Genomic DNA, 1072674 nt, shown 5'->3' with positions numbered 1-1072674 from the left:
CAACCAGCTAAGCTGCCCCTGAATTCCTGACCTATAGAAACTGTGAGATAGTAAATAGTTCTTGTTGTTATAAGTTGCAAGGTTTGGAAATTGGTTACAAACCAACATATAACTAATTAAATCCCTCCTTTAACCTCATTTCACCAGTGAGAACACTGAGGCTACTCAGACAACCATGAAAGCAGAGTCTTTCGGTTGAGGGGAGGGGAAGCAATGTTTTATTTAGATAAATCAAAATGGTGTATTACTGGGACAAAATTAGCAAAGCCCAAATCAAGTGATGGAAACCTTGAATTCACTCCCTAAACAGAACCAAAATTGCTTGAACATTACCAAAATAGCTCCACTAAAGCAAAGTAGATTTACATTTCTTAATATGAGAAAACAACAAGGTAGGTTAGGTTCATATAACAAACAAGACACGCTCTATACAGTCTCAGGAATACCCAAATGTGTTCTGGTTTGGATATGAAAGAGGGAACCACATCTAACTGGTGTTGGTAAGCAAGCCAATGAGGTGTGTAGCAAACAAAAGCTGTCACTAAAAACAACTCAACAGCAAGTCATTATGAGTATGAGCCGAAAGCTGAGTCTTAACAGGATGACTAAAGTTGACATCAACATATGAAATCCTGATTAAGAAGTTTAACAATAGGATCATTAAAGCCAGCACACACACACACACACACACACAACAACAACAGATGTCCTCCTCACCTTTCATGGTTCTGAGCTGAAACAAACTGCTGACCCATTGAAGTATAATACAAATTCCAAAACAAGGTAAAAATTTGCTCTAAAAGAAACAAAATAAATCATAGGATTCACGCTCGGCTTTTCAGATGCCGTGCTAATCGCACACCTCAAGAAAATCCACTAGTCAACTTGGAGAAACAAGAGAGGCAGGAGGACTGAAAATAGATACGATAATAAAGGGGCATATATATGAGACAGATATTTTTCAATCTAGGAAGATAAAGGTTGAAAGGAAATAAAATTTAAGTCTTTAATATCCTACAGGAGGTGAACAAGTTAAAGAGGAATTGTTCATCTGATGACAGTGTGAATGCTTAGGTCTTTAACAATATGGTCTTCGTGAAAGTCTTGTCTATATTTGGATTATAAAAAAGCATCCACACCCAGAAATGCATCTGTATGTTAATCATAGAGAGGTTGCAATTTGACAATATAAAAAGATACACGTAAAGCTTATAAAAATTATAGGCTTGGAGGACAATGATATGAAAAGGTAATATCTCGTTCTCTCGTTAACTAGCTCTTAGTCTTAGTGTATTAGAACGTTCTTTTTTTTTTTTTTTTTTTTTGCGGTACGCGGGCTTCTCACTCTTGCGGCCTCTCTTGTTGCAGAGCACAGAGCTCCGAACGCGCAGGCTCAGCGGCCATGCCTCACGGGTTCAGCCGCTCCGCGGCATAGGGGATCTTCCCGGACCGGAGCACGAAGCTGTGTCTCCTGCATCTGCAGGCGGACTCTCAACCACTGCGCCACCAGGGAAGCCCTAATAGAACGTTCTTAAATTGCAATATCCTCGTCTGCATCAGCCTTCAGACGTGCTCTGACTTTTGCCCCTCTCCAATCCATTTTTCCACAAAGCAGCTGACATGTTCATTTTAAAATATAAACCAGCCCATCTCTCCTTTGCTGAATGAAGCCCTTCAGGACCTTCTCATTGTCCCTGCCTAAATCTCGGCCTCCTCAACCTGACTTACTGGCCCTGCAGCCCTGGAGCCTGCCTCTTCTCCCGCTTCATCCCCGGGCCTCCTTTCTCTTCCAAGCCCTTTCCTCTCGCTGGCTTTGGCACTGGGAGTGCCTCCTGGGGCCGACTTATTCTCCTCCTTCAGGATTCAGTCTAACTCTCACCTCCTAGAAAGGCCTTCTCCGACAATCCCATCGGAAGCATCCCGTACAAGTGGCGTGTCATTTGATGACACGATTGTTTTCCTGCGCAGCATTTATCTGAAATTATATTTTTCTTAACTTGTTTACTGTCTGTTTATATCACTAAGCTTTAAGTTTCAAGCGTCTCGTTCATCGCTGTAGTCCCCATCCCTAGCACCGTGACTGACATTTATCAGCAGCAGAGTCATGAATGAGACGAAATGGGCAACTGAACCGGTGGACGTTGCACGGAAATTTTCTGTAACCGACACCATTTCACAAACTCTTCCCTCCCTCCTTCCCTTCCTCCCTCTGTCCCTCCCCCAACACTTTCTCTCTCTCATTTCTCTACGGCTTGAAATATGTAAAGCTGCAGCTTCACACTTGGCTGCTCGCAGAAAGTGCGAGACAATTGTATTCTGCTCCTGGCTCCTGATGGAAAGATCGCATGACGTTTACTGTCGACTCACGAGCTCCCTTACTTTCCCCTTCAGTACCATGAGCACGCACGTTCTATTTGGTAAAGACTTTTAAACATATTTAGTTCAGAGGTTTTTTTCTGTTGTGGAGTGTTATTAATATGTGACAGAAAGGGCTGCGTGAGTGAAGGAAGGTGCCACGGTTGGCAGTACTATTAATAGTCATTTGGAAAACGGAGACCCCGTAGGAGTGAGACTCATGTCCGACCTGAGAGCCTGACGTCCGTCCCAGGCGGAAACGACCCAAGCTTTCTGGTATTACTGCCCCGGGAAGGATATTTACTGAATCTTGTTCCCTTTTCATTTTGCCAAACTGCAGGTTAACGTGACCCTAATTAACATAACATGAGACAAACAAACAATAATATTTTATTTGTTAATTTTGTTACATTTATTTTGATAAGTTTTCATTCAGTTACTATTTTCATGAAATTTATTATATGCTTTTACATTAAGCTAAAGAAGGAATTCATTTCATTTTCATTCGTACTTTTCCCATACGCATTACCTGGGATAATAATTTTGTGCGTCATACTGAAATAGTAGAATAAAAGTCGAGGCCTGAAAAAAATGCCTATTGTGTTAACTTTGAAACTGGTGAACCAAGAAAATAAATATTAAGAAAAGACCTTCTTTTTTTTAATGAAACTATACCTCTCAAAGGGTTAAAAAAAAGTATACCTAGACTTATTTAACAGACTTTACTTACCTATAGCATGATTTATTAGTGAAATATCAATAATCAGAATTGAGTACACATACACGATAGCATATCCACAATTCTGAAGTTTAAAGTGGTCTGAATACCAAAGGGGTTTTTGTTTGTATTTGTGGCAAACCCATTTGGCAACAAAAGCTTCCCTGAACAGATGAAAGGCTGTTAATTACCTTAATTTATTTCACTGAGTGTGAACAGCCATACATTTTCCTGGAGAAATACTAATGTGTTTAATTTGGTAGTGTTGCCTCAGCCCTCACTGGAAGCGTTATAAAAACTAGCTTATGCACTTTACTATTTTTGAAAGAATGGGAAGAGTTTGAATTCAGGAACACATGCAATATCTACGTTTGCAAATAGAGGATTGAGGACCTGCATCATAGAATCATAAATAAATGTTCAAGTTGGAAGGTACCTGCAAGATAATACATTCCAACCTCCCCGTTTTATGAATGAGGACTCTGAGTTCAGAGCCGGGCAGTGACCTGCCAAAGGTCTTACTCCTTGATTAGTAGCAGGGTTAGAAATAGACTCCACTCCCAAGGTACTCAAGTCCTGGGTTCCTTCTACTCACAGCCCATTGATGAGCTCTTGCATGGTGGCTGGGATTTCTAAACAAATGAAATATACATGAGTGCGTCCTCTACTCAAGAGTCACTGTTGCTATGTGCAGGGAGATGCAGGGCTGTGCACATACCTACGTTTGAGAGAAACAATGTCCCTCTTCTGTTCCCAAACTGATCCCTATTAAACTAAGTCTGCTAGTCAGCACAAGGACAGTCACCATCACAGCCTTCCTGATTTTTTAGGCACCATTCCAATCTCTAAAAAGGCAATGGCCTTGACTACACTCCATTTTAACTTCCCTGTTTGATTGCTTTCTATTAAAAACATTTCAGAATGCATATTAGCTTTCAGTCAATCACCAGGAATTTACTGGGCTTCTCTTTAGTGCCCAGGATTGTGAAATGACTAAATTCACTGATTTTTGACCAGAGGTGATTTGTCCTTCAGGGAATATTATTGGCCTTTAGTGGTCTAGTGGATAGAGGCCAGGGATGCTACTAAACACCCTACAATGCATAGGACAACTTCCAGCTCAAAAGATCAATAGTGCTAAGATCAAGAAACTCCAGAACTAAATATATGCTATGATTCCTCTGCTTCAGAGACTTTATACTCTAATTTCAAACCAGCAACCTAACACTCATAAAGTTATGAAAAATAATTAAATACTAAATTCAGTGGCCTAAAGATTTAGAGTCAGCCAACTAAAGTTCAAGCCCCACCCTGCCACCTATTTCCCCCTTGACCTTTGGAAAATCATTTAAGCTTTTGCGGCCTCAGTTTTCTTATCTCTAAAATGAGGCTATTGATAACTAACCTACATATTTTATTGGGTTGCTATGAGTATCAGAAGAGATAGTGTTTTTGAAAATACTTGGAGAACTACAAGGCATTATATAAATATAAAGTCATAGTACTGCCGTGCTTTATAACACTTTTACCCTTGCGGACAGACATGTTCTGCATTTATCCTAGCACTGAACTTATAGAAGGGTCCACCCTGAGCACAGTGAAGAGCCCATCACCCATGGGTCATCCACGTCAGGAAGCCAATATCCTCCTGATCTCCTTTTCCCTCTCACTCTCCAGTCAGTCACTAAGTCCTACATTTTTTTTTCTTTTTTAAAGGAGGTAAATGCAGGAATAGAAATCCAAATTAATATTCCACCCAGGCACTCACTGGTAAGCCTCATGTCGAACCACAGGCTAAGGTCACGACCCTTTAATTATGCTTTGTTGTCCTTTCCCTCTTCTGGCATCTTGCCTTCCTGCATCTCAAGATTTCTTCCCTGATTCTTTGGGAGGAAGTATCTTCCTGGAGACTCAAGAACAAGGTTATTGTTTCCTGATACCTTCCCACCTCTGTTTTTAGATGTAACTAGACTCAAGACCAGGTCACTTTCAGAGTGGAAATCAGGATGTCAGTGAAGGCACGTGGGGTTGTCACCAGAATTCTGGTGGAGGAGCTCAGATCTCTGGAATCTTTGAGGACCTCTGGGACGTCTTTCTGGAAAGCAAGAGCTAGTTGGTCAAACTGGGAACACCTACCATAGGTGTAGAGAGTGCCACAGTTTACTACATTCTGTGGGGTATTTAATACTATGCACACTTAGCGTATGAACTCCTATTTATGTGAAAAGATTTACAACAGTTTAATTATTCACCTCCTAAAAGATGTGTTTTTTGCCTCTGAAATTATTCCTAACGGTGTAATAAAGACTGCCCCACTGCAATTAAAACATATATATATTTTTTTTTCTGCGGTACGCAGGCCTCTCACTGTTGCGGCTTCTCCCGTTGCGGAGCACAGGCTCCGGACGCGCAGGCTCAGCGGCCGTGGCTCACAGGCCCAGCCGCTCTGCGGCATGTGGGATCTTCCCGGACCGGGGCGCGAACCCGTGTCCCTTGCATCGGCAGGCGGACTCTCAACCACTGCGCCACCAGGGAAGCCCCTTAAAACATATTTTGATTTACAAACAAATGTGTTAAAGGCACATCTCTTCTCATGTGTCAAGTGATGTCTACAGGGGAAAAGGAAAGGACAAATGGTCAATCCCTGCATTAAGGGAAGAATTGTATATGTCTATATTAGAAAAGAGCAGAAAAATGACTTCTTTCAAAAACTGATCAGTACAGATCAGTTCATAGAACCAAATTCACCTTTTAAATGCTTATAGCCAGAAATCACATACTGTGGTTTAGTATGGGTACGAATAAATGCAGTGAAATGATTTATTTTTCTTTTCTTTCCCTTGATGTTTTGAGCTCTACAGTAGTAGAAAACCTCACCACACAGAAGTGCTTAAATGAAATGTCCTTCGCAAATTCCCAGTGTCACTCAATGGAATATAAATGGTGATGATACCATTAAATTATATTACTGGCTTGGTGTTACCAAACATCTGCAGGGGTTTTTCCCCCTGTGTCACTCAGAAGGGTTGTACTTTTCCCACGACACATACATTTTTCCCTATTTCACATAGGATCGTGTACAACCTAATTTGGCCCAATCCATAAAGCAAAGGAGAACAATCTTGCCTGGCTGGGCAGTTGGCTCGGCCATCGTGCCACCAACGCATAGAGCGAGACTGGAAACTGCCTTCTAACCGTAAACCTTTCTCTTTTCGGGCTGCACGTCTCTTTGACTCTAGTCTGCTCCATTTGTGAGATGGCGGTGTGGGTGCCCGAGCAGCAAGGAAGTGGGAACAAGCTAGAGAGATCTCATTTTACACATTACGAGGACCCTGGCTTTGCTCGTATGCTCTATGCGCTGTCATATCAACTAGATTATTCTATTTGATTTTGAGATCTTTTCCTAGAGCCTTATATTCCACACTTACCAGTTTCCTCACTGATATTCACGCTTATGAGTTTGCACTGATTACATTGATGTCCGAGAGATGGCTATTGAATTTACATGGAGGTTTCATCTCTCGGACATTAAAACTTCTTTCTAACCCAGAAATAGCCAATCCTCTATTCTTTCTTTCATTGAGCTCCATCTAATGGCAATTCTGTGCTTTTCAACATGGAGGGAAATTACTGGTCTCCAGGTAAAGGGTAAACTCCCTTGAGGGGATCAAGGGAGCTGAGTATGGGCTTTTCTTAGTAACAGTAGGAAGGCTTGGGGTTTCTCATCTGCTGCATCAGGATTTTACTGATTGGGTTGATTGCAGTTCTGAGCACAGAGAAAGTCAACAAAAGAGAAAGCGTGTGCTTTTACTTAATCATATCACAAAGCAACACACCCCCGGTGCACAGCTCCAAGCAATGTTTGCCAGGGGTTGGAGCCATCTAGCTGTTCTAAATGTCAAGTCAGATAAGAAAGTTGCAGGCTTGAGACAGAAGACTGCAGGAGGCCTATCTAGCAGCCCTTTACTGGGTTACTTTATGATAAGGAGGCAACACGGAAACGCGCAGAAAATGCACACAGCCACGCGCATGTATGTCAAGACAGGAACGGCGAGAACAAAGACACAATGCCTTGTAGGTCACTCTGCCGCTCAGAAGAGGAGAGACCAACAGTTGCAGCTCCCGGGGTGTCACTCAGTAGCTGCTGGATGTACGCTCTGCTGAGTCACTGGCCTTGGCGAGATGAATTAGCCCAGACCGGATAGGCAGGTGATGGAGAGGGGAAAAAAGCCTACGCTTTAAACTAAACAGCAAGACCCTTTCCTAAGACTCACTTTTTATTTTAGTCCAATCCTTTCTTTTTTATGTTTCTCATATTCGAGCCATTCAGAAAGTACTTTAAGTATATTTATTTATAAACATCTCTCATGACTGCAAATATATCACTCTCCAGGGAGTAGGAGGCTTTTTCTTCCCTCCCACTTTCTCTCCAAACATACAGGCATATGTGCGTGCGCGCACACACACACACACACACACACACACACAGCTGTCCAGAAAGGATTTACGGTTATGATTGAAAAAATTAAAGACTCCAACACCAGAAATGAGATAATACAGAAAAAATGGGCAGGACCCTATCCTAGGCACCCTGGTCCCCTGTCTGTGACTAAAGCATCTGATGTGCACAGAGCACCCTTGCCCTTGGTGTGGAGTCAGGCTGCCCTTCGAGGTGGGCTCCTCCAGGAAACTTTGCCAGCTCCCTCCTTGTGCCTTTACAACAACTTGCTTAATTGGAAAGATTTTCTATCCCATGAGTGAGCCAATAACTCTTTCTGCCAAAAGGCTGTGAAAAGTGGGAATGCTGCATCCGGAAGCAGCTGTTTGAGCTCCAGAACACCCATCAGGCCAGCTGGAGTCGCTTTAGTATCTCTGTGTTATCGAGATGAGGTTGCTCCCTATAGAGGATCCTGGCTCCTCAAAGGCTTGCATTTCCAGTTTCTTACTATCTTTACCCGTGACAGTGGGAGGGACTTTGCTTCTCCAGTCAAAAGCGAATGATGGTTACAAAGATGATCTCAGGACTGAGGTGACTTCAAAAAAGAGGCAGGAAACTCAGTCATGCCATTTCACTGTATTTAGCATCGCCCCCTCTCCCCAAACCCAATACTCCTCTACCAGTGGTCTTGGCTTTCAGCCATAATTTGGTTGCTAATAAGGAAATTCTCACCCTGGACTGCCTTCTCTTCAAGGGCATCAATGGCAGTGTCTGTAAGGAAATCTGGATTTAGAGAAATAGGAGATAAATGCCTTCTGTGTCCTGTAATGATCGAGTTTCCTCCCCGGGAAGGGCCAGAGTGCTGCCCTGGAGGAGTTTCATAGCACTGTGGGAAATGACCTTCACTTTGAACTTCACTTCTTTACCCACCGGGACCACACTCCCAAATCCAAATGGATTCATTCACACGCATGCTGCCTTACAGCAAACGCCCACGCCGTGAATGGTAATCATATGGGCCCATAATCCTCTTCCTTCCCTAAAACAGGAGAAGGTGTATTTCCTCAATTCTTCTCATTCATCCACCCACGGAGAAGATTTCAGGTCGGTAGAGAGATAAAAGGCTCAGGATATGAGATGTCAACATTTAAGCCCCGTCATTACTCAGGCAGATAACTGCCACACTCCAACTTGGGTTCGCCTGGCTGTCTTGTCTTCACTCAGCTGCAAGTATCAGAGACCTGTCCCCCACATGGCTTAAATGCATAAGGATGACCTCCCAGAAACCTTTAGTTTATATGTTATTGTCCATGACGGTGTTGCTTTGCCGCCCCCAATTCTGAGAGACTCCGGGAAGCTGAGACTTTCATCTCAGCACATTGTTAGCTTGAACAAAATTAATAAGGAACTAAGGGGCAAGACAATTGGACTCTGAGTAGGAAAACATTAGTGACTGCCACAATCCCAGCATCTAACACTGTGCCCAGCAAATAGTAAATTATACACTTTTATTGAATGAGGCCTTAGTATGTTAAGAAAAGTCATGGTCACATTCTGAAATCACAAGCCCTTTTCAGGTGTCACTAATATATGTGACTGAGAAAATTTAATGGTCATGGAGACAAGCATGCAAGGCAAAGATTGATTTGATTCTTTTTGATTCTTGCCCTTCCTGATGAAATAGAAAGAGAGAGAACTCAGAAGGTCCTTCACATGCTCTAGCCACCCTTTTAATAACTGTAGCCCTCAGAGCTGCATGGATCTTAAAATATGTTGTGCTACTTTTTTCTGGCCTGCAGAGTTGCAAGGATCTTGACATCAGCTCTTCCCTCAATCATTTTTATGAATCCCGAGGACAACGGCCCTGATAAGCATCATGTTACAGGTCTGAGACTGTTTCTGTAACTTTATAGAAAATCATCACAAAGATAGACTATCATGTATAAACATTGTCTTGGGACTGTCTTTATTTTTTAGCACCTGGATCATGGATGAGTTTTCATAAAACAGAGGTGTCCAAAGATGTCTTTGACTTCAACAGAGCCTTGAAAACTCAATTCAATAAGGATTTACTTTACCTGTATTCCAGGGACTGTGCTGGACCCTGAGAATGCAGAGAAGAATCATGTACTATTTCTCTCCTCAAGGAGTTTATAATCCAGTGTTGAGAGACATTTCTGACGTGTTGAGTGCTATTATAGGTGGGACAAACATGATGCTGTAGGATAATCAGGAGGATGGAACTAGATCCATTTGGAGAAGATTCTTCAAGGTTGTTAGAAGGCTCTGAGTTGGGCCGTGGTGTAAAGTAGGACTTTATCAAGTAAAGGGATGTGGTTGAAAATTCTATCCTTTTGCATTTGATTCATATTAAAATAATTACAGTAGTACAAGGCAAGAAAGGAATTAAGCAAGCATGAAAGAAGTCAGCTTTTGAGAGAACAGAAGTATAAATTTGAATTAAAACCATACCTTTGGAGAAGGTTATTAAAACTGTTTTAAGTTATAGTCATCAGGCATTTCACTGCCACAGTCCCTGGAAAAGGCGAAAGACTGGTAGGGATTTTGCAGGCTGAGCAAACTTTCCAAAGACTAAAGACTTAAACCCTCTTTTCCCCTAACCTTCCTTTTCATTTGACCGGAAAAACGAAGTTGAGAGTTTAGAGTCACAGGCAACATTCCCTTAACTTTGTAATTGTGGGTTGGGAACTGCCATTTGTCTCCTTGGAGAACAAAACATTCCCCAAACTAAGGATTCTCAAATTATAGTGCTAAATGATTTCAAAATATTTGAAAGGCTATTTAAAAAGTAAATCAGTGTAGCTATTTTCTGTAGTAATAAATAATACCCAAATGTTTATAGAATTTAAATTTGGAAAACTGGAAAAGAGGTAAAGAGCACCGTGATTGAAATCCAGTCCCTGATAGGAGGGAACAGCTGTTTCTCTGACAGCCTGAGAAGCAATTCATGTCCCCCTCCAACCTTGACCCTCATCCCTTTCCCCCAGCTAACATCAGGGGAGCAGAAGAGAATCGAGCTCAGAAGCATGTGGAGGCTGATATTACAGGAGACCCAAATATCCCAAACTGCCGTCAAAGCATGCGGTATAGTTGTAGCTGACCGACTAAATTGGGGCTTCACACTGATGCGATGCTTTGGCACTCTGCATATACTAGTTTGATATTTTCTTCCTTCCTAGATACTCCATGTTGCTGGCCTTTTTAAACCTCCATGAGCTTGGTTGTCTCAAGTTTTTTTTGTTTTTCAAAGCTCCGGTGTGTGTTCCAAATGAAAGCCACCAAATTATCATGTCTTTTTCTTGAAAGGGCAAGTTTACTGTGCTTCACAGCATATTTGCTGTGGTGTTACTTTGTTTTAGTTGTGGTTGCAACTTTGCGTGGCAAGATTGCCTATTTTATTTTATTTTATTTTTAATTCAATTTGATTTTATTCTCTTGCACTGATCCTGTCTTTTTGGAGGAAATTGACACCAAAGCCAGGCTGATAGTTGGTTCTTCAGTGAGAGTAGCTCACACTCTCCTCTGGGAATGTAGGAAATGGAGCAACCCTAGTCTCTCTGAAAACCAGTCAGGCATTTGCAGACAACCTGCGTCTGTTATCAGACAATTAAGAGAAAAGGATTGAAGTCTTTTGGGTTGAAAAGTCTAATGCATTGAAGTTGCAGCCTTGACCTTTTAACTGGAATCACTGAAATATTCTTCCCTCCCTTAACTGGGCGCTTTATCAAAAGCTAATCTATCACAGGGATGACAGATTCAGGACAAGGGCCACCCCTGGCTCTCTCCAGCAGTTCCCTGGATGAAGTACCCTGCTGTGTGGTGGTTAACGCACTAGAGCTCATCAGCACCTGAAGATTCACAACTGTACCCTGAGGCCAGGCTGTAGCCCTGGCAACTGAGCCTGACTGATGGGGAAGAGGGAATCCCTCCTGACAACAGCCATTTCTTCTAAGAGGCATCTTCCTGCCTGTCTGGCAATGAAAACACTCTATTTTGTCATGGAGTCTGTAGACTGCTCTTTGAAACACAGATTTTCTCATTTGTTGAGATTAGGACTCAGGTGTTTATGAAAAAATTGAAATCTGCTTTCCAATAGGTGATTTTAAGATTTATATAGCACAAAAGTAATGTAATTTCAGTAGACATCATTAGAAACCCACTGATTCTGAGACATTCAAACATTTGCTTACTATAGCGATCTCTTGAATAGAAACATTTTGCACGATATTTTCTTGTTTATGTATGAGAATCAGATATAGATCAAATCAAATAATAACCAACCAAATAGCAGATTATAGTATTGAATATATTGCTACTCTATTTCAAGTTATTTATTTAAATTAGCATTGTATCATCTTTAAGCGGTACGTTAGATTGCTATGATTGCCATAACAAAGTATCATGGACTAGGTGGCTTAAACAGCAAATTTTCCCACGATTCTGGAGGCTATAACTATGAGATCAAAGTGTCAGCAGAGTTGATTTCCTCTCTCCTTGACTTGTAGATGACCGTTGTCTCCCTGTGTCTTCACATCATCTTCCCTATGTACTTGCATGGGTCCTAATTTCTTCTTCCTATAAGGACACCAATCATATTGGATGAGGTGTCACCTTTAAGACCTCATTTTAATTTAATCACCTCTATAAAGGCCCTATCTTCAAATACTCTCATTCTGAGTTACTGGGGATCAGGACTTCAACATACGAATTTTTTTTTTTTGGGGGGGTGTGGGTGGCACAACTCAGTCCATAACAGGAGGTATTAGCAAGAAAATATATTTGCAACGTGCGTAAATGTATTGAAGCATATTACATGCCAGGCAATGGGATAACTGTTTTACATACATTATTATTTCATATGCTTCTACAATGATCTTAAAATCTAGATTATTAGAATCTCTATTTTTACAAATGAGAAAATTTGGGCTCAAAAATTAAATCAGTTTTCCGAAGTTTTAAAGAAGGAACTGTCAAAACCAAGCCTGTACACTGTGTCCACAACGTGCGCAGGTGACCATTATGCTCTTTTGCAATGTATCCAAGGTCACAGAGCTGGTTGGCAGCAAACACAGGCCTCCTAATTGCCAGGGCAGCATTCTATCGCACTCATATGCAAATGATATTTGACAAATGTACTTTTCACTACTCTGATTATACAAAACGAGGATATCATGTTGCCCTGCGTTAGCTAGGCTGTTTTATTTTTCAAGGGATAGAGAATATTGAGCATGATGAGATTTTAAAAACCATCAATGCTTTGCTTATTAACTCAGTTAATTAGGGCTACTGAAAGAATGTATACAAGTAGGATGACCTACCATCCCGATTTGCCTGGAACTGAGGGCTTTCCCAGGATATAGAGGTTTTGTGTTAAACCTAAAACAGTTCCAGTTTTGGAAACAGAAAACATTTCAGAAGCAGAAAATATAGGGGAACTGTCTCAAGCACCATAGTGTCAGGTCATATGGAGAACTGGATTATCAGTTCAGACACAAATGCTAAAGATTCCTAAGAGATCGAATATACAAATGGACAATGGCCAGATCATGTATAAAAACAGACCTCTGACCCACACTGCAGCAAGTTGCCCCAGAAACCAACCCTTTGTCTGCAATAAACAACCCAGGAAGCCCACCTGTTCTAAGTCACACTTGCAGGAAGCCAGATTGCTATCTCTAGCACAGTTTAGGATGCTAAATAATAACTTTTGTAATAATCAGCCCAACATGGCTGGGACCTGCTTAATAACTGACAGCTTCCCTAATTTTTGTTCCTGCTTCCAACTTAGAACCAGTTAGAGAAAGAGAAGTACCCACCCCTAACCAACCCCACAGGATGGCCCACTTCTAGTTAATCTGCCTATGGCTTCCCCGTAGAGGCCAACAGCCTCCAATCAGGGCACAGCTGAAGCCTCCCCTTTTGTCCACTACAAAGCTTTCGCACTCCTCTACCTGCCTTTGAGCCTCTGCCCAAATTCAGGTGACAGTAGCAAACTCCCTTCCTATAGCAAGCTCAGAACAAGCAATAGCCTTTTCTTGTTCTCATTTGGTTGGCCTTTGGTTATGTCCACATTCCATCAACAGTCCACATCTTTCACTGTCTATGCCAGCGTTCCACCATTGTGGTGACTGAACATTTTGCCTCTACTGCTCTTACCTCTCTATTGCCACTGAAAACAGCCTCTATTACCTGGCGGTCTCAGGCTTCTGTTTACTGCCTTATTTCTGCATCTTTCAGGTTCTTTTCTTTTCTGTCTCCCTGAGTTAAACTCCCTGAGAGAGAGAGAGAGAGAGCATCTGACTGCAATATGCGTGAAGTGCCTAGGGAACGTCCTTATTATGCATCATTATGGCTTCCCAGCTCATAAGCTACTGGCCAAGCTATAGATGACTGCCTTTGGCTCAAAGGCCTGCCTGCCCTTGGCCAATTAGCTGTACTCATGGTAACACCATCACGTGATACAAAGTTTGGTAACTTATGCATAAAGGATTATTTCATTCAAAAGTGTCTGTGCTGGGGCTTCCCTGGTGGCGCAGCGGTTGAGAGTCCACCTGCCGAGGCAGGGGATACGGGTTTGTGCCCCGGTCTGGGAAGGCCCACATGCCGTGGAGCAGCTGGGCCCGTGAGCCATGGCCGCTGAGCCTGCGCGTCCGGAGCCTGTGCTCCGCAACGGGAGAGGCCCCAGCAGTGAGAGGCCCGCGTACCGCAAAAAAAAAAAAAAAAAAAAAAGTGTCTGTGCTTATGGCCCCACTTAAAGTGTACATTTCTAAAACTGGCCAATAGCAATAACCTTAACAAGGGTTATATCTGAAAATGATATTTGATCCTTACTGAAAAGTCAAAATCCAGAGATTGGGTTTAGAAAACTATCCCAGGAAAGAGGCCCTAGTGGGCCTGGGGCGGCTAAGAAGGCCTTTCTGTATCACTCACCACTCTGCACAAGACATTGTCCTATTTCAAGATTTCTATCATAAATCTTTTCTGAGTCTTGCTGTTGGGTTAAGAAGAGTATTGCTGTGGGCCACTGCTGTGTTCACAAAGCTGTTGCTTGTGTAAATTCTCTTTTCATCGTTAGAAGTAACCACTGGTAACCTCTGGGGGCTTCAAAACTTCCCACCAGCTACTGAATGACCATATCAAATACATCAACGTGCCTACAGGGAAAGTTCCAGATTGGACGAGGTTAAACATCCTTAAGCTGTCCTGATTCTTTCCCTCCTGTATTTTACCTTTCCTGTTGCTGTACCGCTGTCTCTTTCCAGCCTCCTGGCTAGGATGGCCCCTGTCATCTGCACACAGCATCCTCAGGACATGTTATACTGCTCCCCTCGTCCTCACTGTCACCAAGTCAGAAAAATGATTTCATCTTTTAGTTAATCTGAGCCAGCGTTCGTCTTTGACTCTAGCATAGAATTGGCTGACACAGAAAGCATAGATTTTTTTCCCTTAATCTGACTAAACCTAATCCCATGCTTCTTAGCTAGATACCGCACCTTGGTTTTTTTTTTTTTTGTCATTAATCCCACTCTGAGTTTGCTACAGTAAATTAAACACATTTGGATGAGCACTGTTAAAAATATGGTGATGGTCTCTCCCAAAGTTGATTCCAACTAGCATCTCCAGGTTTGGGGGGATCCTGGGCCACTCAATCACTGTGTCCTCAGTTCTGCCCCTTCACTGGCCCCTGGGGAGGAAGATATTTCTCAGAGTGTCTGTGGGAACTCAAGCTTTCTATCTTGAGCCATCATCATTTTATTAAATCCATTCATGGAGGACTCCGTGACATTGGGCCCCTAGATGTTCCGCCTTAAGCCTTCATCCACTCTGTACAACTTGTATGATTTACTTGACACGCGTTCACTAGATAGTGAGATGCTAAGGTTCATTTCAACCTCAAAATAAGCTTATCTTCCTCACCTATTTCCTCTCTAAAAGAAACCTTTAGATCTTAGCTCATCAGATGAGAGAGGCTATCAATGAGTAACCAAACTCATGTAAACAGCTCTACTCACTGCCCCGGGTTCTGCTAGGTGACTCACCAACGAGAAAACTCTGAGACGTCGTTTTCTAAATTCCTGTAACCCTCACTGTTTTTTTGTTTGTTTTTTGTTTTTGCGGTACGCGGGCCTCTCACTGTTGTGGCCTCTCCCGTTGCGGAGCACAGGCTCCGGACGCGCAGGGTCATTGGCCATGGTTCACGGGCCTAGCCGCTTCACGGCATGTGGGATCCTCCCGGACCGGGGCACGAACCCGTGTCCCCTGCATTGGCAGGTGGACTCTCAACCACTGCGCCACGAGGGAAGCCCCACCCTCACTGTTTTACAACAGCAAAAGGAATGATTCAGGAAAAGTAAGATGTTATTTTAGAATAGATTTGATCTCTGGCACGCAGTGTTGGCATCATTTAGACATTGCATTGATTAAACGTACAGGGTTTTTGATTCACCCATAAGCATGTTCTATAATTCTAAGATTTATTTTCTATTGGAAAATTTATTTCTATGGTTGCTTATATTTTTGCAATTGTCTTAATCAAAGAACATTCTGTGTTGCCACATTATCGTCTAAAGAAAAATTAGAGATCCATATTGTGATGAGTCAACATAGCCAGTTGGCCAGTCAGAAATGATTTTGTGTCCAGCAGTGTCAGCTGTGACGAGTATTCATGTCAAAGGGCGGCCCTGAGCATGTGTGCAGCACGGTGGTAATCAAAGGTAATGTGTGGCATGCAAATGGTTAAAGGATGCCTTCTAAAGGTAAATTACACGAGTAGTGCTCTTATATCTGCTTCAACAGATAATAGCTTCTCTGCAATACCATCAGAATAATCCTTTAGTTTTACTGGAAATATAACTACCTACCTTGGTTTAACATTTGGATTTTCTTCTCAGGAAACATTATGGAATGAATCAAACTGATTGCAAAGATAAAGGCACGTGATCTGTTGAAGATCAGACAGGACACAGAATTTAAATTCTCTCTCTTCCCCTGCTCTTCTTCAAACTAAGTTACTTTTTTTTACAATTTTAAAAGCAGGAGTAAAAGTGGTCAAGAATAGAGATTGTCGGGCTTCCCTGGTGGTGCAGTGGTTGAGAGTCTGCCTGCCAATGCGGGGGACACGGGTTCGTGCCCCAGTCCAGGAAGATCCCACATGCCGCGGAGCGGCTGGGCCCGTGAGCCATGGCCGCTGAGCCTGCGCGTCCAGAGCCTGTGCTCCGCAACGGTAGAGGCCACAGCAGTGAGAGGCCCGCATACTGCAAAAAAAAAAAAAAAAAGAATAGAGATTGTGGTTCCTTAAGGGATGATATCCTGGGGAAAGTTTCTGAAGGTCTGGAAATGCCAAAATTAAGAAGTTTAGATTTTCTTCTTTAGGCCAGTCGCTTTTCATCTTTCCCTCCCACCCTTCCTATTTCAATCTCTTCCTTTCTTTCTTTCTGTTATTTTTATCAAATATCAGAGCAGAGCCCTGAAGAAATGAAATGAAATCTTACATGACTGCCTATTATTGGAAATAGATGAAATCAGGGAAGCTTCATCAAATGTGTGCTTCAGGGAGGAACTCTGTGACTTGCCTTGAGACGACTCCTGAGGTACCTCCGTGGCTCCATCTGGGGTTCTTTGAAATATAGATACAAATGGGAACTTTAGGTAACGGTGAGTCAACAATGGATTTTTTTTAATTTAATTTTTTAACATCTTTATTGGAGTATAATTGTTTACAATGGTGTGTTAGTTTCTGCTTTATAACAAAGTGAAGCTATACGTATACATAAATCCCCATATCCCCTCCCTCTTGCGTCTCCCTCCCACCCTCCCTATCCCACCCCTCTAGGTGGTCACAAAGCACCGAGCTGATCTCCCTGTGCTATGCGGCTGCTTCCCACTAGCTATCTATCTTACATTTGGTAGTGTATATATAAGTCCATGCCACTCTCTCACTTCGTCCCAGCTTACCCTTCCCCTCCCTGTGTCCTCAAGTCCATTCTCTACGTCTGCATCTTTACTCATGTCCCGCCCCTAGGTTCTTCAGAACCTGTTTTCTTTTAGATTCCAGTAATAGATTTTTGAGCTGAGAAGGCAAGCCCGTTCCTAGATGTAAGCCCTCTCTGGGGCACATGTTCTCTTTTGTAATGTGGAGATAATGAAAACGTCCAGAGAGGTTGCAATGATTAGAAACAAAGTACTTGGCACTGTGCCTGGTGTGTAGGTGTTCAAATAAATGTAATTGCAAAGTTAATGATCATGACGATGATAATGAAAACAGAGGGTGTCCACAGGCACCAAGTTCCAAATACCTAAACTCTTCATGAGATCTATATTTGAGCTTGGATTTTTGTCTGATTCTAATACCAGGTTCTGAAGAGTACAGGCTAACACTCTACAGCTGATCTCGGAGAGACAGCAGTGAGCGGTCCTAAGAGAGGTCTTAGTTCCCTGCCCAGGAATTGAACCTGGGAAGCCTGGATGAAAACCAGGACTCCTAGCCACCCGACCACCAGGGGCTAGAGGCTAGAAGCAAAGGGGCCCTAGCTCTTTCCCCCCTTTGAAAACAAGAATGTTTCAAGGAGGCAAAAAATATAAAAACAGGTACAAAGTTTATTATTAGAGACACAGCACAACGTATGGGAGAGCACACAGAAAGTTTACTTATTTAAGTCAGAAGTTAGCTAAGCAGAAATACACACCCGGAGAGGAGTGCGGGAGTCCTGAATGAGGGGCGCAGGAGATTAAAATCCCTTATATGGGACAGTCCTTCTGGGTCTTTGTTTACATTTGGCCAATTATCTTGTTTCTTTTTTCACCTGACTGGTCCCAGGACCCTCCCCGACACACGTACGCAACTTTTTGCTAAGATGGATCCCACCACAGAGGCCTGGGGGTGCATGTCCACACATGTCATGGGGTGGTGGCCTCTCCCTTTTTGACCCCCCCAAGGAGCCTTCCTGCGCATGTGCAGACAGGGAAGCTTTCCTCGACCTCAGGAGTGGTCATCTTACCTCTTTACTTCAGCAGAGCTCAGCTTCTGCCACTAGCTTTGTCCTTGGAGCATCTGGGGGAGAACAAAGCTTCCATTTTACTCCACCTGACAAACGCCAGCTGCCAGCCCAGGGGCCCATCTATCTCCTACTTCACAGCCATTATGAGGAGTCACCACCTGTGTACTTCTGGCTGGTCCTAGGATATCTAGGGATGCTCTTCTACCTGAGGCTTTCCTGAGTTGTGAGATAAGCTGCTCTTGAAGCTGACTCTCTGCGGGTCCCCTGGCATGCCTCCACTCTGGTCTGAACCTGGTATACCCGAGGATGACGCGAGGAACTCCCTCCTCCCCACACTCAGCATGGCGCAGCTCTAAGTATTTTCTACTCCAGGTGGACTCCTGCAGCCAGGTAACTCTGCTCCAACTCTGGAGCTCTGGGAAAAGCAGCTAGTTACACGCTTTTGCCTAAGACTCCCCAGGGGTCATTTTATAGATAAAATACTTTTGAATTGTGTCATAGCTATGTGCATATTATCTGTGGACATTCACCTTTTATGAAAAGGTGGATTCTGTTTATCATCGATACAGCAGAGAGATACTGAGCGCCCAGTGTGTGCCAAGCGCTGGATTAGATAGGCATTGAAAATTCACGGACAGACCCGCCTGCCAAGTAAACATCACATAAATGCTAGTGATATGGGCATACAATATCATGTATGTATCAAACTCAAAGATATATATATACATATACAATATATATATGTGAACTCAAAAAGATATATTTTCTAAATGTAGGTACAAACTCAAAGGATATTCAATGTGGAACGTCAAAGCCAACTTTTAAATGTGTTTGTGTCTTTCCAGAGTGACTTGCGTGGCACTGCCAACACCATCTGCTCTAGAGCAGAAAGACTACTTACTAGGCAAAAGCAGCTGTCCGCTTAGGTTTCAATGTACTCTTTTAGTTCCCTCCAGGATGACCTGGTGTGACCACCCTTTCTAGGTAAAGAGGATTCTATCTCCATTTGACAGTAAACTCTCAACCTGAGGAAAGAGCGCTCTTGTCGGCCTGGCTGACTAAGTCACAGGAGGATGGATTTTATAATTTAGTCCTGCCCCGCAAAGGCCAATCACTCAGACGGGTAAATCCACGTTGGTCTGGTTTGGGATCAAGATTGCTTGTTTCAGTGTTTCAGCACCGCTGATGTGAGGCAGGATAATATTTCTGAAATACTAACATATGTAACTCTTTCCCTGATATCTGAGATGTGCTAAAACACCGCGGTTAATCCCTAGGATGGGGGTGCAGACAGAGGTGAAGGAAGAGGTGGGCTGGAAATGAAGGAGAGTGAAATGTATTGAGACCAAGATTTTCCATTCTTGGAAAGTGAAGATTTGAAATAAAAATGAATATTGCTATAGGAAAACATTTTCAATCTCTTTCTTGCACACCTGACACTGTGGGAGGAGAGTTGAAATTGCCTCAGATACTTTTTGGGGAATTGGCCTGAAGTTAAAGCATCTCAGGGCTAACTGCTCCACAGTAGGCAACTTTGGCAAATTGCTTAATAGTGACGGCAAATACAAGGTCATTGTAAGAAATCTGGGGAATTAACAAGCCTAAATAAAGAGAGAAAAAAAGACTCATTTATAACAGTTGTACCCATTTCCTTCCAGTACGTTCTCTCAGCATTTTAGAAAACATAATTGAAGGTCTCCTGTATATAAAATTTATCTTATTGTCTTATCTGACAATAAATACTGCATAAAGAACATTTTTGCCATTAAAAACATTTAAATGTATTTTAAAATTTATTATGTTTTATTGCAAAATTAAATTAACCCATGTTTATTTGAAGAAAATTTAGCAAATAGAGAAAGCAAATAGTCCTAACTAACTGGAGAAGATCATTAATAATATAGTTATCTCTGAGCCATAGACAAGTGTTCTACCTCTAAAAGCCTCATTTTCTTATCTTTAAAATCTCTACTAATAATATTATCTTCCTTGTAAGGATACTTATATAAGTATAAGATACTTGATATAAAGGGAAAATGTTTTCCACAGTGCCTGGCATATCATAAGCACATATTTATAATTTCATACTAATTTTAAACAAGGCAATATCAACCTCTACAAATTGTTCTAAAACCTGCTTTTTTTTTAAACTGAATAATATGTCAGGATCATTTTCACATGTTAACACAATTAAATTTGCGGGCTTCCCTGGTGGCGCAGTGGTTGAGAGTCCGCCTGCCGATGCAGGGGACGCGGGTTCGTGCCCCGGTCCGGGAAGATCCCACATGCCGCGGAGCGGCTGGGCCCGTGAGCCATGGCCGCTGAGCCTGCGCGTCCGGAGCCTGTGCTCCGCAACGGGAGAGGCCACGACACGGAAAGGCCCGTGTACCGCAAAAAAAAAAAAAAATTAAATTTGCAATATAACTTGAAAAACTACATAGTGTTTCTTTATGACTATGACATAAGTATGAGACACTTAGATTGCAAAGATGATTTCTGACGCTTGTATGATATTCCGTCATGTGTATATACCACAATTTATTTAACACCTTATGTTGTCAACTTTGTTTTCTGTTACGATCCAGCTGCCTGGGGAAAATGAAGCCATGTTACCAATAATAAAATACGTTTCTCTGACTCTCTTCCAACTTTTTTTTTGCTGGGCTTCAGGTTCTCTTCAAAGGCTCCACCTCTTAATTCTAGGAGTCCCCAAGGGATTCATTCAGTCAACAAATATTGAACACATAGCATGTACCGGGCAGTGCACTGAGAATGCAAAAGTGAGGAAAAATAGGCAGAGCTGCTGCTCTCTTGGTGTTTCCAGTCTTATGGAGGAAACCAAACCTGAATCATACCATCGCCCAGGGAATCAAATTAAGTGCCACAAAGAAAAAGTAGCATGCCCTGAGAACAATGCGAAAGGCACTTGACCCAGGCTGGGTCTCAGGGAAGTTCTGTGAGGGAGGTGCTGTTGAGATGAGATGTGGGTATGGAGAAGCTCGCTAGGTCTGGGGGGAGGGGTTCTGAAGAAAGAGGGTCATCTCTGGCAGAAGGAATAGCAAGGGCAAACGCTGCATGGTAGGAGCGGCATGGTGTGCTTGAAGAACCGGAGAAAGCCCTGGAGCTGTGAGCGTCTACAACATGGTGTTTTTAAAAGTAGGTTCCGTTACTTTCCAGGTATGGAGAGGCCAATGGAACAGGAGACAATTGCCATTGAAAAGATCATTTCTTATGCTCACAGATCCCACGAGGAAGGGACACATGGAGAAGCACAAGGGTTGGAGGCTGAGGGAGCAAGGGAGAAACACGTGGAAGAGCCTTTATCATGGTTTCTGTGGGAAGGAACGGGCAAGGAGGGTATGCAGCTTAGAACTGGCTAGTTTGAATAGTTACAGCAGGCTCTGGGCAAGAGGGGCTGTCCCTACTTGTCTGGTATCTGGTCTTGAGGTGGTTAGAGCAGGGAAATATGATAGTTGCCCTGAGTGTGCAAGGGGGCAGTTGGTGGTATGGGCTCTGGGTTGGTTGGTTTGCACAGGAGAGCACACTCACAGACAAGCTGTTTGCTCTCTCTAGAAATTGCCTAGCCCTTGGATGGGAGTCCCACCAGGGTCAGCAAGCCCCAAGATGCCAAAGTACAGAATAAAAGACACAGTTAATACAGTATGTTTGAGGAATATCAAAGGGGCGGGGTGGCTAGAGGAAAGCTAGCAGGAGGGAGCAATGGCAAGGAGGGATATTTCTCAATGTCTCGGAAAGACTTCAGTGAAAGCAGATCTTTCCAATTTTTGTAGTCCTGTCCCCCTTTGGGCACAAATATGCAGCTGGACTGGAGGTCAGATCTGGGTGGCAGAAACACCTACACTCAGAAGTGTCCCAGCAACTGAGGTATTGATATTGGGCTAAGCCTGGGTACTGATTCTCTTCCTTGGGGATATATTTTTTCTTAAGTTCTTTGGTCAAATAGACCCTAGAGCCCTGGTTCTCAGCTAGGAGCAATTTTATCCCCCATGGGATATTTGGCAATGTCTGGAGACGTTTTTGGCTGTCAAACTTGGAGGAGGGTGCTACTGGCATCTAGTGGGTAGAGGCCAGGTGTGCTGCTAAACACATTAAGAAGCATGGGACAGCCCCCAACAACAAAGCCATATCTATCCCAAAATGTCGATAGTGCCGAGGTTGAGAAATACTGTCCTCAGTATCTGCATCCAAAGAGAACAGGGCCAGGGTTTAAGCTGTGACCCTTCACAATGGAATTTTTCATTAATAATCATGCTGCAGTAGACGTATTACATACATTATTTCTGTGAATCTTTTTTTTAGTCTCAAGAAATATCTTATTTTTCTTCTCCCTACTTCTCTCTATTTCTGTTTCTGGGGAAGAAGGCCTGTGGAACTTATGTGGAAAGAGCTATTTAATCTACTGTCTCATAACACAGTTCCAAAGCCCTTTCGACGATAGTGTTTATTTATTTGTTTTATTTTTGAGTCTCCCTATTACTTTAGGAGATCGTGTCAGCTCAACAAGTCTCTAGTGACTGACCACCACGTGTTTAACATGTGTCTAATCTCTGGAAATCCAGCACAGTGCCTGACCCAGTGTGGTTAGGGACCTGACCCATGAGAACATATGTTATCTGAGTGACTTCTACCAATAGCCCTATAATGGGATCATATTATAATATTATATTATATTTATTATTATTATATATTATTATATATTATATATATTATATATAATATTATATATTATATATTATTATATTATTAATATCCCTCATCTTACATATGAGTAAATATACACTTGAAGGATTAAGTCATGCCTTGGTCACATGGCTAGTATGTAGTAGACCCTGGATTTGAACCGAAGCCCGTGGTCTGACCCCAAAGCCAATGCCCTTTTTGTAGAATCCAACAACTCCATCCATGCTGATGGAAGGTAAAGACCCCCAAGACTCTTCATCTCCTTAAGAACTGTGCTCCAGTTGGCCCTGTTAATACAGAGGCCTCCATTAAACTCTCTCAGCTTCCCCACAAAGAGTAAGCACAGTCCTGGAGGAAAGGAAAAATATTAACCAAGGGAATAAAGAGCCCTCATAATAGCTTGACTCCCACTTCACCAGAAAGCCTGGCATTTAAAAACTCTGACTCCTACTTAATTAGTACCTTACTTGAGGTGCTATAAACTAGCAGAGATGAGCTGGGGATAATGACAGTGCTGGAAGACATTTCCTGATATTCCTCAAGTTCTGTTCTACAGGTTGCTCCCTGGAAAATGAAGCCTCGTTGAGACTGAGGTTAGCCCTGCATTTCACAGAAGGTGGTAAGGCTCATCACAGCAGGTCTATCCCTGCTCTTAAAAGACATGTCTACCCAGCAATCCCACTACTGGGCATATACCCTGAGAAAACCATAATTCAAAAAGAGTCATGTACCACAATGTTCACTGCAGCTCTATTTACAATAGCCAGGACATGGAAGCAACCTAAGTGTCCATCAACAGATGAATGGATAAAGAAGATGTGGCACATGTATACAATGGAATATTACTCAGCCATAAAAAGAAATGAATTGAGTTATTTGTAGTGAGGTGGATGGACCTAGAGTCTGTCCTACAGAGTGAAGTAAGTCAGAAAGAGAAAAACAAATACTGTATGCTAACACATATATATGGAATCTAAGGAAAAAAAAGGGTCATGAAGAACCTAAGGGCAAGATGGGAATAAAGCCACAGACCTACTAGAGAATGGACTTGAGGACACGGGGAGGGGGAAGGGTAAGCTGGGACGAAGTGAGAGAGTGGCATGGACATATATACACTACCAAATATAAAACAGATAGCTAGTCGGAAGCAGCTGCATAGCACAGGGAGATCAGCTCGGTGCTTTGTGACCACCTAGAGGGGTGGGATAGGGAGGGTGGGAGGGAGGGAGACGCAAGAGGGAAGAGATATGGGAACATATGTATATATATAACGGAGTCACTTTGTTATACAGCAGAAGCTAACACACCATTGTAAAGCAATTATACTCCAATAAAGATGTTAAAAAGAAAATGTCTTCCTCTCAGATGTCAGCCCCTTCCCCACCCCTCGCATGATCTCTTGTATCTCTCATGTGTCAGCAGTTTTTGAAAAAGTTGTATCCTTCTGTACTGGTTTCATGCTTTTTTTCCCCACTATGCCCATATTCCCTCGTTAAAGTATGACATGAGCTAGCTAGCTAAATAATCTTTGGTTATTAAGAGAACTCTGCACCAAGGTATAGCGTAAAAAATAAGACGCATAAAGCAAGTTGCAGAACGTATATAAAATGTGATTTCAACTGTGTTATAAAAAGAAAATGTATTTTAATATACATAAAATCTGTCGAACTGAGACAATGGCTATCATAAAGAAGAGGGGCTGCAGAGGTCAGAGAGTGGCTGGATGTAGGAGAGATTTACTTTTTGGAGGTTTTTTGAGACCTAGTCCACTTTCCCAGGTGGAATTCTACCTGGGCCAAGATGCCACTCTGGGAGCTCATGCCTGATCTATAATTTAAGGCACTAAGCTCTTGATTTGTTTACTAAAGGTTGTAATTTAATTACAGGTCATCGAAACTCCTAATAAAATAAATTATTATTCTTTCACAAAACTGCTTTACATACCAGGGATCCACACTCAGATTGCACAATGGCTGTACCTCCACCAACTGAGATAGGGCATCTTCCTTTCACTAATGTATTACTCTTTTTAGGCCAATGCCCACCCAGTTGGTACATTTCTGTTGACCTCTAGTAATGCTGATTTTGCTGTAAACAGTTACAACTACCACCGGGCAAAGATGGATTTGTGTGGTAGATGTGCTGTCACTACCTGACGCAAACGAGCTAAGTCATTCAGTGACTGATCACAGTTGAAAGCAGAATCAGTACATCTTCCTGATACTGGGTTTGCCAAGAAGAGCCCTCTGGCAGCACAAATGTACCGACCAGTTAGAGAGGCCCCCAGGGCACACCATTCATTCTGCACCCTCGACTATCTTTCTTCTTCTAGTCCAAAATTTTTTTTTTCCATGATCATACTGCAGTCTCTGCTGAAATTTAAGAAAGACTAAAAATCAGGGACACCTGTTGAAGTTGGAAACGACCGTGTTGTCTGTCTTATAGTGGCCGCTGAGCCTGACAGCTGCACAAATGCAAGGCCAGTCAAGGTCCACTTCGATAGAAGTGTCTTCTCTGTTTGGAGGAAAAATGCCAACAGAAACTCGGATCCTGGGCTGTTGCTCTGGGTTTGTTTTTGTGTTTGTTTTTACAGAAAGAATATTTTCTAGTCTGTCTCTAGATATATACACACACATACATTGGTGGTCGGACTATCAGATAATTGAAAAAATCGAAGTGGAAAATGATAAAAATAATATGCATATATATTTAAATATTTTATGTTACCTTAAAACATAGATGTCTATTTTCCAGTGTCTAATTTAGGGCCAGGTCTTCTTTTTTTTTTTTGCGGTACGCGGGCCTCTCACTGCTGTGGCCTCTCCCGTTGCGGAGCACAGGCTCTGGACGCGCAGGCTCAGCAGCCATGGCTCACGCGCCCAGCCGCTCCGCGGCACGTGGGATCTTCCCCGACCGGGGCACGAACCCGTGTCCCCTGCATCGGCAGGCGGACTCAACCACTGCGCCACCAGGGAAGCCCCAGGTCTTCTTTTGAGTGTGGACACACTGCTTGGAGTTGTGTTGTTGCCTCTTACAGGTGAACCCCACTTTCTGATGCCCCATGCACAATTCCCCGGCTGGGTTTCTTTAAAGTGGAATTAGAACTCCAAGATACTTGTGAAACAATCTGAGAGTAGATTCCATCTAGGTGTTTACAGTCTTTCCCCAAAGAATCAACTTGCTCACACGTAATTCCATAGCAATAGTTTTAGTGACTTGTTTTCATTGTCTTTCCAAAGCGTTCTCCTTAGCATTCATAGAAATACTCGTGAAACTCATTTCACTGTATTACACTGGCATATATAATATGTAATTAAAAGAATACAATCAAAATCATAAGCACAACTGGCACTGACGGGCTTGGGGACAAAGTCCAACTGATCCTCAGACGGTATGCAGCCCAGCTGGAGGGAACAGAGGAGGTAAGCTGCTGAGGGAAGAGCCACAAGCAGTGCCCAGTTCCCGCTGACCGCATCGGTCAACAAGTCCTCCTTAACCCTGGGAGAAGATGAAGCGTATGTCGGTTCATGAAATGTCTGCTGTGTATTCATCTTTTTTCGGGTTTTCCAATGCATTTTAAGCAACATAACCCTTTCTTCAGATGCGATCTTACACAGAGGAACAGAATATCGGACAAGAGTGGGGATGCTCTGGGGGACCTGCATCCACCCCCTCGACATCTCTTCCCCTGATGTGGCCCTTGAAAAACATCTGGAAACCCCGAGGGCTGTATGAAGCACAATATGAAAGTCTCCCACTGAGTCAGTCCTTTCACAATAAAATGATAAGCTGAAATCTAAAGATACTGTGACCGGAACTCAGTTTTTCTGGTTCCTGAACTTAAATTTTTCTGCTACATTTTCTGACTTTTATTTTCCAGGCAACTTGAGGCTGCGCCTCTGGGGTCTTTCTGCCACCTAGTTATCTCTGTGTGGCGGCCCAGCAGCCAGGAAGAAAAGCAGTGAGATAGACTCAGCACGGCCTTGCTCTCCGCAGAGCTCTCTGAACTTCCTGCCACCAGCATCTAGCCCCTGTGAACCAGCGTGTGCAGGGCCAGCTATGACTTTCTTCCTGACCTTTCTTCAAGATTCCACACTTTGTGGGCTGAAGAGATAGTTTCATTGCTGACTGCCTGGTCCCTGCTTTTGTCTTCAACATCTGAGCTGGGTTTGGTCAGGAGGAGGGGGCGGGGCAGGGGGTGAAAGGGCATTCTAGGCAAAGCAAATGTTAGACACAAAGGCCTGGGCTTGACTTGGGCCAGTACGGTGTTCCAGAAGCAGAAGACCAGAGCACGAGCCAGAATCATGAAGGGTCCTATATCCATGCTAAGGAGTCTGGATTTTATCCTGAAGGCGATGGAAAGGTATTAAAGGATTGCAAGCAGAGGCACGACATGAGCGGATTTATGATTGAGATGGGTCACCCTGTCAACACTAGCAAATGGATGGTGATGGGAGGTGGGACAGAAAGCAGGGAGACCAGATAGGAGGTGCCTACAGGAACTCAGGGGAGAGATGACAGAGACCTGCACTAAGGTGGTGACTATCTGACTATTTGGATAGAGGAGAGGAGAGAGATTGCAAGGCATTAAGCATGCCTGTACTTAGACAGAACTCTTTCCACTGCTGGCTAGAAAGCTAGATTCAAGTGGTCAAAACAATTTTGGGGGACAGACAGAGTGTGGATTTCACATGTGATCAAGCTTCAGATTCAATTGCAGGGAATCTTCCCAAGCTTCTAGTTTTCCTATCAAGGCTACCAGGTGTGGCTGCCAGGCTGTGCACTGCACAGCTCCGGGAGATGCCGCTGACACAGACCGCAATGTGTTTAAAATCTCTTGAAGTCGTGCAATGCTACCCTCCCTCTCCCTATGACTGTGCAAACAGAAGTTTCTAGACGTAGTCCGCAAAGCTGCTTGAGAAATGTTATGTGCAGCATATAAGTCCTACTAAATAGAAGAGGTGAGGGTAAGGCAAGATTACTGATGGTCGCTTTCAGGATCTAATGCAAGACTGAGACCGTCCTTGCTTCACACAGGGCTGAGGGAGGAGAGGAGGGCCAGTGGCAGTGGGCTCTCAGCAGCTGAGGAAGGACACAGGGAGGTCGTACAAGGCACTTGACATCAGAACAGACTGAAGCAGAACTTCCATCAATACAGCCTGGCTCTGGAATATAGAAACCAGCCCCAACAAGGATGCCCTGCTATGTGCCCAAGGTACAGACTGCAGAGGAACGTGGAAGAGTCTTCAGAATGGCCAGCCCCTCAGTAACATCTGCACCCACACACTAAGAGGTGTTTCGTTTCCGTTCTGTGTTTGGGAAAGGCTGAGAGTCCCAATACTTCTCATTTCAATAAGGATGGTAAGTCTTCTAGACGTAGACCCTTTGTTCATAATTCATGGTGCATATGAAATATACAAAAGGTAAATAAATGTGTGTTATTTTCTTTCACTTTACCCAGCTGATATATTTCTTTTTTCTTTTCTTTTCTTTTCTTATTTTTCCTTTTTTTTGGCCATGCTGCATGACTTGTGGGATCTTAGTTCCCTGACCAGGGATTGAACCTAGGCCATCGGCAGTGAAAGCTCCGAGTCCTAACTACTGGACCGCCAGGAAATTCCCGCCAGTTGATATATTTCTGAGAAGTTGGGATTATACTACATACAAACCAAGTTGGAAGTTTCTAAGAGACGAAGATTGCAAATGAAAGTGTCACATGCTGTGCAGATCATAATATCAGTGCCTAATGGTGCCTGGCACATAGTACGTGCTCCCTGAACGTTCACTGAACTCACAGATAAATGAGTTATGTTAACCAAGTGCTTCTACACAAATTATCTCATTTGATCCTAACAGGTCTGTGAAGTAGGTGCTGTTATCTCCATTTATAGAAGAGAAAACAGAAGCTCAAAAATGTTAACTGACAAGTGCTCAAGGTCACATAGCTAATGAATGGTGTAGCTGGGACATTAATTAAGACTTTTTTTTTCCACCACTTGACAGCTTTGGTCTCCATAATTCTGATTTAAAGGAACCTACTGAGGAATCCTTTTGTAAAGAAGAAAACCACCCTTAATGTATATTTTGTAAGTCTTTTTGGGGATCTTAACTTTCCCTCTTTGGTCCTGTCTATCAGAATCCACATCTCTCACATTTGGCTAGCATTATCTCATGTTTTATTTCTTTCTCTGTCTGATTCAAGGCTGAAAGATTTGTTTTCTAAAACTGGGATCCTAACGTGTTGAGTTGACTTGATAGATGAATGAAGTAGAAATTGGTGTGTAGAGTAATGAAAAACCACACCAGCCCCCAAATCACAGGCATTAAAAACCATACATGGAGGGAGTCATGAATCACTGAGGTTCCAAACTTTCTTCCATGTAAAAACTAAAGTGGTTGAACCCAGTGGTGAGGGGAGCTGACCTCAGAAAGCGTCACCCCTAGATTTCCATGTCTCTCCCACCCGCATGGGGGCTTCGTGGGTCAAAGTCAGTTTGAACCTTCACATCCTCTGATGGTGATCCCTAGGGCTCCCATTGGAGATCACGTTCTTGGTGCATGTCCTAAACCATTGTTGAGCTTTGCACACTTGGTATGCTTTCTCACCTGATCTTTTTTTAGGGGAGGGTGAACCGAAGCCTAAGGACCAGGTGCTGGCTCCAGAACAAAGATGTATAATTTCCATCAGGATCAAAGGTGAATGTAAACCAAAAATAAGGACAGCACCTTCACCACTGGGGACTTCAGATAATAAAACAGAACACATTTTTATAATTATATCAGAAACACTGCTCAGGAGAATCTGTCTAAAGCAATGCAATGTCTTCATTTGATGGACCCAGTCCTTATTTGACTGGCAAAGTGTCATATCCTGGACACAGGGCCGTGGACCTCAGTAACCTGGCCTACAGTAATATTTTCAAGAATTTCGGAGAACTCAACCTTGTCTGTGGTTAAACTTCATTCATTCAACCTTCCGTCATTCAGAGCCCTTTCTTTCAAGTTAATTTATCTAAAGCACTGAGCAGAAACTGATGGAATGTCAAAGTTTAAAATAAAAAGACAATTTGCTTAGTATTTTCGTTGATGAAAGAGGGTCCAATAAGATCTAGCTATGTACATGCATACATAAAATTTTGATGGTGGTGGCAATGTATTCCCCAGCAAGCACACTGCACATTCACAGTGGTGTTTACTGAAGTGCACTATATTTAGAAAAGGGCAGTCTGATGGAGCTGAGCTTTGAGAGAGCTGTTTGATCCTCCCTTTCATCACTGCATGGTGGAGTGGGTCTTGGCGAGCCCTGGGTGGAGAGAAATCACCACAAGGGCTTTCACTGCACGAACCTCTGCTCTTGTGACCAAACATAGCTCTGCTGCTTCAGGAAGGTTTGCATAAAAGGGATTGATTTTCATCTGATTCTGCAAATGGACTCACTGAGCCAGCCTGGCAGAAAGGAAGAGAATAAGAAGGAAAAAAAAAAAATTCTTAGGCAGTTCTGGCCAGCTTCCAAATGCCTCAAGCTGACAGCACAGCTGGTTTAATCTGCTCCTTTGGAGCTGAAGACATGCTTAACCTTCCAGACCAGAAACTTGGGACCTGATGAGCGATTGCCTCAAATTCTGATTTTCTTCTTCTGGTAAAAAAACAAAACCAAAACCAAAATGCAAACTATTATGTTTGAACTATTCTACATTTTAAAAAATTCAATTGCAGAAATTGTAGCTCCTCTCGTTCACTTTAAAAAAATGACTTTAAAAATTGTAAAAATGCATGACTTCTTTCAAAAATAATCATTTTACATCAATTGTTACCACATGATTAAATTAATAGTTTAAGACAAAAAGATATCCCTCTTTAAAATGAAATTAATCGAGCTGGATCTAAACTAATTTTATTTATTTCCTGACCATTTACCACAGGCAGGCATTAATCTTGTTTTAGTTACAAAGATAAAAACCAATAAAACATATTCATTCTTCTCAGGGGCCTCACGATCTGGCAGGAGAAGCACACGTTCATGACTATGTTAAGATATGTATTCTAATTTTCATACGGTGCAACGAGTGTTATATATAAAGGGATGGGCAAGATGTTGTGAAAACAAGACGAGGTAGTAATGAATTTGGCCTGCGATGGGCAGAAGTTCATTGTGGCTTCACATGGATATTAACATTTAAGCCGGGCTTTAAAGAGATACTATCCAACAAGATTTAAGAGTAAAGCCAGGACCAAATGGGGACACATTGTACAGCAATCACTCACAGGAAGGCCAGCTCTGTTCAGACAAGGCAACTGGGCCAGAAACAGGATTACTCAGCTGCTGTCACCTCTCACCTGAACTAGAATGCTAGGCTCCTACTTGGTCTTCCTGTTTCACCTCTCACTCTTCTCCAGAAGTCTTCTCTCCACAGTGCATCAAGATTCATCCCTTTAATATGTAAATCGTTTATTTCCTTAACACATATTTATAGAGCACCTATTTCACATCAGGTGCTCTGCTAGATGCTTGGAAATGTGAGTAAACAAAACAGACAGAAACCCCTGCTCTCGTTGAACTTATTTCTAGCAGTGAAGAGAGTCAGACAATGAAAAACATAATAAATAAGTATAAATAAGTAAATGTTATAGTATATTAGAAAGTAGTAGGTACTGTTTAATCATCTGAGCCGTGAACATACATCGGGAGTGGACAAGTTGGGAGCAGGTTTACATTTTAAATAGGGCGGCCAGGGTAGACCTCGTTGAGAAATTGACATTTAAAAAGGGGAGGGAGCTAGCCATGAGGATGATTGGGGAAGAGTATTACAGGCAGAGAGAACAGCCAATGTAAACCGCAAAAGTGAAAAGTACCTCATGTTTTTCAAAACAGTAAAGAGAAAATTATGGCTGGAACAGAGAGTAAGGGGGGAGAGAAGTAAGGATGACGTCAGAAAAATGGGGGGGTGGTCAGCTCATAAAGTGTCTGTTTGGGTATGTGTGTCTAGATGCCTCACATACAAATCTCTCCCAACTCTCCAACCCTGACCTTTCTACTCTGACATTATCCTCATGGTTTATTACTACTGGATTTGTCCCAGCTTTAGAGGCGACCAGATACAAGTGTCAAAGAGCTTACCATAGGCTGGGCTGTTGGCAAAGCTATCCTGGTACATGATCATACCAAGTTCCTTTCTTCCTTTCAACCCAGTCAGTGTCATTTTTTCCTGAGGCAGACTCACCAACCTGGATGTCATAGTTGGCTCTACCTTTCCACGAAGCTGAGACCCTTCATGGCTTGAACTGTCCACAAGGCCTAGCTTCTCTTCGTGGCCATCTGGCTCCCATGGAGAGTTCTACATCCTTAGTAGCCTATCTTCCTCTGAATTTCTTTGAAGCTATTTTAGAACTTTCTCTTTCAAAGATTGTCCCATATAAGAATGTTCACTAAGCTCTTGTCACCAACAATAGCTCTAACATTCATCTTATTTGCATCACTATATGCCAGACTATGCTGTAATGTCAGGGACACAGAAATGAGAAGAAGGTCAAGAGGATCCCTCATATATTCTTGTCATCCAAAAAAACATAAGGAGTATTTCTCAGGGTCTTATGTTGGCCCTTACGTTTGTTATAGCTCCATTCAATACCAAGAAAGACCGTAATGATGATGATGGTGGTAATCCCAGGATCTAAATATCCCTGAAAAATAAAGGAATGATGGGATAATAATGGAAGACTGTTGGATAATGACTGCTAAAGGATACTATCCAGAGAGGACATTCAAATTAATTCTCTTTGCCCGTGTTCTTAAGTCCAAATAATTTATGAAAACTTCCTGAAAATGAACACAATAATACCTGAGAATGGCCATGGTGATTAGGTTAGACATCCTAATAGAAACTGTGTGTAAAAATCACCATTTACTTCAGTTGACAATGATGGGGAGTTTTGGAAAGTGTTCGTGGTAGCCTGCCTCCAAGATGGTCCTCAGTGATCCCTCCCTTCTAGAATTCACACCCTTGTGTAGTCCCCTCCCACATTGTGATCAAGAGAATGAGGCAGAAGTGATGGTACATGACTTCCAAAGCTAGATCATAAAAGGCATCCTGTATTCTGTCTTGTTCTCTCACTCTTGGATCACTCGCTCTGGGGTAGCCAGGTGTTGTGTTAGGAAGACGCTCAAGCAGCCCTATGGAGAGGCCCACATGGTCAGGAACTAAGGCCTCCTACCAACTGCTGGTGAGGAACTGGATTTCCTTGCCGATGTGTGAGTAAGCCATCTTGGAAGTGGGTGCTCCAGCCCCAGCTAAGCCTTCATGCATGTTCAGCCCTCTCTGACACCTTCACGGCAACCTCACGAGAGATCCTGAGCCAGAACACTTCAGCTAAGCAACTCCCAAATTCCTGACCCACAGAAATCGTGTGAAATAATAACCACATGTTGGTTTAAGCCCTTAAGTTGTGGCAGACTATGTTGTCAGCAAATGATAATGAATACAGTGTCACATAGAACTTTAAGGTACGATCCTCCTTCAAATCCTAGAGCGCTAATAAATCATCAACTTTATCTGGTCTCTCGTGTACAGTTTAATTTCCATTTGAAAATGTTTTCAGAGTTTTGGATTTTTTACCCCTTTCATTGAGATTTACCAAATTTTAGCAATAAAGCTTAGTGATTCAGAAGTTAGGCTTTGGAAATAGTTAAATCACTGCTCTGCCACCACTTGCTAGCAGTATGACCTTAGGAAAGATGTGCCTCAGTTGTCCTGTCAGCTTCACGATTCTAAAAAGAACCGAACCCAGAAGACTGATGTAAGGATTACTTAGATAATATATGTAAAACACTTAGCATGTTGCTGGCTCATAAAAACTACTCATTAAAAGGTATTGATGATAATGATGACAATGTGATGATGAGGATTATGGAGAAGGCAAAAATCTCCTTGTTTTCAACTTGCAGGTAAATTCATTACAAGGTAAAAGATAAAAAATTTTCATTTCTGTATTGTAGCAGTCTCAGTTATTACCCTGTATTTCTTGCACACATGTAATTACATCTATAATAATCATTATTTTATTTTACAACATACCTACTTTTCTAGTTTCTTCACTCCTTTCTATAACTCACAGTATAGCAAGTATGTTGCAGGTATTCTCATGATGGAAGCACGTATTACTGAACCAAGGCAAAATTATAACAATAAATCTAATTTTGGTGTTTATTTATATTCTGATTGATTACTCTTTTTACAGGTAGGTTACCTATTATAGTTAATGAAAATGCATAAATTGTTCAACTATTCAACTCTTCATAGAGATTTATAACTAGAGCTTTGGTCAAGTGTCTGAAAATTTTTTGGGTTTAGTTAAATCTTCATAGTAGGACTAATTTAAAAAGACACGTTAGGGTTCACGTCCTTTAAAGAAGATTGGGCTGTGTTTCAATCTCATGGTTAAATGTGATTTTGCTTTTCCTTTCCCCATAGAATTGGACAAATGCGGGAAGAAGACCTACTTGTAGTGTAGACACTGGTCGTGACAAGTGTCTGTTGCCTTGGTGCCTGTCTGATTCTCAATTTTATCAGCTTTACACTAACTAGGTTGAACTAAATAACCTATAGAGTCACTCTTCCTACAGATTTCTACTCATCCTCCAACAGAGAAATCACAGCCTACTTTTTTCCCCCCACAAAGGCTATAAAAGATGAAAGGCTTTGCTGAGTCTTTGTTTCAAATGGATATCTAGTATTAAAAGCGGACTCTACCAGCCTTTTATATATCTTTGTCGTATCTTGGGTCGGTGAGTTATAAAACCTTCACTAGATGGTTCAAAACAATCTGAACTCCTTCCCAGGATGCCTGTTGTCATGAGAGCAGCAACAGAAGCAATACCAACAACCATGGCAGACTCCTTGTATGCTGGGCAATATTTTAAGTACTTCACACGTTCATGCTTTACCTACTTTAATCCTCACCCTCAACATGTTAGCTATGGTTATCCCAGTTCTCAGAGTTGCCTGCCTGGTTTCTCATTGAGAGTATTCTACATTCTACACTCATCAGACACCAGAGAGAGGAGAGCGTTCTTATTTTTTCTGTGGAGTCCTCAGCATGATCTTTTTTATGCTAGTAGCAATGAGAGCTGGACTTTAAAAGGTGCAGCTCTGCAAAGCAAGAACTGAGTAAAACACATCCATTCGCAGCAAATGGGTAAACATGTGCTCTAGAGTCCATTCTGAGAGCTATAACTGTGCTTAGAGGTTGTGAAATGCAGTCCTCTTCACCCTCCACTTACACACACACACACACGTACACACACACACACACATATGCACAAATATACACATCCACAAAGCATTCACTTCAGCCATTTCAAATAATTTAGATTTGATTACATACTACAATATTAGAAATGGAACATGTTTTAAATGTAATGGCTTTTTAAAACCTCAAGTACAACATCAAAAGTCCATCAAGTGAATGAATCAAATGATGAATGAATAAAATGAATCATTTTATGGAAGAAAGGCAGCAAATAACAGATGCGAATTTGAAAAGATCAGGGCTCTGGCTTAGAAAGAAAAACTACCTGCCTTTCTAGATAATCAGATGACCCAAATATGAGTTTCTTGTGAATGTTTTGTTTGTCTAAGTAAGGTTGTTGATATTTATTAAAGTTTTTCCATGGGAATAATATCTAAGGTACACAACTGGTTCTAATGGGCTTGTTTCAAGCATAGAATGGAAGTCAAGGTTTCATGATAGAACTCAGAGCCCAGGTGGTATCTCTGATTGCTGAAGTAGAGGGCCATCTGCAATTCAAGTAAATTTGATTTACGCAAATTCAGCCACTCTGTTTGTGGGGGGCTGGGAGGCTGGAAATAAAAGGTTATCAAGTGTTCTTCTGCATATATGTTTTTTATTATATACTGAATAAACATGTGCACTTATAAATTACCTATTGTACATAATCATACAGATTCGCAAATTACGTTATACAGGGTTGTACACTCAAAACCCTGAAATCAGAATTTATGGGCAGTTTAAGGGATTTCCAAGGGTAATTTTGACCTTACCTGTCTTTTTCACCTTAAGCACAGTCTTAGAAACCCAGAGGCCCCAACCAGCCTGTGACTCCACTGTGAATTAAAATTGCCATTTAGTGAGTGAAAAGGCCCAAGGGAAGGATGTCTCCTGGTCCCAAGTACCAATCCAAATCTCTCTTTGTGTTTTTGATCAGTCTGTGAGGTCTTATCCAGAATTGTATAGAGGTTACTTTAGTTACACTAAGATAGTTGGGAGAAAACTCAGGTGAGAAGAACTTTCAAAACTAGGAGAACATGTGTCAACGTCAGTGAAAAAATGTTTTGTGAGCTCTCATATTAAAAGTGTGTTGTGGGCTTCCCTGGTGGCGCAGTGGTTGAGAGTCCTCCTGCCGTTGCAGGGGACACAGGTTCGTGCCCCGGTCCGGGAGGATCCCACATGCCACGGAGCGGCTGGGCCCGTGAGCCATGGCCGCTGAGCCTGCACGTCCGGAGTCTGTGCTCCGCAACGGGAGAGGCCACAACAGTGAGAGGCCCACGTACCGGAAAAAAAAAAAAAGTGTGTTGTGTTGACACATGAACTTATCTACTGAACAGAAACAGACTCACAGATACAGAGAACAGACTTGTGGTTGCTAAGGTAGGGTTGGGGAGGGATGGATTGGGAGTTTGGGATTAGCAGATGCAAACTATTATATATAGAATGGATAAACAAGGTCCTACCATATAGCACAGGGAACTATATTCAATATCCTGTGATAAACCATAATGGAAAAGAATACGAAAAAGAATATATATATATTTATATATCCGAATCACTTTGCTGTACAGCAAGAAATGAACACAACACTGTAAAGCAACTATACTTCAATAAAATATATATATTTTTAGAGTGTGTTGTGTTGAGTTAGAAATGGTATTCTTTCCCATGAGTTTGCTTCCCTGGCTGCTAAGGGCTTGAGAGAGCACAGTTCACCAGAGTTAGCCAGAAAAATCCTCTGCACCTATTTCTATTCTTAGGGGCTGTGAGCTTGGTGATTATACAGAGACCAACTTGAGTCTTACGGAAGGCGGTATATGTTTCCAGGGACTAAAATAGCACCACATTAAAGTCAGGCAGGTGCTTGACTAGGGAATGTGAAGCCATCTTCTCCTAAGAGGCTCTGAGCGTTTTTATTAAATGTTTTCAGCAAAATAAACTGTTACTAGGAAAACATGTTGTTATAAATATAAGAAGGGTCTGTGGGTCTGAAATGTATCTGGCTGATTTCTCCTTCCTTTGTAATCCCACTAAGCCTAGATGCTCAGCAGTGAAAGTTAGATCTCCTTGCATCCTTCATCACCCGTGGCTGCTGGCAGAAAATGGTCAGCTTTCGGAGCTTAAAGGAAACAGTCGTTCTTGATGAATGACCTTTTAAAGACTATGTATTCAGAGGTCTCTTTGGACCCAGGAAGCTCCTGCTTGATATAATTGGCCGATGTACAGACAGCAGAGAGTTTTGTTGGACGCAGTGACTGGTTTGATGAAGTGCTACGACATGCTCCAAAGAGGCCTCTTCTGAATTTACCTCATCAACTGTTGAGCTGAATTATATACAAAAGTCATTACTTTAGGATTCATTCATTCTGAATATGTATTATTTGATAACAGTGTATTTAGAAGTTTATGTCTGCTTTATTTAAAACAGTTTTTGACTAAGCAAATTTTTAAGGTAAACAAGATAATGAGGGAATCGTTTGCTGACTTTGGAGTACTAAGTGTTTCTAAGGACTTTGGATGAAACCGTTTATAAACAATGTGTTAATAATTCCCAGAGATCACAGTGCTCTGGTACGTTAGTTATAAATCCTTTTTAGCTAGTCATTTAAGGAGGATTTTCCCTAAATAATGTTGTTAGCTTTTCTCCAGTTACCCAAAAGTAATAATTAAACTATTGATTGACTGATTGATTCAATAAAGTAGACAAAATAGCATTTACTGAGTCCCTAGTCTTCATTCCGCAGGCAACAAAAGTTCGTTGTGTGCCTAGTAGTGGCACAACATTTTTTAGGTACTGGGGACAATATCAGAGAACAAAAGGAGCAAAAAAGAAAAGAAAAAGAAAGGAAAGAAGGGAGGGAGGGAGAGATGGAGGAAGGGAGGAAGGGAGGGGAGAAAGAAAGAAAAAGAAAAGAAAAGAAAAAGAAATTCTCTTCCCTGAGGAGCTTATATTTTCCTAGATGTTGGGATTGAAGTAATATACAAGTCAGACATGTCCCCTGCCTACACAGAGTTTAAATTCTGCTGGAAAAGATGGGCAGTAAATAAAGACCTACATTTTATTAAGGTAATTGGATTGGAATGGAATATACAGAGTGATGGGATACACGGTCATTCTCAGGCCCACTTTAAATATGATGGTCAGGGAAGATCTCATGAGGAAATGAAGATTAAGCTAAAATATGAAGGATAAGGAGAAGCCAGGTATTCAAGAGCCAGGGGGAAAGAAGAAGGGTTTTTCAGACAGATTGATAGCCCAAGGCAGGGAATGGTTGGCTTCTGGAGGACCACTGAGGGAGCCCACCCTGGAAACACAGGTGGGAGCCAGGTTGTGCGTGGTTTGGACTTTATTCTAAGAGCAATGGAAAGGGTTTTAAGAGAGGGAGTGGTAGCACTCCTTTGTATTTGTAAAAAATCATTTTAGCAGCTGAAGAATGAATTTGAGGGGAAAAGAGGGAGAGCAGTTTGGGGGCCATGTGAGAGCTGTGAGGGCGGGGGCCATGGTGTCAGCTCTGGAGATGGCTTTGGAATATATTTTGGAGATTGATTTAAGACGACTTTACCGCAGAATGGGATGGGGATGAGGAGAGTAAAAGGGAGGACCAGCTTCCCTACTGATGGAAGTACCACTGTTGAGATGGAAAAGCCTGGGATAGAAATAAGATTGTCTGGGGAAGGGGAAGGGTGGTGCGAACAACCACGAGTTCCTTTCTTGACATGTTATATCTGCGATGCCTATTGGACATTCACATGAAAACGTCAAGTAGCCCATGGGGTATAAGAATCTGGAATTGAGGAACAATGGCTAGGCTGAAGGCATAATATTGGCAGGCACCAGCAAACATAAAGCATTTAAAACCATGGGCCAGGATGAGATCACCTGAGGAGAGAAGACAGATGATAAGTGAACACATTATGTTCAAGGCATACTGCCTAGTCATTGTGGGCAAACAGATGTGTGAGACAAAGCCTTTATCCTCAAGAAAATTACATTCTGGGTATGAGGAAAAACACAAAAAAGTGAAAATAAATGTCAAAAGAAGGGACAATGTATTAGTCCAGAGAGGAATTACTATGGGCATTGAGAATAAGAGTCACTTTCTAATGGTGATAGTAGTCTAAGGACCACAGGTGGGGGACTGGACCAGGGCTCAGAGGGACTGTGAAACCTCCAGAACTGGGTGGTTTGTATGTGTGTACGTATTTTTTCTAAGAAAGAGAATTGTTAAATTGCAATTGTCAAATTCTCAAAGGGTTTTGTAAGTCAAAAAAGATTAGAAGCATTGCTATAGGAGATCAGTTGAATCTCGGTTTTAAAAGATTGGTTAAATTATAGAAGGTACAGAGAAGGAGGAAGGATATTATGGGAAGTGGGGACAGTGCAAGACATAAGCAATGAAACATTCTGAGATACAAAAGTGCAAGGCACGCCTGGCAATTGTTTTAGACTTGCATGATTGGGACAGGGGATTAGTATGGAAGAGCGAAGAAACTGAAGTTGGAAAATAGATGGGGATGAAACGAGGGACAACCTTAAATGAAAACTAGGAGATTGGACTTTCTCCTACAGACCACGGGGAAGCATTGGATTCAATTCAATTAAAAACTATTGAACATTTGATACGTATAAAGCAACATGTGGTGTTCTGGTTCGGAGGTGGAGATGGGAGATACACATGTAGGTAGAGAAGGGTTAAAATTTCCACATAGCATAACAAGAGTTAGCAATAATTAACATTTATTCCGTGCCTTCTCTGGGCCAGGCCCTGTGCTAAGTGCTTTAAGTGGATTATCCAGTTTTAATCCTCACAGCTCTATTGACATGTACCCTATTGGGGTAAAGGGAAGTTAAATTACTTGTTCTCAGTTGTACGGCTAGGAGAGGTGGAGTCATTATTCAGACTCAGGCAGTGTAACTCCAGTGCCCAAGCTCTGGAACACTCTGTTGATCGGCCCCAAATATCCTGACTTCTGCTGCAGCTAAGGATGGCCATGACTCCTCGCTTCTCATCAATACCAGGGGTACTGGTGCATCTGGAGACACCCTGGAGTTTGCCAAGCGGAATGTGAAGTGACAAATACTGCACATTTTAACAAGCTATCAACTTTATTTCAAGATTGGAAAAAAACCATGAAATTAGATATGGGTATATTATGGTTGTAAACATCACATTAATATTTTAATGAACATGTTGTGTAACGTGTGTACAGAAAAGTGAATAATCGTAAGCATATGGCTCAATATACTTTCACAAAGTAAACACATCTATGTAACCAGTGCCGGATGGAGAAATAGAACTTACAGCACTCCAGAGGCCCCACTGGCCGTTCTCTGAGCCTACCCGCTAAGGTCACCACCATCCTGATAGACTTCCAACACCAGGGATTCGTTTGTCCTGTTTCAGATTTTTTTTTTTTTTTTTTTGCGGCACGCGGGCCTCTCACTGTTGTGGCCTCTCCCGTTGCGGAGCACAGGCTCCGGACGCGCAGACTCAGCGGCCATGGCTTATGGGCCCAGCAGCTCCGCAGCATGTGGGATCTTCCCGGACCGGGGCATGAACCCATGTCCCCTGCATTGGCAGGCGGACTCTCAACCACTGCGCCACCAGGGAAGCCCTCCTGTTTCAGATTTTTATATAAATAGAATCATTTAGTATGTTCTCTTTGCAGCTGGCTTCTTCCTAACATTACATTTGTGAGATTCATTTATGTTGCTGCATGTGGCAATACTTTGTTTATTTAATTGACATTAGTTTTTAAGGTAAAACGTAACTCCACAATAAAATTATTTGCTTTTTTAGGGCTCATACTCCAATTATTTGAGAATGCAATTTGATCTCCTATTCCCTTTGGTCACTTCGATGACTAAGTTTGAGCAACACAGGAACAAGCACTGAATTTGGAGTCAGGAGAAATGGATTCTACTCCTCCTCTACTATTCATTGCCGCTGTGTGACCTTGGGTGAGTCACTTAGTTTCTGAACTTCATTTCCTACATTAATGAAATAAGAAAGTAAACTTAAAAAGTCTCTTTGGTCTTCTGCAGTGAGTTGTCTTTGTTTCCACTCTAAGCTGCATTGGCTTAACTTAAGGAAAGTTTACAGAGAAATGAAATTTCTCCAAAATAAATTTTTTTTATTATAAAAGAAAAACTTGTTTGTTGTAACAGTTCAAACAACACTGAGCTGCATAAAGGAAAATTTAATAATAATTGTTCAATCTTACCTTCCTACATATACAAAAACAATGTCAGTTTGGTGTTATACTTCTACATGGTAAGTAATGTTCAGTAAGTTTTATTATTGTTTTTGAAGTAGAATCATACTAATACATTTTTATTCTGTAATTTTCTTTTCATGGAAATTCTTCCAAGATTGGAACATATGTTTCTCTTCATTTAGTGTCTGAAGAATGGATGTCTGCACAATGAGCTATAGCATGCATGCTCTGTAATCCATCAACCGTCCTCTACCGGTTGATATTCACATGGTTTCCAATTAATTTTTGCTGTCACAACACATTGCAATAAGCATTCCTGTACATATGTTATTAAACCCTAATGGTCTTATTATGTATGATAGATAGAAACTGTCAGATTGTTTTCTAAAAAGTTGTTTAATTTGCATCTCAGTACTTGAATTTTGAGCAGATTTAAATGTGAGATTTGAAGCAAGGAAAGAAATGAGCTATTAATTTTTATAATGATTCCAAATAGTCATAGAAAATAGAAAGCTGAAAAATAAAACACTGAGTATATCTTTAAAGGCTCCGGTTTGAAATTGCTGCAGTCTGAAATCAGAAATGTGGGGAGAAGAAATAGTTTCCAGAGTAACACAAAACAGAAACATGATTTTAGCCCCCAAAATGCAATATCAAGAATTAAAAGGCAAAAAAAAAAATTCCTTTCTAAAGTCTCAGAAATAAGCCATTGATGTTACTCCGTAGACAGACAGCTGAGTTGATTGATGCTTTAAATTCTGTTTCAACACCAACCAGAAAAAATTTACAGTAACTTGTGAAACCCTAAGAAGGCACCTTCCGTGACCTGCTCTCCCAGACCAAGGAGGCCACCTTAGCAACAGCCCTCTCAGGCTCCCGCCTCCTACAGGCTCCCGCCTCCTACAGGCTAGGATAACAGACAGCCTTGGGTGAGATGGACAAACATTGAGAGTTAGGCTCTTCAAAGTGGTCTGTATTCCAGAGAAGAAGACTTATTTGTCCTGTCCAAGTTTCACTTTGAGGTTGGTCTGGAAGGGATAATTTTTCTTTATCCAGTAGGATCTGGAACACCCGAAACTCCACTACTCCCTCAAGAGAGAACGAGATGGAAACAACTGAGAAAGAGGAAGAAGAAGAGGCATGGGTCTGGGGAAAGGGAGGGCAAATGTGCAGGAGACCATTGAGACAGGTGGTGCGCTGGGAGGGACCAGAGAGGAGCAACACCCAATACACATCCTGACTCAAGGGGAAAAGTAAAGGACTTCTTGCACCACCTCTGCCCTCTGCGTGCCCTGTGTCTGTGAACATTTTATTTCTGGTGGTGAACTGTTCCTTCTTGTCCTTCCAAGTTTTAAGGGCATAGCTAAGAGGTTGCATCTCCAATGTGCACGGCACGCTTCTACGATAACGTGCTCTTCTTTGCACAAGAAGATAGTGCTACTTATTCATCCTCACGGGACATGCTGTTTTCTATTCACAGGGATAGTTTGACACTAATCCTGCCACTCCGTTTCCTTGGTCTCCATGGCGACCAGCTCTCCCATGTGCAGGCAGCTGGTGGAGGCTGTGGAACAGCTAACTGGCCAGCACTGGGAAGGAGCCTGTGACCTCCACCTCACGGACTGAAAACTCAACCATCAACAGAGTGTGGGCTTGAGTACTCGGAGCCAGTAGTGAGGGCTCCAGCACTTACTAGTTGGGAAAAGTCATCCAGGTTACATGTCTTCACTCAATTTTTTATCCATAAAATGGGAATAATAATTGCCCTTGCATGGTGTTTTTGAGAAGATTTAAAGAGTTAAAGTGTGTAAAACATTTATATCAGTAACTAAATAATAGACACTCTGGCACAACCAGCCAAAAAACCAACCAAACAAACAAATGAAAATGGTGCCGTTCCTTCAGATGTAATTCTTACAGGTGTCAACCTGGGCCAGGAAGAGGAACAGCTGGCTACACTCTGGGCATTAAGCAGCAGCCTGAAGCAAAGCTCCTTCATCAGTGTGCGTGGATAGGCGTGAAGGTGTTTATGGAAAGCCTTACACAAAATATAATCAGTCTCTCTCTCTCTCTCTCTCTCTCTCTCTCTCTCTCTCTCTCTCTCCCTTTCTCTCTCCTGTTGCTCCCCAGAGAATCCTGAGACTGTTTCTGTTTGGAAAATCTTTTGTCCAACTCCTAGTTTGAGCCAGAGTTTAAACCTACCTCTTCATTTCTGCTCTTCCAGTCTACCTCTGATAAACTGTTCTTCCTTTCAAATGAGGTGTTTGTCTATCATACTATGTCACTGTCAGAGACCTGAAACATAACCATACCCTTTTACCAGTTGGTGGATAGCCTGGCCTTCATTCTTCATTTCTTTAATCATGTTAAAGTTTTCCCTACTATGATACATTTCACAAGACTTTCAGGGAATGCTAAGAAACTTTCTCTGCAGAGATAAAAATAATGACACGAGTCATTTCCTTTCTGTTGCTCTTTGAATTCCCATATAAAGCTGTCTGCCGAGTATACCTTGCCTGGTCTAGCAAGCATGCTTGCTTAACATGGTTTAATGCTGGTGGCATTAGTCACTGTTAATTGCTCAAGAGCTGAGATCAGGTAGGCAACCACTGAGTTCATCTGCAAAAAAAAAAAGATGACTGTAGTCATGTGAGGAAATAAAAGGCTCTATGGCTAATGAATGACAAAAGTTTTTTTCAAAAGAATTGAGAGTATTGCATAGTAACATACACTGATCCAGAGCTCTGAAAATGCCAGAGGGCAGAAGTTTGGTGTTCTTAATTGTTTTACTTTACCCTACAACTTGTTTTTGTTTTTCCATGTATGAGTTTCTTTTTTTAAAATCTTTTAATAGAATCTGTCCTACTCCAAATTCTCTGCTTTTTTGATTTTTAAATAGAATTTGTGGTTTGAATTAAACCCCACTTTTCGGAAATTGACCTTATCTAAAAAAGGTTTTTCTACAGATTTTTTCCTACACTGGCATTCACTTAGACAGAAAAGAGAAAAGGAGGCACACGGATATTTTGGAGGTAAGTACCTCTTTTAGGATAACCCTCTCTCTTTGCTGGGGGGCTTTGGCTAGGGGTGCACTCTCTGGAGGAAGCAAAACTCTGGAAGTAAGTTTCCAGAACTCAGGGCGTTAGAAAATTATGCTTTAACCTACATCCAGGGCATCTGACCTTCCAATTTTGTACTTTGCCAACTGCAAGGCAAAACTGCTAAAATCTGCTGAGTTGTCATGACAGACAGGGCCATATGGAAAGTGCTGGAAAAATTTCTTCTTAGACTATAATTGCCTTGATGGGCAGAAACTCCATCTTCTATTCAGCTGTGGAGTGTGCATGGCCCACAGAGCTTGAGGAAGTGTTCAGGGTTTCTCGTCCAAGGCTTCAAAGCAAAATTAAAATGGGGCATTGAGAACACTCTACTTGCCTGGAGGAGCCGATTATATTTTATTTCATTTTATGTATATGCTCATGTTCCTTAATCCCTGAATACATAATGTGTACACAGGTTGATGATATAAACAAAACAAAACAAAACCGAGAAACGGTGATGTGGTTGACTTGTGGTCATGCAGGTGAAGTTGCCTAGGATGCGTTGCTCCCGTCTAATTGAGCATCTGGGTGCCCTAGAGAGTATCTGAGCGTGGAAGTCAGCAAGGCTCTGCAGCGTCACGGTTTAAACAGCCCAGGTTTGAATTCTGCTCCACAATTTCTTAACATCTCTGTGTTGCAGCTTTCCCATCTGTAAAATCACTACAATAATTGTACCTAACTCACCAAATTGTAATGAGAATTAAATAAATTAATACAGACACATTTAAAAGTGCTTCAGATGGCGTCTCACACATAGTAAACACTTTGTAACTCATATTGTAATTATTATGATTTAAAATTTTTATTATCATTAGGAATCCAGGGCGCTTCCCTGGGGGCACAGTGGTTGAGAGTCCACCTGCCGATGCAGGGGACGCGGGTTCGCACCCCGGTCCAGGAAGATCCCACATGCCGCGGAGCAGCTGGGCCCGTGAGCCATGGCCGCTGAGCCTGCGCGTCCGGAGCCTGTGCTCCGCAACGGGAGAGGCCGCAACAGTGAGAGGCCCACCTACAGAAAAAAAAGAAAAAGAAAAAATCCACGATTTTGTGCCATTGCACACGGTTCTCCATAATCAAAACAGTTGATTGCAAATTTAGCAATTCCTCTCTCTCTCTCTCCTTTTTCTTTCGTTCCCTTCCTCTCTCCCCCTCTCTGTTTCCTTTTCTCTTTTACTCTCTTCATCTAGCGCTCTGGCTTTATATCCACATTGTGATACTTGATATTGCCAGCCTTCCCTGTGTCCTGTTTTTAATGGCAGTGATGTGGGCAGAAGGGAGTTGTCCTGGGGAGAATGGCAGGGCTGTGCCGTCCACATCCCAAGGATGAGAAGGCGATGCTTCAGTTGCTAGGGGCCCCCACTCCATGCCTCCTCCCACGCCCATGCAGAGGAAGGAACATTTTTCTGTGTGAGGGTTGCCTTCATGTTGGAAGGGGATGGTTGATGGTGTTATTTTTGTTCCCCACAAATGTGAATGTTTAAAATAGTGCTTTATTCAATCGGCATAAGTGACACATAGACTATGTATAGTGGTGGAATTGGGCCTGGCAGACGATGAGGGCCAGATCTCACCAAACCAAGAGTCGTGGTTCTCCATGGATAGCAGCCAAGGGATCTGCTCTGGGGATGGCCAGTACAGAACCCCCATTTGGGTTGCCTGGCAAATTCATTTACACAACTACTGAACTGTTTGAAATGGAAGGATCTCAGAGCCAGTGAACTGGGATTTGGGCTTCGTTGCCACGGGGCATGCCAGTGGGTCACATTTCCTCTCTGAACCTCCCTCCAAGCCGCACTGTACTCAGGAAGGGTAAGCGTATTCGTTGTTCTTCTGTGCCTTTTGACTTGGTGCCCTGCAGGTCTGGAATTCAGCCAGTGTAACTGACCCGTGAGGCTGCAGCCCAGGCTATATTTAAGTGGAGGTTTATTGTCTTGCCACGGTTTTAGAAGTTTAAGGAACTTGCTTGAGGTGATAGGGATTTGAAGTCGTGTCACTTTTAACCCATGTGCTCCTTTTTAGTGACTATAATTAAAAGTTTATTTGAAGTGTTAAGTTCTAAGTCTTTAAAAATTGCCCCTGTACACTTCGAGTGCACAGTAAAATTCTAGAAGGGTTTCTTCCTATTTTTAAACAAACAGATTACGTTTCGTAAAGTAGGACTTTGGGGAAGGAAGGACAGAGTGTTTTATTCCTGTGAAAAGTTTTATTACCAGAACTTGATTGATTTGAGATGAAAGAGAAAGGAAATGCATAGATTTTGAGACAAACTTAAAGCTACCATATGTTCAAGGGAGATTTTGAAGTCTTTCAGAGCTGTCCTTAATTGATTTGAAATGCAATGCTGAATTTGGGTTTTATTTAAGAACAAGGGGGAAAAAAACATCTAATCAGACTTGGGAGTGAAAGATGACAGTCAGTAAAGAACAATTTCATACTTGCTAGACATCCCTGTAATAGATTACATAGGACATTTGGTTGATTTCAGTTAGAACCCACATGCCTCCTCCACCCCCAACACTCTCTCTTCATCTTAGAGCCTCTTCTCTCTACCCTCAAGTGTGGTTTCCATATGACTAGGGAATAGACACTAAAAATATTTCTGGAATGACGTGACCCACTCTTACCCCATCCAGGAAAGGAACAAGGCTTCACAAGAAACAGCACATGCTTTCCTTTCATTTCTGGGAGTCCCGGGGTCGGCCTACAGATGCTGCTCCTTCCGTGGCCGATGGCATTCAGACTCCTAGCTGCCGATGGTGCCAGGCAAACAACTGGACAGAACAGCTCAGCTACGGGAAGCTGGCCACGGTCTCGGCCGGAGCCGCAGCCCCCTGGCCACAGACCACCTCTGCCGCCCCATCCAGGAGCCTTCCTTCCTCCCTCAGCCTCGCCCGGGCCCCGCCACAGGGGCTGAAGAACCGGAAGCTGGTGGCAGCCGCGGCAGTGGTGCCTATAGCCTTGGGGCCAATCCAGGCACGTGGGACCCTGCTTCGGGCTACTCTGCAGCCCCTCCAGGGCCAGGGAGGGGCCCGGGACCGCCCCGGTGCTCCCCATTGTCTTCTCCTGTCACTGAAACCTAGGCGAGGGCTCAGAATGGAAGGCGCCCCTCCTGAGCTGAATCTGCAGGCCAGACCGAAGGAGGTCAGGGAGGGGGTGAGCGGAGCTCAAGATCGCCAGGAGCTCAAGCAGCAGCTGCGGCCACTTCTCAAGCCATCGGCCTCCTCGCAGCGAGAAGAGAAATATGTGGAGATGCGCACTTCAGCTGGAGTGCAGAGGGACAGTCCCCGGACCATGAGACTTACTCTGGAGCAGCGCCCGGGGGATCAGAGGGGCTCTAGCAGCCCCAAGGAGAAAGCCCAAGACGAAGCCGGCAGCCAAGAGTGTGAGGCTCCAGCCCCCCAGAAGAATCCTGCCTCCCTGGAAGCCTCCGGACCCCAGTTCTCCGGCACTGATGAGGGCAGCAGCCTCTCGTCTCCCTCCTCCGCCCTGGTGGACAAAGCAGAGGAAGGTGGCCTTTACAAGACGGGTGATACCACCACATCCACGGGGGCTCTGGCCACCTCGTCCTCACTGTTAGACTTTGAGAGTGACAGTGGTGAGAACGCAGTGAGCTGCCAGCCCAAGGGAGGAGAAGAAGGGGAAAAACCAGGAGGAGGAGAGAGAACCGAGTGCAGAGACATGATTGCCAAGTCTCAGGGCAGCAGGGACCCCCCCCAGAATCAGGAGGCTCACTACATCACCACCCACGAGATCCAGCTGAGCGAGGTAGAGCAGGACACGGATTTCGACGTGGGCCTGGCCTCCCGCTGGGATTTCGAGGACAACAACGTGATCTACTCATTCGTGGACTATGCTTCCTTTGGTGGCAGCGACGAGACCCCAGAGGACGTCACCACGCCGAGCGAAGAGGACGATGACAACAGCTGCTACCTCAGCACCGCTCCCAGCACCGACGCCACCCGGACACCCAGCCCCACGGACAGTGACCCCGCCCGCCCCAGCGCGGGCAGCAGCGGTGGCGACACCAGCAGCACGGAAGTGGGCAGCGGCCCCTCGGACAGCAACCCCACTCCCCCAGCCACGGGGCCTGGCACTGCCACCCCGTGTGAGCCCTTGCTGCAGCCGCTGGAGGCAGCCTCAGCCGCCGCAAGCAGCTGCGGGAGTGCAGCAGGCCAGATCCTCCTATCAATCAAACCGACTTCCCGGGCTATAAATGAGCCTAGCAACGTGTGTGCAAAGCAAAACATTATTTACGCTGCCAAGCATGAAGGCGACATGAGCCTCCGCGTCTCTACAGCTGCTGAACACAATTCAAGTTCACTGAAGCAAGACCCGGCTGCAGCCGTGGCTCAGGACCATGCGAAGAAATTCATCGCCGTCCCTGCTCGCCTGCAAACGCGGTGCGGGGCCGTCCGGGCGAAGGAGCTGGTGGACTCCTCCAGCGGGGCGTCCAGTGCCGTGAGCGAGCTGGACGACGCCGACAAAGAGGTGCGTAACCTGACCTCCCGGGCCTTCCGGAGCCTCGCTTACCCCTACTTTGAGGCTCTGAACATCAGTTCCCGGGAGTCCTCCTCGCTCTCCGAAGTCGGTTTTGGGCGCTGGTCGGCCTTCCTGGACTTGAAATGCGCAGGCGTTGGAGCCAGGGTGGAACAGAGTCTCCTCAGGAGCAGCGCCGCCTCTATGGCTGCGGGTCTGAGGAAGGGCAGTGGGGCCAGGACGACCGCAGACCAGCTCTACATCCAGTCCAAGAAGTCCCAGACCAAGGCCTTGGAGTTCGTGGTCAGTAAAGTCGAGGGGGAGATCAAACACGTGGAGACACCTCTGTGTTTCCAGAAGCAGGTCCAGTCGGGCTCCCACGTGGTCACCCTTCTCGAGCCTCTGAATTTACGCAGTGAGAGCAAAGCCAGCTCCGCCGCGGGGCCCTGCAGGGCCACCAAAGGCCCCAGCAAGGGCCCCGGGTCAGTGTACACGGATGATGGCTCGGAGACCTCTGAGGGCAGCAGGCTTGCCTCCCGAGCTGACGGCCCCCAGAAGAAGTCCAAGTTTGCTTCCAGTCTGCTCAAAAACGTCATCTCCAAGAAGATGCAGCGGGAACATGAGTTCAAAATGGAGAGGGGAGAAGTCAGTGACACATCCCACCATAACCTCTCCAGCAGCTCGAAGGAGACGGAGGGCCCTCCCCCCGGGGGTGAGAAGCAGCGGGAGAAGGGCCTGCAGAGGCAGAGTTCTCGCCACTCGGAGGCCGGCTCTGAGTACACGGTGGTCAGCGTGTCTGATGCAGGTGGGGAGGGGTCCGTAGCTGGGTCTAAATCCCCAGTTTTCAAAGCCAGTGCCCCTCGGGAGAGCCATGCAGGCTCCGGCCGTAATTTCGCCGATGGACCCCCGGTAGAAGTGTGTGAAATCAAAAAGAGTGCGTCAGAGACTGTCAAGAGCATCTTCCTTCGCAGTCAGAACAGTGCATTCCGGTCATGGAAGGAGAAGGAGGCGGACAAGCGGGAAGAAAAGGCCCCCATCGGGAAGCTGAAACTCCCCAAAGGGGGCGACTGGAGGGCTGATCTCGGGGAGATCTCTGCCAGTAAGTCCACCATCATGTCTCGCCTCTTTGTCCCCAACATCCAGCAGACACCCAAGGACAAGCAGCCGGGGAAGCAGGCCACCAAGCACCCCGCTGCCCAGGCCACCTCCACAGCAGTGGTCAGGCCCAAGGCTCCCGAGATCAAGATCCGGCTGGGAAGCGTGCAGCAGCCGGGCTCGGACTTCAACATCGCCAAGTTGCTCACACCCAAACTGGCCAGCGGCGGCGCCTCGAACCTCTTCAAGACCACTGAGGACAACAGCAGGGCACAGCAGAAACTCTTCCGGGGGGACAACCTGGAAAAAGTGCCCCAGTTCCAGGTGAGAGATGTCAGGGACAAGTCCAAGGCCCAAGGCCCCCTCCACCAGGTAAGAGATGTCCGGAAACTCATCAAAGCGTCAGGGGACAGCAGTGACAAGGGCAGCGTTACCCCAGAGCAGGGGCTGACCGGGCCCAAACCCAGGCCGCTGGTTCCTGCAGCTGGTGGCTCGGAATCCCTGTCCCCCATGGTGATTACGTGCCAGGCTGTGGTGAACCAGAGGGAAGACGGCACAGACCGAGAGCCCAGGGAGAACGTGGGCATGGAGGGCAGCAGCAGGGCCTTGAATTCCTCCTCGCCGGAAGGGACAGTCTTGGTTCACAGGGCATCTGGCAGGCTGCCCGTGGCCACCATCGCCCCCAATAAGCCTGAGCAGGGCTCGTACCTGCCCGTGCTCAAGATCGTCTCCAAGGCTCAGAAGACCCCAGAGAAGGCCAAGGAGGAGGAGGTCAAGGAGGAAGGAAGAGGCCCCAAGACATCTCGCAATGCTCTGGAGAAGCTGACGGCGGCTGTGAGGTCCATGGAAGAGCTGTACAGCTTCAACAGGAACGAGTGGAAGCGGAAAAGCGACCCCTTGCCCCTGATGACTGACAGCCACGTCCTGTCGCTCATCGCCAGTGAGGAGAGAGAAGGGGCCGGGGGTGCTGAGCGGGACCCCGACAAGTTGGCCAAACGGGTGGGTGGGGCGGAAGAGCGGGGCGCCGGGCACAAAGGCGCAGGTGTGGTCCTGCGAGGGGGCCCCATAGAGCGTCTGCAGCGGAGGAACTCCAACCCGAGCGCCGAGAGTGTGTCCGCCCGCGCGGCCGCCTTTGAGAACCTGGCCAGGGAGAGGCCCCGGTCCCTCTATATCCCCCCGGTGCACAAGGATGTGGACAGAACCCAGCCCCTGCCCCCGCTCCCCAGCCACCGGAACGTGCTCACAGTGAGCGCCAGCAGCACCCAGAAAACTGGGGGTGTCGCTGGCAAGTTCCCACAAGGCCCCGCTGCAGAGAGCCCTTCGGCGGCAAAGGGCATCAAATCGCAGGGACTCCGGTCTCTCAAGATCTCTCCGGCCACTCGGGCATCTCTCGAAGAGGTGACCAACAGGAAGAATGGCAGCCATCTGGAAAAGAGCCATAGCGACTGTGAGAATTACCTGACCATCCCCGTTAAAGGGAGCTCTGCAGCTGGGGAGCTTCCAGGCAGGCCTGGGGCGGGGAGGGAGGCCCCTCCCTCCTCAGCCACCACTCTCTGCAGCTTGCCCCCGCTGAGTGCACGAAGTCAGGTCCCCAGTAGCCCCAAAGGCTCTCAGGTCAGCGGAACCAGCCGGCCAGCTTGGCGCACCAAGCCTGACGACCCCCGGGGCACGGTAGCTGCCCCCGCAGAGCCACAGAGCCCCGAGCATCCCCCCACCACGATCTACCACCAGCAGCTGCTGCCCTTCACCCTCCAGGGGGCCCAGCCCCAGGTCCTCTGCTTCTCCCCACCAAGCATGCCTGCCCCGGCACCTGTGGGCCCAGCTCCGGTCCCCACAGACCCCTTCCAGCAGCCGCAGCCTCCGCAGACCCAGCGCAAGATGCTCCTGGATGTGACAACCGGCCAGTACTATCTGGTGGACACACCAGTACAGCCCATGACCCGGAGACTGTTTGACCCCGAGACGGGGCAGTATGTGGACGTGCCCATGACCTCCCAGCAGCAGGCTGTGGCTCCCATGTCCCTCCCCGGGCCTCCCTTGGCCCTGAGTCCGGGGGCCTACGGCCCCGCCTACATGATCTACCCCGGGTTTCTGCCCACGGTGCTGCCCGCCAATGCCCTGCAGCCCACGCCAATTGCTCACACTCCAAGGGGCGCCGAGCTCTCCCCCGTGGCAGCAGAGCCCCCCAGCAAAGAGGCAGCTGCATCTTTCACCGAGGCCCCTTACTTCATGTCCTCCGGTCAGTCTCCCACCTCCTCCTCTGCCCCAGCGGCCACATCCCAGCTGGTGGGGGCCAAGGGCTTTGCCCAGCTGCATGGCAAGCCTGTCATCAGCATCACTTCGCAGCCCCTGGGGCCGCGGATCATCGCCCCCCCCTCCTTTGACGGCACCACCATGAGCTTCGTGGTGGAACACAGATGATGGGCGGCCACCAGAAAGCAGAAGGGCGCAGCTGCTGGTGAGTGGACATCACTTCGATAATCAGGTTTAAGGGATTAACAGCAGTCCTATTTCTTTGTGTTTGAAGGGGCAGACTTACAGCAGCAGAGGCTGTCTCTAGACATGGGCATTTCGGAAGAACAGAGCAAAAACTGCATCCGTATTATTAAGGAGCTAATTTTCTTGCCCACTCCTCAGTCCCACAGCTGGCCTTTCCCCTTTGACCTTTTCAAATTGCCTGAGTGTTTTTCCCACAGTGAGTGGGAGGGAGGTGAACCCTGGATCTCTCAGGTTAGCCTTGGGTGAAGACTGGCAGGGGGAAGCAATAAAAACCCGGCCTGGATTTTGTGGAGTGAGCGAGCTTGACTCTATTCTTAGCAGCCCCAGTGACAGGCACGAAAATCCTTGGGGACACCGTTACTCTGGTTACTCCTCAGAGTAAAGAGAGTCAAAGACTGACATTTTCTTGTTAGGAGGTTTTCTAAAATCTACAGAAAGGCTTCTCTCCCTCCACCACATCTTCCTCTTGGAGTTTCTTATACAAAAAGGCTGTATTTTTAAGCTCTTGTTTTTGTTTTCAGACAATCAGAATACTTTTTCTTAGGTGAGTCCAGTCTTTAAGGTATTTTACATACACACACACACACACACACACACACACACACTCGGCTTGACCTCCAGGGGAGGAGGAGATTCCGGGCCTGCAGTGACTCCTGAAATGGAGCTGCTGTGTTTGATCCAGTTCGTTCAGACTGAATCCACTAGGCTCTGCTGCTGATTCCTAAAAGGCACTCATTTTCCTATCTGCATCCTCTCCCTTCAGAAAAGAATCAACTCCCCCTTGCCCCCTCTAAAGGAAATCAGATGAAGCAGATGTAGATCCTGACACCCAAGTTAATTCAGATTCACCGACAGGAATCCTGGCTGTAACTACAGTCCATGGAACTTGATAGGAAAGGTGAGCTCGGGTTTTCTGAACCAGGACACTTCAGGTCAAAAACATAAGACAGGGGCAACCTTCAGATACAGCACAAAGCTGCCAGCCCTGTGGGGAGAAATTTGCCCTCTCATTCTCCTGTCCTCTTCACATGAGGAAGGGTTGACATCATAAATGCTTCTAAGGAGGTTCACTCCTTGGTAAGATCATACTGAACCTTTATTTTTAGGAGAGGAGCCCTTTCTATGCTTATATGAAAGAAATAAGCCATTCCTCTCTCTTCTGTGCTTAAAAGAACAGGAACATTGTTTCTTTCTTCAAGGAAAGAGCCTTAAATTAGGAAGTAGGATCATTAGATCAGAGTCCCAGCGTCTTCTCACTGGCTGTGTGTTCTTAGACATGCAAACTCTCTAGCACACATGACACTCATGTGTCAGTAATTTCTACTCCTCAAAATATATCTGAATGCCAGATGATACAATAGTGTATTGAAAAATATAAAACCTTTCCGAATTAAGGGATTGTTACTATGCATTACATTTCTTGGACTGCAAGAAATGTAATGCATAGTAACATTTCTTAGGCCACTGTTCAAAAATCCTTGGGTCTTTCTGTAAGAATTCAGGTGAAAGCACAGCCTCATTTTACTTGCAATCTAGAAACAGATGATTTCCTTTCCAAGAATTTGCAACGGGCCCTATGTAATGACCACAAATACAGAGGGGAGGGAAGATTAAATATAAATAATGTATCTATTGTTCGGTGTAGAAAATAAAGAAATATGCATGTGGAAGAGGCGCAGATTTAGAGAATTCATTTTGTAGAAGGAAAAGAGTAGCCTCTAGATAAAAGCATTTTCATCTTCTGGACAGGTGGGATGTTTACCTACGGCTCTCTGGGAGCAGCTAATCCTGCGAGGCCTTTGTGTGAGCTGTGCAGGTGCAGAGCAAGGGGAAGGGAGGACAGGGCCCAGAGGAGGGAGGAACCGGGCACACGCTTGAATCGTGTCCCTGTAGCAGCTGCCTTTGGCCTTTCTCCTGTCTGATGAGCCTGGAGAGATTAGGCCTGGAGTTGTTTCCATCAGACACAAATACAAATCAGAGTTTTCTGTGTTGGAGATTTGAACAGTGATTTCTTTGAAAGCTTTCCCTTCTTTAACCTTTATTTTAGTCCACAGTCCTAAAGATAGAAAGCAAAAGACTAGTCAGGAGCTAGTTATTAGCTTTTTGTGTACAGGCAAAAATCTAATTACCCAAATACAGATAATAATTGAAATTATTATAAAAATCCTTCAAAACTCACCATCCTGAAAGTTCTATGCCACTTTCCAAAGAAAAGTCAGATACATAAAAAAGAAGTGTATAGTTCTTTTCCTTGTGTGAAAAAAATTTAAACATGGTTCAGATATATCAAAAATTACATTGTACACCCCCATCCGTCAGTTGGTGTTCATACGGATGGTCAGTGTGAGAAGGCTTGGAAGCTGTTTTCAGTTTAAGATTTCCTTTGAAAACCAGACTTACTCCAGAGTTTTTCCTTGTGGTAGGGTAGGGTTTTATGTGCCCCTTTCAACTAGAAGTCACATAAATGGTTTGATCCAAGCACAGCATTTCACAGAGAAGAAAACTGGGGCTTAGAAAGAAATGGTTTTGGTGAGGTCCCCAGAGAGTGAGAGAGCCAGGATGGGCCTGGCTCCCAGCTCCTGGACCACGCCATGCGCTGTTCGTTTGTTGGTAGGAGGCATGAAACGCAAGAAGGATGGCAGAGAAGTGCAATGGATCTGCTCTGCCTCTCCAGACATTTGTGAAATGAATGTTTGAACAAAAAGCACTAATTCCATCATTCATTCAACAAACGTGAATTACATGTTTACACTCCGCCAGGCACAGTGTACTCTGCAGTGAGGCTATAAAGCCACACGTGACCTGGTACCGTCCCACAGTCCAGGAGCCAGCTGGAGGACACAGACCGTACATGCAGAACTGCAAAACCAGTGTTCAAGTCCTGTCTTAACCTTTAAGATTCCTTCCAGCTCAAATAATAAGTATTTCATCATCTATTTTTAGCTGCACGTTGTAACAGGGAGCCTTTCTTTCTCCCCTGTGTAGATTTGAGCATAGCCAGCTGCTGCTACTCTCGGATTATTCTGTTATGAATTTTCCTCTAGTTTTGCTTTCATAGGTAGGGTCTTCCCTACTTCTCTTCCTCCTGTGGTGAAAATTGCAGTGCTCCTCAAACTTTGCCAGGTCACAACCCATTTCAGAAGATAAGTAGTAATATTACGTATTTTATTTGTATTTAGTAATGACATCACACATTATGATAAATGGACCAGGCTGTTCCCAGCCGGTGGCCCAGTGGCCGGAAAGTCACAACAGGAACCCATTGATAACACACCAGTGTGCTGAGCACAACAGTTCAAAACTTCACAACTCTCTCTGTTTTTGTTAGGCCTTTTCTGTTTTAGGCCTTTGTTATTTGTTCATTTTAGTTTTGAAAGTTCCTTCTCCACAGGACCTTTGATGCCTTTTCTGATGAGAGTTTTTTGTTTTCTGTCATTCGAGACATGTAGCTGTATTTTTCCTTCCCTAACATATTCACTTTCATGCTTTCTCCTGCCCAGCCACTTAGATACCATATTTTTGTTTTAAAATTTGAGACTTGATACTAAATACCGTTTACAAGGGCATAAAGATAAATGTGTAATAATGACAACAGAAAACTTTAATTTGCACCATGCCTGCTACCCAGTGGGTATTACAATTATTTTGTTTCCTTTGAATGTCTATTCTTTTTTCTGTAAAACTTTACCCATTTGTTTCTTCATTTCTGAGTGTGCTTTATGTTGTTCCTACATCGTTGGTCTTTCTTTTCTTCTCACCCCCTCAGAGTTATTTCTACCCCCTGAGTTAAGTGACCCTTCTTAAGTCACAGTGTCCCTCTGGGGCAGAGTTGGGACTCAAAACCTAAATCATCCCAGACCAGAGTCTATTTTCCATTTGCTTCTTTCTTCCTGCTTCCCAGTCCCCTTCTCTTTTTCTCCCCAGGGCCACTCTTCTTTCTGGTCCTCCATCTTGGGGTCGGGCCCACAGTTTACTTCCCCTCTTTTCTTCCCTTGCCTTTTATTTGAGAATTTACTTTCTGTTCTTTGCTATTTTTTTTTAATTCCTTATTGTGGTTTCTCCTTTCCCATTCACTTGAAGTTGATTTAGTTTAAAGCCCCACTTTGCTTTTTCCCTTCTCCTCCCTTTTCTGTTTGGAGTCTGTTGTCACCACAGACTGGACAGCTTCAAGGGCAGGCTTGAAGCTGCGGCTCCTTCACCTGCATTCTCTGCAGCCTTGTGCACGAGGCCAGGTGACGGACGAGGCTGCTGGCTGCAGGCTGCAGGCTGCAAGCTCGACATTTCATTTCCAGCTCATCCCATGATTACGTTCTTGAATCAATTCATTTATATCTATATTTTTCTTAATTTGATTGTGGCTTTCTCTCCTGATTATTATATATAGCTGCTGTTTTATTTTATTATCTTCCTCGTGTCTTTTTTTTGCCATTTCTTTTCTCCCTTTCTCTTTTCTTGGATGGTAGCTTTCCCCATTCTTATTATTTTGTGCCTTTCTCTACAATTTTATTGCCTTATATTTTCTTCTCAACTCTCTACAAAATTAATAAAAAAATGAAAATAATGTGTATTAATCATTTATTATCTACTAAGATTTAACATTGTGCTACTTGATTCTTTAAATGAGTGGGTACTATTCTTATCCCTATTTAACAAATGAAAAAATAACTTGTCCCAGATTAAGAGATCAGCTGAAATCCAGGCCCTTCAAGCTTGGGGGCCCATGCTCTTATTGATGACCCCTAGTTTGCCCACTTTCTCCCTCTCTGCCCTCCCCGTCTCAGTTCCTTGTTGTGAATTGTCCTTCTTCCCTTATTTGGGAAAAAAGAGGGAGGGAATAAGGTAAGAAATTGACCCTGAACCTGGCAATGTCTAGCGTATACTAAGCCTCCGTATGTGTTTTTCTTTTGATTAAAGTTTAGCTCTCCTATGTCCCAAAGAGAAACAGTTCCAGCACTTCTAGGGGCTGTGGCTCCCAGTGTGTGTGTGGTCTGTAATAATTTTGTGTGTATGTGGGGACGGGTGAGTGTGGTCTGTCACCTGAGCGTGGGATCCCACTGGATACTGATGGGCTCATGACTTTCAGTCTAAGAGAAACAGTGTGGCTTTGACTAAAACCCAGGTATCTGCACCATGAAGTCAGGCAGCCCTGGCCCCAAATCTTCCTCCTCTGGACAAGTGACTTGCCCTCTCTGGACCTCAGTTTCCTCAACTGTAAAGTGGGGATACCTGTCAGGAACGTCGTGAAGATTGAATGGTAAAATCACTGCAAAGGATGTGGCACAAAGTCCATGGCATGTAGTAAGAGTTCTATCTCCCTTGGAGACTAGAAGCTCGTCAATGCCTCAGAAGCCCCTCATCCCTCAGGGCCCTCCACCAAGGCAGAAAGTCAGCCTTTATTCCTGTAGACTCTCAGGACAGCACCAGGGACCCGTACCCAGGATTGCTTGATATTTCCCCAAACCAGAGGTCATGCCCACAGCTCTGCAGTCCCCTTTGGGCTGCCTGATCCCCTGGGTCAGGCCAGTTGGCTGTGGTCGGGGTCCTCTAGTATGCCCCACGGCTTTCCAGCATGTTACACAACTCTGGGCATAGTTGGCCAGCTGCATGTGGTGATTTTCCTCTCAGTCTGGGCACAGACCTCTGTGGAGCAAAGGAAAATCTGACCCAACATCCCTGCTGAACTCTGTCATGTGTTCCGGTCCTAAAATCATGGGAAGTCATCCAGGCCAAACTGCCCGGTGACACAGTGCAGTCACTCCTCTCCCTTTACTGACTTCTTCGTGACCCTCTGCTAGGTTGAACCGGCAATTTTTATTATTTCATCCTTAATAGGAATTGGAGCATTTTCTTACTTTCAAAGTTTCAAACAAAATTCCTCGAAAGTTAATATAAGCGGAAGCAGTATCCTGCCAAAGAATGAAAAGGCCGTATCTGGACTGTGGATCCCCAAAAATGACCCCAGCAGCTGGTAGAAACAGATTTCTCCTCCATTCCTCAGACTGCTCTCCCCATCCTGTACTGTTTTCTCTCTCTCCCTCTCTCTCTCTCTCTCTCTCACTGTTTCTCTCTCTCTCTCTCTGTCCCCCTTCTGCTCAGAGAGTCCTTGCAAACCTTGCTTCGCGATGGAATTCAGCTCGAGTTGTCACTAGATCCTTGCATCCACATTAAAACTTTTCTTCTTAGTCTATTTTCTTCTCCTCCCCCTTGTAATTATATATTTTTTTCCTGTTGCTACTCCGTGTGTCCTAAGGTAAAAAAAACTTTTAAACTTCTTTAGCAAATGAGAAGTTTCCAAACCCACAACTGTCTCTTTCCTCTTGAAAGTTATTTCTCGGTATAAAACACAAAAGAGTAAAATCAACAAACTTGAAATATATACACATGAGCTATTCTCTAAACCCATAATTATTCTTATAGACTTCTTTTTCCTTAAGTATATACTTAACACAGGTCAGTTTCTAGAGGGCAGGATTAAAATATCCTTTGCCACAGTACTCTGCATATAATTGATTAGATAGCTGTTATTTGATACTTCTTAGAAGTTACTTTTCACATGATAGTCTTCTAATCCCTAACAAATACTACCTGTAGGCCACTCTGTTTCTGTCTTCATAATATTACGTTTAAATATCAACTCCCAAAGGTTAATTTAAAAATGTTTTTTAGGCAAAGTTCTAATAGATATATAGAGAGAAAGAGATTAACAGAAAGGGCTAATTTTCAGTAAGCTTTTGAACATGTCAATGCTTGTCTTAGAATGGATTTAACTAAGTTATAGGCTCTAACCAGTATATCTCATTTTAAACAAAATGCGCAATATGAAGTTCCACATAATTTAAGTAGTGACCATTCACTTTAGAGTATAGAGTTTATTCATTTAACTAGATTAATAACTCATGGTAAATTTCAAATGTTTCAATTTAGTTTAAATATCATTTTTGTATATTTTAGGAACATATCGGTTATACTATTTTATCTCTGTTATGGATGGTTTCAGTAAAACCAAATATTAATAATAATTAATATATAATTAATAATAATAATTAATATATAATTAATAATAATTAATAATTAATATTCAGTAAAACTAAATATTAAAAACTAACTTTAAAATAATTTTTGAATGGTTGACTGTATTTAATTCAAGTTTCAAAGAAAGGGTTCCATGAGGCAATTTCTTACAGTCAGTAGGATGTGTCTAGTAGGTTCAGAAACACACTCACCAAACACATTTTAAAATGTGAACTTCATCATTATTCACACTGAAATTAGCCAAATAGTTAAATAAAATGTATTTTGTCATTTTTCTTCCTTCTTTAAGAGCGAGATTTACTAACAATCTTTTCCTTGATTATGTTTGTTTATAGGAGTAAGACAGAAAGATGGACGAATCTTCTTGAATCAGAAGGCTGCATTGTAACAGCACTAAGAAGTTATCTGGAAACCTTCCTCTACATATGTTATTCTTAGTTTTTGCTTCTATAAACCAAGTGTGTAAGTTCCTATATTTTTCTGAGTAACCCTGTTAAGACAGCTTGTGTTCTTTTAGTTTTACAAAGCTGATTGAATGGTTGCATTTTTCCTGTATAAAACTATCTCTTTTTATACTTTAATACAGAATATAAGCTTTCCCTTCATCTTTCCCTCCTGCATTTGTGACTAGGCAAACAATCTCTTACATGTTCTCATAGTTCAGTCAAAACATACAACAGAGTAGGATTGGTTCTGTTGTAAACCGAATGAGCAAATCAGTAATTTGCATCACAAATCTCCCTGCAGAATCTTGGAATATATCAGGGCTGGCTGGCAGAGTTGTAGCACTTGTTTGGATTTAAATATGATGGGTCTGCATTTTGGATCATGCCTAGTCATTCTCTTGGTTATGTTTTACATGTTCTTTTATTGGGTTTAGCATGATTTCAAATGTGATTGTGAAAAGGTGGTTTTAACTTTTGTGCCTTGTTTTAACTTTCCCATTGGTACAATGCTATGACACTATTTGTTGCCGTAAAATAGAATGGCTTGAAAGACTAGAGAGCCAGTGGTTGCATTTAAAGTTAAGTTCTTAGTTTCAGAAAGTTATAAAATATCTACTTCCCTCAGAATCCAACCTCTGCTATGAGTGTATAGGATTATTTTTCTTCTTCAATGATCCCTCCTTAGTTGCACACTCCTGTCTCTCACAGATTATTTGGAGTCTGAAGAGTGACCTGTTTGGGGCAGTGGAGTAGAAAGTAAACTCTGATTTGGTGGCTCTGATAATCTCCAGCCCTAGCCACACCCATAGCAGTGACCTAGGTTTATATCATTTGCTTTTTATGGTTTTTAGAGATGTCGAGAATCTAAATCACAGAATCTTTCATTGACATTCAGTACTGCCTCAGTTGTAGCCCAGCTCTGAAGGTTATTTTAATGAGTGTTCATGGTGAGTTTTGAAGAGTTGATTGAACAGATAAATATTTAGCTCATCATAATAATGAGTCAATATATATTCAACAAATGTTACGTTGGAATATTTCTTTACTTTTTAAAACAATAACTTGAAGGTTCTCCCAGACTTTTTTTTTTTTTAAGGAATCTCCTCTTATTTACTTATTTGTTCAAAGATAAAGCATTCTGGTAATTTTTTTGATTTTAATGATCATCAATATTGGTTTCTGCTTAAAACAGCTTCTTGAAACCACAGAATTTTATACTACTCATAACTGAAGGTGTGAGTAGAAGAACTAAGAGACTGATTTTTGTATGATTTGTGTAATCTCATTACTTTGTATTTATGCTTTCCATCTCAGTTGGACTCTTTTAGAAAAAAAAAAAACAACTCAATTTCACATTCAGGAACTTCCTTAAAGGGATCTTACTCTGAAAAGAAGTTCTGTTGGGTAAAAGGAAGGGTTTGAGGCAGGAATAGTCAGCTCTGGTCACAATTCAATCAGTCATTGGGCTGATGAGCTATGACATGAAGCGATAGCCTCTCTGAGACATGGAACATGAAATATGAAACAGTCTCTGTGTTTGGAAAAGATGCCCTTGTGCCATATTGGGGAAAGCGTTATTCCTTTGTCATAGAGGTCTTCTTACCCAAGTACATCAACAGATTCACCCCAGAGCTTGCTTGATTTTTTGCCACTGGGAAACTTCTCTTACAGCATCAGCCCTTCCTCATTTTCAGTAGAGATGTGCTGGGTAAGAGGTCACTTAATATTGAAACAAGAAAGTAGACTCAATCAGAGATCTTAAGCTTAGAATACTTAAAGCAGCGCCGTGAAATCTCACGTATTTGAACACATCTTGTGAAACTCAGATAGGATTTGGCAGGTAGAAGCAGAATTGATAAAACTGTTTTAGAATGACATGTATATATAATATCATGTATATATAATATCATGTAATATCACGTATATATAATATATACATGATAAGTATATATTATATGTGCATGACTTTTAGGAAAACCCAGTGCTCGTGTCAAGTAGTCAACGGCTTGCCAGGTCTTCAAAATGAGAGACCTCTCCTTTCCTAGAACATGTGGTAGAGTTCTTACCTACCAAGGGTCTGGGAAGCCCATAAGCTATTTATCGCTATTTATCATGATTTATCACCAGCAGATCTGAGCCTTAAATTCTCACATTGAGGTAAACTAGGACAGAAACTTGGAAAGAAAGGAGAACTTGTCATTTGTCGGTTCTATCAGAGAGGCCGTGTCCTCTGAGAAGCTGCTGTGGATGTAGTAAATGTCCAAGTGGTTAAAATGTGACTTTAAAATAGTATTCTATGAACGCCATATCATCTACTGTTAATTTTATGGCTTTCCATTTCATCAAGCCATAAAAAAGCAAATCAAACCTGCCGGGCCATTTACCACCTCGAGTGACAGGGAGGAACATTTTTAAAAACATGAGGTAAATCTAAATCCTCATTTTCATTGTTTTATTATTTCTTGAGGTTGAATTGATATTTGAATAAAACAGTTGTGCCCTTCCTTTTTCAACCCAAGTTAAGTAGGAAAAACCAAGAGTCTATGAAGCCTTCCGACCCATAAAACCATTACCCTACCAGTGTCCTTTTAGCTGCTGAACTACTCTTCTAGGGCTCATGTACGCAAAACCATTACTAAAGCATGTAGCATTTCCTATATAGTGCCTGGAGCTTGAATCTAATTAGCATTGCAGAGTCTGGCTTTCGCCGTTTCCTCTCAGGGTTACATGTGTGACTCAGTTTTCCAGATGAATCACAGGGCATTGTGTGTAGAAATCTTGATCCATTTCCTATCTTTCCCTGTTGGTTAAATGGTAAGGTTGAAATATGCCCCATTTGAATTGTTTTTGGAAAACTGAACAAATTTGTAACCCGTACGAAAATCTAAGTCAGCAGAATGTATTTTTCTTAAAAAGCACTCACTGAAATTGCCCTCAGGATGAAATGAAGCCCAGATATGCAGTTCGTGACTTAACGTATCGGTTCTCTGTATGTCTGCCTGTGTCTCCGTATGTCTGTATGTGTATGGCTCTCTGGATATCATTGAGTAAGTAAGCTAAAACAGATGACACTTTGACATCTTTATGATAAATCTTAAATGTTAACACACATTTCAAATCCATCCTTATACCACTAGAAAATATCTAGCGATATAAGTTTCTTAATTTCAGATTTAACTTCATCATTCTAGCCTCTTAAAGAGATTTAATGCATTTTAATTATTTTCATATTTCATAGAAATGGAAGTCAGTGTTTGCTGCAAACTGAATGCTCATGCTACCTGAAATAATACTATGGAGTGCAGGACAGTGTTGATTCTTAAGTAGATTGACTATAATCTCATGATAAGTATATATTATATGTGCATGAAAAAACACATTCAGTAATAGTCTCTGTTTAAAAGCTATCACGGTATACATTTTCCAATGTGGTGCTTGAGGAGTTTCATTCTACAGTTTACAAGGTGTAGGTTTGCACCCCAAATTCTCAGGGTATGCTGTTTTACCCAAATACTTGAAAGAAAAAGGTGCCCTGTATTTTATCAGTACTGTTGAGGGGAAAAATTATGTGTAGGTTTGTTTTACAAAACTACTTATAAAAATCAACTTCACAAATTGTGTTAGACTTTTACATAATTCCTAAGGAAGTATACATATAGATATGATACATATTTTCAAGAGACTGTTTCTATATTCTTAACTAACTTCTGGGTCCTAAGTAGGCCTCACAGGTGCATAAAATCATTAATAAAGCATGTAGCATTTGCTAAATCGTACCTTGAGCTTGAATCTAATTGGAATTGCAGACTCTGGTCCTTGGGGGGAAAAAAGGTGTCCGTCTGTGTCACATGTCATTACAAGGCCCAGGGGAGGATTCTGAAAATTGGACTCATTTGTATGCCCCTTGTCTCAGAAGAGAACTAAATGTTCACAGTAGCATTTGTAAGCTGTTAACATTCTTGTTTTATGTTGCAGCTAGAGCATATTATTAGTTATTTTCCTATTTGATTCATAATGGTGCAGAATAAAACATACACACACACACACACACACACAACACGTCGAATTTGATTTCTTTTTTAAAGTTTCCTACTTGCTTTTTATAAGCTGGTATTAATGGCAAAAAGTGCTATCCAGGCCTCCCTGAAATTACTTATCATCCCTGTATCTTTTTCTAGCAGGTGGTCCTTTCTTTTTCTCCCCCTTTGAAGATGTAGGTTTCTATATTTACATTGAAGTCATCTTATTGTACAGTAAAGACAGTGATGGTTGAAGAGAATGTGAAGACTGAGGAAGTTAGGTCCCAAACAGAGGAGAGTAAATTGTGTGGTAAATGGAGAAAGACATTGGATAACGCTGAATTATACCCCTGACTATGAAAAAAGCCAGTGGGAAATGGAAAGAACATGAACATTTAAACTGCTCTCAAGATAGAAATCTTGGTGGAAGAGTTCCTACTTGAGGTCTGATGTGATTCAATTATGGAATGCAGTGAGCATGGCCACTGTGACTGTGAATCCAGCCCAAAAGCTCTGAGAATTACTTTGTCAGTGGATTGCATGTGGAGAAAACTACTTAGACAAGGACTCTGTGAGACTGACTAGCTTACTTACCTTTAATTGCCAGCATTTGTGATTGTGCGATCTTGTGTAATGGTCTTTTATTTTGACTCTTTTTGAAAAAAAAAAAATGTGTTGTTGTTGTTCTTTTTCCAGTAAAAGTAAATGCAAAGAAAACACGCATTCTTTCTCTTTATTTTAACTCAGAAAAAAGCTTTGGACATTTTCATCTGTCTTCTAACTTAAATCCTTCCTTTAACTAAAATACTCTATTATAATGTTTCACATCCAGGTTGTATTAGTTTCTCTTGCTGTGGGAACCACAAACTTAGTGGCTTAAGACAACACAAATTTATTATTTTACAGTTCTGGAGGTCAGAGTCTGGTATGGTCTTTCCCTGTACCCGGAGTATTTCACCTGATCAACCGAAGGTATCTAACTGCTTACATTTTTAAGTAGCATTGTGAGGGGCACCTACCAAGTTGAGAGATGCTCCATTGACACCAAAGAGCAACCCAGACAACGAGTGTCCCTGAGGGTCCACACTGAGGCCCAGGAGAGTAATTGTGGTCTGCCCCCTTCAAAACCTAAATATCTGAAGCACACATTTGGAGACCCACTGCACAGGATCAGTACTGTAAAATGTCAAGCACTAGTTGAAGTCACTATAAACCTTAAGATTGAAGCCCCCAAAACACTTGAAACCACATTCCACAAGAACATACAGATCCAGAATCCCTTACATATGTCCAGGGTGTGGGGGTTGTAGGGCAAGAAATTAAGTTGAGGGCTGTTCTAGGCCTTGTATTTTCCTGACTCACCTCTGGCTTCCAGCTCTTGTTTCCAGTGAATTCTCAAATTCCATTCTTCCATTTTGCCTCAAGTGTGCATTCCTTTACTCTGCATTGCATTGCCCCACCAGGCTTCATTGCAGGAGACCCATCCCGTCCTGAGTATTCCAGACTTGAGACTGTATATGTGTGTCAGGGTTTTGCCGAAGGCTTAGGGTACATGGGATGGAGATTAGCAGGTGCTTCACCCGAAGCAGCCAGCTGCATTAGCAAACACCTTAAACCTGAGCACTGGCATCCCTGTCCTTATACAGTCCCCTGCCATCTCTGGCACTAGGTAATTTTGCTGGTTGTTGAGTTCATTTGTGCTTTAGCCATCCTGCCTATGGCTAGAACCCTCTCCCTCTCTTCATCCTCTGCTTCCTCTGCTCCTTAGCTTGCTGGCTCAGAATCCTCTAATTTCCTATTATTTCTTTTCTTTTCTTTTTTTTTTTTGTTTGCTTTTTGTTTTTTGCGGTACGCGGGCCTCTCACTGTTGTGGCCTCTCCCGTTGTGGAGCACAGGCTCCGGACGCACAGGCTCAGCGGCCATGGCTCACGGGCCCAGCCGCTCCGTGGCATGTGGGATCTTCCCAGACCGGGGCACAAACCCGTGTCCCCTGCATCGGCAGGCGGACTCTCAACCACTGCGCCACCAGGGAAGCCCCCTATTATTTCTTATATAGAGCAATTTAACCATCTAACAAAGCCCTACTAAAGCAGATCCACTGCCCTATGTCCAGAACCATTGCTCTAGTTATGTATTGCTGAGTAACAATCCACCCCAAAACTTAATGGCTTAAAAAACACAAAAATCATTTGTTTGACTTGTGAGTCTGCAAATTGGGCAGAGCTCGGCATGGAAGTTTTGGCTCTGCTTCAGAAGGCAGCGTGACTTCCAGGGACAATCTACTCACATGACTAGAGAGATGATGATAGCTATCAGCTGAGAGTTCAGTTGGAGCCAGCCAAGGGCCTCAGTTCCTCTTCAGCTGGGCCTCTCCTTGGGCTGCTTGGGCTTCCTCAGAACATGGTGGCTGGGTTCCAACCATGAGTATCCAAGAGACAGGAGCAGATGCTGCCCACTTCTCACGGCCTAGTTCAGGAAGTGACACAGCGTCATTTTTAGCATACTCTGTTTGACAAACAATCACAGAACCCAGATTCAGTGGGCAGGAACACAGTCCCAGCTCTCAATGGAAAGAGTGTCAAATAATTTGGAAACTTGTTTTAACCACCATCCTCATTAAGGGGTGTTTGTAAACAGATACTTTTTTATAAAGGAGTTTTAAAGTTAGTTCTTAGATTAGTGTAGTCTTGGTCAAAGATTTTAGAAAAAATCTAGAATGAGAATGGTCTATACAAGATTTGTTGGGCATGCTTTTTGTGTGTGTTAGGAGTATGCTGGAATCTCAGAGGGCAGAATTTCACTGCTGTATTTCCAGCATGGAGGGAATCAATGTTGTTGAGGAATGAATGAATGCCTGCTATATGCCAGGTGCTCTGATTCATGAAGAGGTTCAGATTTCAGGAAGCCTTTAAACATGGTGAGAATGCCTGATACGCTGATGAAGCTCTCCAGTGTAAGCCTTGTCAAATGCACAGAGATTGAAAGAGGAAACTGGCCAGCAGCCACAAAGAGGAGATCCATGCCAGCGACCCAGCATGGGACAGGCAGGGAGCAAAGAGGGCTAGGTGTGAAGAGAACCAGAAAACCAGCGCAATAGCAAGAGACTGAAAAAGAAAAAGCTGTTTAGTTGTGTAGGGAGCAGGGAGCTGCTGAAGGGCAATAAGGGGAGGAGTGTATGGAGAAGTAGTGTGGACTCAACCCTTTGGCAGCAAGTTTATCCAACAGAAGTGGTGTGAAAAGACAGTCATCCAAGACACAGCAAAATCGTATATATTTTTTCATGCTCCTTGAAGTTACAATGCAATCAACAGATTGTCCCTTGAGTGTAATCTTCCCTGAAGGCTTATATACCTTCAGTACTACTGGATAGAGAGGGAAAACAGGTTTTATTATACACATATGTATATTCCACACAAACACACATTAGATGCAGTATTGCAGAATAACATTATTATATATAATATGTGACATACTATATATTATTATAAAGAGAGAATTGTGAGATAATATATATTACCCCTACCCTGTAGTTGTAGTCAAGAAATATTAACTACTACAATATACCTCTCCATTATAACATTTCTTTTTTTTTTTTTTTTTTATTTCTTCTTTTTTTTTTTTAACATCTTTATTGGGGTATAATTGCTTTACAATGGTGTGTTAGTTTCTGCTTTATAACAAAGTGAATCAGTTATACATATACATATGTTCCCATATCTCTTCCCTCTTGCGTCTCCCTCCCTCCCACCCTCCCTATCCCACCCCTCCAGGCTGTCCCATTATAACATTTCTGCTCCTGAAAACTTCAAGTTCATTCTTACACAGGGTGTTTAAAAATACTCAAACCATTTATTGGGATATCTCCTGTTTATAAAAATAGTGAATGTTCTTTGAAGAATATTTAGAAAATGTTAAAATTTCTAAAAACTGAAAAGTAGGGAAAATTCTTAATCACTAAACAAAATGCCTCCAGAAATAAATACTTGCAAGTGTATTTGATACTTTACCTGCTATTTTGTAGTCTATTTTTTCTTCATAAATTTATAAACCTACCTCCTTATCTTCCAGTATTCTTAAAGGAATGATTTTTAACAGCTATATCTTAAATTTCTTTATATGGCTGTATCATAACATGTTTAATCAATCTCATATTTTTAAGTACTTAGTTTTTACGGTTTGGGGCTATGAAAATAAATGCTGCAATGAACATCTGGACACAAATCTTTCCAAGCATCTCTGATGATTTCCTTGAGATAAAGTCCTCTGGGTAGAGTTACTGAATAAAAGGACATAAACATTCTTAAAGCTTTTCACACAGATGTCTCCCCACCATCCACCCTGAAACATGCAAACACCTCATTTAGAAACTTTATATTTTAGCACTTTTATTAAATTATCCTGACGATTGAGGGATGAGAAGCTCCTTGTGATTTGCTGAAATACATATTTCCCTGCCCAAAATACAAACTCTTACTTTCAACCCCCCAACAATCCCCCCAAATACACACACACACACACACACACACACACACACCGCTTACAAACTTTAGGAGAGACCGGTGGTCTTCTTATGACTTTAAGTGTCTTCCTTTTTCTCAAGAGCAAGGCTCTCAAAGTGTGACCGCCATCAACAGTGTGCGCTTTACTTGGGAAACCTCACCTGTTTCAATGCAAATCCTCAGCACACTTCAGGCCAATTGAATCCAAAATGGGGAGGAGGGGCAGCAATCTGTGCTTTAACAAGCCCTCCAGGTGATTCTTCTGCACACAATTTTGAGACCCGCTGCTCTGGACCACAGGGCACTGGCAACCACCAGCTGACCTCTTTCTTGGAGGGAAGCCAAAAGGCTGATGTCCTGAGTGGAGAACTATGCTCTGCACCCATCACGTTAGTGTCCTCATCCCCAGAGAGATATTCCCCTCCCACCCTCGTTTTCCTCCCCTCCCACCCTCGTTTTCCTCCCCTCCCACCCTCGTTTTCCTCCCCTCCCACCCTCGTTTTCCTCCCCTCCCACCCTCGTTTTCCTCCCCTCCCATCCTCGTTTTCCTCGATGAGTTTTTTGTTTTTTTTTTTTTCGGTACGCGGGCCTCTCACTGTTGTGGCCTCTCCCGTTGCAGAGCACAGGCTCCGGACGCGCAGGCTCAGCGGCCATGGCTCATGACCACTGCGCCACCAGGGAAGTGCCAAACCTGGATCTTAAATGCATAGATGTTTCTCCCTCTATTTTCCATCTGAAGTATTTTGTAATTAAGAAAAATATTTTATAAAAAAATTGTGTTTTGACCAGGAGCTTTTGTGAAATCATGTTTATTTTATTAAATTCCTTATCATAAGAAAAGAAATATTGCTTTTCTTCCTTTTTGGCAAAGTTAATCTAGCCCTTATCGTTTGTTCCTTTATTTTTTTTCTTTTGAGGAAAACGTTAGAGCACTGGGCCATGAGGGACATTGCTTCACTATGAAGGCTCTGACAGACAGCAGGCTCTGTCTGCTTCAAATGTCTCCTTGGCCACTCTGAAGGCAGTCTGAGCACCCTGAAAGTTACAAATGTACTGACATCCCTGGGGAATAGCTCAGTAGTTACTGAACACCGGCTGTGCTACGTGGAGGATACTAAGGACATATACGTGGCCCTGAGCTTGAGAAGCTCACCCTTCATTTGGGAAAATAGGATATTTACATAATAAAAGAAAATTTTAATGACATAAGGAAAGAGAGAAGGGCAGGTTGGTATGGTTAATTCACAAGTGGTGGTATATGCAATAAGTGTACCTGGGAAGCAGGTGGCTCAGTAGCTGGCAGCTTCCATGCATAGAAAATGCAGCGGAAGCTGGGCTTGGGAAGACTCATTTGGGCAGAAGGGCAGGTGGAAGGATGAGAGCCAAGGAACCGGAACAGCCAAATGTTGGTGTGTTTGGAGAGTCCACGTGGCAGGAACAGGAGGTGTGCTGTTTGTGAAGACTAGTGCACATGAGGCTGGAATAAAATGTCGAACTTGAGTGGGGAGAAGAAATTGACTTCCAGGCTTAGGAGCTTAGACTGGATCCTGGGTAGGTAGTGTAGGACAATGGTTACATGCTTAAACTCTAGAGGGAGACTCCAGGGTTAAATCCTGACTCTGCTCTCCACCAGCTGTGCGATCTCAAACAAGTCACTGAATATCTCTGTTCTTCAGTTCTCCATACACAAAAGGTGTATAATAACAATTTCTACCTTAGGGTTGTTTTGAGAATGAAACGATTGGATACCTATGAAGTGCCTAGAGCAGTACATGTTGCCTAACAGGTGTAATATAAAATGTTGAGTAAAAAGGGTAGAGGGAGACTGTGGAAGACTTTGGTTAAACACAAATAATTCTAATTTTTAGGAATTGTCTTCTCATCCCGTAAGTGCTTTGTATTCACCAAGGCCCCTCAGATTTTATTAAAGAGCTGACGTCTTCCTCCCTAATTGGGGAATATATTAGACCATGTCCACTCTTAAGCAACTCTTTGTTTCTGAATAATTTGATTCATCTCACACTGAAATCTTACTCATGACTGTGTTTACATGGTTGATCTTCAGGCAGATTGAGTGGAAGAAGTATGCAGAAGTGGGGCTAGGTACCTCAAAACAGAATGGAGGTGACTCATTTTCACCAGCAAAAGAATCAGGTAATTTAAACCTAAAGCCTATTCTGAAAAGAGAACGTCCAAACGTTTACATGTAATCCTAGATTATGGCAGGAATCTTTCTAGTAAAAACAGAAGGATGAAAATAGCATACAGGTTTATGTGCTGTTCCAAGTCAACTGTGAATAAAGTAAACTCTTATTAATAGGAGGGTAGCAAAGGATTGCTAACTCATTCTAGCTTAACTGTAATCCCATGATGGAAGGTAAATGGTTACCTAAAGTACCTCCAATGGTGGACTTTTTATTGATATCAATTTATGTTCTTCTATAATCTCATCAAATAGCATATGCAGTTGTGCGGTAGGCTCTCTGAGAATGTGAACTGTCTGCACACTCAAGCTGACGACAAACAGACCTGACTCCTTCTGGGGGTCTGAGATGCCCTGGACAGTAAAGGAAGCTGATGCACAAAGAAGCCAATTCTGGTGAAACGGTAGATGAAGAGAGGTAAAGAAATCATACGGCCTCCTTCAAATTTCACCTCCTTGATGCTTTTTTCTTTATCTGTCTCCTCTTTATGCTCTCTTAGGATTGTGAACACGTTGCTTTTACAACATTTATTCATTGTACTAAAATTATTTGTAGTTGTATTGTTTTCCCTAATTCACTGAGTTTCTTGAGTTGAGGCAACCCATCTAAATTTTTTTAACCTAGTATATCTCTTGATCCTAATAGACTCTCCACGTTGTAAGATGATTAACTAAAGAAATTAATAAATTGTAGAGGAGAACCCATCATATAAACCGGGGCTAGATTTCTTCCATTTTCTCCTGCAAACCCCTCTCTACCCTTTCCATCTTTGTGGATAGTCTGGGTCCATAGAAACTCTTGCCCCCTGCCTTGTGGCTGGTCTCAGCCAATGGGTACCATAGGCAGGAGATCCAAGGGAGAAAAGAAAGTGAAGTCAGGATGTTTGTTTCCCTGGTTCCCCTCCGGTGGAGGTGGTGAGGGCTGCTTGTATCCCTTAATCCAAGGCCATAGGTCCACATGGCTTAGCCTCCTTGGGTTCCAGTGATCTCCCTTGACCTTTCCTTCTCCCTGTTGTTATGAGCCTGGAGGTGCTGTATCACCCTTGAGGTTTCCTTATACCCTGCCCTTATCTTTCTAAGGTTTATTAAGCTCTTCTCAAGTTACCCAGTTTGGATGTGCCATCAGTTTTATGCAGTGGCCCTGTTTCCTACAGGGATCCTGACAGAGAAAAAGAAAGAGACAGTGAGGGTGAAGGTGACTAAGAACACGCAGAAGTTTAGACACAGAGATGATATCCTGCTCCAGTCCTGAAGAAGGATAATGACTGAGTTGAGATGCAATCTTCTTCCCATATTTTCTTTGTTCTCAAAAATGTTGTACCTGTCACTTATGATATGGAGTCCTTCTTACTATTTTCTAGAAGAACTTTCTACCGGAACCTGCTTATTTTAAGGCTGAATTTTTGATTCATTCCATGCTTCCTCATGGAAATACTTATTCTTTTTCCTCGGTAATTATCACATTCACAGAGAACAAAGGCAAAGGAATTTGGTAAAGAAAGGATTGGTGAAATCTGAAGTCAATTTAGGCAAGTAGAGAAACGGATGAAAGTCATGTTTTTACAAAATATGAGAATAATCTAACAATGTGAAAGTAGTGTTTTCATGATAAGCAAATAAATAAGCCTGGTAATCTTCCTAAAACCCATTTTCCTCACAGATGAAAGTCCAGAAAATAGATTCACTCCATGGAGTAGTCATAACGTAACACGTTGCTTTCTGTCAGGAGCTCTATCGGACCACACATTGAAAGTGAATATTAGTGAACACTTATTAAGTTCTTGCTGTGTACCAGGCGCTGGCGCATAACCTCACCTCATCCTCACAACAACCCATGAGGAGAGGCTCATTTCACAGATGTGAAAGCCTTGGCAGTTTATATAGTTTATATAGCAGGACTATGTGGAAGAGGTGAGATTTCAGATATACAGGAGTATCTTACTCAGAATCGCCCTCACTACTGTCCTCCCCTGCTTCCCACTTTCCTGGATGCTGCATGTGAGAGGTGCAGATATCCCAGCCATACTGCACTAAGCCCTGAGAGTTAGAGAAGCATGACCACTGTGCTGTCTGACTAGTTGGAAGGTAGAGGTAGAAAGAACACATAAACAAACCCCATTTTATTGAAACCGATCATAGGTAAATAAGAACATTGCGCACCACATCTCTAACATTAAAAACAACATTGATGGACTTCCCTGGTGGCACAGTGGTTAAGAATCCGCCTGCCAATGCAGGGGACATGGGTTTGAGCCCTGGTCCGCGAAGATCCCACATGCCACGGACCAACTAAGCCCATGCGCCACAACTACTGAAGCCCACACACCTAGAGCCCGTGCTCTGCAACAAAGAGAAGCCACCGCAATGAGAAGCCTGCACACCGCAACGAAGAGTAGCCCCCGCTCAACACAACTAGAGAAAGCCCGCGCGCAGCAACAAGGACCCAATGCAGCCAAAAATAAATAAATAAAATTTTTTAAAAAAATGATGAAAGTGGAAAATAACATTTATCAAATGCTACTGTGTGCTCAACACTATACATGCATTATCTCAATGAATCCTTAAACCAACCCAGTGAAATAGGGATTATCATACCTATTTTAGAGATGACAGATAGAGTCATATACCCAAAATCATTCAACCAATAGGTAGAGATTGGGGGTAGGAGCTAGGGGTACAGATTTCTTTTTGAAATGATGAAAATGTTCCCCAATAGATTGTAGTGATAGTTGTACAACTTTGAGACTCTACTATATTTATATATAATACAAAAAAATTGAATTCTACACTACAAGTGGATGAATTGCATGTGATGTGGGTTGCATCTCAGTAAAGCTGCTACCAAAAAAATGAACATTTGTTGGTAGCACATTCAGACCTGCCTCTAGGGATGAAGCACCTTTCATGGAGGAAGGGACTCAGGACACTTGGCAAAGAAAAATGTCGAGACCTGTGAGTGTACAAGGACTTCTGATGCTGTCAGAGAAAGAGACCTAGAACTACAGAGAAAGGGCAATGACTCTCAGAACTTTGTAGCATAGCTTAAAGCTTTGTAGCCACTGTTCCAGGCTTGTCGTTTTCATAACTATTTGTATTCTTTTAGCACCAAATTAAAAAAACCCAAACAATCTGGGAAATATAGTGGATTCAGAGAGCAGTTTCTGGGGTAAGACTGCTTATATTTGAATTCTAGTTTTACCATTTCCTAGCTGAGAAAAGGTCTCCTGTGGGGTAAGTTAAGTGTCTTCTGTGCCCTGGTTTCTCCATCTGTAATTGTGCTGTCCAATTCAGTAGCCATTAGCCACATGTGGCTATTGAACACTTGAAATGAGCTAATCCAAATTGAGATGTGCTATAGGTGCAAATTACATATCACATTTCCAAGACCTAATCCTCTCCTCCAAAATAGAATATCCCATTTGATATGATAATACTTATATAGTGGGTTAAAAATAAATTATATAGTGGGTTAAAAATAAATTACTAGGGCTTCCCTGGTGACACAGTGGTTGAGAGTCCGCCTGCCGATGCAGGGGACACAGGTTCGTACCCCGGTCCGGGAAGATCCCACATGCCGCGGAGCGGCTAGGCCTGTGAGCCTGTGCTCCGCAATGGGAGAGGCCACAGCAGTGAGAGTCCCGCGTACTGCAAAAAAAAAATAAATAAATAAATAATTAAAGTTCATGTCACCTGTTTCTGTTTGTTTTTTGAATATGGCCACTAGCAATTTAAAATTGCTTATGTTTATATTTATTAACATTTATATTACAAGTCTACATTTGTATTTATGGTTATTTTTAAACAGGTTTATATTTATAAACAGAAGTCAAAATTATCTGTGTTTACATTATATTTCTATTGGACAGTGCCAGTCTACAACATGGAAATAATAACGTTCCCCGTTAAATGTGGTTGTTGTGAAAATTAAATAATTTTTAATATACGTAAGATGCTTAAAAATACCTGACCCTTACAAGCGCTAAATAAGTGTTAGCTTTAAAAATGTATTTGAGGGTTTCCCTGGTGGCGCAGTGGTTGAGAGTCCGCCTGCCGATGCAGGGGACGCAGGTTTGTGCCCCAGTCCGGGAAGATCCCACATGCCGCGGAGCGGCTGGGCCCGTGAGCCATGGCCGCTGGGCCTGCGCGTCCGGAGCCTGTGCTCCGCAACAGGAGAGGCTGCAACAGTGACAGGCCCGCGTACCGCAAAAAAAATAAAAATAAAAATGTATTTGAAGGTGGTCAGGTTCAAAGAAGCAGAGAGCAACTTTCCATGGGCAGTACATCTGTGAGAGACAGGGCGTGACAGTAGCGCTTTGTAGAACAGCCAGGCTAAATCCTTCAGGTCTGCAAGGAGAGGCTGACTGGGCACAGGGGCTCATGCCAGAGGGTCGTGAAGTTCCCAGACAGCCATCTATGCAAAAGTCAGCCGTCTGGACACTGGTGTTTGAAACAGGTCAACAATAAGGATGCCAAGTAAGTCTTTCTGGTTCCAATATGTCATATAAAAGGTGAACTATCACCTTACTCCTCTTAAATTTGTCTCATTTATCTAGAAAGGAGTTAATGTTTGTTCTATGCTTCAGGTTTCTTTTTTCTTTGGAGCATGTTAGAGTTGGTAGGTACCATCCATTCTCCAAATAAGTGGCCATATTTGACTCAGCCAGGCAGATAAGCAGTTGGGAAATGGCATAACAGCAATAGCCATGACCCTGCAGTCATCATCACTCTTAAGTAAGCTCTTATTTTACGTACTAAGTAAGTTATTATCCCAGAAGCAGCTGTGATTTACTAAGTGTCACATGGATGAGGTTCCCTGGATCAACTTGCTTTTGCTGCAGCATGAGTATCTCTACAGAGCACTTCCTCCAAGGCCAATGCCACCACCACCAAGAGTACCCCCGAAACCCTCCTGTTTTTATTCCTTTTTCTCTTCTCAGTAACATAACAATACGTGTGCAGGTCCAGAGCTTTATAAAAACTGGCCTTAGAGCTTGTTTTTAAGCTTGCCGGTCCTTAAGAGCTTCTGACTGCTTCTGCTGCTATTTTCAATAGCGTATTTTCCAAAGGGCTCTGACCACCTATTAGAGCATCTGGCCTGTGCTATAGAGCTTCAGAAGCTTAGCTGCATATGTGTCTGGGCTCAGAAAGTGGCAGGAACAGAGAAATATGGAAGACAGAAGCAATTCAATAGGAATTCCACATATTTATTTCATCACACATCATTTTAAATTTACAACTAGTGGTGGGCTAGCTAAACTTCCCGTGTGTGTGTGCATGTGTGTGTGTGTGCATGTGTGTGTGTGTGTGTGTTTAATGGACAAGTGAGCACCTGTTATCTGTTTTGGGCCTGTCGCTATCAAAATATGTATCTGTTTTGTCAGTAAATATTTGAAAATGGTTAACGTGGCTCTTTTAATTTGTACAAATAGAGACACTCTTTTCTTGATTTCATTTTTTAGAAGTCCAAATCCATCAGGTTCTCAAAGCATTATTAAATTCTCTCGGCCATTCTGGCTTTTGTAGACTGCAGTCCAACAGACTGGGACTTCCACCACAAAACAGTTGAGTGAAAAATAAAATGATGAATATTTGAGGATGTCCCTTATAAAGGACAGTGAACCACATTATAGTCTCAAAGAGATACAGCACAAGAAAAAATCTAATGGAGTTCCTGAAATTAATATTTCTAATTCTGATATGCTGAGTCCGGCATTTTTGTAAGGCAGAAGGCAGAGGACTCACTAGCTTTCTTCTAGCGATCTGACTACATGGCCAGCAGAAAGGAGAGATGGTATGTGTTCATTCTGTGTGCCTCCTACCTCAATACTCAATAAAACTAACAGAAGAGATAAATATTAATTCCTGAAGATGGCTGCCAAAGGCCATTAAAAGTCTTATCCCTTTCCTCCATGCTCCCCTCTCCAAGAAAAAAAGGTCTGTTTTTTCCTGATTGGGCATGTTTCATAGAAACAAGCTGTGTAAGGTTCTACCAAGGGCTTCATATACATTGATTGAAAATTGTTGAAACAAAATTGTGCTCTCCTGAATGTGTGTCTGTGTGTCTTATTTTTTACAAACAATAGTTTATTCTTAGGGAAGAACTATTTTCATAGTACTAAATGTGATTTGAGAGAGATACAATAAAACTAAGAATGCTACTAAAAGTGTCACATAGGTTGGCTCAAAATGACACTGTAGGTAGTACTGAATGATTCAGGCCCAAGCTTAATTATGTGAGGTTTTTCACTGCTTTTTACAAAAGCTCTTAAATACAGGTAAATATGTAAACACTGTGCTCTCAGAGAGCAAGTACTTAGGCACGTCACATCGTATCCCTTCCGGGGAGATGGATTCCAGTGAAACAGCCCCATCAGTTTCAAAACCAACTGCTGGAAGTACTCTCTGGTTGAGGAGGAAACACCACCTTGCACATCTCAGAGTTCTCTTGGTGCAGCGGGAATTCAGATCCCGCTACTAGGCTTTCTTTTCTCTTCCGAGAGACATAACCTCTGCCTGTGGACAGCCTTTCATACTTTGTCTCAAATTGCCTGCATAATAACAATAATAACAAAATTACACACATATTAAAGTCACCCCACCCCCGTCAGAGCCAAGTTATTGAGTGAACACTTGAAGCTTCTGTTTCAAAGCCATTTGAGAAAGGATGTGAGTACCAAAGACGACTAGCTTTCGTTCCCACGAATGGTGTGATTTTTTTCTTCACGTTTCTCTTCACACGCCTGGGATACGGGAGTGCTGTTACTCATTCTTCTGGAATGAAGGACCAAATGTCTCGCAGCTTTCTGCAGAGGCTGCTAAGCTTTGCAGGCCTTGCTATGTCCCCCACCCTCATTCCAGGAGCCCCACCTCTGGAGCATTCCCCTTTTGAGAAAGGAGCAAATCCAACTGGAGTTAAGCTGAGAATGCTGACAGGGAAACATCCCCAGAGCCCTGGCCCAAGTGAAATGTGGAACCTAACCAGTTAGCCTTGTGCCTGGGCTGCTGGTCACTGCATTTTGACCATTGGAAGGTTGATTTTCTAAAATGTATTAATGGAGGTTTATTCTAGACATAGGTTAATAAATTAGCAACAGCTTAATGTACTATAATCTACAATCTTTTCTTCTGTAAAAACATAACCTGTTCATATTTGTACTTACATCATCTAGCATTCCTTACATGGATCATGAAATTAAAAAAATAAAGAAAGAAGGTGCTTAACTCTGCCCTACTTATCAAAGGAGATAATGTAAAACATGGTTCTCTGTTTTAAGTATACAGATTCCCTTCATGGTTAAGCGTGCATGTCAAGGCGACCTCTACACCCACTACAGAAAAGTCAGAGCTCCCTAGACCCGAAGCATCCTACTTCCTCACTATAGTATTATTAGAATAATTGTTACAAAATTCAAAGGGCACAGTGTAAATGAAAAGCTCTAGAGTGGATAAGGTGTTGGGAAGACTACATGGACCGTTATATATTTAGTTTCTGGGACACTAAGTACTCTACTAAAAGGCTTTTTTTTTTTTTAAATTCAAAATCCCAAAATCTTAAGCTTGAGCAAAAACTTAAACCAGGTCAAGTTGCTGTTGTATGGATTACCTAAAAATTGTGATTCATTTGGGCTCTTAAACCAGGGTAAATGATCGTCAGATGTTCTGTCTTGAACTTTCTGTCCAAGAGACAACTGTGAAGATAGCTGATAGTAAATATGCATCTCGTGCTTTTGCTGAAACTGTGTGGCAAGTCTTACGGTAAATCAAATCCCTTTGTTGCCTTGATAAATTATTTCTGGGCCAGAATATGATATTATCTCCAGAATCAAATGAACTAGTCATTACAGTTTCTTGGTATCCTAGAAACTAACTTTTTTTTTTAGTCTTATCAATTATTCTTTTACTCATTTAAAGAAAAGTTATGTTTCACTGGGTTTTTACCATTTTCCTTTAATTTCTGTAACGGAATGCTCAAAACTGGGTGCAAGTTCCTGGTGAACTGGGGCTGGCCCTGGAACATTCCATAAGCACTGCTTCTTACCTGTACGGAATTCCATCCTTGTCCATCTGCAGGCACACTAAGAAGGGGTACTGAGAAAACTGCACCGTGGAGATAAACTCCAAGCTTGCTTCTGTTTCCACACCAACTTCCAGGCCAGTTTTCACAAAAGAGGAGTCCACTGTGATGTCACCAGTTATTACCACAGTTACCCTAAGAATTGAACAAAATAAGCTGTTAATCACGTTTAACTGAGCTGAACTAACAGACCACAGGGTCTGAATTGCTCATGCTGATAACTGGAAAGAAACACTTAAGGGATTAATAGGTGACCTAAATGTGCTTAGAATTCTGTTGGTAACCAGGAACTGGTTTGTCCCAGCAATTGGGCAGTGAAGTTTTGCCCTACCCCTGAGTCCTCCCCCAGCCTTCAATTCTAGATGTGGGAATGAAATGTCTATCAGGCATTAATGTTTGGTATGGGCATACCAAGAGCCATGATGAAAACATGCCTGGGACCTGGTCCTATCAGGAAGTCAGAAATACCTGTGTTATCTTAAAACAAAGTATAAGCTCACCCAGAAGACAGTTGATGTTTACAACAATTTTCTTGGTAACTATCTCTCTGTTGGCTTCTATGTAGCTACCTTAATTCCATTTCATTACTTTCTCCAAAGGGTCTCTGATGACAGAAGTCTATGGTTGCCAAGATATTTGAAAAATACAGTATCACAAAGAACCATTCCTACAGCATGTATATTGGGTGCCCCAGAAAGGACAGATATCACAGGTTCTCCAGTGATCACCTAGACAGATTGGATTGACTAGGATAGAGGCTTGGATGAAAATGAAGAGGATAAACAATCCTAGTAGAAGGCTTACCTCTAGGACTACTCTAATTTAATTGTAGACTTTAGATGAAATCAGAGCTGTACGTTCGTGCTCTTTTAATAGGCTACTAATTTTTGCTGTGCTTCTCACAGCACACCTGCTGCTATTGCCAGTGCAAAAGTAGGTCAGAGGTGGTATCATTTAAATCCCTGAATCCTTTTCCCTGAATTCATTAAATCCCTGAATACCTTCTAATATCTTACACTCAACAAAGGCTTAAGAGATATTTTTTTAAATGAACAAATGGAAAATTGAAGATGAATTGGCTATAATGCAGACACTGGCAGATACTTAGGGATACCGTGTCTCTTTTAAAAAGCCAGAAATGTTTGTTGTAGCTGTTGTTGATTTCCTTCTGAAAATAATTCAGTTCAGTTTAATTTGGGTAAACTTCTGTCTAGAAAATACATCAAAAAGATGACCAAGATGACTGATGCAGTGGGAAGCCCTAAATTATATTGCTTATCACTCTGAAAGCCTCTCCCATTTCTCATTCTTTGGTTCCTTTTAGTAACACTGAGGGTCACCTTTCATGTTAAATGTGCCACCTTTTGATTTTTCTCAATTCCTTCATCCATTGTTCAAAATAAGCTAAAAATCTAATTTTAGCACTCCTGTCTCACCTCTGCCCCACTGTATTTTTAAATATCCAAAAAGTAAAAATCAATTGCATTTTCGTGTTCCTTTCTTCAGTATTACAACAAACAGAAGAATAATTCTTTTGATTATCACATTGGTTCAAAGACATTGTTTTAAGTTCAAAATAAAACACTTTCATTTGATCTGATGGGTCAATTAGAAAAACTAAAAGAGCAGAGAAAATTCTGTTTAGAAAAATGAACACTAATAAAAACACTTAAGGACTCAATGTTTAAGACTTAGATTCTCACAAAAGTGATCATCTTTTTATTTTTCTCCACTGAAGACAGCAAAAGAGGAAAGATTTAAAATCCCAACGAGAGGTATAAGCTAAAAAAAATTGCTTAAAAGTAAAGTCTTCTGACAGCATTGTCAACTACCAAGAGAAGATGAACGTCTCATCCACTGTGCAAGCTGTCCGTGGATGTCTTTAAAAGCGAAGAGATCCTTGGCTGAGTCATATTAGGTACCTAGCTGCTCATAAGACGCTATGGAAAGAATGACTTCCCATGGTTACTCCCTACTCTACGATTTAATGATTACAAACAGAAAGCACAGATTTCAAGAAGTCGGAAAGTTAAACAATTCCGAAAACATATCTCTGCATGTAGAGAACAGACTTGTGGTTGCCAAGAGGGAGAGGGGGTGGGGGAGGGGTTGACTGGGAGTCTGGGATTAGCAGATGCAAAGATTATATAGAGAATGGATAAACAACAAGGTCCTATTGCATAGCACAGTATATTCAATATCTTGTGATAAACCATAATGGAAAAGAATACGGAAAAGAACTATATATATGTATAACTGAATCACTTTGCTGCACAGCAGAAATTAACTCAACATTGTAAATCAACTATATTTCAATAAAATTTAAAAAAACTTTATCTCTGTGGTTCTTTACATATGCTTACCGATTTTTCACTCGGGTCTTAGACTCACGATACCACAGGCTAAACTCCATTGAACCTGAAATATCAATAGCCAGACCACCCTGCACATCCATATTTGCCTTCAGTCCAGATTGCAACTGAAGCTCCTAGAAACAAAAATATAGAATAACAGTGAGAAGAAGAAGAATTAGAAGAAGGAGGAGGGGAGGGGGAGGGGCACAATGTAGCCAGCCCCTTTCCAAAGGCACATTCAACCTCCGGCTGTAGGTAATACCATTTGAGTTGTGTTAACACTGAAGTCTTTCTCTAGGCTTGGAAACACATCCTAACCTTGATCACGGAAGTAGATTATTGATTTGCTAAATTATTTAGTCAATTACAATACTAAAGAAGTGAAGTGTCAATTGACAAGGGTGCTTTCTTTCAATCTTTGTCTCACTTTGGGAGGGGCAATGGTTCTCAAAGTGTGGTTCCCTGACAAATAACATGAGCATCCAGGGAACTTGTTAGGAACGGAAGCCCCATACCTACTGAATTAGAAACTCTGAGGGTGGTGCCCAGAACTCTGTGTTTTAATAAGCCCTCATGTGCTTCTGTTGCACCTAAATTTGAGAACCATAAGACCAGGGAAAATGAAAGCATATCCGTCAGAAATCTAGTGTGGCTTTGGAGTGGAGGGTGAGGCTTTGGGATAGATGATCTCTTGAAGTCCTTTACCACTTCTGTAGTTAGGTGCTGTGTCAAATATAGTAAACTGCATCCTGCTGGTAAATGAAAGGCAGGATCAAAACTGCCGGTGCAGTATACAAGTTCCAGGAATTGCCTAGGAAAGGAAAGCTAGGAAAGTAAGGCAAGGCGACTTAACTAAGCCATAACACACTATTGTTTGACATTTGGAATGACACCAAAATAACAAACAGGACCAACATGAACTCCATGGCATATTCCAGAGGGGCAGTACTCGTTTACGAACATAGTCCGTCCTCAGTAATTTTGTAGTTGTCTGGAAACCATTGTTTTATGCTGTTTGCCAGCATTTACCCTTTAAGTCTTGCAATTCTATGTACATTAGATGGGGTGATGTTGGCTGAAAAATTCACCAGCTGGATTGGAATCAGATTGCCTTGGGACAGTGTTTGAAATGATAACAGTTCTGGGAAAAAGGCTCAGTACCTTTAATTTTGATATTCCTCCAAAGATCTTAGGTCCACAGCAACTGGCAGCGTGACTCACTTCTTTACGTAACTGCCCTATTCAGACCAAATAAGCCATGCTTTCACCAACTATTAATGCCGCAATTTCACTTCCTAGAAAGTACTGTGTTGATCACTGATCTCCCTGAATTTTCTCCAACTTTCAAAAAAATGTGGCGAGAAATCTCAATCGTAGAACTTGGTTTACTAGAACAGTCTGATTGTGGCATGAAACTACCTTCAGTCTGAAAGACACTTGGACGAAAGCATGAGATTCTCAACACAGAGCTTGGGCCATATTAGGAGACAGCCCTAAGGATACTTACTGCTACATTAGGTCCAGAACAAAATGTGGTGGTGGTGGGATGCAGGGGTTACCTCAGGCATCATAACTGATATGAAGGAAGACAAATTATCCTGAGAAAACCACGATAATCATGTCCCAATTGTAACCTATGCCCATGAACTGCAGAACCAAGATGTGAGTTCTGCACTTGCACTGTTACTGTCATTGTTTCCAAATTGGCCCTATTGTATGCCCTGCCTCAAAAGTACTTCCTTATTTGGATCATATTCTCTATTCCCCATTTGAAAACTATAATCTTCTTAGTCCACCTAACTCAGCAGAGGTCTGTGATGTGGACTTTAGCCTTCCCACTGGCCATACGTTACGTAGATGTCAAAACACACCAACTGCCATGGAAAAGAACATTTCACAGCTATTAAACAAGGTGCCTTTTGTGGGGAGAGAGCATTTCCACTGCAGTGTGGGTTTTGAGGAGTGCCTTGGCTTTCCGGGAATATTCCACTTCTCTCCTGCAAAGGGATTGTGGAAGAATTCTTATGCATAGTCACAGAGGAATTTGTTCCCCCCCCCCCCGCCTGCAATAGAAGGACAGACCACTGACCCCTGTAGAAGGACAAACCACTCTTTCCTTCATGAAAGGGACTAAACCACATAGTGCAGTGGTTCTAATTTTTGAGGGGTGTCAAATAAGTAGAACTAACAGCTTTTGAGCACCTACTGTGCCCCCAAAGCTCTACATTTTTTATCTCATTTAATTCTCATACAAATCTTCCATGGTGGGCATTATATCTGAAGACTGAAAAGAAAAATTAGGCTTGGAGGCTGCATGTGGAGCTAGAATGAATACCCAGACTGTCTCTCATGGGGAGACTTTTCTACTACCATACATGCATAGCTAGCAGGAAATCATAACTGTCATTTGTCTCCTAGTGTGCAAGGAAGCCTGTTCTGAGAAATATTGCAAACAAGATAAAGCATAGGCTTATGTCCTTGTGTCACCAAGAGGACATATTTATTTAAATTCTTGTTTATGAACCAGAAGAAGAAGATACTGGAGCTTTGTATTTGTAGCTAATGTGACCCCTTTGATCTTTTACTTTTGGGCCTAAAGGTGTTTCTTACAGCTCAGACACTGATATTTTGACAACTCATCCCATTGCTCCCATTCAGGAAAATATGTTCTTTGCTGGCTAAAGAGGATCCCCCTGTTAATCTGACTTTATCAGACATCCTCCTCTGAAGAGTAATCCAGTTAGCTGCAAAAAGAGAGCGAGAGAGTAAGCACAGAGTAATTCCATCTGCCCTGGCGTTTGTGACCGGTCATCCACTGCCAACATTTCCTTCAATGTCAGCACTTGACCTAGAGTGGTATGTGCCCCTGAAGCTAGGATGGCATTACTGGAGTGCTCTGCAGAGCCAGGGAGACTCAACCAGCATATTTGTATAATAAACCCAGATCTGCCAAATACTCCAATCTAAATTACACTGGCATTGGGCTATGTTCAATAACTAAGGGAAGATCTTTCTCTTAGAATATGCCTGCAGTGCCCTAGCTTAATGAAGACAAAAATCATGCAAGATAAATCTAGATCAGGGGTTGGCAAACTATGGCCCGCAGGCAAATCTCGCCCACTGGCTATTTTTGTAAATAAAACTTTATTGGAACACTGCCACGCTCATATGTTAATATATCACTTATGGCTATTTTCACTCTACAATGGCAGAGTTGAGTAGCTCAACAGAGACCATATGTCTCACAGAGCCTGAACTATTTACTTTCTGCCCTTTACATAAAAGTTTGCCAACCCTGACCTAGGTTATTACTTATCTTTGCATCAAGATTTATACCCCCATTCAGACTATTAGGCATTGCTGTTGGGTAGGTGAGTACGTACAGGTGGTACTGAACTGTTATTATTCCTGCATCTTAAAATGTGGACTACTTTCTCAGCACTCTTATGCCTTCTTCAGAGATTCTTTCATTAAGAATACATCTCTCCAGAGGTAATACTTCAATGGAAAAATGCAGTATAAAATTATAATATAATTTGAGAACAATTTTTCTTCTGTGACTTTGAGGATTAAGGGGCATGAAACGCATTGCTGGTTGTCCTTCTTTTCATTCATATTAACAGAAACACAGTTTTGTTCAGAGTGTCAATACAACCATTGAAAAACTATATTTACTAGCTTCTCTTGCAGCTAGAGATATCCATATGGCATAGTTTGGGTCAATAAAAAAGGACTTCTTTTTGTAGATGCTTATCTTTTGTAGAAATAGTCCTTGCAGGACAGTTCTTGAAAAAGAGTCTCAGACTCTGCTGCACCTTACCCTTCTCTCTTCCTTCCTGGAATGAGGAATTAGTGTTGGAAGTGCAGCAGCCATGTGATAATCATGAGGTGACAAGCATGAGGTTGAAAACCACAAGTAAAGATGGCCAACCTGAGGAAAACGAGTCTGGATCCTAACAATATCTTAGGGTTTCCATATCAATCCTGGATTACCTACTTCCGAATACTTGTAACATGATAAAAATCAAACGATTTGGTTAAGCTACCCCAAACTGGCTTCTTTTGTTATATACAGCTATCCCGAACTGTTATGAGGAGTAATAAAGATAGGGAATTAGCATTTGGTTTCAACCAATGATGTTTTGGTGGAGTTTTAGTAAATCTGATATTTAAGGTCACTCCCAGATCTTAAAATCTATGATTTCATAACCAGAATCCAACAAATCAAGATCCTCAAATTATCCGGCAAAGAACAAAGCTGATAAAAACTGTGAATCATCTGTTCCAGATGCCTCACTTTATGAGTAGCAAATCCTGGTTTAAAGCTATTAAGTAACCGCCCAAGAACACACAGAAAGTAAGTAGTGAAGGCAAAAGTCAAAACTAGGCTATTACTTATGAATTTATTAAACCACAAAAGCAAACTTCCCAAGCAAGTCCTATAGTCTGTAAATTTTAAATTTTAATTTAATAAATATAAATCAGAGTGCAAGTGATCACTTTAAGGAGTTCCCATAAGATCCTTTTTTAGCAAATATTCCATTTTTATATTGCTATGCTTAGTAAGGCAGGAAATGTCAAGCCATTAAAGAAAAAAATTTTAAGCATCAAACACTCAAACTCAAAGGTTATTCAGATTAACCCTTTTCTGTTTCTCAAAAAATTCCATGAGGCAGCCCACTCCCATCTCACAGTCACCTGGTCACCTAAATCTTACCACACAGAATATAGTATTGTCGTACCTTAGTACAGTAATGTAAGATTTAGGGGTGAAGCAAACTGAAAACTATTCTGAAGAATGCAGGTCAAGTGAATGAAAGTAATCCTACTCTTTAACAATGAGTGAACCTTTGTAAGCTTCTGTGAACATGAGAATTTGGGGCAGAGTCTCCATTAAATGTGTGGTTGGTGTCAGTGGTTGCTTGTGTCTCTACGAATTTGGCAGGAATGATGCACTATTTGGATCTTACCATTGTTGTCGTGACAAATGTCATCAGTAACTATGAAGCCATGTAGTTTAGCTCTTGCCTTCAGAAAAAAATATCATCTAAGCCCTTGTGCCAAGGAAAGCCAAGTGAAGAGATAAGGCCATCTCTTCTCTGTTGAATCCTAGGTTATTTTCTCCATAATTTCTTGTCTCTGTTCACATCGGTTACCACCCACCCCCACCTTTTAGTTCTATGGAGATATAAATGACATTATATTATACTCATATTATGTTGAGTACTTCTTCTTTTGCCTCAACAGTGAAAAGATGACTTAATCAGATAATACAGACAAAAGAAAACACATTTACCTGTAGCAAAAGAGAAAGGGCTATAATACCAAGAGGTTCAAATGCTTTGAATGTGAGTTCCAAGGTGGGTGGAACTTTGTCTTGTATCCTCCAACCATGGAGTACATTTAAAGCATGCCTGGTACATTCAGTAAACAGTTGCAGAATGAATTACCTGGGAATGATCTATTAGCAGAATAAGTCCTTTCACCACACTCATAGGGTCGCTAGTTGCTGACAGCATTTTGGCCATCAAATCACTGTATCCGTTGAAAAAAGTGACAGGTCTGAGCTGAACATCAAAGAGGAGGGCTGACAAGCCAGCATAGGAGTCAAGGTTCTCCTCTCCTTCATCGGGAGTGGCTGCAATTAAGGTCTCCAGTCCTTGGGCTTCAATGACCACCTAGAGAAAATGGATATAGCATTCATGACATTAGCTCCATGCCTGTTCTGTACGTGATGATGAGCTGACAACTAGAACTTTCCCGGGGGTCAAAAACTCAAACATTTCCAGTTGCTAGGCAAAAACAAAACAAAAACAACTCCAGGACTGAATATGAGTTCGTTTTCTTCATTTAATCCTCACAGCCACCCTTTGAGGTTCATATGATTGTATCCATTTTGCAGATGAGGCCAAAAAAAAAAGCTCAAATGGCAGAGGTAAGTCTCAAACCCCTTCTGTCTGACTGCAATGACCATGAGCTTTCCATTTAATGGCGTCATCCTAGAGACTCAGTCTCTGCAGAACTGTCGTACATGGTGGATCGACTATCTTGTAGAGCCCCTAAAAAGAGGCGGAGAAGTGTTGGGACAGTCTGCCCTACGAGAGGATGTGGAACTCTCTAAGCCATGACTCACACCTTTCCACATAAAACTTCCTCCAGTAAAAGAAAAGATGATGAATGCTATGAGGAGCCTCACATCCTGATCTCTGCCACACACAGGAATCCTACAGATTCTCTGTCCTCCACACCCAGCACCTTAGCCACTGGGCATTTGGCATTTCAGAATGCATATCAGAAAACAGATGGTGATTCCTCAGGACAGAAAGCATAGTATCCTAACTAGATTCCTACCAAAGGTGTAGTAATACAATGTTGATAAGAACTCAAGTTTATATACATTACATCATTTTTAAACCTTAAATGAGCTTATTGAGAAGGCTATAGTTTGATATGCATAAAAACTATAAAGAAAGTATATTTCACAATTAGGAAGCCTTTAGAGATTGTCACCACATTTGGGGTAAAACTAAAGGGATGGAAGTCAGCCAGTTGTCAAATGCCTACACTTTATTCTTTTCCCTCTTAGCAATATTGAAAAAATATAGATTGACTCTTTGGAGAACCACATTCTATCATGAAAGCTTTTATTATGGGGAATCAGTCTCTTCATAGAAACACCAAGGAAATATATTCTATAACTAAATATCTGGAGCTCCAAGGAATATATCTATGGATAAAAACAGTTTTTAAAACATACATGAGAAATACTGGCATGACTTCAATTTTGTGACTATGTGTACCTTTGAAAAAACTATGGATGTTTGGCAAGTCCAGTGACTCAAAACACATAAGTTTTCAAGTTCATGTTTGAAACTCTCTCTGGGACTGTAAACCATACAGCCTCTTGCAGATGATGATAGATCCACCATTAATTTATGCGTTCTATAGTGTTATCATTAGTATATATTTTATTTTACTGCACACTAACCTCTTACATACTTTAATAAGCAAAATTAATGAAACATGAGATACCTGAATACTATGAAGAGGATTTTTCCTAACGTACTGAAAGATGTTCAGGTTACTTCTCCTTAGAATGCCAGAACCAGAGTAAAGAATGTCAAGACTGTAAGTAGATGCCGAATGGGGACTACCTAAGGACAAAAAAAAAAAAAAAAACCCTGTAATTTAACAACAGTTCCAGCAATACCGAGCAGGGGACGGAGCAGGGAGGGAGAACCCCTTTTTGGGTTACGTACGTTCTATGTAGCCAGTATAGGCAGAAGAGGATCCACTCTTGGAGAAACGGTCATAATTATGAGCAAACATTTCCTTCAGAACTCGACGGACCATTTTGCTGTAACACGTAAAAGGAAAAAGCTGCACATTCATGGTAATGGCTGTTTCCCAGGTCAGATTTGGAAAGAACCCAAATCCTCAGTGGAAAAAAAGAGGGGGCCAAATTTTCCTCATGCCACTCCAAAACTGGGGAGGCGCCAGCTGGAGTACCAGCATCAGGATGAGGGCTTTCCCCTCCATTCCTCGGATATTTGAAATTCAGTTTGGTATCAAAATGACAGCAAGGCGAGTTCAGCCAGCTATGAGATGGCTTAAGCTGACTGATGGACACACCTCAGGAGTGGAAAACACATGTTCTTTGAATCATCGTGGTTCTATTGTTAAATAGTAGGTACTTTTAAGGAAAGTTGTACCAAACTGGAGAGGTTGCCCAATATTTCTTTAAATGTTTTCCTACACCCTCTAATGTTATCACTGGCTAATGATATATAACAGCAAATTCCCAGGAATTTCTTCTATATTTGTGTAGGTTTCACTTAAAGAAACATCTCAGTAAAAGCCAATAGTCTCCTCTAAAGTAAGTCTTAAACCTGACCCCATGCCTCTATTTTATCTACTTAACTAATTAGTGTTGAGATATTTCCATTCCTGACTACTTAACACTAATCATATCAGTAATAATAAAATTATAACAACTCAGCAAAAACGAAATCAAAATAACCAGCCAAAGAAATCTGGACCTAGTTCTGAGGTAGAACATCACTGAGAGGAAGAATGGTTATCTTATAGGTTTTTCCCCCAGTATCACTAGATTATAAGATTTTAGCCTGAAAAAGGAAAGATGAAGAGTAGTCCTCAAATATTCAAAGGGCCTGCATGTGGCTGAATGATTAGATCTCTTCCACTTTGCTTCAGGAATAAAATCTGGGCGAATAGAAGATTTCAGTTATGCAAAGCAGTAATGGAGAGAGTCTCTAAATGATGACACAAGTTCCCTCAGAGGTGGTGACCCTCCCACCACTGGAGAGGTGCAAGCAAAGTCTGGACACCACCTACCAGGAGACTAGACCCCCTCACTGGAGAGAGATAGCAAGCGAGGGGCCCTCTCAAGTCCCTTCCAACTCTGATGCTTTCAGTTTTGAGAATCTGACCTGCCGTGTTCGCGATGGCTTCCTCATGTTTCCCAGGCTGCTCTCTACTCTGCTGCTTCCTCTTTACTGTCCCCTGAATCACTAGGTTCACAAGACAATGGCAGCAAATACACCCAGGACCTCCCCCACAGAGTCTCACAAAAGCAAAGCAATAGGAGAAATCAAATGCATTTGACCAGGTACACATGGCTGCAGAGAGAATTTGTTTCTTTTCTGCATCTCTGATCTGCTTCCCCCTGCTTCCTTACTTGCCCTGCTCCTTTGTCTGTACTTACTCCTCCTGTTTCTTTTCCCTTCAGTCTTACTCCTTGTTTCTTTCCTTCGATCTTTACTGTCTTTTTTTCCATTTCCTTTCTCCTATTTCCCACCCTCCCCCCATGTCTGTTTCCCTTTTCAACTGGGAACACGCAAACATGATCCTTCCTGAAGGCAGTGCTCGGCATGTAACTCAGGGGAAATGGAGCTTCCTTCCCTGGCCCTCCGATTTCAGTGAGGAAAAGGGACAGCAGTGAATTTGGGAGAAGAGACTTGGGAACTGGAAGGAAGATGATTCCAATGAGTAACTGAGAGCAGTGAAGTCTGCTGATTTCATACTTCGTACTTTGAATAGTCCTAAAACATGGGTCTTGTCTGAGGTTTTAAACTCAAATGGTAAATTCATTTAACCTGTGATAAATGAGGCTTCAAAGATTCCTAACATTTGGAAAGTTAAGATGAAAGACCATTTGGTGGGAACCTACCTCATTTTATGATGCTAGTTATAAAAATAGTCCTACTGAAAATACAGTTGGATTTTAAAACATTGCTAACATTTGGCAATATGATGTTACCAGACCGAACGGGAGACCTAGAGTAAAAAAATCATACCCAGAGTTCCAAATCACAGTGCCAAAGTGAAGTTGTTTAATCTGGCCCTCCAAATAGTTTTGGCAAACTCTCTGGTTTTATGCAACATAACCCAGCATAAAGACCACACCATTATTATTAGCCACACATGTACCACATCAATATACAAATAAGCTTTGATAAGCAGAGACGGGGCACTGCTTCATACCTTGCAGGCGTTTCAAAACGTAGGATGTCTTGGACAATGGAGAGCATGTATTTATTCATTTCTTTGGGAAGCTCCCCAATAGAGAGGAGGATGTTTTTTACTTCCATGTAGGATGGATTGTTATTTAAAATGATGGCAGCTGCAGTAGTGCGCACAGTCTTTTCATGAACTTTATGATTCTGGTGGTATATCCTGTTCATAGTCTTCTTCACCTGTTCGTAAGATGTTCAAGCTTAGTTAGTGCACATCTAGATTTTTTAAATTGATATCGGGCAGGAAGAGTTAACGCTCATAAAACAGACATGTGTTCCAATATTTCCCATATTCTTTTGCACTTATGTTGGGGTCATAGTTCTGGCTAATGGACCATGAACGGAATCACTGTGGGTAACTTCTGGGCCAACGCAGTTAAGAGCTGGTGTATCTTATTCCTCTCTCTCTTCTACTACGGTAGTGAGCTCAGGGCCACATTTTCTTTTACCTACTTTAGCCATAGAGTGGATGAGAAGCTGAGATTTTTGAGTCTTGTTTGTTATTGCAGCATATCATGGTATTCCCTAACAACCACAGAATTTTCAAAGACACTACTGCCACATGGCAAAGGGGCTCTGGAGAGAGATGGCTATATGAACTTACATTTCCTTACAATGAGGTACCTCAGAATTTTCCCTTCTTCTTTTTAATTAATAGACTTTTTATTTTTTAGAGCAATTTTAGGTTCACAGCAAAATTAAGCTTAAAGTATAGAATTCCTATATACCTCGTGCTCCACATGCCTCCCCTCTCCCCCCAACATACAACCTCCTCCTGTATAACATCCTGCATCTCAGTGGTACATTTGTTACATTTGATGAATCTATATTGATACATCATTATCATCTAAATTCCATAAGTCATATTAGAGGATTTTCTTCTTTTAACAAAACAGTAACACAAAAGAAAATTTGCCAAAATAATTACATTCTGCGGCAACAAATAATTTCATTGGTCACTAGCATTGCCTAACAATATGCAGTGCTTGGGGTTCTGTACTAGGCATTTATAAATATTTCTTTCAGTTCTACTTTCCTCTGTCTTTTTCTATCTCCTGCAAATGTTGAGCTTTGTTGTCAGGTATATAGGAATTAAGAATCACCTAAGCAAAAACAACTAGGAAGGGACAGAGCCAGAATCCATATGTTGGTCTGTCTATGTCAAAAACTCATGACCCTAATTACCACACTTTGCAGTTTGCAGCTTATCAACTGTGATACAAAACATAGTTGCAAACCGGGAACATCATTCTCAGCAGGCAGTTTATCTTACACTTTATAAACATTCTCTACCCTAAAAAAAAGTATAGCTGGGATGGCTTCCTGAAAATGCAGCTGTAGGAACCAACATGGTAGTACTTAAGCCAGGTTATTCCAGTGTCAAAAAATTTAAGAGCATCTTAAAACTTGTGGAAGTAAAGATATTTCAGAAAAGAATTTGTTTCTTTTTTTTTAATTATCATTTGGAGTACTTTATTGAATTTTGATATTAATTTTAAGAAGACCACTTGACAGTAAGAATTCATCCTGGGGAAGATATTTTGAAATCATATTTAACAGGGAATTGCTGAAGGAACTGGCATTGGTACCCAAAAGGAGAGAGGACTTTGCCTCTATTCGAATACTTGTAGAATTCTCCTGCCAGAGGGGAAGCCAAACTAAGACAAATAAGTGTTAGTCACGGGAAGGAAGATATCACCTTGATATGAGCAAAAAAATCGGACAGTGTGAGTTGTCCAATAACGAAGAAGTCTTGTGAAATATTGAACTTCTAGTCACCAGAAACATTCAAGTACAGGCTGCATAACCATATTGCAGAGATGTTTTCCCTAACTTTTCATGTATCAGTCATTCTGGACTTATTTCTTTTCCTGGAATATTCCACCCTCTTTCCCATTTGTGGGTCTTCACCCATATGCTTCCCCTGCTTGAAAGACTCCCACTTCTTTCTCGTATTCTATCCAACACACATATCCTTTCTTCTGCCTGACCGTTTCTCATCTTTTAGCTTTAGATTCAGCTCCCCTTGCCTTATCTTCCTTTCACACTCTTGACTTCCTATATCTTAGCATTATCTATTACCTTTGGTGATAAAACAAGAGAATGTGCTTCAATATTTATGCTTCAGGATATAGGACATTATCTATTCAAAATGTGAGGCTGCTTCAGAAGAGCCTTAAATCCAATTTAAGGGTTATTTCTAACAGGAAAGAGAGATTGCTAGTTTGGAAAAAAAAATAGGGTGACTTCAGAGAAGTTTGCATCTGACTTGTGATTAGGCATGCTTTTTTCCTTTTGTGAATGTTGCAAACATTCTTGGAGAATTTACCTCATCAGTTATGAAAGGGGCATCATATCTCTGGAGAGTGGTGGTGGCGAGGTGGCTGATAGACCCCTCTCCTGTCTCCGCGTACTTCAGAAGGAGTGGGATGCCTTCCGGAAGCCGGGCATTCTTCAGAGCCAGCAGGTACATCATTTTGTCCTCCTTTTTTTCTGCTTTTTCAAGTCCTCCCAAGATTAACTTCTTGGCTTCTACCACTCCCTAAAAAATCACATTCTACATCAGACATATGCATAACCATATATTAAACAAAGCTTGGGTAAGATCAGCTTCACTCTTGTGTCCAGGATAACAGCCTAAGGTTTTAGAAAGTTTTACACTGGTTGCCTGACTGAGGCACACAATGAAAATGAACAAGTAAAGCTTGATAAAGGTGGTGTTGTTTTTTTTAAAAAATACATACATTAACATATTAAGAAGCAATGAGTATAATTAATAATGGGCATATTTACTTTTAAACACATTCTGAATGCATAAAGTCATTTTTAAAATTCCCTTGTGATCGATTATTCCTAAAACTGCCCATTCACTGAAATTCTAAAATAATGGTTAGATGGTGCCTAAACGGTGGCACACACCTTTTCCTTAGTAACAACTTCGGTGAAAGCACTTAGCACGCAACTGTAAGGTCTTGTTCTAAATGTTTAAAAAGTGCTTGTTTCCACTTGATTCCAAATTTGATTAATGCTGACATACTGTTCAAAAAACATCCCTTGAATGCCTTTTATGTAGCATGTACTTTGCTAGGTACTTTTCAAACATATTCTTTAATCAGAAAAGGCCTTTTAGTTTTCTGGCCTAGAAACTATGAACTAGCAAGTTAACAGTTTAATGGAAAAGCAAATTAGAAATAGGGACATCTAGGTTCTTATTTTACCTTTGCTGCTACGTATGTTTTAGGGGCTTCAGTATCATCTGTAAAGTAAAGGTTCCTAAGATCTAATTCATCTATAGGATTTATAAACTCTGAAACCAGGCTGCAGGTACACACACACGTGCACACACACACACACACACACCATGGGAGAGATGGGGGGTAGGGAAGATATAAAAGGCCCCCAAAGAGAATGAAGATGCTAAACTTCAAATGTAATTAAAGAAATACCATTTCTCAACTACCAGATTGATCTTTAAAAATACAAAAGTTTGACAACATACATTGTTATTGAGCCTACAGGGAAATAGGCATTCAGGTGGAAGCATAAAATGCTACAATTCCCATGGAAGATAATTTGGCAAAATCTAACAAATCTGCATTTTGATCCAATACCCTGGCCCTGAAGCTATACCTCCAAAATTAAGAGAAAGTGTGCCTAAGATTATTCATTTAAGCATTATTTGTAATAGTAAAAATAGTGGAAACCACCTAATGACCATACATGGGAGAATAAACTGTTGTGCCTCAGTTTAACACACAATAGAGTACTAGGCAGGTGTAAAAGGAAGGAGGAAGATCTCTGTGAACCAGTATGGGGTGATTTCCAAGGTATGTTGTTAAGTGGAAAAAAGAAGATGCAAGAGAGTGTATATAGAAGGCTATATTTTGTGCAAGAAAAAAGAAATAAAATGTGTGTGTACATCTGCTTACTGTTGCAAAAAGAAACAGAAAGGAGAACCTAAAACTAATGATACTGCTTACATAGAAAAGGTAGGTGAGAATGGGTGGAAGAGTAGGAAAGGGAATGAGACCTCTTTGAGAATACTTTTCAAATAAAGTCCTGACTTTTGAATCATGTTACTATTCCATATGTTCAAGAAATAAAATGAAGTCAACAAGGATGAAAGGTGGCTAAAATTGATTTCAAACAGAAGCAAATGAACATGAATGTATATCAGAGTAATAACATAACTAAACAGAAGAGAATAAAAAAGAATTAATCCAAACAATATTTGAACATAGTCCTCTGACTGTATACCTTTAGTGAAATATATTCTAAGGTCAAAAAGACTGTGATGAAGTCTTGAACTTTATTTAAGTCAGTTTGGTTTTTGTAATGACGTTGGTGTAACAATTCCAAAATTATTTTGTACATGTTTTAGGATTGAGCAAATGAATCAGGATATTAATGTTCTTGAGAACCAGGGTTCTCACTGTGGGAGAAGGAAGGTATAATTACAGAATGACGGAAGGAGAGGAAGAACCCTGTAGAACTGGAGGTAGCAGTATGAACTAGCAATTTAATAAATGTAAATATATGTATTTTGTCCATTATAAGAGCCTAGATGCAATGGCACTCGAATAATAAGAAGTAAAAGTCTTTAGGGGTAAAATGTCAGATGCATGCAACTTACTCTCAAAGGGTTCAACCAAAATAATATAAAATGAAATAAAACAGAATGAGGTAATGCAAATACGATAATACGTTAACAATTGGCAAATCTAGATGAAGCAGGTATACAAATATTAATGGAATTGTGCTATTCTTACAACTTTTCCATAGGTTTGAATTTTTTCAAATATAAATTTGGTGAAAAAAGAAATTAGGATACAGGGAGATCAAAATGTAAGGAAAAACAAATAGAAAAAAGAAATAGAGGTTTAGTACTCATTGTGACCTGTGTAGTTGCCATTTAGACTGTCATAGGGCAGTAGCTTTCATGCCAGTAAATGCTGAACAGCTATAGCACTCGATAGCTTCGCAGGTACCTTTTGCACAGTAAGGTATTGTGGATTGTGTGACCAGCAGATGCCTTAAATGTGTATTTAGAATACATCGTTTTCTTTCTATCTAGATGTCTTTGATATGGGCAAAAGATAGATGAGTATTCCACAGCAGAAAGTTGAAAAGAAAATCTAAACATTTGCTATGGTCCATTTGGTAGCCAAGTCTCATTATCTTCAAAGATGCATTTTTTTAAAAGTTGCTCAAAAACATTAACAAAACTGAATGACAGTGATGGATAGTTTACAGCTATACTCATAAGGTAACTTTAAAGATGTGATAACTAGGCTGTCCCATTATCAGAAGAACTTTAAATGTAATCCTTTGTTTTGTTTCCTTCTCACCCTATATGCCTCCCTTGGGTAATCCCATTGTCTCCTAAGGTTTCAGTCACTCTCTATTCCTGGTCCTAACTCCTTTTCTGAGCTACAGATGGATGTGGCCATCTGCCTATTGGGCAACTCAACCTGGTGTCCCAAAGGATTCAAATATAGCCAAAACATAGCCAAATTAATAGCTCTACCCTCCTCCCACCCCCAAACCAGGTTCTATATAAATTTTGCTTAAGTGGTTCACATCACCATGCATCTAGTATCCTAACCTGGAAGCTTAACAGTCACCTGGATTCTCACCTCTTTCTCATTCCCCACATCCCATCAGTCACTAAATACTATCGATTCTATCTCCGAAAGGGCTCTTGAATCTGTCTCCTTCTCTCACCGTACAGCACCTACGTTAATTCAGACCTTTATTAATTCGTGCCCAGGTTGTTGCAAACATTTCTGATCAGATCGTACTGGCCCTAATGCAGCTGACACCCAGTCTATATACCATTTTGCTTCTTCCTAGGTTAAAAAAATCGGCGTGTGTCATTCACCACCTAAAAACCACATTATTCTCCCTTTTCTCTACAGAATGAAGTCAAGACTCCTTAGCTTGCCATTAATAGAGATCCAGCCTACCTCTCTTCTCTCTTCCCTTCTTTCCTTCATCAACACTCCCACCTATCTGCCCCACAAACATACATATTTTTTGCTCTAGCCCCACAGAATTTCTCACTGTTCTCAAGCATACAAGGCTCATTTTGAGTTTGGGCTTTTTTATACATTATTGTATCTCTCCTAGAACGTCCTTTATTCCACAAAACTATCTCTTCTCCTAAAAACCTCTTCTAGGCTAAGCTATTTGATATTATCATTTTGGTGACAGCTTCCCCAGCACTCCCAAGCAGAATAGTTTGGTGCATCTTCTGTAGTATTTGCAGAGCACTCTTTTTTTTTTTTTAATTTATTTTTGTCTGTGTTGGGTGTTTGTTGCTGCGTGTAGGCTTTCTCTAGCTGCGGCTAGTGGGGGTTACTCTTCGTTGCAGTGCTTCTCATTGCAGTGGCTTCTCTTGTTGCGGAGCACAGGCTCTAGGCACGTGGGCCTCAGTAGTTGTGGCACACGGGCTCAGTAGTTGTGGCTTGCAGGCTCTAGAGCGCAGGCTCAGTAGTTGTGGCGCATGGGCCTAGTTGCTCTGGGGCATGTGGGATCTTCCCTGACCAGGGCTCGAACCCATGTCCCCTGCATTGGCAGGCAGATTCTTAACCACTGCACCACCAGGGAAGCCCCAGAGCGCTCTTTTTATATTTCAATATTATTATTTATCTGTTTGCATTTGATAAACAGACTAGGAGTTCTTTGAGGGTGGTAGAATGTTTTATGTATCTTTATATTAAGGCATTAGCATAATGCCTAGCACAGAGTAAACACTCATTAAATACTACTGAATGGATGTTTTTATATGTGAGTTTTGTGTTTAGCCAAGATATTTGATATATGGTTGCTGAAGTAAACCAGCCAACTCAAATAATTATGGAAATTGAAAAATATAAGAAGTCATAGTCCTTTGATGTCATAAAAACCATACAAATTTGATTACTGCCCCAATGGTGGGCAGCACGGTAAATGTTAAATAGATTGGTCCGGAACTATAGATACGATAAATGAGATTGGATTTGCACTTACTTTGAGTTTGCAGCCTTCATTCTGACACAGCTTCCTGACAAGGGCCCCAATGATGATCATAACGGATTCTCTGATGTCATTGCTCGCAAAGGAACCTTTGAACTTACTCTATTAGCCAAACAAGGATAAAATAGGTTACCGAAACATTTAAACATTTCCAAGGGATATTTTAAGTAAAGAAACAAAGTAGCCAAAGTCTGAGGAAATTGTTTTTATGTTCCTAGGTTGCAAACTCTGAATTTTGCTTTGGGGACACTTACAAATTCACTATCTAGCTTTGGGTTGAAAAGTCTTAGAGTTCTTTCAGGTATTTTTAACATGGGTCTGTGAAGTCCTGAGAGGTTTATGGACTGGGTTCATTGGGTCAGTGAATCCAAAAATTGATCTGTAAAATTTTATGTGTGGGTCATTTTATGTATGGGTATCAGATTTTTCAAACAAACCCATTTTCTAAAAAGATTATGAACTATTCCCCTAAATCATAAGTGAATAAGTGCACTTTTTGTTTTTAAACCTTGGATCCAAGAGAACTCTAGCTTTTGCTTCCAATATAATTTTTAATATCAGAAGAATTATATCTTATATATATATATAACATGTATAAGATTATACATTATACAATGTACTGTACATCAAATACCATGAAGATTTTTGAAGTCAAAATAAATCTTTTAAAATCAAATTTTGAAGCATTATCAAAACTTCTCCCCTCTGAAATTTTGTCCTATATTACATTATATGATAGGTGAACACACTCTTTAAATTTCCATAAAGTATAGTTTAAGTTATTTAGAGGAATTACAAAGAAGACACTACGTGAAATAATGTACTGTACAGTTAATGATTAACAGAAAGAAAATAGTCCAAAGGAATTTGAATATGACTAATCAGAAGGCTGTATTTCAGCCTGTATTCTGATGCTAGCAAATTTAATTACTGCCTAGATTCCTAAGAGCAGCCCAGAGCCTTTATTTTTGCAGTTTCCATTTGACTTACAACGAGGGCTCTCAGGAGTTCTTCATCAGGATGGGAGGCAAATCCACAGGCATAGAGAAACCTCTCCTGGAGGATAATGCTACTGTCACTTTTGAAATCCAAAAAGTCCAAAATGGCGTCTAATGAGTCTGGGGTCTGAGCAGAGGTGACAGCATCCACCAGCTGGGGTCTACAAAAAAGGCATGGTCATGGATATCAATGTTTAGGGTGCTTAAGAAATTATTTTGAATCGCTACCATTCATAGACCCCATTGGTTTACATTTCCTAAAGAAGTGAAAATTTTTTTCTTTAAACAAAAGAAAAATGAATGACTTTCACCAAAGACCCTTCCCCCTTTTATTTGAAATCTCTCCCTTAACTCCCTTCTTTCTCCTCAATGTATAATCAGAACATACAAATTAATTTTACTGTATTAGCCTAAGCCAAATATAATTTGGAGATTTATAAATAAAATCATATAAATAATATTATAAATTAGGTTCAAACTTTTCTGTATGGGTCATATATAAAAGCTATGGTCCCCCAAATCAATTCTTTCTCTAATTAGCTTTGCAAATATATACATTTCTCAAATACATAACTTAACTAGGGCAGTATTATTTAATGGAAAGGTGGGACATTCTTTAAACTTTCATTTATATCCAAGAGAGACGTTTTTGCTCATTTTTTAAAAAATAAAAAGCACCATGGTATAGTTCAAGTTCAACCACAATGATTAGTTGTGAGCAGAGCAAAACTTCTGCAGGAAAGTGCTCGTTACATATTCTACTCATCAAGAATCTTTTGTTGGCTGAGTCTTGGGATGGTAAAATTTCTGAAACTAGTTGCCATACTAATGAACATATTAGGTATGTATTGATATATATTTTATTCCACATTCACACCATACATGTATTTAATATGTTATACTTTTTAAAAAAGATATTCTTGCACTATACCATTTTGATCCTAACAAAAAGCCTAGTGAATGAAGCAAACTGAGAGAGAGGTAATACTTATTAAGTGTCTATTATTGCACTAGGAATTTTAGGTGTGCAACCTCTTTTCGCTTTAACTTCTTCATCCGTAACATGGGGCTAAAAACAGTAGTTATTTTAGGATTGTTGAGAGGATTAAATTACATGATCTATGTAAAACACTTAGAATAGTGCTTGGCACATTGTAAATGTTCAATAAATATATGCTGGTTTTAATACCATCACCTCACTGAACACCTCTATCAGTTTAATGCTAATATTCTCCCTTATATATAAAGAAACAGAGATATCCAGTCATTTGTTCAAAGTCCCATAGCTGGTAAAAATATAGCTAGGATTGGAACTCAGGTTTTTCTGACTGGAGTACACGGTCTTTAATTACAGTGTTCCCTAAAGTGTTTTTCATGCAATACTAGTCCTACCAAATGCTTTAAGAAAAGGGATTTTCAAAGTCGTGTAAGTTTGGAACATGTTTAAGGAAACTTATACATAATATTATCAGATTAAAGATGCTGGATATTTCTGTAGCAGAGAACTGTTTAACTTGGTTTCTCCCAGTGTTTTTCAAACTCAGTTGCTCACAGAAGCCTTTCCTCTTGGCATACTTGTTAATATTGTATAAGTTATAAGATACACATAATAAAAACTTCGGGAAATGTTACATTCCACCACCCTGACTTTCACTATCCTACAATAAATAGAAGGAATTATTCTCTGTATTTTACAGATGTTGAAAGTGAGGCTCAGGGAAGCTAAATGTAAATGACCTACTTAAAGGTTGTATGTTGTTGGAAGTCAGAATTTAAAACTAGGTCTTCTGATATTAGCGCATCCTAGTATCTTTTCTACTGTACTACGTTACGTGTGTGTTACCTATGATATGGTACAATATTGCGTAAATAACCTGATTTAGAAACTACATCACGCAATCATACAAATTATTGCCACCTTAAAATTTTTAGGATACAAATAGGCTAAGGCTTAGTGTAATCTCTGTTCTAAATAGCTAATTTTTGCACTATTCTTGTCATATTTTTGTTTTTGATAAAAAGATAAGTCACTCTAAAATATATTTTTCCTAAGTTCTATGATTAAGACAGAGTCTGAGAATTTATGATTTTGCATATATTTAACTTCTGGTTTAAATATTTATTTTTGAAGATAGTACCCAGCTAACTTTTGGTTTGTCATATGGAATTCATATCAATTTTTTTAGTGTCCTCAAGATGAGTAAATAACAAATACAATCTAGAATAAACAGACTTCTCAGAAAAAAAACTAAATTCTCTTATTCTTGGGTAATTGAGTCCCTTGAACTCAGTGACTACTGCTGCTCTGTGTGTGTGTGTGTGTGTGTGTGTGTGTGCATGCGCATGTGTAACTTGGCCACTTTCTACTTTTTATTATCTTAATGGCTAGTTTCCACTGTTTGTCAAATTAATTGAGCCATGTTCTATATCATCAGTTAAGATAATTAGTGTCATATGGTTGAATTTGTAGTTACAGACAAATTTTATATTACAAGACCAAAACACTTTTACTTAGAAAGTGTATTTGTATTTACAAAGTAAATTTGGTAATTAAGTCAACTCTCTTTACAATGCATGTCAAATAAAGCATTCTCTCATCAAATATTCAAATAATGTACATATTTCTTTTCTCTGGATTCTTTTGGCTGTTTACCTCAGTACTCAATTTTCTTTTTAAAACACGGCTTCAATGGGGATGATCACATAAAAATGAAAGCACATTTTCAACTGAAAAAATCATATTCGTTTTTTGTTTTTATAATCAACTCTGAAATCTTTTCGAGTGTAAATGAATAGCTAGGGAACACAATTTCACAACAGTGAGGCAGCACATGCACCGTGGTGTCACAATGAAGCCCTGCCCCCCCCCCCCATCTATGTACCAATCCAGACCTGATGTAAACTCATGAATACTCAAAAAACAATGTTCACTCTGAGTCACTACTGAAAACTTGTTATTGCATGTCTGGTCAATTAACCACTGCATTACTCCACTGAGGTATAACTGTTCAATGAAAACACAAAACAACAAAACAATTGATTGGAAGGTGAGGCAGTTGGTTAAAAAGAGATCTTACTTGCTTAATAAACAATAACCCAGTAATGCTTTCCCACAGACAACCCCACACAATGTTCAGGGCACTTACAGTACTTCCTTGTTTTCAGCCTTTAGGATTTGGAGGATCTCTTCTTTCTTTGCAGTCCTGAGGTGCTTAATAAAGGTCAGGAAGCTTCTGACAGCCTCAGCCTTGGAGAGGTTGTCAGGCTGCAGGTGTTTTCTGATGGACTGCCAGTGCTCCGAGAGCTGTAAAACATGGCCGCAGGCCCATACCACATTCATAATTCTGAACATCCACACTTACAAAGGATGTTCTTTCCAGACATAAACTTTCCTTTGTATCTGACAAGCCAAAGAAGCTTTTTGTGTCTTACCTCAATATATCTGATCGCCCCCTGTCCATACCACACTCCTGTGGCTCTCAGAGGCTAACCCAGAGGCCTGCTGACTCTGTGTACAATTCCCCTGTAGGAGGACTGTCTTTGTCTATTAGCACTTAGCTCAAAGGACCTCAAGCTTCTGGGCATATGGGTCATTCCATGGTTACAACAAGGGAATTCTATCTGAGGCCAGACTTTGACCACCATAGTGAAATGATGCCAAAATTTCATTAACAACAGGATATTCTGGAGGGGAAAAAAATCAGAACTGCTGAAGAATTGTATCAGGTTTCTTATGCAGTGGAACCTTACTGAAAACCAGTTTCTGTAATAATTTGAGCTCCCTATTCTCTTTATTTTACTGCTGTATGAGATGCAAACAATAGTAAATAGTTTGCAAACAATAGTAAAACATGTTGCTGGGGTCTGAACTGTTCATTTCATATATCCGTGTTAAGTAGAGTATTATTTAGATAAAGGTAATTCTCACATACACCATCATTATGCTACTGTGGTTTTAAAAATAGTAAATAGTTCTAATTAATGACATCCTTTGGCTTAGAAATAAGCTAAAAACTTATTTTTCGTAGTTTACCACTTTTCCCCAGTTGTAAAAGAATGTATTAAATCTCATCAGTGACCTCTAACTCTGAATAATGTCCATGCTGCCAGTTTTTAAATTACTCATTCCTTCCAATAAGCAACAGATATACATTTTTCTCTTTTTTCAAGTCCCTTTTGGTTACCTAATCTTAAGAGGATATTCCAAAACAAAATTCCAGTTGTACTTAGCTAAAGATTTACTGGGTCATTTCTGAGGGCAGAGAGCATATCAATGTGAAGTCAGATTTGTTTTTTTCTTTAAAGGGTTGCACTGGTGACATTATACTGAAGTTGGAAAACAAATTCCTCAAAGACATAAACCTTTCCCATAATAATGAAGAAATAGTTATGAAAAATCTTAGATGGCTCATAATGTCAGATAACTGTGGGGGGAGAAATTAATAGCGTAAGAAAAGATGATTAGTTTCATTAGTCAACTTTCTAAATAATTTCCATCTCATATGACATTAGAAAATTACACCAGAACATGAGATGATTTATGGAAGAAAAACAAAAGAAAAAACCAAGTGTGAGAACAATTACTTTTTTTGTCTCATTTTGTTTTTCCCTTAATTCAATTTTGGTATATTTGAGAAACTAGCAAGGAATTAGTGCCTCACACTTTAAGCAAATTATGGTATTAGTGCTTGATGTGTCTACTTTTCTCAACACTAATAATAGCCAAGGGTAGAGCATCTTCTGGTAGATACAAACAGAGCCTGAAGCCAAGGGTTTGCTCTCCTGACAAGACGTGAAGTATTAGGAAATGCTGGAACCCAGAGTCATATCTGTGGCCATACATCACGAATGATTCATGCAATAAATGAAATTTCTCTTTGCTGGATTACAAATGTTACGAGATGATCTACACTTTGCCTTGGGGATGTGCTATCTCATTTCTGGCTGTAACTGTAGGGGAGGTTGGGGCATGGTAAATCAGTGTTCCCAATTTAGGCAAAGAGTTTGGTATCCTTTTTTAGTCCTCACAGCGATCCTCAGAACACTGAGGTCAGTAAAACGTTTCACCTGTGGACATATTACTACCAAATGGCAGAACTTTCAGGATTCAGACCGCTGTCTGTGCTCTTGATGCCATGCTTCCCCTTAACTTCATGAGGTCCTTATTCCCACTGCATTCTAAGTGCTGCTCTGAGGAAGCTCTCCTTAAGTCATAACATTTTTTATTTGAAATGAGTGGATGGTAATCATTGGTTAATTATTGTTGTATTATGCATCACCTTGGGTGCATATTATTAGGCTACTGCCATTATAACTCAGTGGTGGCTGGTAGTTCTTTGTAAACTTTCTTTACAAATTAACTGAAGCTTCCATTGGAGACAAAAGGAAAACAGAACTTTAAGCCATGATTATTCCATGATTTGGCCACACAACGCAGCTGCTCACACTTACAGAAGGGCATCCTTTGCACTCGCTCTCAAAGACCTGGCCCACAATGGGAATGGCCGTGTATTTCGAATCAATTGCTTTAATGATGGCAGCAACCTGCTTCCCAGCCATCAGTCTTGGGCCTGCTTCTGTTGTCTTCAGCTCTAATTTCTGCCTGCATAACCAAGGAAGAGAAATGTCACATTAGCAGCATTCTTTTGAGTGAACAAGCTACTAATTGTCATTCTTTTGGCAAACAAGATACTAATTTATTCAAATTCTGTAAGGCCATGTCTTTCAAACAGTGATATCTCCAGCAGTAACAGAAACCTCAAGACAATTATGAAATTTTTCTGGAGCAACAATTTTACTCAAAGATTCGAAAATTTAAGTCTGGAGTGTAAAAATACTATGACAAGAGACTATAGGAAAGAAAATTTGCCTGGATATGTGATGTTACCTCTTTTGGATTTAGCCCAGCTCTCTGAAAATGATGTCTTCAGTACAACCACGTTTCACTTATTAACTAAGACAATTAGGAAATCTTGTTTTCCAAAACTGGCCTCAATAATATTTTTATCTGATATGCTCTTTCAGAAGCTTGCCTCTCTCCCTTTAAGAGGTGGAATCTACAGCCCTCTCCTTGAACATGGGCAGGACTCTGTGACGGCCCCGACTCACAGAGAACAGTAGAAGTTTCAATATGTGGCTTGTAAGGCTAAGTCATAAAAGGGAATTCAGCTTCCATCTGGCATGCTAGCAGCACATACCTCGAGAGAACTGAGCTGCCATGTAAGAAGTCTGGCTACCCAAACCTGCCATGTTGAGAGGCCACGTGGAAATAAACAGAGATGCATAAGGTGCCTCAGTAGTTTGAGTCTCCCAGCCCAGACACCAGATAGGTGAGGGAGCAGCCTTTGAACCATCTCTGGTCAGTGACTGTCTGCAACTGCACAACAGACACCAAGAGAGGCATGCCTAGCAGGACCAAGGCAAGTGCCAGGATTATGAGTGAGAATAATAAAGCGATTGTTGTTTTTTTATACCACTGAGTTTGGAGTGGTGTGTTATAGAGCAATGGAAACCTGATAAACCTAAGTAATTAAAAATATTAATTTTATATGAAAATATATGAAAACAATATGGATATAGTACAAAGTAGAACACAAGGTTCTAATCCAGAGGAGACTTCAATAAAATTTCAAGCATTTATGGTTTGAAGCATTTCTCCCAAGATTTTGCAACCATGTACCTCTGACATTAGGGCTACTTCAGAAGAAACATTTGAGAAACAATGACATAAGATAAAACTAACATTTAATGCTAGAGATGTTCTTCTGAATTAAAATTTGAAAATAATACATACTCTTAGATTTGAAATTCTAGTTCTTTAGCCTGTGAGAACTATTCTGACCAGAGAAATTTTCTCCAATTGAAATAATAGGCTTGAATATGTAAGTACTATAAATCACATCAAAAATTCTGTCACATCACTTTAGTATGGAACTTTTCTGTGCTTATTAACAACAATAACAAAAAATAATCTGGAGGCGAGAACTCACCAATGCCACCATTTTTTAACACTTAACATTAAAATCATTTGACAGAGAAATTAGAAAATAAATGAGAATGAATCAAGTAGTTTACCTTTTCAAAATTTAAATTCTATTCAATTAACAATTTATTTTTAATGAAATTCTATTTAAAAACATTAAGTATTTATTACATGCCATATATTACTGTAGATAATATGAAAAATAAAGATGAACAGACATAATCACTGTTTTAAAAGAACTCAGTCAAAATGAGGAAGCACTGCATATACATGTGCGTGTATATACACACATATATTTTTTTAAACCAAGTATAATAATATATCAAAGAACAGTAAAGAAAACTTAAATTCTAACATTATCTTACTTTGATAATATTTTGCCTGCAATTGTTTGTAGAAAATTCAGCCTCAAAGCATGTATCTCTTCTGCGAGCACAGCTACAACAAAGCTGTCTTCTATCTTATAGGTAGTGACAGATGTGCCTTTCGAAGTGACACCCAAGACCTAAATAAATAAATATATGTGGTTGTAACAAGTAATTAGCTTTTTATCTTTGAATCAAGCCAAATAGTGAATTATCTTTTCATCTTCACAAGAACTTCCCCGTCACCCAAACCTACAATATATTAAGATAAACCTATTCATTTGATATTATACAAAATTAATACCCTAAACTAAAAATTATAAATGTTCCCAAATTATATTGTTACCTTATTCACCTATTATTTTAAAATAATCTCTACAAAAGGTAATTACTTGGTTGCCTCAAAGAAAGTGATAGCAAGCATACCGGATTTAGGGTTGTAGATCCAGAACTCTCTGATTTGCATGAATCCAAGGCCTTGATCTTGATCACCTTATCTTGATGAGCCTGGTAGGTCACTTTACAATCTCCAGAGATATCTACCTAAAAAGAAAAGCAAAAATACAATGTTTGGGATTCTCACATGGACCATTTGAATTCCAGTGGGAAGTGGCTTGAAAATTGGGGTTCTAATATGTCATGGGGGACTGCCTTTCTGCCCAGGCTGACAAGCTAGGAAGGCAGAAGAATTCAGTGTTTCCTGCAGCGTGTGGATTCTTTTCCATTCCCTTTGTTTGAGTCTTATGAGTGCCTTCATATTGCCCCAGGAATAATAAAGGATTTCCTACTTCTCTCTAATGTCTAATAGGAACTGGACAAATGGCCTGGTCATAATCAAAACCTCTCGTAAGTGGGTAATTGTGTGGCAAGGGGAATTGACTTTTAATGCTGCATGTAGGCTGTGTGTATGTGTGCATGTGCGCAGGCGTGCGCTCACATGCTTTGATGAGCTGAGTATGATTCGAAATCCTTAAAAACCTGTGGGATTAATTCAACTCATTATAAGTCACATCAACAGTTTGTATGTAGGCAAATGTATCTCAGTACAGACTCAGTTTAGCATCTCTGAGTCTTCCCTCTGGCCTCTACAAGCACCACCCCCAGTCTTCATTCTAGAAAGCTAACCAGCATTCCCTTGGCCCAGCCTTGCCATCAGATTTTCTCACCCACTGATGGACTGGCTGAATTCAGACAAGAAAACTTGGACTCAGCTTTGCTTTTGACTCCAAGTATGGTACTGAAGGAGTCACTCAACTTCCCTAGTTCAACCTCGGTTTCTTCATCTATAAAATGAAGAGGGTTTGTATAGACCAGTGGTTCCTCCAACTGACAATGCATCTACATTAGCTGTGAAACTGTTAAAATACAGATGCTAATCTACTTAATCAGAATCTCTGCAGTGAATCCAGGGAATCTATATTTTTAATAAGCTCCCCGTGGGATAGTGATGCACGGTGATACCACTGGAATATTCTCCAAGGTTTTTTGCATCTCTATCATTCCGTCATTCTATAGGTCTCTTTAGTATGACTTATTCTAATTCCCTCTACCTTGTATTCAAATACAAATTGGGGTAAACGGCAATTCGTTTCGTATGTAAATGAGATAACCACCCAAGTCATCTTTTCTAAGCATTACCATAGCAGTAACTTTTTTTTTTACTGAATTTCTGCAGATAGAAACCCATATAAAGAATTTTGGTAACTTTATTGACAAATACGTTTCTGGATCCTTAATAATATTAGTAAGTACCTCATTGGTAGTTCCAGAGCTTAACTGCATCTGAAATAGACTAGCCAGGCCTCTCTTGAGATTTTCTATGGCTATTGGTTCATTTTGATAGGAGTAGAACTCTTTGACCTAGGCAAAAAAAAAGGACAAACATAAATAGAGCAAAAATGCATCATTTACCAGATTTGGTTAAATAAATGGCAGGGAAGGTTAGATTCTCACCCCCTATCAATTCTGGGAGAAAGAGATCTGTTAGTCCAAAGCTGGGACTTCTTTTTTTTTGTGAAAAGAAGCTATTTACATTTCTAAGAAGCTAGACTGTCCAAATACGACATTTCAGGAGACTTTTAATGAAGGCTCTAAATATGATGAGCGTAACATAGGGAAGGAAAGAGAGCACCGACACGGGGTGGGATTTCTGTGAAAACAAGGATTGCCCAAGGAAGAGAAATCAGGAACATTCTCTTCAAACATGTCAATGTATTCTCTACCTGTGATTCTGCTTGCAACAAAAACTAACCAAGGTTTAAAATAACATCAAAGAAATAGATTCTTGGAAGAGAATGGCAATCCCCATGCTTGAGACTCCTGAGGCAGCACAGCCTCTAAGGGCTATGATACGGGCCCACACGTGGCCAAAATGCCCATGGTCAAAATTCCACAGGATTGGGCTTCCCTGGTGGCGCAGTGGTTGAGAGTCCGCCTGCCGATGCAGGCGACGCAGGTTCGTGCCCCAGTCCGGGAAGATCCCACATGCTGTGGAGCGGCTGGGCCCGTGAGCCATGGCTGCTGAGCCTGCGCGTCCGGAGCCTGTGCTCCGCAATGGGAGAGGCCACAGCAGTGAGAGGCCCGCGTACCGCAAAAAAAAAAAAAAAAAAAAAAAAAATTCCACAGGATTGATGTTCTGCCCTCCATAGCATTCATGTTGGCCTTGGGTATAAGGAGACATACAAGGTTGGAAGACTTGAGGTTTAGGGTGCTAACACTGCATGGCCTGCCCCACGCGCTGCTTTGAGTTTCTCTTCAGAAGGTGGGAAAAAGAGGTTGGAATGAGGAAGGTGAGTGTGATTTGGCTGCACTAGTAAATGGCTTATCTTAGCTTTGTTTCATCCTTGAGATTTATAGGCACAGAGGTAATAACGATGTCTCATACCATTTTGAACATTTAGCTCATGTTTAGGAAACAAGGATAAAAATACAAAGCATTTTCTGGAAAGTAGGCTGTCATTTTTTACTCTGTTTTGACTCCAAACATGTCACATGATTTAGAAATGGAGAGGTTGGACATAGCTTCCCTGTAAAAATTCCCAAGGTCTATGATAATTATAGCTGGCATTTCTACCAGAAATATCCTGAATGCCTTCCTATTTCTCTTTAAAACGAACCATGACTTCTCAAGTAAAACTGAAAGCTCAGTCATTATGCAATAAATTCAATTAATACCAATCTGAACAATTTAGTGTACATGAAAACTCCCTCATCCCTTAGAAGAAGAAAATACTTTGCCTGAATTATCCTAACAAGTGCCTCAAGTTTTCTATTTTTATTTTCTACATATACTCTGCCTAGTGATAGATTTATTAGGTACTTTATCTGGCAAACAATTTTAGTCATTACAGTGGATGAACCTATAAATGTTGGAATTGTGTTTGTCCAGCTTAAAAAGGAACTGGAATAGTGATCTCAGTGTCTGAAAATCCATGGCATCATATTCTCAAACAAATCACTGGCAATTTCTCAGAACCAAGGCTGAGTTTCTGATGTTCTATTTTGTAAACTAGGTCTTCTTTCCTTTTAGGAATTATAGTGTAAATTTCTTTTCAAATATTTGGGAGTATGGAATCTGCAAATATCAGGACTAGTAGAGCTTTACAACTGGATCGCTTGAGCCCATACACACTCAGAAGGGCTTACTGGTAGCAATACACACATGCCTAAGGCCTGTGACTTTTTTGGTCTGAGCCTTAAATACTTCAGAAAGTGAGAGGAGCCATTAAGTGGGAAAAATGCTTGTACTATCATCAGTATCCTCACTTTGCTTCCAAGCTACAAAATATGCCTGAACTATTTATAAAGTTTCACCTAAAATTTCAGGAAACCCAGGTCTCAAATTTAATCTTTAGACTATGCATAAGGTTAAATGCTCTCCTGTTACTCCTACTTCTTTTGATCTTGACTGCTAGATACCTAAGAAAATGGTATGCTGAATTTTTTCCTGGAAGGCTGAGCAACATAAACTGTGAGACAGAAAAAAATTTTTTTCATTCCTTCTATTAGCTTTTATTGTTTCCCTAGAACTAGAAAAGTGGACAAGTCTCTTTTTCCTTTGTCTGCCTGCTACATTTGGGGCCTAAATTCTCTTCCTTTAGTGCAGAGCAATGAGATCCAAAGTGAAGACAGCACTGGTATCCATATTAGCTAAATGTCAAAACTGTTAGAATCGAGTAGGGTTTTGATAATTCAGAAAATAATAATAAAATATCAGAACTTGGAAGTTTAATCCACACGGCTGACACAACAATAATCTTAAATTCATTATTTCACAACAGGAACTAAGTAAGTTTTATTATATTCAGGCCATAAAGCTGATTACTTCATTCAGTTCTGAAATGAGCTCTGAACATCCAACAGCACAGGACTCTTATCTAAATTCACAGTCTCCCAAACTGCCAGAGACCGGCAGCATTGTAGACTAGTCACAAACTAAGAGTTGAACCCAAGGAAACTAAACATAGAGGGAGAAGGGTGGGTTGTGGGAAAGGAGACTCAGTGCCTCTTCTGGGATAATTTTGAGGGCCAATCTCCCCTTGGAATCAGTAGGGATTATACATTTCTTTTCCTTAGGAAAAAATTACTTCTATACATTCCCTTAATTTACACATTCGTTAAGAATAAGAGAAAGCGAATTTTCATTAACTGGTCAAAGAGCAAAAATAAACAAAAAGGATCTCAGCAAACAGAGATTAGTCATTTTATCTGGTCTACTTAGCAGAAGCTATGTCTCTTTCATATGTATCTAAGACAGAGCATAGCTAAGAAATGGTACATTGGAAAACAGACAAGTGAAGAAATATATAAAGAATTAGAAGGTTTTCAAGGTGGCACATATCTTTTGGAGGTTCCGTGTGTGTACAGGAGCCACACTGCCAGATTCAGAGAGCAAATCAATGTCTAGGAACAACACAAAGTAAGGGACAGACTAGGCAGCCACATGATTAATGTAATCAATACTGAGCAAAAACCAGAAATAGAAGTCTGGTAATATTCTAGTTAATTGGATTAGCATTCAACACTGTAACTTGAGGCATCTTTTGCATGTCAGTCTTAACCAGAAAACTGTCATATTTCCAACTTCATCTATGATTTGTAGATAAAATTAGAGTCATACCCAAACACTTAAGTAGGGGAGATAAGTAGGCATGGAAAAAAAATATGTGCAATAAATATGCATGTAAGTATTTCCATGAGATATCTTTTACAATGTAAATGTGGGAGCTTAAAACAGGGGGCTCTGGGAGGACAAAAATACATGCTGATGAGTATCCTTGAAATCACAGAAATTTCTTAAATTGAGCCTGGGATAGAAAATACTCTTTGAGAAAACAGCAGTACAGTCTTCCCTTTCATAATTTCTCTCATAGTAAAATGAAGTGATAGTTTAAATAATGATCTTTCTGACAGTGATGTGGCTAAAAGAGTCCAGGTGGCTTCGTAGTCTCCAGGGTCATGTTTTTTCCAACAAGTACTTTATTGTGTAATTGAAAGATATCACAATGTACTTTGACCTGTAGCTACAGTAAATCATCACAAGTAATAGCTCCTGTAGAAATGGCATGTTGGAGTCACTGAAATAATGATGTGGCAGCTCCATCCCAGCCTTTGAACAGGGAGGGCACTGAGTGCTTTTGTATGTGTAACAAAAGACTTTGTACTCAACCGCTACCCAAGGGGCTATAAAATAATTGGTTTGTCGTTAAGATTATAAATGCAATTAATAGTTTATAAATCAAGCATCTTGCCACATTGGAAGGCCAGAGATGAAAATAACAGTATTTCATGTTGTTAATATAGTTGTGCCATATGAAAATCAAGTGAGTTAATAGATACAGTGAAGAATAAAAAGAAGACTACAAGGCAGCCAGACATTTTTTTTTCCCCAAGTACATTCCAGCTCGAAAAGACAGTAAAATATAGAGGTTTCCAGCACAGAAACCTGTTTTAAATCCCAGCTCCACCACTTGCCAGTTGTGTGACCTTAGGCAAGTTTCTTTACTTCTCTTAACTTTGGTTTCCTCATCTATTACAAGAGGACCAAAAAGTAGCACCTGCTTCCTAGGGCTGTCATGAGGAAAAAGAGAGAATTCATGTAATGCCTTCAGTCAGTGCAGGCATTAAGCACTAAGTATGTTTTAGCTTTTATTAAGCAAACAATAGGCACAGACTTCCTCAAAGTCTGACTCATTTTAGCCCCATATAACCTTATTTGTTCATTCCTTTAATTTACGAACATTTATTGAGTTCCCACTATGAACAAGGTGCTGAATATACAAGATAAAGACACAACTGCCACCCAGGAGAAGCTTACTCTGAATGTGGATGGCAGACAAGTAAAGAGAGAATTACAATACACTGTGATAAATGCTTGGATAGAAATAAGCTCAGGGGAGTATGGGGTTTGGGAAAGGCTTTCAGAACACCAAGTTGGTCAGTGCAAGGCTTGGTTCTGGGTGCTTTGGGGAGGAAGGGAGTAGAAGGGCTGGAATATCAAGAGGAACAGCAATTTTCTCCACCAAGACCCATAATCTAGCAATGAACACAAATGACCAAAAGGAAAGTAATGAGGGGCATGAGTGAGCTATAAAGTGCTAAGAGGGTTCTGAAGAGGGTTGGTTATTTCCAGCTGGCTAGAAGGGTGGGAACTTTGTAAAAGAAAGGGTCTGCAAGCAAAGCCTGAAGCATGGTAAGTATTTTCACAAGTGGAGAAGGAAGAGAAGGATTCTTGAAATGGTGATTCATGTTTGGTTACAGGAGAGTGATGATATAATAATCCTTCTTGTGAGTCCCTTTTTAGTACTTTATTAAAAATGAGCATCATGCATAGCAAAATATTTCATGTCTGAAATTTATATTTTAAAGTATTTGTTTTCACTTTTAGTTTGAATCTAGAAATTTTGGATCTAGAGAAATTTTAGAGATTTGTAGTTTTAACTATAATGATCCCTTTCTGTTTTTCTACTTTAGTTCCTAAAAGTAAGCTTTCATCTTATACTAATATGTTTTTATACATGTCAGTATAACATCTGTACTTTTCATAAACCCACATATGTAATACTTGATCATTCACAGATCAAAGTTTCTTTTCAATTCCAAACATAGTAAGACCATTTTAATAGACTAGACTCAAACCGTAAGAAATGCACAGTTACAGAATTTTCAGAGCAAATTTCCAATGTATATTATAGCGTTCATTCATTACTTTAACATATAAAATGCTTTTCAGTCGTAGCTATAAAATAATCTAAATGCTTTTCTAAAGAATCAACTCTATCTTAGTAATGCCATACCCCTTCAAAAGCTTCAATTTTGTACTTAATCCACTTATTGATTTCTTATGACAAGTTAATATCACTTATCTAAGTTAGATCATTTCATTCTCATAATTTTCTACTTTCCTGAATTTATCCAATCATCTCTGATGACCTATTGTGTTACAATATCTTTTGAATTCTTCCTAATTTAATAAGGAATGTACCTTTTAATTATGCCTCTTACCAATAAACATATGCTTCCTATATAAAGATTTTTCATAAAAATAGGGAACATAAATGGCTAGGAAATATAAGTGAATCCAATGCCTTGATTTACTTCTGAAACATTTAATTTGCAACTTCTGTTTATTAGTTCTTGAAAAATTCCATTTTCCATAAAAGTAGCAACACCATGATCACCTAAAATAATATCTACTGAAGGAGAGAAAAATATGAAGTTGGAAAAAACAATGTGAAACTCCAAGAATCACTTTTACCTTTCCATGGACTAGATGAAGGAGCACAGGTCTTTGTAGAGCTTCCAAGTTTTCCTTTCTTATGATTTGGGATGGCTTTTTTCCCTTGAAAATGCTCTTCTCTCCTCTCTGTTGATTCACATTTTCGACGTTTACATCTTTTATCTGGAATCATGGAAAGAAACCTATTAGAAAAACTTCCTATGTCTGTTTCCATCAGAGTCTCCTAGAAAATAAAATGGTAAAGCAATAAACAGGGTTGGCCATAATTTCTTCTGTCATTCTCAATTCATGATTCATAGGACCTAATTATCAACTTTAAAAGAATGGAGAAGGTATTAAAAATTAGATTTTTGAATTAGGTAAAAATACTGACATCAAGGAAATCTGTGACTTCAACTCTACCTAATACTCTGTAATGGCCTATATGGGAAAAAAATTTTTTTAAAAGAGTGGATATATGTATATGTATAACTGATTCACTTTGCTGTACACCTGAAACTAATACAACATTGTAAATCAACTATACTCCAATAAAAGTTTTTAGAAATTAAAAAAAAAAGAAATCTGTGACTTCAAGTCTACAATAATTGTGGCTAGAAGATAGCTCTTTTATGTCATTGTCACTCTCTTCATTTATTTTGAACTGCTGCTGTCTGCCTGCTCTCTTCACTTTCTGTACCATTTGTTTGAAAGGAGCCCTGCCCCACTGTACTTTATTTGTACATACAAAATTAAAATGAACAGTCTGATTACTGAACAAAGAGGTACAGAATGTTTTCTGCAAAATACTGTTCTATTGAGAAATGGCTTAGTGAGGTGGACGATAAAATTTTGATCCAACTTGGAAAACACACACAGCTATTAGAGACAACCAAAGAAGCAAAGATCACTTGATAAATGTATTGCAGTAACACCTCATTATAAAGTATATCAGTAACTACTTATCAGTGACAATGAAGCAAATCTTGGTCCTGTGTACCTGTTTCACACTGACTTGTAGAAGGAGAACTGACTATACTAGAGAAACTATTGCCTTTAGGTCCTTGAAAAGCAAATGTGGACTCACCATATATTGAAACAGGAACAGGCCCCAGAGGCCATATAATTTTTTTTTTTTTTGCAGTACGTGGGCCTCTTACTGCTGTGGCCTCTCCCACTGCGGAGCACAGGCTCCGGGCGCACGGGCTCAGCGGCCATGGCTCGCTCCGTGGCATGTGAGATCTTCCCGGACCGGGGCACGAACCCATGTCCCGTGCATCGGCAGGCGGACTCTCAACCACTGCGCCACCAGGGAAGCCCGAGGCCATATAATTTGAATCTCTTTGTCAACAATTAAATCTAAAGGATCATAACTGACCAAACACTGCCATTCAGGGGAGCACCTCGTTCTGTCCTCAAGAAGAATGCAGAATAGGTTTACTCCCTCATTGGTAATTTTACCTGTTGGATCAAGGAACTCAGAAAAATTGGAAGGTCACAATTTATCTCCTTCAGTTAGAGTGGTCTCGATTGCTTTACACATAACATGGATTCTAGACTCCTTAGTTTCAGAACACTTCAAATGGATTCTAGTTTAATGTGCCTATTAGTATGACATATAGAACTGGACATCATACTTCAGTTACTCACTTGTATACACCTTCATTTGCCTGCTTCAACAATTTGGAAAGATCAGATCACTTTTGGTTAGCAAAAACTTCAAAACTGTATCTCTACTTATTTTAGTGATGGACAAAAAATTCAATGACTATATGACCAAGAGTACAGACAAGTGCTGTTGAATGGTACACTTCTCAAAGACTGCTGACATCTAATCTTTGCATCTCTCTGGTAGAAAATGCCCACCATAATTTGGATCAGTTGGTCGTCATCACCATCAGGACTCCTCCACAGTAAGATAACATCCACATTGGATGAAATTCGGTAGCCCACGCTGTCTTGGAGGTTTCCTTTGCCCCGATCAAGAAAAACTTCAGTGGAGTACGTGAGTTTGTATAGTCGGTCATTATTTAATGAGAGACCAGTTGTGTGACCTGCATAAAGATAGTGACACGAGTCAAGTCTTAGTTGTAAAGCACCCATTAGGCCAGGGTCTGTGCTATCTAGCACAGTGGTACACAGTGGGAGCTTATGTTTGCTAATGGAAGTAAATTTTTGCTAAGTGAAACATGGTTCTACTTCTCCATCTGCTGAAATTATTGGCTTGAACAACAACAAAAACCACAACAAAGAAATAAGCTTCCATTTCAGAAAACCTTAGTTTGTATTCTTAATCAGTAATCAGATTATCTAAATATTGCCCTGGTTGAACTATAGAATATTTTTTAAAGAAATATCATTGTATTGCTTTAAATTATATGAATATGATTTCTTCCCTGCCCCCCACCCCAGCTTTACTGAGGTATAATGAATATGATTTCAAGTAGAGATGCAGCCAGAGATTGCTTTATAATTTAATAAAAAACATTTGTTATTAACATATCATTTAAATACAAGAGATCAAAGCCAAAGTAATTTTAGTAGTTAGAAAGCAGTCCCTTACATTGGATATTTTGAGTATTTAAATATCCCTCTAATGTACTTTATCCTATTAATTTAATTAGTAAACTTTTAGTATGAATGTACATTTCAAGGCTACATGTATATAAATTTAAATTAGCTATTCCTGAATAAAACGATGTTTTCCTACATAAAATCCTAGCACAGGCTTTAATCTGGCAGGGACAATTTAATGTCAAATAGTATACAAGTCAGTATTATGACCCAAAAAAATTGATATATGGAGGAGTTCATACACTCTCCAAGTCAGTTTATCTTAACCCAAAGAAATGTAAAAGAGTAGGATCAAGTCTTTCCCAGAGATGACTTGCAGTTTATGGTCATACAAAGTCTTTGTATGTTTTCTATCCATAGCTCACAGAAGATAGTAAAAAAACAACTTCAGTATACATTTTTCCTCAGTGCTAACAGGGTAGCATTGCCTAGTTAACTATATAGGGAACCATACTTTTTTTTTCCCTCAGGACATATGCACATGGGAGAGGGACAGGAAAGGAGGTTGAGATGACTAGGACAGAAGTGAGGCAGCTGAGAAAGGAAGTGAAATGACTTGGAAAGCCAGAAATTAGAAAACCTCTGAAAAGTCTTTACTATTTACTGTCTCTATCACCTACTGTGGCGCCTACTGCCCAGATGAAAAAAAGGTCAAATACATTGTCTCTAATAAACTGTTCTAAGTGTTTTATACACATTAACTTATTAAATCTTCACAGAAACCTAATGGGGTGGGTACTATTATTAGCCTGATTTTATAGATGAAGAAATCGAGGGACACAGAGATTATACAATTTGCCCAAGATCACCCAGGAAATCAGTGGCAGAGCCTCTAACACCCTGTCTGGATCTAGAGACCATGCTCTTACCTATACTATACACATAAAACCTTTAGGTTGAACTCTTCCATTCCTGGGGAGTGAGCTAGGAATTCATTCATTCATTCTTTCATTCAACAAGGATGTACTGAGCACCTACTGGGTAGTAGGCACTTTTCTAGGCTCTGGGGCTATACCAGTTAACAAGCAGACAAAATTTCTACCTTTGTGGAGTTTACCTTTAAATGAGGAAGGGATGGAAAATTAAAAAAGCAAGTACATAAACAAATTATAAAGTATGTTAGAAGTGCTAATGAAGAAAAATGAAACAGGAAAGGGAACTGGGATGTTAAGGGAGAGAGCTTTGTGAGAAGGTAATATTCTGGGCAAATACTTTAGGCTAGCCACATGGATATCTGTGGAAAGAGCATCCCCCTTCCCTCCTTCCCCACAATCCTACCCACCCCCCGCCCCTCCACAGAGGGAGTAACAAGTTCAAAGGCCCTGAGGAGAGTTCATGCAGGTGTAATGGAGGAACAGCAAGGAGGCCAAAGAGGCTGGGATTGGCTAAGTGAAAGACATAGCAGAAGGAGATGAGGTCAAATAGGTACCCATGGGTGGCTGGGAGACCTGGGGGGACATTTGCATAGATTTAGAATTTGGTTGAGTGACACGAGGAGCCACTGGAGAGTTTTGCGTGGTGAAGTTATACATGATCTGACAAACCTTCAAGGAAAGGGAATAGGGCGTTTAATAGGAATCAAGAAAAGCCAGGAGAAGGAAGTGTAGGAGGGGGTCTCCAAGTGTGTACACAAAAACAGGCTGTGTCCGAACACCAAGTCAGGCAGAACCTCAGGTATGAGATACAGAAGGCAGACAGAGTCAGGAGAAACCTTGCAGGAGGTGAAGCCTGGGACTCCCTCTAGCCTCCCTGATCTCCACCTCTTCTGCATGTTAACTGGGGACACTGCTGCAGGGTCAAACACTGGCTTTCTGACCAGGAAGATATTTTGGTCAAAGAGGCCTTCTTTTTATGACACCTATCAAATTCCACATAGGGCAAAAAGGAAATGCATGTTGTCTTATCTAATCCTCACAGCAAGTCTGAAAGATAAGCAGTATATGGCAGCTGAAAAAAGCTGACTCCACATATAATCCAACATAGCAGATATGATGCAGGATTTGACGTTGGAATATGCTAAAATTCAAGTTTTGTGGACTACCTGAAGGTGTCTTCTGATTAAAGCAGCTATGAAAACTTTGCAGTAAAGTAGCCTCTCTTTAATTCCAAAGCTTTCCAAACTATCATGTTGTTCTTTTTTTTTTTTCTTTTCTTTTACTTGACTGGTCAAAAGAATGTGAAAAGCGACAATATATATCAGTTCCTGACTATGATTTGGAAGTGATAAAGCACAGGAAAGACTGGGCTTTGTTCTCCTAGAACTTTTTCCTACCTCTTTCAACAGGAGATAAAGCCTAAAATGGTTTAAATAAGTGCTGACGGTGCTGAAGTGTTGTCCCTTTTATCCTTTCCTCTTAGATAATTATTGATATTTCTGTTTCTGTTATTCAGAGATCTGGCAATACTGGGCAGTGGGGGCATGTCCCATTTATACTGGTGACTAAATTTCTGTCTTAAGGTGTTGCTCTGTAGAGTATGCAGAATGGCAGTTGGAACTGATGGTAGATTGAACGAGAAATCAATTTTAGCCCCAAAAGGAATCAGTACCTCTTCAAGGTGCCCCTTCAAGTGAAACTTTTAGTCATGTAAAAGGAACAAAACTCTTGATTTTGAACTTTTTAAGAAATATCTTCAAATATTCTTTAATTAAACTTAGATCAATATAATAGTTCATTGACTTAAGCAAAAAGACAAAATAGAGACAAGTTAATAAAGGTGAGGCTTGAAGAGACCTACGTTGGTGACAAGGAAGATAGGTAATGGGATTTACGAATCCAACAGAAGACTAGAAGGCCGGAAGTAAACGAGTAGGATGAAGGATAAGGGAGAAAATATGGAAGATGATTATTGTGAATGAACTGAAAAGCATGGTAGGGCCAGGGACTGAGAGAAAGACTGGGAGTGAAGGAACAGTTCAGGTAATAAGAATAAATAGAAAGTGTATGGGCAGGTTTCAAAAGGAAAAGCTCTATAAAGAAAACCCAAAGAAGGCACTGAGAATGGACCCACCATTACAAAATGTGATTCAGAAAAAGTAGGGAAAACCTGAGTCTTCCAAACATTCAGTCAGCATATCAGCATATCTCTTCTAAACAGACCCTTTTCCATTCTAATTCTAAACCCCTCCTCCATCCTCTTTATGGTCCAACCTCTCTCAACATCCACCCAGATCTGGGGATTTGCTAAACAGTTGCATTGAGAACTAAATTTGAGATGAGTTTTGAAGTGATGCATAACATCCCAAAATTTATAATGGCCTGATTTTAAAGTAAACTCTTCACATGTAGTTCGCTTATTAAATGTCAATCATTGCAAAGGGCAAGGAATCTATAATTAAACCATGGTACTATAATACAAAAAATTATCCCATCTGGGTAAGAGAGAGCTGTCAAGTCCTGTACTTTTTATTCATGGTATTTGGCATAAGCAGCTTATATCATGATGCTAATAGTGCTTAAGCATTGGAGCCCTCACTTACCCAGCCTTCTTCCAAGATCTTGGAAGGGGACCCTAGCGTTGTGTACACATGCCATATCTTTTTTTCAGTAACATTTGCAAAAGTAGGATATTTTTGTAAAAAAGTAGATATTTTTTTCTCAAAGATGGAGCCTAAATTGCATAAGCTTCAGGTTCTAAAATTCTGGATTTGCCACTGAAGTTACACACAAAAAACTGTAGCTATCTGTTAATGTTCTAAGTCATATTTCCCTGTATGTCATTGCTCTGTGTGTGTGTGTGTGTGTGTGTGTTTAAATCTTTAAAAACGCATGTATTTGAAAACATCAAGTTATCCAATGTTCTCATTTGTAGGACGGGGGGAAAAAGGAGAAGCCCACAATAACTACTATACCTCAATTATTTTTCTCAAAATAATCATGGTATTGGTTTGATCTCATGGTGTACGAATCATTCATATTTCCAATATTCAACAGTTTATTTGACAGATAATAAAATGTAAGCTCTCTATATAGCAATTCTCTGTCAGATATAATTTACAAACCTTTACTTTTTTCTCATTAAAATTTCTTTTCATCCAAGTAAGGACTATATCTTTAAATACTGAACATTTTAGAATCTGGTAAAAATATATATATTATCTTTAGTTCAAGAACCTAAAGTGTGATTTGCTTAGGTGAAATAATTTAACCCCCCCCCACCCTTTTATTGCTCCAATAGCAAAGATTGTCTCTTTTCCTCATGTGGAAATTTTCTGTGCAAAAAAATCTTGAGACAAACTTTACCTTATGAAAAAAAGCCATAGTTATCTCAAAAGGCTTTTAAAAGTTTACAGGTGAATTACTTTTTATCACTTACTAAGAGTACACAGTTATTAAAATTGGACCCTATCATGCTAAGTCTTTTCTTAGGCCAACTGGCTTTGACAGTGAGTCCTCTTAAGAGATTCTAAAAAGTGATGATTCTACAGGTGCAACATTGAGAAATTCAAGGCGTGCATAAACTAGCTGATTTAAAACAAGATTCCGTATTAATACATTTCATACAGCTTTTTAAAGTCATTACTCAAAATGTTTGCTCTGAAAGTTATCAATTCATGTGTTTTTTAATCAATTTTATCTTAAAATAGAAACGATAATGAGCAATGCTATTTTTCCAAAGATAAGTGTTACTTCTTAAATCTACGTCATGTAGTTTTATTTTCTGTAATTCACCAACTCTGATAGTCCTATCACTTCTGAATGGTAATGGAATTAAATACAGCCTTTACCATTTCATTCATAATCCTTTGGCAAGTCAAATGCCTTTTTCATTGGGTCTAATTCTTCTTGATATCACATTGCTAGGCAACTAGAAGGAAATTTAAGAACTTTTTTTTTAAAATCTACTTTTACAATTCAAATGAAGGAGCTGCATTCATTGAGTGACCAACAGCAGCAGGTAACAATAGTTGGTGTCTTTTTTTCTCCCTTTTAAAAATAAACCATGAATGAGAGAATGAAGCAAGAAGCATGCTAGTCTGAGGGACTGAAACTAAAAGGAACCTCTGTTTTCTTTATGTAGGAATTTGAATTTGCTTTTCATTCCAACCCAGTCATGCCTTCACCAACATTCCAAAGTTACATGGCTTTGAAGATCGCTTAATTTGGAATTCTTTCACTACACACACACGCACACACACACACTTTTCTCCCTCAACGATTAAAATTAAAGTTTAGCAGAAAGCAACAAAAACTTACCTTTAACAGAAGCTGAATATGAGGAAATGAAGCAGAGGAAAAGCACGGCAAGAAGAATCATATTGACTAGCTACCCTCTAATGCATCCAGTTCCCAGCTAGGAGTCACTGAGAAGTGGACTCTTCCAATGGCAGCGAAGGAGTGACCCTCCTCAGAACCTGCAACAATAATGGTTATCTTTGGGGGAAAGGTCAGATTCCAAACTCCAAAATCAGGAACTAAGTTCACAGAAGGGCTCACTATTAATGATTAAACTTAGGTGGGCTGTAGTTTTCAGTCTCTCACTCTTTTTATTTATTTTTTACTCAATAAGAAAAATCAAGAAAATTTTCACTTTTTGAGAGCTAAACTAAACCAGTCTACCGTCCTATAAATTTAGAAGTACTGAGGGGCATTCAAGGAAAACTGGTGGTGATACTTTTCTGCTCAGTACATAATTATCATCACGCCTATAACATTAAATGCCTGTCTTCACATTTACCACTTTATGTGGGAGGGTGGTGAGGATTTGCCAACTCAGATAAATTTGGATTTTATTGTCTTGTATGGTCATCTGAATTTTTTTATACCATGTGTATGCTATTATTTTAAAAATCACTCTGAATTTTAGAATTTAAATTTAAAAATTTTAACTTGTACCACCACCAATCACTTCAAAATAATGTTAGCTAAAACATTCAGTTCTGAAACCTAGATGGTTCTCCTTATGTGTGAATCAGCATTGTCTACCATTAACACACTAGCAGGCAATTGAGTTTATCATAATAGACCTCTAGCTATATCTAGGACAGGAAACATTTGTCTGAGTCCCCAGACTGGCTGGATGGAGTCCCCTGTGCTTTCTGAATCCCATTTCTAGGAAGAAACTCAGAGGGGGGATTCCAGCCCTTAACACTTTTGCTACAGAAAATTAATTATGACACTTCTCTAAAGTGAATACTCTAGTATGGCTAAGGCCACATTAACTAAACTAACTCTGTCCTTGTAAACTTCTGCAAGAGAAACCTGATATGAATAAAACCTACTAAAATGAGGTGGTTTGGGGGGGCACGTGGGGATGTTTTGGCAAAGGAAGGAATAAAGCGCTGGTGAAGGGCTTTTTGGAATGAACTTGAAAATACTTATGGCCGTGTTTAAGCATAAAATGGGTTCCTAAATCTACCCTCATCTCTCTCTAAACCCTTTTCTAGAATCCTAACCTTAAGCTTAAATCTTCTAGACAACCCAGGTAAAAGACAGTCAACTTTATAGACAGGGCCACAAAATGAAATCTAAAATTTAAAAATCTCACAGTTAAGCATATTTCCTTTCGAAATATATTTTTGTATAAAGAACTGAAATGTAAAAATTGTTTGTCTTTATCATCTATTGAGATTAGAACTTCATTTCCTATCATGTTTTATATATAAATCATGACTAAAATACCTATATAAAAATAAAATATTTGGTTATGACAATCACTTTACATATTATCCTGGGGTAAATAGAAAAGGCCATTCTTAGAAAAATAACTGTTGAAGGAATATAAGTTTTTATGAATAGTAGGTATTATAAATACAAGATAATGTGAAAGTGCTTTATTGCTTTACATTTGAATAGATTTCTATGTATTCCCACAATTTCTGCATTATATACATAGTGACATGAAGCCACTATAGTCACTTAAACTTTACATACTTATTTATTTAAATTAAGGACTAGTTTGAATCTTATGAGAACTTTGTATTTCCATTTGAGGCTCACAGCTACATGTTTGTGGTTAGACTATGTGGTGCATGATACATGTCTATTCGGGTAAAGGATCGTTCATTGTCAGGTGTTTACCAGAATCCAACCAATAAAAGGCATATCACTATTGCCTAACAAAATCTGTTTCATTGAGCATTTGCTTTTCACTAGAAAGCTCCTATGAGTCACTGTATTAAGTAGTCATTTCAACATAGGGTGTTCAAATAAGGCTGCTTCTCTTGGTAATAAAAACCATCATCCTTTTATATTTTGCTTGTAACTTTTTACAAAGACATTTGAAAGACTTCTTAAGATTGTTTCACAGAGATGAAATAAGAATGCCAAAGTCTTCATATTCAGTGAATTCTGGGTACCAAAGGAGAGGCATTCTCCTCTGTTGCTCTGTTGATCAAGCAGAGCAAACATTGTACAATATATGTGGGAGATACCTCCAGATCTCATCACAAGTAAATCAGCTATTTACATGGTATGTGAAGCAGGACAGAAGCACAGCACGATACAAAAATAAGAGCTGCCATCTTTGGAACGATTACTATGTACAAAACACTATGCTAAGCACTGAACATTTTGTAGTATATCCTAACAACAATCATTTCACACGTTAGCAAAATGATATTCAGATTTATTTAGTAAAATGATTTAGGGACCATAGAAAAACAAGCCTTGAGACCTAGATCCAATACTCTCCTTAAAAAATATTAGAGATAGGAGGTAGAAAGAATTGATTTCTTATGGATGACATAGAATTATTAATTGGGGCTCTCTTTTAGTAAGTTCATCACACTTTTGTATGGAGGCTAAAAGAGCACTTGATTGCTGTTGTTAGATGTTCCAGGCTGAACAAATTGTTCCAGGGGAAAAAATTGATCTGTGCTAGCCAGGTCAAAATCAAATAATAGATTTTAAAACAATGCTATTGCAATGAAATTCTGTTGGTAAGTACATGACACTGTGGAATATTTGCTATACTACTATTTTGCAGTGATAATAAGAGACTATGAAATAAAGACAGCTGACTGATTCCAAAGTACAACAGTGTTTCTGTTGAGTATCAGAGGTTGTTAGGAGTTAACTCATTTCCTAGATTAGAAGATTAATGAACTTCACCCCACTAAAGGTTGGAAGGAAAGGTATTAACCTACTATATACAGTAAGTCAGAATGTATGGTAGCTAGAGACAAAAAAAAAAGTCTTTATAACATCAGAACACTTTACTCTGTTCCAGAAAGAACCACGACATTAATAAAAAACAAATTCTTAGAGGGACTCTTCAAGTTATCCCTAAGCGGTCATAATAAAGTCTAATAGTATTTTCAATTCAATGAGGGAGTTAGCATTTTCAAGGAATCCTGAAAAAATATTTTTGGTAGGTTAAGAATACAGTCAGCTTTCTGTATCAGCAGATGTGGAACCAGGGGATACCCAGGAGGGGCAACTGTAAGGGACTTGAGCATCCGCAGTTTGGTAACAGCGGGGGTCCTGGAACCAGTCCCACATGGATACTGAGAGAGGACTGTATATATTTTTTTTTTTGCCTTTTGTCAGTTAACATTTTCTCAATTTATTTGTTTGTTTGGTTTTTTAAAATTTTCACTGGAGTATAGTTGATTTACAATGTTGTGTTAGTTTCAGGTGTACAGCAAAGTGAATCAGTTACACATACACATATATCCACTCTTTTTTAGATCCTTTTCCCATATAGGTCATTACAGAATATTGCGTAGAGCTCCCTGTGCTATGCAGTAGGTCCTTATTAGTTATCTATTTTATATATAATAATGTGTATATGTCAATCCCAATCTCCCAATTTATGGGACTGTATTCTTATGATGTGATGCTGTCTTTCATGCCAAGGCAAAAATTATAGAATACATATACTATTTTTTAAGGTATTCTTTAAGAATTCACTTTGAGAAAATACAAATGCACTAAATGCCTTTCCTTAGAAAGAGTAAACAAGACTTAGGTTTGAAAAGTTTGGAATCTAAGACTCTCCAGAAAGGGTAGTCATTTTCCATAATGGAGTTATTAACCAAACTTTACCTCCACCTCCCACCCCTCCACACACATGTATTTGACAACAACCAAAAAAATCCTTATGGGTCAATAATAGTCACCCTAAGAGGAGTCTAACTTTACACTAATTTTGGCAGCATAAAACCAAATTTCTAGCATTTAAAGGAGAAAATTGATGGCTTTCTTTCAATGAACTATTGTAAAGAAAACAAACTTAAATTTTGATCAGAATCATTTTATTTACTAAGACATTCCAGAGATTTCCCATATAGACTGCACCCAGTTGTCCTCATTATTAATATCTTACATTAGTGTGGTATATTAATAATTCACATATTAACTAAAATCCTTACTTTATTTAGATTTCCTTAGTTTTAATCTAATGCTTTTTTTTTTCTGTTCCAAGATCCCACCCAGGTTACATTAAAATTAGTTGTCATGACAGTTTCTCTGATTTTCCTCATTTAAAAAAATTTTTTTTATTGGAGTATAGTTGATTTACAATGTTGTTTTAATTTCAGGTGTACAGCAAAGTGAATCAGTTATACATATACATATATCCACTCTTTTTTAGATTCTTTTCCCATATAGGCCATTACAGAGTACTGAGTAGAGTTCCCTGTGCTATACAGTAGGCCCTTATTAGTTATCTATTTTATATATAGTCATGTGTATATGTCAATCCCAATCTTCCAGCTTGTCCCTCCCCACCTCTTACCCCGAAAACCATAGGTTTGTTTTCCATATCTGCAACTCTACTTCTGTTTTGTAGATAAGTTCATTTGTACTCCTTTTTTTTTTTTTAAGATTCCACATATAATGATTTTCCTCATTTTTGATGACATTGACAGCGTTGAAGTGTTCTGCAGGATCCAGTCAGGTGTTTTGCAGAATGCTCCTTTATTGGAGTTTGTGGAATGCTTTTCTCATGATTTGAGTGGGCGTGTAGGTTTGGAGGAAGACCGCAGAGGTCCCATTTTCATCACACTATATCAAAAGTACATACTATCAATGTGATTTATCATTGTTGATGTTGACCTTGATCACCTGGCTGACAAGTGTCGTCAGATTTCTCCACTGTAAACTTACTCTTTTTTTTACCTTCTTTTCCATACTGTACTCTTTGGAAGAAAGTACTAGGGGCGGCCCGTACTTACGGAGTAGGGAATTATGTTGCTCCTCATTGAAGGTGGAGCATCTATATAAATTATTTGGAATTTCTCTGCATGAGAGATTTGTCGCTTCTCCCCCATTTATTTATCATTTTTAGCCGTATAAGCACATGACTATTTATTTTATATTTGGGGTTATAATCTAATACTACTTTTAAATTTACATCTACAATTGTTCCAGCTTCAGCCATCGGGAGCTCTTTCAGTTGGCTCCTGTTTTCCTTTGACATACCCCATCCGTGTGTGTGTGTCTGTTTAAGCATTTCCTTCATTTCTGGCACTACAAGATGCTCCAGGCTCATCTTGTATGTTTTCACCCCAATCCTAGAATCAGCCCTTTCTCCAAGTGGTTCCTTTTACTGAAGAATGGTATTAGAAACCAAGATCTGAGCACAAAGTGTGCTCATCCCTACAATATTGAGTCTTTTAATCCATGAACACAGAGTATCTTATATTTATTTAGATCTTTATTTCCTTCATCAGAGTTTTGTAGTTTCACTCATTTAGGTACTGTACATATTTTGTTAGACTTACACCTTTCTTTTTGGTGCTAATGTTTTCTTGAATTTTAAGTTCCAATTGTACATTGCTAGTAGATAGGAAATCAATTGACTTTTGTATGTTAACCTTGTCACCTGTGACCTTGCTATAATCACTTATTAATTCCATGAGGGGTTTTTTGGTTGATTTTGGGGGGATGTTTTTCATAGACAATCATGTCACCTGAGAACAGTTTTACTTCTTCCTTTTATTTCCTTTTCTTCTTACTGCACTAGCTCACACTTCCAATATGATGTTAAATATATATGTGTACTGTTTATATTTCATATTCTTTTCTGAGTTGTTACTGCTCTTCAAATCTTTTTTCCAATCAGTTTATTTCTGAGGTTTTCTGTTTTATGTTGTTCTATCTCCTAGCATTTAAAAAACTTCTCGTTTTGAAATAATGGGTTATAGTTTTCATCTATTTTTCTGCTTCATATTCTCTTTTTTATTATAACAGCTTTAAATAGGTTCAATTACTATTCTTTTCATGGCGTATTTTTAGGCTAAATAAGTTACTCTATATGTGTAGACAGAAGTGGGTAGAATAGCTTTTCTACCTTCTAGAGCTTCCTTTTCTGATGTTTTCATAAAATCCTGGTCATTTCTTAGCTCTGTCTCCTCTTCTTTTCTCCCACTTTTATCTGGACCTTTTTTCTTTGCCTCTGTTGTCCCTGTCCTGTTCAATTTGGATTCTACTCCCCAAAGTTTCTTCTTAGTGTTGGGCTTTTTTTCAGGTTCATTAAGTTTTGAGAGTTCTTGGACCCTCACACCCCATGAGCACTTCCAGACCTTCCTGTTCATACTTTTGTATTCACTCTGAAATTAGAGTCTGTCAGTTTTACTGCTCATCTCACATCGATCTCCCTTGCTTTTCAGTGAATACCTGTTGGCAGTTTGAAGTCCTCCCATTCTCATGGCCTTCAGCTGCTCTGTTGTCTTCCCACTATTTCCTCTTACACAGATGCTGATACTAAGTTGGTGGTTTGCTCCCACCTGTTCATAGTTTGAGCTTTATAAGGATTCTTTCTTGTTGTAGCCATGATTTGTTCTTGTAATTAGCGTCGTTCTGCTATCCTAGGTGTTCTACCTGTTTTATGAAGAGATTCAGACTACAGTCTCCATAGTCATCTTCCTAGAGTCTTCAATAACTTAAGAGGGGGGAATAAGGTATTTTTTAAAACACTCAAACTTTTTCTATATTTTTGAGGGCAATCCAAATGCAAGTTGAAATGATTACAGGTGATAGGTTGATTTTAGATACCTTTCACATCATTTAAAAGAAATTAGGTTCTTTTTGGCTTTCTTAGCCTCAGATTAATTACCCACAAGTGTAACTCTATTCCCAGACCTCCCCAACCTACTGAAGAGTACTCTCAGACTTAATAAAACATCAGAACTCGGCTTAAAATAACTTGTGATGACTGCCCTATGTTTTCAGGCCAAGCATCTTAGAGGATCTCATAATTTTATTTATTACCATATTTTTGTGTCCTAAAATTCTGTTTTTATCTGTACTACAATCTACAGTCCAATTTAACAAACTGGCTGCCAATTGTCTGAATGTGGTCCAAGACATGTTTTGTTTAGCCTGCTCAGTACTTAAAAACAAACAAAATAGTTGCCAACACTTAAAAATCAGATTTCACGTAAAAATCCAGATTTCCGGCTGCTGTTTAAAAAAATTGAGATCTGGGCTTCCCTGGTGGCGCAGTGGTTGAGAGGCCACCTGACGATGCAGGGGACACGGGTTCGTGCCCCGGTCCGGGAAGATCCCACATGCCGCGGAGCGGCTGGGCCCGTGAGCCATGGCTGCTGAGCGTGCGCGCCCGGAGCCTGTGCTCTGCAGCAGGAGAGGCCACAACAGTGAGAGGCCCGCGTACCGCAAAAAAAAAAAAAAAAAAAAAAAAGAAAAGAAAAAAAAATTAAACACGAATTTTACAAATCAATGAAAATAAGATTATTTCATGATTTTTACCTTCCTGTATTTTCTGAATGCTTTCTATATCTTTGGTTAAACTGTCCATTTTTTGCTGGTGCTTGGTTTGGATTGATACTAGAATCATTTTAAATTTCACACCCTATGATTATAAAGTTGAATAGCTATGTCAAAAGAAAACATTGACCACACTGTTAAAATATGAGGGTTTTTAAAGTAACTTAACATTTTTGTTTTAAATATCTAAGGATATCAGGTATTAACGCTGAAAAAATATATAATTATTCATAAAACAGATCCCTGAGGGGCAACTGAACAGCTGCTGAAAGTTCTGGCACATCACTATGGCCAGCTTGAGTTTAATGACCTACATGTGAAGGGCTACATATCCAATTACTAATCCTCCCTCAGCTACTCGTTGGCCTGATATGGAGGCAGCTGAAAAAAGATGCCCTACTAACAGATCAGAAATGGATCCAGACTTCTCTGCCAATGCTTAGTTAAAAGATCTTTTGGACTGGAGATAATGAAGAAGCAGACATGGCTTACAACCATGTTACAGCTGACATAGTTTTTCAAGTAAAATTTGATGGTTTAAAGCAAGAGTGACTTCCGTTTTGTAACTAAATTTAGAGAAATTTCAATTCTTTAAGAAAACTCAAATTCAGAATTTAATTTTCTATTCACTGAAACCTTTAAACATGTTAAAATGTTTTCAAATATCAAGAATAATTTACTTCAGAGTTCTTTCCATACTGAGATGGCAGTCTTCTATTCATTGAGTCAAACAACATTCTTCTATTCAAATTCTGCAATAATCACCTTTTAGAAGTAGGACCAGGGACTTCCCCGGTGGTCCACTGGCTAAGACTCTGCCCTTCCACTGCAGGGTCCGAGGGTTCGATGCCTGGTTGAGGAACTAGGCTCCCACATGCAGCACGGCGCAGCCAAAAAAATAAAACAAAACAAAGGAGGACCAAATTAAAAACTAAATAGAAAATGACAATCTACTGGATTATGTTTCAGCCCTCCCTCAGTTGACTTGATCTATATATAGCAAAAAGATTACATAAGGTCAGGTATTATAAACAATGAAATGTCACCTGACGTTTTGCAAAATAGCATATGTAAAACCGCTCAAGAAATGAATGGAGAGTGAGACTTGCGGTTGTAAGCAAGAAAAAGCTTAACCATTCCAGGTTTACACGCATCTTATTGGGAGTTTGACTCACTTTTAAAATTTGATTTTCCATTTGAGTTGTGTAAAATCATGTGCTACTAACAACCTTCTTCTGGATTAGTTACAAATAGTTTAGGCAAGAGATGCTTTCATCTCCAACACGGAAGAATTAAGAGCCCTTCAACAGTATTTCGCACTTGTAATTTTTAAGAGTAGGAATGTCTTAACATCCCCCGCCATCCCCACAGAAATATGAGTGAATATATGCCGCGGGTATAACCTTGCCTTGAAGTGGAAAAACAGACATCACGCAACTACCTCCCACTCCAGAAACCCTAACTCCAGACCCCGCCCCACATAAAGTCCCGCCCCTTTCTCCGACTGCGGCTACGGAGTTGGCGCAGTTAGCTGACGTAAGACGTAACCTCCGTAGCCTCCTACGCGTAGCTACCGTGTCTGCCTCTGGGAGTTGAAGTTTCCGAAAGAGGACCTTCTGCAGTGGTAAAGACCACTACAAAAAGCTTTCTGTGCGGGCTCTCAGGTTCCGCGACAACTCCTCCGTTCGGTAAGTCTCTTGGCATGGAGGCTATCGCTCGCCTACCCTTTGATATTATCCGAGCGCAAAAGGAGCGCGCACCACTGCTGCCTTCCACTAGCAGTAGGGCTTCCGAGGGAGAGGGGAGTGGGACACGGGAAGCAGCAACCGAGACCCAGCTTCCGAAGGAAGTGACGTCAGAGAGCGCGCCCCCTCGCCTTGCCAAACAGATTTTTGATTCGTCGGCTACAGTTTAATCCCGCCTCCGGAATGCGTCCGCCCTCGGGCGGCCTGTAGGGAAGAGTGGGGCGCGGCTCCGTCCAGAAGCGTCGGGGCTGTCGCTGTCGACGTTTGCTTGCGGGTAGCGATACGGTCCCTAGCATGTGAAGGGTGTGCCCTTCCAAAGAAAGAAGGGAGAGGGAAATCTGGAGTTTGAAGGGCCGGAAAACGAGTTGTGGTTCTGCCACTTGGTGGCTAGAGAGCGTGAGCATGTCGCTTCACCTCTTTAAACCTGCCTTACCTCAGTTTTCCAAAGACGTCGCTGAGCGCTCTGAAATGTGGGGAGAGGCCAGGGCGAGGTTGCTGCAGGTGCTGTCAGCCCCACGGTGGTGAGCTGAGGACGATTTTAAGAAGTCCGTGGTGTTACTGGATTTCACTGAAATATTTTGTGTTAAAATTCGGGACTTTTTCTAGAGATATAAAGAGGATAGCGACAGAAGACTTTCTCACTTTATTTTTCTTTGTTTTAAATCTTGCCCCGTCTCCCCAGCCCGGCCCAGCCCAGCCCTCTCTGCCTAAGGGCCTCATAGCTGAACCGCGCTATGCACATTTGGCCCGCGCGTTTTAAAAAGGGTATTCTTTATCACCGTCAGGTCATTTAATTTCATTTTGCAGTTATTCCGACATTCATTTGGATCTTTCTGTAAGGGAGGCTGTGTCATAAATTATGAAGACTTTAGCCCAATCAATAAAACCATGAATTTTTTTTTTTTTTTTTAACTTTTGGCCGGTCACTCATTATGATGTATGTCCTCCTTGCCGGCAGTTGTGCTAAGAAGTGGGAATACAAGGACGATTGAGATACTATTTTTTAATGTATTTATCCCATACCAAATTGCCTTAGTCATCCTTATCCAGTTGTTAATTTTATAAGACCATCAGATAACCTGGATCTGCAACTAAATGAAACATTTTTTAAAAATTCAATGCCCCGGTAAACTAAATTTCACGCAATTATTTCTATAATTGCTACAAAATTTGTTGAACGTGGTGAATGAATGAAAATGAGCTGTGAGTATCACTGCATGTGAGGGAGGAATGCAAAACTCCATGGAGTTTATACTTTGCTTAACAGGTTAATCCAAACAAGCGAGTACATAGTGAAATGCTTATTGTATGTTGTAGGCAGTAGGAGTTGGTACGTATCTTTGTATGTAAAGTATGCTGCAAGCAATAATTTATAGGATCTCAAGCTAGCATCATTTTTGTTGTGCAATGTGCAATGTATCTAGCTTATTCAAAGCTTAAAAAAATTCTCTCACTACAGTGCATTTTCTTAATTGGGAATAACTTTAAAAATAGTAGTGATAATGATGTTGACTAGCTCATGACCTTTTGTATTTGATAGGCTGTTTAAAAGCATTAGTATGCAATGATAAGCAAATTAGATTTAACTTAGACTTCTTAGATAGGAAAGGCGAAAGCTCCCCCTGGTGTGCGTAAGCTGTAAAACATTGCTATACTTTTCTAAAATTTTCACATGATAAAGCAAATCAACACTTGCAGTTTGGAACAGAGTAGAGAACTAGCAAAAAATGCCACTGATAATAGAAATATTCTCTCTTAGAATATTAATCACTGTTTCATGAAGAAAGCAATTTGTTTCCTCTGAATTTTAATTGTGCCTTTAAGTTTGCACATTTAGCTTAATGGGCAGGTTTAGCTTATGTTTTCTCCACCCTATATTGTTTTGAATACATTTATTGCCCATTTTTATTAACGTACTATCTATGGAAAGGAAATAAAATTGATCCTAGGGGTCACAATATATAGTTAAATTTTTTCTTCTGATCTTTTCAGGCTTACTGTGTTTCTCCTGTCTCCTGTTCCTTAAATTGAATGCTAACCTTATTTTCCAGATTAAAAAAAAAAAAATTAGTGAATGCACTCAAGGTTATACATTTACCCTCATTTACCTTTTTGGCCTGTAGTTCTCTCATCCTGCTATTTGTATCTAAATGCTCGGACATACTATTTTTTCGTTCTATTTTTCTGTCTGAATTCTGAGTTAGATTCTGAGGATGTCTTCTAATTCATCAATTACCTCTTGGACTCCAGGTAATCTGGAGTTTGTCTCATACGTTGAAATTTTTATATCTTCATTTCCTGGTTTCCAAATTGGTTCTTTTTTACACATTCTTGTTTTCCTATTTTTATGCCTGCTTTTGTGTCCCAATTTCCTGTTTTGTTTTTATGGTTATTACTCTTCATGAGCTCTGAAAGATTTCAACCAAACTTATTTTAAAGTCATTTTCACATTGCTCTATTCAATTTTTATAGAGTGAATTTATCTCCTGCTTGTTGATTTAGCTGGAGTTTTTTTTTATCATTTCTGTCTTTTTGTAATTTTGCTTTGCAGACTCATCTTGAATGGAATTATAACTTTCCTCTCCAAACTACTGATTTTGTGGTTTCTCCCACCCATGACCCTTTTCAGTGCTTCAGCCCACAGCAGAGCTTATATATGTGGTTCAGAATTCTAATCATGTAATAATATAAGTTCATATGTCACCTCATGCTGGACCCATGTTGTAGCCAAGAGGCTGTGTCTGTTTCCTTCAGGTTTCCCCCAAGTAGTCAGTTTTGTATAAGCTATAGTCTATAATTTTATCTGTTTTCAGGCTTTTTTCATGGAAAGAGGAGCCCCACCCCTAACACTAGTTTAAACGTTCGTCTTAAACTGTCTCCCATCTTTCTCTCTCTTGTATTCTTCTTCTCTTTACTTTAAAGCTAGGAAAACTTCTAGCTGCCTTTACACAGAAGACCCAGTTCTTAACCTGGATTTTGAGAAAGGCTGTACCTTTTATTTTATCTACTGTTGTCATATGTTTCAAGATTGGGAGGCAGAGTGCATCAAAACATGAACTTTTGGCAATGATCTCTAGGAAGTCTGTCCCAATTTTTTTGGTGCAGAGGCATAAGAATAGAACTGGAGCTATTTTTTTCTCCTTATGTTTCAGTGACACAGGTCTTTTCAGAGCCCTCCAACAGCAGGGTTAAAGCAACACAACTCTTTAACATTCTTTGGAAACCCTCATTTTCTAAATAAGACTTTGGATTTCTGGGAGATGGTAGAGTTTGATGTGGGTTGGAATCTTAGCTCCATCACTTCATTTGTCTATTCATTCAAGTATTTTGAGGACCTACTTTGTGTGATATTTGCTCTAGGTGCCTTGTTTCTTAGGAATTATTTAATAGCTTTCTAACTTTGGGCAAGTTATTTAACCTTTGTACCTCTTCCTTTGCAAAGTAGGTATATACTATCTACTTCATAGAGTTTTTATGAAGAGTAAATTAGATAATACATTTTTTATTAAGCATAATAAGAATTAATGTTTGCTCTATTTTCATTACTTTAAAAAGTCCTTTGTAATATCATATTCACTCATTTGTTTATTCTACCAGTGTATAATAAGCATCTACGAAGTGCCAAGCACTGTATTAGTATTGGCAATATAATGTTGGGCAAAATCAGACTTATCCCTTACCCAGTGGAGTTTCCAGTGTAGAGTCAAAGTTGAGTTGTTATTTCTAGATGTTCTCCCTAAGGAGAATTGTTTGGTTGGTGGCGTAAGGAAAACTTGTGAATTCTTACTTGTATTACTAAATGATTTTTTTCCACTCTTAGTAATTTTGTGACCTAGTAAAATGCCAGGGCTTTTGCTCCAGCCCCTAAAGCACGCATCTTAAAATTTCTTGTCTTTCAGTCAAAATTCAGTAAACTTTCTAAGTTTGCTTTGGTTATCCCCATATGTCCTGTTATATCATTGCACTTTTAAAGAAAGCAAGAACCATATAATAAAACTACTGCTCAAATTATGTTCTGCAAAGGTTTTTTCCTTCCATTATCTGAATTGTGGGGATTGTTCTTTTTTCTTTTAGATGTTAGCTTCACTGCACAGACTTGTTAGCTATCTCTGTAAGAGGGAAGAATCACGTATTTTTCTATAAGGCCAATAGAACATTTGCAAGCTTCATGCTTAGTCTTTGGTAGGGATAAATAACATACATTCTTAAGCTTTGATGTTAAGAATCAATTAAAGAGAAAAGATATCTCATATTTTTAGCCCTTTCTGTAATCTGAAAGCAAGTTCAGTTTTAGGCAATGGATATGAAGATGTGGGTGTTTAAATCCAAATAAAGATGTTTGAGTTGGCCCTAAGTATTCCACAGCTGATTACAGAGTCAACTTATGTATTTTGTTTTTCAGCTGTGACTTAAGTGGAAAATTGACAATTACATATTTACAATGAAATATATTGGGGTGGGGGCAACCAAAGTTGTTCTCTGCACTGGCCAAAAGATAGAAATATATAGCATGTCTGTTGTCAAAACCCAATTGTTGAGGGTACGCCCAGATAGTGAAAGTAATATTTTTCTTGTATGGACAGCATTAAAGACAAGTACAAAAAGGTGTCTTCCATCTCTTTTAAAAAATAGTATATATTTTTTATAAAACTATATTTTCATTATATAAAATTTTAAAAATGCAGAAAGCCATAGGTGGGTCAGAATTAAAACGTGTGTATGTATTTTTTAAAACAAAATTGGACATTATTGTTTTTTGCTTTGATTTTCTTATTTAACATAACCATTTCCCTTTATCATTAAATAATTTTGGGAAACAGGATTTTTCTTGGCTGCTTAGTATTCCAAGCCAGTGTTATCGATGACCTTTAATTTATTTTTAGTCCCCATTTGCTGACATTCAAGTAGTTTCTAATTTTTTATTGTTAAAAATAACAACAGTACATATATCCTTTTGCATTAATTTTGTGTGTATTTCTAATTAATTTACAGGAATTTATTCTAAGGAAATAAATTACTATGTGAAAGAGTATCACCACCATTTTAAAGCTCTTCAAACATTATAGGTCTGAGTAATTTTCTGGAAAAATTGTGCCATGGCCACCAGTACTGTATGAAAATATCCCATTTCATCAAATGATCTTTGCCAGTAAATGACAATTAATTGCCCAAATTTGCATTTTTATTCATTACTAATATGGTTTAATTTTAATCACATCCTTCAGTTTTTTTCTTACTTTTTTTGTGTTTGTAAGTCACCTGTTCATTTCAAAGTTGCTTTTCAATTTTTCAGAGGCATCAAATAATGTCATCTGAAATATTGCCAGCATTTAGTGAGACTTCTAATGTTGAAAGAAAGCAAGACTTAAATGAAGACCAAGAGGAGAATCAGAAACCAGGATTAGGTGAAGGGTTTGAACCAATATCTAAACGGCAAATGAAGAAGCTAATGAAACAGAAACAATGGGAAGAACAAAGAGAACTCCGCAAGTATGTATCAGAATGCATGTATTCTACCCCTATTCACAGGGGTATATTCCAATATACCCCTATTGGAATGTTGGACCTTGCAATAGCCCTTTGACATATTAAAAATAATTGTGTTAATTAAAATTCGGGTCTACATATTGTTAGCTAACATTGTCAATTGGCTACTAAAACTGAATGTGTTTTATTTTTTTAGCAGTGTTGATGAATTTACACTGTACACTTTTCTCACCCAGAACCTATTGTGAGTAGGAGCACAATTTCTAAAATAACTGATTTACAAAAGGGATATAGTTAGCATCCATGTCCTAGATATGGAACAAAAATAACCACCTCAGAAAGATCAAATTTGGGCCTAACATTGATTTTGCTAGAAGAACTATTGCAGGTTTTGGTGAGAGCAGTTAGGCTGACGCTGTCACTGTATAAAGACAGAATTTACTAGAAGAAAATATTGTTGATGCAGATGAGAGAAAAAAATATGACTTTTATTTCACAAACAATTTTACTTTTAAATAGGAATAGTTTTTAAAAAACCATTTTATTTTTATTGAGGTATAGTTAATTTACAACGTTGTGTTAGCTTCAGGTATACAGCGAAGTGATTCAGTTATATATATATGTATAAGTTTGTACATGTATATATATTCTTTTTCAGATTCTTTTCCATTATAGGTTATTACAAGACACAGAATATAGTTCCCTACGCTATACAGTAGGTCCTTGTTTATTTTATACATAAGTAGTATGTATATGTTAATCCCAAACTCCTAATTTATCTCCCCACTCCCCTGCTATCCACTCTCATAACCATAAGTTTGTTTTCTATGTCTCTGAGTCTACTTCTGTTTTGTAAATAAGTTCATTTATATCATTTTTTTAGATTCCACATATAACTGATATCATAAGATATTTGCCTTTCTCTGACTCACTTCACTTAATATCATAATCTCTAGGTCCATCCATGTTGCTGCAAATGGCAATATTTCATTCTTGTTTATAGCTGAGTAATTTTCCATTGTATATATATACCACATCTTCTTTATCCATTCATCTTTCGATGAACATTTAGGTTGCTTCTGTGTCTTGGCTATTGTAAATAGTGCTGCTATGAACATTGAGGTGCATGTATCTTTTCGAATTAGAGCTTCCTCCAGATATGTGCCCAGGAATGGGATTGCTGGACCATATGGTAACACTATTTTTAGTTTTTTAAGGAGCCCCATACTGTTTTCCATAGTAGCTACACCAATTTACATTCCCACCAACAGTGTAAGAGAGTTTCCTTTTCTCCACACCCTCTCCAGCTTTTGTTTTTTGTAGACTTCTTAATGATGGCCATTCTAACTGGTGTAGGGTGATACCTCATTGTAGTTTTGATTTGCATTTCTCTAATAATTAGTGGCACTGAGCTTCTTTTCCTGTGCCTCTTGGCCGTTGCAGACCACAGGCTGCAGATGCGCAGGCTCAGCGGCCATGGCTCACAGGCCCAGCCACTCTGCGGCATGCGGAATCTTCCCAGACCGGGGCACAAACCCGTGTCCCCTGCATCGGCAGGCCGACTTTCAACCACTGCGCCACCAGGGAAGCCCCTGTCCATTTTTTGATTGGGTTGTTTGGTTTTTTTGATATTAAGCTGTATGAGCTTTTTGTTTATTTTGGAAATTAATCCCTTGTCAGTCACATCATTTGAAAATATTTTCTCCCACTCCATAAGTTATCTTTTTATTTTGTTGATGGTTTCCTTTGCTGTGCAAAAGTTAGGTCCCATTTGTTTATTTTTGTTTTTATTTCCATTACTTGAGGAGATGGATCCAAAAATATTCCTTCTATTTATATCAAAGAGTGTTTTGCCTGTATTTTCCTCTGGGAGTTTTATAGTATCTGGTCTTACATTTAGGTGTTTAATCCATTTTGAACTTATTTTTGTATATGGTGTTAGAGAATGTTCTAATTTCATTCTTTTCCATGTAGCTGTCCAGTTTTCCCAGCACCACTTATTGAAGAGACCATCTTTTCTCCATTGTATATTCTTGCCATCTTTGTCATAGATTAGGTGCATGGGTTTATCTCTGGACTTTCTATCCTGTTCCATTAATCTATATTTTTATTTTTGTGCCAGTACCGTACTGTTTTCACGACTGTAGTTTTGTAGTATAGTCTGAAGTCAGTGAGGATGATTCCTCCAGCTTCATTCTTTTTTCTCAAGATTATTTTGGCTATTCAGGGTCTTTTGTGTTTCCATACAAATTAAAACAATTTTTTTCTAGTTCTGTGAAAAATGCCATTGATAATTTGATAAGGATTGCACTGAATCTGTAGATTGCTTGGGTAGTATGGTCATTTTAACAATATTGATTCTTCCAATCCAAGAATGAGGTATCTTTGCATCTGTTTGTGTCATCTTCAGTTTCTTTCATCAGTGTCTTAGAGTTTTCAGAGTACAGGTCTTTTGCCTCCTTAGGTAGGTTTATTCTTAGGTATTTTATTCTTTTTGATGAGATGGTAAATGGGATTGTTTCCTTAATTTCTCTTTCTGATATTTCATTCTTAGTGTATAGAAATGCAACAGATTTCTGTGTATTAATTTTGTATCCTGCAACTTTACTGAATTCATTGTTGAGCTCTAGTAGTTTTCTGGTAGCACTTTAGGATTTTCTATGTATACAGAATTATGTCATCTGCAAAGAGTGACAGTTTTACTTGTTCTTTTCCAATTTGGATTCCTTTTATTTATTTCTTTTTCTTTCTGCCTGCTGTGGCTTCGACTTCCAAAACTATGTTGGATAAAAATTTTACTTCTTTTTATATGGTTATAAATGTAACTCAAAAATCATGTAGAAGAATGATAAAAGTAAAATTTATCGTAACTCTCAAACTCAGTATTTTAAAAGTTTTGTAAGTATGTTTAACATGCTACCAATGGTAAATAAAATTATTAGTATAGTTTGAATTTGTGTAAAAAGTACTATACTGTTTTTGCAAACTCATTTATTATGTAAAGCTTTTAGATAGATTATATATAATTGCTGATATCTGACATTTTTTTTTTTTTTTTTTTTTTGCGGTACGCGGGCCTCTGACTGTTGCGGCCTCTCCCGTTGCGGAGCACAGGCTCCGGACGTGCAGGCCCAGCGGCCATGGCTCATGGGCCCAGCCGCTCCGCGGCATGTGGGATCCTCCCGGACCGGGGCATGAACCCATGTCCCCTGCATTGGCAGGCGGACTCTCAACCACTGCGCCACCAGGGAAGCCCTCTGACAATTTTTGATCCATGGAAGTGGCAATTTTGTTATGGTTTAGTCTGCTAATTTTTAAAAGTAATTGTTTCTTTGTCTATTTAGAAAAGTATTGTAAATGTATGAATATACAAATAATGAAAAGTTATTTTCAATTACTAATTTTAGACAAAAGCGGAAGGAAAAACGCAAGAGAAAGCAATTAGAGCGACAGTGTCAACTGGAATCAAACTCAGAAGGAAGTGACAGAAAACGTATTCGAAGAGACGTTGTTTACAGCCCACTCCGCCTTATCATTGACTGCAGTTTTGATAGCTTGATGGTATTAAAGGTATCATGAATCATTGTCAGAAAAATCCTGTAACTGAACTAGGCTGAATAATTTTTGCTTTAATATGTAATATGACTTTGATATAACTTTATGTACTAAAATGCATCTTTTTTTGTTTTTAATTGTGGTAAAATACATGTAATGTAAAATTTACCATCTTAACCATTTTTAAGTGGACAGTTCAGTAGTGCTAATTACATTCATGTTGTTGTGCAGCCAGTCTCCAGAAGTCTTTTCATGTTGAAAAACTAAAACTCTATCCCCACTGAATGAACAACCATTTCCATTCCCCCTCCCTCAGCCCTTGGCACCACCATTCTACTTTCTGTCTCTATGAATTTGACTACTCTGTGTACCTTATGTAAGTGGAATCCTATAGTATTTGTCCTTTTGTGACTGGTTTATTTCACTGAGCATTATGTCTTGAAGGTTCACCCACATTGTAGTGTGTGTCAGAATTCCCTTATGTTTTAAGGCAGAATAATATTCTAGTGTATGTATAGACCACGTTTTGTTTATTCATTCATCTGGTGTCCATCAACATTTGTGTTGCTTCCACCTCTTGGCTATTTTGTTCTTTTGTGTGTGTGTGTTTAAAATTTATTTTATTGAAGTATAGTTGATCTACCGTGCTGTCTTAGTTTCTGCTGGGCAGTAAAGTGACTCAGTTATACATTTATACATATTCTTTTTCATATTCTTTTCCATTATGGTTTATTACAGGATATTGAATATTGTTCCCTGTGCTATACAGTAGGACCTTGTTGTTTATCCATTCTATGTATAATAGTTTGCATCTGCTAATCCCAGACCCCCAATCCATCTGTCCCCCACCCCTCCTCCCCTTTGGCAACCAAAAGTCTGTTCTCTGTGTCTGTGAGTCTGTTTCTGTTTCATGGATAAGTTCATTTATGTCATATTTTTAGATTCTACATGTAAGTGACATCATACAGTATTTGTCTTTCACTCTCTGACTCACTTCACTTAGTATGGTAATCTCTAAGTCCATCCATGTTGCTGCAAATGGCATTATTTCATTCTTTTTTATGGCTATAATCTCTAAGTCCATCCATGTTGCTGCAAATGGCATTATTTCATTCTTTTTTATGGCTAAGTAGTATTCCATTGTATAAATATATCACATCTTCTTTATCTGTTCACCTGTTGATGGACATTTAGGTTGCTTCCATGTCTTGGCTGTTGTAAATAGTGCTGCTATGAACATAGGGTGCATGTTTTGTTTCGAATTATAGTTTTCTCTGGATATATGCCCAGGAATGGGACTGCTGGATCATATGGCAACTCTATTTTTAGTTTTTTGAGGAACCTCCATACTGTTCTCCATAGTGGCTGTACCAATTTACATTCCCACCAACAGTATAGGAGGGTTCCCTTTTCTCCACACCCTCTCCAGCATTTATTATTTGTAGATTTTTTGATGATGGCTATTCTGACTGATGTGAGGTGATATCTCACTGTAGTTTTGATTTGCATTTCTCTAATAATTAGTGATATTGAGCATCTTTTCATGTGCTTTTTAGCCATCTGTATGTCTTTGGAGAAATGTCTGTTTAGGTCTTCTGCCCATTTTTGGATTGGGTTTTTTTTTTATATTAAGGTGTATGAGCTTTTTGTTTATTTTGGAAATTAAGCCCTGGTTGGTCGCATCATTTGCAAATATTTTCTCCCAGTCCATACATTGTATTTTCATTTTCTTCATGGCATCCTTTGCTGTGCAAAAGGTTATAAGTTTGTTTAGGTCTCAATTGTTTATTTTCACTTTTATATCTATTGCCTTGGGAGACTGACCTAAGAAAACATAGGTAGGATTTATGTCACAGAATGTTTTGCCTATATTCTCTTCTAAGAGTTTTATGATGTCATGTTTTGTATTTAAGTCTCTAAGACATTTTGAGTTTATTTTTGTGTATGGTGTGAGGGTGTGTTCTAACTTCACTGATTTACATGCAGCTATACAACTTTCCCAGCACCACTTGGTGAAAAGACTTTGTTTTCCCATTGTATATTTTTGCCTCCTTTGTTGAAGATTAATTGACCATAGGTGCATGGGTTTATTTCTGGGCTCTCTATTCTGTTCCAGTGACCCATATGTCTGTTTTTGTGCCAGTACCAAACTGTTTTGATTACTGTAGTTTTGTAGTATTGTCTGAAGTCTGGGAGGGTTATGCTTCCAGTTTTGTTCTTTTCCTCAGGATTGCTTTGCAAATTCTGGATCTTTTATGGCTCCATATAAATTTTAGGATTATTTGTTCTAGTTCTGTGAAAAATATCATGGGTGATTTGATAGGGATCACATTAAGTCTGTAGATTGCTTTGGGTAGTATAGCCATTTTAACAATATTAATTCTTCCAAGCCAAGAGCATGGGATATCTTTCCATTTCTTTGAATCATCTTCAGTTTCCTCAGTTTCCTTTATTGATGTTTTATAGTTCTCAGCATATAAGTTTTTTACTTCCTTGGTCAGGTTTATTCCTAAGTATTTTTTTTTTGGTTGCAATTTTAAAAGGGATTCTGTTTTTACATTCCCTTTCTGAAATTTATGGTTAATGTAAAGAGATGCAACTGATTTCTGTATGTTAATCTTGTATCCTGCTACCTTGCTGAATTCATTTATCAGTTCTAGTAGTTTTTGTGTGGAGTCTTTAGGGTTTTCTATATATAGTATCATGTCATCTGAATATAATGACAATTTTACCTCTTCCTTTCCAATTTGGATACCTTTTATTTTTTTTGTCTGATTGCTGTGGCTAGGATTTCCAATACTATGTTGAATAGAAGTGATGAGAGTGGGCATCCTTGTCTTCTTCCAGTTTATAGCAGGAAGGCTTTCAGCTTTTCACCAGTGAGTATTATATTGGTTGTGGGTTTGTCATAAATAGCTTTCATTATGTTGAAATATGTTCCCTCTATACTCACTTTCATAAGAGTTTTTATCATGAATGGATGTTGAATTTTATCAAATGCTTTTTCTGCATCTATTGAGATATCATGTGGTTTTTGTCTTTTCTTTTGTTGGTGTGGTGTATCATATTGATTGATTTGCATATGTTGAACCATCCTTGTGACCCTGGGATGAATCCCACTTGGTTATGGTGTATGATCTTTTTTATGTGTTCTTGGATTCAGTTTGCTAATATTTTGTTGAGAATTGTTGCATCTATTTTCATTAGAGATACTGGCCTGTAATTTTCTTGTTATGGTTTGTCTGGTTTTGGTATCAGGGTGAAAATGGCTTCATAGAGTGTCTTTGGGAATGTTCCCTCCTCTTCAGGCTTTTGAAAGAGTTTGAGAAGGATTGATATAAGTTCTTCCTTGTATGTTTGGTTGTTATTTAAGTCTAACTGTTCTATTTTATCATTTATGATATCTGTTGCCTTACTGATTTTCTGTCTAGAAGATCTGTCCATTGCTGTGAGTAGGGTGTTAAAGTCTCCTACTATTACTGTTTTCCCATCAGTTTCTCCCTTAATGTCCATTAGTATTTATTTTATGTATTTGGGTGCTCCTATGTTGGGTGCATATATGTTGAGGAGTGTAATATTATCTTCTTATATTGATCCTCTCATCATTGTATAGTGTCCTTCTTTATCTTTCTTTATGGCCTTTGTTTTAAAGTCTATTTTGTCTGATATGAGTATTGCAACCCCCACTTTCTTGTCATTTCCGTTTGTATGAAATATCTTTCTCCATCCCCTCACATTCAGTCTTTGTGTGTCTTTTGCCCTAAAGTGGGTCTCTTGTACGCAGCATGTTGTAGGCGCTTGCTTTTTTATCCAATCTGCCACTTTAGGTCTTTTGATAGGAGCACATTGACATTTGAGGTAATTATTGATAGGTATGTATTTATTGCCATTTTAAACCTTGTTTCCCACTTGATTTTGTATTTCTTCTTTGTTTATTTTTCCTTTTTGTATTTCCTTTTGTGATGTGATTTTTTTTTTTGTATTATGCTTGTGTTCTTTTTGTTTTCTTGTGAATCTGTTTTTGATTTGTGGTTACCCTGTTGTTCAAGTATGTTAACCCCTTCCTATATCTACTGCCTTTAAACTGGTAGTCATATAGGCTAAAACACATTAAAAAAAAAAACCCAACATTTTGTTACTCTCCTCCCCCACATTTTATGATTTCGATGTCCTCTTACATATTCATGTTCATCCTTTTGCTGTTCATTGTGGTTATCTTGCTTTCACAGAAACTTTTTTTCTTTCTTTTTTTTTTAATCTGTATACTGGCTTATTTAAGTGATTTACTTTCCAATTGTGATTTTCTCTTTCGTATAGATTCTTACTTCTCTATTTAGACAAGACCTTTTAATATTTCTTTAAGGATATGTTTAGTATTGCTTTTTTCTTTAAGTTTTTGCTTGTCTGAGAAATTCTTTCTCTCTCTTTCTATTCTAAATGATAATCTTGCTGGGTAGAGTATCCTAGGTTGCAGATTTTTCCCTTTCAGGACTTTGAATGTATCTTGCCATTCCCTTCTGGCCTGGAACATATTTGTAGAGAAATCAGCAGATAGCCTAATGGGGGGTTCCCTTGTAATTAACTCTTTTTTTTCCTCTTGCTGCCTTTAGAATACTTTCTTTATCTTTTACTTTTGCTATTTTTTAATTAAAATACGTCTTGGTGTAAGTCTGTTCGGGTTCATTTGTTTGGGACACTCTGTGCTTCCTGTATCTGTATAACTGTTTACTTCTTTAGGTTTGGGGAGTTTTCAGCCATAATTCCTTCAAATATATTTTCGATTCCCTTTTCTCTTTCTTCTCCTTCTGGGATCCCTATTATGTGTAGATTGGCCTGCTTTATTCTACCCCATACATCTTATATTGCTTTAATTTTTTTCACTTGGCTTTCTGTTTGCTGTTCTGATTGTGTGATTTCCATTAGTCTGTCTTCCACATCGCTTATTTGTTCTTCTGCATTATTCAATTTGCTGTTCGTTGACTTTAGCTCAGCTTTTGTCTCAGCAAATGAGTTTTCTAATTTTTCTTGTCTCCTGTTTATATTTCCTAGTTCCTTTTCCTGGTAATCTGCATTTCTGTCAATAGCCTTTCTTACTTCCTTCAGTATTTTAATTATCTCCTTTTTGAACTTGATGTCTGTTAGACTGAAGGAGTCTGTTTCATTGTCTTCGATTGGCAATTTCTTGATCTTTTCATTGGGAGTGGTTCCTCTGTTTTATTCATTTTACTTATAGTTCTCTTACTCTATGAGTTTAGGAGAAACAATTGTTTCCTAAATAGTTGGAGATATTTTTATGTGGGAATGTCCCTGTGTAGCCTGCATGGGTTTAATATTTTTGGTGAGAGAGCTGTTTTTTGTATGGATACCTGCTGTTGTCTCCTCGATAGGGGGTGTGACTGGGGTTGTGGTGGCCAGAGCCTGCACTGAATATTGAGCAGGGCCTCCTCTTTGCTCTGTGGTTGTCACAGCCCTATTGGAGGCAAGGTCTGTTCCCCAGTTGGAGTAGAAGCCCCTAGATCCATTTCTGAGCTGTAGTGTGAGGTAAGCAGTATTGGAGCACTCCCACTGGGAGAGGAGCCACTGAGTATTCCTCTGCCAGAGCTGTCCGCTGAGAAGTGTGCTCTGTCGTGTCATCTGTCACCCGTTGTGCAGGCTCACAAAGTACACTGTTGTGGGCACTGCCCTCAGCCTCACCTCAACCATGGGAATGCAGGCAATTGGCCCTGTTGTTCCTCGGTGCTGGGTTCACAAAGCCACCAGCGCAGATCCGCTGGCGCAGATCCACTGAATTCAGGTACCAGGACCACAGTAGTTGCATACCTGAACCTGCCGTGGGAGCTATGGATGGAGCCCAGACCCTGGCCCAACTCCATATGCACACACCCACAAAGCCCACAGCTGCTAAGGCCAGACCCGCCCCAGCCATGGGAGCACCTGTAGCCCACTTGGATGTTCCGCAGGAACTGAGTTTACAAAGCTGGCAGCAGTGGCCTAAACCCACAGATCGCACAGCCACAGGGAGAGGGCTCAGATATCAGCCCTGCTTCGTAAGTCACACGGCCCCTGGGGATCAGCTCTGATTTCAGCCCCGTCTCTGTGTATGGACAACTTGCTGGCACTGCGTGCTCCCAGAGCTCGTGGAGGCAGCACTGAGCCTGATGAGAGCTCACTGAGAAAGAAGGAGCTTTAGCAGGCACTGCCCCTTAACAGTGGGGTTTCAGTGGCAGCAGCACACCTGCTGTGAGTGCACGAAGAGTGAGGCTGCTATGGCGGACCCTGCCCTTCCCTTTGTGCACCCCTTAACAATGGTGCTTCACTTCTGTGGCGGGCCCGAGCCACAGTCCAGCCCCTTCAGGCTGTCTCCGTGCAGCCAACCCCAGTCCTCTCCCTGGGTCTGTCCTCTGAAGCCCAAGCTTTAAAGCAAAAGCAGATCTCAGACTGGGGAGTGCAGGGCGATGGCAGGGACCATTTGTGCAGGTCTCCATCTGTTCTGCCTGCTGCAAACCAGCTGCTGTGCTCTCCTCTGAGCCTCTGAAGCTCCCTTTCTGTCCCAGCTGATCTCCCTGCCAGTGAAGGGGCTTCCCCGGGTGCAGGAATCTTTCCTCTTTCACTGTTCCCACCCAGGGGCTCAAGTCTTGTCCCGATTCCTTTTTTTTCTTTCATCCTACCCAGTTACATTGAGATCTTTCCTGCAGTTTTGGGTGTCTGAGATCTGCCGGTGTTCAGCAGGTATTCTGTGAGAATTGTTCCACATGTAGACGTATTTTTGATGTATTTGTGGGAGGAGGTGAGCTCTGTGTCCTTCTATTTTGCGATCTCGATTGGAGCCCTCTAAAATGCATCTTTCTTTAAAATTTTTTGTTGGAGTATAGTTGATTTATAATGTTGTGTTAGTTTTGGGTGTACAGCAAAGTAAATCAGTTATACATATACATACATCAACTCTTTTTCAGATTCTTTTCCCATATAAGCCATTACACAGTATTGACTAGAGTTCTCTGTGCTATACAGTTCATCCTTATTAGTTATCTATTTTATGTATAGTAGTGTGTATATGTCAGTCTCAGTCTTCCAATTTACCCCTCCCCCACCTTACCCTCTGGTAACCATAAGTTTGTTTTCTACATCTGTAACTCTATTTATGTTTTGTAGATAAGTTCACGTGTACCCTTTTTTTAGATTCCACATATAAGCGATATCATATGATATTTATCTTTCTGTCTGACTTACTTCACTCAGTATGACAAACTCTAGGTGCGTCCATGTTGCTGCAAATGGCATTATTTTATTCTTTTTTATGGCTCAGTATTATTTTATTGTATATATGTACCACATTTTCTTTATTCATTCCTCTGTCGGTGGACATTTAGGTTGCTTCCATGACCTGGCTATTGTAAATAGTGCTGCAATGAACATTGGAGTGCATGTATCTTTTTGAATTATGGTTTTCTCCAGATATATGCCCAGGAATGGGATTCCTGGATCATATGGGAGCTCTATTTTTATTTTTTTAAGGAACATACATACTGTTCTCCATAGTGGCTATACCAGTTTACATTCCCACCAACAGTGCAGGAGGATTCCCTTTTCTCCACATCCTCTCCAGGATGTATTGTTTGTAGATTTTTTAATGATGGCCATTCTGACTGGTGTAAGGTGATACCTCAGTATACTTTTGATTTGAATTCCTCTAATAATTAGTGATGTTGAGCATCTCTTCATGTGCTTTTTAGTCATCTGTATGTCTTTGGAGAAATGTCTATTTAGGTTTTCTTCCCAATTTTTTGATTGGGTTGTTTGTTTTTCTGATATTGAGCTGCATGAGCTGTTTGTATATATTAGAGATTAATCCCTTGTCAGTTGCTTCATTTGCAAATATTTTCTCCCGTTCTGAGGGTTGTCTTCTCATTGTTTATGGTTTCCTTTGCTGTGCAAAAGCTTTGAAGTTTAATTAAACTTAAAAGGTTAAGTTTTAATTAAACTTTAAGCTTAATTAAACTTAAAAAGGTCCCACTCGGACTTCCCTGATGGTCCAGTGGTTAAGACTCCACAGTTCCAATGCAGGGGGAAGTGGGTTTGATCCCTGATTGGGGAACTAAGATCCCATGTGCATGGCCAAAAAAAAAAAAAAAACTGAAAAGAAAAACAATAATTTGTTTGATTTTTGGTTTTATTTTCATTAGGAGGTGCATTGAAAAAGATCTTGCTGCGATTTATGTCAAAGAGTGTTCTGCCTATGTTTTCCTCTAAGAGTTTTATAGTCTCCAGCCTTACATTTAGGTCTTTAATCCATTTTGAGTTTATTTTTGTGTATGGTGTTAGGGCGTGTTCTAATTTCATTCTTTTACATATAGCTGTCCAGTTTTCCCAGCACCACTTATTAAAGAGACTGTCTTTTCTCCATTGTATATTCTTGCCTCCTTTAGGTGACCATAGGTGCATGGGTTTATCTCTGGACTTTCTATCCTTTTCCATTGATCTATATTTCTGTTTTTGTGCTAGTACCATACTGTTTTCGTGACTGTAGCTTTGTAGTATAGTCTGAAGTCAGGGAGCCTGATTCCTCCAGCTGCGTTTTTCTTTCTCAAGATTGCTTTGGCTACTCAGTCTTTTGTGTTTCCATACAAATTTAAAAATTTTTTGTTCTAATTCTGTGAAAAATGCCATTGGTAATTTGATAGGGATTGCATTGAATCTGTAGATTGCTTTAGGTACTATAGTAATTTTGACAATATTAACTCTTCCAATCCAAGAACATGGAATATCTTAGATCTCTTTCCATATGTTTGATTTCTTTCATCAGTATCTTACAGTTTTCTGAGTACAGGTCTTTTGCCTCCTTAGGTAGGTTTATTCCTAAGTATTTTTATTCTTTTTGATGTGATGATAAATGGGATTGTTTCCTTGATTTCTCTTTCTGACCTTCTGTTGTTAGTGTGCAGGAATGTGTACTCCACCCAGCAAAGCTCTCATTCGTATTAGATGGAGAAATCGAAAGCTTTATGCAAAAGCGAAGGGAAATCAGCACCACCAAACCAGCTTTAAAATGCATCTTAAAATTAAGTTTTTCAAAATCTGTTACCCTAAATTAAAGTAGCTAATAAGTTGCTTTTATTTATATGTATATGTATAGACAGAGGGAAAGACAGATACTCTAAGAGATTATGAAACTCAGTAATTGCATATTAATCATAAAGAGCTGTGGGGAGTTTGTTATTTATCCTAATCAAAAGGAAGAAAATAAGAAATATGATTGGCTTAATAGAATTATTTCTTATTTAATAGTTTGAGAAACCTGGTTGTTTAAACAATGCTACTAAAAGGAATATGTTTATAACCTTTGGTAGTTATAAAAATTGTAATAGCATGACTATAAGAGAGTTTTTTTCTTTTGTTGTCTCTTAAGAAGAGTGAAAGTTTTCCTGAACTTGCATTTTAAGTGGCTACAAAATGTGAAATAATGGGTCACTTATAGAGTATTGACTTATGGTAATTATTTTATTAGTATGTAAGAAAACTGAATGGAAATTATCAGAAAGGACTTGTATTTCAAAAGAAAGGATGTCCCTATCTAGTCATCCCTTCTGCTTATTCTATTCCACTCGGATTGTGGAATGGCCATAGATAATTTTGAAAATATTGCTTTAAAAATTTCACTCTTTTATAGGACATTAAGAAACTTCATAAGCAGATTCAACGATGTTATGCAGAAAATCGACGAGCACTGCATCCTGTGCAGGTATGTTTGGGGAATTTAAAACAAACTTCCAATTTCCTTTTATATCTTCCTTCGGAAAAGGCATAGGTAATCCTCGTTGCTTTTATAAGAAAGAGTCTTACAAGTAATCTTTCTTAGAGAACAAAATGCCTATTTGTAAAAATGTTTTATTTTTCTACAAAAATAAAATATTTTAAACATTTTTTCATGTCATTCTCAAACACATTGTGCCCATTCATCATTAGTCATATACACACTGACCTGTTCACTGCTGTGTAGTTGAACATCTTCTTTAAAGGACTTATGCATATTTCCATACCAGTTTCTCAGCTCTCAATTCCTTCCTTTCTGGGGAATGGGGTAACTGCCCCTGGCTGATATGTGCCATTGTGTCTGTTGGCTAGATTTTTTCTACTTAATGGATATTGAGTCACTAATAATTTTGAAAGGTACTTTATTAGCTAGAATGAGGAAGTGATTTGTGAGACTAGTTGGCTGCTCTTAAGAGTAGGGTCATTTTTCTTACTGAATTTGTTTGAATTCTAGGTGACCTAAAAATTAATTCTGGCTCACTGATGTTAAAAACCAGAAACTCTTAATATACTTTTGGTTAGATATTTTCTTCTTATCAAGTGATAGTAATATTATATTTTTACATTCTATATTCTTCTCACCCTTGATTAGATTTGAAATAGGTTTCAGGGTTTAGAGTCAAAGCAAAATTATGAAGATTTTGGACTGGTAAAAAATAACTGTAGTGGCAAAAGAAGGGGAAGGGAAACTTCACATGGAAGCAGGAAGTTTATAGTAAAGTGATCATTAAACAAGAGGCAGATTATAACTGCTTAGAAAACAGGATGAAAATGTAGATGGAATACAGAAGTTAGTGGGTTAGGAGATACACAAAAATACACGTTGCTTGTACCACAAATTTATTCTTGCACGTTTAAAGCATGCCATAAATTCATTTTTTTCCAGAATGAAAATATTTTGTCTTTCATTGATAATCAGATGAGTGTATGAGGGAATAAAATATTGACTTTAATAGTCATTTGCTCTCTCTTTCTATACCTGCCAATCTCTCTATCAGTTTTACTTGACAAGCCATGGAGGCCAGTTGAAAAAGAACATGGATGAAAATGACAAAGGATGGGTCAACTGGAAGGTAACTAAAATAGATTAACTCTCACATAATTCAAGGTATTTTTATGTGTAAAGGTCTACATGTTTTACCTAAGTTCTACACAATGCTAATAAATATAAGAGTCAGCAGCTACAAACCCTGCATATCACTGTACCTAAGTTTACCAGTGGAAGAAGCCAAGAGCCTTGAGATATAGTCTGTACTTGCTTTCATGAAATCTCACTTGCTATTTTACTGCCAACTTTAAAACATATTTTTTTAAAAAGGAAAAAATTTAAAGGTCTGTATGCAGTCTCTACCTAGCAAACTGGCTATACATTATTTATAAGAGTGAAGTCACTCTAAAATTTGGAAATGTACTTGCATTCTCTTTCTTCTAAATCTGTGCTATACCATATGGTGTCCACTTCCACATGTGGCTGCTGAACTCTTGAAATGTGACTGGTCTGAGTTGAGATGTGCTATAAATGTCAAATAGACATTAGTACAAAAAAAAGAGAGAGAATGTAAAATATCTCCTTAAAATTAAAAAAAAACCAAATTAATTTATTAAAATTAATTTCATCTATTTCTTTTCACTTTTTTTCATGTGGCTATTAGAAGATTTCAAATTATATATGTGGCTCACATTTTTTTCTATTGGACTAAACTACTCTCAGTCATTTGCAAAGATTACTAATAGATTGGCTTTAGTACCAGTCCCTAAGGAACCTTAACCCTATTCTACTCAGAGAAGTAGTGGGTTATTCCTACACTTTTTTCCTTTCTCCAAGCCAGTTCTCACTGTGATAGACTTTCCCTGTCTCACTCACTAATCCCATAATGACTGCATTTAATTTATTAATAGTCCATAGTATAAAACATTTTCAAAGGTTTTTTAAGTTTTAAAGTACAATATATTTACCAAGTTTTATGTTCATGCCTATTTTTCTAAGAAATAATGTAATAAGTTAGAATAGGCATACGTTCAGCTATTTTGTGGCTTGTTAAATTTATTATTTCATACCACCAGTTTTCCAGAGAGATGTGAGTTGGCTGGTCTCTAATTATGCACATTCCTCTTGGGGCCCTTATTCAGCATAGGGATCAAGTTTATAATATACCATTTTCCAGAAAAATGGCTGTTTATTAATCAATAAGGTATACATCTTAGGTGAGAGGTCTCCGCTTCATTTTTGATTTCCACAAAAATTATTGAGAAATGCCGTCTGAGCCTGGCGATGGATGCATCTTCCTTTATTCTTCTGGTGCAATTTGCAAAATTCTGACTGCCAACTGTTGTTCAGTCTTGTACCTCTGACCTGACAGTTTTGGTGAAGAAGATTTCAAATGTGTATCTTTGTGGAAGCAGATGCATGGAATTTATTAAATCTGTAAGCCCTTTCCTTTAGATGATTCATGTAGATGGAGAAGGAAGTAATTGGAGAAGGCGTTCTTTGGCTGGAGAACAAAGTGAGCAAATACATGACAAAAATGCATTTGTTTTGTTGGAACAGAGAAAGATAGGTTACTGCTATATTCAGGAAAGAATTACTAAGTTAAGGAGTTTGAATTTTATTCTACAGATAAAGATAAAACGTGATAGTGTTTTCAGAAAATGAGTGCACCATCCGTGTGTGGAAGTAAACTGGAGAGATCTGAGGCTAGAGACAGGGAAATAACGTCAGGAGGCTACTTAAATAATTGAGATGTGAGGTGAAGAGATGTTGGAGTAGTAGATTCTAAATAAATAATACATTGTTATAATATTCTTTCAAACTTCCTTTCATATATTTTTTGGATGGGTTTGTCTAGGGAAAAGAAAATAATCATTTTTAGCCAATTTTCACAAAATCCTATTAATAACATCTTTCCCCTTGTGTTTTAAAGGATATCCACATCAAACCAGAGCACTATAGTGAATTCATACAGAAAGAAGACCTGGTTTATCTTACATCAGATTCACCTAATGTACTAAAGGAATTAGATGAATCAAAGGCCTACGTGATTGGAGGATTAGTAGATCACAACCATCACAAGGTACTATTAAGTTTTTATTTTTGCTTTTGCTCATACTTAAAATTGATATATCAGTTTTCTTGATAGTAATATCAGTTTTCTTGTTAGTAAATACTGATAGTTGATGTTTGAGTGCCTACAGTATTTCAGTCACCTTTCTAGCTAAGCAAAGCATTTTGCATATATTAGTTTGCTTTATCCTCACTGCAACCCAGTGAGGTCAGTGCTATAAAAATTTTAAAAATAGGGCTTCCCTGGTGGCACAGTGGTTGAGAGTCCGCCTGCCAATGCAGGGGACGCGGGTTCGTGCCCTGGTCAGGGAAGATCCCACATGCCGCGGAGCGGCTGGGCCCGTGAGCCATGGCCGCTGAGCCTGCGCGTCTGGAGCCTGTGCTCTGCAACGGGAGAGGCCACAACAGTGAGAGGCCTGCGTACCGCAAAAAAAAAAAAAAATTAAAAAAAATTAAAAAAATAAAACATGCAAACTATTGGTTGAGAAGTTTAGCTCTTCTTCCTCCTTCACTCTGTCTTTTTGCTCTTTCAGTCCTGATTAGACCCAGGCTTTAAGGATTTTAATTTTGAGAAGAGAGAAAATTTATATTCAGCATTCTTTTAATTGACAGAAAGGGAAGAATAAAATTTATAGGCAGTTGAACATTTTTTTCAATTCAGGTTTTTATTTAATTTGTGTTTGCCATTTGTGCCTCTTAGTGTTATGTAATTGAAACATAGTTTTATCTTTTAAAGTCATGGGAAGAATGATGATGCTTCTCTAGGAATTCAGTTTGTGTACTTTAAGAGAGAAAGGCAGTGTGGAGTGATGAGACGCTATTTGAGTCAGGAGGCATGAGCCAGGTTTTTCCTTTGGTTCTGCCACTGAGGAACTTTGTGATGGGACGGAGAGCATAATGTCTTTGGTTTCCTCATTTGTAAATTGGTTAAGACAAATGCCAGCAACATTCTAACTATACTTATTGTCAAGAGAATGTTTCCAAATTGGTGGTTAAACGTACACACACACTTTTTCAGATTATATTCTCTGAACTAAGGTCTTTCCTAAAAATTATTTATTCTTTCATAGACTTTAAATAATGTAATGTTCTAGCCCAAGTCACAGTGTCTTTGTTTTAGGGACTCACGTATAAACAAGCATCAGAACATGGAATTGATCATGCACAGCTCCCTCTTGGAAATTTCGTGAAGATGAATAGTAGAAAAGTTTTGGCAATTAATCATGGTAAGCTATAAGGGGATAAACTGAAAATGTACCTGAGTGAACACTGTGAAAAATAACATTACATTTACATTTTGGACAAGTAGAAAATATACACCTTTGGAAAACACACAATTTGGGGTACAAAATTATAAAATGTCATCATTTATGATTTTTTTGAATAATATATGCATACTTTACAAAATTTTGAAAATGTACAAAAGTATAAAGAAAAATAAATAGGTGTAATTTTACTATGCAGAGATACTTTGTAGAAAGTTTTTGGTGTGTTTTCTTCCAGTTCTTTTCCTATGCATATATAATATTATTTACTACATAATTGGATTCTTACTCTATTGCATAAAATGTTATAAATCCAGGGTGTTTCCCCCCTATTTATTATTATATTTATTGAATCACTGTTAGTGGCTATGTAATTTTCCATCATCTAAATACACAATAATGTAACCATTCTCCTGTTGTTATTTTTTTTCTTTTTACTATTGTAAATATCATTGTAAGAGACATCCTCAGACTTAAGTCTTTGCCTGGAGTTTTGCTTTTTAAAAATTTTTCAGTAGAGATTTTTGTTAGTACACATAATTGGGCTTTTAAATTTTCTCTATAGCAGGCTCTAGGGAGTTATAGAAACAAACTTATTGATTCAAGGAATGAACTTCTTCTAAGACTTTTGCTAAATTAGTGGAAAGTACTTTTCTATCATAAAGTAATCCAAATTTCCCCCAGCAGTGTATTAAAGTGAAAGGACATCGAAGATAGTATTTAAAAAAAAAAAAAAGCAGGCAAGACACTCCCCAGAGTGAGTGGCACTATATAGGAAAGATAGAAGAAATTTAGGTTAACACTAACCCTTTTTTTTTTTCTAGTTTTATGTTAGCACATAAAGGATAAAGAAGTGGAAGGAAAAAAGAATAGGAAGGAAACAAAAAAGGTCCTCTGTCTATTATAATTGACAACAGATAATGGTAAACCTCTGAGTGCTTAAGAACTGAAATGAGAAAAAGCTACAAAAGAGGTAGCAGCGTTGAGAGCCTTAGGCATATTGGCTCTGACAGCTAATACAGGAGAAAGAAGTAATAAGAACAAAGTAGTTACTAGGACATACTAGCACTCTTAACACAAAAGCAGTGTGTTTTAAAGCATGCACCATTGTGATGAACTAGGTTTAGAAACACATGGAGTTTGTCTTTGTTGCAGTGTTTGAGATAATTCTGGAATACCTAGAAACAAGAGACTGGCAAGAAGCATTTTTCACTATCTTACCCCAAAGAAAAGGAGCTGTTCCCACAGACAAAGCCTGTGAAAGTTCTTCACATGACAAGAAGTTCACCAGAGTTGAAGGTGGATTGAACAGTGATTCCAGTGAGGAGGAAAATAGAAATGAACTAGATTCACCACATAAGGAAGAAAAGCAGGATAAAGAAAATAGCACTGAATCTACAGTGAACTCTATACTACACTAATGACATTTTTTTTAAGTTTAAGGAAAATTAGGAGAAAATACAGAATTTCATACAATATTTCACAGAATATTTGAAATGGAAGAAACTTTCATTTTCTCTTATTTCTGTTGTGAATTTTTTAAACTTTCTTTTTTTAGAACTAAGTGATAAAAAGCACTAAAAAAGCATTTTTTTGTTTTTGCATAAGATTTAAATGTGTAATTTAAAAAATAATTTTCTAAGCCTCAAATAAGCATTTCTTAAGAATTTTACCTTATTAGTAAACCTTCATTCTCTTTTATTTACAAGATTGCATTCTTCAGAATGTGCCTTCTGACCTTTCAGTTTTATTATTATATGTTTATATCAATGTCTTTCTGATTTATTGCCTACTTATTTATGGAGGCAGCTATCCTGAAACTCCTTTAAGTCCACCAAAATGTTCTGTATGGGTGGTTACCTATTTGCAGCTTTTATATTCAATTTAGTTACTTCAAAGGAATATAGTGATTCTAGGAATAAGTGTTGGATTGAGAAACTCAAGAATTGATTTCTTTTGGACTACGGAGCCCATCTCTGTTCTTCCTTTGTAATGCCTTTGTGGTTCTAAAGCAATCACTGAAGAGTTAAGACTCTCTTTAATATATTTTCTTAATTTCAATAATGATGGTAAATTATTTCAATTACAAAATTTAATTTTTCAGGCTATATTATTTTAAAAGGCTGTTGAAGGATCAATTTTGTCATTACCCAAATTTAAAAAGAAACAAACAGTTCTTAAAAAGAAAAACAAAAACGTAGCTCTTAGCAGCTATTCTTTTCCTTCCATATGTACTTCTTTACAATAAAATATATTGGTTCTTAAGCAAATAAAGTTAACTTTATATGTGCATCTGTCTACTATCATATAATAATATTCAAGCTAATGTAAATGTATGTTTCTATAAATAATATAAGCATATATGAAAATATCCATGTAATTGTATATACATCTATTTGTCCATATCATGTATGAGTCTGTTATTAATCAATGATAATAGGATTGAGTTGCCATATATCTGTTTTATTTGTGTGAATGATTGTGCTGAATATCACTAAGGAATTTAAATTTCATAAAGTGCAAAAATCCATAACGCGACATTTGTATGAGGGCATTGGCAAGGGAAGATGGGGCTCGAAAACGATACTTTAGTTCCTACCAGTAAATGTAGAGCAATTACGTTTAAAGTGACTATTCTCTGTCACAGCTAAAGTAACATTTCAGAAGCCTTTTCTGAGTTTGCGTAATTAAGTTTCTATTCTTTTTACTCATTGGCATCTCAAATTATATTTATATATATATATATATATATATATATATTTGGTAGAAAGTTCATTGAATTTAACATTGATGTTCACTGTCTCTTACATTGCTTTATTCTTAGTGATCTTTATAGTTATCCGTCTAAGGTCTGTGAGCAACATATGTAAACAAAGAAAAGCCCCCGCAATGGTAGAAGAACAAAGCTTAATGTCTTAAGTTGTATCTTTCAAAGTTCCAGGTTTTTCTGAGTAAATCTAGTTGGTGGCATGGAACATTATGCCTTTTCCTTAAATTACTCCATATGGAATAAGGCACAGTTTAATATTGAAAGGTGGAGAAAGATCATTACAAGCACTACAAAGTTTAATTTTCACCGATTATAAAAGCCCTGTAATTGTTTCCTAGGGCTGCCGTAACAAACTGTTGCAAACCAGTGGTTTAAAACAACAGAATTTGTTACTCTTTAAAAAAACAAAAACAAAAACAAAAAAAAAGGACGTGGAAAAATGCTCAAAATCATGAATAATTAGAGACATGCAAATCCAAACAACAAAGAGGCATCACCCATCATGAGTCAGAATGGCCATCAGCAAAAAGTCTACACACAAGAAATGCTGAAGGGGTGGTGGAGAAATGCATACCCTCCTATGCTGTTGGAGAGATGTAAACTGGTAACAGCCACTAAGGAGAACAGAACAGAGGTGCCTTTAAAAAGTAAAAATTCCATATGATCCTGCAGACCCACTACTGGGCCTATAACCTGAGAAGACCAGAATGGAAGAGACACAGGCCCAAACGTCCACTACAGCAAGATTTACAATAGCCAAGATATGGAAGCAACCAAAACGGCCATCAACAGATGAATGGACAAACAAGAAGTGGTACATGTAGCCAATGGAATATTAGCCACGGAAAAGAATGAAAAAATGCTGTTTTCAGCACCATAGATGAGCCTAGAGATAATCATATGTGAAGTAAGAACAAGAATATCCTACGATATCATGTATAGATGTTATCTAAAAATTGATACCAATGAATATATTTCCACAGAGAAAGATACTCACAGACTTAGAAAACAAACTTATCGTTAACCAAAAGGAAAGGCGGGAGGAATGGATAAATTAGGATACGGGGGTTAACATACATATACTAAAATAAAATATATAATCACCAAAGACCACCATATACCAAGTGAGGTCTACTCAACACTCTGTAATAACCTATATGGGAGCAGGATTGAAGATGAATAGATAAACGTATGTGCATAAATGAACCAGATTCTGTACACCTACAACAAACACAACATTGTACTGGAGTTTACTCCGATAGAAAATAAAATTTAAATTAAAAAAACAAGAAGTAATGAGACATAAGCTTTTGGGGGTTTGTCCTGGCACCTTCCACTCTGATTTACAACCTAGGAACATGTCTTCCAAGAAGGCTCTGTTGCCCTAGTAACCAGAGTTGGGGATGTAGATGTTGCACCGCCTTGTGGCCATTTCCTGAAACAGCAGCTTTAAACCTAGTGCTAATGGTCACTTAACATTCACAAGGCAGGGCTGTAAATGACACCTGCCCTCCAAAAATGTCCTACAGTCTGAAATTGACAAAAAAATTCAACACGGGGCAAATTTTCACAAGGTAAAGTTTACTCTTTTTTTAATTAAAAAAAAGACATGGAAAAATGGTCAACATAATGAATAATTGGAGACATGCATATCCAAACAACAAAGAAGTATCACCTCACACCAGTTAGAATGGCAATCAGCAAAAAGTTGACAAACAATAAATGCTGAAGGGGTTGTGGAGAAATGCATACCCTTTATGCTGTTGGTGGGATGTATACTGGTGACAGCCACTAACGAGAACTGAATGGAGGTGCCATTAAAAGGTAAAACTTGAGCTACCATATGATCTGGCTGACCTGCTACTGGGCCTATCAACCGAGAAGACCAGAATCTAAAAGACACGATCACCCAAACGTCCACTGCAGCAAGATTTACAGTAGCCAAGAAATGGAAGCAACCAAAATGTCAATCGACATGTGAATGGACAGAAGTGGTACATGTACACAATGGAATATTAGCCACAAAAAAAGAATGAAACAGTGCCCTTTGCAGAACCATAGATGAGCCTAGAGATGATCATACTACGTGAAGTCAGAAAGAGAAGGACAAATATCCTATGATGTCATTTATAGGTGTTATCTAAAAACGGATACCAATGAACATATTTCCACAGAGAAAGACACAGACTTAGAAAACAAACTTATGGCTAACCAAATGGAAAGGTGGGAGGAATGGGTCAATTAGCATGTTGGGGTTAACATACATATACTAATACAGATAAAATAAATATATCAAAAAGGACCTACCTCATTGCAAGGGAGGTCTACTCAACCGTCTGTAATAACCTACACGGGAACAGGATCGGTACATGAATAGATATATGTATATGCATAAATGAAGCAGGTTCTGTACACTGAGAACAAACACAACATTGTAATCAAATTTACTCTGATAGAAAATAAAAATTAAATTAAAAAAACAAAGAAGTAATGAGACATAAGCTTTTGGGGGTTTGTCCTGGCACATTCCACTCTAATTTACAACAAAGGAACAGGACTTCCAGGAAGGCTCTGTTGCCCTAGTAACCAGAGTGGGGAATGAGAAATCCTGCCACCTTGTGGCCGTTTCCCGCAACAGCAGCTTTAAACCTAGTGCTAACGGTCACATAATATTCACAAGGACTGCAGGGCTGTAAATGACACCTGCCCTCAAAAAATGTCCTGCGGTCAGGAATCGACAAGAAAATTCAACACAGGGCAAACTTTCAAGAAGACAATTTCAAGAGGTAAATTCTACTCACACCGTTGTGTTTTTTTTTCTTAAAGCACATGAAAAACTGCTCAACATCACTAATTATTAGAGTCAGGCAAATCCAAAATACAAAAAGGTATCACCTCACACCAGTTAGAATGGCCATCAGCAAACTATCTACAAACAAGAAATGCTGAAGGGGTGGTGGAGAAATTGGTACCCTCTTATGCTGCTGGTGGGATGTAAACTGGTAGCAGCCACTAATGAGAACAGAATGGAGGCAGCTTTAAAAGGTAAAAATTGAGCTACCATATGATCCGGCAGTCCAATTGCTGGGTATGTATCTAAAGACCAGAATTCGAAAAGATGCACCCAAACGTGCACTGCAGCAAGATTTACAATAGCCAAGACATGGAAGCAACCAAAATGTCCATTGACCAATGAACGGATAAAGAAAAAGTGGCACATGTCCACAATGGAATATTGTTCAGGCATGAAAAGTATGAAATAATGCCAATTGCAGCAACATAGATGAACCTAGTTGTAATCATACTAAGTGAAGTAAGTCAGAAAGAAAAAGACAAATATTGTATGATACCACTTATAGGTGGAATCTAAAAAGTAATACCAGTGAACCAATTGACAAAAGAGAAACAGAATCACAAAAGTAGAAAATAAAATTATGGTTAACAAAGGGGACAGATGTGGGGAAGGGATAAATTAGGAAGCGGGGATTTACAAATAGAAACTATTACATATAAAATAGATAATCAACAAGGACCTACGTATAACAAGGGAGTTCTACTCAACATTCTGTAATAACCTATATGGGAAAAGAATCTGAAGATGAATAGATATATCTATATGTATAAATGAAAAAGATTCTGTACACCTTTGAAACATACAACACACAGCATTGTATATCATGTATACCAAGACTTTAAGCAGATGTACCCTCCCTGTGGGAGGCAGAATAATGTCCCCCCAAAGATCCTAACCTCTGGAACCTATGGTGTTACATGGTAAAGTGGAATTAAATTGCTAATCATTTGACCTTAAGATAAGATTATCTTGGATAACCTGGATAACAGGCAGGCCCAATGTAATCATAGGGTCCTTAACAGTGGAAGAGGGGGGACGGAAGAGTCAGTATCAGTGATGTGTTATGAGAAAGACTCAACCAGCCACTGCTGGCTTTAAAGATAGAAGGGAGTCATGAGGCAAGGAGTGTGGGTAACCTCTAGAGGTTGGACAGGTAAGGAAACAGATTCTCCCCTAAAGCCTCCAAAAGGAATGCAGCCCTGCCAACACCTTGGTTTCAGCCCAGTGAGATCCATTTTGGACCTCGGCCCCAGAACTGTAAGAAACTTGTATCGGCTTAAGCCACTAAGTTTGTGGTAATTTATTACAGCAGCTATAGGAAGATACTACTTTCTTTTGCCAGCAGGAAGAAATTAACAGTGAAACTCTAGATAACGGTAGAGCCAGAAGATGGAAGGATCCAGGGCCTCTGAATCACCAAGTAAAGTGAAGTCATCTGCTGGTTGAAAACACACACCTTGGACTCTTATGTGAGAAAAACCTCTGCTGTATTTGAATGATGACATTTTTTACAACTGTTTTGTCTCATCCCAATGAGTACAACTCTCTGTGCCTCAGAGAATTTAAACTTATTTTTAAATAAGTTTTCTTATTTAAAAAAAAAAGTGAGGGGCTTCCCTGGTGGCGCAGCAGTTGAGAATGCAGGGGACATGGGTTCAAGACCTGGTCTGGGAAGATCCCATATTCCACGGAGCAACTGGGCCCGTGAGCCACAACTACTGAGCCTGCATGTCTGGAGCCTGTGCTCCGCAACAAGAGAGGCCACGATAGTGAGAGGCCTGCGCACCGCGATGAAGAGTGGCCCCCGCTTGACTCAACTGGAGAAAGCCCTTGCACAGAAACGAAGACCCAACACAGCTAAAAATAAATAAATTAATAATAATTTAAAAAAAGAAAAAAAAAGTGAGTATAAAAATAATAGCTACCTCAAATAGTTATGGTGAAACTTAAATAAGTTACCATATCTAAAGGGTTTAGAATGATTCCTGACACACAGTAAGTGTAGTATAAGTGTTATCATTAAGAGTGTGTGCATACATATGGTCACCTTATCTCTGATAAAGGAGGCAGGAATGTACAGTGGAGAAAGGACAGCCTCTTCAATAAGTGGTGCTGGGAAAACTGGACAGGTACATGTAAAAGTATGAGATTAGATCACTCCCTAACACCATACACAAAAATAAGCTCAAAATGGATTAAAGACCTAAATGTAAGGCCAGACACTATCAAACTCTTAGAGGAAAACATAGGCAGAACATTCTATGACATAAATCACAGCAAGATCCTTTTTGACCCACCTCCTAGAGAAATGGAAATAAAAACAAAAATAAACAAATGGGACCTAATGAAACTTCAAAGCTTTTGCACAGCAAAGGAAACCATAAACAAGACCAAAAGACAACCCTCAGAATGGGAGAAAATATTTGCAAATGAAGCAACTGACAAAGGATTAATTTACAAGCAGCTCATGCAGCTCAATAAGAAAAAAACAAACAACCCAATCCAAAAATGGGCAGAAGACCTAAATAGACATTTCTCCAAAGAAGATATACAGATTGACAACAAACACATGAAAGAATGCTCAACATCATTAATCATTAGAGAAATGCAAATCAAAACTACAATGAGATATCCTCTCACACCGGTCAGAATGGCCATCATCAAAAAATCTAGAAACAATAAATGCTGGAGAGGGTGTGGAGAAAAGGGAACCCTCTTGCACTGTTGGTGGGAATGTGAATTGGTTCAGCCACTATGGAGAACAGTATGGAGGTTCCTTAAAAAACTACAAATAGAACTGCCATATGACCCAGCAATCCCACTACTGGGCATATACCCTGAGGAAACCAAAATTCAAAAAGAGTCATGTACCAAAATGTTCATTGCAGCTCTATTTACAACAGCCCGGAGATGGAAACAACCTAAGTGCCCATCATCGGATGAATGGATAAAGAAGATGTGGCACATATATACAATGGAATATTACTCAGCCATAAAAAGAAACGAAACTGAGCTATTTGTAATGAGGTGGATAGACCTAGAGTCTGTCATACAGAGTGAAGTAAGTCAGAAAGAGAAAGACAAATACCGTATGCTAACACATATATATGGAATTTAAGAAAAAAAAATGTCATGAAGTACCTAGGGGTAAGACAGGAATAAAGACACAGACCTACTGGAGAACAGACTTGAGGATATGGGGAGGGGAAAGGGTGAGCTGTGACAAAGCGAGAGAGAGGCATGGACATATATACACTACCAAACGTAAGGTAGATAGCTAGTGGGAAGCAGCCGCATAGCCCAGGGAGATCAGCTCGGTGCTTTGTGACCGCCTGGAGGGGTGGGATAGGGAGGGTGGGAGGGAGGGAGACGCAAGAGGGAAGAGATATGGGAACATATGTATATGTATAACTGATTCACTTCGTTATAAAGCAGAAACTAACACACCATTGTAAAGCAATTATACCCCAATAAAGATGTTTAAAAAAAAAGAGTGTATGCATAAATGCACACACACAAAAAATTTATCTGTTTTGAATAGCAGTGCAAACATTCTAAACAAAAGATTGGGTAAGGAGATGACCATTTTTCCAATAGTCCAACAACATTGAAACACAGTAGATTGCAAAAAGTAGCTCAGATGTTAAAATTCTGTTTGTTTATTGTCGTTGCTTTTTATTTTTTATCAGATTTTGGGGTAGTGTTGAATTGAAATTGCCTAATTCTGATTATGGATGATTTTTCTAGTATCAGAGCCCAATGCTTATGTACTAATATTAATAGTAGCGAGACTAGAAATATAGTATATAAACATATTTCTTTTATACATGGTACTAATTTAACTACAAATAGAAATATTATCTCCCTTAATATTTATTTAGTATCATTATATACAGGTGCTTTGAGATTTACATGTACCAACATATAGAGGAGCTATTGATTCCTCCATACCAAAAACATGTTTTTAATAATTTGATGTTATAACAAAGTGAAACTCACGTTTGTGAAAGACTTAGCCCAGTCTAGAATTTCTACCTTTGGTGTGTTACAGGATAAAATCTTCTCTGGGGAGAGAGACTGTATCCTTGCTGTATACTCCTTGCTTATGTTGGTTTTGTTGATATGCTCTCTTGAGTTTTAGGCCTGGGAAGAGACTTTGGCTTGCTGAAATATTCTGCAATGGGTATTTTCATCTTATTTCTTCTTATAAACAGTGGAAGCTTGTGCTCAGCCTCTGAAATAGAAAAAGTCTCAATAAGACCATAATTGAGACATCGAATATAGTAGCTTCTGCCATGTTTTAGCAGCAAATCACACACACACACAATCTATATGAAGTTTAGGTGAATCAAATACACCCAAAATTCATAAAATAATTTATTCTCATCTTTCTTAGCACCTGCTCATCTTTAGTGAGTTATTTGTTCTATAACATGCAAGATATGTTCTTTCAATCTTAAAATCAAACACTATTTTGGTAGGAACGATTTAGAGCTGGTGATGAGTAAAGGTGAGGGATAAGGATGGGACCAGTGAGAGAAAGGTGAAGGATATATGGTCCTGACAGACAAAAAAGAAAGTAGACAAGCCGGTTAAAACAACTGTACTCAAAAGACCTTCCCAAGGCCTACACTGTTTACACCTAAACAGAAATAAGGATTTGGGGAGATGCTGAATACCAACAGTAGAGACAAAGAGGTATGATTTGAGGATTTGTATACAAGTATCTAGACAGGATAAAATATATTTGAGGCCTACAGATAAGACATAAAATTATGTAATAGAAACCATCACTGTCATGATTTTGTGATCATAGGGTGAAGAGTTTGTTAAAAGTCAGATACAATAGACCATCCTTGGAGTGTCAGAGTAAGGAGGTATTTTCTAATTTCTAAACTATACTTATTATTGCCTATTAGCAAATAGCATTTCTTTCGGGTTTGATTAATCCCAACAGAAACTGCTGGAGTCGAGTGACCTCCGGAAACTCTAATTGATTGCTAAGTCATTCCTGGTATAAGGGGGACTTGCAGAAATAGGAAGACAGACTTTTGTTTGAGGCTTGTAGACGGGCTTCACAGTTGTTGCCCTATAGCCATTGATGCTATGTTTGTTTTAAAGCTAGGAGCTGCCAAACCCACAGGGATATTTTGATTCGACTATTCTGGACCAAACTAGGACTTCCCACAATTCTTGATTTTGCTTGGTCCAAATTGAAGGCTGGGGCTGGACTTCTTATGGGGACATAAAACTGCTACTCTCTGTTGTATTTCAGCTGTGTTGTGGGCATATGTTTGTGGCTAATTGTCAAAATTTTATTGTTTTCTCGGGCTGGCTTTGTTTCAAGTGAAAATCATTTAGCCCAATGACAGTTAAGCTGTGAAGAACCAAAACTCTGACTATCACTGTCCTTTTTGTTAGGTCAATGCAGGTTGTCTCCTGTTACTGGATTGGCATGACCAAACTTAAGAGTTCCTGCTGTCCTTCTGTCTTGCTTCTCAAAGAGTGTGATGAGGCACTTTGCCTTTCAAAACAAAGTCAAATATAGGTCAAAGTTATCTCATTGAGAAATTCAGCTGATGCTGTCCCTTAAGAGTAGCTGTAAATTGCTATTATATTATACTGCTTTTAAAACCACAGATCCTTAACATCTTTGTCTCTAACTAGCCAGATACTTACTGGTTTCCTTGTACCAACTCAGTAATTATCGCAAACTGTACTTAACCTTTCAGTACTTCCTTATTTCCTTCAGATCCTTGACTTGACACTCTAAATCAATTGGAGAAAGAGAAAATGAAATTCACAGATACAAACAAGTATTTCCCATAGACTGCATTATCATCAACAAGCTAAGTATGTATGTTTCTTAAATAAGCTACCCCAATTCTTCATTTTTCAATGCAGACAGCATTAAATGTACTTTCCAATGAAAAATTCTTCTAACTTTGAGTAAACATCTGAACAGTACATAAGCTATTACTCAGTAAGGTAGAGAAACTGACTCTATCTCCCAGTTTCCAATTTTATGGAAACTTCAAGGTGGCGACCGATTAAAATGTAAAATTCTTCCTCTGTCTTAATAATGCTTTTTAAAGTGACATGTTATGTGTTTTGAATATTTATTATTTATTTATTATTTATTTATATTTTATTTATATTTTATATAAATAATATATAAAATAATATTTTATTTATATTATTTTTTATTTATTTTATTTATTTTCCCTGAATTTAAGATTTGCCCAACTTTTAATTTTAAAGCAACAAGATATTCTCTCACAGCTTAAATAACATCTTACCACATTCTTTCACCATGCTGTTACACATAAATATGTATTTTCTTCTGTCATTGAAATTACAAAGCTTAAGACAAATTTCTACTGAAATAATTCCAAATTCCCTTAATAGTTGTTTTTCCCTCTGGCAGCCCCCAGGCATACGTCAGAGAAAATTAAGTGGAGCAATTTATTTTAATCTTGCATTGTTCTAGACAAAAAAAAAAGTGATTTAACAAAATACACAATAACAATGCAATTTTGGTTTTCTTTATTGCTTCTATTTTTAGATAAACTAAAAACCACTGCATTTTCTTAGATTTCTGGGTGGCTACTCTTGCTTTACCCTGAATGGAAAGGGAACTTTTCTCAGAAAGATGGGTTGTTAGGTAAGGAAGACATGGTCTCTGCCAAATGCTCTGAACAACAGGATTTAGAATGATTTCTCGTATTACGTTTATGAAAATGAAAGAAAACAAACACTCATTGTTGTCATTTACTGAATAAGGAGGATACTTAAAACCTCAGCGATTTTAGTGTTTTGAAAGATAACCAAAAGGGAATTCAGGGCTTCCCTGGTGGCGCAGTGGTTGAGAGTCCGCCTGCCGATGCAGGGGACACGGGTTCGTGCCCCGGTCCAGGAAGATGCCACATGCCGCGGAGCGGCTGGGCCCGTGAGCCATGGCCGCTGAGCCTGCGCGTCCGGAGCCTGTGCTCCGCATCGGGAGAGGCCACAGCAGTGAGAGGCCCGCGTACCGCAAAACAAACAAACAAAACACAAAAGGGAATTCAAAGTCTTTATGAACCACATGCCCCATAGGGGGCCATTAGGCCTAATTACCTGCTCTGTTGTCCTTCTCTAGAACTGGTTAGCACTTCTGATTTTGCTGCTGAATCTAAGGGGGGTTTAACTTTGGGTGGCCTGCCAGTCTCTGCTGCTAGTTCCGCTGAGGCTTTTCTTCTGAGGGGAGTTAACAAGTTTATCTCAGCCAGTTCAGCATGAATCAAAGCTGAGACCCACTCCTTTTCTGATTTAAAAAAAGAGAGGGGCATGAAGGTTGTAATTATCATGTTGGCTAGAAACACAGGATTAGTTCTTTTACTCAGCACTCCAGTGTGAAAGGTAATCTGTTTTCTGGGTAGGCACCTACGTGTGAGTTAAATTTTCTGTAGAAAAGGTGATTCACATCAACCTAATTTCTGTTGACCTGAGATATTGTATAGCTCTCAGAGCACTCACTGGGGTACTTGTCCCTGAGTGGCAGTGGAATACATTTAAAATATTGAGTATAAAACCCAGACTTACAGGCCACTGCCAAATAAAAACAAATAAGGATACCTATAAAAAGTATTAGTACCATGCGATCTCATTAAAATAAAGACTAATAGTTAAGTAATAAATAGTTTTAAGCATCTCTACAAAGATATATACCAAAGTAGTACTAAAGTGATGTCCGTGATAATTTTATTATTTTTCCTCTTTTATTATTTTTTTCTGGTTGATTTGTTTTTCACCCCCAAATAAGCACTCAATACTTGTGTAAATTTTTAAAATTTATATTCTTAAAAAGGAAAAAAAAAAGAATAACTAAAAACTCCTTATCCCCAAATACTTCTCAATTGCCTGCCAAGTAATCTTCCTGAGGTAAGGTACTATCTCCAAAGTACTCCCCATTTAAAAACATTAGTCTGTTCCTAACACATTGGTATTTCCTAACATTGATTACTGCAGTGATTTTCAAAGAGTGGTCCCCAGACCAGGCTTATCATGTCACCTGGGAACTTGTTAGAACTGTCAATTCTCAGACTCCACTCACCTCAGTTTTGCCTCAGTCAGTCTGATGACCAGCTAGGTCTGAGGTTAGCTGCTCTATGCTATTTATGGTTATCTCACTTGGGACTGGCATGTGCTTTCATGGAACAGGTCAGAAGAGCCTAAAGGAGGCTGGGAGTTGACTGACTTGATGGTTTTGGTGAGGAATTGGCAGAGCTGTTAGAATCTGGAATTTGGAAGGCTGTGCTACTGCCATCCACATAAAAGGAGGGAAACAGGCTGTATTCAGGGGTCACAGGAGGCCAGAAGATATGCTCAGGGAGAGCCTGGGTGTGCGGACGCAGGAGGAAAAGCACAAACCAGCTCTGGACACAAGTGTTTCACATCACCCAAAGAAGTTCAGTTTGGGGCATACCAGATTGTGGGTCATTGTATGACCAGCTTGTGTGCAGTTGGATATACAGGACTCTGATACTGAAACATTAGGGAAATAATACTGCAACCTTGTCTTTGCAAATCCAAGGTAGAAAACTTCAGACACTGGCACATTCCTAGTTTCTGACAATAAACTGAGCTCAGTGTTCACAAATGCTTAATCTCACCTTTGGAACTTGCATGGAGCAGCCACTGTAGAACTTCTGCCAGAGAATCAGTACGTAGAATGTTACAGATCTTTTCCAGAACCTGACAGAGAACGTTAGAGTTACATAGTGAGCAAGGTTTGTAAGGTTTCCTTTACCTACTCCACAATCTCATCTTCCCAAATGTCACTCTGTACATGATGCTCAAGTCGATTGGGATTTTAGCTTGGGAGCCAGATTTCAAACAGGAAAAAAACATCTTCAGTACAAGTACATTTGACCCTGCAAGGCAGGGTTAGGGGCGCCGACCCTCCAAGCAGTCGAAAATCCAACTATAACTTAGAGCCAGCCCTCCATACAGGTGGTCCCTCCATATTCGCAGTTCCACATCCACAGATTGAACCAACCACAGATCATGTAGTACTATCATATTTATTATTGAAAATAATCCATGTATAAGTGGACCCACACAGTTCAAACTTGTGTTGTTCAAGGGTCAACTGTGATAGTTTAGGTTAGGCGATGCAGTTTTGTTTTGTTTGTTCAGTACTAACATCTTCTGGAGGAGCAATTCACTTTTCTTCTCTTTCGGAATTGATACTTTCCCACTGCAGCATGGGGTTCTTCCAGTCACAGAACTGCCCCATCTGTACTTCTCCTCTCTATAGTGAGTGAATCTAGCTGAATTCATCATTGTTCCTCAGTCCCCTGAACACAGTGATTGGCCCAATAGGATAGGAATACAATTACCTCTAGTCTATCAGAATCCTTCGTTGACTTCTTAATCTGGAGTTAAGGGCTGAGTGTGGATGACAGAGGAGATATATGAAATAATTCTAATAAAAATGGACTATAATAAGGCATTAAAGTCCAAAGTATTAAGCACATGTAGATGTTTCTAGTTTTACCCTAAATTGTGTCTGTTCTTGGAATTTAGACATATCTGAAATCCAAACCTGTCTCCTGAACTTCGGTCCTATATATCCATCTGCCTACCAGACGTATCTACTTAGACATACTGTAGGTATTTTGAACCCCAAATATCTAAAGCTAAACCCAGCTTTCTCTTCATAAAACCTGCTCCAAACTTGCTGTTTCTCCTGGTTCCCCTATCTCAGTGGACACACCAGCATACATTGAACATATGTCCAAGCAAGACCCTGGGATTCACACTGGACAACTCCCTTGTCCTTTTCTACAACATACTACCAACAAGTTCAGTAAATTCTTTCTTCTAAATATTTCTCAAATATCTCTATTTCTCTTTATCCCCACAGCCTTGACCCAGTCTAAACTATCATCAATTCTGCAACTGCAACATCCTTTTTCCTAGGCTTTCTGGCTGAAATCTTTTCTTAAAATTCTATGAATTTAACAAATATCTGTGTCTATCATTGATCTAGGTGCTGGAGATATAGAATTTAAAGTAAAGGGCAGAAAAATCCACTGTCCTTTATTGAGCTTTGTTCTATTATTAAGATTCCTGTCCCCAATAATGCCTTATCCTAGAAGAGAACAAGTTAAATTTGCTCCTAATTTCACAGTAAATCAGTGTCCATGGCAAAAATAGAAAAATAGCCCTGTGGTATTATATTATTCCCTAGGCCGCTCTGCCTCTCATGATTTTGTCATCAATATGGTGATTGCACATCACTCCCAGCTTCTTCTAATTCACCGGTCACTCATTTACAACTTTGAAAGAATATAATTATCATTTTAGTGACAGAAGATAGAATAAGTCCTCCTAGGAAACTTTCTCTCCATTGAGTTTTATTCTGGAAGCCAGTTAATGTACTGGTGGGTGAGTTTGATCTGTTGAAATTTGATTTTAGGGTTTGAGTGTAGGTCTAGGGTAGCCCCTACTGTGGGTTAGTATACCCTATTCTTTTTCTAAAGTGTGACCTTTCTGGGGTCTCAACTGCATTCCTGGTGTGTTCAGCAAGGTCTCTCTACTCTAGCAGATCAGAACCCCATCATCTTTAAGCAAAATGCTCCCTCCCATTAGCTCTCTTCTGCCAGGTCTCAGACTCTCATCCTGTGCACATACAGCTTTTATTGGGCTAAAGATTCAGGGAACCCGATACAGATTTCTGGAGCTCATTCTGTCCACAGATCCTTCTTCTTCAGTATCTTAATTTGCGAATTCCAGCCACTTCAGCATCCCCAAACACTAAACTCTGTTTTCTCTACCTAGTGAAGCTCTTACTCTCTGTTTGGGCTCCACTTCTCTGTGCCATGATTAGGAATGTGCCCCAGGAAGAAATCTGGGTTGAATGTGGAAATTATCCCAATTGTTTCACTTCCCTTATTGGTCATAAACCTGTGCTGTCTGGTGTCCAGTGCCTGGAAACAGTTTTTTGTTTGTTTGTTTGTTTCCCAGATATATTGCTGTTTACAGTTGGAGGCTAATGAACCTAATCTATCAGTTTGGAAGCAGAGTACCTTGCTGGAAATTTTCTTCCCCCTCCCAAATTAATTCTGCACATTATATCTAGAATGATTTTTCTAAAGTACAACTCTGACAATGTAATTCTTGTACTTACAAAGTAATTCAGCCCTTGGGATGAAATCTGACCACCTCAATATAGCTTATAAAATACTTTATTATCTGGTTTCTGCTTAAGTCTCCAGCCCTGTCTTTTATAAACTTCTCCCTGCACTCTCTGCATCACCCATATCATTGCTTTTAGTTCCTTGCATAGATAGTGCTCTCACATCTTAGCATTTAGATATGAAGCTCTCTTCACTGGGAATGAGCTCTTCCATGCTTTTCTTCATTTTCTAATTATATCTTAAACATTCTTTGGATTCCTTTCTCCTTGAAGACTCTCTTAGCTCCAAATCTACTCCTATATGTCCTGACAACATCTGTACAATTCCTCTTTTTTTTTTTTTGCGGTACGCGGGCCTCTCACTGTTCTTGTGGCCTCTCCCGTTGCGGAGCACAGGCTCCGGACGCGCAGGCTCAGCGGCCATGGCTCACGGGCCCAGCCGCTCTGCGGCATGTGGGATCTTCCCGGACCGGGGCACGAACCCGTGTCCCCTGCATCGGCAGGCGGACTCTCAACCACTGCGCCACCAGGGAAGCCCCCAGCTTTCTTTTGATTCCCATTTGCATGGAATACTTTTTCCATCCCCTCACTTTCAGTCTGTATGTGTCCCTAGGTCTGAAGTGGGTCTCTTGTAGACAACATATATGCGGGTCTTTATTTTGTATCCATTCAGCCAGTCTATATCTTTTGGTGGGAGCATTTAATCTGTTTACATTTAAGGTAATTATCGATATGTATGTTCCTATTACCATTTTCTTAATTGTTTTGGGTTTGTTTTTGTAGGTTTTTTCCTTCTCTTGTGTTTCTTGCCTATAGAAGTTCCTTTAGCATTTGCTGTAAAGCTGGTTTGGTGGTGCTAAATTCTCTTAACTTTTGATTGTCTATAAACGTTTTAATTTCTCCATCAAATCTGAATGAGCTCCTTGCTGGGTAATCTTGGTTTTAGCTTTTTCCCTTTGATCACTTTAAATATGTCCTGCCACTCCCTTCTGGCTTGCAGAGTTTCTGCTGAAAGATCAGTTGTTAACCTTATGGGGATTCCCTTGTATGTTATTTGTTGTTTTTCCCTTGCTGCTTTTAATATGTTTTCTTTGTATTTAATTTTTTATAGTTTGATTAATATGTGTCTTGGTGTGTTTCTCCTTGGATTTATCCTTTATGGGACTCTCTGTGCTTACCAGACTGGACTATTTCCTTTCCCATATTAGGGAAGTTTTCAACTTTAATCTCTTCAAATATTTTCCCAGTCCCTTTCTTTTTCTCTTCTTCTTCTGGAACCCCTATAATTCAAATGTTGGTGTGTTTAATGTTGTCCCAGAGGTCTCTAAGACTGTCCTCAATTCTTTTCATTCTTTTTTCTTTATTCTGCTCTGCAGTAGTTATTTCCACTATTTTATCTTCCAGGTCACTTATCCGTTCTTCTGCCTCAGTTATTCTGCTATTGATTCCTTCTAGAGAATTTTTAATTTCATTTATTGTGTTGTTCATCATTGTTTCTTTGCTCTTTAGTTCTTCTAGTTCCGTGTTAAACATTTATTATATTTTCTCCATTCTATTTCCAAGATTTTGGATCATCTTTACTATCATTATTCTGAATTCTTTTTCAGGTAGACTGCCTATTTCCTCTTCATTTGTTTGGTCTGGTGGGTTTTTGCCTTGCTCCTTCATCTGCTGTGTGTTTCTCTGTCTTCTCATTTTGCTTAACTTACTGTGTTTAGGGTCTCCTTTTTGCAGGCTGCAGGTTCGTAGTTCCCGTTGTTTCTGGTGTGTGTCCCCAGTGGCTAAGGTTGGTTTAGTGGGTTGTGTAGGCTTCCTGATGGTGGGGACTAGTGCCTGTGTTCTGGTGGATGAGGCTGGATCTTGTGTTTCTGGTGGGCAGGACAGTGTCCAATGGTGTGTTTTGGGGTGTCTGTGGACATGATTTTAGGCAGCCTCTCTGCTAATGGGTGGGATGTGTTCCTGTCTTGCTAGTTGTTTGGCATAGGGTCTCCAGCACTGTAGCTTGCTGGTTGTTGAGTGGAGCTGGGTCTTAGCGTTGAGATGGAAATCTCTGGAATAGCTTTCACCAACTGATATTACGTGGAGTGGGGAGGTCTCTGGTGGTCCATTGTCCTGAAGTTGGCTCTCCCACTTCAGAGGCACAGGCCTGATACCCGGTCAGAGCACCAAGACCCTGTCAGTCACACAGCCCAGAAGAAAAGGGAGAAAAAAGGAAAGAAAGAAAGAAAGAGAGAGAGAGAGAGAGAGAGAGAATAAATAAAGTTATTAAAATAAAAAATAAAAAAATATTAAAAATAGAAAACGATTAAAAAGTAATTATAAAAAGAAAAAAAAGTAGAAAGAAAGAAGAGAGTAACCAGACCAAAAATCAAATCCACCAATGAAAACAGGTGCTAAAAACTATACTAAAAAAACAAACAAAAAACATGGCCAAACAGAACCCTAGGACAAATGGTAAAAGCAAAGCTATACAGACAATATCACACAAAGAAGCATACACATACACACTCACAAAAAGAGAAAAAGGAAAATAAAAGTGTATATATATATATATATATATATATATACCTGTATATTAAAAAAAAGGGAACAGAGCAACCAAATCAATAAACAAATCTACCAATGATAATAAACTCTAAATACTAAACTAAGATAAACTTAAAAGCAGAAACCAGTCAGTTGCATACAGCAAACCCTAAGTCTACAGTTGCTCCCAAAGTCCACTGCATCAATTTGGGATGATTCGTTGTGTATTCAGGTATTCCACAGATGCAGGGTACATCAAGTTGATTGTGGGGATTTAATCCGCTGCTCCTGAGGCTGCTGGCAGAGATTTCCCTTTCTCTTCTTTGTTCGCACAGCTCCTGGGGTCCAGCTTTGGATTTGGCCCCACCTCTGCATGTAGGTCACCTGAGGTTGTCTTTTCCCGCTCAGACAGGACGGGGTTATAAAGGAGCAACTGATTCAGAGGCTCTGGCTCACTCAGGCCGGGGGGGGGGGGGAGGGAGGGGCACGGAGTGCGGGGCTGGCCTGCGGCGTCAGAGGCTGGCGTGACGTTGCACCAGCGTTAGGCGTGCCGTGCGTTCTCCCGGGGAAGTTGCCCCTGGATCCTGGGACCCTGGCCGTGGCGGGCTGCACAGGCTCCCCGGAAGAGGGGTGTGGATAGTGACCTGTGCTCGCACCCAGGCTTCTTGTTGGTGGCAGCAGCAGCCTTAGCGTCTCAGGCCCGTCTCTGGGGTCCGCGGTTTTAGCCGCGGCTCGCGCCCGTCTCTGGAGCTCCTTTAAACAGCGCTCTTAATCCCTCTCCTCGCGCACCAGGAAACAAAGAGGGAAGAAAAAGTCTCTTGCCTCTTCGGCAGGTCCAGACTTTTCCCTGGACTCCCTCCCGGCTAGCCGTGGCGCACTAACCGCCTGCAGGCTGTGTTCACGCCGCCAACCCCAGTCCTCTCCCTCTCCTTCCAACCGAAGCCGGAGCCTCAGCTCCCAGCCCCGCCCGCCCCGGCGGGTGAGCAGACAAGCCTCTCGGCCTGGTGAGTGCCGGTCGGCCCTGTTCCTCTGGGCGGGAGTCTCTCCGCTTTGCCCTCAGCACCCCTGTTACTGCGCTCTCCCCCGCAGCTCCAAAGCCTCCCCGCTTCGCCACCTGCAGTCTCCGCCCGCAAAGGGGCTTCTAGTGTGTGGAAAGCTTTCCGCCTTCTCGGCTCCCTCCCACTGGTGCAGGTCCCGTCCCTATCCTTTTGTCTCTGTTTATTCTTTTTTCTTTTGCCCTACCCAGGTACGTGGGGAGCTTCTTACCTTTTGGGAAGTCTGAGGTCTTCTGCCAGCGTTCAGTAGGTGTTCTGTAGGAATTGTTCCACGTGTAGATGTATTTCTGGTGTATTTGTGGAGAGGAAGGTGATCTCCGCGTCTTACTCGTCCGCCATCTTGAAAGTCTCCCTCCCGAGTGCTTCTTGTTTTCCTGGCTCTGAGAAGAGGTTTCATTCATCAGAAGAAGCGCTATGCATTTGATGTTTAAGGGTTCATTAAAAAGGTTGAACCAGCATTCTCTGTCGTTTGCATATCCACATTAGATATTTCACAGATATTGAGAGGTTAGGGTGATAGTTTATTTCTGACTTTTTGTTTAATGAAGGAAAAATTACTGTAGGGTGTGAATAGAGAAAAGGGGGAAAATGAGCGTTGGTGTGCCCTTTTAAAAAAAGTTAGAGAATACCTAAACTTGTCGAAGGAATATATCAGGGTGGTTGGGTGGGTTTTTTGTTTGTTTGAGGGCAAGAGGGGATTCAAGATTGTTTTCAAACTGATGTTGCTACTCCAACTCTACCAATTCCCTCAAAGAGATTTTTATTCCAGTCACAAGGTTAAAGTTCCATGTTCACCACTAGGTGGCGGCAACATGCCATCCACAGACTTGGCTGTGTCCAGGTCAGCTAGAGCATGAAGAGCCAGAATGGAGGCAGCAACTGCTGTGGTCAGTTTCCTAAACTAATAAACCCTTTAGAAGGTAAAACTCAATGAAGACTTATGTATAGCCCTTTCAAAAAGATACTCTTGATAAATTGGAACATCTGCTTCCACCAGTAGATTGCTTTCACTAGTGGAGTTGACATTCTACCTCTTGGATAAGCAGAATGAACAATTAAAATAATTTCTACAAAACTGTCTTACAGAAATGTGAGCTACCATTGACTCAAGTTATTATTTCAGGTTGACTACATTTAGAAACATGATTCTCAATCCTGGGTGTACCAATGAATTACTTGGGGATTTTTTTTCCCAGGAGGCTTTCCATATATATGGGTAGAATCCACCCTCTGTGATAGCACAATAAATATTTACTGAATGCATGAGTGAATAAAAGAATACATAGGACAGGTAGGGAGTTGATGAGAACAAAGGGTACTGCCAGACTCTTTTGGCTGGACCATGCACTGGCCTGGAGAAAGCACAGCAAAGCTCCCAGCAGTGACAGCCATGGTGCTTCCAGAAAAGTTGCAGTTTGGGTAGTTGCAATAACCCTGAAGGACCTGGACAGTAACAGACCTTGTCAAAAGTCAGCAGATTGAGAGTTTCCCCCAGAGAATACTGAGCTTATTAATATCTGGCACTAGGACTCTGTATCCAAGTTGGGAAAAACAGCTCATACGTCTAATCTATGGCTGGTAATCCTAGGGCAAATGTTAGCATCCTAGCCCTAAGATTTTCTAAGTATTTGCTTTCTTTGAAGGCTGATCAGATTGGTCCCTGGCTGGCTGTGGAGCAGAGGAGGGCCACACGGTGTAGCACAGGGTGACCTCTGCCCAGGATAGTATCTTGCCCCTTGGGGTAAGGCTCAGAGTCCAGGCTGGATATCAGAAGCACCTGAGTACGTCTGTAAAAATTCTGGAGCTCTGAAATAGTACCTGCAATTTGTTTTAAAAAGCCTTTCCTGGTAGGGTGATGCAGAGTCACGGGTGGAAAAAAAAATCGCTGTGGAGCCAGGCCTCCAGCAAGATCTGCTCTGTAGCCAGAGGGTGCTGACTGTTCCTACAGCACTCAGCTGCCCTGTCCCCTGTTCACACTGGGTTCACCCAAGGCCTGATTTCAGTACCTCCACCTTGGCCTGAAATGTTACAGTACTGAGGGCAGACTTGACAGCTCAGCTGCTCGTTTATGATCAGCTGGGCATCCTTTTTTTATTCTCAATAGCTGACATTAATGGAACAATTACGTGTATTCTAACTATCCTATGAGATAGAAACTACTATTATCCTTATTTCACAGATGAAAGAACTGAGTCTTACAGAGAAGTCTTGGATAGACCACAGAGCTTAGAAATGGCAGAATTGTGACCAGAACCCAGTTGTTTGAAACCAAAGCTTCTGTTCAGCCAGACCTCCTCCAGAACACATTTCTGTGAGCTATGATGGAAAGCCTCGTGGAAGAACCTGACTGATAATTATACACATATATATGTAATATAAACAAAATATTAGGAAGCTTGGAAGCAATACTAGTGGAAGTGTAATAACTATTGTATCATTTCTAGATCTAGCGGAAATAGATGCTACCTCCAAGCTGAATTATTGAGAAGAGTTTAATAGATGGTAAGGCTGTGGGCAGGATTTTTAAAAAGCAACAAACAAGAAGTGGTCTAGTACCCTGGAGTGAGTAAGGGGGCTCGGGGTGTTGGGAGGTGGGAGAGGGAGCATTTGCTGGAACCAGGAGAGAGACAGAGCTGCACAGAAAGGGCCCCTGACAGCGGCTGTGGCCTTTGCTACAGGGACCCACAGAGAAGCACCTGGGAAATAAATCCTCAACCCGACTCTTTACCTCTTCTTCTGCCTATGATCCCCCCCTTGGCCAAAACCCAGCCAGAAGGCAAGAGAGTCCATCAACGTATCCAATTAGTGAGCCTTCCCTGAGGACAGAGCAGGGTAGAGAGGGAAGCTTGGGGAGCAAACAGGTGATACCCAGAAGATCTGTATGAACTTAAAATATGTCTGTAGACATTTGGGTTGAAAAATGAAAAGTATTACACTCCAAAATAATGATCAGCAATCAAAAATAAACAAAATTATCCTAGCAAGTACCTATTACAATGTGCATTTTAATTACATTATCTTCTAACTTTAAAACACCCCTTCAAAGACATGCCTCATTTACTGGGGCTCTGAAAAATGTGGTAACTTGGTCAAAGTATATGGGTAGTACCTGGCCAAGCTCAGTCTCTAACTCCAAAACCTATGATTTTTTTTTTCACTCTAAAACACTGAAAATGAACCAAACTGAGTATGTATAAGCCAATCATTTTATCTAGAAAGACCTAAAAAGATGGGAAGAAAAAATATAGTAAATATTTTTTAGATGAATCATTAAGTTTTTATAATGGATCATTTAAATATAAAAAAATTATGTTGCTTAGTCTTATCTCATTTTTCTCTTTAAAAGGAACTATTCCAACCCCATGGTGCACTTGAAAAAGTTAATAATTTGTTTTTTCTGATGAATAATTTTAGATCCACCTAATTTGTTTTGCTGACTTTCACATCTCTACTGGGGTAGATGGAGAGAGGGAAGAAGCAGAATCTGCATTTACAGAGTGGCTGTGCTTTAGCATGACCTCAGGTTGGGCTTTTTGAACCAGGATTCAAAAAAAAAAAGAAAAAAAAATAGGGAAGGGAAGAGCCCCTGGGCATTGCTGAAGACTGTCACTTCAGATGCCAAGGAGGCCATCTCCTCTCCTTCTTTCATGTTGGCAGAAATGTGGTCATATCTCTGATTCTCAAGCATATTCTGATATAAAATATTCTGTTTCTCTCTTTCCATAAAGCACTGAAATGTTTCAGAAAATTCCTACATGAGTGTCCAAATTAAGCTTCCAAGATGAGGTCCGAAGTATTAAAGGGAGTGACATCGCCAGCATCAAAAGCAAACCCTTTATTAGACTGTGTTGATTTTTAATTAGGAAAATAACATGCACTATATTGGGGGCATAATTAAACCGTTTATTTTTAAGTTAGAAGTTTTTTGTTTTGAAATAATCCAGGGCAAGTTGCAGACTTGTTCTCAGTTTAGTCCTCCCCCACAGGATTATAGCTCAGACTTCATTTAGCCACTAGCTTTTGCATGTTATGCAACTCTGGGTCTTGTCGTCAGTGAGGACTGCCATGCGGCTCCATCGTGTCACATACTGTCATTCCTTGGACCAGAAAAGAAAATCAGGGCCACAATTCTGCATGTACCAGGGGAAAATCTCCCTTTGCAGTACGGTACACATACACCTGTGTGTGAAACCAGACTATTTTACTACCTGTTGGACCAAAGGCAGGTTATCTGAAATCTTCGATAGCCAGTTTTTTTAATGCCTTCCTCAAAGCGTCATTGTAAGTTTTCAGTTAAAAAAGTCTACGTAAATTGATCATATATTAGTATCTGGCAGGTAGTAGGGTTACTTAAATATTAACTTTTGCCCCTATTTCCAGGGCTATCTCCCTAATATGCCCTAAAATAGCAAGCCATCTGGCATCTATTCTAATGGACTGTGGACCCATTCTGATTAATTGGTGCCCATGCCTTTCAGGTTTGATAAATATTCTGAATATTACATCTGTCCATTATGTTCCTCGTGCAGAATCTATTCAAAGTTATAGTGGCAAGCATTATAAGTTAATATATTATAAAATTATAAATTGGTATCTAGTTTATCAATTCTTCATGGGTGTGATTCATGTGAATCAGCCTTCAGCGTCTAATCAAACTTAGGCATACTAATAAAATCAAGTTCTTGAACTTGCAAAGCTGATAAGTTTCTAGACCAAAGATAACCTCGTCACACCACAGCATCCCATGGAGACACAATTCAACATTCCCCTGGATCTACTCTCTAACCATCTTAACTGATAATGTAAAACACAAGGAGAGGGCTTCCCTGGTGGCGCAGTGGTTGAGAGTCCGCCTGCCGATGCAGGGGACGCGGGTTCGTACCCCGGTCCGGGAAGATCCCACATGCCGCGGAGTGGCTGGGCCCGTGAGCCATGGCCGCTGAGCCTGCGCGTCCGGAGCCTGTGCTCCGCAACGGGAGAGGCCACAACGGTGAGAAGCCCGTGTACCGCAAAACAAACAAACAAACAAAAGAACAAAAAAAACACAAGGCGAGGCTGGGCGGAGCAGCAGGCACGGAAATAGCTGATTCACTCTGAGTGCCACATTCTCATCGTGCCAGGAAGAGAGTTCCCTCTGAATATGGACTGGACTTTTGCAACGGAGAAGTGGTCTGCGCCTGCTTCTGGTGCTAACATTCTGGAATCTTACTCCATGTTTTACCGAGACAAGTCCTGAGGGGAACTCTGGAAGCAAAGCGAGAACAAATCAATGAACCTGACTTAAGGCCATGCAGCGCATCCAGAGCCATCTTTGCCTCCTTTCAAGGCCATGATCCTGGCTTCTGGTCCTTAGGCAGCACGCTTCCCATTGTTGTGATGGTTTGTGGCTTGTCCTCTGCAAGAAACAATCCCTAGATCCACGTCAGTAATGAAGAACTGCCGGGCCTTGGTGCCTTGAAATTATTTTCAACTCGTCCTTAGCCAGATACATGGCAAAACCAATTTCCCTAACTGTTCTGTTTTTTCTTAAGGGGAGCTCAAGAGGGGCACAAAACAACTTGGATTTATACTTTTTCCACAATTCCTGATCTCCTTGAACGGAAATTCTCATCAACCAGCACGCTCGGCTGGTGAGCTGAGCACAATGGAGAGTTTATGTGGAGCAGATGTGAAGCCCTTGCCTTATAATGAAAAATCTGCTCTGGATTCTTTTCCTGGGCAGGGTTTGCAAGGAGAAGAAAAGTTTTGAAACTGCCAAGCATCATCTCACACAGCAGTTCTGCACACTGGCACAGCACGCCTGAAAAAGGATTAGCAAAATCTTCACCTGTCGGGGTGCAGCTGCAGAAACCCCATCTCAACCCTGCTTTCCAGCTTGGCCCCATCCCGGCATGGCTTGGCACAGTGGAAAGATTAAAGGATGAGTTTCAGCTTGCAGCTGGTTGTTTGCCTTACCACCTGAGTTTGGAGTGTTTGAAAAAACAAAGATCAGAGTAAAACTCCACCCTTACGGTTTGGTTTGCTAATGCAGAACAAAAGTCACTGTGATTCTAGTGACTAGCAGTTGTATGCCATTGGGTACTACAATTGCATAACTATTTCTGCTATTAAGAATGATTCAGCAATAAACGGAGGTCCATTTCCCTGTGCACACAAAGGCTCTTTTCTTACTTTCTTAACCTTAGGGGTATCACTTACTGTAATTTTCATTTACTGAGTGTTCGACAGTTTAATAGGCACTTCTACTACACACAGTACTTCACTTCGGCTTCACAACAAGCCCTGAAGTCAGTATAATTTTCTCTCATTGTGAAAATCAGAGCATTTAGTGTCTTTTCATGAGCACTTACCAGTCACTGATAGAGGTGACAGTCAAACCTTGCTCTCCTGACTCCACTAAGTATTCTCACTCCCCTGCTGTCATTATGAGACTGGGTGATGCGAGTCCTGGCTGAGGTCCATGATAGAAGGCTGTTACTGAGAGTGAGGGATCAGAGCTGTGAGAGAGGAGGGTTGACAACCTGAAGCTAATGTGACCCTCTCCACCACACACACTCACATCACAGCACCTGTGTAGTGATGCAGGTGCACAGAGGGTGACCAGCTCAGCTCCATTTTATTTTTTAGATCAGGTGCTATAAGGTTAGGGTTAGAAACCCATACTTTAGTCATGTACCACAACGTTCACTGCAGCTCGATTTACAATAGCCAGGACATGGAAGCAACCTAAGTGTCCATCGACAGAGGAATGGATAAAGAAGATGTGACACATATATACAATGGAATATTACTCAGCCATAAAAAGAAATGAAATTGAGTTGTTTGTAATGAGGTGGATGGACCTAGAGACTATCATACAGTGTGAAGTAACTCAGAAAGAGAAAAACAAATACCATATGCTAACATATATATATGGAATCTAAAAAACAACAACAACAAAAAAAAATGGTTTTGAAGAACGTAGGGGCAGGACAGCAATAAAGACGCAGATGTAGAGAATGGACTTGAGGACACGGGGAGGGGGAAGGGTAAGCTGGGACCAAATGAGAGAGTGGCATGGACATATATACACTACCAAACGTAAAATAGATAGCTAGTGGGAAGCAGCCGCATAGCATAGGGAGATCAGCTCGGTGCTTTGTGACCACCTAGAGGGGTGGGATAGGGAGGGTGGGAGGGAGACGCAAGAGGGAGGAGATATGGGGATACATGTATACGTATAGCTGATTCACTTTGTTATACAGCCGAAAGTAACACACAACAATTATACTCCAATAAAGATGTTAAAAAAATAAATAAATAAAATTAAATTAATCTTTTGTTTCACAAAATAAATATCAATGCTGGTTTGTTAGTTTATTAGGGCTGTTGCAGCAGAATACCATAGACTGGGGGGCTTAAACAACACAAATTTATTGTCTCACATTCTGGAAACTAGAAGCCCAAAATCAAAGGGTCGGCAGGATTTGTTCCTTCTGAGGGCTGTGAGTGAAAGATCTGTTCCAGACCTTTCTCCTTGGCTGTCTTCTCTCTATGTCTCTTCATATCACCTTCCTTCTATGCCAGTCTTTTTTGTCCAAATTTCCCCTTTTTATAAGGACACCAATTATATTGGATTAGGGCCCACCTAATTACCTTATTTTAACTTGATTACATCTGCAAAGACCCTATCTCCAAATAAGATCACATTCTGAAGTACTGGGGGTTAAGACTTTAACATATGAAATTGCAGGTTTGGGCAGGGGGACACAATTCAACCTATAATGGCTGGCATATAGTATGAAAACATGAATGCATATTTAAGAGTGATTATTTGGATTCAATTTATGTCACTCTTAATGAATCAAAGAAGTAAGTAGAATAACACACAGTTCATAAATAGTAAAACCATTCCCACAAGCAATCTCCATACTGTGGTGGTCTCCTCCAACTCCAGAGTCTTAAATATCACCTATATGTTAGTTGACTCCAAATTTATATCTCAAACTCTCTCTGAACCCCAAATTCTTTTGTCCAACTCCTTACCTGACCTCTCCCTTTGAAGGCCTCACAGGTATCTCAAACTGAATATGTATAAAACAGAATTCTTAATTTTCTTCCTCCCTACCACCCAAACATATTTATGCTCACTCAAATTTTCTTCATCCTTGATCTTCCCTCTCCATTACCTTATATGCAATCCAGCAGCAAGTCCTATTAATTTTACCTACAAGGTATATTTTAAATCTTTCCATTTTCCTCAACTCACTACCATCATCATATCTTGACAGATGCAATGGCCTCCCTTCTGTAGTCTTCATTACTCCTCTTGACCATCTCCAATAATTCTCCATTTAAAAGCCAGAGGAATTTTATAAAACATAAATTGGTCTGCATTACTTCTTTGCCAAAAATCCTTCAGTAGCTTCCATACTTGGAACAATCTCATCTCCTCCACTGTGATCCACTCACACTCGCTCGCCTCTCTTGAGATCTGTAAGCCTGTTCCTACATGAAGACATTTACACAAGCTGTTCTGATTGTCTGGAACACTCATCTACTGAGCCCTTGTGTAGGTGCTTCATTAACATCATTCTCAGATTAAAGATAACCCACTTGCTCAAAGAAGTTGTTTGTTTGTTTTTTTCTGTCTCCTCCATCTAAGCAGGAACCTCCTTCCATTATTCAAGGCTACATGATTGCTTCATTAACAGTATGTGTCCCAAATCTCAAATTCTTATTATACCTTTAGTCTTCATTAGACCACAAGCTCCAAGAAGGTATGGACGAAGTGTCTATTCACTACAGTACTTAGCAAGGAGCCTGGACATAGTAATGACTTAATAAATAATATTTGGAAAAAAAGAGATGTATGAATGAATAAGGAAAGGGATGTCCAAATATGTGGAAGAATAAAAAGGTGAGGAGCTTGTGGAAAATACACATATGGGCGTTGAAGTAGATTTATCCCAGACATAGGTTCAAGACAGGTCTCAGATCTATGAATGTATAACATTAGCATGCATGTACATGTCAATGACATATGTTAGTAACCACTTGCTTTTACATTTCTTTGGAAAATCTTGGTGCTGGAACATTCCTCGAGACCTTCCACTAAGAATTTTCTACCAAGATAGAGGTGAGAGAAGGGACATTGGATATGGTTTTATGTTAGTATTCTAAGTTTTTTTATTGTACTTGATATATTGGTACCATATTAGTACTTGGCTAATATATTATTAACCAAGACATTCTCCACTTTTAGGTATAATTTTTTACTGGAAGCTATATCTTAAGGCAAATTACTTGAATGAACACATATTCTTGCCTTTGCCTATTTGAAGATAGGTCAAACTTACAATATGAGGATGTGTTGGTGTCCCCCAGGACGCTCTTTTGATTTGATGATTCACTAGAAGGATTCATAAAACTCAGAACAGTTATTATACTCATAGCTACAGTTTGTTACAGTGAAAGGATACAGATTAAAACCAGCAAAAGAAAAAGCCACATAGGGTAGAGTCCAGGAGAGACCAGGTACAAGTTTCCAGTTGTCCTCTCCCAGTGGGGTCACATGGACAGAGCTTAATTCTCCCAGCAACAATGTGTGACAACACATATTAAGTGTTGCCAACCAGGGAAGCTCACCCAAGTCTGGTGTTTAGGGTTTCTATTGTGGGAACAGTCATGTAGGCACACAGCACACACAGGACTGACCTCAGCTACTCAGACTCCAGTAGCATCAGGAGTTAAGCTGATGGATCAAAGCCCCAGACATATGAAAACAGGCATTCACCGTAAGTCACACTGTTAGCATAAACTATCTGGAGTAGCCCAATGTCTCAGATGTACAAAGACACTCTTAGTGGACAGGATATTCCAAGGACTCAAAAGTTATCTCCCAAGAGCTGGTTAAGGTCCTAAGGTTCTTTGGGATAGTGAAATTTAAGTATTTATTAAAGATCATGAAGAGGATCAGAAGAGTAAAGAAAAATAATACTAAAAAGTGGAAGCTTACTATATTTTAAAATACAAAATAATAAAATATTATTTAAAATAATAAAAATTTTTAAGTGACCTAAAATTGACACTCTTGTTTTAGACTATAACTTTCTTCTATAATAATGATATGGATAATTCACTATAGATATTAATCTCCAGTTCCCATTCTGTAGAACAAGAAGGTTGGGAAGGAAGAGAAGTTTTTTTGGTTTTGGTTTTGGTTTTTCAGGTGGGGGGACATCTGAAGTTAGCAAGAGACTGGGGCCATGATCCACTTAAAGGCTTAGAGTCAGGGTGACATGAAGGTCAAAAATTACAACTTTCCAGATGGGTGATGGAGTCCTAGGGAGAAGTCTTTAGAGGCACAGTTCCCAGGTGGTCAGAAATATCACACTTCAGGGCCACCACAGCCTAATCTTGCTAGAGATTAAATAAGGAAGGCTGAAAGAGGTCCCAGAAGACAGTGCTAGAATCATAAAATTCTAGATTTAGAATTCAACCATCAACAAAAAATTCCATCTCGGATCTAGATAATAAAGCTAGCAGATAAACTAGTAGAAAAGGCAGAGAACGCCCAGTTTAGTTTCTGACATAAAATGTTGACCACAAAGAATCCATCAATAAACTTTGCTGCATAAATGAGTGAACGACTGAATGATACTTGAGAGAATGGCCACACTAACTTCAGAGCTCCAAATTCAGGAAATGAACTGAGGGGTTAGGATGCCGTAGCTGAAACTACAGCACCTCTGTACCCACTTAAATATCTGCTTATAAATTCAGACATTTCAAAACACATGCATACATAGACCTCCACACACAGGCTGTTTCTTCAGGTAATTCCTGCAAAGGAGGACAAAACTGGAGAATCAGGACATATGACAACACACCCTGCTCACACATAAGCCTTTGCATGTTAAAAAGAAAAAGAAAAAAAAAAAAAAAGGAAGGAAGAAAGGGAAGAAGGGAGGGAGGAGAAAAAAGAAAGAAAAAGAAGACAAAAATGATCACAATAAGTTCCATACCCTTTTTGTGGGTTTCCTGGTTTTCAGGTCTCCCTGATCCCTGCTATGAAACAGGATTAGGACTCTACAGCAGGAAAAGTGAGTTTTGGCTAGAACCTTCTTTAACATAGCACAGTACAGGGTAAAAATCTCCCAATTGATTTAACTACATTTCCTTCCTGGAGCTACACATGGATCATCTAATTGCAACATGGAAATTCAACTTCAATGAAAAAACAATTTATTTACAAATGATTCAGAGTTATGGTTATTAAGAAAATGCTAGTTAAACCAAATCTAAAACAGATTTAGCATGGTTTTGTGTAGAAGAGTAATAGAGATCCAAGTGCTTATTTAATCCTGTTATGAGGTCAGATGAGGTTATGGGTGGTGGCCAAAAAGGCTGCAAAAGCTCCCACAACAAAAGCCTGAATGATGTAATCTTTTATCAAAAGTTTTCATTTATCTGCAAATACTGATTTTGTTCCTTTTCTGTTCTCAGACATTCTGCTGTTTCTAGCTCTCTTTGTGGCATTCTCATGAGAACAAGTCATCCAGTCCTAATAACTCATCATAGTGATCTTCTGAATTTTGTGTTCTAATATTGGAGATACTTTGCAGGTTCCCCATTTTAACCCTAGGTCTAACATTTACAGGAACTTGTCTCTCCACAGGTCACCCGTGGTTCAACTTGTGTGGCCTTTGGCCTGGGAAGAGTTGGCCTTTTGGTCATCATGGGCTGTAAGTCAGCTGGTGCATCCAGGATCATTGGGATTGACCTCAACAAAGACAAATTTGAAAAGGCCGTGGCTGTCAGAGCCACCGAGTGCATCAGCCCCAAGGACTCCACCAAGCCCATCAGTGAGGCGCTGTCAGAAATGACAGGAGAGGCTTCCCTGGTGGCGCAGTGGTTAAGAATCGCCTGTCAATGCAGGGGACACAGGTTTGAGCCCTGGTCCGGGCAGATCCCACATGCGACGGAGCAACTAAGCCCGTGAGCCACAACTACTGAGCCCATGAGCCACAACTACTGAGCCAGTGCACCTAGAGCCCATGCTCCACAACAAGAGAAGCCACTGCAATGAGAAGCCCGCGCACTGCAATGAAGAGTAGCCCCTGCTCGTCACAACTAGAGAAAGCCTGCATGCAGCAACGAAGACCCAAAGCAGCCAAAACTAACTAAATAAAATTAATTTATTTAAAATAAAAAAGAAAAGAATTGACAGGCGACACTTTGGGCTACAGTTTTGAAGTTATTGGGCATCTTGAAACTATGGTGAGAGCCAAGATTAGAGGAGCCACACAATACCCAAACTACCTTGAACGCACAGGGTAAACTCATTTTCCACAGCTTTACTGAAAGCAACTACCTGTTAGGCAAAATACCTGGTAATCATGAAGCACTTGTGCCTAAAAAGTCAAGCAAAACTTATGTGCGGGTCTGCTTGACCAAAGTACATCATATCATACCACTCTCATGTGATCAGACTGCCAGGGAGGGAGTCAACCAACTAGGCAAATTGTTTAAGTGTTAATCTACTTTGTATGTATGGCTTTTTTGGCAACAGTGATTCCACCTCTTGAACATTAGCAAGTCAAACAGCACAAAGTGACTCTCTGGAGACAGAGATGGAGGAGATCCAGGGGCGAAAGGAACGATTCCAAATTTGGCAGTCTCTTCCCTCAAAACCACGATGTAGCCAACTTCTCACTCTATACCTGAGTTTGCTTTCTCCTTTCTGAATTCTCTTAAAATAGGAGCCTTCAACTTTTTAAAATACGCCTCCCTTGTGGCAGTCAGTAGCACCAGATTTCCATTTAAATCTGAGAAACGGGTCAGATCTCCTGGATTGGAAAGCCCCAGCCTGGGATAAGGTAGGGAGGGAGACTTGGAAATATGGGACAAAGTCAATTCTGCTCACAATTGACTAGGAGACTAAATTCGCTCTAATACTTTTGGTACTTTAGGAACAAGTAGTCTTTAATTTACCACTGTTTTCATTCCCCTTCCTTAGTGTCACTTAGAATTATTCCATAGCAACAAATACCATGTTTACACAGCCAATATGCAACACTGAATATTGCTACGGCCTACTGATTTCCAGATGATACTTTAATGAACATTGGTCTCTGAAAAATGCCAACATCTATTGCTACAACCTACCAAGTATTCAAAAAACTATTAATGAATGATTGGATGGGTGGATGACCAGAAAATGTGGAGTTAGTCTCAGAAATGTAACCAAGAAAGGGATTCCTTTGTCCCACATTTTAGTATTTGATTTAATTTTCATACTAAACTTTAAAATAACTGGATTAATTGATTCAGTATAAGTAATTTGATTTAGTTCAAATGGCTTTCCAAACCTTATCTGAAGTGATGATATTGGTCTGAAAATATAGGAATTTCTCCCTGCATTTTGGTCCATGGTAAACTGAAAATGCCATGAACACTGACCACATTAATTTCTACTTTCTGCCTTAAAGGACAAATGTATGAACGAGTTTAATTCATGACTAAAATTGTGTTGCGAGTGTTTTAAAGCAAGCAGAGGGACTTCCCTGGTGGCGCAGTGCTTAAGAATCTGCCTGCCAATGCAGGGGACACGGGTTCGAGCCCTGGTCTGGGAAGATCCCACATATGACGGAGCAACTAAGCCCATGCGCCACAACTACTGAGCCCGTGAGCCACAACTAGAGAAGCCACTGCAATGAGAAGCCCGCGCACCGCAACGAAGAGTAGCCCCCACTCACCACAACTAGAGAAAGCCCACGTGCAGCAACGGAGACCCAACACAGCCAAAAATAAATAAATAAATAAAAAGAAAGTTTGGAAAAAAAAAAAAGCAAGCAGAAAGAAAAGGCATGTGAGCCTAATTTCACTTCATGACTTGGAAACAAAACCAACTACTGGAACTGCAATAGTATGTAGGGCATTTCTGAGCCCACGACATATTATGAGACATGAGAAACCAACAGTCTCCCTCATTCTAAACTCAGATTGATGCCCTTGCATCCTGCAGCATGAACTACGGGGTCGGCGTGGTGGTAGGGGCTCCTCTATCAGCCGAGATACTCACCTATGACCCAGTGCTGCTCTGCGCTGGACACACATGGAAAGGATGCGTTTTTGGAGGTAAGAATGGCAGAGCCTTATTTGTTTATTGTCAGTCTCTCTGCACTCAATGAGAGGATTCTCATGCTTCCTGAGAGCAGGGACTGGGTATGTTATACCTCTACCCTATTCCCAGCCCCGGAAACAGTGCCTGGTCCTTAGCATATTCCCCAAAGACATTTAGTGAATAACTGAATTTTACTTCTAATTCCTGGGTGATCCATAATCTCCCCACATCACACAAAGAGTCGAAGCAAGGAGGCTCAACTTGTACCTCTTGTGTAGTTCTCAGTTCAAGTCTTATTTCCCTGAAGGAGCCCTCTCTAAAGAATCTTATCTGTACCAACCAGCCTCTCATTTTTTGTGCACCAGGTACTGTGGAAAGAGAACAAGGCTTGGCCTCACATTAACCGTTGTCTGTATCTTTGGTTACCTTGACAAGAGCTGTACTAGCCGAGTGCTGAGTGGGCGCAAGAGAAAATGGGAGAAGAGGAAGTGGAGCAGTGAACTGTAAAGTGGTTTCTCTGTAAAAGGAGCAGAGACATGGGGTAGCTAGAAGTTGTGGGGGAAATAGATGTTCCTCATGGGGTTTTTGCCTTTGTTTCTTAAGATGGGAGAAATACAGCTCATTTGTGTGTTGTTAAGGATAGTCCCGTATGGGGAAAAGGTAATAATGCAAGAGAGAGAAGGAACAAAGATAATAACACATAAAGATCATTCAGTAAAGTCTAAAGAGAACATGTATGCTTACTTACAGGTTGGGAAAGCAGAGATGATGTTCCAAAACTAGTGACTGATTTCCTGGAAAAGAAATTTGACCTGGACCAAGTGACAACCCATGTTTTCCCTTTTAAACAAATCAATGAAGGCTCTGGACTGCTCTACTCACATCAAAGGTATCTGTTTTTTATAGTTCTCTTGTCTCCTCCCCATAGGTCACTTTTTAAATTTAGTATTTATAAATGCATCTGTTTCCTTCATATTTTATTTCTGATTATCTTATGTCGCAAGACTGATATAGCTGATTACTTCTTCTTCATAGACTTATTATGTCATCGTCTTATATCAATCAATTTTTTAAAAAACCTCTGGACTTCATTCTTTTATACCAGATTGATTTCATCTTGGCTATTTTTATTTCAGCACAAAGCTGCTCACTTCTTCAGGTAATGCCACAACATTCCCTAACTTTACAGTTTTCAAAGTGCTTTTTAAAATGTGTTTTCTTCTGATCCTTGAAGGTTAGGTTTTGTTTGCTTGTTTGTTTGTTTTTTAACTTTTGACCTCCTTCATCTATTTCTCCCACCCAACACTCCTGCTTCTGGCAACCACCAATCTGTTCTGTGTATCTATGAAGTTGTTGCTTTAGATTCCTCATACAAGTAAGATCAGACAGTGTCTGTCTTTCTCTGACTGACTTATTTCACTTAGCATAATGCCCTTGAGGTCCATCCATGTTGTTGCCAATGGCAAGATTTCATTCTTTTTATGGCTAAATATTCCATTACACACACACACACCCCACATTTTCTTTATTCATTCATTCATCCATGGACACAGGTTGTTTCCATATTTTGGCTATTGTAAATAGTGCTGCAGTGAGCATGGGGGTGCATATATCTTTTCAAGTTAGTGTTTTTGGTTTCTTCAGATAAATACCCAGAAGTAGAATTGCTGGGCCACAGAGTAGCTCTTATTTTAATTTTTTTGAGAAACCTCCATACTGTTTTCTATAGTGGCTGCACCAATTTACATTCCCACCAACAGTGCATGAGGATTCCCTTTATCCACATCCTCGCCAACACCTGTTACTTATCTTCTTGATGGTAGCCCTCCTAACAGGCGTGAAGTGATATCTCATTGTGTTTTGATTTGCATTTCCCTGATTAATGATGTTGAGCATCTTTTCATGTGTCTCTTGGCCATTTGGATGTCTTCTTTGGAAAAATGTCTATTCCGACATACACCTTTACTTAGTCAAGCAATATTAATAACTTAATATGGTCACTTTGAAAAACAGTTGCTAGCTGTTATCCAAAGAAACATAAATTCTACTCTTAGGAATTTTGTTTCAAATATTACCTTAAGGCAGTGGCTTCTATATTGACATTTATAAACCTAAGCTCTTCAATTTCCATCGACTTCCACACAGCTCCACTTGAATGTCCCACTTGCATCAACTTCACTCAAAATAATGCTTCCACCAGTACATCTTATCTCAGCAAATAATGCCACTTATTCTGCTTTTACAGACTAGAAGCCAGAGCATCATGTTTGACTCCTTCTTCACTCTTGCCTACAACATGCAAACTGATGCTAAGCTCTGATAGTGCACGGTCCAGTTTCTCCTCCAGGATTCTCCCTCTCATTGCCCATGACTGTTACCTTAGTTCAGTCCAGTAATCTCTCACCTGGACATGTTAACACAGTAGCATGATAATATGTCTCCTGCCTTCTGTATATTACCATATTAGCCAGGCATCCACTAAGCTGTTAAAACTCAAGTTGCCCCCAAATATCAATGACTTAGCATGGTTTTGAAAGCCTTTACTATTGGACCACAACCTACTTTGTTAATATACCCAGTTATTCAACAACTGAGAATTTAGCACCCACTCTATCACAGCCTGTGTGCTAGGCTCTGGAGATAAAGTAAGGGAGCAGGGCTCACCTACTTCTCTCCTTGGCACCCAGAAGTCTAAGCACACTGGATTATCCTTCCTGTTCACACCTTCCTAGCATATTCATGCTTTCCCTTCAGCAAGGAAACCCCTTTCCTCTTGTCAGCCTTTGCAATTGTACCGATGCCTCAAGAATCAGCTCAGATACCCATATGCATATACTCATATACCGATTCATTTTCTTTCTGGTGGGGACCTCAGGCCCAGAAGGATTTCCAGTAACAGAATTTACCTGAAGTTTCCTAACCCAGGCAGAAAGGACAATTGTATAAAATGTTCTTGTTTGGAAGGTGTGGAAACAAATCACTAAAAACCATCATTTTACACTTCAGCATTCGAACTGTCCTGACATTTTGAGATTCTAAGTGACAGAAGGTCTGTGTCACCTGATGGTGACCTGGGCTTCCCTTTTCACATTTCCTCTGCTGTGACCATGGATCTGTTTCATAAATACAAGCAGAAGTACAAGATTTGATGAAGATATATAATCTTTATGAAATAAAGATTTAGTGTCTTATGAGGACCTGGGAATTAGCAGGGCGTTTAGGTCAACAATATTAAAATTTTTAATTTACATGTTCTAAAGCCATAATTATATATTTTGAGATGTATATATACACACACACACACACACAAACACACAATTGGATTTTTTTGTTGGAATAGAGATTTTTGAAAAAGACTTTTACCCACCTGCCACCACTTAGAGCAGATTTAGCATATAAAGATACGGTACGTGTATTTCCTACAGTAATATTAATTTTATGGATAGTGTTTAACACATTGTAACCTTTCTTTTTGGATGTAAATGTAAATATTTTTAAAAAGCATTTGTTACAAATTAACTTGGATTAGGTTTTGAAATCAGCTCATTGCATGGTACAAGTTACTTGATTAGTTTAGAAAAGAAATAGTGAAATATAAAGGAGGGGCACACTTTAAATGATTAACTTTAAGAATCATTTTATAACTAGATGAACCTGAAAAGCATCCTATAAGGGGTCATGAGGCTACTTGCCAGCATACATTGACATTTCAGAAAATGTCTTTTTGTAATACTACTTAAATATAAAAGTGCAGCTAGAATCATACTGTAATATATATACTAATGTTCAGTTCAATAAAGTAGAATTATAAATCCCTAAGTCCCACTTTACTTAGTAATGACTCATTTAACCAAAAAATGTTTTCAATTTGGTACGACTGCACTGGCATATCTAGCTATATCTATATATATGATATACTTAAAATTCTTAATAAAATTTAAATGTTTTATAAAACGTTTTGTGGTGATATATCTTGTTTGAAGAGTGCAGTTTTATTTGTTATAAAGCTTTTATTGACTAAAGTAAGGCACCTGAAAAACATACAAAATACTTCATAAGAAAAATAAGTAAGGTGGGCATAGCAGAAATAGGAGGTTTCAATATAAGGTTGTCATATAGCTTGGACAGTCCTGCCTTGGGAGATTGCAAAAGGTCCAGGTAATTATGAGTCACTTTTACACAATGAATATTTCCCAATGAAAAGTGGCTTGAACTCAAGGGGTAAAAGGTCTCTTTACCAGTTTGTTGGTCTGCTTAATCTAGGTTCAAAAAACAAAGCAAAACAAAAAACAGGAGAAATATCTAAAAAGTATATGAAATCCCTTCATCAAGCTGTTTAGGTATGGCAATTCTCAAAGCACTTATAAACAGTCACAGTTTATTAGAAAAAAAATATATACATATATGCATACACACACACACACACACACACACACACACACACACACACACACACACAGTCTCCACCTAAGCATCATTCAGAGACATTTCCCTCATCCATTAGCAACATCTATAGTTAGGACCCTATGACCTAATTAATGAAGGAAAACTGACCCCCCAAAAGCATTTTTAATCCATATGTAAAATGGGTTAATGTTTATGTACCTTATCTCAAATTTTGAAAATACTTATTACATAAGGATACCTAAAGTTATATACAAATATAGTTACATCAGAAGAAATAAATCCCAAAAGGAATAAACATTTATATTCTCAGGTCACAGTTTTTGAAATGAACTCCACTTTAGGCCTAGAGTTTCTTATCAATTATATAATATATATAATCTAATATAATATAATTATAACATAACATTATATAATATATATAATATAATATAATCTTATCAATTATATTTTTTAATCATTATGTATGTCACAATTTTATAGTAATATAAAATTTACTACTGTAATTTACTACCTCACAGCGGAGACCCCAGGGAAACATAATTATTACTATTAATTTTATTATGTTTTGATTCATTCTGTTGTTGGTTCTAGATTTTTTTTTGGTTTCTTTATTTTTTTGTTTGTTGTTTAGTTTTTTTATTTAGTCTTTTGGGATCTCCATGTTTTATAACATATTTTTATTTTTTTACACATTTCTATTCTTACTTGGCTTTTCTGTTGTTCTGTGTTTTTTCCCCTAATTTTTTTCTTCCTCTTTTTCTTTAATATATGTTTCTCTCTCTTTTTTTATATTTCCATTTCTACTTTTCTGTTGTCCTGTGTTTTTTCCCTTTTTATTATTATTTTTTAAATCATTTTTATTAGTTAGTTCCCTTGCTTCATTCTTCAGTTGGCACACTGCTTTGGGTTTAGTTTTTAGGTTTTGTGTTTTTGATAGTTTAATTGTAATTCTTTGATTTCGTATTTGAGTTCTTCTATTTGACTGGTTGTTCTCTTGCTTTTTGTTTTATGTGGTTCTGTTTTTGTTTCTTTTGTGTGTGTGTGTATTTCCTTGTTTCTGTATTTGTTTGATTTTGTTTTTAGCATTTCTCTGGGGTTTTGTTTGTCTTTCTTTTTCTGTAATATATTTTCTATTTTATTTTTTTATATTTCTATTTCTATGTTGCTTTTCAGTTGTTCTGTCTTCTTTCCCCTTTTTCTTTAAATCATTTTTGTTGGTTTCTTTTGTTTCTTTGCTTCATTCTACAGTTGGCACTCTGCTTTGGTTTTGTTTTTTGGTTTTATGTTTTTGTCAGGTTTTTTAATTGTTTGATTTCATTCTTGGGTTCTTTTGTTTGAGTGTTCTCTTGCTTTTTGTTTTATTTGGTTCTGTTTTTGTTTCTTTTTTGTAAGTGCATGTTTCCTTTTTTCTATTTTTGTTTGTTTCATTTTACTTTTTACCATTTGTCTGGGGTTTTGTTAGTTTTCTTTTTTTTTTTTTTAATCCCTTTATTGCTGGGATGAGTGACTTATGGGGTCTTGGTTCCTGCACTGGAAGTCGGGCCTGAGGCTCAGGTCTGGGAGCACCAAGTCCAGGAAGCTGGACCACTAGAGAATTCCCAGGCCCAGGGAAGATTAATCGCCAAGAGCCCTCACGGAAGCCTCTAACTGAATCCAGACCTGGCTCCACCCAACTGCCAGCAGCTCCCAGCGCTGGATGCCTGACACCAAACAACAAACAAGACAGGAACACAAACCCACACATCAGCATACAGACTACCTACAGTCATACTAATCTCACAGACAACCGAAAACACACAACCTGACACATCCCTGCTCATCAGAGGGAAAAGACTCAGCTCCACCCAACAGAACGGAGGCACCAGTCCCTCCATCAGGAGGCTTACACAAGCCACTGCACCAACCTCACCACGAGGGGCAGAGAGCAGAAGCAAGAGGAATTACAACCCTGCAGCCTAGGGAAAGGAGACCTCAAATACTGTAAATCAGACAAGATGAGAAGACAGAGAAATGACTTGCAGGCAAAGAAACAAGATAAAACCCCACAAGACCAAATAAATGAAGAGGAAATAGGCAAACTACCTGAAAAAGAATTCAGAGTAACGATAGTAAAGATTATCTAAAATCTCAGAAATAGAATAGAGAAAATACAAGAAGCGTTTAACAAGGACCTAGAAGAACTAAAGAGTGAACAAACAGAGATGAATAAGTAAGGAAACACAAGCTTTAAATGACACAATAGACCAGATAGATTTAATTGATATCTATAGGACATTCCAGCCAAAAACAACAGAATACACTTTCTTCTCAAGTGTACATGGAACATTCTCCAGGATAGATCAAATCTTGGCTCACAAAACAAGCACTGGAAAGTTTAAGAAAATTTAAATTGCATCAAGCATCTTTTCTGATCACAGCACTATGAGACTAGATATCAGTTAGAGGAAAAAACTGTAAAAAATACAAACACGTGGAAGCTAAACAATATGCGACTAAACAACCAAGAGGTCACTGAAGAAATGAAAGAGGAAATCAAAAAATACCTAGAAAAAAATGACAATGAAAACACGACAACCCAAAACCTATGGGATGCAGCAAAAGCAGTCCTAAGAGGGAAGTTTATAGCAATTCAATCTCACCTCAATAAATAAGAAAAATCTCAAAGAAAAAATCTAGCCCTACACCTAAAGCACCTAGAGAAAGAAGAACAAAGAAAAGCCAAAGTCAGTAGAAGAAAAGAAATCATAAAGATCAGAGGAGAAATAAATGAAATACAAATGAAGAAAACAATAGCAAAGATCAATAAAAATAAAAGCTGGTTCTTTGAGAGTAAAACAAAATTGATAAAACCTTAGACAGACTCATCAGGAAAAAAAGGGAGAGGACGCAAATCAGTAATATTAGAAAAAAGAAAGGAGAAAACACAACTGGCACTGCAGAAATACAAAGGATTATAAGAGACTACTACAAACAACTATATGCCAATAAAATGGACAGCCACAAAGAAATGGACAAATTCTTGGAAACGTACAAATTTCCAAGACTGAACAAGAAGAATTAGAAAATATAAACAGACCTATCACAAGTAATGAAATTCAAACTGTAATTAAATATCTTCCAACAATCAAAAGTCCAGAACCAGAAGGCTTCACAGGTGAATTCTATCAAACATTTGGAGAAGAGCTAACACCAATCCTTCTCAAACTCTTCCAAAAATTTGCAGAGGGAGGAACACTCATAAATTCATTCTATGAAGCCACCATCACCCTGATACCAAAACCAGAAAAAGATATCACAAAAAAGAAAATTATACACCAATATCACTGATGAACATAGATGCAAAAATCCTCAACAAACTACTAGCAAACAGAATCCAACAACATATTAAAAGGATAATACACCATGATCAAGTGGAGTTTATCCCAGGAATGCAAGGGTTCTTCAGTATATGCAAATCAACCAATGTGATACACCATATTAACAAATTAAGGAATAAAAACTATATGATAATCTCAATAGATGGAGAAAAAGCTTTTGACAAAATTCAACACCCATTTTTGATAAAAACTCTCCAGAAAATGGGCATAGAGGGAAACTACCTCCACATAATAAAGGCCATATATGAAAAACCCACAGCCAACATCATACTCAATGGTAAAAAACTGAAAGCATTTCCACTAAGATCAGGAATAAGACAAGGATGTCCACTCTCACCACTCTTATTCAAAATAGTTTTGGAAGTCCTAGCCATAGCAATCAGAAAAGAAAAAGAAATAAAAGGAATACAAATTGGAAAAGAAGTAAAACTGTCACTGCTTGCAGATGACATGATAGCATACATAGAAAATCCTAAAGATGCCATCAGAAAATGACTAGATCTAACCAATGAATTTGTAAAGCAGCAGGATACAAGATTCATGCACATAAATCTCTTGTATTCCTATACACTAATGATGAAAAATCTGAAAGAGAAGTTAAGGAAACACTCCCATTTACCACTGCAACAAAAAGAATAAGATACCTAGGAAAAAACCTACCTAAGGAGACAAAAGACCTGTATGCAGAAAACTATAAGACACTGATGAAAGGAATCAAAGAAAATGCAAACAGATGGAGAGATATACCATGTTCTTGGATTGAAAGCATGAACAATGTGAAAATGACTATACTACCCAAAGCAATCTAGAGATTCAATGCAATCCCTAACAAATTGCCAATGGCATTTTTCAGAGAACTAGAACAAGAAATTTTACAATCTGTATGGAAACACAGAAGACCCCGAATAGCCAAAGCCATCTTCAGAAAGAAAAACGGAGCTGGAGGAATCAGGCTCCCTGACTTCAGACTATACTACAAAGCTACAGTAATCAAGACAATATGGTACTGGCACAAAAACAGAAACACAGATCAATGGAACAGGATAAAAAGCCCAGAGATAAACCCATGCACATATGGTCACCTTATCTTTGATAAAGGAGGCAAGAATATACACTGGAGAAAAGACAGTCTCTTCAATAAGTGGTGCTGGGAAAACTGGACAGCTACATGTAAAAGAATGAAATTAAAACACTTCCTAACACCATACACAAAAATAAACTCAAAGTGGATTAAAGACCTAAATGTAAGGCCAGACACTGTAAATGCTTAGAGGAAAACATAGGCAGAACACTCTATGACACAAATCAGAGCAAGATCCTTTTTGACCCACCTCCTAGAAAAATGTAAATAAAAACAAAAATAAACAAATGGGACCTAATGAAACTTAAAAGCTTTTGCACAGCAAAGGAAACCATATATAAGACCAAAAGACTATCCTCAGAATGGGAGAAAATATTTGCAAACAAAGCAACTGACAAAAGATTAATCTCCAAAATATACAAGCAGCTCATGCAGCTCAATATCAAAAAAACAAAAAACCCAATCCAAAAATGGGGAGACCTAAATAGACATTTCTCCTAAGAAGACATACAGATTGCCAACAAACACATGAAAGGATGCTCAACATCACTAATTATTAGAGAAATGCAAATCAAAACCACAATGAGGTATCACCTCACACCAGTCAGAACGGCCATCATCAAAAAATCTACAGACAATAAATGCTTGAGAGGGTGTGGAGAAAAGGGAACCCTCTTGCACTGTTGGTGGGAATGTAAATTGATACAGCCACTATAAAAAACAGTATGGAGGTTCCTTAAAAAACTAAAAATAGAACTAACTATGACCCAGCAATCCCACTACTGGTCATATACCTTGAGAAAACCATAATTCAAAAAGATACATGTACCACAATGTTGTTGCAGCACTATTTACAATAGCCAGGACATGGAAGCAACCTAAATGTCCATCGACAGATGAATGGATAAAGAAGATGTGACACATATATACAATGGACTATTACTCAGCCATAAAAAGAAACGAAATTGAGTTATTTGTAGTGAGGTGGATGGTCCTAGAGTCTGTCATACAGTGTGAAGTAATTCAGAAAGAGAAAAACAAATACCGTATGCTAACGCACACATGTGAAATCTAAAAAAAAAAGGTACTGAGAACCTAGGGGCAGGGCAGGAATAAAGATACAGATGTAGAGAATGGACTTGAGGACACATGGGGGAAGGAGGAGCTGGGAAGAAGTGAGAGAGTAGCATTGACACATATACACCACCTAATATAAAATGGATGGCTAGTGGAAGCTGCTGCATAGTATTGGGAGATGAGATCGACGCTTTGTGATGACCTAGAGGGGTGGGATACAGAGGGTGCGAGGGAGGCTCAAGATGCAGGGGATATGGGACATATGTATACATATGGCTGATTCACTTTGCTGTACAGCAGAAACAGAACGTTGTAAAGCAATTATACTCCAATAAAGATATAAAAAAAAAGAAGTCCATAATCTGAATCCAACAATACATTAAAAGGATCATACACCATGATCAAGCGGGATTTATTCCAGGGATGCAAGGATTTTTCAATATCCACAAATCAATCCATATGATATGCCATATTAACAAATTTAAGAATAAAACCATATGATCATCTCAATAGATGCAGAAAAAGCTTTTGATAAATTTCAACATCCATTCATAATAAAAACTCTCCAGAAAGTGGGCATAGAGGGAACATATCTCAACATAATAAAGGTCATATATGACAAACCCACAGCTAACATCATACTCAACAGAGAAAAGCTGAAAGCATTTCCTCTAAGGTAAAGAAAAAGACAAGGATGCCCACTCTCACCACTTTTATTCAATGTAGTTTTGTAAGTCCTAGCCACAGCAATCAGAGAAGCAAAAATATAAAAGGAATCCAAATTGGAAAGGAAGAAGTAAAACTGTCACTGTTTGCAGATAACATGATAACTATACACATAAAATCCTAAAGGCACTGCCAGAGAACTACTAGAACTCATCAATGAATTTAGTAAAGTTGCAGGACATAAAAATAATATACAGAAATCTGTTGCATTTCTATACACTAACAATGAACTACCAGAAGAGAAATTAAGGAAACAATCCCATTTACCATCACATCAAAAATAATAAAATACGTAGGAATAAACCTACCTAAGGAGGCAAAAGACCTGTACTTCGAAAAGTGTAAGACACTGATGAAAGAAACTGAAGATGACCCAAACAGATGGAAAATATACCATCTTCTTGGATTGGAAGAATCAATAATTATATTACTTCTTTGAAATGATAGCTAACTAGAGTTTTTTGTCTGTTTACTGTTTGGTTGTCTGATTTTTGCTCAAATCTGTATAGTTAAATTTTAATCTAGTTCCCAGACTATATGACTTTTACAATTTCTACACTTTGGAGCTAATAGGAATTTTGTTTTTAGCCTAGTGACGTATTTTGTAAGTCTTCCATAAATGTTCAAAAAAGAGGCCAGCCTTTGTAAGTAGAGTATATAGCATATATAATTTTACCTTATTATTTTTATTACTCAAAATGTTTACATATCAAGTACATATCAAGTACTTTACATATCATTACTCATATTAATGAATAATGTGCATTTGAATCACCTGAGGATCTTGTTAAAATGTAGATTCTGATTTAGTAGGTAGGGGGTGGGCCCTGAGATTCTTCATCTCTAACAAACTCCCTGGTGATGCCCATGCTGTTGGTCCATGGACGTCACATTGATTAGCAAGAGTTAAAGCCATTGTTCATTTGTATTTTGTAACTTGTAGCGCAGGCATTCTCATGGATAGAGTGTTCCAACCTGTTTATGGTAGATTAGCACTTCCAAGTTCTCGTTAAGTGTTTGCTTCTATCATTTTCTCTGTAATTAAAACTTCTAAAATATTACATTATTTAACGCCAGGATATTTGTTGACAATGCAGCTTTCCTTTTATCAATACAAAGTGATCCTCTTTATCTGGTCTCACGCTTCTTTGACTTGAACTCTATATGATGTTTATGAAACCATCTTGATTTCTTTTTGTTTGAATTTGCCCAATATATGCCTAAAACACAATAGATGCTCAATAAGAATTAATCAAATGAATAAAGTCATCATCACCTATTCTTTAATTTTTAACCTTCATCACTTCGTTTTGCAAGGTTTTGTTTTTTTTCCTTACCCACTCTATGGTTTCTTGATGAGTATCTCAAATTTGTTCTCTAGTTTGTTGATTTGATGTCAGGAACGTTGATTCTACTCTTTACTGCTTCCATTTTGAGGGGATTTTAAAACTTGGACCTATAGCTTATTGTATAAGTTTCCCAGTCACTCAGATACCACTTGGACTCCAGCCTTTACCTTAGCCTTGTTCTGTAGCTAAAGCTAATTTATGTGCTCAGCTCCTAGTTCCTTTTACATTGACTGGCAATGCAACTGCCATGCAGAGTGCAGTTCTTAACTGAACAATATTATACATGGGACTAGACCTCCATGTGAACTATTCCCACATTCTATCCACATTTGCAACACTTGTCCTTAGGTCACTAAGCATCTAAGGATGCCATGTGCTTTCTTCAGACCCCTTTCATGTAATACATAGCATTCGTGGAAGAGCCTAGGTGGAAAAAGGGAGGCAGTAATATTGTAGGATGTGGCTAGGAGAGTAGAATAATTCTAATGGGCAAAGACAATACTTCATACTTCAGGAATGGCCAAATTGCCCAATGATCTGTACAGCCCTTCATCTTGGAAAAAGCACAGAGAAGAGAGATAAAACAAAATACTTTTCTATTTCCTCTGTTAAGTTGCAAGCTGGTTCAAAGGCTGAAGTATGTGGTGTGCCTCAAAATATATGCTTCTCAATACAAATGGGAAATCTATTCTTACTGTGGCCTTTTGAATTTCTACTGTGGGTGTCTTTTTTTTTTTTTTCTGTCATCATTGTTGGTTTGGTTGTGTGGAGGTGTAGCAGGCATGGCTACTTTCCTATCATGTTAACCCTATAACCAAACCCTGGGATGCAATAACTAGAAAACTAAGAAACTTGTGGTCAGGCCCCCATATTAGTGAGGTATATTAGAAAATGCATGGAGTTCCCATTCCAGATATTTCACCAACTCTATGTGACCGAATAAATTGCATAATCTCATATAGGACCTTTAGTTTTATCATGTGAAAAATAATTTAAACTAAATGATCCCACCCAACCATAGAATGTTTGTGACAACAGCTCAAAGTGAAATAGGAGTTTTCTTTTTCCTACAAAGTTTTAGAGTCAGAAAAGCCTTACAGAGCAGAGGTTCTCAAATATTCAAGAAGCAGAGGACTTAAAGTTCGCAATATTCTTTATGGAATATTATATAATGTTGACATTAAATTTTGAGTCACTAATTATGCAATTCTGAGATTAGAGAATAAATAAATATGTGGAAGCAGGTGCAAAAGTTTAAGTTTATGGTAGAAAGAGAAAACACTATAATCTTTTGCTTAATTCTACTTCCTAATATTGTTTTCATGTTCCATACAATAAGCTTACACACATATTCTTTTCAAGTATCTATTACTTTTAGAAGTTTTACAAACTCACCTTATGATTAACTTTTACTGAGCTTATTTTTTCAGACTCTTGAGTATATTATTTTATATGAGGTGCTATTAAACTTAGTTAGTTAAATAACGACCCAATCATGTGAAAACATGAGTAGGAAGGAATCAGTCAAGTCTGACTCAAGGGCTCAGGCACTTTGCTTAATCCTGCACTTCTTTCCTGTCTATTTTTTAAATTGGATTTTTAACTAAAAGTCTTCCCACAAAGTAAACTCCACTTCTAACTGGAAACACTTAAGGAAGAAATAATAACAATTTTACTCAAATAACTTTAGAAAATAGAGGAAGAGGGGACTCATTTTATCAAGTCAGTATTACCTTGACATCTAATCCAGACAAACATTTTTCAAGAAAACTACAGATTTCATGAACATAGACACAAAAATCCTTAACAAAATATTAGCAGATCAATAATATATAAAAATGATAATATCATGATCAAGTGGGATTTATCCCAGGAATTAAAAGTTGGTTTAATATACATATATTAATGCAATTCACCACAGAGTAAGTGTAATTCATAACAGGGTAAGGGAGAAAAGTCATATGATTAACCCAACAGATGCAAGAAAAACCTTTGACAAAATCCAACATCCATGCATGATAAGAAAAATCTCTTGGCAATCTATGAAAAATCTAAAGCTAGCAGCATACTTAATTTAAGACCCTAAGCCAGGACTTCCCTGGTGGTCCAGTAGTAAAGAATCTGCCTTCCAATGCAGGGGACGCAGGTTCAATCCCTGGTTGGGGAACTAAGATCCCATGTGCCACGTGGCAACTAAGCCCGCGCACCACAACTATGGAGCTTGCACGCCTCAGTGAGAGAGCCTGCGTGCCACAACAAAAGATCCTATGTGCCCTGGAGCCCATGCACCACAACTAGAGAGAGAAAAGCCACACTCCACAACTAGAGAGATGCCCTTGCGCCACAATGAAGTGACCACACCACAATGGAAGAGCCCACAGACCTCAACGAAGACCCCTGCAACCAAGACCCGATGCAGCCAAAAAAATAAAGAAAATAAATAAATAAAAATTAATTTAAAAATAGAGAATACCAATAAAGAAATAGAAAGTTAAAAGAGACTGTATACCTATGTTTGGGACCAAGGCAAGGAATTCTATTCTCACCATTTCAACATTGCACTGGAGGTCCAAACAAGTTCCTTAAGGCCAGAAAAACAAATAAAAGGCCTTAATATTAGAAAGGAAGAAGTAAAACTGCTTTTATTAGGAAACGCTCCTACACTGTTAGTGGCGATGTAAACTGGTACAGCTACTATGGAGAACAGTATGGAGGTTCCTTAAATAACTAAAGATAGAAGTACAATATGACCCAGCAATTTTACTCTTAGGCACATACCCAGAGAAAACCATAATTCAAAAAGATACATGCGGGCTTCCCTGGTGGCGCAGTGGTTGAGAGTCCGCCTGCCGATGCAGGGGACACGGGTTCGTGCCCCGGTCTGGGAAGATCCCACATGCCACGGAGCGGCTGGGCCCGTGAGCCATGGCTGCTGAGCCTGCGCATCCGGAGCCTGTGCTCCGCAACGGGAGAGGCCACAACAGTGAGAGGCCCGCGTACTGCAAAAAAAAAAAAAAAAAAAAAAAAAGATACATGCACCCCAATGTTCGTTGCAGCACTAGTTACAACAGCCAGATCATGGAAGCAACCTAACTGTCCATCAACAGAGGAATGGATAAAGGAGATGTGGTACATATATACAATGGAATATTACTCAGCCATAAAAAAGAACAAAATAATGCCATTTGTAGCAACCTAGAGATTGTCATACTGAGTGAAGTGAGACACAGAAAGACAAATGTTATATGTTATCACTGATATGTGGAATCTAAAAAAGGGTACAAATGAACTTATTTACAAAACAGAAGTAGAGTAATGGATGTAGAAAACAAACTGATGGTTACCAGAGGATAAGCGGGGGGAGGGATAAATTGGGAGATTGGGACTGACATATACACACTACTATATATAAAATAGATAACTAATAAGAACCTGCTGTATAGCATAGGGAACTCTACTCAATACTCTGCAATGGCCTATATGGGAAAAGAATCTTAAAAAAAATTAAAGAGAGTGGATATATGTATAACAAATTCACTTTGCTGTACACCTCAAACTAACACAACATTGTAAATCAATTGTACTCCAATAAAATTTTTTTAAAATGATATAGAAAAAAGCTGCTTTTATTAACAGATGTCATGAGTGTATACATCCTAAGGAATGCAACAAAAGTTTCTAGAATTAGGAAGTGAATTTAGCAAGGTTAGTGAATACTATATCAATATATAGAAATCAATTATATTTTAATATAGTAACAATGAAATATTGGAAAATAGTTTTCATTTACATATCATTCAATATATGAAATACTTAGGGATAAAATGAACAAAATATGTACAAGAATTATACACTGAAATCTACTTAACTTTTTGTCACTTATTATAGATGGTGATAAAAGAATAGATATACCATGTTTATGGATTAGATGACTCAAGATTATTACGATATCATCTGACCCCAAATTCATTTATAGAGTTAATATAATTCCAATCACTCTCTCAGTGGGCTTGTTTTGTAGAATATGACAAGCTGGTTCTAAAACTTATATGAAAGTTCAAAGGACCTAGAATCTCCAAAACAGTTTTGAAAAATAAGGACTCAGTTGGAAGACTCAGGAATTACTGTAATGCTATAGTAATCAAAATAGTGCAATATTAGCACAAAGATAAACAAATAGCAATAGAACATATTAGAGATTACAGAATCCAGAAATAGTAGACCCACATTTGTGTGTGTGTTTAAGCAAAAGTGCCAAAGTAACGTGATGGATAAAAGGAGAGATTTTCAAGAAATGGGGCTGGAACAAGTAGCTATCCTTAGGAAAACAAATGAACCCCAACACTTACCTCCCACCATACACAAAAATTCACTTAACTTGGATCATAGACATAAATGTTTAAGCTAAAACTATATAATTTCTAGAAGAGTACATAGGAAAAATCTTCGCCTATTGGCTTACCGCAAATATTTCTTAGAACATAAAAGTACTACTTATAAAAGAGCAAATTGATAAATAAGACTTTATCGAGATTAAAAATGTATGCTCCTCTAAATAACACCATTAAGGAAATGAAAATGCAAGCCAAAGAATGGAATAAAATATTCTCAACACATACCTGGCAAAGCACTTGTATCCAGAATGTATACAGAACTCTTGCCACCAAACAGGATGAAGACAGCCCACTAAAAATAAGTAAAAGATTTAAACAGTTAACAAAAGATATTATACAGATCACCAATAGAGCAAAATGCTCAAAAAATTAGTCTTGAAGTAAGTGAACATTTAGACCACATTGAAATAACACTGCACTCACTAGATTGGCTAAAAGAAAATTTTTTTAACATCTTTATTGGAGTGTAATTGCTTTACAATGGTGTGTTAGTTTCTACTTTATAACAAAGTGAGTCAGCTATACGTATACATATATCCCCATATCCCCTCCCTCTTGCGTCTCCCTCCCACCCTCCCTATCCCACCCCTCTAGGTGGTCACAAAGCACCAAGCTGATCTCCCTGTGCTATGCGGCTGCTTCCCACTAGCTATTTTACATTTGGTGGTGTATATAAGTCCATGCCACTCTCTTACTTCGTCCCAGCTTACCCTTCCCCCTCCCCGTGTCCTCAAGTCCATTCTCCACATCTGCATCTTTATTCCTGTCCTGCCCCTAGGTTCTTCAGAACCTTTTTTTTTTTTTTTAGATTCCATATATATGTGTTAGCATATGGTATTTATTTTTCTCTTTCTGACTTACTTCACTCTGTATAACAGACTCTAGGTTCATCCACCTCACTACAAATAACTCAATTTCGTTTCTTTTTATGGCTGAGTAATATTCTATTGTATATATGTGCCACATTTTCTTTATCCATTCATCTGTCGGTGGACACTTTGGTTGCTTTCATGTCCTGGCGATTGTGAATAGAGCTGCAATGAACATTGTGGTACGTGACTCTTTGAATTATGGTTTTCTCAGGGTATACGCCCAGTAGTGGGATTGCTGAGTCGTATGGTAGTTCTGTTTTTAGTTTTTTAAGGAACCACCATACTGTTCTCCATAGTGGCTGTATCAATTTACATTCCCACCAACAGTGCAAGAGGGTTCCCTTTTCTCCACACCCTCTCCAGCATTTATTGTTTGTAGATTTTTTGATGATGGCCATTCTGACCGGTGTGAGGTGATACCTCATTGTAGTTTTGATTTGCATTTCTCTAATGATTAATGATGTTGAGCATTCTTTCATGTGTTTGTGGCAATCTGTATATCTTCTCTGGAGAAATGTCTATTTAGGTCTTCTGCCCATTTTTGGATTGGGTTGTTTGTTTTTTGGATATTGAGCTACATGGGCTGCCTGTATATTTTGGAGATTAATCCTTTGTCAGTTGCTTCATTTGCAAATATTTTTTCCAATTCTGAGGGTTGTCTTTTCGTCTTGTTTATGGTTTCCTTTGCTGTGCAAAAGCTTTGAAGTTTCATTAGGTCCCATTTGTTTATTTTTGTTTTTATTTCCATTTCTCTAGGAGGTGGGTCAAAAAGGATCTTGCTGTGATTTATGTCATGGAGTGTTCTGCCTATGTTTCCTCTAAGAGTTTCATAGCGTCTGGCCTTACTACTTAAAAGACTGTCAACAGCAAGTGTTGGTGAGGATGTGGAACAACTGGAATTCACATACACTCTTAGTGGGAATGTAAAATGGTACAACTACTTGGGAAAATAGTGTGGCTATTTTTTATAAAGTTCAACATCCACCCACAATATGACACAGCCGTTCCACTCCTAGATATTTATCCAAAAGAAAGAAAACATATGTCCGCAAAAAGACTTGTCCACAAGTGTTTTTAGTGGCTATTTTCACACTAGCCAAAATTGCACCTGAAATGTCCATCCCCTGGTGGATGGATAAACAAATATGGTAAATCCATACAATGAGCTACTATCTCACAATAAAAAGGAACAGACCACTGATATACACATGTTTACATCTCAAAAACATGATTCTGAATAAAGAAGCTAAATACGTGAGACTTTATCCTGGCTTGATTTTATTTATATGATATTTTAGAACAAGCTAAGCAGTCTATACTAACATAGGGCAGATCAGTGGTTGCCTGGGCCTGGGTGTGTGTAGGTAGACTGACTACAAAGAGGCATGAGGGAACTTTTAAGGAAATGGAAATTTTCCATATTCTGTTTGTGGTGGTAGATTTAGAGTAGATTTAGAGGTATATTAATTGGGCAAGACTCACCAATGTGTACACTTAATGTTAAAATAAATAAATAAAAATTGCTCAAAAAGCCCAGAACCCCTCAGACTTGGAAATAATCAGTGGCTTGAGTATTGTGTGCCTTGGAATATCCCTATAAGAGAGGAAGTTTCTGTGTGTCACAGAAATAGGTCATGACTCCTCCAAACATTTCCTGCTATTTATTTTTATTTGCCCTTTGGTGGGAGGGGTGCTTTTGAATTCTCTTTTGGAGATAGAGGAATATACTGCACTCCAGCTTTCTTTTAGCTTCTACTTTCCCAAGGCCTGAGTTTAGACTCTGGAGAAATACTTACTCCTTAAGTTATTTTTTGGCATCCTTTGCTTCCCCTCTCTGAAACTCAGATCCCAGACACGGCATCCGAGGAGGATATTTATTTTTGACATTAGAATAAGCAAATATTAATTCTGTTTTGAGACTGCAGCGATCTACCTTAAGGCAGCTGGATACCACCAAGTTTACTGCAATTCATTGATTTCCGGGTGAGCAGTAGACCAAAAACATAATGCTTACATAAGAAAAATCTTGCTTTTCTTCTGGTTTGTTTTCAAAAGAAAATTTCATAATATTTGTCGACAAATATTAACACATTAAATAGCTTATCTGGATAATACTTCCCACAGCTGTGCGAACCAGAATTTTTTTTAAGTTCCACTTAGTATGCAGCTTAGGCTAATAAATAAGTTCTGGTGTTGTGTGATGTCTGTGACAGTAGCACACAGAATGTCTTCTGGATTGTAAGTCAAAAAAAAAAACAAGTCCGCATATAAGACCATTAATCTCATTGAATTAATCTCAAATTCAAACACCAATTTGATAAAGCTACAATGTGACTATTGTACTTCTCATGCATTCTCATTTCAATAATTTTATCTATTCCCATGCAATGGCCCATTTCCAGGTTATTGCAAGTTTTATACAAATAAAAATGGACATACTTCAATACAATCACCACTTTCAAATCTTTCAGTGAACACTTAACTGAGGTTTTGTAATAATCAGTTCCTAAAAAAATTAAATATTTAAATATTATGTAGTTATTGAATATAGACTTTGACTCATTCTAATATAGCTTCTGAGAGTAGTTTTCTTATGAATCTATCTAATTTTTTTAAAGTTACATTAGCCTTTGCTCTTTCTAATCCTAGACTAGCTAGTATGACTCATAAAGTAGTAAAAATTAGTTAAGTGTTATATTACTCTTTTCATTGTTGCAATATTGCTGAAATAGGTCACCACCACAGGAGCTATTGGTTAAATAATTAACATGAACTTCTAACTCTTGAAACTTTGAAAGTTTTCTTTATTCCAAGGAAGCCTTTTGCAACTGACTAAATCTAAGTTATATCCAGGCATAAGTAGGGTGATCACAACTAGAACACTCCTGAAAGTGAAAAGTGAGCTATCAATAATTAACACTGGGACAACAGTAACTGTCTCTGGCAAACCGAGATCTTATATTATCTAGCTATAACTGTTGAAGCAGTAGCACAAGTGTTAAGTGGACCACGAACTTAACAATCATCATATAAATATCATTGATAATTTCTCAGGGTACTAGCTAGCACAGTAAGCAAAAAATCAGGGCCCCTATTTCCATGAATATAAGGTCTGCAAATTCAAAGGGTGACAATTAGGGGGAGATTAATAGAAGTTCTTGATCTTAGAAATCCAATTTGTCATTGCGGGGAGCCAGGAAGTCACTCTGAGCTGGTACACTACTGCATGACATTACTAAGGCTCTGTTCCAATCTCCTGCTTCCCCCAACTGGAACTAAAGATGAAGTGCCAGCCCTAGGTTTATAAATGCCCCCAACCCCTAGGAAGACTGTGCCATGCTCTGCAAACCCTCATGCTGCCACCTGTGCCTGCATTTTAAGAGGGAGTTTGGAGCTGGAGGGAGCAAAAACATAAAGAGATAGGAAAAAGGAAAAAGGGGCAGGGGGAGAGAAAATTGGAGTACCAAATGAAGATGTTCAATATATGAGCAGTAGGAGTTCCAGCATGAAAGAACAGACAAAGCGGAGTGAAAGGGGCAGGAACGGAAGAGCATTAATAAAACAATCTAAGTAAATTTTCTAGAACTGAAGGAAGTTAATCTTCATATCTTTTAGAAGCCACTGAATGCCAGTAAAATGGATAGAAATACACCCATACCCAGAACAGATCACTGGAAAATTTCAGACTACTAGGAATTAACAAAACATCCTACAAGCTTCTGAAGACAATATGAAAAAGGAAGAGGAAGGAAAGGAGCAGAGAAGGAGGAGAGGCTACAGTGATGCAGCCACAAGCCAAGGAATGCGGCAGCCATCAGAGGGTGGACAAGTCACAGAACAGATTCTCTCCTAGAGTCTCCGCGAGAGCGCAGCCAAGCCTTCGCCTTGATTTCAGCCCAGTGACACAGACTTTCGGCCTCCAGACTGGGAGAAAAATAAACCTGTTATTTTAAGCCATCCAGTTTGTGGTGCAGTCGTCCCCCTTTATCTGCAGTTTCAGTTACCAACAGTCGACTGTGGTCCAAAAATATTACAAGAAAAAATCCAGAAATAAACAATTCATAAGTTTTAAATTGAGCGCCTTTCTAAGTAGCATGATGAAATATCATGCAATGCCCCTCTATCCTGCCCAGTGTGTGAATCATCCGTTTGTCCAGCATATCCATGCTGTATAGGCTACACACCTGTTAGTACAGGGAGAAAGAGTATATATAGGGGGGCTTCCCTGGTGGCGCAGTGGTTGAGAGTCTGCCTGCCGATGCAGGGGAGACGGGTTCGTGACCCGGTCCGCAAAGATCCCACATGCCGCGGAGCGGCTGGGCCCGTGAGCCGTGGCCGCTGAGCCTGCGCGTCCGGAGCCTGTGCTCCGCAACGGGAGAGGCCACAACAGTGAGAAGCCCACGTACCGAAAAAAAAAAAAAAAAAAAAGTATATATAGGGTTTAGTACCATATATATTGTTTCAGGCAGTATATATCCAAGGTTTCAGGCATCTATCTACTAGAGGTCTTTGAACGTATCCCCCTCAGCTAAAGGGGGACTACTGTAATTTGTTACAGCAGCCAGAAGAAAGCAACACAACAGACTGCCCCAGATGCAGAGTGCACCCAGGCCATTCTGGAGCAAGTCAAAGACTATGGGAGAGACTTCCCGTCAAGACAAAATTGATGGGATACTTGATACATCTACATGCCTTGAATGGAGAATTAGACAACTGGCTATGCTTTGGGCGTTGAATTACTTGTTAAGTATAAAGACAAAACCAAACTAGTTTTTTTAAAGCCAGTATTTAATCCTAGGGAAAAATGAAATTGTTCAGGTAGAAAGAAAAAAAAAAAAGCAGTGCAAACTGCATGGCTCATCTGTAAGTAACATTTACATTGTCATAATAATATAAATTACTCTAATATCTATTACTCGTTTGGGAAACAGGGGAGAACTAGAGTCTTTTTGTGGTAATGACTGCCCCAAATTCTCATCCTTCAAAGTGAGAACAACAAAATGCCCAAAGAAAAACCAAGTTAGGAATGTATGCATGCTACTTAGAGATGCAGAGATAAAACACAACATGATAAGTTTCAAAAGCTGAAAGCAGCGTCTTCTAGGGAGGAGTACTTGTAGGAAGAAGTGGGAAAGCAAATACTGCTGTTAGACTTCGTAGGAAAAAAAATTTGCGTGTGTATATTCATGTATCACTTTGGTAAAATGAAAATAAAAAACTGGAAAAATGAAGACATTAAGAGTTGGTTACATTCTAGGATTAATAAAATACAAAGTGAATGAACATTTTCAAACCAATTTCATAGCACTGTACAAATAGGTATATGTAGCTGAGTCATTTTCAGTGACTGTATCAGATAAAGATTCAAAAGGTACTATATTGCAAACACCTTGGAATGTTCTGGAAAACTTCTGCTTGAAGGCACATGGAGGGTGTGCAAAACACTGCAGATCAGACCCATATAAACCTGTCATGGGAAAGAGGAACTGGGCCCTGTTAGTCATCTCTAGTGGCTTCTCCTTAGTTGACGATTCTGGATCTTTGCCTTTCTTCTCACATCCCTTAAACATACTCATCCCAGTGCTTTCTATTTCAGCAAATTATGACCATTAAAAAGACATCAACTCAATCTGCGCTAACACTTGTTTATTTGAGGGTCTGCTTCTGGAACCACTCCTGCTGCCAAGAGCTGTATCAATATGCCCCGTTAGGAAAGCAGACAACTCTGTATTTCAAATAAAGAGGAATTTAATACAGAAAAATTGGTTATAGAATTGTTAGAAAGATCACAAAGGGCATATTGAAGTCACCAAGAACATTAAAAGCATTAAGCTCCGAAAGGGCTGGGAGAATGAAAAGAAAGTAGTGGGGTTGCCAGAACAGAAACCTGAGCAAAAGGGCCCCACGGGGTTGTGGCTCAGACCACGCGAGGAGAGGGTACAGCCTAGTGGTTGCTCAGAAGGCAAAGCTCACACTCACTCTGCCAAGAGAGCTGGGCCCAGCTGCTGCTGCCGCCTCTGAGGGGTGAAGCAAGACTGGTGCCCCGAGCACCTAAAGCAGCTGGCGGATGGAGCCAACCTTGTGACACGGTGTGACACTAATGGGAACTGGAAAGAAAGTCCCCTCTCCCTTCTCCTATGTTCAAATCTCTCCGTGATAGAAACTTTAGGGAAACTACATGTCAAGGGACTCTGGGAAGTTTAGTTTGGAGAGGCACAGCTCCAGCATCACAGAGTAGACTACAAAAGGGTAAAATGATCGTTACAATAGATCAATATTAACAGCAAAGCATTTATACCTACTTAATGCCAAACTACACTCATCCTGACTTCCCTCTAGGGAAGGACGGGGCATCTCTCTGTTCACATTGCCCATCTGCTCTTGCACACTGTCTGCTTTATCCATGAGAGCTCCTAGCATCTTAATCATAGTTGTTTTAAATTCCCAGTCCAATAATTCCAACATTCCTGCCATATCTGAGTCTGATTCCTACAGTCTGGTTCCTCTGTCTCTTTTAGTACGCCTTGTAATTTTTTCTTGATATCTGGACATGTTCTGCTGGGTAAAAGGAACTGATGAAAATATGATTTAGTAATGCGGTGGTAAGGTGCGGGGAGAGGGGAAGGATTCTGTGGCCCTATGAGTCTTTCAGTGAGCCTGTGCCCCTGCACTGTGAACTTCATCAGGGCTTCTCAGTCCCCCTCCCACCCCCCTTAGGTGAGACAGGATGGCTAGAGCTGGCTGGAGTTGGGTATTTCCCTTCCCCCAGGTAACTTAGGCTCTGATAAAAACTCCAGAAGGTTAGGCTTTGGTTAAATAGCTGCTCCTGAGGGAAGGCCTTGTTGAGAGGAACAAAATATGCTGGCATATTTCAAAAGGTTCCTCTTCTCATCCCCCCTGCAGGAAGCAGGAGGGGATTTTTCTCCAATAATAACTGAGAATCCGGTTGAGATCCAGGAGGTAAAACTCACAAAAGTGTGGAGGTCTCCTTCTGAGTCCACCTGGAGTTGTTTAACTGTCTCCGTTTTTAACTGAGCCTTCAGCAATTCTTCAGTTGCAGTTCAGGTCTTCCTACCCAGTGCTGGTTTCCCTGGCAGTCGCTGCTCCAGTCAGCTGTGATCCTCTGTATTCCAATTGGTTTCTCCAATTTGGGGGGCAGCAGTCTGCCCTGAGACCTCATTTCTCTTATGGTTCTAAGAAGAGTTGTTGATTTCTCAGTTTGTTTAGCATATTACTTGTTGTTAGGATGGTGTGGTGACTTCCAAGCTTCTTGCGTGCCAGACTGAAAACAAGAAGTTCTCTTACCTCTCTTTGCACACTCTCGAATCTACCTATTGAGGCATTTTATATTGCCTGTTACATTCCCATGTTTCCCAGCCAGACATTCCACTCAGAATATTTCAAGGTTATCTAAAATTTAACATGTTCAAATCAACCTCCCCTATTAGTCAGTAAAACCACTTTCTCCCACGCATTCACACTGGAACATTGAGTTGTTTTGGATTTATCACACATACTTTAATTTTTCCTTTGTAATTTCTCTTTTCATTCTTTCTTTGCTATTTTCACGAAGCCTTGGGACTAGAGCAGTAAACAGATGAGTGCAGACTTTGGAGCTGAACTGTTCGAATCCTGATTCTGCCCCACATTGGCGGGGGAACCTGGTTCTGGGCCTCGGTTTCCTCATCTATAAAAAGGAATATAGTAGTACTGCATAGGATTGAATTGAAAAGTTTTAGTAAATATAAAGCACTTAGTGCCTGGCACATGCTAAATCTACGTAATTGCTAGCTACTAGTATCATCGTTATTATTCTTTATTAAGAACTTTGAAGAAAACCTCTTAGAAACTTACCTCAATCAACTTTTTAATGTATTATCTTCAGTTTCTTATCTACAAAGGGTGATGTATGATAATATCTTCCTAATAAACATTAAGCTAAACAATGTAAATAAAGCACTAATAAAGCAATCACTCAATAAAATTTGGCTATATTTAGTAATATAATGTGATGATCAATTAAAAAAAATACTATCCTGTGGAAAATCACCATAGATTCTTCATGGTTAAACAACTGTTTTCAGTGTGTAGATTGCATCTTTCCCTGGTACATATTTTCATATTATTTAAAGTGCAGAATTCATGCCATTTTGCATTACTTTATTATATGATATCACTTATATGTGGAATCTAAAAAAATGATACAAATGAACTTATTTACAAAACAGAAATAGACACAGACACAGAAAACAAACTTATGGTTACCAAATGGGAAAGGCGGGAGAGATAAATTAGGAGTTTGGGATTAACATATACACACTACTATATATAAAATAGATAACCAACAAGGGCTTACTGTATAAAACAGGGAACTATACTTGATATTTTGTAATAACCTATACGGGAAAAGAATCTGAAAAAGAAAAGATAGAGACAGATAGATAGGTAGATAGGTAGATAGATAGATATGTATAATTGAGTCAATTTGCTGTATATCTGAAACTAAAACAACACTGTAAATCAACTATACTTCAATTTTTAAAAAATCATTACATAATATTTCTATTTCTGCATCATCTCAAAAATTATCATCTGAGTAGCACTTCAGCATACTGATCCATAATATTTCACTAAAACATCTGCTACGCATTCAGATAATTCGAATTTGGAACTCAGAGAAAACTGTCAAGAAAATCTGCATGGCTTTGTCTTAACACTTCTCTGAGATTATTTCCTAAGACCTTCACAAGGAGATCTACAAACAAATATTTTAAACATTCTATACATGCTCTTTAGGTCAGGATCAGGGGTCAAAGTTGCCAAAATATTTTCTAACTTGGGGGAAAAGGAGATAACTTTAACTCTCTCAAAAACTTAGGCTTCAATGTCAAAGTAAAATGTTAAGTAAATACTTGATTTGTTTTTTTTTAATTAATTAATTTATTTTATATTTTATTTTTGGCCATGTTGGTTCTTTGTTGCTGCATGCAGGCTTTCTCTAGTTGTGGCGAGCAGGGGCTACTCTTCATCGCAGTGTGTGGGCTTCTCACTGCGGTGGCTTCTCTTGTTATGGAGCATGGGCCCTAGGTGTGTGGGCTTCAGTAGTTGTGGCACGCATACTCAGTAGCTGTAGCTCGGGCTCTAGAGCGCAGGCTCACTAGTTGTGCTGCACGGGTTTAGTTGCTCCATGGCATGTGGGATCTTCCGGGACCAGGGCTCAAACCCACGTCCCCTGTATTGACAGGCGGATTCTTAACCACTGCGCCACCAGGGAAGTCCAATACTTGATTTGTAGTATTGGATTTGGGCAGTTTAAACATATTGCCATAGCAACATAAATGTTTGGCTGTTGCTAATCTCCCTCTTTACCTTGCCCAAACCCCACAATATTTGAAAGCTATTAGATTATTTATGCACCCATGAGAAGAGTTACATCTTTTTCCTTTCCAAATATCTTTTAAGTAAATATTAACCACATTGCTTTGCCAAGTCATTTGGCCTATAAAATAAGGAATTTGGATTGGATGGTTTCTGATCTCCTTGCTAAAGAGTTCTTTCTCAGGCCTTATAAAATGTGGGGGCCACCTTTGTGGATAGATAGCTGAATGTCTTATTCAAATCCTGTTCTGCCCTGCCTTCTTTTTATAAAGTAGTGGGGAAAATATGGGTTTCTGAATTGGGCAGACCTCGTTTAGGATTCTTCCACTGCCACTTTCCAGCTTCATGATACCATTAGAGATGGTATAGCTCTCTACAGCTGCATAAACTCAACCATCTATTTTTAACTGACTATTTCATGGCCGGACACCTGATACAGACTGATGTGTGCGTTCCCCAAAATTCATATGTTTGAACCTAATCCCCAATAGCTGGTATTTGGAGGTGGGGCCTTTGGGAGGTGACTAGTTCATGAGAGTGGAGCCCTCGTGAGTGAGATTAGTGCCCTTATAAAAGAGGCCCTAGAGCACTCCCTTGCTCCTTTCACCATGTGAGGACACATTGAAAAGACGGCCATCTATGAACAGGAAGTAGGCTCTCACCAGACACAGAATCCGCCAGCACCTTGACCTTGGACTCCCCAGCCTCCAGAACTACGAAAAATAAATGTTTATTGTTTAAACTACCCAGTCTATGATATTTTTGTTATAGCAGCCCAGGCAGACTAAGATAACACCTGACCCAACTGCTTGATGGAGAGACTTTAGTCAAAAGATAGAAGACTTACGGCCAAGCTATGTTCTGAGAGAGAAAGAGAGAGTGAGAGAGAAAGAGAGGGAGAGGGAATCAAAGATATGAAATAGTCAGTTAGCCCTGATATTTCACTTTTTCAGGGCATACCACTCACTTCTTGTCCTTTGATGCTTATGTGATTGCCTATTATATTCATACCCTAACACTCTTATTAACATCAGCCTGAGTATCTTGATGTTCTTGAAGCCAATATTTCTGACTTAGAAAGGATATTTAGGGATGTATAATTTCTGAGCTTCTCTTATCTCATCTGTAAAATGGGAATAATACTAGTATCTTCCTTGTAGGATTGCTCTGAGGATTGTATATGAGAATGTAGGAAAAACTCCCAGTAGAGTTCTGGAAGCATAGTAGGTGCTCAATTAATGGTGGCCATTAGCTTCCTGTAAATTTGTATCTTACATTATTCCTGATACCCTATCCTTCCATTATCCTATAAACACACGAATCCCATGAGTCTTTCAAATTGGTTAGGACATATCAGCCCCTTGATACCATCCAGAATCTCTGAAAAGTGGTCAGACTCCCTTTCTTTGCACTGCTCTCCTCCACAAGTTAAGGTGGGTGAGAGCTGGGTGGTGGCCATTCCTTAGAAGTGGCGCCTACTCAATGATTTTAAGACCACAGTGAGATGGAAGACCTTTCTTGCCTCTCCTCTTGGTGGATGTAGTGCAACCCTAGTATGACTTTCTACACCTGCATAAGTAAAGTTGGAAACAGACAATAGTGTTGTTCCCTTGACAATTCCAGAGAAACATACCCTTTCTGTTAACATATACATGTTGACAGACTAAATCTAATTAAGTAGTTGAATGCACTATGTCCTCCAAGTGCTGGTAAAAGACTTGAGATTTATTAAAAAACAAACTCTTTCTCATACTCACTGCACTGAATGAAGGACAACGGAAATGCACAGGAGTTTTCTTGACTAATTGCCAAAATGATCATTATTTAGTTTCTATCTTAAATGTCTTCTCTCTACAAAGCCTCCTCTAAGTCCTTCAGTCAGAACGCCCTCCCTCTGATATAGAACATCACAGATGGTCTGACTTGGTTGCCTGTGTCTTTTTGCCCCATAGATTGTGAGTTTACTTTTATGGATGATCATTGTAGCTAACACTTATTAAAGGCTGTCCTGTGTGTCAGGCCCCCTAAGTGCTTTAAAAGGATTAACTCATTTGTCCATCAAACAACCTTTTCAGGTGGCACTACTACTCATCCTCATTTTACAGATAAGGAAACTAAGGCCAAGGACAGTTAAATAACAAGACCAAGTTCACGCAGCTAGTAAGGATAGGGTCTGCTCAAATGCAAGGTCATGCTATAACCACTGCCTCATAATGCCTCCTGGCACGGGTAGAGGCCATCTCTTATCCATCATTGTCACCCCACGGTACCCAGCTGAGTGTCTGGAACAGGGAAGTTCCCAGCCAGTGCTAATTGGTATTGAGTGGAGCAGGAATGCCAGAAACAGTGAGCACCTTTGCTGTCACTGACTGGTGTCTGACTTCTCTGCTGTGAAGAGGAGGAGAGTGCTGAAGCAAACACATTCCTCAGGCTTGTAACTCTCTCCGTCCTAAGGCATTTGTGCTGCTTTCTTACTCCTCCGCCTTGCTAACTGCATTATGTGGATTAGAAGTTGGAGCTTAGTTCACACAAAGGGAAAACAGAACTCTGAACACCCTGTGTGGGACTGAGAGAAGAGAAATACGTAATCCAGGAAAAAGATATATCTAGGGAAATATTTAACCTGATGAAATCAAGATGTTACCTGAAATTAGCATATTGCAAACAAAGTCAGTGTTTGAGTGCACTGTTCTTCCTGATTTGACTTGGTCAAAAATAAGCTGATGGGAGGGGCTTAAAGATCCCAGATCACATGTGTAGAATTGGGCATTATCCAAGCAAACAATAATCTGTGCAATATATCTGTTGTACATACTTAAGCAGGGAAGAGTCTGTAAGAATTCACGTCTCCTGGCCTGCAGAGAAAGCAGAAACATGAGTACAGCAGGAAAAGTAAGGCAATTTATTTTTTACTTTTGGAATTATATTCTAATTAATATAATACACAAAGAGATACAGTATTTAATGAATAACTTAAAATTCATATATAAATTAGAAATAATATATACTGAAATACAACATAGAATATAGGCTTCAATATACAAGGTATATTAAACTACAAGAGATGGGCAATACCTAAATATCTTTAACAAAATGTATAGCATTATACCTATTACAGTCTATATTTCATATATTAAATAAATGTGAAGTAGTATATCCAATCATGAGTAATTTTCAAGTCTAAAGTTAGAAATGAAATGTTTTTATCAAGAAGTTATCTTTATGTTAAGATACCATAATATATGCTATTCTTTATAATCATATTCTTTTTATGAGTACAGGAAACTTAAGTGTGATAAAACTTTTATTGATCTCAAAGCATTAGAACAATCAAGACTAAACAAACCAACATCAACATGCAAATTCTGATTTAAAAGGGTCCTATTATGGCACAATTCAGGAAATTTCCATAGAAATCCTATAGAACAGTTGTCCCCAACCCCTGGGCTGCTTAGAAACCTGGCCTCACAGCAGAAGGTGAAAGGCAGGCCAGCCAGTGAAGCTTCATCTGCTGGTCCCCATCGCTCGAATTACCCCCTAAACCATCCCCCTTCCCCCACCCCCCGGTCCGTGGAAAAATTATCTTCCGCGAAACCAGTCCCTGGTGCCAAAACGTTGGGGACCACTGCTAAAGAACGACATCTTCTTCATGTAAAAGTCAATGTGATTTAAAAAAAAAAAAAGTTAATACTGATACAGTTTGAACCACTTATTAGCACTGGGAACAGAGATACTTGGTTCTAAGTCTTCCATAGATTCATGTTTATTTGTTCAATGTGCTTACAGGTGCAGAGAAATACATGTGGTTATTCAATACAATCAATTCATGTTGTTTAACTTCTTCACGGCAAAAGCCTGTGTAACTGTTTCCAGTAGGTTTGCTGTATTAGGAGTTGATTGCACAATATAATATCTTGCTATGATGACTCAACTGAAAGATTCTGAGGTTTCTACACACACTGTGTGACACAAAAAAGGCCTATATCAATGAGATTGGTTGGAAATCTTATGGGTAACCAATTGTCAGTTTTCTTATTCTAACTTTATTTTCATCCATTACTGATTAGCATTTACAGTGGCATATTACATTTCAAATGAAGAATAGTAAAAAAAAGAAAAACTAAATTTTCCAAAACTCAGCTTGAAAGAGTTCAGAGATCAAAAGGGTAAACCAAATGTATTAATGATAATTATAAATTATAGGCAATCAATTCTCACTCCTCAGGTGCAACATCAATAACTTTTAGCTACGATAACACTTCATTTATGTTTACCCTTCCTGCATTGTATGTTCTTCAAATGCTAAATGGCAACAATAATACCTACTTTCATAAGGTGGTTGTGAGAATTTAATAAATTCATATTAAATTTTTTCATACTGGAAAGCATTGAAAATAGTGCCTGGTACATAGAAATAATTTAATAAATACCAGTCACTGCTATTATTGCTGTTATTGCTATCTAACCTCTAACCTTTTGTTAATCTTTTACTACCATCAAGTAGCGAAAAGATAAAATGATGTTAATTCTTTGGACACCCAGCTTTGTGATTCTGGGAGAAGTGTTTAGTCAATTACTAAATCAGTTGAGCCTCAATCTTTTCATCTGTAAAATAAGACTAATAATTCAATAATACTGCCCTGTAAAGTTTAAAAGTCAAACATGTATCAAGAACTCACCCAGCACAGCCACTTGTGCCTGCTACATCATTGGCACCCATTAATCAACACCTATCTACCGTTAGTGTATTATTTCCAAGTACTCTTATATTTATTGTGGAATTGACCATGACAAACACTTTGCAAAGTAGAAGGATTTGGCATACAAATAACGAAAATAAATTATCAGATAAATTTCAATTGAATTTTTATCGTATTTGCAATATGTTAATTCTCTCTAGAAAAAAACTGTCAACTATACAAGCTTTGCAAAAATGAACACAAGTCTTATACTACATTCCCAAGCACTAAAAATGTGTTCAACTTTTATTTGTAAGAACACCTGTAAGTAAGCTATGCTAGTTAGAAAGTCAAATACACAGTTGTCCCCTTTTTAAATATATGCGTGTGTGTGTGTGTGCGTGTGTGTGTGTGTGTTGTGTGTGTGTAGAGTTTTAATCTCTACAATTTTGGGCTCAAGTGTAATCTGGAAGAAATCCCTATACATAAATTATATAACAAAACAGAGCTGCCAAAGCTAACTTTCAAATAAGTGATGCAAACAAATAGCACATAGAACACGTGTAGAGAGAAAATCAAAGGAACAGGCAAATGTATAGAGAGAAATCCTAGGCAGGGAGGCAAGTCCGTAACGGGAATCATAAAGTCAGATCATTTTGGCTTAAGTGGAGAACTGAGCAAGGGAGAAATCAGTATCATGTGAACAGACACTGAATCTGTCAGCAAAGTGATAGTGATTTAGAACTTCACGTACGAGCCAATAGTTTTGGGTAAACAACCAATTTCAGGACTGCATTAGGAAATAGAAGCAATAAACAATCCTTAGAGGAAAAAAAAAACCTATGGTGTTCTTTCTTCGTAAAAGAATATATTCCATTTTATCTCAGTGTCTCACTATAGTTAATTCTGTTTCTCTTTCCTTGTGGTATTGCTTTACACATTTTTATAAAGAGGTACTATTATTCTTTTTGCAAATCAAAGGTTTTCATTTCTGTGGAACAATGTTAGTTTCTAGACATGGGGCTAGATATTGCACGTAAAAAGGTAAAAGACACAATCCCTGACTTCAAGGGTGGGGAAAAACTGGTATCATCTTTCTGTTCAATTTTCAGGTAATAAAATGCAAAGCAGCTGTGCTATGGGAGCTCAAAAAACCATTTTCCATTGAGGAGGTGGAGGTTGCACCCCCTAAGGCCTATGAAGTTCGTATTAAGGTAAAACTTCCTTCCATTTCTATTTAATCTTAGGTTTAAAAATTTCAGAGAGTAACAATGAAAATAACCAAAATCCATTAAGAGGCACTTTTCATATGGTTATCCAGACAGTGGAATTACATTCGTTGCCAAGGAAAGTTGTAAGTATAAATTGTTAAATTTTTTAAAAAGAGACCAAAGAGTATATACAGTATAAACCTAGTAAAATAAAAAAGAATTATGTGTTAATACAGAAAAATAGGTGCAAAGGAATATATATCCAGATTTTAAATCAATTAGCATTAGATGGTAGCATTTAAGTAACTATTTTCTTGGTGCTAATCTGCATTTCCTACTTCTATACAAAAGATTGCCTCCTTGTATATTATATGACTTAACTATTTCAGAAACAATTATTTCACAGATTATTCCAAATTGTTTAATGCATGAAAGGAAAGTAGAGGAGGGTTTTAGGCTGAATAATCTTGGGTATAAATTGAATCTGTATTTGGAAAGAGTAGGAATTATCAGTGAAAACTCTTTAGCGCAAATTCAGGAAACTGGGTATGTTAAGTCCATCTGAGTGAGGGCCATAATCTTTTCTGAATCTAATCATCCTCCCTTTACCCTGTAGGTGGTGGCCACAGGAGTCTGTCGCTCAGATGACCATGCGATTAATGGATCTTTGGTCACACCTCTTCCTGCGATCATAGGCCATGAGGCAGCCGGCATTGTGGAGAGCATTGGAGAAGGGGTGACTACAGTAAAACCAGGTACAGAATTCACAGTTGGGGAATGTGCTTTGGTTCAGGACCGCAGGATGATCCAGCCTGGATGATGACACTGAAGTAATAAGAGATGAAAGAACTTGCTCAAGGCTGAGCTAGGACTTGACTGGAGGTCTCTTCCTTTCCTCCCTCCCTGCCTGTCTCAGGCATGTATGCATCCATGCACTCCTGTATTCTCTCCTTCAGCAAGTATTTCTTGAGGACCTGCTAGATGTCAGCCACCATGTTAGATCCAGGGAATACATGAGGATCAAAAAAGACCCAGTGCCTGCCAGGGTGGAGTTCATAATGAATTAATTCCCATTTTACTGTTGCTAAGCATTGTCTTCTATCAGGTCCAAATTAAACTACAAATGAGACAAGGGAAAAAACATGTCTGTGTCCTGAGCCTCTAGATCAGTGTATGGAACCTGTTCTGTACTGACTTCACACAATGGGGATTGTGAGGCCATGACTGAATCAACATTATCTCTTCTCAGGTGGGAAGTAGAGCCCATTCACTGATTTCCCCTTCCAATATGGCCTTCTTTCCTGAACACAGAATGAACGAAACAGACTAGTTGGCAGGAAATGAAAGAGAACTAGCAGAAGGCATCCTGCCATAAACAATATCTGTTTTATTACCTTTAACCATGATTAAATGTGACTGGTTACCAAGTACTATTTTTCTTTAATATTTATTGTATCCTAATATTATTGTGTATTAATACAGATAAATATTTTTAGAGGTAAACTGTGAATAAACAGAAAATTTCCACGCTATCATCTCATATAAAGTTTATCTATTAAATGTTATCTTTCTGAGTCTTTTGGATAAGTAGTATAGATGATTAAAAACAAATATTTTTAATTCTAAAAAATCACTTTAGCCAGTAGATTTGACCTCCCTGCTCACCAAATACTTAATTGACCTGTGAACAGAAAATAATAAAATCAGTTGTCTGGTTTGAGCTTCAGCTCTCAGTATTTCCTTTAGTTAGAAATCTATTAATAATAAATGACACCCCTACTTTTTTTTTTTTTTTTTGCGGTACGCGGGCCTCTCACTGTTGTGGCCTCTCCCATTGCCGAGCACAGGCTCCGGACATGCAGGCTCAGCAGCCATGGCTCACGTGCCCAGCCGCTCCGCAGCATGTGGGATCTTCCCGGACCGGGGCATGAACCTGTGTCCCCTGCATCGGCAGGCGGACTCTCAACCACTGCGCCACCAGGGAAGCCCAACACCCCTACTTTTCACCCCTGCTCCCTCCACCATAGCAGTAAAAATGAACTATTCACAAATTATCAGCTACAAACATTGGAAAGTCAGTTCTTATCCTAAAAGAAAGTGTCTAACTTATTATTGAGGGTTGAGGTTTTCAAAAGCATTTCTTAAATTCTTATGTGTCCTATTTTTGTTTGTTTTCCTTAAAAAAGAATTTTTTAAAGGACTCATTTCATAGTAGAGATAAGCATAATCACTTTGAAAAGCCAAGAAATAGTTGTTGAGATTCTCATTGTTATTGTATCCCAAACTATTACAAAATACTGGATCATCTAGTGGAACTACGGCAGCCTGCTCACAACTTAAATTTATATTTACACTTACAGTGAGAATATTTGTTTTAATTATTAAGGATTAAATGAGATGATACATATAAAATCCCCAAGAGAAAGGGCACACAATAAAAGATAACTATCAACACAGTGGAACCACTTCTAAAAATCCATGTTGGTTTCCACATTTGCATTTTCTTTGGGCATCTTCAGGCATATATAAACCCAAACTGGTAACGATGCTGGCAGGCAATGACCAAGACATAGTGCTGACTGGACCCTATTGTTGGAGACTTTTCAAAGTCAAGTGCCTCTAATACATATGTGTAAGTTCTAAGCTCTAGCTCTATTAATTCCTGGGTAGAAATTTAAGAAGTATTTGTTTTACCCCCTTCCCCAGGTGATAAAGTCATCCCACTCTTTGTTCCCCAGTGTGGAAAGTGCAGTGTTTGTAAACACCCGGAAGGCAATTTCTGCCTGAAAAACAGGTAAGTTTCTGATACTCTCCTTATGCAGCCAAGGAATTTGCACATCAGTTATACTCCTGTCTCATACCCTCATGTGCCTGTGTGTTGCATTGACCAGTATGACCAAGCCTCGGGGGACCCTTATGGATGGTACCAGCAGGTTCACCTGCAGAGGGAAGCCCGTCTACCATTTCATCGGCACCAGCACCTTCACTCAGTACACAGTGGTGGATGAGATGTCGGTGGCCAAGATTGATGCAGACTCACCGCTGGAGAAAGTCTGTCTCATTGGCTGTGGATTTTCTACTGGTTATGGGTCTGCGGTCAAAGTTGCCAAGGTAGGAATTACAATGGGTGATAAAACCAGCTACACTCAGACTGTCAGGAGCTAAAAGGAGAGCAGCTTCTCACAGGAATCAGAGATCATGCTACACAGATTTACTGATAGCTTCTCCCCCCACCACCGTAATAATATTGACATGCTCCATAGAATCGAGTCTGTTGATTATAAGTAGAAAATGCCCTCAGAAGGAATTGAGAGCGCATCCTAGAAAATTTATCTGTTAATCACAAATGAAAAGCTGTTGATAATTAACTAAGAGAAAGTAAAGATGTTTTCAATAATTATTCTTCTACATGTGTTTTTCTATGGGATTACTAAATTTTAGAGCTGGGAGCTCGTTTTGTCATTCATTTTGTAGTTAGCACCAACATGAGCCATACACAGCAGTTTCCACTAAGTTCTGAGTCAGGAAAAGTAAAAGAAATGAAGGCGTTGCCTTTGAGGAGTATCTAGTCCATGGATCTTCTACTCCCAGAATTATGACCAACAGTAGATTTCAAAGCCTTACCTGATATTCCGATATACTTCCAAACTGAGGGTCGCCAACACACCCACTCTACGGATCTCTACGAGGAAAGCAATGAAGCTGCAATGATGCATGAAGCATTTATTCCACTGCTATACCTCCACCCCTGCCACAAATACACACACACACACACACACACACACACACACACTTCAGAAGTGGTAGATTTTAAGGAGAAATTCTTTAAAGGCTCCTCTTCCCAAAAGGCTGGAAATCTAGTAGTATCCTTTCATTTTATGAAACTCAGGTCCAGAGACATAGAGCTATTTGCCCAAAATCTCACAACTGGTTAATACGACAGCTGTGACTAGCTTCTTTCTCAAAACTCCTGCTGAATCATAAACCATAATACATAATTACCAGCACTTTTAAATCACAATCACAAGCCTCATGTTTTTCTAAGGTAAAAAAGTGGTGTGGTGCCCCACAGAATGTTTACTTGGGACAGGAGGAACATTTCACCCACACTGAAGGCTAACTGTAGCAGATTAGGTTTATTAAACAGTTCCTTAGGCAAGTTAAACAATTGAGAGCACGTGTTTTCCAAATTTCTGTGAGCCTAGCACTAAGTCCCTTGTGCAATTGCCTCATCTGAGCAGGTGGTCCAACTGAACCTACACACAGAAGCCAAGAAGCACTTGTGACGATGAATTTCATCCATTATTAAAGTACAGACTAGCTTTTCATTGCATTATTCTTCATTAGTGTATTTTAAAAAGCAGACATAAAGACCCACTCAGAGCACACTGGTCCCAAGCAGTATTATCTTAAACTTACCTGTTAAATTTCCCCTGTTGTTAAGTTTGCTTTAAGCCGAGGATAACTCTTCTATGCTTCACCGATAATTTCTGCTCTCATTATACTGATCATGACTACTGAAAGTTAATGAAACAAGGAGTTAATTATTGAGGGTTCAATTGGATTATTTTTTTCAGTCTCCTCTCTTCTACTTATTATTTAATTTCCCCAAAATTGTGTTTGTGTATGTGTGATGGACTGAAGCTGGCTATCAATAGATTCTCTTTAAGAGGGGGTCACTAGCATTTAGAGCTCAAAGATCATCCAGTCCACTGGCTCCCAGCTTGGGTTTCCCATTGGAGTCACCTGGAGACTTGGTCTCACCGGCAGAGAGTCTGATTTAATTGCTTATGGGCTGTGACCTGGGTGTTGAGTTTTTTTTTCAAAGCTCCCCAGGTGAGTCTTATGTCTAGCAAAATTTGAGAACCACTGATCTAATTCAACCCCTTCATTTTAAACATGAAGCAGCTGAAGCCAAAAGAAGTTTTGAAAACAGATGGACATAGTTTGAATCGCTCCTGACAAGGGAAAAGCATGGCACTTTATACAATTTAGGCTCTTTCTAACAGCCATTAATCTGTATTTGCATTTTCTGAAAACACAGGTCACCCAGGGCTCCACCTGTGCCGTGTTTGGCCTCGGAGGAGTTGGTCTGTCTGTTATCATAGGCTGTAAGGCAGCTGGAGCAGCCAGGATCATTGCAGTGGACATCAACAAAGACAAATTTGTAAAGGCCAAAGAGGTGGGTGCCACTGAGTGCATCAACCCTCGGGACTATGAGAAACCCATCCAGGAGGTGCTGAAGGAAATGAGTGGTGGAGGTGTGGATTTTTCATTTGAAGTCATCGGTCGTTTTGACACCATGGTATGTACCCTGAAATGCCTTGAGACATCAGCTTCTGCATTCTAGAGTCTACTTTTATGCAGCAGAATATAAACATTATATATAAAGAATATTTTTTAAACTATGGCAATTTTCCATCTCCTATTTGTTACCTGGATTGCTTAATTATTATTATGAGGAATCTCATTCCATCAGTTACATATAACTGTCACAAGTATTATTTCCTTTTTAGAGACAGAAGAGGGTTTTTTTATTGAGCCATCATAAATTTATTTTAATTTTTAGTTCAAAAAATTCAACCTCAAGTCAATATAAAGAATATAAATTCTGGTTTCAAGTTGGCAAGTTTGATTTTTCCCCCACGTTCTTAACAAAAAATGGTTTGACGATTTTTATAGGTTTTAATGGAGATCATATTTTGGCCAAAAGAAAAAATGAGCAACTTTAGGCTCTGTATCATTTTATTAACAGAAAATATGCCGTTTTACCACAGCACGCAGCACAGTGCCTGGTACATAATACGCATCCGAATCTGTGTGTTGAACTGAATACTTTAAAAAGTCAACAGGTTTTTCCACCAAAAAAATTTAAGTGATATGTATCTCATAGTGTTGTTTCTGGATTAAGTGAAATAAACATGTAAAATACTTAGCACGTGCCACCTGTCAGTAGCAAGCTCTTATTAATAAATGTCAGCTGGGGTCATCAACGTACAGTACTGTTTGCAATCTTGCAGCACTTACATCGTCTTTAAAATATACATATTACTTTCAAATAATTACAATTATCAATTGCAACAGAGAACACATCCCTAGCTACATTTCACCTAACCAGAATTCTCTAGAATCCTAATGAAAACACCCCCAGAGACCAACAAAAAAAAGCCCCCTTTTAAGGTTCTCCAGTAAGTCCCAGCAGTGTTGGTAGTAAGAAGCAGCACTTAAAGAGTAAAGCTCTTTGCAGCCTTGACCTGGGACAATATGCCATAGATGACTGAAGTTCCAATACAATCCAACTTTTTCCAAGGCGCTAGCCTTTCTCCTTAGGCCATTTTTCTATGGTTTCCCCTCCATTTTCTCTTGTGGAATTGGACTGTTTTAAATGTCTGATAGCCACATGTTCTAAAGTTCTCTGGTCTTCCAAATGTCATACTCCAAAATCAAAGGACTGATAATTATATATTTCAGGGGGGATCCTAAATGACTTTCTTACTGCAAACCTGCTTAAAAACCTGACTGGAGGGGAAAGGCTTTCTTTTCAAGTTCCAGAGTAATAGGTGTAGTTTAAAGTAAAGTCACACAGGAGTTAAAAGCACATTTAAAACATGCCCATTTTAGGTCAACAACTATATGGAAAGGTGCTCAACATCATTAATCACCAGGGAAATGCAAATCAGAACCACAAAGAGATATTACCTCATACCTGTTAGAGTGGCTATTATCAAAAGACAAGCAATAACAAGTGTTGGAGATTGTGTGGAGAAAAGGGAATTTTGTGCACTGTTGGTGGGAATGTAAAATTGGTACAGCCATTATGAAAAGCAGTATAAAGGTTCCTCCAAAAATTTAAGATAGAACTACCATATGATCCAGCAATCCCACTTCTGGGTATATATCCAAAGAATATAGAAATCACTATCTGCACCCCCATGTTCACTGCAGCATTATTCATAATAGCCAAGATATGGAAACAACCTAAATGTCCATTGATGGATGAACGGATAAAGAAATTGTGATGTATATATAATATATATATTCATATGTATTCTATTCAATAATATATTCAATAATATAATTCATATGAATGAGTATTATTCAGCCATAAAAAAGAAGTCCTGCCATTTGCAACAACATGGAATAACCCGCAGGACATTATGCAAAGTGAAATAAGGCAGACACAGAAAGACAAATATTATATGACCTCTCTTACATGTGGAAACTAAAAAAATCAAATTCTTAGAACCACTGAGTAGAACAGTGGTGGCCAGGGTCTGGAGGAGTGGGGGAGGAATAATGGGTAGATGTCAAAGAGTACAAACTTTTAGTTATGAGTAAGTTCTGGAGACTTCCATGTACAGCATGGTTATTATAGTTAATATTACTATACTGTATACTTCAAATTTGCTAAGAGAGTAGATCTCAGATGTTCTCACTACAAAAAAAGGTAGTAGCTATGTGAGGTGATGAATGTGAATTAACTTGATTGTGGTAATCATTTCACATGGTATATTAAATAATCACATTGTTCACCCTAAAAAATCACATTGTACAACCTAAAAATAAACAATTTTTATTTGTCAATCATACTTCAACAAAACTGTAAAAAAATAAAGTACATAAATTAAGAAAAAAGTGTCCACTAGAAATGGGCGGTAGAAATGGGGATCCATTAAAAAGGGAGACTGTGAAGTGGGAAAGAGAGAAATGTTGATGATGTAATTGACCTTGTATCTTGTTCACCATCAAAATACCTGGTTCAAAGTACTGAGTTCAAAATATCTTAATAAGTAAATGAAGAATGAGTTAACTAACTCAGATTGCCCAGGGGTCATGTGATGATAAACATTACCTTTATTTGAGGAATCAGATTACATATATGTAATGATATTTGCCACTTTATTATTTTCTAAAGAAGACTTAAGTACATACAAACATACAAATTCATTCATCTATTGTCTCACTCAAAAATATTTTCTGGGCATTTTCTAAAGCCACACCTAGTGGCTTTAGGAAATAATGGGGAATGAAGAAAAAGGCATAATCTCCTCCCGCCACACACACACAATTTAGCTAGATCCATATTACACGATACCGTGTATCATAAGTTGGGACTACCAGAAAATCCACTTTAATGATGCTACATATTAATTTTATTCCAGATGGCTGCCTTGTTGTGCTGTCAAGAAGCATATGGAGTAAGTGTCATTGTAGGAATAGCTTCTAGTGCCGAAAATCTCCCTATGAACCCCATGTTGCTGTTGACTGGACGTACCTGGAAAGGAGCTGTTTTTGGTGGTACGTAGTTAGGCTTGAGGGCCAAATTCTTACTAACGTCAGGATTTCTTCCTTTTTACAAGTGACAAGGCCAGGTTTTAAAATGCAGTGTAGGGACTTCGCTGGTGGCGCAGTGGTTAATAATCCACCTGCCAATGCAGGGGACATGGGTTTGATCCCTGGTCCAGGAAGATCCCACATGCCACGGAGCAACTAAGCCCGTGCCCCACAACTACTGAGCCTGTGCTCTAGAGCCTGTGAGCCACAACTGAGCCCGCATGCCACAATTACTGAAGCCTGTGCGCCTAGAGCCTGTGCTCTGCAACAAGAGAAGCCACCACAATGAGAAGCCCGCACACCGCAACGAAGAGTAGCCCCCGCTCACCGCAACTAGAGAAAGCCCGCGCGCAACAACAAAGACCCAACACAGCCAAAATTAATTAATTAATTAATTAAAAAAAATAAAACGCAATGTAGTTTAAAAATAAACTAAAGTTCCTTTGTATCTATAGGCTCCAAATCAACTAGATGTGGAACTAATGCACACAGAAAGTCCCAAGATAGACTTTAATGGAGTCCCCATAAACTAACAAGGATCTTTCAGCATCATCTCCTTTGATACTTGTGACTGCACAATGCACTGAAATACCTAGGAGGATCCAGGAAATCCACAGCGATAATCTATGTCTGCACTCACTGCCCCAATTTAGACAATTGTTAAATCTTCTTCTTCACTTTGAGAATAACCATCTGTACTATACTTTCTCTATGAGAGAACTAATAACCAAGGACCCTAGTTTGTTTGGAGAGATTGTATTAAAAAGTCAAACCACCGCAAAAGGATATTGAAACACACCATCTCTTCTTAACCTCAGTAATAGTAGTCTGTGGACACTTTATAAACTTTCATTTAAATTCTATGTGGAAAATCTCCTCTCCAATTCTCCTCATATCTGGCTGAATCTAACATTGATGTCACTTCCTTTTCAGGCTTTAAAAGTAAAGATTCTGTCCCCAAACTTGTGGCTGATTTTATGGCTAAGAAGTTTCCACTGGATCCATTAATAACCCATGTTTTACCCTTTGAAAAAATAAATGAAGGATTTGACCTGCTTCGCTCAGGAAAGAGGTAGACTTTAAGTTTCTTTTCATGGTGCGGCTTGACTAACAGAGAAAAAAAGGTAGAAGGATGAGAGAAAGCAAGGGTGCAGTACCTTGGTTTTCCATTCCCAGTTCAATCTTTGCATGTAGGACACTTAAGATCATGTTGTGAGAAGCTAAATGCTTTGCACTGCCTGTTTTGTTGAAGCCAAATTATGTTGGTCACAGTAAATCTGAATGATCAGAGCCCTCTGCCTTCTTTACAAGAGAACTCTTACCTTTGCAAGGAAAAAGAATGAGACACACAGTCATATTATAACGTGGAGTTACTGCAGCCCCTGCCTAGCCACCTAAAAGGGTTGACTATTAATAGCTATAAATTTAAATTACATTCAAGACATCCCCAAAACTCATTATGGGAGCTGGTGGAGCTATATAGGCATTATTTTCTATACAGATATTACTTTCTTCATTAAAATGCTATTATTGTTATTCCTTTTTTCCATTTACAAAGAATTTTTCACAAATAAAAATTATTGCAAAGAGGAAGGGTACATAATCTATTTTAAATCTTTAAATCTTACGTGTTCTTCAAAGCTTAGGAAAACAAGCCAGTTCCATTTTCCACCTCTAACGTTTAACTTTTACAACCACCTAAAAAGAAGAATTTTATCATTTGCATTTCTATATGGGGCACAATTAATAATAGGCAGTTTTACCTAACTCTCCCCTTCTTGTTCCATAGTCCCTGCTTTTTCTGCAGCTTCACCCTTCTTCTCATGAGGTTTTCAATTTTAAACAATATTTCTTTAGCACCCATACACATAACACATACTAGGCACTTAGTCTGATAAATATTATTGAGGAAGGAAAGAAACTAGCATCCAAACAGTACCAGATTACATCCTTTCTAGAAAGCAGTTTGGTCATTTGTATCAGAAACCTTAAAAAAACAAAACAAAAAAATAAAACTTAGATCCTATGTCCCAGCAATGCCATTTCTGAGAATATATTCTACAGAAATTATGAGATATGCCAACATACATATGTTTAAGCATGTTCATCTATAATATCAAAAATTGGAAACATTCCAAAGGTTAACATTAAGGGGATAGTTAAATAAATTCCAAACATGTACTAGAAATCAATGAAGCCATTTAAAAAGAAATGATTTCATTAAATTGGGAAATTCTCCTGATGTAATTTTAGGCTATAGAGTAGAGAAAACAAACTTATATATACAATATGGTTCCAAGTTTTCAATAAGAGCAATAAAAACTTGCATATGTTTAGAAAAAGTTGATCAAAATTCAAGAAAATATTAACACTGATTATTTCTGGGTTGTGGGATTACAGGTTATCTTTACTTTCTTCTTTATACTGTCCTTTACTTTCTAAATTATCTACATACATTTATCATATATATTATATATATACACACACACATATATATATATATTTTTTAAATACGAAGACCACCTTTTTCTAAAGTACCCATCAGAAGATGGTTTTTGGAAAGGACATTAGTTCCAGTAAAATGTAACATTTCTGATCTTTCCAAGAATAAAGTCTCACCCAGTACAAATCAATTCTTTTTTTTCTACTTCTAAGTCTCCTTAAACATTTCTTTATCAAAGCTCTATTAAACTTTCAACATGGTCTTAACTTTATTACACTATCAGCACCTTTAGGCACATTACCTATCATCTTGTAATTTGTGCAACTTTGTATTTGTATTTAAATCCCAGGATCCCACACTAGATGTGTGATCTAAAGAAAGTTGCAAGTCTCTCCAAGTCTCAGTATCTACAATCGCTAAAATGGAAATAATATTAGAAACTGCCTCCTAGCATTGTTGTTTAAGTAGAAGTTTAAATGATAAAATACATGAAAAACATCTACATAGTATGTGACAACAGCATGAACATATCATTACACATTGTTATTTTGTATTCCTTATTATACAAGGCATGTGGGATCTCAAAAATTATATTTTGAAAATCTAATACATAATGAAGCCTAAATGGCAGTCATATTCAGGATATAATAGAGCTTCAGGTTGGAGAAAACACAACAGGAAAAGATGAGATGACGTTTTACTTGACTTGAGTGCATTACGGCTGGGAATGAAATAGCAGGAAACAAAGATAGCTTTTCAAAGAGACAAATCAAGTGCTCCTTGTATTCTCACATGGAAGAGTGTATATTATCTAAACATTAAAACAATTAGTATCTTTTATTTTCTGTTTCAGTGTCCGTACCGTCCTGACATTTTGAGACTATACACGTGGCTTCACTTGTAGCAGTCTTCCGGCTCCTCCATCATCTGAAACATCAGCCAAACATCATCAATAATTCTATTCTTCAGAGATACCACCAATAAATTACACATGGGGGCTTTCCAAAAGAAATAAAATTAATGTGAAATCATTTTTTAAGCAAATGCTTAAAATTCAAGTAAGAGCCAGATGAACCATCATATGGGTAATTGAGTCCAATAAACCCTCCTTCTTAATCATTCTACTCATGTTGAATCGTGTCATCTTTCCCACTGAGGAAAGGTATTTCTTTTGAGTTTCTGCACTTTTCGTATCTTTGCCACCCTTAGTCTTTGAAGCCTTAGTCATTGAGAAAGTCCTCATGATACTTATTCCCCAACATACATGTGATGGACTATTGTGCTCCAAGTCTTCTACCTGTACTTCTACTGTCTGTATTTTCCTTTTTATGAAATGTAGCAAAACCCTACAGTAAAAACTACACATAGTCTGCGAAAGGATACACTCAGATTTATAAGTGGAGAAGGTCCAGAACTTCTAAGTGCAGGGAATTTCTTAGGGAAATGTCACATATTTTTAAGGTGAAGGGAAGTGTTTTTATACTACAGTTTCATACTACCTGTGATAAATGTGAGGTTTGAATAGTAAATTTGAAAACTGAACTGCTCTTGGAACCATATTCCAAAAGTCTATAACTTTTACTCAAGAAAGTACTTTATTGGTTAAATGATCTTAGTTATTACAATTGACTGAAAATAAGTCATAAGGTAATTAAAAATAATACGGTGGCTTGAAGTCTAGGGATGGGAATAAAGCAGCTGTGGACACAGCGTGTAAAAAGGGTAACTAAGAAATGGCACAAACATCCAAAGCAATAGATTTTCTAAGTAGATGTCTATACACATAGAGATGTACATTTTTGCAAAAATCTTTTCAAACTAGAACTTTTCTATTAACTACCACGTCTTAAGCCTATAACCCTGGAATTAATTCTTTGAACATGTGAAAGTCTATGGTCCCCATTTGTTAGTGCTTTCTCAGGGGAAGATTTGCACTTTGAGCTTCATCTCTAAACGTGTAATGAAAAACTTATTCCTTTAAGGAGCTTTAGCTATCTTTAAAAGTGTGATTTGTTTCCATGTCTACAATTTGTTTGATATTGTGGAAAGGACTCTAGACTTAGAGCAAGTGATCTACCACTTATTTGTGACCTTCAGTAAATTACTCCACCTCTCTAAACCCATTTTATCCATTGTTTTAAAAAATTACTCTACCAACCCATTACAGCTTCATGAAGATTAGATGGAATGATGCTAGTGAAAAGGCTTGTCAACTATGAAGTGCCACGTAAATGTAGGGAACAGTTTAATTCTTTTGTCAAAGATACTGAAGGAGATATTGAGGGTTAGGGGAGCTTTCAGAATGTCCCTAAGTTTTCAGATTGTCCTAACATCATGGAACACCACGTTCCCACGTTACTGGGTGCGCCAATGTTTTTATATTGGTGCTGATAATGTGAGATTCAGAGGAAAAAGAGATGGTTCTAAATGCCCATGTCACAATAGTGGGCATAAAATCCTACTGGTTGCACAGAGGCCTCGCCCGTGAGCCATGGCCGCTAAGCCTGCGCGTCCAGAGCCTGTGCTCCGCAACGGGAGAGGCCACAACAGTGAGAGGCCCGCGTACCACACACAAAAAAAATTACTCAGAAGTTGAAGTAGAGTAAGAGCAAGTATGTATTTAATAATTACATTCTTAGACACCTGACTACTTAATTCTGTTAGCAAATGATTATTGCACAAATAACCTCTATTAAGTATTCTCCAAAAATGTGAAACTGATCATTTTATTGAAGTATATCAAATTATATTTATCTGTCAAATACGCAGCAAACATTCAGGAAATGGACCATTGCATAGGAAGAGAAACCAAAATTAGTATGGCAAGAATAAAACTAGAGTGGGGCCCTAGAGGCCAAACACCATTTTGATGAAATTTTTTGTCATATATGTCTACCTGGTTTACTCATTTCATTCACTTGGGATCCAAGGGCCAGAAGATCATCTTGCACAGCCCTACCACAGTCATCAAAAGAACCCAGAGGTTGCTGAATAACTCGTAAACAAAACTAACACATGAGCAAAGAGAGAGTAAAGCATCTGGTTTCCTTTTCCAGTCTTGCTCTTTGAGGTATTTGCCATGTCAACAAATAACTCAGTAGATTTATTAGGAACAAAAGCAAGTCAGAAATCATCAGACAATTCTTATCTAAAAATGATGTTTAAAGACTACCACTCAGGACTTCCCTGGTGGTGCAGTGGTTAAGAATCCACCTGCCAATGCAGGGGACACAGGTTCAATCCCTGGTCTGGGAAGATCCCACATGCCACAGAGCAACTAAGCCTGTGTGCCACAACTACTGAGCCTGCGCTCTAGAGCCCGCGAGCCACAACTACTGAAGGCCACGTGCTCTAGGGCATGCCACAACTAGTGAAGCCTGCATGCCTAGAGCCCATGCTCCACAACAAGAGAAGCCACCGCAATGAGAAGCTCGCACACCACAACGAAGAGTAGTCCCCGCTCGCCACAACTAGAGAAAGCCCGCGTGCAGCAACGAAGACCCAACGCAGCCAAAAATTAAAAAAAAAAAAAAACTACTACTCACCATAAACAAATAATTTACAGTGTTTTGGGAGATGTCTAACTGCCTTAAAGGGTCATAACTACAGCTTTGAAGCAAGAAGAATTTTAGTTCATTCTAAATTTAAATACTGAATATCTCCTAGGTAATTCCATGTTTCAGCATGGCTGAGAGAGAGATTGGGAAATAACATGAAGACTTAAGTATTTCTTTTGACACTGATTTTTTTTTCTTGTGATGAGTACCTTTACGATTTAGTCTCCTAGAAACTTTCAAATATGCAATACAATATTATTAACTAATATATTCTCCATGCTGTACATTACATCCTCAGGATTTTTTTTAATAACTGAGAGTTTGTACCTTTTGACTCCCTTCACCTATTTTGCCCACCCCCCGGCACCTCCACCTTTGGCAAATATTCTGTTCTCTGTATCTATGTTTTTCGTTTTTTTTTTTTTTTAGATTCCACATATAAGTGAGATCATACAGTATTTGTCTTTCTATATCTGACTTATTTCACCTAACATAATGCCCTCGAGGTCCATCCATATTGTCACAAGTGGCAAGTATTCATCTCTTTTATGGCTGAATAAAATTCCATTGTATGTATAGACCACTTCTTCTTTATCCATTCATCTGGACATTTAGTTTATTTCCATATCTTGGCTATTGTAAATAACGCTGCAGTGAACATGGGGATGGATATATCTTTTCCAGTTAGCTTTTTGTTTTCTTCAGGTATATACCTAGAAGTAGAATTGCTGGCTCATATGCTAGTTCTATTTTTAATTTTTGAGGAACCTCCATACTATTTTCCATAGTGGCTGCATCAATTTCTACATTCCCACCAACATTGTACAAACATTCCCTTTTTTCCGTATCCCTGCCAACACTTGTTATTCCTTGTCTTTTTGATAATACCCATTCTAACAAGTGTGAGGTGGTATCTTATTGTGGTTTTGATTTGCATTTCCCTGATGACTAATGATATGGAGCATCCTTTCATGTGTCTGTTGGGCATTTGGAGCTCTTCTTTGGAAAACTGTCTTTCAGGTCCTCTGCCCATTTTTAATCCAATTGTTTGGTTTTTTGCTGTTGAGTTATATGAGTTTTTATATACCTTGGATATTAACACCATACCAGATAGATTATTTGCAAATATTTTGTTCCATTTAGTAGGTGGCTTTTTCATTTTATTGATAGTCTTTTTCCTGTGCAGAGCTTTTTAGTTTGATGTAGTCCCACTTGTTTATTTTTGCTTTTGTTGCTTTTGCTTTTGGTGTCAAATACAAAAAATTATCACCAAGTTCAATGTCAAGGAGCTTACTGCCTATATTTTCTTCTTTTTTGGTTTCAGGTAAATGGGATTGTTTTCTTTCTCTTTCTTGTCACTCATTATTAGTGTATAGAAATGCAACAGATTTCTGTATATTGATTTTATATCTTGCAAATTTACTGAATTTACTTATTAGTTCTAACAGGTTTTTTTGGTGGAGGCTTTAGGGTTTTCTCTATACACTATCATCTCATTTGCAAATAGTGACAGTTTTCCTTCTTTTATAATTTGGATGCCTTTTATTTCTTTTTCTTGCCTAATTGCTATGGCTAGGCCTTCCAATACCATGTTGAATAAAAGTGGCGAGAGTGGGCATCCCTGTCATGTTTCTGATCTTAGAGGAAATGCTTTCAGATTTTCACTATTGAGTATGATGTCAGCTGGGCTTCTCATATATGGCCTTTACTGAGGTATGTTCCCTCTATACCCAGTTTGTTGAGAGCTTGTATCATAAGCAGATGTTGAATTCTGTCAAATGTTTTTTCTGCATCTGTTGGGATGATTGTATGATTTTTAGCTTTCATTTTGTTAATGTGGTATATGACATTGATTGATTTCAGGATGTTGAACCATCCTTGCATCTCTGGAATAAATTTTACTTGATTGTGGTGTATGATCCCTTTTATATATTGTTGAATTCAGTTTACTAATATTTTGTTGAGGATTTTTACATCTATGTTTATCAGGGATCTTGGCCTGTAATTTTATTTTCTTGTGGTATCCTTGTCTGATTTTGGTATCAGGAGGTGTTACCTCCTCTTCTATTTTTGGGGAGAATTTGAGAAGGATTGGTATTAATTCTTTTTTGAATGTTTGGTAGAATTCATCAGTGAAGTTGTCTGGTCCTGGACTTTTGTTTGCAGGGAGGTTTGTGATTATTGACTCAATCTCCTTACTAGTAAGCAGTCTGTTCAGATTTTCTATTTCTTCCTGATTTAGTCCTGGAAGGTAGTATGTTTCCCAAAATTTCTTTCTAGTTTGTCCAGTTGGTTGGCATACATTTGTTCCTAGCAGTCTCTTATGATCCTTTGTATTTCTGTGGTATCAGTTACAATGTCTCCTCTTTCATTTCTTATTTTATTTATTTGAGCCCTCTCTTATTTTCTTGTTAAGTCTAGCTAAAGGTTTGTCAATTTTGCTTATCTTCTCAAAGAACCAGCTCTTGGTTTCACTGAACTTTTCTTAGTCTTTTTCATCTTTATGTCATTTTGCACCTGAATTCAAGCATCAGAAAATTAGAAGTGAAAGAAAAGCTGGAGTGAAGTACACTCCTCCATTAATGGAAGGAAATACTAAGGCATTTGGTGTTATCCTTCCAAAGTCTTCAAACTATAATGAATAGCAGAAAAGATTTAGAGCTGTCAATGACCATTTATTTTATATTTGCTACCTTCCCTTCCTGCAAGGACATTGAAAAACAGATCTTTGAAGAATATGCTGGTTGACTTTTGAGTGTGAGAGAGATTGAAGGGTCTCTGAACCATTTATTCTCCATCTCTCCAATAGTTCTGAAGAAAAAGAAAGGAGGGAAGGGGAGAGGATAACAAGTACATCCAAAACTAATACCTAAAAGAGAAATTGTCATTGTTTAACCTGAGATTTGCATTCTGTGATTATGTTGATTGTTACTTAGAAGCAAATATTTATACCTAAATTGAAAGGATGAAGAGGAGTTTGACAGAAGGAAAATTGGGCTTCCCAGACAGAGGGCTCAGCATGAAAGAGCAGAATATGTTTAGGTAATGTAAGCATTTAGTATTGCTGACTTGCAGACTTCACAGTGGGAAATGTCTAGGGTCAGGTACCAGCGAATTCTGAAATCCTTGCAAGAGCTTTAGATTTTATCCTCTGGGCAATGGGACCTCTGTTGAAATTTTCTGAGCAGATTGGTTATATGATCATATTAAAACATTAGAAATTCATTCTTGCAACCCTGGGGAGGGGACATTAGAAGTGAGGAGAGGAACAGAGTGAGAAGGCTTTAGCTATGTAGAGGCAAAAGGGAATGGAGCCTGTTTTAGAGCAGTGTCAAAGGGGAAGGAGTGCATCAGATAAATGAGATATTCTTAGGAAGTATAGGTGACTTGGCACAAAGACTGATGGAGTGCAGGGTGCAAGGTAGAAGGAGACAGAATTGAGGCTTATTCCAATGTGTCTGTCTTGGCAACTGGGTGTGGACAGTAGGCCCCTTCACCAACTTGGGATCTAAGAACAGCACCAAGTATTTGTAGTGAAGATGGTTAAGATTGGCATTGGACTTGACAAGTTTGAAGTGCTTCTAAGATTTTCATATGGAGCTGTTTATACAAAGTCTGCAGCTATGAATTAAGTTCTGAGCTAAATATATAGATTTGGGGTTGATTCCCATGTTGATAATTCCCTGTAGTATAAGCCCACCTTTTCTAGCATTGAATTCTCCCATTGGCCCCACCCGCAAAAAATTACAAGATGCAAAATTGTGATTTAAGTGTCAAAACTACAGTGAGGGACCACCTCACACCAGTCAGAATGGAAATCCCTTTGCTTATGCAAAGAAATATCTCCCTCAAGAAATCCCTTCTGTGTAAACTACCTTTAGAAGATTCTGGTGTCTACAATGATCAACATTTAGACAAGCACAAGGTGTTGGCTGAATCCCTGGGGAAAGATAATATTGTCCAGGGAGAGAGTATAGGACATCAAGAGAATAAATCAGAAGGAGAAACTGAAAGATCATTTCAATCAGGGAGAAGGTATCAGCTAACAGCCACAGGGAGAAGTGTTTGTGCTACTATTTAAGGAACCATAAGTCAGTCAATTAACTGAGACTAGGAGAAATGACTGAATAGGAAGAGAAATGACAGACTGTGGAGAGACCTTCAATGTCAGGCTTTGGCTTTTCTTCCTAGAGAAAAGAGCCATTGAAGATTTAGCAAATGTACCGATCTGGAAAATTAATAGATCAGTAATAAGTAGAATAGACTGAGTCTGGGTAAGGAGACCAGCTAGGAAAGAATTTCCATAGGACATGAGTGAGATAGGTGAGAGACTGATCACACGTGACATGTGAGAAACTCCATAAAGGAAGGATCATTGAGATTGGTGCCTATTGTGAGAAAGAAAAGCCAAAGATGACCACAGGTCTGGAAATCAGGGGACAGGTGAAGAAGAAAAATCCACATAGAGTGCCAAAAAAGGGGTTTTTAAAAAGAAAAGAAATGAGCCATATCTTAGAAACATGGATTTTTGAAGTGACAGGAGGCATTCAAATGATGTCCAGTAAGTAGACATAAGACTTCAGATCCAAGATGGCATGGGACATGAGGTAATAGTAAAAAGGATGAATATAAAAATGATTTCTGTTATCAGAGGACTGGCGTTGGAACATGTCCTCATCTTTGAAGTAAAAGAAGTTCTGTGAATAGAGAGAGAGAGAGCAGGCAGACGAGATGGGAAGAGACAACCTGTAATGAAGGCCAGAGAACTGAGGAAAGAGCTGTGTTTTACCTCTGGAAGTGGCAGTTCTAGTAAAGAGAAGGAGAGTGGGGGAAGCAAATTGCATAAGCAAAGAAGTTCAAGAGTTGAGTTGTAATGAAAAAAAGGCAAGTGTGGAAAACTTTAAAATATTGGACAAAAACAGTAGCAGCAACAGGGTTGAGAGGAAATTCTTTTTGGGGGATAAATGAACAGTCAGTGGACAGTAGAGAAGAAATGATTGAAAAAAAATTTAAAGAGAAATAATAGATTAAATTACCACAGAAAAGACAGGAGATGGCTACAGCACACAAGAAAGGTAGAAACTAATCTCCATTTTTTTATCTGTAAAATGGGGATAATAAAAGCACCTAACTACAGCACTGTTGTGATAATTAAATGAGAGTTCATGTAAAACACATATTCTCACTCCCAGCAGTTCTTTGTCCTACAATAATATCCACTGCCTAAACCAGTACGTAATTCTCAAACCACTTCTATCTTGCTGCCTCTACCATAGGGCTTAGGAAAGGTATATATTGCTTTCCTAGCCTTTCGTGCATCTAGGAGTGGTCATATGACATACTTCTTGCCAATAGGGATGTAACAATATTCTGATGGAGACTTCTGGGATGAAGCTGCCCATTTTTTGATGAAGGAAACAAATATGTTTGCACTATCCCTTTTTTCTCCTTCCCCCTTTTTTCTCCTTCCCTGTTTTGCTTTCCTTAAACATAGTTGTAAAACCTGGAGCTGGGGCAGCCATCTTGGGACCAGTGATAACAATCATAGAAGAACTAAAGTAATTTCAAAACCGCTGGCCTTCAGGGACTTCCCTGGTGGCACAGTGGTTAAGAATCCGCCTGCCAATGCAGGGGACACGGGTTTGATCCCTGGTCCGGGAAGGTCCCACATGCCGTGGAGCAACTAAGCCTGTGCACCACAACTACTGAGCCTGCACTTTAAAGCCCACAAGCCGCAACTACGGAGCCCACATGCTGCAACTACTGAAGCCTGTGCTCCAAAACAAGAGAAGCCACCTCAATGAGAAGCCCGCGCACTGCAATGAAGAGTAGCCCCCACTTGCTGCAACTAGAGAAAGCCTGCGTGCAGCAACAAAGATCCAATGCAGCCAAAAAAACAAAACAAAACAAAAAACGCCTTCATGTCACCATGCTGCTGAACACATGCAGAAAAATCCCTACTTCCAAATTATGATTATTTGGTAAGAAAATAATTCTTAAGTGATTAGTCCCCTCAGAGTCAAGTTTTCAGTTATCTGCTCTTGAATACATTTCTAACTACTACACTTCTTAGGGTTACTTTAGACTTCCTAATCCCCACACTAAAATTTGAACTGGAGGCCCACCACCTAGCCTACTCTTCCTCCCACAGGTAAGCTGCCAAACGTAAAATGCCATCGAACACTCACTGCCATGGCACACTGCCTGCACATAGTAAGCTATTGATAAATAACTGCTGCTATTATTACTATCAATAGCCTTTGATGAGAGAAACAAAAATGTGAAAAAACAAATGAGCTACTAAAATATTTCTGTAAGAGACACAAAGCACCTTTATTGTAACAACAGCTGCACAGCAATGAGAACAGACATCACAAGACATGGCAGCAGGAGATTTCTCATCCTCTGACCTCTAAACAGGTAGTCCTATAGCTTATATGTCAAGTATTCATGGGTTGCCTTACATATAACCTTTAATATTACGTTTAACTTAAATGTTATGCTGAGATTGGTTCAAGATGGCAGAGTAGAAGGACGTGCACTCACTCCCTCTCGTGAGAGCACCAGAATCACAGCTAACTGCTGAACAATCATCGACAGGAAGACACTGGAACTCACCAAAAAAGATACCCCACATCCAAAGACAAAGGAGAAATAGCAATGAGATGATACAAGGGACTCAACCACAATAAAATCAAATCCCATAACCACTGGGTGGGTGACTCACAAAGTGGAGAACAATTATACCACAGAAGTCCACCCGTAGCAGTGAAAGTTCTGAGCCCCATGTCAGGCTTCCAACCTGGGGGTCTGGCAACAGGATGAGAAATTCCCAAAGAATCAGACTTTAAAGGCTAGTGGGATGTGATTGCAGGACTTCGACAGGACTGGGGGAAGCAGAGACTCCACTCTTGGAGGGCACACACAAAGTAGTGTGCACATCAGGACTCAGGGGGAAGGAGCAGTGACCCCATAGAAGACTGAACCAGACTTAATTGCTAGTGTTAGAGGGTCTCCTTCAGAGGTGGGAGGTGGCTGTGTCTCACCATGGGAACAAGGACACTGGCGGCAGGAGTTCTGGGAAGTACTCCTTGGTGTGAGCCTTCCCAGAGTCCGCCATTAGCCCCACCAAAGAGCCGGGTAGGCTCCAGTGTTGGGTCGCCTCAGGCCAACAACCAACAGGGAGGAAACCCAACCCACTCATCAGCAGACAAGCAGATCAAAGTTTTACTCAGCTCTGATCACCAGAGCAACACTCAGCTATACCCACCACCAGTCCCTCCCATCAGGAAGCTTGCAAAAGCCACTTAGATAGCCTCATCCACGAGAGGGCAGACAGCAGAAGCAAGGAGAACTACAATCCTGCAGCCTGTGGAACGAAAACCACATTCACAGAAACATAGACAAGATGAAAAGGCAGAGGACTACGTACCAGATGATGAACAAGATAAATGCCCAGAAAAACTAAATGAATTGGAGATAGACAACCTTCCAGAAAAAGAATTCAGAATAATGATAGTGAAGATGATCTAGGACCTCGGAAAAAGAATGGAGGCAAAGATCGAGAAGATGCAAGAAATGTTTAACAAAGACCTACAAGAATTAATGAACAAACAAACAGAGATGAACAATACAATAACTGAAATGAAAAACACACTAGAAGGAATCAATAGCAGAATAACTGAGGCAGAAGAACGGATAAGTGACCTGGAAGACAGAATGCTGGAATTCACTGCCATGGAAAAGAATAAAGAAAAAAGAATGAAAAGAAATGAAGACAGTCTAAGAGACCTCTGGGACAACATTAAAAGCACCAACATTCACATTATAGAGGTCTCAGAAGGAGAAGAGAGAAAGAAAGGACCTGAGAAAATATTTGAAGAGATTATAGTTGAAAACTTCCCTAACATGGGAAAGGAGATAGCCACCCAAGTCCAGGAAGCTCAGAGAATGCCAGGGAGGATAAACCCAATGAGAAACATGCCAACACATAGTAATCAAATTGACAAAAATTAAAGACAAAGAAAAATTATTAAAAGCAGCAAGGGAAAAATGACACTATACAAGGGAACTCCCATAAGGTTAACAGCTGATTTCTCAGCAGAAACTCTACAAGCCAAAAGGGAGAAGCATGATATATTTTAAGTGATGAAAGGGAAGAAACTACAACCAAGATTACTCTACCAGACAAGGATCTCATTCAGATTCGACGGAGAAATCAAAAGTTTTATAGACAAGCAAAAGCTAAGAGAATTCAGCACCACCAAGCCAGCTCTACAACAAATGCTAAAGAAACTTCTCTAAGTGGGAAACACAAAAGAAGAAAAGGACCTAAAAAAACAAACCAAAAACAATTAAGAAAATGGTAATAGGAACATACATATCGATAATTACCTTAAATGTGAATGGATTAAATTTTCCAACCAAAAGACACAGGTTCCTTGAATGGATACAAAAACAAGATGCGTATATGTGCTGTCTACAAGAGACCCAATTCAGACCTAGGAACACATACAGACTGAAAGTGAGGGTATGGAAAAAGATATTCCATGCAAATTGAAATCAAAAGAAAGCTGCAGTAGCAATACTCATATCTGATAAAATAAAGAATGTTACAAGAGACAAGGAAGGACACCTCATAATGATCAAGGGATCAATTCAAGAAGAAGATATGACAATTATAAACATATATGCACCCAACAAAGGAGCACCTCAATACATAAGGCAAATATTAACAGCTATAAAAGAGGAAATCGACAGTAACACAGTAGTAGTAACAGTAATAGTGGGGGACTTTAACACCTCATTTACACCAATGGACAGATCATCCAACAGAAAATTAATAAGGAAACAAAAGCTTTAAATAACACAACAGACCAGATAGATTTAATTGATATTTATAGGACATTCCACCCAAAAACAGCAGATTACACTTTCCTCTCAAGTGCACACAGAACATTCTCCAAGACTGATCACACCTTGGGTCACAAATCAGGCCTCGGTAAATTTAAGAAAACTGAAATCATATCACGCATCTTTTCTGACCACAAAGCTAGGAGATTAGAAATAAATTACAAGGGAAAAAGAGTAAGAAAACACAAACACGTGGAGGCTAAACAATACGTTACTAAATAACTAAGAGATCACTGAAGAAATCAAAGAGGAAATCAAAAAATACCTAGAGACAAAGGACAATGAAAACACAATGACCCAAAACCTATGGGATGCTGCAAAGCAGTTCTAAGAGGGAAATTTATAGCAATACAATCCTACCTCAAGAAACAAGAAAAACCTCAAATAAACAATCTAAACTTACACCATACAGCTCCACAGGTGAATTCTATCAAAAATTTAGAGAAGAGCTAGCACCCATCCTTCTCAAACTCTTCCAAAAATTGCAGAGGGAGGAACACTCCCAAACTCATTCTATGAGGCCACCATCACCCTGATACCAAAACCAGACAAAGAAACTACAAAAAAAGAAAATTACTAACCAGTATCACTAATGAATATAGATGCAAAAAACCTGAAAAAATACTAGCAAACAGAATCCAACAACATATTAAAAGGATCATACACCATGATCAAGTGGGATTTATCCCAGGGATGCAAGGATTCTTCAATATATGCAAATCAATCAATGTAATACACCATATTAACAAATTGAAGGATAAAAACCATATGATGACCTCAATAAATGCAGAAAAAGCTTTTGAAAAAATTCACCACCCATTTATGATAAAAACTCTCCAGAAAGTGTGCACAGAGGAAACCTACCCCAACATAACAAAGGCCATATATGACAAACCCACAGCAAACATCATTCTCAATGGTGAAAAACTGAAAGCATTTCCTCTCAGATCAAGAACAAGACAAGGATATCCATTCTCACCACTATTATTCAACATAGTTTTGGAAGTCCTAGCCACGGCAATCAGAGAAGAAAAAGAAATAAAAGGAATACAAATTAGAAAAGAAAAAGTAAAACTGTAAGTGTTTGCAGATGACATGATACTATACATAGATAATCCTAAAGATGCCACCAGAAAACTACTAGAGCTAATCAATGAATTTGGTAAAGTAGCAGGATACAAAATTAATGCACAGAAATCTCTTGCATTCCTATACATTAACAATGAAAGATTAGAAAGAAAAATTCAAGAAACAATCTCATTTACCATCACATCAAAAAGAATAAAATACCTAGGAATAAACCTACATAGGGAGGCAAAAGACCTATACTCTGAAAACTATGAGATACTGATGGAAGAAATCAAAGACGACACAAACAGCTGGAAAGATATACCATGTTCTTGGACAGGAAACATCAACATTTTCAAAATGACTGTACTACCCAAGGCAATCTACAGATTCAATGTAATCCCTATCAAATTACCAATGGCATTTTTCACAGAACTAGAAAAATCTTAAAATTTGTATGGAGACATAAAAGACCCCAAATAGCCAAAGCCATCTTGAGAAGTAATAACGGATCTGGAGGAATCAGGCTCCCTGACTTCAGACTATACTACAAAGCTATAGTCATCAAAACAGTATGGCACTAGCACAAAAATGGAAGTATAGATCAATGGAACAGGATAGAAAGCCCAGAAATAGACCCACGTACCTACGGTCAATTAAACTATGACAAAGGAGACCAGACTATACAATTGGAGAAAGACCGTCTCTTCAATAAATGGTGTTGGGAAAACTGGAGAGCTACATGTAAAAAAAGTGAAATTAGAACATTCTTTATCACCATACACAAAAATAAGCTCAAATGGATTAAAGACCTAAATGTGAGACTGGACACTCTACAACTCTTAGAGGAAAACAGAGCAGAACACTTTCTGACATAAATCACAGCAATATCTTTTTTGATCTGTCTCCCAGAGTAATGGAAATAAAAACAAAAATAAACAAATGGGACCTAATTAAAATCAAAAGCTTTTGCACAGCACAGGAAACCATAAACAAAAGGAAAAGACAACCCACAGATTGGGAGAAAATATTTGCAAATGATGTGACCTACAAGGGATTAGTCCTCAAGATTTAGAAACTGCTCGTGCAGCTTAATACCATCAAAACAAACAACCCAATCAAAAATGGGCAGAAGACCTAAATAGACATTTCTCCAAAGAAGACATGCAGATGGTCAAGTGGCACATGAAAAGATGTTCAACATCTTTATTTATAAGAGAAATGCAAACCAAAACTACAATGAGATATCACCTCACACCAGTCAAAATGGCTAACACCAAAAAATCCACAAACAATAAATGCTGGAGAGGGTGTGGAAAGAAGGGAACCCTCCTACACTGTTGGTGGGAATGAAACTTGGTACAGCCACTATGAAGAACAGTATGGAGGTTCCTTAAAAAACTAAAAATAGAGCTACCATATGATCCTGTAATCCCACTCCTGGGCATATATCCGGAGAAAAACATGGTCCAAAAGAATACATGCACCCCAATGTTCATTGCAGCACTGTTTACAATAGCCAAGACATGGAAGAAACCTAAATGTCCATTGACAGAGGAATGGATAAAGATGTGGTACATATATACAATGGAAGATTACTCAGCCGTTAAAAAGAATGAAATAACGCCATTTGCAGCAACATGGATGGACCTAGAGATTGTCATACCAAGTGAAGTAAGTCAGACAGAGCAAGAGAAATATCATATGATATCACTTATATGCAGAATCTAAAAAGAAATGATACAAATGAACTTATTTACAAAACAGAAACAAACTCACAGACTTAGAAAACAACTTACAGTTACCAGGGGAGAAGGGATTGTTTGGGAGTTTGGGATTGACATGTACACACTGCTATATTTAAAATGGATAACCAACAAGGACCTACTGTATAGCACAGGGAACTATGCTCAATATTATGTAACAACCTAAATGGGGAAAGAAATTGAATAAGAATAGATACATTTATATGTATAACTGAATCACTTTGCTGTACACACCTGAAACTAACACAACATTGTCAATCAACTATAATATAAAATAAAAAGTTTAAAACCCTTCTAGCTTATACTACTGATAAAAATGTGAATTGTTATAGGTTTCTGAAAAGCAATTGGCAATATTTATTAAAATGCTAAAGTACACCTGTCCTTTCCCCCAGGAGTACTATACTTGGGAATCAATTCCTAGAAATAAAAGTATCTGGGTGTGAGGATGTAAAGACAAGATTATTTACTGCAGCCTTGCTTGTAGAAGAAAAAAATAAGTAATTTTTAAACAGTCTAATTGACAGAGTAAGGAATGATAAACCCCTATTTTGAATGTTAAGTGGATGTTTAAAAAAACAACTGACATCTTTTAAGAGGGACGAATGGGATGCATCATTACATGTAGAAACTGAAGTACAGAGTAGTAATGTGTATTGTATGATCCAGTGTTTGTGAAAGATGAAAATAAACCAAAAATAGATTCCCATTTATTAGTATATAGGTTTATATGAGCATGGAGAAAGGTGTGGAAATGTACATACAGGCTGTTTACCTCAGAAACCTGGCCTGACTTGAGTTGGAGAACAAAAGTTAACCTTTTACCTGCAACTGTTTGGCTTCACTTGTTACAATGAAACTTATGACTTTATTACCTATAAAGAAACTGTAGAGAAATGAAAGATTTCAACTGCTAACATACATATGTAACCGTGAAATAACTTGAAGTTACTGTGATTTTTGTTTTCATTTTCGAAAAAACACTCCGGCCCAATAATTGTCAAAATAATATAAACTGTTTGGGGATGTCTCTAAAATCTTGAGAAGATTTCAAAACTCTCTGTCCATTTTGCACATTACTCATGGAGTCATAAACATGTTTTTCTTAATGGATCATTTAGGAACCTATAATTATCTAAGGCAGATATATAAGGCTAGATATAAGAAACATTTTTCACAGGCCTTTAAAAAATGTTTAGAGCTTTTAAACATGAGTTTGTAAGGTCTAGTAGATTTTTGGCTGATAGTTATATGAAATTAATATAAACAAACTTTCTGGAGTTACCTGCATAGTTCTGGATTCTGCATTTTTTTTCTCCCAAGGGGCTTATCTTTGGATCTTCACTTGCCCTCTTGGACCCCAGAATGGTGGCAGCTGGGTATGTACTTTCCACATAGAAAACTGGAAAATTCTTCTCTGAATAATCTGACAAGCCAAAAGAGAAAAGACCTCAAAATACCAACATTGCGATGCCCTAACAATAAAACACACCAGATAATTCTACAGCAAATCCCACATTCAAAAAAAGCCATCCATGTGTTCTGAGCTTCCCAATAGCTTATTAGTGTGCCATTCTTCAACAGAAGCAGACAACCAAGAATCAGCAGACATTTGAGGTGATTCTATCAATAGCTTTCTAATATGAGAGAGAACAAAGCAAACAAAGAAAAGTTGGAAGAAATAATCCATGAAAAGAGAAAATGTAAAAATCTTCAAAAAGGCTGTTATTAATATTCTGAAAGAGACAAGAAGATGGGGTATACATGAAGTAAGAACAGGTGGCAATTTAAAAAAAAAAAGAGCTCTTGGGAATTAAAAATTATCATAGCAGGAAAGGAACTCCAATAGAAAAATTTAAAGATCTCAAAAAATCTATCCCCCCCAATGAACTTTTTCTCAGGAGGCTACCTGATGAAGTTCTCCTAAAGTGGTAAGTGAATTCAAGAGAAAAACATGGGATCTAGGAAGCTGATGGTCTCACCCTGGAGAGAATGAAGGGATTCCCCAGGACAAGGGCAGAGAAGCTTGAGGATGGCAGATGTGCCCAGATGCAGAGCATTCCCAGCCCACACTGGTACAAGCCAAAGACTCCAGTAGGAAAAGTGTCTGGGAATAAAATTTCCAGTACTGTGCTGGCTCCTGCTTGAAAACGCCAAGGGTCTTGAGAAATTTAGATGGAGGTAAAGTTGACATATTCTGGAAAACTGTGCTACAAAACTCAAGTGGCTTTAAGGATGACAAAGATATTGATGAAACACAAGCAGCTCTAATATGAGGATAATAGTGAACTTACTGCATAGTTATTGTGAGGATTTAATGACTTGATAAATGTAAAGCATTTAGAACATACTGAGAGTGACAAAGATATTAGTTGTCATCATCATCATCGGGCAGGTTATTAAACTCTACAGTTAGGCCTCCTGGAACACTGGCTCTACCACTAGTTGTTTATCTTGGGAAATTTATATAAACTCCTTAAGCCTCAGTGTCCTCATCTGTAAAATGTACATAGCAATGATATCTACTTTATAGGCTAATTTTAGGGTTTGAATTAGATAAGACAATGTATATAAAGTACCCAGCAAATTAAACACTCTATGAATATTAGATATTGATAGTAATCATTTGTTTTCCATGGAAAATAACAATATTTTAAATTTTTGAGAAGAAAACTCTCCACCATTAGAGAACTATTCTTAGTTTTAAGATAGTTTTATATTGTTGCAACCATGGCATTTGTATTACTTTGTATTATTTTAAAAATATTATGAACATTTGGTGTTTCTATAACATCTCAGTAATTATATTTTGCATCTGCCAAGCACATCATCAAAATGATTCGAAACAAGTCACCAAAACATTTGTGGGACATTCAGATTGTTTGTAGTTTGGCTCTCATCAAGAAGACAAAAGTGTACATCTTTGTCATTTTGGATTTTGGCTTCTCAGATATTATTTCCCAAGACTCTCAGGAGATATGCAAACAAGACTGACGTGTAATGGTCTTCATGGCAAGGATCCCAGCTACAAGCTACAAGAACATTGGCAAGCATTTCAACTCCCTCAACATCTCTGACTTCAGTCTTAAAATAAAAATGAAATGTTAACCGAATAGTTATAAATGATTTTGAATGTGGGTATTTTTCAAAACTGCCCTAGGAATTTATTTTTTTAACGTTTTTATTGGAGTGTAATTGCTTTACAATGGTGTCTTACTTTCTGCATGATAACAAAGTGAATCAGTTATACATATACATATATCCCCCTATCTCTTCCCTCTTGCATCTCCCTCCCTCCCACTCTCCCGATCCCACCCTTCTAGCTGGTCAAAAAGCACCGAGCTGATCTCCCTGTGCTATGAGGCTGCTTCCCACTAGCTATCTGTTTTACATTTGGTAGTGTATATTTGTCCATGCCACTCTCTCACTTCGTCCCAGCTTACCCTTCCCCCTCCCCATATCCTCAAGTCCATTCTCTACGTCTGCGTCGTTATTCCTGTCCTGCCCCTAGGTTCTTCATAACCATTTTTTTAGCAAGTTTTTTAAACTCCTTAATTGCCAGTCCCATCATCTGAAAAATAGGGTAAATATAGTAGTTCTTTTCTTACCTAGTGTAGTGAGAACTAAAGGAGAAAATGCAGGTAAAGCACTTGGCAAACAAGCTGACAAACGTTAGGCACAAAATTAACGTTTAATTGTAGCAGAAACAATAATGATAACAGTAGCTTCAGACAAAAGTTGAGGAGGAAGGTACCTATATTGCAAAAGATAAGTGAAGGATTTCTTCCTGTTTTAAGATATCTGGGTGCTCTTTTATTTCTTCATTCGTGCAGTTTTCCATGAGTTGATTAAATGTAAATAAAACTGTATAAGTACTTCAATGTCAAATACTAGAGAAAACTTTACCATTGACCAACCTCCCATCATGAAAGTTTCTTTTTCCAGAAACTCTAGATGTCTGAATTTCCAATTTGAATAAAAACCCAATTTAAAAATTAAACCATTTCAAAAGTGATGAGGCTGGTGCTTGGAATGACTAAGTATAATTGACACCGATATTTCTTCTCAGCGCTAACCCTTTGCTTCATTGAAGGAATTTATTCACATTTTCTAACATTCCTCACGTATCTGCCATGTCTCCATCCTCTCTCACTATATGCAACACACTGAAGAAGATCACCCTTAATAAGATTCTTGTTTTGGATGGAAAAATCTGTGATGGGTTTTTCCTATCATTCAATTCCATGCTGACAAGTTTCTAAGTTACTCAAATTCTTGCATAATAATTATATAATATTCAAATATTTTAGTAAAAATTGTCCCATTAGGCAACATAAAATATTTGAGGCCAAGGCTCTGATAAAGTGTACTAGCTGTCTTTTATAAAAAGAAGTCAACCCCTTTTTTTTTTTTACCATATCCTAACATTTCAAAATAGCCTTAAATGCAATTTTACATAAATTTATAAGGAACATAATGTTGTAGAAACACAACCCTGCTAGGAATATAAAGACCTGGGTTCTAGGTTCAGCACATCCACTTTCTAGATGTCCATCAGTGTCTTAAAATGTACCCAGGATTTGATTTAGTCAGATATGGTACGATGACAGACACAGTGACAACTGCCGTGAAAGAAGAGTTTATTGCTCATGGTTTCCCCAAAAGAAGGGAGCATGCCACGCCATGCAGGGCCATATGGGGAAGCCCAGGGTCAGTCAGGAGGCAGAAAGAGCTAAGGAAAAGCATGGGCCAGGGCCTTTATTGTGGATTTCAGGAAAAGGAACAGGCAAGGTGGGGTAGGCAGGCTAAGTGAGCTTCAGTGGATTCTGGGCCATAGGGGTGGTCCCAGTTATCTGGTAACTGGCCCTGGGGTGATTTAGGGCAGGAGGATAGTGTCCCAGAATGTTGGCACCAACAAAAGGAGGTGGATGGGGGATATGGACTGAGATTGGTTGGCTTGCATATCAAAGATGTACTGAAGCAAGCTGTTTGCTATCTCTGGAAATTAGCTAACCCCAGGAGAGGCAGTCCCTCGCTGGGTCCACAAGGTCCCAAGATATCAAAGTATTCTAAAATATATTTTAAAAAAAGAAAAACATAATAAATACAATCAGTAAAAAATATTTAACCTCTCCGAACATCAGTCCCCTCAAAGTCAGAAAAATAGGGAAAATAATGCCTGCTTCTGCCTTACTCACTGTAATCAAATAGTAAATGGGATCTAGGCAGGATGCCACCAGCAACTTCTGCAACTACTCTACTACGTTACTCTCAAAACACTATTAAAGTACAGAATTTTATTTGTGAGATTGAAATGTTAGGTTTGTGAAGGAGATATATCTAGAGCCTCAGAGAGGCTTGGTACATGGTAACTCAAATCATACCAGCTGGAGGGTAAGCTGTTACAGGAAATCACCGGTGCCCTGAGCACAAAGGATAGCTGCGGGCTGATGGTCTGCGACCATGGCAGTACTGGATCCACTCCAACAGTCCAGTCCACTATAGCCCATGTAGGGCTCAGCTACCATATTGGTAATCTTAGTACTACTGAGCAGTAACTGGATTCTGCTATGAATTAAATTACCTTGCTTTTGATGATTAGGAAAGGAGTCAGAAAGTAAATGGTTTACTATCCCCCACGAATGCTTTTGCCAATTTTCTACATAAACAGTTCGTTTGATTCTTTGTTTAGTTTTGATTCTTTTTTCCCAAGTCTTGTTATTATTGACCTCTCCTTCTACAGAGTTTAAAACCAGACTCTATTCCTAAACTGGTAACTGACTACTTGTAAAAAAAATTAACATAGATCTACTTATAACCCATAAGTTGCCTTTATTTATTTATTTATTTTTGGCCACATTGGGTCTTCGTTGCTGCATGCGGGCTTTCTCTAGTTGCGGCGAGCGGGGGCTACTCTTCGTTGTGGTGTGCGGGCTTCTCATTGTGGTGGCTTCTCTTGTTGCGGAGCACGGACTCGAGGTGCACGGGCTCAGTAGTTGTGGCATGCAGGCTCAGTAGCTGTGGCTCGTGGGCTCTAGAGCGCAGGCTCAGTAGTTGTGGTACACGGGCTTAGTTGCTCCACGGCATGTGCGATCTTCCCGGACCAGGGCTTGAACCTGTGTCTCTTGCATTGGCAAGCGGATTCTTAACCATTGCGCCACCAGGGAAGTCCCCACCATGAGTTGCCCTTTGAAAGAAATCAATAAGGCATTTGAATTGCTCCAAGATGGAAATTGGTATTTGTGTGTATGTGTGTTTGTGTAATGTGACATATCTTATGCATATGACTCTTACACCCAAGATTTTATGAGAAGTGAGAGGTCTCAGATCAAGTATAAAAGAGGGTGGCTGTGGGAAACCTTTTAGAGAATGGCAATAAAAGAGCTTTAAGTCAGTTTTGAAGAGCCCTTTAAGCAGTCACTGTGTGACCCCAGATGGCTACCTTTGCCCATGTCATCACTGTCTTCATCTATAAAATGGGGATAATGATACCTCTTTTCTTGAGAAACAGGTATGAAGATCAAATGTGAAGATAAGAGGAAAGACCAATGAAAGAAAAAAATACTGCAAAATTATGTTATAATAAAATTTTCATTGTGATTTGTTTGAATACTGATATATATGACCAATAAATTAAATTTAATTGGGAATTAAATTAAATTATAGTACAACTTAATTAGCAACTGACTATAACACAATTTTGAAATGACCTAACTTCCTCCAAAAAATTATTTATTTACAAGGTGCAATTTGTGCTGCTTTTATGGGTTTATTTTCAATCAACAGTTTACTGTTTGGTATTTCAGAAATATTTCTCTTCAGCATACATTCATTAAACATTTAATAACAACATTGTGCTAGACACACTGGAAAAGCAGAGTTGAATGAAATCCAGAAGACCACAGATTCAAGGCATAGAGACCTCATTTCTGACTGGAAGACGGGAAGCCCTCGGGGAGCAGGTCAGCCCTAAGCTGAGCCTTGGGAGCTTATAGAACTACAACATGAACAACAGGGTAAAAGACACTGTAGAAATTGGAACTGTGTGTAAGAACCCATAAAAGAGAGAACAAAACTTGCATATGGTAAGCAGCAAACAATTCCATCTGCAAGGGCCAGATTGTGTTTGTGTAGAGTACTGAGTGAGTTTAAAGGTCTTGACTGCAAAATATTTTCTATGTAAACAAGTAAGAGTGCAAGAATTTTTACATCTAAAGAGAACTGGGTTTTCCTAGGATATTATCATGCATTTCCTGGGCCTCACTATATGATATTGCTATGCAGTCCCACCTAGTAGTGATTGACATAAATCAACAATAATTTTGGTTGAAATTATTAAAGTGCACTTTGTAGCTTGACTGAAATCAGTCAAGCTACAAAGCATCTCAAAAATACAGGTGTTGGAGTGTTTGACCTTGAAGCCACTTTCTAGCTCTATGAGTCCGCCCATGCTTCTATGTATATTGAGTTCAGAGCTTATGAGACTATGGTTCTGGGTTCTGAAACAATGTGGCCCAAATACTTTTTATAGAACTCTGAAACTGACCCTTAAGTAGCTCTCCTTTAAAAATCTTCAGCTAAATATTTCACTCCTATCTCCCAGCAGTATTTAAATAAATGTATCCTATTTTGTCACCAGCAGTAAGAGAGTACCAAAATCCATCCATCACTAGCCGAGAAAAACAATAGACAGTTCCCACATTATTGACTGTGGATTGAAGCTTCGCATTCATAGGAAAAGAAAAGCATGCTGAGAATTTAGAACTAAGATTCTTCTCCATTGAAGCATGAGGTTAACGCAATGTTTCGTACAATGGTGTATGCGAGAAAATCTAAACTGAAAATTAAACAACACATAGCTTTTCAAGCATTTTAAATTTAGTGTTCTCAAAATATTTAAAGACCATGGTCACCAAATCGTGGGTGAAAATGCAAAAGGTGAATCTAATTTCCTGAGGAGATGAGGTAGGCATTGATGCTAACTTGATGGAGAACATGCATTTATTGCTAAATGGCCACTTTTGCAGAGTTTACAAGCACATAAAAAGATCAGAAAAGTTGCCACTTCTGCTCTTCACATTTACTATGACTAACAGGTAATGACTATAAATAAGTCCCAGATATTAATTTAATACAGTCATCTTCCCTACCTTGAAACCTAATTTCAGAATTTGACCCTAGAAACAGGCAGTTTTTTCCAACTTATTCAGAAAGTCCTCAAGCAATTTACATTACTGAATTGGAATATGAGGAAATGTTACTTCTCTTTAAATTTACTTTATTGGGATTGGCTTGATAGTTATCTATGATTTAGCAACATTAGACTTTGGTACCAAAGGTTAAAATAAATAACATTATTCTTTGTAATATTAACAGTGTATGTAGTAATAGAACAAAACGGAGTGCAAAGAAACTGAGATGAACTTTCATGAGAAAAATAAAATGCAGACCAAGCTTCTGGGTTTTATACTCCTGGGATAGAATATTATTAACCCTTCCCAACCCCACTAACAGAAGCCATTTGCAGAAAACTTTCTGCAAAGGGACTTACTGAACTTAGCTTTGATAGGGTATGGGCAGATGTAATTTCTGAGGTCATTTGGCTGTCACCTTCATTTTATGGGGAAGAAAATCAAGACCCAGGTAAGCGCAGTGTAGTGACTTACCAGGATCACACAGCCAATTACCAGCTGAGTAAATTTTGTATTCTTACCACTCCTTTCTCTACATGAATCTTCCATGTTACTCTTACATCTTTCATTTCACTCCTCGCGCACAGTGCCTCAATTACACTGAGCTTCTTTCAGTCTTCTCCCAGTTCCTGCCCCTCAAATGATACCAGGCTCCCTTGTCTCTGAGCCTTCACACATGTAGTTCCTTGTTCTGAAACCCATCCATGCCCAAACCCCATCCCCACCAAACTCCATGTTCCTTAACTCCCAGCCATTGTCCAAGTCACATTATAGCAGGGCCCTCAAGCTCCCAGAAATCTAGGTTACATATACTTCCTCTCTGTTCCTATTGCACCCTCTACTCCCCCCATTATAATATGTCAAACACTATATTGTAATTGTCTGATTAATTATTTGTTTGCACTATTAGACTGTGAACTCTTTGAATATCACATTCATCATCATTACCACAGCATCAAATGCAATGCCTGAAATATGGGATTGGCTCAGTAAAAAAAAGCTGTTTAAATAAATGAATAAGTAAGAACATGTGTTAATGAGCCAAGGTACTACAAATGCATTTAGAACAATGGAATTCGAATACTGCACACATCTAGGGTACCTGCCACTATACAATGTATAATGCTTATTATTCTTCCTAACAGAGAACTGTGTTACAGCTATTGAAAGGGGTTGTGTAGTACCACAGGAGATGAGGGATGAAGCTAAGAAGCTGACATTTGAAGTGGAATACTATGATGATTCTCATGTAGCCATTCACAATTAGAAAACAGATGCTGTGGGAATCCTCCCTTTCCAATCATACCAGCTCATGGGCAGCTACAAGGTGATTAAACGTCATGGAGTGAACAGTAAAAAAATCAGATTTGTAGTTACTAGAGGTAGGGGTTGGGGGGGGTGAGTTAGATGAAGGTAGTCAAAAGGTACAAACTTCCAGTTATAAGATAAATAAGTACTAGGGATATAATGCACACGTGATGAATATAATTAAAACCTGTACTAATTAAAAAAACCTATAATTAAAAAAAAAACCTATAATTAAAAGCTGTACATTATATATGAAAGATGTTAAAAGAGTAAATCCTAGGTGGTGGAGTCAAGATGGCAGTGTGGGAAGACTCGGAGTTTGCATCTCCCCACGACTAGGGCTCCTGCAGGATGCCGATGGGGGGACCTCAACGCCCAAGGAGACGGGAGGAACCCCAAAGCAAACCGGTAGGATGTGTGGGGACTGAGTTGGGGAGGAGAAGTGGAGGTGGAACAGGACTGGCACCCCTGAGGGGTGCGGCTGAGAGGGGTGAGGGGTTCCCATGCCTGGAGGGACGCTCGGGGGCTCGGATCGTGGGGTGTGTGCCCAGTGTATCCCCTGCCCAATCGGCCGGGGATGTCTGTGGGCTCTTGGGCAGGGTCCTACGCCCTCAGAGGCCTGCTCCGGGCCGCACTGGTCTTGGGGGCATGGGAGGGAGGCTGGGGGAGAACAGGAGAGGCAGGCAGGAGGGTCCCTCCAGAACCAGAGGAGCAGGGGAAGGAGCAGAGGGCATTGGCACCACCCACTAGAGCCCGGGAAACCTACTGAGCTCCCAGGCCAGTCCCCCACCCTCCAAAGCCCCCTCCAGGCTGCGTGGGTCCTGGGGGCATAGGAGGGAGGTTGGGGCGGGAGGCCGGGGCAGGGGGGGTGGGGGGGGGGAGGGAGGGAGTACGAGAGGCAGGCAGGAGGGGCCCTCCAGGACTGGAGGAGCGGGAGAGGAGTGGAGGATATTTGCCTCACCCACTCGAGGCCCAGGAAAACTGCTGAGCTCCCTGGTGGGGTTCCCCCGTCCTCTGAGACCAGAGGTGGGAGACACGGCTGGGCCCCTTCTGTTCCATTGAGCCGAGGCCCCACACCCCACACCCCCAGGGCCTTTTCCAGCCCTGTGGGTCCTAAGCAGAGGCCCCACCCACCACGCAAACCCCACCCCTGCTTAGGTCCCACCCTCCACAGCCAAGGCCTTTCCACCTTTTTTTTTTCTCCTCTTTTATACTATTGTGGTTCTGTTTTACCTTCTGGTTGTTGTTTCATCTATATATATATTTTTTCTTTCTAACATATCTGTTTGTTTCCTAGTCTAATTTTATTTTTTACTTTGTTATCGTTCTCCTCTTTTTTATTTTTTTTGCCACCCTGTGCAGCTTGCGGGATCTTGGTTCACGAGCCGGGGGTCGGCTGAAGCTCCTGTGGTGGGAGCTCCGAGTCCGAACCACTGGACTAACAGAGAACCTCAGACTCCTGGAAATATTCATCAGAGTGAGGTCTCCCGGAGGTCCTCATCTCAGCACCAAGACCCAGCTCTACCCAACAGCCTACAAACTCCAGTGCTGGAAGCCTCAGGCCAAACAACCAGTGAGACAGGAACACAATTTTACTCATAAAAAAAAAAAAAATGAGATGACAAAAAACTATGTCACAGATGAAGGAGCAAGGTAAAAACCTACAAGACCAAATAAATGAAGAAGAAATAGGCAATCTACCTGAAAAAGAATTCAGAGTAATGATAGTAAAGGTGATCCAGAATCTTGAAAATAGAATGGAGGCACGGATTGAGAAAATACAAGAAATGTTTAACAAAGATCTAGAAGAACTAAAGAACAAACAAGCGGAGATGAACAACACAATAACTGAAATGAAAAATACACTAGATGGGATCAATAACAGAAGAACTGGGGCAGAAGAACGAATAAGTGACCTGGAAGACAAAATGGTGGAAATAACTACTGCAGAGCAGAATAAAGAAAAAAGAATGAAAAGAATTAAGGACAGTCTCAGAGACCTCTGGGACAACACTAAATGCACCAACTTTTGAATTATAGGGGCCCCAGAAGAAGAAGAGAAAAAGAATAAAATATTTGAAGAGATTATAGTCGAAAACTTCCCTAACATGGGAAAGGAAATAGTCAATCAAGTCCAGGAAGCACAGAGAGTCCCATACAGGATAAATCCTAGGAGAAACACACCAAGACACATATTAATCAAACTAACAAAAATTAAATTCAAAGAAAAAGTATAAAAAGCAGCAAGGGAAAAGCAGCAAATAACATACAAAGGAATCCCCATGAGGTTATCAGCTGATTTTTCAGCAGAAACTCTACAAGCCAGAAGAGAGTGGCAGGGTATACTTAAAGTGATGAAAGAGAAAAACCTACAACCAAGATTACTCTGCCCAGCAAGGATCTCATTCAGATTCCACGGAGATATCAAAAGCTTTTCAAACAAGCAAAAGCTAAGAGAATTCAGCACCACCAAACCAGCTTTACAACAAATGCTAAAGGAACTTCTCTAGGCAGGAAACATGAGAGAAGAAAAAAGACCCACAAAAACAAACCCAAAACAATTAAGAAAATGGTAATAGGAACATATATATTGGTAATAACCTTGAGTATAAATGGATTAAATGCCCCAACCAGAAGACAAAGACTGGCTGAATGGATACAAAAACAAGACCCCTTTATGTGCTGTCTACAAGAGACCCACTTCAGACCTAGGGACACATGCAGACTGAAACTGAAGGGCTGGAAAAAGATATTACATGCAAATGGAAATCAAATGAAAGCTGGAATAACAATTCTCATATCAGATAAAATAGACTTTAAAGACTGTTACCAGAGATAAGGAAGGACACTACATAATGATCAAGGGATCAATCCAAGAAGAAGATATAACAATTATAAATGTTTATGTACCCAACATAGGAGCACCTCAATACATAAGGCAAATCCTAACAGCCATGAAAGGGGAAATCAACAGTAACACAAAAATAGTAGGGGACTTTAATCCCCCTTACATCAGTAGACAGATCATCCAAACAGAAAATAAATGAGGAAACACAAGGTTTAAATGACACAATAGACCAGGGAGATTTAATTGATATTTATAGAATATTCCACCTGAAAGTGGCAGAATACACTTTCTTCTCAACTGCACATGGAACATTCTCCAGGGTAGATCACATCTTGGGTCACAAATCAAACCTTGGGAAATTTAAGAAAATTGAAATCGTATGAAACATCTTTTCTGACCACAATGCTATGAGATTGGAAATCAATTACAGGGAAAAAAAACGGTAAAAACCACAAATACATGGAGGCTAAACAGTGCACTACTAAATAACCAAGAGATCACTGAAGAAATCAAAGAAGAAATTTAAAAATACATAGAAACACACACTTCCTCGGTCGCCGGCGTTCAGGAGCCCAGACGCAGCATCTGAGTCACCCGGCACCTTCTGTTCGGTCACGCGTGAGGGTCTCGCCATGGTGTGTCGTCTGTGCCGCTAGGCCCGTTGTATGCCCGTGCACTCGCCCAGCCAGCCGGCTGGCCTGCGGAGCTCCCACCCATGTCCCCCGGCTGGTCCAGGGGGTCCAGGCACCGCCTCAACAGCGGCTCCGCGGGACGCGCAGACTGGACCACAGCCTGCACCCCTAGCTGACGGCGTCATGAGGCACCTGCCGTACTTCCGCCGCAGCCAGGTGGTGCGGGGCTTCGGTCGCGGCTCCAAGTAGCTGGGCATCCCTACAGCTAACTTTCCTGAACAAGTAGTAGATAATCTTCCAGCTGACGTATCCACTGGCATATATTATGGTTGGGCCAGTGTTGGAAGTGGAGACGTCCATAAGATGGTGGTGAGCATAGGATGGAACCCAAACTACAAGAATACAAAAGAGTCCATGGAAACTCACATCATGCATACTTTCAAAGAGGACTTCTACGGGGAAGTTCTCAACGTGGCCATCGCCGGCTACCTCAGACCAGAAAAGAACTTTTGATTCTTCAGAGTCACTTATTTCAGCAATTCAAGGTGATATTGAGGAAGCTAAGAAATGACTAGATTTACCAGAACATTTGAAACTCAAAGAAGACAATTTCTTCCAGGTTCCTAAAAGCAAAATAATGATTGGCCACTGATGGAAAAGCATCGTATTTATTCATTCACTGTTTTCTAATATTTTACTGCTTATAACTCTACAGTCTCATCTTGGTTATACTTTAAAAATCAAACATTTTCCTACATTAAACTGTGAATTAATGTGAATTAAACAGTACAATGTAGTTACCATATTATGTTCCAACTGTTCAATTAAACCCATCATGTTACAGTACTAAAAAGGTTCATTTTAAAAATCAAGATTCTTTTTTATGTAATATGTTAATTAAAATGTACCATTAGAAAGGTCTTAAGTGTTTTATAATGGAAATGAAATATATATAAATATGGGTAACAGGCAAGTCACTAGTTTGAGATGAGAACTGTAATTCTCATGGTAAAATTCTAGCATGCATGTACCTGTATAGCATGCTCTGATAATCAGAAGGCTTATAAAAGTAACTACATTAAGCAGAGGTTTGACAGTTTATTACAAACCTAAGGGGAAAAATCCAGACTTCATATTTTTGATATTTTGTGCATTCATATATTATTATAGACATGAAGACTTGTGAAATTTCATTTTAGTTGGTCATTTCCTTTAAGGGCTCAAATCATTGTACTGTGTTCCATCTTTGTTACAGCTGCCTCAGTTCTAATTGGTCTAGACTCTCTCCCTATTATTTTTTTGTTTTTCTTCTTTTTTTTTTTTTTTTTTTTTGCGGTACGCGGGCCTCTCACTGCTGTGGCCTCTCCCGTTGCGGGGCACAGGCTCCGGACGCACAGGCTCAGCGGCCACGGCTCACGGGCCCAGCTGCTCCGCGGCATGTGGGATCCTCCCGGACCAGGACACGAACCCACGTCCCCTGCATCGGCAGGCGGACTCTCAACCACTGCGCCACCAGGGAAGCCCCTGTTTTTCTTTTAAAACAGTAAAATAAGTGCTTTTTGAATCTCTAGCTCTCATTTATGTGTTGTATAACACTTCTCTCTTTCTAAGAGTAGATATTCTTCAACATTTTTCTTAACCTTTGTTTTCTGTAAACAACTGTCAGTGTCAGTTCTTCCATTTAGAATATCCAACTCTACATTTACAAAATGTAGAGTTTCATCTGCGTCTGTATCTGCCATCCCATTCCTTCACTATATGAACAGTGATTAAGCACATATCTCTTGCATTTTAGAAAAAACACCCAAAAGTTCATCTGTAGGTTTTCTCCAAGTTTAAACGAACACCTAGCATTTCATTTACATATACCAGTTTCTTAAACAACACAAAATACTTGTTTCCCCCCCAGGGAAACTATTTTAAGAGCCAGCTAAACTATGAAATACAAGGTTATTTGTTTTTAATGTGATTATATGTTCCTGAGCAAATGCAAACTGTTGTAGTTGTGTGTGCACAATGTAATTTAAGGCTAAAGAGTGCTATTTAGAAGATAATTTTAAAGATAACTTATTATAAAACCATTTTCCCCTAATCTGCATAAACGAGAGAACTGATTTTAACAAAACTGTTTATATAACATTTAGAAGAACATCTAAAGCTAATGTTGGAGAAGGGAGAAGCAGGAATAAATTCACTTGGATTGTTTTGACTTTTTGGTGTATGAATTTATGGCAAACAATGTAGTATGTGTCTTTTTCATTTCTTCTTTATAGAAATACTTAGAAAATGTAATTGAATGTTAGAAATCCTATACTTGAAAAAAGCCTAAATTATCAGTGGTTCTATGAAACAAAGTTAAAAACAAACATGGAAAGTGTAAAAAAGATTTGTGTTTGTTTGAGTAGCTTGTGACTGATTGTGTCCTCATTAAGTGTGAAAATTCTTTGATATTGTCACCTTACATTTTGTTAAATAACTATTGCTTTTGAAAAGCCTATTGTGTGTGGTTTAGGAGTTAGTTAATAGTGTCTACATTTTTTAAAGTTTTATATTAAGTATTTATATATTATAAGAAATTGCAGTAGGGCCATTTTCGATTAGTCAGTGTTTTCAGGCCTTGAAAAAAATCTTGACCAAGTGAAAAAAAAAATACATAGAAACAAATGACAATGAAAACAGGATGACCCAAAACCTATGGGACATGGCAAAAGCAGTTCTAAGAGGGAAGTTTACAGCAATTCAATCTCACCTCAAGAAACAAGAAAAGTCTAAAATAAACAATCTAACCCTACACCTAAAGCAACTAGAGAAAGAAGAACAAAGAAAACCCAAAGTCAGCAGAAGCAAAGAAATCATAAAGATCAGAGCAGAAATAAATGAAATAGTGGCTGTATCAATTTACATTCCCACCAACAGTGCAAGAGGGTTCCCTTTTCTCCCCACTCTCTCCAGCATTTGTTGTTTGTAGATTTTCTGATGATGCCCATTCTAAGCAGTGTGAGGTGATACCTCATTGCAGTTTTGATTTGCATTTCTCTAATAATTAGTAATTATTGGGTAGCTTTTCACATGCCTCTTGGACATCTGTATGTCTTCGCTGGAGAAATGTCTATTTAGATCTTCCCCCCATTTTTGATTGGGTTGTTTGTTTTCTTAATATTGAGCTGCATGAGCTGTTTATATATTTTGGAGATTAATCCTTTCTTCATTGATTCATTTGCAAATAGTTTCTCCCATTCTGAGGGTTGTCTTTTCGTCTTATTTATAGTTTCCTTTGCTGTACAAAAGCTTTTAAGTTTTATTAAGTGCCATTTGTTTATTTTTGTTTTTATATCCATTACTCTAGGAGGTGGGTCAAAAAGGATCTTGTGCTGATTTACATCCAAGAGTGCTCTTCCTATGTTTTCCTCTAAGAGTTTTATAGTGTCTGGTCTTACATTTATGTCTTTAATCCATTTTGAGTTTATTTTTGTGTGTGGTGTTAGGAAGTGTTCTAATTTCATTCTTTTACATGTAGCTGTCCAGTTTTCCCAGCACCACTTATTGAAGAGACTATCTTTTCTCCATTGTATACCCTTGCCTCCTTTGTCATAGATTAGTTGACAATAAGTGTGTGGGTTTATCTCTGGGCTTTCTATTCTGTTCCATTGATCTATATTTCTGTTTTTGTGCCAGTACCATATTGTCTTGATTACTGTAGCTTTGTAGTATAGTCTGAAGTCAGGGAATCTGATTCCTCCAGCTCCGTTTTTTTCCCTCAACATTGCTTTGGCAATTTGGGGTCTTTTGTGTCTCCACACAAATTTTAAGATTTTTTTGTTCTAGTTCTGTAAAAAATGCCATCGGTAGTTTGATAGGGATTGTACTGAATCTCTAGATTGCTTTGGGTAGTATAGTCATTTTCACAGTATTGATGCTTCCAATCCAAGAACATGGTATATCTCTCCATCCATTTGTGTCATCTTTGATTTCTTTCATCAGTGTCTTATAGTTTTCTAAGTACAGGTCTTCTACCTCCTTAGTTAGGCTTATTCCTAGGTATTTTATTCTTTTTTTTTGCAATGGTAAATGGGACTGTTTCCTTAATTTCTCTTTCTGCTCTTTCATTGTAAGTGTATAGGAATGCAAGAGATTTCTGTGTATTAATTTTGTATCCTGCAACTTTACCAAATTCATTGATTAGCTCTACTAGAGGGAACCTTCTTGCACTGTTGGTGGGAATGTAAATTGATACAGCCACTATGGAGAACAGTATGGAAGGTCCTTTAAAAACTAAAGATAGAATTACCATATGACCCAGCAATCCCACTACTGGGCATATACCCAGAGAAAACCATAATTCAAAAAGACACATGCATGACAATGTTCATTGTGGCACTGTTTACAATAGCCAGGTCATGGAAGCAACCTAAATGCCCATCGACAGATGCATGGATAAAGAACAAGTGGTACATATATACAATGGAATATTACTCAGCCATAAAAAGGAATGAAATTGGGTAATTTGTAGAGACATGGATGGACCTAGAGACCATCATACAAAGTGAAGTAAGTCAGAAAAAGAAAAACAAATATCGTATATTAATGCATATATGTGGAATCTAGAAAAATGGTACAGATGAACCAATTTGCAGGGCAGAAATAGAGACACAGATGTAGAGAACAAACGTATGGACACCAAAGGGGAAAAGCGGGGGTGGTGGGACAGTGGGGGGATGTACTGGAAGATTGGGATTGACATATATAGTCTAAGATGTATAAAATAGATCAATAATAAGAACCTGCTGTATAAAAAATAAAATAATATAAAATTCGAAATATAAGACCTATCTGATAAAGGACTTATCCAAAATATATAAAAACCTCTTAAATCTCAACAATAAGAAAATACTCTATTAAAAAGTGGGCCAAAGACTTAACAGACACCTCACCAAAGAAGATATACAAATAGCAAATAAACCTATAAAAATATGTTTGACATCACATGTCATTAGAGAATTGCAAATTAAAACAACAATGAGATGGCACTACACACCTACTAGAACAGCAAAAATCCTAAACATTCACACACCAAATGCTAGCAGGGATGTGGAGCAACAGGAACTCTCACTCATTGCTGTTAGGAAAGCAAAATGGTGCAGCCACTTTGGAAGTTAGTTTTGTGATTTCTTAAAAAAACTAAACATACTCTTACTACATAATTCAGAAACTATGCTCCTTGGTACTTACCCAAAAGAACTGAAAACTGTTCATACAAAATATCCATACAAAAACCTGCACATGAATGTTTATAACAGCTTTTTTCAAAACTGCCAAAACTTAGAAGCATCCAAGATGTTCTTCAGTAAGTGAATGGATACACAAAACTGTGGTACATACAAACAATGGAATATTATTCAATGCTGAAAAGAAATGAGCTTTCCAGCCATGAAAAGACATGGAGGAAATTTAAATGGATATTTCTAAGTGAAAGACGCCAATCTGAAAAGGCTACATACTGTATGATTCCAACTATATGACATTCAGGAAAAGACAAATCTATGGAAACAACAAAAGGAGCAGTGGTTACAAGGGGTTAATGGGGCAGGGGAGGGATAAATAGGTAGACTACAGAGGATTTTTAGGACAATGAATCTATTCTGTATGATATTACAATGGGTACATGTTATTATACATTTGTCAAGCCCACAGAATGTACAATGCCAAGAGTGAACCCTAATATAAATTAATGATTTGGGGTGATAATGATATGTCAATGTATGTTCATTGACTGTTACAAACGCACCACTGTAGTACAGATGCTCATAGTTGGGGAGGATGTACATGTGTGGGAATGGGCGTATATGAGAATTCACTGTACTTTCCAAACAATTTTGCTGTTAACATAAAACTGCTATAAAAAAATAAAGTTAATTTTAAAAAGTTTAAAAGAAGAAATAATGGAATAGAAAAGAAGAAAACATTAGCAAAGATCAATAAAACTAAAAGCTGCTTCTTTGAGAAAATAAACAAAAGTGATAAACCCTTAGCCAGACTCATCAAGAAAAAAAAGGAGAGGACACAAATCGATAAAATTAGAAATGAAAAAGGAGAAATCACAGCTGACACTGCAGAAATACAAAGGATTATAAGAGACTACTACAAAAAACTATATGCCAATAAAATGGACAACCATGAAGAAATGGACAAATTCTTGGAAAGGTACAGTTTTCCACAACTGAACCAGGAAGATTTAGAAAATATAAACAGACCTATCAAAAGGAATGAAATTCAAACTATAATTAAAAATCTTCCTACAAACAAAAGTCCAGGACCAGATGGCTTCACAGGCGAATTCTATCAAACATTTAGAGAAGAGCTAATACTGATCCTTCTCAAACTCTTCCAAAATATTGCAGAGGGAGGAACACTGCCAAATCCATTCTACGAAGCCACCATCACGCTGATACCAAAGCCAGAAGAAGAAATCACAAAAAAGAAAATTATAGACCAATATCACTGATGAACATCGATGCAAAAATCCTGAACTAAATACTAGCAAACAGAATCCAACAACATATTAAACGGATAATACACCATGATCAAGTGGGATTTATTCCAGTGATGGAAGGATTCTTCAATATATGCAAATCAATCAATGTGATATACCATATTAACAAATTAAGGAATAAAAACCATATATCATCTCAATAGATGCAGAAAAAGCTTGTGACAAAATCCAACACCCATTTATGATAAAAACTCTCCAGAAAATGGGCACAGAGGGAACCTACCTCAACATAATAAAGGCCATATATGACAAACCCACAGCAAACATCATACTCAATGGTGAAAAACTGAAAGTATTTCCACTAAGATCAGGAACACTACAAGGAGGTTCACTCTCACCACTATTATTCAACATAGTTTTGGAAGTCCTAGCCATGGCAATCAGAGAAGAAAAAGAAATAAAAGGAACACAAATTGGAAAAGAAGAAGTAAAACTGTCACTGTTTGCAGACAACATGAGACTATACATAGAATATCCTAAAGATGCCATCAGAAAACTACTAGAACTAAACAATGAATTTGGTAAGGTTGCAGGATACAAAATTAATGGACACAAATCTCTGGCATTCCTATACACTTACAACGAAAAATCAGAAAGAGAAATTAAGGAAACAATCCCATTTACCATCGCACAAAAAGAATAAAATATCTAGGAATAAACCTACCTAAAGAGGTAAAAGACCTGTAATTAGAAAACTATAAGACACTGATGAAAGAAATCAAAGATGACACAAACAGATGGAGAGATATACCATGTTCTTGGATTGGAAGAATCAATATTGTGAAAATGACTATACTACCCAAAGCAATCTACAGATTCAGTGTAACCTCTATCAAACTACCACTACCAATGGCATTCTTCACAGAATTAGAACAAAAAATTTTACACTTCGTATGGAAACACAGAAGACCCTGAACAGCCAAAGCAATCTTGAGGGAAAAAAACAGAGCTGGAGGAATCAGGCTCCCTGACTTCAAACTATATTACAAAGCTATAGTAATCAAGACAGTATCGTACTGCCACAAAAACAGAAATATAGACCAATAGTATAGGATAGAAAGCCCAGAGATAAATCCACGCACATATGGTCACCTAATTTACGACAAAGGAGGTAAGAACATACAGAGGAGAAAAGACACCCTCTTCAATAAGTGGTGCTGGGAAAACTGGACAGCTACATGTAAAAGAATGAAACTAGAACATTCCCTAACACCATACACAAAAATAAACTCAAAATGGATTAAAGACCTAAATGTAAGGCCAGACACTATAAAACTCTTAGAGGAAAACATAGGAAAAACACTCTTTGACATAAAAAACAGCAAGATCTTTTTTGACTCACTTCTTACAGTAATGAAAAGAAAAAGAGAAAGAAACAAATTGGACCTAATTAAACTTCAAAGCTTTTGCACAGCAAAGGACACCATAAACAAGACAAAAAGACAACTCTCAGAATGGAGAAAATATTTGCAAATGAAGCAAATGAAAAAGGATTAATCTCCAAAATATACAAACAGTGCATGGAGCTCAATATTAAAAAACAAACAACCCAATCAAAAAATGGGGGGAAGATCTAAATACACATTTCTCCAAAGAAGACATACAGATGGCCAAAAAGCAGATGAAAATATGCTCAACATTACTAATTATTAGAGAAATACAAGTCAAAAGTACAATGAGGTATCACCTCACACCAGTCAGAATGGCCATTATCAAAAAATCTCGAAACAGTAAATGCTGGAAAGGGTGGGGTGAAAAGGGAACCCTCCTGCACTGTTGGTGGGAATGTAAATTGATACCGCCACTATGGAGAACAGTATGGAGCTTCCTTAAAAAACTAAAAACAGGGCTTCCCTGGTGGCACAGTGGTTGAGAGTCCGCCTGCCGATGCAGGGGACATGGGTTCGTGCCCCGGTCCGGGAAGATCCCACATGCCGCGGAGCGGGTAGGCCTGTGAGCCATGGCCGCTGAGCCTGCGTGTCCAGAACCTGTGTTCCGCAACGGGAGAGGGCACAACAGTGAGTGGCCCTCGTACCGCACAAAAAAACCAAAAAAAGAAACAAAACTGAGTTATCTGTAGTGAGGTGGATGGACCTAGGGTCTGTCATACAGCATGAAGTAAGTCAGAAAGAGAAAAACAAATACCATATGCCAACACATATATATGGAATCTAAAAAAAAAAAATGGTACTGATGAACCTAGTGGCAGGGCGGGAATAAAGATGTAGACATAGAGAATGGACTTGAGGACACGGCGGGGAGATGGGGACGCTGGGGCAAAGTGAGAGTAGCATCAACATATATATACTACCAAATATAAAATAGTTAGCTAGTGGGAAGCAGAAGCATAGCACAGGGAGATCACCTCGGTGTTTTGCGACAACCTAGATGGGTGGGATAGGGAAGATGGGAGGGAGGCTCAAGAGGGAAGGGATATGGGGATATATGTATGATATGGCTGATTCACTGTGTTGTACAACAGAAACTAACACAGTATTGCGAAGAAATTATACTCCAATAAAGATCTATTAAAAAAATAAAGAGTAAATCCTAAGAGTTCTCATCACAAGGAAAAACATTTTTTCTATTTCTTTAATTTTGTATCTATATGAGATAATCTATGTTCACTAAACTTATTGTGGTAATCATTTCATGATGTATGTAAGTCAAATCCTTATGCTTTACACCTTAAACTTACACTGTATGTCAATTATACCTCAATAAAACTGGAAGAAAAGAAAAAGAAATGCAAAAAAAAAAAATTGAAGGAGTGAAGTGCACCCTGTAACTACGGATCCAAATGAGATGACTTTCAAGACTCATAAGCAGAGATGATTATTGTCTCTGCTTCCTATTACTAAAGTCAAATCCTATGATTGCCAGTTACCCACTGGACTTGATCCAGGGGACATTTTCTGGTGCCTATGAGGAAAGAGGGGAGATAAATGTAGACATAACAAATGGGGGCAGGTAGACAATTTTGTCCTTTAAAATACTCATGCTGTAATTATTTTGTCCTAGCCACATTTATGCAGGCAAGTCAGTCACTTCAGTGTTTGAATTTCTGTGTTTCAGCATCCACTGTGTCTTCTCATTTTGAGATCCCAGATGATGAAAATGGAGCATAAACATCCTCAGCAATGCTCCTTTCTGCTTTTTTCACTAATAAACCTACTGATTAAAGTTTGACATTAATTTGTAGGGTTTTTTTGGTATGAGTTTAATCCATCTACTTTTTTAATTGAAGTATAGTTGATTTACAATGCTGTGTTAATTTTAGGTATATAGGACAGTGATTCAGTTATACGTATGTATGTATACATCTATTTTTTTTCCCTTATAGGTTATTACAAAATATTGAGTAGAGTTCCCTGTGCTATACAGTAGGCCCTTGTTGGTTATCTATTTTATATGTAGTCATGTGTATATGTTAATCCCAAACTCCTAATTTATCCCTCCCCACTTTCCCTTTTGGTAACCATAAGTTTGTTTTCTATGCCTGTGGGTCTATTTCTGTTTTGTATATAAGTTCATTTGTAACTTTCTTTTAAGATTCCACATATAATGCATCTACATTATTTTGTTTGCTGATATTTTTATAATTATTTCTTATATTGTGTGGGGTTTGGGGGGGTTTTAATTTGTTTGTTTGCTTTCTGAAAGGTGGAGAGAAGAAAGCAGAAGGCTAGAGACCTGGAGACCCAAGGAATGTATGGGTGTGAGTTACCTGGGTTTTCTGCATGCCTCATATATCTCAGACTTGGAGCTGAAGAAGCCAGAAACCTCAAAACAACAACAGGCACAGACAAAAAAATAAGGCCCCAACAAAAGCCTGCTCTCTCTAACCAAAGAGTTACAAAAGGGGCAGCCTAGTAAAACAGAAAACATTTAGATAATAGCTGCTCTACTCCCACCAAAACACAACAGAAAGAACTGTAGCCCCACCCACCAGGGTGCTGTCAGAGAAGGCAAAGGAAGGATCTGGGAATTTCAACCCCACCTGGCAGTAAGGAGCACCCACCCCATAGTGTGGGTGGGAAGCCTAGACTTCCATGCCCACCCAGCAATAATGAGGTACCCCTCCCCTCCTTCCTGAGGTGGTGTCAGAGGAGCCCTGGTGAAGAGTCAGAACTTTCACTACCACCCAGCAATAATTAGGCTACCCTTACACACACACACACACACACACACACACACACACACACACACACATGAACACGCACACACACACTCACTCCCCATTGTGTCATAGGGGCCATGTGATAGCAGTAACAAGGCACTGCTATCCTTTCCAACTGCGGAGGTGTCAGTGGAAGCTGAACGGAGAGTTGGAATTCTCACCTCTGTCCAGAAGTATAAGGAGCAGTCTCCGCCTCAGGAGGTGATGATAGCTAGTGGGGAACCTGAATTCCACCACCACCACCCCCCGACAGTAATGAGTCAGTCTCCTCCTCCCCTTCCCCTGCATAGCTACCATGGACCCCCTGCAGATTTCACCAGTTTTCACCCCAGATTTCACTCAGCAGCCTGAGTCCCTCCCTGCTCCTTCTCCTTCCTCCCTGCCAGAGCCTGGGATTGCACTGGCAGCCAGCCCCAGCCTCTGTACAAGTGCAAAGACACCAGCCTAGACCCCTGTGGCTGACCCCCACCACCGTGCACATGCTCGGGGCTACTGCCTCCAGCTGTGCGTCTGCATGCTGCCAGCCTGACTCCCACCTCCAGCCTCCACTGCCGAGTGCATACCCACGGCAAAACCCTGCAGCCTTGCGAATGCAGCCCCACAGCTGCTTGTGGGTCTTGATTTTGCCCTATCTCCAGTCACTAGTCTGCACTGCTGGGCCTACCTGCAATGAGCCGCTCCAGCTTTGCACCTGCACTCCACTGGCCCAAGCCTGTCCACTGCCATGTGCCAGTTGCAAGACCCTGCAACCACAGGAGTGTACACCAACAACAAGGGCGCCATAGCTGCTTGTCAGCCCCGACCTGACTGACTCCTGTCACTGGGCTGCACCACTGTGCTCACTTACAGCTAGCCAGTCTACCTGTACAACTGCATCCCACCAGCCTGACTTCTACCACCAGCCTCCACTGCTACACACGTGCCCATGGCAAGACCCTATACCACAGGAGTTCTTGCCAACAGCCAGGGCCCCCAGAGCTGTAGGTGCACCCACAGCTGGCCCCAGCCTTTGCTACTAGCAATGGCCCTTGCCACTGCATGTGTGCCTGCAACCAGCCCCTGCCACTACACAGACACTTGCAGCTTCTTCCCACAGCTGAGCCGCTGCACAGACACCACCATTGCCTGCCTTGGTCCCTAGCCACTGGACCTAGAGGTACCGCTGAGAACCCCAATAGCTCCTGCAGCCACTGCAGACCCTTCCGCAGCACTCGCCAGGCCCATGCAGTTGTCAGTTGACAAGTGTACCAAGACATCCAATAGAGAAAGAATATCTTTTCAACAAATAGTGCTAGGATAACTGGATATCCTCACACGAAAGAAAATGTTGGCTCTTCACCTCACACCATATACAAATTAACTCAAAATGGATCAAAGACCTAAATGTAAACACTAAAACTATAAAACTTAGAAAAAATTGATCAGTATAAATCTTTGTAACATTGGAGTAGGCAGTGGTTTCTTAGATACAACACAAGAAGAAGCAGAGGAGGAAGAAGAAGGGGAAATAAATAAGTTGGACTTCATCAAAATAAAAAATTTTGTGTTTCTAAGGATATTATCGAGAAAATGAAAAGACAACCCACAGAATGGTAGATAATATTTTCAAATCATATATTTGATAAGAGATATGTGTATCTAGAATAAAGAATTCTTATGACTTAATAAAAAAGACAAAGAGCTTAATTGAAAACAGGCAAATAATCTGAATAGACATTTTTCCAAAGAAGATATACAGATGGCCAATAAGCACATGAAAAGATGGTTGACATCATTAGACGTCAGAGAAATTCAAATCAAAATCACAGTGAGATACCACTTTGTACCTACTAGGACGGCTATAATTTTAAAAATAGGGTAATATCAGATGTTGACAAGGATGTGGAGAAATCATAATCGTCATACACTGCTGGTGGGAATGTAAAAGGGTACAACCACTCTGGAAAACGGTCTGGCAGTTCCTCAAAGAATTAAACATAGAGTTCTACCATATAACCCAGCAATTTATTTTCTAAGTATACACCCAAGAGAAATAAAAACATATGTCCACACAAAAATGTGCATGAATGACTATAGCAGCATTATTCATAATAGTCAAAAATTGGAAACAACCCAAATAAGCATTAACTGATGAATAGATAATGTACTATATTAATACAGTGGAATATGTTTTGGCCATAAAAAGGAATGAATTATTGATACATGCCACAACATGGATGGACCTTGAGGACATACTGCTAAGTGAAAGAAGTCAGTCATAAAAGACCACATATCATATGATTCTATTCAGTAAAAACATCCAGAATAGGTAAATCTATACAGACAAAAGGTAGACGAATGGTTGCATTGGGCCAGGGTGGTGGTTTGGGGTGGGGGGCGTTGATGAGAAAGGAATAGAGAGGTATGGGTTTCTTTCTGAGGTGATGAAAGTATTTTAAAATTGATTGCGGTGATAGTTGCACATATCTGTGAATCTACAAAAAAACTGAATTGTACGATTTAAACGGGTGAATTGTATATTAAGTCAATTATATCTCAGTAAAGTTGTTTTTTTAAAAAGACAGAAATTGGTAGAGTAGATTTAAAATCATGACTCAAATGTACGCTGTCTATAAGAAAGTCACTTTATATATAGGCAGGTTGAAAGGAAAGAGGTAAAGAATATATATCATGCAAACATTAATCAAAATAAAGAGTGACTATATTAATATCAGATAAAGTGGACTTCAGAGAAAATAAAATTGTCAGAGGCAGAGCAGAATATGATATAATGATAAAAGGGCAATCCACCAAGAGGAAACAGCAACCCTAAATGTGTATGCACCCAGAGCTACAGATTCGTGAGGCAAAAGCTGATAGAACTGAAAGGAAAAGTAGACAAATGAACAATTTTAGCTAAAGACTTCAAAATCCCTGTCTGAAAAACTGATAGACAAATTAGAAAGAAGGCAAAGGTATAGAAGAACTTATAACACCATCAATTAATCGAACCTAAGAGACATTTATTGAACATTCCACCCAAAAGCAGCAGAATACACATTCATTTCAAGTGCCCATGAAACATATTCCAAGATAGATCATATCCTGGGCTATTAAACAAATCTCAGCAAAGGAAAAAGAATTGAAATCATACAGTTTGTTATCTGATCACAATGGAACTGAACTAGAAATCAATAACAGAAATCATAAACATCAATGACAGAAATAAAAGGAAAATCTCTAAGCACCTGGAAGCTAAACAACACACTTCTAAATAATCTGGAGGTCAAAGAAGAAGATTCAAGGGAAAGTTTAAAAAATACATATACCTGAATGAAAATGAAAAACATACCAAAATTTGTGTGACACAGCTAAGGCTGCACTGAATCTGATCTATGGTACCAAATGCTTACATTAAAAAAGAGGAAAAACTGCAAATCAATAATGCACATTCACGCTTCATGACCCCAGAAATAAAAGAGCACGATAAACTAAAAACAAACAGAACAAAGTAAGTTAATAGCAAAAATCGGCAAAATTGAAAAGAAAAAAATAGAGAAAAATCAATGAAACAGAGCTTGTTCTTTGAAAAGATCAATAAAATTAACAAACCTCTGGCAACACTGACAAAGAAAAACAGGAAGAACATACAAATTACCAATAAGCAGGAATAATACAGAGTATATAACTACTGACACTGCAAACATCAAAAGAGTAATACGAGAATACTATTAACAACTCTACACACATAAATTTGACAACTCAGATAAAATGGAGTAATTGCTCAAAACCACAAACTACCACAACTCACTAAATATGAAACAGATCACTTACATAGCCCCACAAATATGAAGGTAACTGAACTCACAATGTAAAATTTTAAACATCCCAAATTAGAAATCTGTAGACCCAGATGGTTTCACTGAAGAATTCACCCAAACATTTAAAGAATTAACACCAATTCTACACAACCCCTCACAGAAAATAGAAGAGGAAATAATTTGATGAAATTAGTATTACTATGAAAACAAAATCAGGCAGAGACAGTGCAAAGAAAGAAAACTAGTACACCAAGTAGAATGTGTTCCAGGTATGTAAAGCTGGTTCAACATTTGAAAAGTAGTCGATATAATCCACCATAATCCAACAGGCTAAGGAAGAAAAATCATATGCTCATATCATGACACAGAAAGAGCATTTAATCTTCTTCTCTTCCCCTCTAGCTAAAACTTTCCCACTGGTGTTGCCTTTCATTGGGAATGTATTTCCTTGTCCCCATGTTCATCAGGGTCCTGGTCAAGACTCTCTTAATCCACATACAGAGATTTGGTCAAATCCAAATCCTGATTGTTAGACTTCTTACAGAAACTGGTTTCAATTTCTCTGAGTGACCAGCTCAGAATACCAAGAGGTGAGGAGCTTATGCTAAACTACTAGATAAAACTGTCTAGTAACATGCTAATTCCTCGAAAATGTGACACATGCTTGGAAAATCAAATGGATTACTCAAGTTTAGAGTTACAGAGATCATATCTGCATTTGAAAAACAACATAGACACAATTCTATACACGCTATGAGAAATTTTAAACTTGGACATTTAAAAGACCAAAAGAACTTCATGATTGAGAGAAGAAAAAAAAGTTTACACAAATTCACCTTTTGTGCATTTTCACTGAGCTAAGTCTATTTCATATCATACTTAGGAACCTCCCTTAAGGAACAGGAAAATCTGAGCTTCCAAGCATCGGGTGTGTTAATTTCCTGATTATACACAAAGCTCAGGACCCAGCCTCTTGATCAAACAGTGATGTTTACTCTCTTGGACTTTGAAAGTTGTAACCAGAATCTCCCTTTCTCAATATATTCATCTGTGGCCAGAAGAACACGGAGAAAATCAGCATGAGTACTACAGAGAAAGTAAGTATGGTCTTCTTTATGTCATATCATAATTGTGTCAATCTGTGCGCTTGTCTATTTACCAACACCTCATTGCCCAAGTAGTTTCTATACTCCTAAAGTGGGAGAGAGTCTTAATCTTAATACCTCTCCTTCTCCTTCCCCTTTTCTTTTATTCCCTTAATGTGCTTTGCCTTTCCTCAGTTTTTTCAGTCCTTTAATAGGCAATATATCAAACCCTCCTACATCAAACTTTCCAGAGTCAAAGATATACCCCCTCCTTCAAGGATCTCACAGAGAGACATAGTAATCATAAGAGTGTGCAAGAATAATAAAAAAAGAGAGAGAAAGTGCTCCTAACTTAGCCTGGCTTCACAGAGAAGGTGACATCTAAGAGGAAACTTACAGATGTAAGAATTCACCAGGTAAAGGAGGAGACAATTGTACAGGCAGATGAAACAACATGAGGAGAATCTCCAGAATATTTTTTGTGCCTGGAAGTGACCAGAAATAAGGTTGGAGAGAATAACAGGAAGAAGATCATGGAGAGCCTCGTAGACCATGTCGACAGATTCTGATAAACAATTGGTGGCAATATCATTTTTAGGTAGGGAAAGAGCATGATCAGAATTATAGTTGAGATAGCAATTCTATAGAAGATGGACTTGAAGGTGATGAACCCAAGCCAGGTGAAAGGTAATGAGGACTGGACCACACAGTAGCAGCAGGAATGGAGAAGAAGGGACAGATAACAGAAACTTTTAGATTGTGGAGACTGAGGGAAAGAGAAAAATTAAGGCTATTTCCCAGGTTTCTTTCTTGGATGAGTGAGTAGGTTACATGGCCACTCACTGAAACAGAGAATAAAGTAAAGAGTAAAGAACAGATTGCGTGTTAGGTCCACCACTGGGCAGGGGGAGGGTGGTGGCAGAAGAAAGAAATAATGGTGTGTATATGTTTTACCATGTGGAATTTGAGGTACCTGTAGGACATTCCAGTAGCTGATGAATAGAATCTAAAGCTTAGGGACAAGTCTATCCATAGATACAGACTGTGAACGTCATCTACATAAAGGTAGTAGCTGAATCTATAAAAATAGGTGAGACCACATAAGAAGAGAATTTATAATGAGAACAGTGGTGGGCTGAAATCAGAACCCCTAAGAACTACCTTACCACCAACAACCTCGTCAATCTCAGTCTGCCAGGGACCACCACCATTTGATGAATTGCCACTAGATGGTCTCCAACCCTGCCTCCACCCCAAAATTGATTCTCTCCCATACCTAAGATCACAAAAAACCTCCTACACTGCAAAGTCATTTCTACCCTGACACTGGACAACTTCATTCATGGTAAGATCAAAAGTATGACATCTATCCTCTTGGTTGTGTAGCATTATGTAAATATAGTTAGAATTGCAAGACTAATTTGAATACAGAGACTGATAGTACAAGAAAAGTTGAATTGAGGTTCAAGAGGCTACATTCAGCGTATATTTAAGCGATGGTTTCTTTTTTGTTTTTTTTGGCTTGAGTGCAGAAGAATTGGATTCAACCTTCAAATAATCATGAATACAGGATTACTCCAACTCCCAAGCCTAAGAGTTTCCTTTTCTGCCCCCATATTCTTTTTCCCAGGTTATCAGGTGCAGAGCAGCCATACTCTGGAAGCCTGGTGGCCCATTTTCCATTGAGAAGGTAGAAGTGGCTCCACCAAAAGCAAAGGAAGTTCACATAAAGTTCGCCTAAAGGTAAAAAAAAAAAAATCCACAACATTTCCACAGCAAAATTCAGAGCTGTTCACTGTAAGTTATACATCATTTTCACAATGTTCAATTCAAAAAGAAAACTATACACTCTCCTATTCCTTTTTTATTAAAAATTTCCATCCATCTTTAAATCTAGCCAGAGAAAAGTTTAGGGAGGTATGGCATAGGCTACATACCCAAAGGATACCTATTTATAACTATTACTATTTACTAATTAAAAGAAGTTTCTACCCACAAACCATATTTTAATCTGTACTTTCAACTTTCTTTATGATATTCCGCATGATATTTAAGTTATCTTGAAATACAGTCGTCCCTCTATATCTGCAGGGGATTGGTACTAAGACCACGCCCACTCCATATCAAAATCCTAGGATGCTCAAGTCCCTTATATAAAATGCTGTGGTATTTGCATATAACCTACACACATTCTCCCGTATACTTTTTTTTTTTTTTTTTTGCGGTACGCGGGCCTCTCACTGCTGTGGCCTCTCTCGTTGCGGAGCACAGGCTCCGGACGCGCAGGCTCAGCGGCCATGGCTCACAGGCCCAGCCGCTCCACGGCATGTGGGATCTTCCCGGACCGGGTCACGAACCCACGTCCCCTGCATCGGCAGGCGGACTCTCAACCACTGCGCCACCAGGGAAGCCCTCTCCCGTATACTTTAAATCATCTCTAGGTTACTTAAAATAGCTAATACAAGATAAATGCTATGTAAATTGTTGTAAATACAATGTAAATGACATGTACATAGTTGCCAGCATGCAGCAAATTCAAGTTTTGCTTTTGGGGACTTTCTGGAATTTTTAAAAATAATTTCAATCCCTTGCTGGTTGTATCCGTGCATGCAGAACCCACAGATAAGGAAGGCTGACTGTATGTTGTATGAAATTTGTTTGATTATAGATAAATCAAGTCTGAATCCTTGGAATTCAGGTTAGAGCTGGAAGGGACTTAGGGATACCTGTTATTTTACAGATGAGAAGATTGAAATCCAATAAGGTGCAGCGACTGTTCAAACGGCTAAGTAGGAACACAGACTTCAACAGTTTTTCTCAACCTTGCTTATATATTTGAAATCACCCGGGAGCTTTGAAAAATGCTGATAACTGAGTCCCATCCTCAGACATTTTGAATTTGTGATTTAATTGGTGTGGAGTGCAGTCTGGTCATGAGAGTTTTTAAATCTCCCCCAGGTAATTCTAATAAGAGGCTACCAGCCCAGAAGGTAGTTCGCCTGACTTCTCGTTCAGGTTTTTTAAATTGCCATTATTTAATTTTAACAATGATGAATAAGTACTGCTTATTAATGGATTACAGAGAGTCATTTTCTTGCACAGTTACCTTGCCTGTGCAATCCATGCCCTCTTTTCAGAGAGTCTTCTCTGGTCTATACCCCCTGCTGAGTGCACAGAAGTCCATTTGGCTAACCCCATCCACGGTCTACCCACAGATTCACAACTCATACAATGAGATTTGGACACTAACTCAAAGACATCTCCACCCATTATCTGATAAGCTACAAATCTGAATCTCTCATCCGTGCATTTGAACAAGATACAGAGAGACTGAGCAAGGCAGGGGATGGTGGAAACCGGAAAGGCTGGAGGGGCTCAGGGCTGGTGGCCATTTTAACCATGCGATCATGACGAATAAGAGAAAGCCTGTCTGCAAAGAGTAATAGGAAAATGCAGCTATGCACACAATGAATCAAAGTAGAGAGATGAAGACAAAGGCTGCTTGATGGATTTCTAGATTCGTTAGGTCTGACTGTACTTCCTACAATAACGTTACAAGCAATTTTATGGTATTCTTCCAATAATCCCCCTTTTACATGGGCAAATTCAATAGATTTCAATTCTTGACTTAGTTCTGTATGTGTGCGTGTGTGTGCACATGTGTGCCGAATGCGTGCCCATTTTAGAGATGAAGAAACTGAGACTTGGAAGGATAATTTACCCCCAGGTCACACAGCTAAGAAGGAGGGGTGGGGACAGAGCCAGGATTCCAGCTTTGAGCTCTTTCTTATCCACTGCTTTGAGAGTCTCCACTTTATCTGGCTGATTTACAACAAAAAATGGGACTATGACTTGTACCAATAACACAACTATAAAGCCCTAATGTGAAATAAATTAAGGTCTCAATTATAATAGGAGACGTTATCCTTTTCCTTCCGGTGTTCCAATTCCTTCATTTCTATAATTGGTCCTTCTCCTCCACACTCCCACCCACAAGCTCCAATGAAGCACAAAGTGAGACCTTTGATCAGTCACACTGTGGTTTTACAACCGTCTCTTCTGAACCCATCCTGCCCTCTTCAGTAGTCTTTTGTTTTGTTTTGTTTTTTTTACATCTTTATTGGAGTATAATTGCTTTACAATGGTGTGTTAGTTTCTGCTTTATAACAAAGTGAATCAGTTATACATATGTTCCCATATCACTTCCCTCTTGCGTCTCCCTCCCTCCCACCCTCCCCATCCCACCCCTCCAGGTGGTCACAAAGCACAGAGCAGATCTCCCTGTGAACAAAAAATAGAATGCACTGAAACTGAAACTGAACCTGAAAGTGCAAACGAGACAAAAATTTCCCAAAAAAAGGTCAACCAAGGGAAACTGTTGAACAATTATTTAAATGAAGCATATGATCAATAGTTGAACACATCAGTGGAACCAAATAGGGAAGGAGTCCAGAACTGGACCAAATATATACAGGAATGTACTATAGGATTAGGTTTACCTTTCAAATTTGAGAGGGAAACATTGATTATTCAATATATGATGTTGAAACAACTGGATAGTTATCTGGGGAAAAAAGGTAAGTTGAGTTGCTATTGCATTCTTTATACAAAAAAAAAATGCTATATGAATCCAAGAATTAAATGTGAAAAGTGAAATCACACATGTGCTATAAAGTACCATAAGAGAACACTGTAGGGATGGAAGGAAAGGAAGGAAAGGAGAAGGAAAGGAAATTTTAACCAATACAAAAATCCATAAGATGTAAAATAACATATAGATAAATTTGAAAAGTTTTTTAAAATTCAGAGAAGGAAAGGAAATTTTAACCAATACAAAAATCCGTAAGATATAAAATAACATATAGATAAATTTGAAAAGTTTTTTAAAATTCCATATATAAAAAATATCCCCCCAAAAATCAACAAAACAATATGACAATAGGCAAATTTCCTCACTATATAAAGAATTCTTTAAAAGCAATTTAAAAGCAATTTACAAAAATTGGCAAAGAAAATACATATCTAGTTTGGAGGGAAATATATAGAGAGATAGATACAGATATATACACACACACACAAATGCTTTTAAGCATGTGAGCAGATGCCCAACCTCAAACCCTCAAATGTTAAATAAATAAGTGGGGGAGGGATGGATTGGGAGTTTGGGATTAGCACATGCAAACTATTATATATAGAATGGATAAACAACAAGGTCCTATTATATAGCACACCAAACTATATTTCAATATCCTGTGATAAACCATAGTGGAAAAGAATATGAGAAAGAATATATATATATATATATATGTGTGTGTGTGTGTGTGTGTGTGTGTGTAAATGAATCACTTTGCTGTACAGTAGAAATTAACACAACATTGTAAATCAACTATACTTCAATAAAATAAAATTTTTAAAAAATATAGTGGAAAAACACCGTTTACCTAAGAGATTAGCAAAGACTTAAAAGTATGATAATATATAGGGCTTATGACCCTTGAGGTTGTAGGACTGGAGTTCTCAACCTCAGCTGATGGGCTGTCAGCTGGGGCTGCTGCCCTTAGCTCCTTGAAGCTGCTCACATTCCTTCTCATGGGGCTCCTTCACCCCCTTCCAGCTTCAAAGCAGCAGTGACACATCAAATCCTTCCTGTCCTTTGAATCACTATATCTTTCTCATCTGCTTTCCTCTCGTCTCCTTTCAAGGGCTCCTTTCATGAACTTTTGGTCCACCTAAATAATCCAAGATAATCTCCTATTTTAATGTTAATTGATTAGTAACCTTAATTACATCTGCAAAGCCCCTCTTCTTTCCATGTAATGTATTCACAGGCATGATAAGTTGACATATTCAGTGTCTGAGGACTAGGATAGGACAACTTTGGGGAGCCACTTTAGAAATTCTGGCTAACACAGCCCATGTGTGCCCAAAATATTCATTGCATTGTTGTTTTTCATGTCAGGGAGAAAAAAATCATAAAAACAGGAAACAACCTAAATGTCTATCGGTGTCCAGGGGACTGGTTAAATAAATTATGATATATTTATACAACAGAATACTATGTAACTATTAAACAAAATGATAGAATGCTACATGTACTAAAATGAGAAATCTCCAGAATCTATTGTTAAGTAAAAAAGCAAGGCCTACGACAGGGTAAAAAATATGCAGGCTTTGTATTTTTAAAGGGGTTATATCTCTGAAAGATATCTCTGAAAGATATTGACAAGAGTAATTGTCTCTAGGGTGGGGTAAGGAAGACTGGAGACTACGATGTCGGTTTTCACTTGTGCAGTTTAAATTTTTACCGTATGTATGTGTTACTTTTTAAAAAATGAAAATAAGTGAAACAGAAGAGTCTAAATCCTACAAATGCTTTTAACTGAAAATTGCTCTGGTTTACAGCAGTAGACAATGGGACAGTCACTAAGTCCATCACAGGCAAGTTATTCTAATGTTCTCCTTATACTTTGAACATTACTAGAGAAAAACATTACTAGAGAAAACTGCCTACCATTGGTTTCCATGGCCAAAGAGAATGGGCTGGTATAAAACACAGAAGACAGCATGGAGACAATCCTTTCTCCCTGATGATTTTTTAAAAGAAGAATAGAACCAGGAGTAAGACCTCTGGAGTGGGGTTTTTCAAAGGTACTTGTATATTGTAAATATTTGAGGAGGACACAAAAGGAGACAGATGCAGACCTGGGATTGCAGGAAGTGAGGACGGGAGTTAAAGGGCCTCTCTAAAGAAACTTTCATAAAGAGCTTTCCCTTTGTCTCTTTAGAAATATTTTCCATTTCTTCACATTTTCTTAACCCCTCTGAAAATATTTTGATAATAAATGAAACTGTATTAACAAAACAGAGAGAGAACTCTAGCAAACAGCAGAACCCATGGAGCACTGCCTCGTTTATATTGCTTAAAATCATGACAAGATTTAACTTAAAATAAAAACAAAAGACTTCTTTGGTAGAAAAAGAAACCTCGGATTCTACCTGTGTAATCCAGATATTTGTCGTGCATGTGTGTCCCCACCTTTCATTCACTATCCCCCCTCCAAAAAAATGGCTGGGGTCCCCATGACAATTACTGAAGTACATACTCCCTCCATGTTTTCTGAGCATCCCCAGGAGCTAACATTCATGTGGTCTGAATTCCTGCTCCTGCTGAATCGTTTTTGAATCATCCCACTGGTCAGTTGTCTTCCTGGAGCTACTGTTATCTGGGCTACTTCACTATATGCTGCACTTTCCCTCTTCCTGTAGTTCCCAAAGCACTACCAACACAAAGCCCCAGTGGGTAGCAGACTTTGCTGATGATTTAGGAAAGATAGATTATAGTACAGTGTGACATGAACTGACAACATTAAGTTTAATGTTAGGCTCTGCTGCCCTCATGTCCTCTGGCCACCCCCACTCATGGAATTTTACATGAGCTGTCTCTTTTCTCACTCATATCTCATACAAGCCGATTCTTGCCCTTCTCTACACTCTTTCTCCAAGAACTGGTATTTCTGTTGTACCCACCCACAAGCGAAAGACCCAAAATTCCTCCTATTTTATTACTTACACTAATATAATTCTTATTTGTCTATACGTCTTCCACCTAAGCTCTAACCAGAACCCTTGCCCTACGTTACCACCCACACCATTAAGGCATTTTCCCCATACCAATCTGAAACTTTCGTTTTCCCTTGGCCAGTTGTCACAAACTGTAGCCAGATTCTAAAATAACACTTTTTCAGGAGAGGGATCAAGATGGCAGAGTAGGAGGACACGGAGCTCACTGTCCCAGAAAAACACATCAAAAATGCATCTACACGTGGAGCAATTCTCATTGAAAACTGGAGACTGGCGAACAGACTCTTGTACAGCCAAGGCTGTACGAAAGACCCACACAGAATCAGGTAGGAAGGGAAGAGAAGTGGTCAGGTCAGGACCTGCACATCTAGGAGGGGACACAGAAGAGGGGGAGGATTACATGGGTTCAGAGATCCTCCCTGGGGACTGAGCCGTGCGAGCCACATATCGGGCACCCCAGCTTGGGGGGGGGGGTAAGTCCCCTTGGCTGGTTTGAAAACCAGTGGGACTGACAGTGGAGCTGTAAGAAACCTAGACTATGCTCATGAAGAATGTGTGCACACACTTGCTCACTCCTGAAACAAGGCAGAGGAAGCAAAATGAGATTGTCTGGGACTCTGACAAGTTCCCTACAACTGCCCCAGCACGCGCCCCAGCCTGAGCCCCAACCCGAGCCAAGTGTCCGCTCCAGGCCCTCTTGTTCCATGGCACAGCTCCACCCTAGCGCAAGGGCTGATGGAACCGGGGGAGTGCAGAGTTGTGCAGGATGGAGCCGACTCGGACCCAACATGGCATCATAACAGGGTGAGGGTGGCCATTGCTGGCGCCCATGGAAGCAGCAGATCTAGAACTCTGACTGGGTCCAGGACTGCCACAGCCCATTCCCTGAACCATGCTGAACGTCCACACCAGCCTCTCTTGCTCAAGCACTGCTCCCCTCTGGGGCGAGGGTGCAGGCGCTGGGAGGGGGCAAAGCACACAATTAGAGGGATTGGAACCAGCTCAGATCCGACCCTTACAGCTTTTGCTCCAGCAACTAAGGACCTGACCCCCACTCCCAAAAAAGTCCTGTTGGCCACTGAGAAGTAGAGAAGCCCCAGCTCACACCTGGCTCTGGCACTAGCCCCTCTATCTCCAGCCCCACCTCCTACCAAGGTGATAGCTGTCAGCACACCCTGGGGGAAGATATGACTCATGCTCATGTCAGATACAGCTCTCCCTGCAAAGCCACTGGGCACACACAGACTGTATAGGGATGTTTCCACACAAGCACACCCCTTCAAGACCAGAATAGGTAACTGTTTCACACAATATCATAGAGACAAGAAAGTTAAGCAAAATGAAAAGACAGAGGAATTTATTTCAAATGAAAGAACAAGAGAAAACCCCTGAAAAAGCAATTAATGAAACACAAATAATTTACCAGATAAAGAGTTCAAAGCATTTGTAATAAGAATGCTAACTGAATTCAGGAAAAGAATCAATGAACATAATGAGCATTTTAACAAGGAACTAGAAAATATAAAAGGAACCAGTCATAACTGAATACAATAACTGAAATAACTGCGCGTCCGGAGCCTGTGCTCCGCAACGGGAGAGGCCACAACAGTGAGAGGTCCGCGTACCGCAAAAAAAAAAAAGAAAAGTGTAACAGAACAACTTAAATATTCAATAATAAAATATTAGTTAAAGTCTGGAGGAGATAATAGAATACTATGGCTTTTTACCAACAGGATCAGAAGTATTTCAATATTTTAACAATTGGCATCACCTTAATAGGGTATGTTAGCTGCATATAAGCCCTGAATTTTCCCTAAGGAAAAGCACAAGTACAACAGGATATACATGAAAAGACTTGTTATGCAATTCTGATTCATCACAAAACAGAAAATGGATGAAAAAAAATGTGGTCAATTCATACAATGGAATACTCTACGGTAATGAAAATAAAGTACAGCCACAGGCAATGTGGATGCATCTCACAAAAATAGAGTTGAGAGGAAAAAAAGACATGAAAGAACACATACACTATGACTCCATTTGTATAAAGCTTTTAATCAGTAAAACTAAACTATATTGTATAGAGAAGCATAAATCATAAAAGAAATGCAAGGAAATTATTATTAGGATTGTGAAAGAGAAGGATGGATATAGGAGGGATTCTGGGTCAGTGGAAATGTCCTTCACTTTATAATTATTTGTTAACTTATCTGATAGGTTTAATGACCTTTACTCTGTTATCTTATATTTTGCAATAAAAAAAGAAAAAAACAAGTAAACAGAAATCCCCAAATAGTTGGAAGCAATGAGGGTTTGCACCTGAAATATGACACCACAAATGATGATGTGGAGAGAGATGGGCAAAGTTGCAGATTACAGCAACAAAAAAGGAGAGAAAATAATTGGAGAACAGAAGAGCAGAAATGGTATTTATTCAAAGACAATTCTACACAGGACACAGAGCACCCTGGATAGAAGAAGAAGAACTTCTTAAATCAGAAAGAAACTTCCAAGGCAAGCTTCCCAAAGAAAATGGGCACCAAGGGCAAAGTAAGCAAATATACTGTTTCTTTGTTCAATTCTTGTTTTGTGTGTGTGTGTCTTTATACAGTTGCTAAAAGAAGCGTCCTTGGGAATTACTCTCAGAAAGCAGCAGTTTAAAGTTGATCAAAAGCTAAGTCCTCATCAACAGATGTATGGATAAAGAAGATGTGGTATATATATACTCATATAGGTACTTTCCTGGTGGTGCAGTGGTTGAGAATCCACCTGCCAATGCAGGGGACATGGGTTCGAGCCCTGGTCCGGGAAGATCCCACATGCCTCGGAGCAACTAAGCCCGTGAGCCACAACTACTGAGCCTGTGCACTAGAGCCCATGAGCCACAACTACTGAAGCCCACGTACCTAGAGGCCGTGCTCCACAACAAGAGAAGCCACCGCAATGAGAAGCCCCCGCACTGCAACAAAGAGTAGCTCCCGCTTGCCGCAACTAGAGAAAGCCTGCACACAGCAACGAAGACCCAATGCAGCCAAAAATAAATAAATTAATTAAAAATATATATATATACACACACATGTACATACACACTCACAATGAAATATTACTCAGTCATAAAAAAGAATGAAATCTTGCCATTTGTGACAACATCGGTAGACCTAGAGGGTATTAAGCTAAGTGAAGTAAGTCATACAGAGAAAGACAAATATTGTATGATTTCACTTATATGTGGACTCTAAAAAGCAAAAACAGATGAACAAACATAACAAAACAGAAACAAAATCATAGATACAGAGAACAGGTGATTGCCCAGGGTGTGGGGGTGGGGAGTTGGGAAGATGAGAGAAATAAGTGAGGGAAATTAAGGGATACAAACTACTAGGGCTTATAGCTCTAGCAAATTCTCAGGTGATGTCAATAACTGCTGGTGGCAGGGAGGTCCACATTTTGAGCAGCGAAGATGTAAAACACATCTGCTCTAGCAATAAGGATTCAGGTAATGCAGAGCTGATAACAAATGGTTCGATCAACAAACACATATTGGTCATCTACCATGCCCAAATCCTATAAATTTATCCTCTTTATTCTGGAGAGAAAAAAATCAAGGTTTATAATAGGGTGAACTTTAATACACCTGTTCTTTTTGAAAATTAAAAGTGCAATGACTACAATGTAGAATTTGACTTCTTATTTTCAATTAAGGCCCCTTGTCTTTAGAATAATATAATTATATATAACATCCAGCCACAAACTCCAAAACTCTCTTTCATAAAATAATAGTATCAACATGTTCGTTCATTTTTTTTCCATGATATTCTTTCTTTCTCTCTCCTTCTCTCTTCCTCCCTCCTATCCTTTCCCCCTCTCCCTCTTTCTCAGGTTATTAAATGCAAAGCAGCTATCGCCTGGAAAGCAAACAAACCCCTCAGCGTTGAAGAGGTTGAGGGAGCTCCCCTCAAGGCTCATGAAGTTCGAATTCAGGTGTGTGTGAACCTTCCCAGGGCGGGACAGGCAAGACACCAAATGCAGACTTGGCTTCGGTCAGGTCAAGCCTATGTAGTATAACTGGGAGTCCCAGGAGTTTTCACTGTGGGGGAATTACATATTTAGGTTCACATTAAAAACAGGTATTATCCCCAGGAGGGGTAAATTGTAAGAATCAGACAAAGGAATTCATTTTAGATTAGAATTAGGTAGGTTTTCTTTTTGTTTTCCAGTTGCCATTTATTGAAAAGTGTTATTAAAAGAAAGATTGAGAGTTTGGTTCAAAACAAGGAAAGATCTGATGCTAAGGGTCCTGGGTGCCCAGAGGAGGGGACAGAAGTGAGACAGCAGGGAGAAGACATGGCACTGAGCAGAGAGGGATCACAGGTGACAAGTTGAGTCAATTTCTCCATTTTCTCCGCAGCTGACCTGGCTTATACTTTTCCTCAGGATCACCAACCACAGTAAGAGTTTATGCATGAGAATGAATGAGTTATCCTCATGAACAGAATGCTGAAAAATAATACTGGGACACTTCGTAATTAATTAAGACAATCCCTTATTTGATATCTCTCTTTTAACTATAAAAGTTTTATTACCTCTATTGTATTTCATGTCGCTTCAACAAAATTTGAACAAGCCCTAGAAACCTGTGTTCCCCCTCCACTCCCTCTAACAGAGTTTAACTTTTCTGTTACCTTTGATTTCTCCTCTCCTAGAGACAGTGACTGCCAATTCTCTCTTTGTGTGATTTTTTCAGTGACAGTGAAAGGAAGAAAATAAAGATGCATTAAGAGGAAAGACTATATCGCAACATATTTTTAATTGTTCTTTTTTTTTTCAAAATGCAATTCTTTTATTGAGCTCAATGAGTGTTGTTAAGTTTCAAGGTGTCATTGGGCCTAAAATTATCCTCCTAACAACCCCAATGATATAATTACAGAAACAGGACTCAAGCCTGCGGTTGCTTTGTAGATAATCGCCACCACCTTGTGCCATACTGATGCCCATGTCATCCATCTTCAATTTGAGGGGCTTTTTTCCCAGTGATCCTTGGCCATGAGGCTGCAGGAATCGTGGAAAGTGTTGGGCCAAGAGTGACCAACTTCAAACCAGGTATTTAAATTTCTGATTCCAATTAAATGGAAATGTCAGGATATTTCAGGGATAATTCCTGATACAGTCCTGGCTTTGCATGCTATAATTGATCTCTGTTTACATAAGGGGACCATCTTTTCCAAAGCAAAACTGAAGCACACAGTCTATCAGAGTCTAGCAATGAGACACAATATTTCCAATCAGAGCTGCCTAGGGACTTCCCTGGCAGTCCAGTGGTTAAGACTCCACACTTCCACTGCAGGGGGTGCAAGTTCGATCCCTGGTCTGGGAAATGAAAAAAAAAAAAGAACTGTCTAATAAAATCTGCGAAATACAGTCACTTTATTTACATATAGCACTGCGAAACTGTCCTATGATGCAAAGCTACAAGGTGAGCTTACACTGAGCTTCCAAGGGGGAACAGATGACAATTTAAAACAACCTCCTCTAAATAAAACAGAAAACTATTTTAATATTATAAAGAATTTAAAGAATGATGACTTATAGGTAGCTTAAGCGAGAAATATTATGCATATGTCAATGTTAGCTTAAATGTCTTCTTGGAAGTTTGTAAGATAAACGTGTATGAAGCATGCCAACAGTCGAATTATTTACTTTACATTTTGTAACAGATCCATCAAATACTGCAATATGAGCTATGCAATTGTCACTTATCAGAGAGGATGAACCGTATCATTCTTTCTTCCTTTAATGAGGATGCTCCGAACTGAGAAGTATATTAGTATCTTTCCATTCAAAACAAGATTATAGAAACAAATGGCTCTCCAAAATTTGGCATCCACAAACAAGTCTGGCCAATGTAGTCCCAGCTCTACCACTTACTGGCTGTGTGACCTTAACCAGTTAAGTCACTTTTCTGTGACTCAGCTCAGATTTCCATTTTCTAACAGGGACAATAACAGTACCCATCTCAAAGGGTTGTCCTGAGAATTAAATGAGATAATACATGCAAGCCGTTAGAATGGTGACTGACACATACTAAATGCTGAACAAATGTTAATCATCATTATTGGACCTTGGTCATCAGAGGATAGAAATCATTACTGAAATTGAATAAAAAGTAGAAAATGTAGAATTTGAGAGTGAACTAAATGAAACATGAAGATGATATATAGTTTACTCTCCATATCTAGCCTATTGCCCACCTCCCCTATTACATAAGGATGTTCTGTTCCATGCAGGATGTTTAGAAATGTAATAAATAAAGTCATTATGTAATAAATAATAGTCATAATGCAGAGTGTTGCAATGACAGCAGAGTCTCACAAAGGACTCTGCACCTGATGGTATAATACAGATGTGTTGCTTGACTGCCCAGCAGAGAGAAAACGAAAAAGAAAAAAGACAATATATACAATACTTGGGAGAATCAGCAATCCTGCAGGTTAATAAAATACTGTAGCCACCTATACTTCCTACTGAACATAAAATGTATACCATAAAGAATGGTGTTTTCCACCAATTCACCTGGTAGAAACTATAAGTAACATCTTAGGCAACATCTAACACATGGCCTTCTTTTCTAGGTGACAAAGTAATTCCACTCTACACACCTCAATGTGGAAAATGCAAGTTCTGTCTGAGTTCACACGCAAATTTTTGTGGAAAAATCAAGTAAGCTCTATAAACTATTAGTAAGAGTATAAATTGTTACAAATATTTTGGGCAGTACATTGGCATACCTAAATGGAGTTGAAGAGGTGGATACTTTGTACCCACCAATTCTAGATGTGTACAAGAAACTTGTAAAATCACCCAAACAGACATGCACCATAATGATCATTGCAACACTGTAATAACAAGCAATTGAAAATAGGGTAAATGTCCTTCAATAAGAAATAGATTAACAAATTGCTATGTAGTAACACAATGGAATTACTATATAACAATGAGAATGGCTAAACTTGCTCTAAATATACTGTATAACAATGAGAATGGCTAAACTTGCTCTAAATGTATCAACATAGAATAATCTCACACAGATAATGTTAAGGGAAAGAAGCAAGTTTCTCACAGATAAATTTAGTCATATACAATAACAATACCATATATTGTTTATGGTTCATGTGTATGTAGTAAAGGGAATGATAAATGCCACATTCAGAATAATAGCTACTTCTACAGAGGATGAGAGAGGAATGCAATGAGTCACAGTAATTTATTCCAAGACCACATAGATGTAAGTCCTGGAGCTAGATTTTGAACCTAGGCCGTCTGGCTCCAGAGTCAAAATTTTTAATTGCCTTATTCTCTACTGAGACTATAGAAAGATCTGTTTATGCTTAATTCTAATTGAAACTAGTTATTTTAGAAGCTAAAATTTTACTACTCTTACATAGATTACTGTGCCTCAATTTCCTCATCTATAAAATGGGGACAATAACAATGCCTACTTCACAGGGTTTTGTAGATATTCAAAGAATGAACACACCCTTTTGCAAACCTTTAATAATAGATTTTGACAATGACCATCAATTCTCTCTAACGTCACAAAAATAGAGATAAGGTATTATATGCCTCCAGATGAAAATACACAACACTATTTTAGCAATATTCCTACAAAAACATAAAACCTGAATCAGATCAAGCATTTAGATCAAAAATACTAGTTTAGAGGAAATACAGTGATGGAGAAACATGTTAAACCAGGTTACAAGAGTGTAATCAGAAAAATCTAGAGTGAAGAAAATTCTGTAGGCCAAATGACTGTTTCTTCAACAAATAAATGGCAGGGAAAAAACAAGGGGTGGGGTGAGAACCTATAAATTAAAAGAGACTTAAGAGACATATCAACCAAATGCAATGTGTGGAACTAAAAGAATCTTTATCTTTTAGAGACACATACTGAAATATTTACAGATGAAATAGCGATGTCTAGGATTTACTTCAAAATAGTCCAAAGTGGGGAGGATAGGTGCTGGTGTTGGGGAAGCAGGTAGGTAATAGATGAAACTAGATCAGTCATGAATTGATAATTGCCAAAGCTTGGAGATGGTTACATGAGGATTCATTTTGCTATTCTTTCTACTTTTATATGTGCTTGAGTTTTCCATAATACAATTTTTTAAAGAAATACATGTAAAGCCCTTAAAAGAGTTTCTGGCACATAAGAAGTATACAGTCAAAAGTGTATTATTATTATCATTATTACCTTTAGACCACTTCTGACTATATATTTAGGTGAAAATTCTCAAGCCATTTTTTTTCAATTTTTCCATCTAATAAAATTATCATAACGAATACATAACGCCTAATTTTTTTCTTCAGGAAAGTAATCAGTGGTCCATCTACTTTCTCTTTTTTTGTATCTTTTTCCCCTAGGCATTTCAAAACTCCTATGGGTGATCAAAAATTAATGGAAGACAAAACTAGCAGGTTTACCTGCAGAGGAAGACCAATTTACCATTTCATGGGAACCAGTACCTTCAGTCAGTACACTGTAGTGTCAGATGTTAACCTTGCCAAAGTTGATGATGATGCCAGTTTAGAGAGAGTTTGTCTGCTTGGATGTGCATTTTCAACTGGCTATGGTGCTGTAGTCAACATTGCCAAGGTAAAATACTTAATCACCAGGTTGTGTAAAATAGACATTACTAGGAGGCAGCATGATAAAGCAACCAGATTTATCTTCAAAACCTGGCTCTGCCATTTATTACCTCTGTGATTTTAGGCAAGTTATTTAACCTCTCTATTCCTATCTCTCTACCATAATATCTACTACAAATAGTTGTGGGGATAATTAAATCATATTACATATGTAAGACATCTGGCCCAGAGGCTAGCATATAGCTGGCACCCAGTTCATGTTCATTTCTTTTCCTTTACTCGTATGTTAGATTATAGACTGTCCCTGATTTAAATATAGCCTGATAAATATGTCCCCTAAATGCGAATGCTCGTCCTGGGACAGCAGACCCAGTCAAGAGACAACAGAAACCTCCACCCATCTCCATAGAGCTACCCTACTTTCTCCCTGACACAGCAGATTCCTCTCTCTCAAACTGTAGTAATTCATCTCTGCTTCTCACCCTGTGCCTTTGTGGCTTCAGGGGAAGGTCTCAGATGGCAGCCCTGATGATGGTAAGATGCGTCCCTGGAATTCCATGTTAGAATTTAGCTTTTACAAAGCTCTTCAACTGAGAGATTAGAGAGATGTCAGTATCACTTGGACGCTTCAAACAACCTCCTTATTTGAACCTCCTTGACATCAATCTTTTCCCCTTGACTCTAAACTGCAAAGTGCAACCAGAGTGATCTTCCTAAACAAAAAATCTAAAGTTTTTATTCCCCTTTAATTATTCCCCTTTTCCTTCAATACGCTATAGTCATTCTTTCTCCTTCTTCCTTTTGTGGCTCACTGCTCCCCTGGGCCTGACCCTCAGTCTCTGGGCTCTGGACTGCGCCTCTGGACTTTTCACACCTGGCTCCCACCAACACTGCCTGGAAAGCTCCCCCACTTCTTCTGGCTGACTCCATTTATTTATCGCTTCCTGTTGGAAGCCTACTCCACCCTCCCAGGCATGCATGAGGTATCCCTCCCTCCCACTTTCCCCTAAAGTTTCTGTATTTAACCCTGTCTTCCTTCTTATCACACTATGAAGAAATTTCCCATTTATTTCTCCTTCCTATTAGATGATTTGCTCTGTAAGGGCAAGAATTCTCTCTTGTTCATTGTGATAGCGCCAGAGCCTAGCCCTGTGCCTGGCACATAATATGAGCTTGATAATTTGTCAGCAAATGAATGAATAAAGCCAGGTTCATGTGAAACACCTAAAACACCTTGGTGAGGCTTGGTCCTCAGCCTTGCAATCCAAATATTCTTTTTTATCAGATTACTTAGAGTTGTTCAGTGCCAAGGAAACAAAGTCAAACTAACCAAAATAAGAGGCTGATCTAGTAGCCAGAATATCGAGATATGACTTTTCGTTGAGAATTACATCAGCCATAGGAATGCTACTCTTGGCTCTTAGTGTATTATCTCCCTCTAAAAGTTCATTCATTCATTTATTCATTAACAAAAATGTAAAACTATATGGGAGGTCAAACTACAATCGGAAGGCTCCTGGAGGAAGGGTGTTGCTAGTTGGGTGGAGTTCAGAGCTGATGTGACCCTCCAGTCAAGGCGTAGTTTCCTCGAGATAACACTGGAGACACAGGGAAAAATTACTGCTCTTTGCCACCACACCCCACCCCGCCCTTTTCTGGACTCCATGCTGACTGTCACCTTCTACTGTTCTAGTCTTTCTTCAGGGATATTAACACTAGAGATTCAGCCACAGTTTTCTTTTAAATCTAGTCAGAACTTACCTAAACTCCCAGAATCTGCTCTTCCTGCTACTGAGGAATAGCTAAACCACCTCACGCTCAAAGAAGAGAAATAAATCTGATAGGAACAAGTTAAGAGAAGTGAAGTGTCAGTAATTCTAGTCAAAAGGCAAGAGCTTTAATAATGTTTAATTTACTTCTGGGAAGAAAAGTGATGCAAAAATTCTGATTAATTATTGAGGACCACTCCCCCAGTATCACCAGAACTCCGGGTTCTTTTTAACCTATTTGTATCCTTTACTGCCAAATTAATCACATTTCATAGAGATCTTTGGAAGCATAAAAATGTCCTGTAACAGTGTTGTCTGCAGATAGATAATCATCAACTATTTATAGCCCTATTTTTAAGTGGGGGGTACTTTATAATAACCTCCACTCAGAAGTGCAATTAAATGCACTTTTACACACAGATGTCCAGTTGTATAACATAACTGGTGCAGTGTATTCAATTTATACACTGTTGTGAGCTATGTACAACTACTGTGTACAACATTGCTTCAATGAGAAAAATGCATGTTACTTTCAATGAGACTTACGGCAAACTTTATAATACAGTCTCCACAGAAATATATTTGGAAATATATTAAATATGCCACAGTATCATAGTCAATAGAACATAGTATATATAGAACATTATTCTGAATATTTGCAAAATAGATATTCTATTTTCCCTGAGTAGCAAAAGTCAGCATATGCATGCCTAATATCACACATAAGTTAAAGTAAAATACATGCATTCTCTCTGTTCCTTAATAGTTTTGTTTCCAGTTTAGAATATATCAGTACTTCCCTTGGACACATTTTCTCTTTCCCTTTTGTTTATGCTTTAATTCTAACAGTTTCTCATCACCATTAGAAAATATTAATTGAGCATCTCTCTGTATAGTAATTTTTTTGCCACTATACCACTCTACAAAATAACATATTCCAGCTACAGCAGCTTTCCTTATCATCTTATATATTATGTTTCTTTTTAATTCAATGTAACAAACATTTATCAAAGACAAAAGATAAGAACACTCCTTGATAGCAATGTGAGAGATTATATGCCTTCAAAGATTTTGCAGTCTTTTAAAGAAGCACGTGTATGCAAACAAAATCAATCAAGAATAATTATAAATTATATGATATAAAAAAAGCAAAGGGGTGGGCACTAATTTCTAATTGAAGAATCAAGAAACATTTCATGGGGAGAGTGTGATTTAAGTTGGGCCTAGAGGTATTGGTTATATTTTAATTGAAGGAAATATATTTATTTTATATCTAGTAGTGTATGTATGTTAATCCCAAACTCCTAATTTATCCCTCCCCCCCTCCCTTGGTAACCATAAGTTTGTTTTTGAAGTCTGTGAGTCTATTTCTATTTTGTAAATAAGTTCATTTTTATCATTTTTTTTTTAGATTCCACATATAAGTGATATCATATGATATTTGTCTTTGACTTACTTCACTTAGTATGATCATCTTTAGGTCTATCCATGTTGCTGCAAATGGCATTATTTCATTCTTTTTTATTGCTGAATAATTATTCCATTGTATATATGTACCACATCTTCTTTATCCATTCATTTGTCAATGGACATTTAGGTTGCTTCCATGTCTTGGGTATTGTAAATAGTGCTGCAATGAACACTGGGGCTTGTGATCTTTTTTTTTTTTAACATCTTTATTGGAGTATAATTGCTTTACAATGGTGTGTTAGTTTCTGCTTTATAACAAAGTGAATCAGCTATACGTATACATATATCCCCATATCCCCTCCCTCTTGCATCTCCCTCCCACCTTCCCTATCCCACCTCTCTAGATGGTCACAAAGCATGGAGCTGATCTCCCTGTGCCATGCGGCTGCTTCCCACTAGCTATCTGTTTTACATTATTCGGTAGTGTATATATGTCAGTGCTACTCTCTCACTTTGATCTATTTTAAAAAGAAACCAATAAACCCATTAAAATGTGTGGGCTTCAGTTTTTGTTCTCATAACACCAAAGGGAAAAGGAAGACAAGAGAATGATTTTCACTTGGGTTTGTTCGTTATGAGCTGAATATCTAATGGCCTTCAAGTGTTTCTGCAGATTTAGCCAGTGATTCATCCATTTTCATGTTGGCAAATTGCCCCCATTTAGCTATATCATTTAGTTTTATGACAGGCAGTCTTTATTTATATGGTCCTGCCCCCACCTCACTCGGTCCCTATTTTACAAAGTGGGACCAGGGACTCCTGGTGGTCCAGTGGTTAAGACTCTGTGCTTCCCATGCAGGGGGCACGCATTCTATCCCTGATCAGGGAACTAAGATCCCGCATGCAGCACGGAGTGGTCAAGAAAAAAAACAAAACAAAAGTGGGACCAGCTGCTTGAGAAGTTAATGTATAATTTTCTTGCCTGCAGGTCACACCTGGTTCTACATGTGCCACCTTTGGCCTAGGAGGTGTCGGTCTTTCAGCTGTAATCGGTTATAAAGCAGCAGAAGCTTCCAGAATCATAGTTATTGACATCAAAAGTGAGAAGTTTACAAAGGCCAGAGCCCTTGGAGCCACCAACTGCCTCAATCCTAGAGACCTAGATAAACCCATTCAGGAGGTCATTGTTGAAATGACCAATGGAGGTGTGGATTTTGCCTTTGACTGTGTAGGTGGAGCTAAAATCATGGTGTGTATATTTTTTATAGTAGGATATAATAAATATTGCTTATTAACATTTATAATATGTGCATCTTAATATACTTATTAAATTTTAATATTTATATACATGTATAAGTTATGTTTAAGAATAGTTATTAATACTATATTAGATATCATTATATGTTACATACATATAATTAATTTTTACTTATTAATAAATATTAATAATTACTATTTAATATTAATGTGTTATTAATATTTGTTTATTCTTTCACATGAAAGTCAGCAAAAAATTAAGAGAAAACTTAGAAATAAAAACTTTCAAAGAATTGTGCCTATGAGAAGTGAGGAAAAAAAACAGAAAAGGCAGATTTAGAGGAGGGAATAGACAGGGTGAATGGAGTCACCCCTAACAGCCAGAGGTATCCACTCTCATCTTAAAGTAGAGCAAGGAGATGTTAGCAACCTACAAACAAGCCAGTTCTGTCCATCAGATCTCAATAATCAGGCTGCAGAATTAGGTCCAAATTACATATGTGAAATTTTCAATTAAAAAAGTCAACAAGCTGCAAAATTGAAAACTCAATCTTTTTTTCCTAAACACTACAATTTTGTATCATTCAGATTTCTTCCCTCTCAGGACAGGAAAGGAGGGCCCTTCTGAGTGCAGGGCCCTGGGCAACTGCACTGGTTGCAGGCCCACATAGCCAGTCCTGTCTGTTCTGCTCCAGAAAATGGGGTAAAGAGCCAACTGCACAGGCAACATAGGGAGAAGTTAGCCTCCAGAGCACGCAGCCTTAGTCTCCAGCAAATATTCACCTAATGCATCTTTGCTCAAAGCCACTAGGTAGAGTTTTGTTTTGTTTTTTTTAACAAGATGACCAAAGAATTCATCAGCTAACTTTTCTGCCAATGGAGGCTTCTTAGTTCATTAGTGAGAGCTGTGAAGTAGTTATGACACTATTCCCTTTTATTTACCCCTTCACTCAGCCTGGCTCCTAAAACTCTCCTCTAGAGAGGGTACACAGAATGAAATTCTGTACTTCAACCTCCCAGGAGCAGGCTTTGGCAATTTGCCCCTCGGTTCTTACCTGACACAACATGATATGACAGAAGAGAATGGAGACTGGGAAGGCTGCCCTTCCTGGGTCTTTCCTCTTAGAATGGCTTCATTATAATAGTGCAACTGCTTAAAAGAGGATCCGTCAGGTAATAAGCACTCGATAAATGGTGGCTATTACTGACATTCGTGCAGTGAGGACCCCTTGTACTGCACTGCTTCCCTGCATCCAAAGCTTCAGGCCTTGCTTTTTCAATTGTCCTTGGCACCTGTGGCCTTCAATGTGCCACATCCCTCCCTCCACTTCCCACAGCTCATATGTTTCACAAACACTGAAATTCAGCCCACTTATTTTTCTAGTATAGAGATTCTCAAAACTGGCTATACTTCAGAAGTACCTGGGGAGTTGTTGTTTTCCAGTATCAGTGAATTGACCCATACCCAGGATATTCTCATGCATTGGTTCTCAAGCTGAGAACCACTGATGCAAAACTTGGCAGGTTCTATTATTAACTTATTTATTACACCAAGAAACGTATTTTAAATTATGGAATAGAATTACACTAGAGAACCCAGATAAAAAGAGATGGGTGTAATCACAAAAAGATGGGCTAACTACCCTTCCACCAAAAGCTTCCATAACTAGGGAAAGCTTAATTTCTACGTTGTGGAGGAGATTCCAGTAATGGGAATGAACTTAATTTCAATGACCACTAATGCTCTAAAGCAGTCTAAAGAACCCAACAGAACAATTAGAAATTTACAGTAATGGACAATTTTATAAGATTTTGAGAATTAAAAATTCTCATCAAAAGTTATCAGAGGCTGCCAAATAAAACCCTGTATTTGCATATAATACCCATTTAACTAAGTTATAATTATGGAGGTTAATTCCCTGCTTGGAGCAAAGCTCAGAAATGTAGAGAAGGGCAATAGGAAAAACATTAAATTAAAAAAAAACAAACAAACCAGGAGTAATGTAGGCAGCTACCTTAAGGTTGCAAGCAGTGCCTGTGCTCTTTACCTCTCTCTGTGGATCTCTCTGTACAATATACATTAAACAAAAATATTTCTGCCATATAAGAAGTATAGAAACTAGAAGAGTTGCTATTTAGAAATGTTAGAAATTCTCAAAACTATAAATACATATTCAAATAAAGATTTCAAAACACATTCTAAAAGTTCTAGGTCATTGCATTGCCCATCCCTAGTAAGACAGACAGAGAGAAGAGGGAAAGAGTTTACTGTACTTCAGATTGCTTCTTTCATATAATGATCAGTGATGAACAGGAATGGTATTCCTATTGGGACTTCTGTAGAAGTAAAAGTTGCCTCAACAGGTGAGAACAAAGTTAACCACTGGCTATGGCAAACAATATGGGATAAGTTTATATTTTTCTTGTATAATATTAGTCTCAAAAGATTTTAAATGTTCAACTATAACATAGGGCTTCTATGTGGAATGGCCATCCACAAGTTTATATCTTTCTTAAACTTATTTACATTTTCAATCTTGGCATTTTTATATTAACTCCAAACCTGCAGTAGGTTAAGATAATATTTTCTCTTTCTCTCATGCAAAGATCAATGCAAATCCCCTGGGCCCCTGTCTTCCATGTAGTGATTCAGCAATCAAGGAAGTTCAAATTTGTGGCTTTACAATCTCAACATGAGGTCCTCTTGGTTGCTAGAGTAGAAGGGACAGCTGGCGGGATGTACACTGGCTTTTCTATTTTGGCTAGGAAATGGCACACGTCACTCCTGCCCATAGCCCAGAACTAGTCATATGACTCTACTTAACTGCAAGAGAGCTAAAAAATATAGGGAAGCAGATGAAATGTTTGATGAGCAGCAGCCACTGTTATTTTCTGTTTAACCGTTTTGCCTTCTGTTTTAAATAGCATTTCTTTTAAATTATCCTACATTGAGATCTGCTAAGTTTACAGTATATGCCTCATTTTTAGACTCTAGTGAATACTTATTCACCCTCTGTTCGTGACTTAATTTTGATCCTTTGTCCCTGGAATTGCAAATATCTTCATATATACCATTGTACCTGGTCAAAAACTTGTTGACTAGAGTTTATAATATCTTCTATAGATCTTTCTTTACCTTCATGTATGTATATTTTTCTTGATATACAATGAGATGCATTCTGGGTTCAGCATAAGTGTGGTATTAAACAGAGTAAAATATGTTTGGTTTCTTTTCAATATCTTTTTTGATGACATTCAAAATTTTATTGGATATTCTATCTGAAACAGAACACTGGTACCTCAAGTCTCAATCTACAATAACAACCTCATTAGCCATTATCTTTTATGCAGAGTTGTGTAAAATTTCCCTAAACTATTGTACAAACCCACATTGGAATTCATGTTCTACTCTTCTACTTACTCAGCTAATCTTTTTGTTTGACCTTCCAGAGAGCAGCCCTTGACAGCATAACAGTTGGTTGGGGAGTATGTACATCATTGGAGTAAACGTTGGTGACAACGGATTGAGTGTTTCTGCAATGGAGCTAATAATGGGCCGTACTCTAAATGGAACAAGCTTTGGTGGTCAGTTTTTTTTTTCTTTTAATTTTCTTCATAGTAGTACTCAAATTATCATAATTAGGATTATTGAAAGGAAAGGAAAATAATTTATTTTTTAAATATTGAGTGCCTAGAACATATATGAAGACTACCTGAAAGCTATTTATTCTATTAGTTACTTGAAAGTAAACAGAGTTTCTTTATAGAAGGATAACTATAATTTGCAAATTGAAATTCAGTTTGCATTAAAATGGACCAACATAGGGGAACAAAAGGTAGACAGCGATCAAATTGAGATACTTCCTTATCTAGAAATAGAAAATAATCTTGAATTTTTCTTTTGAAGAAAAAAAATTTAATAGATAGAAGTACAAAAAATTAGAGATGGCAAGGGGGATAAGCTATTTGAAGCAACCCAAATCTGACCTGATAATTTCATTCATTCGACAAACACTGGTTAAACTACCTTTTCATGTCAAGCACCATGTCTTTATTTGGTATTTTGGCCAATTACAGATTGGAAAGGTATCGATTCTGTCCCAAAGCTGGTTGCTGACTACAAGAATAAGAAATTCGATCTGGATGCACTGGCGTCCCATACCCTTGCTTTTGACAAAGTTAATGAGGCATTTGACGTAATGTACCAAAGAAAAAGGTAAATTACCAAAGAGATGAGTGAGCAGTTTGAAAAACCTTTATGATGATTCTATTTTCATTTGATGTTGAAAACTAACCAGTGTGTCTTTTCTGACACTTTCCACATCATCAGAAGTACTCAATGTCCTTAAAAGATTAAATAGTGGCCATTTGCAAAAAAGAAAACTTCCTACTCTATTTCCATAATGTACATGGACATACACTGTTCCAACATAGAGTGGTGATATAAACTGACACATATTTTCCCCTTCACAAATTGTTAACTCAGTTGGGGCTGCTCCATAGCAAGAGAGGTTTCTAGAGTATAATGTCAGGTTCAATATAGTACAATATGGCCCTGAGTCTGGAATCACTGTGGTCTGCGACTGACACAGAATGCCCACTCCAGGCCCTTCATTATCAGACTCAGGTGAAAACCATGGAGATGTGAGTAGTGAGTGGCAGGTAACAGATACTTAAAGGGTTCCCCAACTGCCTCATTCTCTTGCTTTGTCATGGTTGTCTTACAAGTGATTCAAGTCTACAATTTTAGCTACATTGTGCTCTCTTGGCATAGACCCTGAGAAATGATTTATAAAAATGTCCCAATCAGGGGATCCCTGGTAATTGGGGAGTGGGTAAGACTAGGATCAATGATTTTGGTTAAAATAATCAACCACAGTGTTGATCAATAGAAGCAAAGGCCAAAACACCAGGAACAGTGTTACACAGAAGAGATGCAAAAAGGCAACAAAAAGAAGTGAAAGGGGGAAAGTACATAGTTAAATGACAGGACTTTGAAGCAGAGAACAAATGTTGCAAAAGAAGAAAATAGGTCCATGGTGTGAGAACCAAGGATACTTCCTGGGTAAGAAATCTGAGAAAATATCTCTACTCATATGAACTCCCTAATTTGCAAAAGTGTTAACTGCAATGTAAAAAAAAGACGTTCAGGGCTTCCCTGGCGGCGCAGTGGTTGAGAGTCCGCCTGCCGATGCAGGGGACACAGGTTCGTGCCCCGGTCCGGGAAGATCCCACATGCCGTGGACCGGCTGGGCCCGTGAGCCATGGCCGCTGAGCCTGCGCGTCCAGAGCCTGTGCTCCGCAACGGGAGAGGCCACAACAGTGAGAGGCCCGTGTACAGCAAAAAAAAAAAAAAAAAAAAAAAAAAAAAGACGTTCAATAAAAAGAAAAGAACACTTAAGAAAATGGTAATAGGAACATACATATTGATAATTACCTTAAGTGTAAATGGATTAAATGCTCCCACCAAAACACATAAAATGGCTGAATGGATACAAAAACAAGACCCATAAATATGCTGTCTACAAGAAACCCACTTCAGACCTAGGGACACATACAGACTGAAAGTGAGGGGATGGAAAAAGATATTCCATGCAAATGGGAATCAAAAGAAAGATGGAGTAGCAATTCTCATATCAGACAAAATAGACTTTAAAATAATGACTATTACAAGAAACAAAGAAGGACACTACATAATGATCAAGGGATCAATCCAAGAAGAAGATATAACAATCCTAAATATTTATGTACCCAACATATGAGCACCTCAATATATAAGGCAAATTCTAACAGCCATTAAAGGGGAAATTGACAGTAACACAATCATAGTAGGGGACTTTAACACCCCACTTTCACCAATGGACAAATCATGAAAATGAAAATAAATAAGGAAACACAAGCTTTAAATGATACATTAAACAAGATGGACTTAATTAATATTTATAGGACATTCCATCCAAAAAAAAAAAACAGAATACACTTTCTCCTCAAGGGCTCAGGGAACAGTCTCCAGGATAGATCATATCTTGGGCCACACATCAAGCTTTGGTAAATTTAAGAAAATTGAAATCGTATCAAGTATCTTTTCAGACCACAATGCTATGAGACTAGATATCAATTACAAGAAAAAAATCTGTAAAAAATACAAACACATGGAGGCTAAACAATACACTACTTAATAACCAAGAGGTCACTGAAGAAATCAAACAGAAAATCAAAAAATACCGAGAAACAAATGACAATGAAAACACAACGACCCAAAACCTATGGGATGCAACAAAAGCAGTTCTAACAAGCAAGTTTATAGCAATACAATCCTACCTCAAGAAACAAAAAACATCTCAAATAAACAACCTAACCTTACACTAAAGCAATCAGAGAAAGAAGAACAAAAAAACCCCAAGTTGGCAGAAGGAAAGAAATCATAAAGATCAGATCAGAAGTAAATGAAAAAGAAATGCAGGAAACGATTGCAAAGGTCAATAAAAGTAAAATTGGTTCTTTGAGAAGATAAACAAAATTGATAAACCATTAGCCAGACTCATCAAGAAAAAAAGGAAAAGACTCAAAACAATAGAATTAGAAATGAAAAAGGAGAAGTAACAAGTGACACTGCAGAAATACAAAGGATCGTGAGAGATTACTACAGGCAACTCTATGCCAATAAAATGGACAACCTGGAAGAAACTGACAAATTTTTAGAAAAGCACAACCCTCCGAGACTGAACCAGGAAGAAATAGAAAATATGAACAGACCATTCACAAGCACTGAAATTGAGACTGTAATTAAAAATCTTCCAACAAACAAAAGCCCAGGAAGAGATGGCTTCACAGGCGAATTCCAACAAACATTTAGAGAAGAGCTAAGACCTATCCTTCTCAAACTCTTCCAAAATACAGCAGAGAGAGAAACACTCCCAAACTCATTCTACGAGCCCACCATCACTCTGATACCAAAACCAGACAAAGATGTCACAAAAGAAGAAAACTACAGACCAGTATCACTGATGAACATAGAGGCAAAAATCCTCAACGAAATACTAGCAAACAGAATCCAACAGCACATTAAGAGGATCATGCACCATGATCAAGTGGCGTTTATCCCAGGAATGCAAGGATTCTTCAATATACGCAAATCAATCAATGTTATACACCATATTAACAAATGGAAGGAAAAAAAACATATGATCGCCTCAATGGATTCAGAAAAAGTTTTTGACAAAATTCAACACTCATTTATGATAAAAACCCTCCAGAAAGGAGGCATAGAGGGAACTTACCTCAACATAATAAAGGCCATATATGACAAACCCACAGCCAACATCATTCTCAATGGTGAAAAACTGAAACCATTTCCACTAAGATCAGTAACAAGACAAGGTTGTCCACTCTCACCACTATTACTGAACATAGTTTTGGAAGTTTTAGCCACAGCAATCAGAGAAGAAAAAGAAATAAAAGGAATAGAAGTTGGAAAAGAAGAAGTAAAACTGTAACTGTTTGCAGATGACATGATACTGTATATGTAGAGAATCCTGAAGATGCTACCAGAAAACTACTAGAACTAATCAATGAATTTGGTAAAGGAGCAGGATACAATATTAACGCACAGAAATCTCTTGCATTCCTATACACTAATGATGAAACATCTGAAAGAGAAATTAAGGAAACACTCCCATGCACCACTGCAACAAAAAGAATAAAATACCTAGGAATAAACCTACCTAACAAGACAAAAGACCTGTATGCAGAAAACTATAAGACACTGATGAAAGAAATTAAAGATGATACAAACAGATGGAGAGATATACCATGTTCTTGGAATGGAAGAATCAACCTTGTGAAAATGACTATACTACCCAAAGCAATCTATAGATTCAATGCAATCCCTATCAAACTACCAATGGCATTTTTCACAGAACTAGAACAAAAAATTTCAAAGTTTGTATGGAAACACAAAAGACCAGGAATAGACAAAGCAATCTTTAGAAGGAAAAATGGAGCTGGAGAAAGCAGGCTCCCTGACTTCAGACTATACTACAAAGCTATAGTAATCAAGACAGTATGGTACTGACACAAAAACAGAAATATAGATCAATGGAACAGGATAGAAAGCCCAGAGATAAACCCACGCACATATGGTCACCTAATTTATGACAAGGTAGGCAAGAACATACAATGGAGAAAAGATAGCCTCTTCCATAAGTGGTGCTGGGACAACTGGACAGCTACATGTAAAAGAATGAAATTAGAACACTCCCTAACACCATACACAAATATAAACTCAAAATGGATTAAAGACCTAAATGTAAGGCCAGACACTATAAAACTCTTAGAGGAAAACATAGGCAGAACACTCTATGACATAAATCACAGCAAGGTCCTTTTTGACCCACCTCCTAGAGTAATGGAAATAAACCCAAAAATAAACAAATGGGACCTAATGAAACTTAAAAGCTTTTTCACAGCAAAGGAAACCATAAACAAGACGAAAAGACAACCCTCAGAATGGGAGAAAATATTTGCAAATGAAGCAACTGACAAAGGATTAATCTCCAAAATTTACAAGCAGCTCATGCAGCTCAATATCAAAAAAAAAACCAAACAACCCAATCCAAAAATTTAGGTCCAGAAGACCTAAATAGACATTTCTCCAAAGAAGATATACAGATTGCCAACAAACACATGAAAGAATACTCAACATCACTAATCATTAGAGAAATGCAAATCAAAACTACAATGAGGTATCACCTCACACCAGTCAGAATGGCCATCAAAAAATCTACAGACGGGCTTCCCTGGTGGCGCAGTGGTTGAGAGTCCACCTGCTGATGCGGGGGACATGGGTTCGTGCCCCAGTCCGGGAAGTTCCCACATGCCGCAGAACAGCTGGGCCCGTGAGCTATGGCCACTGAGCCTGCATGTCCGGAGCCTGTGCTCTGCAACAGGAGAGGCCACAATACTGAGAGGCCCACATACCACCAAAAAAAAAAAAAAAATATATATATATATATATACAAACAATAAATGCTGGAGAGAATGTGGAGAAAAGGGAACCCTCCTGCACTGTTGGTGGGAATGTAAATTGATACAGCCACTATGGAGAACAGTATAGAGGTTCCTTAAAAAACTAAAAATAGAACTACCATATGACCCAGCAATTCCACTACATATATATATATATATATATATATATATATATTCCACTACATATATACAATGGAGTACTACTTAGCCATAAAAAAGAATGAAATAATGCCATTTGCAGCAACATGGATGGACTTAGAGATTATCATATTAAGTGAAGTAAGTCAGAAAGAGAAAGACAAATACCATATGATATCACTTATGTGTGGAATCTAAAATATGACACAAATGAACTTATTTATGAAACAGAAACACAGACATAGAAAACAAACTTATGGTTACCAAAGGAGAAAGGGTGTGGGGAAGAGATAAAGTAGCAGTTTGAAATAGCAGATACAAACTACTATATGTAAAATAATCAACAAGGACCTACTGTATAGCACAGGGAACTATATTCAATATCCTGTAATAAACCATAATGGAAAAGAATACAAAAAATAATATGTATATATATGTATAACTGAATCACTTTGCTGTATACCGGAAGCTAACACAACATTGTGAATCAACTATACTTCAATTTTTATTTTTATTTATTTATTTAGGCCATGCCACGCAGCTTGCAGGATCTTAGTTCCCCAACCAGGGATGGAACCCTTGTCCCCTGAAGTGGAAGCACAGAGTCCTAACCACTGGACCGCCAGGGAATTCCCTATACTTCAATTTTTTTAAAAGAAAAAAAGTGGGGAGCGGAGAAAAGACCCTTTCCTTCCTGCCTTTGGATACTGTCATGTAAGGACATAACAGTCTGGAGCTGCAGCAGCCATCTTGCAACCATGATGGGAAAGACGAGACTGGCAGAGAAGTTGAACTAGAGCCTTGACATCATTGAGCAGCAGAATTTACCATTCTCTTTCATTAAAATGTCCAGCACTTTCGGAAGCAACCATCTACCCGCCACAGGCTTTGAATGGCTCATGTACTTTAACACTCTTCTACAGCAAAAATCTTGTGGTCCCTAAGGCTTTGCCTTTAATACTTTCTTACTTATTTCCAGTAAATCAGAGTTGATTTTCTATTAACTGTTCCACCCCTGCATACCTAGAGATAATCTACTCCTTAATATCAACTGGATTTTCACTGCTTTCAGCCTCAACAGGTCAGATAATTAATCCCAGACTGACCCATTCCCCTGATGGTCTGTTTTCTTGCAAAATTCCTGATACTGCTTTTGACTGACTTCATTGCAAGTCACAGGAATCAATTCTGGCTAATTTATAATGATAAGGAATTTATTATTGGGCAAGTCCTAGAACTATCAAGAGGACTAGAAAACACTTTCAGAGATTTATAGCTTGAAATTATGTCCAAACCCAGGCAGCAGAACTGATCTGATCACCATTTTTCTTGACCTCAGGTTCAAGATGCCGCAGACTGAACCATCAATTCCACCCCTGGACAGAGGACACCGCCACTGGCTTGACTGCCATTACTGCTACAGGAAATTAAGTCCACAGTAGAGAAGGAGTGAGGGACTTACTTCTTCTCCCTTCTGTGCTCCATCTCCTCCCACTTCTTGCTAGCTACTGCTTCAAGCCCCCTCAATTGTCCAGCCTGGAAAAGAGGAGAAATTTAGAGGAAAAGACTACATTTTATACAACCAATACTGTTGCAATCTGATATTGGTGTCCTTTGGGTGCAGCATCTTTTAGATACAGAATTCCTTCTTGAGTGGGGAATTTCTGTGGGTTTCACAAAGAATCCTCTGACCCAGTAGGGATCTCCTACCTGCAACTCCTTTATAGGGATGATTCTTTCTACAACTGGACAACTAAGACGCTGCCTTCAACCCCTTGCTTCCACAAGGGTCACCTTACCTCTCCAGATGGATTTCTGTGATGAAGCTCCTTTTAAAATAATCTACAATTGTATCCCTTTGCAGTTTCCACCTTTGGTCCATGGGAAACACACTTGTGTCCTTGTCCCCACTAAACTCTGCTCTACTTCATTCTGCCACCAGCCTTAAATTTATTTCAGGTAACAGACCTTGCATCTTCCACGTTTCAGAGAAAATACTTCAAGCTTTTTGAGTGTTTTTCTTCTCTTGGCTTCAGATGAGGGGGAAGCGCTCCCAACATACTTACCAGGAAGTAGGAGGGGCATATACAGCACACTGACAACTCTCTCCAAAGAAATTCTCCCTCCAAACCATTTCTGCCCTTCCCCATGGATTCTCTACCCTCCCTTATATAGCTGAGAGATAGGAGATGAGCTAATGCTGACAGAAGATGTCTCTTAGCATGTCCTACATAAGGTACTCTAGTACCTTGCTTTAGAATGTGAGGGTAATTTTGGCACCTATATTGCTTGGCCTTGGAGTTTTTAGCCAAAACTGAGACAAAATGAAAAGTTCCATTTTAACTTCCTGTTACATTTAATCATGAAACTATCCCTTGTACAGGCATACCTCAGAGACATTGCAGGTTTGGTTCCAGACCACTGCAATAAAGTGAATGTGGCAATAAAGTGAGTCACATGAGGTTTTTTTTTTTTTTTTTTTGGTTTCCCAGTGCATATAAAAGTTATGTTTATACTACACTGTAGTCTATTAAGTGTACAATAGCATTATGTCTTTAAAAAAGTACATACCTAACTTTATCACTAAAAAATGCTAACCATCAACTGACAGCACAAGGTTGCCACAAACCTTCAATTTTTAAAAATTCAGTATCTGTGAAATGCAATAAAGTGAAGCACAATAAAATGAGGTATGCCTGTACTTCTCCAGCCTGTCAGGTTTTCCAGAGTCTCCACAGTTCCAATCAGGAAAAGATATGTTCAGGTTACTTACACTAATGGATAACTTATAATACATTACCTACAAAAAAACATAAGGAAAATTTACTTCTTTGGGATCGTAGCACCACCCAAGGAGTCTCTGACCCCCTAATTCTGTGATATGTGTTCGTCTTGAAAAATAACAGGAAAAACTGCACAACACAATTCAGATTTGCAGCTGCAAACTAGGTGTCCATCTACTTTGTATGCTATGTGTATGTGTGCTTTCCCAAGAGAAAGGATTTGATGGGTAGATTTCGAGCCTCAGTATTTAATAGAATTAGTACCAACCACTTCTGGCTCCCCTGTGTTTAACCCATCTGTGGCAGTTCAGTTTCCTGTTCCAATTCAGAGGGGCCATAGCAAGGGCTATCTCTACCTCTCTAATGGAGTATGTACCCAAGCAATGTCAACTGAAGCTGGTAAAACAAAAAACAAAAAAAGTTCCCCTCAAAATGTAGCAGACATTTATGGCTTCATGAACTCTTCCTTCAATGCATTCAATACTTATCTTTATTTCTTGTGAGCTCTATGAAATATGCTTCAACTTTTTGAAGTCTGTTTGACTATCTCTAGTGTACACTTACTTGCATGTTACAAAGTCTAAAATGACAGGTCATTTTCACCTAATAAGCCCTTCAGTTCAAAATGAGCTGAATTAAAAATAAATTTAAATATAAATGTTTCAGACATTAGATGAAATTCCTAAAAATCTTACATGTTCTGGTATAATAGTATAAGTCATAATTCTAGTTATTACTTTAAAATGCATATCTCAGAAATAAAAATAAAATAAAATTTAAAAATAAGCTGAATTATCTTAAGAGTTAGAATTAAGTACAAGTTAACAGTATCATTCATTGTTTCCTCTCTTCTATTCAATGAAATGGAGAGCACAGTAGGTCAAGAATTTAACAAAGGGCCTGCTTCCAAATGCTGCCAGGAGGTTGAGATTCCTCAATACTTCTATATTTTTCTGCTATACCCATTTTGTGATCTGTATCTGGAAAGATCACCTGTATCTCCTACCTGCTCAGGCTATTTCTAATTTAGTCCACACTAGCAAATTCTCTAATGAGACTGAGGGCCTCTGATTTCACCTTGTATCAATTTTGTCTTCTCATAGAAAGTAGATGAGACTTAAACATCTACTTGTAATTCCTGTCTATTATTTTTGTTGTTTTTTTTTTTTTGCGGTACACGGGCCTCTCACTGCTGTGGCCTCTCCCGTTGCGGAGCACAGGCTCCGGACACGCAGGCTCAGCAGCCACGGCTCACGGGCCCAGCCGCTCCGCAGCATGTGGGATCTTCCCAGACCGGGGCACGAACCTGTGTCCCCTCCATCGGCAGGTGGACTCTCAACCACTGCGCCACCAGGGAAGCCCTGTTATTTTTTAATACACTTTATTTTTTAGAACAGTTTTAGGTTCACAGCAAAACTGAGTAGAAATACAGAGTTCCCACAGATACAGAGTACCTCCTCCTCCCTACCGCACACACACAACCTCTCCCACTATCAACGTTCCCCACAATACTGGTACATTTGCTACACTGATGAACTACTTTGACACACCATTATCACCCAAACTCCTATGTTAAGGTTCACTCTTGGTGTTGTTCATTCCACAGGTTTCGGCAAATGTATAATGATATATATCTACCATGTAGTATCATAACAGAATAGTTTCATTGCCTTAAAAATGTTCTCTGTTCCACCTATTCAGCCCTCCCTCCCCACTAACCCCTGGCAATCACTGATTTTTCTACTGTCTCCATAGGTTTCTTTTCCAGAATGTTAAATGTATAGTTGGAATCACACAGTATGTAGCCTTTTCGAATTGGCTTCTTTCACTTAGTAATATGCATCTAAGATTCCTCCATGTCTTTTCAGGGTTTAATAGCTCATTCCTTATTAGTGCTCAATAATATTACATGGTCTAGCTGAACCACAGTTTATCCATTCACCTACTGAAGGATATCTTAGTTGCTTCCAAGTTTTGGCAATTATGAGTAAAGCTGCTATAAAACTTGTGTGGACATGAGTTTTCAACTTTTGGGTAAATACCACGGAACAGGATTGCTAGATCACATGGTAAGAATATGTTTAGTTTTGTAAGAAATCACCAAACTGTCTTCCACAGTGGCTGTATCATTACGCATTCCCGCCAACAATGAATAAGAATACCTGTTGCATTTGGTGATGTCAGTGTTTTGGATTTTGGCCATTCTAACAGGTGTGTAGTAGTACCTTATTGTTTTAATTTGCAATTCCCAAATGACACATGATGTTGAATACCTTTTCATATGCTTAGCTGCCATATGCTTCTTTAATGAGCAATATGTTCAGACCTTTCACCCCATTTTTAATTGGGTTTTTTGTTTTCTTATTGTTATTTGTATATTTTGAAAATGGCCCTTGATCAGATATGCTTTGTTAATATTTTATCCAAATCTGTGGCTTCCCCTATTCTCTTGACAGTGTCTTTCACAGAATAGAAATGTTGTTTTATATTAATGAAGTCCAGCTTATCAATTATTCCTTTTATGGATCATGCCTTTGGTATTGTATTTTAAGAGTCATCACCATACCAAAGGTCATCTAGATTTTCTCCTATGTTATCTTCTAGGAGTTTTATAGTTTTGCATTTTACATTCAGGTCTATGATCCATTATGACTTAATTTTTGTGAGGTCTGTGTCTAGATTCATTTTTCTGCATGTGAATGTCCGGTTGTTACAGTACCATTTTTGAAAAGACTGTATTTTCTCCATTGTATTTTCTTTGCTATGTTGTCAAAGATCATTGACTTTATTTATGTGGGTCTATGCCTGGGCTCTCTATTCTGTTTCACTGATGTGTCTATTCTTTTGCCAATACCACACTGTCTTGATTATTATAGCTTTATAGTAAGTCTTGAGGTTGGGGGGTGGCAGTCCTCCAACTTTCCTCTTTTCCTTCAATATTGAGTTGACTAATCTGGGTCTTTTGCCTCTCCGTACAAACTTTAGAGTCAGTTTGTCAATAACCACAAAAATATCTTGCTGGGATTTTGATTGGAATTGGGTTGAATCTACAGATCAAGATGGGGAGAAATGACATCTTGACAATATCAAGTCTTCCTAACCAGGGACTTCCCTGGCAGTCCGTGCTCCCAACGCAGGGGGCCTAGGTTCAATCCCTGGTTAGGGAACTAGATCCTGCACACCACAACAAAGATCCTGTGTGAAGCTACTAAAGACCCGGCACATCCAAATAAATAAATAAGTCTTCCTATCCATGATCTGGACTATCTCTCCATTTATTTTGTTCTTGTTTGGTTTCTTTCATCAGTTTTGCAGTTTTTCTTCATAGATCTGGTACATATTTTGTTAAATTTATATCTAAGTATTTCATTTTTCCCATGCTAATGTAAATTGTATTGTTTTTAATTTCAAGTTCCACTTGTTCATTGCTGGTATATAGGAAAGCAACTGACTTTTGTATACCACCTTGTATCCTTCAACCTTGCTATAGTCGTTTATTAGTTCCACAAGTTTTTTGTGGATTCTTAGACAGTCATGTCATCTGTGAACAAAGACAGCTTTATTTCTTCCTTGCCAATCAGTGTATCTTTTATTTTCTATTCTTGTCTTACTGTGTTAGCTAGGACTTCCAGTATGATACTGAGAGGGAGTGGTGAGGGGGGATAGCCTTGCCTTGTGCCTGATTTTAGTAGGAAAGCTTCTAAATACTTTCTTATCATTAAGTACATTGTTAGCTGTAGATTTGTTGTAGATGTTCTTTATCAAGTTGAGAACTTTCCCCCCATTCCTAGTTTCCTTAGAGTTGTCATCATGAATGGGTGTCGGATTTTGTCAAATGTTTTTCCTGCATCTATTAATATGATTGTGCGATTTTTCTTCTTTAGCCTGTTAATGAAATGAATTACATTAGTTGATTCTCAAATGTTGAAACAGGCTGCATACCTGAGATAAATCCCTTGGTTGTGCCATATAACTCTTTTTATTAATTACTGAATTCAATCTGATAATATTTTGCTGAGAATTCTTACATTTTTACCCCTTTATCATTATGTAATGCCTCTCTTTATACCTCATAATATTTCTTGCTTTGAATCTGCTGTCTGAGATTAATACAGCTACTCTAGCTTTCTTTGGAGTAGTGTTAGCATGTTATATCTTTCTCCATCTTTTTACTTTTAACCTATATGTGTCTTTATATTTAAAGTTGGTTTTTGTATATAAAATATATTTGGGACTTGTTTTTTGATTCATACTGACAGTCTCTATCTTTTAATTGGTGCATCTAGACTATCGACATTTAAAGTGATTACTGATATAGGTGGATTACTATCTATCATATTTGTTACTGTTTCCTATTCGTTGTCCTTCTTCTTTGTTACCGTTTTTGTCTTCTCCTTTTCTACCTTCTCTGGTGTTAATGCAGTATATTACATGATTCCATGTTTCCTTCTTTCTCAGCATATCAGCTATACTTCTTTATTTATTTACATCTTTATTGGAGTATAATTGCTTTACAATGGTGTGTTAGTTTCTGCTTTATAACAAAGTGAATCAGTTATACATATACATATGTTCCCATATACTTCTTTAAAAAAATTTAGGGGGCTTCCCTGGTGGCGCAGTGGTTGAGAGTCCGCCTGCCGATGCAGGGGACACGGGTTCGTGCCCTGGTCCGGGAAGATCCCACATGCCGTGGAACGGCTAGGCCCGTGAGCCATGGCCGCTGAGCCTGACGTCCGGAGCCTGTGCTCCGCAACGGGAGAGGCCACAACAGTGAGAGGCCCGCATACCGAAAAAAAAAAAATTTAGTGGTTGCCCTAGAGTTTGCAATACATATTTACAGCTAATCCAAGTTCACCTTCAAATAGCAATATTGGATTCTTTGGTAGTACTAATACTTTACAATAACAAAATAATCCTAATTCCGCCCTCTAATCCCTTGTATCATTGCTGTCATCCACTTCAATTATACATAACTATAATCATCAAATGTTCTTGCTGTTATTACTTTTTTTAATGAGAAGATGGAATTGGAGCTAGGTTATTTTCAACTATTTATTTATTCAGCTGCGTTGGGTCTTAGTTGTGGCATGCGGGATCTTTTGTTGCGGCACACAGGCTCTTCATTGTGGTGAACGGGCTTCTTTCTAGTTGTGGCTCATGGGCTCCAGAGTGTGGGGGCTCAGTAGCTGCAGTGCACAGGCTCTCCAGTTGTGACATGTGGGCTCAGTGGTTGAGGCTCACAGGCTCTCTAGTTGTGGCACACGGGCTTAGCTGCCCTGCAGCACGTGGGATCTTAGTTCCCTGTCCAGGGATCGAACCCGTGTCCCCTGCATTGGAAGGCAGATTCTTAACCACTGGACCACCAGGGAAGTCCCACTATTATTATTTTGAACAAACAGTTATCTGTTAAATCAATAAAGAAAAATAAAAGTTTTTATTCTACCTTCACTTATTCATTCCCTATTGCCCTTCCTTTCTCTATTTGGATCTGAGTTTCTGACCTGACTCACTTTCCTTCTCTCTGAAGAACTTCTTTTAACACTTCTTGTAAGACAGGTCTTCTGGCAACAAATTTCCTCAATGGTTCTCTGTCTAAGAAAGTCTTTATCTCTCCTTCACTTTTAAAGGATAAAGTCACAGGACACAGAATTCTAGATTGGAAGGTTTTTTTCCCTCAACACTTATATACTTCACTTCACTATGTTTTTGCATAGGTGATTTCTGAGGAGAAATTGGTTGTAATTCTTATCTTTGCTCCTCTTTTGGTAAGGTGCTTTTTTCCCTCTGGCTTCTTTCAAGATTTTTTCATCTTTGATTTTCTGTCATTTGAATATGTTATGCCTAGGTGTAGTTTTTTCGTTTGTTTATTTTTGTTTTGTTTTTTGGCATTAGCCTCCTTGGTGTTCTCTGAGCTTCTTTAATCTGTGGTTCAGTGTCTGACATTAACTTGAGGAAATTCTCAATCATTATTGCTCTAAATATTGCTCCTGTTTCTTTCTCTTCCTTCTTCTGGCATTCTCATTATGTATACGTTATGCCTTTTGTAGTTACCCCATAGCTCCTAGATATTCTTTTCCATTTATTTCAGTTTTTTTTTCTGTTTGCTTTTCAGTTTAGTAAGTTTCAACTGACATATCTTCAACCTCATAGATCTTTTCCTCAGTTATGTACAATCTATAAATAAACCCACTGGCACTTCCCTGGTGGCTCAGTGGTTAAGAATCCGCCTGCCAATGTACGGGACATGGGTTCGATCCCTCATCTGGGAAGATGCCACATGCTGCAGAGCAACTAAGCCCTTGCACCACAACTACTGAGCCTGCACTCTAGACCCCACGAGCCACAACTACTGAGCCCGCGTGCCGCAACTGCTGAAGCCTGTGTGCCTAGAGCCTGTGCTCCGCAAGAGAAGCCACTGCAATGAGAAGCCCATGCACTGGAATGAAGAGTAGCCCCCACTCGCCGCAACTAGGGAAAAGCCTGTGTGCAGCAACAAAGACCCAATGCAGCCAAAATAAATAAATAAATAATATATATATTTTTTTTAACAAAGGGCTTCCCTGGTGGTGCAGTGGTTGAGAGTCCGCCTGCCGATGCAGGGGACATGGGTTCATGCCCCGGTCCGGGAAGATCCCACATGCCGCGGAGTGGCTGGGCCCATGAGCCATGGCCGCTGAGCCTGCGCGTCCAGAGCCTGCGCTCCGCAACGGGAGAGGCCACAACAGTGAGAGGCCCGCATATCGCAAAAAAAAAAAAAAAAAAAGCCCACCAAAGGCATTCTTCATTTCCATTTCAGTGATTTTAATTTCTAGCATTTCTTTTTGTTTCTTTCTCAGAATTTCCATCTTTCTGCTTACATTATCTATCTGTTCTTGCATATTGTCTATTTTTTCCATTAGCACCCTCAGCATATTAATCATAGTTATTTTAAATTCCTGATAATGTCAACATCACTGCAATATCAAAGTCTGGTTCTAATGCTTGCTCTGTCTCTTCAAACTGTGTTTTTTGCCTTTTAGTATGCCTTGTTATTTTTTGTTGAAAGGCACATATGATATACTTATTGGGTAAAAAGGTGGTAAATAGGCCTTTAGTCATGTAATGGTAAGGTGTAGGAGAAGGGGAAGGTTTCTATAGTCTGATGATTAGATCTGGGTCCTTCAGTGATACACACAAAGACAGAAAAAAGAGTACCTTTAAGGAAAAAGGATGACAGGATGAGTCTGGGACAAGTTGAGTCTGAGATAATTGTGAGATATCCTAATGGAGGCAGAGGTCTAGAAGGCAGTTGGGTGCCCAAGTCTGGAGTTTACTGGGAGCCATCCTGATTCATAATCTAGAAGTGGTCCTTATATAAATAGAAGTTAAAAGCCATGGTGTAGATGAGTGGGTGGAGTGAAAGGAAAGGCTTCGGACAAACTTTTTGGGAGCACTAACCCTTAAGGTATATACTGAGGGAAAGGAGCCATTAAAAAGACTGCGCAGCAAGGAAGAAGAGTGGTCTGTTCAGTAGAGCCATTTTAATAAAATTCAGCATCCATAACAGAGTTTAAGAGTAAACTGGCAAATACTTCATCCTCCCTCTCTCTACACTCTGGTCCACTCTTAAAACACATCAAATGCATCCATGTTTCAGAGATTTTTCCCTGCCCGCTTCTCCTCCTCGCAAAGTTCTCTCCCCATGTCCTATCGACCACCATCAGAAATCCTACTCACCCTTCAGCAGCAGCTGGCATAGGAGCCTGGTGTAAAATGAAGGACGTTGCCCACCATCCAATTCTGCAAGGACTGAATCACTGGCCACTGCAGTCGCTGACCTACAGTGCATCCTGAAAGGAATTCAGGGTGAAGATCAGGAAAGTGGCACTCCGTGCTCTGGGAAAACAGGAGAAACAGGCCCTTAGATAGTGAGAAATATTTCAAGAGAAACTTTTTTATGAACCTGGATTCTCACACCTTCCCATGCACGAAAATCATTCACTTAAGATACCTGTTCCTCGGGACTAGCAATAACCTTCTAGGAGATAACACGCTGGATTACATGGACCTCCCTCCTCCAAATCACATATCTATTGGCCTCCCAAGACAACTCTTCTGAGGTATCTGAGAGGCTGTCTCCCACGCCACAGTCCCCAGCAGGACACTGAATAAACTCACTGGTCGTCCCTTGCGCGTTTTTTTTCAAGTTGACGCTGGGAAGTGTCCTGAAGGCGCTTCCGTTTGGGGCGTGCCCTTTATTCTTCTTCAAACAGCTCAGCTGACGGAGACTCCCTCGAACAGCTGCATCTTAACTCGCCTTGCGCTCTCAAGACGTGCCCACAAAGTGTGTAGAAGGAGCACAAAGACGGTGCAGTCCTCTCATGGCTTCTCACATGCTTCCAGAGAATTTAATTCCTGGCTCCTCATCTTCCACCACTCTCCTTTGTAAGCTTTATCGACGCTGCCTGGGCTACAGTCACACGGGGAAACCCTTTCCTGACAGATATAGTGCAGGGTGCCTGTCACGTGGCTCACGAAGCTGCCGCCACCAACCAGCCTCCTTAACACCCCTCCAGCTCTCCGCGAGACCACCTGGGCCTCCGCTGGCGCGTTGGCCGGGCCGCACCCCAGGCCCCGCCCCTCACGGCCCGGCCCCCGCAAACCCCGCCTCCACGCTCTCCCCGGCGCAGGCGGGACCGCGCCGGACGCACCCCCCACCCACATCCTCGATCTTTCATTGCGGTGGGGACTTTCCCGAGTCCTCGCTTCGCGCCGACCGGCATCCGAGAAGATGGCGAGCCAGGTATTGTCAGCTGCTACGCTGGCTGAGTCCAGAAAAGGAAGCGAGGGAGGGAAACTATGGAGCAGAACCGGGCCCCTGGCCGGGTCGGGGGGCGGGGGGACCGGGGAGGGAGTCAGGAGGTGAGGGGGAGACGCGCGGGGCCTGGCCCTGAGACGGCCTCCGGCTGCCGGAGCTGAAACGGGGCTTCGGGCGAGCGGTTCAGCAAGAAGGGAGGGAGGAAGCTTTGTTTCGACTCCGTTCGTGGGAGGGTTTTTGCTGCTGCTTTCTGGGACAGCCGAAGCGGGGTGGAGGTGGGGAGAACCGGAGAGTGGAGGTGAGGGGGGAGTCGGTCTCTAGCCTGGTGTTCTGGGGGTGGCTTAGGGGCCGCCACGCCTTGCGTATACAAAAATAAGTAACTTGCCCGGGGCCATACTTTTCGGTGGCAAAGCTGCCGCCAGAGTCCGTGCTCCTAACTCCTACGTTGCCTGTTTTTCACGATAGTAGTTCATAATTGAGCTATTACTGTGCCATCAAGGAATGTATTTTTTTGTTTTTTTTTTTGCGGTATGCGGGCCTCTCACTGCTGTGGCCTCTCCCGCCGCGGAGCACAGGCTCCGGACGCGCAGGCCCAGCGGCCATGGCTCACGGGCCCAGCCGCTCCACGGCACGCGGGATCCTCCCGGACCGGGGCACGAACCCGCGCCCCCCCGCATCGGCAGGCGGACCCTCAACCACTGCGCCACCAGGGAAGCCCCAGGAATGTATTTTTGGAAGGCTCCTAAGGGCCCTTTCGGTAACGTTTTGGAGAACTTGGGCACCAGAGCTTTATACATATCCTCCTTTAATCCTTACATAACAGCTATGCAAGGTAGTAGCCCATTTTACAGACCAAAAACTTGAGGGTTAGTGGTTTGTCGTGCTTAGTGATAATACTAAACATAGTGAGCCGGGGTTCCGAACCTTGTGCAACAGACTATTATTGCAAGTTCTTGAAATACACATTAGACAATAAACAAAGGCAGAAATATATGAGTAATATGATTAATCCGTCTAAAGTTGCTGATTGTTTTAATGCTTTGCAAACAGATTTTCTAAAAAGATTTGGACTTGAATAGAAATGGTAAATTCTAAACGATCTTTCAGATTTAACAAGTTGGCAGGGTTTTTTCCTTATTACCAAGTGCCTTCAGCAGAGAATGTGAAAAATTATAATTCCTGTGATAGTTCAGATGTTGAAGTAGAGCAAATTGCATGTGGATTTAGTGTGGGGCTTTGTTTTGTTTAGAATTGTCATTGACAGGAAAAGGTTAAACTTTCACATATGCTTTAAAAGGGTGGAGAAGGGACTTAAAGCTTAGATTATGGATGATTTATTCTTGTTGCTTCAGATCTCTAGAATATGTGACTTCATTGTTAGTATTCTGAATTTTACCTTTGGAGTTTTGTTTTGAAATTTATGGTACATTGAGGTGAAAAAAGATTCTAATGCAGTGTATGAATTTTTTTTACCAGATTGATTGATCAGATTTAATATCTACATTTTAATTTTAAAAGTGATCATTTCCAGCCTCGCCAATTAACAAGCCACTCATCCTTCTGCATAGTTCAGTTCTTTTTCTCTACTCTTTGTTCTCTTGCTACTAATAACTACCACCTTATTTCTGCAAAGCTACACTGTATCAAGGACTGTATAAGGGGCTTCATATTCACCAGTCACTCTATATGTAGATATTTTATCTTTATGTAACTAACTCTTCCTCATCTTTCCGCATCCCAGTTAAAAGTGACGCTTTCCCAAACCCACCAACCAAAGTTACACTCTTTCTCCACATTTTGCATTCTGTAGCACTTTGTGCCTATCCCTTTAAATCACACTTTTTGTAATCGTTAGCTTTCGAGTCTGTCTCCTATAAACCCATTGCAATCTTTATTCTGTGAACATGCTTCATAAGCATTATGTGAACGAGTCAAAGCCTTCCTTATTACACTTCATTCTCTGGTAAAGGAGTGTACTGACTACACTCTGAAGTAGCACTATACTATAGAAATACAGTATGAGTCACATACATAATTTTAAGTTTTCTATTAGCCACATTAAAACGGTATTAAGTTGGATTAAAACTTAACCCAATGTAGTCAAAATACTATCGCAACATGTAATCAATATTTTTTAATATTATTGAAATATTTTAATTTTTTTATACTAACTCTTCAAAATCTGGGTATATTTTCTACTTACAGCTTATCTCAGTTCAGACTGGCCATTTTTCAAGCACTCAAAAGCCACACGTGGCAAGTGGCTACCGTGTTGGATAGCACAGTTGAAAGGGATAGATGTAGGGTTTTTTTAATTCCCCCATTCTGATACTTTTCCTTACGCTCCTTCCCACGGTGCAGTTTTGCACTAAACCAGTGTTACTTAAACCAGCCTGAGCAAAAGAATTTCGTAGGGCACATCTTAAGCATTCAGATTCCTTGGACCCTGTACCAGACTAGAATCAGATTTTCTTGGAACCTGTATTGTTAACCAGCTCCTGTTTATGCATTGTAGAGGGTCATTAAATATTTGATGAGTGAAACTTTATTTTTTTTATGGGGGGGGCATGCGGTTTGCAGGGATCTTAGTTTCCCCGGAACAGGGATTGAAAGTGGGCCCCAGCAGTGAAAGCGCCGAGTCCTAACCACGGGACTGCCAGGGAATTCCTGAATTAAACTTCTTCATGTGGTCATCTTCATTAAACCTTTTTAATGAATATCACTTACACGAAGTATAAACACGTGCCAGACAGTTCTCCATATCACTTAGAGTTATATGTGTCTTTGTGAATTTGTGATATACTTTCTAAGATTAGCATTCCAGCATCTAAATTAACTAATAAGTAGTTTGTTACTAGTTCAGGAGGATAAACATCTTGCTCTGTTTTCCCCATTTCAGGTTATCAAATGTAAGGCTGCGGTTGCCTGGGAGGCTAGAAAGCCTCTCTCCATAGAGGAGATAGAGGTGGCACCCCCAAAGGCTCATGAAGTTCGAATTAAGGTAATGAAACATCCAAGGCACTGGGAGAAAAAGGCTTACAATTAGGTCTCTGGATAGATGAGTCCTCTGAGGTCTGCAGAGGAGAAATCCCAAAGGACAGTGTCAAGGAGAAGGTATTGAACGTCATCCAACCTTGGAATCACAGCCTTTTATTTTATCCCTCTCACCTTTGCAGCAGTCTTCTCCCATCTTTTTAGCTTTGGTGTTGTGCTGAGCAGCCTTCTCCATGGATCATTGGATTACTGCATTTTATCTTCTGTAGTCTGGGTTTAAGGTGGCTTGGTAGGATGCTCCCCTTTCTGCTGATCCCATAAGTTAAAATCTATGGTGACACATTAGAAACAAAAGAAGAAAGAAATGGTCTTTGGATTGTTAGAAGAAACTTCAAATAAGATTTAGGAAGAGGTTCCTAATTGATTAGACCAACAAGCAAGTGAAGTAAGCTTGCTAAGAGAGCTTTAAAATGTACTGACCCTTGCAGACAAGGCCAGGGTTCAGGGGATTCACTATTGCAGTGCTTCTCAACCTCTGCTGTGGCAGGGAAGTTGAAGTTACCCCTGGAGAGAGTCATACTGCACAAGGCAGGCAGCTGGATGTTCTGGCATTCTCCTCTGTACTTGTTTTCATATAAAATCAGTGCTTTAAAGTAGTGAACATTGAATAAAACTAACCTCTAGAAAAAATAAGCATTTTTTGCTGTGAATTGGAGTATACTTACCCCATCCCACCTCCAATTCTCAGGTTCCCAGGGGTCACACTGAACAGGTTGAGAAGCCAGAGCCAAATAACTTTCAGATCCTTTTAACCCAGGCCCAGGGATCTGAAATCTTAGACTGGTGTGTGTGTATTTCTTTAAGTTCAGAAATCAGCCTGGTTGTGATTTTGCTACTAAAAAAGAAAGTGTTGGTCCTGGATGTACTAAAATGAGCCGTATCGGGCACACTGAGTTCAGCAGGCTTCCTTGGGAAACGGCTAACAAACAGCCAAGAATGTTACATTGTAATTGGATATATTTGTGAGAAGCATAGAAGCATAAATACAGACACCCCCAAGACTTTTCCTTTCTGTGCTTTTGGTAGTTTGGAGAAGTGAGAGGTGCTTGAAGGCTAGAGAAATCGGGATAAAGGGCTTATTGAAGTAGAAATTGTGTGTGGCTGCTAAAAGGGGAGTTGGTTCCAGTAAAACCTCTGAGTTTTGGCCCAGACCAAGCAGGCTGACGTATTTCAGAAATAGCCAATACCTTATTAGAAATCGCATTCCCCAGCAGTTAGGAGGAGGCCAGCAGTGAGATGGGCTCCACCTGCTTTTGCACACAGGGGATGTTCCTCTCCACACCTGCAGACAGCACAGTGCCCAAAACATCACCTTGTTTACCTTCTCCTGCTAACATGCACTGAAAAGGAGAATAGATGTACCATGTTTCATTGCCTATAAATGCACCGTTACTTTTAAGTACCACTAAGAAAATGCTGCCAGTTCTAATTAAGATGCCATAGAGTTTAAGCATATGCTGATTTTAGAGAGGTTAAAATATGAAAGAATTGTATCTTCTAATCAATAAAATGTTATTAAAGTAAAAGTGCCTCCACCTATGCCTCACTGAATCGCATGCACACATGTAGACACTTTAATACCCTGTTAGATTATTGCCACTGCAGTTTGCCACACTGACGCCTATACCCTGAGTGGGGCTGATCCTGAAGGGAGTTTTCCAGTGATCTTGGGACATGAAGGTGCTGGAATTGTGGAAAGTGTTGGTGAAGGAGTTACTAAGCTGAAGGCAGGTAAGGAGAGTATTTGAATCACTTATTTTACAATTTTGGCTTATTTCTATAGGGAAATTATGTTTCTCATTACTTATACATTGTTTATTTGTGAATAAGTTATCGCCTCAGTAAGTTGTCAAGATTGATTTTATACGCCTCATCTGAAAAGCACAAATATTTGAGAGTTTCTTTCTCTCTGATTATGCAGACTGCTGTTTATCTGAAATGGTTTAAGTACATCGCCAAAGCAAATTTTGCCCAATTAAGCAAGAATTTTTGAAGATGCATTGAGTCAGTGTTTTGAAGCACATGACCTCCTTGTTCTCCACGTACTGTTTTAAAAGTTTCACTTAGACAGAAATTTGAAGCTTGTATTTTTTGCATAGGCAGTGTCTGAATGATGTCATGTAGGTAAAGTTCTAGGTCTTAAAGTTGTTAACTTTGCAAAGCTGCATGGATTGACAAGAATGGGAATTTGGGGGACTTCCCTGGTGGAGCAGTGGTTAAGAATCCGCCTGCCAGTGCAAGGGACAAGGGTTCGAGCCCTGGTCCAGGAAGATCCCACATGCTCCAGAGCAGCTAAGCCCGTGTGCCACAACTACTGAGCCTGCACTCTAGAGCCCGCAAGCCACAACTACTGAAACCCGCGCGCCTACAGCCCATGCTCCACGACAAGAAACGCCACCACAATGAGAAGCCCATGCACCACAACGAAGAGTAGCCCCCGCTTACCGCAACTAGAGAAAGCCTGCACACAGCAACGAAGACCCAATGCAGCCAAAAATAAATAAATAAAATTTTTTTAATTAAAAAAAAATGGGAATTTGCAGGGGCTGATGTATTCATTTAGAATCAGATGCTACCTATTCAGGATAATGTCCTTGCATTTGTTTTCCAGGTGATACTGTCATCCCACTTTACATCCCACAGTGTGGAGAGTGCAAATTTTGTCTAAATCCTAAAACGAACCTTTGCCAGAAGATAAGGTTAGTATCTTTTTATTTTATTCTTAAAACAAGAGGTAACACTAATCATGATAATATCATGATAATAAGTAATTACGTGGCAATTTATACAGGGCATTTTACATGAATTATTTCATTCCATCTTTAGGGCAACCTGTCATTATCATTGCTATCACTATATTCATAGATGAGAAAATTTAGACCCAGAAATTAAGTGGTGTGCCCAGCATCATCAGCTGTTAAGAGGTACCTCACAAATTTCTGAACCCGTTCTCTTTCCATAACACTAGGCTAAATTTGCCAAAATATGTAGTAAGGAGGGACATGCTTATGAAATTAAATGAAGTCATTTTTATGAGCCATTTTATTGTCCATGAAATCGAAGTAATAAAACTTAGCTCATAAGGTTTTGGGAAGACTACAAGAGATAACATAACCTTTTGACACAGAAAAGGTGGTTATTTGATTGTAGCAAGGTAACACACTTAAAGAACTTCAAGGCATTTAAGATCTTGTGTCTGTTCGCCCCTTTTTTGTCTTTTTTATTGAAGTAGAACATACATATAATGAAGTAATTAAAGTATACAAATCTTAAGTGTACAGCTCCATGAATTTTTATACATATACACACCTAATAGTTATAACCATCACCCAGATCAAGATAGAGAACCCTTCCAGCAGCCCACAAAGTTCTTCATGTCCCATACAAGTCAACATCGGCCTCCCTCAAAGCTAACCACTATTTTGATATCTTTCACTGTAGGACTTCATATAAACAGAATTATGCAATATGTGCTGTTTTGTCTGGCTTCCTTCGAGATGTATCCAGGTTGCTCTGTGCATCAGTGATTTTCTTTTGTTTCTTTCACATTCCATTCCAGATAATCACTGTTAATCCATTCTCCTGTTCATGGACATTTACGTTGCTGCCAGTTTGGACCTGTTGTGATTAGTGCCACTATAAGCATTCATATATGTCTCTTGGTGGACATATACACAACTTTCTCTTGGGTATTTCCCTAGGATTGAAATTGCTGAGTCATGGGATATACTCCCACCAGCAGTGTTTGGGAGATCTGTTTATTTTTGCATTTTTTTCTAATGCCATTGACAAAATTAGTTTCTATTTTTGGAAATAAGGTTCCATTTATTTTATCACGTAAATCCAGTTAAAAAGCTAGAACCGGGCTTCCCTGGTGGCGCAGTGGTTGAGAGTCCGCCTGCCGATGCAGGGGACACGGGTTCGTGCCCCAGTCTGGGAGGATCCCACATGCCGTGGAGCGGCTGGGCCCGTGAGCCATGGCTGCTGAGCGTGCACGTCCGGAGCCTGTGCTCCGCAATGGGAGAGGCCACAACAGTGAGAGGCCCGCGTACCGCAAAAAAAAAAAAAAGCTAGAACCGAAAAAAGAAAAAAACTAGGCATTTTGAAAGGGAATTCCAAACACGGTCTGAAAAAATTTTGACACGTCAGATATAATAATGGTAATAGGTTTTTTTGTGGCTGTCTGTAACCTTTTAGAAGGACAAGTCCTTTCAAAGCTTAAAATACATCCCATATCACCTTTTGTTCAAGAAACTCTTCTGGGACAGGAGCAATTTCTCACATTCAGAGCTAAACAAACTTAACTTGCTCTCATAAAGATACAAGTTATTTATCGTAGAGCTTTGTCACCTATTTGTTGTTTGTTTCTGATCATATTTTTGTTTTTCTCCCAAAGGAAATGTACTTATTCTTGAATCCAGAGGCAATCCGTTTTTCTTCATCTATATATATTTATTTATTCACATGTATTCCAAAGGATTTGTCCAAGAATGTACATCAAATTGTAGTGTTTATTTTTGTTAAAATAACATATATATTAAGCACTCTGTGCCAGGCACAGTGCTAGTGCTTTACATAACCTCATTTGATCTTTATAGCAATGTCTAAGAAAGGTAGATTTCTCTGATTTTCTGGTGAGGAAACTAAGGCACAAAAGTTAATTCACTTGCTCAGGAGCACGTGGGATTTGAGCACACGTGTGTCTGCCTTTAGGGCCCATGTTCCTAAGCAAGATGTTACATCACCTATTTAGAATGTCAAAAATAATTTTTGTTACCATGTATCGTATCAGTGGTGAGAGCTACACTCTTGAAATAGGCCTCCTGAAAGGTCTAAATCAGCCAGTGTGGACATCTACTTTCATCAGCTGATGTGGATAGTTGCTTGTAATCTTTGCTGTGTAGATGCTGGTTTTGGCTTTATGAAGTTATATTTGGTCACAGAGTTTTACGATGGAATTTTAAAATCATTTCATCTGATCCATAAATTGTACCTGTTAAAATTATTTCAATACTCTGACAGTATAATCCAGAAGCATATTGAATGCTGGAAAAGATAGGTAAGATTATAATTCTTTTATAAGTTTTCCTAATAAGGCATTGCTGAAAGGTGCTAAATTATTAATGAATATATTAGAAATTAGACTTTTGGTCTTAGCACACTCTTCTGTTTACTGGTCATTATTTTTAAAATTGATTTCTTTTTCCTGTGCATTTTAGGAAACTTGATTCTACCCTACCTTCTTCCTTTTTTATTTTCTTTAGAGTCACTCAAGGGAAAGGATTAATGCCAGATGGCACTAGCAGATTTACTTGTAAAGGAAAGACAATTTTACATTACATGGGAACCAGCACATTTTCTGAATACACAGTTGTGGCTGATATCTCTGTTGCTAAAATTGATCCTTTAGCCCCTTTGGATAAAGTCTGCCTTCTGGGTTGTGGCATTTCAACTGGTTATGGTGCTGTTGTGAACACTGCCAAGGTAAGTGTTGGCCTGGGTTTTAGCGTCCACCTTCTAATTTCATACAACAAAGCCTTGCTGGAATAGTGAAGTAGGCCCAAACAGTAAGAAACCTAATGATTTCCTTGACTCTTGTGAAATGAGTACCTTATAGACTATCTTTACTATTAGGTGGAGCCTGGCTCTACTTGTGCCGTCTTTGGCCTGGGAGGAGTTGGATTGGCAGTTATCATGGGCTGTAAGGTGGCTGGTGCATCCCGGATCATTGGTGTGGACATCAATAAAGATAAATTCACAAGGGCTAAGGAGTTTGGGGCCTCTGAGTGTATTAACCCCCAGGACTTCAGTAAACCTATCCAGGAAGTGCTCGTTGAGATGACTGATGGGGGAGTGGACTATTCCTTTGAGTGTATTGGCAACGTTAAAGTCATGGTGAGTATGCTTGGCTTCATTCCAAGTGGGGGGGGGGGCTGGGTTTTTTAATGTAATTTCCTTAATTAAGGCCAAAAATTGTTTTGTTTTGTAAAGGAAAAGTCTTGAATTCCCTGATAAGAATTATTAGAAGGGAAAATGACTACTTGAACTAGAAATTGGAAATGATACAAGGGAAAGATGAAGGGAAATGTTTCTTTGCCTTTCAGTGTACACATAAATCTCAGAGTATGTTTCATTAAATGAAAAGGCAAAATGATGCAGCTGTAGAGAACATGGGCTTTGGAATTAGATATATGTCCACTTACTAACTCAGTGACCTTGAGCAACTACTTAACTTCTCTAAACCTGTTTCCTTATGTGTAAAATGCAGATAGTAACCGTAGGTACCTGACACAAAGTAGACACTCAGCAGAAGTATAACTATTACTTCTCTGCCTGCTGCCTTTATTAAGCCTTTAGAATTTTGAGCCAAGATTTACTTTTTAAAATAACAAATGAAAGCTTTTTATTTTCAATTTGTGTCAGTGTTGGGCCAAGTTTGTAAATTTTTTAAAATACCTGTTAAAATTGTTCAATAAAATTAAACTTACTTAATACTCACTTTGGACATTTTGTTGCCGTTTTCCTAATAAGCTCTGTACCACCACCCTCTCCCCTGGAAGTTTCTGGGGAAGCAGATATTCTCAGCACAGTGCACTGACCTCTGTGATTTGCCTGCAGAGAGCAGCGCTGGAGGCCTGCCACAAAGGCTGGGGCGTCAGCGTGGTGGTTGGAGTAGCTGCCTCAGGTGAAGAAGTTGCCACTCGTCCATTCCAGCTGGTAACAGGCCGCACGTGGAAAGGCACTGCATTTGGAGGTAATTTGGTGGATGAGATGAGTACATTTTCTCTTTTGTTACTTCCATTGGCAGAATTTTAATCCTAGTCAGCATTTACCCCTGGGACTGGGGAGGTGCTCAGCTTCTCCTGAAACACAAGGCTACTTCTTACACATTGAAAAAAATATTAATATTCTGTTAATGAAATAGTTGAGGGTAGGTCAGGAGTGAGAAGCTGGTTACAGGATAAGCAAACGACAGTATCAGCCACCCTGTGCCGTGTTGTAGACTTACATAGGTTATTGGCATTTTTTACTCATTTTTCCAGAGTGCAGTGATCCCTGGATGTGATCATACTTCCGTCTGAATAGCACTGATTTCAGCAGTAACCAATACTAAGTCTTAAACTGAAAATATTAAATTTGACAAAACCTTACAACAAAATTGAAAAGCTGCCAGACTGATCATTTTTCCCTTGTATGATCCTAAAAGTATGTGGTTGTTTGGGGTTGCCTAACTACCAGCAGAATGCTGAGAAAGTTTCCACCTTTTTCAAGGTTGCTCAGCTAGAGAAGAGAAAAGACATCAAAACATGTTTGTAGGGGCTTCCATAGTGGCACAGTGGTTGAGAATCTGCCTGCTAATGCAGGGGACACGGGTTCGAGCCCTGGTCTGGGAGGATCCCATATGCTGCAGAGCAACCAGGCCCGTGAGCCACAACTGAGCCTGCGCGTCTGGAGCCTGTGCTCCGCAAGAAGAGAGGCCACGATAGTGAGAGGCCCGTGCACCGCGATGAAGAGTGGCCCCGCTTGCCACAACTAGAGAAAGCCCTCACACAGAAACGAAAACCCAACACAGCAATAATTAATTAATTAATTAATTAACTCCTACCCCCAACATCTAAAAAAAACTATTAAAAAAAACAGCTGTTTATTTCAAAAAAAAACATGTTTGTATATCCCAACTGTTGTGAATAAATGAAATCTAAAGTTTTTCATAGATTTTTAAAAAGTATATCCTTACCATCCTCCTGAGGAAAGAGAATTACATAGCATGAGGGTTTTTTTCCTCAAGAATTTGCATTTTTTTTTAACATCTTTATTGGAGTATAATTGCTTTACAATGGTGTGTTAGTTTCTGCTGTATAACAAAGTAATCAGCTATGCATATACATATATCCCCATATCTCCTCCCTCTTTCGTCTCCCTCCCACCCTCCCTATCTCACCCCTCTAGGTGTTCACAAAGCACCGAGCTGATCTCCTGTGCTATGTGGCTGCTTCCACAAGCTATCTTTTTTACATTTGGTAGTGTATATAAGTCCATTACACTCTCTTACTTTGTCCCAGCTTACCCTTCCCCCTCCCCGTGTCCTCAAGTCCATTCTCTAATAGCATGAGTTTTTAATGATCTGTGTTTAAGCAAAGTGTCCCCTACCTCATGCCAGCTTTTGTTTCAAGGCCAAAAGAAAAGATTAGGAAAGTATGAAAAATGAGGGGTTTGGTCAGAGTTTTCCTTCCTTATACTACAGAATTTGTCAAGGCAAATGTCAAGCTGACTAAACCCTCTTTTCCAAACGGCTACACGTATGCCGCACTTGAGTATTTTAGGACAGACTTTCAGAGCCATACGTGCAGCTCAGGGGCATCATCTCAGGGTCCATAGCTGTATTTGAAAGGGTGTTCTTAGTCCGGGAGACTGAGCCAGGGGGTTTGGTAGTCACCTCTCACTGAAGCCTCATCCAAGCACATGCTTATTGGGAAATAAGCTGGAGCCTTGGGGCCCCATGGGTGTTGCTAAAATATGACTCACAAATGTAAACAGAAGTTTCAGTTTAGGGAATGGCAGTGGCTGTGGTTGTCTCAGTTACCAGGAGATTTAAAGGAGAAAAAAAAGCACTGCAGTTTGGAAGGAAAGGGTAACTGGTGGAGGACACAAGAAGGGAGATTTGGGAAAGGCTCAAAAGAGGTTTGAAATGTGGTCCAAAGACTCCCTGGTTTAAAAGGTGGGAAGGCTTCTTTGTTGATTTACTGCTTCTTTCAACACAAGTGAGAAATTGAAGGATCTGATTTTGTTTAAAATCGTAACCTGTAACTAAAGATCACCTACTTTGCTTTTCAATTTCAGTTTTCTCTTCTGAGATGGTATCCTTATTGTTGAAATTAAAACCACAGAAATAGTCATGTATCACATCAGTTTTTTTCTTCCTTGAATTTCACGATTACAGAAATCTTTGCTGTTGTGGACTTAAATAAGCTTATTCTGATTCTAGAGTTCTATCCTGTATGGTTTAAAAATCTCCATTAAGATTTAATGAGATTTTAGTAAACCTTAATACAGAAAAAGGCAAGTGCTCAAAAGGCATTTACTTTTTTCTTAATTAAAGATGTGCATTTCTTCTTCCTCTCTCTGCTGATTTTGAAGTTTTTCATTCCTCTTTAGTTCGTGAAAAAATTCATTCTCTTAAATGTCTTTGTCACCCACTAAGTAATAAGCATACTGTAGAGATTTGTTGGAAAACTTAATGAATAGATGTATGATTTCTTTTAGGATGGAAGAGTGTAGAAAGCATCCCAAAGTTGGTGTCCGAATATATGTCCAAAAAAATGAAGATTGATGAATTTGTGACTCACAATTTGCCTTTTGACCAAATTAACGAAGCCTTTGAACTGATGCATGCAGGAAAGAGGTGAGCTTTCTCTTTAGCTGTTTAATGTAGAATGTGGTAATGATTTGGGGCTTATGGAGGGAAAAGGGTAAAAAAAAGAGTTTTAGTGGTCTTCAAAGAAATCATTCAGAACCTGTTTATTGCTTTCTTCTCTTACAGCATCCGAACTGTTTTAAAGCTTTAAATTCAAAAGAGAAAAATTCTTCCATCCTTGTAACTAAGTCTTGTGGTCTGATTGGAGCAGCCAGACAAGCAGGAAGGAGCTCTTTCAAGTTCACATCTTCTTAGACCTTCATTAACTGACTCTGGGGAATAATGTTTTCTGTAAAAATTCATAAATGTCTAATCAAGGACAAGGCTAATACTGTCATAAGTCTGTTTTCTGGACTCTTCACATAAATAATTGCTGGCTCATTAAGGAATATTTTTAACATAATAAAAGGCATTTCTGCATATGTGTGGAAGTTGTCAACTCTGTTGTATGTCAAATTCTTTGTCATGGTTGCTCTCCCCATTATCTTCATTCTTTAAAGGAAAGATGGAGGAAGAAGGGCGGTGGTGAGTATCTGAACCTTGTCTTCTACTGTCCTTGGTAACTTTCGCTTAACTTTTAAGGGTCTCAGGCCCATTTACTAAAGAACAAATTTCTCCAATCAGCAGTAGCACAGTTAATCAGAACCCAAATCTGCTTCTGTGAGATTATCTTCTTGTGGGCAAGTACCATGCATTGTTCAGACTTAGACTCCTAATTCCTAGTATGACATCTGGCCCACAAATTCATTGAAACTACCTTCTGAGCTTAAGTAGGTATATATGTGTTGTTGGTCACTCTGAACTATTTCAAGCATATGGAAAATATTTATATACTGAATACCCAAATTTCCAGTACTTATTTGGTCAAATCTTAACATCTTACTCTTCCAGGCCACTTTGCCTTTCCTCTTCTGTGGTATAGTCGACATCCAGAATTGGGTGTTTATCACTCCCATGCATATTGCCATACTTTGACTACACATATCCATAAACCCTTTAGTCTTCAGCATTGTCATACATGTTTTAAACATGATACTGTCTCATTCTGCAGCTTTCATTTTTCACTCATTATTTTGTGATTAATCCCTGTTGTAGGTGATGCTCCCATTCATTAATTTTAGTACTGTGCAGTAGTCAATTATATGAACTACCATAATTTATCTGTCTCCAGTTGATAGCATATAGTTGTTGACCAAATTGTTTCTGTATTGCTAACAACACTGGTGGAACATCCTTGTACATTGTGCTCAGTGCGTTAGTTATGAAGGATGTGTACCATAGGATAAACACATTTTAAACCTTACTAGAAATTGTCAAATTGCTCTTAAATGTGGTTGGACATTTTTGCAGATCAGATGGGTGTGAAATGACTTTAATTTGCCTTTCCCTTAATGACTAAAGTCTTTTTTTTTTTTTTTTTTGGCCGTGGCACACAGCATGGTGGGATCTTAGTTCCCTGACCAGGGGTGGAACCTGAGCCCCCTGCATTGGGAGTGCAGAGTCTTAACCACTGGACCGCCAGGGAGGTCCCAAGTCTTTCATTCTTTTGGCCATTTGTATTTCCTTTTTTGTGAGGCATCTGTTCACATCCTTTGCCCATTTTTCTCTTGGATTACTTCTCTTTTCCTGAGTAATTTTTAGGGGTTCTTTATTCTAGATGCCAATCCTTTGTAAGTTTTATATTAATATATTTATATTTCTTAATTTTTATTTTAGTATAGTCAAATCTATCAGTCTTTTCCTGGTGCTGTTAAATAACATTTAGGTTTCTTTACCCTGAGCAGAATAAAGAAGCAAACGAGAATGATGCATAATCTTACCATCCAGGTGATCCATTAACAAAAATAAATACATGAAGGCAATACATCCAAGAGTTAGAACATTCAAATAGTAGAGAAAATTGCATAAGAAAAGCTACACTTCCCTCTCCCCCCAAAAAACAGGTGACCGCTATTCAGTTTATGTAGCTTCCCAGAAGTTTCTATGAATATAATAGCATTTATACATATACTTTAACACGAAGGAATACTATTAACACTATTCTGTGCTTCCCCCGCGCCCCCCCCCCCCCCCCCCCCCCCCCCCCGTCTCCGTACCGTTTATTTCTCCGTCCCGGGAGGTGGGGTCGCTGGGGGCGGGGCGGGCAGAAAACCGCGTGCGGGCTGCGGGCCTGGGGCAGGGGACTCCGGAGCGCGACGTGCAGATGAAGGTGGAGCCGTTCCAGCCCACGTTGGCCGCGTTCATGTCGTAGTAGTTGATGTAGATCCTGCCCGGGCTGACGCGCAGGCGTCACAGCAGCTTGCTGTCGGAACGGTTCTGCGCGCCGCCGATCTTACCGATGCTGTGCAGGCTGCAGAGGGCGCACGGCTCGCTGGAGCCCCCGAAAGCCAGGAGCTGGTCCGGGACCACGTGCACCGCGATGTACAGCGCCGGCTTGCCCGTGGCCTTCCTGCGCCAGCTGCTGGGTGAGATCAGAGAGGAGCCCGTCCGGCACAGAGGCGCGGGGCACGTTGGTGTTCACCAGGAATATCGACATGACGGCGAGGGAAGGCGGGGACAGGGATACCGGAACCAACCGACTCTCGTGTGAACGGCGCCCCGCCTATTATGTGCCTTTTTCTTCTTTGTACATCATAGCATAGTTTAGACTGTTTTCGTATCAGGACATCAGATATGCCATGCACATACATATCTTTTGGTTTGATTGAAACCATGTGCTTTTTCTTGTTTTAATTCTTTTGACTGATGTAGCTTAATTACTCCCAAAGTTTGTGTTTCTGAGAGAGCAATATTTAGTTGACTGAAAACTAGAAAAGTGGCAGTTATGGTCAGGACTTCTTTTTTGGATCTCTGGTGCATTCGAAGGACTAGGCAGTATGACCTAGCTTCTCTCATTTTACCTAAAGGGCTGGAGACCCAGTCGGGGCCCAGATGGCTCCAACCTATTGTTCTGGGTGAACTGGAAGAACAGAATAAAAATAGCTTCTACCCTAGCTGTAGGAAGTGTGCTTTAATCTGATTTGTTTTAGCTCAGCCTTCCAGGAACGAAGTATATTATTGCCTTAAGCGACTGCAGTAACGGAATGGGTATATAGGGTAATAATGGAGGAGAACTAATAATTTTTGGGGGGTTTTTTTCGCCTTTATTTTTCTTCTCATACATGAGTTATACTTGAATGAGAATGGCAAACATTATGTTCTCCAATAATGAGAGAATAATTTTAAGATAGTAAAATAATGTAACTCCAATTCTTGTAGCTGGCCAATTAGGGAGTTTACTTTTCTGTCACAGTCATGTACATAGTCTCGAGCCAGCTAATTCAGTTTAACAAGTATGAGCGTTTCCTGGCTGAAAGTACAATTGTCTCTTTCAAAGAACCAGTATTTAGAATCAATTTTACAAGCTCTTTAATATAAAGATTCTTGGAACATGGAACTATAGGTATAAAGTATTTCTTGTTAAGATACTTTTAATACATCCTCTTGGATGGCATCTAGGTGGTTATGTATATTGCGGAACCAAATATTTTTTGGAAGAACATACACAACATAGGGCTAAAAAACATTCACTATGTGCATGTCAGCAAATCTATCCTGGTTGTCCAAAATGAGGACTCTACCACTTTAGAAGTATTGTCGGGAATTTTTTGAAGTTATGTTTAAACTGCTTTCTTGGATAAAAGGTATATAATTTTAACACAAGTCACTAACCTCTGCTGTATATTCCATGAAAGTTGGTAAAAAAAATTTTAAGGATCCAAAATTTTACAATATTAGGATGTATCTTTTAACAGCTTTTTGTTTTTCATTGAAAATGCTGGTATACTTGGCATTTTTCAAATCTTTCCTGCTTTTCCATTTTCCGCATGTTGGGCTATTCTGCTTTCTATTTAACCCACCTAGTGATGTTCACTGTAGAAAGATAGTCCATATACAGGCTGACTTGGAATTCCATGTCTGACTTGGAATGAGTTCTTTACGACATGCACAGAGAACATAAGGTAGAACCTGTGGAATGATGAGGTTATTGAGATGAGGGAAAAAACTGCATTATTTCCAAACTTTGTTACAGTGGAGCCAGTTAATGTGTGTACAGCTTAAACAAATACAGCTCCGAAAGATAAACACAATGCTACTTCCATTTATCCCATTTCAAAGCAAAATTAAATGTAGCTCATGATTCTTAAAATGTTTTGTTGATCTGGGAAACAGGGAACATATTTTTACATGCACAGATGCTTCAGAACATTTTCTGCATGGCTACCAATCTCCCAAGTAGGTTGATGATCAAAGTCCTAAAGTAACTGACAGTTCTTTGGGCCTAGAGATACTTTGTGACCCAGGAAAAAACCAACTTTGCACTCAGCCAATTTTGTTTCAATTAACATGCAAGATCAGATTCTCTGTCAGCAAATACCCTGCAGAAAAAACAGACAGAAAACACATTTGGAAAACATTAAGTATATTTAAACAGTTACTTAGATAATAAGTACATAGAACTATACCAAGGAAATCATATCTTTAAAGAAACAACTAGGAAGTAAACCAGCACAGTGAACCGGTACGTACAAAGTCCTGCATTATACAAACTTCTTTTGGTGGAACTTTATAGGAACAGAGCAAGTGGGATGGGCTTTTAAGCAGATTGATTTTTATCAAACTGGACATCGTAACAGAATTCACTGAGAGGTAATATGTACATGCTCCCTTCAGAAAAGGAGCGCTAATCCACCACTGAACTACCCAGAGTTTAGACGTGGACTGAAATATTCCTGACTACCAAAAATATCTAGATATGTTAAACAAGATAAAACAGTGGAAATTTGCTTTAAAATACCTGTTGTTCTCTTTCTTAAATCTACATCTTAATATTAAATGTTCTTATCGTTGGCTATTTTGTTTTCTCAGAATCACCCAGGGCTCAGATTTACTGGTAAAGTTTGAAAAATTCTATTCTGAATTTTCTGTTGATGTCTGACCCAAGTACTGAGATAAAGCAAATTCGCTTTATAGTCACATTATATATAGAATAAAACAGTTGCTAAGTTGTGGCGTCATTACACAAATAGGATACCTCCATAGAGAAATACGGTGATTTGCCCAAGCCATTCAGCTAGTTTAAAAAAATCAGAGAAGCTAGTTTAAAAAAATCAACCACTGCGCCCTGGTGGCGCAGTGGTTGGGACTCCGCCTGCCGATGCAGGGGACACGGGTTCGTGCCCGGGTCTGGGAAGATCCCACATGCCGCGGAGCGGCTAGGCCCGTGAGCCATGGCCGCTGAGCCTGTGCGTCCGGAGCCTGTGCTCCGCAACGGGAGAGTCCACAACAGTGAGAGGCCCGCGTATCGCAAAAATCAGAGAACTCGGAGCCCTAGTGTCCTGATTGTTGATCTCGTGATCGTCTCATGACACCACAGTGCAAATGTGCCTGAGAGTTTGGCATGTGTTTGTTGTTGGGAGTTGAATGAAGAGGCTGGAGTAACAGTAAAAGGGCCAAGCACCCAGGAGATGGAAGCAATTATTCTACTCAAAGCTTCGCAATAGTAAAAAGGCTGGACATTCACAAGAAAAATTATTAAAATACTTTGAACTCCAACAAACATCAGTGGTAAGTGAAAATCTTTCCAGGAAGCCCTTCTTGAGTGCTCCGCATATTGACTTTGGGGCACGTTTTAGTGAGATAAACCAGTGTTGACACGTTTGAATGTAATCACAGAATTACCATATACAGACAGTTCTGTTGTTCCTCACCACAGTCCCCAAAATGAAAAGCAGCAGGTAACAGGTAGCCAAGGCCACCTGACTCCTGGCTTTTTTTTGCAAAATAACCAAATGCAAACCACTGTTTTTCTTTTTCATACTTAGCAGCAAAAGGAAAGAGAGGTAAGGAAGGAGGCTGCCACCAAAGGCTGCTTGTGAGTTCAAACACAGTGGGACCACAGAATTTCGATGCATGGAACCTGTGCTGCCTTTCTTTCGATGTTCATTTTTTAAATGAAGCAAAACACATTAATAACTTTTAGAATATCAGCATAATGCAGCCTATGTTGTGAAACAATCTGTTCCTAAAACAATGTCCAGATGTTTTTTCCTACTCTATACTGAAAATAGGCTATACATCCACATTACAAGTGGTATAATTTGCTCCTCTGGTAGCTAGAGAACTTGGTAGCAGCCACACACCATCAAATGTAGACAGAATCATATCACACTATCTCAATTGATTCCAGTATTTCTAACTCCCAGACTGCTAAAACATCTTCCCCACCTGTATAGCATGCTTTGCCCCCAAGATTCACTGCATTTACTGTTGAAAAGTAACTTCATGGTTTATGAAATTTAGAATACTGCAGGATCAAAATTAATTACTTCAAATAGCTTTTAAACCAATACTCTGTACCCCCTTAGTGAAATATGTTCCAAGAATAAGAACAATCACAACTTTTACACTTAAATTTTGGTAGTGATTTTGGTATAGTAATTCTAAAATAATTTTACATGTCATGTAGAATCAAGCAAATAAGTAAATATTAATGTTGTTCAAAACCAAAGTTCTCACCATGGGAGAAGGAAGATACAAATATGGAACAGGGAAGGGTGAGGAAGATTAGTGTTAAATTTGAAATCAAAGTATCAGAATGAATTTATGATTTATAAAAAATGCATTTGCTGGCTCTGTTCCCTGAACGGCCCTAGGAGCAATGACACCCCAGCAAGCACCCAGATCTTGATTTCCAAATACCATTCCCCATGAAAAGAAACTAGGGCTCCTTGGAGAAGAAGCCAATTCCCAGGCTGGGGCAGGAAAAGTGTATGACAAATCTAGAACATCTTGATATGGCAAAAAGCAAGAATGTGCTCAAAGACTAATAGACACAGATCAAAATGATCCATAAATAAGCTTAAAGGTGCTTCCACTGGCCAAATACAGACCATTTAGAGTAACTAATTGAATTTTTAAAAACAACGAGCCCACACTGATACTCAAAAAAGTGCTTCTTTAGTAAAAGAATGCCAGCCAAGAAATGCAGACAGAATGCTAGATTTAGAAAGTCCCTATTTGCAGCCACCAATGTAACAAAATAATGCATTCCGGCAAGGATTATTAATGAATGCTAAAATCATTAAGTGAACAGGATATCCAAATGGTCTCCAAGTATCTCCTCCCAAATTATTTGCTTAAGAAAGGGACCTTAAAATAGAAAATCTGAAAGAAACCTAGTGAGCAAACATATATTGGCAATAATGTGACAATGACAGTATGTGCCTTGTGATGTGATATGATGTGATGCGATGCGATGAATGGGACACACCACATGCCATCTATGGAGTCTTCTGTCAAAACATTCATCCTGAACCTACTCATGAGGAACAATCAGGGAAGCACAGAATTCTACAAGCTAACTGGCCTGCTTTTTCAAGTCAGTTTCATAAAAGATAAAAAAAAGGTGGAAGGATTGTTCTAGAGTTTAAAAAAACCTACAGATGACAACCAAATGCCATGGGTTTGGATTCTGCATTTTATTAAACAAGACAAATGCTTTAAAGTACACTTGGGGGGAAACTGAGCCTCAGGTTTGAATGTGTACTATACATTAGATAACTATGAATAATCAATTCCTTGGGTGTGACAAGAGTATTATGATTGTGTAGGAAATGTCCTTATGTTTTAAGAGAGACACACTGCAACAGTAGCAGGTGAATACGACAATGCCATTTCTCTCAAAAGAAAAATGCTTTTTATATAGAGAGATGTGACGCAATAACAATTGCTGAATACAGGGAAAGGATATATGGTTATTTCACTGTACCATCAACTTTTCTGTAAATTTGAAATTTTCAAAATTAAAAGTTGGAAGTAAAAAAAAGAAAAAACGGGGGAGGGGGTAGGACAGAAATAGCTTACAGATACCAGGAGGGTGCATTTGGGGGCTTTAGCAAACTGGAGCATCCCACTCTCAAATTTAACCAAACTCAATGAAAAGCCAGAAGTGGTGACAGGACAAACTGAGGAATCAAGCTAAGATGGCAAATTCCTAAACACCCTCTTCCTGTTAATTTAGACATATGGATGGCAAGTAATATAAAGGTGTTGGTGAACGGGTTCTAATGTACCTTTATACATTTTACCAGCAAAAGACATAAAATGAAAATAAAAGGCAAACACCTTTCCCTTCTAAATTATAATTCCAAGGGGGATGAAGGACTGTCAGGGGAAAAAAAGGATTATTTTAAAGTTAATACAAAAAATAAAAAGCTAACACACTGACATTTTTGAGAAGTTGGCAGAATGATGAAACTGCCCTAGATGTTTTCTCATCTAAACCTACTAAACAAACATTTGTAATCAGACATACACAATTAGACTAGAGGACATATTGTTTTAAAATCTCCCAAACCGAGAAAAGCATCATCACCAGTGTGGTGTTTATCTTTTAACAGCAACAAAAAAAACTACCCACCAAGACTTTTTTTCTTTGAGCTTATTTTCTAATAGTAGACACTGAGTAAGCCCACACTGTTAATTCCACTATCAGTACATAAAATGCTGCCTTACATATGCAGCAATCTCTACCTTAAACTATCTCAGAAATATGGTTGCATTTCAAATACTGCTGGTAGACTGCTGAACTAAACACAGTACTGGAATTTGCATATAGACATTCAACTTAAAAAAGTATTTTTACTCAAATTTTATTTTAGATTATGAAATTAGCCTCCCCATTCCCACCACTTCCTTCTGAAATCCCCAACAAATACAGCAAAGTTAACAACTACATGGTGGGATAGTCATTCAAACTTTTTAATCTCCCTTTACACATTATATTAACATTCATATTGCAAGGCATTCCATTCACAAATATTACAGTTTGATAAAAAACTTCACACACATACCAGATTCAGCCACTTTACTAAATCATTAAAATAATAAAAGTAATGAAAACATTATAATTCCTTTAAAGCAATAAAGGTCTGAGGCACTCTGGGAAAGATGTTCTCATACAAATGTAACATGTCAGTGGTATCGAATTATCTTAGAATAAACTTACCAGATACCTAGTAATCAAGTACTCTCTAATGACAATGACCTTGATCTGATATGTCTTCACTGGATGCACTCCCATTTGGACTGAACTACTGAAAGGAACACAGATGTTGGGCAGCTGAGGTCATTTCTAATGAGGTTCCCAACTATGTAAAGGAGAATTGTGGTAGCACACCAAGGACAGCTGCATCCCTGCAAGGCAACAGTCCAATTTCAAAGAAGTTCCTTTCTCATCCCCACCAGGTTTATTAAACATTAGCATTTCCAGACTCTGCTCACTGCTGGAGAGATTTCAGAACTGTCTTTCCCCATCAACCCCCACAGTGCAGCCTCCACCCTTCTCTGAATATCTCCAAGGTATGCCTTTGAAATAAGAGAGAAGGGAGCGTTTTTCCTACCATTATGACCAAACAGAGGTCTGAAATAGCAACGTATTACAAAAATCCCATTCTCTGCAACAGCCAGCTTCCGCTTGGAGCGTGGCTATTTTTGCCATAAACTAGATTTTTTAAAACCTGATCATCTTTTTCCAAAGTGAATTTTGCCATAGCCATTCACGCACACAGAGTCCACACTGGAAAGTCTCACTGACCGAGTGCTTCCTTACACACAATTACGAGGGTAAATTAGCAGGGGAGGAGGGAGGCTAATTCCCAGCTGGGAATTAAATCACTGCAAATGACGGGTCCATTTACGACAGCATAGAACCCTGTCAGAATCAACACAAACCCCAGGTCACATAGTGTTTGGTAATTACATATATGGAATTTAAAATGTATACGTATATATTTCCATACATATATAATTAAAAAAAAATCGGGAGCAAAATATGTTGCTAAAGTTTCAGGGATTCTCATCTCCAACATTCACCTGGAAAGCAGGTGGCTCTGAAGGCCCGGTTGTGGCAGTGATAAAAGCAACTAGAAGCAGGTTTAAGTAAAAGTGCTCAAAGGGCAAATGAGAAAACAGGGGCGCAGAGATTTTTTTGTGTGGGGAGAGGGGAGCATTGAAAGGAGTTGAGAAAGCTTCCTTTATTCTTCTTGGCTTTTTCAGACCCAAGACAAGTTCTTGAGGACACACATCAAATGCTGTAGTCCTTCCTTATCTATAGTCGAAACAAAACAAGTTATAAAAAATGTCCTCTTCCATCCTGTACTCTCAATAAAACGCCGAGTACAGCCAGAAGGTATCACTGAGATGTGCCATCTCGGGAGAAATTAAAATTGGGACATGAAGTGAGGCCGCGCGCTATCGAGTCGCCGGGTTAGGATTTCGCAGCCAGTGTCCGTGACCAGCAGGGTGTGCTCGAACTGGGCAGACCGTTTCCCATCTCTCGTCACTGCTGTCCAGCCATCCGGCCAGGTTTCATCCTGCCATCCGCCTTAAACAAACAAACACCAGTTCTTAATTCTATCACTCAGCTTGTTCTCTTAATAAACTCTCTAGGCAAGTGTACTGGCCTGTACTCCTATATCCTTGGATATCTCAGAAAACTAATTTTAAAATTCACTATTAAGATTTCTATTTACACTTCAACTGTTTAAGCTAAAGCCTTTTCTATTTCATTTTGGTCTTTAGTCCAACAAAGTAATAACAGTGTTTAAATTTTAAAACTTCACATTTTGTATACTTCCCAAATATTAAATCAAGTTGGTATTTCCAAAACAAAGGCACTCGGTTTCATTTTCAGAAACGTAACTGATAACCACTCATCACAGAACTACAAGGAAGAAACTGAATTAATGAATTTAGCTCTCTCCTGGTATAACTTTGGAATCTGACTGAACTATAGCCGATGTATATTGTGAAGGAAATAGAGTAACTTCTTATACTTTTATTATAGCATTTAATTCCTAATATAATTTTTAAATGGCAGGCACAAAGATGGTGAGAACAGATTATACGCTGAAATTGTTATAGGCCACACCCCTGTAACCAGAAAGAGGGCAGAGAAAAAGAGAGATTGGTGAGAAAAATTTAAAATTATTGGGAGTTCCCTGGTGGTTAGGATTCCAGGCTTTCACTGCTGTGGCCCAGGTTCAATCCCTGGTCGAGGAACTGAGATCCTGCAAGCTGTGCAGTACGGCCAAAAAAAAAAAAAAATTATGATGAGGGAGAATGGGTTAGAGAGAGGGTTAGAAAGGAAACGAAGGGACAATGAAAAGAGCTGGGAGACAACACAGGAAAAAGAGAATGGGGGGAGGAGTGGGGCAGGGGAGGAGAGGCAACAGTGGAATGACAAAGTTCTGCAATTCTAGATACTACTATAAAAATGTGTTTACAGAGACTTTCTTATCTCCAAATTAGATGTAAAAAAAAAAATCAATATTCTTCATTCTGAGTAATCTTTTTTGCCTTGGGGGTGAGGGGCCCACACTTCGCAGCTTGTAGGACCTTAGTTCCCTGACCAGGGATGGAACCCAGGCCCACGGCAGTGAAAGCGCCGAGTCCTAACCACTGGACTGCCAGGGAATTCCCATTTTGAGTAATCTTTACCAAAGATTAGGTCTTACTGCCTCAGACACATCCCAGAGTACAAAGTCTGCAGTGAAGTAACCTACTTTTGCAATATTAAACCCCAGTCTAAAAAGAAAATATGAGGTAGCTTAAAGAAAGTTAACTCATGCTTTGTCAACCATCTAAAGATGAGTAAACAGATATTTCTCAATGTAACGAATGATCTTTTCACAAACGGATTTAAGACATAATACACTGGGGTTTTTTATAAATTTATTTATTTATTTTGGTGCTGCATTGGGTCTTCGTTGCTGTGCGCGGGCTTTCTCTAGTTGCGGCGAGCGGGGGCTACTCTTCGTTGTGGTGCCCAGGCTTCTCATTGCGGTGGCTTCTCTTGTTGCGGAGCATGGGCCCTAGAGCACACGGGCTTCAGTAGATGCAGCGCGTGGCCTCAGTAGTTGTGGTGCATGGGCTTAGTTGCTCCACAGCATGTGGGATCTTCCCAGAGCAGGGCTCAAACCCATGTCCCCTGCATTAGCAGGCGGATTCTCAACCACTGCACCACCAGGGAAGCCCGACATAAATACATCTTTAATTTTATTGTCATCTGCTAAAACAGATCCTTTACTAATGTCAAGTTAAATATATTAGACTACTATTATAAGGAAATTCAAATTCTTCTTTGGATTAGAGACCTTCCACTAAGAAGCTGGGATTTAACCTAGCTGAGTTACACTGAGGTATATGTGTTATAATCTGACGACTGTCTGAACCAGCTCAACACTGTGCTATTTGCTTACTCCCGGAAATATCACTTCATGTCTCATCAGCTAAGTGCCAGTTAATGGAAATAGGTATGTAACCAAAATGACACTTTCCTCTCACTGTCTTGCCTTTCTCTGCTAATATACTCAATGCTCTTGCAATGGGTTACATATGATCATTATTCTTATTCCAGGGAATGACAAAACAATACCTTACATTTGTACAGCCCTTTAAAGGTACTTTGTGTTAATACAAATCACCTCACTTAATTCTTACAGCAGCCCTGGGGATTCAGCAGGATAAAGATTGTAACTTCCATTTTACAGAAAAGGGAACAAAGGACCAGGTTAAGAAGGCAGCCTCTAAAACAACCTCCAATGCTCCTCTCCCCTTGAGTGTGGGCTGGATTTAGTGACTCACTTCTAAGGAAGAAAATCTGGTAGAGTGATGGGATATCACTCCGAAGATTAGGTTATAAAAAAGACTGGAAGGATCCCAAGGGGATGCATCCTTTAACACAGGGACCAGGACACAAGGGCCCTACTACTGTTGCCCCACTCTGCATCCCCCAATCTCAGCGAAGAACTGGCAGAAAGCAAAGGTGAAGGCCTCATGAAGGAGGCCCCAGTTATTACGGACAGCCTCAGTGGGGGGCTCCAATCATGACACCAACCATCACTGCCATGTGCCTGTCACAGTGACCAACAACAGCAAGGACATAGAACTGCCAGTGCTGAGCATGTCTATGCTGTGCTTTTTCCACAGCAGTTGTATGACACCACCTGACGATATGAGGGCAGACCCTCAAGCGGCAGAATGGCTCATGAGTTAGAGTCCCACAAATTCTGCCACATAACTAGCTAAGTGACTTTGGGCAAGTTACTTAACCTCTTCAAAAATCAGTTTGCTCTCCTGTATAATGGGGATAGCACCTACCTCATAAGTTGTAGAGAATTAAATTATATAACTCTGCCGCAAAACGAATAGCTCAGACTTCCCTGGTGGCGCAGTGGTTAAGAATCCGCCTGCCAATGCAGGGGACACGGGTTCGAGCCCTGGTCCAGGAAGATCCCACATGCCGCGGAGCGACTAAGCCTGTGAGCCACAACTACTGAGCCTGCGTGCCACAACTACTGAAGCCCGCGCGCCTAGGGCCCGTGCTCTGCAACAAGAGAAGCCACCACAACGAGAAGCCCACTCACCACAACGAAGACCCAATGCAGACAAAAAATAAATAAATAAAAATTAATTAATTAATTTAAAAAACAAAAAGACAAAAAAAACACCAAATAGCTCTAGCTTCTTTTTTCCTCCTCCTCCTCACCCCCATCAAGACAAGCAAGAACTTCTGCACAGGCTTGATGGAGGCACCTAGTTATTACCATGCTCCCTTTGACAGGACCTTTATGAAAAGGGACCAGGATTCAAGCACTTCAGCATCTACGGACAGCAGGCAAATTACCGTGCAGAAGGCATTGCTTTCTTGCCAACCCTTACAATTTTCAGTTCTCTAACATGATACTGAATCAAGTTAGAGATAGGACGGGGAGTGGAAATGAAGCAAAAAGAAAGTAGAGCAGACTACTAATCTGATCATGAGTAACCAAAAGTAAATAAAAATTCAATTAAAGAATGTTACAGCATCCCTTTTTTCTCACCTTCACAAATCATTGGCTCAATTGTAAATACGTGGCCGGCCTTCATCACTCCAACTGCTTTATTTTCTGAAATTAAAGAAAAAAATCTCAGAACACAGCAAAAAAACCTACAGCATATTGTTAAGCAGCTCCCTGGGAAAAATACACAACTTATATTCCCATGAGTGATTCTTAAATTAATGACTTTCTCCTCTCCTGATTCCCCTTTCTTAAAGCAGATCATTCAACAAACAGGGATTTTACTGAAAACTACCTACTCTGGGGCAGATACTGTCCTAGGCATATTTCATTTTGTTTACGTCTTCTCTAGGAAAATACAGAGATGCCCTAGGCTGGATCTCAGATGTGGTTATCACTTCTATAAAAGGAAAAGTGCTCCCACTTATGTTATAGCAGGGTTAGAATTGCAACCATGCAACCCAGCAAAGCGCCACACTCATGGAGGTACGACGCTTTAAAGAAGAAGACATTTCGAATTCCACCAGAAGCCTCCTACCTCTTGGGTGCGTGTAGGGGTGTGGATGCGGGTGGAGATGGGGGCACAGCCCAGAGAAACAACTGCACCATTTTTAAAAAGTTTTGTAAATTGTCTTATCTTCGGAGGGGGACAAAGCCCCGCACACTAACCTACTTTTCTTTAATGCTGACACGATTATTCCTTTCTATTGGAAACAAAAATTCCATTTCTCCCTCCAAAGACTTTTTGTCCAAGTTCCCCAATTACAAAAGTATTTTTCAGGATCATTGTGAGAAACTCAACTATCAGTGCCCAGGCGTGCCATCTCCCCAAGAAGGCCAAAAATTTTAAACGGGATAGGCCTTTTTAGACAATCTCAGACGAAAATGGAGAACCAGTTGAAAGTTCAAACTGTCAATAAAAACCAAAAACCGATAAGAGCATCGGTAAACAGGTGACTGCACTTGCGCTGCCGGACCACCAGGTGGCGAAAGCACCGGCTTTCAGGGGTTTTCTGCATAAGGTTGCGGTTCTTCCGGATGGCAACCCATGTGTCGACAGAGGCCGACCCTGCTCAAGCTGCTCTGTCTAGGTACGGTCTAACCTCACCCGCACGTTTACACTCCTGCACGCCCTTCCTTGTGAATAGCTATCACGCTGCTTTCCGCTACCTTAGGTATTGCCAAAATACACTTATTCTACAGATTCCAAATCAGGAGTTTCTAAATTATTATAAAACTCTGAGGGGCAAAAATAATCTTTACTTTTTATTTCTAATTTCATGAACTTTCTCTCCAAATGACATGCAATTTACTACATATATAGACTTGGTCATATTCCCTTGGGGATATCAAACAGAAAATGTCAAAGAGAGCCAGTGTGGTGTCATGGAAAGAAAAAAGGATAAAGGAATTGATAGCTGTGCTGTCCAGTAAGGCAGCAACTGGGTGCATGAAGCTCGGCACTTAAAAAATGGCAAGTCAGAATGTGCATGTAAAAATACGCCGATTTCAAAGACAAAAAACAGCATGTAATATATGGCAATATTTTTTACACTGATTAAATGTTGAAATGCTAATATTTTAATGTAATGGACTAAATAAAATATAAAGTTAACTCCATCTGTCTCTTTTTACTTTTTCAATATGACCACTAGAAATTTTAATATTACATATGTGCCTCACACACACTGGACAGCGCAATACAGAGAACCCAAGTTCCACTCCTGTTTCTGCCATGGATTCATTGTTGTAGAAGTTACAACTCGCAGCTAACCTTGACTCATGGTTTCAGCTTCTCAACAAGGCTCAAACATACATCGCCTAGCGACTACACTATAGCAGATACTACTGCTGAGTGCTTTTACAAAGGTGTGTACCTGCTCTACCGTCTGCCTCCCAGAACTACCGTGATATATATTCTAAAGATAGGGTAGTATCACCTTTAGTTCCGAACCATAATGACAAAGAAGCACACTAAACTCTCATCTAACAAGGACTTCTCTTACACGGAAGGAGGTGGAGGGAAGTCACACAACAATTTCCTGGTTCCGTGCTCAGGTGCTTAGGAATATGAAGTTACAAGCCAAAGCAGCGATCGTTTACATTTCAAAAGGCCTCTGCAGTACAGAGACTCTCTCAGCAGCTTCCTTTAACACGTTCCTAAAGGGACCACACATATTTTGTTTTATCTAAACCCGATTAACACCTGACTTTTCAAAAACATATCAGTTGGATGAAATGAAGTATACCTGGGTCCTTGTTTCTTTTTTCAGAATTTTTATTTCTAATTAAAGTGTTTAACATGAAACTCAAGCGCCATCTCTTGTGTATGGGTGGTATGGTATTTTGCTGACACCATCATCACTGACCTGTATCTCCGTCTCCCATAAATTCTATTTCCTTCAAAAAAAATCTCTCTTTATGACATATGCACACTACTGTGTATTGATATAAAATCGATAATTCCTGAGAGCCTACTGAATAGCACAGGGAACTCTACTCAATACTCTGTAATGGCCTATATGGGAAAAGAATCTAAAAAAGAGTGGATATATGTATATGTATAACTGATTCACTTTGCTGTACAGCAGAAACACAACAATGTAAATCAACTCAACTCTGATAAAAATTAATAGACATAGACAGATAGACAAAAAGTCTCTATCTAGTCCATACCTAAACCTAAGTTTGTTACCTCTGCAAGCAAGGGTGCTTTTTTCATTCCCTCCCTTGCACACTCTTGTTCCACACACAAAACACACACACGTACACGTGTGGCACACGCCAGTGTCATCAGAATAGCTACTTCCGTTCTGTTAAAGGCAATGCACATCAGGTGATCACAGGGCTTACCAGGAAGGAATGAAGTTGGCTACCTATTTTCTATTGCTAGCTTTTATTTCAAGCACAATTCCAGCTGAAATAAGAAGGCCTATGTGGTCTGCTAATAAATGCTTATTGATTTATGTCAAATGCTGTGCCTTAAGTGACTTCTCTAGCTCCTCCTGTTGAGACGTTTCTCACTCATTTTCCCTTCTCTTCACAACTACCGACGTCTCAGATTTTACCACCTCACATCTGGATTACGACAACTGTGCACCAGGCTGACAAGCCTGGCTAACTCACACCGGCAATACATTCTAGACACCACTGCTAACTTTTCTTCCCCAAATGGCAATTTCACTCTGCCATTCTTCTGCCAAAAAATGTTCTACAAATCCCTAAAAGGAAGTCAACTATCCTCGATCTGGCACTGCCCATTTCTAGTCCTTAACACATAATTCTCAGCCCAAGCTTATCTTGTCTCTGTTCAGTCTCAACTTGAAGCACCTATTCATGCTTCCCCACCGCCTGGAATGCCCTTCCTCATCCCTCCAGCAAACCAAAATCTCAATCTTTATTTCTCCCACAAGACCCAGCGCCAAACTGCTTCAGTCCTTCCTAGGCAGCACGGGAAAGACTGACTCTAGAAAGCCAGACAGAACCTAGGTACCAATCCTACACCTGACGTTTATTTACTAGTTTGTGTGGACTTGAATAAATACACCACTTCCCTAAACGCAGAATCTGCTTTTTAAAAACAGGGCTGAGGGCTTCCCTGGTGGCGCAGTGGTTGAGAGTCCGCCTGCCGATGCAGGGGATGCGGGTTCGTACCCCGGTCCGGGAAGATCCCACATGCTGTGGAGCGGCTGGGCCCGTGAGCCATGGCCGCTGAGCCTGCGCGTCTGGAGCCTGTGCTCCGCAGCGGGAGGGGCCACAACAGTGAGAGGCCCACGCACCGCAAAATAAAAAAAATTTTTTTTAAAAATTAAAAAAAATAGGGCTAAGAAATTATTCATAGAGTTGTGATGATCAAATGAGATAATGTATAGCATCACCATCATCATTATCATCACTCTAAAAGTTAACATGCATTATCTCACTTAATCCTACTAACAGTTCTAGGGTAGGTACCATTCCCTGCTATTGTGCATATGAGGAAAAACGTAGGCACAAGGAGGTACATGAAAGTGTCTACATAGCAATGGCTCCTACATATTTGTTAAATTCCTCCTTAGGTCACTTACTGTGGACGGCTTTCCTTTCTAGCACTAAATAACAGACTCACCCCTGCATGTCTTAACTCTCCAAGAGAAAGGTTTCTGTAAGACATTAATCGCCCAAAACTTCCTTTGTTAATCTATCAGACAGCACTCAATTTGAGAAAAGGTACTTTTTTTTTTTTTTTTGCAGTACACGGGCCTCTCACTGTTGTGGCCTCTCCCGCCGCGGAGCACAGGCTCTGGACGCGCAGGCTCAGCGGCCATGGCTCACAGGCCCAGCCGCTTCGCGGCATGTGGGATCTTTCCGGACCGGGACATGAACCCATGTCCCCTGCATTGGCAGGTGGACTCTCAACCACTGCGACACCACGGAAGCCCGAGAAAAGGTACTTTGTCGATTCCCCTCTATACCAACAAAGAATACAGTAGCTGACATGTACTGAGAACTCAAATCAAACCCAGCTGAACCAATTTCATTTAAGGAATCAGAATACATGTGGCAGAGAGTACTGGCTGTTCACCAAAATTACTAGTCTCCTTGTCTTCCCGAGTACTCAGCTGGATTACATTTCCCCACCTCCCTTGCAGTTAGTGTAGCCATGTGACTGAATTCCTGCCAATGAAAAGTAAATGTAAGTGATTTATGCCAAGTCCAGGCTGGCCCATTAAAACCTCCCAAGCATACCCCTCCATGCTTCTCCCCTCATCCCCAATATCTGTACGACTAGGAGGGGAACCCCCAAAGTGATCTTGAAAGCTATAGGTTGAAAGTGACAAGAGCCTGGGTCAGAGAGTAACTGTCCCACCCCACACCCCCAGAGTGACCAAACATATGCTGTGGACTGTTATGTGCCTTGTGTTTACATTCTGGGGGGTCTGTTTATAACAGCTAATAGATTACTTTAATAAACACAAAATAGTAGGTCCTGTTAAATGTTTGAATATTTGTTAGTTAGCAAATACCAAATCTTTGGACAGTACTTACTGGCATAGTGGGGTACATTGGGGGCCGTATGAAAAAGCTTGTGGATTCCATGCCCACAATAGCTTCGAACAACTGAAAATCCATTTGCTTGGGCATGCTTCTGAATAATGTTTCCCAATTCTCTGTATCGAACACCAGGTTTCACTGAAAGGAAAAGAGAAGACTCATGACAAAGAGAAAGAAAAACTAATAATTACTGAGCAATCACTGTCTATGCCAGGAACCTTTCTGAAGGCTTTACACACCTACATTCCGAGACTTTCAAGATGAGGAAACCGAAGCACAAAGAGGCTATACTGCCAGGAAACGGCAAAGCTGAGATCCAAGCCAGCAGCACCTGGGTTTCCTCCTTTGCTGCAGAAGAAGAGGGCGTGTGCAGCAGTAAGGGGTTGGGAGAGGCACCGCTTGCTCTCTGAATAAACAAGAGAATGGAACACACACTTCTCTTCCTCGCCTTCCCTAAGGTCAGTGTGCTTTCCATTAAAGCGAGCAGAAGAGATAAGAGAGGAAAGAGCATCAGGAGAAAAAGGAATGTCCAAAAAGGAACTTGACTTGTCCTCAGTTTTAGTCTGGTCAATTTCTCAAAGAATTACTTCCCCTGGGCTTCTTTATCCCCATAAAAGTGGTTCTCAAATTATTCATAGTTGCCTCTGCAGAAGGTCTTAGGAGTAGGATGTAGAAAGGTACTTCTCACTGTATACTTCCAGCCCCGTTTAATTTTTATGACTTTTACCACTGTTTAAATAAAAACCCAAAGAAGCGGTTCTTATTGCTGCTACAGCTCTCCTAGCATGGAGACTCCTAGGGAACCCGGCCACGGTTCTGGGGGTCCTCCCACGCCCTACAGTCCCCTACTGTGCCTCTCTCATCTCCAACCTGAGGCACAGGCACAACACATCCTCTCCCATCAATCAAATTTCCAGGTGAACGGCTCAAGGCATCATTTTCATAACATTTACTTGCTCTTAATCACATGTTCCAGCTTGACTATTTTTTTGGGGGGGGGGGGTGGGAGGTTAATGATTTTTGAGGAACATGCTGACTTGCATAATGATTTTCTTGCATTTCCATTCAAGCCGTCCTATCAGCCCCAGTCAGCAGGGAGGAAAGGAAAATTTTAACCATGGTGCACAACACACAAGAAACTGTTCAACAACAATGACGGAGGGTGAGAGAGGAGACTTCTCCCCTAATTCTCAAGCCAGAGGGAATTCTGGTCCCAGGGAAGTACACTTCATAATATCTGGAGACATTTCTGGTTGTCACAACGAGGAGTGGTGGTGCAAACGGCCTCTGGTGGGTAGAGACCAGGAATGCTGCTAAGCGTCCTACAGTACACAGGACAGGCTCCCACAGCAAAGGATTATCAGACTCAAAATGCCATGAGCATGTAGACTGAGAAGCCCTATTCTAGAAGGCTAATTTCATAGCTGGTCAAGCTCTCTAGTGCTCCGCACCAGGGTGGGCAGCCAAATTATTGGAAAACAAGAGGCAGGAATGATATATACAAAAGTGTTAATAGCACTTTCCAGAGATGAAGCAACTTCTATTCTTTCCTGTCTACTGTTAATGAAGACTTTGGTTTCTTGTAGTTTCTTAGCAACTTTTATTCCTGTGTCACTGTAAAACAACATTCCAGCTGTCTGGTTATTTCAATCAACTCACAGAGAAGCAAAAGGGACATAAACATTGAACACAGAAACCCTAAAAATGATTTAAAACTAAAGCTTCCAAAATGAGAAACTAAATATTGAAGTCCTCATCTCACAATACCACAGAGAATATCAAAGTTTTTAAGTATAATCAACAGTGAAAAATAAGGAAAAGAATATCTCACATATTGATATATAAAAATTATCACATGCTTTCATTTTTCATTCCTCTGACTTCATTAAATTAGTAAAAATTGCATCATATCCTATATTTTTGCCTAAGAACCCTGTCCTGTCCAATACATTGTTGATGATATATCAGATTTATTTAACAGGGGGTAGGGGGTGGATAATACACTGAACAATAAGGTTGAAATGCTGTGGATTTTAACTGAAAAGTTATTTGCCCTCAAACTGTCCTTTGTAATAGTCTGTTAACATTTGCAACAAGACTCTCCTTCTCTTTCCTCACAAGATATGGCATAAATTTTAAAAAACCTGGATGAACTGTTGTATGTGAGAAAAATCCCACAGAAATACACCTCTACCCAAAGATATTATTCACTGCAATAGCAAGATATACGGAAAACACCAAAATCCAGTAGGGGAACAGTTGTAGAAATTTTTATACTGTGGAATATAACATATAGCCATTAAAAGAATGGAGATCTATGCATACAGGTACGTACGTATTCTAATATGGAAAGACCTCTAAGATATTACTGGTTGAAAAGTACCAAATTATACAATACCGCAAATCTTATGATTCCGTTTACCTAACTAAACACATACATACAGTTATATGTGTTTCTATGTGTGTACTAACATACTGCAGAGAAAAAAACCTAAATGTTAAAAGTGGACACCTCTGGGGACTTCCCTGGGGGTGCAGAGGTTAAGAATCCACCTGCCAATGCAAGGGACACGTGTTCAAGGCCTAGTCCGGGAAGATCCCACATGTCGCAGAGCAACTAAGCCCGTGCGCCACAACTACTGAGCCTGCGCTCTACAGCCTGCAAGCCACAAGTACTGAGCCCATGTGCCTAGAGCCCGTGCTCCGCAACAAGAGAAGCCACCACAATGAGAAGCTCGCGCACTGCAACGAAGAGTAGGCCCCGCTCGCCGCAGCTAGAGAAAGCCTGTGTGCAGCAACAAAGACCCAACGCAGCCAAAACTAAGTAAATTTATTAAAAAAAAAAAAAAAGTGGACACCTCTGGAGAAGAGAGATTAAAAAACAAAAAAGGAGAGGCAAGCATAAAGGAAGATCACTCATTTTTCTCTTATAATCTAACACACTCTTTCCCAAAATAATTAAAAAGTAGAAGAAAAGTTGCACTCAAGAACTATCCACAAGTCAGAAAGAGAAGAACAAATACTGTATGTTAACACATATATATGGAATCGAAAAAAAATGGTTCTGATGAACCTAGGAGCAGGACAGGAATAAAGACGCAGACATAGAGAATGGACTTGAGGAAACAGGGAGGGGGAAAGCGAACCTGGGATGAAGTAAGAGAGTAGCATTGACATATATACACTACCAAATGTAAAATAACTAGCTAGTGGGAAGCAGCTGCATAGCACAGGGAGATCAGCTCGGTGTTTTGTGACCACCTAGAGGGGTGGGATAGGGAGGGTGGGAGGGAGACGCAAGAGGGAGGAGATAGGGGGATATATGTATATGTATAGCTGATTCACCTTGTTTTACAGCAGAAACTAACACAACATTGTAAAGAAATTATATTCCAATAAAGACGTTAAAAAAAAAAAAAGTATCCATGCATTCCTCCTCATTTATCAGCCAGAGAAAAGGAAGATAAATCATAGAAGAGTCAAAGGAATAAGCAATAGTCCGGTCCATCCTCATCAAGGGATTCCCAAATCATCCTTAAACCTACTACTGCCAAACCCAAAGCTAACTCAGGTAGGGTAGAGGCACAGCTGGGAGGGATAAGGCATGCACAGTATAGTGACAGGTCACTCAAGGCCCACACCACACAGTAGCTCCAGCGGGTGCCCAGCACTGAGCCTGACCTGCATCAATGGCTTGCATCAGGCACTCATACGTGGTCTGAACCAGTTTCCGAGCTCCCTCATCCACGTCTCCAACAAAAAACGTCTCATTCAGGTCCCCATGATAACCATTGCGATAAAGAGTGATGTCCACTGCAAAAGAATGTGCAAACATAAAGACCACACTTGTTTTTTATCTCAAAATTGAAGTTAACTTTCTCCAACATGACAGAATCAAGCAGCTTAATGAGAGAGATAACTTCTGCATTCACAAGTGACACCAATGAATACATACTTAATGCCCAAGAGACACTTCTTGTCTGTAATGCAACTGAACTCACTGTGGAAAACAGGTCCGTGGTCTCGCAGCACAAGCCAGACAGTGGGCTTTAATACTCTTACAGCAGTGGTTAGATCGTTTACGGCAGAAAAAAAATGTAACCCCGGATATATTCATGCAAGATCAATGACCCAAGTTAAGAACATTAAATGAAGGACTTTGCCACGTTTTGACATTAAACAGGAAATACTGCTTTCATTAGTTATCTTTAATGACTTTTTCCTCGTCCTAGTGAATCAATAAATAGAAACATTTACACTATTCTACACTTATTTTTCAAAGACTCATTTGCCTTTCACTGATTTGTGACTATTCCCATGTTTAAAAATACAGATTACCACTACACCACTAAACTACACTAAATGTATCCTACGGAGCACATTAAATGAGTATTCTTAAACCATACATTTTCAATCCACTTAAAATATCACGATATAGCCTTTAACACCTGGGCTCAGGCTTCCTTGTTTGATATATAGATCCTTGAAGATATCTGATTACTAAAGAGACCAAGTTCATCAATATTAAAAATACCATCGAGGGGAGCCTAATTCATCAACATTTTTTCAATCACAGAGGAAAATGTTTTTTGCAGCTTCTTTCTCTGCACTTGGAGTTTCCCAAAATAGCTTAACACAGTGGTCCCTAAAGCCACTTTCTGAACTTCTTACATCAAGGACAATACTTCTGCAGAATTTTTAGCTTTTTTTCTTAAGAGCTTCATATATTACTAATGATTTCTCTTTATCTGTAAGAAAGCCTGCCCTGATTTCTTCAAAACCAATAGTGGACTAAAAGGAATAAGCAAAAAAAAAATCCCACTTGAATCAACATTACTTCCACACTTCACTGACATCTTTCCCCTATTTACCAATCACATAATGATCATCTGCATTAAAGAACCTGTATCAAGCACATCATAGTAGAAGCACCTTGAAAGCAGTTAAACATCTTAAAACCATAAAATAGGTTTCCAGAGATTTTCAATTTATTTTAAGTTTTAAATATGAAAAAAGTAAAAGACAGGAAGCAAGTGAAGAAAATGCAAGTCACTATTAGACTCCCAAAGCCTTGCTGTTTCTTTGCTAACAGTGACAAAAGTCACACTTATTTCTTACCATTAACAATATCACCTTCTTGCAAGGGCCGTCTGTCTGGAATTCCATGGCAGATCACTTCATTCACTGAAGTACAACAAGACTTTGGGAAATTATAATAATTCAGGGGAGAAGGATAGCAATTTCTTGCAATGCATGCCTATAATAAATTAAAAATACGGAGAGAATAATCTGGAATGTGCCAAAGAAAAAGTTAATCTGTATACAATTAATCATTTTAAAATTTGAAAAATGTGGAAAATTTTGTTGTACAAATGCTCCTAATGAAGAACTTATTTAAGATTTTATTTTAGAAATACTAGTAGCTATTACCTTAAACAGTAGATAAATAGTAGGGTTTATAAGTCAGACCACAGGCAAACCAGTTTACTTGATAATCGCAAAGGAAAAGAAAATTCACATATTTCAAATATTTACATATACAGATGTCACTATATGAAGATTTTATTTTAGAATTACCTACTCCTTATTAAAAACATATTATTTAAATTTTAAATTAATGTGCACACTTAATGTAATTATAATTTCTTATATAGAAACAAGCCTCTATCCCTAATAATAAAAGTAATAAAAATAAAAGTAAATACTAGTAATAATTAAGAGATGGTAAAGTATTCCCTGAGACATTTTAACCACTATGTTCATGTGGAAAAACAAAAGAAACTCTAAGAAAATGATCTGGTTCCCCATAAATAAGTCTTATTTTACTTGGATGTTTTTATACAGTGGTAGTCATAGCATACATAATTTCTCTTTCCACATTGCCACAGTCTTCCTACAAATAATTTTAAAATAGTTGCCTAGAATACACTTTGTGGAATGTACTATAATTTTATTGGCAATTCTAGTATTGAAAATTTATATTAGTTTCCTCAATTACAAAAAAATATGATCAATAACTACATGCCTATCATTTTTCCTTATATTTAACGATATGCTTCTGTATTTCTTACAGCAGTATAAATACTAGTTAAGAGCACACAGAAGCAGATTGCGTTGACTGAAAATGCCAACTCCATTACTTACAAGTTGTGTAACCCTGGGCAACTTAACCTCTCTCTGCCTCAGTTTCCTAATCTGTAAGATGGAGATGACAGTAGCATCTATCTCATTGAGTTGCTGGGGAAATTAAATGAGTTAATAAAAGAAGCACGTAAAAGAGCACCTGGCCTATAGGAAGCATTCAAACTGCTATTAATGCATACCACATACAGCTGACACGAACAACCTGGGGCCACAGGGGGTGGGGGAAGGATGGAGGGGGAGGGGGAGGGGCACTGACCCCCTGCGCAGTCCAAATTCCACATATAACTTTACTCCCCCAAAACTTTACTAATACCCTACTGTTGACCTTACCAATAACAGACAGTTTAACACATATTTTGTATGTGTTATATACTGTATTCTTTATATTATATAATTCTTTGTATTATATACTGTACTCTTACAATAAAGTAAGCTAGAGAAAAGAAAATACTACTCTAAAAATCATAAGAAAAAAAAGAATGCCACGTGGTGAGGCCAAAGAATTTTTTTAAATTTTTAATTAAATTTTTTTTAAAAATCGAAAGGAAGAGAAAATACATTTACAGTAGATATATATATTTATTGAAAAAAGATGAAAGATCTTTTTCATCACATGAAAAGATCCATGCAGGGACTTCCCTGGTGGCGCAGTGAATAAGACTCTGCGCTCCCAATGCAGGGGGCCCGGGTTCGATCCCTGGTCAGGGAACTAGATCCCACATGCATGCCACAACTAAGGAGCTCACCTGCCACAACTAAGGAGCTGGTGAGCAGCAACTAAGGAGCCCTGGAGCTGCAACTAAGGAGCCCACTGCAACTAAGACCTGGTGCAACCAAATAAATAAATAAATACTAAAAAAAAAAAGATCCATGCAGTTCAAACCTGTGTTGTTCAAGGGTCAACTGTACTTTATAACATGGAACAATACCCAAAAATCAGGATTTATAAAATTCCAAATAAAAAAATGTTCTAAACATTTTTATAGCTCAAGACACATTGTCAAATTTCCTTCCAAAAGGATAGTTCCAATTTACAATACCACCACCATGCAAAGGAGTACCAATTTCACCATCTTCCCGTAGGCAATGGACATAAACATCTTTAAAATATTTACTAATTTAGTAGGTCTTTATGACTTGCATTTGTTTGATTACCAGAGCAGGTTTAATTAGTTTTCCATGTGATTTATTAACTAATTATTGCTCTTCTACTATGAACAACCTAATCATATCATATATGTACTCATCTACTGTAGGGTATTTTTTTTTGTTTTTTTTTTATGATCATGAATATTTATTTACTAAAGGGTTTTAAGGTCTCTCTTTGGTAGATAAGCAATCTTTATTTTAAAAGTATACCTATACCATATTTACTACAAACATGTATCTGGTCTGTTTGTGGCCTTGTTATTACAGATATAAAAAGGAAGATGTTTTCCTACTAATCTAGTTTCAGAAGTTATATTCTTTTTTATTTCAAAATATTTGATGCATGTGGTAGCGTGATTTACTTAAAGTGCTAATAAAGCTAATCATCTTATAAAAACTAAACTAAAATGTTATGAAATGTGAGGTTTCAGAAACAAGATATTTCAAGCTTACCTCAGACCCCAATACCACAGATACTTAAAGATGGGAATAATGACTGTTGAATACTTTCTATATTTGAAACAAAGTGAAAACTTTGCTTTCAAATTAGCCAAGTGTAGATATTCAGAACTTAGGTTTACTTAATTTTTACTTAATTTTTTACTTTAATGTTTTAGACTAAACATCTAACAGTATGAAAAAATTTTTCAAAGCATAAAATTAAAATTCTTACTAAGTGTACAGCATGATCTATTTCTTCAGTAGTTACACCTGGTTTAATCATATCAGCAGCAATGTCCAGTACTTCTCTGGCAAGCTGTAAAAGAGAAACACTTCATACATTCAAGAAGAAATGAAATAGAAATAGAAATAGAAATCTGTACCCTTTGGACTAACTTAGATTTTGTAGGATATTGATAAGACGAACCTCACTTTGCATATTATAATCCTGAATTTTCAGTTTACAACCATTTGTATGTATTTCTAACACCCATTAATAAAAGCGTATGCATGTGTGTGTAAACATAAATAAAATTGGGCTAACTAGAAAATAGCTTAATAAGTACGTCTGACTGATTTCTATGTGAAAATGTACATACTAAGTAATCTAAACAATAATGAACTGATGAAGTTTGAAGCTTCTCACAATTCTACAATGGGGAAGGGAAGGGAGGGAAATAAAAGAATAGATGAATGATTTTCCTCAAAGAACCACAGAAAATAACTATTACATGTAGAACGGATGAACAACAAGGTCCTACTGTACAGCACAGGGAACTATATTCAATATCCTAGAATAAACCATAATGGAAAAGAATATAGAAAAGAATGTATGTATAACTGAGTCACTTTGCTGTACAGCAGAAATTAACACAACATTGTAAATCAACTATACTTCAAAAAGTAAATTTAAAAATAAAGTAAATATGGCTAGTCACAGTTTTACTATGTAACATTTGCTACCTTTATAAATGAGCAAATCATTGACTTCATGTGTTATAACTACTTAAACATGTTCTATCCCATGGGGGGGAGAAAAAAACTCTTACCCTACATACGAGTCGCATGCCTTCTATATCTTCAGATGAGAGTAACTTAATTTGAGAAGTACCCTTAAGAGCCTGCTCAGATTCAGACATTCCTGGTAAAGAAAATCAGTAAGTAAAACCAAAATGAACAAAAAGACGTAGTATATATTAGCGTAATTATCCCCTAGATGATATAATAATAGTCAGGTCTCACTATTTCACACAATGGTATTTCATAATATGGGAGGGTCCAGGTCAGGTTTTCTGAAAAACTACTTGCAACATGAAATTTGCTAAACAAACTGAAAGAACAATTTTAAAGAACAAATTTCCAAATCTATGAGAAATCATTCAAGATGGAGTACTTATTATTTGCCCGGGAGTGTGTTAATAAGGTCAGTAAATGATTCCCATTTGAAGAGCACCATACAATTTGTGACTGTTTTCATGATCATCATCTCATGAAGCAAGTAGATTATCAACAACTGATAAATTAATTACACTCATTTCTTTTTTGAAACCGGAACCTAAGTCAGTGTTTTTTAAATGGCAGCTTGTGACCCTTTAGTGGCTATTAGTGGGCTATGACTAATATTTTTTTATAGTAAATAAATGGAATAGAAAATAATAGACTATATCATACAGGGTAAGTAAGTAAGCAAGTAAGTGCTGTTGTAAAATGTTTGACTGTTGATTTATACACACACACATATACACAGATCATGCTATAAAATACAGTTCTCTGGGTCATAGTCAAAAAAGTTTGAAAAATACTGCCCTAAGAATTTTCACTCATAAAATTAGCTTAATTGAAGTTATTCATACATTTAAAAGCATTAAAGCCAGTATAATAATTATTTCAAAATCTGACAAAAAGAATATAACCATAAACTACTCTTTTTATAAATGCTGATATAACAATACCAAATAAAATATTATCAAACAGAATCCAAAAAACATAGTACAGCATGACTTCAGCGAGATTCATATTGGAAAGGCAAGGATGGTTCAATATTAAACTATTAATATAACTCATCATAGCCATAGATTAAGTAATGAAAAATAAATGATCATCTAGAAAGATAATTCTGATACCATAGCCAGCGACCACTTTTACATGATAAATGTAAATCTCAAGCCAAGAACCAACATCATGGAATGCCCACTCTCAGCACTAGTATTTTTAGCACTGTTCTGACAATACTAGCAGATGTACTAAACGAGAGAAAGAAACAAGACATATAAAATTAGGAATAAAAGGAACAACTCCTTATCAATTTCAGATATGATTATATATCCCTAGAACAAGGGAGTACCTGGTAAATGACTAGAAATAAGAATTCGGCAAGTTGGCAGATAAGAAAAATATATAAAAATCAATAACTTTCCCATATACAAACAAGCAAAAAATACAGAAGATATTATATTCACAAGAATAACTTAAAAAGATAAAGTATCCAGGAATAACTTAACATTAAAAGGCCTAATGAAGGAAAGAAAAACATACCCTGTACTTGGATAGGAAGACTCAATACGGTAAAGGTGTCAATTCTTCCAAAATTACTCTATAAATTTAATACTATCCCAACAAAAAATGGCAACAGGACATTTTTGGGAACCAGACAAGCTGAATTTCACATGGAAAAACAAACATGCAAGAACAGCCAGGAAAATTCTGAAAACGAGGAAAGGCGGGGGCAACAAGGCCTATCAAGTATGAAAACATGATATAGCTGTAATAATTAAGAGTTTGGCAATGGCATATGATTAGACAGATGGGTTAATGAAACAGAACAGAATCCCAAAACCTAAAGACGTGAAGATTTAATATAGTGATACAGCTTGCATTTTAAATCAGTAAGAAAGACTAATTTTTAAAAATAACTCGTGATGTCACAACCAGATATTCTGCTGGGAAAAAAATAAAGTTGAATCCCTACTTAACTCCTAAAGATAAATAAGTTTCAGATGGACCAAAAATTTTATCACACACACTCAAGAAGAGTAAAACCATAGAAACAGAAGAAAACATGGGAAAATGTTTTTATAATCTCTGAACCCAAAAGGTCTTTCTAGGTCATAAAGCCATAGGCACCTTATAAGAAAACACTGATGAATTTTACTACAGAAGAATGTTGAAAGTTTGTCATAAATGTAATGTTACAAAGACAAAAATGTAACTGCTTGATTGGGAGAAAACATTTCATAGTACATACATCAAGAGATTATTTTCCTTAATATAAAAAGAGCATTTATAAGTCAGTATGGAAAAAACTAAGTAATCTAACTGGGGGGAAATATGAATAGACAGTTCAAAAGGAAAAAAAATACAAATGATTTTTAAAAATATAGAGATGCTCAACCTTACTCAAAATGCAAATTTAAAAAACTGCAAAATACCATTTTTCATCTTTCAAATTAGCACAGATCGCAAAACTTGATAAGATTCTAATCTGGGGAAGATATAGGAAAAGAGGACTTCCCAGGTGGCTCAGTGGTTAAAAATCCGCCTGCCAACGCAGGGGACACGGGTTTGAGCCCTGGTCCGGGAAGATCCCACATGCCAGGAAGCAACTAAGCCCGTGTGCCACAACTACTGAAGCCCACGTGCCTAGAGCCTGTGCTCTGCAACAGGAGAAGCCACCGCAATGAGAAGCCCATGCACCGCAATAAAGAGTAGCGCTCCGCTCACGGCAACTAGAGAAAGCCCGTGCGCAGCAACGAAGACCCAATGTAGCCAAAAATAAATAAATTTATTTAAAAAGAAAAAAAGATACAGAGAAAGCGACTCTCATATGTTTTTATCTGGCAAAAAAATCTCTGAGATTTATAATACCTCTCAAAATTTTTAAAAATGCATGTATCCTGTGATCTAGCTATTTCACTTTAAGCAATTAACCTATAGAAATACTCTCAACATGTGTACAAATATGTAATTATAAGAACAGTTCCTGCAGTCAAATTGTTAGAAGTAAAAACCTGGAAATAATCTAAATATACATTAGTAGGAGTCTGGTTTAATAAATTGTAACATGTCCACATAATGGAATACTTCAGTCATTAAAAAGAAAGAAATGGTTTTATATCGGATTATATGGAATATTTACAACATAAAATATAACAGAGCAAGGTGAAAAGGTGTATATAGTTTGTTCGTTTTGTGTATAATTGGGTGGGGGCGTGTTAATGTGTGTACACACAACAAATATCTCTGAAAAGTTCTACAAGAAATCATTAATAGTGATTACTTCTGGGGAAAGGTACTCACTTTTCACTGTGCAACATTTTATCCTATTACAATTTACCTTATCTATGTACTCTTTAAAAATACAATTTAAAACTATATTCAAGAATATTAAATACAGTGTAATGAAATTATACATCCTCAACAGTATTCTATCATTCAGACTCTTTTCTTTCAATTTATCTGAAATAGTGGAGTTTAACTGAATTTTCAAATTATATTCATAAGGACTTAATACAGTTCCTTTTTCTTTGAGAAAAAAGCAAAGGTAGCTTAGCTCAGTAGATTAAACCACATTCAACCATTTTTGACAAGCAAACTCAGTAATTTCACATAATCCAACTTTAGCCTATGCTGTAGAGTACCTATCTTCTCTGTATGTCTCACTATCATTAACCATAAAGGGAGAAGACAATAGAACCCACGCCAGGAGTGTTGAAAGTATTAAATGGAGTAATACATGTAAAGAGGTTGACACAGTGCCTGACACACAGTTATGAAAAAATATCAGTTATAGAATCATCAGCATCACCATTACTACTATTATCATCACCATTACTACTATTTCTATTACTGCTACAGTCCAGAGTCTTTAGTTAGGCATGCATTCAAGGCCTCCACCATCTGTTATTTCCTAAATGGATATTATTTAATTAAGGTTGGAGAACATGCTAAAATCAAAACTATTTTTAAAATCTAGAATTTGATATAACAACACTAAATACAATATTATGTTGAATGTAGCCTTTAACACCCACATGAACAATGTTTTCAGAATTGATTAGATTTCTAATGAGAGGAAAGAATCTTTAATGCTCTCAAATGTTCTAGTGTGCCTTGAAAAAACATATTTACATTTATTAGAAATCCAGCACTGAAACTTTTCTACTAAGAAAGCACTCTTTTCCTCTGTAGTAGTCTGCAAGCCCACAAACTGAACTATGAAGAAACAGCATAGCAGAATTTACCTAAAGGGTGATCAGCATAGTCTGGTCTTTGAATATAACTTGGCACCGGCCTTGTTGGCATCTGAAAAAAAACGAAGAGGTTAGATGGATCCGATTCAAACATGAAAGTAACTTTCATTATTAAAATCTACTAACAGGGCTTCCCTGGTGGCGCAGTGGTTGACAGTCCGCCTGCCAATGCTGGGGACACGGGTTTGTGCCCCGGTCCGGGAAGATCCCACATGCCGCGGAGCGGCTGCGCCCGTGAGCCATGGCCGCTGAGCCTGCGCGTCCGGAGCCTGTCCTCCGCAACGGGAGAGGCCACAACAGTGAGAGGCCCGTACCACAACAGTGAGAGGCCCGCGTACCGAAAAAAAAAAAAAAAAAATCTAACAAAGAAAATAAAAGTGGGGGAATAAACACCAAATTCAAAAGTTCATTCATTTCATTGAAATCAGGGGTCCCCAACACCTGGCCACAGCCACGTACTGCACAGCAGGAGGTGAGCGGTGAAGCTTCACCTGCCGCTCCCCATCACTCACAGAAGCGCCTGAACCACCCCCCAGACCCGGCCCCGTGGAAAAACTGTCTTCCATGAAACCAGTCCCTGGTGCCAAAAAGGCTGGGGACCGCTGACTTAAATGAAAAAAAAAGTTTTAAATGACATCTTAAATATCACAACATATCTGTTTTATGAAGATCGAGCCTAGTGCTAATGCCACCCCCTTTCCCAGGATATGTAAGGAATGGGGAGAGTGACAGAAGCCATTAAAGATTTAAGATTACATGCAGACAAGGAAGGTGCCCGTGTTGTTCCAAACAAATTGGTGAACCACAATCAGTAACAAAATGATGTCTCAAAGTAAATGTACACCAATATGTTCCTGGACATTATCTCTGGGAGCTACAATTAAACTTTCTTATATTTCTGACATTTTTCTAAATTTTAAAAATTAAAGATGTATCTTTTTTTTTTTTTGCGGTACGCGGGCCTCTCACTGTTGTGGCCTCTCCTGTTGCAGAGCACAGGCTCTGGACGCCCAGGCTCAGCTACCATGGCTCACGGGCCCAGCCGCTCCGCGGCATGTGGGATCTTCCCAGACCGGGGCACGAACCTGCGTCCCCTGCATCGGCAGATGGACTCTCAATCACTGTGCCACCAGGGAAGCCCCGATGTATCTCTTTTATAAAATGAAAACAACAGTAAAAAGAATTTAAGTATTTGAGAATGACAAATAAATTTCAACTTAAGTCAATTCCTAGGTTAAGACTCTGAAGTCAGTCTGCCAAGAACGCTGGAAGGAACAGGAGTGGCAGAAAAGCCATATCAAACTTAAGGTAGAAGAATATCACACTGAAAACATTTTAGAGAAGTAGTAATATACACTACCATTATGTTGGCCTAAAAATACCTATTCTACCTCATTCTTTCTTAAATATTAAAGAATCCTTCATCTAAAATTTTTCTACTTCATCCATGATTGCCAATTATCCCTACTAACTTCTAAATAATGTACCATAAAAGTTAAAAAGCTAGAATGTAAACTTAATCCTGATCACATGATTCATAATTGGAATACAAATTATAAGTACCATTTTTAGGAAACTGAAAATTGGTTTAAAAGAATGTTAAATTTTTATTACCTTATTTACTCACCAGTGGATAATGTGGTCTGAGTTTACCAGTATATCGATAACCTGCCCATGGGTCAGTGTTGATATCACCTTCCACAGTCCAGGGAGACACAGATTCTCGCTTGGCCTTTTCATCTTCTGGGAGATGGACAGATGAATGAGAGAAAGAAACGCCTCAGTGGTCAAGCTACTGAGCAGCAGCATACTTTAACTATCACCATTTGAAAGCCAAGCCAAAGAGCCCAGGCACAAAATCCAGCAAACTTCTACCCTAACCTAAGTCACCAAAGCTACCGCTTTCTTGCCACAGCCCTATGACTCCTCAAAGATCTAAGTGTCTTGGGAGAAAAAGCCCAAACTAAACATATTCTCATTTTTTACACAATGTTGAATAGGAACAGCTCATAGCTGAACTCCTTTTCTCAAGTAAATACTAAATGTATTCTCTCTACAATGTCAATTTATAGGAAGCCTGCTTTTTGAAATACAAAATTTGAGCCTGGGGAAAACTTCCCAACTGAGAGCAGATATTACAAATGGATTCTGTGCTTTTACTAAAAGAACAGATTCTAAATAATCCCAAAGCAAATTTAAAGTAAAAAACAAAAACTTCTCACTTAGCTGATGAATGACTTTCAAGTCAACATTTTAAGTTGCTTAGAAAATTTGATGAGTATCATTTGCCTTTTTTTCAGGAAGGAGGTAACAGAAAGAAGTAGGTAATAGAAGGAAGTAGGAAAAGGCAAAGATAAGGGGAGGGAACAATCAATCGGAAGTTACTGAAAATTCATTAGAAAAATTAAGAACCAAACACACACCTTACTACCAGGTTAGTTAATAATATACAATGTTGTATTTACTGAAATACACCTAAAAATCTTCACACAGAACCTACCCTTAATGGTATCTGAGCACATTAACTGCAGTTCTCATCCAAAAACCAAAATAAAACTACTAACCTAAGAGTTTAAATGGCAGGAATTCAAATCCCTCCTACACCAAGTAGCAGCCTATACACCTCCCAATGCACACCAGTGTCTTCCTGATTATTGTAATGCTAGCACAGGTTTTAAAAGGCAAGCTCCAAATAATTTTAGAAGTGTACAAGGAAAAAACTCCCCCCTTTAAGCAATCTATTTAAAATTGATTTTGGACAGATGGAATCATGTCATCTTAAGCTGAAGAGGAATGGTGAAATGGGTGAAGGTGATCAAAAGGTACAAAATTCCAGTCATATGATAAATAAGTCCTGGGGATATAAAGGACAGCATGGTGACTAAAGTTATCAACAACAAGAAAAAGACAATCTAATCTCATTTTCTCATTTTACACATGAGGAAACTGAGGCAATATGGTTCACATGGGCACAGAAATGTGGAAATGCTGCTTCCCAGTCCAGTACTCTCTCCAAAGAGCATGTGGTCAACTTGGGATTAAAAGGCCCTTGAGGGGCAATTGAAAAGAATGCAAAAATACCACCAATCCATTCACATTATTTTGGAAGAAAATACAATTATAATATTACATATAACGTAAAGGAATAGAGGGGACTTCCCTGGCGGTCCAGTAGTTAAGACTCTGAAGTCCCAATCAGGGGGCATGGGTTCAAACCCTGGTCGGGGAACTAATAAGATTCCCTCATGCCACATGGCGTAGCCAGAAGAAAAAAAAGTAAAGGAATAGAAAGAGAGAAAGGAAAGCTCTACTACACTACTAAATTTTAGATATCTTTCTCCCCTATGAAATTCAGGAAAGTTTTCCTATTGACATTAACATTCACACGAAACTGTTTCTCATTCCAGGACAGAAATGGACTCCATTCACTGCCACTAGGGTCAAACATTATAGAAAATAGTTTAAAATGCAGGCCAACTTACACCTGCTTTAGCTGTGATTGCATCAAGCGCTTCTGTCTGAATCATAAACTTCAAGAATAATTTTCACCAGAAACAGGACAGAACAGCAATCAAGATGCAGGCTTTTTGCTTTAACATCATTCAAGGGAGGGTGAAAACGAAGGACGTAAAATCTTTCCTTCCTACTGATCTGGATTCTGAACATTCCACAATCGATTTTCAAGAGAATTGAAAGCAGATCTCCAACAAATAATATAACCCAAAAGCTATCTAAATAAGAATGAAATATGGCAAGCCCTTTTCTAGTCTCTAGGTATAATTTACTTAGGGAAAGTTTCTCTTCCGAAGTAAGTTTTTCTTAATGTAAACTATTTACGGATCAATTGATTCAAGCCCCTAAGTCCCAGACACATACGTAATAGAAACCTAATAAATATGAATTGGACTGGGGGTTGGTAACAAAATTGCATACTAACTGGTCTTTTTCAAATGACTGTGAAAGCACAGGACAGCATAAACGAACATCTGTAAGCTGTCTTTCAAACATCACAATGCAACAGGGCCAGGTAAGCTGCAGGTGGTGTCAGAGTACCTGATATGTGCAAGATCAGGTACCAAGTACAGCACACCTTTCTTTCTTTCCTCTTTAAAAGGTTCTGTGCAGGTGGCCTCAGCTGCCACAAAAGAACTGCCCATATCTAAGCTTTGCCTGGAACAGAATCTTCTGATCACAATCCTGACTCAGTTCTCCCAGAGGTGATTATTAAATGGCTACTGAGCACTTACTATGCACTGTACATACACCAAGCACTCTACATAGATTTGTTTATTTAACACTCAAAATAAATGCATGATTTCGGCAGCTTTGAAGTGAGGCTTAGAGTAATCCGTGCTCACAAAACTTGGTGGAACCGGTTTTGAAATATTACCTAATACCTTCCCTCCGCAATCCAAAATTCAAGCACACTAATTTGGAAGGGTAGAAGAGTAGAATAAAAAGTATTATTTAGAGGTTTTTTTTTTTTTTTTTTTTTTGGCCGCGCTGTGCGGCTTGTAGGATCTTATTTCCCCGACCAGGGATTGAACCCAGGCCATGGCAGTGAAAGCGCCAAGTACTAACCACTGGACCGCCAGGGAATCCCACAGAGGTTTTTCTTTTGTGTTTTTTTTTTTAAACGAGTTTTTATATCATATCTTTGGCTATTCAAAAGATACTTGTCGGGACTTCCCTGGTGGTGCAGTGGTTGAGAGTTCGCCTGCCGATGCAGGGGACACGGGTTCATGCTCCGGTCCGGGAAGATCCCACACGCCGCGGAGCGGCTGCGCCCGTGAGCCATGGCTGCTGAGCCTGCGCGTCCGGAGCCTGTGCTCCGCAACGGGAGAGGCCACAACAGTGAGAGGCTCGCACACCACAAAAATAAAAATAAATAAATAAATAAAAAGATACGTGTCAACCATGTCCACCTTTCACTTTAGGAAAATGGGAAGCAAAGAAACACACTGAGTATATCAGTGGTGAGTGTAAAAAGTGTAGAATAATATAGTATTGAGATGTGAAGTGCTACAACTTTTACAGATCAAAGGCAATGGTACTGTGTAAACTCTGGCAGGAGATATGTGTAAGAAATATGCACCCAAGCATCAGCATTACATGCATTTAAGGACTTGACAACCTAACTGGTCTTCTTTACTATGACACATAAAAAGTAAATTCTGCTCTTAAGTCATTTAACTCACACTTGAAATATTCCTAAGGCCTGATTAGCTTCTGCAACCAAGAAAACTCCTGGTCCAAATGATTTCACTGGTGAATTCTACCAAACATTTACAGAAGAAATAAGACCAATTCTACACAACCTCTTCCAGAAAATAGAAGCGGAGGAAATGTTTCCCATTCTATGAGTCCAGGATTACTCTAATGCCAGATCCAGTCAAAGACATTAAAAGCAAATTACAGACCAATATCCCTCATGAACATAAATATAACTGGGCCATCTTTAATTAGAGATCAGTTCACATGAACTGTTTGCTACATTATTTCACTATTATTTCTTGGAATGAGGTGCTATCTTTTAAGATGCCCTGGTTCCTTCCCAGCCCAACATTCTTTTCCCCTAATCCCTTTCTCAATACTCTTCTTAGCCCTGGAGATCACCTTTCCCCACACCATTCCCTCCTCTAGGACTGTCATCCACAATGGTAGTTGGGTTCAATTTATTAGGGCGTGAAAGACACAGGGCTGGCAGCTGAGGGCTGACTCTACCCAACACAGCCCAAAGTGATCAAGAATATTAAGCTCACCCACTGAAGAAATCATCCCCTAAGATCCAAGAGGGCACAATCTGAAACACGGCACCATACTAAACTCTAGAGGTATAAGTAAAACACAAACCGTCTTAGTCCAATGCAGTAACAACTACTTAGGAAACACCAGCTGTTTAATTCTCTTGCAGTGTAAGTCATAATGAAATAGCTCTATCCTTAGAAACCCAATATTGAAGAAACAAGCACACTTCAATGAGTTGGCAAACACTTGCAGTAGAGACCCATTCTTTATTTATTTATTTATTTATTTATGGCTGCATTGGGTCTTCGTTGCTACACACGGGCTTTCTCTAGTTGCTGCAAGCGGGGGCTACTCTTTGTTGCGGTGCACGGGCTTCTCATTGCAGTGGCTTCTCTTGTTGCGGAGCACGGGCTCTAGGCACACAGTCTTCAGTAGTTGTGGCACGAGGGCTCAGCAGTTGTGGCTTGTGGGCTCTAGAGCACAGGCTCAGTAGTTGTGGCACACGGGCTTAGTTGCTCTGTGGCACATGGGATGTTCCCGGACCAGGGCTCAAACCCGTGTCCCCTGCATTGGCAGGCGGATTCTTAACCACTGCACCACCAGGGAAGCCCCAAGTTCTTTTAGTAACATACTCTTTCACCTCAATCCTTCAGTTCCCTGTGCTTTAAGTTCCTGAATATAAAATGTTAATAATTGGCTCAAAGAGCTCTAAAAATACCTAACACATTTGATATACAGTATTTAAAGTATAAGTGAATAAAATAAAATGGCATATTTAAACCTATCTCTACACTTTGCAGGTAGCAAATCCTGCCATTTATGCTTTTTAAACTCATTTATTCATATCATTTTTCCTCATCTCTAACCACATTTCCTCCCACAATAGCCTAGCATTTCCGTTAAATGTAGACTTCGCTTTATACAACCACAGAATATATGTCTTTTTAAATTTTTATTTCCTTTTCCTTGAAATGGTGGTTAAACTGACCTCAATGAGATTTTTAAGGTATATACACATATAAAACAATCTATCAAACTTTATTAAATCAGCAAATTCCTTAAAAATATAAAGTAGATGAACTAAAAATACCAAGATCAGTAAGTTGAAAGAAAATCTTATACCAAGAACCACGTACTATCTGCCAATCCACCCATAAGGATGGCAATGCTATAAGAAAAAAAGCCCTTGTCAATGTGCAAGTAATTGTGACGAGTTGTCCTGAGCTAGCCACAGTAACGGCTTGAATTTATAGGATGAGTCGCGAAAGCAGAAAAGGCCATTCGAATCAGCAATAGATCAGTGTGGTTGACAGCAATAGCTAAAAAGCAGCCAATAGTTTCACTTTGTGGTGTCTCAAAAAGGAAAACTAAACATTAGACTGTAAGGAATAACATTAAAACATCCAAAAAACAAAGTGATATAACTTTGAGTTAGACAAAGCAACTGAAATTGAAACTAAACAAGAACAAAAGCGATTTGATTAAATGAAGCCAGATAGCTCGTGCGCCCTTGCCTACAACACACAAACGCTTCTAGCAAAGGAAAGCGGGTGCCAGATGCCAAAAGTTTAGGATGTCCTCTGGTATTGCTCAAGCCAGATCCCACTCGTGGCAGCCATCTCATGTTTTCATGTTACATATGTGAAACAAGATTAACAGAGATATTAGTCACGCTTTATTTAAATGATTACATACCACAAAGAACAAAAAATGTCCTAATTCTAGCTTTTGGGATTATACCATCAGAACATTCAAATATACGCTTTCAGAGCTGGAAGAATTCTTGTCTTCTGCACAAAGCCACTTCTAAGAAAAATGGTATAGAGATGTGTGACTTTACTTACTTGCTTTCTTATGTAGTAACTTGTGAGTAGCCCAGCTTCCTTTAAAACATTCCTAAAAGGAACAAACATGAAAATTAGTGTCACACTTTCCTTTCTTTTTTTAAAAAAAATAAATTTATTTTATTTATTTATTTATTTTTGGCTGTGCTGGGTCTTTGTTGCTGCACACGGCTTTCTCTAGTTGCGGTGAGCGAGGGCTACACTTCATTGCAGTGCGCGGGCTTCGCTTTGCAGTGGCTTCTCTCGTTGTGGAGCATGGGCTTCAGTAGTTGCGGCATGCAGGCTCGGTAGTTGTGGCTCACGGGCTCTACAGCACAGGCTCAGTAGTTGTGGCGCACGGGCTTACTTGCTCCGCGGCATCTTCCCGGACTAGGGATCGAACCCGTGTCCCCTGCATTGGAAGGCAGATTCTCAACCACTGCATCACCAGGGAAGCCCCCAGGCTTTCCTTAATTAGAAATATTTTAAAGAACTTTATATATAAGAAATAGTTATTGGAAACCTTATTTGCGAAAATCAACATCTGTAACTTCACTACATTAAATATTTGGAAAAGCTTAAAAATGATAATGCCTATATTAAAACTCATTTCATAAAGCAACCTAATGGATTAGAGACCTAAATGTAAGACCGGACACTATAAAACACTTAGAGGAAAACACAGGAAGAACACTCTTTAACATAAATCACAGCAAGATCTTTTTTGATCCACCTCCTAGAGTAATAGAAATAAAAACAAAAAGAAACAAATGGGACCTAATAAAACTTAAAAGCTTTTGCAAAGTAAAGGAAACTGCAAACAAGCTGAAAAGATAACCCTCAGAACGGGAGAAAATATTTGCAAATGAATCAACGGACATAGGATTAATCTCCAAAATATATAAACAGCTCATGCAGCTCAATACTAAAAAACAAACAACCCAATCAAAAAATGGGCAGAAGACCTAAATAGACATTTCTCCAAAGAAGACATACAGATGGCCAAGAAGCACATGAAAAGCTGCTCAACATCACTAATTATTAGACAAATGCAAATCAAAACTACAATGAGGGGGCTTCCCTGGTGGCGCAGTGGTTGGGAGTCCGCCTGCCGATGCGGGGGGCGCGGGTTCGTGCCCCGGTCAGGGAGGATCCCGCGTGCCGCAGAGCGGCTGGGCCCGTGGGTCGTGGCCGCTGGGCCTGCACGTCCGGAGCCTGTGCTCCGCAACGGGGAGGCCGCAGCGGTGGGAGGCCCGCGTACCGCAAAAAAAAAAAAAAAAAAAAAAAAAAAAAACTACAATGAAGTATCACCTCACACCAGTTAGAATAGGCATCATCAGAAAAGCTACAAACAACAAATGCTGGACAGGGTGTGGAGAAAAGGGAACCCTCTTGCACTGTTGGGAATGTAAATTGATACAGCCACTATGGAGAACAGTATGGAGGTTCCTTAAAAAACTAAAAATAGAATTACCATATAACCCAGCAATCCCACTACTGGGCATATACCCTGAGAAAAACCACAATTCAAAAAGGCACATGCACCCCAATGTTCATTGCAGCACTATTTACAATAGCCAGGTCATGGAAGCAACCTAAATGCCCATCGACTGATGAATGGATAAAGAAGATGTGATACATATATACAATGGAATATTACTCAGCCATAAAAAGGAACAAAATTGGATCATTTGTAGAGACATGGATGGATCTAGAGACTGTCATACAGAGTTAAGCAAGTCAGAAAGAGAAAAACAAGTATCGTATATTAACACATATATGTGGAACCTAGAAAAATGGTACAGGTGAACCAGTTTGCAGGGCGGAAATTGAGACACAGATGTAGAGAACAAACGTATGGACACCAAAGGGGGTAAGTGGTGGGTGTTGGTGGGTGGTGGTGTGATGAATTGGGAGACTGGGATTGACATATATATACTAATATGTATAAAATAGATAACTAATAAGAACCTGCTGTATAAAGAAATAAAATTCAAAAAAAATAAATAAAGCAACCTAAACTTCAGATTACATACTTCAAATAAGCCAAAAAACATTAGTCAATATTGTAAATAGTAGCCATAGTTATATTTCAATTTCATGTCATCAAATTATTTTGAAGAATTTGAAAAGAACTCTGAACCAATGAAGTAATCATACACTGCGGGAAATAAAAATAAGGAAAATTTTGCAGATTCTTCCATGATTTATAGTAGTTTGACTCCCAGTTAGTCATATCCACTTTGTTTACTATGTGCTGACAGCCCTACTAGACTAGACTGTAAGCTCCGTGAGGGAAGGGACTATGTCAAGTTTACCACTATATCTCCAGAGCCAAGCAGAGCGCCTGGCACATGGAGGAGTTTCAGTGAACACCTGCATATTGATCAGAATGGATAAATAAATAACTAGAAAGACTAGACTTTTCACTTGGGAAAATACGTTCGTGTGACATAATTCAGACACCAGTAAGTAGTACTGAATTGGGAAAATGAATTCAAGTAGTAAATTGAATTCAAGTAATGAACTCAAGTAATAAATTGGAAAAATGAATTCAACCAGACATAGATTTTACTGATGCTTTGACTTTTATAGTCTTTCCTTCAAATAATTTAAAATTACTCAAATAAATCATACAAATACTAAGAAATTTCACAAATCCCTACAAACGTTTTGACTTTGCAAACACACAAAAAAATCCAGGAATAAGAGGAAAGCTAAAGAAAAAATAGAAGGAGAAATAAAGAAAAATCCCTAGGACTATGTAGTAATCAACACCCATTACACCAGTGATGCTAAAAGCTGCTTTCCCTAGAGATTTACCCAACAGCATCCGCTGGTTTCCCCCTCCAGGGCCAGACCTTCACTACTTCCCCTTCACTCCCCTCGCATCTTCCGCAACCAGCAGCAGTTGAGTCAAAAATCCCAGATTAACCCATTACCTCCTACTACAACCTACAACCTCAACAGACTTCAACTGTATAAAAAGGTGTATGCAACATTAAAGACTTCTCCAGTTTTGAAGCTGAAACCGAGCTCAGTCTTTTGGGGAGGATGGGAGATATAGGAGGCAGAATAATGGTGCCTAAAGACGTCCGTGTCCTAATCCTCAAAACCTGTGAATATGTTAGTTTACAACTAAGGTAAAGGGGAATATAAGCTATTAATCAGCTGACTTGGAGAATGGGGAAGACTATACTGTTTACCCAGGTGGGACTAATGTGATCACAGGGTCCTTAAGAGGTGGAAGAGGAAGGCAGAAGGAGTCAGAGGAAGATGTAATGATGGAAGCATGGCCACAGAAATGTTACATCACTGGCTATGAAGACAGAGGAAGGGAGCCACTAGCCAAGGGATGCAAGAAGCCTCTAGAAACTGAAAAGAGCAAATAACACATTCTCCTAGAGTCTCCAGAAAGGAATGCCAACCTGCCAACACGTGCTTTTAGCCCTGAGACCTGTGTCAGACATACTGAACCGCAAGATAACAAAGCTGTGTTGTTTGAAGCCACCAAGTTTGTTGTAATTTGTTTTGGCAGCTATAGAAAACTAATACAGGAAGGAAACTAGAGGTACCCCTATCTGTTGTCACTGCAAAAACCACTCACAACTGGCACAAAAATCAATTCCTCCCCACCATGGAGTTATAGGAAATTGGTAGAAAAACAAATATTTTTCTATGATTTTACCACAAAAGAGGATTATTAAGATTAATCGAAAAGTCCCAAGAACTAAAAAGGAATAAATTATTTCTTCAGTATTAACCTATTACATCAGGGGTTGCCAAACCCCGAGCCACAGACCGGTACTGGTCTGTAGCCTGTTAGGAACCAGGCCGCACAGCAGGAGGTGAGCAGCGGGGCGGGTGATCGAATGAAGCTTCATCTGTATTTACAGCCGCTCCCCATCGCTCGCATTACCGCCTGAGCTCCACCTCCTGTCAGATCAGCAGCATTAGATTCTCACAGGAGCTGCACATGCAAGGCATTTAGGTTGTGCGCTCCTCATGAGAATCTGATGCCTGATAATCTGAGGTGGAGCTGAGGGGGTGATGCTAGCACTGGGGAGCGGCTGCAAATACAGATTGTCATTAGCAGAGAGGTTTGACTGCACAGAGACCTTAATCAATCAATTGCTTGCAGACTCACATCAAAACCCTATCAGTGAGTGGCAAGTGAAAATGACCTCAGGGCTCCCACTGATTCTGCATTATGGTGAGTTGTATAATTATTTCATTATATATTACAATGTAATAATAATAGAAATAAAGTGCACAATAGATGTAACATGCTTGAATCATCCCGAAACCATACCGCCCCCCCGCACCCTGGTCCATGGAAAAATTGTCTTCCACGAAAGCAGTCCCTGGTGCCAAAAAGGTTGGAGACCGCTGCATCACATAAGAAAGGAAAACTCAATGTTGAATTGTAATAGGAAGACAACCATAGTAAAAACTGTAAATTATCATTTACTAAATATATGTGCACTATACACCTATATTTCATTTCATCCTCACAAAAACCCTGCGAGGCAGATGGCACTGTCCCCATTTCACAAATGATAAAACTGAAGCACAGATAAACTAGATAATTTGTCTATCACATAACAGAACCGTACCTGGCAGAAGGAGGACTCAAAACCAGGATTACCTGACTACAGGTCATGCTTTCTCACTGTTTTACAGTGTGTGAATGGGCTGGGCGGGGTGGGGGGGAGGGGTGTTTTGCGCATACTCAATTCAAAACACTGATTTAGCACCAAACCTGGAACTAGAAAACACAGGTGTGATTAAGCTATACCATGTGTTAGCTATACCATTATAAGCTCTAAAATTTTACCTTTAAATTTAGGAAATGATGATACTTACTACCAGTTTAATGGATCCTCAGTTGCTCCACCTATAAAGTGGGTTGATTTTCTCCAAGAGAAGATCACATAGCAGATTAAAGGAGATAATGCAACTAACATATATAAAAGTAGTTAAAGTGTCTAGCACATAGCAAGTATCAACGTATGACATCTTAGTGCTTATCACCATACCCAGCATTAAGCAGGTTTTCTCCACAACCGTTAGGGAAGAAACAAAGATAATGTGATCATATACACAAAAGCCTTCTAGGGGATTCCCTGGTGGTCCAGTGGTTAGGTCTCCACGCCCTTTCACTGCCAAGGGCCTGGGTTCAAATCCCTGGTGAGGGAACTAAGATCCCACATGCTGCACAGTGCAGCCAATAAAAAAAAACCTTGTAGGGGCTTCCCTGGCGGCGCAGTGGTTGAGAGTCCGCCTGCCGATGCAGGGGACACGGGTTCGTGCCCCGGTCCGGGAAGATCCCACGTGCCGCGGAGCGGCTGGGCCCGTGAGCCGTGGCCACTAAGCCTGCGCGTCCGGAGCCTGTGCTCCGCAACGGGTGGGGCCGCGGCGGTGAGAGGCCCGCGTACCGCAAAAAAAACAAAACAAAACAAAACAAAAAACAAAACAAACAAAAAAAAAACCTTGTAGCTGTAGAAGGAAACGTGAACTGCTTTCATCACTTTCCAGGACAGACTGCAAGCTGCCTGCTTCATAGCCATCCTCCCCTTTCCTCAACAGCCAAAGAATCCTGCTAGAGTGGAGTTGTGGGAACACTGCTAAAAACATTCCCAGCCTCCTTGAAGCTGCAGGTGGACACGTGACCCAGTCTGGCCAGCCAAGTGTAAGCCCAGTTGTTGGGTGGGGCTTCTGCAAAGCTTCTGAGAAAAGAAACACCTATCTTTTACTCTTTGCCCTTTCCCCTCTTCAAACCCGGAGATGTTGCCTGAAGTGAAGTAGCAGTGCTGTGCCTGCAAAACGACAAGCACACCCCAAGAAGCCTGGGTCCCTAATGACTTTGTGGAGCTGCTGTTCCAAGTCCCAACACATCCACCTCCAGACTCCTCATCATAGTAGAAAAACAATAACAGAGACGTCAGTAAAAAAACTCCACAACTTTAGTTTTGGTGGATATACTGGTTAGAAATTGCATTGGATTATGAGGTACGAAAACTCAAAGAACACTGGGATAAACAATCACTCACCTGTTTAATAAAAGACAAAAAGGGGGCTGGAGGAGTGATGGGTGAAAGCAGCAATAATAAAATCCCTGGAACCTGTAAAATGTTACCTTATTGGGGAAAGGGGTTGCTGCATATGTGATTAAATTAAGGATTTTATGATAGGGAAATTACCCTGGATTATGCAGGTTGGCCCTAAATGCCATCATCACGAGTGTCCTTGTAAGAAGGAGGAAGAGGGGGGTTCACACACAGAGAAAAGGAAAACGTAATGTGCCTAGGAGGGCAGAGATCAGAGTGATGTGGTAGAGCCCCTGGAGGGAGTGCGGCCCTGCCAGCACCTTGATTTAGGTTCAATGAAACTGATTTTGGACTTCTGGCCTCGAGAACTAAAAGAGGATAAATGTCTGTTGTTTTAAGCCACTCAGTTTGGGGGATTTGTTACAGCGGCCACAGGAAACTAATACAGTGACTAACAAGACATCAGGGCACACACTGAAACAGGGTGAGGGACTAACTACAGTCTTTCTGAAGCTTTTTCCACTTACATGTACTTATTTATGGACTCAACAATTTTCTAGAAGATTAAATTTGCCAAGCAGCCGATTTCCCACCCAATAGCCACTCTACTCTGTCTTATATCTTATGTAAAATTGATAGAGATTTTTTAAATGCTACTATATTAATATATCCCAACACAAATAACCATTTTTAAAATGAATTTTATCTTCTACAGACAATGTACTAATTTTAAATGCTTGCTCAGGGCCATATATAATATTTTGAATGTCCAAATATTCAAATACAGATTAGAAAGTGAACATCTTTAATGTATAATGATACCATCTAGGCTTGAGTACACATTTCACTGTATCAATTCCTATAGTACAAGACTTAACATTTTCAGACCACTGAAGGCTTTGAGAATCTTGGGAAAGCAATCATTCCCCTCCACAGAAAAAAAAATTATCCATGCACATATAAAATACAGAGTGCCATGTGGTTGTAACGTGCACTCTGTACTTGTATGTATGAGTGAATGAGTGAATGAACAGACTTGTATGCCCATGTTTATATGCGCATAGGTGCTGGGCATTCGGCAGTGAACAATATAGGCCTATTCTAGACAAATATTACATGGCTAATCACACAATTTACTACATAGTTTAAATCATAAGGGCTAAACAGAAAAAATACACAGTGCTATGAGAAGAAGTGGAAGACAAGAGCTAAAGACAGAGGCAGAGATAAGAGCCTGTTAAAAATTCTGGTCTATTGGGGCTTCCCTGGTGGCGCAGTGGCTGAGAGTCTACCTGCCGATGCAGGGGACACGGGTTCGTGCCCCGGTCCGGGAAGATCCCACATGCCGCGGAGCGGCTGGGCCCGTGAGCCGTGGCCACTAAGCTTGCGCGTCCGGAGCCTCTGCTCCGCAAAGGGAGAGGCCACAACAGTGAGAGGCCCACATAACGCAAAAAAAAAAAAAAAAAAAAAATTCTGGTCTATTCTAATGACAACAGAAAAAGCCACTAAAGGGTTTTAAATGAAGGAACAACCTGATGAAGACTTGAGTTTACAGCATCCCTGATCTCCATCCACACACCCCAAATTAAAACTTTAATACACAGAATGGTCCTAAAGAACTCCATAAAGCTGATTTTTAATACAGGCAGTCCTTGCTTTGCATAGTAGTAAACAATCATACAAGCTGTAACCGTAAAAAGCAATATTCAGGGCTTCCCTGGTGGCGCAGTGGTTAAGAATCTGCCTGCCAATGCAGGGGACACAGGTTCGATCCCTGGTCCGGGAAGATCCCACATGCCACAGAGCAGTTAAGCCCATGCGCCACAACTACTGAGCCTGCAGTCTAGAGCCCACGAGCCACAACTACTGAGCCCACGTGCCACAACTACTGAAGCCTGCGTGCACAGAGTCCGTGCTCTGCAACAAGAGAAGCCACTGCAGTGAGAAGCCCGCGCACCGCAACAAAGAGTAGCCCCCGCTCGCCGCAACTAGAGAAGCCTGTGCACGGCAACGAAGACCCAACACAGTCATAAATAAATAAGTAAATAAGTAAATAAATAAATGAACAAGATGTTTAAGAAAAATTCTCGTACTGTAGGTTATAAATATACAGGAAACTGGAAAAGTAAAACTAATATTTGTTTAGTATACTGTAATTTAAAACATTAGATATATTGAAAATTAGGGTATTTTATTTCTTTATTTTAAAACTTATCAAGACTAATTTGAACACGTGTGCCTTCTTCCCACTGTATAACTCAGTAAACAGAGTGAATATCTTTGTTATGCTTGGCAGATTGTCATACTCCTTTTTAGGTTTAAAACAGCTTCCAAATTTTATCCTTTGCACTCTCAATACCTCTGAGAGTTCTTTTAATGTAAAGTTTTTTGTTGGTGTCACTTCCCCTGAGACACCATCATTCTTTTCATCACAACCATTTTCCTCATTTATGTCAACAAGTCTGTCCGACTTCCTCTGGCTGCACATCTATAGAGTCTCTAGAAACGTGGGCAATGTCAACACTCCCCTGGGTCAGCTGTTTCTTCCACAACTCCATTTATGTTCCATTTAGATTTCACTTCTAGCATTAACACTTAGCACTTCTTTGCTGCACTTCCATCTTTTTTAGCCAATTCCTTCTTTCAATGATCCATTTTTGTAAAATGTCACATAAGTTTATCATTGGGAAACAAGAAAGCTAGGCAACTACAGGCTCTGCTGTCTGCAAGAGAACCGAGTGACAGATGCACAGGGACCAATCGCTGACAGGCTTTGAACGAAGTGGAGGGACTGGTCACTCACTGATCAAGACGCACAGCTGTGATTTACGCAGTGATCTGAGGACTGAAGAGCTAGCAATGAAGTCTTATGTACTTCATGTCATTACTCATGTTGTTCGGAGACTGGTTTTAACTACTCTATGGTAACTAGATTCATGCATATCAAAACTGCAAAATAAGATCTGCCTTTATATAGCTGGCAACCCAATACAACCTATTTATAAACTTTTCTAAATAGGTTATGTGAACAAAGTACTTTTGCCTCACCCAGCATCTTTTTTTGACCTCACAGAAGCTGACACATATTTCCTTAAATAAAATAACATCTCTATCCCAACTGATTCATTTAGAGAACACAGAAGTTTACACACCAATTTAACTCAAGAAAGGGAGGGGAAAGAACGAACCATCAGAGAGGAGAGATAAAAGAAGCATTTAAAATGTTAAAGAAAATTAGTATTTTCACCTAATTTTTTTTAACACTACAAAAAAATCCATTGCCTACTTACTACTAAGGATAATTCATAAAGGGTTTATAGGTAGGGACAACTCAAAACTCACATGATTTTCTAAATTAAGTTTAGGGCAGCAGCTAAAATCATGGACTTTGAAGTCAGACAGACTTCTCCCATAGCTTGATCATTTATTAGCTGTAAGGGGAAAAAAAATCTTCATATCTCCACGTTCCACTTTCCTCAACTGCAATGTAGGGAAAACTGTGTAAAAATGTGTGGCCAATAACAGTTTTATCAATTTTATTATTTTTTTAATAGATTTATTTATTTTTGGCTGCATTGGGTCTTCGTTGCTGTGCGTGGGGCTTTCTCTAGTTGCGGCGAGCAGGGGCTACTCTTCATTGCGGTGTGCGGGCTTCTCATTGCAGTGGCTTCTCTTGTTGTGGAGCTCTCTACGTGCACGGGTTTCAGTAGTTGTGGCTCGCAGGCTCAGTAGTTGTGGCTCACGGGCTCTAGAGCGCAGGCTCAGTAGTTGTGGCACACGGGCTTAGTTGCTCCGCGGCATGTGGGATCTTCCCGGACCAGGGATCAAACCCATGTCCGCTGCATTGGCAGGCAGATTCTTAACCACTGCGCCACCAGGGAAGTCCCTCAATCTTATTATTTTTAAAAGCAATTTAAACTTGAAATTTGAAAAGATGGTGCACCTGTAGATTTTTAACATGGCTGTGTCAACCCTGCCCTGAATTCTTAGCTTATGAAAACTTATGGCAGTTAGGCAGCTAGTGATGACTGTAACCTTTGTAGCTGACTAGCATCACTGTCCACGGAACCTGCGCATTGGGAAAGGGGATGCAAGAGTCGGGAAGAGGGACTTCCCTGATGGCACAGTGGTTAAGCATCTGCCTGCCAGTGCAGGGGACACGGGTTCGATCACTGGTCCGGGAAGATCCCACACATGCTTCAGAGTAACTAAGCCTGTGAGCCACAACTACTGAGTCCGCGTGCTGCAACTTCTGAAGTCCGGTCACCTAGAGCCCGTGTTCCGCAACAAAAGAAGCCACCGCAATGAGAAGCCCGTGCACCAAAACGAAGAGTAGCCCCCACTCGCCACAACTAGAGAAAGCCCACGCGCAGCAATGAAGACCCAAGGCAGCCAAAAATAAATAAAATTAAAAAAAAGAAAAAAAGAGTCAGGAAGAACCTTAGGTTTGAACAGGCTCTCCAGCCAACACAGAGACCATCACAGAGAACAGCCTGCCAGCTCAAGGTGTGTGAGCACAACTTGTGACTAACCTTTGGCAGAATTCTAAGCTATTCAGACACAAAAGCAAACCTTAGGAAGCCAGGTTTTAGGGTTTTTTTTTTAATTTTTTAAATTAAAGAAACATTGAGCAGAGACATCAGTAGCCACTGTAAAGGAGACAAAAGTCAGAGGTTCACAGATTTAGTCCAACTACAAAACCCAAACAGAATGTATGGCACAGCTATTTAAGGAACCACTGAACTGGTGATGAGTCTACCATCCTCCCCCACCAAAATCACCAGGGGCAACATGGAAGTGCCCACCGGGGCACAAACACAGAGCAGTCCAGAAGCCCTCTAATTCTGGCTCAAGGAACAGGAAAGGGAACTCCTAGTGCTCAGAATACAGTCCACCTTCTTTTCTTGTTTCTCTCTTCTCACACCCCAAACCCCAAGTGATCCTGAGGCGACCCACAATGTGAGCTCATAGGAGTCAAAGTTCTGAGGAAGAGGCATCTCCTCTCTCATCAGTGAAGCTGTGGTCCAGCGAGGATGGGGCCGAACCCCATTGCTTTCTTCTCTCTGTGTCCTCCTGTCATTTGGCCCAGACAAAGGCACTGTCATGAAGTATGCGGCAAAGCAGGTAACTAAAACCCCAGCTTTCTGGCCAGAGGACCAAAAATGAGGATTCCCAAGGAATCGGAAAGTACCAGGAAGGAGCACCAGAAAGTGACCCCATAAAGTTGTTCATAATACAATACTGATGTGTGTGAGAACAGAATAGAGAGACCATCGTCCAGGTCTCAGGGACAAATCTGAATGGCACTGCTAGGTTTTGAAAACTGAACTGACACTGGACGCAAAGAAGGCATGTTAGAACTTGCAAGCTGAACCTAACCAGATTATTACCCAGCTAAAACTTAAAATATCAACATTCTTCACAAGATTTAAACAAGACTCAAGATCTCATAATATTCAAAATCCCTAGGATACAATCTAAAATTATTCAGCATATAAAGAACCTAGACAATTTCAATTTACAAGGGAAATGAGTCAACAGACACCGATGCTAAGATGACACCAACGTTGGCATTAACTGACAAACACTTTAAAGCAGCTATTATTAAAACATTCCAACAATCAATCAAAACACTCTTCAATCAATGGAAAAAGAAAATCTTTACAAAGAAGATGTAAAGAAAAACCAAATGAAAATTTTAAAATTGAAAAATACAATGCCAAACTAAAAACTAATTGGATGTACTGAATAGCATAATGAAGATGTCAAAGGAAAGATGCAGTGAACTAAAAGATTGAAAGAAATTATCCCATTTGAACACAGAAAAGTTTTTTTAAAAAACATGAACAGAGCCTCAGGACCTATATGACATAACAAAGAAAATTACTAAGGGTAAAGAGGAAAATTACAGAATGTTTTTTTTAAAAGATCAATTAACTAAGATGATGTAACAGTCTAAACTGTATATATCAAACAACAGAGCTTCAAAATACATGAAGCAGAAAGTAACAGAAGTGCAAGAAGAAAAAGAAAAATCCACAGTATAGTTGGAAACAAAAATCAACAACCATTCATGATAAAAACTCTCAGTAAACTAGAAGAGAATTTCCTCAACTTGATAATGATCATCTACAAAAAGTCTACAGATTATATCATAGTTAATGTGAAAGACACAGTGTTTTCTCCCTAAGATCAGAAACAGACAAGGATGTCTACTTTCAACATGCATATTTCAACATCATACTGGAAGTCTTACAATGCAACAAGGTAAGAAAAATATAAAAGGCATACAGACCGGAAAGGAAGAAATTAAACTGTCCCCATTCAAAGCTGACATAATTACCTATAAAAAAATACCAAGGGAGGGCTTCCCTGCTGGCGCAGTGGTTGAGAGTCCGCCTGCCGATGCAGGGGACGCGGGTTCGTGCCCAGGTCCGAGAAGATCCCACATACTGCGGAGCGGCTGGGCCCGTGAGCCATGGCCGCTGAGCCTGCGCGTCCGGAGCCTGTGCTCCGCAATGGGAGAGGCCACATCAGTGGGAGACCCGAGTACCGCAAAAAAAAAAAAACAAGGGAAAAAAATCTGCCAGAACTAAAATATCAGTTCAGCAAGGCCATAAATACAAGGTCAACGCACAAAAACCAACCATATTTCTATATACTGGCCATGTGTAATTGGGAATACACAAAGTAACACCATTTACAATCACTCCTCCCAATATTAAATAAGTAGTATAAATATAACAAAAGACGTACAGGAGCTGTATGCTGAAAACTAAGAAACAATGATAAAAGAAATCAAGTAAGAATTAAATAAATAGACATCCTGTGCTCTTGAAGTAGAAGACTAAATACAAGAAAGATGTCAATTCTCCCCAAATTCATTTATAAGTTTTTGTTTGTTTGTTTTTGTTTTTTTCGGTACGCAGGCCTCTCACTGTTAAATAATGTTATTAGGAACTGGTATTGAATCCTATCAAATTCATTTTAAGCATCTTCATAAGCGATTTTTTGTATCTGATGTAATGATTTGATATATTATATTAATAACTTCACGTATTATTTAATGATTTCTACCTCCCTGAAATAAACTAGCTGACTATGGTGGATTATTCCTTTACATACTGCATAATGCAACTTAGTAATATTTGTTTTACGAAGTTGTACGCATTTTATGTCTCTCGATATGTATTGCTGGATATTTTAATCCAGGGTTTTCTTGCTGCTCTTTCTTCCCTTTCCTGTCTACCTGCCATTTCACTATTACTACCAACCCTTATTATTACTGGCCAACAGATAATAGGGAAGGATAATACTCTGCTTCAAAATGTTGTCTCAAAAATAAAAATAGCCCTGTCATCATCTTAATGAGTAAAAAGGACCAAGTGGTGAGTATCTATAAAGGAAGGTTCCCATCAAGCTGGGTTAGCATGACATCACCTTCCATTATAGATAAAAGCCTGTCCACCCTTGACATTTGCTAATGGAAACTACCATTTGGTGAGGGACTTTTTTGTGCCAGGCACCTTACATGTACTATATCATTAAAACTTCACACTAATCCTAGGAACTGCATATTAATATTCCCATTTTACAGATGGGGAAACTAAAGCAGGAAAGGGGTAAATAATATGAACCAGTTCAAACAGCTGTCGGGTGGCAGAGCTGGAACTGCAACACAGGGCTCTCTGGCTCCAAAGTCTACTCTCTTTCTATCTAGCTACAAGGCTCACAGGACAGTGCTCTGAAGAAGCAACGGCTCAGTAAAAGGGATAAGATTCAGCTCTGCACCACAATCTCCCACCCCAATCCCTTGCCCTATGCATCTCCTCCATCTGGCTGTCCCTGAGTTGTATCCTCTATAATAAACTGGTAAACATAAATAAAAGCAAAAACAATCTAGCAGCATATAGAGGAGAGAGGAAGAAGCAGGTGAGATCTAGGTAAAAGGAAACAGATTTAAGAAAAAAGGTTAAATAAAATTTTTAACTTAAAAAATTTTTTATATAAATATGAAAAATACATAAACATTTCTCAGTGTATACTAAGAACTGGCAAAGGATAAAGTCAAAGAAGAAACAAAAGACTGGTCTCAAACAGAATCATACTTACCACTTATTAAACATTCCATAATTAAATGTTTTCATCCACAGACCTTATATTACTGTATGTTAATTCTCTTACGTTAGTAATTATTTTCCTACTAGACACTATAATAAACCATGTTATCAAGAAAGTTTCTTATTGAATTCTGTTGACTAATATGCTGATTAAGAGATGCACCACGTTCTTTGAAAACACCTTGGGATACATAGCAAACTGTTAATATTTAATAGAGATCCTGGGGAATTAGAGATAAATTTGGGGAGAAGCACTCATCACTTCAAAATTCTCTACAACTATCATGTATTATCATTTTTAATAAACAAAATATAATATTACTATAATAAAATAATTTCCGAGATTTTCATGGAATTAAAACACATACACAGAAAAACACTCAGCATCAAAACTATACTGAATAGAATTTAACCATGCTGATGCATCAGTAGCTCCCAGAAAGGACTTTACATAAACAGAATAAACTCATTAACTTTAAATTACAATACTGTAAAGTTATTAAATGCTAAGCAAGGGAGTTCCCTAGTGGCCTAATGGTAAGGATTCCAGGCTTTCACTGCCATGGCCCGGATTCAATCTCTGGTCTGGGAACTGAGATCCTGCAAGCTGTGGGGCACGGCCAAAAAAAAAAAATGCTAAGCAAATCACTCCACTAGATTACTAATTCTTCATGTTGGTAAAATGCAACCTCTAAATAACAAAAATGAGCAAACTTTGCCAGAATGTTATACAGCATGACTTTTTAAACTCCTTCTGGTGGGTTACAAGCAAGTCCTTTCTTCCTCATTTTCAAATAAAGAAAACAAAATAAATCATAAAACTACCTGCCTATTCAAGAAGACCTACTAGATACAAGGTAGAGGAAGGAATACGGTAACACTAAAAAGTTCAGAAAAATGTCCTTTCAAGAAGATATAACAAGCCTATTTTATAAATTCTAGAGATACTGCTATTATCAACCACATTGCCGTACTGTGGTTCCATAACTATAACACTTGGTTGTTTCTATTTTGAAACTTTCAACAAATAGAAGGTTTAAGAGTTGCCAAAATCAATCATTTAATATTAAATGAGTGTTCAATATATAAAAAGCATTCCTGAATTTGAAAGTACCTATTCTGGGTCCAAACTAAGGTATTCCATGTAAAATTGCTATTAAATACCTTCTACCATCACACACACACACACACACACACACACACACACACACCTCTAACTAACAAAATTATTTCTAACTAAAGGGCATAAAATATAAAACTGCTACCCATATGTGGTTTTAAATTAGTAACAAATGCTTTATAACCCTAGAAAGGAAAATATTTTCTCAAAATGTTATTTCTCAAGGAAATTTTCCATGAAATATTTTAACAAGATGTACAATCAGGGGATGCTACATTAAAGAAGATAAAAGAAAACCACAGGATGATGTGAGATGATCCCCTCCCCATCCCACCCACCTCCCTACAAAAAAAAAAAAAAAAAAAAACTCACTATACAACAGATCTAGAGATGGACTAAACCAGGTTGGAGAGGTCAGAAGACTCTGGAAGAGACTCTTCAAGAACACGAAACCAAGTAAAGAATACCAAGTATGTTTAAATATACTAAAAAAAGACTTAAAAAACCAGGGGAAGGGTTGGGGTAATTAAAGACAAGTACACAGAAAGCTAAGTAATGAGTTACACAGGAAAGGAAAGGTGATCACTATGTAATAATATTACATAACACTTATTTAGAGCCTACTATGTGCTAGGCACTATTTTAATTACATAGGTTAAGTGCTAACAACCGTATGAGCTAGATACTATTTATATAGTACTCATTTTACGGATGAGAAAAGTTGAGCCACACAGAAGTTAAATGACTTGCCCAAGGTCACACAGCTAATAAGTGGCAAGTAGACTACATGACTCATAACCACCTTATGAGTCAGAAGACAGGCACATGGCAGGTGAGGAGTGTAATAGCTAAACCCTTCTTCTGCCATTCCAGGAAGCCTAGAGAGAAGGCCTAAAACCAGATTATCGAGACAGAGCAATTTAACCATGTATTTTAGAGATATGGAATTAAGTACCAAAATAATCTGTTGAAAATGGTGAAAGATAAAAAGTTCTGGGGATACAATGTACAACATGATGAGTGTAGTTAACAATATTCTACTGTATATTTGAAAGTTGCTTAAGAGAGTAAATCTTAAAAAGTTCTCATCACACGGGGAAAAAAACTGAAACTATGCGAGGTGATGAACATTAACTAAACTTACTGTGGTAATCATTTCACAATATATACATGTATCTAATCATTATGTTGTATACCTTAAACTTATACAATGTTATGTCAATTATTTCTCAATAAAACTGGGATAAAATGTTGAAAGAGATATCTGGTATAGGGTGTAAGGATTATAGACTATTTGACTCTAAGCCATGTGCATGTCTTTTCAAGAATCAAAGCCATATTTAAAAAATAATAATTGGGGGCTTCCCTGGTGGCACAGTGGTTAGGAATCTGCCTGCCAGTGCAGGGGACACGGGTTTGATCCCTGGTCCAGGAAGATCCCACATGCCACAGAGCAACTAAGCCCGTGCGCCACAACTACTGAGCCTGCGCTCTAGAGCCCATGAGCCACAACTACCGAGCCTGTGTGCCACAACTACTGAAGGCTACGCACCAAGAGCCCGTGCTCTGCAACAAGAGAAGCCACTGCAAGAAGAAGCCCACGCACCACAACAAAGAGTAGCCCCCACTTGCCGCAACCAGAGAAAAGCCCACATGCAACAATGAAGACCCAATGCAGCCCCAAAAATAAAATAATAAAATAAAATAATAAAATAAATAAATTTATTTAAATAATAATTGGTATAATAATCTCTAAACTGTACAGTGTATATATATTAAGTTTCCTTTCCTACAGACAGTATTTTAAGTTGAACGCCATTTTCCAGCTGCATGAAGATTCCATCTAAAAGACAAACTGTTTTCTTATTCTGAGTTAAGGCATCTTGTCACTTGAAGCACACTTTAAAACAATTAATACAGCATTAAGGCAATGTGTTTATACTTTCCGCTCACAGTGTTACTAACCGGACAAGTTACTCTTTGCCCCACAACTAAGTATCCCCCCAGTGGCAAAAACACACAGCTCACCTCTTTCAGCCTCTTCCTGGGGGACATCACCTTAAGGTGAACAAGGCTTGACAGACTGGCATCAAGGAACACAATCATGTTATTCTTTTTTTTTTCACATCAATCTCACATCCTTCCTAATGTTGTCGTCTTCAGTGACCCATCTCTTACAGTGGGTATGTCTACACATTCACCATTATTTGTTGATTGTTCCTAGCTTCTCCACTCAAAAGGTAATGTTATTTACAACAGGAAAACATACAGAAACCCAATCATCAAATCTTCTTGAATTCTAAATAAATAAAGATTTTCGATTCTATTTGCTAATGCTTGCCATCTGGAGTGTATCAGAGTAGATGCCAAGTTTTTCTTTGTACCGCTACTGATCACAGAACTCTTGTAAAAAGAAATCTAGAGCAATCTTTTGAATTTAAAACAGAACAAAGAGCTGCTCTGAGACAGGAGCAGCGAGGGGGAGCCACTCTCACCTGTGCCCAATTTCATATCTTCTCTTTCAAAGCAATTAAGCTTAAATAAGAAGATGCCCTCCTCTCCTCCATCCAAAACTTACCTTCCTGCAAGAGTTTAGAAGATAACAAATGACTTTAAATACCACCTTCTCTGTAAAACTCCTCCTGTCCCCCAGTGACAAATGACATTTCTTCTAAACCCTTTAGCAATTACTGCCTCTACAATTCAATTAATAATCTATTTCATTGTAATCTCTGTTGATTTGATCTCGGGTAAACTTTGAACAAACTAAAAGCAGTATAAGTTTTTTAAAGGAACTATATTTCAAAACGCTTCTCCTCTACTGTCACTTCAAAGTAAAAAGCCCAAGACAATGTGTAAAGACCAACATTTAAGATTTGGTACACACCTTAAGTTAAGGTACACACCGTAAGTATTCATGGTAAACTAATTTTTTCATATCTATTCTGAAAAGTCATAAGCTATGGAGCAATTACCAAGATTTTAAAATAATCCTCCTTGACTCTATTTCAGCAAAACAAACCCCACGTTCAACAAGATTATGAACATACTCCTAGAAAAGCAGAACACGCTTCACATTTTTCAGACTACTTGGTATTCTGAAGAAGTTTACAATGCACTGGGGATCAATGCTATACCACATCGATTTTTCTCCCAACTATGTTTTCAATGTAGCTATCATCAACTAACATTTTGAAATTCATCACATTCATTGAAAAGTAGCTATCCAAATAAATAGCCTTGTATTTTCCTCAGAGGATTTCAGAGTGTTTTATACGTGGTTCATGAAACTTACATCAAATCCCAGCTTTAATAAGAGGACTAAGAGGATTATTCTCATTAAATAAACTGAGGAACTGTCTTACAAAACAACTAACTTAGCTAAAGGCTTATATTTCAAAATACATGAAGATCTGGGCTTCCCTGGTGGCGCAGTGGTTCAGAGTCCGCCTGCCGATGCAGGGGACACGGGTTCGTGCCCCGGTCCGGGAAGATCCCACATGCCGCTGAGCGGCTGGGCCCGTGAGTCATGGCCGCTGAGCCTGCGCGTCCGGAGCCTGTGCTCCACAACGGCAGAGGCCACAACAGTGAGAGGCCCGCGTACCACAAAAAAAAAAAAAAAAAGTGCTTAAGATGGTGACGTCTCTATGTCTTTTTTAACCACAGTAAGAAAGAAATTCATTTTTTAAAAGTTACAAAACTGTATACCTGTGTATAATAAAGAACAACGATCCTGTTTTTGTTTTCAAAAGATAAAAACAACAGGTAACATTTAAATGTGTACTACATGCCAAGCACTGATTTAGGGACTTACTATGCATTAACTGTTAATCCTTACAACTCTAAAGGGTAGGTACTATTATTTCCCACTCTACAGATGAGGAAACTGAAGCACAGAGAGATTAATTAACATGTAAAAGAACCACGCAGCTAATTAATCACAAAGCCAGGATTTAAATGCAGGCCCTCTGTACACAGTATCCATGCTCTAACCTCTATGTAATATATACATAAAAGTCTGAAAAGACAATAAACCAAACTGTTAACACTCTCTTAGGATATGATCATGACAGAGTTTTCACTTTATAAACTTCTGTTTTAAATTTATGCAAAGATCATGTACTGCTTTTTATACTGAAAATACAAATGAAGGTATTTACATTTTGAAAAAATATACTCAATGGAACAGCAAGGTCTCTACCCTTCTAACAATCATTTTATTTCCTTATATTTCTGTACTGAGACTCTTTACCACCGTAAAGCTAATCTACCTGCCATAACACACGTCTCAGCTTGCTCCTGCTTCCATAAACATATCCTTCCCCTGGAGAGAATGTCCTCTCCTTTGCACTGATACACACCCTTTCATTTACTTTTTTTTTTCTTTCAGTTTATCCAAATTCAGTTTTTTTTTCTTTTATATCTTTATTGGAGTATAATTGCTTTACAATGCTGTGTTACTTTCTGCTGTAGAACAAAGTGAATCAGCTGTACATATACATATATCCCCATATCTCCTCCCTCTTGCACCATCCTCCCACCCTCCCTATCTTCCACCTCTAGGTGGTCACAAAGCACCGAGCTGATCTCCCTGTGCTATGCAGCTGCTTCCCACGAGCTATTTTACATGTGGTAGTGTATATATGTCAATACTACCCTCTTGCTCCATCCCAGCTTCCCCTTCCCATACCATCTCAAGTCCATTCTCTACGCCTGCATCTTTATTCCTGTCCGGCCCCTAGGTACATCAGAACCATTTTCTTTTGAATTCCATATATATGTATCAGCATATGGTAATTGCTTTTCTCTGACTTACTTCCCTCTGCATGACTGACAGACTCTAGGTTCATCTACCTCAGTTCAAATAACACAATTCCGTTTCATTTTATGGCTGAGTAATATTCCATTGTATATATGTGCCACATCTTCTTTATCCATTCATCTGTCAATGGACACTTAGGTTGCTTCCATGTCCTGGCTATTGTAAATAGTGCTGCAATGAACACTGTGGTACATGTCACTTTCTGAATTATGGTTTTCTTAGGGTATATGCCCAGTAGTGGGATTGCTGGGTCATATGGTACTACTATTTTCAGTTTGTTAAGGAACCTCCATACTGTTCTCCACAGTGTCTGTATCAATTTACATTCCCACCAACAGTGCAAGAGAGTTCCCTTTTCTCCACACCCTCTTCAGCATTTATTGTTTCTAGATTTTTTGATGATGACCATTCTAACCGGTGTGAGGTGATACCTCATTGTGGTTTTGACTTGCATTTCTCTAATGATTACTGATGTTGAGCATCCTTTCATGTGTTTGTTGGCAATCTGTATATCTTCATTGGAGAAAAGTCTATTTAGGTCTTCCACACATTTTTGGATTGGGTTGTTTTTTCGATACTGAGCTGTCTGAGCTACTTGTAAATTTTAGAGATTAATCCTTTGTCAGTTGCTTCATTTGCAAATATTTTCTCTCATTCTGAGGGTTGTCTTTTCGTCTTGTTTATGGTCTCTTTGCTGTGCAAAAGCTTTTAAGTTTTATTAGGTCCCATTTGTTTATTTTTGATCTTATTTCCATTTCTCTAGGAGGTGGGTCAAAAAGGATCTTGCTGTGATTTATGTCATAGAATGTTCTGCCTATGTTTTCCTCTAAGAGTTTTATAGTGTCTGGCCTTAAGTTTAGGTCTTTAATCCATTTTGAGTTTATTTTTGTGTATGGTGTTAGGAAGTGTCCTAATTTCAGTCTTTTATATATAGTTGTCCAGTTTTCCCAGCACCACTTATTGAAGAGGCTGTCTTTTCGCCATCGTATGTTCTTGCCTCCTTTGTCAAAGATAAGGTGACCATATGTGAGTGGGTTTACCTCTAGGCTTTCTATCCTGTTTCATTGATCTACATTTCTGTTTTTGTGCAGGTACCATACTGTCTTGATTACTGTAGCTCTGTAGTATAGTCTAAAGTCAGTGAGCCTGATTCCTCCAGCTCCGTTTTTCATTCTCAAGATTGCTTAGGCTATTCAGGGTCTTTTCTGTTTCCACACAAACTGTACAATTTTTTGTTCTAGTTCTGTGAAAAATGCCAGTGGTAGTTTGATAGGGATTGCATTGAATCTGTAGATTGCTTTGGGTAGTAGAGTCATTTTCACAATGTTGAGTCTTCCAATTCCAAGAACATGGCATATCTTTACATCTGTTTATATCATCTTTGATTTCTTTCATCAGTGTCTTATAGTTTTCTGCATACAGGTCTTTTGTCTCCTTAGGTTGGTTTATTCCTAGGTTGGTTTATTTTATTCCATTTGTTGCAATGGTAAATGGGAGTTTCCTTAATTTCTATTTCAGCTTTTTGCTGTTAGTAATAGGAATGCAAGGGATTTCTGTGTTACTTTACCAAATTCATTGACGAGCTCTAGTAGTTTTCTGGTAGCATCTTTAGGATTCTCTACGTATAGTATCATGTCAGCTGCAAACAGTGACAGTTTTACTTCTTGTTTTCTTATTTGTATTCCTTTTATTTCTTTTTCTTCTCTGATTGCTGTGGCTAAAACTTCCAAAACTATTTTGAATAATGGTGAGAGTCGGAAACCTTGTCTTGTTCCTGATCTTACAGGAAACGGTTTAAGTTTTTCACCATTGAAAATGATGTTGGCTGTGGGTTTTTCTTATATGGCCTTTATTATGTTGAGGTAGGTTTCCTCTATGCCCACTTTCTGGAGAGTTTTTATCATAAATGGGTGTTGAATTTTATCAAAAGCTTTTTCTGCATCTATTGAAATTATCATATGGTTTTTATCCTTCAATTTTTTATTATGGTTTTTCACATTGATTGATTTGGTATATTGAAGAATCCTTGCATTCCTGGGATAAACCCCACTTGATCATGGTGTATGATCCTTTTAATGTGTTGTTGGATTCTTTTTATTACTGTTTTGTTGAGGATTTCTGTATCTATATTCATCAGTGATATTGGCCTGTAGTTTTCATCTTTGTAACAACTTTGTCTGGTTTTGGTATCAAGGTGATGGTGGCCTTGTAGAATGACTTTGGGAGTGTTCCTCCCTCTGCTATATTTTGGAAGAGTTTGAGAACAACAGGGGTTAGCTCTTCTCTAAATGTTGATAGAATTCACTTGTGAAGCCATCCAGTCCTGGGCTTTTGTTTGTTGGAAGATTTTTAATCACTGTTTCAATTACAGTGCTTGTAACTGGTCTGTTCACATTTTCTATTTCTTCCTGGTTCAGTCTTGGAAGGTTGTGCTTTTCTAAGAATTTGTCCATTTCTTCCAGGTTGTCCATTTTATTGGCATATAGTTCTTGTAGTACTCTCTCATGATCCTTTGTATTTCTGCAGCGTCAGTTGTTACCTCTCCTTTTTCATTTCTAATTCTGTAGATTTGAGTCTTCTCCCTTTTTTTCTTGATGAGTCTAACGGTTTATCAATTTTCTTCAACTCACAAAGAACAAGCTTTTGGTTTTATTGATCTTTGCTATTGTTTCCTTCATTTCTTTTTCATTTATTTCTGATCTGATCTTTATGATTTCTTTCCTTCTGCCAACTTTGGGTTTTTCTTGTTCTTCTTTCTCTAATTGCTTCAGGTGTAAGGTTAGGTTGTTTATTTGAGATTTTTCTTGTTTCTTGAGGTGGGATTGTATTGCTATAACCTTCCATCTTAGAACTGCTTTTACTGCATGCCATAAGCTTTCGGTCATTGTGTTTTCATTGTCATCTGTTTCTAGGTATTTTTTAATTTCCTCTTTGGTTTCTTCAGTAATCTCTTGGTTATTTAGTAGTGTATTGTTTAGCTTCCATATGTTTGTATTTTTTACAGATTTTTTTCCTGTAATTGATATCTAGCCTCATAACGTTGTGGTCAGAAAAGATACTTGATACGATTTCAATTTTCTTAAATTTACCAAGGCTGATTTGTGACCCAAGATATGATCTATCCTGGAGTATGTTCCATGTGTACTTGAGAAGAAAGTGTATTCTGTTGTTTTTGGATGGAATGTCCTGTAAATATCAATTAAGTCCATCTTCGTTAATGTATCATTTAAAGCTGGTGTTTCCACATTTATTTTCATTTTGGATGATCTCTGTCCATTGGTGAAAGTGGGGTGTTAAAGTCCCCTACTATTATTGTGTTCCTGTGAATGTCCCCTTTTATGGCTGTTAGTATTTGCGTTATGTATTGAGGTGCTCCTATGTTGGGGCGTGAATATTTACAATTGTTGTATTTTCTTCTTGGATTGATCCCTTGATCATTATGTAGTGTCCTCTGTCTCTTTTAATAGTCTTTATTTTAAAGTCTATTTTGTCTGATATGAGTATTGCTACTCAGCTTTTTTTTGATTTCCATTTGCATGGAATATCTTTTTCCATCCCCTCACTTTCAGTCTGTATGTGTCCCTAGGTCTGAAGTGGGTCTCTTGTAGACAGCATATATACGGGTCTTGTTTTTGTATCCATTCAGTCAGTCTGTGTCTTTTGGTTGGAGCTTTTAATCCATTCACATTTAAGGTAATTATCGATATGTGTGTTCCTATTACCATTTTCTTAATTGTTTTGGTTTTGGTTTTGTAGGTCTTTTCCTTCTCTTGTGTTTCCTGCCTAGAGAAGTTCCTTTAGCATTTGTTGTAAAGCTGGTTTGGTGGTGCTGAATTCTCTTAGCTTTTGCTTGTCTGAAAAGCTTTTGATTTCTCCGTCAAATCTGAGTGAGATCCTTGCTGGGTAGAGTAATTTTGGTTGTAGGATTTTCTCTTTCATCACTTTAACTATATCCTGCCACTCCCTTCTGGCCTACAGAGTTTCTGCTGAAAAATCAGCTGATAACCTTGTGGGGATTCCTTTGTATGTTGTTACTTTTCCCTGCTGCTTTTAATACTTTTTCTTCGAATTTAATTTTTGTTAGTTTGATTAATATGTGTCTTGATGTGTTTCTCCTATGGTTTATCCTGTATGGGACTCTATGTGCTTCCTGGACTTGGGTGACTATTTCCTTTCCCATGTTAGGGAAGTTTTCGACTATAATCTCTTCAAATATCTTCTCAGACCCTTTCTTTTTCTCTTCTTCTTCTGGGACCCCTATAATTTGAATATTGGTGCATTTAGTGTTGTCCCAGAGGTCTCTGAGATTGTCTTCAATTTTTTTTCATTCTTTTTTCTTTATTCTGCTCCTCGGCAGTTATTTCCACCATTTTGTCTTCCAGCTCATTTATTCGTTCTTCTGCCTCAGTTATTCTGTTATTGATTCCTTCTACTGTATTTTTCATTTCAGTTATTGTTGTTCATCTCTGTTTGTTTGTTCTTTAGTTCTTCTAGGTCCTTGTTAAATGTTTCTTGTATTTTCTCCATTCTTTTTCCAAGATTTTGGATCATCTTTACTATCATTACTCTGAATTCTTTTTCAGGTAGACTATTTCCTCTTCATTTCTTTGGTCTGTTGGGTTTTTACCTTGTTCCATCACCTGCTGCGTATTTCTCTGTCTTCTCATTTTTTTTAATTTACTGTGTTTGGGGTCTCCTTTTTGTAGGCTGCAGGTTCATAGTTCCTATTATTTCTGGTGTCTGCCCCAGTGGGTGAAGTTGGCTTCCTGGTTAGGGGGACTGGTGCCTGTGTTCTGGTAGATGGGGCTGGATTTTGTCCCTCTGGTGCGCAGGGACACATCAGGTGGTGTGTTTTGGGGTGTCTGTAAACTAAGTATGACTTTAGGCAGCCTCTCTACTAATGGATGGGGTTGTGTTCCCATCTTGCTAGTTGTTTGGCATGGGTCATCCAGCACTAGAGCTTTCTGGCTGTTGGGTGGAGGTGGGTCTTAGTGTTGAGACAGAGATCTTTGGGAGAGCTCTCGCTGATTAATACTACATGGGGCTGGGAGGCCTCTGGTCGTCCAACATCCTGGACTCAGCTCTCCCACCTTGGAAGGTCAGGCCCGAAACCCAGCCTGAGCACCAAGACCCTGCAAGCCACATGGCTCGGAAGAAAAGGAGGAGAAAAAATAAATAAAAAAACGAACAGGGCTTCCCTGGTGGCGCAGTGGTTAAGAATCCACCTGACAATGCAGGGGACATGGGTTCGAGCCCTCGTCCAGGAAGCTACCACATGCCACGGAGCAACTAAGCCCATGCGCCACAACTACTGAGCCTGAGCTCTAGAGCCCGCGAGCCACAACTACTGAAGCCTGCGTGCCGAGAGCCCGTGCTCCACAACGAGAAGCCACCGCAGTGAGAAGCCACGCACCACAACGAAGAGTAGCCCCCGCTCACTGCAACTAAAGAAAGCCCATGCACAGCAATGAAGACCCAATGCAGCCAAAACTAAATAAATAAATAAATTTATTTATTAAAAAAAACAAAACTGAACAGACAGAGCCTCAAAACAAATGGTAAAAGCAGACAAAATCACACAAAGAAACATACACACACACACTCACAAAAAGAGGAGAAAGGAAAAAAAAAAGGAAAAGAGCAACCAAACATATAAACAAATCCACCAATGATAACAAGCACTTAAAACTAAACTAAGATAAAACCAAAACCAAAAATAGACATAAAACCAGAAACAAATTAGACACAGAAAGCAAACCCCAAGTCTACAGCTGCTCCCCAAAGTCCACCGTCTTTTTTTGGGAGCATTCATTGTCTATTCAGGTACTCCACATACACAGGGTTTACCAAGCCAATTGCGGGCATTTAGTCCACTGCTCCTGAGGCTACACAGAGAAATTTCCCTTTCTGTTCTTTGTTTGCACAGCTCCTGGGGTTCAGCTTTGGTTTTGGTCCCTGAGGGCGTGTTGGCCGCCCTCAGGCATCTGTTTCCTGCCCCATAGGAGGGGGTTAAAGCAGTGGCTGATTAGAGCTCTCTTGCTCACTCAGGCCGAGGAGAGGGAGGGGTACTTCACAGATGGAATGCGGGGCATGTCTGTGGCAGCAAAGGCCAGAGTGACACTGCAACAGCCTGAGGTGCACCATGTGTTCTCCTGGGGAAGTTGTCCCTGGATCACGGGACCCTGGCAGTGGTGTGCTGCACAGGCTCCCAGGAGGGTGAGGGTAGTGACCTGCACTTGCAAACAGGATACTTGGTGGCAGCAGTAGCGGTCCGTGCCCGCCTCTGGGGTCCAAGATGATAGCTGCAGCTCGTGCCCATCTCTGGAGCTCACTTAGGTGGTGCTCTGTCACCTGTGGGAACACACAGCAGGAAGCCCCTCTCCTCGTGCACTCCAAGACAATGGTCTTTTGCCTCTTTGGCAGCTCCAGACTTTTTCCCAGACTCCCTCCCTGCTAGCTGTGGTGCACTAGCCCCCTTCAGGCTGTGTTCATGCAGCCAACCCCAGTCCTCTCCCTGGGGTCTGACCACTGAAGCCTGAGCCTCAGCTCCCAGCCCCTCCCCCCACGTTGCACTCGTAGGTGCAACACAGGAGCACCTCAATATATAAAGCAAGTTTTAGAATACTTGCAGTGATTTCATTTATAAAAATCTCAAAAACACCAAAACTAAACAATGTATTATCTAAGGAATCAAACATGAAAAGCAAATGAATGATAAACACAAAATTCAGAATAGGGAGTTCCACTTGGGTGAGAGACACGTAAGAGCCTTCTGGTTTTACTTGCTTTACTAATAATGTTCTTTTTAATAACTTAGGTGGTTAAGTATAGAGGCATTTACTATATCACGTTTCTTTAGATCCTATGGATGACTTACTGTTAGTTTTTTATTCTATTCAACATCTAATAAAAACAAATGAGTAAAAAAAAAAAACAAAACTTATAGATCCTGACTTTAAGGTACTTAAAAACCTCAATTCAAAAGCAACACTAAATCACATAACTGCATTTATATTTTTCTCCACATATTAGTAGTGAACAATGCAGAGTTATCAGTATTCAAATAGTTAAACCCATCACTAGCACCAATTAGTGAAACAATCAGTAAGAAAATTAATCCCCATTCAGAGGGAAAAAAAAAAAAAGCCATGTCATGTCTAAAACCTAATGGTACTTACATTTACCTATTTTACTAAATGATTTGAGCTCATAGCTTGATCAATAAAGCAGGATAACCTTCAGAATCTGATGCAAAGGGCTGCCCTTTTTTACCTTTTATCAAGGCAGAACCAATAAATACAAGTTCAAAATATGGAAAAGTCTCTGTTGCCTCCCACTATATGATGATAAGGAAACTGCTAAAGTCACAAAATTTCACTTATACCCAAACCACTCTTTAGAGGCCTGAGCCTATGACCCAGATAAATGTCACACTAGCCAACTCCAGCTGACAGGGATTTTAGGAATGCTTTCCAACAGACATGGCACAGCTCTGGTGTATCAGGAAGAAGTCCCCACTGAACTTAGCTATAAAACAGATAGGTTACTAGAGACAAAAACAGGAAAGAACTTTTTTTTTTTTTAATGGTAAGAAGACTTTAACATGAGATCTACCCTCTTAACAATTGTTAAGTGTCAATAATAATTTACATTGGGACCTCCCTGGCAGTCCAGTGGTTAAGGCTCCACACTTCCAATGCAGGGGGCACGTGTTCAATCCCTGGTCGGGGAACTAAGATCCCACATGCCGCAGGGCACAGCCAAAAAATGTATATATATATAATTTACATTGTTGTGGGTACAATGGTAAAGAGCAGATCTCTAGAGTTTATCCATCTTACTTGACTGAAATTTTATGCCTATTAATTAGTAACTCCCCATTTCCCCCTTCACCCAACCCCTGGCAACCACTCTTTGAGTGTCTGATTTTGACTATTTCAGGTACCTTTTGTAAGTGGAATCACACAGTATTTGTCTTTCTGTGACTGACTTATTTTATTCTGCACAATGTCCTCCAGATGCATCCATGTTGTGGCACATTGCAAAATTCCCTTCTTTGTTAAAATTGAATAGTATTCTGCGCTTCCCTGGTGGCGCAGTGGTTGAGAGTCCGCCTGCCCTGGTCCGGGAAGATCCCACATGCCATGGAGCGGCTAGGCCCGTGAGCCATGGCCGCTGAGCCTGCGCATCTGGAGCCTGTGATCCGCAACAGGAGAGGCCACAACAGTGAGAAGCCCGCGTAAAGCAAAAAAAAAAAAAAAAAAAATTGAATAGTATTCTGTTATATATTTATACCACATTTTGTTTATTTGTTCATCCATCCATGGATATGTAGGTTGTTTCCACAACTTAGCTATTGTGAATGGTGCACAAAGGGAAAACTCATTTGCAATGAATAACTGAGGGGAATTTTCAGAGGGCCCCCTTTCCTAGGTTCAACTATAGCTGCTAAATACACACATTGCGAAAGGCAGGCCTAGCTTACAGGGTGTGTTGAATTGTTCTTTATTCAAAGCCAGATCCGAGATTGATATCAATCAAAGAAAAAAAAGATTTATAATTGTTGAGCTGCCCAAGCATGAATAAGCAAATGCTTCATGTTAAAACTGTGAGGTCAAGAGAGGTTCAGGATCAAGCAGAAAGGATAATTATATTTATATTTGGTTACATTAAAACTTTAATATGGAGAGAATCCCAATGGTTGCTCTATAGAGTTTTCCTGCCTATATTACATCAACTAAATGGATTTGCTATTAATACCAAAGACAATTCCTCATTTATAGAGAAGAAGCTACCATGCTAAAGCTCCTCCCTCCTGTCTAGAGCTGGGTATGTGTTTAGCAATGGGCTTATGTGTCTGTCATCCCCACCAAATTATTAAGACCAAACTAAAAATGTTGTAAGTGTGCCAAATCTGAAACAGACTCACCCCCCCCCAAAAAAAAAAAGTGACTAAAACTTCTACCACAAGCTATATCAATAGTATAAGATCACATCTACTTCCAATAGCCCTTCAATCTCTAAAACAGTAACTCAGAGTTAAAGATTTGTTCAACTTTTTACTATCTACCAACCAAATGATGCTTGGTTTTCACAAGTTCTACTGGAATAAAAGTATAATTCATGACAAGCATTTATAATACAAACATGTCAATAAAAGGAGATCTCCATTCACCACCAGAAGTTTCTCAAACTAGTAACAATCCATTGACTACACTGTGAGAACTACTAGCAGCTTGGGGTGCTTCAATCCTTGGTTCCTGGGTTCCTGTACCAGTCCTACTATTATCCTATACTCCCGAGTAAATCAAAATGATTTAAATTTCACAAGAACATTTATTGAAGAGCAGTTAAACAGTAGCCAAAAAAATTGAAAAGAAAGTAAATTCAACCATAAGTGAGTAAATAAAGGACGGTACACCGATCACGTTGTCTATTAGTCCAGCCACTACAAAGGATAATGTAAATGTAGCTATTACAGACATTCCCAATGTATTAGTTAAGACGTAAAAGTAAGCAAATTCCCTAAGATTATGCATATTATGGTACCATTCTGACAAAAACACAAGTATATGCACATAAATGTATATAAGAATATATAAATGTGTTTGTAAGAATACTCATCAAAAAACTCACAGAAATAATCACTGGGTAATGTTTCACCTGCATTTTCTAATTTTTTCTACAGCAAAAGTTATTTTTGTTTAAAAAAAATCACAACCTCTCTAGACCTTCATCCTATTCATTTTTTAATAAGAAGCTAAGACAGTTGTACCCAAACACCAATCTTACAACAATATCTAGGCATAGTGTGAGGTAATGTGAGGAATTTAAAGAAAATCCCTAGAAATAAAAAGTATAATATGGTAATACCTCCAAGGAGGATGAAGATGAGTTCCAGAAACACTCCGCATTCTCAGGAACTTTGTTACCAAAGGAGAAAGCGTCTTAGAGGGCAGGTCTGCATTTCAAAGATGCTACATGTTGGAAGGTCAATTCCTTCCTCACTTTCCAACTCCAACATACAAGATGCCCACCCACTTACTTTCTTACTGAAGACCCAATCAGTCACCTTACATCACCAGTTTCTTTGAAAGAACCTATTGCAAGAATTTGTTCAAAATGTTCATAACAAACGATGCTTCTCCATTTCATAGAATATGTTTATTTACTGCTTATATTTTTATTTTTTTGAATACATCTTTATTGGAGTATAATTGCTTCACAATGCTGGGTTAGTTTCTGTTGTACAACAAAGTGAATCAGCCATATGCATACATATATCCCCATATCTCCTCCCTCTTGAGCCTCCCTCCCACACTCCCTATTCCACCCCTCTAGGTGGTCGCAAAGCAAAGAGCTGATCTCCCTGTGCTATGCTGCTGCTTCCCACTAGCTACCTATTTTACATTTGGTGGTGTATATATGTCAATGCTACTCTCACTTTCCCCCAGCTTCCCCCTCTCCCCACACCGTGTCAAGTCCATTCTCTGTCTACGTCTTTATTCCTGCCCTGCCCCTAAGTTCATCAGTACCATTTCTATCTTTTTTTAGATTCCATATATATGCGTTAGCATACGGTATTTGTTTTTCTCTTTCTGACTTACTTCACTCTGTATGACAGTCTCTAGGTCCATCCACCTCACTACAAATAAATCAGTTCATTACTTTTTATGGCTGAGTAATATTCCATTGTATACATGTGCCACATCTTCTTTATCCATTCATCTGTCGATGGACACTTAGGTTGCTTCCATGTCCTGGCTATTGTAAATAGAGCTGCAATGAACATTTTGGTACATGTCTCTTTTTGAATTATGGTTTTTCTCAGGGTATATGCCCAGTAGTGGGATTGCTGGGTCATATGGTAGATCTGTTTTTGGTTTTTTAAGGAACCTCCATACTGTTCTCCATAGTGGTTGTATCAATTTACATTCCCACCAAGAGTGCAGCATTCCACTACACTCTTTCCAGGATTTATTGTTTCTAGATTTTTTGATAATGGCCATTCTGACCAGTGTGAGCTGATACCTCATTGTAGTTTTGATTTGCATTTCTCTAATAATTAGTGATGTTGAGCATCTTTTCATGTGCCTCTTGGCCATCTGTATGTCTTCTTTGGTGAAATGTCTATTTAGGTCTTCTGCCCATTTTTTGATTGGGTTGTTTGTTTGTTTTTATATATTGAGCTCCATGAGCAGTTTGTATATTTTGGAGATTAATCCTTTGTCTGATGTTTCATTTGCAAGTATTTTCTCCCATTCTGAGGGTTGTCTTTTAGTCTTGCTTATGGTTTCCTTTGCTATGCAAAAGCTTTTAAGTTTAATTAGGGCCCATTTGTTTATTTTTGTTTTCATTACTCTAGGAGTCCTTAAACATTTTTAAACCTTCCTTATATCTGACTGTAATAGTATTAGACATAAGGCTATGTGTGTAATAAAACTATTTACTGAACACTGTGTGAGGCACTTCGCATGCTCTTATTCACCTTCACCTCAGCTCCATAAAGAGGGTGTACCATTAGTCCTCTCATAAAATAGGAGATGACTTACCCAAGGACATGGTCTCAAAAATTTTAAACCCAGGTCAGACTCCAAACCCAGGCAGGCTCCTTCCACTTATACTATACTACCTTTTAAGTTCTTATGCCTTATGAAGGGCTGCAAATCACTCAGGTCCTTCTCAGCAGATCCTTCAACTAAGGACAAGATAGCATCTGCCCTGGGGTGTTCACTAAGGGCTTGATTGCTCTTTGCTTTTCCTTCTCAGGCCCAATGACCTTTCTTCTTTCATTTAATGAACTGAGTGCCTACTGTGTACAAGGCACTTAAAAGAAATACAAAAATGAGTACAGCACAGCCTCCATCCTCAAAAAACTCTTACAAACTGTTAGGGACTACAAGTAAACTACTAAACTACTATTAAAATTGGTCAACTACTATTGAATAAGATAGATACATCTATAAAGAAATACCATCAAACATCAGGAATTCCTGAAAAGCTCGATTTCAAGTAAAACGGGTTTTACTCATTAAAGGACCAAAACTTTTCTTAAAATTAAGCATCCTAAATAAAAATATTTCTATCTTCTTAAGCATTAACTCAGTATAACAATAAAAAGAGCTAACACTGATGAAATGCACTGCTATGCTAAGTGTTTTACATACACTTAGTATTTAGTCTTTAGTATTTAGTACCAACCCTGATGTTGGTACTATTCATAGACCCATTTTAAAAGGCTATAACAAAAAACAAAGATTATCTACCTAAAGCACACAGCTAGTAAGTAATGGAGCTGTGATTCAAATGCAGTAGTCTACCTCTTTATTCTGCCTTTTGATACAATGACTCAAGCATTTATTGACCACCTATTGCATAGAGCATTGTGTTGAGAAATGAGGATAGGGAACTGAACAAGATAGCTTCTTCATGACTTCACCTTCTGATTAAAAGACAGATAAACAAGAACAAAAATGAAATAATTACAGATTGTATAAAATGTTATAAAGGGAATAAGGTGGTGTGACAGGGTAACCGGGAAAGGCTTACTTCTGTTACGGCTCTTGTAGTTTTGTTCGGTTTGTTCTCAAAGACAAGCTGGCCAGATAGCCAGGCTGGGGACCAGAGGAGCAAGGAGAAGAGAAAAGACAGACCACTGCTAGTGAAAATGATCAGAGAAGTGGCACGAAGCCCTAGTTTCATCACAAATGTGGAAACTGGCTTAGGAAAAGTTAATGATTGATCAAGGTCTCAAGCTGGGACTGAAAGAATAGCTGTGATTTCTGAAGACAGGTGCCCTGACTACGGGGCTAGAATCCTGCAAGCAATGGTAACTCTATTTGTTATAGGTGGCGGTAAGCATAGTCAGACTGTGCTATGCTAAGGGAGAAATAACTTCTGTACAAAAGGTTTTCTTCCTTTGATTTGTGTGTGTGTGTGTGTGTGTGTGTGTGTGTGTGGGTGTGGGTGTTTATTTGCAAGGTGGGAAACTACAGCAGGGAAATGAACTAAGAGAAACGGGTGAGAAATTTTTAAAACTGACTAAAGGAGGTAGTAACAGAAATGAAGAAAGAGACAGCTTTGAGCACCATTCAGGATATATTTGACTACAGGTATAACAATGGGACTAGAAATATACCTGCAGAATCCAACATGAAATACCTACTGTACTGAATAAACCCTGCATGTTTTCACAAATGTGTTGGCATTTTTCCATAAACCCCAATGAGCCAATGTTCTTTCTATTGAATAAAACCATGCCTAAGAGAATATCACCCATCCCTGATGAATATGGCTTCATAGTATCTTTTTAAAATCCCAGCAGGTAAGTCTGTGTACATATTAATTCATTTAACATTACCAAATGCCAACTAAATTTAAGCACAACATAAACCACATTAGTCTACTCATGCGGTACACAATTTCCAAAGATAAACTACTGTTTTTTTGTTTTAAGTCCAGGTCCCACACAGGCCTCAACAAATTATAGAATTTGAAAATTATTTTAAAGAAACAAAAGGACTCAGACCACTTTTAGCATGTTGAGTAGTCCCAATGCTATTTTTAAAATGAGCAACACTTCTCCATGTGCAACTTTTTCCAAATGATACTAACAAGGTCAAGGATCATATCCTATCTGAAAACAACACCTGTACAACATAGCTAGGATCTCTTACAACCGCTTATCTACAAGTGCCGGACCTTAAGGATTTTATTTATACGTTAATTTTACATACATCTTTATGTTTACACAGTTTATATTTGAAATATTTATATTATTGCTCTTATATATTTGTTTTCCTTCTATTCGTTTATATTTTTACATATAACAGTGCTACAGTGTACTGACGACCTTTAAAAAGAACCTCCTTAGGTTTTACCAAGATTTCACATTCATTGGATAATTTGGGCCTCAGAACAACCTTGTGAAATATGCAAGTAGAAGTATCATCTTCCCCTCTGCACAGAGGTGCTCAGCAAGATTAAGTAACTTGACTAGTTCAAGATCTCACAGTCAACGGCAAGGCCAGGGCCCTGACCGTGCCTTCAGACTCTTTGTTCATGCTCTCCTCCTCGCGGGACACTACCGATTTAGTACCTGAATATTCACGTGCCCTTCTTCAACAAATCCGGACTGTAACTAAAAGCCGTACCAATGCCGCCGTACCAATGCCGCCGGGCCAATACTCCGGGCGTCTAAATGCAGCCGGAACACTAGTGCTCTTCAGTAAACATAAACACCAGCACACGTTGCAGTCCGGACCCCATTCAGTGCTGGCTTTGCTCCACCGCACAAAACTTGTATTTTAATACACTACGGCTTTAAAGCATAACTCTTAATGGAACTGTCTTTTTCACTCAGTGGTAAGTTCAGTAAATCAGGGGTGACTCATACTGTTAACTTATGGTTTTGTAAATTAATAATTTTGGATACCAAAGTAAAAGAATGAATTACACAGATCCCTCTCCATCCCCAACCCCAAAGTTGCCGAAGTGTCAATGCGCAGCAGTAAAACCTACGGACAGAGGTGGGTGGGGCTGGTATACCTCCTCTCTGCGACCCCCACCGTCCCAGGTAACTCACTCTTCAAAGGCCAGCGGGTCTCTTCCGACCCCCAATCCCGTAGGGACCAGAGTGACTACCCGGCCCCGCAGCCCCCAGCGACCAAGATCAGAGCCCTGCCGGGAGCTGCAGCTGTGACGACTCGCACAGCTGGGGCTGCCGCCTTCCCCCGGCGTCCCCACCTGTCCCGGGTAGCCCGCACACCTGGCAGCCCCAGCCCGGGCAGAGGATGCGCGGTGAGAACCGGCCCCTCAACGCGGGGCCCCAGCGCGGCCGAGCGACTCAGGGCAAGTCCGCTTCCGCCCCCAGCCCACATGGCCGCGGCCGCCCGCGCCAGTACCCAGCGTGCGCCCCGCGCGGCCAGGATCCGGTGGGGCCCCAGATCCCCCGGAGGAGAGAGGAGGCGGCGGCGCTTCAGACTGTGGGGAGGAGGAAGCGCGGCCGGCGCGACCGCGGGGGTAAGAGGAGGAGCATGTCCCGACCGGCGGCGAGGTCAGGCGGAGAGGGGAGGGGGGGCGGCGGCGGCGCCGCTGGGGAGCGGGAGTCTACCTGCGAGCAGAAGTACGAGCCCTGTATCCCCAGCTTGATGCAGGTGGGACACTGGAGCTTGGCCTCACTGCTGCAACCGTCCGTCTCGCACACACGCGTCTCCACGGCCGCCATGCTGGCTGGCTGATGGAGGAGCACCTCACCGAGGAAGAGGGGGAGGAGGGAAGGAGGAACTGCTGGGCAGAAGGAGGGCAGGGGTGGGGAGAGAGGCCGAGCCGGGGGAGGAGCTCGGCCGGCCAGGCCTGGGCGCGGGAGGAGGAAGAGAACCGGGCCTGCCCAGACCACGCTGCGCGCCCCGCCCCCGCCCCGCGCGCGCAGCTGGAGCCCCGCCCCGCGGCCTTAGCCCCGCCCCGGCCCGAGGCCCCAGCCTTTTCGCGGCCCGCGTGCACGTGGGGGCCGTAAGGGTACCTGGCAGGGCGTTCGGCCCCTCCGTGCTGTCCTGCTTGTAGCCGCGGCCAGCGCGACCTCCTGGCGCCCGGCGGAGAAGGCCCGGTGCGACCAACTGGGAGAGGCCCTCTCAGTTCCTAGAGAGAGCTCCCCAGTCGTCCCTTACTGACTGGATCCCAGGGTCTTGAACGTCTCCCGTACTCTCAGGCGGTTGGAAAGGGCGCTCCATTCCTCTGTGTTGGTCCACCCGGCAACTCCTTGGAAAAGGAAAGTAATTCCCTTTTTAAAGTTCTGTTTCTCGCGGATAGTGTCTGATCTGAGGCCTGAGGACCACCGCTCATTCACAAAACAAGGAGCCAGGGAACTGTCAATGGAGAGGTGGGCTGGGACTTGAGTCTGGCTTCCCTTGTGCCGGATTTTTTTTCACACCACCGCCCCTCCATTCATAATGTACAGTGCTACTGATGGTAACACAACTACTAGGTAGTCAATACAAACCGTTGTTTTTTGTATTATCCCAGTTGATAGTTTAAGAGGTAAATAGGGGGAAATTGTGTTGATCATGAAATGTCAGAGTTGATAGGAGCTTTAGAGTTCATCTAATACAAACCTCTTGCCTAAATCTCTTCAACTGCATCCCAGATCTGCCATTTTCTAATTTGTGCTTGAATACCTCCTGTCACCAGGGAAGAGAGAGGAACTAGTATTTTTTTTTTCTGATAAATTTTTAAAATAATTTTTATTGAAGTTTAGTTGCTTTACAATGTTTTGTTCGTTTCATCTGTACCGTAAAATGAATCAGTTATATGTATACATATATCCACTCTTTTTTAGATTTCCTTCCCATTTAGGAAGTATTTATTGATCATCAACTTGTTAGCGCAAGTTCGTGTACCCAACGCACAGTGAGGGCAAACACCAAAACGTGGGCGTTTGGAGCAGAGAAAGGTTTATTGCAGGGCCACAAAGGAGACAGGTGACTCATTGCTCTAAAAAAAAAACCCAAACTCCTTAAAGGGTTTCAGCAAAGCATTTTTTTAAAAGCCAGGTTGGGGGGCGGGGGTGGGGGAGGAGTTGCAAGGTATGTGATCAGCTCACGCACAATTCTCTGATTGGCTGAAGGTGCAGGCAACAGGGAGGTGTCACAGGGATTAACATTATCAGTCCTTAGGCTATGGGGAGGTCTGGGGCTATGTGCTCATGGTCATCAAGTAGTTAATACCTTCCTTTCAGTGGGGGGTTTTCACATCTGTAAAACAACTATGGAAATGTGCATGAAATGCTGTTATCTAGGTACTTCAGAGAGGAACTAAAGAAGAGGATATGAGAAAAGGCCTGTCCCAGGAAGGCCCCATAGGGTCCTGCTCCATTACAAACTAAGTGCTGTGAACTTTGTGTTATCTAATCCATATTTTTTAAAAACTTTCCATATTTGATAGATGAGAAAAGCTCTTTTTTTTTTATTTTCTTTTTTTTTATTTTCTTTTTTTTTTTTTTCTTGGCTGTGTTGGGTCTTCGTTGCTGTGCGCAGGCTTTCTCTAGTTGCGGTGAGCGGGCTTCTCATTGTCGTGGCTTCTCTTGTTGCAGAGCACGGGCTCTAGGCGTGTGGGCTTCAGTAGTTGTGGCACGTGGGCTCAGTAGTTGTAGCTCGCGGGCTCTAGAGTGCAGGCTCAGTACTTGTGACACACGGGCTTAGTTGCTCCGCGGCATGTGGGATCTTCCCAGACGAGGGCTCGAACCCGTGTCCCCTGCATTGGCAGGCGGATTCTTAATCAGTGCGCCACCAAGGAAGCCCTCTTATTTAATTTTTAATTGCTTTGTTTTGTTATATAAGCAATAAAATAAATAATGTAATAAAATCAAATAATAAATTTTAAAATTTATATACACACGAGCAAAAAAGAAATCAAGCACCAAATATATGTATATATGTATATGTATGTGTATATGATATGTGTATATGCACATATAGTACATATATATAGAATATTTTAAACGAAAACTGGACCGTACTATGCAGAGTATTTAGTTACCCGTTTTGTTCAAGTTGTGAACTTCCTTTATTGCCATCAGATATACTTTATTCCAGGGAATTCCCTGGTGGTCCAGTGCTTAGGACTCCACACTTCCACTGCAGGGCTCACGGTTTGATCCCTGGTTGGGGAACTAAGACCGCATATGCTGTGCAGTGCAACCAAAAAAAAATATATATATATATATATGTACTTTTTGCACATAATTTTAATGTCTGCATAATATTCCATTGTATAATTTACTGAGCCAAATTAACTAATCATAGACATTTAGGTAATTTTTAATTGTTATGGATTATAAACAAGGCTTCTGTGAGTACGTTTTTAGTTCAAACTTTACATAAATCCTTACTTAGGATATAGTCTTAAAAGTGGAATTGCTGCATAAAAGGATTGTCACTGTTGTTTATTCTTTTTTATATAGTTTGCCAAATTTTTCCTCAGAAAATGTGTAAAAATTTACACTCTGGTCAGAACTGTATTAGAGATCTTATTTCCTTAGACCTTACTAGTACTAGGTATTATCTATTTTTAATGTTTTTCATTTTGATAAATATGTAAATCTATTTGTTTTTAGATTATAGTAAGGCCGAACATTTTTCTATGATTATAGCACTTCCATTTCTTCTTTTATGTGTTTTGCTTTTGTTAAAATTTCTTTTTTGCAGAACAATACTAAACAAAGAGTCAACTTGGCCACGGTACCATCGCCTAAACACATCAGTGTTTCATCTGTCCTAGTTACCTTCAATCCTTACTCGCTTGCCTATTAAATGTTTACATATTTGCAGTCATTGATGGAATATTTTGCTCTGCATTTTCACATAGCACTATGCCATGGATTACTCTTAGATTTAGAGAAACAGTAAGTCCCATTCCTCTTCTACACAATACCTCTTTATGTATTTGGTACTATCATGTCTTATGGTTTCTCAGTTCTTACAATATTCCCTTGTATTTTATAGTATGTTTATTTTATTTTATTTTACATCTTTATTGGAGTATAATTGCTTTACAATGGTGTGTTAGTTTCTGCTTTACAAAAAAGTGAATCAGTTATACATATACATATGTTCCCATATCTCTTCCCTCTTGCGTCTCCCTCCCTCCCACCATCCCTATCCCACCCCTCCAGGCGGTCACAAAGCACCGAGCTGATCTCCCTGTGCTATGCAGCTGCTTCCCACTAGCTATCTATCTTACACTTAGTAGTGTATATATGTCCATGCCTCTCTCGCGCTTTGTCACAGCTTACCCTTCCCCCTCCCCATATCCTCAAGTCCATTCTCTAGTAAGTCTGTGTCTTTATTCCTGTCTTATCCCTAGGTTCTTCATGACATTTTTTTTTCTTAAATTCCATATATATGTGTTAGCATACGGTATTTGTCTTTCTCTTTCTGACTTACTTCACTCTGTATGACAGACTCTAGGTCTATCCACCTCATTACAAATAGCTTAATTTCGTTTCTTTTTATGGCTGAGTAATATTCCATTGTATATATGTGCCACATCTTCTTTATCAATTCATCCGATGATGGACACTTAGATTGTTTCCATCTCTGGGCTATTGTAAATAGAGCTGCAATGAACACTGTGGTACATGACTCTTTATGAATTATGGTTTCCTCAGGGTATATGCCCAGTAGTGGGATTGCTGGGTCATATGGTAGTTCTATTTGTAGATTTTTAAGCATCCTCCATACTGTTCTCCATAGTGGCTGAATCAATTCACATTCCCACCAGCAGTGCAAGACTGTTCCCTTTTCTCCGCACCCTCTCCAGCATTTATTGTTTTTAGATTTTTTGATGATGGCCATTCTGACTGGTGTGAGATGATATCTCAATGTAGCTTTGATTTGCATTTCTCTAATGATTAATGATGTTGAGCATTCTTTGATGTGTTTGTTGGCAGTCTGTATATCTCTTTGGAGAAATGTCTATTTAGGTCTTCTGCCCATTTTTGGATTGGGTTGGTTTTTTTTTTTGTTATTGAGCTGCATGAGCTGCTTGTAAATTTTGGAGATTAATCCTTTGTCAGTTGTTTCATTTGCAAATATTTTCTCCCATTCTGAGGGTTGTCTTTTGGTATTGTTTATGGTTTCCTTTGCTGTGCAAAAGCTTTGAAGTTTCATTAGGTCCCATTTGTTTATTTTTGTTTCTTTTTCCATTTCTCTAGGAGGTGGGTCAAAAAGGATCTTGCTGTCATTTATGTCATAGAGCGTTCTGCCTATGTTTTCCTCTAAGAGTTTGATAGTTTCTGGCCTTACATTTAGGTCTTTAATCCATTTTGAGCTTATTTTTGTGTATGGTATTAGGGAGGAATCTAATCTTATACTTTTACATGTAGCTGTCCAGTTTTCCCAGCACCACTTATTGAAGAGGCTGTCATTTCTCCACTTTACATTCTTGTTTCCTTTATCAAAGATAAGGTGACCATATGTGCGTGGGTTTATCTCTGGGCTTTCTATCCTGTTCCATTGATCTATATTTCTGTTTTTGTGCTAGTACCATATTCTCTTGATTACTGTAGCTTTGTAGTATACTCTGAAGTCAGGGAGCCTGATTCCTTCACCTCCGTTTTTCGTTCTCAAGATTGCTTTGGCTATTCGGGGTCTTTTGTGTTTCCATACAAATTGTGAAATTTTTTGTTCTAGTTCTGTGAAAAATGCCAGTGGTAGTTTGATAGGGATTGCATTCAATCTGTAGATTGCTTTGGGTAGTAGAGTCATTTTCAAATGTTGATTCTTCCAATCCAAGAACATGGTATATCTCTCCATCTATTTGTATCATCTTTAATTTCTTTCATCAGTGTCTTATAATTTTCTGCATACAGGTCTTTTGTCTCCTTAGGTAGGTTTATTCCTAGATATTTTATTCTTTTTGTTGCAATGGTAAATGGGAGTGTTTTCTTGATTTCACTTTCAGATTTTTCATCATTATTGTATAGAAATGCCAGAGATTTCTATGCATTAATTTTGTATCCTGCTACTTTACCAAATTCATTGATTAGCTCTAGTAGTTTTCTGGTAGCATCTTCAGGATTCTCTATGTAGAGTATCATGTCATCTGCAAACAGTGACAGCTTTGCTTCTTCTTTTCTGATTTAGATTCCTCTTATTTCTTTTTCTTCTCGGATTGCTGTGGCTAAAACATCCAAAACTATATTGAATAAGAGTGGTGAGAGTGGGCAACCTTGTCTTGTTCCTGATCTTAGTGGAAATGCTTTCAGTTTTTCACCATTGAGGATGATGTTAGCTGTGGGTTTGTCATATATGGCCTTTATTATGTTGAGGAAAGTTCCCTCTATGCCTACTTTCTGCAGGATTTTTATCATAAATGGGTGTTGAATTTTGTCAAAAGCTTTCTTTGCATCTATTGAGATGATCATATGGTTTTTCTCCTTCAATTTGTTAATATGGTTTATCACATTGATTGATTTGGGTATATTGAAGAATCCTTGCATTCCTGGAATAAACCCCACTTGATCATGGAGTATGATCCTTTTAATGTGCTGTTGGCTTCTGTTTGCTAGTATTTTGTTGAGGATTTTTGCATCTATGTTCATCATTGATATTGGCTTGTAGTTTTCTTTCTTTGTGACATCTTTGTCTGGTTTTGGTATCAAGGTGATGGTGGCCTCATAGAATGAGTTTGGGAGCGTTCCTCCCTCTGATATATTTTGGAAGAGTTTGAGAAGGATAGGTCTTAGCTCTTCTCTAAATGTTTGATAGAATCCACCCGTGAAGCCATCTAGTCCTGGGCTTTTGTTTGTTGGAAGATTTTTAATCACAGTTTCAATTTCAGTGCTTGTGATTGCTCTGTTCATATTTTCTATTTCTTCCTGATTCAGTCTTGGCAGGTTGTGCATTTCTAAGAATTTGTCCATTTCTTCCAGGTTGTCCATTTTATTAGCATAGAGTTGCTTGTAGTAATCTCTCATGATCTTTTTTATTTCTGCAGTGTCAGTTGTTACTTCTCCTTTTTCATTTCTAATTCTATTCATTTGAGTCTTCTCCCTTTTTTTCTTGATGAGTCTGGCTAATGGTTTATCAATTTTGTTTGTCTTCTCAAAGAACCAGCTTTTAGTTTTATTGATCTTTGCTATCATTTCCTTCATTTCTTTTTCATTTATTTCTGATCTGATTTTTATAATTTCTTTCCTTCTGCTAACTTTGGGGTTTTTTGTTCTTCTTTGTCTAATTGCTTTAGGTGCAAGGTTAGGTTGTTTCTTCGAGATGTTTCCCGTTTCTTAAGGTAGGATTATATTGCTATAAACTTCCCTCTTAGAACTGCTTTTGCTGCATCCCATAGGTTTTGGGTCATCGTGTCTCCATTGTCATTTGTTTCTAGGTATTTTTGATTTCCTCTTTGATTTCTTCAGTGACCACTTCGTTATTAAGTAGTGTATTGTTTAGCCTCCATGTGTTTGTATTTTTTACAGATTTTTCCTGTAATTGATATCTAGTCTCATAGCGTTGCGGTCGGAAAAGATACTTGATGCGTTTTCAATTTTCTTAAATTTACCAAGGCTTGATTTGTGACCCAAGATATGATCTATCCTAGAGAATGTTCCATAAGCACTTGAGAAAAATGTGTATTCTGTTGTTTTTGGTTGGAATGTCCTGTAAATATCAATTAAGTCCATCTTGTTTAATGTATCATTTAAAGCTTGTGTTTCCTTATTTATTTTCATTTTGGATGATCTGTCCATTGGTGAAAGTGGGGTGTTACAATCCCCTACTATGAATGTGTTACTGTCGATTTCCCCTTTTATGGCTGTTAGTATTTGCCTTATGTATTAAGGTGCTTCTATGTTGGGTGCATAGATATTTACAATTGTTATATCTTCTTATTGGATCGATCCCTTGATCATTATGTAGTGTCCTTCTTTGTCTCTTCTAATAGTCTTTATTTTAAAGTCGATTTTGGCTGATATGACAATTGCTACTCCAGCTTTCTTTTGGTTTCCATTTGCATCGAATATCTTTTTCCATTCCCTTACTTTCAGTCTGTATGTGTCTCTAGGTCTGAAGTGGGTCTCTTGTAGACAGCATATATATGGGTCTTGTTTGTGTATCCATTCAGCCAATCTGTGTCTTTTGGTGGGAACATTTAGTCCATTTACATTTAAGGTAATTATCGATATGTATGTTCCTATTCCCATTTTCTTAATTGTTTTGGGTTCGTTATTGAAGGCCTTTTCCTTCTCTTGTATTTCTTGCCTAGGGAAGTTCCTTTAGCATTTGTTGTAAAGCTGGTTTGGTGGTGCTGAACTCTCTCAGCTTTTGCTTGTCTGTAAAGGTTTTAATTTCTCCATCAAATCTGAACGAGATCCTTGCTGAGTAGAGTAATCTTGGTTGCAGGTTTTTCTCCTTCATCACGTTAAATATGTCCTGCCACTCCCTTCTGGCTTGCACAGTTTCTGCTGAAAGATCAGCTGTTAACCTTATGGGGATTCCCTTGTGTGTTATTTGTTGTCATTCCCTTGCTGCTTTTAATATGTTTTCTTTGTATTTAATTTTTGACAGTTTGATTAATATGTGTCTTGGCGTATTTCCCCTTGGATTTATCCTGTATGGGACTCTCTGTGCTTCCTGGACTTGATTAACTATTTCATTTCCCATATTAGGGACGTTTTCAACTATAATCTCTTCAAATATTTTCTCAGTCCCTTTCTTTTTCTCTTTTTCTTCTGCAACCCCTATAATTGAATGTTGGTGTGTTTAATGTTGTCCCAGAGGTCTCTGAGACTGTCCTCAGTTCTTTTCATTCTTTTTTCTTTATTCTGCTCTGCAGTAGTTATTTCCACTATTTTATCTTCCAGGTCACTTATCCATTCTTCTGCCTCAGTTATTCTGCTATTGATCACATCTAGAGTATTTTTAATTTCGTTTATTGTGTTGTTCATTGTTGTTTGTTTCATCTTCATTCTTCTAGGTCCTTGTTAAATGTTTCTTGCATTTTGTCTATTCTATTTCCAAGATTTTGGATCATCTTTACTATCATTATTCTGAATTCTTTTTCAGGTAGACTGCCCATTTCCTCTTCATTTGTTAGGTCTGGTGGGTTTTTATCTTGCTCCTTCATCTGCTGTGTGTTTTTCTGTCTTGTCATTTTGCTTATCTTACTGTGTTTGGGGTCTCCTTTTCGCAGGCTGCAGGTTCATAGTTCCCGCTGTTTTTGGTGTCTGTCCCCAGTGGCTAAGGTTGCTTCAGTGGGTTGTGTAGGCTTCCTGGTGTGGGGGACTAGTGCCTGTGTTCTGGTGGATGAGGCTTGATCTTGTCTTTCTGGTGGGCAGGTCCACATCTGGTCTTGTGTTTTCGGGTGTCTGTGGACTTATTATGATTTTAGGCAGCCTCTCTGCTAATGGGTGAGGTTGTGTTCCTGTCTTGCTAGTTGTTTGGCATAGGGTGTCCAGCACTGTAGCTTGCTGGTCGTTGAGTGAAGCTGGGTGCTGGTGTTGAGATGGAGATCTCTGGGAGGTTTTCGCCGTTTGATATTATGTGCAGCTGGGAGGTCTCTTGTGGACCAGTGTCCTGAAGTTGGCTCTCCCACCTCAGAGGCACAGCACTGACTCCTGGCCACAGCACCAAGAGCCTTTCATCCACATGGCTCAGAATAAAAGGGAGAAAAATTAGAGAGAAAGAATTAGTAGAAGTAGGAAGAAAGAAAGAAAGGAGGGAGGGAGTGAGGGAGGAAGGAAGGAAGGAAAACATGAAAGAAAGAAAGAAGATAAAGTAAAATAAAGTATGATAAAATATAATAAAGTTATTAAAATAAAAAATAATTATGAAGAAAAATATTTTTTTAAAAAACGGACGGATAGAACCCTACGTCAAATGGTGGAAGCAAAGCTATACAGACAAAATCTCACACAGAAGCACACACATACACACTCACAAAAAGAGGAAAAGGGGAGAAAATCATAAATCTTGCTCTCAAAGTCCACCTCCTTAATTTGGGATGATTCGTTGTCTATTCATGTATTCCACAGATGCAGGGTACTTCAAGTTGATTGTGGAGCTTTAATCCGCTGCTTCTGAGGCTGCTGGGAGAGATTTCCCTTTCTCTTCTTTGTTCTCACAGCTCCCAGGGGCTCAGCTTTGGCTTTGGCCCCACCTCTGTGTGTAAGTCACCGGAGGGCGTCTGTTTTTCGCTCAGACAGGACGGGGTTAAAGGAGCCGCTGATTCGGGGGCTCTGGGTCACTCAGGCGGGGGGGAGGGAGGGGCACCGAGTGCGGGGTGAGCCTGCGGCGGCAGAGGCCGGCGTGACGTTGCAGTGGCCTGAGCCGCGCCGTGCGTTCTCCCGGGGAAGTTTTCCCTGGATGCCGGGGCCCTGGCAGTGGCGGGCTGCACAGGCTCCCCGGAAGCGGGGTGTGGATAGTAACCTGTGCTCGCACACAGGCTTCTTGGTGGTGGCAGCAGCAGCCTTAGCGTCTCATGCCCGTCTCTGGAGCTCCTTTAAGCAGCGCTCTTAATCCCCTCTCCTCGCGCACCAGGAAAGGAAGAGGGAAGAAAAAGTCTCTTGCCTCTTCGGTAGGTCCAGACTTTTCCCCGGACTCCCTCCCGGCTAGCCGTGGTGCACTAACCCCTTCAGGCTGTGTTCACGCTGCCAACCCCAATCCTCTCCCTGCGCTCCGACGGAAGCCCGAGCCTCAGCTCCCAGGGCGGGTGAGCAGACAAGCCTCTCGGCTGGTGAGTGCCGGTCGGCCCTGATCCTCTGTGCGGGAATCTCTCCGCTTTGCCCTCCGCACCCCTGTTGCTGTGCTCTCCTCCGCAGCTCCGAAGCTTTCCCCCTCCGCCACCTGCAGTCTCCGCCCACAAAGGAGCTTCCTAGTGTGTGGAAACCTTTCCTCCTTCACAGCTCCCTCCCACTGGTGCAGGTCCCGTCCCTATTCTTTTGTCTGTTTTTTCTTTTTTCTTTTGCCCTACCCAGGTACGTGCGGAGTTTCTTGCCTTTTGGGAGGTCTGAGGTCTTCTGCCAGCATTCGGTAGGTGTTCTGTAGGAGTTGTTCCACGTGTAGATGTATTTCTGGTGTATCTGCTAGGGTTGGAGGGTCTCCTCCAGAGGCGGGGTATGGCTGTGCTCATCATGGGAACAAGGATACTGGCAGCAGAAATTCTGGGAAGTACTCCTTGGTGTAAGCGCTCCCAGAGTCGGCCATTAGCCCCACCAAAAGGCCTCTATAGTATGTTTAGATCCCTTGTAATCTTTGTCCGTCTACTCTGGAGAAATTCCAGTTTGTTGACCTCTGTTGGGTTGTATCCAGGACTGAGCTAATCAAATAGAGGAACAGGAATTTCTGAAAATTCTAGTTCAAAAGACCCTCAGGGTTCTTCGCAGGGAGACTAGAAACTCTCCTGCTCTTGCTGGCCATCTCCTCTGGAGGCTGCTGCTTCCTTGCATCTTTAGGAAAGCAGTGCTTGGGGCAGTTAAGAGCCCAGATGTTGTATTAAGATAGGCACACCTGGGTTGAAACCTCTACCTACATACCCCCTCCCTTAGTCATGTTTCCATGGGCCACTTGTTTAACATCACTTTCCATATCAGAAAAATACAGATTAGAGTACCTACCTCATAGAGTTTTGTCATAATTAATTTGGAAACACTTTGTGAAGTGCTTAAGAGACCAATAAGTTATAATTATTATCAATACTAGTTAGCCTTGCCATCAGCTCCTCTTTCTTTGGTCCCCTTCACCCCCACAAGACAAGCTATTGAGTGATATAAACTTCTTAAGACCACCTTTATGGCTGGTTTTGGGTTTGGGTTTTTTTTTTTTTTTTGAGTTTTTTTTTGGCTGCGTTGAGTCTCTTTGCTGCGCATGGGCTTTCTCTAGTTGCGGTGAGCGGGGGCTATTCTTTGTTGCAGTGTGCAGGCTTCTCAATGCGATGGCTTCTCTTGTTGCAGAGCACGGGCTCTAGGCACACGGCTTCAGTAGTTGTGTCACATGGGCTCAGTAGTTGTGGCTTGTGGGCTCTAGAGCACAGGCTCAGTAGTTGCAGCACACGGGCTTAGTTGCTCCACAGCATGTGGGATCTTCCCAGACCAGGGCTCGAACCCATTGTCCCCCTTCATTGGCAGGTGGATTCTTCACCACTGTGCCACCAGGGAAGTCCCTGGCTGTCCTTCAGATAAGCAATTTTATGCTTTTGTTTAAGCATGATAAAGTGATAAACATAGATTTTTATAAAATTATGTCAGACATAGTCCTGTTGTATTCTTCTCTTCCTTCTTCTTCTGAGATTTTTAAGTCAAAATCCCCATTGGACATCAGTTTCTGTTTTAATTACCTTGGGCAAAGTTCAGCAAACCCACTTACAGGCAGAAGAATGGACTTCAGAGTCTCAGATGAGAATTTGGCATTTCTGAGAGTCCTTTGGCCCTGGAGGCACTTGTTTCCCTGGACTTTTACACAGAGAAAAGCATTTTTCAGGTAGTATCTAAGCACATGCCCAAAGCCATCTGCCCAACTTGCTATTCTGTTTCAAGTGTCCACAGACAGTTCACATTCAACATGGTCAAAAATAAACAATTGTCCTCTATTTGGCACTTCTGTCACCCCCTTTAAATCTGCTTTTTCTCCTGAATTTCCTATTTTGTTTAGTGACATCCTTTCTACTGTTATCTCCCAAGTTAAAAATTAGGCTCTCTCAGGAGTTCTCTGGTGGTCTAGTGGTTAGGATTTGGTACTTTCACTGCCATGGCGTGGGTTCAATCCCTGGTCGGGGAACTGAGATCCTGCAAGCCATGCAGTGTGACCGAAAAAAAAAAAATTAGGCTCTCTCTTCTTCCGTATGCCCCTACATCAAATTATTTACTCAATCCTATAGGTTTTATCTTCTAAGTATTTGTTTTATGTGTTCTCTCTATACTTTGGCTTTGGTTTTAGTTGAGGCCGTTTTAAGCCTAAGCTTTACAGTAGCCTCTTAACTACCTCTAATTCCATTGAATCTGATCCCTGCCATCAAACTGATTGTTCTAAGAGACAAATCTGATCATGCCTTTCCCCTGCTTAACATCTTTCACTAATATGGGGCCTATGGAGCTGGAGCCAGGGTCAGAGAGGTGACCAGAGCTTGCAGAATTGGGGCCAATGAAACAGTCAGAGCTAAGGAGATCTCTGGGACCACCAAGGCCAAAGCTAAGGAGATAATCAAGGATCAGAGGCTTGGTACATAAAGGGGAAATGAGAAAATAAGTAATTAAATTAAAGATACTGAGATTCAAATTTTTCACTGTCTAAGGAGGGAGTTTAAAATATGGAAAGGCTGAAGGCTAGAGTGAATCATGTAGTGTTGTATTGGAATTAGAAGTATCAGTGTGAACTCAAATTTTGATACATAGATAATATAGACGTGTGTGTGTGTGTGTGTGTGTGTGTGTTTGTTTGTGTAAGTAATGCTTTACCCACTGAGAGGGCCTAATGGCAATGAGCACATCTGATTTCCAGATCTTGGTTTCTAAATACCATTCCTCACTAAAAGGAATCAGAGATCCTGGAGAACTGGCTCATTCCAGGAGCAGGGTAAGTACAAGATAAGTCTGTAAAGTCTCATTGTACCAGAACATAAATTAAAGCTCAAAAATGATGGAGACCCCTGCAACTAAGACCCGATGCAGCCAAAAATATAAATAAACAAATAAATATTTTTTAATAAATAAATGATGGAAAGTATAAAAAGGACATAGTAGCCAATTTGAAGGAGCTCCCACTGGCCAAACTGGAGACAATCTGAGCATCAGAATAAACAATGATAGTATCAGATTATAACCCATTTAAAAAATGGTCATCCGTGAGCCCATACTGATAAAAACACATAAATAAACACACAAATGAGGGGCAAAAGTAAGCACTTCTTTATAATAGAATGTCGGATAATAAGTGTGGAAGAAATGAAGTCATTAGAAAATCACTGTTTGGCAACCATTATAGTAATACTTTTTTAGGCAGGAGCCATCAATGGGTGCTAAAACAATTGGGGGAGAATTTGTTAAGAAACAGGATATTTACATAGCCTCACTGTAACTCCCTACAAAATATTTATCATTTAAGAAGGCAAAATGGTAACTTCACAGCTGAGAAACATTGCAGGTGCTATCTTAACTATGTTATCAAAGTTAAAATCACCAGGAAGAGGACAAATCAACTTTGTGCACCTCCTAATATGAAACACTGAGAACATGGTATATCTTTTGTGGTGTTCTTGCCAAAAATGCATAATTGATTCTAATCATGAGGAAACATAAGACAAATCCAAACAGAAGACAATCAACAGTATAATTGACCTGTACTCTTCAAAATGCCAATGACCCAACAGGGAAAGATTTGAGGAACTATTCCAGATCAAAAGAGACTGAAGAGACATAACAATTAAATGTAACACTTGAAACTGGGTTGGATCTTGGACCAAAAGAAAAAAAATGTTTTTGCTGTAAAGGAAATGGGTTATGTTTGATCCCTATTTGATCTCTTCGTGAAATTATAATTCTGTTTCTTCAAGATCCAGCTCAGATATCACTTTACCCATTAAATTTTTGCTGACCTCCATAGCTCTAGTTAATCAGTGGCTTCCACTGTGCTACCTCTAAACCAGGTACATGGTGCTATTGTCGCCATTAAGGATAATTTTAAGTAACATTTATTAAGAACTTACTATATGCTAAGCATATGATCATATGCTTATAAGTAAGTATAGATACTAATGGGTTTACTTTTAATCCACATAAGGACCCTATGAGGAAGGTACTAGTACTAATCCCATTTTTATCTCTCTAGCCCAAGTTCACATAACCAGTAGGTGGCTGAGCCTGGACTTGAGTTCAAGTCTGTCTGACTACAAATCCCATGCTCTTAACCACTATACTCGTTACCTTTAATCTTTCACCTGTCTCTCCTATTAGACTGTAACTTTCTGTGACAAGAGGGTTATATCTTATTTTTTTCTCTATTCCCAACCGTTAACCCTATCACAATTCTTGACATATAAGTGCTCAGTAAATGTTTTTCCTTCTTAAGTTTTTTGCAAATATGAATTATGTCAAATGTTCAAAAAAGAAGAAGGATATATGTACGTGTTGATTGAAAGAGAGAGAGAGTTGGGGGTGATGGGGAGAATACCTGTTCTATCAGAATGCAGAAAGAAGCAGAAGACACTCTCAAGCTGGGTAATTTGAGAAGAGTGAAGAATTTAATAAAGGAACTAGGGACTTCCCTGGTGGTCCACTGGTTAAGACTCCGAGCTTCCAGTGCAGGAGACGCAGGTTCAGTCCCTGGTCAGGGAAGTTTCACAAGCCACAGGCGCTGCCCAAAAAAGAGACAGACTATATACTAAGGCATGGACAGTGTCTTGGAAAACCAAAAGAAATACTACAATAACTGAGAGTTAACAATGAGGCAATATTTACATTTCTTGGTCTGAAGGAATAAAGGGAATGGACAGTAAGTTGCAACTGCCCTCGAAAATCAAAGCCACAAGTTTCTGTATTCAGATCCAGTGGAAAATGGATCAACTATATTTCCTCTTTCTGTAGTAGCATTTTCACTGATGGATGCTAAAGAATGCTTTGTGCCTGCTGAAGAAATATTTCTAGCCAAAATTGAGAAGTTTATTAGCATTCAGCAAAATAGTTTTTTGGTTCTGTCTGCTACCCTACATGGGGCCCGAGGAATGGAAACTGATGTTCAGGATTCAGCAGAGACTCCTGGGTAGTACCTTATTGGATACTTCCAGTACACTACACAATAAATGCAAATAAATGCAAAACCCGGAGTCAGCTGAGAGGAGAGGGCCTCCTAGCAGGAGCTGTGACTTTTGGTTAAGAGGCCTAACCAACCCAAAGCCACCCCAAAATCAGGAATCTGGGACCTCATTCTCTTCCTCCCTTTCAGTCCTCTAAAAGCGACAAGGATAAGGAGCCCATTGATCTACAGTGAAACATACAAGTCAGCCTCAAAGGGCAGAGGACCAGACTGAGAAGGGTGGAAAATGGATGCAGAGGGGCAAATGGAAAATCACCCAGAATAATGTTGTACCTACCACCTCTCTTAAGAAATGGAATACGGCCAATACAGTTGAAGTCCTCAGTGTACCCCTCCCCAGTCACATCCCTCTACTTCCTCTCCTCCAGTGCTGCCATAAAGATTCTTAGACTTCTGCATAATATGTTATTTTTAAAATAAAATTAAATAAAAGAATTTTCTGAAAAGGACTAACACCTTCCTTGCTCTGTCATATTTTTATACTTGAGAAGCGTCATGGTATTATCAATGGGCTGGGAGTCAGAAAACTCTGATCCATGTGTCTAGTTCCAAACCCTTTGTCTTGTGCAAAGCAATTGAAATCTTTCAGCTTTTGTTTCCTCATCTGTAGAACATTGTTATGAAAATCAAATGAATTGGTACCTATGAAATCATTTTGTAAACTGGAAAGCACCAATGAAAGTAAACGATCGCTGTTTATGTCTGCCCCCCTTCTATATATAACATATCCTGTAAGAGCAAGAACCTTGTCTCTCTTGTTTGTTTGCTGTTGTGTCCCTAGTACCCAGAATGGGGGCTGGCACAGTATAGGCATTGCATTAGTATTAATCAGGGAATGCTAACTGCTGTAACAGACAATCCCAAAACACTCAGTGGCTTACGAAAATCAGAATTTATATCTCCCTATGTCAGCATCAGTTGTAGGTCAGTCAGGGAAGCCTTGCTCTCTCAGTCAATCAGAGATTCCGGATCAATCATTTATCTCTACCACATCCTAGGTCCTTGAAATCCTTACCCAAGGATAGGCTGGCACAGGAGCTTTCCTGTGCATGAGATTTAACAGGCCACTGCTGGGAGTGGTGTAGTTCACTTTAGCTCATCCCATTGGCCAGAAGTCAGTCACTGGCCATATACAAGGGATGCTAAAAAACATAGTTTACCTGTAGCTTCAAAATAAGAGAAAATGAGTTTGATCAGCATCTAGCCAGTCATTGCTATGGCTTTCACTAAATATCTGTAGAATAAATACATGAAAAATTAATGAAATATATACAAATGAATGTAGCCTAAGATCCACTTTTGTTTTTTAGCTTCTCAGTAATGGCTTAATTTTTTTTAATTGAAATATAGATGATTAACAATGTTGTGTTAGTTCAGGTATACAGCAAAGTGATTCATATATGTGTGTGTGTGTGTGTGTGTGTGTGTGTGTGTGTGTGTGTGTGTATATGTATATATATATACATATACACACACACACACACACACACATATATATACACATATATATATTCTTTTTCAGATTCTTTTCCATTATAGGTTATTACAAGGTATTGAATATAGTTCCCTGTGCTATACAGTAGGTCCTTGTTTTTTATCTATTTTATGTATAATAGTGTATATCTGTTAATCCCAAACTCCTAATTTATCCCTCCCCCAACCCCTTTCCCCTTTGGTAACCATAAATTTGTTTTCTATGTCTGTGAGTCTGTTTCTGTTTTGGAAATAAGTTCACTTGTATCATTTTTTTAGATTCCACATATGTGATATCATACGTTTGTCTTTCTCTGTCTGACTTACTTCACCTAGGATGATAATCTCTAGGTCCATCCATGTTGTAGCAGATGGCATTATTTCATTCTTTTATGGTTGAGTAGTATTCCATTGTATATATCTTCTTTATCCATTCACCTGTCTGTGGACGTTTAGGTTGCTTCTGTGTCTTGGCTATTGTAAACAGTGCTGCTATTGAACATTGGGGTGCATGTATCTTTTCAAATTAGAGTTTTCATTGTTTTCGGATCTATGCCCAGGAGTGGGATTGCTGGATCATATGGTAGTTCTATATTTAGTTTTTTAAGAAACCTCCATACTGTTCTCCATAGTGGCTGCACCAATTTACATCCCCACCAACAATGTAGGAGGGTTCCCTTTTCTCCACACCCTCTCCAGCATTTGTTATTTGTAGACTTTTTATCATGGCCATTCTGACAGGTGTGAGGTGAAATGTCATTGTAGTTTTGATTTGCATTTCCCTGATGATTAGAGATGTTGAGCATCTTTTCATGTGCCCATTGCCCATCTTTTCATGTGCCCATTGCCCATCTCAATTTCCTCTTTGGAAAAGTATCTATTTGGGTCTGCTGTCCATTTTTTGATTGGGTTGTTTGGTTTTGTTTGTTTGTTTGTTTTAATACTGAGCTCTATGAGCTGTTTGTGTATTTTGGAAATTACACACTTGTTGGTCGCATTGTTGGCAAATAATTTCTCCCAGTCCCTAAGTTGTCTTTGTTTTGTTTATGGTTTCCTTTGCTGTGCAAAAGCTTTGAAGTTTAGTTAGGTCCCATTTGTTTATTTTTGCTTTTACTTTCATTATTCTAGGAGATGGATCTAAAAAAATATTGCTTCTATTTATATCAAAGAGTGTTCTGCCTATGTTTTCATCTAGGTTTTATAGTATACGGTCTTACATTTAGGTCTTTAATCCATTTTGAGTTTATTTTTGTATATAGTGTTAGAAAATGTTCTAATTTCATTCTTTTACATGTAGCTGCCCAGTTTTCCCGACACCACCTTTTTTTTTTTTTTTTTTTGCCGCACAGCATGCAGGATCTTAGTTCCCTGACCAGAGATCAAACCTGTGCCCCATGCAGTGGAAGCACAGATTCTTAACCACTAGACCACTAGGGCAGTCACCAGCACCACTTATTGAAGAGACTGTCTTTTCTCCACTGTGTATTCTTGCCTTCTTTGTTGTAGATTGACCATAAGTATGTGGGGTTTTTTCTGGGCTTTGATCTATGTGTTCATAGATCTGTTCCATTGATCTATGTGTCTGTTTTTGTGCCAGTACCATGCTGTTTTGATTACTGTAGCTTTTCTAGTTAATTTTTCTAATGCATAGTATGATAAAATTTTATTTTTAGTTATAGGCAGAGCCAGTGCTTGACCTACAGGTATTGTAAAAATTGCCTGACCTATTTTGAGGAGACAGCTTGACCTTTATTAAAATGCTTTAATTTTAACATGTACACATTTTAATTCTACTAGAAAGTGGTTTCTACAATTAATATTAACATTGTACACACTTGTGTGTGTTTTTATGTGTATATGTACACAGAGTAGCAAAATAACAGAAAGACGAGGTTACACAAATTCACATTTCAGCCAGGAACGACATAAAACATATCCCTGTGTGCTTCTATACAATATGTATGTGTTCATCAGATGATATTGTAAATTATATCTCCAATAATGATTTTTACTCATGAAATGAAATAGAATTAGCATTTTTTGCTAAAAACCTCTCTAAAAGTCAGTATATTCCTTATTGTGTTGCTGTAGATAGCTTTTCTGCAATATTCTTTTTCAGTTTATAAAGAACCAGATTATAACAGGCTGTTTACAATTCTAAGCAATGACATCTTTTCCTTCTTATTAAATTATAAAGCACCCAATGCATTTTAATAGATGCTTCGATTGAATTATGAGTATGAATAACAAAATTTCTGTTGGTCCTGATTTGCAACCAGTCAGGATGGGGGAAAAATTCCCACACCTACCTTGTACATAAATACAGAGGCTCTTAAAATATTTAAAATGAGACATTTGTATTTAAAACCGTATTTTAAATAGACACAATAAACATTATTTGATAAATATTTGTTAGTACTTTTAAGAGGGTGTTTTTCTCACTTTATCAATAAACATCTACTAGAGATAAACTAGAAAATATAACAAAAATATTTCTTTTATAAACCCAGTTTTAAAACTACCAACAAGTAGCTTACTGAGAAATGTATTAATATCAACAGGAAGAAATTCAGAAAATTTTATTGAGAGACATAAATAAATATAAAGACAACATTTATATATAGGAAGACAAACTTGTTTTTAATTGATGTATAGTTGATTTACAATTTGTGTTAGTTTCAAGTGTACAAACTTTTTTTTTAAATGTCAGTTTATCCCAAGTTAATATATAAGTTAGTTATCATTACAATTAAAATTAGTGAGATGTTATTATAGTTTTGTTAGTTATTGAAATTATTTTTAATTTTTTTTTAAACAGTCAAGGATAGGCACAAGATTATGGAAGAGAAATAATAAATTAAAAGGGAAGCCTAATTTTACCATATATAAAACAACATATGGTACCAGTATAATAATATAGTCCCATGGGATAAAATAGTCTAGAAAGCAGAGTGATAGAGTCCAAAAAATAAGAATAACTGAGTTCAAATTCTGATTAATCCCCTTTCTAGTTAGTTTCTCCTTGCCTGCCTTTTACATAAGAGAATTTATTCACATATGATGGATGAAAGTATTACAAATCAATGTAGAGGGGAAGAATGTTTGACTAAATAATCTAAGGAAAATTAGGTGGCAATTTGGAAAACAAAATTTTTTAATGAGAAATCAAGAACAAAAGTAAAGGGCTTCCCTGGTGGCACAGTGGTTAAGAATCTGCCTGCCAATTTAGGGGACATGGGTTCGAGCCATGGTCCAAGAAGATCCCACATGCCGTGGAGCAACTAAGCCCGTGTACCACAACTACTGAGCCTGTGCTCTAGAGCCTGCGAGCCACAACTACTGAGCCTGCATGCCACAACTACTGAAGCCCACACATCTAGAGCCCGTGCTCCACAACAAGAGAAGCCACCACAATGAGAAGCCCACGCACTGCAACGAAGAGTAGCCCCCACTCGCCGCAACTAGAGAAAAGCCTGCACGCAGCAACAAAGACCCAACTCAGCCAAAAATAAAATTATAAAATAATAATAAAATAAATTAAAGAACAAAAGTAAAAAATTAAAGGTAATAAAATTAGCCAAAGAATAACTGAAAGAAACAAAATTGGATATTTAGAAAACCTCTGAGAGATTTTCTAGGTCTATGTTTAGTAATTATTTAAGAAAGAAGACTAAGTCCAAATTCAACTTTATCATGTACTTATTGAGCACCTACCATATCCTAAGCATTATTATAGAATCTCAGGCTAGATCAGTAAACAACAGACAACACAGAGTTTGTATTCTTGAAGATTCCAGCAAGAATCAAATAAATATCAAGGATAAATAACTTCTTTCAAGAAAAATAAAGAACTGTGTGGTTACTGGCTTATAGACAGATGTATAAATCAGTGGAATAGAATTGAGAGTCCAGAAAAAAACCCATACATTTATCTTCCAAAAAGTTGGAAACGACACAAATATCCACCTACTGCTGAAGGAATTTTGTAATGTGTTGTATCTATATAATGAGATAGTATTCAGCCATGAAAAGAGTGAAGTACATGCTACAACATGGGTAAGCCTCAAAAGCATTATGCTAAGTGAAAGAAGCCAAACACAAAAAGCCACATATTGTATGATTTCATTTACATGAAATGTCCAGAATAGGCAAAACCATAGAGATAGAAATTAAGTTAGTGGTTTCCAGGGGACAGGGACAAGAGAGAATGGGGAGTGACTGAGGATTTCTTTTCAGGTGATGAAAATGTTCTGGAATTAGTGGTGATAGTCTTATCATTGTTCTTTTTTTTTTTTTAAATATTTATTTATTCATTTATTTATTATTTGGTTGCCAGGTCTTAGTTGCGGCAGGCAGACTCCTTAGTTGCAGCTCGCCAGCTCCTTAGTTGTGGCATGCTAACTCTCAGTTGCGGCATGCATGTGGGATCTACTTCCCTGGCCAGGGATCAAACCCAGGCCCCTTGCACTGGGAACGCAGAGTCTCATCCACTGAGCCACCAGGGAAGTCCCTTATCGTTGTTCTTTTGAAAGTGATTTTTTTTTCCCTGTGAATACTTTTAAGATTTCACTCTTTGTCTTTGGTGTTCATTAGCTTTGCTATGATGTGCCAGACATGGTTTTCTTTCTATTTGCTAGGGTCTAGAGTTTATTGACTGTACGGCTTGATATCTCTTGTCGGATTTTGAAAATTCTTAGTCAGTATCTCTCATTACACATATGTTAAAAGTAAATTTCAGTTACACATATATTCAGTTTCTTATCAGTGTCCCATATGATTCTTACGCTCTTTTTAATATTTTCTATTCTTCCTCTTCTCCAACTTTCTGTCTGAATACAAGCCAACCCTTGTGCTAGGAACCCAAAATGTTATTATTTGGTGGTTTTTTCTCCTGATCTTAAATCATTCAAGAAAATTGTCCTCCTATCTCCTGCCAAAGAGGTGTGTATATCTGACTGCCTTAATGCCCAGGAAAGAGTCTTCATATTTTCCATTTTTTTTTAACATCTTTACTGGAGTATAATTGCTTTACAATGTTGTATTACTTTCTACTGTATATGCATATTTTCACTTTTTTCTCCCAGTCAGCTCCTGGAGGCACAGCTTCCTCTTGTGCAAATCTCATGTTTTCATTCCCATTTTCTTTGATCTTGTGGGTTTTGATATATATTTTATTATTTTACTGCCTCTTTATGAAGCTTTGAGTAGAAGAAAAAATAAGTGGTCACTCTGCCATGTTAAACAGGAAGTCATATGTACAGTACTATTCAGTGCTGGCAAGAGTGTCATAAAACAAAGCATTCTAATAGATTTCTAATGCTAGTGTCCTTTTTTAAAAAGGTCTTTAAATCTGATCTCTCTTCTGAGAAGAAAACCTAAATAAATCACCTAAAATTCAAAATTAAGAATATTTTCTATGCAGAAGGATATTCACAGTAGCATACTTACTGAAAGATAAAATTTAGATTAACCTAAATAATGATCTGGTACTAGATAAATAAATCATGGAGTCTACATATAATAGAAAATTGTACAGCCCTTTAAAATTGTTTGTAAAGATACGTGTTAACATAGATAAATGCTATTACATTATGTTAACTGAAGAGGACAGAATTTTTTAAAACTTTACAGAAACAAACACAACTCAAAACAGAAGCATAGGGACTTCCCTAGTGGCACAGTGGTTAAGAATCCACCTACCAGTGCAGGGTACATGGGTTCGAGCCCTGGGCCAGGAAGATACCACATGCCACAGAGCAACTAAGCCCATGCACCACAACTACTGAGCCTGCACTCTAGAGCCCGCAAGCCACAACTGCTGAAGCCCATGTGCCACAACTACGGAAGCCTGCATGCTTAGAGCCCGTGCTCCACAACAAGAGAAGCCACCTCAGTGAGAAGCCCGTGCACCTCAACGAAGAGTAGCCCCCACTCACTGCAACTAGAGAGAGCCTGCAGTCAGCAATGAAGACCCAAGCAGCCAAAAATAAATAAACAAATAAATTTTTTTAAAAAAGAACTACAATTCTGCAGCCTGTAGAAGTGAAACCACATTCAAAGAAAGATAGACAAAATATAAAGGCAGAGGACTTTGTACCACATGAAGGAACATGATAAAACCCCAGAAGAACAACTAAATGAAGTGGAGATAGGTAACCTTCCAGAAAAAGAATTCAGAATAATGATAGTGAAGATGATCCAGGACCTCGGAAAAAGAATGGAGGCAAATATCGAGAAGATGCAAAAAATATTTGACAAAGATCCAGAAGAATTAAAGAACAAACACCTAGAAGAATTAAAGAACAAACATGTAGAAGAATTAAAGAACAAACAAACAGAGATGAACAATACAATAACTGTAATGAAAACTACACTAGAAGGAATCAATAGCAGAATAACTGAGGCAGAAGAACAGATAAGTGACCTGGAAGACAATGGTGGAATTCACTGCCACGAAACAGAATAAAGAAAAAAGAATGAAAAGAAATGAAGGCAGCCTAAGACACCTCTGGGACAACACTAAACACAGCAACTTTCGCATCGTAGGGGTCCCAGAAGGAGAAGAGAGAGAGAAAGGACCTGAGAAAATATTTGAAGAGATTATCGTCGAAAACTTCCCTAACATGGGAAAGGAAATAGCCACCCAAGTCCAGGAAGTGTAGACAGTCCCAGGCAGAGTAAACCCAAGGAGAAACACACCAAGACACATAGTAATCAAATTGACAAACATTAAAAACAAAGAAAAAATATTGAAAGCAGCAAGATAAAAACGACAAATAACATACAAAGGAACACCCATAAGGTTAACAGCTGATTTCTCAACAGAAACTCTACAAGCCAGAAGGGAGTGGCACGATATACTTAAAGTGATGAAAGGGAAGAACCTACAACCAAGATTACTCTACCCTGCAAGGATCTCATTCAGATTCAATGGAAAAATCAAAAATTTTATAGGCAAGCAAAAGCTAAGAGAATTCAGCACCACCAAACCAGCTCTACAAGAAATGCTAAAGGAACTTCTCTAAGTGGGAAACACAAAAGAAGAAAAGGACCTACAAAAACAAACCCATAACAATTAAGAAAATGGTAATAGGAACATACATATTGATAATTACCTTAAACGTGAATGGATTAAATGCTCCAACCAAAAGACACAGGCTCGCTGAATGGATACAAAAACAAGACCCATGTATATGCTGTCTACAAGAGATCCACTTCAGACCTAGGGACACATACAAACTGAAAGTGAGGGGGTGGAAAAAGATATTCCATGCAAGTCGAAATCAAAAGAAAGCTTGGAGTAGCAATACTCATATCAGATAAAATAGACTTTAAAATAAAGAATGTTACAAGAGACAAGGAAGGACACTACATAATGATCAAGGGATCAATCCAAGGAGAAGATATAACAATTATAAATATATATGCACCCAACATAGGAGCACCTTAATACATAAGGCAACTGCTAACAGCTATAAAAGAGGAAATCAACAGTAACACAATAACAGTGGGGGACTTTAACACCTCACTTACACCAATGGGCAGATCATCCAAACAGAAAACTAACAAAGAAACACAAGCTTTAAATGACACAATAGACGAGTTAGATTTAGTTGGTATTTATAGGACATTCCATCCAAAAACAGCAGATTACACTTTCTTCTCAAGTGCTCACGGAACATTCTCCAGGATAGATCACATCTTGGGTCACAAATCGAGCCTCAGTAAATTTAAGAAAATTGAAATCATATCAAGCATCTTTTCTGACCACAACGCTGTGAGATTAGAAATGAATTACAGGGAAAAAACGTAAAAAACACAAACACATGGAGGCTAAACAATATGTTACTAAATAACCAAGAGATCACTGAAGAAATCAAAAAGGAAATCAAAAAATACCTAGAGACAAATTGCAACAAAAACACGACCATCCAAAACCTATGGGATGCATCAAAAGCAGTTCTAAGAGGGAAGTTTATAGCAATACAATCTGACCTCAAGAAACAAGAAAAATCTCAAAAAATAATCTAACCTTACACCTAAAGGAACTAGAGAAAGAAGAACAAACAAAACCCAAAGTTAGCAGAATGAAAGAACTCATAAAGATCAGAGCAGAAATAAATGAAATAGAAACAAAGAAAACAATAGCAAAGATCAATAAAACTAAAAGCTGATTCTTTGAGAAGATAAACAAAATTGATAAACCTTTAGCCAGATTCATCAAGAAGAAGAGGACTCAATAAAATTAGAAATGAAAAAGGAGAAGTTACATCAGACACCACAGAAATACAAAGCATCCTAAGATACTACTACAAGCAACTGTATGCCAATAAAATGGACAACCTGGAAGAAATGGACAAATTCTTAGAAAAGAACGTTCCAAGACTGAACCAGGAAGAAATAGAAAATAGAACAGAGCAATCACAAGGAATGAAATTGAAACTGTGATTTAAAATTTTCCAACAAACAAAAGCCCAGGACCAGATGGCTTCACAGGTGAATTCTATCAAACATTTAGAGAAGAGCTAACACCTATCCTTCTCAAACCCTTCCAAAAAATTTCAGAGGAAGAAACACTCCCAAACTCATTCTATGAGGCCACCATCACCCTGATACCAAAACCAGACAAAGGTACTACAAAAAAAGAAAATTACAGACCAATATCACTGATGAATATAGACGCAAAAATCCTCAACAGAATCCAACAACACATTAAAAGAATCATACACCATGATGAAGTGAGATTTATCCCAGGGATGCAAGAATTCTTCAATATATACAAATCAATCAATGTGATACACCATATTAACAAATTGGAGAATAAAAACCATATGATCATCTGAATAGATTCAGAAAAAGCTTTTGACAAAACTCAACACCGATTTATGATAAAATCTCTACAGAAAGTGGGCATAGAGGGAACCTACCTCAACATAATAAAGGCCATATATGACAAACCCACAGCAAACATCATTCTCAATGGTGAAAAACTGAAATCATTTCCTCTAAGATCAGGAACAAGATAAGGATGTCCACTCTCACCACTATTATTCAGCATAATTTTGGAAGTCCTAGCCATGGCAATCAGAGAAGAAAAAGAAATAAAAGGAATACAAATTGGAAAAGAAGAAATAAAACTGTCACTGTTTGCAGATGACATGATACTATACATAGAGAATCCTAAAGATGCCACCAGAAAACTACTAGAGCTAATCAATGTATTTGGTAAAGTTGCAGGATACAAAATTAATGCACAGAAATCTCTTGCATTCCTATACACTAACAACAAAAGATCAGAAAGAGAATTTAAGGAAACAATTCCATTCACGATTGCAACAAAAAGAATAAAATACCTACGAATAAACCTACCTAAGGAGGTAAAAGACCTGTACTCAGAATACTATAAGACACTGATGAAAGAAAGCAAAGATGACACAAACAGATGGAGAGATCTACCATGTTCTTGGATTGGAAGAATCAGTATTGTGAAAATGACTATACTACCCAAAACAATCTACAATTCAATGCAATCCCTATCAAATTACCAGTGGCATTTTTTACATAACTGGAATAAAAAAGCTTAAAATTTGTATGGAGACACAAAAGACCCCATATAGCCAAAGCAGTCTTGAGGGGAAAAAAATGGAGCTGGAGGACTCAGATCCCTGACTTCAGACGTATTAGAAAGCTACAGTAATCAAGACAACATGGTACTGGCACAAAAACAGAAATATAGATCAATGTAACAGGATAGAAAGCCCAGAGATAAACCCACGCACCTATGGTCAACTAATCTATGGTCAACTAATCTAAAGGAGGCAAGGATATACAATGGAGAAAAGACAGTCTCTTCAATAAGTGGTACTGGGAAAACTGGACAGCTACGTGTAAAAGAATGAAATTAGAACCCTCCCTAACACCATGCACAAAAATAAAGTCAAAATAGATTAGAAACCTATATGTAAGACTGGATGCTATAAAACTCTTAGAGGAAAATATAGGAAGAACACTCTTTGACATAAATCACAGCAAGATCTTTTTTGATCCACCTCCTAGAGTAATGGAAATAAACACAAAAATAAGCAGATGGGACCTAATGAAACTTAAAACTTTTGCAAAGGAAAGGAAACTACAAACAAGATGAAAAGACAACCCTCAGAATGGGAGAAAATATTTGCAAATGAATCAACAGAAAAAGGATTAATCTCCAAAATATATAAACAACTCATGCAGCTCAATATTAAAAAAAAAACAACCCAATCAAAAACTGGGTGGAAGATCTAAAGAGACGTTTCTCCAAAGAAGACATACAGAGGGCCAAGAAGCACATGAAAAGCTGCTCAACTTCACATTATTAGAGAAATGAAATCAAAACTACAATGAGGTATCACCTCACACCAGCTAGAATGGGCATCATCGGAAAATCTACAAACAACAAATGCTGGAGAGGGTGTGGAGAAAAGGGAACCCTCTTGCACTGCTGGTGGGAATGTGAATTGGTTCAGCCACTATGGAGAACAGTATAGAGGTTCCTGAAAAATCTAAAAATAGAACTACCAAATGACCCAGCAATCCCACTACTCGGCATATACCCAGAGAAAACCATAATTCAAAAAGACACATGAACCCCAATGTTCATTGCAGCACTATTTACAATAGGCAGGTTGGAAGCAACCTAAATGCCCATTGGCAGACAAATGTATAAAGAAGATGTGGTACATATATACAATGGAATATTACCCAGCCATTAAAAGGGACAAAACTGGGTCATTTGTAGTGACGTGGGTGGATCTAGAGACTGTCATTCAGGGTGAAGTCCAAAAGAGAAAAACAAATATATTTTAACACATATATGTGGAACCTAGAAAAATGGTACAGATGTACCAGTTTGCAGGGCAGAAATAGAGACACAGATGTAGAGAACAAACGTATGGATACCAAGGAGGGAAAGCAGCGGGGGGTGGGGGGGGGGGTGTGATGAATTGGGCGATTGGGATTAACATGTATACACTGATGTGTGTAAAATTGATGACTAATAAGAACCTGCTGTATAAAAAATAAAATAAAATTCAAAATTCAGAAAAAAAGAAAAGTATAGAAGAAACATTTCCAAATATGGACAATACTTAGGATGGTGGAACAATGACAAATAGGGTTTTTTTCTATATACTTTTATATTTTTCCCAGTATGCCTAATGAATGTGTGCTTTCTGAAAATAAGGAAAATGGGGAAAACAGTATGTTTAAATGAAGAAACATTATTTTTTTAACTTACATACTATGCTATTTATAATAATATGAAACCCACATTATTTGTCCAAAATCTCCTATTTCTTTTTAATTCATTACAAGTTCTGGATTTCAGTTCAGTTATAAAGATGGGGATTTTTCAACATGAATTTCTTAAAAATAGTGTTTAAGTAAGAATTCTGGACTCCCAAGCCTAAGAAACCCCTGGACCATCTTCTCTCCATTTCCTAGAAAACACGTTTCATTTACAGTTCAGCCTCAGAATGAATTGAGTTAAATTCTGTGCTAATACAGCTTTAAAATGCAGTGCCTCAGATAAATATCAACCAAGCACTACAAAGTTTAATTTGAGATATGTGTTCCACATTACGATCTGATCTCCCTCCATACTGTTTAACAAATTAAAATGGCAAGTAGCATCATCCCTTTTGAGGCAGCAAGAGATATTGAAGAGCTGCTTGAATTTACCTCTGCTGAAATATTCTACAATGTGTTCCACGACTGTTCTGAGATTGATTACACATACAAGTTGAAGTAAAAGTTAATTTTTTTTTTTAGTGGGTATAGAGATGTGGTGTAAAATAAGCACCATTCTGGTTTTCTGTTTTGAGTTCTTATGATAAATTTAAAAGAAGTGAAATATTTGAGTAATTAGAATTAGGCAAGTATCCATAAATTGTGGAACATTTGACATATACATTAACACCAAAGCCACATTGCAGATTCTGAACTTTATTTCTCATGTGAACTGTGAAAATAATGCCCAGGCTAGCAAGATCTAAAAGAAGAAAACTTGATTACCAAGGAACATAACATTTATATACAGGAAAATAGCCTTTCATATTCTGTTTATGTTCACAGCAACCCCTTTTAGCAAAGAGAGAGCCCCAGGAAAGAAGCAAAGTGAAGTACAATTCTTTTATATCTTTCCCTTTGGGCTCAAATTACACAGAATGGTTTGTTTGCTTTCCAATAGATGGCGGGAAAGACAACAGTAGTACACCAAACCAGTTTAGAAATGAAAGACAAGCATCTGTTTGTTTTACAGATTTATCAGCTTCTTTCCTGGTAGCTCAGTCAAGCTTCTTAGGAGGCCCCCTACAGCTGCCATTTTGCCCTGCTTGGTGGTCACTCACAAGAAATGAGCTTACTGATTCCTATGGCTTCCTTTCTTAGCAAAATGGTCCTTTCCTATCAGTGCTTTCAAAGTTACTCTATTTGCATAGCTTTGTGACTCTCAAAGGAACACATACCATGTAGCATATAAATTAGGAAATTTATAGCATCCATTCATGGATCTTGATTTATGGCAGGACTCCCATTTCAGCTCTATTCTGGGCATGTCTGAAAGCAGTGCAAGTGAGATCTACAGGGGCTAGCAGGAAAGGCTCAAAGGAGAGGTCAGACATGCTACCAAGGTCAGAATGTTTTTGGGGGAAAGCTACCTCATTTGGCTGTGAGTATAGCTGCTGTTGTGAGAATAACCAGTGTGACTGTGTGATGCTACTTAATTATCTCTGGGTAATTCAAAAGTGTCAATGTACAAGCTGGATTGCATAATCTATCTACTTTGCTTCATTCCAATGTCATCAGCATCAAAATGAATAATGCAACTGAATGATGCAATTCACTCTTTCCCTATCTTACAGTTAAACCATTATTTCTTCTCAAGTACTTGGTACATTTAGGCAAGTTTTATGTTTCGATAATAGTATTTACAGGGACTTCCCTGGTGGTCCACTGGATAAGACTCTGTGCTCCCAATGCAGGGGGCCCGGGTTCTATCCCTGGTCAGGGAACTGGATCCCACATGCATGCTTCAACTAAGAGTTCACATGCCACAGTTAAGGAGCCTGCATGCCGCAACCAAGGAGCCAGTGACCTGCAACTAAGGAAGCCCACGAGCCACAACTAAGGAGCCCTGGAGCTGCAACTGAGGAGCTCATGAGCCTCAACTAAGGAGCCTGCCTGCCGCAACTAAGACCCAGTTCAACTAAATAAGTAAATAATAAAATAAATAAATAAATATAAAGAAAGTATGCCTTACCATCCTGGCTATACAAACAGAATAACAATAATAATAATAGTCTTTACAACAAGAATATTAGTAATGCATCTCTAAGGAATCTCAAGTAATTTTATAATCATTACTGTTTTACCCATGTATTCTGATATATTTTAGAAAAATGAAGAGGATATGTTTTCAATGCCTTATGTCATTTCATCTTATTTAAAGCATTGATATTATCTATAAGTACTTGATTCTATAATTTATAAAAACTGAATAAGACATGACCATAAAATACTTTTGGAGAGTTCTCTGAAAAGTCCGATATTAGTGAGCCTGCACTTTTACAGCTTCCATCCTCTTTTAAAATAAAAATAGAGGTCCCCAACTAAATCATGTTATGTTCCTGAGAGTCTCAAATATTGAAGGAAAACATATTTGCCATAAGATCTCTCTCTCCGGGACTTCCCTGGTGGTCCAGTGGATAAGACTCCATGCTGCCAATGCAGGGGGGCCGGGGTTCGATCCCTGGTCAGGGAACTAGATCCCGCATGCATGCCGCAACTAAGAAGTCCGCATACCACAATTAAAGATCCCACATGCACAACTAAGACCCGACACAGCCTAAATAAATATTTTTTTTACCAAAAGATCTCTCTCTTCTATTTCACTTAGGATGAAAGATTTTGATGAACTCATGAGATTGTTGAAAGAATCTAACACTTAGTGATATTCAAAGATTGAAATGCAATCAGCTTAGTGGGGATATTTCTACTTATCTGAAGAGCTGGATTATTTGTCTCAACTCAGAAAATAAAGGATCAGCTTCTAATATACAGGGGTTTCATAGGATGCAAGAAGAGAACTCTTGCCTACGGAATTAGCAAAGTAAAAACTGTTTGTTTTACAAATTTAAAGATTGGCTCATGTATAAAGAATCCTGCCCACGCTGTACAAGATTACACTTGTGATGACTTAGGAGATTTCAAGAAGCAGAATGCTGATTCTGAGGTTGTAGGGCCTTTTGGGATGTATTAGTTTGCTAGGGCCACCATAACAAAATACCATGGACTGGGTGGCTTAAACAACAGCTTATTTTCTCACAATTCTGGAGGCTAGAAGCCTGAGATCAAGTTGTCGACACATTTGCTTCCTTCTGAGGCCACTCTCCCTGGCTTGTACATGTCCACCTTCTTGCCGTGTCCACCCGTGGTCATCCCTTGGTCTGTGTTGTCTCTGTCCTAATATAAGAATACCAGTCATACTAGATTAGGGCCTATCCACATGGTCTCATTTTACCTTAATTACCTCTTTAAAGGCCCTATCTCCAAACAGTCACATTCTGAGGTGCTGGGGGTTAGAATTTCGATAAATGAATTTGAGGGGGCACAATTCAGCCAATGACATCAGGAAATATGCTATTCTGGATGTGTCAGAATCTAGATCCAGGAAATGTGGAAGCAGTTCACAGTATTTCCCAATGTATGATCTTGATTATTCACATGATAATGCTAGAAGACCCAGGAGAAGATGCCTCAGCATACAACAATATTTGCATACATGGTCACACATTCAGAATAGAAGAGGAGTCAGTTACTGCTTTATGTTTTAATTTTTCATAAAGATCAGTAAACAGTTACAATATTTTCTTCCCAGAACCTTTGTCAAAATTGTTTACATCATCTCACTTAATATCTGTGTCCAAAACATCTGTTTGGTTAGAACATCTCAACCATGTATTTATCAACAAATTTATAAGTTTTATCCAAGAAGTCGGTGTCTATATGATGTATTTGTCAGAATAGGCTAACTGCTGTAACAAACAACCCTCACATCTCAGCACATTAAAGTTTATTTCTCCTTCATACAAAGTCAAGTCGGTATTCCTGATTGTGCAGCTCTCCTAGGCAATATTTCTCCAAGTGGTTACTCAGAGAACTGGGCACTTTCCATCTTATAGCACTACCATCTTAAATAGGTGGGTTCCAAGGTTTCCATGGGAGGGTAATAGAACATGCAGAAGGCACTCCAGATATTTACTTCCTTGACCTGAATGTGAAAGCACATCACTTCTGTTCACGTTGGCTAGAACCAGTCATATGCTCATACTTAGATTCAGAGAGACTGGAAAATATAATCTTTGGCTGGACAGCTGCTTCCCAGTAACAACTCTCCACTATGAACACAGAATCTGAACATTTAGTTGTCAGCTAGCCCCCTCTGCTATGAACAGCAACTCCAATGTAGGTTTCTTAAAATTCAGTTGCATTGCAAATGTGGTGGCTAAAAGCCAGACTACCCAGCTAGAATCCTGGCTCTGCTGCTTATTGGCTATGTGACCTTGGAAATACTGCTCACCTCTAACCACCTCAGCTTTCTCATCTGTAAAATGGGGATTTTATTCAGAGGTTTGACCTGACTAACTGTAAAGCACTTGGAATAATGCCTGGCCCATAGCATTCTATAAATGTTACCTATTATTATTATTTACATGTCTGTCCCCACCACACTCCTTGTGAGATAGGCTCAGAAAGTTTCAGGAACCCATAGCCCTAAATGCAGCAGAGATGACCCAGGTGGCCAACAGAGGTGGCCCTGACTGAATGAATGGACCAATATTCTCTCTTGCAAAGGCTGAGTGTTTAACACACAGTAAGTCAGCAGTTTATTACCGGAGTGGAATTCAAAAAATGAAAAGAACAAAACCAAACACCCAGAGAAAAGGCAATGATCAGAAGCCATGAGACAATAAAAGCCAAGAGTTGTCAGACACCATGAATGGGAAAAGCTAGGAAAGACAATGGAGAGAATGGAGTAGCGGGAATAGCGGCTGCAGAGAGTAGCTGAGTCACCAGAATGGTGTAGGACTGCAACAGGGACCCGTGGCCTCATGAGAACACAATGGCATGAACTGCTAATATCCCAAACGACCTTCCAGATTCATTCCAGTGGGAGGAGGGTCTGACTGTAAGACAGACATTTGTCTTCCTTCTTTTACAGCCCCATCACTTAAGATTTCCTAGCATGTCATTTTGGCTTGGGATTTGAAAAAGCCTGTCAGTATAGCCACTGTGATTAATTTGAAACTTAGAAGTGATCTTGGTACTCTTTTCTGATAATACAAGTATTAGTGGCTGTGAATCTCAGTTCACAGATACAGATGTACAAAAAGTGTTCTACAGCAAGGTGCTTCCTGATTCTGAGCCCCACCACCCCCTTCCACTGGTGTGTGGAAACTTAATCTTGTTCATTCTTAGAGCTTGACCCCAGCTTACCCAGGATTGTTCACAGTTCTGGTGTCTAATGCAGTGCCAAGGCATCCAGCAGGTTGGTCATCTCTTCATAGCCCTTGACCACGCTCTGTCCACATCATCCCTTCAGGTCCAGGAGCTCTGAGCTGCTTCTGCTCCAAGTTTGCAGCACGGATATTTTTACCAAGGCTGAGAATTCCATGCTTGGGGACTCATGTGCCCTGCAGTTTTTCCTTTCTAGGGTCCGTCTTGCTCCCTCCCTAGCAATACTACCCGAAAGTATGATCCAGATTCCCATGTCCAAAACCCAAGTCCTCTGGCCCTTATTGAGCCTAAAGAATCTGTTTTCCTTTTTTTTTCTTTTCTATTTTTTAAATATTTATTTATTTATTTGGCTGCACCGGGTCTTAGTTGCAGCACGTGGGGTCTTCGTTGTGGTATACAGGATCTTTTAGTTGCAGCATGCAGGCTCTTACTTGCAGCATGTGGGATCTAGTTCCCTGACCAGGGATGGAACCCGGGCCCCCTGCATTGGGAGCACAGAGTCTTAACCACTGGACCACCAGGGAGGTCCCAAGAATCTTTTTTTCTTAACAGAGAGAAGTTCTTTTACTTCAACTTTCTCCAAGCCATTTTGTCCCTACCTGCACTTTCTTTCTTCTACAGAGACTTAGGCTTTTGAAATAAAAGCCAGAAAGTTTTCCAGGCGACTTCCATTTCCATCCTTACTACACACACTTCAACTTGATGAAGAAAGCACAGACCTGGCCACCTACTTATTTGAGAGGACAGGGAAGGGGGAAAAAAGAGGTAAAAGTTAAATATCTCAAAATATTTTGTGTTCTTCCTTTATTTCTTTTTGCCATAGATACCTGGAAGCTCAGGTTCAAATTTTATGGTTAGTACATGTAACAATTATAGACCCTTGGAATGAGGATATTTACTAATTTATTTTTCTTACATTCTGATTTCTGGTTGTTCATTCTCATTTTATTATTTGGTATACCTTGTAAACAAATACATTTACCTACCTATTTAAATCCCCATATTGATTTTTTTTAAACTAATAAAATTCATTGCAGCAGTGTGGAGTGTAGCTATAGTCTAGCAGGTTACAGTAATAGAGACATACTCAAGCTACCAGAACTCAAGAAGAGAGAATATGGCCTGGGAAGAATATGGCAAGGTCCATCCTGATGTCCAGCAGTTCTAGTGACTCAGTAAGCTTCCAATGGCTTCCATTGTCTGCTCGAGCATAACAGAGACTCAGTTACTCTCTGTGTCTGATTGTCCTGCTCTAGATGCCACCAATTAACTGACCGTCTTTTTTCTCTCAACATAATGGCATTTATTTATTTTAGCTTCTCCTTATTGTTGACTCCTCCTACTTAAAGACTTCTACTAGTTACCTTTTCTCAATTGGTCTTTCAGTTTTTGCCTTTGCTACCGTTTGAACACCTCCCAAAGTAAGATGATGTTTATCAGACTAATTAACTGCAATTATTCCCAATTGAGTTTTTGTGATACATCGACTCATAATTTTTTTTCTCACTAGGTTACTAATTTATTATAAAAGGATATTAAAAGATACTAATCAACAGCCAGATGAAGAAATACGTAGGGCAAGATCCCAAACAAAGGAGCGTCTGTCCTTGCGGAGCTTGGGGCCCAGCATGGTGGCCTGAGGAACCCATGTGGAAACCGGTTTCCCCACATGGAAACTCCGAAAAAGGGTCTCAACTCATAGGTTATTATTGACTAAATGGGTTATTGACTTTTCTTGGCTCTGGTAACTGCCCTTGTTCATGTCAGTTGTGGCTAAGGTATCAGGGTACTTTCATACAAGGAGAGAATTCTATGCAGAAATAAACTCTGGAAGAGGACTATAGAGAAGAACCTCTTAGAAGGGGCTGTGGGCAGACAGCTATCCTAAAACTTAGCTTGTTCAGTATTACCATTAATTAAAGGTAGGGTAAATAAGGCAAATATTGCTCTCAGAATATGAAAATATATCCTTTCCCTTTGGGGATAAAACCCCACCCTGACACATGCAGACATGGTTTGACTCCATGATCTCTATGAGGCAATGACCAGAGTTCAAATTAGTATATTTCCCATAGTCTGGGTTATTTAGTCTTAAATAAGACCTTATACAATGTGGTAGCTTGTGACTACAAAATGGGATTACACTTTTGATTTGTCTCTAAATTTTTATAATACAAGTTCCCAAGTGGCCCCTTTAAAATATCCCCGATAGGGCTTCCCTGGTGGCGCAGCGATTGAGAGTGCGCCTGCCGATGCAGGGGACACGGGTTCGTGCCCCGGTCCGGGAAGATCCCACATGCCGCGGAGCGGCTGGGCCCGTGAGCCATGGCCGCTGAGCCTGCGCGTCCGGAGCCTGTGCTCCGCAACGGGAGAGGCCACAACAGTGAGAGGACCGCGTACCGCAAAAAAAAAAAAAAAAAATCTCCGATAGTTCTGATGATAATTTGTGATCTCTAGATTATTTTATATACCCATTTGCCCAGCTCTCACTAGCTTATAGATGCAAATAAGGTCATGTTAAGCGGAATAACCAACTAGTGAACAACTGATGTCATCCCCTGCATAGTGCAGCACTCCAGTCCCCTTCACTTTCTTGAAGTGTTTTAGGCATCTTCAGTGGGTGTCTCACATATGCGCACAAACACACCCTGATTCAGCAGCCACCCACTGGGTATCACATTCGCTCGCTGGAACCTGGAGCTCTTCCACCAGCAACGAGTTTCTGCTGGCATGGTAATTTCTGCGGGGTTCCACTGATGTTCAGGGAGGCTTCTGGATCACATGATGGCCACTGCTGGCACGAAGTTCCCTGCAGACATTGCTCTGGTTCCACAGGGCCTCTCAGCTTCTGCTCTACTCCAGCAGGCATGGCAATTCTGGCTGGTCTCAGACACTGCTCTGCCTGGCAGTGTCTCTGACCAAGCACCACCCAAAGGCACTAAAGGAAAATGCTTCTCCCTGTCACTTCTCACAGGGGGAATCCAAACCAGCAGTGTCGGTATCTTACAGTCTTCAGTAAAACAGCACTTTCAATTTTTACTTAGAGCCCTCTTTCTCCCTAGGTCCCAGCCACCCACTCAGGGGACTTGTAAATGAGAATGTGCTTAATGACAGCCACCAGGCTGCCAAGATCACTATTCTTTTACTAAGGCTCTCTTACAAACTCAAGTCCATTGTTTCTGACTTGGTCTTTCTTCAAGGTGATTTCTCCCAAGAGGCAATTTTGTCCTCATCTAAATGATTCCTGGTGGGCCCACCTTACCAGTTTGCCAGACATTCCTGCTCTTACCTGAAACTTAACCTCATTTCAACTTGGGACTCCCTGCTATGCTTCAGTACTATTTGGTGTATTTTTCTTCCCCAGTTCTATCTGCCAGATTAAAATGAGATCTTCAGGTAATGTGCATAAATACTTATGCTCTTTCCACCACTAAAAGAAAACCAAGGCATCCCTATAGACATTAGCAAGTGCTAACACAGTGACAGAAAATACTGTAAAGATGAGAAAAACAAACCCAGTTCATGTCATAGCCAACTACTTAGTCTAATATATGTAATTAATTATAGACTTGCCAGCTTTCAGCAATTTTGCAGAAATTATTACACAAATAATGAATCATTGAAATCCAGAATCTCAGAATAATTAAGAAAGCTGTCAGTAATTCATGGGACTGAAAAACAAAGAAAATAAAGACCGAATCTGTCATGATAGCCTATTTTAGCTTTGCTTAGAGCAAATTTTTTATCTAAATTAAACAGAATTAAATAAAGAAAATAAAATGAAGTTTTGAGCTAATTTTGTTGAGAAATGAAAAGCATTCATAACAGATTCAAGAACAATTTACCATGAACTCGAAAGTTAATTGCAAATCTGATTATAAATCACTAATATAATGGGTTGAACTATTTTATTTCATACCGATTTTAAACATTCTTCGATTTCTGTAGTACTTGTTGGTTATTTGTTTGGTTGGTTTTTAATGTCTGTACCATTCCCAGAAGAGCATTTTTTTTCATAGTATGCACTCCAAATAGTATGATAAATGAAGGAGCAAATGACTGATTGGCATGTATAAGAGAAGGAATATTTCCCTTAAGTATTTTGGCTTGCCTTCTTGCAGCAGCATGTCAGAGTGACTAGGACCCACACCAGAGCCAGACAGTCTGGGTTTACATTCTGACTCTGCATCTGTCAGCAGTGTGAACCTGTACAGTGCACTTAACATCTCTGTGCCTCAGTTTCCTCATTTGAAAATGGGAATAATACTAGTGCCTGTCTCATAGGGTGTGGTGAGGATTAGATGCAATTTCATGTATAAAGTCCTTAGAACATTGCCTGACACATGATAAAGCATAAGTGATTTCCATTATTATTCCTTTAACACATATGAATACTCCATTTTAAGTAAAAAAGAAAAAGAAACTTTAAAGAATTTTGAACTTTCAAAACTATCTGTAATTAATTTATTTTAGGTAAGGTGAAGACTAAACCTTAAGAACTCCGCAGGATAGAAAATGTCATGCTTGCTGAAGAGAAACAGATACTCAGGAGACGTGACCATGAAGTAAGAGAATTCTGAGGTTTGGGGAAAATCCTAGTGGCAAGAGATAGTACTGATGGGCAAGGCAGAAGCAGAGGTGAGAGGTCCCAAATCACAAAGAGACTCAAGAAAACCAAAATAAATATTACCAGTAGACACACCACAGGTTTGGTCACCATATGAACATGATCTTAAAAGATTTCAACTCAGTCTTTGAGAAATTTCTTCCCTATGGAATGATTTATTCCATTTCGTAAATGGACAGTGTAAAGAGATACCTATGGTCACATCCCTGAGGCCCATCTCTGATTTGTTCCACAGACGGGGTTCTCAGTTACATGCAAGTTAAGACTCAAACTAATAGAGTCCCACCTCCAGCACACCTTGTGTGTATGTCTTTCTGCTCCTACTTTAGCATCATGCCTGAAGGTGCAGGTGCCTGCTCGGCTGGCAAGTACCCGCATAGTTGCTGTCACTCTGTAGAGCTTCCCCCACTTTAATGCTGTTGTCATTTGACATTTATCACTATATTTGCATTGCTGTGTTTCTTGTAGTAAAATTCAGAGGAAAATAAAACCTGGGTTTTATATTTCTTAAAAAAAGAAGATAGCATTATTCTTTTTTGCAGCAAAAAGTATTTTATTTTACCCTGGCTGTTTCATGCATTTTTGCAAGCTGCCCTCCCTGGTAGGTATGAGTTTGTGGGCTATGTTCAGAAGCTTTGCTTATGTCGAACCTTATAGAAAGTCATACCAGCTATTAACTTGGTAAAGATTTCAAAAAGAATGGAAATACCCAGGACTGGCTTCAGATGTATGCCTGTAGTATTTTATTGTTAAGAATGGCATTGGTTATTTGTTTCAGATAAGTAATTACTATGATAAGAAGGGAGTAGACTGCAATTTTAGTTTGAATCTAAGGTGAGTACTGAAATTTTATTTTTTTTAATTCAGTATTTTTTAAACAAATTTTTAGTGTTTATCTAGATGAGTCTGCAAACTTTCTCCTTTAACTGTTTATTTCTTTATATATATATATTTCCTTTTTTTTTTTTTTTTGGCTAGGTCGGGTCTTAGTTGCGGCACACGGGATCTTTGTTGAGGCATGCGGGATCTTTTCATTATGGCGCATGGTCTGCTTGTGTTTCTCTCTAGTTGTGGCGCTTGGGCTCTAGGGTGTGTAGGCTCTGTAGTTTGCAGCATGCAGACTCTCTTGAGGCGCACGAGCTCAGTAATTGTGGCACGCCAGCTTAGTTGCCCCATGGCATGTGGGATCTTAGTTCCCCCACCAGGGATCTAACCTGCGTCCCCTGCATTGGAAGACGGATTCTTTACCACTGGACCACCAGGGAAGTCCTTTTTAAGTGTTTATTGTCATCAGTTTTGTATACAACATACATACATATGATAGGCTTTTAATAAATGCATTATTTTGCATTGCTGGAATAAATCTTACTTTGCCATGATTCATATTGACACAGTTGGTATATTTTTCTAATATTTTATTTGAAATATTTTTTCTCTTTTTTTTAAAATTGAGATATTACTGACAAGTAACATTGTGTTAGTTTCAGGTGTACAATATGATTCAATATTTGTATATATTGCAAAATGATCACCACAATAAGTCAAGTTAACATCCCTCACCATACATAGTTACAAAATGTGTTTTCTTATGATGAGAACTTTTAAGATCTACTCTCTTAGCAACTTTCAAATATGCAATACAGTATTATTAACTATGATCTCGGGTAGCCTCAGCCTGCAGCGGCTTGAAGCAGGATTTCTGTTCCCTGCCAGAGACTGAGGTTGGGCAGTGGCAGTGAGAGCCCTGAATCCTAGCCACCAGACCACCAGGGGCCAGTGGCCAGTGACAACACCCTGGCCCGTCAGCTGTGTAGAAATGAATTTCCACATAGAGACAGAAAGTGGAGAACCGAGTGAAGTGTTTATTAGGAGGAAAAAGAGTACAGTATGTGTGGATAGTCACAGAGGTGGGCTCAGAGAGAGAGTCGCGTCCTCTTGGTAGTTTGAAACACTTTTATGGGGCACGTCTTCCGGGTTTCCTTTGGCCAATCATCTTGCTTTGCCTGTTTCTGAGTCCGTATCTTGTATATTTTAGGGTCCTCCCCCTTGTGCCTGCGCATCTCTTAGCCAAGATGGAGTCTAGCAAAGAGGACTATGGGTAGTTGACATCACTTACTATGGGGTGGCGCCCCCCTCCCTTTTTGATCTCCAAGGAGCCTTTCTGCGCATGTGTAGTTGGGAAGGGCTCCTTGATTTCGAGAATGAGGAATATGTGGTTTTTTATCTTATCTGGGTAGGGCCCAGCCTCCTCCATCATACTGCTTTTATGGAGTTTCTGCTATTATGGAGTTTCTATCCACAGGGAAGAAACTGTTCAGCTTGGGGCCCATCTATCTCCTGCCTCAACTGTAGTCACCATGCTATGTACTACATCCCCATGTTTTATTTTATAACTGAAACTTTGTACCTTTGACCCCTCTCACCCATTTCAGCACTTCCCACCCCACTTTTTCCTCTATTTTTAAGTGATTATTTCTGTAGATTTAATTTTTAATTTTTGTTCTTTGTCTGTATTTTATGTCAGAATCAGGTTAGCCTCATAAAATGAACTGATAAATTTCCATTTTTTATATTTGTTCCAAAATATCTAAATATGATATGTAGTATCAGTTCTCTGAAATCTGATATCATTTATCAGTTAAACCATTTGGGCCTTTTGTTTTGGGGAGAGTTAACAGTTTGACATCTTCTCAATTTCTTCTGTTGTTACTATTGTATTTAGCCATGACTCCTCTGGGCTAAATTCTTTAATTTTTCTTTTCTTATTTTTTTTTTTTTGCAATAAGTTGTATATAACATATTCATGTAATTTTTAAAAATCTCTTCCAGATTTTTGGTTACATTCCCTTTCTTGTTTCTAACAGTATATTTATTTTTCTCTCTTTCGTTATAATGTAGTGTGATCAGGCTGAGAGTGCCTGAGGTACTCATCTAACAACAGGAATGGTCTTGTCAATAAATCCTCTCCACTGGCCATGATTCTTCCTCTCTTGGACAGTGCTTGGATGGGTACTGTCTAAATTTGTTTCCCTGACTCTTCTCATTCAGCATTTTTTTTTTTTTTTTTTTTTTTGCGGTACGCGGGCCTCTCACTGCTGTGGCCTCTCCCGCCGCGGAGCACAGGCTCAGCGGCTATGGCTCACGGGCCCAGCCGCTCCGCGGCATGTGGGATCCTCCCGGACTGGGGCACGAACCCGCGTCCCCTGCATCGGCAGGCGGACTCTCAACCACTGCGCCACCAGGGAAGCCCTCATTCAGTATTTTGATAACAGACCAGACCCCTGCTGTCCGACACAGTCACACATTCTTCCTTTAGATATGTTAATGCTTTCTATCTTTACAGTCCAGTTTGGTTGGTCTAGAACCACTCTATTTAAGGTGACTTTACCTGTTATTGGGTTTTGCTTTTAACATGAAAATAACATTTATTTTCTGAATTTAAAAACAATACAAGCTCGTTATAAAACATTTAAATATTCCAGATATTCCAGAATAGCATAAAGAATGTAAAATTGACCAGAGAACCACTAGCCAGTTAAAACCACTGTTAACGTTTTGGTAAACATCCTTCCAGATCACCCTCAATTAAAATGAAAAAAGTATCACATCATACATGACTTTTTATATCCTACTTTTTTACTCAACAATATGCTGTAGACATTTTTCCATGTCAGTAACTACAAATGTATGTCATCATTTTAACAGGTATGTATTATTGCACAGTATGTATGTTCCACATTTATTTGTGTTTAATTTTACATTTGAAGTATCAGAGGAAAATCTTATTTCCCTTATTTTTAAATTCTTGAAAGTTATCCCACCAGAATGTCCCCAGAACAAATACCCACTTTTATTTAAGTTTACCATGTGCCAGGTTCTCTGCTAAGACTATATGCATTGACTTAATTTAATCTTCTTACAAGGGCAGGGAGCCTGGAGTGAAAACCAAAATCATCAACCGTCTTCCAGGTGACAAGGTACAATAGATTTTCCACAAAAAGGTAATTTGTTTTCAAAGTGCTCTTGAAGACACCATTGACCTTTTAGGATGAAACTTCACTTCAACTGACATTTATTGGGCTGTTACCAACATTGATTTGAGATCTAGTTTCTTCACCTATAAAATAAGATAGTTGGATTAGTTGTTTCCAGGACTTTTTTCCAGCTCTGAAATATTTGATTCTGGGTAGAGGACAGTGTGACAGGTGAGTTTGTGCGTTTTCAGGGGGAAAGGGTAAGACAAAATAATAAAATATTCCTTACCATCAAAGTGTTTATATCAGAGAGGACAAATATATAGACACCTCTTGAAGTGTAAAAGTTAAATCTTTTAAATGGAATTTTATGAGCACACATAGGAGAACAAATTGACTAAAGAAGGCCTCATGGAAAAGGTGGAAATTAAGCTGGGCTTGAAGACTAGATTACAGCAAAATGTGCAGATCTACAGATGTGTGGAGATTTAATCTGTGATTTAAGAGGGAGGGTAGATGGGATGGAAGGTGTGTCAGATAACTTGCATTTGTTCCTTTGGGTCCCCTCTTCACTGTGCTCCACCTTGAGTCCTCCTGCTCTGTGCCTTGGGAAGTTTACTTGCATTGGTAGACTTGCTTTTCCTCTGGCTTCCGGCTGGGTTCAGCTAACCTGAAAATAAGAGGGTAGGGGAAGACTGAAGTAGGAATACCTGTTCCTGGCCCCTTCCTTGCCAAGTTTCCATGGCTCCCTCTACTGAAGTCAGGGATCTTGTTTAGAGTCCAGCTCCATTCACTTCCCTCTCTAGATACCGGTAATGCTCCTTCCCCTTGCTCCTTCAGACCTAGAGGTCCCATCCCAAAGCTATCCTTCGGGTACTGCACCATGTTCCGGTGTCTCCCTAAACTTTGCCCATGTCTTGTAAATAATTCCCTTACTAAACTCTCCTTGAATTACCCAGTTTAATATGCTGTCCATTTTTTTAATTGAAGTATAGTTGCTGTACAATATAAGTTACAGGTGTACAATATAGTAATTTACAATTTTTAAAGGTTATACTCCATTTATAGTTATTATAAAATATTGTCTATATTCCTCGTGTTGTACAGTATATCCTTGTAGCTTATTTTATACCTCTATATTTGTGAATCTGCTTCTTTCTTGTTATGTTCACTAGTTTGTTGTATTTTTAAAATTCCACATATACCTAATATCATACAGTATCTGTCTTTCTGACTTATTTCACTTAGCATTATGCCCTCCAAGTCCATCCATGTTGCTTCAAATGGCAAAATTTCATTCGTTTTGTGGCTGAGTAGTATTCCATTGTACATGTATACCATATCTTCTATATCCACTCATCTGTTAATAGACACTTAAGTTGCTTCCATTTCTCAGCAACTGTAAATAATGCTGCTATGAACATTGGGGTGCATGTATATTTTCAAATTAGTGTTTCTATATTTTCAGAAATATACCCAGGAGTGGAATTACTGGGTCATATGTTAGTTCTATTTTTAGTTTTTTGAAAAACCTCCATACTGTTTTCCACAGTGGATACACCAATTTACATTCCCACCAACAGTGTACAAGAGTCCCCTTTTCTCCACATCCTTGGCAACATTTGTTATTTGTGGGGTGTTTTTTTGTTTTGTTTTGTTTTGTTTTTTGATGATAGCCATTCTGACCAGTGTGAGGTGATATCTCATTGTGGTTTTGATTTGCATTTCCCTAACAATTAGTGATGTTGAGTATGTTTTCATGTGCCTGTTGGCCATTTTTCATGTCCTCTTTGGAAAAATATCTGTTCAGTTCTTCTGCCCATTATATAATCAGGTTGTTTGTTTTTTTGATGTTGAGTTTATGAGCTGTTTATATACGTTGGATATTAATCACTTATCGGTCATATCATTTTCAAATATTTTCTCCCATTCAGTAGGTTGTCTTTTCATTTTGTTGATGGTTTCCTTTGCTCCACACAAACTTTTAAGTGTAATTAGATTGCATTTATTTTTGCTTTAGGAGATGGATCCACAAAAATATTGCTGCAATTTATGTCAAGGAGTGTTCTGCCTATGTTTTCCTCTAGGAGTTTTATAGTATCCAGTCTTACAATTAGGTCTTTAATCCATTTTAAGTTTATTTTTGTATATGGTATTAGAGAAATGTTCTAATTTCATTCTTTTCCATTAGCTGTCCAGTTTGCCCAGCACCACTTATTAAAGAGAGTATCTTTTCTCCATTGTATATTCTTGTCTCCTTTGTCATAGATTAATTGAGCATAAGGGTGTGGGTTTATTTCTGGGCTCTCTATCCAGTTTCACTGACCTATATTTCTGTTTTTGTGCCTGTACCATACTGTTTACTATAGCTTTGTACTACAGTCTGAAGTCAGGGAACGTGATTCCTCCAGCTCTGTTCTTCTTTCTCAAGATTGTATTGGCTATCTGGAGTCTTCTGTATTTCCATACAAATTTTAAAATTATTTTTTCTAGTTCTGTGAAAAATGCTATTGGTATTTTGATAAGGATTGCATTGAACCTGTAGATCGCCTTGAGTAGTATGGTCATTCTAACAATATTGATTCTTCCAACCCAAGAACATGGTATATCTTTCCTGGGTTGTCTTCAGTTTCTTTCACCAGTATCTTATAGTTTTCCAAGTACACATCTTTTGCCTACTTAGGTAGGTTTATTCTTAGATATTTTATTCTTCTTGATGCAGTGGTACATGGCACTGTTTCCTTAATTTGTCTTTCTGACAGTTCGTTTTTAGTGTATAGAAATGCAATAGATTTCTGTATATTAATTTTGTATCCTGCAACTTTACCAAATTCATTGATGAGCTCTACTAGTTTTCTGGTGGTGTCTTTAGGATTTTCTGTTTATAGTATTGTATCTGCAAACAGTAACAGTTATACTTCCTTTCCAAATTAGATTCCTTTTATTTCTTTTTCTTCTGTGATTACTATGTCTGGGATTTTCAAAACTATGTTGAGTAAAAGTGTATGCCACACATTCATAAAAGAAAAAGTGTATGCCATCCATTTTTTGCTGTTACCTTGATACTGTATCTATGATTAAGGAATCAATAAATGTCTTCACATTTTAATAATTGTGAAATCATGATATATCTTATCCATGATGTATAAGGTCCACCATGCCCCTTGGACTCATACCTAAAAGCTGTTATTACATCAATGATGTATCATAATCAATGGTATCTTAGAATGGAAGAACTGTAGTACATAGTGAAAGATATTCTCAGGAAAGGCTAAAAAGACCCACTTCAGATTCTTGTGGAAATAAGAAAATTTGAATTTTATTTTGTAGGCAACTGAGAGTAATTCTTGGGCTTCTAAATAGAGTGCCATAATTAGGCTTGTGATATAACAATAATCTTTCAACAGTGTGGAGGGTAGACTGAATATAGAGGTCTGAATACAGGAAGATCAGTTGGGCTGTTATTACAATAATTTAGGGGAGAAAAGTGATGATGGTCCAAAGTAAGGCAATTAGAGTAGAAACAAAGAAAATGGGACCAATGTAACAGCCTGATAAGGCTGTTATAGTTGTCAGAAAAAGCAGTTAAATCAGAATAGCACAAGTATTTAAGACTTTCAGAAAATCTAAACAGATAGGTACAGACCCACGGATCCTCCTTTTCCTAAGTGCTAAAACAATATTCTCATTTGTGTAGAAACCAGGGAAAGGTTCATACCAAGAACTTTGAAAGCCATAAATTGATAACAGTTAAAGTTGGGTTATGGGTAAATGAGATTTGTTATTATTCTTACTACTTTTGTGTATGTTTGGAATTTTCCACATTAAAAAATTAAAATGCAAAACAATTAAAATACAGTCATCCCTCAGTATGCACAGGGGTTGGTTCCAGGACCCCACACAGATACCAAAATCCAGAGATGCTCAAGTCCTTCATATAAAAGGCATAGAATTTGCATATTCTGTATCTATGCACATCCTCTTGTATACTTTAAATCATCTCTAGATTACTTATATCTAATACAATGTAAATGTGATGTAAATAGTTTCAGGCATGCAGCAAATTCAAGTTTTGACTTCTGGAACTTTCTGGAATTTTTTCCCCAATATTTTCAATCAGTGATTGGTTGAATCTGCACATGCAGAACCCATGAATATGAAAGGCTGACTATAATGCTTTTTTTTTAATATGAAAAATGTCTTTCAAATACAGAAGGATTTGCACCAAATGGAAGAAAAATTAGAGAGAGGCATAAAAATTAGCAGTTAAGAACACAATCTCTGAAAAGGGATTCCTGCACTGTTGATAGGAATGTAAATTGGTACAGCAACTATGGAAAATTGTTTGAGGTTCTTCAAAAAATTAAAAATAGAGCTACCATAAGTTCCAACAATTCCATTTCTGGGTACTTTTCCTAAGGAAACAAAAACACTAATTCAAAAATATGTGTGCACCCCTGTATTCATAGCAATATTGTTTACAGTAGCCAAGATAGGAAAGCAACCTAAATATCCATCAACAGATGAATGGATAGAAAAGACGTGATATACATAACCACAACGGAATATTACTCAGTCGTAAAAATAATGAAATCTTGGGACTTCCCTGGTGGTCCAGTGGCTAAGACTCTGCACTCCCAACACAGGGGGCCCAGGTTCGATCCCTGATCAAGGAACTTCATCTCACATGCTGCAACTAAGAGCCCACATGCTGTAACTGAAGATCCCTCATGCGGCAACAAAGATCCCACATGCCACAACTAAGACCTGGCGCAGCCAAATAAATAAATATTTTTTAAAAATGAAATATTGCCATTTGCAGCAACATGGACAGACCTAGACAGTATTATGCTAAGTGAAACAGAAAAAGAAAGATACTGTATGATTTCACTTATATGTGGAATCTAAAAAATAACAAATGAACCAACATAAAACAGAAACAGAGTTATAGATACAGAGAAAAAACAGGTGGTTGCCAAAGGGGAGAGGGTGGGGGAATCAGTGAAATAGGTAAGAGAGAGTAAGAGGTACAAACTTTCAATTACAAAATAAATGAGTCATGGGGATAAGATATACAGCATGGGGAATATAGTCAGTAATATTGTAATAACTTTGTATGGTGACAGATGGTAACTAGACTTGTGGTGGTGATCATTTTGTGTTGTATAGAAATATTGAACCACTATGTTGTACACCTGGAACTAACGTAGTGTTTTAAGTCAATTGTACTTCAACAAAAACAAAAAGAAACAAACAAACAAAAAACACAATCTCTGAACAAGACTGAGTTCACTTATGAATCAGAAGTCTAAGATCCACAAAGTCTTCAAGCTGCCCATGACTCAGTTCTCTTCCTCTTTCTCCTAAATCACAGAAGTACACACAGAATTACAACAGCGAACACTTACAGAGCCTTGACTATGCACCAGAAACCATTTTTTAAAATTAATTTTTATTGGAGTATAGTTGCTTTATGATGTTGTGTTAGTTTCTACTGTACAGAAAAATGAATCAGCTCTACATAAACATATATCCCCTCTTTTTTGGATTTCCTTCCCATTTAGGTCACCACAGTGCATTAAACCACTTGGTTTTAAGTTTCTTGGTTAAAATCACAATCCCATTGTGCTTCTCTATAATTATACCTAAGTCATCTTTATTGATTTTGGTAATTTCTACTCAGTATTGTGGGGATAGGCTTTGTTTTGGCATTTCCCTCTGACTTATTAGAAAGCCTAGAAACTTACTGAGTCCGAGGAGGCCTGTTCTTTATTTTTTATTGAAGTATAGTTGATTTACAATGTTATGTTAGTTTCAGGTGTACATCACAGTGATTCAGATTTTTACATATATATATGTATATTCATATATATTCTTTTTCAGATTCTTTTCCCTTATAAGTTATTACAAAACATTGAGTACAGTTCCCTGTGCTATACAGTAGGTCCTTGTTGGTTATATGTTTTACACACTTGTTTTTGGCTGCACCATGAAGCATGCAGAACTTCCCTGACCAGGGATTGAATCCGTTCCCTATGCAGTGGAAGCTCGGAGTGTTAACCACTGGACCACCAGGGAAGTGCTGCCTATCTATTTTATATATAGTAGTGTGTATATGTTCATCCCAAACTACTAATTTATCCCTTCCCCACCCCCCTACCCTCCCAACCCCACCTCCGTCCCAAGGAGGCCTGTTCTAATTCCAAACTGCTTAGCTGCTGAAGAAGAATTAAAGAATTGGCCTAGTTCACTAACAGTTGTAGTTCAGGGGTATGATTTTGTCTACTAACGTAACAATGATACTCTTGCTGGTCCAAATTGGGGCCAAGTACCCTCAGTGTAGGCCCCAAAGTTATAACATTTTAACTTATATTTGGGAACACACATTCCAAGACAAGTAGGAGGTGAGGTGGTGAGGGGGAAAGCTTCCTGGTGATCCACATGCTATGCCCTATAGGGCTTGGTCCCTATCCCCAGATGTCCCCTTTCTTCATGGCTAATTCTTGGTGCCTTTGGTGTCCTTCACTACCAGGGCATCAGTTGGGACTGGCTCAATCTATTAAATAGATTGTAATAAATTGGAATATCAAAAGAGAAGAGGTCATGGTCTTGGTTCCTTTCTACCCAGGAGGCTCCTTGTTTTCTAAGAAAATTTTCATATGAAGAGGCATTAGGAAGGGCAGGCTTTGTCAAGCCACAAAATAAAGGGTAAGGAGTGCCTGTGTTCTTACATTTACACAACTAAGAGTAGCCATTCCAGTGGCTCTTCTCAGAAAAAAGACATGCTCTAAAGGGAAATTCTGTCTCCACGTAGAGTAGCAGCTGGCCAATTTTTAAATTTGTTTTTAAAAAATGTCAAGTTCTACCTAACGAGGCAACACATTATTCTTCCTCATTCCATTCTCACTGGGGAAGCGTACACATCACGTTGTATCGTTCCTGGCCTTTAGCTCCTTGAACCACCTGAATTAACCCCCTACCCCATTTTGTTACTACATTTTAAATTATTGGTTACAGATCTATCTCAACTACCTAGGTCTTAGAAATATTTGAATTAGGCCTAAGGAACTTTCTCTTGCCTCATATTCCTCTAATTATTTATTTTTCTTTCTTACCTATCTAGACTCCAAAGCAGTTTGTGACCTCCTATTAGTATTTTATCAATTTCATCAGCTTGGATTTTATTTCTCTTGCAGTCATTCTTCTCCCAGAGTAAGCAGCTATTCTTTCTTCATTTCAAATCTACAGAATCAGTTTCTGTTACATTCTATAGAATCAGGTTTTATTTTTTTAATTAATTAATTTTTGGCTGCATTGTGTCTTCATTGCTGCATGCAGAATTTCTCTGTTTGCAGCGAGTGGGCGCTACTCTTCGTTACAGTGCGCGGGCTTCTCATTGCGGTGGCTTCTCTTTCTTGCGGAGCATGGACTCTAGGCGCGCAGGCGTTAGTAGTTGTGGCACGCGGGCTCAGTAGTTGTGGCTCGTGGGCTCTAGATCACAGGCTCAGTAGTTGTGGTGCACAGGCTTAGTTGCTCTGTGGCATGTGGGATCTTCCTGGACCAGAGATCACACCCGTGTCCCCTGCATAGGCAGGCAGATTCTTAAACACTGTTTCACCAAGGAAGTCCTGGTTGTTTTGTTTTATTTTTTGTGGTACATGGGCCTGTCACTGTTGTGGCCTCTCCCGTTGCGGAGCACAGGCTCCGTGGCCATGGCTCACAGGCCTAGCCGCTCCGCACCATGTGGGATCTTCCCGGACCGGGACACGAACCCATGTTCCCTGCATTGGCAGGCGGGCTCTCAACAACTGCGCCACCAGGGAAGCCCCCTGGTTTATTTTTTTATCACACACAATACCTCTGTTATTTTCCAAGTATGTAATGTTCCCCTATTTCTGTTGCTTAAAAGACTTTAAAGTATCTTGGGTCTCCTATCTTTGTTATTTCTTCACAAACTTTGGTACACTACACATGTAGGCATATAAAACATTTCAAACACTGTAGACATGTAGAAAGTGAAAGTGTCCCCCATTATCCCTTCCCCCTTCACATTACTCAGAGATAACCATTCTTAATATATTGATATGTGTCCCTCTGAATATTTCCAAATCATCATTCTTTCAAAATACGCTTTAGTTTTTACCCTATTTTTAGAGATTATGCATTTTATAACATCTAGGTTGGTCAATCTGGGTAATTATTCATCTTTGTATGATATTAAGCTCTTTTCTTGGTTTTTCTTCTATACTAAACACTCCCTTCTTGGTAGCACATCACTCCTTCCTCTTTGCTGTAACCTGCTCTTCCCTCTCCTCCAATTCTCTGGCTCACATGAGTCATTACATTGTTACAAATGCTACCCCTTCCCCCAGGCAGAGTTGACTAGTCGAAGAGTGAATTTATAACACAAATTAGGCCAATCATAACACCCCACCATTGCTGAACTTTGTTGATTTGTCCAGGTGTGGGCAGCTGACTTAGAACTCATCCTTCCCTGGGATTACATAAACATAGGATCATGGGAGTCATTACCATTACGGTGGCAAAGCCTGTAATATGTCAGTGAGGGTTAGAGTTTTTGAAAGTCATGTTTCCTAGACTCTTCAGAAAGCAAGTGTTGACAGAAAATTAATCAGTTCATCTAAGAAAAAGAATGGAAAATTTCATCCAAGCCAATTTGAGGGTTGTAACCGGGGAAGAGCATATCAGAAAGCTCTGAGAACTGTTCCACCCTCTAGAAGCCAAAATACAGTTATACAAGGTTTTTGAGACAAAAAAAGCTGTACATTAGATGATGTATGATTGACAGTTTACACAATCTGGATCTGCAAGTACAAAGTGATGGTCATCGTGACCCCTTACAAGATGAAGAAGAAATTTCACTTGCATTTTCTCTATTCTATTTCCAATAGAGAAAATGCAAGAAACATTAAACAAGGACCTAGAAGAACTAAAGAGGAAACAAGCAATGATGAACAACACAATGAATGAAAATAAAAATACTCTAGAAGGGATCAATAGCAGAATAACTGAGGCAGAAGAACGGATAAGTGACCTGGAAGATAAAATAGTGGAAATAACTACTGCAGAGCAGAATAAAGAAAAAACAATGAAAAGAACTGAGGACAGTCTCAGAGACCTCTGGGACAATATTACACGCAACAACATTCGAATTATAGGGGTCCCAGAAGAAGAAGAGAAAAAGGAAAGGACTGAGAAAATATTTCAAGATATTATAGTTGAAAACTTCCCTAATATGGAAAATGAAATAGTTAATCAAGTCCAGGAAGCACAGAGAGTCCCATACAGGATAAATAAAAAGGAGAAACACGCCAAGACACATATTAATCAAACTATCAAAAATTAAATACAAAGAAAACATATTAAAAGCAGCAAGGGAAAGACAACAAATAACACACAAGGGAATCCCCATAAGGTTAACAGCTGATCTTTCAGCAGAAACTCTGCAAACCAGAAGGGACTGGCAGGACATATTTCAAGTGATGAAGGAGAAAAACCTACAACCAAGATTACTCTACCCAGCAATGATCTCATTCAGATTTGATGGAGAAATTAAAACCTTTACAGACAAGCAAAAGCTGAGAGAGTTCAGCACCACCAAACCAGCTTTACAACAAATGCTAAAGGAACTTCTCTAGGCAAGAAACACAAAAGAAGGAAAAGACCTACAATAACAAACCAAAACAATTAAGAAAATGGGAATAGGAACATACATATCGATACTTACCTTAAATGTAAATGGATTACATGCTCCAACCAAAAGACATAGACTGGCTGAATGAATACAAAAACAAGACCCGTATATATGCTGTCTACAAGAGACCCACCTCAGACCTAGGGACACATACAAACTTAAAGTGATGGAATAGAAAGAGATATTCCATGCAAATCAAAAGAAAGTTGCAGTAGCAATTCTCATATCAGACAACATAGACTTTAAAATAAAGAAAATTACAAGAGACAAAGAAGGACACTACATAATGATCAAGGGATCAATCCAAGAAGAAGATATAACAATTGTAAATATCTATGCACACAACATAGGAGCACCTCAATACATAAGGCAAATACTAACAGCCATAAAAGGGGAAATCAACAGTAACACAATCATATTAGGAGACATTAACACCCCACTTTCACCAATGGACAGATCATCCAAAATGAAAATAAATAAGGAAACACAAGCTTTAAATGATACATTAAACAAGATGGACTTAATTGATATTTATAGGACATTCCATCCAAAAACAACAGAATACACATTTTTCTCAAGTGCTCATGGAACAGTCTCCAGGATAGATCATATCTTGGGTCACAAATCTAACCTTGGTAAATTTAAGAAAATTGAAATCGTATCAAGTATCTTTTCCGACCACAACACTATAAGACTAGATATCAATTACAGGAAAAAAATCTGTAAAAAATACAAAAACGTGGAGGCTAAACAATACACCACTTAATTGCGAAGTGATCACTGAAGAAATCAAAGAGGAAATCAAAAAATACCTAGAAACAAATGACAATGGAGACACAACGACCCAAAACCTATGGGATGCAGCAAAAGCAGTTCTAAGAGGGAAGTTTATAGCAATACAATCCTACCTTAAGAAACAGGAAACATCTCAAATAAACAACCTAACCTTGCACCTAAAGCAATCAGAGAAAGAAGAACAAAAAAACCCCGAAGTTAGCAGAAGGAAAGAAATCATAAAGATTAGATCAGAAATAAATAAAAAAGTAATGAAGGAAACTATAGCAAAGATCAATAAAACTAAAAGCTGGTTCTTTGAGAAGATAAACAAAATAGATACACCACTAGCCAGACTCATCAAGAAAAAAAGGGAGAAGACTCAAATCAATAGAATTAGAAATGAAAAAGGAGAGGTAACAACTGACACTGCAGAAATAAAAGAGATCATGAGAGATTACTACAAGCAACTCTATGCCAATAAAATGGACAATCTGGAAGAAATGGACAAATTCTTAGAAATGCACAACCTGCCAAGACTGAATCAGGAAGAAATAGAAAATATGAACAGAGCAATCACAAGCACTGAAATTGAAACTGTGATTAAAAATCTTCCAACAAAGAAAAGCCCAGGACCAGATGGCTTCACAGGTGAATTCTATCAAACATTTAGAGAAGAGCTAACACCTTTCCTTCTCAAACTCTTCCAAAATATAGCAGAGGGAGGAACACTCCCAAACTCCTTCTACGAGGCCACCATCACCTTGATACCAAAACCAGACAAGGATGTCACAAAGAAAGAAAACTACAGGCCAATATCACTGATGAACATAGATGCAAAAATCCTCAACAAAATACTAGCAAACAGAAGCCAACAGCACATTAAAAGGATCATACACCATGATCAAGTGGGGTTTATTCCAGGAATGCAAGGATTCTTCAATATACGCAAATCTATCAATGTGATACACCATATTAACAAATTGAAGGAGAAAAACCATATGATCATCTCAATAGATGCAGAGAAAGCTTTTGACAAAATTCAACACCCATTTATGATAAAAACCCTGCAGAAAGTAGGCATAGAGGGAACTTTCCTCAACATAATAAAGGTCATATATGACAAGCTCACAGCAAACATCATCCTCAATGGTGAAAAACTGAAAGCATTTCCACTAAGATCAGGAACAAGACAAGGTTGCCCACTCTCACCACTCTTATTCAACATAGTTTTGGAAGTTTTAGCCACAGCAATCAGAGAAGAAAAGGAAATAAAAGGAATCCAAATCGGAGAAGAAGAAGTAAAGCTGTCACTGTTTGCAGATGACATGATCCTATACATAGAGAATCCTAAAGATGCTACCAGAAAACTACTAGAGCTAATCAATGAATTTGGTAAAGTGGCAGGATACAAAATTAATGCACAGAAATCTCTGGCATTCCTATATACTAATGATGAAAAATCTGAAAGTGAAATCAAGAAAACACTCCCATTTACCATTGCAACAAAAAGAATAAAATATCTAGGAATAAACCTACCTAAGGAGACAAAAGACCTGTATGCAGAAAATTATAAGACACTGATGAAAGAAATTAAAGATGATACAAATAGATGGAGAGATATACCATGTTCTTGGATTGGAAGAATCAACATTGTGAAAATGACTCTACTACCCAAAGCAATCTATAGATTCAATGCAATCCCTATCAAACTACCACTGGCATTTTTCACAGAACTAGAACAAAAATTTTTGCAATTTGTATGGAAACACAAAAGACCCCGAATAGCCAAAGCAATCTTGAGAACGAAAAAAGGAACTGGAGGAATCAGGCTCCCTGACTTCAGACTATACTACAAAGCTACAGTTATCAAGACGGTATGGTACTGGCACAAAAACAGAAAGATAGATCAATGGAACAGGATAGAAATCCCAGAGATAAACCCATGCACATATGGACACCTTATCTTTGATAAAGGTGGCAGGAATGTACAGTGGAGAAAGGACAGCCTCTTCAATAAGTGGTGCTGGGAAAACTGGACAGGTACATGTAAAAGTATGAGATTAGATCACTCCCTAACACCATACACAAAAATAAGCTCAAAATGGATTAAATACCTAAATGTAAGGCCAGAAACTATCAAACTCTTAGAGGAAAACATAGGCAGAACACTCTATGACATAAATCACAGCAAGATCCTTTCTGACCCACCTCCTAGAGTAATGGAAATAAAAACAAAAATAAACAAATGGGACCTAATGAAACTTAAAATATTTTGCACAGCAAAGGAAACCATAAACAAGACCAAAAGACAACCCTCAGAATGGGAGAAAATATTTGCAAATGAAGCAACTGACAAAGGATTAATCTCCAAAATTTACAAGCAGCTCATGCAGCTCAATAACAAAAAAACAAAGAACCCAATCAAAAATGGGCAGAAGACGTAAATAGACATTTCTCCAAAGAAGATATACAGACTGCCAACAAACACATCAAAGAATGCTCAACATCATTAATCATTAGAGAAATGCAAATCAAAACTACAATGAAGTATCACCTCACACCAGTCAGAATGGCCATCATCAAAAAATCTAGAAACAATAAATGCTGGAGAGGGTGTGGAGAAAAGGGAACACTCTTGCACTGCTGGTGGGAATGTGAATTGGTTCAGCCACTATGGAGAACAGTATGGAGGTTCCTTAAAAAACTACAAATAGAACTACCATATGACCCAGCAATCCCACTACTGGGCATATACCCTGAGAAAACCAAAATTCAAAAAGAGTCATGTACCAAAATGTTCATTGCAGCTCTATTTACAATAGCCCAGAGATGGAAACAACCTAAGTGCCCATCATCGGATGAATGGATAAAGAAGATGTGGCACATATATACAATGGAATATTACTCAGCCATAAAAAGAAATGAAATTGAGCTATTTGTAATGAGGTGGATAGACCTAGAGTCTGTCATACAGAGTGAAGTAAGTCAGAAAGAAAAAGACAAATACCGTATGCTAACACATATATATGGAATTTAAGAAAAAGAAAATGTCATGAAGAACCTAGGGGTAAGGCAGAAATAAAGACGCAGACCTCCTAGAGAACGGACTTGAGGTTATGGGGAGGGGGAAGGGTGAGCTGTGACAGGGCGAGAGAGTCATGGACATATACACACTAACAAACGTAGTAAGGTAGATAGCTAGTGGGAAGCAGCCGCATGGCACAGGGATATTGGCTCGGTGCTTCGTGACAGCCTGGAGGGGTGGGATAGGGAGGGTGGGAGGGAGGGAGACGCAAGAGGGAAGATATATGGGAACATATGTTTATGTATGACTGATTCACTTTGTTATAAAGCAGAAACTAACACACCATTGTAAAGCTATTATACCCCAATAAAGATGTTAAAAAATAATAATAATAAATAAATAAATTTTAATTCCTTTAAGGCCAAATGCTGATGCTTGTTGTAACCTGTTAGGTTGATACAACATTTTTGGAGAGCAATATGAATTCCAATATGTATAAAAAGTGAAAGTTGTGTTGTATTCTATAAACCATTTAATTCCATTGCTGAAAATTTATCCTGAAGTAATTATCTAAAATATGAAAATAAATTTCTCTTGAATGTATGCATTAGAGCATTATTCATAATAGGAGAAAACTGGAAATAACCTGAATATGTAGCCATGGAGAATTAGGTATTGTAATATATCTACTTAGTGAAATATTCTGAGGCCGCTAATGCTACCAATGTTGATGTGATGCTCTAGGAAGGACACAATATTACATAGAATTTCTGCCAAAAATGTACAAGTTTAAAAGTGTTGTATCAACATAACAAGTCCACAATAATCCTAACAGCATCGTAGGAAACAATCAGATAAACCAAATTAAGGGATATTCTTCAAAACAACTGTCCTTTACTTTTGAGTGTCATTGTTTCAAAAGACAAGCTGAGGAACTGTTTCAGATTAAGCTGAAGAGACATGACAACTAATGCAATGCATGATCCTAGATTGGAAAAAAAAATTTATAAAACTAATTATTCGAACAATTGGCAAAATTTGAATATTGATTCGATGATTAAATTTTAGATAAAAGTGTTGAATATTACATTTCCTGATTTAATTGTGTTATGGCTCTGTAAGAAAATATTTTCATACTTAGGAGGAACATGTTGAAGTATTTAGAGCTCATTATGTCTGCAACTTGCTCTCAAATGGCTCAGAAATAATGAAAGATTGAGAGACAAGGCAACATGTTAACGATTGTTTAGTTTAGAAGGGTTTGTGGAAGTTACTATTGCAACTATTCTGTAAGTTTGATAATTTTTCAAAATAAAACGTTTAAAAAGTATTATCTAGTCTACAAACAGTGTCCAAAATATTCTCAATAAGAGATCACGTGAAAAATACAGTTCAAAACTGTATGTGACCTATAATTGTAAGAGCATAAAATGTTGGCATATTGATGTATTAGGGTAGTAGGGAAGATTTTCCTTTTTTAAAAAAAAATTTCTTTAATGATGTTTGTTATATTGTGTTTAAAATGAAACCATTATATAAGATTAAATGCATTTAAAAAATCACCAAGGGGCTAAAAAACAAAAAAAAAAAAAAAGAAGAAAAGAAAAAAATCACCAAGGGGAAGAACAGTATAAAAACAATAAGAATAATAGAATAATTTTTAAAATTCCAATTCTACTCCAGGGTTCCTTAAACATGTTTTGTTTGTTTGTTTGTTTGTTCTTTTTTTTTTTTTTTTTTTTTTGGCCACGCGGCTTGCAGGATCTTAGTTCCCCAACCAGGGATCCAACCCGGGCCCCTGACAGTGAAAGTGTGGAGTCCTAACCACTGGAACGCCGGGGAATTCCCTCCTTACATTTTGAAAAACGAAAGTTTAATTTATAGATCCAAACCAGTTTAAGCTATTGTCCCATCCCCTAACATGAAAGGTTTTGCTAAAGTCCAGCTCCAAGTTAAAGAGCAAATAAATAACAAATTCCTCTCTTGGTATGGGTGTGATTTCTTTTTTTTTTCTTTTGATGGAGCTGAACACAAGGCTTTTAAGTAATATTATCTTCTATCAGATATCTGGTTTAATCTCCCAAAATAAGAACATAGTTCCAAGTTTCTTTATGAGTACTTTAAATACTTTTACCCCCTAGGCAGTTTCAGAAAATAGCATGAATTTCCTATATTTAACATTACCTTTTTTCGGCTCTTTGAAAAAAAAGTTTTATTGTGGTACAGTTGACATGCAATGTAACATTCCTTTTTTTTTTTGGCTGCGTTGGGTCTTTGTTGCTGCACGCGGGCTTTCTCTAGTTGCAGTGAGCAGGGGCTACTTCCTTGCGTTGCGCAGTCTTCTCATTGCGGTGGCTTCTCTAGTTGCGGAGCACGGGCTCTAGGCGCACAGGCTTCTGTAGTTGTGGCTCGCGGGCTCTAGAGCGCAGGCTCAGTAGTTGTGGCGCACGGGCTTAGTTGCTCCTCTGCATGTGGGATCTTCCCGGACCAGGGCTCGAACCCGTGTCCCCTGCATTGGCAGGTGGATTCTCAACCCCTGCGCCACCAGGGAAGCCCAACATTCCTTTTTAAGACAAAAAAATAAACAAAAGTTAATAAGTTAAAATATTTAAATATTTTCACTTAAATATTTTCAGTCAAGTATCGCTCTGCTCTTCAAGTATTAATTACATTTAGCTAATCCTTTTTGTAACTAACAAAACAATAATTTCCCTTTTCTTCAAGTATTAATTACATTTAGCTAATCCTTTTATTTATTTCTTTATTTCTTTTTTGAGGTACGCGGGCCTCTCACTGTTGTGGCCTCTCCCGTTGCGGAGCATAGACTCCAGACACGCAGGCTCAGCGGCCATAGCTCACGGGCCCAGCCACACCGTGGCATGTGGGATCTTCCCAGACTAGGACACGAACCCGTGTCCCCTGCATCGGCAGGCGGACTCTCAACCACTGCGCCACCAGGGAAGCCCTAGCTAATCCTTTTTGTAACTAACAAAACAATAATTTCCCCTTAGTTTTAAAATTTCAACAATGACTGCTGACATTTTCCTATATATTGCCCAAATCTCTTTCAGAATGTAAAAGTTAAGCTCTAATAAAGGAATAGGATCGTGTTTACTTATCTTGCCATCTTATTTTACTGTAAAATAAAATAGGTATTTAACTCTCATGTGAACCTATTCTCTTACCTTTCAGGGAGGAAAAGCATATAAGCCTATATGGAAAAACTTTTAAGCAAGGTCAGATTTTTTTCTTTAAGGTTCTGTTTCCATAAATTGCCTGGCAATTAAACTAACAGTTTGTTTCATAAATCTGCCCAGCATAGTAATTTTTTTTCATTTTCCAGAAGTCACTTTTTATAAGCTAAGTACATCCAGTCTGCTAATACGCATATCTAGATCAAACCCTTTTCCCCTTCTTAAAACCTGATAATCTCAGGCACTGATATGATAAAAGTATAGACCCGTTTCTTAACTTTCCATTTCAGAGCTGTGAATACTGTTGGTCAGTTTGTACTAAATGCATCCACAGACCTGACAAAAGCTCTCCCCAAATAGTAAGTCTTTAATAGTGATTTGTCATTTTTTAAAAAGATATAAATGGCTCTCTTGCGAGTATTATTACCATTATTTTACTATTTATTTTTAACAAAACAATAATCACGGTTTTCCATTAGCTACTTGAAACACATAAGGTGATATCTGAGAATTTTTAGTACATCCCATGTTTCTGAGCAATGTCCTGAATGAGGATTGGTATCTCTCAAACTCTGAATTTAAAATAAGAGTTTAGAGGCAGGTGAATCAAAAATTTCTAATTCACAGGTCTCCAACGATGCTGTTGGAGTAGAAAGGCACATGGCAAGTCCTGGGGAAGGTAGCCAACCAGACCATTCCTGTAGATTGGTGTTTCCTCCGAGAATCATCACAATCTGAGGACACAGAGAAAATCCAGTCCACAGGGGTAGTTTTCTTTTAGCCAAGCTCATAGAGTGTAAGTAAAACAAACTAAAAATTTAGTGCCAGTTAAGATGGACTCTGAGCAATATAACTAGTCTAGACATTCATGTATCCATATCAGCCCTACATATATACAAATCAATACCAGAAGATATGTTCATCATATGGTCGCTTGGTAAACCTGGAACCAAACAAGGAGAATTAGTTCTGGTGTCCTCAAGAAACCGTCCCCAATGAGGGCCAAATGGACCAGAGATCCATATTTTTGCACCAGGGCACTCTGTCCCTAGAACAAAACTAGGTGGTCAAATATTGTCATTCTGGATTCCTCTTTTATAGATGGTAAGCAGACCAGCTCCCACCCATTAACATATTTCTTTAGACAAGTTCAATATAAGCACTTACTCATGTATGTAACAATGAAAATCCAATCATGCTTCCCTGAAGTTCCACCCAAATCTCTGAATTTTGGGTGTTTACAATCTTGTGGGTTATTTCTAAAAGCTACTGATCTCATCCCACTACATTTAAATTTTTTTCTAATTTCAATTTTAAAAGGTAAATTACATTTCTTTATAGTATCTTATTGTTGACCCAGCATACGCCTTATATGAATTTTTCACATACTCTTTGCAGATTATTTCTCAGTATTTCAGACAATTATCTTTCTTATTAGGCAGTCCAATTACAATCTAGTCAATATTATATAGTGTTAAGAGCCCTGAAGACAGAACTGTGTTCTTGGGAAAGTTATTTAACCTCAGTTTCCTTATCTATCTCAGAATGTTGTTTTGAAGATAAAATGAGGTATTATCAATGCACATAAACTGCTTAACATGATACCTGGTATATAGTAATTTTCCTATTACATTGTTAGTCCTAAGGCTAGAATTCTGTGAAGTTTTAAAAATCTTGGTTTTTCCCAAATATTTGTTGGCATTCTACCTACAAATCATCAAGGACCTAACATTTTGCTAGTGGAGGCAACCAATGATTAATTAAATAATATTTAATATAATACTGGGTTTAGAGCTAGAGTTATAAAGTGGCCTGAAGAAAAATAAAGCAGGGTTAAGGAGATAAAGAGTAATGAGCATGGTAATTTAGATAGGGTGGTCAAGGAAGCCTTCCCTCAGGAGGTGGCATTGGAACAGAGATCTGAATGAAACAAGGGAAGAAACGAAGTGACTGTCTCAATCGTCAGGTGAATGAGTGCTTGTTTTGGCTTGTTAGCTGCACCCTTTCTGTTCTTAGTCACACTTCTTTATATGGGTAGTGAACTATTTATATATCTATGACTTAGGATGCCAAACAGAACAGTCCAGAAAGGAAGTGCCTGGGCTTCCCATGTCCTTTAAATATCCTTCAAATATTACACATTTCCCATTACTAACTTAGTACTTCTTGAATTGTCAGTTTTGTAAATGAACTTAGTATTAGAAGTCCTTCAAAGAGATACAGGCATTTTGGAAGACCCTATCAGAGGAAAGCAGCTCTGGTATGGAAGAAAGAATCTTGGAGTCAAGAGAACTGGGTTTGAATTCCAGCTCACCCATTGGCTGTGTGGACTTGCCTGTGTCCCCTACTTTACTGAGTCTGTTTCTTTATCTATAAGATGGGGGTGATAATTTTTAATTCACATATTTGTTATAAAGGTCAAATGAATTAATTGATGTGAAAAATATGTGGTATGTTATAAGAAATCAATAGTTGACTCTGAAAGCTTGGAATATCCTTAAAGATAATGGGCGGGGGTTGGTTCTCTGCACAGAAGAATTCTTAAGCATATTACACTATACAAAAAGTAGAAATAATAAATTTATGTTAATATAATATTACATCATGGTAATTATAGTTACATTGAGTGCTTACTATATTCTAAGAACTATTCTAAATAAGTTACATGGATTAACTCATTTCTCACACTAACCATGCAAGATAAGTGCTGTTATTGTGCCTATCTAACTGATGACAAAATGAAGCACAAAGAGACTAAATAATCTGCATGTGGTCACAGTAAAGGGGAGAATTGGGATTATGAACCAAGAAAATTTGACATTGGAGCTCATGCTCTCACATACTAAACTATATAATTGTAATTTAAAGGATTATTTATCCTGTTTGAAGCCATCATTTTAGGTCTTTCCTAAAGTAACATCACTGTAGAAAGTGACAATAACAATTTAAAAAACAGAGTATAAAGTATAACCAAGTTTAAAAAGAGAGTGAGGGCTTCCCTGGTGGCGCAGTGGTTGAAAGTCCGCCTGCCGATGCAGGGGACACGGGTTCGTGCCCCGGTCCAGGAGGATCCCACATGCCGCGGAGCGGCTGGGCCCCTGAGCCATGGCCGCTGAGCCTGCGTGTCTGGAGCCTGTGCTCCGCAACGGGAGAGGCCACAACAGTGAGAGGCCCACCTACCGCAAAAAAAAAGAGAGTGAAAAAGGTTTTAAAAAAAGTGTTAACTAGAGGTTGGTTTAGATTATATCTAAAGTTAATACCCAAAATGAAAATATTAAGGATCATCTACTTTATTATGCGATTTCATATCTTCAGTCTCAAAACCTATTCATTTTAAGAAAAAACGATTGCTTAGTACTAATCCAAGTCTAAGAAAGGCAACTAATTTAAACAGAATGTCTAAAATTCCAAGGCCTGTTTTTTTTTAAATCCTAGACAGTGTAGTAGTAATATTTTTATAGCAGATGTGATCAGTTTGAACCACAGTTGAACAATGCCCAGCAAAACAATGATTTTGATTATCTAGAAAACCTAGAAAACCTAAATAAAATTCCAATGACAAAATACATGATAAAAATGCTGTTTTTATTATGATGTGTTCTATTAAATTATTTAAAGTCTCTTTACCATGAGTTAGATCTATAAAGACTAGTGATATACCAGCTACAGGATTATATTAGGTAGAGAAAAGATCATGACTATTTACAGATGCTAAATGATAACCAATCATTCCAGGCATTTATTTATTTATTTATTTTCCAGGGTTTTAAATAATAGTTACCATGATACTATGCTGGGCCATTAATTATGTATTAACTAGATAACTCCAACAAGTAGAATAGTGTTTCAATACCATATCCCATTTCAAATATCTTTTTTATTACTCTTTCCTTTAAGTACAAGCACAAATATGGTAGTAATGTAACAAATGTACTTTTTCGTGCATTAATAGATTAATAAAGAATAAAATATTTCGCCCATGAGCCATGGCCGCTGAGCCTGCGCGTCCAGAGCCTGTGCTCCACTACGGGAGAGGCTACAGCAGTCAGAGGCCCGCGTACCGCAAAAAAAAAAAAAAAAAAGAATAAAATATTTAGATTGGCAAAAGCAAAACAACCATATACACACATAGATAAAAACCTAATCACCAAGTCTTTGACATGGTAGAGTCTAATGGTAATATTAGGAAAAGACACATGAATGTGTCATAAAACACATGCAACAAAGCTCATAGAAAATGGAGAGAAATTAAGCTCCAAAGAGGAGTATATATATATACTTCTACTATACATGTATACATGTATAGTAGAAGTACTAGGATGATTGACAAAAGTGAGGTGTGTTTTGATCAAGAGAAAAGTTAAAAAAATGCAAGCTATTATTAAAAGGAAGTTTTAAGAACATCACTGGTATTCAGTCCCACTGAAATCTCTTTAAATCTCTTTTGTTCTATTATCTAGCAGCATTGGGAAAATAATACATATATACTATCTCTTCAAAGAAGATAACAGGATACTACTTTTAAACAACAGAAAGTATCACTGAGGTCGACTATAATTACTTTGGATAGGTTAACTAAGAGTAGATAGTCTAAATAGAAATTCATTTATCCATTTATTTTATGTTTTCAGAATTCTTTCTACTCTAAACCTACTAGAGCTAAGTTGGTCAAAAGCTTTTATTAATCGTGTCTGACATCCAGGTAAACCAAAGCATATGATCAGGCAATGGTTTTGAGTTATTACAGCCTCAATTATGTGTTAGCCAACTCAAGCGACCATTATGTAGTCAGTAATAGGTATGACACAGCTCTGGACATCAGCAACACTGTAAGCAGGCAGGCACAGGCAACTTGCTTATACTGATTTTTCTGGTGTTAACATTCTTAAGCAGCATGGAAAACAGTAATCGTACGTCTTCCTCATTAAAACCTTACAGTAGCACTCTACTAGATTTCTTTACCTCTGTTTTTTGTATTAATAACCATGCAGAATAACACTGTCTTGAGAAATGACAGCACAGCATCTTACAGGGAAAGGAAATATAGGATGCCACTGTAGGGATAAATTTCTAATTACCAGTGATTATTGTGAATATAACACTATTTTCCTGAACATTAAAGTCTCCATGGAGGGTAGGTACAGTTCAAAAAAAAAATTGTCTTGAAACTTTAAAATTGCATTGGTGTACATGATAATGTAAGAAAGTGCACAAAAGAAAAAAATTAAACATTGTTTTAAAAAAAAAAAAACATTAGGGGAAGCCGCTGATCCTTAGGAAGGCACGAGGTTGACTATTCTGAAGCATTTAGGGAGTCCGATTCATTTTCAAAGCTGGTTACAATCATTAGCATAGCACACCCTTGTGAGGGAAGTGTATTATCATCTGTGGTTCATAAATGAGAAAGCTAGGGCACTGAATGATTAAGTCACTCGCCCAAGGAGAATGAGTCAACGTCGAGTCATAGTTGACCCGGCCTAACGACTCCTGACGGTCAATCCAGGGCTTAGTCAGCGGGGGCCGGAGTGGCTTCCCTGGCTGGCACCCGGACTTGGGCTAGTTCCGATCACGTTAAAGCAGAACAGTGGAAGCGAGAGGACCCAACTTGCAAATGATTTTTACTTCCACGCAAGCCTTAGCCTTGAGGTCTTAATCTCAGGAGTTGGAACAGGAAACGCTGTCGGGTGCACTCCCCCTCCCCCAACCTGTGGCAAGTGGGTACTGTGGGCAGCCCCGCCACCCCTTTTGGCAGTGATGGCCATGAGTGACCACCAGCGTTAGCGGAGCCGGGGGACCGGGGAGGGTTGCCTGCTTAAACGATTCTCCATCGCCGCCTCTTTTTGAAACTAAGAGAAAATGGTGTGCAGTCAAAAGAAAATTAAATGAACACACAGGCAACTTGTTCTAGGACCTCAACTAAGCAAACGAAGCCTTATTGTGCGTGCTGAACCTACGGTTCCCAACCTTTCGGGAAAGATGGGAGGACAGGGCGACAAAGGGTACAGCAGGCATGCCTGGCAGTAAGTGCGACAGCAGCTATCCAGGCGGAAGAGCAGAGGACTGAAAACCACCCTCCAGCACGCGTGTGTCCGCCGCGCCGAGAACCGCGCACGGTACCCATCGACCACGTGACCAGTCCTTTTTTTTTTTAAACTTCTTTGCCTAAAAGAAAAAAAAAAACGAAAACGAGAGAGAAAGACAGGAGAAAGACTCCACTTCCCAGAAGCCTCTCGTTAAACACGCCGCCGCAGTCTTGCGCAGGCGCCGCCAGGGCCAAACGGACACGTCCGTCACGTGAACAGAAGCCGGCCAATGCGGTTTGAATCTCATTTTTTTCCTCTCACCCCCCCCTTCAGGAGCGGTTGTGCGATCAGATCGATCTAAGATGGCGACTGTGGAACCGGTGAGTATTGCTTTTGGCCCCCACCCCCACAGGCTCGCACGCTCCATCTCCCTTCGGACTCGGGGACCCCGCGGGACCGCGTTCCCGGTGCGCACGCTACCCCTTGCCGCCCCCTCCCCCTCTTCGTGGGCCTGACCTCCCCGCGGACAACTGGGGGCGCCCCGGAGGTTGGCCGCGACGGCGTGTAGAGCCCACGTTCTGGTGGGGGCCCGAGAGCTCGCGGAGAGGTGTGGGGGAGGGGCGGCGCCTCAGGCGGAGCCGCGAGGGGGTTCGAGGGTGGAGGGCGACCTGGGCCCTGGGCTAGGTGTGTGGGAATTGTGTCTTCGGGATAGGAGGGCGCTGGGTCGTCTCCGAGCTGGCGCCCGGATCCGCAGGGAGGGTGGGCGGCGAACCGGCCTGGAATGAGATGGAGGGAGCCTTGGGGCAGCCTTTCCGTGTCTACCTCCCTCGCTCTAGCCCAGGGCTCGGGTGCGGGGCGCGCGCCGGAACTCCTTAGACTGGTGGGCCAGGGAGCCGGTGGGCGCGCGTTGCCCTAGGGTGAGTTGGGCGGGAGTGGTGCCGCGGCGTGCGCGGAGAAGCTTCGACCTCGCCTAGGGGAGCCGAGAGCGGCCAGCGCATGTTACGCCGGCGCGTCCGAGAGTCGCCGGGGTGGGCTGCAGGGGAGGCGAGAAGGGTTTGGAGTGGGAAGGAGAACCCCATGTCACAGGGTAAAGCTCTGCGAGTAGGATGAAGGGTGGTGGTGGTGGTTAGCCGGGGGATCACATTGTCCTCGCCCCTCCATGCTGGAGGCTGGGCTGTCATGGAGGAGGGAAGGGGGAGGAGCGAGGCCTACGGATAGCTGCTGCTGGTCTGGTTGCCGGCCGGACCTGCTGCATTTCACACGCGCCCGTTTCCCATTCATTCATCGTTTCCGCGCAGTGCTCACGCCTCAGAGAATGCGAGTGGGTGTAGATCCGTCTGTTCTTCCGAGTCTGTCTTTTTCGTCTGGAAGGTTCCTCAGGCACAGATTATTGGAAATAGGAACTTAACTTTTAAAGTTACTTTTCCATTTGATTTTCTCTTTATCCGTTCTACTGGTTTCTCTCCCAGTTTGGGCACCATCTTAAACTTCTTTCAAGCAAGCTGATCCCAGAGCACCAAGTTGATTGATAACCGTCCGAAGGAGGGAGTATCTTTGTCATAGTTTGGGTTTGCCGGCAGTGGCTCCCTGAAACTTCTAGGTCTGTGTTGCCGTTTCAGGAATGTTGCATCTAAGTGATATTTTAGAGGCATAATACATTAACCAGAAAACCTTTGATACCCTGGAACCAGTTCTGGACCTTGGTTGCCGGATATTTTCATATATCTTTAATGGTAGTTTGTGATTTTGATAATGGCTTCCCAATTTGCTTTGACTTTTTAAAGACTTTTATAACTATTAAAAAATTAGTTATGAAAAGGTCTATAGAATACAAAAATGCTTATTTTTCATTACATTGACTTAAACACTATCCTTACCTTGTTGCCAGAACTTAAGGCACATTTCCTGCTTGGTTACTTATTCTTTTATTGGTACCAGTGTTTATTTACATTCCTGGAAATTAGGTTGACTACAAAACTTTATTAAGTTTCTGATACAGTTAAATGATTTTTAGAACATTAATGTTAAATAGATAAAAGATAAATATGTAAAACTTCAACTTAAAACCCTTTTATGGGCTCTGATACTACTTCTGACTGGATCAACTCTCCTACCGACCGTACCAGCGTCAGTAAAAGCATTACAGCTGGTAATAAGGGCAAGGCTAAAACCTCTAAACAATAAAACAATGTAGTCTGTGAAGTTTCAGTAACATTTAGGGCCTTTGGGTTTTGCAGGCTATGCTGTTTTGTTTCAACAACATGGAACAAAACTAAAAAGTGTTGAAGGACTGTTTTGAGTCAGTAAATATTTATAGTCCCTGATACGTTTAGGACCTTGTACCAAGTGTTCTTTAGGATACAGAGTTATACAAAATGTGATTCTATACCTTGTTCAGTGTAAATTTTAGGAACTTAATTTCCAGCAGTATAGCATTCCTTCTAGTGCTGACCCCAGGGAGATTTCAATGCTGCATTTAAATTTGGGGAGTAGGGAACCTAAAAACTTAGTGTGTGAAAGTCAAAAGCCAGATTGAAGCTATAATAGAGTGAGGATGCATGTAAAATAATCTTGTGTTTATTTTTAGTGAAAAGTGCAACTTTAAAGTACTTTTAATGCACCTTTGTCCACAGGTTAGTCATTTAGAATTCTTTTTGACAATTTTAAATAGTGGTATATATATATTTTTTAAGCAGCTGATTAGTATTTGCTGCAATTGAGGTATCCATGTAAAAGCCTACAAAAGCATATTTGTTCATTGCTATTTCAGCTAGCTTGTGAGTTTCCTTATTTTTTGCTGAGCATAATCAGAAGCACCTAGAGTCATGGGTTTTTTCTGCTTGTCCCACCTTTGAAGGCATTCAGGGAATTTTTATTTATGGAAATTAAGTAAAATATCAGTCATTTTCAGTTTGATATTGTGCGCTTCTCAAGTGTGTGTGTATAAGATCATTTAGATTAAGAAGTGGCTTACATGGAATCTAAAAAAATTATACAAGTGAACTTATTTACAGAACAGGAATAGATTCACAGACATAGAAAACAAATTTATGGTTACCAAAGGGGAAAGGGAGGAGGAAGGGATAAATTAGGAGTTTGGGATTAACAGATACACACTGTATAAAACAGATAAACAACAGGGACCTACTATAGAGCACAGGGAACTATATTAAGTATCTTATAATAACCTATAATGGAAAAGAATCTGAAAAAATATGTACATATATACACACGTGTGTGTGTGTATATATATATATATATAACTGAATTACTTTGCTAATACACCTGAAACTAACACAACATTGTAAATCAACTATACTTCCAAAAAAAACAAAAAACCCCACAACAAAATACACACAGACACATAAAAGAAGTGGCTTACAAATATTAAACTTGTTGACAAGCTTGATAGGTATATTAAAGGCAGCATTTTACCTCTTAACAGGTAATATGGCAAAGTTTTGAACATTGGGATAAACAATACTCTCCTATTCTGTTGGCATTTAAATTGTGGTTAGGTCAAAATTAGACTTTGTGGGTAGATCAAAGTTAGACTTAATACCAGTTGGCGAAGGTGGCAGGCCATCTTACCTCCAGTGGGTCGTGGGTTTTGGCAGCTTTTATCTTCATTCTTCATTCTTCATTATTGGGGTTTTTTTGACTTGTAGTTCTTTTAAAGGTAAGAGATTTTGGTTTCTTTAGTTAAACTGAAGGTATATAATTTTACTTGTTTTTACATTGTATCTCTTGAATTTTTTAAACTGTACATTAGTTTCATAAATGGAATCAACTTGGACAGTCAGCTGATCTAATGTTTCCTTTTTTTATCCTTTAGAAACACGTTTTGTATTGCAAAGAGTTTATTAAAAGTAAATAAGTCTTAAATACGTGTTGACAAATATGTTGTTATATAATGCCATGTATTTTTGCTAACCAAAGACTAATGGATTAACAAGCAGACCTTGCAAATTAATATGCATATTTTTGCTTTAAGAAAGAACCCAGGGGCTTCCCCGGTTGCGCAGTGGTTGAGAGTCCGCCTGCCGATGCAGGGGACGCAGGTTCGTGCCCCGGTCTGGGAGGATCCCACATGCCGCGGAGCGGCTGGGCCCGTGAGCCATGGCCGCTGGGCCTGAGCTTCCAGAGCCTGTGCTCCGCAGCGGGAGAGGCCACAAAAGTGAGAGGCCCACGTACTGCAAAAAAAAAAAAAAAAAGAAAGAACCCAGTATATCAAAGTTCATTCATAAACCAAACAAATTTAGTTCCGGTGTTTATATTTTAGATTTCACTTTGTTTTTTACTCTGAATTAAAATTATGCCTAATTATTTGACTTAGAGAAGTCCAGTTTAGAAATAGACATAGTTTTACACACCAAAGTTGCAGAGAATAAAATGTTTAATGAATTATGTAACCTTAATCCAATTTGGACAGAAAATTCTATGCAAATTTTTTTTTTAAGTATTCTATTTAATTTATATAAGGTTAAGAATATAGGAGAAGTACCAGCAGTCCTGGATATAACAAGCAACCTGTGAAGTACTTGTTCTAGCAATGGTAATTTCTTCTATTACTTCTCTGCTACTATTAGAAACTTCCTTGCTCCTCTGGTACCTCTGAGTTGCTCCATTTTTGTCATAGAGAGTTTTTTGAGAAGTGGAAACGAGCCTGAATTATAGTCTAATTTTAATATCTGTGTGACCTTGAAGATGGAAATTTCTAAGTCTGGCTGAAAAATGGCAATAAGATATAGTGGTTTTGATTTTCAAATGCACTATTCAGGGATGAAAATTTATCAGTTATGAAGAACTAGATAGGGGACTTACCTGGTGGCGCAGTGGTTAAGAATCCGCCTGCCAATGCAGGGGACATGGGTTCGAGCCCTGGTCTGGGAAGATTCCACATGCCGCGGAGGAACTAAGCCTGTGCGCCACAACTGCTGAGCCTGCACACTAGAGCCTGTGAGCCACACTACTGAAGCCCACATGCCACGACTACTGAAGCCCGCGTGCCACGACTACTGAAGGCCGTGCGCCTAGAGACCATGCTCTGCAACAAGAGAAGCTGCCTCAATGAGAAGCCAGTGCACCACAATGAAGAGTAGCCCCGCTCACAGCAGTGAAGACCCAACACAGCCAAAAATAAATAAATTTATTTTTAAAAAAAGAACTAGATAAAGTTAATATTCCATAGGTGTGCTGCATGTAGGTGTATCCATGCAAAGTTGTACTCACTTTTTCCTCTCTTTGCTAGGAGATTTACATAGCCGACTTTATTATTTCTTTGCCATTATTAAGAAATACAAGGCTTATGACCCATAACCCACAGATAGTCTTCCTGCTCCTTACTGTAAAAATCACTAGTGTTTCTTTAAAAGTTCCTGTACATGCCTAGAGAAAAAAGAAAGGATGGCTTTTGTCTCTTAAGTACTAAGTAGTCCCTTCTAGAACCTGAGAATGTGGTCAGAAAAATAAGATTGTTTTTCCCAGTTGGAACTTTTGATACATCTTCCATAGAAACAGTAGGAAGCTGTAGTTTTGGCTTACTGTGTTCAGTAAGTTTCTATGGAATTATGACAAATTATGACCCAGCATCGAATTTCCAGGGCTATAGATTTAGAGTTCTAAGCAACTGAATAAAAATGATATTTTAAACACAGTCTGTAACAGTGATTTTTAATGTAGGTGATCTTTATATCTTAATAATAGCTAACACAAAGCACTTACTGTATGTCAGGCACCTTACTAAGTGCTTTACATATATTTATTCATTTAATTTTTAACAGCAAATCGATGAGGTAGGTATTATTCTTATTTCACAGTTGAGGAAACCAAGGCACGGAGAGATGAAGTAACTTTGTGTGACTAACTTGCCCAAGATCACAGAGCTAATAAGTGGTGGGGTGGAGTTCAAACTAAAGCAACCATGTTCCAGAGTGTGTGTTCTTAACCATGACACTGTCTTTCCCATAGGCATTTAACGTGTGTTCCTTGTGTGACTTGGAAAGATTAATTTGATAAACTTAATAGATATTTTGCTACAGCTCTAAAAGTATGTGGACATTTATTTTTAGTTTCTGTTGTACTACAGTGTTGGCTAACTGATATCCAAAGTATAGAATCTTAAGAAAATATCACCAAGAAGAAAATATCACCTTGGTGTCTAAATTTGAGGACTAAACAAGTAGTTATACTGGCCATACTAGTCCAGAACTTTGTGCGTTGATTTCTAAAGGAAGTGAATGGTCACTCTTCTTCTCCCCCTTTTCATTTGGTTTCTGGACCTGTCAATTCATATGTTTTGCCAGTTAAAATATTTTGCTAGTGAAAACAGTGTAGTGAAATTGAAAAAAAATTTGCAAACGTGGAATTTACTCTCATCTACCTTTGTACTTTTAGTAATTTTGGTGAAAGGTCTGGCAAAGAGTCAAGCAGTTTTGAAAAAGTTTCAGTTGTAGTATGTTGCTAGTCTTAAAAGCTAAATTATTTGGGGAATGTAGAAGTAATAAGACCATAAGATTTCTCTGAAACTCATGTCTTTGCAGTAATCTTTACTTTTATTTATTTTTATAAATTTATTTATTTTTGGCTGCGTTGGGTCTTCGTTACTGCGCGCAGTTTTTCTCTAGTTGCAGCAAGTGGGGCTACTCTTCCTTATGGTGTGCAGACTTCTCATTGCGGTGGCTTCTTTTGCAGAGCACGGGCTCTAGGTGCGCAGGCTCAGTAGTTGTGGCTCACGGGCTGTAGAACGCAGGTTCAGTAGTTGTGGCGCATAAGCTAAGTTGCTCTGCGTGTGGGATCTTCCAGGACCAGGGCTTGAACCTGTGTCCCCTGCATTGGCAGGCGGATTCTTAACCACTGCACCACCAGGGAAGCCCTGCAGTAATCTTTAAAGCTAAAATGTATTTAGTTACATATTTTAAATGTGTTCATACAAAATGCTATACAGAAATTAGAAATTACAGAAATTTTTCTGTGCTCTGCTTATTACAGTGACAGTCAATAAGTTTTAGTATTTATGTGAACTGATATTAGTATTGCTATAAAAAATTCGGGGTTTTACATGGGTCATCTTAGGGCAACAGCTTATGTAACCACAGTCTAATAACAAAGTATTAATTAAGGTCAATATTTTAATAGAAAGATAAAATATCTTAATTTTTTGTAAATCTTAATATTGTGGGATAAATACTTTTTATAGGTGAGAAATTCATATTTCAAGTGATTTTTTTTTAATTTTAAAGCTTTTTAAAATTAAATTAAAAAGTTTCTACCAAGGTCACATAGTTCCTAAGTGAGAGAGGTAGAACTCCAACCCAGGTCCTATCTTCAAGCTTTATTACTATACTTTAAAAAAAAACTAAAATTCAACCAAAACTAAAATGTCCAACTCTTTGCCTTCAGCAAAACTCTTACCTTATGGATAAAATTGATGCATAGGTCATCATTATACACAAATAAACATAAAATCATATCTGAAAGGATGTATCAGATGGTTTATGGGTGATGGCATGATGAGATTAGGAGCGATACATTTTATTTTTTCTTTTAAACTGGTGTGACGTATTTTAAAATAATATTTAGTAAAATCTCTTTTGGGTTTTGGTTTATAGATAATGGTATTTTAGCTTTTTTAAATAGCTTTTTTCTTGAAGATGAGTAATAAATGCTCATGTTCCAAAATTCAGATGGATCCTTTTAGCTGTAAAGAGCTGGAGCCTGTGACCTCATTTTCAGAATAATGTTTTTAAATTAAATAAAATACATAGGATTACAAAGGAAACTAATTATATTGAAGTTGAAGTACAGTAAGGATTAAGTGAGTTAACATGAAACATTAAGGGTGCTGCCTGGCACAGGCAAAGTCCTGTCTTACTGGTGTAAAAAACCTATCTCCTATCTATTTTCTCCAGTCACCTAGTTCTCCTCTCCAGAGCATCCAGTATTAACCAGTTTTTTTGAGGATTCTTCTTAAAAAAGGCTGTCCAAGAGAACTTTCTGTGATGATGGAAGTGTTCTATATTTGTGCTGACCAATACGGTAGCCACTAGCGGCACTATTGAGCACTTGAAATAAGACTAATCCAACCCAGGAGATGAATTTTAAACTTGTATTAATTGTATTTTTTAATTAATTGAAATTTAATTCCATATGTAGCTAGGGGATACCAAATTGGACAATGTGGCTGTAAATCTAGGCATATCCTCCTGTATACAAACACATGTTGTATTATAACTTTGTAAGGTACAACTGAATATGACAAAGACCAGTTTGGTTGGGCAAGTTATTTTTTTAATTTTATTCTAGAAAATGTCTCTCTGTATTTTAGTTTTTAATTATTTTCTCTCTGTATTTTAAACTTCCAAAGATAATTATTTGGTCTTGTATGGACAATTAAAATTGTCCTAAAATTACAATTGTCCTATGACCTTGTTTTGCTGTTTAAGAAAATGTGTGGGTGAGTAGCCCATTGTATACATTGTCCACAACTCAAATTTTGTACAAAAGAGTATACAGTGAAGTCTTCTCAAGCTGATCCCATCCAGGTGGATCACTTCTAGGGGCAACCACCATGGTCAGTTCATATCTTTCTGTAGAGATTTGTATTCATTTGGCCCCCCATCCATGGATTTCCGTCTGAGGATTCAACCAGCTGTGGATCAAATTTTGGAGAGCTGTCTGTACTATACCATGTTATATAAGGGACTTGAACATCTATAGATTTTGGTATCTGAGAGGATCCTAGAATCAGTCCCCCACAGATGTCGAGGGACAACTATATATACAAGCAAATATGATTTGCAGTTGACTCTTGAACAACATGGGTTTGAACTGCATGGCTCCACTTATACATACACGGATTTTTTTCACTTAATACGTACTAAAGTACTATGTGATCTGCGGTTGTTTGAATCTGCAAATGTGGGACCTTGGATGAGGAGGGCTGGCTGTAAAGTTATGTGTGGATTTAAGACTGTGTAGAGGGTCAGTGCTCCTAACCCCTACGTTGTTCATGGGTCAGCTGTATATTCTTTCAAAAAAATAAATGGTAGCCAACTCTACACTATTCTGGCACATTGTGTTTTTCAGTTAGTAATATATTTTTTAGAGCATTACATGTAAACACAAAGCTTTCACTTTTTTTCTGATGGTATGTATTACATGGTTTGGTCTTAAAACATTTTTATTTCTATACTGATGAACATTTGCTAGGGTTCAATTAAGGCATATAAGTATATTCGAGTTTATAATCCTGTATAGATTGTAAAAGGGAATGTGATCGTTAATTTGGGGATAAATTATAGTACCGTTTGTGTTTATTGGTGTGGCTATGTGATCCATACCAGGTGAGCCAAGGACTAGGTGATAAATTGAACAATTAGAAAGATTGGTAACTACTATTATTATTTGAGAAAGGCAATAGAAAATTTGCAGGTATGGAAGATTGTTAGCTATGCCCCCTAAAGAATCATACTTCCCTGTATCCATAACTTTGAGTAGTCTACAGCCCCCCCATCCCCACTGGGCTTAGCCATGTAACTTGCTTTGGAACCATTTGCTATTCCAGTACTGTGATGAATAACCCTTTACCTGTGTCATTCTACACATGGGGTAGTATATCTGTAAGGTGAATGTTTTGGCAACAAATTGAAAATTAAAAAACTACTGGTCAAATAAAACACTTCTGTGACTCTTGTTGTCCATCATGCTACAATTGTTTTTTGTTGTTGTTGTTAGAGATCCTCTCTTTTCTAATAGCGAGATGCTTATATGTAGAAAAAAGGTGAAATACATTTGTACGTAAGTTTTAGAGTAATAACCTGAAGACCCATGTACCCATCACATAAGACAACATCAGTACCTCAAATTTTTTTTCTTAATTTTTATTTATTTTTGGCTGTGTTGGGTCTTTGTTGCTGTGCACGGGCTTTCTCTAGTTGCGGGGAGCAGGGGCTACTCTTTGTTGCGGTGCATGGGCTTCTCATTGCGGTGGCTTCTCTTGTTGCGGAGCATGGGCTCTAGAGTGCAGGCTCAGTAGTTGTGGCGCGCAGGCTCAGTAGTTGTGGCTCACGGGCTTAGTTGGTCTGCGGCATGTGGGATCTTCCCGGACCAGGGCTCGAACCCGTATCCCCTGCATTGGCAGGCAGATTCTTAACCACTGCGCCACCAGGGAAGCCCCAGGACCTCAATCTTACACTCTGATCACATTTTCATTTCTTTGCTTCCTTCCCTACTCACTGTTCTGACTTTCATGTTAGTCATTCCCTTGAATTTTTTTTTTTACAGTATAATTATCTTTAGAGTTTAATCTCCAGTGTGTATATCTTTCAGCTAAGTATTTTAGTTTTGAAAAACTAAAAACTTAGATAATGTGTAGGGAAAGCACGGTATTGCTACTGTTGCAAGTAGGTTCCTAAGATAAGCTAAACACCATTTCTGGGTTATAGTTTGGCTTCAGCTTCCTGGAATTTTTACTAGAGCCCATCTTGGGAAAACGAGTGGGCAAGATCATGAACATGTTCTGGGAAACAAAGGACTCTACAGTTATGTGCTGGGGCTGTGGTATGGGCCAGGCAGAGCCTTCAGTTAGGAGAGTGGTCTCTTCGAGTGAGCTGCTCTGTATCTTATTTAAGAATAGGTTAATTCTGGTGTGAAATTCTGAGCTGTTCCAGGGAGCAGGGCACAGAAGAGGAAAAAGGAGCTTTGTTAACATATATATAAATATATATATATATATATATATTTTTTTTTTTTTTTTTTTTTTTTTGCAGTACATGGGCCTCTCACTGTTGTGGCCTCTCCCGTTGCGGAGCACAGGCTCCGGACGCGCAGGCTCAGCGGCCATGGCTCACGGGCCCAGCCGCTCCACGGCATGTGGGATCTTCCCGGACCGGGGCACGAACCCACGTCCCCTGCATCGGCAGGCGGACTCTCAACCACTGCGCCACCAGGGAAGTCCATGTTAACATATTTTTAAGCTGAGTTACGGGTACATAAATGTTCAGGCCAGGGACTTCCCTGGTGGTGCAGTAGTTAAGAATCTGCCTGCCAGTGCAGGGGACACAGGTTTGAGCCCTGGTCTGGGAAGATCCCATATGCTGCGGAGCAACTAAGCCTGTGCGCCACAACTACTGAACCTGTGCTCTAGAGCCCCGCGAGCCACAGCTACTGAGGCCCGTGTGCCTAGAGCCCATGCTCCGCAACGAGAAGCACCGCAGTGAGGAGCCCGTGCACCACAACGAAGACTCAATGCAACCATAGGTAAATAAATTTTTAAAAATAATAAATTTACAATTTAAAAAATACCAAAAAAAAAAATGTCCAGGCCAGACACATGGCAGTCGTTTTTTTAATGAAAGGTACAATAGTAAGCCTCTTGGTCATAACAGCAATGAATGTAGCCTGAATCACATTGCTCCAGTCTAGACCGTTGGCTCTCTATATCTGGTGCACACCTGTCTTTTTTGGATCTCTTTTGACTATGTTCCTTATTTGCTCTCACATGACTTCTGTGTTGCACTCCTCTGTTTGCTGTATCTCTTGTTTTCCTCTTATTTGGTTACTTGTTTCACTTTGGTGGATCACATCTTCCAGAACTTTTTTGAGAAAAGGTACATGAGGGTTATTAAAGATTTTTGAGACTATGCCTATTGAACAATATCATATCTGTAGTTTGGCTGGGTGTAGAATTCTTTTCTTCAGAATTTTGAAGTTCCATGGTCATCTTCTCTTGTAACTGTTGATAACTCAGGAATTATTCTGATGACTTATTTTTTTTTTTTTAATGTGACCAGTTCCCTTCTACTCACCAGAAATTTATAGAGTCTTTCCTTGTCCCCATTTCACAATGACATGCTCTAGTATGAGTGTTGTCATCTATTGTGCTGGGTACTTATTGGACTTTAATATAGCAACTCCTATCCATCACTTCTGAGAGATTTATTGGTGATTTTCCTCTCCCGTTTCTCTTTGAAACAGTTATTCAGATATTGAATCTACTGCAGTGGTTCGTTAGTGTCTGCGAGCTCTGATGCACTCTCACTCTCATTTAAATTTTGCTCTCATTTTCCATCTCTTTCTGTTTGGTTTTCTGGGAAATTTATTTTCCAACCTTTTCTGCCTCATAAATTTAATTTCCAGATGTTCTCTCTCTCTGGTCTTCTGAATGTTCATTTTTATAGCTTCCTGTAATTGTGTGCATGCAAAATCTTAACATCCTTTTGAGGATATATATAGGTACATATTTTTAAAGGCATTTTCTATTCCCTGCCTGTCTGTTACCTCCAAATTGCTTCTTTTCTTTTTCTTTTTGAACTCATGGCAGCAAGGCTAGGGACTTGGAGTAGGGGGAGGGGATGGAGGGATCTAGTTATTTCCCGAACAACTTTCCCTGGATTCTTTTTAATTTACTCCCTTCCTTCACTCCCAGTTCTGAAAGGTGCTGCCAGGAGACTTTAAGGTGTATATTAATTACTTAGCCCTTTCCATCTACATTCCAGTTCTTTTTTCTCTGCTCTTCCCATGGTTGTGGGCTTCTTTTTTTTTTTTGGTAAATTACTATAGTTTTAGTGGGGTTTTGAGAGGGAACAGAATTAAACCATTTATTTATTGAAACATTTGAGTGTCTATCATGTGCCATGCACTCTTGAGTGCTTAACCCCCCTCTCTCTTAACCTAAGAGTTACTGGATTACTGAACATAAAAGAAATAAAGAACTAACACTTATTACCACATTTTAAAAGTAACTTTTTGTTGCATTCTAGTGGTAGTTTTTTTAGTTTTTCTTTAGGCAAAAAACGCCAGGAATAATAAACCTAGCAAGTTCTTTGCAGCATTCATATACCCAAATGCCAGAGCCTTCAAGTGCCCAGGAATTATAAACCCTAACAGTTAGTTTGCAGGATTCATAAATAAAAGCAGTACAGCTCTGAGAACTACAGTGGAGGACTTTAATAAGTGAAGAATCACTTAATCACATAATTTGCTTTTGAAAGAGTTAATGTTGGAAAGATGTTAATTTTTCCTGAATTTTATGTGTAAATTCAGTATAAACTGAGTCAAAACTCCAAAATCTTTGCCAGTGGGGTGGGAAGCTACACTTTATTTTTATTCTTTTGAATTTTTAAATTTAATTTATTTTTTTATACAGCAGGTTCTTATTGGGAAGCTACACTTTATGCTGGGGTTCTCAAGCTGGCCTTAGGGCTGCTTTTGTGTGGCCTGCTAGCTAAGATTTTTTTTTTTAATTTATTTTGGTTGCACTGGGTCATGGGCTTCCTCTAGTTGCGCCAGGTGGGGGCTACTCTTTGTTGCGGTGCTCACACTTATTGTGGTGGCTTCTCTTTCGGAGCACAGGCTCTAGGCGCGTGGGCTTCAGTCATTGTGGCACGCGGGTTCAGTAGTTGTGGTTCGAGGGCTCTAGAGCGCAGTCTTAGTAGTTGTGGTGCACAGGCTTAGTTGCACCATGGCATTTGGGATCTTCCCGGACCAGGGATCGAACCAGTGTCCCTGCATTGGCAGGTGGATTCTTAACCACTGTGCCACCAGGGATGTCCCAAGAATGGTTTTTATTTCAAAAAGTAAAACAAAACAATGAATAAGTGATAGAAGTTTACCAGCCTAAAATATTTACTCTCTGGCCCTTTAGAGAAAAAGTTTGCAAGTTTATTTGAAAGAATAAACAAATGAGAATTAGCAGTAAATTTTTGAAAAGGAGGAGAAAAGGGGAATGGATAATTTGCCCTACATGGAGAAAAAAACATTATTCAACAAAGGTAACTTATAAAAATGTGATATTGGTGCAAGTGGGGACTGACATCTTTGGAACAGACTGAACAGTCCAGGAGTAGAGTCTCTGTATATTTGGCTTCAGTATAATTTTGTTACAATAAATTTGGAACACTTAGCTCTGTATGAAGAAAAAATAATCTGCAATCCCAACAACATGTTCTCTGGTTAATATTTTGCTTTACTTGTTTGTGGATTCTTTTTTCTCACCATGTCTCTCTTTGTGTCTATTTCTTTTCCTTTGACTTTTTTAGAGCCATTTTAGGTTCACTACAAAATAGAAAGGAGGGTACATACCTCCTGCCCCAACATCCACAGTGTCCCCCACAATCAACATTCCACACCAGAGGGGTACATTTGTTACACTGGATGAACCTACATTGACATGTCATTATCACCCGAAGTCTGTACATTACATCATGACTCACTCTTGGTGTTGTATATTCTGTAGGTTTGGACACATGTGGAATAACACAGTTAGCATTATAGGTTTCATACAGAGTACTTTCACTGCCTAAAAATCTTCTGTCTGTTCATCCCTCTTCCTCCCTAACCCCCAGCAAGCACTAATCTTTTTGCTGTCCCTGTAGTTTTGTCTTTTCCAGAAATATAGTTCTTATCATACAGTTATCATACAGTCTATAGTTTTTTTTAATATTTTATTTTTTATATATTTATTTTATTTTTCTATATATTTCTTTGGCTGTGTTGGGTCTTCGTTGCTGCCTGCGGGCTTTCTCTAGTTGTGGCGAGCGGGGGCTACTCTTCGTTGTGGTGCGCGGGCCTCTCATTGTGTTGGCTTCCCTTGTTGCAGAGCACGGGCTCTAGGCACGCGGGCTTCAGTAGTTGTGGCACGTGGACTCAGTAGTTGTGGTTCACAGGCTCTAGAGCGCAGGCTCAGTAGTTGTGGTGCACAGGCTTAGTTGCTCTGTGGCATGTGGGATCTTCCCGGAGCAGGGCTCAAACCTGTGTCCCCTGCATTAGCAGGTGGATTCTTAACCACTGCGCCACCAGGGAAACCCAGTAGATAGTCTCTTAAGCCTCCTTTCATTTAGTAATATGCATTTAAGATTCCTCCATGTCTTTTCACAGCTTGTTAGCTTATTTCTTAGTGCAGAATAATATTGCATTGTCTGGATGTACCACGTTTATTTGGGACTGGTTAAATTAAAAATAAAGTGCCCTCCCCCACAAAAGTAAAGTTCTCATTATTCAGTCCTGACATCTTTTTTCTACTTTTATGTTAACATTTTAAAATGATTTTCCAAACATCACTTCTAGTGCCTATATTATAAACACCATGATTTATCTGTTACCTTTCGGTCGTATTTTTTAATATATATATTGCCTCTAGTTTTCCTTCCTGATATAAAATATATAAAGCTTTTATTGTCCTGACAGTTCCTTTGAAGAAACCTCTTAAAAGTATAACTGGGTTAAAGAATATAGAAGTTTTTATATTTGGAAGTTTGGATGGTTCATTAACTTAAGTGAAAGGATATAGTCATACTCTATAAACCTGGGGACATTTGAAACAGTGACTGTAGTACCTGGTTTTCTAATTTTTAAAGAAATATTGGTGGATTTCTTTTTTTTTTTTTTTTTTTGCGGTACGCGGGCCTCTCACTGTTGTGGTCTCTCCCATTGCGGAGCACAGGCTCCGGACACGCGGGCTTAGCGGCCATGGCTTACGGGCCTAGCCGCTCTGCGGCATGTGGGATCTTCCCGGACCGGGGCACAAACCCATGTCCCCAGCATCGGCAGGCGGACTCTCAACCACTGCGCCACCAGGGAAGCCCGGTTGATTTCTTTTGAAAAATGGTTTAAATACTTGGAGAATAAAAGGATAAATCTAATTTTCTTATTAAACCATAGTTTACATTGAAATTTTAACTTTTAACATTACAGAACTTTAAAAAAACTAACACATGGAATTTAAAAAGAATTAAACTGCTTATTTGTTTAGCTGACATGTTAAAATTGACTTTAAAAAATATTTATTTTTTTAATTGATTGCGCCAGGTCTTAGTTGTGGCAGGCGGGCTCCTTAGTTGTGGCATGCGAACTCTTAGTTGCGGCATGCATGTGGGATCTAGTTCCCTGACCAGGGATTGAACCTGGGCCCCCTGCATTGGGAGCGTGGAGTCTTAACCACTGTGCCACCAGGGAAGTCCCTAAAATTGATTTTTTTAAACAAATATTTAACCAGTATCATTAAATTTTAGTTATGCTTTTCAAAGTTTTAAAAGGAATAAACTTTAAAAGAAGCAGCAGTTAAATTCTTTAAAATGTTTGCCTTTCAAATTGTAATTATAAATCTTTAAAGAATGAATGAAATAGAAATCATCATGTTACGGGAACCAATATAATTTTGTGCAATGTAAATGTTTGTCCTAACATCATTTTAATGTTATTTTGAAGCACTAATTTTTACTTTTGTATAATGTTCAACTTATATAAATTTCTCCTTAGTTATTTAAAAAATGTGAATCTTCTGGTAGCCTTTGGTTTAAGTAGTATTGACATTTAAATTTTATTGTTAATCTCATCATTCTTGATCATACATGTTTGTTATTTCTTATGTCTCTGTCACACTTCCTGAATTTGTAGTCTTGCCCTAAGCTACATTAAGATGTGCAGAGTAATTTGGTTGACAGATACTAGTGTTCCTTTAGGAATTAGTTTATTTTAAATGTAACAAGATGCCTACAAGTCTTTCTAGTTTTAAAATTATATTCTAGAAGATAAGAAATTCAAATGTGACCTATAGGAATTTTTTTATTAGTAGAATGTGGTTAAGTGTAATTTGCTGACTATCCAGAAATACAAACTTTTAGCTGTAGCATAGCAAATTTAACTCTGTTCACTTAAAAGTCTAGGGCTAGTCATCAGTTTTAGTCAGATAATTACATTATTATTACTTAAATAATTAATTGAACAGCTATTAAATTTTGTCGTAATTTTTAGACACAACACAATTTGTGCAGATGGTCAAAGCTCTTCCCTCTGTACCTCAGCTTTCAATATTATTGTTTAGGTGTCATATTATATTAGTAAAAAGGAATGTTAAAAAGTACTGTCTTGAATCAGAATTGATATATGGGATCTCACAGTCCTTTACATGAAAAATAAATTCTCCATTTGAGCAGTGTTCTAAACTTAAAAGGTTTGTATTTTGCTGAATCTACATATGTTGTTTATCTACTTCGACTTTTTAGTTTATGGCACAAAGGTCACCAATTTGATCCTTTATTACAGACAAGGAAGAAGACCTGCAAAATCCACAGCTGCACTTTTCCTGATGAGTGATGCCAGATTAGCTGGTATTCCTTTACTATAGGTATATTTGAAAACTGACACTGAAAACAGTTGGTTTAATTATTTGTGATAATTTTCACTGTTTACACCAGATTTTTTTTCATTCCTTACAAGGCAGGTGGTGAGGCTTTATTTGTTTTTGTGTACTAGTTAATTTATTATACTAATTTACATATGGGAGAGTGCTGGGGGAAATGTATCTTTACTAAAAAGAGACCTGGGAACTGAATGTTTGGATACTAAAAGGAAGAGTAAAGTATCCTGAAGTCTATTTACATATGTTGTATTAAAAAATAATCTTCTTAGAGTTAATTATTTGTATCCATAAAAGGTAGCTTTTATATATGCTTACCGGTATTTCTAAGATATTTTGATCACATAGGCATTTAGTACACTGTCTTGCATAATATAAAATCAGTATAATCAATCATTGGTGTTTACTTGCTTTTTCCCCTAGTAGTGGGATTGTGTGTGTGTGTATGTGTGTGTGTGTTTGTGTGTGTGTGTTTGAAGAGTGAAGTGTACCATTCATGCCTTTCTTCTAATTTATTGGCAGTGGCATGCACTTGGAAGATAGTGAAAGTGTTGAGCCTGAGGCCGTGGTACAAAGCATAGTACATACTGTAGGGTTATGCTGCCTGGAAAGAGTACCTTGGTAACAATATACAATTTATTATCCAATGTTGGGCACTTGTGAGAGTGAACCAGGGTTTTAGTAATAATAATTATGCTGAAACGACAAACAGGTAAAATTTGGACACATAGTATCCCTAGCTATGAATCTTGACAGTCCTGCAGTAAAATGTAGAATATAGATAAGACTTGTTAACTTCGCAGGGCTTAAATTTGAAGAGTGGAGAGAGTAGTAGTTTCACAGTATTGTGAAGATTGAATATACTGAATAACGTATATAAAAATATGCAGCCTGTTGCTTGTTAGTAACTGCTTAGTAAATGTTACCTATCAAGTAAAAACTCATAGTTTGGTAGAAGTGTGAGGATTGGTGTTAACCACTTTAAAAATCATAAAACACTACCATCTTTTCCTGTTCTTATTTTGCTCACCCTTCTGTTCATTATTTCATATCTTTATTTAATGCCTTCAGTTTACTGAAATGTTGGGTTAGTAACTGGTAGAGATATTATGGTAGAGTAACTGGTAGAGATATTATGGCCAAGCTGCCTTGGCCATAATAGCATTTACATTTTTATTAAAGCCACAAATGGTCTTTGCCATTCAGCTAAAAAATAGTGAAGCAAGGAAGGGGAAATATAAGGAAGTGCTACTGGAGATGGGTTACCAATAATATTGTTATGTTATTTGGTACTATGGTGTTTTGCCCCACCAAACCATATATCTGTGAATGGCAGAGTTGGGATTACAACCTGGGTAACATGGCTCCAGAGTGTGTAATCTAAACCAGTGTCTCTCATACTTTGGTAGAAAACTAGTTTGTTTTGTTTTTAAACAATTTCCAATCTAATGTTTTGTAAAATGAAAACAATAGGATAAAGAGATGAAAAAAGGCATACAAAATGTAAGCCTGAATTTTATATTATTAGTTTGAACAGACATAAATATACTGTCAAATTACCATAAAATTTCTAAATGTTTACTTTCCATTTCTATACTTAACTTGGTTGTAGACTAGAACCTGCAGAAGGTCTGATTTTGAGTGCTTTAAACCATTTTTAGTGCCAGGGAACTATTGATATTTGTGTACTTTTTTGTTTTTGGCTGTGCCGTGCAGCTTGCCAGATCTCAGTTCCCCAACCAGGGATTGAACCCGGGTCAAGGAAGTGAAAGCCCAGAATCTTAACCACTAGGCCACCAGGGAGCTCCCAGTATTTGTGCATTTCAAATGAAGCCTTAGGTGATTGGTTGTCATGAGGGGAAGGCTCCTTATATTTCTACAAGAGATAGTTTGTGTGTTAGGGCCAAGGGTTGCTAAGAAATGTTGAATGTTCATAGCCATGGAAAAAGTGCACCTTGGTTTTGGAATTTAAGCAGTGTAGATTTGAACATGGCTAGAAGGAATCTAAATTTTGTAGTCAGATTAGAGAAAACCCCACAGAACTGATGCTAGGTCCGGGAAATATCTAGCTTTATACTCTTAAGATTGTACCACATGGTTAATAATTGTGACTGATACATTTGCTGATTTTTGCAGAATGCAGTAAAACTGCTTGAAATTTTTTGCAGCTAATTGTTAGACTTGTCCCACCCTTGCTCGACTTTATTTCTTCCCCTTCAACTTTACTTTCTTCTATTGGTGTGACAGCTACTTAGCCCTGGGACCACGAAATTATACTGTACATTAAAAATTTTTTTTAAATTGAGATTCAGTTTATTTACAGCGTTGTGTTAGATTCTGGTGTACAGCACAGTGATTCAGTTTAATATATGTATGTATGTACTTCTCCATACTCTTCCATTATAGATTATTACAAGATATTAAATATAGTTCCCTGTGCTATACAGTAGGACCTTGTTGTTTATCTGTTTTATGTCTAGTAGTGTGTATTTGCTAATCGCAAGCTCTTAATTTATTCTCCCCCTCCATACAATTTTATTTGAATCTCATAAACTCAGCAAATCCAAAACCAGGTTTAATAACTTGTACTTAAACTGGTTGTCTCTTCTGTTCCCTTACTTGTTATTTGTATTTAATCACTTTGACCTGTTAATTAATGGCTTACATTGCTTACATGTGGAAAGGTACAGTTTTAGCCTGACCTTTGAGGCCTTTTACAGTCTTGCTCCAGCCTACCATTCTAGCTCTATCTTTGGTTTCATGAACCCTCACTTTCAGACTCCCTGGTTCATTACTGTCTTCTTGGTAAACACTGTAACCATCTCATGGCTTTACTCGCCATTCTACCCCCTTGAAAAACAGTGGTTTTTCACTTGCAGATTGTTTCTTAGGTTAAAATTGTATTTGATTACTTTGAAAGTAGTCATAGTCTTTTTTTTTAATTAATCTTTTTCTCAATTCACTTTTTCAAAAAATATATTTATTTGTTTATTTTTGGCTGCGTTGGGTCTTCATTGCTGTGTGCAGGCTTTCTCTAGTTGTGGCAAGCGGGGGCCTATTCTTTGTTGCGGTGTGCGGGCTTCTCCTTGTGGTGGCTTGAGAGTAGCCATAGTCTTTTAAAGTAGCATTTCCTGGTTTGGGTAATTTTCGAACCTAGAAGTATTGATAAAACATGGATATTTAAAAAGTAATTTCCAAAGAAAATTGCTTATGGGGGAGACCACCAAGCTGAGAGAGTAGGTAGAGGGATGTTGTGGGACTTTCCAATAGAGAATTTTGTTTTTAAACTGGATGTAGGGAATTCCCTGGCGGTCCAGTGGTTAGGACTCTGCGATTTCACTGTGGAGGGCAGTGGTTCAATCCCTGGTCGGGGACTGAAATCCCGCAAGTCGCCTGGCGTGGCCAAAACAAAAAACAAAAGACTGAGTGTAAATTTAAAACTATTTTACTGTCTGCTCTGTAGGAAGCAACCATAAAAATGACAAGTTTGTAAAAAGTTCCCATGTAATGTGATAACCTTGTTTATTGCTTCTTTGATGATCTCATATAATTAAAAAATATCTAATTAAATCCATTTTAAACATATCCCGTGAAAACACCTGTTAAGGGTTTTTAGGGAGAATTTTGTGAAGTTGGTGCTACAAGTATCCCATAGTACTCCTCTTCCGACCTGTTTTTTGGTGATCCTAAGTCTTAGATACCTAACTAGTTAATAGCCTTACAAAGAATTTTAAGAGGAGATATAATTTCAAAATACTTTAATTTTATTTTTAAAGTCAATTTATATTAAAAGTACTTAGCAGGGCTTCCCTCGTGACACAGTGGTTAAGAATCCTCCTGTCAGTGCAGGGGACACTGGTTTGAGCCTGGTCTGGGAAGATCCCACGTGCTGCGGAGCAACTAAGCCCATGTGTCACAACTGCTGAGCCTGTGCTCTAGAGCCCACAAGCCACAACTACTGAGCCTGTTTGCTACAACTACTGAAGCCCGCACACCTAGAGCCCGTGCTCCGCAACAAGAGAAGCCCACTTGCCGCAACAAAGAGTAGCCCCCGCTCGCCACAACTAGAGAAAGCCTGTGTACAGCAACGAAGACTTGATGCAGCCAAAAATAAATATTTAGCAAATTAAGACAAATAATGAATAATTTGAACATCTGTTATAGTTAATTGATGTTTATGCTTAACTCGGGATTGACCTGAAAGTTTTGTTTTTTTGCCACACCGAGCGGTTTGCGGGACTTTAGCTCCCGGACCAGGGATTGAACCCAGGCCATAGCAATAAACGTGCCAGGTCCTAACCACTAGACTGTCAGAGAATTCCTCTTTCTAGGGTTCTTTTAAAAATGTATTTCATCATTCTTATTTGGCACATGTCCATAATTATAAGTCATTTTTGATCAAAGAATTTTATTTAATTGTTTGTTTGGCTAAACCAGGTCTTAGTTGTGGCACACAGGATCTTTGATGTGGCGTGAGGGATCTTTCGTTGTGGCATGCGAGATCTAGTTCCTTGACTAGGGATTGAACCCAGGCCCCCTGCATTGGGAGCACGGAGTCTTATCCACTGGACCACCAGGGAAGTCCCTGATCGAATAATTTAATATAGCACGGCCATCATTCTGGATATTACTTCTCATTGTATATACTACCATGGATTCAAAAGGTATAAGGGGACTTCCCTGGTGGCGCAGTGGTTGAGAGTCCGCCTGCCGATGCAGGGGACGCGGGTTCGTGCCCCGGTCTGGGAAGATCCCACATGCCACGGAGCAGCTGGGCCCGTGAGCCATGACCGCTGAGCCTGCGCGTCTGGAGCCTGTGCTCCGCAACGGGAGAGGCCACAACAGCGAGAGGCCCACGTACCGCAAAAAAAAAAAAAAAAAAGGTATAGGGGATTGGAATTTCCCCATAGAATAGACCACCCCCATAGAATTAATCTGAAAGTTTAAAATAACATCCTACATGGCTATTACTTTTGTTTGGTTTATCTAAGTTGAAAATAAGAAAAAAAGCATCCTGATTATTTCAAAGTTAAGAGATTTTAAACAAAAAAATAAAACAAGTTGAAAGAAATGACAGGAAATGATTTTATAATAAGGCATGTCTGAGTAGTCTCAAACAAAAATAATGTTTTCCTTTGCAGTAATTTGCAACATAATTGCAGACTCAAGAAGTTTACAGAGTGGCAGACTTCTCAGGTTGTGCAGTGGTTAAGAATCCAGTGGTTAAGAATCTGCTTGTCAATGCAGGGAACATGGGTTTGAGCCCTGGTTTGGGAAGATCCCACATGCCGCGGAGCAACTAGGTCCGTGCACCACAACTACTGAGCCTGTGCTCTAGAGCCCACAAGCCACAACTGCTGAGCCCATGTGCCACAACTACTGAAGCCCATGTGCCTAGAGCTCGTGCTCTGCAACAAGAGAAGCCACTGCAATGAGAAGCCTGCGCACCGCAATGAAGAGTAGCGCCCCGCTCACGGCAACTAGAGAAAAGTCCATGTGCAGCAGCGAAGACCCAACACAGCCAAAAATAAAATATAAATAATTTTTTTTAAAAAGTTTACAGAGTGGGGACTTCTCTAGCAGTCCAGTGGTTAAGACTTCGCCTCCCAATGCAGGGGGTGCGGGTTCGATCCCTGGTTGGGGAGCTAAAATCCCACATGCCCCAGGGCAACTAAGCCCACATGCCACAGCTAGAGAGAAGCCCGCACAGTGCAACGAAAGATCCTGCGTGCTGCAACTAAGACTCAATGCAGCCAAAAAATAAATATTAAAAAGTACATGCATTAAAAAAATTTCTATTGATTATGAATGGATTGTTGTGATAAGTATATGTCCATAGCAAAGTACGACGTGAGAAAATTTGTATTGAGAAAATATGCCCTTTTAAATACATGATTTTTAATATTAATGTTTTCATAAGTAATTTCCATCATGAAAATGATTCTGAATCTTAACTAGATTTGGTCTGTGCCATGTGAATGAGTATTTTTGTAGAGTATTTGAGTATTTTTTATTCTGTCATGGAAACAATTGGCTATTAATCACTTTTGCTTTATTAAGAGGAATTAAATTCAAATAAGTTTAAAAATTTAAACATCTATTAAACTGTAGATAATAATTTAAAAGGCCAAAAAAGATGGGAATTCCTGGCAGTCCAGTGGTTAGGACTCTGCGCATGCCACTGCAGGGGGCACAGGTTCAATTCCTGGTTAGGGAACTAAGATCCCGCATGCCTCACGGTGTGGCCAAGGGAAAAAAAAAATCTAAAAAAGAAACATCAATACTACACTTATATTAAAAAAGGGTTTCAAATACTGAAAAGATTGTTTATGGTTAATAAACATTTTTTTCAGTGTTTTAGAGCATTTGTCTTAATCTAGCACGTTTATATAATATTAAAAGCAAAGACTGTAAGTTTTTAAACTAGTATACTTACTCATACATCTACACAATCATTTAAAGATGAGTAGCTATATTTATTTTAGTTACAGGAAAACCCCCAAATTATATATTATTAATATAAAGGCTAATATTTCAGCTAATGTAGAATGTAAAATTCAAAGGAACACTTTTTAAGGAAGTGAACATATTTTTTTCTGAGTTATTACCTGCTTTTAGTTCTTATATATCTAGAGACTTGATACCATCTAAGCTTTCCACCATTCTCCTAATGGTGAAAAGAGTAGAATAAGAGAAAAGAAAGGAAAGTACTAAAGGAGTTAGGAAGTGACATTTTGTACCCTATGAAACTTGTAATTACTCATACTGTGATTGTCTTTTACATGCTGCTGAGGTAAAAGGTGTAAATAAGTGCTGTGAAAGTATGGTTTGTAATGAGGATTGTGAACTTATGAATATGTTTTACTTATCATTTGTCTTTTTTTTAAAAGATGGTAGCCAGTTCTTTTAAATTTTATTTATTTACTTTTTGGCTGCGTTGGGTTTTTGTTGCTGCGCACGGGCTTTTTCTGGTTGTGGTGAGCAGGGACTACTCTTCGTTGCAGTGCACGGGCTTCTCACTGCAGTGGCTTCTCTTGTTGCAGAGCATGGGCTCTAGGTGCGCAGGCTTCAGTAGTTGTGGCTCGCAGGCTCTAGAGCTCAGGCTCAGCAGTTGTGGCACACGGGCCTAGTTGCTTCGCGGCATGTGGGATCTTCCGGACCAGGACTCGAACCTGTGTGGCCTGCATTGGCAGACAGATTCTTAACCACTGTGCCACCAGGGAAGCCCTGTCTTTTAATTTAGGTAAATAAGAGAATTTGCATTATTTCTTAAGTTTGGGAGGAAGAGTATCTTTTTTCTTTTTTGAGCACCTCACGAGGCATGTGGGATCCCAGTTCCCCGACCAGGGATCAAACCCGTGTCCTCTGCAGTGGAAGCTCAGAGTCCCAACCACTGAACCGCCAGGGATGTCCCAGGAAGAGTATCTTTTATTCACACATCCAACCTCACAAATCCATATATACCCAGTCCTTTGGTAGGACCGTCGTCATTAGGTTAAACTACACAAGGCATCATTATTATTATTCCTTTAAACTGTTAATAGTTTTTCATATGTTTACCCACACATTTACCTTTTCCAGTGCTTTTCATTCTTTTTTGCACTTCCATTCTCTTGTCTGGGAACTTTTCCCTCTAGCCTGAAACTTTCCTTTGGTGTTCCTCTTACTTTGGACCTTGGGTGTGAGAGTGTGTTTGTGTAGTGTCTGTGTGAGTCTGACTTGACTTCTCTATTTCTGAAGGATATTTTTCCTAGGCACTGAATTCTTTTTTAAAATATTTATTTATTTATTTGGCTGTGCCAGGTCTTAGTTGTGGCATGTGGGATCTTTGTTGTGGCGGGTGGGATCCTTAGTTGCAGCATTCGAACTCTTTTTTTTCTTTTTTTTTTAGAGAAAGTGAACAGTTTTATTTACGACACTATTTATAGTCACCTTTCAGCATCTCAATATTCTAAGATAGTATATAATGATTTACATAATTTCTCTCTATGACATCATAATTTGCTTCAAAAATCTTGCTTCCAGAAGAAAATTCTTATTACTTAACATGAATCCCTATAATATTTATTGTAAAAATGCCAATTCTACTATTAATAATAGAGTAATAAAGTCAGTAATATGTCTGTGTAATAATATGCAGTGAATAACAGTTTATCTTGTCATCAACTTTAAATAAAGTCCAAACATTCCCAAAGCAACAAGGATTTTGAGAATTACAGAGTCTGGACATCAATGCTTCCAATTACCCAGTTGTCTGCTAGAAAGCTGGTACAAACTGGCACTAACATTTTTAAGTGACTTTTACATATAAAAAATTCAATTAAAAATATCAAAGAAAAAATATATGGTATTCCAAGCATTGTTCTTTATAATATTTCAACTTTTTGCATTGATTAAAATACAGTTTGAGACAGAGTAAAACTGTGTACAACAATTTCCAGAAATACATATAGTATCCATACATATGAAAAGATCCACCTCAATAAAACAAAATAATATTTAATATTTTCAAACATTCAGAAGCATATGAATGCATTAGAAAAGGTCTTTAAAAGCTACATAATAAAGCAGTAGTTAAATCAGGAGAGGGATCCTAGGTTTCAGTAAGGTCAAAGGTGAGTTTTTAATTTCTGTTGATTTTTATTTTTTTTTCAAAAATCAAATATATATTTTTAGACAGTAAACATCTATTTTTGCTTCTTTCCAATGATACACATTTGATCACTTTTTTTTTAAAGAGCAGGTTCTTATTAGTCATCAATTTTATACACATCAGTGTATACATGTCAATCCCAATCCCCCAATGCATCACACCACCCCCACCACCCCCCGCAGCTTTCCCCCCTTGCTGTCCATACATTTGTTCTCTACATCTGGTCTCAATTTCTGCCCTGAAAACTGGTTCATCTGTACGATTTTTCTAGGTTCCACATATATGTGTTAATATATGATATTTGTTTTTCTCTTTCTGACTTACTTTACTTTGTATGAAAGTCTCTAGATTCATCCACATCTCAACAAATGACCCAGTTTCGTTCCTTTTTACGGCTGAATAATATTCCATTGTATATATACCACATTTCCTTTATCCATTTGTCTGTTGATGGGCATTTAAGTTGCTTCCATGACCTGGCTATTGTAAATAGTGCTGCAGTGAACATTGGGGTGCATGTGTGTTTTTGAATTGTGGTTTTCTTTGAGTATATGCCCAGTAATGGGATTGCTGGATCTTATGGTAATTCTATTTTTAGTTTTTTAAGGAACCTCCGTACTGTTTCCATAGTGGCTGTATCAGTTTACATTCCCACCAACAGTGCAAGAGGGTTCCCTTTTCTCCACACCCTCTCTAGCATTTGTTGTTTGTAGATTTTCTGATGATGCCCATTCTAACTGGTGTGAGGTGATACCTCATTGTAGTTTTGATTTTACATTTCTCTAATAATTAGTGATGTTGAGCAGCTTTTCATGTGCTTCTTGGCCCTCTGTATGTCTTCTTTGGAGAAATGTCTATTTAGGTCTTCTGCCCATTTTTGGATTGGGTTGTTTGTTTTTTTAATATTGAGCTGCATGAGCTGTTTCTATATTTTGGAGATTAATCCTTTGTCCGTTGATTCGTTTGCAAATATTTTCTCCCATTCTGAGGGTTGTCTTTTCATTTTGTTTATGGTTTCCTTTGCTGTGCAAAAGCTTTGAAGTTTCATTAGGTCCCATTTGTTTCTTCTTGTTTTTATTTCCATTACTCTAGGAGGTGGATCAAAAAAGATCTTGCTGTGATTTATGTCAAAGAGTGTTCTTCCTATGTTTTCCTCTAAGAGTTTTATAATGTCCGGTCTTCCATTTAAGTCTCGAATCCATTTTGAGTTTATTCTTGTGCATGGTGTTAGGGAGTGTTCTAATTTCATTCTTTTACATGTAGCTGTCCCGTTTTCCCAGCATCACTTATTGAAGAGACTGTTTCTTCTCCATTGTATATCCTTGCCTCCTTTGTCATAGATTAGTTGACCATAGGTGCGTGGGCTTACCTCTGGGCTTTCTATCTTGTTCCACTGATCTGTGTTTCTGCTTTTGTGCCAGTACCATATTGTCTTGATTACTGTAGCTTTTTAGTATAGTCTGAAGTCAGGGAGTCTGATTCCTCCAGCTCCGTTTTTTTCCCTCAAGACTGCTTTGGCTATTCAGGGTCTTTTGTGTCTCCATACAAATTTTAAGATTTTTTGTTCTAGTTCCGTAAAAAATGCCATTGGTAATTTGATAGGGATTGCGTTGAATCTGTAGGTTGCTTTGGGTAGTATAGTCATTTTCACAATATTGATTCTTGCAATCCAAGAACATGCTATATCTCCCTGTCTCTTCGTATCAACTTTAATTTCTTTCATCAGTGTCTTATAGTTCTATGCATACAGGTCTTTCGTCTCCCTAGGTAGGATTATTCCTAGGTATTTTATTCTTTTTGTTGCAATAGTAAATGGGAGTGTTTCCTTAATTTCTCTTTCAGATTTTTCATCATTAGTATATAGGAATGCAAGAGATTTCTGTGCATTAATTTTGTATCCTGCAACTTTACCAAATGCATTGATTAGCTTTAGTAGTTTTCTGGTGGCATCTTTAGGGTTCTCTATGTATAGTATCACGTCATCTGCAAACAGTGACAGTTTTACTTCTTCTTTTCCAATTTGTATTCCTTTTATTTCTTTTCCTTCTCTGTTTGCCGAGGCTAGGACTTCCAAAACTGTTGAATAATAGTGGTGAGAGTGGACATCCTTGTCTCGTTCCTGATCTTAGAGGAAATGCTTTCAGTTTTTCACCATAGAGAATGATGTTTGCTATGGGTTTGTTGTATATGGCCTTTATTATGTTGAGATAGGTTCCCTCTATGCCCACTTCCTGGAGAGATTTTATCATAAATGGGTGTTGAAAGAAAGGTTTTTCTGCATCTATTGAGATGATATGGGTTTCATTCTTCAATTTGTTAATGGTGTATCACATTGTTGATTTGCGTATATTGAAGAATCCTTGCATCCCTGGGATAAATCCCACTTGATCATGGTGTATGATCCTTTTAATGTGGTGTTGGATTCTCTTTGCTAGTATTTTGTTGAGGATTTTTACATCTGTATTCATCAGTGATATTGGTCTGTAATTTTCTTCTTTTATAGTGTCTTTGTCTGGTTTTGGTATCAGGGTGATGGTGGCCTCATAGAATGAGTTTGGGAGTGTTCCTTCCTCTGCAATTTTTTGGAAGAGTTTGAGAAGGATGGGTGTTAGGTCTTCTCTAAATATTTGATAGAATTCACCTGTGAAGCCATCTGGTCCTGGACTTTTGTTTGTTGGAGGATTTTGAATCACAGTTTCAATTTCATTACTTGTGATTGGTCTGTTCATATTTTCTATTTCTTCCTGGTTCAGTCTTGGAAGGTTATACCTTTCTAAGCATTTGTCCATTTCTTCCAGGTTGTCCATTTTATTGGCATAGAGTTGCTTGTACTAGTCTCTTAGGATGCTTTGTATTTCCGCGGTGTCTGTTGTCACTTCTCCTTTTTCATTTCTAATTTTATTGATTTGAGTCATCTCCCTCTTTTTCTTGATGAGTCTGGCTAATGGTTTATCAATTTTGTGTATCTTCTCAAAGAACCAGCTTTTAGTTTTATTGATCTTTGCTATTGTTTTCTTTGTTTCTATTTCATTTATTTCTTCTCTGATCTTCATGATGTCTTTCCTTCTGCTAACTTTGGGTTTTGATTGTTCTTCTTTTTCTAATTCCTTTAGGTGTAAGGTTAGATTATTTATTTGAGATTTTTCTTATTGCTTGAGGTAGGCTTGTATAGCTATAAACTTCCCACTTAGAACTGCTTTTGCTGCATCCCATAGGTTTTGGATGGTCGTGTTTTCGTTGCAATTTGTCTCTAGGTATTTTTTTATTTCCTCTTTGAGTTTTTCAGTGATCTCTTGGTTATTTAGTAATGTATTGTTTAGTCTCCATGTGTTTATGTTTTTTATGGTTTTTTCCGTGTCATTCATTTCTAATCTCTTAGCTGTGTCATGTGGGATCTAGTTCCCTGACCCCAGATTGAACCCGGGACCCTTGCATTGGGAGTGCAGAGTCTTAGCCACTGGACCACCAGGGAAGTCCCCTCCTAGGCACTGAATTCAGTCAGTGTTGACAGTTTTTTCCCTTCAGCACAAGGATGTTATTCTGTTGTCTGATGGTTTCCATAATTTCTTTTGAGAAGTTAGCAGTTATTCTTATTGTTCCTTTGAAAGTAATGTGTATGTGTCTTTTTAAAATTTTTCTTCCTAACTGCTTTTAATATTGCCTCCTTTAGTTTTCAGTAGTTTGAGTCTAATGTGCCCAGGTGTAGTTTTTGTTTTTTGTTTGTTTTGTTTTTTTTTTGCAGTGGACCATTTTTCAAGTCTTTATTGAATTTGTTACAATACTGCTTCTTTTTTTTTATGTTTTGGTTTCTTGGCTGTGAGGCATGTGGGATCTTAGCTCCCTGACCAGGGATTGAACCCGCACCCCCTACATTGGAAGGGGAAGTCCTAACCACTGGACCGCCAGGGAAATCCCCCAGGTGTAGTTTTGTCTGTATTTATACTGCTTGGAGTTGCCTCAGTTTTTTAATCTGACTTGAGTCCCTCATGTAATTTGGTAAATTTTGGTTATTCTTTCTTTCTGTATTCCTTCTGTCCCATTCTCTCTTATCTTGTCCTTGAACTTTTTAACCATCTTGACATTTCTTACTATCTGTTTTCCCCTCCTCTGTGATTATTTGAATATTTTCTATTGACCTGTCTTTGAAGTTCACCAGTCCTACATTCTGCTGAGTCGAGTTTCTTGTTATTCAATAAGCTCTCAATTTCAGACATTGTAGTTGGCAGTTCATTAGTGTCTATTCGATTCTTTTTAAAAATTGATTTCAATTCCCTTTTCAAATACTCCTGTTTCTTCTATCCTTTTTCCACATCTTCTATTTTATTTATTTATTTGTTTGTTTGTTCATTTGTTTATATTTTTGGCCATACCATGCGGCTTGTGGGATCTTAGTTCCCTGACCAGGGAATGGACCCAGCCCTGGCAGTGAAAGCACCAAGTCTTAACCACTGGACCATCAGGGAATTCCCTCCTTCTTCTATTTTACCATAGTAGTCATAGTTATTAAGACTTTGTCTGCTAACTCAGTTATCTGGATCATGTATCTGTTATCTGGATGTCTTTCTATGGACAGTTTAATATCTTGATCATTAGTTGCTATAAAAAATTTTCTTTGCATGTCTAATAATGTTTGATGGTTTGCTAGGTATCGTAGATAATATTCATAGAGGCTCACACTTCTGTTATTTTCCTCCAGAGTATAGAGTCTGGTTCTTGGGGGCAGTTAATTTATTTATCAGTAGATTACCTTGATCCTGTCACGGATTAGTTTTAGGATTTGTTAGGCATATGTATTTCACTTGATACCTAGGACATGACCTTTCTAGGATTTCATCTGAAAGTTGAGGATTTTCAACCATCCACTCTGGCTGGGTCTGAATTAGTCTTCCTGATGCTGTTCAGGCTCTGAAGTCTTGGCTCAGCTGTTCCCTGCTAGACTACCCGGAGCTGCATTCCGAACATCTCAGTTTAGGAGTCACAGCCAAGGACTTCAGGGATTTTTACATACATTTTTGAGGCTCACTCCTCTGCAGCTCACTTTTCTCTGGTACCCTGTTCCCCAAACCCCCTGCCTTATCAGTCCCTAACTGTTGGCTATTTTCTCTGTTCACTCAGACTACCTCTGTCTGGAGACCATCATTAATTTTAAGCTAGTAGAGTAAGGAATGGCATTTGGTAATGATCATCTATTTGAAGATGTAAATTGATTGTGATGAGGAAATGCTGGTAAAAATGATTGATGCTCTGGTGCTATTAAGGCATTGGCTACTCTGTGTAAATTTTATGGCCTTAACTACTCTGTGTAAACATTTAAATTTATTCAGTTAAGTAATCAAGCCAGTAAGTTCTTATTGGTGTAGCGTTGTGATCATTGGCATTACAGTTGTGAGCAAAGTCAAGATAAAGCCCTTGGTATGAGTGACTTCATAGGCTAGTAAAAATTACTTACTGGAGGTGTCTTGTTGATAAGAAAAATGTATTTTATTTTGTAAAATGTGTATCACCTGTCCCTGAAGTCTTTTTTTTAGATCATACATCTCTGATTTACAGAATGTTGTTAATGTGAACATATATCTGTATTGGTTTGCTAGTTGGATTTAAATCTGATATCCAAACCCTTGTTTCAGTGCCCTCCTTTTTTGTATCAGCTTTTGTTTCAGCGTCTGGTCCCTTTTCTTAGCTATCTGTTGATACCAATTTACAGTAGGGTGAAGAGTTACATGGATTAATGTGGAGAACACTTATTATTCCCAGCCTCCCTTTTTCCCTGACATTTTTAGATGACAATTATGTCTAGCCTAGAAGAATTTAGGTTCAAGCCAATGTCCAGCTTTTTTGCTTAGGGCCACTTGAAAACGACAGAAGTTGCTGAACTTTGTCACCATATATAATAACAGTGTAACATGAAAGCAAGGACCTGTGTAGTATTGCCTTGATCACTTTATAAAGATTTTTGTGTTTGTGTCATTGTGATATAGTTAATATACTCTCCAAACTTTAATTGTATCTCCCCCACTCCCACTATGCACCGTGTTTAGTATGTTAAGAAAGGTACTTGATTTTCCCAACTTTTTTCCATGGTCTCTAACAATCTTATATTAAAATGTGTAAGTGGAAGGTAACAATATACAAAATTATTATTATTATGTTTTTAAATTTGAGAAACCTTTTGCTCATAATGAAGAGATGCTAGAATGAAGAGTCTGGTGCTTAGAGTTTGATCTGTGGTCTATTTTATCCAGTGCTTCTGCATTAATTCATTCTCCTTAAAAAAAATATGGACAATATTGGTTCAGATTTATTTAGAGTATTGCTGTCGTAGGAATTAATTTTTCACAGCATTGTGAATTAACTATATTTCAATAAAAATTTAAAAATAAAGAAATTTCTTAATGTTATTTCTTCATGTTAAGAAGTTCATAATGTTTAATTATTTTCCACTAGGAAACCACCCCTACTCCTAATCCCCCACCTACAGAAGAAGAGAAAACAGAATCTAATCAGGAGGTTGCTAACCCAGAGCACTATATTAAACATCCTTTACAGAACAGGTAAGCTTTCTGACACATAGGTGTTCTGACTTAGGCCACAAGGTAAATGGTGAATGGGACAGGTTTGGAGGGAAAAGTTAGATGAGACTAGTTTTAGATAGGTGAAGGATTCCATTTTCATTTGGATGACCCATGTCTAGCAGCAGTTTTATGTGTGAATCTTGAACTCAGATAGTAGAACTTTGAAAGAGTGGTTTGAAATTCATTGGTAATTGATGGTAATTGAAAGCACAGTAGTAAATGAGTTCTCACAACAGAGGCTTGGAATATTAGCACATAGGTGATTTTTTTTTTTTCCTTTTTTTGCGGACGCGGGCCTCTCACTGCTGTGGCCTCTCCCGCTGCGGAGCGCAGTCTCCGGACGCGCAGGCTCAGCGGCCATGGCTCACGGGCCCAGCCACTCCGTGGCATGTGGGATCTTCCCGGACCAGGGTACGAACCCGTGTCCCCTGCATCGGCAGGCGGACTCTCAACCACTGCGCCACCAGGGAAGCCCATAGGTGATATTTTTGAGTAAGAATGCCTATGAAGAGAACAGTCTTGTGGTTGCAAAGTGGGAGGGGTGTGGGGGAGGGATGGGCTGGGAGTTTGGGATTAGCAGATGCAAACTGGTGCATCCAGAATGGATAAACAGCAAGGTCCTACTGTATAGCACAGGGAACTACGTTCAGTATCCTGTGATAAACCATAATGGAAAAGAATATGAAAAAGAATATATGTATATGTATAACTGAGTCACCTTGCTGTATAGCTGACATTAACATAACATTGTAAATCAACTGTACTTCAGTAAAATTTTTAAAAAAAGAATGCCTTTGAAGGGTATAGACATATAAACTGTATAAACTAGGAAAGAGTGCTTGGTCATGGAAACCAAGCAGATGGTTTATTTTAGGACAAGATAAGCATATTTGCCACAGAAAGGCCAAATGTTCATTGGATTGAACAATAAGTCCTTGCTAACATTGGAGGAAGTTTAGTAGAGCAGGTGATGGAAGAAGATTGGCATAGTTTGAAGAGTGAATAGAAAGTATACAAATGTATAGAGCAGGAATAGGCAATTTGAAGTTGGTCTATGAAGGAGAAAAGAGAGCTAGGGGATGTGGAGGCTGGAAATTGGTTGGTTGTATTTAAGAGAAGTTAGGTGAGGAAAAGAGGAGAGTTTAGGATGAGTTAAGTTTTCATAGTTACTGTGTAGTAGTTTAATAGTTCAGTATATGGTTTTTCCTATCTCTACCCTACCACTTCCCAGTATGTTTATGTTTTTTACTTGATTGTCTTTCTGGCTTACATGATGAAAATTAACACATTCCCTGAGAGCTGATGGTGGGAAGAAAATGGCAACTCAGAAACATTGTAAGAATCTGGAGGAAAGTAAATTGGAGTTAACTTTTGAGGATCTTTAATTCCTTTCATTAAAGGAATTAACTTACGAGGATCTTCAGTTCCTTTCATTCCCCCCACTCCCAGGCCTTTTACTCTCTTTACCTTAAAGATCCCATGAGACTGTCTATAATTTAGTTTCATTTATCTGAAAAGTGTGTTGTCCCTTTATGTCCCTTTATTTTTTATCATTTCTTCGTTATCATGGTAGACCTATTGAAATAATAGTCCAAACACATTCAGTAGTTTTTTCATAGGAGACCTGTGGTTCAGCAGTTCTCTAGACAATGTGAGTGAGATGTCAAAGGTCAAATAGTCCATAAAGGGTAAAAATTCTTCCTCAGGAAAGCATTGTGCCAAAGGTAATAGTTGAACGTTGATTAGTGGCAATTTCATTTAGCTAACCTAGCAGCAGTACCCAAACTTTTAAAGTTTGTTTTTTCATCTTTTCAGTCGTATATAAAAAGCTAGCTCTGTCTTCTGACTGTGAACACAGTTCTTAATGTTGCTGTTTTGTGGGGAGAAGTAATCAAGGCATGTATCCCTCATAGCTTAAGTGAAATCTGAGAAGAGATTCCTGTCCTATCAGTGAACAAACTGATTAAATCCTAAAATGAAGTTTGTGAGGATTTCAATTTCTCTTATCAATTCTATTTCTTGTGTAAAATAGTATCATATGGAAAACTATTTTAAGACATTTTTGGTTCCAATTTTGGTAGTTTCTTCATTATTTACTTCTTGTAAATATTGCAGAATTATGTTTTCTTTTTTAAAAAACCACTATATTATTATAAGAAAGATTAAATTATTGGGGTACAAAGTATATAAAGTAAAAGTTCTCCGCTTTTTTCTGATACCTTCTTCCCCATTTTGCTTTTCTCCATTCCCCAGAATAGTCAGTGTTAAAAATTTGGTTTGTATTTTTCCAAAACCTTTCAATATGCATATATATACTTTTTTTATATAGATGGTCATACTGTTGAGTTTTTTGTTTGTATATGCAGGTTTTGACTCATTATTTTAAACCACTGCCTTGTATTAAATGAATATATAGTCACGTATTTTATCAGGCTTACATTAATGTGTATATAGAATTTTTTTCTATTTACAAACAGTGCTATAAAGTATATGTCCTTATATATTTTTTTGCAGTTGTGTGAATATATCTAGGGTAAAATTTCAGAGTTCTTAGGTTAAAGACTACCTTTTAACTACCTTTGTAGAGATTGCCAAATTATCCTCCTTTATCAGCTTATTAGACTCTTAACAGTTTAAGAGTTACTGGTTTCTACATCCTTGGCAACACCATCAATCTTAAATTTAATTGCCTGTCAGATTGGTTCTAGATTGATTTGTGAAAACAGTGTCTTATTGTTTTAAATTTGCATTTCTTTTATTGAAATTTCAAGACATTTTTGTTGAAAACAATCGCTTATTTGTTTTTTTACCTGTGAGCAGTCTGTTCAGTTCTTTTGTCTATTATTTTCTTTTGGGTTATCTTCCCAAGTTTATTTCCAAGCATTGTGTATTGGGGATGTTCACCCATTCAAGGGGGGAATTAGGTTGAAAATGCATTTCCAAATCATTTGTCTTTCAACATTGTCTAAGGAGTTATGTTATTTTAGAGGTTTTTGATTTTCATGTAATCAAATACCAGCTTGCTTCCATGGTTTCTGGGTTTCATGTCAGTCTTAGGAGAATTTTACTCACACAGTTATCCTATTTAATAGCTGCCTAGCAGTCTCTTGCATGTATTATATTATTTATATTTTATTTAAATCTTAACTTCTTTGGGCTCATGACCCCTTTACATTCTTAAAAATTATTGAGGATTCCACAGTGCTTTGGTTATGTAGATTTTTATCTATTTTCATTTGCTATATTAGAAAATAAATGTTTAAAAATGTAAAATTATATATGTATTTAACCCATTGCATGTTAATGTAAATAATTTTTATGAAAAAAATTTATTCAAAATAAAAAATACGTAGTGGAAGAATACATAAAAAATACATAGTGGGAAGTATTTCTGTAAATCTTTTTAAGTGCCTGACTTAATAGAAGTCAGCTGGATTTTCATAGTTGCTTCATAGTTGCATTGTCTTTGGAGATAAGTTGTTTCAGAGAAAGTATGAGAATAAAATACGGCCTCAGACAGGTACATGGTTGGAAAAGGGAGGAGAAATTTTAATAGCCTTTTAAAATAATTATGACTATCTCCTTCCTTTGATGCTAGGTTTCTTATATGTTAGTTGAATTGTAGAATCTGAAACCATATCCAAGAACTTTTTCTACTCTGTTACATTAAAATCCATTGGTCTATCTTGCATTTGGAATGTATCCTTCACCCATGCACACCTCTGGTCATTTGGATAATATTGGTTCAGTGAGTTTGCAGATCTTCCAAATATTGGCACTTTTCATTATATGATATCAAAACAATAACATTAATTATTATCACTACCTAAACTCATCAGAAATATCGTCAAGTGTCATTAAGTTGTTAAGTGCACAGTGACACATGCTTTCCAAAATTCTGATTTTCTCCTGAAAGCTCAAATTTTAGCAGCTGGCTCAGTCTGTTCATTTTTCAAGAAATAATCATGGTTGAGCAGCCAATCTTCTTCCAAGTAAAAGTGGTGTTCTTTGAAAAAAGTAACTAGTTCACCTCACAACTCAATTGCCTAAGCATTGTATTGATATTTGGTATGCAGAAATATTTTTTGTGCAGAAAAAGACATGTACACAGATTGAAATTTAATGAAACCAGTAGTTTTTACTGCTGGTTTCCATTCAGTGGCATTCTTAACTGAAACTGACATTATTACTGTGAGAGTTGGTGATAATAAAGGATACAGTGACTACTAGTACAAATTGGTGCCACTGTATAATTCTTGCTGTGTACGGCACCAGTAGGTTTACCAACCGTTGCTTTTGCATCATCAGTGCAGATATCAACACAGTGAAAAATAAAATGTCTTAGCATTTTTATGAAATAGCTTTTACTCATCAGCACTCCTTGAAAGGGCCTTAGGATCCCCTAGGGGCCTGTAAACCACATTTTGAGAACTGTTGGTAGGCACTTAAGATGTTTCCAAAATTTTCTAAAATTAAGAACATTCCTGTACAAACATTTTTGCTTAGTTATCCAATTATTTTCTTAGGATATATCTTTATATGTTTAATGGCTGAATGCAATTTTTTTTAAAAGATGGAATTAAATTTTATTATTTATTTTATTATTTTTAATTGAGGTGTAACAGTTTCAGATGTACAACATGATTCAATATTTGTATGTATTGTGAAATGATTACAGTAAGTCAACATCTGTCACAATACATATTTATAAATTTTTTTTCTTGTGTTGAGAACTTTTAAGATTTAGTCCCTTAGCAACTTTCAAATTTGCAATGCAGTATTATCACCATGTTGTACTTCACATCCCCATGACTTATTTATTTTACAACTGGAAGTGTGTATCATTTGACCCCCTTCATGCATTCCCCCACCCTTGTGCCTCTGGGAACCACCAATCTGTTCTCTGTATCAGTGAGCTTGGGGTGGTTTTTCTTGGGGTTAGTTTGTTTTTTTTTAAGTTTTTTTTAAGATTGCACATATCAGCGAGATCATACAGTATTTGTTTTTCCTGTCTAGTGTCTGATTTATTTAACTTAGCACAAAGTCCACAGGGTCCATCCATGTTGCAAACAGCAAGATTTCCTTCATTTTTATGACGGAATAATCCATTGAAAATGTATATATATATACACCATATTTTCCTTATTCATGCCTTGATGGACACTTAAGTTGCTTCCATGTCTTTGCTTATCATGGGGGGGGGGCACATATCTTTTTCAAGTTAGTGTTTTCATTTTCATTTTCTTCTGATAAATGCCCAGAATTGGAATTGCTGGATCCAGTGGTAGTTCTATTTTTAAATTTTTGAGGAAAGACTGAATTAATTTTAGAAATCCAGAGTATAATACTTGACACTGTGTGTGTATGTTTAATAGTTTTTCTGCCTTTGCTTTTTAAAAAAAATTTTTTTCCTTGAGAGTGGGTTGGCAAATACACATTATCAAGTAGGTGCTGAAATGCATCTCATTTTTATGTCTGAGATTATCAAGCATTAACCATAAAGTTATGAAATATATGTCCACTTGGAAACCTGTCTTCAGACAACATTTTTATCAATGAGTAAGTGAAATTTCCTTAGAGGTGGTATAGTAATTCAGAAAATACAGTTTTACTAAAGATGAATCATATTGGGATGATAATATTTAAGCATAACTTTTATGTGACATGAGTTTGTCTTCAAAGTATTAGAATAAAACTTTTTTAGACAAAGTATATACAGATATATAGAAACTACTGTGCATTATTTCAGAATATATCTGTGGTAACATTATTCAATGAATCCCTGTATTATATTCCCGTTTGTATGAGTCCCCCCCCCACCCCCATTCCTAGTGCTCTCATTTCTCTCCTCTTGTTTCTCTGTAAATTCAGCTTCCCTATTCCCCACTTAACCTTTCCAGTTAAGTGCTCCTAGTCTGTTTTTCTTAAATAACTGTGCTTAATTATCTCTATCATAGCACTCAGGACATTGTAATTGTCTCTGTACAATATTTCTGTGAATTCCCTGTGGGATGAGCCTCAGTGGATCTCTAAGTATAGCAGAGAATCTGTTACATAGTAGGTACAAAGCACATACTTTTCATTTTATTTATCTATTTATTTATTTTTTAGCCACACCACATGGCTTGCAGGATCTCAGTTCCCCAAATCCTAACCACTAGGCCACCAGGGAACTCCCAAAATATATACTTTTTAAATGAAAGAAATAGAGAAAACTACTCATTTGCTATTATAAATAAAATTTGTATTTATTTTATTTATTTTTAATTGTGGTAAAACACATATATAAAATTTACTATCAACCATTTTAAAATGTACAGTTCAGTAGTGTTAAATACACCCCCATTGTTGTGCAACCAGTCCCCCCCCCCCAACTCTCTTTATCTTGCAGAAAAACTTAAACTCTCTACCCATTAAACAACAACTCTCCATTCCCCTTCCCTTTTAGCCCCTGGCAACCACCACCCACTCTCCATTCCCCTTCCCTTTTAGCCCCTGGCAACCACCATTCTACTTTATTACTCTAGGTGCCTCATACAAGTGGATCATACAGTATTTGTCTTCTTTGATGGACTCTTTTCACTTTCCTTCCTTTTTAAGACTGTTTAATATTCCACACTACATTTTGTTCATTCATCTGACAATAGACACTTCCCCCTTTTGGCTGTTGTGAATAATGCTGCTTTGAACATGGATGTAAAGCTACGTCTTTTTTTTTTTTTTTTTTGACACTGACTTTCTGTTTTTAGATGGGCACTCTGGTTTTTTAAAAATGATAAAAGCAAAACTTGGCAAGCAAACCTTCGGCTGATCTCTAAGTTTGATACTGTTGAAGACTTTTGGGCGTAAGTAACCATTCATTTTAGGATGTTTGTTGTGTAATTTTTCATTTTAAGTTGCATTCACAAAATGAAGGGTAAGTTGTGAACAGTTAATATTCACCTTTTTGTATGTCCATCTTCTCACAACTGTTTGAATTGGTGATTATTCCTCATCAGTTTTAGAAAGCTTCCATCTTGTCGTCTTTTAGCTCTGCCTATTCTCTATTCTTTGTCCTGAGATCTCTTTCGTTGAGAATCCTTTATTGTTGCTAGAATTTCCAACAACTTTTAGGAGCTTGTCCCCTTTCTTGGTTGCCTAGATACATTTGCCCTATTCTTAGGTATTCCAGAGCTTTCTTAGGCCGTTATTTCTGCAGATTCTTTCCAGTATAATATCTGGATTTCCTGTGATAGAGATTCCAAGATTTCAAAGGCTGAACTGCTCATAATTCAGGGTTTGTCAAAGAATGACAATATCTCTGATGATAGTTTATTAATCTCATTATACTTCGTGGGCAACATCAAGAAGAATAGTTGAAATATTTTTGAGATTTTGTTTCAATTTAGCAAATAGTTAAGATTTCGGGGTCTTAAATCTTTGCATGACTTCAAAATATGATTTTAAATGACAAAGTTCTTTTCAGGAAGTTTTGGAATATTCTTTAAAAACAAAGTTGATTTAGTATGTCTATTTGCTTGAAAAATGTATGGGGAGAAACTACTTGAGAACATGAAAGATACAACTTGTTGAAAACATTTTTAAGAGCTGTAAATTACCTAGCAGTTATCTAAGTATTCTAATTTGTTCAGCTGGTGTATTTTGGATCATATCAGTGATGTGATTCTTATGTTTAATGTTAACTCCCTGAGTGTAGCATACAGACTAACAGATTGTGATTAGAAAATTTATGCATGTAATGTATACTTCCTCCAGGGCAGAAACAATTTTCTGTATATTTCTAGTGCTTTGCCCATATTAGGCATTTAGTATGCATTTGAATCACTGAAAACAAAGCATAGAATAATTAGAGAAAACTGTATATTGAGACCACTTTGAGTGGTCACTTTTAATTGAAAACATTTTTTTTTTTTTTTTTTCTTTCTTAGTGGTACACAGGCCTCTCACTGTTGTGGCCTCTCCCGTTGCGGAGCACAGGCTCCGGACGCGCAGGCTCAGCGGCCATGGCTCACGGGCCCAGCCGCTCCGCGGCATGTGGGATCTTCCCGGACCGGGGCACGAACCCGCGTCCCCTGCATCGGCAGGCAGACTCTCAACCACTGCGCCACCAGGGAAGCCCTGAAAACATTTTTTAAGAAATTTTAAAAATTTTAATTTAGATATTTCACTAGCCTGAAGGTAGAAGCCTAGATCATTTGATCTCCTGAAGTCTATCACAGTAAAATTGTTATAAAACGGGCAACAGAGTAAGAATGCTTTGCCTGTCTCCAATATTTTATACAGAAGTGATGATCTTAGCTATATGACTAGTGACCATGGATGGTGTTATTATCCTTAGTTAGATATTACTATTTGGGAAGTAGTTTAAAAGTACAGATTCTATGGTTCCATCCTATACTTAAGGAATTAAAATCTCAAGAAGTAGAGTAAGGAGCTGTCTTTTTATTTTTATTTTTTTTGGTTGCTGTTTTAATAAATTTATTTTTGGCTGCGTTGGGTCTTGCTGTGCGTGGGCTTTCTCTAATTGCGGTGAGCGGGGCCTACTCTTAGTTGCGGTACGTGGGCTTCTCATTGCAGAGGCTTCTCTTGTTGTGGAGCACGGGCTCTAGACAGGCGGGCTTCAGTAATTGTGGCACACGGGCTCAGTAGTTGTGGCGCACGGGCTTAATTGCTCCATGACATGTGGGATCTTGCCAGACCAGGGCTCGAACCTGTGTCCCCTGCATTGGCAGGTGGATTCTTAACCACTGCGCCACCAGGGAAGTCCTGTTTTGTTTTTAAAAGCTCCCCAAAAGATTATTATGCTGACTTAAACTAGTAATGGTGTGTGGTGTTTGGGAACCATTGATCTGTCCCGCTCTTGGATACTTTCAAGGATAATAATGTTGACTTACTTTAGTCATGCAATCCTGATGGTCAGGGAGTTTGTCTTGCTTTCTCTTGATTTGTCTTTTTGTGTGTTTAAAACTGCTCATTAGCCTCACGGATTCTTTCATCTACTTAAAGCCACCTCATACCTCTCTTTTCAGTTTCTTGTATATACATATGTATGTATTAAGTTAACTAATACATCAAACTTGTCAGAATAAAATTATTAAAAATATTTTCTTGAAAATCATCAGATGTTGATTCTTGAAGCTGACTGTTACTGAGATCTGTTTGGTCCATTTCAGAAATTGACTTCATGGGGGCGGGAAGTAAACATGAGTTTTTATCTTATTTTTATCATATTCTCTGAATGTATATGTACGCACCTAAACTTTGCATTACATATGCTATGTTTATAATTGTTCTTTTCTTTTATCTAGTCTGTACAACCATATCCAGTTGTCTAGTAATTTAATGCCTGGCTGTGACTACTCACTTTTTAAGGTATGTTTAATTGGTGACTTCATATATTTATTATAAGACTGGACCATTCAGGTATTCATTAAAAAATCTTGCCATAAACTTAGGAATAGTTAATGTTGTGGTGCTTGGAGAATAATTAAATTAGCTTTACCAGGTTTTAGCATAAATATATTTTGCCCTATTTTAGTATAAACATTGGGTTGGCCAAAAAGTGCCTTTTTGGTAGAAATAAAAGACACATTTTTTTAAAAATAAAATACACATTTAATTTAGTTAAACCATGTTTTAAAGTAATAGAACTACATTTGAAGCTCCATAATTCATAGGTCTAGTTGTCTAGTTAAATTAGCATTGTTCTGTTTTGCCCTTCCTCAAAACGTCTAGTGTTTTTCTTCTCTAATTGTTTTTGTTTTTCTTCTCTAATTGTATTTATTCAAGGCATATTTTTCATATTCTCCAAGAACTTTATTGAACAATGTATTCAGCCTTTGGTGTGGTTGGTGGTGGTTCATTTAGCTTGCCCAGGATCTCTCCCGTTCTACATTATTGTACAGTATCCACTTTTCATCACCTGTCACAATTTGTTTTAAAAACGGAACGTTTTCATTATGTTTAAGTAGAGAATTGCATGCTTGAATACGTTCAAGAAGGTTTTTTCCACTTATGTGGAACCTAAACATCAAAGCGATTCACATAACCAAGCTGGTGCAAATGATTGTCAGCACTTAATTTTGAGTATGTTGGCTCTCTCCTGTGTGGTATTACGTTGATTGTTCTCAGTTAATGTCTCGATTTGATTGCTATCGACTTCAACTGGTCTGCCTGACCGTGGAGCATCGTCCAGCGAGAAATCTCCAGCACAAAACTTTGCAAACCACTTTAGACACATTCAGTCAGTCACAGCACCTTCTCCATACACTGCACAATTCTTTTTTTTTGCATTTCAGTTGCATTTTTACCTTTCTTGAAATAATAAAGCCGAAAATGTTGCTTTTTTCCTTCCATCTTCAATATTAAAATGGCTACATGAAAATTCACCAATTCTGATAAGTCTTTTTTTAAATGCACGCTGATATGACAGCTGTCACATACAATCTAACGAAATTGTTTTGAATGAAGTTAAAGACAACTGAGCGCTACTAGATGCACCTTAGGGAAAAAACCAAACGAACCTTTTGGCGAACCCAGTTATTGAAATTAAGTGAGTCAGACTGTATGGGCACATACTGTGATTGATTTTGAGGAGAGCTTTGATAATCCAAATGGGTCATCCAATCCGTTTCTTCTTTATATATTTGAGTAGACTGAAGTCCAGAGTTTGTCAGGAATTCTTAACCTGGAGTGTGTGGGTCCTTGAGATATTTATGAGTTTTGTCAGCTGGTAGTGGGTGGGACAGTCATTAGCTCTCTGAAATTGTGTAAGTTTTTAATATATTTTCTAGGTATAGAAATGTATATAGCTTCTCAAAGGTATCTGTTACTCAGAATGTTTTAGAGCCTCCAAATTAAGTGAAACCCAAGGTTTGATAGTTAATAAGTGCCCAAGTCAGTACTCTAATTTTGCTTTAAGTCTTGTGTGCTTTTTTCCCCACTACATCAATTAACAGTTTTTATGGATATAAAGTAAATAGTTAATAGGGTTGTTGCTTGCTGTTTCTAGTGGTGATCTCAAGTTAAAGTAACAATATTGTCTCATATTGTTGTCTCCCTAACCTTGTAGGATGGTATTGAGCCTATGTGGGAAGATGAGAAAAACAAACGAGGAGGACGATGGCTCATTACATTGAACAAACAGCAGAGACGAAGTGACCTCGATCGCTTTTGGCTAGAGACAGTAAGGTTTTAAAATTATAAAGCTGTTTTGGAATACTAAAACTTCACTTATGTTACATTTTATATTGGTTACTTAATTCAAGATGAGATAAGGATTCCCACTCTAGCTAAGCCAGCACTTAATTTTGTTCTGTCCTGTGAATCTTGTATACTTCTTACATACTAATACAGTGAAACTCCCTACCACATACTACACATCCAGAAAGTGATCGGCAGTTGACTCACCTTCCAGAATAAGGTCATCCTGGTCATCTCATTAAGTTCAAAATTATGTAACCTCTCACATTTTGTATGATGTAAGTTTTTTTACAATCCTCTTAGAGTATTGCTCTGTATACTAAACTTTTTAGATCAGTGAAGGAAACAGTGAAATTGTAGCTTGATATCATTCACCTTATATGTTGTGATGTAACTTGGAACTTTTGGCTTCATATGACATTTATTAAATATGAGATAATAGGCATTTTCTCTAGTGAAAGTTTTCAAACCCCAAGCTTTTAGGAGCAGGGATTATAGTCTCTTTTGTATCCCTATCACTTGACAGTGTCTGGTTTATAGTTAGCCCTTACTAAGTTGAGCAATAATAAATATTTCAGTGAATGGCTTTTTAAAGAAGAAACTTAATTTTGCGGGAATTCCCTGGCAGTGCAGTGGTTAAGACTCCCGGCTCCCAATGCAGGGGGCCTGGATTTGATACCTGGTCAGGGAACTAGTTCCCACATGCATGCCGCAACTAAGAGTTCGCATGTCGCAACTAAGGAGCTGGCAAGCTGCAAAGAGGGAGCCCAAGAACTGCAACTAAGGAGCCCACTGGCCGCAACTAAGACCCGGTGCAACCAAATAAATAAATAAGTTAAAAAAAAAAAACCTTAATTTTGCTTTTGGGAGAGATTATCAGTAATTACCATTTTAGAATTCTGCATTAAAAAGTCATTTCAGTTTTGCAGGAAGACAAAAGTTCTGGAGATTGTTGGTGGTACAATGTGAATATACTTAATGCCACTGAACCGTACACTTAAAAATGGTTAATATGGTAAATTTTATGTCATGTATTTACTACAATTTTTTTAAAAGTTAGAAAATGTTCATGAAAAATAAGAACAAGAGGCAATTAAGCAGCTTTTTCAGTTATTCCATTAATGTTTGCTGGCAAGTATAAGCAGCAGCAGAGCAAAGTGAATATTAATAAAATAATTCACCTTTTATGTGCCCTGACATCAGTTGCCCAATTTGCTAAAAAAGTTAACAAAACTGATCATGTTCTTGGTATTAAAGAATCAAATTAACAAATTTTTTAAAGACCAGGACAAAAAACTATATATAAATATAATTTACGCATTCAGAAAGTCTACTCTTGATTTAAAAACTGTTTTTCAGTTTTGTATATATACAAATATTTGAGACATTTGCAGCTTAATAAGCTGTTTATCATCTATTGAATGTAACTTGAGATTTGGGTTTTTTCTTTTAAGCTGCTGTGCCTTATTGGAGAGTCTTTTGATGACTACAGTGATGATGTATGTGGAGCTGTGGTTAATGTTAGAGCTAAAGGTGATAAAATAGCAATATGGACTACTGAATGTGAAAACAGAGAAGCAGTTACACATATAGGGTAAGTTTTGCTTTTTGTGTGCTTCTTTTAAAATAGATAACTAAAAGCAAGTACTTTTTAAATTAAAAGTATTTATGTAGATCATTATTTTCCTTGTTTTCATGAGCACTTTTATAATCTTGAACTGCTGTGTATTGGTATTCAGTGTCTTATTCGTATTTTTTTCACTTCTGTAAAATTTCTTTTTCCTAGCAGTGGGGTATATAATCACTATTTTAGCATGTAGCATTTTATTATTTAGCATATGAGAATATGTCTTTTTTGCCCTACTTTAAAACCATAATGCTAATGTATAATACTCAATAATTTGGTGAATATTGGCATTTGCCATTGAAGTTTAAGTGACAGTAGCTTGGTTTTGTCCATATTTAAAACCCACATGTATAAATTTTAAAACTTTTTTTTGGCAAATATTACTATTTGCAAAAGTTGCCCGTCGTCCCCACTCCCCCCACCCCGCAAATGTCAGTCAATGTTAACTAGGATTTTCTCTTTACTGTGTTTAAATTAGTAAAATTGGACTTTAAATTTTGTGTTAAAATTAAGTACCAGTCATAAGTCACAATATGTTTAGTTTGCCTCTTTGCATGTTGATTTTTCAAACATTATGAATTCTCCTGTGAACATAATTCCTTTCTGGATTAAAAGATGTGGGGATTTTCCAGGTTTCATTCTCCACGGGGTTTCTTATAAGAGAAGGTTGATTGTTGATTCGTCACCATATTCCTGATCTTTCTGTCAGCCTTAAAACTTACTGACAGTGGGGGTCTCCTATTTCTTTGAAAATGTGTTAAAGAAACTAAGTATGAACTTCTTTCCTCGGAAAGTTTTTTATTTGTGTCAATATTAAACATTTTTGAAATCTCTAAAACTTTTGGCCTCACTTTTTCAAGGAAAAATTTTTTTTCACCCTTTTAAGTTGCATGGCTCAGTGCTCATTCTGGCATTTTTAGTGATTAAGTATAATTGAAGGTAATACATTATATCCTAATGTAAATCTGATAATAGTTATAATTTTAGTTATAAAATTATTTTTAAATACCCTATTCGAAGGAAGGTAGTAAAGTCTTCTGAAGGGTAGAGTATGAATAAAATTTCCTGGTATCATACTGCTAGAGTTTTTAGCTCCATGAAAATCTCTTTTTTTTGGTTTATCTTTTTTTGTTTGTTTACCATGTATTTTTTGTTTACCGTATTTTTTTGTTTACCATGAGTAAAATTTCCTGGTATCATACTGCTAGAGTATTTAGCTCCATGAAAATCTCTTTTTGTTGTTTGCCATATAGATCTCTTTATTTTTGTTTCATTTTGGTGCCTGTTTTTAAAATTTTGCTATTTTTTCTCAGATACCAGATTCCTAACTTGACCTATGATGTTCTCATAAGATCATATGATGATCTGTCCCCAGTTTTACCTTGTCAGCCTTATCTCTCATATTTACCTTTCTTGTGAGCTGTAGCCACACAGCCTTATTTTTGTTCCTTGGCCTTCAGATGTGCTTCATTCTCTTAGCATTATACTTTGACCTCATGAGTTTTTAAAAGGAGAGAGTTCTCTGATTTCAAAGAGGAGATTAGATCCTCCTTGTTAATATCACAACCCCTGTGCTTACCCTCATTGATACTCAGTCACATCTTATTTGAAAATTAGGTTGTAGAGTTAATATATAAGGCAGAAATCATGTTATGTTCTAAATTATCCTTAAAATATCATAAATCGCCTTCACAGTGTTTGATTTTTGTGTGTGCATTCTTGTCGGTAATAGGTAAGGTAAATGTAACTGCAGTAACATACAATATTTACTAAGGTTTATATGTAAAATATAATTGAAGCATTTTAGATCAGAAAATTAAAATGTGCATGTAATTGATTTTGAATACATTAAATATGTATGTGATACAGCTCCACCGTATGTATTTGTGATTATTTGTTTGCAAATAATCAAATACTCTAAACTATAAACACCATGAGCCTAGAGAGTGTCCTTGCTTTGCTTATTATTAATTTACTGATAATTATCACAGTACCTGATACATAGTAGACTCTCAAATATTGGTTAAGTGATTATGAAGAGTAAATTTTGCTAAAAGGAAAAAGGTGTGCAATTTCCTATTTCACTCTCTAGGTATTATTTTTTAATGTAAAGAGTAATAATACTGGATTTGGGGTGTATGTTTGAATAAAAATTAATGGCTACTTTTCTTCTTTTTCATCTTCTAGGAGGGTATACAAGGAAAGGTTAGGACTTCCTCCAAAGATAGTGATTGGTTATCAGTCCCATGCAGACACAGCTACTAAGAGCGGCTCCACCACTAAAAATAGGTTTGTTGTTTAAGAAGACACCTTCTGAGTATTCTCATAGGAGACTGCGTCAAGCAATCGAGATTTGGGAGCTGAACCAAAGCCTCTTCAAAAGCAGAGTGGACTGCATTTAAATTTGATTTCCATCTAAATGTTGCTAAGATATAAGAGAAGTCTCATTCGCCTTTGTCTTGTACTTCTGTGTTCATATATTTTTTTTTTCTTAATTTTGGCTAGAGTGTCCACTATCCCAATCAAAGAATTACAGTACACATCATCCCCAGAATCCATAAATGTGTTCCTGGCCCACTCTGTAATAGCTTAAAAGAATTAACGATTACAAACACATTTGACCCATCTACAATATTAAAGAAAAGAATTTGCATTTCTATACCTTACAAGAGAACGATTCTGTTTATGTTCCATTGTATGCAGGAGCATATTTTGCTGGTTTGAAAGAGTATGATGCATACAGTTTTCTAACAATTTTCTTTGTTTCTTTTTACAGCATTGTCTGTGCTGTACTCTTGCTGATGGCTGCTAGATTTTAATTTATTTGTTTCCCTACTTGATAACATTAGTGATTCTGATTTCAGTTTTTCATTTGTTTTGCTTTTGTTTTTTTCCTCATGTAACATTGGTGAAGGATCCAGGAATATGACACAAAGGTGGAATAAACATTAATTTTGTGCATTCTTTGGTAATTTTTTTGTTTTTTTGTAACTACAAAGCTTTGCTACAAATTTATGCATTTCATTCAAATCAGTGATCTATGTTTGTGTGATTTCCTAAACATAATTGTGGATTATAAAAAATGTAACATCATAATTACATTCCTAATTAGAATTAGTATGTCTGTTTTTGTATCTTTATGCTGTATTTTAACACTTTGTTATACTTAGGTTATTTTGCTTTGGTTAAAAAATGGCTCAAGTAGAAAAGCGGTCCCATTCATATTAAGACAGTGTACAAAACTGTAAATAAAATGTGTACAGTGAATTGTCTTTTAGACAACTAGATTTGTCCTTCCTTTTATTTCTCCATCTCTATAGAAGGAATTTGTACTTCTTATTGCAAGGCAGTCTCTATGGTGTCTTCTCTTGTAGTGTCTTCCATGTGAATAGCGTAAGTTTGGAGCATTAGTTTGATTATTACGTTTATTTTAATTTTTAATAAATTGAATAGGTAGCATCATATATGGAATTAAATTGACGTGGCTATCTTTTTTTTTTTTTTAATAAAGTAAGAGGCACAGTCCTTCAGTCTTAGGTAAATAATGTACTCTTAATATGTTAAAACTCATGAGAATTGCGACCTTGGTGCATCACCATTTGATTGGTAGGAATAGCAGTTGTAAAACTTGGTTGCTGAATTGAGACGTTATTTTTCAAGTGTCCAAATGACACCATAGGGAAAGAGTTACAGGTGGTGGGGGGCGTATGCATTAAGAATTTTGTTAGTGTTGCTGTCTAAATAGAATTAGAATAAACAGGTTATGAATGCTTGTATTTATAATGATGAATTGGTGTAGTATAGATTTATGTAAACTTGAAAACTTGATCTACTCTTTATAGGCATCATTTGAAAGCAAATTTGAAAACAGTTTGTTTATAATTATTGTATATTTCAGATCCCGTAAAATGAAATATGGTTATATTGTAGACAAAAGGGTAAGTTGAACTGTAGGTAGAATGAAAACCATTAATTGAGAGGAAATTTCATCTTTAGATGGTGATTATGAATGAATCATTTTAAAGCTGCTAAGTTTGACAAAAATCCTATATAAAATAAACATGAAATTAATAGTATTGATTTTATTGAGGAATTTAAAACAGTTTAAAGTGTACCACAAGCTACCATCTGAGTACTCGCAATACCACAAACACCCCTTGTTCAGTAGTCTAGAAATAACTGAGTCTTTTGTGTTTATAATCTGAATATACAGTACCTAGTAATATCTGTTGTTTAAGGTTGGGTGATTGTTTAAGGTGATTTATTGTCTTTGTTGATATACGTAGTTGTGAGCACTTCAAGAGCTTGCTTAAAAGTGACCGTGGAGGTGGTAGTGTGTGGGCAATGGGTGGCATTGGAGGAATATATCTATTAGAAATTAATGCTTAATTTCCTTAATTCTAGGATGCAGTCCATTTTAAGAAGTACCAGCTTTGGCGGGTAGAGGAGGAATAATGCATTAAATGTACAGAGTTCTAAATTTTTAAAAATCCTAATTTATAGCATTTGATTGTCCTCATTATTACCATCTGAGAATCACATTTGGTTTTAAGTCTTTTTCCCAGTATGGGTGGGGAGGAATGATTCTGAGTCACTTTTGGCAAATGCCACTTAAGTACCACAATGACTTGCAAATTTCCTAACTTTATTAGCATCTTTTCTAAATATAAGATTAGATAGTACATGATTTTCTAAGTTACTTTTCCCTCTCTAACAGGATATTATAAATAAATATATTTTCATAGTAGATTATTAAAATAATCTTTAATGGGTAAATAGTAGTTCATTGTAGGGATGTGCCATATTTCATTTAACCAATTTTGTTAATAATTCCAGTTCTACAGAAGGATTTGAGGCATACTGTGTAAGAATCAAAAAGTCAAAATCCTTACTTAGTACTTATGTGCCAGGCAGTGTTCTAAGCACTTCACACGCACTTTAACCTGCACAATAATCCTTTGATGTAGGTGCTGTTATCCCCCTTTTACAGATGAAGAAACAAGCAGTGAGGATTTAAGTCGCTTAGTATGGATTTGAATCCTGGAAATTTGGTTTTGGAGATCCTGTAAAGCACATTATACAGTCTCAGTGATATAGAGCCTACCTGATGGGCTATAGTAAATTGCACCAGACTGTAGTAAGTTTATAGGTCAGGACATTTTAAATTTTACGTCCTTTGGTAATGAAACGTATAATAGATGGAGCGTCCCCCGAGGCCACTCTGTTCGCAGTCAGCTAAACTAATCATTTGGGGTTTTTTGAGAACATGGAGACAAAGGTACAGGAGTTTAGAGGTGCATAGATTAAGTGAATATTTTCGTATACAGTTTTAAGTGTCTATATCCTGTATCTTCTAAGCTAAATGGCAAAATAAAGCAGAGTTTTCAAGTTGAGCTGAGATTCTTAAATGCTGAAGTTTGCATTCAAAAGTATAATTTTAATTTACTAAGGCAGTGTGATAATGTGATGTTTTACATTTTAAAATTAAAACAAGTTAATGACAAGTCTCTGTGCTACTTTTTATCTCTTAATTGTTATGGATTGTCTTCATTATTGAGTAGAGGAAAAAAAGAGCTGAATTTTCTCACTCAGAGTTAGACCTTCTGGGCAAATGCAAAATTTCAGGTCAGATTGACATTAAAAAACAAAACCCTAGGTCAGTGCTATCTGGTGTCTCTCTGGACCAGTATAGAAATTAAAGAATGTCTAGAAACTTCTACGGAAATTTGATATTGCTGTGACATTAAAGTATGTGATCATTTCTCTACTAACGGATTTTTTAAAATATATTTGTGACAAGAGTGCAGTTTGGGATTTAAAAGTGGTCCTTCATCACATATAATTTGAGAGACAACTACTCTTAGGTTTTCCTCAGTAGCCAAGACCAGCTCATTTGCCCATCAGTCTCTAAAAACATCCAGCTTACTATCTCTTCACTCCTCATCTCACAACTAATGGACTTGGTGTCAAAGTTTCAGCCCTAGTCTGTAGTGTCTTTCAATAATACTTTCTGGTATCTTGCTTATTGTGAATTTCAAAGTAGAAATTCCTAATACCTTGGATAGTTTTAGACTTCCATAGTCTTGTGATTATTTCTTCCACTGCTAGAAACAAAAGAAAAATGAAATTGTGGGCAAGAGATCACATGTGCTATGTCTTTCCCAATTCAGAGGAACCAGTTTCCACATTTTAATCTTGCCCCTTTTTCTTTTACTTCAGAACTTACAAATTCCTCATAGTTTTGCACAGAAGTTATATACCTACGTTTCCTCCAAAAAATACATATTGAGTACCTCCGTTTACTGTGCTCTAGGTGCTGGAAAATACAGCAGAAAACAAAAGACTGGTCCCTGCTCTAAAATTTTAAAAGCAGACATCTATTCAGAATAAATAAATCTTTCCACAGGGTTGTGCAAATAGTTTATGTTATTGAAATAGAAACTCCTAGGGTTTCTGTTACTGGGTATTAGTAGTCTAGAGGTAAATATAAAATGAAGTTGTTAGCTCTGAACACCCTTCCAGCTCTAACGTTGAGTCTAAACAGATCACACTATATAGGAGGACTCGACCAAACCCTCACATGTAAATTACAGCTTTTGCAAGACTTAATTTCTACTTTATATTACTGAAACCTGTGTGATTGTCCAAGTAAAATTTTGTGGGTGTGGCTCTTTTTTGGTTATGAGATTGTACTTAACATACTTTTGAATTTGTTGAAGCATTTTAAATGATTGTGTCTGTATTGGTGTGGTTTTATACATAGCAGTTCTCCCTTTATTCACCTTCTAAAATACTGATTTTTTTTTCTTTAATGTTTGACATAAAACACAAACATAACACATGCCTATTTTGTTTTGACTGTAGAAGGGTAGAAGGTGACAATTTCCTGCCTCCTTCAATCCTACTCTTCTTTTTCAAGGTACCACTCAAATTTCTTGTATATGTCTGAATTTTCTGTGCATACACCAGATGTATGTGTGGGCACATGTGTGTAACTTTTTTCTTTGGACACAAATCATTTTATTGAGAATATCAATAGCATTGTTTTCTCATTTAATAATCTTGGACAGTTTTACACATCATAACGCATATAAGATATTTTTAATTGCCTAGTGATCCATTATATGAATGTATGCCTTATTGGAGGACTGCCTGTCTTCCTTCTTTCCTTGTAATTTTTGCCTTTACAGTCTCCCAATGTAAGTTATAGTCTTATCTTTGTATAGTGTAGTTTTTTGATATGTGTAAGTTTGCTTTTCTTTAGCAGTACTGTATGGCCCTATTCTCTACCCATTCCACACCCAGACCGTTCTAATCCACATGCAAGGATCATCATCAATTTTGTAATTGCGTTCTACAGAATGCTGCTTTGCAAGTTTTGCAGTTTTGGTCCTCATGGTATTTTTCGGATTGACTTTTAATTGTTTTATTTTCTTCTAGTGAGCCAACATTGTTTTAAAATACAAATAAAATAGTTTATTTGCTAGATAGTACTTCTTCCAGAAAACAAGCATTAAGCTAGCAATTCTATTTTAGACCTGTAAATATTAAAAAAGCTTGAATCAGGTAACACTGATATAGGACCTAGTTTTGTTTTCAAGCCTTGTAATGAATTTAACTTCACAATTTTTGAACTGAGAGCATTTCCCAAACACATCTTTATATTGTCATAACAAGTTTCTTTTGACATTTGTTTTTAAGGGTTTTTTGTTTGGGGCTTTTTTTTGTTTAGTTTTGTCTTCAACCTTTAACTCAATTTTGGGTAAGTGGTTTGTGCATGATGCTTGACATTTTGTTTCTGGTGTAAGATAATTTATAAGGTATGTGAGGCATAAGATTTTGTCCCAACTTGACCCTGCTTTGCATTGTCTTGTTATGTCAAAGTGTTAATTAGGTGTATTCCGTATACATTTGGGGCTTTTTCTGTGTTCTAGCAGTGCCTTCTAGATAATAACCATAGTTAATTATTGCAGTGTTCTGTGCTTCTCCAAGCATACGGGATTTGTATTGAGCCAGAATGATATTTAAGGGAATCATAAGTTGCTATTTCATGCAACGTTTCTCCTTTCATTAATTATTAATTATTTACCATCAATTATTTACCTCCTCTTCATGTTTTTTTTAAGTGTTGCTATTTTATAAGGGTTCTATCTTTAAATGTTCATATCTTCCATCTCTACTATTCTTAGGTTATCCATACTGTCAGTGGCTTTCAAATCTCTGTCCTTGTCCATGACCTTCTTGTGCTTCAGATCATGCTTCTCCCTGCTTATTGGACTTCTCTGTCAGGGGTCAGCAAACTATAGCTCATAGGTCATATTTGGCCTGCATTCTGTTTTGTAAATAAAGTTTTATTAAAACATGGACTTACATGTTTGTTCACATGTCTGTAATTTTTGTGTGTGTGTGTCCTATAATGGCAGAGTTGACTAGTTGTGACTGAGACAGCCCTGTAAAGCGTAAGATACTTATTACTCTGGGCCTTTGTAGTACGAAGTTTGCTGATCCTTACTCTAAATGTTTTGTAGTGACAGTGTCAGCAAAATCAAATGTTTTTAGTGACAGTGTCAGCAAAGCCAAATGTCTTATCCTATTTTCTTTTCCTTTTCACTTCCAGCAAGCCCCTAACCCCATTCCTACCTGATGGCTTTACCATTAATCCAGTCAACAGAGTGTGATTTACATCATTATTTTCTTCTCTCCCCTCTACTTAGACAATGTCCTTGAGTCCACTGCAGTTTCTCCTGATTGTCCCTGGTACTATCTGGGTTCTTAGGCTAAAAGACATCCCAGCTGACCTCCCTGCTTTTTTGCCCATGTCCTCAAATGCTCATTGTTTGTCTGCATGTTAAGATTTCTTTTACTATTTAGAAAGCAGCCAAGGTAATCAAGTTTTCTAACTGGGAAATACTGGAGCTTATGTACTTATTCTCAAAGTGATAGTTGGTGTTTTTTAACTACAAAAAATGATTGCATGGTGGTTTATAAATCATCAAGCAAAGCTTGTACTCTACAGGACAGTCTTAATATATTTTTTCTATTACCTAAAGCAGCATGTGGTATGCCTCTGTTTCTTGCTTTATTATAGGAAGTAAAAAAAAGGGGGGGGGGATGTGAGAAAAGATTAAGCCAGAAGTGAAGTTAGCATGCAAAATCCATTCCATAAAGCCCATTCTAGTAACCAAATAAAATGGAGAAGCAAGTTATTCAAAGATGCTAATGTCATGCTTGGGCGACTGCCATTTGTGGGACACAATTTTTGTTTTAAGTATACAGCTGGCTATGTCAAAGGAAGATGGGATTCAGTACATACTCCACAGTAAAATTAAAGAATAAATAGCAACCTGCTCCAGAAAAGCACACACATGCTTTGGTGTCAGAGAGCCTCAGTTCAAATTCTAGTTCTGCCATCTATTCAATGTATGAACCTAGTCAAGTTAGTTGAGCTCTCTAAGCCAGTTTTCTCATCTGTGAAACAATGAGTGATACCTATATCAGAGGGCAATGGTGAGACTTAAACGACATCATTTGTATAAAGTATAGTGCAGTACCAGGTGCAGAGCAAATGTGTAATGAATTTTAGCCTTCTTCCATGGGTCTTCATTAAAAAAAACCTGTAGTGTTTTTGTAATGCAGTGTAATGTAATGCAGTGGCTGACATTCTATAGTAATTCTAGCTTTTATGGGATTGGGCTTTTTTTTTTTAACATCTTTATTGGAGTATAATTGCTTTAAAATGGTGTTAGTTTCTGCTGTATAACAAACTGAATCAGCTATACATATACATATATCCCCATATCTCCTCCCTCTTGCGTCTCTCTCCCACCCTCCCTATCCCACCCCTTTAGGTGGTCACAAAGCACCCAGCTGATCTCCCTGTTCTATGCAGCCGCTTCCACTAGCTGTCTGTTTTACATTTGGTAGTGTATATATGTCAATTCCACTCTCTCACTTCTTCCCAGCCTTACCCTTCCCCCTCCCCGTGTCCTCAAGTCCATTCTCTACGTATGTATCTTTATTCCTGCCCTGCCCCTAGGTTCTTCGTAACCTTTTTTTTTTTTTAGATTCCATATATATGTGTTAGCATACAGTATTCATTTCTTTATGGCTGAGTAATATTCCATTGTATATATGTGCCACATCTTTATCCATTCATCTGTCGATGGACACTTCAGTTGCTTTCACGTCCTGGCTATTGTAAATAGAGCTGCAGTGGACATTGTGGTACATGACTCTTTGAATTATGGTTTTCTCAGGGTATATGCCCAGTAGTGAGATTGCTGGTTCATATGTAGTTCTATTTTTAGTTTTTCAAGGAACCTCCATACTGTTCTCCACAGTGTCTGTATCAATTTACATTCCCACCAACAGTGCAAGAGGGTTCCCTTTTCTCCACACCCTCTCCAGCATTTACTGTTTGTAGATTTTTTGATGATGGCCATTCTGACTGGTGTGAGGTGATACCTTATTGTAGTTTTGATTTGCATTTCTCTAATGATTAGTGATGTTGAGCATTCTTTCATGTGTTTGTTGGCTATCTGTATATCTTCTTTGGAGAAGTGTCTGTTTAGGTCTTCTGCCCATTTTTGGATTGGGTTGTTTGTTTTTTTGATATTGAGCTGCATGAGCTGCTTGTAAACTTTGGAGGTTAATCCTTTGTCAGGATTAATAGTCTAGTGTAGGCTGATGAAGTGATGAAATTGCAGTTCCATAAATGTAATTGGGTGTGGGGCTTGACCACATTTTGAGATCCAAGTTTATAATCCAGCCCATCATATATAGTCTCAGGGTGTAATGTAATGGTACTTAAGCTAACAGTTTGGGATGGAACAAAGTTATATTGTTAACCCCCCAAGGTTGCTATACATATGTATCAAATTGTATGTATTATTTAGGATTTCTATTGTTCTGAAGCCACTCCGTGGATTCCTTAGGCTGAGTGTCCTTATATTCCCAAATTAAGGGCCTCTGATCTAGGGGGATGGTAACGGCTGCATAAATCCTTAAACCAGTGATTCTTAAGGATCACTCTCAGACACAGCACCCCGTATGTCAGACAAAGCACCCCATATGTATAAGCAAATGTATCACTGCATGCTCTTATTATCCTGAAGTGAAATTGCTTACCGCTTGTTAAAATATAAATTCCCTGTCTAGAGAATAATAGATAATAAGAGAATAATCAGAGGGGAATTTAGAGGGAGGTAGTTTTAAGTACAGCTATTTTAGCCCAAATGTAACTATATAATGAAAGTAGTCTAGTAATTGAACACATATCTAGTGTCAGTGTGAATGTGACAACTCTAAATGCAAGTTGTTAAGTTACTCTGAAGTGAACAATGCTTAGTACTAAGTTCTGGACAAAACTATACATTTTTTTAACTTAAGGTATTTCTGGAAAATTCAGAGTATATTAAAATTGTGCAAAAACTGCTTGGTGTTAGATGTTAGGTAATACAGTTAGATTCAAAATTTCAGTATTAAAAGTAGATTTTTTTAAAATTTACATGAATGCCTGGCAGGATAGTTGAATGTCATTTGGGATACCAGCTCTTAGGTGTGTACATCTGTGTATTGTTCATCCCTAATAATGCCTGATGCGCCTCACCTATAATTGTGATAAAGTGTCACATAAATTTCTACTGGTTATGGTAATAGTCAGTGGTACTGTGTCCCTTGAGAACCAGTCCTTTTCAGGTTTCATTGTGCCTGATCCTAAGTGATTCTTGTGATCTTGTGATGATTATTGTGACCCAGGGACCATACTTTAAGGCATAATGATCTAGATCTGCAGTGTCCAGAACAGTAGCTCAGATATCGGACATTCCGTCATTGCAGAAAGTTCTAGTAGACAGCTGTGCTGTATAAATAGTTTCTCAAATGAGCTTTTTAATGAGTTTCAAATAGCAGTGAGTTTTACTTTTGGACTGGTGTCGGAAGAACTAGTTATGTGTGCAGTCATATGCTTTAGAAGCAGTTTCACGTTCTTTTTGTGAAAGTTGAGCTTGATAAAGACATGTGCCAGAATGGAATGTCACCATGTGACATGTGTTTGTGTCTTTTACGTTTTTTTCCCTGTAATTCATTTCTAATCTCATAGTGAGTGGTCAGAAAAATGCTTGATATGATTTCAATTTTCTTAAATTTACTGAGGCTTGATTTGTGACCCAAGATGTGATCTATCCTGGAGAATGTTCTGTGCGCACTTGAGAAGAAAGTGTAACCTGCTGTTTTTGGATGGAATGTCTTATAAAGATCAATTAAATCTATCTGGTCTGTTGTGTCATTTAAAGCTTGTCCTTCCTTATATTCATTTTCTGTTTGGATGATCTGTCCATTGGTGTAAGTGAGGTGTTAAAGTCCCCCACTATTATTGTGTTACTGTTGATTTCCTCTTTTATAGCTGTTAGCAGTTGCCTTATGTATTGAGGTGTTCCTATGTTGGGCGCATATATATTTATAATTGTTATATCTTGTTCTTGGATTGATCCCTTGATCATTATGTAGTGTCCTTCCTTGTCTCTTGTAATATTCTTTATTTTAAAGTCTATTTTATCTGATATGAGTATAGCTATTTCAGCTTTCTTTTGATTTCCATTTGCATGGAATATCTTTTTCCATCCCTTCACTTTCAGTCTGTACGTGTCCCTAGGTCTGAAGTGGGTCTCTTGTAGACAGCATATATATGGGTCTTGTTTTTATATCCATTCAGCAGCCCTGTGTCTTTTGGTTGGAGTATTTAATCCATTCACATTTAAGGTAAGTATTGATATGTATGTTCCTGTGACTATTTTCTTAATTGTTTTGGGTTTGTTTTTGTAGGTCCTTTTCTTCTCTTGTGTTTCCCACTTAGAGAAGTTCCTTTAGCATTTATTGTAGAGCTGGTTTGGTGGTGCTGAATTCTCTTAGCTTTTGCTTGTCTATAAAATTTTTGATTTCTCCATCGAATCTGAATGAGATCCTTGTAGGGTATAGTAATCTTGGTTGTAGGTTGTTGCCTTTCATCACTTTAAATATATCGTGCCACTCCCCTCTGGCTTGTAGAGTTTCTGCTGAGAAATCAGCTGTTAACCTTATGGGAGTTCCCTTGTATGTTATTTTTCTTTTTTCCCTTGCTGCTTTCAGTAATTTTTCTTTGTCTTAAATTTTTGCCTATTTGATTACTATGTGTCTTAGCGTGTTTCTCCTTGGGTTTATCCCGTATGGGACTCTCTGCGCTTCCTGGACTTGTGTGGCTGTTTCCTTTCTCACGTTAGGGAAGTGTTCGACTATAATTGCTTCACATATTTTCTCTGGTCCTTTCTCTCTCTCTCTTCTCCTTCTGGGACCCCTATAATGCGAATGTTGTTGCGTTTAATGTTGTCCCAGAGGTCTTTTAGGCTGTGTTCATTTCTTTTCATTCTTTTTTCTTTATGCTGTTCCTTAGCAGTGAATTCCAGCATTCTGTCTTCCAGGTCACTTATACGTTCTTCTGCCTCAGTTATTCTCCTATTGATTCCTTCTAGTTTAGTTTTCATTTCAGTTATTGTATTGTTTACCTCTGTTTGTTTGTTCTTTAATTCTTCTAGATCTTTGTTAAACACTTCTTTCACCTTCTTGATCTTTGCCTCCATTCTTTTTCCGAGATCCTGGATCATCTTCACTATCATTATTTTGAATTCTTTTTCTGAAAAGTTGCCTATCTCCACTTCATTTAGTTGTTTTTCTGGGGTTTTATCTTGTTCCTTCATCTGGTACATAGCCGTCTGCCTTTTCATCTTGTCTATCTTTCTGTGAATGTGGTTTTTGTTCCACAGGCTGCAGGATTGTAGTTCTTCTTGCTCCTGCTGTCTGCCCTCTGGTGGATGAGGCTATCTTAAGAGGCTTGATGCAAGGGACTGGTGGTGGGTAGAGCTGACTGTTTCTTTGGTGGGCAGAGCTCAGAAAAACTTTATTCCCCTTGACTGCTGATGGCAGCAGCTGGGTTCCCTCCCTGTTGGTTGTTTGGCCTGAGGCAACCCAACACTGGAGCCTACCTGGGCTCTTTGGTGGTGCTATGACAGACTCTGGGAGGGCTCCCGCCAAGGAGTATTTCCTAGAACTTCTGCTGCCAGTGTCCTTGTCCCCACGGTGAGATACAGCACCCCCCCCCCCGCCTCTGCAGGAGACCTTCCAACACTAGCAGGTAGGTCTGGTTCAGTCTTCCCTGGGGTCACTGCTCCTTCCCCTGGGTCCTGATGCACACACTACTTTGTGTGTGCCCTCCAAGAGTGGAGTCTCTGTTTCCCCCAGTCCTGTTGAAGTCCTGCAATCAAATCCCACTAGCCTTCAAAGTCTGATTCTCTAGGATTTCCTCCTCCCGTTGGCGGACCCTCAGGTTGGGAAGCCTGACATGGGGCTCAGAACCTTCACTCCAGTGGGTGGGCTTCTGTGGTATAAGTGTTCTCCAGTCTGTGAGTCACCCACCCAGCAGTTATGGGATTTGATTTTATTGTCATTGGGCCCCTCCTACCATCTCATTGTGACTTCTCCTTTGTCTTTGGATGTGGGGTATCTTTTTTTGTGAGTTCCAGTATCTTCCTGTCGATGATTGTCCTGCAGCTAGTTGTGATCTGTAATTCTAATCTATTAAAGATGTTTCTTATTACTCAATCTCCCACAAGTATTAAAGTGCAGATTCAATTATTAGTCGTTAAACAAATATTCATTGAGTACCTGTTATGTGCCAGCCATTGCTAAGTGTTGAATAGAGCGAGGAGAACAAAATAGTCATGATTCCACACTAATCATGTTTATAATCTGTGAGTTTATGTAATGTAAGTGTGTGAAAATACACTTATTAAATGGTTCCTGTGTGCCAGGCTAGTTTACACTAATAAAGCAGAACAGAAAATCACCTGATGAAGCTTTTGCTCCCATTGATTTGTAGATATGTTCGTTTTCTCCATGTATTTCTAACAGCTTTTGCTGTATACAATTCAGTGTTATTTGATGCTAGAAGATGACAGTTTACACTGTTAATTGAATGCTTTATCACATAGAGAAATGGCTAATTTTCCTTTGCAGTAGACATCACTGGTGTTACCTGCCCTGAACACTTTGCTTCTAGGAACGATTGCCTCTTTCTACTCCCTGAGGTCCATGTGGCTTTGGGTCTGACTCTTAAATGAATAGGTTTCATTTCAGACCAGTAGGAGTTATCTATGTGTGAACTCCAGATAGGCATTTTTAAACTTTTAATTTTGACATAATTTCAAAGCTACAGAAAATTTCTAAGAATAATACAAAGAATTTCCATACACCCTTCACCCAGATTCATCATATGTTAACATTTTACCCATTTTATTTTTATTTTGTTTTTTTGGCCGCACTGTGCAACATGTGGTATCTTAGTTCCCCAACCAGGGAGCAAACCCGTGCCCCCTGCAGTGGAAGTGTGCAGTGTTAACTGCCATGGAATTCCTGCCATTTGTTTTAAAGTACCTGAGAATAGGCCAACGTTCCCCCTCTGACCTAAACACTTCAGTGTGTTTCCTGAAATTTTTGGTGTATATTTTCTAAAAGCAAGGGCATACAATGATCAAATCAGGAAATTAGCATTAAAATTTAATCAATAAATTTTATTCAGATTTTACCATCATTATTTTACTGGACAGTTTCCTTGATAGTAAATGAAAGCCTACATGTAGAACTTGCTTTCAGCTGTCCTATCCCTTTAGTCTCTAATTTGGAAAAAGTCCTCAGTCTTCTGTGTTTATGGACATAAATTTTTTTTTTTTTCCCAGTACGCGAGCCTCTCACTGTTGTGGCCTCTCCCGTTGTGGAGCACAGGCTCCAGATGCGCAGGCTCAGTGACCATGGCTCACGGGCCCAGCCGCTCCGCAGCATGTGGGATCTTCCCAGACCTGGGCACAAACCCGTGTCCCCTGCATCAGCAGGCGGACTCTCAACCACTGCACCACCAGGGAAGCCCTGGACATAACATTTTTGAAGAGTACATGCCAGTTATCTTGTAGAATATTTCTCAATTTGGGTTTGAATAATGTTTCCACATGATTAGAATCAGGTTATGAACTTACGACAAGTATACAACAGAAGTCATGTGTGTTTCTCAGGGCATTTTACCAGGGAATACATGATACAAATTTCTTCCATTACTGGTGATGTTAACTTTGATCGCTTGATTAAGGTGATCTCTGTGGGTGTCTCCATTATAAACTTGCTGATTTTTACTTTGTAGTAGTTAAGTATCATATAGCACAACTTCCTGTTTCTCCATAACTATTACCCACAGAGTTTTAGTACCTATTGATGGTCTCACTTTCAGTTATGATCAGCAAATGGTGATTTTTCTACTTCCAGTTGGCTTCCTATTGTAAGAAATAGCTTTCCCTTGTTTAATTAATTTCGGTGTAGACTGAGGTTTCTGTTTTATTCAGTTGATAATCCTTTACTGTCATTATTTTGATGTTCATATTGTCCCAGTGGGACAATGGGAACCCCTTCAAGCTGCCTCTTTATGCTTTGACATGCTCACATCATTGTTTTGGGTGCAAAAGGATGTCTCAGGCTTATCTTGACTCATCTTGTACTTTCTCTACTTCAGCCCTGAAATTGATGATGTCTCCATGGAGCCCTGATTCTTTTAGTAGAGAATGGAATTTAGTAACCAAGATCTGGGCAGTTGGTATACTCATTACTACCAGGGTGACATTGCTTGTAAGTTCTCACAGCAGGGCTAGGAAATAGAAATTTGTTTGTATACATACCCACAAATACCTTTTTTTTCTATAATCATGTTAATACACACACACACACACACACATACCCCTTAAATCCATGAGTTCACACCGATATCTCATTCCAACCCAATATCACAGGAGTCTTTTATTCTTTCTTTCCATATATGTTATTATTTTCTGTGTACAATGAGGAAGCAGAATATCATCCCCAATATATTTACTTATTTGTGTAGCGCTAGAAACAACAGAAAATAATTTCATAATTGCTAGCCTATTCCTTTGCAAAAAGGAAACCTAAGAATTCAAGATATGTTTAGAGTTCATTTTTATCTTTAGATTTAGGGCATTTAGTTCAAACACTGTTCAGATCTTCCGTTTTCCCTCCCACCCGTCCCTTCCTTTGGTGTAGCTATGTTACCTTTCAAAATATTTCATTCATTCATTTCTGTTTGTATTCCATTTTAGGACCTTCTGTCCCCATCATTTCTTATTTCTCTCTTCTCCTCCCTTCTCCCTTCTTTCTTTTTCATTTCCTTTTTTCTTCTCTTTTTCCTTACTTCCTTTCCTTTTCCCTTTCCCTTTTTTCCTCCCTCCCTTTACTCCTCCTTCTTTCTCTCTTTCCCCCTCCCCCTTCTTCCCTTTCTTCTTCCTTGCATGTATAAAACAGTAACATGGTTCCAAAAGTCAGAATAGTTTATAAAGTTAAACTCACAAAAATTACATCCTTCCCTCTCCCCTAATTCCTTCTGTCCTTTCTACCCCATTCCACCCTTCCTCCTGTAAACCAAATTCATGCATCTCTGGGGTATCTTTATTTCTTTGGCACAAAGGAGTAGATGCATGTATATTTTCTTATTTCTCCTTTCTTATACAATGAGTAACATATTGAAGATATCTTTTGCACTTTGCTTATTTCACCTGACAGTGTGTGCTGGAAATTGTTCTACATGAATCCACAGAGATCTTATTTACAGCTACAGTGTACTACTCCATTGTCTGACCCATAGTTTATTCAACCACTCTCCTATATATGACCATATGCTTTTCAGTATATGTAATTACAAACAATGCTGCAATGAATAATCTTGTAGTTAAATTTTCATGTATCTTCAGATTAAACTCCTAGAAATGGGATTGTTTGGTTAAAAGCTAAGTGTGTATGTAGTTATACTAGTCCCTTCCTTAAGGTTTTCATTAATGTGCATTGATACCTGCAGTGTATGAGGGTGCCTGTTTCTCCACGGCCTCACCAACAGACTATGTTATTAATACTTTAGTGTTTGGGACTTCCCTGGTGGTCCAGTGGGTAAGACTCCATGCTCCCAGTGCAGGGGGACTGGGTTCGATCCTTGGTCTGGGAACTAGACCCTGCATGCATGCCGCAACTAAGTGTCTGAATGCCACAACTAAGGAGTCCCCATGCTGTAACAAAGAGCCCATGAGCTGCAACTAAGACCTGGTGCAGCCAAAATAAATAAATTTTTAAAAATACTTTAATATTTGTCAGTGGTAACAGGAGAAATGGTATAGTTTTAATGTTATTTTGAGTGATGTTGAATATATTTTACAGGCTGTGTGTATGTTTAAAGTTGTTCATATCTTCTACCCCTTTTATTACCAAGTTTTTCCATTCTGGCATTTTTGATAGCTCCTCAGGTAGTCACCAGGTAATTAAGTGTGCAGCCAGGATTGAAAATTGCTGCTCTGTTCTTATAAAACTTCTCTACTTTGGCCACATTTGTAGTTCTTTCCCAAGATGTGTGTGTGTGTGTGTGCACGCATGCACATGTGCATGCCCCAGAATCAATATGGAGAGTCTTGAGAACTGGTTTTTTGGGGTTTCTGATTCCAGTTGTTACTGAAACCCATCTATTTCTCTACTCTTTCTACTTTTTATTTGATAATTTCTGCATTGTGTGAGCAAATAAATCTGCCACCCCTTTTTAAGTTAGTCAGATTTAACTTGCTATCAGAATAGCCTAAAGAAAATAACCATTTAATTCTTTTTTACTATAATTTTTCGTATTCTCTGGAGGAGTATTCTTCATCTGATGGTTAGTTTTGCTCTTTTTTCACTTTAGTTCTGACAGTATTTTTGATGTGATCATTTAAAAATGTTAGTGAATTGCAATTTAAGAGTACTTTTCTGGCATTTCTTATATTTTCTGTTGCTGGGCCTTCTTGATAGCATCTAAGCTTTCCATTCCCCTTTGCCTGTGACAACCCTCACTTCTCGCACTGGTTGTTCTAAAGAAGGAAATGCATCTTATGACACAAGTGTATATTTCCTGGTGCTCTCTGAGATCTGCCGTCACTGTGCCATCTCTATTCACTTCTGCACACCTGTATGTGCTTTTGGCAGTACTTACCTATGTTTTGGTGTCTGTGGATTACACTTTTCCTATGTTTCATTGAGGAAAGTCACAGTTTCCCTCCTCCTATATTCTTGTTGTTTTTGTTGAGTATCCAGGAGGAGAAAGGGAAAGATGTTGATTTTGATTCGATCAGCTATTTCACATCAGAAGTCGTTATTCCTCTTCATTGTTATTTCATTATGATTTGGGGAAGGAAGGGAGATAAATTTACCCTCAGTCTGTTATCTTCAATTTGAAACCAGATTTTGGTCATTTTTAACCCTTTCTGAGATCATCTGTCTACAGAAGATTAATTTATTGTTATAATTGATAGCTTTGGTGATAGTCATCTTTTTGTTTTTAAATGCTTGATTGCTACTTCTTTTTTCAGTGTTTTGCTTTAAACTATTATCTTTGCTTTTGTCTTTCTAAAATGTGTATTTTATTTTTGATTCTTGCAGTGGTTAAAGTTTTCAAAGAATTCTTTAACTTGTGTTCTTTGTCAATGTTAACTATTACATCACAGGTAATATCTTTAGCCCTTTTTTAAGAAAATGCTTAAACTTTTACAGTTTTAAGTCTTTTTCAGAGGATAGATTATTTTTATTACTTTTTTTACCCTGTCAGTTTTCTCAGTGAGTAGTAATTTTGACAATTTACACTGTTTTATAATCACATTTTCAGTATTTAATATTTATCTCTGATCCTGAGGTCGTCACTTTTAAAATTAATGAAATCAGTTTCATTATTTTTTGTTTGTTTGTTTGTTTTTTGGTGTTTTTTGCAGTATGTGGGCCTCTCACTGTTGTGGCCTCTCCCATTGTGGAGCATAGGCTCCGGACGCAGCCATGGCTCACGGGCCCAGCCGCTCCGCGGCATGTGGGATCTTCCCAGACCAGGGCACGAACCCGTGTCCCCTACATCGGCAGGCGGACTCTCAACCACTGCGCCACCAGGGAAGCCCAGCTTCATTATTTTGATCTGACTATATAAATGACAGTTGTTCAGTCAAAATTCAAACAATTTAAACAATTTATAAAAGTATGAGAACTATTGTTAATATTTTGTTGGTCACATTTTAATACATTCATAATACCCACATAAACACAGGGCTGTTTAAGATATTGGGCTATAATTGACCCAGATATATTGCTAAAAATAATATCAACAATAGAGGTTTATTAATTAAATATATAACATATAATACTAAAGCTAGAGGTTGACAGTTACAGAATTTATAGCGGCTTACCAAAGTCAGGACTTTGGATTGGCTTCTTTTGATTTTCTTGGCTTTCCTCTCATAGTCACAAGATGGCTCTCACATCTCTAGCCATAACTTCCTCAGATAACTCTGTTCAAAAATAGGAAATAAGGAAATAAGCTGCTTCTCCTTGTGTCTGTCTTTTCAAGGAGCAAAGAAATCTTTCCTAGGAGACCCTAGCAGATTTTTACTTTCCGTTGGTCAGATGACATGGCCATGCCTCAACTGTGAGGGAGGCTGGGAAAGAGTGCTTCTGGCATTTTCTGTTTCTATTGGATTGGCCATAAAGTTTGTTCAGGTTTTCCCATAAGCTGGCAAAACCAAAACGAACTTTTTGGCCAACCCACTATATTGAGAGGTAGACTTTGAAAGCACGAAAGAATGGTGGGTAATAGCTGTTGGATAGATAGCCAACAGTATCTGTCACATGTATCATTGTAAGTAAAGTGGCCATGTCTTGTGTTTATTTTGGTGTGGACATTTTTTCAAAAGAATTCTTGTTTTCCTTACCATACTCACACCCCACATAATCATTATTAAAAATCTAGGACTTCCTTATGGTGCAGTGGTTAAGAACCCACCTGCCAGTGCAGGAGATGCAGGTTCGAGCCCTGGTCCGGGAAGATCCCACATGCTGTGGAGCAACTAAGCCCGTGAGCCACAGCTACTGAGCCCGGGTGCTACAACTACTGAAGCCCACACGCCTAGAGCCCGTGCTCCGCAATAACAGAAGCCACTGCAATGAGAAGCCCGCGCACCGCAACGAAAAGTAGCCCCCGCTCGCAGCAGCTAGAGAAAGCCCTCACGCAGCCACGAAGACCCAACGCAGCCAAAAATAAAATATAAATAAATTTTTTAAAAAATCTGTTACCTCACGCTTTATCGTGCTTATATATGCACACACATATAGAGTGAAAGGTTAGTCATTGTTTTATAAAATGGGCTCACATTATATACATTTATCTGAATCTTGCTTTTCTTGCTTACTAGTTAGTACAAATCCTCCTAATGGGCACAGATCTAGTTTCAGTTATTTTAAAGCTTACATAATCTGTGCTGTGTATGTACCGTGTTTTATCCAAACATATGCTTCTTGATAAGCATTCATTCTTATTTATTTATTATTTATTTATTTATTTTTGGCTGAGTTGGGTCTTCGTTGCTGTGTGGGCTCTCTCTAGTTGCGGCGAGCGAGGGCTACTCTTTGTTGTGGTGCGCTAGCTTCTCATTTTGGTGGCTTCTCTTGTTGTGGAGCACGGGCTCTAAGCACGCAGGCTTCAGTAGTTGTGGCACACGGGCTTAGTTGCTCCACAGCATGTGGGATCTTCCCAGACCAGGGCTCGAACCAATGTCCCCTGCATTGGCAGGCAGATTCTTAACCATTGTGCCGCCAGGGAAGTCCCGAGCATTCATTCTTGTTTTTTTCCTCTACAAGTAGTACCATTACAGACATTCTTCTTAAGCATATGTCCTTATATTTTGGAGCTTTATTTAGATTATGGGGATGGTAACCCATTGCTGGGTTAAAAGGGATGCTGTCATAGATGTGCATAATTATACATAAATTCAAAAATGCTATTGTAAATCCACATATCCCCATTTAGAAGAGTTCCATTTTCTTAGCACCTTTACTAGTGGTAGTTGTTTGCTCATTGTATGCTTGTTCATTCCATCAACAAATTTTGAGTATCTCTGCCATGTGTCTGGCACTATTCCAGACATTAGAGTCAAAAAAGTTTCTGCTCTCTTGGACTTTCGAGTCTACTGAGGGAGATAAGTAATAAGCAAATGCAGTACAACCACTAATACGATCTAATAAATATTGCACCAATACAATAAAACAATCAGTTATACTAGGTAACTGGTAAGTGTTATAAGGAAGAATAGAGTAGGATAAGATGAGAGGGAGTATTGTGGGAGAAGGATTCTGTATTGGGTGATCAGGGCAAATTTCTGAGCATTGACTTTTGGGCAAAGACCTGATGTAAGAAGGAGTAAGCCATGATAATACGTAAGGAGAGCGTGTTTTAGGCAGAGGGGGTTGATGTTTCTTGCGTCTGAGGATGGTTTGAAGCTGGACAGTGTGGTTGAGTGATAGGAGAAGAGTGAAAAGAAATGAGGTCAGAAGGGGTAGTGTAGGCTAGGTTAGGCCTCGTCAGCCATAGTAAGGACTTTGGTAAGGTGTTAACTGAGGCTCTTGATTCTTGATGCTCTGATAGATGTAATGTAGTATGTCATTGATACTTCGTATTTTTCTGTATAATAGTGTTTTTAAAATATTTTCATATGTGTCTTTGGATTGCCTCTTCTGCCTATTAATACTTAACTCTTCTGCATATTTATATCCATAGTCCATTTTCCTGTCAAGTTGCTTTTTACTATTGTTTTCTATGAGATTACTTAATTATTTGTTTTGTATTACAAATACTTTTACAAGTATATCATTTAATGACTTGAGTTATGGTATTTTTTCTCATCCACAAATTGTGAATTTTTTTGAAGTCAGAATTATTCATGGTGTTAGTGTTTACAGATTTATGACCATTGTATCTGCATGAGTTGCCTTTTCTATAAGGTGTCTCTTTATTCTGCTTATGACTTTTAATTTTATATTGCACATTGGCTGATATTAGTAGAGAGAAAAGATTTTGCCACTTACCAGCTTGTGACTTTGGACAAACTTTTAAACCTCTTGGTGCTTTCTTTCCTCATCTATAAAATAGGGATTATAACAGCATCTACCTCATGAGGTTGTTATGAGGATTAAAAGAGTTAATACTTTTAAAGTGCTTAGAACAATGCCTGGCACACTATGTAGTCTACAAGTGTCTGTTATCCTTCATTAGCTGAGTGAAAAAAAAAAAAATCTCAGAAAGGGAAATATTCAGAATATCTACCAGCTGTCTATACCATCTTAGCAAAATACTCAAGAAAAGACTCAAATTTAATTAAGAAAGAAGCTAAACTAGTTTTACCTTGCATTGTTAAAAAGAATCCAGTACTGATCTTTTTTGGGGGTGGGATGGGAAGATGATTCTTTTTCTCTCTTTCTCTCTCAATATTTTGTTCTTTTAGCCTAGAAGCTTGTATGGTTTTTGTTTTTTACATCTTTATTGGAGTATAATTGCTTTACAATGGTGTGTTAGTTTCTGCTTTATAACAGAGTGAATCAGTTATACATATACATATGTTCCCATATCTCTTCCCTCTTGAAGCTTGTATGATTTTATCCTTGAAGTAATAGAGAATTTTATGAAGCTAATCTAGGGTGTGTATTTTCTCAAACAACCTTAACTGTGGCTCCTAACCCCTTCAATCTACAGGCTTATATTTTCTTTTATTAATTTATTTAATGATTGCCTTTCCTTCATCTATATTTTGTGAATTTCTCCTGGCACTCCGTGACTTTTTTATGAGAGATGCCTTTGGATCTGTCCAGGTCAGTTGTCATCTTTTCTCGAGTCCCTTTTTTTGCATGCTTGCTCAATGTTTTAAGATAGGTCTCTGGGTCTCCCCTGGTGGCGCAGTGGTTAAGAATCCACCTATCGATGTAGGGGACATGGGTTCGAGCCCTGGTCTGGGAAGATCCCACATGCCGCGGAGCAACTAAGCCCGTGCACCACAGCTACTGAGCCCACGTGCCACAACTACTGAAGCCTGCGTGCCTACAGCCCGTGCTCCGCAACAAGAGAAGCCACCACAATGAGAAGCCCGTGCACAGCAATGAAGACCCAACGCAGCCAAAAAATAAATTAAAAAAGAAAAGGTAGGTCTCTGACTTGACCTTTAATTAATCAAGGTCTAAATAGTGACATTTCTCCGCTTTCATTTATCTACTTAATTTAAAAAATTTAAATCCATCATCTGTGATTTGTAATCAAATTTCCTTAAGCACTTTCATTTTGTATGTTTAAGGTCGGTGCTTTGCCCTCCAGTAGCTCTGTTTCAGGAGGTGATCTCAGTGCTGGGTATGCTGCTGCTTCCTCACTCTGGCTGCTAGATTAGGGGCCTTGTTATTTTCCTTTGCCTTCACGGGGTCCCACCCTTGCTCAGGGCTCAAGTCCTGCTGCTGGTGTACCTCCAGGGCAACTCCACTAGTTCTGAGAGGCACTGGTGTTTTCTGTCTTGGCAGCCTGCTGGCACTCAAGCCAGAAGGTTGTTTATCCCCTACTGAGAACTCTCTGCTCTCTGGATTCCTGATTCTGGGGCAGGAAGGATTCAGTCAGTTTGTCAATTCCCCACTATCCCTAAGGGCCAGACAGGTGAAAAGGAATGAGGTTTGGTATGATCATATATTAGTGACTTTTCAATCCTCACACCAGGACTCTTGCTGTTTCTACAGGACCCCAAGGTTTTTATCTGGCCTGAAAGGGAAAGTCCGGAGTTTAATCTCTTCTGAAGAGATCTAAGCAGACTTGAAGTTTAGCTTATACACTCTACCTGCTTGCTTGGGGGAAGTAGTTGGTATTTGGGCTGGAGTTGAAAGAGTTGAGCAGTAGGAACTAATTCACATGGCTGTTTTCCCTGAAATCTCCCAATGTTGAGCTCTTAACTTTGGGTCATTTGTTAGACATCTTTTTGTAACTTTTTCAAGGACTCATGGATGCTTTATTTTCTCAGCTCATCTGAAATCATCTGTTTCTTTTTACATGTTGAAGGAAACTTGAATAGACATAAGTGTTTTACCATTCTAGGGTTGCAGTTTTCTCTTTGAGAACTTTATAGATATTGCTTAATTATTTTGGTATTTGAAATTGCAGTCAGGCCCACCCCTAATGTTTACAGGATCCAAGGCAAGAGTTCAAATGGAGATCCATGTACAATATATCTAAATATTTTAAATGTTTGAATCATGATAACAAACTTAAAATATATTCCATCCTCTTACCTTGGCAAATAAATTTTTATTACAATAAAATTGAAAAAGATGGGTAGCACTATGGTTTTTATATGACAAAGTACAAAATATCAAAGTGGACTGAATTTAATTATTGCACATATCTGGGTGTTCAACAGCAGTGTCTGGGTGAGTAATAAAGTCGTATGCCTTTGAATAATGTTTTTGTTTCTTTTGTTCAGGTCTCTCCTTCAGGAATGCTGCTTATTTTGATTCTATTCTCTATATATTTGGATATTCTTCCGTTGCTTTTATCTTTTCTTGTCTTTTCAAATCTTTATTCTGAAGAAACTTTTTCATTTGTTTTGCTTTCATTCTAACAAAATCATTAATTATATTCTTATAAGAATTTTCTCACAATATCTGTTGGTACTAACATAAAGTATAAAAAATGTATTCCAAGTGTATAATATTTAAATATATTTCATTAAAATGGAAATTAAAATAAATATTAAAATTATTTTTGTTTTAAAAAGTTGTCTTAAAATATTCAGTTATTAAAGCTAAAAGACAAAATATGAATACAGCTAGTGTTCATATTTTGTCTTTTAGCTTTAATAACTTTGAATATTTTAAGACAACTTTTTTTTTTTTCCTGTACGCGGGCCTCTCACTGTTGTGGCCTCTCCCGTTGCGGAGCACAGGGTCCGGACGCTCAGACTCAGCTGCCATGGCTCACGGGCCCAGCCGCTCCGCGGCATGTGGGATCTTCCCGGACCGGGGCACGAACCCGTGTCCCCTGCATTGGCAGGCGGACTCTCAACCACTGCGCCACCAGGGAAGCCCAGTGTCTCAATTTTAAATAAAATTTAAATAATTTTTGAAACTTTAATGAAATGTTATTAAATGGTTTTATAAATAAAACTCCTTGCAATTTTAATGTTCAACGTCCATCTTGTTGATAAGGTAAAGAATCAGTAACACTTCACACGTTACTTGTTATTTCTACAACTATTTATACACAACTGTAAGAGTAATAATAAGTTACTTAATATTGCAAAGTGTTGAACTTTATGTACCTGGTGTGAATACCTTACTATTTGTGAATCATTATGTCATTTTAAAATTTAGTCTTATTTAGTCTCTTTAGAACAGCTCTGCCACCTTTCCTCCTTGACATTGCCATTGGAAGAAACCAGATCACTTGTCTAGTAAGATGTCCCACATTCTTGATTTGTCTGATTGTTTAACTTGTTCTTTTAACTCCCATATTCCTATTAACTGGAGGTTTAGCCCAAAGGTTTGGCTGGAAACATGGTAAACATTTCTTGGCAAGAATGCTTCATGGTTAATGCTGTATATTTAATATTGCATCCCATCAGTGAGCACAAAGTGTCAAGTTTGTCACTTGGCTAAGATGATAATGCCAGCTCAATCAGTTGTAAGATATGTTTTTCCTTTACAATAAGCAAGTAATCTGTGGGGTGATATTTGGTTCTGTGCCAATATCATCTTCAAAAACCTTTACCCAATGGTTTTAACATCCTGTCTGAATTAATTATTTCAATAAGAACTGCAAAAAGATTTTTCCAATTAAGTAATTCCTCCTACATTTATTAGCTGGCATTTTTCTCTAAAGAAGAATTTTCCCTCATCAACAGGAGATAAATAATAGTTCTTCCCCAAAGGCAGGATAAATGTTTAATTCTTTACAGAGTGAAGAAATGTTTACCTATAAGGGATGAAGAGGCCATGGGAACAGGAGAAGGATGGGAGCAAGACTTCTCTGAGTATAATTTTTTTTTCTTTTTTTTAATCATTAAAAAAAATTAAAGTATAGTACAATGTTGTGTTAGTTTCAGGTGTATAGCAAAGTGATTGAATTATACATATGTATATATGAGTGTAATTCTTATAGTTTTGATTTTCTCTTACTAATGTGTTTTATATATTCAAAATTAAGTTTAGAAGGAATATAAAACGTAAATATCCAAATTTAACTCCAACAATCAAAAGGCCTATTTTTATTTCATTTTGGTAGGATCTATACAGAGAATATAATTATTCCAATGAATGTTGAATATAATACTCCATTTGTACTTCCTTAATAGGATACATTCTAAGGACGAAAAGAACTGCAAAGAAATCTTGAAACTTCACTGGTAATTTTATTGCTGATACGAATAGAATTATGAGGACCCAAGACTTTCACTGCCAGAGAAAAGATACACAAATATAAACCCAGAGGTTCATAAAAATCCCTGTAATATCAAATATGATTATTAATATGAACTCATTTAAAAACATTTAAGAACATTTCCTAGTTTTGTCCATGGAAAGAACATAGAATTAATGATGCCCCAACTGGTAAAAATAAGATTCCCAGGTATATATGATCTCACTCACAAAATTGGCACTCTATGGCGAAACTGCAAAGCTGGTTAAATCCAGTGCTGTACCCCTCAGGTGCCTGCACCTATGAAGATGGACTTACCTGGAGAAAAACACACCACACTAACTGAATTCATCACCCTAACCTGACGTGGGCCTCAGTGATACCTCACGGTTGAAGTATAGATTCTTGGTCCATTCACTGTGCTACTCTTTTGATTATTTCACACTTCTCTTTTCCCCTGTTTCCAAGTCACTTCCTCTCTCCTCACTCTGCCAGTTTTGCTTCCTAATTCTCTGAGAAGATGGAAACAATCAGAAAAGAACTTCCTAGGCTCTCATCACATCTACACTATACAATGCAAACCATCACTCACATGTAGTCTAGCATCTTTCCTGCTGTTATAGAACCTCCCTTTCCTCCACATAGGGAGAACATCTCATCCTCTCCCACCTTGCATAGGGACATTACCAGCATTCTCCCTCCATCACCGTTGTCCCTCGCTACTTAATTATTCCTATGAGCATATACATATGTTATTTCCCCATCCTTTAGGAAACTTCTCCTAACCCCACTTTCTCTGCCAGCTACTGCCTTGATTCTCTGCTTGGCAGAAAAACTCCTCAAAAGAGTTATCTGTATGTTCCATAGGGCCCATGAAACCACCGTCCATATAAATTTATGGAATATTTTATCTCTCCAGAAGGTTTCCTCATGCCCCTCCCTAGTCAACACACCCTCAAAAGGTAATCACTATTCTGACTTCCATCATTATTTGTTTTGCCTAAACTACATATAAATGCATCATCAGTATGTACTGTTGTGACTACTTTCACTTAATATAATGTCTGTAATATTCATCTGTTTTGTTGCAAGTATCAGTAGTTTTTTTTTTTTTAATTAAATTACTATGTAGTATTCCATTGAATAGCCTCTTTTGTGACAGACCTCTTCAGGAATTTCGCTCATTTTAAAAAGTTGGATTAGGGGCTTCCCTGGTGGCGCAGTGGTTGAGAGTCCGCCTGCCGATGCAGGGGACCCGGCTTCGTGCCCCGGTCCGGGAGGATCCCGCATGCCGTGGAGCGGCTGGGCCCGTGACCCATGGCCGCTGAGCCTGTGCGTCCGGAGCCTGTGCTCCGCAACGGGAGAGGCCACAGCGGTGAGAGGCCCGCGTACCACAAAAAAAAAAAAAAAAAAAAAAAAGTTGGATTATTGTCATTTTCTTACTGATTTAGAGATGTTGGACGTACGTGTCATGAAGATCTCTCAGTCTGTGATTTGCCTTTTTACCTGCTTAATTGTGTCTTTTGATGGGTATGGTTCTTAATTTTAATGAAGTCAGTCTTTTATGGTTAGTATTTTTTGTCTTCTATTTAGGACTGTCTCGAGGAAATTTTCCTGTTTTACTCTAAAAGCTTTATTGTTTTACACATTTAGAACTGTGATATATCTCAAATTAAATTTTGTATACCCTGTTTGGTAGGGGTCAAGTTCCATTTTGTTCCATAAAATATCCACGTGTTCCAATACCCCTTACTGCAAAGCTATTCATTCCCTTATAGACTTGCATTGATATCTGTCATAAACTGGGTCTTTTTCTGACTATTCTATTCCATTGGTCTATTTGTATATCCTGTGCCAATCCTACACTGTCTTAACTTCTGTACCTTTGTACTATGTCTTGAATTCAAGTACGTTCTTCTCAAGCTTGGCTGGGTTCTTCTGGTCCTGATGTTTTTTGATACCACAGAGTAATACATATTGATGCACCCAATGCAGATAAGGCCAATTTTATGTTATCAGCAATCAGTTGATAGGGAAAAAAATATCTATATGGTGCTTGAACAAATATTTTGAAAAGCCTCAGATGGCAAAATCTCACCAATAGTATTTTAAGTGTCCATAGTTCACCTATTCTCATTCCTTCATTCTCCCCAGTCCAATCATGTGTGGAAATGTACCAGTTTTTAAAGTGAGCGTGAAGTTATTTCTTTATACCAGGTCCATAATGTTCATTTTGAGAATAGTGGTAAGAAGTGGAGGGTTAACAATGATTATCTATGACAAAAGCACAGAATAAAGGTATAGGTAACAAACCCCCGGCTTTATCCCATGTTTTGTCATTGACAGCACCAGGATCTATTAATAATGTATTGAGAAACTTTACATCTATATCAGTGGTTCTCAACTGGGTGGGGGGTGATTTTTACTTCCTGGGGGACATTTGACAATGTCTGGAACATTCTTTTGGTCACAACTGGGGCAGGAAGTGGGACAGAGAGGAAGGTGCTTCTGACTTCTAGTGGGTCCAGACCTAGAATGTTGCTCAACACCCTACACTGCACCAGACAGCAAAGGATTATCCAGCCGAAGATGTCAGTCTGCAGAGATTAAGAAACCCTAATCTAGATGGTCACATCTTTCTCCAACAGAAAGATATTCAGGTAAGTAACTCACCCATTTAATTCTGCTATGGTATGTGCAAATCAAGAGAGCAAGCAGACAGCAGATGCCTTGATGAGTCAATATGCTACAGTGGGGTGGAGAGGTAGGATTTAAATGTTAAGATAAATCACATCAGTTTACCAGAGAAGAAAATCAAGAACTGAAGGAGGTGGTAATGTGAACTAAGGGATCACAGTACCCCCCCCGCCACATACCATGGAGATTAAAGTTGACAAACTCTCTCTCACTTCTGTGGGAAACTGTTCTCTCCTGACACATAATTGTTATGTGGAAGGGGATGGAGATATGCTACCCTACTCTCAGATGTTGAGAGGGAAATGGGTTTTTTGGTAGCTACAATCTGAAGCTAGAGTTTACATGTCTACATATTGTTCTTTAATAGCCCCTTATATTTTTCCTGCTCTTCTGCTCTCTCTGTAAATTGTTCCTTGTCTCTCCTAGAGTTTAGAATCCCAGGTTTTGGAAACACCCATGTTTTTTTCTATTGGGTCATTTCCGTTAGCATACAAATATGACACTATTATGTCTACCATCTTAAAACATAAAACCTTTGCTTGAATCATTTCTCTGTTCCCCTTTTCAGCAAACCTCAAAAAGGCTCTGTTTACTCATTGTATCCAATTTCTTTCTTCCAATTTTTCCTGAAGTCACTTAAATAAGGCTCAGCCTACCTTCTGCCTTGTCTCCCTAATTCCATCTGTGCTCGACGTTCTATTCTCAACACAAACAGCCAGAATGAGCTTTTAAATATGCAATGGCTTTCTTCAAAACACTGCAATAGCTCTTCATTTCTTAAAATAAGAGCCAACGTTCTTTCGTATCTATAAGGCCACGTGTGATCTGGCCCCATTTAGTCCTTTGATTTTCTGTCTCCCAGTCCTCTCCTTACTCATTTCACTTCAGCCACTCTGGTCTTTTTGATGTTTCTGGGACTATCCCAGACTCAAGCTCTTTGTACTGCTTTTTCGTTTGCCTGGAACCCTCTTCCTCCAGATGTTCATATGGTACACTCTGTTATATCCTCAAGTCATTTCTCAATGAAGTCTATCCTACTATAACTCTTTAAATTATAAATACTCCATGTTGCATTCCCAGGTCTGTTTCTTCCCATACTGCTCATCAACTTTTACAATTGTTTATTCAACATTTATTGATTACCTACCATGTGCCAGGCATAGTACTAGTTGCTGGGGATACATCAGTGAACAAAATAGACAAAAATATCTTCCTTCATAGAGCTTATATTTCAGAGGGAGGAGACAGAGAAACATAATAAGGAAATCATGTGGTTTTAGTAAAAAGACAAATTAACAGTGGATAATCATCAGAATAATTTCGCAATTAAAAAAACCCACTGATTCCTGGGTCTCACTTCAGACGTACTGAATCAGAGCCATTAGAGTGAGGCCTAGGCGTGGGGCCTGTATTTTATAAAACTCTAGGTTATTCAGAAAGATTGAGATAAATGCTTTAGAGTATAATTATGTCTCAGAAGCAAGGATAATGGCACATTTGCTCCTTTCTCTAACAATTTATTCACATTATACTTATATCTTGACAGAGAGGAAAAAAGAGATAACCACAGGGAAATAAGTATTCTAAGATTTACGTTTCTGGATGATTTTTTTCTGGGCCAAGATTTTCCCACTGTATGGGCATTATTTGGGAAAATAGTCATTAGGGAAATGGTGAGGGCAGACCATCATTCAGGAAGAGGAACTCTCACTTTCACAGCCTGGGTGAGAGGAAATTATCTTTTTTTAAAAAAAATATTTATTTATTTGGCTACACTGGGTCTTAGTTGCGGCATGCGGGATCTTTGTTGTGGCATGCGGACTCTTAGTTGCGGCATGTGGGATCTAGTTCCCTGACCAGGGATTGAACCCAGGCCCCCTGCATTAGGAGCGTGGAGTTTTAGCCACTGGACACCAGGTTAAAGTAATGAAAAAGATCCATTATGAGGAAAGAAAGGTTTTGGAGAGGTAGGTACCTTTCAGCAATTCTGTTGGGAGGAAACTATATGAAACTTGGTATTAGTTATCTATTGAGTAAAAAAAATGACCCTAAAACTCAGTGACTTAAAAAACAAACATTTATTATTGTATCGTTTCTGTGGGTCAGAAAGAAAGGAGTGGCTTAATTGGATGGTTTAGCTTGGGATGTCTCATGAGGTCGCAGGCAAAACATTGGCTGTGGTTGTGGTCATCTGGAATCTCACTGGTATTTAAGGATCCATCGCCGAGATGGTTCATTCACATGGCTGTTGGTAGGAGACTTTAGCTCTTCATTATGTAAGCCTCTCCGTAGGGCTGCTTGCAGGACCTTACGACATGGCACCTGCCTTCCCCCAGAGCAAGTGATTCGAGAGAGAACAATACAGAAGCTGCAACTGCAACATCTTTTATGACTTAGGCTTAGAAATCACGACCTATTATTTTTTGCAATATCCTATGGCTACCTAATATGGGAGGAGGCTACCCAAGGTCACGTATACCAGGAGGCAGTGATCATTGGGGGCCAGTTTGGAGGCTGGCTATTATACTTGGGGTATTGTCATTATGGATGTCCCCTGCTTGTTGATTACTTTACTTTTCCACATCTGTAATGAACACAGTATTATAACTTATTCTACAGTAGAAAAACAGAAAAAGTGATAAAATAACCTCAGCAGCTGCCTATGCCTTAAGAGATTTCCTATAGGAGACAGAAGTGAAATTAACCTTCTCTTCTCCTTAAGATTACCCAGGTTGTCCCATAAAGGACAGTTAGAATCCAGTAGCAAATTAATGCAGTAACAGTCTATGCCCTCATTGGATTCATACCAGGAATACAAGGAAAATTACTAAGGCAACAATAATAACTAACTAGATTAATAGATAAAGGAGAGAAATGATAGGAGTATCTTTGCAGATGTGTACAGGCATTTTACAAAATTTGACATTCTTGACTTTAAAAAAAAATCTTAATATCACAAGAATTGGTAGACATTTCTTTAACATATTTTTTTAAGAATTCATGTATAGGCTGGACTGGGCTCTTATCTTAGAGGTTCTGGAGAAGAATCCTCTTCCAGCCTTTTCAGGTTGTTGGCAGCATTCTGTTCCTTGTGGTTGTAGGACTGTCATTCCCATTTCCTTGCTGGCTGTCAGCTGGGGGCTGCTCTCAGCTCCCAGAAGCTGTTCATATTCTTTACCACATGGCCGACTCCATCTTCAAAGGCAGAAATGGCATGTCAAATCCTTCACATATTTGGAATCTCTCTGACTTCTACTACCAGCTGGAGAAAACTCTATGCTTTTATAGGGCTCATGTGATTAGGTTAAGCCCTCCTAGATCCTCTCTCTTGGCTTAAGGTCTACAGATTAATACACTTAACTGCACCTGTCAAATCCTTTTGCTATGTAACTTATATAATGATGGGGAGACCATTAGAGGACAGAGACCATGGAGGACATTAGAATTCTGCCTGCAACAGAAGTTTAGAAGAACAAGGACAGGATTCTGAAGGTGGAGTGTACAATAAACAGAGAAGTGACATGAGGCTATAAAGAAATTTTAACATGTTCTTCCTCTGTAATTTAAATATAGTCTCAGGACTTCCCTGGTGGTCCAGTGGCTGAGGCTCCGTGCTCCCAATTCAGGGGGACCCGTGTTTGATCCCTGCTCAGGGAACTAGATCCCACATGCATGCTGCAACTAAGAAGTCTACATGCCATGGTGAGGATCCCGTGTGACACAAATAAGACCCAGCACAGAAAAAATAAATAAATATTAATAAGTATAGTCTCAGTGGGGAAAAAAAATTGTTCTCATATAGAAAATTTAAAGAAAACAAAAGGAAGGCTGTAAGTTATGAATATTAAATTGCACATTTTTGAAACAAAGTGTCACTAACCACTTCTGTCATTAATTATATGAATTATATGAAGACTATTCTGAAGTTCTATTCTCTGACCATTACAAGATTTTTATGTGGGTTAATTTGGAGATGTGTTTCTTAAAAACATTTACAACTGGTGAGAACCTACTGTATAGCACAGGGAACTCTACTCAGTGCTCTGTGGTGACCTAAATGGGAAGGAAATCTAAAAAAGAGGGGATATAGGTATATGTATAACTGATTCACTTTGCTGTACAGCAGAAACTAACACAATATTATAAAGCAACTATATTCTAATAAAAATTAATTAGAAAAAACATTTACAAATCTTTTTTTGAGTATTTTCTTTTTGAAGTATAGTTGATGTACAATATTATGTAAGTTACATGTGTACGATGTAGTGATTCATAATTTTTAAAGGTTATACTCCATTTATAGTTATTATAGAATATTGGCTATATTCCCTGTGTTGTATACTATATCTTTGTACCTTATTTTATTTTATTTTTTTATTGAAGTATTGTTGATTTACAGTGTTTCAAGTGTACAGCAAAGTGATTCAGTTTTATATGTGTGTGTGTATATATATATACATATATATATATATATATATATTCTTTTTCAGATTCTTTTCCATTATAGGTATTACAAGATACTGAATATAGTTCCCTGTGCTATACAGTAGGTCCTTGTTCCTTGTAGCTTATTTTATACATAATAGTTTTTATCTCCTAATCCCCTACCCGTGTACTGCCCCTACCCCCTTACAAATCTTTCTTAATGACGATCTCTTTTAAAAAGTGGTTTTTACACGGAAAAAAAGAACTATGAAATTGGAAGTATGTTTATTTTGCTTTTCTTGACCCATTGGTACAAAATGGATCACTGAGGCCTTTTTCAAGGGACTACTGGAAATCATTCAGGTACACTATAATTAACCATCTCACAATATTCCAAAGTAATAGAAAGTATGTGACTAATTCTATTCTGATAGGAGACAGTAATGCCACATGACAATTATTCAAACATTTTAAAAGTATTTTTTTAAATGGAGGTTGATTAAATTAAAGTTTAGAAATTTCTAAATGAAAAAAGGTATTAGGGATTACTAAATAAACATGAACAGGTTTTGTGGCGTGCTTACACTGTATAGGAGGGGTCCTCAACCCCCAGGCCGCGGAAGGGTGCCTTGTCTGTTAGGAACCGGGCTGCACAGCAGGAGGTGAGCAGCCAGTGAGCAAGCGAAGCTTCATCTGCCGCTCCCCATCACTCGCATTACCTCCTGAACCATCCCCCCCGCAACCCCGCGCCAACTCCCGTCCGTGAAAAAATTGTCTTCCACGAAACCGATCTCTGATGCCAAAAAGGTTGGGGACTGCTGTTGTATAGTGTATTATTTTATGTTCTAAGGATCAGTTGTTAGATAAATTGTCCAAAATACATAATCTATGACACAGAGTATCCAAGTTCATACCATCTCAACCCGTTATATCTTGATCCTTAGATACAGAGGGCTTCAGTGTGTTACTTAGAAGCTAACATCTTTGTCCTAAATTTTCATACATTCAAACATAATCTGAATAACAGTAGCCTGAAGAAAAAGCAATTTCTCTCCACCATTCACCAATTACAAGCCTCCCATTTATGCACACACCACCAAGTTTTAAAAAATGTTCTGGTAACATCAACTGGAAAGGAATGGAAATTGATAAGAACGCACTTTGTATCCACCTGGGTTTTCTCTGTTTCACTTTCGTAACAGGTTTTCCATAATAATTTCTAAAGTTTTTATGAGGCCGAACAAAGGCAGCATGTCATAATAGAGTATTGGGGGAACCTGGGTTTCTGGTCCTGATGGCTATTACTTTCTTGGGCAATCTTGAACAAAGTCTCTTAACCTTTCTCTGGTCCTAGTTTTACAACCAATAAAATACCCTGAATTAGATCATTGTTTCTCCAAGTGTGTTCCATTCATGAATGTTAAATGCTAAAGAAAGTTTGGGAAAACTGTATTAAACCAAGCTGAAGAGGTTTTTTTAGGGCAGGGCTTCTTAGAACCTTTAATGTGCCAGTGTGTATTGTGAATTTCCAAGGGAGAAATACATTATTCAGGATCTTCTAAACTTGCATGACTATACAACTCTTTTATTGAAAGCGCTTAATAGAAACACAGTTGAGAAATGCTGAACCAAGAAATTTATGAAAAATACCATGATTCTATAATGATATCCAGGCCATTGTTCTAATCCTTTAGGGACCATATTCACATCTCAGTATCAGACTTTAAGTCTCCTGTCACAGAAATTTGTCCAGGGAGTAAGAGATGCAGGTAAATGGGCTTACAAATTTTTAGTAATGTAGACTTGAATCCTAAAATATGTCAGAAGAGACACATGGAGACTTATACCATTACTGACATTATTACCATTTATGGGCAAAATATAATTTTTCTGACCATAGGAATGAACAATTTTAGACTTTACATTAATATTTTGCTCTGACTTTACTGAAGTTGTTAAAATAAAAGTAAATTGTTTGGCAAACTTATGGTTACCAGGGGGTGAGGGAGGGATAGATAAATTGGGATTGACATATATACACTACTATATACAAACTACATAAGTAATAAGGACCCACTATATAACACAGAGAACTCAACTCAGTACTCTATAATGGCCTATATGAAAAAAGAATCTAAAAAAGAGTGGATATATGTATATATATAACTGATTCACTTTGCTGTACACAACATTGTAAATCAACTATACGCCAATAAACATTTTTTTAAAGTAAATTGTTTTTTTAAAAGGATGATTGTTAAAACTACTAAAGCAGGAAAAAGATTTATGAGACCAGCAGTCTTTAATAACAAATAGACTTTTTTTTTTTGGCTGCACCGCAGCATGTGGGATCTTAGTTCCCCCATCAAGGATCAAACCCGTGCCCCCTTCATTGGAAGCATGGAGTCTTAACCACTGGACCGCCAGGGAAGTCCCCAGATAATAAATAGATTTTCCATTAACTCTTCCTGCCAAGGTTTTTGAGGAGTGACATGTTTGCACATCATTTGCAGTTTTAAAGGATTATTTTTATACCTGCTAAGCTGCTCCACTGTTAATTTTTGGTATTCATTTGAAGTACATTGTAACCATAATGATATCTGTTTTGAACACATTTTATTGACACTGGATTCAACTTCCTGTGGTGCTCCTTTGAAAGACATTTTTGATCACTGTTTCTCAGGTTATTGTATTTAATGGGTCAGTAAGATATATATTTCTAAAATTGCGGAGGGGAGTTTCCCAACCATTTAATTTTGCCAAATGGGGCAAAATGAAAGCAACTAACAAAGATAGTTAATAGAAAAATAGAAAAAAAATAGTAAATGGAAAAATAGTTTCTATTAAGTGCTTTTCAGTGAAAGAGTTGTATAATCAGGCAAGTGTAGAAGATCCTGAATAATGTATTTCCCCCTTGGAAATTTAAAAGTGACTAGCAACCCCCCCAAAAAACAAGCAAACAAAAAAAGAACCAGCATCTACTATCTCCATAAGGTGAAAAAAAGAACATTTTAACATCACAAATTTAAAAAGGGCATAACATCAGAATAAAAGAGTTATTTCAATTTTAGCTTCATAAAAAGTTAAGTGCGTTGCTCCCATTTTCCTCAGTTTCACATGGACAAGGAACAATTTTATTACAAAACTCGTTTGGTCCAGGGAACAGCCACTGTTTCTGATAGAGTGTGAGGGGCTTCCTTGCCTGGGAGGCTGGGGTCCTGGCAGGTACATGTGCATGGCTGAGGGAGTGCTTCAGAAGCTGCTTCTAGGCTGCAGCGTCTGAGAGAAGAGGTGGGTTTAGTTTGTTTGGTTTTGTTTTGTTTTTTTTTTCCTTAACGTTTTTATTGGAGTATAATTGCTTTACAATGGTGTGTTAGTTTCTGCTTTATAACAAAGTGAATCAGTTATACATATACATATGTTCCCATATCTCTTCCCTCTTGCATCTCCCTCCCTCCCACCCTCCCTATCCCACCCCTCTAGGTGGTCACAAAGCACCGAGCTGATCTCCCTGTTCTATGCGGCTGCTTCCCACTAGCTATCTATTTTACGTTTGGTAGTGTATATATGTCCATGCCACTCTCTCACTTTGCCACAGCTTACCCTTCCCCCTCCCCATATCCTCAAGTCCATTCTCTAGTAGGTCTTTGTCTTTATTCCCGTCTTACCCCTAGGTTCTTCATGACATTGTTTTTTTCTTAGATTCCATATATATGTGTTAGCATACGGTATTTGTCTTTCTCTTTCTGACTTACTTCACTCTGTATGACAGACTCTAGGTCCATCTACCTCACTACAAATAACTCAATTTCATTTCTTTTTATGGTTGAGGAATATTCCATTGTATATATGTGCCACATCTTCTTTATCCATTCATCCGATTATGGACACTTAGGTTGCTTCATCTCCTGGCGATTGTAAATAGAGCTGCAATGAACATTTTGGTACACGACTCTTTTTGAATTATGGTTTTCTCAGGGTATATGCCCAGTAGTGGGATTGCTGGGTCGTATGGTAGTTCTATTTGTAGTTTTTTAAGGAACCTCCATGCTGTTCTTCATAGTGGCTGTACCAATTCACATTCCCACCAGCAGTGCAAGAGTTTCCTTTTCTTCACACCCTCTCCAGCATTTATTGTTTCTAGATTTTTTGATGATGGCCATTCTGACTAGTGTGAGATGATATCTCATTGTAGTTTTGATTTGCATTTCTCTAATGATTAATAATGTTGAGCATTTTTTGCTGTGTTTGTGGGCAATCTGTATATCTTCTTTGGAGAAATGTCTATTTAGGTCTTCTGCCCATTTTTGGATTGGGTTGTTTTTTCGTTATTGAGCTGCTTGTAAATTTTGGAGATTAATCCTTTGTCAGTTGCTTCATTTGCAAATATTTTCTCCCATTTTGAGGGTTGTCTTTCGGTATTGTTTATGGTTTCCTTTGCTGTGCAAAATATTTTAAGTTTCATTAGGTCCCATTTGTTTATTTTTGTTTTTATTTCAATTTCTCAAGGAGGTGGGTCAAAAAGGATCTTGCTGTGATTTATGTCATAGAATGTTCTGCTTATGTTTTCCTCTAAGAGTTTGATAGTGTGTGGCCTTACATTTAGGTCTTTAATCGATTTTGCGTTTATTTTTGTGTATGGTGTTAGGGAGGGTTCTAATTTCATTCTTTTACAGGTAGCTGTCCAGTTTTCTGAGCATCACTTATTGAAGAGGATCTCTTTTCTCCAATGTATATTCTTGCCTCCTTTATCAAAGATAAGGTGGCCATATGTGTGTGGGTTTATCTCTGGGCTTTCTATCCTGTTCCATTGATCTATATTTCTGTTTTTGTGCCACTACCATATTCTCTGAAGTCAGGCAGCCTGATTCCTCCAGCTCTGCTTTTCTTTCTAAAGATTGCTTTGGCTATTCAGGGTCTTTTGTGTTTGCATACAAATTGTGAAATATTTTCTTCTAGTTCTGTTTAAAAATGTCAGTGGTAGTTTGATAGGGGTTGCATTGACTCTGTAGATTGCTTTGGGTAATACAGTCATTTTCACAATGTTGATTCTTCCAAACCAAGAACGTGGTATATCTCTCCATCTATTTGTATCATTTTTAATTTCTTTTATCAGTGTCTTATAGTTTTCTGCATACAGGTCTTATGTCTCCTTAGGTAGGTTTGTTCCTAGGTATTTTATTCTTTTTGTTGCAATGGTAAATGGGAGTGTTTTCTTAATTTCACTTTCAGATTTTTCATCATTAGTGTATAGGAATGAAAGAGATTTCTGTGCATGAATTTTGTATCCTGCTACTTTACCAAATTCATTGATTAGCTCTTGTAGTTTTCTGGTAGCATCTTTAGGATTCTCTATGTATAGTATCACGTCATCTGCAAACAGTGACAGTTTTACTTCTTCGTTTCTGATTTGGATTACTTTTATTTCTTTTTGTTCTCTGATTGCTGTGGCTAAAACTTCAAAAACTATGTTGAATAGTAGTGGTGAGAGTGGGCAACCTTGTTTTGTTCCTGATCTTAGTGGAAATGGTTTCAGTTTTTCACCATTGAGGATGATGTTGGCTGTGGGTTTGTCACATATGGCCTTTATTATGTTGAAGAAAGTTCCCTCTATACCTACTTTCTGCAGGGTTTTTATCATAATGGTGTTGAATTTTGTCAAAAGCTTTCTCTGCATCTATTGAGATGATCATATGTTTTTTCTCCTTCAATTTGTTAATATGGTGTATCACATTGATTGATCTGTGTATACTGAAGAATCCTTGCATTCCTGGGATAAACCCCACTTAATCATAACGTATGATCCTTTTAATGTGCTGTTGGATTCTGTTTGCTAGTATTTTGTTGAGGATTTTTGCATCTATGTTCATCAGTGATATTGGCCTGTAGTTTTCTTTCTTTGACATCTTTGTGTGGTTTTGGTATCAAGGTGATGGTGGCCTCGTAGAATGAGTTTGGCAGTGTTCCTCCTGCTATATTTTGGAAGAGTTTGAGAAGGATAGGTGTTAGGTCTTCTCTAAATGTTTGATAGAATTCGCCTGTGAAGTCATCTGGTCCTGGGCTTTTGTTTGTTGGAAGATTTTTAATCACAGTTTCAATTTCAGTGCTTGTGATTCGTCCATTTATATTTTCTATTTCTTCCTGGTTCAGTCTCGGAAGGTTGTGCATTTCTAAGCATTTGTCCATTTCTTCCAGGTTGTCCATTTTATTGGCATAGAGTTGCTTGTAGTAATCTCTCATGATCCTTTGTATTTCTGCAGTGTCAGTTGTTACTTCTCCTTTTTCATTTCTAATTCTATTGATTTGAGTCTTCTCCCTTTTTTCTTGATGAGTCTGCCTAATGGTTTATCAATTTTGTTTATCTTCTTAAAGAACCAGCTTTTAGTTTATTGATCTTTGCTATCGTTTCCTTCTTTTTCATTTATTTCTGATCTGATCTTTATGATTTCTTTCCTTCTGCGAACTTTGGGGTTTTTTGTTCTTCTTTCTCTAATTGCTTTAGGTGTAAGGTTAGGTTGTTTATTTGAGATGTTTCTTGTTTCTTAAGGTAGGATTTTATTGTTATAAACTTCCCTCTTAGAACTGCTTTTGCTTCATCCCATAGGTTTTGGGTCATCGTGTTTTCATTGTCATTTGTTTATAGGTATTTTTTGATTTCCTCTTTGATTTCTTCAGTGATCTCTTGGTTATTAAGTACTGCATTGTTTAGCCTCCATGTGTTTGTATGTTTTACAGAGTTTTTCCTGTAATTGATATCTAGTCTCCTAGCATTGTGGTCAGAAAAGATACTTGATAGGATTTCAATTTTCTTAAATTTACTAAGGCTTGATTTGTGACCCAAGATATAATCTATCATGGAGAATGTTCCATGAGCACTTGAGAAGAAAGTGTATTCACTTGTTTTTGGATGGAATGTCCTATAAATATCAATTAAGCCCATCTTGTTTAATGTATCATTTAAAGCTTGTGTTTCCTTATTTATTTTCATTGTGGATGATTTGTCCATTGGTGAAAATGGGGTGTTAAAGTCGCCTAATATGATTGTGTTACTATCGATTCCCCCTTTTATGGCTGTTAGTGTTTGCCTTATGTATTGAGGTGCTCCTATGTTGGGTGCATAAATATTTACAATTGTTACATCTTCTTCTTGGATTGATCCCTTGATCATTATGTAGTGTCCTTCTTTGTCTGTTGTAATAGTCTTTGTTTTAAAGTCTATTTTGTCTGATATGAGCATTGCTACTCCATGTTTCTTTTGATTTCCATTTGCATGGAATATCTTTTTCTATTCCATCACTTTAGGTTTGTATGTGTCCCTAGGTCTGAGGTGGGTCTCTTGTAGACAGCATATATATGGGTCTTGTTTTTGTATCCATTCAGCCAGTCTGTCTTTTGGTTGGAGCATGTCATCCATTTACATTTAAGGTAAGTATTGATATGTATGTTCCTATTACCATTTTCTTAATTGTTTTGGGTTTGTTATTATAGGTCTTCCTTCTCTTGTGTTTCTTGCCTAGAGAAGTTCCTTTAGCATTTGTTGTAAAGCTGGCTTGGTGGTGCTGAATTTTCTTAGCTTTTGCTTGTCTGTAGAGGTTTTAATTTCTCCATCGAATCTGAATGAGAACCTTGCTGGGTAGAGTAATCTTGGTTGTAGGTTTTTCTCCTTCATACTTTAAATATGTCCTGCCACTCCCTTCTGGCTTGCAGAGTTTCTGCTGAAAGATCAGCTGTTAACCTTGTGGGGATTCCCTTGTGTGTTATTTGTTGTTTTCCCTTGCTGCTTTTAATGTTTTTTCTTTGTATTTAAATTTTGTTTGATTAATACGTGTCTTGGCGTGTTTCTCCTTTTTATTTATCCTGTATGGGACTCTCTGTGCTTCCTGGACTTGATTAACTATTTCCTTTCCCATATTAGGTAAGTTTTCAACTATAATCTCTTCAAATATTTTCTCAGTCCCTTTCTTTTTCTCTTCTTCTTCTGGGACCCCTATCATTCAAATGTTGGTGCATTTAATGCTGTCCCAGAGGTCTCTGAGACTGTCCTCAATTCTTTTTTTTTCTTTTTTCTGCTTTGCAGTAGTTATTTCCACTATTTTATCTTCCAGGTCACGTATCCGTTCTTCTGCCTCAGTTATTCTGCTACTGATCCCTTCCAGAGAATTTTTAATTTCATTTATTGTATTTTTCATCACTGTTTGTTTGCTCTTTAGTTCTTCTAGGTCCTTGTTAAACGTTTATTTTATTTTCCCCATTCTATTTCCAAGATTTTGGATCATCTTTACTATAATTATTCTGAATTCTTTTTCAGATAGACTGCCTATTTCCTCTTCATTTGTTAGGGCTGGTGGGTTTTTGCCTTGCTCCTTCACCTGCTGTGTGTTTCTCTGTCTTCTCATTTTGCTTAACTAACTGTGTTTGGGGGTCTCCTTTTCGCAGGCTGCAGGTTCGTAGTTCCCGTTGTTTTTGGTGTCTGCTCCCAGTGGCTCAGTTTGGTTCAGTGGGTTGTGTAGGCTTCTTGGTAGAGGGGACTCGTGCCTGTGTTCTGGTGGATGAGGCTGGATCTTGTGTTTCTGGTGGGCAGGTCCACATCTGGTGGTGTGTTTTGTGGTGTCTGTGGCCTTATTATGATTTTAGGCAGCCTCTCTGCTAATGGATGGGGTTGTGTTCCTGCCTTGCTAGTTGTTTGGCATAGGGTGTCCAGCACTGTAGCTTGCTGGTTGCTGCGTGGAGCTGGGTCTTGGCGTTGAGCTGGAGATGTTTGGGAGTTTTTTGCCGTTTGATATTACGTGGAGCTGGGAGGTCTCTTGTGGACCCGTGTCCTGAACTTAGCTCTCCCACCTCAGAGGCACAGCCCTGTCGCCTGGCTGGAGCACCAAGAGCCTGTCATCCACACGGCTCAGAATAAAAGGGAGAAAAAAAAGAAAGAAAGAAAGAAAGAAGATAAAATAGAATTAAAAAAATAAAGTTATTAAACTAAAAAATAATTATTAAAAAAATTTTAAGTAATAAAAAAATTTTTTAATTAAAAAAAGAAAGAAGAGAACAACCAAACCAAAAAAAAATCCACCAGTGACAACAAGTGCTAAAAACTATACTAGAAAAACAAACAACAACAACAAAAAGACCGGACAGACATAACCCTAGGACAAATGGTAAAAGCAAAGCTATACAGACAAAAATCACACACAGAAGCATACACATACACACTCACAAAAAGCGAAAAAGGGGAAAAAATATATATACCCTTGCTCCCAAAGTCCACTTCCTCAGATTGGGATGATTCGTTGTCTACTCATGTATTCCACAGATGCAGGGTACATCAAGTTGATTGTGGAGCTTTAATCCGCTGTTTCTGAGGCTGCTGGGAGAGATTTCCCTTTCTCTTCTTTGTTCTCACAGCTCCCAGGGGCTCAGCTTTGCATTTGGCCCCGCCTCTGCGTGTAAGTCGCCGGACGGGGTTAAAGGAGCCGCTGATTCGTGGGCTCTGGCTCACTCAGGCGGGGTGGGAGGGGGGGTTGGGAGGGGCACGGAGTGAGGGGCGGGCCTGCGTCGGCAGAGGCCGGCGTGACGTTACACCAGCCTGAGGCGTGCCGTGCGTTCTCCCGGGGAAGTTGTCCCTGGATGGCAGGACCCTGGCAGTGGCGGGCTGCACAGGCTTCCCGGAAGCGGGGTGTGGAGGGTGACCTGTGCTCGCACACAGGCTTCTTGGTGGCGGCAGCAGCAGCCTTAGCGTCTCATGCCCGTCTCTGGAGCTCCTTTAAGCTGCGCTCTTAATCCCCTCTCCTCGCGCACCAGGAAAGGAAGAGGGAAGAAAAAGTCTCTTGCCTCTTCGGCAGGTCCAGACTTTTTCCCAGACTCCCTCCCGGCTAGCCGTGGCACACTAACCCGCTGCAGGCTGTGTTCACGCCGCCAACCCCAGTCCACTCCCTGGGATCCGACCTCCGAAGCCCGAGCCTCCGCTCCCAGCCCCGCCCGCCCCGGCGGGTGAGCAGATAAGCCTCTCGGCCTGGTGAGTGCTGGTCGGCCCCGATCCTCTGTGCGGGAATCTCTCCGCTTTGCCCTCCGCACCCTGTTGCTGTGCTCTCCTCCGTGATTCCGAAGCTTCCTCCCTCCGCCACCTGCAGTCTCCGCCCGCGAAGGGGCTTCCTAGTGTGTGGAAAACTTTCCTCCTTCCCCACTCCCTCCCACTGGTGCAGGTCCCGTCCCTATTCTTTTGTCTCTGTTTATTCTTTTTTCTTTTGCCCTACCCAGGTACGTGGGGAGTTTCTTGCCTTTGGGGAGGTCTGAGGTCTTCTGCCAGCGTTCAGTAGGTGTTCTGTAGGGGTTGTTCTACATGTAGCTGTATTTCTGATGTATTTGTGGGGAGGAAGGTGATCTCCGCATCTTACTCTTCCGCCATCTTGAAGCTCCCCTTAAGTTAATTTTTGTATTTTGTATTTTGCAAGGTAATGATCCAACTTCATTCTTTTGCATTTGGATATCCAGTTGTCCTTGCACCATTTGTTGAAAAGATTATTCTTTCCCCACTGAATTGTCTTGACATCCTTGTCAAAAATGTAAGGATTTGTTTCTGGATTCTCAATTCTTTCCCATCGATCTATATGTCTATCTTTTTAAAAAAAATTATTTTATTTATTTTGTTTTTGGCTGTGTTGGGTCTTCGTTGTTGTGCGGGGGTTTTCTGTAGTTGTGGCTAGTGGGGGTACTATTCATTGCAGTGAGCAGGCTTCTCATTGCGGTGGCTTCTCTTGTTGTGGAGCACGGGCTCTAGGTGCGCAGGCTTCAGTAGTTGCAGCACACGGGCTCAGTAGTTGTGGCTCACGGGCTCTAGAGTACAGGCTCAGTAGTTGTGGCACACGGACTTAGTTGCTCCGCAGCATGTGGGATCTTCCTGGACCAGCGATCGAACCATTGTTCCCTGCATTGGCAGGCGGGTTATTAACCACTGCGCCCCCAGGGAAGTCCCTATATGTCTATCTTTAAGCCAGTACTAAATTGTTTTGATTACTATAGTTTTGTTGTGGCTTGAATCTTTCAGCAATATAATTAACACAGTGCATTTAGTAGTCCTAGTGGTGAGCTGCAAGAGGCTGTCCAGGTGACCTCACGCAGCGTGGTCCAGATTTTTATTTGCTCCAAACTGGACTGGAACCTTGTTCACTTGCCACAGCAGGAATGTAGGAGGTGTACACAGGGACTGTGAAATTCCTTTAGGGCATAATAACATGGTGTGACGTTGACCAGACCTGTAAACTGAGCAGCTCTGAATACATACAGACAAAGCCACTAGCAGGATAAAGGGGGGGGGGGTGCTTTGGGTATCAGATATAAAATTCACACTTAGTTTGCTGTTTCTGAGAAGCTTTTAGAGATGCTCTCCCCAGACGCGCAGCCCAAGGGGCTGCAGTAAAGGCTACCCTTGCTTAGCCACTCTGCCTTCCAAGTCACTCCTCCTTGGCTCTCTGCTCCCAAGACTTGGCTCTGTGAGATCTTCTGTAGGCCTACAGTGGTAGCATGCTCTTGGTGTCCATATAAACTAAGCTATTTTAAAAGGATACTTCGTAGACACTTTTTAGACAATATGCTTATGCCATGGTTGTGTATCTTTAAAGAAATGGTTTTCTAGATGTGCTAAATCTTTATCTCCTTGGTCCAGATTTTCAGTGACGTTGGTCAGTTAAGCATTGTACACTTGAGGAACTGGCAGTGAAGAATACAATGAATATCAGCACTGGCTTCATGCTAATGTGCTATTTTACCTATCATGACTTTTGCACCATGAGTTCTAACGACAATAAATTTTGTAATTCTTTTCTGTCATAATTTCATAGATTATGATTTAATTTTTAGAGAAAACAGGTGGCATTTACACACAAGTCAAGAAACATTAGAAGAACCAGGGATGTAATATACAACATAAATATAACACTGCTTGCTGTATGTTATATAGAAAGTTAAGAGACTGAATCCTGAGAGTTCTCATCACAAGAAAAAAACTTTTCTATTTCTTTAATTTTGTACCTATAGGAGATGATGGATGTTCACCAAACTTATTGTGAGCGTCACTCCTCAGTGTATGTAAATCAAATCTTTATGCTATACACCTTAAACTTATGCAGTGCTGTCAATTATATCATATAAATTATAGCATATAACTGGAAGAAAAAAAAAGAATTGTATACTTGAATGGTAATTTTGAGTGAAATTCCAGAGGCTGAATATGGATTGTTACGAGTGAGAAACTCCTGGGACCACAGTGTTTGGGGAAAGTCCCCACAGTTTTGTGGTTCTTACCTCCAGGAATGCTACCAGATTTTCATGGTGGAGTTATGTATGTGAATGGTCTAGATACACCAGTTAAAGACGGAGATTGTTAACATGGATTAAGAAAAACAAGACCTAACTATAAGAAACCCATTTTATATATAAAGACTGAGATTATAAATAAAGGGATGGAGAAAGATATACCATGATAACATTAACTAAAGAAACTTGGAGTGTCTATATTAATTTCAGACAAAGCTGACTTCTGAACAAGAAAGATTATCAGGAATAAAATGAGGCAGTTGGGCTTCCCTGGTGGCGCAGTGGTTGAGAGTCCGCCTGCTAATGCAGGGGACGCGGGTTCATGCCCTGGTGCGGGAGGATCCCACATGCCGCGGAGCGGCTGGGCCCGTGGGCCATGGCCGCTGGGCCTGCGCGTCCGGAGCCTGTGCTCCGCAACGGGAGAGGCCACGGCAGTGAGAGGCCCGCGTACCGAAAGAAAAAAAAAGAGGCAGTACATCATGATGAAGGGTGTAATTCTCCAAAAAGACATAACAACCCTAAACAAGAATGCACCTAAATATGTACCAAAATACTTGAGTTAAAAACTGAGAGAACTGAAAGGAGTTATAGACAAATCCACTATTTTAAATAGAGGCTTCAACATCCCTCTGTTAATAGCTGATGGATCAAGCGGGCAGTAAATCAGTAAGGATGTGGATAACCTGAGTAGCGCTATCAATCAACTGGATCTTGTTTATTTTGTTAACATCTTTATTGGAGTATAATTGCTTTACGATGGTGTGTTAGTTTCTGCCTTATAACAAAGTGAATCAGCTATACATATACATATATCCCCATATCTCCTTCCTCTTGCATCTCCCTCCCACCCTCCCTATCCCACCCCTCTAGGTAGTCACAAAGCACCGAGTTCATCTCCCTGTGCTATGCGGCTGCTTCCCACTAGCTATTTATTTTATATTTCATAGTGTGTATATGTCAATGACAATCTCTCACTTTGTCCCAGCATACCCTTCCCCCTCCCCGTGTCCTCAAGTCCATTCTCTAGTAGGTCTGCGTCTTTATTCCCATCCTGCCCCTAGGTTCTTCATGACCATTTTTTTTTTGGGTACGCGGGCCTCTCACTGTTGTGGCCTCTCCCGTTGCGGAGCACAGGCTCCGGACGCGCAGGCTCAGCGGCCGTGGCTCACAGGCCCAGCCGCTCCGCGGCATGTGGGATCTTCCCGGACCGGGGCACGAACCCGTGTCCCCTGCATCGGCAGGCGGACTCTCAATCACTGCGCCATCAAGGAAGCCCCATTTTTTTTTTTTTTTAGATTCCATATATATGTGTTAGCATACGGTATTTGTTTTTCTCTTTCTGACTTACTTCACTCTGTATGACAAATATATGGAACGCTTCACAAATTTGCGTGTCATCCTTGCGCAGGGGCCATGCTAATCTTCTCTGTATCGTTCCAATTTTAGTATATGTGCTCCCGAAGCGAGCACAATCAACTGGATCTTACTGACACCTGCAGACCACTCTATCCAACAACAGCAGAACATACATTCTTCTTAAGCTCATGCAACAATTCACCACGATAGGCCACAAAACACACCTTAACAAACTTAGAAATCATATAAAGAATGTTCTCACCACAATGGAATTAAAGTAGAAATCAGTAGCAGAAATATAGCTGAATCATCCTCCAAATTATTTGGAAATTAAACAACACACTTCTGAATAACCCATGAGTCAAAGAAGAAGTCTCAAAAAAATCTAGAAATATTTTGAATTCTACTTGAAAGACATCTCAAAAGAAAAGACAGGAAAACTTGACAACACAAACAATAAAATGTTTGATTGTCAGAAAACATCACAAAGAAAATGGAAAGAAACAACAATCTGGGAAAAATATTTACAGCAAATACGACAAATACAACATACATATTTTTTAAAAGAAACAAAAATTTTTCCTGTTACATTATCAAATAGGTAAAAAGTGATACTATTCCAGTAGCTATACATTTGAGATTAGTGCACTTTACTGAATGCATGCTAAAATCTATTTTTAAAAATTCTGTGCAAAGTTGATAGTTTAGTAAGAAAGGCACTTTCCAACTTTGTTAGTGATAATTTGTTGCAACTGTCCTAGAAAACAATATGGCTAGTAATCAAGAGCATTAATAATGTTCAAATACTTTAACCTAGGGTTTCCACTTCTAAAATATGACAAAAGTTTACACACAAAGACATGCCTTATATGAATGAAAACCTGGAGCACAGAAATCGACAGTAAACTAGTGCTTTTACAAATATCGTGATAAATCTGCTTGGTGAGATTTCAAGAAGCTATCAAATATTAGTTTACCAAGTTTTTAAATGATAGAACATGTTTTGAGAGTAAACAATATACAAAGTTATAGCTATAGAATAAATACAATTTTATGTTAAAATGAATAGAAAAAGAAAATAAGGAATTATGGCAGAGTAATTATTGCTGCTGTATTGCATCTATATATTAAAGTTATGGGTCATTTTGGTTTTTTTTTTTACTTCTTTATAATTTTTTGGTATATTCCATATTTTCTAAGTGAATCTTCAGTATTTTAATAATCAGTAATAAAACCAGTAAGTAAATAAACAAAAAGTTAACTCCCAGTTTCTGGAATCCTCTGTTTCCTGTTATTCCTCCTGCTAGACTCTTAAGCATCTTCCAAGGTACAGGTCAAAGGTCACCTCCTCTGTGAAGTCTTCCTAGACCCTCAGAGTTAGTCACTCCCTCCTTTGTTTCTGTCAACTCTTTGCCTGCAGCTCTCTCCCTCATGCATCACAGTGACTCATTTATTTGTTGCTCCCACTAGACAGAGGATCAAGGGCCATGTTTTGTCATCTTGTCTCCGTGGTAACCAGGACAGCATCTGGTACAAAATAGACATTTAATTCATCATTATTATGTTATTGACAGGTCACTTCACAATCCCCCTGATTCTCTTGGTTGCGATACATAGCCTTTCCCAGCTGATATTCCTAAGAAACCAAAGAACTAGGAAGGCGTGAGGGAAGAGACATTTCTCAGATCCATCGAGGATTGACTTCTGTTTTCCTGCTCATGGCCACATGATCCAAGGTGAGTGTCATTTCTCTCCCTGGGAGAAGAAATTACATCATCTTCTGAAACAGAATGAGTAATTTGTAGTGGATTCCTGCCACAGCTGAACTCTGATCTTTTGTTTTCTATAGTGAATGTGTTAGACTGTTCTAAATAAAATCAGTCAAAAACTTTTAGGTGAAAACATCCTTATGTCTTAGATCTCTTCTCTAGCACCCTTAAGACCGGGTCCTGAGAGTAGCCTTTCTTGATTCAGGTCTGTAAAGCAGATGGGCCTAGATTTTCTCACTCCATGAATAGCTAGTAAGAAACTTTCCCACATGTTTTATGCTAGTGAGATGGTTACAAAATGCATTTGCCAGGTGGCAAAATGAGTCCCAAACTTTGATGATACTCAAGGCTGCTTTTCCTGCTGAAAATGAAAACCAGGTAAAAAAAATGAGATAAAGGTGTACACATTACTGAATGACACGAGATGAAAGTAAATGATCTTGAATCCAAAAAGGTGAGCTCTTATTCTATGCATATGTCCAACCCAATGACAGTGGGTTCTTTTTTCCTTGTGTGAAGTTTAATATTCTGGGTCAACTTAGCTAGGTTACAGTATCCAGATACTTGGTCAAACGTTATTCTAGATGTTTTTGTGAAGGTATTTTTTTAGTGAGATTAACATTTGAATGTTTATGTGACACACACACACACACACACACACACACACACAATGGAATACTACTCAACCATAAAGAGAATGAAAATTTGCCATTTGCAGCAACATGGATAGACTTGAGGGCATTATGCTAAGTGAAATAAGTCAGACAGAGAAAGACAAACACTGTGTGACATCACTTATATGTGGAATCAAAAAAATAAACTAGTGAACATAACAAAAAAGAAGCAGACTCACAGATTTAGAGAACAAACTAGTGGTTACCAGTGGGGAGAGGCAGTACAGGGGTAAGGGATTAAGAGGTACAAACTATTAGGTATAAAATAAGCTACAAGGATATATTGTACAAAACAGGGAATATAGCAAACATTGTGTAATGACTATAAATGAAATGTAACCTTTAAAAAATATGAATCACTATATTGTACACCTGTAACATATAATATTGTATATCAATGATACTTCAGTTAAAAAATTAAAGTATTAAAAAAACTTAAATCTTTAACTTAAGCAGATTACCCTCCATAGTGTAGGTGGATCTTATCAAATCATATAAAGGCCTTAATAGAAAAAGACTGACTTCCCCAAGCAAGAAGGAATTCTGCCTGCAGCCGGCTTTTGGACTCAAACTGCAGTTCCTCCCTGAGTCTCCAGCCTGCCAGCCTACCCTGCAGATTTTGGACTTGCTAAGCCTCCAAATCATGTGAGCTTATTTCTTAAAATAAATCTCTCTCTCTATATATATACACATCCTGTAGCTTCTGTTTCTCTGGATAACCCTGACTAATACACCCTGCTACAGCTGAATTGTTAGATCAAGTGATACCCCTGTGGCATTCTACTACCGGGAAATAAATTTAATAAAGTTGTGTAAAACCATTTCAAACTGTGGAGGAAAGGAGGGTACAATCCTTAGTTATTAACAAGGACATCTACCTCTTCAGGAATATTAACTATTTTACTGTTAGCCTTCTTTTTAAAGATAAACTCACTTTAACAGTGTACTAGATCTGTGATTTTCCTTGTATCTTCAAGCATGATGATACGGGAAATGTTGAATATCCCCAATCTTGCTTCAATTCATTGGTAACGGAGAGTAGCCAGATACAGCAACATCTACTTCTTGATCAGCCATCATCTCTACCGTGGTGACTTTAAGTGTTAGGGAATGATTCCGAATTTGTTTCATTGGTTGTTGTAACAAATAACCATAAACTGAAACAGAAATACTTTCTTCCACAGAAATCCAAAACAAGCTTCAAGGTGTCAGCAGGTCCATGCTCCCTCCAGAGGCTGTAGGGAACAATTCATTCCTTGCCTCTTCCAGCTTCTGATGGCTGCCAGCATTCCTTGACGTGTGGCTGCATCCCTCCAAATCTCTGCCTTCCCAGCCACATTAGTTGTCATTTCTCTTTCATCACCTTTAATCTGGAATAGTTTTGAAGTCCTCCCTTGACTCTCATGACCTTGAGAATTTTGGAGATCGGAGGCCAATCATTTTTTATAATATCCCTCAGTTTGGGTCTGTCTGATGCCTCCTCATGAGTAGATTCTGGTTATGTTTCTTTGGCAGGGATATCACAGAAGTGGTCCTGTGTGGCTCACTGCAGCCTGTTAGGGCACACATTTTATAATACTTTGTTCCATTACTGGTGATACTAACCATGATCACTTGGTTAGGATGGTGGTTGCCAGGCTTCTCCAATGTAAGTTTACTACGTCTTTCTTAATAATTGAGTATTTTGAGGGGTGGTACTTTGAGGTTATGTAAATGCCCTGTTCCTCATCAAACTTTCAATTTCCCCATTTATCTATCTAGATATTTATATAATGAATTCCTATGTTGTTTCCTGGGTTTTAATTCATTACTCTCATTATTTATTTTGATGCTCTGACTCAGATATAGCCAGTAGCAGCCTCTTCAGACTGGATTCTGTTTCCTTTTGACATCATTTTTCTTTTTTTTTTGAGCACTTCCTTAGTTATGGCAGAATAGGATATTCCAGGCTCATTTCTTACTTTCCCTGTCTCAGCTTTGGAATCAGCTCTTTTCCCAAGGATTCCTGATTCCTTTAGTGTAGAATAGTATTTAGAAGCCAAGACCTGGTGCTGGGTGTGGTCATTTCCATTGGGAAGTTGCTACTCCCAAGCCCTTTCAAGAACGAGGCAATTTATATATATACACATGTTTACAATTATATTTATCTATCTACATATATTGAAAACCGTGTGTTCACATTAATATCTCCAATTCCAGTCCAACTAAACAGGGTCTATTCTAATCTTCTCCCTTTCCATATTTGTGACTCCCTTCTGTGATAGTGAGAAACTTGACTCCCACTATCCATAATATAGTTACTGATTTGACCAAGCCTCCTGGTCTTGCTCAGGCTCTGACACCCTGCTTTTTTTTTTTTTGCGGTACGCAGGCCTCTCACTGTTGTGGCCTCTCCCGTTGCTGAGCACAGGCTCCGGACGCGCAGGCTCAGTAGTTGTGGCTCGCGGGCCCAGCCGCTCCGTGGCATGTGGGATCTTCCAGACCGGGGCACGAACCCGTGTCCCCTGCATCGGCAGGCGGACTCTCAACCTGTGCCACCAGGGAAGCCCTGACACCCTGCTTTGTGTCATGACAGCTCCTCTTCACACCTTTGCCAAACGCCTACCTTCCTCTGCCCCTTATAATGGCTTTCGGACTGAATTGTTTAGAAAAGAAAGGGAAGGGAAATGAAAGAGTAAGAGAAAAATAATATTCAGCCAATTTTTGTTAAATGTGCACTATGGGCAAAGGATTATGCTAGGTGCTCTTTGGGATACAAATAATAATAATAATAAAATGCATCAGAGCTTATAGATTTAGCAGTCAGCTGGGCTAGATTATACTGCGATAGCAAACGGCTCCTACCTCTCAGGGGCTTAATACCACAAAGGTCTATTTCTCACTCACATTTTGTGTCCTTCGTGTCTCTGCTCTGTCTCGTCTTTATTCCAGGACCAGGCTAAAGGAACAAACCATTCCTGAGATGTGCTAATCTGGGGATGGTCTTGCGGTAGAGGAAATAACAGGATGGTTGGAACCACATGATAAGTCCTAAAGCTTCTGACTGGAAGTTGCCTATGTCATTTCTGCTCACATTTCACTGACCAATGCAAGTTCTAAGACCAAACTTGACATTATCGGGGCAAAGAGGTACAATCTTTCTGCAGAGGGAGGAAGCGAATATTTGAAAAACAGTCATGCAATAAACCACGTAGATCTGTGGACCTGTACAGTTAACTACCAGGCACAATATAATAGAGGAAAATGCACACTCCATTTAATCCCACTTTACACTCAGATGGATAGGAAATATATAGCAAACTGAAGGGTATGGCCCTTATGCTATCAAGACATTTTGTGGTCTTGAAGAAAAAAAGATTTCAGGTAAAAGTGAGAAATAGATAAAAATGGCAATAAGGACACTTGCCTGGGTAGGATAAGCAGAGGAAATAAGGAAAGCAGTACGTTCTTTAAGACCTGGAGAAGGAAGATAAAATAATATGTAACATTCCTGAGGAGGTCGATGTTCAAGTTAATAATTTAGGTTTGCACCCTCCTCTCACCAACAGCCCTGAAGGGTTTTGTAGAGCCTTATCAGATTCATTTCCCAAAAGTGGAATCCCAGAGGGGTGTTTCTTGGACTAACAATTTATTTGTAACAGGGGAAAAAAAAACCCACTATCGCTGGACTGGATATATAGATAGAATAAAAAACGATATTTCAGATTTTCCCCAATTTAATGATTGAAAAATGGTATCTCAGTGTAGTTTTAATTCAGATTTCACTTATTCTGAGTGAGGATGAGCATCTCTTATGTTTTTACGCCTCCATTTCCATCTCAGTGGGCTGTTTTTATTCATCCCCTACACCTATTTTTCTGTTGGGTTTTGAGTCTTTTTCTAATTGATTTCTAAGAAAGGTTGAGAAGGATTTTGTTGGTCTGGGCTGTGATGAGGAATTCTGCCAGAACTGTGCCAGGTGCTAGGGATGGATGGGACACAGCAAACGGGAAGACTCACCTGTTTCGAGTATTTGGGAAATAGCAACCAGCTCAAGGGTGGGACTTAGGGCTCATGGAGGCCCTGGAAGGAGCACAGTCCCATCCAGGGTAAAGAGAAGTTCTTAGTGTCAGGCTTTCTAGGAGCAGACGCTGAGATGGAGGTTCTTTTTCAAGCGATTAATTTCCAGAGTCCTCTCAGGAGAAGATGAGTGAGAGAACCAGGACAGGTCAAAGGAGGAAAACTAAGCTGGAATGTGGTCTCCGTGGGAGACTAGCTTCAGCTGGGCCCCATGGGAAGCTCCAGAGCATGAACTGCCCCCCAGAGCCGGCTGTCCCTCCCTTGAGAGAAGCAACTTGCTCTTTGTACTCCATTTCGGTAAGTCCTTGGTGGAAAAATGTAATATGGTACCATGAGATCCACAGTAATATATATATTTGGCAAAACCAAAACATTACACATTATTGGAAATCAAGTACCACCTGGTTGCCCTGAAATAGTAATTTATGAATGCATGTAAAAGCAAACTCAGATTTCATATCCACCTGGTAGGTGGTTCTGGCTGATACTTTTATGAGCGGCACAAGAAGTATATACTGTTAACTTTAAGATTTCACTTTGAAGGATACATTCTAACAAATATAGCTCTATATACATGAGCCCTGCTTCTGGCTCCATTGTGCACTTACAGAAAAATACACATGTTAATTTCCATATCTAAGTTGAAACTATTACCACGGTTTGTACAAAGTTTGTACAAATCTTACGACCCGACCTTCGTTACAAGATGTGGAGGTGAAATAAATTCAGAATTTAGTTTTTTTTTTTTTAAAGTGGGGAGGACATGGCTTCCAGGTCAAGACGGGTTGGGTTTGTTGGAGAGCAGGCCTCCGGAGAAGAGGGCAGCTGTGAGTCATTGGCAACCTCTAGTCACAGCAGCTGAGGGGTGGGTGTGCCGGCCCCTAAAGGGCATCTGGGCGGGGCACCGGACAGCTTCCGTTACATGTAGTAGGGTCTGGAGTTCCCCCCACCCCCCGCCAAATCCTGCAGTATCTGCCCATGTACAAGTCCAACTGTGTACTTGAATGTCCCCTAAAAATGTTCCCAAATAGCAAGTGAAATGGCTTTCAACAAAAGCTAATGGATACAGCCCAGAAACATAATTGGGAAACTCATGAATCAGAGACTTGTAGTTCCATTGTCCAGGATAATCATTTGTTATCTCAAGCAAGATACTCTGCTGGGACCCAAGTGTTAGTTGATGAACGTTTTGATTATTGAGTCCCAGGTGCAAAACGCTGGAAGCTTGACTCTTCAAATGTATCACGTGGTTACAGGTGGTAATGGCTCCTATGATGATGGCAGAGTTTAGCCCAAGCAAATATTTATAATTGACAATGAATGTGTGAGCAGGTTGCTAATGAATGGATGTGCTGATTACTTTCCCCTGTCACAATCATTAGCTCTTGCTGGGTTTAACTGCCAATCTGACGCTATAGATTAGAAATGACAGAATGCTGGCAAAGATCCACTGTGGGGAAGAATATTAAGAAAATTTGTACATTGTATAAGTTTTGATACTTTTATTTCCAAATATGAATTGTTTATGTGTGTTAGCAGGGGGTTATGGCTTAATTATAGATCTAAATGAAAAGCATTTAGATTTATAAGTATGTCTGGATTTCTGAAGTCTTTCATTTTAGAACAGGAAGCCAAGCTGAGAAAATGATGACATTTTCTTGGCTTCAGGTGGATATCTTGAACTAAACAGTGGACTTTGAGGTCAGATGTATTCATAAGACAAACGTTTTGTTCTTTCCTGTTACAAATGTTAGTATTCAGTTTTTGGTTATAACGTTTGATGTGCCTTTGTGTATACTTGCATATGTTTGTTGGGTTGTTGATAACATTGTTCTCCGTATTCATGGTGTGGTGTTATCATCCATGACGGTGACCACTCTTTCCAGCAGAGTTTGTGCTGGTGGCCTTAGGTTGTGATGATTTTTTGTCTGAACATAGCAGCTGCTGAGTCTGTCTTGCCTTCAGTGTCATGTGTTAGCTCTTAGTGACAGGACCCTGAATGCCCAGGCATGGGGTATGCCATCTGGGCAGGAGTATCCCTCGCAGCTATGACATGACACACAGACCCCGAGCTTAGCCTATGCCTTGTGGGTGCCTTGGTGGGCCTTTTGTCCTCCAGTGACCCTCCTGACCTGCTTATTCGGTGGGTTGTCTCTTTGTACATCAGTGAGTCACAAAGTGGCCAGTGAATGTCAGGGGCAGATGTGGTGACACAGTGTGCATAGGGCTGCTTGAAAAGAGTGACACTCTCCATGAATCCGCCCTGTCCCCATTTGGGCCGCCTTCATTTCGGCAGCAGGACTTGCCTTTAAGGCGTGTTAAAAGCTCGCTTATCAAGAGTGAGAAGAGGGCAGAGGGAACCAGCAGCTGTGTTCACTGATGGGGTAAAGTGGGCTTTTGATCAAGATTTTCCTAGAATAGCTATACAGGGATGTGTGTACCTTCCTGTTTTTAATGTCAGACATAGCAGTACAGCTTTGCTTTAAGATAAAGGGCACTGCCACCTCCTTCAGTCACCCTGTGTGTTCCTCCAGGGACTTAGAACAGCAGCAGCAGGTGACAATTCACATCGTGGCAGCTCAGTGCTTATTTACCGAGAACTTACTATGTGCCAGGCACTGTGCTAAGAAAAATACATACTCTATCTTATCCAATCCTTCCAACCATTCATTGTTGTACTAAAGGTAATAGGGGTAAGTGCCTTTAGTATCCTTATTTTGCAGTCAAGAAAGCAGAAGCTTGTAGGAATTTAAATGTTTGCTGAGGTCACACGGCAAGAGAGGAGCTGGAATTCCACCTCAGCCTTCCTCACATCAAAACCCATGGTCTTTTTTTTTTAATAGATATGAAGCTTTTTAAAAACACTTCTAATTTTATTATTTATTTTTGGCTGCGTTGGGTCTTTGCCGCTGCACGCAGGCTTTCTTTAGTTGCGGCGAGCGGAGGCTACTCTTCGTTGCGGTGTGCGGGCTTCAGTAGTTGTGGCACGTGGGCTCAGTAGTTGTGGCTCATGGGCTCTAGAGTGCAGGCTCAGTAGTTGTGGTGCACGGACTTAGCTGCTTCTCGGCATGTGGGATCGCCCCAGACCAGGGATCGAACCCATGTCCCCTGAATTGGTAGGCGGATTCTTAACCACTGCACCACCAGGGAAGCCCCAAGACCCATAGTCTTAACCATTAGGATAACTGCCTCCAGGGCCAATGTCTGCATGGCTGGTAACAGCCTGCCTCTTTGTCCCGGAGGTGCAGGACCTGGTGATCTGCCCTGATAGAGGAGCACTTAAGAATATGGCTTTTGGGCTTCCCTGGTGGCGCAGTGGTTGAGAGTCCACCTGCTGACGCAGGGGACACGGGTTCGTGCCCCGGTCCGGGAGGATCCCACATGCCGCGGAGGGGCTGGGCCCGTGAGCCATGGCCGCTGAGCTTGCACGTCTGGAGCCTGTGCTCCGCAACGGGAGAGGCCACAACAGTGAGAGGCCCGCGTACCGCAAAAAAAAAAAAAAAAAAAAAGAATATGGCTTTTTACAATTTTTAATCATAGGACTTGGACTGACATATTTATTCAGGTGAGTTTCTCTGATTACTTCAACCAAACAGAGGTGTTCTGGACTCGTTGCAATCATCTTTGGTTTGTAAATTCAGGCTGATGCCAGATCCTGTCCCTTTCCCTTTCCCAGCTCCTGGAATCAGCTTCTCAGTCTTGCTACAGGGTGCTAGACAAGGCTCAGGTCAGGCCATGTCCTCAGACTTCTTGTCCCCATGCCTTCCCATAGGAGCCAAAATCCTTCCGGAGTTATTCTCTCTGTCATGCCAACATGCAGCTCCACTGTGGGACTTGCTGGTTATTCTCCACTGAGTGGAAATCAGGGCCATAGTTTTCCACTTTCTTTCTCCAGGTCACAGAGAGCACGTGTTGCTTTTCTTATCTCCTTTGTCCTGCCCAGGCCCACTTCTCACCACTTCTACCATTACTACCCTATTCTAAGTTGTCTCTTGATTACAGCAATGGCCTTTAATTGGTCTTTCTGCTTCTACTCTTATTTCCCCTGTATGAGTTATCAATTGCTGTGTAACAAATTATCCCAAAACATAATGGCAAAACCAATAATCATACATTGTTACACCGTTTCTGTGAAACGGAATTGCCACTGAGCTGGGTGCCTCTGGCTCAAAGTCTCTCGTGAAGTTGCAGCCCACCTGTGGGTCAGGGCTGCCGTTACGGCAACATAAGACTGGGGCAGAAGGATCTAATTCCAGGATCACTCACATGTCTGTCACAGGCTTCAGCTCCTCATGGGCTTTGGACTGTGGGCCTCTGTTCCTTGTCACCTCGTGTGGACCCCTCCATAAGGTGGCTCGTTAGTATGGCAGCTGGCTTCCTCCAGGATGAGTGATCTAAGAGATGGAGAGGGAGAGAGGAAGCAAGAGAGAATGCTCAAGATGGAAGCCACAGTCTTTTTGTAGCCTAGTCTCAGAAGTGTCATGCCATTACTTCTGTCATTCTATTCATTACACATGAGTCCATGATAGCAGACTGTCCTCAAGGGGAGGCATTATAGAAGGGCAGGAACACTGAAGGTGGGGGTCATTGGGGGCCATCTAAGAGTCTGCCTACATCCCCTGTGGTCTATTCTCCACCCAACAGCCAGTGATAGCATTTTTTAAACTGTTTATTTTGAGATAATGATAGATTCCAAAAATGTCTTTATTGTGTGTGTCATAACAGATCAATTTTAATTTTAGCAGCTGAAGCTATACAAAGGTACACTTACAAACTTCATGGGAGTGTTGTACACATTCAATAAAGTGACAACTGTGCAATATCACTTAGTATCTCAAAATCAGGAACATACTTTTGAATTGTTTAAACACAATCTACAGAATTAAAAACAAAATCAGAATCTACCCACAGTTATACTAATTGTCAATTAAAAGTTTTACCACTTACTACTTGATATAACAATCAATATCTAGTAGGGAATATCAGAAATGATTTCAGATTCTCAGCCTGTTGTACTCTGTTGGGAAGATTTCTTGAATAGCTATGGGACTGGCCAAAGGCGGGTACAACCAGGACCAGAACAGCAAGTAAGGTTCTACCACAGTTTCTGTCATTTTCACTTTTTTTCTTTGTCAGTTAAAAGTGAACAGTGAGAATTAAATACTTATCTTTACACATACACAAGGTATGCTGTGAAAGCATATTTGCTTACAAAGATATAAAAATGTTTATATGTGAACTAGTTTAAGAAAATAATGTATAAAAGTAAAAACATTAATCATCTCTGACCCTGGAAAGATCAATTCCATATTTTATGTTATAAACAAAAACAGTTTTAGTTTTTTGAATCCCTTATCCAGAAATACTTGAAATGGAAGACAGACAGAAATTATTTATTTTTACTCTCAACATGGCTGTGAAAAGAGTTAAATTAAAAAACCAAGAACATTGAAATGCCTAAGTCCAGAATGAGTCCAAATATTTGGTCACATAGAATATTTTTTTTACAACTTATTAAAATTTTATTCAAATGTACTTTTGTTTATATTAAAGAAAAATAACCTTGGTCTAGTGGATATTATAACTAAATGAAGGAGAGGGAGGTCCACTTCTAGAATTACACGTGGGTACATACAGTGGTTCTTTGTTACCCAGTGATAATTATTTCACCTGTGCTGTTCAGAAAAAGTAACCACCAAAGTGAACTCTGTTGTTTCAAAGGAAGATTTCTCTGGTCACATAGAATATCATCTTTAAGAGTAGGATTAACAGAAAAGGCTTTACACGCAGTTTTTAGTCTATAAATACAATAGGCATTTTGGTATTTTGGCCACCAAAGATGTCGTTTTAAAATGTAAATCAGATCATGGAGCTCACCTGCTCAAAACTTGTCAATGGCTTCCCAGTGTCCAAAGTCCTTATGACCCACGAGGCCCTTCAAGGATCTCCGCAATTTTTCTGACCCCTTTTTCTTCTACTCTCCCCTTTGCTTCCTTCCTTTCTTGTACAGGCCTCCACTATTCCTGTGAAACCCACTTCCATCTCAGGGCCTTGGCCTTGCTGTTCCCTCTGTACTGGACCCTTCTCCTGGGGGAGCCACAGACTTCATGCAGTTCTCTTCGGAAGTGGCCACTCCTCAGACTCCATCCCTTGCCACCCTAATGAAAACACACCCCTTGTTGGTTTCCACTTCCTTATTCAGTTGTTTTTTTGTCTGTCGTGTCATACATCAATAACCTGACTTGTGTATTTTTTGTATCCTCCAGTAGAATATCAAACTCCTAGAGGGCAGGTCTTAGTTTTGTATTTGCCTGTGTCCTCAGTGCCTAGGACAATTCCTTGCCATAAATAGGGGACAAATATAATAGGTCCCACTGTATTGAATCATGTGGAAGCAATAAACAAAGTCCGTATCCACCAGAAGCCAAAGGAGAGATAAAATGATTTTCATGATGTCCTTATCTTGTGCCCACATGCCATCTTCTGCCCTTGGAGTAACAGTTCAGTCACTCCAGCTCACCAAGATCAACAAGGAGATTTTATCATCAAGAAGTCAGAATTCAGGTGCTGTCCTCACAGTGCAATGAAAATCCACTAAGAGCCCAAATGGCAACTTTATGGGAACACTGCTTTCAGCCTCCTTCATTTTGGAACGAGAAACAGTGCCCCTTCTCTTGGGAGCTCCTTAGTGAGCTGTGACTCCCTTCATGGCTGAGAGAGAGGGGGCTGGAGAACACAGGCTGATTAGGATGTCAGCTGGGGCAAAGGGAATCAAAGGTCCTTCTTGTAAGCGTTTTTTGTAAGCACCATAACATCAGTTCAAGCCTCCTACACGGTGACGGGGGAAAAGCCCAAGGCTGAATGGTTTATTTTGTTGTCTTTACTTCAATAATAAAATATCAAGTATATTTTAGTGGAGAGTTTCTGATATACCTTTTAGTATGTCAGGCTTTTATCCTGGACTCTATCCTAACTTGTGAGAAGATGCTTGAGGCTAGTGCCAAGGGCTGGTGAAGGGAGAGACTATGTGATTTTTATCATTGTCTGGTGAGAAAAAAAAAAAAAATTGGTTCTCTTGTGTCAAAACAGAGCATTTGCTTTGTACGCACTGCAGCTGAGAAATGGAAAGGAATGGAAAGAGGAGGTACCATCGCTATACAGGAATTTTCTTCCTTTAAAATATTAGAATCTCTTATATAACACATGGGCTATTTTTTTCTGAATAGCACCTGAATGTGAGAAGTGTCTCTGTGGAGTAAATAGAGTAATCTCTGTGCAATAAATTGTGTGTCAGCATCTTCGTTTTCTGGGTGGCATGATGGACTTTCAAAGGCCTTTTCTTTTTTTAAATTTCTCTTCTCAAAGCCATACACATTAGAAAACAGTTGCTCCATAGTATCTAGAAATCAATTAAAATAGAAAATACTAATTTGTCTAAGTTTCTATTTTCTCACCTTTAAAATGGGGTTCAGGCTTCCCTGGTGGCACTGTGGTTAAGAATCCGCCTGCTAATGCAGGTGACACAGGTTCAAGCCCTGGTCCAGGAAGATCCCACATGCCGCAGAGCAACTAAAGCCCGTGCGCCACAACTACTGAGCCTGTGCTCTAGAGCCCGCGAGCCACAACTACTGAAGCCTGCAGGCCTAGAGCCCGTGCTCCACAACAAGAGAAGCCACCGCAATGAGAAGCCCGTGCACCTCAACTTAGAGTAGCCCCCGCTCGCCGCAACTAGAGAAAGCCCGTGAGCAGCAACGAAGACCGAACGCAGCCAAAAATTAAATAAATTTATTTATTTATTTTAAAAATGGGGTTGGATGCCTGAAACTAACATAATATTGTGAATCAACTATAGTTCCGTTTTTTTAAATGAGGTTGATAGTCCCACTGTATAAGATTATCAGGAAGATTAAACAATATAACCACAGCTCTAAACTCAAGAGTTTTACAAATAGCAGTCCTTCCATAAATTGTTCTCATCATTGTTATATTATAGTTATAAGGAGAAGGAAGACAACTAAAGAGTTTAAGTCATAGGCCTAAACAACAATTTAAGGAAGAAGTAATTCCAACAACAGGAATGGCCAAAGAGAAAGCAAGCTGGTGGTGATTGTGTTTCAGTTTGTACAACTTTCAGGTTTAACCCAGTAAAGTATCATTGCCCTCTTCTATTATGCAGTAGTTAAATATGAAAGGCAATTAATTGGTGTGCTTTTTAGCTTTGTACTTAAAATATACTTAAAAAAATAAGTTTTACTTAAAAAAATAGGTTTTGTATTAACATGGTTCAAAATTCAAATGACACAAAGGGTGTATAGCAATAATTCTCCTGTCCTCCCCAGTCTCACCCACCCCATGCCTGTCTGGAGGCCACCAGTGCTACTAATTTCTTAATAGTCTAGTTATATACCAAAACTTGTATATAGTTCCCCCTTCACACAAATTGAAGCACATAGCACTTGCTGTTCTCATTTCCTTTTTTCACTTAGCAAATTATATCCACAATAATTCTCTCTCTTTTTTTTTTTTTTGCGGTACGCGGGCCTCTCACTGTTGTGGCCTCTCCCGTTGCGGAGCACAGGCTCTGGATGCGCAGGCTCAGCGGCCATGGCTCATGGGCCCAGCCGCTCTGCGGCATGTGGGCTCTTCCCGGATCGGGGCACGAACCCGTGTCCCCTGCATCGGCAGGCGGACTCTCAACCACTGCGCCACCAGGGAAGCCCCCTCATTTTTATGGTTGTAAATAATTCTTTGTACGGATGAACATAATTTATGTCTCCCACTAATGAACATCAGGTAGTTTCAATCTGTTGCTATTATAGACAATGTTGCCGTGAATAATCTTGTGAATATCTCATTTCTTGCAAATGCAAGTATACCTGAGGAAGAAGTCACAGAAGAGGAATTTGATAGGAATTTTACCCAAGTGCCCTTCAGAGCAGTTATGTCAGTCTTTACTCTCACCAGCAATGTAAGGGCAAGCTGTTTCCCCCATACTCACCACTACAGTGTGATACCAGGTGTTCTTTAGCTTTGCTATGGTGGTGGGTGAAGCTGTAATTTGCATTCCTCTTATTACGAGTATAATCGAACATCTAAAAAAATATATGTTTAAGGCCCTTTTCTGCAAACTGTTGGTCCTCTCCTTTGCCCATTTCTCTATTGGGCTGTTGGTAAATTGGGATATTAAAGATTAGAATGGAGACTTCCCTGGCAGTCCAGTGGTTAAGACTTGGCCTTCCAATGCAGGGGGTGTGGGTTTGATCCCTGGTTGGGGAGCTAAGATCCCACATGCCTCGTGGCCGAAAAACCAAAACATAAAAAAGAAGCCGTATTGTTACAAATTCAGTAAAGACTTTTGAATGGTCCACATCAAAAAAATCTTAAAAAAAAAAAAAAGGTTAGCGTGAACTGGACAATAGAAAGAAATAGGTCTTAACGTTGGTGGACCGTATTCAAATTCTGGTTCAATCTTTTATTAGTTATGTAAATACTTTCGTACTTCAATGTCCTCGTCTCTAAACTGATGATAACAATGCCTTCTTCACAGGGCTCTAGGGAGGATTAAAAGAGATAACTTATGAAACAGTACAATATCTAGCCCTTAGCAGGGGCTCAATAAATTAAAATGTTTTCTTTTTCCTCCCATGACTTTATGAAGATGACTATAAACATTTTTCATATTCCGAAGGAGTCACATATAATTCCTCCAAAAAAAAAAAGGAAAGAAAGGAAGGAAGGAAGGAAGAAAGAAAACAAGGCATGGAGAGGAAGGAGAAGAGAGCGGGACAGAGGAGCCATGTTTCTTGGCTTGGGCATCTTCAATCCTTTTTTATCTTGTTGCCCAGCATGCTTCTAAAGCACTTCTTCCTCTGAAGATGATCAGGGAATACAGGCTCATTTTAATATTAGCACAAACAAAACATAATTAGGGAAATAAATCTACCCAGATGAACATTCTGTGTTACAGAGTCAATATGTACTGTGGCTTTAGAAAGCCACTTGTGGCCTGGCATTATTTGGGGGTTTCTTGGGGCCTCGCACAGGACCTTACAGTCAGCTCTCTAAAATGTTTGCTGCACTAACTTGGTGCATTATTTCTTTTGGAGAGCAAAAGAGCAAGAATGTCAACTTCTCGACTCTTTCTGGGCAGATGTGTGTGATTCTCCTCTGTCTCACTAGTGCCTAGCTCAGTGCCAAGCACGTAGGAGAAGGTAAATGAAACTGGATCGTGAACTGAGACTGTGCTTTTGAAATTTAATATGAATCGAGGTTAAAACCCCAAACGAAGAATTACAAACATCTATGACGTTCAAAAAGGACAGTGATGCACTGTTCTGCTCTGTGTCCATTTAAGATGCCAGTTTTGTCTGGAGAGCTATGAGTTGCACTATTTTTTAGATCACCACATTCTATTTTTATTTTATTTCAGATTTCCTCTCTGACTCACCAAATGCGATCTGCTATATATTCATTTGAAATAAAATTAATTGTAAATCTGTTTTGTGAATTCTTTAATATCTCATGGGGTAAATAAAGAGGCCGAAAGGTGTGGTGAAACCTGATGGAAACTCACACTCTGGAGACTCCAGGATGTGACTATTTTAATGGCTTCCTAGATGCGGGAATGCTGAGGATGACTTTCGTATATTTTCTCTCTTCCTACGCGTTTAGAAATCAATTGCCCTGTTCTCTATAGGCCTAGTTTGCAGTTTCATGTGAGTGAATACAGCATGCGCTTCAGCCATGCAAGTTCTCCAAGCTGTGAATGAGAGATTCTCAGAAGCCCCGCCTTCACTTGCTGAAACTGGAGGGTAGGACCTCTGTGGTTCACTTTGGGAAGAGAGCACGCATTGCTGCAAGAGGCTCATCTGGGTTTGTGGCAACTTGCCTCCTGGCCTGTGGAGAGCGGCTTCTCTCTGTGGGTGCTGAAAAGCCACGTACAGACCCCTCCTCTTTGCTCGTGCCCGAACCCCATCCTGCAGGGCAGGGGACAGGGAAGGGGAGATCTGGAGTCTCCTCATAGCGCCTGGTGCACTCAGCTCTCTGAGGTCTTTCTGCAGGAATGAACCCACGATCTCTTCCTGTGTTTTAACACACTTTAGCCTTAGGAATATTTGTCAGACTTGGCAGGAAGGCCACATGCGTATAAAACATTCCTGCCAGGGCTCTGAGCCTGCGGGTGGAGCCCAAAGTGCCAAGTGAGATCTCGTTCAGTCCTCGTGGTCCAGAGATTTGCCGTTCACGCGACGGGCCCTTTCTCCCTCCTTATTCCCTTCCTTATTTTTATCCAAAAAAGATAATCCTTGCTGTCTTCTTCAGGGAACGTGTGATAGAGTGAGCGGAGGCAACAACATCCTGATTAACTCTGGCCCTTGCTAGTTGATCTGGTAAAGAAGGGTGAATCGCAAGGGCAGAATCTAGCTTGTGGTTCAGCATCAAGATCCCCCTGTTCCTGAGGCCTGTAGCCAGGGCGAGTTGACAGCTAGCAGCATCAGTCTGGTTAGGCTTCTGGGCTTGAACATACCCTTCAGGATAGGAGCTTAACAGAAACTCGCACAGGGAAGAGCTTGCCAGGAGTGGGAGAGTGACTAAGCCATGACTCAGGAAGCGAGATGCTAAATGCCGAAGACCTGGTCTGTCAGTCTCAGAGAAGATTGATGGAGTAGGAGAAACTTCAGGGATTGAGGTAAGGAATGAGGTAATTCAGGTTGAACCTCTTCAGTCACCATGCGCTCCCTTATTTCCCTCTTGCTAGTTGTAGTTTCAAAATCAGCAACAATTACCCCTTCCGATAATTAGGGATTATAAGTGCACCGTGTGCACATTTGTGAGGTGTACATGTGATACTCAAGTGTTATACAGCTGACATTATTGTATGTATTTGTGTAACTTGTTTGTTGAATGAGATGAATGCAGTAGGCAGCTCTTTTTCCTCCTACCTCTGCCAATAAACACAATTGGTCAGACCTCTGTTCAAAGCGTCTTGAATGCATCTAGGGTAGCGATGAAGTTCTTTGGTCTCTTGTTACCTTATTGGGTTCTCTTATCATTTATAATAGGTTTTCAATAGTTTCTCTTGTGTTTTCCAAATACTCATCATATCAAATGAAAATAGTGGAGGTTTAAGTTTTTCGTCTCTAACTTTCATGCTTTTAATTTCATTTTCTTTCCTATGTGTGTTTATTCCAGTACAGTGTTAAATTATAATACTGATAATGGATATCCTTGTCCTGTGGTTTTTAAAAGCATAACTAGAGGCTGCAGTAAAACAAATACTCTTGTATAATGCAGCTGTAAACCTACATTGTTCATATCTAGTAATTTCACTTCCAAGGATTTAGTCGAGTCACACTTAGAGATTCAGACAATTTACTGTTTATCAGGTTTTTCATAGTAGCATTGTTCTGTAATGATGAAAAATTAGAAGAAATCTAAATGTTCAACACTGAATTATGGTATATCCACATGATAAGATAAGGCTGAATTATTTATCTACTAGTAATAACAAATTACCCCAAAACTTAGTGGCTTAAAACAATAAATGTTTATTATCTCACACAATTTCTGTGGATAAGGAACCCAGGAACATCTTAGCTGGATGGTTCTGCCCCAAGACATATCATGAGGTTTCAGTCAAGTTGTTGGCCAGGGCTGTGGTCATCTGAAAGCTTGATTGGGGCTGGAGGTTCTGCTTCACAGGTGGCTCACACACATGCTTGCTGAGGCAGTGCTGGTTGTTGGCTGGAGGTCTCAGTTCCTCCCCACGTGGACCTCTGCGTAGGACTGGAGTTGTTCTCTCGTGACATGGCAGCTGGCTTCTCCTCCAGCGAGTGATCCAAGAGAGAGCAAAGTAGAAACTGCAATGTCTCTTTTTGGAAGTCACACTCTGTTATTTTCTAATATACTGTTGCATTTCACAGATCGGTTCTATTCAGTGTGTTAGGGACCTCAATAGGGACATGAAAACCAGGAGGCAAGAATTACTGGGGATCATTGGAGAGGGTGGTTACCACAGTCAGAGTCTGTGCTCTGGCCTCCAATGATTCGTATCCTTTACTCTTGCAAAATACAATCACCCTTTCACAAGTTCCTCAAAAGTTTCATTCTGTTTCAGCATCAGTTCCAAGTCCAGAGCCTCACCAGCTAAATCAGGTCCAGGGGCAGATGAAGCTCTTTGGGTACAGTTTCTTCAGTATGTGGTTCCAAGTACAGTTCAAATGGACTTCCTGTCGCCCTGAAGACCCATGAATTACAGAGACAAGTTATCCGCCCCCCTCCCACACCTGATATATACTGGTGGGACCTTACAGTACTGCTGTAGATATTCCCATTCAAAACGGGGAGAACAGGAGGCACGCAGAGGGTACTGCTTCACAGAAATCCGAATATTCACCCAGGCAAATATTGAAAGTTCCTTAATTAGGACTCAGGTCTACTCTTTCCTGGGAATGATTCTCCATGGCTCCTGGTTCTGCCCTCTGAGCCCTTGGTTCCACCCTCTCATTCTTCCTTCCTGTTCCATTAAAGGTAACCTATGATTTGCAGCTAAGAGATAGTCTCAGCCTGCTTCCTGCCTCTCGAAGTTTGGGAGTCTGAAGGTCTCTTTTCACTTTGTATGGTTTCTGTCCATTCAGTCCAACCTGATAATGTTTCTGCCAATATTAATTAAAAAAAAAAAACACAACTTTGTAGGTCATCTGCAATAGGGTAGTAGGTAGCGTTTATTCCATTAGACAAAAACCACACCATAAATCTCTTCAAGACAAGCCCTTTTCTACCTTGGGCTTTTGTTGAAACTGCTGAGGAACATTGCCTGTAAGCTTCTCAGAAGCCTTAGAATTCTCTGAAGCACTCCCCTAGATTTTCCTTAATCATTAAATGGGATTTTACAGTCACAACCTCAACTTCATCTTTAGACCATGTTTTCTTGGAAGAGCCCCGGATTTATCTTTGCCTGGAAGCTATTTTACAATTTTAGCATCTTCTGTCATCTGGAAAATTTCAGAAGCAGAGAGTCTTGACTCCTTTTTATTCAATTCAATAGTTCTTCCTTCAGCTTATCTCTCCTCTCACATTTTGCTAAAAGAAGAAACCAAGCAGCACTTTCAACACTCTACCTGGAAATCTCCTTAGCTAGATCACTTAGTTCATTAAACATATTTTCTTTTTTCCCCCCATATTTTTGCATGTGACAGTGGTGTTTAATTTTCTATCGTATCTAACAAGGATCCATCTTTTAAATTTTTTTTCTTGGCTGTGTCGCGCGGCACGCGTGATCTTAGTTCCCTGACTAGGGATTGAACCTGTGCCCCTGCAATGGAAGCACGGAGTCTTAACCACTGTACCACCAGGGAAGTCCCTAACAAGGATCTCTTATCTTCTAGTTCCCAATAATATTTTCCAGATTTTTCTCCAAGTCCTTACCAATAGCGTCCTTGAAGGTCACCAGGCTTCTGCTAAGTTTCTTCCATGTACCTTATGCTTTTACTTCTCAGTCTTTCCTGTCACAAAGTCACCTCCACATTTTAGGTTTTTGTTACAGTAGTGCCCCACTTCCGGTCCCCAAATCATTATTATTTATCTGTGTGCAACAAGTCATTCCAACATTTAAATATTTAAAACAATAAATATCTATTAACTCACACAGTTCTATGGGTCAGGAACCCAGGAGCAGATTAGCTTGGTGATTCTGTCTCAGAGTCTCTCATGAGGTTGCGGTCAAGGTGTCAGCTAGGGCTGCAGTCATCTGAGAACCTGAGTGGGAGGATCTACTTCCATGGTGATGAACTCAAATACCTGGCAAATTGGTGATGGTTATTGGTAGGAGACCTCAATTCCTCACCACCTGGACCTCTCTACAGGGATGCTGGACTCCTCATGACACGTCAGCCTGCTTCTCCTATACTGAGTAAACCAAAAAGGATGAAAACTGCAATATATATATATATTTTTTGCAGTACGCGGGCCTCTCACTGTTGTGGCCTCTCCCGTTGCGGAGCACAGGCTCCGGACGCGCAGGCTCAGCGGCCATGGATCACGGGCCCAGCCTCTCCGTGGTATGTGGGATCCTCCCGGACCGGGGCACGAACCCGTGTCCCCTGCTTCGGCAGGCGGACTCTCAACCAGTGCGCCACCAGGGAAGCCCTGCAATATTTTTTATGACAGAGTTTTGGAAGTCAAACTATTACTTCTGAGTTGGTTACGCAGGTCACCTCTATTCAATGTGGGGCAGTACCACACAAGGTCATGCATACCAGGAGGCCATAATCATTGGGGGTCATCTTGGAGGCTGGCTACCACGATGACTGACAAATAATTATGGCAGATGTCTAAAATAAGGTGTTTGAAAGATCTTTAATAATAGGTTAACTGAAAGAAAGGATTCAAAACTTTTAATTCAATATAATCTAAAATTTATTAAAAATAACTTTTCATGATATTGTCTGGGCATGCCTCTTCATGCAGGAAAGATAGACCAGAAGGAAAGCAAAAACATTAGCATTGTTTATTTCTAAGTGACTGGACTGTGAATTTGAAAGTTTTCTTTTTTATGTCTTTGAAACACAACACTATAGTGAACATAAACAGTTTTATAATTAACAACCTTGTGAATTTTGAGGGCACAATTAGAATAAAGATTTACAGGGACTTCCCTGGCGGTCCAGTGGCTAGGGCTGGCTCTTTCACAGCTGTGGGCCCAGGTTCAATCCCTGGTCTGGGAACTAAGATCCCGCAAGCCACCCAGTGAGGCCAAAAACAAAGATTAAAGAAAAAAGAATAATGATTTACAATTTTTATTTACTTTCTTTAAGATAACAAACAATATCATTTCCCCATAGCTTAAAAATTAAAATTTCTACACTCTTTTAAAAAAAACTAATGACAATTTTAAATGACAGGAGCTGTTAACTCCCAATTTGGCAACCGGTGACTTACTAAGAGAAAGATCCTACTGCCAAATTTTAATATTTGTACTAGCACAGATGGACTATGTGTATATGCATATATGAGTGTGTTCAATAGGAAAGGTGGGAAAAAGACTCCTTTAAAGATCACTCCTGGGACTTCCCTGGTGGTCCAGTGGTTAAGAATCTGCCTTCCAATTCAGGGGACTCGGGTTCAATCCCTGGTCAGGAAAATAAGATCCCACATGCTGCGGGGCAACTAAGCCCGAGCACCGCAGCTACTGAGCCCGCACACCTCAACTAGAGAGACTGCGTGCTGCAAACTACAGAGCCCACGTACCCTGGAGCCCCTACGCCACAACTACAGAGCCCATGTGCTCTGGAGCCTGCATGCCACAACTACAGAGCCCATGCACCAAAACTACAGAGCCCAAGCCCACGTGCTCTGGAGCCCATGTGCTCTGGAGCCCACGTGCCACAACTAGAGAGAAGCCCGTGCGCCGCGATGAAGAGCCTGCATGCCGCAACTAAGACCTGATGCAGTTAAAAAATAAAATAAATAAATATTATTTTTTAAAAAAAGATCATTCCTGAGAGTCACTGCTTAGCAAAATATTCTTTGGGCTACTTAAATTCAATACAAATTAACAAGTACAAACTTTTATATTTTCTGTCATTTGAACACTTGTCTTCACAATTTCTCCTAAAACAAAGAAGTTTAAAGATGAAATGTAAGACATTTCCATAAGATTGTTAGCAACAGAAAGACAGAGCAAAGTTTAATCAAGCTGGATGTGAACTTCCAAAAATATACCAGGCTTGAGATCCTTTGAAGCTCTTTCTGAAAATTAATGTGGAATTTATTTTCTTTCCTTTGGAGATGAGGACAGTCCATATTCATGAAGCAGAGCTCAGGACCCTGGAAGTCTTTCCTAATTATTTCTGTATCTGCTGAGATCAGAGCCACTGTGGTTGCCTGTGCAGTTTCATTGCCCACTGAGGGCTGGTGGGGCTGAAATTCAAGCTCACACATCCTTGTCCAACGATGAGGAGAAACGTGGTTTCCCCCTCCTATTTCACAAAACTTCTCCAGATGGGCTAGGAGTGAGTTCTATCACTCCTTTGTGTCAGGAACCCTAGGAAAACTTAGGCATTTTGTCTCTTCTTGTATCTTCCAGTCACTGCTTTGTAATTATTGCTAAGGTATTTCACTGTTGTATATTTTGCTTTCTCAACTCCTTGTATGATCCTTGATGTCAAAGACCATGTCTCCTATTTCTGTTGTTCCTCTGGTTGGCTACTGAGATAGCAAGTAGCAAACTTTAGGCATGATAAGAAGGAATTTAGGGCTTGCCTGGTGGCGCAGTGGTTGAGAGTCCGCCTGCCGATGCAGGGGACGTGGGTTCATGCCCGGGTTCGGGAGGATCCCGCATGCCGCGGAGCGGCTGGGCCCGTGGGCCATGGCGGCTGAGCCTGTGCGTCCGGAGCCTGTGCTCCGCAACGGGAGAGGCCACAATAGTTAGAGGCCTGCGTATGGCAAAAAAAAAAAAAAAAAAAAGGAGGCATTTAATTAAAGTAAATGTTAGACACCAGAAATTGAGGCTTCTGAAATGTTTATACCCTTGTACTTTGTGTTATTGTTGTCATATACAATATTTTATATCTCCACAAATTGTAAATGGTAAAAATAATCTTTTTGAAGAGTCATTTATCTTTTAACATAATTAATAAAAGGGAAAATGATAGCCTTTCATATATACCAACATATTTACATTTCTGGTGCTCCTCATTACTTCCTGCAGATCTGAGTTTTCATCTGTTATCATTTCTGTTCAGCCTGAAGAATTCCCTCTGTCTAGCATTTCTTGTAGAGGTTTGCTGGTGATGACTTCTTCTAGTTTTCATATACTTGACAATGTGTATTTCCCCTTCATTTTTGGAGTGTATTTTAACTGTGTATATATTTCAAGATTGATTTTTTCCCCCTTTTAGCGCTAAAGATGTCTTTTTCGTTTTGACTTTCATTTTCTAATATTTGAAATATCTTCCCACTTCTTTTTTGATGTGCTTCATACATCAAAATATGTTTTTTTAATTGAGATATACCTGACATATAAAATTATATTAGTTTCAGGTATACAACATAATGATTTGGTATATGTACATATTGTGAAATGATCACCACAATAAATTTAGCTGATATCCATCACCACATATATCAATAGTTACAATTTTTTTCTCTTGTGATGAGAACTTTTAAGATCTACTGTCTTAGCAACTTTCAAATATAAAATATAGTGTTGTTAACTATAGTCATCATGTTGTATATTACATCTCCAGGACTTATTTAATCTTATTTGTGGAAGTTTATACCTTTTGACTGCTTTCACCCATTTTGCCCACCCCCATCCCCTTAAAAATTGTTTTATTGAGGTATAGTTGATGTACAATATTATATAAGTTTTAGGTGTATAACATAGTGATTCACCATGTGTAAAGATTGCACTCCATTTATAGTTATAATATTGGCTATATTCCTGTGCTGTACAATATATCCTTGTAGCTTATTTATTTTATACATAGTAGTTTGTGTCTCTTAATCCCCTACTCCTATTTGCCCCCCTTTCCCTCTCCCCACTTGTAACTACTAGTTTGTTCTCTATATCTCTGAGTCTGTTTCTTTTTCATTATACTCATTAGTTTGTTGTATTTTTTAGAGTCCACATATAAGCGATATCATACAGTGTTTGTCTTTCTCTGTCTGACTTATTTCCCTTAGCATAATACCCTCCAAGTCCATCCATGTTGTTGCAAATGGCAAAATTTCATTCTTTTTTATGGATGAGTAATATTCTATTGTGTGTGTGTATGTATATACCACATCCATTCATCTGTTGATGGACACTTAGGTTGATTCCATTTCTTGGCTGTAAATAATGCCTCTATGAACATTGGGGTGCATGTATCTTTTCAAATTAGTGTTTAGTTTTCTTTGGATGTATACCCAGGAGTGGAATTGCAGGATCATATGGTAGTTCTATTATATTTTTAGCTTTTTGGGGAATCTCCATACTGTTTTCTACAGTGGCTGCACCAATTTACATTCCCACCAACAGTGTACAAGGATTCCCTTTTCTTAAAGATGTCATTCTGTTGTATTTTGGCCTCCATTGTTTTTGATGAGAAGTCAGATATCATTCTTATAGTTCCTCTGTAACATCATTTAAGAATTTTTTCTAGCTGACTTGAAGATATTATCTTTAATTTTCAACGAGTTTAACTATAGTGTGCTTAAATGTGTGTGTTTTGGTTTTTTTTTTTGTATTTATTCAACTAATGGTCTTCTGAGTTTCTTTGATCTGTAGGTTGGTATTTTTTTACAAAATGTGGGAAATGTTTGGCCATTAGTTCTTCTAATATTTTCTACTGTATCCTTTCTCCTCTTCATTTGAGACTTGAATCACATGTATGTTGGACTACCTGATGTGTCTGAGTTGTTCTTCATTATTTAAAATTTTCTTCCTCTCTGTTATTCAGTTGGGACAATTTCTATTGATTTGTCTTCAGGGTTATTGGCCTTTTCTTCTGTAACATCTTCTGTCAAACACATCTTTGAATTTTCATTTCAGATGTTTTATTTTTAAGTTCTGGAATTTTCATTTGTTACCTTTTTTGTAGTTGCAATTCTCTGCTGAGACTCCCATCTATTTACTTATTATGTATATCTCTTCGCTTATTCTTAAATATATTAATAATAGTTTTAAAATACTCCTCTGATAAGTCCAACATCTGGGTCTTCTTGAGATTCCTTTCTTTTGATTGTGGATCATATTTTCTTGCTTTTATGCGTGTCTAAAATTTTTATATTGTATGCTGAACATTGTGAACGTTATTCTGTAGGCAGTTTAAATTACGATTTCTTGTTGAAAGGATGGAGTTTTGTTCTGGTAGGTAGGTGATTTACTGGAAGATTGTTTCTAAATCCTTTCAAGCTTGATTTTAGGCTTTGTTAGGATCTATTTTGATATTTTTCTTATTCCTAAGGTGTGACCCTTTTCCTAGTGCATGGTCATTATTCCTAAAGTGTGACCTTTCTGGGGTCTCATTGAAATGCCCAAGGTGCTAGTGTGGGTGTCTTCATTCTGGCTGAAATAGAACTCCAATGTCTTCCAGGACTATACAACCCCTGGTAACCCTGTTCAGCTCTTAAGCCCACTCTCTGCTGGGCCTCAAGATGTCTCTCACTGCCCATGTACAATTAAGAACCTAGGTGAATGCCCATGTAGACTTCCATGGACCCCCTTCTGGGCAGCTCTCTCCTCTTTGGTACCTTGCCTGGCAGAGTCCAGCCACGTTGGCAGCCCTGCACTCTCATCTCTGCTTCCTAAGCTCAGCAATGTCACGTCTCTCCTCTTGGTCTTCATCGTTTTGCAGTTTGGTTTGGAAAGTATCTCTAGGCAGAAAGCAGGAGTGAACACAGTGCTCACTTTTAATGTGTCCGTTTGTCTCACAGATCTCAGTGGAGAAAATAGTATCTTCCTTATCTGTGGCACAGGATATCTGTGATGCTTAAAGGTATGTGAAAAATTATTTTGAAGATTTATATTTCAGACTCAATATGCTGAACTAAAAAATTGAGCTTGTAATAGTACTATTATGTTTGTTATAAGGATCAAATGATTTTTGAAAGAAGCATGAAAGAGTCCCTGGCATATTGTGAATACTCAAAAAATTATTATTGTTATCTGTATCAGTTAGCTATTGCTATGTAACAAATCACCCTACACACCTATCGTGGCTTAAAACAATAGTTGTTTCTCACAAGTCTATGGGTTGTCTGGTATCTCTTTTGATCAGGGCTGGGCTCATCTGGGCTCACTCACATGTATGGGGATCATCTGCCTGTCATCTAATCTATGATGGCCTCAGCTATCATGATAGACCATGGTTGGGTTTACCACATGAGTTTCATCCACCAGCAGACTAGTTCTCATGATGATGACAGAGAACAAGAGAGGAGGTGGAAACATGAGAGGATTTTTTCAAAGCCCTTACTTGAATCAACATTGCTACAACCCAACTGACCAAAGCAAGTTATGTGACAGAAAGTCAGTGTGTATAGGGCACTACCAAGAGCATGGATATAAGAAGGCATGAAGGATTGGCTCATTAGTGCAATCAATATACAACATTACCCTTAATTAGTGCTATTATCTTCATTTAATTCTTCAAATAATTCACCAGTAAGTTACACTAATCATCTTCTTCCACATCTACTTACTTTTAGGGCACGTCAGTCATCTTAGAGCAAAATAATCTAGGAATGGCAGAGAGCAGACTCTCCACTCTGTATTTTCCTTGAAAGAATTGGGTCTCATAATAAGTGACACACATAGTAGCTGAGCAAAGGGTGAAGAAAGTGTGTTTTGCTTTCTCTCTACCACCTTCCATTTCCACCCGACTGTCATTAGCAAGAGACAACTGCAGATAAGAATTTAGTATTGCTGGGGTATTTTTGGACCATCTTTTTCCCTCATTGTCTGTCCATACCATTCCTTTCATCACTGTGCTATATATTTCTTTTTTTGTAGGTAAAAGGGTATTGAGAAAATCTCAAGGGCAAGAGCATGGTAGGAGAATTCACAAAATAGTACTAAAATATAGGGAGTGAGAAGAGATTTAAGGAGATAAAAATGTTAAGGATTTGATTGACAATTATAACAGATTTGTGAACTCATATGGAGTATAAAAAAATAACATTCAGAATTTTCAGTATCATTTTATTTGGTTTCATTTTTCCCCATTGCCCATCTTTTGAATAGAATGTACTGGAAGAGTAGGAGGGGACAATTTCTTTTTCTTTCAGGTGCAACTTGTCTTTCCATTTTCATGCTACCAAAGCAGAGTGCAGCACAGCAGAAACAGATGGAAGGAAAGTTTCAGAAGAGATGGGATTTTAAAACCACCAATCTGTTAGGAAGCAGCCTTGTTTCCTCATTCCCATGGAAACAAGAATTTGTTGGGATTTGTAGACACGACAGAAATCTATGACTCCGCTGCTATTGCTGCCCTCTGTCTGTGTCCAAAGAAGTGGATTTCAGATCCTTCTTCCATTTGATAAAGGAGACATTCCTAGCCATTTCTTTTCCATGCCTTTCTGCCTGCCATTTCTTTACTGACTTCGATACTTGCTATACCATACCATCTTATTTTATTTTATTAACTTTTTGGTCACGGTTCTCCTTAGAGTCGGAGAACACTGTAACTGGAAGGTCCACAGACATCATCTAGCCCAAGCCAAATACATGGCACGTGAGGAAAAGGAATCCTGGAGAAATGACACCGAGGCAAAGATAGATTAGAGGCCAGGTTTGCAGCCCAGCATGTTTCACATACACTTTGCTTTCTCCTTGTAGTATGTCCATTTCACTAAATGGTGTCTTCTGAGTCTCATGTCTGACCAGCTGTTTGGGGCACTGACATCATGCACTCCCAGGCACGTGTGCCCCAGCCCCTCTTCACTCCTTCAGCCACAGACAGTTCTTCTTATGTCAATTTTTTTAACATCTTTATCGGAGTATAATTGCTTTACAGTGGTGTGTTCGTTTCTGCTTTATAACAAAATGAATCAGCTGTATATATATATATATCCCCATATCTCCTCCCTCTTGCATATCCTCCCACCCTCCCTATCCCACCCCTTTAGGTGGTCACAAAGCACCAAGCTGGTCTCCCTGTGCTATGCGGCTGCTTCCCACTAGCTATCTGTTTTACATTTGGTAGTGTGTATATGTCAGTGCCACTGTCTCACTTCATCCCAGCTTACCCTTCCTCCCTCCCTGTGTCTTCAAGTCCATTCTCTACGTCTGCGTCTTTATTCCTGTCCTGTCCCTAGGTTCTTCAGAACCTTTTTTTTTTTAGATTCCATATATATGTGTTAGCATATGGTATTTGTTTTTCTCTTTCTGACTTACTTCACTCTGTATGACAGACTCTCGGTCTTCTTATGTAAATTATTAACTCTAAGGACTGCCTACTACTCAACAGTTACATTAGATGTGTTTGAATCCCATTTGGGCCCTACGTCAGACATCAGCTATAGTATCCTGTAATAGGACATAGTATTTTATCTGTTTGGAAATCTCATTACAGGCGGACCTCATTTTATTGTGCTTTGTTTTACTGTGCTTCGCAGATATTGTGTTTTTTACAAACTGAAGGTTTATGGCAACCGTATATCGAGTAAGTCTATTGGTGCCATTTCTCCAATAGCGTTTGCTCACTTCGTGTCTCTGTCACATTTTGGCAACATTTCAAACTTTTAAATTATTATTATATTTGTTATGGTGATCTGTGATCAGTGATCTTTGATGTTACTACTACAACTCACTGAATATTCCGATGATTGACATTTTTTTAGCAATGAAGTATTTTTAAATTAAGGAATATACATTGTTTTTTTAGATGTATGCTGTTGCACACTTAATAGACTGAAGTATAGTGTAAACATAACTTTTGTATGCACTGGGAAGCCCCAAAATTTGTGTGACTCACTTTATTGCAATATTTGCTTTATCGTGCTGGTCTGGAACTGAAGCTGCAATGTCTTCGAGGTCTGCCTGTACAAGAATATTTGGCCTTCTTGTCAACAACCTTTCCCTTCACTTTCATTAAACTTTATTGTGCTTCTATTTATGTGACAGTCTCCCCAGTATTAGTCTGCAAAGGCATTTTCTCCCCCTGTTAAAAGTGTGACATAAATTCTTATAATTCAGTTGATACTTTTGTAGTTATTCAAAGGTTGTGATTAGTTTTTAGGGTGGTCGTAAAAAACTTAAACTCCTGTTTTAGGATGTTTCTTGTTATTCTTAGGAGAAAACACACCAAACATCTGGTTTGATAAGGGACTGTACCTTGGAATTTCTCTAGATTTTAGGGATTTAGGACGTTGGCAGGTTCCAGACCCTATTTTGTTTGGGAAGAAACAGGTTTCATTAATAAAATGAACTCAGGAAACTCAGGGGATAGAGTAAAAGTGAAATTTTGATTTAGACTCTATAAGCTCATATTCCAATGTTTGGGAAGTATAGGACTCTGAACATGGTTGGATCTAGGATGATTTGGGGTCTTACAGCGCCTGAGCTATGTCATTACCGGAACCAATGCTTTTCATGGAGTCTGTTGGATATTAATGGAGACAGGGCTGAATGTTTATTGATCCCAAGATGTAGCTGGTGGGTTGTTTTGTCTTTAAATATAAATCCTTGATGTTAGATCATTTTTCTTACTTATCTTGTCCTAAACCTTCAGGCTCAAGCAAGCCTGTTTTGGGTAGAGCTGCCAGCCTATAATTCTGATGGCTACCAGGGTCGCCCACCACATGCAGGAGCCCTGGGTGGGTTCTGAAGTGACAGGAGGGCTGTGTGTTCTGCTGTCATTGCTCCACCTTAAATAAGGACTGTATCAAAAGGGTTGGGGGAAAGCCATAGCAGGACTGTCCTGCAAACCTGAAGAAGCAAATTCTACCTAGACCACCCTCTACACCAGCAGTCCAACAGACTTTATTCCTTTTAATTTCCAAGACTTCTAGAAATCATGAAACTTGGTACCACCCCTTCATCAAGATCAGATTCTAGGCAATACAATTGCTTTCACGTGACCTGCAAATGCCATTTGATGATTAAGACAACTGAAAGGGGCTTCCCTGGTGGCGCAGTGGTTGAGAGTCCGCCTGCCGATGCAGGGGACACGGGTTCGTACCCCGGTCCGGGAAGATCCCACATGCCGCGGAGCGGCTGGGCCCGTGAGCCATGGCCGCTGAGCCTGCGCGTCCGGAGCCTGTGCTCCGCAACGGGAGAGGCCACAACAGTGAGAGGCCCGCGTACCGCAAAAAAAAAAAAAAAAAAAAAAAAAAAAAAAAAAAAAAGACAACTGAAAGAACCAGACTCTTTGTAACTAACTTTTTCTAAAATTAAAGTGTAGTTTATTTACAATGTTGTGTTAGTTTCAGGTGTACAGCAAAGTGATTCAGTTATAAGTATATATATATATATTCTTTTTCAGATTCTTTTCCATCATAGGTTATTACAAGATATTGAATATAGTTCCCTGTGTTATAAAGTAGGTCCTTGTTTATTTTATAAATAGTAGTGTGTACCTGTTAATCCCAAATTCCTAATTTATCTGCCCTCCCCACCTTTCCCCTTTGGTAACCATAACTTTGTTTTCTATGTCTGTGAGTCTGTTTCTGTTTTGTAAATAAGTTCATTTGTATCATGTTTTTTTTTTAGATTCCACATGTAAGTGATATCATACGATATATGTTTTCCTCTGTCTGGCTTACTTCACATAGTATGATAATCTCTAGGTCCATCCATGTTGCTGCAGATGGTATTATTTCATTCTTCTTTATGGCTGAGTAATATTCCATTGTGTGTATATGTGTGTGTGTGTATGTATGTATATGTGTATGTGTGTGTATATATATATATATATATATATATATATATATATATATATACACCACATCTTCTTTATTCATTCCTCTGTTGATAGACACTTAGGTTGCTTCCATGTCTTGGCTATTGTAAATAGTGCTGCTGTGAACATTGGGGTGCATGTATCTTTTCAAATTAAAGTTTTTTATAACTAGCTTTTAGATCAAATATTGACCAACTTTGTTCTTTCACTTATTTGTTCATTTGTTCAATGAATGAATCATTCATTCAGTTAATACTCAGTGAGTGCCTACTTCCGTGCTCTTTCATCAAAAGACCTCAGCTCTCTGCAGCACAAACTTTTCACAAATGAGCTGTTAGATTTTGGTCAATGCATAAGTTTTATTTTGATACGGATGAGAGCAGCTTATGATTACAGTGATGTCTGGTCTGTAAAGTTGAGCAGGTCCTATTGTAGGACCGTGGAGAGGGGGACACAACTTGCTGCAAGAGACAACAACTAAGAGGAATAGTATAGTCACTGCCTGAGAGACCGTTTCCTGGTCACAGAAGATATTTCACTTTGAGAGTATATGAAAGAGTATGATGAGGATTGGAAACCATTTTCCTTCAACAACAATACTGTTTGGAAGGGTGACCAAGTGAAGACTGCAATAACTGAGTTTTATAGACTCTATAAAAATTGTTCTATTTTGGGAGTGATTTTGGTAATTTATTGCTGATTTCTTCAGCTCACAGTCTAAGTTGTACACAGATAATTATAACAGAGGGGAGATAACAAAATGCTGGGGTTGGGGAGTAGGGAAAGTTTAATTTTAACTAAGTCAAAAAAGGGCAGAAAGGGAGGTTCAGGGATGTGATCAAGGTGAGCAAAGTCCATTCCTGAGAAAATGGCAGACTGGTGGCAGATGGGTACCATTAACAAGAACCCTCCCGTCTCCCCTATTTATTTATGTACGTTTTCAAATCATTGATATGGTCTGATGCATTCCCATTTTAAAATAGTTTATTATTGTCCTTAATATTTTAGTGCTCCAACTGTATGCAATTTGGGGGCCAGTGGGTCCCCTTTGACCTGTCGCCCAAGTTCTGGTGACATCCTCCATTTAGTCCCCCTTCCATGAAAGAATGTGATATGTTTGGGTAGAGCACAGGGCCACCAGGTAGAGGGTATACTTTCCAGACTCCCTTGCAGCTAGAAATAACTATGTAACTAGGTTCAGGTCAATAGAGAGTGAGCAAAAGTTACGTGTGTAACTTCTGAGCCATCTCTTTAGAGAGAAAGTTACTTTTCCTGGACTCTCTCTTTGCCAGACATGAAGGTAAAGCCCACTTCAACTCTGTGGATGACGGCAGTACCCCAGGAGATGATGATATAACAGGATGTTAGGAACCTGGTTCCTTAAATGGGAGCAGCGCTGCCATTCATAGGGAGAAAAACTTAATTTAGTGTCCTCTATTTTTTTCTCTCTTTGTTACAGCAGTTTAACCTGAAGTCTAATGTAATGCTCAAAGACAGTAGTGTGAAACAACACGATATGTTCAGGGAAATCCTTGTGACTGGAGCATGGAGAAAGGAGTTAGGGAGTGGTGGGACGTGGGGCTGGAAAGACAGGACTCAGTGTAGTTTTGTGTATTGGGAAATCGTGGCTGGGTTTGGTGTCTCCCAAAAGAGGACGTGATGGGCTGGGAAGAGTCAGCTTGGTCTTAGTCGTCCTGCAGTGAGGTCTGTCCTCTTCTCTTCTCCACAGTGAGTCCTGCCTCCAAAACAAACAGCTAACGACACTTCAGCACTGGCCTCTCACAACCCTGTCCCAAATCACTGGCCAGGTGTTGTCATATGCCACACCCCCTGCTCTTCCTCCAGACCTCCCAGCTTCTCATTTTATGATTCATCTTTCAGTCGTTAGTTTCATCTTGCCCCTTGAATCTCCTTTGGGAACAACCCATGCTGTTAACATCCTGCCTTGTCCTCCTGCCCTCTGCAGAGACCCCCACTGAATATACCACCTATGCTGGGCCACACTTTGGTGGAGCATTCCAGAAACTTAGCACTTTGTCAAATCCAATAGGTATTCTACTTCCAGGAAAAATTAATGGGAGAATTTCTCCATCCAGATTGAATGTAACTGCTACGTTGTTAATGAATTCTCCTATGTTTATCTTCCTACTGGCCATGGTTGACAATTTAGAAAATTACTTTTTGAGAGAAAGTAAGGACTGAAAAAATCCTATTTCCAAAAATCAGGAAAACAGCACTTTTTTTTTTTTCAACTTTCCTATCAAACTCTTTAACCACTCCAGTTCCAAGAATCTTCTCCATACAATCAGAACTCTTTTGCTTGGTGATGTTGAATGTCAGCTCTCTGTGCTTCTACAAAGTTAAACATTCATTGCAGCCCCAAATCACTGCCAAATCCATCTCCCCTGTAAGATTCACTCTCTACCCTCCTCCACCCTACAATCACCCAGTATAGCCCTGGGAGATAGACGTGTGTAGGCTCTCTTCCCTCCCGGCTGCCAGGGGGATTCAGCCAATGGGAGACCCTGGCAGGAGACCAGAGGGTGCAAGGAAAGTACAGTCAGGGTGTTTGGTCCCTATAGCTCCCTCCCTGCTGGGTTGCTGAGGGTTGGCTGCAGAGTCAGGTGCATCCCTCTACCAGAGACCACAGCTCCTGTCAAATGGCCAGACCAGGTCTCCACACAGCTTTTCTCTGGGCTTCGAGTTCAGGGAACTGCTCTCTCCCTTCATTTATTCTGACAGCACTGGCTCCTCACTGCTGCTTTTCATGGGGAGCTGCACCTTCCCTTGTTGGTTTCTCTAATTCTGTCCCCCACTTTGGTAAATATCCTTTATTAAACTGTCCTGGATTATCTAGTTTCAGCCTGCCATCTGTTTCCTGCTGGAAAGTTGACTGGTACAGTGATTAAGCTAGAGTTGTTTATAATGTACCATAGCACATGGACACTGAAAGGGAGCTAGTGCATTAGGTGTATTCACTTGAGTCTAAATCTGATTCTAACCAGTGCCCCAAATTCACTTCGTATATTTTTGGTCATTTCTTCAGGCCAGAGGACTAGTTCATCCAGCCTTAATATGCGCTACAGGCACAGGGAACAAATGTCTCTCTTCCCCCAGAGCTCTCTCTTTCCCCAAGGAACTTTGTTCTTTCTCTCTCTCTCTCCCTCCCTGTTTCCCTCCCTCCCTCCCTCCCTCCCTCCCTCCCTCCCTCCCTCTATCTGTCTCTATCATCTATCTATCCATCCATCCATCCATGCATCTGTGTGTATATAGAGACACACACACATATGTGTGTGAATACAGAATTCTTTTTTCTGAACCAGTTGAAGGTAAATTGCATATGGTATTTTCCCTTTAAATACTTCAGTGTGTATTACCTCAGAATAGAATATTCTCTTACATAACCATAGTACAGTTATCAACTTCATAAATTTACATTGATGGAATACCTTCATCTAATCTGGCAGCCGTATCCTGATTTTGTCAGTTGATGTAATAATGTTCTTTTCAGCACTTCATTCTCTTCCAGCACAGGATTCAGTGCAGAGTTGGGTACTGCATTTAGTTGTCACGCTCTTTTGGTCTCCTTTAATCTGAAACACTTCCACAGCCTTTCATTGTCTTTTGTGACATTGACATTTTGAAAAATAGAGTCCCCCCTCCCATACATGTACCTTTCTTTTAGAAAACAGAACAGTCCTGATTTTTTGTCTGTCTGATGATTCTACTGGGGTTATGTGTTGCTGGCCATAATGCCGCACAGGTGAAGTTGTGTCCTTCACAGGGTGGTGCGTCAGGAGACACACACTATGCACTGGTGAAGGTAATTCTGATCGCTGCTAAATAATTATTAGGTTTTATTTTCTCCCTTGAACTCATAAGCAGTCTGCGAGGAGACACTTTAAGGCATGTATCCTGTTCCTCTTCAAAATCTCCCCCTGGATTTAGCATCCATCGGTGTTTCTTGCTGACCTACTCTCTACTCTGTAGCTGCAAAATGATGATTTTCCCTCTCCAGCACTCCCTGCACATTGGCTGTTTGGCCCTTAGCATTCTACTATAAGCAGAATAACCTTCTCCTCTATTTATGCATATGTCTTTTTTTAAATTTATGTATTTGTTTATGTATTTATTTTATTCATTTATTTTTGGGTGTGTTGGGTCTTTGTTGCTGCGTGCGGGCTTTCTCTAGTTGCGGCGAGCGGGGGCTACTCTTTGTTGTGGTGCACAGCCTTCTCATTGCGGTGGCTTCACTTGTTGTGGAGCATGGGCTCTAGGCGCGTGGGCTTCAGTAGTTGCGGCACACGGGCTCAGTAGTTGTGGCTGGTGGGCTCTAGAGCACACGCTCAGTAGTTGTGGCGCATGGGCTTAGTTGCTCCGCAGCATGTGGGATCTTCCCGGGCCAGGGCTCAAACCCGTGTCCCCTGCATTGGTAGGCAGATTCTTAACCAGTGTGCCACCAGGGAAGTCCGCATATGTCTTTTAAAACAGTGATATAGATTGCTTTTTCAAGAGTTTATTATTGTACTTAATGTCCTGGTGCTCCAGTTGTACGTGATTTGGCCTGTGGGTAGCCTTTGAGCTGCCTCCCAAGTCCTTGTAACATGCTGCATTATTTTTTGTGTGCACTTCTTTTCTTTCTGGCTTAACAATATGTTCCAGACTCATCTTGTACCCACCCTGCCCTAGCCTTAGAATCAACAATTTTTCTGTGTAGTCCTGGTCAGTTTTGGTGGGGAATATGAGAGACCACTATCTGGGCACTAAGTGTGCTCATTGCTGCTGCTGGGGTGTATTTGCTTCTTGAGATTTTCATCAGGGAGAACTAAAGACATATAAGCACGTAGATGCACTCATGCCTACACATGCACACACGTTAACACCCATACATAGGCATCTACAGGTGTATATACATACTCGTATATGTATTTCAGAAATCCTGAGTTAGCACAGTACCTCCCGTTCCCACCCATCCCCAGAGCATTCTTTCTGGCCTTGCCCCATTCCATTTTTGTACGGCCCTTCTTGCACAGTGAGAACCCAACAAGACCAACACATTTATTCTTTTGCTCAATTCTGTATTACATCTAAAATATTTCCCAAATTGTTTCACCCATACCCCTAAATTGAACAGATCTACTATATTAGTTAGGGTTCCCCAGAGAAACAGAACAAATCAGGTGTGAAGAAATAGAGACTTATGTAAAGAAGTTGGTACACAAGGTTGCGGAGGCGGGCGAGGCCAAGATCTGCAGAGCAGGCTGGCAGGCTGAAGGCTCAGGGAAGAGTTCATGTCACAACTTGAGACAGAATCCTGGACCTCAATCTTCTTCTCTTAAGGCCTTCAGCTGATTGGATGGGGCCCACCCACACTGGGGAGGGTCATCTGCTTTACTCAAAGTCTGCTGATTTAAATGTTAATCTCATCTAAAAAACACCTTCATAGTGACATCTAGACTGGCGTTTTACCAAATATCTGGGTACTGGGGTCCAGCCAAGTTGACACATAAAACTAACCATCCTACTTACTAAGAAGGAGAAAAAAGATTTTTTTTTAATGGAATCTCAAAGGGAAGCCTGATATGTAACATAGAGGAATTAGGAGCGCCCCTATTTAAAGGTGAGGGAAAGGGTACCAACACCACCTCTCCTGGCCTTGCTTGTCCTGGAACCCCTAGAGCTGCATGCAGCCCAGAGTGAAACCTGCTGCATGAGCCCACAAGAGCCATTAATGAGGGAATTGAAGGCAGTAGCACCAGGGAACTCCCTTTTGGGAGGAGGGAACAGGGGGGTAGTTTTTCAGGGCCCTCAAGCCAGACCTCATCTCTGCCTCCCATTGTGAGGCAGTTCCCACCAACATCTCTCATGGCTCGCCCTTTTCCTGTGCTCAGCTCGCGGACCAGAACACACAGCGGACAACCTCTTGCAAATCCTCCTCTCTGCCTACACTCGTACGCTTCCTCTTAGCCATATACGGCAAAGAAATATGTACCATTTTTTTGGGGGGGGGGGATGGAGAGTTGCTGCTGATACGAAGGGTTCCCTAGAAAATTTTGTTACCTCAAAGGACACGGTTACAGTACTCCTCAGATAAATACTTCTCTCTTGGGTAAGGAACAGTACTCCAGATAACCATGCCTCTCACAGCCCAACGCACGCTCATCTGTTTTGTGCCACTGTGTCATTTTGCTTCAGTAGAAGCGTTTTATTCTGCTGAGACAGTGGTGAGCAGATGTTTGATCCTCAACCAGAGATAACCCTGGAGAGGGTCTGTCTTACCTGCTGGGAATGCTAAGTGAAAGGGCCTTTCACAGAATCCTGGAGAGAAAGGAGGGCCTCGGTTCCAACCTGAAGAACATCCTGGAGACCTGCACACACATGTCCTCAACCGGCAAGATTCTTCAGTGCTCGGTGTGTGAGGGGAGCTGTTGGATTGGGGCAGAAGGACACACGTACTTCTCTCCACGTACACTTCGGAGGAGCTCACGGTCGCAGCCCAGGCTGCAGCTGTTCCATGTCTTTGAGGCATCACGGCGACCCACTGTGGGCAGTCAGTGCCAGGGCATTCCTCAGGGGCCCATAGCAGCAAGGCAGGCCTACCTCTGTCACAGGCAGTGACCTGCTTGGAGAAAAAACCCTGCAGAAATGAAAGAGACAGGAGAGCTAAGGAAAGTTCCTGCAGCTGTGGAGAAGGTGACAGGGAGGCTGACGATAAAATGCATTTCCCCAGTGCTGGCGTGTTCCCCCCAGACGCAGGCCTGTTGCCTCACTGCCCTTAGGAGGACCAGGTAGATCAATGTCTGCAACCCAGATTCCGCACATCTCTCCCCCATCAAAATTCTTCAGGATATGGTCCAAACTTGCTTCTAATGGGTGCTGTCCAGCCTGACTCTGGGTACCTTTTCAGACCCTCTGTACCCATAAACAATACAAGCCTGCTGTGTCATACTGCTCTCTGTTCCCTCAGGACATCATGGCTCTGCACTGTGCTTCCTTTTCCTACAATGTCCTTCCACACCCTCATCTGGTAAATACCTCTTCTTCAAGACCCAGTTCAAACCTCACTCTTGCACATCACCCTCCCTGACTTCCCTTCCCTGATTCCTTCTCTGTGTTCCATGGCATCTGGGCGTGACCTCCCATGGCTGTAATTATTCAGTACGGTCTCTGCCGGGTTCCTCAAGCGTGTGCCTATTTGTCACGTAAGGCCCCGAGACCTGAAGCCTGTTGGCTCCCTGGGGCCTCTCAGCCACCCCTGCCCCCCGCCGCGCTCACAGCCCACAGCCTAGACCTGAAGAGCCTCTGTCCTGCAGCTCCTGCCGACTTGATGTCCTGCTGGGGACCTCTGTGCCCCCTCACTTCCTACCTTGTCCTCCATGCATGGCCTGCCCCTCTTGTCCCAGATCTGTGGCTGGGTGTCCTTCCTCTGGGTCTAAGCACAAATTTTAATTCCTGTCGGTTCTTGCCCTTTGGTTGTGATTTCTTTCGGCTCCGCCGAGTAACAACTGTGCTCATCCCCATGTGGCCCCCAGCATTGATTTCCCTATATTCCCCCGGTACCCAGAAGCCAGGTACCGCCATCCCGTCAGCATTGGGGTTCCAAATAGCACCACATCCTCCTTTGTATGCCAGCAGCACAGGGTCTTGCACATAGTGGGAATCAGTGCTCATTGCATAGTCAGTAAATACATCTTGATACTCTCACGTGATATTATTTAATATAAAACTCTGTTGGGGCTTCCCGGGTGGCGCAGTGGCTGAGGGTCTGCCTGCCGATGCAGGGGACATGGGTTCGAGCCCTGGTCTGGGAGGATCCCATGTGCCGTGGAGCAACTGGGCCCGTGAGCCACAACTACTGAGCCTGCGCGTCCGGAGCCTGTGCTCCGCAGCAAGAGAGGCCATGACAGTGAGAGGCCCGCGCACCGTGATGAAGAGTGGCCCCCGCTCGCCGCAACTGGAGAAAGCCCTCGCACAGAAACGAAGACCCAACACAGCCAAAAATAAATAAATAAATAAATTTAAAAACAACAACAACAAAAAACAGTACTTACCTCAGGGGAGTGATTACAGAAGGTTCAGGGAAGAAAAGAGAAATTAAAGTGTTCATTCTATACCATTTTCCACTGTTAGAATTTTTTTTTACCACAAATATGTTTTAATTAACAATATTAGCAATAATAAGAACCAATAATAGCAATAATAAGGCAATAATCATCAATATGGTGCCTGTGCTTCCTGTATTAGTTTTCTAGGGCTGCCATAACAAATACCGAAGACTGCGTGGCTTAAACAACAGAAATTGGTTTTCACACAATTCTAGAGGCTAGAAGTTCTAGAGACTAGATCAAGGTGTCAGGAGGGTTGGTTTTCTCTGAGGCCTCTCTGCTTGGCTGTCAGATGGCTGCCATCCCACTGTATCTCTAGATGCTCTTCCCTTGATACATGCCTGTGTCCCAATCTCTTCTTATAAGCACAACAGTCGTATTGGATAAGGGCTCACCCTTATCATCTCTCTAAAGACCCTCCATTCTGAGGTATGGAGGTTAGGACTTCAGCATATGAATTTGGGGGAGGGGCACAATTCAGCCCACAGCACTTCCCAGTAGGTATAAACCAACTAGTGCAGAGCAGGCATGGGAGATGACCATAAAGCCCTCCTCCTGCCTCTAGCCCGCCCTGTCTCACCATCAGTAGCAACACCACTCCCTACCTCCCTGCTCCCTGGATGATTGTCTAGCCATTCTCTTTTGTTCTCATGCAACTCTAAACCAGCCTGGAGTTCAGTCTCCATTCTGGCTGTACCCAGAATCACCTAGGAAGATTTACAAATTCTGATGCCAGGGTCCCACCCTCAGAGATTGGGATGTGATTGATCCAGGAACAGTGGGGGGCTTAGAGTTCTTAGAGCTCCCAGGTGGATCTAACATGCAGCCAATGTTGATCATCATGGATGTAGCCCCCCTCTGTCAGGTCCATGGAAGTGGGTAGAAATTCAAGGTAAACACAGGTGCTGCCTTTCTCTCTCTGTTGCAGGTGATGATTTGAGGCAGATGGAAGCCAGGATTGGGTGCAGGATTTTGAGGCAGAGCTTTAAAATCATCTCTGAAGTTGGTCAAGCCTGTGTCTGGAGTGTAAATAGTGGAAACCCAGAAATTCATCTTTATAGTGCTAATATTTAGTAATAAAATCATAGATGCTTGATAAAAATTTGTTGAGTAAATGAACAAGGAGGTGAGTGAACACATGAATGAATGAATGGTCGCTGCCCAACCATGCAACACTCTTCACTAATTCCTTATAGTGTATGCCAGGTATGGAGTCCTTGGGTGATTCTAGTTGAACAAGTTTTCTTTTCCTCTTCCCTTTTCTATACATCTAAAGACCACCACTTATAACACTGTTACGTTAGACAGGGTCCAAGACCGTCCAATATGTAACAGCTTTCTTTAACTTTATGATTTTTCCTCAGCCTTGGCCATGGGAGTTGGCAGCTTCCTGGGGTCAAGAAGCACAGTCCGTGCAGTTTTTACCCTTTCTACTTGCAGTTTCTTGAGCCTAAACTTTCCTCTGATTTTGGTCCACTTTGGGATGCTTTCAGATGTTTTACATTTTGTTTTCCGTTTTGTCCAGTTTTTATATGTATCTGCTAGGTACTTGCATGACTGCTTTACTTCTCCTCTATTAGTGAAGCAACTAATATCCAAATTTTTTGACAAGTAACCACAACTAAACTTTTAATGAGCATATGTGCCAAGCTAGACACTGGACTGAACTCTTGGCATGGATTATCTTATTTCATTCTCAAAATGAACCTATTTTGTGGCTCCTACTACTGCCCCATTTTACACATGTGAAGACTGAGGCTCAGGTTTCAGGTTTTACCCAAGGTCACATAGAATACTTGTCAGAGCCCCACCTGTGTCTTAGCCACCACAAGAAACCCTTTTTTAAAGAAAAAAAATCCTAGAACCCACATAAAGCTATAATTTTATTAATTTAGTTTACAAACAGTAGATTCACAATTATTACAGTTTACAGATAATGGATTCACCATGCCCTTGGAACAGTCCTTCACAGTTTTGGAACCTGTGTTATGATGTTGACTTTGGATTGAGCTACCGTTATGCAAGTTGATTTATCTACCAATTTACAAACATCTTGGTGTGGCTCACCCTACACTAGTTGATTTTTTGTTAGTTTTACTACAGAGCTCATAATTATATAAGTGATGAGCTACCACTTCACACCCAATGGAATGGCTGAAATGAAATATACCGATAATAATACCAAGTGTGGTGAAGGTGTAGAGTAACTGGAGCTCCCATGCCTTGCTAGTGGGCATGCAAATGGTGTGTCATAGAGCAGCTTGACTCTTTAAACCGTGTTCAGGTATAATTTTGATAAATATCTATTGTTCTAATTTTCCACATTAACATTTTATAAAAGAAAAAACACATGATCATCTAAAAATCTAATCTAAGAAGCATTAGATCAAATTGCAGACCCTTTCCAATAACATTATATGAGGTCATGAACAGTAAGAAGCATTTCATTACAAATCAGGAAAGGTAAAATACCCATTATTACTATTATCTATTTTATAATATACTAGAGATCCTGTGAGTACAGTAAGTTAAAAAAATTAAAAAATAAACAAATGAAAGGTGTATAGGTTGCTAAGGAAGAAGTGAAACTGCCGTTGCTCACAATTTATATGATAGGCTGCATAGAAAGTCCAGGGGAACCTACAGTCTAATTATTTGAACTGACCAATGAATTTGGCAAGATTGCTGGATACGAGCACATAAAAAATCACTTGTGGGCCTTCCCTGGTGGTTCAGTGGTTGAGAATCCGCCTGCCTATGCAGGGGACATGGGTTCAAGCCCTGGTCCGGGAAGATCCCACATGCTGCGGAGCAACTAAGCCCCTGTGCCACAACTACTGAGCCTGCGTGCCACAACTACTGAAGCCTGCATGCCTAGAGCCCCTGCTCCGCAACAAGAGAAGCCACTGCAATGAGCCATTGCTCTCTATTCTGTTCCATTGATCTCTGTGTCTGTTTTTGTGCCAGTACCATACTGTTTTGATTACTGTAGCTTTGTAGTAGTCTGAAGTCACAGAGCATGATTCCTTCAGCTCTTTTCTTCTTTTTCAAGATTGTTTAGGCTATTCAGGGTTATTTGATCATTATTTTATATTTTAGAAATCTGTAATTTAAGTCTCTAGTCCATTTTTATCAATTAGAGAAATAATAAAATGAATAGTAATGTTAGATATGAGCTGACTCTTCTGATAAAGCATAATACAAGTTTTAAGAGTGTATTGGTTGTTGAGACTCTAACAGCATTTCTGTGGAAATCACAATTTTTATTTCAAATTTGTGAAATATACATTGAATCAAAATCTCTTTGCTTGTCCCTGTGAACCTGCCAGGGGACTAGCCCTGTTCTGAGAACACATTTTTAGAATAGTGCCTCAGAGGTAGGTCCACCAATTGCCTCTATATTGACCTCTCCTGGCCAGAAAGGCATAAAAACTACGTGACTGAAAGTTATTTTCCTGGGTATTATGCTAAGATAGTATTTTAGTATAGGGAAAGTCATGTTCTCAAATGTGGATATTTGGGAAGTCAGGAAAGAAGATTGTCTGAGTTTCCTGGGTTACAACAGTGTTGCTTCACAATCCTTGCAGCCTGGAGGCTCTCTCTACATTGCAAGAACAGAGAATGCTCTACAAAACAGTGATATTAGTCACCAGTAGCAACCAAGGAACATATGAAGTGCAGAACTCTATGAGGTTTGACTACACAGTAGTGATACTGGTTTTGCAAAGCTGTACATGAAAGCTAATCTTCTTACGTTAATCATTCATTTATCCATTCATATAGTGATCCTTCAATGAACATTTATTAAATGACTATTTTTCTTGACTCAAAGGTATTAAAATCTCTGCCTTTACCCTCTCCACCTCACCCTATTTACCTCATCAATTAAGCTTTTGAATCGGTTTTGAGTCTCAGCTTTTAATCCGTTTTTAAAAACGGAGGTATAAGTTACATACAGTGTATGTACAGATTTTAAATGTACTGTTTGCGTAGTTTTGGCAAATTGATATAAAGAGAACACTTCTAGAAATTAAGTTTTGAATTACAATTATATTTTTAGTATGAAAAAGCCTTTTTTAAATCATTTAACATCTACCTGGTCATATTTTTAGGTCTCATATTTTTAGTCATTAGACATGACTGAAGAGAGAATTACTGAAGTAGAAAAAATTACCTAGAGGGTAGCATATATACACAAATGGATGGTATAAAAGAGATTAAGAGATATCGAGGCTATGTATCCAGAACATTCAAAGAACTCAAAAAGTCAATAATAAAAAGACAACCCAATCTAAAAATGGACAAAGGATTTGAATAGACATTTCCCTAGGAGATATACAAAGTAGCCTATATGCCATATGAAAACATGCTCAACATCTTTTGTCATTAGGGAAACGCACATTAAAATCACAGTAGGATATAACTTCCCCCACACTAGGATGGCTATAATAAGAAAGATGGGAATAACAACTTTGGGGAGGATGTGGAGACATGAGAACCCTTGTGCAATGCTGGTGGGAATGAAAATGGTGCAGCCACTGTGAAAAAACGATTGGCGGTTTCTCAAAAAGTTAAACATGGAGATACCTGGTAACCAATCATATCTACTCCTAGGTATACACTCAAGAAAAATAAAAATATGTAAGTCCTCACAAAAAGTTACACATGAATATTTATAGCAGCAGACTATTCATAATAGTTCCAAAAATGGAAACAACCCAAATGTCCATCACTGATAAATGGATAAACAAAATATAGTATTTCTATGCAATGAAATATTATTTGGCTGTAAAAAGGTATGAAAGTACATGCTACAGCACAGCCTAACCTCAAAAACATTATGCTAGGGCTTCCCTGGTGGCGCAGTGGTTGAGAGTCCGCCTGCCGATGCAGGGGACACGGCTTCGTGCCCCGGTCCGGGAGGATCCCGCATGCCGCGGAGCGGCTGGGCCCGTGAGCCATGGCCGCTGAGCCTGCGCGTCCGGAGCCTGTGCTCTGCAACGGGAGAGGCCACAACAGTGAGAGGCCCGCGTACCGCAAAAAAACAAAAAAAAACCCTTATGCTAAGTGAAAGAAGCCAGTCACGAAAGACTATGTATTGTATGATTCCATTTGCATGAAATGTCCAGAATAGGCAAAACTGGTAAAAAAAAAAAGTCGATTAGTGACTGCCTAGTGCTGTGTTAGAGGTAGAGTGAGGAAGAATGGGGAGTGACTGCTAATGAGTACAGGATTTCTTTTGGGGGTGAAACAGATGGTCTAAAATCAGATTGTGGGGATAGTTGGACAACTCTGTGACTGTACTCAAATTCACTGAATCATAAACTTCAAATGGGTGAATCTTATATCTCAATAAAACTGTTTAAAAAATATGATAGGCAAAACAGTGGAAGAAATCTAGGGGAGGATTTTTTTTTTTTTTGGCTCAAGGTAAGAAAGGATATCTTAACTAAGTTTCCCAAAGTGCAAACTATAAAGGAAATGATTGCTAGAATCAACTACATTGATAAATCTAACTGCCTCAAATTAAGAACTTCTGTTTATCAAAAGATACCATAAAGGAAGTGAAGAGACAAGCCACAATCTTGGAGAAGATGTATGTAGCTAAGTCTGTGGTAGTATTAAAATGTGTAACCACTTTTGAAAGGAATTTGGTATTTATAGTAACTCTGACGGTACATTTTCCCAAATGTCATTTGCATGAGATTTATGAATTAGAGTGCTCATTTCCACCAAGCCTCTACCATTTGGGATAGTTATACCATCTTATACTCTTGCCAGCACTAAAAGAGTTCTGGTTGCTTCACATCGACTTGCTAAGACTTGGCATTGTCAGAGCTTGGCATTTTTGTCCATCTGTGAGTATACCTGACAAACATTACATGTTGATTCCACCTGTGGCATATATCTTTGATATATGCCCACCCTTGGTATATGTCCAAGAAACTTTTGGACTTGGGCACCAGGAGAGAATAATATTCATAGCAGCATTGTTTATAAAAGTAAGACTGCAAACCACCAAAATGTCCAATGAATGGAGAAAAGAAAAAATATTTTTTCATCTATTCACACAATGGAATACTATACAGTAGGAAATGCAATTGAATGATAGCTACAAATTTCAATGTGGATTAATCTTATAAACATAATGTTGATGAAAAAAGCATGTCCCCGAAAAATAACTCCAGCACAATTAGCTATATATAAAGGTCAAAAACTTTTAAACTTTATTATCTATAAATAATAAATAGATACATACATATGTGATGAAACTAAAGCAAGAGAACAAATAGTGCCAGTTTCAGGAGAGTAGGATGATAATTACCTTTTGGAGGAGGGAAGGCAGTTTGACTGTAAAGGGGTACACTGGGCGCATTGAAGGCATTGCTTTTGTTTTATTTCTTAAGTTGAGCACCACAGATATTTTCTTCATTATTATTATTTATACTGTGTATATATAGTAAACATATATTCTCATATATGAACGCTTCATTATAAAATTTTTAAATAAGTTGATGAAGATATATGACTTTTTTTTTTTTGCCCACACTGCCCAGCTTATGGGATCTTAGTTCCCCGACCAGAAACCGAACCCAGACCCTCCGCAGTGAGAGCACAGAGTCCTAACCACTGGACACCAGGGAATTGCCTGACATGTTTATATAAAACAAAAAGTATCCCCGAATTCTATATGCATATGTAAATGTACATTAAAAATATTAACTATTCAATACCTCTAAAAGTTATTCATGTACAAAACAGGCAACCTGGTTAAAGCTTAGAGTGGGATGACAATGCCCGCTAAGCACATGCTCTGTGTAACTCCTGAGCCATGTCCAGTACAATTTGGTACTATGATATCTTCATGTTAGATCATTTAGCATCTCTGTCTTTTTTCTCTGCTTTGTTAAAGACTTCCAGAATTGCCCCCACTTAATACTACAGAGTTTTGTTATTGTTGCTTTTTCAAAAGAGTATCTTATACTTAACCTTACTAAAAACTCTCTTATTAGTGTAGCTTGGTGTGATCCAGAGAATAAGAGAGTCAGTGGGAGAGAAACCTGCCACACTTGATTGTAACAAGTGTGTTGTTACATGCTGGCAGGGGAATTTTTAAACAGTCACATCAAAATATTCTGCTTCAGTGGTATCACAGGTAATAAAAACCAAAATGTAACATCATTTTTACAACCTAGATTTTTTTTTTTTTTTTTTTTTTTTTTTTGCGGTACACGGGCCTCTCACTGTTGTGGCCTCTCCCGTTGCGGAGCACAGGCTCCGGACGCACAGGCTCAGCGGCCATGGCTCACGGGCCTGGCCGCTCCATGGCATGTGGGATCTTCCCGGACCAGGGCACGAACCCGTGTCCCCTGCATCGGCAGGCAGACTCTCAACCACTGTGCCACCAGGGAAGCCCCCTCGATTTTTTTTTAAATAAATGTATTTATTTATTTTTGGCTGCATTGGGTCTTTGTTGCTGCGCATGTGCTTTCTCTAGTTGCGGTGAGCGGGGGCTACTCTTCATCGCGGTGTGTGGACTTCTCATTGCGGTGGCTTGTCTTGTTGCAGAGCACGGGCTCTAGGCACGTGGGCTTCAGTAGTTGTAGCACGCGGGCTCAGTAGTTGTGGCTCGCGGGCTCTAGAGCGCAGGATCAGTAGTTGTGATGCATGGACTTAGTTGCTCCACGGCACGTGGGATCTTCCTGGACCAGGGCTCAAACCTGTGTCCCCTGCATTGACAGGCGGATTCTTAACTACTGCGCCACCAGGGAGGTCCCTACAACCTAGATTTGAACATTCCTGGTTTGTCAGGTCTGATTAGAGACAGAAAGACATTCTGAAAGATAATCAATTCTATTCTTCAGTGGTTTCTCACTTGTTTGTATGCTATTACCCTGTCAGGACAAAGAGCCCATATGTGCAGCAGGAGAAGAAGAGAAAGAACTTTGCAAGGCAATCCCTGCCCCACCACAAACATACACATTCACATGCTTTATCAAAACACAGATAAGCAGACAGACAGATGTGTGTGTGTATAAAATAACGACTTCCTAACTTTTAATTTGATGATAGAAGATAAGTCTGTGTTGAAGTTTTAGAATTATGTTTGGGAATAGTGAGCCTGGAATGCTAACCACTTAGAAGGTGATCCTATGCCTACATATATGTATCTATGATTTTATGTATATTATATTTATGTATACATAAGTTCTAAATTTAAATGTGTATATTGAAAATTCAAGTTACCTGATAATGCTAGGATACAGCATTTATTGAGCAGCTACTGACAGATTTGATGCTTACCTATACTAATTTAATGTTCACAGCAATCCTGTGAGACAGATTCTATTATTATCCTCAGCATCACACAGCTAAAATTTAACATGCTCAAAAGGGATCTCCTGCCTGCCCCACCACAGACCTTCCTTATAGTATCACACTTCTTTGTTCATGGAAATTTCATCCTTCCTGTTGCTCACACCAAAAGCCTGGGAGTCATCTTTAATATTCTCTCTCTGTCTCTCTCTCTCCCCCTCCCTCCCTCCCTCCCTCCCTCCCTCTCCCCTCAACACATGTGGTTGTACAGATTGCACACTGCACAAGAGTTGCCATATGCATTGTAGGCATCATAGGTTTGTGTAATATGTACAATAATTTCCCAGCAGCTGCCAGTTCTAATATAAGTACATTATAACAATTTTCTGTGAGATGGAAAGAAAATGTCACGATTATAGGCAATGAAGGTCCCTTCAACCATCTACACAGAATTATTACCGTGGCCTCCTTGCTTCCACCCTTGTCCTCATTCGGCCATTCTCAGTCGTCAGCATGAGGCTGTAAGGTCAAGTCATGCCTTTGCTCAAAAACCTTGCAGTGGGCCTTCACTCAGAGAAAAGTCCAAGTCCTTACAACAGGTCTCCAAGATCCGCCCCGACGCTGCTCTGACATCGTGCTGATACTTTCTTCCTCTCTCACTTGGCCACACTCACCTCCTGGCTGTGCCCACAGCTCCCACCTTGGCCCTTGTTCTTATTTTCTGCTCCGCTCTCTCCCTTTCCACTTTCAAGTTCACACAAATGTCCCTTTCTCTGGCCACTCTATTTATTTAGTTACTTATTTATATTTTTATTTTATGTTTTAAAACTTTTTATTTTATATTGGAGTATCGTTGATAACAATGTTGTGTTATTTTCAGCAAAGCGATTTAGTTATACATATACATGGACCTATTCTTTTTCAAATTCTTTTCCCATTTAGGTTGTTACATAATATTGAGCAGGGTTCCCTGTGCTATACAGTAGGCCCGTGTTGGTTATCTATTTTATTTAATTAATTTATTTTTTGGCTGCATTGGGGCTTCGTTGCTGCACGCGTTCTTTCTCTAGGTGCGGCGAGTGGGGACTACTCCTCGTTGCGGAGCGCGGGCTTCTCATTGCAGTGGCTTCTCTTGTTGTGGAGCACCAGCTCTAGGCACACGGGCTTCAGTAGTTGTGGCTCGCAGGCTCTAGAGTGCAGGCTCAGTAGTTGTGGTGCACTGGCTTAGTTGCTTCGCGGCATGTGGGATCTTCCCGGACCGGGGCTCGAACCCGTGTCCCCTGCATTGGCAGGCAGATTCTTAACCACTGCATCACCAGGGAAGCCCTATCTATTTTATTTTACTTTATTTATTTATTTTTTTGTTATTCAGATTTTTTCTTTTTTTTTTTTTACAGCAGGTTCTTATTAGTCATCAATTTTATACACATCAGTGTATACATGTGAATCCCAATCGCCCAATTCATCACACCGCCCACCGCCACCCCCCACGGCTTTCCCCCCTTGGTGTCCATACGTTTGCTCACTACACCTATGTCTCTATTTCTGCCCTGCAAACTGGTTCATCTGTACCATTTTTCTAGGTTCCACATGTGTTAAGATACAGTATTTGTTTTTCTCTTTCTGACTTACTTCACTCTGTATGACAGTCTCTACATCCATCCACGTCTCAACAAATGACCCAATTCGTTTCCTTTTATGGCTGAGTAATATTCCATTGTATATATGTACCACATCTTTATCCATTCATCTGTCGGTGGGTGTTTAGGCTGCTTCCATGACCTGGCTATTGTAAATAGTGCTGCAATGAACATTGGGGTGCATGTGTCTTTCTGAATTATGATTTTCTCAGGGTATATGCCCAGTAGTGGGATTGCTGGGTCATATGGTAATTCTATTTTTAGTTTTTTAAGGAACCTCCATACTGTTCTCCATAGTGGCTGTATCAATTTACATTCCCACCAACTGTGCAAGAGGGTTCCCTTGTCTCCACACCCTCTCCAGCATTTGTTTGTAGATTTTCTGATGATGCCTATTCTACCTGGTGTGTGTGACGTGATACCTCACTGTAGTTTTTATTTTTTTAAATAAATTTATTTATTTATTTTTGGCTGTGTTGGGTCTTCATTGCTGTGTGTGGGCTTTCACTAGTTGTGGCAAGCGGGGGCTACTCTTCGTTGTGATGCGTGGGCTTCTGATTGTGGTGGCTTCTCTGGTTGCAAAGCATGGGCTCTAGGCACACGAGCTTCAGTAGCTGTGGCTCACGGGCTCTAGAGCACAGGCTCAGTAGTTGTGGTGAATGGGCTTAGTTGCTCCGAGACATGTGGGACCTTCCCAGACCAGGGCTCAAACCCATGTCCCCTGCATTGGCAGGCGGATTCTTCATCACTGTGCCACCAGGGAAATCCCCTCATTGTAGTTTTGATTTGCATTTCTCTAATAATTATTCATGTTGAGCAGCATTTCATGTACTTCTTGGCCATCTGTATGTCTTCTTTGGAGAAATGTCTATTTAGGTTTTCTGACTATTTTTGGATTGGGTTGTTTGTTTTTTAAATATTGAGCTGCATGAGCTGTTTATATATTTTGGAGATTAATCCTTTGTCATTTCCAAATATTTTCTCCCATTCTGAGGGTTGTCTTTTTGTATTGTTTATGGTTTCCTTTGCTGTACAAAAGCTTTGAAGTTTCACTAGGTCCCATTTGTTTACTTTTGTTTTTATTTCCATTACTCTAGGAGGTGATCAAAAAAGAACTTGCTGTGATTTATGTCAAAGAGTGTTCTTCGTTTGTTTTCCTCTAAGAGTTTTATAGTGTCCGGTTGTCCATTTAGGTCTCGAATCCATTTTGAGTTTATTTTTGTGTATGGTGTTAGGGAGTGTTCTAATTTCATTCTTTTACATGTAGCTGTCCCGTTTACCCAGCACCACTTACTGAAGAGACTGTATTTTCTCCATTGTATATCCTTGCCTCCTTTGTCATAGATTAGTTGACCATAGGTGCATGGGTTTTTCTCTGGGCTCTATCTTGTGCCATTGATCTATGTTTCTGTTTTTGTGCCAGTACCATATTGTCTTGACTACTGTAGCTTTGTAGTATAGTCTTAAGTCAGGGAGTCTGATTCCTCCAGCTCGTTTTTTTTTGTTGTTGTTGTTATTTTGTTTTGTTTTGTTTTTTTGCGGTACGTGGGCCTCTCACTGCTGTGGCCTCCCCCGTTGCAGAGCACAGGCTCCGGACGTGCAGGCTCAGCGGCCATGGCTCACGGGCCCAGCCGCTCTGCGGCATGTGGGATCTTCCCGGACCGGGGCACGAACCCGTGTCCCCTGCATCGGCAGGCGGACTCTCAACCACTGCACCACCAGGGAAGCCCACTCCAGCTCGTTTTTTTCCCTCAAGACTGCTTTGGTTATTCGGGGTCTTTTCTGTCTCCATACAAATTTTAAGATTTTTTGTTCTAGTTCCGTAAAAAATGCCATTGGTAATTTGATAGGGATTGCATTGAATCTGTAGATTGCTTTGGGTAGTATAGTTATTTTCACAATTTTGATTGTTCCAATCCAAGAGCATGGTATATCTCTCCATCTGTTGGCATCATGTTCAGTTACTTTCATCAGTTTCTTATAGCTCTCTGCATACAGGGCTTCTGTCTCCCTAGGTAAGTTTACTCCTAGGTATTGTATTATTTTTGTTTTAATGGTAAATGGGAGTGTTCCCTTAATTTCGCTTTCAGATTTTTCATCTTTAGTGTATAGGAATGCAAGAGATTTCTGTGCATTAATTTTGTATCCTGCAACTTACCAAATGCATTGATTAGCTTTAGTAGTTTTCTGGTGGCATTTTTAAGATTCTCTATGTATAGTATCATGTCATCTGCAAACATTGACAGTTTTACTTCTTCTTTTCCAATTTGTATTCCTTTTATTTCTTTTTCTTCTCTGATTGCCGTGGCTAGAACTCCCAAAACTATGTTGAATAATAGTGGTGGGAGTGGTCATCCTTGTCTTGTTTCTGATCTTAGAGGAAATGCTTTCAGTTTTTCACCATTGAGAATGATGTTTGCTGTGGGTTTGTTGTGTATGGCCTTAATTATGTTGAGGTAGGTTCCCTCTGTGTCCACTTTCTGGAGAGTTTTTATCATCAATAGGTGTTAAATTTTTTCGAAAGCTTTTTCTGCAACTATTGAGATGATCATATGGTTTTTATTCCTCAATTTGTTAATATGGTGTATCACATTGATTGATTTGCGTATATTGAAGAATTCTTGCATCCCTGGGATAAATCCCACTTGATCATGATGTATGCTCCTTTTAATGTGTTGTTGGATTCTGTTTGCTAGTATTTTGTTGAGGATTTTAGCATCTAGATTCATCAGTGATATTGGTCTGTAATTTTCTTTTTTTGTAGTATCTTTGTCTGGTTTTGGTATCAGCGTAATGATGGCCTCATAGAATGAGTTTGGGAGTGTTCCTTCCTCTGCAATTTTTTGGAAGAGTTCTAGAAGGATGGGTGTTAGGTCTTCTCTAAATGTTCGATAGACTTCACCTGTGAAGCCATCTGGTCCTGGACTTTTGTTTGTTGGAAGATTTTTAATCACAGTTTCAATTTCATTACTTGTGATTGATCTGTTTATATTTTCTATTTCTTTCTGCTTCAGTCTTAGAAGGTTATACCTTTCTAAGAATTTGTCCATTTCTTCCAGGTTGTCCATTTTATTGCCATAGAGTTGCTTGTAGTAGTGTCTTAGGGTGCTTTGTATTTCTGCGGTGTCTGTTGTAACTTCTCCTTTTTCATTTCTAATTTTATTGATTTGAGTCATCTCCCTCTTTTTCTTGATGAGTTTGGCAAATGGTTTATCAATTTTGTTTATCTTCTCAAAGAACCAGCTTTTAGTTTTATTGATGTTTGCTATTGTTTTCTTTGTTTCTATTTCATTTATTTCTGCTCTGATCTTTATGATTTCTTTCCTTCTACTAACTTTGGGTTTTGTTTATTCTTCTTTCTCAAGTTCCTTTAGGTGTAAAGTTAGATTGCTTATTTGAGATTTTTCTTATTTCTTGAGGTTGGCTTGTATAGCTATAAACTTTCCTCTTAGAACTGCTTTTGCTTCATCCCATAGGTTTTGGATCCTCATGTTTTCATTGTCATTTGTCTCCAGGTATTTTTTGATTTCTTCTTTGGTTTCTTCAGTGATCTCTTGGTTATTTAGTAACGTATTTTTTAGGCTCCATGTGTTTGTGTTTTTTATGTTTCTTTCCCTGTAATTCATTTCTAGTCTCATAGCGTTGTGGGCAGAAAAGATGCTTGGTATGATATCAATTTTCTTAAATTTACTGAGGCTTGATTTGTGACCCAAGAATGTTCCATGTGCACTTGAGAAGGAAGTGTAATCTGCTGTTTTTGGATGGAATACCCTATAAGTATCAATTAAATCTATCTGGTCTATTGTCTCATTTAAAGCTTATCATTCCTTAGTTATTTTCATTTGGGATGATCCGTCCTTTGGTGTAAGTGAGGTGTTAAAGTCCCCCACTATTATTGTGTTATGCCTTATGTATTGAGGTGCTCCTATGTTGGGAGCATATATAATTGTTATATCTTCTTCTTGGATTGATCCCTTGATCATTATGTGTGTCCTTCCTTGTCTTTTGTAACATTCTTTATTTTAAAGTCTATTTTATCTGATATGAGTATTGCTACTCCAGCTTTCTTTTGATTTCCATTTACATGGAATATCTTTTTCCATCCCCTCAATTTCAGCCTGTATGTGTCCCTAGGTCTGAAGTGGGTCTCTTATAGACAGCATATATATAGGTCTTGTTTTTGTATCCATTCAGGAAGGCTGTGTCTTTGTTTGGAGCATTTATTCCATTCACGTTTAAGGTAATTATCGATATGTATGTTCCTATGACCATTTTCTTAATTGTTTTGGGTTTGTTTTTGTAGATCCTTTTCTTCTCTTGTGTTTCCCACTTAGAAAAGTTCCTTTAGAATTTATTGTAGAGCTTGTTTGGTGGTGCTGAATTCTCTTAGCTTTTGTTTGTCTGTAAAGCTTTTGCTTTCTCCATCGAATCTGAATGCGGTCCTTGCCCAGTAGAGTAATCTTGGTTGTAGGTTCTTTCCTTTCATCATTTTAAGTATATCATGCCACTCCCTTCTGGCTTGTAGAGTTTCTGCTGAGAAATCAGCTGTTAACCTTATGGGAATTCCCTTGTATGTTATTTGTCGTTTTTCCCTTGCTGCTTTCAATAATTTTTCTTGGACTTCCCTGGTGGCACAGTGGTTAAGAATCCACCTGCCAATGCAGGGTACATGAGTTCGAGCCCTGGTCTGGGAAGATCCCACATGCCGCGGAGCAACTAAGCCCATGTGCCACAGCTGCTGAGCGTGCACTCTAGAATCCGTGAGCCACAACTACTGAGCTTGCATGCTGCCTGTACTGAAGCCTGCATGCCTAGAGCCCCTGCTCTGAAACAAGAGAAGCCACTGCAGTGAGAAGCCTGCGTACGGCAACGAAGACCCAACGCAGCCAAATAAATAAATTTATTTATTTAAAAAAATAATAATAATTTTTCTTTGTCTTTAATTTTTGCCAATTTGATTACTATGTGTCTCAGTGTGTTTCTCCTTGGGTTTATCCTGTATTGGACTCTCTGCACTTCCTGGACTTGTGGGGCTATTTCCTTTCCCATGTTAGGGAAGTTTTCTGCTATAATCTCTTCAGATATTTTCTCTGGTCCTTTCTCTCTCTCTTCTCCTTCTGGGACCCCTATAATGCAAATGTTGTTGCGTTTAATATTGTTCCAGAGGTCTCTTAGGCTATCTTTATTTCTTTTCATTCTTTTTTCTTTATTCTGTTCCGCAACAGTGAATTCCACCATTCTGTCTTCCAGGTCACTTATCTGTTCTTCTGCCTCAGTTATTCTGCTATTGATTCCTTCTCGTGTAGTTTTCATTTCAGTTATTGTATTGTTCATCTCTGTTTGTTTGTTCTTTAATTCTTCTAGGTCTTTGTTAAACATTTCTTGCATCTTCTCAATCTTTGCCTCCATTCTTTTTCTGAGGTCCTGGATCATCTTCACTATCATTATTCTGAATTCTTTTTCTGGAAGGTTGCCTATCTCCACTTCATTTAGTTGTTTTTCTGGGGTATATCTTGTTCCTTCATCTGGTACATAGCCCTCTGCCTTTTCATCTTGTCAGTCTTTCTGTGAATGTGTTTTTTGTTCCACAGGCTGCAGGATTGTAGTTCTTCTTGCTTCTGCTGTCTGCCCTCTGGTAGCTGAGGCTATGTAAGAGGCTTGTGCAAGTTTCCTGATGGGAGCGACTGGTGGTGGGTAGAGCTGACTGTTGTTCTGTTGGGCAGAGCTCAGTAAAACTTTAATCCGCTTGACTGCTGATGGGTGGGGCTGGGTTCCCTCCCAGTTGGTTGTTTGGCCTGAGGCAACCCAACACTGGAGCCTACCTGGGCTCTTTGGTGGGGCTAATGGCAGACTCTGGGAGGGCTCACGCCAAGGAGTACTTCCCAGAACTTCTGCTGCCAGTGTCCTTGTCCCCATGGTGAGCCACAGCCCTCCCACCCCCCCTGCCTCTGCAGGAGACCCTCCAACACTAGCAGGTAGGTCTGGTTCAGTCTCCTCTGGGGTCACTGCTCTTTCCCCTAGGTCCCGATGAGTACACTGCTTTGTGTGTGCCCTCCAACTGTGGAGTCTCTGTTTCCCCCAGTCCTGTCGAAGTCCTGCAGTCAAATCCCACTAGCCTTCAAAGTCTGATTCTCTAGGAATTCCTCCTCCTCTTGCCAGACCCCCAGGTTGGGAAGCCTGATGTGGGGCTCAGAACCTTCACTCCAGTGGGTGGACTTCTGTGGTATAAGTGTACTGCAGTCTGTGAGTCACCCACCCAGCATTTATGGGATTTGATTTTACTGTGATTGGGCCCCTCCTACCATCTCATTGTGGTTTCTCCTTTGTCTTTGGATGTGGGGTGTGTTTTTTGGTGAGTTCCAGTGTCTTCCTATTGATGATTGTCCAGCAGCTAGTTGTGATTCGGGTGTTCTCACAAGAGGGAGTGAGAGCACGTCCTTCTACTCTGCCATCTTGTTCAGGGCTCGAGTTTTTTTGTTGGCAGCAGCTTGCTTGCTGAGCTGCAGTTTCTAGGCAGCAAAGAAAATGCCTATTTTAAATATAGTAGCCTGTATATGTCAATCCCAAACTCCCTACCTATCCCTCCTCCCCCTTCCCCCCTGGTAACCATAAGTTTGTTTTCTTTTTTGGTTTGTTTGTTTGTTTTTTGCGGTATGCAGGCCTCTCACTGTTGTGGCCTCTCCCGTTGCGGAGCACAGGCTCCAGATGCGCAGGCTCAGCGGCCATGGCTCACGGGCCCAGGCCGCTCTGCAGCATGTGGGATCTTCCCGGACCGGGGCACGAACCCGTGTCCCCTGCATCGGCAGGCAGACCCCCAACCACTGCACCACCAGGGAAGCCCCATAAGTTCATTCTCTAAGTCTGTGAGTCTGTTTCTGTTCTGTAAATAAGTTTCATTTCCATCAGTTTATTTTTAGATTCCTCATATAAGTGATATCATATGATATTTGTCTTTCTCTGTCTGACTTACTTCACTCAGTATGACAATCTCTAGGTCCATACATGTTGCTGCACGTGGCTTTATTTCATTCTTTTTAACGGCTGAGTAATATTCCATTGTATATATGTACCGCATCTTCTTTATCCATTCCTCTGTCGATGGACTTTTAGGTTGCTTCCATGTCTTGGCTATTGTAAACAGTGCTGCAATGAACACTGACTGGCCACTCTATTTAAAATGCAGTCCTCTCCCACTCCCCATCCACGTCCTGGCTTTTCTTTCAGTCATGGCACTTATCACCACAAACATTTTCTTTAAGATACATTTTATTTATTCTGATAGGCTTTATTTTGATAGTGTAAACCCCATGTAGGTATGGGTCTTTGTTTTATTCACTGTGGATCCCAGGCACCTAGAGCAATTCTTGGCACAGAGAAATCAATCCATAAATACTCCTTAAATGAATACATCTTCATTTTACAGATTAGGCAATTTAGACTCAGAAATCATTAAGATGCTTTTTATTTATTTATTTATTTATTGTATTTTTAAAATTTTGTTTTATTGAAGTACAGTTGATTTACAGTGTTATGTTAATGTCAGCTATACAGCAAAGTGACTCAGTTATACATATACATATATTCTTTTTCATATTCTTTTCCATTACGGTTTATCACAGGATATTGAATATAGTTCCCTGTGCTGTACAGGAGGGCCTTGTTGTTTATCTATTCTATATACACCAGTTTGCATCTGCTAATCCCAAACTCTCAATCCATCCCTCCCCTACACCCCGTCTCCCTGACTCCAAACCCTGTGCTCTCTAACCTCTATGCTCTGCTGCTGTTTATCGAACAACATGACTCTTTAAGGCTGCTGCTGCTGTTGATGATGATGGTGACGGTGATGACGATAACAATAGGTAATATTTTTAATGCCTGCTTGTGCCATACACTGTGCTTTACATGTATTATCTAATGTAATATCCAGGAAACATCTCATCTGAATCAGATTGGAGTCCTTAAACTTCTGGCAAATGAACTGTCATGCCACTGAAGTACAACTAGGATGAACAGAACTTTACTCCCAAACCCTAAAGATCAGTACAAATGTCCCTTCTTCCTGTGGGGAAGGCAGGAAACTAACAACTTCAAATTTCACATGAACAAATTAGAAGGTGTGTAGCCATGAGAGAGACCCAGTGTAATCATCCTATTATGGTTGGCTTCTTATGCTTAATTTATTGCTCGTTTATTCACCCATACATTCATTTATTTGTTGACTCATTCAACATTTATTGAACAATTGCCATGCAATGTACTATGCCAAGTTCAAAGGCTACAAAGATAAAGAAGACGTATCCTCTGCCCTTGAGGGATCCACAGCCTAGCAAGAGAGACAAATAGGAGAGCAAGTAATCCCACTGAAGGAGTAAGTGGGATATTAGAGGATCAGCACAGAGTCCAGAGCAGGAAATGCCTAACTAACCCTGTCTGGGGAGACAACGGTAGTATTTCTCGGAGGAGATGACCCAAGATGAGGTCATCCCGTCAGGCAGGATGAGAGAGAAAAACCTTCAAGCAGGGGAAGGGTTTGCAGAGGCGTGGAGTCATGAGTCACGTGGGCATTCGTGGACTTGTGTATAGTTTGATATAAGTGGAGCTGGGAAGCCATGTGGGGACGGGGTGGGAGAAAGGAAAACAGGAGCTAGAGGAACTTTAACTAAGGTCATGATTAGATCAGATTATCATCTCATAAAAATCCCTTGGGAGTCTGGATGGAAACTAAATTAAGGGGGCAAGGCCAGACGAAAGAGGCAGCAGATACCTGGCACTGAAACTGCTGCTTTGATGCAAGTGTTTTCACTTGGGGATATTTTGAGGTGGCGTAAAAGTAATTACATTTTCAGCTCTTAAAAATTACCAAGTGATGTGCAAAACAGCCGTCTCACCTTCTGGCAGAGCCTCTTTGCACACCAGCTCCTGAATCTGTGGCGGCTAGGGATGGGGTCAGAAAGAGGGTGAGAATTAGACAACATCTGGCAGATAGGCCACATATAACCAGGAATCATGAGCTTACAGCAGATTCTTATCTCAGAAAGAGCCATTAATATACAATGAGCACACTGCTCTTCCTCTGAGACTTCCCTTTTATTTTGCAAGAGCTGCACCTCAAATTCTCTGTTTGGTCCCTTGAGGTTATAACTGTAACAATAATTTACTTTTAGTTAATAAGTATTACTATGTGCTTTAACTAATGTTCTATTTTCCATTAAAGAAATCTCAAGAATGGAAACCTCTGCCTTTACGGGATTCCATATAATGTTCAATTTCATTTGGGGTCCATGTTATACACTGTAAGGGGAGCTGGAGAGAGGGCATATTAATTAAAACTATTTTAACTGATTTTTAAAAAGTCATGTCTTATTGAGCTGGGGAGTCTGGAATGCAGCTGACTTGAAGCGTAGTCGGTGATGTCACTGTGGCGCTCTCACTTTGACATAGGCTTTCTCCACATGGCAGGCTAAGTAGTCTCTGGAACCCCAATGCTCATATCCAACCAACTGAGCAAACCTGGATAAAGGAGAATTTTTTCAGAAAGTGCCTGTAAAACTTTTCAGGAAGGACTCTGATTGACTAGCATGGGTCATACGCTTTTCCCTAAACTGGGGTCCAAGAGATAGGCTGTTCTAACTGGCCGAGCTGGAGGCATGTGTCTATCTAGGAGGATGAGGGCTGGGAGAGTAACCATGTGGGTTCATCCCTACTGGAATCCCCTATGATGGGTATGTTCCAAATAAAGGACTCTTTTACAAGAAAAAAGGGGGGAAATTGTATGAGATATCCATTCTAGATATAGTAACCATAACATTTATTGCCCAAGCTGGATAAATAACGATTATTCCAGGACAACAGGCATGACCTAGAACTAGAATTGTCTTTGACCACTTAGGAAATATGGTCCCCCTAACTGTGGGAGAGAGGCTATTTGGGCAAAACAGGATCCTTTATTTTTTACTCTAAACAGAAAATCCTCAATTAAATTTCTAACAGTTCTTTCAGTACTCCTATAATATATACACACTATATTTAATAACATCAAACTCGATGATGTGATGACTTTGATACCCTTTTATAGGTTAACCTTGACTTATCAGATTTAAAACATAATTTTCTCCTGATTATAGTAGCCATCTTTAAAAAGAACTCATGAAAAAATAATATTAAATCATATAAATGTGATCAAAGTATAAAGTAAAAGTCACTGTCCTTGGGGAATCAGGAAATATGTAAGTGTCAGCAATATCTTTTGGTAATAAAAAACCAGTGAGTTTTGATTCAGGTGCTTAGAGACGAAATAGGAAGTTATCCCAGTAATACATGGGCCTCAATGAAAGCAGTGATGGTGGCTTTGGAATGGAGGGCACTGAGTTGAGAGATTTATCTAAGAGATAGGACCAAGGACTTGGTGATTTGACCTGAAAATGCAAGGGAGAGGTTAATGTCCAGGATTCTGGATCAGGTAACTCCCCAGAAAGGGAGCCCATCATAGAAGTAAGAACTATTGGAAGACAAGGAGGACTGAAAGATGTGAAAGAAAAATGATCCCAAACACTCTCTGGGTCTGATTTAATTTGCAACCTCATTCTGGGAGGAAATGAAAAAAATGCATAAGCAATTTTCTGATAAACTTTAATGGGATTAACCCTTATTCTGAGAACCAGTTGTCCCCCACTTAGCTATCAATCAAGAGTCTTGTGACCAATAATCAAAACTTCTTTTCTTTCTCTTCCTTGTTTAACAATGATGATTTAACATTCTCTTTACCTACAAAATGTCCTGCCAAGACTTACTCTTTGAAATGATCACAATGGGCCTTTTCTTTTGCAGCAAAATCATGACAAAATTCCAACACATGCTTGTAACTGGGGGGTTGTAGAGGAGGAGAGCGAATGCTTCATTTATAGATATTTTAAGTCCTAGTTCTATGGAGCCTTTTGTAACATAAAAATAATAATTAAAAAATAATTATTAAAGTAATACATGTCCACAGAAAGTAGAAAGCATAGGAATCTCATTTTCAAATCATCTTTTTGCGTTATTTTTTTCATTATTTGTATTTCTTTCTGTGAATTTTCTGTCCTTGACAGTTTTTCTGTTGCTTTGTTGTCTTTTTAAAATTCAGTAGTTGGAACTTTTTATAAATTAAGGCTATTGCTCCAGATCAGTTGACCTTTCTAGGTGGGAGCTTGCTTTGTGACTAGGACCTCTGCTTAGAGTTGGGGTCTCCTGTAGTTCCCCTCGTGGACTTGTTTTACTACTATCAAAAGCTGACTGCTCTTCAGCAGTTGCTATGCATCAGGCACTGGTCACCTTGGCCTGCTGAGAAGAACCATCTTTTGCTGCTGCAACCTTGGGGGTGAGCACAGTATCTGCCACGTCGCAGGGAATAAGTACTTGATGAATAAGGATAGCAGTAAGGTTCTCGAATGATGACTATTTTTCAGGAGTTACTAAGTATGTTGCAAATATTAGTTCATTCAGATTCCTCATAGTAATTCTATGAGGTAAGTGCAATCACTGTCACCATTTTACAGATGAGGAAACTGAGCATAAATATTTCACCTGAGATCCCACAGTTGGAACTGAGATTAAAACCCAGTTCTGTCTTACTTTGGAGTTTAAGCTTTTAATTATGATGCTATCAAGAGAATTGTATCTAGAAGGGAACTTTTAGACTTGAGGCATAGACATTTGATCCTGTGAAGAAATCAGCATTAATGTGGTCTCACATCAAAAAGTTTATCTCCCAAAGTTATTTTGAAGCAGTTTTTTTTTTTTAATGAAATTGAGAGCATTGCATTATATAGCTAGAAAAATCCCAGGCCATATGTTTCACGTTTCTCAAAACTCCTGAATTATAATGCCAGGCTGAATTTGGCAGGGAAAGGACCCAGTGGAGGCTGAAAAGACCCTACAGGTAATAAAATGAGCTAATGATCCAGACTAGCGTCATGAAACTACCCACGAGTGTAAAAAGGCAAAGTGAGTTTTGTGGAATTAGCTCTCACTTCGTTGAGCTTTCATGGTGGCTCAGACTGAAACCTTGGTCTTACATTATAATCAATTTTTGCAATACAAGTTAATTGAGATCATCTTCCACTGATGAGTGCTGATGTGTAAAATCCTCTTCCTGTAGGTAGAATCAAATTCCTAATTGACTTGGCCAATTTAGATCGAGTTCACTTCTGTAAGCAGAGGGCCACCTTCGTGGTCACCTGCCACTTTCTCAGCTCAGCCCTGGCTGACTTGATGCTGGGATCAAGAAAAGAGAGGCCTTCTTCAGAGCCAGCTAACTCCTGTTTCCTGGGATGCTTCCAAGGATGGCTCCATTTGCACTGCTTTGCAGCCCAGGGGGAAAAGGTGATTGGCCACACAGACTGGACCTACAAACTAACTCAAAAATAGGAGCACTGCTTGGGCTCCTGACAAACAGCTGCATTTTGCCCATCTTCTTTTCAACTCATTTTCTAGATTGCTGGTTCGTTAGAATGTATTTTGTGTGTTTTGCAGAGAGAGCACAGGGCTACGAATCAGAAGATACCTGTCCTTATCCTATGTGATTTAGGACATTTCAATTTCCCCTTTTTAAACAATTTTATTTTATTGCAGTATAGTTGATTTACAACGTTGTGTTAATTTCTGCTGTACAGCAAGGTGATTCAGTTATATATATATACATATATATATTCCTTTTCATATTCTTTTCCATTATGATTTATTACAGGATATTGAATAGAGTTCCCTGTGCTATACAATAAGAACTTGTTGTTTATCCGTTCTATATACACTAGTTTGCATCTGCTAATCCCAAACTCCCACTCCATCCCTCCCCCCTCTCCCTTCCCCTTGGCAGTCACAAGTCTGTTCTCTATGTTTGTGAGTCTGTTTCTGTTTTGTAGATTAGTTCATTTGCGTCATATTTTAGATTCCCCATGTAAGTGATATCATATGATATTTGTCTTTCTCTTTCTGACTTACTTTACTTAGTATGATAATTTCTAGGTCCATATATGTTGCTGCAAATGGCATTATTTCATTCTGTTTTACAGCTGAGTAGTATTTTATTGTATGTATGTGCCACATCTTCTTTATCCATTCCTCTATAGATGGACATTTAGGCTGTTCCCATGTCTTGGCTATTGTAAACAGTGCTGCCATGAACATAGGGGTGCCTGTATCTTTTTGCATTATGTTTATCTCCAGATATATGCCCAGGAGTAAGATTGCTGGATCATATGGTAGTTCTATTTTTAGTTTTTTTAAGGAACCTCCATACTGTTCTCCATAGTGGCTGTACCAATTTACATTCCCACCAACAGTGTAGGAGGGTTCCCTTTTCTCCACACCCTCTACAGACTTTTTAATGATGGCCATTCTGACCGGTGTGAGGTGATACCTCACTGTAGTTTTGATTTGCGTTTCTCTAATAGTTAGCAATGTTGAGCAGCTTTTCAAGGGCCTGTTGGCCATCTGTATGTTTTTTTTGGAGAAATATCTATTTAGGTTTTCTGCCCATTTTTTGATTGGGTTGTTTGTTTTTTTTTGTTATTGAGTTGTATGAGCTGATGAAGACATTTCAATTTCTGAGCATCAGGTTCCTCAACTGTAAATTAGGGATAATAATATCTTCTTTGTGGAATAATTGCAAAGATCAAATGAGAGTGTGATTGAAAATACAACATAAAGCTCTATGCACTATATGAATTTTTTTCATGCGTAATTTTATTCCAGTTTTACAGCTAGGAGCTTGAAATTCATTGAGGTTAAGGCACACCTCTAATAAGAAACAAAGCAAGGATCTGAACTAAGTCTAATTCCCGAACCTCTGATCTTTTTTTAGCATGCTGCCGCCTTAACCAAATTCAAGTTGTTATTGTGACTATAATTTTTTTAACCATGTATGCTAGAAATGTTTAACTCTGGCTTCGGGAGTCCCATACAACACTCCACAGAACTCGGCCTCAGCTCTCCCTAAAACCCAGCAAAGAGAAGGTACCCAGGTCTAGACCTCCTTTGGTTGCCGATTTCTCGTAGACCTGAAAATGGGGCGCAACGTACGTGTGTAAATGCCTGTTACAGTGGCACCAGCGGCTATTACTCAGTGTGCTATTTTAACACTAAACAATCCAGAGTGAAGAATACACATCCTGTGTTTATTCTTTGTCCTTTGTACTCCTGTGCCCTACAAATCAAGACCTTGTAACAATAAGTGGTTGCAAGTGGCTTTAGAGAGTCCTTTTACCAGGATGATACAATGGGATGCTGCAGCCTCCTGACCCTACCAAACAAGGAAGAATATGCTTGTTGTCTGTCAGATGAAGTTACTTATGAAAAATAATATCTACTAGGAAAACCTGAAAAAATACTTTAAAAGGGGAGGAAAAGAATGAGACATTTACCTGCTTTCTCGCCTGAGAAATCTCCTCCAAGCGTTGATGTGTATCTTAAATTTGGGGAATCACAGTTTCTTTACAAGGAATAAACGCTTCTTTGTTGATCTGGTTTCTCATTGGGTATTTTTCTTGCATCTGGCTGTACAAATTCTATTAATTAACTGACTCCTTAGTCATTCCTCCATTGTTGCAATATGGAAGGTTCTGATTAGAACAGCTATAAATAGCAGGGTGGGCAGGGCAGGCAGGCATACAGTTTACACATGCAGCTTCTAAAATGTAAAAACTGAAGGTAATGTAATCTAGTATTGCTGTGCGAGTGTCTTCAGGCAGCTCCTTTCCCTGACTGGTGGCGACCTGAGCTCTCCTTCTGGGCCAGCACCTGGTTCCTGGTGCATGGGAGAGTCACCCACTCCTCCTCGAAAGGGGCCGCTGGTAACAGAAGCTCAGAGGCCAGAGCAGGGCCATGTGGCCAGATCAGGGACTGACCTTTGATTTCAAAGCTGTTTACAGTTTACAGTCCAAAATAATTATGGGATGACTAGTCCACTTCTGACTGTTGGTTCATAGACCTAGACTGGGGTTACTTTGGAGTTTTTTATGATCTTTTCTTTCTGGTATGTGTTATATGCCCAGTGCAGACAGAATTTCAGAAAACAACAACAAAAAGAAGGAAAAGAAACAGAAAACCATACTTTCAGAGAAAACTTTTTGTTGTGCATGTTTCAGCACACAAACACACACACGTACACGCACACACACAAGAATGTGCTTAATACTGTCATACCTCACATATAATTTTAGCCTTAGTGATAGGTTGAACATATTTTCATGCCAATGGGTATTCATCTGCAGAATGGTATTTAATGACTAGTGTGTTAGTCTATAGATAATCTTATAATTGATATAACCAATCACCTCCTTTTAGGTATTTAGATCATGTCCAGATTTTAAACCATGATGTGATAATTATCCTTGTATAATAAACATTATTTCTTTACCATAAATCCATAGAAGTGAAATTCCTGGGTCAAATTAGTATATATTATATATTAGTTAACTATATATTTTAAATACATATATATTTAAACATATAAATATATTTATATTTATATATATATACAAATTTTATATATATTTAAATATATATAACATATTAATTATATATAATTAGTTAATTATATATTAACTTTGTTGGTACATATCACCTAATTGCCATCCAGAAAAGTACCCATTTCGCTTCTGCCAGCTGGATGGATGAGTGCCAGTCTTCCCTTACCCTTGCCACTGTCATATTATTCTTTTTATTACTAGTCAATGTTTTGGGTTTGAAAATGGTATCTCATTGAATTACTTATAAAATTTCCTCTGTTATTTTTAAGCGAATAGTGAGGTTGAACATTTTTTCATATATCTATTTAGTATTTGCCTTTTAAAAAAAATTTTATTTTATTTTTGGCTGCATTGGGTCTTTGTTGCTGTGCGTGGGCTTCCTCTAGTTGCGGTGAACTGGGGCTACTCTTCGTTGTGGTGCGCGGGCTTCTCACTGCGGTGGCTTCTCTTGTTGCGGAGCACAGGCTCTAGGCACGCAGGCTTCAGTAGTTGTGGCTCACGGTCTCTAGAGCGCAGGCTCAGTAGTTGTGGTGCACGGGCTTAGTTGCTCCGCGGCATGTGAGATCTTCCCAGACCAGGGCTCGAACCCATGTCCCCTTTCATTGGCAGGCGGATTCTTAACCACTGCGCCACCAGGGAAGCCCCTAGTATTTGCCTTTTTTTCTTAGAATTTCTCTTTTACGTTCTATGCCCATTTTTCTATTGATGATTTCCTCCTTTCCTTATTAATCTGAAAGAGCAGTTTTATATTTTAATAATAACCATTTTTCACAAATGCTACAAAGATTTTCCCCTAGAATATAATTTATCTGTTATTTTGCATGTGTGCATATTTAATCAACAAAAGTTTTTAACATCTAGATTGTGAATTTTACTAATCTTTTTAATAACATTTTTCACCTTGGTTGCTTTGGTTATAATAGATTTCTCCATCCAAAGAGTGATTAGCCAGTTCTTTTGTTTTTATTTTGGACACTTAATTTATTTGGAATTTATTTTGGATTATACTTTGAAGTAAGTAAGGATCTAACTTCATTCTTTTTTCAAAGAGCTAACCAATTTTCTCAAGATCATGTATTGAACAATCTACTTTTATCATATATTAAATACTAATGAATCCTCAGGTTGTTGGGTTTTTTGTTTTGTTTGTTTGTTTTTAATTTTTTGGCTGCTCTGCACGACTTGCAGGATCTCAGCTCCCCAACCAGCGAATGAACCCAGGCCCCGTGCAGTGAAAGCCCGGAATCCTAACCACTAGGGCACCAGGGAACTCCCCTCAGGTTTATTTTTAATGCAGAGGCAAAGCAGGGCAGATAAGCCCTTCAGGACATGGCAAGGGCTGTTGACACAGCTATGTCTCTTCCTATAGAGTATGACTACAGACTAGAAATGAAGGGATGAAAGAGGTACAGCTTTAAAATGTAGATTTAAAAAAATGTAGATGGTTATTTTCAAGTGTCTAAAAGATGCTGAGATATAGTTTTCTCCCAAATTTTCTTTGATGTGTGGTTGGTTTTAAAAATGTGATCCCAGTTTAATGATTACACATAAATTACATATACATTTTAAAATTCTTTTTCTTACTAGTCCACACTAGCTCTCCTCATAAATAATGTATTATTAAGAAAGCTCTTCTAGTATAATCAGTTTGTACTTGGTTACAAATGCATAACAGATAATTAGGTTAAAGCTAGAGAATCATTGTTGGGATTTTTAAACTCAACTGCAAATAGGGGAGAATATGTCCCTTCTTCCTTCCATTAGGACCAGTGCTAAACTACCTAGTAACTGACAAGTTTTATTTTAGTAACCCTTAGAGAAGATTCCATGTCAGCTCTTGGTGTAATCCATTCCAATATTGAATGATTTTCATTGATAAAGAAATCTCTCATGCAGCAATTTAAACTGTTTCTCCTTTCTTAAAAACAAGATATTGAATATAGTTCCCTGTGCTAAACAGTAAATCCTTGTTTACCTATTTTATATATAGTAGTGTGTATCTGTTAATCCCACAATTCTAATTTATCCACGCCCCCCGCCCCCTTTCCCCTCTGGTAACCATAAGTTTGTTTTCTATATCTGTGAGTCTGTTTCTGTTTTGTAAATAAGTCTATTTGTACTATTTTTTAAATTCCATATATAAGTGATATCATATTATATTTGTCTTTCTCTGTCTGACTTACTTCACTCAGTTTGACAATCTCTAGGTAAATCTGTGTTGCTGCACGTGGCATTATTTAATTCTTTTTTATGGCTGAGTAATATTCCATTGTGTGTGTGTGTATATATATATATATATATATATATATACCACATCTTCTTTATCCATTCACCTGTTGATGGACACTTATTTAGGTTGCTTCCATGTCTCGGCTATAGTGCTATAGTGCTGCAACGAACACTGGGATGCATGTATCTTTTCAAATTAGAATTTTCGCCTTTTATGGGTATATGCCCAGGAGTAGGATTGCTGGATCATATGGTAGTTCTAATTTTAGTTTTTTAAGGAACCTCCATACTGTTATCCATAGTGGCTGCACCAATTTACATTCCCACCAACAGTGTAGGAGGGTTCCCTTTTCTCCATTCCTTCTCCAGCATTTATAATTTAAAGATTTTTTGATGTTAGTCATTTTGACCAGTGTGAGGTGATACCTAACTGAAGTTTCGATTTCCATTTCTCTAATAATTAGCGATGTTGAGCATCTTTTCATGGGCCTGTTTGCCATCTTTATGTCTTCTTTGGAGAAATGTCTGTTGTGGTCTTCTGCCCATTTTTTGATTGGGTTGTATTTTTTTTGATATTAAGTTGTATGAGCTGTTTGTATATTTTAGAAAAAGAGCCCCTGTTGGTCACATAATTTGCAAATATTTTCTCCCAATCTGTAAGTTGTCTTTTCATTTTGTTTATGGTTTCCTTTGCTGTGCAAAAGCTTATAAATTTGCCTAGGTCCCATTTGTTTATTTTTGCTTTTATTTCTTTTGCCTTGGGAGACTAATCTAATATAATATTGTTACAACGTATGTCAGAGAATGTTTACCTATGTTCTCTCCTAGGAGTTTTATGGTGTCATGTCTTATATTTAAGTCTTTAAGCCATTTTGAAGCCATTTAAGCTTTTTTGTAAACTTAATAGTGACTTTCTTCAGGCTACTGTCCCTCAGACTTCACTCCTTTAGACTGAAGAATCCCAACCCCATATGCAGACCAAATCAAGATACTTTCTCTTATATTTATCTGGTGTTCAAGAACATCTGAGGAACTAGTGACGCTAATTAAGACCCAGCGCGCGCGCGCACACACACACACACACACACACACACACAAGCATGTGCACATGCAACACTCTCTCATTTAAAAAATATTTAAGATTGACTCCAAATTTTCCATTTTAATTTTGGCAGAATGTCTTTTTTTTTGCCTAACCAAAGACCAACTGTAATACCCTGAATTGGCTTTTCATCTTAGTGAAAAATCTGAGCAAAGCCCAGGAGGATCCCTTACTGTAGAGGGGGCCTGGGGTTGGCTGTGGGGAGGCAGAGGATTGCCAGGCCATGTTTGTTCCTGGTACTTGCTGTCATTGTGCATGGAGCTCTGCTCTGAGAACAAGCTTTCAGGAAGGAGTTTATCCTTTCCCGGGGGAGGGGAGGGAGCAAACAAATGACACATCCATGTTAACAGAGAGGATGGATACATAAATAAAGAGCTACAGCTGTAGAGCTAGGTGCTTGGGCATAGGAGTGGCAAATGACATGGGGCAGAATTCATGAATTCCAGCTTGAATTTGTTGTAAAGACAGATTCAGTAGGTTTAGAGGCTTTATTGTAGGTCAAGGGACCTCAAGCAAATAACTGGGCACAAGGGAGGTTAGTCACATTTAGGCTGTCAACAGAGTGCCTTATCCAGGGCCCAGATGCCTCGCCAGCCTCGTTGAGAGATGATTTCATTCCCTAGGCCAATTTTCCTTCACCTCAGCTCTTCATCCATAGCTGTCTGCCTTCTTAATTTCTACGAGGGTGTGGGGGAGCTTTAGGTTTGGGGCCCAGAGACTCTCTATGTGGAGCCAACTCATCTCAGGTGGGTCTTGGCTGAAATGGGACAATGCCTGGGGTAAGAGAACTAGGGAGTTTAGTAACTTTACCCTCATTGCCCAGTGAAAATTGGCTGAGCGACTGCACAGGTGTCCTGCTTCCTAGTTTATCCCTAAAGTATAGATTTTCCTTGAGAGCTCCCCACTTACACCCACTTCCCGAGAGGTAAGTCTGGAACCAGGACACACTTGAATCACCTAGTTTAAAAACTGTCCAGAGGAACAGTGCTGTCTCCACGGTATGAACCGCTGGAGCTCCAAGATGGCAGGCTCCTCAGGGCCAGGGTCTTAGCCAAATGTGTGGGTCTCTTGGCAAGCTAACATTTTGGCACTTCTTCAACTAATACTTAAAAGATAGACTGTTCAGTTCACTGGTTGAGGGAGATGCAAAAAGCTCTGGCAGAGAAGGAGGACACGGGTGGCAGGACTCAGCATCTCCTCTGCTGACCCAGCAAATCCGCCCTGGCTGCACTTCACTAAGGAAAACAAAAGCTTAGTAGTAATTAATTGCCCTTGTCTTCCTTAGAAGGTGGTTTTTTTGGCCAACTCTCTTTATCCTATTTATAAAGATGCCTCGTAGAGGTTCTAATTCCCAGCCTGGGTGGCTATACAAGAACTTTATGCCTTTGAACCATATACAGCACTTTTTTCTCTGAGAGGAGTTTGGTGAGTACAATTTTCACCGTCTCATTGTATTTCCAGTTTGGGGTTTTTTTTTTTCTTCTTTAAGCACACACATTGGGTCTCTTGGAAATTACCCTACTGGCCCATGTCTTGGTGTAATCTACATGGGTAGAGCTTCACATGGGTCACCTATCACTCTATTACTTTTTGAGCTAGCTCAGTGCAAGCAGAAAAGAATACTAGAACAATTTACTTCCTAACCAATTCAAAGCAATTTACAGAACGCTCAGTTCCAGGTTTTGTTCTCAGATGGTATCAGACAGGCAGGAAGTGTTTTCAGCAGGTGTACACTGTGAGGGATTGTTTTCGTTTAGGAAGCAATCTCTTATCATCAATAAACTCGAGGCCCCAGAGAAGGTCTTTGTTACTTTAACTTGGGCACGTGGTGTTTGTCCAGCTGCTGTGACCTTTCGTGGTGTGAGGAAGGCAGAGGGGAAAGGGAAAGGCGGCAGCCATTGAAGGCAGGCCTAGGGAGCCCTCTGGAGGGGGAAGCAGCCTCCGGACAGAACCCAAAACAACACAGCGCGTCTGTGTTTTCCCATCCCCAACTGATGAACCCACTTCATGGTAGTGACAGCAAAAGAACCACCCAGTAGGAAGTTTGTTGCATGGTCTTCAGGGAAATAAGGAGATTGTGTGGGCCCCATTTCATCAAGAGAAGGTCTCAGTACTTAACGTGGCCAGATCTCCAAGTTTACCTGAAGGACAGACACCCCCAGGATGTCGTGGATGTCCAAGCCCTTATCCTGGGGGCCGTGTGGATGGATTTCTGGGCTTCAGGGTTCAGGCCTTTTCAAAAGCATTGTAAATAAACCAACGCTGCAAGAGAAGGTCAAAATTGTTTCCATAGGGTCAAGCATTCCTAGTTCAGGCAAGTCAGTTAGGGGTCCTAAATGGGTGATCAGCGGGGTGAATTCAGTCTGTGATTGGCTTGGTTTGCAGGGTGCTTAAAAAACAAAAAATTGCAAGCCCTGCACAAAGACATAATTGTAGTCTTGCTGAAGTTCAGGATTTCGATGGAGACCCACAAGGGGTTCCTTGAGGAAACACATGATGGGGCAGGCTTTCTGCTAGAACGGTCGTTCAACACACTTCCGAGCCCTGTGGCCTTAAAATCAGTCGCAGAACCAAATAGTGGTGGGCTCCACCTTCTGAGTATCTGAGCCTCTCCCCTCCTGAGCGTGGCTCAGAGCAAGACTTAGAGCCTCTCGTGTTGGCAACAGATAAAGGGATCAACGGAGGCAGGACCAGCTGAGGCCTCGCGGAAATTTACAAAAGCCTGTGAGAAGTGGAGCCTCCGGAAGGGACGGGAGAGAACCGGACCAAAAGAAAACATCTGTGATGAGCTGAGAGGGCAAGTGAGCTGCAGAGGGTGGAGCAGGCGCCTCCCCACTTACAGAACAACCACGCAGCTGCCAAAGCAAACCTTTCTCCACTTGGGATTTCTTTTATTGTCATGCTTCCCTTTCCAGGGCTGCCAGCCTTTGAAGTAATACTCAGTGTTAAACGTTAGGGGGATGCGCATGTAAGACGGCCTTTGAAAAAGCCTTGGGGAAGGCTTGTAGGGAGACCGTATTGGGTTGGAAGAGAGAACAGGTGGCTGAAACCTTAGCCTTGTCGGGGCTTCTTAAAGCACCAAGCCCTACAGCCCGGTCCAGGCGTCCTACTTCAGCGTGGCCCTAGGGATCTCATTCCTGTGCCTGCCAGGGTGGAAGAATAGTTAAAATGACCTCAGTGACTGTACCCCCAAACTACTAAGGATCCTTTAGAAAAAAGATCCTTTGTTGATCTATGTTCGTGAATAAAAAGTAATTATTTGAACTTTTTTTAACACTAGAAAAATCTAGTGAGTAAGGTATAGGTGGCAGAATAATAATAAGGAATTCAATATTAGTTCCTGCGCTGCTCTCCCATCGGACTCAGAAACATGGAACTTATACTTGCTCCACTGGGGACTTGCAAGAAACAGAGCAGAGAGGCAAAGAGAAAAGCAACTTTGCTTTTTAGGGCAAACCCTGCGCTCTGATGTAACACTAGAGAGGTTTACAAAGGGGATATGAATAGACAAAGCAGGTACCTCATCGACCCTGCCACTAATGCCGATAAAGAGCTTTGAGCCTAAAAAAGGGAGAAAAGTTTGCAGGTGAGGAAAACGAAAATGTAGCATGAAGTCCTTGTACTGTGCCCCTATATGCTGAAATAAACCCTGTGCAAAGGGTGACATGGCCAAATGTTTTCTGATGCTTGGGGGATCCAAAAGTAGAGAAAACTCATGCCCTGTTTTCAGGTCTGTATGGGGAAGGCCAGCAGGACGACGGCATAGAAGAGCAGGAGAAGGCTATAGGCTGGCCCCATCTGAAGTGGGGCTGGAAGGGGCTCCAGAAGATTTTGAGTGGAAGGAAGTTAACTCAGAAAGAAAGAGAGGGAGCAGGTCTGCAGCAGTCCAAGTGAAAGACCAAGCCGCAGAAGGGGGTGGGAGGGCGCTGCCAGGGAAGGGAGAAGGTCACTGCTGCAGTCTTGGAGGAAACACCAGCCCAAGGTGCTGAGTGGCAGCAGGACGGGTACCCGTGTGCAGATGAACTTTCCCCATTTCCAGGAGCGAGACCCATGGGTGGTATGCCAAGAACTAGACTGACTCAGGTGACCTGGGGTGGGTGTTGGGACTGCTATAGAAGGAGCCCAGAGTGGACCCACTTTCCTCCCCTAAGGATCCCACTCAGTATTTTGTATAAGCCCCCTGGGGAGTTTAGGATAGCCATCAGAAGGAGGAAGGGGACGTTCCCGAATAGAACGAAATTTCAAGTTAGAAAATACTGCAAAGTCACTGGCCAGGCCTGAGAAGGCCCAGAAAGTAGCCCTCGGGATGTGGCAAAGAGAGTTGGCTCAGCTCTAGGAACCAACACTCTTCAGGGCCCCAGGGCCAGTGGAGGAAGTACTTCAGTAAGAGAAAAGACAAATGAACTTGTTAGCCTTCCTATTAGATAGCTCTAATGCAATAAATCCTTGCATAATGAAGAATCATTTAGTAGTAATGGCAAGTGCCCATTTTCTTGCTTCTCTTCAGATTCCAATTCATGGATGCAAAGGTATTCACGGAGTATTTGCAACAGTGGCCCTGGAGGAGCAAGGATCATGTTGCAGTATTAGGCGATTCACATTACTTTTAAATTTATAATACGTTGTTATAGGTCAGTGGTTCTGGGGAACCCTGAAGTCCCAGAGACCCTTTCAGGGTCTACAGGTCAAGCTATGTTTTTCTTAATACTACTAAGACTTTGTTTGCCATTTTCATTCTCATGCTTTCTCAAGTATACAGTGGAGTTTTCTAGAGATTGCAAGACAATGTAATGTCATCATTGCTCTGGAAGCTAATGGAATGTGTGCTTACATATTCTGTGTTTTAAAAACTTCCCAATATTAATTCTAACATGTAAATATTGATAACCCACATTAACAAAGGCTTTTTGGAATCCTCAACAACTTTTAGTAGTTTAAAGGAGCCTTGAGACCAAAAAATTTAAGAACCTGTGGTCTAGGTATCACATGAATGAAAGTAAGATACTAATTCTGACATTGGCAACTTGATGGACATTTAGTACTAGAACTGCAAATGGTTTTATTTTTATAAAAGTATTTAACATAATTGAATTAAATTTACAAAATATTTTCAAAATTCAGCTATATTTAAATAATTTTAAAAACTGTTGTTATAATTTGTATTTCCCTTTCAATTTAATATCTGCTTTAAATATCTTAGAAGAAAAATAAATTTTTAAAAATATAAATAAAAGTACCTAACACATTTTTGTATTTCCACTAATGTACTTTTAAAATGAAAATGTATGCAAACTGTGCACACTTTGAATAAAATCACATTTTAATTTTAATCCGTCAGGTATTTGCTGTCAATAGAACACAAGTTAAGTAAGAATCTTCTTTATAACAACAGATGAGGTGGTCACCATTGTAGAAATAAGCATGAAATAAAGGCAAGAAAAATACATTTTATGGAATAATGTAAAATTAATTAATTAATAATTACATGTATTTTAAATTTATTAGTCATATAGACATGGCCAACTCATCATCAGAACACCTGTACATATGCAATAATAACTAAATTCAGTAGTTGTTGATATTTTAGCAACTTTCAGATACTTATAAGACATAACTTTATACCCAAATTTTGATTTTGTCATTATGAAGGTGCACTTGCTACATGAATGTATACCTGTGAAGAGCAGTAGCATATTCTGTTTAACACGTGAGATGAGGACTCTTCCCTTGGCGTCACGGAAGTTAGAGCAGCCTGTGTATTTTCAGCACCTCACTGATTCCTCTAATAACCCTCTAACATAGATTTCCTATCCTCCACTACAGATAAGCCAACTGAACATTAGAGAGATTAAGACTCAACCAAAGGCATCCATCTCACCAGTGTTGGGGCTTGAATTCTATCACGGGTCTGTCTGAATAAGAACCTATAGTGTTTAACAGTTAGACATTTGTGTGGCAAACAGGAGTAGAATCTGGGACACCCCAGAGGGTAAGATGTACATCACAGGTGGTGAGGTTTTTGTTTTGTTTGGTTAGTTTGTTTAAGCATTACTTTTTTCTGAGTGTAATGTATAGCTCACTGAAAAAATTAAAAAATCAAATTAAGGAAATTATAGAAAGAAAAACTGCAAAGCCACCTGTAATCCCACCCTCTAAACAGAACTACTTTAAAAATTGTGGGGTGGTGGGCATTTCTTCCAGAGGTTTTTTCCTCTGCTTTTGTACACACGCACACACACACACACACAGACTTCTTAAAATGTGATTGTGTTGTAAATTCTGTTTTATAACCCGACCTCTTCTACTATTTTGTGACCATCTTTCCATTTGAATAATTATAGATTTACATAATTATTTAAGGATTGAACAGTATTCCACTTTTGTAGATTTGCCAACATTTACTTAACCTCTCCCCTATTGATGGATATTTAAACAGTTTCCAATTTTCACTATTACAAACAATACTTTGAGTCTTTGTGCACGTGTTTAATTCTTTTCTTTGGAAAAATTTCTGAAGACAGAAATTGGGTAGCACATCTTAAGACTTTTGATATATTCGCCAAATTGCCCTTTGAAACTTGTACAAATTCGTGTTCTCAACAGCACTGCTTCCGAGCATGTTTCCGCAAACCCTTACCAGCTCTGAGCATTCATTTTCTCTTTATTCTTTGCCAATTTCACAGACAACTGTGAGATCTCAGGATTATTTTAATTTGTATTTCGTTGATTACTAGTGAAATTAAACGTAGTTTATGATGCTTATGGGCCATTTTTACTTCCTTTATGAACTGTTTTTTAATACTCCTGTCCTTTGCCTATTTTTCAGTTGGGATAACTGGCTTTTTTTAAATATTTAATTTCTTTTTTTTATACAGCAGGTTCTTATTAGCTATCCATTTTATATATATTAGTGTACACATGTCAACCCCAATCTCCCAATTCATCCCACCCCCCACCCCCACCCCCTGCCGCCTTCCCTCCTTGGTGTCCATACGTTTGTTCTCTACATCTGTGTCTCTATTTCTGCCCTGCAAACCGGCTCATCTGTATCATTATTCTAGGTTCACATAAATGCATTAATGTATGATATTTGTTTTTCTCTTTCTGACTTACTTCACTCTTCATGACAGTCTCTAGATCCACCCATGTCTCTACAAATGACCCAATTTTGTTGCTTTTCATGGCTGAGTAATATTCCATAGTATATATGTACCACATCTTCTTTATCCATTTGTCTGTCGATGGGCATTTAGGTTGCGTCCATGACCTGACTATTGTAAATAGTGCTGCACTGAACATTGGGGTGCATGTGTCTTTTTGAATTATGGTTTTTCTCAGGGTATATGCCCAGTAGTGGGATTGCTGGGTCATATGGTAATTCTATTTTTAGTTTTTTAAGGAACCTGCATACTGTTCTCCATAGTAGCTGTATCAATTTACATTCCCACCAACAGTGCAAGAGGGTTCCCTTTTCTCCACACCCTCTCCTTCTTGTTTGTAGATTTTCTGATGATGCCCATGCTAACTAGTGTGAGGTGATACCTTATTGTAGTTTTGATTTGCATTTCTCTAATAATTAGTGATGTTGAGCAGCTTTTCATGTGCTTCTTGGCCATCTGTATGTCTTCTTTGGAGAAATGTCTATTTAGGTCTTCTGCCCATTTTTGGATTGGGTTGTTTCTCTTTCTAATATTGAGCTGCATGAGCTGTTTATATGTTTTGGAGATGAATCCTTTGTCCGTTGATTCATTTGCAAATATTTTCTCCCATTCTGAGGGTTGTCTTTTCATCTTCTTTGTAGTTTCCTTTGCTGTGCAAAAGCTTTTAAGTTTAATTAGGTCCCATTTGTTTACTTTTGTTTTTATTTCCATTACTCTAGGAGGTGGGTCAAAAAAGATCTTGCTGTGATTTATGTCAAAGAGTGTTCTTCCTATGTTTTCCTCTAAGAGTTTTATAGTGTCCGGTCGTCCATTTAGGTCTCTAATCCATTTTGAGTTTATTTTTGTGTATGGTGTTAGGGAGTGTTCTAATTTCATTCTTTTACATGTAGCTGTCCCATTTTCCCAGCATCACTTATTGAAGAGACTGTCTTTTCTCCATTGTATATCCTTGCCTCCTTTGTCATAGATTAGTTGACCATAGGTGCCTGGGTTTATCTCTGGGCATTATATCCTGTGCCATTGACCTATATTTCTGTTGTTGTGCCAGTACCATACTGTCTTGATTACTGTAGCTTTGTAGTATAGTCTGAAGTCAGGGAGTCTGATTTCCCCAGTTCCGTTTTTTTCGCTCAAAACTGCTTTGGTTATTCAGGGTCTTTTGTGTCTCCATACAAATTTTAAGATTTTTTTCTTCTAGTTCTGTAAAAAATGCCATTGGTAATTTGATAGGGATTGCATTGAATCTGTAGATTGCTTTGGGTAGTATAGTCATTTTCACAATGTTGATTCTTCCAATCCAAGAACATGGTATATCTCTCCATCTGTTGGCATCATGTTCAATTACTTTCATCAGTGTCTTATACTTTTCTGCATACAGGTCTTTTGTCTCCCTAGGTAGGTTTATTCCTAGATATTTTATTCTTCTTGTTGCAGTGGTAAATGGGAGTGTTTCCTTAATGTCTCTTTCACATTTTTCCTCATTACTTTATAGGAATGCAAGAGATTTCTGTGCATTAATTTTGTATCCTGAAACTTTACCAAATTCATTGATTAGCTCTAGTAGTTTTCTGGTAGCATCTTTAGGATTCTGTATGTATAGTACCATGTCATCTGCAAACACTGACAGTTTTACTTCTTCTTTTCCAATTTGTATTCCTTTTATTTCTTTTTCTTCTCTCATTGCCATGGCTAGGACTTCTAAAGTAGGCTGAATAATAGTGGTGAGAGTGGGCATCCTTGTCTTGTTCCTGATCTTAGAGGAAATGCTTTCAGTTTTTCACCATTGAGAATGATGTTGGCTGTGGGTTTGTCAAATATGGCCTTTATTATGTTGAGGTAGTTTCCCTCTATGCCCACTTTCTGGAGAGTTTTTATCATAAATGGGTATTGAATTTTATCAAAAGCTTTATCTGCATCTATTGAGATGATCATATGGTTTTTATTCTTCAATTTGTTAATATGGTGTATCACATTGATTGATTTGCATATATTGAAGAATGCTTGCATTCCTGGGATAAATCCCACTTGATCATGATGTATGATCCTTTTAATGTGCTGTTGGATTCTGTTTGCTAGTATTTTGTTGAGGATTTTTGCATCTAGATTCATCAGTGATATTGGTCTGTAATTTTCTCTTTTTGTAGTATCTTTGTCTGGTTTTGGTATAAGGGTGACAGTGGCCTCATAAAATGAGTTTGGGAGCGTTCCTTCCTCTGCAATTTTTTGGAAGAGTTTGAGAAGGATAAGTGTTAGCTTTTCTCTAAATGTTTGATAGAATTCACCTGTGAAGCCATCTGGTCCTGGATTTTTGTTTGTTGGAAGATTTTTAATCAGTTTCAATTTCATTCCTTGTGATTCGTCTGTTCATATTTTCTACTTCTTCCTGGTTCAGTCTTAGAAGGTTATACGTTTCTAAGAATTTGTCTATTTCTTCCGGGTTGTCCATTTTATTGGCATAGAGTTGCTTGTAGTAGTCTCTTAGGATGCTTTTTATTTCTCTGGTGTCTCTTTTAACTTCTCCTCTTTCATTTCTAATTTTTTCGGTTTGAGCCCTCTCTCTCTTTTTCTTGATGAGTCTGGCAAATGGTTTATCAATTTTGTTTATCTTCTCAAAGAACCAGCTTTTAGTTTTATTGATCTTTCCTATTGTTTTCTTTGTTTCTATTTCATTTATTTCTGCTCTGATCTTTATGATTTCTTTCCTTCTGCTAACTTTGGGTTTTGATTGTTCTTCTTTCTCTAGTTCCTTTAGGTGTAAGGTTAGATTGTTTATTTGAGATTTTTCTTCTTTCTTGAGGTAGGCTTGTATTGCTATAAACTTCCTTCTTGGAACTGCTTTTGCAGAATCCCATAGGTTTTGGATCATCGTGCTTTCATTGTCATTTGTCTCTAGGTATTTTTTGATTTCTCTTTGACTTCTTCAGTGATATCTTGGAATTTAGTAATGTACTGTTTAGCCTCCATGTGTTTTTGTTTTTAACATTTTTTTCCCTGTAATTGATTTCTAATATCATAGCATTGTGGTCAGAAAAGATGCTTGATATGATTTCAATTTTCTTAAATTTACTGAGGCTTGATTTGTGACCCAAGATGTGATCTATCCTGGAGAATGTTCCGTGCGCACTTGAGAAGAAAGTGTAATCTGCTGTTTTTGGATGGAATGTCCTATAAATATCAACTATATCTATCTGGTCTATTGTGTCATTTAAAGCTTGTCCTTCCTTATTCATTTTCTGTTTGGATGACCTGTCCATTGGTATAAGTGAGGTGTTAAAGTCCCCCACTATTATTGTGTTACTGTCAGTTTCCTCTTTTATAGCTGTTAGAGGTTACCTTATGTATTGAGGTGCTCCTATGTTGGGTGCATACATATTTATAATTGTTATATCTTGTTCTTGGATTGATCCCTTGATCATTATGTGTGTCCTTCCTTGTCTCTTGTAACATTCTTTATTTTTAACTCTATTTTATCTGATATGAGTCTTGCTACTCCAGCTTTCTTTTGATTTCCATTTGCATGGAATATCTTTTTCCATCCCCTCACTTTCAGTCTGTATGTGTCTCTAGATCTGAAGTGGGTTTCTTGTAGACAGCATATACATGGGTCTTGTTTTTGTATCCATTCGGCAAGCCTGTGTCTTTTGGTTGGAGCATTTAATCCATTCATGTTTAAGGTAATTATCGATATGTATGTTCCTATTACCATTTTCTTAATTGTTTTGGGTTTGTTTGTTTGTTTATTTTGGTACGCGGGCCTCTCACGTTGTGGAGCACAGCCTCCAGACACGCAGGCTCGGCGGCCATGGCTCACGGGCCCAGCCGCTCCGCGGCATGTGGGATCTTCCCAGACCGGGGCACGAACCCGGGTCCACTGCATCGGCAGGCGGACTCTCAACCACTGTGCCACCAGGGAAGCCCTGGGTTTGTTTTTGTAGGTCCTTTTCTTCTCTTGTGTTTCCCATATAGAAGAGTTCCTTTAGCATTTGTTGTAGAGCTGGTTTGGTGGTGCTGAATTCTCTTAGCTTTTGTTTGTCTGTAAAGCTTTTTCTTTCTCCATCGAATCTGAATGAGATCCTTGCCGCATAGAGTAATCTTGGTTGCAGGTTCTTCCCTTTCATTACTTTAAATATGTCATGCCACTCCCTTCTGGCTTGTAGAGTTTCTGCTGAGAAATCAGCTGTAAACCTTATGGGAGTTCCCTTGTATGTTATTTGTTGTTTTTCCCTTGCTGCTTTCAATAATTTTTCTTTGTCTTTAATATTTGCCAATTTGATTACTATGTGTCTCGGCGTGTTTCTCCTTGGGTTTAGCCTGTATGGGACTCTCTTTGCTTCCTGGACTTGGATGGCTATTTCCTTCCCATGTTTGGGAAGTTTTTGACTATAATCTCTTCAAATATTTTCTTGGGTCCTTTCTCTCTCTCTTCTCCTTCTGGGACCCCTTTAATGCAAATGTTGTTGCTTTTAATATTGTCCCAGAGGTGTCTTAGACTGTCTTCATTTCTTTTCATTCTTTTTTCTTTATTCTGTTCTGCAGCAGTGAATTCTACCCTTCTGTCTTCCAGGTCACTTATCTGTTCTTCTGCCTCAGTTATTCTGCTATTGATTCCTTCTAGTGTAGTTTTCATTTCAGTTATTGTATTGTTCATCTCTGTTTGTTTGTTCTTTAATTCTTCTAGGTCCTTGTTAAACATTTCTTGCATCTTCTTGATCTTTGCCTCCATTCTTTTTCCGAGGTCCTGGATCATCTTTACTATCATTTTTCTGAATTGTTTTTCTAGAAGGTTGCCTATCTCTACTTCATTTAGTTGTGTTTCTGGTGTTTTATCTTTTTTCTTCAACTGTGACATAACCCTTTGCCTTTTCATCTTGTCTATATTTCTGTGAATGTGGTTTTTGTTCCACAGGCTGCAGAATTGTAGTTCTTCTTGCTTCTGCTCTGGCTTTTTAAAATTGATTTTTAAGAGTGTTTCTTTTAAATTTTATTTATTTATTAATAAATTTATTTATTTAATTTATTTATTTTTGGCTGCATTGGGTCTTCGTTGTTCTGTGTGGGCTTTCTCTAACTGTGGCAAGTGGGGGCTACTCTTCGTTGTGGTGCGTGAGCTTCTCATTGTGGTGGCTTCTCTTATTGCAGAGCACAGGCTCTAGCCACACGGGCTTCAGTAGTTGTGGCATGTGGGCTCAGTAGTTGTGGCTCGTGGGCTCTAGAGCACAGGCTCAGTAGTTGTGGCGCATGGGTTTAGTTGCTCCACAGAATGTGGGATTTTCCTGGACCAGGGCTCAAACTTGTGTCCTTTGCATTAACAGGCAGATTCTTAACCACCACAGCACCAGGAAAGTCCAAGAGTGTTCCTTTTTTAGAGTTACTTTAGCCTTTAACCTGCTTTAAAGCTTTAGAGTGACTTTAAAAAGATGGGTATTTTTTTCTTTTGAAAAACAGATTAGTAGTGTGTGTTTATTACAGGAAAATTAAAACCTGGAAAACACAGAGAAAGTAACGTAAAAATATCCCATTGTCCCACATTTTCTTCTTTTTTAAAATGTACAAAGTAAAAAGTGAATGTTCTCCCTTTCCTCCCCTTAAAACTCTGTCAACCTTCAGAATGCATCCTTTAGACAGAATACTTATTTGTATTTTAAAGATAAAGATAAGCTTATAATTTTTCTTTCAACTTTATCACTGTCATCATTATGAACATGAAGAAACTTTGGAATCATTTCTATGGAGTTTTTCTGTTATAATCGCTGGCTTTTCTTAGAAAGGCCACTTATACTCCCAAGGATATATAAATAACAAACTCTATATTCTTTAGAAAATGGCTTCGTTAAAAAAAAAAATTAACCCTTTAATTCTTCTGGAATTTATTCTGGCAGATGGTGTGATGTAGTCGTCTAACTTTACGTTGGTTAAATGGTTATTCGCGTCATATATTGAATTGTCAATCCCTTCTGAACTGATTTCAAAAGTCACATTCATCATTTAATTTTTTTTTTTACATGCTTTTGGACTTTGTGTTTTGGCACCAGTTTTGCAATTTAAAGATCTGCCAAGGCAGTTATAATTTATTACTCTTGTTTTTGGAAGTATTATGGCTATTCTTCCTAGTTCATTTTTCAGATGAATTTTTATTGGTAATTATGTTAAGCATACATATATTAATCTGGGGATAATTGATGTCTTTTCACTAATGACTGTCCCCATTCAGGGACACAGCATTTCTCTCTAGTAAATAAAATCTTGTATGTTCCTCAGTAAAGTGCATCTGGATGTTTTTTGCTAAATCTATCCCTGGGGATTTTGTAATTTTTATTATTTAGGTTTTTTTTTTTTTTCCTACCAAGATATCTAACTGATAATTGTTGGAAAGAAATGGAAAGTGTTTTAGAAGAGTGAATTTGGGGATATTAGTCAGAGGAAGTGAAACAGAGCCAGGGCACTGTCACAAGTGAATGTAAACATACCTTGCCATATGGTACATCCTGTTATTGAGGAAAGGTCAGTGCAAGCTTTACTGGAAACTGAAATTTATGCCCTTCTAATCTGAGCCATCAGCTTCTGAAAAACAACTTTTTTCAGTGTTCTCTAGAGCATAATAGAATTTGAAAAAAGTTTCAGGTCTTCTTTGATGCCTGACGGTGTGTTTTACAGCAATTTCTTTTCAGGCTGATGAGAAGGAACTTTAGATCCCCAGGTGCTGTAGCCCACTAGGCCCCTACCCCAGGCTGCTCTATGTAGATAGTCCTGAAGGCAGGTTTATTTCCTTTGCTCCCTCTAATGTCTCTTGAGAGAGAGACATTAGATGTCTCTCTCAAGAGTAATGAAATTAGCAAAAGGAGGATTGTGTTTATCTAACAAAAAGTAGGAAATATGTATCAGTTGGGTGAATTTTGTCTTATTTTAGATTTCAGGGTTGTGTCATTTGAAACTTCTGTAGACCAAAGATACCACCAATATTTTTGAAAACAAGTCACAGACAAGAGAACATATTTAAAATTTATGTAATCCAAATATAGATTATAATAAGACCACAAAATGGTACTCATGCAAATCAGTAGGGGAAAAAAATTACCAGTTATGAAAATGGGTGAAGGATTTGTTAAGGCAGTTCACAGAAGAGCATACCTGAATGGCCAAAAAGCATTTGAAAAGATAAAATTCTTTACTAATAATCCTGGAAATCAGAACAGTGAGCTATGAGACTTCCTAGGTGGCACAGTGGTTAAGAATCCACCTGCCAATGCAGGGGACAAGGGTTTGATCCCTGGCCCGGGAAGATCCCACATGCTGCGAGCAACTAAGCCCGAGCGCCACAACTACTGAGCCTGTGCTGTAGAGCCCATGAGCCACAACTACTGAGCCCGTGTGCTACAACTACTGAAGCCCATGTGCCTAGAGCCTGTGCTCCACAACAAGAGAAGCCACTGCAAGGAGAAGCCTGTGCACCTCAACAAAGAGTAGCCCCTGCTCGCCACAACTAGAGAAAGCCCGCATGCAGCAACGAAGACCCAATGCAGCCAAAAATAAATAAATAAACAAATTTAAAAAGAAAAGAAATGACTATGTGAAGTTTGATTTTTCATTGTCTAAAAACTGGACTTCACTAAAAATATATGCTAATTTTCTATTAGACTCCAGGAAGAAAAAGCGTGTCTCACCTAAAAAACTAATAAAATTTCTTTCATTAGGCATTAAGAACTACACTATTCAAATTCCCTTTATGCCTGGGCTTTTAGGAAGCTAGAGCTAATGTAATGTTTGAATTTACCATCTTATTCTAGATCCTGATCCTAGATAATTGCCTTTCCATTTCCCCTATATGGTTTTTGATTTTCATTTCTGATTTATTTGCTGCTGTATTTGCAGTAAATAAATGTACATGTTTTGTACATGTTTATAAGTGTTCTTAGATCCATCTAGAAGGAAATGCATTTTAAAGTAATAAGCAAGTCGATTGAGGAATACATGAATGGACTGATTTATAAACCATAGATTATATTAATTTACCCTGAGAAATATGACTGCCAACTAGGCATATTTTGTCAGCTGGTCAGTGTACTTGCTTGCCGGTATGAGAATCTACTTAAGAAAAAAATTTCCAGCAAGAAGATTTCTCAGTGAGTGCAAAGTCAGTCTTTCCAAGGATAATTTATACTATGTGACTGCCAGATGACTTTCCCCAAAATACAACCTCAGTTTTATTATATACCTGCTCAAAAACCTTCAATTAAGTAGACATTCCTCAGCTTGCATCTTGTATGATAGTCACCAAATATTCTAACTTCTGTCTTATGTTCCTAACATGTACCCTCTGCCTCAGCCAGACTGGAAAACCTGTAGTTTTCTGAGCACCATCCACTTTCCCATATCCATCCTTTTGGAATACGGCTTCCACCACTTTCATACCTCCCCTACCATAGAATCTTACTCATACCTAAATGTCCATCTCAAAAGTCATCTTTTGAGATGACTTTTTATGTTATAAAATAAAATAACATTTCATTTTTTAATAAATTATTTCCATCTGCCTCTGTTCTTTTCTTGAACAAATAGCTCACCCTTACTTCTAAAGTCTATTATCTTTTCCCCTGTTAATTATATTTGGCATCACAACAGCTCAGGAACCCAGCTGACAGAGAAAGAATTTTTCTTGGAGTGGGGCAGGGGAGGGAGTGAGATGGGAGAAGCTTAGAAGGCAAAAGCAGAATTCTCTTTGATTGTTGAAAGAGTGAGGGAAATTGCTATATTGCAATTAACAACTTTTTTTCCTTTTCCATTCATCACACTTCTATGATTATTTGATTATTGTATAGCATGCCCCACTGGGCTAAGCTCTCGGAAAACAGAATCTGTGTTCATTCCCTGGAACCCAGCAGCCACTCAGAAGTCTGATGCATGAGTAAATGAGGGAGGTCATGATGATTCAAAGAAATCATGCTGATTAAGCACTTGATACGGTACCTGGCACATAGCACCGAGCACAGACTCGCTTTGGGTATTATATCCTTCCTTTAATCCACCTTCTTCTCTAGAAGAAATCCTTCCTGTGCCAATTTCACATCTATTTCCAAAGCTCATCCTCAGGGCCCCTTCTCAGGAAACCTTCCCAGAATATCCCTTCTGGACTAGGAGTTTTACTCAGGTGCCTCCACAGCTGGCTGCCCTTCTCACTATCATAGGATTAGCCAGTAACATCTCTCTCTCCTCACCAGATTGTAACCCATCCGGGGGTCAGTGACCAAGTCAGATTTGACTTGGAATCTCCAGTACCTGGCACACTGCTTGAAGCATAGCAGGTGTTCAATAGATGTGCAATGAATATGATTAAATCACAGTTTCTCTTAGATACGTTTCAATATGGTTTCCATTCATTTCTTTATGAAATTTGGGAAATACTACGTTTATTAGTAATATTTGCAAACCAACTCAGAGTTGCGTTACTTCAGCATATGGCTAATATCATTCATTTTATGTGAAATCTTTCTAGCTTCAGAATGAAAGATGATATATTCTGGTGACCTTGTTCCCAGGTGAGGGAAATCTGGGCTCCCCTCTGCACTGGGTAAATCTTTTAACCTGGCTTTTGAGAATTCAAATACATGGAAGCATAGGGTTGAAAGGGATTTCCTTCTCCAGTGAGTTGCCTAAACTCCCATAGCTAATGGTTGTTGAACATATTTTCAAAGCTCTCCAGTGCTGGTAATGACAGAGTTTAATCACCTTTGCAGCTGAGTTCTGCCTTAGGTCAAAGAGGACTCTCTCGTTGCATTCTAATCCAATTTTGTCTGGTTTTCATCTCCGTAGAGATGGAGAAAAGCCAGCTAGCATCCTCCGCCAAATAAACCATCCTGTTCTCGAAGAAAGTTATTAAATCAGTCCTTGGCCTGCAATTTTCAAGGTGAAGCCAGTTCAGCGTCTTTAACATTTCCTCAGAGGTCTTCTCCTCCATCCTTTTAATGGTTTTTGTTGTTTTTCTTTGGACCTTTTCCAAGTCCTCTACAGCTCTCTAGAAATTCAGAAACCAGAACTTGACTCAGCGTTAATAGGGGCCTGACCAATATTAAGTATAGGAAAAAATGATAGGTTCTCAGACTTTGTGTGTCATGCTTTGTCAGTACGTGTCAGGGCAAGAGACATTCATTAATCCAGACATCACTAAAACATCATTTGAGATATTTTAAAACACGGTTGAACAAGGATTTACCACTTTAAAAATATCTTTTTCTTCACAGAAAATGTAAAGAGATGCACAGAAAGATACTTAAAATTCTTACAACAAAATACGATTTTAAGCATTCATTAACTGAAAAATAAGCGACATCACACAGCTTACATTAAAAACCGATATAAGCTGTTTTAAACTTTTTACTAGACCAAGTTGTCTAAGGAACTCTTTTAAGCATTGGTTTAGTAAACTAAACCAATGATTGTATTTCTGTGAGTATTTGAAGGTGATATTATATTTTGGCACTCAAATATATATTTGTACCTTAGAGCTTTTACTGATTAAAATTGCCTTCCAAATTTCTTAAAATTAGTGATTTTTCTGAATCAAAAATATTTATCGCGTCATATTTATAAAAATTTTAAAATCACTTAATTTATAAATTTTTCCCTCTTTTCTTATTTTGGACCTTTATTTGTGGAAGATTGCTCCTCCGAATAGATTTTCACATTCTAGTTCCCTGGTTTTACCCGGAGATATGATCTAGTGTGAAAAGTAACTAGCCTTTGTTGGCATCTCTCTGAAGAGATGAGATGAAGAGAGATGAAGAGAACCAACGAGTGGTTGGGTTTTAAGGGTATCCCTGGTGTAACTTTGCACTGTTCTCCAATGCTGCCCACCCACTTTTTGACTTTTTCAGCTCCCAGGTGGATAAGAAATGGATTCAGAGACAACTAACCTCTTTTCCATAAGATTTCTAAATTTTGCTACTGATTTCTAAATTTCCACATCAATTTCTTTTGTTCTTCTGAGGATGACTCCCCCAAGTATTTCTGTTACCAGATCCCTTCCTATTCTTTTAAAGTCATTGTATATATGTATATCATATTATGAAGGCTTTGTTTGGGTTCATGAAATAATTTCTTTAGATGTGTTTTTCCTTAAGTCAATTCGATTCTGCTTAGTTTAGATTCTCTTTTAGTTCCCCTAAAATCAGAGTCCCACCCAAGGACTTGGGTGCAGGTATTTTGTTTGGGAGGTTATCCCAAGGAGCAGAAGGGAGGGAAAAGGGAGAGTGGGACAAGGAAGAAGGGAAAGTCAACGTAAGGGTGTATCATCAAGGTCCAGCTGTAGGCAATGGAGATTCAGTTTCTGAGATTCAAGGGCCTTTGAGGAGCATATGAAGTTTCCTCCTGGGACTGTCCCTGGAAGGACAGGAGGCTGGAGTATACGTCCATCAGCATCCATCCCTTCTTCTTTGAGGATTGCTCCCAGGAGTGTTAAGTGCACAGGCAGGTGTTCTGGACTGACAGATGCACAGGCAGGTGTTCTTGGGCAGATATTGGCCCTGAGGGTACCACAGGTGGGTACCTGAGGAGGTCCAAGCCTGCGTGGAGCTGTCCATCGGCCTTGCACTGAAATTAGAGGTGGGATGAGGAAATGCGACCCAAAGCCCAGGCCCCTTACCTTAACAAGCCTTCCGTATCATGAATAGGTATGATTTATAAGAACCCTCAGAACAAGTGGGGCCACTTGATGGGAACATGTGCTCATGATGGGCTGCCTCATGAACAACTAACTTGCACTGGGAGTTGAAATTTGGGGAGTGGCTTCTAATCTCTTTGGAATTAAAAATAATCAGCTTTAATAAGAATCTACACCAATACGAGGGCACTTTCACCAACAATGCGATGAAAATAAACCTCTTTTGCCTCCTCCCCTCATGTCAACATAAGAAGCAAGAATCACATAGAAACCAAAGATGTTCAGAGAGACTCCTGGGAGAGAACGCAAGAGCGAGCTCCATGGAGCAACGCAGCCTGACACCCAAGGGCCTTGCACGGGCTCACCTGTCGTCCTGGTCCCCTGTTCCATGCATCTGGAGCACCATTTTTATCTGAGAAGGAAGATTTTATTACAGTCACATGAATAGAATATGTTTTCATTAGAAAAGATGTTAAATTTATTTGTGTAATTAAAGCAAATCAACCAGTCAGTGCTGGTGGTTTAGAGAGCTGTGTGTAAAGAGAGATGGTCAGCGTCTCTCTGTATTCCTGGATAGTATTTCTCAAGCCTTTTTGGCCATGACCCACGACAAGGCACACGTGTTACATGGTAGACACATAAATAAGTATAAATCGGAAACAAAAGGTCCACGAGGTAATAATCCTTACTATGTGCTCTGGTAATTTCTATTCTTTTCTATTCTGTCCTATTCTATTTGTTCTATTTCATTTTTAAATGCTAGTCCAGACTCACTAAATTGTTCATATGACCTGTGACGAGCAGGTCACACACTGCAGTTGGAAAAACACTGCTCTAGGGCACTGTAGCTTTGCACTCACAATTCCTCAACTGATTTGTTTCCTTTCATGTCATAAATCAATGTATGTGTAATTTGTTGCCTGCTGTAACTGTGGAATTGGTTTCCTATCCAGCCTTTTCCCTCCTATCAAATCTTTTTCCTCCAGCCAAGAGTGTAATAATGTAGGGTATATTGTTTTGGACACACTGGAAACATTTCTAAATCCTTTGGTACTTCATTCTAAAAAGAAACCTGTAAAACCGTAAAACTTACAAATGAGGGTCCTGGATCAGGACGCTTTAAGTTGTAAGTAACAGAAATCCTGCCTTAAACTGTCTTAAATAATATACAAATAAAGCATCTCATAATGAGGAAGTTCAGAGCTAGGCTTGGTTGACTCAGGGGCCTACTGATGTCACCCCAGATGCTGGTTCTTTCCACCTCTCAGCTCTGCCAGTCTCCAGGTTGGTTTCATTCTCAGGCTGGTATCAAGATGCTACAGATGTTCCAGGTAGCACATCCAGACACAACTCATCCAGAGGAAAGAGAAGGTGACTCTCTTCCTGTGGTTTATTTATGGAGATGCTCCCAACACATGTCCTGCCATACCCCATTGGCTATCGTGAAGGTCACATGTCTTTTCCTAAATTAATAACAGTCAAGGAGGATGTGATGACCCTTAAACAAATCAATTTATGGAGGCGAAAAAGACACCTGCACAATTAAGTCAAAATCCCTGAAGTTATCTTCAGTTTCTCCCTTTTTCTCATCTCCGTATCTAATTTGATACCAAATCCAGGTGATTCTTCCTCTAAATATGTCCAGTATCAGAACATTTCCCACTGTCTCCTTTGCTTTCACCCTGATCCAAGTCACTCTCATCTCCTGCCTGGATATTGCCATAGCCTCCAAATTGGTTTCCTTTCTTCCTCTCTTCACCCCTTTGGTCTCTTCTCAACACAGAGTAACCTTCTTGAAACAGTAAGTCAGGTCATGGCACTCCTCTGCTTAGAGCTCTCATTGCTCCCCAGCTCACTAAGCATGGCCTTGAGGCTTTGTACCAAGAGCTGGACATGCAGGAGTGAATGAAACAGACCTGGGACTTACCTTCTTTCAAGGGGTAAGGATGCACACAAGCCAATTAAATAAGCAGTATATGGGGCTTCCCTGGTGGCGCAGTGGTTGAGAGTCCGCCTGCTGATGCAGGGGACACGGGTTCGTGCCCCGGTCCGGGAAGATACCACATGTCGCGGAGCGGCTGGGCCCGGGAGCCATGGCCGCTGAGCCTGCGCGTCCGGAGCCTGTGCTCCGCAACGGGAGAGGCCACAGCAGTGAGAGGCCTGCGTACCGGAAAAAAAAAAAAAAAAGTAATATATGTAGTGGAGTAGATGGTGATAAGTGTTATGGATAAAAATAGACAGGTCCCTCCATCACATGGTTTATATTCTAATATACTTGAAGGACCTGGTACAGAGTAGGTTTCTGATATGTGAGAGCTACATTAGTTACCTTTTCATTTAAGAGTGACAGGAACCTAATTCATACCTAATTAAGCAAATCAGGAGAAACGTAAAAGCAGGTCCAGCTCCAGGCTCAGCAGGATTTAGAGATTCAAATATCTTCAGGAGCCAGTTTCTCTCCACCTTTCCCTCATGCTTTTCCCCGCATTGGCTTCATTCTCAGATACACTCTTAACAAACAGGGGCAATGATGGACACCACGGCTCCAACTAACATTTACTGTCCTAGCAACCTGGTAGGAAGAGAACCTACCACAAATTTCTAGCCACGCTCAAGCCAAATTTTAAAAACACAGCCCCAAATAAATGATTAACCTGAATGTCAATTTCCTTTTCTGTAGATTGAGGGCATTAATAACTATTTCACAGATCACTGCAAGGAAAGTTTGCTTACTGTATCTAAAGGCCACTTGCATAGGCTTTGGCCAAAAGAACACAAAATAAATATTGACTCATTGTTAATTTGTTTTCAGGTGTGGGTGTATTGATCATAATTTCTGCTTCAGAGAGCTGTCGGAAATCAACAAATTTTATAAATGCTTAAAATTAGTACTTTGTTATGCATTATCCTGCCCTGTGGCTGTTTTATGAGAACATTTCTTCGGTTGTATTGCAAAGTCTTCCTTATGAAGTAAGGTAGATAAGAAATGAATTTGTTATCTGAAAAACCTGGGTTCAAATCCTGCTCTGCCACTTAAACTTGTGGGATCTTGTGCAGCTGATTACCTTCCATGAGACTCACTTTGCTTATTTGTAAAGTAGGGATAGTGATACCTACTTCACTGGGTTGCTGGAAGGATGAAATGAGATGATATTTATTATTTCCCTAGCACCGTGGCAGGTTCAATATACAGTAGCTTGAAGCTATGAGCCTAGGATGGTGTCCTCCACACGGTGACTATTCAGTACCATACTTGGAATTAGACACACATTCTAGACCCTCAGGCTTGGTGACCCACACCTGAACTCATGGGGCAGCTCTGCTTCAACGGATATTTTTGCAAACTCATTCTTAAGAATTTCCTTGGACATGAGTTCTGAACAGTCAAGGTTTCAAGCCACTTCTTTGGTTTAATAACTACCAAAAAGATGTTATTTCACTCTAGTTTCTCTTAAACTAAATTCTATCCCACGTCAATAATTATCCTTCCTTCCCTGTCATTTCTCTCATATACTGTACTTCATTTTCTTTTTTATCAAATTAAGCTCAGAGGCTGTTTCTAAAGGGCCCCAGGGTGAGGGGTAAGTGCACTCGTGCTCTCACTTATGAAATCATGACAGGGTGGCTTTGAAGGGGGGCAAAGTGATAAGATGGCATTTAAGGACAACATGTAACTTGTGTGTGGACTGTGTGTGGAAGGGGCTCGTGTCACCAGGCGGAAAAGCAGCACTGACATTTTGGCACCAACTGGTGATATTGTCATCTTCTCCATTCACTAGGTTTCTCTCTTTGTCTATTTCGTCTTATTCAAAAAAGTATTTGTCGAGCCCGTATTATATACCAGGCTGTGTGCTAGATGTGGGGCAATGCAGAAGCACGAGGCACAGCCTCTGCCCTGAAGAAACGTGGAGTTCTCAGAGAGAGAGTTGACAGGTGGATGTAGACAGAAGGGGATCCTCACGCGAGAAAGACCTGGAGTGAGAATGCTGGGCACGCATGGGGGTCAGCGAACACGGCTCTGTTTCGGCTGGAGTCCACGGACTGCAGGAAAGAGAGTATAAGAGAACAGGGCAGACAGTAGGGTGGGACCATATCACGTGTCAGGAGTTGGGACTTTCATAGCGAGGATACGACTCCAGGGGTATCAGAAAACATCTGTGGCCTCTGCACCACCCTGGTCATTGCCGTGGTGAAGCTGAGCAGAGGACAAGCCAAAGCTGTGGCAGCTCTTCGAGGGCGGTCAGTTTGCCACGTGCTGGGGCTTTACTGCTCTTGTGATTTACTTGGGATGTAAGAGGCATGCAGATCCTGAGATGTCTAAACCAACCATTTTGAGCCTACTTTGGTGACAAAGGACAATTTGGTCATCTGGATGTGGAAGCGGTCAATAAATAGGAACAACATGGAAGGTGTGTGCTCTGATTAGGATAAGAAATAGCACATTGTTCAGATGTTCACCAGTTGGATGGCACAGGGATCTTACTTCACAGTTACATCTGTGGCAGAGTGGAACTCCACTGACTTCTTTATGATGGATTGTATCAAAACAAATTTTTTTTTTTTTTTTGCGGTACACAGGCCTCTCCCGTTGTGGACACGCAGGCTCAGTGGCCATGGCTCACGGACCCAGCCGCTCCGCGGCATGTGGGATCTTCCCGGACCGGGGCACAAACCCGTGTCCCCTGCATCGGCAGGCAGACTCTCAACCACTGCGCCACCAAGGAAGCCCAAAACAAATATTTCTGACAATGAAAAACCAAACAAAAAACCCATCTACCCAGCCTCCCTGTCTTTAGGCTAATAAGGAATTGTCTCCATTTGACTAACACAGGCAATGAGGGTCAGAGATGTTAAGTGACTTTCCCGAGGTCACACAGCTTCCATGGGCCTTTTTTGGGAGCATGAAGCAGCTCCCAAAGCCATATCTTCTTTTTTTTAATTAAAAAAAATATATATTTATTTATTTATTTGGCTGCGCTGGGTCTCAGTTGTGGCATCCGGGATCTTTAGTTGTGGCATGTGGGCTCTTAGTTGCAGCATGCAGGATCTAGTTCTCTGACCAGGGAGCAAACATGGGCCCCCTGCACTGGGAGTGCAGAATCTTAACCACCGGACCACCAGGGAAGTCCCCCAAAGCCACACCTTTGATTCAGCTTTGTTCTAAAAGAAAGGGTAGATATGAGTTACAGTGGGATTTTTATAACCGAATTGACCAATACATTTCATAGATAATGGCAACTACAAATATTTCTGTATTTCTTTAATATATTTGCACTCAGCTCAAGGGATAAAAATCTCAACAGAGACACTGTTTAGATTTCATTCGTTCATAAACACCCATTACATAGAAAGCACAGGGCTAGGATTCTTCAGTGAAGAATAAACAGTACATGCTTTCTCTTCTACTTGTATGCATACTAATGCAATCCTAAATTGAGTTCTGTATTCCATCAAGGTAATAAAACCTATCCATTTTGACATTGAGCTGCCCATTATCCAATACAAATTTCTTTTTTTAAGACAATTTTTAAAAAGTGGTTTTAGGTTCACAGCAAAATTAAGGGTAATGCACATGAAACAGGAGGGAAGGGGGCAGGGCACAACCTTTAGAAGAATGACACAGCCCAAGGACATGACATAAACTGATTAGAACCAGATAGGTCCAAGATGGTCGACGAGATGACTTCCACTAGACCTTGAGCCTCAGTATACCCTCAGTGGACTCTCAACCACTGCGCCACCAGGCAAGCCCAGAACTCATATTTTTAAGTTTCCGTTTCTAAATGTGATATCCTTCGAAGGGAGATTATTAAGTTGCTTCACATTAGGAACATAGTACGTAAATAAGTTCTGCCCATATGCAGAATGTTTTCTGTACAAGAACTGCAAGAGACCTACCGGAAACGATCACAAAACCTCCATAATTATAACAAACCATTGGAACATTGGAGCAATGTTGGTGGCATAGGAAGGGGAGCAAAAAGGAAACAGAATTTAGAGAATTGGTTCAAACGTCAGCCGAAGGAATTAGGAAACTGGAAACTTGATGGTCCAAGCAAGATTTGCCCTTGTTTACTTCTCAATTAAAAGTAAAGGAAATCATGAGCAGTGGGAAAATTCCTTCCACCTCCCCAAAGGGAGATAGAAGGGGCCTAGGAAGGCTGTCATCTGGATTTATAAATAAGAAACTGCAACGCAGCCAGTTTTACTGCCATCAAAATGTGAGCTCTTTCCAAATGTAGCTAATGATGGGTACATTGAGCTGAGACAACTTAATTCTAATTCCAGAACAGACACATCAAATGCTTAGTTTTCTTTATCCTGCCTTTCTGTTACTGCCGTAAATGATGTAAATAGTACATTCTCTTCTTTGGGAAGAATAACAGGAGTGACGGTGGTTTGTTCTTCTGTTTGTGTTGATACCCTTGACCAGGGAGAAATCTGCCAAACGTGTAATGTGTAAGGAATTCAACACGCAGCTTGAGGCTGCAAGTTCCTTGAGGATAAGGACCAATCTGGTGCTCTTTTCACATCCTTCAGTCTCTAGCTTGTGGATGTGGGGGAAGAGTCCATAGAACCTGGCATTCAAAAGAGAATTAGGGGGCTTCCCTGGTGGCACAGTGGTTGAAAGTCCGCCTGCCGATGCAAGGGACACGAGCTCGTGCCCCGATCCGGGAAGATCCCACACGCTGCGGAGCGGCTGGGCCCGTGAGCCATGGCCGCTGAGCCTGCGCGTCTGGAGCCTGTGCACCGCAACGGGAGAGGCCACAACAGTGAGAGGCCCGCGTACCGCAAAAAAAAAAAAAAAAGAATTAGGGAGGGGTTCCTAGAGGCCTGGGACCATCCTCACCCCAAGGATCACAGAGACTTGTTTCTACCAAACGAAGGAGGCAAATTAAGATGTGGAGTCAGAGGAAGGCCCTTCCCTCACCTGTGCACTTCACAAGCAAATTGCAGAGAAGGTGGTAATTAACCCTTCAAGGAAATCCTTTTCTGAATGTTGGCATCCTAGGTATAATATCCTATATGCATTAAACATTTAGACTGATTTCCATTGACTTTTCTGCCTTGGTCCAACGTGTAGCTATAGCTGTGGATCCTGGGGCCACCATGGTGGCAGACTGGCACCTTCTCTTCTTCATCCTTCAAAGGATCCACCTTTTGGGCTCTTTCTTCTCCTTCCACCCCTACCCTTCTTTTTCTTCCTCCTTTCCCTCCTCTCCTTGCACACTCATCAAATTCAGCATTACCATTCACTGTTTTTCACTTAAGATGCATCTTCAGAATTGTAGACTGTCATAATTCAATTGGACTTTAGGGTGGTCTTAACAGATCATCAGATCAATGGCAGTCAAAGCAACTGTGAGAAATTAGTCCTTAAATGCAGTTGTACAAACGCCTCAGGTGGCAAAAAGAATAAATTGTGGCATAATGCTACTAGTTAGGATTTTTTGAGACCCTAGTAGGTGCCAGAGAGGCAATGTGCTAAGAATCTATATTTATTGGTTTTATCCAGGCCTCACCTCACCTGATCAATTAGCTACAACTATTCCTATGTCACAAATGGGAGAACTATGGCTTACAAAGAAACGCAAAGTCACTTGCCCAAGGTTGTGCAGCTAGTAAGTGATGGAGCAGGTTTGAACCCCAGAATTTTGATTCTGCAACTTAGACTCATAATTACTATGCTATGCTGCATTACTTCCTTGAGGGGAAATTAGGGGCACCATTCTTGTTTTATTCCCTTGAAGTTTCAGTTTTTTTATGTTCAAAGGTCTTGTCACATCAATTTTTTTTTTTAAGTAATGTGAACTTCGAGTCTGAAAAGTTGTCTCAAAGTTCTTTAATGATGAAAAAAATCCTTGTTTGAGGATGCACTTCTGTGAATCTTTTCAACTGTTTTTTTTGCCTTAGCGATCTTACTTTATTCGACTCAAAATGTATAATTTAATACTCCGCTTCAGCTTCTTCTAAACGTTCCGTAAACTGTGATGATTGTTAGGACAGAAACAGGAAGAAAACTCAGGATCTTAACATTGTTTTCTTTGTAACATGTGATGAATCAGACTTGCAAAGTCCACAGCACAAAAGCCCCTGATAATGCTAATTCTGTGGAAGGGGTGCATACCACCCCCTTTTTGAAAACAAAACTTCCTCTAGATGTTTGTTCTATTTGTGGCAGATTTTCCAAATTTAGACTAATGTTCTCATTCCTTACTGATGTGTGGGTGGAAGCTTTCTTAAGTCATACACACCATGACAGTCCCATATCTATCACTGGGAGACCTTAAGTAAGTCATTTAATTCTTTGAGTCTGAGTGCTTTTACTTTTAGAATGAAGTGTGGTATAATGAAGCCACCTCTAGATCCGTTCTCTGCCTTTCCGCCTCTACTCTGTGTCCTGGGGTCTTTATGGACCACATCAGTGGTTCTCTTGCCTGCTGACTTCCTGTTGGGTTTAACCAACGGGAGGTACCAGCAGAAGGTCAGAGGAGACGAAGGCATATTTATTTGACCAGCTCCCTTCTTGTTCATAGTGCATGGCAACAGCCACATTCCTCTCCCAAAGGTCATGGCCTCTCCTACAGCCTCAGCTCTTAAGTTCCAGGAACCACTCCCTCCCTTCACCCTTCCTCAGCCAGGTCAGCAATGGCTTCCTGCCTACAGTTAACCCTATCCTCACCCGGCACTCTGATACAGAAGATAAGGGTTTAGGTAAATTCTAACGTTTCTTCTAATCCTAAACTAAGTAGAATCCCTTTTTGATATGTCCTAGAAAGATCTTTTCTTTTGAGAAAGGAGATGGTTTTCATGCCTAGTTGATAGAATGTATTCTGATAGGAGCCAGCATATGTAAATGAGAGACTATTGGACTGGGAGTCAGGAGATCAGCAGTGCTACTAAATAGGATACAACTTTCTTTTTCTTTGTAAAAAATTGTAGTAAAATACACATAAGATAAAAATTACCATCTTGGGGCTTCCCTGGTGGCGCAGTGGTTGAGAGTCCGCCTGCCGATGCAGGGGACGCGGGTTCGTGCTCCGGTCCGGGAAGATCCCACATGGTGTGGTGTGGCTGGGCCCGTGAGCCATGGCCGTTGAGCCTGCGCGTCCGGAGCCTGTGCTCCGCAACGGGAGAGGCCGCGACAGTGAGAGGCCCGCGGACCGCAAAAAAAAAAAAAAAAATTACCATCTTAACTATTTTTAAGTGAACAGTTGAGTGGTATTAAGTATATTCACATTGCTGTGCTACCATCACTACCTTCTGTCCACAGAACTCTTTTCATGTTGCAAAACTGAAACTCTGTGGCCATTAAACAATCACTATTTTCCCTCCCCTGAGCTCCTGGGAACAACTGTTCTACTTTTTGTCTCTTTGAATTTTTTGACTCTAGGTACCTCATATGAGTGGAATCATACATATTTGTCTTTTTGTGACTGATTTATTTCACTTAGCATAATGTCCTCAGTTCATCCATGTTGAGCATGTTTCAGAATTTCTTTCCTTTTAAAGGCTGAATAATATTCCATTTTTTGTATACACCACATTTTTTGTATCCATTCAGCTGTCTATGCACACTTGGACTACTTCCACTTTTTGGCTACTGCAAATAATAATGCTATGAACCTAGGTATCCAAATATCATATTCAAGTCCCTGCTTCCAATACTTTTGGATATATAACCAGAAGTGCAATTGCTGGATCATATGGTAATTCTACTTTTAATTTTTTAAGGACCCACCATCCTGTTTTCCATAGTGGCTTCACCTAGCTGCAATGTACAAGGGTTCTGATGTCTCCACATCCTCACAAACACTTGTGATTTTCTATTTCTTGTTTTTGTTTTTTAAATAGTAACCATCCTACAGGTATACAGCTTTGAATCAATATTTATTTAGCACCTGTTCATCCATTCACTGTGTTAGGTACTGGAAATACGACAAACAGACTCTGCTCTAATGGAGTTTATAATTCTAGAGGGAAGAACAGAGAAAAACAAACAAATGAAATAATAATTACAAATCTTGGGAAATGCTATGAAGGAAACACAGGGATGAGAAGATAATGACGGAGACCTACTTGTGGGGAAAAAAACCCTTTTATGAAGAAGTGACATTTAAATAGAGATATGAAAGAGCTAGCTAAGAGGAAAGAAAGAATATAGAGAAGAGCAAGCCAGGCAGGGGTGACAAATGTGCAAAGGGCTGGAGTCTGGAAAGAGCTTGGGGTGTTCAAGTTGTGGAGGGAGCAGCAGTGTGACTGCATGGTGGAGCGGGAAGGCACAGACATGGAGAGGACAAGGTAGGCACCTTGTTGTTCAGGTCCTTATAAAGCCACTTTTCAGATCTGGGATTTTTTCAGTGTTCAGTAGGAGGCCATTGAAGTTTTCCATGGGAGAATTGCATGCTCTGAGCTTTGGACTAAACACTGACCTAAGCTTCCGCTCACTAGGTGTCTTCCCAGGAGCCCTTGCAGCTTCGGGGCTGTGGGTCTCTGGCTCCTCGAAGCCGCGTTGTGCAGGGTTAAGGACTCATGCTCTGGGGTCAGGTATACTTGGATTCAAATCCCCCTTCTACCACCTACTTGCAGTGTGACTTTAAACAGGTTACTTAAGCTAGCGGCCCCCAACCATTCTGGCACCAGGGACCGGTTTTGTGGAAGACACTTTTTCCATGGATGGGGCGGAAGCAGTGGTAGTGGCGGTTCAGGCGGTAATGGGATTGCTGGGGAGTGGCAGGTGAAGCTTCGCTCACTTGCCCACCGCTCACCTCCTGCTGTGCAGCCTGGTTCCTAGGGGAGCCAGGGGGTTGGGAACCCCTGATTTAAGCCCTCAGAGCCTCAGTTTCTTCATCAGGAAAATGGGAAAAAATGGTACTTTCTTCATAAAATTGTTTAAGGATAAGATGAAAAAATATATGTGAATCCCTTAACACAGTGCCTGGCACACATTAAACGCTAATAAACATTAGCTATTATAATTATTATAATCTTTCATTCACTCATTCAACAAGCTTTTATTGAGAGCATATTGTGTCCCTGGCTCTGAGCTAGGTGAGTGTGTTAAAAAGATGAGACCATTGTCCTGGTTTTCAGGAAGCAGCAACACATCTAATTTTAACACAGGATGCTGAGTGCAATGGGAGACGTATGGATAGGACATCATAAATGCACAGAGAAAGTGCACTCAACCTAGACTGGGGATGGGGACATAGAAGAGTCCCCCTAGAGCAAGTGATAACTGAACCATGTCTTAGAGGATGAGTTGAGGGGGGTGGGGTGAAGGGCATCTAGGCAGAGAGGACCACATGAGTGAAAGGAGGGAGACAAGAAGCAGCATAGAGTGCAAGAGGGGAACACGCTGCAGTTCAGGGGCTGCCAGGATATTTAGTATTGGGATAGGTGGCCCAGGAGAGCCAGACAGGGGTGAGATCTTAGAGACCCCTGTATAATAGGCTGAGGAACTTGGAGTTTACCCTGTAGGCAATGGTGAACTATTGGAGGATTTCTAGCCCTGTACAGATTTGAGTTCTAGATAGTTCATTCTCGGCATGTGCAGAAAATGGATGTAATTGGGAAAAGAACAAAAGAAAGGAGAACAAGTAGGAGGCAATTGCAGTAAACCAGGCAAGAAAGAGACAGTGTGAGGCTGAATAAGGTCATTGGACATAAGGATGGAGAAGATGAGGCAGATTTTACAAGTTTATCTAAAAGACTAAATTGGTGGGATGTGCTGAGTTACCAGATGTGGAAGTGGTATGGGGTGTAGAGGAGTCCAGGACAACTAGAAGCTATAAACTTGGGTGTCTGAGTGGATGGCAGACACAGAAAGCAGGGGGAGAGCTTTCAATGGATACTGCAAGATGGTGCCCCATGTTCAAGATGGAAGCCGTCATTTCCCCAGCCTTCAGGAGTAAAGGCTGCTGATGGCTCATGGAGGAGTCCCCTCTGGCCGAAGGGAGCTACTTTGCTCAAGGGTCTGGCCCGTTGCCAGGTGAAGCCCATAGTCAATGACTGGTTGATGTAGGGACACAAAGACTGGGTCTCCTTTTCTCAGTTCAGGAAAACTCTGAAGGGCCATTCCAGCCCCAGAGCTCCCTTGAAGATCAGCTGAGGCTCCTGTTGTGTCTGCAGCACACTTCAGCTTCTCCCTGTGCCTAATCCTGCTTCCCTCGCTGGCCTCCAGGTGCTACACCCTAAAGCACTCCTCAGTAAATCTGCTCACAGATACCTGTCTCAGATTCTGTTTCTCCGGGGACTGGACCTGAGACAGAGGGGATGATACTCAGTTTTGAATGAGTTGAGCTTGATATGTCTATAAGACATCCAGGTAGAGATATCTAACAGGTCTCAGACAGATAAGCCTACACCTCCATATAATGCTGCAGCCTGGAAGTAAAGAGTTGAGAGTTACATCAGCACACTGGTGGTACTGGTCTGCAATCCCTTACTTGCAATTTCCAAATCCAAAAACAAAATCTAAAAACCAAAAGTCTTTAAAAAGATTCATTTGCTGGCACTTTTGACATTAAAACATAACCTATATGTACATGAAAACTATTTCTAGCCCTGGGAGTTCTCTGGCGGTCCAGCAGTTAAGACTCCACGCTCCCAATGCAGGGGGCCTGGGTTTGATCCCTGGTCAGGGAACTAGATCCCGCATGCTGCCACTAAAAGATCCTGCATGTGGCAACGAAGATCCTTTGTGCCACAGCTAAGACCCAGCGCAGCCAAATAAGTAAATAAATAAATACTTTCTAAAAAATCAAAAACTATTTCTAGCCCCTTTTAAAAACCTACTTAGTGTGACTATTTCTGTGTTTTGCTACAGAAATATTCTTGTGTTTGATTAGAAGGTGCTATCCCAGGCTCTACTGGGCCCAGTATATAATTTTCAGTATATGTTCCTTACAACCTTTCCAAAATCTGAAAAATTCTGGATTCTTAAGCCACCTGGTCCTGAGAGTTTCAGATGAAGCACTGTAGACTTATAATTGGGAACATGAAAGAGGGTAAGATCACCTAGGGGGAAAGTATAAATAAAAAAGCAAGCTCTAGACAGGAAACAGCAGCATTTTGGATTAGCCAAAGGAAGCGTGGCCAACAGAAGAGAGAGAGAAGGAATGTTCCTAAGCTGTGGTTAGTCAGGAGACTGAGGAGTCCCGGAGGCCAAGAGAACTGAGAGCTTTAAGAAAGAGGAGAGCTGTCAGTGAATTCACACGCACCAGGGGTCTAAGAGCCAGGAAGTTAAGACTTATCCTCCAGAGCTGGCAACTGGTGGTTGATTGATAGTGAGTGCAGCTTCAGAAGAATGGTGCGGGCAGAGGCTCAAATGCAGTAGATTGTGGAATGAATGGAAAGTGAGGAGAGAGAGTATACGGTTGCTGGATGGCTAAGGGCATGTTATTTTAGCCTGAAGAAAGCCTTGGGCATGTTTATAGGGAGGTGGAGAGGAGCAAAGAGTGAGTGAGAGGTGGAAGGTAAAGGAGACAGAGAACCAAAGGGGCAAGATGTAGGAGGAGGCAGGGAGAACTCAGGTGGGGTTGGGGCCGGGATTCATGTGGAGGAAGGGAGTGTGAGGGTTGGTCTAGAACTGAAGAAGGGTTGGTCTAGAACTCACATTCTGAGATGGGAAGAAAAGGAATGAGAAAAGGATTAGATAAAGGAAAATGGGTAGGTAGAAAGGGATAACATGGTTGGTCATCTCTGATGACTTCCATTTCTCATTGAAACAGATTGAACCATCTACTGAAAGTAAAGGGGATACAAGCTGAAAACAGATCTTGGGGAGAGGTGATAGTTTGGTGTAAAGAGAGGGAGTAACCAAGGAGAATCAGAAAGATGAGTAATTGGTGGTGTTAAAAAACCCAAAATTCAACTGAGTGAATTTGAAGATCTAATTGGCTTTATTAAACAATTCATGTATCCATCTAGCAAATGGAGATACTCCAAGGAGTTATACAAAATGGAAGGCTTTTAAAGCAGAAACTGACACACCATTGTAAAGCAATTATACTTCAATAAAGATGTAAAATAATAATAATAAAATAAAAAAACAAAATGGAAGGCTTTTATAGAAAGAAGGGTGAGACAAGGAAGTCATTAGCAAAAGAAAAATGAAAGTTCACTGGAGGAAACTAAGAGTTCAGGGTGATGATGGCTTCTTATTGGCTGAGCTGTGGTGTTTTCCATTGGCTGGGCTTGTTGCTGGGCAAGAAGAAAATCTTCCTTCCTCCTAAGGTGGTAACGTAGAGACACCTTCCTGTTGGAGATGCAAGGTACTTCTTTCCCGTCTGGGGGAATTGATGACAAGTGGTAGGGCATGAGGTCTCCTCTACAGTCCTTCCCAACTCCAATTTTAGTTGTGGTTTCCTCTATTAATTTTCACAGTTGTCTAAAGTAAGAGAACATAGGCAGGCATTAATGGATACAGTGGTGTGTGGTGTGATTTTTCCCTCCAGCCCTCAGCTTTATGTACAGAGATGTTACTTAAACAACAAGATATCTATGTAACCATTAAAAGTCATCACAAAGAATATTTAACGGCAAGGAAAAATGCTTAAGATACACTGTAAGAGATAGTGTTGGTAGCTTCCTGACAACCCCCTGGCATTCATCTCTGTTCAGATCTCTGCTCCTGAAAGGCTGCTTGCTGTGATCACATGAAGCTCTCTGCCTGAAGCTTTCCTCTGGCCAAGGAGCATGCTTAGAAGTCAATACTAGGGGAATGCCCACCGATTCCTAGGGGAATTATTGTTCCCTCCCCAAACTTCCTAGCCCTAAAAAATTACTAATAGGAAGTTGGAAGTTAAATACTTTAGCTTCCTCTGCCTTCCTTGGGGACAATTTTGAGATGTTTTGTACTCTGTTCCTAAGCGTCCTCCAGAAGAACTCAACTCCAGTTGCAACACAGTGCCAACTGGATGAATGACACACAACTTATTGGCTTCCCTCCTGTGGTGATTTTTTTTAAAGTTCCCAACTTCTTTGGCATTACTCCCATTAAGTGGTAGGGTCTATGTCCCCTTCCCCTGTGGGCTTGTGACAGCTTTGACTAAAAGAGTATGGCAGGGCTTCCCTGGTGGCGCAGTGGTTGAGAGTCCGCCTGCTGATGCAGGGGACACGAGTTTGTGCCCCGGTCCGGGAAGATCCCACATGCCGCGGAGCGGCTGGGCCGGTGAGCCATGGCCGCTGAGCCTGCGCGTCTGGAGCCTGTGCTCCGCAAAGGGAGAGGCCACAACAGAGAGAGGCCCGCATACCGCAAAAAAAAAAAAAAAAAGAGTATGGCAGAATTGATGCTATATCATTTCCAAGGCTAGACCATAAAAGACCATCAAGTTCTCTTGGGTACTCACTCTTGGGAAACCAGTCACCAGGTAAGAAGTCTGACTCCATTGAGGCTGCTCTCCTGGAGAACCCATATGCAGATGTCGACAACCCTAACTGAGCTTGAGGTCAACCATCAGGCTCAGGCTATGTGAGCAGACCATCTGGACCAACCAGCCCAGCAGAGCCTTCAGATGCCTGCAGCCCTAGTGGATATCTCTCCACTGAGCCCTTCCTAAATCCCTGATGCACAAAGTTGAATGCAAAATAAAATGGTTCCATTGTTTCATACCATTAAGGAATAACTTATTACAAAGCAGTAGTGACTGGACATTCCCCTTCCCTGTATCTCTTTTCCATTTTCCTTCTGGTGTTTCCTGGGGTTGCCTTCAAAATACAGTATATGCTCTTTTTCTTTTTCTTTTTTTAAAAATTTATTTATTTATTTACTTGTTTCTTTGTTTATTTTTGGCTACGTTGGGTCTTCGTTGCTGTGCGCTGGCTTTCTCTAGTTGTGGTGAGCGGGGGCTACTCTTCATTGCGGTGCACAGGCTTACCATTGTGGTGGCTTCTCTTGTTGTGGAACACGGGCTCCAGGTGCGCAGGCTTCAGTAGTTGTGGCGAGCGGGCTCCACAGCGCAGGCTCAGTAGTTGTGGCACACAGGCTTAGTTGCTCTGCGGCATGTGGAATCTTCCCAGACCAGGGATCAAACCCATATCCCCTGCATTGGCAGGCGGATTCTTAACCACTGTGCCACCAGGGAAGTCCCCAGTATGTGCTCTTGAATCTTTATTTCAGAATTTGTTTCTGGGGAACTCAAACAAAAACCAAAGCCAAAACCAAAACCAAAACCAACAAATGAACCAAAAAAATCCCTAAAAAACCGTGTTACAAAATAATAATATATCATAACTGTGAAAAACAAAATAACAAGGGAAAAAAAGAAGAAATATATAAACATGTTAACCAGATTAATTTCTAAATAGGAAGGTTGAAGTTGATTTTTATCTTTAATATTCTTTTTGTATATTCTCTAAGATTTATAAGAGTTTTTAAGAGTCATATATCAATTTTAAACAAAAAAACCTCTTTTATAAACATGGGAACATGAGTAATGTATTATGAAAACATTTTTCTACAAAAATTAAAATTGAACAGTTTTCATGGTTAAAGTAAAATTTGTGTTCTGAAATTTTTACTTATGGTAGAACTCCTCCTTCTGGCTTAATGAGCCCTACCTACATCCCTTGAACAGAGTGATTCTTGTATTATGTGACCAGCATTTGCCAATCACAGCTGATTAAACCAGGGGTTACCATATCTGACCCTCAAAGAACCAATCCATAATCTAGTCAAAATCCAGTCATCTTCTCTCTAGAATTTGACTGGGAAATACAGTGCCATGTATACAGTGACAGGGCCATGGAAATTAGACATTTGAGGCCCAGTGGTGTCAGGATGGGAGTTAGCCTATGGTGAGCTAATGCCACATACAAGTTGAAGTTGTGTAGAGGGCAGAAACCATGAGAAAGAGTGGATGCTGAGCTGCCACGTGGTGAAGGGCAAGTGCAAAGAGAGAAACAATGATGAAAAACTCTCTTTCTGTGTATGTGTGTGTATGTGTAGGGAGAGAGATAGAAAGACAGATGGGTTTCCATTTCCCATGAAGTTTGGCTACACTTCCTGCATTACATTTCCCTGAGATTCTATCATATCTCTTCATGATCATTTTTACTTGCCTTTGTTTAAGGAGCTTCTGTTCTTCGTAACCAGTGGAACTAAACAAGGTCATTTCTCAAGACCAAAAAGCTAAAATAACACCAATGCTGATATTAATATTATCTTAGTCCCTTAGGGCTGCTGTAACAACAATACCATAGACTGGGTGACTTAACCAAGAACAAACATATGTTTCTTACAGTTATGGAGGCTGGGAAGTCCAAGACTAGGGTGCTAGCAAATTTGGTGTCTGGTGAGGACCTGTTTCCTGGTTCATAGACAGTTGTCTTCTTGCTGTGTCCTCACATGGTGGAAGGGGTGAGAGAGCTCTCTGGAGTCTCTTTTATTAGGGCACTAATCCCATTCCTGAGGGTTGCACCCCCATGACCTAATCACTTCTCAAATGCCCCACCTTCTAACACCATCACATTCAGGGTTAGGATTTCAGCATTTGAATTTGGGGGGAACACAAACATCTAGTCCATAACAAATATTAACGCGAATTACTTAACAAGGAAGTATTAGTCATATTCCTGTCTCATACACGAGACAGCTGAGACATAAGGACGTTTGGCAAGGCCAGTGGTCCGCTGGCTGACAAGTGTAGGGCAGGATTCGTGAGTGGGCAGTCTGGCTCCGGAGCACTTAACCTCTATGCCACTCCATCCCACGTTCCTGTGATTCCACACACTCTAGCTTGGGGGGCTGAGGCCGTGGCTCTTTGTTGAGAGCTCATTACAGGGTGCCAAGCAGGTAAAGATTCAAGGTTCCCAAAACCGCACAGCAGGTTGGAGGTCGCCTTAAGATACCAACATGTGCATAGTGTGGGATTGGCAAAAACCTCATGAATGGCATTTTGCTTTCTGTCCCCACGCTTCCACTTTTCAGTAGTGTTTATTCATTTTCTACCCATCATCTGACCTGCAAACCCATGATCACTCAAGAATATTGAGAATGAGAGGGAACTACAAACCACAAGAGGCCCTAGGCTGAGAGAAAGGCAAGGAAAGCTAACTGAGCATGGGACAGAGCTGTTGTGGGCACTATGTCATCAACAGTTAAGCCTCAGGAGGGCTAAGCTGAGCTCCCAGCCCCAGTTTAAGGGAGTAGGTGGGAGGCCCCAGGGCTTTCACGAATATTCTCTCATTTCACCCTTGTTACAACCCTGTGAAGTAAATATCATTAAACTTATTTTAGAGATGGGGCAAATGAGGTTCCGAGAGGGTGAGTGATTTGGCAAGGGACACGCAGTGAGTACTGGCAGAGCTGAGATTCTAAACCCTATGCGGTTTCCATTTCAGGATACTGTATCTTCAGTCTAGTCTGCTCACATTGGATTCTACGCTACCTCTTAACTCCCAGATCAGTAGCATGGGAGCCAGGGTAGCAAATCTGACCCTAACAGTGTTAAAACTCAGGTATTTGGTTTTCAGGATGAACCTCAAACCGTGCCACGTAGTAAGCAACTGCTTCCTCCACCAGCATACAAGGCCAGCATGATCAGTTTCTTACAGAGGCACATATTTTCTGAACTTTGTGGCGATTTTTAAATTTGTAAATTGAGAGCTATGGTCAACCGGCTCAGACGTTTGCAGGGCTTTTTCACCCATTCCTAGCGTCACAGACAGACACGCACACACACACACACCGAACAAGAAAGGGCATAGTAGGCAAGGAGGATGATCAATACCTATCTGATAGCACCGGTTCCATAGCTAGTTAGAATAGCTCATCTTTTTCCAAGATATCCATAACACTTTCTCCTGTTGTTAATTTTTTTTGAAAGTAACAGAAATAGAATCTCAAAAATATGGAACATTAAAGGGTGCAGATGGAAATTTCTTTCCAATATTTATAGTGAGGAGATAGGTTTTCTGCATAAATAACGAGACCAGCATTTTTATGGAGTGAAATGAGGTCAGTCGTTTTTAAAAGATATGTCATTTCATACTTCAGCAGCTCCTGGGCCATTAAAAATGCAGCGCACAACCGTGAGTTAACGCTTGTATGGGACTGCCTATCTTTTAATCCAGCCTGAAAGTTAGCCCTGAAAGCAATGCATTTAACAGGGGACATCAGTGACTCAGAACGTTCAAGAAAAGGAGAAACCTGCTGACATGAATGATCAGGAAAAAAAGAATGCAAAAAGAGGCTTTCTGACTTTTTTTTTTTTTTTTTTGTGAACAATGAAATAAAGGGAAAAGACAGGCCTGAGGGATGAGGGAGGGGAGTGTGGTTTCCACACTTCTATGGCCCCAGTCGGCTTTAAGACAGAACTTCTGAGGTGCTGTGACATCCACAGCCAGGCTAAGCCACATAAGTATCACTTTTAAGGGGACTTCCCTGTCAGTCCAGTGGTTAGGACTCCACACTTCCACTGCAGGGGGCATGGGTTGTATCCCTGGTCTGGGAACCAAGATCCCGCCTACTGTGTGGCACGACCAAAATAAAAAAAAAAAACCTAAATAAATAAGTACGACTTTTAAAAGCCATATTTTGGTCCCTGGGTGTCATGGCCCTCACCTCTCCACCGTCAAGACCCTAACAGTACTGAGAAGTTTCTTGGGAATGGGAAACGACTGGGGATGGGACATTCAGTGGGAAATCGTGGGAAAAGCATGATTTAGCTTCAGAGAGACTTGCGTTGAAATCCCGACCGTACACCTCGCCAGCTGGACCTTGCTGAGCCTCATCTGTAAAGTCCACCAGACAGTATTTATCTAGCACCCACTCTGGGCTGCTCTGGGTTGCTCTCGGTGCTGGGGATGAAGCACTGCCGTCAGGAAGTGTGCCCTTGTGATCTCAGGCTCTGACAGGATCGTTTCCTTGAAGCGCTGTGGGGATTTGAGGTCAGAGTGGGGAGTTTCTGGAACACTGTAGATGGGCTTGCTAGACATCAGCTCTTTCACTGTGAGGAGTTGATACAAGGATCGTTCCCGGATCTCACTCAGTGGCCAGTGGCAGAGCAGGCCCCAGGTGTTCATGCCCAGATATGGAGGCTGGATGTCTCCTGCTTTCTGAGAAGGTTGCAACCTGCTGCAAATCTCTGCGTTATCCAGCTTTAGAAACCTGGCCTTGTCATGAAACGTGGCAAACTCCCGTTGGCTCTCTGAGGTGGGCCACTCAGAGGTGCATCCCTTGACCCAGGGGATCAGGTACAAAGCCCAGCCTGGGGGACCAGGTACAAATTACTGGGTTCCAAAAGTTCCTTTGTCCGTCTGTTCTCAGGAGCCCAGGGTTGGGGAAACACTGGTAAGGTAGGCCTGACCCTGTCCTCTTAGGGCCTACTATCTAATGGTTTGTTTCTGTGAGTGGTGGGGGAAGGGAGGTGCTGCTAAATGGGCATTAAAGAAGCTGTTAGGTACACGGACCCCAAGCCAGACTGCTTGGGTTGAAATGCCTCCATTTCAATCAGGGTGACCCAGATTGATTGTTGTGAGGATTAAATGAACTAATATATATACACATCACTTAGAACGGTGTCTGGAATGCGCGAACGCTGTGTAAGTGATTACATCGGTGTTGAGTCTCACTGAGAGCGAGGTCAATGTGGTCTAAGGATTAGGGAGTGTTCTTTGAGGGAGTGCCGTTCAAGCTGCGACCTGAAGGATGAGTAGAAGAGGGAAGGTTGGGTGGCTTCTCTTCCAGAGAGCAAGACTGTCAAAGGGGTGACATTAAGGGGACACAACAGAATCATTTTGGTTGTTGCTGTTTTGTAGAAACAATGTTGTGAACTGAGTACCTCCCTTGTGCCGGACACTGTGTTGGAAATGCAGGATGGCTATCTCAGCATCCCCTCCTCAAGGAGCTTACTAACCAGGAAGAGAAGAATGACAGGTAAAGAGGCAGGTGCATGAACTGAAGGCTGTAGGGACAACAAGGAAGAAGCAGTTAATCACTTGGGGTATGATTTAATAATGGCTTCACAGAGGAGGTGATGGCGACAGAGGAGGTGTGGTCACCAAGTAGGGAAGAGATGTTCCCTTGCAAGCCAAGGGATCAGTGTGGGCAAAGGTACGTTTGTTTACTGTGGCACGTTTAAGGATTAGCGAGGAGTTTCAGGTGACTGGAGCGAGGAGGGGTGTGGGAGGGGTGCGGCTGGAGTGTGGGGCAGGCTTGGTTAGAGAGGGCCTTGGAAGCCAAGCCCAGATGCTTGGATTTTATCCTGGAGAGAGTTTAGAAAGAGCACTCTGTCGGCGGTGTGGCGAGATGAACTGATGGTGGGGAGACAGGGAGCAGAGAGGAGAATTAGGAGACTGTTGCCACAGCCCGAGCAAGACGTTGTGAGGGGCTGAACCCTGGGAAGAGAGGGCAGAGTGAAGAAAGGGGAGTGAAAACCAGAGGTCGATCCTAGAGGGTTTGGCGACTGGGTGACTGAGGGGTGACTCTAGGTCCTGATGGGGTGACTCAGTGAATGGTGGCCTACTGCACAGTGCGGGGCTGGGTCTCAGTCACCCTGGGGAGGGCTGCACAGGCACAAACCAGAGAGAATGTACGCCGAAGGGCACAGCTGTGCTCACTGAATTAGTTACCTATTATTACTAAGTAACAAATTACCCCGAAACTTACTCTCTTAACACAAATATATATTTTCTTGATTTATACATGGATATTGTGGGGCTTCCCTGGTGGCGCAGTGGTTAAGAGTCTGCCTGCTAATGCAGGGGACACGGGTTCAAGCCCTGGTCTGGGAGGATCCCACATGCCCCGGAGCAACTAAGCGCATGCGCCACAACTACTGAGCCTGCGCGTCTGGAGCCTGTGCTCCGCAACAAGAGAGGCTGCGATAGTGAGAGGCCCGCGCACCGCGATGAAGAGTGGCCCCCGCTCGCCACAACTAGAGAAAGCCCTCGCACAGAAACGAAGACCCAACACAGCCGAAAGTAAATAAATAAATAAATAAATAAATAAATATACACGGATATTGTGGACCAGGAATCCAAACATCATTTAGCTGGGTCCGCTGGTCCAGGTTCGCTCATCAGACAATAATTAATGTGTCAGCTGTGTCTGTGATTTCATCTTAAAGCTCAGCTGGGAGAGGACACACATCCAAACTGATGGCGTGGCTGTTGGCAGGCCTCGGGTCCTTGTTGGTTGTTGGCTGGAGGCATCAGTTCCTTGCCACGAGGGTCTCTCCTTAGGGCAGCTCCCAACATGCCAGCCAGCTTCCCTCCAGGGCAAGCAAAGAAGAAAGAGAGAAAACAAGATGGAAATTAGTCTTTTGTAACCTAACCTCAGGAGAGACAAAAACCAGGTTCAGCCCACACTCAAGGGGAAGAGAGTTCACAGGGGCATGCATACCAGGAAGTGGGATCATTGGGGACCATCTTAGAGGCTACATTATTTGCCCTGTGGGAACATTGCCCAGTATTGCTAGTGCTTGATTCTTCAAGAAAAGTTGCAAGTCAAAATTTTATGTGAAATCTTCCCAATTTTAAATACTGGCCTTTAATCCAAAAAGAAATTTTTTTTTTGCGGTACGCGGGCCTCTCACTGTTGTGGCCTCTCCCGTTGCGGAGCACAGGCTCCGGACGCGCAGGCTCAGCGGCCATGGCTCACGGGCCCAGCCGCTCCGCGGCATGTGGGATCTTCCCAGACCGGGGCACGAACCCGCGTCCCCTGCATCGGCAGGCGAACTCCTAACCACTGCGCCACCAGGGAAGCCCCCAAAAGAAAATTTTCTAATGCTATTGGTTAAATAAAACAGATCTCTCAAGCAAGACCCATGAGACTACCCACCATTTAGAGACCACAACAGAAGGAGTAGGACTGGACGGGAGGGAGCAGAGGTTTCCCTTGTCCTTTTATTTGGAAAACCAAGTCATTGTTAAAATGATTGGAGCCTGAGAAGTACAAATGCCAATCATTTGATCCAGAGAGCTGTATTCATATAAATTCTACAGTCATATTGGTAAAAAATGACTTGTTTTCATTAAAAGCAAGGCTTTGATCCCTGATCTGACAGCTGCACATCTATATAAAATGAGACACTTTGACACGCCCAGCTCGGATCTCAATTGGACAGGTGGTTTCCTGCACACTGATGGAACAGAAAGACAACTGAGCATTATTAGATAGGAGAGAATGTTCTCACACACAGGAAAACAGCTTTTTCCTTTGGAAAAAAAAAAAAAAAAACACGATAAAGAACAGAAAATGACTGACAGAATCAGAGCTTCCCAAATGTCAGAAGAGCTGTTTCAGCTTTACTCTGGTCTCTGTTAGGGAAGATTAGGATAGTTTTTAGACAAGTATTGAACATACCTTAGCATTAGCTGACTCAGGGAGCAATTTGCTGGTAAAATAAGCCTGCTCTTGGAGCACGTCAAAAAGCTAAGATGCAGCTTGGGCTTTTTGTATTTAAACAAAGCAAACACCTTGGTAAAGCTTAATTTGTACACACTTGCTGAAAATTTTCGTTAAGCAGGAAAACTTTAGTGTAAAACCCTTCTGCTCCTTCATTTAACAAATGCTTACAGAGTGCACACAAGTGCTGGACGCTGGGGGTGTCGGGAAAGATAGCCAAGGTCACTTTGCCCCAGTGCTCTACAAACTAGAGGAAAAAACAGATATTAATCTAATAATGAAGATATTGTACAATTAGAAATATTTTAATGTGTATACTCTGTTGCATGTTGCATTGGAGGAAGTAGAGGCCCAATGGGAGCTTCGCCCCAGGTGACCTAATTCAAGCCGGTGACTTGGGGAAGGCACCCACAGGACCAAAAAGGAGTAACAGGTCACCAGTTCAAGGTGGTGGGGTGAGAGCAGACTTTGGGCTGTTTATTATGTAAGTGGTAACATAGGAATTAATTTTTACATAGTTCCAATCCAGCTTTGGGTTTTTCTTTCGCTATCCAAATTATTATAGCACATGCTGAAAAACAGCTCACAGCCATAAAGTAGAAAATCAAACAACAAGATCCTACTGTATAGCACAGGGAACTATATTCAATATCCTGTGATAAACCCTAATGGAAAAGAATGTGAGAAAGAAGTATATATATGTATAACTGAATCACTTTGCTGTACAGTAGAAATTAACACAACATTGTAAATCAACTATACTTCAATAAAATAAATTTTTAAAAAAAGTAGAACATCAGTATTTCTTTGAACACTAATAATAGTGGGCGTTTTTGCCCCAAAGCAAATCCTGTGTTTTCATCTCACTTCTTTTATCACATAGAAGAAGCTATTTTTAAAATTTTTATTTTTTAATGGAGTGTTGTTGATGAGCAATGTTGTGTTAATTTCAGGTGTACAGCAAAGTGCTTTAGTTATACATATACATGAATCTATTCTTTTTCAAGTTCTTTTCCCATTTAGGTCATTACAGAGTATTGAGCAGAGTTCCCTGTGCTATACAGTAGGTCCTTGTTGGTTATCTATTTTAAATATAGTTGTATGTACATGTCAATCCCAAACTCCCAATCTATCCCTCCCTCCCACCTCCCCCCCAGTAATCATAAGCTTGTCCTCTAAGTCTGTGAGTCTGTATCTGTTTTGTAAATAAATTCATTTGTATCACTTTTTTAAGATTCTGCATAAAATAGCAATATCATATGATATTTGTCTTTCTCTATCTGACTTACTAGAAGAGGCTATTTAAAGCCAGACAATGAGAGTAAATGGCAGGTGAGGTTGTGGAGCAACATCCTATGACTGCTGGTAATATGTAAATAGTGTAGCCACTTTGGAAAACAACCTGACAGTTCCTCAAATGGCTACACATCGAGTTAACATATGACCCAGCAATTTCCACTCCTAGGTGTATAACCAGAAAAATGAAAACATTAAGTCCACACAAAAACTTATGCATGAATGTTTATTCATAATAATCATAAGAGCCAAAAGGTAGAAACAACCAAAATGTCCATCAATTGACAAATGGATGAACTCACGTGGTAGATCCTTACAGTGGAATATTACTTGGCCATAAAAAGGAATGAAGTACGGATACATGCTACGGCATGGATGAACCTTGAAAACACTACGCTAAGTGAAATAAGCCAGACACAAAACAACGTATTATATAATTCTATTTATATGAAATGTCTAGAATAGGCAAATCTATAGAGACGGAAAATAGATTAGTGGTTGCTTAGGGTTAGGGGAGGGAGGATGGGAGGTCATAGCTAAGAGGCACAAAGTTTCTTTTTGGAGTGATGGAAATATTCTAAAATTGACTGTGGTGATGGTTGCACATATCTGTGAATATACTAAAAACCTTTGAATTGTATAGTTTAGGTGGGTGGCTTTTATGGTATGTGAACTTCATCTCAATAAAGCTGTTGAAAAAGAAACAAAAAGCAGAGCACGCGACAGGCACCCCATTCTTCCTCGCCTGGTGTTGGCGTCAGCCAACCCCAGCCCTACTCTTCCCTGTGAAGGTCCTTGGCCTTTGCCTTCTTTTCCTTCTGTTCACTTTTTTTCTTCTTCATCCATAAACACCAGAAATAACACTTAACTGTCATTTTTTTCCCCTTATTTTGAAATCTTTATCCATCAGCCTCTGGTAATGTATTTGAAGTGCGGGGTCTTTAATTTGGTTTGGAATTGTGATGCCTTCCCTTCTGGACTATACCCTAAGACCCTCAATTTCAACTTTCACTGCTTTTATTAACCGTCCCCACGTATTTATATTTCGGCCTTTTTTCAGTGGCTTGAACCTTGCTCCTTCTCTATTTATCTATGGGATTCAGCTCTGTGGAATGGCTGGTAACTCATCAGCCAGCCACAATGATTAGTCCTCTTCTCTGGGGGCCCAGAGAGGGGACTGAGGTCAGATGTGACTGATCTGATGATCTCAATGGAGCCAGGGACAGCAAACATTTTAGATGTCACAAAAGATATTTGCTGAAAATTAGTGCTGGTGTTCATACAATAGACATGATCTAAGAGTGTTAAGTTAAAAAAAAAATTAAAATTTACAAAACCACACAATTATTTGGCCATCCTATCCCCCCATTTAATACAACGAAATTCAAAATTTTACGTCTGGCTTGTTCAGCAATCTTGGCAAGTAACTGCAAGCTAGAGAATTCAAATGTCACAAATGTCTGGTTTTATAATGTATCCCATTTGTGGCCACAGATTTACCTTTCTACTCATGTATATGTATCTTATTCTTAAATTGAGTTCATTTTATAAACACATGAGATTGGTGGTGGGAAGTCAGCCAAGAGTAAATGAGGAGTTCATGGGAAAATCTACTTACTTTCAAAATTTTGCTGGAGCTAATTTGCAAAGAGAATAACCCACATGTGGATTATTGAGTGTTAGCTGTGTAATCCCCAAAGAGCAAAACACTGGGTAATGATTCCTATTGAGAGAGATTTTCTGCCAGTTTCTGTATTTCAGAGATTTTACATATATTATCTCAAATTCTTACAGTAAACATACAAGGTGGGTATGATTACACACATTTTCTAGATGGAGAAACTGAGGCCCACAGAAGCTAACCTGCCCAAGGCCATAGAGATATTATCAGTGGAGCCAAGACTTGATAGACCTGGGTTTATCTACAGCACAGCATCGTCTCCTTTGTCCATTCATTCATCTGTTCATTCCTGATTGTAGTGTACAAAGAACTGCCTTGATTGTGGGCTAGTATCTGTGGGTAACAATTAACAAAACAATTCAAAGGAAGAACAAGTAAGAGGTTAGCATTTTGATTGTAAACAGTTTAAATGGCAAGGCACAAAAGGAAAGGATTACTTAGCAGAGGCCAACGTCTCTATAAGAAGCAATCATTTTCTAAAATGAAAGATTTCTACTCAATAGGTGACAGCCTGCCAGAACATCCCATTTGGGTCTCTGAGTCGCAGCTGTGACATCTCTCTCTCCCTGTGTGCTGAGCTGCTTTAGATGTTAGTCTAAAAAAGTGATTTTTCTTTGATATGTAAAGTTCAAAGGAACTTTGTTAGACTGGAGTTTACTAACAAGTTGAATAATAGCATACAGGTGAAATGAACTCTGGGTTGACTGGTAAGCTGTGGCTCCACCCAAACTGCAAATATTTGGGCAAAATCAGGAAAGTACAAAATGATGAAGCAGCAGTGAAGGGAAATGGACCGCCCAGGAGTCTGGATATGGACTTTGCTGCCCTTTGGTTTTATTGTATAATCAGCCAAAGTAGTATTATTTTATCTCTCAGTCTCATGTGCAGGCTAGATAGCCACTCAACTCATACAAAGTACAGCTCTCAGAGTTCTTCTTAAGAGGACAGATCTCACCAATGAACTTTTTATTATGGTTATTACTATTATCACGACAGGCATACTTCGTTGTATTGCAATTCACTTCATTGCCCCTCGCAGTTATTGTGTTTTTTACGGACTGAAGGTTTGTGGCAACCCTGTGTCAAACAAGTCTATTGGCACCATTTTGCCAACAGCATTTGCTCACTTCGTGACTCTGTCACATTTTGGTAATTCTTACAACATTTCAAACTTTATTATTATTATTATTTTGTGGTACGCGGGCCTCTCACTGTTGTGGCTTCTCCCGTTGCGGAGCACAGGCTCCGGACGCGCAGGCTCAGCGGCCATGGCACACGGGCCCAGCCGCTCCGCGGCATGTGGGATCTTCCCGGATCGGGGCACGAACCCGTGTCCCCTACATTGGCAGGCGGACTCTCAACCACTGCGCCACCAGGGAAGCCCTCTCTTGGTTATTTAGTAGCATATTGTTTAGCCTCCATGTGTTTGTGTTTTTTACATTTTCTTCCCTGTAATTGATTTCTAATCTCATAGCATTGTGGTCAGAAAAGATGCTTGATATGATTTCAATTTTCTTAAATTTACTGAGGCTTGGTTTGTGACCCAAGATGCGATCTATCCTGGTGAATGTTCTGTGCGCACTTGAGAAGAAAGTGTAATCTGCTGTTTTTGGATGGAATGTCCTATAAATATCAACTAAATCTATCTGGTCTATTGTGTCATTTAAAGCTTGTGTTTCTTTGTTAATTTTCTGTTTGGATGATATGTCCATTGGTGTAAGTGAGGTGTTAAGGTCCCGCACTATGATTGTGTAACTGTCAATTTCCTCTTTTATAGCTGTTAGCTGTTGCCTTATGTATCAAGGTGCTCCTATGTTGGGTGCATATAGATTTATAATTGTTATCTCTTCTTCTTGGATTGATCCCTTGATCATTATGTGTGTCCTTCCTTGTCTTTTGTAACATTCTTTATTTTAAAGTCTATTTTATCTGATATGAGTATTGCTACTCCAGCATTTTTTGATTTCCATTTGCATGGAATATCTTTTTCCATCCCCTCACTTTCAGTCTGAATGTGTCCCTAGGTATGAAGTGGTCTCTTGTAGACAGCGTTTATATGGGTCTTGTTTTTGTATCCATTCAGGAAGCCTGTGTCTTTTGGTTGGAGCATTTAATCCATTCACATTTCAGGTAATTATCGATATGTATGTTCCTATCATCATTTTCTTAATTGTTTTGGGTTTGTTTTTGTAGGTCCTTTTCTTCTCTTATGTTTCCCACTTAGAGAAGTTCCTTTAGCATTTGTTGTAGAGCTTGTTTGGCGGTGCTGAATTCTCTTTGCTTTTGTTTGTCTGTAAAGCTTTTGATTTTCTGTGTAATCTGAATGAGATCCTTGCCAGGTAGAGTAATCTTGGTTGTAGGTTCTTCCCTTTCATCACTTTAAGTATACCATGCCACTCCATCCTGGCTTGTAGAGTTTCTGCTGAGAAATCAGCTGTTAACCTTATGGGAGTTCCCTTGTATGTTATTTGTCATTTTTCCCTTGCTGCTTTCAGTAATTTTTTTTGTCTTTAATTTTTGCAAATTTGATTATTATGTGTCTCGGTGTGTTTCTCCTTGGGTTTATCCAGTATGGGACTCTCTGCACTTCCTGGACTTGGGTGGGTATTTCCTTTCCCATGTTGGTTAGTTCCACTATAGTTTTCAACTATCATCTCTTCAAATATTTTCTCTGGTTCTGTCTCTCTCTCTTCTCCTTCTGGAACCCCTATAATGCGAATGTTGTTGTGTTTAATGTTGTCCCAGAGGTCTCTTAGGCTGTCTTCATTTCTTTTCATTCTTTTCTCTTTATTCTGTTCCGCAGTAGTGAATTCCACCATTCTGTCTTCCAGGTCATTTATCCATTCTTCTGCCTCAGTTATTCTGCTACTGATTCCTTCTAGTGTAGTTTTCTTTTCAGTTATTGTATTGTTCATCTCTGTTTGTTTGTTCTTTAATTCTTCTACATGTTTGTTCTTTAATTCTTCTAGGTCTTTATTAAACATTTCTTGCATCTTCTCGATCTTTGCCTCCATTCTTTTTCCGAGGTCCTGGATCATCTTCACTATCATTATTCTGAATTCTTTTTCTGGAAGGTTGCCTATCTCCACTTCATTTAGTTGTTTTTCTGGGGTTTTATGTTGTTCCTTCATCTGGTACATAGCCCTCTGCCTTTTCATCTTGTCAGTCTTTCTGTGAATGTGGTTTTTGTTCCATAGGCTGCAGGATTGTACTTCTTCTTGCTTCTGCTGTCTGCCCTCTGGTGGATGAGGCTATCTCAGAGGTTTGTGCATGTTTCCTAATGGGAGGGACTGGTGTTGGGTAGAGCTGGCTGTTGCTCTGGTGGGCAGAGCTCAGTAAAACTTTAATCCGCTTGTCTGCTGATGGGTGGGGTTCGGTTCCCTCCCTGTTGGTTGTTTGGCCTGAGGCGACCCAACACTGGAGTCTTCCCGGGCTCTTTGGTGGGGCTAATGGCAGACTCTGGGAGGGCTCATGCCAAGGAGTACTTCCTAGGACTTCTGCTGCCAATGTCCTTGTCCTCTCGGTGACACACAGCCACCCCCCGACTCTGCAGGAGACCCTAGAGCACTAGCAGGTAGGTGTGGTTCAGTCGCTTATGGGGTCGCTGATCTTTCCCCTGGGTCCCATTGAGCACAGTACTTTGTGTGTGCCGTCCACGAGCGGAGTCTCTGTTTCCCCCAATCCTCTCAAAGTCCTGCAAATCCCACTAGCCTTCAAAGTCTGATTCTCTAGGAATTCCTCCTCCCATTGCCGGACCCCCAGACTGGGAAGTCTGTCATGGGGCTCCGAACCTTCACTCCAGTGGGTGGACTTCTGTGGTATAAGTGTTCTCCAGTTTGTAAGTCACCCACCCAGCAGTTATGGGATTTGATTTTATTGTGATTGCGCCCCTCCTACTGTCTCATTGTGGCTTCTCCTTTGTCTTTGGATGTGGGGTATCTTTTTTGGTGAGTTCCAGTGTCTTCCTGTCAATGATTGTTCAGCAGTTAGTTGTGACTCTGTTGTTCTTGCAAGAGGGAATGAGAGCACATCCTTCTACTCTGCCATCTTGAACCAATCTCTCAACAAAGTATTTTTAAATTAAGGTTTGTACATTTTTTAGATATACTGCTGCTGCATACTTAATAAACTACAGTATGGCATAAACATAATTTTATGTGCACTGGGAAACCACAAAGCTTGTGTGATTTGCTCTATTAGTATTTGGTTTATTGTGGTGGTCTGCAACTGAGCCCTCAATACTTCTGAGGTATTCCTGTATTATTATTATTATTAATTTTAAAAGAGAAAAGCCATACCTGTCTATCTGACTCTTGCACTGCCACTTTGGAAAACCTTTCCCTTTGACGGATTAAGAATGGAGATATTCCATGAAATGTTCCTTGCAGAAAAGTGGGAAGGCTGCTGACCTCTCACCCCACTCCACGTTCTAGGCTAGGGAACAGTGGTAGACAGAATAAAGACTCCCTTGTAAAGACATCCCGATTTTAATCCCCAGAACTTGTGAATAGGTTACCTTATGTGGCATAAGGGACTTTGCAGATGTGACTAATTTAAGGACCTCAAAATTGGAGATTATCCTGGGTTATTCAGGCGGGTCAGATTTAATCACGTAAGCCCTGAAAAGTGAAGAAAGTTTCCCATCTGTGGTCAGAAAGAGATGTGCTGATGGAAGAAATGCTGCATTGCTGGCCTTGAAGATGGAGAAGAGTGGCCACAAGCCAAGGAGTATGAGCAACCCCTAGAATCTGGAAAAGCCAAGAAAATGAATTATTTCCTAGAGCCTCCTGAAAGGAACATAGGCCTGCTGACACCTTGATTTGAACCCATGAGCCCATGTTGGACTTCTAATCTGCAGAACTGTAAGATAGTACAGAGGTAATTTGTTCCAAAAGCATGCGAAAATAAATACAGGAGAGAACACATCAAGGCAGTTAGAGAACTGGACCCCTTTATCAGCATATTCCTCAGCCTTACAGCTCCATCAGCGGGATACTTCTTGGTGGGGAAGAACACCCCATAATCTCTAGCTGCTTAGACCAAAGTCAAAAACTATTAAAGTCGTTGTTACTTTTATTGATCTACTAGCGTCTTTGTTTTTATACTCACTAAAAACAGATTACGTGTTAATGCCTTTGAAATTTATTTATTTGCCTTTCCTCTATCTGAAGATTTAATAGTGTGATTTAATTATTAACCAGAAGAGTACTCCTGTTATTATAAAGAAATCTACCCAATAGCTAAGGTCTCTTCTTACCTTAATGCCGATGCCTTCAGTTGAACCAAAGAATACAAAACCAAACAGAATTTAGTGGGCCTACAAACATTATCGTTACTGTCACTGTGACAAATACAGACTTAGGCATTTTCCAGTTTATTATCACCAATGCTAAAAACAAACCTTGTGTACTTTCCATTTATAAACATGTTAGGAAAATCATTTGGTCTGAAGCCCACATGAAAATAAGATACAAAGTAATAACTCATATTAATTTCAGTGGATAGGTTCTTATATCACAGACTTTTCTAGATTGAACAAAACGAAGTTCCCTGACTCCCTCGGTTAAAAAAATCAGGTAGACATCTTGTCTTTGAGGATCATCTTCTAGCCTTTATGTTAGATGTAAAGGACAGAGAAAATGCTTATATTTTGGACTCGTAGCTTATTATTTCCATCCACACTACTGAAACTGCACTCCTTCTCGGATGGGACTCGCACCCAGCCGCACCTCAGATTGGGACTTGAACCCATGATCCCTGACTTAGGAGGGGACTCAGACCCACTGTCCTTTTTTTTTTTTTTTTTAATTATTTTTTTATTTTTGGCTGTGTTGGGTCTTCATTGCTGCGCGCGGGCTTTCTTTATTTGCGGCTAGCAGGGGCTACTCTTCGCTGCGGTGCACAGGCTTCTCAATGTAGTGGCTTCTCTTGCTGTGGAGCACGGGCTCTAGGCGCATGGGCTTCAGCAGTTGTGGGTCGTGGGCTCCAGAGCACAGGCTCAGTAGTTGTGGCGCACGGGCCCAGTTGCTCCTGGAATCCTCCTGGACCAGGGCTCAAACCCGAGTACCCTGCATTGGCAGGCGGATTCTCAACCACTGCACCACCAAGGAAGCCCCAACCCCCTGTCTTTTAATTGAAACTTCTCACCTGGTGTCAGGATTTACTGAAGCTCAGCTTCTTTTGTCTCTGCAGAGAAAGAATTCAACGTGAGGCAAAGTGAAAGGCGAAGAGTGAGTTTATTAGCATAGGATGCTTGTGAGAGATACAAGTGGGCAGACAAGGGAGCACAGCCCCAAGATCAAAGAGGGCTACGTTTTTATAATCAAAGAAAAAGTGGGGAGGGGAGAAGACCATCTTCCTCATGTTGGGTAGATGTCAAGGCTTAGATCACTAGTTTCTCCTTTGCCCCTATATGGTCTAACTGGACTGTCATGGCACTATTTAAATCATGTGTATATTAGCAGAAGGGTGGTAACATATACTAAAATGTGGTCATTCATCTCAGGTTTAGGTATAATGTCCCCTGTCACCTAGTTTCTTTCCCCTTTCATCTATATTTCTGTCTTGTCTACATGCAGAAATGCTATTCTTCAAGGACCATTAACTCCCTGACTTCATGTAACAAGACATGGACCCTATATGTACTGTCTTGTGTTTTAACTATCAGGATTTGTGGCTTGAGTGTGCCTGGTACTTGAATGTGCCTGGTCTTCATTCAAGGTAGAGTAGATTATTGCTAGGTTACTGGATCTTTTCTGGATTGGTCATTAGCTTACAACAGTCTCCCAAACTCTGTTAAAATTCCCTTTCTGTCTTTAATCCCCTAGTGGGATTTCTAAACTATTTAATTATCCTATTCTGTCACTACCAGTACCACTTTCCAATTCTTCTAACAATTCCTTTCTCATTTACCCACTCTCCTTCTACTGCATCACAGCCAACCATTGCCCCAGAGGGGTTGTCTAAACTTTATTCCCTGCTGTCAAAGGACAAATGATCAAAAATTAACTATGTAAAAAACATATCTGTGATGAAGCTTTTGATCATTCATTTTAGCATCATGAAAGGTAGGTTTCCCATGAAGCAAATGAAATTTAAGCTTCCCAGTCCCTCTCATGAAGGGGTCCTTTCATGTATGGGCTCCTTCTAAGGTCCTGGGAAAGATCCTGACACATTCACACAGTTATAGATTTTTGTGAACTTTGTAAAAAAGTAAAATACTTTTATGTATCACACTGCAGTTAAGTCAAGGACACAAGCGTTTTGGGGATCTGGTTACGGGGCAAGTTGAGTTGGGAGCACAGTAAGTTTGGGCTCAGTGGGATATATTTATGAGGTCCCAGTCACTCCTTTATATAGTTAAGCTGTTCTTGGGTGGCCTGGTATAGAAGTGGCTTCTGGATACTCTTCATGCCCTTCAGCCAACTTACCAGGCATTGTGACTTGAAGGACCAGGGTCAGAAGTCATGTCAGCATAAGGATGTGTCCTGCAGCACCTAACACTGGAAGTATGTGGGGAATAGAGAGAGCAAGGCTTGCACTGATCAGAGCCAGAAGCAATTCTGTGGAAAATTCCTCCAAGCATCAGATGTGTAAAATTATAAGCAGAGGATTCAGTTATCATCAATGCCTCATCAAGGCGGAAATTCTCTCCTGTCAGGAATATATATACTTGATAATACATTATATATAAACTCCAAATACATTTTTTCTGGAAATAATCTAAAATAGATTTATTAGAATTCCTGTCTTTCTGGCTCAAAATTCTGTAGCAGTGAGTACATCTGTGTGTGAAGTTGCATGTTTTATGCATCGCATTGTCAATAATGAAACACAAATGCTAAAGGAAGAGAATTTTCTTTTCTGTCTATTGAAAATCACGTAACAAACTTGGTGCCATATGAAGAGGTGATCAAAAAACATGCAGTCAAAATACGTAGGAAAAAAACATTGTGAAAGGGTGTGAGACAACTAAGAAACAAGAATGTTATATATTTCAAGATTTAGGGGTATTCATAGTGTTTATCATCTTTCTAATATTTGTAATTTGTTTTAATTCCCTTTTATTCTAAATAAATATTGACTTTTGTACCTAATTTTTAGTTTATCATTTGATGCTTTTAGAGAAGATTAACTTCACTCCCCACAAAACCTAGATCCACTCCTGCATCCCATTCTAATCATTGAGTACCCAAATTTGGCAGTCTGTGGTGGAGACTTTTATTGTTCATTGAAGGCCTTTGGTTTGCTTGGTTATCCTTTAGGTCTAAACCCCCTGGGAAAATAAGAGAAAACTAACAAAACATTGCAATACTTCTGAGAGCAAGGTTTATATCCTGTGCACAGTTGTCAAACATTGATACACCCAAGTCCTTTTCTCAATCTTTGCTTTTAGGGGAACCCAAAGTAAGAAATATGCCTGTATTTGTTTGCTAGGGCTGTCATAACAAAGTACCACAGACTGGGTGGCTTAAACAACAGAAAGGTTGTCTGGAGGCTGGAAGTCTGAGACTGATGGGTTGGCAGAGCTGATTTCTTCTGAGTGTCGTGAGGGAAAATCTGCTCTACACCCCTCTCCTATCTTCTGGTGGTTTGCTGTGGTCACTGTCATCCCCTGGCTTGCAGTTGCATAGCCCCGATCTCTATCTTCATCTTCCCATGGCATTCTCCCTTTGTATAGGTCTCTGTGTCCAAATTTCCCCTTTTTATAAGGACACCAGGCATACTGGATAAGGGCCCACCCTGATGACTTCATGGCAACTAATTACATCTACAAAAACCCTACTTCCAAGTAAGGTCACATTCTGAGGTAATGGGGGTTAGGACTTTAACATATCTTTTTGCAGGGACATAGTTCAACCTGTAACAATGCCCTAATGGTTTTTTGTACTTTTCTTCATTATAAAAGCAAGAACAGGGCTTCCCTGGTGGCGCAGTGGTTGAGAGTCCGCCTGCCGATGCAGAGGACACGGGTTCGTGCCCTGGTCCGGGAAAATCCCACATGCCACGGAGCGGCTGGGCCCGTGCGCCATGGCCGCTGAGCCTGCGCATCCGGAGCCTGTGCTCCACAGCGGTGAGAGGCCACAACAGTGAGAGGCCCGCGTACCGCAAAAAAAAAAAAAAAAAAAAAAAAGCAAGAAAAATAATGCCCAATACAATACAATGAAGTGGCATCCCTATGTATTGCTATTGGGAATGTTAATTAGAACATTAGAAGCATAGAATTTAAGTTCATACTAGAATGTGAACTCCATAAAGTCAGGGACCTTTTCTGTCTTCCTTTCCACTGTAACTTCAGCTGCAAAAATAGAGCTTAGCACACAACAGGTGTTCAACACATATTTGTTTTAAATGAAAGTATGATCTTAATAAGCTTATACTAAATGGTTAAGTTTTGGTAATGGTTAGAAACCCAGACAGAAGTGTTGCTAAATACCAGAATCTTGACTAAATAGATGGAAAGGGTCACTCAGCCTAAAAATCTATCCAGATGAATAATTTAGGTCTTTATAAAAATAATAGAATTTGTTGAATATGATGGAATTCGTACAATGGAACAAAAGCTATAATTACACTTAATTTCACTGTATAGAAAACATATGTGCACCATATATTCAGTAAACCACAAATAAGATTTCCAGTTCCTTCCCCACTAAGGAATTGGTAAAAATCCTTACCTTAGCTAAATCTTTTTCACTTTTCAAACTTTACTTAAAATTTCAAATCTCATAGAAACCCAAAGAAGGATCTCTGATCTTCTGAGTTAGATTAGCTTTGCAACTATTATGTGTCCTATGAAAGATCTCTGTCTTTTTCAGTAAGGTAACCTCCAGTACTTTTTTTTTTTTTTTTTCGGTACGCGGACCTCTCACTGCCGCGGCCTCTCCTGCTGCGGAGCGCGCAGGCTCAGCGGCCATGGCTCATGGGCCCAGCCGCTCCGCAGCATGTGGGATCTTCCCGGACCGGGGCATGAACCCGTGTCCCCTGCATCGGCAGGCGGACTCTCAACCACTGCGCCACCAGGGAAGCCTGAACCTCCAATACTTGCTTAGTGCCTGGCATATATTTGCTGCTCAATAAATAGTTGATGAATCAACTAATAAATTAATGAAAGAGTGAATGAGTGAATAAAGGAATATGCATGGCAGTGTGACTAAGTAAGCAGCCTCCAGTCTGGTCCAGATTCCTCTACTTTGAACTTCACCTGAGTTCTGCTACTGATCTTCACCTTCTTTCCTGTGCTAGTTTTGCAAGAATGTCATTTTCTTTTATTGTAGCCCTTATTTCTCTGCAGAAAGTCTGTCTTTGCTTTGAGTTTGCTCAAAATAATAGTCTTTATCAATTTTATCACAAAGGAAACTTTGTTTTCCTTCAGTAAACTCTGCAAAATGTCTCCTGCTACTTATTTGTTATCAGAGGAGCCTCCCTTTCAATTGTAAGACCCTGGAGCTTTCTAGTCCTTTCATCTGGGTTCTCTGTGTTCCCTGGTCCGCCCACATTGTGTGGATGGAAGTTAAATTCTTCTTTTGGTGGACTGACTTACTGATTAGGGTCAGAACTACAAAGAGATCCCCACTGGGCAGAAATATGCACACAGTGAAACTTCCTTTGTAGCATTAAGAATTACTTCTGGCTGTAACAGGGAAAGCTGTTTTTCTAATTTAACCATTTCATGTCCACTGTATCTGCAAAACTTTTCTATTTCCATTTTGAAGCTATTATAAATAATCCTATTTATTTTTTTGGTAAAATGCTTTCTCCATATAAGAATTATTTCTTTAAGATAGTCTACAAGTAGAAATGCTGGGCCATCCATTGAGTATGGACCTTTTTTAAGGATCTTGATACAAATTCAAGTTGCTTGTCTAAATGTATACCATCGGAACAAAAGAGGGCTCTCTTAAAGATATATTGTATGATATCACTTATATGTGGAATCTAAAAAATAAAACAAACTAGTAAATATACAAAAAAGAAACAGACACAGATAATAGAGAACAAACTAGTGGTTACCAGTTGGGGGGGAGGGGCAAAACAGAGGTATTGGAGTAGAGTTGATTTACAATGTTGTGTTAGTTTCAGGTGTACAGCAAAGTGAATCAGTTGTGCATACACATATATCCACTCTTTTTTAGATTCTTTTCCCATACAGGTCATTGCAGAGTACTGAGTAGAGTTCCCTGTGCTATACTGTAGGTCCCTATTAGTTATCTATTTTTATATCCTATTGCTTTTCTTATCAGTTTGCATAAACTCTTTATGTAGAAAATATATCAACTTTGACATTTTATTGAAAACATTTTCCCATTTTAACATTTACTGTATGGTTTTTCGTGCATAGCATTTTTTATTTTTATATATTCAAATCTGCTGGTCTTTTGCTTTATAATGTCTTCTGTTATTTCTAAGCTTAGGAAAGCTTCCCCCTTGTTGAAGTTTTATAAATAGATGTTGTATTTTCTATTTTTTAAATTTCCTCTTTTTTTTTTTTTACTTATTTTTAAATTGAAGTATAGTTGATTTACAGTATCATGTTGGTTTCAGGTGTACAGCACAGTGATTCATTTGTATGTATTGAACCTGGCCCATTGGCAGTGAAAACTCAGAATCCTAACCATTAGGCCACCAGGCAACTCCCTAAAGATTTAACTTTTAATCAGTCTAGAATTTACTTTGGTGTGTAGAATGAAGTGAGAAAACAATTTAGTTTTCATATTTCTCGACACTTGTCCCAACACTATTTATTGAATAATTTATGCCTGGCCAATGGTTTAATATGCTTTCTAATGGCATAATAGATTCTTATATAAAATAGGATCAATTTCCAAGTATCAAAAGCAAAATTTTTTAGACAAATTTTTCTCAAACTCCTGCTACATATTATTAACTTGCTGCAAGGACACCAGCAAGGTGACTGAAACAAGTGTGCCCGTGTAAAATGGAGGGGTTGTATAGTGGAAGACAGAGTGCTTACATAGGTAAATAGATTATTTTTAAGTAAGAAAGATTTCCTTTTCATTTTACAAGGTCATAAAAACATCATGTCCAGATCAGTTGTTTAGAAAGAAATATGTGACAAGATGGTCCATTATCCTAGGTGTGCATTAAGCTTTGCTGATACGTTTTAGAATGATGTTGTCAGTTAATAAAAATAAATCATTGATATTTTTGATGGGAGTTATATTAAACTACTTATTTGGCTTCTGAGACTCCAAACTCTCCCAGGTTCTCTCCTATTTTATTAGCTGCTTCCTTTCAGTCTTCTCTAAAGGATCTTCTTCCTTGTCTCAAACTCTAAACACTGGTGGGCCCTGGGTGTCTCTCTGTGCATTCTCTCCATAGATGACCTCATCCAATCTTCTGCCTTTACATTCCAGCTACATGCTGATGGCCTGAGAAGTTCCCCTGAGTTTCAGATTCATGGAAACTGCCTGCTCAACATCTCCACTTGGAGTCTGATAGAAGTTTCAAATTCGACATCTTCAAAACACAGCTCTTGATTTCAGTCCCCCAACTCCTGCTCCTTTTCCAGTCTTCACCTCACCTCATTAAGTAACACTATGATCCAGCCAGTTGCTTCAAGACAAAAACCTAGTGGCCAACCTTGATTCTTCTCTTTCCCTTACCCCTCTTACTCAACCCATCAGCAAATCTTTTATGTCTACCTCCAACCTATATCTGGATTCCACTTTTGATTACTCTACCCCACTACCCAATACAGGCCTATTTTTTCCAGCCTGAATCATTGAAATACCCTCCTCATTGATCTCACTATTCCCCCCTCACCTCTACCTTAACTATTCTCAGCACTGAGGCCAGACAAATCTTTTTAAAAAATGTAATTAGATCACATTCTCACCTGATCAAAATCTACCAATGGCTACCATCAGACTTAGGACAAAACCCAAAGTCCCTATGTGGTCTACAAGGCCCACATATGATCTGTCCCTCATTACCTCTGTCCTCATCCCCTACCAATGACCACCTCACTTGCTCTGCTTCAGCAACACTGGATTACTTTTTATTCCTGGAAGACGTCAAACATGGTTCCATGTCTGGGTCTTTGCATTTGCTGTTCCCTCTGCAAGAAACACTATTCCTCCCGACAGCCATATGGCTCTCCACTGCACTTTATTCAAATATCTGTTTAAATGTTACTTCTTCAGAGGCTTTTCATGACCCCTCTATTCTAAACAGCATCCTTGCCCTTCATTCTCACTTGACCCTGTTTTATTTTTATTCAACGCATGTATCATTTCCTAACGTTGTATAAGGGTAAGACTTTATTTGTTTGGTGTGTCAACTCCATAAATATCTAAACACCATGTGGGCAGAGTCTTTGTGTTACTTACTGCTTGCATGGTTATCCTCAGTACCTAGAATTTTGTTAGGCATATAGTAGTTTGACTGATGACAGTCGTGATTAAACCTATATTATTTTGAAAATATGTAAATATTTGTAACAATGTCCTCCTGCTCAGAAACACAGCATATTTTTCCATTTTCTCAAGCTTCACTAAATATATCTCAATAAAATTTTGCTCTCTTCTTTGCATAGATGAAAGAAATTATGCATTAAGGCTATTTCTAAGATGTTTTATATTTTTATTGTTACTGTGCATGGGCTCTCTATATTCATTTTTTCTCACAACCATCTCAAATCTTTTTTAGAATTACATATAAATATATATTTTAAAAGTTTCTAGCTTATAATGTCAACTGTATGGAACGCTTTTGATTTCTGTGTGTTTATCTTACATTCATCCCCTTGTGTTTAATCAATTTTTAAATTATTTCTTTGGACCTGTATAATGACTTCATCCCCAAATAAATGTCTTTTTATCTCTTCATTATTAATAATATACTTTTAATTTTGTATTATGTCATGTTGTATTGGCTATAACTTTCAGAACAATATTAAGTAATATTCCTTCTTTTGTACATATTATTATATATATAAATATATTTATTTATTTATTTTGGCTGCGTTGAGTCCTCATTGCTGCACGCGGGCTTTCTTCTAGTTGCGGCAAGCAAGGGCTACTCTTTGTTGCAGTGTGTGGGCTTCTCATGTGGTGGCTTCTCTTGCTGCGGAGTACGGGCTCTAGGCGCGTGGGCTTCAATAGTTGTGGCGCATGGGCTCAGTAGTTGTGGCGCATGGGTTTACTTGGTCTGCGGCATGTGGGATCTTCCCAGCCAGGACTCGAACCTGTGTCCCCTGCATTGGCAGGCAGATTCTTAACCACTGCATGACCAGGAAGCCCCTTTTGTACATATTTTTAATGGTGATATCACTAATGTTTTACTATTACATATAATACTGGCTGTTAGTCTTAATCTTATACTTCTTTCTTTTTTTTTTTAGAACACTATTCATCAATAGAATATACTAGTCATAGTTAGAAACAAAACATGAAAAAATGTCAAAAACATAATGTTGAACAAAGTAATTCAGATAACATGATTACATCTGTATACCTCAAAAAGAGGTACATTTACTTAATGTTAACAGAGGTCACTTCTTTGCATGGATGCAGCTAGAGAATGGAACGGAAACATGAGGGCAGCACCTTAAGTATAGAGCATTATCTGTCTTTTATTCTGCATTCACATTTAATTTTTGAAAAATTTATTGAGCTATATACATTTATCATTTGTACACATTTCTGTTTTAATGGAGTTTTTCTACAAAAAGCTGAACATTAAGAGTCAGATTTTCTTCTATTACATGTGTTAGAGGAATATCAGACTTACTTCTTTTTTATTTTTATTTTTTTGAATTTTTGATTTTTATTTTATTTATTTTCTTATACAGCAGTTATATAAGCAGTTGTATAACCAGTTGTATAAGTTATACAACTTATTAGTTATCCATTTATACAAATTAGTATATATATGTCAATCCCAATCTCCCAATTCATCCCACCACCACCACCCCTGCCCACCACTTTCCCCGCTTGGTGTCCATAAGTTTGTTCTCTACATCTGTGTCTCAATTTCTGCCCTGCAAACCAGTTCATCTGTATCATTTTTCTAGGTTCAACATATATGCATTAATATACGATATTTATCTCTTTCTGACTTACTTCACTCTTCATGACAGTCTCTAGATCCATCCACGTCTCAACAAATGACCCAATCTTGTTCCCTTTTAAGGCTGAGTAATATTCCATTGTATATATGTACCACATCTTCTTTATCCATTCGTCTGTCAGTGGGCATTTAGGTTGCTTCCATGTCCTGGCTATTGTAAATAGTGCTGCAATGAACATTGGGGTGCATATGTCTTTTTGAGTTATGGTTTTCTCTGGGTATATCCCCAGTAGTGGGATTGCTGGATCATATGGTAATTCTATTTTTAGTTTTTCAAGGAAGCTCCATACTGTTCTCCATAGTGGCTGTATCAATTTACATTCTCACCAACAGTGCAAGAGGGTTCCCTTTTCTCCACACCCTCTCCAGCATTTGTTGTTTGTAGATTTTCTGATGATGCCCATTCTAACCGGTGTGAGGTGATACCTCATTGTAGTTTTGCTTTGCATTTCTCTAATAATTAATGATGTTGAGCAGCTTTTCATGTGCTTCTTGGCCATCTGTATGTTCTCTTTGGAGAAATGTCTATTTAGATCATCTGCTCATTTTTGCATTGGGTTGTTTGTTTCTTTAATATTGAGCTGCATGAGCTGTTTATATATTTTGGAAATTAATCCTTTGTCCGTTGATTCATTTGCAAATATTTTCTCCCATTCTGAGGGTTGTCTTTTCATCTTGTTTGTAGTTTCCTTTGCTGGGTAAAAGCTTTGAAGTTTCATTAGGTCCCATTTGTTTACTTTTGTTTTTATTTCCATTACTCCAGGAGGTGGGTCAAAAAACATCTTGCTGTGATTTATGTCAAAGAGTGTTCTTCTGGGCTTCCCTGCTGGCGCAGTGTTTGAGAGTCCGCCTGCCGATGCAGGGGAGACGGGTTCGTGCCGCGGTCAGGGAAGACCCCACATGCCATGGAGCGAGTGAGCCATGGCCGCTGAACCTGCGCACCCGGAGCCTGTGCTCCGCAAAGGGAGAGGCCACAACAGTGAGAGACCCGTGTACCACAAAAAAAAAAAAAAAAAAAAAGAGTGTTCTTCCTATGTTTTCCTCTAAGAGTTTTATAGTGTCCGGTCTTCCATTTAGGTCTCGAAACCATTTTCAGTTTATTTTTGTGTATGGTGTTAGGGAGTGTTTTTAATTTCATTCTTTTACATGTAGCTCTCCAGTTTTCCCAGCATCACTTACTGAAGAGACTGTCTTTTCTCCATTGTATATCCTTGCCTTCTTTGTCATAGATTAGTTGATCAAAATTGCGTGGGTTTATCTCTGGGATTTATATCTTGTACCATTGATCTATATTTCTGTTTTTGTGCCAGTACCATACTGTCTTGATTACTGTAGCTTTGTAGTATAGTCTGAAGTCAGGGAGTCTGATTCCTCCAGCTCCATTTTTTTCCCACAAGACTGCTTTGGCTATTCGGGGTCTTTTCTGTCTCCATACAAATTTTAAGTTTTTTTGTTCTAGTTCTGTAAAAATGCCATTGGTAATTTGATAGGGATTGCATTGAATCTGTAGATTGCTTTGCGTAGTATAGTCATTTTCACAATATTGATTCTTCCAATCCAAGAACATGGTATATCTCTCCATCTGTCGGTATCATTTTTAATTTCGTTCATCAGTGTCTTATAGTTTTTGGCATACAGGTCTTTTGTCTCCCTAGGTAGGTTAATTCCTAGGTATTTTATTCTTTTTGTTGCAATGGTAAATGGGAGTGTTTCCTTAATTTCTCTTTCAGATTTTTCGTCATTAGTGTATAGGAATGCAAGAGATTTCTGTGCATTCATTTTGTATCCTGCAACTTTACCAAATTCATTGATTAGCTCTAGGAGTTTTCTGGTGGCATCCTTAGGATTCTCTAAGTATAGAGAATACATATAGAGTGTTAGCTCTTCTCTAAATATTTGATAAAATTCACCTGTGAAGGCATCTGGTCCTGGACTTTTGTTTGTTGGAAGATTTTTAATCACAGTTTCAATTTCATTACTTGTGATTGGTCTGTTCATACTTTCTGTTTCTTCCTGGTTCAGTCTTGGAAGGTTATACCTTTCTAAGAATTTGTCCATTTCTTCCAGGTTGTCCATTTTACTGGCATAGAGTTGCTTGTAGTAGTTTCTTAGGATGCTTTGTATTTCTGTGGTGTCTGTTGTAGCTTCTTTTTCATTTCTAACTTTTTTGGTTTGAGTCCTCTCCCTCTTTTTCTTGATGAGTCTGGCTAATGGTTTATCAATTTTGTTTACCTTCTCAAAGAACCAGCTTTTAGTTTTATTGATCTTTGCTATTGTTTTCTATTTCATTTATTTCTGCTCTGATCTTTATGATTTCTTTCCTTCTACTAACTTTGGGTTTTGTTTGTTCTTCTTTCTCTAATTCCTTTAAGTGTAAGGTTAGATTGTTTATTTGAGGTGTTTGTTGTTTCTTGAGGTAGAATTTTATTGCTATAAACTTCCCTCTTAGAACTGCTTTTGCTGCATCCAATAGGCTTTGGATCATCGTGTTTTCATTGTCAATTGTCTCTAGGTATTTTTTGATTTCCTCTTTGGTTTCTTCAGTGATCTCTTGGTTATTTAGTAACCTATTGTTTAGCCTCCATGTGTTTGTGTTTTTTATGTTCTTTTCCCTGTAATTCATTTCTAATCTCATAGCGTTGTGGTCAGAAAAGATGCTTGATATGATTTCAAGTTTCTTAAATTTACTGAGGCTTGATGTGTGACCCGAGATGTGATCTATCTTGCAGAATGTTCCATGCGCACTTGAGAAGAAAGTGTAATCTGCTGTTTTGGATGGAATGTCCCATAAATATCAACTAAATCTATCTGGTTTATTGTGTCATTTAAAGCTTGTGCTTCCTTATTCATTTTCTGTCTAGATGATCTGTCCATTGGTGTAAGTGAGGTGTTAAAGTCCCCACTATTATTGTGTTACTGTCGATTTCCTCTTTTATAGCTGTTAGCAGTTGCCTTGTATATTATGGTGCTCCTATGTTGGGTGCATATAGATTTATAATTGTTTTCTCCTTGGATTTGTCCCTTGATCATTATGTAGTGTCCTTCCTTGTCTCTTGTAATATTCTTTATTTTAAAGTCTATTTTATCTGATATGAATATTGCTACTCCAGCTTTCTTTTGATTCCCATTTGCATGGAATATCTTTTTCCATCTCCTCACTTTCAGTCTGTACATGTCCCTAGGTCTGAAGTGGGTCTCTCGTAGACAAGATATATATGGGTCTTGTTTTTGTATCCATTCAGTGAGCCTGTGTCTTTTGATTGGAGCATTTAATCCATTCACATTTAAGGTAATTATCGATATTTGTGTTCCTATTACCATTTTCTTAATTGTTTTGAGTTTGTTTTTGTAGGTCCTTTTCTTCTCTTGTGTTTCGCACTTAGAATTTCCTTTAGCATTTGTTGTAGAGCTGGTTTGGTGGTGCTGAATTCTTTTAGCTTTTGCTTGTCTTTAAAGCTTTTGATCTCTCCGTTGAATCTCAATGAGATCCTTGCTGGGTAGAGTAATCTTGGTTATAGGTTCCTCTCTTTCATCACTTTAAATATGTCATGCCACTCCCTTCTGGCTTGTAGAGTTTCTGCTGAGAAATCAGCTGTTAACCTTATGGGAGTTCCCTTGTATGCTATTTGTTGTTTTTCCCTTGCTGCTTTCAGTAGTTTTTCTTTGTCTTTAATTTTTGCCAATTTGATTACTATGTGTCTCGGCGTGTTTCTCCTTGGGTTTATCTGGTATGGGACTCACTATGCTTCCTGCACTTGGGTGGCTATTTCCTTTCCCATGTTAGGGAAGTTTTCGACTATAGTCTCTTCAAATATTTTCTCGGGTCCTTTCTCTCTCTCTTGTCCTTCTGGGAACCCTACAATGCGAATGTTGTTGAGTTTAATGTTGTCCCAGAGGTCTCTTAGGCTGTCTTCATTTCTTTTCATTATTTTTTCTTTATTCTGTTCCACAGCAGTGAATTCCACCATTCTGTCTTCCAGGTCACTTATCTGTTCTTCTGCCTCAGTTATTCTGCTATTGATTCCTTCTCGTGTAGTCTTCATTTCAGTTATTGTATTGTTCATCTCTGTTTGTTTGTTCTTTAATTCTTCTAGGTGTTTGTTAAACATTTCTTGCATCTTCTCGATGTTTGCCTCCATTCTTTTTCTGCGGTCCTGGATCATCTTCACTATCACTATTCTGAATTCTTTTTCTGGATGGTTGCCTATCTCCACTTCATTTAGTTGTTTTTCTGGGATTTTATCTTGTTCCTTCATCTGGTACATAGCCCTCTGGCTTTTCCTCTTGTCTGTCTTTCTGTGAATGTGGTTTTTGTTCCACAGCCTGCAGGATTATAGTTCTTCTTGCTTCTGCTGTCTGCCCTTACTTTTTCTTATATTAAAGAAATATTTTTTCCATTTCTACTCTTAAAATAATGTTAGTAGGGATTGGTGTTGAATCTTATCAAATACACTTTAAGCATCTATAGAAGTAATTTTTTTGTATTTCATGTAATGATTTAATGTATTATGTTAATAACTGTACTTTTATTTAATGATTTCTACCCTCCTGACTTTGGTGGGTTATTCCTTTACATACTGCATAATGCAAGTTGATAATATTTGCTTGGCAAAATTGTGGCCATTTTATGTCTCTCAGTATGTATTGCTGGATATCTTAATCCAATGTTTTCATGCTGCTTTTTCTTCCCTTTCCTGTCTACCAACCATTTCACTATTTCTACCCACCCTTATTATTATTTGCCAATAGATAAAAGGGAAGAAACCAATAGTCTGCTTCAGAATCTTGTCTCAAAATTTAAAGTAGCCTTGTTATCATCTTAATGAGTAAAACGTACCAGGTGGTGAATATCTATAGAGGAAGGTTCCCATGAAGCTGGGTTAGCAGGATATCACCTTCCATTATAGATGAAGGCCTGTCCAGCCTCCATTTGACATTTGCTAATGGGAACCACAACTTTTTGAGGGCCTTTCTTGTGTCAGGCACCTTACATGTACTATATTATTAAAATGTCACACTAATCCTAGGAACTGCATATTAATATTCCCATTTTACAGATGGGGAAACTAAAGCAGGGAAGGGGTGAATAATATGAACCAGTTCAAACAGCTGTTGGGTGGCAGAGCTGGAATTGCAACACAGGGCTGTCTGGCTCCAAAGTCCACTCTCTTTCTATATAGCTGCAAGGCTCACAGGACATTCTCTGAAGAAGCAATGGCTCAGTAAACGGGATAAGTTATGGCCATAGATAACTACACTACAAGACAGGATATAATGACTGTCATGAAAGAGGGCCAAGCACAATGTTTTCCGTTGTGCTTCAGATTCACTTGGAGACTGTGGAGAGCCTTTAGGAAGGGAGTGGCATAGAATGGGGAGGAGGGTCTTCTGGGCTGAGAGAGTGGTTAAGGGTGAAGGCACATAGTCAGGAAAGCCTAGGACATGTGTAGGGAAGAGAGAGCCATGCTCTTTGGTTGGTGTATTGTGTTCATGCTGCTATGTAATTGAAGATGAGGCTGGAAACTTAGATTGGGTTCCTACTGTGGAACCTAAAAGATGAAGGGGTTTATTTTTATTTTATTTTATTGTTTTTTTGCGGTACGCGGGCCTCCCACTGTTGTGGCCTCTCCCGTTGCGGAGCACAGGCTCCGGACGCGCAGGCTCAGCAGCCATGGCTCACGGGCCCAGCCGCTCCACGGCATGTGGGATCTTCCCGGACCGGGGCACAAACCCGCGTCCCCTGCATCGGCAGGCGGACTCTCAACCACTGCGTCGCCAGGGAAGCCCGAAGGGGTTTATTTTTTTAGGGGTAGGCCATAGGGAAGCATTGTAATTATTTAAACAAGGGGCTAACAAAGTCAGATTAATATGGATCAAAGAGGGTAAAGATGGGAAAATGAGAATTCTGTAAGTGGCTATAAACAATGTAGACAAGACATAAAGGGAGCATGGTTGAAGAGTGGCAGTAGGAATAGGAGGCTGGGATCTGATTTAGGGTCAGATACAGGGTAGGTTTGTTAAGTTTGTGCAGATAGCACACTGGGAGCACAGGAATGGCGGAATCAAAGATGCCTTCAGGTCATTGGAAGATTTAGACATTGGAAGAAGGGCTGGGCCACTAACAGAATGATAGATATTCGAGACAAGACTGGTTGGTGGGTGAAGTGCTTCTGAAACACCGAGATGGAAGATGGATGTCTCTTGAGAGTTCAGTTTGGGGTCATCTGCCTAAAAATGAAAACTGACATTGTGGGAGGTCATTAATGTCTTTTAAGGGAATGGTCTTAGTGATGGTTGGAGAGCTGAAGCCAAGCAGAGATTCTCAGTCCTAGCTGCACACCAAAATGACCTATGGATCTTAAAACAAAACCAAATTAAAATGAAGTAGCTGAAAAAACTCTGTCTCTACATCTGTTGACTCAGAATCTCAGGAGCCCAGATCCCTGAATAATTTTACAGGCTAATCTGTTAGACAGTCAGAATTGAGAACCACTGAGTAAGGGGTAGATATTGGCTGTAAGTAGGGAAGGAAGAAAGAGTGATACAGGTCTCCTTCCTAACCCGGAAATAAGATGCGCCATCTGGGTTTCTCTAAATTTCCTCTTTCACATCCTTCAAGCATCTCTTCAATTTGCAGATTCGATCCATATCTAGGTAATACTCTAACTGAGAACTTTCTGGTTGCTTTAGCAGGCATGCATCCCTCTTATCATTGAATGTTAAAGAATCAGAGGGTGTGAGAGCTGGAAGGAAACAGTTGTTTTAGTCCAGGGGTTTGCAAACTTTCTTTAGCATGGGATACCTTTCAGAAAGTCTTATATGAAACACCAATGTGGAAACAGAGAAAAGTAGAAGTGTTCTGAGAGAACCACAGCCTAGAACCCACTTACTTTTCCCACTCGCCCCAAGCGGGGACTTCAGAGAATTCTTCCAGATCAAGATCTTTATCCCACCGGTTTGATCTAACCTCCCCCGTTTCAGGTAAGGAGACAGGTTTTTGAGTAGTGAAATAACTGATCTCACGTGGCAAATGAGTTAGGGTAGATTTCCTAAGTCCTTATACAGTTTTCCTTCCTTCACAGGGTCTCCCCCTCTAACATCACCCTAAAAATCCATGTTCCATTTCAACAGAGAAAGGTGCGCAGGGAATCAAATTACCCACAGCAGCTATGGTACAAGGTTAAGTGAGGGAAGAGGCTGCAGCTCCTGACTGCCCTGAATGATGTGCTTTATCTGCGAGGATCTCATCTGTACTGCTCCAGTTTCTGCTCTCTGGTGATTCTGAGTGGCCTGTAAACTCGTTATCTAGACAACTCAGGAAGATAAAAGGCCTTGTTAGTTTTAAAGGCAAAGTTTCAGTGGTTGAAATTTTGTCAGCAGGGTGGGCATGAAAAACCTTTTTTTATACATATCTGAGGAAAAAAGTGATGAGACCTAAGGAATTATAATTGAAGATGAGAATGGTTAAGTGTCTCTTGCATATTTTATGTGACTCTCAAAAGAGGCTACTCTGAGGCATATTGGGCATTTAATATACTTTTGGCATCTAATGTATTTCCTAATTATCCCAAAGCCATCTCCTGGCTGCAACTCAACTCCTTGGGAATGTTTGTCACAACAGGAGGAACCAAAAATTCTAAGGAGGCTAAGGTACCTTTCTGGCTTTGAGGAACGTTAACTCTGACGTCCTGTATCTTCTAAAATTTATTCAGAAACTTGAAGGATTCTTCCCAAACAATTGCATCGAGGAGATTTCACTGTCATGCTATTTCTTTGTACTACGTGCCTTTGTTGAGTTGAGTTGCTAATAGTTAGTCGTATAATCGTGGCTTTAGATGAGATCATGAAAAGCTAGTCCATTTCTCTGTTACTAGGCAGGAACATATGCAACCACAGAAGACTGCATTCATCTTTTTAAGGAGACTTGGAGCATGATGGTCCTTTTCTTAGTGCCAGGTGATTCTACAGGCTGCTATTTAACTCACAACTTCTTGTTCAAGTCTCAGAAAAGAGTGGTTGTTATTTCTAAATTATCTCCCAGCATCCTGTAAGAATATGCACTTCTTTCATTTCTGGCATCATTGCAAATTTTCTTCATCAGTATTGTAAGGAAGGGCCTTGTCTTTGTGTCCGTGGGGGAGGCAGTGCTCTAACTACAGATCCATCTTTAATTTATGGTAAGTCAGCAGCAAAACTGCCAGCTTGGAGGCTTTTCCCCAGCTGTGGCCCCTCATGTGGATGACTAAACCTCACAGGCTGCTTTGCGTGGCGACCCATCGTGCAGGTGGTTATCTTAGTACTGAGCTGTGTCTCTAAGTCCAACTCGCATTTATTCACGTAGTAGTACTAAAAAATAAAATTAAAAGTTTAATAAATGAATAATTCAGCTAACACCTTCAGTCCTTAATATCTGGAAAATTCATGCTGTTAACATCTTCTCCCTGACTCTCCCTCCTTCTTCCTTTAATTTATATCAGCGGCCAGAGCAGCTGTGGATTGAAATACATATGTATTCATTTCCAGATTCCAGCCTTTGCTTCTCCTCCTCCCTTTCTCCTCTGCTTTTGGCCACTCCTCATCCGCAGAGACTGGGGCTGGTGCCTTAGCCCTGCACACTGATGAGACGTTTACCCCAGCTATACATGTTGTCCGGGGGCTGTGGCTAGAAGTATATAATTATGATAATGATAGCACAGCTTGGATTTACAGAGAATTCCCAGTGTACAAAGTACACTCACCTTCATTATCCCCAGAGATAACAAGGCTTGAATCCACACAGGGCAACTCCCTCCTACCAGGAGACTCAAGAAACACTTAGAAGAATGTGCTGAACTCAGTATTTCCCCAAATTCCCTGGTGAAGAGCATTACCTGAGCCCTTGTTAAATAATCAGATTCCTGGACCCCGTATAGACCTATTAAAAATGAACATCTAGGGAAAGGGCCTGGGAATCTGTGTTTATGACAATAGCCCTAGGTGATTCTCATCACCAGACAAGGGTAGAAAACACTGCTCTGGAAAGATTTCCATTGTCCTCAGTGACTCAGTGCTGGCAGTCCTGGGAGGACCCAATGACCAAAGTGCTGGGCATTTATATGTTGCCAGAGGTATGTCAACAGCCGGGTGCAAAGAGAGGCTGGGTGCCAGAGGTTCTACCCAGGCTACATCCTTGCTCCTAGAGCAGTACTCCAGATGGTGGTGAATCCTGAGGGACTGAGGAGTTAAGAGGAAGGGGCAGGGTGTCTCTCAGTAACAGCGATTGACCCCCTTTTTTTTTGGCTGTGCCAGGTGGCTTGCAGGATCTTAGTTCCCTGACCAGCTAATCGAACCCGGCCCCTGGCAGTGGAAGCCCAGAGTCCCAACCACTGGAGCACTAGGGAATTCCCTTGAGCCCCTCTTAATTGTCTTGGGCCCAACCTAGGTTTGTAGTTTGGAGGTGTTCTTCCTCCCAGGAGGGTTGACAGGTCCATTAGTATAACAGTATAACAGAGCTATTCCTCTACTTCCCAGAGAATATTCCCTGCTCCAGGGAAGCAATGGACTAGCTTTTCATGATCTCATCTAAAGCCATGATTATACGACTAAGTATTAGCAACTCAACTCAACAAAGGCACATAGTACAAATAAATAGCATGACAGTTAAATCTCCTCGATGCAATTGTTTGGGAAGAATCTTTCAAGTGTCTGAATAAATTTTAGTCTTGGAGAGAATGTGGTGGTGACGGACCCGTGGGAGCAGAGGGGCAGGTAGAAGCTGAAGTTCTAGAAGCTGCAACTTGAGACCTTTCACATTTCTGGGGTTAGATAAGGCAGCAAGGTGCTAGGGTTCAACGTGCTGTACTTTGGTTAATCCTAATTCATCATATTGAAGGACGATGGTTCCTGTTCTATACCTCAAATTTTAGCTTCCCATGGTGATATTAGGTATTTATAGAGCAAATTTGAGCATAAAATTTTAGATTCCCAATGATGTTGTGCCTTTTTTATTTTTAGAGGATAAATGACCATTGAATTGAAATAAAACAAAAGTTAGCTTTTAGTTTTAAACCATTACTGTGTATTTTATTTCTAATAACAGTCATGTCACTCTGGGATTGATGAATTTGAAGAAACGTGGAAATTTATTGGCTGTGGCTGTGAATCTAGTGATGTGGAGGTGCTGGATTTATGTATGTTAATTTGATTCATATGCAAGTCAAAACATGCATATTTTTAATCAGCAGATGGTTTAATATGCTTTCCACATTTGTAAAAAATGAAAAGTACTGCAAGCTATTTTTTGCCTTGTCACTCATTCTGTTGACAGTATTTATGGTGAACCCAGTGAATGTGGTGCATTTGGGTATAAGACAGAGTTACAAACACAGTAGAAAATAGATCCCTTTTGTAGGAGAAGATAGGATAAGCGTGGACACAGATTTTGCTCACTTTATGCTTTGAGGAGTGTTTCTCTAAGATTGTATGTGTCATTTGAACCTTTATGACTCAAGTGGATTTCTTGTATATTAGAATTTCAGAGCTGCTTTATAACTATTTTTGTTTGACCTTCCATTGTCGTTTTGTAGTAAAGTTATTCATTCATTCACTCATATATTCAGCAAATAATATTATACACCGAGCACGTGTAGCATACTTGCAAGGCAACACACTACACAAAAATTTGATCCCTGCCTTCAGGGAGTTTGTGGTCTACTAGAAAAGGTTGCTGAGTGATTGATATAAAACCTCAGATCATCAGCTTAGAAGGTAGCTAATCCTCTCACCACTGTATCCCCAACTCACCGCAGCTCTGTTGGATTCTCCTAGAAGTCTTGAGACGGCCCAGAGCTCCTCTGGGAAGAGAGAAACACAGGTGGCTAGTCTCCTGTGTGAGACTGTGCACTAGAGAGCAGCCTCAGCTTCCTGATACCTCTTTCCAGAGGGTGTTCTGCTCTCAACAGCCTTTGCTGTGTTGCTCCTGATCAATTAGCAAACAATTACGTTTACAGGGGCAGCTCCTTGTTTAAAAGAATGCTTGGATAAATCCCTCTGTAAAACAGATCCTTTTGTATGCAATCATCTCTACGTTTATTTTTACACTTCTATTAGATTTCCTAAAGTGGGGACACACACAACTCGTAGCCTTAGAATGTATATATTGGACATTTAATTTTGATCATATTTAGACTTGAGTAACTTATTTCTATATTTTGAAGTATTCTTCAGTTTGTTATTTGTTATAAATGTAGACATTTTTTATTGTGCTAAAATATATAGAACATAAAATTTACCATTTTAACCATTTCTAAGCATATAGTTCAGTGGCATTAAGTATCCACAGTGTTCTGCAACCATCACCACTATTCATTTCCAGAATTTTTCATCATCTCAAACAGAAACTCTGTATCTATTAAACAATAACTCTTCATTCTCTTTCCCCTCAGTCCCTAGTAATCTCTATTCTACTTTGTGTCTCTATGAATTTGCCTTTTTTAGGTACTTCATATAAGTAGAATTGTACAATATGTGTCCGTATGTGTCTGTCATATTTCACTTAGCATGTTTTCAAGATTCAGCCATGCTGTAGCATGTATCAACATGTCCTTCCTTTTTAAGGCTGAGTAGTATTCCATTGTATATATACTGTATCTTGTTTATCCATTCATCTATTGAGGGACACTGGGCTGTTTCCACATTTTGGCTCTCCTGCTGCTATGAGCATTGGTAAACAAGTATCTCTTTGGTTCCCTGCTTTCATTTCTTTTGGGTATATACCTGGGAATGGAATTGCTGAATCATATGTTAATTCTGTTTAACTTTTTGAGGAACTGCCAAAGGGTTTTCCACAATGGTTATACCATTGTGGTTAATTATAAATTTTAAAACTTATTCTTTCAGAGTCCTGAACTCATTCAAATAAATGATTCAGATATAAGACATTCAGTCTTCATAAATGGAACTAGTTTTTGTCCCTAGTAGTTGCACCTTAATGCTACTACTACAGAAAAGAAAAAAAAAAAAAAAAAGAAAAGGAAAAATAGAACCGGAAGAAGTTTTTGCGGTACGCGGGCCTCTCATTGTTGTGGCCTCTCCCGTTGCGGAGCACAGGCTCCGGATGCGCAAGCTCAGCGGCCACGGCTCACGGGCCCAGCCGCTCCGCGGCATGTGGGATCTTCCCAGACCGGGGCACGAACCCGTGTCCCCTGCATCGGCAGACGGACTCTCAACCACTGTGCCACCAGGGAAGCCCTGGAAGAAGTTTTTTTATGACTCTGTATCACACTGTACTTCGTTGGAATTGTAGCACTTAGTCCATTCTGACCTGTGTCCTTACCTCTGTCTATTTCTTCCAGTTCAGTCTTAGGGCAGAAATTATGACTACAGGTGCCTTAATGGGAGATGTGCTCAGTAAATATTTGTTGTTGAATCGATTGATTCTGCCTAATAAAACCTAAATGGATATCTGATGAATCTGCTAATATCTATTCCCTGCTTCTGGACATTAAGTTCAATGTTCCACCAATTATAGTTCCATTGGGAAGAGATATATCACAGAAGCAAAGTTTTTAGACGGTGAAAGAAACCAAATGGTGAAAGAGGAAATTACTAGATATGATTAGCATGCCTAGTGTTAAATGGGGGCAGATTTTTATAAGGAATTGAAATGCTTAACTGCAATATAATTTGATTTGGTGATGGATGAAAAGAAGGATGGAGTTTGTGGGGTGGGAATGGAATTTTGAGATTGTTTGGAGGTAGGAGTGAGTTAGCAATGTAAGGGAGCAAGCAAGGATGTTTGTCTTAGGAGAAAGGAAACAAAGACCGATACGTGGTGGAAAAGGAAAACACTCAAGGGTTAGAGATACAGGGCAACGAGGTTAGAATCTTGACTGATAACCACAGCCTGGAAAATGAGTTGGACTTGTTTCTATTTGATGGGGGATTTCTCTGCACTATTTGGGGGCACTGGCAAATGGAAAATGTAGTAGGTTTAAGTTTTTTTCTCTACAGAATGAGATCAACCATACAAAAATATTTGTTAATGAAGAAAATATATCAAAATATTGACAGTTTTCTTTGGAAATGTCATGCGGGAGTCTTTAAAATTTTTTTCTGAATTTTCTAAATATTGTATAATAAGGCTATCCTACTTTGGAAATCAGAAAAAAGTTAACATTTTTCTCTGAAAGTGCAGTTCAGAAGTTCACCTAGGACTTCCCTGGTGGCGCAGTGGTTGAGAATCCTCCTGCCAATGCAGGGGACACGGGTTCGAGACCTAGTCCAGGAAGATCCCACATGCCGCGGAGCAACTAAGCCTGAGCGCCTCAACTACTGAGCCCACGTGCCACAACTACTGAGCCCACATGCCACAACTACTGAAGCCCATGTGCCTAGAGCCCGTGCTCTGCAACAGGAGAAGCCACTGCAATGAGAAGCGCGTGCACCACAATGAAAACTAGCCCCCGCTCGCCGCAACTAGAGAAAGCCCACGCACAGCAACGAAGACCCAACGCAGCCAAAAATAAAATAAATAAGTTATAAAAAAAAAAGTTCACCAAGTGTTGATTAGGAATTTTTTGGTCTAAGCCATTGAAGTAGGCTGATTTAATCAGAAGGGAAATTTACTCAAGGAAATAAGCTAGTTTACGGAACTAGAGGGAGAGCAGAAGAACCAGGAGGACCCTGAAGGTCCCAAGGGCAGCCTCAGACTTGTCCAGGGGCTGCAATGAATGAACTCCAGGTAGTTTTTGGTCTTTTCCTCCCTCTGTGCGGTAGCATGAAGGGAACTTCTGACTGGCCAAATGTGTGTCATGCATCTGCCCCTGGTAAGGTGAGGGTAGGGCCTGGCACCTTGATTCAGAGGGAGGCCTCGCTGACTATTTCCAAAGCAGTAGGAAATTGAGGTGATATTTCCAAAAGAAGGTGAAACAGCAACATCAACAAAATCAACGCCTGTGCTGTCATGTTTTGTAAAAGACAGAATTCATCTTATTACACAAGCAATTATAATTGATTTTTAAAAGTGAAACAACTGTGTTCTACATATGCTTGTTTAATCATATTTATGAGACAGATATGCTTTCTTTTTATGTTCTTCCTGGGGCCCTGAAAACTAGACTTCCTTAATGGGTACGTGTGGGCGTGGGGTGAGAGGGGCACGGGGTGATACTGATTCTGGGGGATCCTTTGTTTTTTAGAGAAATAGAATATTTTAATTTACTCACTTTTTGATGAAAGAACAGTAGGCACAATATTTGATTCATTAACTACAACAAATATTTACATTATGGCCAATTAAAATGTTTTCAGTTGACCTCATTAGATAATGGATTTGAGGTGGAATGACTTGTTTTAATCAAGGTTCTTTGATTTGCAAATGTGAGATACCTACTCCGAAGTAGCTAAAGCCCAAATGGGGTGCAATGGAAGAATTCTGTCTAAAAACTTCTTAAACCTCAAGGATAGGGTCCTCTTGAAGAAATCCAGAAATAGAAAGCCTTTAGCAGGGCCGGAAGCTTTTCAGAGCACAAAATGTACAACAGTTTGCGTGGCCCACGTTGTCAGAGACTCTGCCCCTGTTTCTCTTGGTGTTTGTGCTTCCTTCCTCTTTCTGCAGAGAGAGTGTGAGAGTCTTCCTCCTGGAAACACAGGCCCCTCAGCTCTCCTAAAAAACATCACCTCCATTTCAGCCACATGCAGGGATTCCTTTGTTAAGGAACTCCAACATGGAGAGAGACAGACTCTGGGGCGTGGATCCACCCAGGCCTGTCAGCCGTGAAGTATGAGTGTGGTCGGAGGTGGGGAAGCACCTTGTGGCTGAGACAGTGAAAGAAAGGGGTGGGTGTAAGCTGGTCAGACTGTGCTAAAGGTCCCCCCTGTATTGTTGAAGACGGACAGGAACAGTTGGGGAAGAGAGGAGAGGGGAGGGAAAAGGAGAAAAAGGGTGGTACTGAGAGAAACGTGGAAACACTGGTGGTGATTCAAGAAGAGAAAATCAAAGGGTCAGGAGAGAACGCCAGAAGGAGAGTGTTTAAAACAGAATACTTTGAGCTGCATGAAACTGAAAACCTCTCTCACAGTGCCTTAACTAACAAGTTCTCTCCTGTGACAGGAGGTCCTGAATAGGCTGAAGTCAGCCAGGCAATGATGGCATGAAGCCTGGGTTCTTTTCACTTTCTCACTCTGCCATGCTTGGTATGGTCTTTATTATTGTCAGGCTGTAGAGGACTCAGGTGTCACATCCAAACACAATTACATCCAAGGCCAAAAAGAAAACATCTCTTAGATGTGAGGAAACTCCCAGAAGATTCTCCTCATTGGTCAGAATTGTGTCTCATGCCCATTTCTTTTTTTTTTTTTTTTTTACGGTACGCAGGGCTCTCACTGTTGTGGCCTCTCCCGTTGCGGAGCACAGGCTCCGGACGCGCAGGCCCAGCGGCCATGGCTCACGGGCCTAGCCGCTCCGCGGCATGTGGGATCTTCCCGGACCGGGGCACGAACCCATGTCCCCTGCATCGGCAGGCGGACTCTCAACCACTGCGCCACCAAGGGAACCTCATGCCCATTTCTGAACTGAACATTGGCAAGAGCCAGGTTTGGCTCACCCATTGGAGCTGACCTTCCCAGGCCTATGGCTGTGAAAAGAGGGGGGACATTGGAACATTAGGTGGGTAGACAACCACCAGTGCTGGCCACAGAGAAGGAAAAGAAAAATACAGGACTAGAGGAGCAGAGAGACAGACAGTGAAAGAGAGAGAGGAGGGAGGCAGAAAGTCAGTGGGGAGAGTGAAATATAGAGAGAGTCAAGCTCACTAAATTTGGTGTCTTAGGTTAAAACGCTCTTGTCATATCTTGCCTTTTGGGCAACTATTAGAAGAATGTGCTTTACTTGTTCTTACTGCCATTTGAAAGGCTGATTAACTTTTCAGTAATTAAACTTATTAACCATTTTTTCAACCTCAGAATTATAAAGGAGATGGCTGTAGCTGTCTCCAGGGAGAAAATTACTCTCCTTTTTTTTCCTCCTTAAAATAGGCGAGAATTTATTGAGTCATGAAAGGTGGTGCTGAAATAAATATAATGATTACTTAGTTATTTGTTCATGTCTTTATTTATAATTTTATCTTTGTCATTGTAAAAGCAGTATAGCCACATTAAATAAAAAAGAAACCAGAAACGTGAAAACAAAATCACCCACAATCCCACAGCTGAACAACCATTATTTGTCAAGAATTCACGCCTAACTTTTTTTCATATAATTGCATACAATTTTGTAGATTGATTTGTTTTTCAAAACAGGTATATCATATACATGGTACAAACTTTGAAAACAAACAAAAAATATATTTTTTATATATTGAAAAATAAAGCAGGCCTCCCTCCCATCATATCTTTAGGCCTCTAGTCTGCCCCCTGCCCCTCAAACCACTACTACCAGTTTATTTTCTTCTATACATAGCCTACCCATTAACAAGGAAATATGTGCATATATAAATTTTCCACTCTCCTTTGCCAACATGCTTTATTATTATTATTTTTTACAAGATGGTAGCCTACTCTGTATACTATTTTGCCCTTGCTTTTTTCATATTTTATATTAGAGATATTTCCACAAAATTAAAATTAAACATTATAATGTATTCACACATTGCCACATACTCTTTATAATCATCATGCTTTTTTAAAATTAATTTTTATTGGCATATAGTTGCTTTACGATGTGTTAGTTTCTACTGTACAGCAAAGTGAATCAGTTATATGTATACATAGATCCCCTCTTTTTTTGGATTTCCTTCTGATTTAGGTCACCACAGAGCACTGAGTAGAGTTTCCTGTGCTCTAGTTCTCATTAGTTATCTATTTTATACATATTAGTGTATATATGTCAATCCCAATCTCCCAATTCATCCCACTCCCCCTTCCCCCCTTGGTATCCTTAAGTTTGGTCTCTACATCGGTGTCTCTATTTGTGCTTTGCAAATAAGTTCATCTGTACCATTTTTCTATATTCCACATATAAGCGATTAGAATCATCATCCTTAATGTCTGTAAAAGTTTTGAGTAAATGATTTATCCTTTTTTTTTTTTTTTTTTTGGCTGTGCCATGCGGCATGCTGGATCCTAGTTCCCCGACCAGGGGTCGAACCCATGCCTCCTGCATTGGGAGCCCACAGTCTTAACCACTGGACCACCAGGGAAGTCCCTGATTCATCCATTTTTAAATAAATATTTATCAAGCACCTGAAACATTGGCAGGATGCTAGTAATTCTAAGATTAAAAGGAAATGGTGCACACCCTTGAAGGAGACGTAGCAGAGTGGAAGAGACAGGGAGGGAAATGAGTTAATTACAGGTAGTCTCCAAGGGCCAAAATGGAAGAGTGTAGGAGGGCTTGTGGGGATGAAAGAGGGAGCCTGGAAAATGCTGATCAAAAGTGTTGAGGATAAGTGAGAGAAGAGAGCTCAGCTCACAGACACAGGGCAAGGAGAGTCCTTCAGGTAAAGACCAGGAATATGTGCAAAGCAGAGAAACATGAAGTAGCATCATGGTCCAGGTGGCTACAGGGAGTTGGGTATAGCCCCTACCTCTAGCATCTTGAAGTTGTGGCCTAGTCTTCAATATAAATAATGCTGTGATATACAACTTGCAGCATATAACTTTCCCCATATTTTGGAGTATGTCTCTGGCTAGAGTCCCAGAAGTGGGACCTCTGAATCAAAATGTAGGAGCACCCTGACCTACGACATATAGTCAAAATGCTTTCCAAATGGACAGTATCATTTTATAATGATACCCGCAATGTATGAGCAAACCATTGCTTATTATCTCTATATCTTTATCACTGGTTTGTTTTAACATCTATTTCTTTAATTACTATAAGGTTAATTTTCACCATATATTTATTATTACTCTTTGATGTCTTTGTATGTGATTTGTTTGTTTTCTGTTTATACTCAATAACTGAGATTCTATATTTTACTTTAGCTGTATGAGCCCTACTTATAGATATTCATACTTTTTTTTTTATATTTGCTGTCACTTTTTTTCTTTTTTTGGTTTAGGTTTGTCTAAAATAATGTTTGACACATAGAAGTTTTAGGTATTACTCAGTCATATCCATTGATCATTTCCTTCTATTGCTTCTAAGTTGAGGAAGACTTCTAGCCAGAGGTTTAACAAATAGTATTTTCTGGTTTGCTTTAAAAAATACATTTAACTCATAAATCCTCCTTGGACTTGCTTTTGACATATGAAATGAGAACTCAACTAGCCCCCCTGCCCCAAATTACCAGTGAGTTATCTGAACTTCCCCTTCTCTGTTGAGTTTTATTTCAAAGGTAAATCCTGCTTAGGGATCAGCTCAGTCATCAATTGGATCTAATTTCTAGTCCTTTTCTGAGTTGTGTCATATCAGCTTAAGATAGACCTTTCCTTTGATTTATCCAGGAATCTGCAGGAACTGTTTTATTTATGCACAGAAAGAATTACAATATAGCACCAGTAGGCTTAGGTAAAGCTTGTCAGTGCCTTCCTGTTAGTAGGGAATCTGCTGCTAAGAGCAGACTTTACCTTTCAAGCCCACCAGATTGGTGGTAGTACTATGCTGTGTGTTTTGGGTGGGTGGAGGACACTTTTGAGGGTTATTTCATCCAAACGGCTCAAGTCACTGTTAACCAGTGTCATAATTCTAGAATCTCCTGGTTCTTCCACCTTTGTGGGGACGCTGGCTCCTACCTGTGGCCTCAATATAGCCCCAATTCCTCTCAAGCCCAAGTCTACTTAAGTGCGATTTATTGCAAGAAAAAGTAACTTCTTGTTCCTCCACGTAACAGGTTGTCAACAAGCTAGCTAGTTTTTGAGAAAAGTGAGAAGTAGTTAACCAGGGAAGCCCTAGGACAAAGGTTCTCAAGCATACTTAAGTATCATGTGAGAGCTTAGGAAACATGCAGATTTCTGTGCCCAGTACCAGGTTACACGGGGTGGTACTGGAAAAATTTCCTGATCTCATCTCTTTGTTTCTGAAGCTTTGTTTCTGAAGCTTTCTGAAGCCTTAAAAAAATTCCCACAGATGTTTACACACAGTTCTGAGCGGTTCTTCATTCTTTTTCCATGAAATACTGGTACCCGCTTTTCAGCACCTATGAAAGTGCTCCAGGCGGGAGGCAGATACACAACTATCGGGCACACCTTCTCAGGTAGGGCTCCAATATAATTTCCAGGCACGTTCCATCCTTCCTCAGAGGTCAAAAGCTTAACCGTTCATATCTATAAACTCAATTCGGATTCCCCGGAAGACCGTCCTGGAACGCCTTGCTGGATTCCTTCTTAGAGTTAAGATCAGTCAAGTTCCTTCGGCACTATTCCGTCTCGTGGGAGCATTTGCAATCCGGGTTTCTGTTGTTGGCAACTGGCCCTGGGGCAAGGATTGTATCCCGGGTCAGGATTCCTTTGGGCCATCTCTCCTTCCGCGTCCCCATTTCTAGGATAAGCCTATTTCTCCCGCAGGTGGGGAAGTTGGGTTGGAGCCGCATTGGGATTCGGGGGCCTTTCCTATGCAACCCTCCCGATTCGCTCCCCCCATTTCCCATCTCTCTTTTCTCCCCCTTCCCTAACACCTTATCCTTCCCCTTTGCTCCCAGCAAAGTCTACGACCCCTTTCCTCTCCGGCTCAGTGGCCCGGCGTCTTCTATTGCCACAAAACCGGGTGGTGGAGCAGGAGGCGTGAGTGTGGCTACACCCAGAACGGAGGCTCGTCCGGGGGTCGCGGGGAAGATTCTCACTCAGGATCCCTACTGTTGCCCCAAAGCGACCCTTTCCCCCGCGTCCCTCCAGAAGCTGCCTGCTGCTGCCGGTGGCAGAGGGGGACCCGCTGCTCATCAACCCCCGTCACTCCTCCAGGCTGCTCCCAATGGGCGTGCTCCCCGGGCACCCATACTTCTCCCTCCGCCCGGCCATCCCCCCCACCTACCCCGCTGCAGTGCTCGCGGGTCGGCGGCGCTCCGGACTGGCCTGAGGAGGGGCGAGGATGGAGGGAGCAGCAGGAGCGGAGAGCGCTGAAAGGAGGGGGCGGCGCGCGTACTTCGTCCCACCGCCATCCGGGAGAGCCCGAGCCCGTGCGCGCGCGCACCTCGCTGAGGCTCCGGCGGCGGGAGGCGGGCGGAGCTGCGGGCGGCGCGGGCGGAGCGATCGGCGGGCGGAGCGAGGGGTGGGAGGGAGCTCGCGAGCCGGCAGGCGGGCGAGGAGCGTCTCCTCCAGCATCTGCCGCGGCCGCGTTTGCCCGGACACTGACCGACGGACGGATCGTCTGGCGGACGGGCTTGGGAGCTCGCCTTGTGCTCGGGGTCAGCTCCAGCGAAGCTCGGGGCTTGCAGCACGCGCTTCCCCGCCCGCTCGCGGCCACCCCGGCTCCGCCGGCCTCGGCGCGCGAGGGGCTGGACGTGCGGGAGCCGCTCTCCGCAGGTCGGTCCTTGCGCTGCTCAGCCCCGACCGCTGCGCTGCGGCCCCCGAGCGGCGTCCCTGAGCCCCAGCTCCCCGCCGTGCTGCTCCGAGCAACGGTGCTCAGGGGCTCCAAACTCGGGCTGCCGGGGCAAGTGTCTTCATGAACCCAGAGGATGTCCGGGAAGCATTACAAGGGTCCTGAAGTCAGTTGTTGCATCAAATATTTCATATTTGGCTTCAATGTCATATTTTGGGTAAGTTGGAGCGCTTCTGGGATTTCGACTATCGTGGCCGATCGGTTCGCGACGATTTCCCCCACGTTGCTCTCTGCGTTTACTTTTCGCAGCCCCTCGGGCGCTTGCGGTAGCACGGAGAGGCATTTGCCTTCCGCCTTTTCAGCCTGCGCGTTGGAGAGATAAACATTTAATCCTTTCTAGGAACGCGAAGAGGTAAAAAGAAAAACCGAGCCGGAAAGGGGGCACCCAGGCCTTGGGGTGGCTTTTTAAGGGAGGAATAACGTGGATGCAGATGAAAGAAAGGGCTCGGCAGTTTGAGAGATGAGCAACCACTCGAATGAGATTTGCTCCGGGTGGGATATGGATGTTGGGCTGAGCGTGGTGTCATAACAGGGAAGGCTAATCGGGCAGACCCGACCCTGAGGTCCACCTTCTAACAAGGATCTGATTGGACGAGGGCTTGGCTCCGTGTTGCCGCGGCTGGTCTGTGCCATGTTCAGCGTGTATCTTCTTGCACCATCTCGGGCTTTGTGTAGGATGCAGATGCGGTGGTATACGGTTCTGTAATGTGCACGTAAATAACGCTTCCTGCACGCTCTTCCCCTTCGTCTGGAAAGCGCTCCTTTTGCGTAATGGACTGACCAGTGGGCGTGTGGGCTGGAGGGCTTTATTTCTCTCTCTGTATTATTGTCAGGATAAGAAGAAGTCACCATCAACATATGTTTCAGTGTGTCCGTGCCTCACGTCCTCCTTTCTGAGGAGTGACATAGAGCGGGCCGTTTTGGGGAAACCTTGGAGAAATGCAGAGGAGAAGGTGTACGAGGCATGTTTTATGGGGCTACTGGGAGAGCAAATGCTTGAAGGAAAGATTCAGACCATGCTCTGCTGGCGCTACAATGTGCTGGGCACCTATTTTAATTAGGCTGGGATGCCTACTCTTTTGTTTTGTTTGAATTCTTTTCCTTGATCTCACAAACATGTTCAGCGACCAGACAAAGAGTTCACTAGGACAAGAGGAAAACGTTGGTTCAAAGACCGTGTTATTTTTCCTTTCCTTTCCATCCCATCCCATCCTTTTCCTTACTGGGCACTCCTCCTGTCCCCCCACTCTTCCCCCCATGGAAAGTAAAGATGGTGGCTGTCTGGGGTGGGGGCGGTTCTCCAAGTTGCTGTTCAGTGTAGGTTCAGTGTGAGATAAACAATAATCCAGTCGTGGGATCAATAATAATCCACAACAGTCTTAACACAGGGTGCATTTATTTTGATTCTCCTTTAATTTTGGCCATACGCTGTAGACATATACATCGATGAGAATAGTTGTCAATACAGCTCTTTATATTCTTGTTTTTTCTGCCACACATGTACTAGGCTATTTTATTTTTTTTTTCTATTTTCTGTAGGAGTACCTTGCACAGCTCATGAATGTTTTGCAAAAGGAAATGGGAGGGATTGGAGACCACTTTCTGTGTCAGCATGTCATCTGGCCTCAGGACTGATGATGAAGGGGGAAACATGAATAAATATCAGATCTAGTCTTTCACAGGCCATTTTTGCCAGGGATTGGACATGATTCCTGTTAGCAGTCACCCCCCTCCCTGCAGTCAAACACTGCTACAAATATAGGAAGAAGAAATTATTTTCTTTCCTTGCTTCCTTTTTTTCAACCCTTGTTGGAAATGTTTAAAAGTCACATTTCTGGGTGAGGCATTTTGATTTTATCTGAACTTGAAACTTTCATAACTTTGAGAGTCAAGGACTACGGAATTGGGACTGGATCTTGTTGGCGTAGTGAGTCCAGGCCTCTTGATTCTACTTGAACACTTCCAAAAGTTGCACATTTCAGCAGCCAGGCAACAAAAAGTACCTAGGGGCTTTCTCTGCAGTTTCATATCAGGAGGTGGAAAAGAAATAAAGGGATTTGGGCCTATTTCCCTGACAGTTTGGTGTCATTTTATAGTGTACAGAGGCACATTGAGTATTTTCTGTGGATTAGGTTGTAGCAAAACCTCTGGAACTGTGGAGAGCTTCAAAGAATTGCAGAGTGCTTGCATAGAGAGTTGCAGAAGAGAGTCACGTCTTATCTCATTTCGAAGGTCTTCATCTCTTGGGGGAAGTTTTATGGGAAGCCTGAAAAGAGATGTAGGCTGTGGAACTAAACCAGCTGCCCCAGGCAGAATTGTTATGTAGATGCCTTTGTTACAAGGGCCCTTCTCTTACTCTGTTTTCTACACACCTTGTCCCTCCTTTCTGTGCCTAAAGCCTTCCACTCATATACACCCTCATACCTTTCCTATCCTGCTGTCTGCTTCAAAATTACCCCATATTGGAATCTCTGAGTTTTTAGTACCCTGGTCTCTAGAGTGATGATCAGCAGGAAGGTAGTCATGATACTTGATCCCAGTAACTCAGACTAAGATGATACTTGATCCCAGTAACTCAGACTAAGATCCCAGTAACTCAGACTGGAGAACTGGGGTCAGGAATGGGCAGCCTGCTTCTGTAAATTTGTTACTGCTATTACAAATTCTGTAAATTTGTTTTTGCTACGTAACAAACAACCCCAAAGCTTAGTGGTTTAAAATAAAACTTTATTCTATCTGACAGTTCTGTGATTTGACCAGGCTCATGTGGGTGATTTGCACTTGGAATGGCCCATGCAGTTGCAGTGAGATGTGGCTGGGCTGGAGTTAACTGAAGGCTCACTGGAGTGGGATGCCCAAGGGGGTACCAGCCAGATTTGTTGGCTAGAGCACCTAAACGTGGCCTCTTCCTGTCTCTGAGACTGGCGGAAGAAACTTCCAGCCAGTGAAGGCTACTCCCGGAACTGGCCCAGTGTCAGTTTCATCTATTCCACTGGTTTAAGCAGGAGTGGAGCCTGCTCAGTTTCAAAGTGCTGATGAAGGAAATTCCCTCTTTTGTCAGACAGGTGTCAGGGTCGTGTGGGTTGTGGCCATCTTTGGAAAATAGAGTCTTCTGCACTGAGCCTTAATTTCATTTATAAAGGAAAGATAACATTATCCAATAGAGTTGCAGATTCAAGGATGCAATCAGATAAGATATTACCCAGCACAGTGTCTCAGTATTTAACAAATGGTGAATATGGTCTGTGTCATTGTCTCCAGATTTTGTACGAGTTCCATCCTGGCTATAAAACTTCTAGAATACCTTAGCCTGCTCCTTTGGCATCATTACTACCAGGTAATGATGCTCCTCTTAATATCTACCAAGGAGATGAGGCGAATGGATTCCATAGATTGGATCATCACGTATTTGAAAACAGCACTCTGGATCAGTGGAAGCCTTGAATGACTTGGGAGAACCAAGTCATTTTTCTCTTCTCTTTGCTGTACAAAGATTAGAAAGCCTTGGATCCTTGAGGCCAAATTTCTCTTTGATGTGCTTGCAAATATTACATTGTATCTTTAAGTGGAGGTTTATCCAGGTTTGATGGCAGAATGTTGCATCTCATCTGTTTCCACAGGGCTTAAATTCAGAGAGGAGAGAGATTTAGGGAACCTTGCCGGGGGCATAAGTATGAAGTCTTATCTTATGATTCACTATAAATTGTAAGATGTTCTGGAATGACGATACATCAGCAGTTTATAAGTCATAATTTTTGTTTTAATTTGCTAGACATCTGTTAGCTTCGATGGCAACCATATGGGAGTCTAAACTGCCTTTTGAATTACAAGGAGATGGTAGGAAGAAAGCTAAATATGGTTATGAAAGTGTCAAATGGGAAAAGTGTAAGAAGGGTGTATAGACCTAAGTGGGGAAAGTAATTGAATACTGACTTGCTTGCTCTGGCCTCTCACTCCTGGGTCAGTGAGAAAGCACTGAAGCATTCTCACTTGATGATATGCCTGGAAGATTGAAGTAAAGCCAAGGGGAAAAGTTGGAAAACCAAATAATGTTTCACCCACCAGAAAATTGCCGAGGTGAGCTCATTTAGATGGATTACTCTGTCTTACTTAATATGTCCAACAGTAATCGTTAGTCCCTGGCAAAAGGTGAAAGTAACCTGTATTTTAACAGATCTTTGTAAGTACGACGTCTTTCTTCTAAGCATCTCAAAGCATCTTCCAGGCATATTATGACATCTTTGTGACAGATGTAGAAATTGGAGAACAGAGACGTGGAGTGACGTTTGAAGAACATATCAGGGTTCACTTTTGGAGTGTTAAGTCTCTTTCAATAACTATAGCCCTAGCTTCTCATTTGAATCTTATTTTAGAAGATGCTTGTTATTCTAAACTAAAACATCAAGTAAGTCATTTACATCTGTTCATAATTGAAAAGTGATAAAGTTTTTGCATATGTCTCAACACCACCCGCAAGCACACAAAAGTTAGGATGAAAATGTTAAAGAGTATGATAGAATAATAAACTATTGTGTAGTCTACTGAAAATTCATAAATGAAAAATGGAGTATTAAAGACTGTTATTAAAGTGTTATTAAAGTATTAAAGTGTTCTTGAGTCACATGCTTCTTTCTATGTGTAACACTGATGCCTGTCTTAAAATTCTAACTACAGGCTGCTGAATCACCATCCTTCTCTAGAATATAAGGTCTCCAACTGCAGGGACTGTCTCTCAGTTATTTTCATCAGCTCAGTGTCTAGCATATTGTCGGAAACAGTAGATGTTTAATAAATTTTGTTGAATGAATGAATTATGAAATCATTGGCGAGTACATAGGCATCATCTCCTCTAACTTACTATTCAGTGAGGCATTTTCTCTCGAACATCCTGCCAGCCCTCCTTAGGATGGATCTGTTTGGGGACCACTTTAATCATTTGAGAGTTTCATCTTTCCTGCACACTAGGTGTAGTTTTCCCTTGGAACTTCCATCTTCCTAATATACTGTTGTTGATTTTTAATTTTATTTGGAAACTGTCTCATACCTGCAGAGAAATTGCAAGTAGTACAATTTGTTTTTATCCTGAATCATCTGAGAAAAAGTTGCCAGCATGACGGCTATAACACCAATACTTCAGTGTATATGTTCTAGGATGTTCTCCCAGATAACCACAGTATAGCCATCATAGCCAGGAAATGACCACTGATACATTACCACCATCTAAATCTTAGATCTCATTCAAGTTTCCTGGTTGTTCCAATCATGTCTTCTAGAGCAAAGAAATTCAGTTCAGAAGACACGTTGTATTTAGTTGGATCTTTTTAGTCTCTTTCAGTCTTTCGCTGTCAGGTTCTTGACACTTTTGAAGATTTAAAACTAGTTATTTTGTAGAATGTCCCTCAGTTTGGGTTGGTCTGCCATTTTTTCATTCTTAGATTCAGGCTGTGCGTCTTTGGCAGGAGAATTACAGAAATGGTGCTGCGTTCCTCTCATTGCATCCATCAAGTGGCACTGATTTCTGTTTGTGTTTGTTCCATTAGTGATGATGGTCACTTGATTAAAGTGTTGTCTGCCACATTTCTCCACCATAAAGTGACTCTTTTCCCTTTTGTAATTTATACATATTTTGTGGCAAGTTATTGTGAAATTATGTATTAAAAAGCCCATTCCTCATCAGAATTTTGATCGATTTGATCTCTTTTGTTCCAGTATGTTTTAATTAAACTGTTACTCTCGTTACTTACTTTGATGTTCCCATTAGTTCCAGGTTTGGCAGTCAGTGGCAGTCTTTTCATGCCCTTTAACTCCCATCCCTCTTTGAGCCCTTCTTTGCTTTCTGGCAGAACAACATGTTCCAAGCTCATCTTTTGTATCAGCCATTTCTCCAAGGAGCCCTGGTTCCTTTGCATAGAGAATGATATTTAGAAGCCAAGATCTGGTTGCTAAGTGTGCTCATTGCTTTGAGGCTATCACCACCCCTGGGGCCTCTCAGTGGACAGGACTATGGAATATGTGTATGTATATACACATATGTACGCATACACACGTTTACATCTGCATTGCTATATCCAGCTATATATTTTGAAAACCACGAGTTCACACTGGTATCTCAAATCCCTATCTGACACGACAGGGTTTATTTTAGGTTTTTCCTTTTCCATATTTATAACTCCCTTCTTTGACAGTAAGAATCCTAGCTCCAATTGTTCTTAACGATTTACTTATTTGATTAAATCTCCCCTTACGTAGGCAGTCTTCCACTGCTGCCCCTGCCCCTCACATGGTTGCCCTCCTTAACTGCTTTTGCTCCAGCATGCCGTGCCACAACCTCCTTCCCACCATGAACACCTTTCTCTGATACCCTGCTCTGGGCTTCCACATCCCTCCCCAAACCTGTTCCTGGACAAAGGCTTACCTTCCCTTGTCCCCACTTTAGGACTGAATATTTCAGGAAGGAGAAGGGGAAGGGCCTAGGTTACTCTTATGCATACAATGTAAGACTTATCTCCCTGGGCATAGACCTTTGTTATTTAAAAACAGCCATGATGCCATTCCTAAACCCTCTGCTTTCCATCTTTAAAGGCTCTTGGTTTTTCCATGTCTTCTTCATACACTATTTCCAGATGGTTCTTTGCCCTGATTAAGGTACTCTGCCTATGGTCCCATTTGGACACACCTCCGTGAATGTCGCGACCAGAATGAAACATGTTTTTCACACACCATTCCTACCATCCAGAGAGCGGTGGGTTGTTATTCCCAAACTCCCCCTTAAGTCTGTAGCCCAGAAGGCAGAGCCTGGATTCATCTTTGAGTAAGTTACTCTCACACATTATTTTCTCAGTTGCTCATCTAAAATATGGCGAAAATAATTCCAATAGCTTGCAGAGTTATCCAGTATTAAACGGGATCATGCATATGAAGGTGCTTTCTACAAGGTAAATCTCTCAGTACAAATAGTAGTTGTTAACCCAGGCTAAACTGCATATGCTTTTCCCGGTAGCCAGAGAACATAGTTGGCTCAAGTTGTGTTTCTAGTGAAATGAAACCTTCATCTCTTTTTCTAGTGAACTTCTGTTAAACCCATCTCCCTAGACTAAGTGCGAGTCAGAAGCCCTAACCCTCCAGTTAATTATTTGAATTTAGATTTAGTACTACATATTTATTCCATTTAAATGTCTTATTCTGACCCGGTGGTTTTCAAACCATGCTACCAGCAGCACTAGGCTTCCTTGAGGTGTACCGGGGCCTGAGTGGGTTTCTGCCCTCTCTTTCTCCTGGAGAAGCTCAACCAGTAGGTTTGATATTTTGAGATATCGTGAAGGGTTTTGCTTGCAAAAAAGGGGTCTACTGCTTAAACAAACAATTGAAAACCACCATTCTAGCCTTCAGATAATTTTAAATCTTGAAGGTCAAGGCATGTTTAGAAAAAATTATTCCTCATATGGGTTTTTCTCCTATGGGTTTTTCTTCATGCATAGGACGTCCCTCTCCCTGATCAGGGGTGACTTCTGTAGGATTAGTTGATATTTCAGGTGCCTTTATAGGCACAGCAGCATAACCAGTGAATTGTTAGGAAATTTCAGTCTGATTCTGAGTCTGTAAGTCCGGGATGGGGCCCTGGACTGATTCTGTAGGTCCACCAGGGAATCTGATTCTGTAGGTCCAGGGAATCTTGATTCTGTAGGTCCAGGATGGGGCCCTGGACTTAGTGGGGATTTTTTTGGTTTTTTTGTTTTTAATCCCTGCAGGTGATTTTTGCCTTTTGGGAGGTCTGAGGTCTTCTGCCAACATTCAGTGGGTGTTCTGTAGGAGTTGTTCCACGTGTAGATGTATTTCTGATGTATCTGTGGGGAGGAAGGTGATCTCCGCGTCTTACTCTTCTGCCATCTTCCCCCTCTCCCCCGCTGCAGGTGATTTTGATGCCCAGCTGAGGTGGAGAAGCTCTAGCTCGTTTTTCTTAGCAAGATGTGGCATCTCTTGCCATTACTCTCTGGAGGGGGAGCTGGGAGTGGGTGGTATAGGGCTATGACCAAATGTGACTGATTTCACCAGCACATGAAGCTAGTGTTCTTTGCTTATGAGAAAAAAATAATGTGGCCTATTTTATCCCTCATGGAATTGTTTTTATTAATCCAAAAATGCCAGTTTATTTTTAAACCTGAAAGCCCTAAAAACAAAACGAGAAAATCTCTGCTAAAGAGAACCTCTTGTGCTGCAATTAGTAGGCTAAAAATTAGCATCATATTGGGATAGGAGCTAGTTATTTATTCGACAGGAACATTGAAGAAATAGACATTTGTTCCTTTGCCCTTGCTGTCCTGCACACTTCAGCACAGTGGACTGGGTCTAACCACAGCTGCAAGACAGCAAACGATCCTCCCCTCCACAAACCAGCCTCCCTGTCCAAGGTGCCCTTCCTTTCAGGCTGTTTCCAGAGGCTTCCTTCCATGCCCCCAGCCCTGAGTATCTTGATCTGGGGGTAGGAAGAAGGGGAGTTGCTTTCTGCACCTCTGTGGCAGTTCCGTTGACTTCCCTCTGCTGTCATGCCAAGCAGGGACATTTCTTCTCTCGTATCCAACTTTGCAGCACTGTCACGGAGAGCTGACAGTAAAGCAAACACAGGAGACCCAAACCTGATATTTGTCAGTTTTCCTTACAAAGAAAAGTTTCAATGTAGAACATTCAGAGTGTGCACAGTAAAGTTTTTCATTTTTTCCCCTGATGTCTTCCTTTTCATCTACCCCTTTTAGAAACAAAAAAATTAGGTATTCAATTATGGCTAGGCACCTACAGTGGAAATCTTTTGAAAGAAATAAAATTTTGAATAAAAATCTAAATGATTTCTCTGAGATGTTTTACTGGGGCATATAGTTATCAGCACTCCTAAACAAACATACCCAGAATGGCGTACACATCCTGTGGTTAGCGCTGTGGTATTATCTGTCTGTACATAAAGGATTGTTAATTATGAAATGTAAGGTATAATTTTTAAGGAATGTAATCACCAACCTCAATAACAAAATATCAATGGTATTTGGAAGTGTTTGGCCAAACATTTTGGCTCTTCTCATTGAAAAGGCATAGTGATGTTGTATACCTCTTCCAGCTACTATTTACTATTTGGATAAGTATTGCAAGACACAGGGCTCTTTTTACTTGTTGAAAAATTTCTTTCTAAATTATAGTTGGCACTTAGTCCTGAATTTCTAAAAATCTGGAGGGAACAGCTGTTGTTCTAATAAATATTCAGGCCAGCTATTTTAATGCTTTGTACTTAAGTCATCCTAATAAAAGAGGAATACTTGACTTAAGCATTTCTCAAAGTATAATGTTTTGCTTCCAACAAAAATTTCCCCCAACTGTTAATATTTCCCCCAAAGCAGCCTGAAAACTTAATTCTGCCAAGTGAGTAGTTCTAATCACTCCTGAAGCATTTAATGCCCAAACTCAGTTTTCCTGTTTTAAGGTACAGTCCTATCAATATAGCTCAGTCCCTTAACATGTGAAGATTCCGCAGTCACTGACCTTTAAGGAAGATTCTTTATAGGGTCGAGTATTAGAGAGTGATAGAAGGTTTATGCTGGGTTGGGCATTCTGGTGCTCTGGTGGTAGGCAGGCAGAAGTCTGGTGTTAAGAAGTTTGGGTTTTGAGTATGTCTGGATTTTTACCCAGCTCCATTCGCAGGCTTGTGACCTTAGACAGGCTACTTAAGGGCATGTCTCCCATCTGCAAAATGGCGTGCTTAGCAGTAGTATTAACGTTGTTATCAGTAATATTAGGACCCAACATCTACCTCAGAGTCATGAGGATTAGAGGAGTTAATATGTATAAACTGCTTGGAATAATCAATAGGTATTAGCAATTATTACTCTATTCTCCTCAACACCCATAATTTCATTTGGTGGTTTTTTTTCCTTGACTTCTTTCAGAACCATTACAGTAATCTTACATTGTAACATGTATTTTTTGTTCTCTGTAATGTTCTGCCTACATAAGTACATTCCCAAAATAACTAAAGGAAAAAAAAAGATCTAACAAATGTTCACAGTGTTCTTTTCATTGTAATGAATAGCATGTAATTCTTATCATGGATACCAGACCATGAATTCATGTCTATTGTTTGTTGTTAATTTGCCCATTTTTCTTTACCCGTTAGCTTCACTCTTCTTCATTTTCTTTGCAAAATGAAACTGTCTCATATCGGTGTTTTGTACTGGGAAGTTGAGTTTCTGATGTTGGACTCTGGTGTTAGGCCTAACACCGGGGAGAAATAGAAACATTTTATTAAAACCTGTTAAATCGGGATATTGTGGAAATGCCTAGATGGCTATAAGTATATATATTTAGCTTTTATGGTGTCATAAGTCCTGTATATTTTGGTCATTGTTTTCCTCTGTATTTGCGACACAGTCTTTAGGCTGTGAAGGTGAACACTGAGTCAGCAACACAGGTAATTCAGGCTTTCCCCTTGGATGTCTTTCCAACCGATGAAGGAGTAGGATTTTGGCCTGAACTACCTGGATCATTGACTAATTGGGCCATCTATATTGGGAATGAGTGACTGCCTGGCTTCTCCTTTGAAGCGTTACTGGGATGCCCTGAGAGCTGTGCTCTTTTGCTTCCAGTACTATCACCTGACGCAGAAGACCTGGGCTGCCCTATTTCCAAAGCATAATTCTCTCTCTAACGGGGCTCAACTCTGGGAGAAAAGGCCAGGACATGCTAATTCAGTAGGTCCAAGGAGCCTTGGCACTCATTCCCATGCTGAAGATGTGCAGAAAGCCCCCAGCCCTTGAAGGGGGAGAGGAGGGATGAAGGGGAGGGTTAGGTAGAATTTTTACTGTAGTATTCATTAGTAAAAAAAAAAAAAAAACAAAAAACTGTAGTATTCATTAGTGGTTGAGAGTCCGCCTGCCGATGCAGGGGACGCGGGTTCATGCCCAGGTCTGGGAAGATCCCACATGCTGCGGAGCGGCTGGGCCCGTGAGCCATGGCCGCTGGGCCTGCGCGTCCGGAGCCTGTGCTCCACAACAGGAGAGGCTGCAACAGTGAGAGGCCCGCATACCGCAAAAAAAAAAACCCAAAAAAGATGATTTATGTGGCCTGATAGGACATCATAGGAGCGTGCTTAAAGTCATTTTAGCTTACTGTAGCATCCCCAACGCTGCCACTTTAGACCCACTCACTGACCTCACAATCCACTGATGATTTGTGACCCCCCGTGGGGAAAGCACTGAGTTTTCTCCTTGTCGTCAGCCCTCCGCTAGTTGGTTTCGTTGAGGGTCTGAAGGATGGCCACCTGATAAACCGAAGCAGCGAATCTCAAAGCTCAGGCATTTGCAAACTGCCTGCATGGTTTTGGACAAACTGTTGTGCCACCCCAGTTTTGTAAAATTTAAGTCACGTGGGAATCTCGTTTCAAATGCAGATTCTGATTCGGTAGGTGAGAGAGGGGCCGAAGATCCAGGACCTTAACGCGCTCCCAGGTGAGGCTGGTTCTTCTGGTCCACTGATCTCATTTTCAGTTTCAAGGATCTAGACCATTTCGAACGTATTCTTTCCCTTTAAATCGACTCCGTTTTTAAACCTTAAATACATTTATTTAAAAAGGAAACTTGAAAAATATCACTATTCAAATACATACAATGACAGTAATATGGCTTGTTAACTTCTAGGTAGCTCTGGGTGCCTGCTGGCAGGCCTGACTGGGAGGCTTATTTTCCTTTGTTACAGTGGAAGTTAACAAGTGTACAAAGTATTCAGCATCCTGGGATCAAATGGAGACTTTCTCCTTGACTAGACCAGAGGATTAAAAGAGAGTTGAAAAGGAAATGACTTTCTTATTTAAGGTTATTTAATACTGTATTCTAAAATTGTCTCCTCTGGCACCCCAGGTCACCAGGGAATCTCACTTTGGGGAACACTGCTTTTAAGTAATTAGCGGGAACACATGCATTTATAAGCTGAAACCTATTAGCAAGATGGGTGAATCTCTAGAGGTAAAATGATTGGGGGGATGTGTTCAGATTCTTGCCGACTCCAGGTTGTTTTCTGTTGGGAAAAAAGAGGGGTACCCCCAATTTCTGAAAAATTGCTACCCCCAGGCCCAGTGAATAATTACATCTTAGGTTTAAAAGGGAAAATGCTTTGGAAAATTGGATTTCAGGCGAACAGAAAGTCAACCTGAAATACTTAGGAAATCTAAGTGGGTTTCTTCCTCTACACCTCCCGCCTCCTCTTCCTTCAAGTTACTATTGATTATGTTCAATTTGGAATGAATCCATTTATTTGATGCATTTTTTAGAATAGGGTACTTTCTTTATACTTTTTTATTGTAAAAACAATACAGCAACATTAATATACCTTTTTTTTAAGGAAAAGAAATTCACCACATTCCAGTAACTTTCAGTTCAATTATATTAAAAGTAGAGACTCAGTCAAGTGCTCTGAGAGCAGTGAACAAACACCCCAAAACAAACAAACAGCCCATTTTAGAGTTTCAGTGGTAGTCACTTACAAGGATTCAAATTTAGCAAACCTGCAGTCACTTAACTTTGTAAAGGAAGAATATGCTTTTCCATCACTAGCTTTTAAGCATTTCTTCTGACTTCAGAGGTATTTCCCCCCTCAGGACAACATTTAGAATAAGTGTTTCAACATACAGAACAAATACCTTGTGAATAAACATCAATTTCACACAAGAAAAAAAATCAATAAATCTGCTTTAGGCATTTGAAAAACCCTGTACTTTTAAAGGAAGGAGTTATAGTGTTAAGTAACCGAAAAACAAAACCCCCCCAAACCCAGGCTGTTAGCTTTAAATGTTTTTCGACATGACCTTTACTTAGAAAAATGTAGTTGGAACTTTCTGAACACCTTGGTGCCTGCTTATTCAAGGATGGACGGCAACTGCCCACGTGGCAACTCATGTGAGAAATGCTACTCAGTATTTTTTTTCTCTAATCTCATAACTGGAATCGTATGGAAAGTAGTGTTTTTTTGGTACCAGTTCTTTTTAGCTTTGTCTGTTGGGGTTTTTGAAAGAATAAATTGAATGAAGAGGTGGCTAGATGATATGTGGCATTCAAGGTTTTTGCAAGTCTGCAAAGATTTAATAATCCCTAATATTCTTACTGTATGCTTTGAGAGTTTTAAAGTTGCTCTCTAGTGAGGGTCTGAAACAATTGCATAAAAGTTTGAAAATAATGTTTTACTCATTCATCTTTTTTTAAGATATAGAGTCAATATTTTAGAAATAAAAGGCTTGGTTTCACTAAAAAGAGGACTGAAATATCTTTTATATGTTGTGAAATACATACATTCCATTTAAAATTGACATATATCCTTGGATATTTAAAATATATATTATCAGTGTATATCCTTCATGCATATTAAATATTGATTTACATCCTTGGATTTTTTTTATGAGTAGATATATGCTTTCTTTGGATAAAGAAAGAAAAACTACCTAAATGACCATATGACCTCCAAACAATTTTATTTGTGATAAAAGATTAAAATTTCCTTATTACAGTATCCTATAAATATGCAAACTAAATGAAACTTTTTGTAAGTTAAAAATAAAAACCAGAGATCAGTCTTAGTACCTAAGACATAAGCAGGAAAAAACACTATTCTTGCTTTTTTGGTTCTTAGATGAAGACTAGAAAATAAACTCTTTTGAATTATGAAATTACTACAGCCTAGCTGGAGACACCAACAGATCGTTAATTATTGCTAAGAACCTTCAGAATGCAGTTTTTGAATTTCAAATATCCTTGCTATTGAGTCCCATCCTTCCCCCCGCCCCCCATTTTCTGGGAATTTAATTCCAGAATGGAGAAGATAGGGCTTTTTGCTTTGGGGGTAACTAAATCTCTTTCTTACTCTTTAAAAACGTTAACCTGCTGATGAAAGCACAGAAGGTTGGAATTATTTTCAACAGGAATGGCTTTGCAAATATTTAACTGAGTGTTCTTTGGCAAGTCTTTTCGTGCTCAAGTATTGGAACTATCCTTTAATTGGTCTTTTGCATTCTTGATTATATAATCTCAAAACATATGTTGAAACGGACCTCAAAAATCAGTTAGGCTTCTAGTTTTTACCCGCCCCCCTCCTCACCTTTTTTCCCCTCTTAATAGGGGAATACCTTTTTTTTTCCATCCAGACTTTTCCGCAAAGCCCCCAATGTATAAAGCAGCCACAGCTGGTGCTCTGGGCGCAGAGTGTCTCTTTGGGCTCGGCGCGTCTCCGTGGCTTCCGCGGTTCCTAGCCTCGCTGCGTGGGAAGAGCGTGCAAGAGGGGACGGCGGGTGTCCTGGAGGATTTGATGTCGTGCTGAGGACGGTGGAGAAGGTTCTGTGTACCATTTACGCGTTGAACGAGGATGAAGTCGGCATTTGGCCTAGTAGGCTGTGTGCTGGCTGAATTGCCCAAGTTTCCAAGTCCCAGTGCTTTGACCGCATTTGGTTCTACTAAACAGCTTTGGCGCAGTCATTTTGATTAACATCAACTTGCTTATGTTAAGTAAGTATTCAGGTTATTTATTATGCATTACTCTTGCCTTTGGAATGAGCAGACTCGAAAACTCCTTTTTCATATGGATTCCATATGTGGCTTTTAAGTTAGCAGAGACGCAAAGGCTTCCAATTATATTGCACGTGAAGTTGCATATTGAATAGATTAATCTTGATGGCATAGGTATTATCTGAAATTCTTTGTCATCTCTAATATTGTTCATATTTCATTTAAACAAACTATTAGGTGTTGGAAGATTCTGTGGTGATGAACTTACGAATTAACTTACGAATTCATGTGTCCTACTTGGGTTTTTTATTACTGAAAGTGGATACCCATGGTATTTGTTATTTGGTTTGCACTGATGTACTCCAGATAGTATGAGGTGACATTTAAAAAGAAAACAAATCCGGTACATTTGCTCTTTATCCCCACACCTCCACCCCAGCCAAGCTAGGTAGAGAATATTGCAGTGTTTAAGATAGTGGTTAAGAGTGAGACTACTTGGGTTCAAACATTGGCCTTGGCACTTCTAAGCTGTGTGACCATGGACAGTTATGTCATCATTCCGGACTGTTTCTTTTGGGCAAAAAGTGGGTAACAGTAAGCCTACCTCTGGGATAACTGTAAAGATGCAATGCGATGATGCATGTGCCAAGCCTGAGCGGGGTGAGCGCTCCGTGACTGCTGACCTTGGAATCAGGTGTGGAATAGATGACTGCTTGGGAGAGGTGTAGGCTTTTCATTCAGTATCTGCCGGGAAAGGTGTTATCGGAGTCCGGGAACCTCAAGTTTCCTCATTAGGGAAGCGCGGTCTATATAATAGTGCTTTTCTCTCACGTCAAACTTTGTTTCCTTTGGTGCTTCACCTACTGGAGGAGACTGCGTCTCCACACTTTCCTTCGGCAACTAGATCTATCTGAGAGTTTAGTTTTCTAGCTGGGGCAGCTGCTCCATTCCCCTGCCTCCTGGACCTGATTACTTCTCACGTTTAGCTGCAGCTGTTCACCATGTCCATTGCTGGCATGACCTGATCAGCCCTCTGTTTCTTTATCACAAATGCCAGCATTTCTCGTGTCTTGCCTAGAGGGTCATTTTGAGGCCACGAACCTACCTGTTTTTTTTTTTTTTAATGGTAGTATATGTAGAATATTACAGTTCTAATAAAATAAAAATTCTAATAATAGAAATATGCCTGGAAAAATACCTAAAATATAGCAGGTACCCAGTAATTATTAATTGAAATAAGTTAGTTGAATCTAAAGTAATTTTCTTTTTTAATAACCATTTTTTAATTGAAGTATAATTAATTTACAATGTTAGTTTCAGGTGTACAGCAAAGTGATTCAGTTATACATATCTTGATATATATCCTTTTTCAGATTTTTTTCCATTATAGGTTATTACAAGATATTGAATATAGTTCCCTGTGCTGTACAGTAGGTCCTTGTTATCTGTTTTATATATAGTAGTCAGTATCTGTTAATCCCAGAATCCTAATTTATTCTCCCCCCTCCCCCCCATTCCCTTTGGTAACCATGAGTTTGTTTTCTATGTCTGTGAGTCTATTTCTGTTTTGTAAATAAGTTCATTTACATCTTTTTTTTAGATTCCACATATAAGTGATAGCATATGATATTTGTCTTTGACTTACTTCACTTAGTGTGATAATCTCTAGTTCCATCCATGTTGCTGCAAATGGCATTCTCTTTTGTTGCTGAGTAATATTCCGTTGTATATAAATACCATGTTTTCTTTATCATCTGTTGATGGACACTTAGGTTTCTTCCAAGTGTTGGCTATTGTAAATGATGCTGCTATGAACGTTGGCGTGCATGTATCTTTCTGAATTAAGAGTTTTCTCTGGATATATGCCCAGGAGTAGGATTGCAGGATCATATGGTAATTCTATTTTTAGTTTTCTAAGGAACCTCCGTACTATTCTCCATAGTAGCTGTACCAATTTACATTCCCACCAACAGTATACAAGGGTTCCCTTTTCTCCACACCCTCTCCAGCATTTATTATTTGTAGACTTTTTGATGATGGCCATTCTGACTGGTGTGAGGTGATACCTCATTGTAGTTTTGATTTGCATTTCTCTAATTAGCGATATTGAACATATTTTCATGTGCCTGTTGGCCATCTATATTAATTTTCTCCGTTTAGGAACAAGATTAGCATTCATCTGGGCCCCTCTGCAAAAATGTGTTATACACAAATAGGTATTTTTATAAAGTTTAATTTATTAATGTATAATTTATTCTGATTGTAATTACAAATTTTCTAACTGAATTTATATTTAGATGCTTACAAGTTTTTGTTACAAATGGTGTTTTATTGGCTGCTGAACTTTAAGGAATCTGGCATTTTAAATTGCTTTTCACTGCTTGGGAAATAAAAAAAATATAAGTCTGAAAAATCATTGACATTATAGTAAAAGAAAGCAGCTTCCCTCCCCGAAGTTAGTTCTTTTCAGAGTGTATTTGTCAAGTGGATTTTTGTCTCGTTTTTCATTTTCTGAACTATCGTAAGTGGTTTCTCTTCCTTCAGTTACATAGATGAAGATTTCTGGAACTAAAGTTTTGCCCAGATTGAGAATAGCTTTTATCTTGTACACTATATATATGTGAGTGTGTGTGTGTGTATATATATATATATGTAAATGTGTGTATATTTATATGTAGTTTATTTTTTGATTTGTGCATTTCTAAATATAGAAAAGTTTCAAAAAGTGGGGGAGGTGTGAAACAAAGGGAGAGGAGAAGCAGAGGTGGTATTGGACCACTGTATTGAGGGAAGGATATGCTTGGGGGGATCCGAGACTGTGCTGTTGAACAATTAACTCTGGAGTGTTTCAAAGTACCTTTCCGATGAGGGGCATAATGCTGCTGCTTTTGTAACCCATGACATGAAGAGTGTAGGGGGGCTCATGTGGAGGAGTTTTTGGGACCAGGAACCCCATAAGGACAGTCGTGTAAATTGAGGAATGTACACAGGTTGCTCAGAGACACTCCTCAGTGGGTCTCTTGTGCTTCGCCATGTCTTGCTGCGTGGGCGGAAAATACTCTTCACTTGGGCCATTTCTTAGGGTTGTGTCTGTGGTGAGCAGCCTTGAAGGATGAGGTGATGTGTCTCCCTGGGGCAAAGAGCAACTTCACCTACACTTGTTATGAAGTAGCAGGTCCCCAAAGCGTAGGTTCCACAGCTGTGCCGCAAACATAAAGCAGCACGTGCAGCTTCCGTCTGGGCCCCTCAGTGCCACCGCCGTTGGACTTCGGGGTGAGGAGAACAGACAAACATGGCGCCCATGCTGCCTGCTGTGCTGCTGATAATTCTGGCAGCTTCCATGAAACAGTACTGAGGCTAATGTATTACCCTGCAAGTAGGGTAAAAGCGAATAAGACCAGACACAGGTGTACTCTATATAGTTGAATACATAGCCTGTTAAATGTGTTCAGATGTGTCCTGTTTAGAACATAATCACCAGGGCCTCACCTACAAAGAACGTGTTTAGGAAGGCGACAGTGGGTGGCTCCTCAGAGCTTCCTTCTCAGGTTTCTAAGACCTGATGAGGGCTTCTCGGGCACTTCACAGCTGTGCCACTGGTCAGTGCGACTCCAGGGAACCAAGGAGACCAGCACATCCTCACCAAGAATTGTTGCATCCTAATTGAGGTGAGACGCAGAGCTGACACACGTGGGTGGCTGATTTTGAGAGTGCCGAGCAACAGGATTCAGAATTCTTGGGGGCCGTGGAGGAGAGCACAGGATATTGGGAGCCTGGGCAGCCCCAGAGGGCACAGACAGGGCAAGGTGCAGAGATTGTCAGATGTCTGGCCCTGAAAGGAGAGAGATGGGAAAGTCCATGCCAAGGCAGTGGGCTGCAGCTGAGGAAGAGCAGGAACAGCTCATCTCAGAAGCAGCCTGGCTCTGTTGAATTGGACTGGGGAAGAGACTTTCTGTGTGCTTTTTTTTTTTTTTTGCAGTACGCAGGCCTCTCACTGCTGTGGCCTCTCCCGTTGCGGAGCACAGGCTCCGGATGTGCAGGCTCAGCGGCCATGGCTCACGGGCCCAGCCGCTCCGCGGCATGTGGGATCCTCCCGGACCGGGGCACGAACCCGCGTCCCCTGCACCGGCAGGCGGACTCCCAACCACTGCGCCACCAGGGAAGCCTCTCTGTGTGCTTTTTGATACTTGTGGAATGAATTGTTTTCAAGCAGTCAGTTAACCAGCCTCTTGGAGAATGACACTGAGATCACCTCCAAGCTGGTATAGGCAATTTAGAGAAGCGTTTATAATGAACAGTCGTGCAGCTGATGAGAGCCAAGTAAGGACATTTGTTCAGAACAATAATTTTTGTGTGTATGTGTTTTTTAAAATGTATCTGTAAAAGTGTATTTACCGGTTATCTGCAGTAGGTATTTAGTTCTTCCCCCATCAAAAGACTAATATGTCTGTGTGGTAATTAGGCCTGACATTAAGATTCTTGATGGACAGAGGGCTCTCAGGGCACAAATACATTAGATGTTGAAGCGCTGCTCCTGGTGTTCCCAGTGTGAATCTTACTGGCAGTTAGAAACAAATTCTAAATAATATTTTTCATTCACATAATGATATGTGAATATGATTAACTTCCTGCAGCCATCAGTTGAGATCCATGATGACTGCTGAGATCTGGGGATCCACGGATTATGTAAAAAAACTCATGGGCCAGGAAGTGGATTTTGAGGGGGGATATTGGTGGCTGCCACACATAGCTACACAGGTCGTGAACTGCATAACTCCCCAGGACATGCACAGTGCTTGCTCCCTGGGTTGTGCAGGGTGGCAGCTTGCGTGCATTGGGCAGCCATCCAAAGGTTTAAACAAGTGGCCTGCAGGATAGGAAGCCCAGAGAGAAACCCACGCACATATGGTCACCTTATTTTTGATAAAGGAGGCAAGAATACACAATGGAGAAAAGACAGCCTCTTCAGTAAGTGGTGCTGGGAAAACTGGACAGCTACATGTAAAAGAATGAAATTAGAACACTCCCTAACACCATACACAAAAATAAACTCTAAATGGACTAAAGCCCTAAATGTAAGGCCAGACACTATAAAACTCTTAGAGGAAAACATAGGAAGAACACTCTTTGATATAAATCACAGCAAGATCCTTTTTGACCCACCTCCTAGAGAAATGGAAATAAAAACAAAAATAAACAAATGGGACCTAATGAAACTTAAAAGCTTTTGCACAGCAAAGGAAACCATAAACAAGACCAAAAGACAACCCTCAGAATGGGAGAAAATATTTGCAAACAAAGCAAGTGACAAAGGATTCATCTCCAAAATATACAAGCAGCTCATGCAGCTCAACATCAAAAACACAAACAACCCAATCCAAAAATGGGCAGAAGACCTAAATAGACATTTCTCCAAAGAAGACATACAGATTGCCAACAAACACATGGAAGGATGCTCAACATCACTAATCATTAGAGAAATGCAAATCAAAACTACAATGAGGGCTTCCCTGGTGGCGCAGTGGTTGAGAGTCCGCCTGCCCATGCAGGGGACGCGGGTTCGTGCCCTGGTCCGGGAGGATCCCACATGCCGCGGAGCGGCTGGGCCCGTGAGCCATGGCCGCTGAGCCTGCGCGTCCGGAGCCTGTGCTCCGCAATGGGAGAGGCCACAACAGTGAGAGGCCCACGTACCGCAAAAAAAAAAAAGAGAAACCTACAATGAGGTATCACCTCACACCAGTCAGAATAGCCATCATCAAAAAATCTACAAACAGTAAAAGCTGGAGAGGGTGTGGAGAAAAGGGAACCCTCTTGCACTGTTGGTGGGAATGTAAATTGATACAGCCACTATGGAGAACAGTCTGGAGGTTCCTTAAAAAACTAAAAATTGCACTACCATATGGCCCAGCAATCCCACTACTGGGCATATACCCTGAGAAAACCATCATTCAAAAAGAGTCATGTACCACAATGTTCATTGCAGCTCTGTTTACAATAGCCAGGACATGGAAGCAACCTAAGTGTTCATCAACAGATGAATGGATAAAGAAGATGTGACACATATATACAATTGAATATTACTCAGCCATAAAAAGAAATGGAATTGAGTTATTTGTAGTGAGGTGCATGGGCCTAGAGTCTGTCATACAGAGTGAATTAAGTCAGAAAGAGAAAAACATACTGCATGCTAACACATATATATGGAATCTAAAAAAAAAAAAAGGTTCTGATGAACCTAGGGGCAGGACAGGAATAAAGATTCAGATGTAGAGTATGGACTTGAGGACACAAGGAGGGGAAGGGTAAGCTGGGACGAAGTGAGAGAGTGGCATGGACTTGTATACACTACCAAATGTAAAATAGATAGCTAGTGGGAAGCAGCCACATAGCACAGGGAGATCAGTTTGGTGCTTTGTGACCACCTAGAGGGGTGGGATAGGGAGGGTGGGAGGGAAACACAAGAGGGAGGGGATATGGGGATATATGTATACATGTAGCTGATTCACTTTCTTATACAGCAGAAACTAACACACCATTGTAAAGCAGTTATACTCCCATAAAGATGTTAAAAAAAAGTGGCCTATAAAGTGGATGATGGTTAAGCTGAGTGGATTCAGGCATTTCTGTTAGGGTGATAAGTATCACCTGTGCCTTTCACTCCTGGTGGAGGAACCTGGTGGTGATGGTGGTGAGGGTGGAGGCTTCTCACGTGGAGCTGGGAGCTCCCTGCCAAGCAAGAGGGTAACCCTGGCTGGCAAGGACTGCTCAGAGACCTTGGGACCTTGCAGACTGAGCTAAGAAACCTCAGACTAGCGTCCGCAGTCCACCTGGTCCCCATTGAGCCCAGGGGGACCAAAAGACGTGCAGGTGCTGAACCTCTGTTACTGTCCCCTTGAAGCCAAGCAAGTCATTTGTTCACTTTTGTGTTAATAAGTGAACTCGATCACTCATGTTCAAAATAATGAACCCCATTTAAAAAGTAATTGCCTGCAGTTACGTTTGATTCTTTTTTTAAAACGTTTATTTTTGGCTGCGTTGGGTCTTCGTTGCTGCGCATGGGCTTCTTTAGTTGCGGTGCATGGGCTTCTCACTGCAGTGGCTTCTCTTGTTGCGGAGCACGGGCTCTAGGCACGCGGGCTTCAGTAGTTGTGTCTCACGGGCTCTAGAGTGCAGGTTCAGTAGTTGTGGCGCATGGGCTTAGTTGCTCCGTGGCATGTGGGATCTTCCAGGACCAGGGCTCGAACCTGTGTCCCCTGCATTGGCAGGCGGATTCTTTTTTTTTTTTTTTTTTTTTGCGGTACGCGGGCCTCTCACTGCTGTGGCCTCTCCCGTTGCGGAGCACAGGCTCTGGACACGCAGGCTCAGCGGCCATGGCCCACAGGCCCAGCCGCTCCGCTGCATGTGGGATCTTCCCAGACCGGGGCGCAAACCCGCGTCCCCTGCATCGGTAGGCAGACTCTCAACCACTGCGCCACCAGGGAAGCCCCTACCTTTGATTCTTGAATCCAGTATGTTTGTTATCAAAATGAAGAGGCTGCCAACCAAATTCTTTTCAGTTTCTTAGTACAGTTACTTTACATTCTTTTAATTATGTATGTGAAGTGTTAGCTAGTTTAAATACACAGATGAAGTGAGATCATTTTTATATGGAATGTTATTTTATTGCATACCTCTGTAAGTAGTTTTAGGAAATAAAGGCCAAGTATTCACATATAAACGTTTCTTCACCATTCTGAATGCATTCTCACTTAAAATTTTGTCGGGTGGATTTAGGAAGGGGCTAACAAAAGACTTGGGAGTAGAACTCTACCGCCACATAGAGATGCACCACTGCTGTCTCCTAGAGCAGCCTAGTTCTGTTCTGTCATTCGAGTTTTGAGTCCTATGACCCAAGGAGAACCTATATCCTTATAGCTAGGCAGAATTACCAGCCACTAGTATGTCCCTTTTCCCTTCCCATGTGAGCTGACAACCTCCAGGAAAACCTGGAAGACCTATTTATCACCCCCATATTCCCTTCCCCTAGCAGAAGCCGGTATGTTTTCCGTAATAGGATTTTGAATAATGAAGGGTAGTGGGACTTGGCATCATACGGTCTGGGTTTGAATCTCACTTCTGTTACCTTCTAGCTATGTGACCCTGACTCATCTTAAGCTTTCTGAGTCTCAGTTAATCCTCACAGGCAAAGTGAGTATGTCGGAAAACAGGTCTCCGTCAATTTCTCGTGTTTCTGTGTGTCTTGCAAGCTGACGTGCTGACTGCCTTTGTCTGGAGCACCTTTTCAAGGATATTTGCAGCATTTTTCACTTGTAGGATTGTGGTACTCCCTTCCTTCCCCAATGCTCCATTCTCCTGCAGGGAGAGTTCTCCAGTGGTAAATCTGATTGTGTCACATTGCCTACTTTAAATTCTTAAATGGCTCTTAATTTGGACAGGATTAAAGCTAAACTCCATTATAGGGACCTTGCCTATTTCTCACCTCTCATCCACAGTCTGTTCCCCAGCCATACTTGTATGGAGCAAAGGGATAGGCATATATGATGTCCATTATAAAAGTCGGGTTCCCTAAGTTCAGGGGTCCTCTGCTGTGATGCAGTCTGTGGTGTATGCAGGTGTCACTGTGTTCTCTCCCCGTCACCCTGTGGGAATAGGGGCTTGGGAACTGGCCCCAGATTGTGAGCTTATTTATGTTTTCTGACTGTAACTTTGCACTTACCTCTGCTTTCAATGATGTGTCCACCATTTCTGTCTACCTTCTACCAAAGGTGTGGTATCTACCATTAAAAGTTGTAAAAAGCAAAGAGGCCATGAGTGCGAAGCACTTATCTCAGGACCTGGGTAGCTGCTGCTAGCGCTGCTGTAATTGTTCCTACAAGAGCTGGTTCTAGAATTACAACCTTTGAGAACTCTTTGCTAAACTTCCTCTACCCCTGCCCCACCCCATCATTTAGCTATATCCCATTTAGCTGTTTTGTCTTCAGCATAAATTCCTTATAGATCTTTTTCAGAAACATTTTCAAAACCATTAAAAATACACCAAAATCTACTATAATACTGAAGAGAAGGAGCTGATATATCTTGCTTCTGGCCAGTTGGATGGCATATATAGAGGAGGGCTGTGGGATGCTCTTAGCTGCAGAGTTCTAGCCTGGTACTCCGCCTTTCTCAGTTTGAGTGGTTCTGGGCAATCTGTTTTGTTTTGTAGTCTCTTTTTCTCCCTTTTAACACGCTGTTTTTTTACCTCATTGTCTTTGATTCACAGCAAATTGTTTGTTTTTAAAAGGATACATCAAAGGTGGGTTTAAATGGTTAAAATACAAGCTGGCCATTGTGACTTTTACAAGCTATCAAATCACATGGATTGTGTGCTGTCTAGCTAGGTCCACCCTTGGAACCATTTTAAACAATGGTGAAACGATGAAGACACCAGGCAGTAAATCCCTCCCTTGTGTAGGGATTAGGCTGGTGGAATTGCACCTCCATGGGGTGCTTGCCGCAGTGGTTGTCTTTGGTGCCAGTTCGGTTAGGGGGCCCGTTTCCACTGGTCTTTGAGGTCCTTGTGGGATAGCACCTGAATGGGGTTTCGTTCCAGGTCTTGGCAGGGCCTGGCTCTTAGAAGGCATTCCAGAAATTGTTTTGAATGCATGAATGACTAAGTAAGAAAATGTGAGGGTGCTTAGCTAGCTGTAAACCATTAGCCCAACGCGAACTAATTTGTTCCCACTTCTCTGATGTGGGAAGATGTGCTGGTTCGGGAGTGGGGCCTGACAGCGGAGATTTGGGGTGATGGGAAACGCCTGATTTTACTTGGCTTTCTCTCTGCTGTGCTCCCGTCCTCCTTTCACCCCTCTCCCTGAAAGCTCAGCAAGCCTGGCTGTGGAGGAAGGCCTCAGTGCTGTCGTCCTGACTTCTGTGATCCGTCCTAGCTCAGACCTACAGGACTTTCCAAAGATTGGGCATCTTTTGTCTCTTCTCCCACTCCTCGCAGTTGGGTTTATAACCCCTTTAGTCCCTTACTTCTCTCCACCTCTGTTCTGACCTCCACCTGCAGAGAAGCTCTGTTGCCGTTTTGCATGTCCCTTCCAGAACCACGAGCCCTCCTTTGTGTTCTAGGGCATTTCTGTTTCGCAGTGAGTTAGGGTATGTCTAGTAAGATAAGAAAGTGGTGACTATATATATATATATATATATTTTTTTTTTGCGATACGTGGGCCTCTCACTGTTGTGGCCTCTTCCATTGCGGAGCACAGGCTCCGGACACGCAGGCTCAGCGGCCATGGCTCACGGGCCCAGCCGCTCCGTGGCATGTGGGATCCTCCCAGACCGGGGCACGAACCCATGTCCCTTGCATCGGCAGGCGGACTCTCAACCACTGTGCCACCAGGGAAGCCCCGTGACTATATATTTTTAAAAATTCAAATTGAGACGAAGCATCCACACAGATTTTTTCCCCTCCTGTTTGTGGACTGCTTTTATAACAAACACGTTATAATCACAAACAGATTAAACCGCATTTAATGAATATTGCAAAGAATACAGTTACTCAAAAAAGGAAAAAAAAAGGGTACATATGTATGTGTCAGTTGACAGTATCTGACTATTTGAGATCTGGGTCACAGCACTCTCAGAAAGGGAAACTTTATACACTGTAATCCAGACTTTGGTCCCAGACAGTTTTCCTTTGTTGGCTCATGGAGGGCCCTTGTGAAAAATCTTGATAGTCAAGTGCATATTTGCTTGCTTGTGCTTTCAAGGTAACCGAAAAAAGTTAGAGCTTTGCAAACTAGAGGGTATGACATGAATATAAGTTGTAAGTAATTTTTACTGTGATCATTTTTAGTTATGTGCATGGGAATTCTTGACATACAGGAGAGGCTAGGCACTGTTCTATTTTCTATTTGTGATATATTCCATGAAAAGCTAATCTTTAGGGGTAGTGGTACAGGGCGGTATAACCACTGTAACCAGAATGATTCCTTTCCATTTATTTATCATATCCTCTCAAAGGGTGACTACCAGTCATTTTTAATTCTGTTCATCGAAGTGATGAACATCGAAATAAATGGGGACCAGATGTGATTGTACAGATTTTCAATCCTAGAAAGGATCTGCCATTTGAACACCATCTCTAAAGATGAAAGGCAAACTTCCCGTGTCACTCAGAACTCTTAATAACTTCATTTTCAACTGTATTATTGGGTGACATAGCTGCAGAGGTCACGACAAACGGAGAATATTGAGTTGTTGAGATCTGTCTTGTTTAGATTTGTTGAAAGATTCATTGATTTGTGGGAGAGAGAAAACTGTGGTAGGGTAGCTTTAGCATTTGCATTTCATTTTAACATTATGTCGCTCAGGGTTTTTGAGGCTGTGTGAACAAGGTTACAAGGCAAGCCTAGGCAATTTAGGGTTGTGTAAGGAACTGGCTTTGCTGTCTTACGTTCAGGCAAATTTTTTTCTGGCTGAGCCAGAAGCTTGGCAACCTTCTCCCCCATCACCAGCATCGTTGGACGTTACATCTCGATTTTTTTCACATCTGCCCTCATTAATCCATCTGTATAACCATTGTCCTGGTCTGAGCTTTCATCCTCCCGGCTGCCCTGGCCTCCTGCTGTCTCTTACCTGCCTGTGGTCCACTTTGCCCTGAGCCAGAGTGGTCCAGTCCCGGGTCTGATCATGACAGTCCAGACTTTGAGTGATCTCCCCGGCTTCCCACTGCCCTTGGTCTCACCTAAAATCCTCCCTGTCATCTTTTCCTTCTCCAGTGCCCACCTTGCGGCCTTATCCCCTCCTTCCTCCTCTCCCCCTCCAGCCCTCTGGCCTTTCTTTTCTCCCTGGTATTCCTTCCTACTTCAGAGCCTTTGCATATGCTCTTCCCAGAGCACATGGGATTCTGCCCTGCCCCCCCAAATCGGGTTAAGCCTTGAAATACTCTGTCATAACACCCAGGACTTTTCCTTCCCAGCACCCATCATACTTAGGTTAGATCACCATTACTTATTTGGGTGATTATTTGTTCGGATACTGCGCTAGTCAGTCAGCTTTGAGAGGGTGAGGGCTACCCATTTAATGCGACTTTGATGGTAACCTCGGCACCTAGGGTTGCATCTTTAAAGTGCTTACTGGGTCTTGGTTTTCTGCAACAGTTTTGGTTCATACCTGTAGTCCCCATGTAATGATTAATAGTGTCCCCTTTGAAAATTATTCATTTTGGATGACAGCATACATAGTGATCCTACTGGAAGCTCAAGGATGTTAAGTCACTCCAGTAAAGGGTTTCACTGTCAGGCTCCTAGAGCAGGAGACCCTCGTGCCGGGTGTGGGCAGGAGGGAGCTGTTGCTGAGTTCTGATTCCGGCTGAAGATAATTTATGTTTTTGAAACCCGAGCAGCATATACAGATATGCACGTTTGTTGTGGCTTTTTTTTTTTTTTTTTAACATTTTGAAGAAGTGCGAACATTCCCTGTGCGCCTGGGATTTTAGAATATGATAGCAGAGGCATCAAGGCTGTTAAAGAAATGGAAAATAAACACAGGGTAGGGACAGCTAGGTGCTTCCTCCAGTCAGAGGCTGACAAACTTTTGATCGGAAGGGGTTGAGGATGGTTTTACGTTTTGTTTGGCCAGCAAGAGAAGTCCCTGCTGCCCTCAGGTTAGTGTGAGCTGGTCTTACTGGGCAGTGTGTCTGGGGGGACCTGGTGGGAAGCACAGAGATCGTCTGCGCTCCAATTTCCCTCCCCATCTGTAGACTCAGAAGGTGACAACGGACAGTGCCAAGCGATCTTGTTGAATTAAAAAAACAAAAACCTAAAAGGCAGCATGAGGGAGGCCCTGGTTTGTTGTACGGTGTGTTACGGGCCAGGCCCCCGGAGACTCAGTATCCTTCTGTCTGACTTGGAGCTGCCACATGCCTGCCTCAGGGACGGCTCTGAAGACTAGAGCAGGAACATGCTTTGCAAGACACTTTCAGATTGCTGGGTCCCTTTAGGGGAAAAGGGCTTTTTGTGACACTAGACTGAAGAAAATTTTTATTGGATTCCATAGCCCGAGGTCTCAAAACAAAACAGCTAGGAGCCCCTCTCAGGCCTGGCTTCTGCACAGCAGCAGAAGTGGTGGCTTCCTTCATGCTGGCCCCACAGGGCCGGGCAGCCCCTGAAGACCCTCAGAGACCCAGGCAGACAGAGGTGCCAGAGAACAAGACAGACAACGGAACCACAGATGAGAGCTCAGGTGGGGTCATTAAGGGACATAGGCACAGCCAGCCGGAGCCAGGGGTGGGAAATGCGTGTGAAGGTCCCAGGCTTCGGGGCTGTTCAGGTGGACCTAACCAGAGCTCGCTATGGGCTCCGTGAAATTGAACACGGCCTGCCTTGCTTTTCTGCTGTCTTTCAGTTGGAAGGTTGTGTGCAAGGGGTCTCTCTTTGCTTGCCCAGTCAGCTTAGGCCTGACCATCAGAATGTGGGAGATGTGAGGCCTTGTGGAGATTTTGCAGGTTGAATGATTCAGCAAAGCACGTGCAGGGTTTCTCTAATAGTTACCTACCTACAACAGGCGGCATTTGGATTGGCTGGAAAGAAAGGTGAAATAAGGTAATCGGAATTATAGGATTTAGTTTTCTTTTTTGAAAGTTCTGGCATCTTGTGTTCTCTGCCTACCAGAAATATTCCAGCAGAGCCGTGATAATGCTTCTCGTGTGCTAAGCCTTCCAGATGGCAGTTGCTCAGCCAGTAAGCAGGAGAGGGAGTGGAGCGTTGGAGATTTATGAGTAAGTTGATTCCCTTTCTCGGTGTGACCCAGTGAACTCTCACTCGCTCTTTGTATGGTGTCCTGAAGTCCTCAGCCCTGCAGCGTCTTTGAAAACCACTACCCCTCATTTTAAGGGGAGGGTTCACGTTCTTCACGTTACTGGTAATGAATGGCTGTCTCCAGAGAGCGCTTAAGGTGCTTTCTCAGACAGCTTTTTGGAGGCCGGGCGGACTCTGAGATCCTTGAGGACAGAGGCTCTACCTTCTGCACAGCACCAACGTGCAGGGGAGCTTGGCGCTGGAACCTGTGGGCTCTGCCTCAGTGCCTCCCCGTGTGTGCAGGACCCTTCCCTGGCGGAGGCATTCTCCCGTCACTCTCTTACTCCAGGGATGTTCGCTGAGCCTGCAGACCTGGGGCTGCAGTACCAGGTGGTTTCACGTCCTTCTTGGAGCTCTTGGTCCAGTGGAGGAAAGACGTGCAAATAAATACCCATCAAGGGAAGCGGTGTGTAAGCCCGAGGAAGGAGTGGTCAGGGAGTGCTCGGAGGAGGTGGTGTTGCTGTGTGTTTTGAGAAGGGTTAGGGAATTGCTGAGCAGAACAACGCTTGCTGTATTTTTTTCCCAAAATAGCAAACACCCCCCCAGACCCCCACGGAGCCGCCCCAGCTTGCTAGGAGGCAGCCTGAGTTACGCGTGTTACGCTTTGCTGCGTGTAGCCTGGTGGACGGGGACGGCTGCAGTGCTGTTACTCTGGGAGCTTCCTCCTCTGTGTGGATTCTGTTCCCATTCGCTTTGAGGACACTGCAGCATCTGCTGGGTGCACCTCTCTGAGAACGCTTACAGCGGATACTCAGAGGTTACAAATTGGTCTCTGTTAGTTTTGTTCCCCAACTAGATTTTAGATTCAGAGCGGGGACCACGCCATCAACATTAAGCACAAATGCATCAGTGCATACGGGAAGCATTGAGGGAATGCTAGTTGAGTATTTTTCATACATCATTATTACCTGGCTCTGTAATATGACAGAACAGTTCGGCATTGACTCTTAAGTATAAGCAGTATTTTGTTGTTGTTGTTGTTGTTTTTAAGGATAGCACAAGTTTGTGAACAGCAGCATGTCACCAGTTTGATGTTCATTCATGGTCATTCATTTTTTAATTCATTCATTCACTTACAGGCTCTACCTTCGAATAGTACTTGTCTTTTCCCGCATTGAGGCTTTTTCTTTCTTTTTTGAATGCTACGTTTTTACTGCATTGGGGATTTTATTCTCATTCACTTACAGGCTCTACCTTCGAATAGTACTTGTCTTTTCCTGCCTTGAGCCTTTTTCTTTCTTTTTTGAATGCTACGTTTTTACTGCATTGGGGATATTTTTCTTCAAACTTGCTAATTGTTTCAGTAAATCTCTATCTCTTGGATACTGGCTTAGACCGAATTCTTTTCTGTTCGATACTTTTGAGAGTGGTTTACCGTAAACCGTTTGAGGTATCAGTACGTTTATTAATGACTTTTGAGATTTGGCAGCAACTTAAATTGATAAAAATGGAATGTGCTTTGGGTAGAAAACTGTATCAGACAGACAGTGTTTCACTCTGCAGACCAGGGCAGAGAGGAGGATGCTTCCGACAAGAGAACATAACTTATCAGTAATTTAGATCATCGTGTCAAGTAATACAAGGCCGGGCAGTAGTGATTGTTTCTTTTTAATTCCTACATGGTGCTTATGACGTGGTAGGCACTGTTCTGAAGTGCTGCTTGTGTATTAGCTCATTTAATCTTCCCAGTGACCCCATGAGGTGTCTGTGCTGTTCTTCACATTGTACTGGTGAGGGCACTGGGGCACAGGAAGGGTGTGACTTGTCCGTGGGCATGGTTGTGTGCCCCCGGACAATCCCTCTGGTACTAAAGATGTTCTGATTTTATATAGTGTGCAACTGGAAAGTTGGGAAATACTCAGAAAGAAATTAAAATAGTCATTCTTGGGACGTCCCTGGTGGCGCGGTGGTTAAGAATCTGCCTGCCAATACAGGGGACACGGGTTCGAGCCCTGGTCCGGGAAGATCCCTCATGCCATGGAGCAACTAAGCCCGTGTGCCACAACTACTGAAGCCCGAGTGCCCAGAGCCCGTGCTCTGCAACAAGAGAAGCCACTGTAGTGAGAAGCCCACACACTGCAATGAAGAGTAGCCCCCGCTCGCCGCAACTAGAGAAAAGCCCGTGCACAGCAACAAAGATACAACGCAGCCAAAAATAAATAAAAATAAATAACTAAATAAATAAATTTATAGTAAATAAATAGTCATTCTTTTGACAGTTTAGGACAATTAGGTTTGTTAAATTGTTTCCATTACAGTATGTATGTGTTTATGATGGTTATTATTTTTTCTTTTCTAAATTGTGGTAAGATATACATAACTATGATGGTTAGTTTTGAACTCACGTAGAGGGTTTCTAAAACAACTTCACGTTTTGATAAGCTAAGAGACTTTCAAAGCATTCCTGCTTCCACAGCAAAGTGGTTTCAAATGATAAACTTTGCCTCTGCCAGTGACGCTTGTGAGAATGCCTTTGGAAGAATGTGAGTGTAATTTATTATACATAATGTTATTAACGTATGCTTTCTCTCTGAAGTCTTATTAGAGCAGAATGTGTAAGATACAGTTCAGTTTTGGGATCCTCTGAAGTTGGGTGTTTTGTCGTCACTTGTTGTTTTGGATTTCTTCAAAGCTGGGGTTGCAGATTCCTCTGCTTTGAGGGACCAGGCAAAAGACAAGCCATTGAGGGTCAGAGGTGGGAGTGTGGTAAAGGGTCAACCATGCTTCTGCCCAGTGTGGGTGGAGCTACTTTCCTCCAGCTGTTGGTTGACCAGAGAATATGAGCCGGTGTTGCCAGATCTAACCATTTCCCAGGACCAGTTGAAACTTCATGTTTTTTATATAAGCAACTTCTCAACGTTACTGCTTTGGAGGAAAATTTAAATCAAAACCAACCAATCCCAGAGAGCATGGTGGACTCCACATACAGAGGAGAGTGGGGAACTTGGAAGGGGCCCTGCATGTCTCCGTAGACCCTTGCTGTGGCGCTGAACTTCTGCTTTCACTTGCCTGTTGGTGGTTTGGTTGTACAGTGCATAGCTGCATCCCTGAGAAATTGTATGTAAACTCATTTCATTTCTTTTCTGTCTTTTAAAATAGACTTTTACCTTATTGTGGAAGATCAGGGAACTTCTGGTGAGTCCTTTGTACAGTCAGTGTATTTCTTTTGTATGTTTGTACTAATGTGTTTAAAATGGGGAACGCTGTTAGCTATCATACACTGCTTGAGTTAAGGAAGTCATTAGTTAGGTATGCTTTGGGTTACTCAGAAATTCTTGTGGCTGTGGTGTTTGCTGTAATGATATTTGACCTGTCACGGGAGCTGTAGCCGCTTGGAAGAGCGTTCGGTCCTTAATACTGGTGTCTAAATTCTAGGCATGTTGCCTGTAACTTCCAGTTTCAAAAAAAAAAAATCTATGTCAATCTGTTTCTTTATATCCCAGTGCTATTCCCGCCCCCCACCCCCGTTTTATATTTAATCATTCTCTTTGGCTCACAACAGCAATCCAGTCCAAAGATTTACTTTTTCTATTTCCAACCCCATCATTATTTTTATGTAAAAAGTATGTTTTGAGTTACAGCAATTCATGGGGATCAAGCCTCTGCTCTGTAGGGAGAAGAGAGATGTCATTTACTACAGAGTTTATACAGACAGATGTCCTGCTGCATGCTGTGTTTCTACTGTAATCCAGGGGGTTTATCTGTGTTACACTTAAAGAAAAATGACCATATTTGGCCTGACTCTAAGCCAAGATGATATAGGCCCAAAGTTTTTCTTGGAGGGATGGGAGAGCAAGGGGAAAAGAAACATTTGGAAGAAGTAGTCCTTTTTCCTCGTATTTTATTCATTGGGCATTTAATTCACAGATTATTTAATGCATGACACTTACTCATATAATTCTGGTTCCTTTTGTGTTTTCCTAGCCTCCCCCTCCCACCATTTTTCTTCTTTTGAAACAATTTCAAACTTATAGGAAAGTTGCAAGACTACTAAAAAAGAACTGCTATATATACCTTTAACGATGGACTCCAGGTTTCTCTGGTTTTCCCAATAATGTCCTTAGAGCAAAAGGATCCAGTTCAGAATCGAGCACCACACCCAGCTGTCACGTCTTTCTAGTCTCTTCAGTCTCGAAGAGTTCCTTGTTCTTTCCTTGTCTCTCATGACATTGACTTTTTTTTCTTTTTCAATTGTTTATTTACTTATTGTATTTATTTTTGTTTGAGTTGGGTCTTCGTTGCTGTGCGCGGACTTTGCTCTAGTTGCAGTGAGCTGGGGCTGCTCTTCGGTGCAGTGTGTGGGCTTCTCATTGCGGTGGCTTCTTGTTGCGGAGCATGGGCTCTAGGCATGTGGGCTTCAGTAGTTGTGGCACATGGGCTCAGTAGTTGTGGCCCACGGACTTAGTTGCTCCATGGCATGTGGGATCTTCCCGGACCAGAGCTTGAACCCACACCCCATGCATTGGCAGGCGGATTCTTAACCACTGTGCCACTAGGGAAGCCCGACATTGACGTTTTTGAAGATTGCAGGCCAGTTGTGTAGAACATCCTTCCTTTTCTTAGAGGGTGTTCTCCGTTCTTCCTTCAAAACCCAGCTTCTGTTACCTTCTGTGAGAGGAGGTGGGCTGTTGCCATGAGGAATTGATTGTCTCTCCTCTAGATTCCTACAACACTCCGTTGATACCTTTATTCGAGCATTTATGATATTCATTCATTCTTTCAATGAGTACTTTTTGACTTCTGCAAAATGGGTTACATTTAAGAACAAAAGAGATTGGAAAAAAAAAATCCCTGCTTCTTTTGAAGCTTACATTTTAGCGAGGGTAACAGACAACTAATAAAGATACCACAGTATTGTAAATTGGTAAGTATTTCAGTTACTGGTTAAAGTGCTAAAGAGGATACAATCAGGAAAGAGTGTACGTGTGGGCATGGGGGGAGTGGTCCTTGATAGGGTGGCCAGGTGATGCTGGAGCAAGACTCCCCAGGACGTGAGGTGACAGGCCGTGCAGGTGCCTGCAGGAGAGCAGTCTGGGCAGAGGGAACCTGCAGGGCACAGAGGCTCCGCCTCAGGTGGCCAGGTGTGAGAGGAAGCAGGTCGGTGACTGGCCGAGGGGAGGGGAGCGTGGTAGGAAAGGGGTCAGAAAGACAAAGCGAGAGATCATTCAGAGCTGTGGCCATGAAGGGGATGAGAAGCACTTCGGGAATTTTGAGCAGAGAAGCGACATGACCTGACCTTTAAAAGGAGCCCTCTGTTTGGAGAGAATAGCAGGTGTGTGGGGATAGGGAGAAGGGTAGAACCAGGGAGAGCAGTTAAGGGGCTGAGATAAGCTCTGGGCATAGTTGTTTGAATCCTGTCGATGTGCCGCAGAGGACCGTGGTTCTCAGACCTTAGGGTACCTAAGACTTGTGTGCGCTGTTTGTGGGCAGCACAGAGTTCTTCACCGGGAATAGAACTCATTAGGCCTCACCTCTGTTAACCGCAGCATCCAGGTGATTGTCATGTGGGTGCTCCTTGAACCACAGGCTGATGAACAGAGTAGGAAGTGATTTTGGATTGAGTGAATAATTGGGTTTATGGAATATCCTTTAGAGACACTTAGATATGAAGTGTTTCCACTCTTATTCATTTATTTCTTATAAACACATTACTCCAAAAAATTATATGTGGTAGTATAAGTCTCCTCTTATGACTTATCTGGTATGTAAAGGTCTAACTAGGTAAGGCTATTTTTTTCTTTTAAGAGAAGATGTGTATTGTATGAAATAAACATAATATTCCAACAAGCTATTTTTCTGCCTCCAAACACAGGGTTTCAGAAGGAATGAATAAATTGTGCTAATAGGATTCATTCAGAAAGAAGCTATTAAATGTATTCAAGAGGAGATTGCATTCAGGTAGTAGTAGGTTGGATGAAGCCATTAAAGTGTGAATGAGTATTTTTGATACAAATGAGTATTTTAGAGCCGGAGTGGACCAGATCTGGCTTGGCATTTTATCGTACCAGAGATCCACGGGACGTGTGTCAGAAGCAGCCCTGGAAACAGGGCTGAGTGCAAAGCCTTAAGGGATTTTTGTTTCCTCTCCTTGGTGAAATAAGTTCAATCTTGTGTGGTCAATCCCAGGTTGAACGTGAAAACAAGTTGTGCCTTGTTTAACTGTAGAATGTCGTGGTCAAGAGCATGGACTTTGGAACCGGACTAGCTCTGAATCCTGCTCTGAACTCTCAGTGTGACTCTGGGCAACTGACAGATCCAGGAGGGAAGTAATAGTACCTGCCTCACAAGCTCATAATGGACATTAACTGTTAGTCCTCACAAGGTACGCAGAATGAAATGGTGTCAGGCAGATCGTATGCATTCAACAATTATTAACATTTTTCCTCCACCCTCTATTATTATTACTATCATTATATTTCAGTGCTTTCAAATCATATTTTGCCTTCTGGAATACCACAGATTTTCAATCACTGTTGTTTGGGGATGAGTGTAGTTATTGTGTCTAAAAAGATGCTCATCCACGCCTCTGTATATATGAGGAATTTAAAGTCTTCAGTGTAGTGTTTGTCTTTTGTATTTGGGAGGATGCTTTTCTGCATGTAGGTTGCCATCGTTTTTGTAACATGGTTTTTTTTCCCTCTGTGAAAGAGGGATGTTCATACTTGCTTCAGGGACATGTGGTGAGAATGAATGAATGAGTTAATATTTGTGGCTCTACCCCATTAAGTACTAATTAGCATTAGTTACTGCTCTTTTATAGTCTAAGTACCCACATCAAACTGATTCTCTGAACTAGGGGCATCGAGAGGCCTTTTCCTTATGTACTGTGGGAAATGGTGTTTGATAACACGTTGGCTGTTTCATTACTTCCCACATCTAAAACAACATGAAAATTACTCCCCATATCTAAAATGCTTATACCTCCCAACAGCAACAACAAAACTTAAATCATGTAACAACTTCTTGTAGAACTCTTAGTAATAAAATATTACTTTATTAAATAAGTTTTGTTTTATGTTGTTTTTTTTTTTTCTGTACGCGGGCCTCTCACTGTTGTGGCCTCTCCCTTCGTGGAGCAGAGGCTCTGGACGCGCAGGCTCAGCGACCATGGCTCACGGGCCCAGCCGCTCCGTGGCATGTGGGATCCTCCCGGACCGGGGCATGAACCCGTGTCCCCTGCATCGGCAGGCGGACTCTCAACCACTGCGCCACCAGGGGAGCCCATTAAATAAGTATTAAGTCATTATTTTTTCCTCTGGAAGATGACCATCTTTCATTTTTGACTTTATTTTCTCATTGTCATGCAGCAGTTCTATTTGTACTTAGCAATAGCATTCTGAAAATTCCCACAACAGGTCTTTGAAGGCCTAGTGTGGTAGGGGCAGTTGTATTCTGGTTTAAAAAAAAGAAAAAAAAAAGTTTGTATTTCAACTCTGTGTTACCAGAGGCAAGATTTGGAGTTTCTGCACTTCCAGACCTTTGTCTGTAAAACAGGGATAATGATACCTTTGGAATAACACATGTCAAGTACCAGGCACTAATACCAGCGTACGTGGCTGACTGTGGCTAATACTTGCAATGATTTTATTACTTTTTCCAATGTGATTCATTTTTCTAATGTAACTGGAACCAATTAAATAGTTTTCATATAAAGCAAAAGAAGATATCTTCTAGGTCCTAATGTCAGTTGGATTTCTGCCTGACATGGACTTATCTTAAATTGCTAGTTTCCAAACTTACCCTGGGAGGACACCTCTTCTATCAATCGATAACATTACATCTTTCAAAGGATGTGAATATAGTGTGAACATGGGAATTGTGTGTTTTATTCAAGTAAAGTAATTCAGTGTAATGCAATTTTACATTCCCCGATTTTGTATTAGTGTTGCAGGCCACCGAAAGGTGTAGCTAACCTAGGACACAGGCCTGTATTCACATGTATCCAAAGAGGGCCGTGGACTCAGCAGAGACTCGTTCCTTTGCTCCTCTAAAGGCAATGTTTATTTAACCCCAAAAGTCCTTTGTTCACCTAGTTACAAAGTTAAAATTCAATTCCTTGCAATGTAGGCCTGAAAGGATTAGCTGCAAGAGAGCTTTATAATCTCTGGATATGGCTTTTGAGGAACAAAATAATCTAAACTATAATTTTGAAATGGGACAGAAGATGTTATTATAGGTTTATTCTTAGGATTCTCATCTTTTGATTTGCCTCTGTCATTAAATACGTACTTGTCGGCAGGGAGAGTGTGTAGGGGAACGATTTTTCTCCCACTTTAATAACCTCTGTGGATTTCTTACTTTGAAGTGGTGTGGGACTGTCTTCCCTGGCTTGCAGATGCTTTGATGAAATAGGAACTTGTTAAGTATGTAACCAGATTCTTTCCACGCAGCTCCCTTACAGGAGGTCTATTTGAAATTAGATTTGATGTCCAGACTGAAAAGCATTTATTCACCAGTTCTGATAAAAGGTCAAGTAGTTTAACCTCTCACAACATTAAGACTGAGGGAACTAAACTGCTTCCTCTCCACCACGCTCCCCTTTCCCCAAAAAAAGGGGAAAAAAAAGGAAAAATGTAGGAAGAAGTAAAATGTAAAATGGTATTTATCTGATTCTTAAAGTATCAGGATTTAGTCTCTTTGCAGATCTTCTGTTTCTTATTACAATTTTGTCTCTTTTTTTTCTTTCTTTTTTCTTTTGGTGGTTTGTTTTGTCTTTTGTCTCCTTCCTCTTTCTTAATCTAGCAGTTTTACAGTTTTGTTCCATCCGATTTATCATGCTCCTTTTTCAGACTCAATTTTCCTCTCTCCCACCATTCATTTGGAGCTCCTAAAAGATCAGAAAAAGCTTCTCTTTTTCTACGTCCTGTATTTTCTCTTGAGGAATCTTGTCCGTGCTCTAGGCTGCTGAGTCTCGAATTTTAACTCAGAGCTGACTGACCTCTTGTCTAAGCCTCTCCTACCTGACGTTTCCACTTGAATGTTTTAAAAGGCGTGTCAGACCCAGCAGTACCAAATCAACTCACAGTCTTTCAGAAAAGCTGATTCCTATTTTTTCAAAGCACAGTTCTGATGTTTACCCCTTTTGCTTAAAACTTTCCAGGGAACCCTAAGACATCGCTGGTGGCAATGAAAATGGTGTAGCCACTGTGGAGGACACTTTGGTGGTTCCTCAAAAAGTTAAACATAGAGTTGCCATATGACTCAGCAATTCCACTCCTAGGTATATGCCCCAGAGAACGGAAAACTGATCTTCATATAAAATGTGTCTAGGAATGTTCAAGAGCACTGTTCTACATAATAGCCAAAAAATGGAAACAATTCAGATGTCCATCAAGTAATGAATGGATAAATAAAATACATACCCTGGAATATTAATCTGCTGTATAGAGAAATGTACTGGTGCATGCTACAACATGGAGGAACCTTGAAAGCATCTTTCTTGTAAAAGAAGCAAGACGCTAAAGACCGCATGTTGTATGATGCCATTTCTTTTTTAAAGAAGATGTTGGGGGTAGGCGTTTATTAATTTATTAATTTATTTTTGGCTGCGTTGGGTCTTCGTTTCTGTGCGAGGGCTTTCTCTAGTTGTGGCGAGCGGGGGCCGCTCTTCATCGCGGTGCGCGGGCCTCTCACTATGGCGGCCTCTCTCGTTGCGGAGCACAGGCTCCAGACGCGCAGGCTCAGTAGTTGTGGCTCACGGGCCCAGTTGCTCCGCGGCATGTGGGGTCCTCCCAGACCAGGGCTCGAACCCGTGTCCCCTGCATTGGCAGGCAGATTCTCAGCCACTGCGCCACCAGGGAAGCCCCTGTATGATGCCATTTATATGAAATGTCCAGAAGAGGCAAATCCACAGCGACAGAAAGGAGATTAATGGTTGCCACGGCTGGGGAGAGAAGGGAACAGGATTTCCTTTTCCAATATGAAAATGTTCTGGAATTGGATAGCAGTAGTTGTTGCACTATATTTTGAAGATACTGAAAATCACTGAATCACACACTTTAGAGTGGTTTAAAATGGTGATTATATGAGTTCCCCAGGGCTGCTGTAACAAAGTACCACAACCTGGGTGATGTAAAAAGCAGGCATCTATTGTCTCACAGTTCTGGAGGCCACACATCTGAGATCCAGGTGGGCAGTTTCCTCTGTCCATGCCTCTCCCCCGTCTTCTGGTGTTTGCTGGCAGTCCTTGGCATTCCTTGGCTCCTAGACTCATCACGCCAATCCCTGCGTTCATCTTCACGTGACATTCTCCCTGTGTGCTTGTCTGGGTCCAAATGTTCCCTTTTTATAAGGACACGGTCCTATTGAATTAGGACTTACCTTAAGTACCTCATCTTAACTACTTATATCTACTGTGCCCCTATTTCCAAATAAGGTCACATTTTGAAGTACTGGTTTTGACTTCGTATGCATTTTGGGGAGACATAATTCAACCATAAAAGTGACTTTTATGTTATGTGAATTTTGCCTCAATTATAAAAAACCAGAAACCTAACCCTTCAGGAACTTGTAACGGCTGACGAGTAAGAGACCAGAGCCCTGAACACCGTCTGGCCCCTGCCTAGCTCGCCAGCCTTTTCCTCTCTTCTTCCTCTGTGCTCTGGCCAGCTGGCTTTTTTCCTGTGCCAGCCATGTTTCCTCTGACCGCAGGGCCTGTGCTACAACCTACTTTTATTCCTTTTGGACCATCCCCTCCCCTTCTGTTTGTTGGAAGCCTTTTCACCCTTCAGCTCTCAGCTCCAGTGTTACTTTCATCGAGAGTGCTTGTATGACTTGCCAGGATAAGGCAGGCTCTTTTATTATAGACACTACCTTTGATTGGGTTGTCTACCGCTGGGTAGCAAAGCACTCCAAAACTTCCTGGTGTTAAACAACCATTCTGTTATGCTCTTGGATTCTGTGGGCCAGGAACTCGGACACACTGAAGAGGGCTTGTTTCTCCTCTGGGAAGACATGCCTCAGCTGGGAAGATTCGAACAGCTGGGGGCTGCAATAATCTGGGCGCATCTCCGCTCGTGTGTCTGGGGCCTGGAATGGGGCGACTCAAAGACCAGGCTCGGCTGGGACTGTTAACCAGAGCTCCTACCCAGGGTTCCTTCATGTGGCTTAGACCTCCTCACAGCAGGGTGTCCTCGGGATAGTCAGACCGCTTACAGGGCAGTTCAGGGCTCCAAGACTGAGCGTTAAATAAAAAGGAGCAAGAAGCAACATGACTTTTGTGACCTTGCTTTGGAAGTTCCATAGCATCATTTCCACCCTACTCTAATGATTGAAGCTGTCAGAGCCTACCCAGATTCACGAGGAGGGGACACAGACCTCCCCTCTCAGTGGGAGGAGTGTCGGAATCTGCAGCTGTGTGTAAAGGCTGGCACGGTCCTCACCGATCTGTGTTCCTTCGCAGTGCTCCTTTGTAAATCACTCACTCCTTTGTGTTCTTATTTGGTTAATTTCTGCCTTTCCAACTAGGCAATAAGCTTATTTCATTCACCATAATATTCCCAGCCTCTAACACTGCAGACAGCACAGAACAGGTGCTTGGTAAGACTCTGTGAAATGAAAGTCAACTGTGAAGAATTAGGAAAGGTAGAGAGCAAGGAAAGACATTGGCTTAGATCGGAAACATCACAAGCACGTGAGGCTGATCACCAGTAAGTATGCCCAATGGCCTGTAGCTTTATTGTTCCATCCTTCTGATCTGAGTTGTTCCGCAGTAAATCCGTGGCTGCCTTGTGACTATCGATATTGTCTGAGAGCTGCTACCCAGGAGAAAGTCATATTGACGCCTGCAGTAAAACATAGCAACAGATGTATAAGTGAAGCCAAATGTTTGTCGAATGAATCCCCCCAGCGAGAATAAAGAGAATTAAAAATTTAAGGTTTAAATAGGCTAATATTAATAGGGTTTGTGTGTGTGTTCATGGATTTCTGTGCTCATTAGGGGAAGAAGGGAAGGTTAGTAAGCGATACGGTTTCCTATTTTTTATTTTTAACCGACTGCCTATCAGAGCCGTATGGGGCCGATCATGTTTATTTAACATTCTCTGCAGAATTTAGAATGAGTCTCCCTCGCATCTCCTTGGCTTCTCATTTCTTTTAAAAATTTCAAGCCTGAGACACATGCCCATATAACTTTGCCAGGCACACAGTTCACTCATCCCCCCAGCTCCTGCACAGCTGCTTGACATCTGTGCTACAGACTTGGTAGAAGAGTGCCAATTTCCCTTCCTTGCCTATAAAAATTTTCAGGGCCGTCATTTACACAGAACCTCTTAAAATGCAGAGGGATGTGGTTCAATAAATTAAAATGCAGTTTTAGTTTTTGCTCCTACACACCAAAGACCCCAAGCCCGAGTGGAGGAAAGTTAAGAACACCAGCTTTGGAGTCACAAGGAACTAGGTTTGAACCTTGACCCTGCTGCTTTTTATGGATGTGACCTTTGGCAAGTTAGTTACCCTCCATATGCCTCCTTCACTTAAAAAATGCGGGAGATGATAATAGAGCTGTTAGAAAAATTCAGTGAGATCATACATAAAAAGATCCTAGTGCAATCTGGCACGTAGTGAATGCTCAGTGTTATTATGACTATTATTATACAAATGTAACTGCTTGGCGTTTACTTGGAATTTAAATGTAATACGGTTGGAGTGGCTTTCAAAGAATGCTCAGTCTCATTCTGGTTTTGCTCTTCATCGGAAAGTTAAGTTTTTGCTGTTTTAGGTCTGGGATATTAGTGTTTTATTAGTGTAATCGTTCGTACCTTGTCTTTAATACTTGTGACTTTTGCTTTGAAAAGTGACAAGGAAAAGTAAATGTAACTTGAAATGGAGACATGGTTCAAATTCTAGGACTTAGCAAATTGAGTGTGTTTTTCTAGCATCTACTGTGGTTAATGCTGCCAGACAGAGTACATGAAGGTGTTTGTTTCAGGATGTCTGATGTAAAACTGGTGGTTCCCTTGTTTCTGGACAAGGTCAGTGTGGGTGGTGTCCTCTCCAAGGTCGCCTGTGAGAGGTCCACACCCTCGGTTCAGAAGGCTCTCGCTAATTCCCACTTGCGTAACCAGGGACGGTGGGTGGGAGATGCCGTGGTGTGTTTTGAAGTGAAGTTGGAGGAGGGAGGGTTTTGTAACAGATGGTTTCTTGGATATCTGGGGCCTATCCAGCTCTAAGCTTTGAAAACGATGGGCTAGACCCCGAACAGGCGCAGATACAGTCCCGATTGCCAGAACAGCAAGTGAGGGCCTAGGGTGATGTCTTTGGGCAGCTGCTGCTGCTAAGCTGGTGGGCCGGCCCAGCAGCACTGGCCTCCTGAGGTTTGGTGAGGTCATGGTATGTGGTGTGATAACAGCGATGAGGTGGGAAACACAGCCTGGAACCCGAGAAGGTCATAACCGCTTGGGAGCTGTTGGCCTGTTTTGGAAGGAGTGTCAGCTACTGGGCCTTATGGGACTTGGGCCACCTTTGGCACAGATGGAAATGTGTGAATATGGGAGCCGGAGATATATGTGTCCTGCACCCATCAGCCCAGTGTTCTGGCTCGTGCGGAACAGTAAGCGGTGCTTTGTGGGAGGGCTTGGCTGTCCTCTTTGACATTAGCCTCCAGAGACTCGGAGCTTATCCCAGACTCTGCTAGCATCCTCTGATACCTTTTTGGAATGATTAGATCATTCTTGGCTGGGTTCTAGTATTTGGCCTGCCTTTCACTGGCTGGGTGGCCTTGGGAAAATTACTTAATCTTACTGTGCCTAACTTTATCTATAAAATGAAGAGGCCAGACTAGATGAAGTCATAGGTATGAGATGACCTTTAATGCCCAACTCTGATTAAATCATTTTATGTATCCATATCTTTGGGTATTTGCTTCTTTGAATAGTGGGCTCCACAAATTTACTTTGGTACAAAGTGAAACATACACCTTTTCTTTTGCTCTTTAATTCTTCCTTAAAGATTCAGGTGGTCCTTCCCCATATCTAGTATTCAAAGGTTTGGAAATTAGAGTCTGTATCATTATCTTTTTTTTTTAATCTTTATTAGAGTATAATTGCTTTACAATGGTGTGTTAGTTTCTGCTTTATAACAAAGTGAATCAGTTATTCATATACATATGTTCCCATATCTCTTCCCTCCCTCCCACCCTCCGTATCCCACCCCTCCAGGCGGTCACAAAGCACCGAGCTGATCTCCCTGTGCTATGCGGCTGCTTCCCACTAGCTATCTACCTTACGTTTGGTAGTGTATATATGTCCATGCCTCAGATTTTATCTCTTTCTGCAGCCTGGAAATGATCTCTTCCCATTTGTTGTTGGGACAATACTGATCAAAATTGCCATCGGGGAAGTAAAGTATAGAAAGCATGGTATAGAATTATAGAGGTGTCTTAATGGCAAGGGCAGTAGAGGCCATCTGACCAACCCTATCATGTTGAGAGAGGACTGAGGCCCTGAAAGGTTTCACCGCCTGTCTGAGACTGTGCATCTGGACCCCATGAGGACCGAGGCAGTACTTGGTTCATCTCGACATCCCCAGTGTCTCTTGAGCATCACATCCAGCTACTTTCTTTATCAGTGCTTGTCAGAGTGACCTTAGGTAAGGTTGCTTCACAATATAGATTCTTCCCTGACCCATTAGGTTCTGAAATGTCAAGTCACCCATGTTTCAAAGAATTATCTCAAGGTAGAGCCAATTCCAGGAGCCTTGGGTTTCCTCTTCCGTATGGTCTATGTAAACATGGGCTGCTTCTCAGGAACTGGGCTCAGGCCCTGGAAGCGCTCTTCATGAGAGGTCACTTCTTACCTCTTCCTCCTCCACAATTCCTTTTTTTCTCTGGGGTTTTAATTTGTAAGAGGAAAGCAGAGGTACAGTTCTGAGGAGTGATGCAGATTCTATGGAATGCGAGAGAAGCAAGAGCTAAGTGGGTTGGGTTAATATGGAACTAAGAAACCATTGTGAGGGAAAAGTGCAACCAGAAAGGCCTTGCAAATCTACCTAGTGTTTGGATCAAGTTCTTGTGCAGGGCTCTGGGAAATGGGAAACATTCTCTAGAGATTGCATGCGCATTGTCTAGAGTTCCAAGGTCTTTGTCTTGCTTTTTTTTGATTCTCATTGTTTTACTTCTTACCTTGCTGCAGCTGTCAAATGCCCTGCGTGACATTTCCTAGGACTCTGCTGCCAGCCAGATTTGGTCATTCCTGCTTTAATTCCACCCCTTCTCCCTAACTGAAATAGACACACTTACCTTATTTTCTTCATTCTAAGACATTAACTGTATAAAAAAAAAAAAAAACATGTCTGAAATTCCGGTGAGTCTAAGAATCAATGTGTATATTTAACGTAGTGTTTTTCTTTTCCCTAGAAACACTGTTAGGAAATCTCTGCCTCTGAGAATCCGGAAATAGCAAGAGTTACACACTGGACTTTCTTAGTGAAGAGAGAAGCTGGGGGATTGAGAGCAAAATAATTAGAAGGAAAGGGCAAGAAAACCATAAAGGTGGGGATGATCTGCTAAGTGAAATGGAAAAACACCGTGTTCTGTTTGCCCCCTGAGGATTTCCAGCTTGTGTAAATTTTGCAAAGGGGGCAGGCTCTCAAGGGTTTTCAGAAAAGCTGTGGCATTAGGCTCTCTTGGTCCCAAGGCACCTGGGTTATCATACAGGTTACCTGTGGCAAGGGAGGTGGGACTCCCAGGACTGTCTAAGGGTATAAACGGTGTTACAGTACTGGGCTGACAGGTTGTTTTAGACCCAAGGCAGCATTGGGGATGTCATCAGCAGGGGTTTGTGACTAACGTTTCCCTCTTGAAACCTGCTGGGATGACTTATGGTGCGTCTCGTTAATTACCAGCATCTCCGTGTAAGGAGAACTTTGACTTAAATGCGTTGTCCTCCGTTGCTGGCCATGGGGGCCTCAGCGTGTGTGTGTGTGTGGGGGGGTGTCAGGGAGGATGGTGGTGGTGGTTGGCTGCAAGGCCATTCAGCTGGGGCTTCACATTCGTGAAGGGCCTCAAATTTATCCCTTTAGCGTTACCTCCACAGGAACTTATACATTCAGTCACAGAGACCAACCGGCATTCATCATCCAAATTTAAATTTGTTTCTCATTAATAGTCATTTTGCCTGTAGTGCCCTATGAATTAATGTGTTTTATAAATCCCGTAACTGTCTTATGAAGAGCATAATTAGTCAGAAGTGTTTGGGTGTTAGAAATGTTAATTTATTCAATGTAGGCATTAAAATGTCTTGTCATCTCTTTATTTTTAAAGTAACTGGGAGCGTTAACAGTTGAGCCTCGCTCCATCCTCTTGACTCTGAAAGGCCCTGCTGAACTGTCTTCACATTGGCTGTCCTGGGTCACACGCTCACTTCTGGTCCAGTCAGCTGGGAGCAGGGCCGTCACCTGATACAGAAAACTTTGCCTCCTGGGTACATGGACCAGCCTGGGACCTTTTGCCTCAGAAAGTGCTGTGGGTATGGCAGGCTCATGACTGAACTGAAGATGAGGAACCTGGGAGTCTGACTTATAAGACTGAAGAATAAGGCCCTCAGCAGAACTCTGATTTAGGCAGGAGATTCCTAAAGTTTTAGGCAGTTCAGCTTATTTCTCTGCATCTCCTCTTGTAAACTACAGATGAATGACACCAAATGACTTCTGGAAACTGAAGACTGTAAAACTCATTTGTGCTTTGAGATATCAAGCCACTGCTAAAATACTTTCTTAAAAATGAAGTAATTGTTCGGGCAGTTGGCAGTTGTTTTGGTAAAATTTCAGAGTGAATGGCTCTATGAGAAAAACAGTTCCAGAAATAAAAAGGGCATAAAGAGATGCAAGGGGCCATTTAGTCAGCTAGATGAAGGCTGGAAGTGATAATTTGTTGTGCTTAGGGAGGGATAAAATTGTTAAGCAGAGACTTCCCTGGTGGTGCAGTGGGACACGATGCAGGGGACACGGGTTCGATCCCTGGTCCGGGAAGATCCCACATGCTGCAGAGCAACTAAGCCCATGTGCCACAACTACTGAGCTTGTGCTCTAGATCCCGCGAGCCACAACTAGTGAGCCCGTGAACCACGACTGCTGAGGCCCGTGCACCTAGAGCCCATGCTCTGCGACAAAGAGAGACCCGCGCACCGCCGCAAAGAATAGCCCCCGCTCAACGCAACTAGAGAAAGCCCGCATGCAGCAACAAAGACCCAGCACAGCCAAAAATAAATAAATAAATTTATATTAAAAAAAAAACTGGAAAGCAGTGTAAAAATGCAGCTTGAGTCATTGTTGGAGGGAACTCTGAAATGACAACCCGGTATTTAGTAGTAATAATGACCATGCATTTTAAATTCCTAAGTCTGCCTCCCCACCCCCATTTCTCTTTATCAACCGGTAATGATTTATGTTGTAACGATCACCATGAGATACTGTAGGCAGGGCTGGACTGCATCAGTCACCATTTTTGTTGTTGTTACACCAAAGCTTTGATGTCTATAGTAGGGACTAGAACTAGAAAAGTTTATGGGGAAAAATTGGCATGTTAACAGACGTTGAGGTAAGCAGTCTGAGACCTTGTTGCATTACGAAGGAAGGGATTTTGGACCTTGGTGTTTTGCAGAGACACATTTGCATGATTAGGTAGTGCAGGATTATTTATGGGCAAAATGGTTGTAAGAACTAAATTAGCCAGTAGATGTGGATTCTTGTTCATTCACAAAATAGGTTTTCAGTGTGCTTGTGGAAGCTGTAATATCCTGGGTAGGTTTTATTACAGTCATTTGTGGTGTAGTCAACATGTCTGGAAATAGTATAAGAGAGTAGAGCATAGACACCACTTGTGTAAGCCTCCTGCTTTCAGGACACATTGTGCTTATCAGAAATTGTTGCATTACTGTAAATTTTTCTTCAGACTTCTTTCAAATAGCGCAATTGACTTGGTATTTCAGTATCCTATTTTGCCAGGAAAATGGCAGGTTAGTACTCCTCTCACTCAGTAGGGCATTGTGCATCTCAGTCACCTGTGGAACTTAAAAAGGGGCTCAGCCCTGAGCTGTTTGACTTAAATCTCTAGGGCTGGGCCCATCACTGTCCTCATTCTCAGGTCTCTTACAGCCTCCGTTCCTTCAGTGAATACATACTTGGTGACTGTCACTGAGCTGGGTATAAAACGATAAGCAAAACCAAAATGATTCTTGGCTTATTGTGTTTACGTCTGTAAGGGAGCAGGGAATAAATACATAAATACTGCAGGAAACAAATTTATACATTGCAGTGGAGAGAGAAAGCGCGGGGGCAATGAAAGAGAATGACAGGAAAAGCAGTGTAGGTGGGAGGGAAGGCCTCTCTGAGGAAGTGCTACTGGCAGCTGATCTGGGGATCCAGAGGATTAGCCCTTTGAGGGGAGGGGCACCGTGCTGGAAGGCCCTGAAGTGGGAGGAGGCTCAGGGAGTTAGGAGGGCCGAGATGGGGGCCTTGCGGGGGGAGGGGGGCAGTGAGAGAGGACTGTGTTTCTGGGAGAGACGGCTGCGCTGTGCCTAGTCTACATTCACCGTTTAGGTCCGTTAAGCAAAACTCTAGGTGTCTGTTGGCTTTGTTTTGGGAGTCGTAAATGGATTTCACTTGAGAACATTACAAGAACTGAAAGATTAGTTTAAGCAAAAGAATTTAATTGAAGGACGCATCATTGTTCTTGCAAATACTTTGATGCTTGGCCATTGTCTTGTAGCCTTTTCATTCAATGTTCACTCTGCTTGGAGTACTGGACGGTAAGCCTTCACCTCCAACCTGTCTTTTTGTCATGCTTGCAGCTTTCCTTTTTCCCCCCCAGCACGCGGAAGGGAGATGGGAAAAAGTGTTCACTTTATTCCATTTCAAAGAAGCTATTCTTCTTTGAAATGGAGTATACCTCAGTTTCCAATGAAGGAATTCTGGCAGATTTAGTGACAGGTAGTGGATTCCCTCCAGAATTGGGATCCCCAGGAAACATTAGGTACAACTACCTTTATTAACGATGCCATACACGCTTTAAATTTGCGACAGGGCCCTGCGTACAGCTGTAGGGTGTTTCTTGGCGAAAGGGCCCCGTGGCTGAACCCACTGAAACGTAGCCCACTCTCCAACCCAAGGCCGTGGAGATGGGTCAGCCTGGAGGAAGGGGTTGCCTTTTTCTGTTTGTCACGAAAGCAACCGAGCAAGCCAAGCCTATTTCTAAAATGCCCCAGAGGGGCCATAAGGGCTGGCAGTGGCCCTGACTGGGAGAAACCTCAGGACCCCGCCTTCCTTCCCAGGAATGCCCTGCCCTGACCTGGTGAGAGGGGCCTAGAACCATGTTTAGTCCTCGTTACACCACACGGGGCCGCCTCACTTTTCTCTCCTGGTGTGTCACTAGTTTTAATGGACATAATTGTGCAGTCAGTGCATACAAATCATATCTGTAAGTATTCAGTATATTTTAAAATATGTTCATCACCATGCTGAACTCCCATTTTAGCTGGTCCAAAATTGTAGTACTGTAGTATGACTCAAACCTAATTTCCTTTGGGGCAGTACTTTCCACAAGTGTGTCGTGCCTGGATTACAGTTATATCATCTTCATTCAGAGGCCGCCTCATATAACTTTCCAAAGCATTTACACTTCAGTATTGCATTTGATTCTTCTCATTAGTAGGATTGAGCAGGTGGTTTTGTCCCCTTCTTTATAAAGGAGGAAACTGTGGAAGGGGGGGAGGTTTAAGAGGCTTGCCCCGAACAAATTAAAGGTTGGAGTTAGGGCTAGAAGATGGGTTCTCTTCTTCCTTCTGGAATTAATCATGATGTGGTTTAATATCTTTTGGTGACAAGGGTACCTCCAAGTACAGTGGTCCTCAGATCATAGTGCAGAGGTGAGTAGTAAGGGCTGGGGGGCTGGCTCTGCCCGTCTTCCACTCCTGGCGCAGATAGCTCCACTTGCTACCATGTCTCAGCCAGTGGTGCAACTGGCTGTGTCTTTAAGAAAGTGACCCCGAAGGTGACATATCACTTTAAGTCATATCATATCACTTAGTCACAGGAGCTACCCAGCTTCAAGGGAGCCGGGGAAATGTAGTCTTTACCAGGGGGGCCACGAGCCTGGTTAACAGTAGGGGGGCTTATTACCAAAAGGAGCAAGAGGAGGATGCTGGGAGACCGTCTCCCACATTAGTCCTCATCCCCTTTTTTTATTCTTATTTTTTTAAATTAATTTTTATGGTGTACAGTTGATTTACAATGTTGTGTTAGTTTCTGTACAGCAAAGTGAATTGGTTATACACATACATATATCCACTCTTTCTTAGATTCTATTCCCAAATAGGTCATTACAGAGTATTGGTAGAGTTCCCTGTGCTATACAGTAGGTTCTTATTAGTTATCTATTTTACATATAGTAGTGTGTATATGTCAATCCCTCATCCCTTTTTTTAAATTGAAATTTAGTTGCTTTATAATATTGTGTTAGTTTCAGGTGTACAGCATAGTGATTCACTATTTTTGTAGATTATATTCCATTAGAAGTTATTACAAGATAATGGGTATAGTTCCCTGTGCCATACAGTGTATCCTTGTTACTTATCTATTTTATATACAGTAGTTTATATCTGTTAATCCCATACCCCTAATTTGTCCCTCCCCCTTCCTCTCTCCTCTTTGGTAACCACAAGTTGGTTTTCTGTGTCTGTGAGCCTGTTTCTTTTTTGCATATACATTCATTTGTATTATTTTTTGGATTCCACATATGATACATAGTATTTATCTCTCTCTGTCTGACTTATTTCACTAAGCATAATATTCTCTCTGGGTCCATCCACATTGCTGCAAATGGCATTATTTCAATCGTTCTTGTGGCTGAGTAATATTCCATTGTGTGCATATGTGTATGTATATATGTATGTGTGTATATGGATACACACACACAGACACACACACACATATGTATGTATGTGTTTTCTTTTTTTTCTGGATATATGCCCAGGAGTGGAATTGCTAGGTCATATGGTAGCTCTATTTTTAGTTTTTTAGGGAACCCCTCCATACTGTTTTCATAGTGGCTGTATCAATTTACATTCCCACCAACAGTGTAGGAGGGTTCCTTTTTCTCCACACCCTCTCCAGCATTTGTTACTTGTAGTCTTTTCTTTTTTTTTTAAGCTTTTTTTGGATGTGGACCATTTTTAAAGTCCTATTGAATTTGATACAATATTGCTTCTGTTTTTTTATGTTTTGGTTTTTTGGCCGCGAGGCGTATGGATGTTAGCTTCCCGAGCAGGGATCAAACCCACACCCCCTGCATTGGAAGACGAAGTTTTAACCACTGGACCACCAGGGAAGTCCCCCACTTGTAGACTTACGGGTGATGGCCATTCTGACAGGTGTGAGGTGATACCTGATTGTGGTTCTGATTTGCATTTCTCTAATAATTAGCGATGTTGAGCATCTTTTCTTTTTTAATTTTTAACATCTTTATTGGAGTATAATTGCTTTACAGTGGTGTGTTAGTTTCTGCAGTATAACAAAGTGAAACAACTATACATATACATATATCCCCATACCCCCTCCCTCTTGCATCTCCCTCCCTCCCACACTCCCTATCCCACCCCTCTAGGTGGTCACAAAGCACCAAGCTGATCTCCCTGTGCCATGCAGCTGCTTCCCACTAGCTATCTATTTTACATTTGGTAGTGTACATATGTTAGTGCTACTCTCTCACTTTGTCCCAGCTTACCCTTCCCCCTTCCTGTGTCCTCAAGTCCATTCTCTAGTAGGTCTGCGTCTTTATTCCCGTCCTGCCCCTAGGTTCTTCATGACCTTTTTTTTTTTTTGTAGATCCTATATATATGTGTTAGCATACAGTATTTGTTTTTCTCTTTCTGACTTACTTCACTGTATGACAAACTCTAGGTCCATCCACCTCACTACAGATAACTCAAGTTCATTTCTTTTTATGGCTGAGTAATATTCCATTGTATATATGTGCCACATCTTCTTTATCCATTCATCTGTCGATGGACACTTAGGTTGCTTCCATATCCTGGCTGTTGTAAATAGTGCTGCAGTGAACATTGTGGTACATGACTTTTTTTGAATTATGGTTTTCTCAGGGTATATGCCCAGTAGTGGGATTGCTGGGTCGTATGGTAGTTCTATTTTTAGTTTTTTAAGGAACCTCCAGACTGTTCTCCATAGTGGCTGTATCAATTTACATTCCCACCAACAGTGCAAGAGGGTTCCTTTTTCTCCACACCCTCTGCAGCATTTATTGTTGGTAGATTTTTTGATGATGGCCATTCTGACTGCTGTGAGATGATAGCTCATTGTAGTTTTGATTTGCATTTCTCTAATGATTAATGATGTTGAGCATTCTTTCATGTGTTTGTTGGCAGTCTGTATATCTTCTTTGGAGAAATGTCTATTTAGGTCTTCTGCCCATTTCTGGATTGGGTTGTTTGTGTTTTTGATGTTGAGCTGCATGAGCTGCTTGTAACTTTTGGAGATGAATCCTTTGTCAGTTGCTTCACTCGCAAATATTTTCTCCCATTCTGAGGGTTGTCTTTTCGTCTTGTTTATGGTTTCCTTTGCTGTGCAAAAGCTTTTAAGTTTCATTAGGTTCCATTTGTTTGTTTTTATTTCCATTTCTCTAGGAGGTGGGTCAAAAAGGATCTTGCTGTGATTTATGTCATAGAGTGTTCTGCCTATGTTTTCCTCTAAGAGTTTGATAGTGTCTGGCCTTACATTTAGGTCTTTAATCCATTTTGAGATTATTTTTGTGTATGGTGTTAGGGAGTGTTCTGATTTCATTCTTTTACATATAGCTGTTCAGTTTTCCCAGCACCACTTATTGAAGAGGCTGTCTTTTCTCCATTGTATATTCTTGCCTCCTTTATCAAAAATAAGGTGACCGTATGTGCGTGGGTTTCTCTCTGGGCTTTCTATCCTGTTGCATTGATCTATATTTCTGTTTTTGTGCCAGTACCATACCGTCTTGATTACTGTAGGTTTGTCGTATAGTCGGAAGTCAGGGAGTCTGATTCCTCCAGCTCCATTTTTCGTTCTGAAGATTGCTTTGGTTATTCGGGTTCTTTTGTGTTTCATACAAATTGTGAAATTTTTTGTTCTAGTTCTGTAAAAAACGCCAGTGGTGGTTTGATAGGGATTGCATTGGATCTGTAGATTGCTTTGGGTAGTAGAGTCATTTTCACAATGTTGATTCTTCCAATCCAGGAACCATGGTATATCTCTCCATCTATTTGTATCATCTTTAATTTCTTTCATCAGTGTCTTATAGTTTTGAGCATCTTTTCATGTGCATGTTAGTCATCTGTATGTCTTCTTTGGAAAAATGTCTATTCAAGTCCTCATCCCTTCTTGATGTAACATGAGGGTGAGTGAGAGACACTAGGTGAGTGGTTCGCTAATAAAGACATATAATGAAAGGCTTCAACAGAACATTTTATGATGGTTGTACTGTAGCTGAAAATTAAGCAGACTGCTTTTTTTTTTTTTTGCGGTACACGGGCCTCTCACCGCTGTGGCCTCTCCCGCTGCGGAGCACAGGCTCCGGACGTGCAGGCTCAGCGGCCATGGCTCACGGGCCCAGCCGCTTCGCGGCATGCAGGATCCTCCCGGACCGGGGCACGAACCCGTGTCCCCTGCATCGGCAGGCAGACCCCCAACCACTGCACCACCAGGGAAGCCCAGCAGACTGCTTTTTATACATATACTTGAATGTGTTTCTTGGGGTCCAGTTCATTCACTCAACAAATACATGTTGAGTATTGACTCTTCCTGAAAGGTCCAGTGATTGATGGTACCTGTAAGATAGCCTGGAACAGCCCTGCTCACGACTCACGACAAAGGTCCTGCTTTGGCAGCTAATTTTGAACCTTAGACAGGAAGGAAGGAGGTTGGCTTACCTGTCATCAAGTTTTAAAAGAAAGATTTTTGCTACTGATAGCAACTGAGTGGAGCTTGAGAAGGAGGGAGGGCTGTGTCGGCCTGGGGCGTTTCCTGTACCACAGCTGGGCTAATGACTGCAAATTCTTTTAGCTTGTTTGTGTTGAATGAGGGGCCCTCCTGCTTGTTCCATGAAGGCCGGGTGCTCACAAAGCCACAGAGATCAGATAGTTAGCCTCTGACTTACTGCATGCTCTTTTTCTGCTCAGAACCCTTCAGCTGGAACTGGCTGTCATGCTCACTTTCCCTCAGTCTTGGCTCTGATTCCCCTGGTCTGTCCCAGGCCTGTGTTTTGGCGGGCAGGGGGGCTTCCTGCTTCGTTAAGGTAGGGGACAAATTCCACCTTGACCTTCAGGGAGGGGGGGAGGGTTTGGGGCATCAGGCATGCTCTGAACTGAGAGGTGGTAGTAATGGTGAACAGCTGCTGGAAGTGTTGTCCTTTAACACACCCGTGAGCGAAAGGGACATCTGCAGCCAGAACCCCAGAGGGTGGAGACTAGGTTGGGGGCCATGTTCTTGTCCCCTGTGCTACATGGGCTGCTGTCTGTCCCCAGGATTGCTCAGAGAACAGATGCCCTGCAAACACCTGGCGTTGTGTCAAGTTGGTGATTGTTGCTGGGAGGACCAGCAAAAAGGGACACACAGGACAGTCTGATTTTTCCCTCTAGCATTCCAGGCACCACCTCTGCTTTTGCCCTGAAGCTCTTTCCTGCCCCCCACTTCCCTTAGCAAAAGGGCTGGGTTGGGTGTTTCTCTACTCTGGCCTCCACAGTGGAGTAACACAGGAGGTTTAAAATATCCAATGTCCAGCTCCCACCTCACAATTCTGAGTAAATTAGTTACAGATGAGGCTTGGGCAACAATATTTCTTAAAAAAAAAAAAAGTTCTTTTTAGTTGAATTTAATATTATGATTGGGATTGAAAATTCTGGTCTAGGTGAACTGTTTAGTGTTGGTGGTTTTTTTCCTTTCTTTGTCTCCCTCCCTCCCTTTCTTTTTGCATCCATTTGTTTTACACCCTCAAGACCATTGTGATTTACTAGTCTACCCTAACATGCTATATAAAACCCTCTAAATTTAAGTCTTACACAAGGGAGTGATGTAAGCTTTGATTTATGGTAAGAGATACCTTGCTCAATAAAAAGAAATAAGTACCATTTATTGATAACTGCAAGTGTATCTGAGGGAACAACAGGAAAGATTTTAAGGCAGTGATGGGGGAAAGAAGAAACAAACAGCTGTCTTTGAGGGCAAGTACTAAGGTTTCGGGCTTAGTGGAAAAAGTCCTCAAAAAATTCAAATCATTGGTGAATTTTATCAAACGTTTAAAGAAGAATTAACCCCAGTCCTTCTTAAGCTCTTCCAAAAAATTCTAAACTCATTTTATGAGGCCACTGTTATCGTGATACCAAAACCACAAAAGGACACTACCAGAAAAGAAAACTATAGGCCAATATATTTTTATGAATATACAGTGGAATATTATTCAGCTATAAAAAAATGAGGAAACCCTTCCATTGGCAACAACGTGGATGGACTGTGAAGGCATTAAGCAAAGTGAAATAAATCATACAGAGAAAGACAAATACTGTGTGCTCTCATTATATGTGGAATCTTAAAAAAAAAAAAAACAACCCAAATTTAGAGAAAAAGGACCAGACTTGTGGTTACCAGTGGCTGGGAGGGAAACTGGAGGAGGGTGGTCAAAAGGCACAAATTTCCAGTTATAAGACGATTAGGTACTAGGGATGTAACGTACCACTTGATGACCAGAGCTAACACTGCTGTATATATATAGGAAAGTTGTTGAGCGTGTAAATGCTGTGAGTTCTCATCACAAGGAGACATTTTTGTCCTTTTTTTTTCTTTTTATTGTATCTGTGTATGAGAAGTTGGATGTTAGTTGAACCTATTGTGGTAATCGTTGACATATGTAAATCAAACCATCATACTGTAGGTCTTAAACGTATACGGTGATGTGGGTCCATTATTTCTCAAAACTGGAAAATAAATGATTCAAATCAGGGAGAAATACTCAGGGGAGAGACTGAGGGAAGCACTGTGTGAATTTTTTTGTGGTTAAAAATAAGACGCTGCATATGTCTAATCTGTTTCTTCCACAACAGCGATAAAGTGTTAGAATGCGTCTCTTCAGGAAAAGAAAATCTGTATCACTTAATGGTAAAGATGGTGAAAATCATTAGAGCTCCTGGTGGTGTCAGGAGACCGGGGCTTCATTCTGCCACTGTCACCCACCAGTGTTGGGACTCTGGTCTCTCACAGAAGACTGGTCCTCTGGGACAGGGACAGGGGCTTAGCTCCACGTGGAGCTGCGCTGCTGGGCATGTTGGGTACAGGAAGGACTCCATGTGGCTTCCTGCAGTAGAAACCGACCATCTTCCCTGTCATTTCTCTGGCAAGAAGGAACCCAGACGGGGTGAGGGGTCTGTGAACACCTTAAATTATGTGTTAAACGTTGTGTGTGTGTGTGGATTCGAGGGCTCATGTTTTTCTGGGGAAGAAGTCCCATGGCTTTTAAAAATCGGAATCCTAAAGGGGTTCAACTGACTTTTAGGAGAAGGATTCCTATCATAGGTGTGTTTGTCTGTGTGGGGAGTAGGGGATGTCTGTATAATGTAGTAGAGAATCCCGTGAATTCAAACAGGGTTTTTTTTTCCTCAGTCACACACTGGCAGCTTATGTCTAGCATGTTACTCTATAATGGTTAAGGTTCCAAAGTTACACTCTTTCTGACGCTTTCTCAGAAAATAAAATGCCATTTTACTAATAGTTACAGTGTATATAAATTTTATTTCAGACGTTACAGAAATTTTTCAAACTGTACTCTAATTGTAGGCAAAAAATATTTAAGGAAGATTATAACAATGTAACTGGAGACAAAAGGACTGATAAAATACAAATAAATGATAAAAACCACATAGAGGAAGGGGGAAATAATTGTACCAAATAATTTAGGCTAGTGAAGTTATTGCAAATGAGCATTACATTTAAATCTGAGCTTCTTGGAAACCAGGGTAAAAAGAGAAACATGGTGGGTATTAGAATTTTCTTACTTAAAGAAAGCAGATTATTTCAGTAGGTGAGATACTGTCTGTGGTTAATGTCTAAGATTTTATAGCGTGTCTCCATGTATGTGTCATCCTCTGCACTTTTACCAAACATATGGAAATGCTTCTCTTTCCACTTCAACAGTTGTTTTATAGGGAAAGTCTTTGTGTGAGATACCTAGCTAATGGGATCCCAGCATGTGACTCTCTGAGTTTTCTCTCTCATCTTCCTGAGAACTTAGTTGTCTTAGCTGCCAGCAATTGTAATAGCTGACAATGCAAGATTATACTCTGGAACTGCCGAGGGCGTGATAGTGTGCTTTGCTTCAGGCCCTACCAGCATCAGTGATGATTTTCTGCTATGGGAATTCAGGATCTTGACCAGAATATCAGGGAGCTGAGCTGCGGGAAGGCCCTTTGTTACGGCCAGTCTGCCCCTTGCCCCTTGCGAAGAACTGTTTCTCTCACCTTCTTGCAAAGGACATTCACTTCATGACTGTTCATAAACGCCTCATGAAGTTGAAAATATATTTTAAAATTTTGAATGCGAATCGCAGTAGAGCCTCTTTAGAATCAAATTACCGAACTTCAAGACTTTTCTTTTTCTCCTCCTTTTCCTCCTTACAAAAGTCATAAAAATTCAGGAATACAAAAGATGTTTTATTCAATTCCTCATTTCCTTCCGTATGTGTTGAATAGTTGGGTAAACTTTGGCACTTAAGCCATTACTAATAATAGCTTTTATGTTTTTTTGAAAACTAAAAAAAAAAAATTTCCTAATACGTAAATACTTCAAAATGTATTTCCTTGATAATAGTGTTTGATCTGGGGTGAGGGGTAGAGAATGAGGTAGGGAGTGGAAAATATTTAAATACTTACATAGTTTTAAAGAATTATCTGCCTCCATTATGACTTTATCCAGAAATAGTATGTGGTGCAGACAGATGTTTCCTTATCTTCCCGGAGTAGCTCATGAGGAGAACCTAATATCGCTTTGGAAGGTTTTGTTGTGTGAGTATTTTGTGTTTGTCCTGTTTGTTTGTTTTTGCCACCCCACGCAGCATGGGGGATCTTAGTTCCCCAACCAGGGATGGAACCCACGCCCCCTGCATTGGAAGCGTGGCGTCTTAACCACTGGACCGCCAGGGAAGTCCCCAAACAGGAGGCATTTTAAATTAATTCATTTATAAATGAAGTGCGGTGTCCTGTAGAATACTTTGCTTAAAATTTGTATGCTTGTTGTCTTCTGGGTGTTCTTTGTGTTCAAGGCTCCGAGTGTCCTACAGGAGAGCAGGTGAGAGCAGCTGCCGTGGGAAGAGGTAGGAGGACAAAGGGGACTTTGCTTTTCTCAGCTGCTGTAGCTGTATGTCCGGGGCATTGTCCACAGGTCGGTCCTGGTACCAGCTTTGGAAGGGTGATGCAACTTTTTTGGGGTGAATTAATTAGCGTCCCCACAGTTGAACTGTAGCCAAGTTGTTGCTTGATAATTGGCATTTTTTTTTTCCCCTGACATGCTGATAATCCAGTTATTGCTTCGAGGTTCTGTTAAAACGTTTGGCTCTTTCAAGCCTTAGGGTTTATGATGATGTCAGTAGATCACTAGACTTTGTGAAATAGTTCTTTGTTTTAAACCCCCCCCAAAAAAAAATCACACACAAAAAATTTAAAAAACCCAGACGAGAAGACACATTAAGCAGTAACCTACTATTATGGATTGTTAAACCATCATGAGCTGTCTTCTTTCATGGAAATATTTATTTAAAATATTTAGTATACATCCTAATTAAAATGGGGAGCAAATGGGATGTGAATTCCGTTTTGGACATGCTGAATTTGCACTGCCTGAGAGCAGCTGGATGTTGTGTGAGTCTGAGTGGGAGAGAGGGATGAGCTGTCCTAGCTGGGTGTCTCTGAGCAAAGCTGCTTCATATCGAGCCCTGCTTTCCACAGTTTGTACAAAAAGCATGAGGACTGCTTTTTAGGATTGTGTTAGAGATTAAACAGAGTCATGTAAAGAGTACTAAGCACATACTTGTGCTCAAGAAATATGCTCTTTTCCATTTCCCTTCTCTTTGGGCTTTGAGGATCGTTGTAAACTGTTTGTTTGTTTGTTTGTTTGTTTTGCGGTACGCGAGCCTCTCACTGCTGTGGCCTCTCCCGTTGCGGAGCACAGGCTCCGGACGCGCAGGCTCAGCGGCCATGGCTCACGGGCACAGCCACTCCGCGGCATGCGGGATCTTCCCGGACCGGGACACGAACCCGTGTCCCCTGCATCGGCAGGCGGACTCTCAACCACTGCGCCACCAGGGAAGCCCCGTTGTAAACTTTTTTACACATTTGGGAACACATCTTTCTCTAAATGTAATAAGCCTCCTGGGCTTGTCCCAGTATCTTGCAAGTTGGAACCTCAGACGGCATGTGGTATGGTAGGGCGATGGCTTCCTGGTGCTTACATGCTTTCTTCCTACTGATACGTCTGATGTCATGTTAGCTGTTTTATAAGTTGATTCATTGCTGATTCATCTCAGCTCTTCAGTTCTGGGACAGCATAGTGTCAAGGATGCAGTGACTCTGTCATTTTGATGAGGAGATGTTAGAATGATTTTCCAGTGTGAGAATCTGCTTAGCATTACAAAACACTCATTTTTGTGGAAAGAAATCTTCACGAAGCCCAGGAATTGACTAAAATAACTGTTTTGGTTTAGATTTAAGAAGAGAACATATTTGAAGTTCGGCTGGTTGGTGATAGGGAGAGTGATTATGTGAACTGTTTTGGCCTCGTTTCCTGGAGTGATGGTAATGAGCTGACCTGGTGCTGCAGCATCCCCGAAAGCACAGAGCACCCAGAGCTCACGCGATGCTGGATGATTGAGGGTGCTAATATCCTCTCTCTTTTCATCCTGGCTCACGCTATTTTCATACAGCTCCAAAGGCTAAGGAAGCGTCAGACAGGGAAGAGGAAATGGCAGGCGAACTGAGTGGTACTTCAAAACGGCCAAATAATTCCCCAAATTCAAGAAAGTAATTGTTTCTCAAGTGCCTATAAGGATTGGGCTGCCTTAGAGTCTGCACAACTTGGAAGTGATTGGAGGGGTTTTGTGGCTTTTCTGTTCTCTGCTGGCTGGAGCTGGCCTAAGACTCCAGAGTAAGTAGTAGGGGAGGGAGATAAGAAATGCTAAGGAGCCAATGCGGCACCGATTCTCGTTGCCATCGTGAAGGAGAGCTGTGTCTGTAACCTGCCGCAGAATCAGCCTGCCACATTAAACTGGACTCTTGTGTGGTACATTCACTTTACACTATTTAATTGAAAGAGTTCTCATCCACTTGAAAGTGTTTGCTCCACTAGAACTCTAAGACGGTTGCGTAAGCCAGAAGTGGTTTATCCATTTCCTGGCTGTCCATCTAAGCTCTGTGGGTAACTTTATTCGTGAGAGTTGAGATAGGAGAAGACAAAAAAACCAGTGGCATGGGTGTATCAAAGGCACTGGGTTTTCCTTCCATGCCCTAGTGCCGAGCTGGCTACCTAAGAATGGTTTCAGGCTTGCCATCTATTGATAACAGACTTGTTTTGATAGTAAAATTGCTTTCAGGCTTGAGTTTCTGAAATCTGATCCTTTACAATAGGCCCGTGGCAAATGTCCTTTCAGAACGTCATGAAAACGTGATGTTAATGATGTGGCTGGGGGATTCTTCAACAAGGTATGTGTGTATTTGTTGCAAGAATGCCATATAGCAAAGTACCTGGTAGGATGAAGGCTAAAGGAACTAGTAGGTAATATGATTGTTCAAGATCTTATTCTAGTATAGATGGCAGCATCCCGTTTACAAATGACATCCCCTTGCCACCATCATGCTTGCTATTACTATGGGTTTAGCGTAATAAGAATCTGAGACTTTTTGAGAATTTGTGAGTTCAGAGGTACAGAGGAAGGAAAGAAATGGTGAAAACCAGAAATAATTTTGGGGGACCGAATATCACTAGGCAGGTCTAGTTTATAAACACAGTGAACTTTCTATCCTAAAATGATAAAATATATCTTCTCCTGCCTTAACTTGTACACCCACCTTTCATTATTTCACTCTACTTTATTGCACTGCTGTTAGGGACTCATTGGGAATAAGAGCAATATTGTAGAATTATAGGCAGCCATCTCTAATCTTTTTTTGAACATCTTCATTTAACCAGTCCTTCATGCAAAGGTCCGTTTAATGAGATTGCCTTCCTAATTCCTAAACGCGAGCAGTTAAACAGAGGAGCAGAAGTTTTGATCTGTAATGGGAGAGGAAGGCAAGGGGAGGAATGTAGCTTTGGAAAATGGAACACTTTGGAAGTGAGCTGGGCCAGTTCTGTAGCTTCATCAGGGATTTAGAGTAAGGTTAGTATAAGGGCTGTGAGCCCTAAGGCGTCTATGGGGAAGGAGGAGTGAGGGAGACGTGCATAAATGGCGCTTTGTCAAAAAAAAAAAAATCTTATTTTGAAAGGGGCAAAATGCTTCTAGTTTTGCCAATAGAAAAATAGGAAGGAATTTCTTTTCAACAACTCTCTTATACTGCAAGCCTTTTTTTTAAAGAAAAAAAAACTAGGATAGTATCAGGCACAGAGCAGATTGAAAAGACATTTGTGGGTCAGCTTTTAAACTTTACCATGAATTGCAGTGTAACATGGTACAGTCATGTTGGAAAAACCATTTAGAGTTTCCAAAGTAATTAAAACGTGTGTCCACAAAAAGACGTGTGTGTGAATATCCACAGCAGCATTATTCATAATAGCTCAAAGCTGGAAACAACCCAAGTATCATCACCCAGTGAAACAAATTGTGGTATATCCGTACAACAGAATCCTGCTCAGCAAAAAAAAAAAAAAAAAAAAAAAAAAAGGACTGAACTATGGGTGTAGACAGTGGCATGCCTGAGTCTCAGAAATGTTGTGTGCCTAGTCAAAGCAGTGAGACACAAAGGAATACATACTACATGAGTCCGTTTATATGAAGTTCTGGAAGAGGCAAAAGCAGTCTGTATTTATAGAAAGCAGATCAATTGTTGCCTGGGGCTTGGCATGGCAGAATTAACAAAGGAATTTTTTGGGGTGGTGGAAATGTTCTATATCTTGATGTGGAATGACTACATGGTGTATATAATTGTCAGAACACCCTTTACTGTGCATCCTGAATGAGTGTGTTCTAAATAAATATACCTCAGAGTTGCTTTTTTAAAAGTTTCTGTTAAAAAGAGAAGACATTTGTGGGGTTTTTTGGTTTTGTTTTGTTTTTTTTGGTAACTATTACTACTCCTTATTACCTTGCTCTATAGACATGTTACTTTCCAAGTCAAAAAGTCCATTTAAAGATGACGTTTTAGATTATCATCTGTATGAAATTGGGGGTTATCTGCACTTTATATTGTTGGTCCATTTTGATTCTTTCTAAATAGCTTTCTGGATTATGTGCTATTTTCAGAAAGCTTTTGGAGACTTTTTAAAGTGTATGTTTTAACAGGATTTTCCTGTAGGTCTTTGGCAAATTTTACACTTCTATTGTTTAAGGAGTATAAATAACAACAGGACAGAATCATTTGCTTGCACATCTTCCTCTTGTCCTGATTCTTTTATGTTAAGTAACTCTTCAGTTCCTGTTGCTCCTGCCTTTGAACTCAGAAAAACAGACCATCTCTCATACACCTGAAATGAAGAGAAAACGCAAAATACAGGAGAAGCTTGGCAGGGCAGAGATGCTGGTCTCTAATGAGCTATCACTGACGGTAAAAAACAAGGGAAGTTGATTTCCTACCTGATCCACACACAGATATTTGAGGTTTACTGAATTTCCCAAAATGTGTGTTCCTTCCTGCCTTCTCCGTTTCCTGCATTGATGGCTGGTTATTTGGAAAGTCAGTTATTTTAAGACCTCAAAATTTCATAGCTGTTATCTTGTCAAGGTAAACCTGAATTTGATGAACCCCAAATTAAAGGCACATGTCGGAAGAAGTCAGTATCTTGTATGTTTGGCATGGAAAACATGAGTTGAGGTGGTTAGGACAGGTTGTTGAATTTTCAAGGGGATGAGGTCAGTTCATTTAGATAATACTTTGGCCTCCAAGACCAAGTCCAACTGTATTGCCAGACTGTTTATGGCCCAGAGTTATCCTACCCTCATAGAAGCAGATTAGATCACAGGCAGTTCTCAGCTTCTTCAAAATCAACTCCAGTCTTTGTTCATGCTGGTCGCTAGGTTAAACCACTTCAGCCTGGTTTAGGAAGTGAGTAGAAACTGCACTAGACCTGGAGTTTGACCCATGTTCAAATCATGACACTGGCCAGCCCTGTAACTCTGGACAAATTAATTCATCTTTTGAGCCTCAGTTTCCTCATCTGTAAAACGGGGATATCAACTTCACAGAGTTTTCTGGAAAATGAGATGCAAGAAGAGACAGTGCTTGGTGTTGTGCCTGGCACACAGTAGGCAATTGGTAAACCTGAGTCTGTTTCCTTTCTTTGTTGAGTAGCTCTTTCTGACTCTGGTCCCTGGTACATACATACAACTATATGTCCAGTAGCACCATATTCATTTTATAAAATGCTTGAATGATGAGAATGAAGTGAGAAGAGTTTTAGACCACGTGCTAAATGTTTGTTAATACGTAGTACCTTTGGAAATGGAGGTGGTGCACCTTCATTTCCTGGCCTGTGTTGTGTACTTTGCCTTCACGATATGCAGCGATGTGACTGGAATTGCAGACAGCAGGCTGGGGTGCGGAGAATGAATCCGATCGTTGGAGGCTCGTTACTTGTGACTGCAGTGCGGGAGAGAGGAGGTGCGACTGTGTAAATGGAGCTTGATGTGCTAATGAAATAACTCAGATTCTTAAAAGAAAAAGAGGGAGGAAAACCTCGCCATCCATGGCAACATTTTCTTGATATGCTTCTACTGACACTGCAACGCCAGATAGAGATTCAGTGTATTTTGCTCCAACATTTTACAGTTTGGTCAGAGAAAACACACTTAACACAAGGTAATGAATATTTTTGTGCCAGGGCAAAGTATTTGTCAAAAACTTAATTATTAAATCCATCATGGGTGTTTCTGTTCTGAGTCTAATTCTGGTAGTCCGCACGTGGATGGCGTGCCAGTCCCTAGTTGTGGGTCTAGGCAATTGGAGAACGGAAGCGATTATCCAGCTAACATAAAGAAATCCTGCTACAGAGGAAAGAAAGGCGCCTCTCACCCTCTCATCAATTACTCGAAATTCGTGTTTCTAGAGAATTAAATTCTTTGATAATCGCCTGCTCTCTTCCTTTGTCTGTTAGCGTCATCATCAGAGGTCTCAAGCGAAAGCCCTGGGAGTATTTCCGGCCTCTTCTCTAAGTCAGGCCAGCGATCAGGCTGTGAAACACTCGCTTGGATGGGGATGGGGATGGGGGCTTCTGTGGTGATTCCAGGCCAGGATTGGTTTTAGTTCTAGGGGATTAGTTGACCCTTAAGAAATATTATAATGCAAATATATGCCCACCCTAATTTTCCGATCAGTGTGCAGGATTTCACAATGTGGTGGCCCGCAATTGGCCAGTGTTAAAGGTAAGGTGCGTCTTGTTTCCAGCATGGACCAGTCCGGGATGATTTCTCCCCACCTAGAGAGCACTGCTGGTGGTGGTGGAGGAGTTGTTGCAGAACAAGCTCTGGATTAGTCACCTTCTAGCTGTGTATCGTTTTCTAGGCCTCTTACCTGTTCTGGGCCTCACTTTTCCCATCTGTAGAAGGTGATAGTAGTAGCTTACTTTCCTGCCAACCTTCTAGGGTTTTTATCAAAAAATAAATGTGACATTTATAATGATACATGATAAATGAAGACACCTTAAAAATCAAAGCACTCTACAAATGTAAGATGTTATTAAATGTAAATTCAATGACATTATTTCAATGCTCACATTGGAGAAACAATATTTGAAGACTTCTGAGAGCACACCAATAATTGTGAAGCTTAAATTTCCCTTTGGTGAGGCTCTTTTAGGACAGATCGATATGCTGTAGGGCAAACTCATCTCTATGAACATCATAACTGAATTTTGTTTGGCTTTCTTTTTCTGTTGTTTAATCCTATCATCTGTGTCCTTTATTTCCAAGCATTGGGAATAATGGGAAAACTGGAAGAGTTTTACAAATAGTGAAGAATAAGTTGAAAGACCTCTGGGAAGAGAAAAGAGATTTTTTAAAAATGGGCAATGGTAATATAAATATTTATTTTTTCAGAAGTGACAGACTCAGGAACAGAGTTGATTTAAAAAAATATATATTTTTTAAGTCAGCACCCAGCACTGCCCTTTCTTTACTTAGTGAGACACATGGTAGAAACAAATTTTGTAATCCTCTGCGGGCTCCATTACCGGTCACCGCATTCGTGTGACTACTGGCACGGTTGGCTCATTTAAAAGACTCAGTGATGTCTTGGAAGCCTAATGACTCTCTATTTTAGTTTTTCGTCCTGCAGGATACGGTGAAGCTAATTCCTTTTCAACTTTTGACCACTTTTTTACAAAACAGGAAAATGAAAGGACTTTCAAAAGTGAGACACAGAATATCCAGTTTGCAGAATAGACAGTACAGGCCTGTGCTTGGCCGGAGGCCGGCCGGCCATGGGTTTCACTTAAGAACTCCAAGTAAAAGGACAGGGTGGAAAGTGTAGGGAATGCCTTCAGGGAAATGCCAACGGGGCTGATTATTATTAGAAAAGTTGGAAATGGCTGGGCCTCGGGGACCAGGGTCCAAGCGCCCTGGTCTCTGTGGAGATGACGTGAGCGCCTCGCTTCACTGAGGTCTGGACGGAAGGCGTTCCTCTTCCTGAGTTGACCGTGTCTCCCCGACCCCTGCCCGCCGCCTTTAGAGTAGTGAAATATGCTTACTTTTCACGAAGCTGAGAAAAAGGCAGACAGCCGAGGAAGAGACTAATGATTAGGCCTCTTTGGAAGGTGTGAGGCAAATGGGCAGCATGGCTGCCCGGGAAAACACAATGGGTCTTTGTTTTCAACTAAGAACTAGAAATGGTGTCCCAGTGCTTCAGGGTCCTGTCGCTGTGGGGAGCCCGGCCCTGCCTGTGCGAAGCAGGGCCCTCTAATTGGTACACACACATGTTTCTTCATCATCTCTGCCCCCGTCTCTCCAGAGCATCTATTTGTTTTTGTTACTGCAGTATTGTGAATTGACCCATCGCGCCCAATCCCCCCCTTGCTGTGGCTTCTTTCATTCTTCTTGAAGGAGGGCTGGGAAGCAGCCGTTGGCGTGTGTGATGGCAGCGCTGCAGGCTGGCCATGGGAGGATATCCATCAAAGGAAAAGCCGCTCCCCCTCGGCCCCTCACCCTTGGCTTTGGGCCCCCCTCTGCCTCCCAACTGCCAGTGCATTCAGCTCCCCGCCTTTGTCCAGGCGCAGGGCACAGCGCCACCTCCTTGGCTTCCCTTTCCCATTTGGAAGCCAAAGTCACCCCTCCAGCAGGGGAGCTGTGAGTCTCTCGTGAACGCCACTGGCTTGGTGGGAAGATCGGGATTCTGGCCGCCTGTTGCGTGGAGAGTCGGCGAGGATGCGTGTGCTGTGCCGTTGTTTGTTATCTGTAAGCAAACTGCAGAAACAAGTGTCTAGGATTAGATGCATTGCTCCGGGACCCCCGTTCCTTTTTCCATTTAGACTTTCTGTACAGAAGCTCCTTTTCACTCGATTAATTATAACAAACTCTCTTTGGAGTTTTGTGTTTTGGAAACAACGTTGCCAGAGAAGAATCACCGTGTCTGTGGTAAATGCCTCAGATAAATTCTTCCTCCTATAAATGGAGAAGACAGAATATAGAAGGCTTTAATCTATCTTCTTGCCTGTTAGTGAAATACTACTGAGGGACCTGGTTCATCTGCAAGTTAAATGTGCTAGACCTATCTCTGGTTTTCTTCCTTACTTGTTACCTTGGAGACAATGGCCTGGCTCAGGAACTGTGCCAGGCACGCTGCAGACCTTCCGTATGGCTTCTGCGCGCTGAGAAGGAAGTTAATGGGGAAAGGTTGGATTTTTCCAGAGTGTCTTCAGTGGTTAATAGAGAAGGGGGAGGAAGGAGAAAAAGTGAGAGAGGTTTATTCTTCTGGTAATATTTCCAGACTACTTTTAAGTTAATTGCAGGCAGTTTACCTAGATTTCAAAAGAAAGTCAGACTGTGGCCTCTGATCACGTGAGACTGCTTTTAAGAAGAACCTTCCAGTGCCTTTGGCAGCCCTGGCATAGGAAGATCAGCTACCCATTGACACTGCATTCCAAACCGACCATTAGGGAGTCTCGCCTCTCACTGCTTTGTTTGATAGCACTGTTCTTCCATATTGTTTCATGGCATCTTATTTTCTCAGGCCAACTTTTTCAGGAGACTGAGAAGCAAGATTTAAAAATAGGATTCAGTCAGCAGCCAGAGAGCAAAACTGGCCCATTTTCCCAGCTGAATATGTAGGCTGCCTGTCATGGTGCAGCAGGGAGCCTTCACGCTCTTCTGCGGTCTCAGCACCCCGGTGAGGAGAGCACCCATGGCACACCTCTGGTTGGGGCAGAGTCCGGATTATACATCAGACTTCTTGACTCCACGTGTAGGGCTCTTTCCACATCAGTCCTGACCTATTAAATCAATTGCTCTGAGTTCTGTCCGAGGTAAAGTTGTGTGAAGGAAGTGTGAGAAGAATGCTCTTGTCTTGAACGAAGCCAGCCACCGGGAAACTTGGGAAGGAGGAGGGACTGTGTCCTCAAATTTTAAATCTCTTCCTGTTGGTATTTGTTGTTAATAGACGGAATTAGATCGAGTGTGGGACCACGGGTGCTCTGAGGATGAATTGTCAAAAGTGTGCCTTGCCATTCAAGGCACATTTGGTTCTCTTGGTAACACTGTCTCCCCTGTCCCGTTGACCACGCTTTGCCATGGCCGTAGTTTGAGGAGACATGTCCCTTAGGCTTTTTCTATTGAAAACTTGAATACGGACACGTTAGCCCGAGGCAATCACAGAATCTTTAAAAAGATACTTTTAAGGGCTTCCCTGGTGGCGCAGTGGTTGAGAGTCTGCCTGCCGATGCAGGGCACACGGGTTCGTGCCCCGGTCCGGGAAGATCCCACATGCTGTGGAGCGGCTGGGCCCGTGAGCCATGGCCGCTGAGCCTGTGCGTCCAGAGCCTGTGCTCCGCAAGGGGAGAGGCCACAGCAGTGAGAGGCCCGCGTACCGCAAAAAAATAAAAAAAAAAGAGAGACTTTTAGCTAGGAAATGTTTTTTTTCGGTAGGACACAGGATTCTGGTCTTTGACTGTGAAGTCTGCAGGTAAGAGTAGGAACCATGTATAATATCTTTCGTATATGTGTTCCTCATTTATAAATGTTTTCTTACCTGCTGGTTATTTATTCATTCAACAGGTATTCAGCTTGTATTGATGTGAAGTGCTACACACCATGAAGGTGCTTGGGAAGCAGAGTCGAGTATTATACATAGTCTCTGGCTTCAATAATACGGAGGCATATGCTTGTTCAGTAATGGACAGTTTTAAAAAGAGATGAGCGTTTTGTTTTGACTGCTCACATTTAATGTGAGGGACTGAGTAACTTTTTAAAAGATGGCAGTGGTTCAAGCATCTTTATGATACTGAGAATTATTCAGAAGGTCTTTCTTTGTAAGGTCTCACCACTCATTTTCCTCAAAACAAGATCTGGTGCCACAGGGTATATGGGGTCCCATGGCCTCTGGCTGAGGGGGTTATTTGAGATTGGAAAGTAGGGGTAGGAGGAACCAGGGCCAAGTATGGCAGAGTTCCCAAGGATGTATGAGTGTAAATACCACAGAGATGGGAACAGGGACGGGGAAGCAATGAAGAGAGGCAACGTTCAGTGCCATTTACTCTGACACCTGCCATGATCCGGGCTCCACACTAGGCACTTTATATATATATTCTCCCACTTATTTCTCTTAACAACCCTGTGAGGGTGAACTGTTCGCATATTCCTGTATTGCTGGTAAGGACACTGATGCTGTCAGCATCAGCAACATGGATAGGGTCCTGGGGCTACGTGGTGGAGCAGGTGTTGAATCCGGGGCTCTCTGCTGTCCGAGCCCACCAGCTCTTGCCTTCGTACAACAAACACTCCCAACTCTCTCTCTCTCTTTTTTTTTAATAAATTCGTTTTATTTATTTATTTGGCTGCGTTGGGTCTTCGTTTCTGTGCGAGGGCTTTCTCTGGTTGCGGCAAGCAGGGGCCACTCTTCATCGCGGTGCGCGGGCCTCTCACTGTCGCGGCCTCTCTTGTTGCGGAGCACAGGCGCCAGACGCGCAGGCTCAGTAGTTGTGGCTCATGGGCCCAGTTGCTCCGCGGCATGTGGGGTCTTCCCAGACCAGGGCTCGAACCCATGTCCCCTGCATTGGCAGGCAGATTCTCAACCACTACGCCACCCGGGAAGCCCTCCCAACTCTCTTAATAAGTTGGAAGTTTGTCAGGACCATGGGGCTAATTTTTCCCTCCTTTTAATCATTAAAATGGGATCCCTGGGGACCCTAAAGTGGAAACAGACTGAAGGAAAATGACACTGCTGTGTCAAGAATAGAAGTGAAGATCTAAGACCACACTGGTAAAGTGAAGTGGGCATGAAAGGAATCACATCCATAGCTGTGACTTCCAGTCCACTTTGCCTGAAGTTATTTCAGTCAACAGGGAGCTGGCAAGTTCTGGATAAATACAACTTTCTGTGTTCTAGATGGAAGTAGGTCCGCCCCCTCTTTCTGTATGGTCCCAAGGAGTGTGTTTTGCTTTCTTCTCACACAGGGAGTTCATAATTAATGGTAGTTATTTTTACCTCTTCAGTGGGTATACCATGCTACCATGCACACTTTTCTTCATTCTAGGGACTCATGCTTTGATACAATAAAGTCAACATAATCCCTGTCTTTAGAGAGTTTGTAGGGGATGTGTGATTACAATGTAGTGGGATTAGTGCTGGGGAGGCACCAATAAACAGTGTGTGAATTCATATTTAAACTTTAGTGATGTGGAAAAGAAGCTAGTGGAAAGGTATTTTGGACTTTATTTTACAAGGAGCTTGAGGCACTCCTAAAAAAAAATTGTTCTGCGGAATCGTTTGCCCTAAGACTTGTGATTTTCAGTTGTGATTTAGTGTTGATCATGGTGAGATTTCTTGGTCGGTGAGGCTTCTCTTCAGATCTGTGTGGTGGATGCCTTCCTGCACTTACTATCAGAACTGCAAACCAGTCTCTCGTGCACCCTTTTCCATCTCATTTCCTTTGTTAGTGCACATGTAGTGTGCATTTATTTTCCTTGCTGGTTTGCGTGAATTTGGTCCTAGATAGCATCACAATTTGAACCAGATTTTAGTGGTAATCATTCAAGGCATCTGAGTCATCCTGGTCAGCATTTGAGTTTTTCCCTACTGGGCCCCTAAGTGACCTCAACTGCTAACCAGTCTTGTGAAAAATAGTATAATTAGGTTTCACACAGCAGGTCTCTTAGGCAAAAATCACATTTATAGGCAGATTTACTGGCTGCACAGGTTACTTTGAAATATTTTTAGTGCTTTAAAAAAATCAGAAAGCCAGTGGAGCTGAAGGCAAAGGGAAAGAATTATATTTTTCTTTTCAATGTCCAACAAAATATGCACTAATGATACAATTACCGTATATTAAGTTAATACAATAAATACAAAGTTAATCCGTGTTGGACTTCCTTGTGTTGTCCTTGTTTGTGGAGTAATGTAATTGTGACAGAGTAATTAATACCCTACAGGGGGATTAGCGGTAAAGATTGAGATAAAAGAACAAGGAGAAAAGAAGGACTGAGCTGTCTAGAAGTCAGGGGAGTTTAGAAAGTGCTGAGACATGGAATTTCCTGAGGGTGATTTTAGGCTTTCCTGACTCTAATTACTGTATACCTTTTCCTGTCTGCTAGTGCTAATCAGCTGGGTTAGACAGGTAAAACGTATTAGAAATGATGGAGTCCTGGGATGAATGAATTCTTGCTGGATCAGCAAGAATGATCCAGCCAGGCCACCGGCCCTCAACTGGGCCTTTGCTATTTTCTCAGAGGTTTTCTCATCTCTGTAATTTACATGTTTTTGTTATTTTGTTATTAAAATATCTTTAGGGTCATTATCTCATCTATACAAATCTTAGAAAATCAGGAGGAGTTCCCCGAAGCGAGTTCTCAGTTCCTCGGTTTTCTATCAGAGCAGGGTGGGCCTCTCAGGGCCAACGAATTGTTCCAGTTAATTTTTCTTGCCCCTTTAATTGGCTCTGGAGTTTCTCGTGGTCAGCCTGTGCTTCACATCGAGATCATTAACTTGGACCCAAACGAAAGGTATTTGAGAAGAAGAAGAAGCAGTAGAGAGGAGAAAGTGGAGATCTAGCTGGAATTTCTTGTTTTCCACAGAAATAAGTGCAGTTGGAAAAAACTCTAGGAACCAGATTAGGTGAACCTTGCCCTTCCCTCATGGCCCCTGTGCAAGCAGCAGCAGTTCTTTCTATACCTGTCTCCACCTGGCTGACATGGTAAATATTTTTTTTTAATATTTTTTTAAATTGAAGTATAGTTGATTTACAATGTTGTGTTAGTTTCAGGTGTACAGCAAAGTTATTCAGTTATACACACATAGATATATGCGTGTGTATATATATGTGTGTATATTCTTTTTCAGGTTCTTTTTCCTTATAGGTTATTACAAAATATTGAGTATAGTTCCCTGTGTTATACAGTAGGTCCTTGGTGGTTATCTGTTTTATATAGTAGTGTGTATATGTTAATCCCAAACTCCTAATTTATCCCTCCCTGCCCCCTCCTTTCCCCTTTGGTAACTGTAAGTTTGTTTTCTATGTCTGTGGGTCTATTTCTGTTTTGTACATAAGTTCATTTGTATCATTTTTTTTAGATTCCGCAGATAAGCGATATTATATATCTGTCTTTGACTTACTTCATTTAGTATGATAATCTCTAGGTCCATCCATGTTGCTGAAAATGGCATTATTTCATCTTTATGGCTGAGTAATATTCCACTGTATGTGTATGTATATATGTATGTGTGTATCTATCTATATATTTCTTTATATATCTCACGTCTTCTTTATCCATTCATCTGTCCATGGACACTTGGGTTGCTTCCATGTCTTGGCTATTGTAAATAGTGCTGCAATGAACATTGAGGTGTATGTATTTTTTCAAATTATAGTTTTCTCCAGATCTGTGCCCAGGAGTGGGATTGCAGGATCATGTGGTAACTCTGTTTTTAGTTTTCTAAGGAACCTTCATACTGTTCTCTGTGATGGCTGTACATCACAGAGAACAGTATGAAGGTTTGCATTCCCACCAACAGTGTAGGAGAGTTTCTTTTTCTCCACACCCTCTCCAGAATTTATTATTTGTGGACTTTTTTTTGTTTCGGCCATGCTGCACAGCATGAGGGATCTTAGTTCCCCAACCAGGGATCGAACCCATGACCCCTACAGTGGAAGCTTGGAGTCTTAACCACTGGACCGCCAGGGACGTCCCATATTATTTGTAGACTTTTTGAAGATGGCTATTCTGATTAATGTGAGGTGATACTGCATTGTAGTTTTGATTTACATTTCTCTAATAATTAGCAATGTTGAGTAAAAGTTGATTTTTTAATAGATTATTTTTTTAATTGAAGGATAATTGACTTACCATGTTGTATTAGTTTCAGGTATACAGCAAAGCATGGTAAATATTCTTTAGTGGCAGGATTCTCATTTTTGAATTGAAAAATAGGCTTTCGTATTAAATTATTAAAAATTCTGTGGTTTGGCTTTAAAATCAAATAACTTGTTCACAGATGAATTAGACATTAGTTTTAGCTTGCTTTTAATTTTTTACCCTTCCTCCCCGCCGTGTTGTTCATCTCGGCCTTTTTGGCGATCGTCTTGATGTTCAGGTGTCTGCACTCCTCCTCTCTTTGGCACTGCTGAGAGCAGCCTTCTCCACGTTGGTTGTCGTGCTGTCCCCCACTGGTCCGTGCAGGAAGGTTGGAGCAGGTACAGGTGGGGCTTCTCGTCTACCCTGGAAGTCTGAGGCCAGAGTAATTTTACCCTCAAAAATCTTTCCACAGTTGGCCTCAGAGTCAAGGAGGTCAGCTGGACAGCTCAACCTCACTGGACCCAAGCAGTTCAGCCAGGTGATGCTTCCATGGACTGTTTTTTTTTTTTTTTTTGCGGTACGCGGGCCTCTCACTGTCGTGGCCTCTCCCGTTGCGGAGCACAGGCTCCGGACGCGCAGGCTCAGCGGCCATGGCTCACGGGCCCAACCGCTCCGCGGCATGTGGGATCTTCCCGGACCGGGGCACGAACCTGTGTCCCCTGCATCGCCAGGCGGACTCTCAACCACTGCGCCACCAGGGAAGCCCCCCATGGACTGTTCTGTTGGGTCAGATGGGCTTGTCTGTCTAGTCAGCCTCCTCAGCCCCCATCTGCACTAGCCTGGTCATAGTGGGCGGTCACTACCTGTAATATTTCTCAGAGATTTCTGCGTGTAAAACCTACATCTAGACATGTATGTTTACAATCGTGATAGGCAAGAGCTTATTTTCCTTAAAAAGGATAATGAAAATTTTTTTCCAATTTTTTTTCCAGTTGTTTCCTATTTTCCTCTGGGAAAATAGGTATGAATTTTTTTTTTCCTAGACAAAAACCTGGAGGGAACCACTAATGGAAAAAAATGCTGTTGTGTACTGTTAAAATGTCACAAAGCAGATATCCTAGCCAGTTATCATATATACATATAAATTCTTTTAAAGGATGATTTAATCATCCCTTTGGATTTATGGTGTTTTAAAAAATATCTTTACCTGGCACCTAAATACAAATGTATGAACAATTTTACATAAATTCTTACATAAAATTTCACATAATAACTAAATTATTTGCTTTTTTTTTTTTTTAAAACGTCTTGCCTTTCACGTTTTTTATGAAGATCTGACTTGAATAAACACAACCTTGGGAGCTTTTGCTTTATATAGATAAGCCGAAATGCCATCCTGATGCTGCATAAAATAGCTAGGATTAGAACTCTTGAAAAGCAAGATGGGTAATGGGGAGCGATAGCTGTGTGTGGAAGCCTTAATGTTGAAGTAGGTTCTTGTAATGCATTTTTCTTGTCCTCCTCGTTATCTTAGAATTTTAGTGGGAAAACTAACAACAATGTTATTTCAAAGATGTGGTTAAAAAATAATCAAATTTAACAGAAAATGGAGCTCTAGCTTTTGGTTAAACATTCATTTACTTCTCTCTCTCCCTCTCTTTAAAAAACAGAACCACGGATCCTTTTTGTGCACAGTTGCATAGATGGGTGTTAACTCTTTCTCAGGTTGCTCTTTGGTTTGGGACTCCAGAGATTTAACTTGCTCCTGGTTCATGTGTGAAATGCTGCACTTGGTATAGGTTTGTCAGGTTGAGAATTTATTTTCTTCCTCCAATTGTTTTTTTTTTTTAATTTTTATTGGAGTAGAGTTGATTTAAAATGTTGAGTTAGTTTCTGCTGTACAGCAAAGTGAATCAGTTATACATATTCATATATCCACTCTTTTTTAGATTCTTTTCCCATATAGGTCATTACAGAGTATTGAGAAGAGTCCCCTGGGCTATATAGTAGGTTCTTATTAGTTACCTAGTTTATATATAGTAGTGTGTATATGTCAATCCCAATCTCCCAATTTATCCCTCCCCCTACCCACCTTCCAGTTGGGTTTATGGAGGTTCTGACATGGGAAGAGGTTGCTGGAGAATGTCAAGATGAAGCCAGGAGCACGGAGGGACCAGAGCCAGCTTCGGCTCCCTGGGAAAGCAGTACCATTGTAGATGTCCTGTGGCAGTTGATGGTGCCCTTTCTGGGGACCTGGGGAGGCAGCTGTTCTGCTTCAGCCACTTGATGAGAAGGAAAGCTGCCCCCCACCTCAGCACATCCCCTCATTGTCTTGACATTCATACCATATCGGGGATATATATTTATGTATGAAAGAACACAGGACAATGTGGTCCATGTTATGGGGCATACAGAGGTGAAAAAATAGACATCCTTACTCCTTAGAAGCTTTCAGCTGGTGTGTGTGGGGGGAGGTGTGCCTTAAGGAAGTGCTATATTTGGATGAGAGGAAAGGATTCCTGAGGAGGACTGGGGGAGGAGGTGAGAGCTTGTGACAAATCTGGAAGGAGAGAGGCGGCACGGTCCACCTGAGAAAATGGTAGCAGAAACAAATATCTTCCATGGTCGGGTGGGTCCCTAACAAAGGGAACATTCCCTTCCTCAAAGGGAAGATTGGGGACGAATGTTCAGGTATTTGTGGACGTATAGTTTGGGATGTATAGTTTTGTATGCCATGAGGACCCTTTTGTCAATGCTTGTTTCACCCAATAGCCCAGCAATTCCTATCTATTCCGCATAACTTCACATTACTCTGAAGTGAATTTTTAAAAACTTAAATCTAGTGGGTATGGATTTTCTAAAGGGGAATATTCTTCTCAGCTTTCAAAAAAGGGAAGGGAGGGCTTCCCTGGTGGCGCAGTGGTTGAGAGTCCACCTGCCGATGCAGGGGACGCGGGTTCGTGCCCCGGTCCGGGAAGATCCCACATGCCGCAGAGCGGCTGGGCCCGTGAGCCATGGCCGCTGAGCCTGCGCGTCCGGAGCCTGTGCTCCGCAACAGGAGAGGCCACAACAGTGAGAGGCCCGCGTACCGCAAAAAAAAAAAAAAGGGAAGGGATTGTGGCTGTTTTGTTTGCATCCTATCCCCAAAGCCCAGCACAGGGTTTGACATATAATGAGTGCTAATAAATACTGGTGGAAAGAAGGAAAAAAGTCTAGGGGTTATAATTTGGGAAAGAGCAAAGAGACGAATTCAGTTTTGAGTAGATAAACTGAATATAATTTCAGGATTATTTTCTCTCTAAGCGTTTGCGGGGACTGTGATGAACTTCCTTTGCAGGTGGGTTGGCTCTGCAGGGATAAAGGGGGGTGGGGTTTTCAGCTCATGTTCCAAGTTCATGTCTCAGGGGGAGGTTCGGTGAGACTTAGGGCTGCCTCCTCTGACCACACAGCTTTGCATAATTGATTAACACTGCAGAGCTGTTTGCATTTCTTTCGTAAAATAAGTTTCATTTTCTAATGAACTATCTGGAATTAATAAGTGCCCAAAACCAGGATGTGTGTTGAAACTTGTGATCTGATGTGATACACCCAGCTCCTCGAAAAGGTGTAATTAATGATCTTGAATCTCAGGGCATCCTTAGTTCCTGAGTTGGTAAAGTTCTCTGAAAAAGCTAGTATTTATTGTTTACCAGGGGCCAGGTGTTGTTCTGAGGGCTTCACCTCATTACCTCCTTTGATTATCTTTTTTAAAATCCTCTCAGACACTCTAAGAATTAGCACCATGAGTATCTCCATTTCTAGCTGTGAGAACAGACTCTCAAAGTGACGAAGTCACTCCAAGTTGACACAGCCAGTAAATAGAAGAACTGAATTTGAGTTGAAACTGTCGGACTCCTAAAGGCCAGGAGACATAGCTTCTTTCTCCTGGGCATTTCTGTTTTCCTTAGAGCTTCCTCATAGCTTCTGTCTGTCATTCTGATACTCTTTGTCAGATGTGATAAATAGCATTTAAGTGGGTATGGCACAGGTCCTGAGTTAAGAGACCCCCAAGGCCATAACACAGTTTAAGAAAGATTTTGGCAAGTCACATCACTTGTATAAAGGTAGGTCATGATCACGTAGTGCGCTGGAGGCCAGTTTTGGAGCAATACTATGAGGAAAAGGTGTGTGATTTACACCTGCAGAGACCTTTGGGCTGGGAGAAGCCACATGATGAGGGGACTTGGGGTTTCAAGGGAGAAAAGATTAAGGATTCTGGTTGGCAAGTGTCTTGGAAAATTTAAGAGTAGTAAACATTTTACATTCAGTACATCAGTAACTTTTGAATGAGGTGTTCCAGGTATTTCACAACACTGAAGTTTAATGTGTGAGCATTGTGGTTGGTAAGTGGGGATGACACCAATTCTCTCTTCTGTGTTAACAGAAATATGAAAATGACAGAAGATGAATTGTCTTAAAATTGAGTTTTAGGTTTTGGTAAAGCAGAATATAAAACAATTGAATACCAGGATAAAAGACTTAATAAAAAGCAATAGCTAAGTTTATGCTAGAAAAAAAATCATTAGTCATGACATTTTTTGGATCAAAGTGTCTAGATAATCAAAGATAATATATTCAGATAATCTAATTTGATGTACGACTTATTTTCCTCTTTTTATAAAAGGCAAATTTTGTGCATGTTACAGACTTGGTAGTACAACTTTATTTATTTTATTTATTTATTTTTTATTTTTGTCTGCGTTGGGTCTTCGTTGCTGCGTGCGGGCTTTCTCTAGTTGTGGTGAGTGGGGGCTACTTTTCGTTGCGGTGTGCAGGCTTCTCCTTGCGGTGGCTTCTCTTGTTGCGGAGCACAGGCTCTAGGCACTCGGGCTTCAGAAGTTGTGGCTCGGGGCCTCTAGAGCTCAGGCTCAGTAGTTGTGGCGCACAGGTGTAGTTGCTCCAGGGCATGTGGGATCTTCCGGGACCAGCGCTCGAACCCTTGTCCCCTACATTAGCAGGTGGATTCTTAACCACTGTTCCACCAGGGAAGTCCCGGAAGTACAACTTTAAATAGCTTTTCTAGCATTACAGGTTGATTTTGAGTTAATTGAACAGTTTGAAGTTTTAATAACATTGGGAAAGTGGATATGTGCACATAAATTTAGGGGAAAAGAAAAAAATAATACTGTTTGGTTTTTAAAACAATCCTCTTGTAAATAATGTGAATATCCAGAAGGTGAGAAGATCACCTGCTGATCACCTTCAGAAACAAAATGACATTTTTTTTTCGTTCAAGGAGATGGCATTGGATACAATATTCAGGGTATTGTAGTTTTTTTTGTTTTTTTTTGTTTTTTCCGGTACGCGGACCTCTCACTGTTGTGGCCTCTCCCGTTGCGGAGCACAGAGCTCCGGACGTGCAGGCTCAGCGGCCATGCCTCACAGGCCCAGCTGCTCCGCGGCACGTGGGATCTTTCCGGACCGGGGCACGAACCCGGGTCCCCTGCATCGGCAGGCGGAGTCTCAAACACTGCGCCACCAGGGAAGCCCGGTATTGTAGTTTTGAATAAAAGAGAAGAAGTTCCCAAAATACTGTGTAAATATTGTTTTAAGTGCTGATTATTTCGAAAAAAATTTAAATGCTAAGGAGATTTTTTTTCATTAGTTAAGGTATGTAAAAGAGTTCAGATATTATTCCTGACCCTCCTTTGCAATCTGAAGAAACCCAGGGATAAACCCCAATGGCTCTGGCTGGCCAAATCACTCAGTAAGTAATCATAGACACCTTTGCAAGTAGGAAGAGAAGAAATAAGTAGAAGGAGCTAGGCAACAACATGCTCTGAGGGCTCGCAGACTTTCAGGTCATACGTGTATTGAAGAGTTTAGATCTCAAGGATTAGCATTTCTCTTGTCTCATTGGGAAGGGGAATGACAGCGTGGGCTCTTTCTTCTTTCAAAACAAACTCACCCCCACCCCCATTATAGATAATACTCTGTGTTCAAATCATTCTGGAAAACTTCGACCTTGTATATAAATATGACAAAGAGAGGGAGAGAGAGAGGGAGGGAGGGAGGGAGGGAGAAAGGGTGTGTGTGTGTGTGTGTGTGTGTGTGTGTGTGTGTGTGTGTGTGTTTGTAGTGGTTGTCCCTGCTGATCTATATTTTTAAACACTTTTCCATATTTTTTGTTTTTCAAATATTTGTATACATGTATCCATACCTTTTTATATTTATATAAAATTATATTTATTTTTAAATATAAAATTATACATATTTTTTATTATATATAATAAATATTTTTATTACATATAAATATATAATTATATATAATTGTAATATATTATAATTATATATAATATATATACTTATATACAATTCTATATTATATATAATTATATATATAGTATATAACTATATGTAATTATATATAATATATTATAAATTATATATTACATATAAAATATATAATTATATTATTATATATTTTAAATATAAAATTTTTTTTTTATAAATTTATAAAATATAAAATTGTTTTTCTTTTTAGTTTGTGCTTTGTCTTTTTCACTGTACCAGTATGTAGTAAGCTTTTCCCCTGTGTCACTAGATATTCTTTGAAGAAGCGATTTGTAAGCTTTGCAGTTGTGTGAGTTTGGTGAGCCCTGACTTGTCAGTCTCCAGTCAGCACTCAGTGTTCCAGCATCTACTCTGCTCTCAGCTCCTGCATTCTCTGCTTTTTATTTTTAATGTCTGAAACATTTATATTAACATATTTCCATACAAATAACCCAAAGAAAGTTTAGTATTAGTTGGGTTTTTTGTTTGTTTTTTTATACTGCAGGTTCTTATTAGTCATCAGTTTTATACACATCTGTGTATACATGTCAGTCCCAATCGCCCAATTCATGACACCACCATCCCCACCCCACCGCGGTTTTCCACCCTTGGTGTCCATACATTTCTTCTCTACATCTGTGTCTTAACTTCTGCCCTGCAAACCGGTTCACCTGTACCGTTTTTCTAGGTTCCACATACACGCGTTAATATAAAATATTTGTTTTTCTCTCTCTGACTTACTTCACTCTGTATGACAGTCTCTAGATCCATCCATGTCTCAACAAATGACCCAATTTCATTCCTTTTTATGGCTGAGTAATATTCCATTGTATATATGTACCACAACTTCTTTATCCATTTGTCTGTCAGTGGGCATTTAGGTTGCTTCCATGACCTGGCTATTGTAAATAGTGTTGCAGTGAACATTGGGGTGCATGTGTCTTTTTGAATTATGGTTTTCTCTGGGTATGTGCCCAGTAGTGGGATTGCTGGGTCATATGGTAATTCTATTTTTAGTTTTTTAAGGAACCTCCATACTGTTCTCCATAGTGGCTCTATCAATTTACATTCCCACCAACAGTGCAAGAGGGTTCCCTTTTCTCCACACCCTCTCCAGCATTTGTTGTTTGTAGATTTTCTGATGATGTCCATTCTAACCGGTGTGAGGTGATACCTCATTGTAGTTTTGATTTGCATTTCTCTAATAATTAGAGATGTTAAAGAGCTTTTCATGTGCTTCTTGCCCATCTGTATGTTTTCTTTGGAGAAATGTCTATTTAGGTCTTCTGCCCATTTTTGCATTGGGTTGTTTGTTTCTTTAATATTGAGCTGCATGAGCTGTTTATATATTTTGGAGATTAATCCTTTGTCCGTTGATTCATTTGCGAATATTTTTTCCCATTCTGCGGGTTGTCTTTTTGTCTTGTTTATGGGTTCCTTTGCTGTGCAAAAGCTTTGAAGAGTCATTAGGTCCCATTTGTTTATTTTTGTTTTTATTTCCATTACTCTAGAAGGTGGGTCAAAAAAGATCTTGCTGTGATTTATGTCAAACAGTGTTCTTCCTATGTTTTTCTCTAAGAGTTTTATAGTGTCCGGTCTTACAGTTAGATCTCGAGTCCATTTTGAGTTTATTTTTGAGTATGGTGTTAGGGAGTGTTGTAATTTCATTGTTTTACATGTAGCTGTCCAGTTTTCCCAGCACCACTTATTGAAGGGAATGTCTTTTCTCCATTGTATATCTTCACCTCCTTTGTCATAGATTAGTTGACCATAGGTGCGTGGGTTTATCTCTGGGCTTTCTATCTTGTCCATTGATCTGTGTTTCTGTTTTTGTGCCAGTACCATATTGTCTTGATTACTGTAGCTTTGCAGCATAGTCTGAAGTCAGGGAGTCTGATTCCTCCATATCCATTTTTTTCCCTCAAGACTGCTTTGGCTATTCGGGGTCTTTTTTGTCTCCATACAAATTTTAAGGTGATTTGTTCTAGTTCCGTAAAAGATGCGATTGGTAATGTGATAGGGATTGCATTGAATCTGTAGATTGCTTTGGGTAGTATAGTCATTTTCACAATATTGATTCTTCCATTCCAAGAACATGATATATCTCTCCATCTGTTGATATCATCTTTAATTTTTTTCATCAGTGTCTTATAGTTTTCTGCATACAGGTCTTTTGTTTCCGTAGGTAGGTTTATTCCTAGGTATTTTATTCTTTTTGTTGCAGTGGTAAATGGGAGTGTTTCTTAATTTCTCTTTCAGATTTTTCATCATTAGTGTATAGGAATGCAAGAGATTTCTGTGTATTAATTTTGTATCCTTCAGCTTTACCAAATTCATTGATTAGTTCTAGCAGTTTTCTGGTGGCACTTTTAGGATTCTCTAGATATAGTATCATGTCATCTACAAACAGTGACAGTTTTACTTCTTTCCCAATTTATATTCCTTTTATCTTTTTCCTATCTCATTGCCTTGGCTAGGACTTCCAAAACTATGTTGAATAATAGTGGTGAGAGTGGACATCCTTGACTCGTTCCTGATCTTAGAGGAAATGCTTTCAGTTTTTCACCATTGAGAATGATGTTTGCTGTGGGTTTGTCATATATGGCCTGTATTATGTTGAGGTAGCTTCCCTCTATGCCCACTTTATGGAGAGTTTTTTATCATAAATGGGTGTTGAATTTTGTCAAAAGCTTTTTCTCCATCTATTGAGATGATCATATGGTTTTTCTTCTTCAATTTGTTAATATGGTATACCACATTGATTCATTTGCATATATTGGAGAATCCTTGCATCCCTGGGATAAATGCCACTTGATCATGGTGTATGATCCTTTTAATGTGGTGTTGGACTCTGTTTGCTAGTATTTTGTTGAGGATTTTTGCATCTATATTCATCAGTGATATTGGTCTGTAATTTTCTTTTTTTACAGTATCTTTGTCTGGTTTTGGTATCAGGATGATGGTGGCCTCATAGAATGAGTTTGGGAGTGTTCCTTCCTCTGCAGTATTTTGGAAGAGTTTAGAAGGATGGGTGTTAGCTCTTCTCTAAATGTTGGATAGAATTCACCTGTGAAGCCATCTGGTCCTGGACTTTTGTTTGTTGGAAGATTTTTAATCACAGTTTCAGTTTGATTACTTTTGATTGGTCTGTTCATATTTTCTATTTCTTCCTGGTTCAGTCTTGGAAGGTTATACCTTTCTAAGAATTGGTCCATTTCTTCCAGGTTGTCCATTTTGTTGGCATAGAGTTGCTTGTAGTAGTCTCTTAGCATGCTTTGTATTTCTGCGGTGTCTGTTGTACCTTCTCCTTTTTCATTTCTAATTTTATTGATTTCAGTCCTCTCCCTCTTTTTCTTGATGAGTCTGGCTAATGGTTTATCAATTTTGTTTATCTTCTCAAAGAAGCAGCTTTTAGTTTTATTAATCTTTGCTATTGTTTTCTTTGTTTCTATTTCATTTATTTCTGCTCTGATCTTCATGATTTCTTCTGCTAACTTTGGGTTTTGTTTTTTCTTCTTTCTCTGCTTCCTTTAGGTGTAAGGTTAGAATGTTTACTTGAGATTTTTCTTGGTCCTTGAGGTAGGCTTGTATAGCTATAAACTTCGCTCTTAGAACTGCTTTTGCTGCATCCCATAGTTTTTGGATCGTCATGTTTTCATTGTCATTTGTCTCTAGGTATTTTTTGATTTCTTCTTTGATTTCTTCAGTGATCTCTTGGTGATTTAGTAGCGTATTGTTTAGCCTCCATGTGTTTGTGATTTTTACGTTTTTTCACCTGTAATTCATTTCTAATCTCATAGCATTTTGGTCAGAAAAGAAGCATGATATGTTTTCAAGTTTCTTAAATTTACTGAGGCTTGATTTGTGACCCAAGATGTGATCTATCCTGGAGAATGTTCTGTGCGCACTTGAGAAGAAAGTGTAATCTGCTGTTTTTGGGTATGGAATGTCCCATAAATATCAGTTAAATCTGTCTGGTCTTTTGTGTCATTTAAAGCTTCTGTTTCCTTATTTATTTTCATTTTGGATAGTCTGTCCTTTGGTGTAAGTGAGGTGTTAAAGTCCCCCACTATGATTGTGTTACTGTCTATTTCCTCTTTTATAGCTGTTAGCAGTTGCCTTATGTATTGAGGTGCTCCTGTGTTGGGTGCATATGTATTTATAATTGTTATATCTTCTTCTTAGATTGATCCCTTGATCATTATGTAGTGTCCTTCCTTGTCTCTTGTAACAGTCTTTATTTTAAAGTCTCTTTTATCTGATATGAGTATTGCTACTCCAGCTTTGTGTTGATTTCCATTTGCATGGAATATCTTTTTCCATCCCCTCACTTTCAGTCTGAATGTGTCGCTAGGTCTGAAGTGGGTTTCTTGTAGACAGCATATATATATGGGTCTTGTTTTTGTATCCATTCAGCAAGCCTGTGTCTTTTGGGTGGAGCATTTAATCCATTCACGTTTAAGGTAATTATCAATATGTATGTTCCTATGACCATTTTCTTAATTGTTTTGGGTGTGTTCTTGTAGGTCCTTTTCTTCTCTTGGGTTTCCCAGTTAGAGAAGTTCCTTTAGCATTTGTTGTAGAGCTGGTTTGGTGGTGCTGAATTCTCTTAGCTTTTGCTTCTCTGTAAAGCTTTTGCTTTCTCCATCGAATCTGAATGAGATCCTTGCTGGGTAGAGTAATCTTGGTTGTAAGTTCTTCCCTTTCATCATTTTAAATATATCGTGCCACTCCCTTCTGGCTTGTAGAGTTTCTGCTGAGAAATCAGCTGTTAACCTTATGGGAGTTCCCTTGTATGTTATTTGTCATTTTTCCCTTGCTGCTTTCAATAGTTTTTCTTTGTCTTTAATTTTTGTCAATTTGATTACTATGTGTCTCGGCCTGTTTCTCCTTGGGTTTATCCTGTATGGGACTCACTACCCTTCCTGGACTTGGGTGGCTATTTCCTTTACCATGTTTGGGAAGTTTTTGACTATAATCTCTTCAAATATTTTCTCTGGTCCTTTCTCTCTTCTCCTTCTGGGACCCCTATAATGTGAATGTTGTTGTGTTTAATGTTGTCTCAGAGGTCTCTTAGGCTGTCTTCATTTCTTTTCATTCTTTTTTCTTTATTCTGTTCTGCAGCAGTGAATTCCACCATTCTGTCTTCCAGGTTACTTATCCGTTCTTCTGCCTCAGTTATTCTGCTATTGATTCCTTCTAGTGTAGTCTTCATTTCAGTTATTATATTGTTCATATCTGTTTGTTTGTTCTTTAACTCTTCTAGGTGTTTGTTAAACATTTCTTGCATCTTCTTAATCTTTGCCTCCATTCTTTTTCCGAGGTCCTGGATCATCTTCACTATCATTTTTCTGAATTCTTTTTCTGGATGGTTGTCGATCTCCACTTCATTTAGTTGTTTTTCTGGGATTTTATCTTGTTCCTTCATCTGGTACATAGCCCTCTGCCTTTTCATCTTGTCTGTCTTTCTGTGAATGTGGTTTTTGTTCCACAGGCTGCAGGATTGTAGTTCTTCTTGCTTCTGCTGTCTGCCCTTTGGATGAGGCTATCTAAGAGGCTTGATGGGAGGGACTGGTGGTGGGTAGAGCTGACTGTTGCTCTGTTGGGCAGAGCTCAGAAAAACTTTAGTCCACTTGACTGTTGATGGGTGGGGCTGGGTTCTCTCCCTGTTGGTTGTTTGGCCTGAGGCAACCCAACACAGCAGGCTACCTGGGCTCTTTGGTGTGGCTGACTACAGACTCTGGGAGGGCTCACGCCAAGGAGTACTTCCCAGAACTTCTGCTGCCAGTGTCCTTGTCCCCACGATGAGCCACAAGCCACCCCCTGTCTCTGCAGGAGACTCTACAATACTAGCAGGTAGATCTGGTTCAGTCTCCCCTGTGGTCACTGTTCTTTCCCCTGGGTCCCAACGTGCACAGTACTTTGTGTGTGCCCTCCAAGAGTGGAGTCTCTGTTTCCCCCACTCCTGTCGAAGTCCTGCAATCAATTCCCAGTAGACTTCAAAGTCTGATTCTCTAGGAATTCCTTCTCCTGTTTCCGGACCCCTAGGTTGGGAAGCCTGATGTGGGGCTCAGAACCTTCTCTCCAGTGGATGGACTCCTGTGGTATAAGTGTTCTCCAGCCTGTGAGTCACCCACCCGGCAGTTATGGGATTTGATTTTACTGTGATTTTGCCCCTCCTACCGTTTCACTGTGGCTTCTTCTTTGTCTTTGGATGTGAGGTATCTTTTTTGGTGAGTTCCACTGTCTTCCTGTCAATGATTGTCCATCAGCTAGTTGTGATTCTGGTGTTCTCTCAAGAGGGAATGAGAGCACGTCCTTCTACCCCGCCATCTTGGTTCCTCGCATTCTCTGCTTTTAATCTTCATGGTATTTTTTTTTTTTTAATTTAGATGGATTTTAGTGCTTTGGGAAAGTGGGCAAAGACCATTTTCACTGGATGACATAAAGTAGGCTTCTTTGGTTTGGACAATCTCCAACCTCTTCAATAATGTTATCATGTGTTGTGTGTCCCTTTGCGGGGTGGTCAGGCCCCTTGTTAAGCACCCTTCATGCTTTCACATTATGTTCATAGTTACCCTGGCTGGGAGGTGGCCTTCTCATTGTAGAAAAGATGAAACCAAGAAAGATGAAAGTAAGGTATGAGGCGGAGCCAGGACTGGAAGCCACCTCTGTCTCTTTGTTGTTTGATCCTATTTCTTTTAATTGTGACTCACTGGGACATGGCCCTCAGCAGAGTGGGAGAAGTCTTGATAGGACACTTGATGAACCACCACACCTGTGCTAACCATTACCAAGGCTCTGTTGGAGTGGAAATGGTGTTTGTTAAAAGATCTAGTCCTGAAATACCTTAAGATTAGGAGGTCTCTGGGAGAATGTTGAAGATCTCTGAGGGATAACTGTTAAAAATCTAAGAATTAGTCTTATGCTCCTTGTGTGGAAGGTAAATGATCTTGGCACAGAAGGGAAAGTAGCCTTTAACAAAATCTCTGCTCTCTGAGGAGAAACCCTACCCATCGTTAGCAGTTGGTACATTTAAAAAAAGAAAGAAGTGCACCTCCGGTTCAGTAAGTCCATGAAATGTGATGTACTAACCTTTAAAGGTTGAATAGGTTGATTGTTTTGGTGACAAGGGTTAACTTAAGGATTAATGAGTCAAGAGAGCTACAAAGTGAAAATATCTTTGCACCGTTCAGTTCAGTTCAACAAATACTTTCCTAGGCCAAATGGAATCATTAGCCTTGTAGGAAGGTCTTGGCCTGTTTTTAAATGATGAAATTGTGACTAGTTTTGTAAATATAATTTATGCCTGACTCTGTAGACCACGGATCAGATGAATTTTGTGATGCCCTAGTGGAAGCTGGTTGATGGAGAACTGGTTTCTCTGCATCTTACCCACCGCATTAATGACCCATTTCTACCATGAGATTCTGACGTTCTTCAGTTATCTAAATGCTTTAGTGTTCCCTGCCATATAATTTTAAATCATAGGCACATTTTGGGGATAAATCTTATTCATATTTTGCTTAAAAAATAAACTAAACCAAACTAAAATCCAGAACATTTTGTACATCTGCTTCTTATTAAGATTGTTTAGTCATTGGTGGGGGATATGAAGAGAACAGTATTCAGCAGTTTGAGAATTCTCTCATAAGTCAAGACTGTTGGATGACAGATTTTGTACTGCTTCAGATGATGATTTAAAATCATTTATAGTCGTTACCTACTTTAGAGTGGAGTTACTCTGATGGAAAAGTTGATATTTGGTGACTTGGAGTTCTACCATGCAGCAGACCATAGATATGAAGGATTGTTTGTAAGATGCATCTGCCTGTGTGTGTTTCTCTTCACATGACCAGGTCAAACCACAGAAGAGAACCAAAATTCTGGGGCTCTAAGCCTGTTTACCCCGTGTCTCCTGGAAGAGCCTTTACAGAAATTCCTAGAAATTGTTGGGGTTGTTTGGGTTGGTAGCCATGGACAAAGCATAAACAGAACAAAATAACAATTTTTTAAATTAAAAAAATGTGGTAAAGGTGGAGTAAGTGTCCCCCCCAAAACCCCCTGCACCAGAGGAAAAATGGGTCTGTAGCCATTTTTCTTGGGGAGGGATGTATGTTGCCCTGGTTCAGCCATTGATGAAAACAACATATGGTTAGTTTTATGAGGACTTAGAGACAGATGGTGACCTATGGGCTAATTATGCAGTGGGCAAGATTCTTCAAACAAATCACCGTGATTGTGACATGGCTCTTTCTCAGGAGTTAGACAATCTGGACTGTTTATTGTCACACTAGGTAAACATGTTCCAGGTGAATGGGGAAAAGGTGCTACAAGAGGGGAGTATATTTGCAACTTCTTTTCATCTTCATATTCATTTTAGTGGCTAAAGGGAGAAAAGAAGAGAAGAGGTTAAGAGAAGCAGTTAAAACAAAACCTCAGCTTATGCTACCGTTGCACTATTTTGGACAGCTGACTCTGGAGAGCTGAGGGTTTTCCTCGTTAAACATCAACATTTGTCTTTTCATCGCTTTGAATGGAGCCCCTTTTGAAGGCTTTGTTGAGCTTGAAAACATACCATTGGGAGCAGAAGTAAGTTCTGAGATGAGCACCCGGCCCCCTGGAGTGAGCGCTGTTCCCGAGGCTCACGGTTCCCTTGGGCCCATCCCCACGCTAAGATTGCACCCACTTCCGGGCTCTCCCTCTCCCTCACTTCAGTTTCCTTCACCACACTTTTCAGTCATCTGGCAGATTATATACATATGTATTTTTTTTTACTTGAACGTGTGTGAATTTTACAGCTCTTTCCCCAAATGTAAGCTTCACAGGGACAGGTGTCTTGGACTGCTCTCTGCTGTGACCTCGAGCCCTGCAACGGTGCTGGCACATAGCAGCTTTTACGTATTTGCTGAAAAAATTCATCGATTGATTAAAATTCTGTTCATCTTACCACGGTGCCACACAGTAGGCCTTGTTCTCTGTTGTCTGTGCGCTGGTCAGGTGACCCTGTCGTGCAGTGCTTCTCTGCTTATGGTTCTTGTGTTCGGCTCACTATATTGTTAATGCCTTTTCTGGTCTGTCTCCCTCATTGGACTGTCTCATCCTTGACAGTGGAAATTGTAGAGGTTCGCCATTGTGTTCACAATGCCCAGTGGTACTGGTACTTGTTTATTGACTATATGAATAAACTAATTCACCAAGGGAAATAGTCACTACCCTGGGCTCTTTCCTTCACAAAACCCTATGCGGTAGGTGGTTTCATGCCCATTTCACAGATGCTCAACTGAGAGAAGCAGCCATGATTGGAATCCAGATTTGTCTGACGTCAGGACCCATCTTTGAATATGTTGGTAATTCCCAGCCTTTTCAAGTGCAAGGACTCTCTTTTCATTGTCAAATTTCAGAAACCTCATACGTGATGGCAGATGTACTCTGTTTTTATTTTTATTTATTTATTATTATTTTAAAATACTTTTATTTTCTTAGGGCAGTTTTAGGTTTATAATAAAATTGAGAGGATGGGACAGAGATTCCCCCTATACCTCCTGTTCCCCAGCATGCCTTTTGATAACCTCCTCTATTATCAGCATCACTCACCAGAGTGGTACATTTGTGTGTGTGTGTGTGTTAAATCTCTTCATTATGGGTCTTTTTTTTTTCTTTTTCTTTTCTTTCTTTTTTTTCTTTTTCAGCGTGGTACATTTTTAACCAAGGATGAACTTACGCTACCATAGCACCCAAAGTCCGTGGTTTACCTTCACGTTCACTCTTGGTGTTGCACATTCTGTGGGTTTGAACAAACATGTAATGTCATGTATCCATCATTATAGTAGATACAGTTTTTCGATCAGATAAGTAAAAAATATAGCAATGCTATAAGATCAGTAGTGCTTTTACTTAATAGTTTTATTAGTTATACTAACATAAACTTGGAAAGCAGACGGCCTACTATGTGGGAAGCCTTCTCGTATGTGACGATGCTTGGTGCTCCCTGGAGTCTGCCAGCTTCCTGCAGTAACTCTGTGTCTGCCTGGCGGCCCTGGGCCCCCCTCTCAGCCACCTCTGCACCCGCTGTGTGACCTCCCCTCCACGAGCGGCCGCAGACTTCTGGGCCAGCTTAGCCTGTGCACCGCCTTTCAGGATGTGGTGTCTCCTCGGCTGTCGGGTTTCCTTTTGTCGGTATAGCTCGTGGCCGGCCCCTTTTCTCATTCCTAATTTGCTGCTCTGTCATCAGCCTCTGGTTTGAAAGGCAGGTAATCAAGCCTGCTGGAACTTGTAAGAATGAGGAAGACAGACAGGTGGGCTCTGAGGGAGCTGCAGGGGCCCGTGCGACATGGGATTTGTTATGTCGAGTCTGGCCTCAGCCCTGAGAGGCCCGGATCTTGCGCCCTTTCAGGGTCCCTGCTGCCAGGGGTCACCCGTGCACTCACTGCACACCAGCCAGTTCTGCTAGGTTTTGTGGGAAGTGGGATCTGCACCTAAGGGAGATGGGTAGAAAGAGTAGAGAGGGAGAAAGGAGTGGTGAGGTGCAAGAGCACGGCCCTGGGCAAGTCGCCTTCGTGTCAATGCCTCCTCAAACACCTCTCCCTCTGCCTAAGCTATGCTGGCTCTGAGCAGTGCAGATGCTGTCTTGTGGCTTTTCAGATACACGCTTTTTTCCTCTCACCTTGCAGAGGGCTGAAATTTGCAGTCAGGATTTATATATGCCCTATAAACAAGGCAAATTAGGGGTACAAATAAGATGCTGCCGTGGATTGTAGCCTTTTTACTACAGGGGAGTGGTAGTTTTTGTTTCGCTTTGTTTTTCCTCACAGACCAAAGCTAAAACTGCCATTAATGTGTGAGTCTCCGCTCTGCAGCCCAGGATGTACCAAGTCCTACCTGGTGTATCTAGCCATTTGCCATCATTAGTGCCCGTTCTCCATGATTTGGTGGAAAAGCCACCACAGATGTGAAATACTGATCTGTTTCTCCACCTTGCAGTTCATTCATCCATCTGCCGTCTCTTCGTACCTTGACTTTTCCAGAAACAAAATTTAATATATTTAAATATATGAAATTTAATATCCATTAAAAATACATGGTTTAAGGAGTCATAACATAAGGGATGTGTGGATATTAGAATGTCTAATAATAAGCACTCCATAAATATTTGCTATTGACTCTTACACTTTTTTTGCTTTATTGTTTTTAATTAGGAGAATATGTGTGAAGGGAAAATCAGGGATAAAAGTAATACTTTTACACTGGCAGGCGGTTGAACTTGCTGCAAGTGTGCTGCAAATGTTTTCTGAGCTTCCCATTAGCCAGTGCAAAAAGGGAAACATGTCAGCCTCATGTTACAAAATATGTGATACTGCTTAGAGAAATCACAGGGCCTGGTAGAATGGATACTTTGTGATAAAGTGGAAAACAGCTTTAGCAAAATCCCTGCAGTACACACAATAAGGAATTTTTAGAGCGGCCTCCTATAATATCCCTCAGTGTTGGCCATTGGGACAACCAAAAAAATGCATCTCAATAAGAGCAGTCCACCAGGGACAAAGTAGTTTGGAAGGTGTATTCTATAGAATGTGTAATGGAAATATTTGTTCCCAGATCTTCCAGTTTCATCCTTCTACAAACAGTACATTATACACAGTAATTAGTACTTTATACTAATATAAGTATATATTTATACTTTATACTAAGACTGGTGGAGTGTGGGGATAGGGGAAAAAATGTAGGCAGGAGATATGAGCTCTAACCAAGACTGTCTTTATTTCTGCTTTTTGACATCTGTCTCCGCATTTTTTTACGTCTGTCATTCAGTGCTCTTAGCTATGTATTTTCCTATGTACCTCTGTCAACTCTATCATGGTGATTGAGGAAGATGCTATGTCTTTCCAAAATTTCCGGTTTTTGGTGACCCTGGAATATTTTCTTTGGTTTATACAGTGGACATCGTTACTTTTTTGGAAAAGTCCATTGGGTTGCAAGATAATAATATCCTGGAAAATTAAATTGTTAATATGAATTACATTTGGGAATTTTGTACCAGATGATGAAACTGGATGGGTGTGCGGTCTTTACGTAGGCAGTGTCTTACAGGTTTGGTTTTTGGCCTGAATACTGGATGTTTGCCTTTTCATGGGCTGTCATAGATCTGGCATCTACCTTTATTTTATTATTGGGAGTTTTCTACACATGTTGCTGCAATCTCTCAGCTAAGGTCGTATTTTCCAATCCTCTTGCTATTTCTTTTTCACCACTTATAAGATGAAAGGAAGTAAAATTAGATGTGATTTGATGTCTGATTTAAAATTCAACATTTTAGGGGATTCAGAAATACAAGAAGGTGAAAAAACAACATTGATTCTTTCCTTTGTAAAATGATTTATCTCTTTTGGCTGAAAAAGTTTGGTGTTCCTCCCCCATGGTGTTCATTATTTTAGATGCTCCCATCATAATCTGTGCATACCCCCGTCGTAGCACTTATATTTACTAAAATAGTAAATTAACCTGTCAACACCACTAGACTGTAAGCTCTTTGAAGGCAGGAATCCCTGGTGACTGATGGAGTAATACCTGGCTGGCATGTTGTAGACAGTCAGTAAACCTTTGTGGAATGAAGAGTGACCAGCAACGTAATAAATACCTTTATGGTCCCAGCCAGTCATTGGATTGGGCATAGCTACTATCGTGTCATCTCAAAGGAACATCTCAAGCCAAATCCAGTTCAATAAACCTTCGCCCTGTGTTTTAGAAGCGGGGGCCCTACTCTGAATTCCTCTGAGTTGAAAATCTTAGAGTCATCTTTGCATTTCTTTCGTCCCCTTAATTTTCTCTTGTATTTTCCTTCCCCGCTCCCCCTCCCATCCCTATTGCCTCTACTCGAGTTTACGCTTTTGGTCACCTAACTTCTGTGGCTTGCAGGCTAGCTTTGCTGACAGAAGTCTCCCTTGCTCACCCCACCATAGGCAGACTGGCTGCCTCTGGTATCCCTCTCTGAGGTCGCCCCTGGAGATGGTCAAAGTGGGTTTTCCCAGGAAGTTGTGCAAAGCAACCTCTTCCAATAGGCATCCTTGTTCCCTTGATGACCCTCAGCTCTGAAGGCTCAGAAATGGATTTGAGGAGCATAGCAAGGGTTCATCTCTGCATCTTGTCAACCCGGTTCAGGAAGTGGATATATAAAACCAGATTGCCAGCTGTACTGACTTAAAATGAGAAGAGAACTATTGCTATTTCCATTTCATGGCCTGGGATTCCAGTGTGGGAACAACTGGTACATATTCTCTTCCTGTGGCCAGGCCTGTGTGGGAAGCCAAATCATAATCAGATGCTTCGTTGGCCAGTATGGAATAAAAACAAAGAGAAGTTAAGTGTCAAATGGCATCAGGTTGAGTCCGAGGCATCCATTTCACGGTCAGAAGCCTTGCCAGCGGGAATACCCAGAGGGAGCTGGCTTCAGCTGCCTGCGTCCTGCTCCGCAGTGAGACTGACTTTGCCAGTAGGTCCTGAACCCTCCAAGGACTAAGGAGGTTGCCCGCGGCTCTGTCTGTCTATTGCTTGGAGTGGCAAGGCCATTGTGAGTCTCTTTAACTCTCCCCTTTCAGGTCTGACCAGGCCCCATCTGATTGACCTTCTTGCCCCTGGATTTAATACTTTCAAGTTTGCTGGCTTTGGAGCTGTTTCTCTAGGATGTCTTTGTGGATCTTGACTTTCAAAGTTTAGCTCTGAGACCAGCACTATTTCTCTGATTTCAGAGCCTTACTATTATCTAACCCTAACCCCCACCCCCCCACCCCATAGCTCTTTTCCTCAGAAACCTTGTAAGCTCCCTGGCTCTTGTTGGTGGAAGTCCGAATTTCTCTTTTTTTTTTTTCTTCTTTTTTTTTTTGCGGTACGCGGGCCTCTCACTGCTGTGGCCTCTCCCGTTGCGGAGCACAGGCTCCGGACGTGCAGGCTCAGCGACCATGGCTCACAGGCCCAGCCGCTCCGCGGCATGTGGGATCTTCCCTGACCAGGGCACGAACCCGTGTTCCCTGCATCGGCAGGCGGACTCTCAACCACTGCGCCACCAGGGAAGCCCACGATCATTTATTGAGCGCCCCTTTGCAAAACTCAGCCAACAAGATGCTGGGGGCAGCTTTGTTTCTGCTCCACTCAGGAGCCTGCACCCTCTTGAAGACATCATGCCGGCGTCCCCCCACTTGGCCGCGTAGGCCTCAGCACAGCTGTTTCTGCGACAACCGACTATCGTGTTTGATTCCTCCTATCCCGGCCCAGGCATGTTCGTTGGCCTGGAGGGATGTGCTGTGCTGTATTTCGGATCTCCTGCCCTGTAGGCTCTGCCTCTGTTCAGGGACCCACACGCACCCATCTCTGAGGCTAGCATCTCTGTTTGCATCGTGTCTTCCCCGCTGTGCTGGCGGGGACAGCCTCCCTCAGCCTCAGCGAGGCTCAGCTGTGTCTGTGCCGCCTGCTGGTCTCCCCAGCATCGAGGCTTCCAGGGTGAAAGCCTCTCACAGCTCACATCCTCGGGCCGGAGAAAACAAGGCTGCCGCTTGTGGTGCCCCTGCACCAATCTGTCACCCACTTCACTCGGCGCTGGCCCCCGGCTTCTCCTCTGTATGAAATCTTTCTTTCCCATGGCTGCTCCAGCTGGGCTCTGGCCTGACACTGGAATCACATGTTCTGGCTCCAGCCGCTGGTATTGTTCTCAGAGTTGTCAGCATACGTCTCTACGGCCATCTTTCTTTGATGCAAAGGTATTTTCATTGACAGACGCTTTTCCCTTCGAGACCTGTTGAGGCTGAGGTTCCCCCACCCCTGCCCTAGCCCCCCAAGCATTTTCCATGCCAAGTCAGAGACTGATTTCCAGACACCTTCAGAAAACTGCTTTGGCTTCACTTTGGTTTTAGCACAACCAGCGTACATAACTCTCGTTCTTCAGTTCCATTAAATGTCACTTGCTTCTGACCCTAGAAAGAGCTTAGAATGAGAGATTTAGGATCTGAAGCACTCAGAGTCTCGGGAGCCAGAGTGAGGAAAACTGTTTTAAGCCATTTGCCCCAAACAGACCGAGCAGACAGCCGTTGCCCCACCTCTCCTCTCATTTCCCATCCAAATGGATCCAAGATGCTCTCTGCCTCTTGCCTTCTCTTCTCACTAAAGCCAAAGAACTTTCCCCTGTGTTTCCTTTCGGCTTCTAAATTGCTCACTTAGCTTTGTATCCAAGCTTGTATTAAATTGCTTTGTGATTTCGTGCCCGGAGAGCCTTTGGCATAACCTGGCTCAGAGAAGTGTTTTTTTTTGCGTTTGGACCACTTCACTGCAGAGGCATCTGCTTATGGCTGAGTCGGGCATGCAGGTGAGGTGTGTGTGCTCCGGGCGAGTGGAAAAGGAGAGAGCCCAGGCATCCAAGCTGTTGGCAGCTGTGACTCAGTCAGCAGAGATGTTGCTTAGGTGACTTTCAAACAGCCCCTGGGGTCCTCAGCTGCTTGCGATAAGGGCTACAAAAAAGCAACTTCAATCCCTCTGGGAAGTATATAACTTTCCTCCTTTAAAGCAGGCTGAATTTCATGCAGAGCAATGGAATTAGATGTATACGAATGATGTCACATCAACGATGGTATCTTTAATCATTATTCTCAACAATTCTGTTTCAAGAGGATTAAGTGAATTTCGGAAATTCATATGGGGAAAAATTTCTCAGCCAGTAAATGTGAGGTCTACTGTGTGTCTGTATCCTCCTCAATCCTTAAAGACCCCCAAAACGGGATGAAAATTTGCTCAAAAGTTCTCACGCAAACTCACAAGAGCAGGAGATCTGATCCACATGGAGATATATTAGGAAATGATCAGATAAATATGTTTCTAAAATCCTATTAAAATGCTCAACAGTTATATGAACCATGCAAGTACTTAGATGTTTTAAAAGTTAATTGGCATGGGGGAATTAGATGTTCCTGTGATTTTAATTTAAAAAATTTCACTGCACAAGGGGAAGAAAAAACTAAGTGTCAGAAGGAAGAAATGCCCTTTATCTACTCATGCAAACAGTTCCCTTGTTCCTAGCTGTCACAAAGGACATGATGAGCCATATTGTGCAGGGTCCAAGGTTCATGAGAAGCAAGTTTGTAAGTGGCAGGTAGTGGGAAAGTGATTTATGTTCCATGAAAATCCATTCAGCAGTTGTAACATGCTCAGGGCATCTGATGCTTAAGGGAGCCATTGTCTTGACATTGGAGGGACAAAAAGCCTTCAGTTACCAAAGGGTGCTGGTTTGGGGTAGTGATATCCTGTCTTCTTTTCCATAAGGGCAGGAGCATGATTGTCTAGGGTTTTTAAAAGAAAAAAGCTTTTGTTCGTTCTCATTTAGTTACAGTGGAAATTAAAATAGAACCTTAGAAATTAGGAACACAGTCAGTTTTAGTGTCAGGACGCAAGCAAATGGTGGAAGTTAAATCAGCTGCCTCATTACAAAATGTGTGAATGTTGTTTACTTTCATTTAAATTTTGGGAAAACAAATGAATGGCTATTGAGGTTAGGCTTGGGAAGCAGTAATTAGTAATGGGATAAAAGGACTCCGAATACACTAATTTAGATCATCTGTATTTAGCTTCCACTTTTATTTCACTCTTTGGTTTTTTTTTTTTTTTTGCGGTACGCGGGCCTCTCACTGCTGTGGCCTCTCCTGTTGCAGAGCACACGCTCCGGACGCATAGGCTCAGCGGCCATGGCTCACGGGCCTAGCCGCTCCGCGGCATGTGGGATCTTCCCGGACCGGGGCACGAACCCGTGTCCCCTGCATCGGCAGGCGGGCTCTCAACCACTGCACCACCAGGGAAGCCGTGGTTTTTTAATCAATCTAAATTAACTGCCAGAATTGCATTTCTCAATATGTAGAACAATGACGAAGAGGTGTTTGTTTGTATTTTATAATGGACCATTATTATTCTTATTACTTATGTGACTCTTTGAAAAATAATAATGGAATTTTACATAGGAAGATTTATTTACTCTTTTTTTAAAAAAATAAATTTATTTATTTATTTATGGGTGTGTTGGGTCTTCGTTGCTGCGCGCGGGCAGGCTTTCTCTAGTTGCAGCGAGCAGGGGCTGCTCTTCGTTGCGGTGCGTGGGCTTCTCATTGCGGTGGCTTCTTTTGTTGCGGAGCAAGGCTCTAGGTGTGCAGGCTTCAGTAGTTGTGGCACACGGGCTCAGTAGTTGTGGCTCGCAGGCTCTAGAGCTCAGGCTCAGTAGTTGTGGCACACGGGCTTAGTTGCTCCGCAGCATGTGGTATCTTCCCAGACCAGGACTCGAACCCGTGTCCCCTGCATTGGCAGGTGGATTCTATTTACTCTTAATGATTTTATTTGGGGCAGAAATTTAATATATTCTCTAAGAATTTGACAGAAATTATAGACTTTGCTTTATCAGAAAGCACTTAAACTGTGTATATCATTTAGCTTTCTAACAGTTCTTATTGGCTTTTTCTGTAATCTGCATTGGGAGCCTAAACGGAAGGCAGTAATAGCAGGAGAGAAAAATAAATGAATTTGTTGCACTTTTCTGCAATAGAGTGTAATAACGGTCTTCCATTTAATTTTGTCTTATCAAACACTTTTGGGCATCCAAAGTACTTATTGGTCCTAGGCCTCAAGAAGCGTATAGGTTAACAGAATTGTTCTCAACCTTGACACCACTGACGTCTTGGCTCAGCTAATTCTTTGTGGTGGGAGCTGAGCTGTGCATCATTGGACGTTTAGCAGCACCCCTGGCCTCTACCCACCAGGGGCCAGTAGATCTCCCCCCACCCCGTTTCCCTGTTGTGACAACCAAAAATGTCTCGGCATGGTTCAGTGTCCCTTGGGGGAGAAGCAAAATCCCCCCCACTGCAGAACCACTGGTTTGACCCGGTGCATCTTGCTGTAGAAACTCAGCAGTACTCTATGCCATTACAAGTTTTCAATTACTTACGTTTATTTCTAATTTTGGAAAAGCCATTTGGAAATACCCTGAACTGATTTTTTATTCTAGGCCAGAGAAGAATTGTTACTCGTGTGTAGGTGAGTGTATAGGTGTAGGGGTATTTTCTTTATTATCATCATCATCATCGTTTTACAAAGAAAATGCAGCCCTGGAACCGGTGAGCTGAAGGAAGACCCAAATGAGATCTCATGAGCAAGCAGGGCCGTGATTGTTTTTAGTAAACTCCTGGTATTCCCTGTAGTAACAGAACCCAGTGAGACCATGAAAGTTTAGAGGTTAATAAAATTGCTGCAATCTTCAATGTAGAGGATGTAGGAGACTTTTAGAGATCAGTTTTGAAATGGAACCGAAACAAAATGGATTTGCTTTATCCCTTTTCTCACCCCACCTGCCTGCCTTCTTCTTGTTCTCTTTCCTTCCTCCCCCCTCTGCTTGTTCAGGAGAAGCTCTTTTTTGGCAAACCTTTTGCTCATCCACACGATAACTCTGATGAATTAGAGAACAATGCTCCCTCTCCAGATAACGTATGACAGTTATCTACCAGAAAAGTGCCATGATAAGGGTATAAAACCGCAGTGACCCAGGGTAACTGGCACCTCAGGAGTTGGGCAGTGTGCAACTTGCGCAGCAGTACATGCTGGCTGCGTTTGGGCAGTTTCTTTCATTCCCATGACATTAGCTGTCACCTGGATGCTGTTCTTCCATTTCTGAGCCCAGACCAGACCTCTTCCTGGAGCATCACACCTGCATGCCCAGCTGCCTTTTGGACATTTCCTGTCGGAAAACCCTCAAGCATCCCAAATGTAATACATGCAAACTTGGATTACTGTTTTTTCTCCCAGCTTACTTTTCCTTAAATATAAGAGTCATCTTAGACTCCCCTTTTCCTTTATATATAAAACCATCACAAGCCCTCTGAGTCCCGCTCCCTCCATGTATTGGGTTGGCCGAAAAGTTCGCTTGGGTTTTTCCCATAACATCTTATGGTCACACCTGAATGAACTTTGGGGCCAACCCAAATACTTCCTGAATCCTGTGATTTTCATTCTACACCACTCCCCCACCCACCAGTCCCCTTATTTCAATTTTTATCTCCTCTCGCCTGGGGCCCAGGCCATTGCAGTCATCTCCTGAGGAAGTCCTCTGGTGTCACACCCCTTCACCCACCTTTTCAACCAGTGTTTTTGTAAAATGCAAATCTGATCTTGTCCCCATCCGGGCTCTCTGATTCCTTCTCTTATCCAGTCCCCAGCCTTGTTTCTAAACTTACCCTCTTTCCCCAAATCTTACGGCATTCCCGATCTGATAAGTGCAGGTCCTGTTCTAGGCACTGAGGATTCAGCAGTGAAGAAAACAAAGACCTTGCCCTCCTGGAGCTTACTTTCTCAGGGGCTGGGCTATTTGCAGTTCCAAGAACTCTCTCTAGCTGTGTAAGCCTCTGCTCCTCCCCTTCTGCTGGAGTGCCTCCCACAACTGATCTGCCCAGAGAGTATCCGCTGCAATTTCAGGGTCAGCTACAGTATCACAGTACTCACTACAGTGTCCCATTCCTTTCTGTGTCTTCTTTGCACCCCGTACTTCAAGATTCCCCTCGAGCAGGGCCTAGCCTTACCAGGCTTTGTGCCTCTAGTGTCTTCTATAGTGCCTGGTACGTAGTAGTTGCTTAAAAATTGTTTACTGAGGGCTTCCCTGGTGGCGCAGTGGTTGAGAGTCCGCCTGCCGATGCAGGGGACGTGGGTTCGTGCCCCGGTCCAGGAAGATCCCACATGCCGCGGAGCGGCTGGGCCCGTGAGCCATGGCCGCTGAGCCTGCGCGTCCGGAGCCTGTGCTCCGCAACGGGAGAGGCCACAACAGTGAGAGGCCCGCGTACCGCAAAAAAAAAAAAAAAAAAAAAATTTGTTTACTGAGAGGTACACAACTGTGGACACCTTTTGGGGTCATGTTCCTCAAATGCTTCCTGTGTTTTCTTCCTCTCTTTGCTCATGCTCTTTTCTCTGTTAGGAATATCTACTCCTGTACCCCACCCATCCCTTATAAGCCACTCACTCTGTCCTTTAAAATGTCCTTACTGTGACCCCTTGCTAATTTCTTCCCTCAGTTACCTTTTCACAGAACTAATTGCTTTCTTTCACTATTTCAGTAGCTTTTATTCCACTACTGCTGGGAACCTGCCATTCACTAGGAGTTGTGCAGGGTTTTAGGGCTGTGAGGATGAAAAAGACCTGATCCCGGCCATCAAGGAACTCATGGTGTAATAGGAGACAGCATTGTGTTCATACCTTGCTGCAGGCTTGGTTAGTGGATGCAGTGATGCAGGAGCCCTGGCGCTTCCATGTGGCTCTGCTGACCTCACCGTGCTCTACTTCACGGAATGAAAAAGAGAGAATGGAGTAGACATGCCTGCCTCTGGAAGCCTTGCCTCGGAAGTGACACACCGCTTCTCTCACGTTCCGTTGGCAAAGGCAAGTCACAGGGTTGCCCCAAACGGCAAGGGCAGCTGAGACCTGTGGTCTCACTGGGTGCCCTGGAAGAAGAGATGGGGTTTTGGTAGACAACTAGCAAACCCAGTCACACCCCTCACGATGCTGGTTGCAAATTGTGTTATCATGAGTTGCCTGCATATGAGTTAGTTCTCTCTGTCTAGAACATTTTAACCCCCGAATTTGCAAGACTTGCTCCCTCACTTCATTTAAATCTCAATCTCATCTGAAAGGTCTTCCAAGTATAAGGCCACCAGTCTAGAAAAGCTCCCCAGCCTCTTACACTGATTTTTTTTTTTCCTCTTTAGAGCCTCTGTCATTCACACTAGATTATATATATATTATGTATATTTTTATTATATATAATCTAGTATAATTTATAGTTTACATTTCTATATAATTTATTATTATTATATATAGTTTTAATATCTCGCCTTTCACCCCACCCCTCACTAAAATATAAGGGCCTTGAGGGCACAAGGCTCACTGCTGTGTCTGCAGAGCCTAGAACAGTGCCTGGCACTTCAAGGATTATGAACTCCTTGAAGACATTTACATTCCAGCAAATATTTGGTGATACTGCCTTGTTCTGGGCAGATCTTGGAGACACATGCTGAACAAGGTATTTAAGCCCCTGCCCTCCTAGAGCGTATAGTTTATTCCATATCTTTTTCACCTTTCTCTTATGCTGAGCATTTAGAAGTATTTAAATATGTTTGTGGAGTGAAAAAACTCATTAACAGCATACTTAGAAAAAAAATCTCCCTGTAGTAAATATCTTATTTAGTTGTAGGAAATCATGATAATCTAAGTGAACTACTGTGCAGGTCATGAGAATAAAACTTGGGTGAAAATCTACTGTGCTCTGCTCTAGCCTTTGAAAAAATCTGCCTCTCAGTCACTCTCTTCATTGCTAATAATACCACCAGTGGGGGGGGACACTTGAATAAAGAGGCATTTGTCACCAAATGGTAAGTTAGCAGCATGTCTTGTTATCTGGGTGGAACACGTAGTCGTTAAGTGGCATTTGGACTGAATCTGATTAGAATTTAGAATCTACCTGGGGACAAACAGAAATATGTTTCTGCTTAGAAAAATTGCTTTTTTCCACCTCAAAATGTTTTGGATTAGAAAAAGATTAAAATTAATTTTTAAGGGAATGCCTGTCTTTGAAAGGATGGTTGTATGTTGATGGAAATTCTTCAGGGAAGTGACATCTCAGGAGGGGGAAGCACAGAAACGGCTCAGTACAGTCAGTTCATTTTACTTTGAAGAAAAAATAACTGAAAGTGCTTGTTGGTTTTCTGTAAGCTGTAACAGTTGGTCGACTCAAATTTTTACTTCCTACCAATTGTGAAAATTCAGCCTTAATTTGAAGAGTGCCTGAATGTTCAGGTTCTGTACGAAGATACAGGGGTAAGGAATATAGCTACGGCTTGTGTGTGGTTAGATTTCAGCAAATGTAGAAAAGCTTTTGGAACCTACTTATGTTTTGAAGTATTTCCAACTAGTCGTTATGAAAGTAATTCAAGCAAAATCAGGATCTAATGATAGTAAAAAGCTGCTTTAAAAGTGTTCAAGAAAATGATGTGTGTATAACTTAGCATATATGAAGCCTTAAAGTCTCTTGTGAACTCCTAATCATCAATTTCTATATTATCCTATTTTAATTCATATTTATAAATTCTCCTTCCTTTCTGGATAAGGACAGGCATAAATAAGGATAGATATAAATCCCAACCCCCCCCCTTCATTGTAGCATCACATTAGACCGTTAATGCCAGCAACACATTTTAATATCTGGTCATGTTTAGCCATTTGTATTATATTTAAAATTATTCTTGATGATTCCCAAATTTGAGAGACTTGGAAGGGAGATTCTAGGCTGTTAGACATTTTACCAAACAGTGATGCCCTTTTGCTATAGAGAGCATAGGAGACACACTGTCTTCCTGTCTTTACTGATGCTGTTCCAGTTCTTGAAGGGCTGTTTCCATCCGTGTGCTGCTGCATTATATTCAAAGAAGGGAACATGTGAGCCAGCAAGAATACGGGTTTGGGGCAAAGAGGCGTGGGTTAGAATTCTGCTCTGCCATTCCTAGAGGGAGTTTCTTTTCACTGCTGATTCTGTGTCATTGTCACTAAGGTGGGGATATTTACGGGACCTACTCCATAGGGTCCTGGGAGATTGAACAGGAAAACATACGGTGGCCCAGCACAGGGTAGGCAGGAACTCTGGTCCCTGCTTATGTCCTGCCGCTAAAGAAAAGGAATGAAACTTTTTTCAATTTGTTGTCTAAATGACGGTCTGACCCATCTTGCGGTCTCTCAGTTAGACTTCGGCCCATTCCAGTCAGATCAGCTTGCCCACATGGCTGAGTGCCCGTGGACGGGTGATCATAAACATGGAAGGGGAAGGCTAAGGTAGAAGCTAGAAAAAGCTGACACTAAATTCAAACACTGCCTTCTTGCGTGTTCAGATGATGGCAGGGTTGTTGCGGGGGCTTGAAAGATGCTTTGAAATACTCTGCATATGCTAATCAGGAGCCTCAAAGCTGACCTGGCAGCGATCTCTCAAGTCGACCCCCATTAAAATCCCCCGTGGGGACTGTGCACGTTAGCCGGCAGCGCTGCACAAGCACTTTCTCTGCAACTTTTAAAACTTTCTGCTTAATAATCTCAGTTCTGCATTGTCTGGACTGTGTCAGCTAGGAGATTGAGGTCCTGGGGCAGTGCAAAACATAGAGTTTAATTGTTAGTTTTATTAAAAATGACTTTTTCAAGGCTTTTTTTTTGAGCTTTTTAGTTTTCCAGTCTGACACTCCAGGAAAATGTGAAGTGCTTTTAATGTTGACAGGACTTTAAAAATATTATAGTATTCTAGTATCTGAAATTTCAGAGAAAACTATTTTTCCTTTTAAGCTTATTGTGCTCAGCTCTCTGAGAAAAACATACCTTTTATTTTTGTTAGTCTTTTTTTTTTTTCAAATGGCTATGTTTTAAAACTGGTATTTGAGTGATCAATAAAACAGCTCAACCCCAAAGAGGATTCTAAGGCAGGTTCCTGTGTCCTACTCAGGGACTTAGCCAGCTGAAAAGTTTGGGTAAATAAAACCCTTCATCAGCCACGTTTGATGACAGACATATTACAGTGTAACGATGTAAGTTATGTTATAACTATGGCTAGAACTGCTAGGAAGGGAGATGATTCTTTTCAACATTCATTAAATTAAATCTAGTTAATATTTTGAAGTGCCATGCAAACCTTCTATCTATAAACTTACTTGATTTTTTAAAAAATAAAATCATTCTGTTTAGTGAAGAAATTAAGTAAAGAAGAATGAATAAATTTGAGTAGAAAAATGTTAGTTTTTCACCATGAAGAGGTCACACCTCTTCAGCTGTTCTTAAGTCCTTAGAGCATCAGCTTAGAAGGGAACTGCAGGCCCTGATTCTGGGCTGAGAAAGTTTCTGTTCTTATCTGCAGTGACTGATCCACAATTTATGAAGAAATTTTCCCAGAGCTCTTCCTTCCAAATTAAAGTCAGTAATCATATCTGTGGGGGTGCACAGCAGTGAGAAAATACACTTTGTAAGCTTCTCTTTCTCCAGATGAAAGCACATGTTGTACCCTGCCACCCCCAACTTTTAAATTGTAAGCTTACATAGAAAGGTGGAAAAGTAAGATAGAAATCCATCTGCTTCAATAACTAAAAATAACACCTAGTGGTGAACACTGTGGGGTGGGTAGATTCAGTGTCAGGAAGCTGAGGCCCCTTCGGGTCCTGGGTGCCATGGGGCAGGGCGGCTTGCCAGGCTGTTACAGGAGCTGTGGTAACACTGCATTAAGAATCATGTTTTCTAAAATTGTACCATGACACCCAGTCTCTGGGGATGCCCCCCCTGCTTCAGTCCGTAAAAGTTTTCTGGTTGAAGAAGTTTGGAAAATGGTGCGAAATATCATCTTTTTCACTCTGCACGTTGGAATTAGAAACCCTAAGGTGTTCACCCACAAAGGAACTTATTTTACCTTGACAGTACTAAGCTTGCCAAGAGATCGTGGTAAGAACTTGTGCAACCCACACCCACATTTGACTCTTCTCCATAATGGCTCTGTGGACCTGGCAGTCCTGCGTCCACTTTGGACAGGAACTAGGGAGATGCCTGTCAAATTTAATAGTGTAAGAGACACCACTGCTCCCTAAGAGGGGAGTAGTAAGAACGAGCTCATCTTAATCTTCCTTTTTTGGATGATTTTATTAGAATCTCTTTTGTTCTCATTCACTAGAACAACCACCTTCTGAATAACCATAGAAACATTTTAAAGGTTTAAAGAACTTTCATCATCATATTTCTATCTTGTCTGTGGGTATAAGGAAACTGAAACATCAAACTCAATCATAGTTTTTAAAATAAACTTTATTTTTTGGAAGAGTTTTAGATTTATAAAAAAAAGTTGCAGAGATAGTACAGAGTTCCCTTTTACCCCCCACCCAGTTTCCCATTATTAACATTTTATGTGCAAATATGGTATATTCGTTACAATGAATGAACCAATATTGATACATTATTAACTAAAGTCCACACTTTATTCAGATTTCCTTAGTTTTTACCTAATGCCCTTTGCTATGCCAGGGTCTCATCAAGGATACCACATGACATGTAATCGTCATGATTTCTTCAGATCCTCTTGTCTGTGACAGTTTCTTAGACTTTGTTTTTGATGACCTTGACAGTCTTGAGGAAAGTCTCAAAACTGTTCAGGTGTTTTGTAGAATTTGTCTGATGTTTTTCTCATGATTTGACTGGAGTTACGGTTTTGGGAGGAGACTACAGCGGAAAAGTGCTATTGTTGTATCACGGGTACCTACTAGCGTCAGCGTGACTTTTCACTGTTCATGTTGGCTTCGGGACCTGGCTGATGGAGGGTCTGCCGTGTAAAGTGTCTCCGCTGTAAAGTTATTCCTCACCCCCAGCATCCCCACTGTTCTCACTGGAAGTCACTGTACAAAACCCGTACTTAAGGAATAGGGAGTTATAGCTCCCCTCCCACTGGGGAGAGAGCATCTACATATATTACTTGGAATTGTTAAATCTGTTTCTAAGTATGTGACTTTAAAAACTACTTGGATGGTAGAACAGTTACAGTTGAATTCATTGCAGTTACCTACAAACTTGTTCTGATAAACACTTTATTCTAACTAAGAGAGAAAAATAGGCTTCCCAAATTGAAGCCCCCCAGCCCTGATCAGAGACTGCAGGATTTGTGTCACTGCCAGTGTTTGTTCTTAGTAGCATGCAAGAAGTTCCAGATGCTGCCCTCTCTTTTTTTCTGTGTCAAGATTGAATCCTGTTTGTGCATTTTCTTCTGCTTCAGTTGTGTTGGTGTCATTTTTGGAGCCCACAGACCTGTTTGTGCTGTATGTTACTGTCCAGGGTGGACCTTGTTTAGAAAAGACCTATTAGGACAAAACTTACTATTTTAACATCTTTATATATTTTAAGGGCATTCCCATCAAAGACATTTTTTCATGTCTATTAATTGCTTTGGCTTTAGTCACCCCTAGTAAGAGTATATAATTAGAGATTTTCTGTGTAATCAACTTTCAGATTACTTTAGGGATCGTTTTGCGTCTTGGTTCTTTCAAAATATTGGTATCATTTTTAACAGATTTATTTTAGAATAGCCATTTCACTTTTTGATAAGTATAAACTTGGTGAGAATTGGAAATTTCTTCCCAACATAGAAGTATCTATAGGGACTTCCCTGGTGATGATCCAGTGTTTAAGACTCTGCACTTCCACTGCAGGGGGCGTGGGTTTGATTCCTGGTCAGGGAACTAAGATCCTGCATGCCGTGTGGTGAGGCCACAAAAAAAAGTGTATATGTATTTTTTCTTCTATGTATATTTATTCTCTTTATATAGATATTAAAGATTAAAAAGATAAGATTTTAAAATATTAATATGAATATACATGTATTATATATAAAGATGAATATATATTTTTTCTTTAGCAAAAAATGATAATAATTGGACTTTAAGAGAAGCTGTCTCTTAAGGCAGTGATTCATGGACACTCCTCCAACCCAGCAATTTTATTGCTAAAAATGACTAATGACATATCCCTATCCACAGAAGAAAAAAAATGGGTTAATAAAAATAATTTTTTCAGTTTCAAGTTTTTCTCTTGTCAGCTTAAGCCTTTGGTATCAGCTACCACATACCTATTGAATATTAGTGGACATGAATAAATAAGCTGCGAAAGAATATTAACAGAAAAACTCAGCCAGCCAATGAGTTCAATAACTATTGATTTTGTTGAGAACCCATGGGTTTAGGCTGTGGTGGTTTTTTTTTTTTTTTTTTTTTTTTTGCGGTACGCGGGCCTCTCACTGTTGTAGCCTCTCCCGTTGCGGAGCAGAGGCTCCGGACGCGCAGGCCCAGTGGCCATGGCTCACGGGCCCAGCCGCTCTGCGGCATGTGGGATCTTCCCGGACCGGGGCATGAACCCGCGTCCCCTGCATCGGCAGGCGGACTCTCAACCACTGCGCCACCAGGGAAGCCCTAGGCTGTGCTTTTACATGGCATTCATATGCTGCCTCTTCTGCCAGAAAAATTGTTCCTGGTTCATAAGAAGGAACAAAGTATTTCAGTATTGCATGCTTTTCCTCAATGGACAGCATTCCTGCCAGGTGCTGCATCATCTGAGAAGTTTGAGACCCACTGCACAGATGAATAAGAGCTAATTAGGGAGCCTCTGGGAGCTTCCTGAGACAGGAAGGCACGGGTCATCCCAAAGTTGTGTTATAATTGTGTATCCTTCTGCAGGAAGGAGAATTGGCTTTCCCACCCACAGATTTGGCATAAAATTTCTGTATCTCAGGCCAAGGCCGTGTGTAAGGATTACGAAGTCTCCAGTGGATAGGGTTGTAGGTGGAGATACCAGTCCAATGCTGGAGAGCCATTCGCGACAGAGGTGTGTGTGCGTGCGTGCGTGTGCACGCGTGCGTGTGCACTCACAAATGCCTGAAGAGTTTTTCCAGTCTTTTTATAGGAAGGAAAATAATGAATTTATAGAATTGCTTTTTTTTTCCCCTAATAACATCCTAACAGTGTGGTAGGTCTTTTTAATTTCAAAGTGTAGGTTAAACTACTGAGAAGTTGTTAGCTTATTGTTTTGTCATTAGCATTATGATGATGCTGACGGTGAGTAAAGCAAGGTACGTGAAAGCAGCCTTTACATGGTTTTTATTCTATCTCATTTCAAACTAATTCTTAATTTTTAATTACATATTTATTTTTTTAATCTACCTTTTAGCATAATAACTGGAAAAATTTTGATGTGAGGTACCATTTATTCATTCAGCCAACCCGATTTTGAATACCTACGTGCAAGGCACTGTGTGGGGAAACACAAGTGGAAATGCTATGTATGGTCTCCATCCTCATGAAGCATACATTCTAGTAGGGGCAACAGCTGAAAAACAGCTACAAAAACAATTAAAAGAGATAATTTCAGGATGTGGTAAGGGAGGTGAAGGGGGAATAAACAGGTGATGTAGTCAGGACTAGCAAGGGTGGGCAAAAAAAGACTTCTCTGAGGAGGTGTCATCCGAAAGGAGCCTCTGGGGGATGGAATAACACATCTTTATAAAACGAGAAGGAAGAGATTTAATTAGCACTAGGGTTGAGGTGGGAAATTTTGTGGTGTGTGGTCAAGGAGTTGAAAGTGGACCTGTATTACTGGATTGAATGGTGAGCAGTGAAGTTGGAGAGGTAGTAGGAAGTAGGACATGGAGACCTTCATGGGTCATGAAGTATGATGTGCCTACAGGAAAGTGCTCCTAGTGATGGGTTTTCACAAATTGAACATAGCTGTGTAACCAGCATTCAGATGGAAAAACTAACCATCTCCATTGGGAAGCATTGTTTGGGGTTATAGCTCACCCCCTGCTGTTACTTGTGTGTGTGATCCAATCAGGTGTCAGGGGCTTGGTTTGAGGAAACTTGTAGTTTTCTCAGGCTGTTTCTTTTATAACTACCCAATGCCTAAGTGCTTCTAGCAGCACACAGGGTATTTTTCTATGGGATTTCATCATAATGCCACATCTTCCCCCCCAGCCTTCACCATGAACATGGACATGGAATTATTTGGTAACTAGGATACACATATGTTTTCCCAAAGTCTTTTCTTAAGAAAGCAAGAATTGTTCTTTCCGAGGATTCGTTCTCAAAGTATTTGTGGATTTGTCCTTTAGGTCCAAGCCAAAACTTTTCATTTGGAATTTATGTATATGTTAACAGAGTTTATATTTTCTGGGGTAATGGAATCTTTTAGGGTTTGTTGCCTCATTATATTTATAATTTTATATAAAAAACCCACAGGGGCATCAGACCAAATTTAAGCTAGAAGTAAATGAAGGATAATATAGTAATTTCAAATAGTTTTATGTTCAAGATGAAGGTTTTAAAGTGGTGATTCCCATGTGAATTTTAATGATTATTGTATACAATGGCATTTATGGATATTCAGTCCCCAAATGAATATCATTAGTGTGTTCGATTATGGACTTGTAATGTGGAATGAGAACTCTTAATAAGCTTTCTCTGTAATGGTTCACGCTGTGAACACACAAAGTATGAGACACGGAACTTCACTAAATCATAGCCGGGTTTTTGGAATCAACAGGCTCACGTTTCAAATCGAGATGAGTTTCACATTTTTAAAAACACAGCTAAAAAGTTAAAAGGCAGTTACATAACCAGATATTTTATATCCTTTTGGGGATTTGGGACAAGATGTTTCTTTTTATAATGCAAAGAAGATTGTACTTTTGAAGGGATCAAGCATAAAATGGAACTGAAGTTATTACACTTTGAGAAAAACTTGTTGATTGCAAGACCCTGTTATTTAACACGTCACTGAAAATGCTTTTGGCATTTTCTTTGGGAGACTTTTGGAGAACTACCTGAAGTCTGAAATTTGGTTTGGTGTGGTCTTGTCCAAACTGGTGGTTAGTCATTTTGACCCCCTGATCTGGTGATCCTGAGAAGCTTTCTGGAGACATACTTGAAAATGCGCAAATGCCTATTTCACCATTTAAAGGTTCTTTCAGTAAAAGCATATGAATAATATTTTTATGAAGTGAATCCATTCTTATGACATTTTGAAGAAGAAGTATATTATTATTTTCACTCTGTATCATTATCTTGTCTTTTATTTTTAAAAGCTCAATTTTTTACCCCTTATCAAGACAATATGATTTGGATGGACAATTTGGGAGAGACACAAGATTCTTTTTGTTCTACTTTTCTGTAATACCACCACCTAGGGATAACAGTTTTCAAACTGCCTAGTACTTAGTGTATTGTTTTCACTTCCTTTAAGATGCATTTTAACGTTTTAACCTTGGACTTTAATTTTTTTTTCCTCTTGGAGATTTTGGTTGGTCCTAAAATACTACCATACGGTTTCAGCTTTTATTTAATTCACTCTATTACTTTTGGACAACAAATCAGATAATTTTATACTAATAGTGTTATCTAGCAATGTATTTTGCTTACTGTTACATTTTAAGATGTTAGCTCACAAAAAAGTTTTAAATATAAATACATATTAAATAAAATGTTGAAAATACATTCCTGTAGTTAAAGACCATTGTGTTGTTGACTAGCCTTGTAGTGGCATCAAGTAAAGTAACAATAAATGCGTCATTCATTATTTTAAATCTCTCATGTTACATGACAAACAGTAAATTCCAGGTAGTCCTTGAGAGGTAAACTAGTTATAGGGAAAGGATGGAGAAGTACAGAACCTGAACTTACTTTGGAGATCAATGCACTCCATGAGGTTGGAGTTTATTAGCTTATACACTTGAAAAGAGCTTCAGCCACAGCTGTATCCAATAGTCAAACCACGTCATAAGGGATCCATCCATTTCTTGGCCCTACTTTCTCCTGGGTTGACTTCATTCTCGGTCAGGGTACCCCCCATATGGTTTCAAGATGGCTACCAGCAGCTCCTGGCATCTTTCCTACCAGTTTAAAAACCCTAGCAAATGAGAGTTTCTCTTGCCAAATACTTAAGTAGAAGTCCCAATACTGAGTCTCATTAAACTAGCTTTGATCACTTACTATTTTTAAACCAACCATTGTGGTAAGGTAGGTGGAATGCTATGATTACCAGTGTTGGGTCACATACCTCCCATCTCACCCTAGGGCACCAGGGTGTTGCCCCAACAAAGATCAGGGTGATATAACTAGAAGAGAAGAAAGAGACGCTAAGCAGGCAGAAAAGCCCCTGGCTGTCTGCTATCATGATCAGTAGTGAAGTCTAATTCCCATGAAACCTTTCGCTGGTGCCGTATGATTTAGCATATAACTGTGTGTGGACTTCGTTTTCCACCATTGCTTCATCTCATTGGTTTTTGTTAAGATGAAGGACGGAAACTTCTACTGTCTTACCCTTTCAGCACTAAGAATCATCCTGAATAACTGACCGTAAATACTTAGCTGATTATCAATTTCTGAAGTATAATAGAGTTAAGTAGGAAATGTTGAGATCATTGTTTAGTTTGTTTTGTTTTTCGGTATGTGTTTGAGAGACATCGCTTAACTCCATAAGTGGGCAAATTTTTTTTCGCTACAAGGATGTGGGAAGTTTTTTGCTACCAATATATTTAATACTGTAAAGGTGACAGATGAGGACTGAGAATATTAACCTGGGGTTCATATGCTTTCTGAGAGACCATGGAGAGCTCTCTGGGTGTCGGTGAACCCCCTAAAATCCTAGCAAATTTGTATGTGTGTGCATATCTCTACACCTGTGTGCAGTTTTCTTGAGAGAGGGTCCATAGCTTTCATTAGATCCTCAAAGGGGGACCCCTAACCCATAAAAGGTTCAGAGCCACGGAATGAATCTGTCTTACGCTGACCAATAGTTCCTGACTTTATGAGGTTAAACAATTTAATGTGAGTCGGGGGGGGGGAGTTAAAGGAGTAAAGCAACTTTGGGGAGACACAAAGGAGTTTAGGCTTTAGGGTGCACTGTTAACTTACGTTAACAAATTCAGTCTGTACAAGGTTCAAACGAAATATATTCTGGAAGAGCCTGTAACAAAATGGGCTTCCTCAGCGCGGCCAGTTCGATGGTTAATGATTGTAGCTGTGCTGCCAGCTGATTTTGGCTCAGTCTCTGAAGCAGGCCCAGGCCCACCTCTCGCCATTTGGCAGCAAAGGGAAAGCGATAAAACACATTACTCTGCTCTCATAAGCAATTTATGACAACCATTTAATAAAAGTGCAAGTAGTATTCTTTCCCGGAGTGAGGAGGGGCGCTGGGAAGCCTGGCTGGGAGTTGAGTGTCAGATGTGAACTTCCCCCGCCCTCCCCCCACCATCCCCTGCATCTCTTTGTGGGAAAGAGGGAGGGGGAGTGAGCCTGATGTTGCTTTACACCCAGTCAGGGCTGCTGGTGTGCTTGTCCGTTTTGATTCCCGCCCCCCGCGCCCTCCAAACTCAAGTTGGCCCAGTGAGTGTAAGCTTCTGCCTCCACGCCTGCAGGGCTGCCTGCAGCGGGGCCGCATCCCTGCCGGCGGTGCGAATACCACTGGCATCCGTCTTTTCCGTTTTGAATTACTACATACACATCAGATACTGAGGGTTCTGTGAAAGGATTCATGTAGGCTCTCATATTTAGTGAAGGAAAAAAAGTTCTTCCAGGGAGTCCACTGGATTCGTGGGTTTCCCCATGAAAATGTTGTGCCGTGTTAGTCAGCTTAAACTTTCCTCAACTCTTGAGGCCATTTGATTTTAATGTCTCCCTCTCTCCCCACCCCGACCCCGTGGGTCCTGGTGTAGGTTATTTCACACCCAGCCTGCACAGAGCCGTTTGCTTACTAATGGCTTCCAACTCTTTTGACAATGAACTATAGTATAGTAAGATATATTTTACCTCACGACTCAGGATATACCTGTATAAGTGTCTATGTAGATACAACTAAAAACAATATTTACTCTTCTACACTGTGTTCTGGTGCTGTATTTTCTATTCCGTGGGGGAAATACTGCTGGTCTCTACTCATTACATCAGTTTCATGACCCGTTAATGGTTTGCTACCTGTAGTTGGAGAGCCGCTTCTCCCAGGGAGATGCTGTGGCGTATTGACATTTGTATCCCCGTGGTGAAGGGGGCTCACGTCACACAGAGCGGCTGGGTCTCTTTATGTGGCAGAACCGAGTTGTGTGTTGTCAGTAGCACTTGTGATCATCTGGAGGCTGTAGCACATAGCGTAAGTGCCCTGTTCAGTTCCTGGCTTTGTGACATCACCTCTCTGGTGCTGGGCAAGTTTCTTAACCTGAGTTAGTTTCTGCATATTTAAAATAGAGATGATAAGAATACTTCCTTTAAAACATTGGATGAGTCGAGTTACAGAAAGCATTTAGCATAAGCACGTAGTAACGTTTAACAAATGTTTGCTATGAATGTTGTCAGTATAGCTTAATATTTACATGGGTCCCCAACTGGAGTGCATTTTCCTTCTGCCCTTTGGAATAATTTATATTGAGCCCATTTAGAGTATGTGGCTTAAGTGTAGGAATAAAACCCCATGTTCCAAAGCCTAGATTGTAAGCAGTGTGGTTAAATGGAAACAATATATTGCAGCCATTTACACCTTGAATTAGTCAGGGCTGATTTCAATTACAAGTAACAAACCCCAATCAAACTGGCTTAAGTGAGAACAGGAAATTATCGATTCACGTAACGGAAAAGTCTAGGGGTATTGCTCTCGGCATTGGCCATATCCAGCTGCTCTGACAATGTCAGAAATGTCTTTCTCTTCCTTTCTTGCCCTGCCTTTCCCCGTTGGCTTCATTTTCAGGCAAGCTTGCCCCAAGCAGTGGCAGAAACAGCCACCAGCTGCTCTAGTTTTATATCCCACTAGCGGAAAGAGAGAGCCTCTTTTCTTAGTGGTTTCAATTTAGTGCTCCATCTGATGGGCGTCGACTCCAATGGACTCAGGTCACCCCTCCTGACCTCTGCCACCTCAGTCACTGAGTCAAGGGGGGCAGTGGTACCTACCCTGGGTCCTATACCTGCCTGCCCCACTCAAACCACACAGGAATAACAGGGCAGGGCTGGTGCATGGGGAAATCACAACAGGTGTCCATGCTGTGCCTCCACCATTCCTTCTTGGAATGTAGGACTTTCTGCATAAGGTACTGTCTTTGAATAACCCAACGGAGAGTAGTGTTAACACTTAGGTACTTCTCATTCCGAACTACATTTCATTTCCACTCGTATAGTACAGCCGTGTTGGAAGGTGTGCCATCGCCTCTTTTCTGATCACTGCTTAAAAAAAAAAAAGTTCTTTTCCAGCCACCCCATCTTTTTGTTGCAACTTAAAAGTTATCATTTCCTCCTGTCTTGTTTTATGCCTCCCTCTCTAATCTGCTTTCCCAAGCTTTTAGCACTTGTTACTCTCCTTATAAACAACCAAATACAGAAATGCGACACCTCACTTCCTCAGTGGTCACTCCCTTTCATTTTGTGGTCTGGCCGGTCTGAGGGTCAGACTGTGTGTGTAGCACCCTGTTCATCTGCTGGCTGTGAATGAGGATGGCCTGTTTGCCAGAATCTGTGAGGCTGGGTCTCTGAGTTGTTGGACAGCCCCTGACTCTCCCTGTGCCTGCATGCACAACACAACACACACACACACACTCATTCATGCACACAGGCACAGATGGGGCCGGAGACATTGGGCACTGTGGTTTCAGTGGGGACTCCAGATGGTGAATTGTGTCTGCCAGGTTGTTTAACAGAACTGTGCCTCTGGGGCCAGCAAAGTTGAGGACACACCCCCAGAGCCTTTCATCTGCTGTGGGCAAGATATGTTTAACCCACTAATGAAATTAGAAATAAGATAAGCACTCCTTTATTTTTTATTGTGTTAAAATACACATAAAATTAACCATCTTACCGTTTAAGTGCACAGTTCGGTGGTATTGAATACATTTACATTGTTGTGGGGCCATCACCACTATCCATTCCCTTCAAGTTTTGCATCTTGTAAAACTGAAGCTATGTGCCTGTTAAACAGTAACTTTCCATTCTCCCCTCTCTCCAGCCCCTGACAACCACCATTGTACTTTGTGTCTTGATCATTTTGACTTTTCTAAGTACCTCATGTAAGTGGAATCATGCAGTATTTGTCTTTTTTGACAAATTTGGCGTGCTTCGCCAAATTTGACAAATTTGGCGTGCTTTTTTGGCATGCTTCGCTTAGTATAATGTCCATCCATGTCGCAGCATATTACGGAATTTCCTTCCTTTTTCAGGCTGCATAATGCTCATTGTATGCATATACTAACGTTTCGCTTATCCATTCATCCACTGATGGACACTTGGGTTGTTTCTATGTTTTAGCTGTTGTGAATAATGCAGTGACTATGACTGTACAAATATCTCTTCGAGACCCTGCTTTCAGTCCTTTGGGGTATATACCCGGAAATGGAATTGCTGGGTCATATGGTAATTCTATGTTTAATTTTTTGAGGAACCTCCATCCTGTTTTCTGCAGCAGCTGTACCATTTTGCATTCCTACCAACTACGCAAAAGGGTTCCAGTTTCTCCACATCCTTGTCAACACCTGCTGTTTTCTGGTTTTTGGATAGTAGCCACCCTGTTGGGTGTGAGGTGATACCTCACTGTAGTTTTGATTTACATTTCTCTAATGATTAGTGATGTTGAGCATCTTTCCATGTGCTTATTGGCCATCTGTACATCTTCTTTGGAGACATGTGTATTCAAGTCCTTTTGCAATTATTTGCACTCCTTTATTTTTAAAGCCCAGTATTGTGCTGTAATACTTTATGACTGTGTAGAATAGATACCAAATGTTGTGAAGTCCACATATACACAAAGATACGAATTCAGTTATTCCCAAAGTATTACTTTGGGGGGCAAAATTAGGACATTCCCCAAAGACATTTAAAAACTCTTTTTAAAGTCACAAAATTATTATATGTAAATTTATACCTGTGTGTGTGTGTAAAACATAAGTATATTAAATACCAGGCAAGAAACAGATGTGATTTGCATATGTTATCTACTGGGAGCTTTGTAACTCCAGGCACGTCCACTTGTGTGAAAACACATTCACACACAGAGTTGCAGCCCCATTGTCAAACTCAGTAGGACTGGTCACTGGTTAAGCTGGAAAGTCCATTAAAATGATGAGGACACATGAAAATTGACACATACTTTAAACATTTTAAATGAAAACATAATTTCTAAGCCGCCTGTTGATGAGCATTTTGATTTTTCCCGGCTAGTGGTGTACACATGGAGACCGTGATATTTTCCTCCTGGGTCTCTGTCACTTGCTGTACAATTTGGAGTGTACCAAAAATGTTCTGATGTCGGCCCAAAGCCTTTTCCTTGAGGAAGGCTCCTCTGACTGCAGTGTCTCTCTTATATATAAACTCAGCCATAATCTATCGCCTACAACTTCCATTTATATTTCTTTAAGGCGGACCTAGAATTTAGCAATCCTTGCAAAGTTCATCTACGTTCAGGATCCTTCCAGACGTTTTCCAGTCTTTTAGACTTGTCTCTCGCACACCTAATTCACCAGCAGACTTTCATGATTTGCCTTCACTGAGCCTTTACAAGGTATTTAACTTAGTTTTTAGAGAAATGACTCCTTTTTGACATTCATCGTTAATTGCTTTTACATGGTGCTCGGAGAGTATAAATGCAAAGCAAATACAATTGGCACAGAAAGGAAACCCAGCCCGCCTGGCATGAACACGCAGCCCTATTGGTGGGAGCAAATGCAAGCAAATGTGTTGGCGCTTTGACCACTGGTGACTGACGCTCGTAGGCGACTGACTGGGAGTCACTGTGTGTTCTAAGCTCTTAGCGTAGGTTGACTCATTTAATCTTCCGGGTACCCCCATCGGGTAAGGCACTGTTATTTCTTTTTCCCAGATGAGGAGAATGATGCCCGGAGAGGTTGAGAGATTTGCCTAAGAGTAGCCTGCTAGCTGTCAGCATTCACCCTGCCTTAGTCATTCTGTCTTGCAAAGGGAATGAGAGCATTTTACATGCAGGTAAATTAAGATCAGGGAGAGCGAGTGAGAGCGAAACTGTGTAGAGGTATTTATCCCTTGAACAAAACCCCCCTTCATAACACAGAAAGCCTTCTGAAACAGTCTCTATAGTGCCCTAAAATTAGAATCTAGGCTTTTAGAGGTAGAAAGGACCTACATAATCACTTATCCTGTCTCCCACATATCCTGACAGGATAACCAAGGCCCAGAGGGGTGAGATGGTTTGCTTTACATGGACCCAACTAGTTAGTGGCAGGTTCTTCGTGAGATTAAGCTTCCTGGCTTAATCCACATTTTCTTCCAGGAGAAAGGAATACGTGCCTTCCTGAGAGAAACATTCAGGAAATGAGTCAGAGTCTGCCAAGAGAGAAGGAAGGTTGGTAGACATGAGCACCTTAGTGTTAATCGAATCCACATCTGTCTATCTCAAGCCAGTGTAAAGCTTGTACCGGAGATTCTTAGGGCTGGAAAGGGCCTAGTGATGTGGTTGTATCTGTCCTGTCTAGAAAAGGAAGGACTGAGGCCAGCTGAGCCCCTTTAGGGGTGAGGAAGCTGAGACTCAGAGAGGTAAAGTGATTATCCAGAATCACACAGCCAGAAGGAAATGGAAGCTGCATGTGAATCTCCTCTTGCTGAAGCCGAGGCCCATGGTCCTTGTGCTCCCTCGGGATGCCACCCAGGGGGCAGGGCAATTGTTCATCTGGTACGGTTGTGTGACAACAGGTTCTCTTGGCAAGAAGTTCTTCCAAAAGCTAATCCTAAATATCTCTTTAATTTAAATCTATATCCTTCTGCAGCCCTCAGTCAGCAATGAAAGCAATTGGTCATAGTCTTTTGGGTAATAATCTTTATATGTATATATTTTAATTGGGATATAATTGACAAATAACAATTGTATACACTTAAGGTGTACAATGTGATGGTTCAACATATGCATGCATTGTGAAAGGTTGTTTTTAAAGAAGATGTTGGGGGTAGGAGTTTATTAATTAATTTATTTTTGGCTGTGTTGGGTCTTCGTTTCTGTGCAAGGGCTTTCTCTAGTTGTGGCAAGTGGGGGCCGCTCTTCATCACCATGCGCGGGCCTCTCACTATCGCGGCCTCGCGGCCTCTCTTGTTGCGGAACACAGGCTCCGGACGCGCAGGCTCAGTAGTTGTGGCTCACGGGCCTAGTTGCTCCGCGGCATGTGGGATCTTCCCAGACCAGGCCTCGAACCCGTGTCCCCTGCATTGGCAGGCAGATTCTCAACCACTGCGCCACCAGGGAAGCCCTGAAAGGTTGTTTCTGTTATTGAACTTTTAAAAATTGAAATATAATCGACTTTCAACACTTAGCTCCTGGTGCACGTCATAGTGATTCGTATTTCTGTACGTTACAAAAGGATCACCACCACAAGTCTAATTAGCACCTGTCACTGTACAAAGTTACTACAATATTGCTGACTTATTCCCCATGCTGTACATTTCATCCCCGTGACTCATTTATTTGTAACCGGAAATTTGTACCTCTTAATCTCCCTCACCTATTTCACTCATCCCCCACCCCCTTCTCTCTGGCAACCACCTGTTTTTTCTCTGGATCTATGGCTCTGTTTCTGTTTTGTTATGTTTGTTCGTTTGTTCTGTTTTTAGATTCCACATGTAAATGAAATCATATGGCATTTGTCTTTCTGTTGACTTATTGCACTTAGCATAATACCCTTGAGATCCATCTATGTTGTCACAGATGGCAAGCTTTCATTCTTTATTATGGCTGAGTAATAATACATTATATATGTATAGACCACATATTCTTTAACTACATCTATGGATGGGCAATTAGGTTGCTTCCATATCTTGGCTGTTGAAAATAATGCTGCAGTGAACATAGGGGTGCATATATCTTTTTGAATAAGTGTTTTTGTTCAGAAAAATACCCAAAAGTGGAATTGCTGGATCATATGGTAGTTCCATTTTTAGTTTTTTGAGGAACCTCCATACTGTTCTCCACAGTGACTGCACCAATGTACATTCCCACCAACAATGCGTGAGGGTTCCCTTTTCTCCACACCCTTGTCAATACTTGTTATTTGTTGTCTTTCTGATAGTAGCCATTCTGATGGGTGTGACGTGATCTCTCATTATAGTTTTCATGACATTTTGTGAGTGAAATTGTATCTTGGATATTTTTGAGCCTACTTGAAGGGGGAAAAGAAGACCGATTAGGGGTGTTTGGGTACTAGTAGAATCTTAAGGTTGAAGGAATCTCCTTCACATCCCCATTACCCATGCTCACATCTGCTGTGTAGCATCTCCACCAAGCCTGTGCTGGGTGGTTTTCAGCCCAGTAACTGAGAGACATAAGACAGAGGGACCTCACCACCTTAGACAGCCAATTCCATCTTTGGCCAGGAAGTCACACTCACATATAGTCTTTTACAGGATGAAGCTTTTTAAAACATTGCTGTAGATTTCTCTTATGTTTACAAAAGTAGTTCATGTTTAGCATGGAAACTTGGATAACTGAAGAAAGCTCAAGGAAGAATATGAAAACCTATGTGTATTAGTTATCTATTGCTATATAACAAATTACCCCAAAGCTTAGCAGCTTAAAGCGACAAACTTTTATTATTTCATATGATTTGAGAGTCAGGAATCTGGGAGTGGCTTAGTTCTCTCATGGAGCTGCAGTCTAGCTGTGAGTTGAGGCTACAGAAATCTAGAAGTTTGACTGGGCTGGCGAGTCTGCTTTCAGAGTCTCCAGTCATGTGTGTGCTGGCAGGAGGCTTCTGTTCTTGCCATACTGGTCTCTCCATAGGGCTGCTCACGGTATGGTTTCCCTCCACACCATGTGGATCTGAGAGAGAGTCAATTTGCATTAGAGAGTGACCAAGATAGAAGGCAGAATCTTTTCTAAGCTCATCTTAGAAATGACATTCCATCACTTCTGTTGAATGCTGTTGGTCACATAACCAACCCAGGTATAACGTTGTCAGAGGAACTACCCAAGGCTGTGAATACCAGGAAGTGGAGATCATTGGAGGCCATCGTGAGGCTGCCTACCACTTTGTCAATTAAAATTTGGTTAGAATAAATTACATAAGTTTTTATTCACTGTTTTTATTCCCCCAAGAGTATTACAAAATACAGAAGATCATCAGGAAAAACAAATCTGAAGAGAACACGATGTTGAGGGATGAATGCACCAATAAACTGTTTATTGCTCTCCCATCCTGGAGACACTTGCCGATTTTATTCCAAGTCGGCTGCATTGAGATGTGCGTGGTTTTGGGGTGGAGGGGAGTAATGGGAGTAGCGTGAATGGAAGGGTCTGGGTGTGCCTTGATCCTGAGGTCGTTTGTGTTTTGGGGAACCAGAGGTCCTCCTGCCTCTGGGATGGGATAGGAATTTAGGATTCTGTCCAAGCTGAAACATGGAGAGGCTCTTGGCTCCTAGACCCCTTCACTCTGCTGTTTTAGATGCAGTATAAGAAGCAGAGGTTTGTAAGAAATATTCCACTCTTTACAAATAATTATTTGGAAAAAAAGGTGTAAGTACTTAAATCATAAATGTATATAGATAGTGACTTAAAAGTGTTTTGTGGCGGAAAGGATTTTGTTTATGCAAAAACAGTATACCAAGATCTAATAGGAAATCATAACATCTGGATAAACAATGATGTTCTATAATCCCTTCCCCCAGCTATTAAGTCATACAGATAATATAGGAAATGCATGGGTGCACAGTAGGTAATACACACTTATAGATATGTGACATTTTAAAAGCACACATGCAGAGCTTTAAAAACAAATGGCACACACCTGTATAGTATTTTGGTGACTAATGGTAATGCGGAAGCAAACGTTAATATCAAGTAAATTTGAATGAATTCTTTTATAGTCAGAGGAAATTTATCAGCAAAAATTGGCACGAAGCAAACAACACGATGGAATAAATTTGAATAAATGCCTGCATAGGCAGTCACAGGACATGTTGATAAATATTTCAACATAGACTGATACAAGGTATAACAAAATATTAATTTTGAAGGAATCCCTACGTCATGCATTCAACAGAAGCTAATATTTCACGGAATGGTAGTGTGTGCGTACAAAGCAACAGAGGGGAAACTGAATCCGTTTTCCCAAGGTGGCTTGAGTCTAGGGTTTGTGACTGTGTGTCTGCTGCTTTGAGCTGCAGGTTGCAATCATCATAGCACTGTGGATCCTAGATGTCGGGGGTGGGGGGAAGCCTCCGTGGCCCCCGTTCTGCCCATCTGAGGACCCTCTGGCAGACAGGGAGTGAACACAGCAAATTGGTGTGGCCTCCCTGCCCGGCCTCCCTCAGCCAGAGGCGACCCACGGGTTTCTCCCTCCCAGGCCAGACCTGTTGGCGGCCCCAGGTGGACAGAGGGCAGGACAGCTACGAAGTAGTTCCTCCTGCTCTTTGGCTGGACCCCGAGAGAGGTGAGGTGCTCAGAGTTGTCGTTTCGAAAATGGAGCAACTTCATAACCAGCAGTTGACTCTGAAGCCCTTTACACGTCCTCTGTTTCAGGCCTTGAGCTCTGTGGCCTTGGAACAGTCTGTGTCCTATGTTGGATCCAGATGTGGTCCCCCCGTGAGAGTGTGAGGAACCCGAGCCTTCGCGTGAGCGGGTTTCCCCCTGTTACTGCTCATACTTTAGAAAATTCTCTGCCAGGCATCAAGCTGAGCCCCTTACAGGTGGTACGCAGCCCCCTTTGTCCTGCAGTCAGCTGGAATCCAGCCAACCCAGCCCAGGGCTCCAGAGAAGGTGAACCCTGACACCTGTCCGTGGGGAGCAGTGCTGCGCATAAAAGTGCCACCGAGAACACGGAGCAAAGCCCGGTGACGGGATGCAGACGATGTGTCTGCGGACGGAAGCCACAGCTAGGCTTGTTGCATGTGGGGTCCTTACCACCTCCTGGCAGGGAGAGGCGGCATTGGAGACCTGAACGTTGGCTCGTCGATTAGCACACTGGGAGGGGGATGCAGGCTTTGTGGGGAGCACAGGATTTGGCAGCAGAAAGGTCTAAAATCAATTACGTAACCTCCTCTACACCTTAGCTTCCTCATCTGTAAAATGGGGCACCTGCCTGATGGGGTCGTGGTGAGGATTGAATTAGATAATGTATTTAAAGGCTCTGGGATCGTTTCTGGTACAGAGTTAAGGGTTTAATAATCCTAGTTAAAAATTTTAAAAAAGCTGTGTAATCCTGTGTGAATCTAATAAACTCTTCAGTTTGCTGTAAATGGAAAGACTAGACTCTTTGTTGGGTCTAAACAGCTCTTCCTCAGATTAGCTCCCGTTTCTTTCTCCCCAAGTCCAGCCGCCACCGAATCACCTTGCTCGGAGCAGTAGCAGGAACTCGGGTGGAGGGGAGCATGTAGCTGGGAAAGTGGAAACGGCTGTGAGTTTAGGGGGGCTCTGGCCTCAAGCTGCTTCCTAGAGCTGTCTTGCTTCTGAGCCTGTCTCCTCATTTGTGTGAGGCGGGGGGAAAGAGCATTGTCTACTTCGTGGGGAGATGAGAATTCTTACTTCCGTATACATACACGGATGACCACTACGAGGTAACTGTTATCACCGTGGCTCAGGCAAGGGGCCTTTCATCCCTGGGCATCTCAGGCCATTTCACAGGGTGTGCTCGTGAGCCCTGTCTGCCTCGGAACGTTCCTCTGCCCTGGTCCCAGTGTCCTCGTCAGCCTCTGGCAGGACACATCCATCATGTCTGCCTAAAGAGTGAGGAGATGGCTGGGTGAAGCAGAGCAGCGTGGGCCATGCCGGAGGCTCACGGGAGTCTGCAGCAGTCCTTTTCCTGCCAGGTAATACGTGCAACAGATGATGCCACGTGGAGGAACTAACGGTGGTCTAGCTTTCTGACCAAAGCTGAGGTTTGTGCTTCCAGGGCATTGGGGATCTCTTTACTTGAACATTCTCAGACTCTTTATCTTTTTTTGTTGTTTGTTTTGGTTCGGTCGCGCCATGCGGCTTGCGGGATCTTAGTTCCCCAACCAGGGATCGAACCCGGACCCTTGGCAGTGAAAGTGCGGAGTCCTAACCACTGGACCACCAGGGAATTCCCTCAAACTCTTCATCTTTAATTGCATCTTAGGGTCACACTAGTTTTTGGTCTCAGAGCCAAAATGTTCAGAATTAACACAGATCTGTGCTCTTCTGACAGAACAATGTCTCTTGACCAACCACATAGGGCAGGCAGGTTACAGGTGAAGCTGGTTGCAGCTGTCCCAGGTTCTCCTCCACCTGTGACGTAGAGGGGGTCCAGGTTCTGGAGTCAGATGCCTGGCTGCCTGCTGTAGTCCACGTCACTTATACCTTCTACCCTTGCAGAGTGAAGGTGGTGATAGCGTTCATCTCAGAAGGGTGTTGCGAAATGTCAGTGGGATAATACAGATAAAGTACTTACTTATCTGTACCAGGTCCATTTCAAGGACTCGAATAAATGTTAGCTCTTGTTTTTATTTATAATGGGCATATCATTTTTAAACTTGTTGCCTGCGTCTCGCAGTCTTTTATTCTTTAGAAGTAATGATTTTCGAGTCCTGAATTAGACCCTTGCAGTTTGCAGGAAAAGTCTCTGATCTTTGAGGGCATCTGTCTTGGTTGAATGCAGAACAACCAGATGGAGATATCTAGTGGGCAGATAAAGATATCAGCGTCTTCTGGATCATGTGCTCAACCACATTCTAAGATAATGCTTGGATGTAAGGGCATTGCCGGCCTCTGTGTGTGTGTTCTCAGTGTGTGGATGTGGACCAGGTGGCAGTTGCAATGGTCAAGAAGCATTTGTGGTTTAGAGCTTGGGGTCTGGAGTAAGCCTTCCTGGTTTTACATCCTGGCTTCACCACTGTCAATCTGACCATGGTGACCATGGGTGAGTCACTTAATTCAACTGTTTCCTCATCTGTTAAATGTGGATAAAGTACATTTTCCCCTAGGGTAAGTGCAAAGACTGAATAAGATCAATGAGAAGCAGTTTGCACTAAGGTCATACTGAACTGGGGGCAGTCAGACCATACTCCCATTCCCTGCAGGAGAATGGGCAAGACCAGCCCTCGTATGTGCACCTTGCACTGTAGTTCATTGGTAGCGTCGCTGGTAGATACTCAATGAAAAATATGTCTGTTTCTCACTTTAGCAGTGATTGGATTAGATATCTGTTTAATGCATGATCTCACTTATACGTGGAATCTGAAAAAGTCCAACTCGAAAGCAGAGAGTAGAATGGTGGTCGGCAGGGGCTAAGGGAGTGGAGGAAATGGGGGGATGTTGGTAAAGGGTACAACGTTTCAGTTATGCAGGATGAATAAGTCCTGGAGATCTAATGTACAGCAATGTGATTGTAGTTAATGATACTCTACAGTATGGATGAAATTTGCTAAAAGAGTAGATCTTAAGTATTCTCAACACACACACACACACACACACACACACACACACACACACACACACACACACACAAAGGTAACCCTTTGAAGCAATGGCTGTGTTAATGAGCTTGATTGCAGTAATCGTTTCACAATGTATATCAAAACACCACATTGGGGACTTCGCTGGTGGCACAGTAGTTAAGAATCCGCCTGCCAGTGCAGGGGACACGGGTTCAAGCCCTGGTCTGGGAAGATCCCACATGCCGTGGGGCAACTAAGCCCGTGTGCCACAACTACTGAGCCTGCGCTCTAGAGCCGAGAGCTACAACTGTGGAGCCTGTGTGCCACAACTACTGAAGCCTGCGTGCCTAGAGCCTGTGCTCCGTCACAAGAGAAGCCACCGCAGTGAGAAGCCTGCGCACCGCAACGAAGAGCAGCCCCTGCTCACTGCAACTAGAGAAAGCCCGCACGCAACAACGAAGACCCAACACAGCCAAAAACATCACGTTGACGAGTAAAAATTATATTTAAAGTGTACAGTTATACCTCAGTAAAGCTGGAAAAATGCAAATTTCAGTAATGCTGCAGTGCTACCTCTGAAGTGAATAAGAGAGCTTTGCAGAGTTTTCATGACTCCTCATTATAGTAGTTGGCTGACTTTGGGTTAAGTATGAGGTCTGATCATCCCAATCTGGCCTCTAGGTTTCTTGTTGTTTTATTCAACATACTTTCATAAACAAGTGTTCTCTAGGTAAACATCTGTGAAAGTCAAAATACCAAAACAGGTGAAAGCTAGAACCAGGCCGGATGCTACATCAGTGTTTTAGTGGGAGCAAAACACCATCATCTGTTACATTTAATTCTTGTGTCTAGTTTGAGTTCTGTTGGTTTGGTAGTGTTTGGAGTTGATTTCTAAATATACTGGGGATTTTATACCAGTTTTCTGTTTCTGCACATTTAAGGAATATTTTAATAAAAGTAAACGAAGTCAACATTGAAAGTCATTTTTTTTTTCTTTTAAAGAGGGTCCGTACTTCAGTCAAGAAACATTGGCTAGATCATTCAGAGTGTGCAGAGTGTGTCATCAGCTGATTTTTCTGATTTGCTGGCTACTTGATAGACATTTCTCTGTCCAGCTCACACATTGGACAGGGGAGCACTTTTACCACCCTGGTTTCTCTGAGCATTGGGTGACCGGGTTATTCTGATTGTGTGGAGAGCTTCTTCTCTTCTTGTTGTGCGCTTTTAGCAGCAAGGGGGAAGCATATTCTCTCTTTTACCACTCAATATTCCTACCTTCCATATTCTGTTCATCCGATACAGCCACTTCCAAAGTCTTATTGTTTCACCATGAAATGAGACACACCATTGTTCTATCGACAGTTATTTCTTTTTCACATTTTTATGTTAGGAAGTTGACTGTTGGCAAGTTCTCAGCGCCTGCGCCCCGCTACCCCGCCCACCGCCCAGTGATAATATCCAGGCTTTCTCCAGCCATTCTTTCCCTGGGAACTCTGTACTGTTCACAGACGACACCATTAGTCCTCACGGTTGTCCCCAGAGGTAGGTAGGATCAGACAGAGCATCTGGGTGTGTGAACAGAGGGCCGCAGTGAATTGAGTCTGAGGAAAGCAGTGGGTTACTTCTTCTTTTTTTTTTTTTTTGTGGTACGCGTGCCTTTCACTGCTGTGGCCTCTCCCGTTGCGGAGCACAGGCTCCGGACGCGCAGGCTCAGCGGCCACGGCTCAAGGGCCCGGCCGCTCCGCGGCATGTGGGATCTTCCCGGACCGGGGCACGAACCCGTGTCCCCTGCATCGGCAGGTGGACTCTCAACCACTGCGCCACCAGGGAAGCCCCGGCTTACTTCTTTTATGTCAGCGTTTCTGCAGACTTCTGCATTTGCACCTATTTTCATATTTTCTACAAAGAATTTTTCAAGTGATAACAGTCATTAACTTCATTGCTGCAGAATGAAATAAAAGGGATACTAATGTAGCTATTGAGAAATACGAACCTTCACTCAAATCTTTTTAGGGTCATTAAGAAAGCGCAGTTTTTTTTTTTTTTTTTTTTTTAAATTTTTTTGCGGTACGCAGGCCTCCCACTGTTGTGGCCTCTCCCATTGCGGAGCACAGGCTCCGGACGCGCAGGCTCAGCGGCCACGGCTCACGGGCCCAGCCGCTCCGCGGCACGTGGGATCTTCCCGGACCGGGGCACGAACCCGTGTCCCCTGCATCAGCAGGCGGGTTCTCAACCACTGCGCCACCAGGGGCTGTTGATTTTGGTTGGATTTTTTTTTTTTCCGCCCCTAGGATTTGGAGTGTATTTAAATTGATCTTAAATTGTGAAGCTAAATGATCAAAAGAAACCCCTTTAGTAATACAGTTGTCTAAAATCTATTCAGTTCAGCTGTTTGAAGGTGCAAGATTAACATGCCTAAAGTCTAGCTCTGATCATTTCATAATTTTGTTTTGTTTCTTTTTAAGCATTATGAGCTTTGAAGTCAAAAGACCTGGCTTCATTTTATGGGCTGGTTATATAATCTCTCTGATTCTCACTTTCTTTCTCTAAAATGGAGATAATAATACCCACTTCAAAGGACGGTTATGGCAATTAAGCGAGATCGTGTGTGTGAGATATTAAGCACAGTAGCTGTCAGTAAAACTTAAAAAAGGTGGAAAGCTAAAAACCTATAAGGACCTCTCTGTCTTTACAATATAAAATCCAGATTCTTTGCTGCCATGTTCTAGACCCCTGCATAGTGGCCTACAGTGACCTCATAGCCAACTTGTTATTTTCCAGCCAGATAGACAACTTCACTCTTCATTTTCCAGAAAACTTTCAAACTTTTTGACCAAGACCCTCAATAGGAAACACATTTTACGCATGAAACAAAAGTTTCACGAAGCAGTACCTCACCTTGCCATATGAAATACATTCTGTTCTACCTAGAAAATGCTGGTCTGACCATTCAACTGGTATCAGCAGGTTTTCAAACTTGCTGGTTGAAAACCCACTGATCTAGAAAACTCTTCATCTCCATTTCTTGAAATTCTTGAAAACCCTCCCTTGAGACCCATGCCCCCATCATGAAATCTTCCCTCATCTTGGCAGCCGGTGGCCTTCTCTGAACTTACCATTTTTTCTCAATTTCATTTATGGAATTTGCTGCAAGTTGGCTTTTATGTTAATTGTTGACTTATACCATCTCTGTGACTAGATGGCAAGTGCGGTCAGGGCTTGGTCCCTGTGGTCATTTATCAACCTGTGCGTGTAGCAGGAGTCATGCCCATTGCTCTGAGGTCCAGACTCCGAGGTGTTTGTTAAATTGCATGGTGTCTTGACAGCTTCGCTGCCTTTGTGCTGACATTTGAAAGCCATAAAATCAGGTTTGCGTGTGGACTCTTGGGGGCAGCAGCTTCTCGCCGTGACCCCTGCCTAGATCAGAGGTCTTCATCTGTCAGGCTGCGTTGGCTTCCTGTATATCTGGAAAAGAATGCTATGGGTTGGCATTGGGGTTCCAGCTTCTAAATGGAGATTCTCAATTTCTGATTTTCTGACATGACTTTGCTAGACCTGAGGCTCCTTTCAGCTCCAGCAGTGTGTGAGCAAAGATCAGTAACAGCCTCCTCTCTGATTAAGCACAGCGTGGTATCTTTAAACCTCAGGCGTGTGCAGCATGGAACAGATAATGAGTTTAGCCTATGAGACTCGCATTTTGTAACATAAGACGTTTTTAGATATGTTTCCATGTGTGGATATACTGTTCTCTCGATCCTATATGTGAGGGTACTTATACACAGTATTAATGATGTAGAGCCTTTCATCTACAATGAGAAAATACTATATAAGCCAGAATAGAATATTTATATCTTAACTACGTACACTTACCTCATGTTGGGAGCCCAGTTTTGAGATCCTGACTAATGATGAGATTTAGGGGAGTGCAGGACCCATTTTATGTTTACTCAAATTATCTACCCAAAGGTCAACCTCATTTAAAGGCACTGATTTAATTTAGGAAAGTTATTTTTCTCTGTTAAATCTAATTTAAGAAGCTTGACTGAAATAGTAATAGATAGCCGAGGACTGCCTGTGCAGCAGCGTAAACCAGCAGATCTGGACATAGTGACGTCTCCACAGCGACATACAGAGACAAAATACATAGCAGAAATATCTAGGGAATTGTGGATTAAAAACAAATTACTTAACAGCTAATGAAGCAAACAGTAAAAAGATAAATAACCCACTGATAACTGCATAATAATATCTAGTAGAAGTTACTGATGCACGGTTTTTATAATGACTTTCTTTTTTAAGAGGCTGATGGACCCTTAGGTTTTTATAGTAAATCTCTTCATCCATAGGCACATTTTTCTCTTTTGAGCATCACACACTTGTAGGGACTTATGAAATGAGTTTAGTTAAATTCAGCACTCAGAGAATTTGCGCACAAGCTTCCTTATTTTGATTCTTCCCCATCCAGTCTGCCATTTACCAGAGTTAAAATGTGTGTCAAAGGAAACGAGATTTGTCTTAAAAGAGATTTGGAGAAAATCTTCCTTCAATATTTAAAGTGCTTGACAAAGTCATGTTCACACGGAAGTCAGTATGGAGATGAGGAAGTTAAAATCAAGTGGCTGGGCTTCGAGAGTCCGCCTGCCAATGCAGGGGACACGGGTTCGTGCCCCGGTCTGGGAAGATCCCACAGGCAGCGGAGCGGCTGGGCCCATGAGCCATGGCCGCTGAGCCTGCGCGTCCGGAGCCTGTGCTCCGCAACGGGAGAGGCCACAGCAGTGAGAGGCCCGCGTACCGCAAAAAAGAAAAGAAAAGAAAAGAAAATCAGGTGGCTTATTTTTCATTACTGGCTGAAACCCATCTGATAGGATTGACATGGAGCGCTAATTAATTACCCAGGGTCTCCTCATTCACTAATCACATTGCATGAAACTTCCCTCCTGGCTGAGCCTCAAGGGCAAACCATAGGCATCCAGCCAGCTGATTTTTCATAGGCATTATGCTACCTCTATAAATTAATGTGAACCTAATATATACTGTCAGCGGCTTACTTTCCCATGGCAACCCTCTCTGGTTAAACAGCTTTAAATGAAATCTTATATTGAGAGTGAAAAGTTTCTTGCAAAAGCGGGGGGGGGGGGGGAAGGAAGATTTAAACTCCTCTTTGTAATCTTTTTTCCCATGGTGTATACTATTTTGGCTCCAGTAAAAAATCTAATGCACAGATGACATGATCATTGCCTTTTGTTATCTGAAAAGTGAGCCTACATAATGCTTAAGGAAGAGACTTTTTCCATGATATTTTTTAACTGCAATGATAATCTGTTCATTAAAGGCATACTGTACACAAACACATATCTCCTATGAGGATGCTATTACTGCCACCATTTATGGGCGAGAAAATTGTGAGTCTGTCAACTTGTCCAGGGTTACATCTGGTAAATACTGGGGCCCAGATTTGAACCATGGTTTGTCACCAAAGACCATGCTCATTTGATTGTGTTACTATTCATGACTCATCTGGTCCCTTTGTACCATTCCTTTTAACTTCAGGAAAATATGAATGGTCTTAGTCTTTAAAAATATTCCTGTTTCCATATTCATTTTTTACATTCATCTGGATGAATAAATCATTTTAGAAGCATGTTGATCTCTAGCACATTGTTTTATGTCTTCAAATCACTTTAATGTCATGCAGCTTTTGTTCAGAGAGCAAAAAGTTGTGGGCATCTTTAAACCAGAGGAAATAGGTACAGCTTATTCACACATCACTCACGCTGCTGTCCATCTTGAGATGCTTCCAAACAATTCCAGTAGAAAAGGGAAATTCCAGAGTGCACGTACACGGACAGTTTCCAAGGCAGTGCCTATTGAGAATGCAGCCTTCCGTCCTGAATTTGTGAATGGCTCAGCTACAGCTTGTCCTATATGTAAATTAATTTCCAAGAGCGTGTGTAATAAACTCTTCCATGAAAGAACATACAAAAGAGTGTTTTGTCACAGCCCAGTTCCCCTGTTAAAAATACCTAACTAGAGAGAGCAGGTTGATATTCATTGGTTTATATGGGTCCTGTCTTAAGCCAGCACTTTCCTCCTTAGTATGCAGTGCTCATATTCTTGATTGAAAAGAATCCATTCCATTTCTTTTCATAGGGTCATGAAAAGTTGGAAAGAGGAAAAACTGAGCTGAACGTACAGAATAAATAACTAAATGGTGCCGGCAGTTGGCCCTTTTGTTTTCAGACCTTCTCCCTCCCCCATCCTTTGTGAGTCATTGAGCCAGTAAGACCTATCAAAGATGCCTCAGTGTATAGAACATTTTATGTGGAGCGTTAGTTGGCATCCACAGCAAAGGGCCAATTGCCTCTAGGACTCCTTTCAGGTGATAACCAATGGATTTGGACCTCCTGGGTGTGCTGCATGTATCCTGCATTCATCTCTCAAGATGTTTTAGGTTGTGATTGAATATAAAGGATCAGAAAGATGATGTCAATCCAGTAAAATCATTAAGGGGATTTTAAACATGAGTGTGGAAATGTAGAACATGAGCTTGAAATGAGGGTACCTACTACTAGTCTTTTTGTGCATGGTTAATTGGATTAGAATTACAACGTCTGTGATAGCTATTAAGAAGGCTATATGGCATTACTAGGGTGTAGCATGTTTCTTTGAGAACTTAGCATTTCAAAAGGCCCACTGTGAGAAAATTCGGTTCCTGTTTTAATATGAACTTGTGGTTCTCAGAGATGATTTCTTGGATGCCTTTGTTACTAACGTTATCAATAAGATTTCGTTTTACACATTCTGAATTCTAACAAGAAGTCAGTGTACTCTGAATGTAGTTTCCTGTAGTGGCTTTGTCTAAGTGGGGTGGGAGGAGGGTATGCAGGTGGGTGATGAGTGGGCGATGCGGGTGGAGAGGGTAGGCACCACCATTCCACTCACTCTATATAATACCTGAAAAATTGGAGTTACGTCCCCCTGGCATTCTTTAACAATTATTTCTAAGTAAGGCACGTGATTACTAAAATTCACCTGAAACATGCAGTTATTTCTTAGAAGAATTTTTAATATTTACAGTTAAATGAGAACATTTTTTTTTTTTTTGCGGTACGCGGGCCTGTCACTGTTGTGGCCTCTCCCGTTGTGGAGCACAGGCTCCGGACGCGCAGGCTCAGCGGCCATGGCTCACGGGCCCAGCCGCTCCGCGGCATGTGGGATCTTCCCGGACCGGGGCACGAACCCGTGTCCCCTGCATCGTCAGGCGGACTCTCAACCCCTGCGCCACCAGGGAAGCCCGAGAACATTTTTAAATGAAAGCATTATACATTGACTATAGCAAAGACATTTGTTTAGTAAGAGAGTCACCTTTTCCCCAAGAAAATGTGTAAATGTCACTATATTTCTTCAAAAAGAAAGGAGATTTTATATATATATATATATATATATATATTTGGATAAAGAAACAAATTTTTTTAAAGGCATAACAAAATTTTAAAACACACAGATACATAGGCACAGAGAGTATTTGCATTAGGTTAAAAAAAAAATAGAGTACTAGAACTAGCTCTGACTTAACAGCTCCTCTGCCCCCTCAGCTCTGACTGAGCTGACTTCCAACAGGGCAGACCAGGGCAAGCTGTGGGTGCCAGAGAACAATCTGTTGGGTGAGAGGGAAACACCCACCCTTCTTCTGTAAAACAGTAACACAATGTCAAGAGCAGTGAGGGATCTGAGGTTTTACCCTACCTGCCAGCTAGCAAGTTACCCTTCCACAGTGTCATGGATGCTGGCAGAGATGCCAGACTCCTGGGTCAGAGATACAGGACTTTATTAATCACAGCAATACTAGTAGCCAGTGTATCAATATTTTTCACTCTTTTCCTGAGCCCCAGTTTCCGTAGGGTGATGCAGAGAGGGCCAGTCAACACCTGTGTACGTAGTGAGTTGTGTTATAGGAGGGGAACCCTGCGTTTAGGGAACCCAAACTTTTATAATGGTCAGCAAGCCTGCTGGATCCTTTGTAGGATCTCTGTAAAACACTACCTCTGTCTTCCAAGGCTGTCTGCTGTACACATCTCCCTGAAAAGATAGTCTGTCACAAATGACTCATTTGTAATTCCAAACGATTCGTAAGAAGTGTAGAAACTCGAGAAAATTATCTTCTAACATAAAATACTCTGGAAACAGACCCAAATAAGCACAGATTCCGTGAACAGCTACTGTGCACTGATTTTTAGGGCTGCATATGTTCCGATGATATAGCCAGTAGCGACAGCATGTATCTCACTGTTATTTTATCACTTAGATAAAATGTGGTATTTTAATTACATTCAGTATCTGTATCACACATCCTTTTCAAAATGTCTTCCCTTCCCTTGTGTTGGTCACCACAGTCCTGCGTAGCTGGGGCAGGAGTTGTTATTGTCCATTTACACTTGAGGAGACTTGTCCAGAGTGACTTGACCAAATTCACACACTAGTTAATGTTCTGGTTGGCACTAAACCTGGCGTTTCCTGATACCCAGTCTGTTAGTCTTTGAAACATGTTGCCTGACTCTGTTTCCCTTTTGTCTCTTACACAAGGCAGAGGACATTACCAGCCATTATAGAGGTGACCCAAGGCCAGTCCCAAGTTCCTTCTTGGTAGTTGCCATCCCTCTCAGTTAACCTTGGGTGTTGCCCAGACATCCTGGGGGGATTGTCTGGTGGTGGTGCCAGTGGTGTCTGGGGTCAGAAAGGAGTTTGAAATAAGGGAAGCGATTGTGTTGAATGTTTCCTCATTGCTCTACACTTTATTTTCCGTTTAATTGAACACAAGCAGTCTCCACTGTTTCAGCCCCTTTGCTTAGTAGAGCAGCCCCTGGCTCTCCCGGACTTAACGTATAATTACAGGTATCAGACTCTCCATCTGTGCTTTTGGGGGCACCCGTCTGTCTTGGTTTCCTGCTGCCCCTGTGTCTGCTTCTTTGCAGTCTCCCCTCAAGTTCCCTCTGTGCGCTTCACCATGAATCTTACTGTTCTCTGGGATGATGGCTTGGTCCTGTTCTCTACGAACTCTTTATGTGGCCTTAACGGTAACCACAGGAACAATTATTCATTGAGCGTATCCTGTGTGCCAGGCCCTTTGCAAAGCACATTATATGCATCATCTCATTCAGTCTACCCCAGTGACCCTATGAGATGGATACTGCTATCTCCACGTTTCATAGAGGAAGAAATAGAGAACTGAGAGAGTAAACTGTCTGAGGTCACATAGTTAATAAGTGATGGAGCTGGATTCCTAACCCCGAGTCTGCTGTCTGGCCTCCTGGCCCTCATACAGTTGTGCCAGGACACTTTTACGTGCATGTCTGACATTCATCTGAGTTTGTAATGTGTCTAAAACTGAATTCGAAAATTGATCTTTCTCCTAAAATCTTCTCACTGACCCATATCCCTAACTTTGAAAAGGACACCGCAGCCTATCAAGTTAAAATCCTGGGAATTTTCTTAGATTCTTCTCTCTTCCTTATCTCCCACAACTCATTCACTGATTTATTCAACAGTTATTTATTTAAGTCCTGTGAAGCAGACATCGTTCTAACTTTGGTGGGTACAGAATGAACTAAACAGACAAGGATCTCTGCTCCCATGGAGCTTGTTTTCATGGAAATTAATATCCCCATTTTATGGATTTGGAAACGGAGGCATAGGGAGATTAAGTGACTTGCCTAAGGTCACATATTTAGGATTCAAACCCAGGCATTGTGGTTTAGAAAACCATGGTTTTGACCTTATACCCTGTGCTTCCTGTCACCAAGTCCTGTAGAGTTTCCTCCTTAATCTTCTTTTCTGTCTTCATCCTACTGCCAGTGCCTCTGCCTCTGCCTTTCTGGGCTGGTGTCAGTGTCACCAGGATGACTGCAGGAGTCTCCCAACTTGTCTCATGGCCTGCAGTCTCACCTCCCTTCAATTTATTCTCTATGCTGTACTGGAATGATTTTTCTAAAATGCAGTCTGATCCTGTCACTGTTTTGCTAAAAATCCTTGGTTGGCTTCAAGTAACTTGGTGGTACCTTGGTCCCCAGGACACAGGCAGCCTGCCGTGATAAGGTCCCTGCTTAGCAACCTCTAGCCCAATGGTTCTCAGACTTCACTGTGTATCACAATTAGCTGGAGGGCTTCTTAAGACAGGGCTTGCTGGGCCCCATACCCAGAGTTGCTGAGGAAGTAGATCTGGGGCCGCCTGAGAATTTGCATTTCTAACAAGTCCCTGGAGCAGGACCCACGCCGTGAGAAGCACTGCTTGGCAGCGGCCTGGCCTGATGTCTCTGCTCCTGCCCTGGGAGCATTTACGGATTCCTGAGGGACATGCTGTTTCAGGCTTTGATCCTTTTTCACGAGCTGCTTCCTCTGCAGGAGATGGTCTTCCTCTCTTCTTCCCTTTAAATCTCAGTTCAAGTGTCACTTCCTAGGAAGCTTCCTCTGACAACGCACAGCGATCCCAGAGCCTCGCCTCTGTGTTTCTGTGGCACCGTGTTTCTGGGAAGGCGTCATTCCATCCCCTGTGCTTGAGCCTTGGTTTTACTTATCTGTTCCCACTCACTGACCCACGACAGTTAGCTCTTTAAGAAAAGAGATCAAAAAAAAAAAAAAAAGAGAGATCATCGGGCTTCCCTGGTGGCGCAGTGGTTGGGAGTCCGCCTGCCGATGCAGGGGACACAGGTTCGTGCCCCGATCCTGGAAGATCCCACGTGCCGCGGAGCGGCTGGGCCCGTGAGCCATGGCCGCTGAGCCTGCGCGTCCGGAGCCTGTGCTCCGCAATGGGAAAGGCCACAACAGTGAGAGGCCCGCGTACCGCAAAAAAAAAAAATAAAAAAAGAGATCATCTGTTATGTTTTTCACCTTTCTGTCCCTGGCACCTAGCATAGTGCCCAGTATATATTGAAGGTATGTACTTACTAAATGAGTTGAAATGTATAATCCTACTTGTGCTTTTAAAAAGTAATCCTATTTTAAGTTTTCTTTGCATTAACTTTAAGGCTTGCCTACGATGTTTCATTAAAACTTTAAGGTGTTTCAAAACAAAAGCAGTGTACATCTGAAAGTATTAAACTTTCAAAGCTGCTGCACTGCTTGGTTGTTTAATGCAAACAGCGGGAGCTTATTCCCGCAAAGGCCGATGTTTGTCTGCAGACAACTTACTTGTCGTACCTGTGGTTTGAAATACTTGAGTTATCCCTCAGTCCTCCTCAGCCTTCAGAACCTCTCCCTGGTCTCTTCTTAGCCTTGGTTTAATCGAATCAGAGAATTACAGATGGAATAGCACAGGTGGTGTAAGCCTGGCTTTTACTGAGACAGAGACCAGTGGGCTGTAAACTTGCAGCCTCCATGTTTCCATCCAAAATTACATAATCCCCCACGTTCCTTTCTGTGTGCCTGCGTTGCCTGAGTAATTCCCAAGAGGAATATAGGTTTTTATTGCCTGTGTAGCCCTCCCCCTTTCTTTCCCCTCCCATCTCAGATGACTAGTTCTTGCCAAAATGTTAAGCTCCAAATTCTAACACCGGAATTTCTGAACAAGGTTGTCCCTGGATTGTAGACATTTCTTCAAGAGGTGCTCTGACCTGCTGGTGCAGAGCAAGCTCAAAGGTGGAGCTTCCAAAATTCAACAAGCAAGCGGAGGGCAGCCCTTTCTGTCAGGTAGAGTGTGGCTGAATCCTGTGTAACTTCTCACACCAAGTCACAACAGCTCACCCGGTAGTTCAGAACCGCTGGAGTCTCGACTCAGCTGTTTGGAAAGGAACAGCATTTTCCACCAGATCATTAGTCTCTCGAGCCCCATCACGCGCATGCCTGTTCCACACATTTAATTGTTTACAGTGAACTTGTCACAGGACTAAATATGAGGGAACTTAATCCGGTTTCTTATTTGCGTCTCAGGACCCTCTTGGTTGCAAGGAACAGGAAGCCTCCAAAGTAGCTTGAGCCAAGATGGGAGGGGGAGACGTACCATAGGGACCCAGGGGCATTACGTGGACCCCAGGATCAGGAAGTGCGGCCAGGGGTCCTGGGGATAAGGGGCAGAGGGCAGACAGGGACGGAAGTTTTCCTTGGTCTCTTTTCTGCTTCTACGTGTGCATGCTCTACCCACAGCACCCCAGTCTGTTCTAGCAGAAGGGAGACTGAAGCTGACAGAAATCACTGTGTCCAACACCCGATTTCTGGGGAAGAGAGACTCTGGCTCAGCTTCATATTTAATTACTGACTTTTCCTGAGACGCAGCCCACCCTAGTCTGCTCCTCAGTCTAGAGAGAGGGTTGGGAGGGAGTGGGCCCTCCTTGGCACATGTGGCTGCAGGGTCTTACCCTTGAGGGTAGGGGACAGTTTTCAGAAAAAGGGGCATGTAGATGGAGAAGTTGTCCCCATCGATATTGCTGATAATTTATATCCCACATTCTTCCCAAAAGATTCTATTGTTAAAAATGGATATAATGGAACCAAAACACATCATAGAGGATATAAAATAAAAACAAGGAGTTATAAGGTTAGGGAGAGGGACGATGCATCAGGAAGAGAGGCTCGCGTACCAAAAAAAAAAAAAAAAAAAAAAGCCCTGATGGGGAGAAACTTATTGTAATGTGGGATTTCAGAATTAGTAGGTTTTCAAGTTCTGGGACCAATTACACCCAGAATTCATGAACCAGATTGCTCGGATAAGAAAGAGAAAAGATGTGCGGTTAAACCTGATCTTGGTATTCTGGCTAGAGTCTGTTTCTTCTAAATGCACGGGGATATCGTATCCACTGTTCCTGGAAGGAGCCCCCAGCCTGCGTCAGAGGAAGATGATTAATTGGAGGGCAGGTGTTAAACAGGCACATGTTCTCTGGTTAACACAGCCCCCAGCGCTCCTGGAGTCTGACCTCAGGCCACATCACTCCTATCCGATCCCGTGTGTGTAAACATCAAATTAAGGGTACATGCAGCGAGAGGTGCGCAAGTGGAGGAGAGGGTCCTGTGGTCACCGTGAACGAGGATGCTTTCTCATCCTCGGGGTAGGCAGGACTGGAAGCAGGGTGCCACACTGACCCGTGGTGGGTCCAGGGAGGCCTGAGGACGGGGAGGGAACTAAGGCTTTGGAAGTACCAACTATTCTGGGCATGTGATTCGATTTTTGAATCTCACCCAGTCGCTTGTTGTCACACTGACCCCTGTAGCTGTTTTGTGCATTTCCTCAGGTGCCCTTAGTATCTCCATTTGACAGATGAGGGCCAGGGGGCTGTAGGAAGTCAGGAAACCCTCCAGTGGTTCCTTCTCTCTGTGGGAGAAATCACAGTCACCACCCACCATAGCCTTCAAAGCCCAGCCAGCGTGGTTCCTGTTACTCTCTGTCCTTTGCATCGGCCCTTGGGTGGCTGTTCCTCCAGTGAGCCTGTACACCTCAGCCGTAGCACCTTAGCCAGGCTGCTGTCTTGCCTGGACACAGTTCCCCGACATCCACCAGTCAGCTCCTTCATGTCTGTCATGTTTTTGCTTATGTAGCTTTCTTAGTGGAGACTTGCTTTGTCGGCTGTGTTTCAGTGTCACACCTCCCTCCACCCTGGACCATGTTTCATTCCCCTTATGCCGTTCTCTTTTCCTGCAGTGCTTCTAAAATTGTATGTTATCTAACTCATATATGTTTCTCTTAATTGTCTTTCCCTCCCCACCTCGCCCCAACTAGAATATCAGCCCCAAGAGGAGGCACACTTGCCCGTTTTGCTTCCCAATTTATCCAGGGCCCCTAGAGGGCTGCCTGGCTCACAGTAGATGCTCAATAAATATGTGTTGAATGAATGAAGACCCTTTCCTGAGATTATAGAACCACAAAGTTCCAGAGCTGGGCTTCTGCAAGCTGTGTGTGTTCAGGCCGCTTGGAGGAGGCCGCGTGGGTGAAGTGAAGTGAGAGGTTGACCCTGGCTCAGATGGGGAATGTCCTGTTTACAAGTTCGAACTTTGTCTGCCACGCCATCTTATCATGAGGATTCCAGACAGTTTGAATGTACAAACTGGGATGCAGAGACCCAGTGGCAAGGATTGCCTTTCTGTGCATTGAATTTTCCACCAGCCCATATTTACTCCTCAGACATGGCAAGCATTATGCCAGAGACAGTTTGTTCCTGCAGTCGGCCCCTGCTTGGTAGAGAGAACATGGATATTGTTAACAGAGGCGTTTAGCACACTTGTGTGGACGGCTCCACCCCCACCTGCCCCGCCAGGCCTGGGGTGTTGTTCATACCCCTGTGTCAGAAAAACATCTTAATGAAACGTACATGTGTTGCAGGCTCAGGAAAATACATCTTTCCTAATGGCGTTCTTTCTCTTTCCTCTCTTCTGTGTCAAATGTTTTAAATGCGTCTCTCCTGTTGATTCAGGCAGAGCTTGAAATTGTTAAAAACAATGTCATCAGGATGATTAAAGAACACCCGTTCTTTCCATTGTTATTTAGGATAATATTTTCAAGATTCCAGTTAGGTGAGAAGATTAGCCTGATTTTTATTTTCCTCTATTGTGTTTACCTTGCTGCCTTGTTATTTTGAGTCTGTTCACAGGGTGCTGGGCAGATGCCATGGACGTAATTATTATTTTTGAAGCAAAAAGGATTGAAAATGTTTAAGAATCGCCTGTGAACTTTAACATACATCTATACGTAACTGCTTCCTTTTATGAATAAAAGTAGTAGGAGGTCGTAGACATGCATATGGATTTTAAATAATTTATGTTTAAAAAGTATACAAGCTGAAACTTGTTTCCAGGAGAATTCACACAGCAACCAAAATACCCATGAAAGAAAACTGTCCTTCAGAAATGCTGCTAGATCTCAAGCTAGTTACAAAATTGACACCCGAGAGTTATTTCTGTCAGAGGACATAAGATGGACTTAGAAGAGCCAGAGTCCCCATGTAGAAGATGCCAGAAACACAGGCATTATCCTTATATCTCCCTGTCCTTCACCCGTACCCCCACCCCTTCGCCATATCCAGGTATCATCGAAAACGTCAGTTTTACGTCTAAATACTCTCAATTCCATGTGCTTCTCCAGCATATTTCAGTCCAGGACACAGTCGGGTCTTGTCTGCATGACCAAAGTGCCCTCCTTCTAGCTGCTGTGCATCTACTCTGAACTCTCTTCCAGTCTTTTCTGCAACTCAGATCATTTTTCCAAAGCTCAAATCTGATAAAGACCTGCCTTCTCACCCCACCTCAGCCGACTACGTATGTATGGCCCTGAATACCTTCCCGTCACTCTTACAGTGATGACTGAATTCCTTAGTGTGGTTTAGGAGGCCCTGCATGGGCTGGTCCTGCTTGCATCTCTCATTGCAAACCTGCCATACCTTCCCCCGTTCTCCCATTCTCTGTGCACCAGCCATACCGGTCACTTTTTAGACCCCTTTACTTGCTGTGCGTCTCCCACCACAGGGCCTTTGTACATTCTCTTCTCGCTGCCTGAAACTTTCTTCCTTCCTTTCTTTGCCAGTTAACATCATCTCATCTTGCAGACCCCAGTTCCTACATCCTTTACTTAGGGAAGCCTTCCTGGACCTCTCTCTAGGTCAAATCTCCCTCTTACGGTTTGTATCGGCCTTATTTTTTTCTCCTTTAGAGCACCATCAAGGGTGGTTTTGCCTTTTACACTTTATTTGATTAAAATGTATCTTTTTTTGGGTAAACATTCAAAAAGGTATTGTATTTTGAATAGGCGATACATTAAAATGGTTCAAAATTCAGAAGACCCAACAGGGTTCTTGGGAAGAGCCTTCCTCTTCTCCCACCCCCACCCCCTGCCCCAGTTCTCTTTCCCTTCCCCCCAGAAATCTGTTTTCTTACCTCCATTTATCCCAAGACAAAAGCAGTGCCTAGCACAAAGTAGGAACTCGAGAATATTTGTGGAAGGTTGTAGATAGATGGATAAATGGCTTCTTGAAGTACCCATTTTTGTACCAGTTAGAATGGAGCACTGATCCATTTCTAATAAGCTGGAGGCTCAGCAGGGGTGAAAACAACAGATTGAGGAAGAGATTTTCTGTTTGTAGGCCTCAGGGAAAAGGGGGCAGATGTGGCCCTCCCGGCAGAGAAGCCCCGGCACCCTAGTCACATCCTAGGGCCATTTTCCTCTCCAGCTTTTCCTGAGGATCAGCTCTGCTGGCTCTTGTCCTGCCAAGCCTGGCAGGCTTCCATCAGCATTCCACTCTCTGTTTCTACCCAGTGCCGTCCTTGCTCCCAGTCAGGAAAACATACCTTTGCCTTGAACACCTAGAAATTAAAGAAGTGATTTTGAGTCTTAGGATGTGAGTTTCAGTATAGTTCTCCATCCCTTATTTGGCTGGACAGAGATTTTATGCACATTAGCAAAGTACTATCATGGTTTTGAGTTTGGACTGAGAAGTCATGTTTCCTGAGCAGCCCAGCTCAGGTGCCTGTGTAATCTTGGAAGACTTACTCAATGTTTCGAAGTCTGAGTTTTCTTTTCTATAGAATGGGGATAATACTACTACTACTGCATGGGATTATGGTGGGACACTTCAGAACAGTGTTTTCCAATAATAATATAGTGCAGGCCACATATATAATTTATATGTTCCAGTGGCTGTAGTTTAAAAATTAGGTATAAAATAAATATGCTTCAGGGGTCTATTACACAGCACAGGGAAATATAGCCATTATTTTGTGACTTTAAATGGAGTATAATCTATAAAAATATTGAACCACTATGTTGTACCCCTGAAACTAATACGATATTTTAAGTCAACTGTACTTCAATAAAAAAAAGTAAAATGAAATAAGTGAAATTAATTTAAATATATTTATTAACCCAATATATCCAAAGTATTATCATTTCAACATGTAATCAGAAATAAAACAACTGTAATATTACTCAGCCATAAAAAAGAATGAAATAATGCCACTGGCAGCACCATGGACGGACCTAGAGATTGTCATCCTAAGTGAAGTAAGTCAGACAGAGGCAAATGTCCTATGGCATCACTCATATGCTTTATATGTGGAATCTAAACAAGTGATGCAAACGAACTTATTTGCAAAACAGAAATAGACTCACAGAAGTAGAAAACAAACTTATAGGTACCAAAAAGGAAAGGGGGGGAGGGATAAATTAGGAGTTTGGGATTAACAGATGTACACTACTGTATATACAATAAACAACAAGGACCTACTGTATAGCCCAGGGAATTCTGCTCAATACTCCGTAATGACCTGCATGGGAAAAGAATCTGAAAAAGAGTGGATATATGTATAACTGATTCACTTTGCTGTACACCTGAAACTAACACAAGATTGTAAAGCAACTATACTTCAATTAAAAATAAACAATGGTTCATGAGATCTTTTCCATTCTTATTATTCATATTAAGTGTTTTAAATCCGGTGTATATTTGACACCTACTAGCACATCTCGGTTTGAGCTAAGCACCTTTCAGGTGCGCAGTAGCTCGGGCCTGCTGTATTAGGCAGTGCTCTTCTAGCTCACTCTTATAAAACACAATACTTAGCACGGCGCTTAGTTCATACTTCGCATTCGACAAATGTTGGCAAAATTAATATGCATTTAAAATCATCAATAACTGGGTAGACTAACATTCGACTGCGTGTTTGCATATATTGCCACGTGGGAAGACGCCTCAGATCTGGTTATTTCTGTTTCAAAGGAATAAAGAGCTGACTTTAATGTTCTTGGCTGTTCCCTGTAAGCGGCCTCTGGGTTTCAGAATGAGGTCAGTTTGGGGGTTTATGGTTGCCTTTTCTTTGGGAGGTGGGAAAGGGGAAACTCAGGGTGCTTCAAGCGCTGCGTGCCTGTCTCTGTTTTTTTGGCTCTTCTCTGTTTAATTATTTGGAGCTGGAACAACTTGATTTTAAAGCAAAACATATGGGCTGAGAGTAATTGGGAGGACGTTTACTGGTGATGGAGCGGCAAAGGTATGTACGGGTTTAGGCCCTGGCCCTGCGGCACTCACTTAGCTATTGACGGCTTTCCTGGACTTCAGATTCACTGTTCTTTCTTCAAATTCTCAAACCTTGTTTGGAAAGTCACAGTTAAGGTGGGAAATATTGGAGCAAGATTATAAAGGAAATTGTGAGTCTTCTTTAGGTCCTGATTTTTTTCTCTTCTTTGATGAAAACTTGGTTTCCAATCTGTTTATATATGATTTGGGAAAGAAAAAGGTTTTCCAAAGTGCCAGGAAGAGAGAGGAGAACTCCGCACAAAGAGGAGAAAGTTGACCCACCTCTGAAGTTTTCTGTTTTCCGCTTTACTCCATTGATGACACCAGCACGGGGAACGTCTGTTCTACAACCAGTTCTTAATGTGAAGGCAAGGTTTTCATCTCTTTTTACCTCCTCAACTTCCCTTTGCTTCCTGGGGAGGGGAATATATGATACCCATGTCACATCCCATATAATTCTAACCTGAATGCCTCCACTTTCTGTCCCATAGGGGAAAAGGGGGATGTGTCAAAACTGGTAAGAACACGTACGTTGATGTTTAGACTCATCTCGGTTCAAATCTCTGCTTTTCCACTCGGAAGCTGTGTGCCTTTGAGCGGAGTAAACTCTCTCAGCCTCATGTGTCTCATTCTTAAAATGGGGTTAATAATAGTGCCTATTTCAGAACAAAATTATTGTGACGCTTAAGAGAGACACGGCATACAAAGCACTAAGCAGAGTGCCTGGAAAGTAATAAAGAGAAGTTTAATGTTAGCGATGAGGCAGGGGCCCTCAGCAATGAGACGTTCACCCTCTTCGACGGCAAGAGGGACAGTGGACCACTACGTCCTCTGCCACAACATCTCACCCATTGCTTGAGGCGACACTGTGATTAAATACTGCATCAGGGAAGTGACCGAACCTTTGTCCACAAAGAGCTTTAGCATCAGAGCGTCTTGCATTTCACTGGGCTGAGTTTGATGTCAGTGTGGAAGTCAAGCGCTCCATGTCTTCTAAGGTCTGAAGGGCTCCTGTGTATGCACTTGTCCCTTGTTACCCTACTGTGCCTAGGACCTATGAATATGAGAGTGACGTGCTGAATTGCTTTATCTGTGTATACAGAGTGCCCCAAACCTTTTGAGTCATTTGGAGGACTGGTGCATTTGTGGCTTCAGATCAGAACTGTAAAGCAAAATAGCATGCTGGCCTGGGCAGTGGAGGGGCTGAGCGTAGTGGGCTTTTTTGCTGGGATGTTGGAGACAGATTTTTCTGAACACTTTTCAAACCTCTATGAGCAAGGGTAGGAAAAAAGGGGTCCGCGGTTTTTGCTAAATCAAGGACACATTGCTGAGCTTTTCTGTGTAGGGACTCAGAAGGCATCGAATGCTATCTCACTGCGGTGTCAGATAATTGTCCGGGGATTTGGCAAGTTCTGCTTTTAAAAACACCACCACCTTTTCAGAGCAGTCATTCCTTGGCGTTTTTTGCAGTCCCCTCTTTTCCCTCTCTGCTCCTGCTGTTTTCCCAGCCCTTTCGGATTTATTAGCCTTGCCTACAAAGTGTCAGTAACTCCCCGCTGCGAATGGCTGAGACCTCGCCAGGTGGACCCGTCTCAGATTCCCCTGAAACTGGAGAGAGTAGCCACCCTCACTCTTGTTTTCTCCACGCCCCCCTCTCAGTGGACAGCTTCCCTGACACTTAACTTGATCAAGGTGTTACTAAAATAAACAGCTGCCGTGAGGCTGAAACTGCTTGTCAACCTGCCCACCCTCTTTTCACTCCACTGTTTGGAGAGGAAACTCAGAGCTGCTGTTGATAATAAAGAAGAGAACTAAGATGTGTCTTTTTCTTCGTGGTCAGTTACACCCAGTCTTGATCACTGAGCTCTTAGTGGGTGGACCACCCTGTGCAATGTGTCACCAAACCTATGAAACTCTGATTATGAGACACACCATTATTTTAGGTACGATCAAGGGAAGAAAAGCAGACTATGAGACATCATGGCTTTTAAGACACATCCCAATTTCAGAGATGTTAAAATGTGGTGGAAAATGTGTATCTCAAAGGAGGTGGAGGACAGTGAGAACTAATTCAAATGGACCGTCCCCCTGGTTACTGACTGCTCCCCTCCGCAGCCGCATACTCAGTGCAGCTGATGAGGGAGTCTGTGTGTTTTTCAACTCAATCTCAGGGGTTATTTGTGTACTCTGTGTTATGCATGAAGTTATAGCACTGAGTTGAGACCAGGCCGAGTCACGGAAGCCCTCTCAACTGCAATATAAGTATTTTAAGTTTCCGACAAACAGAAGAATCCAGGTGTTTTCTTTGGGTCACCCTGGACTTGATAAGGTTCACGTTCCCTTTTATTTAGTTAGTTAGTTAGTTGCACCGGGTCTTAGTTGTGGCAGGTGGGCTCTTTAGTTGTGGCATGCGTGTGGGATCTAGTTCCCTGACCAGGGATTGAACCTGGGCCCCCCTGCATCGGGAGCGCGGAGTCTTATCCATTGTGCCACCAGAGAGGTCCCTCACGTTCCCTTTTGAAGGAGTGATAAAGAGCTTGCTGAGGGACATTGGGGGCTTCGGCGTGCCCTCCCTGCCCCGGCCCATTCATGGTGGCATGATGGCGAGGAGAGAATCTCCAGCTCCTCTAAATTCATGGCCCTACTTATCCATTTTCTAGTGAACATCGTGCTCAGATTTACTCACTGTTTCCTCTCCTATCCAAAAGGCAGCGTTAAACATTATTGATGACTTTAATTTTACTCAAGATTCTACCTAATTATTATTCTTCATGATCTGTTAAGCATTCAGCTTAATTAACAGTAAGCAGGTGCCCTTCCTCATACTGTAATAACTTTAATCAAGGGGATGATGGTATTTCTTTTCCTGTTAAAGACTGTTAGGTTTTAGAGAAAACTATTTCTCAGCAGGAAAAGTAACCAAAAAATTGATTGCAAACTTTGTACTAGTAAAAACATGGCATTTACCTTCATACTTACACCACTTTCTCCCTTTCTTTCAGTTTTTGGGAATAGCATTTCTTGGAATTGGACTGTGGGCGTGGAATGAAAAAGTAAGTTAAACATCATTAAAATGCACACGTTTTGGTTGTAAGAAGCTGCACATTATATGCTGTCTCCTTTTCCTCTTTGACAACTGCCAAGTATATGGAAACATGGCTCTTTAATGAAAAAGTACTCTTGGAAGATAACGTCACAGTTCAAAGACTCTTTAAGAATGGAGCCTAAATTGGTCACTCTACAAGAATTTCAGTAATGCTTATAAATAATACTAAAGCACCTGTAGCCTTTTTTCTCTGTTACTTTTTAAAAAACCCTTTGGAAGATTATTCAATCCATAAAAAATGGTATTTTAGCATGAACATTACGTGCTGAGCTGTTAGCATGCGGTATGTATGAAGGAAGCTGGATATAATTCATGTTTGAACATCAGATAAACTTATCACTGTTGCTAAAGAATGTGAACACTTGTCTGCTGATTGAAAGTTTAAAGGAATATTCAAACTTTGTAATCAAATACAGCACAGAAAGGGCTAAATCTGGCAGGAGAAGGCTGCATGAAGATACAATGTTCTGGGTGGTTTGTTCTGTAAACAGCACACTCACGACACCACTGCCCTGTGTTCATTCCTCCACTTCACTTCCCATCCATACCTTTCAATTTTTTCTCTGCAACTTCTACTGAAGCCAAGCAGTGGAATTCAAAAATAAACACAAACTCCTTTTTGCTTCCTTCTTTGGATGTGAGATCACTGGCAGCGTTTTATCTGTTCTGGTATTTGGCTACACAGTGAAGTTTTGTTATCTCCCACCTGTGAGAGTGAGTGAGTGGATGGATTGCTTAAAAGTTGTAAACTAAGACATTGGCTGAAATTTCCCCAGAAGACCATTCTCTTATCACTTTGGTATTTCACCCTCTGAGCTTGACCAAGGCCCAAAGTCAGGAGTTCCTTTGAAGTATTCCATGTACTAAGAAAGAAGAGAAAAACTACGCAAGTCCAGCAAACAAAAGCCCTTCAGACGTAGGAAGGAATTTCCACAAGTAAAACAATGTTTAGATAGACTGCGTCCAATAAATTCAAAATAAATCCAGAGTTTTGAAATTGAACCACCCTCTGTTTATTTACGTAATACTTCTACAGAGTGTGAAATGTTTTATGGAAAATGAACCACCTTCCAGCCACCTTAGGAGGAAGGGCGGGGATTATACATCAAGGGAGACAAATTACGTTCCCAAAACAGAGGTAATTTTATCTCTAGAAGCTGTTCTGTTGAATACTGGCCTTCTGGTTTAGGATCAGCTTCTGCCTCAATCCCCTTGTAAGCTTGGAGATTTGTATTGGTGGAATCTCAGAAATTCCACTTTTAGAAGCCCTCTGTTTGCTTCGGCGACAGATCATGTAGCTCTTTATAACTCTCCTTTAATCAATCCATTTCTATCAGCTCTGAAATGATGCTGGAAGGCATTATATGAACTCATTGTCTATTCTAGCAATACATAGAAAATTCATTGTTTTGAAGGTTTTTTTTTTTTCTCTTTGTGAAATATAATTATCCTTTTGTTTCATCAGTTGCCCCAGATGTCTCTTCTCTGATAAAATCACAAAATTCTAAAACGGGCAGTGTCATACAAATATCAGAGCAAGGGAATGATGCGGTCTCTAGGGAGGAATGAAATAGCAGTTCCCTCTTTTGTCAGGGCCAGTGGTGTCAGCAAATGGAAGGTTTCTCTGGAGAGCTGAGGTTACTTGGCCAAGGTTACCCAGCTACTGTGTAGCAGGGCTCTGTGAGCTGGCGCCAAGCGGAGGTAGCAGAGGGTAGACGACGCGCAACAGCCCAATTTGGTGCGCGCTGACCACGCGTCTGGGCCCTGAGCCTGGGGGTGAGGATGCAGCAGTGAGTGATGCAGAGTCCCTGCCCCGTGGGGCTTGCGTTCTAGTGGGGGCCTCGGCAGTAAGCAGTCAACTTGCCAGGAATACGCGTGCAGGTATGGTGAGTGCTGCTGAGAAACGTCAGGTGTAGCGTAAGGGCTAGTTAGAGAGTGGTGGGGAAAGGGGTCTCTTTTAGGTAGAGTAGTTGGGAACAGCCTCCCTGAGGAGGGGGCACTGGAGCAGAGACCTGGATGAAGTAAGAGGGATCTGCATAGCACTAGGGGAACAGCATTCCAGGCAGAGGGAATAGCAAGTATGATGGCCCTGAGTCTCAGGGACTTAGCGATTCCAAGGAACAGGAGGAAGGCCGGTAGGACTGGAAGGGAGAGAGCCAGAGCAAGAAGAAGTAGAGGATGTGGAAAGAGAGGCAGGCAGAGCCCGGAGCCGACGGCGTCCTGCAGAAGTTGGATGAGAGGCGGTCACCGGGGCATTTTGGTAAGGGCGTGTCCTACTCTGGCTTTTGTTTTAAGATCGCTCTGGTTGCCGTGAGGAAAAAAGCAGCACAGCTCTAGGCGGAACAGACCAGAGGTCAGATACTGACCCCTCCATTTCTGTCAGTGTGACTTCGGGCAGCTGCACTAACTTACCTGAGATACCCTTGCCCTGTTTATGCAGGGGCCGCTCATGTCACCTCATAGGGTTGCGGTGAGGATGAAAGGAGATGGCTCCCAGCACAGCGCCCGGTGTGAGGTAAATGCCCTCTGGAGACATGGTTCCCTCCCCTGGACGCATTGCTACAGTACGTCCACTCCTCCATGGGGAGAGGAGCAGACGGTGGCTTTGAAAGCTGCCTCAAATTGTAGGAGAGTTCCAGGCTCTGATCCATGGACCCGAGGACTGGCTTTGTGTTGGGGTCTCTGAAGGAGGATGTGATGTGCATTGATGGACTTGGTAACTGCAGAGGCTACTCTGTTGAAGCCCTTCGGGTTACCTTCTAAGCTAGACCAGGCCTCTGATGGGATGACGTTCTGAGGTGAACCACAGCCGGCCAAGGGTGGCGGCTGCATGCACCTGCAGGGCGGATCACACCAGCCCATGAATCAGTAAATCCCCCCAGTGGAGATGTGGTGACATTTACTTGAAAAGAGGCCTAGAGGGTAAATCCCCAAACTGGGTCACAGCTGGAAGGATCAGATTTCCTTCACAGATGGGGTTTTGCACTTCCTCGTGTGGAGTACAGAAACGTTGGAGGCAAAAGTTATTACCCCTTGTACTTACTTAATACCAGGCTGGGTTTTAAACCTAGGACTAATATTACAGTTGAATATTAGACATAATAATTAAATAATTTATATTATCTAAATTCCAAATAGACTGTTGAGATGCAAAGAATGAGTGTGTCTCCAGAGGGAACTGGTTTGTGTGCAGTTTTTCAGAAATCATAGGATCTGCTGTTTTAGAAGGAACATTAACCATCGTGGAGCGTGAATCACCTCTACAACAGGCTTGGCAACGTCCAGCCGTAATCAACTCATTCATTCAAAGAACATTTGCCGAGCACACGGCATGGGGCAGGGCTTGCGCTGGGCTCTGGGCAAGTAATTCCTCAGGGAATTGATGGTCTAGGAAAGGCATGCGTATATACATAAAACATATACATGTAGAAATAAAACAACGCATTGCCATAATGCTAATTTGGAGTGTAGAGAAGTTTAACAATTCCTTTGGCAAAGTGCTCAGACCTTCTCTCTCTCTGGGTTTCTCTTACTGTTAGAAAGACCTTCCTCCCACCCCATTAGAATCATGTCCTACTAGCCTACTAGTTTTCCTTCATTGAATGTGGGTCTGCCCTGTTGGATCCCACAGTAAGTCCTTCTCCGTATTAGTCCTTGGTTCCTTCTGAGTTTCCAGGCTGCACATTTGCTTCTCTCTGGGTGGAGCCCTTTCATGAGCACCAGGGAGAGGGTGCTTTAGGGGCCAAAGAGGGTATGGCTGGATCATGTCCCTTCTCTCCTGTCTGCTGTCAGTGCAGCTTGAGATCACACAGTTAATCACCGAGAGTCCCAAATTGGTCTCAGATCCAGGTAGGTGTCCTCCATCCATCCCACATCTGGCTGATTTTCAGAGGCAAATGCAAGATTCCAAATTGACCCAGTTATATTCTACCTGCGTGTCTACCTGCCAAGGCTGAAAGCTGTCATCCAGCACATTCCCCGTTCCATTTAGCTTGGCTTTAGCTGTACTTTTAATCAACCTCCTCCCTCAATTCCTTCTTTGAACTCAGGCCTGCCTTTAGCTCTCTGTCCCAGTGCCACCTGGCAAATTCAGATTCAGTAGGTCTGGGGTAGACACCCCAGGGAGGCTCTCTTTTAGCAAGCCTCTTACATTGTTCTGATTGCAGTCAAGTGTAGTTATCACTGATAGAAGCCACTGATACGTTGAGCAGGCCAAGGGCAGAACCCAATGACATGTCACTAGAACTTTGCTTTGGGGTTGACGCTCATTCACTTACGTGTGCCCTTGGGTGTCATTAGCCAAAGAATTTCTAGTCCGTCTACTTGTCATTACATCAGACTGTCTTTCTGCATCTTGCCTTTTTCTCTGAATAACCAGCCCAGGACTTATTTCACCCTGGCGCTTTCTTATTGAAACCATATGGGTCCTGAAGCACATCATTTCCTCACCCAGGTGCCCTGAAACTCTTACCAGCAAAGCAAGGACTAAGCCATGTTTTATCATTCCTCCCTTCCAGGAACACTTGCCTCACTTGGCTTCCAAGAGATCACGCACTTCTGGGTCTCCTACCTCGTAAGCACTGCCTTCTCACACTCCTTTGCAAGGCCCAGCTCTCCTCTCGGACCTCTGAATTTTGGAGAAACCCCTCTCTCTCTTCACTCTTGCTCTGGGAGCTCTCATCCAGGCTTGGAGCGTTAGGTACCATCTGTCACTGATGACTTCCAAATTTAGATATTTGGTCCCGGCCTCATCTGAATCCCAGACTCGTCATATCCGCAAGCCTACCCAGCATCTCTGCTTAAATGCCCACCGGGCTTCTGAAGCGTAATAATCCAAAGCAATGCTCCTGATTTGTCCCCGCAAACCTGCTCTTCCCAATTGGAGGAAATGGCAGCTCTGTCCTTTCACCCACTTGGGTGTTCGTGACACCCTTCTATCTCTTCTTCTCATACTGTATTCGGTCTCTCAGCAAACACCATGTGCTCTACCTCGAAACTACATTGAGAATCTGATGTCTTTGCACCACCTGCACGGCTGTACCTTGATCTAAGCTGCCACTTTTTGCCTGTGTTAGTGCAGAAGCCTCTGTTGTTTCCCTGCCTCTGCTGTTGTGCCCCTACTCCCACCCCAGGCCAGAGTGATTCTTTTAAATATAAGACAGATGCTGTCATTTCTCTACTCCAAACCCTCCAATGCACTTACTGTCTCGCTCAAAGCTGTGTGTGGTGCTCCCTCACTTCTGAGACCTTATTTCCCACACTGTGCCCTCCCCTGATGCACTCTAGCCCCCATTCATCATCTTGCTGTTCCTCTGACATCTCAGATGGACCCACCACCCCAGGCCCTTTGCACTGCTCTTCCCCTACCTGGTATGCTCTCCCCCAGACGTCCACATGAGTGTTTTCCTTTCCTTCCTGGTCTCTGCTCAAATGTCACCTTTGTCTGTAGGTGAAGGTGAAGCAGCCACTCTCACCCCAATCCCAGCCCTTTTCCCCTCTTCCCTGTGTTTTTCCCCCTCTGTGTTTTCATAGGACTTATCACTTCTGTGCTAACAAGGATTTCCCCGCCCCACGAGGGACTTTTGTTTACTGCTACACTCGAGTACTTAGAACGTTAACTGGCACATAATAGACGTTACGTGAATGAATGAGCAAAAAGGGAAGATGAAAGCATTCTTTTAAACCCCGGCTCTATCACGCAGTATAGAAGTCAGTAGTCACCTCAGATCTCTAGTAAGCATGTTATCAGTTCTTACAGCCTAAAAGGAAGTAAAATTACATGTGGTTTCTGAAGTCTGATATGATAGGGGTTCAGTGTTAGAAATAGCAGATTTCTTACATCCATTCATTCTGGATATCAGGGAAAAATTTTATTTATTTCTGGCATAAAAGTGGGACTCTATATATGATTATCTTGATTCGTGGAAAAACTAGGCGTACCTTTCCTCTTCCGTTTTGCCCAATGTTTATGCCTTCCCCCCACCCCCACTTCCGCGTGGCTTGTGGGATCTCAGTTCCCTGACCAGAGACGGAACCCGGACCCTTGGCAGGGAGAGCTTGGAGCCCTAACCACCGGACCACCAGGGAATTCCCGTGTTGACGCTTTTTACTTAATTCTTAGGTCGGGGCCAGAGGCGGAGCGACAGATCACTGACAGCCGCCAGTGAGGCGGCTGCCAGCAGAGCTATTGAGGGCTGGGGGAGACTCGGCTCTTCCGAGTGGGAGAAGTGCGCTTCCCTGGTCCTCAGCGTGAGCTCCTGGTTCCTGTTGGGTGTCCTGCCACCGCTTCCCCAGCACCAGCCCCCTGGGCGGAGGGGGTGCCGGGCCTGGCTTGTCTGACCTGAAGACTCCTTGAGGCCAGGAGCCTGTCTCCTTCGCCACTTTATGCTCGGGTCTAGCATCGTGCCTCCTGTACTGCGGATGCCGTGTTGCTTGTGACTAAGTGGATGAGAATATGCAAGAGTGCCCCCCACGGGCTCTCCCTCCCTGAGTCCCCTCTCTGTTCCTCCAACCTCCTCGCCTGGCCTGGCTCTGTCGGCAGCGGCTGGAAGGAGAGAGTGGGTGCACAGTCCTGCCCCAGGAGGCAGAATGGCAATGAGAAGAGCTCTAGCTTCTGTCGCTTTTCTCCCTGGCTGTCCTGGAGGCTTTGCGCCCTGACCACTGCCTGTAATTGTCAGTCTCACTTCAGAACCCTCCAGTTGCTTGCTGTCACGATCGTATAGTAGACTCGCCTTGGAAATACCTTCCCTGTTTTCCCAGGAAGGAGAAGTTAGACAAGGAGATTCCGTGATTCAGGCAGTTCTTAGCAGTAGCGGTCAAGGTAGCCAGAGGGAAGGTGGGAGGTGGAAGTGGCTACCGGGTCACTTAAACAGAAAAAGGCATGCCTCACCCGAGGTACTACTCCAAGGAGACATTTCTGAGATGCTGAAAATACTTTCGAAGATGTCAGTTTATTACCTGAAATGTAGGAAGTTTGCATCTCTTTCTCAATTGTCCATGTAATCCCCTCAAGTTCTCTGTTGCAGCTAAAAATCTGAAAAGCAGGGTCTTCCCTGGTGGCGCAGTGGTTGAGAGTCCGCCTGCCAATGCAGGGGACACGGGTTCGTGCCCCGGTCCGGGAAGATCCCACATGCCGCGGAGCGGCTGGGCCCGTGAGCCATGGCCGCTGAGCCTGCATGTCCGGAGCCTGCGCTCCACAACGGGAGAGGCCACAACAGTGAGAGGCCCTGCGCACTGCAAAAAAAAAAAAAAAAAAAAAAAAAATCTGAAAACCACAGCTATCGTTCAGTACCTGGAAAGTCAGCCTATGATCTGTAGGTGCTGTACCCAGTATGGTCAGCAGACACATGAAATATGTTGGAAAAGCCCTTAATTTTTCACTTTTCATATGTCCCGGTAAACTTTGCAGAGGGATTTCTCAGGAATGAAGATTCAGGGGGGTCAAAAATTGAGTGTCTTTTTTGTTTACCCTCAGATACCAGAGTCCTGCGCTCATTTTAGGCCCAAGTCCAGGCCCAGTTATTAGACAGGGCTGGATAATAAATCGAAACCCCAAACCTAACATTGCATTGAAGTGTCCTCCCTTGCCCAGCACCGTTAGCCTTGCACCCCTGAAGGGACGAAGGGCTGAGGCCTTCACCCGCCCCCTGCTTCCTCCTGTCACCCCTCCCCCGGTCCCCCTGAGGTTCCTCTACCCACTTCCTGTCAGGGCATAAGTAGGGGTGGGACTTCGCCCTCTGGGCCTGACAGCTGGTAAAGGGGATGCTGCCTTGGTCTTTTGGAAGCTTCTCTGCGAGTCCCTCTGCCTGGCGGTTCCCTTCAGCTTGGTGGACATCCCTGTTCCCCGTGACCGCCTTGCACCCCTGCCCAGACGTGCCGTCCACTAGCTCCTCTCAAGTCTGCTTCTTGGGTCTCTTCTCACCCCAAGCTGCCTGCCCTGTGCTGCCCTCATCTTTTCTCCTGGGCACGCTCGTCTCGGGGTGAGGCCAGTCCCACCGGGACAGCCCTTGTCTGCCCTGCAGCCCTCCTCAACCCCAGATTTCCGGGGCAGGGGTCAGACCTCAAGCCACAGCCTCCTTCCCGGGCAGACTCAGGCCCTCCTTGTGGTGTCTCAGAGCTTCCTCAGGGGTCCCCTTGAAACTTCCTTACTAGGTTTTGAATCAAAAGAATCCTGCTCCCCTACCCAGGAAGGAGAGTCACACAGCACAGCGACTGCTTTCTCTGGAGAAATCTCAATTCCCTCACCCACTTCTTATCCACTTGGTTTCACTGAGATGTGCAAGAGAAGGAAGTCTTTGCCTGTGTGTGTGTGTGTGTGTGTGTGTGTGTGTGTGTGTGTGTGTGTGTAGGGGGAGGTCGTTTCCTACTCACTTTGGTTTTCAGATTGTTATCAGTAAAGTCTGAGGTATGACTATCATTCTAACATCACGTTTCATATTTTTCTGAACATTTTAGAAACAAGTACATGATGTTACATTGAAAACAAGAATCGGCTTGCCCACTGCTGCTGTCTCTCTTCAGACAGTAGAGCATCGTGGTTAAAACACTGCTCTGGGGTCAGGTGGCAGGGCTCAAACCCCCTGCTCGGCCACTTTCTCACCTGGGTCACCTGGCAAGTTACTCCATCTCGGGGTCTGTGTCCTGCCGTGGATAGTAGCCGTACCTGGAAGGTTTACTGTGAGGGGGAAATAATGCAGGTAGCCCCGTGCCTGGCAGAGTCCGTGCTCAGTAGGGGAGCTCTTACGTGGCTTTCGTCCCAGCGTTCAGCATCTCTCGCCTGCGTCACCATGGAACCTAGCGGCTCCTTAGCTGCTAGCAGCTGTAGCAGGTGTAAGTTTCCTTAGCACCTACCCGCTGCCCAAGGAGTAAGCTTTCTAAATGCACAAATGACCCTCCTCTGCTCAAAAGGCCTTCAGATTCAAACCCTGCTCCGCTCCACCAACCTCTGTCTCCTCTCACCACTTGTCATACTCACAGGTAGACCTCTCGGTGGGCCTGGTCCTGCCGCTTTGTCTCTGTACTTGCTGACGTGACCTTCTGCCCCTCCTGTCTACACCCCCATAACACACACTGCTAATACCTCTGCCCAGCGCACTCCTGCTAACTTGTCTTCCCTCTAGACTAACTCCTGACGGTGTCACCATACGTTTTCTCCGAATACGCATGACTAGCACAGCACCCGGCACCTCTCAGGTGATTCCTGTTTGCTCAGGATCTGAATGAGTTGTGTATCTCTGAAGCCCTAGAATACAGTGATCACCTGCCACTAGGCTAGACTTCTTTCTTTTTTCCGCCTTAGTTGCAGGGCCACCGTGATCAGAGCCTCTATTACATATTTCAGTTTAAACTTTTTACTCAGGAATATTCCTGGGTATGTCTCTCATCTTCTGAACGTGCAAATGAAATATCTGGAGAGTGGCTAGGAACACGCTGGATTTCTGAAAAGCGACACTTTTGCAAGTGGCTGTTTCCTTGTTCAGAGAGGCAGTCACTCCCACCAGGGTGGTGATGGTAGTTTCCCGGCCTGAGCGTGGTACCAGCGAGGGGACTTGGTGCAGCTGTCCTCCCCAGTGGCTGCTTGATTGCAGGAGTTTATGGAGCCCTGAGATACGACTACCCCTCCTTTTCTTTCTCACCACAAAAGCAGGCCGTGGCCGTTTTTTATCTGCAAGAAGGGATTACTTGAATCTCACCGATGACCTCTTCTGACAAGATAAAGATGGAAAACCACACATCTTGAAAGCGTCCGGTCTTCCTTTAACCTTACATCTCTTTGCCAGGCCACGAGTTATGCTGCCCCTACACCCTCACATCGCCCTGAACTCAGGTCCCAGCGAGCTCCCATTCCTCTGCGTCCTCTCTCTGGATCCTGCAGGAATTCCTTAGATACATGGGTGTTTTGGAGTTTGCAGTGTGGCTTTGCCCTGTAACATTCCTTGAGGATCTCCGATGAATTGTTAAGGGGCACGTTTCCCTGTGCCCCTGTGTCCCAGCTTGGACTTCCTGTGGACATGGTTTCAAAACCCATCGCCAGCTCTCCAGGGCCATCCTCTCTGAGTAGCTCATTTTCTTGAAAATGTCCTATCTTGTCATTCTTTCTCAGGTAGGGAAATGCTTCTCCCCCTCTTACTCTAGGAAAAGTGTTGCCAGTTTCACCCAGGAGTAGTTTAGGGAGGGTGGGTGAGTCAGGGCCCAGGGTCATAAATCTCCAAGGGGTCCATCTGGCCTGGCTTTGGGTACACATTCCATTTGCCTGTCTCTCTGTTTCTTATCCAGCAGTTGGAAGGAATGCACCTGTATATGCCAAAGCAGAAGAGTCCCAGACTTCAGGGGCTTATTAATGCTATTTTTGCATTTCTTTGCGGAGTTGAGAGAGAAGACGCTGAAGCTTGCCAGGTGGCACACAGAGGCTGCTCTGTGCTGGTGGGGAAAACCACAGACACTCCTGAGGTTTATTGGTTTGAAACCCTTCTGGAGTTTTGCTTGCGTTTTCATTTCTGCATGTGTGTAAAAACCTCTTCCGAGAAGAAATAGTGATGCTCAGAATATAGTCTTTTATCGCCGAACCCTGGGGAGGGGCTGCTTAAATTCCAGAGACTGTTGAATGAACGAGGTGCTGATGGGGAGCTGGAGGGTGGAGGGTGGAGTCATATCCTTACTGAGACTTACCATGTTCATCAGACCATTGGAGGACGAGATCTCGAAGGCAATGGGACATGGTTTAGTAACTGGGAAGTCGTTCAGGAGCCATGAATCTTCAGCGACCAGCGTGCGCAGTCAGCTTCTTGGCAGCGGTGGTATCCCTGGCCTGGTTCAGTGTGCAGCATCCCGGCCACGTGGCTGCCGGCTGCTGGGCATGCTCTCCGCTACTGGCTGACTTCTCACTGCTCCTTTCTCCGCTGCGCTGCTTCTGTGTACTCTCAGCTTCCACCCCCTCATGGCCTCTGCCTACTCCTGGCTTTTGCTTACTCATGGCCTCTTCCTTCTGCCTTTACTCTGAGTGCCTTTTAGGTGACTTCCAGTTTCTCAAGAAAGAAGATTGATTGGCACGTCGGTTCCTGCCACCTCCTTTAGACATGATCATCCAGTGTGGCCACGGAGTTTCTTAGAAGGGGGTCAGGCAGGGCAAGTGCCAAAGCAGAATGGATTCCTCTCCAAAGCCGTTGGGTTAGAAGCCCCTCCAGTGTGCTTTCTGTAGCATCTGATGTCTTCCTCTTGGTCCAGTATAGTCGTGATGATAATGACGATGTTGATAAACTTGGATTGAATTCTCGTTATGTGCCAAAGACAGCATAGTGTTTGGATTTAACTTAGATTATTTTCTACATCCTCATGATAACCTTATGATGTAGGGTACCATTTCATAGATGTGGAAATTGAGGCTTAGGCAGGTTTGGTAGCTTAACCGAGATCACACAGGTAATAGGTAGTGGAACTGAGATTCAAGACAAGGTAGTCTGTATTGCGATGTCCCGTCTGTCTGTCTGCCCTACATCTAGCCCTTGTCCAGGCTGCCCTTTTTCTGGATTCCAGGGGAAATTGCAGGTGAGCCAGGTGGCTTGTGCCAGGAGGAGGCCGACCCTGGACTGCTGTCTGCCACACCCTAGAGCAGACTTGTCTAAGTAGCTGGAATTTCAGAGTCTCCCTTGTATGGTGACAGACACACATCAGTACATTTTTTGTTTGTTGGCTTGCTAAACTTCTGTTATAATGATATTGCCTCAGCCGTGTTCCATTAATGTGTCTTATTTCTTCTTAGACTCATCTTGGTCTCCTTGCTAAGTCTGAGAGATACTGTCTAGTACGTAGGGGTTAATGGAAATCTCCTATTTTCCTTGGCAGTCATCTCTTAAAGGCTCCAGATTGATATGCCAAAAGCTAGTTGTCTAACAGCCAATTTGTGGAATGGCTAATTTGCTGAAAATATTTGTTTTAACTTTTTAAATTGACTGCTCTTCATTTTGTCTTTACAGCAGCACTTGGTTACGGTCGATTTGTTTTTGCCTCTGCTGCCCCAACAGCTGTAGACTTGGAGGAGATGAGTGAGGGTCACAAGAATATAGGTACAGGTGTATACAGTATGAATATGAAGAATTCTTACGGATGTTCATTTATGCTAGTTTTTTTTAATGTAATCTTCATGTATTAACAAAGGATATGTGTATGAGAAATCCTCCTTTTATTCTTGACTCTATAGTATTCGAATATATTCTTCTTGTGACCTGCAATCTTAGTCTCTGGCTCTCTCTCTTATTCTCACTCCTTCCTTTTCTGTCTTTGCTGCTCCTGTTCAGAATTCCACCTTCACGTCAACCCTAACAAATGGCTAAAGGAATAAGTACATGTGGACAACTCTTCCACTCTTCATCCATTTATCCTTATTCCGGTTAGATTCAGCTTCATAGGGTGCTATTTTCTGACCTTACGCACAAGGCCAGTACCCTTGACGTCTTTAACTCCCAGGGCGTTGCTGCAGGATCCAGGCAGGAGGAGGACTTATTACTGGGGTGCAAATTCAGGCTCTGTGTGTGCTCTTCTCACATCAGCAGCAGCTCTGGGTACAAAGGAGAGTAGCCAGATAACGTTTTGTATTGGTTTATTTTTTCAATAAGTTTGAGTTCTAAAAAGTGGTTATTTAAACCCAAGGACTTGACCATTCAAGTCAACGTGGAGAACTGGAGCTGAAATCACATACGTATCGTTGGTGACATAGGCCAAACCTAAAAGTTCCTTCCAGAACTGATTGTTTCATTAGTGATGCTGAATTGATAGTGAGTCAACCTGAAGGAGATTATTTACACTGGCTCAGTTGCTGTGTTGACTGGAAACATCAGCCGTCTGAGTAAAGGTATCATTAAATCCAACACTGCCCTCTATACTCCCCACCCCGCCCCGTCTGCTTCCCACCCCCGACCCAATACTTTTTTCCAGGGTAGATTGTGAGCTTTAGTTTTGGTCGTGTGTGTGCTCGCACGCACGTACATGCAGCACTAAAGCACAGTTTATTCGAAGCTGTCGTGTCGTGTGGGACTCCTCAGGTGCAAATTCAGATCCAGATGCAACCACTCTATGCGATCAAGGGGTCTGAGGATCCTGAGTGACTCACAGGACTCACGGTCAGGCCAGGGCTTATAATACTGTCAGGATTTTCTTCCCCTACCCTCGTTCTTTGTTTCTCGCTACAGACTGACTTTCTCCACAAGGTGAAAAACACGCTGCACGTGGCTCCAGAGTTGGGCCATTTACAGCCTCAGCCGCTAGAGACATGCCTGTTCCAGATCCTGGTGTCGGAGGCAGGGAATTTCAGGCTTTCCGACTCCTGCCGGGGCGGTGGGGTCACGTGAGAGCTGACAGCTCTGAGGTGGTGGTGGAGTGGGTTTGGGAAGAAGGAATCCTCACAAGAAGAGGGAGGCGCTGTTCCCCGAAGGAGAGGGTGGCGCACACAGGTGCCCGGAAGATAAGGTGTCTGCCGCGGGTGTGCTTGCACGTTCCTCAGGATTTACCACGAATCTGAATGCCTGTTTTAAATCACTTGGCAGACTTAACTGTAATATTGGATTTTTTTTTTCTTCCGGCTTCTTGTCAACTACAAGCTTTAATTATAATCATTCTTCAGCTGGCATGTCCTAGCGCTTCTTACTCATCTGTCAACTTGAGTTTAACACAGTTAAGGAGTCCAGTGAAAGACCCCATCTTTGAGACAGCAGAAGGCTGAGCTGTCAACTGCCTGTCGGTTTTGTAGTCCCCAGTCATTGTTGCCAGGATTATGTTCAGCTCCTCTTTGGCTTCTCTGTGTAGTTAGAAACAGTAAGACTGCTCTTCAGTGAGTATTTGGAGACACTGCACAGGTGAAAGAGTAAGTCTTTTTTCCATCCCCATCCAGGTTAGCTATCCTAATCCTCAGGAAAAGAAAGCTGGGCCTTGACTGCCGTACTTTGTGTTTTAAGATTCAGGTTAGTTTGCGGCTGACAACTACCTGGGATCCATTAAAAATTAAGTTTTTGGTTGTCTTTTCTGTCCTCTGCAGAATATGATTTCCTACAGGCTCCCAGTATCTGTCTCCAGCCCTGTCTTTTGCCAGAATGTGGGATTAAATGAGTAGAATCTTCAGTCCAGCTCAGCCCCCAAATGATTGTTGTTTCCATGGAAACAGTTGAAGGCCTCTCAATTAAAACTGCCCCTGCAGGCTGGGCAGGGTAAAAGTATGAAAATGAGTTTGAGAAGCCAAGTTCTCATCCTCCAAATTAAACCCAGAGAGGACAGTGCTCCAGGAATCTACTGACAGTTGGGACCATACTTTTTTTCGCCTTTTGGTGAGGGAGGGTCTTGGTATTTCAGGCACAGGTGTGTGTTGGTTTGCTTGTTTTGCTAAATTCCTCAGATAACTGTCCTGTTATCCATGGAGCTCTTTGCGTACAGCCATGGATCATGGAAGAGTGTTTGGGAACAATCTGATTTTTGCTCAGACTTTGGTGTGAATCACAAATAAAAAGCCCATTAAAAATGGATGAAATCATAGAATGGTCTTAAAACTGGAAGGAACCTAAAGGACAGTAGGTGCCAGATTCCCCTCCTCTTCGAGAATCCCTCCTGGAGCACGGCTGAGGGAGGTTCACAGCTTCAGCTCCCGCCAGGGAAGCCCATGTTTCTCAGGCCGCCTTCTCTGCCCCGCTGCTGGAGACCCGCTGGTATTAGAAAGGCCTCTTTATGCTGGAACTGACATCTTCTCCTGTCCCTTCCAGCTCTGCTGCCTCTTTTTTGGTGCCAAGTAAATTGAGTCTACTTCTTCTTCCATAATTATGTTGACTTTTTTTTTTTTTTTTGCAGTAGGCGGGCCTCTCACTGTTGTGGCCTCTCCCTTTGCGGAGCACAGGCTCCGGACGCGCAGGCTCAGCGGCCATGGCTCACGGGCCCAGCCGCTCCGTGGCATGTGGGATCTTCCTGGACCGGGGCACGAACCCACGTCCCCTGCATCGGCAGGCGGACTCTCAACCACTGCGCCACCAGGGAAGCCCAATTATGTTGACTTTTTAAAGTTTAAGAATGTTACCACACACCCTCAAAGTCCTCTCCTCCCCTGGCTGAGCAGGTCTGAAACATTAAGACCTTAAATATTGCCACCTCTGTTTAAAGGCATTCTGAGGGGAGAAGTTGATTTCCTTCCAATTCTGGACCCTCACCACTGTCGCTTAGATTTTGTTTGACTTCTGGCAATTTTTGTTTTTTCTCAGCATCATTTGGGTAGGTGGAGAATTGGTTACAGTATTTCTGGGTTTTCCTTTTTCCCCCCTGGAGTATTCATAGTTCAGAGCTTGGAAATCTAAGAAACACAAGGTTGGATCAAACCATTGATCTATGCAGTTTCACGAAGGGTGTGGTTGTCTCGTATGATGTCACCCCAGACATTAGTGAATACACCCTACATTCCTAAGTGTTTAATAATCTCTCATTTTTCATCTCTGACTTTATTTAAACTCAGCCCTTCATCTCTGACTTTATTAATCTCAGCCCTTAATCTCAGCCCTTACTCTCAGCCCTTCATCTCTGACTTTATTTAAACTCTGGCCTTTTTCATAAGGTTAAAGTTGTGCATTTTAGGAGTCCTTTGTGCCTCATACGTGTTCTATTATTAGTATCCTATTTTTGTCCTTAAAGTGATTCCTGCCTACCCTGCGCCCACCCCTGCAAGAAACAGAAACCTTATAAACAAAATTCTCTTGTTCAGTGTTCCTGCAACCTTAAAATGGGTCAAAACATAGAAACCCTAAACTCAGGTGTTGATTAGTACTGACTGAAAAGTGCTGGGAAGCAAGTACACAGCTTCCACTTGGTAGAGAAAGATTATTGAAGTAGACAGTCTGTTCTGATTCTAAAAAATCAATAGCTGTGTGACCTTCAGCAAATCACCAAACTTCTCTGGGTTCCGTTTTCCTCAAGGATAAAATGAGATGAGTATTCCTGTTTTTCCAGGTTGTTGGGAATGCTTTGAAAACAAATTGTTTAATATTAAGACTTTACAGCAAACTATACCATGGTACTCTGGGGGTATTTTGAGAGCTCAAAAGAAATTTAATAAGATAAGAAAATAAAGTACTGATGATATCGGGTATTTAAGACTCACATACCTCCACAATTTCAAAATAGCAGTAGCTGGCCTCTGTAAGAATGAATAGTAAATATATACCTTCCATCATAGAGGAAAACATCTCATAAAATTTCTAACTTAGGTTCTGGGTGGTATTTGATGTGGTATCACACTTAAGGGAGAAGAAATTTCTGTAAAGAAGTGGCATTGTTTGTGGAGAAATGAAATTACTCTGGGTCCTTTTGGCAGGAGAACAAACGGGTTGCAAGCCAGGGAGTAACCTTTGATTTTTAAGTCATTTAAATGAGGGTAAGGAAATACGCTAATAACTCAGTGTGGGACAGCCATGGGCACAAACCACCCAGGTGGGCTTTGGGGATCTGAGCCTGATAGGGTCTCCCAGGGAGCTCAAGGGTGGACCTGAGGTGAGTTTTCCCTGGAAAACTTTTAGGGGCTTGTGGCTGGGACTGGCTGCCCTGTTAGCTTTAAGATTCCAGCTCTGCCCTATTTCCTGAGAAGCACCAGTGATTTGAAGGTGGCCCTTGTCTGGCATCTGCGTGCCCTGGGGATGTAAGAATGACAGACACCTCCTGGGTGTTGAGAGGTGTCTTTCTTACACATCTGTTTTTCACTCAGACCACTTATATTTGGAGACGTAGAAAGCAAAGTAACATCCACGTCTTCTCCATACAGGGTCTGGGGACGGTTTCTAGGGGTCATGTCTTTGCTTTATGTAGTTTTACCGAAAATATGAACCCACCTAGACCTTGGAAAGTAGTTTTTCTTTTCTTTTGTTTTATCTATCTACCTATCTTCCTATCTATCTTTCTTTCTTTCTGTCTGGCGGTGTTTCTTGATGTGATGTGGCAGTCAGATACCTCTCAAGGTTTTCTTAGGGTGGGGTGGGGAAAGACAGTGGCAGTCATCTTTTCATGATAGAAAACTGACCCCGCCTCCTGGCACCCTGTTGTGTGTTCTTTTCCGCTTCCAGGGAGTTCTATCCAACATCTCTTCCATCACCGATCTTGGCGGCTTTGACCCAGTTTGGCTCTTCCTCGTGGTAGGAGGAGTGATGTTCATTCTGGGATTTGCTGGGTGCATTGGAGCTCTACGGGAAAACACTTTCCTTCTCAAGTTTGTAAGTACCGCACTCTGCTCTCAGGTTGAGAGCCAAACTCTCATCTCACATCAAAAGGACACCCTGTCTACCAGCAAGAGTGAGCCGTACCGAAGGCACTGGCGAGCATGTGGCCTGGGTAATGCTTTTCTTTTAGGAGGGCTTTCTAGATACCCACCCTCCATCCTCCTCTGCCCCTGCCTCCTTAATAATATCAGCACTGGCCCCTCCCCATGCCATCCATGGAGGCTTTTTACATGGATATCATGAGTTTGCATTCCAATCCCTAAAATCGCTTTAGGACTAAGGTAGGTCTATCTAGGCACTTAGTTTTCTTCTTTTGAATGATTTTTTGCCCCCTCTTTTAAGCACATAGTCAATAGAAAGCTGTTTAGGTAGTTGGTTTAGAGAAACCAGACCTAAGCACAGTGTCTGTGACATGTCCAGATTAAATCTGTTAAGCAGTAGGTTCTGGTGAATAAAGAGAAACAGTAAATGCATATCTCCTGTGTCCTCTGCCAGCGCAAAGGCCTCCTTTGTGTGACCAGCATAATTTTTAGATCCCTTGTGGGGTATTTGGTGTGATCATTGTTAGCATGAATATTTTTGGAGGAGGAGTTTAACCAGGGGGTAGGTAAGTATTAAAAGTCGAGAATGGGCTTCCCTGGTGGCCCAGTGGTTGGGAGTCCACCTGCTGATGCGGGGGGCGCGGGTTCTTGCCCCGGTCCGGGAGGATCCCACGTGCCGCGGACCGGCTGGGCCCGTGAGCCATGGCCGCTGAGCCTGCGCATCTGGAGCCTGTGCTCCACAATGGGAGGGGCCACAACAGTGAGAGGCCCGCGTACTGCAAAAAAAAAAAGTCGAGAATGAAAACTAAAAGCCTTTTCCTTTGGAGATTCCTTCCTCAAGATATCAAAATGGCCTGTGTTTACTTGTGTGTGTTTGAAATCAGTTTGGTAGGTGTAGCCAGTGGTCACCTTCAGCTAAGTGTGCCTGTCTGTCTCGAGCTTGGCATTCTGGTGAGCGTCTGTCTCACAGCCCCATGTACGACAGCATCCACGCCCCTCTCCAAGAACAGAAAAATGATTTTTCAAAACCCCACCATCCTGTGGGGAGGCAAGACGGTGGGACTTTGGAAGAACAGCCTTAGCGTTATATCCCCTGTTCCTAGGGTCATTCTCTACCTCAGCTGACACATCATCATCTAATGGCATTTTCATTTGAGAACTAGTCCCAACGGCCCTGCCCTATGTGATTCCCTTCCCCCGCACTTCTGCCGCATCTCCTCTGGCATCTTTTCTTGAATCGCCCTAAGAGCAGACGCTGTCCCCTCACTGGCCCCCTGGGCTATAGCTCATTTTGCATTTGGGCAGCTCTGCCTCCGACAAGGTTCTGGAGGCTGTTCTGAAAGTTCATGTGACTCCTGCTAACAGGGAAAACCAAGGGATGCTTGGTGCTGTGTACAATTCAATGAGCAGTTGGTTCTCTGTTCTTTATACATAGGTCTGTGTTGGGAATAGTTTTCCAAGACTCCATTTGTCTTACACACACACACACACACACACACACACACACACACACACACACACACACACACACACACACACACACACACACACACACACACACACACACACACACACACACACACACACACACACACACACACACACACACACACACACACACACACACAATTACTTCATTCCTCACCTAGTCTTGATCTCTGGAGCCCTCAGGAGAGCTTTGTCCCTGATTGTGACCTACCAACCTGCCAGTCGTCTTGGTGTGAGATACTTCCAAATGCTTGAGCTCACCTCACTCAGCGTTTCTGTAGCCTCATTGGGCCACAGATCATACTTCCTACTGGCCACTATTTTATCAGCGTTAGTCTCCTTGCTCCCCTTTAATGTGACTTAATTGCATATAGTTTCGTTTATAAGGGTAGCCTGTTTAATATAGTTGATGATTTTTGTAGTTGAAGATACCAGAGTTAACTGAACAGGCAGAAATACATACATTTCTCTAGATTGGCATCTTAATTTATGAAGTCCCACATTGGAAATGAAGAGAACTGTGTTGTTTCTTGGCTTTTTTAAGTCTTGGAGAATATTTTAAATGCCCTCTCTCTCCATTTAGTACAGTCAAAACTGGCCTAGAATATGCTTTGAAGCAGGAGCTATGAAGGAAGTAGGAAGTAATGTCAACATGGCTCCAAACAGCTTCAAACATCTGATGTCATAAGGCTAAGAGAACTGCTGGGGGGAAATCCGGGAGCTTCCTGACTGACTGAGGCCCTTGGATGAAGCCTGGGAGTCAGTCTCTGCACCTTCAGAAACGGGGGAAATTAGCTCATAGGACCCGAAGGATGCTGATTTCTGCCAAATATTTGATAAGAATTTAATTTGGACTCAATTTCTGATACATGTATTATGTAACATTATGAGAAAACTTACCAGGGTGACTGGGCCTCACCTTGATAGAGGTGAGAACAAAAATCTAATTAAAACCTTTGCCTGACCTGTGTTTTGCTACTTTGCATGTGCGCGCCTGTGAACTAGCTATGATTCTCTCATTTCTACAGTGTGATAACTGTCGTATTTACATGTGTAGAGTAGTACCGGATAAAGGAGGGAGTCGTTTTATGCGGGGGGGTAGGCATTGTGTGAAAGTGATAGGATTTTTCTTCTTTCCTTTTTTCTAGATTGAGGAAAGCTCACTTTGAAATTATGGGTACTACTGATGATTGTTAAGAACTGTTTAGATTCTATTTCTAAAGTGAACTCATCAAGGACAGATGACCAGGAGCTCTGTGGAACCTGAGGGGCTGAGCTGGAGCGTCTGGAATTGGGACCTAGACCTTGGGGTCCTAGACTTTGGCAGGCATTTCTTTCTTCCTTCCACCCCTTCCCTCATGGCCATCCTCCCAGAATGGCACTTGGCACCCTGGATAAACACTGCCAGATGTACTGACATCTAACGTGGAAAGACCTGACCCCCCAGTCCTTTCCTACCCTCACATAAGACTGTGGGCTCTTTGGAGGCAGAGCTGTGGTCCTACTTATCCTTGCCTCTGCAAAGCCCACCTAGGCCCGAGCCTGATCTCTTGTGGGCCATTCAGTAGGTGTTTGCTGAGTGCATAAACCATTTTTGTCTTTTATTTTCGTAAGTAGCTGTAGCTTCCTTTGCACCCGTCGCCAATATATTTTCCTCTTGGTTGGCTGCATGCTGTCTGCTCGCTGAATGTAGGCACCGCAGACCGTAGCCCCTCTACCTCCCCAGCCTCTCCCTGGGTGGCAGGAGCCCTCAGGAGCTCGGCTCAGCAGGTGGCCCCAGTGCCACCCTTCCTGCCCTTGTCCACAGAAGTTTGCCTGCCGTTTACCCTCTGGTCCTTCACAGCCTCATTTCTTGTAAATGGCTTGAGCAAAATAGTTTGAAAAGGGTGAGAACATGGGGGTGGGAGGAAGTGGAAAGAACCATGGGCGTGAGCGGGACGTTGATATGACTAAGATGAGACACTTCTGGGTCTTCTAGATGAAAGGGAAATTTCTGCAGATTTATGGGCAATTTACCTTGCAACCCATGGTCTCCGGCCTTCCTTTTAAATTCCTGTTGTCTGCGTCAGCCCGAAGTCTTCCTCTGGCTGCGCGTTGATGCTATTTAAAGTATTCTGGGCCTGGTGCTTCACAAAGGAAAGCCAGCACAGCTTGCTGTCCCAAGAAAGCCCTCAGCCCAGTGGTTTCATTTTGTTTGCATCATGGGAAATTATTTTCATGTCACAGCTGCCCCCTCCTTCCCACCCAGTTCCTCTTTGACCTCTTCACCTAAAATGAACCCATCTGCTGTTTTGCCCCGTGTCGCAGGTGCAAAGGGGAGTTAACACGGTATCTGAATCCGGAAAAGGACTGTATTGCATACAGAATCAAGGCCACAGTAACAAATGACAGGCGATCTTAAAATACTGGGCTAATTTATCTTTCAGCGTTCCAAAAGCTTACTAGAGGTAGGAGCAGGTCGTTGTTCAGGCGTCTGACGAATGCATTCATCAGGAGAAATTCATTAGGCCTTAATGTGGGTCTAATGAGGAATTCCTAGTATCCACGTCTGCTTACGGGCTTTGTTGGTTAATTACCAAATGGAACACCAGAGCCCCTAAAATGTGATTATGAAGTGATTTTTAAAAATCCTTTCTTGGAGTGTAATATTCTATTAATGAATCTTAAGAAACTGAAGGTTATCTGCTTTGGCCGTGGGTAACAACCCAATGGTATTATACAGCTTTTTAGAAGGAAGCATTTGACTGTACAGGATCAAATCGCCCTTATAACTGTTGTCTGTGTGTGTGCCTTTTGTTTTAGTTTTCTGTCTTCCTGGGAATCATTTTCTTCCTGGAGCTCACTGCCGGGGTTCTGGCATTCGTTTTCAAAGACTGGATCAAAGACCAGCTGTATTTCTTTATAAACAACAACATCAGAGCGTACAGGGATGACATTGATTTGCAAAACCTCATAGACTTCACCCAGGAATATGTAAGTTTAAATTTGGTTTATTTTCAAGTTAAAAGCCTTCTCGGAAGGATGACCCCAATGAAAGCTCCTCCTGGCTTCTGCACCTGCCAGCTGGAACCTACCTCTGACTTTTCTGCATGGGTTTTTGTCTGTTTGCTTGTGTATTTATTATTTTCTGACTTGTTCTAGGGCGTACACGATATGTACCCTAGTGGGAAATGTCTTATTTTCACTTACCTCAATTTCTACTAAGAACAAGGAAGAAAACTCTTAGGCAAAAAGGTTAGAGTCAAAGGTGCCCATTCCTATGGACATTTGAAGACGATTGTTTTGCTGTAGGTTTAACCCTGTTCTTTGGTGTTAGATGTGGGTTCTTTCCTATCCTTGGCCCCCTTTTTGATCATTCTCCACACTTCATAGCTCATAATGATATACTTAGTCGATAGAATGTTTATCCACAAAGTTCCTAGAATTGTGCCTATCCAAATATTATTATAGCGCCCGCAGCTAAAACTGAAAGTCAAGCCTTGGTGGCTTCTCACAAGTGAAGAACCTGTGGAGTAGAGCCATCCCACTCAGGTTTCTCAACATTACGACGTGACAGCCCCTGCGATGCGAACGAAGTAGCGGATGCCCTGTTCCACTCACAACGCAGAATGGTATAAACAAGGGTTCGGAAGACACAGCTAGTGCCAGAATCTGATTAGCTGAGTGACCTTGGGCTAATAGGACCTTGAGCTATTTCCCCAAGAGTAAAATGGGAATAATAGTAGCAACTACTTAACTCACGGGGATATCATGCCACTCTCATAAGACGTACAATGGTTTTATATCAGGCTTCAGGTGTTATCGTCCTACACACTGACAGGCCTTTATTTGCACGCACTGAGAAACCTGGATAAGGTGAGCAGACCTGGAGAGCCGTGTCCGTGACGTTCACGTATATGGCAGAACTGGAGGGCACGCAGAAACTCAGCGGACCAGTGGCTGTCTCTTGGTTGGACAGTTTTCCAGAGTGAGCTGGGGTCCCTTTGATAAAGGGAGGAGAGGGCTGCATCGGCACTTGCTGTGAGGGAGGCCCCCTGCCCTCCTTAGGTGCTCGGAAGTGAGCTGAATTGTGTTGCCTTTGTTCGGTGACAGCAACGACTGTCCTGGAGCCTGCTGTCCCTCGGGTGTGAAATTAAGCCCTGTTTCATCTCCTCAGCAGGCTTCACGGTTTTGTTGGGTCATAATGGATGCAGGCTCATACCTTGCCAAGTATTATTGCTGACTAGTTTGCGTGACCAATCTGATGGAGCGTTGTAGGCAAACTGGAGATGCACAGCCCAAGCGCTCGGAGGACTCGATGAGTCGGAAGACTGTGCAGATACACGTTCTCTTGAGATGCTGTCTGCCTTATATGGAGATTCTGTTATTTCATGTGATTTCACTTTTCTCTCATGGCCTTTAATACTTGGAAGTAGCTATTGGTCTTGAAACCCTTCAAATGGTCAAGGCTTGATGTTTCTTTAACTTGGAGAAGCAGGGCTAGTCCAGCATGGGGAGTGTCAAAGGGGCTTATGGTGGAGCAGCCCTTGAATCAGGCCTCATTTAAGACCCACTGAATTGAACATCTTGTTGGATTATATTTTAATTAGATGATTGAATTTTTTTCAGGTTGAAAATGTAAATACACGCTCTTTTTTTATAAAAATTCAGAGTAGAAACAGATATAGAATGAAAAGTAAGCCTCTAAAACTTGGGGGAAGGTAACGAGTACGTTCACTGTCTTGCTTGTGGTGATGGTTTTATGATGTATAAGTGTGTCAAAACTTATACAATTGTATACTTTAAATATGTGCAGTTTATTGTATGTCAATTACACCTCAATAAAATGGATTTTTTAAAAAAAACGTTCAGAGATGGAAAATTTTCAAATTAGAAAATTTAGAGATGGAAATTTTCAAAAAAGTAAGCCTCTAGATCTACCCACAACCCCAGCTGCCTCCTTCAGACACTACCGCTGTTTTCTGTCTTGCTTATCTCTAAGTGGGCCCTGCTGTACAACTCAGGCTCTGCCCGTCTTCCACCTAACACCACGGGTCTCATCAATTGTTTTCTAAGTCTCACACCAACACATCCTTACAAACCTTCAGCCTTACCTTGGAAGCTTTTACAGGAGCCCTTTAGGTTCAATTGGTTTAAAAATAAATTCTGAGATACAGAGAAGGTTAGAGCTGGCAGAAGCTGGGTGTGGGTCGTCCTGGCGGGTGCAAGTGTAGGCACCTGGTCGCCTCCAAGTCGAGATGTTCTAATTCTCTCCTGTTTGCTCTAGTGGCAGTGCTGTGGGGCTTTTGGAGCTGATGATTGGAACCTAAATATTTACTTCAATTGCACAGATTCCAATGCAAGTCGAGAGCGATGCGGCGTGCCCTTCTCCTGCTGTACTAAAGACCCCGCAGTAAGTGGCTGCCAGCAACCCGTTGGCCTGCTCCGCGCGTCACACCGAGAGCGTGTGTGGGATGAGCAGAGTGGGTTTTTTCTGGAAACCTCTTCTTACCTACCCTCTTATTCCTAACTGTAGCTCCTGTAGGGGGGTTAGTGCTCAGATCTTCCCAGTAGGAGTAATCATCCCTGACATTAATTTAGCAGTACGTGCTGGTTCCTATTCTAAGCCTTTTTGTGTGTTGGCTTGAGTTTGGAACATCCCTGCTGGCAGATGCCACCATTATCTTCCCTTTTCAGGTGAAATCAAGGCCCGTGGAGTTTAAGTCACTTTCCCAAGCTCACATTGCTGGCAAGTGATGGAACCGAGCTTAGACTCAGGCAGCTGCCTCTGTTGCCTGTGATTCCTTCTTTGCGAGAAGGATGGGCTTGTGTGGAAGCTCTCTGCATTGCTTGGGGTTAGTAACCCTTTTCTTGCTGACTTAGCTCCGAAGGAATCCTAGGAATAGCAGAAGAGTTTGAGACAAGATAGGACGAGACCACTTGCAGGAAGACTGCAGCTGCCCAGACTCTGGGCCAGAATGACTACAGTCATTCTTTTTTTAAAAAAAACGGAAACAAAAACATAAAACCTGTTCACAAGCCACCCTCTTTACCACAGGTTTGATTGTATTTTGAGTCAAATCATGTGCCTGGTAGGTAGAACAGCTTAAAATGCAGCACCCCTGCTGTAAGTTAAAAGCCAGAATTGAGGGTTAGAACAATGAATGTGAGAGAGAAGGTGCCCCTGGCCCTTCCGCCCTCTTCAGCCTCTCTCTGGCTGGTCAGTCCCCAGGTGTCCTCTCCCAGACCCGCCCTTCCCCACAAGGAGCAGAGCCGAGTGGGCGCTGATGAGTTCATGGCCGATTTTCCCCTGCAAGGTAGGGGGGGTGCGGGGCTCTTTAAAAGGGGGCGTGGTTCATCTGTAAGGATACTGAATCATTATGCTGTACCCCTGAAGCTAATACAATATTGCAAATCTACTACACTTCGATTTAAAAAAAAAAGAGAGAGAGAGAAGAGGGGACAGTGGTCTGAGGTAGCAAAGCACAGCTTCTCGTAGGCTGCCCACCAGAGGTGGTCTGAAGGGGACAGAGTCGGTGAGGACTGCGCTGCCCTGCTCTGAGCCCTCAGCGGCAACGCCAGCCTTTCCCACTAGCTCACTTCTCCTTTCCTCTGAGGAGGCTGGGAGGCAAGAGAGCGCCCAGCACAGAGCCCAGGGCGCCCACCCAGGCAGTAGATGCAAGCCCTGCTCTCTCCATCTCCAGCCCCTGCCCTGAGTTACCGTTCCATCAGAAGAATTCTGAAGATTCTCAGGTGTTGTGTCCCCCTTTCAACGACAGATCCTCTGGGTAGAGAGATCTCATTCCATAAATGCTAAGCTAATAAAATCCACCCCATACCCTCCAGAGGGGAAACATAAACAAACCTAGAGCAGCGGAACCCACGTTTCTGATCAGGCCTGTAAGATTTCAGGGCATCTGTCCATGTGCTGTGTGGTCAGGGTATCATTTTTAATTATCAACATAATTCATTCTCATTGAAAAATCATTTAAATCACATACAAGTATATAGATTCAAAAGTAGAATTCCCCCCAAAAGATCATAAGTGAAGATAGTCATTATGAAAGTAATTATAAGAAACCTTTAACTGTGGTTTTTATGTCTCCAGTTTCCTAAACCCATAAGCTTCTTGAGATCATCAACTTTGAATCTAGAGCCTTCCACATAATGGAATTACTAGTCTTTCTGATATTTCCTGAGTCTCAGTTTTCCTCATTTGGAAAGGAAGGGATATTTAATACCTACTTCTGAGGATGGTTATAATAATTCCATGGAATTATGTGTAAAGGTGTTTAACATGGTGCCTGGGACGTCTGTGTGCCCAAATAAACATTTTCTGACCAGCACTTAACAGGGGTCTTCTGCTGACCCCTAGGTGGGCTTTCTCTCTGACAAGAGTGAATTTCACTCTTCTGTTTCTTTTCTCCACCAGGAAGATGTCATCAACACTCAGTGTGGCTATGATGCCAGGCAAAAACCAGTAAGTGGAAACTCATCTTGTCGCTTAGCACGAAGGGTGTTGGAGGAGCTTTTGAACTTGCTTAGTGATGCTGTGCTCTCCTCTTCCCTTCTGAAGGAAGTCGATCAGCAGATTGTAATCTACACGAAAGGCTGTGTGCCCCAGTTTGAGAAGTGGTTGCAGGACAACTTAACCATTGTGGCTGGTATTTTCATAGGCATTGCATTGCTACAGGTAAGATGGATGTCGCAGGGAAATGATGCCCTGGGAGAGCGCTCACCAGGACAGGAGCAAAGCTTCACCATCATTTCACAGTTTTTAAGACACATTGGAGGGCTGGGGAACAGACCTCAACTATATTTGGTTTGTATTTTATTGAAGCTCTGATTTTAGATGCTACTGTCCTGAAAGACTTTAGGAAACCTTTTTTTTTTTCCTTTTCAAGAAAGAGAAATTGACTGGGTCAGTATTTGCCTGCTGGCATTCCAACATTGCCATGGGCTCAGTAACGTGGCATTGTGACAACCGGTCAGACAGGAATGGTCAGATGTAGAGCCCTGCCCAGTGGAAGGCTAAGGCTTTTTGGAGTTTCACAGATACGCTCTGCTCCTTTCTCTCTCTGGGCCACCTTGCCAAAGTGCTGGGAGGGAATAGAGCACCTACTTTTCCTCCTGGGAAGTCCCAAGAGCTAGGCTTTGCATCTTATGGTGATGTGATACCTTTAACTTAGAGGGTCACAAATGAGGCGCCATGGTTGAAAGAAATTAAAGAAGACCTAAATGAATGGAAAGCCATTCGCATTCACGGATCGGAAGCCTTAATATTGTTAAGGTGACAGTACTCCCGAAATTGATGTACAGATTCAGTGCAACCCCTACCAAAATTACAACTGCCTTTTTTGCAGAAATGGACAAGCTGATCCTACCATTCATATGGAAATTCAAGGGACCCAGAATAGCAAAACAAACTTTAACAAGCACAAAGTTGGAGAATCCACACTTCCCAATTCAAAACTTACTACAAAGCTACCGTGATCAAGATAGAGTATACTGGCATAAGGTTGGACCTACAGATTAGTGGAATGGAACTGAAAGTTCAAAAAAGCCTCTGTATCTATGGTCAGCTGATATTTTGACCAGGAAACCAAGACCATTCAATGGAGAAACAATAGTCTTTTCAACAAACAGTGCTGGACCAACTGGCTATCTATATGCAAAAGATTGTATTTGGACCCCTAACTCACATCACATATAAAAATTAACTCAAAATTCCCTGGCGGTCCAGTGATTAGGACTCTGTGCTTCCACTGCAGGGGGCCTGGGTTTGATCCCTGGTTGGGGGTGGGGGGCGCTAAGATCCTGCTAGCCTCATGGTTTGGCCAAAAAATAAAAAATGAACTCAAAACAGATCAAAGACCTAAATGTAAAAGGTGAAGCTATAAAAGTTTTAGAAGAAAGTATAGGTGTACATCTTCGTGACCTTGAATTAGGCAGTGTTTCCTTAGATATGATACCAAAAGCACAAGCAACCAAAGGAAGAGTGGACAAATTGGGCTTCTTCAAAATTAAAAACTTCTGTGCTGAAAATGATACTATCAAGAAAGTGAAAAGACAACCCACAAAATGGGAGAAAATATTTGCACATCAGTACATCTGTTAAGGATCCTGTATATAGAACATATGAAGAACAACTCAACAATAGAAGAGGACAAACCCAATTTAAAGGTGGGCAAAGGATTTGAATAGACATTTCTCCAAAGAAAATACACATTCGCTATTCGTAATGACATCGTTAACTGTGAGGGAAATTCAAATCAAAAGCACGATGACATACCACTTCAAACATATCAAGATGGCTATAATAAAAAAGACAAACCAATAACAAGAGCTGGTTAGGAGGTGAAGAAATCGGAACCCTCATACATTGTTGAAGGGAATGAAAATGATGCAGTCTCTTTGGAAAACAATTTGTCAGTTCATAAGAAAATTAAATAGAGTGACCATATGACCCAGCAATTCTACTCCTAGGTATGTGCCCAAAAGTACTGAAAACATGTTCACCCAAAAAGTACACAGATGTTCAGAGCAGCATTATTTGCAATAGCCAAAAAATGAAAACCATCTAAATGTCCATCATCTGATGAATGGATGAACAAAATGTGGTGTATCCGTATAACGGAATGTTATTCAGCCATCGAAGAGACTGAACTACCATTGCAACATGGACGAACCTTGAAAACATTTTGCTACGTGAAAGCAGACCAACACAAAAGGCCATATATTATATGATCCTGTTTCTATTAAATGTCCGGAATAGGCCAGTCCGTAGCGATAGAATGTGGCTTCGTGGTTGCCAGACCTGTCGGGATGGGGGTGGGGTCTGGATGACTGCTCATGGGTACAGAGTTTCTTTTTGGGGTAACGAACATGTTCTGGATTTAGGTAGCGGTGATAGTTGCACATCCTCACGAATATACCGAAAATCGCTATAAATTATACACTTTAAAAGGATGAATTTTGTGGGATGTGAATTCTATCTCAATTTTTAAAAATCAAAGATTTTTAAAAAATGGAATTCAGTAGCCAAAGAAAAGCCTAATCTAAAGTTAAAAGTTCTACTGTTTGACTGTCTTTTCCTTCCTTGCCCAGATTTTTGGGATCTGCCTGGCCCAGAACCTGGTGAGTGATATTGAAGCTGTCAGGGCTAGCTGGTAGAGCGCCTGCAACAGCTGCCTCCAGACACTGGACAGACCCCGCCTTCCTGACCCTCCAGTGCGCCCAACTGATACCCATGCTGCACGGACCCTAATCACAGAGGCATCCTGCGATCCCACCTGATGGAGCTGCCATCAGAACTTAGTTTTTTGGGGGGTAGAACTGGGAAATGCTGCTCACTGACAGAATTAAAAAAAAAAAAAAATTAACCAGTATGAAAGTCGTTGCGCCGTGAATCTCTATTGTAGCCATGAATTTCTGGACGGTTGGATACTTACCAAATGAGAAAAAAAGGGAGGGTGGGGGACCCAGATGTACTGAATTTGTGGAAAAGGCTTGTTCTCTGCTTCGGTAGTTGGAGGGCTGCCTCCTGTGCCATGGCCTGAGGAAGTGCGTCTTTTCTAAAACTCAGCCCCTTACCTGGGAGGGCTGTGGTTTCATTTCAAGGAACTGCTACAACCATGGTCCCAAGAAGAAAACAGCTTGCCTTTGGGTTCAGATTTTGTGACCGCCTTCAACAAGGAGCTTGTGTGGGCACGTCTGGTCTCTCCTGAAGTTTCTCCTCGTAAGAGAAGTTGGATATTCCTTGTGTGCTGAGCAGGGCTCTGGAACACTTCATGATGCTGAATTTTAGCAGGACAGATCTCTTTTCTCAGTAGGCCTGAGCTTTATTTATCAATGAAATCCAAGGAGAAAATGAGGTTAATGAAGAGGTAGTAAATACTGCAGCCTACCAAATTAGTCGTTGGATTCTTTGGAAACTCTGGAATACTATGGGTTTCGTTTTGTTGTGGGTGTTTTTTTGTTTTTGTTTTCTTCCAAAAGTGAAAGCTATGATACAGTTTCTTAAATTTTAAAGATTTTTTTTTACTCAGCTCGAATATTAATTTTTTATATAATCTCCCTGCATGACCTGTGAATCAATCCACCAACTCCTTTACCTGCCGTCTTTTCTACAAACCTTTAAAAACGTTATTCGGTCAGCGTTGATTTCGTGGGTTCACAGCCTTTAGAGATGTGTCCTCCCTGTCTGCGAAGGATCCATCTGGGCCATCGCAGATGCTTCTGTGGACTCAACACTCTCTGAACCGTGTCGGTTGATCATCCTGGCCTCTTCTGCAGCCTCCCCGTCTTTCTCTTTGAAGGGAATTAAACCCAATTCTGAAATGATGTGGACACAATCAAAGCTTCTGATGGTTTCTTTCTTCTGGTTTTAGTTCGTTTTTATTAAAAACAAATGAAAACAAAAACAAAAAAAAACCCAGCGTGCATGGCCAGAGCTCCTTCTTTTCTTAGTACAGACTCACCTTCAGGATGGTAACAAAGCACAAACTCTTTGGAGGGGAGAGCATTGATGGGGCGAGTGTTCTGTGACACAAGGTGGGAAACACTTCCAGATACTGCCACCTGCCCCCATTCCAGGTGGGAGGGACGAGTTTTGCCCCCAGATTTTAATCATCCAGGTCCACCAGGATGTCGCACCCCCTGGGGAGGAGATGTTAGTCTGTGGAACACTGGGAAGACCACAGGTGTATTTTACGGTGATGACACACTTACCAACACAGAACTGGGCAGCCAGCTAGCATAGTTGGTGGAAACTTAGCAAGGTTTTCCATTTCAGCCCCATGTTGCATCGCTGTGGCTGATGAATGTGTCCATCTGCTCAGAGAAAGGACAAAAATTCTTTGAAAATCTAGGCTCCAGAGTTAAGGTGTGTATGACTCTGCATGTGTGTGTTTCTGTGTCTCTGTGTAGTTAGAGATGTTCGTTCCATATTCTGGCTGTAAGATTATTTTGTTTCATCTCTGCCCCCACCACTGTTGCCATTCCGTATTGTCATTCCAACATGGAGAAGACTTGAGCTCTCCAGTTGGCACTCTTGTCTTGTTTGTTACCTCATTCTCCAGTGAACTCCACCTGACCAGTTGATTAAGAATCAGGCGAGCTTCCCACCCTTTGGCACATCCAGTGAAAGGCCAAACAGCAAGTCCAAGTGAGTTCTAAATTTTAATTAATCACCCTTTATTTTTTACACTTGAGAGTGGTTGTAATTAAAGGTTGTCATTAATAAACTTGGTTCTACCTTACATGGAGTTATGTCTGTCTTCATTCTCTCTTGCAGTTGTGAAATTCTCCAATCCAGTGGTGATCAAACTTAAGTGTGCATTGGAATCACCTGGAAAGCTTGTTAAAACACAGGTTACTGGGTCTGCCCATCCCCAGAATTTCTAATTTAGTAGGTCTTGGGTGGAGCTTGAGAACGGAATGTGCATTGCTGACACGTTTCCAGGTGACGCCGTTGCTCCTTGTCTGGGAAGGACACTTGGAAAGGCACCGTTCTGATCAGGTTCTCTCAGAGGGGAAAAGGAGAGGGGACATTTTGTGGCTGGGGAGGGGAAGGTCCCTTTGTGCTGCTGGACACGGACTGATGAGAGACGGGGGCAGAGCTGGGGATGGAGGAAAACCTCTGTCTCTGAAATCATTGTCTGCTGGTCACAATCACCTGGGCACCGCGTAGAATACAGATCAGACCTTGCCCCGAGCAATTCTGGAGTGGGAGAGCCAGAGCCTGTATTTTTAAGAAGTTCCCGTGAAAATTTTATGCACAGTGAGATTTAGGACCCGTGGACCTAGGTAAATCTTAATAATATTCACAGGCCTTTTATGAGAAAATAATTTCTAGCAGTCTCAGAACAGGAATCTTAAAAATCTAAGTTTTTAAGATTAAAATGCCAATGTAAATGTCCTTTCATTGTGAACTATCACCTCAGAAACCTCTTTCAAACTATTAAAGACTATTTTCAAAGATGAAAAGAAAACAAAATGTTATGGTTCACATAGTATTCTCAGACCCTGACACTATGTCTCAATACTTGTTTGAGAAACAATGTGCCTCACTTCCCTGGATATTTAAGACAAAAATGTTATCTTGACTATAAGGAAATTTATCAGGGGTAACTGGAGATAACTAATCCCTATTTCTTGAGTTTTCTTAGCTGTGCTGTAGAGATTATCTGTGCACGTGAGGTAATTGGCCCTCCTTGTTCAGAGCAAACTCTGGGCCAACAAAGGAGAAATGTTACAGCTCAGAGGTAACAAGGTGCTTTGTCTACAAAACTCAGAACTTACAGGAGGTTTCTTCCATATTTAGAAGGGGATGATTATTAAATTTCTCTATCTCCGTTGTTTGACCAGCTCCCACAAACATCATTGGTTTCTATGATTTAAAAATATCTGATAGTTTTTTTTTTTTGAAATGAATGCAGGAATTCAAAAGCAGAATTTCGTGTCATGAAGCACTTGAAATAGAAGTGCCTTTCCTTGTCCTCCCTCCTCCTCGCAAAGAATAAACCTCTGCTTCTCTTGCAGCTTTCTTCCCGCCCCAGGTCTCAGTCAGCCTTCTCTCAAGGGGGTGCTGAGAAGTGTCTCTTGGCTTCTTCTTATGCAGACTGTTTCCTCCTCCGTGCCGTGTGTGTGTGTGTGTGTGTGTGTGCGTGCGTGCGTGCGTGCGTGCGTGCGTGCGTGTGTGTGTGTGTGTGTGTGTGTGTACGGGGTGGGTGGATGCACTAATTCTGCAGTTTCCTGATTCTGCGGCCTTGGACCAGAGCCCTGGGAAGCCGGTGGGCTGAACAATGAGAAGCCTGAGCCCAGCGACCTGGCAGGCCTTCCCCAGCTCTTTGTCATTTATTCCACGAAGCCCTCCTCCTCTAGGGAAATCCTGTTGAGACCTCCAAGGAAGAACTGGGAAGCTCTCCATAAACGCTGGCCAATGAGGTTGGTGGCCAGCTCTCTCCAGGGAGGCCGGGGGGCTGTTTCTAAGTGATGCCCTTTCAGCAGTAGGAGGCCTAGTCTTTGAATGAGAAGGAAAATGCACTGTTTGGAAATACTTTAGTTTGGGCCTTATCATGGTGACATGATAAAGTCTATACATGACAACAGACAAGACAGATGTATCTAGGTGTGGGTAGGGGACAGAGAAGGGAAGCCAAATTCTGCACGGGACCGAAGCCATCTGTAGACTTGAGCGTTTCTTTTTTTGGAAGAGTTTGTGACAGAAGAGTTTATAAAATTATGGTTTTTAAGACTTCTTTGAGGAATTAAATAGAGTTTCCTTTGGGGAGTGTTCATGCTGAGTAGTACTCTTGTAAGCTTGGCACCAAGGAGAGGATGGGTGCCTGAGTGAGTTCATCCTGGTATCCTTTAACCTAAACCAAACTCCTCAGGACCTGCCCTGGCCAGTAATTCCTTCACTTCCAGGAACCCCCAACAGAAGGAAAGCTGAAGGAAGAGCGGGTTCGTTCCTGGGCTTTACTCTGTAAATTTACTCTGAAAAGAAAATGGTAGCATGCAAACAAGGTGGTGCTTCGCATGGTGTTGCGCTCCACTGAACTACATGTAGGAGAGGACCAGCTAGAAAGCCGCCTTTTAAACCTGGAGCTTGTCAGCTTGTATTAGCTTTTGCTTTTGCAGAACGACTGGTTTGAAAGGAACGTTTTAACAGCCTGCCCTCTAGTGGCGACCTTGTAGGACCACTCCTGACTTGAGTTGGAAGAGTCACTACAGTCTATTCAGAGGCCCTTGCTCTTTGGAGAAACTTGAGGGTGTACAGCTGTATGTTGCTTGCTTAGGGTGGGTAGGTGCTTTATTCCTTTGACACTCCTGAAAAATGACATGACAGAGTTTGTTTTGGAAAGTTAGGGAGCAGGTGTTAAGCTCCCTTCACCATCTAAGTCCCAATCTTATGGCTGGGACTTTCCAGGTCACTGTAGCAATGTGTACAGGTTGAAGCTGGGCCCTGTCCTCCTGCCTAGGCTCAGACAAAGTTTCTAGACGGGGTGGAGACAGTCTGAAACTGCTAATCTACCAGGCAAGAGGCACTGCCTCGGTCAAAATGCCCAACGAGGAGGGGAGGTGCACTGACCTTTTACACTTTCCCTCCCAGCTCGCCCCTACTCTCCACTGGCACTCTGGAGGCTTCTGTGACACAAGGCCCCAGTGTCCTGATCTGCATCTGTATTCCTCTTCAAGACAAGCAAGTCTCCTGAAACAAAGATTAGCTATTCCTTGTATTCCCTCTAAAAGCACCCCTGTGGAGTGTGCTTTGATCTGAGAATTTGCAACCTTGATTTTAAAGGCTGTGAAGACTGGTAGAGTGTTCCTGACTGTAACTTGTGTTTTAGGAGTTTGTTATAGGTTGCATTGCGTCTTCCAAAAATTCATGTGAAGTCCTAACCTCCAGGACCTCAGAATGTGACCTTATTTGGAAATAGCGTTGTTGCAGACGTAATTACAATGAGGTCATACTGGGTGGGTTCCTACTCCAGTAGATTATTGTCCTTATAAAAAGGGGAAACTTGGACGCAGACATGCACACAGGGAGAAAGCCATATGAACGTGAAGGCAGAGATCAGGCGATGCATCTGTAAGGCAAGGAATGCGAAAGACTGCGAATGGGTCACCAGAAGCCAGGAGAGAGTCATGGAATCGACCCTCCCCCAGAGCCTCCAGAAGGAGCCAACCCTGAACTTTTAGCCTCCAGAATTATGAAACAATAAATTTCTGTGCCTTAAGCCATCTACATTGTGGCTTATTAGGAACCTAATAGAGTTTGAGCAGCTATTGCTGGCTTTCAGGCTGGAAATGGTAGGACCATGTGCTGCTTTTAGCTGGTAGAATGTGTATGTGGCTCTTATTATTTGAGTGGATGCACCCGAACATGGCTAAGGACTTGCTCTCTGTATCTGCTTTCAGCTCTTTGAAAACAGCCTTGATACGTTTTGTGGGGCATTTAAAACAAGGGATGCTTTATTACATGATGATTAAAAATGGTCACACTGGGGTGGAGTCAAGACGCTGTACTAGGAGGATGCAGAATTTGCGTCTCCTTCCAACGAGGGCACCTACCAGGCACCAGTGGGGGACCACGGACACCTAAGGGGACAGGAGGAACCCCCAGCTACCGGGTAGGATGTGGGGCGTGGGGGGAGTGAGGGGGGAGGAGAAGTGGAGGAGGGATGGGACTGGCGCCTCTGAGGGGTGGCTGGGGAAGGGGAGGAGTTCCTACACCCAGCGGGACCCACCCACGGTTAGGGGTCCAGTGGGGACAGGGGAGACCCTGTGGGAGACAGTGGGGGAGGGATGCGAAGGAACAGAAGGGAACGTGGCCTGTGCTTTCCCTGTCCACTTAGGCACCAGGGAGCCTGTTTGGCTCCTGGGCCTAATCCTCTGCCCTCGGAGCCTCCCTCCTGCCACACAGAGCCCAAGCTCCACCCTTACACCCCCACCCAGGGCCCCACCTCTTCACTTGGAGACCCCCTCCAAGGCGCTGGGCCTAAACCCCACCCACACACCCTCACTCAGGGTCCTACCTCCAAAGTCTGGACCTCCACACCTCAGAGGCCCTCCTTTCCAGGTGCTGCCTCTCCCCTTCCGGAGGTCCTAAGCAGAGGCCCCGCCCCACGCTTGAATGTCGCCCCGCCTGGGTCCCGCCCCACCCAAAACCCTGCCCCTGCCTAAGTTCCACCCCCCTGCCTAAACTCCACCCCCATAGCCAAGGTTTTTTTTTTTTTTTTTTTTCTTGTTCCTGTTTTAGATTGGGGTTGTTTTACCTTGTTGATTCTTTTAAATTTTTTATTTTTCCTAACAAATCTTTTATTTTTCTAATTTTATTTTATTCTCTATAATTTGTTATTGCTCTCTCCTTTTGGCTTGTCCCCTCACCCTTTTTTGTTTCTTTTCTCTGTTGTAGTTTTATTTTACCTTGTTGCAGTTGTTTCAATTATAGTTTTATTGTTCCTAATATATTGTAAATTTTTCTACTTGTATTTAGTTTTTTATTCCTCGATATTGTACTGCTCCTTTTTTTTTCTTTCTTCCTTTTTTTTTTTTTTTTAATTTACCGCTCCACAAAGCTTGCGGGATCTTGGTTCCCAGGCCGGATATCGGGCCCGAGCTCCAGTGGGAAGACGTCCAAGTCCAAACCGCTGGACTAACAGAGAACCTCAGACCCCAGAGAATAGCAATCGAGTGAGGCCTTCCGGAGGTCCTCATCTCAGCACCAAGACCTGGCTCTATCCAACTGCCTGCAAACTCCAGTGCTGGATGTCTCAGGCCAAGCAAGCAGTAAGACAGGAATACAGCACCACTCATCAAAAAAAAAAAAAAAAATTGAAACAACAAAATAATATGTTACAGATGAAAGAGCAAGGTAAAAACCTATAAGACCAAATAAATGAAGAGGAAATAGGCAACCTACCTGAAAAAGAATTCAGAGTAATGATAGTAAAGATGATCCAAAATCTCGGAAGCAGAAAGGAGAAAATACAAGAAACATTTAACAAAAATCTAGAAGAACAAAAGAGAAAACAGTGATGAACAACACAATTACTGAAAATAAAAATGCTCTAGAAGGAACCAATAACAGAATAACTGAGGCAAAAGAACGGATAAGTAAAGAAGAACGGAAGATGAAATGCTGCAAATAACTGAGAGGGAGCAGAATAAAGAAAAAAGAAGGAAAAGAATTCAGGACAGTCTCAGAGACCTCTGGCGCAACATTAAACACACCAACATTCGAATTATAGGGGTTCCAGAAGAAGAAGAGAAAAAGAAAAGGTCTGAGAAAATATTTGAAAAGATTATAGTCGAAAACTTCCCTAACTTGGGAAAGGAAATAGTCAATCAAGTCCAGGAAGCACAGAGAGTCCCACACAGGATAAACACAAAGAGAAACATGCCAAGACACATATTAATCAAACTATCAAAAATTAAATACAAAGAAAAAATATGAAAACAGCAAGGGAAAAATAACATACAAGGGAATCCCCATAAGGTTAACAGCTGATTTTTCAGTAGAAACTCTGCAAGCCAGAAGGGAGTGGCAGGACATATTTAAAGTGATGAAAGGGAAAAAACTACAACTAAGATTACTCTACCTAGCAAGGATCTCATTCAGATTTGATGGAGAAATTAAAACCTTTACAGATAAGCAAAAGCTAAGAGAATTCAGCACCACCCAACCAGCTTTACAACAAATGCTAAAGGAACTTCTCTAGGCAGGAAACACAAGAAAAGGAAAAGACGTACAAAAACAAACCCAAAACAATTGAGAAAATGGTAATAGGAACATACCTATTGATAATTACCTTAAATGTAAATGGATTAAGTGTTCCAACCAAAAGGCATAGATTGGCTGAATGGATACAAAATCAAGACCCGTATATGTGCTGTCTACAAGAGATCCACTTCAGATCTAAGGACACATACAGACTGAAAGTGAGGGGATGGAAAAAGAGATTCCATGCAAATGGAAATCAAAAGTAAGCTGGAGTAGCAATTCTCATATCAGACAAAATAGACTTTAAAATAAAGAAAATTACAAGAGACAAAGAAGGACACTACATAATGATCAAGGGATCAATCCAAGAAGAAGATATAACAATTGTAAATATTTATGCACCCAACATAGGAGCACCTCAATACCTAAGGCAAATGCTAACAGCCATTAAAAGGGGAAATCGACAGTAACACAATCATAACAGGGGAATTTAACACCCCACTTTCACCAATGGACAGATCATCCAAAATGAAAATAAATAAGGAAACACAAGCTTTAAATGATACATTAAACAAGATGGACTTAATTGATGTTTCTAGGACATTCCATCCAAAAACAACAGAATACACTTTCTTCTCAAGTGCTCATGGAACATTCTCCAGGATAGATCATATTTGGGTCACAGATCAAGCCTTTTTAGATTTAAGAAAATTGAAATTGTATCAAGTATCTTTTTTGACCACAATGCTATGAGACTAGATACCAATTACAGGAAAAAAATCTGTAAAAAATACAAACAGATGGAGGCTAAACAATACACTATTAAATAATCAAGAGATCACTGAAGAAATCAAAGAAGAAATCAAAAAATACCTAGAAACAAATGACAATGAAAACATGATGACCCACAACCTATGGGATGCAGCAAAAGGAGTTCTAAGAGGGAAGTTTATAGCAATGCAATCCTACCTCAAGAAACAAGGAACATCTCAAATAAGCAACCTAACCTTCCACCTAAAGCAATTAGAAAAACAACAACAACAACAACAACAAAAACCCCAAAGTTAGCAGAAGGAAAGAAGTCATAAAGATCAGATCAGAAATAAATGAAAAAGAAATGAGGGAAACAGTAGCAAAGATCAATAATACTAAAGGCTGGTTCTTTGAGAAGGTGAACAATATTGATAAACCATTAGCCAGACTCATCAAGCACAAAAAGAAGACTCAAATCAACAGAATTAGAAATGAAAAAGGAGAAGTAACAACTGACACTGCAGAAATACAAAGGATCATGAGAGATTACTACAAGCAACTATGCCAATAAAATGGACAACCTGGAAGAAATGGACAAGTTCTTAGAAATGCACAACCTTCTGAGACTGAACCAGGAAGAAATAGAAAATATGAACAGACCAATCACAAGCACTGAAAATGAAACTGTGATTAAAAATCTTCCAACGAACAAAAGCCCAGGAGCAGATGGCTTCACAGGAGAATTCTATCAAACATTTAGAGAAGACGTAACACCTATCCTTCTCAAACTCTTCCAAAATATAGCAGAGGGGCTTCCCTGGTGGCGCAGTGGTTGGGAGTCCGCCTGCCGATGCAGGGGACGCGGGTTCGTGCCCCAGTCCGGGAGGATCCCACATGCCGCGGAACGGCTAGGCCCATGGGCCATGGCCGCTGGGCCTGCGCGTCCACAGCCTGTGCTCCGCAGTGGAAGAGGCCACAGCAGTGAGAGGCCCGCTTACCGCAAAAAAATATATATATATATATAGCAGAGGGAGGAACACTCCCAAACTCATTCTACAAGGCTGCCATCACCCTGATAGCAAAACCAGACAAAGATGTCACAAAAAAAGAAAACTACAGGTCAATATCACTGATTAACATAGTTGCAAAATTCCTCAACAAAATACTAGGAAACAGAATCCAACAGCACATTAAAAGGATCATACACTATGATCAAGTGGGGTTTATCCCAGGAATGCAAGCATTCTTCAATATACGCAAATCAATCAATGTGATACACCATATTAACAAATTGAAGAATAAAAACCATATGATCATCTCAATAGATGCAGACAAAAGCTTTTGACAAAATTCAACACCCGTTTAAGATAAAAACTCTCCAGAAAGTAGGCATAGAGGGAACCTACCTCAACATAATAAAGGCCATATATGACAAACCCACAGCCAACATCATTCTCAATGGTGAAAAACTGAAAGCATTTCCTCTACAATCAGGAACAAGACAAGGATGCCCACTCTCACCACTATTATTCAATATAGTTTTGGAACTTTTAGGCACACCAATCAGAGAAGAAAAATAAATAAAAGGAATCCAAATCGGAAAAGAAGTAAAACTGTCAATGTTTGCAGATGACATGATACTATACATAGAGAATCCTAAAGATACTACCAGAAAACTACTAGAGCTAGTCAATGAATTTGGTAGAGTAGCAGGCTACAAAATTAATGCACAGAAATCTCTTGCATTCCTATACACTAATGTTGAAACATGTGAAAGAGAAATTAAGGAAACACTCCCATTTACCATTGCAACAGAAAGAATAAAATACCTAGGAATAAACCTACCGAAGGAGACAAAAGACCTGTATGCAGAAAACTATAAGACACTGATGAATGAAATTAAAGATGATACAAACAGATGGAGAGGTATATTATGTTCTTGCATTGGAAGAATCAACATTGTGAAAATGACTGTACTATGCAAAGCGATCTACAGATTCAGTGCAATCCCTATCAAACTACCAATGGCATTTTTCACAGGACTAGAGCAAAAAATTTCACAATTTGTATGGAAACACAAAAGACCTCAAATAGCCAAAGCAATCTTGGGAAAGGAAAACGGAGATGGAGGAATCAGGCTCCCTGACTTCAGACTATAAAACAAAGCTACAGTAATCAAGACAGTATGATGCTGGCAGAAAAACAGAAATATAGATCAATGGAACAGGATAGAAAGCCCAGATATAAACCCACACACATATGGTCACCTTATCTTTGATAAAGGAGGTAAGAGTGTACAATGGGGAAAAGACAGTCTCTTCAATATGTGGTGCTCGGAAAACTGGACAGCTACATGTAAAAGCATGAAATTAGAACACTTCCTAATACCACACACAGAAGTAAACTCAAAATGGATTAAAGACCTAAATGTAAGGCCAGACACTATAAAACTCTTAGAGGAAAACATAGGCAGAACACTCTATGACATAAATCACAGCAAGATCCTTTTTGACCCTCCTCCTGGAGTAATGAAAATAAAAACAAAAATAAACAAATGGGACCTAATGAAACTTAAAAGCTTTTGCACAGCAAAGGAAACCATAAACAAGACGAAAAGACAACCCTCAGAATTGGAAAAAATATTTGCAAATGAAGCAACTGACAAAGGATTAATCTCCAAAATATACAAGCAGCTCATGTAGCTCAATATCAAAAAAACGAACAACCCAATCAAAAAATGGGCAGAAGACCTAAATAGACATTTCTCCAAAGGAGATATACAGATTGCCAACAAACACATGAAAAGATACTCAACATCACTAATCATTAGAGAAATTCCAATCAAAACTACAATGAGGTACAAACTCACACCATTCAGAATGGCCATCATCAAAAAATCTACCAACAATAAATGCTGGAGACGGTGTGGAGAAAAGGAAACCCTCTTGCACCATCGGTGTGATTGTAAATTGATACATCCACTGTGGAGAACAGTATGGAGGTTCCTTAGGAAACTAAAAATAGAACTACGATATGACCCAGCAATTCCACTACTGGGCATGTACCCTGAGAAAACCATAATTCAAAAAGAGTCATGTACCACAGTGTTCACTGCAGCACAATTTACAGTAGCCAGGACATGGAAGCAACCTAAATGTCCATCGACAGATGAATGGATAAAGAAGATGTGGCATATATATACAATGGAATATTACTCGGCGATAAAAAGAAATGAAACTAAGTTATTTGTAGTGAGGTGGATGGACCTAGAGTCTGTCATACAGAGTGAATTAAGTCAGAAAGAGAAAAACAAATACTGTATGCTAACACATATATATGGAATCTTAAAAAAAAAGGTTATGAAGAACCTAGCGGCAGGACAGGAATAAAGAGAATGGACTTGAGGACACGGGGAGGGGGAAGGGTAAGCTGGGATGAAGTCAGAGAGTAGCAGTGACATATATACACTACCAAATGTAAAATAGATAGCTAGTGGGAAGCAGCTGCATAGCACAGGGAGATCAGCTCGGTGCTTTGTGACTACCTAGAGGGGTGGGAGGGAGACATGAGGGAGGGGTTATGGGGATATATGTATGCATATAGCTGATTCACTTTGTTATACAGCAGGAAGTAACACAACACTGTAAAGCAATTATACTGCAATAAAGATGTTAAAAAAAACAATTTGGCACTGAACAAATAAAATATATAAAACTTAAAAAAAAAATGGTCACAGTGCAGTATGTATTTCTTTGAAGTAAACCATCTTAAATGCAACTTGTGTGAGTGATTAAAGTCTTACAAATAAAACAGCTAATTTCCATGACTCTGCTTCCTTTAGTCTTGTTAGTTTGTGACCGAATCAGTCCACTACTTCACCAACCCCTGCTGCAAGCCAGCTACCAGAGGTGAATGCATCATCCATCCCTTGACATAACAGGTAACATTCACTGAAAGTTTACTGTGTTCCAGGCACTGTGCTATAAGCACTCTGCATACATTTTTGAGGAAGTGTAAACTGCAGGAGAGAAAAAACCCACACTCGTGGAAAATATAAACTTCACCAAGAGCATGTTCTCCAAAGTGGTGCTGGCTGAGATGGGAGGATCACGGGTAATGGAAGAAGGCCTGGAGGAAGAAGAGAGGCCTGACCTGGGCCCTCAGGGAGAGTGGAGGCATGAGGAGGTGAGTGCCACTGGGGAGATGGGGAGGCCCCAGAGCTTCCACAATGCAGGAGTGGGGAAAAGTGCAGGTAAGCCATGAGAAGTTCAGGTACAGAGAGTGCTGGAGTTGTGGCCAGTCTCTGGCCCATGCCAAGCACTCAAAAACTTGCTGAATGATGAGTTGAGATAATTGAGGTGATGGGTATGAATGAAGAGGTGACTGATGCAAAGTAGAAATTAGGGTAAAGCTGGTCAGTGTCTGCAGGTGCAACCCCCCTGCCATCTGGGAATATTTAAAAACTCATTCCAAAAAGTCTGCCAGAATTGTCTATCAAAGCATTCCGTGGAAGGCAAAGTGCCAGTTGCCACACCCCAGGCCTTCTAAAGCAGTCACCATAACTTTACAGGCCATGGGAAATGCTGTGTTTTATCCTTGTTCTGGAATCCACTTTTTTCCCCACCCAGTTGATCTGGGGGCTGGCATGGAGCTCACAATGTTGCAGCAGGGGACATTGCCCTGAAGCAGGTAGAGGTTGGAGGTGACCAGGTCCTTGCGTTTGACAGTGGTTCTCAGCTCTAGATGCCCATGAGAATCACCCGGGAGCATTACACAAACAAACCACTGTGCAGCCCTTCCCCACCCACCCCCACCCCCTTTTAAAGCTTCCAGGTAATTCTAATGTGCCACCAGGGTTTCTCAAACTTCAATATATATAAATCGCCTGGGTCTTAATTCACCTGGGTCATATTTCACTTTAAATTATCTGGGTCTGATTTAGCCAGTCTTAAGCGGAGCTGGAGAGTCTGAGGTTCCAGCAGGCTCCCAGGTGACACTGATGTCATCTGCAGAACACAGTTTGAGAGGCAAGGACAATCTACAAGTAGGCCTTATTTAGAACCGTGCAAAATTAATACCTTATTGACATTTCTGGGTGATATCTTTCCTAAAACTACTAAGCTGAAATTTTCAAGTCTGGGTAAGAAAATAGAGGGTGATTATAAATAGGCAATGGGTATATGTTTGTTACATACATTTTATTTTGATTACAAAAGAAAAATGTGCTTAATGCGGAAAACACAGGAAAACAGAAAGAGAAATAACATGTATTTTCACCATCTAGAGGCCTATGCTGGTATACGTCATCTAGAGGTATGTTCGTGTGTGTCTTTCCATTACTTTTTTGATTGTTTTAAATTGTGTAATACTGTTTATAATGTTCTGTAGTCTGCTCTTTTTTTTTTTTTCTTTTTCAAAACAGAACGTGTTCAATGTCAGTGAATATTCTACACAATAAAAATTTGTGGTCACATAGTATTCTATTGTATAGATCAGGGGTCCTCAAAATGTGGAAATGTGGACAAGGGAATTTTGGGGTTTCCCAAGACCCTCTCAGATAGTCCATAAGCTCAAAATTATTTCATAATGTTGTAAGACATTATTTCCCTTTTTTGATACCATTCTTTCTGAGTGTACAGTGGTGTTTTTCAGAGACTACACGATGACGTGATATCATCACTCTGACAGCTAATGGAATGTGTGTGTATTGAACGTTTATGTGTTTAAGTATTTCTCCCTTTTAATTTCTGATATAGGAAATACCCATACAAATAACCCACATACACAAAAGTTGTTTAGGGGCTTCAGTCATTGTTCAAAGTGTAAAGGGGTCCTGAGACCAAAAAGTTTGGGAACTCCTGGTGTAGATAAACTATAATTTAATTAACCAACCCATCACTATTAGAAATTTAGGCTCTTCCCCATTAAATAACTTTTTTTTTGAATTTTGTTATTTTTTTATACAGCAGGTTATTAGTTATCTATTTTATAAATATTAGTGTATATATGTCAATCCCAATCTCCCAATTCATCCCACCACCAACCACCCACCTGCTTTCCCCCCTTGGTGTCCATACGTTTGTTCTCTACATCTGTGTCTCTATTTCTGCCTTTCAAACCAGTTCATCTGTACCATTTTTCTAGATTCCACATATATGCGTTAATATACAATATCTGTTTTTCTCTTTCTGACTTCACTCTGTATGACAGTCTCTAGGTCCATCCACATCTCTACAAATGATCCAATTTCGTTCCTTTTTATACCTGAGTAATATTCCATTGTATATATGTACCACATCTTCTTTATCCATTCGTCTGTCGATGGGTATTTAGGTTGCTTCCATGACCTGGCTATTGTAAATAGTACTGCAATGAACATTGGGGTGCATGTGTCCTTTTGAATTATGGTTTACTCTGGGTATATGCCCAGTAGTGGGATTGCTGGATCATATGGTAATTCTATTTTTAGTTTCTTAAGGAACCTCCATACTGTTCTCCATAGTGGCTGTATCAATTTACATTCCCATCAACAGTGCAAGAGGGTTCCCTTTTCTCCACACCCTCTCCAGCATTTGTTGTTTGTAGATTTTCTGATGAGGTCCATTCTAACTGGTGTGAGGTGATACCTCATTGTAGTTTTGATCTGCATTTCTCTAATAATTAGTGATGTTGAGCAGCTTCTCATGTGCTTCTTGGCCATCTGTATGTCTTCTTTGGAGAAATGTCTATTTAGGTCTTCTGCCCATTTTTAGACTGGGTTGTTTGTGTTTTTAACATTGAGCTGCATATATTTTTTGGAGATTAATCCTTTGTCCATTGATTTGCTTGCAAATATTTTCTCCCATTCTGAAGGTTGTCTTTTCGTATTGTTTATAGTTTCCTTTGCTGTGCAAAAGCTTTAAAGTTTCATTAGGTCCCATTGGTTTATTTTTGTTTTTATTTCCATTACTTTAGGAAGTGGGTCAAAAAAATCTTGCTGTGCTTTATGTCAAAGAGTGTTCTTCCTATGTTTTCCTCTAAGAGTTTTATAGTGTCTGGTCTTACATTTAGGTCTTTAATCCATTTTGAGTTTACTTTTGTGTATGGTGTTAGAAAGTGTTCTAATTTCATATTTTTACATGTAGCTGTCCAGTTTTCCCACAACTACTTATTGAAGAGACTGTCTTTTCTCCATTTTATATTCTTGCCTCCTTTGTCATAGATTAGTTGACCATAGGTGTGTGGGTTTATCTCTGGGCTTTCTATCCTGTTCCATTGATCTATATTTCTGTTTTTGTGCCAGTACTATACTGTCTTGATTACTATAGCTTTGTAGTATTGTCTGAAGTCAGGGAGTCTCATTCCTCCAGCTCAGTTTTTTCCCTCAAGATGGCTTTGGCTATTTGGGGTCTTTTGTGTCTCACTACAGATTTTAAGAATTTTTGTTCTAGTTCTGTAAAAAATGTCATTGGTATTTTGATAGGGATTGCATTGAATCTGTAGATTGCTTTGGGCAGTGTAATCATTTTCACAGTATTGATTCTTCCAATCCAAGAACATGGTATATCTCTCCATCTGTGTGATCTTTGATTTCTTTCATCAGTGTCTTATAGTTTTCTGCATACAGGTTCTTACCTCCTCAGATAGGGTTATTCCTATGTATTTTATTCTTTTTGTTGCAACGGTGAATGGGATTGTTTCCTTAATTTCTATTTCTGATCTTTGGTTTTTAGTGTACAGGAATGCAAGAGATTTCTTTGCATTAATTTTGTATCCTGCAAATTTACCAAATTCATTGATTAGCTCTAGTAGTTTTCTGGTAGCATCTTTAGGATTCTCTACATATAGTATCATGTCATCTGCAAACAGTGACAGTTTTACTTCTTCTTTTCCAACTTCTATTCCTTTTATTTCTTTTTCTTCTCTGATTGGCATGGCTAGGACTTCCAAAACTATGTTGAATAATAGTGGTGAGAGTGGGCATACTTGTCCTGTTCCTGATTGTAGAGGAAATGCTTTCAGTTTTTCAGCATTGAGAATGATGTTTGCTGTGGCTTTGTCGTATATGGCCTTTATTATGTTGAGGTAGGTTTTCTCTATGCCCACTTTCTGGAGAGTTTTTTATCATAAATGGGTGTTGGATTTTGTCAAAAGTTTTTCTACATCTATTGAGATGATCATATGGTTTTTATTCTTCAATTTGTTAATATGGTGTATCACATTGATTGATTTGTGTATATTGAGGGATCCTTGCATCCCTGCGATAAATCCTGCTTTATCATGGTGTACGATCCTTTTAATGTGTTGTTGGATTCTGTTTGCTAGTATTTTTTTTGAGAATTTTTGCATCTATATTCATCAGTGATATTGGTCAGTAATTTTCTTTTTTTGTAGTTTCTTTGTCCGGTTGTGGTATCAGGGTGATAGTGGCCTTGTAGAATGAGTGTGGTTGTGTTCCTTCCTCTGCAATTTTTGGAAGAGTTTGAGAAGGATGGGTGTTAGCTCTTCTCTAAATATTTGATAGAATTCACCTGTGAAGCCATGTTGTCCTGGACTTTTGTTTGTTGGAAGATTTTTTTTTTATAAATTTATTTATTTGATTTTTAATTTTTGTCTGTATTGGTTTTTCGTTGCTGTGCATGGGCTCTCTCTAGTTGTGGTGAGTGGGGGCCACTCTTCGTTGTGGTGTGCAGGCTTCTTATTGTCTTGGCTTCTCTTGTTGTAGAGCACGGGCTCTAGGCACGAGGGTTTCAGTAGTTGTGGCTCGTGGGCTCTAGATGGCGGACTCAGTAGTTGTCACACACGGGCTAAGTTGCTCCGCGGCATGTGGGATCTTCCCAGACCAGGGGTCAAACCCGTGTCCCCTGCATTGGCAGGTGGATTCTTAACCACTGCACCACTAGGGAAGCCCTGTTGGAAGATTTTCAATCCCAGTTTCAATTTCATTACTTGTGATTGGTCTGTTCATATTTTCTACTTCTTACTTGTTCAGTCTTGGAAGGTTATACCTTTCTAAGAATTTGTCCATTTCTTCCAGGTTGTCCATTTTATTGGCATAGAGTTGCTTGTAGTAGTCTTTTATGATGCTTTGTATTTCTGCAGTGTCCGTTGTAACTTCTCATTTTTCATTTCTAATTTTATTGATTTGAGTCCCCTCCCTCTTTTTCTTGATGAGTCTGGCTAAAGGTTTATCAATTTTGCTTATCATCTCAGGGAACCAGCTTTTAGTTTTATTGATTTTTGCTATTGTTTTCTTTGTTTCTATTTCATTTATTTCTGCTCTGATCTTCATGATGTCTTTCCTTCTAACTTTGGGTTTTGTTTGTTTATATTTCTTTAGTTCCTTTAGGCGTAAGCTTAGATTTTTTTATTTGAGATTTTTCTTGTTTCCTGAGGTAGGATTGTATTGCTATAAACGTCCCTCTTTGAACTGCTTTTGCTGCATCCCATACGTTTTGGATCATCGTACTTTCATTGTCATTTGTCTCTACGTAGTTTTTGATTTCCTTTTTGATTTTTCAGTGATCTCTTGGTTACTGAGTAACGTATTGTTTAGCCTCCATGCATTTGTGTCTTTTTACATTTTTTTCCCTCTAATTTATTTCTAATCTCATAGTGTTGTGGTCAGAAAATTGATATAATTTCAATTTTCTTAAATTTACCAAGGCTTGATTTGTGACCCAAGATGTGATCTATCCTGGAGAATGTTCCATATGCACTTGAGAAAAAAGTGTAATCTGCTGTTTTCAGATGGACTGTCCTATAAATATCAATTAAATCTATCTGGTCTATTGTGTCACTTAAAGCTTGTGTTTCCTTATTCATTTTCTGTCTGGATGCTCTGTCCATTGGTGTAAGGAGGTGTTAAGTCCTATAAATATCAATTAAGTCCATCTTGTTTAATGTATAATTTAAAGCTTGTGTTTCCGTATTTATTTTCATTTTGGATGATACGTCCTTTGGTGAAAGTGGGGTGTTAAAGTCTCCAACTATGAATGTGTTACTGTCGATTTCCTCTTTTATAGCTGTTAGCATTTGCCTTATGTATTGAGGTGTTCCTGTGTTGGGTGCATCTGTATTTATAATTGTTATATCTTCTTCTTGGATTGATCCCTTGATCATTATGTAGTGTCCTTCCTTGTTTCTTGTAACATTCTTTATCTTAAAGTCCATTTGGTCCGATATGAGCATTGCTACTCTAGCTTTCTTTTGATTTCCATTTGCATGGAATATCTTTTTCCATCCCCTCACTTTCAGTCTGTATGTGTCCTTAGGTCTGAAGTGGGTCTCTTGTAGACAGCATACATATGGGTCCTGTTTTTGTATCCATTCATCAAGCCTTTGTCTTTTGGTTGGAGCATTTAATCATTCACGTTTAAGGTAATTATCAATATGTATGTTCCTATTCCCATTTTCTTAATTGTTTTGGTTTTGTTTTTGTAGGTCCTTTTCTTCTCTTGTGTTTCCCACATAGAGAAGTTTCTTTAGCATTTGTTGTAGAGCTGGTTTGGTGATGCTGAATTCCTTAGCTTTTGCTTGTCTGTAAAGCTTTTGATTTCTCCATTGAATCTGAATGAGATCCTTGCCAGGTTGAGTCATCTTGGTTGTAGGTTCTTCCCTTTCATCACTTTAAGTATATCATGTCACTCCATTCTGGCTTGTAGAGTTTCTGCTGAGAAATCAGCTGTTAACCTTATGGGAATTCCCTTGTATGTTATTTGTCGTTTTTCCCTTGTTGCTTTTAATAATTTTTCTTTGTGTTTAATTTTTTTCAATTTGATCACTATGTGTCTCAGTGTGTTTCTCCTAGGGTATCCTGCCTGGGACTCTGTGCTTCCTGGACCTGGGTGGCCGTTTCCTTTCCCATGTTAGGGAAGTTTTCAACTATAATCTCTTCAAATATTTTCTCAGCTCCTTTCTCTCTCTCTTCTCCTTCTGGGACCCCTATAATGCAAATGTTGGTGCATTTAAAGTAGTCCCAGAGGTCTGTTAGGCTGTCTTCATTTCTTTTCATTCTTTTTTCTTTATTCTCTTCTGTAGCAGTGAATTCCACCATTCTGTTTTACAGATCACTTATCTGTTCTTCTGCCTCAGTTCTTCTGCTATTGATTCCTTCTAGTGTATTTTTCATTTCAGTTATTGTATTGTTCATTTCTGTTTGTTTGTTCTTTAGTGCTTCTAGGTGTTTGTTCTTTAATTCTTCTAGGTCTTTTTAAAACATTTCTTGCATCTTCTTGATCTTTGCCTCAATTCTTTTTCTGAGGTCCTGGATCATCTTCACTGTCATTATTCTGAATTCTTTTTCTGGAAGGTTGCCTATCTCCACTTCATTTATTTGTTTTTCTGGCGTTTTATCTTGTTCCTTCATCTGGTACATAGTCCTCTGCCTTTTCATTTTGTCAATCTTTCTGTGAATGTGGTTTTCGTTCCACAGGCTGCAGGATTGTAGTTCTTCTTCTGCTGTCTGCCCTCTGGTGGATGAGGCTATCTAAGAGGCTTGTGCAAGCTTACTGGTAGGAGGGACTGGTAGTGGGTAGAGCTAGGTGTTTTTCTGGTAGGCAGAGCTAAGTAAAACTCTAATCCGCTTGTCTGCTGATCGGTGGGGCTGAGTTCCTTACCTGTTGGTTGCTTGGCCTGGGTGACCCAGCACTGGAGCCCACAGACACTTTGGTGGGGCTAATGGGGTCACAGCAAGGAGTACTTCCCAGAACTTCTGCTGCCAGTGTCCTTGTTCCCGGGTGAGCCACAGTCATCCCCTGCTTCTGCAGGAGACCCTCCAACGCTAACAGGTAGGTCTGGTTCAGCATCCTATGGGTCCTGATGTGCACACTACTTTCTGTGTGCCCTCCAAGAGTGGAGTCTCTGTTTCCCCCAGACCTGTCAAAGTCTTGCAGTCAAATCCTGCTAGCCTTCAAAGTCTGATTCTCTGGGAATTCCCCCTCCTATTGCCGGACCCCCAGGTCAGTAAGCCTGATGCAGGGCTCAGAACCTTCACTTCTGTGGTATAATTGTTCTCCAGTTTGTGAGACACCCACCCAGCAGTTATGGGATTTGATTTTATTGTGATTGCGCCCCTCCTACCATCTCATTGTGGTTTCTCCTTTGTCTTTGGATGTGGGGTATCTTTTTGGTGAGTTCCAGTGTCTTCCTTTTGATGATTGTTCAGCAGTTAGTTGTGATTCCGGTGCTCTCTCAAGAGGGAGTGAGTGCACATCCTTTTACTCCACCATCTTGAACCAGTCTCCACAGTGAACTTTCTTATATATTTCTTATACTTTGCACATTGATAGAGCCCTAATAGTGGAATGACTGGATCAAAGGATTAAAAACATCTCATTTGTGGCACTAAATGAATACCTTACCATAGACATTTAAATTTTAAAGTGAAAATTGTTTAAGTCAAGATTTGCATCCAAATCAAAAGAGGAAAGATTAATGTCTCCAGATTAGCATTTTTGTTTACCTAACAAAAATAGAATTCCAGTTACACCACAAACCCAGACCTGTTGCAATGGAGGTATTTAATTACCATTGTGGTGTCTGGAGTGCAGAGCTGCATGCTCTACCCCTGTCTTTTGCTTGGAGTGTGAGACCTTAAATGAGAAAACGGCTCTCAAGGTTCTGTCAGGCCATTTTAGGAAAGATCATCTCAGGACTCTGGCTTCATGTTCTAATTTAATTTCTACTGATGCTAATTGGTAATGAGGACTCTTAGCACACTTTTTTTTTTTAACAAGAAAAACATACAAATTTAATTTTTTTGCATGTACATGGGAGTCTTCAACAGGAAAATGAAGACCAGAAGTCATTAGGACCAAAAGCTTAAATACCTCGTTACACAGCGAACAATAAATTGTGGGGATGTGACAAGACAGAGGGGCTGGTGCTATGAGCAGTATATTGTGGGACAGTCACTAGCAGCTAAATGCAGGAAACGAATGGAAGGTCATTTTAGTAGGTGTGTTTGTACAGGTCCATTTCGGCATTGCCTCCCAGTCTCTGGTGATATGAATGTTCTTCCTGGTACAGGGAGGGCACCTTTCTCAGGGGAAATTTCATGTCCTGCTTTTGGGTAGAAAGGGGGAGTCCCAGAGCCCTCCCTGTGTCTGCTGTTTCTCAAGCTCAGTGCACATTTTTTGAGCCTCACGTATATCAAACATTCTACTAAGTTCTAGAGCGAGAGAGGGAAGAGCGGGAGGTACTAAAACCAGAACGAAGAGTAAGGCAGGGCTTACTCCTTTCACTGCAGTGCAGAGCAAAGGCTGGAGTAGATTTGATTCCTTTATTGACTCTGTCATGGAAAGACCTGGAGTCAAGCTGGACATGGGAACAAATGCCTTAATGACTCGGTCTCTGGGGAGAACCTAGGAGGCTGGTCAGTCACTAAGCCTGAAGAATATCGTACAATCTGTACTCAGTGAAAAAGCTCCTCAGGTTGCTTTAGCAAAGGAAACCCATGCGTGGCAAAGTAAGAAAGTCACAGACAGTGTGTGTGCTGGTTGGACTCAGAGCTTAGCCACTGGTTATAGTGTGGGTGTGACCTTAGACGTGTGACTTTCTCCTATCCTCAGAGCCTCCCTCATGAGATGGAGATAGTCATGCCTATACCACAGGGACGTTGCAAAGATGAAAAGTGTTGAACTGCCCTTCTTCCCCAAATCCCATTCATGCTTCAGATCTCACCTAAATCAGCTTTCTCAGGGAGCTCCAATAGCCCCCTCCTCTCCACACCAAGATGTGCTCCTGCAGCATCCTCTCTGGAAGAACTTACCTGATTGGCATCTCTTTTCCGTGGAATCAGGAACCTCTATGTCTCTAGCACCCAGACCAGGCTACTGCTTTGAGCAAGCCAAAGGGGATGAGCATACCTTTGTTTCTGTGTAGAGAGTATGTGCTCACCTAACGGATGGACTTTTATTCTGAAAAAGAAAACTATTTCTGTTTTCCTGTAATATGGCTTTTTCAAAGAGGAACTGACCCTGGCATCTGTCAGCCAACCCTGGATGGGCTCAGGGCTGTGCACTGAGTACAGCAAGTGCCTAATCCTCCCAGGGCACCTCCATCTCCCCCGCCCACCAATCCTGTTTAAGCATCAAACAGGAAAGGCAAAGGTGGGTGAGGATTAAGCCTTGGAAGACATTATTTTGCTAATGAATTCTGAGTTTTTTCCAGGCTTGCAGGATTTCTGAACTCAACATTTTTTGAAAGAGCTATGTTGCCAGGAGGTGGGATCACAGTTAAGCTGAGAAAAACTCGTGCAGGATTGCCAGACTGAATTGAGACCCTCATGAATCTCATGCTTTTAGGTTCAACCAGTAGTAAGAGTGTATGTGCTGGAGGACTTCCCTGGTGGCGCAGGGGTTAAGAATCCTCCTGCCAGTGAACGGGACACAGGTTCGGTCCCTGGTCCAGGAAGATCCCACATGCCATGGAGCAACTAAGCCCGTGAGCCACAACTACTGAGCCTGCGCTCTAGAGCCTGTGAGCCACAACTACTGAGCCCATAAGCCACAACTACTGAAGCCCGCATGCCTAGAACCCATGCAACGCAACAAGAGAAGCCACTGCAATGAGAAGCCCGCGCACCACAACGAAGAGTAGCCCCCACTCGCCGCAACTAGAGAAAGCCCGTGCACAGCAACGAAGACCCAATGCAGCCAAAAATAATTTTTTTTAAAAAAAGGTGTATGTGCTGGAGTAGGTGGCTACCCTTCATGTCCTGCAGGGCAAAGGGAGACCAAGCTTTCCAAGACAAGCGGAAGTCATGAGTCAGCCATGACTGTAAGGCTGTCAGGCTCACCTGGACACATGGAAAGCTTATGAGGAAGGCTCTGTGCCCCTCAGGAATGCAGCAACTCCCTTTGCCTTCTCTAGCTGCTCAGGGCCCCAGACTATCAGCAAGAGGCTCCTGACGCCCGGGCCTTCCATCAGGGTGATGGAGGACAGGCTGCTGTGGTGGATGGTTGTTTCCGGGCTGTGCCCAGTAAGACTAAGCAAGCGTGAGGGTATCCAGGTGATTTCTCCAGAGGATGTGTCAGGCAGCATAGATTCCAGGTAGTTCAGGGTACCATTCTGGGAGATGTCTACCATAGACCACATCTGGAGTTGAACAGCTCAGGAAGTTGGCTTGCTCTAAGTGCAGCAGTTTACTTGGCAAGTGATAATGGGTCCCTGGGTCAGAAATGAGGGGCCTCAAAAAGGATGGAAGTAGAATAGTAATCCTGGGTTACTGATGCAGTAAACGGCCACCTGCTTGCCCAAATAGGATGATGACCCTTTTGTTGGCTAGGTCAGCCTCTCTCTGAGGACTTTAAGGAAAGTTTGCTTGCCCTTCATTCTAATAGAACAATGCTTTTCCATTCTGGCTGCAGATCGGAAATCACCTTTGGAGCTTTAAGAACTTCAGATGCCCAGGCTCCAGCTCCAAAGATTTGATTCTGTAAGTTTTGGGTAAATCACCCCTTTTTCTTTTCTTAGAGGGGTCTGTTGGTGTCTCTTGGGGACTCCGATGTGACACAATGCCATGTGAATTAGGAAGCGCTGAAGGGAGGGCTGTGGGCTGAGGGGCTCCGTCTGTGTGTGGAGCAGCACCTGCAGTGAAGGCTCAGCTGGAATGAGGAAGTGCCCCCTGGACGTCTCCTCAAGGTCCCTAAGCACCTCAGCCCAGCTCACGTTCCTTTACAGGAGGCTGCTCCTCCTTTGTTCCTGCTCTCAGTTCACGTCGCCACTGCCCTGTCTCCCAGCGCAGACATTTGGGAATCATCTTTTTTTTTTTTTTTGCGGTACGAGGGCCTCTCACTGTTGTGGCCTCTCCCGTTGCGGAGCACAGGCTGCCAGGCTCAGCGGCCATGGCTCATCTTCCCGGACCGGGGCACGAACCCATGTCCCCTGCATCGGCAGGCGGACTCCCAACCCCTGCGCCACCAGGGAGGCCCTGGGAATCATCTTTGATTCCGATCTCCACCCCACACACATATCTTAGACCTTCGCCGTCTCTCCAGTCCTAGTTCAAGTACCAAGAACTGTGAAGGCTCAGAGGCTTTACCTTCTCGCAGGCTAACTGCTTAGCTTGCCTCGGTTTCACCAATGCTCGCAGGAGGCGTGAGACTTCTGGGTCAGAGACAAAGGACGGCCTTGCAGATGGTGTGAGCTTCATGTTTGTGATAGTTCCTGAGCCCCTAGTCCCTCAGAGGACAGTGACCCAGGTGGCTACTGCACACACACTGTCTCTGCTGCAAGGTGCACTGAGCTCAGGGATCCCCCAACTTTTTTTTTTTTTTTTTGCTGCGCCTCCCGGCTTGCAGGATCTTAGTTCCCTGACCAGGGATCGAACCCAGGCCTCAGCAGTGAAAGCCTGGAGTCCTAACCACTGGACCGCCAGGGAATTCCCAGGTATCCCCCAATTTTCTAAGGAGTCTGCAAACAATCCCGACCAAACTTTGCCCCGAGGGAGGTGTTTTTATTATCTCACACAGTACAAAAGTATGCCCCTGCCCTCAGAAGGAGACCCTATCTCTGTCTTACAAGGCTGTTACATAAACATCCTCCAAGAGATAGTTTGAGATGAAAGCTCTTCACAGAAGTATAGAAACATGAGACACCCATGGAGAATTGTCTCCCAACACTAGGAACTCATCACAATTACCTATGAATCTCTGCTATTAGTCTCTCTTCCACTAGCAATAGTTCTGGTTCTAGATCAGAACATAAAGCAAATACGCCGATCGTCTGTTTAAACTTTGGTTTTCCACTACATAATAACAAGGTAAAATGTCCAAGGCCCCATCCCATCTGGTCTGCTCTGCTCTCTTTTTCCTTCCCTATCTCTTACTTCTACTCTGCTTTCACAAGTAGCTTCTACTCCAGGATGCTCGGAGCTGAGTCGTCTCTCTACAGAACCCCTATGACTCTGTTTATACGTCAGTTAATATCCTTACTTGTTTGCTTTACTATGGTAGTCAGATAAATATGTTTCTCATCTTCTCCCCCGATGGAACCTATCTATCTCCTTGTTCTGTCCATAGTCCAACATGGTGCCTGATGTACCCAGTATGTGCTCAGTAGATCTTTGTGTAGTGAGGAAGGCTGCTAGGTCAGCAAGTCAGGCTGTTTGGGGTTTTTCTGAACTTTGAGGGTTAAAGCTGGCAGCCCCAGTTGTTTCAGTCCTCCGGGCTTTGTCTTCCTGAGTTCTGTGGCCATAACCTGTAAGCATAAAATGTTGTTCTAGGGAGGTCTCCATGCTTTAGTGACTAGCCATGTGAACCAAGATTTCATTCCAATCCAAACAACAGAACACCTTGCTCTAGGGGTTTAAACAGGCAGGTGTGTGTCTCCTGCATTATCTGAGGTTCCTCAGTACAGGGCTGATCCTTCGGTTCATTGTGGGATCCAGGTTCTTTCCACCTTTCTGCTCCACTGTGCTGAATGTGGAGGCTCTCATTCTCATGTTCGTACTTCCTGGCTGCAAGAGGGCTCCTGCACTTCTGGGGCCCATAGCAACATCTGAGGTAGGGAAAAGGAAGAAAATGAAAAGGGGAAGGGCCAAAGGCCTTCCAGCAGGTCTCTGCCTTTTTGTTTACTAACGGATGCCCTTCCCATGAACTTCTAACGAGTGGTAACACCGACTTCGAAAGCCAGGGAATTGGAGTATTTTAGGCTTGGTACATTGTCCTCCTGAACAAAATTGGGGTTCTGTAAATAGGGCAGAAGGGGTGGCTGGATATTGGGTAAATAACTTGCAATATCTGCCCCAAAGACAGATGTCCCTTTTCTTTTTGTCTTTGTATTGTTTTTTGTCTTTGCATTGTTCTTTTTAAAAAATTTTATTTCATTGAAGTACAGATTGATTTACAATGTTGTGTTAGTTTCAGGTGTACAGCAAAATGATTCAGTTATACATATACGTAATGGTTTGCATCTGCTAATCTGTAGTTTCTTTATTTATTGGTCCTACCGACGTGAGCTTTTGCCCAGGCCCACTGTTCCTGTGTCCGATGACTTTGTGGACATTCATGTCCTGAGTCCTGAATGATTTTTCCTTCCTCTTTCCCTTTCATGCTCTGCCTTGTCTTCTCAGAAACTGAAGGCATTTTTGTTTGTTTGTTTGGGTCTCTTACTGATATTATATTCCTCTTCAACCATGGCAGGGAGGTGGGGAGTTCCGGCATTTTTTGGTCCTGGGTTAGTCACCTCTAGAGAAAACAAGGTTTGACAACCATTCCTGTGCTGTAGCCGCACTTTAGCTCCTGGTCTGTGCATTCCCTGGCGGTCTGAGGCGCGGAGACTTACCTGGGCCTCCGCACGCTGGGGGATGTGAGGAACGTGCTCTCCTTTGGTGCGTTATGTCAGTGAAACATTTAGGAGCAGGCTGTTTCTCTTCAGGGGTGTTTCGGCTGAGAGTGGATTGAAACTTTTAATTGTCTGAGCCTCTTTAAATGAGGAGACTCATAGCTGAAGGGTTGGCTACAAAGAGGAAATTGTGGTTGATCAGGTTATCCCGGGAGTTTGGCAGGTGTTAGAATTCTCTGCTTCTCAAAGAGCAGAGTGTAATCGCTTGGGTTAGCAGGGTCGTGTATTCCATAAGAGCTCCTGAATCACGGGATAAAGGGGGTGGGGAGGATATTTTTGGCCTCAGGAGAAGGGCTGCATTCCTGATCCAGCCAAGAAAGGATGTCCTAAATTCCTACAGTCCCCTCAGGGTGCTGCCAGCCCCAGCCCACTTCTATCAGCAGGATGGCGTGGGTACGGGCATGGGTACGGCTTACAGCTGTTTGGGTTTCCAAGATTCCTGACACTTGACAGTGAGACTGCAGCTGTCACTGGCCTTCAGAATGTCGAGTCTGTTCTCTGAGGGGATAAAAACAATCCAAGTTTGCACAGGTCATAAACATGCCCTGGGGTCAAGTATTTGGACCTCTGTTTGACAAGCCCCTTCCCATGGCGCTGCTTCTCTTCCCCTAAAAATCCCCACCCCTTCTGCTCTGGAAGCAGACAGACTACACGTGAGGTCTCCACAGGGTCAAGCCACGCAGGCTTCCGGGGGCTCTGGAGTTGAGGGGAACAGGGCGGGGTGGGCCAGGTGGGGCCTCTAACAGGCTGGAGACGCACGCCCTGCCCAAAGGCACAGGGTCACAGCCACACACCGCGCTCCTGGGATGCAGAATGCCTGGTTGCCAGCTCTCCCCCTTTTAAAAGAAAAGTCAAATAACTAGATTTTTATGCAAAATCATCCAGAATTTCAGTGTTTACAGCTGTTTGTTTTCTTCTTTCTTTTTCAAAATACCATGTGGAACAAACACAGATGTATGAAGGCCCCCCGTCTGCCGTGGTCTCTAGAGGAAGAAATGGGTTAGCCAGGTCACAGATGCCTCAGGAGTGTTAAATGAGGACTCTTGTGGAAGAAGAGGCCCTGCACCCCTCTCTCCTCTCTCCATGTGAGTGGTGCCTGGAGTGTGTTTATCACTTGGAACCAATCAGAACGGCGGTTCACAGGCTTGGCAACAGGTGCAGAAGTGTTGGGAGAGGTGGATGACAGTGCTAAGAGGCAATTAGACTCCAATTAGCTAAACACCAGCTCCAGTGGGTACTTGGAGGTGTGCCCTGCGCCACCTCTTTTTAGAGGCCCTCTCTGATACATCTGGTAAGCGGCGCTGGTGAAGGGTGCGTGGGTGTAGCTGATCTAAGGCCCGGATGCCAGGAGGGAGGTGCGGCCACCCCACCCTTGTGACGCCACTACCCCTTGTGGCGGGTCCCCTTAGGAGCCTAACAAGAACTTTGCAGGAGCAGAGCGTCCAGGAGGTGACACGTACAAGTGGATCAGGAAGAGGCCGAATTGAGAAATTGATAAGGGCTCTTGAAGAAGAAAGGAATGGAGTTTTACATTTAGGATTAGGGGCAGAAAGCAGAGGGGACGTACAGGTCAGATGTTTTTAGTTGAGCATCTGCAAATGCTCACGACTTAGCATTTGAGGTTTGTTTTTCAAAACCTGGAATATGTCTTTAATGTCCAGATGTGGGAAAACGGCTAAGTAAATTATGGTGCTTCCATATAACTGGAGAATATGCAGCCATTAAAAATGAGGTTATGAGACAGTTCTGAGTAATGTGGAAAAATGCTTATTGTGTACATGGGAAAAAAAGGAGGTAGCTGCATGTGGCATAACACTTCAACTATGTAAAATATGCAGGCACACAGGGCAGCTGCTGTGGAGAGCACGCCAGAACACCCTTCCGAAACTGCCTCAGATGAAGCCTGCATTTTACAGAGTAAGGGACCACCAAATCAGGTTATACACGTCCAGAGGTACAGGTAATCTCGCTTTCCATCTCTTGCTTTTCTTTGGTCAGTGCAGGGGAAGGCCCTGCGTCTCACAGTGACCCTGATAAGGGGAACAAGAGGGCAAGGGGTAGGAGAGGGGGAAGCAGAGGATGTAACAGATTGTGTAGATTGTGCTATTATGAAGCTCAATGGTCACCTTGCTGTGTCATTTCCCCTAACTTCTGGGCACCAGGGGGTGCGGGGTGTGGGTGAAGAGTGGAATATGAGTCATTAATAACCCCTTCCATACTTACCTGCATGAAAAGGGAAGTCATTATAGGAGAGGCATGGTGGAGAGTGGGATACATTCTAGAACCATAAAAAAATGGAGGGTGAGGGTGAAGGAACTGTGTACGGATGGTTGGCACCAACTGAAGTTAGGGACTATTCTGGGTTCCTGCAGAGATGAGTCTAAAATCAAAGCCGCTCTGGTTAATGTTTCCTCCCCGTGGTTCCCTCTGATTAGGGCAGCACTTTATCTTTTACTGTTGGGTTGCAATCTTAAGAGTATGATTCAACCTTTACCTCCTTCATAAGTTCTAGGTAATCGCAGGTATTCATCTGATGTGCTTATGTTAGACACGGGGAAGAACGGAGCGCCGAGAAGCAGAGCAGACACCCCTGAAGAGCGCTCAAGGTCAAAGGCAGCTGACCTTCTCTGGTCCTGGTGGTGGGGTGATGGTGACCGCACGAGAGCTCTGTGAGATGTCCTCAAAGGAGCAGGGGTTTTTCATCTGAGGGCATGGACACCCTAAGGGCAGGGGTGTAGCCAGCTTCCCAGCAGGCTTAGCTCTGTTCTTTGTATGACAGTTCATTAAAAATGAACCAAAGAAACCACAAAAACACCATTTGGCTAGAAGGGAGGCCTATTTTAAAGTAGATATGGTTATAAAATTCAAAGTGAGAATTCATATAGGAATTTATCTTTGACAGTAATCTGAGGGTATAGTTTGAGTTTCTTTCCTTCAGGATTCCTGGGAATCAATAAATGACAAAATAACTACTGCAATAGTTAGTGATATCTGTCAAGTATACTTGAAAATCAGATTTTTTAAAAAACTTAAGTACAGTTGATGTACAATATAATGTTTCAAGGGTACAACATAGTGATTTGACATTTAAATACATTATGAAATAATCACCATGTCTAGTAACAAGTTATTACAGTATTATTGACTATATTCCCTATGCTGTGTATCACATCCCCGTGACTTTATAACTAGAAATCTGTACCTCTTAATCCCCTTCATCCGGCTATACACCCCTCTCCCCTCTGGCAACCACCAGTTTGTTCTCTGTATCTGTGAGTCTGCTTCTGTTTTGTTTTTGTTGTTTTTAGATTCCAAGTATAAGTGACTCGTATGGTGTCTGTCTTTCTGTCTTACTTCACTCGGCATAATATCCTCTAGATCCAGCCACGGTGTTGCACATGCTGAGAGTTCACTCTTTTTTTATGACTGAGTAATATTTCATTGTAAATACAGTTAACCCTTAAACAACACAGGTTTCAACTGCACGGGTCCACTTATACGTGGATTTTTTTCAATAAAAACTACAGTGCTACACAATCTGTGGTTGGTTGATTTCACAGATGCAGGACCATGGATACAGAGGGCCAACTATGGTACTTGAGCGTCCATGGAGTTTTGGTATCTGAGGCAGGTCCTGGAACCAATCCCCAGTGGATGTCAAGGTACGACTGCATACACCACTTTACACATTCATCTATTGATGGACACTTAGGTTGCTTCCATATCTTGAGCATAGGGGTGCATATGTCTTTTCAAACTAGTGTTTTTGTGTTCTTTGGGTAAATACACAGAAGGGGAGTTGCTGGATTATATTGTAGTTCTATTTTTAATTTTTCAAGGAACACTAAATCCAACCATAGATCTTCTAAAAATATGTATAAAGTTTATATACTGGAAATCTGGGTTAAAGCTTTAAAATTTTTTATCTTGAGATAACAGAAATCTAATAAAGATGTTTTGAATTATTTAATTTAAAAAAATCCCAAACTTGAGACTAAGAGGCTTCAAAGTATGACAGGATTAGGCTTTAAACTTCCTTGATGAAGATAAAAAAACCTAGCTAATTTTCTTAAAACCTAATCCTGAAACAGAAAATTCTCTATATATGTGACCAACACCAACTAAACACTATAAAGTTCCACACACCACTGAATGTGGTTTTACCTTTGTATGGTTAAGCAGATTAATGCAAGATTGCACACATGCCTACCAGCAAAACCACAGATCTCTGAGTCATGGATAAGTTCTAAGAATGTACTCTGAGGTTGGGGGTGAATATGAAAATGAAGTTTTTTTTTTTTTTAGATTGTAGATGGTATTTGAATCAAGTCACTTCTCCCCTGAGCCCCTGTGTCCATGACTTAACCATCCTACTTGCTCCATTTTTACTCCTTTAAAGCTGCATTCATAATGCTGGGGATCAGAGAAACCATTAATCCACTCGGGAGAAGACATCACCCTGATCCTCCAGTTTGCTTAGGAGGTGGGAGGCTCTACCTTTCTCTTTGGACAAATGTGACATCAGGCAGTAGAAAAGCCAGGGACTGAGGAAACCAATGTCAGGAGAACCCAGGCATCAGTTCCTACCTGGCTTAAGTTTGGTCTAATTATAATTGGTTCCAGTATATAAATGAATTATTGCCATATTAAATGTCTATCTAGTGTTATAAATCAGACAGATGCATATTGTCCATTTCTGAAATGATGACAGATTACAATCTCTGTGGCCATGGCTAAAAAGCTCAATTTGGTAAAAGGGTTTGTTTGTTTTTCTGGGAAGAAACAAAGTAAGGATAAGGAAATAAGGAACTTCAAAAAGTCAACTGAGAAGGAAAGAATAAATAAATTGAACTTAGGAGCATAAGTTCCATGCAAAGCTCACTTTTTCCTTCAAATACTGTAGGTTACCATTCATGGCATACAAGGAACTAATAACTTACCCCTGGAAACCTCCAACAAGGGACTCTGCCTGTCTAGTCAAGAAGCATAATGATAAATGGGTGGGTTCTATTACAGGATTCAGAGCACAGTTACCATAAACCTTTATGCAAAACACACAGCATTTATATATAAGAAAAGATGAAAGACATATGAGAAGTATATATATTAAAAAGGTGTATTTTATATGTACTGATAAAAAGTTGGCAGCACTGAAAATGGGAAGGGGGGATTGTTTTGTTTCTATACTGAGGAAAAACTCAGTACTACAGCTTTTATCTATATTGACTTAGTAATAATACTAATAAAAGCTAATATCACTGAGCAAGTACTGTTATTCCCACTTTACAGATGAAGAGGTCTGAGACAGGAAGAGGAAGTACTACAGTGGGAGCTACACTGAAAGGCCTTCTCTGCCCACCTGGCCATCTTAGTTTCAGGGGGAAGGAGGTAAGAGGTTATACACTCTGTATGGAGGATAACTGGGTGCTCCTCAAACTATTAATAGACACTATTAATACATTATTAATACACTATTAATAGAGACAGAGTCTACTATCAAAAAAATTTCTCTGAAGTCAGACAAATATCTAAATCTCAATTTCTCTATCAATCTCTCTAGAACTAATTCTATTTGGCTTTTGTTCTTTGAATTCCTTTAGCCAGGAATCCTGTAGGGGGAAGGTGGGGAATATAGTTTAGGCCATAAGATGTCACAGTTCCCTCCAGCTTTACCGTCAACCCCCGAAAGTTTGAATTGTCACAAAAACCCTGGGAAGGAGGAATTATTAAACTCAATGAGAAAACAGGCCCAGAGAGTTTAAGTAATTGGCAATGGTCACATAGGTAGTAAGTAATAGAATCAGAATGTGACTACGGAAGAGGCAGTATCCAGAGACCTTACTCTTTCCACTTATCACACTTTTCAAATAGTTTCCACAACATTTTAGTAAGACAGACCTTTAAAACATATCTGTGTGCCACATGACATATAATGATGTATCTTTGTATGTAAACTAAGAGATCACATCTGTGAAAAAAAAAACCCTCAATTTTCCTGCTTACAGCCATGAAGATTCACCCCAGATATCATTAAGTGCTTTTTTTTTTTTTTTTGCGGTACGCGGGCCTCTCACTGTTGTGGCCTCTCCCGTTGCGGAGCACAGGCTCTGGACGCGCAGGCTCAGCGGCCATGGCTCACGGGCCCAGCCGCTGCGCGGCATGTGGGATCCTCCCGGACCAGGGCACGAACCCGTGTCCTCTGCATTGGCAGGCGGACTCTCAACCACTGTGCCACCAGGGAAACCCCTCATTAAGTGCTTTTTAATAGACACTTGTATGATTCAAATGTATGGCTTCCTAGAGTTAAGAAGTGTCTTTTAAGCTTATTGATTATAGTAACAGCTGGATACAAAGGATAATGCTTACCTGAGTAACAGACATCTTCACCCCTTATGTTCCAACAGAATTAGATAATAAGCCTTCTAATGATACCAAGGAGTATTTCTTTTTGAAATCTTCACATGCAGTGGGTTCTCAGAACACTTCACCCTAATGCTTATATCTGAGAGCATTCTGTTCCACCCAAGAGGAAATTGTATTAGAACTGAAAAATTTTGTTCCACATCTCCACTGTTATCAGATAGTATGCTCAAAGCATGTTTTATCAAGGAAGACACAGGATTATGGGCCAGTATTTAATCAATTTTGCTTTGAGCACAGTGAAGTTACACTCTGGGTGGGTGGTTAGCAAGATTCCAAGGAGCTAATGGGACTGGGAGGGAGGAAAGGAGGACATTCCAGTGCATTTCACTCAGACATCTCCTTCCCTCTAAGTTTTGGCCTTTTTGCTTTTCATCTATGCTCTAGTCCTGGCACAAAGTGGTAATGAAAGTTTTGTTTTGCGGCTCCTCCCATCTTTCCCTTAGAATGCACTCTTAGTGAGTAACAAACTAACGTAAAGGTGGTCTCTAACACTAAGACCAAGTAGTAGGAGAGGGATGGTATTGTCTGTGGACTCCCACCCACTGCCCTGGCACAGTAGCACATCACCGAGTTTGGTGGAGCCCTGTTATCATCAGGGCACAGCCTCTGGTCTGGTCACGCCGCAGAACAACTGGTGATTTGAATTGCATTTTGTTTTGCTGAAGATGAGAGCTCCTAGCATATCAGCAAATTGATTGCTGGCAGCTGTGGCCCAGACAGTATTTTTTTTTTTCTCAAGTCCGTGCTTTTTGGACGCTTCTGTTCCGCGGTTTTCTATATAATGCTTTTCAATACAGACAGATCTTACTATCAAAAAAGGAAAATTCTCTGAAGTCAAACAAATACCTACATCTCAATTTCTCTATCAATCTATCTAGAAATAGTTCAGGCACTCTGGAAGTTTCATGGAAGTAGGGATTCATTCAACAAATACTTACTGAGCACCAACAATGAGCAGGCACTGTTCTAGGAGCTGGAAATAGAAGTAAAATATACAAATAAACCAAATGATGTCATTACAGTTTATATACTGTTTATTTAGTTATTAATATGGACAGCCTATTATGCAACATTACAGATGTCTTTCAAAATCTAAAATAAAATATAGTCCACTATCCAGCCCAGGAGAAGACAATGAACCAGATCGTTCTTACAGTAAATGTAGCAAAAGCGCTCACAATAACCATCCTTTGCTTGGACATCAGAGGGAACAGTCACTCAAAAAGTTCTTTACCTCCACTGGGGTTTTAACTTTCTCGAATTACAGCTATTTCAGAGTCAGAAGTCCAACTTCGATCACCCCATAGAGATGCGCAGCATCAATTCTGGAGAGCAAGGAACCCACCTTACCTTTCAGCCAGTATTTGTCAAACACGGGCATTCGGAGAAGGCAGGTATGTCACAGGGATGTTCATGTGTTTCAAAGCTCTAAGACCCGTTTGGTGTGGTGGTAGCAGTGAAGAGTGTACTACATTCTGCCAAGGGGGCTTCTGACCTCTTCAGTCTTGGCACTTGGCACTGTCACTTTCCGATAGGCTTTAAGATCCACTGCAGTTCTCTGTGGAAAGTGGAGGTGGGAAACTCTAACAGCTACTGGGATGAGGCCATGTGCAGAATGAACTGGACTGGCTACTATGGCTTTTATGACCTTCCTTTCTTTAGTCTAGACAAACACTTCTTAATCTTTTTTCATATGCCCTGCTAGTTCTCATATAAAATTTAAAAGGGTTAAAAGACCAAGGAAACTTCTTGCTTTCAAGCTGAATGGTGAAAAACAGGAAAAAAAAAAATCCATTTTCTAAAGAGCTGTACTCAACTTTCTCAGTTGAAAACAAATGCCAAGTGACTTTTAAAGAGATGTGGTGAACAATGTTGATTAACTGACAGAAGAAATTCTGAGGTGAAACTGTACATATATCAGAATCTAAAATACAGGCAAAAAACAAGATGTACTAGTGTACTATTCTTCAACCCCTTAGTTTCATGCTGAAAACTACAAATGTTTTCAGCATCAGGCTACTGACGACGGCCAGTTAAATATGACATAGAAAACCTTAGAAAGTCTTGCCAAGTTTGTGGCAGTTTCAAGAGTCTACAAAGGAAGAAGAAGAAACCAGAGGGTAAAGAGCGAGAGCATTGGACTTTATTTAACTCTAGGTACCATGGGTTTGACATAGCAGGTAAGACTAATGAATAAGCAGCCATACAGGTTTTTTGGTCACTGTGCTTTCCAAGCACCAAGAAATGGAGCTATTTTTACTATTCAGTTCCATCTTTCATAAGCTAGTCAGATCCTGCTGCATTCTCATTTGTTTCTAATTAATTTACCAGTACATTATTATGTAGTCTACCAAGGACGAGGAGCAAGTCATTGTGTAGTACCAAGTTTACGTCATCATCATAGGACTACAACATGCACATTCTACTTAATGTAGCTCAAGCAACAGGAATACAAGGAAACAGTTATGGGGTGGAGACTTGTTTTTGACAAATTCATGTTCACACTAACTAACTAACTAACTATGGGTTTAGAAATCTTATTGGGAAGGTACCTACAGCAGTTCTTCAATTGGCATTGGAACATTACACGCATGCACAAGTGATATGGAAGAGAATGAAGCAGAAGAGGCAGCTGGATGGAGGACAAAGGGGAAATGAGGGGTGTATCAGGGAGGGGTAGTTCTCAGCTTTCCACAGCAAGTCTCTGCTCTGTGAGAGAAGCCTGTTGAGCAACACTTTTGTTCTCATGACTGCGAAGTTTGGATACAATATCTAGAAAGGCCAAATCCTGTACTTCCTTGTGTAGAGATTCTGGAAGACAAAAACAAGGCAACAGGTATGCTTCTATTAGGTTGTTCTAATCTTTCTTTCTTACTATACACTCGACCTAAAACATATACCCAAAATGCTCATTTAAATGATACCGAGTGATAAAACTAGGAACAATTCTGGAAAAAGACACAGCAGTAGCCTAGAAATGTCTTTTTTAGGGATGTTAGAATAAAAAAATCAGAGACCCTTTATAAAAATAAATCATATGTCAAGTTCTACAGTCAAAGGTTGATTAAAGTAATGAGTTATAATTAAAACACAGCTCATTGTATGATCTCAAGGTTCAGTTATACACTCCTAACTTAACCCTATCATCAGTTCAAATATGAAGTCCAATACTTACGGAAAAATCTTAGATCTGTTTCAAATTAATTTTGTGGCAAACAAAAAGGTTATTACCTCACATCCTTTCAACAAATTTCTGTGATAGGAAATCTAAAAAGGAGCCTACTATAGCTTCCTCTTTCTGGTTTTCTTGCTCTATTTAACTTCAGTTACAGTAAAATAAAGGATTCCTCTTAAGTCCGGTAAGTTTAATGTAATTAGCATCCCTCAAACTGATGTGTTTATTTTGATAAAACTGAGGTATAAAACCAGAACCAGCTGGAGTAGCAATACTCATATCAGACAAAATAGACTTCAAAATAAAGACTGTTACAAGAGACAAAGAAGGACACTACATAATGATCAAGGGATCAATCCAAGAAGAAGATATAACAATTTTAAATATATATGCACCCAACACAGGAGCACCTTAAAGGCAAATACTAACAAACAGCCATAAAAGGAGAAACTGACAGTAACACAATAATAGTGGGGGACCTTAACACCCCACTTTCATCAATGGACAGAGCATCCAGACAGAAAAACCAATAAGGAAACACAGGCCTTAAATGACACATCCGACCAGATGGACTTAATTGATATTTATTGAGCATTCCGTCCAAAAGCAGCAGAATACACAGTCTTCTCAAGTGCACATGGAACATTCTCCAGGACTGATCACATGTTGGGCCACAAAGCGAGCCTTGGTAAATTTAAGAAAATTGAAATCTTATCAAGCAAATTTTCTAACCAAAACGCTATGAGATTTGAAATTAACTACAAGGAAAAAACTGTAAAAAACACAACATGTGGAGGCTAAACAATATGCCACTAAACAACCAATGAATCACTGAAGAAATCAAAGAGGAAATCATAAAATACCTAGAGGCAAATGACAACGAAAACACAACAGTCCAAAACCTACGGGACACAGCAAAAGCAGTCCTAAGAAGGAAGTTTACAACAATACAATCTTACCTCAGGAAATAAGAAAAATCTCAAACAAACAACCTAACCTTACACTTAAAGCAACTAGAGAAAGAAGAAGTAACAAAACCCAAAGTTAGTAGAAGGAAAGAAATCATAAAGATCAGAGCAGAAATAACTGTAATAGAGCCAAAGAAAATGATAAAAAAGATCAAGGAAACTAAAAGCTGGTTCTTTGAAAAGATAAACAAAATTGATAAACCTTTAGCCAGACTCATCAAGAAAAAACAGGGGAGTGGGCTGAAATCAATAAAATTAGAAATGAAAAAGGAGAAGTTACAATGGACACCACAGAAAATCAAAGGATCATAAGAGACTACTACAAGCAACTATATGCCAATAAAATGGACAACCCAAAAGAAATGGACAAATTCTTAGAAAGGTGCAATCTCCCAAGACTGAACCTGGAAGAAACAGAAAATATGAACAGACCAATTACAAGTACTGAAATGGAAGCTATGATTAAAAAACTCCCAACAAACAAAAGTCCTGGACCAGATGGCTTCACAGGCAAATTCTATCAAACGTTTAGAGAAGATCTAACACCTATCCTTCTGAAACTATTCCAATAAAATCACAGAGGAAGGAACAATCCCAAACTCATTCTATGAGGCTACTATCACCCTGATACCAAAACCAAACAAAGGTACCACAAAAAAAGAAAGTTATAGGCCAATATCATTGATGAACGGAGATGCAAAAATCGTCAATGAAACACTAGCAAACCAAATCCAACAATACATTAAACGGATCACACACCATGATCAAGTGGGATTTATCCCAGGGATGCAAGGATTCTTCAATATATGCAAATCAATCACTGTGATACACCACATCAAAAAGTAGAAGAATAAAAACCATATGATCATCTCAATAGATGCAGAAAAAAGCTTTTGACAAAATTCAACACCCTTTTATGATAAAAGCTCTCTACAAAGTGGGCATAATAAAGGCCATATATGACAAACCTACAGCTAACAATGGTGAAAAGCTGAAAGCATTTCCTCTAAGATCAGGAACAAGACAAGGAGCTCATCAGTGAATTCGGTAAAGCTGCAGGATACAAAATTAATACACAGAAATCTGGTGCATTTCTATACATTAACAACAAAAGATCAGAAAGAGAAATGAAAGAAACAGTCCCATTTACCATCTCATCAAAAAGAATAAAATACATAGGAATAAACTTACCTAAGAAGGCGAAAGACCTGTACTCTGAAAACTATAAGACGCTGATGAAATAAATCGAAGATGACACAAACAGATGGACAGATATACTGTACAATGTTCTTGGATTGGAATAATCAATATTGTCAAAATGATGATACTACCCAAGGCGGTCTACAAATTCAACGCAATCCCTATCGAATTACCAATGGCATTTTTCACAGAACTAGAACAAAAAATCTAAAAATCTGTATGGAGACACAAAAAACCCCAAATACCCAAAGCAATCCTGAGAAGTAAAAACGGAGCTGGAGGAATCAGGCTCCCTGACGTCAGACTATACCACAAAGCTACAGTCATCAAAACAGTATGGTACTGGCAGAAAAACAGAAATATAGATCAATGGAACAGGATAGAAAGCCCAGAAATAAACACACACATGTATGGTCAATTAATCTATGACAAAGGAGGCAACACTATACAATGGAGAAAAGACAGTCTCTTCAATAAATGGTGCTGATAAAACTGGACAGCTACATGTAAAAAAAATGAAATTAGAACATCCTTTAACACCATACACAAAAATAAATTCAAAATGGATTAAAGACCTAAATGTAAGACTGGATACTATAAAACTCTTAGAGGAAAACATAGGCAGAACACTCTATGACATAAATCACAGCAATATCTTTTTCAACCCATATCCTAGAGTAATGGAAATAAAAACAAAAATAAACAATTGGACCTAATTAAACTCAAAAGCTTTTGCACAGCAAAGGAAACCATAAACAAAGTGAAAAGACAACCCACAGAATGGGAGAAAATACTTGCAAATGATGCGACTGACAAAGGATTAGTCTCCAAAATTTACGAAGAGCTCATGTAGCTCAATATCAAAAAAAAAAAACAACCCAATCAAAAAATGGGCAGAAGACCTAAATAGACACTTCTCCAAAGAAGATATATAGATGACCAAGTGGCACATGAAAAGATGTTCAACATCGCTAATTATTAGAGAAATGCAAATCAAAACCGCAATGAGATTCTACCTCACACCAGTCAGAATGGCCATCATCAAAAAGTCTACAAACAATAAATGCTGGAGAGGGTGTGGAGACAAGGGAACCCTCCTACACTGTTGGTGGGAACGTAAGTTTGTATAGCCAGTATGGAGAACAGTATGGAGGTTCCTTAAGAAACTAAACACAGACCTACCATATGATCCAGTAATACCAGTCCTGGGCATATATGTGGAGAAAAACATGGTCCGAAAAGATACACGCACCCCGATGTTCACTATAGCACTGTTTACAATGGCCAAGACGTAGCACAACCTAAATGTCCACTGACAGATGAATGGATAAAGATGATGTGGTACATATATATAGTGGAATATTACTCAGCCATTAAGAAGAATGAAATAATGCCATTTGCAGCAATATGGATGGACTGAAGATTATACTAAGTGAAATAAGACAGAGAAAGACAAATATCATATGATATCGCTTATATGCAGAATCTAAAGGAAAAAAAGATACAAATGAACTTATTTACAAAACAGAAACAGACTCACAGACTTAGAGAATGAACTTTTGATTACCAGGGGTGGAGGCGGGGGTGGGACAGATTGGGAGCTTGGGATTGACATATACACACAACTATATATAAAATAGATAACCAACAAGGACCTAGCATGCAGCACAGGGAACTCTGCTCAATACCCTGTAATAACCTAAATGGGAAAAAATTTTGAAAAAGAATAGATACATGTACATGTATAACTGAATCACACTGCTGTACACCTGAAACTAACACAACATTGTTAACTATACTCCAATATAAAATTAAAATTTTAAAAAATAAATAAAACATTCACTAATAGAATATAATGGTAAAACTAATAATAAAAATAATCAGTTTCATTAAAACGTAATAAAATAAACATAGTGGAAAGGCTAAAAAAATACAAAAAATGAAACCAGAACCAACGTTTTTAGCAGAAATAGAAAAATCCATTTTAAAATTCAGATGGAATCTCAAGGGACTCCAGATATCTAAAACAATCTTGAAAAAGAATAAAGTTGGAGGTCTTACACTTCCTAATTTCAAAACTTACTACAAAGCTACAATAATCAAAACAGTGTGGTGCTAATATAAAGACAGAGAGATTAACAGAATAGAACAGAAAGCCCAGAAATAAGCCCTCACATATATGGTCAAATAATTTTCAACATGGGTGTCAAGACCATTCAATGACAAAAGGACAGTTTTTTCAACAAATGGTGCTGGTAATATCCACAGGAGAAAAATGAGGTTGGTCCCTTACCTTACATCACATACAAAAGTTAACTCAAAATAGATCAAAGACCTGAACATAAGAGCTAAAACTGTAAGATTCTGAAAGAAAACATAGGGGGAAGACTTCATGACATTGAGTTTAGTAATGATCTTTTGGATATGCATGAAAAGCACAGGCAACAAAAGGAGAAATAGATAAAGTGGACTTTATCAAAATTAAAAACTGTGTATCAAAGGACACAACAGTGAAAAGGCAACCCTTGGAATAGGAGAAAATACGTGCAAATCATATATCCAATAAGCATTTAATACACAGAACATATAGAGAACTTTTCCAAAAACAACCCAAATAAAAAATGGGCAAAGCACTTGACTAAACATATCACCAAAGAAGATAGGATATACAAATGGCCAATAAGCAAATGAAAAGATCCCCAACATCACTAATCATCAGGGGAAAGCAAATCAAAACTACAATAAGATACCACCTGACAACCATTAGGATGGCTATTATCAAAACAAATAACAATTAGCGAGGATGTAGAAACTGGAACACATGTGCACCTCTGGTGGAAATGTAAAATGGTGCAGACACTGTGGAAAACAGTACAGTGGTTCCTCAAAAAATTAAGCATAGAATTACTGTATTATCTAGCAATTCCACTTCTGTGTATATAAGCAAAATAACTGAAAGCAGGAACTCAAACAGATATTTGTGCATTCATGGTCATAGTGGCATTATTCACAATAGCCAAAAGGTGAAAATAACCCAAATGTCCACTGATGGATGAATGGATAAACAAAATGTAATATATACAAACAACGGAACATTATTCAGCCTTAAGAAGCAATGGAATTCTGACACATGCTACAACATAGATGAGCCTTGAAGACATTATGCTAAGGGAAATAAGCCAGACACAAAAGGAAAAATATTGTATGATTCCACTTACATGGGGTACCATGAGTAGTCAAATTCATAAAGAGAGAAAATAAAATGGTGGTTGCCAAAAGCTGGGGAGATGGGTGATTAGGGAGTTACTGTTTAAAGAGTATGGAGTTTCAGTTTGGAAAGAAGACAAAGGTCTGGAGATGAATGGTGGGGATGGTTGCACAGTGATATGAATGTACTTAATCCACTGAACTGTACACTTAAAAATGGTTCAAATGGCAAATTATATGTATATTTTACGTTAAGAAAATGCCTGAACAATTATGAACACGCTTGAAACAAATGAGATCACAGCAAGGAAACAGAAGATATAAAGAAGAGAATAGAAATTTTAGAACTCAAAACTATAGTACCTGCAACAAAAAGCTTGATAAGCCTATCAAGACAGAAGCAAGAAGAGAAGACAGAGAAGACAGAAGAAATAATCAGTGAACTTAAAGCAATACAAAGCAATAAAGCAATACAAATTACCCCATCTGAACAACGGAGAGATAATAAACTGGAAAAAAAATGAACAGAACCTCAGGGACCTGTGGGATATAACTAAAGAGCTCACATTTATGTCATTAGAGGCCTTGAAGGAGAAGAGAAATAAGGTGGGACTGAAAAGGTACCTGAAGGAACATGGTTAAAAACTTCCCAAATTTAGCAAAAGACATAGCGTACAGATTCAAGAAGCTGAGCAAGCCCTAAACAGGATAATCCTAAAGAAATCTATGCCAAGACACATCATATTCAAACTTTTGAAAACTAAGAGAAAAAAGTCTTGAGACAGAAATGACACCTTACCTACAAGGGAAAAAACAGCGAGATAGTGGATTTCTCATAAGAAACTATGGAGGCCAGAAGAAAGTGGCACAACATTTTTCATGTTCTGAAAGAAAAGAACTGTCAACCCAGAATTCTATACACAGAGAAAATATTCTTCAGAAATGAGAAAGAAATCAAGATATTCTCAACGAAAATGAATAAATAAGGAATAATAAAGGAAATGAGAATTTGTCACAAACAGACCTAACCTAAAAGAATGGCTAAAGGAAGTTCTCTAAACAGAAAGGGAAAAAAAGGAATTTTGGAACATCAGAAAGAACAGATATAGCAAATACATATAGATAAATACAATAGGCTTTCCTTTTATCAAGAGTTTTCTGGATTATGTTTGATGGTTGAAAACAAAAATTATAACACTAGTGTGGTTCTAAATGTATACAGAGGAAATATCACTAATTTGAAAAGACATATGCACCCCATGTTCATTGCAGCATTACTTAGAAAAGCCAAGATACAGCAGCAACTTACATGTCTATGGATACGTGAATGAGTAAAGAAATTATGGTGTGTGTATATAATGGAATATTATTCAGCCATAAAAAGAATGAAATCTTGCCATTTGTGACAATACGGCTGGACCTTGAGGGCATTATTCTAAGTGAAATGAGACAGAGAAAGACAAATACCATATGATCTCTCTTATATGTGGAATCTAAAAACCAAGTTCATAGATACAAAGAATAGATTGGTGGTTGCAGGGGACAGGGATTGGGGTTGGGAGAAATGGGTGAACTTTTAAAAATTAATTTAAATAAATGGAATAAATATTAAAAACTGCAATAATAATAAAAAACCCAAAGAAATAGTAAATGATTTTTGCTTACTGATTAAATAACACACAAACTTTTTGTTTCCCACTGCTCTCCAACTTGGGTATCATATTACAGTAAAAAAATAAAAAAATAAAAAATCTTACCGGTTACCCAAATAATATTTCTAAAATATTACTAAAAATACTGGCCCTGGAAAAATTCAGAAAATAACCAAAGGAAATACTTCCTTAACTAAAGACTTAAGAGTGTCTTGACCATTTATTTATTGGTCAAATTGAGAATGGATGTACTCTTTGTAAAGGAGAATTTTAACATTTGAGGGGTTGCCCAAGCAGGATTTGTGGAAAGGATCAACAATTACCTCAAAGAATGCAAGCAAAGCAGAGGTTACTGGGGCATTCGTCAGTACAGCGGCATAGAACAGAAAACACTACTGTGGGTAATGCAGACAGAGCCATACCAGCAACATCCAAAAAGATGGAGCCTCAAGCCCAGGGATTCCATGCTTCCAGTTCCTTTAGCAAAGCTGATGCAACTGCAGAGACACATGCATCAAACCACTTTGACCTGATGCCATTACACAGTCCATTCATTTAATTCTCCTTGTTCTGATCAAAGCTCATCAAGCAACCCTTGATGCCTGTCTGCCCTGAAGGAGTCAATGAGCCAGACATGTGCGCTTGGGGTGTTCTGAGATCGGTGGCAGGCATACTTCTCATTATATATAAGTAAACTAACATTCTGGTTTTGTACTTGGATAAGGTGAGCCTGCCCCAGGAGTCATATCCACCCTTGGTGTGTGCACAAAAAAGTCCACCTAGAAACGCAACTCTGCCCATCAAGGCTCACTACCAGAGGTGCTTTCCCGACACCCACCCCCTCTACTGCCCATCATTTGGGTTGTTGCCATCACCTTGAAAGTGCCTGTCACTAACCAGACAGGACAATTTATGTTCACCACTCCTCACCCAGCACCACTGCAATGTCCCTGCTCACTTCCTTCACTGTCTTGGCTTCCTCGTCTAACCAATGGTAGTAATAATAATGATAACCAACTTTGTGGATGAAATTATGTAATCTTTAAGCATTAAAAAAAAAGGTGGGAGGATGACAGAGTGGATTAAAAAACATGACCCAACAATATGCTGCCTACACTTCAAATACAAGATACCGCAGATTGAATCTGAGAGGGTAGAAAAAGATCACGTGAATGTTATTCAAAAGAAGGTAGGAGTAGCTATATTAGTATCAGATAAAGTAGACTTCAGAGCAAAGAAAACTACCAGAGACAGAGAGGAACATTACATAACGATAGAAAGGTAAATCCACTAGGAAGGGTGTATGCACCTGCCAACTGGGCTGCAAAATGTATGAAGCAAAACCTGATAGAACTGAAGGGAGATACAGACAAATCAACAATAATAGCTGGAGACTTCAACACCCCTCTCTCAATAATTGACAGACTGAGTAGAAAATCAGCAAGAATACAGAAACACCATTACCAAACAAAAGGATCTAATTGACATTTATAGAACTCACCACTCGATAACAGCAGGATACATGTTCTTTTCAAGTGGTCCATGAAATGTATAACAAGATATGCCAATGATTTCTTGAACAAACTCCTTAGCTAATATCATGGTATACAAAATCAGAATTTGTTCTTTATATAAAATATTTTAGGGTTAATGAAACTTAAAGGTATTAATTTTTTAACACTGACTTTTGCCTATATTTGCTATATAACACTTTTCATTATTAAGAATCTTTTGGGAGTATTTGCAGTGTAAAAGTAATCCTGTATCTTCCATAAACTAATATCTAATGCTTTTAAAACCCAAAGCCACCATTTACTATTATTTTATATTTAATGTCAACCATATGTTGATGAATATCAAATGACAGAGGAAATACGTACCAGATCCCATGAGAGCACAGATCAGGACCATGGAATTATATTTGATTTCAGGAGCACTTCTCTCATCTGCTAGCAGTGTGTGTAAAATCTGTACAAGTTTAGCACTTTCTAGATCTTTCTCAGCAGTGCCTGGAACATGAAATGAAATATCAGTTATATTCACTGGGTATGAACCTGGTACAATCTGGCTAAATACTAACTTCCCTTTCTAGAAACTGATAATGTGAAACCTTTCAAACGGGACTCATAAATAATAATGACATAGATATGCAATATTAAATTTAGACCTTGTTAAAAGGGTATTTAGATCTAAAATTCAGTAGATATTTCAGGAGTTTAGGCCTAAAATTCAATATTAAAACATTCCTTTAAATATGAGGCAATTAAAAACCTTTATTATGAAAAGTGTTAAACATATACAAAAGCAGAAAAGATAGTATGATACACTATGTACTATCACCATCTTCAAAAATGATCATGGCCAACTGTGTATCCTCTATCTCTAGTCTTATCCACTTATTCTAACCCATCCCAAATTATTTTGGAGCAAATCCTATAATCACATAATTTCCTCCACAGGTATTTCAGCATGTATCTTTAAGAGAATCGGACTCTGCAATTCCTATCAAAATCCCAAGAGGATTCTCCATAGGAAATAGATAAGCTTATACTAAAATTTATATGGAAAGCCACAGGCCCTAGAAGAGGTAAACAATCTTGATAAAGAAGAATAAAGCGGGGGGAATTCCTCTACCTGATATGAAGGTCACTGTATAGCTACAGTTATCAAGACAGTGTGGTGTTGGTGGAGAGACAGACACATAGGTCAGAGGAACTGAAAGAAGACCCTAGAAGTAGACCCACACACGTAAGCGCAACTGATTTTTGACAAAGGTACAAAATCAATTTAGTTGAGGAAAGACAGCCTTTTCAATAAATGGTGCTGGAGCAATTACATCCATAGGCAAAAAAAAAAAAAAGAAACCCTGACCTAAACCTCACATCTTATACAGATATTAATACAAAAAGGATCACAGAGTTAAATGTAAAACTACAGGACTTTCAGAATATAAATAATCCTCAAAACTCAATAGTTAAAAACAATTTAGAAAATGGGCAAAGATCTAAATAGGCATTTCACCAAGGAATAAATACAGATGGCAAATAAGCACATAAAGATGTTCATCATCAGTAGTTATTAGAAAAATGGAAATTAAAACTGCATGAGATATCACTAGGTATCTATCAGATTGACTAAAATAAAAGAAAAAAACAGGGACAATACTAAACGTTGGTGAGGGTACAGAGCAAATTAGATCACTTATGCAGTGCTGGCGGGAATGTAAAATGGTATAGCCACTCTGAAAAACAGTCTGTCAGTTTCTCTAAATATCAATCATGAAGTTACCATACAACCCAGGAGTTATCTAGTAACTCGTAGGCATTTATCTAGAAAAATGAAAATTTATGTTTACATAAAATCCCATATATGAATGTTCATTGTAGCTTTATTTTTAAAAATCCCAAAGTGGAATCAGCCCAGATGTCCTTCAATACGTGAATGGTTAAACAAATTGTGGTACATACATATCACAAAATACTATTCAGGAATGAGAAGGAATGAACTATTGACACACAAATCAATGACTCTTTAGGAATTTATGCTGAGCAAAAGAAGCCGACTCCATAAGGTCACATACGATATGATTCCATTTATATATTTTTGAAATGAAAAAAATTTTAGAAATGAAGGGCAGATTAGTGGTTTCCAGGGATTAGGAGCAGTGTAGGAGGTAGGTGAATGTGGTTATAAATGGAGAATCCTTGTGGTATTAGAACTGCTCAGATACACCTACACAGGTGATAAACTGAATATAACATACACACAAGTAAGTACAAGTAAAACTGGGGAAGTATGAATAAGATAGGTACATTGTATCAGTGGTTGGGATGTTACACTAGTTTTGCAAAATGTTACCACTGGGCAAAACTGGGCAAAGTGTACAAGGGATCTTTCTGTATTATTTCCTACGACTGCTTGTGAATGTACAATTATCAAAAAAAAAACAAACAAAAAAAAAGGATAAGGACTCTTAAAATGTTGCTTCAATACTATTATCGTACAAAAATTTTATAGTAATTCCTTAATAATATCTAAAAGCCTGTAAGGACACAAGTTTGGAAAAATATGGTTTTCAAAGTGTATTTTATATTAAAAAGGTAGTATGACCTCATTTCTAAATCTTAGGCTCAAAGAGCCTACGAAACACTAGGTGACAACAACCAACAACAAATATGATTATGTTTTGTCATTTTATATAGTTCTGTGGTAAGGTAAACAGACTCAGACAAATGCTCAGCTATCAGGAAGCAGACAAAATTAAAGCCTATTTAGAAGATACTAGTTATGAAGGGCACAAGACCAGATTCAGCCCAGGATAGGAAGTCAAGGATATTCTGAAATTGCTCTATCACTTTAAGCCATTTTTAAAAATCAAGCCATGAACCCCGTTTGCTATTCAATGTCCTTACCAACTCTCACCTCTTCATCATAGCTTCCCCTCTTAAAGGTGTCTGGACCTCTGGACAGACTCACATAATCTACCCAAACCATGGAGGAAATCACAGCATCTTTAACCTAAGTTAGTGACCAAAGCCACATATATTTTCTGGATGTTTTCTTTCTTTAGAATTCAAGAAAATTTTACATCCTACTTATACCTGATTTTTTAAAAATTATAAATTGTTTTAATTGTCCCCTTAAGAGGACAAAAATTCAGATCTCTCATACCTGAAATCTGAGTAAATCTGACACTGAAGGAGATATACCATGTTTATCTTTTGGCTTCTCCTTCCTGGGATAAGGGTTGGTGGGTCCACTTGCCCCAGTGTGAGAATTATGGGCAAAAATCATCACTGGGAACTGAGGTGATCAGTTAACTGTATTTACCCGAATGGTTTTGAACCGAACAGGACATGCCTACCAAGTCTATAGTCCTCCTTTATGTAAGGCAACCTCAGGCCTTACCACAGGCCATGTGACTTTGATTGTCCCCAGCTGACTATGTATCAGAGTTTGGTTCCGGAGACAAAGTTGCTATCCATAGACTAGATGCTAGCTTCTCCTGAAGAATTCTGAGTAACAGGAATGCTACTGCTAGAGAGAAACTACCTGAATCATTTAGACTCTGCTTTGGGGGAATCCTGAATGTAAATACACAGAAGAGTGACATAAAAGGTGAGAATTTAGAACGAAGGCAATGCTGTAAAGCAAAAGAAACCATGGTGATAGAGAGGAGGAGGTTAGTAAGAGAGAATCAGTAGTAGAGATGGAAGGGAAGGTCTGGATGTCTGGAAGAGTAGCAAACCCTGAACTTGTTGTATTTTAAGTATTGTTTCACTTCTCCATGAGGTCTGCTGAAAATGTTTTCTGTATTCCCTAAGTGCCTAAACTTTGAGGTATCATTTAAGAGTCAAACTAACCTTAAAGCATTACCCTAAAAATGTTACCAAAAGAACAACCAAAAAGGACAGCTATGGTGACAATCTATAGAATATGATTTTCCATATACTCAGATCCGGACGGGTACAGAAACACACTGGCAAAATGCTTCTAGTCAAGGTCCTGTCTGACTTCTATTCCACTCCTGTGCTTCCTTTCATCCAAGATAAAAACAGGAGAAAATAAGTTTGTCACTGGGGTACTTACCCAATTCTAAAGCTGCTATTAGTGCCAAAGCAACAAGGGCTTCATTCTGCATTATTACATGTTCACTAGTTGCCATGGTAACTAGATGCTTGATGCCACCACTTTGTACAATGGTTTTAATTACATCCTACAATAAATTAATATCACAGAATTATAAACTTTACTTTTAAACATAAAAAAACTGCGTTACCATCAGTCAATTCACTGTTGAGTGGTTTTCTGACAGTGTCCCTATGAATCATTACATTTAACCATAATTTCTTCTTCTTCACAGAAGAGAAGGAAAAAGCTTTTACCTTTAAATAAATTCATCAAAAGATGACAACTTAAATTACCTAAGCAAAAAAGACCACTGCAGTTCATATCAAGGAACAGAGAGTCCCAGAAGCTAACAAAGTCAAAGAAATAAAAGTGCCATTGCCCCAAATGAAGACTTACCACGAGATCAACAAAAGAGAATAAATCTTGGAATAATAATAATGTAAAAAGTTCTTCCTTTCAGATTTTTATTATAACACCAGGTAGTTGTTTCAGATGCATCAGGTGAAGCTTTTTACATATGTATGTGTGCATGTATACATGTATGTATGCAGCCTTTTAAAACCTTTGTTGGGTCTAACAAAACTAGATTACATACAAAAGGACTTGAGCAGAACTTAAATCAAAATTCTGTCTCCCTCATTTCTCATGGTGCCTACAGCTCTGTCCTCTCCAGCGGCAGAGGGGCAGTGGGCTCCAGACTCAATAAATCCCACTGACTTTGAGCAAACTACTGACTCTCTCTGCATCTCAGAGACTTCACCTGAGACAATGTAAGTGTATATCTCACAGGTTTTTGTTATAATTACAAAGTTATTACATGAAGAGCACACATAAAAGTATACAGCAAAGGCTAGACAGAAAGAAATGGGTACATTTATTTCTAGTACTCATTTTTGTCTTCATCTCACTTAGGGTTTTGTTGGATTAAATATGATTTAGTAGAAAGCCTCAATTATAAAATATTTAAAAAGTAATTTTACTACTTTTCACTATTTTTAGTAATTTGAAGTAAGCACTGAATATTTTAAGTAGCCTGTCCAAGTTAGCTTCAATGGTACAAAACTGTAATTAGAAATATTTTCAAATTAATTTGCTAAAATATTGGAAAAAGGGTTTATGCTTCTACCTTATGTAAATTTTTAAGAAAACTATTTATAGACAGTATCTTTGCTTTGAGTCCAAACTTGTTTAGTGAGCGAACATTCTAAATCAAATAGAGTCTAAGTTCTGAGTTTTTACAGCAGTTGTGTTCTAGCATTTAATGTCTTTTCGCATCAACTTTTTTAGAAAGTGAGAAACTATCTTTTAAAGCCTTTTCTAATGAAAAGAAAGCCTCCCAATATAGTCAGCCCTCCGTACCTGCAGGTTCTGCATCCATGGATTCAACCAACCATGTATTGAAAATATTTGGGGAAAAAAATTTCATAAAGTTTCAAAAAGCAGAACTTGAATTTGCTGTGCGCTGGCAACGATTTAGGAGTTACACTGTATTTCCAACGATCTACTAGCATTTACATCATATTAGGTATTATAAGTTATTTAGAGATGATTTAAGGTCTAAGGGGGATGTGTGTAGGTTAGATGGAAATACTATGCCGTTTTTATATAAGGGACTTGAGCATCCACAGATTCTGGTATCTGAGAGGGTGCCCAATCCCCCTCAGATACTGAGGGACGAGGATGACTATATACCGCTTTATACTGCTTACTCAAAGGCAGTTTATTTGAAACTGATACAGAATTCTTAAAATTAGTAAAGAATTTTATAAATATCACAAAGGAGCTTGTTGAGTAAAAAGGATCAAAAGAGATTCACAAGATACATATGCAGTCACCTAGGAAGGTTCCTGGGCTGTCATTTCATCCTCTCTTTTGTGATTCACCCTCAAAAGCCCACTGTAGTAGAAAGAAGGGAAAGGGATGAATGAATGAAGAAAATCTGCACATCAGAAATACCAAAAATCACCACCCCCCACCCTGACCCCTTAAATCAAAGCGTAGCTTCTTTTCCATCTCACTTTTCTGGAACGAATATCTGAGTACTGTCCTTTAAAGTGCCTGCCCTCTCTCCTCCTACTTCAATAAATGCTTACTGAGTAGCTACTCTACAGAATCACTTTGCCCGATAGAATGGGGGATAAAAGATAAATGAAGCATTGTACTTGTGTCATGTGACAAAAGAGGATTATTACTATTGACAGCTACCCTGTATGGAGAAACACCTATACACTGGACAACACTTATACACTGGGTAACTTACAGATAGTAGCTCATTTTTATCCTCACAGAAAATCCCACTAGCTAGATATTATCTCCAGTTTATAGATGAAGAAATGGAAGCTTAGATTAAGTTATGGAATTTGCCCCAAATCAGACAGTGATTAAATGGTAAAAAGCCAAGATTCAATCCAGGCAGTTTGACTACTAGGTCTTGTTTTTAACCATCTGTGGTCTATGGAAAAGCATACACACTGAATTCATCATAATGCCAAGCAGAGGCAGTCATTTAATGTGATTTGAAGGGGCTCTATGAATGTATTTTAAAGTTATATTTTTAACTTCAAGATTAAAAAAAAAAAGAATATTAGCACCACTCCATAGAGCAAGAAGGTTCATCTGGAAAATTAAAAATAATTTTAACCAATACACTTCTAAAATTAATCCAGAGATTATTTTAACCTCTCTGAAACCATTTCATTTATAATAAGTAAACCGTAGATATACATAATGAGACGTTTTCTCTGGGTAATCCTTCTAAACCTTAGATGTCTCTGGAGAGTCTTTAAGAATTTTGGAAATATTTTATAATGCTTTACAAAGTATGAAACAATATTTTATTTCATAATCCTATTTTTCAAGGAGTTTTCTTATGGAAAACTAAATTTTGGTACATATATAACTAAGGCAAATTATCTATGTTAACAGTCTCACATATTTAGCATTTATGGTCAGTTTGTTCTTAACTGTTGAGATAAATCCAGCTCAAGACTCTGTTGAAAATTGTATAACAATGTTGTTACAATGGAATGGTTTGAGATAGGCTTGAATTTGAGATAATCGATTTATAAGACTGTAGGCTGGTGTACCTACTGAATCACCTACCAAAAATTTTCTTTTTTAATATTGTATCATCAAAGCTCTCAGTACAGGTTTAAGTAAATGTTGGATGAATAAGCAAATGACTAAGTACATTTGTTTAAACAAGTTTTTAGCTGATACTGATGAAGAATGTTTTACTCTTACAGGTTAAAGAAAAGTGCCTACTTTGATAAAAGGGAATTTTTATTTTCCTATTGTAGAGGCAAACTATATTTCTTTCTCTGTTTTTGATATCTGCAGTCAGAAGGTCCAGCTAGTTGGTTACGAGTCGTAGCCTAGGGCACTCTTTAGAGGGAAGATGTAATTTTACCTATTGGCATAAGCACAAGGATACACCATATATGGCTGAAAGGCCTAAGCCAGCATGAAACCCCATGAATCAGTGCAAACTTTTGGAGGACTGAACTCTAAGGTAGAATTCAGGGTGACTTTAAAAGGAGTAGAATATTCAAAGTTTAAGAATAACATAAGGACAGAGCTGTGATTCACAACAGTTGGTTAAGGATATACAGGAATGTAACAAATTTGTACCTAGTGTTTAATTATTTTAAAAACTTACTCCAGAGCAGCATTTTCCAAAGTATGTCCAGTGGAATGTTAATAGATGCCTCTTGCAAAAAAGACCCACAGTTAAATAGCTAAAGTTAAGGAAGTTTCTTTAGAGCTTCTACAGAATTCTAAAGGCAAGTAAAGGGAATGCACTATTATCCTAACTACTCTGACCATGAAACCCTTTTTCTTGGAACATTTCTTGGGGTTATTATTCGATAGAACATATTTTGAGAAATGCTGTTCAAACAGAATCATCTATTCCTTGAATGTTTGTTAAATTTAAAAATAATTTAAATTAATAATTCTAATCCAGAGCTCAAATAACACACCTTGTATTCTAATCATTAACGTCTATGAATCAAGGTTCCTATTGCCTCTTAGTAGCAGTATAATCTCAACTGTAGGAAACATATGTAAAGGAAAAAGTAGCCTATCTGGTACTGAATTGTAAAAAAGTTATAAGGTAACTATAAAGTTGCAATCCCATATCATTTCAAATTGTTTTTTACTACACACACACACACACACACACACACACACACACACCCCTAGAAAGGTACCATCCCATATTTCTCATAGGTCTTTTCAAAGAACCTACATGGTGATGGATGCTTAATGGGTATTTTATTTGAAAACTTTTGGGGGGGAGGGAGTATGGTATTAGATAAGGGAAAGGGAATCTGTGATAATGAAACCCACAGAAAAGCCTCAAAACCCTCAGATCTCAATATTACAGCATCTGAATAGCTTTGGTTCCAAGATTGGGTTATTTAAGATGATGGAACGTTATCTTCCTGTGCACACATTTTTGTGTCCACTAATGGTTTGGTTATACAATTCTGTTAGTTGTTAGTGAACTTAAGGTATATTATGGGTTAATCAAGTCTTCATTGGCCTAACCACCACAAGTAACAGGAATTTACCTGAGAGTTCCAAATTCAGAGGCCCAAACATGGCTCTGTTTGTTGCAATCTAGTTAACAGAATTATGGTTTGCCTAAATGAAACCACTGGTAAGAATTCTCCTAGAATGGAGCAAAGAATTAGGTAAAGACTCTGAAAAGGATAGAAGAGTGATTTGGCAGTAAGCAAGTTAGGGAATGTCAGTTCTTCTCATGGTCTCTTATTCTGATGAATGGCATGATTACCCCACCTGGTGCTAAGCCCCAAACTTGGAATTCTCTCTAAATTGGACCCCACTTTTGGACCCCACTTTTGAATTCTGTCAATTCTGCCACTCATATCTTTCTCAAATCCTTCTTTTCCATCCTCACTGCTTCTATTAGGTTGAACCATATGACACTTGTTTCTTTGTGTCAAAATGGTTGAATACCAGCAACTTCAAATTGCTTAACCCAAAACCTTAATTCAGGCCTTTACCATCTCGCACGTATATTTCTGAAAAACTATGTTTTCCTTGCCCTTAGTAAGCCCTAGAGTTGTCTTTCTAATGAAAACCACATAATAGCACCCTGGCGCTTAAAATCCTTTGGGAGCTTCCTAATTCTCTATAGGATAAATTCATATGCCTTAAGCTGGCACGTAATTCATCTTGATCCCCTCTTCTCTTCCTCTCTGGTCACTGTCTTTACACACTCTGCTCCAGCAATACTGCTTTACTTGCAGTTTTCCTCTCGGACTATGTTGTTGTAGACCTCTGTGCTGCTGACACACTGTGGTCTTTGCTTGGAGGCCTTTCTATGCTTTCTCTTCCCACTCTCCTCCTGAGAGATTCCCAGTTAACATCTAAAACATGACCCCTTCTGTGATGCCCGGACAGTTGGTCTCTCTGTCTTCTAAGTTATATCTGAATTGGAGTCTGTGGCTTTAATGCTGTTTTTATATCTGCCCTCCCACTGGACCGTTAATTCTTGAAAGTCATACTATATTTTATAATATTTACACTGTAAGTACCAAAATGTTGACTGTGAAATGAACAAATGGGCCTGACAGAGCAGTTATGATGAAGAGGTAAATGGACTACCACAGGAGTTCATTTTGCTATGCTTTCTTCATACTTTCCATCTTGTCAACAATATACTTGGTCCTGTACTGGTATCAGTGCAAATGGATGGGATTTTAGGCTGCTATAGGTGAGACAGGTAGTAGGAAGGTCCAAGTTAACAGCTGCTTTTGCTGCAGGGCAAGATGCCAAGAGGTAGCATCTGACGGGGAGGAACATTACTGTGGCCAACCAGCTGGAACAGTTACTATGGTGAAGTCAATTATTTATACGAAGGAGATTTACACAAGTCAAGGAATACCTTTACTTTCAAGCTTTTTCTCTTGCCATCTTCTTTTAATCTGTTTCATAAATAAATGAACGGTTTCCTCCGGGACTTACTTTTGATTTACTGTGTCGTATGAGGGCAGAGAGCAGTCTGTTTGACTCCCCCATCACACCAGCGTGATCTTTGGCTTCACACCATTCCACCAAACGCTCCACTAATTTAACATTCTTTCCCAGTTGTTCAGCAGCTTCTGCTATAGGAAAGAAGGCAAACCACGAAGGAATGAATCACTGATAGGCAATCAACTGAAGTAATTGGTAAAGATGTAAGAGTGTGAAGGAAAATTACAGGTCTAAAAACAGAACACAACAATTTTATTAAAGCAAGAACTGCAAATATTCCGTATCTGATGGACTATTGAGATTTTCTATTCAGTTGTGGACTTTTATACAAAAACAAAATAAACAACTTTATACTCTTTTGGCTTAGCCTGGCAGTGTGTTAGTACTTTGGAAAACTGTACCGAAGAATTTTTAGCAGTACTCTAAGGAATCAGTATAGAGAAGGTTTAGAATTTAGAAGTAAGTAAATAAATGTAACTCATCCCAAGGATTGGTTTTCATTATTGTTTCTGTAAACAGAAAAATGATCTCCCTGTTTGCAAAACAAATTTAAAAAAATTTTGACTGTCACTGTATTGCAACTTGATAATTTTACAAGGTAAGAAAGGGTATTAAAAAATGCCAAAACATAAAAACCCCTCAAGAACCACTAATAAATTAACCTAAAATCAGATTATATATACTAATAAAGAGAAATGCAATATAATTTCCATTGAAAGTCAATTATAACAAGCATGGAAATTAATGAATGGGGGTTCCAAAACCAATCTCCTTTTGCCTTTTATTTGCTACTTATCTTTGTGATTACATAATTCTGAAAGCTAAAAACAGGTCCTTTTTCCACTAGAGGCACGTTAAGACTATTATACCAAAAATGCACCTTGAGAAAGCATTTCTCTTACCTTGTGCATCTATTAACATTCTTAATGTTCCCAGGAGTTTGAACTGAACTGGGGGCATTTCAGATTTAAGAAATTTCAAAACTGCCTCTGTGACGCCAGCTGATAACATCTTTGCTTTATTTATAACTAGAGAGAGAGAGAAAAAAAACACTGGTTAAAATGATAGCATTTTTGATGATAATCATTCAATTCAATATACATTTTTTGAGTGTCTTATTATCTTAAGGGCCCATGTTATATTTGTCTACTTAAAAACAACATTGTTACTTTTCTGTTAATTTTAAGAATGGAACTGGGAATGGGAGGGCTAGGGGATAAGTATCCTATTTGTCTACAGGAGCACAACATACAAAATCACACTTACTTGCTTTTAAAATCTAATCATAAACTAATAATTTGTAAAGGAAATCTGATAATGTTGCCTTCTTATTTATGAAAAGCACAATTCCTCAACTTTAATAAATGTTTCTTTTTACCTCTGTCCTGGACCCAACTGTTAATATAGATATTATAGACATTAATAAACAATATTAATCTGCTACATGAGCCACATTGATTTTATATAGATTGCATTTTCATATAGTTATACTATTTTACCTAATCAGAGATTTACCTTTAGAAAGTAGAATAAAAGGATAGTTTCAACTATATCCTGTATTAGTTCCCGTGATAATGTGATTTCAAAAGCCTTGTAATCCAAAAAGGCACATTAAGGCTATTTAAAAAAATTGTACGTCTGCTCGTAGGGAAAAAGAATTCTTAAAAGTCATTCTTTAAGGGAGTCTGTTAATTGATACCATTATCTTACCTCAGCTGAAGATGCTTAAAAAATCTTAACTATACAATATGATGAAAATCTAGGAGTTCACAAAAAGTAACAGAATATTTGAATAATCTAAAAAAGGAAGATTATGCTTGTATAGTCTCAGAAAACTTCTTTAATGTATGATCTCCATTTATTAATAAGAAAAATGTAAGCAATCTGAAGACTATTTTTCTTTTCTTGGTCAGGACAGGTCCACAAATCACATAAATATCTTCCCAAAATGACAGATCTTTATCTCTTACACAGTTGGCTCCCATTCTTTTTTTTTAAATTAATTTTTATTGGAGTATAGTTGATGTACAATGTTGTGTTAGTTTCTGCTTACAGAAAAGTGAATCAGTTGTACATATACATATATCTACTCTCTTTTAGATTCTGTTCCCATATAGGTCAGTACAGAATATTGAGTAGAGTTCCCTGTGCTGTACAGTAGGCACTATTGCTTTCTGAGCTGTTGACCTTGGCTTTGATGTTGTTTCAGAGCAGTTTCTATGACTGAAACCACGAATTTCATTTAAATAATAGATTAAAATATTGGACTGCACTGAGAACGAGATAAAAGCATTTGAGCTAATAAAGAGGCTACTGATACAACTGTCTCAAAGCACCCCATCTCATAGATGACTTTTAGAATAAATCTCATTGGCTCCCATTCTTAAGTCTTACCTGGAATGGCTAGGTTTCTGAGGGCACTTAGTGCTGCGTGCTGCACAGTTACGTTTCCATCTTCTACATGTCTGTCCAGTAAATCCATAAGTTTTTCTACAATTCCATTGTCTACCATATGGATACAATTTCCATCTAAATAACAACAAAAAACATTTTTTTCCCTCTTTACAAATATCTATAAATATTTTGTAAAACTGATGCCTGCCCATTATCTACATTAGGGAAAATGGAGCTATAGGAAAATAAAATGAATTCCATCTCCTTCTTACATCAGATTTACAGATTTTTTTGTTTGTTTACTGACTGAGAATCTGATCATAAGATTCTTAAAATAGATAAAATTTTAAAAACTGGCCAAAATTTAAAAAACTGGCCAAAAAAGTCTCTAGCTAAGTTCTTGATAATATATCAGAAGATGAGTAAGTAGAAACCACATGCTTAAAATGTCCTCCAGTAGTTTCCATTTATAGTGAAGTATGCCAGTGTTCTGCGAACGTTACAGTGACAGTACTCTACATTTTGTCATCATGGCTGATATTTAAATTATTTTTTAAAGACAGAATTTCTGAAACATTTATAAAGCAGAGAGAATATTATAATGAACTACTATTTACTCCCCATTTAGCTTCAATAATTATCAATATTTTGCCAGTCTTAATTTCATCATTAAGGAGTTAATGATGGTCCCCAGAAGGAAGGAAGGAAAAATGGAATAAGTCATCTATTATAACATGCTATAACAACAGTTAATACTCAAATAAAATCAAATTAAAAACAAAAATAACTCGTATTTCCTAGACACAGTATAAGTTTCTAGAGGGAATAGCAGAAGTGTCAGACTTCAGAAATATACATGGAGGTCTGGTGCCTCTGAAATTTTATTTAAGTAAATATTCTATCTTAAACCAGAGGATTACCCATGCTTAGATTTTATAGGTGTAACATTATAAATGAGGCACAATAATGAATACTCAGATTATTAAATTCAAAATAAAATCACCAGGCAAAAAAGTATATCCTCCCAGATCAGATGTTTATTAGAATGGGACTCAAGTTTATTCATCTCTGAAGTACACAGTACTCAAAAGAAAGACTTCATAATCACTGTTCATGACCTTTAAACTATTAGAACTTAGTTGAACTGCATAAAATATGTAATTTGTTGGGAAAGTCAATATTAGTATTTCAGATTTCTGAAAAATTAAGGTAGTATTACACACAGATACTGCACACGCTTCTGAACTGTTTTAGTATACGTTATGGCAAAGCAAAATTTAAAAATACAGAAGGTCTGATTTAATAAGGATGAACTCATATGCTTACCATTTCTGGCAAAATTTGCAATTGCCAATGCTCCAGCAAGCTGTAGCTGGTGGTTATTTGATGGAATCCAAGACAGTACCCTTTGAAACACATTACCTTTTCCTCCTTCAAATAATTTCTGCATGGATTCATCTAGAGGTAAATGCAACAGGTAAGAGGAAAATACTTAGAAGTAACATATCGCTATTCTTAACTGATACCCAATTGGGAAATCACATAGATACTTTACAATCTATAATTCACAAAGGGAAAAGTAATGACTCTATTTCTTAAATTTATAAATTTATTTATTTTTGGCTGCGTTGGGTCTTCGTTGCTGTGCGTGGGCTTTCTCTAGTTGTGGTGAGTGGGGACTACTCTTCGTTGTGGTGCACAGGCTACTCATTGCGGTGCCTTCTTGTTGCAGAGCATGGGCTCTAGGCACACGGGCTTCAGTTGTGGCACGTGGGCTCAGTAGTTGTGGCTCACAGGCTGCAAAGCGCAGGATCAGTAGTTGTGGCTCATGGGCTTAGTTGCTCCGTGGCATGTGGGATCTTCCCGGACCAGGGCTCGAACCCGTGTCCCCTGCATTGGCAGGCGGATTCTTAACCAGTGCACCACCAGGGAAGTCCCAGTAATGACTCTTTTTCTAATAACCTTTTAGCAGAGACTGGACAAAAGGGCTTAGAATTTTTCTAGTCTAAGTCCCAAGTAGCCATCTCGCTTTTAGTCCTTTGGTGCCACAGCTGTCTCTTCTATATGACAGCTCTTTAAATACTGGAAGATGTATTTAAGGTTTCAAAATCAACAAATCAACAGGATTAAATGTGACAGGAAAATGAGAAAATGCCTAATATAGTATTTATAAAAGAGACGATAAATTTTTAAATATCTGACAGTCATGTTCTTTCGTTGGCATAAATTACAACTCACCTCCAAGAAGTAATAAAACCATTAGATCTGAAGCGGTTTTGAGCTCAGCAATATCCTCCTCTTTGTCACTATCCACTTTCTGCTGAACAATCTCTAGTAGACATTCTACCAGGCCTGCTTCAACCAGCTGTAGCTTAATAGCATCTAAAGAATAATGTGAACAAAATAACCAAAATTTGAGATGAAATAGGAATTCTGGTATAAGCAATTTAATGTAAAGAATTATAAAAAAACCAAAAAAGTGCATGATTTAGATAACACACCTCTGAAGATCTGAGTTTCAAATGGGAGTATCTGACAGTGCAGCTTAAATGCACAAAAGCTTTATTTCATTTCTATTTGATATGATGTCACTTTTCACAATGTCTGGCAGCAACTAAACAAATTGATTCTCAGCACTGAAGGTAAGTAATATCATTCTACTGTTATTCTAGATACTATGCTCACATTTAAAAGGCAATACTATAAAATACTGCACACTGTTTAAAATAAAACACACATAACTGTTAAAAACACATTCACTAATGGAGTTTGAATACAAAGATACTAAAAAGAGGTATTAGTGAATTTCAAAGTATATCACAAGTATTTACATTTGGATTCATATTTGTACAGATGTTATTTTTCTAGGGCAGTTAATTAATTTGTAACTTTCTGAACTTGAAAGTCATGTTTTTAAAAAGCGTTTCAGGTTTTCATCAATTTGAAGCTTTCTTGGGTGATGGGTACATGGTGGTTCATTATACTACAATCTCTCTACATCTGAATAGGTTGGGTTTTTTTTAAATAAATTTATTTATTTATTTATTTTTGGCTGAGTTGGGTGTTCCTTGCTGTGTGCAGGCTTTCTCTAGTTGTGGTGAGCGGGAGCCACTCTTCGTTGTGGTGCACGGGCTTCTCATTGTGGTAGCTTCTCTTGCTGCGGAGCACGGGTTCTAGGCGCGTGGGCTTCAGTAGTTGTGGCACGTGGGCTCAGTAGTTGTGGGTCGTGGGCTCTAGAGCGCAGGCTCAGTAGTTGTGGTGCACGGGATTAGTTGCTCCACAGCATGTGGGATCTTCCCGGACCAGGGTTCGAACCCGTGTCCCCTGCATTGGCAGGCGGATCCACTGCACCACCAGGGAAGCCCCTGAATAGGTTTTTAAATTTTCACAATAAAAGTTGAAAGAAACCAATAACTTTCAAGTTTTCTAATGGATAACTAACAAACTAGGAATTTTAGAGACAGAATTTACATACCAATTATATTTTTTAAAATTATCTTCATAGCAAACTCTGTGAGCCTATCAAATCGATATTGTTTGCACCACTAATATCTTAAATATTCTTTCACTATAGAACTTACTTCGTTGAAGATTTTATATTTGCATCCATATCTGTCTCCCCCAATATACCTCATTCATCTTTGTGTTTTAACCTAAATTGGCCTACTTAAATATTTTGGGTATATTTGATACTGCTTAAGATAAATGCTGATCAACTGACCTCAGAAATACATTTGTTACACATAAATTTTTTAATTTAAATTTTATTTTCTAGTTGGATTTTATTTTAGTCTTCAGTTTCCCTAAGCTGTATATGCACATATCTACAGCAATGGCAGTTCAAGTTTTTTATTTGGAAGAAACTTTTTTATTTGGAAAGACTGTTTTCATACTTAAGGCTTGTTCTTTCAGACAATTTTAATGTGTAAAAGTTTGGCTTTTTTCTATCACTAGGATCACTGATATTCTTTAGCATATTATTTCAGAATACACAGAATATTCAACCTGTAATATTTTTTTAAAAGGTATACTTGCACTGTGCCATGCTGAAAGTAGGGAGTTTCCTTGGTTACAGAATGACAGAAGTAGAAATGTGTGGCGACTAGAATTGAAAGCCACAATGAAAAAGCCTTAAAAATACAAAAAACCTTGAATCATACATACAAATCCCAGTTTAAATGTTGGAATCACTCTCCTTTGCATACAAGGAAAACCAAGGATGATATGCTAAGGCTAGTCCAGAAACAAGTTTTCAAAAGTATCACTCAATCCACAACACAGTTATAAAACACAAGTGAAAATAGTGGAGGACAAAACAAGTAAGAGAGAAAAACACTGTTATTTTGAAATATTGCAAGGAAGGGTACAGGTCATTCTCTGGCATAAAACTGACTGAAGGTCACAATGAAAATTTCCTATTTGGCCAAACCACCAAATGACAGGAAAAATAAATTTCTTCCTAAAGAATAAGATCTAAGGCATTCAGAAGATTTAAAATGTGTCAGGATTAAAGTTTACAGATCTTTCCTCTCAACAGTTTAACTGTAATCACATATATATGTGGGAGGCTTAAACTGCCTTATTAAAAATGATTAATGAGGCATTCTGCCAAAGCAGACAGCCCAGCACATATTGATCAATACCATTCTGCCCAAGGACATCTATCTTTATCACCACCGTTTGCATATATACGTACATATATGTACATACATGTATCATATATATGTACAGGTATATGTATCATATATATGTACAGGTATATGTGTATAAATGTATATTTGAAAATCTTTTCTACGTGGTGAAAAAAAACCCACAAATGCCGCAGAGTGCATAAAATATACGTTACTCTTAATCAATTATTATTACTAAGTAAATAACTGTGTAACTATCACCTAGATCAAGAAATTCATTGCCAACAACCCTGGAAGCCCCTCTGTGCTTTACTTTTTCCTATCACTTATCCCTCCCTTTCAAATCACCATGCTTTTTAAGGTAATCACATCCATACTTCTATAGTTTCACCAAATAATCATTCCTAAAAACTATAGTTAATTTTAGCTTTTTTGTAACTTCATATAAATGGAATCGTAAAATATGTATTTTTCAGTGTTGGCTTTTTCCTTTTAATATAAGATTCATCTACACTATTGGTTATAGCTGTCTTCATTCTTTCAAAACTGTGTATTTTTCCATCATATGGATATACCATAATTTATTCTACTGTTAATGGATATGAGTTGTTTCCATTTATTCATTATTATAAATAATGCTGTTATGAACATTCTTGTAATGGCTCCTGGTGCACATGTACCCATTTCTGGGTATACACCTAACAGCGGAATTGTTGGCTCACAGGGAAGGCATATCTCCAACTCAGTAGATACTGTTCTCCAAACTGTACCAATTTACACTCCCATCAGCACTTAATGAGTTTCCACTGTTCCACACCTTCATCGACACTTGGTATTATCACTTTCCGGTGAGTATACAGTGGTATTTTATTGTGGTTTTATTTTGCAGTTCCTGATTTTTAATGAGTTGAGCATATTTTCATGTGTTTATTGCCACTTGGATTTTATCTTTTGCCTTCTTAAATCGTTTGCACATTTTCCCACTGGGTTTTCTACATTTTTCTTAATGATTTGAGGGAGTTTTTCTATATATTGTATACATCAGCCCTCTGTTGTAAATAAATTCTCATCTACTGTCATGCTTTTCACTCTTAATGGTGTCCTTTGAGGAATAAAAGTTTTTCCTTTTAAAATAACAAAATTTATAAATTTTTCCTTTATAGTTACAGCTTTTTGTGAATTAAGAAAACTTTCTGTACTCCAAGGCTGTGATGATATTCTCCTATCTCATATTTTAAGATAAACTTTCTTGTTTCAACTTTTACATTCAGGTCAATAATCTATCTGAAATGAAATTTAAAAAATAGTATTGGGACTTCCCTGGTGGTGCAGTGGTTAAGAATCCGCATGCCAATGCAGGGGACACAGGTTCAACCCCTGGTCCGGGAGGATCCCACATGCTGCTGAGCAACTAAGCCCATGCGCCACAACTACTGAGCCTGCGCTCTAGAGCCCACGAGCCACAACTGAGCCTGCGCACCTAGAGTCCATGCTCCACAACAAGAGAAGCCACCACAATGAGAAGCCCGCACAGCACGATGAAGAGTAGCCCCCACTTGTTACAACTAGAGGAAACTCATGCACAGCAACGAAGACCCAACGCAGCCAAAAATAAATAAAAATTTAAAAAAATTTAAAGAATAAAAATAGTATTAAGTGGGATTGTATGAGTGTCTCCAACAGTTTTTTTCCCCATTCCCAGCACTGTTTATTAAAAAGATTGTCCTTTCAATATAGTTTTGCAGTGACACCTTTTTTTCTTAGTAAAATAAACAGCTACTAATGCATCCATTTGTTTCTGGGCTATCCTGTTCCACTGGTCTTCTTGTCCATCTTTGAACCAATACCACATTGTCTTTTAAATACTACAGTTTTATCAGAATGAAGTTTTATTATTGCTATGCAATAAAATCAGTTCTGCTACCTTAGTCTCTTTCACAGTATCTTGGCTACTCTTGGTCTTTGGGATTTTGATGAGAACTGCCATAAGTCTTCAGATCAATATGGTGAGATATAAGATCATTACAAAATCAAGGTTACCAATCTATGGAAGTGATATAGCTTTGCACTTATTTAGATTTTAATTTCTCTTGATGACTTTCTACAGTTTCCTTACATATTTTTTATTTATTTATTTTTTCAAATTTCATTTGATGGTATTTCCAAGATGACATTAAAAAGTAACAATTCTAACCATTTATTGCTTAAACAGGAAAAGTTTTTTTAAAAAGAATAACACCAAAATGGGCTTCCCTGGTGGCACAGTGGTTGAGAGTCTGCCTACCAATGCAGGGGACACAGGTTCGTGCCCCGGTCCGGGAAGATCCCACATGCCATGGAGCGGATAGGCCCGTGAGCCATGGCTGCTAGGTCTCCGCGTCCGGAGCCTGTGCTCCGCAACGGGAGAGGCCACATCAGTGAGAGGCCCGCGTACCGCAAAAAAAAAAAAAAAAAAAAAAGAATAACACCAAAACTGTATCTGTTAAAAGACTGTCATTGTCTCATACAGTCCCACCCTCTTCTTGAAATTGCAACACAACCTCTAGATTTCACAAAAAGAGAAATCCAAAATGTGGTATCTTCATAAAGAAATGGCACACAGATCTATGTGTTTTACCCAATGGCTTCAATAATTTCTTTGTCTGGGTCAGTACTGGTTTCTGCAGAATTGGAATGCTGTCTGGGATAATGACTATGGGTCATCTCTCCATTTGTAAGTTCAATCAAATGAAACACTTGCTTTTCGAACAACTAGCAAAGAAGAAATGAACAATGAAATCCAGTATTTGCTGGATATGAGGGTTGTTGACAACTAAGAATAAATAGAATAAATAATTAAAGTGAAGTAGGCTTATATAACAGAATGTTATGCATAACTCTTAAAACATATTGTTGAGCAACAAAAGTTAAGAATACAAGGAAACATATAAAAATGTCACTTGTGTAAATTATAAACAGATACATTTATGAAACTATATCAATACAATTTCACATAAGCATACACAAACACATCTATTACATGCATTAAAGTCGAATCCTCTGGTAAATGGTGTGCCTGAGGAAGACAGTGGTGGGGAAGGGCTAAGGAAAAAGGCTACAAGGAGAGAGACCTTGTTTAGATTACACATCTTTTATTAGTCCATTCTTAAGTACTCCTTTTTTTTTTTTCGCCACGCCGCACTGCTTGCAGGATCTTAGTTCCGTGACTAAGGGTCAAACCCAGGTCCCTGGCAGTGGAAGCAAGGAGTTCTAACCACTGGACCACCAGGGAATTCCCCTAAATATTTCATTTTTTATACTATAAAAAATACTATGTATTTTTTATACATTTTTATACTATAGTAAACAGTGTATTTTTAAAAATATATTTTCTGTTTTTGCTGGTATGTAAAAATACAATGCTTTGGTTTTTAGATGTTTTTCTTTGTCTTGCCTGGCAACCCAACCAAATTCTAATTTTAAAAATTAATCTATATATATATATATCTATATATATATCTATATATAGATATATATATATATATATTTTTTTTTTTTTGTGTGGTACGTGGGCCTCTCACTGTTGCGGCCTCTCCCGTTGCGGAGCACAGGCTCCGGACGTGCAAGCTCAGCGGCCATGGCTCACGGGCCCAGCCCCTCGGCGGCATGTGGGATCTTCCCGGACTGGGGCACAAACCCGTGTCCCCTGCATTGGCAGGTGGACTCTCAACCACTGCACCACCAGTATATTTTTGATATACATAATCATATCTATGAATAATGATAGTTTTATTTCTTTCTTTCCTATATCTTTTCTTTCTTTTTTACTCTACAGCACTGGATAGTTCCTACAATACAATAAGAAATAAAAATGGGGATGACCTTTCCTATTCCCAATCTTAAAAGGAAATGCTTTTTGTTATACCACTCAGTATGATGCTTTCTATAGGCTTCTGGTTATATATTCTTTTCATTCTCTTCTAGTGATGGTTTGCAAAGAGTTTTTAAAAATCATGGAAGGACGGTTAATCTTCTAAAATGCTTTTTCTGAATGACAAGATCATATGATTTTTTCCCCTTTATTTAATGTGATGAATTATATTATTGCATTTGGAATACTAAACTACTTTATATTTCTAGAATAAATCCAATTTGGTATGATGATTAATTTTTAAATATATTATTGGATTTTGTTTGCTAAAGTTTATGGGAATTTTGGATCTATGCTCATGGTGAGACTGGCCTTTAATTTTTATTCTTGTATTGTCTTTGTTGGTATTTTATTAGCTTCGCAAAATATATTGGTGAGTATATCTGCTTTCCCTATTCTGGAAAAAAATGAAGATTACTCAGCTTTTCTATTCTATATCACCCATACTTGAAAATGTATTGGCATCAAATTTTCATAACATTCTCCGAATATCTTTAAGATCTGTAGTGAGATCTCTGTTTTCTTGATTTTGGTTATTTGTGCTTTCTCTTTTTTTTTTTTTCCTGATTAATCCTACTAGGGATTTACCAGTTTTATGATGTCTTTTCAGACTCAACATAACATAGGCAAGTATATGCTTATATTGCATTACATATATTCTATTTTATTAATTTCAGTTCCTGTATTTCCTTCCTTCTATTGTAATTTCTTTGGGTTTCATTTATGTTTTCCCTCTCTCAATTCCTGAGATTAATACTGAGCTCACCGATGTTAGCTTTTTCCTTTTCTATTATATTCATTTAAAGTGAAAAAAAAAATCCCTCTAAGTATGGCTTTACCTGCAACACACAAGATTTGAGATAGTGTTCTCATTTTCATTATTAGAAAAATGTTCTAATTTTCTTCATGATTCTTCTTTGACCTCCAAGGTATCTGAAGTGTATTTCTTAATATCTAAACAAATGGGGATTTCCTAGTTATCTTTTTATTATTAGTTACTATTGTAATTCACTTAGATCAGAGAACATACTCTAAGATTGCAATCCTTTGATATTTTTCCCATCAGTATACATGTTTTAAATGTTTCATATGTACTTGAAAAGAAAGGGCTCTGAAGCAGGGTGCAGTGTTCCAAAATACGTCCATTAAATCAATTTTCTTAATCATGTTGCCCACATTTTCTATATTCCTATTTTTTAATGTTTGTTCTATAATGATTTTTGTGGATATTTAGGGCACCTCATAGTTCTGAATATTTTTGCTTCATATCTTTTGACATAATGTACATTTTTATAGCTTCCAAGAATTGGACCTTTTATCATGATAAAGTCACCTTCTTTATCTCTACCAAGTCTTTTAATATTAAAGTCTCTTTTATCTGATATTAATATGACTACCTCAGCCTTTTTTAGGTTTGAATGGTATATTTTTTCCAATCTTTGTAATCTCAACCTTTTAAATCTCCTCATACTTAAGAAGCGTTGCTTGTTTAAAAAAAAAGCTGGTTTTTTAAAAATCAGTTAATGATTAGTCTTTTAACTAAAGCATTCAGGCCACATACATTTAATGTAATTAATGAAATACTGTGTCATAAATCTAGCATATTTTTTCTGCCCTATTTTTACCCCCTGTTCCATGTTCCCTTTTCTCTCTGCTCTTCTGTTAATTAGGATTGATGGGGTATTAAAACAAAAAAAATCTTTCCATAAATCCTTCCATTAGTTTGGTAGTTACACACTGGTTTTAAAAATTATTTTAGTTCACCTTAAAATTTGAAATCATTTATTCACCAGAATCTAATAGTACTTTCCTCCATGTAGTACAAGGGTCTTGGGACTCTTTAACTACTTTTACCTCCCTCCAGATTTATACACTCATTCTGTGGTGTATTTTAGATTATACACATATACATTTTAAACTTCACAGTGAATTATTTTTATTATTTTATATATTCAATGTTCATGAGTTTACACACATATTTACTGGGTTATTTTGCTTCCTTCTCCTCCCTTGTACCTATAACCTTCCTTCTGGAGTCAGTTTCCTTTTGTTTTTGGAATCATTTTCCTTTTTTCTAACAAACATCCTTTATAATTTCCTTTAGTAAGGGTATATTGGTGGTGAACTTTCGCAGTTTCTAACCTGAAAATATCTTCATTTTGCTTTCAGTTTTGATGGGTATTTTCACTGGGTTTAGAATTTTAGATTGAATTTATTTTCTTTCGGCACACAAAAGATGTTTGTCATCTGGCTTTCATTGCTACTGTCGAGAAGTTAGCTGTCAAACTTTTGCCTCTTTTAAGGTAATCTATATTTTTCCTGGCTACTTTTAAAACTTTTGTCTTTTTTTTTTTGCAATTTCAATATGATGTATCGAAATGTGTATTTCTTTTTATCATGTTTTAAATTCATTGGGCTTCTTGAATCTTTGATATCTTTCATAATTTCTGGTAAGGGTTCTGACAAAATTTCTTCAAACTTCTGCCCTCCCATCTGCCCTCCTTCTGGGACTCCAAAAAATGTATATGAGACCCTCTCACTTTATACTCTGTACCTCTTATTCTCTCTTATGTATATTGGGTCTTTTATTTCTCTATATTTCATTCGGGATTTTCTTCCAATCTATCTTCCAGTTCACTGGTTCTCTAATTCAACTATATTTAATCTGCTGTTAAACTCATCTATTAGGTTCTTAATTTTTTTTTTTTTTTTTTTTTTTGCGGTACACGGGCCTCTCACTGTTGTGGCCTCTCCCGTTGCGGAGCACAGGCTCCAGACGCGCAGGCTCAGCGGCCATGGCTCACGGGCCTAGCCGCTCCGCAGCATGTGGGATCTTCCTGGACCGGGGCACGAACCCATGTCCCCAGGTGGACTCTCAACCACTGCAGCACCAGGGAAGCCCTATTAGTTTCTTAATTTTGGTTGTATTTTTCAATTCAGGAATTTCCAATTGCTTCTTTTTCAAATCTGCTATTCATTCCACTTTTTATAGTTTCTAGTTTCCTTCTAAAAATTTTAAGCTTGTTTTTAACTCTCTGAACATAATAAGCATACCTGTTTTGAGTCAAAGTCTAATAATTCCAGTATCTGGAGATTTGCTGCTGTTTCCTGTTCTTTGTGCTGATTCTTGCTTACAATGTCTTGTCTCCTCATGTGTCTGGTCCTCTTTGATTGTGTGCTAGACACTGTATTTGAAAAATTATTTATATGGGATGGTTTGCTTACTCTGGTTCCCTCTTATTCCTAGAGTGTATCCCTTAAGATTTTTTGCTCAAAGACAGGAATAGTTTACCAGTGTTCACACTGTTGGTAGGCCTGGTACTCCAACTTTTATGACCTTTTTGCCCTGCAAGGGTACATAAGTGGAGTTCAGCCTACTGGCTGCCTTTTCCAGATTGGCATAAGAATGTGTAAGCTACAGAACCATCTTTGCCAAGATTATAAACTCAAAGAAACTTGGAAAGTAGCTTTGGCCAATGTAGATATAGTTATGCAGTAGATAATGCAGCTGAAGTTAGAGATACCCCAAAATAAAACTTATCACATCATTAATAAAAAAAAAAAGAATTTTGAGTTAAATAGCTGGCCATTAAATAATATTAGAAAAAAATGGAAAAAGCCTACATGATCAAAAATCAAGAGATGCATTTATTTTCTCACCGTTTTCTGCCAATGGAGCAAGAACCTCAAACACCATTTCCCTCTTATCATGGTCTATTTGTTTCTTGAAGAGTTTTACCAGCTCTTCAGCAATGTTCGTACTGGCAAACTGTTCTTTACTTGACTCTGCAAAAAACAAGAGGAAAATTTAGAGTAAGCAAACAAAATTAAGCCCAGAAATTGTTTTCTACTACCTTCAATATTTGGTCATTTTTTTACTATTACTGATAAGTACAAACACTCTTCAAATACAGGAACAATCAAAACCATTTTTTTAAATGCCCCTGAAGAGGAAAAACATCTAAATCTTTAAAGAAAATGTTCTGGCCCAATTTTATTCAAGGCTATAAAATAAATGTTCACTAGCATAACATATAGGTAATCATAGCAACAGTAAAATTACTGTTATAAATTCATAGTTTCAAGGCTTTTAGTCAAAGAAGAAAAATTACTCATAACAGACTGCATTTTACATGGCTGAATTAAAGGTGACTTGTCTTTACACCAATACAGTGGTATACTTTTGCATTCTTCTTGACATGCCTTTCTAATTTATTTATTTTTAAAATTTATTTTTGGCTGCCTTGGGTCTTCCTTGCTGCGTGCGGCTTTCTCTAGTTGCGGTGAGCGGGGGCTACTCTTCGTTACGGTGTGCGGGCTTCTCATTGCAGTGGTCTTCTCTTGTTGCAGAGCAGGGGCTCTAGGCGTGCCCGCTTCAGTAGCTGTGGCACGTGGGCTCAACAGTTGTGGCTTGTGGGCTTCAGAGCGCAGGCTCAGTAGTTGTGGCACACGGGCTTAGTTGCTCCGCAGCATGTGGGATCTTCCCGGACCAGGGCTTGAACCCGTGCCCCATGCATTGGCAGTTGGATTCTTAACCACTGCGCCACCAGGGAAGCCCCTAACAAGTTTTTCTATCAAAGGCCAATTCCTCATTCCCTCTTCCTCTTCACCATCTCCAGCCTCTCACTCTAGAGCCTCATCCTCACCGTTTAAATGTGCTTTAATATTTCTCACAGAAAAATAGCAATATTAAAAACAAACACCTTCCCTTTACACCACTTTTATTCACTACCATCCAATCTGTTCCCTTTCACAAACAAATTTCTTGACAGCATTGTCTACATACACTGTCTTTCCTTTCTCAACTCACATGCATTCCTAAACCCAGCTCAGACTAGTTTGGCCCACCTCTCCATTCTGCGGTCTCCCTTGCTGGCTCCTCCTCCTGCACCAGACCTCTATACATTCTGTTGTGGTTCCTTGGGACTTGATCCTTTGCCTTCTCACCTTTTTGAGCCTTACTCTCACCCTAGGCAATCTAACTTCTTCCATAGCATAAAATAGCACCTATATGTTGATGCTTATATAATCATATCTCTAGCCCTCTTCTGGACTCCAGGCTATTTAACTGGCCATTTGACGTCTCCATTTGAATCTCTCTCTAGCATCCAAACTCCATGTCTAAAGTGGACTTCTGATACTCCCCTGAAATCTGTTCCTCCTCCAGACTTCCATAATTTAGTGAAGGAACATGCCACCTAGCCATCTGCCATGCAGGCAGAAACCTGGGGGTCACTGCTCACTTGTTCTCACTCAACTGTACAGCCAAAGAATAACCAAGGTCTATCAGTCTACCTCCAAAATACAACCAGAATCCATTCCGTTTCTCTCCAAGTCTCTTCTCAGTTTCTTTTGCTGCATCAGATATCCTATCAATTTATCTAGAAGTTTCTTCCAGAGAATTCTGACCAAATCCAGCCTAGATTGGTTGCTCTCCATGTTTGTGGGGCACAGCTGACATCCTGGAATTTCTTTTCCATCACCTTGATGGATGCTTTCTTCTCCCTCCTGTATCAGATACTCTATTATCTATGTCCTCTCACCTTCACATTTTTAGCTTTGGTGGAGGCATCCTCCAGCAGCTTCCTGAGAAAGCTTCTACATACTGTGTATAGGAGATAAATATTTTGAAATTTTGACTGTCTGAAAATGTTCTTTCCCACCTAGAGTCTATGCCTGTCATTTAAATTAGTTCCTTACCCTGTTCAATTACTTTCTCATACTAGCAATTATCATAATTTAAAATTATATGCTTATTTATTTGTAAATTCATTTAAAAAATAAATTTCCATCTCACCCACTAAACTATAAGTTCTTTGAGGGCACGGACAGTGTATAGTATTTTAACTACCATAAATACAGTGTACAGTATAGTGCCCAGTAGAGAGCAGGTGTTCAAAAGAAATTTATCGATTGCATGAACGTGTGACTGAAAGAACAAGTAAATGAATGTAAGAGCGATATTCTGCTCTCTAGTCTCTGGTAAATCTCTGCCAATGTCAAATAAAAAAATATTACAAATTCAACTTTAAAAGAAAATGGAGAAACATAAAATTTTATATGGCTTAATACAGTTTTGATTCACTCTACTGTTACACTGCTTTTGGCACATGTACCACATCTATGCCAAAATGATGAGAATCCACTCCAAGACTTGTAAGGATTCCTTAGTGCCACAAAAAAAGGAGTGTGGGTGAGGTGTCTTTTCTGATAGGCTACCTAAACCCTCAGAAATCATAGTTTACAAACGTCAGCCCACCTTACCCTAAAAGGAGGTTAGTTTGATTTAAATAGGAATGATTTAACTCCTTAACGCTGGTGGTTACTCCTCTGTTTCAGACAATTCTTCAAATAAAATGAAACATAAAATCACAGGTGAAATAGACAGACATCATTTATCTAGTTATGTGCTATTATTCTTTTCAAAAAATAACAGTTCTAGCACTCTTTTTTCCAATCCATATTTTATTCTTCTACTTATTAAACTGAAACCAAATCACTGCTGCTAAGTAATTCACGTCATTCGCCAGCACAAGGAAACAAGGCACTATGATTAACATAGGAATTAACGAAAACAACCTGTACTATCCTGCAGGTGGATACAGAGAAAAGATAGTGTGAATTATGACTTGGACATTATATTTGGATTAAATGCCATGGATCCTTAACAGACCTTTAGCAAGAAGTTTTGCTAAGTGAGTTACTGCTTGCTTTTCTTTCCGGGCTCTAAAAAGTTTCTGTGTTAACCTCTTTACTTGGTCCCCCCACCAACCCCGCTTTCTTTTCCTTGATGGTTTTGCATTTAAAAAAGTATCTATTGTAGTTTTAGTTGGTTTCCAGAAGAGAGTGAAAGTAAGTGCAGATTTTCATTCTAACATCTCTAACCCCCCAAATACTAATATTTTAAGCAGACAATTTTATTTATAAAAGATTGTGGAGCCAAAGAAAAAGGGGAAAAAATCCCATTCTGCTTAATCTATAATGTTAAATAAATCTGCAAACTTTAAAATTGGATTAATGCTATAATTGTGAATATAGAAAAATTATGTGTGCACATAAACTAGGACTGAAAGAGAATAAAAAGATAGAGCTGCACATTCCTTTTCGGCCCCCAATTATGAAATAGTTTGCAATTGTTTAATTATTTTATATTTTGTCTTTATATCTTTAGTGAGCAAAACCACACAAATTTCTGCTATTTAACATTTTTATTAAGAAATTTTGACAAAAAGTAACTCTAGCATTTAATGATATGCCATACTCAGAAGTGTGTGATATAAATGTGATATGATCTTGATCTTTACCTGTGTCCATAAAATAATACTAGGTGATTCGCTAACTCACGGGCAATAAAGCCCACACTGAAAAGAGAAAACATGTATCCTGGGCATACATGTTTTATTTCCGTGTTGATGTATAACGTAGCTATTACATGGGCGTAACAGACTCATGATATATACTCTAGAAGTCTTAGTAAATGAAGAAGTATTTCTCTTTTATACTTTCTTTCTCCATATGGGGTAAGGGCAGTAACAGCTGGGACCAGAGTATGGAATTGGGCCAAACTAAATTGGGTGCATATCCATCTTTTAATACAGACCCAGGTCTCCCTGTATGCAGAATCGAGGTGGTCTATACAATTTCCCAAACAAATCCTGACACCTTAACACAGGTAACTCATAGTAACTGGTGTCTGTCTCTGTTACAAAGGTTATGACATTATCAGGGATTATAACATACTTTGTCTTAATTCTACAAAGTATACTAAACACAAACTCCTACATTCCATTTTAATAACGGAAACTAACTTGTAAAACGGTAAATGAACGTTGTTTCATTCTTGGCCTTACTTGAATGATGGAAATAATGAGACAGTATGAAAAAGAAAAAAGCAGAAGAGAAGACAAGAAACATTCACGAATGCCAGGAGATGACCCACTGAATAAAAATGACTTCTAAAAATTAACTCTGATAAATAATCCCTATTCCCTTAACTTGAAGTCAAAGCAAAAGTAAAGTACTGAAATCAAGATTTTAATGTGAGTGTGCAAGGAGATGAGCTTTCAGTTAGAAAAACCAAGGTTAGAGTCCTGGTGCTTCTGTTTATTTATTTATAAAATGGGGATATTAATAGAATTGATTTACTCATTTGATATAGCTATTATTTTAGCTATGATGAAACATCATTTGGTTTCACTGTCCCCATGATGAACAATTTATTATGAACATGGTTGTGGGGTAGATTTAGACCAGGAGTTGTAGCTTTCTATCAAGAATTATGGGGAGGAAGGAGAGAAAAGAAGAAAGGGTAATATACATGATACAGAGAAAAATAAAACAGGGAAAAGAGATGGGGGTGCTGGGGTCATCAGTCCTCCCTCTGTTAGGGCTGGGCTGTGTTGCCAGCACTGGTCTGCTTCTGCCCACCTTCTGATTTTCAAGGATTTCTCATATTTTTTTCAAATTCTGTTACAAACATATTCTGATGAAAAAGTTCTCTATTATTTTTTTGGATTTTGTAAAAAGAGAGGGAAGAACCTTAGTCTGCTAGATTCCTTTTCACCTGATAAGCAAATAGTTCATACAAAACATAATAAATTATGAGGTCCTTATTTTTGCCCTGGAAATACAATACTTGATTTTAAGACCATCACGTTAAGAATACTAAAGTCAAGTGGAGATCATTTTAAATATTCAATTTCATTAAATAGTATACAAGTATAAACTTTAAACCTTAATACATAAAGCAATTAGGAAAGCAAACTAGCTCCAATTATAAACAATACAATCCTAAGATGTAATTGGATCTACACTTTTTAACATTGAAACAATGTATCTACAATGCTTCAAAAAAAAAAAACTAATATAAACAGATTCCCAGGTTAACCTCTAAAGGAAAATTTATTATAAGTACATTAATAAGTTAATTACATTTTTGACTCATGGCTAGGACTTACCAAGTTCTGCTAAATTGCCAAATGCAACAAGACACATTTCTGTAAGAGCTGCATTTTGGCAGTGGATGCCCAGTAATTTAACTAAGGTAGGAATAACACCCATGTTGATAAGCTGAGCTTGAAGGGAATCTGTAAAAAAAAAAAAAACAACAAAACACAAAAAGAATGTTTATGTATTAAATGGACATTAGTAAGAAGAAAACACCTCTTATTCTCTCTATTGCAAACTCAACACTACTTCAATTAGAGTAAAGCAAGATTAAGTCCACTCATATAACTGCCTCGAAAATGTTTAAGACATTAGTTCAGAAGAGTTGAATTTTAAAACTTTTCAATGATTAAAAGACACTTAGAAATGAAAATAATTCAAATAAGATGTCAAATCACTAATTTTTTTTAAAAAACATGATCTTATATCTTTACAGAGCAGGTTTTAAAATGTATAAATAATTAAACACTACCACTGGTTTTTAAGTTAAAAGGTTAGACAAAGTAACATTTGCATTACAGGAAGTCACAGAGTATATGAAAAGCATAAGAAAAAAAGCAATTTTAATAAAGATTAAGACAAAAAAAATCTTAGAATCCCTTAAAAATAGTTGCTCCATAATAAAGAATGAAAAGTATGTAACACACACAGGTTATTGTTTATTTGCAGCAGAGTGTTCTTTGATGACTGTTAGGAAGGAAAGTAGTTTTAACAAGGAAAAAAAAAATCTGGTTACTTAAAATATTTTTCTTTTCAAAGTTTTATTTAATAACAGTGACAATCATCTTAGAGGTAAAGAGAATGAGGTCAATATGGCTTTGTCATCATTGCTTGCCTTCATTTTCTAAGAAACTAATTGGTTTTGAAGTACTTAATATGCCTTGGATTTCCACAATGGCTCTTCATGAACAATGATAATAGAATACCTATAGCAGTAGAGTTGAAGGTAAATAAATCAAAATGAAAACCAGAAGTACTGTCTCTTAGAATAAGCTAAGAAGAAAGACAAACACTCACATGCCTATGCAAAACACTATTACTGTTAATAACTGGTTCATCTAAAGATAAAGGAATGCCTTCAAAATTTTTTTCTTTTCCTTTTAAAAATTATATGCCATTTTCAAGTTAATATTCTCTAAATTCTTTTAAGTTACCTACTTGGAATTTAAAGATTAAAAATCTGTTTCTTACAGAACACATTTTCCTCTTAGCATGCATCCCTTGACGGAGTTTGCGTACTAATCTCTTTGTCACTCTTCTTAGTTCTTAACCGTCAGCAAAGAACATAAAGGCAAGGTTGAGCTGTCTCACATGCCAACTGATTACTTGCCCGGAGGTCTCTGTACTTAATTTTTACTGCTTTTAGAGTGAAGTATGAAGAGACAGCCAACAGAGGCTTATCAGCCCTGAAAACTGACAGTAATTATGGATATTATCTGGTTCCGCTGTGGGGACCATCTATACTAGAAAGGGGCCTATTACCAAAACAAGAATAGGAAACAAGGCCTGAGACAAAGTTAAGTTTACATTTAGAGTTCAAATAGTCTAAAACAATTTCAAAATTTGCAATGGAATTATGAAGTCTGTTCTAAAAGGAGATAGATATAAAAGAACATATTCAACTAAATGATTTGTTTTTATGCTTTTGATGCTAAATATTTTTTTCTAACTCTACAATTTAGTAATTAATGAATGACTCACAATACTTATATTATCTTACAGGCAAATTACTTGTTATACCTATAATATTATATCTATTATAGTATTATACCTATGTGTTATAGTGGCAGAATATTGTATTGTGGTTATAGTATTTTTAAAGATCATGTACCAAGAAGCTTTCCATATTAGAAATTATTTTGGTTACTTACCAGTAGATAGAGTTCCTTACTATTGGACCACCTCTGCAGATTCTTGTTCTTTAGCAGTATTTTTAACTTTATTTATTTATTCATTTTGACTACCTCTTCAAATACTGCAGAGCTACTGAATCATTAATTTTCAGGTATGTAAGCGTGAGCACTAGCGCATGCATTGAGTGAGTCAAACTCCACTATGTGTTTGCATATATGTAAGCATCACACACCCCCTCAGTACTACTGGTCCAAACTATAAAAATCCAACAGTCCAGGGACATTAGAGGAATAACAAAATTTGTGAAGGAGATAACTCAACAGGAGAATGCCACTTAGATATTCTTCATGTTCTCTTAACTTAGCATCTCTAATGCTCTCTAATTTTACAATATTATGAATTTTGGTTCCAGGGATAAGAGGGACAAAAGGTTAAGAAATATTACAGAGTTTCATACAATCTGTGGCATACAAATTGAAGCAGTAATATTTGAAATTGTGGTAGATCAGCAGAAAAAGTAGCATAGCCCAATGGCATATGGTGTGAATTGCCATAATTCATGAAAATCACACTGCTTCATGAAAATGTGTTTTCAAGCTACCCAGGAGCCAAACTGATTGTATACTCACATACAACACACATACCACACACAAGTAAAGAGAAAAATATATAGTCATCCAATGGACAGATCTCATTTTGGACCACTTGGGTGCTTTCTTTTATATCCGTTTCTATGATGGTAACTAAAACAAAAATTATACTCAAGTAACTCTAAAATCTGTTCATACCAATTACAGGCAAGTCATTCTCCTTTGATAATGAAGGCCCAGAAGAGGGAAAAAACTTAAACAGGTTGGTACAAATTTTCATTTCGAGATAAGCAAGCATCCTAGAACATGGTTCTCAAAGTGGAGTCCCCAAAACCCTTTCAGAAGATCACCAGGTCAAAACTACTTCCATAAAAATACCAAGATTTGATTTGCCTTTTTCACTGTATTGACATTTGCACTGATGGTACAAAAACATTAGTGGGCAAAACTGCTGGGGCATTAGAATGAACGCAGTCAGTGGCACCAAATTGTATTAGTAGTCATTGTATTCTTTACCATCATACATTCACAGTAAAATAAATGCTGTTTTCAGCAACTGTTAAAAAAATTTTTTAAGTTATTTTTCATAAAAACATGCTATTTACCTTAACCTATAATGGTAGGTTAAGATAGTAAAATGCAATACTAAATAATTTTAAAAACTGTCACTTTTATTTCCAATATAGTAAATATTGACAGATATAACCCATATATATAAACAAAAATTCTTTGAGATCTTTAGTAATTTTTAAGTGTCTAAAAGAGTTCTGAGATCAAAAGTTTAAGAACCACTGCCAACAGATTACCTGATTTTTATAGGAATTGGAAAAACAATATGGAAAAAGAGATTCTGAAATTCAATGATATGCTTGGCAGATGTGACAACAGAAAAAATGTAAAATTAAAAGCACAGTAGGAATCCTAGATTGTGATGCTCAGATATTTTGAGCGAAATAACATTAATTAAGCACCTTAACATCTCATTTTGCTTATGTGAGCAGAAACTCTACTTAAGCCTAGGAAAATATTTCATGATTAGCTCTGTTTGCCTATTTCAGTTACAACTAACTATGTTATCAATAAATAGTTTTTTTGAGGGTTAAGTAGAGGTCCTGTTTGTGTGGAATAAATTAGTATTAGTACTTATTGCTGGAAGCAAATGATTAAGTTGAATCACTTTTTCTTATTGCCCAAAGAAAGCTTTGAATAGACTTCAAAGGATAGTAGCTGACACTCATGCTATTGTGAATGGTATCAGGAATATGACTTTTAAATTAAAGACTAACTGGAAGAAATCCTTAGAACCAGAAATAGTTCACATTCTCTAGATTTGAGAAAATAAGTAACATAATTCAAGACTGAGACTTTTTGCATCCTTCAAAGAATACCAGCAACTCCAAGGGAATGTTGTCAGAGCTCAACAAACACAATTCACAAAAATGCAACCAAGGCCCATACACAGCAAACACTTATGTGTGAAAGACAGTCTTTAGACAGCACAATGTCATAAATGTCTGAAGACTTTTAAAAATTGCTCCTGACACACAACACAGACAAATACTGACCAAAATACAGAATTACAAAATTACATAATATCAAGATGACACAGGCCCTGCATGATCTATGGGGAGGAAGAGAAAGAAAGGCACTGAGGGGGTGCAATACAGATGCATATACAAAGAAATATAAGGCAATCAACGCATGCGCTGGTGTGAACACTTACCTACCTACATTTGAATTTCAATGGTTCCAAGTTCTTCAGGTCACACACATGGAAACTCCAAAGAATGGAGATCTGGAGAGAAGATCTCAAGTTGAAGAACCTTTTTCCCCCTGAGTTTTAAGTTTAATGTTTAAAACGTTGGTATAGATTATAGGTCCAGAAATGTATGCCAAGAATTGCAGTAACTCAACTGAAGTTATGTTGATCAATTACTAAAAAGAATAGGTTTCTTAAGAAGATTATAACACGTCTATCTTATTCCTAAGAAATGGCCCTTATAGACAATAAGCTTATTGATAAATAGGACTTAATGATGAAACTGTGTCAAAATAACACACACACAATTCAAAATATACAGTCTCTACATTAGTATGTATATTATTTATAGTATAAAGAGTACAACATTTCCTATTTACAGGATTGCATAAAAACCTAATCTACAGTCAAATTAATTATATACAGTTGAAACAATAAAAACAAGCAAATGTAAATCCTGATGAGAAGTTCTAATACAATTTGGATAAAAATCATTGGGGCATAATAAAGATGGAAGAAAATTGCCCTTTACTAATGGCACATCTACATTTCCAAAAATATATATAAAAAGTAAAAATTAGAAATGAGGTTAACAGTGAAGCAGAACTTGCAAGTTGAAGCAAGTTGCAGCTCTATCTATTATAATGTTGAAAAGTAAACTGCCTTAAATACAGCAACCAAGAGGATGGTTTGTGGTTAAAAACTTTATACATACACATGTGCAGGTACAAGTAAAGACTTCCTTTTCAGTTACTTATGACTTACTTTTGTTGATTGATCAGGAAAGTGAAGAATTTTTATTCTAAACCTAGTGCTGAGATATGAAACCAAAAATATTTAGACTGTTTAAAGTTAACTTCAAATCAATGCTTTTCAAAGGCCTCTTTACACAAAACCTGCATTATATGTTTTGCACCCAGATTACCTCTATAATTTAAGCCCCAGGTTATACATTTCCAAGACAAACAGCCATTTCAAAAAAAAAAAAAAGAGAATCACGATTCATTAGTATTGAGAATATGAGTCTAAAAACAATACATTTATATATTTCTTGCTTTCTAAAAGTTAACAATAAAAAATGAAAAAGCTTTTTTCTGGGTTCTGAAAATAAAAGTCTCTACAGAGCAAAATTTCCCTTTCATAAAAATTCTAGAGATAACTGACAAAAGTACATGAGTGAGTATGATGTAAAACACAGCAACAATGAAAAACCTCAAAGCAAATCACAAGAGAAAGGAAAAATGTTTTATTATTCTTAAGAGGCCCACCCATTTGCTGTTCTCAATCCAATAACATCTAGAATGATTATGTCTTAGTCCAGCAGATAACTTTTTCCCTAGACTCACTTCAGGTTAAATTATTTACTACAGATCAACTCTTGTTATAATGAATACTGCTACAAAGATTTCTACATATACATCTACTCTGATTTAAGAAAACGCTGTGCTTTCATCTCAGAAACAAACTGGTCTTTTAAAAGTTAAAATTGTTTTTTGTTTTTTTAGAAGAGGACTACTGCCAGCTGTTGCTTACGTAGCTCTTATTGGGAGAAATAAATCCAGTCTGGGCTCTCATAGGGCATTGCTGAAAGGCCACATCTATAGTAAGTATAAATTTAAGCCTACATTTTTGTATAGCAAATTGAGCTAATTGTCAGGTTAATTTACAGACAACATGTATATCTTATAATCATATGTGTTTAAAAAACATGAAAATTCTGTTTTACAAAAGTATTTACTGGTTTTAACAAAAACCCAAATAATACTAATTACCCTGGAGCATTACTATGATTAAATTTTTTACACTTTAAAAATTCATAGAAGTTATTTGCAACACACAAACTGTGTTAACAAGAAATATCTATATAACCCAAAGATTTCTAATTTCTTTCCAAGAAACATTTTTCAAATATTTAAATTTTTTTTTCAGTAAATAAAATATAGGCAGTTTGCTGTTAACTGGACTTATTTGTAGTCAGAAATCAGGGTTACTAATTTTTACACAAGTTAGTTTACAAATGATACTTTTCTGCCCTGAGCTTCTCACTGAATGAATATTTTAAATGGTCTGAATTAAAGATGCACTGATATATGGTCAAAATCCATTACTCATCTCTGGCTTTTGCCTCAGCTCTTGAAGGTCAAACACCTGAATGCTTACTTCAATGTCATTTCTAGCACCGACAAATTTGTGCATAGTCAATGATCATGTGCTTGATACCATCATATTTCAACCAGTGTAACATCAAAAATAAAACCAAGGCCTGGTCTTTCAGTTTTATCTTTACTATCTAAATATTCATTTTTAAATATAGGTAAGAATTTCATGTACAGAGAAAAATCTCCCAATGTGTTTCACGTGTTGAAAATCTATTAGATGAAATGTAAATGTGTATTTATACTGCAATATTAAAATGTGGCAATAACTAATGAGGGTGAAAGCTATACAAATGTAAAAATTAAATCAAGGCAGAATAATAGAGATTATATTATCTACTCTCTTTATAATTTACAACAAAAAATAAAATAAATGTTAGGAGTTGTTTTTGATTTTTAGTTACTTAATTCCATTCAGGCCATGAATCTTTCAGGAAAAAGTCCAATTTGAGAAGTCTTTACATCTTATGAGGATGAGTTAAAATCAGAAAGCCCACTCTGCCTCTTTAAATTTTCACTATGAGAAAATTCTTGAAAGTAATATTCAATAACATCCATGATTAGTCATCTTCAATCAAGACATAAAGCAAATGAAGAAAAACATGTTAGAGAATAAAGAACCCCAAACATATTTTGTTACTCCACTGTCCCCAGTTAAAATTGATTATTTAGCATCACAATGCTAAATGCACTGTCATGATTATAAAAATAATCCAGAAGCTAAAAATGCTGCAAAGAGTATAATTTCTATAATTTAATGCCAAACTTTAAATCATTAACAAAAAAAAACTATAACAATCATGTCATTTTTTTTGTGATAAAATTTCCAATTCTTGCATTCAGAAGTTCATTCTATAATGGCCAAAGCTGAATATTAACGCTAATACTTGTCTATGTGGAATTAAACCAAAATATGCATTTGGTACACCTCTACTAAAAACCAAGTTCTTAGCCTGTCCGTTAAATAACAGCATTATTATAGTAATTGTTTAGGAGGATTATGGTGAAGAGCTAATAACCTAGTCTAATTGGTCAAATTTAATAGGCAGAATTAGCAGGAGGCACAAGAACAACTAACTGCTCTGTACATCAATAAAACAATTTGTTTAAAATAACATTTGTAGCAGAACTTCATGAATGCAACCTACTTCAGACTGATTAGAAAGCTCTGTTGGACAAACAGTAAAAATTCAGAAATTTTTTAGAGAGAACAGCAGTTAGTAAATAAAGAATTCTAATATTATTATTTTTTAAAACCTAAAAACTTTTCAGGGGTACAATAAGTCTTTAACACACCTTAACATACTAGAGTACTTTAATTTGACAAACTGGGCTTCAAAAGATATAACTTAAAAGTACATCTCCCATGCCTTTATGAACAGAAAATACATGAAAATAGTATATAGGAAAATTATAATTAAGAAAAAAAGACAATAAATTGCAAAAACACACTTTGTTTTGTCTTTCCCCCTTAAAGTTAGGCAAAAAGTCTTCAGTGTTTAGGAAATTTATGGAATTATTAACTAGCTTATACCCACAGTAAGTAAACTTTGGAACTAGTTCCTCACTCATGCAAAGCAACTCATTTTCTAAACATCTAACATCTAGGCAGCATTCTTTCTTACCTATAATAAAGTAATACCAAAACATAAACAAGTAGCTCAGTCCAAAGTGCGTTTTTAGTTTTTTAATCAGGATTATTCCTTATTAATTTCTATTCTTCCTATTTTAAATATGAAGAAAAATCAAGTAAGCCAAGTTGTTGGCTGAGTTCACTAGGAAGAGTATTATTAGAATTGGGAAACTGCTGGTTGAAATGAAAGGAGCTAAAACTAAGTACATATTAAGTGATCTTTAAATTAGAGAAGAGAAGATACTTTACAGGCCTATTTTAAACAACTGAATTTAAGTACTGGGCTTAATACTTAAATTCAATTGTTAAAATGCTCTGATACTCCATGAGCTGCATTTCTTAAATCACACAGATGGCCTCCCTTCAACCGTAGTTCAGTTATCATAAGTCCGTGCGGCAAATAAATGTGAGAATTATCATGAGAGTATCGCAGAGAGATTTCAGGAACCACAAAAAAAGAGAAATTACTCTTTCGATAATAAGGAGTTATTAAGATACCACAGAAAAATCAGCTCTATTTGTAAAAATCATAGGTATATACATATATCTATATATACACATACACATACATATATCATATATATGATACTGGTCACATGAAGAAGCCCATCATAGACCGTGTATATTATGTTAGTCACTTTAGAAGGGCTCGCTTGCCCACTGCTCACCTCCTGCTGTGAGGCCCGGTTCCTAACAGGCCGTCGCAGACTGGTACCGGGGTTGGGGACCCTGCTGTAACTACATAAAGAAAATACAGGAAGTTCACATTTCCTCAAATAGAACGTCAAACTGTCAATACGCTTGTCTCTAACCACAACTGTCAAATACTCAGAATATTTTGGAGGGCCACAGAACTGAGGAGTGCTTTTTCACCATGTGAAAAACAGGTATGATTTTTCCCCAAAGGAAAAATTTGAAATGATTTTTACTAAACAAAGTTTTGTTTGTTATTCTAGTTAAACATGATTTTATTTAGCAATATTAATGACACAACTTTTCTAGCTAAGCAATTATAACTTTTTCTATTCAGATATTCCAAACTTACTTGTCTGAATATAGAAAGTTTTAATTGCTTCACCAGTGGGGAAACAAAAGAATATATCTAGCTCATAGCTTAAAGTCTTGAGCTGGTTCAAAAGTTTTAAAACTCGTGAACCTTGAGTTTTATACCGTTTTATCAAAGGGTATAAAAATGCCTTTACTGAGTGTTTTCATTATAGATATCTTTCTTGCATGTGTTTAAGAAACTTGATTTCCTATTTAATGTATTTGATATTTGATATGCTTGGAGTTGTCCACTATATGGACAGGAATCAAGATATCCTAAGTCTCAGCCTGGTGTCAAGCCACCTTTAGGACTAATAAACAATTTGAAAATGTTCTTATTAGAGGAACTATGTTGGTGGATCTTTGTTAGCATTTCAGTACTTTTTTTTTTTTTTTTTTTTTTTGCTATATGCAGGCCTCTCACTGTTGTGGCCTCTCCCTTGCAGAGCACAGGCTCCGGACGCGCAGGCTCAGCGGCCATGGCTCACGGACCCAGCCGCTCCGCGGCATGTGGGATCTTCCCGGACCGGGGCACGAACCCGTGTCCCCTGCATTGGCAGGCAGACTCCCAACCACTGCGCCACCAGGGAAGCCCCATTTCAGTACTTTCTTATCTTTCTCTATTATCTATGAAGCTAAAGAATAACTCCCTAACTACAAATGAGGCTTAAGTTATTGGGCCCAAGGGTAGAGTTAATTTTTCCGTTAGAGTAATAAGGAGGTATTTATCACTCAACTATTCTACTCAGAAACTAGCACAGGCTTGTGTACTGGAATGCAATAGTAAATATACAAAAAAGGAATTTCATTTATCAGTGCTAGTAAAAAAGCGCCTCCTGAGTTTCAAAAAGCTCTAGTGCTTTTTGGCTCAGTGACTCACACAGGTGGACAGGATCAATACCAAATGCTCTTAAGTTAACCAAGAAGACCTAACATTAAGTTGGAAAGTCTTTCAACACATATTTTAAAGAAAAGAGTAAGTAAATAATTGATACAACAACAAAGATGATTAATAATTATGCAAAACAAAAAAGGATATAATTTAAGTTAAAGAACATTATGGAGAAAAAGAACCACTTCACAAACTATGATCCCCATGACAGACAAAAGTAAAAGGAAGCAGAGGAAAGAAGATCGTCACAAGTCTGGCATTTGTTCCTTTAAAATACTAAAGATAAGTTTACTTCTATTTTGTCTAATAACTTTTGAAAGCTGCATTCAAATTTCAGCTTTTAGAATAATGGAACAAAAACACCACTGCTCGAGTAATGTTCTGAGAAAAGTTAATATAGCTTTCTAAAGTATCTAAGCTATTTCTTGGGAATACTTGCACACCAGGGGAAAAAAACCTACCCTTACAAAAGAAATATACACACATTTAGACCGTGCACTCTGCGTATTGTTAACATTACCTTCCCAGTACACCTCTCTACACAGTGTGACACCCTATTATAGAGACTCAATCACAATCTCCTTTGGATTAGAATTAGTGATGCTTTTGAAGACCATTTTGCCATTTGATAAGCTTTTGTACAGATTTTTGAAGAACTTCCTCAAAGGATAAACAACTAGTTTAGATGCATAACAAGCCTAATTCTTTTATATCCAAAGCTGCCATAATAACTTCACAACTAGTTTCTTTCACTTGTCTTTCTAAACCATTCTCCCACTTAGCTTTGTTCCACTTTCTCAGGTGTCCAAGCCTAAATGAAGCCGAAGAAAAAGCAAGTGACATGAACAACTGGCCAATGATTTCTTAATGCAATTCAGATACCTGTGTATTATGGTCAAATTTCAATTATTTAGGAACTTTACCCAGATAGATGAATTCTCCTGTTCATATTTAGGACATTTTCTCTTCAAAAATGATTCCACCAGAGGGTAAGAAAAATAGAGGTAACTGACCCTATAAAGACTACATTTGTTTCTAGCTCAAGTTTAACAGGCAAGCCATTTGATGAATAAGAACTATTTTTTATTATTATAATAGATAACTTTAATTCATAAGTTTAAAACTGGTGTTTCTTGGAAAGGATGTGACCTGAGGACACATTCTGTTTAGCTTGTACAGTGCTAGAGAATCAAATGTAATCCACCATTTAAAAAACAGATGTCACATGAAAAGTTAAATTTCTAGCTTCCGCTTCCCACCAGATGAAAAGATTTGGCAGTATGTGGCCAAACTGCCACACAGAAACAACTGGCTAGAGGAGAGTAGTAGCTCTCCCCTTTCAATGGGACAGGGCTCAGTCCCCACCATTTGCTGCTATCACTAACACCAAGGTCAAATGTCAGTAGCCATTTGTCATCGATGTTTACCTTTTTTTTTTTTTTAATTACTGAGAATATTTCTTTCGACTCATGAAGAAATAAAAAATATACCTAAAGGGCCATGTGTTTCTAGGACACATGAAAGAATACTATTACATTTTCAATATACAAGTAAAATTGGTCTCTGCCAGAGATTACAACTTAAAATGCCATGATGAAATAAGCCACAGAAAGACCTTATTTGTATTAATTCTAGGAACCTACTAGAATTTGAGTGTTTTACCATGCAGTAATTCATAGGACAGATGAATATTTTGTGACATTTAAAAGTACAATGAAGCCTTTGTTTCACTGTTCTTATGCTCATTTAATTAACAACCATATAGGCTATCTGAAAATTGACATGTTATTTGTTGCTGGGTTCTAAGAATGTTTTACAGTGAAAAGAAACTTCTGTTTACAAATATTTATTAAATTTCTAAAATAAAATATCTGAACTTCATTTTTCTAAGGCCAGATTTCATTAAAAGATTTTTTTATTGTTTTAAGTAAACCCAGTATCTAGAGAAAATAATTCTATTTATATAGACAGTGTTTATGTTTTAAAGCTGCTCCTGGTATTAATATAAAGTAATAAACATGAAGGTATTTTAGCACTGTATATTTTTTAAATGTTCATAGCAGAAAATATTAAACCGTACCATTATGTTGTTTCTTGTTTTTGGTATTGATTAACATGGACAACCCTTCAACAATTAGTCCCATTTAGTAAATTTGACCATTTTGTATTTTTAAACATTGTTATTTAATGTTGACTAATTACTAATTTTATATGCTACTTATCAATGCTTTGCTCATAATTTTTCTAAATAGTTTTGGTTTATACTACAGTAATGATTTTTAATTTTTCCCCCACAGATAAAGCAAGTTTTCAATTTTGTTTACCATTCTCATTGCTATAGTTCATCAGCATGCCACAAAAGACAGTCAAGAGCTTCTCATTGGCGGGATCTGTTTTACTGCACAGTGACCTTAAATGGTCAATTACAATCTGTGCACCACCTGCTTGGTCAACTGCACTTCTGCCCTCATCTGTAAAACAAAGAGTCAAATTAAAAAGAAAAGAAAAAAGAAATGTACCTTACAATTTCAAATACAAAACATAACAGTTATTCCTTATTTAGTGAGTAAGCAGAAAATAAACCTAAGTAGGGCATTAAATATGACTTTTCGGAAAACAAAACAAATAAACATGGAAATGGGGGTGGGATGGGGAAAAGAGACAATCACTTTTTAGGAGAAAAATGATTATTCTCATTGGTATCATATAGGAACCTGAAGAACTTCTGTGGGTCCTAAGATTTTATGACTATCACATGTGAAATATTCTGCCTCCTCTTTCACAGATGACAACTCTGTGTAAGAGGAAAAAATAGGAACTAATATTCCATTGGAATATTTTTTTTCTCAGCTTGGAAACCACTAAATGTATCTTTCCATCAGTGGTTTCAGTCAGTTATTACCAAAGATAAGCATCTGCAACACAGTATAATTTTAGATTACAATATGTAATTCCTAAAGATTAGTACTAGGGTCTTTTACTGGCATTTTCAATAGCACATAAGCATGTTCCCTTTTTCAATTCTTAGTAGTTTGTGTTTCATTTTTCCTTATTCTCTCCATTCAAGAGCACACCAATACACTTCAACATTACAACCAGTGGTCAAATGGTCAGACATACCTTCTATTTATGTGTACACCTACACTACATAGAACAGATGTCATTTAATTGTTGGAACATATAAACTGCTTTAAAATACTTTCTAACCCTTGAACATAGAATTGGAAAGAGATGAAAGAAAGACTATGTCTTTCTAAATCTGACTTCCTTATATAAAATATGACAGACTCAGGCTTCCCTGGTGGCGCAGTGCTTGAGAGTCCGCCTGCCGATGCAGGGGACACGGGTTCGTGCCCCAGTCCGGGAAGATACCACATGCCGCGGAGCGGCTGGGCCCGTGAGCCATGGCCGCTGAGCCTGCGCATCCGGAGCCTGTGCTCCACAACGGGAGAGGCCACAACAGTGAGAGGCCCGCGTGCCGCAAAAAAAGAAAAAAGAAAAAAAAAAAAAAGACTCTAGAACAGTGCTATCCAATAAAAATATGAGAGCCAAAATGTGAGATACCTACATAATTTAAATTTACTAGTAGCCACATTAAAAACATAAAAAGTGAAAAATTAGTTTTAGTAATATATTTTACTCAATCCAATATATCTAAAATACTGATCACTGCAATACACAATCAATATACAAATTATTAATGAAATATTTTACATCTCTGCTTTGTAATAAATCTTTGAAATCCAAGTGTGTTTTATATTTTACACTTACAGTTCCATGTCAATTCAGACTAGCCACATTTCAATTGCTCAAGAGTCAAAATGCCTAGTGGCTGCTATACTGGATCTTGCAGCTATAGAAGCACAACAGAAGGATCAGTAAAAGAAATGGCTCACAAAGGACTTAGAGCTATGAAATTAGTGAGTAAATGAAAGATTTTCATTTTCCTAATAAAAGAACTGAAACTAAGGTCATATCTTTATAACTGTTGCTGAACCATATTAGAAAATGAGGCAATACATATCATTTCCTGTGGTAGAAATACACACACACAACCTAAATAGCAGGGCCTCATAAATACTAGCTTCATAATTTTGCAAAATTTTAAGGAAATCCATACTAAAATGAAACAAAACAGTTTTGTTCACTTAAGTTTTGTGTCACGTCCACTTGGCTTTATTCTATGATTATACAGATGCAGAAAAGGACCCTATGCTAATTAGCTAATAAGATCACAGAAAATTCTTAAGTGCCAAGGTAGCTAGTCACATGAGCCAGCCAAGTACATTGGTCCTATCTCATTTAGAAATCTAATTTCTAAAGTTTTCTTTTCCAATAACATAAATGTAAATTATCTAAATTGTTGGGCAATTTGTAGGAGGATCATGTCAGAAAAACTAAATATTAGGATGACAAATCTAAAGGTTCAGACCTTCAATACTATGCATATACAATATGTATCCCATCCCTAAACTGCAAAGCTCAAATAGTTTTTGATTCTAACTGTTGAGTAAATATGGGCTTTCAAAATATAAATCGTGTATGCTTAGAAAGCTAAGCTGGCTTCCTATCAACACTCAGGTATTCAATATTCAAAACATTAAATAATTCAATAAATTTTCATACAAATTTATTCAACAAATTTGGTCATCAAACTTAATAATGCAATAAATAAGAACGAAGCTACAATTAAAAGGCAAATTACCTACTTGTGTTTCAGAACCACAGTATTTCGCTTCCCTTCCTTTGCTTCCTTCTTCGTTCCCTTCCTCCCTCCCTGCCCTGTTTGGACTACAAGATAGCTATGTGTTATCAAGGGTTGGCTGAAGAGCATAAGCTCAATTTCTACATTAGAAATTATTGATACATTATTACCAAATTTGAGAAGAAAAGAAAGGACATATAATAGAAGATATCTGACTCAAGGAGAATTTTATTAAAATATTTTAAAGAATCTGAAGATGCAAAGAAATAATAAAGCTTTTTTTTTACTGGAGTATAGTTGCTTTACAATGTTGTGTTCATTTATACTGTACAGCAAAGTGAATCAGCTATATGTATACATGTATCCCCTCTTTTTTGGATTTCCTTCTCATTTAGGTCACCACAGAGCATTGAGTAGAGTTCCCTACTCATTTAGGTCACCACAGAGCATTGACTAGAGTGCTATAATGCTGTGTTCCTTTATTCTACCAAAACCAGTGAGTAAGTTTTTAAAGCCATCTTACAAATTATTTAAAATACATATTAGAACATCTGTCATTACACAAGTCCATATAAACTGTGTTTCCGCAGTAAAGGTAACCCTATAGCTTTATGATATTAAAATGAGTATTATTGTTCACTTAAAAATAATTTCCAAAAGGTTCCTCATCCTAAACGTTCATATCCCCAAATGTAGGCTCACTTTTAACTCTTCTGATAATAAGTGACTTCTAATTTGTGAAGCATCCTGGGCTGTCACATCTAGAAATATAATTTACGTTTTTATTTTCCATAATTATGAGGTATCCAACCACTGGGGAAAGTGCAGCCCACCAATTCTTTAAGCCCTGCTACATTCTTTAATGATGACCTGTCACACAAAGTAGTTTCCAGCACAAATATGATCTTTCTTCACACTAGGTAAGAGCAGGGCTTTAAATCTAATGAGATACTGCACTTTAAATCTAACAGGTGGTATTACTCTTCAGTAGTCAAAAAGATATTCAGTAGCCAAAAGCAGGAAGCAATAAAATTTGTATGTCATGTTTAGTATGCCTCACAAATGAGAAAAAAATGAGAACAAGTTGGTATTCCATTACCAAGTACAAGTTATATGCTAAGGCTGAGGAAAGGACCTAAAAACAACCTCTGAATACAACTACCTGATGGGTTATAGTATATCCTACGTTCAGATTTGCTTGTATCTTTCCCCAAGTACTTAGTACACAGCAGGCACTCGATATTTATGGAATGGATGGGGCCTTAGGGTAGATTTTGGTAAAGTATGATTCACCTTGGGGATGAGAGAGAGGGAGGGAGAGGGAGAGGTGAGAATGAAAATCATTTACTTCTTTTTTAATGTTTAAACCACCACAATATGGTTTGACTTTGCTTTTTCTGAACTTTATTTGAATGAACTCATGTTATATTCATTCTTTTTGTGCCTTCTTACACTCAACAGTATGTTTATGAAATTCATCCACTCTGCTATATGCTTCTTTGCTGTACAATATTCATTGTATGAACACATAGTAATTATTTGTCTATTCTTTTGCTGATTATTACCTGGGTTGTTTTTAGATTTGGGCTATTATTTATAATACCCAGGTGGTATTGTTGGTTCATAGAATCTGCACATCTTCCACTTTTTTAGATAATGACCAACAGGCTTCCCAAGCCAGTGTACATTCCCTCCAGCAGTGTGTGAGTTCCTGCTGCTTCACTCCTTCACTACCACTGGCATTCTATTTGATTTTTTTTTTTTTTTTTTGGCGGTACACGGGCCTCTCACTGCCACGGCCTCTCCCGCCGCGGAGCACAGGCTCCGGACGCACAGGCCCAGCGGCCACGGCTCACGGGCCCAGCCGCTCCGCGGCATGCGGGACCCTCCCAGACCGGGGCACGAACATGCGTCCCCTGCATCAGCAGGCGGACTCTCAACCACTGCGCCTCTAGGGAAGCCCTCTATTTGATTTTTAAATCTGATGGGTGAGGTTGAACCTATTGCAGAATATACAGGAGCAGGTCTTTGCTGACAGTTTCCTTTTCTGTACATTCAATAAGACAGTTAATTTAGTTCAAGAGTATGTAGCATGTACATCGGGAAACAAACAGTTCACGTTGAGGGAGGAAGAAAAAGAGAGAGATAAATGGATGCATACATGCTAGAATTTGAAAGAAAAAAATGGAAAGAGAGCCAAGTAGCTACTAGAAGCTGACTATCAAGCCTGTGTAATAATATGACTGGATAAGCACAATTCTAGAACTTTTTTATACTCTTGCTTATAGAAAAGCCTTACAATAATATCAGCAAATACACTGTTGTTGTTTTTTTTAGCATTTCAATAATCACCAGCTTCCTGAAAGGAGAATTTAGAAGGCTTAAATCTTTGAAAAGACTAAGAAGGAAGACTGGGGAAGCAGCACGGTGTTGGATGTCAAAGTGGCCCATAATTTGCAATAGCAAATTTTATCTAAAATTAATTTTTAAAAATAATTTATTTTTATAATCTAAAAGTCTATGTTTTCCATGCTACCTTCCACTTTTGTGGTTTAAACATCACCTTTTTTCATATTTCTTCTCAGAAATTCTCAGTATCATAATTCTATTTTTAAAGAATTATGCCTACATACATATTTGATATGTTTTCCTCCCACCCTCTACTTATTTGTATAATAACAAGATCTTCATTCCTTATGCATCCATCTGCTCAAACTACTTATTTCCCCCCAGAAGTAATAATCCTCTGTGACATCAGGAGTGGTTGCTGTGGTGATGGTTATGATGCACCACCTCAGAAAATTATGACTACACGAGAGAAATAAACTACAGGAGCTGATCATACTAATAAGCTTTCATCTAAATTCTGTCAAAAATTAATATTGAAAAACACGAGAAAAGTATGTGTTGTGGAGATACTACTGAATAAATTATCTTTTGTGTTTTCAAAGAAGTTTTAGCAATTAAAGAGTTCCCTTTTAACATGTTACACTGTCATGGATTTGCGCACTGCCTCACTCACTCTGTTTTCTATAAAAGCATCCTGTACAAATGCTCTGTGTTAATTAACGATGCTGGCTGTGCACCGGCTGCACACACACATTATAGTAAGTGCTAGAGATTTGGCATAATTAAAGATGATATGGAGCATCAAGCTAACAAAGGCTCTTTAGGGTTACTGATGGCCAAAATAAAAGCTAAGGCTCCGAACACAGAGATAAAAATGACTTTTCTTGTATGTGTACTTTAGAGCTAATACTATTATAAGTGAATTAAGAAGATAAATTATGAACCACATTTCATTTTTCTTATACTTCAACTCAGACTTTGCTTAAAGAAATTGTGATGATTAAATATCAGCCTTCTGAACTAAAACTTGGGAAATCTGAATTCCAATTCAACGTTCCCTCATTAAACACTAAAAAAGGTATATTGCAATACTTTTACCATGTAGTTCAGCAAGACAGTAGCACTATATTGGTGTCAATTGTGAATCTTTTTTAAAGATTCATTTCTGACAGGTTCTTGGGTATCTTTACCCCCAAAATCTTTTTAGGGTATCCATGAACTTAACAAATATCAAGACCAATCTACATTAAACAATAGCTGTCCAAAATGCAGGCTAAACGGAGAGAAGATGATAGGCAAAATCTGTTTCACATATAATTGGTTAACAGATTAAAGAGGCATAGTACAATAACACAATTTTCATATCCGTATCAAAACTCACGGAGAGTCACACATCCATTCATTGAGATCCATACTGAGAGTGAGAAATTTCCATATCTCTGAGAAAATGTGCTTTAACTAACAATAGAATCACAGCAAAGAATGAACAAATTACACCATCTTTTCTTTAATGCTGTAACACTTATATGCCTTATAAACAAGGACAAACCCTTAAACTATGCTGCACATCTTTTCACACATCCCTGTCACATCACCCATGATGAGCCATCCAAATAGTCACAACTTTGACAAGTCCCTCCCTTTCCCAACTTCTGCATTCTTAACAGAAACCATGCATCCTACTTTCAGACAGAAAAGAGAAGACATCAGATACAATCTTTCCCACTTTTTCACCCTCTCCACTTATTAGACCTAGGATGATATGCAACTTTTCCCAATCACTTTCAGTATCTCATACTGTAATTAAAGTTCACTTATAGCTATTTAAGGGTAAAGAAGATTTATTTTCAACAGGAAGTAACACTTCCCTTTTTAAGTAAATAAAGTTATAGACATGTCATAAACTGAGGACCTGAAGGGAAAGAACATTTAATGATGACGTCCTTGGACTAGTCCTGGTTGTTGGAGTAGAAATTAGAATGTTTTTGTTACCTAAAATTTGGAATGTTAAAATTAAGAATTTCAATAAGGCAAAGTAGAAGTTTTTAATATTTAAAAAAACTGAGGTAATCACTCACTGAGTGATTATCACTGAGGTAATGACTTATAAAATAACTATAAGGTCTTTAAATTTGGGGTTTTGTTAAGATTGACCATAAGAAAGCCTCGTAACCTCTGTTGATGTCAGTTTCCTAATCTGGAAAAGGGGGGAAAGCAAGAGTAGAAGATGGTCAGACTTCTTTTTAGCTTTGACATTCTCTTATTCATTTCAGTTTCTACTTCTATTTCTGCTGTGTCCATGTGTGCACACAGGAAATACTTAACATATGCTGTGTAAGGTTTTTTAACGTGTTAAATTTTGCTATTTTAGCTTTCCAATAATTAATCATTATAATTCATGTACTTATTTAAATTCTTCCCAAGTAAATATTACTAGACACTATAAAGACCCTGGCAAATAAATCAGAAATTCTTTTTACAAGCTAAGTTAGAAAGCTGAGCTCTGAAAAATTATACTGTCTAGAAAGAATAATAATTTTTGATGTGCTTTTTCTTAGTGAACAAAAAAGTGATTCAGAATAGGTGCTTAAAGTCAAAACAATTATAACTTAAGACCTTACTAGTATTGGTTTGGAAAAAGTGGTAACATTATAAAGATGCCACTTATTTTAATAACATTTATTTTAATAAGATAACATTTATTTTAATCACATTCTTCACGTCTTTCCTTCAGACTCTACTACTATGCCACTTTTAAACCTCCAAGAACAAATGCTTTGTTATAACAGAATTTGAAAATGTGTAATATATACTAAACAAGGATCTTAATACAGCAGGCAACATAAATTAGACTCATATTAAATGCAGGTACACAAATACTATTCTGAGACTTTTTAGTCAATACTAAACTATAACTGAGATTAGAATCCTAGATTTTAAACTTCAAAGAGCCCTTTCATTTTCAGTGCATGCCAGCCACATGTGTTACAAAACTCAGATGTCTTAGATAACTAAATGAAAAATATTACTGAAAATCCCCAAACTATCACATTACTCAGTTAAGAAAATGATTGAATTTCTAAAGTTTTCCAGAATTCTGTATGAATAATGATCCAAATAAGGAGTAAATAGGATAAAGTTTGTAAATATTTTCATTAAAATGTGATTTAAAAAATGTTAGTCGCTATCTTTAAATTTACCTGAACTGAAAAGGAATCAAATATCAAATTTCTTCTTATAAACTTCAAACACAAATTTATGACACACAGATTTACTCATGAGCATATGCTTAGCCTGCCATTTAGGTTCAGTAGTTTAATATCTTTATCTGAGATAACACTACTGATAAAGGAGTCTGCTTTTGAGACACTGACATCATTCCTGCTTATTATGGGTTGAACTGTATCTCCCAAAAATATATGTTCAAGTCCTAACTCCCAGTACGTCAGACTTTATTTGGAAACAGGTTCATTGAAGAGAGTTTAGTTAAGATGAGGTCATACTGTAGTAGGGTGGGTCTCCAATCCAATATGACTGGTATTCTTATAAGAAGAAGAGAGAGACGCAGAGAAGAGAATGCCATGTGAAGACATGAAAACACAAATGGAGAAGACAGCCATGTGAAGATAACAGCAGAGACTGGAGTTTGCTGCCACAAGCCAAGGAACTCCAGATGCCACCAGAAGCTAGGAAGAAGCAAAAAAAAAAAAAAAAAAAAAAGTCCTCCTTGCCTACAGGTTTAAAGGGAGCATGGTCCTGCTTGACACCTTGATTTTGAAGTTACAGCCTCCACAACTATAAAATAATAAATTTGTGTTGTTTTAAGCCACCAGTTAGTGGAACTTCATTACAGCATCCCCAGGAAACTAATACACTTCTCTACATAAACAATGTGAAATGTTCAAGCTTCATATTAAAAAAAGAATATTTGACATTAAGTAAGCCTATACTATATATTCAGGTTTTATAAATCTCACAGAAACTGCAGTTTTCAGATTACTAACAATAATATTTCTCAAGTATAATTAATACAAGACTTTATTTAATCAATAATACAGGACATTATATTATTTAATCAATTAATATAGAGCTTGAATTATTTACTTACCTATTTAATTACTTAATCACATGTAGCAACTGTGATATGGGTACAACCAATGGAAAATTAAAGCTTCTTTCCTCACTACTTAATCTACTTTGAATTTCTTTCTACTTAGAACCAAAATGTTTCGAAATGGGTTTTGCTTCATAGATAAATAGTAACAGTGATGGATGTCCAGCATGGTGCTTATCAATAATAGTCTACTGTTGGGAGAAGAACAAGAGTACGGAGAGAATCTCTCTGTGGAACAGGCAGGCATGAATGGCTAAAGTCTGAAGAGAGAGCAGGAACACTAAAAAAAGTCCTCTAGTACGCCTACTCTAAGCACAAGGTAGGAAGAGCCAACTACTAAAGTTCTGAAGACTACCGCACTGAAGTAAAGTTAGCAACAGCAAAACATGAACCCAGCTCAACTTCTGACTAGATTGGCTGGTCCTCCACCCCATACTAACTGCCTGAAATAAAACGAAGTGTGCTACTTCCAGAGATTAAATATTGTTAATTTCAGTCTCTAGTGTTTTTCTACACACAGTGTCCATCATTCAATACAAAATTAAGAGATACCTTTTAAAAAGGAAGGAAAAAATAATTCACTGTCAAGAGATAAATCGATCATCAGAATGAGACTTCATAGGTGACCAAGATGTTAGAACTATCAAAAAGGGACTTTAAAATAATCATGATTCATATATTAAAGAATTTAGTAGAAAAAGTGAATATCCATGAACACATGTGGAATTTTGTAGAGAAACAGAAATTATAAGTTAAATGCAGATGTTATAATGAAAAACATTATCAAAGATAAAGAATTATTTCAAAAGGTTGAGCAGTAGACTCAACAAAATGAAGGAAAGACTCAGTGAACTTGTAGATCAACAGAAATAAAAATTAAAACACAAAGAGACAAAAAAGAGTGGGGGAAATCCCAAAGCACATACAAGCTGAAAGAAAATAGCAAAGGGTCTAACTTGAGTATAACTGGAATCTCAGAAGGAGAAAAGATTGAGAACATGGTAGAAGAAACATTTAAACAGTTAACAGCTGAAAAATTTCCAAAAATAATGAAAGACATCACGCCACAAATCTGTGAACTTTAGGGACCCTCCCCCTCCCCAGCAAAGAAAAGAAAACAAAAATACACACCAAATAGTCAAGCTGCTGAAAAATCAAAGAAAAAGAGAATCTTTGAAGGCAGCAAGAGGGAAAAAATAGAAATATTTATATTTGGAATAGCAAAAATAAGAATACAGCAGACTTCTTATCCAAAACTATGCAAGCTAAAAACCAATGGAATAACATCTTTGAAGTATTGAAAGAAAAAAAAAAAACTGTTAACAAAACAGATTTTCAGGCAGAAGGTGTAAAATACTACACAAAAATTTGAATGTATCCAAAGAAACAATGAACGATAAATATGACAAAAACCAAAGTAAATATAAAAATTTTTTCTCCTGTTTTTAAAAATACCTGTCAAGAGAGATTGGTTCAATATGGCGGACCAGAAGGATGTGCGCGCACTCCCTCTTGCGAGAGCACTGGAATCACAACTAACTGCTGAACAATCATCGATAGGAAGACACTGGAACTCACCAAAAAAGATACCCCACACCCAAAGACAAAGGAGAAGCTGCAACAAGACAGTAGGAGGGGCTCAGTCACAATAAAATCAAATCCCATAACCACTGGGTGAGTGACACACAAACTGGAGAACAATTATACAATAGAAGTCCACCCACAGCAGTGAAAGCTCTGAGCCCCACGTCAGGCTTACCAACCAGGGGGTCTGGGAATGGGAGGAGAAATTCCCAGAGAATCAGACTTTGAAGGCTAGCAGGATTTGATTGCAGGACTTCAACAGGACTGGGGGAAACAGAGACTCTACTCTTGGGGGGCACACACAAAGTAGTGTGCGCATCAGGGCCCAAGGGTAAGAGGCAATGACCCCACAGGAGACTGACCCTGTTAGTACCTGTTAGTGTTGGAGGCTCTCCTGCGGATGTGAAGGGTGGCTGTGGCTCATTGCGGGGACAAGGACACTGGCAGCAGAAGTTCTGGGAAGTACTCCTTGGCGTCAACCCTCCAGGGGTCTGCCATTACCCCACCAAAGAGCCTGTAGGCTCCAGTGCTGGGTCGCCTCAGGTCAAACAACCAACAGGAAGGAAACTAAACCCAACCCATTAGGAGACAAGGGGATTAACGTTAGACTGAGCTCTGTCCACCAGAACAACACCCAGTTCTACCCACCACCAGTCCCGCCAATCAGGAAGCTTTCATAAGACTCTTAAATAGCCTCATCCACCAGAGGGCAGACAGCAGATGCACATAAAACTACAATCCTGCAGTCTGTGGAACAAAAACCGCATTCACAGAGAAAGAGACAAAATGAAAAGGCAGAGGACTATGTACCAGATGAGGGAACAAGATAAAACCCCAGAAAACAAGTAAATAAAGTGGAGATAAGCAACATTCCAGAAAAAGAATTCAGAATAATGATAGTGAAGATGATCCAGGACTTTAGAAAAAGAAAAGAGGCAAAGATCAACAAGATGCAAGAAATGTATAATAAAGACCTAGAAGAATTAAAGAAAAAGCAAATAGAGATTAAAAAAAATAACTGAAATGAAAAATATACTAGAAGGAATCAATAGCAGAATAACTGAGGCAGAAGAATGGATAAGTGATCTGGAAGACAGAATGGTGGAATTCACTGCTGCGGAACAGAATAAAGAAAAAAGAATGAAAAGAAATGAAGAGAGCCTAAGAGACCTCTAGGACAACATTAAACGCAACAACAGTCACATAATAGGGTTCCCAAAGGAAGAGAGAGAAAGGATCTAAGAAAATATTTGAAGAGATTCGTGTCAAAAACTTCCTAACATGGGAAAGGAAATAGCCACCCAAGTCCAGGAAGCGCAGAGAGCCCCAGGCAGGATAAACCGTAGGAGAAACATGCTAAGACACAGAGTAATCAAACTGACAAAATCTAAAGTCAAAGAAAAATTATTAAAAGCAACAAGAGAAAAAGGACACATAACAAACAAGGGAACTACAATAAGGTTAAGAGCTGATTTCTCATCAGAAACTCTACAAGCCAGAAGGGAGTGGCACAATATATTTATTTATTTGTAACATCTTTTTTAGAATATAATTGCTTTACAATGGTGCGTTAGTTTATGGTTTATAACAAAGTGAATCAGCTATACATATACATATATCCCCATGTCTCTTACCCTTGCATCTCCCTCCCTCCCACCCTCCAAATCCCACTGCTCTACATGGTCCACAAAGCACCGAGCTGATCTCTCTGTGCTATGTGGCTGCTTCCTACCAGCTACTGGTTTTACATTTGGTAGTGTATATATGTCCATGCCAATCTCTCCCTTTGTCCCAGTTTACCCTTCCCCCTCCCGGTCTCCTCAAGGCCACACTCTACGTCTGCATCTTTATCCCTGTCCTGCCCCAAGGTTCTTCATAACCATGTTTTTTTCTAAGATTCCATATATATGTATTAGCATACAGTATTGATTTTCTCCTTCTGACTTAGTTCACTCTGTATGACAGAACATAGGTCCATCCACCTCACTACAAATAACTCAATTTCGTTTCTTTTTATGACTAATATTCCATTGTATATATTTGCCACATCTTCTTTATCCATTCATCTGTCAATAGACACTTCAGTTGCTTCCATGTCCTGGCTATTGTAAATAGAGCTGCAATGAACATTGTGGTACATGACGTATGGTTTTCTTAGGGTATATGGCCAGTAGTGGCATTACTGGGTCATATGGTAGTTCTATTTTTAGTTTTTTGAGGAACCTCCATATTGTTCTCTATAGTCGCTGTATCAATGACATTCCCACCAACAGTGCAAGAGGGTTTTTTCTCCACAACTTCTCCAGCATTTATTGTTTGTAGATTTCTTTGATGATGCCCATTTTGACTGGTGTGAGATAATATCTCACTGTAGTGTTTTTTTTTTTTTTTTTGGTGGTACGTGGGCCTCTCACTGTTGTGGACTCTCCCATTGTGTGTGGAGCACAGGCTCCGGATGCACAGGCTCAGCGGCCATGGCTCACAGGCCCAGCCACTCTGCGGCATGTGGGATCTTCCCGGACCGGTGCACGAACCCGTGTCCCCCGCATCGGCAGGCGGACTCTCAACCACTGTGCCACCAGGGAAGCCCCTCATTGTAGTTTTGATTTGCATTTCTCTAATGATTAATGATGTTGAGCATTTTTTCAAGTGTTTGTTGGCAATCTGTGTATCTTCCTTGGAGAAATGTCTATTTAGGTCTTCTGCCCAGTTTTGGATTAGGTTGTTTGTTTCTTTCATATTGAGCTGCATGAGCTGCTTGTGAATTTTGGAGATTAATCCTTTGTCAGTTGCTTCATTTGCAAATATTTTCTCCCATTCTGAGGTTTGTCTTTTCATCTTGTTTATGGTTTCCTTTGCTGTGCAAAACCTTTTAAGTTTCATTAGGTCCCATTTGTTTATCTTTGTTTTTATTTCCATTTCTCTAGGAGGTGGGTCAAAAAGGATCTTGCTGTGATTTATGTCATAGAGTGATGATCTGCCTATGTTTTCCTCTAAGAGTTTTATAGTGTCTGGCCTTACATTTAAGTCTTTAATCCATTTTGAGTTTATTTTTGTGTATGGGATTAGGGGGTGTGCTAATTTCATTCTTCTACATGTAGCTGTCCGGTTTTCCCAGCAACACTTATTGAAGAGACTGTCTTTTCTCCATTGTACACTCTTACCTACTTTATCAAAAATAAGTAGACCATATGTGCATAGGTTTATCTCTGGGCTTTCTATCTTGTTCCGTTGATCTATATTTCTGTTTTTGTGCCAGTACCATACTATCTTGATTACTGCAGCTTTGTAGTATAGTCTGAAGTCTGGGAGCCTGATTCCTCCAACTCCTTTTTTCTTTCACAAGATTGCATTAGCTACTCGGGATCTTTTGTGTTTCCATACAAATTGTGAAATTTTTTGTTCTAGTTCTGTGAAAAATGCCAGTGGTAGTTTGATAGGGATTGCAATGAATCTGTAGATTGCTTTGCGTAGTATAGTCATTTTCACAATGTTGATTCTTCAGATCCAAGAACATGGTATATTTCTCCATCTATTTGTATCACCTTTATTTTCCTTCATTAGTGTCTTATACTTTTCTGCATATAGGTCTTTTGTCTCCTTAGGTAGGTTTATTCCTAGATATTTTATCCTTTTTGTTGGAATGGTAAATGGGAGTGTTTCCTTAATTTCACTTTCAGATTTTTATCACTAGTGTATAGGAATGTAAGACATTTCTGTGCATTAATTTTGTATCTTGCTACTTTAACAAATTCGTTGATTAGCTCTAGTAGTTTTCTGGTAGCACCTTCAGGATTCTCCACATATAATATCATGTCACCTGCAAACAGTGACAGCTTTACTACTTTTCCAATTTGGATTCCTTTTATTTCTTTTTCTTCTCTGATTGCAGTAGCTAAAATTTCCAAAACTATGTTCTATGATAGTGGTGAGAGTGGGCAACCTTGTCTTTTTCTTGATCTTAGTGGAAATGCTTTCAGTTTTTCAGCATTGAGGATGATGTTGGCTGTGGGTTTGTCATATATGGCCTTTATTATGTTAAGTTCCCTCTATGCCTACTTTCTGGAGGGTTTTTATCATAAATGGGTGTTGAATTTTGTAGAAAGCATTTTCTGCATCTATTGAGATGAGCATATGGTTTTTATTCTTCAGTTTGTTAATATGGTGTATCACACTGATTGATTTGCGCATATGGAAGAATCCTTTGCATTCCTGGTATAAACCACACTTGATCGTGGTGTATGATCCTTTTAATGTGCTGTTGGATTCTGTTTGCTAATATTTTGTTGAGGAGTTTTGCATCTCTGTTAATCAGTGATATTGGCCTGTAGTTTTCTTTCATTGTGACATCCTTGTCTGGTTTTGGTATCAAGGTGATGGTGGCCTCATAGAATGAGTTTGGGAGTGTTCCTCCCTCTGCTATATTTTGGAAGAGTTTGAGAAGGATAGGTGTTAGCTCTTCTCTAAATGTCTGATAGAATTTGCCTGTGAAGCCATCTGGTCCCGGGCTTTTGTTTGTTGGAAGATTTTTAAGCACAGTTTCAATTTCAGTGCTTGTGATTGGTCTGTTTATATTTTATATCTCTTCCTGCTTCAGTCTCGGAAGGTTGTGCTTTTCAAAGAATTCGTCCATTTCTTCCAGGTTGTCCATTTTATTGGCATATACTTGCTTGACGTAATCTCACATGATCCTTTGTATTTCTGCAATGTCAGCTGATACTTCTTTTTCTTTCCTAATTCTGTTGATCTGAGTCCTCCCTTGTTTTCCTGAGAAGACTGGCTAATGGTTTACCAATTTTATTTATCTACTTGAAGAAACAGCTTTTAGTTTTATTGATCTTTGCTAATGTTTCCTACACTTCTTTTTCATTTAGGTCTGATCTGATCTTTATAATTTCTATCCTTCTGCAAACTTTGAGGTTTCTTTGTTCTTTCTCTAATTGCTTTAGGTGTAGGATTACATTGTTTATGTGAGATTTTTCTTCTTACTTGAGATAGGAGTGTATTGCTATAAACCTCCCTCATAGAACTGCTTTTGCTGCATCCCATAGGTTTCGGGTCATCGTGTTTTCATTGTCATTTGTTTATAGTATTTTTTGATTTCCTCTTTTATTTCTTCAGTGATCTCTTGGTTATTAACTAGTGTATTGTTTAGCCTCCATGTGTTTGTACTTTTTACAGCTTTTTTTCCTCTAATTGATATTTAGGCTCATAAGTGTTGTGGTTGGAAAAGATACTCGATACTATTTCAATTTTCTTAAATTTAACAAGGCCTGATTTGTGACCCAGAATATGATCTATCCTGGAGAATGTTCCATGAGCACTTGAGAAGAAAGTGTATTCTTTTGTTTTTGGATGGAATGTCCTATAAATATCAATTAAGTCCATCTTGTTTAATGTATCACTTAAAGCTTGTGTTTCCTTATTTATTTTCATTTTGGATGATCTGTCCATTGTTGAAAGTGGGGTGTTAAAGTACTATGATTGTGTTACTGTCGATTTCCCCTTTTATGGCTGTTAGTATTTGCCTTATGTATTGAGGTGCTCCTATGTTGGGTGCATAGATATTTTACAACTTATATCTTCTTCTTGGATTGATCCCTTGAACATTATGTAGTGTCCTTCTCTGTCTCTTGTAATACTCTTTATTTTAAAGTCTGTTTTGTCTGATATGAGAATTGCTACTCCCGCTTTCTTTTCATTTCCATTTGCATGGAATATCTTTTCCATCCCCTCACTTTCAGTCTGTATGTGTCTCTAGATCTGAAGTAGGTCTCTTGTATACAGCATATATACGGGTCTTGATTGTGTATCCATTCAGCCAGTCTATGTCTTTTGCTTGGAGCATTTAATCCATTTAAATTTAATGTAATTATTGATATGTATGTTCCTATTACCATTCTTTTAATTGTTTTGGGTTTGTTATTGTAGGTCTTTTCCTTCTGTTGTATTTCCTGCCTAGAGCATTTGTTGTAAAGCTGGTTTGGTGGTGCTGAATTGTCTTAGCTTTTGCTTGTCGAATCTGAATGAGATCCTTGCTGGGTAGAGTAATCTTGGTTCTAGTTTTTTCCCTTTCATCACTGGCAGAGTTTCTGCTGAAAGATCAGCTGTTAACCTTGTGGGGATTCCCTTGTGTGTTATTTGTTGTTTTTCCCTTGCTGCTTTTAATATTTTTTCTTTGTATTTAACGTTTGATAGTTTGATCAATACGTGTCTTGGCGTGTTTCTCCTTGGATTTATCCTGTATGGGACTCTTTGCGCTTCCTTGACTTGATGAACTATTTCCTTTCCCATATTAGGGAAGTTTTCAACTGTAATCTCTTCAAATATTTTCTCTGTCCCTTTCTTTTTCTCTTCTTCTGGGACCCCTATAATTCGAATGTTGTTGCGTTTAATATTATCCCAGAAGTCTCTGAGAGTGTCCTCAATTCTTTCCATTCTTTTTTCATTATTGTGTCCTGCAATAGTTATTTCCACTATTTTATCTTCCTCGTCACTTACCTGTTCTTCTGCCATTGATTCCTTCTAGGGAATTTTTAACTTCATTTATTTTGTTATTCATCACTGTTTGCTCTTTAGTTCTTCTAGGTCCTTGTTAAACGTTTCTTGTATTTTGTCCATCCTATTTCCAAGATTTTGGATTATGTTTACATTATTCTGAAATCTTTTTCAGGTAGACTACCTATTTCCTCTTCATTTGTTTGGTCGGGTCGGTTTTTAACTATCTGCTGTGTGTTTGTCTTTTCATTTTGCTTAACTTACTGTGTTTGGGGTCTCCTTTTGGCATGCTGCAGGTTTGTAGTTCCCGTTGTTTTTGCTATCTGCCCCCAGTGGCTAAGGTTGGTTCAGTGTGTTGTGTAGGCTTCCCGGTGGAGGGGACTAGTGCCTGTGTTCTGGTGGATGAGGCTGCACTTGTCTTTCTGGTGGGCAGGTCCACATTTGGTGGTGTGTTCTGGGGTGTCTGTGACCGTACCATGATTTTAGGCAGCCTCTCTGCTAATGGGTGGGGTTGCGTTCCTGCCTTGCTAGTTGCTTGACATAGGGTGTCCAGCACTGTACCTTGCTGGCTGTTGAGTGGAGCTGGGTCCTGGCATTAAGATGGAGATCTCTGCGAGATTTTCAGCATTTGATATTACGTGGAGCTCGGAAGTCTCTGGTGGACCAATGTCCTGTGGTGGAGCAATGTCAGCTCTCCCACCTCAGAGGCACAGGCCTGAAGCCTGGCTGGAGCACCAAGACCCTGTCATCCACACGGCTCAGAATAAAAGGGAGAAAAAAAGAAAGAAAGAAAAAATAAAATAAAATTATTAAAATAAAAATTACTAAAAATTAAAAAAAAATTTTAAATAAAAAAAAAAGAAACTAAACCAAAAAACAATCCACCAATGATAACAAGTGCTAAAAAGTATACTAAAAAAATAAAGCGGACAGAACCCTAGGCCAAATGGTAAAAGCAAAGCTATACAGACAAAACTCACACACGGAAGCATATACATACACACTCAGAAAAAGAGAAAAAGGAAAGAAATATATGTATGATTGCTCCCAAAGTCCACTGCCTCAATTTGGGATGATTCGTTTTCTATTCAGGTATTCCACAGATGCAGGGTACATTCAGTTGATTGTTGAGATTTAATCCGCTGCTTCTGAGGCTGCTAGGAGAGATTTCCCTTTCTCTGTTTGCACAGCTCCTGGGGTTCAGCTTTGGATTTGGCCCCGCCTCTACGTGTCAGTCACCTGAGGGCGTCTGTTCTTCGTTCAGACAGGACGGGGTTAAAGTAGCAGCTGACTAAGTGGCTCTGGCTCACTCAGGCAAGGGGGAGGGAAGGGTACGGAATACAGGGCACCTGTGGCTGCATAGGCCAGCGTGACGTTGCACCAACCTGAAGTATGCCGTGTGTTTTCCCGAAGAAGTTGTCCCTGGGTCACGGGACCCTGGCAGTGGCAGGCTGCACAGGCTCCTGGGAGTGGAGGTGTGGATTGTGACCTGGGCTTTCACACAGGCTTCTTGATGGCTTCAGCAGCAGTCTTAGTGTTTCATGCCTGTCTTTCAGGTCTGCGCTGATAGCCATGGGCCGCACCCATCTCTGGAGCTCGTTTGGGTGGCGCTCTTAATCCCCTCTCCTCGCCCACCGCGAAACAAAGAGGCAAGAAGTCGTCTCTTGCCTATTCGGCAGCTCCAGACTTTTTCCTGGACTCCCTCCCGGCTAGCTGTGGTGCACTAGCTCACTTCAGGCTGTATTCACGCAGTCAATTCCAGTCCTCTCCCTGGGATCTGACCTCCAAAGCCCGAGCCTCAGCTCCTAGCTCCCACCTGCCCTGGTGGGTGAGCAGACAAGCCTCTCGGGTTGGTGAGTGCTGGCTGGCACGATCCTACATTGGGGAATCTCTCTGCTTTGCCCGCTGCATCCCTGTTGCTGTGCTCTCTTCCGTGGCTCTGAAGCTTATTCCCTTCGCCACCCACAGTCTCTGCCTGCAAAGGGGCTTCCTGGTGTGTGGAAACCTTTCCTCCTTCAGAGCTCCCTCCCAGTGGAGCAGGTCCCATCTCTATGCTTTTATGTCTGTTTTCCTTTTGCCCTACCCACGTACGTGGGCAGATTCTTGCATTTTGGAAGGTGTGAGTTCTTCTGCCAGCTTTCAGTAGGTGTTCAGTAGGGGTTTGTCCACATGTAGATGTATTTCTGATGTATTTGTGGGGAGGAAGGTGATCTCCACGTCTTACTCTTCCGGCACGATATATTTAAAGTGATGAAAGGGAAGAATCTGCTACCAAGATTATGCTACCCGGCAAGGATCTCATTCACATTTGATTGAGAAATCAAAAGCTTTACAGACAAGCAAAAGCTAAGAGAATTCAGAACCACCTAACCACCTCTACAAGAAATGCTAAAGGAACTTCTCTAAGTGGGAAACAGAAGAGAAGAAATGGACCTACAAAAACAAACCCTAAACAATTAAGAAAATGGTAAGAGGAACATATATATCGATAATTACCTTAAATGTGAATAGATTAAATATTCCAACCAAAAGACACAGGCTCGCTGAATGGATACAAAAACAAGACCCAAATATATTCTGCCTACAAGAGACCCACTTCGGACCTAGGGACACACAGAGACTGAAAGTGAGGGGATGGAAAGAGATATTCCATGCAAATGGAAATCAAAAGAAAGCTGGAGTAGCAATACTCATATCGGATAAAATAGACTTTAAAATAGAGAATGTTACAAGAGACAAGGACACTACATAATGATCAAGGGATCAATCCAAGGAGAGATAACAATTACAAATCTATATGCACCCAACACAGGAGCACCTCAATGCATAATGCAAATGCTAACAGCTATAAAAGAGGAAATTGACTGTAACACAATAATAGTGGGGGACTTTAACACCTCACTTACACCAATGTACAAATCACCCAGACATATATTTAATAAGGAAACACAAGCTTTAAATGACACAATGGACCAGATAGATTCAATTGATATTTATAGGACATTCCATCTGAAAACACCAGATTACACATTCTTCTCAAGTGCACATGGAACACTCCCCAGCACAGATCTCATCTTGGTTCACAAATCAAGCCTTGGTAAATTTAAGACAACTGAAATCATATCAAGCATCTTTTCCGACCACAATGCTATGAGATTAGAAATCAATAACAGGGAAAGAAAAACAAACATATGGAGGATAACCAATACGTTATTTAATAACCAAGAGAGCACTGAAAAAATCAAACAGGAAATCAAAAAATACTAGATATAAATGACAACAGAAACACAATGATCCAAAACCTATGGGATGCAGCAAAATCAGTTCTAAAAGGGAAGTTTATAGCAATGCAATCCTACCTCAGGAAACAAGAACAATCTCAAATAAAAAATCTAAGCTTACACCCAAAGGAACTCCAGAAAAAAGGACAAACAAAACCCAAAGTTAGCAGAAGGAAAGAAATCATAAAGATCAGAGCAGAAATAAATGAAATAGAAACAAAGAAAACAATAGCAAAGATCAATAAAAAAGCTGGTTCTTTGAGAAGATAAACAAAATTGATAAACCTTTTGCCAGACTCACCAAGAAAAAAGAGGGAGGGTCAAATCAATAAAATTAGAAATGTAAAATAAGAAGTTATAGCGGACACCGCAGAAATATAAAGCATCATAAGAGACTACTACAAGCAACTCCATGCCAATAAAATGAACAACCCGGAAGAAAGGGACAAATTGTTAGAAAGGTATAACCTTCCAAGACTGAACCAGGAAGAGATAGAAAATATGAACAGGCCAATCAAAAGTAATGAAATTGAAACTATGATTAAAAGTCTTCCAACAAACAAAAGTCCAGGACCAGATGGCTTCACAGGTGAATTTTATCAAACATTTAGAGAAAAGCTAACACCCATTCTTTTCAAACTCTTCCAAGAAAATGCAGAGGAAGGAACACTTCCAAAGTCATTCTATAAGGCCACCATCACCCTGGTACCAAAACCAGACAAAGATGTCACAGAGAAAGAAAACCACAGGCCACTATCACTGATGAACATAGATGCAAAAATCCTCACCAAAATACTAGCAAACAGAACCAGCAACACATTAAAAGGATCATACAGCATGATCAAGTGAAATTTATCCCAGGGATGCAAGGATTCTTCAATATACGCAAATGAATGAATGTGATACACCATATTAACCAACTGAAGAATAAAAACCATATGGTCATCTCAATAGATGCAGGAAAACCGTTTGACAAGATTCATTACCCATTTATGATAAAAACTCTCCAGCAAGTGGGCATAGAGGGAACCTACCTCAACATAATGAAGGTCAAAGGCCCACAGCAAACATCATTCTCAATGGTGAAAACTGAAAGCATTTCCTTTAAGATCAGGAAGAAGACAAGGATGTCCACTCTTATTCAACATAGTTTGGAAGTTCTAGCCACGCCAGAGGAAATAAATATATAAAAGGAATACAAATTGGAAAAGAAGAAGTAAAACTGTCACTGCTTGCAGATTACATAATACTATATATAGAGAATCTGAAAGATGCCACCAGAAAACTACTAGAGCTAATCAATAAATCTCATAAAGTTGCAGGATACAAAATTAAGGCACAGAGATCTCTTGCATTCCTATACATTAACAACAAAAGATCAGAAAGAGAAGTTAAGGAAACAATCCCATTCACTACTGTAACAAAAAGAATAAAATACCTAGAAATAAACCTACCTAAGGTGGTAAAAGACCTGTACTCAGAAAACTGTAAGACACTGATGAAAGAAATCAAAGATGACACAAACAGATATACCATGCTCTTGGATTGGAAGAATCAATACTGTGCAAATGACTATACTACCCAAAGCAATCTACAGATTCAATGCAATCCCTATCAAATTACCAGTGGCATTTTTTACAGAAGTAGAACAAAAAAACCCTAAACTTTGTATGGAGACACAAAAGACCCCAAATAGCCAAAGGAATCTTGAGTGGAAAAAAACGGATGTGGAGGAATCAGACTCTCTCACTTCAGACTATACTACAAAGCTACAGTAATCAAGACAATCTGGTACTGGCACAAAAACAGAAATATAGATCAATGGAACAGGATAGAAAGTCCAGAGATAAATCCATGCACCTATGGTCAACTAATCTACAACAAAGGAGGCAAGGATATACAATGGAGAAAAGACAGTCTCCTTAATAAGTGGTGCTGAGAAAACTGGACAGCTACATGTAAAACAATGAAATTAGAACACTGCCTAACACTATAGACAAAAATAAACTCAAAATGGATTAAAGACCTAAATGTAAGACTGGACAGTATAAAACTCTTAGAGGAAATCATAGGAAGAACACTCTTTGACATAAATCACAGCAAGATCTTTTTTGACCCACCACTGAGAGTAATGGAAATAAAACCAAAAATAAACAAATGGGACCTAATGAAACTTGAAAGCTTTTGCACAGCAAAGGAAACTATCAACAAGATGAAAAGACAACTATCAGAATGAGAGAAAATATTTGCAAACAAATCAATGGACAAAGGATTAATCTCCAAAATATACAAACAGCTCATGCAGCTCAATATTGAAATAACAACTCAATCAAAAAATGGGAAGACCTAAACAGACATTTCTCCAAAGAAGACATACAGATGGCCAAGAGCCACATGAAAAGCTGCTCAAGATCACTAATTATTAGAGAAATGCAAATCAAAACTACAATGAGGTATCACCTCACACCAGTTAGAATGGACATCATCAGAAAATGTACCATCAACAAATGCTGGAGAGGGTTTGGAGAAAAGGGAACCCTCCTGCACTGTTGGTGGGAATGTAAATTGATACAGCCACTATGGAGAACAGTATGGAGATTCCTTAAAATATATATATATAATATTATCATATGTCCCAGTAATCCCACTACTGGACATACACCCAGAGAAAACCATAATTCAAAAAGACACATGCACCCCAATGTTCACTGCAGCACTATTTACAATATCTAGGTCATGGAAGCAACCTAAATGTCCATCGACAGACGAATGGATAAAGAAGATGTGGTACATATATACAATGGAATATTACTCAGCCATAAAAAGGAACGAAATTGGGTCATTTACAGAGACGTGGATGGATCTAGAGACTGTCATACAGAGTGAAGCAAGTCAGAAAGAGAAAAACAAATATTGTATATTAACGCATATATGTGGAATGTATAAAAATGATACAGATGAACCAGTCTGCAAAGCAGAAATAGAGATACATATGTAGAGAACAAACGTATGGACACCAAGCGGGGAAAGCTGAGGGGGAGGCGATGAATTGGGAGATTGGGATTAACATATATCCACTAATACGTATAAAACAGATAACTAAGACGAACCTGCTGTATAAAAATATAAATAAATAAATGTACAATGAAAAAATAAAAAACCGCAAAGGATCCAGACTCAGTATGTCATATGGTTCCTTCTGCTTTTAACATGAATTTTTTGTTCAGTGTAATAAATTCTTTCACAAAAAGAACTGTGTAAAGTATCAATATAATTAACAACAATATACTGTGGGATTTCTAACATGTAAAAACAACATACATGACAATAATAGCACAACGAATGGGAGGAAGGAATTGGAATTATATAGTTGTAAGGTTATTAAACTATATGTGACATAATATAGTATTTGATGGTAAACTGTGATTAAGTTAAAAATGTATGTATGGGCAACCACTTAAGAATTAAATAGAGGTATAAGAAGTCAATCATGAAAACAAATGACAGAAATTAATATTGCCCAATTTATCCAAGGAAACGGACACATTCAATTATAGAATAGGTACTTATTAATATTAACTTAGCCTTTATGTCAGACAGTGTGGATATCAACAGGAATATAAGAAGCCTCTTCTTTTATAGAGTTTCTATTTCAGTGAGAAAGACAGAATAGTAAACAATAAAAGCTTCAATACAGTTTTTTACAGCATGTTATGGAAGCACAGATAAGAGAATATATACATGTTCGGGAGGAACAGATGGAGAAAAAAGGAGAAAGGAAGTTTATATAAAACTTCACAGAAATTAAATGTTCATGATAAACATAAGTGTAGTCACCTAAGACCTGTAAATTATGAATCCATAATAATAGGTATATTTATACAGTAAAATTACAGTTTTCTCTAGCTCACCTGTAATCTAAGTTAATCACTATTTAAAAGGAGTAATAGTTCCTTAAACTACTGATAAATGGCATAAATTACATGCTCAGTTTAATCAAGGTATTTTAAGACCTGGGGCCAAATTAGCATTAATTCCCTGCATTTATTTATCAAAATGTTTTGGGGGTACATATGGTGTTTCACATACTGAGCTAGGTTTGGGGAATACAAAGCTAACTAATTCATAGTTAAGGAGAGAAAAGTATGAAGGAAAATATTTATGCAGTAAACAGTTAAGTTTTCAGAGTACAGTGCAAGCATAAATAAAGAAGTTTTACCTAGAAGGGTTAGAAAAAGATTCATTGTCATGTTTCTCAGAATGTTTTTCAAGTCCTTACTGGCATTTATTAAGTGTATACAAAGAAAAAAAAACCCAAATGTGTACTTTTTTGCTTAGATTCTGATTCATCCCCTTCCTTATTAACTCTATCAAGGAAAAATTTATGTTAAATAAACTATTGAACACATAGATTTAAAACATATAATTGATGAGTTCCGACAGTTTTGCACATCCTAGAAACTACCAACACAATCAAAGTACAAAACATTTTATCACAATCAAAAGATTCTTCATGTCCCCTTGCAGGCCTTCTTTCCCTCCACTTCTGTCCCCAGACAACCACTGTTTTCTGTCACTCTAGATTAGTTTGAATAAATACATTCATATAATATATATTCTTTTATGTCTAGCTTCTTTAACTCAGCCTAATGATTTTGAGATTTATTCATAGTGTCAGGTATGTAAGTGGTTTATTCTTCTTTATTACTGAGTAGTATTCCATTGTATGTCACAAATTTTTTTTTTAATCTGTTCACCTAAATGTGTAAGACATTTGGGATGTTTCTAGTTTGGGGCTATTGTGAATACAGCTGCAGTGAATGCTGATGTACAAGTTTTTGGTTAAATATCTAGAAATGAAATAGCTGGTTCTTATGGTAGGAGTACGTTTATGAGTATATGGTTATTGAGCACTATTACAGTTAAAAGAATGTGGTGTGCCACTGAAAAATTGTATTTAAAATGTTCTCAAATACAGTAAAAATGGAAAATTCTTAAAATAAAGGACAATGCATGTATTCCTGAGCATAAGAGGTACTTAAATAAATGCACACCAAATTGAAGTGAAACCTTAGCTTCATATCTAAGCAAGCATAGGGCTTCTGCTCCACAATCAACTTGGCCACTAGAGAAAAGCATCAGCCTCATTCTACTAAACTGATTTTAACTTTAATGTGTAACTTTTCTAACTAATTTTACAATAAGTAATCATCTAAGTTATAAAATGAACAAAATTCAGGGCTAAAAGAAAGGTTGATTAAAAAATAAAATTCTAGAAATGAGTGCTAAGAAACTGTCATAACGATTCAGAATTGTGAAGAGGAAAAAGACAACTAGACCTTCACGTAAGAATGATACAATTGATTCCATGCTCAGAAATCATTAAATATTTCACCTGGTGGCTTTGTTGTTAGTCAATTTTAACATCAAATTATTTTTTTTAAATTTTGCCTGATTTTCATTCACTTACGGCATCATGAAATATATGCCAATCTGAAAAATAATTTGGTATATCTTCTTTTCGTTCTTTTCTTTATCATGGGACACTACATAATATTGATCTGGTCTAATAAAGATTAGCTAATACAAACAACATATATTAAATACTTAACTGACCCATACTACAGTATGTGGAAGAGAGAGGAAAAAAACAACCATCACCTGGTGTTCACTCAAATGACAAGCTGTCCAAAGGAAAGAACCTGTTTCTGTTCTTTTAAAAATAAATTTATTTATTTATTTATTTATTTTTGGCTGTGTTAGGTCTTCGTTGTTGTGCGCCGGCTTTCTCTAGTTGCAGTGAGCGGAGGCTACTCTTCGTTGCAGTGTGCGGGCTTCTCATTGTGGTGTCTTCTCTTGTTGTGGAGCCTAGGCTCTAGGTGCGCAGGCTCAGTAGTTGTGGTGCACGGGCTTAGTTGCTCTGTGGCATGTGGGATCTATCCGGACCAGGGCTCGAACCCGTGTCCTCTGCATAGGCAGGCGGATTCTTAACCACTGCGCCGCCAGGGAAGTCCCCTGTTTCTGTTCTTGTGTCTTATCACTGCTTATTTTAAGGTTTTTCAGGTCACTCAGGAAATTTTTTTGCTGCTTATTTGTTACATTATTATGGTTTTTCTACTTTAAATCCCAATTTATTTCATTTAGAGCATAGTATGAGGAAAAATTTTAGGTTAGAGAACTACTAAATAGAAAAGCTCACTTTGTTAAGCCAATAAATTAGAGAAATTTAAAAGGGTGTATCAATCAGTAAAACTGAATTTAAAATATTTATTAAAAATATGTAAGATGTGTATAAATTCCTTTCTATTATTTTTCATCCCAGGAAAGGAAGAATTATTCAGGATATTTAGTAAGGATGGTATAATTCTAATTTTTATTATCTATATACCTTGTGTGCAGAGGAAATTGTACAAAGCAATAGGTATTTGTCTGAAAACTTGAAGGGTTTACCAATGTTTGTCTAGCTGGTTTACTGAGAATTGTAAAACCCTCAGATTATTAACTGGATTTCCTTAGTTTTTACTAAGAATCCTGATCAAATTTAAATGTTCATCATTTCCCAATGAATAAAAAGGAAAGTCAATATTTCATACATTCTCCTACATTTAGAAAAAATGAGAAGAATAAAGGATCAAATGTGTGCATGCTTATATACACATATACACTTTTACATAAAGTTTTAAAATTTGGAGAAATGTGAAAAGCTTCTCCTTCATCACTTGGTTCTGCTTTATCTTCTTTCAAATTAGGTAGTTTACTTTTTTGACTTAAAACAGATTAAACAAAATATTGATTTAAGATTAGCTTCTAGCAAAATTCTTACAACATATTCCTATATCTGCAATTCTAAGAGCTGAACTATTAATACTGAAATATAAAGGTATTTGATGACATATTTATGTATTTATGAAAGTGATAATTTCTTCAATTACAGTACTTTGAGAAAATGAACAAGAGACATGAATTTTAGTTCAACACTATGACCAGTTTAGCTGTTGATCCTGAAAAGTCATGTGAACTCTCAGGCCTCAGTTTCCTTATCTGTAAAATATGGCAGGGTTGGATTAGATGACTTCTAAAAGTCCCTTGTTTTAAAAAATTTCATGAATTCTATGTGGCTTTATACCCTTAAGCTTGTTCCTTGAATCCACATCTTCTACCCAAGTAACATCTGAATATTTTGCTAAACAAGAGAGATTTAAACTTTTTGAATGTTTATCCCCAAAGTGTGTACGAATATAAAGATATAGAAATTGACCACTTGCCATTTCCTTTTGTATCTCTCTATTAAGAATCTCAGATTTATTACTGCCACCAACAAAATAAAACAAAACAAAAACAAGCAGCAATAACAACAATACTCAGAAAAACGTAACAAAATAACCTCTGTTCTTTCCTTTATCGGTAAACTACCCCATCCTCTGGTCGAGCCCCAAATCTAAGAATCACTCTTGATTTCTCCTTTACCCTTATTCCTGATTCATCCACCACTCTAAGTATTTCTCAAATTCTTCTGATGGCCCTCATCTTCACTACCACAAACCTAATCCAAGTCACCATTATCTCTTGCCTGGACTGCTACAAATCTTATAATTGGTCTCCACACTTCCTTTCCACACTCTTCCATTCTTCTCAACCCACTTTTCATGCAGCTCCAAGAGTGATGTTTTAAAAATCTATGCCAGATCCCCTTTGACAGCTTCTCATTACTCTGGGATGGCCCACAAGGCTATGATCTAGGTCTTATTTATTTCTTCCACTTTATTATCCAACACTCTCCCTGTCTACTGCATCTCATATACCTTGGTCTCTTTCCTGTGCTTTGACCAAACTAAGTTCTGTCCTCAACTGGCGCTTTGCAATTGCTATACTTCTCTAAGGAATATTCTTCCCCTTCTCTTTAAATAGCTACTTTATTCTCATTTTTCAGACTTCAGCTCAGATAAAAACAGAACTTTCTTCACCTTCAGATACTCTCCATTATATCATCTTGTTTATTTCCTTGATACCAATGATCACAATCTGTAAATATCTTCTTTTTGTAGTGTTTACTTGTTTATTATCTATCTCCTCCTGTGCAATACCCACAAAGGGGCTTCTCGCTCTTATTTTCAATGATTCCCAACACCTGGCACAATGCCCTGAACACAGTGGGCTCAATCAATATTTATTGATTAAAGTATTTGGTGCATATATATACAGAAATAATACAAAGGCACAGAATGAGAATTTCCTGGGATTTACTCATCATCATTACTGGAAAAAAACACTCGAATCATATGACCCATGGTGTATGTACTGAGACTTTCTATAAGGAGGAACATAAATACATACCTTCAATGACATAAAGTCATGTTTCTAGTTCTAATCTCACTTAGTAGAGATAGTTTTTTTCCCTATGTCATATAGAAGGCTGATTAAAAAAGAAGAGTTTACAGGTTAAATCTCTGTTAGCTATTTTACTATGATGGCATGTCTCTTTTGATTTGCAATCTTCAGCATCATACGACTAGATTCAAACTAAACATTTTGTAAATGACAAAGAAGTATCTCCCAATGTAAAAATTCTAGCCTTTGAATCTACATGGTGTAAATGAACTTTCAAAATAAATAAATCATTACTGTATGTGAGAAATATCCTCAAAGGTGGGGGGAGGACAATTATTTTTGGTGCTAAAAAGAAGGTCTTCATACCCAAAAACGTTGGTAGCCTAAAAAAACTATAATTTTATTTGTTATGGGTGCATGAAAAAGAAAAAATAAGTTGGTAGTCATGATGTAAATCATTAGGAGTAGTATCATATTTTTGTAAGTCAGACATATTTTCTATTCTGATATACAAGATTATAAAGGATTTTTGTACTCTTAAATATATTGTCTCTTAATTTTGCCTAGCGCTATTTTATTTTTTAGGAGCAGGGTACTGGTAAATAGACATACCTGCCTTGCTTTTCAAGATAAAGTCAAAACATACTTATGAAATCTACTAGGGAAGAAAATTAACTTCTGATGCTTACATTTTCCCCTATAATTTTGTCAAAATAGGTAATTTCTACTATGTACCTTAGACATATTCAAATATGTTTTAAGCATTCAAATGAAAAATTTAAACCCATCAACATCTTTTCTGAAATTCAAAAAAACAACTTATTCATGATCCAGGTGCAGGTAAAATGCATGAAAGACTAGATATAAAAGCAAAAGCTATAAATATTACACCAGTGAAATTACAAAAATGAGTCATGAAGAAAAAAAACATCACGACCGTTAAATACCCGTACATCAAAAGGAAACATAAAGCTTGCAATTTGGTGGCACAGTATTATATTCAGGTTTAAAATTTGCCTTTATTTAATGTAGGATAATTTCAAATATTTATATATTTACATTTATAATGCAGGATCAGGAGAGGAAAGCACCAGTTCCACAGATGCAGTTTAAAATTAGGTCACAGCACGGCATCTGATGGACAGCTTTGGCATGCCTACTGATATCAGTATTAATTTATATAGACCAATAGATTTCTCACATCAGTCAAAATTGTTGACAACTCTAATTTTTTAAAAAAGCCTTTATATAATAATAGAGCATCCGTAAGTCACACTGCATTTGCTAAAGAAATCACTGAAGTTACTCTGTTTACCAGGCTTTTATATTTCTACATTACAGTAAGTCCCCTATACATGAACAAGCTCTGTTCTGAGAGTGCATTCATAGGTCCAATTTGTTCGTAAGTCCAAGAAAGTTAGTCTAGGTACCCAACTAACACAATCGAATATACAGTACTGTACTGTAATAGGTTTATAATACTTTTCACACAAATAATACATAGAAAACAAACACACAAAAAATAAAGAAAACATTTTTAGTTTTACAGTACAGTACCTTGAAAAGTACAGTAATACAGTATAACAGCTGGCCTACAGGGGTTGACATCAAGTGAACAGGCAAGAAGAGTTACTGACTGGAGGAGGGAGGGAGGTGGGAGATGGTAGAGCTGAAGGATCGTCAGCAATAGGAGACGGAAAGCAAGCTGCAGTTTCACTCACACCTGATGTTGATGAAATGCAAGTTCGCATCTTTGAAAGTTTGCAGCTTGAAGGTTCATATGTAGGGGACTTACTGTATCAGCAAAAGACTGAATATCTGTATTTTATAAACAATTTATTAATTAAACTCAGTTATTTCATAAAATTACCTTAAACGACTTCTGAACAGCATTCAGGCAACAATGTAAATAATTTACTGCTCCAATTTATTAGTCTAATTGCTCAAGATCAAAATTAAATTTTATTCCAACTATTTTAAATGAGACGCTTTTGTATCAAACTATTTCATACTTTAAAAAAACTACCCTAGACGATGTATATGTATTTGCATGTGTGCTCACATGTGTATGTAGTAATGATCTAGAATTTAACTTAAACTGATAACAGCACAGTTTCTCAAAAGGTACATTATTCCACTCAGCAAGAAGAATGTGAATTATTCACCTTTAAATAGTATTTATCTTTTATATTCCTTCCCAACCAAGGGAAAGACTCCCGATACGCAGTAGGGATAACTTTGATTAAAAATAGAGAAAGTTTTCAGTACTTTAGCTTGGTTACAAAGAAGAAAAATAGAAAAATTAAAACACAACACAATTAAGAGCAGAGGATACTATGTATTGACAGGGTTTCAATAAGCAGACTAGACATTTTATGTTTAATGTGTCTATACATAGACTTTATCTTTAACAGGTGAAATTAGGATAGTAAAGGTCTGGGGAAAAAACAGATTTCAACAGCAAAAACAAACAAAAAAATCTTACTTTTGCAGAGCTTCATAATTAGACTTTCCCTACCCTTTTTAAGACTTTCCCTACCCTTTTTAAATCAGGAAAGGGAAATTCCAAATGCCATTTAGGCTTTGACTCAGAGGAGAGGAGAGAATCTGGTATCCAAGGGACACACACAAAAAAATTTAATTTGGCAACCATATATGACTTCTTATTGAGTTCAAAAAAAGAAAAAATCATCTAATACTTTTGCCATGTACAATGCTCCCTCACATGTTGTCTCTACTTTCCTATCTATGAAAATTGATCACAACTACCTGTAAACTATTAGTCCATCTCTTTAACAAGGCATTAGCTTTTTTATAACATGGTACATGGGAACTAATCAAGTACTGGAAAAAAGCAGCTAAATATATAATGTGTTCTTTGCCATACAAGTTTTATGAAGGTAAAAATTTATAGACTTAGATTTTTAAATACCATTTTAATAAACAAAAGGTATTTGAATGTAATATGAAGCACAAAAATGGAAAAATCATAGTTCCTCAAAGTATAAACTATCTGAAGGGTTACTAAATATTTAACATTACTTAAACCTAGTACAGTACTTTGCAAGAACCAACCAAATTAATGACAATCAATCCAATCTCACTTCAAAATTCAATTTCATTCTCTCCGCCCCAGTCAGTATTTACCGTATCATACCTGGGTCTACTATAATGGCTTTTTGATATCTCTACCTCATTTCTCCTCTCCTTCCAATACAAATTGAACCCTTCTATGGAACTGAAAATACCAATTTCAAGTTTTCTTCCAGTGGCTTTTTCCTGTCCACATTCCAGCACAAAAACAACTCCTTAGCCTACATACATTGTAAGTGCACAACACAAATCGATAAATGAATGCAAAATCAAGATCTCTACCTACAGTAAACCTTCACTACCATTTGGTTACCTAAAAATCATATCCTTATGACTGCTTATAATACGCCTCACAGCCCCAACTCTGATCCCTTCCCCACACCAAAGCTTCTTACCGTCACTTTGCAACTGACTTCTATTTAATAATGAGCTTGACTTGTACTTTACTGGGAAGATGGAGGCCATGCCAGAAGCACTCTTTTGACTGCTCTCGGTACTACTGTAAATTGTTTTTTTATAGTTTCACCTATGTTGTTATTTTTCTCTAAGGAAGAATGTCCCTTCCCATTCTAACACCAAAGATTTCATTTCTTCTTTTTTCATCTATGATCTTTGCCCATCAATCATTTACTCCAGGAAATTTACTCTGTCCTTGTCCATAGGGTCCTAGCCCAACAAATGAGTTCCTGTTTCCACTACTCTAATTACTCTCACAAGGCTGCCCTTCCCACAAACTGCTTCTGTCTCTTCTTTCTCATTCAATTTCTAGAAAGTTAATACCCTCTTTTCATTTCCTCATTACTCACCATAGCCCTTGAAATTCTATTTCTTTCTCCACAAGACTCGACTTAGAGATTTTTTTAAAACATGAATGTCTGTTAATCAAATGACAAAATTCAGTATTTTTCTTGGCAGTACCTGACAGTGTTTATCACCCAACTCTTTGGAATCCATGACAAGAAAATCGTTTTCCTCGAATCTTTCAGTGCTTCTTCATAAGCTCCTTCCTTTCTTCTATACTCAAAATGTGGCTGTTTTCCTCACGCTTTCCTTTAAACATTTCTTCTGTTCCCATGGGTCAACCATCACTTTTAAGTGCGTGAATCTCAAAGCTCTGTCACCTGAATGTGACAACAGCACCTCAAATTCAACATGCCTCCAAACATATCCACCTGGTTGAGATCTATTTCTGTTGTTGATATTATCCAGATTTGAATTTTGGACTCATGGACTCCTTTCTCTTACCTGATACTTTCTTGGATTCTTACACACACACACACACACACACACACACACACACACACACACACACACACACACACACCCTCTCTTCCTTTCTATTCTCTCTTTTATTCTTCAAGCTTGAAAAGAAACAATAACCTTCTAACTGGTTATTTTTCATCTAGTCTACTGTCCAATGGTTTTTAAGTATGAATGTGTATTAGAATCATCTAGGGTGTGGCCAAGAAAATGTATTTTGAAAAAGTCCGCTAAGTGTTTCAGATACATACTTCTTGTTAAGGGCAACTGCCTATCTTATAATGTACATCTCTTTCAAATTAACTTTTTCTATGGGATCGATCTGCACATTTAACTCTTGCTCAAATACCTCCAATGACTCCCCACTGTACTAGCCTTTCTCCAATATGGGTTCCAGACATATCTCTCTACTATATTATCTACCTTTTAAAATGCTTTTCTGTGCTCCTGAATAATCTCCTAATCCTTTCTCCACATGTCCAGATACTACGCAGATTGACTGCTTCCTCCTCTATTAACACCACTGGGAGGGCTCAAACACAAATGAGCTCCCTCCTAGATCTCTATTGTGTATCCTCTTACAGCACCATCACTGTGTCCTACTTTACTCACATGTTTCATTACCTTGAATGCACTATTTTCACATGTTTCATTACCTTGAATGCACTTGAATGCACTATTAACTCTTTAAACAAAGGAGACACACTTGAACAATTAAACAGAAGTGATTACCAGCAAAACCATTTTTCCCCTCGCATTATTTGCGTTGGTTTTTCCAGAACAAAGGTAAATTATAAACTACTTACAGGCTGATCCTGACTCACCAGAAATCTCACCTGAAGTAGAGGCTTGTGGCCCAACACAGAAATCCTCCCGAGACTAGGAGTGCTAATGCCTAATCTATCCCTACAGGATGCATAGAAGGCAGAACCTACTGATTACCTGTTCTGATCAAGGTACCAAAAGTATGAACTGTCTCTCCCTAAATTTTATTTTAGGGCTGTCAATTTTTTTGTTGATTTTTTTCCCTTAAAGTCAAATTTGGAAGGAGAAAAAATTAGAGGCAATTTTGTCCTCCACTTTAATTATATAAATCCAATAAAAAGAAAATTACTGTTGTAGGTCATACTTTAAATGTTTATATGTACGTGTATATGTATATAAGTTTGTAATTATGTTATATACATTTCTTCTTCCCACTCCCTCAAGTAGGGCTGATAGAAACAAGGTCATTTCCCACAGATTATATGTATGCCTCTTAGAAATGTGCAGTTTTTTAAAGGTTTAATTTTGAAATAATTAGAGACTCACAGAAAGTTGCAAAAAAAAAAAAAATTAGTACAGACAGGTCCTATGCACCCTCCAACCAGCTTGCTCCAAGGGTAACATTTACATAACCCTAATACAATATACCAACCAGGAAAGTGACAATCTACGGACCTTGTTTAGATTTCATCAGTTTTTATATGCATTTGCATATGTGTGTGGGCATGTATAGTTCAAAGCAGTTTTATCATGTGTATAGATTCATGTAACTGTGGTAGTTTTAAATATTCACTATCGTGTAAATCAAATTTTATCAAATCGGTAACAGGCTTAAAAATAAAAGATAATTATATTTTTTGGTCTCAGAAAATAGAACTTGGATACATTACACAACACAGAAATTGAGCAGGTATAACGAATGCAAAGTAGAACTGTATTTTGGTTTAAAATAAACTAGGAAATATATTCAAGTCAAAACTTCTTGAAAATTTTACGTTGTATGCTTGAATCAAGTTCAACTACCAAAAAACAACACATTTGGGCTATATTGTCCAAATAGAACTACGTTTGCTAAAGTACTCCGTTATTATTTCTTGGATTCTGTTAAAGATGTGGTATAAGAAACAATCATATGGAGACTATTTGAGCAATTTTTTAGAACCGTTATTGAAGATACTGTCTAATGCAAACCAATATCTTTTGCAGATTTTAAGAGGAATGTATACAGAATCATCTAAGAAGCTAATGATATCCTGATGATAAAAATCTCGTCTAGAATTTGTCTCAACAGTTTTTTGTTTAACTGAAGAGCTACAAAATTTCTCCTTAGCATAAAATAAAAATTACATAGCATATCAAGTTTTTCACCTTGGCAACTGAGATGCTCAAATTAAATTAGTGCTCATTATGGTAAGTATATTATCCCTGACTCTTACTAGATTTATCTTTGCCTCTCCTTATATGGATTCTGTCCTTTATACTTAAAAAAAGTATATCCTGAGTACATTAGTGTATGCATTGCATTATGTCACAGCATACTTTTTAGAAACAATGTTATAGAATGAATGTTTGTGTCTCCCTAAAATTCATATGTTGATATTCTAACCCCTGATGTTATGACATTAGAAGGTAATTAGGTCATGCAGGTAGAACCCTCAATGAAGAGACAGGAGAGCTTGCTTCCTCTAGCTCTCCTCTCTCTGTGAAGATACAATAAGAAGGCTGTGGGCAAACAAGGAGTGTCCTCACCAGATACTGAATCTACTACTGCTTTGATCTGGGGTGGATTTCCCAGCCTCCGAAACTGTGAGAAATAAATGTTGGTTGTTTAAGCCACTCAGTCTATGGTATTTTAATATGGCAGCCCAAACTGAGTAAGACAAATGATCATACATAAATGCTACATATTTCCTTTGCCTAGCAGTTCATAATTTATATTGTACATCTATATATAACCTTATTTAATCCATACAACAGTCCACTTTTCCAATGAGGAAACTAAAATTCAGAAAGATTAAATGATAATTTAGTAAATGGTAGATCTGGAAATTTATCAATCTGTAATATTTGCCTTCCAGAGAGCTTACTAAAATTTTACTTATTTATAATTTTATTAATTTAAAAATAAACTATATTTTATAAGCAATGCACCATTTGCTTAATTTCTAAAAAATGGCTCCAAATACTACTCCCATCACCCATTTATTTTCATTCTGATCAAAACCCACATATTAAGTGTGTACTCTGTAATTGTCCATAAGTTGTGTTCCTTTGTGCATTTTATTTTCTCCACCATATTAAAAGCTCTTTAATGGCAGGAACCTTTTATAGAGCTTATGATAGGGTTACAAAACAACATCTATTTCCAACTACTATATATGTAGGAAATCTTTACAAGAGAGGATTTTCATGTGATAATAGCCATATTTACTGTCTCTAAAAGCAGTTGCATACAGTTGTTTATTCTTATATACATGATGTACTCTGATAATAAATTAAAAATTACAACAGATTAGTAAAAGCTGAAGAATCTTATTTTTATACTTATTGGTTGATAATTCTATTCTACTCTAAAATTGAATACTAAAAGAAGTAGGACAAATCTATAGACCTGCAAACTCTTTAATAACATAATCAAACACTTAACCTAATTTATATCACTGAAACAAACATTTTAAATGTAAGATATAAATAGTTCTGTGTTTAATATAACTGCTGCAAACATATTCTGACTACTTAGGCAATTTCAAAGCATGTCTGTATTACTCTTATCTAACCAACTTACATTATGAAATATTACAGAATTATTGCTAATTCTTTTTCAGCGTTTGCAGTCAGAATAATAAATTTTTTCTTCATCCCTTACATTAAAAATAGTGTAGCACAGTTAGAATCACTAATATATAAATAGGTCCATGCATGTACTTGGGCATCCTTTCATTTTTACACTTCTTGAAGTCATTGAAATAAACAATATTTAGTTTACCTCATAAACAATGGCTTTGGCAAGCCTGATTACCACCTCATTTTGGTAGATTTATTTCTTCATTAGTGAGCAAGAATTCAATTTCCTTTATATCATGTAAGACAGCATGTCATACAAGCTTCTTAAGTGCGCATCTTTCTAATAATAGGACTAATTACATAATCAAAAGCACTAATTTCATTTCTGTAAAGAGGTATATTTGTTTAATTTTAATTAATTTGAATTCTATATTATTCTTTCTCTGGTATACAAAAAGGCACAAATATTTAATTTCATGCAATCATTTTCTTTTAGCCTCTACTAAATGACTTGACCAGTATTTCTGATATCAATTATTTCCTGACCTCAAGCAGTACCATCTACAAACAGAGAAAGCTCAGTCTCCAGTCACCAATTTATCCCTACGAATTATAAACATGGGGGGGGGGATTTAACATGAAGCTCTTCGATACTATAAGACCATTTAATTATATAAGCAATTTTAAATGTGCACAGTTATATAAACAAAACTAATCATTAAAAGAAGAGATTACCACAAAAATGGCCAAGTAAGGAGAAAAAGGGGCTCATTTTTTCCATATCACCTTTGAGAGAAATGTGTAATTAAACAGGCCAAATGTATGCACTGCTGAGATGTAATACTACGTTATCTAAAATCATATCCCCTAGCATATCCCATCACAGCTTTGCTGACTTCTTTCCAAATTGAAATATAATTTTTCTCTCTTCTTTGATCTAAAAGATGTCAAACTTCTTATAAAAAGAATTATTTTGGAGAAGTTAAAGGGCAAAGAGTTAAAACGTTGCTTATATCAGAAGTCTGGATACTTCGAAAAAGAAATCCATAAATGCCTTGGCAGCTCTCTGGAAGCACAGAAAAAAGACCAGGCATTTTAAAAGAAAACTGTTCCCACTCGCTGATGGTTTCATCTCTATATGCAAGAGAGAGACTGGGTGGGATTCAAAAAGTTCATCAGCAACAAAGCCTCATCCTGTCCCATTTAGCAGTTATATCAGTCTATTACCTGATGTTAGGATATATAAGACCGTTTCCTTCCATTAGGAAGAGTTCCCTAAGATGGGCACTGTCAAAGCTGGGAAATCTGAAATCTGACCTACTTTTTTCAAAAGATTTCCATGAATTTCGTGGTAAGTGTAATTCTTTCTACAGTTAGAGCTCTCCTTTCAAAAAGAACTGTTAACTGACATATGCTGGCAAATTGCCTTACGTTTTAAGTATCAAAATAAAAATCTATAAAATATGCACAAATTTCTCACATATTTATCTCTAATACTGAATTTCCATGCTACTTTATGTATATGTTGACTTTACTATCTGTTGTAAGCCCAATAAAATTCTGAATAAACCCACACTAAAAAATTATTCATTTGGAATACATTTATAAAACAAGAATAAACTGATTAGTCCTATGGGTAAGTTTGATAAAATACAAACGTGAATTTTAAAACACATGTTATCTGTAAGAAGAAGATTCTTTGTATGTACAAGGCTGTCATTTATAGTTTTCTATTCTCCGTTTAGGAATGAAGCATTACATTCTTAAGAGGGAAGAAGGTTAATTAATTAATTAAAATAGAAGTTATTCAATACTTTTTAAAGAGAGAAATCTAATTTCTGGGTTCTTTCAAACTCCTGCTTGTCATAATATGTCACTGCATTTCAAGTAAATTAAAAAATCAACCACACAGCATCACATTTATAGACTTTGATATCATTCTTGTAATTAAAATAAAGGTGCTGTACTCTTCCTACAACTATTCTGGAGAAATCACTCATAAACTGACATAGATTTAATTTCAAATAAAAGGATAAGAAAGCATACAGTATTATGGAAATTATATGCTTAAGACAGCATGGCACAATGAACACATTTTTACCACATGATTTACAGTAATAAATCACTTCTTATATTTATTCATTTTTAAGATTACTAACTTCATTTTCCTTAAACAAGGTTTAAATGTATAAAAAGTCTGTATTCAGTATGCTTAATTTTCTATTTAACTATAATTTTCATTGAATTGAATGAGAATAAAGTGGTTATAAATATTCACAAATAAATGAAACAAAAAATTAACTTCATAGCCTAAAGCATATCCACAGACTTTATACTGTATACCTCATAAGAACAGAGTAAATGGATATGATAAACAGCATAATAATGGACTTCAGTTTCATCAAAATGATACTTATTAACTAGACATTACACTAACTTCAAGGTTCTTTAGCGTATACAGGAAATAAAATTACTCTGTGCCCATAAAAATCATAGCAAGATGAGACAATAGATCACTATGGGTATTTCTTCCATTGTGCCAATATTAAGTGAAACTCTAGAACAAAAGTACTCAAAACAGATAATTCCTATGATGTTCAAACAATGCATAATTCAAGAATATCTAAACTGAACAAAGATTAAAGAATACTTTTGATAGCCTTAAATTCTAGTAATAAACACAGAAGATAAGAATAAAAAGAGTAATGATTATACTCTCCAAATACTTGCCATCAATCTTTGCCTATTACTCTGCAGGGGTCTATTAAATATACATTGTTAAAATTAATCATATAAAATACACATTCATTCTTGAAAGCTAACGTTAGAAGCTATAGTGTTTAATAAAAATCCTAAATATGAAAATGCAAGTTATAAACATAGAGCACTAGGATTTTATAAACAAAGCTAATACCCTAGGATAGTAAGAATTGGAATGAAGGCACGGATAGGTAAATTTATAAGCAGCATTAGGGACTGAAATTCTCCAATTAAAATTCACATTAAAAGACATCCCGTGTCCTCAGATATAATATATAATATTCCAGAAAAAGGAAAGAATAAATAAGGCTAGTCTTACCACCACTGCTACAGAAAAGTTATAACTGAAAGCTGTAGTTTCAATCTTTTTTTCTGCTTCTTTCTTTTATTATAAATAAATATGTTTATGACTTTATTTTGTCTGGCTTATATGCACAAATCACTTTTTGAAACACTATGTATTATAAAAGAGCTATCTGTGATTTTTGTACATATAAACTCAATGGGGAAAATAAACAATAAAAGTTATCCTAGTTGTATAAATAGAACTAAATTCTTAGGAGACTTTAAAGGTGAATGTTAAAAAATGTGTTTTTGTCTCAGAAATCTAAGGAAAATCAGGATAAGCCTAATTAAACTGAATATACTCAAGATTTTTTTCTGCATTTTGTTTGCATATACGTGGGAAGGAAAAGTAGAAAATGTAAAAATTTTCCAATATCTATACCCATACCCAAGTTCTTGCTTTCTCTTTGCCTAGTAGAGCAGTATATTATATAAAGTGGTGAGGATGACAATGACGTTATGACAAATAGGAATGGAATCAATGCAAGATGCAATAGGCCAATCTAGCTCTTGAGAAGATAATGGTTTTTATGAATGGCTTTACTGAATTGCAAGTAATTAAAAATGTATTTGGACAGACTTAGAAACTAAAAAATGTGTTCAGAAGTATTCTCATGCAGAGATGGTACTTCAATAAAACCTAATTGAAAAGATATATTTTTTTCCTAAAATTAAAAGCTCCAATTCTTAGAAAATGACTTATTTTCCTCTGAAAATATCATTTGTGATATGAGAAAAAGAATTCATTTCAGATAAGTCTTAGATAAAAGAATACTACAGCCCGATTTTCCATCGATTCAGCTACATAAGCAGAGCTAAGTCATACTGGCTCACATTAATGTCTTAGCCTAGAAAAGACAGTGCTAACACTAAAAGCAGAATTATTATGAAAATCGTAATTCTTAAACAAAAGTTTATAAGTGTACCATTGCTATTTCAACACTTACGGCTATCGTAACATATGTTTCCTAGAGCCCTGCCAGTTTGAAGCAGCACTTCCTGGTCTTTGCTATTTAGCAGCTGCACCAGTGGTGAAATTAATCCTGCATCCACACATGGAATTCGCATAAATTCTGAAAAGAAGAACATATTTAATTAAAAATATAAAGATTCTCAATTACATAAAAAACCTCCCTTAATAAAATAAATATCTAATATGAAAATGTTTAAGATGGCTTACTATCTGAAGAGTACATTTCTGTCTAAAAGTACCATTACAACCCTACTAAATACTTCATGAAATAAGTACACAAAAATGAGTGGGGTCATATTTTTCTTTGCTGATAGTCTCTACCATAAACCAAAAGAATTTTTCATTAACTTTCATTATACCTAATTTATCACTATCTTCTTATACCTGGATGTTATAAGAGGAGGAAGGTGGAGGGGGGAGGGGGGAGGAGTTGGAGGGGGGAATAAGATGTAAAGGTTTTGTTTGCTTTCACACATTTTCAACTTCAGTTATCAGCACTGTAGACACATAACAGTACCTAGTTTCAGAAATTTGTTGTTGTTGTTGTTATTATTATTATTAGACACTCTGAGAGTACAATTCTAAAAAGGAAGAAATATTCAGATACTTCCTCTTTTACTTATTTTTCCTTTGCCTCAAATCCACCTTAAATCTGTTATATAGGGGAACACTTTATTTAAAAGATATCAAAATCTTTTACTGCAATTTATGGTCATAGCTATGCTCCCACGTTAAACTTGCCCCTGGAACTTCTTACTAATACTCTGGATTTTGAACATCAGCACATAGTCAGGTACGCTAATTTTTAGAGAGTTCCTTTTGTATGTACAAGTTTAACCATAATTATATTTTATAATTAATCCAAATCTAACAAGTATATGCTAACACTTCTCTTCTATTATTATATAACGTGCACAGCAGAGTGACGATGAACAGATCAACTTCCAATTTCTTTTTTTCTCCGGTTCACACAATCTTCTTTCATTGTCAAGTTTCTAACCAGAAGAAATATAAGGCTAGTTAATATCTCTGTTGGGTCATGTTGCATTTCTGAAGATATTTATTTAAAAAGAAAGACTCTAATCCACTTTCTCAGCCAGTCACTTAAAAAAAACAATGTGACGATTAAGCAGTAAACAACCATTTAAATGGATCCCATTTATTTTAACCAGTAGGGATTAGTGGCATGCCCTTAACAAGCCTCTGATTAAAAGTATAAATGCTATAAATTATGTCTTTAAAACATAGTTGTCATCTACTAGAGTGTAACTAGAAGCAACCTCTAGCAGCAGAGTTATCATGCAACTGTGACCAAATATTATAAGGATTGATACTATTAAGTAATAAGATCATATAGGAATGGAAGGCCATTTCAAAAAAAAAATCTATTCAAAATTTCTCAATCTATGTTATGTGTGTGTGCTCATTCTTAAGAAAAAAGTTTTAAGATAAAAATTGATTTCTGGAAACTATACTGTGTTTCTAATGAAGTTAAAAATAAATTACTTGATCTTAAAAATCAAGCTGCTTTGCATCTAAGAAGATTTAGATAGTGGTTGCTCTAAGTTAACAAACAATATCTGAAGGGGTTTCATTTTCAAACTAGATCTGCTTCAGGAGTTCTTTGTTGTCCCAAGGTGATCCCTATCTATTCAGAGCAGTTCAAATCTTCTTGAAGTACACTAAATACTCCAGACCACTAGGAATCTCTGAACATTTATGACCAGCTCAACTCCAAAGCACAGCATAATGATTATACATTACAATAGCTTAGATGTACATACAAACAATAGATGGTCAGTTTTCATTAACAACCAAAAAATGATTTACCAATATTGGAACTTGGAAAGATATTTTGAGCACCTCTAAACAAATGAAAAAATTTCATGGCAATTCTTTTTGGTAACACACATATGAACAAGTTGTTTTACTGGGCTAAAAACATACTTTACAATGCCACCTGCCACAGTGATTCCACAATGTATAAAATTGTGTAAAACTGAAGCCAGAATTTTAAAGTTTCTTTTTTTAAAGTATAATATATGCAACTTACTAAAATAAAAGAACTAAAAATAATATCAAACTTTGACAAACTGAGGCATACTAATGGTATTACATTTAGCATGGCCTCCCCTTTTGCTTAAAAACTGCTTTAAGAAGTCAGTGTTTTTCTCAAATTGACTAAACTAAAATCATACACAAATATTTCTGCTACAAAATAATTCTTCCAAAGAATCCCCTCTCACTGGATATAAACCATATATAATGGGATGGCTATTTTATAATCTATGCTTTGCTGTCATTACATGGAAACCTAAGAAATAAATGTTTCTCATGAAGATGAATTCAGAAACCAGTATGTATTCCGACTACACTGTTACAGTCAAGTGCCAACGTCAGTAGGTCAGACTAAAAAAAAAAACAGTGAGTGTATCTGGATATAACACAAACCAACGTATACACTGAAAAAGGGTAAGCTCTCCTGTGACAATGAAGACGAATGACTCAGAGGCAGCTCAAGAATCCTGTAACCAAAGCAATAAATGATACAGGTACAGGACTAGCAGTGCTGTTCTTTAACTCTACTCTGAAGGAATGGAATAGCAAATGGGAAACGTACGAATAGAATGACTATAATGATAGTCATTTTAAACAACATTTCATTACGTGAAAAAAGTCAAAGAAAAAAAATAGAAAGTAAAAAGGTCTAATCTACAAAATTAAAACATAAATTAATAAAACATACTGACAGGTAGGGTGTAAAACTGAAGATGTTCCCAGCAGAAAAGTTCTTGAGGAAAACCTCACCATTTTTGGCTATTTCTGCTATGATGTTAGCTACTTTGGCTGTGCAGGAAGACTGTGGAACCAACAGACTTGCAAACAGTTGAAGTATTCCACTTCCTTGGATTTCTTCACTTGTTTCCATATCTGAAAGAGATCCATACAAAGAGCTTCAGTGAACATCTTCAACACTAACACTGACAACTTCATCTACAATAAATTCTTTCTTTAAGAATTTTCACCATCCGTAATAGAAACAGTTCATCATTTATCAAAATGTGTATATTTATATAAAATTACCTTCAGTTCCACAAGCTGCTTTTATGTTCAGTTTTTATCTATGCAAAACACTTTCTAATACAATATTTTCTAAATCTACAGATTATAAAGGAATCCTTTCTGAATATACCATTTGCATACCAAATTTACTTCTCAATGTTATTTCCAACACCGTCTATTCAGAGTAGGAATGCTTTACTTTCTACTTCCCTTCTGAATTCTCTAACAGTGTGTTATTAATACATGTGAATTCTATGATTACCCATAATGCTACAGCAATTAAAAAAAGTAAGTGGCAACTAAATGTGCTAAAAACTCATCTCATATCATTTTATATGCAGTGATAGAAGAGACTATTCAGTTCCATATGATTACTATGTCTCTCACACAACTTATTCAAACCACCACTAATGAGAAAGGGAAATAGTCAACAGCAATAAGGCCTGGTATTTAGAACTCTATATGGTGATATAGAAATTCAAGAAGACCTACTTCTTTCCTTTTCTTTCCATCTTTGTTAAAATACAAATAAAGAGCCTTTGTATGAAATCAAGCTGCTTCATGTAAAAAGCATGACCTGTTAAAATAAAAAACAGGAACACCTGGAATGATGATGGAAATAAAGACAAGCTCAAGGAAACAAAATTTAAAATCACTATTTGGCTCTTAACAACGAAGAGGAATGGCATTGTTTAAAAACAGGGAGCTATAAGGCTCATTAAGACATTCTATTTAAATTTATTTCTATGTGTAGCTCCTCTATATCCTTTACATCCTTTGGTTATACAAACAAACAAGAGAACTCTAAAGATTTCTTGTTAAGTAAATGGCAGCTGCTCTGATCAACAGAGAGTAGGGAATCATTTTTAATAATTTGAGAAAGTCTACAAAAAATTATCTATTTCTTTATAGTAAGCGCTGATTAGGGCTTCCCTGGTGGCGCAGTGGTTGAGAGTCCGCCTGCCGATGCAGGGGACGCGGGTTCGTGCCCCAGTCTGGGAAGATCCCACATGCCGCGGAGTGGCTAGGCCCGTGAGCCGTGGCCGCTGAGCCTGCGCGTCCGGAGCCTGTGCTCCGCAACGGGAGAAGCCACAACAGTGAGAGGCCCGCGTACCGCAAAAAAACACAATCTCTTCATATAGTAAGCGCTGATTGTTTAGCTCAGTGTTTTTCAAACTGTGGGTCCCAATCCACTAAGAACCCTGAAATCAATCTGGTGAGCAAGGACCAGCAATTTCTTAAAAAGAGAAATAGAATCAACAATATCCACAACAACAACAAAAGAATAGAAAAAAATTCTTTTGCGGACAGTAAGGTAAAACACTGAGTGAAACACATGCACATGTAACTGTATGTGTGTGCTTACTGAATGTAAAATGTACCACTAATCGTAGATTCTGGTCAAAAAGTTAAAAAGCAATGTTCTGTGTAACCCAGGACTAGCCAGGATTCTGGGTTAAAGAGGTATAACACTCTTAACATTATCAGAAGACGCTGGAATTGTTGAATGGCTGAAGCAATAGAAAATTATATGGAAAATTATTTATAAATTTGTAAAAATTGAAAATTGTAAAAGTTCCATGGATTTGTTATCTTAAAAACATTTCTTTGCGATTACTGCAGTTACTTGGGTATATGTGCATGTTTATATATGACATTAGTACAAAAGATCAAGTAATCAAAATTAGTCAATGTTGAAACTCCATCCATGCATTTCCTTTTCCATAAGCCTAGTACACTTTAATACAGCTAATACTATTTTGGTTTTCTTACATTTTATGTACTGTAATAAAAAAGGATATTTTGGAGATACTTTAAAACAGTGCTTTTTATTAGGTGAAGAAACAGAAGCCCAGAAAGATAAAGTAACCTTGTCTAAAGTCACCAATAATCATAGAGCATGAAGAGCAAATTCAGATTCTACTACACTAACAATTCAACATGTGTATCACCTGGCAACCACTGGTGTTATTTTTTAGAACAGAAAACTTACTTAAGCATAAGTAAATGAAATTTGTCTTTCTGTACGCTGCTACTCACTGGTTTCTCACAATTCAGATTATTACAAATGTAAAGTACACATGATAGAACATAAACACAGGAGCTGTCCTTTCAGCAAGCACATTTATAAAATACAATGTGGCTTTTCACTTTTACTTTGTTTCTTGGATTAAAAAATACGTTTTTAAGGTACCACCTGAAAATCTGACACCAAGTTTCTGTTAATTATTATTATCATTATTATTCTTTCTAGCAAGAAGCCAAAAGAACTGAACTCAGTTTGCCATGTTAAAATTCTTCCTTTTCTGACCACTGCTACAACGGTAGGACACTGGGGTTGACTGCCCCAGGGGTCTTGTCCCACCATCTGCTGGTGCTAGGATGACAGCAAGAATCTGGCATGAGGGATGAATCATGATTAGATGTGAAGCTGAGGCATTTGTGTGTGTGGAGGCGAGCAGTTAACTGCAAATCACCCAGGCACGTCTCACTTTAACTATAACTAAAAAAATGGCTTAACATCAGAGCTGAATGTCAGGGGCACGGGGAAAAAAAGAAAACAAAGCAATACAAGACTCTTGCACTCTGATGAGTTTCCATGGATTACAATCCAGGGAACTGGGAAAACAATTATAATAAGATGAAACAAGATTTGGGAATAGTATTTTTTTAATACTATTGTCAGAGAAATAAAAGGGAAAATATAATCTGGTTTTTCACATAAATCTGATTTACAATTTAGAAAAATCGAAAAGGAATTCTATTTACTTGCTAGCATGTGGATTTATATATAGGTTTAGAACTTAAACAGCTGGGAATTATCTTCTTTCGTTTGTCATGAAAACATAAAGGGCCAAATACTGCTTATCATTAAAATGCCACTATCCAATAAACAATTACAAAGTTTCAGCCTCATTTCATATATGCTTTCTACACTGGCATTCTACTGCATCTCACAATGTGTATCTGTGAACTAAACATGTTCACAGATATCTGTGAGCACCGCTGAAATGATTTTAAGAGAGCATTAAGAAGGCGTCAGTGGTGGTGTTTGCAGGTCTAAATGAATGACTGCTTGTAAAAAGAAATCATGTGTTGTGATCAGGAGTCCTAAAAAAAAAAAAAAAGGCAGACTTTTCATTATCTTTAGCCATACTACTACTGACATTGGAACTATACCCATTTTAAATATTTGCAGGAATCAATTCCACTTCTTTCTCCCCCTTCACATTTATGTGCAGTCATAAAAGCGTTTGAGTATGCCTACAAATTATAGGCAGCTGGCAGTCCTTGAATTTTGAAGGACCCATACATGAAGGGCAGTTGCTACTCTAAAATAATATCTGTGGAGCTATGGCAGGAGTCATATCCATTAGAGTAGCCCTTGCAGTTCTGCAAGCACTCATTCTGTCTCTGCAGTCCTATGTCCACACCCCACCTGACCTCCTGGTGGCAAGGAGCAGCTTCGTTATGAAACTGCCAGGGACAGAAAGAAAAAGAAAACTGGGCAAGTGGGTCAGAGAAACTTGAAAGAAGAGTAAATCAAGAAGCTGTGCTACAATGCTATAGGGAGAGGAGAAGTTAAAGCACAATTCATAGAATTTCTCAAGACCAATAACCCAGGAGAAGACAGAGAATGGGTGGAATAGGAATGGGAATTTAAGATATGGCTCGAAAAATGCTAAAGTTCCCAACAAAGCTGCCAAGTAAATACATTAAAATGATTGGCTTTACAGTTAAATATCAAGAGCAGGTTTTCAGGTATGCTGCTATAAGCTGAATTTATGATGTTATGTTGGCATATAGGCTTTATGAGGAGAAACTAATGAAGAGCATTTGATAGCCAATTTACAGTAAACTCCAAATTAGAAAAACAAAAATAATGACTGTTATTACTGTGACTCCATTAGATTAAAAATGTACTTGGATTATTTACTTCTAGTTATGAGAACAATAAAGAATTGCTATTTTTACTTATATTATATGTCCAAGGATCCTCGTGACTGACTGTGAAGAGAAGACTCAGATTTGGGATTGACTGCAAGGACAAGGAATATGACTCCAGGGCTGTGTGTGTATCGTTGTCTCTGGGGAACTATTTATTTCTCAAGGGGTAGATTTTTAGAATAGGGTGTAACAAGAGATCTGGCCCTGTGCCTGGGAGATCTGATCCAAATCCAAGGTTTCATTTCCTACCACACAGACGAGCCCCAAATCCTCTCTCCCTTTATCCAAAGGAAAACAAAGCATGTGCGCTTGGATATACAATAAATACCTCAAATTTATCATTTCCAAAGTCCAATTTACTCTCTTCCTTTCCTTTCATTTTAGTCTCTATTGCAGTTAATGGCAGGGAACCCATCTAAGCCAGAAGCCCTAGAATGATTATAAATTTTTCTTTTAGTAAATGCCTTGCTACCGCCCATGTTAATCAGAAAGTACTGTAAGTTCTGTAGATTCCATCTGACTAGCATCTTGTGCATCTATCCTTTCCTTGTTACATTCGTGCTACTTCCAGTTCTCAATTCTGACCTTTATTAAATGCAACAGCCTCCTCAAGAGTCTCCCTAACTCCAGCCTCCCCTGCAACTGTCATCTACATTGACAGCAGAATAAGCTTCTGGAAATACAAATTTTATGTCACTCTCCTACTTTAAATCTTTAAATGATCGTCTATAAGTTTTAATTAAACATTCAAGCACATCCATGACATTTATATTTCCCAACCATATCTCCTGATACTCCTCCATTGATATCCTACATTCTAGCCACACTAAATTGCTTACAGAAATCTAAATTAATCATTTTATTTCATACTTTCTTACTGCATTTGTTCCCTCTCTGAAATGCCACACCCACACCACCACTATAGCTAATTCCTACACAGAGGCATAGTGTCCTCATTTAAAGGCACCTGACTGAGAGCCATTTAAACTTTTAAAGATACCTGACTACCATAAAAACTCATTTTTTAAAACAGACATGTGACACAGGCATGATAGGTTATGTTTTCTTCATACTACAAATAAAGCTATATGATTATATTGGAAAAGCAATAAGAAACCAATTTTTCTGATTCCTAGTCCAGTGCTCTTCCTAACACAACTGTTAATTTAGAAGATATATAGTGCTAACAATACCTTGACCAGATTCACCAAGTTATAACGTGACAAATATTTTTATTTAACATATTTTTCAGAAGTAAGAACTAAACTAAGACAACTGGGTAAGAAAGGGATGCACAGTATTTTGAGATAGATAAATTGACTCAGTGATTGAAGGAGAGAAAGGGAACTGTGTACAGAGAAAGTGAAACAGGTTTAAAATATATTTAAAACACAGAAGAGGACTATACTGGGTATAAGATTAAAGGGCCTGATAAATGAGAAATTAATGTTTCTAAAAGAAAATGGAAGTATATGGGGGGTTGTTATAAAATGCTTTTTCTTTCACTGATGAGAATCTTTTTCCCGCAATAAAGATTTTAAGCAAATAAAAGGAACATGAAGTACAGGAAAGAAAAGGCTGGATATAGTCATGAAAAGAAACAGGGCAGAACAAAGACCCATTTGCACAATGACTCACCATCAGAAAGAGGTCTTACTAAAAGATTAAGTTGTGAGAGTCATTTATAAAATTACAATAAATGATTTTGACAGTTTTGCAGTCATTTCAATTCCAGGGATAATGTAAGCTGTGGGAGTTGGAGAAGTTATGTATTTGGAAATCACTAGAATAAGCAGGGAGATCTGCTAGTCTGACTATTTTCCTTAAACTTACCACCAACTAGGTCAGTTGCTAAAAACTGAGTTGGTTAAAAAATAAAAGAAAGATATTTGCTGAGAAATACCCGGAGGAACCGTGCTAATGATTGTGGTAAAAGCAGAGTATATAACTAGAATCGTTCAACTCTAAGTTCACAGTAATTACTGAAAACGTGGTCCCTACGGTAAACGTGGATTTCCTCACTTCATACTAAGAGAACGAGGACATAGTAAAACACAGTGAAGGAATATTTTTAGTAAAAGATCTATCTCCATCCTGTGAAACACCTTGGGGAAAAATATGAAGTAAACAAAGCTAAAGAGATTGGCATCTGTAGGTCACAGGGCAGTCTTCATGTAGGGATTAATGACCTTACAAAAATAGACCCCAGAGAGATGCCATGCTTCTTCCACCATGTGAGGTTCCAGTGAAAAGACAGCGGTCTATGAATCGGAGAGCAGGCCCTCACCAGAATCTGCTGGTGCCTTGGTCTTGGACTTCCCAGCCACCAGAAGTGTGAGGAATACCACCTAGTCCAGGCTATTTTGTTATAGCAGCCCACGCGGACTAAGACGTATGGCATAAAAGTCCTTTCATAATTTGACCCCTACTCCCTTTCCAGTTTCAGTTTCTGATTGAACTAGGTTTCTTCCCCACCACTGTGACATTGTATATGTTGCCTCCATTGCTTGGGATGTTCTTCCCATAATCCTTGTGCCCTCACATTACCTGGGTAAAGTACACTGTATTTTCAAAATCCAGCATTCCCTGATCCTGCTTATCAAATTCACCCCTCTTCCCCAATATTCACACACAATGTTGTAATTGTTTCCAAGCTGTTAGAACCTATTTGGTAGCTGAAGACTTGGAGTAGATGAGATTATCCACAGAAGATGTCTTTTTACTGAGTCCCTACCACATTGGGAATATAAGCTAAAGGATACAAATCATATCCTCAGTGAGCTGTCTAGTAAGAGAAAGAGAGAGGTAAATAAATTACCACAATTCACTGTGACTGATAACACCATGGAGGTTACATACAATGTATAATGGGAAGCAGTCACAGTTCCATGAAGATCATAGAAATTTCCATAAACAAGGTAACATTTAAACTGAGTTCTGAAGCCCAATAAAGCATGTTCTAAGCAGAAAAAGGAGAAAAATTTATTCCACAAAGAAGGAACACATAAAAAGCACTACTATCTGAAGCTAGAGACCCTAAATTTGTAATAGCAACATTCTGTACCACTGGGTGATTTTTTTACCAGCAGCTGGAGGCTGCCAGAATTGAGAAGTGGAAAAGGTAGATGGCTGATATTATCTGAGGTTTGAAGAAAAGGTAGGTAAAAGGAGAAGGATAAGAGAATCCACCTATGAAACACCCATTTATCCATCAGAATCTAGGTGAAATGGCAGTCCCTCTGTGACACTCTGAAAGACTCTTACAACTATGAATTGAACCCAGTTCTCTGAACACTTTGTAATCAGCTCTATTATATAATGTGTTATACTGTATTAAAACTTATCTGTTACTTGTCTATCCAATCGCTCCAGGGCAAGGTACCAACTAATGCATGGTGGTACCCAATTAATGCTAGTTGAATAGAACTGCCCTGTGCTTAAGGAGTTTATAACTGAATAAAAAAAGGCATACACACATAATTAATATACACCGAAATAAGTTCAACTAGAGGGATGCATAAGCTGTCCTACAGAATACTAAAGATGGAGCAACTGAGTTACATTTATTAATGTTGTAGAAGTTGTAATTACTTTTAACAGAAAAGAAGATTGAGCTTATAAGGAGACTGTCTTATATTTTAAGAATTTTATCATCAAGAATGGAAGTCTTTTTGGTAGCATTACCAATCGCTAGCTTATGCAGAGACTAAACTTTTCACTTTGCATTAAGCTAATCAGGTCTCAGATTACATTTTTTCAAAAGCAAACATATGCAAAAATGTTCTTGAAACTTCAGACATCATTTTAGAAACTACTTTGTTTTTATCTTATCCCTCCCACATGCACACATCAGAAAGAAAAGGTGATCAATCCATAAGTAAGTTATTATGAGCAAAATGAAAACATTCTGTTTGCTCCTTTAGTACAAGGAGGAGAAAAGACGCGTAACGCTTAAATATGGGCAGAGAAAATTACCAGCATCTAAGTGAACTCACCTCAGAGAACACTGTGTGCTAAAACCCAGATGTCTCTTAAAAAAAAACCCACTACTCCGCCTTTTGGAGTCTCAGTTTGGGGTTTATCACAACAAATACTAAAAAGCAGGTCATAAAATCAACCTTAGTCAAATCAACTAGACTTGCTTGTGGAAAGCTCTAATGTTAAGGGCATCATTCCTCACTAGCAGTTATCCCAACACATAACTATTATGCCACACAATTCATTTTGATATGTCAGTAGAATATAGAGTCCACTTGTGATGGTTACTTTTATATGACAACTTGATTGAGCCATGGTACCCAGGAATTTGGCCAAACATTATTCTGGAGGTTTTTGTAAGGGAGTTTTTGGATAAGATTAACATTTAAATCTGTACATTTTAAGCAAAGCAGATTGGCTTCTACAATGTGGGTAGACCTCATTCTATCAGCTGAATGTTTGAATAGAACAAAAGACTGACCACCCTGAACTCTTTCCGCCACGTGCCCTGGAGCAAGAGGAATGCTGCCAGCAGAGTAATTCACGTGCAGGGTCATGAAATCTCACATAGTATACTGTACTACTGCTCCAACTCTGTATAACTAGAGTCAGAAAAGAAAAGTGACTTTGACTCTATCTAAATGTGTTGGCTTTCTGAAATTTCAAGAAATTACACAATGCATTGTTTGTTTTTTAACTGGTAATAAAACAGCCAAAATTTCCAAGTGAAGGCATCTGACAACAGAAGGCACTGAATGCTACTAAATTCTAGTAAAAAAAAATTAGAGTATAAAGATTCTCTACATTATACAGTCCACTGTATGAATACCACCTAGAATATTATACCTAAACTCTATCTTACTAAGCACATGAAACGTTCACACTTTCTCAGTTATTGATGATTTTTGAGGAAAGAGGTTGTGCTTATTTTTACTTATTTGTTAATTTTTTTCTTTATTTTTGAAATAATTGATTTATAATATTATATTAGTTTTAGGTGACAACATAATGGTTCAATATTTTTATAGATTATAATCCATTTAAAGTTAGTACAAAACAATGGCTACATTTCCCTGTGCTATACAATATATTCTTGTTGCTTATTTTATAAATAGTAATTTGTGTCTCTTAATCCCATACTCCTATCTTGTCATCCCCCGCGCTTCCCTCTCCCCACAGGTAATCACTAATTTGTTCTCTGTATCTGTGAGTCTGTTTCTGTTTTGTTACATTCATTCATTTGTTTTATTTCTTAGATTCCACATATAAGTGATAACAGAGTATTTGTCTTTCTATGTCTGACCTATTTCACTAAACATAACGCTCTCTAGGTCCATCCATGTTGTTGCAATGGCAGGATTTCATTCTTTTTTATAGCTGAGAATACTCTAGTGTGTGTATACATACACCACATCTTCTTTATTCATTCATCTGATGATGGGCACTTAGACTGCCTCCATATCTTGGCTACTGTAGATAATGCTGCTATGAACACTGGGGTGCATGTATCCCAATGATCCAGTGTTTTCTTCAGATATATACCCAGCAGTGGAACTGCTGGATAATATGGTAGTTCTATTTTTAGTTCTTTGAGGAACCTCCATACTGTTTTCCATAGTAGCTACACGAATTTACAATTCCACCAACAGTGTACTAGGGTTCCCTTTTCTCCACATCCTAGCTAACATTTGTTATTTGTAGACGTTTTGATGATAGCCATTTTGACAGGTGTGAGGTGATATCTCATTGTGGTTTTGATTTTAGTTCTCTGATTAGTGATGCTAAGCATTTTTTCATGTACGTTTTGGCTAGCTGTATATCTTCTTTGGAAAAATGTCTATTCAGGTCTTCTACTTGTTTTTAAATTGGGTTCTTGGTTGTTTTGATATTGAGTTGTATGTATAACTAGCAGTTATCCCAACTGGGATAACTGGGTTGTTTATATATTTTGGATATTAACCCCTTATCAGTCATATCTTTGCAAATATTTTCTCCCATTCAGTAGGTTGTCTTTTCGTTTCGTTGATGGCTTCCTTTGCTGTGTAAAAGCTTTTAAGGTAAATTAGGTCCCATTTGTTTATTTTTATTTCTTTTGCCTTAGGATACAGATCCAAAAAAATACTGCTAAGATTTATGTTGTGATTTGTTATAAGACAGTAAAATGACCATGAACCACACACAGTTAAGAATATGGTATATAATACTTTTGGCCTTAGTATTCTTCATCAAGATCTTACTGTACAGCAAATAAAAATAATATAGTATCTTACATCCAGTTAAAGAGATGTATAGCTGACTTAGCATACATTTCTTCAACTCTTTTTTAATATGCTTCTAAAAAGTGTTTCTTAATTTGGAACCTTTTCCACTTTCTGGCTATTCTTCCCTTACTCTCAATATTTCAGGCAAAGAGTTAACCTTTTACTCTCTATTTTGCCTTTAATGTTACTACTATTTTTCCTATTTCAACAATATTTGCAGTTGGTCATTAATATTAATATACATTCATAACTCAAAAACTGAAAATTGCAGTAGGTAATGAATAACAGTGAAAAGTGAAATAACTTTGCTTTTGTTTATTTACTTGGTATAAAATATATTCCCATGGTATGGCATCTCTTCCAGTTTTAACATAATAGATAAACTATAGGTTTACATTGATTAAGATTCATGTAAAATCAAACCTCCAAAAGGAGAAAAATTTATTTCAATTACCTATTTTTCTGGCTAGTGTTTCTTTTTCTTCCTCTAAGCTAAATGTTAGAAATTTAAAAAATGATTATTAATGCCAAGTAATTAAAATATTTTTAAATTTATAAAATAATTTATATTCATATTTCATTAAATCTTGACATACCAAAATTCATATAACATTACAAATGTCTAAGAGGAATCTATGTAAAACTACACTGCATAAAACTACATGTAGAACTAAATTTATATCTATGTAAAACTATATTAAAATGAAGTAAGAAAAATAATAAGCAATCAAGTTCACACTGTCAGGGCTGAGTAATACAAACTAACAAAAAAATGAATATCTCAATTTATAGCTATAAACATAATTCAAAGGCTGATATAATATGACCTTGTAATTGTAACCAAACAATTATCTGGTGGCAAAATTAATGCTCCACTGACTGTAGTTTTGAACCTTTGGGGGCTGTAAATTACTAAATTGAGAAATTTCCTAAAATGTTTATCAGACCATTTAATAATCATTCATTCTAAAATAAATAATTAACATTATTAATTTTAATTATTCTTTAGGTACTAATTCTCAATAGGTAAACGTTTGTCCCTGAATACACAAAGGAAGATATAAATCATACTGAACCTCACTATTCTACTAAATGACATTGAATCTGAGACTGTAAAACTACACTGTACTTTCCATACTTAAGAAAATCTTCCTCTAGAATTAACGCTCTCAGCAAATAATTTCATTATAAATAAACTTCAAAATAATAAAAAAGAAAAATGTTTACTATTCTTATACTGAGTAGGCTAAAGATTTATGGTTTAGAGGTACCTGTTCTTGATTTTTTTAAGAAAATCATTCTTTAATTAAGACTATCTTAACATGAAAAAGGATTTTTATATTAAGTCCAGAGGTATTATATTGAATGGTGAAGCATTAGAAGGGCTTGCCACTAATATCAGAAACTAAAATAAGATACTACTCATACCATTGTTATTTACTATTTTGCTGGCCGTTCAAGCCAACTCAATAAGTCAGCTATAGTTACAAGGGAAAGAGGAAACAAAAATAACACTTTATGTTCTGACTGCAAAACCCAAGAGAACTAGCTAAAAAATTATTTTAACTAATAAGTGAGCTCGAAAGGTAGCTGAATACAAATAAAAGATATAAAAATCAATATAGCTTTCAAACTGATCTCTAACAAGATGGCCTGGAATTTATAATAGGAAAAAGTCCATTTGCAAAAACAACCAAAATAATGTAGAGTACACAGAAAAAATGCTTTAAATAAGATATATATGGAAAGCATGTGAACCAAATTACATAATCTTAATGAGACATAAGGAAAGAAAACTTGAATAAAAAAAGATATAATTTATGTTTTTAGAATAACAAACTATTAAGAAGTTTTCAATTCTTTCCAAATTAATTTATAGCTTATCCCAATTTCAACAGCATTCTCCAGGAATGCAACAAAGTATTTACACAACTTCTCTGATATAACAAACCCATGAAAATAAAAAAACTGTGAAACAGATTTATGAAGAGGAACTTTCTCAATAAAGCTACTATAATTAAAATAGCATGGTTACAACACAATAATAGACAAACAAATTAATGGAATAAAATAAAACCCCAAGACTGGCCCAATTATATTAAATTAAGTAGTTATTATATGATAAAAGGAACATCCTCAACCAATAAGGAATAGATTAAATAGATTAAATGACACATGGTGTTGGGAAAATTGATTGTCTAGAAAATAATAAAATTAAATCCTCACCTATACCATATATAAAAATAAATAATTGGGGGCTTCCCTGGTGGCACAGTGGTTGAGAGTCTGCCTGCCAATGCAGGGGACACGGGTTCGTGCCCCGGTCCGGGAAGATCCCACATGCCGTGGAGCGGCTGGGCCACTGAGCCTGGCTGGGCCACTGAGCCTCTGCGTCCGGAGCCTGTGCTCCGCAATGGGAGAGGCCACAACAGTGAGAGGCCCGTGTACCGCAAAAAAATAAATAAATAAATAAAATAATAATAATTGAACATAATAAAATCAAATAATCATAATAGCAAGAATACATGTATTTTATATAGAGGCTTCCTTTAGCAAAAATAATGATTCATTAATTTCTCAAAATGTCACATTTATAAATCCCGAAGTCTACCTAATGGTGAAACTTTAACCTTTGTTTTACAATGCCAAGTGGGTACTCAGGAAATCTGAATTACAAGAGGTAAAAGTGAAAGCATTTAGACTATGTAAGAAAGCTTTCTAGAGGAAACAACCATCATGACTACCAAGTACTACAAGAGCTAAAAAGCAGTATGCTACTGCCCATACCTTTAATATCAGGTTCAAACATCCATAATCACAGCAAAGACACTGAAAATAGGTTAATTTAATCAATCTATTTCTTACTTTAAAGCATTTTCCTTTAAACATCAAACTACATTTTTCTGTTGAGAATATATAATCCTTTTTTTTTTTTTACAGTCACTCTGCTCTTTAATTCAATTCACAGAACTGCTGAAAAAGTAGACATTTTTATTTAAAAGTAGAAAAAAAGGTTTGTATAGAAGGTATTTCTGTTATACAAGTATATTACACAGCTTGGGGCAGTAACAGTCCAAAAAGCTCTTCTCACCCACTGATACTTTAAGCCTAGGAGGGAAGAGGTCTATCACGTAGGGTCTGGTTCTTGCTTGATTTGAGAGCTTCTATCAGTCTCCTTTACTTCTTCTGTTGCAGGAACCTCCAACTGGCTTGGCTCGGCTGATTCTTGGATTACGGGCCTTCTGACTCACTCTGATCAACCAACTGGTTATTAATCACAAGTCCTGGAAATGGTCTAATGACTGTGAATTTAATGAACTCAGCACGTGGAAGGCTTACCCGAGGGTGTGCCATTCTGATGACCATCTACTTTTGGCATTCCAAGGCTGGAGAAGATACTCAGAAACAAAGCCAAAATTAAGTTCATCATTAAAAAGCCTGAAATGTTTGAGACAGCAATTAAGGAGAGCACCTCCTCCTCTAAGAGCCCTCCAAGAAAAATAAATTCATCGCCCAATGTTAATACTACTGCATCAGATGTTGAAGATCTTAACATCATTCAGGTGACAATTCCAGACTATGATATTGAAAGACTGTCAAAAGTTGAAAAAGCTAGACAGCTAAGAGAACAAGTTAATGACCTCTTTAGTCGAAAATCTGGTGAAGCCACTGGTATGGATTTCCCTGTGAAAGTTCCCTACAGGAAAATCACAATTAACCCTGGTTGTGTGGTGGTTGATGGCATGCCTCCCGGAGTGTCATTCAAAGCCCCCAGCTATCTGAAAATCAGCTCCATGAGAGAATATATAATTCTTATTAATTCATTTCCAATTCATTATACTAATTAAAAGTCCAATCTGCATGCCTCATATTTTTTGACACGTTCAGGACATATTGGGTTAGTGTTTAATTTGAGAAGCCAGTTAACATCTATCAAGCATATGGCCACAGAAGACCTACAGGTAGCTGCAGTTACACAGTTAAATGGGACCCTGTCAGAAACAAATGTTAGGAAGACACAGCAGCACAAACCCATCAGTTTCTCTCTCAACAACTTAGTGACAGTAAGTCAGTATTAGTGTTTTACTGAGGATGGTAGATCTTTTTCAGTATATATTTGGCATATAGTATCATTTCAAATCACATTTCTCTTACATATTTTACTGTCAGGAACATAAGAAGTTTTTCAAATTTAGCAAACTTAAGAAGCAAAAATGGTATCATTTATTAATTAGCTAGTGTAAGAAAATCCAGATTCTCTGTCCATGCTTCAATCACAAAATACAAATACCAATGGAGGCTTATCTCCTTCTGGAGATTGTACATAATGAGAGCTTTCTTTGCCCCTTGTGAAGTACAGTGCTTAAAAGCATATTAGAAGGCAAACAGCACCCAGTAACCATGTTATTATCTTCTGTTACTAATCTTGTGACCTGTGAAAGATTTCAAGATGGTCTTTCTCATTATTTCAATCAGATTCAAGCCTTTCTGTGACCCCTCTTCTACGAATTCCTAGATATAAATATATTTGAATATATACTGTCTCTTCTTTCTGCTTCTGACTAACATGTATCTTGGACCTATATGCTACTACTTCCTTAGAATCTAACCCTAGGATAATGAACTTAAGGTTCATTATTTTAAATGGCCTCTTTTAAAAATGTCTGCTCCTCCACTGAATAACCCAACTACATTTTATTGATGACAATGATGATGATTTTGTTTCTAAGCTTCATTTCCATCACATCATACTGGCTGGTCCAATTCTTAAACCACCCATAATTCAAGAAATGATAGCCTATAAAACTCCAATAGAAATATTTATAAATATTTTATAAAATTTTAAAAATGAGATTCAATATATAATCAATAATTTTAAAACGTTTCATGAGATATTTTACTTTTGAGGAAGTACTAAGTCTTTGAAGTATAGTATGTATTTTACACTTATTGCATACCTAAATTCAGACTAGCCTCATTTCAAATGCTCAATAGCCATGCAGAGAATGGATACTGTATTGGACAGCACAAGTTTAGAAGATTCCTCTGGAAGGCTAATGAGCATAGTATTCCCTGCGTTTTTCCATGTTTAACAGAATTTTGCTATAGCCTTGATACTTACTGAGCACCTTGGCTCAATATAAAATTCTTATTCCTTTAGTTTTCTGAAAATACTGCTCTAATATTGAATTGTTTTGCATATTGTTGTTGAAGAGTCTGATGCCAATCTAATTTTCTTTTCTTTTTAAATAACTTGATCTTTTAGCATGGAAGCCTGGAGGATTTCTCCTTTGTATTTATTTTTACCTTTAAAGTCTAAAAGTTTTGCTAGACTTCTTCGAAGTCAATTTTCACAAGTACATGCTAGGTCCTTTCAACATACAGATTCTGGTCTTTTTATACTTCAGAAAAGTTCATACTTTTAAATATTAGCTCTGTTCCACTGTTTTGTTTTTCTCCTTGAGGATTCCAGTTGCACATATGTTGGATCTTTTTGCCTATCTTCCATATTAATCATTTTCTCTTTGATCCTTTATTCTGTCTTCATTTTGCCCACTTTCCTCAATGCTCCTTATTAAATTTTCAGTCACCTCTATTCTTCCTTGGTACCTTGTAATTTAGTCTTACTTTTAAAAATGATTCTTTTCTTCATTATCTTCTAGTCAACTCTTACTTTACATCTTCCTACTAATTATCCACTTTGGTTCCAAGTTTCTGAATTTCTTACCCAGGTATTCTTTTTCCTTTTCATAATTGCAAAGGCTTAAGGATGTTTAATATAGGTCATGGTGTTCTGTTACTGATAACCACTTCGTGGGTGGTTTAGGAGAAAACAATTCAATAACTAAAATGTTTTGATTCTTATTTTCTGCTTTGTTCCTTGTAGCACCTATGTATGTATATAGCCTGCAATTTCCTATTCAGTGTATAGTTTTTCTTTTCTTTAACTAGCAGTAAAAGTTGTATGCAGTAAGGGTAAGGATGAATTCTCAGGTTTTTTAGTTCAAAAGCTCCCTCTTCTGAACTTAAACCAAAGGGGGTTATTAGTGTGTCTTCTAACAGTATGATTTTCTTATTTCTACAGAACACTTACTTTCTCCATCTTGCATCCTTCTTTTCCTTCAACACCACGTCTACAAGGGAGAACAATTTCATCCCCCAAAGTGGCACTCTCCTGATCTGTTGCCTAGGGTCCTGTGTACTTTTAAGTCTCCTCCTTTTGATTCCCAATAGCCAATGCTCCAATTGAATCTAAGGCCAGATCTTAGAATTTTCCCACCAAGTTAAGACTTTTTCTTTCTAAAGGCAATTTTAACTGTAAACTATCACCCCTAGGCTCCTGATTCAACCCCTCTCGTCCTTTCCATGTGGTCTCTGCAGTCTTCATGAACTCTCTCTAAAAATGGGCTCTGAAGCTGAGTAGGCTAGATTTGGATATTAATTTCTCTCTCCTAATAATCTGAAGTTCTTAGTGTGTCTCCAGGGCATAGGTTATAGATATTTGATTTTATCTGATTTTTTGTTGATTTGTATGGCTTTTTAGACTGCGTAGAAAAATTCAAACTTAGGTGGCCACCACTACTCTATGGCAATCCAGGGGTCTTAATTCATCAAGAATTGTCAGTGTCTTTTTAGTTGACCACGTTCTCTAGTTTAGTCTAGTCTCCTCTACTCTTAAAATACTACCTTTATTTAGTAAAAACTGAACCTTTGGTAATTTATGATTAGCACCAGTCATAAGCCCTCATTAATGATGGACACAATAACTAAAAGAGCCACATAATACAAAACTATATAAAGGAGGTGAACACCATAATGAATCTAGCTTGCAAAGAAAACTGCAAATGTATCACTCTGTGATACATTGGATAACGTAGGGTAAAAAACTGAAATCTAGATATTACTGTGAAAGAATTAAGTGAAATAAATTTTCATTTCTACTAAAGCAGCAGCGATCTTTCATGCTCAGTAAATGAAGATTTAACAAGGTTATTGAAAAACAGTTGATAATAAATTTCAAAGTCCTTACTTGGGAAATAATTTTGATACATGACAGTAAGTCTGTTCAGAAATATTAAAGGCATAAAGCAGACTAAAAGCAAACAACAGACAATTCTTACTGTTAGAGAAGATTTATAATCTACGTTAGTAGCTTCTGTACATAATTTAATATGTTTAGGATTATAGCCTAGTAGGGAGCCAAAAATCAACACACTGAATAAAATAAAGAACAAGCGTTAAGAAATAACCTAAGAATTCAACAGGTAGATGAGTATTACCAAGTTAGGAATATGGAACTAGATACTAAATACTTTCTTCTTTAAAAACAAGTAAACTGATGTTCTTTCACAGGGTTTTCTATAGATAATAAACAATTACGTGACACTTGTATGAAATAGGAATTGCCATTGGGCAATTGGTTAAAGTTAAAATACAAAGGTATATGAGGCAATGAGAAAGAGGAAAACAGCCTAATCCTTAGGGAAAAAATTGAAAGTGGTGCTGGTGATCATGCTGGCACTGTATTGTGGTTCCCCCAGCCAACAAGAACATGGTCCCCATGCTCTTACAACAGAATAGAATTTTTATTATGAATAGACTGTTAATTTTGCTTATTTGGGGGCCTTTAATTCATGCTAGTAGTTTGTCTTATAAGGTGGTTCAGATGTCATACTCTCTAAGGACAATTCCTGCCTTAATGTTTACGGATAAAAATGTGGGCTGTTTTACATTTTCAAATAAGCATGAAATAGAATAACCGACACTACAATTCAATAAGCATTTACTGAGACTCTTCTAACTATTCTCTGAATCAAAAGAGACCAGAATAAACGGGCTGATTTCTTGGCTGGTAGCCTTCATATATTTACTAAAAACATTTTAAAGCTGAGATCTAAAGTATTTATATGAGTGAATGAATGCTTCTATATTAATTTAGATCAGAGATTTACACAAAATGCTTGCTCAAACAAAATATTTTCCATAAAGTCTAGTACGTATTCAAATTTTCAACTTTTGTCTTTTAAGATCCTTACATATACTAGATTTAATGCCCCCCAAATTTAAGAAAACACTCTGAAGTCATACATCAAAGCAAAAATTCTAATTCAGATTATGATAATCTGTAATATACAATTCAAAAATACTAAATTCCCACAGTGTAAAAACTTAAAAGCATAATTTCTTTCCTCTCAGAAATGTCCTTTCCAATGGTAGGTTAGTAAGCTGTAAAACAGAACTTTAAGATTAGATTTCCATTACACACATTACCATCTTGTAAAGAATGGAGAAATCATTCTTTCTTGATCAGGTGCAATTCTAGTGCAAACACTGATATTTTTTAGTTAAAACATCTGACACTAGGAAGAATTATGAAATTAGAACTTCTCTGTGTAAAAAAAGCCAGTATAGATTCTAAGTTATATGCTTTATAATTTTACCTTTAAGAGCATAGAAGTAGTGACGGATCAAACATTTTATTCAGGGAAGTAAGAACTTTATAAAATAAACATTTCCCTGGTATTTAAAAAAAATTTTTCTTGCTTAAAAGCTAGATGTTAATTTTATAAAACATACCAATTAATATCTATAAAATAAATATATAGCTCAAAGGGGAAAATGGTTTATAAATTTTCTTCCTCTGTAATAATAATTTGAAACTATTTTAAAGAAAAAGCAAAAATTTAAGACAATATTAAAATCTAGTTTCTGAAAACACTTTCACATTCTATAAACGCAGGAAAAAAGCTGCACTTTACTCATAATGTAGTTTTTTATTTTGTAAACTAAGAGTTCAAATTCAAACTCTGTACTCTGCCAGAGCAAGGCAAGTACCCTTACAGGGACTGTTTCCTTATCTTTTAAATGGTGATGTATATAATACCTCTTCATGGGTCTATAGGAAAGATTAGATTAGACAACAGATATAAGTCTGAAGTCTAGTGCTGAGTACACAGTGGATGCTCAATCAATGATAGATATTATTTGTGGATGCTCAATCAATGATAGATATCATTTGTAAGTCAGAGACGGAACATCTGCATGAACCACCTCTTCCTACATCAAATTCTTTTGTGTCAATAGTCTCAGATGTGAGGACAATTATGAATTTTATTACAGATTCTTAAGAAGCCATATTCCTTTTGTTCCCTTCCTAAGGAGTCAATAATTAAATTGGTAGAGTCTGTTGTTTTCATTACCACTTTGTAACTATTTGGCCTTAACATTTTATGATATATAATTTCAAGACCATTTTCAATAAATGGGTCCAACGAATAACTCTGCAATGGGTCTGAAATTTAGTTCAGCAACTATATACACTTGTCAATATTTCCTGAATCTGTTCTTTAAAAAGCTATAAAATGTTGCTTCCTTTTTTCATTTCTCTTCAACAATTTCATCTATCTGTGTACCAGTCTTTCCCGGAGAGGGCTGAGCAAGCCTCCATGTATAACCAAGGATATCACCTCCGTGTCCTTCAGGTCCTGAACAAATGGTCCATTTAGAAAATGCTACTTGTTTTTAACACAGAGAAAAAACTGGGCCATTTAAAACAAAATAAGTTATAATAAAACAACGCTTGAAAAAAAATGAACTTGAGATACTCAATTTATACAGACTGATTACAAGATTACGTAAATCTGCCTATACAGGCATGTGTAAAACTCAGGTCATTATGTGGTTCTAACCAAAAGAATATTCTGTGATCATGGAAATAGTTTATACCTGTGATCCCCAATAAGGTAGTCACCAATCAAACATGGCTATTGAAAGTTAGACTAAAGAACTTAATTTTTAATTAAATTTAATTGTTAAAATTTAAATAGCCACCTGTATCTACTATAATGGAGAGTACAGCCTTACACATTCTCTCTTATTTTTCTTTACCACTGTGACCCTTATCCAGATGTTTTTACTGAACTCCTTATTTTAAATCCCTTCTCTGATATCTCTAAGATTAAATAGCTTGACATAATTATAATCTCAAAAGCAAAATATTACTAAAACAGAATTTTAAAAGCTACCTTAAATGTGCTTTTTGATAAAGAGTACTGCAATCAATTATTTTAAATTTTCTAATCACAGTTTACTAAAAAAGAAAAAAGAAAAAAAATGCATACATATCAGAGTGCTTGAAACTGAACTCTAACAATACAGTCTATTCTTCCTCCTGAATTATTTGTCAGCTACATAATTAGTCCCAGGATAAAATAATGGCATAATTAAAAACAAGCACAGCATAAACCACAGCACAGCCAAGGAGAATTAAGGAAACAAATGAAAATTATTCTGTATCTGTCTATTCATTGTGATAATACAGAAATTAGTGAATAGAAATATGATGGATCAAATGTAACAATACAATGTATTAGTCAATGAAGAGTTGTATAATTTTTATCTCTTATTTACCACGCCACCAAAGATCAAGTGTTACCTCAGTTTTACAGGGTTTCTGGATGACTGCTGATGGCTCTTTCCAATTAAACCTAAGCATACACATTATTTTAAAGTAAAATGATTAAAAAGATCTCAGAAAAAAAATTTCAAGTGTTTTAAGCTCCCTCTCTCTTTCTTTCTCTCTCTCTCTTTCTTTCTTTCTTTTCCTTCCTTCCTTCCTTTCTTCCTTCCTTTCTTTCTTTCTTTTCCTCTCTGTTTCTCGTCCCCACATATAAACACAGTCTTTTTTTAAAGCGTAGTTAGGTGTTAAGAAGAAAAACAACTTTGGCGCTTCTCTGTTAAGAACTGCCTCTCTCTGGGACTAGTATTAATGTCATCACCACCAATCAATTCCACCTTTCTTCTGCCTATCAACTTGGCTTTCAGTATCCTGGGGGAGGCGAGGTAAGTAGGAGGGTGAACATGTAAAACAATCTCAGTATTCAGGGATAGGATTCAAAAGAATTCAAGTTATGTGAATGTAAGTTATGTGCTAAACTATATACCAATTTCTGAATGACTGTTGATTTGATTTTTTGTTTGGCATTTGAGTAAACATAATAAAACTTACTATTTTTTTTTACATCTTTATTGGAGTATAATTGCTTTACAATGGTGTGTTAGTTTCTGCTTTATAACAAAGTGAATCAGTTATACATATACATATGTTCCCATCTCTCTTCCCTCTTGCGTCTCCCTCCCTCCCACACTCCCTATCCCACCCCTCTAGGTGGTCACAAAGCACCGAGCTGATCTCCCTGTGCTATGCAGCTGCTTCCCACTAGCTATCTATTTTACGTTTGGTAGTGTATATATGTCCATGCCACTCTCTCACTTTGTCACAGCTTACCCTTCCCCCTCCCCATATCCTCACAGTATGGAGGTTCCTTAAAACTTACTATTTTGAGCCAAGGCTTGAAGTAGACAATCCAAGCATCCTTCTAAACTATCATCAGTTCTGTCAACTGCTGTTATCTTCAGCTTCTTCAAGGTATCACTGAGATTATCTGCTTAGAGAAAAAAGAGCAATCAGAAACCTCTCTAACCATCATGTTACATGATAAACAGTACCACTAACAGGCATAAGGCTCCCATATGGTGAATTAATTTCCACATACATTCCAAAATGGCAATGGACTATACGATTACATATTTTTTAAATAAAATTTTATCCATTTAACTCCCATAAAATATTCATTCTGTATCTGTAAGATACCAAGAATATTCCATAGATAGTCACAGAACATCTTTTCAGCATTCTTGTACCTTATTTAGCTTGTTCAGGAACAAGCCATGGTTAACTGAAAAAAAAAAAAAAGGTCTACAAAAAATTACATAGCTTTGCAAATAATACTTTATTACATTTTTGGCTTCCTCTGTTGTATTTTAAATACATAAAATGAAAATGAAGGTTTAGAAAAGTTTCAAAATGATATGACTTAAAATAATAGTCTGATGACTATAAAACCTGTTTTAACAATGCCATTTAAAAAACGCTTCAAAGTACTGCTTTAAGCCAAAACATGTACATTTTGGATTTTAAAGCAATGCTCTCCTCCTAAATTATACATGGATTCCTCTAGACCATAGACTGTTAAAAATCTTTTTACACTATTAAAAATTATTTAGGACCCCAAAGAGGTCTTTTAAAATTTTTTATTCAAGTTTAGCTGATGTATAATGTTATATAAATTATAGGTGTACAATATAGTGATTCACAAAGTTTAAAGGTTATGCTCCATTTATAGTGATAAAATATTGGCTATATTCTCTGTGTTGTACAATGTATCCTTGTAGCTTATTTTATACATAATAGTTTGTACTTCTTAATCCCCTACCCCTTTACTTCCCCTCCCCACTTCCCTCTCCCCACTGATAACCACTAGTTTGTTCTCTATATCTGTGAGTCTGTTTCTTTTTTGCTATATTTAATAGTTTGTTGTATTTTTTAGATTTCATATATAAATGATATCATACAGTATTTGTCCTTCTCTGACTCATTTCACTTAGCACAGTACTCTTTAGGTCAGTCCACATTGTTGCAAATGGCAGAATTTCATTCTTATTTTATAGCTGAGTAGTATTCCATTGTGTGTGTGTATATATATGCACAGACACCTCCCCCCAACATCTTCTTTATCCATTCATCTGTTGATGGACACTTAGGTTGCTTCCATATCTTAGCTACTGCAAATAATGCTGCTATGAACATTGGGGTGCATGTATCTTTTCGAATTAGTGTTTTGGTATATATACCCAGAGTGGTAGTTCTAGTTTTATTATTTTGAGAAACCTCCATACTGTTTTCCACAGTGTAGCAACAACTTACATTCCCACCAAAAGTATACAAGGGTGCCCTTTTCTCCACATCCTCACCAACATTTGTTATTTGTGTTCTTTTTGATGACAGCCATTCTGTCACTTGTGAGATTAATATCTCACTGTGGTTCTAATTTGCATTTCCCTAATGATTAGTGATGTTGAGCATCTTTTCATGTGTCTGTTGGCCATCTGCATGTCCTCTTTGGAAAAATGTCTGTTCAGGTCTTCTGCCTATTTTTTAATCAAGTTGTTTGTTTTTTGATGTTGAGTTGTATAAGCTGTTTATATATTACAGATATTAGTCCCTTATTGGTCATATAATTTGCAAATATTTTTTCCTATTTAGTAGGGTGTGTTTTAATTTTGCTGATGGTTTCCTTTTCTGCGTAAAAGCGTTTAAGTTTAATTAGGTCCCATTTGTTTATTTTACTTTTATTTTCTTTACTTTAGGAGATGGATCCAAAAAATTAATGCTGCGATTTATGTCAAAGAGCGTTCTGCCTATGTTTTCCTCTAGGAAATTTATAATTTCTGGTCTTACATTTAGGTCTCTAATCCATTTTGAGTCTAGTTTTTTATATGGTGTTAGAGAATGTTCTAATTTCATTCTTTTCCATGTAGCTGTCCAGTTTTCCCAGCACCACTTATTGAAGAGACTGTATTTTCTCCATTGCATGGTCTTGCCTCCTTTTCTGTAGATTAACTGACCATAAGTGTGGGGGTTTATTTCTGGGCTTTTTATTCTGTTCCACTAGTCCGTGTGTCTGCTTTTGTACCAGTACCATACTGTTTTGATGACTGTAGCTTTGTAATAAAGTCTGAAGTCAGGGAGCGTGATTCCTTCAGCTCTGTTCTTCTTTCTCAATATTGTTTTGGCTATTCAGGGTCTTCTGTGTTTCCATCCAAATTTTTAAATTATTTGGTCTAGTTCTGTGAAAAATGTCACTGGTATTTTGACAGGGATTGAATTGAATCAGCAGACTGCCTTGAGTAGTATGGTCATTTTAACAATAATAATTCTTTCAGTCCAAGAACACAGTATATCTTCCATCTGTTTGTGTAATCCTCAATTTCTTTCATCAGCGTCTCATAGTTTTCCAAGTACAGGTTTTTTTTACCATCTTAGGTAGGTTTATTCCTAGGTATTTTATTCTTTTTGATGTGATGGTAAATGGGATTGTTTCCATAATTTCTCTGATTGTTAGTGTACAGAAATGCAAACAAATTTCTGTATGTTAATTTCATATCCTTCAACTTTACCAAATTCATTGATGAGCTCTAGTAGTTTTCTGATGATGTGTTTAGGATTTTCTATGTATAGTATCATGTACAAAAGAGCTCTGTTTTCAATTATTTATATTGATATTTAACATACTAAAAATTAAAAATGAGACTTTTAAATACTTATTTTAGTAATTCATTTAAACCTAACAAATATAAAACTATTATCTGTTAACATAATTATATTTTTAATGAAAAATAATTATATTTCAAAACCAACTTACTGAGAAGAGTGGCATTTTTCTACATTTTCACAAATCTCTGTAATGTCTGCCTTAATAGAAGAAAACTGGATTCTCATATCTGCTTCTGTACTCAATCTTTATAATTTGTTGTTTTGGTTAAGTAGCTGAAAAAAATTCAGCCTCACACATATACATAGTTGGAAAACAAGGGAGTATTTTAACAGCCTTTTCAGATAACAGTGGATAGTCTTTGATACTACACCAAAATTTGATTAGTGGTAGTGTTTTAAAGGCTAGTTACCATGTGAAATCTGAAACAATATCACTGAGCTCTGCCAACTGTTACATGAAAATCCACTGCTCTTTTGCATTTTGAATCTTTCATGCATGCAACATGTTTGTCATCCATGCATTGGTCATTTAAAAAATTAGGTCATGGAGTTATGCACATCTTCCAAACACTGACACATTTCATTGTACTATTTCAAAATATCACATTTGTTAATATCTTCACTAATCTTTTTTAAAGACTAAGTACTGGGAAGCTGTCAAGCCTAAGGTGATACAAGTTTTCCAAAATTCTAATTTTCTCTTAAAACCTCTAATTTTATCACCAGCAACAGATACTGTGAGTTGTTTTCCTTAAATGATAAATTAACCTCATTCGTGAGAAAATATCTGCCAAATATGAAAAGCCAGTTCGTCTCTCTGTTCTTTCAAATTAAAAAAAAAAGTTATTCCATGAAAAAAAGTATCTCAGTCAGCTCACAACTCAAAAGATTGCACAACTGCTTTTCTTAAAAACAACCATCAGACGTTACGATGCAATGCAGGTGTTTTCTGTGTACTTCCCATTTTATCAAATAGTATATTTTTAAAATGTGTATTAAAAAGTTAAGAGTTTTAAAAACATTGTTTTTCCTGCTTCATCATGGACATTCTTAAGTAAAACTGGTATTTTTTTTTTAACCTCAAGTATACGATGGTAAAGAATACAATAATTACTAGTTATTGTAGTTTGGTGCTACTAGTAGCCTGATTCACACATACTGAAGCACTAGCAATTTGTTACCCACAGATGCTTTTGCACCACTGTCAGTGCAAATGTCAATACAGTGAAAAAAGACAAAAAATGTCTTTTGATGATACCACACAAATAGTTTTGACATCATGGGCACCCTAACAGCACACCAAGGACTCCTGGGATTGCTGCTCTAGTATTAGAATTTCAGGCATTTTCTTACTTCAAAGTAAGGTGTAAATTTTAATAGACTTTTGTACATTGCCAGCTCATGACAATTCTAAAAATAAAGTGGAATTCCCTATTATAAAATGAGTGGTAATTTATTTTCCAGGTCAACCCAGGAAAAAGTAGACAAAAATTTACATTAAATAATACTAACATGCTCTAGTGATGTCTCATACAACTGTGATTAACCTAGTAATCCTAAACCTACTTTATAAAAAAAATCCCAGGTTATCATTCACAACGAATGTTAATATTTATTTTCCTAAGAGGGCTTAAATAGTTTTGCAAAATTGATTTTATTTCCCTAAAGGAAAAGAAAACTATATTCATATATATGTCTTCTATTAACTAAAAAGAAGTTGTAGGGCATCACATCTCAGATATACTTGTTCTATCTTATTACATGGATATAGGTTGATTTTTCTGAAATAAAGTATGAATAATATATCATATCTAAGTTCATACTACTAAAAGTAATAAAAAGTAATTACCACAACACTGAGGAAAAAAGACATAATGTTAATCAAATGATAATAATACATCAAAACTATGAGTCAACAAGTAATAAAAGTAGTTAGGACGTACTTAGTACTACCTATATTGGCATCTGGATCTGTTTTACTTGTTTCCTTTCCTTCATTCCATCCCCAGTGCTCCTTGTTTGACATCCCTTTCTTATCAAGTTTCAGCCTAACTGTCACAACCCCAGAGACCATCGTTCTTCTAAGTCTTCTCTTCCCCAACCCTCCAGGGTTATTCTCTATCACTGCATCCATCCTTCACAGCACTATTCACAGTGTGCAGTTATATATTCTTTTGTTTAATTGGTAATATATACTCCCCCTCTATATTGTATGGGGCACATTGTTAACTATAGTCATTGCACTATACCTATTACTTGGCACAAAAAGGTAGCCAGCAAATATTTATTAAATTAACTAAGTGAATAAGGGAATGAATTCCTTACTTGCAGAAAGCTCTCTAGTTACCATCCTTTATATCACACACTTATGAGCCAAAGTATACCAATAGGGAAGGGAAGGTAAATGTTACCTGCTATGCACCTACACTATGCACTCCATATTATCAGAAATAGAAATACAGGATCTTATATTTTAATATAAGGAAGATATCAGTGAAGATAATTTAAGTACTTAAGAATATAAAATATATAACTAAAAAAATACATAGACCATTCCATTTTTAAAAGACTTCTACTCAGTAAAAAAATCATTCAGTCTCTCCATAGAAATAATTATATGCCTACTAATGATGTGGGATCTTTTTAGAAAAAGTTCATTAAATTCTTCATCCAGAGACAACCAACGCTGTCAACAGAATTATTACAAATTTAATGTATTTTTTAAGCATTTAAAATGAACGAACAGGTTAGTACTTAAAAAACTCTTGCTGTGAATCTGTTTATAGTGTCAGAATGTTGATATCTTGATTGGAATAGTGATTACATAAGTATGTACATTTGTCAAAGCTCATCAAACTGTATATTTAAAATCTGTGTATCTTAGTCTGTGTGAATTATACCTCTTTAAAAGAGCATACTGGAAAATAAAATGACTGGGGCAGTAACCCCTTTCCCACTGGTCTCAAGCTTCTTTACAGGGAATTTTTACTACAACGACACTTCTTCTGGCTCCTCACTTGGCAACTGCCACCTCCATTCTCCAGGAGAGGAATGATTTATTTGATTAACAAGTTGAGAGAGAAGAACTGGATATGCATGGCTTAGCCCCTTCTGGGCTCCTGAGTTTTTAGTAGAAGGGGCAAGAATTCTCTGTTCCTCTCCATCTTTGGCTGTCCAGGGGCACCAGTGACAAGGTTATTAGTAAATACATTTAATTCAGCCCTGAAGTATTAGCCATTCCTTTGTGACTATACAAATAAGCTCTGTCCTTCATTCTAGACTTTAACAATTCTAAAGCAGTTATTCTGAATTCCAACAGAGAACTCATCTGCTTATATCGCCAGTGATTCTGAACTTGGGTAGGGAATGGGGGTATTATTTTTGGACTCCTTCAAAGCATGACAGTACATCTCAGTAGTGAATCCTTACCATCCAAATATTTTGTGTGTGTAAATCCAGATTTCCGTACTTTATATTTACTTATGATTTAAGACACTGTAATTATTCTAATAGAAAATTTCTCAGCTTCTGGCTGGTGGGGAGGGTAGGGGAAGTAAGTAGAGAATGATAATTTTCATGGGAAGTTCTAGTACTAAGAAGTATTAACAACTAAAATAAAAATTTTTGCCTTAAAATAATAATCTCTTCCTTATATTACAGCATATGGTCTAGCTTATCTTGTGAAAGAAATTATGACATCTTCAAAGAGTTAAAGCAGGGACTTCCCTGGTGGTGCAGTGGTTGAGAACCCGCCTGGTAATGCAGGGGACACAGGTTCGATCCCTGGTCCAAGAAGATCCCACATGCCGCGGAGCAACTAAGCCCGTGGGGCCACAACTACTGAGCCTGTACCTCTAGAGCCCAGGAGCCACAACTACTGAGCCCGCATGCCACAGCTACTGAAGCCCGCATGCCTAGAGCCTGTGCTCCGCAACAAGAGAAGCCACTGCAATGAGCAGCCCGCGCACCACGACGAAGAGTAGCCCCCGCTCGCTGCAACTAGAGAAAGCCCGTGCACAGCAACAAAGACCCAACACAGCCAAAAATAAAATAAATTATAATTAATCAATTAATTAAAAAGAAGGAGTTAAAGCAAATTTGACTTCTGTCCTTAATTCTCTGTCTCCTACTTCTTAACCACTTAATCACTCTTAAAACCTAACCAAACTGTCTAAAACTCTATCAAAATTAGTCTGGCAAAAGTCTTAAATGGTATCTCGACAAACACAATGGACTTTTCTCAATTCTATTATTTGACATCTTACTTCAAAACACCAGTGTCTCTAAATATTTGTTCTTGGTCTTCTTCTCTATCTGTCCCTTTAATGTTAGTATGACCACAGTTTTGCCCAGAGTCCTCTTCTCTCTCTGGACAATATATACATGTTCACCAGAGAATTAGAATGGTATGCTGATCATCAACAAAAAAACCAAACAACCCAATCAAAAAATGGGCAGAAGACCTAAATAGACATTTCTCCAAAGAAGACATACAGATAGCCAACAGGCACATGAAAAGATGCTTAACGATGCTAATTATTAGAGAAATGCAAGTCAAAATACAATGAGGTATCACTTCACACTGGTCAGAATGGCCATCATCAAAAAGCCTACAAATAATCAACAAGGTCCTACTGTACAGCACAGGGAACTATGTTCAATATCCTGTGATAAACCATAATGGAAAAGAATATAAAAGAGAATGTATATATATGTATAGCTGAATCACTCTGCTGTACAGCAGACATGAACACAACATTGTAAATCAACTATATTTCGATTTAAAAAAAAAGAATAGGGTATTCACTATTAGGAATAGAAGAGATCTGTGATCTTCTGGATCAACTTTCTCCTTTTATAGGGACCTACAGGGATTTATATTCCAAGGTCACTCAGCAAGTATGCAGAATTGCTGTCGCAGGTCTCATTTTCACTCTTTTACTACTTAAATGATCGTAGGCAAGTTAATACTTAAACACATGATAGTATGTATAGATAGGGTAGCTTATGAACTGCAGAATGTGTAATGAGAATTTAATGATTTAAAATATTGAGTCCTATGTAATTGAAAATGTACATAAGTCCCACGTGGCCAAAAAACCCTAGCATTTTAAAGAGCTAATTAAAATGAAAATGTGAAAAAAAAAGTCTACAAATAATAAATGCTGGAGAGGGTGTGGAGAAAAGGGAACCCTCCTACGCTGTTGGTGGGAACGTACATTGGTGCAGGCACCATGGAGAACAGTATGGAGGTTCCTTAGAAAACTAAGAGTTACCACATGATCCAGCGCACGTATCTTTTTGAATTAGAGCTTTCATCTTTTCCAGATATATGCCCAGGAGTGGGATTGCTGGATCATGTGGTAATGACCTATATGGGAATGGAATCTAAAAAAGAGTGGATATATATTTATATGTATAACTGACTCACTTTGCCATACAGCAGAAACTAACACAACAACATTGTAAATCAACTATACTCCAATAAAAATTAATTAAAAAAAAGACACATGCACCTCAATGTTCATAGCAGCACTATTTACAATAGCCAAGACATGGAAGCAACCTCAATATTCATCAACAGATGAATGGATAAAGAAGATGAGGCATATATATATACAATTTAATATTACTCAGCCATAAAAAAGAATTAACTAATGCCATTTGCAGCAACATGGATGAACCTAGAGATTATCATACTAAGTAAAGTCAGAGAAAGACAAATATTATATGATATCACTTATATGTGGAATCTAAAAAAATAGTACAAATGAACTTATTTATAAAACAGTAACAAACTCACAGACAGAGAAAACAAACATGGTTACCAAAGGGCAAGTGGGGGAGAGGGATACATTGGAAGTATGGAATTAATTAACAGATGCACACTACCACATATAAAATAGATAAACAATAAGGATTTATTGTACAGCACAGGAAACTATATTCAATATCTTGTAATAAAATATAATGGGAAGGAATAAAGAGAATATAGATATATATATATGTATAGCTTAATCACTCTGTTGTACACCTGAAACTAACACAGTATTATAAGTCAACTATACTTCAATAAAAAATATTAATTTAAAAAATAAAATAAATACATAGAATGTTATGCTGCCTCTCCTTCTATCCTTCCTTCCTTTAACCAGCTGGACAGATAACTTCCTTTATCTATCCAGCTATCTACCTATCAATGTAAAGAACTGCCACTTTTTAGGCCTTGTTACATTTGGATAAAATATGACTGCAACTTCTGATAACCCTGATCAGCAAGCTAGCTCTCATTCCAAGTGTCTCCTCTTAGAAGCCCTTGTTAAAGATATTAAGACATAAAGATATGAAGACAGCTATACTTTCCTGCTGGAACTTTGAAACAACCTTGTCCAGACTTTTCTCTTCCAATCCTGTATACCATTAGGCACCAGAGGCTCTTTATGCTCCAATTTCTCTATTCTATTAGCCAGAAACTCAATGTGCTGGTCTTTAAGTGTGTACTGCAATGGAAGAGTTTCAAATTTTACAGCTATCATTCCTCTCTTTTCTTAATATCAATCTAAGAAAAACTGACGAGAAAAGTGGGGTTATTTCTATATTTAAATAACTTGACTACAGAAGTGCCTAAGATAATCACCATCATTAAAGAATATACTGTCCCAAAGAGCCAGTCTCAAAATGAGACAGTATCATATTAGGCTAGTAAGTCCTGAAATTCTTTTCTTTTTTTAAAAGAGAAAAACAACCACTGTTTATTTCTAATATAATAATATAAAGTCAAACACATTGTGCAACTTTTGCTTTATAGTTAGCCTAAGGGGTGGGGGTTGATGGTCAGAATGGTTAATGGTAGGGAAGACATACCATTCATTTTTAACAAATTTGTATTTTCCAAACAGTATTCCCTAATTAGATACCTGAATGCTGATAGCATTATTTTATATGTAAGGATATCGACATTCAGTCACAAAGTAGATCAAAAAGGAAATTATTTTAGGTCCCAGAATAATTCAGTTTTTAGTCTTATTTCCATTCATTTTTTTTCCTTCTGAATCTCATCAGCTGAAACTTGAATTTTTTTTTAAATTTAAGTATAGTTGATTTACAATGTTTCAGGTGTATAGTAAAGTGATTCAGATATATATAGATACATATATATATTGTTTTTCAGATTCTTTTCCATTATAGGTTATTACAAGATACTGAATATAGTTCCCTGTGCTATAAGTAGGTCTAATTGTTTATTTTATATATAGTAGTATGTATCTGTTAATCCCAAATCCCTAATTTATCCCTCTCCCCTTTTTCCCCTTAGTAACCGTAAGTTTTTCTACGTCTGTGAGTCTATTTCTGTTTTGTAAATAAGTTCCTTTGTATCATTTTTTAGATTCCACATATAAATCTGAAGTTCTTTATGCTATTCATGGTAGCATAATTTTAAGAGTTTATCTTCTTCAAAGATATTATCTAGAAACAGTACCTTTAGTTTCAAGGTTACTGGATCTAAAAATATAGTGTATATTTTCAAATGTTCATTCTATCATCTTACTATATAGTAAGTGGATGGATGGATGGACAGACTGACCGACTGACAGATAGAGAGGTGTTTATCTCTCTGGACAACTATATCACTGTTGATAATACCCATTAGGAGACAAATTTATCCCCCTTCAAATGCCACTCAACATTTTCTAAATATACAGCGTCTTAGTAATAGCAACACTCTTAAAAAAGAGATTATTTCTTGCAATTGAAGAGAATTAACCTTCATGTACATATATAGTAGCAAAGCTTTACTATCATCATTATTACACACACCAAATGAAAATAAAAATTATTTTTATACTAACATGCTTTTCAAGCACCTAGAACATAGTCAATGCATGACTGGAAGAATTTCAAATTCATCTCCAAATGAATGGCATTAAGTCAGTTTGGGGCACCTGGCTTAGGGAGCTGGAAATAATAACAGTCTCTCCTGAACATTATATTTCACTTATCAAAAGGGTTTAGTATTTGACAAAATGAAACTATTTTAAAAGTTTGCCTGCTAAAGAAAGAAATGATTGTTTTTTTACTAGTACGATGATGGAAAGTACTGTATTTAAAAATTATAGTATTTTCAGCTTCCGTATATTGTAACTCAGTTTCTATCTTACTTTTTTGCTTAATATATCTTTACAGAGTTTAGTCCCGAGCCAGGCCTAAAACCCAGAACACTTTTAAAAATTAGTCTATTGCAGACTTCCCAGGTGGCGCAGTGGTTAAGAATCCACCTGCCAATGCAGGGGACACGAGCTCAAGCCCTGGTCCGGGAAGATCCCACATGACACGGAGCACCTAAGCCCGTGAGCCACAACTACTTAGCCTGCACTCTAGAGCCCGCGAGCCACAACTACTGAGCCCACGTGCCACAACTACTGAAGCCACGCGCCTAGAGCCCGTGCTCCACAACAAGAGAAGACACTGCAGTGAGAAGCCCGCACACTGCAACAAAGAGTAGCCCCCGGGCTTCCCTGGTGGCGCAGTGGTTGAGAGTCCGCCTGTCGATGCAGGGGACACGGGTTCGTGCCCCGGTCCGGGAAGATCCCACATGCCATGGAGCGGCTGGGCCCGTGAGCCATGGCCGCTGAGCCTGCGCGTCCGGAGCCTGTGCTCTGCAATGGGAGAGGCCACAACGGTGAGAGGCCCGCATATCGCAAAAAAAAAAAAAAAAAAAAAAAGAGTAGCCCCTGCTCGCCGCAGCTAAAGAAAGCTCACGTGCAGCAACGAAGACCCAAAGCAGCCAAAAATAAATAAATAAAATAGATTTATTTAAAAACATAGTCTATTGAGTCTTCCATTAAATTATGCTACATGTGAGGAAAAAACAAACTTTAAAAATATATTTGTTTCATTCTCTCTTTTAATCCATTTCTGCTAGTTGAGAACTCAAAGACCAACACAGGATATAAGTCCCCTCTGATTATTATCCCTCCCCCTTTACAAATAAATCTTACATTCTCCAATTTTCTTATTAACACTAAAATGAGTAAACGAAGATTGTTTCTGAGTCTTACGGAACCTGGGTCCAACTTACCAATTTCTATTCACCCAGGCTAGAAACCTCAGAAACATGTTCTTTCCAGAGCATATCACTGTTCTTTCAAAAGTATTCAGTGATGAATAATTGCCTAAAGTCCAGAATACCTTACGTCAAAACCAAGTGCCTCAACTAATATTATGCCCTCATCTCATTACTTTCTCACACAACATATGTGTCAGTCCCACTAGATTACTGGCTTTTTTCCAGGCATATGCCCATTTTTACAACTGTGCTTATTAAATTCTTCCTGTCTAAAATGCCTTTCTGTGCATTCTCTATCTACAGAATAACTACTTACTCTGCAAAGTCAACTAATATTCGATTCTGATGTGAAATCTTCTGTATTCTTGCAGTCAGACCAACTCCTTTCTTTTCTAGGCTCCCATATCTTGTTCTTAACCTCAATGATGGCACGGATTTCACTGTTTTCTATATTGCCACTGTTTCACCATAATAAGCAACTCATGGACAAAAAAGGCACCATATTTTAATGATTAATAGCTTCTGGAGTCAGTCCATCTGGGTTCAAATCTTGGTTCCACCACTTAAACTGCATAAACTACACAAGCTTATTTTCTTTGTCTTCTCATATATAAAATGTGGATAACAATAATAAGCACCTCATCAGGTTGTTGTGAGGATCAAATGAGGTTATACATAATGCTCTTAGAACAGGCTATATAGCATGCACTAAGCAATCAAGCACTGTTGATGATTGTTGATATAATAATTATTAATAACTGTCATAGTTGTACTGCTCATTACACCCACCATGCTGTCTTGAACACAGTAAGCATTCAGTGAACAACTGCTGAACAGAATTTAATGGCACTCACCAGCTATGTCTACTTTTTTTTTTTTTTTTTTGCGGTACGCGGGCCTCTCTCACTGTTGTGGCCTCTCCCGTTGCGGAGCACAGGCTCCGGACGCGCAGGCTCAGCGGCCATGGCTCACGGACCCAGCCGCTCTGCGGCATGTGGGATCCTCCCGGACTGGGGCACGAACCCGTGTCCCCTGCATCGACAGGCGGACTCCCAACCACTGCACCACCAGGGAAGCTCTTTTTTTTTTTTTTTTAATAAATTTATTTTATTTATTTTTGGCTGTGTTGGGTCTTCATTGCTGTGGGCGGGCTTTCTCTACTTGCGGCGAGCGGGGGCTACTCTTAGTTGTGGTGCGCGGACTTCTCACTGTGGTGGCTTCTCTTGTTGCGGAGCATGGGCTCTAGGCACACGGGCTCAGTAGTTGTGGCTCACGGGCTCTAGAGCGCAGGCTCGGTAGTTGTGGCGCACGGGCTTAGTTGCTCCATGGCATGTGGGATCTTCCCGGACCAGGGCTCGAACCCGTGTCCCCTGCATTGGCAGGCGGATTCTTAACCACTGCGCCAGCAGGGAAGTCCCAGTTGTGTCTATTTTTAATTTGCTTTTTCAATGTTATTTAACATTTTACACACGCACACAAAGCTTAATTAAAATGCATAAATGTGATAACATCTTCTTTTTTGCCTGGTCTTCCCTGTCTCCATATCAACCTCTCCATTTACATGTCAATAACCTAAGTTTTTTAAGCGTTCATGTTTTTTTACATCCTCACATAATCATGTATAAAAATATACAGTAAGTTTGGGAAACTGTTAACTAAAATGGGATTATATTATACACACTTTTTTGCATCTTGATTTTCTCACTCAATAACTCTTATAAATTACTCCAAGTCAATCTGTATAGTTCTAACTCATGTTTTTAAATAACTACCATAGTTCATAGTACAGATACACCACAATTTATTCAATCATTCCTGTACACATACATTTTCACTTTCTTTTGCTAAAAGTGTTTCATTTTGGTCATTGGTACCCCTAGTGCAATAAGCATCATTATACATGTACAAAGTACTTTTAGTTTTATGGGATAGGCTCCCAGGATGGAATTGCTGATATTGTAATTTTAATAGATGCTGCCAACAGCTGCCCGAAAAGGATGAAAGATTTCACTTTTCTTCCAGATGTGTTGAAAGTATTCTCTTTCCAATAACCTGGCTATCAATAAATATTGATATCTATTTCTTGATGGTCTGATGGGTTTAGAGTTGATATGTAATTGTTATTTTAATTTGCATTTCTTTAACCACTATAAATATCAGCATCTTTTCATGTTTGTTGGCCACTGGATTTGCTTTCCTGTAAAGCGTTTATTCACATCCTTTGCCTAGTGTTCAAATAGGTTTGTCAGTCTTGTTGTTATTGTACAGTATAGACATTAACCTTTTGTCTGTCATCCATTTAACTTTTTTCTCTAAATCTATTACTAATCCACTGAAATTGTTTATGTATTTTTTCCTAATTTTCTTTTATAGCATCTGGATTTCCACCTGTGGTTAAGAAAGTCTCTTGAGCTCCCAGCAAATGCCTCAATTTTCTTACACTATTATGATACTTTTAGTTTTTATTTAAGTATTCGATTCACAGGAATTCATTTTTACATATGGCCTAAGATTAGGGTGTACTTTTATTTTCTTGTGTCAGGAGTAGTTTTAATACTCCATCCTTTTCTCATAGAATTAAACTACCACCTTTGTCTCTTTATACAGAAATGTATTTTCTAAAGTTTCTTTTCTTTCCAGTGACCTTTTGTCTATTCTTATACCAACACTATATCTAAGTAATTACACTGGCTGTATCTAATATTCTGATACCTGGTAAGGCTAGTCCTGCCACTATGTTCTTTTTCAGCTATCTTGACTACTCAGATTTTCTTCTTCCATAAGAGGTTTAACATCATTTCATCTGATCATTCCACAGCAAATGAATGAATGGATGAATAAAAACCCTCCTGAGATTATAACTGGAATTATATTAAATTTATATTTTAATTGTGGAATAATTTGCATTCTCACACTATGAAGTCTTCCCTTCCACTAAATGTATTTCATTTTATTCTGATCTTGTTTTGGGTCTCTCAGTAAAATGTTCTATTTTTATATAGATCCTGTAATTTATTATTAAATTTGTTTCAACATATTTAAAAATTCTGTCATTAGTGAGAACTGAATAATTTTTCCCATTATCATGTGTAGGTGTTTATGCCTAGAGTAGAAAAGAGTTACTTTGTATAATTATTTCATAATCAGCCAAATTCTCTTATTAATATGAGGTTATTAAAAAGTGGGACTTTTTAGTTTCCTGAGTTTTCTGTATATAAAATTATGATTAGTAAAAAACAGATCGTGTTATCCCTTCTTTTCTAATGTTTATACCCATTCCCAAGAAAGACAGGATCAAACGAGAAAATAGTTCTGAACTCAATTAATTCATGGCCAAGTTAATCATTTTAGGTTAAAATTCAACATAGAAAACCTTCTCTTCTGCCGTTAATACCGTTGCATCCTCCATGACTCTCTGAAGGTGGGTAGATATACTCATATAAACACACATACACACCTAACAAAACAGGGACTTATTTCTTGGCAAGCAAAAAAAGGTGAAGTAGAAAAGTTCATGATTCAGTCACTACTGCTGCTACTATAGATTTCTGGGGTCAAAATATCAACTGGGGCAGCAGGGGGCGGTGGGAACACCTGAGAACTTAAGAAAAGATTTAAAATTTAATCATTTACTATTACCTTCATAATTATTGTTTAGTCACAGAATATAGAATTTGAAACTTAAAGTGAATATAAAGCTAATGTAAATAGGCCATTTTCTTTAAATTCGTTTCCAAGATTAAGTTCCACAGAAGCATTCTAAGAGGAATCTACCTAAATACTAAATGTTTAGTGAACACTAAACTTGACTTGGAAAAGAGATACCAGAGCAAAACTGTAACAGTTCAAAATGCATGTGTGCAATATTTATTTTCAACAGCAATTCAGGCAATACCTGGAGAATTAGAAATATCTGTAATATTTAGAGAGAAACAAATGAAGACATAGAAACTGTTTTACTTAATGAAAGAACTCCAAAACAAATTTCATAAATATTAAACTCCTAATTTCTACCTTAATTCATTCATTACTTTAACATGTAGTCATACCTCTTCATACATGTGGGTTCTCTCCAAATACACTTCTCCAGGTTGCAAAGACATCATAACTTTGTGCCGATTTGCCAGTTATACCCACATCTATCTACTGGATATGCTTCTTTCACTCCACAAGATGATTATAATTGCACATCTCACATTACTTCCTCCCTCACTTGAGGGATTACTAACTTAAGAGTTCATAAAAATATAAGGCCTTAGATGAATTTAATCAATCTCTTCTATATGTCAACGGTTTGAACTATATAAGTAGATGAATTCCAAAATTTAACTTCATGATCAAGTTCACAAATCTATTTAACTAAGAAATCGTTTTTATATACTATTGTACAGTTCTATTTCTTCTGTATTTTTCATTTTGCTAGTTTTATAGTCCTAGGTTCATAGAACTCTTTTAGTTTATTTCTACTATTTGATGGGACATTCTTGTACAACGGAGATTCTTCTAGGATACTCACATTGCTCTCCTATAGTAGAAACTTAATAAATCCTGAAAACCTACTTTAGTGAGTTATTTGTACCTGCATTTCTTATTACAGATTACGGCATAAATTGCCATGATTAAGAAATATTTTTATGTTACACTAAAAACAATGACTACGCTTCACTTTTTCTTCTCTAATTATTTCAGAAATTGGATTAAAACTTTTTGAGCAATCACTTTTCATGCATTCTTAAATGGAGCTGAAGTCTATTTTAGTTTGAACCAATAACACTACAGTCTTAGTAAGATGTCATGTTTGATTAGAGGGTCAAGAGTATGATTGATGATCTTCACAACTACAATATTAAACCATAATGGATAAGAGCATTTGGATAAGATACAGTTTGTAAAATTTTATTTCACACAATGCCAAAAGACCTTTTCACTTAGAGTTCAAGAATGATCTCACTGTTTTATAGCTGTCAAATATAGCTTTAGCAGATAGTATGACACAAACTGCTAATAAGTTAATATATCAGCTTTTTTTAAGAGAATGATTTATGCTGAGATTCAAGCTTAATTAATTCTTTGACCCAGAACTGACCAAGAAAAATACCAGGGAGATTTCTTCTCCTCAACAATCCCCTAACAGAAAGATTTAAAATACAACCATACCAAATAGTTGTCAACACCCAGGATATTGTAAGCCAACTTAGAAAATCAATGTAGATAAATCTACAAAGCACAATGGCATTTGTCAAAGAATTTTAAAGACACCCAAGAATTATACTAGAACAATGTCGGTGAAACCGTGTAATTTGTCATATTACAAACAGCTTCCGTGTAGAAGAACTGTCGGAATGATCTCTATACACAAAAGTTCCAGAAAATGCTGGAAAGTGGAAACTATATACTTTCCAACTTGACTTCTGTACAGGTAAGCTAATTGAGTCTGTAACAAAAGAGAAACTCTCTAAACATAAAAACAGCTACTTGAAACATATTTACCCTGTTCCAGCTCCCTATACCTGGTACGTGCCTGCAGATCAACTGAGTCCTCACAGTATCAGCATTCTACCACCAGATTCTTCGGAAAAATGTTTTATCAGTTCACTTCATTATCCTGCATTTCCCAGTTTCTCAGGCCCCATTTATCTTCAGGCTTTCATATTCTATTTAGTCCCTCAGAATAGTACATTGATCTTGGATTTAATATCTTAGCTGTGACCTTTTACTCCTCCTGGATACTAAAGTGTCTGCCTATAATGCTTCAGCTCCTGGCATTTAGATTCAAGAGTAAAAGATATCCTGCCTCCAAGCTCTGCCCTGGACTCTAGGATATGCCTGACAGGGAAAGGTGAGGAAGACCAGACAAGAGACAGATAATATAATTTCAATAAGAGGAAATCCTGCCTAAATATATGGGAATTTTAAAAAGCTACATAAGGTAGATAAACAGAAGTGTTTGGGGGCTATCTACTTATACTTCCAAACAGTCCCGAGCAAATTCTTCACTAGAGTATTCTTAGAACTGTGACTAATCAATTATAAAGATGGACAAAGAAGCAAAGACCCTGCTTTATAATGCTTTGTAATAGAGAACTAGATTAAAGATTGACATAAAAGACCTACGTAAATGGAACTTTCTTTAGCTAGAGAAATATATAAAGAAGTACTTCATTAAGATTGGTGCAAAGCAAATAGTCTCACTTCGTAACCGAATAAATACAAGAAAGAGATAATATACACTGAAATTTATAAACTTTTAGGCAACACCAACTTTTCTGGGTAATAAAATGCCAACCAGAGAAAAAGGATATATAAACAAGTAGTCATAAATGTGACAGATGAATTTAACATAGGCATATATTAAGGAACATATTAAGAATTTTAAAAATCTAATAAAAATGATAATGTCTGGACTATAACTGATGAGCCCACAAAGGAATATTTTCCCAGGATACTGCTACAGAAAGCAAAAAGAAATGTGAGGGTCAAGGTAAAACAAGAGAATTTAGAAAAAATTAAATATATAAAACAGAAAGCATGATAATATCTGTACTTAAAGCTATGATGTACCATGAATTTAAAAGGAATAAAATTCAAGCAATAGGATGAAGAGACATTTAAGTCAGTTATCAACCTATTTGTCTCTCAGCTCCAAATTCACCCTTATTGCCTGATCTATAAAAATGAATCTGGGGGCTTCCCTGGTGGCACAGCGGTTGAGAGTCCGCCTGCCGATGCAGGGGACACAGGTTCGTGCCCCGGTCCGGGAAGATCCCACATGCCGCGGAGCAGCTGGGCCCGTGAGCCATGGCCGCTGAGCCTGCGCGTCCGGAGCCTGTGCTCCGCAGCGGGAGAGGCCACAACAGTGAGAGGCCCGCGTACCGCAAAAAAAAAAAAGAATCTGGGCCCTTTACATATTTCTCCTTTGTCAGATGGCATGATGCAAGCTTTGTCTGTAGATGACAATGGACAGCACTGAAGAGGAAGGTGCCCTCCTTCCTGCTCAGCCTGCATAATTTTCTCCAGTGTCAAGTGTCTGCGAGTCATAGCATTCACCATACATTTTCTCCAGCTCTCAGCTCAGGCAGCAGTGCTGTGTACAACAGCCCCACACAACTCAAGGCTGCATCCCAGCCCCGGTTACTGCTTCCCACACCATCTCTCAGCCCTGGAAGTATGTGTGCCAGAAGCCCTGTGGAGCTGGCTATCCAGAGCTACTCCAGCCCAAACTGTACACAGAAGTGTGCCGGGTTCCTGCAGAAGAGGGCTCCTCCAGCTCCAGGCTCCAGTAGTACCTGAAGGGGTGCTTCAACTTCCTCTGCATGCCCAACTATCTGTGTGCCACCCATCAACCCCAGCTTGCTTGTTCTCCCAGGAGTCTCCTACAGGTCTGATGGGTATGGACCAGCTCTGGCCTGGGCAACCCAGTGAACTTCTATGCCATCAGGAGGCCTGAAACTGTATCTTTTAATGAGAATTCACCCTTCCAAAGAAGTGTGTGCTTCCTTGGATACACTCCTGCACCAAACACTTCAGAGTTTGCTATCTACCTTTAAAGTTACTCTCCAATTACTGTTGAATAGTTTTTACATCAAATGTCCCCTGTTTAAATTACTGTGTGTTGAAAGACAATTCTCCCTGGATTTCACGGTGTTCCTGCACTGTTGGGGCATTCTGAGCAAAGGAAGTTGATAACCTATAATAAAGATAAGTCTCCCACCCTTAGAATGGACACATTCTAGGATTGTAAAACATTGCCCTCTTCTTCCCAGATATTTGCTTTTAGCTTACTTTTAGGGTAACAAACCTAGAGATGCCATCCCTCTCCCAAGAGAGGCTTTGTTTAATTCAAGAGCAAAGATAAGGGGTATGTGTGCATGTGTTCCTCGAATGGCAGATGTGCCAGCAACCCAATATAAGCTCTCAGTGTCGTAATTTTAGGATTCCTCTCTTAAAATTCCTCTCTGCTACATGTGCACCAATCACCAGTACTAAAATGTTCTATGAGTAATAAACCCTGTTCTAAGATCTACGGACCTCGTGTTTCCTGTCATAATATCTATACGTACGTATAAATGTAACATTAGGTGGTCTGCCTTCTGATTGGACCTAGAGTGATACAGATATATACATAGTCGGCTTAGAAAAATGAGGAGTTGTGTGGCAAACAAGTAAGAATATTAGCTCTTTCAGTGAACAATATCATAGTCTATCAGATCACGAATGCTATGTATCAGGTGAATAAAGGTTAAGAAGATAACCTCAAACTTCTACTCATCCAACAATATGAACTAAGCATCTACCAAACGTCAAACACCGCCCTAAGTGCTAAAGATACAAAGATGTATACAACACAGTTCGCATAGTATAGAAAACTTTTTTTTTTAGTTTTAATTTTATTTTTGTGGGAATTACCTTCACATGTCTCAATTTACTCCCAGAAGCAATCAATGTTAACATTTTCTTGTGCGTGCTTGCAGAAGCACTCTACTTATGCAATTATTTATATTTAAAAACACATACACACACACACACACTTTAAAGCATAATCAATCCAAATGTTACCATAGTACTAACTACCTTTCTCATGGTAATGATCTTAATAAAGTACCCATTATTATTAGAATCATTATAGTATTATTTTAGAAAATCTAATAACTACTATGTATCTGAAATTCTTTGGTAATTATATGAGAAAGTATTATTTCATTTAGTGGTAATAAACTTAGAAAACCCACTGTCTTCCAAAAGTGACAGGAAAGAAACAGACTCAAAATAATTTTGTCAAATACATAATATGAGCTTAACAAATATACGAATATAAGATTAACATTAAAATTAATATCAGGTATAATAAATTTTCATTTGGAGAGAGGAGTACAGATATTCCTTTGTTCCTATGAGATTTTATTAGGCTATTAGGTTTTGAAAAAAAATACGTAATTTTTAGTGGTAACTATCCTTATTAACTTAAAAGTACTGACTGACATTTTTCATTAGCCAAACAGGTAACATTTACGAAAAAGTTATAGTGAAACCTATAATACTGTTTAAACATGCATATCTCTTTTCTGATAGCCAAGACAGTCAACAAACATTTTTTCAAGGGAATTAATGTCACATAAAGAACAATTAAATAAACCATAAGGAAATGCTACTTAGTAGAAAAAATTCTCAGGCTATCTTCATTTGAAATGAAAGAAAAAAATCAGTAAACATTTATTCAGCAGGTAGTTCCCACTTTAATGAGTTTTAACAGCAATCTGTTTCTTACTGAAACAATTATCTTTCACATTTTATAACTGTTCCAATTATTACTGTTACATAACAAACCACCCCAAACTTACTGGCATAAAACAAAGGCCAATTTATTACTCTCACAGATTCCACGAACCAGGAATTCACAAAGGACACACTGAGAATGGCTTGTGTTTTCTCCACAAGGTCTGGGGCCTCAATGCTGTCTCAAAGGCCAGGAACGTCTCTGGGAGTGACTCAACGGCTGAGGCTGGTATCATCTGAATCATCTGATAGCTCATTCACACACATGTCTGGTGATTGGCCTGGAAGGACCTGAATGTTAGGATTGCTGACCTGAGACCTGACACCTGAGGCCTCCTTATGTGGCCTGGCTTCCGTATAGCATGGCATCTTCAGGGTCTCAGACTTCTCAGGGCTCCAAGCAGGCCAGTGTCTCGACAAATAAGGTAGAAGCAACAATGCCTTTTACTGCTGAGACTAGGAAATCACAGCATCACTACTGCTGTCTTCTATTGGTTACAAGTGAGTCACAAGCATGCTCAGATTCAACAGGAAGAGAATTCCCCAACTCTCAATGGAGAGTGGCAAGATTTAGAAGAATACCTGGGGCCAAAAGAGATTGTTGTGGCCACCTTTGGAAAATATAATCTGCTACAGTAACTTAATATTCACTACATAATTTGGTTAAAGTAATACAACAAAGAGCATTACACCCTTTGATTGGTTTTAACTCTGAATATAAGATAAAGTTTCCCAAAAATGACTGTATTTTCAGCTTTGGAAATAGAAATTAAAATTTCTATGATTGTTATTTTACATAATATTTACAACTACCTTGTGAAATAGGTGTTATTATTACCTGTATTTTAACAGCTGAGAAAGTTGAATTCGGCAGCTGAAGAACTTGCCCAGAAACTTAAGTGTCAAAGTTGGGATAAATCCAGACATGTGTGTCTTCACAGCCCAAGCACTTCTCACTGACCAAGCAATCTGCACCGTACTGCAATTAAGTGAACCTCATGCAGATCTCATGCATACCAGAGCTGTACAAAGAAGGACTACCTGTATCTTTCTTTGTATAGACGAAAGCTCTTCAATAATGAATTTATAACCCAACCATGTTAGATAGTTGTACTGGCTAACGACTGTCCATGTATCTTAATATGTCACAAAACAAAAAACAAGAAAGAAAATCACAATGAAATGTATCAGGGAGCAGTCTCTGCCACAGCATCTCAAGGGTAGTACCACGCTTTTTAGTACAAGTAAGTGTTTAATTGAATAAGTAAGTAAATTCTAGGAAAAATTTTCCAGATCACTGTAAGTAATGAGCACTTGTATATTTCAAAGAATCTGTACTAGGTGCTGAAAAGATAAATTTGATCTATCCTCTCATTTAAATTCTTAGGGGGGGAGGTGTTTTCTCTTTTTCTAGAATCCAAATTATGGGGACTTCTCTGGTGGTCCAGTGGTTAAGAATCCACACCCCAGTGCTGGGGACGTGCGTTCGATCCCTGGTCGGGGAACTAAGATTCCACATGGCGTGGGGCAACTCAGTCCGCGTGCCACAACTACTGAGCCCACGTGCTCTGGAACCTGTGCACCGCAACTAGAGAAAAGCCCACGCGCTGCAACTAGAGAAGCCTGCGCGCCACAACAAAGAGCCCACGCGCTGTGACTAAAGATCCTGCATGCTGCAACGAAGACCTGACTCAAATAATAAAATTTAAACATAATTAATTTTAAAAAAAAGAATCCAAATTATGGCCATATCTGTTTCTATTACTCATTCTTTTATATTATTCTTTATCTACCAGTTAGAGGTTAAGCTTTTCAAAAGCAAAAAAATGCGGCTACTTGCACTCCTTATTTTGTCACTTTCTGTAATGCCTAATATGGTAATCTTGTGTTTCTGATCTGACTATGGAGCTTTATACAAACTATACAAAAGCCAGAAATGTGACACAGTTGACAGTTATTTTTTCTGGGAGCTTACCACCACCCTCCCCAAAAATGTGTTCCTGCAACTAAAAGGAAATTAAGTTAATCAGCTCATATAAACTTTGTCTTTGTTCTGATTTTGTTTCTGAGGCCATCTTATAACCTTAAAGATAAACCAACATTTATATTTCTGTGAAGCATAAATACATCAATGTAAGTTTTACGTTCTTATAATGATCAGTTTCATCTTTCATGATGGAGTTACTTGAGGAATCTTAGAAGGGGAATATTTTTCAGAAGAGTTAACGGAAATAATTTTTACAACCTGACAAATCTGTTGTTAAAAAGAATCTTAGATGATGTGAGCTTCTCACAGCTTTGAAAACAGTTTTTTGTTGAAGTACGATGATCGCTGGTTATAATTTTTTCCTGACTATAAAAATCAAAACTCCACCCATAAATTCAGGGAACTTACTAGTTATTTGAAATTATTTTATACAACTATTTTTATACAGTTTTTAAAAATAATTTTAAAAATTTTTAAATTATGATTTTATGTAATTCTTTTTACATAATTATTTTAAGTTCATATAATTCTTATATGTTAGAAAATACTTTCTAATACATAAGAAAATAATATTCTCTAGAAACAGTTTAGCAGTCTTATTGCACTTCGATTGCTTTTTTAAATGCCATGCCATCATTTGCCCTAGAAAATGTATTTTATGCTTGAGAGTCAAAAAAGGAAGGAAAAATACAACAGATCTTGGTTTGGGGGCTAGTAGGTCTTTATTAGGTAACTGAGCTTGAAGTTTTCCATATGATAATTTATATTAGTATGAAATGGGCATCCCCCTTCCATTTTTAATTGAAATCTATTATTTGATTCCTATTCAATAATAACATAATATTTTAAGGATATATATGAAATGGGGATTTAAAGACCTGAACTAACTTGCCAAAAGGTTATACTAAACAATTAATTAATTTACGGAAAAGCAGAGATTCCATCCTCTATCTCTTTGATTTCTTGTATCATTTGGTCAATTGAAAATTCAGTTTAATCATCACTGATGACCATATATATCACAGATAGTTAACTTTGCTCTTGACTAGTTGTACGATTTAATTTTCACAACAATTTCTTAATTTTAAAATAAATGTATTAATTTTCAAAAGTAATATAAGGTCAATTTTATCAGAAGTTTGAATACAATTAACTCTTTAGTAGTTCAAAAGCTATAACAGAAATTTCAGACATTGCAAATTTAAATACTTTCAAGAGTGAGAGAGTACCGAGTGAGATTTGTAGGATTTAAGATAATAGTAAGAGGGACTTCCCTGGTGGTCCAGTGGTTAAGAATCGAGCTTGCAATGCAGGGAGCACGGGTTTGATCCCTGGTAGGGGAACTAAGATCCAACATGCTGGGCGGTGAGGCCAAAACAAACAAAACAATAAAGTGGTAAAAGAAGTGTCTTATAAAAAAAAAGATAATAATAAGAAGTAATGAACTGGGGACCTTATACCCTGCCTAAAGGACAACTATCATTGATTGTCACCAATAGAAATATAGGTTCAGAGATCCTAAATGTTTAATTTTTCAAGAAAAGTTGGTGAAGCAGATTTTTATCAGAAATTTCCTGATTATTTAAATGTTGACAACTAATTCCAATTTCTAAAACTTCGCTAAAAAAATCCTTCTGCAGAGTATATGTGGACCATGGACTGCTGGTTTGCAAGCTCTGTTACAGACATGTCTATCATCACTATAGGGTAATGTTGTTAAATTAGGAGAAGACTGACCTGAATCTGTAGTGACTCTATAACTGAACAAACAAGTATTTACTGAATGCCAATAAGAAATATGAAACACTGATCAACTAAAATTATTGAATTATTGAATGTGTTATAGAAGTCCAAGAAGTAAGAGGTGTCCAGAGAACAATAAGAGGTCAGTATGAGAGGTCAGAAGTAGTTTTCATGAGCTGGACTAAGGAGAATGAATATGAAAAGTTATTCTAAAAGAAGGGGTAACACGAACAGTGGTGTCTTGGTGGTATCACTGACGAAGAATATTTAGGATAAAGGAAGATGTATTTCAAAGAGCAGTGAGAAATACAAGAGAGGTAGCAGATTTCTATGGACTTTGAAAGCTAAGCAGAGTTTAGACTTGATGTGGTCAACAGTTGAAGCAATATTAGATCTTGTGTAGGGAAGTGACATGATCAATGTGGTGTCTTAAAAAAAGATGGTCGTAGCACGTAGAAAAGACTGGAGAGCACAGTCTAGTATCAAGAGGCCAACTAAGAAATGGTCTCAGTAGTAGCTGAGGTAAGGGCCTGGACTCTAGCAATAGAAATGGGTAAAGAGTTTTCCACTATCCTATTCACCTGAATAAATCCTTGTTATTAGCTTGTTTGTATGTGTGTGTGTGTGTGTGTGTGTGTGTGTGTGCGCGCGTGCGCGCCCCTGTGTGTGTGCACTTTTTTTCATTAACAGATTGGAGCTGGCCTAGTATAATGAACAGAACACTAGTTAAGGAGTTAGGAAATAAGGGTTCTAGATCTGACACTGACCCTAACTAAATGTGTGAAATTGGGCATGTCTCTTAATCTCACTGAGCCTCAGCTCCATAATCTGGACAGAAAGAGACAGAGCCAGATAGACGTCATTGTTTGAGGCCCTGGGTCTTACAATTCCGAAAACTAACAATCTGAAGTATTCAGATAAAAGTGTAATCTCTGGTTTCTTCTGAAAAGTCTGAAAATCTGGCTTCCTTGGGCCCTCATCTGTACATGGCAAAACTGGCCGGAGCTGAGTAGGGCATTCCTCTTTTAGGTTGGGCACATACTCTCTTAGTTGGCCATAGTCCCACCATTTCCTGTTGTAGCCCTTCAGTGAGGCCCAGCGTTAGTTACAATTCATCATGCTTTCATTGCTGTTTTTTATTATGGTAGAGAAACATTTTTCTAAACTTTGTCTTTTATCAAAGGTGAGAAAATGAAAGACAAAAAGACATTCTGTCAAGAAAAATGAAAGAAAGCATACATTTTTATGGAAATAAAATATTCCTTTAGATTTAATATGCAAAAGAAAAAGTGCATATGTGTGAAAAGGTCACCACTTAACCCTCTTTAATCATATAGTTTCATTTGAGTTTGGAAACCCTGTTATACATGTTGGAAACCTATTGAAAAAAATATCTATGGAGTGAAATGATTAGATTCACATTTTAGAAAGAGTACTCTAGAAGCATGCAAGAACTTAAGAGGGGGAATGCTGAGAGAAAGAACATCTGTTAGACTAGTAAAGTGGTTTCAAGAGGTGAACTGACATGTTTACAGTGGAGAAAGGAGGAGAGGACTGATTCAAGCAGGTAGAACTATTAGAATTTAGGGAACCCAAAGGGTGTTGGAAGTAGAATGATTCTAGATTTTAGGAACGGTTGACTGGATAAATGGTGATACCACCAGGGAGTTACGGAATGCATAATGGAGAAAAAGTCTTGGGGAAAGGTGAGGTAGTATAGCATTACTCTAAAGCAGGAGTTGGCCAACTACGGCCCACCGCCTGTTTTTATACAACCCACGAGTCAAATGGTTTCACATTTGTAAATGGTTGAAAAAAGTCAAAAGAAGAATATATTTCATAATGTGTAAATTATATGAAATTCAAATTTCAGTGTCCACAAATAGAGTTTTATTGGGACATAATTCATTCCTTTATTTATTGTCTACACCTGTGTTCACTTCACTATGACAGAGGTGAGTCGTTGAGACAGCAACCATATGTGGTACTCTCATCACTTTAAACTGTTGCTTGACGTACTACAAATTGCAGTGACACAGTTATGATTGTTCAGTGTTTCGAGTACCATGTGTATTGCCACACCACAACATTTCACTTTGACCATCACATCAACATGAAGAAAAAAAGTATACTTCAAATATCATGCTTTTAATGTTTAAAGTGACATATGGATTATTTTGTTACTGAATGAAATGGCAAACCACTGTATCACACAATGACACTATAGCTAAGCTAGAAAAATTCAACATGTATCTATATTACCAGACTAAGTATTCATCATATTCACAATTCATAGGAAAGTAACTGTCAGAGGAATTAGAAAATACAAAACAAAGTACCTCTGGGAGGTTGGGATTGACATATTATATACACTACTGATACTATGTATAAAATAGGTAACTAATGAGAACCTACAGTATAGCACAGGGAACTCTACTCAATGCTCTATGACCTAAATGGGAAGGAAATCCAAAAAAAGAGGGGATATATGTATACGTATAGCTGATTCACTTTGCTGTACAGTATACACTAACACAACATTGTAAAGCAACTATACTCCAATAAAAATTTTAAAAAATAAATAAAACAAAGTACCTCATCATAGCAGAATTTCTTCACAAAAAGAAAAAGAGAAAATGAAGTTGCAAACAAACTAAGTTTCTGAGGGGCTCACTTATTAGTCAAGCAAGGAAAGCTGTTTACTTGTGGTGAGTTAATTAAACTGTATTTTGACTATAGCAACCAAAGAAACATTTCCAGAGGGGGAAAAAACTCGTTTAAGAAAAGTCTTTCAGTGAGAATAGCTACCTGAAGAGGTAAGGGCACTGGGAGCAATATCAATATTCAATTAAAAGACAAGGCAAATAATTTTAAAAAGGTTTTCCTTGGTTCTTGATAAATTAACAGATAGATATTTGTGATACTGCATAGTGTCCTTATTTTCGAGAAGTCAAGGCTGAACGTGACTGAAGAAGAGCCTCTATAAAGACTGCATAAAAGAGACAAAGATATTTTTAAAGTTGAGAAAACATTAATTCAGTACAACCTGAAGTGGAATCTATTAAGATGTGTTACATCTGATGGTGGTAAAAACATGTGAGGAACAGAAAAAGGCTTAGTTGAATAAATTTATAAAGTCTGTGAAAATAAGGTGTTTAAAGTCCATGTTTCTTCATTATATTATTAATCAGCAGGTATTTTGTGGGAAAAATATTTTAAACTAACATGTATGATTGAACCAATAGTATCAACTTCATTCACACTCACAGATTTAACCACTGTCGGTTGTTTGTACTTTGGTAAGAAATAGAAGCTGCATATCCTAACTTGCCTTACCACACAACAGCTTAAGGGCTTAGCAGTTGTACGGTTTTACAGCGATTTTTTTTTTTTAGCTCAATGGTGAGGCTGAAATTTCTGAACAATAAGAAGTGCCTTCAACCATTATTATCAAACAATGAATACCTTTGGAAATGATATTTTGCTGCAGATTAGATAACGTCTCCTTGAATCTGACCTGAAAGTCAAGGCAAAACAGTGCTTATATGTGAAACATACTGTGTTAAGTCATTTTGACAACATTGTTCAAATCACAAGTAACCATCAATCTGCTTTATACATTTCGTGCGCTGTCAAAAGTTAAAAACAAGAAGATCTCTGTGCATATACAAATGTGCAACAGATATATTATGCAAGCTCAAACTACAGTTCCAGCAGTGTTTTTCAGACCTCACTGCAAGTGCAAAAGAAACTTCCATATATCAAAATCCATTTAACTATGCAATTGAGAAACTTCCATCTAACTTTCAGTTGGTTAATCTGCAGTGTAAACAGCATACTAAATGGAAACTATCAAGAGAATCTAAAAGAATTCTATAAATACCTTCCATACAATCAATGTGATTATTAAGATCACATGCCCATGATTGATAGCAGCATTTGGTAGTACCTGTCTGTGTGAAAACGTTTCAAAGACAAAATCAATTAAATGCCTTTACAGATCTGCATTAACAAGTGAACAACTGCAATCAATTTTGATGATAGGGTAACTGGAAGTCCCAATTAAAGGAAACTGCTATCTCAAAAAAGGAATTACAATCTTTTCATTCGGAGACCTGTATTTTACAATCATGTTCAATTCATGTTATATTTTTAATTTAGTCAATAAAAATTTTGTGGATATTTGCTTTTTCTCATATATAGTTTCACTCTTATCTCTGTAATATCCTTGATTTTGCCTCTCGGCCTACAGGGCCTAAAATACTTTCCATCTGGCCCTTTATGTAAAAAGTTTGCAGACCTCTGCTTTATGGTGATGCTATTCAAAGTGCGGCATCGTCTGGGAAATGTCTTGACAAGGCAAATTCTTGGCCCATCTCACACCTACTGAATCAGAATTTCTGAGGGTGAGCCCAGTAATTTTTCTTTTTTAACAAGCTTATAGGTGATTCTTACGCAAGCTAAAGTGTGAGAATCAATGCTCTCAAACAGGATTTTAGAGACTTAGTTCTGTCCCCTTGGATAAATTATTTAATTCTTTGAGTAAATAAAATGGGGATAGTGTCCCCCACTTCACAGAACTGTTGAAGAGATTAAAACTATTTAAAAAAATATTAAAAAATGTAAAGTTTAACATGATTACTGACATCAATAATTCTTAATAAATGGTAATAAATGATAATTATTACTTCGAAGGTGTACTGGGGCCTCCTTGCACCAGCCCATGAGATAATGATAATTAAATTTTTCGGAATTTTGTGAGGCAATTATTAAAATAGCCATTATCAAAAATTTTATAAACTTAAAATTAAATAAGTTATATTAAAACAAAGTTATTAATAGTCAAAACTCATCACTACTTAATTACTTTACTACCTTTTATTATTATCTGTGCTCATGAGGCTATTATGTCTGTATGGTGGGTATATTATATAATGGTGTGCTGCATCTCACTTCTTCCCGACTATGCATTCACAGGAAATCAACCACCACAATCAGAGCTTTTTTGGAGAAAGGCTTCTGGCAAAACGTTAATCAACACATCTCTGGTTATCATTATTAAAAATTACATAATGAATTCAGTTTTGAACTCAATGAGTTTGAACTGACTATGCATGTAGGGATGGATGGCTAACCGACTACTAGATAAAAAGATAGAGTCCAGATATATATTTTTAGGCATCAGTAGCATATAGACAGTAGTTGAAGCCATAAACATGGACAAAATTGAGCAAAACAGCCTTTAGAGAAGGGGTCAGATATAGAACCCATATGGAAAAAGTTAATTTTGTGAACAAAAAGTCAGAAGGACTTTAGAATTTATAAGTATAGCCAATTATGGCTAGCAGCTCAATTTAACTACTCCCATTTATCACTACCCTAATTCTTAGTTTTAACTCCTGGAACGCTTCTACCGACAAAAGTTGTATAAATAGATGTACTGAGAGAATTACATTACTCTGCAATTTGAATTCAGCATCCATATCTTAGCCAGCAGGGGTAATGGTATTTTAGGCCATCTATTTAGACAAGTCTAACAAATTGGTTCATACTCAGAAGTTTCTACCTCAAGGAGACACTGCCCTTCGAACAATAAAGAAAAACAAGTTATATAGGGATGATTATAACACACTTAAGACATCAATGATATTGAGTATATTTCAAAGTTTAGTTTCAAAGAATTGCAGAAGTTTAGAACCAAAATAGACTTTATAACCTATTCTGATACCTTAATTTTTTTTGGCTCTTCTCTCCATAAGAAAGAGCTGTTTGTCAAGTTAAATGTCTAGGAAAGCATTTTAAATTAAATTTTTTCCTTATCAGTTATCTGAACATCTGATTATCTAAAATTAACATGGAGTTCCCAAAGGAGATGATCTTCCTTCTCCATCCCTCCTGATGTTCATGAGGGGATATTAAAAATTTACATAATTGTTTACGGCTGCTGTTGGTGCCTCTGATAACTGCAGAATCGCCAAGTTCAGTTCAGCTGATTTGGAATCTCTGGAGAGAGCAATCACACTATTTCCCTAAAGGCACCTAGAAGCTCCAACATTCCACTGTGAAAATTAAAACTCTATGGTTCTCAAAATGAATTAAGGCTATTATAACTTTCCAAATAGTAGTACTAGAGACTTCAGAAAATATGACTCTGCCAAGGATAGTGAATCTAGCTCTCTCCCGTATGAAAAAAAAAAAGTGGGCATATACAAAATAGGTATAAAGCCAATAAGAAAAATTATTGAACTAGTCAATATATAATCTATGCTCTTTTAAAATAATAAATTTTAGTGATTATCAGCTTATAAAAATATTTTATTGCTCTACCCTGACTTATAAAGAATAAGCAAAAGTACCAATTTTAACTATTTATCTACGAAACTATTCCAGGACTTAGAAATGCAAGCCAAAAAAAAAAAAGCAAAAAAAAAACAAAAAAAGACTTATGCATAAGGCTTATACATACCTACAGAGAAAAAGAAAACTCCATGAATTAAGAGTATAATTAGAGGCGAACATATAACTAGAGAAATCCCAAATTCACAAAGATGAATAATAAATAAAAAGTGATAAAACCATTCATTAGTAGAGTATCCTTTATGCAAACTGTCATGTAAAATTATAAAACCATTTCTAAACTCCCTCTACATGACAGATACTGCAAAAACAGAAAGTACACTATACTAAGTCACAAAGACATAAAAAATGGAATGTCAAAGAAATGTGAGGCACTATGGTGAGATTACAAATTGTTCAGCAAAAAAATAGCACGTGTCATTCCACGTAAAGTGAGACATTTAAAAAATGTTTAAACAAAACTATGCTTACGTACAGATATTTAAACGGGGCAAGGAATATTGCACTACTATACATAGGGAACTCTGTCTCCACTTACTCATTAGCCACTTAGCCTTTACAACTGACCTCCATAGCTATCATACCTCGTAAAGCTGCTTTTTAGAAAATACCCTAGGTAATATCCTAACCAAACCACATCAGCTGGGAGCCTTTTCTCAGTCCTATTACTCTTACTGTTCTGAAGCAACAGCCATTATTGACCATTCACTCTTGAAATCAACCATATGCCTATTCTAGTCTTTCACTCCTACCTACTACTGTCTTTTCTGGTGTCAAATCATTTCATTCTTTTTCCTTAACAATGGGGCATTCTTCAAGATTCTTACCTTGGACAAATTTTCTTCTTTTTGTTGACTCTCATCCTCCTACCTAACTTCAAATATTATCTCAGGAAAATTGTGGATAACATCCAGATCTCTAGCTCAAATCCTCTCTTGAGAGTTAAAATAACTGTTAAATATTTTTTACCTAGTTTTGGTTAGTCAACTGATTTTTACTGCATAGCTCCTACATGCAAGACACTAGTGTTAGGAAATGTATTCAAAACCTAATATGAGAGTCCCTGTCATCAAGAAGCAGAGAAGCTAAAAGGCAAACTAAATAGTCCAACACATCAGGTCCAAAACTGACTATTCATTCACGTTTCCTCTTCCCGTGGATTAAACAGATATTTAAAAGATCCCACATTCTCATTATTGCCCAGGCAACAATGTATGACTCCTTTCTTAATTCCATATTCTTTATTGCAATTTTCTATTCCCATTGCCACAGGCTGGTTCAGGACAGTATATATTTTCACCCAAACTGCAACAACCACCTTCTGAATTATTCTCCAGTTTCTCATCCAATCCATCCTGCACTCAACTGACAGATTAATTTTCCTAAACCACAGATGTGCTCCATCACTTACCTATAAAAAAAGTTTAACAGTCCCTCAATAGACAAGTCAAGCCTAAAAACTTCGTCGGCTTGGCATTCAAGGTCCTCCATTATCTGTTCTTTACCTATTACAACTTTTTCATCTCTGTCACCCACTATTTCCTTACCTTTTGCTCCAGCCAAACATGGTTATTTAATCATATCCTGAAACTGTTTGAATGTTTCTATCTCTGTATCTTCCTTTATGTCATTTCTCTCCCTCTGCTCCCATCCTGATTAACAGTCTCCGTTCATTTCTACCTTTCAGAAGCTTAACCAACCATTAGATCAAATAACATTGTTTTTCTGAAAACTCCTCTCCATCCTCTGAAACTATAAAATATGTTAAGGTCTTTTGTATCACTCATACTTTAGTTATCTGTGTATGTAGAACATTATTCCTGTTAAGATTATAAGAAACTTGAAAAATGTTTTATTAATTTTTATCCTCCCACAGTACATTACATATGGTTGATATTCAACAAATTATGCTGAATTTATAAAAAAATATATACATAAAATAATAGCCATGGTCCATAAGACTACACAGGAAGTTAGTTTCCTTCACTCTCTTATGGCGAAAAATCACTGCCACGACAATATCTTTTTAAAAAATCACTGTATTTATTTCTTGAAAAGACATTAAAAAGTGATTTTTTTCCCCCTACCACTAATCAGTATACCCCTTATGTACATATGAATTGTTATAATAACTTCCTTGGCTTCGAATATAACATTGCTTCCCAAGGTTTCAGTTTTACATTATAGTACGTACCTACCGATCACAAAGTAAACCACTGAAAACAGCAGTGTAGAAGGAAATAGCTTGCCTGGTGGCTGCTCCAAAACCCGTACCTCTTAGACAACCCAACTTATTTTTTTTGAGAGAGAGAAGAGCAGTCATAATGTAATTATACTTCTCTGTTCCCACTTCCTTCACATCTCCAGCACCTCCATAATACCTACCAACCTAAATGTTTGTTCAGAGCCCATACTTTCAGGTTCACAAGTTGAAAATAACAGACAGGTTTCCAGTTCAACAATTAATTCACCAAAGATTTACTGAATACATACTATGTGGTAAGCACTGTAGAGGACTCAAAAATTCATAAGACACAAATTTCATCTTCTGGAACACATGATTAAATGCACAACACACACACCTTAACAACTCCATTATAAAGCAGATTACGTAAGGGCTATAAAGCTTCCAGCAAGGTACAAACAGAATGGTAAAAGGAGAGAGAGTGCTTAATCAAAGTATATCTGACAAGCTTCAAATGAGAGATGGATTTCTGGATTTCTATTTGGAGTTTCTTTGAAATCAAGTAAAGAATTCAAGATTTTCAAGATTAATTATTTTTAAGTAAATTATTTAAGTATTTTTTCACTGGTATTGCAACAGAATGGATTTTTTTCTACTGAAAAGGTACTGATTTAACATGTAAGTTAAAATTTTAGTTAAACAGACTTTTTTTTAGCTCACCTTGAAACATGGGGAAATATATTTTATAGACCAAACTTGTGCCTACAATTAAGAAGAAAATTTTTGTTATGTTCAAGGGAAAGACACAATGTGTCCAATAATCCGAACTAATATTTATTTAAAATTCTACTCCCAGAGAAAGACTAGATACATATAAATGGGCCACCCGATTTTTACAGAAATCTGTCAGCATACCAATAGTACATTAAAAAGGAAAAAACTGAACAACTGAAAATAAAATTCTGGGACCTAGATTCATTTTTCATTCATACCACCTCCTCTTGTAACAATGACCTCTTCCTCATATACGGCCAAAGGTCTGAATCAGAGCTTGGAGCATTTGCTTTTCAAGTAGGCTCCATCGACACCAGATACTTCTTTGAAGATTCAGAGTTGCCATGACCTAACTCTGTATGTGTTGGGCAATGTATTGACAGGTGAAAGGACCACGCTCATCTCAAGCTTAAAATAACTTGCAGGGAAGGGGTGGGAAAAGTCCGAGTTGACAGATGCCAATGTAGCAAATTTTAAAAAGAGGAAACTATGATAGACAGGAATGGAAGCAAACTGGGGAACTTGCAGAAGTATGGCATTCCAAATTGCTATTTTTTAAAAACTTTCGTCTTTTAATTACATTACAGCATCCAAGAGACGTTTCTGCAATTACTGAACTTAACAATTAAGCAACATATTATGAAAAAAAAATTAGGTTTAAATTACATACAGTTTTATAAAACATATTTGCTTTTAAATATCTCATCCAAAACTCTTAATATTAACGCGAAAGAACTAAAATCGGATTATGGAGATTTCGACAAGTGAAGCTGGTAAAGAATAACTAACATGTAAGTTCGGTAACATGTTACAGGCAGGTTGCAGTTTCCCTGCTACAGTAGACAGGCGAAGGAACCAAGAAAATGGGTTGAGCACAGGAATATTGCACGCTGTAGCCACCCAACACTAATTCAACAGCTAGCGGGCTCTATCCATCCTCCCTCACGTTCCTCGTGGCCTCTGACAAGTCATCCTTTCAACCTATGAGACTGTCCGCTCTCCCCCACCGAAAATAATTTCCGTGCAGGTTGTAAAAATTTCCCGCACAAACTACTTGCTCGCACCTCCTCGCCTTGGGATGGGCAGTCCCCAAGATGGGGAAAGGTCGCCCTGGCAGGGAAGTTACGTGAAGTGGTCTTTCTCGCGGTCCGCCCCGAGCCTCCAGCCCAGCAGCCGCGGGAGAAAGGAAGCGGGCGGCCTCCGAAGAAACCGGGATGGGGCAGCGAATGCGAGCCCGCGAGGCAGGCTCTGTGGTGCCCGAGCACCGGCTCGGGCAGGAAGAATGGAGGAGGGGAGGCGAGGCAGCGAGGTGCCCGAGAGCCGGGCGGGCGGTCCGGCCCCGCGGCCCGACCCCACCCTGCCTCGGGACCCTCCCAGCCCACGGACTCGGCGTGCGTTCCGCGTGCGCCGACTCTCCCCGGAGGAAGAGCCACTGCCTCACACCAGTGGATTTGAGAAATTCGGCAACTTTGCGCGAGAAACGCTTCCCACCCTGCAACACGCCGAGAAAGAGAAATATGTCAGGCGATGACGGGGGAGGAAGGATGACTTACCCATGGTCCTCCCAGAGGGTGAGGAGCCGGCAGGGCGAGGCGAAGGTCTCCGGTGCGGGCGGCGCGGCGCTGTGTCCTCACTCTACCTCCGCCTCTCCTGCAGCCAGGGAGGGACCCGCGGGGGGCGGCCGCCGGGGAGGAGCAGCTACTGCTGCCGCCGCTGCTGCTGCTGCAGGCGGCGCGGCCGCGGCGGGGACGAACGGCGGGGGGCGGGGCGGGGTAGGGCGGGGCGGGCGGGCGCGCCTGCGGCGGGCGCGGCTCCGCGGGCGGGAGGCGGAGGCGCCGAGCCTGCTGGAGCGGCGTCCGCCTAGACGCGCGGTCCGGGAGCGCCCCGCCCTCCCCACCGAGCATGCTCAGTGCTTCCCTTCCCCCCCACCCCGGGGCGAGAGAATCTAAACGTGCTGGTGGGCGTGTGTTTGCCGGCGGGCTGCCGCCGCCGCGGAGGAGCTTGATGGCGGCAGCTTGAGGGCCGGAGGGTGAGCCTCGGGAAAGCTGGGCGCAGGGACCCTGAGCCCGAACTATTACCCTCCGGCTCGCTACCTCGACCCCACCAACCCACACCCGGAAAACGGGCCGGTGTTTATTAGGGGGCAGCCCGGGTGCACAGGCGGGAATTTCCCGAAGGAGGAAACGCTGGGCCTCCTCAGACCTGGGAGGGTGGTCGGAAAGCAAAGCGGACGTCCTGAAACAGATCTACTGGCGATGAGGCCAGTGCCTCTGGAGATAAGATACCTGGGGACGCCCGTTTTCAGAGCAGCCTGTGGGCTCGTTGGGCGGCCCCTGGGAAGGCGCTCAATATTAGCGGGACAGTTAAGACCAGTTTAAAAAGAGAAGTCCGGGCAGCGAGAGGAGTGATCGCCCCGGGATGTCCTCGGAGAGTGTGTCGTTCTCCTTCCTAGAGGAGTGCGGCCTTCCTTTCCCCGGAGGACACCTGAAAAGCCATGTAACGAGGGTGCCCTGGCCGTCGGGCTCCACCCTCCCGGGATGTG

The 1072674-nt window shown here is 39.6% G+C and overlaps 11 protein-coding genes, 4 long non-coding RNA genes, 2 other non-coding genes and 2 pseudogenes across 39 annotated transcripts; 12 read left to right on the top strand and 7 right to left on the bottom strand.

Moving 5' to 3' along the window:
* Nucleotides 1–47499: 47499 nt before the first annotated feature.
* On the top strand, nucleotides 47500–65113 carry C4H4orf54 (chromosome 4 C4orf54 homolog). The gene is made up of 2 exons (XM_033401842.2): nucleotides 47500–52864; nucleotides 60273–65113. Exon 1 carries the CDS (start codon nucleotides 47500–47502, stop codon nucleotides 52825–52827), a length of 5328 nt encoding a protein of 1775 aa, XP_033257733.1. The 3' UTR covers nucleotides 52828–52864; nucleotides 60273–65113.
* Nucleotides 65114–76278: 11165 nt separating this feature from the next.
* On the bottom strand, nucleotides 76279–131080 carry MTTP (microsomal triglyceride transfer protein). The gene is made up of 20 exons (XM_033401728.2): nucleotides 130967–131080; nucleotides 130158–130254; nucleotides 121917–122074; nucleotides 116014–116201; nucleotides 114187–114330; nucleotides 108183–108290; nucleotides 106857–106973; nucleotides 106431–106570; nucleotides 104535–104685; nucleotides 102230–102387; nucleotides 99076–99244; nucleotides 98080–98187; nucleotides 93398–93610; nucleotides 91037–91248; nucleotides 88792–88889; nucleotides 88565–88686; nucleotides 86983–87210; nucleotides 81542–81666; nucleotides 79143–79313; nucleotides 76279–77652 (listed from the first exon to the last, which is right to left on the bottom strand). Exons 3-20 carry the CDS (start codon nucleotides 121975–121977, stop codon nucleotides 77481–77483), a joined length of 2685 nt encoding a protein of 894 aa, XP_033257619.1. The 5' UTR covers nucleotides 121978–122074; nucleotides 130158–130254; nucleotides 130967–131080; the 3' UTR covers nucleotides 76279–77480.
* On the top strand, nucleotides 130945–159922 carry TRMT10A (tRNA methyltransferase 10A). 5 transcript variants are annotated; one of them, XM_004263555.4, is made up of 8 exons: nucleotides 130945–131080; nucleotides 136431–136627; nucleotides 140032–140194; nucleotides 149847–149918; nucleotides 150988–151062; nucleotides 152911–153060; nucleotides 154171–154276; nucleotides 155471–159922. In XM_004263555.4, exons 2-8 carry the CDS (start codon nucleotides 136443–136445, stop codon nucleotides 155734–155736), a joined length of 1017 nt encoding a protein of 338 aa, XP_004263603.1. In that variant the 5' UTR covers nucleotides 130945–131080; nucleotides 136431–136442; the 3' UTR covers nucleotides 155737–159922. The 5 variants fall into 5 exon arrangements, with proteins under 5 accessions (XP_004263603.1, XP_049565143.1, XP_033257676.1 ...); XM_049709186.1 differs by lacking the exon at nucleotides 130945–131080 and adding an exon at nucleotides 131394–131411; XM_033401785.2 differs by lacking the exon at nucleotides 130945–131080 and adding an exon at nucleotides 131418–131658.
* LOC125964247 (uncharacterized) lies at nucleotides 151057–166057 on the bottom strand. 2 transcript variants are annotated; one of them, XR_007477046.1, is made up of 3 exons: nucleotides 163939–166057; nucleotides 159393–159431; nucleotides 151057–152831 (listed from the first exon to the last, which is right to left on the bottom strand). It is a non-coding gene; the product is annotated as an uncharacterized LOC125964247 (long non-coding RNA). The 2 variants fall into 2 exon arrangements; XR_007477047.1 differs by having other exon boundaries at nucleotides 151057–152481.
* Nucleotides 166058–186334: 20277 nt separating this feature from the next.
* On the top strand, nucleotides 186335–191205 carry LOC125964279 (all-trans-retinol dehydrogenase [NAD(+)] ADH7-like; the record flags this gene model as incomplete). Its single annotated transcript, XM_049709344.1, has 5 exons — nucleotides 186335–186558; nucleotides 186900–186963; nucleotides 188688–188823; nucleotides 189560–189698; nucleotides 191055–191205. Coding segments are annotated over 5 exons (714 nt in total), but the record flags the coding sequence as incomplete, so codon positions are not given.
* Nucleotides 191206–218271: 27066 nt separating this feature from the next.
* LOC101275805 (alcohol dehydrogenase E chain) lies at nucleotides 218272–234612 on the top strand. The gene is made up of 9 exons (XM_004263553.3): nucleotides 218272–218362; nucleotides 221262–221363; nucleotides 221977–222115; nucleotides 224067–224154; nucleotides 224252–224471; nucleotides 226405–226665; nucleotides 229523–229658; nucleotides 230628–230766; nucleotides 232991–234612. Exons 1-9 carry the CDS (start codon nucleotides 218345–218347, stop codon nucleotides 233013–233015), a joined length of 1128 nt encoding a protein of 375 aa, XP_004263601.1. The 5' UTR covers nucleotides 218272–218344; the 3' UTR covers nucleotides 233016–234612.
* A 25616-nt stretch (nucleotides 234613–260228) lies between these two features.
* Nucleotides 260229–261952, top strand: LOC101283621 (riboflavin kinase-like; annotated as a pseudogene).
* A 13696-nt stretch (nucleotides 261953–275648) lies between these two features.
* Nucleotides 275649–287483, top strand: LOC125964248 (uncharacterized). Of its 2 annotated transcripts, none has more exons than XR_007477050.1 (3): nucleotides 275649–276048; nucleotides 277667–277779; nucleotides 286229–287483. It is a non-coding gene; the product is annotated as an uncharacterized LOC125964248 (long non-coding RNA). The 2 variants fall into 2 exon arrangements; XR_007477049.1 differs by lacking the exon at nucleotides 286229–287483 and adding an exon at nucleotides 278777–279976 and having other exon boundaries at nucleotides 275654–276048.
* Nucleotides 287484–287490: 7 nt separating this feature from the next.
* ADH4 (alcohol dehydrogenase 4 (class II), pi polypeptide) lies at nucleotides 287491–301143 on the top strand (the record flags this gene model as incomplete). The annotated part of the gene is given in 9 exon segments (XM_033401804.2): nucleotides 287491–287598; nucleotides 288577–288637; nucleotides 288640–288717; nucleotides 290247–290334; nucleotides 292042–292273; nucleotides 296434–296694; nucleotides 300153–300195; nucleotides 300198–300287; nucleotides 300780–301143. Coding segments are annotated over 9 exon segments (1104 nt in total), but the record flags the coding sequence as incomplete, so codon positions are not given.
* A 6297-nt stretch (nucleotides 301144–307440) lies between these two features.
* On the bottom strand, nucleotides 307441–317143 carry LOC101283870 (uncharacterized). The gene is made up of 3 exons (XR_007477048.1): nucleotides 316811–317143; nucleotides 316370–316528; nucleotides 307441–312535 (listed from the first exon to the last, which is right to left on the bottom strand). It is a non-coding gene; the product is annotated as an uncharacterized LOC101283870 (transcript).
* A 143-nt stretch (nucleotides 317144–317286) lies between these two features.
* On the top strand, nucleotides 317287–330339 carry LOC101275557 (alcohol dehydrogenase class-3). Of its 2 annotated transcripts, XM_049709184.1 has the most exons (9): nucleotides 317287–317435; nucleotides 320350–320451; nucleotides 322094–322235; nucleotides 323116–323203; nucleotides 325769–325988; nucleotides 326139–326399; nucleotides 327123–327258; nucleotides 329769–329907; nucleotides 330046–330339. In XM_049709184.1, the coding sequence occupies exons 1-9, from the start codon at nucleotides 317424–317426 to the stop codon at nucleotides 330068–330070; spliced, it is 1125 nt and encodes a 374-aa protein (XP_049565141.1). In that variant the 5' UTR covers nucleotides 317287–317423; the 3' UTR covers nucleotides 330071–330339. The 2 variants fall into 2 exon arrangements, with proteins under 2 accessions (XP_049565141.1, XP_049565142.1); XM_049709185.1 differs by lacking the exon at nucleotides 330046–330339 and having other exon boundaries at nucleotides 317304–317435; nucleotides 327777–329829.
* Nucleotides 329130–810941, bottom strand: LOC101283124 (macrophage migration inhibitory factor-like; annotated as a pseudogene).
* On the bottom strand, nucleotides 333048–404812 carry METAP1 (methionyl aminopeptidase 1). 2 transcript variants are annotated; one of them, XM_033401754.2, is made up of 11 exons: nucleotides 404615–404812; nucleotides 369412–369463; nucleotides 363447–363562; nucleotides 361811–361871; nucleotides 357620–357711; nucleotides 356803–356886; nucleotides 353955–354093; nucleotides 352518–352649; nucleotides 348831–348974; nucleotides 343845–343910; nucleotides 333048–334337 (listed from the first exon to the last, which is right to left on the bottom strand). In XM_033401754.2, the coding sequence occupies exons 1-11, from the start codon at nucleotides 404726–404728 to the stop codon at nucleotides 334297–334299; spliced, it is 1041 nt and encodes a 346-aa protein (XP_033257645.1). In that variant the 5' UTR covers nucleotides 404729–404812; the 3' UTR covers nucleotides 333048–334296. The 2 variants fall into 2 exon arrangements, with proteins under 2 accessions (XP_033257645.1, XP_004263599.1); XM_004263551.3 differs by lacking the exon at nucleotides 333048–334337 and adding an exon at nucleotides 334365–340345 and having other exon boundaries at nucleotides 404615–404806.
* On the top strand, nucleotides 404168–517636 carry EIF4E (eukaryotic translation initiation factor 4E). 4 transcript variants are annotated; one of them, XM_049709190.1, is made up of 8 exons: nucleotides 404168–404523; nucleotides 469494–469540; nucleotides 501395–501501; nucleotides 508272–508367; nucleotides 510831–510894; nucleotides 512594–512707; nucleotides 514179–514318; nucleotides 516539–517636. In XM_049709190.1, the coding sequence occupies exons 1-8, from the start codon at nucleotides 404295–404297 to the stop codon at nucleotides 516651–516653; spliced, it is 912 nt and encodes a 303-aa protein (XP_049565147.1). In that variant the 5' UTR covers nucleotides 404168–404294; the 3' UTR covers nucleotides 516654–517636. The 4 variants fall into 4 exon arrangements, with proteins under 4 accessions (XP_049565147.1, XP_049565148.1, XP_033257591.1 ...); XM_049709191.1 differs by lacking the exon at nucleotides 404168–404523 and adding an exon at nucleotides 468250–468271; XM_033401700.2 differs by lacking the exon at nucleotides 404168–404523 and adding an exon at nucleotides 468808–468851.
* LOC117195803 (uncharacterized) lies at nucleotides 538263–542834 on the top strand. The gene is made up of 2 exons (XR_004475621.2): nucleotides 538263–541314; nucleotides 541636–542834. It is a non-coding gene; the product is annotated as an uncharacterized LOC117195803 (long non-coding RNA).
* On the top strand, nucleotides 542891–575899 carry LOC117195801 (uncharacterized). 2 transcript variants are annotated; one of them, XR_007477053.1, is made up of 3 exons: nucleotides 542891–544360; nucleotides 564059–564220; nucleotides 574997–575899. It is a non-coding gene; the product is annotated as an uncharacterized LOC117195801 (long non-coding RNA). The 2 variants fall into 2 exon arrangements; XR_004475616.2 differs by lacking the exon at nucleotides 542891–544360 and having other exon boundaries at nucleotides 559010–564220.
* On the bottom strand, nucleotides 562492–562598 carry LOC117196214 (U6 spliceosomal RNA). Its single transcript, XR_007477330.1, has one exon. It is a non-coding gene; the product is annotated as a U6 spliceosomal RNA (small nuclear RNA).
* On the top strand, nucleotides 712040–885421 carry TSPAN5 (tetraspanin 5). 3 transcript variants are annotated; one of them, XM_004276997.3, is made up of 8 exons: nucleotides 712040–712180; nucleotides 854322–854372; nucleotides 871501–871647; nucleotides 875985–876155; nucleotides 878449–878574; nucleotides 880594–880641; nucleotides 880738–880854; nucleotides 883269–884594. In XM_004276997.3, the coding sequence occupies exons 1-8, from the start codon at nucleotides 712100–712102 to the stop codon at nucleotides 883332–883334; spliced, it is 807 nt and encodes a 268-aa protein (XP_004277045.1). In that variant the 5' UTR covers nucleotides 712040–712099; the 3' UTR covers nucleotides 883335–884594. The 3 variants fall into 3 exon arrangements, with proteins under 3 accessions (XP_004277045.1, XP_033256271.1, XP_033256270.1); XM_033400380.2 differs by lacking the exon at nucleotides 871501–871647 and having other exon boundaries at nucleotides 883269–885421; XM_033400379.2 differs by lacking the exon at nucleotides 854322–854372 and having other exon boundaries at nucleotides 712057–712180.
* Nucleotides 885422–917909: 32488 nt separating this feature from the next.
* On the bottom strand, nucleotides 917910–1071901 carry RAP1GDS1 (Rap1 GTPase-GDP dissociation stimulator 1). 9 transcript variants are annotated; one of them, XM_012535632.3, is made up of 15 exons: nucleotides 1071686–1071898; nucleotides 1035967–1036077; nucleotides 1014189–1014311; nucleotides 1011355–1011480; nucleotides 970866–971012; nucleotides 958622–958750; nucleotides 953325–953450; nucleotides 943362–943505; nucleotides 942450–942581; nucleotides 941124–941258; nucleotides 939632–939757; nucleotides 938721–938857; nucleotides 932685–932811; nucleotides 928976–929104; nucleotides 917910–919704 (listed from the first exon to the last, which is right to left on the bottom strand). In XM_012535632.3, the coding sequence occupies exons 1-15, from the start codon at nucleotides 1071687–1071689 to the stop codon at nucleotides 919577–919579; spliced, it is 1824 nt and encodes a 607-aa protein (XP_012391086.2). In that variant the 5' UTR covers nucleotides 1071690–1071898; the 3' UTR covers nucleotides 917910–919576. The 9 variants fall into 9 exon arrangements, 8 of the variants coding, with proteins under 8 accessions (XP_012391086.2, XP_033256263.2, XP_004277043.2 ...); XM_033400372.2 differs by having other exon boundaries at nucleotides 938721–938860; nucleotides 1071686–1071897; XM_004276995.3 differs by having other exon boundaries at nucleotides 938721–938860; nucleotides 1035967–1036074; nucleotides 1071686–1071897.
* Between the last annotated feature and the right edge of the window lie 773 nt (nucleotides 1071902–1072674).

The sequence above is a fragment of the Orcinus orca genome, chromosome 4, assembly GCF_937001465.1.
Source record: "Orcinus orca chromosome 4, mOrcOrc1.1, whole genome shotgun sequence".
Lineage (NCBI taxonomy): Eukaryota > Metazoa > Chordata > Mammalia > Artiodactyla > Delphinidae > Orcinus > Orcinus orca.
The sequence above is the reverse complement of the archived record's forward strand: the minus strand, read 5'-3'. Positions and strand labels throughout refer to the sequence as shown.

Bases quoted from the DNA above. Each gene is read 5' to 3' on its own strand.
- C4H4orf54 (XM_033401842.2), top strand. From the start codon at position 47,500: ATGCTTTCCTTTCATTTCTGGGAGTCCCGGGGTCGGCCTACAGATGCT.
- MTTP (XM_033401728.2), bottom strand. From the start codon at position 121,977: ATGATTCTTCTTGCCGTGCTTTTCCTCTGCTTCATTTCCTCATATTCA. The intron at 114,331-116,013 runs GTGGGCATTTTC...CCATGATTCCAG, and splicing joins ACCAACTGATCCAAATTATG to ATAAAAGATGTAAACGTCGA. The intron at 87,211-88,564 runs GTATCTCATGTT...CATTTTCTCTAG, and splicing joins ATCCTCTTCATAGTATTCAG to GTGGTCATTGAAGCCCAAGG.
- TRMT10A (XM_004263555.4), top strand. From the start codon at position 136,443: ATGTCATCTGAAATATTGCCAGCATTTAGTGAGACTTCTAATGTTGAA. The intron at 140,195-149,846 runs GTATCATGAATC...ACTCTTTTATAG, and splicing joins ATAGCTTGATGGTATTAAAG to GACATTAAGAAACTTCATAA. The intron at 151,063-152,910 runs GTAACTAAAATA...TGTGTTTTAAAG, and splicing joins AAGGATGGGTCAACTGGAAG to GATATCCACATCAAACCAGA.
- LOC101275805 (XM_004263553.3), top strand. The intron at 222,116-224,066 runs GTACAGAATTCA...CCCCTTCCCCAG, and splicing joins GGTGACTACAGTAAAACCAG to GTGATAAAGTCATCCCACTC. The intron at 224,155-224,251 runs GTAAGTTTCTGA...TGCATTGACCAG, and splicing joins AATTTCTGCCTGAAAAACAG to TATGACCAAGCCTCGGGGGA.
- LOC101275557 (XM_049709185.1), top strand. The intron at 322,236-323,115 runs GTAAGGAGAGTA...TTTGTTTTCCAG, and splicing joins AGTTACTAAGCTGAAGGCAG to GTGATACTGTCATCCCACTT. The intron at 327,259-327,776 runs GTAATTTGGTGG...ACCTTTTTCAAG, and splicing joins GAAAGGCACTGCATTTGGAG to GTTGCTCAGCTAGAGAAGAG.
- EIF4E (XM_049709190.1), top strand. From the start codon at position 404,295: ATGCGCGGTGAGAACCGGCCCCTCAACGCGGGGCCCCAGCGCGGCCGA. The intron at 404,524-469,493 runs GTAAGAGGAGGA...CCCCCCCTTCAG, and splicing joins CGGCCGGCGCGACCGCGGGG to GAGCGGTTGTGCGATCAGAT. The intron at 512,708-514,178 runs GTAAGGTTTTAA...TTTTCTTTTAAG, and splicing joins ATCGCTTTTGGCTAGAGACA to CTGCTGTGCCTTATTGGAGA.
- METAP1 (XM_004263551.3), bottom strand. From the start codon at position 404,728: ATGGCGGCCGTGGAGACGCGTGTGTGCGAGACGGACGGTTGCAGCAGT. The intron at 361,872-363,446 runs GTGAGTAAATAA...GTTTTTTTTCAG, and splicing joins TCAGACCACATTATCCACTG to ATGCCAACAAGGCCGGTGCC. The intron at 343,911-348,830 runs GTAAGTACTGTC...CTTTAATTTCAG, and splicing joins CAATGTACCCCACTATGCCA to AAAATAAAGCAGTTGGAGTG.
- TSPAN5 (XM_004276997.3), top strand. From the start codon at position 712,100: ATGTCCGGGAAGCATTACAAGGGTCCTGAAGTCAGTTGTTGCATCAAA. The intron at 854,373-871,500 runs GTAAGTTAAACA...TTCCGCTTCCAG, and splicing joins TGTGGGCGTGGAATGAAAAA to GGAGTTCTATCCAACATCTC. The intron at 871,648-875,984 runs GTAAGTACCGCA...CTTTTGTTTTAG, and splicing joins ACACTTTCCTTCTCAAGTTT to TTTTCTGTCTTCCTGGGAAT.
- RAP1GDS1 (XM_033400372.2), bottom strand. The intron at 1,011,481-1,014,188 runs GTGAGGTTTTCC...TCTTCTTTTCAG, and splicing joins AGCAGAAATAGCCAAAAATG to AATTTATGCGAATTCCATGT. The intron at 919,705-928,975 runs GTACGTATTTCC...TTTGTCTTCCAG, and splicing joins CTGTGCTCTCATGGGATCTG to AATCTCTACACAAGGAAGTA.